Genomic DNA, 1,134,318 nt, shown 5'->3' on the forward strand with positions numbered 1-1,134,318 from the left:
GTGACACATAACTGGAAGAAAAATTAGTCCATATAAATTGAATAAGAAATGACAGCAATGATGGTGGTAGCAGATATAAATATTAAAAGTACTATTGTAAACATACTCAATATGTTCAAGGATTTAAAGATAAGAGAACAAGAGAATGAGGAAATAAATGGAGGTTATTAAGATAAATTTCTAGAGGCAAAAAATGCAACATATGAAATATTTACTAGATTGTATTTACAGTGGATTAGACATTGAGGAAGAAAAGTTTAGAGAACCTGAAGATATCGCAACAGAAACTATCAAAAATTAAGGACAGAGGGAGAAGAAGAAAAAAAAAAGACAGTATTTCAGTGACTTGTACATGTAATTAGAGTCTCAGATGGAGGGGAGGGAAAGAAAAACTAGTTGAAAATTAATCACCAAAATTTTTTCCAATTTTGATGAAAACAATAAACCCACAGATCCAAGAAGCCCAGTGAAATCCAAGCAGACAAACAAGATAACAAAAGAAAACCAAAATACACGTCATTCTTAAATTGCTCAAAACTATCAACATCCTATGAAGAATTTTTTTAGTAATTGAGAGGCTGATTCTAAAACGTATGTAGAAATCCCAAGGACCTAGAATAAGCAACTAATTTGAAAAAGATGAATGAATTTGGAGCACATATGTTACCCAATTTCAAGACTTACCATTAAGAAACTACAGTAACCATAATAGGACAGTATTGACCTAAAATGAATGTAGTGATCAACAGAATGGAATACAAAGGCCAGAAATAAACCCACACATATGAAGTCAATTGGTTTCTGACAAAAGTGCCAAGGTAATTCAATAAGGAAAAGATACTCTTTTCAATCAATGTTGTTGGAATAACTTCATATCCATAAAGATAAACAATATGAACCTTGACCCTTACCTCATATCAGACACAACATTTAACTTGAAATATGGGAATACTAGATCCAAATACAAAAGCTAAGCCTGTAAAACATTAGAGGAAATCATGGGAAGAATATCCTTATATAGTTTTGTGGTCAGCAAAGATGTGTTGGGTCACAAGATGTATAAACTGTAAAGAAATGGATACATTTCATCTCATTAAAATTAAAAGCTGCTGCTTTTCTAAATTGACCATTAATAACATTAAAAGGCAAACCACATAAACTGGAAAATATATTTGAAAAATCCATTTGAGAAAAAATACTTCTATATAAACATAAAGAAATCTTAAAACCTAATAAAAGTGCAATACAAATGGGCAAAATTTAAACAGAAATTTCACAAAGGATAATCTGTGAATGGTTAATAACCACATGAAAAAAGGTGGTCATCCTTATAATCATTGGGGAAATGCAAATAAAAGCCATATTTTATTAGTGAAACAATAGTGAAACACATCTTTTAGAATGGCCACAAATAAATGAGTGGCAGACAATAACAGCTCTTAATAAAGACGTCAAACAACTGAATTCTTATACATTGCTGGTGGGAATGTAAAATGTAACCACTACAGAAAACTTTGCATGTAGTTAAACATACACTTACTATATAAATCAGCAATTTTACTCCCAGGTATTTCCTCTAGAGTATAAAAATATATTTCTACACAAAGATTTGTGCATAATTGCTCATAGCATCTTTAATCCTAACTTTAAACTGGAAATAACATAAATGTCTAGCAGAAGATATTTGAAATACATATAACTGATGAAGGACTTGTATGCAAACATATAATAAATTACTACAAATTAAGAAAAAGTCTATTGGGTTCAATAAAGATGAGCAAAGGACATGAACTGACACTTAATAATTTCCAGATGGCCAATAAAACAGACAAAAAGGTAGTTAATGACGTTAATTTTCAGGAAAATGCAAATTAAAACCACAATGAGAAACACATATCTTTCAGAATGGGCAATGTTAAAAATATCTGACAAGGTTTGGTGAGAATAGAAAGCAGCAGGAGATTTCGTGCATTGTTGACGAGAATGTAAACTGGCACATCTATTTTGGAAAACTGGTCCAAACACACACACACATCTTATGCTCCAGCAGTTCCACTTCTGACAGAAACGCAAACATATATACACCCAAAGACAAATACAAGAGCATTCCTATGAGCCTTATTCATAATGGCCAAAAGTGGGGAAAAAATCCAAGTGTCCATCAGCTGTAGAAAGGATAGTGGTATATACATATAAATACATTACATTCAGTGATAAAAACGAATTAATGATTATTGAATACAATAGAATGGATAATTTTACAAAACTAGGTTTAGATAAAGGACAACATAGGATAAGTATATACTATATAATGTCAGTTACATAAAATAAAAAATATGTAAAAATAATATATAGGTTTCCAATTTAGGATAGTGGTAACCTTTGGGAAGGAGGACTGGATACTAACTTGAAGTTCATTTTCTACAACAGTGTTTTTCAATCTCAAAAAAAAAAAATACAGCCAGATCTTTTAAAATCAAGTTAACTGTCATTGTGAACCCCAAACCAAACTCAAAACATCAAGCACTTGAAAGGTGAGCCCTCTGGTACACCAGAGTGGGAGGATCTGAGCCTGGTCTACGTTGCCTCCCTGTGCGCCTTTCCTGACGTTCAGTTGAGACCCATTTGACCTGGAAAAGTAGAACTCCTTGATGGGCTCCCTGAAAGAAAAAACTGAAAAGGGTTTAATTGAAGTTTCATTTTTCAAGCCCAAATTTGCTAATCTCATTCCCTTTTTAAAAAGTCTTTGATATTTCTCTTTGCCAGTAATTCACATCCGACTTCTTAAACTGCATCCAAGCCCTCTAAGTTCTGGCCTTGGTCTAACTTTATGGCTAAACCCTGTATTTCTACCTTCTTATGGCAACTTCTGAAAGGCTCAAACCACACGACATAACTTTCCCAGGTGAGAAAGTACCATTCACGTTGGTGAGCCTTTACCTGAACCTTTACCCAAGCACATGCTGAGGCTTTACCCATGCACATGCTGATGCCTTTGTCTGGAATCCTTTTTCTCCCTCTTGCATGTATCTAACTCCTGGTAATTGTTTCTTCAAGGCTCTCCACCCTTCTCTGTAAAGCTTTCTCTGACACTAGCTGGAACAATGAGCTCTTTCTTTTTCTAAACATCCCTCCTCCTCAGTGGTCTATAAAATCCTCAAGGACCAGAAGCATCCTTGCATCTTTGTATCTTACCTTCTTTTCTATTAACCAGAATCTCTATAGTGAGTGCATGTTATCCTATTCTTTTTGATGACATTGGACCCTTTTGAATAACTTTCAAATGTTATATTTTTAAATATAATGTTCATTCACCATCAGAAATTTCCTTTTTTTAAGTCGAAGCCATGCACTTTTCTACTTGTAATGTATACCTAAGGTAAGAGAGTAATCCTAGCCCAGCAACAGATCTGCTCACTAAGAGATGTTGCTGCATGTTGATTTCAAAAAGAAATAGTGCCTCTTTAAGAGAACTCCAATTCTGAACCTCTGCCCAGTCCTTAAAACTCAAAGAAAATTCTCCCTTAATCTTGGACTTTAGTCTTATTTTTTGAGCTTTAAATTCCACCATAATCTCTTGTCTGGAGTACTAATCTTTACCACTTGAAGGGACATTTTGCATTATTATTATTTGACTGTAGAGGTTAATCCTTAACTGTAGGTTTGTGGTTGGGGGCCTTCTTAGAAAAGCTGTATTTTGGCAGGAACCTTAACCACAAATATTTAGGGGGTTTTCTTTGTAGTTCAATGACCTTATAGGACCCAAGCAGAGTAGATGGTATCAAGTACCTGTTTATTCTTTAGAAGACAAACCCTTTTTGAGGAAGTCAATTTTTTAAAATTAAATGCTCATTCACTGTTCGTGATGATGATCCTTAAGAAAGGCAATTTCTCTCCAGAATCCAGAAGTAATGAGAGTTTGTTCACATGGAATGACTCAGAATTTTGACGTTACAGGATAAATACATCTAATTGATTCCACTCAAGTGGCAATATTGTTTTAAGAAATGTAGTTAGAAATCCCAGCATTTTGGGAGGCCGAGACAGGCGGATCACGAGGTCAGGAGATCGAGACCATCCTGGCTAACACGGTGAAACTCTGTCTCTACTAAAAAAAATACAAAAACACTAGCTGGGCGAGGTGGTGGGCGCCTGTAGTCCCAGCTACTTGGGAGGCTGAGGCAGGAGAATGGCGTGAACCTGGGAGGCGGAGCTTGCAGTGAGCCGAGATCTGGCCACTGCACTCCAGTCTGGGCGACAGAGCGAGACTCCGTCCCCCCCACCAAAAAAAAAAAAAAAGAAATGTAGTTAGAGACATAACAATTTACATGCTATAAAAAGTTACTGACAAAATGAGTGTAACATTCTATTTTGAATGCAAAAGAATGCCTTCTATTTTAGAAGGCAAACTCTTAGAGGGCAGGGCCCTAGATTGTTTAAGGCATTCTGAAATATGCCATGATAGTGAGTGGATGGTGATAAGAATAATTTAAAATTTTATGTTTCAAAAATATTTGAATATACTAATATCTTGTAAAAACAAAACCTGATATCACCTGAAATTTTCAGCCTATAAGTTAAAACAAAACATGTCAAACATGACAACAAACTATTAATACTCATTTATTCTACAAATACGAAACTATGTGCCATAGGAGCTTAATCAATACTTAATGATTGAGTAGCTTAACTTACTCAGAAAAATGATGGCATCTACTGATGGTTCTAATAGTTGCAACAATTTTTGTCACTCTGATAGTATAAATAGTTACAGATTTCTTCTCTTTAATTATTTCTTTCTAATTCTTATATTTCCCTTAATTATATTTATTTATTTTGTTTTTCTTAATTTTGGGCACATATATTTTTGTATGTCACAGAAAAACAGAATGACAGAAAGGAAAGGCTATGGCAATGGGTCTTGAGTGATGATTCTGGAAGAGGCTCTATAGAATGAGTCCAACTCAAATTTATAGATAAATAAGGGATATGCCCTAGGTTACAACTAGCTAATCACAGGACATTTCCAGAAAATCTAATCAGGTCATGTGGCTCTCAATTAATTTCTCTTTCTATTGTGTCAGACTTTTGAAAATGCTTCCTTTGGGCTAAGTCATTGCTGATATGCATTTTTATTTGAGTTTTGGCTGCAGAAAAAGTTTTATAGCCTCCAGCTTAGTCCCTAGCTTCTTTAGGGTTACCAAGGTGACTCTTGGGATAAAGTTCGGATGACTTGACACAATTTTCCTCTCAATCGTCATCATACAATTTTAGCTCAGACCATCTCACTGACTAGGAGAGCTCTGGGCAGGGAATTTATCTGGGACTCACTTTAAATTTTTTAAAGAATGGCTTAAGTGAGAAATCATTGAAATAAACAGAAAATATTTAAATTTACATTTTGGTCATTCTTGACCTATGTATACACCTGTGAAACCATCACCACAATCAAAATAAATAGCATATCCATCACAACCACAAGTTTCCTCTTGCCCCTTTGTGATATCTTTCTCCTCTTCATCTCACCTTGTTTTCCACCCCCATTCCAGGCAAACACTATTCTGCCTTCTGTCATATAGATTAGTTTGAATTTTCTAAAATTGTACATAAATAGAATCATATAGTACATACTCATTTTCATCTGGTTTCTTTCACTCAGTATTGCTATTTTGAGATTCATGCATGTTGTATTGTATATCGATGGTTTATTCCTTTTTATTACTGAATACTATTCCTTTGTCAGATATACCACATTTTGTTTCTCCATTCCTTTGCTGATGGAATTTGGGTTGCTTCCAGTTTTTTGCTATTGTAAAGAAAGCTGCCATAAATATTCATGTGTAAGTCTTTGTATATAGTTATAAGCTTTCATTTTCCCTGGGTAAATATTAAGGAGTAGAATAAGTGGATCACACAGTAGGTGTAAATTTATCTTCTTTTGACTCTGAAAAACTGTTTTTCATAGTGACGCTATCATTTTATGTTCTCCCCAGCAGCATGTGGGAGTTTCAGTTGCTCCACATCCTTGTCAACACTTGATATGCTTAGTCTTGTTCATTTTAGCTATTTTAATAGGTTTGTAGTGGTATCTCACTGTGGACTTACTTTGTATTTTTCTAATGACCAATGATGTTGAACATCTTTTCATTTATTTGCCATTTGTTGAACAGATGAAGTTTCTGTTTAAGTCTTTTGTTCTTTTAAAAATTCTATTGTTTATTTTCTTAATATTGAGTTTTGAAGGTTGTTTTTATATGTTCTGGATACATTCTTTATTACACACATGACCTAAAAATATTTTTTCTTACTGTGGCTTGTCTTTTCACTCTCTTAATATTGTCTTTCAAAAAACAAAAATTTGAATTTGGTGAATGTCAGCTTACAGTTTTTTGAAATCAGTTTGTGGTATCTAAGAAACTGCTGACTAACTAGAGTCACAAAGATTTTCTTTTATGTGCACTTTTAACGTTTTATAGTTTTTGGTTTTACATTTATGTCTATGATCCATTTTGAGTAGATTTTTGTATAAATGCATTTATTTTTATATGGATATCCATTTGTTTCAGCATTATAATAGAGACAGTTTTTCCCCACTAGCTTGCTTTTGCAGCTTCATTGAAGGTCAGTGTCGATACATGTGTGAGTCTATTTTTAGATTTTCCATTCTGTTCCATTGATCTGTTTATCTTTCTTTATGCCATTATCACAGTCTCATCATTCCTATAGCTTTATAATAAGGCTTGAAATCAGGTAGTGTTAGCATGAATTTTGTTCTTTTTGAAAATTTGTGTGTGTGTGTGTGTGTGACTACACTAGGTCCCGTGCATTTCCATATGAAGTTTAGAATCAATTTGATAATTTTTACAAAAGAAAGGCCTGCTGAGATTTTATGGGGATTATGTTGAGTCTTGAGTTCAGTTTGAGAATTGACCTTTTTTTTTTTTCAAAGTTTTACTACTTTAAAAACTGTTATTATTTTTAATTGACACACACTAATTATACATAATTATGGGGTAATACTGAATCTTTTAATCATTAATTAGGTAAATCTCTCCACTTCATTAAAAATATGTCTCAGAAATGTTTTATAATATTCAGGATGCAGGTGTTGTGCAACTTCTGTTACGTTTTCCCATTTGTCATGTTTTTGATGCTAGTGCAATTTTAAAAAATTGAGTTTCTGATTGTTGCTGGTACATAGAAGTAGCTTTGATTTTTGTATGTTGACCTTGTATGCCGTGACTTTAGGCTAAATTCATTTATCATTTCTAACAGAGTTTTTGCAGTTTCTGTTGAATTTACATAGATTTCATTAGATTTTCTACATAAACAGTTACATCTGGGAGTAAAACCAGTTTTGCTTCTTCTTTTTTAAACTGGGTATATTTTATTTTATGTTTCTCATCTTATTGTACAGTGGTCAGAATCTGTAGTACAATGTTGAATACAAATAGTAAGTGGACTTCCTTGTCTTATTTCTGATCTTAGGGGGAAAGAACTTCATCTTTTACTATTAAGTATGATTTCTCAATTGATTTTTCTACAGCTATTGCAATGATCATATCATTTTTGTTTGTTTGTTTGTTTAACATGATGAATTACATTGAGAGATTTTCGAATGTTAAACTTTGTATTCCTTGGATAAACCCCACTTGGTCATACTGTACCATCCCTCCTCTACCCCCTTTGTTTTAAGAGACAGAGTTTCATTCTGTCACCCAGGCTGCAATTCAGTGGCCGTAGGACAGCTCACTGCTGCATAGAAGTCCTGGGCTCAAGCAATCCTCCCACCCCAATCTTCTGAGTAGCTAGGACTACAGGCACATGCTGCCACATCTGGATAATGTTTTTGTACAGACAGGGTCTCACTCTGTTTTCCAGTCTGATTTTAAACTCCTGGCCTCAAGTAATTTTTCTACTTTGGCCTCTCAAAGCACTTGGACTACAGGCATATATAATTTTTATATATTGTTGGATTTGATGTGGTCTAATTTTATTAAGAAGTTTTGCTTCTAAGCTCATGAGGAGGATTCATCTATAGTTTTCTTATAATGTCTTGTCTGATTTGTGTATCAGGATAGTGCTGTCCTCATAGGATAAGTTGAGAAGTGTTTCTCCTCTTCAATTTTCTGGAAGATCTTATGTGGTATGTATATGTGTATAGTATTAATTAGGCAGTTCTTCCTTAAATGTTTGGTGGGATTTACCAGTGAAAATTTAGAGTGTAAGATTTTTTTTCCTTCTGCAATACTTAATTTTGTACCCTTGGAGATGATATTACCATGGTTGAGAATGTATGATCTCTTGAATTAAAGCTTTTTCACCCATAAACGTATATTTTTATGTTGTTGATATATAACTGCATTTATTAATTTTAAAGCCCCCAATGCAGAGCTATGCAGAAATATAAAAGATATGATATAGAATATGATATGATGAAGAGCCTGATAGTGGATAATAATAAGCTATTGGATAGTTTTTAAAGTAATAAATTAGTAAGTTTAACAAACACCAATGATTCACTATGAGTTTTTATTTTTTTTATTTTTATTTTTATTTTTATTTATTTTTTTTTTTTTGAGACGGAGTCTTGCTCTGTAGCCCGGGCTGGAGTGCAGTGGCCGGATCTCAGCTCACTGCAAGCTCCGCCTCCCGGGTTTACGCCATTCTCCTGCCTCAGCCTCCGGAGTAGCTGGGACTACAGGCGCCCGCCACCTCGCCCGGCTAGTTTTTTGTATTTTTAGTAGAGACGGGGTTTCACGGTGTTAGCCAGGATGGTCTCGATCTCCTGACCTCGTGATCCGCCCGTCTCGGCCTCCCAAAGTGCTGGGATTACAGGCTTGAGCCACCGCGCCCGGCCCACTATGAGTTTTTAAAAAATATTTGTGACAAAATGCACATAAAATTTTACCATCTTAAATGTCTCGAAGTGTGTAGTTTAGTAGTGTTAAGTCAATTCACATTGTCGTGCAATGAATTTCCAGAACTTCTTCAACATGTAAAACTGAAACTGTATTCCCATTAAATAACGATTTTCCATTCCCCACTTCTTTCAGTCCCTGGATACCACCATTGTACTTTGATTTTCATGAGTTTGATTAATGAAGATATCTCTGGTGTTTGTGTGACTGGCTTATTTCACTTAGCACATTGTCCTCAAGGTTCATTCCTATTGTAACATGTATCAGAATTTTTTTCCTTTTTAAGGTTGAATACTATCCCATTAAATGTATATGCCACATTTTGTTTATTCATCCGTCAAAGAATGTTTGGGTTGTTATACCTTTTGGCTATTGTGAATCATGCTACTTTGGATATAGGCTTATAAATATTTCTTCAAGACCCTGCTTTCTGGCTTTTAGATGTATGTTTAAGAATATGAATTTTAAAGCTGTAGTAATCAAACATATTTCCCAGGACAGAAGTGACAGCAGAAAAATAATGCCAGCCGAGACAAATCCTGGAAGTCAAACTTTATCTTCCTGCTGTGGAATTCTCGTGACAAAACATAATATGCTTATATCCTCAAGTTTGAGGCTCATACTGATTAAGAACAAACTTAATAGTCTTCATGCCATTTCTTTCAATTCTGAAGTTATGTTTTGGAATATACTTAATAGGAATACGTGATCAAATAGCTTTAAAGACAGGAAGAGACCAGTGTATTTCCTGTGTTTCTATGTAATGAACATGGCTTTTTATTTCTTGTATATGTATAGATTACGTCATAGAATATAAAATTCTTGGCTAACAGTCTTTCTCCTGACGTGACTGTAGACATTGCTCCATTGTTTTCAGAATAAACGTTTGAGGCTGACATGATTTATAGTCTTTTCTATATAGGTGAATACTTGTGGGTTTTAAAGTTTATTCTTGTAATTCAAATATTTTGTCAGGAAATGTCAATGTGTGGCTTACATTTCTCAAAGGCAGTAAGCCTTGACTAACTGGAAACACTAGACTTTTTGTTTTTTAAATATGGGAAATTTCTTCAGTTGTGGGTCTAGCTATTGTCTAGTTTTCCCATTTGTGTCCTTGAGCTGAGTTTCTGTTCTTCGTTGTTTTCACTGATTATTATTTTTCTCATTATTTTCAGTTCATTGTGCTTTTTCTTTGCATTCTAGAGAGTTTTTGAAGACTGTCTTTGGCCCGATTGATTTGCCTTTTCATGCTACCAAGTTCTGCCCTTTGCTGCCTTCTCTGTAAATGTGAATTCTGCTACTGTATTTTACATTTTCTAAAATTTCTCCCTTACCTCCCCTTTTTCATTTAAAATTTCATCATGACTTCTTTTTAAAAAAATTTGTAAAGAAAAGAGGTTTAATTGAATCACGGTATCACACAGCTGGGGAGACCTTAGGAAACTTAACAATCATGGTGGAAAGCACCTCTTCACAGGGTGGCAGGAGAGAGAATGAGTGCAAGCAGGGGAAATGCCAGACCCTTATAAAAGCATCAGATCTCATGAGATTCACTTATTATCATGAGAACAGCATTGGGGAACCACGCCATGATCCAGTGACCTTCATCTGGTCCCACCTTGACATGTGGGGATTATGAGGATTACAATTCAAGGTGAGAGTTGGGTGGGGACACAGAGCCAAACCATATCACATATACAGTGAGATCAACTAACATGTTTATGGGTTTTAAGTTTACTAATAATGAACTGGACTCTGGGTCACTGTCACTGATGAGAATTCCTGTTGCTGGTGAAGAACTGTGTTCCTTTGGAGTAGAAGAGGCGCTCTGATTTTTAGAGTTTTCAGCTTTTCTGTTCTGGTTTCTCCCTGTCTTTGTGGTTTTACCTACCTTTGGTCTTTGATGATGGTAATGTACAGATAGGGTTTTGGTGTGGATGTCCTTTCTGTTTGTTAGTTTTCCTTCTAACAGTCAGGACCCTCAGCTGCAGGTCTGTTGGGAGTTTGCTGGAGGTCCACTCCAGGCCCTGTTTGCCTGGGTATCACCAGCAGAGGCTGCAGAACACCAAATATTGCAGAACACCAAATGTTGCTGCCTGATCCTTCCTCTGGAAGCTTTGTCCCAGAGGGGCACCCGGCTGTATGAGGTGTCAGTTGGCCCCTACTAAGAAGTGTCTCCCAGTTAGGCTACTTGGGGGTCAGAGACCCACTTGAGGAGGCAGTCTGTCTGCTGGTAGAACCACTACTCTCTTCAAAGTTGTCAGACAGGGACATTTAAGTCTGCAGAAGTTTCTGCTGCCTTTTGTTCAGATATGCCCTGCCCCCAGAGGAGGAGTCTACAGAGGCAGGCAGGCCTCCTTGAGTTGCGGTGGGCTCCACCTAGTTCAACTTCCCGGCCACTTTGTTTACCCACTCAAGCCTCAGCAATGGCAGACTGTCATCCCCAGCCTCGCTGCTGCCTTGCAGTTCAATCTCAGACTGCTGTGCTAGCAGTTAGCGAGGCTCCGTGGGTGTGGGACCCTCTGAGCCAGGCACGGGATATAATCTCCTGGTGTGCCATTTGCTAAGACCGTTGGAAAAGCTCAGTATTGGGTGGTGGGTCTCCCAATTTTCCAGGTACTGTCTGTCACAGCTTCCCTTGGCTAGGAAAGGGAATTCCCTGACCCCTTGTGCTTCCCAGGTGAGTCGATGCCCCACCCTGCTTCGGCTCACACTTTGTGGGCTGCACCCACTGTCCAACAATCCCCAGTGAGATGAACCCGGTACCTCAGTTGGAAATGCAGAAATCACCGTCTTCTGCATTGCTCACGCTGAGAGCTGTAGACTGGAGCTGTTCCTATTCGGCCATCTTGGAACCTGGAGGCCATGATTTCTTTTTATCTCATTAATTTTCTCTTGTTGCTTTCTTGTTCTGCTTCTTAAAAATTATGTTTACTAGAAACCTACTGAGGAAAACCAAGGTTTTTTTTTTTTTTTTGGTTTTTGCTGTAAACTGCTTTTACAGACTGATGATTTCTCTGAATCTCCAATACGATGCTTACTTTTCCTTATCTGTGGGAATATTTTTCCCTATGGGCCCAACAATAACCTGCCTTCATCAATTTATTTTTTTCTGCCAAAAGATCTGGTGAGTGAATTTCTCTGCATGTCTTTGTTATTTCCAAGGGTGCTATTAAATGCCCTCTTGAGACCTACAGCACCATGATACTCTCCAATGAATTGTTCGCAGCCCAATCCCTAGTGTTAACAGGTTTTGATTTGTTCGACTTTGTTGGACTGACAAGGGATCTTCTCTTCCTGACACTTTCAATATGGTATATGAAAAACTGCTCTTGTAAATATGTATCATGACCAGTCCTTTTCCTTCACCTGGAGATTGAGTCTAATCTATAAACACAGTCTAGGAACCATGGAAATAAAAAGCCTAGATGAAGGGAAAAGTCCTCTAAAATGCTTCCCATGTTGGTTTAAAGACTAATGTATCATAAACTATGTAGAAGGCCAATGGCGAATAAAATCACAAATTGACCAAAGCTGGTTGAACTTGAAGCATGAATACTTCAAATAGAAATTAAAATGTGTATAGAACAAAAAGAGTGAGTGAATTCTGCACCAGCAACTAAGGTATCCAGGTTCTCTCGTTGGGGCTGACTAGGTGGTTGGAGTGACCCATGGAGAGCAAGGAAAAGCAGGGTGGTGCAATGTCCCACCTGGGAGCCACACAGGGCAAGGGGCACTCCAACCCCCGGCCAAGGGAGGTGTTGAGTGATCGTACTACCTTGCCCAGGAAACCAGTTTTTCCATGGATCTGTGCAACCTGCAGATCTGGAGATCCCCATCATGAGCCCCTGTTACCAGGGCATTGGCTACCAAGCACAGAGATGTGCAGCTTCTCAGTGACCACTTGGCAGGAGACTGCCTAAGACTACTGAGTTCCGGGAGGAGGGGTGGCCATCATCACTGCAATTCCAATCTGCCATTTTCCCCCTGCTGGTGCCAGGCACACTGGATGGTTTGGACCCAGGAGGAATTCCCCACAGCACAGCATAGTGGCTGTGGCAGATCATGGCCAGATTGCCTCTTTAGGCCAGACCCTAACCCATCCCTCCCCACTGGGCAGGACCTCCCTGCAGTAATTTCAGGAACTCCAACCAGGGATTTAGGGACGGAACTCTGATCTCCCTGGGACTGAGACACTGGGGGAAGGGGCAGCCTTAGTCTCCACAGAACAGCATACTTTCCTTGTGCTTTCTCTGAGGACTCTGGGCAGTCCAGATGAGTAGGATTCCCCCAGCACAGCGTAACCCCTCCACCAAGGGGCAGGCAGAGTGCTTCATTAAGTAGGTCCCAAATTGGGAGCCTCCTGACTGGGTGAGACCTCACAACACTGGTCGCCAGACATCATATACAGGAGTGTTCCCACTGGCAACAGGTTGGTGCCCCACTGGGATGGAGCTCCCAGAGGAAGAAGCAGGCAGTCATCTTTGCTGTTCTGCAGCCTTCACTGGTGACACCTCCAGGGGTGGAAGGAATCCAGGTGAATGGGGTCTGGAGTAGACCCCCAGCAAACCACAGCAGCCCTATGGACAAGGGGCCTGACTTTTAAAAGAAAAACAAACAAACAAACAGAAGGCAGCAGCAATAACAGCATCAACAGAAAAGTCCCTACAACAACCCCATCCAACATCAACAGCCCCAAAGACTAAAGCTACAGAAAGTCACAAAGATGAGAAAGAGACAACACAACAATGCTAAAAACTCAAAAAGCCAGAGTGCCTCTTCTCTAAACATTCACAATACCTCTCCAGCAAGGGCACAGAACTGTGAGGAGGTTAGGATGGATGAATTGACAGCAGTAGGCTTCAGAAGATGGGTAATAATGAACTTTGCTGAGCTAAAGGAGCATGTTCTAACCCAATGCAAAGAAGGTAAGAGCCATGAAAAAACATTACAGGAGCTGTTAACCAGAATAACCAGTTAGAAAGGAACATAAAAGACCTGATGGAGCTGAAAAACACAACATGAGAACTTCGCAATGCAATCACAAGTATGAATAACGGAATAGACCAAGCAGAGGAAAGAATTTTAGAGCTTGAAGACTATCTTGCTGAAATAGGACAGACAGACAGACAAGATTAAAGAAAAAGGAATGAAAAGGAATGAACAAAACCTCTGAAAACTATGGGATTATGTAAAAAGACTTAACCTATGACTAATTGGGGTACCTGAAAGAGACAGGTAGAACAGAACGAAGTTGTAAAACATACTTCAGTATATCATTCAGGAGAACTTCCCCAACCTAACAAGACAGGCCAACATTCAAATTCAGGAAATTCAGAGAACCCCTGTAAGATACTCCATGAGAAGATCAACCCCAAGACACATAATCATCAGATTCTCCAAGGTCAAAATGAAGGGAAAAATGTTAAGGGCAGCCAGAGAGAAAGGCCAGGTTACCTACAAAGGGAAGCCCATGAAGCTAACAGTGGGCTTCCCTATAAGCAGAAACCCTATAAGCCAGAAGAGATTGGGGACCAATTTTCAACATTCTTAAATAATAGAATTTCCAACCCAGAATTTCATATCCAGCCAAACTAAGCTTCGTAAGTGAAGGTGAAATAAAATCCTTTCCAGACAAGCAAATGCTGAGGGAATTCGTCACCACCAGGTCTGCCTCGCAAGAAGAGCTCCTGAAGTAAGCACTAAATATGGAAATGAAAAACCATTATCAGCCACCCCAAAAACACACTGAAGTACACAGACCAATTACACCATGAAGCAACTTCATCAAGTCTGCAAAATAACCAGCTATTATCATGATGACAGGATCAAATTGACATATATAATAATACTAACCTTAAATGTAAAAGAGCTAAATGCCCCAATTAAAAGACACAGAATGGCATGCTGGATAAAGAGTCAAGATCCTTTAGTGTGTTGTATTAAAGAGACCCATCTCATGTGCAAAGACACTCATAGGCTCAAAATAAAGGGGGATGGAGGAAATGCTACCAAGCAAATGGAAAGCAGAAAAAAGCAGGGGCTGCAATCCTTGTTTCTGACAAAACAGACTTTAAACCAACAAAGATAAAAAATGACAAAGAATGGCATTACATAATGGTAAAGGGATCAATTCAATAAGAAGAGCTAATTGTCCTAAATGTATATGCACCCAATACAGGAGCACCCGGATTCAAAACACAAATTCTTAGAGACCTACAAAGAGACTTAGACTCCTATACAATAATAGTGGGAGACTTTAACACCCCACTGTCAATATTAGATCATTGAGACAGAAAAATTAACATAGATATTCAGGACTTAAACTCAGCTCTGTATCCAGTGGACCTGATAGATATCTATAGAACTCTCCACCCCAAAATAACAGAATATACATCTTTATTGGCACCACATGGCACTACCACATGGCACTTCTCTAAATTGATCACTTAGAGGTAAAACATTCCCCAGCAAATGCATAAGAAATGAAATCATAACAGTGTCAGACCACAGCATAATCAAGTTAGAACTCAAGATAAAGAAACTCACTCAAAACCATACAACTACATGGAAATTGAACAACCTGCTCCTGAATGACTCCTAGGTAAATAATGAAATAAAGCAGAAATCAAGAAGTTCTTTGAAATCAGTGAGAACAAAGCGACAATGTACCAGAATCTCTGGGATGCAGGTAAAACAGTGTTAAGAGGAAAATTTATAGCACTGAATGCCCACATCAAAAAGTTAGAAAGATCTCAAATCAACACCCTAACATAACAACTGAAAGAACTAGACAAACAGGAGCAAACAAACCCCAAAGCTTGCATAAGACAAGAAATAACCAAGATCAGAGCAGCACTGAAGGAAATAGGTAGGTATACAAAAAACTTCAAAAAATCAATCCAGTAACTGTTTTTTTGAAAAAATTAATAAAATAGACCTCTAGTTAGACTAATAAAGAAGAAAAGAGAGAAGAGAGAAGAATCAAATAGAATAAAAAATGATAAAGGTGATATTACCATTGACCACACAGAAACACGAATGACCGTCAGAGAATACCATAAACACCTCTATGGAAATAAACCAGAAAATTTAGAAGAAATGGATAAATTCCTGGACACGTAGACCCTCCCAAGACTGAACCAGGAAAAAGTTGAATCCTTGAATAGACGAATAACAAGTTCTAAAATTGAGGCAGGAATAAATGCCCTACCAACCAAAAAAAAGCCTAGGACCAGATGGATTTACAGCTGAAATCTATCAGAGGTACAAAGAGAAGCTAGTACCATTTCTTCTGAAAGTATTCCAACAAACTGAAAATGAGGGACTTCTCTCTAACTCATTTTATGAGCTCAGCATCATCCTGAAAGCAAAACCTGGCAGAGATACAATAAAATAAGAAAACTTCAGGCCAATATCCTTGATGAATATCAATGCAAAAATCCTCAATAAAATACTGGTAACCTAATCCAACAGCACATCAAAAAGCTTATTCACCAGCTTCATCCCTGGGATACAAGGCTGGTTCAACATACTCAAATCAGTAAATGGAATTCATCACATAAACAGAACTAAAGACAAAAACCACATGATTATCTCAATACACAGAAAAGGCCTTCAATAAAATTTAACACCCCTGCATGTTAAAAACTCTCAATAAGCTAAGTTTTGATGGAACATACTTGAAAATAACAAGAGCTATTTATGACAAACTCAAAGCCAATATCATACTGAATGGGCAAAAGCGGGAAGCATTCCCCTTGAAAGCTGGCACAAGACGAGGATGCCCTCTCGCACTACTTCTCCTATTCAACATAGTATTGGAAGTTTTGGCCAGGGCAATCAGGCAAGAGAAAGAAATACAGGGTATTCAAATAGGAAGAGAGGAAGTCAAATTTACTCTGTTTGCAGAGGACACGATCCTATATCTAGAAAGCCCCCACTCTCTCAGCTCAAAAGCTTCTCAAGCTCATAAGCCATGTCAGCAAAGTCTCAGGATACAAAATCAGTATGCAAAAATCACAAGCATCCCTACACACCTAAAACAGACAAGCAGAGAGCCAAATCATGAGTGAATTCCCATTCATAATTGCTACAAAGAGAATAAAATACCTAAAAATACAACTAACAAGAGAAGTACAGGACCTTTTCAAGGAGAACTATAAACCACTGCTCAAGGAAATAAGAGCGGACACAAACAAATGGAAAAACATTCCATGCTCATGGATAGGAAGAATCAATATTGTGAAAATGGCCATGCTGCCCCAAATAACTTACAGATTCAATGTTATTCCCATTAAACTACCATTGACATTCTTCACAGTATTAGAAAAAAAAGACTTTACAATTCATATGCAACCAAAAGAGAGCCCATATAGCCAAGACAATCCTAAGCAAAAAGAACAAAGCTGGAGGGACCATGCTACCTGACTTCAAACTATACTACAAGGCTATAGTAAACAAAACAGCATAGTATGGGTACAAAAACAGATACATAGTCCAATGGAATGGAATAGAGATCTCAGAAATAAGACCACACATTTACACCATCTGATTTTCAACAAACCTGATAAAAGCAAGCAATGGGGAAAGGATTCCCTGTTTAATAAATGATGCTGGGAGAACTGGCTAGGCATACCCAGAAAACTGAAACTGAACCCCTTCTTTGCACCTTATACAAAAATTAATTCAAGATGGCTTAAAGCCTAAAATGTAAAACCCAAAACTATAAACACCCTAGAAGAAAATCTAGGCAATACCATTCAAGACATAGGCACAGGCAAAGATTTCATGACAAAAACATCAAAAGTAATTGTAGCAAAAGCAAAAAGTGACAAATGGGATCTAATTAAACTAAAGAGGTTCTTCATAGCAAAAGAAACTATCATCAGAGTGAACAGACAACCTATAGAATGGGAGAAAATTTTTGCAACCTACCCATCTGACAAAGGTCTAATATCCTGAATCTACAAGGAACTTAAACAAATTTACATGAAAAAAACAACCCCATTAAAAAGTGGGAAGGACGTGAAGAGACACTTCTCAAAAGAAGACATTTATGCAGCCAACAAATATATGAAAGAAAGCTCAACATCCCTGATCATTAGAGAAATGCAAATCAAAACCACAATGAGATACCATCTCAATCCAGTCAGAATGGCAATTATTAAAAAGTCAAGAAACAACAGGTCCTGGCAAGGCTTTGGAGAAATAGGAATGCTTTTACACTGTTGGTGGGAATGTAAATCAACTCCACCATTGTGGAAGAAAGTGTGGCAATTCCTCAAAGACCTGGAACCAGAAAGAGCATTTGGTCCAGCAATCCCATTACTGTGTATATGCCCCAAGGAATATAAATCATTCTATTATAAAGATACATGCACACATATGTTCATTGCAGTTCTATTCACAATAGCAAAGATGAGGAATCAACCCAAATGCTCTTCAATGATAGATTGGATAAAGAAAATGTGGTACATATATACCATGGAATACTATGCAGCTGTAAAAAGGAATGAGATCATGTCCTTTGCAGGGACATGGATAGATCTGGAAGTCATTATCCTCAGCAAACAAACATAAGAACAGAAAACCAAACACTGCATATTTTTACTTATAAGTGGGAGTTGAACAATGAGAACACACGGTCACAGGGAGGGGAATAACACACACTGGAGTCATTCGCGAGGGGCGGGGGGCAGGAGGAGGGAGAACATCAGGATAAATAGCTAATGCATGTGGGGCTTAATACCTAGGTCATGGGTTAGTAGGTGCAGCAAACCACCATGGCACACGTTTACCTATGTAACAAACCTGCATGTCCTGCACATGTATTTCAGAACTTAAGTTAAAAAAAAAAGAAATTAAAATGTGTGAGTTCAAAGGCATTTGTTTAAATTTGCGAGTTGGAAACAGATTATATTATGAAATGTGAAAACTCAAGTAGCACCTTGTGCCTAATGTATAAGAGTAATCTTTAAGTATTATTTTCTCTCTCCTTGTTTCTTCTTCTCACCTTCCTCTCTCCCTAGCCTCATCCTTTCTATGTGAATTCAGGCTTAGATTGAAGATGCAGATATAGAACCTGACAGCATATGTAGAGGCTATTTTTGTTGGTGTGAGATAGCCACCTGTAAACTCCATTTAAAAGTTGAGTTGCAGATGCATAGCACCTAACTTACGTGTTATATACACACACATAAATACACAAATACACACATATAAATATGTGTGTGTATATCCATGTCTCTGTGTGTGTGTGTGTGTGTATGTGTGTGTGTGTGTGTATATATATATACACACTTATTTCCAAGAAATATGTTTTTGATTACTAATTTTTAAAAAATTAATAACAGGAGTGATTCATTTCCAAAGAGTCTTATACTTCTTTATCATGGCAATTCAATAGAAAGCAAATGTGGAAACAATGTCACTGATTTAAAAGGAGGAGAAGAATATAAGCAATATATCATGCTTCTTTATTAATAGTTTTGCTACTCTTTTTCCATCTTTATCATTTTTCTCTGGACTTGAACTTTAAAAATATAATTATTGGCCAGGCACGGTGGCTCACGCCTGTAATTCCAGCACTTTGGGAGGCCAAGGCGGGTGGATCACGAGGTCAGGAGATCGAGACCATCCTGGCTAACACGGTGAAAACCTGTCTCTGCTGAAAAATGCAAAAAATTAGCCGGGTCTGGTGGCGGATGCCTGTAGTCCCAGCTACTTGGGAGGCTGAGGCAGGAGAATGGTGTGGCGGAGCTTGCAGTGAGCTGAGATCGCGCCACTGCACTCCAGCCTAGGTGAAAGAGCAAGACTCTGTCTCAAAAAAAAAAAAGTAAAATAAAATAAAATAAAAATAAAATATAATTATTAAGCTCAATTTGTATATTTTATTTTTAAGTTTTATGTTTTGTGGGAACATAGTAGGTGTATATATTTATGGGATACTGAGATATTTTGATACAGGCATGCAGTTTTAATAATCACATCATGAAGAATGGGGTATCCAGCTCTTCAAGCATTTCTTTGTATTTTAATCCGATTATACTCTTAGTTATTTCAAAATGTACAATTAAATTTTTACTGACTATCATCACCTTGTTGTGCTATCAAATAGTAGGTCTTATTAGTTTTGGTATTAAAAAAATACTTTGAAAACAGGTTATGTAAAGCTTTACAGCTTGACTATTGCTCTTTTATACACCCTGGGTGGCTAAAGCTTTAAACACCTCAGGTGTCTTGAGGAACTATCAATGGACCATTAAACAACTATATTATGCCGTAGAGCTATATTCCTGGCAGCATTTGACCCGTGTCATCATGTCCTTCCTTGCTCATCTTCTAAAATAACAGTCCGACAGCTTTATGTACCCATGTGTAGCGTGGTAATGTGATCTCAGGCAGGTTGTAGGGATCATGTTCAGCTCAGATATGTTGACCTGTGGTCAAACAATGGGTAATATGTCAATCACAGAACTCATATCCAATATAAGAACTTTGTTTTAAGCCGTGACATACTTTGGTATATGTCACTTTTGTGTAAATCTGTAGCCAAAATTATACTGTTGAGGAAAAGATATGGGTAAATGTATTTCTGAGTCCTTTCTGTTTTTCTTCTCTTATTGTGTGCACCCCAATCAACTGCCAGTCAAATTCATGGAATTCACTTCATGCGTATCTTTGGGAATGCTTTATGGCCGTGAGAGTCAGATGAAAAAGGTAACAGAGGAAAGGAAAATGACTCCTAAGGAAAGGATGAGAGATAAATTGAATGATGCACAATTTATTGCCTTGAAAGATGGATAGGATACAGATTGGTAAAATAGATTTGCTATGTTGGGCACAAGAGCTTAGGTTTTATATGGAAGACAAGATTTTGGAGAAGAGTAGAAACCTGACACGAATCAGTATTTTAGAAACATTAATAAAGCAGTGGGCCACAGGAGAGCCAGGAGTAGGAGATGATTAGAAAGGGGAGAATATAACTATATTACCCTACAAGTCTTGAGGTAAGACATAGAGTTTAGAAGGAAGGTGGCACCCAATAAGACAGCAAGAAGCAAGTTCAAGAGGAACGTTACATGATGAAGTTTTAGAATTTGGAATAGGCACGTGATTGGCTAAATGAAGTGGTAGTAGGAGGAATCTACAAATTAGGTGAACTGAAATGCATATTTCTAAATATTTCTCCTTAAATTGTACTTTGATAAAACAGTAAATGATATTAGCTCGTATGTTTCCAAATACAGGGCACTCCATCTAGAAAGTTACAAAAGTATGTTAATAATTGAGGAAAAAGAGAGATAATTGGGATTGAAGATAGTGAAAGGAGATCACAGCTGGAGAGCAGGAATAGGTTTCCCCCACAAAATAGCCTTGGGCTGTATAAAGACAGTATGTGCTTTGAAATTCTATTTCTCTGTCCAAGGGTATGAGGAACCCACAAGAGCCAGGTCAGAAGTTGCTGATAAGTACTTACCTGGCTTAGAGTTAACATGGTCGGACCTAAAAATCTTTAACTTGGCATTAGGGGAAAGGTGGTTGAAGAAATGCCATGGCAAAATCTTATGATAGCACACATTTATTTCCTCTGTGGCAGGCACTTTTCTAAGACCTTTACATATTTTCATTTGGCCATTGCAGTAATTTTATGAGATAGGTATTCTTACTATCTCCCCAATCTCACGTATTCACATGTTATAGATGAGAAATCTGAGACCTAGAGAGGTTAAATAACTTGATTTGTGTAATATAGCTGATGAATGTTAGATAGGAATTAAAGCTCTGGTGGGCTGACTTCAAGATCTTTGGACTCTTGGACACTATGTTAAATTGTCTCATGCTGCATACATGGAGATACTCTTAATTATCTTGAGTTAAATAAGTCAATGTGAGTTACCCAAAGCTTTCTCTGCAACATGTATCAAACATTTAGATGGGGCCCCTTTAAAATCAGAATGTGGAAGTCAATGAAATACAATTGTTTGATTTCACGCTTATATTGGATAATATTGGCATCTGCCTTTATGCTTGTTCCTACAGAATCTGTTCTGCTTACCCTGGCATGGCTCACCTGCTTCCATCTATGGGTTGCAGGCTCTCCATTCTCTGGGGTTTTTAACCTGTGTTGGGAAGAAGCAGGCACACAAGCGGAGGCATAAGGCCTGTAGGCTGCCTCTCTGGCTTTCTGATATCCCCATTTCCATGTAGACTAAATTCCTGATACTCCAGCTGTAGTAAGTGAACTGTCATCAGGAGCATCACTTCAGCTCTTACCTTGGAACTGTTAAATCAGAAGCTGCACTTTAATCAGATTCTCAGGTAACATGTGTGCACATTCAAATTTGAGAAGCACTGATCTGAATGTGTTTATTGCTTAGCTGCTGACCTATCTCTGTGGTACCTGATTTCAAAAGTAGTTTCTGATGTACCGTGAAAGCTTTGTTGCTGGTACCTGGGTTTGTAGGTATCTAAGTGGTTTCTCAAGCACATCTCTGTCCAGACTTCTAATGTTTGCACATTTCTCTATTTTTTCCATTCCTAGTTTCTTGTTCTGTTTCCTCCATGATCCATCCCTACTTGTGGTCTTAGAACTAAAGAAATAATAATAATTATATTACTTATTTCCTTATAAAAAATCACAAAATGAAGATATATAGCCAAAGGAGCTATTAACCTAGGTGGAAGTTTATATCAATCATTTGGACTAATATTTTGTCTGTTTTTGACTATGGCAATGCAATAAATAAACAGAGCCTTCTTTCCCTCCATTTATTCTATATCTGCAGTATGTGGCATTATATGTGAAATGAGAACTTGGTAATAGTTCTTATTTTCTCATTATGTTAAACAAAAAGACAATTAATTACTTATCATTTTTCGGTGTGTGATGATTAATGAATGTCTTTGGTTGCCTTTCTCAGAAGTGTAGCAGAGGTCAACTGGCTGATTCCTCTGTTGCTACTTCTAGGATTCCTATGGTGTGTGAGATATTTATTCAATTTAAGTATTAGTCATCCATGGGGATTTCCTGTGTAATAACTCTTACAGGTATCATTTCAAAGAAGAGCATAAAGGTGTGTTTATAGACATCCACCCACACCCCTTTCCCTGAAGAGTGTACTTTTTAAGTGTTACTGTGATGAATCTTCTTTGAAGATTCAACATCAGGTAGAATCTAAAAAAAAAAAGAAAGAAAGAAAACGTTTTTCTCGGTAGATTTACAAAAGAAAGTTTTATCTAGTGAGTTTAGAAAATGGCACAGGGTTAGGTACAGAAGAAAAAATCAAAATGCATAGGACTTCTAAAATTGTGAATTAAGAATTTGAAAACTAAATGATAGAGTCATGAGAAACAAGGAATTATTCCTTTATGCTCTAGTTATGACATTTGTGCAATTATTACTATTCTATTCCCTTACTTATTTTTCATAGGCTTGCATTAAAGACCTTACACAAAGCCTCCGTCAAATAACATTTCTACATATCCCACTGACACTGCAAAGGTTAGACATTTGGAAAGATTCTACTCTCCCAACAGGAGTCTGCAGCTAAGGAGCAGTAGCATACAGAATTAAATTTCCAGGAAAATCCCTGGGTCACTTTGTAACCTTTTGAAAACAGCTTTATCGATTGATCTCCAAAGGCAAAGGCAAGTAATAACAACAAGAAATGCAAAGGCAAGTAATAACAAGAAATACACGCTTATTTTTCTAGGTGGCTGAATTGAAGTTTTTTTAAAAAAATTTTTATTTTTAAGTGATGCCCTAGGACTCCAAGGCTGGGCCATCACATAGTGAGCAAAGAGCTCTGGTTCTTTGATTTCATTTCTGGTTCATGGTTTTATTATAAAATCTTCACCATCTCCAGTGATTTGTAAAATCTTCACCATCTCCAGTGATTTGTAGAGTGAAGCTGATGGTGTGGGAAGCCATAGTGAATTTTGCAGAACTGATAGGATATTCACTGATGTGTAGAGACATAGCTTTTGATTGGGCTATATGGATTTGCCACTGAGGCAAAAACTGGTTTGAAGTCCTGTTTAGGGACAACACGAGGGTTGGAGTAATTTTCTAAAAATGTTATAGAAGAGGTTTCAGACTTCATAATCTCAGAGTGCAGAGGTAGTCAGGGGAAAGGGCAATCTTTAAGATGGAATAATTTTTAAGTCTCATAAAATAGGAACCTACCTGGGGTGTTCCTTTGGCAGTAGCATGTCTCAAGGAGCTACATACAATATGATACAGTGCTTTCCTTGACATAATTACTCTATCTATTGGTACTGATGTTTGATTTCTGCTCTGATCTTCTATTCACATAATTTTATTTTTATACACCAATCTATCTAAATTCAATCCATTTTTCAAGGCCAAGCACTGTGCATTATATTGTGTTATATTTTTAGTCAGTGATGTTCTTCTTTCATGGGGTCAACCTTGTCTGAGTCAGCACAGGATTTTACATTTTTTTTTTCTAGAAGTCATCACATGGCTAACCTAGTTTAAATCACTCAAGTTTTAGTTGAAAGAAGAGAAGCCCCAAAAGATAACATAATCCATGGCTCAGGCAGGACAAAGATCTTTGTTTGTGTTGTTGTTAATACTCTTTATACCTTTTAATGCTATATCACTTGGCACTTAGAGAAATACTACTTTGCAATATTTGTCAATTCTAAATGTGCTTTTATATTTTTTCCAAACTAGAAGCTCCTTGAAGGTAGGAATACGGTTTTCCTCAGCATCCGTACAAAGATTAGCACAGTGGCTACCACATAGTACAATGAATCCTATATGCAATAAAGAGAAATCCTGTATATTAGCTAGCAATTGCTGTCATAAAGCGGTATAATAATGTCCTCCAATATTTGGTGGTTTAAAACAGCAATCATTTATTGTTATATGTGAGTTGGATACAAATTGGCTGATTTAATTGGCCATGACTGGCTCTGCTGCAAGCCGTGGGTCTGCTTGGGCTTTGTGTCTACCTGTAGGCTGGGCTCAGGCTTACTCGAGGTGTATTAATTCTACAGTCCAGGCTGAAGGAATAAGACCTATCCAAGGGAAGCTCATTGTCTGATGGTTGAGGTGTGAGAGGGCAGGTTCAACAGCTAATGCACGTTTTCCAACCTCATTTCGCATCACTTCTGCTATGATTTCATTGGCCAAAGCAAGCTAGAGGCTAAAGTTAAGGAGTCAGAATTCTTTTGGTCCACTCTTAAGCTAAAGCAAGTCCCATGGGTGAAGGGGAGAATGAAACATATACTGAATAAGAATCTACCACAACCATAATCCTATTCCCTGAAGGCATTCCTGTTCCTGCCAAGACTCTTCCTACTCTTGGTAGATTTTTGTTTACCTGAAGTAATCATTAATAGCGCCCCCTTTCAATGGCTGTAATGTACTAGTTTTAGTGAGAAATTTTATGATCCCTCTTATTAGGAGAATACAACGGCACCTCTTTAAATTTCCAATCAGTTATTCCAATCCATTGGCAATGGCTCAGCATTTAAAGTGATGTATGAGCATCTATGGGTGTCAATAGAATGAACTTTCCAAAAATAGTAGGAGGCACAAAAAAATAAAACAAGAAAATGATTCTTGAAATGGTAATGTCATCAGATAAAACAGAGGAGAGTCAGTATGAGCTCTAAAAGGAGGAATTAAATGCGGAGGTTTCAGGGGGATATTTCGGCCAGAACCTGGAAACAATCTGGTAACATGGCATTTATTCTTTGCTCTGTGTCATACTATTTCTTAATTTATGTGAATGCTTTTATGAACTAGACTGCATGTGTTTGTAAAAGTCTATAACTCCTACCAACATACTTAGTGGATACTTTATGTTTTACAAGTTTAAAAACAGGCTGGGCGTGGTGGCTCACGCCTGTAATCCCAGCACTTTGGGAGGTCATGGTGGGTGGATTGCTTGAGGTCAGGAGTTTGAGACCAGCCTGGCTAACATGGTGAAACTCACTATCTACCAAAAATACAAAAAAATTAGCTGGGTGTGGTGGCAGGCACCTGTAATCCCAGCTACTCAGGAGGCTGAGGCAGGAGAATCGCTTGAATCCGGGGGAACGGAGGTTGCGGCAAGCTGAGATCGTGCCAGTGTACTCCAGCCTGGGCAACAGAGCGAGACACCATCTCAAAAAACCAAACCAAAGGAAACAAACAAACAAAAAGCATTTTAAATTTTTAAGAAAGAGTTTTTGTGTATACATTATTATTGTGTGTACATTACATACAAAATGTACATTATATATTACATATACACTTATAATACATGTAGTATATACATTATATATTATATCTAAGTACCATACATACATAAATACACATACACATACATACCACACATACATAGACACAGTTATGCCTGCTTAATGACAGGGATATGTTCTGAGAAATATGTCAAATGATTTCATTGTCTTGTAAACACCATAAAGTGTACTTGGGCAGACCTAGGTGTAGCCTACTATACAGCTAGGTTCCATGGCGTAGCCCATCACCCCTAGGCTACAAACCTATATAGCATGTTACTCTACTGAATACTGTAGGCAACTGTAATGCAAGGATAAATATTTGTGTATCTAAACATATATGAATATAGAAAAGGTACAGTAAACTTATAGTATAAAAGATAAAAGATGGTATACCTGTATAGGGCACTTACCATGAGTGGAGCTTGCAGGACTGGGTGTTGCTCTGGGAGAGTGAGTGGTGAGTGAATTTGAAGGCCAAGGACATTACTGTACACTACTACATACTTTAAAAACACTGTACACTTAGGGTACATTGAATTTATTAAAAAAGAAAAATTTGTGCCTGTAATCCCAGCACTTTGAGAGGCCAAGGCAGGTGGATCACGAGGTCAGGAGTTCAAGACCAGCCTAACCAACATGGTGAAACCCTGTCTCTACTAAAAATACAAAAGTTACCCGGGCTTGGGGGCACATGCTTGTAATCCCAGCTACTTGGGAGGCTGAGGCAGGAGAATCACTTGAACCCAGGAGACAGAGCTTGCAGTGAGCCCAGATCACACCACTGCACTCCAGCCTGGATGACAGAGCGAGACTCCATCTAAAAAAAAAAAAAAAATTGTTTCTTCTATATTTTTTTGCTGTTGTTGTTTTGATTCGGAGACGGAGTCTTACTTTGTCACCAGGCTGGAGTGCTGTGGTACGACCTGGGCTCACCACAACCTCCACCTCCTGGGTTCAAGCGATTCTCCTGCCTCAGTCTCTAGAGTAGCTGGGATTGCAGGTGCATGCCACCACGCCCAGCTAATTTTTGATTTTTGTATTTTTAGTAGAGATGGTCTTTCACCATGTTGGCCAGGATGGTCCTGATCTCTTGACCTCGTGATCTGCCCGCCTCAGCCTCCCAAAGTTCTGGGATTACAGGCATGAGCCACGGCACTCAGCCTGTTTCTTCAATAATTAATTAACCTTAGCTTAATGTAACTTTTTTACTTTATAGACTTTTAAATTAATTATAACTTATCTTAAAGTATACATTGTATAGCTGTATATACATATTTTCTTTCTTTTTATCCTAATTCTATAAGCCTGCTTCTATTTTTAATTTTGTTTAATTTAATTTTAATTTTAATTTTTTTTTTTTTTTTTTTTTTTTTTTTTTTTTTTTGAGACGGAGTCTCGCTCTGTCGCCGGGCTGGGGTGCAGTGGCCGGATCTCAGCTCACTGCAAGCTCCGCCTCCCGGGTTTACGCCATTCTCCTGCCTCAGCCTCCTGTGTAGCTGGGACTACAGGCGCCCGCCACCTCGCCCGGCTAGTTTTTTTTTTTGTATTTTTTTAGTAGAGACGGGGTTTCACCATGTTCGCCAGGATGGTCTCGATCTCCTGACCTCGTGATCCACCCGTCTCGGCCTCCCAAAGTGCTGGGATTACAGGCTTGAGCCACCGCGCCCGGCCTAATTTTCACTTTTTAAATTTTATTATTAAAAATGAAAATACAAACGTGCACATTACTTTAGACCTACACAAGGTCAGGATAGTCAGTATCATTGTCTTCCACCTCTACATCTTGTCTGGCTGGAAGATCTTCAGGGACAATAAGCATGGAATAGTCATCTCCTAGGATAACAATGCCTTCTTCTCCTTTTTTTTTTTTTTTTTTTTTTTTTTTTGAGACAGGGTCTCATTCTGTTGCCCAGGCTGGATATGCAGTAGTGTGATCTCTGCTCACTGCAACCTCTGTCTTCTGGGCTCAATTGATTCGCCTGTCTTAGCCCCCCAGGTAGCTGGGAGTACAGGCTCAAGCCACCATGACTGGCTAATTTTTGTAATTTTTGTAGACATGGGGTTTCACCATGTGGCCCAGGCTGGTATCGAACTCCTAAGCTCAGGCAATCCACCCTCGTCAGCATCCCAAAGTGCTGGGATTACAGGCATGAATCACCTCGCCCAGCCAATAAAGCCTTCTTCTGGAATGTTCTTGAAGGACCTGCCTGAGACTGTTTTATAGTTAGCTTAAAAAAAAAAAAAAAAAAAAAAGTAGAAGGAGTACACTCTAAAGTAATGATAAAAGATATAATATAGTAAATACATAAACCAGTAACACAGTGGTTTATTATCATGATCGAGTATTATGCACTGTACATAATACATGTGCTATACTGTTTTACAACTGGCAGCACAGTTGGCTGGTTTGCACCGTATCACCACAAATGTGAGTAATGTGTTGCAGTGCGACATTTGATGCCTTTGTTACTAGCTGACAGGTATTTTTTGGCTCAATTATAATCTAATGGGACTGCTGTTGTATATGTGGTTCATCCTTGACCCAAATGTCATTACCATATACCTGTAAATTTCTACAGAATTTTCCTTTAAGGATTTAATCTTTTGCTTCCATCAATTCCCATAACATTTCTGTAAGCAGGTATGGAAGTGAAATTCATAAGCACTATTGTAGACTTTTATAGATTAAAAACCTAAGGAAATCAATATGCAAGAGAACATAAAGATGCTCTGTATGTGATTGAAGCAAATAACAAAATACCCTCTTTGACCAAATGCTCTTAGTTAAACAGATTTCTTGGCACAGCTAAGTCAGCTCTTTGAGCAAACCAAAGTCCTCTTAGTCCTTACTGTTTTCAAAGGACATTATAGGAGTTTCAACAGAGAAATGAAAAGCAGATAAAGGGATTTTGGTTAATTTAAAAAACAAATGAAGAAGAGATAAGAGGCTTTTAGGAAAGATAATCTGCCGCTGTCAGGTGAGGGGACCAACTCAACCATAAGAGGGAGGAAGGTGGGGCTCTGTGGTCTTAATGCACAGAGTAAACGCTTCCCTGAAACAAGCTCTGAAGATGTGAAAATAAAGATAATTTCAGGAAGCAGACTCTAAGAGAGGCCTTAAAGTTAGGTTCTTTCTTGGCTTCTGTTCTTTGAGATCAGAAATACTGAGCTTGCATCAGCAGATGAGTGATGGAATTGGCGATGAAACCAGGACTCCTGACTCCTGTTACGGTACACAGCATTATTGCAGCACTCTCAAGGCAAGCAAATAATTACCAATAGAAATAAGACACATTTTTAAGCATTTCAACAGAATTACTTCTTTTCCACCAAATATGTAAGAAAGTGCTTTTTAAAAAGTAGCATATACATTTAAATGTGTGATTTTAAAATATCAGGTTAAATCCAATTGTAATGAAGACAGTTTTAACAAAGATACTGCTATAAAAGAATTCTCCAAGACTTACTTGTACCCCATTCCTCCTTTCTCCCACTCTCCTAGTGTCTACTGACAGCCTTTTATTTATTTATTTTTTTAATAATTTGTTTTATTTTACTTTAAGTTTTGGGATACATGTGCAGAATGTGCAGGTTTGTTACGTAGGTATACATGTGCCATGGTGGTTTGCTGCACCCATCAACCCATCATCTAGGTTTTAAGCCCTGCATGCATTAGGTATTGATCCTAATGCTCTCCCTCCCCTTGTCCCCCATCCCCCAACAGGCCTGTGATGTTTCCCTCCCTGTGTCCATGTGTTCTCATTGTTCAACTCCCACTTATGAGTGAGAACATGCGGGATGAAACTGACACGTCTTTAAATGAGAAATATATACAGAGACAGATATATAGATACTTTCCAAATCTACCTAACACTGACTCCTATTTAAGCCCCATGCTTCCATTTCTACCCGCTTATGGAACAGTGTGTATATACTGTTCCCACTTCAGATGCAGTTTTGCTAAAAAATTATAGTCATCATTCTTTTCCACAAACCAGATTTCTTTTGAAAGTTTCAAATTCTCTCAATATCACTACCATTTTTCAGCATCTTAGCATCATCCTTCCTTCCTTCTTATCTTTTAATCACTCTACCCATAGTTGCTGATCAAATCTGTTACTTTGTTTTCTGGGTGATACTGTTGAAGATTCTATCTCCCTTGTCATTCACACTATTTCTACTTCCTGTTCACACATCAGTCACTCCTCACCTTACTGTGGTGACAACCTCTTAACTGGATCCCCTGCCTACACACAATTTTCTTTTTCTAATCTGTTCTAGATCACATTGTTCTTGAAAATAAAAATCTTAAAAATTTTTTTAACATGTCTTTCGTTTAAACACCTTCAATATCTATGACTAGGAGAATAAAGTCCAAGTTCTTAAGCTAACAACCAGAAATTTCTACAATCTTAGCTTCCCCTCTACTTTATATTCTTACAATTCATTTTCCTTTCAGATAAAAACAAACAGTTATATTCCTTCAGCTCTACTTAGAAATGTGATGTTTTATGATGGTTTTATCTTGTTAAAATTGATTTTTAATTTTAAAATAATGACTAAATTTTAAAGATTAAAATTTCAATACTGTTTTTAACTTACAAAATGTCATAAAATTTACTTTCCAGGTTAATTTGGGTGAAGAACCACACTTCATTGGTTTAACCATCCTATTATTTTGAAGTAGAAGTGATGTTATACATTCTTCACTGGCTTTTCAAACACTGACCTTCGAGATAACCCAGAGCGTATCTGAGAATGTGATAACCTAAGTTCCCTCTAATGATTCTTAATTGGCATGATGTCTTTCTAGAATAGATGTGTCTTGAGCTGAAACTTGAAGGATTTATATCTTTGATGAAGTCAGGAAAAAAAAGAGAGGAATCTGGGTTACAATAGGAGCATGACAAAATAAGAAAGGTAGAAATAATTATTTAAGTGGGGCCAGCAAGGCTTTCCTGGAGAAGAGAAAATGTGGTAGAATAATACAGATAAAAATTGCACAAATTGTGGAGTGTATTGAACTATAAATGAAGGCTTTGAGCGTGATTGGGCTGTTCTTGGACAAGCAAGTCATGAAGATAATTAATGTTTTCTCAGGATCAGTCTTGTGCTATGTGCCGATTTGAATGGGAAGTGAAACCAGACAGAGCTGGAGACATGAAATAGGAGGCCGTGTAGTTGTCCGGAAGTAAGGAAATGAAGGCCTCACTGTGGTGATGGGTGTGGAAATGGACAAAGCAAGTCAGACATGAGAACTATTTTGGGGGAAAAATCGACAAAATTTATGACAGATTAAATGTAGAGGATGTAATGCAGGTGTCTTATAAAAAATCTAGTATCACTGACCTGAAAATAGGGAATTGGGTGTTAGAGACTGATTTAGGAAGAAAGATGATGAAGTTAGATTCAAACATATTAAGTTGAAATGTGTGATAATGGAGATAGAGAACTTAGTTTAAGTAGGTAGGTAGAACTGTAACTATAAATAGATTAGAGATACGGATTGAAACTGTGGAAATAGATGAGCTCATTAAAGAAGAGATTATAAGATAAGGAGAACAGAGGGCTTTGAACTTGTCAGAAAATTCCTTTGCTCCTCAATCTACATTCATGACCTATTCAAATATCTTTACTTTTATAACGTCATTTCTATCTCTTTGTTATTTTGATTACCTGTTTTGCCTTCCTTTTTCAACTCTTGCTTAACTCTCAAGTTGAGCATCACGGCTCTTAATCTGACCTCCATAATCTACAGCTCCTTGATTTCCATTAGCTTATGGACTAATGACTTGATCTATTACCTTTCATATTTTTCTTCCATCTTAGTTTCTTAGTTGCTGACCATATGAGACATTGTGATACAGTCTTGAGCTGTCCACGAGAAAAGAAAAAGAAACTAGTCAAAGATGTGCAGGAGTGGTTATAAAAATATGAGAACCAGAATTATGCATTATAAAAGCCAAGAGTGAAGGAAGAAGAAAATTCAGAAACTCTTGAGGATTTATATTATGAAATGCAATATTGGTGTCATAAGGATGCCAGCAAATTATTGGGGCATCACAGGGACTTTTATTCCTTCACAAATAGACATCAAAAATCATACTAAAATGTTGAAAAAGTCGCTATTCAATAAAAACTGGCCATTATAGAAAGTGAAGCTCTCATGGCATTGCAGTTTGGCAAGCTTACATTCTTAATACTGCTGAACACATTTTCATTTGGCCAAGCATAAGATTGTATTTTTGGGGGATTGCAATTCTGATGGCATCTGTCAGATTGAGGTAGGAGTTGGGACTTGACTCTGGAGGCAGGGCTCAGACAGTGGACCAAATTGAGGACTAACTAAGAAAAATGAGACAGAAGCAGCTTTCTATAAGATACTGCCACCAGTGTGCCATGTCAGTTTACCATTGCCATGGCAACACTCAGGCATTACAACCCATTTCCATGGCAATGACCTGACAACTCAAATTTCTGCATAAACTTCCACTTAATCTACATGTAATTAAAAGCAGGTATAAATATGACTGCAAAACTGCCCTGAGCTGCTACTGTCAGTACACTGCCTATGGGGTAGCCTCGCTCAGCAAGAGTAGTCAGAGCTGTAACACCGCTGGACTTTACCACTTCAATAAAGCTGTTTCCTTCTACCCTACCACTGGCTCACCCTTGAATTCTTCACTGGGCGAAGTCAAGAACCCTTGCAGGCCAGGCCCCACTTTGAAGCTCACCTGCCCTGCACCAAGGTTTCTTCTGGCTTATAGGGTGAGGACTGGAAAAACTCTAATAACTAGAAGATTCTTCATCCTTTTTTTTTTTTTTTTTTTGTAAATGCTTCTCATAAGTTGCAATGTAACATCCATGATTGGATGGTAAGCAAAAAATACCAATTACATATGACTTTTGAAAAATTGTGTAAAACCTTTTGGAACATACCTACTTTAATGTTAAGGTGGTTGAATGGCAAATGCAAAAACGTATTATGCCTCTATGGTCAATATCCCACTAATTAAGGGTTTAGTTATTCTTGGATAGCTTCAGGCGCTGTAAATGTAGATTTTGTGTCTGTTTCTAAATAGTGGTAGACTGCTGGTCAGGTGTGTTTCAATCACATTATTTTAAGCTCATCCTTAGATGCCTTATCCTTTTTCTAGTCAATTCTCTGCCCTTCAAAACCTACTAAACTGTTTTCTCTTTTCAGCTGTCCTAGTAATAACTATCATTTCAACTGCACAGAGATGATTTAATACCTGTCTAATCTAACAATCTTATAATCCATAGACTTAATGCCCCACCTGCGAATGATCTAGAACTATTACCTGCGGATAATGGTACTGACAGTTACTTTGTGTCTGATTTTGCAGATAATGTAAATTGCTAACAAAATTCTCGGTACTTCTGAGTTGTGGGGGGTTAATTCCTGATAAGAAAATGTTATTTAATGAGGATTTTCCTTGAGCTTCATGCTCTCTTTTTTGCACTTGGTTTTGATGATGGTACTATTGTCAAAGAAATCTTCACCAAAGGCAGGAACTCTATCACAGGTTAGGGAGGAGATGAATTATATTATTACCTCATTCCCTCCATTCTGTCCTGCTCATTCCCCACTGCACTGTCATGATTGTCACCAAGTTGAGACCTATGGATCACAGGACATGGGGGAATTTTTGCCAAGGAGATCAACGTTTGCTTTGAGTTTATTTTCATTACATATGACATCAAGATAAAAGTGTCTTCCAACCCAAGGCTCATGGTCTCCTTTCAATCCCAGGTGGTTTGTTCCATTTGGAAAAAGAGCTTCTGAAATTTATTTTAAAAGTGTGCAAATAACTGTAGTGATTTATGCTTTTGTGTATGAGTGAAAACTTTTACAGATACACATTAGATGAAATAAATGCTTCTCCCTCAATAACAACCAAAAGCAGAAAAAGCACAATCTGGATCATTGCAAAAATGACTCAGAAAAATAAATCAATATTAATACCAAACCTTGTTTTGACATGCTGTAAAATGAGACAACTATAATCTTTCAAAGTACAAAGGCAGGGCAACCTAGTAATTTCTAGAGGACTTTGCCACAACCATTAGAAAGGAAAGTTCTGAATGGGAGAGCTAAGTTAATTTGCAAAGGGTATCTCAGCAATTAGACATTGCCATTAGTGACTAAACCTACTGACTTTTCTCCATGATCTCTTACCTATCTTCTCTTCTCTCTCTTTCTTCCTTGTCTTCCCCCTTCTTCTCCCGTCTCCGTCCTGATCCCTCCCTTTCCATTCTTCTCTCCCTCCTTTCCTTCCTTCTTGTTCTTCTTAATTTTTTCTCTTTATACATCTCTTGGTCTCTGAATGTTTCTGCTTCTTCTATCCCTGTTGAAATCTATACTTTATCATTGCTAGGTTTAGAATTTTATACTCTTTTTTTTTTTAGTTTGAAAAATGAACCAAACCTTTAATATTTCTCTTTCTGGAAAAAACCCAACTCACATTGAATTTAATTTTTTTTTTTTTTCTGATAGAAGAAACAAACAGAGGGAGCAACAATGAGTGAAATATGGAGACAAAGAGAGATGAGAAAAGAAACAATACAGAAGAAAATGGAAGAGGATGGGTGAGAGAACAGAAGTAAAAAAGTGTATAAAATGGGCCGGGGCGGAAGGGTAAAAAAAAGTTTAGGGTGTGATGGAATGGATTAATAATGGCTTAATAATACTGGAGGAGGTTTAGGTTCATATTTGGCATCTTCAGTTTAACCATGTAGACCCAACTTTTAATTTCTTCTTATTACCACTTTTTACATTATCTAAATTTACTTAAAATGCAGTGTTGGATAAAAAGAGGCACCTTTAAATGAGGTCTCTTAATTATTTATACCTTTGGCTACTTAAACCATTAATACTGAAAAGTATTAGAACATAAAGTAAATTCTTTTATCATTATAATTAATTCATTCTTATTTTAGTTACTATGTAGAAAACAGAATCCTTGAAGTTTGATGACCAAGTGAAGTTTCCATACAAGCATCATTTTTATTATCTTCTTTACATTTTAAAATATCTACTTTTAATAAGAAGTAGCATCCTTTTAATAGTATGCTCGCCTTTTTGCAAAATCTCTATTTATTTTTATTTATTTTTATTTTTATTTTTTATTGAGACAGTGTCTCACTCTTGTTGCCTAGGATACAGTGCATTGGTGGAATCACAACTTACAGCAGGGTCAATGTCCCAGGCTCAAGCTATCCTCCTGCCTCAGCCTCCTGAATAGCTGGGACTACAGGCGTGCACCTCCATGCCTGGCTAATTATTGCGTTTTCTTTTGTTGTAGAAACGTGGTTTTGTCATGTTGCCCAGGCTGATCTTGAACTCCTGGGCTCGAGCAGTCTGTGCCCCCCAGGCTCTCAAAGTGCTGGGAGTACAGGGATGAGCCACCGTGCCTGGCCCCAAATCTCTATTTTTAAACAGTTTTACTGAAATGTAAAGTGTATAAACACACATATTTAAAGTGTACAATATGGTATGTTTTTGACATGTAAATATTAATGCAACCTCACTTATATTGAAGTTAATGCATGTATTGGCAGAAGTTTCCTAGAGCTCCTTTGTAATTAATTCCTCCCTCTCACTTCACTCCTTCTCTTCCATGCCTTCACTATCCCTGAGGCAGTCATGATCATTGAACATTAGTTTGAGTTAAGTTTTGTGTGAGGTATGAATTGAGTTCACTTTTTTTCATATGGATATCCAGTTGTTCTAGCACAACTAGTGGAAAAGACTATGCTTTCTGCACAGAATTGCCTTTGCATCATTGATGAAATCTGTTGTTCTTATATGTGTATGTGTATTTCTGAACTTTATTATGTTCTATTAATTAGTTTGTTATCTTTATACCAATACTAAACTGTCTTGAATACTATAGCTTATAGTAAATCTTTAAATCAGATCGTATGAATTTCATTTGGAAATGTACAGATGGGATACACAATGGTAAACATCCATTTCTCCCATCCGGAACTTTACCCTATTATTGTTATACATCTTATTTTTGTATGTTAGAAACCCCAGGCTACATTTCATTGTTTTTGTTAATGTTGGATCTCAAGGAAAATCCTGCATTAAATAACATTTTCCTATCAGGAATTAACCCCCCACAACTTAGAAGTACGAGAATTTTGTTAGCAATTTACATTATCTGCAAAATCAGACACAAAGTAACTGTCAGAAAATCCTGCATTAAATAACATTTTCTTATCAGGAATTAACCCCCCACAACTCAGAAGTACCGAGAATTTTGTTAGCAATTTACATTATCTGCAAAATCAGACACAAAGTAACTGTCAGTACCATTATCCGCAGGTAGTAGTTCTAGATCATTTGCAGGTGGGGCATTAAGTCTATGGATTATAAGATTGTAAGATAATTTCTGGGAAATGAACTCAGAACAGTCAAAACAACTTTGAAGAATAAAATTAAAATTGGAGTACTAACATAATCTGATAGACTTATGATATTTCTTCAGAAGTGGAAATTAGACTTACTTGTTTCTTTAAAAACACAGTCTAGGATCTTGATTGCAATTAACTTTAATCTTGAGATTAGTTTGAAAAAACTGGCTGGGCGTGGTGGCTCACGCCTGTAATCCTAGCACTTTGGGAGGCCGAGGTGGGCGGATCACAAGGTCAGGAGTTTGAGACCAGCCTGGCCAATATGGTGAAATGCCGTCTCTACTGAAAATAGAAAAAAATTAGCCAGGTGTGGTGGCGCATGCCTGTAATCCCAGCTACTTGGGAGGCTGAGGCAGGTGAATTGCTTGAACCCTGGAGGCAGAGATTGCAGTGAGCCAAGATTGTGCCATTGCACTCCTGCTTGGATGACAGAGTGAGACTCCGTCTTAAAAAAAAAAAAGGAAAAAACTGGCATCTTACCAATACCGAGTCTTGTGACCCATGAACACAATATGTCTCAATTTATTTAGAATTTCTGTCACTGATGTTTTACAGTTTTTAGTGTATCGATCTTTCAAATGGTTATCAGATTTATCTCTATTTTATATTTTTGTTGCTATTGTAAATAATGTTTTTAAATGTCAATTTCTGCTTGTTTTATGTTATTAAATAGAAATAGATTTTAAAATTGATCTTGTATCCTGCAAATTTGTTAGTGTTCTCAAATCTTTTTTGAATCTTCCATTAGATTTTCTACATAGTTGATGTGCCATCTGTAAATAAAATGTTTTACTTTTTTGTTTTAATGCAAATACCTTTTATAACCCTCCCAATGTAGCTAGAAATTCTCATACAATGTTTAACTGAAATGATAAGGCCGGGCCTCCTTTTTTTCTTCCTGACCTCATGGGGAAATCATTCAGTCTTTCACTGTTAAGGATGTCAGTTGTAGTTACTTTCATATGTGTCCTTTGTCAGAATGAGGCAGTTTCTTTCTATTTGTGTCTTCATTTTTGAAGTATGTTTTTTGCAGGCACTGTAGAGTTGGATCTTGCATTTTTATCTGATCTGACAATCTTCACCTTTTACTTAGACTATTTAGACCATTTATACCTAATATTATTATCAGTATGGTTAGGGCTAAGTCTATATTCTTGCTATTTGTTTCTATTGGTCCATCTGTTCTTTGTCCTTTTTTCCTCTTTTTCTTCCTTATTTTGAATTAAGTGAATATTTTTTATCATTCCATCTCCTTTGTTGATTTATCATGTGTAATTCACTGTTCTGTTATTCTGGTGCTTCCTCTGGGGTTTATGTTATACATCTTTAACTTATTACAGTCTACCTTCAAGTAATATTATACCATTTCATATGGGGTACACAATGGTAAACACCCATTTCTCCCATCCTGAACTTTACCCTATTATTATTATACATCTTGTTTTTATATGTTAGAAATTCCACACTACATTTTATCATTTTTGTTAATGCCAGTTATCTTTTAAAGAGACCTTACATAACAAGAGATATAAATAGTAATGTTTTTACTTATCCACATGATTTCCATTTCTAATGCTCTTCATTACTTTGTGTAGGTCAATAATTTTTTTCTTGTATAATTTTTTTTCTACTTTCCCTTAACATTTTTTGTGGGTCAGATTGCTTGCTGGTCCTGAATAATTTTAGTTTTTGTATGTCTAAAAACTTTTTCATTTTGCCATGATTTTTGAAAGGTATTTTCACTGAATATAGAATTATGAATTGAAATTTTAATTTTCTTTAGTACTTCAAAGATATTTCTCAATTGTCTTCTCTTGTACATTGTTTCTCACTGGAAATCTAATGTTCTTTTCTTTGTTCCTTCATATATAACATACTGTTTGTTCTGTTTGATTTTAAGATTTTTCTCTGTGTTGCTTGATTTGAGCAATCTGGTCTTGATGCACATGTGTGCAGTTTCCGTCATGTTTCTTCTAGTTGGGATTCATTGAGATTCTTGGATTTGTGGGTTTACAAATTTGAAAAAATTTTGGCTGTAATTTCTTTAAATATTTTTTTCTGAGTCTCCAACCCCTTCGAGGATGGCAGTTAAACGTATATTTGGCTATAGTTGAACAATATCTTAATGTTTATTCCCTTTAAAAAATTCTCTCTGTGCTTCATTTTACATAGTGTCTATTACTGTGTCTCAAAGTTCACTATTAATTTCTTCTGTGTAATCTTCTGTTAATTCTGTTCATGTATTTTCTTTCTCATACATTGCAGTTTTCATCTCTAGAAATTCAATTTGGGTTTATTTTTATATCTTCTGTGTCTGTACTTTGCCTTTTGGATATATAAAATACAAGTATACCATTTTAATGCCCATATGTGCTAATTCTAAATTCTGTGTCAGTTCTGGGTCACTGTAGATGAATTGTTATCCTCATTTTGGTGGTTTTTTTTTTTTTTTTTTTTTTTTTTTTTTTTTTTACTGCTTCTTTATGTGCCTGATAGTTTTTTTTTATTAGATGCCAAATATTGTGAATTTTACCTAACTGGATGAAGGATAAATTTGTTATGGAAATAGATCCTCTTAGATATCACTTTTGCAGTTTCTTCAATAGAACTGGATCAGTGCATGGAGAACCACGCAGCAATTAAGTCTAAATATTCCCCCACACTGAGAAAGGCCTTTCTGTGTGTATTCTACTCAATGTCACATGATTATTGAGGCCTGACTGATGGAAATAAGCACTATTCTTAGGCCTATTCTAACACATATTCTTAGGTGTATTTCTTTTCCTAGCCTCATGTGCTTCCTTTTGTGCATTTAGCTGCTCAGTACTCAGCTGAATACTCAAGGGAGATCTTACCAGATTGCTGGAATTCTCTCTTCATGCCGCTTTCTTTTCTTTGGCACTCTGTCCCAAGACCTCTTGCTATTTTGGTTTTCCTGGACTGTCATCTCCAAATCCTCAACTCAGAGAGTCTACTGGGCTCCAGTTGGGTTTCTGCTCTCTGCGCATAGCTTGGAAACTATTTCATGGCAGTACACTGGGACAGTCATAGGGTTCACCTCTTTCAAGGATCATTGTCCTTCATTGCCTGATATACAGTGTCTTGCCAACCTTGTTCCACATATTTTTGTATTTTTTTCAAGGAGAATAATTCCCTTGTGTTTTCCTCCATCTTCTCCAAAACTGAAAGTCTTACATTTTATTGTATTTAAAATTGCCTTTCCAATTTTAGGAAGTAAATTATACACTTACATAATTTTAAGGAAACATTTTTTTAAAAGTAAAAACGTAAAGTTATATGCTAGATTACCTAAATAATTGAATATATTGTTCTGATTATGGCATTCATATTCCCACAGAACCCAGTTAGTATATAGCGTTTGAAATAAGTAGTTCACCTCACTAGACCTCATAAATGACAAATTATAAAATTTCCAAACATATGTGATCACTAGCTTTAAATAAGGCTAAGTTACTGACTTCAAAATTTATTGTAAGAAAATAAGAGAGAAACAAAGTCTATCTATGTATATCTCTTATGCATTTATTCATTTTTTTGTCAAGTTGTACAATCTGTTTCAATGGATTTGATATAGGCAAACCACTGGATCATCCCTGAGGAACTTCCCTAAGAAAAAAATGAAAGCTGAGATCAATAACCAAATCATATGACCATTTGGAGATACAGTACTTCCACATGCCTTGCTGGGTGTGTCAAAACTGCAAATCTCTGAACATCCTTGTACCTGAGCCACTTCTCAGAGTTATTTACGCACTTGGATAAATTTGAGAGATGAGGTAGTTTCTTCTTCTAGACAAAGAATGTGATTGCTTACTGCTTGCTTTAATAGTAGTGGGCATCCTAAACTCAGTGTTCCTCAACTGCAGTGCAAATTCACTGTGTGTGTAGCGTCCATGTGGGTCATACCATCCATATCACTTCTATGGGACATGTGGGTAAGGAGAACTGTCACAAATGTTATAATGCTCATTTTGCTTGTTCTCATTGGGGTTATTTGCCATGAACAAATAAGGCCTTGGTCTCTGATCCTGGGGTCTTGTGTCTTCTGTTTGCATCCATGAAACAGTTACATTCTATTTTGTAGATTTATTAGTTTTTAAGTAGGATAAAGTCAAATCCCAGACTGAGTAATAGTTTTTCGAAGTTACTACACTCCGGTATTTATCTTCTTTAGTTATATGAAAATGATAACCTTAGCAAAACTTCACTTTGTAGTGAAAGATTCAAAGACATTTTCTTTCCTTCCTTCCTTCCTTCCTTCCTTCCTTCCTTCCTTCCTTCCTTCCTTCCTTCCTTCCTTCCTTCCTTCCTCTCTCTCTCTTTTCCTCTTTCTTTCTTTCTTTCTTTCTTTCTTTCTTTCTTTCTTTCTTTCTTTCTTTCTTTCTTTCTTTCTTTCTTTCCTTCCTTCCTTCCTTCCTTCCTTCCTTCCTTCCTTCCTTCCTTCCTTCCTTCCTTCCTTCCTTCCTTCCTTCCTTCCTTCCTTCCTTCTCTCTCTCTCTTTCTTTCTTCCTTTCTTCCTTTCCTTCTTAATTTTTTTTTTTTTTTTGACAGAGTCTAGCTCTGTCGCCCAGGCTGGAGTGCAGTGGCATGATCTTGGCTCACTGCACCCTCCGCCTTACCATTTTAAGCCATTCTTGTGCCTCAGTCTCCCGAGTAGCTGGGATTACAGGCATGTGCAACCACGCCTGGCTAATTTTTGTGCTTTTAGTAGGGACAAGGTTTTGCCATATTGGCCAGGCTGGTCTTGAACTCCCAGCCTCAAGTAATCTGCCCACGTCTGCCTCCCAAAGTGTTGAGATTATAGGCATGAGCCACTGCACCAGGCCTCAAAGACATTTTCAAAGATTTTTTCCCATGTGATTGTGCCAGAATTAAAATAAAAGTGTGGGTTAAAAATATAAATTGATTTTTCACTTAATAATCATTCCAACAGTCTAGTTCTTTACTTCACATTATTTGGCAGTCTTTCAAAATAAATTAACTAAATACAGCGTACTGTAACTTATCTGGCCAAATGTCTTGTATCTGAATTTGCATGTTTATATGTGGATATATGATATAAGCTTCTATGTGCCCAGAAGGAGAAAGATCAACTAAAAAAAGCAAAAAATTCAGCTAATAGAGGTAGGATGCAGAATTGTAAAATTCATTTTTCTTTTCCTATCTTTATTCTCTCTCAACTTTAGAAGTATTTCATGTTTTCCATAAGGACACTTTACCATTCCAGTACTAATGACTTCTCTAATTGCATATGTATTTACTTTCTGTTAAATGCTAGGTGTTTTTATTTTATCTTTCCCGGTACTTAAATATGAAGACTTGAAAGGTGTCATTATCTATTCTTTTTTTTTTTTTAAATTTATTTATTATTATTATACTTTAAGTTGTAGGGTACATGTGCATAACGTGCAGGTTTGTTACATATGTATACTTGTGCCATTTTGCTGTGCTGCACCCATCAACTCGTCATTTACATCAGGTATAACTCCCAATGCAATCCCTCCCCGCTCCCCCCTCCCCATGATAGGCCCCGGTGTGTGATGTTCCCCTTCCTGAGTCCGAGTGATCTCATTGTTCAGTTCCCACCTATGAGTGAGAACATGCGGTGTTTGGTTTTCTGTTCTTGTGATAGTTTGCTAAGAATGATGGATTCCAGCTGCATCCAAGTCCCTACAAAGGACACAAACTCATCCTTTTTTATGGCTGCATAGTATTCCATGGTGTATATGTGCCACATTTTCTTAATCCAATCTGTCACTGATGGACATTTGGGTTGATTCCAAGTCTTTGCTATTGTGAATAGTGCTGCAATAAACATACGTGTGCATGTGTCTTTATAGCAGCATAATTTATAATCCTTTGGGTATATACCCAGTAATGGGATGGCTGGGTCATATGGTACATCTAGTTCTAGATCCTTGAGGAATCGCCATACTGTTTTCCATAATGGTTGAACTAGTTTACAATCCCACCAACAGTGTAAAAGTGTTCCTATTTCTCCACATCCTCTCCAGCACCTGTTGTTTCCTGACTTTTTCATGATGGCCATTCTAACTGGTGTGAGATGGTATCTCATTGTGGTTTTGATTTGCATTTCTCTGATGGCCAGTGATGATGAGCATTTTTTCATGTGTCTGTTGGCTGTATGAATGTCTTCTTTTGAGAAATGTCTGTTCATATCCTTTGCCCACTTTTTGATGGGGTTGTTTGTTTTTTTCTTGTAAATTTGTTTGAGTTCTTTGTAGGTTCTGGATATTAGCCCTTTGTCAGATGAGTAGATTGCAAAAGTTTTCTCCCATTCTGTAGGTTGCCTGTTCACTCTGATGGTAGTTTCTTTTGCTGTGCAGAAGCTCTTTAGTTTAATGAGATCCCATTTGTCAATTTTGGCTTTTGCTGCCGTTGCTTTTGGTGTTTTAGACATGAAGTCTTCGCCCATGCCTATGTCCTGAATGGTACTACCTAGGTTTTCCTCTAGGATTTTTATGGTATTAGGTCTAACATTTAAGTCTCTAATCCATCTTGAATTAATTTTCGTATAAGGAGTAAGGAAAGGATCCAGTTTCAGCTTTCTACTTATGGCTAGCCAATTTTCCCAGCACCATTTATTAAATAGGGAATCCTTTCCCCAGTTCTTGTTTCTCTCAGGTTTGTCAAAGATCAGATGGCTGTAGATGTGTGGTATTATTTCTGAGGACTCTGTTCTGTTCCATTGGTCTATATCTCTGTTTTGGTACCAGTACCATGCTGTTTTGGTTACTGTAGCCTTGTAGTAGAGTTTGAAGTCAGGTAGTGTGATGCCTCCAGCTTTGTTCTTTTGACTTAGGATTGTCTTGGAGATGCGGGCTCTTTTTTGGTTCCATATGAACTTTAAAGCAGTTTTTTCCAATTCTGTGAAGAAACTCATTGGTAGCTTGATGGGGATGGCATTGAATCTATAAATTACCTTGGGCAGTATGGCCATTTTCACGATATTGATTCTTCCTATCCATGAGCATGATATGTTCTTCCATTTGTTTGTGTCCTCTTTTATTTCACTGAGCAGTGGTTTGTAGTTCTCCTTGAAGAGGTCCTTTACATCCCTTGTAAGTTGGATTCCTAGGTATTTGATTCTCTTTGAAGCAATTGTGAATGGAAGTTCATTCCTGATTTGGCTCTCTGTTTGTCTGTTACTGGTGTATAAGAATGCTTGTGATTTTTGCACATTAATTTTGTATCCTGAGACTTTGCTGAAGTTGCTTATCAGCTTAAGGAGATTTTGGGCTGAGACAATGGGGTTTTCTAAATATACAATCATGTCATCTGCAAACAGGGACAATTTGACTTCTTCTTTTCCTAACTGAATACCCTTGATTTCTTTCTCTTGCCTGATTGCCCTAGCCAGAACTTCCAACACTATGTTGAATAGGAGTGGTGAGAGAGGGCATCCCTGTCTTGTGCCAGTTTTCAAAGGGAATTTTTCCAGTTTTTGCCCATTCAGTATGATATTCGCTGTGGGTTTGTCATAAATAGCTCTTATCATTTTGAGGTACGTTCCATCAATACCGAATTTATTGAGCGTTTTTAGCATGAAGGGCTGTTGAATTTTGTCAAAAGCCTTTTCTGCATCAATTGAGATAATCATGTGGTTCTTGTCTTTGGTTCTGTTTATATGCTGGATTATGTTTATTGATTTGCGAATGTTGAACCAGCCTTGCATCCCAGGGATGAAGCCCACTTGATCATGGTGGATAAGCTTTTTGATATGTTGCTGAATCCGGTTTGCCAGTATTTTATTGAGGATTTTTGCATCGATGTTCATCAGGGATATTGGTCTAAAATTCTCTTTTTTTGTTGTGTCTCTGCCAGGCTTTGGTATCAGGATGATGTTGGCCTCATAAAATGAGTTAGGGAGGATTCCCTCTTTTTCTATTGATTGCAATAGTTTCAGAAGGAATGGTACCAACTCCTCCTTGTACCTCTGGTAGAATTCAGCTGTGAATCCATCTGGTCCTGGACTTTTTTTGGTTGGTAGGCTATTAATTGTTGCCTCAATTTCAGAGCCTGCTATTGGTCTATTCAGGGATTCAACTTCTTCCTGGTTTAGTCTTGGAAGAGTGTAAGTGTCCAGGAAATTATCCATTTCTTCTAGATTTTCCGGTTTATTTGCGTAGAGGTGTTTATAGTATTCTCTGATGGTAGTTTGTATTTCTGTGGGGTCGGTGGTGATATCCCCTTTATCATTTTTAATTGCGTCGATTTGATTCTTCTCTCTTTTCTTCTTTATTAGTCTGGCTAGTGGTCTGTCAATTTTGTTGATCTTTTCAAAAAACCAACTCCTGGATTCATTGATTTTTTGGAGAGTTTTTTGTGTCTCTATCTCCTTCAGTTCTGCTCTGATCTTAGTTATTTCTTGCCTTCTGCTAGCTTTCGAATGTGTTTGCTCTGCTTCTCTAGTTCTTTTAATTGCGATGTTAGAGTGTCAATTTTAGATCTTTCCTGCTTTCTCTTGTGGGCATTTAGTGCTATAAATTTCCCTCTACACACTGCTTTAAATGTGTCCCAGAGATTCTGGTATGTTGTATCTTTGTTCTCATTGGTTTCAAAGAACATCTTTATTTCTGCCTTCATTTCGTTATGTACCCAGTAGTCATTCAGGAGCAGGTTGTTCAGTTTCCATGTAGTTGAGCGGTTTTGATTGAGTTTCTTAGTCCTGAGTTCTAGTTTGATTGCACTGTGGTCTGAGAGACAGTTTGTTATAATTTCTGTTCTTGTACATTTGCTGAGGAGTGCTTTACTTCCAATTACGTGGTCAATTTTGGAGTAAGTACGATGTGGTGCTGAGAAGAATGTATATTCTGTTGATTTGGGGTGGAGAGTTCTATAGATGTCTATTAGGTCTGCTTGCTGCAGAGATGAGTTCAATTCCTGGATATCCTTGTTAACTTTCTGTCTCGTTGATCTGTCTAATGTTGACAGTGGAGTGTTGAAGTCTCCCATTATTATTGTATGGGAGTCTAAGTCTCTTTGTAAGTCTCTAAGGACTTGCTTTATGAATCTGGGTGCTCCTGTATTGGGTCCATATATATTTAGGATAGTTAGCTCTTCCTGTTGAATTGATCCCTTTACCATTATGTAATGGCCTTCTTTGTCTCTTTTGATCTTTGATGGTTTAAAGTCTGTTTTATCAGAGACTAGTATTGCAACCCCTGCTTTTTTTTGTTCTCCATTTGCTTGGTAAATCTTCCTCCATCCCTTTATTTTGAGCCTATGTATGTCTCTGCGTGTGAGATGGGTCTCCTGAATACAGCAGACTGATGGGTCTTGACTCTTTATCCAGTTTGCCAGTCTGTGTCTTTTAATTGGAGCATTTAGCCCATTTACATTTAAGGTTAAGATTGTTATGTGTGAACTTGATCCTGCCATTATGATATTAACTGGTTATTTTGCTCGTTAGTTGATGCAGTTTCTTCCTAGCCTCGATGGTCTTTACATTTTGGCATGTTTTTGCAATGGCTGGTACCGGTTGTTCCTTTCCATGTTTAGTGCTTCCTTCAGGGTCTCTTGTAAGGCAGGCCTAGTGGTGACAAAATCTCTAAGCATTTGCTTATCTGTAAAGGATTTTATTTCTCCTTCACTTATGAAACTTAGTTTGGCTGGATATGAAATTCTGGGTTTAAAATTCTTTTCTTTAAGAATGTTGAATATTGGCCCCCACTCTCTTCTGGCTTGGAGCGTTTCTGCCGAGAGATCTGCTGTTAGTCTGATGGGCTTCCCTTTGTGGGTAACCCGACCTTTCTCTCTGGCTGCCCTTAAGATTTTTTCCTTCATTTCAACTTTGGTGAATCTGGCAATTATGTGTCTTGGAGTTGCTCTTCTCGAGGAGTATCTTTGTGGCGTTCTCTGTATTTCCTGGATTTGAATGTTGGCCTGCCCTACTAGGTTGGGGAAGTTCTCCTGGATGATATCCTGAAGAGTGTTTTCCAACTTGGTTCCATTTTCCCCCTCACTTTCAGGCACCCCAATCAGACGTAGATTTGGTCTTTTTACATAATCCCATACTTCTTGCAGGCTTTGTTCATTTCTTTTTCTTCTTTTTTCTTTTGGTTTCTCTTCTATCTTCATTTCATTCATTTGATCCTCAATCGCTGATACTCTTTCTTCCAGTTGATCGAGTCAGTTAGTGAAGCTTGTGCATTTGTCACGTATTTCTCGTGTCATGGTTTTCATCTCTTTCATTTCGTTTAGGACCTTCTCTGCATTAATTACTCTAGCCATCAATTCTTCCACTTTTTTTTCAAGATTTTTAGTTTCTTTGCGCTGGGTACGTAATTCCTCCTTTAGCTCTGAGAAATTTGATGGACTGAAGCCTTCTTCTCTCATCTCGTCAAAGTCATTCTCTGTCCAGCTTTGATCCGTTGCTGGTGATGAGCTGCGCTCCTTTGCCGGGGGAGATGCGCTCTTATTTTTTGAATTTCCAGCTTTTCTGCCCTGCTTTTTCCCCATCTTTGTGGTTTTATCTGCCTCTGGTCTTTGATGATGGTGATGTACTGATGGGGTTTTGGTGTAGGTGTCCTTCCTGTTTGATAGTTTTCCTTCTAACAGTCAGGACCCTCAGCTGTAGGTCTGTTGGAGATTGCTTGAGGTCCACTCCAGACCCTGTTTGCCTGGGTATCAGCAGCAGAGGCTGCAGAAGATAGAATATTTCTGAACAGCGAGTGTACCTGTCTGATTCTTGCTTTGGAAGCTTCCTCTCAGGGGTGTACTCCTCCCTGTGAGGTGTGGGGTGACAGACTGCCCCTAGTGGGGGATGTCTCCCAGTTAGGCTACTCAGGGGTCAGGGACCCACTTGACCAGGGAGTCTGTCCCTTCTCAGATCTCAACCTCCGTGTTGGGAGATCCACTGCTCTCTTCAAAGCTGTCAGACAGAGTCGTTTGCGTCTGCAGAGGTGTCTGCTGCGTTTGTTTAGTTTACTGTGCCCTGTCCCCAGAGGTGGAGTCTACAGAGACAGGCAGGTTTCCTTGAGCTGCTGTGAGCTCCACCCAGTTCGAGCTTCCCAGCAGCTTTGTTTACCTACTTAAGCCTCAGCAATGGCGGGCACCCCTCCCCCAGCCTCGCTGCTGCCTTGCCGGTAGATCAGACTGCTGCGCTAGCAATGAGGGAGGCTCCGTGGGTGTGGGACCCTCCCGGCCAGGTGTGGGATATGATCTCCTGGTGTGCCTGTTTGCTTAAAGCGCAGTATTGGGGTGGGAGTTACCTGATTTTCCAGGTGTTGTGTGTCTCAGTTCCCCTGGCTAGGAAAAGGGACTCCCTTCCCCCTTGCGCTTCCCAGGTGAGGCAATGCCTCGCCCTGCTTCAGCTCTCGCTGGTCGGGCTGCAGCAGCTGACCAGCACCGATCGTCCGGCACTCCCCAGTGAGATGAACCCAGTACCTCAGTTGAAAATGCAGAAATCACGGGTCTTCTGTGTCGCTCGCGCTGGGAGTTGGAGACTGGAGCTGCTCCTATTCGGCCATCTTGCTCCGCCCCCTATCTATTCTTAAGAAGCATTTGATAACTGTTTGGTGAAGTCTTTCATTTACTTTGATATTTTGATCTCTTACTTCAAGTCATAACTAGTTCTAGGGCCTTTTGGTCCAGTAAGGTTTGAAACCACTTGGCAGTATTCAATCAGTTTTGTTGAAATAACTATCTCTCATTTTCTATAATTTAAGAACCCTAGAAAAATTTATACCAAATTAGAATGCCATTATAATTTTAGAAAGTAAGTTATACACTTTGAAAATTTTAGGGAAGCATTTTTTTTTTTTAAAGACAGAAACAAGAGAGACCAGAGATATATACTTATCAATGTCTGATGAATAGGAAAAGATGATGACTGTTTAGGTTTGGCACACATATTTATCAGCTCCTTACTAGGAAGCCAACAGCTTTGCTGCTTTAGAGACGAGGACTGGAGTCCTTGTCATTTACATTTTGCATCATTTGGTCTAACTGTATTGTTTTGTTTGGTCAGATAACAATAAGTAGGAAGGAGTATTTCCAAAAGAATGTTTCCTCTGCTCTGCTTCTTGTAAAATTACCCAAATTGAAAATATCATCTTTCTCTAGTTCAGCCATGAGCTGCAAATCAGTCCTGCGGGCTTCTATGATAACCTGAAATATATTTGAGAGAATTTATTTATGGTTCTAAATTAGACAGAGTTAGATTCGAACTGGATGTAAAAAGAATATACCCAATATTCTTAGCATTAGGATCAACATTGTTTTACTTAATCACAAAAACCCATTCATAATTGAGGGTCAACACCTCAGAATTTAAACATTTTGGATTTCCTCTCTTTTACACTCTCCCGTTTAATGATTAATACTAAGGCAGGGATTGCATTAATTCCATCCCACATTTATATCAATATTGTTTTACTCAGGATTTGTGGATATCTCTTGAGTTTGTTTCCTCCTTAATAGTTGGGTTTTTAGGTAGAAAGCCTTTGCTAAGAAAACAATGCCTCCAGCACCTTTGGATGTGAGGGTGTTTGTAAAGTGATTGATGTGTTAAAAGAGAGTATTTGTTTTAAGATTAATAATGGGTGGTCTTATTTAGGATATTGGCCATTATGTAGATAGAACTCATCTTGAAAAAGAAATTTTCTTATTTCCATCTTGGTAGTCTCTTATAGAGTATAGATGTATCTAGACTAAATAGTGTGGTGCTTATGAAAACTTGGCATTTACTAAATTAAGAAATAAAATGGTCTCAGTTTAATTAAATAAAATAAATAAATCAGAATAAATTAAATATTCTTTTGGAATCCCGGGAACGTCAAAGGAAGTAGACTCAAAGGCAAGCTTTGGGATATTTAAATGATGCTTGTAGTTCACTTTCCCTTAGTTATTTAAGACATCGGCATCTGTATGACAGGCCTTCTTTCCATCTTGATCGCTGCCATCATCCCGACTGGCTCTGGTATTCAAATGGATGGAACAGCTAATGGCATGGCCTATTCATTTGGGACCCTCTTCATCTCCTGTCACCATCTCCTCCTCTGTACCTGAGCTAGTGGCTTCCATACACAGGCCACTCATCTTAAGTAGGGGAATAAACATTTTCACCTACCAGCTCATTAATTCAAATATCCTACTCTGTCGTCACAACCTCTTCTCTCTCCAGTGAACTTATTCAGCTTTCCTTACTCCAATAATTATTTGACCTCATCTGAACCTTCAATCCACATATTGTCTATTTTCTTCCAATCTTCTCTCTCTGCCACATTTAATACATTTAATCCCCACCCACATCTAACATTCTGGTTCACCTGTCTGGCAAAACCCAGCTGAAGATGAACCCTGTATGCATGTTTTCCTGCATTTGCATCTGAATAGGAGAACACTTTTGGAGAATGTCATACAACAAGATTTGTTGTTTTCATAATCCATTTTTGATAATGACTTCAAATGGGCTTTCAATACTGCAGACTGTCTATCTCGGGTCAACAGTCTTTTTCACTATACTCAGATGGACTGATCTTAAATAGAAGGAGAAACAGCTTTTTTATTGTAACGGGAGTCATCTTGCCAGGATGGGTGAAGCTTTAAATATGTTTGTGAGTTGGCATAGGAAATACGAAATGAAAATGACCTCTTATTAGTTTAGGAGGATAACCACCCCATAAATAAGGGTAATATTAGCCAGGCCTGTCATGGTGGCATGAGTCTCCCAGCCTCCCAGCACTTTGGGAGGCCAAGGTGGAAGGATCACTTGAGGACAGGAATTCAAGATCCATCTGGGCAACACAGTGAGACATCATCTCTACATAAAACAAAAACTAGGTGAGTGCGGTGGCATGTGCCTGTAGTCCCAGTTACTTAGGAGGCTGAGATGGGAGGATTCATTGAGCCTGGGAGGTTGAGGCTGTAATGAGCCATGTTCACGCCACTACACTCCAGCCTGGGTGAAAAAAAATCAAACCGTGGATAGTTTTATATATCAGCTTAGTCCTTCCTATGAAGAAAGAGTGTTAACGTTATTTTCTACCTGTCTATTGTAAATTATTATCCACAGTGGGTGAATTAGGAAACTTTGGTTCAGGTTTCTGGTATAAAGATTTGCTGATGTGTGCTTCAAGTCATGAAGCGGTATTTTGACAAGTGACAAACACAATAGGTAAAATCACCTGGAAAGTTGACGTCTCTGGGCACTTCCCTTCCAATTGAACTTTGAACTGATAGCCCTAAAACAACATTTGATCACATCACTTCTCTTCTGCAAACCTACCATAGGTTCCATTGCCTGCTATATTATGTCTCAACAATAAAAATGGTTCTTCAAAGTCATCCATAATTTGATCCCATTCAATCTATTAAACATTATCTTTTACCATATATTAGACTTATTTCAAACCCTTCTGATCCTGTCCACTATCTGTCTCCTAATTCTCTTTCCCCATATCTCTCCCTTTATGAATCTATGTTAGCTAGCTTGACTCGGGAACTGAGCAGGCACAAACTAGGAGCTGTAGGTAGAATTTCCTATTCATTTTTCCTGTTTGGAACCAGCTAATCCACAATCATGAGGCAGAATCAGCCCATGACCTGAGAAATAAAATTTGGAGAGAAGCATGTGGATCAGGAAAAGGAGAGAACATGGATATACTAAGTAGGAGTTTCGAGAGCTAACTTTCAGGGAGGCCATTCAAATTGGGCACGATAATAATTCAAGCTATTGGTCACCATCTGTTTTCTTCTATGATCATTTTCTTTGGGCTTGGAGAGGGGGCAATTCTCAGATCAAGATGGAGGAGAAAAATACCGAATTCTTAACCCGTATTCTCAAATTGTCGTGGGCCATTTCTTAGTTGTAACATGCACACACACACACACACACACACGCAATTGAAGGTGAGCTGCTAGCACATCCACACTTCCTTAACCCATCTCCCAACCTTTTACTCTCACCCATAGGCTAAACAGCTTTCCAGCTAAAGCGGAGGAGTGCTGGTAATAAAAAAAAGAAGGGTTAGGAGCGAACATGGGACTCAGCACCTTTTCTTCCACTCCCCAGAACACAGGGCAGGTCTTTGTAAGGAATAACATGAAGGAATTATTTTTGCAGATTCAAGTCCTGTCGGGAACCCATTAGCAGCCTTACAGAGACGATGGACAGGGTATTATTGGCAGAGTGAGAGTTTGCTGACAATCCCAACTCTCTCAAGGACACCAGGAAGATGCGGCAGAGTTGTTCAATTTAGGTGTTATCTGCAAGGGTGTAGAAGAGGGGAGGGAGGGCGGGTGAACCCCAAAGTGAGAGGAGAGGAGAGGAGAGATGGTGTCTCACTATGTTGCTCAGGCTAGTCTCAAACCTCTGAGCTCGAGCAGTCTTTCCACCTGAGCCTCCCAAGCAGCTGGGATTACAGGTGTGCACCACTGTGTGTACCTCCCTGGCTCTGGCTTCATGACGTGGGTCATATATGCAGTGCCTTTCACCTCAAGATACCCTAAAGGCAACAGTGAGCCATCATAAGAAGCTCCCTCTTCTTTATATTCTTAAATCTTACCCTCAGTATATCTTACCCCCACCAAAACTCCCCTTGTCTTTTTGTCAAAATTTCCTCAATGAATCCACTCTTTCTCTACACCTACTTCATTTTTAGTTTTATGTATGTATTCCATACATATTACTGAATTCCAGTATGAACCAGGAGCTTGGAAACACAAAGACTTTGCAACAGCTGCCTTCAGTCTTCATCTTGTTTAGAATCCCTTGGGGAAGACAGACAGCACAGTTACACAAAAGGACAGGAAGGGATGTCTTTCCCTTGAAAGTCTGGGCAGATGTTAAAGATTCATGGAACACCAGAGTGGTCCATTAGACCTCAAATGGGGAGAGGGGTCTTCTGTTGAATTCTAGCTTTCCTTTTATTGATAGGCCAAATGGGTCTGTGGCATGTAAGATGAATACAATGGGCCAGAAAGAAATCCTGGCTAGAGGTGGAAGGAAATCAGAGGGGTCGTGGGTCAACTTTAGGTTCAGGATTTAGGTACAAGTTCCAGCTCGATCAATAAGTCATAACTAGAAGGAAGCCCCTGTTTCAGTTTACTCACCTGTAAAACAATAGTTGATCATGATCTTCCTTGGTTTTAGATGATCAGAAATGATATGTAGGAGGCAATTTGTGTGGGATTAGATATAAAAGCATAAGCTTTACTTTTCAATAAATAAAAATCATGAATGAAACTTCTCGTAGTTTCCATTCTGCCTCTGGGGCTCTAAGTGAATATTAAAAATAGAAAAAGGCTGATATCTAACATGACTATCTCCTTGACCTCTGGTCCTATGACACCTAAAATTTGGAATAATTGGAGAAACCCTTCAAGTTGGAAATAATCCTGAATTTATTTCAAAGCCTACGCTGTGTGTTTTCTCTGAGATGGAAAAACAGTTCTAGCACAGTGATGTTTCTTGTTTTCCAGTTTGAGATAATCCGAAGGACAGGAATTTAGCCCATAGTGTTCATTAAATGTGTAATTTCCTTTCTTATGCCAAAAAAACTTTCCCCTTATTAGCAGCCCCACTATCCTCTGCACCTTCCTAACTTCCTCTCTGAAGTGATGTGCTAATAGGCTTAGTTCCCCATGGAATTTTTCTGACAATGTAGATGGTAAACTCTACAGAGAGTAAACTCAAGACCTGTTGACTTCGATAACAAAGTCCAAAACAAGGAGACTCTTCTTGGTGCTTTGCAGGCACCTGTCTGTATAAACACGCCGCACTCCAGGTGAATACTATGCCCAAACAGAGGCCACAGAGGTGAACAAACTCACCTCCTGAATGGGGAAAAGATGAGCGGATGGACTCATAGGACAATGTAAAACTGACAGCATTCAGGATGATAAGGTTATTGTAGTCTGACTGTGGGGAAAATTTTACTTCTGTTGGTATGATTTTTCTACCAACGTCTTTTGATTACCAGTGTATAAGGGGTTAGAACTTTTGAAATCCATCCTGCCATTGTCATTTACAAAATCATTCTCTATTGTGATAAATTATAAAAAAGAAAAAGTGTACAGGGCCAAATGTTGCCAGTAAATCTACTCTAAGAATATTAAATGTGCTTTCTTTACCTCTCAACCCTCCAGACCAGACGATCAGAAGTGTTTGTAATAAGCAAATGCCACTGCTTAAAAATCCTGCCGAAAAACTCCAATGAGTTTTAAACTGGATTATTTTAAAGGTCAGCAGATACAAATGTTCAAAACATAATAATTCCTTGAAATGTGAAATTTTATGCTATTTTCTCCTGAGAATTATTAACAGTTTGAAATCAAATGGAAATAAGCAAAAATCATAAGCTCTTGGCAAAGGTCAAAAGATGAGGATCTCAAATTCAGTTCCTATCCACCAATTAAGAGTGCGTTGGAACTTGACATCCTGAGACAGTGTCAGTTGGTTTGGACAAAATTCATATATGCAAACCTTTCAGCTTCTCTTCAGATGTGATTTGCACTTCGGTGTTTGTTTAGGGGGAATTTCACATTGGAATTCTTGCCGAGTGGTTAGAAAGCTCTTTTCTTTAATGGCATTATCTATCCTGGGAGAAGCGAAGTATCCAGTTAGCTCCTGTTTAGCGTTGCTGGGATCCAGATAGAACCTCTGTTGCTTGTCACATTGCAGCACAGTGAACATTCAGCATGAAGTGATAGCCACTGGCATCTGTTAATGACGGCTTATGGTGATCTTGTTCGTTCAGAAAAGCTGTCGGAATCGGTGTGGCTTTGCTTCGTGTGCTCTTGTTGAACAGGTCTTGCTCACCTGAGGTTAAAAGCATGATGAAATATTGTGTTCGTGTTACTGCTGTTTCTTATCTCCATTTCCTACACGCTGGTTCAATAAAAAAGAAAATCGGCTTTTGCCATCTGTTACTAGAATGGAGAGAGGTAAGAATTGTGGCGCTAATTTTCAAGGCATATTCTGCCCCCACCGTCAAAAAAAGCGAAAATTTCCCATTGCAATTTCAGTAGAGGGTGTGCTAGACTTCTTTTTATACGGAACGAACTTTATAGTGGCTCATATTTTTGCTCCAGCTGTTGCTGCAGCGACGAACAGTGTTGATGCAGACGCAGCCTCACAGCACCCGGCTTCAGCTGCCTTGCTTATCTTTTGTTTTTTTCCTGTTGGCTTCTCCCCTCCACCCCTGTGAACTTGGACCAAGGGGAGTGGGAGCCAGGGGATAAATACCCTTCGCTTTCGCATCTTTGGGTGAATAATCAGAGGCACATTATATATAGTACCTCGGAGAGTTCCCAGTTAGGTTACCAGGTAAAATACAAGATGCCTAGGAAAATTTGAATGTCATGTAAACAACAATAAAGTATCAATATGTCCCAAATATTGCTTGAGATATACTATTAAATTGTATTCCTTATTTAGTTGACATGCAAATTTAGCTGTGTGTTGGGTAATTTTGTTTATTTTTTGTTTGATTTGAGACGGAGTCTAGCTCTGTTGCCCAGGCTGGAGTGCACTGCAGCCTCGACTTCCTGGGCTCATGTGGTTCTCCCATCTCAGCCTTCCGAGTAGCTGGAACGACAGGCATGTGCCACCAGGCCAAGATAATTTTTGTATTTTTAGTAGAGATGGGGATTTCACCATGCTGGCCAGACTGATCTCGAACTCCTGAGCTCAAGTGATCCACCCACCTTGGCCTCTCAAAATGATGGGGTTACAGGCATGAGCCATCTCACCTGGGAGTTGGGTATTTTTATTTGCTAAATGTGGCAACCCTCTTGCCAAGGGTATTGAGACGTGGACATCCATAGCAGTAACCAGTGCAACACTTCATTCTTTCCAATCTTCTCCAATTCTAGTTCTCTCACCTTACATCCTCCAATACACTATCCAGGAGCAAAGGCTTGTCTCAGGTTATGCTTGTTTGGAAACCCAAACTAAAATATAAGTCTGACTCTAAAGTACTGTTGATTATAATCCACTGGAGTTATATTTGAGTCTTAGTATTTTCTAAATAATCCACATGTCTGCCAAGTTCTCTTTTATTGATATATAGTAGTTGTATATATTTTTAGGGTACCTGTGATATTTTGATACCTGTATACAGTATGTTCCAGTCAAATAAGGACAGTTGGGATATCTGTCACCTCGAATATTTATATTTTCTTTGTGTTGGGAATATTTTAATTATTCTCTTCTAGCTATTTTGAAATATACAATAAATTATTGTTTACTGTAATTTTTCCACTGTGCTGTTGAATATTAGAACTTATTCCTTCTATCTAACTGTATTTTTGTACCCCTTAGCCAACTTCTCTTCATCACTTCTATCCTTTTCACTTTCCAGCCTCTGATATGCACTGTTTTACCCTATCTCTGTGAGATCCACTTTTTTATCTCCCACCTATGAGTGAGAACATGCAATATTTGTATTTCTGTGTCTGACTTATGTCACTTAACACAGTGACCTCCAGTTCCATACATGTTGCGGCAAATGACAGAGTTTCATTCTTTTTATGGCTGAGTAATATTTCAGTGTGTGTTTGTGTGTATATATATATATACACACACACATTATTATGTATATGTATTATGTATATATATGTATTACATATATGTATTATATGTATGTATTATATATATAATGTATATATTTATTGTTTGAAATTAAGAGAAAATTGATTAGAACTGCCAAATGAACGTTTTGTGAGGGTCCAGAGCTGCCCCCCTCACCCATGGAAATCTGTAATTTCTGAGATGCTACTGTTCTTATAGTTATATATGTTGTAAACTGTTGATTCTGTGAATCAGATAAGTTTATGGATTATTTTACCCTCCTGCATGCCCTGTGTTAGTTCTGCCCGCTGGTAATCCAGATGTGAAAATCAGCTACTTACTCAATCCCCAACCAAGACCTGAAAGCCAACTCCAACCAAGAACTAATCAGCTAAACAAACAAAATCATAAGAAGAATTGATACAAGCAGTAAACTTCTCAATTTTTAGTTTGTTTTGATTTTAATTTTTAATTTTATGGGTACATAATAGGCGTATATATTTTTTGGTTATATGAGATATTTTGATACAGGCATGCAATGTGGAATAATCACATCAGGGTAAATGGGATATCCATCCCCTCAAGCATTTATTCTTTGTGTTATCAACAGTCCAATTATACTCCTGTAGTTATTTTAATTTTTTTAACTTTTAAGTTTAGGGGTACAGGTGCAGGTTTGTTATACAGGTAAACTTATGCCATGGAGGGTTGTTATATAGATCACCCAAGTATTAAGTCTAGTACCCATTTGTTATTTTTCCTGATCCTCTCCTTACTACCACCCTCAACCCTCCGAATAGCCCCAGTATGTGGTGTTCCCCTCTACGTGTCCACGTGTTATCACCATTTAGCTCCCACTTATAAGTGAGAACATGCAATATTTGGTTTTCTGCTTCTGCATTAGTTTGCTAAGAATAATGGTCTCCAGCTCCATCTGCGTCCCCACAAAGGACATGATCTCATTCTTTTTTATGGCTGAATGGTATTCCATGGTATGTACATACTGCAGTTTCTGTATCCATTCTATCATTGATGGGCATTTAACATGATTCCATGTCTTTGCCATTGTGAATAGTGCTGTAATGAACATATGCATGCATGTGTCTTTATAACAGAATAATTTATATTCCTTTGGGTATATACCCAGTAGTGAGATTGGTGTGTCAAGTGCTATTTCTTTCTTTAGGTCTTTAGGAATCACCACATGTTTTTTAGTTTCTTATAGATGCTGGATATTAGACCTTTGTCAGATGCATAGTTTGCAAAAATTTTCTTTCAAGAAATTGTTCCATGGCCCTACAAGTAGTAAATGAAAAATCCAGGATCCAAATTCTAGGTATATTTGAATTCAGAGTCCAAATGCCTGGGAAATATTTGGGAAATAGAGATATTGCTGAGCCTAGTGGGTAGGGACGTGAAACTGATCAGAATTAGGCCTCCTGGTGATAGAAGAAGGAATTTTCAGAGTTAGTTAATGTAAAATTTACTATAATTTCTCTTTTTTCCCTCTAACTATATGTTGATAAAGTTCTTGTTGGTAAGATTTGAACACTGTAGACCTAAATCTTAATTTGTCATCAATCATGTCCTGTCACTGATAAATCCTTATAAAGGAAAACTTGAATCTTTAAACACAATTGATGTCCTGACTCCAGTTGCAAACTTCATTTCCCATCTCAGTTCAACCATTTGGAATTTCTGTGGTTAGTATGGTGACTAAGCTGAGAAACTACAATTGCTGCTTTGATAATGATTCAATCTCATTTTGCTTACATAAAACAAAAATTCTCACCCCATAGCAAACTTAAGGGAAGAAAGGCAAGTTAGGAGAAACATTAGACATTAGAAAAAGGCTTTGCATGTTATTGCTGAGATAAAGATAAAATAACTCTTTGGCTTGGTTACAATACAGGAGTCATTTCCTTATGGTCTCTGAACTCTAACTTCTTAAATATCTTTAATGTTGATTAGCAAAAGATATTATTAGTAGGTAAGATGCACAGAGCCACATTGTATTTTTGACTTCTGTTGTTGTATTTTTCTAAGCCCAAGAGAGAAAACTGAAACTTTATTTTAGATTTTAGAATGAATCTTTGATACCTGTTCATCCATTATGGAGACAGTCAACTTTGTATTCAACATCAAACTAAATAATTTTTATTTCGCTATCGCCTCTTGGAGTGATTGTTTTCTTTTGCAAATTGCATCTCCAATCAGCTTATTTCATTAATGTTAAAATTTTGTTTGGGTGAATTTAGTTTTTCATATATTTTGGGGAGAAACATTACTAAGAGGGGTATATACATTTGTTTTCAAACCTGTAGTTTTATATATTTAGCAAAATTGCTTCCAATTACATGTGTATTGCAGGTAGAGCTGCTTGCACTATTCTGTTAATTCTGTTGTAGGTATGTTTAACGTGTTCTTTGTTCCTCATATTTTGCAAAAGATTGAGTCTAAAGGTGGCAATCAAGAATGATTATACCACCAGGAATTGAAAAACTCTTCTCCACCTTTGTGAATGAAGTCTGGAGTGACACCAGTCTTGTTTGAAGAGCTTACGGTGTGGTGCCGGAGAATTAGTTTTTGATTATAAACCTCCTTCCCTTTCTTAATCAGATAAACTGTCTGGCCTGAAACACAAGTCTTTTATTTTCACAGACAGCTCTGTTTTCTTCTCCCAAGAGGTTTTATACAGCATAAGGACATATTTCAATCAAAGAGGAGAGCATATTCAATTTGTATAATTTCATTCACCTTATAACAGTTGTGGGAGAGGAAACTATATATAACTATATAAATAGTTATATAAATTTATTTTGGGAATATCTGAGGTGAGAAAATTATTTGCATCTTACTAATTTGTTCAAGTATAACTAGACTATTTTATTTTTAAAAAGGTGTTTGTTTTGCCAGTTTTTCAGTGGAGAGTCTAAGTATAACTGGTTAACAAAGTCTCAAAATATTCCTTTGCCGTATCATTATTCATTAAGCTTATAATTATAAGCTTAATTATAATGGTACAGACAGAACTCTTATTTTGCAATAATAATTACATAGGTTATATTTAATTTTTTTACTTGACGTTTGTAATTTTTTGACTTTTTTATGTTTCTCTATGGCTGAATAGCTAAAAGATACTCTAATGCCATGACATAATTATTATTTTTTTAAACCAACTGTTCACCAAGCGTTTGGCAACAAAATTGCTGTTTTTCTCCCCTTTCTCTCCCTCTCTTCCTTTCTTCTTTAATTTGTAAAGCTTCTATAGATAGCTAGCCTATAAATAAGAGTATTTTCTTTGATATTATCGTAATACATAGTTTCATGATTGTATTAGTCTGTTTTCGTGCTGCTGATAAAGACATACCTGAGACTGAGCATGTTACAAAAGAAGTTTAATGGACTCACAGTTCCACATGGCTGGGGAGGCCTCACAATCATGGTAGAAGGTGAAAGGCACGTCTCACATGGCAGCAGACAAGAGAAGAATGAGAACCAAGTGAAAGGGGTATCCCCTTATAAAACCATCAGATCTCATGAAATTATTCACTACCATGAGAACAGTGTGGGGGAAACCACCCCCATGATGCAATTATCTCCCACCAGGTCCCTCCCACAACATGAGGGAGTTATGGGAGCCGCAATTCATTGAGATTTGGGTGGGGACACAGCCAAACCATATAAATGACTCTTCTTACATGTTTTGTAAATGCCTTATTAACAGATTAGCCAATTTATTACATTTACTTACAAACAATTATTTTCTTGTGTATGAAATATGTTTATGATATATGTAAAAATGGAGACTTGAAGAAGACAATGAGGCAACCTCTAGTGTGATGGGCACTTCTGTGGGGCTTCAGTGGTCTCCACCTGGCATTCACAGTTTTATAGACTCCCCTCCCGTTGAGTAACTTGCTTCTAACCAATAGAATATGGTAATATTGAAGGGATGCTACTTTTGCAATTAAGGAATGAAAGACTGTGACTTCTGTCTTGCTAGTGACACTCTCTCTTGTTGGCTTTGATAAAGCAAGTTGTACGTTAAGGAGGCCCATATAGGAAGGAACTGAGAGTAGCTTCTGACAACAGCCAGCAAAGAACCCTCAGTCCAGAATCCTCAAGGAAATGAGTCCTGACAACACTCATGTAAGTGAGCTTGAAAGTGGATTTATCCTCAGTTGAGCCTTTGGAGGAGACTTCAGCCCTGGTCAATAACTTGATCCTTGTGAGGAAACTCTGAAATAGAGGTACCAGCTAAGCTGTGCCTGGATTCTTGGCTCACGAAAACAGTAAGAAAATACATGTGTATTGTTTTAAGATGCTAAGTTTTAAGGGCAATTTGTCACACAGCAATAGAAACTGATAAAATTGTTGATATTTCATTGTTTCTTTTCAAGTCTTTTTCCTAAGGAATAAACATACGCATTTTAAAAGGGGGGTAGTGAAAACACAATTTTGCTTTCTGATCTTTTCCATCCATTTCTATGATGCTAAATAACCCTTCAAAATCAGATTTTTTTTTTTTTTTTTTTTAGAGACAGGGTCTTGCTCTGTCACCTAGGCTGCTGGAGTGCAGTGGCATGATCATAACTCACTGTAAGGCTCATATTGCTGATCTATGATTTTTATTTAGCATTTTAATCTAAAACCTAATTACTTAGATTAAAAACATTTTAGAGGATGATAAATCATATTCCCAAATTCCATTCTGGGAAGATTGCACTAATTTCTTCTTCCTACTGGAGATGTGCAAGACCCATTCCCTTATCCCATAATGGTCAATGGTGCTATTATAATTATTTTTCTTATTTTACAACTTAATAGGTAAAGAATTTTATTTATTTTAACTTGCATTTTTGATTTCTAACAAATTTGATCAAATTTTTATAATCTGGTTGGCTGTTTACTTGGATATTCTATTGTTAGTGAAATTCTGAGCTGATATTTTCATCTTTTTTATTGTATTTATCTTTTTAAATTGTTAAATTGTTTCTAAGAGCGATTCTCTTTTAAAATCATTTTATTAGATTTTTATTAGAGAGTATACAGTTTTTAAAAATAATGTATTGTGCTTTGAAAATCATTGTGTTTTAAAATTACATTTACTTTGACCTTGATTTTTGAACAAAGGGAACCAACATATTTGATTTTTTTTTTTTGTTTATTTTTTTGAGACAAGAGTCCCGCTCTGTCACCAGGCTGGACTGCAGTGGCGCAAGCTCGGCTCACCGCAACTTCTGCCTCCTGTGTTCAAGCAATTCTCCTGCATCAGCCTCCCTAGTTGCTAGGACTATAGGCATGTGCCACCATGCCCGGCTAATTTTTGTATTTTTAGTAAAGATGAGGTTTTACCACGTTGGCCAGGATGGTCTCAATCTCTAGACCTTGTGATCCACCCGCCTTGGCCTCCCAAAGTGCTGGGATTACAGGTATGAGCCACCATGCCTGGCTATATTTGCTTTTTTTTGAGTGAAGTCTCACTCTGTCACCCAGGCTGGAGTGCAGTGGTGTGATCTTGGCTGGCTGCAACTTCCATCTCCTGGGTTCAAGTGATTCTCCTGCCTCAGCCTCCGGAGTGGCTGGGACTACAGGTGCATGCCACTACACCCAACTAATTTTTGTATTGTTAGTAGAGATGGAGTTTCACCATATTGACCAGGCTGGTCTCAAACTCCTGACCTTGAGATCCGCTGGCCTTGGCCTCCCAAAGTGCCAGGATTAGAGGCGTGAGCCACCACGCCGGGCCAATATATTTACTTTTTTAAATCAGCTTCTTTCTCTCTCACACACACACATGTGAACAAACACACAGACATACACACATACATACATTCATTGTTGACATTCCATCTACTAAAAATATAATGTCAAACAGTGTTTATTAAATATGGATCATAGGTATGGTGCTTTTTATTTATGTTAGCATCATAATGTATATCCCACTTGATATTTACAACAACCCTGTCTAGGTAGGCATAGGAGGTTTTATTATTCTACTTTATCAAATTAAATGCAGCTCAGAAAATGTACATAGTTGACCCGAAGTTATCAAGCTTAGTAATTGGTGGAGGTGAAGACCAATTTGGGTTTTCTGACTTTATATCCAACACTTTTTTCTTCATGATTTTTCTTCATATCCTATGTCTGGTATTATTCCAGGTATTGAAGGTTGTAGACAAACAAGGGCGGGATGCCTATATTTATAATGTGCTATGTGCATTAACTCATTTAATTCTTACAATTCTGTAAGGTAATTATTTCCTAATTTTTATAAAAAATGAATACAAGTCTCAAAGATTTATTTGCTCAAGGTTATAAAAGCAATAGAGTGTTTTGTCTGGTTCTTAGGCAGATGGTATTAAGCCTGTGGTCTTCTCTTCTACCATTTAGAAATGGGTTAGCATATGGAACTGGTGGAATTTAATTATAGAGCCATTTTCTCTTAATACTTCTATTTTCCCACAGTCTCTGCACTTTCTTTTCAGGACTCTTCCACCAGTACAGGAGTTTTTACTGGGGCTGAATTTTTCCCTTGGTCGACATCTACTCTCTGGCTGGGGTTTATGTCAGGCATTGCCTCTTCCAGGAAGCCTGGGCTATCTTGAACTTTCTTTGTCCCTGTTCAGACACTATGCATAACTCCATCATGGCACTCATCTCATTGTATTTTCTTTATCCGTTTAAGTATCTGCTTAGGCACCTTAGACAGGATTTCTAGAGGTCTTGGAGGACTGCTTATGATTCATTTCCAATTCTTTGCCTAGGATAGTGCCTAGCTCATTGCTGGTATTCAATAAATGTTAAATGAGTGAGTCAAGGGATGGATGGATGGATTGATGGGATGCTTTAGCTGGGGGATTGCAGCTGGCTCATCAGCTGTTCTGTAAAGCATAGGAATCTGGGCTGCTTCCGATGTACCTATTTTTGATATTCACTTGTAAGAGAATTCCATAAGAAAGAGTCAGAAGAAAAGTTCATTTCAGTCTCTCCCTCCTTTACTGTAGGGTGTCTATTTGAAGCATTTAAAATAAAGTCCAAAAGAGCAAGATAAAACAACTTAAATGTGACATTTTAGACTAAACATCTATTCCAATTGTTTACAATATTTGTAGAACAGAGAGCTAGAGGGTGTGTGTGTGTGTCTTCACATTTTTGTATTTCATGCAGATAGTAAAGGTCTTAGCAGTAAGAATGAGGGAAATTGTATCAGCCTAGTTACTCTCTACAAGGCATTTCTGGGGATCCCAGAGGGTTCTAAAGAACAAAGTTGGAAAGTCTATGCCACAGAGGATACACATTTTACTTTTACTTTTTTATTGGACAAATCTGAAGTAGTCATAGATTCTGTCCATGAGCATGGACATGTGTATATCTACATATGGTATTTATTCTATAGATTAATTAGTTATAGGGTAGAGTTGTTTAAATACTGAACAGAAATTGCAATTCTGCCATTCTTGTTAGTTTCTGCAGGAAGAAATTGAAGGCGTTGATAATTATCTTCATCATGTTCTATAGAAGAGAATTTAAAAATTTTTTCTGAAAAATTAAAAATATTAAATATGAACTGCTAATTACACACTAAATATACCCACATGCACACCCACACAACTAAAATCCATTCATTTCTTTTGGTTAGTAGTTTACCTGTGACTCACTTTTAATTTCTTTTTTAGAGCTCTTCCTATGTTGCTCAGTGTAGTCTTGAACTCCTGGGCTCAAGAGATCCTCCCACCTTGGCCTCCCAAAGTGTTGGGATTATAGGCATGAGCCACTGGGCCCCGCTCCTGTGACTCACTTTTAAATTAAAATGCATGAGATGAGATGTGAGTAGCCTGGAGTAATTTCCCCTTTGGTGGGCTTCCCGATGAAAGTGACCGATCTTTAAACTTCAAAGCACCAGAAAAGTTGTAAACAATCAAACTAAATCAATAATTAAAACTGAGTAATGACATGTTACAAAATGTTAGCCATATCGTAGCTGAATGTGTGGTGAAATTGTGTGGTGCAGAGTAGAGCCACGTGTGCACATTGGCCCTATTTAAAATTGTGTAATTTGGAGACATTTCTTGAGAAATCAGTTGGGTGAATGCCAGTTTTGATCAAAGGTGAAGCTTCTGGCAGAAGGCTATAAATCCCTAAGATCCTTGGGATATTTACAGCGGTTATCTCAGCTGAAGAATTTGACAAATATACAGAACATGTTGATATGATTAATGAGTGAGAAAGATTTAAAAAAAAAAGAATTTCAAAAGGATGAAACTTCTGAATGTGAATATTGATGGTTCTATTTCAGGGTCAAAACATGTATATAATAAATATTCATGGGTATCTCCTTTCTTTCAAAGATGCAAAATGTCATTCTTAGAAGAATTAGATTTTTGAGAAAATTCTAATTGCGGTAGGTATTCTCTTTAATTCCTAATGGAATCCTATACCCTAAAAAAATATGAACTATCTGCGTGCCTGTTAATTTTCATTCAGCAACTGGACTGTACAACTAGCCACACACAGGCAGCAGCACCATCTAGCTAAATTCCGAGGTAATTCATGACAATTTTGCTTCTGGTCTGTAATTATTTCAACTTTTCATCTCTAATGATACTGTATTATATAGATGTTTTTGTTTTCTCTTCTAAAACTCAGCCTTTGGGGATTTTAAAAATCCCTATTTAAATAGTATAATATGGCAAACGAAGTCCTACTCCTATGAAGGAGAATTTATTAGTTATTTAAAGTGCATTTAGTTATATAATAAACATGAGGCTCTGATTTGGTTTGCATTTTTGGGAGGCTGTTCTATGGAGTTGCTAAAATTCCAAGGTTAGTTGCCTCTACGTACACTTGAAATACATTTTTTGATGGTCAACACTAGGTTAGGGTAAGTCAGCATCTTTAAATAGTACACAAATCCCCAACAGATTAACTCTGGCAGGCCTTGAATGCCAGGGTGAAGAGAGAAGGCAGTAATAGAATGTAAGATGGGTTGGCAGATGCTGGGGACAATGGCAGTATCTGAGAGTCAGAAGATGGCTTTACAAAGGAGAATTAGCCAGGCGTGGTGGCTCACGCCTATAATACCAGCACTGTGGGAGGCCAAGGCAGGTGGATCATCTGAGGTCAGGAGTTTGAGATCAGCCTGGCCAACATGGCGAAATCCTGTCTCTACTAAAAGTACAAAATTAGCTGGGTGTGGTGGCGCATGCCTGTAATCCCAGTTACTTGGGAGGCTGAGGCAAGAGAATCACCTGAACCCTGGAGTGCCACTGCACTCCAGCCTGGGCGACAGAGCAAGATTCCATCTCAAAAACAAAACAAAAGCCAAGAGACTTAAAAAGGAGAGTGTGGAAAGAGGAGATGGAGACACTGAACAGAGAAATCAGGCCAAGGGACAGACAAGGGCTGACCCAGGGGACAGAAAGAATAAGAGTAAGGGAGGTCCAACGAAGAATAAAACAATAAAGAGGGAATAATAGAAGAAAGCCGAGAATAGAGATTTGTTTTCACCTTCAGAATTAACATTAGTATGTGATACTACTTATTTGAAAACTGGGATCCATAAACTGGAACCAAATCAACACTGCTGATAGCTAACTAGGCCTGCTAACATTCATTTTTTTGGTCTTAACTTGAGAGGTAGAAATTTACACCAGTTGACAAGACATTTTGAAATACGAAGTTAGTGCTTTTTTTTTTTTTTTTTTTTTCATTGTCGAGGTCAGTTTACATCCCTGCAAAGAAAAATTACTTACAGAAAAGTGAGATTTAGTATGAAAAATATGTCCTGTATTACTAATCTTTCCTTTTCCATAGTCGGAGATGCTGAGATGTTCATGGGTGGCCAAAAGATGTTGAGAGATATTCATAGCTTCCCCTGTGGGAATAGAATGTTTTGATGTATGAAATCACATTTCAAATGGCTGTTCTTACAGACCTCTAAGTGCCTTACACAAGGAGGCAATTCATAGCACACACATGCAAGGATTTTTGGCAGTTCCTTAAAGTAAAAATATTTAAACGGCAGGGGGCGGGGGTGGAGGGCACTTTTACAAGTATATTTGAAAAAGAAACGTTATTTTATTTTATTTTTATTTTTGAGACAGAGTCTTACTCTATCACTCAGACCAGAGTGCAATGAATGGCATGGCATGATCATGGCTCACTGCAGCCTTAACCTCTCAGGCTCAAGTTGATCCTCCCACCTCATCCTCCAGAGTAACTGTGACTACAGGTGCATGCCACCACACCTGGCTAATTAAAAGAATCTTTTTTTTTTTTTTTTTTCGGTAGAGATGGGGTCTCTCTGTGTTGCCCAGCTAGTCTCAAACTCTCGGGCTAAAATGATCCTTCTGCCTCAGCCTCTCAAAGTGCTAGGATAACAGGCAGGAGCCACCACACCGGGCCAGAAATGTTATTTTAGAGATACTATTTAACCAAAATTTTTTAATGCTTTTAGATTTATGTAATAATAGCTTTATAAAAAATGTTTACCATTTTTCATTTAGTAATGTGTGTCACCGACCGGGCACGGTGGCTCACGCCTCTAATCCCAGCACTTTGGGAGGCCAAGGTGGCGGGTCACCTGAGGTCAGGAGTTCAAAACCAGCCTGGCCAACATGGTGAAACCCTGTCTCTACTAAAAATACAAAAAAATTAGCTGGGTGCAGTGGTGGGTGACTGTAATCCCAACTACTCGGGAGGCTAAGGCAGGAGAATCACATGAACCTGGGATATGGAGTGAGCTCCGTCTCAGTAAGCTGAGATCGTGCCATTGCACTCCAGCCTGGGAGACAGAGCCAGACTCTGTGTCTAAATAAATAAATAAATAAATAAATAAATAAATAAATAAAGTGTGTCACCTACTTTTCTCTTTAATTCTTAGCAACATCTCTTTGGCAAGTACAGATCAACAGCTCCCTCCCTATTCTAACCACTTTTGTTTTATACCATATGCAGCATGTGCAGAAGGTTGTTCTTCAATGGCTGTCTTTACTACTTACCAATATTCTTTTGATTCTCTTTGATTCTCAGTTTACTGTATAACTCATCACATTCTCCATATTTTGCTCAGGAAATACTCTATCCTGATTGCCATTTGTACTTCCAGATGGCTTTTTACTAATGTCTGTTCAGCTATGAACTGATAATTAAGATATGGGCAGACAGTGAGTTAAGACTTAACTTTTTCCAGACAATTTTTTGGAAACATACTTTGATAGAAATTATTCAAGGAAAGAAATCTCCAAGATCCCAAGGAATAAAAAAGATACAATAGGCAGTAGAATATACATTTTTAGATGAAACCCCCTCCGTCACTACAGATGTCTACTAGTAAGGCAGCCCTATTCAGGCCTTTTGCAGAATCTCTGTGCAATTTTTAGCATCACCACATTCAAAGCCCTGCAGGGATTTCTCAGTAGGGCCTGTGCCTTGTGGCCCAGAGAACTGTAGAAACTTGTAGTTCTGGCCCCTTCTGCCATGTCCCGGTTTCTCTTCTAGGTCCTTCACATGGATCATCTCATTTAATTCTCACAGCGATCATATCCGGTAGGTTTCATCATTATTTCCATTTTGCAGATGAGACAGCGGCAGATTGAGGTCAAGTACTTTTTTCAAGGTATCTCTGTTAGTAGGCAGCAAAACTGAAATTGGAACTCAGGGCATTAGATTATAAAAAATCATGGATTTACTACCAGATTATACATGTAATGTGGTCATTTAAATATAAAACAATAATGTTTCTTTAAAGGCATCTATGTTCTCTTTCAGTGAATTGGATTGACGAATAGGCTTTCTTGTGGTAGTAAGATTCTGTGCTCAACATTATATAACTATATATGTTAGCTTTATATAATATATAAACTTTATATAAAGTTAAAGAGGCAAATTGCCTAAATTAGATTCTAAATTGAATGCATTGTTTTCAAGGTTCTGTCTCTTTAGACAGGTTGACATGAAGCAATTTTGTAGACGCTGCTTTTTAACATGTAACTAATCTATTTTCAATTTTAATGAAGTTTTGAAATGACAATAAACTTCCTAGAGCAGACCACAAGACCAGAGTCTTTCTTCAGAATCAATGGACAAAGTCAAGGACAATACACTTTGTTACTATGTGAGATTGCAGTTCTTGAATTCTTAAATTTGTTTGAGTGTTTCATTCAGTGAGTTTTAGACTTTAAGGACTGTGATGGTTAATACTGTGTGTCAACTTGATTGGTTCGAGGGCTACAAAGTATTCATCCTGGCTGTGTCTGTGAGGGTGTTGCCAAAAGAGATTAACATTTGAGTCCCTGGGCTGGGGCAGGCAGATCCACCCTTAATCTGGTGGGCACAATCTAATCAACTTCCAGCGAATATAAAGCAGGCAGAAAAATGTGAAAAGGGGAGACAGGCCTAGCCTCCCAGTCTACATCTTTCTCCTGTGCCGGATGCTTCCTGCCCTCATCATTGGACTCCATATTCTTCAGTCTGGGGACTCAGACTGGCTCTCCTTGCTCCTTCAGCTTGCAGACAGCCTACTATGGAACCTTGTGGTCATGTAAGTTAATACTTAATAAACTCATATGTATATATATCCTATTAGGTCTGTCCCTTTAAGAGAAGCCTGACTAATATAAGGACATACTAATTTGGAATGTTTCTAGAGTTTAGAAATGAGTGTTCCACATTTTTGGCATTTGCATAATTCACTATCACAGATGAAAATGTGTGAGGTTGCAGGGGATTGCTGTGTCTACCAGCATCCCAGGCATTTGCGGGATGGACCTAAATGCTCCCAATGAAGACAGGCAGCTGCTCAGGTTGTTGATTTGTGGGAAGTGATCATTCACCTTAATTCAACACCAAACCTTTGTGTTCTTGGGCAGAGATGATATTTAGATCCGGCTCTCCAGTGACTTAATCTTGTGGCAAGGTGGAAATGTGCAAAACTCACTCTGATATCTTGTGGGTAAATGATGGCTGAGCAAACCAATCGATGTGCTGTGGGTATATACGGCAGGGGAAGTTCACTTACGATTGAGAACACTTCTGCGGGCTGTCTTAAGACAGAGAATTTGAACTGAATTTTAAAGGGTATGCAGGACTTGAGAAAGATGTATGGGAGGAAATATCATTGTGTAGGAGGAGTACTAGCTTTGGGATCAGATGGGCCAGGCGAAGAAGAGTGTCCAAGTTCTTCACTGTCTGTGTAATATTGGGTAAGTTTCTTCACCTTTTTCCACCTCACTTTTCTCATCTGAATAGAGGGTAATAATATTTGCATCGTAGAGTTTTTATGAAATGAGATCCTGAAAGAAGAGTCTGACATAGTACCTGGGATGTCACAGGCAATTTGGTAACCCATGTGAATATAAGCGGACACATTTTCAGTATTTTGCTGGAAAACTGATACCTGATAATCAGGATTGAAGAATTTTTGCTCAGTCATTAGCTATTTCTCATTGCTCCTTAAGTGATTCTTATGTGGTTTGCCAATCTTCCTTTTCAAAAAAAGAGATCCTAGATTATTCTGGAAATTAAGGTTTTCAAGGAAAAGCAGGAGTTGAATAGGGGCAGAAAGGTTAAGAGCAGACACAGCCCATTTATAAGTTTTTTTCACCTATTTCCTATGTAATAAAAAGCAAAATCTGCTTTGTTGAATGACTACTCTTTTATGTGGGAGGTAAATATTTTTATTCCTGAAGGAAGAGAGCAACTATTGACCTGTGAACGAGGGTAGTTACCTGAAAGTACAGAGAGCGGGCTGTGAGTCCCCTGCTGGGTAGTCCAAGGTGGCGTAAAATGATGAAATGGAGTGAGAATGCTTTCTTCCTTAGTCCTCACAAGCAGGTCGAAGAAATGTTGCTTTTGAATGAAATGAAAACATCATTGAGAATGTCTGCCAGGAGATGAAGAGGTTTTGGTCTCTGAGTGGATCTAGCCAGAGTGAGGCCCAGGGAGCACTGACTCATCTATTTGAATGACTAGACATGGAGCACGTTGCCCAGAAATTAGGTCAGAGCCCTTGGATGTGAAGGAGAGGGTTTTCAATGTGTGTGTGTGTGTGTGTGTGTGCATCTGCAGATATACATTTATCTATATATGTGTATTTCTGGGATCATTGCCTAACTATGGAAAGCAAATAGATTTTGTAGGAATTTTCTCCTGGACTTAGATTTTTCAGTTGAGGAATCAATTCAGATAAAAATAATACATACTATTTTGTCTTAATAAACAATTTACTCTGAGTAATACTGGGTGACATCTAAGTTACTAGGATTCTGTCCAGTTTTCACTGCTTGAAAGCAGTATTTCTTTATTATTTGGTACACATTTAAAAAATATATATACCTAACTTGAGTACCTCTTCCAATGAATTATTTTTGACAAGATGGGAATTGGGAATAATTATATTAAACAAAATTTATCCTGGAAGTGTTCTATTAAGAATCTTATTTAATCATTATTATTTTAAAGATCCCTCTTATCAGAGAGTGATAGAATATTTTAAGTGGCTTATGTTTAAAATTACTTCCCTTGTAAAAGATATTCAGATACCAACTGTAATGTTTAATGGAGATATTTTCAAATATGTGACTTGTAAGTTAGGAAGTATCTGTCTTGGTTGAAAAGTAGTTCCTCTGAAGGTGTGGTTCTCTCTAATCATTGACATCATAGGATCCTAGGCTTATTCTTGAGTCCTTTACCTAAAGGACTTGGAGAATAACAAGATTTTTTAAAGTTAATATCAAGAAAAGAGAAACTAGGAGAGTCTTGGTGGAAATTCTTCCCAACAGTTTGCTTTTAGATACGAATCTTGACTTTATGGCATTATTGTGTCCCATTTTATCTGAAAAAAGAATACTATGAAATCCACAAAAAGTTCTTTAAATAGATTTTATCATTTATTTAAAATAAAAATACAAGGAATCTGTTATAAAATACTTTGGTTCTGGAGTCAGTGAAGACAGCATTTTTCATTCGCTATATGGTAATTGTTTTTTAAATGAATCCACGAATATATATATGTGTGTGTGTGTGTGTGTGTGTGTGTGTGTATGTATATATAGTGATCTTGGATAAATTTGTTGTTAAAATTTTTGCCAATTTCTCCAAAAAATAAAAGCCAATTTTTAATTTCTCCTGTTCAAATGTAGAAACTTAAGTGAACTCTGAAACATAAGTAATTCCATATTCCCTATGAGACATGGAGGCTCTTTTTAAACATTGTTTCAGTTTTAAAATGATATGCAGAATTGAGTGATTCCTGAAACATGACTTATTACATCAGATGTACATTTCTTTTTAGAAGCAAAAATAATTGCTGACACTGGATATAATACTCAGGAAAAAAACTGAGCTGTTCATCTTTTATTAATGCTGTAGACAAGGTGTGCTGAATGGTTCTTTTTGGCAGGCAGATATTTTTAAATTCATTATGAATATTTTTTCTTTTGGTTTTCATGAACTGTAAAGCATATATTCTCTTATTCTATTCTGGAGTATGTTCTATAGAATATAATAATAACCTTGTTTACTTGACAATGACATTAAGAAATGATCTGTTTTTATTTCAGAGGCAAGAAAAAGGGAAAGCTACATTTAAAAATCATATTTCACCCAATTTGTAGATCTCATACAATGTTTTGATGGCTATATTTAGAATGTATGTATTATATATGTATATATGTATATATTATATATGTAATATGTGTATATATATGTGTGTGTGAATATACACACGCACACACACACACACACACCCCTGGAAATTTGTCTTAAAGTTTTTGTCAATGTAAAGTATACTTATAGAAGTCCTTGGGATATGCATTGTGAAGAAAAGAGATTTTTAAAAATTCCTGCTTTTGTGGAATTAACATTTAAGTTGGAGAATACAAATCATAACAGATGTGTAAATTATGTAGTGTGGGGGAGGGTGCGAAGTGCTGTGAAAGAAAGAACAAAGGAAAAATTGGGCAGGGGAAAGGGAGTGAAATTAATATATTTTTTTAGGAGAACATATTTTTTCTTTATTTTGTTAGACTGGTAGCTCCTTTGACAAATAAAGACAGTAGCTCAAAATCTAGTGGTAGAAATGGTGCAAGTGTATAAGGCAAAAAGCAATAATGCAAAAGAGAAACAAATAATCTAAACTTGTTTCTATGGTTCTATGATCTTAATGTGTTTATAAACATGAAATCATTCCTTTAATGGAATCTTTCTCTTCTAAACCCTGTACGTGAACACTGTGAGTACTGACAGATTCTTTCAAAGTGAGGGTGTCAGATTATTCCTTATTCCTGTTGTTTACACTTAGAAGCAAATGTCTGCTAATTTCCAAACGTAGATGAAGACTTAGATGTAGAGATATTCATTGCATCAGTGTTCTCAATAGAGAAAAACTGGAAACAGACCAGATGCCCATCAATGGAGGAAAGGATGTGTAAACTATTTGGAAATTATAGCCATATTTGGAAATTATACAGCAGGTAAAATATATAGCTAGAATTATATGTATTGTCATGGAAAACTTTTGAGGACATAACATTAAGTTTTGAGAAAAACAAATTTCAAAATAATATACTTAGTAAATTGATATTAAAATAATCCAAACAAATCAAAACTATATATTGGTATATACATATGTATATATGATTAATCAGTTTGTTTTTACTAAGTTTTTAGTCAATCTCTGTATTCTAATTGAAGATCCATATCCTTTTTGATGTGAAAGGCTATCATATAATACATTCTTTGATATGATTTCGATCTGTATCCTCACCCAAATCTCTTGTTCAATTGTCATCCCCAATATTGGAGGTGGGACTTGGTGGGAGGTGATATGGTTTGGCTGTGTCCTCACCCCAGTCTAATCTTGAAATGTAGCTCCCATAATTCCCATGTGTTGTGGGAGGGACCCAGTGGGAGATAGTTGAATCATGGGAAGTGATTTTCCCCATACTGTTCTCCTGGTAATGATTAAATCTCATGAGATCTGACGGTTTTATAAGGGAAAACCCCTTTCACTTGGTTCTCATTGTCTCTCTTGTCTGCCGCAATGTAAGATGTGCTTTTTGCCTTCCACCATGATTGTGAGGCCTCCCTAGCCACATGGAACTGTGAGTCCATTAAATCTCTTTTTCTTTCTAAATTACCCAGTCTTGAGTATGTCTTTATCAGCAGCATGAAAATGGACTAATATGGGAGGTGACTGCATCATGGGGCCAGAATTCTCATGAATGGTCTAGGCCATCCCCTTGGTACTGTCCTCATGATAGCGAGTGAGTTCCTGCGAAATCTGGTCAGTCAAAAGTGTGTAGTACCTTCCCCTTCTCTCCTCCCTCTACTATCTCTTGCTCCTGCTTTCACCATGTGAAGAGCCTGCTCTTGCTTTGCTTTCTGCTACGAGTAAAAGCTCCCTGAGGCATCTCTAGAAGCAGATGCCTCCATGCTTCCTGTAAAGCCGGCATAACAGTGAACCAATTAAAGCTCTTTTCTTTATAAATTTTGCAGTCTCAGGTATTTCTTTACAGGAATGGGAGAATGGGTTAATACATTCCTATAGCTATTTGTGTCTATAGCTCCCTGCCTTGTCTTTCCTGGCTTTATAACCTGTCTTCCTTAATGGAATGTTAGAGGGCATAGTGTAAGCAGAAGCTTTAAATGTCCTCATGTGTTTTGCCTGAGCTCTTTCACTTTACTATTTTGCATTAGAAAATTCAAGTCCTGGTAGCTGATGGTCCCAGAGGTAAAAGTTAGAATGAACCGATACTGATCTATAGCCTGAAGTGGAGCTACCTTAGCTGCCCCATAATATCTTGACCAATAAAAATAAATGTTCCAAGCCTCTGATTTTTTTTTTTTAGACGGAGTCTCTCTCTGTCACCCAGGCTGGAGTGCAATGGCACAATCTCGGCTTACTGCAACCTCTGTCTCCCAGGTTCAAGCTATTCTCCTGCTTCAGCCTCCCAAGTAGCTGGGACTACAGGCACCCACCACCGCGCCTGGCTAACTTTTGCATTTTTATTAGAAATGGGGTTTCACCATGTTGGGGAGGCTGGTCACAAACTCCTGACCTCAGGTGATCCATCCACCTTGGCCTCCCAAAGTACTGAGAATACAGGCATGAGCCACTGAGCCTGGCCTAAGTCTTTGAGTTTTGAGGTTGGTTGTTATGAAGCATTATTGCAGCAATAGCTAGGTGATACAATGTGTTCAGATGTGAGTGCTTAGAAAAAGATCACGAACCATAGTTACCAGACTATAATCTTTATATCTGAGAATTGGGATTGGCTGTGAACAGGTGTATTAGTTCGTTTTCACACTGCTGATAAAGACATACCCAAGACTGGAAAGAAAAATAGGTTTAATGGACTCACAGTTCCATGTGGCTGGAGAAGCCTCACAATCATGTGGGAAGGTGAAAGGCACTTCTTGCATGTCGCAAGACAGAATGAGAGGGAAGTGAAAGCCAAAACCCTTTCTAAACCACCAGATCTTGTGAGACTTGTTCACTACCAGGAGAATAGTATGGGGGAAATCACCCCCATGATTCGGTTATCTCCCGCCGGGCCCCTCCCACAACACGTGGGAATTATGGGAGCTATAATTCAAGATGAGATTTGGGTGAGGACACAGAGCCAAACCATATCAGCAGGATTATAATTATTTTCCCATACTGCTGAATTCATTTTAATTAAAATATATATATATATATATTTTTGAGATTGAGTCTTACTTTGTTGTCCAGGCTGTAGTGCAGTGGCTGATCCCAGCTCACTATAACCTTCACCTCCCAGGTTCACATGATTCTCCTGCCTCAGCCTCAGAGTAGCTGGGATTTCAGGCACCCACCACCATGCCCCACTAATTTTTGTATTTTTAGTACAGATGGAGTTTCACCATATTGGCCAGGCTGGTATCAAACTCCTGACCTCAAGTGATCTGCTGGCCTCGGCCTCCCAAAGGGCTGGGATTACAGGCGTGAGCCACCGTCCCCAGTCTTCATTTTTAAAATTTAATTTAATCTTTGAATAGATAATACATTTTGTATGATTCAAACATCAAAACAATATTAAACATATTCACTAAGAAGTTCATCTCCCACTCTTTGCCATCCACCCCATTGCTGCACCCTGTAAATAATAAATTAGTATCTTGTTTACCTCATCAGAGTTTTAAATTCATGCTCTTATTTTCCCTCTTTATTACCTGTGTTTTTTTCTTGACTTTGCTTTTTTCTGTCATTAGCATATCATAGAGATCTAGTTATTTTAGCCCATGTACACCTTCTGCATTCGATTTCTACAAGTGTCTAATATTCCATGGTGTAGAAGTACTTTACTCAGTCAGTCCAGTATTTTTGGGAACTTGGATTATGTCTAGACTTTTTCTACTACAAACAATGCCCACAATGAAAAATCTTGCACATATTCTACAAGTGTGCCATCATCTGCAAATAAAGTTTTATCTTTTCCAGTTTTAAAAAAGTTGTGCCGGGCGCGGTGGCTCATGCCTGTAATCCCAGCACTTTGGGAGGCCGAGATCAGGAGATCGAGACCATCCTGGCTAACACAATGAAACCCCGTCCCTACTAAAAATACAAAAATATTAGCCGGGCATGGTGGTGGGTGCCTGTGGTCCCAGCTACTCAGGAGGCTGAGGCAGGAGAATGGCGTGAACCCGGGAGGCGGAGCTTGCAGTGAGCCCAGATCACACCACTGCACTCCAGCCTGGGCAACAGAGCGAGACTCCATCTCAAAAAAATAATAAATAAATAAATAAATAAATAAAAAGTGGTATTTTGTTTTAAATTTACACATAATTGTATATGTTTAAGGGGTAGAGCGTGATGTTTCTATACATGAATACATTATGTAGTGATCAAGTCAGGGTAGTTAGCATACATGACCTCACAAATTTATCATTTCTTTGTGGTAAGAGCATTCAAAATTCTCTCTTCTAGCTATTTTGAAATATACAATACATTATTGTTAACTATAGTTATCCTACTGTGCAGTAGAACAACAGAATTTCCTTTGCTACTTTTATGCACTAGCTTTTTTTCTCTTACCCAATTGTTTAGCTGAATACTTTTAATACAAAGTTAGATAGTAGAGTTGATAGTGGCCATCCTTAGTCTAGTTCTTCTTGTGTTTCTCCGATAGGAAAGATGCTAGTGTTTGGGCTTGCTAATCTACAATCATGTACCAGGTAAGATCTTTGCCACAAACAGTACAATGAAATTAAGTAACTAACAGGAGTTTAATGAAGAGAAAACATTTATAAATATGTAGGCAGGATTAAGGAACCAAAAAGTTTCTCCAGCACACATATTAAGGAAGTGCCTACTGGATCAGTTTTTATTACGTATTTTAAAAATGAAGAACGCAGTCGAATTGATTAAACAACTTTTCATTATCCATGGAGGTGATCCTAGGTTTTTGTTTTTAGATCATGAATAGAGTAAGTTCTATTAAAATAACTTACTGAATCTCTTAATATTGAGCCGTCTTTCACACCTAAATTTAATGATTATGTCCAAAGTTTTTAAACTTCATACAAATGGAATAATAAAATAGGCACACAAACACACGTGACTTCTTTTGCTCAATGTGAGATTTCATCCATTTGTGTGTAACCATCTATATGTATACCGTGTAATATACTCTTTCATATTTTACTTTGCAAATATTCTATTTTATTCTACTGTTGGTGAATATTTGGGTTATTCTAGTTTTAGCTACTTAAAAATTCTGCTGCTGTGAATATTCTTAGACATGTCTTTTGATGTACATAATGTACACATATCTATTTACCTAGGAATAGAATTGTGGGGATTTTAGATGTACTTATTTAATTTATTTTTTGGGAATTCCTAATGTATTCTGGATATGACTCCTTTGTCAGAAATATGTTTTAATTTTACTTTTTCAAATTATCATTTATCTCTTCAAATACTTAATGATGTCTATTGACAAACAAAAATGTTTAGTTTTTATGTGGGATAGTTAATCATTGTTTTCCAATATAATCAGTGCTCCTTACCCTATTTATACATTTTTTTAATTCAAAGTTCCTGAAGAATTTTCTTGTGTTGTTTTCTAGAACTGCACTGTTCAATACTGTACCCAGTAGCCTAGGGTAGCTATTTAAGTTTAAACTTAAATTACAATAAATTGAAAATTCATTTCCTCATTTGTGCTAGTCATGTTTTAAGTACTCAGTAGTTACAAGTGGTTTGGTGGCAACCCTACTACTGGACATTGCAAACAGGGAACATTTCTATGATTACAGACATTTCCATTGGACAGCACTGTTCTAGAAGCTTTTGTCATTTACTGTTCACTTTTCGATCTACAATCCATCTGGAATTTTTATGGTAGAACTGCAGCAATTGGCTTTTACTGTGGAACAAACCACCCCAAAACATAGCTTAAAACAGCGATTTCATTTAGCTCACAATTCTGTGAGATGGCTGGGACGGCTGGGTTGGCTGGGATCTCTTCCACATGTCTCTCATGCTATGTCAATAGGCTGGTCCAGGATCATCAGATGATGGTCTCAGGGTTTCCAGCAACAAGAGGGCAAGTCCTAATGCACGAGTGCTTTTCACAACTCTGCATATGTCACACTTCTTATTGTCCCTTTGGCTAAACAAGTCATGTATCCCTGCCTAGATTTAAGAGGATAAATAATTAGACTTCACTTCTGATATGAGAAAAGACAAAATCACATCACAGAAATGCATAGAGGAATGGGCAAGATTTGTGGCCATTTTTGCAACTAATATTAGTGACCTATGGGTCAAGATTGTTTTTTCTATATGCCTATACAATTGATCTGCTACATTTATTGAAAAGACCATTTATTCCCCACTCAATTGCAAAGTTCACTTTAAAAAAAATAGCTTGTCTGGGACTGCTTCTGAACACTTGATTCTGTTCCACTGCATTATTTATCTATCTTTGTGTAAATAATAAATATTTTAATAATTAATGCTTCATAATTTATTTTGATACCTGACAGTGTAAGTCTTTTAGCCTTGTTGATTTTTAAAGAGGGTCTTAGCTGTTCTTGGCCATTTGTATTTCTATGTAAATTTTAGGGTCCACCTGTCAATTTCCACAAAAAAAAAATCTGTTGAAATTTTTATTGGGATTTTATTGGATCTGTAGATCCATTTGGGATAATTTGTCTCTCTGAGTTTTCCCATCTATGAATAAGGTACATACCTCTGTTTATTTAGGATTCGTTTTATTTCTGTTAATGTTTTTTATTTTGCTCAATAGAAGTCTTATGTCTCTTCCATTATCTTTATTCTTAAGCAATTGAAGTTTCTTTCTTTCATTCTTTTCTGTTTATGTTTGGAATGTTGTTACATTGTTTTCATTAACTTTTTGAAAATGTTTTCTCCAGCGAGTTTTTATTGTCTGCAGGAAGGTTACACCATTCTTTTTCATCACTTTCTTACTGAGTTTGACACAACTCTCTTAATAAATAAAATATCAGATAAAAAATCAGTAAGGATACAGGATATCTGAGTAATACAGAACAAAATTGAACAAATGGACACTTGCCCGAAATCTTTGTATGGAGGCAGAATATGTTCCTCTTATTCTATCTATATTTGAAGAACATGAATTTTCCCACCTGGCAGCAGGTGGTTCCAGCAGTGTGGATATGTTGGGAGTGAAATGAAAATGTGTCATAGTAGATATCCTGGTGCTCCCTTCTCTGTTTCAGCAGAGGCCTTAATAAATGGCCCCTCTCTGTTTTCACTTCTTCTCTGGCTTTCAGACCTTACATGAATACAGAAGAATCTCTATCCCCAGCTCTGAGCTTCTCAGATCTCTTCACATTCTTTATTTCCAAAATATTGGACTCACCTTTAGAAGTTGCATTTTGCTGAAGCTTTCAAGTCCAGATACATCTGCTATCTTTTGTATTTTCTGAACTTACTTTTTGCTCACTTCTGGGTAGCTTCTGGACATACTGTCTCTACACTTCCACAATAATCATACTCTGTTCAGTCTCAAAACAGTCTTCTCACAGGTAGGGACTTCTCCTTTGGGTAGGAATATTTGATTAAGGTTTCTGGGGGCTTCCTGTCCCTAGGCACTTTTACACTTTTGTTCTTTCTCAAAGTATGTTTTGGTATTGCCTCTCCAGCACATACATACTATTTGGAATAATACTAGAACTTCCTATATTTTATTACATGAGTACTGATAATTAATCATATATTGTTTCTACAATTGAAGGAAGCAAAGAAGAAAAAATGCTTTATTTCTTAAGCTTTTGAAGAGGAAAGAAGACATGGTTATAAGTATCTGGGGGCTGGGCATGGTGGCACATGCCTGTAATCCCAATACTTTGGGAGGCTGAGGCCGGTGGATTGCTTGAGCCCAAGAGTTTGAGACCAGCCTGAGAAACATGGTGAAACCCTGTTTCTCCAAAAAAAAAAAAAAAATAAATAAATAAAATAAATTACAAAAAATTAGCCAGGGATGGTGGCATGCGCCTGTGGTCCCAGCTACTAGGGAGGCTGAGATAGGAGGATTGCCTTAGCCAGGGAGGTCAAGGCTGCGGTGAGCCATGATGGTGCCACTACACTCCAGGCTGGGCGACAGAATGAGACCCTGTCTCAAAAAATAAATGAATAAATAAAAATCTATGATGTGGTACTTAGCCAAGTCTATAAAAGAACGTTTGTATTATAAATTGATGGAAACATAAATTTGGTGTTTAATCATGATACACACTATCCCAATACAGGCTCTTGCTGCCAAGTAGTGGTGTTAACCAAATTTCTCCCAACCATTCCATTTACTTTGGAGACAACTCTTAGTTGTTCTACTTTTAAAATCTCTTTAATTTAAAACCCATAGTTCTCTATTTCATTAACTGATTTTATTTTGATTTTCTCTTTAGTGCAGATCAAAATAAATTTTGTTGTTTATCAAAAATGAAACCAATACATTTTCTTTTATAGGGAAGTTTATGATTTTCTAGAGCATTATGATATGATTTTGAGGCAAAAGTTTACAAATATTTTCTTTGGTTCAATTTCAAATTAATGAAATTTATAAATTGAGTTTTAAGCCATTTATGTTATTTTTCAGTGTGGAACCTAGATAGAAATTCAATGATTAACCCCTGCTCTGACATAACTCCTTCAGAGATCAAAGAATAACTTGTTAAGCACTTAGAAAATATAATAGATTTGCTAAAACCCATACAATCCTGAACTGTTTAGAATTTCCAGTTACCTGTCAGACTTTGAACTAGAGAAAAGGGACAAGTTTAAAGGACTGAACAAAACACCTATTTAGCTTCTCTACTGACAATGAGGAAACATTAATTCATAGATATCGTGCACATGATTGTTTTACTCAAAATATTATAATACAGCTTTCGTGATAATTTTGGAGAATATTTACATTATTGTAATGTTACTTTTCTGAAAACAAACGATCTACATTGTCTCAAATAAATGTTGGTAAACATTGGGATCTGATCTTTTCTCCATATTGTGTATTCTTAGAGCACTTGTATACTATTCCAGTACTTTGCAATTTAAATGATTTAATTATTTTGAAACAGTTTGTTTAATGTCTATTTTGTCCAGCTATGTCATTAGTTGCACAGAAAAAAATTACATCTGTTTTTGTCAAAAGCTATCTCCACTTCCTAGGTCAGTGTCTAGCACTCAGTGTCTATTTATTGGCTAACAAACATTGAGCTGCATAAAAGTCTGTTGAAGCCTTTGTAGCATCTGTGAGTTAGGCATGTGATGGGGAGCTTAAAATCAAAAATCACAAATAAACATTCTAATGTTCATAGGTTTACTCAAACTGTTTTTCAAGGGCTGCTCTTTCAATAGCTTCTGCAGTTAGGATTTCCAAGTAACTGCTAACAAATAGCACTTACTATAAATGTACCTCCCTCTAAAATATGCTGCTCTGTTTCATCTTTTTCTTTTCTAGTATTTTGCTACCATTATATTATCTTTCCTGTTAGACAATGGGCATCTTTAGGGTAAGGACTTGGTATTTCCAGTAAGGACTCAGAAATATTTCTTGATTAATTGATAGATTGAATGGATAAAAAAATCACCAGCCCATTATTAATATGAATGCCCTTATTAAGTGGATTCCTACATAGAAAAGAATTAAAAAGCAAAAGTTACACTTTGATTTAAATATCTTGCTTCTGGTCTTCTCTATGTGGAGAAAAAAATTATACAATACTTAATATATTAAAGAATGATTTGTTTATAAATAAAACTAGCTCAAACTCAATGTTCAAGTAAATTATATCATTTAAGCTCTCTCTTTAAAAATAAACTATCTTAAATTTAAATTTACGTATACATATTAGAAATGTCTCAAATTTTGAGAACTAACGTTGGTGATTGATATAGTTTGGCTGTGTCATCCCCCAAACCTCATCAAAATTGTAATCCTCATATGTTTTTGGGAGGGACCTGTTGGGAGGTGGCTGGCTCATCGGGATGGTTTCTCCCATGCTCTTCTCATGCTAGTGAGTAATTTCCCACAAGATCTGGTTGTTAAAGTGTCTGGTACTTTCTGCTTTGTGCTGTGTCTCCCCCCTCCCCGAACTCTGTTTTGCCTGCCCACCATGTAAGACGTGCCTTGTTTCCCCTTCCACTTCTGCCATGACTGTAAGTTTCCTGAGGCTTCCCAAGTCATATGGAACTGTGAGTCAACTGAAGCTCCTTTCTTTATAAATTACCCAGTCACAGGTAATATCTTTATAGCAGCACGAGAACAGACAAATATGGTGATTCATCTGGGTAAAATCATCTTATTGTTACAATTTAACAAGACTACTACTCTCATGAGAATTATTATCAGACTCTGAAGGGATTTTAAAGGAATACTTTCAAAAAGCGTTTTTAGTGATGATTGTTTATTGAAATAAGTGTATAATGTTTCTGGTTGAATACTTGAAGGAAGGTTGGCTGACAAATTTCACAGTTGTCTACTAATAAGTCTCTTTAGAGTATCAGTATAAAATATTTGTGCAATACCTCTGAATTTATAAAGTATATTTTCATGTTGCATATCAGAGAATTTTCAAAACCATGTGAGTTATTTAGTATGTTGTTTATTTTACAAAATAGAAAACTGAAGTAACAGAGGCATTAAGGGGTTACTCATGACCTCCTATTTTTACACTACAGATTTTACACCCTAGTTTTTTTGATGAAAGGTGGGACACTGTTCTTTGGGTTTGAATAGGTGTCTTTCCTAGATAAACAACACAGGTTAGAATGGATGGTTTCTTACGTACAGGGATATAGAAGCTAAGTACTACAAAGCAGTGTCTCTACCATCCCCAGATAGACTCAAAGGTCAATAGAAAAGGGAACAGAATCTGCCTCACATTGTGGTTAAGTTCTCAAAGGTGTTTAAAAATGCTTTCTTCAATTTAACTTCTTTTTTTAGTAGCATGAGCCTCTTAGCCACTGAATTGTGGAGTTTTATTGGTGTATACAATCACAGGAGAAAAATCTGTAAAATTTGAAAAATCCATTGTTTTCTTCTTTTCCTCAATCAAATTCTCTCTCTCTTTCTGTCTCTCTCTTCCATTATACACACATATCATGTAAAATATATAAGATACTATACAATTAATCATTTGTTTGCTTATCTACCCATTGCTAAGATATTAATTTTGAGGCCCTTGTTCGTTGAGAAGTTGCTGGGACATTTAGAAAGGAGTGCTTTTACCACAAAAGAGAAACTTCAAATAATGTCATCTATATAGATTTTGGATTTTTACTTTAGTTATAGTAGGATTTTATCATGCAATATGCTTTCTTTTACCAGGCGTATGGCTTGAGAAAAGGATTTGAAAGGAGTGGTGCATCCAGGGTCACTTAAGAGCTTCAAAATGACCCTTGAGGGCAACTGTGGCATTTAGATTACCAAAAGAAATAAACATGTCTAAGAAAATTTCAACTTGTTATTATCTAAATTTAAGACATTGACAAGCATTTGACCTTGATGGTCCCAGTAAAAAGTGATGGTAAGCATATGAAGAAGTATTGCTTTTCTTTGTTTCTCTTCTTTCTCTATTGCCCAAACTTAAAGCAGCATTGAGTAAGATTAGTTTTTTTTTTCTAATTTATATATAATAGTTGTACATAGTTTTTAGAACTTTTTGATTGTAACATTCTCAATGCTATCAGAAATGAAAAGGGCAGTATTCATTTCATGTGTTGAACCGCTAACATATTCATCATTTAAATTTGTGTTCATAAGATATAATAAAAGTGTTAGACATTTTATAATTCTAATTTCTTTCATGCAGAGGGTCTCTAGAAGGAATATTCTAGAAAATGATACCATCACCTCTCTGTGATATCCCAGTTTATTGTAGAACTTGGAATCCCATGTAAAAGAAATAAAAAATATTTAGTTTATTTTGGGTAGAATTAAGAATAAAATAATAAAATTTGTGTTAATATTCAGTATTTGACTAGGCAGAAATTATAGAATCTTCTACATAATTTTAAGATCTGTATTTACCATCTCATTGCCAATTAATTATCAATTACTTAAGCAAATATTGCACAACTGTTTGCCAGGCTCTGTTATAGGCTCCTGTGATTTATAGGTTAATAAAACATATAAATTCTGCTCACCAAGCATTTATATATAACGTGTATGAACATTTGATACATACTTATACTGTGTTAAAATGTATGTAAACAGGCCAGACTCAGTGGCTCACGCCTGTAATCCCAGCACTTTGGGAGGCTGAGGTGGGAGGATCACTTGAGGACAGGAGTTCAAGACCAGCTTGGCCAACATGGTGAAACCCTGTCTCTACTAAAAATACAAAAAAATTAGCTGGGCGTGGTGGCGGGTGCCTGTAATCCCAGCTACTAGAGAGGCTGAGGCAGGAGAATCGCTTGAACTCAGGAGGCGGAGGTTGCAGTAAGCCAAGATCATGCCATCATACTCCAGCCTGGGCAACGAGAGTGAAACTCTGTCTCAAAAAAAAAAAAGTATGTAAACATTTAATAGATTTTATAACACAGCAAATAATGCCAGTGGTGCATCTAAAAGGCTAAAGAACCATTGGAAACACAGCATATAAAGTTACAATGTTGGAGAGCCTTTTATTCATTATCCAACAAATATTTTGTGAACTCACCAAAGATGGAAATGCTATATTGAAAACTTTCTGTACTGATTTTAGTGATTCTAAGAATCACAGAGTTGTAAATCATATAAATGTAATAACCTGGTATGGAAGATGGATGAGAAAAACTCAGTAACAGCACTAATCAATGCAATTGCTGTGATAATCATCAATAATGTAGTGCATTTTTTTTTTCTTGATGAAGTGGACTTGTCAAGCTGTAGAACAGTGTGGTTTGTAGTAGCTAGAATCTGCACACACCATTTGGGTCAAGCTACAATGTGCCTGAGGGGCATCATGCTCTACTGGTCAAAGAAGAGTTCAAAAAGAAATGTTACTGTACCCCCTGCCCCCAGGAATGTTGTTTTACATTGTGGTTTCAGAATGTCTCTAGAAAAATACAAATGTTTTATTGAATGCTTTTTTACATTGGGGTTTCAGAATATCTCTAGAAAAAAGCAAATATTTTATTTAAATATAAAACATGACTTCACCAAATAAATTGTATATCCTACCTTAATTTTAAAAACATTCTTGGTGAGGCACGGTGGCTCTCGCCTGTAATCCCAGCACTATGGGAGGCTGAGGTGGGCGGATCATGAGCTCAGGAGTTTGAGACCAGCCTGGCCAACATGGTGAAACCCCTTCTCTACTAAAAATACAAAAAATAGCTGGATGTGGTGGCGGGCACCTGCAGTTCCAGCTACTTGGGAGGTTGAGGCAGGAGAATCATCTGAACCTGGGAGGTGGAGGTTACAGTGAGCAGAGATCACACCATTGCACTCCAGCCTGGGCGACTCTGCCTCAAAAAAAAAAAAAAAAAAAAAAAAAAAAAAAAAAAAAAAAAAAAGTAGGCTTTCAAAATATTATAAAATGATATATTTATATTTGCATTTAGAAATATGTTGAAAAAAGAAAAAAATTAGGTGAATTTAAGAACATGTAAGAAAGATTTAAATATCTTCCTTCTACATTGATAACTAATAGAATTGATGGTTATTTAAATGACTGTATCTGATTGTTTAGACACATTAAGTGAGGCAACTTAGCTCAGATAAAGTCACTCCAACAATCCCCTTCAAAAAGCCAGCAATTCACCCAACTTAACCATTTTAACAAAAAAGAACCTCTGTTCCTGTTGCTTTTATCACAGAATCGGGATGTCGGGGGTGAGAGACAAACTATAGAACAAGCTTTTATAAACATACAAAATGATATTTTCCTTTAGAATGGGCAAGGAAAGTTTCATTGAAAAGAACACATCTCAGGTAAAGCTAGTTTTACTTTTATTCTTCATCTTCTTAAAGCTGGCTGTAGAGAAGCTCATTGTGTTGCCTTATACTTTTTGTTCAAGGCACCTGAGCAATACACAATGTATCACTTATCAGTAGAACAAAAGACTCCTTCATCAGTCAAACTCCGGGGAAGAGGACAGCTGCAGACTCAGAACCACACTAGGCAGGTACTTTGCTTGAGACAGAACGGGAAATAGACCATTCATGTGGACCTTCATGTCTAACCCTATTTAATTTGACTCAAGCAAGATTAGTCTCTTTCAAAACACACCTATGTTTAATGGTAATCTTAGATGTTTGTTTCTTATTAGAGACTTGGTTCAGAAAATGCAGAAAGCACTTTTTATTATGTGGGTTTTGCAATAGAAACAATGGCTATTTTTATTTAGCTGAAGAGTGCTGCTATAGATAAAGATTTCTACATTGTAGAAAAATATCTTTATTGCAAAAATTGCAATATAAACATTTTATTTATCTGAATGTAAGACCAAAGAAAATCAGGAAGGTTTTTTGCTATTGATAGTGTAAATGAACATTAAAAGAAAAATCTTTCATTGTCCTGCAAAGATACAATTAAAATTAATAGTTTAATCCAAATACGAATCTTATCATTGAATATATTCTTTTTCCTTTAATGTGTGTATAGATATATAAATAAATAAATATATATATATATATATATCCTTTTACGATTCTAAGTTATACTCAGATTTTCATTAAATTAAAAGAATCAGTTTGGAAGGTTATTAAAATGTAGAAACCCAAATTCTTGAGAAATTATGAAAGAAATAGCTGTTTCCTGAATAATTCAAGGGTTTCTTAGCTGCTATGTAGGCTACCCCCTATGGGAATAATTTTATACAGAATGTTTCATGCAAGTCAGCATCAATCACATTTTTCTTTCATTCTGTTTTGTGTGTCTCTGACATAAATGTTTGAGTAATCACACATTAGAATAATAAAATATATTGATGCTTATGCCATCATTTACTCCATGACAATAGTATAAACAGAATGTTATCATATATTTGCAGTATGAATAATTGCAGGACCTCATTAATTTGGGGTGCCCTTGGGGAAGAAAAGAGAATCTATATTAAAAAATTTAGGAAAACAAAAAAAATTGACAAACTACTTACAAGTATAGACTGACTCTTAAGTGACTTAGAGACTTGAAGACAGGGCATACAGAAGTTCTTGGTTGAAGAAATAGTTCAAAATTGTTTATAATTAGCATATTCACTTTTGCCAATAGATGCCTCTATCTGGTTGAAAATTCTTCTTTCTACAGTGATCTCTTGATCTCCTACAATAATTCGGGCACTGATTTGGATAATGCGGATGGCTGTGAATAAAACAAAATGATTGATTTTCAGTAGCTTGATCACAAGGGCTGTGAGATATTTCGTATTAGTCATTTAAATCACTAAATGGTTGAAATTAACTTTATCACAGTATAATTACAAACTTAGGTTTTGTGCAGATCTAACTTTTCATTTAGTGTTTTCTCATTTGTGTAGGTTAGAAAATTGCTTCCCAGTTAAATAAGTAGTAGCTAACATTTCAAATTGGTATTGCTATAATCTGGCAGGTCATTATGTATGCATGATTATCTTATATGTATCAATTTGATACACAGATTGCCTATATCTATATATTTAAATATAGGTGTGTATATCTCTTTACATATAAATTATCTATTTATAGACATGCAGATGCTTCTCTTCTTACAATGGGGTTATGTCCTGATAAATCTATTGTCAAGTTGAAAATATTGTGAGTTGAAAATGTATTCAATACATGTAACCAGTGAACATTATAGTGTAAACGGGCTGATCTTACATACGCTCAGGACGTTAACATTAGCCTACAGTTGGGCAAAATCATCTAACAGAGAGTCTATTTTATAATAAAATGTGGAATAGCTCATGTGATTTATTGAATAGTGTACTGAACATGAAAAACAGAATGGTTGCATGAGTAGTCGAAGTGCAGTTTATACTGAATGTGTATTGCTTTCGCACCATCATAAAGTTGAAAAATTGTTAAGTTAAATCAGGGGTGTCAAATCTTTTGGCTTCCCTGGGCCACATTGAAAGAAGAATTGTCTTGGGCCACACATAAAATACTCTAACACCAACAATAGCTGATGAACAAAAAAAAAAAAAAAAAAAAAAGAAAAAAAAAAGCTTGAAAAAATCTCATAATGTTTTAAGAAACTTTACAAATTTATGTTGGGCCACATTCAAAGCCATCCTGGGCTGCAGGTTGGACGAACCTGAGTTAAACCATCATAAGCTGGGGACAGTCTGTGTAAATATAGACATATACACTCTGGTCCATATACCAAAGGCCCAATTAAACTGATATTACAGAATTCCAAAAAGCATAATATACCTTGCTTCTTTAAAAATATTCCCTTTTTGTTTACTTTACATAAGATTCTTGTTAAATGGAAATTTAAAAATCAAAGCAGTCAAAAAGAGTTTGAATTGAAAATTGGATTCTGCCTGGCGCGGTGGCTCAAGCCTGTAATCCCAGCACTTTGGGAGGCCGAGGCGGGTGGATCACAAGGTCAGGAGATCGAGACCATCCCTGGCTAACATGGTGAAACCCCGTCTCTACTAAAAATACAAAAAACTAGCCGGGCAAGGTGGCGGGCGCCTGTAGTCCCAGCTACTCGGAGGCTGAGGCAGGAGAATGGCGTGAACCCAGGAGGCAGAGCTTGCAGTGAGCCAAGATCGCGCCACTGCACCCCAGCCTGGGCGACACAGCGAGACTCCGTCTCAAAAAAAAAAAGAAAATTGGATTCTGAAGGTTTTGGTTCTTGTTGAGGACTTATTTCTTTAGGCATTTCTGCTTTTGGTAACATTACTTGGATATTATATTACATTCTCCCCCATGGTCTATCTCCCCTGTGGTCCTCTTCACCTTCTATTTCAAAAGCAGCCAACTCACCTGTCTCCTAGAACCATTGTCTTCCTTTATCTACAGCTAGATGTAGAATTTAAGCAGGAATGATTTTTTCAGAATACTCCCAATTTTTTTGTTTTGACCCATTTTCAGACTGTGTAATCCCTGTCTCCTGATCATAATATATTTAGAAGCCATGAACACCTTTTTTCAGTTTATTCTTTGAAAACTGTTGATCAAAACTTGAGACATTTTTACTAATACTTCCCATTCTCTTCACAAACTTCATTCTTACTCTCATGGCTACTTTTGTGGCTATTAGTAAGGTAGTTCACTTTTTATGATGAAATAGAAATGACTCCTGATAAGGGTGAGAGTATATGTAATGGTAGCATGAATGTTCAAATCATTCCATATGTCCTTATAAACTTTCGTTGCAATATCTCCCAAAGGACAATCCTGATTATTAGACAAAATGTTAACTTTTTTTTTTCCAGTTACCAGAGGCTTATTTTATTTTATTTTTGTTATTTTGGATATGGGGTCTTGTTATGTTTCCCAGGCTGGCCTTGAACTCTTGGACTCCAGTGATCCTCCAGCCTCAACCTCCAGAGTAGTTGGGATTTTAGGCATGGGTTACTGTGCCTGATTTCATTTGTTTTAATATTATTCTTCTTCCAGGGAAATAATTTTTGTAAATTGCATTGTATGTTGAAAAAAATGGAAATTATCAGTATGTTAATGAGAAAAGTAGAAAGATAGAAAATGTAAGAGGAGTCTTTCTTAGAGTTAACTTAGAATGACTGCTTCATTCATGAATGGGTATCACGGCTCTGTGGGAAACTTCTAGTAATTATCACTCTTAAAATAATAATGGTACCTTAAAATGACTAATCATGATGGCATTTGAATTTCAACTTTGAAATAATATGTCATGTCATATTTCTTTATACTTATTTCTTCAATCACCTATTATGGTAAAGATACTCTGGGAAAGGGATCTACTCAGAAGGTGCAGTGGAGAGCATCACAGAGACAGACACTCACCAGGAGAGGGAGAGACAACACCAAACATATCCTTCCATGAGAAGGAAGAGCCCCAGGCGACAGGCAGGGAGGAGGGAATCTGAGATGACTTCTACAATGTGTTTATAAAACAATGTGTCATAAATCTCATGAGACAAGCACACAAAAAATTATGGGAAGTCAGAGAGGAGATGCTAATAGAAACCGTGTTCACTCAGAGCAACTGTATAATGGTATTTCTTAGAGTGTTTTTCAGAACAATCAAATTGGTATTATATAGGCTCTTATTAAAAATGCCAGCTGAGCCCCACCTAAAACTTGCTCATTTCTAATTTCAGGGAATCTCTGTCCTGGAATTTTGGAGCTCAAGGAGTGGTGTCTTTGAGTCCGCTTTCCTCCTTGTGCAGGGAGGGGAAGTGAGAATGGGAGACACTGGATGGCTCTAAGATGAATCCCTCCCCCATACTCTTGAGACCATTTCTACTCTGGGCACCTGGGGCTTGCTGTTATCCATCTGCAGTTGGTGCTTTGCAGTTCTCATCAGGACATGGGACTTCCTTAGCACTCCCTCCATTTCACGTGCTCTCCTGTCTTGGTTTTCTTACCATTGCTCCATTCTGCATCTCCTCCCTTTCTTTTGCAGCTTCTGTTAAGCCTTCTTTATTGATTCCTCTTCCCCTGCCTTTCCTGGAATGGTTGGACGTCTATAGAATTCTGCCTCAATCCTCCCTATTTTCTCGCTTTTACTTCGGGAATGTATGAGTCTCCTTTCATGTGTGCCTTGTCCAATGCAGCAGCCCTCAATATCTGCCTACCTCTCCAGCTAGGATCATGTCACATTTTACTTTTTTAGTTTGCATTAGTTGTATTGACTGTGTTTTAACAACCATACAACTGATGAAAATCATGGCCTCTTCTCCTACTACTACTACTTAGGCTAGAAAAATCATGATTTACGTACTCCAAACTATCAATTTTGTCTGCTCTGATGTCTTTAGCTATGACCTCTATACTAAAAAGTCCCATATCTATTGCTCATTCTGAGATGTCTTTCATTTCCAACTTTTCTCTATTCATGTCCGAATTATTTTCTGCTATAAATTTGGCCTTTGTCTTTCATCAAATGTGCATGTACCGGCGTGTGCATTTGTGTGTGTATACATACATGTCTCCACTCATGCCTTGTATCCATTTGATCTCTTATTCCCATCAATTCTATTTGTGAAATCCTCTTTCTCTCCTCCACTCTTTTTCACTTCTTTCTGGTCTGGACTATTTTATTTTTTTTCCCTGCTGCTCTTCTCATGAGCTGTTCTATCACTTCCTAGATATCCTATTTCTTCATGTTGCTCTTAGAGTTATTTTTTTGATAATTGAAGTTTTTCTTTTACAAATTTAAGCCGTCAGTGTTTAAACAAACAAACCTCAATGTATCAAAAAAAGTTACAACAACAACAACAAAAAACAACAAAAAAACACAACAAACAAAACCTGTCACAAACTGGCCCCAACCTACCTAGGCAGCCTCACCTCTTTGCTGGTCACCTTCTTATTAGTTCAGAAGAATTAATAACCACATAGATCATGCACATAGTGGATACTTGGTAAATGATTTTTGGTGAGTGGAAAATACTGTTTAGGTACATTAACCAACTAGCAATATAAAAATAAACTTTTCCCCTAGACAAATAGAAATGTGTGAATTTTTTAGTGATGCAAGGGTCGAATTCATCGGCTCTTAAACCTTACTGAGCATTGGAATTCCCCAGTGGGCTTGTCAAAACCTGTATTGCTGGGCCCCACCCCTAGATTTTTGTTTCAATAGGTCTCAAAGAAGTCTGAGACAGCGTCCCATGATGGTGATGTTTCTGGTCTGGGGACCACATTTTATAATCTACTAATCTAGTTAATACTACTAAAATGGTTAAGTAAAAGTCATTAGCTTTTTTGTTGTTGTTCCTCTACACATCTAATTAAAGAGTCTACTCTTGTTTATGGCACCTGATAAGGTTTGGCTCTGTGTCCCCACCCAAATCTCACCTTGAATTGTAGTAATCCCCATGTGTCAAGGGTTGGGCCAGGTGGAGATAATTGAATCATGGGGGCAGTTTCCCCCTTACTGTTCTCGTGATAGTGAGTTCTCACAAGATATGATGGTTTTATAAGCATCTGGCATTTCCCCTGCTCATACATTCTCTCTTTGCCTGCTGCCATCCATGTAAGATGTGACTTGCTCCTCTTTGCCTTCCACCATGATTGTGAGGCTTCCCCAGTCATGTGGAACTGTAAGTAGATTAAACTTCTTTCTTTTGTAAATTGCCCCATCTCAGGTATGTCCTTATCAGCAGCATGAAAATGGATTAATACAGTAAATTGGTACCAGTAGAATGGGGCATTGCCAAAAAGATACCTGAAAATGTGGAAGCAACTTTGGAACTGGGTAACAGGCAGAGATTGGAACAGTTTGGAGGGCTCAGAAGAAGACAGAAAAATGTGGGAAAGTTTGAAACTTCCTAGAGACTTGCTGAATGGCTTTGACAAAAATGCTGAAAGTGATATGAACAATAAGGTCTAGGGTGAGGTGGTCTCAGATGGAGATAAGGAGCTTGTTGGGAAGTGGAATAAAGGTGACTCTTGTTATGTTCTAGCAAAGAGACTGGTGGCATTTTGCCCCTGCCCTAGAGGTTTATAGAACTTTCAACTTGAGAGAGATGATTTAGGGTATCTGACAGAAGAAATTTCCAAGCAGCAGAGCATTCAAGATGTGACTTGGGTGCTGTTAAAGGCATTCAGTTTTATAAGGGAGGCAGGGCATAAAATTTCAGAAAATTTGCAGCCTGACAATGTGATAGAAAAGAAAATCCCATTTTCTGAGAAGCAATTCAAGCCGGCTGCAGAAATTTGCATCAGCACCAAGGAGCGAAATGTTAATCCCCAAGACAATGGGGAAAATGTCTCTGGGATGTGTCAGAAGTCTTCACAGCAGCCCCTCCCATCACAGGCCTAGAGGCCTAGGAGGAAAAATGGTTTTGTGGACCAGGCCCAAGGTTCCTGTGTTGTGTGCAGTCTAGTGACTTGGTGCCTTGCATCTCAGCTGCTCCAGCCATGACTAAAAGGGGCCAAAGTAAAGCTTGGGCCATGGCTTCAGAGGGTGCAAGTTCCAAGCCTTGGCAGCTTCTACATGGTGTTGAGCCTGCGATGCAAAGAAGTCAAGAATTCAGGCTTAGAAACCTCTGCCTACTGGGAGTGCCACCCAGTGGAGCTGTGAGAAGAGGACCAGCCTCCTCCAGATCCCAGAATGGTAGACCCACCTACAGCTTGCACCGTGCATCTGAAAAAGCCACAGACACTCAATGTCAGCCTATGAAAGCAACCAGGAGGGAGGCTGTAGGTTGCACAGCCACAGGGATGGAGCTGCCTAAGACCATGGGAACCCACCTCTTGCATCAGCATGACCTGGATATGAGACCTGGAGTCAAAGGACATCATTTTGGAGCTTTACAATTTGACTGCCTGCTGGATTTCAGACTTGCATGGGCCCTGTAGCTTCTTTTTTTGGCAAATTTCTCCAATTTGGAATGGCTATATTTACCAAATACCTGTACCCCCATTGTATCCAGGAAGTAACTAGCTTTCTTTTGATTGTACAGGTCTTGTCTCAGATGAGACTTTGGACTTTGGACTTTTGGGTTAATGCTGGAATGAGTTAAGACTTTGGGGGATTGTTGGGAAGGCATGATTGGTTTTGAAATGTGAAGACATGAGATTTGGGAGGGGCCAGGAGCAGAACAATATGATTTGGCTCTGTGTCCCCACCCAAATCTCACCTTGGATAGTAATAATCCCCATGTGTCAAGGGTGGGACCAGGTGGAGATAATTGAATCATGGGGGCTGTTTTCCTATACCGTTTTCATGATAGTGAGTTCTCACAAGATCTGATGGTTTTATAAGCATCTGGCATTTCCCCTGCTCACACATTCTCTTTTTGCCTGCTGCCATCCATGCAAGATGTGACTTGCTCCTCCTTGATTTTAGCCATGATTGTGAAGTTTCCCCAGCCATGTGGAACTATAAGTCGATTGAACCTTTTTCTTTTGTAAATGGCTCAATCTCAGGTATGTCTTTATCAGCAGCATGAAAATGGACTAATTCAGCACCTGTATGCCATGTACATAAGTTCTGCTGGTATTGTGAAGTCTTCTACGGCCTCCTGTGATGGTTAATTTTGTGTTATCTTGGCTATGCCATGGTATGTATATATTTGGTCAAACACCAGTCTACATGTCTCTGTGAAAATCTTTTAAAAATTTAAATCAGAAGATTTTGAGCAAAGCAGATGTCCCTCCATAATGGGAGTGGGCTTCATCCAATCAGTTGAAGTTCTTAGGAGAAAAGACTGAGGCTCCTGAGGAAGAGAAATTGTGCTTTCAGATTGCAACATCAATTCTTCCCTGGGTCTCCAGACTGCTGGCTTGCCCTGCAGACTTTGGACTCACTAGCCCCTACAATTGTGTGAACCAATTCCTTAAAATCTTTCTCTACTTTCATATCTCATTAATTTTATTTTTTTGGTTCTTTGGAGAACTCTGACTAATATACCGCCTATGTCCTTAACCAAGGATGCTGCAGAATTGGAAATTAACTGGAATCTACTCTCTGTCTTTGCCATGCCTGTGTAAAGTGTATTGACATCTTAAAGACTAGAAATCTGTTAGTATTTCAGCTGGGACATGATATAAGCAATATTCAAATGTAAATTGCATCATGTATATCGGTGCTAAAATTTTTAATCTTTGTTTAGATGAACCAGTCCTACTGAATTTTTCTTGATTTGGCGTTTTAGAAAAATATCAAGCATACAAGTGAAATATAAGTGAATACAAAAGAAGAAATGTGCTTTTTTTCTTTTCAAATGCTAAAGTTTTTTATTAGCTGGCCAAGGTCAGTTAGCAAGAGGGAGAAAATTAATGGTCACTACAGCCATTAACAAAACAGGGACAGTGAAACTAGTTTCACTCTTTTCCCCAATATCTATAAATGAACATCTTAGCAGTAGTTGTGTCTTTGTGTTGGTTTTATAAGTAGATACTATTTCAAGGAGAAATTGAATCCTGGTGAAGTGAAATGGAAAAGTAATGAAAGTGTGTTTCCATCTCAAGCTTCCTGTTCATTTCAATAAAATTATTTTCTCATTATACCTCAGTTGCAGCTACCACAGTGGCATAATTATTTCTTAGTGGAAAGAAGGGATCAGCAATGCGACAGCATTTTGTTCAATTTCACACTAAGGAACGTGATCATCGATTTTTTTTTCTTTTCTCTAGCTTATACTAACAGGAATGCAAGGATTACACAAAATAATTGCATATATGATCACTTCCTGCCAATATAAAATGTCACTGAACACAATGGCAGGGCCTATTTCCAAATGACTGCCGACATTTTGGTTTGGCCTATGAAGGTAAGTCACATAAGCTACTTAAAGCTGGAATCATAATCTTTCAAGATTAAAATCATGAAAGCTTTAAAACTGGCCTGATGCCAAATTTCAATTTCCTGTTGTGTCTTCGGGGGATAACGTGGTGAATATTGGAAAACAGTTCTTTTCGATGACTTTTCAGATACTTTTGTGCAATTCATTCCAACTTAGCCACTCTCATATTTTAAAAGCTGGCCAGTTTTTGGTAAGTTATGTACTAAGAAACCTGACACTTTAGTATTGTTTTCTCATTTATTAGTAATGATGCCGTGTAGAGCCTAAAAGCACAGATTTTGGACAGAGAGAAGAATAGATTTTCTTTTATTAGTTCAGTGATAACTTGGGGCAAGTTAATTAGCATCTAGCTAAAAATTATAAATAAAGGTGCTATAAGAATCATCTCGAGTGAGATGGTGCCTGTACTTTCTGTGGTACTGGTTACACTCCAGCCTGGGCGACAGAGCGAGACTCTGTCTCAGAAAAAAAAAAAAAGAAGAACATAAACGCATTTTCACTTTAATGTGTGCTAGACATCCCCAAATTGACATGCCCGGTGCTGGACCCCTGATCTCAACTCCCAGTGTGCTTCACCTGCAACTTTCCCCATCTCAGGTGATGGCAACTTCATCTTTCTACTTTCCCAGGCCTCACCTTTTTCGTATCCCACATCAATCCTTGAGGAAAGCCTTTGAATCTATTTCCAAAATATTTCAAGAATGTAACCACTCTTCCTGCTTCCATTACAGTCACTTTGATCCAATACATCATCCTCTTTCAGCTGGGGGACTGCAACGGCTCCTAACCTTTTTCTTTGCTTCCACTCTTGACCCGCTGTAGTTTATTTTCAATTATCACACTTTTTCTTTTTGGTTTAACAGTTCTGAACCTTGATGATTTTCACAGTTCAGTAAGAGGCTTCCTTCAAACCTGTAGCCTACTTAAAAAATAATAGCATCTATAGAGTAGTTTTTTGTCAAAGTGTGCTCCACCAGTCACCTGCATCAGATATCGTTGGTTGTTTATTTGGGTGTTTGTTAAAAAATTCTTGGACCCTGATCCGGACCTGCATCACTCAGTCTCCTGGGCTAGTCTTGGTTGTCTATATTTTAAATAAAATCTTTAGGTAATTCTCATGCAAACTAAAAGCTGAGAACCACACTGATGAGAGGAGCTAGATATGCATTGTTTAGAGAATACTAAAAGGTTTCCTGAGTGCGTTTAATACCTGGCAGCCACATTCATACATTTGATTCTCTCTCCATTCCTTGTCAGAGATGAATTCTGCATACCCATCAGCCTCAAAATCTTCCCCTGAATATACTATACTTCTTTTTTTGTTGTTTAATACATGCAGCACCTTACATACTCTGCTTTTCAATGCCCTAATGAGGCACAGGGTAAAATGTCCTATAAAACAAATGGGTACATACAAAGAGTCTTATCTAACAATAGGCCATAACCATGTCATTTTTTTCTTATTGGTAGGTTTAACCAGAATTATGCTCTTCTATGCATAAGTGAACCTGAATTAATAAGTTTATTTATTTACTTACTTTGAGACAAGAGTCTCACTTTGTCTCCCAAGCTAGGGTGCAGTGGTACAATCACGGATCACTACAGCCTTGACCTCCTGGGTGTAAGTGATCCTCCTGCCCCAGTCCCCCAAGTAGCTGGGACCACAGGTGCACATCCCATGCCCAGTGAATTAAAAATTATTTTCCTGTAGGGATGAAGTCTCCCTATGTTGCCCAGGCTGGTTTTGAACTTCTAAGCTCAACCAATCCTCTCCTCTGGGCCTCCCAAAATGCTGGGATTACAGGTGTGAGCCACCACACCCAGCCGTAAATTAATAGTTTTAGAGCCACTTGAATTTGGCCTGCTTGCTTCAAAGGGCAGCTCAACACCTGAAGTGCTTTTATCTTCTCACACCTGTTGCTTGTGACTTCTTTTGCAATCAGTTTATAAAGTAACTCTCTATGAATTTTAACTCTTTCCTCCTATCTATCAAGGATATTGAACTAAAGAGTAAGGGACAATTACTTGGAATCTGAGTGTGAAAGATTCATAGCTAATTTCTGTTTGAAAAAGAAATGTTCTTTTTTCCTTAAAGAAAAAAAAACTATTTTGGCAGGTAATTTTCTGGGTAGCCACTAATATATGTATGTATTTTATTTACTTATCAATTTATTATAATTATTTTCATTTATTTGTTGGTTTCATATCATTTTCTTTACTATTACACATACTTCTTCTATTTAGTATAATTATTTTCTTCTTCAGAGAAGATTAGCCCAACAAGACAATTTGCATTTCATACAAGCTGATCTAGCAAAAGAGATCTTCAGAATTAATTATCCATGGACACTATGTCAAGTATTTATCAATTAGAATGATTCAGTTGTGTATAACACAAAACCTAAATCAAGTGAGTTAACACCATAATGCAATTAATTTGCTCACAAAATAGGAAGTTCCGGAGTTAGGAAAGTCTTTGCAGTTAGCTGATCCAGCAGAGGAATCATTCAAGAACTCAGGCTTTTCCTAGTTCCCTGAATTCCCCTTCTCCAGTTTCCATTTTATCCTAAGCTGCTTCCCCTTTAAATTGTAGGATTGCTGTCAGTAGCATTGGTCTGAATGCCTCCTTGTTCTTATTCAATGGAAGAGTGTGTGGAGCTTTTTATGACTCTGTTAAGAGGTAGAAGAGTGTTCATAATTCCCAGCAAAATTCTCCTTCTAAATCATGAGCCTTAAGAGGGTCATTTACCCATTCCTGAACCAATCTGTATTTCCAGAAAAATCCCTTGTGCTGATGATTTAAGGTCGGTGCTTCTGAACCAACCAACCAACCAACCAACCAACAACAACAACAACAACAAAAATAAAGGAATCTCATGAACGGTTTTACTGGATACAAGCCTAAGTCTGTTAAACTGTACTGTTGCTATGTAATTGTGCTGGGGAAAGGTGAAATGAATGTTTAGGGAGATTGGATTATGATGTGCAATACAACATTTTTAACATAATATTTTAGTGTTAAATATGTATGTATTTATAATATAAATAATTTAATATATTATATAATATATAAGCATATATATGAATATGTAAGCATATACTTTATATATATGAATATATATGTTCAGACTCTGACAGGAAATGAGTATCTGGATGAGAGAAAAGACCATTTGTTACTTAAAGAACATGTCAGTTCTCACATAGCTCCAATCTCTACGGGGTAACACAGGAAAGGCCTTATATTGCCCTGCATATGCAGAAGGTATTACACCCCAAGAGAGGAACCCTGAAATCATGAGACTTGGAGCTCAAGTAGAGGTGTGGCTGGTATAAGAGCCCATCTTCCCTCCTGCAGAGAGAGAGAGAGAGAGAGAGAGAGAGAGAGAGAGAGAGAGAGAGAGACCTTTACGCTGGAATATAAACAGATCTTCTCCAGTGAGGAAAGGGAAAGTCTCTAGACTCCCTAGCCTGGGATATAAGCAAATGGTTCTAAGGAGATAACACTAAATTTCTCTGGAACGATAAATCTATTATCTCTAGCTTCCAAGGCATATTTGTTCTTAGGCATCCTTTAACCAATGCCCTTTGCTCAGAAAGCCTAGATTGTCCAGAAATGTAAAAATATTCATGGAAAATGATCTCCTGATAGCTAAACAAAATTATTCCAATAGAGATTTATAGAGTGGCATGAAAATTTCAATCTGGTAGGCAGTGAAGTACTGGAACACCTTATGCTTTGATGAGATCAAGTTGAATTGAATTGCCACATGTTTCTCAATACTTACCTCTTTTAAAACTTAAGTGACAAAAACATTTTATGTCTTCATTTCATTAACTCAAAAACAATTCACTCAGTATAAACTAAGGGCAAGTCAATACTGAGAAGTGATCAGAATGTTGCCTTTTCCTAAGGGAGCATGCAAGTTAATAAACAGTTCAGTGGACCCTTGAACGATGCCAGAGTTAGGGACACCAACTCCCTATGCAGTCAAAAATTTCAGTATAGCTTCTGACTCCCCAAAAGCTTAACTACCAATAGCCTACCCTTGGCCAGAAGTATTATTTTTTTTTTTTTCACATTCAAAGGTTTAATATAGCTGAAAGATATAACAATTACAAACATTTATGTACCTAATATCACACCATCAAATATACAAAGTAAAAACTGCCAGAATTGATGGGAGAAATAGACAATTCCACAACAATAGCCAGAGACTTCAGTATATCACTCTCAATATGAATAGAGCTAGCAGACAGAAGATAAGTAAGGAAATAGAGGACTTGAATAACACAGTAAACCAACTAGATCTAACAGATATACACAGAACACTCTATCCCACAACAGAATGTACATTCTTCTCAGGTGTATGTGGGACATTTCCTAGGATAAAATATATGTTAGAACAAAAATTAAGTCTCAGTAGATTTAAAAAGATATATGTCACACAAGGTATCTTTTTCTTTTTTTTTTTTTTTTTTTTTAATTATACTTTATATTCCAGGATACATGTGCACAACGTGCAGGTTTGTTGCATATGTATACATGTGCCATGTTGGTGTGCTGCACCCATTAACTCATTATCTACATTGGGTAATGAGAGGATGTGGAGAAATAGGAACACTTTTACACTGTTGGTGGGATTGTAAACTAGTTCAACCATTATGGAAAACAGTATGGCGATTCCTCAAGGATCTAGAACTAGATGTACCATATGACCCAGCCATCCCATTACTGGGTATATACCCAAAGGATTATAAATTATGCTGCTATAAAGACACATGCACACGTATGTTTATTGCGGCACTATTCACAATAGCAAAGACTTGGAATCAACCCAAATGTCCATCAATGACAGATTGGATTAAGAAAATGTGGCACATATACACCATGGAATACTATGCAGCCATAAAAAAGGATGAGTTTGTGTCCTTTGTAGGGACATGGATGCAGCTGGAAACCATCATTCTTAGCAAACTATCACAAGAACAGAAAACCAAACACCGCATGTTCTCACTCATAGGTGGGAACTGAACAATGAGATCACTCGGACTCAGGAAGGGGAACATCACACACCGGGGCCTATCATGGGGAGGGGGGAGGGGGGAGGGGGGAGGGGGGAGGGATTGCATTGGGAGTTATACCTGATGTAAATGACGAGTTGATGGGTGCAGCACACCAACAAGGCACAAGTATACATATGTAACAAACCTGCACGTTATGCACATGTACCCTACAACTTAAAGTATAATAATAATAATTAAAAAAAAATTAAAAAAAAAATAAATAAAAAAAAAGAAAATTAAAAAAAAAATAGGTGCTGGAGAGGATGTGGAGAAATAGGAACACTTTTACACTGTTGGTGGGACTGTAAACTAGTTCAACCACTGTGGAAGACAGTATGGCGATTCCTCAAGGATCTAGAACTAGAAATACCATTCGACCCAGCCATCCCATTACTAGGTACACGGCCAGAAGTATTATTGATAACATAAAGTCAATTAATACATATTTTTTATGTTATATGTATTATATACTGCAGTCTTACAATAAAGTTAGAGAAAAGAAAATGTTTTTAAGAAAATGCAAAGAAGAGAAAATACCTTCCCAATAATTCTGTACTTGTGAATACCAGAAGTTTATTCATCTGTTTCAAGATGAATTGTCTTTCTGAAATGGGAGCAACCACTGTAGCAGACCTTAATCTATAGTACATATCAAGTGATTCAACTTTTTCTTGTAATGTCACAAGTTTGCTCCTTGGAAGCACTTCCAGCGTCACGGTTGGCACTTCGTATGGGTCCCATGGTGTTATTCAAGGCTTATGGTATTGCACTAAACACAATGAAAAATATGGGAGAACCACGAGACATCACTTTTTACTGTGCAATTTACTGGAGGAAGGAACAGCTCCTGTTAGATGATTAGTGACACATGACGTTTTAAGTGGATACTCACAACACTGGAGCTCACTGCAACAGCAACAGGAGGTGGCTGCAACATTATTACAGTAGTAAAGTCTGTACCAGTTAATTTTATGCAGTTATGATTTAATATTGCATTAATGTGTCTTTTGACTATGAATGGAGTCATGTCCATTCTGTAAGTATTTGCATATTTATTGAAAGAAATCCATATATAAGTGGACCCATGCAGTTCAAACCTGTGTTGTTGAAGGGTCAACTGTACAGTAGTCTTCCACGATCCGTGCTTTTGCTTTCTATGCTTCTGTTACTCAAGATCAGCAGAGATCTAAAAATATAGGTGGAACATTCCAGAAATAAACAATTCATAAATTTTGAATCACTCTCTGTTCTGAGTAGCCTGAGGAAATCTTTTACCAGCCTGCTCCATCCAGCCCAGGATGTGGCTCATCCCTTTGTCCTGCATTTCCATGTTGTCTGCATTATCTGCCCGTTAGTGACTTAGTAGCCTTCTTGGTAGTCAGATGAACTGTCATGGTATTGTGGTACTTATGTTCAAATCACTCTTGTTTTACTTAATAATGGCCCCAAAATCCAAGAATAGTGATGCTGCCAATGTAGATACGCCAAATGAAAGCCTCGAAGTGCTGCCTTTCAGGAAAAAAAAGTGTGTGTGTTGGGGGAACCAAAGCAAAAATGGACAAATGGGATATCAAGTTAAAAAGGTTCTGCACAGCAAAGAATACAGTCAATAAAGTAAAGAGGCAACCCAGAGAATGGGAGAAAGTATTTGCAAACTACCCATCTAACAAGGGATTCATAAGCAGAATATATAAGAAGCTGAAACAATTCTATAGGAAAAAAATCTCGTAATCTAGTAAAAAAATGGGCAAAAGATTTGAACAGACATTTCTCAAAAGAAGACATACAAATGGCAAGCAGGCATACGAAAAGATGCTCAACATCTTGGATCATCAGAGAAATGCAAATCCAAACTACAATGAGATATCATTTCGCCCCAGTTAAAATGGCGTTTGTCCAAAAGTCAGGCAATAACAAATGTTGGCAAGGATATGGAGAAAAGGGAACCCTTGTACACTGTCAGTGGGAATGTAAATTAGCACAACCACTAGGAAGAACAGTTTGGAGGTTCCTCAAAAAACTGAAAATAGAGCTACCATATATGATCCAGCAATGCTCCTGCTGGGCATATACCCAAAAGAAAGGAACTCGGTACTTTGAAGAGATATCTGCGCTCTCATGTTTTTTTGCAGTACTGTTCCCAATAGCCAAGTTGTGAAAGTAACCTAAGTGTCCATCAACAGATGAATGGATGAAGAAAATGCGGTATATATGCACAATGGAGTACTATTCAGCCATGAAAAAGAATGAGAGCCTGTCATTTGCAGCAACGTGGATGGAATTGGTGGTTGTTGAGTGAAATAAGCCAGATACAGAAAGACAAACTGCATGTTTTCACTTATTAGTGGGATCTAAAAGCCAAAACAATTGAACTCATGTATATAGAGATTAGAAGAATGTTTCCCAGAGGTTAATGGGTACAAAAAAATAGAATAAACAAGACCTGGTGTTTGATAGCACAGGGTGACTATAGTCAGCAAAAACTTAATTGTACATTTGAAAATAAAAGAGTATAATTGGATTGTTTGTAACACAGGGATAAATGCTTGAGGGAATAGATACCCCATTTCACATGAAGCGATTATTACACATTGCATGCCTATATCAAAAAATGTTATGTAGGCTGGGCACAGTGGCTCATGCCTGTAATCCCAGAACTTCACAGCCACTGCCAGTAACTTTGCCAAGCTAGTCCCGGCTGTTCTAAACCCACTCGTTAATGTAGATCATTTACCAGAAGTAAATCTATCTTACAATGGTCATCCTTCAAATGACTTGGAGAAAGACTCAAGGCAGCAATTATTCAACTTTATTGCTTCAGTGACTAAAGCATTTTTTGCTTTAATGGGCTGCCAAGCTATATAGAGAGAAAGTGCTTGTGGCAGGACTGGAAAGAGGAGAACACATTGAGAGTTAGAAAGCAAACTCCACTCCCTGGGGCTTCAGCTAAGTGGCTGGCTTTGAGATTTGCGTGTTTCATGAAACTCTCCTATTGGCAGCTGTGATTGGCTATTTGACCCTCTTTATCACCTGTTCATGTTAACACAGAGGTTCACAGTGTTGTTTCTTGTCAAAAGAACTATGCTAAGATAGAGGAGCCTAATTGCGTATTTTGTTAGGCTGATATTAACAACCCGGGGGAGGCAGAGCACCAAAACAAATTGTGCAGGGTGAATATTTTACAAAGGTGGCAACCCATGGTACAGAGTGCCCTGAAATGATGTGATTTGGGCAAAACAACCCAGATCTCAGATTTATTTGTTTCCTCCTGTTTACTTTCTGTGGGCAACAGGTGCCTAAGGTATCATTTCAACAGGAACAGATCACTATTTTTTTTCTAATTCAGGGTTGCTGTTATCAACAGATAGAAGTGTATTAAGTGTATCTCAAAAGAACACTCCAAATGGATAAGGTAATAGTTATTTGATCCCTAATGAAGACTTTTATCTCACTCTCTGTTACTCTGACTGTGTATTATATTGCCTTAGGTCAATTTGACTTGCAATATTGTTGAATACAGTACCATTTAAACTAGCTCCAGGAAATTTGGTCTGTCTTACATGATTTTGTACTTAGCTATGGAGGATATAGTGTAAGATTTAAGGCAGTTGAAAACAAAGAACCCAGCAGGTGATTTCAGGGCTATGGGTTCTATTTAGGTTGAGAAAGAAATGAAAAAAAAAAGTTCCTATGACTATCTCTATGAGATTCAGCAACAATTATAGCCTCAACATAAAGGGCCATGAACTAGAGTTAAGTAGAGAAATAACACTTAAGCTCTGATTTTTTTTTCCACAAATAATAGTGGAGGTACAAAATAGCTTGTTAAAGGTAGTGATGTCCAAATGGAGTCTGACATACTTTAGTTAACAAGAAAAAAATGAATAAAATTGTACTGTATAAAGAAGCTTGAAGCAGTGAGATCTAATGTCAAGATTTTTAAAGGGTCTATCCTTTATTTTTCTTGGGTAATTCTAACACTAGTTCATTATGTAGACTTTTCTTTTCTTTCTTATTTTTAGAAAGAGCAATGATGGGTTCTCACTATATTCCCAGTCTGGTCTCAAACTCCTGGGATCAAAAGATCCTTGCCTCTGCTGGGACTACAGATGTGTACCAATGTGCCCAGCTTAAATATACAATATTTTATGAGACTGTCCATGACTCGTATAATAATAAAAATTGCCCTAAGAATTATTGCAGAGAGCTAATATATGGATTTTATAATTTATTTTCTTATAAAAACTTTCTTGGGATTTTGAATCTTACATTTGACAAAGATATAAACTAAAATTTGACTAAGATACACTAATAATTTAGTACAGTATACATATATTTTAATAGAACAAAGTTTATGGCCAGGTCTGTTTTTTTCTTCTTCTTCTTCATGTCTCGTTCTGTTACCCAGGCTGGAGTGCAGTGGTGTGATCTTGGATCACTGCAGCCTTTGCCTTCTGGGTTCAAGCAATTCTCCCGATGCAGCCTCCCGAGTAGCTGGCACTACAGGCACCTATCACCGTGCCCAGCTGATTTGTGTATTTTTATTAGAGACGGGGTTTCACCATGTTGGCCAGGCTGCTCTCAAACTCCTGACCTCAAGTGATCCTCCCACCTTGGCCTCCCAAATTGTTGGGATACCAGGCGTGAGCCACCACGCCCGACCCAGGTCTGTTATCTGGTAGCTTCTGTGGTTCAGTTTCAGGTTATATGCAAGACATTTTTTCCTTCCTAAAACTTTTAAAGCTCACAGATAAGATTAATATTTAGCCTGGGTAAGATCAGGAATGGTAATATTGTCATAAAAGAAGGGGATTGCAGGTGGGATGTCTAAAAAGTAGTGAAAGTATCAGGAGGTGACAAATAGAAATGTTTGCATATTATTCTCCGTTGAGAAAAGTTGTGACACTCTTTGTGTGCTGGGTGGGAGAAGAGTTCAGTGATCAATTACTGCTGCTTTTCCTGGGTCATGGAACAGGGAAACGTGGGCTATTTGTCTTTTATTTGCTGAAGTTGTAAGTAAAAGAGTGTCTTGATTCTATTCTAAAGAGTAGAGAACAGCAATTCATTAGGGTGGCATAGGTTGATAGAAACATTCTATAAGTGACTGTACCATTTAATATTCTCACCAATATGAAGGTTCTTTCCAGTTTCTCCAAGTCCTTGCCAACAATTAGCATTGTCTGCATTTGATATTCTAGGGGTGCGAAGTGGGATTTCATTGTGGTTTTAATTTGAATATCCCTAATGAGTAATGAAGATGAACTTCTTTTCATGTTTGTATTGGCCATTTCTACATCTTCTCTGGTGAAATGTCTATTAAAATCTTTTGCCCATTTTTTATAGTGTTTTTGTTTTAAAAGATGGGGTCTTACTCTGTTGCCCAGGCTGGAGTGCAGTGGCATGATCATGGCCCATTGCAGCCTTAACCTCACAGGGTCAAGTGATCTACCTCATTATCCCAGGTAGCTGGGACTACAGGTATGCACCAGCATATCTGGCTAATTTTTTTAAAAATATTTTTTTTGTAGAGACAAGGTCTTGCTGCGTTGCCCAGGCTAGCCTTGAACTCCTGGACTTAAGCAATCCTTCCACCTCCACCTTCCAAAGTGCTAGGACTACAGGTGTGAACCACTGTGCCAAACCTTTGGCCACTTTTTAATTCGTTGTTTACCATCTTACCATCTTAATTATGGAGTTGTAAGAGTTTTTCTTTTTATACTTTAGATACAAGTTTATTATTGGAGATATGATTTTCAAACATTTCTTCTAGTCCATGGCTTGTCTTTTTACTTTCTTAATTGTATATTTTGAAGTGAAAAGGTTTTGAATTTCAGTGATGCCTATTAATGTTTTTCTTTATTTCCTGTGTGTTTACTTTTGTAAAATTATTACATAATCTAAGATCACTACTCCTATGTTTTCTGCTAAGAGTTTTATAGTTTAATTTAATTCTTACTTGTAAGTATACAACATAGTTCAAGTTACTCTTTGTGTATGGTGTGAGGTAAGAGTTCAAGGTCATTACTCTGCATGTAGGTATCTAATTGTCCCAGCACCATTTGGTGAAAAAATAATTCTTTCCTCTGTTTAAAGGTATTAGTACCTTTGTCCAGAGAGACTTTCTTGTTATGAATAATTCTCATAGCAAATCAATACACATAAATCTGGCTACTATATACTATAGTCAGTATCCTCATCGTGTTCACAAAGACACTGAAAGGCAATGCTAAATCTATAAATTTCTGATGTATAAGATACTGTACTATTGTGCTAAGTCTTTGATAGTATACAGGGCATATCTAAATACAGGGCAGTGGCTATAGACGTTAACCAAATAATAACATATTTGTGGTTATGAACTGTAAGTGCTGAAATTATTTTTGTTTCTAAAAACAGTAATTCAATAGTAAAGCTATTATCAATTATACTTTTTTTATAGTACTGGAATATAAATTTCTAATTGATTTTATAAATTTAGACTTGGAAAATGTTGTCATAGTCATATTAATAGTTTTAGTTGTGTTGGTTGTAAAAAGAAGCTGCATAATAAAAGTCTAAAAATTCAGTGGAGATAGAATTTATTCCTTAGATTCCATTGAGCACTGAGCTGAGCATTGAGCATTTATCATATTCTTTTGCAAATGTTTGCATTTTAATTTTCCTTTGAGGGTTAAAGCTGAGACAGATTTTGTTCTTGTGTCTCTGAGTAAGTCACTTAACTCTTTGTGCCTCAGTGTTCTTTTCACTTAAATGGTGCTATGAATCTCATACGATTCTTGTGAGGATTAAATACATTAATCCATATAAAATATTGAAAACGGTGCTTGATGCATAGTAAGCGTTGACTACTATCCATCACTTGAATGTAAGCCGTTTGAGGGCAGAGATTGTTACTTTAATTCACTAATATATTCTAGTCCCTTAAACACATACCTGACACATATCTGGTGTTTAAAAACTGTAGAATGAATTATGTAAGACATAAAATGCTGGTTTCTAATAGGGAAAATTGTGGGAATTTCATTAGACTTATGCTAATGGGCTCATCATGCCATTGAAAATCTCTTCCCAATTCTCTCTCTCTCTCTCTCTTTTTTTTTTAGCAATGGAGTTTCACTGTGTTGCCCAGGCTGGAATGCAGTGGTGGGATCTTGGCTCACTGAAAGCTCTGCCTCCCGGGTTGAAGGGATTCTCCTGCCTCAGCCTCCCAAGTAGCTGGGATTACAGGTGCTTGCCACCATGCCAGGCAATTTTTGTATTTTTAGTAGAGACAGGGTTTCACCACGTTGGCCAGATTGGTCTCAAACTCCTGATCTCTGGTGATCCACCCGCCTCAGCCTCCCAAAGTGCTGGGTTTACACACGTCAGCCACCATGTCGGGCCCCCATTCTTTACCTGTTACCTGTTTAGCTTTACACAAGAGTGTATGATGTGCAAATAGGGTGCACCAGATTGGAGTTACTTTTGTAAACCCTTGATTTGGAACAATGTTATATAAGGGAATGGGCAGTTTTACAGAGACTTATGGACTAAATTAAGATACATGTAGAGTAAGTCATAAATAAAATTGGAAAACAATCCTGTTCTCACAACATACCCACTTAAAGAATTGAAACAATTTGGAGAAAAACCCTGGCAGAACTACCAGATGGTAGTGAGGACTGTGAAGTGAAAGTGTGGCAGAAAAGATGAGTTGGAATGAAAACACCTCTTGGTGTTTGCAAAGTTCCCTACACATGTATTGAATTTCCAATAACATTTAGGATGTTTTGAGAGATGAAGAATCCGTTTCTAGAAATAAATTTAAATTTGAATCCCATAGTCAGAGATGCCTTGGAAACTCTCATTGTTTACTACCTGGAGCTGCATATTGTCAAGTCTAGATTCTATCAAGTGAAGATTCTTTAAAAGCAAAGAGAAATTTGATCACTATGGGGAGTAGGTAAAGTCAGTTGCTGAAATGAATAGGAAATGGACACAGTTTCAAAGAGAAAGTGAGAGTATCCGAGTTGGCTCTTTCAATATTCTTCCTGACAGATGTACCATCTTCCAGCTTCTTTTCTCGAGTGAGTTAAGGAAGCCAGTCTTAACAAAGAAGGACTCTCATGTGTCTCCCTGTATGGAAGACAGTGCCTCTAATTGCATTTGGTTACTCTTAAAAGCCCTTGTTCTTGTGGTTTGAGCTCTTGTGGTTTTCAGGAAAAAGTTTGAGGAAAGCAAATATATTTATTTTTGGAAACCAAAGAGGCTGATGCCATTAAAATGTGTCCAGTACATCTTTTTAAATTGAAATATAATGTTAAATGTCTCTGGAGCAAGTGACTTAATAATGCAAGGTGTTTCTTTGCAATCTGGGTTAGTTCTCTTAATTTATCTTAATGTTTTCCTGTTATTTCAATGGGTTTGTTTTGATCTAAATCTGTATATACTGATTTAAGCTTTGATTTGTTTTGAGAGAAGAACAATTCTTGTTCAGATCAATTCTGTGGATTTATCCTGCATAGGAAGGAAGTGGATGACAGGTATGGCTGAGGTTTTCCTAGGAAATTCAGTACTTGCCATATTGGGCACTGACTGGGAGGAGATGAGGATCATGGATCTAGTTTTTATAAAATCAAACCAAGCCAAACCAAGTGAAACAAAGGAATAAGGGAAAGCCGAGAAGTTGCCAAGCAACCAGAATTTGGAATTCTTGTTTCAGTCGGAGAAGAGTTCATGAATTCAGTATCATGATAATAAGATAATGCTACATCGTACCCGTGTGAGTACTTTAAGCTGTGGAAGATTTCTCACCTACGTTATCACAGGTGATCCTCAGAACACTGTTAGGGTAATGGCAGGGCAAGGTGTGCCTTTATTAAAACCATTTTGTCAATAGTGAAACTGGGTGTATTAATTTCCTAGGGATGCCATAACAAATGTCCACAAACTTCATGGCTTCAAACAACAGAACGTTATTCTCTTATAGTTCTGGAAGCTAGAAGTCAGAAATCCAGTCAGCCGGGCTGTGTTCCTTCTGGAGGCTCTAGGGTGTCAGTCCCCAACCTTTTTGGCACAAGGGACCTGTTTCATGGAAGACAGTTTTTCCATGGATAGGGGATGGGAATGGTTTTGGAAGGATTCAAGCACTTTAAATTTATTGTGCACTTTATTTCTATTATTATTACATTATAATATATAATGAAATAACTATACAACTAATCAGAATGAAGAATAGTGGGAGCCCTAAGCTTGTTCCTACAACTAGACGACCCCATCTGCAGGTGACGGGAGGCAGTGACAGATCATCAGGCATTAGATTCTCATAAAGAGTGTGGATCCTAGATCCCCTGCATGCGCAGTTCACAGTAGAAATTGTGCTCCTATGAGAATCTATGAAGAATTCTGCTGCTGATCTGACAGGAGGCGAAGTTCAGGGGGTAATTTAAGCAATGGGAGTGGCCATAAATATAGATGAAGCTTTGCTTGCTTACCCACCTCTCATTTCCTGTTGTGCAACCCAGTTCCTAACAGGTGGCGAACCACTGCAGTCCATGGCATGGGGACTGGGGACCCCTGCTCTAGGGGAGTATTCATTTCTTGTCTCTTCTGGCTTCTGGTGGCTGCTGGCATTCCTTGCCTTGTGGCCACATCCCTCCCATTTCTGCCTCTGTGACCACATTGCCTCTCCTATATGGTGTCTTCTCCACATCTGTGTCTCAAATCTCCCTCTACCTTTCTCTTATAAGGACAGTTGTCACTGGCGTTAGGACCTGCTCAGATAGTCGAGAATGATCTCTTCATCTCAAGATACCTGTGTGCTTTCAATGGTTTGCTGTCCCATGTATGTTAAAGAAAAATGAAATGGTCTCAGCTGGGCATGGTAGCTCATGCCCGTAATCCTAGCACTTTGGGAAGCCGAGGCAGGTGGATCACAAGGTCAGGAGTTCAAGACCAACTTGGCCAATATGGTGAAACCCCGTGTCTACTAAAAATACAAAAATTAGACAGGCGTGGTGGCAGGTGCCTGTAGTCCCAGCTACTGGGGAGGCTGAGGCAGGAGAATTGCTTGAACCTGGGAAGCAGAGGTGGCAGTGAGCCAGAATCATGCCATGGCACTCCAGCCTTGATGACAGAGTGAGGTTTTGTCTCAAAAGAAAAAGAAAGAAAGAAAAATGAAATGGTCTCATTTCAAGAAAATTAAGACCTTAAAATGAAGAGTATACAGCTGAATTAATAAAAATGAGTGAGTGACTGTTAAATTCAAGGGTCAAGAGGTCTTATATATTTGGCATTCATCATGTTAAACAAAATGAAACAGACTTTTAAATTACAAATGTGTCAAAGTCCTTAGTATATTTCTGTGCATTTTGAATTTCCAAGGCGAGTGTAATGTTTCCCAAAATTAGATGAAAAAGAGAATTCCTTTTTGTCAGACTTCGGGGACTAGTGGGCTTCAAGAAACACTTTAGGAAAACAGTACATTTCCTGCTTGACAAAGAGAAATTTAGCTCAATTACAGTGAATGGCCCAGGAGAAGAGTTATACAGGTAGCTATCATTTATTGAGTATTTACTATGAGTTAGGTACATATTAAGTGCTTTAGATGCATTAACATTTAATCTTTACAACATACTTTTTGAGGTAGGTTCTATTATAATTATTTTACAACTGGGGAAACTGAGGCAAAAAGATTTACACAACTTGTCCAGATTTACACGGCTAGTAAGTGGTTGAGTTTGGATTCTAATCAAGGTAACCTTCTTAATCAAACTTGCTATCATAACCACTGTATTATTCTAATATTAAAATATTCTAACAAAGCAGCTCTAGTGTAACCAAGAAGTTAATAAATAAATATGAATACATATGCATATCATGTATATATTTTTTCAGTCTCAAGACTTTGGAAAGGGGTACTTGGGCTACTTTGGTCTGTATTCAGTGCCAGGGAAGTGAGGCTCGCTGTCCAATCCGTCTGTCATTGTTTCTTTCATTTAGGGTTCTGAGAAGCGGTGAAGCTAATGTTCTGAAGGAGACAAAGAAGTATGTTGCTGTGTTCTCAAGACAAATATCAAAGACGTTTCAGTACTCAGGTAATTTACTAGATTTGCTTCTAGAGCTATTTACTTCAAAGCTTCAGTAAAAATGAGAGAGATGCCAAATGGTGTTTAGTTCAGCAGAGAGACATCTGGACCCTTCTCCTGGATCTGGCCTTGCTGACAGGAAATTTCTCCTGACAATTGCAGGGCTTTGGTGAGGTGGAAGAAATTTCTTTTCTCTTAAGATAAAATTCCAAATTATTATTTTTTGAACATTCTCCATGAAATTTTCTGCAGTGCACTGAAAGCTTGTCCTTGCAGTTAACAACTACGGCCATCGCTCCACATTTACTTTAGGAATGAAGGTTGAATTATTTAAGAATGAAGAAGGGACTACCAGATAGAACAAGACTGCAGAGCCCTATTTCATGGGGTGGCATTAACCTCAGGGGATCAAATCAGTGATTGTTAGCAAAGTGCTTCAAACAGTGACTGCCACACAGAAGGGCTTGCTTACTAACTCAATAAATTAAAACAAAACTGAGGGAGAATGTGCCTTCTCTGGGGATAGTCCTGGGACTTCTGAGAAAATCCTAAAGGACTCAGCTATTGCCCTCAAAGCAGGAATTTGTTTGCAAGTGAGCTGAGCTCAACATGCAATATGTAGTGATTTCTAACTTTTTAAGCCTTGGTGGTTTGGAACAGTAACAAACGCTTCCAAACGATGTGTAGCTTCCATCCAGATGGAAGAAGGAAGGGCCATCAAATCTGCCAGGATCCTCAGGAAATATAGTGAGATATTATTATCATTGTTTTCCAGACATGGAAATTGAGTCTCAAAGAGGTTAGATTTCTTGCTCAGGTTAACTCAGAGTGAGGATTTAAGCCCACACTTCTCTCAAGCCCACATCAAGACGCTTCCACGGCACTACTCAAGGCAACCAGGCATGACCAGCAGATAGTCTCATTAGAACAAGTATGTATGTATATATGCATTTCTACTTCTCTTTTTGATCTTATGGAACTCTGTTCCTCGTGAGACAATAATTCTTGTTGCATGCTTTAAATTGACAAAGTTCCCTTCACTGAACTAATGCTTTCCACGGTGGACTCAGAGAGATTATGGAGTGCTTATTAGGTGATATGAGACCTAGGAGAAGCTGTTATATGCTCTGGGAAAATGGGAATTTGTATCTTCTTTATAAAAAATAACTGGTTGAGTCAGGAAATAATTTAAAAGTTTGGTTGTATCTGATCAAGGTTCACTCATTTGGTAAACCTTTCTTGAAAGCAGACTTTCATGTGAGAGCTCTACTGGGCTTGGGGAATATAAAAATCAGAAACACATGCATCTTGTAATGAGCTCACAACGTAGTGTATACACAATCTAATTGTATAACTTTGTTATTCAAGGCATTAAATATTGCAAAAGAAACAAAAATGATTAACCACTGAGCTAATGTGTTTCACCAAAAATTAATCTGTTTCAGCAAAAAGTTTTGTGTATGCATACAAATATAGACACATAAAGGTAGGTATAGGTATTTGCAATGACTTTCTCTCTTATGTATGCCAAAGTCTAGCCATAATGAGTAGCAAAAGGGTAGGATAATTTATATTAGAAATAAAAAAAAAAAGAAATGAGATCAAAATACTAATAAAAAGGTGACAAAATAAATTCAGTCAAACCAAATTGTACTTACACTATAATGACTACTAGCTACTATTTGTGGAATAGCTAGCTATCTGGGTCAGACGCCATGTATTTTTAATACTATGTCTCATTTATTTACTTACTATGGGGTATTTTCCACATTACAACCCAATGATATGTTTCGCTTGCTGTCTGTGACTGGCAGTACAGTAATCCAAGTACCATGGTCTGTTATGTTTTCATCCTCCTTAGACAATGTTCATGAAACACGTAGCCGGCATAAGCATCTTATCCTTCTCTCTTCACTCACTGAAAATACATATTGGATATCTGCTATTAACTGTAGTATACATCTCCTAATATTTTCTTAAGACTTAAATTTCAGGGAACCAGAGGTAAAATACGGTAAAAAGCCTACATTCTGCTTCTCATTTAAAAAACTCCAAAGCATGGTTTATATGTTCTAATTTTGTAGATGGTATGAAAACTGCTTTGTGATTAATTTTGAAATTGCACATATCACGAGAAGATGATTATTTCTAGAGACCTTAAGCCTAAATGTGCTTTAGAATAACATACTAAATAACAGGAATTACAATGATGAGGTGAAATCATTTCCTCATTTTAATCTTTCTACGCCTCTCCTTTAGTTCCTAAAACGGATTTTTTTTCCTATTTAGTTCTTTGAATCTATTTTTGCTTTAGCATAATGAATAACTTTTATTTTCTGCAACTGCTGGAGCCTATACCTTATTCTTCAAGATAAGTGGCTAAGAAATGAGTGCTGTGGGCTCTGTTTTTTTCAGAAAAAAACGTTCAGGATGAATCTGTAGAATCAACTGTGTCTTTTGTGTCTGTTATTTTTCACTGAGGGCAAATGGATCTACCTCACCCTCAGACCCCCATCAGGCAAGTTTGCCTTTCCTTTTCCCATCCGCAAGACAAATTAAGAATGCTGAAACCTTTCACTCATAACAAAACAGTGATAAAGCAGGTAACAAGACCTCACATTAATCAGGTCTTTCAAAGAAGAGGCCGCAACCTGCACCCTTTGTCTAGCCTGCTGGTAGGTGGGTTTTTTTCAGACTCTTTTTAGGGGCCTAGCATTCTTTAGTTCGGCAGCACATTCTCCTTGGAAATGTTTCACTTTTCAGACAGCCTCTGTGTTGATCAAAAAACCCAGAGAGCCACTACAGAAACCTGAACTTCTAATGATCTTCTTTTATATTTTCTTACAATGGACAATGGCTCTCTCAATGCTAATGGCAACAGTACACAGGCAACAATGCAAAGAGATGGAGGGTGGAGAGAGTAGCCACTATCACAAGATGTGCTGTATCATCTTGGTGGAAAAAAAAATCCCGTTTTCTGTAGCCAAATTGTTGCTATCTCTTGTTGAAAATATTCAAGGTTCCTGCAAACCAATGCTAAGATGAGAAAAGATAAGAGTAGATGAGTAATTTTCTTCTCAGGAGGAAAACATTACCTTCAGTTAAATGGTAATAGACCAGTTTTCTTGTATTGTAATCTTTTTCACTAACATCACAAAAATAGCATAATTTCTCCCTTAACTTCCTTCATGGCAGCCTTCGACCTGTTGTTTCCAGGCTAAATTGTGCGTACGCTGTACATACAATTACGTTGAGTCAAGCACGCCCTCTACTGATCAATAAAAATATTACCGAACAGGATTCACCGGAATACTGAACTCACAAAGGAAAGATATTTTGGGCAGTTTTACTTGCGAGTGTGTTTTTCAAATATTGCAAACATTAGAAAATTGTAAAAATTTATATATTAGATTCATAGAAACATAATCACATTTAAATTAATTTTTAAAAATAATTTTAACTTGTACTACTAATATAAATTTACAAATTGCTAAGGGTTGATCAGAAAAGTTGAAATCACTTCTCTTAAAGTTTTTTTTTTGGGGGGAGGGGAGGAACTAACATTTTAACAATATATGCAAATAAGTTATTGTTTTAAAGCAAGGGTTGGCAAACTTTTTCTGCAGTGAACCAGATAGTAAATATCCTAGGCTTCGCTGGACTGTAAGGTCTCTGTTGCAACTACTTAACTCTATTATTATTGTGCAAAAATAGCCGTAGACAATATGTGAATGAGTGGGTGTGGCTGTGTTCCAATAAAACTTTATTTACACAGACAAACCAGGCTGGATTGATTTGGTCTATAAAACAGTGAACTTAAAGGTTTATTGAACCATAAAAGAATGTAAACACTCGCAAAGTGTTGCATTCTTTAAAATAAAAGTTACTCTGGAATAGGAGGCTGTAATTTTAGCTTGAAGGCTGACATGACTTCGAAACATTCTGAAACGTTTTCTTTTTGGTTAGTTCCCTAACTCAACTTACAAACATTGTTAAAAATAATGAAAGGTTAGAACCCACGGGCCCTCAAAGATCATATATTGCAATTATCTAGTTTACAGATGAGGAAACTAAAGTCTTGAATTTCCTGAATGCTACTCCAGCCATCCATATTCTTTTCTGGATCAGCTGTCAATGACTTTTGGTTACTTTGATAAGTTAATGCATGGAATAATTTCACAAACTAGAAGGACTTAAACAAATATGACTGTTATTAACAAGTTAGGAAAAGACAATTACAGACATTTGTATTTTCTCACCCTTTGAAGATCATGTCTACATGAATGATAAAACTACAGCAAGTCAATAACATCTCCCTCTCTTGTAACCACCACAAGTGTTAGCAATATTAACTCATAAAGATATTTTGTATATCATAATTTCTAGATTTGCAAAACTTTATTGGCAGTTGGATACAGAGACGACTGTAATTTCTCTTGGCATTTGAGCAAAATTATGAATTATTTGTGTTGATGCATGATAACCAAGGATAGAATCTTCACTGTTAAATGATGATTATTGTTATTATTATTATTTTTTTGAGATGAAGTCTCACTCTGTTGCCCAGGCTGGAGTGCAGCAGTGTGATCTTGGCCCACTGCAACCTCTGCCTTCCAGGTTTAAATGATTCTCATGCCTTAGTCTCCTGACTAGCTAGGATTACAGACTTGTGCCACCATGCCTGGTTAATTTGTGTAGTTTTGATAGAGATGAGGTTTTGCCATTTGCCCAGTCTGGTCTGGAACTCCTGGCCTCAAATGATCCTCCTGCCTCAGCCTGCCAAAGTGCTGAGATTACAGGCATGAGCCACCGTGACTGGCCTTACATTATTTTTTAATGCCAGATAACCAAACAAGGGTGTGTTTTTTTCTGTTGGATTACTTTTGGCAAAGGATGTCACTATGTGAAGACATATCCCTATGGCCACTACATATAAATAACATTTCCTCAAACTTCATTCATTGCTGCATATTCCGACCAAACAGTGAATTTTAAATGTCTTTCAAATTAAAACTAACAATGAAGACTTAAATCAATTCAGTAATTACTCCTTTATTTAACATTCATTTCAAAATAGTTAGCTAAGGGCACTATGTCAAGTGGTGGTGATACAGTTCTGATCAATAAGGCCTACTTGGTTCTTGCTGTCACTGAGCTTTCAGACTATGCAGAAATTATTATTGATAGAGCCTGTCTTAGTCTGTTTTAATTGCTGTAACAAAATACCATAAACTGGATAGCTTATAAACAACAGAAATTTAATTTTCCCCTTTCTGGAAAAATACATTTTTTCCAGAATTTCTCCAACTGGGAAGTCTGAGATCAAGGTGCTGGCAGGTTGAGTGTCTGGTGAAGGCCCTTTCTCACAGATGGCGTCTTCTTGCTGTGTCTCACATGGTGGAAGGGGAGCGGCAGCTCTCTGTGGACCATTTTCATCGGGGTACTAATTCCATTCATGAAGGCTCTGCCGTCATGCCCTACCTCCCACCATCATCACATTGGTGAACAGGTTTCATCGTATGAATCTTGGCGGGGACACAAATATTCAAACCATAGCAGGTCATGAGCTCTGAGTTTGAAAACGAAAATGAGCATGACATTTTTATTTTATGGTCAACTCATTAGTCTCATTTGTACTCTCACTCTATAAATCCCTTCACAGCAAACTTGCTCTCAAGGAATTTATAGAAAGTATAAATGAGAGTACTCAAATGACAATAATAAGTATAAAATGAGAATAGTAATAGTAGTAATTATATCATAATAAAATAATATAGTTATTAACCATAAACTGAGAATAATAATAAATAATAACTAAAAAGTTATCTAGAGAGGAGATTAATTATTTATAGAATCCCAAAGAAGGCTTTGTACCAGCATATTTGATCCAAGCCTTGAAGGCTAAATAGGATTTAACATGTAGAAATGAAGCAGGAGAGGAAAGAATAGACAAGTTCTTTTTGTTTATTTGTATATAGTTAAGGGTTAACAGTGCAATTTTGTTACATGGATATTTAATTTAGGGGTGCAGCCTGGGCTTTTACTGTAACTGTCACTCCAACAGTGTGTATTGTTCCTGTTAAGTAATTTCTCATTCTTCACCTCCTTCCCACCCTGCCACCCTTTTGAATCTCCAATGTCTATTATTCCACACTCCATGTCCATGTGTAGACATTGTTCAGCTCCCACTTCTAAGTGAGAACATACAGTATTTGTCTTTATGTTTCTGAGTTATTCTACTTAAGGTAATGGCCTCCAGTTCCATCCATGTTGCGGCAAAAGACAGGATTTCATTCTTTTTATACCACTGAAGTGTGTGTATGTGCGCGCACACACACACACCACATTTTGTTTATCTCATCCATTGACGAACACATTTTTCTTTTTTTTTGAGATGGAGTCTTGCTCTGTCGCCCAGGCTGGAGTGCAGTGGCCCCATCTCTGCTCACTGCAAGCTCCGCCTCCCGGGTTCACAACATTCTCCTGCCTCAGCCTCCCGAGTAGCTGGGACTACAGGCGCCCGCCACCACACCCGGCTAATTTTTTTTATTTTAGTAGAGACGGGGTTTCACTGTGTTAGCCAGGATGGTCTCGATCTCCTGACCTCATGATCTGCCCGCCTTGGCCTCCCAAAGTGCTGGGATTACAGGCGTGAACCACTGTGCCTGGGCTGTTTCTGGTTTTTAAAAGAGATTCAAATTTAAAGGTTACTTAGAAGCCACTGGTTACTAAAGCAATGGAAATGATGCTTTTACCTTATTGCTTTAATGTTTTCATTTTAATAGGACTAAACTTTTCATCTGAGTCAAATTAGAGGTTTCTATGGAAGCCTTTGATATCGTAAATCCATATATGCTTTGATAAGAACTTTTTTAGTACTTAAGTTAGAAAGAAGTCCTTTAGGATGTTAGGACTTTGAACTCAGCAACTTTTTACCCCCTAAATGGGTTAGGAAGAAGGGCTAGATATGAGTTTGAAAGGAGTGCTTAAGATCATGGTATAGTGGAGATGTTTCCTGTTTGTCAATAGGATGAAATAAAAAGAAAGAAAGGAAAAAAGAATCCCTAAAGCTTCTCTGCAGTCTTTGTTAGTAAGAAATGACAATATTAATATCAATTTCAGAAAGTTGAGCTTATGAACATGTTGGAGTTTAGAAGGGTTGTACAGCATTCTCCAACTTTCCAGCTTGTATTTTCATTCTGAGATAAAATCTAACTAGATTTACTAATTTAATCTCTCATAATATTTTTTATCTTCCCATTTACAGAGCAGGAAAAGATTAATGGCTAGCCTAAAAGACTCCCATTTGAACTTAGAAGCTTAATATTCAGTTGAAAGAGGAATAAAGCCTAATAAGAATGAGTGATATTTTGTAGAGGTAAGATTCAGCAGCTCACTCCAAATTAAGGAAATAAGTCAACGTTTCACTGGAAAAAACAAAATACACAACAGGATTTTAAAAAATCAACAAGAAAATAGAGAAGAGAGCAACTTCATCCTTCCTAACTGCCCGTAGTTTCCTCTCTCTACCTTCTCAGTCTCAGATAAAAGAAGAGCAGAGTGAGTGTGACCTTTCAGTACCCAGTCTTCAGGCTGACCCTCTGAAGGTAAGACAACACTCTTAGATTGCAGATAAGATAAGAAGAGATTCAAAAAGAGCTCACACATGGGCAAAGAGAAGAGCTGCCATGTCTAATATGAGCAAAATGAGAAGAAATAGGATAACAACTATGAGAAGTTCCTATCATTATTTAAAAAATGAAATAAATGACCTTCTCATGTGTAGTACTCCAAATGAGAACATGCCCTAGAAAGCAAAAGAAAAACATTCACAACTAATGCTTTGCATTTTTAAAAAAATTATAAAATGTATAGAATATATAAAACCATAACTCAAAGATGAAAAGATAACGGACAAGAGAATAGTATGGGAGAACTAGGGAAATGAATTGACTATAAAAAGACATAATATTGGAACTAATAAAAAATAGTGAGGTAGGCATTGTTCAAAATTAAACCATGACAAAGAGGCTGGAAATAACTCAGATAACGCAAAGAAAAAAGATAAAGCATGAAAGAATTTACAGAAAATATGGTCAATATAATAAAAAACCTCTTCTGGATTTAAAAAAAAAAACACACAGAAAAATATTCCAAGATATAGTGATAAAACAACCACCCCCACAACCCAGCTTTTCCACTATAAAGAAATCAGTAAGTTGTAACATCTGAAAATGGAAAGGTGCACCATGTTCCATGGCAATCAATATCAATCTATATAAGGCGAACTTACTGATTCTTAGGGATACTTAAATGTTCAGGATTCAAGAGAAAAAGTGAACTAAACACCAGACTGGTTTCAGAAATTTTCCATGCAAGCTTTCAGTGCCAGAGGACAGTGGAGGAATATTTAGACTGTTGAGAGAGAAAAAAAATTTGAATAAAAATATTGATACCCGGCTCATTTCAGTTAAGGTATGAAGATTACAGATGGATGGTCTTGGAAATGCAAGGACCTACGGAATACAGCATCCATGAATTCTTCCTGGAAAAAGTACTTAATGTAGAAATCCAATCAATTAAGAGATGAATAAACATGTAGAACTTGGAGCTGTACTTGGAATTGAATTTAATCAGGGTTGATATCTTGTTAGATGAGTGTAAAGAAGAAAAAGCGGATGAAGGGGCTGAGGGTATGTGCGTTAGTCATTTTGATGGTAGGTCATGAGATCTAAGCAGGGTAAGGAGGGAAGGGAGGGCGTGAGATGCATGTTGGAGCATAAAAAGGTGGCCAGCTCAGTGGATTGACAGATACAGTGAGTTTGACATTGCATTGAGTAATAGGAGTGAAGCTTACTGGAATTATTATAATTCCATATCCCTTCCATAATTCCAATGATCATAATTCCAACTTAATTGGAAGTCATCATAGGAAGTAATTATCAGAGAAGGGGGTGATCGAAACCCAGATATTGAAGATGGTGTCGTTGTTAGTGGAAGAGGCAGGATGTAGGAGAAAATTATGGAAAGCAAAGAGATTAAGAAACTGGAGGGGCAAGATGTTGACTCTACAGGCATAGTGAGTTACCGAAATTGATGATAGCAGTTGAAAGAAAGTCATAGCTGAGTGCTACAATTCTCAGCACATTAAGGGCATCATGTTCTGATGGCATGTGCTCTGACTTATCAAGGGAGTTTTAAGAAATAGGGGGTAAGATGTTTGGATGTAGCAAGAAGGAAAAAGTCTGACATCTAATCTACCTTTAGGTTTGGTGGCACATATAGTATGGAGAAAAATCACCTCTACTTGAGAGAGTTACATAATATCAGTGTTCCTAGAAGACAGACTGCGTTCATGAAGAAGGACGAATAATGCTCAAAGAAGAGGCTGAAGATATTATAGATTACACTGATGAATATGAGTTTCAGAGAAGGAATATAGGGGACTTGGGAGAGGTTGGGTATTGGATTTAGATTGTGGATGTACCAAGTGTTAGGAGGTTAAAAATCTGGTAGAGCAGTGTGTTTGATAAGATTGGATTGTTGAGGTGAGTGGAATGAAGGCATAATGTTGGGTTCTTGGGAGCAACGAGGGAACAGTGAATTATATGTTCCATATAATAGACTACTTTTTGTCACTGGCCTGTAAGTTACTTTACGGTGGTCAATGAGAATGCTGTAGGGGTTTGTAGGTGAGAGTGAGTAGGAAAGGTGGTTTTACCAAGAACACAGGCTGTTCTCTGGGCCTCTTTAAGTCTCATCTAAGGTGGTAAGACCAGAAGAAAACAGTATTACTTGTGCCACAACAGAACATTTCTTGTACAAAGCCAACATAAAAGCATTATCAAAACCTAAGACACACACACACACACACACACACACACACACACCCCCTATGACCAATCATACTTATAGATAATGATTCACAATTTTTAAATGAAGCATACCTAATAGATGTACTTTTTTTTTTTTTCTTTGAGAATGATGGATGTTCAAACAGGATTTTTTTTTTTTTTTTTTTTTTTTTTTGTGGGGTGAGTTCTTGGCTGCCCTCTGCTGCAATCCTCTCATGGGAGATTCACTCTCCAGCTAACTTCTTGTAATTCATCCTCAGAGCCTCTGTGGGGCAGGATAGATAGTCATGGAAATAGCCATGTCCTTGGGATGCATCCACTATGGTGTCCTTGAGATGCATCTACCATGGTGACCATACAGTCAAAACAATAAGCCCCCTCATTTGCACTGTAGTGCAGCTCATTCAAGCAAAGCTATCTCCAGTAGGGAATTTCCCCAGTAGGGAGCATGTGCACTTTGATTTTATCTGTCCTCAGACTGACCCTGTGCTCACTATAATACTAAAAAACACACACCCTGGGTGGAGATTTAAAATGGTAATGAGATACGTGACATATGAACAAACTTGTACAGCTACTGTGCCTATGTGCCCAGAGGACCACCCAGACACCTCTTCCTGCTTGCTCATGGATAATTATGTAAGATTCCCATAAAGGGAGTCTTCCTAGTGCCAGTCTTTGCTGTCTCATCCTCACGGGCAGGTCATCCTGACTCCCCTCTCAGTGTGTATTGCCTATTCTGCACTTAACTTTCAAAATATTTGTTTTTCCTTTGCAATGAATTACTCTATGCTGCATCTCTTTTCCTGTGTGTCGCTTGTTTAAATTATTTTAAACTAAGAAGAAAAGAATCGAGGTCTCACAACAGGCATCAACACCCAAAGGTACCACCCATAGCTTCTTATTGCTGAGGTCCCCTTACCCTAGCTGTTTGTTTTGTTTCTTATTTTTATTTTTTGGGAATGAGCTCTTCAGGGGACTTTGACCTGTTGAACTTCTTCTAGAACATCCACTTTTCTCTCAGGCAACTCATGCATCATTGCCAATCTAAATTATGAAAGAATAGCTGCCTTCTTTACTGCGCTTTTCTTGTCCTGACATTGTAAGCAGCTCACAGGATAGATTTCTGCATTTGCTCTACTCAGCCTTAAGTCAGACACCAGCTTCTTTGCTTCTCACACAATAGGTAGCGCTACAGGTGGTCTTCTCAAATCTCCTCTTTCTAGACTTCTGGCAAAGAGGAGTAGGTGGGAGAATGCCTCAACTATCCAGCTTTCACATATTTCAGCCTCTTCTACTACCACCCCTTGACTGATTGGGAACTAAGGCTCATAAAAAGCTTTTAAACATCATTTTTGCAAATTTGAACGTTTAATTTTGTTTCTGAGCCTTTGGGGACCTCACCAAAAGTTAGGGCAAGAAAAGTTTCCTATTTTAACATGCTGTTAGATACTGTTATTTCCAAAGAACTAGATATATCCTTAGCAAAGGTCCTCCACTCTTTCTGCCAAGATCTCAGTCTATGAACAATACAAGCTTAAATGGGATTATCAAATATATACTACTTATATATTAAAGGTATTGATTTCATTTTGACTGTACTTGAAATTAGTATGGTGAAGTAGTTGGTCTTTATTAGACTGACAAAGTTTTGATTCTGGCCCCATGATTTATAAGTTATGACCCTAGTGCAAGGGAATTTATCACTCTGTAAAATGATGATAATGGTCCGCTTCATATTGTTTTCATGGAGATTAAGAGTTAAAATATGTTAATATGTGTTAATCATGTCAAATAAATAGTACCAATTTGATACAACCTTTTCCAGAAAATCTTTCCAAAGAAATTTCAAGGGAACTACAAACCAATGGCTAAATAAACATGGATGCACACATTTTGCAAAAAGTTTAGTAAATTGAACCCAACAATTTTTTTTTTTTTTTTTTTGAGACAAAGTCTTGCTCTGTTGCCCAGGCTGGAGTGCAGTGGCGATCTTGGCTCGTTGCAACCTCCACCTCCCGGATTCAAGCAATTCTTCTGCCTCAGTCTCCCAGGTAGTTGGCATTACAGGTGGGCACTAGCTAATTTTTGTATTTTCAGTGGAGAGGGGGTTTCACCATGTTAGCCAGACTGGTCTCAGACTCCTGGCCTCAAGTGATCCACCCACCTTGGCCTCCCAAAGTGCTGGGATTACAGGCATGAGCCACAACGCCCAGCCAAACCTAACAGTATTTTAAAAAGATATCACATAATGATCCAGTAGAATTCATCCAAGACTGCAAGGTTGGTTTAACACTGAGAATCAACCTATGTAATTTACCACATTAACAGATTACAGAAGAACCATATGATCACTTCAGTAGATGTGGAAGAAGCTTTGGCAAAGTCCAACATTCATTTCTGAAAAGAAAACAATTAGCAGAGAAGGAAGCTTTGTTAACCTAGTAAAGGGTATCTGTGAGAAACCTACAGTTAACATCAAACTTAATGGTGAAAGACTGAATGCTTTCCTTCTAAGGACAGAAAGAAAATAAGGATGTCTGCTTTAATTACTTTTGCTCAGTTATTGTACTAGAGGTTCTTATCCAATACAATAGGCAAGAAAAACAAACAAAAGTCATGCCGATAAAACAGGGAGAAGTAAAACCAATTATATCTACAGATGACAAGATACAAATATAAAATTAAATTGTATTTGTATATATGGGTGGCAAACAATTAGGAATATAAATTTAAAAAGTACATTAAAAATACCATTGGAATAATGAGGAATACACTTAACGAAAGAGTCTCAAGACTCATTCTTGGAAAACTACTGATCATTGCTAAGATAACTTAAAGAAGGCCTAAATAATTGGAGAATATACTGTGTTTTGATCATAAGTTTCAATGTTATTAATTATCCTCAAAATGATCTACATATGTAACACAATGATAACCAAAACCTTAGAAAGCCTTTTGTTCAGGCAATTAACATTATTCTAAAATTTTTATGGAAATGCGAAGGACGTAGAAATTCTGACACAATGTTGAAAAAGAAGAAAGTTGGAGGTCTTCATTAACTGATTTTAAAACGTAGTATATAAATGTGCAGTGAGCAAGAGAGTGTGATTTTGGTGTAAGGATAGAAAAAGAGGTTAATAGAATGTGTTCAATGGGGAAAAGTATAATCTTTGCAACAAATGGTTTGGGAACAATCATGTAACCGCATGCAGAAACCCAATAATCGACTCTTACCTCCCAACATCAACAAAAATTACATTGAAATGGTGCATAGACTTAAATATAAAAGCTAAAATTGCTGGGCGTGGTGGCTCATACCTGTAATCCTAGCACTTTGGGAGGCTGAGACAGGCAGATCACCTGAGGTCAGGAATCTGAGACCAGCCTGGCCAACATGGTAAAACCCCATCTCTACTAAAAATACAAAAATTAGCCTAGCATGGTGTCGGATGCCTGTAATCCCAGCTACTAGGGAGGCTGAGGCAGGAGAATTGCTTGAACCCGGGAGACGGAGGTTGTAGTGAGCCAAGATCTTGCCATTGCACTCCAGCCTGGGTGACAGAGCGAGACTCTGTCTCAAAAAAAAAAAAAAGAAAAAAAAAAGGCAAAAAGTATAGGACTTCTAGAGGATAACATAGGAGAAAACTTTAGTGGTCTTGGCCTTGGAAAAGATTTCTTAAATACAACACCAAAAACACAATTCATAAGAGAAAAATAATCAATATTGTGCATTACCAACTAAAACATTTTATTCTGTTAAGCAAGTAAACCAGGAAAAAATAATGCAAACATGAATCTGATAAATAACTTGTAATTAGAACATAAAAATGTCTTCTAATAAAAAGAAATAGCATAGTAGAAAATGGGCAAGATATCCAAACAGATGTTTTATCAAAGGAGTTATACAGATGATAAATAAACACATCAAAAGAGGCTTAAGATCATTAGTCACTAGGGAAATGAAAATTACACCACAATGAGTTATCACTACTCACCCACTGAAATGACTGAAATTTTAAAAGTCTGAGCATATTACATATTGGGGGGCTGTAAACTTTTTTTTTATTTTTAATTTTACTTTAAGTTCTGGGATACACGTGCAGAACCTGTAGGTTTGTTACACAGGTATACATGTGCCATGGTGGTTTGCTGCACCTGTAAACCCATCATCTAAGTTTTAAGCCCCGTATGCATTAAGTATTTGTCCTAATGCTCTCCCTCTCCTTGACCCCAAGCCCCCGACAGGCCCCGGTGTGTGATATACCGCTCCCTGTGTCCATGTGTTCTCATTGTTCACCTCCCATCTATGAGTGAGAACATGTGGTGTTTGGTTTTGTGTTCCTTGTTAGTTTGCTGGAGGGACTGTAACTCTTAATACATTACTGGTGGGAATGTAAAATAATAAAAGCACTTTGGAAAACAGTTTGGCATTTTCTTAAAAAGATGTATGTACACCTACCTATGACCCCTCCATTCCACTCCTAGGAAGAGTAGAAGGAAAGTGGAAACGTACGTCCACCAAAAAGCTTGTACCTTAATATTCGCAGAGACTCTATTGTGATGGTTACAAACTGGAAACAACCAAAAATTTCCATTACCCGTTGAATGGATTGAGGTATATTCATACAATAAAAAGGAATGAGTTATTGATACAAGCAACAATGTGAATGAATCTCAAAACAATTATGTTGAGTGAATGAAGCCAAACAAAAAGAGTACATATGGTATTCAATTTATATAAAATTATATATAAAAATGCAGACTAATCTATCACGATAGAAAGAAGATCAGTTGTCTGGGGATGAGAAAGCAGGGAGTGGTGGGAGGGAGGGGTTGCACCTTAAGTAGTTAATAATAGCTTAATATTTTAGCTATTGTTATAATTATTACTATTATTAGCCTCTCACCTCCACAAATGGAAAAGGAATGAAAGAGAATATTGAGATTACATAAGAAATCACCGAGAAAACCTTGGAGTTTGTTTTGAATGATTAGACCAAATTTTTGTTATTATGTGAAATAGTGTATTGAAATTGAGGTTGAGTTATAGAAAAAGAAGAAAAGAATTTTAGTTTTTGGTTAACACAGGGCGTCTGAAATATTCTACCCTTTACACACACAATACATATACACATTGTGGCCATCAATCCTGTGTTGTATTTTTCTGTGTCGAATCAACGATTATTTTCATGTTGAGGACCATACATCCTAGTTCTATATTTTGAATGCCAGTCTCTAACTCTGCATGATCGCAACAGGAACCACTACCACATATTTCATGTACTTTTCTTGGCTTTGCTTTCTGTCTTCCTCGCTGGATACAGGGAACCCCACCAGCAATCGGTATATGCTGTTGACTGGTGGACTCAAAGCGCCTATGCGTTTTTTGTCTTCCATGTTTCTCTATTTCTGACTAAGATGTTTATTCTCTGGGCTAAGTGCGAGATAAAGATTCTAGAAATTTTGGCAACGTTTTTGACAAAGGGTTTTACTGTTTTTTCCTAGGGATGTGTTTGAAACTGTGCAGTGCTCTAGTAGCATTTTGAAGGTGGGGCCCAAGATGTTAACTATCTTCCATTCATGGGATAATCCTCAACAACCATGAATTGCGTCAAAGGCTAAAAGCACCGCTGTGGGGAAACACTGAGTCCTAGTCAACGATATTATACGGTAAAGGAAATAGAGCCACAGGGATGTTGAACCAAATGATCTTCATGCTCTCTCAAGTGCGTTTCTTTTATACATGGAGGTTTGGGCTCATGTTTTATACTCTGTTATGGTTGCCTTGCAGTGGGCAGGAGGAACATACCCACTTAGGGATGACCTATTGTATCCCCACTGACTTCAATAGGACACCATAAGGCTTCAATGCCAAGAGCACTAGACAAGGTCCGTTTTCACACTGCTGGTAAAGACATACCCCAGGCTGGGCACTTTACAAAAGAAAGAGGTTTAATGGACTTAGAGTTCCACGTGGCTGGAGAGGCCTCACAATCAAGCCAGAAGGCGAGAAGCACGTCTTACAGGGTGTCAGACAAGACAAGAGCGCTTGCGCAGAGAAATTCCCGTTTTTAAAGCCATCAGATCTCGTGAGACTTATTCCCTATCACGAGAACAGCATGGCAAAGACCCACCCACATGATTCAGTTATCTCCCACAGGGTTCCTCCCACAACACATGGGAATTATGGGAGATGCAAGATGCGATTTGGGTGGGGATACAGAGCCAAACCGTATCACAAGGATACAGGTCATTTTATTAGAAAGGTTAAAAACTGGTCTGATGTCAAAGGGGCGGTAGAGACAGAAAAAGAGCTCAGAGCTTCTGATTCCCATTTCCGTTCTAACACTGAATTGGGAAGTTTGAAATTTCTTGAAAAATAGCAAATAAATAATATAAATTAGAACAGCATGCGCTTTCTCCTGAAAAACAGCACAATGTAAAATGTAAAAATTTCTCACTGTGCGTTCACTTTATATTGTGTTTTTTCTCTTTTCATTCAGAGCTTAAGAACATGGCCTGTGGGGTCTGACTTCCTGGGACAAATTCCAGCTCTGCTATTTCTGTGGTGAAGGCGCAATTTCTTCTTTTTTACCAAGGGAGAAGAATAGGATTGTTTTGGAGATTATAGAAGATAATTTGTATCAAGCCTTTACCAGTGCCTAGAACACAGTGAGTCCTCAAATGTTAGCATAAATTTTGTTTTGTTAACATAAATTGTTTTGTTAGCATAAATTTTGTTTTGTTAGCATAAATTTTGACTTTTAATCAACTTATAGTGGCCATACAATTTGGAAATTATTATCTATGGTTATAAGTCCTATAATTGCTTTTGAAAGTGACGTGATTTAAAAGCACACTTGGCTGGCTGCAGTGGTTCACATCTGTAATACCAGCACTCTGATGGGCTGAGGCAGGAGGATTACTTGAGCCCGGGAACTCGAGGCTGCAGTGAACTAGAGTCACACCACTGTGCTCACTCTAGACTGGGCAACAGAGCAAGAGTCTGTCAAAAAAAAAAAAAAAAAAAAAGAAAAGAAGGAAAAATCTGTGCTATCTACAGAGCTGATGGTGGAAAATAACTCCTCTGATTGCCTGAAACTGAGGAACATCGATATGGTAATTCATGTGGTCTTGAGGATTTTTTATACACACAAATTTTTAATCATCTAGCTAAATGTTCTTCATATCTTTAAAGTTTGCCTCCTCTCACTTTTATTGCCTACATTTATTTCTAAATGTATTTTTGGTGACTGTACCTTTCCCTGTGTCCCTGAAAGATTGTGGAATTACTTTCAAGTTTTAACGGGCTTCGTTAGTAAGTGAGAGCTAATTCTCAACATTGCTGTTTTGTCCTTCACTCTCTATATCCATGATGACATTTTACCATATGAATGCCAAGTGAGACTGTAAAAAAAAACAAAATTTTTTAACTATCCACTAGGGGGAGGCCTTGCTCTTCCATTCAATGTAGATTTTCTTTTAAAAAATACAAGTGAAATTTAGATTTCTCTCTTTGTGAAAGGCTGAACGTTTCAGTCCTGGTATTAAGAACTCTGTTTAACGTCATGGTTATATCTTGGCTCTGCTGAGTTTGACAATGCAGAATTCACTTGAGGAGGGAAGACATCTGCTGATCTGTGAACAGTGTTTAGTTTCCTTGTTTCTTTATCCTTCATGGACTACTCAAGCAACAGTCTCACATAAAATACTGTTTTTCACAGAAATGTCACTGTTCTAAAGACTAAATGGAAGGACTCCCTTCTGCCTGTTTACAGAGATGGCTTACTGAAGGATCTCTGTGTCATATAATTGTACTTATTAGTCTCGATCTCTTCACCATGTTGATGGAATTTTTCAGAAGAAACGAAGGAGTGATATGAAGGCTTCTGGGTTTTTTAAAGAAGATTTACAAAAAAAAAGAAAAGTAACTTTTAACGGCCCATTTGAATTTGAATCTCCAAATAGTTCCAAGTAACTACCATTTAATTTTGGTGTCTCTATAGATCAATTTTGCTTATCAAATTATATCACTTTAGCAATAGATGGGATAATATGAAATAATAGAATGATGGAAGTATATTAACTGGTAAGAGCTAAGAGCTAGCAGAGGTTTATGTTCTAATTTGATTAGCAAATGTAGTCTTTTTCAAAGCACCGTGATTGTCCTTTACCTGGTACTCAGGAAATTTAAAGTTTAAGGTAGAATGGTGGTGTAGCTGCTTGGGAAAAGTTTGGCTGTTTCTTAAAATGTTAAATGTAAATATACCATAGGACCCAGCAATTTCAATTCTAGTTACCTGCCTAAGAAAAATAAAATTATATATTCACACAAAAACTTATATGTAAATGTTCATTCACAGTTTTATTTATATTAGCCAGAAAATGGAAAGAACTCAAAAGTCCATCAGTTGGTGTGTAGATAAATAAAAAATGGTATAACCACATAACACAATACTATTGGCCAATGGGAAGGCATGGAGTACGGGCACACGCTACAACATCTATGAATCTCAAAAACGTGGTGCTAAGTAGAATCAGCCAGACACAAGAGACCACATATTGTAGAATTCCATTTAAAGGAAAAGTCCAGAAAAGGGAAATTGATAGTAACAGAAAGTAGATTAATGGTAACCTGGGAGTTGCAGTGGTCCTAAGGAGTACCTGGAAGCTGTTTTAAAATTGGATTATAGTGACGATTGCACAACTCTGTACACTTCCTAGCAGCCAATGAATTGTACACCTAGAACTTATTGTATGTTTAAAGTTATTAAAAATGAATAGAATGAATCTGAAGATCAAATGTTTCATGAACATTTTGTAGGGAAGAAATCAAACTCATCAGATATTTCAGCTTCCCAGGCCAGGCCACCTTTTGTCTTCAAGAATCAGTAGGAGTGCATGACTTTCGTTTCTGTCACCTTGAGAAAAACAGAAAAATGCGTCTAAGTCAAAGCATCAGAATCCAAGCTATAGCACCTGTGTTTGCCTGTGACCTGTAAAAATTCCTTTAACTCACGCAATCTACCACTCTCTGAACTTGACGAGACTCTATTAGTTACAGTCCTTTCTCTCAAGGCACATGAACACCATGTTGTTTGCTTATCTTGAGGAATTAAATATTATTTTTGGGAGGTGAGATGCACACAAAAAAGAATTATTATTTCTTTTAGAGGCAGGATCTCACTCTGTCACACAGGTTGCAGTGCAGTGGCATGATGATGACTCACTGCAGCCTTGAACTCCTGGGCTCAAGTGGTCCTCCTCCTACCTCAGTCTCCCAAGTAGCTGGGACTACAGGTGCATGGTACCATGCCCAGATAATTTTAAAAGTTTTTTTTTTTTTTTTTTTTTTGGAGAGACAGGGTCTTGCTATGTTGCCCAGGCTGGTCTTGAACTCCTAACCTCAAACGATTCTCTTGCCTTGGCCTCCCAAAGTGCTGAGAGTATAGTCATGAGCCACTGTGGCTGGCAAGAATTTATTTTTTTCTTTTTCCAGCTAACTTCTGACGAACTGTAAAACCTTGGCCACCATTTTCAGTATGTCTTTGAAATTGTCCTTTGCCCTTATCTGGCCAGAACAATGGATTATATTTTCTGACATCACAGGTGCAGAATTTTGGCAAGCTTAGTTCTAAAAACCACTTGAGATAGAAATCTTCAAGGAAAATATTTGAAGTAAAATAGTATTCACAAATATAGTGATAATTTTGCTTATGGAAATGAATCTATTGTAATCTCTCTCCCTCAAGCCTTATTAATAGTCACAACTATTTTGAGAGTCATTGAAAATGTTTGAAATTAGTTTTACAAAACCCATCAAAAAGCTGCTTACATTTAAAAGGAAATGATGGAATGTTTGTCTACGTATGGTTATTTGTCTTTTCCATCTTGGCGAGCAAGCACTTTTTCTTATATGTTTTTGAGAAATTTTCCTTGAAGGAATTATCTTGTGAGTGTTCATGCATCCCATTGGTGGTTAGACCGCATTCCATAAGCTACTCTACTTTTTAGCCCAAACTTTCTATCTTTCAATCTCTTGATAACTACTGGGTGCTTACCATGTCCTGGGCTCTGTCCTAGACCCAGCCCTGATGTTGTTATAGCAGCTAACCAACCTAGTACAGTTCCTGTCCTCAAAACCCATTTTTAATGAATAAGACCTAGTATTTGATAGCACACCAGGGTGACTATAGTCAGTAATAATGTAATTGTACTTTAAAAATAACTAAAAGAGTACAGTTGGATTGTAACACAAAGGACAAATGCTTGAGGGGATGGGTACCCCATTTACCCTGATGCGATTATTATGCATTGTATGTTTGTACAGGATATCTCATGTACCCCATAAATATATACACCTACCGTGTACCCACAAAAATGAAAAGCATTTGTATAGATGATCTTTAAACAGAAATCAATAGAGATCAACCAAGGTATTGAAAAATTTAGAATCTCCATTTATCTTAAAATTTTTAAAAAATTTCTGTTTCTGAGAATGTTTAGAAGGTATATGATATATAAGTACATGTATATAATCTATAAATTATAAAATCCACACATTAAAGGTACATACTCATATTATTTACTGATAGAAGCTTAAATAAAAAATGTTTGCAAACCACTGGCTTAGTTCATTAGTGATAGTAACAGGTGGCTTGTGAGAAATTTTAGACCCTCATAGACCCAATTTACTCTCATAGTAATAATGAACCCCTCCAAATGCATACCAAATAAACAATAAATAGAAGCATAAACACTGTGCCTACTATTTAAATGCAGCTTCAATATTAGTCCCCTGTCCACCATATCTTCTAATCACTTCTGTGTCTTAAGTACTTTAAATATCGAAAATTTATGGCACTAGCATGATCTCATTCACTCGTCTCATTCATGTAGCACTAACCAATTACAGTACTACATGGAGAGGAAGAAGTATTAGGAATGTTGGCAGCACACAGCGGGGGCAGGCTAGCCAGTTCCTGGAGTTAGAAGAAACTTTTCTATGGGTGTAGCATCTAAGTTGAAACTTGAAGGCTACGTAGAATTTGTTATTCTATTTCTAAGAAGTAGAAAAAGAGCCTTCTGTGAAGACACCAAGTACAAACCATTCTATTAATAGCATTAAAGAGCAGCATGCCAATTTGAGGTTATTAATAGTATAGTGAGGCCAGGTGAGGAGGCTTATGCCTATAATCCCAGTGCTGTGGGAGGCCGAGGTGGGAGGATTGCTTGTGGTCAGGAGTTTGAGACCAGCCTGGGCAGCATGGCAGATCCTGTCCATGGGACCAAGAAGCATGAAGACCTTCTGCAGTTGGTTGTATTGTCCAGAGGAGAGAAGGCATCTGGCATTAAATGAGTGATAGTGAGGACAGAGGGTAGTGATCTGCTTAAGACATAGAATACACAGGAGTTGGTGGTTGATAAGACATGGGGGATGAGGACTATGACACCAGGTTACTGACTACAGAAAATAAACAGGTTTTTCAGTTAGAGAAAGACAACTCGATTTTGAGAATTATGGAATTTAAGGTGTCTGCAGGGTGTCTAAGAGAGCTGGTATACATTTTGATATATAGACCTGAACTTCTGTACAGAATTCTGAGCTAAAGATAGAGATTTCAGGGTTGTCTGCATAAATATGGAAACAAACTACGTGAGTGGGTAAGGTGCCCAGACTGAATATGTAGGTGTGAAGAGAAGACGCTTGGAACAGAGCCCCAAGGAACTCCAAAACTTGATGGATCAGTAAAAGAAAAGTCGCTCACAGAGGGAGCTGTGAAAGAGAACGAGGAAAGGAGGAGAGTGTAATGCACTCATATCCAAAGAAAGGGACTATTTCAAATGGAGAAAGATGTCGAATGAGGAATACTGTAGAGAATAAGATAAGAACTAAAACTAACCACAAGGTCACCTTGGCAAGATAGCTTTACTGAAGTGATAGCAACAGATCTAGGACTTGAATAAGTGAAGTGTAAAACGTCTCTTCCCAGAAATCTTTATATATGTGTCTCTATTAATTGAAAAGAGATGGATGGGCACGGTGACTCATGCCTGTAATCCCAGCACTTTGGGAGGCCGAGGCAGGGGGTCACTTGAGGTCAGGAGTTCCAGACCAGCCTAGCCACTGTGGTGAAACCCCGTGTCTACTAAAAATACAAATATTAGCTGGGCTTGATGCACATGCCTGTAATCCCAGCTTCTCGGGAGGCTGAGGCAGGAGAATTGCCTGAACCTCGGAGGCAGAGGTTGCTGTGAGTCGATAATGTGCCATTATACTCCAGCCTGGACAACAGAGTGAGACTCCATGTCAAGAAAAAAAAAAAAAAAAAAGAAAAGAGATAGTAATGATCTGGAGTAGGTGAATTAATTCCTTCACTTTATTAATGTGTTCCACTTCCTAGAAAACGTAACAGACCAGTTAACGTACATGTGTCCTTAAAAAAGCCTCTTCAGGATATCATCCAGGAGAACTTCCCCAACCTAGTAGGGCAGGCCAACATTCAAATCCAGGAAATACAGAGAACGCCACAAAGATACTTCTCGAGAAGAACAACTCCAAGACACATAATTGCCAGATTCACCAAAGTTGAAATGAAGGAAAAAATCTTAAGGGCAGCCAGAGAGAAAGGTCGGGTTACCCACAAAGGGAAGCCCATCAGACTAACAGCAGATCTCTCGGCAGAAACTCTCCAAGCCAGAAGAGAGTGGGGGCCAATATTCAACATTCTTAAGGAAAAGAATTTTCAACCCAGAATTTCATATCCAGCCAAACTAAGTTTCATAAGTGAAGGAGAAATAAAATCCTTTACAGATAAGCAAATGCTTAGAGATTTTGTCACCACTAGGCCTGCCTTACAAGTGACCCTGAAGGAAGCACTAAACATGGAAAGGAACAACCGGTACCAGCCATTGCAAAAACATGCCAAAATGTAAAGACCATCAAGGCTAGGAAGAAACTGCATCAACTAACGAGCAAAATAACCAGTTAATATCATAATGGCAGGATCAAGTTCACACATAACAATCTTAACCTTAAATGTAAATGGACTAAATGCTCCAATTAAAAGACACAGACTGGCAAACTGGATAAAGAGTCAAGACCCATCAGTCTGCTGTATTCAGGAGACCCATCTCACACGCAGAGACATACATAGGCTCAAAATAAAGGGATGGAGGAAGATTTACCAAGCAAATGGAGAACAAAAAAAAGCAGGGGTTGCAATACTAGTCTCTGATAAAACAGACTTTAAACCATCAAAGATCAAAAGAGACAAAGAAGGTCATTACATAATGGTTAAGGGATCAATTCAACAGGAAGAGCTAACTATCCTAAATATATATGGACCCAATACAGGAGCACCCAGATTCATAAAGCAAGTCCTTAGAGACTTACAAAGAGACTTAGACTCCCATACAGTAATAATGGGAGACTTCAACACTCCACTGTCAACATTAGACAGATCAACGAGACAGAAAGTTAACAAGGATATCCAGGAATTGAACTCATCTCTGCAGCAAGCAGACCTAATAGACATCTATAGAACTCTCCACCCCAAATCAACAGAATATACATTCTTCTCAGCACCACATCGTACTTACTCCAAAATTGACCACGTAATTGGAAGTAAATCACTCCTCAGCAAATGTACAAGAACAGAAATTATAACAAACTGTCTCTCAGACCACAGTGCAATCAAACTAGAACTCAGGACTAAGAAACTCAATCAAAACCGCTCAACTACATGGAAACTGAACAACCTGCTCCTGAATGACTACTGGGTACATAACGAAATGAAGGCAGAAATAAAGATGTTCTTTGAAACCAATGAGAACAAAGATACAACATACCAGAATCTCTGGGACACATTTAAAGCAGTGTGTAGAGGGAAATTTATAGCACTAAATGCCCACAAGAGAAAGCAGGAAAGATCTAAAATTGACACTCTAACATCGCAATTAAAAGAACTAGAGAAGCAAGAGCAAACACATTCGAAAGCTAGCAGAAGGCTAGAAATAACTAAGATCAGAGCAGAACTGAAGGAGATAGAGACACAAAAAACTCTCCAAAAAATCAATGAATCCAGGAGTTGGTTTTTTGAAAAGATCAACAAAATTGACAGACCACTAGCCAGACTAATAAAGAAGAAAAGAGAGAAGAATCAAATCGACGCAATTAAAAATGATAAAGGGGATATCACCACCGACCCCACAGAAATACAAACTACCATCAGAGAATACTATAAACACCTCTACGCAAATAAACTGGAAAATCTAGAAGAAATGGATAATTTCCTGGACACTTACACTCTTCCAAGACTAAACCAGGAAGAAGTTGAATCCCTGAATAGACCAATAGCAGGCTCTGAAATTGAGGCAATAATTAATAGCCTACCAACCAAAAAAAGTCCAGGACCAGATGGATTCACAGCTGAATTCTACCAGAGGTACAAGGAGGAGTTGGTACCATTCCTTCTGAAACTATTCCAATCAATAGAAAAAGAGGGAATCCTCCCTAACTCATTTTATGAGGCCAATATCATCCTGATACCAAAGCCTGGCAGAGACACAACAAAAAAAGAGAATTTTAGACCAATATCCCTGATGAACATCGATGCAAAAATCCTCAATAAAATACTGGCAAACCGGATTCAGCAACACATCAAAAAGCTTATCCACCATGATCAAGTGGGCTTCATCCCTGGGATGCAAGGCTGGTTCAACATTCGCAAATCAATAAACATAATCCAGCATATAAACAGAACCAAAGACAAGAACCACATGATTATCTCAATAGATGCAGAAAAGGCTTTTGACAAAATTCAACAGCCCTTCATGCTAAAAACGCTCAATAAATTCGGTATTGATGGAACGTACCTCAAAATAATAAGAGCTATTTATGACAAACCCACAGCCAATATCATACTGAATGGGCAAAAACTGGAAAAATTCCCTTTGAAAACTGGCACAAGACAGGGATGCCCTCTCTCACCACTCCTATTCAACATAGTGTTGGAAGTTCTGGCTAGGGCAATTAGGCAAGAGAAAGAAATCAAGGGTATTCAGTTAGGAAAAGAAGAAGTCAAACTGTCCCTGTTTGCAGATGACATGATTGTATATTTAGAAAACCCCATTGTCTCAGCCCAAAATCTCCTTAAGCTGATAAGCAACTTCAGCAAAGTCTCAGGATACAAAATTAATGTGCAAAAATCACAAGCATTCTTATACACCAGTAACAGACAAACAGAGAGCCAAATCAGGAATGAACTTCCATTCACAATTGCTTCAAAGAGAATAAAATACCTAGGAATCCAACTGACAAGGGATGTAAAGGACCTCTTCAAGGAGAACTACAAACCACTGCTCAGTGAAATCAAAGAGGACACAAACAAATGGAAGAACATATCATGCTCATGGATAGGAAGAATCAATATCGTGAAAATGGCCATACTGCCCAAGGTAATTTATAGATTCAATGCCATCCCCATCAAGCTACCAATGAGTTTCTTCACAGAATTGGAAAAAACTGCTTTAAAGTTCATATGGAACCAAAAAAGAGCCCGCATCTCCAAGACAATCCTAAGTCAAAAGAACAAAGCTGGAGGCATCACGCTACCTGACTTCAAACTCTACTACAAGGCTACAGTAACCAAAACAGCATGGTACTGGTACCAAAACAGAGATATAGACCAATGGAACAGAACAGAGTCCTCAGAAATAATACCACACATCTACAGCCATCTGATCTTTGACAAACCTGAGAGAAACAAGAACTGGGGAAAGGATTCCCTATTTAATAAATGGTGCTGGGAGAATTGGCTAGCCATAAGTAGAAAGCTGAAACTGGATCCTTTCCTTACTCCTTATACGAAAATTAATTCAAGATGGATTAGAGACTTAAATGTTAGACCTAATACCATAAGAATCCTAGAGGAAAACCTAGGTAGTACCATTCAGGACATAGGCATGGGCAAAGACTTCATGTCTAAAACACCAAAAGCAATGGCAGCAAAAGCCAAAATTGACAAATGGGATCTCATTAAACTAAAGAGCTTCTGTACAGCAAAAGAAACTACCATCAGAGTGAACAGGCAACCTACAGAATGGGAGACAATTTTTGCAATCTACTCATCTGACAAAGGGCTAATATCCAGAACCTACAAAGAACTCAAACAAATTTACAAGAAAAAAACAAACAACCCCATCAAAAAGTGGGCAAAGGATATGAACAGACATTTCTCAAAAGAAGACATTCATACAGCCAACAGACACATGAAAAAATGCTCATCATCACTGGCCATCAGAGAAATGCAAATCAAAACCACAATGAGATACCATCTCACACCAGTTAGAATGGCGATCATTAAAAAGTCAGGAAACAACAGGTGCTGGAGAGGATGTGGAGAAATAGGAAGACTTTTACACTGTTGGTGGGATTGTAAACTAGTTCAACCATTATGGAAAACAGTATGGCGATTCCTCAAGGATCTAGAACTAGATGTACCATATGACCCAGCCATCCCATTACTGGGTATATACCCAAAGGATTATAAATTATGCTGCTATAAAGACACATGCACACGTATGTTTATTGCAGCACTATTCACAATAGCAAAGACTTGGAATCAACCCAAATGTCCATCAGTGACAGATTGGATTAAGAAAATGTGGCACATATACACCATGGAATACTATGCAGCCATCAAAAAGGATGAGTTTGTGTCCTTTGTAGGGACATGGATGCAGCTGGAAACCATCATTCTTAGCAAACTATCACAAGAACAGAAAACCAAACACCGCATGTTCTCACTCATAGGTGGGAACTGAACAATGAGATCACTTGGACTCAGGAAGGGGAACATCACACACCGGGGCCTATCATGGGGAGGGGGGAGGGGGGAAGGATTGCATTGGGAGTTATACCTGATGTAAATGACGAGTTGATGGGTGCAGCACACCAACAAGGCACAAGTATACATATGTAACAAACCTGCACGTTATGCACATGTACCCTACAACTTAAAGTATAATAATAATCAATAAATTAAAAAAAAAAAAGCCCCTAGAGTAGTTAAGGATAAGAATGCCTGACTCTAAAGAAGACTGGAGACAAAGACCTTTCATTTCTGGCTAAAGGAAGTTTCCAGGTGGTAAAGATCACTACATAGTCAGTGGCCTGCTTTTCAGAAGGCTAGAACTTGCGGCGAATTGTGCTTCTTTTTTCTTATACCCTGAATCCGGTCAATTACCCACTGTCATTTGCTCTTCACTATTTTTAGTACATGCTTTTTATAATTATCAGTCCTTGTTTTTTAAATAATTATCAGTAATTGTCCAGATTGTTAACTAATAGGAAGCTAGAATACTGAAACACAAACTACTGGGGTGCAGTCTAGGAATGGGATATAATTGCTCAGGCCCTGATATTGGGTTGATTCTGCACCAAGCCTCAGTTTCCCGATCTGTAAATTGTGGGAGTTCATAGTGAGCTTATCATGTTGTTGTAAGGATTAAATCAGACAAGATGTATGTAAAGCACTTAGTTGGCTGGCCTGCTGTAAACATCCAAATAAAAGTTCATCGCTAGATAAATTATTGTTTCACCTTAAAAAAAAAGTCATTTCAAACGGGCTTTGTGTGTACAGAGAAGCCATTCCAAGGTCAGGATTAAAGTCAATATCGGGGTTGTAAGAATAAAGTTGATAGTGTGTTTATCTGCAATATTCATTTGCCTGCTGTATTGAAAATCCAGAGATAATCTTCTTAGTGTCAGTCAACCCTCTACTGCTTCTGCCTTGCATTCGCAAAAACTCAGCTGTCCTTTTCCGCTTTATGTTGCCAATTTACGATTGTTGGCATTCCCACTTCCTGTAGCCGAATTATGGTCTTTTTGGGTGTCACTTAAATATTATAAGGTTCAGCTGAATCTGCTTAAGAACTCCCAAGACACTGAGCACAAGTGTTCTCAGTTGTGTGATGATGTTTGGAACGTCCTTAGGCAGAGCTGTCAGAGCCTGAGGGTGTATCCTACACACTTAGCCGTGTTGGAAGTTCAGTTCATAACACTTTGAAGACCGAAAGATACTTAGATATGTCTAAGATCATTAGCATTATGAATTTATTAGCTACCAACATCAAGTGCACAAGGCTATTAGAGCAAACAAGATAAAAATTAATCTTTAACTGCCAACAAAGAAAAAATTGAAAAAAAAGAGGTGAAAATGCAAATATATATTCTCAGTGTACAGAAGAATTGCAACATTCTGGACTGGCTAAAGTATATTCTGCACAAGGGTTATGGAAAGATTGAATAAACATGAAATATTCATGCTTTAAGTAATCACTAGCTTGTTGTAGTATCTCTTATTAATTTAACAATTAATAGAAACTTAGGAGAGAAGGAAGAACACTGGCTCAAAAAAGTTGGAAATATTGACAAAGTGTGAACAAAGTGATGCGTGATGGATGATAGAATCTAAGTAATTAGTATAGAACATGAAGGCAGGATGGGTTTGAAAAGGATCCGAGAAAGTAGAGGAGACAGTAGACCTAGAAATTAAAAGATGTGGTAGAATGAGAATTAAATATGTCAAAGTCAGACCAATTCTAGATAACAGGTGACAAAACTGGCCCCTGGTCTTGTTCAATTGTCCTATTCTTGCTTATCTGCAGTATTGCTACCATGACTGTTACTTTTGGAGACAATATGGACTAGAGATAAGTTAGCTTTATAGCATTTGAAAAATGTAGCAGGATGCAAGCTTACCTTTAAGGGAATGAGTCACTCTCTCTATTACAGTGTGGAGATACCAGTCTGTCTTCCTACAGAAATTTTTACACTAATTTGACTGTTTTGTGATGTGGTTTGGGATCATTTGGATTCAGAGAATCCTGTACATGAGCCACTATTTTGTGATAATATTTTCTAACTTTGGTTTTAAATTTTTTGGGGGGTATAGTTTCCAGAATTACCTGAAAAGAGTGGTTCAGATACACGTTCTACAAAAAACTGGGTATTAAAAAAAGTTCATTGCCTGCTCAATTGCATAGTAGTTCTTAGAATTTTTAATGACAGGAGTTTGTGAGCTATAGACCGAAAAATGATCAAAGAGCCATTAGCGCTAACCTTACTTCTATTTATAGTTATCATAATGGCCCCCAGCCCTGACTGCGACTCTTGTTCAACTTCAGTCGTCCAGAACCCGTCACCGAGGTTTCAATGCATTGGCTTATTCTGTTACTTAAAGTTTCACTGATGAATGTTTTTTTCCTATTTGGCGCCTGCCTTTGGAAAGATAGCTGCAAGCAAGGAACACTCATTAACCCAGTTATACATGGGGGGAGCGTTGAAGAAAGGCAAACTTTTCTTACTGATGTAAAGTCATTTTTGGAACTATTAAACCTCTAGAGGAGAAAATGATTTTGCAGTACACATTCCGTACCTTTTAGAGCCTGTCACAAACACAGCCACTGACGTTTAAAGATACTATTTAAGAAAACACAGCTGGTAGGCGTAATATTTAAATAGTGCCCCGACGTGATGCCCGGCAGCTGCTGCTGCATCACATTTGAAGTGCATAATAGTCAAAGTGAGAGCAGTCTCCAGGGAAGTGTTCGGAGAGAGCGAACGGAAACTTGTTCTCTAGTCTTTTCTCCCGGAAGGGAAGCAATGGCGTGGGGAGAGAGCGCGGAGGAAGGGAGAGATGCAGAAAGGTAGATTCTTGTGTGTAGGTGAGTGGATGAGATAATAAAGCAAGTTAATTTGGGCTCTGCTGACTTATTTATCTGTCCCTGGCACTTTTCTCTGTACAAGCCCAGGAAGCCATCTCCTTCCTGAGGTTTTTAATGAAACAATTTACTTGAAATAATAATAAAAAAGAAGAGCTTCACATGCTCTTGCATTTAAATTGGAGTCTTTTCTCTCCAGTGTAGGCCTTGTCGTTGATCAGTAACACTGGGATGAAAATATCCCAACTATCTCTGAGAAAGGTGGATTAATTCGCTTGTGGTACACTAAATGATTTGGATTGTTTTTCTCCGTCTCTTAAAACATGGCCATGACAGACATTGAGAAAGTTAATTAGTGTATGGTGTTTTTTTCTTCTTAAAAAGAAGACAACTATTTAAAAAACAAAAATGAGAAAAAAAAGAATGTGAGTTTTATGAGATAGTGACCAACATTTCTCCCCAGAAGTTGTATAGTTCTGACTTGAAAACCGTGGTGACCCATGTGTCTCCCCCAAAGTTGTATAATTCTGACTTTACACCTGATTTATAATTCAAACTTTAAAGTGGATTCAGACTGACTCTTTGTAATATTCAGGTTGTACCATCCTGTGCAGAATGTGAATCCAGAGAGGGCAAGCACTTTATTTTGGGAATGTTTTACTTAGTGCCAGGTATTCTGTGAGTACAAAGTGTGAATTGATGTTGTTGACTCCAGAGATACTTATGTTTGGGATTACATTTTTGTATACTGAATTTACTTTAAAAACCGTATCAGATTGAAGTCCGCATCTTTTTGTGTTCAAACCTTTAGAATGATATTCTTTACTTTTCCAATTATTTGTTCCACTCTTTGAAAATCACTGATGTTAGCAGACTCTTCATTATATTTAAATACATTTATGGAATCACAGGTCTCCTCTTTAAGATGCTATTTCTTTGCTCCTAAGTAGCCCTCAGAGAATTCACTACAACTTTTAAAAATCTAAAATCCTATGGAAGCAACTTGTGATTTTCTTTTATATTATATTCCTGTGTCAAATAACTTTTACGGTTGAGAACTTTTTCCTGCCAAAACTAAATTCCTCCCCTTAAATTTTAAGCCTATACATCAGAACCCAGAACAAGAGCCTGTCTACCCACCCTGTACAAAGCTATCATTCTCTTTTTCGCCTGGAATGGTGAGATAGAAAAAAGAAAGCTGTTTGGTTTCACATAAGGAGCCAATTTTTCATCTTGACAAACTCATGTGATTACTGTATTTACTGATAGGGTTCCATGACCAGTCTTTGAGTCATCTCTTTAGAGATTTTACCACTTTTGACTGTAAGGGAAGAGAAGGTTATGTGGTGCTATTTCTCCAAGAGTGTCTAGGACTTGCAGAACAAATGCTGTGGGAAAATAATTTCACCCAGCAGGCTCTAGGATACTAACGGCAACTTTCTAGGTGATTAAAATTTCAAAAGACCTAGATACCCATTTAAATGTAATGGGATTGAAGATGAAAGTGCTCAGGGTGTTTGGTTAATTCCTTAGGATCTAGCTTAGACTTGTTACAGCTAATGTCCAATTAGAGGACAATGTCCGTTATTAGCCTAAAGGTTTCTCTAAATTTCCATTTTCAATGCAAATCTAATTATCACAAACATATTAAGTTATTGGGGATGAGTAGAGCAAAGAGGAAAGGATAATCGTTGCATATTCACCATTGCTTCCATTTACAAAGACAATGCACTGTTGGAGATCGAAAGGTAGCTAAGACAGTGTTCTTGCTTTTAAAGACTGAATGTTCTTGAAAGTGCAAAAGGTAAGTACAAAAGTATGGCTTTCATAACGTGAGAAGACAAGAAACCCAGAAATGGAAGAAAAATAGTAGTTGTTGGGGAAAGACCAGTATTGCAGTCACATATACTGAATAAAGTGCTGAGCCACAGGGGTGAGGAACTATGCGGAATTGAAGAAGAAAGGGTATTACTTGAATTAGAGCTGTAGCTACTTTGAATAGCAGCAGGAGCTGTACAAATATCTCTTTAAGTGACATGAATGAGAGTACATAGTCAGGTTTTTATAAAAAAAAATTCCAAGTCTTTCCTTGAATTTATAATGGTTATTTTTATTGCTTTACGATTTAGGATTACTGCCATATTGAAGAAAATGAGGACAAAAACTTTTCAGTCTTTCCAGAAAATTGTCTGGAAGGAGAAAAAGAAGCAATACGTGAACATGACAAATCAATGAGTTGAGGTGGTCATAGGATGTTCCAATTATTTAAATGTTAAGGCTGGTGTATGTCTTTTGCAGTGCCTGGTTGTCTTAAAATCAATTTACCTTAAAAGTTTGCCTCTCAACCAAACAATAAATAATAATCAAAATGTATAATTTCATATAGCATGCTTCTTTAAACATTCATTTTATTTTTCACATTCTCAGTGAGTGAAAAGTAATTGAAACAGGATGTAGGGGGAAGAACAGTCCTGTCTCATGACTACTCTGAAGCTGTTTCCTCATCTGTAATGTCTATGCTGTTAGTTTTGATAGGGGACTGTGTAATGCAAAGATTTGAATAACTTGCCAGCTGCTTTTTGTCACCTGGGTTGCCAAGAAATAACTGTGATGCAAAGGACAATTAAGGCAAAGGTGTGTGCTATTATTGCCTGCTAAGGATTTGACCACATTACCCTGTGTTGGCTGGGCCTGGTGGCTCACATTTGTAATCTTGGTACTTTGGGAGGCCAAGGCAGGCAGATCACTTGAGACCAGGAGTTCAAGACCAGCCTGGCCAATATGGTGAAATCCTGTCTCTACTAAAAATACACAAAATAGTTGGGCATGGTGGCACGTGCCCGTAATCCCAGCTATTTAGGCGGCTGAGGCAGGAGAGTTGTTTGAACCTGGGAGGTGGAGATTGCAGTGAGCTGAGATTGTGCTACTGCACTGCAGCCTGGGCAACAGAGTGAGACTCTGACTCAAAAAAAAAAAACAAAAAAACAAAAAAACAAAACCTTGTGTTGTATATTCTTCTGGTGAACAGAAGGAACAGAATGAATGTGAGCCTCCAAAGGTCATTTTCTTGCCTAACTGAAGGTTTAGATGAGAAGCAGAGCCGGTGGCCTCCTTATTTCCTTACTTTTTTTTTTTTTTAAATTACTTTACTAGGGTACATGTTCAGAATGTCCAGTTTTTTTTACATAGGTGTACATGTGCTGTGGTGGTTTGCTGCACCCATCAACCCATCCCCTACATTAGGTATTTCTCCTAATGCTCTCCCTCCCCTTGTCCCCCATCCCCTACAGGCCCTGGTTTGTGATGTTCCCCTTCCTGTGTCCGTGGGTTCTCATTGTTCAACTCCCACTTATGAGTGAGAATATGGCGGTGTTTGGTTTTCTGTTCTTGTGTTAGTTTGCTGAGAATGATAGTTTCCAGGTTCATCCATGTCCCTGCAAAGGACATGAACTCATCCTTTTTTTTTTGGCTGCATAGTATTCCAAGGTGTGTGTGGAGAAATAGGAACGCTTTTACACTGTTGGTAGGAGTATAAATTAGTTCAACCATTGTGGAAGACAGTGTGGCGATTCCTCAAGGATCTAGAACTAGAAATACCATTTGACCCAGTCATCCCATTACTGGCTATATTTCCAAAGGGTTATATATAATTCTGTAAAGACACGTGCACATATGTGTTTATTGGGGCACTATTCACAATAGCAAAGACTTGGACTGGATAAAGAAAATGTGGCACATACTTCCTTATTCTTGACTCCTGTGGTGTTAACTCTCCGATGAGATTAGAGGAAACATGAAGATGAATACAAGGTAGAAAGAACATTCCTTTTTTGAGATATTAGAGAAGAGCTAGCTTAAGCCATTCAAATCATGGTTGTTTTTTCTTAGATTCTACCATGATCCTACTACGTCTTTGAGTGTGTCTCACCCGTGCACCAAGGAGGAAATCCACATCACAGGGGAGGAAAGAGAGAAAAAGAAAAGTCACAACTACACAAACAAAAACAGACAGTTGTGCCTCTCAAGTAAAGTATGAAAAGAGAGAGAATAATTGAACAAAACATAATCCAGACAAATTCCAAGTAGATGGCTGACCCACTGATGTGTTTATTCATGGAAATCTTGCAGAGTGTCTACTGGGTATCAGGTATTTCCTTAGGGTCTGAAACAGACAAGGACCCTTCGTTCGTGGAAGTCACCTTTTAGTGGGATGGGAGGAACAATAAACAAGTAAATGTGTAGCTGAATCATATAATTTCTTCCAGTTGTTAAAATTATTGAGGAAAAAATATGAGCTGAGAGTGGTGGCTCACACCCGTAATCCCAACACTCTGGGAGGCCTGAGGCTTGAGCCTAGGAGTTTGAGGTGGCAGTGAGCTATGATGGTGCCACTGCACTCCAACCTGGGTGACAGAGTAAGATCCTGTCTCTAAAAAAATAGAAATAAAAATAAATAAGTAAAAATCAAATAAAATATGGTGTTGTGGTAGTGAATGGAGGGGGCTGAATTGAGTCTGACCAAATCTTTGGAGAAGGCATCACCATCCAATAAATATTGACAGATTTGGTGTCTATCACGTCGTAGGCATTGATCCCATTGATCACTGCCTTTTTCACCGAAAACCCTTTCCCTGATTTTCTAAGTTCTATCTTGTCTCTGTGACACTATCTGGGTACTGTACTCTTTAGTCTCTGCCTACAGGCTGACACATATGACTAGTGTCTATACATTAAGACTGCTGGATCAGGTGAAATCGTATGAGATCATATACAGGAAACTCTTTTATAAAATATATTCAACAGCTATTTATTGTACACCTTCTATATGGCAGACATACATTAGTGAATAACACACACAGACACATACACACACATACCCTGCTTGTGGTGTTTATGATTAAAGATAGAATATAATTATTCTTTTTTTTCTTAAAAAAGGCAAACTTACGGCTAGAATTTCTGTAATGAAGCCATTTTAGTTTGTGTTCTATTATATTGAGATGTCAAATATTTGCTAAACAAATACTGCATTATATTTATTTAGAGGCATTTTCACCTGATGTTCCTATACCTTGCATAATTGCTTTATTCTGAATCAGGTTTGGTCACTAAGCAAAGTGAGGTTCCTATTTTGACTTGATCATTCAGTATTTTGTATTTCTAGCCTTCTGGCTTATCCTACGATTTTGTTTTGCAAAAAATTTGTCTATTTTTGAAGTTATTCATTATAGTATAAGCAGACATAAAACTATAACTTCTATATGCCTTATGGTTCAATCTGCTACCTCAAAACAGCTAGGTGAGTCTATTTATCTTTCCTGCTTTCTAATGTATTTTAGCAGACTAAGGAATATTGGTTGAAGATGCAGAAACATACATCTTATGAGAAAATGGGTCAGCTTAACATCTTCAACTCTGAAATGGGAGTGAGGCCCAAAACATTCACAGCGATAAAATTATTCCTTAACTTACAATGATTAATGAGAAGAAGGTGCCTCTTTACCTGAGCTAAATTCTACAGACGACAGAGCAAATAGGAGAGAAGAAATACAACTTGATCTGAGTTTTTTTCATGACCCTACTGAAGGTTATAACAACAGGAAACTGATGTCATACAATGTCTATTTTCCCTTAGGTGAAAAGACCTCACTTCACTACTGTATTAGTCCATTTTCACACTGCTGATGAAGACATACCTGAGACTGGGTAACTTATAAAGAGAAAGGGGTTTAGTGGACTCACGGTTCCACATTGCTGGGGAGGCCTCACAATCATGGTGAAAGACAAAAGGCACCTGGCTCAGACAAGAAAGAATGAGAGCCAAAAGAAAGCGGAAATCCCTTATAAAATCATCAGATCTCGTGAGACTTACTATCACAAGGACAGTATGGGGGAAACTGCCCCCATGATTCACTCGTCTCCCACTGGGTCCCTCCCACAACACATGAGAATTAAGGAAGCTACAATTCAAGATGAGATTTGGGTGGGGCACAGCCAAACCATGTCAACTACCAACCTGCAGACTCCCACAGGCAAGTGAACTGCGTTCAGGGTGTCCAGGCAAATGATATTCAGGGAGAAAATGGAATTGTTTTTAAAAATGTACCCTATAATATGTGCTCACGATTGTTTTTTGCGGTGAAAGTAAAGTAGTAAAATTAACTCTGCATTCTAGGATTTCCTTCGAAAGTGGCCAGCTCCCCTAATTCTATGAGAACAAATTTTAAATTAGAAAAAGGAAGCAGAGAAAAATAACTAAAAAATGTCAGATACAAGAGTTAACACAGGAAAATAAAAAAGAAAATATTAAAAGAAAGTATGACTCAAATCCCCCATGGTTCCCCCACCAGTTCAACTAAAGTAAGTGATGAACTATTGTGAAATTCTTCCTCATCTGTTTTTTTTTAAATGGCTGACACATTCATGATAATATCTTGGATAGAACCTTTGGAGATTGGGAGAAATTATTTTGTTTGGAAATCACGTTGTGACCTGGCATTTTCAGATTCTGGCTGTGATGCTGCCTGGCCTCTCGAAAAGGGCAAATGAGTGACTGTCAAAAAAAGAGAATCCATGAAAAATGACTGGGTGGTAGTGACATAAGACAGAAAAATAGGAAAAAGATGAGCAGAAAAATAAATCTGACGAGGCTTTTTATTTCAGACAATAGTACTTTTTTGTAGTTTTTTTATTTTTTATTTTATTTATTATTATTTTTTAAGAAATGTCATTTTCTAATCCTACATGTCAAGATAGATGGCTATGTGTTGTTTTACTAGCCAGGCATGGTGGCATGTGCTTGTAGTCCCAGCTACTCAGGAGGCTGAGGCAGGAGAATTGCTTGAACCTGGGAGGCGGAGGTTGCAGTGAGGCAGAGGCTGCAGTGAGCCGAGATCGTGCCACTGCACCCCAGCCTGGATGACGGAGTGAGACTCGCTCTCAAAAAAAAAAGAAAAAAAAAGATAGACGGCTATATGTTGTTTTCTGCTTAGCTTATCCAGAACAATCAGGCAGGTGCATGCAAGAATATTTTCCTCTTTTTTTGTGTGCCATCAAATCTATTTTCTATCATCAAGAGACTGTTCAACCCAAGGCACCTCTGACAGGCAGATATATAATTACAAAACATTATGTTTTAGCCTCCATAACATTAGTTTTGCTGATACTTCTACTACAGCGATAACCACTATATTGAAAAAGCACGGATTATGCCTGAGGACAGAGTTGTTGCTTCAGCAACTTGAGTTGGAAATTAATCAATCTGAGATTCTGTGAAATTTAATTCAGAAACTGCTGGCTTTAAATTTGAATTTTGCTTTTTTTTTTTTTTCAGGGGGCACCAAATGAATTTATTGTACTCAAGGACAATAATTAGCCCTTGCCTGTCAAAGAAGGAAAATTCTGCTTCATTAATAGACCCAAGAGAGGAGGCTCTTTGAACTTGCTTTAACATCCAGCTGGTAGAGTCAGGATTTACCAGAGAAATATCTGGGCTGCAAAGGGATTGGGGGCTTTCCTCCTAGGGACTAAAACACTGCTTATTGTAAAGATTTCTATTATATTAGGGTCAAGGAGAATTGAAAAATAGGAGGAAGGAATCAATTTCGGGCAGCCAGATTTTATTTCTCCTGTGGGCACATATGATGCTTGGGAATTATTATGTTAAGCATAAACTTAATAAATGTTTTTTTTTCCAGTTCTCCCCATCATAGTTATATAGGCAAGTGAAAGGTTGCATGTTCACTCAAGGGTATTGGGTTTCAGATTAAGGTGCTCTATCATCCAACAATTCAAAAGACACTGCTGGACCAAACTCATTTCTATGAGAACATAGCAATGGGTTAAGGCAAATGGCAGTTTCAATGTTTTTCTCTTCCCTTCATTTTCTGGTTTGCTAGTGTAATGATGTCAGAGTACCTTAGTTAATGCTGTCCAATAGAACTTTCTGCGATGATAGAAATGTTCTGTACCTCCATAGTCCCCTATGGTAGCCACTCATCACATGTGGCTACTGAGTGTTTGAAATGTGTCTAGTGAGACTAAGAAATACATTTTAAATTTTATTTAATTTTAGCTGATTTAAATTTGAATAACTAAATGTGGCTAAATGCTATAGCATTGACAGAAAGATCTGAAGGGTGGAATAAAACCATTAATGACGCATTGGTCTACACTGATTAGGCTTCTTCGATGCTAGCATTAGAATTATTAAAATGTCACGTAATGTTGTCACTTCACAAAAATAAATTTGCTTTGCCTTTTACTTTTTAAACCAAGAGAGGAACATGCATTTTCAGATCAGATGAGCGGTTCAGTGAATATGCTTTCATGAACAATTTTACTTCTCCTATTTGGCGTAGGAAATTGATCTCTGAGTCAAGTAAAGGGAACTCTTTGCTCCTGGAGAAGACACATCATGACACTCAGTGGTAATTGAACATGAATTGTCTGCAAGTTGCAATATCTCAGTTGTGTTCAGGATTAGACTTGCTTTCTTCAACAGGAGAGAACTGTCACTATTAGGTGAAGGTTATCAGGTAAAGTGTTCAGGCGCTCTGAACGTTTTGTGTTACAATTGTGTTTGTATAACAAGGGATGGACTTTTTGTATTGCAGTTGTAGTCAATAATGGATGTTTAATGCTTTTTTCACTAATTATTATTACAGTGAATTCTGTTATGTGATCTTTTGCATTCATGTGTTAACTACGTTATGAGAGACAAAACATAAGCTCACATCAAGAACCAGAAATTTCTCTCTTTTAGGATGACAGGTAGAACATACCCTATCTTAATCTCGTATAGATGCCAACACTTTTTCATAATAGATAATTTATAGCATGCCAACAAGAGATGCAAATATAAACGTGAGCTACTGAAATGAATTTCTATCCCTGTGAACTTTCATTATGCACCATGGAGGCGTTATCTAGGTGTTAAAGTTTTCATTCCGTAATGCATGAAAGTTGCATTTATATAACAGTAGTGGCGAAATGATAACAGCAAGCCTTGCGGTGGCTAACAATTTGGCCTTCTTATCTTCATATTCACTGTCATCCTTATTCCTCCTGTTTCCGAAGAAGACACTGTCAGTGGTGTGCTGGAGTGTTCATGATGGTTGACCAGAGCTGACTGCATACCTTTTATCAACTCCATGTTCAGTGATACCACGATGGGAGCTTGAAATTGGCCATGTTGCGAGTATGTAGACCAAGAAATTGTTAGATGCTACAGATCAAAGCTGGTTTATTTTGGGAGAGATGATTGTTAAACACTTACCAGCATACTACTGGATACAGAGGTGACCAGCTCTGTCCTAATTATAATGGTGGGGACAGAAGTAGCAGGGACAGGAGATCAGGGAGCTTTTTCTTTTCTAATCCTGTCCTCCCAGTTCCACTGAAAATGTTCTGTTTGCCAATCAGGTAGAAATAAAGTCTGAGTCAAAATGTTCCACAGTTGTCTGTACAGGCTTGATGGTAAGCTTTAAATAATTATTTAGGCCATGTATGGTGGCTCAAGCCTGTAATCCCAGCATTTTAGGAGAACACCTTGAGCCCAGGAGTTCAAGAACAGCATGGGCAGCATAGCAAGACCTTGTCTCTACAAAAATACAAAAAGTTAGCTCAACCTGGTGGTGTGTGCCTGTAGTTCAAGCTACTTGGGAGGTTAGGGCAGGAAGATCACTTGAGCCCAGGAGTTTGAGTCTGTAATGAGCCATGATCCTGCCACTGCACTCCTGGGCAGCAGAGTGAGACCCTGTCTCAAAAAAGTTAACTAAAAAACAATCATTTGTAAGTCTCTTATATAAATAGAACCCCCACTGCAAAGAGTTTAAAGGAATTTGTAACGAAAGTTGGAGCATCCCAAAGCTGCAGCCAAGCCTTGTCAGTGACCCATCTTATTTGGGACCCTGTAGTAATTACAACCATTGCCAAATCTTTTCCTGTTAATGGAGAACATTGAGATGCAGAACTTAAACATGACTTTGTACTATAGCCATGCAAAGTAAACCCTGCGTGAGTTTATGGTGGGGTTTGACAACACATAGAAAAAATATGCACCCTTTTCAATCCTAAAAGTAAGTTCAAGTTCGTTATACCGTTTGTGGGGCTAAGGGCTTCTTTCTATTAGGTATAGCTCACTACTGTCTTTAATTTTAGTCTTAATTCTGGATCCATGATTTTCTATTGTTATACTTTCCTTCATTTCCACAGACTTCAATCTCATCTTGACTTAGGTAATGAAAAGTGGATGAAGCTGGGAAAATTGAGGGACTCTAGGAAATTTAATGGCTAGATTATGAATATTTATGAATTATTTCACATCCTCTCTTCTATTTCTTCCTTGTCAACTTTCTTCTACAAATGTTTTGCTAAGGTAGAAAGACCAATCAATTTCAATATATGAAATATGTAAAATGCTGTCAGCCTAAAGAATTGCCCTCTGATAACATTACTTTTAGAGATGTTTCTAGACAAGGTGAGTAAAATTGCACTCAAGATGTCTACTAAGAATGAGTTGTTACAGTAATACTTTTTACTAAAGGAACTTACTCATTTTTTTTCTCCTCTTTCCTCATTTTGAACTTTGTCCCACTTACTAAGCTCTCTTGTGTTGTATTAGCATTCTTCTTCTCCTAATTAAATAAAAAAATCCCTCAAAACCCATGTTCTTCAGAATATTTGGAGAGAGGTATCAGGAAAACTTACTTAACTTACCTAAATAAATTCCAGAAAGATCTCACTCCCAGTGCTGTCCATTAAGAACATTCCTAACATACTTCAGTAGTTCCCATTCTGAGCTCTACAACTGTGGACAGTCATACAGTTTATGAGAATTTGGGGGTGACAGTGCATTCAGGGAGATGCAGTGCCAAATTCTGAAAGCTGATTGGTTCGTTAGGGAGACTGGGAATGTTGGCAGCACAGAAATAACTTTTCTTTTGGAAGGTTTGCTCCTTGCAACAATAATCTCAAATCAGCACATGGCAAAATAATAATCCTGGAATTCTGATTCTTTTGAAGCATTGGAGATAAGTAAGAGTTCACCTCCTGTTTCTCTAGTGGGAGTTCACACATTTGAGAAAGCCATCTACCTTTTGGAGAATATAGCAATAAAAACAAACAGCCCTTTTTTCAAGTAAAAATCCAAACAGTAACAAGTTTTCCTGCAGTGCTTCCTTTCAGAGCATGTGAAAGAGACTAAAGGAAAGGCAGAAAGGAAAAGAATGAAAACAAAAATCTTTGACAACTTACAAGACTTAAATAAAAGAAACCTGAAGATGCTCCGTATAGCAAATACTCAACAGATGCATACTTACAAAACATTTCATGGTGTTCAGTTTGACTCTAGACAGGTCGACTTAGGAAGCATTAAAGGAAATGCTAATTTTTCACACAACCACACTTCTTATCCTAACATCTAAATGGTATTCAGAAATTCCTGGTGCTTGAACTCCGGTTGCTTTTTGGCTGAGTTTTTAAATTCCATAAGCCTTCTTCATGTATATATATTGAAGATAACCATGACACTTATTTCACAGGTTTATTTTGTCATTATTATTTACTTTTATTATTACTTCCAAGTCATACTATGATTCTATTTACTTGTTTTCATATCTCTTGCCATTATCTTAGCCCAGTTGTCAATCATCTCTTACCTGGAACGCTGCAATAATTTCCTACTAGTCTTTCTCTTTCTTGATTTTCTCTGGTTCTTACCCTATGGCACATAAATTTATTTCTGGAAAAGAGAAGTAAAATTGTACTCAAGATGTCTACTAAGAATGAGTTATTATAGTAATACTTTTTACTAAGAAAACTTACTCATTTTTTTCTCCTCTTTCCTCATTTTGAACTTTGTTCCACTTACTAAACTCTCTTGTGTTGTATCAGAATTTTCTTTCTCCTAATTAAATTAAAAAAATCTCAGAACTGATGTTCTTCAGAATATTTAGGGAGAAGGTATCAGGAACACTCACCTTACCTAAATATATTCCAGCAATATCTCACGCCCAGTGCTGTCCGTTGAGAATCTTCCTAATATACGTCGGTACGTCCCATGCTAAGCTCTACATCTGTGCAAGTAAATTTCTGTGCAACTGGGTAAGAAATGGAGAAAATCAAGAAAAAAAAAAACAACCCAGATCAGATTATTTACTTTCTCAATTAAAATAATTCAGCATTTCCCTTTTGCTGTTAGAATAAAATCTGAACTCCTTTCACGGCCTGGAAGGATTTAAGAGATCCTGGCTCTTTTATTTTGTTTTATTTTCTCTAGGTTGCCCCTTCTGCCTGCCTGGAATTTCTTTCTTTCTTTCTTCTTTTTTTAAAAAATCTGTCTCCAGTTCTTATTATGGGTGGCTCTTTGTCCTCTGCTGGGCCCATTCAAATGATGGTCTTCCTTACTCCTTCACTTCGCTTGTCCACACCTAGCTACACCATGTTTATTTTCTTTAGCGCAATATAAACTTACCTTTAAACATTGATTGCTTTCTTGTTTGTGTTTTATTTCCCCATAGGAATATAGGCTTTTCTGAGGTAAGGAAACTTGGATATCTTGATCACCATCGTATTTCCAGGGCCCAGTAACCATGTGGAATAACATGTGCAATAACAACTAGGACATATTGAGAACTTACTCTGTGATAGGCCTTCTTCTAAGGGATTTAGGTGCTCAGACTCATTTGCCTCTCAGAACTTGTGGGGTGGGTATTATTTTTGCCCCATTTTACAGATAGGAATTTAAATATGGCCAAGATCATTTAGTTAAAAATATTTATAATCTATCCAGGCTGCGTGTAGTGGCTCACACCTGTAATCCCAGCACTTTGGGAGGCTGAGGCGGGCGGGTCACGAGGCCAGGAGATTGAGACCATCCTGGCTAATACGGTGAAACCCTGTTTCTATTACAAATACAAAAAAATTAGCCGGACGTGGTGGTGGGCGCCTGTGGTCCCAGCTACTCAGGAGGCTGAGGCGGGAGAATGGCGTGAACCCGGGAGGTGGAGCTTGCAGTGAGCTGAAATCATGCCACTCCACTCCAGCCTGGGCAACAGAGCGAGACTCCATCTAAAAAAAAAAAAAAATGGTAGCCCAAAGGAGACTAGCCGCAGAGTTCAACTCTATACTTGTTTTTTGAATCCTAATTAATATTTGTTGAATAAGTCACTGTTTAGCGAATTGTACATGCCTCACATTCTAACAAGTGTTAAAAAATTGAAGCTATTATTCATATTATTTTATCAATATTGGAACCTTTTATTCTTATTGGTATGCTGTCTGAAAGCTGTAGTGATCAGGGGATGAGTTAAAGCTGTTAGAAAGTTGCACATGTTGCTGACCAGATCGTGAAAGTTCTCCCAAGTTAGCTATCTATTTATAATAATTTGTGGCAGGCCTACCTAGAGTCAAATCAGCTGATTTTGCTTAAGGCTATCTCAAACAGCCTTGTGAAATGTGAATCTTCATTTTAAATTTGAGAATCTAATGCTACTTGATGTTTCACAAATCTTATTTATAATCAATGTTACACTTCTATGGAAGCTATAAAACATATTTCAGTGACTGGAAGCCATTCAAAAGATTATCTAGAGATTTAGTACTTTTAAATTGGAAGCAGAATAAGTTCAGGGGTTGAGCAACAGAGGGGAAACTCCAGGGCTGAGTCTTCATCTGATCCCCACCACACTATCTTCTGTTGGTCTTTGCTCACGTCGATCAAATTTGACCTTTAACAGGAGACTTAAAACAACAAAAGGAGGTGAATACTCAGTCATAGTTTTAAGTTGTTGCATCAATTTGGACTAACAACACATCCACAAAAGACTGGTTAATATGCTGGAGATATGAAGCATATTTGGACAGAATTCTGTTTGCAGAGTAGCGGGGTTTCTCACCTTTACTCTAAGGGTTAGAGAGGAAGTCCTGATCGTCTTGTCTCACGGAACCATTATGAAGATTTGAAAGTAATAGTACATGTAAGAAATTTGTGCAGTGCCAGACATATAGTAAATGATATATTTTTTCCAAATCGCCCCCCCCCCACCACTTTTTTTTGAGAGACGTTCTCGCTCTGTTGCCCAGCCTGGAGTGGAGTGGCACAGTCACAGCTCACTGCAGCCTCAACTTCCCGGACTCAAATGATCCTCCCACCTCAGCCTCCCAAGTAGCTGGGACTGCAGATGCCTGTCACCATGCCCAGCTAATTTTTGTATATATATATATTTTTTGTAGAGACAGGGTTTTGCCTTGTTGCCTAGGTTGGTCTCGAACTCCTAGGCTCAAACAATCCACTTGCCTCAGCCTCCCAAAATGCTGTGATTACAGGCATGAGCCACCCCACCTGGCCAAAAATATCATGAGGCCTTTTTTTCTTTTTTTTTTTAATTTGAGACTTCCTGGAAAACTAAACAAATGTGTGAATATGTAGAGAATGACTCACTCTTATCAGTTTCTGTGGTAATACACAGGGTTGATTTATATATGTCAAGGCAGATAATATAAGTCTTACAAAACACGGCACAGTAATAACTCAAAAGACAGAAGCCTGAAGTAGGTACAGACTGGGCCTTCCTCTCTGAAGGGGCCTGGATCCATCAGAGACAAATTCCTACCTATTCCTTTTCCCACTGGGATGCACTGTGGTTTCTGAGAGGCACTAACAACGTGTGCAAAACGTAAGAGCTCAGAGGCAGTTGTTTAGGACTTGTTAGTTATCACGAGCTGCCATAACAAATGGCCATAAATTTAGTGGCCTAAAACAACAATGTTTATGATCTCACAGTTCTTTAGGCTGGACATTTCGTAGGCTCAGCTGGTTTATCTGCTGTGGATGGCACAAAACTGCAAACTGAAAGCTATGAGGGAGAATCTGCTTTTAGGCTTATTCAGGTTTTAGCAGAATTCAGTCCTAGGTGGTTGTAGGACTGAAGTTTCTGTTTTCTTGCTGGCTTTCAGCCAGGAGTCATTCTCAGCTTTTCACAGCTGCCCATGTTTCTTGACTTATGTACCTCTGTGTCTTCAAAGCCATTTACAACAGGTTGATCTCATGCTTCCTCTCTCCTGCCTGCTCTTCTGCTGCATCTCTCTGTCTTCCTGCAGCCAGCAGAAGTTATCCATTTTTAAGATTTCATGTGATTAGATTGGTCCACTAGGACAATTCAGGATTATCTCCCTGTCTTATCCTGATTGCATTGGCAAAGTCCTTTCTGCCAGGTGTATTAGTCCGTTTTCACACTGCTATAAAGATACTACCTGAGACTGGGTAATTTAAAAAGAAAAGAGGTTTAATTGCCTCACAGTTGCATATGGCTGGGGAGGCCTCAAGAAACTTATAATCATGGTGGAAAGCGAAGGTAAGCAAGGCACGTCTTACATGGGCAGGAGAGAGAAAGAGCACAGGGGAAATCGCCAGTTTTAAAACCATCAGATCTCAGCCTAGTGTGGTGGCTCACACCTGTAATCCCAGCACTGTGGGAGGCCAGCGCAGGTGGATCGCTTGAACCAGGAGCTCAAGACCAGCCTAGCCAACATGGTGAAACCCCATCTCTATTAAAACTTCAAAAAGTAGCTGGGCATGGTGACCTGTGCCTGTGATCCCAACTACTCGGGAGGCTGAGACAGGAGAATTGCTTGAACCCAGGAGGTGGAGGTTTCAGTGAGCTGAGATTGTGCCACTGCACTCCAGCCTGGGTGACAGAGTGCAACTGTTTCAAAACAAAAACAAACAAACAAACAAGTAAGCAAATGAATCAACCCATCAAATCTCCTGAGATCTCTCTCACTTTCCTGAGAACAGCATGGGAGAAACCACCTTCAAGATCCAGTCACCTCCCACCAAGTCCCTCCCTCCACATGTGGGGATTACAATTCAAGGTGAGATTTGGTTGGGGACATAGAACCAAACCATATCACCAGCTGAGGTAACATATTTACAGGTTCTGATGATTCTTGCTGTGTTCTTACACAGCCTTTCATCGGGGCTACACAGAGAACAAGCAAGCTCTCTGATGTCTCTTCTTCTTTTTTTTTTTTTTTTGAGACGGTGTCTCATTCTGTCACCCAGGCTGGAGTGCAGTGGCGTGATCTCGGCTTATTGCAACCTACGCCTCCCTGGATCAAGTGATTCTCCTGCCTCAGCCTCCCGAGGAGCTGGGACTACAGGCATGTGCCACCACACCCAGCTAATTGTTGTATTTTTAGTAGAGATGGAGTTTTACCATGTTGGCCAGGATGGTGTCGATCTCTTGACCTCGTGATCTGCTCACCTTGGCCTCCCAAAGTGCTGGGATTATGATGTATCTTCTAATAAGGACTCTATTCCTATGTATCAGGGTATCACTTATGTGACCTTATTAACCTTAATTACTGCCTTAGAGACCCCATCTCCAAATACAGACTCACTGGGGGTTAGGGCTTCACCATATGGATTTTGGAAGGGACACGAATATTCAGTTCATAACATGGATGTTGAATGGGCAATGGAAAAATAAGCCTGGAATTTGGGAGAGATGTCCAGACTGGAGATATAAATTATACATTTGGGAGTTATCTGCAGGTACTTGAGAATTATAAACATGAGACAGATGAGATTGTCAAGGAAAGAAATGCAGATAGAGATGGGAATAAACACTGAGGCCAGAGGTTTTACAGTAGGTTTAAGAGAGAAATTGGAGACCAGGGATAAAGATGTCTCCTGAGGAGCTTTGGCGCAAAGGAAAGCAAGGCAATGTGGTGCTATCTAGTGAAAGAAATGATATCAACATTTATTTTTAAAGATTGAGCATTAATGGAACATAAACTGATAGAAATAATCCAGTAGTGAGGAAAAATTGATGGTGTAGCAAAGAGAGGAAAGAATCATCTAAGTGCTATCCTCATATAAGTTAAAGGGGATGGGTTATAGTGTACAAGTCCAATAAGCCTCTTTGGAAAGGAAAGGGAATCTTTAATCTCAGGGAAAAGTTGGGAAGGCAGAATGGGTGAAGATGCTGGTTGGAGGATCCATAGATTGTGAGAGTTCTTTTCTGATTGAATAAAGTAGGAAGCCAGATTGTCTGCTGAGAATGAAATGAGGAGAAAGTGTTGAAGGTTTGATGATGGAGAGAAGATGGGAGATAGTCATCTTGAGAGAGTGGAGTATGAATGGACAAGAGAAAGTATAATATGATTTCCAGAAAGCATGAAAGGCTTGGTTCATGGTCATGAATATAAAGCAACTTAAATGTGGGTTTTTCTTTATCTAGATTCATCCACCCAAGTGCAGGTGAGAAAGTAGGCAGAGAGTTGGATTTTACTGGTATGTGATTTTGCCAGGGAAAGACAAGGAAAAAGAGGAGTAAAGTCATTGAAGGTGTATGCAACAGTTTGATGATAATAATTGCTGGTGGCATTTTGCCTGAGTAAAGAGGGTGCAGTGGCTCATGCCTGTAATCCCAGCAATTTGGGAGGCCAAGGCGGAAGGATTGCTTGTGCCCAGGAGTTTGAGACCATCCTGGGAAACATCACGTGACCTTGTCTCAATAAACAATAATAATAATAACAGGGACGTAGAATGTAGGGGGTGTTCAAAATATCATGGTGGTGATGATAATGGATTGGAAGTGCTGGTGAAGTCTAAGGATTGTGTGAATTGGGGTGCTATAGGAAGTGAACTAGAAAGATGCAAGGTGATAATAAAAGAGTAGGAATCCTGACATTGAGATTATAAAGAAAATGCCATTATTGCTAGTGACAAAGTCTGAAATGGCCATGGGAATGACTGTAAACTTATAGGTTATGTGTATGTGTGTGTGTGTGTATGCGTGTTTTAATATGCTCTGTGGAAAGAAAGAGTAGTACTGTGTCCCTGTAGCAGGGGGTATTGAACCTATGTAGAATTTCTAGAAGATAGGTAGTAAGAAATAGTACACGATCCCACCTCATCTCTATTAAAATATGGCTTTGATGACTGGTAATGATTTTTTAAAAGTTTAATATGAGAAAGTGATTCATGGTTGATGACAGCAGTTCCGAATCTGTAAAAATGTAGAACTTTGAGAAGTGTCTTCATCTCAAGTAACTTTGATATATATATATATGCATATATATGTTTTTTCTTTTTTTCAAAGTTTTGAAATGTGTGGTCACTGTGCAGCTCACTGGCCATCTGGAACCTACTCAATTCATAGACATTTTCAATCTGGTTTCTAGGCAGTTCTCTTTGCAATGAAGCAGTACCTCCATGAATACAAAATGATTTATGGATAAACTAGAACCATAGCTTTTCTGCTCTTCTTCTGACCTTTTAGAGTCAAATGCAAAATCCAATATCACAGACGACAAATTTTTATAGGATCACAGCATGACCTGGAATTACTTTCATTGCACGTAAGTAGTTGCAATCTGATCTAGAAAATCATAGCTTATTCAGATCAATGGCTTTTCATTATTCCTTGCTTGATTTTATAGGTTTAAGTTCAACTTTAAATATATCTCATTTGTTAGAAAGGTGTGGGTCTCTAATATGTGCTGATGACTTTTAATATTACTTCAATACTCGTTTCATTTCACTGAAATATGTTTGTAGTAATCATATTGTTCAGACAAGAGAACAATGTCTGAGGCACAATTTGATTCAATTATCTGCAACCTCTTGCTGATGGCATTAAAAATGTATTTAGTTGTTTATTTGCATTTTTATATATTTATATTCATTCCAGATTACATAAAAGAAGTAAGGCAGCTTATGACACTCTGTGTTTGTTATGGAAACTTTTTTGCCTTCTTTTTCCATTGAATCCCCATCCGTGCTTATTTGCCAGCTAGGTTTAGACAGAATTCTCCACTCCTTAATTGTACTTGCAAATAGAATTCCTTGCTTCTTGAGGCTTCTAACACAAGCTCTGGACTCATGATTTTAACTTTCTTTTTGGTCCTTAGCATTGGGTGCCAGCCAGGCTAAACTTGGCAAGAATATCCCACAGGTAAAAGTGGTACCACATTTATATTTATTTATGCCATCATGTAATATGTGAGACTGAATATGAATAAGTACTGGAATGAGCAAACCAGGTAAGCCAAGTGATACAGGCATTTAATAGAGAATTAGGATTTGGCAGGGATGTTTCTTTGTTTCTATTTGTTTTGAGAGGATATTTAATTTTCAGGGTCTTCTCAAATCCTAAATATCAGAAGCAGAAAGTCTTTCTTTGGACTTGGATACTTTGTATACTCTTCTTGATGACAGTTGCAAGTGCTTTTACAACTTTTTGACCAGATTCCTGGTTTTGGTCTCAAAAAGCAGAAGGGTGGGAAAGAAAAGAATACAGTATATCAAAGAAAAATTTTAACTTTTTTTTCTTTTGAGAAGGTTAGTATTAGCTTCTATGTGAAGGTTTCAGACTCCTTAAACTTCTCAAATACTTTCTCCATTAAGCACTCATTGTCTGATATTTGCCCCAGTAACTTTCTCTTCAATGGTTTAAAGCTTTATTCACAGTTCAAATACAAATGCCTATAATTCACCTGCCCAATTATTTCAGGCAAGTGTTACATGCTTGGCAACTCCCAGTCCTCAGGGCACGTTTTATAAGAGATCTAGTAGGAAGGGTGATGATGGTGGAAAGCACTCACTCTCACTTTCTTACAATCAAATTTCTCCTCAGTTGTACTCACCATATTCATGCCTGATTCTCTCTCTTACTCCCTACCTCTTTTCTTTCTTCCTTTTTCTTCTCACTCTTTCCTTCTCCTTTCTTTCTCCTTTCTGCTTTTCCGGACTAAAAATTCCTGTTGAACTAATTCCATTGTGAATTTCAGAAAAAATTACAGGATATGTCTCAGTTTTTTGTTTTTGGGTTTTTTTTTTTTTTTTTTGAGACGGAGTCTTGCTTTTTATAAGTAAAAAACTAATGATATATTTCTAAGATTCTTGATTTAATTTGAAAACAATTTTTTAAAAGAAAGTTATCTACAATATCAAGCAGTGATTTGATGATGATGATGATGATGATGATTACTATTACTATTATTGAGATGGAGTCTCTCTATGTTGCCCAGGCTGGAGTGCATTGGTGCGATCTCAGCTCACTGCAACCTCTGCCTCCTGGGTTCAAGCAATTCTCCTGCCTCAGCCTCCTGAGTAGCTGGGACTACAGGCATGCGCCATCATGCCCAACTAATTTTTGTTTTTTTAGTAGAGACGGGGTTTCGTCATGTTGGCCAGGCTGGCCTTAAACTCCTGGCCTCCCACAGTGCTGGGATTACGGGCATGAGCCACGGTGGCTGGCCCTTGTCTCAGTTTTGATAATTCTTTTTCATAATCATGTTAATTTTCTCAAACAGTGTAAGCTCATTTAATTGTTGGACCCACTTTTCCCCTTGCTTTTCATGGAAATTTTCATGTGATATATAAAAATGAACTATGTTCCCTATTCAATTTATAGAATAGAACACAAGATTTACCCAGAAGGAACAACAATTGATTTTCTTTTGCTGGATCATTATTATTTGTCTGATCTATCTACTAACTCTCTTCTAAGTGATTAATAATCTCTGTCTTTACTCTCTGCATTCGTTTGTCCTCTAATTCGATATTTGGCCCCATATGTTGTTTTCTGCTATTTTTATTTATTTATTATTTTTGTTAGAGTGTTTTTATCCCCAGTTTCTCTTTTTTTTTTTAAAAAAAAAAACTTCACAATCTTGTTTTTTCCCCCTTTATTCTGTTGTCTTATCCTTTCAGTGAGTATCTTATTTTATTGATTTCACGTTGCCCATCAGTTCTAAAATACAAATGACTCATTGTGGAGACTTTTTCCCACTATCTTTTAAGTAGTATTTAATTCCGTTTAATTGAGTCTTCCTTTTTGTTCCTTGTCTTTAAAAAACATTTTGCTTATTTTTTCTTTTTATTTAATTTGATTAAAATTTAAAAATAAAATAATTATTATTCTCTTGTAATTGGAAAAAACTACAGAGGTGTATAAAGAATTTTTTTTTGTCCCCCCAACCTCAAGGTTACTATTGCTGATAGTTTCATATACATATTTCCACATTTTTCTCTGTGCTATTAAACATACATATTAATACATATTAATATATATGCACACATAAATACACACATAGCATAGAGATGTATGTAAACATACACATATGTTTTTCTTTTTCTTTCAAAATTAGGATCCTACTCCATATGCTTCTTTGGATTTCAAAAAATTATTTTTAATTTTTACAGATTAAATTCTGTCATTTGTTTCTTTGCAATTTGCTTCTTTGAATTTACCTTTTAAAAATTGGCTTTCTTCAATTTAATAATCTATAATAAATAACCTTTCAAACCACTGATCTAACTCATTTTTTAAAAATAGCTGCTTAATAGTCTATTTTATAGATAGGATATGCTATATTCAATTATACTTTTTTTTGAGGCAGAGTATGGATTTTTGGGTAATGGTCTTTTGTTTTTATTACTGTACACTATATACTTTTTTTTTTTTTGCTTTAGTAGATACCAATGTACAGATATTCTTATATACTAATGCTTTTATATCTGTTGAATTTAAAAGGGGAATTACTGGGGCAGAGGGTATGTGCATTTACTTATTGGTAGATACTATTGGATTGAAAGCTCATAATACTTTGTACTTACATCAACATTGCATGCGAGTGCCCATTTCCACATCTATTAGCCAGTTCTAGATGTTATAAAATTTTGTTTTTGCTAATATTATGGATAAAAAATGATCTCTCCTAGCTAGTTTGATTTGCATTTCTTGGGCTGGAAGTGAGAATGAGCAACTTTTCAAGTGTTTACTGGCATTTCCTCTTCATAAATTATCCCATTATGCCCTTCCTATTTTTCTATAGAGTTGTTTATCATTTACATCTAGATCTCTATTTGTTCCTTGGACATAAATTCTTTTTTCTGCATGTTGCATGTATTATTCTCCTAGTCTCTGCATTCTGCATGCCTTTGAACTTTATTTATAAAATATTTTATCTTAATTTTATTTTTATTTGCAATGTTATGAACTCATGAAAATTGTTCTCCATAGAATTAAATATTATGCCTTAATCACATGTTCTCTCATGCAGTTTGTATTTATTTTATTTTTTTATGTTTGAGACAGAGTTTTGCTCTTGTTGCCCAGGGTGAAGTGCAATGGTGTGGTCTCAGGTCACTGCAGCCTCCGCCTGCCAGGTTCAAGCAATTCTCGTGCCTCAGCCTACCAAGTAGCTGGGATTACAGGTGCCTGCCACCATGCCCTGCTAATTTTTGTATTTTTAGTAGAGACAGGTTTTCACCATGTTGGCCAGTCTGGTCTCAAACTCTTGACCTCAAGTGATTCACCTGCCTTAGTCTCCCAAAGTGCTGGGATTACAGACATGAGCCACCACTCCCAGCCAGTTTTAAACTTTGTTAATTTTTCCCTGGAGTTTCTAATTCTTGTGCCTTTAAAAGTTCACTCTATCTCTTTTCTAATTTTTAATCTCTTCTAACCTATCTCATCTATGGCACTCCCCTTTAACCCTAGGACTTCTCTTCTGAAGTCTTCTTTTCTTATGTTCTTCCCGTATGGATTGATTTCTATCTGCCTGCTGCACCATTGTTGATGTTCTCCCCTTTATTGTCTTTTGCTTTGACTTCACTACACCTGATCTTTCTGTTCCTGATACTGTTTGGTTTACTCCTCACTTGGCTGGATGGTATCCTCAACCAACTTCCTAAGGAAAGTGTGTAAAATGTAAAATTTAGGCGTTCTGAAAGTGAAATATTACCTTACCTATGTAATTTACAATTTTAACTGGGTAGACAATTTTAGATTGAAAATGAATTTTCTTGCCATTATGATACTCAGTGATGTTCATTAAACGTTAAATTTAAGTATAATTCTTGTTCCTTTGTAGGTGACTTGTTTTAACTTCCTACTTGATGTCTTATGGAAGATGAGAAAATATTCTTCTTATCCTGTTCTTAAATTTTACTGTGAGATGTAGAACTTAAAAATATCTACCTGGCATTCACTAAGTTCTTTTAATTTTAAAATTTATGTCTCTTTTTAACTTTTGTTAAATTTCTTGCATGCTTAAAATGCATTCACTTCCTGTTATGGACTGAAGTGTTGTCTCTTTCAAAGTCATATGGTGAAGCCATAACCACTTCTCTGAACTATATTTAGATATAAGGCCTTGATTGAGATAAATAAGATTAAATGAGGTCATAAGAGTGGGGCCCTAATCTAATAGGATTGGTGTCCTGATATAAGGGGAGACATCAGAGCCTGTTTTCCCTCTCTGTGGACATATAGAGAAAGGCCACGTGAAGACAGAGTATGAAGGCAGCCATCTGCAAGTCAGGATAAGAGGCCTCATGAGAAACCAAACCTACTGGCATCCAGATGTTGGGTTTCAAGCCTCCAGAGATGCAAAAAAATAAATTTCTGTTGTTTAAATAAATCCCATAACTGGGATTTTGTTAATGGCAGCCTGAACTCACTAATATGCTTCCTTTCTCTCCATTTTTTCTGTTTTTCTTTTGGGAATTTCCATTCATTGACTCTCGTACCTCCTGGAGAAATTGTCTGTGTCCTTTATCTTTTCTTTCTTATTTTCTATCTCTTATTTTTTTGATAGCACATTTACATGGTGCCTTGTAATGCAATTATATTAATAGTTTTGAAATTATATTTCTAATTTCTGTGAACTTTGCTTTCTGATGGTTCCATTTTATTCTCAAAATCCCCTGAGTAAATAATGACAATAAACTAAAAGTTCTTATTTTGCTAGCAAATAAGTTTGGTAGTTCTTTTTTTTCTTTTCTCCCTAGGGTTGTTTTTGCTTTTGTTTATATTGGACTTTTTTTTTTCACTTTATGACATATTCAAACAATTATTCAGCAAAGACTTTTTAGCTCTCATTTTGTATCACTACAGACACTCTGTTAAACGAAAGAGATAACTGTGCTCCTGGAACTTGTATCTTTGAGCAACAGAATGATAATATATGAGTGTTAGTATGCAAATAAAAATAAGCGTACTAAGTATACACAGCTATAACATAAAGGCAATTGCAACTATGGGAGCTTTTCCATGGGATAGAGAGAGTCTGGGTGGTCAGGAAAGACTCACTCTATCACCTAGGCTGGGGTAAAGTGATGCTAACATAGCTCACTGCAGCCTTGAACTCCTGGGCTCAAGTGATGCCCACATCCCAGCCTCCTGAGTAGCTGGGATTACAGGCATGGCCATCACACCTTGCTACTTTATTTTCATTGTTAACTTTTGTACAGACTGGGTCTTACTCTGTTGCCCAGGCTGGTCTCAAATTCTTGGCCTCAAATGATCCTTCTGCCTCAGCCTCCTAAAGTTCTGGGATTATAGACTTGAACTACTGTGCCTGGCCTAAAGAGTTTCAATTTACTTTTTAATGAGAAAGCTCTGGCTTCTCAACAGACACTCCAGTGTAGAAAATCAGAATGAAAGCCAGGGATAGTGGTAGGGAAGTTAGTTGTGGGAATCTAGGTTAAAAATTACATTGGTTTGAATTTCAGTGGTTTCGGTGGAACAAGGAAAGTTGGCTTGGTGTGGGATAGATTTTGGAGTGCTTTTGGAAGGAAAAACTCATTGGTTTCGGCTTGAGTAATTGAGTGGCTGGTTTTGCCTTTTTATTTACTAAAATAGAACAGAGTGAGGAAGAGATTTGGTGGGTGGTACAAGTTCTTTGCTTTTTGAGGTTTGAGAAGCTTGTAAAACAGGCATTGTGACAAGATTTTGGTGATAACAGCATAATTGTAGTACTTGCAACAGTGGAATTTATTTTGTCCATACAAATGGAGACTCAGTAGAGAGCCTGACAGAGATTTCTGGGTATGTGGGTGGGGCTAGTGGGTGACCAGGCTTTGTTCTAGTGAGAGCAGACTGGGAGCTGGTCTGAATTCCACAGCACTAATGCCGAAATGCAGAGGACCTCCCTGAGTGTCAATACTAGTTTTAGCTGTCCTAGTTGTCTGCAGATAATTCATTCTACTGTTATATTATTATTACCAAAGGCTGTTTATTTCTCCCTCGATATAAATGTTTGTCTCTTGGCACTCTACTTGCAGTAAATTTAAGTCAGCATGGGTTAATAATCTTTTATAAAGACTTTTAACCCAGGCTCTCATGCTCAGTTTCTTACTGTCATGCTCTGTTAGATCATGTAGCTGATTCCCAGATCTTTCTGAGGTTTCCAACGAGCAGGCTGGTGCTCTCCATTGCTATAGGATACTGCTTTTTTCTGACTCCTACTTGGAATGCTTTCACTCTTCTGGAACTTGGTTGGATCATGCCGTTCCTTTCTCTTTATTGTTCTTAAATTATAGCTTTGTTAGGCTCTTATTGTGATTTTGTCAAGACTGCAGAAAGAAGAGAGAGAAACACAGGTGTAAAGTCCGCCATCTTGAAATGGATTATTTTTATTTTTAGATAGAGGAAAATGTTTGTCCTATACAGAGTTGGTTCTTCAGGTTTTTAAAAACATTTATTTATCTTTATTATTTTATGAAATATTTTCATAGTTTACATTCCATTTCATTCAATTGCCTCGACATTAATGTGAGCAGCTCTTCATAAAATTTCTGTGGAATGATTCAGTTCTATTAGATTCTTTCCTCATCTTGTGGAGACATGGTAGGTCTTACTCTTGGGGCTCCAGAAAGGCTTCTGAAGAGCTGGTGCAGAGGCTCACCTAGAGCTGTGGGCAGTCTTCAATGGTGTACTTGTCTTTTCTTCCCTTTGTCCTTGTAAACTCAATATTGTTTGGTCCTGCAAATTTTCACTTTGTTTAGCGACTATGGCCACTAAATTTGACATTGTAAAGGTAGGATTCTTTTTTGATTAATCTGTGTATCCCCAAAGAGTCTGACTCTGAACTGTAAACATAGGAATTCAAAAAAGTCTTGATGAAATGAATGGCTGAAGGGAACATTTTTCTTTCCTCCTTCTACTAACTACACTTTTTACTCATTCATTCAAAAAATATTTACTGAATAACTAAAGCATTCCAAGCTCTGAACACTGTTACATGCTTGGGATGCAGAGCTGAACAAAGCCTCGGTGCTTTCTAGAAATTAAGGGATGTTGTGCACATCATCTTTTGTTTCATACTCTGTTAAATTTTTGGAAGTATCTTCTCCTCAGTAGAAAGGTGGTTCAGGGTGAAAGTTAATTTCCTGTATTTCTTTGGTACTCATTCCCTTTACAGGTCAAAAAATACATGGACATTACTTATAGATATATGGTCCTTTCTGGACTGTGTTCTGCTGCCATGAGAGATTTTAAGAGGCTTACTCTGAGAATGTATGTTCTTTCTATAGCTCCTACTTAAAGTCATGCTCATGAGTCTCTTATTTATATGTTTATTCAACACTTTTTAAATATTAAGTGTTCAAAAATGTTGTTGAATGAAATATCATGGTAGAGATGGTGTAAGTTATATGAGGTGGTGCCTGGAACACGGTTGTAATTTGTTTTCACTTGAACAGTGTTCAGGTGGGACAAGGCGGGTTCGGGGTTTAAGGAAATGATATTCAGGTATGGAAGAAATGAAGGCTGGGTTTGGGAGTGATCTCTCAGCATGTTTGAGTAGCTCTTTCCATTTTCTTGAGTGAAGCACAGAAGACCAAGACAATAAAACACAGTGTAAGTGTCTTTGTCTGCTTGGTGTTGCTATAAAGGAATACCAGAGGCTGGGAAATTTATAAAGAAAAGAGATTTATTTGGCTCACAGTTCTGCTGGCTGGACTGTTGGGCATCTGGTGAAAGCCTTAAGGTAGGCTGCTTCCACTCAAGGCAGAGTGCAAAAGGAAGCAGGCTGTGCAGGGATTATATGGCAAGAGAGGAAGCCAGAGATGGGTAGGGGAAGTGCCAGGCTATTTTTAACAACCAGCTCTGCAGGGAACTAAGAGAGCAAGAAATGACTCATCCCTGTCTAGTTTGGGGGAGGTGGGGGGAATCAATCTATTCAGAAGGGATCCTCCCCCATCACTCAAGCACCTCCCGTTAGGCTCCATCTCCAACATTAGGGATCAAATATCAACATGAGGTTTGCGGGGACAAACATCCAAACTATAGCAGTGAGTAACAGATGGTATCCAGGTTCTATTGCTAGTTTAGTTGTCCTCTCCTTCTTGACAATCTGCTCTGTCCTAGATTTTTGTCTTTCTTTTCTAGTGAAATGTACAGAGGACCTACTTATTATCTAATTGCTTTTGTTTTCACACTGCTGAGAAATTGGGTGTGTCATTATGTCTTAAATTTTTTTATTTTTCCCGAATTTAAAAAATAGTGGTAAAAATGGGGGAAGGTCTTGAGATGATTATTGTATAGATTATGTCACTATGGCATGTGTGTTTATATATAATACAATATATACATACATAATATAATATGATGTAACATAGTGTAATATAGCACAAAATAATGCACAGAATCCTTCCTGCCTATTAAATGAAGAAGAGCTCAAATTTAATTCTGCCCAAAGTCTTCCTTGAACGAATATCTGGAGGTCATCTCTCTCACCATCTGTAATATGTATTTGGCACTTAGCTAATTATACTAGACAGTCTATGATATCCGTTTAAATATTAAAGTAATAATAATAATAGATACTATGTATTGAGTGTTCAGTATATGCTGGGCACAGTGACAGACAAACCCAGATGTAAATTTCCTGTAGAGAAGAACAATGTATTTGAGGTCGTTGTATCCCCATGTCATGGAATCTGTATACAAAAATGACCATTGAACAAGATGGCTCATGCCTGTAAATCCCAGCACTTTGGGAATCTGAGGTGAGTTGATTGCAAGGTCAGGAGTTTGAGACCAGCCTGGCCAACATGGCGAAACCGCATCTCCCCTAAAAATATGAACATTAGCCAGGCATGGTGGTGGGCGCCTGTAGTCTCAGCTACTTGAGAGGCTGAGGCAGGAGAATCATGGAAGTTGCAGTGAGCTGAGATCACGCCACTGCACTCCAGCCTGGGTGACAGAAGGAGACTCCTTCTTAAAAAAAGAAAATAATATTAATAATAATCAAAATATTGTAGATAACTTTCTTTTAACATTTTGTTTTCAAATTAAATCAAGAATTTTAGAAATATATCATTAGTTTTCTAAAATAGTTGAAAATACAAATAACATTCAGTTTTACTTATTAGAGACTCAGAACTTAAGTGTGACTAGTCTGCTGTGTATTCTTGAAATAGAATAATAGTAATTGATAACATTTATTGATTACTTATCTGGTAGACACTGTGGTAATAAATAACTTTGAAAGATTAGCTCTTTTAATGTTTGTTACAATTCTATGTGATAACTCTTCTTATTATCCTCAATTTCAAATACAGAAATAAAACCTCTCTATGCTAAGCTGTCAATGAAAATATAATAGTCTGATTTTGTGTTTGTGTACTTTATTTTTTTTTGTCAGCTATGGTATTTGCTGTAATGTAATGTATAGCTGAACTATGTTTCTATAAGAAACTAAAGAAAAAATACATAGGGGTATATATATTCTTAATAGTATATGACTTCTTTAGAAGGACAGTTTTGTTTTGTTTTTGTTTTTAGTTTTCTTCATTTTGAGACAGAGTCTCACTCTGTTGCCCAGGCTGGAGTGCAGTGGCACAATCACTGCTCACTGCAGCCTCAATCTCCTGGGCTCAAGGGACCTCCCATCTCAGTCTCCTGAGTAGGTAGGACTGCAGGCACGCGCCAGCATACTGGCTAATTTCTGTATGCTTAGTAGAGAACATGGAATTTCACCATGTTGCCCAGGCTGGTCTTGAACTCCTGGATTCAATTGATTTGCCTGCCTTGGCCTCCCAAAGTGCTGGGATTACAGGCATGAGCCACTGTGCTCAGCCAAGAACAATTGTTGTTTGAAGAGTTACATCAATATAACCACTGATAAGGGGGCTACTTTAGAATAAAAGGATACTGTGGTAAGGCTATCGAACTATATTAATTAATTCATTGTCGCATTCAAGATTAAGCTACTGCAACAACAAAGTTGATACCAAAAAAATCACAAACTAATGCAAACGTTAGTGTGTTACATTTTTATAAAATTAAAATCAATTTTATATCTGATCAAATGAAAGCAAGCTTACCTATGGATAAAGTGAAATAACTTTTTTACAATAAGGTTTAGTAGGAATTTGTTGATCTAGAATATTAACGTGGTTCTGCTTATTAAGGACTCTCTTCCTTTTTGATTTATTTCCTCCTCATTTTTACCGTGGGTAATTGAGTATGAGAAAGTCATGATACCTAGGATTTTAAAAAGTTTATTTGAATATACTGAGAACTTCAAGCATAGCTATGCTTCTTCTTGGCTTTACAGTAAAGTATTAGTTAACCATCACAGCATCCTAGAGATTTGGGATCAAATATTATTCTCACTTTGCAGGCTGCTTTAGGCACAGACCAGATAACTGTCTTATCAGAGATCATTGGCAAGCCAGGGGCAGAACAGGAATTAGAATGTCAAACTCTGGATGCTTCATCTTGCCTTTAGTCGAAAGATTCTCACCAACTCTTGGGCAAACCCCATGGCAAATGGGGTAGCAAAGGTGGAACCAACAATGAGTGATACCTGAGTCTGCTTGAGGCTCTCACTGTGAATTTCTGAGTGTCTTGGGATTGTTAAGGACTCAGGAGCCCATAAACTAACCTCCAGATAATAACATAAACAATATGTTTTTTCAAGTTCCTATAATTCTTTGAGCTGACAGCCTCATCTCCCTAGTTAACTGCCAAAGGCTAGTACTGTGCTGAGCTTCACCATGAAAATTTTTATCACTGCAGAAAACATCTAAACAAAAATAAAATGATATTTTTCTCTTCCGTTAAACCTATAGTTCTGTGTATTCTACAAAAGTGCAATGTTTACTGAAAAACATCTAGCTTTTATACTATATATTTGTTAAAAATGAGTCTACATTAGGTATAAAAAAGATGTAAATCAGTTAAGTAAAATTCAGCAAAACTGGAAATCTAAAGGGAGATGATAAAGAGTGGAGGCAAATTTACAGTTCCAAAATATTTATGGCTTTACATTAAAAGCTAAAAGCACTACTGAATAGTCTGCATATTGAAAACAGATGCTCACATTCTGAAGTTTCAGTTTTTAAGGAATGTTATGAAAATACAAATTGCTGAATATTTTCTTCTTATAGGCAAAATGGCAAATTTGATTTATGAAATTAATTGTGACATTACTAATATCATGTGGAGAGCAGCTTTGAGAGCCACAAGGAAGGCACTAGGGCTGATATACTATAAATCCATCCAAAAGGAAGAGAGGTGATTAAAAGTATTATTTTTATTTAGATAGAGAAAAGACAGAAAATTTGGGATAAAATACGTCAGCATATCTTAAGCCAGAGTAAACCATTTTGTTGTATTTTATTTAATATTTTTGTATCCAAATACATGTGTTATTATAACAAAATCTCTCTGCTATTTCATTTATTAATGTATTGTGATGATTCTCTGTATTTTTCACTATTTTGTGAATGTGGTTTTAAACAGCTATATCTTAGTCCCTCATTTATGGTAGTATAATCCATTTAGTTAATTTTCCATATCTGATCATTTGGATGTTTCCAGTTTTTACTTGTTATAAATAACGTAACAATGAGCAAGTATGTGTTGGAATTTCTGTGTGTATGTTTGATAATTAGGAAGTTTTGTTGCATCTGCCTTTATTATTTAATTCTTTTGATTTATCCTTTAAGTGGTTAAAATTTGATGTTTAAATTTTTCATATTCAAAATAGAATTAATGTATATTTGACTGATTGCATATCGGATATTTTCCTTTAACTTTTATGTATAAGAAATATGTTATGTATGGATTTCTTGGTTTATAATTTTTATCACCTCAAACTCTGTGGATGTTGCCAATTGCTTCTTGGTATTTACTGCTATGGAGGAGTCTGACATTAGTTAGATTTTTTTCTTTATCAGCAAACTTTTCTGCCTAGTTGGAAACGAATCATTGACTTTTTTCTTTACCCTTGAATTGATGAATTTCAACAGGATCATTTCAGGCTACCGTTGTCGTTAATGTTTCCTGTTAATCACATCTATACACTCAAGCCTTTCTTTTGCGTAGGAGTACATTCTCCTGTTATAACTTAGATTGATTAAATTTCTGTTAAAACTGTTTCTTTCCATGAATACATATTATGTTACATATCAATTCTCTGTCAACCATATCTACTTTTTCTTCTGTCATCATTTTAATCTCTGTACATTTCTTATGTACGGGAGGCAGCTGCTCAAATGTACATATTACTATTCAGTTTTTAGCTGCATTGCCTTTGTTCTTCAGTGAATCTAATTTTGAGTAATTCTAATTTCGTGAGGATACTAATTTTACCATTTTACTTTTAATTTATTTCCTTTTTACTTCAATTCACCTCCTGTATTTGTCCATTCTCACACTGCTAAAAAGACATGCCTGAGACTGGGTAATTTTTAAAGGAAAGAGGTTTGTTTAATTAACTCACACAGTTCAGCATGTCTGGGGAGGCCTCAGGAAACTTATAGTCGTGGCAGAAGAAGAAGCAAACATGTTCTTCACATGGTGGTAGCAAGGAGGAGTGCAGAGCGAAAAAGGGGTAATGCCCCTTGTGAAACCATCAGATCTCATGAGAACTCACTCACTGTCACAACAACAGCATGGAAGTAACTGCTCCATGATTCAATTACCTCCCACCAGGTCCCTCCCATGACACATAGGGATTACGGGAACTACAAGATGAGATTTGGGAGGGGACACAGCCAAACCCTATCACCTCCTAACCACATCTCTCTTCATGTCAGTACGTTATCTCATTCCTTAGCTCTTATTTCACAGGTCTACGCTGTGAATTTTATTGTAAATGGAAGACTATTTCTAAAATTTCATTTTCTGTGGTATTCTTTAAGAAGTCCATTCCTGAAGCTAGGTTCTTTTTCTTTTTCTTTTTTTTTTTTTGAGATGGAGTCTCGCTCTGCCCGCCCAGGCTGGAGTGCAGTGGCGGGATCTCAGCTCACTGCAAGCTCCGCCTCCCGGGTTCACACCATTCTCCTGCCTCAGCCTCCAGAGTAGCTGGGACTATAGGTGCCCGCCACCTCACCCAGCTAATTTTTTTTTGTATTTTTAGTAGAGACGGGGTTTCACCGTGTTAGCCAGGATGGTCTCGATCTCCTGACCTCGTGATCCGCCCATCTAGGCCTCCCAAAGTGCTGGGATTACAGGCTTGAGCCACCGCACCTGGCTTAAAGCTAGGTTCTTTAATGTTAAAGAAAAAATTTCCAATCTCCAACCCTTGTTTGCATTTTTTATTCATTTTCTGAACGGGAAGTAAGTCCAGCCTGGTTGTGACTAATGAACAGAGATGTTGTGTTGGTTGGAATTGCTTTTGGCTGAGAAAGGAAAAAGCACCACAGTGGCTTAACTATACAAAGCCGTTCATTCTTACATGACCAAAGTCAAGAGCTAGGCAGTCCAAAATGAAGTGAATACGACTGATCAAGAAAGTGGCTGAAGTCCAGGGCTTCTTCTAGTTTCCTAACCTCCAGCCCGAGTGTGACTTTAATGGTTGCAAAATGGTGCACCATGTCTACATCACATGCATATTGAAGAGGGGAAGGGCAGGAAGCCAAGGTGAGAGTCCTTGTTTTGTTTTGTTTTGTTTTTGAGATGCTGTCACCCAGGCAGAAGTGCAGTGGCCCGATCTTGGCTCACTGCAACCTAAAAAATTGCTCCACTCAGGACATTTCTGTTTTCATTTCATTTCTAAGAACTGTGTCATGTGGCCACTCATAGCTGCCACAGACATATGTATTTTTCGTTGGTGCTAATCCTTGTGTGCTCATAAAATTGGGATTAATTGATAATGATGATAGAGAAAATAGACATTGTGAAGGACACAGGTGCTGATACAGTCTCTTGTACCATGAGTGTTTTCTTCTCAATGTTAAATTTTAGAGCTGGTAGATCAACCCCTAGATAAGTTTTGCATTTTCATTTGCCATTTATCACTTCTTGGTGCTAGACTGAAGAGACATGTCTTGTTCTTATAGTCAGAGGTTACTTATTTCTGGATAATTTGTAGTGTTCTATAGTTATAGTCTTCCCAGTAGTAATTGAAAATCTCTGACTTTTGGAAGTATGGTCACAGTATAATTTGTTGCATTTTTTAAAATATTAGGGATAAATTTCAATATTTGCAGGTGCAAAATGCCTTCACCGTTTTGACTCATTGGCAATATATGTAAAAATATCAAATGCAGGAAGGTCTCTGGCCATGTAATGGTCTGCATGTTTGTGTTCCTCCAGAATGTGTAAGTTGAAACCTCATCACCAATGTAAAGATGTTGAGAGGCAGGGCCTTCGGGAAGTGATTAGGCTTTTAGGGTAAAGCTGTTGTGAATGGGATTAGTGCCCTTATATAAAGGCCCCAGAAAGTTCTTTCCTCTCAGACTATGTAAAGACATAGCAAGAAAGCACCATCAATGAATCAGGAAATAGGCCCTCACCACACATCAAATGTACCAACACCTTGACCTTGGATTTCACAGCCTCTTTAGAAGTATGAGAAATGAATTTCTGTCATTTACGAGCTCCCCAGTTTATGGCATTTTGTCATGGTAGCCCAAAAGGACTAAGGTGGCCGGGTGTGGTGGCTCATACCTGTAATCTCAGCACTTTGGGAGGCTGAGGTGGGTGAATCACCTGAGGTCAGGAGTTCAAGACCAGCCTGGCCAACATGGTGAGACCTTGTCTCTACTAAAAATACAAAAATTAACTGGGCGTGGTGGCGGGCACCTGTAATCCCAGCTACTTGGGAGGCTGAGGTGGGAGAATCACTTGAATTCAGTAGGCTGAGGTTGCAGTAAGCTGAGATCAAGCCACTGCACTCTAGCAGCCTGTATGATAGAGCGAGACTCAGTCAAAAAAAAAAAAAAAAAAAAAAAAAAAAAAAAGAACAAAAAGGACTAAGTCATGGCACCTGGGGAAGCGGACCCAGTTTTCTCTTCTCTGAGGTAGAGGACAAGAATTGCCTAGGATGGTGATTCTTACCTCAACTTCTTAACTCTTATTGCTAGCAGAAAACTTTTTCAGACTTTGCAAGTAGCTTGTTCTTAGTTGCGTGAGTTTTTTTCTTCACAGATGTTTCTTTGAGAAGATAGAAGAGACTCAGCAGTTGCAATATTTATTCAGACATGATCATAGGAAAGATATAAAATGTAGTATAATTTGGGAGATTTTTATTAGGTTAGTGAGCTCTGAAGTTAAAATAAGATCGGTAAATCTGAAAGTAATATTTGTTAATTACCTTCTGTGTGGTAAGCACTAGGAAACATACAAATGTGAAATGTATTGATACTGCCTCTTTGTTATCAAATAGGACAAGTGAGATAGAAATAGAAATAATTCTAAACTATAAATTCTTTGAGGGCATTGCACCCTTTTTTCCCTCAGACTCACTTATTGCCTCATTCATAGAAGTCAGTAGAGTTTTGCTAAATTAGAAAGATGAAATAGAATGCTGTAGATAAGTTCATTTATAAAAATACATATTCTACACTTTGGGAGGCCGAGACGGGCGGATCATGAGGTCATGAGATCGAGACCATCCCGGCTAACACAGTGAAACTCCGTCTCTACTAAAAAATACAAAAAAAAACCTAGCCGGGCGCGGTGGCGGGCACCTGTAGTCCCAGCTACTCGGGAGGCTGAGGCAGGAGAATGGCGTAAACCTGGGAGGCGGAGCTTGCAGTGCGCTAAGATGTGGCCACTGCACCCCAGCCTGAGCGACAGAGCGAGACTCCGTCTTAAAAAAAAAAAAAAAAAAAAAAAAAAAAAAAGAAAACAAACATATTCTATGCTCTGGGGTATAGAGTGAAACCAGATTGTAGACTAGGTAATTTGTGAATGTGGTGGCCCATGTGCTAGTGCTTAGAAGGTAAGTAGGGCTTGGTCAGGAAGGAGGAGATGCAAACCCCAGGGAAGCAGTCCATGACCGGGTCTAGTATGGGCTGGAATGCCTGGTTCTGTTAGCAGTGGAACATATGTGGGTCCTGGGTCTTGTGGCACCAAAAGTAGATTTCCCGCAGTGAATCTACATGGGTCTGCAGCAACCTTAGTTTTTGCTTTCTCAAAAGGAAGAATTTGATTGAGCAGCACAAGGCAGAAGGAGAGACTGAGACAAGTTTTAGAGCAGGAGTGAAAGTTTATTACAAAACTTTAGAGCAGGAGTAAAACAACATAAAGTACACTTGGAAGAGGGCCAGGTGGGCGACCTGAGAGATCAAGTGTGCCGTTTGACCTTTTGACTTGGGGTTTTATAAGTTGGCATACTTCCATGGTCTTGCATTCCTTCTCCCCCGATTTTATCCTTGGGGTGGGTTGTTCACATACCCAGTGGCCTACTAGCACTTGGGAGGTGCTGCATGCACAGCGTTTACTGGAGTTGTATGCATGCTTACTTGAGGCGTTTTTCCCATACCAGTCAAATGTCCCTAGAAGGTCATATACCAGTTAAACTGCACCATTTTCCCTCTTAATGTTTGTATTAGTCCGTTCTCACACTGCTATAAGGATATACCTGAGATTGGGTAATTCATAAAGAAAAGAGGTTTAATTGATGCACAGTTTTACAGGGCTGGAAAGGCCTCACAATCATGACAGAAGGCGAAGGACGAGCAAAGGCACCTCTTACATGGTGGTAGGCAAGAGAGTGTGTGCAGAGGAACTGCCGTTTATAAAACCATCAAATCTCATAAGACTTATTCACGATCATGAACAGCATGTGAACCCCCCCCGCCCCAAGATTCAATTACCTCTCACTGGGTCCCTCCCACGACATGTGGGAATTATGGGAGCTACAGTGCAAAATGAAATTTGGGTGGGGACAGAGCCAAGCCACATCAATGTGTATGCTTGAGTCCACTTACCCAGCTTTTAAGATCTTTTTGGGAAGCTGCTGATTATCAGTTTCAGGTATTTCTGTTTATTGGGAAACTGCCTTTCTCTGGCACTGACTGTGACCAATTATTATTTTAAAGAGACAGTTAACTTCCTGACCATTACCTGGAGGTTGCCTGACATTCCTTGTGTGTGTGAGTTGCAGGGGGAGCCCTCTCCTGCTCTGCTTATGTCTGACTAGCTGCCTACTGTAACAGTTCAATGAGAGGATAGAGAAGGAAAATCCCATTTGCATCACTGGGCCTCTTGACCAGGTCTTTTTTACATGAAGAAATTTTGAGAGGATGTATTAGAAATATGTAAGTGAAATGGAGAAGTCAACATTGGAGGCAGGAAGACTAACCCAGGTCTTTCTAGATGCCCTCCAGGATTTAAATAGAGTGGTAAGTTCATATATGATTTTAAGAACCTCAAATGCACAGAATTGAAAAAACTGTAATAATTATTACAAGAGACAATGCATGGCTCATTTTCTATGCATGGCTCACTGCTCGTATTCATTCATACATTTATTTATTTTTATTTAAAATAATGTTATAAGCACTATGAACAAAGGCCCCAAACTAAGCATGTGGTCCCCCACAACCACCTGGTATCTCTACTTCTTCTGTGATCACCACTTCTTTTTTCCCCTTTTATATAGTTTTATTGCATTTGTATGTGTTCCTTAAGAAATATGTGCTTTTTAGTTGTTTTTACGTTTTGGAAAAGGCATTTTGCTGTGTATAATATTTGGACTTTTTGTCTCTCATTTAACTTTGTAATGCTAGGATTCATCTCATATTTTTAAAAATGCAATTTTTTGTTGCATTTTTAATTATTTTATTTTAGCTGTGGTGAACTTGACAGTGACCCAATAGTGATTTAATTATATTAAGTAATTTATTTGCCTAGTTTAGTTAACTGCCACTGCAGCAAATTTGTGAGAGGGCTGGGTCCAAACTTAGTTTTGTTTGACATGATCATGAAATAGTAGATTCTGTTAAATTCAACCTTAATTTGATTGAAAGGTCTTTACTAATATTTAGTAAATATCAGTAATAGCATATAAACATAGTCTTTTTAGTTAACATGGTAGGACATTTTCTCAGATGCACCATAGTGAGACGATTTTAGCAAAATATCATAAACTTCATGAATTTGTAGTCATCATCCCCCTAACTAGAATAAAACCTAAGTATGTTTAAAGTAGTAAATAAATGTGCCAGTTACAGTTGCATGTAAAGATGAAACTTTCGGCCAAGCCTGGTGGCTCAAGCCTGTAATCTAAGCACTTTGGGTGGCTGAGGCAGGAGGATCTCTTGAGCCTAGGAGTTCAATACCAGCTTAGGCAACATAGTCAAACCTCATCGCTACAAAAAATAAAAAAAAATTAGCTGGGTGTGGTGGCACATGCTTGTGATCCCAGCTACTTGAGGGACTGAGGTGGCAGGATCTCTTGAGCCCAGGAGGTTGAGGCTGCAGTGAGCCACTATTATGCCACTGCACTCCAGCCTGGGTGACTAAATGAGACCCTGACTCAAAAAAAAAAAAAAGATGAAATCTTGTATGATACCTTAATCTGCCAGAGATTAACAGCCTTACTAGAGAAAATTTGTAATATTTGACCATTCAAATATTTAAAAAAATTTTACCCTAAAAGTCTTGGACTTTTGGGCCTAAGCTGAAACAATTATAATTGTTCAATTTCTTAAGAAAATATGTAACGCCACATGCATTCTTTCCCAGTATGAAATCACATCATAAGAACATTTTCTTGAGTATTTCTGTCTTTCCTGAGTCAGTTCAGAAAAATGATGAGATAAGTCTCAATCATTTTAGGAAGTATATTTGCCCAAGTTAGGGATGTGCTCCCAGGAACCAGGTCTATGCTTTCCTCTGAAGACGATTTTGAGGGCTCCAAATTTAAAGGGGAAAGGGTAGGATTTTGAGATGTGCACACTTTTCATTTGAAAGGGAAGTAGGGAAAATAGTCATTCATGCCTTTATCTGGCTCAGTGAATCTGCATTTTTTTACATAAGATGACATAGACAATTGGGACCAAGGAAAAATGCAGGTAATCTGTATTTTTACATAAGACAACATAGACAAAATGGGACAGGGGCACCATCAGACATGCATTTGTGTCAGGTGGCCAGGGGGTGTGGCTGCATCTGTAAAGATAAGCTATCTATTTATATTTCCGTGGTAAAAATTTAACAGAAGTACTTTAGGGTAAAGATCTTTGAGCTCACTAGAAATTTCTTTGTGGGCAAAATATGGGGAAGGTGGGTAGCTTTTCGTCTTGTAGACATCTTATTTAGGAACCGAAAGGGGAAGGTGTAAGTGTTAAAGAAGGAGGAAAGAAAGACAAAAAGTGGCTCAACAGTCAAAGACAGGTTTATTTTGGTGAATAAACCTGAGAGGGGCTTCTGGCTGATTTTTTTGATCAGGAGTGCTCTCTCTTACAGACTAAGAGTATTTAAAGGTTCAGGGCGAGAGAACTTATCACAGGCTTGGAATGTTTCTGTGTGGGGGAGAAGTTTATTGCAGCGTTGGAATATCTCTTGTCGGAGGGGAGGTTATCTTGGGGCTGACATCTCTCTGGCAGGAGGGAATGTTATCTTGGGGTTGACATGTCTCTGATAAGGGAGGGGTTTATCTCAGGGTTGGAATGTTTCTGGTAGGAGATGTCATTTGTGGTTTATGGTCATGGTGACATTGGGGCTGATGTCCTTTGGTTTAGGCAGTTTTTGATCAAGGGGAGTCTTAAAATGGTGGTGTTTGTTCATGATGGCGATGCTTCTGCTCTGTCAGGAGGCAGGTTTGTGTGACCCAGTTTCCAGCTTAACTTTTCCCTTTGGCTTAATGAGTTTGGAGTCCCAAGATTTAATTTCCTTTCACACCTGAACAGTGACTTTTTTGGTACTCAGTACTCTTCCATGCTCGTAATGCTTAGTTAGCCACCTAAGATCATGCACCTAACTGTTTAGGTTACCAATAATACACACCCTTTTGGTGATAAATTTCAGATATATTAGATTCTCACTTACATTTTAATATAACATTTGTATTATTTCCAATTCATATTTTGTAGTATGGCATGAAAAGCCTAAAATATGAGTATTTAAAATCTCTCCTTTTAACTAATCTGAATTATAGAATATTTATAAAGTCATTTTATTTATTTTAAGTACATATAGTAATTTGGACTACACAGACATCCTCATTTTGCTTTAATGAAGAAATGAGAATGATTTGTGATGAGTACTTCAATTGTTTGTATGCACTGCCTGAAAAGAATTTGTTCTAGCAACTGTTAGATTGGAAGTTTCGTCTTTTAATTTTATTTTCTCTAAAAGGGTTTAGAAAAACTATTCTCTCTTAGAGAGGAAATAGTGGGTAGTAGTTTCAAGCATGTCTTCCAGTATCAAAACTTACGGGTACAAAGTCAAGTTCTTGCTCTTCCATGTATTTACCTGTCTGATATTGAGAAAGTTGTTTAACTTCATGAAGGCACAGTTTAAATTTTTAAAAAATTTTCAGTTGGCATGTAATAATTGTACATATTTATGGGAAATAAAGTGATATTTTGATATATGTATATGATGTGTAATGATCAAATCAGGGTAATTAGCATATTCATCTCCACATGTATAATTTCTTTTTGTTGTAAACATTCAAAATCCTCTCTTCGAGGGGAACAGCACATACCAGGGCCTGTTGGGAGACAGGGAGTGAGGGAAGGGAACTGAGAGGATGGGTCAATAGGTGCAGCAAACCACCGTGGCACACGTATACCTGTGTAACTAACCACATGGCACACATATACCTAAGTAACTAACCTGCATGTTTTGCATAATAAACGTATTTTTTAAGAAGAAATAAGGAGAAAAACAAAACAAAACAAAAAAGCAAGAACAAAATCCACTCTTCTAACTTTTTGAAAATATACGGTAAATTGTTAACCATATTTATCCAACAATGTTACAGAACACTAGAACTTATCCCTCCTATCTAGCTGTACTTTTGGATCCATTAACCAGCCTCTCCCTGTTTGCCCCTCCCCTCTTCCCAACCTCTGATAATAACAATTGTCTTCTCTGAGTTCAGTTACTTTTTAGCTCCCACATATGAGTGAGAACACTGAGGCAGAATAAGTAACGTTAGGAGGCCATACTGACTTGTCCTCTTTTGTGAAGCCCTGTGGACCAGTGAGTTGCAGATGGTTATGAGTTCCTAATACCCAGCATGGCCTGGGAAAGGGAACCGAAGTCCCTTATTCTTTTTGTTGTTGTTTTGTTTGTTGTTTGGTTTGTTTGTTTGTTTTTGAGACAGGATCTCACTATGTGGCCCAGGCTGGAGTGCAGTGGTGTGATCATAGCTCACTGGAGCCTCTATCTCCCAAGGTCAAGCTATCCTCTGGCCTCAGCCTCCTGAGTAGCTGGGACTACAGGCATGCACCACCATTCCTGGCTAATTTTTGTATTTTTTGCCATGTTGCCCAGACTAGTCTCAAACTCCTGGGCTTAAACTATTCTCCTGCCTTGGTCTCCCAAGCTGCTAGGATTACAGCATGAACCACCATGCCCATCCAAGTCTTTATTCTTGATATAGCTTCCTCAGTCTCCAGCCAATCAGCACCAAAAGCCCACGAAGCTATTAGCTACAAATTCTTGCCTTGGTGAGGGAGGTTTGGAACTTCTCCAGGGTCCCTCATGTGCAGCTAGGCTCCAGGTTTAGCTTATATGACCTTTTCCTCATTTTAATAGTAAAAAGGCACACCCCTAAGTAGAGATTTTATATGCTAATGATACATGCAGTGCATGTGAGAGCATATAGATGCTGAGTACTGCACCAAATACACGTCTTCTTTTGCATACTTGACCTCACTGGTATTTTATGAATATGAATGAACAGCTCCTATAAAGGGAATTCCCTTGAAGGCACTAGCTGCTGTCTCTTCCTCTGAGCAGCTTGCTGTGCCTCTCAAGAGTGTACTTTTGCTTTGCAGTAAACTTCTTTGCCTACCCTTGCTTTAAACTCATTCTCAAATTCTTTTGTGTGCCGAAGTCAAGAACCTGAACAAACCCACAAACAACAGTATTTATTTTTCCGAAGACACAGTTTTTTGATCTGTAAAATGGTATAATAGTACCTATCTAATAAGTTGTTATGAAGAATAAATGATGTATATCAGGACCTCAAATAAGGTCATGTATTTTCTTTTCTTTTTTTTTTGAGATGGAGTCTCTATTCCCAGGCTAGAGTGCAGTGGTACGATCTCGGCTCATTGCAACCTCTGCCTCCTGGGTTCAAGTGATTCTCCTGCCTCAGCCTCCCAAGTAGCTGGGACTACAGGTGTGTGCCACCATGCCCAGCTAGTTTTTGTATTTTTAGTAGAGACAGGGTTTCATCATGTTGGCCAAGATGGTTTCAATCTCTTGACCTCGTGATCCACCAGCTTTGGCCTCTCAAAGTGCTGGGATTACAGGCGTAAGCCACCACACCCAGCCATGTCATGTCTTTTCTTTACAAGGTTGATGAGAAAAAAAATTGCTTCCCAGTGGGGCCACCATCTGTGTGGAGTTGGTACTTTCTCCCCACGGCTGCCTGGGTTTCCTCCTGTATCCCAAAGCTGTGCCATTAGGTGAATCAGCTGTCTAAGTTGTCCTCATCTGCCAGAGTACAAGTGTGTGAGTGGCCCTGCCATGGGATGAAGTCCTGGATGGGGCTGGTTCTTGACTTGTATCCTGAACTACAGACCAGGCTGCAGCCACCTGGGACCCTGAACTGGAATAAGCAGGTTGGAAAACGAATGAATGTACGCACCGAAAAACATTGTCAAATAACTATTTTTCAAGTAGAGGATAGTCACACAAGTGCATAAGAATAAATGATGCTGTGCAAAGTGCTCAGCAAGCTGCCCCATTTGTCATTGCTTGTTTTTGAGCTGCACAATGGAAGGAGGTGCTCCTGATAATTTTCATTTCACAAACATTTTATTCCTTGATTTTGCCCACCACCACTATGACTGCTAACACTCGTCGAGTCACCAAAAATTGGATTAATAATCATCTTACTTTTTTCGATTGATCTTTCTTAAATGCATGTACAGCTCGCATTTATTTCAGTGTTTAATATTACAAGTGTTTTGGATCTTCGTTTAGAAGTTTGGTGATTTTTTGTGACCAGAAATATGCCTTAGGAACTGCACTCTTGTTTATATCAGTATATGGCAAAATTGGCTTCATTGTATGTTATTTCCTTTAAAGTTATAGTTTCCAAGAACTTATTGATGACGTTGAGTGAGGTCTGACAGTAATGTAAGGTAGTTGTGTGTTTTATTGTTTGCTAGGTGGAAAGTTTTCAATATTTTGGCTATAAGATAAGTGGAACTTAGACTTGGGCCAGAGTAATATCTACAATGACTTATCATTTTATTTTTTTTTTCTGTAATGGGATCAAATTTTCTAAATTAGTGGGTTTTCTTTGTATGTGTATGTCTGTTGAGGACTTTATCATTGGAGAATTCCAGTACATGTATGAGAAAGGACTTCCAACATTTCTGGCCAACTGCACTTTTAATTGAGAGCTCACGTGGCTAGAAATAGCTACACGGAGGTACCTAATTTCTTCTATTAACCCATGTCCTATGTCAAATTATCCTCAGGGGACTGGAAAGTTAATTGCCTAGATTTGCTTGTGTTCCCTCTCTCATTGCAGATATGACTTACTAAAGCAAATGCTGAGTTTTTAATTGGCTTCTGAACGATTTAATCAGACAGTGTTTATGCTCTGGTCATAAAGAACGCCCTGCGATGGGCTTGCCATCTGTTCAAAATAAAAATGAAATCCCCTTTGAAGACGTAGGCAATTGATAGAAAGACTTTAATGAGTGTTTAATGTTTCTGGATCTATGCGAGGGGCTCACCGTGACAGTAACGTAAATGTTGTCTAAGCCTGAGGGCTCAATCTTAGTATTTCAGTTCTTATTAAGTCTCTGTTGGAGTACTGTATTTTAAATTTCTGAAGTTGTATACCAAAATGATAGAGTGGGGACTGAGTCCAGTGAAGTGTTTGCCCCAGTCAAATTCTCTTTTGAATCTCTGCTCACCGCTGCCTGGTTACTGCTGTCCAATAGGAGTGTTTCGACTGCAAAGTGGTTTTCTCTTTCAGCAACAAATCTTTCTTCAGATGTTGTTTATTTTATAAACTATGCTTTATGGATTTTAGCCAACATTTTCATCTCTTTGGAATCCAGACTATGATATCCTGATATTCTATTATGCATCATTTCCTTTCTTATATACATTCTAACTATATTTATTTCATGTTTGAATGACCTCGTATTCTCCTTCCTGACATTTTGTTTCTGAAACGTGGGCTCATTACAGCATCCGGCACGTCTTCTTTGACCATTGTTGTCTCTTCAAATTGAAGTGCACAGTCCTAGCAAACCCAGTAAGAGGTCTAGCCAGGGAACAATTTTCTAATTTAAGACTGTCACTGCATATGGTTTAGTTTTCCTGTGGATTTCTGATTGAGGTTGTTACAAGGGTATTATAAAAGAGAGAAGAAGAAAGCTTTTCCCCAAAAGTGATATCATGAAGTATATAAACTTGACCTACAATGTGAAAATTTAGTGTATTTTCTTCAATATAAAATGCTATTTGGCACAGTGGATGTTTCCCAGTGTCATTTTGCTATAGAATAGTTGCCTATTTGTCAGAAGCTATTTGTCAGTTTTCTCAGTATCTGCAGGTGGTAAGTATGCTTCAGAATTCAGAGAAGGAAAATTGTGTGCTCACAGGGATTCGTGCAAGTGCTTGACAAAAAATATGATCTTAATTCTGAATTCTTCCATGGCTTGAATGTGCATAATCAGGACATTTGCTAGATTTCTTATTATCAGGAACAGTTTAATCAATCTTAATTGATCATAGTGGTCATCATCGCAATTTCAACATCAAAAATTTTCCAATGTTTATTTTATCTTCTAATTACATTTCACACAAATAAATACAGTTTGCATGTAAAAGAAAGCAAGGAGAATCAGGTATCTGTGAGGAGAAATTCTGCTAATGTAGATGTTAGGATATAGTAGCATGAACATACTTATGACAATGGCCTTGGGAATTGGAGAAGAAGCCGAAAAGATACAAATTAGGGTCCTTTTGGCTACATGTAATATAATAGCATACTAAATACAGCTTTGGTAATATAGGCTTACAATTTCATATGAGAAGTTTGGAGACAGGCAGTTTCAGAACTGATTTAATGCTCAGTGGTATCAGGTTTCTGTATTTTTCTTTTCTTCCAGGGAAGAAATTCTGTCCTAGAAGGTCCTGGCAGATTTCTTCTCACATGTCACTGCCCAGAATTAGATACCAAGCCTCCTACCAAAGCATGCTTCAACAAGGGTCCAAGGAAGGGGAGGGCAGGCTTGTGACAGGTTGAGAACAATCGCGAATAATTCTTTGGAACTGGGCCCCTCCCCTAGGCATGTTGGCATCTCAACAAAATTGGAGCTCTGTTAACAAGGAAGATTGGGATGGGGTAGAGGTGACTGCTGGGTATAACAAATGGTATTTTCTAGCCAAAGAGCATAGATCAAGAGTGTGAATGGAGGAAACAGCTCATCAAAAAAATACGTGGGTACACGGGCTATTTTTTAAAATATTATTTTAGAGCATGGTATGTAACAAAAATGTATTTTGACTTGTATTTCAGAAATGAAAAAATAAATTGTTGAAAGAAAAAAAGAGTGGATGGAAAAAGTAAATGGCTTCTGACTATTTTGCATACTGTGTGCAAATGTGAAGATATGATTAACTAACTAACATAATGAGTTTGCTAGTTTGATAGGGATGGCTTTCAATAATTATTTTCTGCTCTATTTGGGATTAAATGTATTGCTCCTCATCTGGTTTTAAAGCATTAACCTCTCTTAGAATATCTCAATTTGGTATCATCAGGTGAAATGTGTCTTCTTGGGTAAAATTATTTTGCAGAAGCTCAGTGTACAAACTGGAAGTATAAGAGGAAAAAAACAAGGCTCAGAGGAATTTTTGGTAGCATTTGCCTAATCATGCAAGCTGAAATTGGTTTACATTTATTGCATTAATTCTCTCATGTTGAGGGAAATTAAGAGAATTCTTGCACTTTAAGAGGGCCGGGCTGTTAAATAAATCCTCAAAACCACTTTTCACTTGTAGAAAACTCAGTAAAATTTTCTATGCGAGTCTCAAATCTTAAAAATAACCCATAGCATAGTCAGAAACATGCATTCATTACATTTTGTGAAGAGGCTGTATTAAACATTGGGTTACACTGCATTTTTTATTTTTGTTTATTTATTTATTTAGAGACGGGGTCTTGCTATGTCACCCAGACTGGAGGGTACAGTCATAGCTCACTGTAACCTTGAACTCCTGGCACAGTCATAGCTCACTATAATCTTGTACTCCTGGGCTCAAGCAATCCTCCCACTTCTGCCTCCCAAGTAGCTGGGACTATAGGTGAGTGCCACTACACCCTACTAATTTGTAGTTTTGTAGACAGGGGTCCCACTATGTTGCCCAGGCTGGTCTCAAACTCCAGGTCTCAAGTGATCCGCCTGCCTCAGCCTCCCATATTTTATTTTAAAAATAAAATCTCAGATAGACTGACAACATTGCATAGTCACTGAAAGCATAGCCTTTGGAGCCAGACTGTCTGAGTTTCAATCCTTGCTCAGCTACTAACTTGTTTTGAGACTTTGAGGGGATTATAACTCAGCTTTCTCAATCACAAAATGGGAATATTTACCTATGTCATGGGATTATTCTGAGGATTAAGTTGTTTTTAATTTCTTCAAGTATCACTTGGCACACAGTAATATTCAGGTGTTAAAAAATACAAATATGCCTTGGATTATCATTGCATGTTTTCTTATTAAATATATTAGGAGAATCAAAATATTTTTTTCAGAAAATATTCTCTAAATATAGCATTACTGTGGCATGTAGCATTTTCTGTTATTTTTTCATGGATACACACATATATGGAATAAATTATTCAATATATTTCTAATGAGTATATTGCATTATTCTTTCTAGATGTAAGCTTATTGAGAGTAGCAAGAACTTCTTAATAGTTAGGCATACAACATATTGTATCTCTTTATGATGCTGATGATATTAGGGGATTAATATGTTCGGTGCACATAATGTGCACCGAGAAGTTCAAATTGTCAAATTCATTGCCAATGTCAACATGTCTAGACAAATGAAAATTATAGCTGGCAAAATTAGTGACCCTAGGAACAAACTTTAACATTTATACACTTCTATTGGACTATAACGTATATACCCTAATACCTTCACTAACTGTCCATTAGTACTTTAATATAATGGACAAGCTTTTAAGGATTAATGATGGTAGACCATATATCTATTTGGGCATATTTATAAGTTATATGGTCTTTCAGGGCCATGTATCTTATAAAAGTAAAAATAAAAAAGATCATAAACTAAATATAACTAAAGTAAATAAAACTAAAAACCATTAATAGACCTATGTGAATGACTGAAGGATGTCAATCTGCAGAATGGAATAATTTTCCATGGAGATGAATTAAGTCCTGAAGGTCAGATTTGAATGGTGAGGAGAGTACCGAGGACATTCCAGGGCAGTAGGGGGACCCTAGCCAAGGTCTCATATGGGGCTTGTCATTGTTCTTATGGGATTGATGCGGATACTGGTATTAAGGAACTGCCCTGATTGAAGTACATACGACATTTTTTCCCCTCTGAATTTTTTTTTTCTAATTTTAGAGTCTGAGCATGTATTTCAGAGTGTGTTTTTTTATCTGCTATACATAATCACATTCTAATATAAGAAGAGTATTCAGAAAGTCCTTAAATGGACCTATTTCATCTTGTTCTTGTTTGATGTAGGAGTATATTGAATATATATAATTAATTGAAGGATGAGGATATTTGCTTGGCTTAGATGGCCATGAAGTTCTCAAGCTTGTGGTTTACAGCCCAGCCTAAAGCACTGAATAAATTCCTTTACAGACTAGATTCCCTCATCCATCTTTGCTACCATCCACACTGAGGTGATGTTGATGGCTAAGTTAGTATGTTTCTAGCAAAGTTATAATGTTGAAAACTTGTGTCTTAAAAATATATAAGAAAAGCCTTTAGGAAAATGCCTTAATATTTTTGTTTCCATCAAAGAAAGGTAAATAATTCTACAAAAGGGGAAGCAAATAATCCAATGTATAAATCATAAACACATAATTAAAATCAGACTATACATATATGCATATATGTGTGTGTGTATATCTATCTACATATCTATATATCTATATGTCTATATCAAAGTCACGTAGCTCCAGAACTCCACAGGGGGACAAGTATGAGGATGTTCACTGCAGTGTTTAACTACAGATAGTTGGAGACAAAATGGGTGTCTATTACAGAGGGATGAAGAGTAAAGCATGTGTCCATCTTGGAGTATTATGCAGCAGTTAGCCGGAGTGGACTAGATATACACATGGAAATATTGGTAGATATTTGGTCTTCGTCCTTTTGGGCTTCTATAACAAAACACCATAAACAGGATGGCTAATAAAGAACAGAAATTTATTTCTTACAGTTCTGGAGGCTAGGAGATCCAAGAAAAGGTGCCAGCAAATGCAGTGTCTGGTGAGAGCCTGCTTATCATAAACGGTGCCTTTTCACTGCATCCTCCCATGGTGGAAATGGCTAATTAGTTTCTGGGGTCTCTTTTATCATGACACTAATCTCATCTAATCACTTCTCCAAAGCCCCATCCCTCAATACTATCACATGGGGATTAGTTACAATGTATTAATTTTGGGAGGATGCAAACATTCAGATGGTAGCATATTTGAAAATAAAATTCTGAGAAAAAAGAAACAAATTGAAATACATAACACAACCTTATTTGTACAAAGTAAAATACATGAAAACCAACCAAGCCCATTAATTTTATAAGAACATAGCAAGCAAAATGATATATGTTGAATATATGAAAATGGTTGACTGGGAGTGGGGGAGGGAAATAGGAATTGAGGAGGAATGGTGTAAAAAAAAATGGGTTAAAGATGACAATGTTCTCTGTGAACTGAAGAGTATAATTTCCTGACCTCTGCTCCTTCCATCTAATAAAATCTGTCCCAGCCTCTGTCGAATATATAAAATAGATCAAATAAACAAAAAGGCAAAGCTTGAGTGTGTAGAGTATGCGTTCTTTGTAAATTTAGCTTCCTGCAAAGTGATTTTGATCTATTCATTCTGGTTTAAATATGCTTATGTTTGTGTAAACATCCATGTTAATAGTTCTTCAGTAACAAAGTTTACTTCTCTTTTTGAGGTTGAAAAGTTTTAAAAAAGACTAGTCTGAAGCACCTCTTTTCCTGACAGAAAAAATCTTGAAGTAAGATTCAAGAAAACACTACCTTCTGTGTTCTCTCTCTCTCTTTTTTTTTTTTTTTTTTTGAGACGGAGTTTTGCTCTGTCGCCCAGGCTGGAGTGCAGTGGCTGGATCTCAGCTCACTGCAAGCTCCGCCTCCTGGGTTTATGCCATTCTCCTGCCTCAGCCTCCTGAGTAGCTGGGACTACAGGTGCCCGCCACCTCACCCGGCTAATTTTTTTGTATTTTTTAGTAGAGACTTCTGTGTTCTCTTGTGCCAAGGCTTTCCCCTATGTCTCAACCTTGCTCAAGTCTGTCTCAGCTGAATATTTCTTTATAACACCACTCTTAACTGAAATTTCTTCATCATGATGCACTAGTGCCTGTTACAATGTTGCTTTGCTTTAGTTGATACCAATGAAATGCTTCAAACTACAAATGGTAAAGGACATTGCCAGTCAGAAACTTAAAGCGCTCATGCTTTCGTTGAAAAACAGCTGATGATTCTATGTTGAAAAGCATGGTCTCAGAGTATTAGAAGTAAACTTCTCTTCATCCATGTCCCTGCAAAGGACATGAACTCATCCTTTTTTATAGCTGCATAGTATTTTATGGTGTGTATGTGTCACATTTTCTTTATCCATTCTATCATTGATGGGCATTTGAGTTGGTTCCAAGTCTTTGCTATTGTGAAAAGTGCTGCAATAAACATACATGTGCATGTATCTTTATAGTAGAATGATTTATAATTCTTTGGATATATACCCAGTAGTGGGATTGCTGAGTCAAATGGTATTTCTGGTTCTAGATCCTTGAGGAATTGCCACACTGTCTTGCACAATGGTTGAACTAATTTACACTCCCACTAACAGTGTGAAAGCGTTCCTATTTCTCCATCATTCTCAGCAAACTAACACAGGAACAAAAAAACAAACACTGCATGTTCCCACTCATAAGTGGGAGTTGAACAATGAGAACACATGGACACAGGAAGGGGAACATCACATAGTGGGGCCTGTCAGCGGGTAGGAGGCTAGGGGTGGGATATTATTAGGACTAGTAGATGATGGGTTGATGGGTACAGCAAACCACCATGGCATATGTATACCTGTGCAACAAATCTGTACATTCTGCACATGTATCCCAGAGCTTAAAGGAAATATATATATATATTTATTTATGTGTGTATATATATACATAAGTGTGTATATATACACATAAATATATATGAAAGTCACTTAAAAATAACAAAAACAAAACAAAACAAGTAAACTTCTCAGAAAATTTGTGCTTAATGTATTTTTATTAAACAAGTTCTGTAGAACTGATGTTTCTTATTTTTGTTAGTGATATCCAGGAAACTCACTTGATAAAGGGCAGGAACCAGAATTTCTCAGTTTTATTAGTATATTTTGTTAGTTTGGTTCTCTTAGGAATATCTTCCCTGAATTTGCATTATGAGCCTCTATGAATTCATTCAAGAAATAATCAGCACCTACCATTCTACTATGTTCCTGGCTCTGTTCTACGTGTGCAGAGCATATCAGAGTGCCACACAAAGATTCTTGACCTTCTGGGTATCTCGTGCTAGCAAGGGGAGAAAGACAAAAAGCAATAAACCTAATACATGAGTGAATTATGTTTTATGTTAGAAGGTGATAAGTGATATACAAAAAATTTTTAAAAGGGTAAGGCGGATTAGGAAACTTGTGGGGAAGGAGCTTAGAAGGATGTAACATTGAGTTGGTAGTCATTGAACAGATAAAATATATTAACAAATTTCAAAACAGGTGAGGATTTTGCCAAAGGATATTTGGGAGAAGAGCTTTCCAGTCAGAGAGAACAACTTAGAACTCAGGACTTAAGGCAAGGAGAGTGCCCTGGTGTGTTCTCACAAGAAGGAGGCCAGTGTGGCTGGGCAGCGTTGGGGAGGAGAAAGTGGAGATGAAGTCGGGGTAGTAATGGAGGGGCCAATAGTTGTAGAGTCTCATGGGACCTTGTAAGGACTTTGGATTTTCTGCAAGTGAACGGAGAATCACTGTATGGTTTTGGGTTGAGAAGTCGCATGATTTAACTGACGATTTAAAAGGCTCACCCCGGCTTCCATGTGAAAAATAGAGTGTGGCGATACCATGGTAGAAACGAGAAGACTTAGTGCTGTAAACCTTAAGTAAGAGCGGTTGGTGACTTTGTAGCAGTGAAAAGTGGTAAGAATTTATTGGATACTGGAAATACTTTAAAGCTAGGTCCAAGAGAATATCGAATGGATTTGATACAGGGTGGGAAAGAAAAAGTCAAAGATAATTCCAGAGCTTTGGCCTGAACGACTGGAAGGATAGTGTTGCCATCAGCTAAGACAGGGAAGACTGTAAGTGGAACATGTGTGGGAGGAAACTCATGAGATCATGAGTCTGATTTTAGAAATTTGACTTTGGAATGTTTATTAGACATTCAGGGGACAATGTTGAGTTGTCAGATGTATGAGTCTTGAAATCGGTAGAGTAGTCTAGGCTGGCAATGCAAATTTGGGACTGGCCAGCATATAGATGGTACCTAAAGCTGTGAGACTGGATGTGATCCAAGGAAAAGACAGTACATAGAGAAGAGAATGGACCAAGGATTGAGCACACCAATATTACCAGTTAAGGAACAAGAGGGAAGACTGGGAATTTGTGATTAGTGTGGTAGAAGAAAATTCAATTAAGGAGAATATTCTGAAATCAAAGAATTCAACTGTCAATCAAGGATTGAAACAAGAAATAATCATGTAAAACTAGCTCCTCATTGTCTGTAAAACTGTCTTGGAAGATATTTTCTTTTGTATTGCTTGATGAATTTTGCACATAAAGCCAAAGGACATTCCACTGAAAGTAGAATTGGGAAAAGCTTGTATCTTTTAAAGGGTTATACAGATTACCTTTTAACAAAACAATAAGAATCCCAATGTACTATTTACTTGTGTATACATACTGTTATGGTTTGGATGTTTATTCCCTCCAAACTGCATGTTTTGTGATGGGGCAGAGTCCACATTTCTTGTGATGTGATATCTGCACATGCCGCCTCCCTTTATTCTTCTGCCATGAGTGGAAGACACCTGAGGCACTCACCAGATGCAAATGCCCACTCTTGAACTTTCTAAACATCAGAATCATGAGCCAAACAAATAACGCTTTTTTTTTTCATAACTCACCCAGTCTCAGATATTCCTTTATAGCAACACAAAATGGAGTAAGTCATAAACTTTGATCCATACATTTAAAAAGAGAATTAGAGAACTGGAGTTGACTTTTAGACATACCTGAGATATAGGGAAAGAAATAATAAGAATCTAATGCCAAATGAAAGATTCAGGGACAGAAGCATCACAGAAAGTCATTTTCATTTGTATAAAGGGGATCAAAACTTTGGCTTGTACTTTTCAGTAGCTGGAACAAACAGAGAAACAAGCGGTTGAAATAATGACGGTGTCAATAAGTTTCAAATGAGAACTGTTTCTGGTTCTAAAATCATAGTGAAGTTTTTCTCATGGATACTCATAAAAAGGCTCCGTATGTTTTAGTGGAAGGTGTAATCAATAACATTCTTGTGATATCCAGTGGTAAGTTTCACTGACCTATTTCTCATTATTTCTTTCCTTTAGAGATTATGATATCAAAGAGAAAATTCTTCAGATCATTCAGTGAAGAATCAAATTAGTTTTATGATTGTCTGGATTGATCCAATAATTATATTAAATGTCTGGAAGTTAGTCTCAATCTCTCTTGCCTGTTGCCTTTTGACTCACTTTATATATATCTAAAAGTTGTGTATGTGTCGAGCTGTGTACTCATGGCAATAGGAATGATATGAATGTTTAAGCAAGATGGCTCTTTGTATTTTTGTTTATTTTATTTTTCCATTTGGGAGAAAAGGAAAGTTGGAGAAGTCAGGATAAAACATTTCTAAGAAGGGAAATAGTGACTTTATTTGTGTAATATCTTTAAGTGTAATACATTTAAGTCATACCGATCCTCTGTATTTGATGAAGCCTGTTATACTGATCAGACTGGACTTTCCACCATCTGCTGGACCTTTATGTTGAGAGTAGCAGCAGTTCTTCTGCCATGTTGAGGAAGGAGATTAAATTCTTCAAGCCACTCAGCCATTAAATTACATACTAATGTTCAGTGATGTTTTAAAAGGGATCTTTATTATTATGATATTAGTGTACTTGAATTTGATATTGTACCATGGTTTTGAACGAGTCCTGCTAGTGGTGCAGAGAAATTAAGAATATAGGAAAGAATTATCTGTAGCTTGCTTTTATAAGGGAAACAATGTTATTTAGTGTAAAAGAAAACCTACTTGCCCAAACACCTGCTATTTCTTTCTCCTCTTTTTACTTAGAGAGTGACTTGGGCTGAGATGACTTGGAGAAGTAGGAGAAATGTAAAGGGAAGGCATTCAGTTTAATTATTATAATGGTGTGATGTTTATTGTGTTTACAGAAAACTAAGAATTCATTTTTTTAGTTGTTGGGTAGATGTTAGTGTAGTTATAATATAATTACTGCAAAATAAACATTCAGGCAATAATAATAATAATAGTATTTCAAATCGGTAAATAGATGTGATGCAGAAATAGTGCATTTTTTTCCCTCCTATCTCTCAAGTACATATAACATACATAGAATATACCTGACATATTCTTCAGTGAATGGGAGAACCATTTTCTGAAAAGTGGTTATGATTCTTGAAGTGGAGAATTATATGATGTTTAAAAATATCATTAATAACAGATTCACTGAAATGCAGACTATATAAGTCAAACTTCCTAAAAAAAAAAAAAGTGAATGTAATACCATTTCACCAACAGCCATGATATAATGTTGAAATGTGTTAGGATCTTCTTGGGTGCTAACTACCTAACATTTCATGTATCAGGAGCAGTTACACAAACCATAACAATTCACATACTTGGAATGACAAATGGAATAGAAGGCAGAGGAAGATAAGATAAATTCAGATATCCATTTAGTTCTTTGTGAATTACGAATGTGTGCACTTACTTAAGTCATGGCATGGTATTGGTGTCATTCAGCTGCTGGCATATGGATAATGGAGAGCATTTCATCAGGATTTGAGTGAATGCTATTTTATTGCCTTTTGTTCGAGTCTTCCTTTTCACCCCAGTGATTTCACATTTTCTACTTGCTTTCTTATTCTTGACTTCTCAGTCTTTGGATTTTCTCAGTGGGGCACTTTATCTCACTCCTAAGTAGCTCCAATAGTTTCAGTACACAGTTCAGTGAGTCAAGTTGATGAAGCATTAAGGTTGCAAAACACCGCTGGTGATCTTTTCTTAAAAGTTGTATTTAGATGGAAAATATTCCTGAGAAAACCTTGAGAAGCACTAGAATGCAGTAGAATTTTACTTTCATGCAACTTCTATCAGTGCAGCTAGACTGGATTTAGTTTTCAAGCTGTCCCATCCTAAAATTGATCCCATGAGTTCACAGTAAAATCTTTTATTTTTTTCCAAGTGAATTTTAGCTATGTCACCTATCTTCTCATTCTGTACTTATGTAATTTTTTTTGAACATAAATAAAGGATTTTAAATTCACCTTTTGAGTTTGAGATCCAATCTCTCATAGTGATATTTAATTTTGGTTTTACTATTAGGTTCTTACAAAGGTAATTGCGGTTTTTGCCATTAAAAGCCACAATTTCCTTTGCACCAACCTAATATATTATTCTACTTTCCAGCTCTCTGAAATCTGTACATTTGATGAGAATAAATTTTATGTTTATTATATTTTTTATATTTTTTGTATAATTTCCACATGTTCTAATTGTTATTTTAATATTATGATAAAGAATAAATTTTATGTTTAATCTTAAATAATTAGTTTATATTTTAAGTATGAGTATTTTAAATATATAAAGTTGGTTACAAGTTTTCATAGTATAACTGACAGGCAAAGTCAATGAAGCTATTGCAAGAAAAAAAGACACCTGTGAAACTTAAATGTAGGTTCATGAAAAGACAATATAAATATCTAGAAGGTATAGAAGGTCAGAATACAACTGGCTAGACTGAAGGAGAATTTAAGCAATATCTTGCACAGTGCTCAAAAGTGAACTATAGGAGATCCTCAAATAGTCAGAAAGGAAACAAGCTATAGAATCAATGCTACCACTTAATTAGAGCAAATTTGCGATTCAGCAATGAAAAGGAGATAGATAGATAGATAGATAGATAGATAGATAGAATAATACGTTTTTTGCCTGACTCCTTATTGAAAGATGTGAGAAAAATCTTTTTACTAAAATATTCTTGAAAATATTTATGTTAGACCCATTCCTTTATTAAATACATTTTAGACCTTACATATTTTACACAGTACATATTTTTACAGCTACAACAAGTGCGACCTATTAATCTCAAACTCTGCTCAATAATCATTAACATATATATTAAAGTTACAAAATGACTTATGTCTTCCAGTTTAACCTAGTTTTCTTTACCACTGGGGAAATAATTTTCTATGATTCCATCAAGTATTCCCTCTGAGTTAATTGGGAACACGAAGTAGCATAAAATTCAAGCTTTCACAGTATAAGTGTATGTTGTTTTTGCTTATTCATTCATTCCATAGGCATTTATCTAGTATCTTCTATGCTGGGGATATGTCATACCTTCCTCAAGCATTGTACCATCTCATAAAGTTTACAGTCTCTTTTGCAGCTAGAGCTGTGTGATTCCTTCTTCAGATCTGGTTGTTAATCTCAAAGTTACCATTACTCCTGTGGTCCAATTGGAAGCACAGTCGCAATGTGGATTGTGAAACAAAGGCTGTGATGGATGCTGCAGTGTTCACAAAACACTATTTGTATGCCGATAATTGGGCAATGCAACTGTTGGGTAAACCTACCATCTACATTGAAATAATAGTTAATTTAAATGACTACTATTGAGGGATGACTTCATAGTCTGTACCTTTTAGCTACTTACAGCCATTTTAATTTTTGCTAGTGAAATTTTTATTAGTGAAATTGTTGCAGAACAATAGCTAATTGTCAAAAAATACTGATAATATTTTTATATTTTAAGTATGCATTTTATAGATAAATCTTTTATCAAGTTTTGCTATTTCAAATAATGCCACTGTTTAATTATGAAATTATTCAACTTATTTTACCAGAGAAACCAGTACTTTCTTTAGATGAATGTACTCTTCCCTTCTCTGAGTTGTAATGGAAATAAGGTCATATTAAAATATTTGGTCAATCTATATTTTACTAAAACATTTCAAGGACTACTAAGCTCCTTGGCCTAGAATGCAATTCATGGAGGAAAAAATAGTTTGTTTAAAATGTTATATTAAAGTTTAGAGACAAAGTTATTTTTGGATGTTCTTCTTTACTAGAATGTATAATTTATTTACTTTGTTTTTTTTTTTCAAGTAGGTTTTATTTTGTAGAGTTGTTTTAGGTTTACAGCTAAACGGAGCAGAAGGTACAGAGATTTCCCATATATCCTCTGCCCTCACACATGTGTAGCCTTTTCCATTATCAACATCTCCCACCAGACTGGTGCATTGTTGCAACTGATGAACCTATACTAACACATTGTCATCCAGAGTCCATAATTTGCATTAGGGCTCACTTGTGGAATTGTATATTCTGTGGGTTTGGACAAATGTATGACATGTACCTACATTGTAGGGTCATCCAGAGTAGTTTCATTGTCCTAAAAATCCTCTGTGCTTTGCCTATTTCTTCCTTCTTCCTCCGAAATTCTGGCAACCCTTGATCTTTTTTACTGTCTCCATGGTTGTAGCTTTTCCAGAATGGTACATTGTTGGAATCATAGAGTATGCAGCCTTTTCTGATTGGTTTCTTTCACTTATAACATGCATTTAAGCTTCCTCTATTCATGACTAGATAGCTTATTTCCTTTTAGTACTGAACTATATTCCACTGTATGGATATAACACAGCTTGCTTTGTTTCAGGGTGTGTGTGTGTGTGTGTGTGTGTGTGTGTGTGTGTGTTCCACAGTTAGAATGTAAGCATCATTAAAAGAAAGAAAGGATTTTGTCTGTTTTTTCATTACTCTAATCTCCAGGCCCTGGTACAGACCAGATGCTTTCAAAAAAATTTTCCCCAATGATTGAAATGGAAATTAAAACTCTCATTAGGAGAAATTAAAGCAAATCAAAACAAATTCTCTCACTTTTTTTTTTTTTTTTTTTTTTTTTTTGAGACAAGTCTCTCTCTGTTGCCCAGGCTTGAGTGCAGTGGTGTGAAAACTGCTAACTGCAGCCTCAACATCCTTGGTTTAAGGGCTTCTCCTGCCTCAGCTTCCCATGTAGCTGGGACCACAGGCACGCTCAACCATGGCTGACTAATCTTTTGATTTTTTTGTATAGACAGAGTTTCACTAGGTTGCCTAGGCTGGTCTCAAATTCCTGGGCTCAAGCAATCCTGCCTTGATCTCCCATTGTTGGGATTACAGGCATGAGCCGCCATGCCTGTAATGTGGGTCCGAAATGCAGCCTGCGTTCGAACCAGGGACTCCAGTGTTCTCGGGGCCTGGCGCCGGGGCTGATGGGAAGGCACTTTCATCCGTGAGGGACCCAGGATTGCTTCTCGGCCTCGCGACTATTTTTTTTTTGCCACAGGTACACCACCTCACCTCCCTCACTATTTACCTTCCCCTCAAGGGACTTCTGCTCACTTTTGGGTACCCTTAGCGTTCCCGAAATGCACCCTACATTCGAACCAGGGACCACAGGGTCCCCGTGGCGCAGCGCAGAGGCTGATGGGAAGGCATTTTGTTCCGTGGCAATCCATGCCCCGCTTCTCTGCGGCGCCTTTTTTTTTTCTCTCGAACAGGTGCCTCACTATCCCTCCCTAAAACCTTATCTTCCAATCAGGGACCTTCTCTCCGATTGGTGGTACCCCTACCTGGCCCGAGAGGCACCGTGGGTTCGAACCAGGGACGCCAGGGTCTCTAGGTACCAGCGCAGGGGCTCATGGCAAGGCACTTTCATCCGTGGAGACCCAGGAATGCTTCTTGGCGGAGCCTTTTTTTTTTTTTTTCTGCCACATGTGCCTCCCCTCCCCTCACTCCAACCTTACTATCCTCTCAGGAGCCTCCTGCCCTCTTTGCGTTACCACTAACAGGCCCGAAAGGCACCCTGGGTTCGAACCAGGGACCCCAGGGTACCCGCGGCCCAGCGCTAGGGCTGATGGGAAGGCACTTTCGTCATGGTGGACCCAGGAACACTTCTCAGTGGTACCATTCTCTCTTTTTTTTGTCTGCCACAGATGCCCCAACTCCCCACACTCACAGTTTACCTTCCCCTCAGGGGCCTTCTGCCCACTTTGGGGTACCCGTAGGGAGCCCAAGATGCCCCTGTATTTCAACCAGGGACGCCATGGTCCCCCGGTCTCTGGGCAGGGGCTAATTTGAATTCACTATCGTACGTGGGGGACACAGGCCCCGTTTCTCAGCGGTGCGTTTTTGTTTTTTCTACCCTTCCCTTAAGCCTTACTTTCCCCTCAGGGGTCTTCTGTAAGCTTTGGAGTACCAAAGTGGCGCGTTTATTTTTTCTCCCACAGTTGCCTCACCTCCATTCCCTCAAACCTTACTTCCCATTCAGGGGCCTTCTGCCCGCTTTGTGGTACCCCTGGCGGGCCCGAGACACACCCTCGTTTCGATCCAGTGACCTCAGGGTCTCTGGGTAGCAGCGCAGGGGCTGATGGGAAGGCACATTCGTCCGGGGGGTACCCAGAAACGCTCCTGGGTTGTGTGTTTTTTTTCTTCCTGCCACTGGTGTCCCACGTCCCCTCCCTCAAACCTTACTTGTCCCTCTGAGGCCTTCTGCCCTCTTTGTGGTACCACTAGCTGGCCCAATACACATCCTGGGTTGGAAACAGGGACGCCTGGGTCCCCGGGGCCCAGCACAGAGGCCGACTGGAATGTACTTTCTTTGGAGGGCGTCCCAGGTCCCGCTTCTCGGCATCGTGTTTTTCTATTTTTTCTGCCACAGGTGCCTCATTTCCCTTCCCGCAAACCTGATCTTTCAATCAGGGGTCTTCTGCCCGCTTTGAGTGCACATAGCGGGCCCAGGACACACCCTGGGTTCGATCTAGGGACGCCAGCGTCCCCGGGACTTAGCGCAGTGGCTGATGGGAAGGCACTGTTGTCCATGTAGGACCCAGGAACGCTTCTCAGCGGTGTGTTGTTTTTAATTTTTTTCTGCCACAAGTGCCCCAGCTTCCCTTCCTCGTACATTACCTTCTGGTCAGGTGCCTTCTGCCTGCTTTCAGGTACCCACAGTGAGCCCAAGAATCACCCTAGTTTTCAACTGGGTAGGCCACCGTCCCCAGGGCCCAGCGAAGGGGCTGTAGGGAAGGCACTTTCTTCCGTGGGGGACAAGGAACGCTTCTCGCCAGTGCGTTTGTGTGTGTGTGTGTTGTTGTTGTTTTTTGTGATACCACCGGTAACCCACCTCCCCGCCCTCAAACCTTACCTTCCCCTAAGGGGCCTTCTTCCCAGTTTTGGATACCATTTGTGGGCCCGAAACGCACTCTGGTTTCGAACCATGGAACCCAGGGTTCCCGAGGCCCAGAGCAGGGGCTGATGGGGAGTCACTTTCTTCCATGGGGGACCCAGGAAAGCTTCTCGGCGGTGCAATGTTTTTTTCCTGCCACAGGTGCACCTCCTCCCCTCCCTCACTATTTGCAATCACCTCAGGTGCCTTCTGTCCTCATTGGGGTACCCTTAGCGGTCCCGAGATGCACCCTTGATTCGAACCAGGAACACCTGGGTACACGTGGCACCGTGCAGGGGCGGATGGGAAGGCACTTTTGTCCGTGGGCAACCCAGGCCCCGCTTCTCGGTGGCGTGTTTTTTTTTTCCTGCAACAGGTGCCTCACCATCCCATGCCTAAAGTGGTTTAGGAGCCGCAGAAAGGTGAGGAAGGGCAGTGTAGGGCAGCTAACACTTGAGCATCAAGGCTTTCTGCATTTCTGCTTTGTAAAGGATAAAAATATTTGGGGGGCAGAGAGTATATCTTTCTTCCACTACTTTCAGAGTTGTTGGATACAAAAACGCAGTCCGAGTATGTTAGGACTGGAATCTTCTTTTTTCTTTTTTTCTTTAGAGCTAGAAGTTGAATCTTATTGTCGTTATGTTATTCCAAACATTAAGGCTATACTTAGCAATAGACTTAAGCATTGTATACCTGGGAAGTCAACATACAGTTGTTGAGCCCATGTCATGTCTTTCAGGTAGTGGGGAATAAGATACACTGGAGAGGTTCTGATTGGAAGAGGGCTAAAGAAGGCCAAGTGCACACTGATGGAATATCAGGAGATTTGTGCAGCCTAAGTCTTAAAATTTAATTTGATTTTAAAGTATGTTTATTTTCATTTTTGTTCTGTTTTAGGTGGGTTCTCTAGAAGCAGTGCCTGAAATAGGAATTCAGGTGATAGTGATTTATTTACTGAGGAAGTGATCTTCAGGAAAGAACCTTTAGTGGAGAGAGTGAAGCAAGAAAGAGAAGAGAGAGAAGAAAGCAAGGAGAAAGAGCAAGGCAAGGAGGTGGTATCATATGAAGGCTGGATATGTGTGTGGGGCATGGGGAGCTGAGAACTTTATTCACTGCACGAATGGCAAGGTTGTTGACCTTTTGTACTCCAGAATCAGTCAGTCATTAACTGGTACCCATGACTAAGGACGCAGTGGCAAGGCAGATTTTGCCAGCTGAGGGCAATTCCTGGAGAAGGGAGCAGCTGTGAGCTCTTACCTGCCAACACAATGGGATTCTACTCTTGCACCCAGGGTTAAGGGGAGATACTTTTCACATAACAGAACCAAAAGAGTTTGCTGAAGCACTGTTAAGAAAATGGAAATTATAGGAATTATAGCAGTAGATTCTGACTTTGCCTTTCTTTTGACACAGGTTGTATTTCCTGTAAGACAATAAAGGTAGAAATGATTTAACCGGATACAGATGGAATTTCTCTATTGATTTATATTGAAACTTATGGCACCTTGTACTTTATCACTACTTGCTTTACCTCTGATTATAGCTTCTGCCAGCCACAGCTCATCATGTGCCTGAGGTTGGAATGCCTGGAAGTGACAGTTCTATGATAAGAACTTGTTTTAAATCAAAAGCCAGATCCAGTTCAATTTCTCTGACAATGGGCTCTTCAAATGCTCTGAAGAACAATAGTTTCAGAAGTTAAGCTTCTCTGGCCTTGTGAATTTCTCTCCTAGCAAGGATTACTGAAATTTCATTCGAGTCTTTCTGTGGTCTTTGCTGTATCCAAAATAACTTGTATTTGTTTGATTGCTTTAGTAGCAATATATCCAGTCTTTGGAGACTTTGTAATCCATGATTAGATGTGAAATTTGTCGCTTGTAAAGTTCCACTGATGCCAATAATTAATCAATGGTTACTACTACAGTTTCTAAAAAGAGTGGGTTCCAAAAAAAAAGTTCCTTTGGAAATCACCTCTGTTTTAAATCTCCAGGTTTGTTTTATTATTTGTGATGCTTCAAATCAAAAAAGACCTTCTAATATATATTAAGATTCATTGAGCCTCCCGTAATCTGTTTAAAGGCTGGAAGGTATAATACTATTCTGGTACGTATGTCTTAATATATCTGTATTGCAGAATGATTGGGTACCACTTATGTTTAAAATATCTAAAATGATTAAAATGTATAACCATCTTATGGAATGTTTAGACATGAGAGGAAAAACCTTAATCATTCATAATCTTACTGTTCATATCATTTCGTTTTTAAATTTTCCCTTCCAAACTTACTTTGTTCCTCAGAGTTGTAAATAAAATCTGTACAATTTTAAAACCAGCCTTCACACTTATGTCATGAATATGGCCCATTACATATTATCTGCAACCACCATTTGAAAAATATTGTTCTGTTTTTTGAATAGAAACATTATGCATGTTCATTGGAGAAAATGAAAAGAATAAAAAAGTCAATCTTAGTACCACTGATCCCTTATTCCCCTGTGTCCACTTATGATCCCAGAGCTCACACTGTGGACCTTGTCTTTGAGTGTGGCTGGCAAAGGATATGGCCCTGACAACCTCTCTTGGGCCCTCCTGAGACTGAGATTCGGTCGCAGGTACTTCTTAGGGAGAAATCTTGGTTGGTTCTCCTAGCAAATCTGTACTTTAGCAGATCTACCTACCTATAGCCCTTTGAGGTTGTTGACTTTTCCTTAGCCACTGTCAGAAGAGGCTGATTCTTTTTAAAATTTTTTAAAACTGTTGTTATTTTGTTCCTTTTATTTTTAGTTGACATGTCATAATTGTACATATTTGTGACATACAGAGTGATATTTCCGTATGTGTATATAATGCATAATGTGCAAATCAGGGAAATTAAGCATCTCTGTCACAAAGAATTCATTCTTTTCTTTGTGTTTAGAATATTCAGAATCCTCTTTTGGAGCTTTTTGAAAATATACAACAAATTGCAGTTAATTGTCTTCACCCTGCAGTGCTGCAGAACACCAGAGCTCATTCCTCCTAAGCAGCTGCAATTTTGTAGCCCTTAACCAACCTCTCCCTATCCTCTCTTCCTCCCCTTCCCAGCTTCGAATACCTACAGTTCTACTCTCTACTTCCATGAGTTCAATTGTTTTTTAGCTGCCACATATGAGTAAAAACCATGTGGTATTTACCTTTCTATGCTTGACTTATTTCACTTAATATAGACTCATCCATGTTGCTGTGAATGACAGTATTTCAATATTTTTTTTTATGGCAGAACAGCATTCCATTGTGTATTATACCACAATTTTCCTTATCCACCATCTGTTGATGGACATTTATGTTGATTCCATATCTTGGCTATTATGAACAGTGCTGCAGTAAACATGGGGTGTAGCTATCCCTTTGATGTACTGAGTTCCTTTCCTTTGGATAATCAGTAGTAGGATTGCTGGATTATATAGTAGTTCTATCTGTAGTTTTTTTTGAAAACCCTTCATACTGTTTTTTATAATGGGTATACTAATTTACATTCCCATCAACAGTGTTTTTGACTGTTCTATTTCTACCATGTTGTTACATTAGACATTGGCTCTTCTAATTGATTTGTTTCCTCGGAATTGCCAGGTAGAAGCTGGAAATTCTAATTGGCTCAACTGTTTTCATTTTAGTCAAATATTCTTCTGGCCAAGTCTTATAGATAAGTACACAATGATGGTAATTTATTATATATTTAAAAATAGGATATACTGAATATGTAACCTAAACATAATAATTTTGTCTGTTACCTCTCTTTAAGAAGAGAAAGTAATACACATTTTCTGTGGAAAATTCCTGATACACAGGCTAATAACTGGTTCTCTTTTTGTTACACTCGAAGATGAGATGATTAAAATTATAACTTTAGAAATCTCTTAAACAAATGATTATGTGGCTTTTTTTTTCTTTTGGGATTTAGCCTGTTTATGTGTGTATGTGGTTTTCTTTGTTTTTAACAGTAGTGCTTATGCTTAAAATTCATAAGAGATATTTACAAATAAAATATTATCTTCATTATGCACTTTGCAAAATATTCCCAGTTTATTACATAATATTTTATAGTATATATTTACTATTCAATAATTATTTATACAATTTCCATTCTTTAAAAAATGGCATTTACAACAATTTAGACTTCGTTGTGTATGGAAGTGATGAGACGTCACTATCAGGCAACTTTTCTCCACCTTGATTTCTCTATTCCTGAGTTCCTGATTTCAATCTGTCTCATGGTTACCTAGAATATGTCTCTAAATCGTTTTTCAAAAATAAGTAACATATGTTTACTTTATGAGAGTATTTGAGAATGCTTTGTTGCATAATATGTGAAACATTCATTTTTATTTGTTCTGGAATTTCTAATTTATAACGTTTCACTTCTCACAAATCTGTAGTCTTGTTTCATAGTGTTCTTACAAATAATAAGGCAGAAGAGTCTGTGGCCAGTTTTTATATTTTTCTTTTGTTTTTCTGCATGGATGCTTGTATGCCTTTTTTTTTTTTTTGGATTTGATGCTAAAGTTTTATTTACCAGGGTATGTTAGGTTTTTTCCCTATATTTTTAAATTTTGTTTTTGGAAAGTTATAAGTTTCTTGAGATATGAAGATTGTAGCCTTCACCTCAGGGGTTATATAATATTTATGAAATATGACATATTAAAAATATAGATATCATATCTTTAAAAATATATTTCACTTTTTTGCAGTCTCTTTTTCAGTGATGTCAAATAGCCTATCATAGTTTCTCTTGCAGTTTTCATCTCTGTGTTATTTCAGTGCATTCTGGTAGTTGTAGTAAATTGGTTAATTTCATATCTTAGATGAAACCTTCTGATGTATTTTGGCTTCTGTAAGGCTGCTTTTATCCATGGCATTTCTAATTTTTTACGTTTTTTTCTGTCTTATTCAGCTCTGTTTTACTGTCTATTTTATCATCCTTTCTTCTTCTCCTATTTTAAGTACCTCCTCTTTCATAGAATTTTACTGTGAACTTATTAATACATCATAATTTACCTCTGTTTCCTTAGGAAAGATCAATACCAAGCAATATTATTTTGCTTCTTCAACTTTGCCCAATAAAATCCAGGTGTGATGTTGGATTTTGTTGGTATACTAGTCCAGCCTGGTATTCATCAGAAGCATAGTCAGAAGCTTTGTTTGTATCCTCTCACTGTCCATAGGATGTTATTAAAATTCTTTTCTAGTATGTTTTGCAGAAGAAATTGTCGATAAAAGGTGACTTTATCAGTTCTATGATCCAGTGCCTGGGATAAGGGGAAATAAACAGACTTTATTTTTAGTACAGTTTGTTCTCTGTAGACAGCTATGCTTCTTTCGCAAAGGCCCGCTTTCATATGTAATTTTTTACTGAGCCTTCATTCTCAGTAGAATGAAAGGGGACAGGCATGATGTCCACCATCAACCTGGAGGACAGTCTACCATGTCAGGGAAAAGATCCACCATTGGGCTTCTTATTTCATATAGTTGTGTCACAGGGCGAACCTCAAAGTTGGGGTTCAGCTTGAGAAGTCACATAGGTTCTTGGCTTTGCACAGGAAGGAATTCAAGAGTGAGCAGACAGAATTAAGTGAGAGCAAATTATTAGCACATAAAAGAATGAAAGGGTGGCTACTCCATAGGCTGGTTGGCTATTTTTATGATTATTTCTTGATCACATGCTAGACAAGGAGTGGATTATTCATGAGTTTTCCAGGAATGGGGTGTGGAATTCCTGGAAATGAGGGTTCCTCTTCCTTTCAGACCATGTACGGTAACTTCTGGATGTTGCCATGGCATTTGTAAACTGTCATGGTGCTGGTAGGACTGTCTTTTAGCATGCTAATGCATTATGATTAGTGTATAATGAGCAGTGAGGCCCACCAGAGGTGGCTTTTGTTGCCATCTTGGTTTTGGCAGGTTTGGCCAGCTTCTTTACTGCATCCTGTTTTATCTGCACAGTCTGCTGAACTCCTATCTCAGGGCATGTGCCTCTCTCTGAGTACAGCAGATGTCAACAAGGTTTGGAACTGTTTGCTATCAGTTCCACATTCTTTCTGTCCCCCCTGGATTCATTATGGAAATGTATGATTTTCAAAGAATTTGCTAGATCTTTAGGACTTTATGTGGAACTACCTCAGAGATTGTGCCATGTGAATGTCACCTTGATTTTGTGTTCAGGGTTTTACAATTACTCCTCTAGTTTATTTTTCTTTCATCAGTTTGATTGTGATTTGAAGGAAACAGTAACATCCCTGTACCAATGTTATAGTCTAGAAGTACTCTATTATTTTTAATAGCAACATATTATATTACCAATTGGATGTCCTTAATATTTTAAAGTTTTTGTACCTTAGATTGGGTTTATTATTTGTACAAATATATATTTTTTTAATATGTAAAATTTTGATCCAACAAATTTATTTTTCTTGAGCCTCTTTTTTTTTTTTTTTTGGCTGTTGTTTTGTTTGTTTGTTTTTGTTTAGGTACCTAGTAATTTTTATTTCCTATAATTTTATTTGATGGTAAACTTTTTGAGGAGTGAAATTCATGGTTTCTTAGTATAGCCTCCTATGCCCCAAAAGACAAATAATATACATTAAAAGAATGGATTGCTTGTCTCGAGTTGCTGTTAGGATGCAAATTAGCCCACTAGAGCTCTGAAAAGTGTTACTTGCTGTCTGTCACATGCTCTGATTTTCAAGTGCCCGACAGGCTCATTTGCCCCTCAATTGGCCTCCCCAACTGGGAGTCCCTTCTCATCTTCTTGTCATTAGTTTTGGAGAAGGAAAGCACATGCCATTATTTGCAAAAGCTCGAGCTTGTAGGCCACTCATCAGAACATTGACCATTGACCCTTTATTTGCAATGCTTGTTATCAAACATGTAACGGGAACTTGTTTTCCCTCTGGCATTCAAATCTATGTAACTTCAAGAGTTCTACAGAAATGAAATATAAAGAAAATACCCTGACCTCCTGTGTTAACCAATCTTATAGAAGAAGCATATAAATGTACATTCCCTAAATCTCTTAGGACTGTAAGCTGTAGAAAGTAATAAATTGCCTTACTTGATTCTCTTAATTCTCCAAAGGTTTGCAGACTCAGAATGCCCCTATTTTTAAAGTTTTCAGGGCCTTGTGCTATCATTTCACACATCTCCAAAGGCTCATGGTGTCATGTGATATATCTTTCATTTGATGTATTACCTTCCATAATTACAGCATATGTTTTCTGTGCCTATTAAATCAAAACGAAAATAACAGAGAAAATGAAGATTTCCCCTAATGATTTGCTTATGTTCACATATTGTTTGTTGCTCATATCCAACACCAACCATGCCTGTTTTTTTCCTGGAGTTATTTTACTGTTTTCCACGTGCTTAATTGCTGAATGGTTTGTATCAAAGTATGTTAGAAACATCCAAAATGGAATTCAGAACCAGAAAATATCTGGAAGAAAACCATTTAATTGGAATGTTTAGCACATTCACAAAAGTGATTGGGAATGGAATACTCTTTGTAAGCCCCTTTTTAAACTGACATTTAGATCCTCCATCTTTGTGGGGGCAACTTGGGTTTGACAGAAAATGGGAAATAAATAACATTCTGTCTTGAAGATTTTAAGGATGTAGTTTTATCCTCACACTACAGAAAGCACTTCTTGAGTAGCGCATGTTAAACCTAGCTCACAGAACTATGTTTTTTTGTAAATGTTATTATTATAATTTTTTAGAGACAGGGTCTCACTGTGTTGTTGCCCAAGTTGGAGTGCAGTGCTACGATCATAGCTCACTGTATCCTCAAACACCTGGGCTCAAGCAATCCTTCTGCCTCAGACTCTTGAGTAGAGAACCACACTTTTATAAGAGTTTGTATGGCCCAAATACCTCTCTTCATGATGGTAGGATTTGTTCCTTCCCCTTGGTTTTGCTTCCTTGTGCCACTATAAGAACTATTTATCACAATACATAATACATGTGGAGGCTATTATCCTGGGGAATTTTTGATATTTGTTGTCGTCTTTTGCAGGGATCATTCTTGTCTTTAATCATGTTTCTCCCTGAATTACTTCTTCCTCTCAGAACTCCATGACATGGATATGGTCAAATGAGCCTGGGGCCGTGTCTCTTTTGGAAAAGTTTTCTGCAACTTTAGAAGCCAAATATGGTTAAGGTTAGGACACAAAAGAAATGACAGAATGAGATGCTCTAGTGAGAAAACTGTTTTTATTGGTTTATGTTTTTATGCCCCTTATCACCATCAGAATATTAAAAGCTATAGGGTCAGGATCAGGTAGCAAGCCTAGGGAATGATACAAATGAAAGCTCACGTTTATTGCTTGCTCATTACCAGCTAGTAATTTTCTAAGCCTTTCCCATTTGGTAAAATATTTAATTACTGTTGGGGTCCGTGTGTTTCCTAAACAAAGGAATGAACACACAAGACAACACAGGACAAGACAAACATGGCGGCCACCCCGAGCAGCACGCTCTGCTTTATTTTATACACGCTTGTGGAATTTTACCAGGTCACAAGACACGAGTTGTTTTTATGTCATGAGTTGTTTTTCTGACCTTTCCCTAACTTTCTGAGTTCTCAAGATGCTTAAACATTAACCAGTTCCCAGCGTCTGCTGTTTGCGGCTGACTCTTTTGTTCTTCCTGTTTGCAGAGAAGAAACGTCATGCTTTGTTTGCAAGAGCATAACTATCGGGAACATCTCGTTAGCGAGCATGTGGTCCTCTACAAATTACCACAAAAAACTTGGTCTCATCTTCCTTATGTGTGCTCTAGGAGCAAATGGCATTCTTGGCCCATCTGATCCAGTCCTCTCTCAAGAGTGAGAGAGAAGACAAGAATTTGGAGCCCAATTGTGATTAGTGTTGAGAAATATCTCTCTGCCCACTCACCTCCTCTGCATTTATTCTTTGGCACCTTTTAGGGAGGTAATGTGTAGGCTAAAGGTTTGAGGACTCAAAATTTTGGCCAATGTTATCTCTGTCTCAGAGATGTTCCTCCTATGGAGGTTTAGAAAAATCTGCAACTCTGAGGCTATACCAAATTCTCTATACAAAAGCGTCTTTTTTTTTTTACACCTTATTGTAAAATAAAGCTCTTACCTTGATTGCAATCTTTTGCCTCGGGTATAAACAGATGAAAGACCTTGTGATCAATTTTACTTCAACTCAGAAAAAGTTGGTACCTTGATTACTTTCTTTTCCTTTAGAGGGAATTATGGAGAATAACTTTTTTCTTTTCTAAGGGTTTTCTTAATTTATTTGTCAGCAGAGGTTATTTAATGGCCACGCCATAGCCTCAGAATCTGTAATTCATCTCTCTTGTAAAATTTCTCTTAAAATACTATTATGATTAATAGGTGTTGAAAATAAATATATAGACATTCCTTGACTTACCATGGGGTTATGTCCCAGTAAATCCATGGTAAATTGAAAATATCATTAAGTCAAAAGTGTTTTTAATACACCTAACCAAACATCATAGCTAAGCTTAGCTTACCTTAAATATGCTCAGAACACTTACCTTAGCCCACCATTTGGCAAAAGCATCTGACATGAAGCCTATTTTATCATAAAGTGTTAAATATCTCCTATAATTTATTAAATATTATACCGAAAGTGAAAACCAGAATGGTTGTATGGGTGTTTGAAATATGGTTTCTACTGAACGCATATTGCTTTTGCACCATCGTAAAGTTGAAAAATTGTAAATTGAACCGTCTTAAGTTGGAACTGTCTGTATATGCTTAAATTATTCCTTTCAGACTCTCGCCTGGGCTTCAGTAAACAAATTTGGCAAGGAGAGTTTCAGATGATGTTCAGTGCCAAATTTGCATCTCAGACAATTTGGGGTTCAGAAGAATATTTTGCTGCGACATTGGATTAACTCAATTATGTAGTAATTAACAAGATCTACTTCAATATGAGGATTTCAACACATGCACATATACACTTACCACCTAGAGGTTTTAGTGGCTGGAAAGCAGCAGAAATCCTGTCTTTCCTCCTGAAGGGGAACTTTGTCATCAGACCAAAGAAACAGGCCTAGTAATTAGTCCAAAGTTATTGTGTGGCAATAGCTAGGTAAAATGTCCCACAACAGGAATTTATTTTTGTTCAGGCCTCTGTTGGTTTCTTGTATTATTCCACAACATTAAATGCCCACTTGCTACACTGCATTGACATCAACTAATGCTAAGCTTCTCTGCTGCCTGTACTGTAGCCTCTTCTGTTGTCAATACCACCATTCTTCTTCTTTGCTTGCCTACATTTAGAGGAACAGTTTCATCACTTACTAGGTAGACTGAGAAAAATGTGGCCTTGGCCCTTTTTGAATGGTGTCATTACAGGTATGCAAAATTTTAAAAATGGTTTTGCACAAACACATGAGCTTTTTATTTCAGGAAATATTTAGTTGACTTCTTCCCTGGAGATGCCAGGCCATGAAGGTGCAGCCAAGTTAACAAGAGGATAACAGACAATTATAGACACATTCATAGCAGTACTATTTGCAACAGTGCTAAATTGGAAACAACCCAATCCAGTAGAATGGGTAAATTGTTATATATTCATACAATGGCATAATTCAATCACAGAAAAATTTTGAAAATGCAGTGGCATGGATAAAGCTGACAAACGTAATAATGGGTAAAAGGAACCACAGGCAAAAAATATGCACTGTAGGATTCCATTTATATATATTTCAAAAAACAAGCAAAACAAACCAGTTCTTTTAGATCTTGAGATAGTGGTTACCATTGGAGGCTTCTGTCTGGAAGGGGACACACTGTGGCTTCAGGGGTTCGGTAATGCTCTGTTTCTAGGTGCTTATCTCGTGGATATATTCACTTTGAAAATCCAGTGGGGTGAACTTTCTTATTTGTTTGTTATGCTTCAACAAAGAATTTTACATTAAAAACAAGAAAGAGCAAGCAAGCAAGCAAGCAATCAAGCAGGGTGGTAATGAGAATCTGAGAGCAATGTGCCAACTCGCAATGCCATCTTCGCTGACACGTAAAAATATTTGTGTTTTAACAAGTGTCCTTTGCTTAAATGAAATAGGTATCTACTCCCATTTAGGTGACATGTGATGGACAGTTACTTTTGTTTTTGGCAAATTTTTAAGAGGGAAATTGAGTTGAGCCCAGTGGCATAAAGCAAGAAAGAGGACCAATTCATTGAGGAGCCCATCTGATGACATATGTAGGTTAATAGCAAGAAACTACTAATTAAAACTACTAATGATACTAGCCCCATTGGCCTATATTTTCTGCATAATTCTTGATTTATATCTTCTTCTAACTAAATTGCCTTTCTGATTATCATTGCACATGTAATCATTGTTTGTTTGACAGAAAGAGAAGGCCAGGCGCGGTGGCTCATGCCTGTAATCCCGGCACAGTGAGGGGCCAAGGTGGGTGGATCACGAGGTCAGGAGATGGAGATCATCCTGGCTAATATGGTGAAACACTTTCTCTACTAAAAATGAAAAAAGTTAGCCAGGCATGGTGGTCCATGCCTGTAGTCCCAGCTACTCCAGAGGCTGAGGTAAGAGACTCACTTGAACCCGGGAGGTGGAGGTTGCAGTGAGCCAAGATTGTACCATTGCACTCCAGCCTGGGTGACAGAGCAGGACTCTGTCTCAAAAAAAAAAAAAAAAAAAAAAAAAAAAAAAAAAAAAGAAAAGAAAGAAAGGAAGAGAAAAATCTCTGCATGAATAAAGAGTATCTGTATATTCTCTTTGCAAATGATTAAGGAGATCTTATTTTTATTTTTGAGCTGGAGTCTTGCTCTGTCGCCCAGGCTGGAGTGCAGTGGTGCAATCTCCACTCACTGCAAGGTCCACCCACCGGGTTCACGCCATTCTCCTACCTCAACCTCCCTAGCTGGGACTACAGGCGCCCGCCACCGCGCCCAGCTAATTTTTTGTGTTTTTAGTAGAGGCGGGGTTTCACAGTGTTAGCCAGGATGATCTCGATCTTCTAACCTCGTGATCCACCCATCTCGGCCTCCCAAAGTGCTGGGATTACAGGCATGAGCCACCGCACCCAGCCCACAGTAGATTTTTTGTTGAAAATGTGTGAATGCGTTTTATGCCCTCACTTGCCTTCTTTCCTTCTTTCTTTCTTTTTTTTTTTTTTCCCCAGGTGGACTTTTTGGGATTTTTCTAATGGACTTCCTTTTCTTAGAACATTTCTAGATTTACAGAAAAATTAAGCCAGTAAAGAGGGTTCTCACATAGCCTACATGCACTTTCCCCTATTATTAACGTCTTACATTAGTATGGGGCATTTGTTACAATTAGTAAACCAATATTTGTATATTGTCATTAACATATACATCCACAGTTTATTCAGATTTCTTTTGTTTTTTACCTAGTGTTTCTTTTTCTGCACCAGGATCCCATTCAGGATACCATGTTATGTTTTGTTGCCATGTCTCTTTAGGCTTGTCTTAGCTGTCACAGTTTCTTAGACATCTCTTGTTTTTGATGACCTTGACAGTTTTGAGGAATCCTGGTTAGATGTTCTATAGGATGCCCAATATTGGAATTTGTCTGATTATTTTCTTATGATAAAACTAGTGCTATAGTCATTGGAAGGAAGAACAAGTATAGCATCATCTTCATCACTTTATATCAAGGATACATACCGTCAACATGACTTATGATTGTTGACATTGACCTTGACCAGCTGGCAGAAGTAGTGTCTGTTGGGTTTCTTTACTGTAAAGTTCCTCTTTTGTCCTCTCTCCTTGCTTTGAATTGGAAGTAAACCACATATTGTTACCCTCCCCTGTATAAGAGTGAACTCATGCTATTTGAAGCACAAAATTTTTTTGCTTTTAAAAAGATAGAAATTATAGGGGCATAAATGGCAAGATCAACCAAGTTTCGAACATCAAATTGATGTTTCTTGTGCCATTTCCCTGTGGGGTTATTGCTTTTTGAATCACTGAGGTGGGTGATTTGAAGAATAGATACTAGCTATCATATTGCCTGGCATTTTGAGAATATTTGGGTAATTGAATCTTAATTCATTTAATCTTTTTGAATATGATTTTGAATTACCCACAAAACCTGCCTGATGCATAGATCTTTAAAAATAATTGGTGGTACTAATACCTGTATGTCAGATTATTGCATGTTATACAAAAATATCAAAATTATTATAATAATGCTTGTAAGTTTTATAAATATCAGGTGAGTTACATTTTGAGACGATTTACCTGAAAAAGACAGGACAATCCTGCTAACATTGAGAAAGCTTATCCTGTATGCCGTAGAAGGGGAACTTCTCTGTGTTACATATTTTTGATGAAATTAGAATACTTGGGAAGGAATTCGGAGTGTCACAAACTGCTGACATGAAAAATGAAAGTGATTATAGGTTTAAACGGAAAAACTGATTATAAGGTTTCTAAAGTTGAGCCAGAGGATTTTGAGTAAAGCTCTATGAATCATAGCATTAGACAACAAAGTTTATCACTTTTTCATAGTAAGTTCATAGTGATTTTCCATTTTATGTTTTAGTTTATGACATAGCAGAATTCTTGACAATAAATCTCTTAATTCCTTTAGAGTAAATGGTTCCCATTACATCTAGAAATGCAGAAATATAGTTACACAATAAAACAGTTCTTTTAAAAGCAATTATGTTTATTCAGAAAAAGTCTAGATGAAATTAAATCAGGCTATTTTAATTGATTCATAATGCAATTTTAAAGATTAAAATCAAATATTAAAAGACTAAAATAGCCAAGAAATGCTGAATTGATTAGTAAATAATATGATTAGCTCGAAATGGTCTTATATTAATAACATAAAATCATTTTTTCTGCTGACATTGATTATAGCTAAGTTGACATTGTGAGAGTTAAATGCAGTTTATTGAAAACTGAAATAGTCGAGTTGCCTGGTCTAGTAACGGAGTTACGGTCACTTTATTTGAAGGTAGTAGGCTTACTGCATAAGTAAAGCTGGCAAAGTTATATTTGCTGTACTTGCAGTTACCAAATTTAAATGCGTTCCAGGTGAAAGAGTGTTAGTTAAATAAGCCCTGTCAAATTTTTTATTCTGGCTGCCTCCATTGAAGTTGAGGATGCCTATGGCTGGTGATGCCCCAGGCTTCCTTGTAGCTGAAGAAAACTGAAGAAATGTGGATACTACATTGTAAGTAGAAGATAATACAGTTGCAAAGAGACAGAAACCAAGTATACACACATGCACAAATACACACACACACACACTACACACATGATGTTGTTAGGTGTCATTTCAGAGGCATTGTATCTGTGTATGTGTGAATACTTGATTTCTCTCTCTTTGCAACTTTATTGAAATAAGATCACACATAGCATATCTGCTTGCTTCTTGCATTGCAAAGCAAAATTTAAAGTTAAGTCATTCTTCTGACCAAGGCTTACTAACATAGATAACATTGACAAATAAAAGGGAAAATGATTCAGTTTTTTTTTTTTTTTTTTTGAGACGGAGTCTCGCTGTGTTGCCCAGGCTGGAGTGCGGTGGCGCCATCTCGGCTCACTACAAGCTCCGCCTGCCGGGTTCCCGCCATTCTCCTGCCTCAGCCTCCTGTGTAGCTGGGACTACAGGCGCCCGCCACCGCGCCCAGCTAATTTTTTGTATTTTTAGTAGAGACGGGGTTTCACAGTGTTAGACAGGATGGTCTTGATCTCCTGACCTCGTGATCCGCCCGTCTCGGCCTCCCAAAGTGCTGGGATTGTATTTTTATAATTTCAAAAGCACCAAATGATGTAGTGGGAAGTATTCTAGATTTAGGAAATCTGGTGTTTATCTGAGGTGTTTCACTCCTAGCTCTGGTGCCATTAGGAAGTCATTCAAATCTTTAGTGCGTCAATTTGTTCATTTAAAGAATACTTTTGGATTAGATAAGTCCTCAATAAGTAGTAGTATTATGTGCATTATATACATTGTCATATTTAGTCCTCATCTGAGTTCTGTGAGACGGTCTTCTGCAAATGAGTAAACTGAGGCTGAGCAGGCCTAAGTAGCTTACTCAAGATCACCTCATTTAAATGGGGCTGGATTGGGGAATGTAAATGAAATATTGTTTTACTCAAACTCGAAGTTGGCAAATTATTTTTTAAAACTGTGTAATTAATGAAAGCATGTGTTGTGAATTGAATTATGTTCTCCCAAAATATTCGTTGAAGTCCTATCCTCCAGGACCTTATGTGAATGTGACATTATTTGGAAATACGATTTTGGCAGATATGATCCATTTAATATGCAGTCACACTGAATCAGGCTGGGTCCTAAATCCAGTGACCAGTGTCCTTATAAGAAGGTAACTGGAAGAGTCAGAGATGCAAACGTGAAGACAGAGGCAGAGTTTGAAATTATGCATCCGCAGGCCAAGGAACACCAAAGTTTGTCAGCAGCAAACAAGTGAGGAGGAAACAGACTTTCCCCCTCAGAGTCTCCGGAAGGAACTAACCTTGTGGGCACCTAGATTTTGGACTTCTGGCCTCCAGAACAACCAGAGATTACATTTCTGTTTTGTTTTTGTTTTAATGTTTTAAGTCATGCTGTTTGTGGTACTTTGTTTCAGGAGCCCTAGGACCCTAACACAAAAGGTTTATTTTTAAAATTTATTTATTTCTTTATTTTTTTGAGATGGAGTCTCGCTTTTTTACCCAGTCTGGAGTGCAGTGGCGCTGTCTCGGCTCACTGCAACCTCTGCCTCCCAGGTTCAAGCGATTCTCCTGCGTCAGCCTCCCAAGTAGCTAGGATTACAGGTGTCCTCCACCACGCCGGCTAATTTTTGTATTTTTAGTAGAGACGGGGTTTCACCATGTTGGCCAGGCTGGTCTTGAACTCCTGACCTCAAGTGATTCTTGACTTGTTATTTTGAACGGACTTTGAAAGGGTGGGGTCATCAGTGGAAAGACTGAATGTTGTCAGGTTGCTGTTTTCCCTTTCTTCAAATGCGTCCTTACTTTGCTGTCGGAATTTGGGAAGAGTTTCTTGTTATGTGTTGGTAAGCATTCTCACAGAGTGTGAAGATGAAGAGAAAGTAAATCGTTCTTAAGGTTGTAGAATATAAGAGAATAAACTGTCATTCTGTTCAAAGTGCAGTGTGTACATTTTAACAGGTAATATTTTTATTCTATTATCTCAAAAGGCTCTCATTACAAGTGTCATTGTTTCACACATTTGGTGAGTTAATTTGGTTTTTGTTTGTTTGGTTTTGATACTACAGTAAGGAGACAATGCATTTGTCTTTCCTTTCCTGAACTATCAGGAAAGATAAATGATCTCCCTTTAGATGCCTTGTCAGCATTAAAGAAGTAAAATAGTGGCTTTTCACTCTCTTAGGGGGTGGTATAATCTCTGCAGAAAATTGATATTTCTCATGTACTCTCAGAAAATATTGTTTGCAGCTGAAGTTACAAAAAGACCTCAGTCTATTTAAAACAAGGCAGCAATGTAACCAGAAATGGCACTTGAAAACATGACCAAATTTGACACATTGCACCATTAATGACACAGTCAGCCACGTTGAAGTTCATTTTGATGATAAGACATCAGTGAAATCTGACCATTTTAACTTGTTAGGCCATTCGTTCCCACAGCAGCAGTACATCTAAATCACCAGTAATTTAAAAAATATATATATAATATAAATAAACTCCTGGGACTTCCTCTGAGATTCTGATGCAGAGGTGTTGGGTGAGGCCTGGGTGTATGTAATTTTGAAAACTCTATGTGGGATTCTGGTGTGCAGCCACGGTTATGAACCAGGGCTTTAACAGAAGTGATGCTTGTTAATAAAAAGGAGGCATCTCCTTTGGCTATGAATATAGCATAAAGTTCAGCATGCCAAAAGAGTCTTCTGGTTTTGTAGCAGAATTTTCATAACTGCTTAATTCTAATTGCCCTTGTGTAACTGGTGGTAGGGTGCAGACTTAGAAGTTGATTTTTTGTTGTTGTTTGTTTGTTTGTTTGTTTTGAGATGGAATCTCGCTCTGTCCCCTAGGCTGGAGTGCAGTGGCGGAATCTCCGCTTACTACAAGCTCCGCCTACCGGGTTCATGCCATTCTCCTGCCTCAGCCTCCCATGTAGCTGGGACTACAGGCAACCGCCACCGCGCCCGGCTAATTTTTTGTATTTTTAGTAGAGACAGGGTTTCACAGTGTTAAGGATGGTCTTGATCTCCTGACCACGTGATCTGCCCACCTCGGCCTCCCAAAGTGCTAGGATTACAGGCTTGAGCCACTGTGCCCAGCCTAGAAGTTGATTTTTAACCCAAACTAGCCAACTCTTCAACAGACCATAATGATATACATCATTTATGTTAAATGACTAACTCATACATTTGAACATCTGGAGAACCACAGTAAAGAATTGTGACAAGCCTACTATTAATTAAAATAGGGCTTAGGCAACTAGGTTCTTTTAATTAATGATGACAATTGTATGTTATTTCTCATTCTTTAAAATATATCAAAATTTAAAAACAAAATTCATATGTAACTAATAATTGAGTTGTAGTTCGCAGGATGACACAATGATGTGTTGGTAGAAATTACATACTTTTTAAAAATTTTATTTATTTTAATATTTTTGAGTCATTATTTTTCCCCCAGATCTCAGATATGTGTATATTTTATGGCCACTCTGAAAGGAGTGGTTTCTCAATCCTAGGTCTATAGGGTTTAATGTTAAAATGATCCTGGGAGCATTAAAACTACCTCTGGAATTTGGTCCAAGATACTTGCTGGTATCTTTCAAAATGACTTGATTGCTCCTCTCTCAGTATGATGTGAAATATAATAGATTTCAATGAAACCCTAAATAGAGTATAAAGGTAATGTAAAGAGTTCTGAGAGGTGGATGCTGTGGCACTTGAAGACACAAAAATACTTGAGAAATAGCTTTATTTTCAGCTCCTTGCAATTAAAGTCATGAGGCATATGCACAGGATGACTTGTCAGAGTTACCTGAAATGGCAGAATGCAATAATTAGATCAGAGCATCATGCAGCACAATAGGTGGGCTCCAATTATTAGACCAAACGGTAGCTGATGTGCACGTACAACATGCACACAGGCATACACTGCTCTACACTGACCTGCTACTTTGGATATGCCAGCTCTGGAAATCTGAAGGAACATTTATCTCACCTCATCAAATGTCAGTTATGTAATGCAGTTGTTTTATTGTTCCAAGGATTCTGACTTTCCTTTTGAGAATCATAAAAGCTGCCTCTGGTGCGGCTGGATGGATTTGATGAACATTTCACTGAATATTGTATCATTTTTTGTATATGCTCTTAATTCTAAAATATTGGACTATGCCCATAAAATGTGCTCTCATTACAATAACAAACAGATCAGTTGAAAGGACACCCTTTGCCTAGAGCATTTTTGCAGGTCTGAATTTGAAGCTGGATGATGAATTGAAGAAGATACTTCAAAGGACAGATATATGGCATATCAAGACACGACACACACACACAGATACACACACATTCATGAATGCATATCTTGATGTTATGTAATGCTTACTACTCAGGGTGATAAAATGTTTTATTATTGTTCTGACCAGCTATGTCTGTTCTGAATCTGATATTCCCTCTGTCATTCCCTTTATTGGATTCTGCCGAGTTATCAAATGTACCACAGCAGATCTGCTAAAAGTAAAAATGAGAAACTCTCTCTGATGGTATCAACATAGAAGCAATTTATTTTCTTTAGCTGTAATAAGGGAAGACATAACTTTCTCTTGTTACCACAGGCTGTGCTGTTGAAAACTTATGGTTGATTCTATCATTGTTCTTGATATGATGAGACAGTGTTATGATCTGGCCAAATGTGCAGACGCTGTAGCCACATTGCCTTAGATTGGGTCGCAACTCCACCCCTCACTGCTGAGCAATCCTGGACAAGTATATAACTCTTTGTGCTTCAGACTCCTCGCCTTTAAAATGGAGCTAATCATAGTACCTGCCTCAGAGAATTGATGTAAGCACACAATAGGCCAAGAACTGCTAAGCACTTAGTGTGGTGTCTGGCACAATCAGAGAAGGTTAACCATTGCCATTCTGTAATTACTTAAAGTATATTTTTCATGTCTATTTAAACAATATGTCTGCCCTTAATTTTCTTCTCCATAATTTTAGTCAATGAGAATAAAATTTGAGGCCATTAACTCATTCCATATATCATGACAAATCAGCATAAAGGTAAAAATACTAATTTCTGACTGGTTGAGCTCAAAGAGAAGATATGTATGTCACTACGCATGTGGGCAGGGCTCTGTACTGAATAGTGAAATACATTAACCAAAGAAAGCTTAGGATGAATAAGGGAATTTTCTTTCATATGAAACTCGTTTTTCAAATATTCATGAATTTAATGAGTTAACAACTTCAGCAAAAGAGAGAAAGAAAATACAAATGAACAAGTAGCTATTAGAGTCAGTTATGAACTGAGCAAATGAAGACTATTTCCTGATGATATGCTGAGGTTTAAAGTTTTGAATTTTAAGAACATAGTCGTCTTCATCTAAATAACTTTGAATACAACATCATTGACTTTCTGATCTTTTAAATTAAAACACATACACTGTAGATAACATGGAAATGCAAAAAAATTATAAAAAATACAATTTGCTTTATAATTTTGAGGTATTTTGATATAAAATTTAATACCTAATCACAGTTTAGACTCCACTGTATAAAATAATGTCATATCCTATGTTTATTTTTACTCAAGTGTTGCATTAGAGAAGTTTGTCAAATATGCTATTTAAGCATGATTTTCAACAGCTGATTGCTATTCTAGTCTGTGTCTCAATCATGATTATTTTTGTCATTCTCTTTTGTTGGACATTTAGATTTTTAAATTTTTGCAATTGTAAATACAGTGTCAGTGAGCATTCTTTTATGACAACCTCTTATCTCATCTATCATTGTTACCTTAAGGTAGATTTCTAGAAATGAAATTGCTGCACCAAAAGACTGCATAATGTAAACACTCTTGAGACAGATGACCAATTTGTTTCCTGCAGTTTGTTCAAGTTTACACACTTCTAACAGTATGGAAATGTACATCTCACTTAGATCATGATGACAACAGGTGTTATAACTTTTTAGACTATTTTAAATTTCATAGCAATATGTATATGTTCACTGTTTCCAGTTGCATTATTGGATCACTAGGTAGGTTTACTTTTAAAAGATTTAATGACTTTTCTTTCTTCTTTTTAGAATTTTTTTGCTTCTGTCTGCCAGTTTTTCCTTTGGGGAACTCATCATTTTGATTAGTTAAATATGCACCTTATGTAAGTGATACAAACGGCTGGTTTTTTGTCAGTATTCATTCACCCCTTTTCATACATCATAGACTTTTGGACTCAGCACAGCTAAGGATTATATTTCCAGCTTCCTATGTAGCTAGGTATGGACATGTGACTAAACTATGGTCAATGAAATCTGAATGACAGTGAGCTATGACATTTTGGGTTGTGCTTTAACAGCATGTGATAAAGACAGAAGTTGTCTGTGTCCCTGAGGGCTTAGTAGAGGAGAGTTGACCTACTTTCTTGAACTTGTTGTGACATCTATTTTGTTTAAGGTAAAAGGATTCCCTAAGGAGTCCAAATCAATATTTGAACTATCACTAGCCTTAGTACAATGTCTGGAAATGGGATCCCTTAACAGAACCTAAAACTTGATGCATAGTATCAGTGGTTGGGTGGCAATAGCAAGGGTATAGATATTGCAGGCTTGCCAGCAGGTGACACTTACTATGTCATACCAGTTTGTGTGGCAAATCCATTATCTGTGACACGTTGGAAGTCAATTTGTATGCCTACAGAGCACATGTTAAGAAAAATGCAGAAATTTGATGTATGTTGGATATTTTTACCTTTTATAGTAAAGTACTATTAGTGAAATGAATTTGGGCGGTAATACATCATTTTGCTCGTGAGATGAAAAGGTTGTCAACAGAATGAAATCTAATAATGGAGCATCTGGGTTTTAAAACCAGTGTTGGAAAAGCCAACTGCTTCTTATTCCAAAATGAAGCCTTTATATGAGATGGCTCTGAACGGACAGTGTCGCTGGAGACAACATTCTAAGCCCATATACTCCTCACAAGCAGCTTCCCTGAATTTTTCTTTGACAGACCACAGACACCATCCAGAAACTAACAAATAGTTATCTAAGGGATATTCTTTTTTCATAATTGTAAAGGACATGTCAAAATGACCACCACTAAATTGAAAGGGATAAGAGTAGTAAGAATACAGAGACCAGTAAATAAATGATCAGAGTTTTCAGGTATAAAAGTTATCCCCAGTTGAAAATTTCAGCTATGGTAATGTGAATATGTAACCAACTAGAGGCAAATAGAACAGAAGTTTCTGAGGAGTTGGTGCCAAAGAAATGAAAAGCCTGGCTTGTAGTAGCCTGCCATTATTTGGCTTCTGAAGCCATGGCTAAGTTACAAAACCAGATTAGTAGAAAGCAGTCACCAAGATGTGACTTGAAAGTCTACTGCGTGTGTGACCATTGAGGAAAATGGACAAGAAAGAATATCATGGACAGTAAAGTCTAGAACAACAGAAAAGAACAGGTAAGGAGGCTCCTTTCATAGAATAAACCAAGAACTGAGTATATTCCAACTCCAAGCCTGGATACTTTGTCACAGTTATCTCTTTTCTACTTCATAATTGTATTTTGGGTGTATACATGAGTGTACATGTATGCATATGTGTGTGTGTGTGTGTGTGTGTGTGCGTGCGCGTAAATGACTTATCTTTTTGATTATAGCTCTTTGAACCATATGCAAGTTCCCCCTGAGGTCTGGATATGGTTCATTATGGTCCAGACTTCTATATGCAATAAGGCAAGTTTTCTAGGACGAAGCTATGACTCTCAATTTGTTAGCTTTCTGCAAATGTTCTCTATACATTTCTGCAAAATACTTTCTAATCATTTCTTTACTCTTTACCTAATACATATTAATTGCACGCAATTAAAATAACAATTTATAAATTGGAAAGGTGGTTTCAAAATTAGCTTATTTCCTCTTTTCATTAGATAATTAGATAATTAATAATGTATATTTACATATGTATGTTCATTGTTCATTACATAATATGTAGAAAAGCAAAAAGATAAAAAAGTCTTAAATCTCATTTTTCATGGAAATTCATAGATACTGCTTAGGAAATGTCTATCATACAATTCAGATTGGGTAGGATAATATACTTTTAATTAAACTTTCCATTTAATATATTTTGAAGAAAGTTTTATTAACTATTCTTTAATAACTTCAATTTAATAGATGTCTAGAATTTGATTATCAAGTTTTCTGTGACCATAATTCACCTATTTCTACCTTAGTAGATAATTTTATTTGTTTATAACATTTTGCCATTTAAAACAATGTTTTTTTAAAAAAGTTTATTTGTATTTCAATAGCTTTCCAGGCACAAGTGGTTTTTGGTTACAGGGATACATTGGATAGTTGTGAAGACTGAGTTTTTAGTGTGCCTACATCATGGGAACACTGGGCATTATATCCAATAGAGGAGAAAACAGTGGTGCACTGTATATCTTTGCCGCCAACCCCTTGTTTACATCCTTCATCATTTCTTACATTAAAACTGTAGTCACTGGATCAAAAGTTATGTTTATTTTATGGCTGTTTTCTTGGGAATTAACTGTTTATGTTCATTGCTACACTTTTTACAGAAAACAGTTAATATTCTTGCTATACAAATAATGCTTGGTATCAATAATTAAATTAAAAATGATGCCAGAAGAAATCAGTCCGTAAATTTTCCGTTACCTTTTGATTGAGCTTATGATTTTAATAATTTTTTCGATCAAATCTATGAAGTATTTCTGATATGTCTCTGTTTACTGAAGGACTAAGATTACATAAATATTCCTCGGTTCTCTCATCTAGGTCATTTGTGGTTTCTTAAAAAATTCTTAATGATTATGGAAGTTATTTTGTATATTGTTTGGGGTTCTAACAGTTTTAATATTTAATTAAAATATTGTGAACTAATTTGTTAACCACTCATCTCAAGCAAATATTTTTGATTAATTAATCAATTTCTTTACCTTTCCTTAATTTGAGTGGGTACGTCATGTGTCAAATGTGTGGAACTCATATATCATCAAAGGTCCTCTTGCCCTTTGGGAACTCGGGTGTATTTTGTTCCTGTCTTCACTGATTTGGTGTGTGCCCCTTTGACCTCCAAAGCAAGGTATCTTCCCATTGCTAGCACTTCACTGCTTCATGGCCTCTCCTGTTGAGCTCCTGTTTCTGAACACAGCCCATTCATCGAATCAATTTAATCAAAAAGCAAAACTCATTAGTTTTCTGAATTTCCCTAAAATAGTCCTTTTACCCCAATAATGCATGTGTTTCTTGGTGGTCTCCTGAAAGGAGATCATAGCTCATTGTAACCTCGAACTCCTGGGGTCAAGCGATCCTCCCACCTCAGCCTGCAGAGCAGCTGGGACTACAGGTGCATGCCACCACTCCTGCTAATTTTCTGATTTTGTAGAGATGGTGTCTCATCGTGTGGCCCAGGCTGGTCTCAAACTCCTGGACTCCAGCAATCCTCCCACCTCTGTCTCCCAAAGTGCTAGAATTACAGGTGTGAGCCACTTAGCTTAGAGTTTTATAAAATATTCCCTTACATTTTCTAACATATCCTTTATATCTAAGTTATCAGCTTTCTTATTCATTTATCTTACTTTACATAATAAAAGACATTTTGTCTGACCTGCTTTCCTGTAGCCACCCAGGGAAGGAGAAAGCCCTAAAAAACAGTATGGTTGTTTTAATGTTGCTCCTCACTTTCTGAATTAGAAGGTCTTGACATCTTCTGTTAAGGTTTTCTGACCGTGGATTGAGCAGTGAGCATTTACTAGTGATCCATCTTGAACTTATTCCTTCTTTTATTTTGATCCCACATGTGCTTTGTATAGCAACAATTCTTCAAAATTGGTAAAAGTGCATGACAAGTTTGCTAGTTTTCAGTGCTGATAAAAGATTTTACTTATTTTTATATTCACTTGTTTTCCTCTAGCATCAGTGGTGGTCAGCGGGAGTTGGTGTTGTAGTAGGGGTTTGGTCAAGAGTGTTAGATGCTTTTCCTACATTGCCATTTTATCAGAATTTCCACATTTAACTTTTCACAACTATTCAAATCAATTTTTGATAACAGTGCCAAACTCAATTTTTTTTCCCTAGTACTCAATTTTTCCCAGCCCGATTTCCTTAATAATCAACAATTTTTGGATTGATTGATGATGCTTTTTCCATCATGTAGTAATTTAGTATGTAGTAGGTTCCATTCAGAACTTTTCCTATTTGTGTTATGTTTGTACTGGGCATGTGATATCTTTATAATATGCATTACAGATCCAGTCTGATTTCCAAACAGACTCCTGTCTTTATAACAAATTTTATTATGTCATGTTCCAAACATGATTCTCTCTATCAGCTTCTAAGCCCCAGGAGGCCTTACTTGATCTAGACTTCTTTACGCTAGCACAGTACCTTTTTAGTCATGGATGTTATGGTCAGATTTATGCATCATCATGGCTAAGGTATAGTACCCAGTTTTTCAATTAAACACTAACTCAAGTGTTACTATGATGATATTTTGTAAATGTGGTTAACATCTATAATCAGTTGACTTTTAGTAAAGGAGATTGTCCTTGATAATCTGGGTTGGCATCATCCAATCAGTTGAAAGGCCTTAAGAGCAAAACCAAGGCTTCTCTGAGGAAGAAGAAACTCTGAGTGTAGATTACAGTGTCACCTCCTGCAGGAGACTGTCCAATTTGTCAACCTGCCCTAAAGATTTAGCACTTGCCACCCTTATAATTGTGGAAGCCAATTTCTTGAAATCTCTCTCTTTCTCTTTCTCTTGCTCCCTTTCCCTTTCTCTCTTCCTCCTTCTTTCCATCTATCTCTCTTTATCTCTATCATCTCTATCTGTTGTTATCTCTATCTCTGTCTCATCTCTATATCTGGTAGAACTCTAATACAAGTGCCTTTAAATCTATAAATGTTCCTTCAGTGTCAGAGAATATTTTTTTCTCTATACCTTTTACATGTCACTGTCATAATTTACTGTATAAAAAGTCAAATACTATTCTTATATCATCTTATATCTTTTGAAAACTTGTAACTAGTCTTAGGATTCAAGCAGAGAAAAAGAGTAATTTTTTTCTACTCACAACAATGGCAAATTAACTCATACCAATACTTTCTGTACTAGCCAACAGCAACATAAAGAGTATATTTTGTTCTCCCAAGGTGAGGTAACAATCATTCAAAAAATGAATAAAAGACAAGAGTTTATTTTATGTAAGTTCCATTGTAATGTGTTTATTGCGCAATTAGCATAGACTTCCTCTTACAATAGTAGATCGGTGACTAAGATAATGAGGATATTCACTTTAGCATAAATACCTCTTCACTGGTGTCTTCTTTCAGTAACCAGGAAACTCATATAAGAGTGTTTACGTCTTTTATGATGAGAAGATAAAGCATATGCGTTACTGAATCACAGGAATAGATGCACCAAAACGACTTCCACTATTTTCAAGCGAATGCAATTTGATGTGAGAAACAGTTCTCAGAATTGAGATACCATTTGCTCCTCTTTTTAGATTAAACACCAGACTCCTGTGGATACACAGCACTTGCTCTTTTAGGGTAGATTCAGATGAACGCATATCCATTCTAAAACTCATTGGTATGGCCTTTTTATAACTGAAACACGATTCCAGCAAGGCTGAAAACTCAAATGGCTGCTCCATAAATGTAGGCACATTATCAGAAATTGGTACCACTAGTGCTACATAAATGGGCAAACAGAGCACTAAACTTGTTCTTGCTCTCTTTTCCTGGGGTTGTAATGGCATTCAGATATACAGTTTAAGGAATGATTATTAGAGAATAAAATCAATATCTCTACACTTTACCAATCTTCAAGAGAAATCAGCTAAGAAATAGGATCAGAGATATTAGCTGTACACTGCATTGTTTTTCCATAAACATAAGCAATAGTTATTTAACAATAAATGATTCTTATTTTAGGAAAAAATGCATTTGCTTCAGCAGGGTTAGTAACTACAGAATGACGCATTCATTTAACTACACTGTTGTAGTTGATTGTATGTCTTGCAATAAATCTGTTTTACCTTATGTTTGTGTTGGGGTGTGTGTGTGTCTGCGTTTGAAAATTGCTTATGCTAAATGTTCTGTTAATTGAATATAGCATATAGAATTAATACATTACTCCTTAATATGAAGATAGTTTTCTGCACTTCATCTTCAGGTTGCTTTTTTGTGCTATCTGTACAGAATAATTAGAGTTGTAAAAGTAGGAGAATTTACAGTTATGTGTGTGTGTGTTGGGGAGAATTTATAAAACACATGAAGTGTGAACTATATTGAAAACATTATTTTTGAGGAAATTTTGTTGTTCAGATGTCTCTCAATTTTCATCTTGTTTTGGAAATGCTACAAGGCCAAGAATTTCCTTTTAATTATTCGTCATGTAGATGTGCTGAAAGATGAGGTTATTCTTTTGAAGACAAGAAGGCAACTCAAAGTACCAAATTTACATTTGGTCAGAAATGCCACACTCCAGAAGAATGAACATGCTTGCATGTACATATGAATCATGCCGTACATCATGCCATTCAGTCTATTCTGGAACATTTTAATTTTATTCATTTACTAACTTAGGTAACCCTCCACATTTTTGTCTCCTTTGAGCTTCACCTCTATACTTGTGCAAATCTCCTCTTGAATTATACTATAATCTACAATTTTTCTCTTTAGTAAATCCAATAATCAATATGCAGGTCTCATTGTTCTGCATTTGTCAGTAGCATTTGACAACAATCAATTATTCTTCCCTTTTTAATCATTTGGCTTCCAGAACAGCACTTGTAATTTTCTATGATTACTCTCTGTGTTGTTTTCCCATTGCTGTGTCGTAAGTTGCCACAAATTTTGTGGCTTAAAATAATACTCATTTGTTATCTTTCTGCTGGCCAAAAATCTGGCTCAGGGTCTCACAAGGGTAAAATCAAAGTGTTGGCTCGCATATTTTCTCATCCAGAGGTTTGTCTGGAAAAGAATTCACGTTGAGGTTCATTCATGTTATTGTCAGAACTCGTTTCTTGCAGTTTTAAGACTGAGGCCTCTGTTGTTTTGCTGGCTATTAGATCGGGGTCACTCCCACTACTAAGGTTGTTTTCAGGTCCTTGCTACATGGCCCTCTCAAAACCCTCTCAAAACATGGTTATTGGATTCTTCAAGCCCAGGAGGAGAATATTTTACATTTTAGTGGGATGCAGTGGCTCACCTGTAATCCCAGCACTTTGGGAAGCTGAGGCAGGCAGATCACTTGAGTCCAGGAGTTTGAGAGCAGCCTAGGTAACATGACAAAACCCTGTCTCCAAGAAAAAATTATAAAAAATTAGCCAGGCATGTTAATGTGCATCCACAGTTCCAGCTACTCAAGAGGCTGAGGTGGGAGGATCACCTGAGCCCAGGAGGTCAAGGCTGCAGTGAGCAGTGACCATACTACTGTACTCCAGCCTGAGGGACAGAGTAAGACCCTTTCTCAAAAGATCAAAGTAAAATAATAAAATGCCTTGCTGGATTAGGTCATGCCCATAAAGAATAAGCTCCTTTTTCAGTAATTTAAATCTACTGATTAGGGACCTTAATTACATCTGGTGAATCCCTTTACCTTTGCCATAAGATACAACCTAATCATGGGAGTAAGATCTAGTTACATTATTAAGTCACACCTACAGTCAAGTGGAGGGGATTGTTTGGGGTTTGTACACCAGGAGACAGGAATCTAAGAATTCTGTCTACCGTACTCCTTCTAAACCATCGTCTCTCATCTCTACAACATCTTGGTGCTCCAGGGCCAACGGGCTCAGTCTTTGGTTCTCCTTTCTCCTCTATCTTTGCTTACTCCCTAGATGATCGTATCATTCCCACCTATTGAAGTACTATTTAATGCTGATGAACACCAAACTTATAAACCCCACTCCATATTTCTTCCTTTATGTCAGACTCAAGTATCCAACTATGTATTTGACTTGGATGTATATTAGACATCTCCATATTCACAAATCTCAGACCAACCTTTATCCCTCTTCATAATCCACTTGTTTTGTGGCATCCCCTTTAATTTGTTGTTTTTCACAAATCCTATCAAATTACCTGCTAGGCCTCTTTCCATCTTTATAAAGGCAGTATCCTTTAATCCTCCTCCCTCAAATTATTCTTCTCCATCTGCCTTACAGACTTCTAACCCAAGATCAATCCTTTTACCTCTTTGTACTGTCTTTTACCAAGTGAGTGAACAGTAATAGAGAACATAATATAGGCATGCATTTTTTTGGTGCCAGTTTGTGCCACTACAAGTAAATGATCTCCAACTCCAAGGGGGTTCTGTGCTTTTGAGGAATAAGTTTATTGTCTACTCTGTCTTTGTATCTTTCTGATATAAATGCCTTTAAACATGTATCATTCTTTTAACTTCTGTGCACCAATGAGAGTTCCCCACAAGCAGGAGGTGCTGGTGCCTCCTACCTAATATCTAATGTCTATACGCATGAATACTCATTCTGCTGTCTTTCTGTGATCTCAGATAAGTCATTCTTCAAATGTCCCCATTTTCTTTATATTTTTAATGCTTTGCTTTCCAGTGGCTCTTTCCCGTAGGTGATAAATATGTACAAATCTATTGCATCTAAAAACTAAGAAAAAAAAAACACCTTCTTTGTCTTTGGGGTACCTCTCTGCTTGCTATCTTGATTTTCTTATACACTATTCAATCAATCATCTTGACAGAGTGCTCTTATTTACCCTTTTATTTTCTGACCTGTGTACTGCATGACTCTCAGACTTCTGCTCCTAAAATACCATTAAACTGCTCTCTCTCAAAAGTTTCTAATAACTGCTAAATTGTAAAAACCCATGGCCATTTTTCAGGTCTCTTCTATTGCTATCTGACTATATCTGTCACTTCCGTCTTGAAACAATGGAATTATTTGGTTGTAGTTCCACTTCTCGGATTGCTTTTAATTTCCTTAGACATTAATTTCTCGTTCTGTGTCCCTTAGTTTCTTTTTTCTTTATTGCAACATCTGATTATTTCCTCATCTATTCCCATAACTTTAACTGTGTCGAATAGATTGATGACCCTGTTATATAAATTTATTTTTTAGGTCTGGCTTCTAGATCCAGATCCTTATTCCCAATCTAGATATTAGACCCCAAAAAACTTAGACTCCTGCATGATTCTCTTTTTCCTTCCACAACGGACTTGTCCTTCTGTAATGTTAGTCTTGGCTTATTTATCCAGTCGCAAAACCAAAAACTTGTTGGTAACCATTTCATTTTTTAATTTATTAACTCACCAAGTATTTTTGAGTGTTAATTATACACTGTGCATCTGCTGCGCCAAAGGCTGGCAGGATATTAATGGAACAAAGAGATGCTGTTTTTAATTTTTTTCTTTGTTTACCAAACTTTTACTTTATATTCTAGTGGGAGAGACAAAGACAGGATAACATGCAAATTAATAATTGCATCTTTGGTAATTTTTCTGAAGAAAATAAACATTAGACTGGGTCAGAGAATAATGGTGAAAAGGTTGCCCTAGAAAAAGTGGTAAGGAACAGCCTTTCTGGGATGGTGAGTATGAAGATATGGTAAGATCTTTCTTTCTTGTTTTTTTTTTTTTTTTTTTTTTTTTGAGACAGAGTCTCACTCTGTCGCCCAGGCTGGAGTGCAATGGTGTGATCCTGGCTTACTATAACCTCTACCTTCCTCCCGGCTTCAAGCAATTCTGCCTCAGCCTCCCAAGTAGCTGGGATTACAGGTGTCCACCACCATGCCTGGCTAATTTTTGTATTTTTAGTAGAGACAGGGTTTCACCAGGACAGGCTGTGCAAAGGCCATAAGGCATAAAACTACTTAGTCAGTTTTAGGGCATGATGAGTCCCAAGAAGGAGGTTATAATTAGAAGTAATCAATCATATGTCTACCCAAGAAATTATCCAAACTAACTCCTGCCTGCCCTTCATGCCTTTTACCTTTATTTTATTTTTGTGAGAGTGGGATGTGGCTTCTGTATTCTGCACTGGGAAGACCTCACCTAGGATATTGTGTTCTCTTTTGGAAAGCTCACCTCTGGAGGTCTTTTAATCAGACTGAAGAATGGTGAAGGGCAAGGAATGAGAATATTTCTGGGTCATTGTAAATTACATGAGAAGGTACCTGAAAGAGCTGAGAATGTTTCATCTGGAGAAGGAAAGAATTAGGAACTTGATAGCTCTTTTTGGTTATTTTAAGGACTCATGTGTAGTAAGGTTTGGATTGATTTTGAGAGGTTCTGGAGGAGAGAACTAGGATAAAAGGTGGAAATAATGGGAGGGAAAATTTAACTTCATATAAAATAATTTCCAACCATTAAAGAACATCTCAAAATGAATCAGGCTACTTCAGAAGATAAATTCCTCAATCCTGTATGTGCTTAATAATAGGCTAGAGAGACACTTTCATAAAAAATTAATCTAGATTACCTGTTAAATGATAAAGTTCCTTTTACATTCATGTTTTATTTTATTTTTATCATATTATTCTTAAAAATAAATTTTAAGTTTTATTTTAGAATCAGTGGTTGCTTAGAAGTATTTATTACATAAGTATATTGTGTGATGCTGAGGTTTGGAGCATGATGATTGACTCCGTCATCCAGGTACTGAGCATAGTACTGAAGAATTAGGTGGTTATTTATTTATTTATTTTAATTTATTTATATATTTATTTATTTATTTGAGACAGAGGCACACTCTGTTGCTCAGGCTGGAGTGCAGTGGAGTGATCTCGGCTCACTGCAATCTCCGTCTCCTGGGGTCAAGCAATTATCCTGCCTTAGCCTCCCGAGTAGCGGGGATTACGGGTGCTTGCTACCACACCTGGCTAATTTTTGTAATTTTAGTAGAGATGGGGTTTCACCATGTTGGCCAGGCTGGTCTTGAACTCCTGACCTTAGGTGATCAGCCCGCTTCAGCCTCCTAAAGTACTGGGATTACAGGCATGAGCCACTGTGCCCGGCCAAGAATTTTTTTTTTAACCTTTGTCCCCACACTTTGTCTCCCTCTAATAGTCCCCGGTATCTATTGTTGCCATCTTTATGCCCATGAGTACTCAATTTTTAGCTTCTACTTACAATAAGTGAGAACGTGCGATATTTGCTTTTCTGTTTCTGCCTTAATTTGCTTGGGATAATGCCTCCATGCCTTAAATTTGTTCCCAAAGAAATAATAAATATTTTAGATGATGGATTTGCTAATTACCATAATCTGAGTTTTACAAGTTTAAGATTTTTTTTCCTCTTACTTCACAGTTTAACTCCATTTTTGTTCAGGAATATTATTGTATATGATTTCAGTCCTTCTGAATTTGAGATCTTTTATGCCTCAGCATGTGGACTACCTTAGTAAATATTCCATGTATCTTTAGAATACATAGAATTCCATCTGTAGATGTTCATTCCATTAGTAGATGTCCATATGTTCATTATGTTTACTTATTTGATAGTGTTTGTGTCAGATGAAAAAGAATATCTTAGATCTTTTGTAAAGAAATGACTGCACCCATAGCAAGGAGTGTGGTTGGCTGTCAGCCTCTAGCTGCCAGCTCCGTTAGGGTCTATCTCAGGTTTTGAGTTGAGGTTACTTTCTTCTTGCCGATGCCTGAACCCAACATGAGGCTCTTATAAAAGCAAATCTTTGTTCCAGAGCTTCCCATGGGGTTGGCCAATACTTTGTGAGATCTTATATCACCATCTGATGGGTTCTTCTCTGTAAGCCTTTCTCCTTTCCTTTCTAAGATGTTGCTTGTCAATGCAACTTCTGTAAATCTAACGTTATCTCAGTGTCTGATTGCTGGAGAACCTGACTAGCATAGTTGGCATGAGGAGTGGTTTGATAATGAAAGCCGTGCTCAGTTAGCAAGGCATTGAAAACTAAGCATGAGAGCCAGAACACTTTCGCAGCTTACAAAGAAGCCCTTATCTCATGCAGTAGATTAGCAGAAAAAGCTGAAGATCAAACCCTTGTCTAAGAGTCAGAGCAGGTGAACTTTCAACACAGTTGAATGCACAGATGCAGTTGTGAGATGTCCAAGTCGGGGCCGTAGCTAGAGGACCTGGAACCGCACCCCAAGGATAGTGTTATCTGGGTGAATTTATCCCTCTTCCAATTTGATTCCCCAGACTTCTTTGAATCTTTTGAGCTTTCAGAAGGACCTTTTTCCCATCCCGGAAGGTACTACCAGTATCCCTGTGCAGAAAGTAATATAGAGGGACAGAGAGGGAGGGAGAACATGAGTACCAATTATTTTGACTATGGGGGAATAGCTGGTCTGATCCAGTTATACCATTGTGTCTGCAAGTGAAGCTTTTTCCTTAACTTTTTAAATAGACTTTAGTTTTTTACATCAGTTTGAGGTTCACAGCAAAATTGACTGGAAGATTTTTTACATCAGTTTGAGGTTCACAGCAAAATTGAGTGAGCAAAATTGAGTGCACCACAGTGGTGCAGTTGTTACAATCAATGAATCTATATTGACATCATTATCAAAGTCCATGGTTTATATCACTCTTGGTGTTACACATTCTATGGGTTTTGTTAAGTTTATAGTGACATATATATAGGATGAGTACCATACAGAGTAGTTTCACTGCCCTGAAAATCGTCTGTCCTCCACCTATTCTTCTTACTTCCCCCTAACCACTGGCAAACACTGATCATTTCACTCTCTTTGTAAGTTTTAACTTTTCCAGACTGTCATTTAGTTGGAATCATACAGTATGCAGTCTTTTCATATTGGCTTCTTTCCCTTAGTAATGTGCACTTATGGTTCCTCCCTAAGGAGTCTTTTCTTCACTTAATACCTTATTAATTTTTAGTGCTGAATAAGATTCCATTGCCTGGATCCTGATTTCTTATGGTATGTTAGCATGATATATCTTTCTCAATCAATTACTTTCAATATATATGTATCTTTATATTTAAAGTGTGCTTCTTGTAAACAACATATGGTTAGGTCTTGTTTTTTTATTAATTCAGACAATCTCTGTCTTTTAATTGGTATATTTAGACCATTGATGTTTAAAGTGATTATTGACATACTTGGAATAACATCTACTGTATTCACTAGTGTTTTCTATTTGTTACCCTTGTCCTTTATTCATAGTTTTGAATTTTCCTTTTTCTTCCCTTTATGCTTTTAATTGGGCATCTTATTTAATACCATTTTATCTCCTTTCTTGGCATATCAGTTATACTTTTTTTTTCCTATTTTTAAGTGGTTGCCCTAGAGTTAGCAATATAGATTTACAGTTCTTTAAAATTCACTGTCAAATGACACTATGCTGCTTTATGGTACTATGAGTACTTTATAGTAATAAAATAACCCCCATTACCGGAATTATTGCTGTCATTTATTTTATTTATACAAATAAATTGGTTACAAGTTTCCTCAAATTTTGTTTGTCTGAAGAAGTGTTTATTTTTCTTTCATTTTTGAAGGATAATTTCTTAGGACACAGAATTCTAGGTTGCTGGGATTTTTTTCTCTTAAAACATTAAATATTTTACTTTATTCTTTTTTTGCTTGCATGGTTTCTGAGAAGTAATTGGATATGATTCTTATTTTTGCTCCTATTTGAGTAAGGTGTTTTGTTTTCTCTGGTTTCTTTCAAGGTCTTTTGTCTTTGATATTCTGAGTTTAAGTATAATATGGCTAGGTTGTTTTTCCACTTATCCTGTTTGTTGTTCTCTGAGCTTCTTTGATCTGTGGTTTTGTGTCTGACTTTAATTTTGGGGGAATTTTCATCCATTATTGCTCCAAGTATTTCCTCTTTTCTCTCCCTTGTTGTCTTCTCTTCCTTCTCAGTTTGCATATGTTATAGTTTTTATAGTTCTTCCACATTTCTTAAATACTATTTGGGTTCTTTTTTCAGCCTTTTTTCTCTTTACTCTTTAGTGTTTGAAATTTTCATTGAGTATTCTCAAGTTCAGAAATTCTTTCCTCAGCTGTGTTCAGTCTAATAATAAACCTATCAAAGGCATTCTTCATTTCTATTAGTGTGTTTTTGATCTCTAGCATTTCTTTTTTATTCCCCTTGTTAGGACTTCTGCTGACGTTGCTCATCTGTTGTGATATGTTATCTCCTTTATCCATTAGAGCCCTTAGCATAATAATCATAGTTGTTTGAAATTTCTGGTCTGATAATTCCATCATCTCTGCCACATGAGTTTGGTTCTTATGCTTGCTCTATCTCTTCAAACTATGTTTGTGATTTTTGGTATGCCTTGTAATTTTTTCCTGATAGCTGGACATGATGTACTGGGTAACAGGAACTGTGCTAAATAGGCCTTTAGTAACAAGGTGGTAAGGTGTGAGAGGAGGGAAAGTGTCCTATAGTTGCCTAATTAGGTCTCAGTGTTTTAATGAGCTTATGCCTCTGAACTGTTAACCTCACACATGCTTCTCACTTCTCCCATGGATTCCCCCCCACCCCTGGTCCCAGGTGGGACAGAATAACTAGATTGGACTGGAGTTGGCTATTTTTCTTCTTTTATGTGGAAAGCTAGAGAAGGCTAGAGTTGGGTATTTCCCACCCCCAGTTAGGCCCCCAAACAAAACAGTGGTCTAGGCTCTGGGAAAACAGCTTCTTCTGGGGGCAGGTCTTATCACTAGCAGAATACTTTGGTAAATTTCAAAATGATTACTTTTTTCTTCCCTTGCAGGAAGCATGAAGGGATTTTTAAATTATCTTCTTTCTTTTTCATTTCTCTTCTCCTCTTTCACTGTCAAAACCTGGTGTAGCTCCAGGAGCTAAAGCTCACAAAAGTGTAGGGGTACTCCTTTAACTGGGTTTCCCTGGACGTTTTGACTCTCAAAATAATCTATAGTGAGCCTCTAGTAATTTACTAATTACAGCTCAGGTTTTCTTACCCAGTGCTAGTCCCCATGGAGGCTTCAGCTTTTGGGTCCTTGCTCTGGTAAGTTGTGATTCTCTGTATTCACCTATCTGTCTCTCCAATTTGGGGGCCAGTGATTCTCCCTGTGACCTTACTTCTCTGACAGATCTAAGAAGAGTTGCTGATTTTTCAGTTGGTTCAGCTTTTTACTTGTTGGTAGGAATGAGTGACAACTTCTAAGCTCTCTACCTACCAGACTGTAAATTGGAAGTTTGTCCTTAAAATCTCAATTCTAGTTTTTAAAACATTATTACTACCACATATCTTTTGAGAATAAACTATCTACCTGTTCATTAGCTAAGTTATTTTGTATTGTTCAATCTATGTTTTAAATGTTAACTTTGAAGTCTTCTTTATTTATCAAAATGCAGTGCTCTCTTCCAAATCTTACTTGTTTTCTATAGGCTTTTGTTCCCAGTTTTTTTTTCTTTCTTTTCTTTAGGTGTTTAAAATAGTCTGATAATTCTGATATTTACATTCTTTGAGGTTTATCTGTAACTATTTATGTGGTTTCTTTTATTATTTTTGACTCTAAACTGCTCATTTCCCTTGGAGCTTTATATATGGAAAGTTTTTGTTTTCCTGAATTGATGTTGCACATCCCTGGAGATGATTTTACTTTCTTCTACCAGTCATCAGGGAGCATTGCAAACCTTACCATATTTTAAATTAAAATTTCTGCTCCAAGTTTTACTCCTGAACATGTGGGTAACATAAATTCAAGCAAAAATCCATGTGACACTGAGTTCATGGTTACAAATTCTCATGGGAGATTTTCTTTTCTTTCATCCAGTTCCAAGTTTAAAATGGATAAATATTTTTGCTGCCCCTTCTTTATAATGGGTTCATTTTTCATTCATTCTTTCGCTTAACGTAGGGCACTTTGGGGTACCAGATTTATCAGGCATATTTTATTGAACTACCCATGTCACATTAAAAACTTCTGTTCTTTCTAGCCCATGCAGTCCTAGGGGAACAGGAAACTTTAGTCTAACAAAATTTGGCAGAAGTTTTCAGAATAAAAGCTAAATTTCACACACTTCATTTGCTTCTCAGCTTCTGTTTACGTTTTATTTTAGCCCTCTGTGGTTTCTTCACTATCTCTACAGCTTAATGATGTATTCATATGTATTTAATTTTTCCCAGCTTTTTTTAATATATATATATAAAAGAATTATTTTTTCTTTGTTTCAGCTAACAACATTTGTGTTATATATTTATTTTTCATACTTACCTCTACTTAGAGATAGTAAATTGCATTTTATTTTTATCCTGTTAAATCTATGTGTTCAATCATGTAAGTCAGAATGTTATATGTACTTAGTAAAATTGTTCTTCAAATAAGTTTAATCAATGGTTTAATTCATCATCCATTAATTAATTTCATTACATTGTTTATGACCTGCTTATTTGGTATAGTGAATATTAATTGAAAACATTTACATCCATATTAAAACAGAATTACAATGTTCCTGGAAAGCCACTTTCCTGAGAAGAACTGCAACAGATTTTCATGATATCAAGAAGGCTTTATGTTCTTGTGAGAAAGTTTGGCTGTAAGTTCCTATCAAGATTCTACAAAGTAATTTTTATATGTCGCTGTAAAGATGTCATCTAATGTGCTGTATTGTGATGATGTTTATTTAGTTTGCCCTGTCATTCTCTTCTTTCTTATCCCTAAATAGAGTTTATTGCTGAAGTTATTTCTTTATGGAAATTTATGGTACACTTGCCAGTGCTTTGTTCTGTCAGGACGCTGGAGTGTAATTCAGTAAGTAATGTACCTGTGAGTACTCTCAAGGCCTCTTTGGAGCAATGCTATATCTGAGGGGATCTGATTTACAATCAAAGAGGCAGCCAGGCAGAATGTTGCCAGATGAAAAGTTCAAAACTCTAAATAATATGTAAAATAAAAATAAAATAGAATGTATCTCATTGCATCTATTTATTAGAACTTTTTTTTTGAGTTAAATCTACAAGAGTAAGCCTACTTTAATTTCTTAGAGAAAAGTTACTAAATAAATCTAGGTGGTTATGAAAACTTTAAAATAGGTCATATTTTCTTCTTAGAAAAAATAAAACAAATATACTTTGGAAGATACATAAAATAACTTTTCATAGGAATTTGAAATAGAGATTTGGAGAAGTATTTTGAAGATCCCTGGTTTTAAGAGTGTTTTCTGCCATTAAATAGATGTTCTAATCTGAAATAATCCTACAATTAAGAGATGGCTTTAAGGTAAAGAAAATATTATTGAGGCTTTTATGGGAATAAAAGAAACTTTCAAATTTCATCATATCTATAAAATGCAAGTTCTTTATACTTTTATTTAGTGTATATTGTAGAAAATAAACTTTTCTAATAGCGCATTAAAAGGGCATTGTCTCTCAACATGGCAGTCACAATTCTCAAAAGTCTGAACATATCCTAGACTATAATGAATATTTTTTTTTAGAAATAAAGGCACCTTTAGGTGTTGAACTTCGGTTAAACAGAAAATTAGAAAAAGAATGAAAAAGAATTAGGATCAAAACAATATTTCACATGTGTAGCTGGGGTTGATCAGTGTTTTACAAGCAATAAGGATTTTATACAATGATAATGTAGACTAGTAGGTGTGAATATATTTTTGTCATTTAAACCAGCTTGCCAGACTTTTGATAAATGATATGATGATGAATTAGTGTGTGTTAACAGCTCCCTTTCCATGTATTCAACTTTGTAAGTGTCCCACAGTGAGAGAGGAAGGTGACAGGCTCTCATTTTTTAAAGATAGGTCTTACCTTGTAGCCTAGGTTGAAGTTAAGTGGCACAATCATAGCTCACTGTAGCCTCAAACTCCTGGGCTTAAGCGATCCTCCTACCTTAGCCTCTAAAGTAGCTGGGACTACAGGTGCATGACACCATACCCGCTAATTATTACTTTTTATTTTTGTAGATGCCAGGTCTCTCTATATTGCCCAGGCTGGTCTCAAACTGCTGGTCTCAAGCAATCTTCTTGCCGTAGCCTTCCACAGGGCTGGGATTATAAGTGTGAGTCACCACACCCAGCTGGCTCTCATAACCTGGGATGAAAACAGCAAAAGGCAAAAAAACCGCACAAACAAAATGCCTAGGTCTACAAAAAGTATAAGAGTCACTGAGGAAGAAATAGCAGTCAAAAAAGGAAGAGAACTACAGATCATGAATAGGTAGACTAGGGGGTTATGGTTTTTGTTTCAGTTATAAAATGATGGTTCATTGCTACTCTCTGGTCACTATGAAAAAGTCCAAACCCTAGCAAAAAAAGGGAGCTGCCCACAGAAAGAATCCCAGATATCCGTGGAGAGTTAACTTCAAGGATTCATCTGAATATTATCAGTGCATGCATTAGAGAAAAGAGCCCCAGCCTAATCAAAAAGCAAACAAACAAACAAAAAACAAACCTGAAACAACTAAAAGGGTCAGCACCCGGTACTCACACAGGCATGGGAATAATGCCTATTCACAACAGTTAGACCAAATAGTTCATAATCCACAGGGCATTGGATAGTCTATGCAGAATATCTTGTCTCAGTGGTAAGTAATAATTAACCCTACAGTGAGGACCACTCCAGACCCACTAAAAATCATAAAACCAACACCTAAGAATATCAGACAGTTTCTCAGTGATTTAAAATGAATTTCAGAAAAAAACCCTCAAGAATATTTATAAGAATATTTGAAATCCAGTAACATCAAGGTAAAATTCATAATATCTTGTATCCATTCAATGATGACCAGGCACAAAAAATGAAACCAGAAAACAAGACCGATATGAGGAGATTAATCAGTTGACTCAGAATTTGTGTAGTTGTTAGAATTAGCAGACACCTACATTAAAACTTAATGTAAAACTTTTCATAGTTTCTAAAGTTACATTGAAACAATGAGCTATCATTTCACACTGTTTTGAATATCTAAAATTAAAAGGACTGATAATGCCATGTGTTGGGAAAAATGTGGAGGAAGAGTAATTCTCATCCTTTCTTATTAGAGATACAAAATATCACAAAACCCAAAGATTTTATGATTGTTGATAAAACTAAATATACACCTATCCTGTGACCCAGGAATTCCCACTTCTAGGTACTTATCTGAAAGAAATGAAATCACATTGCTGCAAAAAGTCTTGTGTAACAATTTACATGGTAGATGTGTTAATCATATTCAAAACCTGGAAAGAGCTCAGGTGCATCAGCAAGAAAAGGAATATGCAAACTGGATAAAATAGAAATGATGATACAGTAAAGTGCAATGTTAAAGTGGAATAGAACTCACAGATTAAAATGAGGAACTACTAATACAAACACAATGCAGATGATTATCACAGATATTATAGTGACTGGAAGGAACAAGCAAAAAAAATGCATGATTTGATTCTATAAAGTTCTATAACAGGCAAATAATGGAAAGCAGAACAGTAGTTGACTTGGGAGTGGGAGTAGGGGTGGGATTGACGTCACATGGGCATGATTTAACTTTCTAGGGTGATAGAAATGTTCTATAACTTCATACGGGTATGAGTTCCATGTCCACAAACAACCATACATATTTTTGAAGACTACATACAAACAAAAGTATTTATTAAACACTTTACATTGGTGTTGTAAATGCCCCAATTAAAAGACACAGACTGGCAAATTGGATAAAGAGTCAAGACCCATTGGTGTGCTGTATTCAAGAGACCATCTTATGTGCAAAGACACACATAGGATCAAAATAAAGAGAGGGAAAAAATTATCAAGCAAATGGAAAGCAGAAAAAAGCAAGGGTTGCAATCCTAGTCTCTGACAAAACAGACTTTAAACGAACAAAGATCAAAAGAGACAAACAAGGGATTACATAATGGTAATGGGATCAATTCAACAAGAAGAGCTAACTATTCTAAATATATATGCACCCAATACAGGAGCACCTAGATTCATAAAACAAGTTATTAGAAACCTACAAAGAGACTTAGACTCCCACACAATAATAGTGGGAGACTTTAACACACCACTCTCAAGATTAGACAGAGCAATGAGATAGAAAATTAACAAGGATATTTAGGACTTGAATTCAGCTCTGGAACAAGTGGACCTAATAGATATCTACAGAACTCTCTACCTCCAAACAACAGAATATACATTCTTCTCAGTTCTACATGGCACTTACTCTAAAATCAACCACATAGTTGGGAGTAAAACATTCCTCAGCAAATGCAGAAGAAATGAAATCATAACAAACAGTCTCTCAGACCACAGTGCAATCAAATTAGAACTCAAGATTAAGAAACTCACTCAAAACCACACAACTACATGGAAATTGAACAACCTGCTCCTGAATGACTCCTGGCTAAATAATGAAATTAAGGCAGAAATCAAGAAGTTCTTTGAAACCAGCGAGAACAAAAAGACAGTGTACCAGAATCTCTGGAATGCAGCTAAAGCAGTGTTAAGAGGGAAATTTATAGCACTAAAAGCCCATATCAGAAAGCTAGAAAGATCTCAAACTGACACCCTAATGTCACAATGAAAAGAACTAGAGAAGCAGGAGCAAACCAATCCAAAAGCTAGCAGAAGACAAGAAATAGCTAAGATCAGACTGGAGCTGAAGGAGATAGAGACAGAAGAAAACCCTTCAAAAATCAGTCCAGCAGTTCGTTTTTTGAAAAATATTAATAAAATAGATAGACTAGGTAGACTAACAAGAAAAGAGAAGAATTAAATAGACACAACGAAAAAAATGACAGAAGGGATATCACCACTGACCACACAGAATTACAAACTACTGTCAGAGAATACTATAAACACCTCTATGCAAATAAACTAGAAAATTTAGAAGAAATGGATAAATTCCTGGACATATACACCCTCCCAAAACTAAGGAAGAAGACAAATCCCTGAATAGACCAACATGTTCTGCAATTGAGGCAGAAATAAATAGCCTACCAACATAAAAATCTCAGAACCAGGTGGATTCACAGCTGAATTCTACTGGATGTACAAAGAGGAGCTGGTACCATTCCTTCATAAACTATTCCAAACAACTGAAAGGGAGAGACTCCTCCCTAACTCATTTCATGAGGCCAGCATCATCCTGATACCAAAACCTGGCAGAGACACAACAAAAAACAGGAAACTTCAGGCCAATATCCCTGATGAGCATTGATGTGAAAATCCTCAATACAATACTGGCAAATCAAATCCAGCAGCACATCCAAAAGTTTATCCACCATGATCAAGTCAGCCTCATTTCTGGGATGCAAGTCTGGTTCAACATATGCAAATCAATAAACAAAATCCATCACAGAAACATAACCAATGACAAAAACCTCATGATTATCTTGATAGATGCAGAAAAGACCTTTGATAAAATTCAACATTCCTTCATGTTAAAAACTTTCAATAAACTAGGTATTGATGGAAGATATCTCAAAATAATAAGCACTATTTATGACAAACCTGCAGCTAATATACTGAATGGCCAAAAGCTGGAAGCATTCCTTTTGAAAACTGGCACAAGACAAGGATGTCCTCTCTCACCACTCCTATTCAACACAGTATTGAAATTTCTAGTCAGGGCAATCAAGCAAGAGAAATAAATAAAGGGTATTAAAAAAAAAAGAGAGGAAGTCAAAATATCTCTGTTTGCAGATGACATGATACTATATTTAGAAAACCCCATCATCTCAGCCCCCAAACTCCTTAAAGTACAGTCTTACTTTACTTTAAGTAAACTCCTTAGTAAAGTCTCAGGACACAAAATCAATGTGAAAAAATCACAAGCATTTCTATACACCAACAACAGACAAGCAAAGAGCCAAATCATGAATTAACTTCCATTTACAATTGCTACCAAGAGAATAAAATACCTAGGAATACAGTTAACAAGGCACATGAATGATCACTTTAAGAAGAACTACAAACCAGTTCTCCAGGAAGTCAAAGAGGACACAAATAAATAGAAAAATATTCCATGCTCATGGATAGGAAGAATCAATACCATGAAAATGGCCAGACTGTACAAAGTAATTTACAGATTCATGGCTATTCCCATCAAACTAACATAGACATTCTTCACAGAATTAGAGAAAAAAAAAAACTACTTTAAACTTCGTATGGGGCCGGGCGCGGTGGCTCAAGCCTGTAATCCCAGCACTTTGGGAGGCCAAGACAGGTGGATCACAAGGTCAGGAGATCGAGACCATCCTGGCTAACACAGTGAAACCCCGTCTCTACTAAAAAATACAAAAAACTAGCCGGGCGAGGTGGCGGGCACCTGTAGTCCCAGCTGCTCGGGAGGCTGAGGCAGGAGAATGGCCTGAACCTGGGAGGCGGAGCTTGCAGTGAGCTGAGATCTGGCCACTGCACTCCAGCCTGGACAACAGAGCAAGACTCCATCTCAAAAAAAAAAAAAAAAAAAAAAAAAAAACTTCATATGGAAACAAAAAAGAGTCTGCATAACCAAGACAATCCTAAGCAAAAAGAACAAAGCTGGAGGCATCACACTGTCTGCCTTCAAACTATACTACAGGCTACTACAGTAACCAAAACAGCATGGTACTGGTACCAAAAGAGACATAAAGATCAATGGAACAGAATAGAGATCTCAGAAGTAAGACCACACGTCTACAACCATCTGTTCTTTGACAAATCTGACAAAAATAAGCAATGGGGAAAGGATTTCCTATTTAATAAATGGTGCTGGGAAAACTGGCTAGCCATATGCAGAAAATGGAAACTGGACCCCTTTCTTACACATTATACAAACATTAACTCAAGATGAATTAAAGACTTAAATGTAAAACCCAAAATTATAACAACCCTAGAAGAAAACCTAGGCAATACTATTCAGGAGTAGCCATGGGCAAAGATTTGTTGATGAATTCACCAGAAGCAATTACGACAGAAGCTAAAATTGACAGATGGGATCTAATTAGAGAGCTTCTGCGCAGCAAAAGAAACTATCATCAGCGTGAAGAGGTAACCTACTGAATGGGAGAAAATTTTTGCAATCTAGCCATCTGACAAAGGTCTAATATCCAGAATTTACAAGGAATTTAAATTTACAAGAAAAAACAATATACAAGAAAAAACAAACAACCCCATCAAAAAGTGGGCAAAGGATATGAACAGACACTTCTCAAAAGAAGGCATTTATGTGGCCAACAGACATGAAAAGATGCTCATCATCACGGTCATCAGAGAAATGCAAATCAAAACCACAATGAGATACCATCTCATGCCAGTGAATGGCGATTATTAAAAAGTCAAGAAACAACAGATGCTGGAGAGGCTGTGGAGAAGCAGGAATGCTTTTACACTGTGGTGGGAATGCAAATTAGTTCAACCATTGTGGAAGACAGTGTGGAGATTCCTTAAGGATCTAGAACCAGAAATGGCATTTGATCCAGCAATCCTATTATGGGTATATACCCAAGGAGTATAAATCATTCTATTATAAAGACACATGCACACATATGTTTACTGCAGCACTATTCACAATAGCAAAGACATGGAACCAACCCAAATGACCATCGTGGATAGACTGGATAAAGAAAATGTGGTACATATACACCATGGAATACTATGCAGCCATAAAAAGGAATGAGATGATGTCCTTTGCAGGGTCGTAGATGAAACTGGAAGCCATCATCCTCAGCAAACTAACACAGGAACAGAACACCAAACACTGCATGTTCTCACTCGTAAGTGGGAATACTTGAACAATGAGAACATATAGACACAGGGAGGGGAACAACACACACAAGGGTCTGTTGGAGGTGGGGGGCGCAAGAGGAGGGAGAGCATCAGGACAAATAGCTAATGCATGTGGGGTTAAAAATCTACGTGATGAGTAGATAGGTGCAGCAAGCCACCATGGCGCACATATACCTGTGTAACAAACCTGCTGTTCTGCACATGTATCCTGGAACTTAAAGTAAAAAACACTAAACAAAAAACAAACAAAAAAACACTGTACATTGGATAATATATGGGTATGGGAATAAAAAGTAATAAATAATTATGTAAAAATTATAGTGGCCTTGCTCAGATAATGATCACTATATGCCCTGAAATTATGGCTATTGAGCAACTCAACACTTTGTCTAAATCAATAAAGAAACAATACAAGTGTTTTGGAGTTAGAGGGTTGTAAAAGTTCACCAAAGCACTTTCCTTTCATGCTGTGTAAATTGCTGCAAGTTCGTTAGGTATCTGAGAAACATGTCATGTGAACAATGCCCATCTTACCTTGGGCAGACAGAGCACTTTTTGTTTACACACACATATACAGGAGGTTCATTTGTTCATATTGGTGATAAGTTAGAGAAAAATTAGCGAATAATTTTATTTAATATAGTGAATTGACATTTCTAATTCTTAAAAATGTTAGCAACCATTTTTATAATTATATTTTAAATATATTCTCATCTGTCAGTAATGTTTTGTAGAACTTCGCATTCAGTATTTTACATGTCTAAAATAGTAGTTCAAACCATTTTTCAGTCTACCTATGTGTGGCCCTCTTTCCCATCATTTACTCCAGAGATCCTCTTACCTTTTCCCAGGAGTATATCTGCCTCCTCTCTAACCGGTATTAATAGAAACAAACAGTGAGAAAAATATTAAAGGAAATAAGAATTCTGTAGTTCAGTGAGTCACTCTGTTGGTAGCACAACTATTTAGCTTTTCCAAATATTGGCTTGCTTATCTTTGCCAGCCTATTAACTTTTCCTGGTGATTTTCATAGCTTTGATTCTATCAGTTTGCCCACTTCCTGACACTTGTTCTGAGCATTAAGCACTCTACCTGCCTCTTAACTGATCTTCATTTAAAGCATTTATCTTACTGATAGAATTTCTAAGCCTGTACTTACTCTCATTTCTCCCCTAATTGTGTCAAGTAGATCTGAATTATCTTTTAAAAGGGATAAATGTAATATCATTACGCTTCCTGATAGCTATTCCCACTGCACTCATTCTGCATCACTACTTCTGGATGAATGAGCTCTATTTTATGACTTAAATATTAAAGAGGCCCTCTTCCTTTTGCTTCTGAAATGAACCAGGCAGCAAGATCTAGATCCACAAAATTAAAGATTTAAGAATTAATAGAACAAACAAAATTTTTATCTTCCTCTTGCAAAATCCCTGCCACACTGAATGTATATTGCAATGTAAAGGACCCACCTCCTACAGATTGTGATTTTTGTCCTGTAAAATATTGCCTCTAAGTCTGATATTATATTGGGAACACAGACTCCACTTATATGGAATAACTTTGAAATATTTTTGACAGTTATTTTTTCTCTTCATTTTTCCCCCTAAGATTGTATAACTGCAAAATTACCCTTGGAAGTAGTTGGTCCAGCAACACTGAAGGTTTGTATAAACCTTCCACCCTGTCTCTTCTATCACATAGCAATGACTGATAAACTGGAAAATTTAAAGAAGACATAAAGGCTAAAATCCATGACAAACATCTCAGTGGACTAGTCTAAATGGAAGTGCAAAACAGCACATGTGCACTGAAGTACAAAACCAACTGAGTTCTACATGACTGAATATAAGCATAGATGGCCAGGAATTCAGCTCCTACAAAGAAAATTAGAACCAATGTGTATTGGCTCTTGCCAAAAAGTAGAGACCATCTTGGCTATGAAAATAGTCCTGGTCACAGCTCCCACTAAAAAATGAAAACTTAAAAATAATGATAATTTTAAAAGCTGGAATCTACTTTTTAGGGCCGAGGAAAGTTGAAAGTTTTGCACTGAGTTACTTGAGATATAATGGGAGAAAACTCAGATAACTGTGAAGCCCCCACAGGTAACTCAGGAACTGGATAGTATGCCCGGTTAGGATTAGAGACTTGAGATGTCTTATGTAGCAATAAACTGAAGCTATCAGTGGCATACAAAGAAAACCCAAAGAAAGCAGAAAGGAAATAATAAGTACTAAAGGTAAAATCAGTAATTTTAAAAAGAATATATAACCCAATATAATCAAAGGTTAGTTCTCCAAAAAGACAAATAAAATGGATGAACTTTGGCTTAAATAAGTAAAAATAATTAATACTAAATTATTAATGTATTATAGCATATATGTTTGTATTGAAATATTAAATACAAAATTTAAAATGAGTAAAGAACAAAAGAGAAGAAACAAATTACTGATAGTAGAAATAAAAATGAGAACATAATCATAGATCCTACAGACATTAAAAAGGCAATACATGATGCCTAAAATTTACATGGAAAGGCAAGTGACATACCTAAGACAACATTAAAAAGGAAGAATAGAGTGGGAGCAAACATCCTGCTGGAATTGAGAAAATACCACAGAGCTGAAATAATCAAAACAGCATCAAGTGATACTGGCAGAGGGATCAACACATAGATCAATGGAATAGCATAAAAAACACATAATAAGTGTCCCACAGAAATCTTGTCAAACTGATGGGTTTTTTGGTTTGTTTTGCTCCTTTTTTTTTTTTTTTTTTTTTTTTTTTAAATAGATGGGTCTTGGTTTATTGCCTAGGCTGGAGTGCAGTGGTGCGATCATAGCTTACTGCCATCTTAAATTCCTTGGCCAGGCGTGGTGGCTCACGCCTGTAATCCCAGCACTTTGGGAGGCCAAGGCGAGTGGATCACGAGGTCAGGAGTTCAAGACCAGCCTGGCCAAGATGCTGAAACCCCGCCTCTACTAAAAATACAAAAAAATTAGCTGGGCGTAGTGGCGGGCACCTGTAATCCCAGCCACTCAGGAGGCTGAGGCAGAAAATTGCTTGAGCTCGGGAGGTGGAGGTTGCAGTGAGCCAAGATCGCGCCACTGCACTCCAGCCTGGGTAAGAGAACAAGACTCATCTAACAAACAAACAAATTCCTGGGCTCAAGTGATCCTCCTGCCTCAGCCTCCTGTGCTGCTATGGCCAGCTAATATTTTTTTATGTTTTAAAATTTTTTGTAGAGACAGAGTTTCACCATCTTGCCCAGGCTGGATTCGAACTCCTGGGCTCAAGCAGCCTTCCTGTCTTGGCCTCCCAGAGTGCTAGGATTACAGGCATGAGCCACCATACCCAGACCCAAAAAATTTTTAATGAAAGTGCAAAAACAGTTGAATGAAAGGATAGCCATTTAAACAATTGGTGCTGGTCCAATTGGTCAACATGGCAAAATAAAATAATAAATAAATAAATAAATAATAAATAAAGTAACAATAAAAATATCTTAAGAAATATACTTTATAACATTAACTTACAATGAATCATGGACTTATATGTAAAATGTAAAACAAACACTTTTAGAAGAGAGGAAAAAAGAGACTTTGAGGCTTGGGGCTAGGCAGTTTTTAGAGTTGACACCAAAAGCATGATTTAAAAAAGAAAAAACTGATAAATTGGATATTATAAAAATTCAAGCTGTTTCTCTATAAAAGACCCTGGTAAGAGTATGAAAACCCAAGCTACATACTTGGAGAAAATATATACAAACAGTATATCTGACAAGGGACCTATATCTATAACATATAAAGAACTCTGAAAATGTAAGAGTAATAAACAAAACAATCCAACTAGAAAATATACAAAAGACATCAACAGGCAGTTCCCCAAAAAAAGATATAAAGATGCCAAATAAGCACATGAAGATATTCCACATTACTAGCCACTAGGGAAATGGAAACCAAAATAATGAGATATCACTACAAACCTATTAGAATAGCTAAAATAACAAAAATTTAAAATAGTGATAACACCAAATGCTGGTGAGGATGTGGAGAAACTAGATTGCTCATAAATTGCTGGTAATCATATAAAATGGTACAGAATTCTAGAAAATAGTTTGGTAGTTTATTATAAGAATAAACGTAAACTTATCCTAAAGACCTGCCAATTACACTCTTAGGCATATATATCAGAGACACCGAAAGTGACATTCACATAGAAACCTGCATGTAAATGTTCATAGCAGCTTTATTGATAATAACTCAAAAACTGAAAACAATTCAGATGCCCTGTCATAGGTGAATAGTTATGCAAATTGCAATACTTCCATACAATAGAGTATTACTTAGCAATAAAAGACACAAAATATTGATAACGCTCAATAGCTTATATGTATCTTTGAATGAAAATAGCCAATCTAAAAAGGTTACACACTGTATAATTCCATTTATCTAACTTTTGACATAAAATTATAAAGATAGAGAACAGATTAGTGGTTACCATGATTAGAATTGGAAAGAGGGATAGGCATGGCTATAAAGAGGCAGCACAAGGAAGCTTCGTATCATGAAACAGTTTGCACACCCGGTTGTGGTGATGGTGACACCAATCTATTTATGTTACAAAATTGCATAGAGCTACACACACACACACACACACACACACACACACACACACACACTCTCACACTCTGTCTCTCTCTCTCTCTTTCTCTCTCCCTCTCTCTCACTCTTGAATAAATGAGTGCATGTAAAACTGGTAATATTCAAGTAATCTCTGTGGATTGTATCTGTGTTAATTTTTGGTTTTAATATTGTGCTATAGATATGCAAGATTTTACCATTGGGAGAAACTGGGTGAGAGTCAATGAGACTTCTATGTACATTTTTTCTTTACAACTTCTTATGAGTCTATAATTATTTAAAGGAAAAATTTAACCGCCTCCCTTCCCCAAAAAGACCGTCAACTGATTTTGAAAAACATCAATCAATACATTTGACAATCGAGATAAGATGGACAAAGTTCTGAAAAAACTGAAGTTTAAAATCATGCAAAAAAGCCAGTATAAGCCTGTTTTTTTCTAAAAATAAATTTAAGCTTTTACTTATAAACTTTCTCAAATGAAAACCATATGACATCGCAAGAGAATTCTATCAAACATATAAGCAACAACACATCTTCTAGAGAATAGAAAAGGAAAAAAAAGTTTCCAAATTAATTTTTGAGGCTACTACAACCTGATACTGAAACTTCTGTCGTTACAAGAAAGGAAAGCTGCAGATCAAAATCTCTTATGATTATGGATACAAAAATCTAAAGGAATCTTGGAAAAATTAATTCAGCAATATATATATAAAGTTTAATGCATCAGGACCAAGTGGGTTTTATTTTAGGAATTCAAAGTTGATTAAAAGGTGAAACTCAATCAATGTAACTCCAAATTTCAACAGAAAATGGAAAAAGTATATAAGCATATCAACAGATGGAGAAAAATATATTTGGAAAATTTGACAGTCATTCATAATAAAACTTCTTAGAAAGATAAATGAAGTAATCCTTCTAAAGAGTGGTTAAAAACAAACCTACAGCCAACTCCATACTTAGTGGTAAAATACTAATAGATTTCTCCCTAAGGCCAAGAATAGAATTAGAACATCTGTTATCACTTCTTCTATCCAATAATACATGGGATTTTCCAGCCAGTGATGGATAAGAAAACTTGTTAACGAATCAGGTATAAATATTAGAAAGCAAGAAATACAATCAGTTTACAAAACAGATAACACAATAGTGTATGTAGAAGAATCAAACTGCTATACTATTAAAGAATTTCCAAACTTAAAAGTACTGAGTGATTTTAGAAAGTAGGCTGAATGCATACTATATTTTATATACCATCAATAAGCAAATAGAAAATAAAATATACAAATAACATCATGTGAGGAACATAAAATGCCGAATGTTTATAAACAAAATGTTTGAGAGGTTGATATTGGAGACTACAAATAAATTGCTGTTGAGAGGCTGAAGAAGACCTCTTTAAATGGAATAATAGACACTGTTCATGTTAAACCTTTGCTAGTATAAAGTTGTCAATTTCCTCCACAATGATTTATACATTCAATGCAACTGTATAAAAATAGTTGTAGTCATATCTTGTGGAAACTGACGAACAGATTCAAAAATAATGAGGAAATACAAGAAATCAAGTGTATCTAAGGTGGCTTTCCGGAAGAACAAAGCTAGAAGACTGACCATGTCAGACATGAACACATTAAAAACTGTAGGTATTAACATGCATGATACTGGAAAAAAATAAATAGAATAAAGAGGCCAGAAGCCAATATAAATAAATGTAGTTTCCTGTTTTATTGGTGGCAGTGATGAAAGACTGTCTTTTTGATAAACAAAGCTGAGTCAATTAGGTATCTATCTACATGCAGACAAAAAAATAAACTTTCCCTGTATCTTTTTCAAAAATCGATTTCAGATATGAATGTGAAAGATCAAACAATAAAACTTTTATAATAAAACATAGGTCTATGCATATGCATTATGCACATATTTCTTAAATTAGAATATATTACTCATAAAAGAAAAATAAATTTTTGTATTTAAATTATGTTCACCAAAAGATAGCATTAAGAGAGGAAAGGCAAACTAAAAATTTGGAGGATGCATATGCAGTACATATATCTCACAAAGAACCTACAAACAATATAACAATGATTTCTGCAAAGAAAACTACAGTCAATCTAAAAGAAAAGAGTAACATTTGAACAGGCACTTTACAAAAGATGATCTCCAAGTAGGCAACAGACATATGAGAAAGTATGCAATATCATTAGTCAGCATGGAAATGCAAATTAAAGTCAATATGAGGTATCAATATGTAACCACAAGAATGACTAAAATGAAATACCTAGGCAAGACCAAGTATTGTCAAGAATGCAGAACAGGCCGGATGCGGTGGCTCACGCCTGTAATCCCGTTACTTTGGGAGGCCGAGGCAGGTGGATCATGAGGTCGGGAGATCGAGACCAACCTGGCTAACATGATGAAACTCCTTCTCTACTAAAAATACAAAAAATTAGCCAGATGTGGTGGCAGGCGCCTGTAGTCCCAGCTACTCGGGAGGCTGAAGCAGGAGAATGGTGTGAACACGGGAGGTGGAGCTTGCAGTGAGCCGAGACTGCGCCACTGCACTCCAGCCTGGGCAACAGAGCGAGATTCCATCTCAAAAAAAAAAAAAAAAAAAATGCAGAGCAAAAGGAATTTTCATATACTGCTGGTGAGATACATAGTAATAGAAGAGTATAACCTGCTAAAAATCAAAGTCAAAATAAAATATTGAAAGGAGAGGAGAAGGGTAGAGGAGAAAGAGAATGGGGGATATAGCTAAAACACATACAGAAAAACATACTTGAATTACAAGAGTCTTCTTGTTAGAAGACAGTAGAACAATTTTGTAAACAACAAAAACCTGTTAGCCCACCATTCTATAGCCAGAAAAATTATTTTTCAAAAGTAAAGGCAATGATATTTTGAGACGAACAAAAAGCTGAAATAATTTATTGAAAGCTATATATCACCTCCGCAGTTTACTCAAACTGAAGACTTGCAGCCAAGAGAGCAGCGATTTGCATAATAACATTTCCAATGTATGGAACTGCATAAAGAACATACTATTATTTTAAAACAATTTAGCACTGACCCTGCTGGCTTTGTGAGCCTACTCCTTCCAAAATGGTGGACGCTAAGACTGTGGTAGGCTGGGTGCTGTGGCTCAGGCCTGTAATCCCAGCAGTTTGGGAGGCCGAGGCAAGAGGATCGCTTAAGCCCAGGCATTTAAGACCAGCCTGGGCAACATAGCAAGACCTCATCTCTACAAATAATTGAAAAATTAGCCAGGCATGATGGCAATCACTTGTGGTCCCAGCTACTCAGGAGGCTGAGGTGGTAGAATCACTTGAGTCCAGTGGGTCCAGGTTTTGGTGATCCACGATAGTGCCACTGCACTCCAGCCTGGGTGCAAGAGTGAGACCCTGTCAAAAAAGAAAGAAAGAAACAAAGAAGAAAGAAAGAAGACTATGGATGGTATACAAAATTTTATGGATCTAGATTTATTGTCAGTAAAAGAGGGCAAATATTGCTCGTGTTTTATCAAGTCTTATTTGAAAAGAAGTCAGTAAGATACTCCAGCCTGAGAGCTAGGATATATTTGTTATGCGCTGGTAATCTTTAAGGAAATGCATACATTTGTGTAGTAATATTAGAAAAAATAGTTTGATTATATGTGGTAGTACAGCTTATATAAATTATAGAACATTGCATAAGTAGCAACATTAAGAAAAGCATTATCAAGAAGTATCTCAAAAAGTGCAATAAATTTGATATATCCTATGTATTTAGAAATAAGATGGAAGCAGCAGCCTCAGAGACAGAAAAGAGATAATTTTATGCAGATCTAGTTTAAGATATGGTGATGATGAAAAGAGGCTAAAGTAAATCTAAGATTATAGAACTGTAGAGGTAAAAAATTATAACATCATAAACCTACATTTTCTTAATGTAGAAAGCATAATCACCACACACACACACACACACACACACACACACACACACACACACACACACACAGTCTCTCTCTCTCACTCTCTGTCTCTCTCTCCTTTTCCAAAGATGGTTAATAAAATAATGACTAGAATCAGAGTCTGTGAACTTATAATTAGCACATGTAGCAAGGTGGATTTCTAAGATATTGTGGTTAATCAGATATTGTGATATTGTGAAAAGCAGGATTCTGAGTCATAAAGTAATTTGGGAACTGTAATGAGAAACGAGAGTCTGAAAATATTCTTTGTCTTTGAACAGAGAAAGAATGTATGTGCTGATCCATGATGTAAAATAAAAATTAAGTATCAGATTTACATCTGCACAATAAGATTTGAAGGGTTATTTGTAGATAAAAGTTACTTGTAGATATCCAGACTTCCTAAGTTTCATGTGATCAGCTTTGAAATGCAACCATCTATCACTTTACTTATTGATATTCAGCAGAAAACAGTATCTAGTCTAGGGTTTGTATGTGCTTGTTGGTTGTTTCTGTGTTTTACTGGTTAGACAAGGGAGTTTCAAATCAATGTATCTATTTCTTCTCCTTTTGGTTCCAGGGTAATTAACGTATTGACTTAAGCAAATTATTTTTCTTTTCAAATGCAAAATACTGCATTTCATTCCTGATGATTTGGTTAACGTAAATAACCTGAAATAAGGTGACAAAACAAATTAAAAATAGAAATATGAAAATAAGAGCACCAAACAAAAAGCAGAATGTTACCAGGAATTATAGGCCAATATTAATAAACTAGCTCAAAAACAATTTTTCATAACAAAAGTCAATTTTTAATCAAAATATTACTCATGAAAAAATCATAGTATTGAGGAAATAAACTATTGCAAACCTAATAAATTATTAAGTGTGCTTTATTTTCTCATAATAAATTATTAGAATATAAGAAAAAAGGAACAGGAATGTAACTGGATATTAAACTTCAATGCAATACCTTTGATTTTTGTAGGATCAAAAAAGAAAATAAAAAATTGGAATTATAATATTAAACTAAGTGTTCGACTTAATGGTATATGCCAATTTCAGTTTCTTACAAGAATTCACCTCTTTTAAAAGTCCATGAAATATATTTCAAAAAGTAATGACACATTGAACAAGCCAATAAATCTAAAGAAGTGAATTTTTTAAATATGATACGTTGTCTGATTACAATAAAAGACCTGGAAATTAGCCACAGACTAAAAATTACTTCTTTAATACACTGTGGAAGTATGAAACATATTGAAAAATAATTTCATGGTCAAAAAAGAAATTAATTTGCAATTTACACAGTATTTCTATTACAACATTTTGTATTAAAACATATAAACTATGACAAAACCAACAACCAGAGGCAAATTATAAGTCATTGAATAACTTTCATTATTAAACAAAATTAAACAAAAATGAATAAAAATAAATGAGCTAACACATTTAACTCTGGAAATTAGAACATGAACAAATACCTTGAAACCGCCAAACAAAAACTTAATGGGATGAAGAAAAAGCGGTTTTGTAAAGATTCAAGAAGCAATTAAAGCACTATAAAAGAGAGAAAATCAAGAATTGGTAAATATTATTGTCTGTCTTTCTTTTTCCCACAACATTAGGCATTTAAGATTTATTAAAATTTTAGGTTTTATATTATACCCATTCCATCTAACTTGAGTAAACAGCTACTGTATCTTCATAATTCTCTCTGTGATAGACATCTATCAACTGTCTTCTTAGCAAACAAGAATTTTATGAGGATCTTTGAGCATGCCTCATTATGGTCCTGTTGAAATTTCTTGGGCATATTCTGGGAACCATGATTTCTACTTTGTTCTTTATCTTCCTAAGTTCAGTCAGCTCATCTCTGGTGTAGGTATTTCTGCCTACATGCCCAGAAGCAGTACCTGAGGTTTGTACCTCTCATACCTCTCTGTCAATACTTGTTATTATTCAGCTTTCTTATGTTTACCAATCTTATGTGTACCCATTGTATTAAAAGATACATTTAGGTACATTGAAATTTTAAGGGGTTTATTTGAGCACTCAACTATTCACAGGCCTGGTAGTACCAAACCTCAAATGGTTTAGCACTCCATTGAGGAGGCTAGAATGGAAAATTTTGTAAAACACGAAAGAAAATATACTTGATTGATAAAAGTGCAAAGTTCCTAGTAAGAGATTAGTTTGTCAGCTTCTGATTGGTTGAGCGTAAATTCCATCTTACTGTTTGCATTGAGTTGGGCTTAGGTTTGCTTATATAGGAACCCAACCCATTCCAGCTTCATAGCCTGACAGCTGTATTTTTTGTAACAGGTGGCATATATTTGCTTAAGTTGCAGTGCTTCACTCTTCAATGGAGCTTGAACATACCTTTGTTTACTTGACACAATTTTATGTTTCCTGAAGGACCCATTCATATTTTCTTGTAGTGTCTTGTTTGTCTTTGGAATTCCGATTATTTGATTACCTGTGACCTCAGGTCCTCGATGGGTTCAAGAAAATTTTTTTTTGCCGTTTTCCCAGCATAAAAGGAGGTAGTTTTGAAAGGATGGTGATGGTGAAAAATGCTGAGGCAGAGATTTGGGTTGATAAGATTTGAGAGATCCATAGAAGTAAGGAGTAGAACAGAGAATACTAGAGGATGGGAAGGGCAGAGGGAAGGGAGAGATTTGTTAAAGGATATGAAATTACAGCTAGACAGGAGAAATAAGTTTCAATATTGTATACCACTGTAGGATGAATATAGTTAACAATAATATATTACATAGTTTCAAATAGCTGGAAGGAGAATATCGAATGTTCCCAACACAAGAAAATAATCATTGTTTGAAATGATGGATATGCTAATTACCCTGATTTGATCGCTACACATTATATGTACTGAAACATCACTGTGTATCCCATGACTGTGTACAATTATAATTTGTCAAGTAAAAAATTAAAACAATAACTAATTGAGAGATCATTGCTAGGAGAGTAGAAAGAATGAAAGTCAGGGGAGAAAATTATAAGCCTGAAATTGAAAAGACTGTGGTCCAAAGGACAGGACAAGAGTCACAATTAAAATACATATACCTGGCTTCTTGTTATTTCTCTTGCTAAGACACTTCTCCAATTTGTAGGTCATAGTATGTAGTGGTAAAGAGCCTGGGCTTTGAAACCGGATGGCTGGGATTTGAATCATGACTCTCTTTCCTACCAGCTCTACTACCTTGGGCAAGTTTCTTCTCTATGCATTAGTTTGTCAACCTAAAACAGGGAAGTTAATATTACCTACTTCCCAGGATTATTATAAAAATTAAATGAGCTCACACATAAAATGTCATTACATTGAAATACTTACAGGGTGTCTGCCGCTCATTTTATCTTCATAATCACTTTATCTTACCTACATTTTTCTTTCACTAGTGTAAAAAGTTAGAAAAGTAGCTTCCTCAGGGTAGCTCAATGTTAAATGACGGAGTCTAGACTGGAAACTTCATGCCCTTCATCTCTGGAAAACTAGTTCCTCTCTGTGCAATTTTGCCCTGATCATTTTGTGGTCTTTTATATTTTTAAAATTGAGGGATTAGTTGAGTATATTCTATATTCATTTCCAGCAATCTAAATACGAAATGAATTTGCAAAATTCATGGACTCTGTATTAATCAGTTTGGTCTGTAATAATAAAGTACCATAGAGTGTGTGGCTTACAAACCACAAAAATTTATTTCTTGCAGTTCTGGAGTCTGGATGTCTGAGATTAGGGTGCCAGCATGGTTGGGTTCTGGTGAGAGCTCCCTTCCCTTTGCAGACTTCTACATTCTTGTATTCTGACGTGGTAGAAAGACAGCAACAGAGCTCTCTGGGGCTGCTTTTATCAAGGCACTAATTCTATTCATGAGGACTTTACCCTTATGACCTCATAACCTCCAACGTCTCCCTCTCTCACTGCCATCACATTGGAAGTTAAGATATCAATATATGAATTTGAAGGGAGGAGAACAAATATTTAGTTCATAACAGGCTCACATTAGATTTAATTTTCTGTACTAATTCACTTTTATACTTCATATGCTTAACCGTATCATTACACAAAGTAAATAATTTTCTTTGGTTCAAAACCAGAGGAAAAACAGATAGTTTAATGCTGTAATCATGACTCCAAAAGCTCCTATTTGAACCTAAAATCATCTTTCTATACCTTGGTCATATCCTACCTTCTTTAAGAAAAGGATTCAGTTAATATAAACGATCACATTAAGAAAATGAACCCTATAGATTTTTAGCAGCATCCAATAATGAATATCCCTAACATAAATAACATGTAAGCCTTTTCATGTTGATGCTGAAAGCAACTTTATTGGCTGCCTTTCTGTGAGACATATTTTTTTTTACTCTGTACTTAAAAGTTTCAAAATAACAGTTTACTTGCAAAATTCCACTGTCAACAGACAGATTTTATATTCTTCATCTTGCAAACATAAAATGAGTATATTTTGATTAAATAAAAAAGCTTACAACTCAGCATAAAGCTAAGTTAATTACAACTATGGCAGTGAATGTACATGGTTTATAATAGATATTCAAATGAACAGTTTAAAATTGATTAGGTTCAAAGTTTTGATTTCATCTGAATAATATTCAGCCCTAGAACTCTCCTGTGGTAATACAGGAGAGCATTAGCGAATAAATCTTAAAGTAAAAAATCGTTAGTCATGTAAATAGTATGTCATCACCAACCATTAAATCTTTTCTTGATATAACAACCTCAATTACTCCTCATTTAAAGTACTCAAATTTAGCGTTTGACCTTTTATACCTATAGACTGAAAAGCTACAGTTAAATAATCAAATGTGGTAAAATGAGTTCAACCCCATTAAATCAATTTTTAAAAAGCAGCAGTAAATGCAAGTCTGATTACAGCTGTTAACTCACTGGGTACCACTATTTGAACAGTCATTCACCAGGAAAAGAAAAAAGAAATAATGAATAAAATGAATCAAAACACAGATCACAGTTTTCTAGGGTATTTTAAAAACCTGTTACATAGTTTATACTTTTTTTTTTTAATGTGATGAATGGCCAGCTAAATTACACTCAAGAATGAGGCTAAGAGTATTTATTGTCATAGGCTCTTAAGAGACAAAGCTGCATACTTATGATAGAATGGGAATGAAAACAAAAAGGCTGGGAAAAGGAAAATCTAAAATGGAGGAACAAATCTCCCTCCCTACCAAATGGACAGAGGTGAAGGAAAGAAATCAACAAATTAGATACAAATAATTTTAAAAAGTGAATAACGAATCCTAAGTGCCGGTTTATTAAAAGATTAATAAAATGAACACATTCATGGATTGACTAGTTGGGGAAAATAACAAGGGAGAAGACACAAGTAAGCAAAATGGAGAATTCATTCCTTGATTTAGGCAATTATTTATAAAGCACTTACACTGTGCTGGGCCCTCTTCAATATGATGGGTATGTCACAGTATAAAAAATAATAGCCCAAACACCCTGCTCCCAGGGAACTTTAATTAGAGGAGGCAGAGATGAATAAAGTTCAAAATAAACAGGAAACCAGGAAGTATGTCAGATGATGATGACTGCTATGGTGCAAAATAAAGGGGAAAGTGACAGTTACAATTTTAAATAGGATGGTTCAAGAAGGCCCATTGAGGGAGGGATATCTGAGTCAACACTTGACTCATGTGGGGAATGAGTAATGTGGACGTCTGAGGAAAGACTCAGGAAGAGGAAAAAGCAATGTAGAATGAATTAGGGGAAATTATCAGAGACAGAATTATAGATACAAATAATAAAAGCATATTATGAACACTAGAAAAACAACACAATTCAGTGATGTTTTAATGCAGAGTGATGATTAACTTAAAAAGACCTAACATGGTAGAATTTGAGGAACCAGGGTAGTCCAGTTAGAGAGAGAGTTGGGAAAGAGTAGGTTCTAGGAACTCCCAAATAGTTGTTTAGTTAGCTTTCATTTAGCGTGGGCTCTATATCCACGACTCTTAAGTGAAACCAAAATGTAAAAATAAAATATTCCTGGTGTGAGGCTATTAGGAGATTGGCATTAGGACAGTTCATATGCTTCAAAAACATAGGCTTAAATATGCTTTATTTTCACCGCCAGTGACAGGAGCATTATAAGATGATAGATTCAAAACTGTGAATTCAAGCAACCACAGTGCAAATTATATTTGAAGAGCTGGAGACAGGTTTTCTCAAATAGATGTGCCAGCTAAAAGTAGGGATTTAGACACTTTACATAGAACTTTGCAATTTATCTGTAAAGTTTACCAGTATTTAAATCTATTTTGTTTCTTTTGCAACATATTTTATTATTTTTATTTTACATATAACTTACATGATATGTAAGTATAATTGACATTTTCAGTTATAAATGTTGATGCTTGCATCTTATAGGAAATTCTGTGTGGGCCTAAGTTCAGGGCTTAGGCTGTCAATTTTTACTGTTGGGCATACAGAAAACATGAATACCTAAAAATAGAAGCAACAGAAAACAAAATTAGAAAATGAAGCCACTAAATATACCAAAATTTAAAAAAGAATAAAAAATGTTTAGTATTTCAAGATTGTGCCTTCTGAGGAGGAATAGTACTATTGAAAGAAGCCATTATTAATTGAAGGTTCTGTAAATATACGCTTTATTCTTTTATTTATTTTGTTTTAAATCTATCTTAGAATTTGTAACATCAACAGGTATAAAGGCTGCTATCCCAAATACTTCATGAAAGATTTAGCTAATGTTCTGTCAAAGTTGGTATAGCCACAGTAAAGTCAGGTCATTTAAGAGCCTAATAAATATGTTTTTAATAACGACTTGTCTCTTACAATAATGTATGCACCTGGCTGTTAAGTTTAATTTTAAATTCAAAGAAAAGCTTTAAAAAATTGCCCCCTACTGCAGGCAGGGCCCGGTGGCTCACGCCTGTAATCCCAGCACTTTGGGAGGCCCAGTCGCCATCCTGGCTAACATGGTGAAACCCTGTCTCTACTGAAAACACAAAAAAATCAGCGGGGCCTGGTGGCGGGTGCCTGTAGTCCCAGCTACTCGGGGAGGCTGAGGCAGGAGAATGGCGTGAACCCGGGGGGCGGAGCTTGCAGTGAGCTGAGATCACCCCACTGCACTCTTGCCTGGGGGACAGAGCCAGACTCCGTCATCAAAAATGAAAATAGGCCAGGCGCGGTGGCTCAAGCCTGTAATCTCAGCACTTGGGGAGGCCGAGGCAGGCGGATCACGAGGTCAGGAGATCGAGACCGTCCTGCTAACACGGTGAAACCCCAAGCCCCATCTCTACTAAAAATACAAAAAAATTAGCCCGGCGTCGCGGTGTGTGCCTGTAGTTCCAGCTACTTGGGAGGCTGAGGCAGGAGAATGGCTTGAACCCAGGAGGTGGAGCTTGCAGTGAGCCAAGATCATGCCACTGCACTCCAGCCTGGGCGACAGAACAAGACAACATCTAAAAAAAAAAAAAAGAAAAAAATTAATAATAAATAAATAAATAAATAAAAATAAAATAAATAAAAAATAAAAATTTGCCCCCTACTAAAGTTAATGAGATTTAAAGGTAAAGTCCAGTCTCACATTTTAACCATTCTTTACGGCTAAATATCGGGCATGAGGTGAAATGATGTGCACACTTAAAATGTGATTTCCTTTACAAAGAAAAAGGTCCTGTTAGAAGTCAGGAGGCCAGAGCTGTTTCCCTATCAGTGAATAACTTTCAGTTTTGCTCTTGGCAAGTGCTTGAATCTCTAGGACACAATCTGAGCGCTATGAGTAAAAATGTATGCCACTTCCCCCTAATTAATGTTGGGATTTTGCAGTGCTGCCAGGAAAGAGCTTTAGGATTTTTTTTTTTTTTCCTCAGCTGCATAACAGAGCATAGTAGCCAACTTTATTTCTCAAAATATTTGAGAAATAGTTTTAATTTTAATTTTTATTTTTACTGTGCAGATTTTAAAATGGATACTGTATTGATGCTGTATTATTAATTCAACTAAGAAGCTGGTTGAATAGTGTTTGAGTTATTGAAAAGTGGAATTTGTGTACATGCAGAGATTCCTTTGTTTTTCTATAGTTGTGAAAGTGATGTCTTATTTTGTTGAAAAATTTGAAAGCATACAGAAAACACAAAACCTATGTAGTTTGTGGTAGTAATAATATCTTGTAATTCCTAATTATGTGATCTGAGAAGCTTGTTGCTTCCTTCCATTTTTTTCTCTAAATTAATTGAAATAATTAAAATAGGAATATTTATGTTATATATTCATACTTTTAAACTATTTTCCATTTAACATTATATCATAAGTATTTATTATTTTCTCAAAACTTCTTTGAAAAATCACAAGTTTTAATTATTTCAACGTATTTACTTCGTTGGAAATAACAGTGTAATCGATGTTAATTTTTCTCTTTATTGTTAACTTTTATAAATAATATTTTAGTAAACAACATTACTTAAATCTTTGCTTAAATCTTGTTTTTCTTGAGGTGAATTTATGGGTAGTCTTAAAGAATAGTGCTATGATTATTTTGCACCAATAAAGAGAGAAATGAGCAGAATGTAAACATTTAAAATGTTTAAGTTTCTATCACTCCTTGAGGCGTGGCATATATTTTTATAAAATCACTAAATACTTTTTGCTTTCTTGTTTCAAAGTTTCTAACTTTTATTAATGAAGACAAACTAATACAAAATAAAATAAGTTTAGGAGTGGAAAAAGTAAAGCCGGTTAGGGGAGAGGTGCTTCCGGTGGTGTGATCTTTAGAGGGAGGAGGAGGCTCTTACTTCCGTGAATGGAAGCAGGAAGCAGTTTAAGGAACAGAAATGCAAATGTAGGGGAAGGGAATGGGGTGGACTGACTCAAGGATGAGCTTTCTGGCCCAAACGCCTATGGGGCATACCCTGCTAGTTGAGAGGGTGCTCTGAAGATGATTCTCCCTCAAAATAAGCTAATGAAGTTTTCGATCCAGCAAATAACTAATTTCACAGAAGTACTTACTAGCGTTACACCTATCACCAGCCACCAGCCATCTTGATGCAGACTGTGAGAATATCTCTTGGTGCCATGAAGAATTGGGCAGTAAGGGCTTCAGGGTTTCTACACACTTCTTTCTTTGTCCACTGTATTGCCAGTAGATAAGTCTATTCGTCCAGAGTTAGAAGGTAAAAAGTATGTAATTCTATCTGCCCATTTAGGGAGATTAGGATGCATTATTTATCACAGTAAATTTTTAACTGCCTGCAATGGATAGAATTAGAACAGCATATGAATATATTCAAAGCATTTGATTTTATAGTATTTATAAAGGATTTTTTTAATTTTGAATTTTAGTGGGTACATTGTTTTATATATTCATGGGGTACATGAGACACTTTGATACAAGCATGCGATGCATAATAATCACATTAGGGTAAATGAAGTATCCCTCCCCTCAAGCATTTTTCTTTTGTGACAAACAATCCAATTATATTCTTTTATTTAAAAATGTACAATTAAATTATTATTGACTATAGTCACCCTGTTGTGCTATCAGATACTAGTTCTTAATCATTCTTTCTAATGATTTTCGTACCTATTAACCATCCCCACTTTCTCCCCCAACCCCACTACACTTCCCAGTCTCTGGTAACCATCCTTCTACTTACTCTCTATTTTCTTGGGTTCCATTGTTTTAATTTTTAGGTCCTACAAATAATTGAGAACATATAAAGCATTATTTTGATTCCAGTATTTAAATACATATTTTTCCTTAAGTGCAGAAAAATAAAAAGTGAAAATATTACCTTGATCCCATATTCTCCAGCATATCAGTTACTGTTTACATTTTGATATAAATATGTTTGATAAAATTGATAAAATATATTTCTTCCAGTCTTCTAAATACACATTTTATTAGTGATCTAAGGCTTAATTATGCTGCAGTAACAGAAAACTTAAAAAAGATCAACAATAGTTTCTTGCTCAGACTATATGTCTGAGACTTGCTGGTGCTCATCTGGATAAGATCTTCAGTCCAGAACCCAGGCAATGAGCAACTTCACGTGTGGCAGTGCCGGAGAGGAAAGAGGTAGAAGAAAATGAGACAAGATTTGCACCTGGTGCGTGGAAGCGGCTCCTGTAACTTCTGTTTACATTTCACTGGTTAATTCAAGTCAAAGGGTGGAACCTGGCATCAAAGAGGCAACCTAGTATGTGGTCAAGCTAGAGTGAAGGGGTATGGATTCACAAATTAACAAATGTTTCCGTGACTGTGGAGCAGCTCTTTCACGATTGAGAATTCAGCGCCAGTAGCAGCACCGATCTTCCTGTGTAATGACGGGTCATCAAAGCCAGGTAGACCTTTGTAAGATTTTTTTACACTAACATTCATACTGCATCTTCATATTCTTTAGGAAAATAGCAGAATAACAGAATTTTAAGGTCAACGAGAATGAGTACAATCAATTTGTTTGTACAATATATTAATATCTAAAAATAACTTTGCCATATAAAACAATGCCAGTGTATTTTTTTCTTTTCATTACTGCATTTTAAATCAAAACATAAGCTAACATGGTAAAACCCTAGCTCTACTAAAAATACAAAAAGTTAGCTGGGCGTGGTGGCAGGTACCTGTAGTCCCAGCTACTTGGGAGGCTGAGGCAGGAGAATGGCATGAACCCGGGAGGCAGAGGATACAGTGAGCCGAGACAGGCCACTGAACTCCAGCCTGGGCGACAGAGCGAGACTCTGTCTCAAAAAAGAAAAACAAAAAACATGAATTTGGCAGGTTAAGCAGTATAGGAAACAACTTGAATTTAGCAAAGAAACTTGTAGCCAATTCAAGTAAGCAAAACACTGTATCACAGCAATCTAGCCTAATTTATTCTTAGTGGTTCCTCTTATTGTCAAATATTATTCCATTCATTTCATGATAAATTATACCTCACTGGGTCAGAAAAAAAGCATTCAAATAGAAGTAATTTCAGCAGTTTTCTGATGTCACACTCTGTTTTTTCTTCCACATTTTGAATTATTTTATTGGGATGCATACCCTTATGAGCTCAAGTCTTATCACCAAAGCAGGTTGCTAACTAATTGGAGTTTCATATTATGCTGTTGTCATCATCTTCTTGGATGTTATATCTTTAAGACAGTTTCTATTTGGCTAATGGCATTCTTTATCTCCTGTAGTTTAGGCTTACCTTAAGTGAACCAATATTGAATGTATTATCTTATTTTCACTATTTCCAATAAAGACATGGCCTGAATCATAAATATATTAGGCTTCTTTTAGTGGAGATAGTACAAGGAAAAATGTAGAAAGAGAAAAACTATTTGACGAACAGCTTAGTGAATTTTTGCATTTACAGGAAAATGAATCTTGTTTTTGGTAGCCATTTCTCAGACAACTGTAGTATAACGTATTTTTATATCCTAATTATTCAATTCACATTTCCTTAGTTATAAAATCAGCAAAGAGATCTGTTTGTATTTATTTTTACATAGTAGGCCTTATAAAATTATGAATTTAGAAATTGCTAGATTGGAATTAATTTCACCTTATAAACCCCAACATATTCATTTAATAATATAATCAAGATAGTTCTAGGATAGATGAAAAAATAGAAATTGAACTAGAACATTGAAACAGACTGCTAACTACAAGTTCTAATATTTTTGTTTTTGTTTTACATGTTCAAATTTTCATGCACGCATGAAATATTTTGTGGAATTTAAATAATTTCTTTAAAATGGAAATATATTATGTTTAATGGCCACTAACTTGTTTTAAAACTATGAATGAGTCCAGGAAAAAAGGGCATAATTTAGTAGTTGCCTAAATTGTACCTTCTACAGATGTTCTGAGTTTATTAAAATTATTATTATTAATTACTTGCATAAAATATTAGCATATCAAACTAAAACCAAAGGATCAAAACTCAAAATGTTAGGTAGATAAAAACTATCATGGTTTTTTGTTCCTTCAGGGATTTATAAGAACTTTCAGTCGTTTGCAGAACTATTGTGAAACCAACAACTGGTTGTTTTGAATCTCAAAAAGGAATTCGAATTTGGGGTTCTAATGCGAAATGACATTGACCCAAAGGAATTCAAATAAGGAAATATTTGAAAAAGTAAAAAGACATTGACCCAAAGATGTATTCATTCAATGGAATATCTTTTTCTCTTTTGAAATATGTAATGCAGCTAACAATAGGTATAGTTGCATTTCCTGACATTAGTTTTGTGTTACAGATGACAAGGCAGTTAAGAATGGTCTAGTCTGGATGTTAATTATGCCCAGAAATCCACTGACTTTGTTTTGAAGATAGCTGAGAATTTGGGATAGGATTAGAGGGGTTATAATTGCAAAGGAAAGCCCTTGCTTGGGAATTCCTTTGGCTTTTCTGACTTAGGTATCTAAATATTGCAAAACAATTAAAATAAGTGTAACTTGAACATTGGCTTTAGGCATAGTAGGATTTTAGAGATGAGGAAAAGTTGTCCATATATGAATATCTGCCAACATTTCCTCCATCATCTCAGTATTAACTTTCTTTTCTGAGAAATGAATTCATTCATTCATTCCACAACCAGAAAGAAGGATGATTCATCCGTTTTAGGTGGAGTAGAGAGGAAGGTTCAGGTGAATTTCCTTTGGACAGGTGAGAAATTTCTAAACAGGGCCTCAAATTGGAACCTGTGTATATTGCTGTGCAGGGAGGTGTAAGCAAGCTGGGTGGTCGTTCTGGGAAAGTCAGATATTTTGTTGCATCACAATTTATAGCCCTGACTTTGAGATATGTGTAATAATTTCGCAAGTATTTTCAGTCTCTTGGGCACAGTGGCTCTAAATGAAAGTGTGAAGAAGGTGGTTACATCAGCATACTCCCACCTGCTTTAAAATATTTTCTCCTTTCCCCACTTTGGCAAATGGCCTAAAGGTGCTGCTAGCTTCCATGTCCCACCTGGTGTCCTAAAACTTTTCACCAGCTCTCTTTGATCTATGTTCCTCAGTGTCTTCTGAAGCCTGCTTTAAATCCGGGTATTCAGTACTAATTCATTGACTATAGTACAGTCAATACCATACCAAGAATCTGATAAAATAATACACAATTATATACCAGTAGGTAAAAATATCTTTCTTTCTAGGGTTTCTTGCATTTTAATGAAGAGCAATCGTGATTAACTTTAAAAGACTTACTGTGGTGGAATTTGAGGAACAAAGGTAGTCCAGTTAGAGAGATGGTTGGAAAAGAGTAGGTTCTAGGAACTCCCAAATAGTTGTTTAGTTAGCTTTCATTTAATGTGGGCTCTATATCTGGGAATATAAGAGAAACCAAAATGTAAAAATAAAATATTCCTGTCATGAGGACATTAAGAGATTGGTATTAGGACAGTTAACATGCTTCAGAAATATAGGCTTAAATATGCTTTGATTTATTTTCACGACCAATGCCAGCAGCATTATGTGATGATTGCCTCAAAATTGTGAATTCTGCAACCACAATGCAAATTATATTTGAAGAGCTGGATACAGGTTTCCTCAAATAGATGTCCCAGCTAAAAGTAGGGATTTAGACACTTTACCTAGAACTTTGCAATTTATCTGTAGTTTAAGGTTTAACAGTATTTAAATCTATTTTTTCTTTTGTAACATATTTTATTGCTATTTTTATGAAATTCAACTTTTATTTTAGATATGGGGGTACATGTTTAGCTTTCTTACATAGGTATATTGTACCCAGGTAGTGAGCATAATACCCAAATAGTTTTATCAACCCGTGTCCCCCTCTCTCCCTCCCCTCTCTAGTAATCTGCTGTGTCTATGGTTCCTATATTTCTGTTCGTGTATGCTCAATGTTTAGCTCCCATTTATAAGTGAAAACATGCCATATTTGGGTTTCTGTTCCTGTGATAATTCACTTATGATTATGACCTCCAGCTCCATTCATGTTGCTGCAGAGGACAGGATTTCCTTCTTTTCTATGGCTATGTTGTAGTCCATAGTGTATATGTACTACATTTTAAAAATTCAGTCCACCATTGATGGGCATCTAGGTTGATTCCATGTCTTCGCTATTGTGATTAGCGCAGAGATGAACATATGAGTGCCTGTGTCTTTTGGTATAATAATTTCTTTTCATTTGGGGTTATACAAAACAATGGGATTACTGGGTCAAATGGTAGCTCACTTTGTACAGATATTAACTCAAGATGGATTTAAGATTTAAATGTAAGATCTCAAACTCTTAAACTTCTAGAAGAAAGCCTCGGAAATACCCTTCTCAACATTGTCCTTGGCAAAGAATTTTTGGCAAAGTCCCCAGAAGCAATTGCAACAAAACCAAAAATTGACAAGTAAGACTCAAAGAGCTTCTACACGGCAAAAGAAACAAAGTATTGATAAACAGACAACCTACACCATAGGGAAAAATATTTACAAACTCTGCATATAGCAAAGGCCTAATATCCAGAATCTATAAGGAACTCAATTCAACAAGCAAGAAACAAATAATTCCATTAAAAAAATAGGCAAAGAACATGGACACACACTTCTCAAAAGAAGACACACAAGTGGCCAACAGACATGAAAACATACTCATCATCACTAATCATCAGAGAAATACAAATCAAAACCACAGTGAGATACTGTCTCACACCAGTCAGAATGTCTGTTATTAAAAAGTTAAAAAAAAAAAAAGATGCTGGTAAGGGTGTTGAGAAAAGGGAATGCTTTTCCACTGCAGGTGGCTATGTAAATTAGTTCAGCCACTGTGGAAAGCAGTTTGAAGATTTCTCAAATTTGTTTTTCATTCTTTACTAAAACAAAGATAATTTTAAGTCAAGTTTTAAGTCAAAATTTAAAGTAATTTAAACTTTAAACTATAAAACTTTTCTTTAATTTATTCTGCACTTTAAAATTGTCTATCTAGTCCATTCACTTGAGACCATATTGTTAAAGGAATTAACAGTTAAGTATTCCAGCAGGGTAGTCACATGTAGAATTAGATGTTTGAGGTTTCTTCCAGAATTTGGATCTTATATATCTCAGAAGACTATTCAATAGTCTACTTTGATTCTGTTACAGCAATGTTGTCTTCTGTTTCCTCTTCATAAACCCGCTTGGAGGAGAGTTTCCAATTTATGCCAAGACTGCAAATTAGCACAAGCTGCTGCTGCTCTCCAGCAAATCAACCCGAGGGAAACTGTGGGGGAGAAGGAAAACTCGATGCAGACTCATAAAAAGGTGAGAAATCCTTAGAAAAGAAAGACGGCTACATTGAACTGGTATGTGACAAGGCAGGTAGGTGCCTGTAGCTGACAGCAAAGGGCTTTTGGCTCAGCTGTTAAAGCATAAATTAGAAAAGAGCAGTAGAAATAGTGTCTTGGCTTACCCCTTGCCTTCTTGTTTGTTGTGGGATTTGGCAATGGTTGCCCAAACCTTTGAATGCCAATACTTCCAATGGCCCATCCTTCTGCTGGAGGTGCCAATAGGGATAAAATCAAGGCAATGCAAAATCCCTGACAGGGTGGAGAATTGAGGAAAACTAATGGATGAGGACTTACCAGCCTTGGCTTTCTCTCTTTCATTCAGTTTCCTCCAAACTTCCAGGGCTGATGGATGACAATTTAAGCAGTCTTCCTTTTCCTTGCTGTTTGAAGGTAGCAAGTTTGACTTCAAAAGTTACTTGGTGCGGTGAAACCAAACAGGAGTGGTTAATTCTGCTTTGTGGTAACTTGAGTTCTTCACCTGAAAGCCCATCCCTTCATAAACATTGGACCTCTAAGGATTGACCTAGGTTCCTTCTTCTGCCTTTCCCCAGTTCATATTAACAGGCAACATATCTATCTCGTCAGGGACAAGCCAAATTAATACTATTATTAAATGTCAAAATACTAAGATATAATTTATTTAAATTAAAAATTTCAGGAATATATCTTCTTTAAATTAAAAACTGTAAATTAGACAACATATCAGCAGATGTATTAAAATTGAAGAGTCAGAATTTGAAATAGACAAAATATGCAACAAGATACAGGGGAAGGTATTATCAATAGGAAACAAAAATAAGATATAATGAAAAATAATCAAATAGAAACACTAGAGGCAAAGAAGTTAACAGTTGAATAAAAAACATAATAGATAGATTGCATATGAGAATAAATATAGCTGAAGAAAGAATTCATCAGTTGTAAGGTGGGATACCAGTACATTCTTAGAAGGAAACAAATATGATTGAACAGCTGAGAAATATCCACAGAAGTGCAAATATCCAGATATAGAAGTTCTAGACAGAAAATAATAATAAAGGTAATGTCTAAGAATTAAAATTCAAAAGTCCATAAAATTAAAATATCCCTTACAGTGTAAAACAAAAACAAAGCCTTGGGCTTTTTGCAATGGCTTGGTGAAGTGATCTACAGGTGGTATGCAAACTTCTTAGGGTCACCAGATACGGAACTAGATGTCCAGTAATCCCTGTGTGGCATACAGAAGATGCTCTGAAAGCAGGGTAGGGGTACGTTTGCTAATGGGAAAATGTTACTGGAGACAACTTTGGTGGTATACAATAAATACAAACTCTCTTGAGGTAATGAGAGATTGTTGTTCTGATTAAGGAAATGGTTGAAGTAGACGTTTTGGTTCCCCTAACTCTCTTTTCCAAAGTCTTGTCTAGTCAGTACATAAGACAGATGGATCCTCGAGGTGAACAGTATCAAGGATTAAACAAATTGGTATTTCTGATTACCTTCATTGTAACTGGTATTGTACTAACTATAAAGGAAGTGCCTCAGATCATGGGGGATGGTATGCTATCGTTAAGAAAAACTTTATAGACAAAGTAAATTTCATAGACTTTAATTGAGCAGAGAGTGATTCACAAATTGGACAGCACTCAGAACCAGGGGAGGTTCAGGGAACTTCGTCCAGCCATGTGGCAAGTAGTTTTTATAGAGAGGGAAAGGAAGTAACATACAGAAACAGATTTATTGGTTACAGTTGAGTGTTTGCCTAATTTGCATGCTGTGATGAGGCATTGGCCCTATATGGACATGGTCTGATATGTTGGCAGCCTGTGCTTGTCTGGAGCTCAGTGGCTGTGATTGGCTGAGACTCAGCTATCTGTTATAAAAATAAACTCTTACTCAGGTTGCAGTTCATTCCTTAGGGACTCAATGTATGAAGGTTCTTCAGGCCAAATTTAATTTAATTTAGCACTATTATAGCCATTCCAGTTTGGGAATCCAGCTAGTCACAATTTGCATTCTTATAGAAAGTGAATCAGTATTTATTTCATGCATTGGTATGGGGATTTTACAATTTAGTAGCCTTTTGTCATATTCTCATGAAGGATTTGGAGTTAAAAATCACTAATAGAAAGTGAGTTTGCTACACTGACAGCATGAGAATTGCCTCTTCAGAGAAAGATCAGGTTGAGCTAAAGATGAGAGGCACCTAAATGAAAATCAGAGGCTGGCTGATAAATCCTGCTAAAATTTAAGGTCCAGTCCAACCATGAAATTCTGAGGAATTTATATAGACTGGAGAAACCAGAGATAGTTCTTCTACTTTGAGAAATAAATTACTGGTTCTCCCATATACTGAAAATAGGCAAGAAACTTAGAGACTAGCAGGTATTTTGGGGTTTTGGTTGAATGAACCATAATGTCACTAAAACTAAATCTGAATTCGAGTGGGGCTTTTGCAGAAACAAGTGTTAAAGATATACCAACGGTGTTGGCACAGACATTTTCACTGGACACTTATGATCCATCTACTCAGATAATATTTGAAGTTGTTGTAACCAGTACATATGCAGATTGCAGGAATTTGTAGAAATTGAATAGTTCAGCGAGTTCTCTTGAAGTTTGGCTAAAACAGCTGAGTTGTTTAGCATATACCACTTAAGAGAGGAAAGTGAGATTGTTACTGAGGGTTGGTTCAAACCACTCCCATTACTGAAGGGTATCAGAAAAATCTGAGGACAGAAATACTGATTGTGCCATGGGTGATATCGGAGAGACATTCAAATAGGAAGAGTGCAGCATAGCAAAGCTTGTTCACAAAGTAGAGACAGTGTATTAGAAAGATGCTAAGAGGATAACTTCAGGGGAGCCTACTGTTTATATTAGCAGTTGCTTCACTGACTATAGAACCAAAAATAGAGCCCACTAAGGATACTGTGTAGTCTGGGTCTTACGATTCTCTCCCAGTCATGGGAAAAGTGGCATTTTACTCCACTGAAAGGATCCTATAGAGTGAGAATACAGAATAAGGGCCACAGGGCTATTATGTAAAGCCTTGAAGAAGAAAGCAAGTTCGGGTTTGCACAAGGGCAATAGCAGTGGAATTAGCAGGGGAAGAATTATTAGACATTCACAGGGGAGTGTTTGGATACTTACAGACCATCGTACTTTAACCGAAGGTCCTGCTGTATGATCTGGCAAATGGGTCCTAAATGAATGAACAGTGAAGCACACATCTGCATGGTTTCTTGTGTGGACATATCTGGAAGCTTACAGGAAAAATTAAAGTGATTGTCTTTAATGCCTGCCCACAATAACAACACAAATCCCGGGTCTTTTGACTTCTGCCTAAGAATGTAGACATCTAGAAGGAGTACCCTTCTGCCTTATAGCAAGAAAAAGATAGATGGTGCTCAAAATCCTAATTTGTCTGGAACCTATTGGAGAGCTAATGTTGTAGGACAACAAGTAGCCTGGAATCTGAGGAAAGACAGGTGCCTCTGTGGACAGATAGAGAACAAGCATGGATTCATCTGTTTGTTGAATCCAAGAGCACAAGAGGAAGAGAAGAGCACAAGAGGAAGAGAAGACCACCATACAAGTGAATGAAAAGAATTCACAGTGACTTTTAATTAATTTTCAAAGACTGCTTGTCTGATACTATAAGAATATGGAACCTGTGAAGTCAGCCAGTTGCAGGCTTTTCTCCACTGACCTCAGTGTGTGCTGATGAAAAAAGTTTGTTGGCAGGGCAGGTACTGATATAGACTACTTTGGAGATGCAGCCTGAAGAAGAGGTACATCCATCACTGTGGGAAACACAGGAACCCCTCTTTGGTTTTTTTCTCATGTAAGGAAAAAAAGACTTATAAGATGCTAGGGAATAGCAGAAAGCTCTTGGCCCAGTGCAAGGAGAAGACGTCTTTATTGTAGGTAGGGGAAGGAGAAAAAAAAAAAGAAATGCTTTATCCATAGGTAGGAGCAAGAAATGTGCTCAGAAGAACCCAGACCATTAAAGTTCTCCTTCCATTGAGCTTGGAACGAGATCACTGAGAAAAATCCATATTCTGAGTCTCAGGGAGACAATGACTGCTTAAACTGAGGCTGAATCAGGATGGCAGAGAACCTCGTCCACAATCATAACACTTTAACCTCCAAGACAGAAGCAACAGATTAACACTGGAGAGGACTAGAGAGTTTCCCTTTGAGGGGCTGTTGCACAGGGAAGCCCTAATGAGTGGAGCAGAAACATTGTGAAAACCCACCAGCAAACTATCTCCAACCTAAGAACAAACAGGAATTTAAAGACAGTGGTGAACAAAACTAAATATTGCAACAACAAAATCCAAACCGGGCTCAACTCTTGAGTTAAATTTGCTCAGTTTCCCACAATAATAACCTAGTAGAAAAAAAATGACATTTACCTATAGCATAAATACTCCTTTTATCAGCCTCTACCACTCTGAATGCTATGTCCGGATATCAGTTAAAAAAATTAACAGACACAAAAATCCAGTGAAAAACAAAAGAAAACCACCCTTACTGACAAGAAACAAAGCAATCAACTGAACAAAACTTAGGGATGATCCAGATGTTGTAACAATCAGACAGGTAATTGAAAATAACTATGGTTAATAGGTTAAAGAGGCTGGGCGCTGGTGGTTCAAGCTTGTAATCCCAGCACTTTGGGAGGCCGAGGCGGACGGATCATGAGGTCAGGAGATCAAGACCATCCTGGCTAACACGGTGGAACCTCGTCTCTACTAAACAAAGTACAAAACATTAGCCAGGCGTAATGGCGGGCACCTTTAATCCCAGCTACTCTGGAGGCTGAGGCAGGAGAATGGCGTGAACCCGGGAGGCGGAGCTTGCAGTGAGCTGAGATCCGGCCACTGCACTCCAGCCTGGGCGACAGAGCTAGACTCCGTCTCAAAAAACAAAAACAAACAACAACAACAACAAAAAGAAAGTGCCAGAAATGAGAACTTTGATAAGAAATATGGAGAATGCCTTTGGTGGGCTCACCAGCAGACTTGACACAGCTAAGGAAAGTGATAGAGGAAGTGAAAGTGAGTTAATAGTAATTACCTAAACTGTCAAAGGGGAAACGAAACACACATGTGCCATAAGAAAATATCATAGTGTGATATATGTGTCCTTGAAATCCTAGAGAAAACAGAACGTGAGGCAGGACAAATATTTGAAGAGGTAGTGGTTACGAAAATTTTTAAAAATAATTTATCAAACTACAGATCCAATAACTTCAGATAACCCAAAGTAATTGATTGGATAGCAATTGATTGACTAGAAATCAATAAGGAATTGGCAGATGTAAATAATATTATCAAAGCCTTCACCAACCAAATCGACTTTTATTGAACACTAAATATAAGCAGAATATACATAATTTTCAAGTGCATGTGGAACATATTGTATAGTCTATATATCATGGTTCTGGCCATAATTCAGATCTCAATACATTTAAAAAAATGTACATAGTATATTCTTTGATCATAATGGAATTAAAATAGAAATCACAAACAGATATCTGAAATAATTACCAGATATTTTTCACTGATGAAAAAACATCTAAATATCACTTTAAATGGCAAAAAACACAATTATTTTTGCACCAACCTAATAACTTACAGGTCAAAGAGAAAATCAGAGGGGACATCTGAAAATACTTCGAATTTAATAAAAGAAAATAATTTCTCTATCTTGCAAAATTTGTGGGATGCAAATAAAGCAAAATTTAAAGAGAAAGTAGCTTTTCATGTTTATATGAAAAAATTTTTAAATCAGTGATTTAAAATTTCTCCTTAAGAAACTTGAAAAAAAGTAAATTAAAACCAAAGTAAGCAGGTGCAAAGTAATAATAAAGAACATAAATAAAATTGGAAACGGAAGAGCAGAGAAAAGTCAATGAAACCCAAAGCCTGTGATCAGACTCACCAACAAGGAAGAAGACATAAATTATTACATCATGAACTAAAAAGAGGACATTGTTGCAGACCCTACATACATTAAAAAGAGAAAAAATGATATTCTCTGTAGATATAGAAAAATAATTTTATAAAATTCAATATCCATTCATGATAAACTCTGTAAATTTTAGATAGAATGGAATTTACCCAACATAAGAAATGGCTACAGAAAACTTACAGCTAACATCATACTTACTGATAAAAGACTGAACACTCACTCTAAGGTAAAAAATAAATGTTCTTGTCACTCATATTCAACATCGTACTGGAGGTTCTAGGCAGTGTAATAAGAAAAGAAAAAGAACTACCTATACAAATGGAAAAAAAAATGTGAAATGGTTATTATTCACTTTCAACATGATTGTATTTGAAGAAGATTTCAAAGAATCTACGAAACAAAGTTACTGAAGATACAAGATCACAATTTTAAAAATTAATGGTATTTTTAGGTACTGGCAATGAACAATAAGAAATGGGATACCACCACTGATGGTAGCAGTGGAAAAACATGAGCTACTTAGGCATAAATCTAACAAAATATTTTAAAAATATGTATGGTAAAGGCTACAAAACAGTGAAGAAAGAAATCAAAAAGGCTGAAGTAAATGGAGAGGCATATTATATTCTTTCATGTATTGAAAGACTCAGTAGTGTTAAGATGCCAAATATGTCCAAATTCCAAATTGATCTAAAGAAATACAATCCAAATCAATGTCATAGCAATATTTGTCGTAGAGATGCACAGGAGATTATACAATTTATATGGAATGGCAAATGAACAAGAATGACCAAAATTATTTTGCCTAGGAAAACAAACTTGACATTCACGTGCTTCCTTATTTCAAGACTTTTTACAAAGCTAGAGATAATAACTCAGTATGGAATTGGCCCGTGATTAGGCATATAGAGTGTAACTGAAATAGGAGTCCAGAAACAGACTCACACATATACAGTTAATTGACATTTGCCAAAGTGCAGAGGCAAATGAATGGAAAAAGTGATAGTCTTTTAAAAAATTGTGCTGGAATAATTTAATATCCATATGCAATAAATTTTTTAACTTAATAAACAAACCCTAAATCTCTTTCTCATCTGTTTTAAGTAACAAGTATTTTAATTCTTTCATTTTATATTCACGGAGTTAGAAAATATATGTGATATTTTCCAGGGAGCCATTTCTTATAAATCCACAGACTCGAGGTTTCTTTACCATAAACAATACTAACTAGGAACATTTTACTCGAAAGATTCCTGAGATTAGGACTTTTCTGCTAGTAAGTACCATTAGTTTATTTACCATAAAATCTCTTATTTACACATTTACAATACAGTGTGACCAGATCATGTGCCTTCTTTTATTCTCAAAATTGTCCTCCAGATATGGTAATGAAATGATTGAAGAGTAGCCTCATAGCCTCTTCCTTTGTATATCCCTTCCAAAGCCTGTTAGAATATGTTCTGAGGTAATTGCTTCAAAAGGAGTTCGTAGCAGGTCAACTCTGAATTCTTGCTTGTTTGGAAAATCCTTTATTATGCCCATGATTCATTTATAAGGTATCTTGGTATATAGAATTCAGAATGCTTTTTGTTTTGTTACGTTGCTTTCTTGCTTGTTTGTTTTCTCTCATTTGTTTGAATCCATTGCTGCTTGGTGTTCTGGGAGAAAGTGTTACAGTTGAGAAATATGACAATGGTCTTATTTTCATTCAATTGTAGTCAATCTGATTTTTTTCTTGGAATTTTGGCCATTTTTGTGTATCTTTAGTGTTCTGATAATTTTTAAAAAGCATACGAAAGTATGAGCCCCACCTTTTTTGTTGTTAAGAACTTTTATTAAAGGGCTATCACTACTTAGTAATCAGTGTCTCTCTTTTCTGGTTCATTTTATGCTTTATTTTCTCATACATTTTTTCACTTTCACTTTATGTAACTCTCATTAGATGAATACTGAAAGTATTCAATACATGCTTTCTGTTTCTTGTTTCTTTCATGTATTTTATATTTTCATGTCACTCTATGTTCTAGATCTCAGATTTATTTTCTATTCCTTCACTGTCCAAAACAATAGCCCTTAGTCATAGGTAACTATTTAAATTTACATTAACTTAATTAAAATTAGTTATAAAATCAGTTTTAAAATGCTTTATAGCCACTGTGGCTAAGGGTTACCATATTGGACAGCACAGATCTAGGGCTGTTCTATCATTACAGAAAGGTCTATTGGATAGTGCTATTCCAGTCTATATCTATGGAATATTTCATGCTTGATATTTAAATATCCTAGACTCTGAATGTTCAGGTATTTCATTGAAAACTATTTTTGCATTATTAAAAGAATATTTTTTCAATGCTTTTTAAAATACCAATTGAATTGTTATTAGTGTTTTCTTATATTCCTGACTTGTCTTTGTTATTCTCACTTTATGTCTTCAGTTTTTTCTGAAGTATTTTTCTCATTTGCTGACATATTTTTCTTATTTATCTGGGAATCTTTAGTAGAACAAGTATGACTCTCTGGTCACAAATTTAGGCACATGAGAAATATAACTTCTTTATTTTGTTCTAATCAGATTCAATGTCTATTTCTATTTCTTCGTCATTGCAGGATATCCTCTCTTTCCCAGTGGTTGTAAATGATAACTTATGGAGTTGCATAGCACTGTGGCATTTGGACGGGGTTGGCATACATGTTGTTGTTTTCATTTATCTATGCTGGCATGTAGTTAAATATCGTAATTCCCAACTGATATTCAGTCGTTAGTTTATGCATGTGTCTGCTATTTCCACCTTGTCTTAACTTGGAGTAGTCTTTAGGTCCATTGGCTCTCTCTCCGGTGACTTTTGTTACCCTGATGGGAACAGAGGACACTAACTCTACCTTCAGTCCATCCCCCTACTTTTTTGCTGTGCACTTTGCCACACTGGTACTTTGTTGTCCCTTACACTTATGCTGGCTCTGAGACTTACATCGGTTCTCCTAGGTGAAACAATTTTTCCATATACTTTGGGACTTTCTCTGTGGAGTAGGGGGGCGTGGCATGCTTTCTCAGGAATCCCAATGACATTTCAGTTCTCTTTGCTTTCCTTTCTACTCTCTCCTTCTCTTTCATATATTCTGGGCAAGCGACCATTACTTGTGATGTCAAGTATTCTTCGAGACCTTTTGTTATTTCTGAATCGTCACTTTTGAAAATCAAAATATAAAAAATTGGATCTTTTATTGTCTATATTCCTCCATGGTTTTTTTTTTTTTTCTGAGAACAGAGCCCCACCTCTGTCAGGGAGGAAAATACAGGAAGAAGGACTGAAGTGTGACTGATATTTCCATTAGAAAAACGACACTTACAACTAACTTACAGTTAGAACTCTGTCTTGAATAGCTTCCATTTCAGATATAGCATACATTTATTTTGTGCATATTCTGGATGGCAACTTCCTCTGCTCTAATTTGTTCATCAACTCAATAGTATCCTCTTTATGTCTTGCAGAAACCTCTTCAAATATAAAGTAGTTTGATTTAGGCTAACACACTCTTCCATCACAGCTTTATTGTATTGTATAAAACTTTACTTTTCTTAACCCCTTAATTGAAGCTTAACACATATACATATAGTAAAGGGCAGAAAGTATACTGGTTGTAAATACACAAGCCATTAATTTAAACCTCAGGGCATTTTTACATATACATAAGCTTATATAACTCCATCACTCTGTAATGTTCTCTTCTGCTACTTCCATGTCATTAACTACTTTTCTTCACTCCCACCAATAAGGTAACCTATATTCTGACTTTTATTACTATAGATTAGTTTTGTCTGTTCATGAATTTTGTATATGTAAAATCATAGTTTGTGTCATTTTTTGGTGACTAGCTTCTTCCACTCAAATAATGCTTGTGAGCTTTATCCTTTCTCGTGCATTTATCAGCAGTTTTTATCTTTCTTTTTAAAACTGCAATGTAGTAGTCCATTGTATGAATATATCAGTGAATTATTTAAATTGAAAATGGAGGACAGGACCTTGTATGTGCGCAGTCAGCTATCTTGCGTGAAAGTTGTATGGTTCTCATAATATAGTACATCAAAGCTGTCTTATGTTGCCTGTGGTGATACTGTCACCCTCAAAAGACTGAGTGACTTGAGTAGAGAAATATGGATTGTTATGTTTTCTGTTTTAAAAGTGCCTTACATATATCATGTAGTTAGAATTCAATTAATATATGCTCAAAAGCAGAAACTTTAAGTACATTTTTGCTTCAAAAAACAGGTTAAATGAAAAATAATACTTTTTTTCCCCCACGGGCTAAGTAGGATGTCTTTAATATGAAATGGTATAGCAAATTAAGCATATTATTTATGTGTGCTGATTTATATCTGCACCCAAATTACACCCCATTTTGAGGATTTACTTAAAGTCTAATAGCACTGAAAAGGAAATTTTAAAACATAACATTTTTTCAATCTGTATTGTAGAAACTTCCAGAGATTGTATAATTTACATGAGCATTGATGTAGTGAACTGGTTTGGTAGAGAAAAAGTCTAAAAACATTTACAGCATAAATTGTTGTTGCTGACCATCCGTGATTACTGTTACTGAAATTTTAGAATACAAGATGATTTAAATTAACTTTTCCTTGAATGGCCTATTTTCCTAAATAGATGTAATAAGGGCTATTACAGCATTTTGCCAATGCATTAGCATTTAAGAGGAGATAAATTGAGTAATACTGTATATCATTTTGAACAGACTATGTGTGGTGATAGAATCTGATCTGCAAAGACAAACTAACGGGGGAAGATAGATGTTGGGAAATATCCATGAGATATTATTTGCCCTCAAGGAGCAAGAGCCACTGCTTTGCAGATTATACTGTGATTGTATCCTTTGTTCATTGTTTTAGTATTTTCTCCTCATATATAAATATATTCAGTAACTAGTATTTTTGTGGTAGATTTTCTAGTTACAAGAAGAGATTTTAGCTAAGACAACATAGGCCTGTTTCCAGTGCATTAAATTCAGACACGTTAAAATCTGGGGATGTGCTGAGGAAAACAAAATACTATTAAAGTTTCTGTGTCTCTGTGATATCCCCAGGGAGATTTCTCTCAGCTGAAAAGTTATCTTTCACAAAGCTACTTCTAAAGCCATTCAACAGCTTGCCTCCTGTTAATAGAACCTTAGTGGAAATAAAACCTAATGCATAAGGCAAAACAACAACAAAATTTCTATTGAAGACTTTACAAAAGCTAAAGTCTAAACTAAGTGGCAAAATAAATGTGAAGAATGCAGCATTAATTAATATTTGAGGTAGGATTTGACATGAAAAAGAGAATACTTCCTTCAGGTGTGGCTATAATGTCATTTCTGTGGCCAGTGAAGGAGGTATTTCATGTTTATATGTGAACACAGCACTCTTCAGTGGCAAACAATAGAATGTGGATTAGAAAAAATTCCTCATATTAATCAGTTATTGAGATAGCAGTTGTGAGGATTACTTCAAAACCATCCTGTCCTGAAAAGGAAAATGAAATTGTTTATAATTAATTTCATTAAGGCCAAAACTACATAAGGTTTTTATGATCAGAAATCTGCTTTGGTTAGATTCATTCTAATCTTCTGCATTCCAGAGAGACAGCTAAACAGGACCCAATGTGGACATTTTAATCAAGTATTAAAGGAAGTAACAAATACATAAATAGGTACAAAGAACAGTGTGTTTTGTCATTTATCTGTATGAATTTTAAGCAAGTTAACTTGCTTTAGTGTTGTCTGTAACAATAGATATACTCCTAGTTTTCAAAAGAGTTTTACTAAATAAAAAGGATAAATATTAGGAAACTATTCAGACAAATGCCTGAAACAGAGTAAGCCACATATTTTCAATTTGGGCTTTGTTTTGAAATAGACAATTTTTATTGACAGGCAGACATATAATAAATGCACATTTCTTAACTGTATTTTGACAAAAATGTAGATCCTTTACTGAAAAAATAAACAATGTAGGATTCGACATAAACGTTGTAGGATAGTATCTTTCAATAAGGAAGCTAAAGCTTCTGGTTTTCAAACATGGCTTTTCTTGGAAACATCAGAATATGTTCTTGGGTTCCTCTAGAATTGGTTATCTCATGATAAATATTTGCAATTTTTCATAGCTTTCCATTTAAGAGAATGAATTACCTACTTTTCTACAAATTGGGTATTTGTTGGAATTTTCCAATAATCACAGTCTCAAAATAAAAGTAAGTTTTTAAGAGAATAATAAATAAATCCCCCCATTTCCCTCTCCAAATAAACAAACAAACAAACTTGAGCAAATTCTTGGGAGGGATTTGGATGGAAAATACCTTTAGAAATATACTCACTGTAGCCTTGGTCTCCTGATAAATGGACCCTAAATCACAGGAAATTTGGCCACCAATTATTCATACAGTTATTTATTATGCTGAAGAGTCGGCAACTCTTCTTAGAAAAGTCACAAAAGAGTATTTCTTGTACCAAAAACAATGAGCGATTGTCTCAACATTGTTTAGATTGAATTCAATAACTTATTCAATTTTTACAGGATGGGAAATTGATGTTGCAACCATGAACCTCCCCTCCACTTTTGAAGAAATGTCAGAATAGTTTGATTTTAAAGAATATTCCATTTATAAATATATTCTTCTATACATATGTTTTTCTTGAGACTGTGATTTAGAGTAGGGCAAAATGATGTGAAAATAAGCTAAAAAGCTAGAAATATAATTGAAATATAAAACAATATTTTAAGAAAATTAAGCAAATCCAATTCATGATCATGAAATAAGAGAAAGTCTTATCTGTCACATTCCAGAAATTCAATAATATTTACATCGTATTTATGTATAACATGGTGATCCTCTATATAAAATAAGGATAATAGTAATACTTTACTATTGCTATTGGGAGGATCATACAAATAAATAAATCAATCAAAGCATATAGAACAATGCTTGACACTTAGTAAACCCTGAAAAAAAGGTTACTGGTTCCTTAATTGTATGGAGTTTCAGTTTTAAACTAACTCTATTGTGAATTTTAATTTTGCTTTGGACATTTTAGTTTCTTGGAAATCTTTCATGAACCTCAACTCCATAATTATCTCTATTTGTGTTTGCATTTCCCTGATGGAAAAAGTGCTGTAGTGTTAAGTATGAGGCTTTCGGAGCCAGAATCTCTTGATTCAAATCCCAGTTCTACGAATTCACTTTTGTACAATTATGGCCAAGTTACCTAAATCTTTTGTTTCTCAGTTTCCATGTCTGCAAAACTGGGAGAGGAGTAATAACAATTTCATAGAGCTGTATAGAGAGAATTGAATTTATAAATCGCCATAAAAATACCTTAATCTAGCATGCAACTTTAACTGTTATTTTCACTTAAAAAAAAATAAACAAGCTTTATTCCTAGACATGCTTTTCTGTTCTTGTCTATTAGCATTTCTTTTGCATCTTATCACAGGAGAGCAAGCTCACATGTTAAGTTTCTTTTTATTTTATGTTAAAGCATTTTTATGTCTGCTTTTAAATATGACTCCTTTATATGCTTTAAAAAATAGATACAAGTGCTCACTTCTTTTAGGGACAGGAGAGATTTTATTGGGCCCCCAATTTGCTGTTGAGGTATTAGAAAATTTGTAGATTACACTTGGCTTGGTCACTTTGTTCATGAACTGGCTGAATCCTTTTTCCTATTTATAGCTGAAGGGAGTTTGAATGTGAGCACCTTTTTTTCTTTTTCTCTCTCTTTTTTTTTTTTTTTTTTTTTTTGAGACAGAGTTTTGCTCTTGTTGCCCAGGCTGAAGTGTAATGGCACGATCTCAGCTCACCACTACCTCTGCCTCCTGGGTTCAAGCGATTTTCCTGCCTCAGCCTCCCGAGTGGCTGGGATTACAGGCATGCACCACCATACCCGGCTAATTTTGTATTTTTAGTAGAGACGGGATTTCTCCATATTGTCAGGCTGGTCTCAAACTCCCAACCTCAGGTGATCCACCCACCTAGGCCTCCCAAAGTGCTGGGATTACAGGCATGAGCCACCGCATCCTGCCACAATATGAGCGCTTCTTAACCCAAATACTGCAGCGTTGCAAGCCTTTAGTGGATTCTGTCTTAATTCCAGTGATTACTTATTTGATGGAATCTGCAGAGGAATTGTCAAACTCTAATGCTTGAAATCATATACTCTTTCTTTCATGTGATCAGTAGTAACCACTCTTTTGTTTTTCATGAGTTTCATGAGTTTCTGGTTCAATGCAGTCTCAACCTCCTCGGTTCAGGTCCAGCCTTAGCCTTCCGAGTGGCTGGGACTAGAGGCACACACCACCATGCCCAGCTAATATTTTTTAAATTTTTTGTAGCGATGGGGTCTCACTATGATGCCCAGGCTGGTCTCAAACTCCTGGGCTCAAGTGGTTCGCCCACCTCGGCCTCCCAAAGTGCTGGGAATATAGGTGTGAGCCAGTGCACCAGGCCCTGCAACTCTTAAATAGAAATGTCTACTGTTGGTATCTTTGGAGAGAAGGGTCCATACTTCTTTTTACCCAGTGATCTGAAACTAGGAAATTGATTGGTTTATACACACGTGATGCAAATTCTTTCTTCCTTATTGTGGAGCACCCTGTTTGGAGCACACGGTGTTCCTGCCTCCTTCCTACAACACTTACTGAGACAACTCTTTCTCTCCAAGCTGACAGTATACCATTGTCCATGTATTCTGATGGTGACCACAGGGGTAAATTTACTTGTGGGGATAAATTATTTATGTTCTGTAGCCTAATTTTATCAGTGATAAAGTTAATATTTTTAATATTCCTCTGACTTAATTCTCTGCTTGCTTTCCCCCTTTTCTCTTTCTTCTCTCCCTTCTTCTTTTTTTCTTCTTATCTTTCTTCCTATTTTTTTCCCCTCCTCTTCCTTCTGTTCCTCTTCTTTTGTAAATGTTTTGTGTCCCATTAAAGAATATGGGGTAGTGCTCTATAATTATGAATGAGAAAGGGTTAGCAAAAAATGTTTAAATATTTCATAGCTTCACTGATGTTTTATTTTGTTGTTCTCTTAGTTACTGACAGAGGTGTGTTCAAACTCTAAACTCAGATTAAGAATTTTTAAATTACTCCTCTTAGGTCTATCAATTTTTATTTTGAAGCCCATGTTATTAAATACTTACAGATTCAGGATTATTATTTCTTCATGATGAATTGGACCTTAATCATTATGAAATTCACTTTCTCTAGTAGCACTTTTTCTCTTTAAACCTATTTTGTCTGATATTAATGTAGCTACACCATGTTTAGTTAATGTTTTCACAGTATTCCTTTTCCCATATCTTTTCTTCCAATATAAGGACTTTCAACATATTCTTTAAATATAAGGTCCTTATATTTAAAGTGTAAACAGCATAGATTGGGCCTTTTTTCAGAACTCTTCTGAAAATATTTCTCTTTTAATTGAGGTGCATAATTCATTTACATTTATTACATTTACAGAGGTGTTTGAGCTTAGTTCTGCCACCTTTCTATTTGTTTCCAATTTTACAATCTTTCTTTGGTCCTTTTCTTATGTTTCCATTCCTTCTTTTGGGTTCATTAGGATAAAAAAAAAAAAAAGACTTACCTCCTTTATCAGTATTTTATCACTATGTTTTTAAAATTTATTTATTGATCACCTAGAGATTACAATATGCATTTTGTCTTTTTATAATTTGCCTTAATGATTTTACAACTTTCCATACAAGAAACTTCAAACAGTAATTTCTTTTACCTATACCCCTACCTTTGAGCTATTGTCATATACGGTACTTCAGTATATCTTATCAACCCCAAGACATTTATATTACTGGTCTAAGCAGTTAAGATTATTTTATATTTGCTCTCATATTTGACCTTTCTGGTTCTCTTTAGTCCTTTCTAAAGTTTTGTCCTTTTTCTCTGGTGTGAGACTACTTATGACAAATGTTCTTGTCTTGACCTCACCTTAATTTTTGGAACTCTTTGTTTTTTGACTTACAGAAAAGTTCCACAGATAGTACTGATTATTCCTATATGCCCTTCACTCAGTTTTCTCTAATGTTAGCGTCGTATATAATCATGGTATAATTTTGAAAACTGAGAGTTAACAATAATATGATATTATTAGCTAAACTATAGACTTTGTGTGGATTTCATAAATTTTTACATCAATGTCTCTTTTTTGTTTAAGGATCCAATCTGGGACACGACTCTGCGTTTAGTTGTCACGTCTATTTTGTCTCTCCCAATCTGTGACACTTTCTCAGTCTTTATGTGTTTTTTTGTAATCTTGATCCTTTTGAAGAGTACTGGTTAGAAATTTTGTAGAATGTCCTTCATTTGGGGCTTGTCTGATGTTTTCTCATAATTAATTAAGCTTATGTATTTTGGGAGAATACTACAAAGGTGATGTGCCCTTATAATTTCAAGAGTAGCATGATATCAACATGACTTATTATTGGTGATGCCAACCTTAAACTCACTTTATTACCGTGATATCTGCCAGTTTCTCTGCTGTGAAGTTACTGTTGTTCCCTTTCTATTCTCTCTTTGTTGAAAGTGAGTCATTAAGAGAAGTAATTCTGCACTCAAGGAGAGACAAATTAAGTTCCACCCCTTAAAGAGAGAATTACCAAAAATTTCATGAGTGTATGTTAAAATCACAACAAGAATTAAAAAAAAATAGGGTGATACTTGAAGCTAGGCCACTATCCTATTTTTATTTTTTCCAGTGAAATTATACATAAAAATAATTCATTATAATCTGGGTGTAACTAGCTCATTAAATCTGAATTTCATATGCAGATTTGTTATATTTATATTCTGTTCCATTTTTCAGTTTTGTATTCACCAAAAATTCATTCATGTGTAATTTTTACATGTAACATCATGTTTTCTATCACTGCTACTTTAGAATATGTACTGCTCGCAACTCTACTTTTTAGTAGGATGACAACATGATGTGATAGCCTAATTATTTGATTGAATTGAATTGGTCTTCAAAGAGTCTTGTTTGAAACGGGCAGATACATTTTCTCGGAGATGGGCTCTTTGGCATTTGGCCAAAAGAATGGGTGAATCAGTGAACCATGAAGATGTCTCTTTGCTTGAAGTCATATAAAATAACAATTAAATATTAATGAAGTTGTGGATATTGTTTTGACACAGATCAATATTCAACTTAGCAAGAATGAGATGAAAGGAACTGATTTGTGTTCAAGCTCAGAAGCAGTTTCATTCAGCGACTTTTTCTGGTGAGACAGCAGTTCCTCTAGTACGGAACATGAAGGACTGACAAGTTACACTCAAGCATGGCAAAGAGAGGAAAAAAAGACGTTGCAGAGGGAAAAATAACTCTCTAGTCTTAGAGACCATGGAAGAAATAGAGATAATAACTGTTCCAACAGATTTCTGACAAAAAGAAGAGCATAGAAAAATTTGAAAAGAAATAGGAAAGAACAAAAGTCTAGGATTATAAGAATAGTTGTCTGCTTACCAGCATGTGCCTTCATTAAAAACTGACCATTTAGAATATTTAACTTCAACACTAATTCTTTCAGCACAAGATGTATGTCAACTAAGGAGCCAAGCCAAAGGAGATATAATGAGCATTACTGGTAGTACCTGCCAGTAAGCCCACCTTCCAGTCTCAAACATAGGTGGGAATATGGTCTCAGTGGAACCTATCAGACTTTCTCCTGAAATTATGAGTGATAGACAGAGGTTACGAAGCGTATGAATCTATTGGGTGCTATGCTATCTTGACAATAGTCAAGGTTCATGAGTTCCTGCTATAGAGAGAAGAGTTGGCCTTGGTTCTAGATTTTATTTTTTATTTTTAAATTTTATTTTTGTAGAGACAGGGTCTTGCTATGTTGTCCAGGCTGGTCTCGAACTCCTGGGCTCAAGCAATCCTCCTGCATTGGCCTCCCAAAGAGCTGGGATTAAAGGTGTGAGCTACAATGCCTGGCTGATACCAGATTTTTTTAAGGGCCTGATGATTCCAATTTTTATTTGATTTTGTAAGATTCTCAGTATCTTTCAAAATAAATTTCCTTAATGCATCATTGAGGTATTCAGAATAACCCAGTCCACTGAGAACCTGAACAGAAGAAAAAGGCAAAGGAAGGGAGAATTTGCTTTTTCTGCTTGAGTTGTAGTGTCCATATTCTCCTGCCCTTGGACATGGGATAGGAGCTCCTGGTTCTCCACTCTCTGGACCCAGGCTGTATTCCACCACTGGATTTCCTGATTTTCCAGTTTGCAGATGGTAGATCATGGAACTTCTTGGCTCCATAACCACTTGAGCCAATTCCTATAATTAATGTCCTATTATATATGCACATATCCTAGTGGTTCTCTTTCTCTGGTGAACCCTAATACAGCCACACTGTTCATAATGTAGTGGCTCCTTGAGCTTTTGCAGTTCTGCTTTTGTATCATTTTTGGGGTCCTGCATTCCTGGTAAACTAAGAAATACCTGTCTGAGGTCTGAATACCTCATCAGACACTACCTTGGACTAGTTAGTGCCCCAGTCTCTGGTCCAAAAATTGAAGACTCTCTCTTTTCCCTGTTTAGTGGGAACTTGCATCTGCTGCAAAGATATTCTCTCTGCTCCCTTCTGCCCAGGTCTCCTATCAGTCTCTTCATTTTGCTTAGGCTTTTGTGAAAGACAGGCTTCTTTGGCCTTTTCTTAATCTTTTTGCTTCCAAAATCTCTGATTCCTAAAATTTAAAAAGTCTGGCTAATTGAAATGAAAAGAGTAGACAGGTTTGAGATAAATTCAGGTTTGAGATAAATTTACAAAGCAAGATAAAATGTAATATCTCAAAAGATCAATGTATCAGAATTAAGTACTAGGCAATGAGTGTGCAAGAATTTGAAAATATATTATGTGGTCACTCAGTAGAGGTGGTTAATAGTTGAAAGATGAGGATGTTTATTGACTCTGGCTGCTGACTTCCATATTTTTCTAACTGCCAAATTGACCTTCACCTGTAAATATAGGCCAACCCCTTCATCTAGATCAATTTTGATCCCAGATAAATTGCTCTCTGAAACAGCCTGGAATCAGAATTGTATTGAAGCCCTTCTAACTCTGATGCTCTGGTTTCTTGATTCCTGGTATGCCCTCTGGTTATCCACCTCCCTGTGTTGAAATCCCAGATTCCTGATGCTAATAACTTGTCTCTTTGCAGCTCTATTACTGTCAATTGTTGGACACTTTTGCTTTATAACCATCTGGATTGACATCCCAGATAATCATTCTATGTGCACATTTTAACCTCTGGTTAATCTTTCATTTTCTGATCAGTTCTTGGACTCATGTTCATGAAATCCATCCTTAGATTGGCATCACCTTAGCCATATCCTTACAAAGCCTTTCATAATTAGACATATTTGGATTGGACTTAGAAGACAATTTCAGTCAATTTTGGTGACTTTAAGTCCTGGAAATGGCAGAATGGTGAAAAATAATTAGTAGATGTTCCAGATCTTCTGGTGCTTACGCAACCATTCATGGACGTCTTTACTTCTGTCTTTGTTCTGGTTATTTAGGTAAGGTATTAATCAAAATGTAAAAAGGACCTTGATGGAGACAAACAGTTTCTTTCACAGTGGAAATTTACCCATTTCAAGGACACTGCTGCTAAATGAATCTGATTTGTGATTTTACCCTTGTGAGCTAGTTGCAGTACTTAGTTTTGTTATTAGAAGATGGTTTTAAAAGGGCAGCACAAATTTGTCTGGTAATAAGATAAGCAGACAAAAGGTCAAAGACCACTGCCAAAGAGACTGTTTGCTGAGAATTGAAGACAGGCTTCCCGTTTCAAATGGTATCTAGGGAAATTTCCACTAACTCCAATGCCAGTAGAATGAAACCAAAAGTGAAATTGGTAGGTCAGCAGTACTGTGCCAACATCAAAGTAGGTCGAAATTTACTTAGTTTCTCTTTTGCTGAATGCACCTCACCAAAACTGCAGGACCTCTAGCAAACAAAAAAAGCAGAGTAGCCATCCTTCTACAGAAAAAAAAAATGCTTATGAATATAGCTAATTTATTGGGCACCCAACCCCACATATCACATTAAAACTATGCAGCATACTTTCTCCACATAATTAGTCTCATAAAACTGAGTGGATACAGGAAGAATCCTGGTGGCAGACAAGAGTGGATTTTAATTTTTCTCAAAGTTCAGAATGTTTAGTAAGTGCTAGGAAGAAATCTTATTTACAACATATGGGTGGCTGTTGAAGGGCTGAAAGTTGTTACAGAAATCCTACTGTCCAACCGTATCTGCAAGGAAGGGATTTGAAACACGTCCAAGTGGTTCTTGAGTGGGAGAATAGTAATCGTATGCTCCCCATTTTGACAAAACTTGTGTTTGGAAAGATTTTATAGTTGTTTAAGGATAAATATAAAGGAAATAGCGTATTGGAACAGGAAGATTAGGTTTAAAGGGTGTATTAGTTTTCTATTGCTGCTGTAAAGAATTACCACAATTTAAAACAACACACATTTATAATCTTAAAGTTCATTAAGTCCTAAATCTGAAATGGATCTTTCTGGGCTATAATTAAGGAGTCAGCAGTGCCGCATTCCTTCTGGAGACCCTAGGGAGGATCCATTCCTTTTCCTTCTTGTATAGATCACCCACATTCCTTGGCTCATGTCCCCCTTTCTCCATCATAAAACCCAGCATATGACAGAGTCTGTCCTACTGCCATCTCTCTAGTGTTTTTACATTTCTGTCCCCTTTCACTTATAAGGACCCTTGTGGTTACACTGGCCCTGCCCTGTTAATCCCACATAATGTCCCCACCTCAAAAGTCAATTAACTTTAACTATGTCTGCCACCTAAATTCCTCTTTGACCTGCAATTCTAACTTATTTGTGAGTTCTAGAGATTTAGACTTAGACACCTCTGCATCTCTGTTATTCTGCCAAACATAGAGGGCAATATAATTAAGGCTGTACATTCAAAGCTCTATAAATTACTTATTATATGAATGGGAGGGAAATTTTAGAAATTAAAATCTCAAGAAATGTTTTTAATAGGTAAATAACAATATACTCTCTGTGATAATTGCTAATTTCTTCCTTCTTAACTTTTATAATTATTATTATATCATCTACATTTCTGGAACAATAGAAAATAATAGTGATGATGAAAGAAAAGACGAAAAAGAAAAAAACCCAACAGTATCAACAGTATAAAAATTAAATAAGTGGCTGGGTAAAAAAGAAATATATGGAAATTATTGAAACAGGAAAAGTTTTCCCTTATCCCCTTCACAGGGCATGTGACAGGGGGAGTGACTCACTTCTTCAGTGCCCCACAGCAAAGAACCCCTAGGGGAAGTGTGCACAAGGGCTGGTCGTGGAGAGCGTGGGCTTCAACCCTACCGCAGCCTCTAGCGTTGAGTATTTACAGCTCCCAAAGCCGCAGTGGGCATGTGTTACAGTGCTCTCTTTCAGCTTAGCAGTCCACAGGTGGCTTGTGTTAATGAGCTCAATGAGACCCTCTGCCTTCTTCCAAGGACAGAGGGCTTTCTGTATCCTGGGGTTCTTGCCCTAGCGTGCCAGAAAAATCGGATCAAACGTGGGCTTGGAGAATGAGTGCGAGGTGTTATTGAGTGGTGGAAGTGGCTCTCAGCAGATGAATCTCAGCAGGTGGAAGTGACTCTCAGCTAGGAGGGGGATGGAGTGGGAAGGTGGCCTTCTCCTGGGTCTGCCGCTCATTCAGCGGCCGGTTCTCCTCCCACTGCCCTTGGCTGAATCTTCCTCGGCATCCATGTGGTTCCAGCCGGCCGTGTCTGTTGGTGTGTTCTCGGCTGGTGTGATCCTCTCAATGTCCAACTGTTTGTGTGTGTGCCCGCTAGATTCTTAGGGTGGTTTTTATAGGCATAGGAATGGGCATGGGGGGTGGTTGGCCAGGGTGGTCTTGAAAAATGCAACAGTTGGGTGTGAAAACAGGAGTGCCTCTCCTCACATAAGTCCTCGGGCACAGGCCCGAGGGTGGAGCCTTCGCCAGGGACCCTGCTTTTCTTTACCCAGCACTTCCCTGCCTACCTCCTGTGTCATTACAATACATAGATACAAATATAATGCAATTTATTTATATGTGTATAATATCATATACACAATAATGTGCATATATAATTTAAGTGTAGATATTATAATATAATCATATACATGTATATATATGCACCTATATATAATATCATTTTTATACATGTACAAATAATATTTTAGAGCAAAAGACCTCATATCAATAGGAAGAGAAATTTCATTCCCATGTTTACAAAATGACATATGTGAAACAGTACTCCTTGAAGCAATATTATAATAGAAAAAGATTGGAAACAATGTAAAATTTTTAAGTATCTCACAATCAAATAATCTCATGACAAATAATGTTTATTGTCCCACACTAAAATGGAAACATTTCCAGTTTTCAGCAGTAAGTATCCTACTGGCTTTTTATTCTAGGACTAAATTTATTTTAGGAATAGGAAAATGAAGAAAGCCATTCTTCTACAAACCCAAGGCTATAAATATAAATTTTAAATTCATCTCTATATGCACACTAAGAGACATTCATGTCATATAGGCATAGTAAACATTACATTAAGGAAAATGTTAACAGGGTGTACTTCTGGTGAATGCAAATTAGATTTCCGAGAAAAGATTTCACTTTGTCATACTCTACACTTCTAGATTTTACCATGAATATTATTAAAGTTTAAAAATCTTACGATACTCTTAAAAATAACAAGATTGAAGTGGGCATTTTCTGTCATAAGAAGAATTGATACTTCTTTAAGCTACACAGTGGCAAAAATGAGGAGCTCTTTAAGAAGGTGTAGAAAAACCATAAATAGTGTAAAAACTGTGAAGGAGAAAAAGGATGTGGAAGACAAAACAAAGAACTGACAAAACCAAGTAATGATATTTCTACAGTAGGCCAAAAGTTACAAATAGAAGCAATTTTCAGATACTAAACAGAACATTTCATTTCTTCTGATTTAAAGCAAGATCTGGATATGTAAATTGATGAAGTCTTAGCATTCCAGGAAAAATCAATGAATGAGCCATATCTACACACTTGTCCTTTGCATTAATAGAAAGGATTCTAGTCATATGGGAACTTTACTTTTGAGGGAATGCATAAATTGGATTTCTTTGGGTTACCTATGACAAATTCCAAATAAATTGATTTGTAAAACTAAGGGGCACAAATCATTAACTTTTATAGTTTTGAGAAAAACAAATGATGGCCTTAATTTTGGTTTTATTATTATTATTGTTTTACCTACATATTTTACCTAATATGGTAGGCAATGTAAAAACATGGACATATCTAAGGCTACTGTTAATATTCCACTGTGGTACCTATAACAAAGGAAATGCAAAAATCATAGTTATCATGCTACTTGATTATTTAGCATCACAGTCTAAGTACTTGGCATGAGTACTAACTTTTTTTTACTTCCAGCAGGAAAAAATTGAGCAGAGTCAAGAGCTCCGTATTATATTTAATATGTGCAGAACTTTTTCCTTACAATGTCTCACCTGCAGTGTGTTCTAGTTTTTTCCCACTCTGCAAAGCCTAATCCCTGCAGCAACAATAGAATCATGATCTATGACACTGTTTCTGCTGTGTAGAGGTGAAAAATCAATGTGATATAAAATTTATCATTATTAATATTGGCTAGGAGTAACATATATGTCATATGTATATATAATGCTGTTATTCATCCTGAAATTAGTGTTGTGTTGCCCTGCAGACCTATTTGATTGATTACTTTTAAATTAAAAGTAAATAAAAAAAATTGACCTTTGGGTACTCAAAAGGTACTTTAAAGGAAAAATGAATAAGAAGAACTAAAGTTTTAGAAATAAAATCTTATATTTAATAATTTGGGTTTTAGAATTTGTGAGAGAAGATTTTTCTTGAAGATTTTTTTCCTCTAGGGGAAATATATTACTAAATTTCATCCAAGTCTATCTGGATGTGTACATCTTCATAGGAACACATTGGACGCCATGGGTGCTACAGAAATGAAATGTGCTTTGCTCTATCTGTGATGAGAGTTCAAGATGGAGTTTTTGATATTATTATCAGTCTAGAGAATGGTGAGCCCTGAGGTAAACTTTGGGCTAGTCTTCACTTCCTCACATGATCTCCAGGAATTATACCACTGACTTCAAATTCTTTGATGTAAAACAAATAGATTTTCAGTCTTCTGTAAAGGGTCACCAAGATGTAGATTAAGAAAAGTCCCCATATGCCGCCCAACACAAAAACCAGGCAATCACTGGAAGCCCCTCTTACTTACTAAATCTGTATCTGCCACTGACTACTGAAATACTTCAGACATACTTTGCAATTAGATAATTACTACACTCCAAGAGACACCTTCAGCTCTTAATAGTACATTTTGTCTTTTCTGGGAGCAGCAAAGGAGTTGTGAATGGGTGTGAAAATAGTGTTTGTTCAGTAAATATGGTTTTGCTAGAGCACAGTTTTGGTGGCTGCAATCAGTGGAGTGACCCCTTCTAAATCTTGATGTGATATTACTGGAACTTCATGAAATAGAAGAGATCACTCCTTTGTTCTGATTTTTACAGGAATATGCGTGGCTGGAAGCTTTGTAACCTCTGTTTTCTCTCTGGAGGCTTGATAGTTCAGCCCTTTCAGATGTGGATCAGACATACACTCTATGGGGTGTGAAGTGGGCAGAAGGAAAGACAATAGGAAAAATCATCTTAAATGACGTTAGCAATCCGCACAATTTACAAGAGTTAAAGTTCCCATAGGAACACAGAGAATGGGAAAGTTTACTGCCAGAATTAAGTAGGTACACCACACACACACACACACACAGAGAGAGAGAGAGAGAGAAGCACACAGGCTTCCAGAGGTCACAGATTTTTTATTTTTGTTTTTCTGCTTTTTAACTGTATCCCCAGTGCCCACAACTTTGCTATGAAGACAAAGGCACTGTGGAATTGAGTGTTTGCTTTTGAAAAGTCAGCTTGTGCCTAAATGGAGTTTGAAGATATCAGACATTCTAGGATTGAGACTGGGAATTCCTTTTGTTACAACAGGCAAGAGTAAGAGCCAATAAATAAAAGAATGCTACATTTTAATTTTCAAAGATACTATTTTATTTTTACATATAATATCTCATATCAGGATGTATCTTGGAATCAATAGTATGTTCCATGTGAATTGCCAGTGTTTAAAAAAAAATGTTTATGGTAAATCAGATAACAGTGCATCTTATAACTGATGGCATCTTTAGAGAAGATGAAATACAGTATTTTCATAGTATGTAATATGTTTTTGATTTGCAATTTATTAGTTTATTTTACTTTTCTGTGGCTGCTGATGTAGTTGCCTGGTGATTTATTTCAATTTGAGCGTTCAGAGTTTGAAGGTGAACTCATTAGCCAAGTAAGTGCATATCCATCTCAGTCAGTGTACGGTACTCACAGCATCAAACAGCTACAGCTTTCTTCCTAGGCTATCCAGTGTATTTGTAATAGTCATTTTTTGGAAAATTGTATTTAACATGTTTAGGCTGTACTGCCGCATTTAAAAATCATCAGCTACTTTGTCAATATGGTAAAATTAAAGGTCACCTTTATATCTTTATGTGTCCTTTATATTTTATTCTGTTATTTTTACAGTAATTTAAATTCCAAATATACCCTGATTCTAAATGGAGTAAAGAAGGATGACTAAGTTGAAGAATCAGATGACAAAGGGGTCCTGAAAATCTGAAAAGTAAAGAGAGTTAATGTGATGCTAATCATGTAGACACTTTAGGAAGTTGTGCATTTGATATAAAATTTCTGAGAGATGACATTACTGTAGACACAGATTTTAATAGTTCCTTTTTTGGTTGTAAATATTGTGTTTTATAGAAAATGTATACATTTATAATATAATTTAATTTAATAACATACAATTGACAGCCAGCTGGTCATTTCTATGGTTCTGTTTTTAGAAGGAGAGTTGCTCTTTCTGCTATTTTGCAAATCACATTTTATTTTTCTGCAGGGTGACAGAAAATTATCAGAACTAAGAGGGCAATTTTATTCCTTCTAAAGTAGTTAAAATTCATCCAGACAGTCAATTTGTGTCTCCCTTGTATATCATTTGCAGCCTACTTTTAGTTTTTCCTCTTCTGTTAAAATGCAGTCCATACGTTTCTCCCCTGATAGAGGCCTCAGACATTTTTTTCTTGATCTGAACTTGAATTCTTGCTCTGTGTTATTGTAAACACTACTTTTTTGTTGGAGAATAGCTTATATTTACTTACTCCCATTTAACCATGTGGAATATGGATTCCCATGAAGAAGAATCAAGCACATTTCAGGTATTATCATATTTTCTGTGGTTCGATTATTCATCTGTAATCTAGAGAAGTGGTCATGGGCAGAGGCTCTCTGAATAGCTTCTTTGAGGTAGGAAAGAGAGTGTTTGACCCTCTAACTACTATGGAATATGGGAGAAACCATACTTATTTCTATTTTTCCTCTGGATTCTCTCCAAGTTAAAAGATAAAATAATATGTGGAAAGGAATGGAAGGAAGAAAAATTATGGAATGTTTGCACTGTCAGAGGTAGTTCAGAGAAAAGATAACTTCTAATGTCTATTGAACTCTTACAGTGCTATAAAAAGAAGATAATTATCTTCTTAATACTCTCCATAGTTAGTACTTTACTTCTTATTTAATCTTCAAAACACTTTTTTATGTTAGGTGTTAATTCCATGCTTGCTTTAGAGATTAGACAATTGAAGCTTAGAACTTTAGAAGCTTGCCCAAACTCGTGCAGCTATTGTTAGAGTGAGGGGATTCGAAATGAGGCTTATTTTGCTATAAAGTTCATATTTACTTTATTTTTTCTACATAATGTTATCTGTATACAGTGAAGTTATTAAATAATTTAAAACATCTAAGTAACATTATTGCATTTTTGTATTAGAATATCACCCTGGTAGCAGTGTAGAGAAAGGTTTGATGCAAGGGGGTAATAATAGAGCCAAGAAGCCTTGAAAGCCAGAAAGAGACTTAGTTCAGTCGATGATTAATGCATGAATGACAGTGGTAGTAATAATAACATAAATAATATTTATAAGTAACAAACATTCTTTGTAATATTAGTATTATTGTAATTGTAATATTTGTCTTATTTATCATATTTGTAAGTAACAAAACACTGGATAAAAGACAATCCTCTGCTGAGGACAACTTGAAAAACTGGATTAAACAATACAAACAAAAGCCTTCTATTTAGAAAGGCATCAGAGTGTTAATGAAGAAATACCAGCCCAGGATTCAAGAACAGAAGAAAACCAAGATTGGCAAATTCTAGCACTTGGGCTATTTTCCTTCTGGATGATTGATAATCCTGGGGCAGTTGACAGGCAGTTGAATTTTGCTATTGACAGCCTCACAGAGCTAGGGTAATAGGGTTTAGAGTCCAGATCCCATCAAAAGCAGTGGTTCTGCTAAGCACCCTTTACCTTTAATGAGGGGCTGAAAATTACACCTTTGGGGAAAAAAAAAAAAGAACTAGGAATAGATAGACCTTTGCAGGGACTACAGCTCAGCTATGAATTATTTTAATCTTCAGAATGAAATTGAGTGATCCCAGATTGTTAGTGCAGCCAAGAACCTGACAAAAGCAGTCTAATTCTTTTCTAGAGGAAGTGATGTGGTAGCTCTCAAATAATTTTCTACAACAATTTTACAAATTTAATGTCAGGTACAAAGAAAGGAATCAGGTACAAAGAATACAAGACACCGTGGATGACAGTGAAAAGCAGACAAAACAAACAGATTCAGAAGTGCCTTAGGTAATAAAGACAGATTTAAAATAACAGCTTATCTCCTAAAAGAGAAAATAAGCGATTGAGAATTTTTTGAGAAAAACTTAAAAACAATGTAACTGAAAACTACAATGTTGTTATTGAAAATATCAAAGGATTTTTTCCTTTTCTTTTCTTTTTCTCTTGAGATGGGGCCTCGCTCTGTCACCCAGGCTGGAGTGCAGTGGTAGATCATAGCTCACTGCAGCCCTGACCTTCTGGACTCAAGCAATCCTCCCACCTCAGCCTTCCCAGTAGCTGGGACCACAGGTGCATACCACCATGCCTGGCTACTTTTTAAAATTTTTTGTAGGACAGGATCTTTCCATGTTGCCCACCCAGCCTGATCTCAAACTCCCAGGCTCAAGTGATCCTCCCACCTTGGCCTCTCAAAGTGTTAGGATTAGAGGCATGAGCCACTGCACCGAGCTCAAGGATAGTTTTTAGGAGAAGAAGAAATGCAAATGAAGAAAAAAATATATAAAAGATATCAAATGTGAATGAAAAGGTAAGAAACCCTAAGCTTTGTAGTTAGAGTTGGGAAAAACCAGATGGATGCTAGATTTGAAGAAATGTTTTGCTTTGCTGATACTTATTAAAATTAATAGAAGATATCATACAACAGAGGCAAGAGGTCTTATGTATGAGAAAAACTCAAATCCGAGTATACATCTTTCAGCTCTACATTTTATGAATAGCTTAGAGGGTGAATTAGAAAGTAATCTCAAAGATCACATTCTATAGTTGTCTTACTGACATTTCACTTTGACCATGTTGGGTGTTTACTTCATAAACATCTCATTCTTTCAACCTACAGCCAAATGTAGAAGAAACTTTGGGACCTTGATGTTCATTCATTTGTATATTCTAGCAGATCTAAGACCATTTTCTGAGAAAAATCCCATCACTGTCATCAGGTTTTACCTTGGTTTGACTTGGAAGGGCTTTTCATGGCCCCTTGCAGTCTCCCTCTCTTAGAGATTCACAGTGCAAACTGCTTGGGTGACTTGAAGACATTCTAAAGTGAAAAACAAAATTGTTTTAATTGTTTAATTTAGCTACACCTTAAACTGTCCAAGCTAGACATCAGAACCCTTTTTGTGTATTAACAGTTGTGACCCAGGGACATCCCTTGGGGAACATTATTCAACTCAATTTTGTTCTTACTAAGTTAAGAACAGCTGACTCAGAGTTAAAAGTGAATCTCTTAAGGACTCACAGTGAAGAACAGAGCAAGGATGAAAGTTTGCTTATTATTTGGTTTGATTTTTGTTTTTCTTTTAATTTGGCGTAGTTTTTTCTTTTTCTTAAAAAATACAGCTCTGTTAAAGTAAAAATCCTAAAGTGCTCAGTCCCACTTGACAACTGAAATCACTTTGTAACCTTACTAGCTATATCTTCTGGTGGCAATCGCTATATTTCTAAATTATATGCATGTGTATATAATGTATATATATGTTATATATGTATATATAGTTTCATATGCATATAGTGTTATATGTATTATACAAATTATAATTATCTATAATGTATTATGATTTATTGATTTTAGACTATATCTAATAAGTTGTATTTGTGTTATATTAAGACTTAACTTACTTGGAGGACCTCACTTCATCCCCTGTCTTCTCAAGTAAATCATAACACATTAGTTATATTATGAACTGTTTAGATAGTTCATATTGAACTGTCGTATTGTTCAACTTATAAATATGTAAGAATTATCCCGATATCTTTCTATAATAAAGACTGATTCCTATTTTGATGTTTGATCACTGATAGCTTTAAAGCTCCACACCTCTCTCTTTACCTTTTGCCCCACATCTGGGAAAACATATTTACAAAAAAGCTGCCTCCCTTGGCATTGGCAGAGAAGTTCAAACCATGTAGATCCCTGTCTGGTTTCACCTCTTAATCCAAAATAAGCTAGGGTCATCTATTCCCCTTATGGTTGTTTTACTACAGAAGGAACCTGAGCCCTTTTCTCAGAGAATACTTTTACCATTTACTATGTGAGTAATAAACTTTATTTCGTATTTATTAGTGTCTGTGTGTCCTTCTTCCTGGTATACCCAAATTTCTAGGCAGAACATAATGGAATATACTAGTTTCCCAAATAAAACACATTCAGCTATTGATCAGATTCCATTGTGGTAAGAGAGGATATGATTTCAATCCTTTTATTATGGAATGAAATTTGTTTTATGGCCTAGCATATTTTTCATTTGGGTTGAATGTTTCGTGAATACTTGAAAGTAAAGTATTTCCTGTTGTTCTTGGGTAGAGGATTTTGTATATCTCAACTAGGTCAAAATGGCTGATAGTGTTATTGAAAGTTTCTATGCTCTTATTGATCTTATATCCACGTATTCTGTCAATTACTGAGAGACGGTAGTCTAAGTCTCCAAGTAGAATTGTAGATTTGTCTATTTCTCCTTTCATTTCAGTTCCATCAGTTTTTGTTTTACATACATTGGAGTTTGTAATGTACACGTATTTACCATTAATTTTTTTGATAAATTGTTTCTTTATCATTAGGTAATGTTCTTCTTTATCCCTGATAACATTTTCTTTTCAAAAGATATCCCCAGTATATCTTTTCTCTTCAAAAGATTACTTAGTATGATGTTCATGGCACCACTCCAGTCTTCATTTGATTAGTGCTTGGTGTGTGTGTATATGTATATTTGTGTGTATATATACATATATATGTGGGTATGTGTGTATATATATATTTGTGTGTTTGCATATATTCTGTGTACATATTTGTGTGTATATATACATATATATGAATATGCATCTATATTTATGGATATATGTGTATGTGTGTGTGTAGATATATGTGTGCACACACAAATATACATATACACACATGTATATATACACATATATATGCATATACACATTTTTTTCCTCTCCAATACTTTTATTTATGTCTTCATAAAATTTTTACCCCTACAACATGTAGTTGGATCTGCTGTTTTATGCAATCTGGCGATCTCTGCTTTTCATTCAGGCTCTTTAGACCATTTATTATTAATGTAATAATTGGCATAGCTGGATTTCAGTCTGCCATTTTAATAATTGTGTCTTTTCACCTTATCTAGGGCTTTGGTCTTTTTTTCCCTTTCAGACCTTTTAAAAAATAGTGAGTGGTGTGTATAATCCCTTTTTATTTCTACCATTGGCTTAGTAATTACATAGCTTTATTACTATTCTATATATATGAATTTTGATAATATAAATGTTGCTAAAGGTTGCTAATATACAGGCATACCTTGGAGCTATTGCAGTATTGGTTCTAGTTCATCACAAACATAAAAATTTTACATGAAGAGTGTCACACAAATGTTTTTGTTTCCCAGTGCATATAAAAGTTATGTTTATACTATAATGTGCAATGGCATTATGTCCAAAAGATGTATACACCTAAATTCAAAAATAATTAAAAATGCTTTCATTAAAAAATACTAAGAAAGAGACAATACATGCTGTTGGAAAAATGGCTTCACTGATGGACTTTCTTGATGCAGTTTTGCCACAAACCTTCGATTTGTAAAGAACACAGTGTCTGCAAAGCATGATAAAACAAAGCTATAAAACAAGGTATGCCTGTACGTCTTTAATTTGCCACAGTTTACTTTCAAATAATATTGTGCCACTTCACATATAGTATATGAACGTTGTAACTGTATACCTCAATTTCCTTATTTTATCCTCTGGGCTATTGTTGCCATATAGTTAATTAATACATATACTAAAAACCTCACAATATATAGTTACTCTTCAGAAAGTCAAATTGTTTTAAACAACTAATTTTTTTTTTTTTTGGGAAAAAAGGACATTTACATCTACCCTTATTTTAACAATTACTGGCAGACTTGATTCTACCCTTATTTTAATGATTACTGGCAGACTTAATTCCTTTGTGTAGATCCACATTCCTTCTGCCTGAAAAAGGTAATATTTAATCTAACATTTCTGGTAGTGCAGTTCAAATAGCAATGAGGTCTTTGAATGATTGTCTGAAAAGTCCTTTATCTCACTACCATTTTTGAATGATATTTTTGCCAGGTATAGAATTATGAGTTGACAGGTTTTATTTTAGTGCTTTAAAGACTTCTTTTATGTTTGGGCTTGCATAGTTTTGAAAAAGGAGTCTCATATCATTTCTGTCTTTTTTATTTCCATATAACTTTTTTTTTTTCCTAGCTGCCTTTAAAAGCTTCCTTTTTTCTTTCTTTCTTGATTTTTTTTTTAGCAAAGTAATCATGATTCATCTAGGTTTTTAAAAAGTTCATCTGATTTTTCAAAGTCAGTAATCTTCTTGGATCTACGATTTAACATTGTTCACTAATTTTCTGAAGAAAATTCTTGGCTATTATCCCTTCAAGTATTTATTTGCCCCATTCTCTCTCTTTTTCCCTTTTGAGACTCCTGTTGGACATGTGATAGACTGGTATTGTTTCATATATCTTGGATTCTCCATTTGTTTTCTTTCTTTGTTTTCCCTCTTTGTGTTTCAGCTCAGACAATTTCTATTGCCTGTTCTCTAGGTCTATGATTGTTTCTTTAGGTGTGTGTAATGCCCTGATAATTCCATCTAAGGAATTACTAATTTTTGACATTGTGATTTTAGGTATATTTCAATTTGGCTGTTCTTAAAATAATTTCTTACTTTTGGTTGAAATACCCCATCTATTCATCCTTTTTTTTTTTTTTAACATTTTCCCCTAGATCTTTAACATATTAAATACAATTACTTTAACGTCCCTCTCTGATAGTTTCAACTGTGTAATGTAGTTTACTCCAGGAATTCTTGGTTAAAGGATTGTGAAGGTTCCTACTTAGAGAATCGGTGTATGGTTCCTGGTTTAGGTTGTTCCTTCTTTCCCCACTCAAAAAATTGGGTTTCTCCTCCCAATTCTTATGTTTTGAGTAACTGGTTTAGTTAAATAAGCTCCTAAAAAAAGAGAAGGCAATAATAGGAGAAAAGGCAAGAAAATATTTCCTGGGATACCTTGACTCTGGAATTAATCAAATCAGATATTAAATTTTCACCAAGATGAATACTGCAAAGCACTCAAGGATGAAGATTTTGATTTTGATTTTTAACTTTTAAGTTCAGGGGTACATGTGTAGGCTTGTTATATATGTAAACATGTGTCATGGGCGTTTGCTCTACAGAATATTTCATCATCCAAGTATTAAGCCTAGTACCCCTTGGTTATTATTATTGATCCTCTCCCTCCTCCCACCCTCCATCCTCCAATAGGGCCCAGTGTCTGTGGTTTCCCTCTCTGTATCCAAGAGTTCTCATCATTAAGCTCCTACTTATAAGTGAGGACATGTGGTATTTAGTTTTTGTTCCTGTGTTAGTTTGTTAAGGATAATGGCCTCCAGCTCCATCCATGTTCCTGCAAAGGACATGAATTCATTCTTTTTCATGGCTGCATATTATTCCATGGTGTATATGTACCACATTTACTTTATCCAGTTTATCATCAATGGGCATTTAGATTGATTCCATGTCTTTGCTATTGTGAATAGTGCTACAATGAATATTCACATGCCTGGGTCTTTATGGTAGAAAAATTTACATTCCTTTGGGTATATACCCACTAATGGAATTGCTAGGTGAAATGGTAGTTCTGTTTTTAGGTCTTTGAGGAATTGTTACACTGTTCTGTAGCATGATTGAACTAATTTACACTCCCACCAGTAGTACAAGTGTTCCCTTTTCTCTGTAACCTCACCAGCACCTGTTATTTTTTGACATTTTGATATATAGCCATTCTGACTGCGGTGGTGAGATAGTATCTCATTGTCGTTTTGCTTTGCATTTAGCTAATGATCAGTAATGTTGAGCTTTTTTTCATATGCTTGTTGGCTTCATGTATGTTTTCTTTTACAAGTGTCTGTTCATAAACTTTGCCTACTTTTTAATGAGATTGTATTTTTTTCTTGTAAATTTGTTTAAGTTCCTTATAGATGCTGGATATTAGACCTTTGTCAGATTCATAGTTTGTAGAAATTTTCTACCATTCAGTAGGTTATCTGTTTGCTGATAGTTTCTTCTGCTGTGCAGAAGCTCTTTAATTTAAAAGAAAGAAAGATGGATATTTTTATTATGATAGGGATAAGAAGCAAATGTTTTATGGTACCACAGGACTTTGCATATGGTACTCAGTGGTAGAGGGATAAGAATAAGTCTTCAGAGGGCCGGGCGCGGTGGCTCAAGCCTGTAATCCCAGCACTTTGGGAGGCCGAGACGGGCGGATCACGAGGTCAGGAGATCGAGACCATCCTGGCTAACACGGTGAAACCCCGTCTCTACTAAAAAATACAAAAAACTAGCCGGGCGTGGTGGCGGGCGCCTGTAGTCCCAGCTACTCGGGAGGCTGAGGCAGGAGAATGGCGGGAACCCGGGAGGCGGAGCTTGCAGTGAGCCGAGATCGCGCCACTGCACTCCAGCCTGGGTGACAGAGCGAGACTCCGTCTCAAAAAAAAAAAGTCTTCAGAGGATAAAAAAATGCGCTAAACATTCATGTTGTTTATTTCTCAGTAAATATATTGGAATTAGTGTTAAATGCTAAAATATTTACCTTTTCCAACTCCAGCCTAATTTTTTCATTGAAAAGAATTCCCCCATCCATCTCACCATTATTTTATATAATCCTTTTATTGAAAGAAAAATTAAAGGTAAAAAGTAGTTTGAGGGAGAGAAAGAGTACAATATAAGTAAAATATCTCCTCCATTTCTGTAATGGTGTACTTTACTATACATAAAATCTATTTTTACCACATTCAGAACATAACCACAGTTAGCATTTGTATAGTATGGTAGAGATTGCAAAGTGTTTTTAGATGCCCTGCGTCATTGAACCTCAGGCAAAAACTTGAGATAAGCAGCAGATGAAATAGATCATAAAAGATAAAATGACTAACCCAGAGTAATATCACTAGAAAATGGCAGAGTTAGGCCTCAAAAATAGCTTTTCTCTCAACATCCCTTCATGATAAAAACGCTCAACAAACTGGATACAGAAGAAACATACCTCAACATGATAAACACCTTATACAGCAGATGCACAACTAGTGTCATACTGAATGAGGGAAAGCTGAAAGCCTTTCCTCTAAGATTTGGAACAAGTCAAGGATGCCCACTTTCACCACTGTTATTCAATATAGTACTATAAGTTCTAGCCAGAGCAATTAAACAAAATAAAGAATTAAAGTATATCCAAGTTGGAAAGGAAGAAGTCAAATTATCCTTGTTTACAGACAATATGATCTTATATTTAGCAAAACCAAAGACTCCACCAAAAAACTCAGAGAGCTGATAGTCAATTTCAGTAAAGTCCTAGGATACAAGATCAACAAACAAAAATCAGTAGCATTTATATATGCTAACAATGAACAGTCTTGAAAAACACAATAAAAAAGCAATCACATTTAAAATATCTATGAAAATAATTAAAATAAAATAGAATACCTAGGGATAAGCTTAGCCAAAGTAGTGAAAGATCTCTACAATGAAAAGTATAAAACAATAATGGAAAAAATTAAAGAAGACACAAAGAATGGAAAAATGTCCCATGTTCATGGGTTGGAAGAATCAATACTATAAAAATGTCCATATTACCGAAAGTGATCTATAGATTCAGTGCAATCTCTATCAAAATACCAATGACATTCTTCAAAGAAGTAGAAAAAAGAATTCTAAAATTAATATAGAATCACAAAAGACCCTAAGTAGCCAAAGCAATCCTGAGCAAAAAGAATGAATCTGGAGGCCATATTACCTGACTTAAAATTATACTATGAAACTATAATAACCAAAACAGCATGGAACTGGCATGAAAACAGACACATAGACCAATGGAATAGAATAGAGAATCCAGAAATAAACCCATGCATTTATAGTAAGCTGATTTTTGCCAACGACATCAAGAACATTGGTGAAAAGGACAGTCTCTTCAATAAATGGTGCTGGAAACACTAGATGTATGTATACCAAAGAATAAAACTAGACCTCTGTTTCTTACCATTTATAAAAATGAAATCAAAATGGATTAAAGACTTGTATATAAGATCTTAAAGTATAAAACTACTAGAAGAAAACATTGGGGAAATGCTTTAGGATATTGGTCTGAGCAACAATTTCTTCAGTAAGATCTCAAAAGCATGGATGACTAAAGCAAAAATGGGCAAATGGGATTATGTAAAGCTAAAAAGCTTCTGAACAGCAAAGAAAACAATAAAACAATAAAGTGAGAAGACAACCTCCATAATGGGAGAAAATTGCAAACTATTCAACTTAAAAGGGATCAATAATTATTAGAATGTACAAGGAACTCAAACAACACAATAGCAAAAAAAAAAAATCCAATTGAAAAATACGCAAAAGATCTGAATAGACATTTTGCAAAAGAAGACATTCAAATGAACAACAGGTATACAAAAAATGCTCAACATTATTAATCATCAGACAAATGCAGATCAAAGCCACAATGAGGTATCATCTCATCCCAGTTAAAATGACTTTCATCAAAAAGACAGAAAATAAGAGAGGCTGGTGAATATGTTAATAAAGGGGAATGCTCATACACTTTTGGTGGGTATGTGAATTAGTTCAGTCACTGTGGAAAACAGTATGGAGTTTCCTCAAGAAACTGAAAATAGAACTACCATATGATTTGGCAATTTCACTGCTGAGTATATATCCAAAAGAAAGGAATCAGTATATCAAAGAGATATCTGCACTCCCATGTTTACTGCAACTCCATTCACAATAGGTAAGATGTGGAATCAACCTAAATGTCCATCAATGAATGGATAAAGTAAATGTGGTACATATATATAATGGAATATTTTGCAGCCACAAAAAATGAAATCCTGTTACTTGCAGCCACATGGATGCTGTTGAACATTATGATAAATGAAATAAGCCAAGCACACGAGAGAAAAATGTTGTACTTTTTCACTCATATGTGGGAGCTAAAATTTTAATTTTATGGAGGTAGAGAATAGAATGATGGTTACCAAGGAAGGCTGAGAAGGGTAGTGTGGTGGGGATAAAGAGGGTTGGTTAATATGTACAAAAATAGAGTTAGATGAAAGAAATAAGATCTAATGTTTGGTAGCACATTAGAGCAATAACAGATAATAATTTATTATATATTTCAAAATAACTAGAGGAGTAGATTTGCAATGTTCCTAAGGCAAAGAAATACATGTTTGAGGTGATGGATATTCCAATAGTCCAGACTTTATAATGACACATTGTATGCTTGCATTGAAATATCACATGTATTTCATAAATATGTAAAACCTTTATGTATGCATAAAAGTAAAAAGAAGATGTCTTCCAATTTAACATCTCATGGACATCACCATCCCAATGTCTTCCCAGGTCTTTGGAATATGCTGAATTTATTTAAGAATATATGTGATATTATTAAACTACATGAATACCCTGAGGACTCCATAGTAATTATGTTTTATCTTACATGTTAATAGTGTTAAGGTAGAAGGAACCTTAGTGGTTTGGGGTTTTAATTCTGGATCACATAAACATGCTATTAAAACTTCTAATATCAAAATAGTTTCTATTAGTCCATCTAAATTTTTGAGCAATAGAATGATAACTCCTCAGTGCACTTCTGGAAATAGTCTAAAAACACCTAATTTTGAATTTCTAAAACAATAAGCATTTGTTTCTGGTCTTAGGTTAGTTCATAGTAAAATTAGAAGTTTACTAAAGCATCAGAAAAGTTTTCGTGCCAGCAAGAGTACACTTGGTATTTGTACTGTCACTGACAAAGGGGAATGTATTTGTAAAACTCCTGAGAAGAAGTAGTTTATAGATAGGCATGTCACTATTCGTTGATACCATGAATACGGGAGTTTTTGAAAAGACTCTACTGGAAATATTACAGATTACAGGAAAAAGCCACATCATTCTGTAGCAGATTTTAGTGCCACAACAACCATGCCAAAATGTATTTCGAAGCACCAAGAATTGGAGATGAAACAGTTTATGCCTGGCCTATGAGCACATGAAGATGTTAAAAAGCTGTCTGGCCGGGCGCGGTGGCTCACGCCTGTAATCCCAGCACTTTGGGAGGCTGAGGCGTGCGGATCACAAGGTCAGGAGATCGAGACCACGGTGAAACCCCGTCTCTACTAAAAAAAATACAAAAAATTAGCCGGGCGCGGTGGCGGGCGCCTGTAGTCCCAGCTACTCAGGAGGCTGAGGCAGGAGAATGGCGTAAACCCAGGAGGTGGAGCTTGCAGTGAGCCGAGATCGCGCCACTGCACTCCAGCCTGGGCGACAGAGCGAGACTCCGTCTCAAAAAAAAAAAACCAAAAAAAACAAAAAAAAAAACAAAATAAAAAGCTGTCTGACAGTGGAATGCTAGCACCATTGTATCTGTCAGGGACACTGATTGTGGGAAATCAATATAAATCAAACTTTCAGATTTTACATGGAAATGAAATGTATTTAAAGTATATTTGGTACTCATATAATATACAGAAAGATTAGCTCATCATGCTTAAGAACAAAGGGAAGCTTTAGGATGCCGCCAGTAGAACTCCTACCACTGGCTGTTCCTCTGAGAGGGCTCAATATTGATGGAGGGTTTTAGATTCTGTCATGACTAGTGTAAATAGTTCCAATTGGCTTTGTGACTGCATCATTCCTGAAAAATTCAAACTGTTGGACATGCAGGTGGCTGAGCCCAGATCATTTGTCTATGATTCTATGATATGAGAGGGGTATCTGCTGCTAGGGTTGGATAGCTTTTAAATGAACAACTTCCCTACATATGTCAGCCAAGGTTTGCAAGTTTTGTCTACCCCAAGATCCCTGACTGACAACAGTGATGTTTGTTTTATAGCTGTTAAAGTATTTTCACTTATTTACTTGGGAAAGAAGCTTACACTTTGCATATAATTTTGGCAATATTCAAGAATGATATGGTTTTTCCATGGAATCTATAGTAATTACAGTTGACAACTTTGAAAAAAAAATACTTGCTGGATAACAATAGCAGTAAGTTCTACAATTACATTTTAATTTTCCATTTCCTAGCCTTTTGATTAAGATTGTCCAATATTTCCTTAACTTTTTTTTTTTTTTTTTTTTTTTTTTTTTTTTTTTTTTTTTTTTGGTGGGGACAATAGAGTTTGCTAGAATTTTTAGAATTTTATTTTATTTTTTTTCTATTTTTAACTCTATTTTAGGTTTATAGGTATATATGCAGGTTTGTTATACAGGTAATCTCATGACTTAGGGGGTTGGTGTACAGATTATTATGTCACCTGGGTACTAAACTTAGTATCCAACAGTTATTTTTACTGATCCTCTTCCTTATCCTGCCATTCACCCTCTAATAGACCTCAGTGTCTGTTGTTCCCGTTTTTGTGTCCATGTGTTCCAATCTCTTATCTCCCATTTATAAGGGAGAAAATGTGGTATTTGGTTTTCTGTTCCTATATTACCTCGCCAAGAATAATGGCTTCCAGCTCCATCCTTACTGCTGTAAAGACATGATCTCATTCTTTTTCATGGCTGCATAGTATTCCAGTGTATATATGTACTACATTTTCTTTATCCAGTCTAATATTCTTGAGCATTTAGGTTGATTCCATATGTTTGCTGTTGTGAGTAGTGCTGCAATGAACATATGCATGCATTTGTCTTTAAGTGGAACGATTTATATTGCTTTGGGTATATACCCAGGAATGAGATTGCTGGGTTGAATAGTAGTTCTGTTTTTAGCCACATTACTTTCCACCATGGTTGAACTAATTAACACTCCCACCAACAGTGTATAAGTGATCCTTTTTCTCTGCAACCTTGCCAGCATCTGTTATGTTTTGACTTTGCCCTCTTTTTAATGGGTTTGCCACAAAACAAATAAAATACTTAGGAATACAGCTAACCAGGGACGTAAAAGATCTCTACAATGAGAATTACAAAATACTGCTCATAGAAATCAGAGATGACACAAACAAATGGAAAAACATTTCATGTTCATCGATGGGAAGAATCAGTATCATTAAATTGGCCATACTGCCCAAAGCAATTTTTACATTCAATGCTATTCCTATGAAATCACAAGTGACGTTCTTCTCAGAACTAGCAAAAACTTCTCACAGTTCTGGATACTGAGGAAAAAGAACTAGAAAAAATTATTTTAAAATTCATATGGAACCAAAAAAGAGACCAAACAGCCAAGGCTATCCTAAGCCAAAAGAACAAAGCTGGATGCATGACATTACCCAACTTCAAACCATACTGCAGGGCTACCAAAACAGAATGGTACTGGTACAAAAACACACGTAGACTGGTGGAACAGAATAGAAAGCCGAGAAATAATGCTGCACACCTGCATCTGATCTTTGACAGTGCTGACAAAAACCATGGGGAAAGGACTCCCTATTCAATAAGAGGTGCTGGGATAATTGGCTAGTCATATGCAGAAGATGGAAAATGGACCTTTTCCTTGCACCCTATACAAAATTCAACTCAAGATGGATTAAAGACATAAACATAAACCCCAAAACTATGAAAACTCTGGAAGATAACCTAGTAAATACCATTCTGGACATAGGAACTGGCAAAGACTTCATGCCAAAGATGTCAAAAGCAATTGCAACAAAAACAAAAATTGAAATTTGGGATCTAATTAAACTAAAGGTCTTCTGCACAGCAAAAGAAACTATTAATAGGGTAAACAGCCTATAAAATGGGAGTAAATGTTTGCATACCATGCATCTGACAAAGGTCTAATATCCAGCATGTATAAGGAACTTAAACACATTGGTAGAATTTTGTAAGACTTGGTTGCATGTTGGGAAAGAGAAACTAGTAACTGAAAAACTAACAAGTAGAGCAAAATTCTCAAAGAACAATGCCCTACGTTGTCATGGGACCTTCCACCAAGCAGGAGATGACTGGGACGGGGATGAAAATGACATATGAAGCAATGAAGCCTTATGGCTTTAAGACTCAAGATTCTCTAATAAACTGATTATGCTTTTAATATGGAGAACTTGGGATAAATTTAAGGGATTTCTACAAATACACATTATTAATATTTAGTATTTCTCCTTATTTTCTTTTTTTTGTTTTAAGATGGAGTTTCACTCCTGTTGCCCAGGCTGGAGTACAATGGCACAATCTCGGCTCACAGCAACCTCTGCTTTCCAGGTTCAAGCGATTCTCCTGCCTCAGCCTCCCAAGTAGCTGGGATTACAGGTGCCCACCACCACACTTGGCTAATTTTTGTATTTTTAGTAGAGACAGGGTTTCACCACATTGGCCAGGCTGGTCTTGAACTCCTGACCTCAGGTGATCCGCCCACCTCGACCTTCCAAAGTGCGGGGATTACAGTCGTGAGCCAGCACACCTGGCCATTTCTCCTTATTTTCTTAAGCATAAAGCATCCACAAACATACATACATATTGAATTTCCTGAAAATGATACTCGATTTCTCCATCTCACATTTACTGTGACTGGAAGAACAGCATTTTTCAAAACGGAAAAATTCAAGAGGCATACTTAATGAAAGGAACAATAGCTCAATTAAGTGCAATACAGAGAAATGACTACTTAACATAAATAAGTGAAACCAGATTTCATTTGCACTTCAGACATCAGCATGAAGCATTACTTTCTGAATTGGTTTTGTTGAAAACTGCCAGGAGCAATTTTTCAATGAAGTATATTATTCTGACAGCCTCTGTTTCCTGTGGCACCTTCCCCACATCTTAATAGTATAAGGCAGATATCCCCTGACCTATGATTACGCTTCATTTCAGATATTTGAATATCAATATCTCTTTAAGTAAACTGTATTTAACAATCTGTAGTTACCTAAAAGTAAAATGAGATTAAAGTATGGTTAAACTTTATAAATAATGTATACTCACTTGTCTGGGAAAAAATGAAAAGCTATTGCTTTCATAGGTTTTAAGAACATTGAGTGAAATTACAAAAGTTAATAAATAATGTACTCAGTAGACTAAGTCTTATCCTTGAAAATAAATTGAGTATCCTTTGAATATTGAAAAGGCAGTTTTTATGAATAATATTCTAAAATAGATGCACCCTTTTTTATTACTGAAGGTGGCCACCTTAGAATTTCTCCTGGTAGACATGGTGTTTGTAGCATTTTGCACAGAAGACACCAGAACATCTTGGAAAATAAAGTAAAAAGTACGATTAAATTGAGAGACAAAGACTCATTAAAGAACTCATTTGAAGAAATGGCATCTCCACTCTATTACACAAAAATTGCTTCCAGGCACTAAATAAGCTCTCTCTTTGTGAAAAAAAGCAAATCAGTCATGTTGATTTTGTGAAAATTTATCTTTAGTTCTTAGTGCAATTAAAGAAACTAGAAAGACTGTCCTATTTAAGATGAAAGACGTGAAAAATCTTTACTTTCTTCATTTTTCATAAATTAGAATGCATTTAAGTAAAATAGGACTAACAGAATCTCTCACCATTTTCAGTATTAGTTATCTTCAGCTTTCTTTCTCAAAGAAAAAGTTTGATATAAAATTTTAATGCTACTTGTGCATTTTGGGTAAGTTAAACCTGTCAGTCTGTCAATACCACTTTAAAACTTATCTTTAGGATCTTATCTACTTATCAAATCAATTCTATCTTAGAGACTTGAAATAAAAATAATTACTTAGAAACTTACTTTGAGCTGAGCTTGTAAATGAAAGAACTTTTATATTGGCAAGTGACTGTTTTAATTATGGAGCTAAGTTTTTAAAGATGAGCTTTTAGCAGTAATCATAGTCCTTATAAATTTGTTCATGTAGTATAATCCTTTATTATATGTTGTGAGAAATGTTTTGCTAGTATGTGTCAAGGATTTTTGCTTTTGTATTAATGAGATATATTGGTCTGTAGTTGTCTAGGTTGTTTTTTTTTTTTTTTTTTTGCTATCAGGGTAATGCAGGCCTTAGGATGTGGGAGGACTAATACTATTTTTTGAAAGAATTAGTGAAGTGTTTAATTCCTCTTTAAACATTTAGTAGTATTCACCATTTGGTCCTGGGATGCTCTTTCCGGGATTTTTTTTTTTTTTAGTAAAGAATTTTTTTTTTTTCTTGTTATGTCTGTTCACAGCTTTCATTTATTCTTGGGTCATTTTCAGTAGTTTGTTTCTTTTTAGGAATATATTAATTTCATTTACTAATTATGTGGCAAATAATTGTTTAATAGTATTCACTTATAATTCCTTTTATTTATATAAGGTCAGAAGTAATACCCCTTTTTCATTCCTGATTTCAATATTTTGACTCCTCTCTTTTTCATTCATATGTTTAGCTAAATTTTCTGATTTTGTTGATCAATACAAATAAATTAATTTTGGTTTTATTGATTTTTGTCTATTTTTAAAATATTCTGTTTAATTTATGTACACTTTAATCTTTATTATCTCCTTTTGTATGCCTACTTTGGGCTTAAGCTATTCTTCATGCTTCTAGTTTCTGAAGGTGAAAGTTTCAATTATTGACTTGAGATCTTTCACCTTTTTTTTAGTACAGGTGTTTACATCTACAAATTTTCTTCTATGCACAACATTGGATTCATTCTATAAGTTTGGTATCTTTTGCATTTGTTTATTTCAAAATATTTTCTAAATTCTATTTTAGTTTATTCTTTGGCTTATTGATTATTTAGCAGTGTTGCTTAATTTCCATATATTTGTGAATGTCCCAAATTTCCATGTTTTATTAATTTAAAATTTCATTCAGTTATGGTTAGGGTATGTACATTGTATAATTTTATTCCTTTTTAATTTATTGACAATAACATGTTTTATGGCCTAACATATAGTCTATTCTATGTGCAATTACAAATAATGTATATTCTGATATTGGAGGAAGTATTATGTAGATCCTATTAGGTCTAATGGATCTAGTTATGTGTTGTTCAAGTTTTCTATTTCCTTGTTGTTTTCCTGTCTAGTTGTTCTATCCATTATTCAAGGTAGGTTATTGAAGTTTCCAACTATTGTTTTTGAGTTGTCTATTTCTTCCTTCAATTTTTTAGTATTTGATTCATGTATTTTGAGGCTCTGTTTTTAGTGGATGTACATGTTAAAAATTGTTGTATTTTCTTGAATAATTGACTCTTTTATCAATGTATACTGTGCTTTGTTTTTGTAACACTTTTTGATTTAAAGTGCATTGTTTTGATATTAGTACATCAACTTCAGACCTTTTATGCTTACTTTTTGCATATTTTATTTTTTTTCCTCATTCTTTTACTTTCAAGTTATTTGTGACTTTGAATCCAGTGTGTTTCTATATACAGTATATGGGACCATTGTGTTTATTTTATCCATTTTGCTAATCTCAGTCTTTTGATTTGAGTGTTTAACCCATTTACATTTAATGTAATTACTGATAGGACTTATGTCACTCATTTTGCTACTTCTTCTTCGTATTTCTTATGTTGTTTTGGTTTCTGTATTCTTTCATAATTCTTTCTTTTGTGTTAAATTCATATTTTCTAGTTTGCCATTTTAATTCTCTTGTTATATTTTATAATATTTTTGAGTTATTTTCTTAGTGGTGCCCTGGGAATTAAAATACACATTTTTACTTATAATAATCTAGTTTGGATTAATAACAACTTAATTTTAGTAACATATACAAATTTTGTTACTGTATACTTGTATATCCTCCTCTTCCTTTGTGCTTTATTGTTATATAAATTGTGTGTTTATACATTGTATTAAATCAATACAAATTTATGACAATTGTTTTGTTCAACTATCTTTTAAATCAGATAGGAGAAAAAATTGTTGCAAACAAAATATACACCTATAATAGCTCTTATATTTACCTATATTCTTTATTTACCTTTACCAATGCTCTTTATTTCTTTATGTAAATTTGAGTTATTGTCTAGTGTACTTCCATTACATTTTGAAGGACTCTGTTTAAGATTTTTTGTAGGGAAATCTGCTCTTAACACATTTTCTCAGTATATGTAAATCTTGAAATGTACATACTTTTGCTAAATATAGAATAATTTTTTGACCTTTGAGTATAGCATATCATTTCCTTCTGTCCCAATGGTTTCTGATATGAAATTAACTGTTAATGTTCCTGAGGATCTTGGAATATAATGAGTCACTTTTATTTTGCTGTTTTCAGAATTCTCTCATTGTCTTTGGCTTTCAGCAGTTTGATTATAATGTATCTCAGTGTGGATTTCTTGAATTTATTCTCCCACTTTAATGTTGTTTGAGCTTCCTGGTTGTAGAGATTAATGTATTTCAGAAATTTGAGAATTTTTCTACAATTATTTATTCAGATATTCTTCCTGCCTATTTCTATCTCTCTCTTCTGCTTCTGGGACTCTCATTATGCTTATTGGGTGAGCTTGATGGTGTCTCACAGGTCTGTAAGGCTCTGTTCACTTTTTTCCAATCTTTTTCCTTTTTTCCTTAGACTGACTCCTTTGTAAGTTTTTGAGTCTTTTACCTCTTAAAATATGTTGTTAAGCCCATCTGGTAACTTTTTCACTCCAAAATTATTCATTTTAATAATTTATATCTTCTTGTTGATGTTCTTTATTTGTTGAGACCTTATTTCTATGAGTTGTCTTAGAGTTTTATACATGGTTTATTTTAGTTCTTTGAATACGTTTTACATAGCAGATTTAAAGTATTTGTTTAGTATGTTTAATGATGGGATTTCTTCAAGGACAGTTTCTATCAATTGATTTTTTTACTACCTGCATATGGGCCATACTCTATTATTTCTTTGAATGTCTAATAATTTATTTTTTGAAAACTGCACATCTTTGTAATACAATTTGAAAACTCTAGAAATCAGATTTTCCTCCCTTCCTTAGGGTTTGTCTTAGGCGATTGTTGTTACTGTTCCCACTTTTTTGTTAATTACTATCTTGAACTAATTCTGTAATGTCTATATTCCTTGTCATGTATCACCTCTGAAGTCTCTGCTCTATTAGCTTATTTGTGAGCTAGTGACAAGGCAGATTTCCTTAAATTTCTAGAAACGTTGTCTCCTAATCTTGGTGAAGGGCTTTCTGTGAGTGTTACAGAATGCTGTTAAAATTCATCCGGGCAGTTTATAATTTTGTCTTACCCATCACTTCCTCCTTGTGCAGAACCCAAGGTCAGAGACAAGAACTGAGGGTCTTCTCAGGTCTTTTCTAAGTGTTTACACAGCCCTACATATGTGTGTGGCCTTCTGGATTCTCAAGAATATTTAAGAACTTTTTATATCCTCCAATGAACATCTTATGTTCCAGATCTTCCTTTTTATAATTTTTTTTGTTGTTAATTTGTTTTTTGCCCAACTGTTTTCACTGTGTAAGGCAATGTTAAACAATTGCCACTGACCATTTTCAGCAAATGCTCTTGGAGAACAGACTGTTTCCAGTTGGTGAGCTCTGAGTGAGGTTACATAAATACAAGACTTGTGAGTAGGTTTTTATGTACCTGCCAGACAGATAAAATAATTAAAATTGTTTGAGATTAGGGATTTGAAAGAGCATCAGCCCTGTTCTGACCCCTAGTGGCTACTAGGCTACTGGTTTTCACAAAAATTGATGACTGGATTTTCCAGGCTACCACAGACTGGGAAGAGGGAATGGGAATAGCATAATTTAAAATATCACAAAATTGATCTCATTGTTCAGTTCCCACCTATGAGTGAGAACATGCGGTGTTTGGTTTTCTGTTCTTGTGATAGTTTGCTGAGAATGATGGTTTCCAGCTGCATCCATGTCCCTACAAAGGACACAAACTCATCCATTTTTATGGCTGCATAGTATTCCATGGTGTATATGTGCCACATTTTCTTAATCCAGTCTGTCACTGATGAACATTTGGGTTGATTCCAAGTCTCTGCTATTGTGAATAGTGCTGCAATAAACATACGTGTGCATGTGTCTTTATAGCAGCATGATTTATAATCCTTTGGGTATATACCCAGTAATGGGATGGCTGGGTCATATGGTACATCTAGTTCAAGGGGAACATCACACACCGGGGCCTATCATGGGGAGCGTGGAGGGGGGAGGGATTGCATTGGGAGTTATACCTGATGTAAATGACGTGTTGATGGGTGCTGACGAGTTGATGGGTGCAGCACAGCAACATGGCACAAGTATACATATGTAACAAACCTGCACGTTATGCACATGTACCCTACAACTTAAAGTATAATAATAATAAAAAAATAAAAATAAAAAATAAAATAAAATATTACAAAATTACCTGTTCTTTCCAAGGTTTAGTCTCTTTTCTTGAAGAAATGCTCCAAGTATGGGTACAAGCTTTTGGTTAATTTCTAGAGTTTCAAAAAAGTTGATTTGGAGAATTTTTACAAGTCTTCTCATTGTATTCTTGGAGGAATGAATATTTGAGGGTCATTACTTCATTATTTCTGATTATATCTTGACAATTTTAAGTAAACTAATATTTCAGTTCTAACATACTGTTATTAGTGTATACTGCAGAATATTTTATAGTTTCCATGTTCTTATGGCTTTTATTGGTTACTTATCCTTGAAAGAGGGTGATTTTATTCTTGCCTGCTAACACTAATATGGATATATTTAAAAGTAGGTCATATTATTTTTTTTTCTTGGTGCCATTAGCATTTTAAAGTAAGATCTTAGCTGGCTGAATGGAAGAATTAGTTTTAAATAATTATTTCAATCACTTTCCGTACTCAGTGGTTGTGACTCATAAATTGTGGGACTGAGCAGTATTGAGCAATAGATAGGAGGTAGGGAATTTTACAAACTCAGGAAGTGCTGTTTTGATGTTTTTCTTTATGCCTATGGAAACTGCTGTGGAAGAAAGAAGGTGCATATGTGTCTGGCATTATTCACAGATTTTCCATCCACCAACTTGAAGTTGTGTCTTTCCGTCTTAAGGAGAAACAATTCTCTAGTGATAGAAATTACTCCTACACATGAAGAACAAACATGCCAGTTAGTGAGAAATTAATCAGAGGGAAGCTCTATCCCTTATATTTTTTGACTTACATAGTCCTATGTATTTCCATTCTGAACTCATTTAAAACTGTTTAAATTTTAACACAAAGACAGAGATACCCATCCCCCTAGAAATATAAACTGGGAAGGTAAAATCAACTTTAAACAGAAAAAAAAAATGCTTTGAAATTCCAATAGCACTTAATTTATACCAGGCTGTGGTTAAAATGAATGAGAGAAAACAAAAACCTACAATCCAATATTATATACTTATCTACCACTGACATAAAGTGTTCAAAGACATATTAGAGAATAAAACTCATTCATATATTAAGAAAATAATGAAAATAGTCAATAGGAAGTTTTTCAGAAATGCAAAATTGGACCAATAAAAGAAAGTGATTTTATTCATTTGTATCACTGTGACTAAAGTAAAAGTATATATCTGAGCTAAGTAGGAGTACTTTACTTTCATAACTATAAATCTCCAATGGATATTTGAAACTGCATATCAATTGAAGCATATTTCCCTGTAAGGTTAAGCACTCCTCTCAAGGTTACAAAGAAGTGAGTCTGAGCTAGAATGCATAACTTCTTCTACCTAACTTGAAGTTTTAAGGTTTTTTTTTTTTTTTTTGTACTATATACCATGCTGTAGTAGAGAAATGTATTATTTTCAAGCTGTTATTATTGGCACCAGTAAGCATGAGTACCTACTGTTTTTGCAGTGGGCAAGTCAAGACTTGACTTGAAAACTTTTCTGCAACCTAGGAAGGTTCATTGTGCCCCAAGTTTTGCTGTTTCTTGTGACAGACACAAGCCCCTTTGGGGTTGGGGAGGGAGCATTCTATAGTTGCCATTCTCATATTTAAATATAGACTTCCAGACTTTCTCGGTTAAAAGAAACCTATTGAGCACCATCGTCCTTCAAATTAAATAAATACAGACACCATATTTATGCATTGTTTAAATTAGTATTGCTAGACCACAAATTATGTTCCAGATAGGAAGCAGTGAAAAAGTAAAACACTCTGCTCTGATGGTGCTTACATTCTAGTGGGAAAGACAGACAACAGATAAATAACAATATAATAAAATTTCTGGAAGGGATTAGTACATGACCTCAATTACTACTAGGTAAGAAGTAGAGAGTCATGGGGTGGGAGGGTCTATTTTAAAAGTGGTGGTTAGTAAAAGCCTTTTGGATGAGGAGGTATTTAAGCAGAGCTTTGCATGAGAGGAGACATGAGCCCAGCAGATAAAGGACTATCTGCAAGTAGGAGACTCTACAAAGACAGAACAGTAAAAGCAAAGGTCCTACAGTGGAAATGTACTTGGAATACTTGGATCACCAAGTCTGGACAAGTAGGGAAGAGAGGCATTAGGAGGTGAGGCTGTAAGAGATAGGAATAGTGAGGACTGAGGTTCCAAAACATTATTATTTTTTTAAATCTCAGGACTCTTTACATTCTTAAAAAAAAATGAATGAGGATCCCAAAGAACTCTCAGTCAAGTGTGTTATATCTATCAGTAAACACTCAGAAACATAACCTAAGCACTTTAAAAAATAAATAATCAGAAATTTAAACTGAGCACTTTATTTAATTCAATTAAAATTAATGAAAAATCTATTGTTACTGTAAATAACATACTTTCAATGAAAATAACTGTATTTCCAAAACAAAAAATAGTGAGAACAATGACATAGCTTTGCATGTGTGAAAAATCTCTTCAATATAAGGCTCGATAGAAGTTAGCAAAATTCTCATATCTGTTTCTGTATTCAATCTGTTGAAATATGTTGCTTTGGTTGAAATATATGAAGAAAATTTGCCTTCACAGAGATATGAAACTAAAGGAAAATATTTCTATAGACTTTTAAATTGACTCTGGATATTCTTATTTGATACTACTTCACAATTCTGCACATGGTAGTTTCTTGAAGATTTGTTGCAATGTGAAATAGGAAAGCACATCAATGATATTGTTGTATTTTGTTGCATTAAAATCCATCTGTTCATCTTGCACTTTGAATGGCTCTTTTTACCCCTGGATGATTTTGTAACATCATGCATTAAACATTTGGAAAGTATTGGTCCACTGAGCTATGCATCTTCTAAATGTTGACACATCTTATTATATAATATATCGTTTTTAAGCCACATCTTTTAAATCACTATCCATCTCATCAGAAGAGTCTTTTAAGTATTGGAAAGCTATCAAACTCAGGTGACTGATGTGAGTGACAGGCTTACTCTGTTTTCAAGAAAATGTCTGCCAGATATGCAATTTGAATAACCATAGTTTGTATTGGTCAGTGTTTTTTTTGCAAGTGAAAATATTTTTCTGTGAAAAAGTGGCAGTTTCAGTTTGCAACTTAGTGTCATCCAAGTGTCTTTCTGGAGACAAATCATTGTACTTGAACGTCAAATGTAGCAGAAATGCTTTATACCTGCTTCCCATTTTATCACACTGAATATTAAAAAGATGTGTGCTTAAGTGTTGAGACTTAATAAAATACTAATATTTTACTAATGAATATCACCATCGATATTCTTGAGCGAAATTGACTTTTTTTCTTTTTTTCTGTGTGTGGACATGAAGAATAAATGATTACTACAACAGCTTAACGCACTGCCTCAACCTTGATGTTGCTGAAGCTTCAACAGTTTTTTACCTGCTGTTATTTTGCATCGTCAGTGCAAATGAAAACATATTTAACAATTCTTTTTTGATATCATTATAAAAACAGTCTTGATATCAGAGATCCTGTGAAAGGGTCCAAGAGAAGGGAAGATATGTGGGGATTACCTAAATGAAAAAAACAGTAGGGGAGTTTACTTTCTTCAAAATTTTTGACAGAGAATTTATGGAGATAAGTCTGTTCAGATTATACTAGTCTTTTTTGTTCAACTCATTTTATTCCAACTGTTATAATTACAATGCAATCAGATTAAACAAGCATGATGGAAAGACAGTCATTGAAATGGCTGTAAACGAAAATATAAATAGTTCTATTAGAATGAAATCAAATAAATCCACCGAAACAAGCAGTAGTATTTCTAAACCTGGAACACCAGAGAGAAGATATTGAAATTAGGTTATTGATCCAGTAGCAACAAAGCTGTGTCTGTATGTAAAGCTAAATGATTCCTTCAGGCCAAATAATGGTGTGGGAGTCGGGATCGCTTCTGGTCAGAGTCGTTTCACAAGGGATCGAAAGGGGTAAAGTTCAAATCCAAAGGTAAAGGGACAAGTCAGAACAAGAAACTCTCAGTGAAAACCACAAAGCACAAACTAGAAACAAAGCAGCATTGAACAGATGGTGTTACATTCATGAGGTTGCTTTTCTTGGTAAATTAATAACTTGGAATTTTGAGTGGACTCAGGTCTTATTGAACTCTGGTAAGGCCACAGCTCTGTCTTTATTCTGCCAATAATTCCCTAATGGCTTCAGTGTCTTGACCAGAAACACCTATTTTTAAAGATTTGTCATTTTGCAAAGCTGTGATAAACTCATGTTTGGTTATAAGCGCATTAAAGATCATCTTGTTCAACCCCACTATTTTATAAATGAAGAAAATGAGTTCCTTATAGGTATAGGTTACATAGTTTAAAATATTACAAATCAATACCAGAACTCAGATATTCTTGTTGTTTCACATAGTGTTAGTCGAATATCATCTGAGATTCATCAGAGTATTTCTAATCTATTTAAACATGTTTTTTAAAGGTTAAAAAATCTACAATGTGTAATTTTTTCCTACATCTGAGTGACTTTAATAATGGACTGAACTATGTTCAAAGCTGCTGGACTGTGAGAATGTAGGTTACTCAGGCAAGGCAACAAGTTCCTTTTTACATATTATATGGTAGGAACATAAATAAGCTTTTGTTCTATATTGTCATTTATTGAGCTGAAATAATAGGTATTTATTTTTGCTTTTTTATACTGTTACTTTTTAAAATTTAACACATCAAAAACAAATATGCTTCCATTTCTAGAGCTTGAATTCTAGAGCCATTCTAACAGACTTTGAAGACTGATTTACCACAGGTCATACATGTGGCCTTGGGTAAGACAGTTAATCAGTTTGTACCTCAGTTACAGTACCTGTAAAATGGAAGTAATAATGGAATGTAAAGGTCAAATGAATTAATACATGTAAAGAGCTTAGTACAGTGTCTGGTAAAGCGTCATCACTACAAAAGTGATAGTCATTATTGCAATTACAACCATTACTTTTATTATTACAATTTATAATTTTTTTTGAGAGAAAAATAGTATTCTTTTGAGATGCTGCTTAAGTTCCATAATATTTAATGCATCCTAGGACGACACAAATTCTTACAAGTTAGTATCCCGTGTTTCTTTATGCTAGAGTGTGCTGTAATAATTTTGTTGTGAATCTCTTTCAAAAATGAAAACATGATATGTAACTCCCCCGTCCAGGAAAAATATAAGAATACAGGCCACACATAACTTGGAGTGAAGATTTATTTTATTCCCATTGCTGTAGAATGTTGATATCCATGGAGTAAGTTTGCTCAATATTCTGCTTAAGGGTTAATCTTTCTGAAACTAAGTAGGTATGAGCTCTGTAAGCTGATATTCCTGTTAATGTACAAGTGTTGACAAAACTAGAAGCTTTTCAGTTATTTATATTTAAGCTATATTTTGAACCATATCTATACAGATACCAACCATTAATCTACAGCAAAAATTCAGAATTACTAACTTGTTACTTTCTTTTATGTATACTTATGCACTATATAAATTTTGGTTTTTAGTAACATAGTTATTTAAGTACAGACATTTAATTCTCCCCAGTCAAAATGCCTCCGTGAATTATCCAGGAAATTATAAAACTGGAAAAAATATCTCTTAGTTAAATAAACCAAGAAAGTATGAAGGGTATATTAGAAACTTTGAGAGTCTGTGCTTTCTCTTTGATGCAGTTTAGATATATGATCCTGAAGAAAGACATCAGGGATTTTACTTGGGTACAACTAATATCCCAATATCCACTAATCTGAACAAAACAATTATACATTATATTTCAAAAATTTATTTAATAACATAAATAGCCCTGTAATGCAAATAAGAATTGGAAATACTTCTAGATATTGTTACAAACAATGAAGATATTTGAATTCAATGGAAGAAAAAACAAGATTTACAAATGTTTCAGATTTTACTCATGTTTCTGATGGTACCTTAACTTCAACAATAACCCAATCAACTTATCTTCAAGTATTCCTACTTTGAAGATTGAGTGTAAATTACTAACTAGTTTGGAACATTTTATGTTTGCCAACATTAGAATCAGGATTGAAAATTTGGAGTCATTTATCTAATGTTTAGCTTTGATAAAAGGTGGCATAATGCAGAACAAATTCAAGTTGAACACAAAGAGGCTACTGCATAGCTAATGAAACTATTACCATGGTGACTGTACAATCAAGGTGACATGAGTGTCATAGCACACTCTTGAAGTTGGATGCAGCCTTCCTATTGAATTCTCTAGAAACCAATCAGCTGTTCCATCTGATGAACCCCAAATCTTTCCAGTTCTAATACACAGCAGTGACAATAAAACATTTTTATTCTACTCTTCTTCTTAGATGAATAAGAATAAAGATACTTTTCTAATTGTAAGTATTCATTTTGTTGTATTTTTATGTATCAGAGGAAATTCATATTAGGCAAAAAGCTGTACAAAGAACAATTTTAAATTATTTCTCCTTAAAAATAAAAGATTATGAAGAAAATCATCAGAAGGGATCTTCTTTAAAATCTCGCCCATTCGGGAACATCCTAAAATAATAAATGAATTAAAAACTTCACTGTAGTCGTTTTTCTGTTGGTAGCCCAACAGTCAAAGTTTAGCATAAAATTAAGCTGATGACTATAGAAAAAGAGGGCTGATTAGCTAGACTGCTAGACACTTTATTTTTTTGAAACTTTCCATTAATAAAGGGACCTCACCTGCATTTTCCTCTTTTTACTCAAGAAATTTCCCTAATGCCTCAAGTAGAAGTTGCTGCTCTAAAATGATTTTCTTCTTCACAATGTTATGTAAAGACATTAATGGTCACATCTTGGTCATTGAATAGGGTCTGAGTAGTAGTCAACAAGGTGACAGAAGACTTGGATTATGTATCACTTATTTATTTAACCTTTTTGGTGACACTGGAGATATTGTTTCAAATCCCTGGGCCTTAATTTTTGTCATTTATAAAATGAGCAAGAAACAAGTAAGAAAATTCCCTTCCAGCTCTAAAATTCAAAACCTTCATTATTTATTTATTTATTTATTTAAATTAACGTTGTCCTCATCTGAATGTGTAGAAAGAACTTTCACTGAAGGAGCTACCCACTAGATCTTTACATTTTGTCTCTGGTTTTCTGTTGTTGTTTTAACCAGTTTAAAAATTTCCAACATGCAAAGTTGAGGTCTCAGGCAAAGTTCTGATTTCTATGTAATGATATCTGAGATTTGAGCTCATGGAGATTAGAAGGGTTAATGGAAAGAGGTTTATAACAAACTCATATCACGTTCACAGTTTCAGAAACTGACAGAAAAGGGTTAAAAGAGGCCATGTGTGGTGGCTCATGCCTGTACTCCCAGCATTTTGGGAGGCTGAGGCGGGTGGATCCCCTGAGATCATCACGAGTTCGAAACCAGCCTGGCCAATATGGTGAAACCCCGTCTCTAGTAAAAATACAAAAATTAGCTGGGCTTGGTGGCAGGCACCTGTAATCCCAGCTACTTGGGAGGCTGAGGCAGGAGAATCATTTGAACCCAGGAAGTGGAGGTTGCAGTGAGCTGAGATCGCACCATGGCACTCCAGCCTGAGAGGGAAAAAGAAAAAGAGAAAGAAAGAAAGAGAGAAAGAAAAAGGGTTAAAGGGCGAGGCTGTTTGTTCTTGTCTCGGTTTAAGAGACTTTTCTTAAGCAGCGTCCTGAGTACAAACCAGCTTATTTTGGTGGTTGTAGAATGTCAATAAAAAGATTGCGGATGGAAGGCATATTTTGAGTCCCAATTCATTGGTCCAGTTAGAAATACATGACATTGTGGAGATAGACTGTAAAACTAATACTCCACACTGTTTTCTGTAAGACCATTCTTTGAAGAGGAAAACTTGAAAGCTATATCGAAGAGCTGTGGAAAACAAAGGAAGAATATTTGAAATCCACTCTCTGTATATGTCAAGCCACAATACTTCAGAGCCAAATATCTATGGAAATGGGAGATGGGCCTGTAGTTTCTAAATATGTCATTTCCGCCTGCACAATTGACATAGTGTGTTTTTTGAGGACATATTCAGTTAGAATGGTCCTTTCAGTTAGAATGTAAGTTTATCTGAATATAAAATTTGGATAATAAGAATGCAACTTTTTGAAACTAATTTGAATTACATCTTCCCTTGTTGAGTGACTAGCTGAAGTTTCATAATCCAAGGATTTGGGGAAAAGAAGCCAAGTTGAATTCTTTAAGAATATGAGTCTATGCAGTTGTTCCTGAAAGAATTTTGATGTTTCTTTTGGTATTTTTCTGTCACCCTACAAAGATTGTACAGAACTATTGCAGCATGTTCAGTCACTGAATACCTTACCTCATTACTCATGAGTTAAACTGGAGCTAGGAAGGATTTCAGATGATTTATATGCTAATTAGAATTCTCTTGAAAAACAAATAGAAAACATGGGTTATGGTGGTGTAATGAAATCTTCAAAACAAAGATCCAGAGCTTTCTTGTGGTATGCACTAAATAAGACAGCCAGTAAACTGGGGGATGGAATGTTTTTGTCAATAAAATTGATGTCATTTTGTACTACTTGTATAAGGCCCATCTCTTTTTACAAATAAGAATCTGCAGTTAATTTGAGCTTGTCAATGCAACAGTATCTGTTGTAGTTCATTGATTCCTCTGATGATAGTAAAGGATGTTTATGGTTTTCATGGGCATACATTTTATATTTTGAAGTTACAGAAAAACTTCCAAAAAACCTGTACTTGTTTAGTTTTAGTTTAGAAAGGAGAAAGTATGTACAGCTTTTAAAATAGTCTTACTTCTATAAACTCAAAAATTCAAATGTGAAACCATTATTTGAAGTTATTTGCAAGAGTACAATTGGTTGAAAACATTTCTCCAGCTCTTAACAAAGTTTCTGTAACCTTGAAATCATTACAAAATACAATACAACTTTGGGAATCTAATGGTTTTCTGAGTGTATTGCTGTGAGGGTTAGAAAATGCATTCATTCTAAATACTGTCTTGTCTGCCTCACTGAGAAGTTGCAATATTGTTTGTTTGTCAAACAGCTTGAAAAGCTAGACAATGCTGTTAGGAATGATATAGAAATGATAGGTAGAGAGATTATTTTTACCTGCTGCTTTGTTTTTTGGTAAAGTAATGATGGTAATTGTTTTCTTATCCTTTCATTCATAATGAATTGGCATAATAAGAACTGCAGCCTACTTAAAAAAATCACCGTGTAATCACAGCAGTGATAGCAAATTCATTTCAGAAACAACATCCAGTCACTTCTGTGAAAGACATTTGTAAACTTATTTGAGAAACAATGAACTCTTCTTATATTAGACAAATGAGTTTTATATACTCTTCATTTAAAAATTCTTTCACTGCCCTCTGCTACCTGTACAGATGTGGTATTCTATGAATGATTTTGACATACTATTCAATTGAGTATTTTATTTCTCACTATTTATACTTCTTTGTACATTTTTTCTCATATAAAGTAAGAATATTAAGATTAGAATTTTAATGGTTTCATATAGAACAATTAATATGACAACCTCTTAGTTATTTGGTTTATGGTTTAGCAGGACAAAGTATAAAATATCGTGAATGTGATTACGAGAGGACATAATTCTGCTTTCCTTTCCAATTATTTATTGACACCATCTCAATGCCTTATAACTATATTTGTTAGCCAATTAAGAAGTTATCATAGGGTTGGATTCGTGCAGAACAGAAATATTTAGGAATTCTTTTGGCCAAGGTCAAGGAGAGGGAGGGAGAAAGTAAAGGTGACTTTTTACTTTCAGTATTGCAGTTGTAGTATATCAGAAAAATCCCACCAGAGCATAAGAAAGAGGTTTGGGTGCTAGATGGAATAACAGGTTGGCTGCTCTGTGGTTGAGAGCAGTAACACAGATATGAGGCTCAATAATGCAGGACAAAGAGAATTTGAAGACATATTTGTTATGCTAATATTCAATTTCTTATCTTACATTAATCTTTCTCTAGGCCTGAGGTATATCTTTTTCCACGGTGAAATCATCCCAAAATGATGTTAACATGATTAATAGCTTCTCCAGACCTGGCTAACTCCCTAGGCTTGCAGCAAGGTAGGCGTGGAGGTGGGACTGGGGTATGAAAATATCTCCCCCTCTGCCTCTACATCACAGAGCAATACTTTCTTATTTCTAAGAGGAAAAAAATCAGTAATATATTAGCAACAGAAAAAATATGAAACATGAGAGTTTAGGGAAATACATTAAAAAACAAGTAAAATCAAGTGAAACTTCATTTTGTTTGAGGACAGTGTGAATAATGCCTTTAGTTTCTCTAATGAGAGAATTTGTTTTCCAAAACCATAGAAATATAAATACCTTCTGATTCATCTCCTGGCAAGAACTAACTGTATTACTGTAGATTATTATTATCTTTTCTCACTGCTTCTGTTGACACTGATTACTATAGATTATACCTCTCCAATTGTTTTACTTCTTTTAGTGGCTCTGGTTGTAATTTGTAGGACAGGAGAAAGGATATTTAGCAACTAAAAATTAAGGTCCACGTACTCTTACAGCAGTATTCTAAAGAATACCCACTCACGTCACCCAGGCAGGAATATCCTGCTCACACTTCCTAAGCAGAAAGCTTGCATTTTATTTTAAATTATAGTAGTTCCCCTTTATCCACAGTTTTGCTTTCCCTCAGTTTCAGTTATCCATGGTCCATCATGGACCAAAAATATTAAGTGAAAAATTTTAGAAATAAACGATTCATAAGTTTTAAATTGTGTGCTGATCAGAGTAGCTCGATGAAATCTCATCTGGGTGCTTCAACATGCTTTGTCCACTGCATCCACACTGTCCAAGCTACCCATCCATTAGCCACTAACAGTCATCTCATTTATCACATGGACTGTTATAGTGTTCAAGCAGCCCTTATTTTACTTAATGATAGCCCCAAAGTGCAAGAGTACTATGTCTAATTTATAAATTAAACTTTATTATAGGTGTATATGTATAGAAAAAATGTTGTACACAGGATTCAGTACTATCTGCAGTTTCAGGCATCCACTGGGGATCTTAGAATATATCTCCTGCAGATAAGCTGGGCTCCTGTACTCCTTCACTTTCTTCCTGTTAATTTATAGTAAATAGATAGCAATACTGAACTTCATCAAAGGCCAGTGAGCCCTATCTGACATGTCCGGAAGGTACTGCCAGATCAGGTTGAAGACTGACCAAAGGAAGTCACCCAAAGAGAAAGGCAGTATCCGAGAGCCTTCCCCATCTTCCCAAATCACTTTTTCCTTAAAGTGGGGGAACAGTTTATTTGACTCAAGAAATTCCTAAGAGTCTGGTGTCACTGGGCTTGTGGGGAATGTGCTCCTTCCTTTTTCTGTGTTTCTCAAGGATTGACTATGCTCAGCTGCGCTGGGCTCACCTTTCAGATGAAGTCCCCATGAGGTAAGCAAATGAGGTCAGGCCAAGTCACTTCACTGTGCTCTTTGTTTAGCTTCCTTTCCTCTCATGACATATGTTAATTCAGGTTCCACAGTCATGGTGGTCTCAGGATTGGTGCAGGAAGCATTTTTATTAGGGTGCATGCTGTATTTTCCATCTGCTTCATCAAGGATCCCTGTCATGATGCTAATGGTTCTCTCTGAAATTCTCTCTCTGCTTTTTCTACTTCACTGCACAAAACCCTTGAGGTAAGTAGGAATGCACCTTGCAAATGACCATAACTACGTATATTAGCATGGAAGTGGTATTGTAATTGGAGATAATTCCTTTACCAGAGATCAGTTTGCATTGTTTTACATACTTGGCTACGGGTGACTTTTCTGCTGATATAAGTGAATTTATACTAAGATGAATGAAATATAGGTTTTTGAAAATCAGTTTCTTAATCACACAGAAACAATCAGCCTTAGAGCTATTTAGTGAATAATGAAATTAAGTAGGTAATAGTGTAATTAATTCTAATATAGTTATTTGTTTACTTCCAAGTGCCAATATACAACTGACTATGATAAATTGTGGTACCTCTGGGATGTCAATAAATAGTAAAGCAGACAATTCCAAGAATGTGAAATATGTGTTTGAATATACATATCTACTTATAAGTTGTATTAAATTGATATAAAGGTAAATGTTATAATTATATAATTCTTGATTTTTGAGTGGTTTTAATATTGTAGATGTGTAGTGAAACAGGCTAGGAATCTCAAGCTGTAAATATATCCCAAGTGCATTCAATTTGTGCAAGCATATAATGATTTTAAGAAATAATATGAAAAATAAATCATCATTCCTAATAGTTAAATGTTCAAAAGATTGACTATATTTTGACCAAACATTCTCTATCTGTTAGCAATCTAACAAGCTTGAGTTGTTTTATAATTATTTGCTTGTATGTCTGGTAGTGTTTATTTTTTTCTTTTCCATAGTTATTAAATACTTGGTTTAAATTAAATTTATTAAGTTCGGACTGAATAAATATTACAAACTAATTAATGGTCTTATGTGAAAGAACTTTGTCTTAATTCCCTACCTTGTTTGAGTGATTTTCTAATTTCTAATTCTTCTTTAATTTTATACACACTTTGCATTAATTTTATTAGTACAGTATTCTAAGTATGTTAATCTTCTCTGTCCTAATTAGATTGTTAAAAAAGCATTAGTATTAGTTCATTTATAACATCCATTTAACATTTACATATCACAAAAACAAAATAAAAAAATTATGGGTACATGACAAAGGCTAAGGAATAGGAGAAGTTAGTTATACAACACAACTAAGCAAAAAAAAAAAAAAAAGTTAATAGAATTGAAAACAAAACGTGTCCTGGAGCCTTTTGACTTCCAGTGCAAAAAGGGATACATGACTTGCATTTGACTTGCTCTTATTAGGTAATAAAATGGAATATACTAGTTCAAAAGGTAAGAAAGTGTTACTTTGATACAGATTTCTGAAAGGGTTTTATTGCCTGAGTTTGTTTTTTCATCTGTAAGTGTATCCCTCATATATATTGACTGTTTGCAGCAGCAGAGTGAAATGTTGAAGCACATTTATAAAAAGGGAGTTCTGAGATTAGTTAAGGAAACTTGGGAATTATCCCTGATTCCTTCCTGTGCTTCCATGCTCCACGTCACTTAGCCAGATAGTCTTCCAAAAATGTGCCAAATCACCATTTTACATCATCATCTTTCACATTTCACAGAGTTGCATCATCTTTCAAATTGTCATTATCTATGTCACATGCAACAGGCTCCTAAGTGTTGTCTCTCTTCCTACGTTTGTGCCTCACCAACTTATTCCTCACATTGCAATCAGGGTGAGTTATCTTAAAATCCAAATCTGAAAATTGCTTCTCGTATACCTCATTCATTACTCATTGCACTTAGCACAAATTTAAACTTATTAAGCTAACATACAAAAGACTTTCTGCATTTCAAAAAATAAATTGTCAAATAACGATCATATACATTTACAGGGTACAATGTGAAGTTCTGATACATGTGTGACATGTGGAATTATCATATCAAGGTAATTAATATATCCATCACCTCACACTTTTTTTTGTAGTGAGAACACTTAAAATCACTGTTTTAGCAATTGTGAAATATATGATACATTATTACCAACTATGGTCACTATATGGTGTAATAGATTTCAAAAAATTATTCCTCTTGTCCACCTGAAATTTTATACCTTTTAACCAGCATCTCCTCATTTCCCATCCTCACCACCCTCCCACCCCTAGACTCTAGTAACCACGATTATACTCTTTACTTCTGTAACTCAGACTTTCTCATATTTCACATGTAAATGAGATCACGTAGTTTGTCTTTCTGTGCTGGGCTAATTTCGCTTAGCATAATGCCCTCCAGGTTCATCCATGTTGCCGCAAATGACAAAAGTTTCCTTTTTAAGGCTGAGTAGTATTCCGTTGTATGTATGTACCACATTTTCTTTATCCATTCTATGGAAAAGTATTCTATGGACACTTGGGTTGATTCTATATTTTGCAACTGTGAATAATGTTGCAATGAACATAAGAGTACAGATATCTCTTTCACAGTGATTTAAATTTCTTTACACGTATTCTAAGAATTGAGATTGCTGGATCATATAGTAATTCAATTTCTGGCTTTTTGAAGAACTTCTGTTTCTTAAAAGTGTTTTCCATAATGTCTGTGCTAACTTATATTCCCACCAACCACTTCTCTGCATATCCTTGCTAATGCTTATCTTTCATCTTTTGGATAACAGTCATTCTAACAGGTATGAGGTGACATTTCATTGTGGATTTAATTTGGACTTCCCTGATGATTAGTGATGTTCAGCATTTTTTCATAAACCTGTTGGCAAAGTACCCTCAGTTTTTTGTCTCTGAATCTGATGGCTTCATTTCTCCAAATTTTGAGTATAGAATGCAATCTAATTTACTAAACTTCTTAGAAGCACTTCGTGACTCCTCATGGCTCTAATCTTCTCCCTTGCATCCGGATACTTGCCATTGTATTTCCTCTGCCTGTAATACCTCCACAGCCTCTTAAAGTATCCTTTATCAAGATAAAGGATACAGAAACACTTTCAGCCTTAGAGCTATTTAGTGAATAATGAAATTAAGTAGGTAAATAGTGTAATTAATTCTAATATAGTTATTTACTCACAAGTGCCAAGGATACTTTATCATTTAATATTAATATTAAATGAATATTCATGAAGTATAATAGTCTAGATATCAATTTGTGGAGAAACCTACCTTCATGTTTGAAGGCAAGTTAGGAGGTCCCACCCATGTGCTCTTCTAGTGCAAAGTACTTATCTCCACAACTGTATTAGCTGGACTTAATTGCAAGTAACACACTGACGCCAGTCTTCTCCTAGTGTCTAGTGGAATAAGGAAGGTCTTGGACTCTGAGCCAGGCTGCCCAGATTAATATCCTGACTCAACTCTTAAGAGCTGTATGATTGTGAGCAAGTTATATACTCTCTATGACTCATTATTACCATCTGTGGATTGGAGATAATAGTAGTATTTACTTCTTAGGGAGCTTGGAAAGTTTAAATATGTTAATATGTATATTGTTTATTACAGTGTTTAGCACATAGAAAGTGCTTTATAGATACTGGATGTTTTATTACAATCCCAGTACCTAGTTCAAAGTACATAGTATATATGTAATAAATGATTGTGGAATGAGCAATTATTCCCACTGTGAAGTAACCCAATTCAGAATTGATATAGTTTTTAAGTCTTGGGGAGGCTAAATAAATGAATTAATATGTCACTTAGACTATCCCTCTAAAATAGGCACTGCCATTCCATGTTTTTAAAGGGCTGTAAGGCAGAAAATTAAAAATTTATATGTGTGAAAAACTATCAAATAAAAATATATTTAAAGTAAGTTTTTTCAATAAAATTAATAACATACACATAAAAATACTCGATAGATTTTTGTTAATAAATTGACAATTATACATTAAGATATATTCAACTGAAAAATATGAATTAAGATTAAGTAGGATTGATTTAACAATGAACGAAAATGTTTTACTGCTATATATTCCTTTTTTTTCCATTGCACTAAAAATGGCAAGTAGGCATATTAAAGTTGAGGAATGTGTACTTTGTGTTTTAGAAGATTTTAGAAATGTAGTAGGACAAATATCCGTGAAGTGAATACTTGCAATTATCATTTTAACTTAAAAGCATTTTAATCAAATTTGGGAAGTTTTCAGTCATTATTTCTTAAAATATTATTTCTGCCTCTTTCTCTTTCCCTTCTTTTCTGGGGCTCCTATTATGCATATGTTGATATACCTGATGTTATTTCACAAATCTCTGAAATTGTGTTCATTTTCCTTAATTCTTTTCTCTTTCTCTTCTTAAGACTGGGCAATTTCAGTGAAGTACCTTCAACTTCACAAATTATTTCTTCTGCCAATGCGAATCTGATGTGACTCCTTCCAATGAATTTTTCATTTCAGTTATTTTAATTTTCAACTCCAGAATTTCTATGTAGCTATTTTTAAAATGTAATTTCTGTCTCTTTAATTATACTCTATTCGCTAAGACACAATTCATACTTTCCTTTATTTAAACAAGGATTCTTTTAGATCTTTCAATGTATTTACAATAACTTAAAGTGTTTGTTTAGTAAATACAGTATCTAGGCTTCCTTAGAGACGGTTTTTATTGACTACATTTTTTCTCTTTGTGTCTTATAAACTTACTGAAAATTGGACATTCTAAAATATAATAATTGTGGAAATCAGATTATCTACCTTCCCCAGGGATGTTGTTGTTGTCATCTGATGTTTTTATTCCTTTGTGTAGCAGCTTTGCTGTATGAATTCTGCAGTCTCTATTTCCTGTCATGAACAGCACTGAAGTCATGGCTTGATTAGTTTACTGGTCACCTAATGATAGAACAGAGATTTTCTTCAACTGACTTTTTCTTGAAACAATGTATCCTACTCTTTGCAGAGGAGCTCTGTATGTATTAGGGCATGCCTTTAGCATTCAAGCAGTTTAAAACTGTGCCTTAGCCTTTACTTTCTGCTTAGAGATTAGGACCTTTTTGGGGTTCCTGGGCACATGCACAGTTTTGCACATGCATGGGGCCTCCTAGATCCCCAGTAATACATTGGAGCTTTTCCAAGCCCACTAGGAACAACTCATTCTCCTCTTCCTTTTTGCCCAACCTCTTGTTTGCCTCAATTGTTATCTCAGCCTCAGGCAGTTGCCATGTTAACCTGTTAGCTTAGACAAATGTTTTGGAGACAAGGCTTTCCCTGTTGAACACTGGATTCGATGAAATAAAGAAAAGCCTTGTTAATGGAGGTTTCCCAAGGAGCTGCCAGACAGATTACATATCTGGGGACAAGCATTCTGAGGAGATCCAAAAATCCAGTTAACTCTTTCTAACAGCTGCTGGTCTGCTTGGTTTCACTACCATGGCTGTGAAGCTGCAGGTATTCAAGGTTATTGTGGAACTGGCAAAAATGAGATGCAAATAGGGCAGATTAAAATGGTACAAGCCTTTCTGTTTTTTACTGAGATTCAGCTATTTTCCTTGAAGAAATTCTCTGCAGAGTGGTGAGAGTTTTGGGTTAACTTCTGAAATTTCAAAAAAGTTAATTTAGACAGTTTTTGCAAGTGCTCTCATTGCATTTACAGAGAAGCAGATTTTTGAGGTCCTAACTGCCATTCTGAAAGTCACTGCACTTTAAGAGCGTTTCACAACTTTATATTTTTCACGTTTCCATGGGGACATGGCACAAGTGCTGAACCTGTAAACTCTTGGAGGTGGGAATTTGCTCACTTACTGGAGGTCATCTTCCTCATGACTGGATGGTTCTTTCCTAGATGTCTATCCTCAAATACCTCAACCACTATCGGTATTCTGAAGGCTTAGGGCTTGTGCAGAGGTTGAGTTCCTGCTTTTTTCTTACTAAGACGTAAAAATGAAGCCTTTGGATCATATTTGCTCTTAGATAGCCTTCTTTCACTTCATCTGAAGTTATTTGGTGCTGAGATAGTAAAGCTTTTGAAAATTTGAGTCAATGTGCTGTGGTCTCTAACAAAATCTTTTTTTTCCCCCTAAATCTTTGTATGGGTTTAAGGACTTAAAGGATATTATATATTGCATAGCAATAATTACATTATTTGTGTAAGTCTGGGCTGATGGGTTCCCTAGAATTTCCTTTCCACTGTTTTCCATTGTAACCTTGCAAGTGTAAGCTCCGGTAACTAGGATGTTATCACAGGAGCTCAATGATAATGAATGTACAGCAAATCTTTTAATTGGAACTGCTCCTTCAGAGCAAAAATTATCATTGGGATGCAGACAGGTGAGAGTAACTTGTATTTAAAAATGAAAAGTCCAACTTAATAGTTCAGTGACTGTTCACAACAGAGAAAGAGAGCATCATGATGAAACAGATGAATAAGACCAAGTGAATAAAGCATCAGTTCTCAGTTGACTTCATAATCTGACTTGGCTTAATGTTTTTTATGTGTAGTGAACTAATGGGGAGACATATGCATATGTTTTACTATGCCATTATTTTTCACATTCAATTAAGACAAAAAGAAATTAGATCAAACTATAGAGCAGTGGCTAATCCTCAGATTTTTCTTAAGAAAAGAAGCTTTTCTGACAAAGGTTTCTGCATTAAGGTTGAGTCACTCGACTCTATTTCTCAATTACTTTCTTGGCAAGACAAATATGTTTTTGCAAGAGAAAACTACTGTTGTATTTAATTATCTCTGTAGATACAGTACATCAATACAATTTTAATTAAGAAATTCTTTGAGTATCTTGGAAGCATGCTATTTGGAAGACTCTTGAAAATTTTAAGTAACAAAGACACCTACAGGCAATGTTTCAAATGCGTTTTTCCTTCTTTTTCTCTTTACTCAAAGGGAACACTATAGTTGCTTTGATGATGTACCTTGGTTCTATTTAGTTGTAAAATTGCTATGTGTATATCCCGATGTGTTCATAACAATACTCTCTATATGTAAGAAAGCCTCCTGTGTTTTTATAATAACAAATTTTATTATTGAAAACTTACAGCATTAGAATTATTCCAATTCGTCCCATCCTTTATCATATTTGTTTCTGTAATGTATGTGCAAATCTAGTATTTTAGGCATTATTTGCAGTTGTGAAAATATTAAAAATAGACAATAAAAACTCGGTCATGATTCTGCCACTGTAGAAAGATATTATAACAATCTGAGCTAACCCTTGATATATTTATAATATCAAGAGAGATAATATGTTGAAATACTTTAGAAATTAAGCATAATTCAAATGTAATGTGAAATGACTAGCTTTACTACTAAGTTCAGTATGCTTACTGGAAACTGTGGTTTTTATGCAGAAAAATGATATAATCTTGAGCAGATAACTGTCACAAGAAGAATACAGATTTTAGAAAATAAGATAAAAAGTTTTTATTTTATTTCTGAGGTAGACTGAAAGAACTGTGCTAAGAATAGGTAATCTCAAATATATGACATCTTGGAAAGTGAATTGCTCAATACAGTCATTAAGGTAATGAGATTTTTGTTTTTTAAAAAATACATTTGTCAATATCTTTGTTAAAATCCATATTAATTGCCTATCTTTTTGACTGTTCATTTTAGAAGAGACTAATTGTTGCCAATATCACTGCATTTAGCTAGACAATGAGAATCTGTTTTGGTCTCTTAAAGTAAAAGCTTTTATAAGTTTAAATGGAGCATGAAAGTTAAACTAATGTCAAAGAAATTATCTCTCCAGCGGTAAACTAGATGGAAATTTAAGCTCATTTGTTTCACAAGATGATCAATATCTTTTTTATAAAGTATCATATCTTTACTACTAACAATATATCATTCTGATGAGGTCTCAGCTGAATACATATTTATAACTTTTTAGACTTCTTTCTTCCTTCCGTAAAACTACCACTGACCTAATCTCTTTGCCTAGTCTAACCTCATATTTCAAAATACAAACACAGCTCACCTCATCACCCTGGGGAAAAACAAAAACTTTCCATAAAGTGTAGAGAATGGGAAGCTCTAACACAGGGGAACTGTTTAGAAAAGATAAGTATGTATTGTCTGACTGCTATTTCCTACTTGACCTACCAGTGTAATTTTGATAAAATTTACCAAACATGTTTGAAAAGTGAGATCAAATAGAAAAAAGATGTTTGTCCTATGTGTCAGAAATCTATATTCTGCTCCTAGCCTGATTCACTAAACCAAACAAAATATATAACCAATACAGTTGTACCTTAACCCAATCATCAAACATGCCTGTAGCCTCGATATTATAGTGTAATTGTATTGTATTTTTGTCGAGTGGTGGTAGAGATAGAGATTGGCATAGAAAGTGACATTCATCTTCATTGAATTTTAATATATCTTAGTTTTAGAAAGTGTCCACAAATATATGATCATCACTTCACTGTAAATCTTCCTTTGTAAATGAAATAATTAAAAACTTGTAGTTGCTTCATATTGAAAGCCACTAATTTCCCCATAACAACATGGTAAAGGTCAGAATTTATCATATTACCTCTGTAGCAAGAGTTCAAGATCATTTGAGATTGTTTGTACTTAACTGCTCGTTATATTATTAGCATTAGTGCATCAGTTCTAATATTATTAATGTAAAACTTATGTAAAATGATATATTAGCATTATTAATAGTATCATTAATACCCGTATACTGATATTAGTATTACTTGTGTCATTCAAGCATTCCTTGTGAAGAATAGTTCTGAAAGTAAACCATGTCAACATGCTGCAAGAGTTTTCACCTGTAAAACAGTCTTACTAGGTGTTTTTTTAATGAATATTAAATATTCTGGTTATTGGAATTCAGAAAGGCATTCTTTAAATCTTCATTCTCAATATTATATGGGCTACATGTCTTTTTTTCAGATCCGAACAATTATGTGACAATGTGTTTAAATGGATAAGTTAACATGCATACTTCAGGCTGAATTTTCTTATAATGAAAGTGAAATAGTTGTATAGAAAGAATATAGCATACTAAAAAAGTGACAGCCTTTGGAATCATGGGAACATTATTTCAAATTCTACTTTGAATTTAAATTTTTCATATACTAAGTACTTAGCCTTGTGATTTTTGGTGAAATGAAGAAACTAATGCTACCTTGTAGCTTTATTGAGAGGGTTAACAACCACAGACAGAATAGACTCTCCTTAAATGTAACTTTACTTTTCTTCCTTTGTATTGGCATAAAAAACTTTACACATTATTTTTCTTATCCAGGAGCAATTTAAGTATATGGCACATGAAGATTTTAATTGATTCAAACTTTAATGATTTCTTATTCTTTCATTAAATTAAAATAATAATAATACAAAACATGACACTACTTTAAAGTGAAGCAAAAACAATTGGAGATATAAAAAAGGAGACATTCTCTTGGTGTACTGTGAATTAAGTTGTTACCCAGGTAGTATCAGGTTTAGATTCAGAAAACATCATTTTGAAAAACTCAAAGATAATCCTTTGGGAGACAAAATGTCAATGATCTATTGTAGACATAGCTACTTCAGTTATCATTCATATTAGATAGGAAACCATGTGGAAGAAGTAGGGTAAACACTGCTTCAATAGCTCAATCTTAGAGACACAATGTAGTGATAGAAATGACACCTATGAGAGTTAATGAGAACATATTTATTGTGGAAGCACTCCAGAAAAGAAATGGGATTGCCTGCAGAGTTGTACCATCAAAATGCAATTTTCCAAGTAGTCAGGAAATCACATACCTGAGTTGTGTTCTCGAATATTGGGTAGAAGAGCACTAATCAAACACGCGATTCTCAGAAACAATTCCACACAGTCCTTACAGCATGTAAAGATCATTGTTCTGAAAACAGGGATATCTAAATAAGCTCAATTGAATATGTAGGCATATTCGTTAACCTCAATGATTAATACTGCTTGGAAATTGGTGGTACAGTAGACCTCTGACAGTTTCTTAACACACATCTTTAAGAATTCATGTGATGGGCAGATCACTTTAGGTTAGAAGTTCGAGACCAGTCTGGCCAACATGGTGAAATCCTGTCTCTACTAAAAATACAAAAAAAAAAAAAAAAAAAAAAAAAAAAAAAAAAATTCGCTGGGTGTGGTGGCGGGCACCTGTAATCCCAGCTACTCAGGAGGCTGAGGCAGGAGAATCGCTGGAATCTGGGAGGCAGAGGTTGCAGTGAGCCGAGATCGTGCTACTGTACTCTAGCTTGGGCAACAGAGCGAGACTCCATCTCCAAACAAACAAACAAACAGGAATTCATGTAGCATACGGTTTTCCCCAAAAGTACTGATGTTTTACAAACTTTCTTGTTTGTCTCTGTAAAGGTCAGAAAGAATGAGTTCATTTAGATTATTAATTGAAGCCACTGTAGAATGTATTTCAATGTTTCATTTTAACCATAAGATGTTTTCTACCTAAACATCATCACTTTCTCAGATTTAACTATTTCTTTACTTCAGTCATCAGCACTAGGAGTTGAATTTTTAAAACAGAAATAAATGCCTTACACAAGGACAAATGTTTTTAATTAAAAATTATTTTTTATAAGTGTTAGTGTATCTAGAATGGAAAGTAAGAGTAGTATGGCCATATTAAGATACAAACGGTAGGTGATTTGGGGGTTAACTTCATAGCCAAAGGCCTGAATAATGCATGAGATTTAAATATGACTCTTATCCCTATTTATATCTGTGGACTGTGTGGAGTTGTTTCTGAGACTCTTGTGTTTGATAGTGCTGCTCAGTCCAAAATTTGAGAACAAAATTCAGGTATGTGATTTGCTGCCTACTTTGAAAATTGCGTTTTGACGACACCACTGTGTGGCCAATTCCATTTCTTTTCCATGACTTATCCTAAGTCCACATGACTAAGCCCTCTTCCAAAAAGGTGGAGTCATAAATAATATACTTAGGTTTGCTTTTGGTTTAATTATAGCACATTAGTAAAATTGAATAAAATAATAATCAGTACATATTTCAAATTAAGAATCAAAGCATTTATCTATACTTGTCTATAGTTCCCTGAGAAACCAACAAAGTATATGCAATTGCTATAACATTTCATTTTTTTATATGCATAACAGCATTACTTTATTATTTTAGTCCTGAGTTGTTTAAAAAACATGCCCAGATTCAAGTATACATCATGACTAAATATAAGGGAATATGAATTATCCTATTGTATCCTTCCAGCATGCTTGTTCCTCCACTTCAGTAATCCAGACATATGATTCTAAGATGGCCACATCTTCAAAGGTAAGCTTTTTTGTGTGTGTTTGTGTAAGGCAACTTTTGCTTCGTTTTCAATGTGTTCCTGATTATTAGATATATTGGAAGTATTCCGTCTGTCACTCTACTTGTCTTAAATTTATTCACGACTTCAGTTGTTCTGATTTTGCCATAACTTTCTTCTAAATAACTCATTTGTTTTCCATCCTTTGGTTCTTTTTCTCATCTTTTACATGTTTGTTTTTTCTCATTAGTCTCTATCTATTCTCACTTGTGTTTCCTTGGGTTTCCTGGTCTTTTTCTCATCTTTCTGATTAATAATTTCATCAAAATAGTTTACCAAGTTATAATTGATTAGAAAATAATTTCTCTATTTTTATACTCTTATTTAAGATGGTATGACACCAATTAAATGATGTTGATATAGTTTGCGGCTGGCCTTGTCAAAATACTAAAATCATAAAACACTCAGAATTCAACATACAACTATAAACATTTCTGTAAATATTTCTATGGCATACATTTTTATAAAATAGGAATTATGGGATATCTCCAAAGGCTATACTTATTTATGGGGCACCTACTCTCTTCCAAGCTTTATTGTATAGTTTAAAGTTACAAAACAAAAAAATGCCAAAGGTCATCTCTGCCTTCAAGGATTCAAAACATTTGCTTAGGGTGTAGTTAAGTAATTTGTCAAATATAGCTCCTCTCCTCTCCTCTCCTCTCCTCTCCTCTCTTCTCCTCTCTTGTCCTCTGTTCTCCTCTCATCTCCTCCCTTCCCCTCCCCTCCCCTCCCTTCTCCAGACCTCAGTGATGATCTTGAGCAGTAGGATATAAATAACTCCCACATCCTCAGCATTCCAATAATAGAACACTAGATAGGCATAAATGGGTTTTAATACACTCCATTTTGGCTTTTGCACCCATCGCTCCATCAAAAATCCTCTTAGCATTGACAGAAGTAACATTCATATTGTGAAGTCTAATGCCATTCCCAGTTTTCCTCTTACTTGTCAGAAAGATTTGGTGGAGTTATTTATTCTCTACTCCCTAATACTCTTTCATCGTTTGCCTCCCTGGATGCAACACTCATTTTGTTTTCCTGCTTCTCTCTGGCACACCTTTTTAATTTTTAATTTTTTGTTTCCATAGGTTTTTGAAGAACAGGTGGTATTTGGTTACATGAGTATGTTCTTTAGTGGTGATTTGTGAGATTTTGGTGTAACCCTCACCTGAGCAGTATACGCTGAACCCAATTTATAGCCTTTATCCCTCACCCCCTTCCCACCCTTTCACCCTAAGTCCCCAAAGTCCATTGTATCATTCTTATGCCTTTGTATCCTCATAACTTAGTTTCCACTTATGAGTGAGTACATACGATGTTTGGTTTTCCATTCCTGTGTTATTTCACTTAGAATCATGGTTTCCAATTCCATTCAGGCTGCTGCGAATGCTATTCATTCATTCCTTTTTATGGCTGAGTAGTGTCATATATACACCATAGTTTCTTTATCCACTTGTTGATTGACAGGCATTTGGGCTGGTTCCATATTTTTGCAATTTCAAGTTGTGCTGCTCTAAACATGCATGTGCAATTATCTTTTTTGTATAATGACTTATTTTCCTCTGGGTAGATAACCAGTGGTGAGATTGTTGGATCAAATGGTATTTCTACTTTTAGTTCTTTAAGGAATTTCTGCTCTGTTTTCCATAGTGACTGTACTAGTTTACATTCCCACCAGCAGAGTGGAAGTGTTCCCTTTTCACCACATCCATGTCAACATCTTTTTAGTCTTAATTACTATTTTTTCCCTTTATTCTTTCTCTCAGAGCCCATTTCAATTTTAGCCTTCTGTATCTCAGTTCATAGCAAGTCTAATGTTCCCAAAACACTGGAATTATCCTTGATTCCTATCTTTTTCTCACACCCATTACAATGTGCTGGGAAATCTGGTGACTTTCCAGAATATGACCACTTCTCATCACCTCCACTTCTGTCATATTGATCTGAACAACTTTTATCTCCCACTTGAATTACTGCGCTCTTTCTGTCTTGTTATCCTGCAGCCTATTCTCAACATAAATGCACGAATGATTTTCATAACTGAAGTTATGCTAATTCTGCTCAGTGTCTTACATTGGCGTGCGTTTTACTCAAGGTAAAGGCAAAGATTTGAATATGGCGCAAAACGCTTCGCACAATCTTATTTTTGCTACCTCTAGAACAGCAGTTTTCAATCGCTGGCTGATTTTGCTCCTCCAGGGAAAATTTGATAATTGTTGGTGATCATTACTGGGTGAAAATGGGGGTAGGGAGTTGTGGGGAGGGGGTTGTGGATGCCGCTGACATCCAGTGAATGGAGCCCAGGGATGATGCTAAATATCCTAAAATGTCCAGGTTACCCCCTTACATCATAGAAATATTGGATTTAAAATAGCATTTGAGAATCCCAGATGGAAAGCCTCATTTTCAAATGTTCTCCCTTTTCTCTCAACTCTGACATTGGCATTCTTGTGGACCTTTGAAAACAAAGGGATATGGAAACCTCACAGTCTTTTCACTTAGTTTTCTCTCAGCCTGGAATATATTCCTTCTAGAAATTCACGTGATTTGTTCCTTTGCTTTTTCCAACCATTGTTCCAATGTCCTGTCTCACTGGGTTTCTCTTTGATCACCTGATATAAACGAGAATTCCCTGAAATCCTTTTCCTCTAACCAATCTTTATTGGACTTTTTAACATCTGATATCGATAAATTGTATTATCTATTGTCTGCTTCTCATGAGAAGGTAAAGTGCTACTGAGTGGCTGTTTTATGTGCTTTGCTTACTTCTTTTCCCTCTCGAGCAATGACTGGCATGTAGAAGGACCTCAGAAATTATCAAAATATAAAGCAGTGAAGTGGAGAAAACCAACAGAGTCTTTCAAAGGAGTGTAAGACAAACATCAAACTCATATTGGCTGAAGCAATGTCTCATTTGGTCATGGAAGGATGTCTGATTTGTTTGGTGAAAAGGGTGGTGCTTGCCTCTGTGTACTTTTTGTACAGGGCACAGCATGCTTGTGAGTTTTGCAATTAAAGAAAGTGTGTTTCTTTGGAGAAATGGCTGGAATAAAGCCTCAGAGGGTCCAGAATGAGTCAAAACAAATGAAGTGGGAGAGTTGAGCAGGGGTAGGAACATGCAAGCCCTTCTAAACTACTGCAAATCTGGATTCCTTGAACACAGCAGGAATAAGAAGTTGAGTCATGTAAATATTTTAAGTCAAGGAACACCCTCATCATATCTGCATTTTAGAATGGTCGGCATCGCTGTGCAGTGGATCCTAAGCTAGAGGAGAAGGCAACAATGAAAAGTAAGAAAGTCAGTTAGGAGACAGCCCTAGTAATTAGATGAGATAGGGATGCTTTTTAAATATTTTATTTCCTATACATCTTCATATTTTAAAAAAATTTCTAAAGTAGACCTGTTACTTTTAATAAAAATGTTTAGATTTGAATGATTTGTACATTTAAGTAAAAAAATGAAAATATGCCTTAGAAATTAGGAAACAGGAAAAATGGTACGATATCTTAGATGTCTTGCCTAGAATCTGGTGAAGGAATAAGACCAATTATTAGAAAATTAGATATTCTCATTAGTCACTGATATAATGAAGCTCAGTTTCTTGTAGCATTTCTTGAGGGATGAGGTTCTTCACTTTACATTTGCTACAATGATCCAATTGTGCTTCTGCCACCCTCCAAATACATGTGTTGAAATCCTAACGCTCAAGGTGATGGTATTATGAGGTGAATCTTTGAGAGGGATTTAGGAATTGAGCCTTTCTAAGAAAGACCCCAGAGTGCTAACTACCCCCACAACCTTAGCCATGTGAGGACACAGAAAGAAGGAGCCCTCACTGAATCAGAAAGTGAACCTCGCCAGAAACTGACTTTGTGGCTCTTTGATCTTGGACTTCCCAGCCTCAGAACAGTAAGAAATAATTTTCTGTGGTTTACAAGCCACCCCGTTTGTGGTATTTTATTATAGCAGCCACAGTGATCTAAAATATTTGGTTTTCTCTGCTTGTTTGTGAGTTGTATGTATGTTTGTGTGTATGTGTATGTGAGAGAGAGAGAAAGAGAGAGAGACAGAGAATGTTTTGCTTCAAATTAAAGTGTTTTATTCACTCTTATTTCATTGATTCCCACGCTGTTGAAAACACTTTGGTACTTTAAGAAATAAACCAAAGCAATATAGCTCCTCTAGCAATTTTTGGTAGTCTGTATGAATTGGCACAGAAATCTCTGTTCCTAAAACTCCCTGTTTACAAGCCACTTGTTAGGAGTAAACTTTTTTTTTTTTTTTTTTTAGTTATTGAATCATTCTGATTAAGACATTGTGTCACTCAATATTGAGTTTTGAATTTTGGTCATTGCATTTATTAAGACTTGAAATAATCATATATTTATTTATCTGCTTGCCTGCTTGGTAGCTAGATCTCAGCTTGTCTGTCTGATTTTCTGGAATGAAACTGCTTCAGTTCTTTGTCTTGTCCTGTACATAGAAGAGCACCTGGTAGAGTGCCTGATTTGGTGAGTGTTTTGGCTGATTGAATTATTATTTTGAGATTAGAAGATTGCTTTTGAAAATGCACTTTGTTTTGAAACAAAGCTATTTGGGCCACAAAGTACAGAAAAGTCATAACTACTGCCAGAAAAAAAGAGTCTCAAAGAATATAGATTAAGGCAGTGCTTTCTGCTTACATATCAAAACAGAAGGAAGCATTTTTTGGGTTTTCAGCACTTGATTTCACAAACTCTATGAATAATTTCACTCCATTAAGCAAATCTGTAATCATTGTAGCCCCGTTTGCTTGTCTATAAAATAAAGGGATTGAATTACTCTATCTTTCTGCTCTAAATTCCTATGCTCATATGTCCAACTGGATGATAATATTAGCTACAAATCACATATCTATGTTCTAGTTTAAATCTTCTCTTTAGGTCTGTGACTTTGGGCTCAGTATTTATGTTTTGAAGATCTTTAATTTCCTCATATAAAAAGTGATAGGGTTTAAACAGATGATTCATTTCTAATATCTATGAAATTCCATAACATTTATAGTTCTTAAATTATAGTAATATTTAAAGCTATGAAGATGGGTTTATTGCACTGTCTCATGGTGTTTCAGAGTGATAAAGTTAGGATTGTTAAAGAAACACTTTTGCCATGCACAGTTAGGCTCATAATCCACGAAAGATTGCAGTTCAGAAGGTAAGAGGGTAATATGAGATCAGTTACTCTTTGGAAGTCTAAGATGTTGGAATCCAAAGATGAGTACACTTGACCCTGGAGTTCTTTTGTCTCCTGTTCCAGATATTATGGCTTTTTCTTATAAGAGCATTAACAAGAACACTTGTATTGATTTTTATTTGTCATATAAATTGTAGGAGTTAAGGCTTGAGCTGTTTTCTTCTATAGGGAAGGAATTTAATCTAGTGTAAAAGCCAGTTGATGAACTGTTTGGAAAAATAGGCGTAGACACTGGAACTACTTTATTATAACCCATAAATCCTTAATTTGATCTTGATTAATGGTATAGTAGAGCCAGAACCCAGAATTTTTTATTTAGAGAACCTTTGGGATTATGTGAATCTATTGGACATAAATGCCTTTGAAAATGCAAACATCTAGGTTACCACTGTTTAGACAGAAAAATAAGATTAGTAGACATTTACTTCCCAGTTACCTGAAATACTTTCCCCATGATATTTTTAAAAATTTACATTTATTTTATATTTCATTATCTGCAAATGGAGTTTCTGGCTAAGTGCATTCACCAAAATGAGCAATGTCGTTTCTTTCTAATATTCAAAAGTTTTTTTAGTAGTGACTATGAAACTATAAATCAGAGAATATAAAATTTTATCATTAGAAATGATGTGTTTTAGAATGCTTATTATTGAAACTGTTTACATACTTTTGTATATAATACTTATTGAGGTTGCTTGTAATGACAAAAATTTGGTAAAATTAGAAACATAAAGAAGGATATCCCATTTCATAAAAAGTTGTCACAGAATTAAAACAAGTAGCTCTACATTAAATTTAAAACACAATGCAAAATTTTGATGATTATTACATCCAATTTTAAGAAAATATTTTTGTACCACAACAGAAAGCACAATGAATATGGAGACACAAATTTGAATAGCTGAAAAATTAAAAAGAAAAATAAATTTATATTTGTATTCAGAGTCAAGACATTTTTGTATTGATTATATGTCTCATGACATTTTTGCTAAAGAGTTGGAGTCATCATATTTATTTTTGTTTCTTTAGAAATATTTTAAAATCCATTGAAATCATACATTCAAATTACTACTACTCATTTTATCAGAGCTAAACAGTATATTCATGCATTACAAGTTAATCATTTATTGCTAAATGTCAATCTATAGCAAGAGTATTAGGACATTCAAGATATTGATCAAAATACTGAAGTCCATATATATCAGGTTTACATGTCATTATGACTAGTTTAATTGATCTATATTTTAGCACTGGTAGTATATTTGACAGTTAGTATATTTATAGTTCTTTCCTCGGGTCAACATGTTCTTGAAGTTTTCCCCAAATTTCTGGAGTGTCTTCAGAGATGCTTTATGAAAAAATGTAATGGTAACAGTAAAATGACGGCTGTGATTTGCTTTTTAGTCACCAGGGACCATTATAAAAACAAGCAGCTAGAGCTGGCTTCCTTTCTTCCTTTGCCTCAATGAATTTGTTTAGGCTGTACCTCTCACCTTCAAACGTACACTCACTTTTTTGTTCCTTATTCCTCCAATTTAAATCCCTTTATCTCACCGGTATTCTTTTCCTCTCTTTAACTCCTTTAGATTATATTTGGGTATGGGATTCTCTCCCTGGCTTTGATTTCATCCCAGGAAGTGGTTTCTCAGATGAGTCTTTTAGTCTCTGCACAAATGCTCTATGGCTGTCAGGTGACATCTAAATCTGCCCCAGGGATATTTCACCATTTTTGGTGGCCTCTATTTTTTTCTGGGAGGAAGCACCTGGTATTACTAAGAATTATGCTTCCTGTCAATGATACTGACCTGACTTCAGTAGAAAGAAAGCACACAGACATTATATAACCATAAGTTTTAAAAGAGAGGGGAATTTTATGTATTGTTTTGTCTTTAAATAAATGAAAAGTTGGTATTTTTTCATGGTTAATAAAATGTCAAGCCATTACTTGCTGCAGTTTGTCTTATTATGTCTATGTCATAATCAGTTGAAACAGTTGAAATTAAATCAAAGAAACAGAATCCTACTGATACATGCGATAAGAAACTTATAGTCAGAATTTGACCTTACACAGTTGTAGGAGCTGGCTAAAGTCTATATAAAGCTGTTTTGTGCTTGGTGTTGGAGTCTAACATCAGTAGGGCAGGTAGTCAGGAAGGCAAGATGATACTAAATAGAATGGAGGATGGATAAGCTGGAATCCATGATGGCAAATTGAAACCTTCGTATTTCTCCCTCTGCCTCCGAGACTTCAACTTTGATGATAAGAACACGTAGCAGAACATGATATCCTTCATCACAGAGTTAAATTCCCCTCTCTTTTAAAACTTATGGTTATATAATATCCGTGTGATTTCTTTCTACTGAAGTCAGGTCAGTATCATTGACAGGAAGCATAATTCCTAGTAGTACCAGGTGCTTCCTCCCAGAAAAAAATAGATGCCACCAGAAAGAGTGAAATATCCCTGGGGCAGATACCCTGTCCCAACTAGGATCCTGTAGGAGTCACAGGATGCATAAGCGCTGTGGGCCAAATGGTGCCCCACACAGTCCCAGTGAGCCAGCAGCAACTGACAATATGTGTAAGCTGAATTCGTACCTGGTGTTCTCAATTCATGTTTCAAGCAAAAGTACATAGCTGCTGTTTCACTTTCACTTGCCAGCTCTTGCACAAAGTGTCTCTTGTAGCTTTGCATTAACTCAGAACTATGCAAGAGAGCGGTGCTGGGACACATAACTTGGTCTAGTTAAATTGAGAATACAAATTCACCCAACTGCATACAGCAAATGCCATATAAATTTACTTGACCACAAACTGTATATAAGAATTCCTATTGGACTCCCCATTCTCACCAATATTTGGTTTTGTCCAACTTTGTTTTTACGTTTTTACTATGATGGTCATTGTAAAATTATATCTCATTTTGGTTAGTTTTCACTTGTACTTTTCTAATTGGTGATGGATTGAATGTATTACCATGTGCTTACTGACCCCTTGGGTTTCTTCTGTGAAATTGCCTGTTCATATCTCCTGCCCCATCTTTCTATTGGGTGGTCTTCTATTTGTCGATGTGAAGGAGAACTTTATAAATTCATATTATTAATTTTCTGTTGATACATCATTTTCAAGTATCTTTTCCCAATTTGTGGTTTGTTATGTTTTTAAAAGGTTTCCCTTAATGAAGAAATTTCTTATTAAATTTAGTGATAATGAAATTTTAAGAGTTTTTAAGAAATCTTTTATAGTTTATATTTAAGGTATACAAGATAATGTTTAAATATACATAATGAAATAGTTCCTATAGTCAGGCAAATTAACATATCTATCATCTTACAGTTATCCCTTGGGGGGTGTGTGTGTGTATGTTTGTGTGTGTGTGTGGTCACCTAAAATCTACTCTCTCAGCACATTTCCAGTATACAAAACAATATTATTAGCTATTATCCTCGTGTTGTACATTAAATTTCTAAACTTATTCACTCTACTAATTGCAACTTAGCAGCTTTGGAACTACATATCCCCATTTCCTCCCTACCCCCAAGAGTTCTTAATATAATTACTTTTTGATATTTTGTTGAGGACATCATTCTGTGTATTAGGCCATAAACAATTGTTAAGTTTTACACATTTCTTTTTTTCTGTCCTGTTCTAAAGCATACTGTGAGATAAGAGTTCTACTACTGTTGTTTGCCCCATATGGATAACACATTGTCTCAGCACTAATTATTAAGTCCTTCCTTTCTCTCTGTAACAAGTTTCTGTATAGGGTGGTTCTGTTTTGTGGTTCTATACAAATTACTCTGGATTTGTAATAAACCTTGATAATACTTCTTAGTGAGTGCTTTGGCTATCACTGGCCATGAGATTTTCAAATAATTTTTTCAAATCATAAAATCAGTTAATTAAAGAAATGTATTGTAGTTTCCATTGGAATTGTATTAAATGCATAAGCCAGTTTGGGTTGAACTAATTGTCTTGTCTTTACACATAGAGTATCTCTCTTTTTATTATAGTCTGCTTTAATATACAAAATTTTATCATTTGTTGGTATAAAGTTCTTGTCCAACTTTATGTGGGATTATTTCTAGGTGGCGAATACATGTTATTTGCTAAAAATGACTATATCTGATAATAAAAGTATCAATTGATTAAATATTCTTACCATAGTTTCTCTACATTTGCTGTATTTATATTATACAATCATGCATCTTCAAATAATGATAGTCTTTTTGTCTTTCCAATTATTAAATCTTTTCTTTTTCTGGCCTTATTACACTCTCTAGAGGCTTTAGTACAATCTTTTTTTCTTAATTTTTTTATTGTGATAAAAAACACATAGAATTTACCACCTTAACTATTTCTAAGAGTATAGCAGTGTTGATACAGGAGCTAAAAAGAAATTATTTAGGCAGTTAGTGAGGGTAAGAAAGTCCTCAGTAAGGCTTCCCTTTTAACAAAAAGGCAGCCCCAAATCATTCCTTCTCTAACAAAGAGCAGCCTGTAAAATCGAACTGCAGACATAGACAAGGCAAGCTAGATGCTTGCATGGGTGAATGCTGACAGCTTTGCCAATAAGATAAGGCCACCTGGGGGCCAGGCATGTTCAACATGGAGGCTCCATTTTCCCTTTTCTTTGTCAACCATGTGTATAGTAAAGGAACAGGCAACATGGAGCTGGCCAGACACAGAACCTGTCTGTATAATGAAAGATTAGGATGGGGCCACCAGCCTCTTCACATGCTATGTAAATGGCACACTTGGTCCAACTGTGTCCAGAATTGGTGGGTTCTTGGTCTTGCTGACTTCAAGAATTAAGCTGCGGACCCTCGCGGTGAGTGTTACAGTTCTTAAAGATGGTGTGTCTGGAGTTTGTTCCTTCAGATGTTCAGATCTGTCTGGAGCTTCTTCCTTCTGGTGGGTTCGTGATCTCGCTGACAGGAGTGAAGCTGCAGACCTTCACGGTGAGTGTTGCGCTCATAAAGGCGGCAGGGACCCAAAGAGTGAGTGGCAGCAAGATTTATTGCAAAGAGCGAAAGAACAAAGTTTCCACAGTGTGTAAGGGGACCTGAGCGGGTTGCCACTGCTGGCTTGGGCAGCCTGCTTTTATTCCCTTATCTGACCCCACCCACATCCTGCTGATTGGTCCATTTTACAGAGAGCTGATCAGTCCATTTTACAATTCCTGAGCTAGATGCGGAGTGCTGATTGGTGAATTTATAATCCTCTAGCTAGACATAAAAGTTCTCCAAGTCCCCACTAGGTTAGCTAGATACAGAATAGTAACTGGTGTATTTACAAACCCTGAGCTAGACATAGAGTGCTGATTGGTGCGTTTACAATACTTTTAGCTAGACATAGAGTGCTAGACAGAAAGTTCTCCAAGTCCCCACTAGGTTAGCTAGATACAGAGTACTGACTGGTGTATTTACAAACTTTGAGTTAGACACAGAGTGCTGATTGGTGTATATACAATCCCTTAGCTAGACATAAAAGTTCTCCAAGTCCCCACTAGACTCAGGAGCCCAGCTGGCTTCACCTAGTGGATCCTGCAGCTGGGCCGCGTGCGGAGCTGACTGCCAGTCCTGTGCCATGCACCTGTACTCCTCAGCCCCTGGGCATTTGATGGGACTGAGGGCTGTGGAGCATGGGGCAGCGCTCCTCAGGGAGGTTCGGGCTTCGTGGGACCCAATCGCCAGGTGGGGGGAGGGTTCCGGCATGGCGGGATGCAGGTCCCATGCCCTGACCCACAGGGAGGCAACTGAGGCCCAGCGAGAACTCCTTGAGCACTTCGCCAGCGGGCTGGCACTGCTGGGGGACCCAGCACACCCACCACAGCTGCTAGCCCAGGTGCTAAGCCCCTCACTGCCCTTGGCCAGTGGTGCCTGCTGGCTGCTCTCAGTGCCAGCCTGCAAAGACCCTGCCCACCTGAACTCGCACTGGACTGTGAAAGCCATGGGTAGCCCCAGTTCCTGCCCGGCCTTTCCCTCCACACCTCCTCGCAAGCAGAGGGAGTCGGCTCCGGCCTTGGCCAGCCCAGAGACCGGCTCCCACAGTGCGGTGGCGGGCTGAAGGGCTCCTCAAGCACTGCCAGAGCGGACCTGAGGCTGAGGAGGCACTGCGAGTGAGGGCTGCTAGCACATTGTCACCTCTCACAACCAATCTTTGGGCCCTATGTAAATCGGACACCACCTCCTCAGGCTCATCTACAAAACTCCCTGCATTTCACCAAGAAACCAGAAGACCCACTTGGGAGCACCTCTCTCAAGACCTTTTTTCCTTCTCTCACCTGTTAAACCTTGGCAATTGAACTCACTCCTTGTGTGTCCATGTTCTTGATTTCCTTGGCATGAGGCAGCAAACCTCAGGTATTACCCCAGATGAACAATGCTGCTTCAGTGTTAACCATATGCACACTGTTGTGCAACAGCTCTCTAGAAAGTTTTCATTTTTTTGTAGTTGAAGTTTTATACTTACTGACAATTTCTCTTGTGCCCTCTCCTAGTCACTGGCAATCACTATTCTATTTTCTGTTTCTATGAATTTGACTATCTTAGAGACCTCCTATAAGTAGAATCCTGTAGTACTTGTGTTTCTGAAACTGGTTTATTTCACTTAGCATAATGTCCTTAAGGTTGAAGTATGTCTTTGCATACAGCAAGATTTCCTTCTTCTTTAAGATTGAATATTATTCCATTGTATTTACATATGTCACATTTTCTTTATCCATTCACCTGTTGAAGGACAGTTAGGTTCCTTCTACCTCTTGCATATTGTGAATAAAGCTGCTGTGAACATGGGTGTGCAAATAGCTCTTTGTGATTCTGTTTTCATTTCCTTTGGATATGTATTCAGATGTGGAAGTGCTCAATCATATAGTAGTTCTATTTTTATTCTTTGAGCAACATCCATTCTATTTTCTATAGTGGCCGAACCATTTTACATGCCCACTAACAGGGCCCAAGGGTTAGTATTTTTCCACATCTTCAATAACACTTGTTATTATATTTAATTATCACCATCTTAATGGGTGTGATATTACATTGTGGTTTTGATTTGCATTTCCCTAGTTACTAGTGATGTTGAACATCTTTTCATAGGCTTGCTGGTCATTTGTATGTCTTTTTAGAGAAATGTCTATTCAAATTATTTGCCCATTTTTTAATTGTTTTTTGATATTGTTCAGTTGTATGTGTTTTTTCTTTTATATTGCGATATGAACCCCTTATCAAATATGTGGTTTGCAAATATTTTCTCCCACTCTGTGTGTTGCCTTTTCACTCTGTCGGTGGTTTCCTTTGCTGCACAGACATTTTTTAAAATTGATGTAGTCCCATTTATCTCTTTTTGCTTTTGTTGCCTGTGCTTTTAGTGTCATCCAAAAAATAATTGCTAAATACAATGTCATGAAGAGTTTCTACTTTTTTTTTTTTCCTTGGAGTTTTGTAGTTTCAGGTGTTACATATAGGTCTTTAAACCATTTTGAATTAGTTTTTGTGTATGGTATAAGGTCAAAGTCCAACTTCATTTTCTCAATTTAGTACAATCTTACATAGAAAATATAAAATAGGCATCTTTGTCTTCTCTCCATATTAGAGAGAAAACATTCATATTTCATCATGTGCTTGATATTTACTGTAGATTTACTATACATATCTTGTATCACACCACGTTGCCTTCTATTCCTAGTTTGCTAAAAGAATTCAATCATGAATCTGTGTTGAGTAATATTGTTTCTGTATCAGTTGAAATTATATAATTTTTCTCCTTTATTTTCTTCATGTGTGGAAAGACACTGGATTTGGGGTGTTTTCTACAATAAAAATCTGGAATAAATACAAAATGGCCCATATATATATTCACTTATAAGTGTTTTATTTCAGAGTTTGCATCAGTGTTAATGAGAGGGATTAGCCTATAATTTTACTTTCTCACAATTCCTTTGTTGATGTAATAAGTTAGGTCAATCTTATAAGATGAATTAGGAATTATTCCCACTCTTTCTGTATGCTGAAGAGTTCGTTAAGGTTAACATTATTTCTTCCTTAAATATTTGGAAGAATACACTAGTGAACCATTTGGGCCTAGATTCTTTCTGTGGAGAATTTTGCTTATGGGTTTAGATGTTTTAACAAATGCAAATTTTATTAAAATAATTATTGCTTCTTGCATTTGTGTTTTTTAATAAGTATGGCATATTATTTAATTTTTTCAAATGATATTTCTCCTATTAGAATCTTTTAAATATCAGAATAATTTTTTCCTAACACTGGTAAATTTTACTTTCTCTGTCCTTTTTTTTAATCCATTTTGTCAGAGTGTTTTTAAAATCACTTTTATTGGTCTCAATCATTTTTTGACTGTGTACCTTTTATTTAAATTTTTCCTTTTCTTCCATAATTTTCCTCTTATATCTATCATATCCTTCTTTCTTTTTAAAGTACGTTGCTTTTTTCTTAACTTCTTGTGATTTATTTTTCAATAATCAATGTTAGTTATATCACACAGATTTGGATATGGTATGTTGTCATCATTCAGTACAAAATATTTTCTGTTTTTCTTTGACTCATGGATTCCTAAGAAGTGCATAATTTAATTCCTACACATTGGAGAATATTCTAAGGTATCTATTTGTTACTAATTTTCAAGGTACTTCCATTGAGGTCATAGAACATACTCTATCTGAATTCAATCTATTAAAATGTATTGAGGCTTGCTTTATGACCCATACAGTAGTTAATTTTAGTAAATGTCTCATGTGCCGTTAAGAATAATACATATTCTGGAGTTTTGTGGTTTAGTGTTCTGTACATAGCACGTCAAGTTTGTTATCAAAGCATCTATATCTATGCTACTTTGTTTTGTTGGTTCTTCTAAATGTTGCTGAGTAACACACATTAAAATCTCCCAGTATGTTTTTAGATTTACTTATTTCTCCTTTTAATCTTATCAATACATGCTTTATGTATTTGAAACTATGGTATTGGTTGCATATACATTTTGGATTGATATATTGCCTAGTAGATTAATCCATTTACCCTCTTACAGTTCACATCTTCTTTTCATTATATCTAAGTTACTATTGAACCGCATTTCAATTTTATTTTTAATGATTTTAGTTTTAATTTTATAATTCTAGAATTATCTTTCAAAAATGTTTGGTGATGGTTTACAGGATTTTCCTCTTGTTAATATTTCTGATACCATCTTTTATTTCCTTAAACATTTCATTAGTTTTTACCTTTTAATATATAATCATTTCTATATCTAATGTGCTTACTCTGCTCATTATTCTTTCTGACTTCTTAATGCTTATGTTGGCTTGTGAAAATTTCATTGTTAATGTCTGGTAATATTTTCACATTGACTTCGTTTTTTACTAAGTTTTCAAGATGGAAACTCTGAAATATCTATCTCATTTTGGAACGTTTCTCCCAGAGAGGATTGTGTTTACTGTTTTTGCTGTTGGCAGAGCATCCTGTGCTTACACGTTAGCGTTTGGCTTTCTCTCCTCCCTCCCTCCTTTCCTGCCTCTCCTCTTCCCTTCCTCCCTTTCTGCCTTCTTCCCTTCCTCCCTCCCTCCCTTCCTGCCTCTCCTCCTCCCTTCCTGCCTTCCTCCCTTCCTCCCTTCCTCCATTCCTAGCTTTATGAGTTTAGCAGTGTAATTAAAATTGCTTGGAGTGATGTACACAACTTTTCACAAAAACTTGTTTGCAGTACTATCAGAAGTGGCTGCTTTTGTTTATAAATTTTCACTGTCAGAAATTTTAAATTCTTCTGGAATTAAATCTACAAATACTTTCGTTTGATAGCAATCTCTTTGTTTAATGCTTAAAACATTCTTATCCACACTTTTTTTTTAACTTTTTTCAATTTATTTGCGTATTTGAATTAAGATATTTATTTAATTCTAGCTCTCCTTTTAGTTCTGTGACTTTGGGTAAATTATTTAAGCAAGCTTTGCAAAATTTTCAGTTTCTTACTCTGACAAATGACTTAATAATTGTATCATAGTAAGTAAAATATTATTAATACTAACATTATTAATAAAAATAATTTAGCTGACGTAGTCTATAAGGTAAGAATCTTATTTGAAGCTGTTATAAATTGTTAGCTAATTTTCCTGACAGAATTACTTCCTTATTGCTTTAGGATGTGTTTTACATATGTTACTGTGTCTTTCATTTAAATGCCTCTTTTTTCTTTAGAAAATAGCAACTTTGAGAAATATTATTTTTAATAAAACATTTAATGTGTCTTAGGTTAAGACTTCCCCAACTCTCTTCATTTTTAACATTATCTCCATTCTTGCTAGTTAATTCTAGAAAAAAAATTATAAGTTTTTTCGAAGTATTTTAATTATGTTATAAATATATTTGCCTTCTACATTTTTTATCTCATTAGATAGAAGTAGTAATACATTTCTTAAACGAAAATTCATACACAGTTCTTCAAAATGATATATATTATTTATTGTGAATTTAGTGTTAAGAGAATTATACACATGCTTTCACCTAGGCCTCATAATAACACTTCAAAGCGAATTTTTAAAAATGTTACAAATTGGAAAACTAAGAATCAAAGAGTTAAATTATCTACCCAAAATAAGAAGTTATTAAGGGGTGAATGCTACTTGTTATCATCTTATATGGATGTTTTTGTTCCTTCTCCTTCTTTTATGATTTCCACTTTTTAATCTTTTTGGCATGTCAAAAAACCCAAGTCATTGTTGTGAGATTCTCTACTGAAAAAAGAAAAAAAAAATACAAAAATTAGCCATTTGTGGTGGCGCATGCCTGTAATCCCACCTATTTGAGAGGCTGAGGCGGGAGAATCGCTTGAACCTGTGAGGTGGAGTTTGCAGTGACTTGAGATTGTGCCACTGCACTCCAGCCTGGGCAACAAAAGCTAGACTCCGTCTCAAAAAAAAAAAAAAAAAAAAAAAAAGTTGGTGCATAATGGAGTAGAAAAAACATGGACATTGGACAGCTTTGTAGAGTATCTGGCACAATAATTGACCCTCAGCAAGTGACTATTATTTTTCTTATAACAAATTTTGAATGGTAACGGCTACATACAATCAAAGGATGATTCCTGCTGTACTTATACAGGTTTTTGTTTTTTGTTTAATATCTATGTACACTATTATTATAATCAAAACCATTTTTGTTCAACTTCTGGAGTATCTATTTTGAAATTAAATTTTATCACCCTTTGAATGACTTAATTTTTTCATTGCAGTAAAAAACAATTTCTCTTTATAATTTAGTATTTCATAAAATATTATTTACTATTACAGATTCATTGTGAAAATAAACAGATATAATAACTGATATCTCTTTATTTTCTCATGATAGTGATTCAAATTATGATACCTATTAAAATTCATATGCAATGCTATAATTAGAAATAGGGTAAAGCAGACGGCATATTACTTAATATTCTGTTTTACAAAGGAAAGTACATGTACTAAAGGAACCTAATTGCAGCATTTTAACATGTTTAGATATTGAAAATCTATTGCACTTTATAATCTTGTTAACAGTTTCTGCCTAGAAGAATATGATTAAATGGAGAAGGTGTAAAAATAATTTGGATGACTCCCCATGTATTATTCGCCAAAACAACCTATGAAAAAAGACAACAAGGAGTTGGGAAGTTATTTAAAATTTTTAAATTTTCCTCCATCCTTTAAGAAACAACAGATGCTGGCAAGGATGAGGAGAAAAAGGAACGATTTTACACTGTTGGTGGGAGTGTAAATTAGTTAACCATTGTGGAAGACGGTGTGGCAATTCCTCAAAGATCTAGAAGCAGAAATACCATTTGACCAGCAATCTCATTACTGGGTACATACCCAAAGGGATATAAATCATTCTATTACAAAGGTACATGCACGTGTATGTTGTTTGCTGCACTAATTACAATAGCAAAGACATGGAGTCAACCCAAATGCCCATCAGTGATTGACTGGATAAAAAAAAAATGTGGCACATATACACCATGGAATACTATGCAGCCATAAAAATGAATGAGATTATGTCCTTTGCAGGGACACGGATGAAGCTGGAAGCCATTATCCTCAGCAAAGTAACGCAGGAACAGAAAACCAAATACCACATGTTCTCACTTATAAGCAGAAAGCAAACGAGAGAACACATGGACACATGGGGGCGGACAACACATACTGGTGTATATTGGGGGTGGGGAGGGACAGCATCTGGAAGAATAGCTAATGGACCCAGGGCTTGATACCTAGGGGATGGGTTGATAAGTGCAGCAAACCACCAAGGCACACATTTACCTTTGTAACAAACTTGCACATCCTGCACAGGCAACCCAAAACTTAAAAGTTGAAAAAAATTTTTCAGATAAAAATGTGAATAAAGCAGACAGTTCCTTTAAAATTTAAAAGATACAGTCATAGAAAAAAAATCAATGGGTTATGAAAGTGTACGATGTGGTTGAACCCAATTTGGTTTATCATATGTTTAGGTGAACTGTGGGTTAGTTATATTAACATTTACCTAATTAATATAGTAACCTTAAAAATTAGATACTACATCCTCATTTTACAAATGAAAGAAATAACCACATAATGTTAAGTAGTTTTCCCAAGGCTATACAATAGCAAGTGAGAGGCTTAAAAAATAGGTACTTGAAGTTAATGAAAAACCCTCATTTTATTTACAATCTGTACTCTGCCTGAGGGGAAGAAGCTCTAATATCATGTGAACATCATACTGCTGGTTATTGATAAGGAAAGAACATTGTGTTGACATAGATTGAATATGTGGAATTATTTAACAAATAATCTTGAAGAGCTCCTTTGAAACAGATAGTGTGCTAAATGTTGAAAATATAGCAGTAAACAAGACAGGAAAACAAAAAACAAGAAACATGCTCTCATACTTGGAGATCTAAGCCAATCAGTACCAGATTTGGGTGTTGTCAAACAAGGATTTGCTCTCAAGTCAGAAATAAATCAACACGTTTTCACATTACATTTCTTTTTCAAAAACATCTTGGCAAGTTTTTGTCATTATGTAGAACACAATGTTCTATAAGTTTATTCTGCTTATAAAAACAATATGTGCTTACTGAAGACATGCTAGAGAATGAAAAATAAAAACATGACCAATTATATAATTATCTAGTGTTAACATTTCTAGGGTCACATTTTGTCCCTCAAATTAAGATAATACTGCGAATGCATTTTGCTGTTTCTTTCATTTTACATTACATTTTGAATAAGTATTAAGTTATTTAATACCAACTATGAAATGATTAAAAATACGTAGAAGCACAAAGAAGAGCCACTAGTTACAATGTGACCATCCCAAGTTTATTCCTGTAATATTTTGATGTATTTTAATACATTTATATTATAGTAATTTAATTATTATAGTGATTTGACATATAGAAAAGTTAGTCTTTATTTTTTAAATCATAAGTATTTGGTAGTTCGTTTCCCTGAGGTTAGTAAGAGTGAGATAGAGCTGTTTGTTTATATATCTTGGTCCATAGTTCTGAATTTCCAAATGATAGATTTGTTGAACTGCAGTATGTTCATGCTAATGAATCTAAGCATTTTCAGTGGGTTGAGTATACACTGTCTAATGGCATCTTTTTTTTTTTTTTTTTTTTTTTTTTGACCGAGTCTCGCTCTGTCATTCAGGCTGGAGTGCCTGAGTGCAGTGGCACGATCTTAGCTCACTGCAACTTCCGCCTCTTGGGTTCAAGCGATTCTCCTGCCTCAGCCTGCTGAGTAGCTGGAACTATAGAAGTGTGCCACCACACCCAGCTAATTTTTATATTTTTAGCAGAGACAGGGTTTCACCATGTTGGCCAGGCTGGTCTGGAACTCCTGACCTCAAGTGATCCATTCACCTTGGCTTCCCAAAGTACGGGGATTACACGCATGAGCCACTGTGCCTGGCCATCTAACGACTTTTTAGAATGTTGTTAATTTAAATTCCTAAAAGTAATGTCTGATAGATTAGAAGCCCTGAATTACTATTACTAACATTGAGCTGTGAAACATCAGGTTATTTTACACAAAATGATATCATTTTTGTCTACTAACTTTCACTTATTTACTTGTAATCTGCTTAAACCTTTTCCCATATCTTAAGTAGGTATCAGAATTATTTGCTAGGACAATTATTTTTTTTTCTTTTTCAGCTTTTATTTTAAAATCAGGGGGTACATGTGAGAAGGCTTGTTACATGGGTGTATTGCGTGATGCTGAGGTTTGGGATATGATTGAACCCATCACCCGGGCAGTGAACACGGTACCCAATAGGTGGTTTTTCAGCCCTTGCCTCCTTCCCTCTCTCCCTCCTCTAGTGCTCCCCAGTGCCATATTTATATCCATGTATAACCTATGTTGAGCTCCCACTTATACGTGAGAACATATGATATTTGGTTTTCTGTTTCTGTATTGCTTCACTTAAGATAATGGCCACCAGCTGCATCCATGCCCAGAGGTTTACCAGGTTAATTATTTGACAATGTGAACTTCTAGCCTTGGGGCTGGCCAGTAGAGGTCATGGGAGTAGAGGCCATGGTAGCAGAGGGAACCTGACAGCCAGCAGGCAGTCAGCTTGAGAGGATGCGTAGACCACAGTCCCAGTGTGGGTTCGAATCCTGACTCTATCTCCTACCAGATGTGTGACTTTGGCTCTTTGTGCATCAGTTTTCTTGTAGGATATTCCAATTATTGTATTCTTTAGCTCCAACATTTATACTTGGTTCTGTTTTGTAATTTCTATCTTTTTATCCATATTGTCTGTGTGATCACTATCATGTAATTATCTTGCTTTCCTTTAGTTCCTTGCCCATCATGTCCTTTCATTTTTTGAGCATCCTTGCGGGTCAGTAGGGGATACTTTAAAGATTGATAATGCATATGGAACACTTAGAATAATACTAGGGCTACCCATAGTAACCCCTCAATAAATATCAGTTCATTGTTAGTAAAGAAAAATCCTGACGCAGCCATAGATTTGATCCTGTCAATCTCTTACCATAATCTCTGATGAAGGCTCTTTCTTATCACATAAAAATTCTAACTGACAAATGGACCACTATTGCTATGAATGTAGGTAAATCTCAAAAAGGATCATTGGTTTTTTGTAAGCCTTTGCTGATACCTATAAGATGAATAAACAGCATATAAAGCCTCTTACAGAAACAACTAACACTGTTCTCATGTTGGTAAGGCCAGATTAGCCTTTTTAAAATAAAAGAAGTTGCTACTGGCAAAAAATGAAAGACATGGATCAACAGAAAGCCCAGAGCATTAAAAAAAAAGTCATACGTTACTGGAGAAGAGAATTCCTGTTTAGTAAATTCTGTGAGACACATGTTTACCAAGTTTGATGAAAACAGAGCAATTTAAACTCTCATCTTGACATTATAAATTTATTTACATTTGATAATATTAAAGAGCTATAGTTTTAAAGTATCTTTGGATAGATTAGAAAAAAATTAAATTTCAAATGAAGGGTATTTCCTACTGTTTAAAATTATGAAAAATCAAATATATTTTAAATAGTCTATATTTAGAATAATAAAAGTTTAACTTTGAAAAACAGTTGCCACAGATGTGATATATGATGAATGTTATCATACGCAAAAATCTCATGGAAATAAACAAAACATTTTCCTTATGTTAGTCTATTTTCACGAGGAACCAATTCTTTATGGGGAAGAACAAAGGAAACAAAGATGAATCAGCTTCTAGATTCTTGTTGGGTTCTGGATATGAGTTGACTAAATGTCACAAAAAAGGCTTGAAGTACAAATATATTTCTATCTATTTGGTAAAGAGGCTGAAACTAACGGAGATTCAGTAACTTGCCCGTATTTATAGTTTGATAATAATAGAGAAGGCACAGTCCTTCCCTACACATATATAGGGGCAAATTCAGTCTCACTTAGGATGTTATTAAGGCAAAATAAAAAATCATGTAATATTTTATTTATTTATTTTAATTAATTATTAAATAGTATAAATTTATTTTTAATACCAAATCTTGTGTATTATAACACCATTTATAAATAAAAGAAAGAAAAATTAAATAAAGTATGGGATATGCTTTTGATGAGTTGTTTTGCGTGATTAAATTAATGGTTATAAAGATGGCTACATGAAATATTCTTTGACATAAATATTAGGATAAAATGAAATATATAATTCATTCTGTGACCTCATCTAGGTTTCAAAAAGTAATACATGTAAAAAAGATGATAAAATACATTTTGTGGTGATAGTGGTTTTTTATTCTTCTGTTTTCTCTGTTATGTATTTGTTTCTTCTATATGAAACACTAAATATCAATTTAAAGAAGAAAATTAAAGAATGGCATGAATATGTCAGTTTAAAAAGTCTATTATCATTTTCTTTCATCCCTTCCTTACTAAGGCAACATGTTCTCTTTTCTAACTTGAAATGCTTCAAAGACCACCTGGGTTATTCATATTCATATTCTCCACACAATGGGAATATAGATTCACACTTACACAGATGAATGGGGGGAAAGGGGTGACAGGCACTGCTTTATACCAGTCGAGTTTGCTGTTACAAATTCTCATAATTTTTAAAATTACTTCACCTGTGTAAAGTTTGATGATTCAGAACTCTTTGATATATAAGTGATTTAAATATTTTAGGACTTGCCAGCTATTGAGTATAAATGATATAATATTAATAAGAGCCTTAATTTTACTGACTTTTACTGACATCTACACTAAGTGATAACTTGATCGTTTAACCCTTAGTCTCCACATAATTCTGAGCATCTCCAAAGTGTGTCCTTATGACATGTGTCTGACTCAAAGTACTGTTGGAAAAATATTAATAGATGAGAATAAAATGGCCATCTAGAGATTACTATAGAATAATATATTAGTCTTTGTTGGGTCCTATATATGCTTGCCTCATCCTTTCCATCCCTAGATGGCTAGACCAGTGAGCAAAAACAGGAAAATGTAGATAATTCTATAATGTATAATTGTCTTTTCTACTTTTGCCAGTTAATTCTTCTAGAAGAATTTTGCAATTGATTTTTCAACAATGTTTTCATATATAGTGTTGTTATATTGCCAGCTATCACCTTTTGTGGATGCTGTTCTATATAATAACATATTTGTCTTCAACAATGAACATGATTTTTGAGAATCTCACTTGGCCATTGAATATTGATTGTCTAATGTTTATTGCACAAAGGTGAAATTAGTGACCAAGAAGACCAAAATGTGATATAAAACAAAACTTGAAATTCATCTTTATAACAAAAGAATAAGCTTATAATTAAACAATTGCATATCTGAAAATAAGTACTATGTCAAAGAAAAATGCTATTATTTTAAGGAACAGACAAAAATAATGCCTTAGTACATTAAAAAATTGACACTGAAATGATAGTTTATCCCCCCAAAAGTTACTGCTTATAGGTAGTTTGTGATAGTGCTATCATTTTTCTTGAAGTACAGATAGATATTCAACCACATAAGGAGACTAACACTTGTAATGTTTTTTTTGTTTTGTTTTGTTTTGTTTTGAAATGGAGTCTTTCTCTGTCACCCAGACTGGAGTGCAATGGTACAATCTCGGCTCACTGCAACCTCCACCTCCTGGGTGTATGTAGTTCTCCTGCCTCAGCCTCCTGAGTAGCTGGGATTACAGGTGCCTGCCACCACATATGCCTAATTTTTGTATTTTTAATGGAGACGGTGTTTAACTATGTTGCCAGGCTGGTCTTGAACTCCTGACCTCAAGTGATCAGCTCACCTTGACCTTCCAAAGTACTGGCATTACAGACATGAGCACCACGCTCAGCTTGTAATTTATTTTAAAAAGGCTCTAAAATTTAAATGATTGGATATAAACTGCAATTTTAAAGAAATTATTTTAAATGTCTTCTATAACATGTGATATGTCAGTGAGTACTTCTTCAGTACTGGAAAGCACTTGTTTTGGCATAGACGAAGAACTTGAGGCATTTGCATACCCAACAGCAGTTCTACTTTAACTTCAAATACTATAATGCATTTCTTTTGATTATCTATTGCTGTGTAACAAATGACAAACTTAGTGGCTTAAAACAACAAACACTTATTATATCACAGTTTCTTGGGTCAGGAATCAGAGCATAGATTAGCAGGGTCCTGGATTGAAACCTGTCAACATTTCATAAGCTGCAATCAAGGTGACAGCAAAGTTGTGGTCTCATCTGAGGCTCAACTGGGGAAGGATCTGCCTGCAGGTTCAAGTGGTTGACAGCATTCAGTTCTTTGTGAACTGTTGAATGGAGGACCTCAGATCTTTTCTGGCCATGAGCCAGAGGCTATAGTCAGTCCCTTGCCACCACATGAGACTCTCCACATTTCAGCTTATTTCATCAAACCCAGCAAGGGAATGACACAAGACACGGAGTCTGCTGGCCATACAGAAGTTACAGTCTTATGTAATGCAATCATGGAATTAACATCCCGTAACATTTGGTTTCTTTTACTGGTTTTAAGAAGGTCACAGGTCCTGCCCACACTCAAGGGAAGATTACATAAGACATGCATATCAGGAGGCGGGATAACTGGTGATCATTTTAGAGTTTGTCCACTATGGTTTTAAATATAAAGAAAGATCCTAAGAATAATAAGCAATATACATATGTGATTGTATAAGTGAAAAAAGTACATGAATAGTTATTGATTTTTTTCATTGTTTTGGTATCACCTATTTACTCAATGAGAAATGTGAGCATTTTAATAAATAATACTTATAATGATGCATCAAAGGTATATTATAGAACAGGCTTTTTTAGGATATAGAACTTCTAATTTTTACATAAATATTAATACTTTAAATAGTAGTACTTTAAATACTTTAGTAATACTTTCAATGGCAAAGAACACAATTACTTCTGCACCAACCTAATACTATGAATAAAAAAACAAAAGCTTAAACAGCATTAGAAAAGATTTGAGCAAAGTAGAAACAATGCTGCATTTTATCCAAGCTAAAGTGCATTAATTGTAAGACACACTATTATGTACCACTAAAAACAATACTGTTAATTTTGTACCATGATGCAATACTTTTTTCTATCTTAGAATTGTATACTTACTGAAGGATCTCTTTTAGGCTTAATTTATTACACAAATGTTCATTTATTTATGTTTCATGTATAGAAAAGAAAAAGTGAAACAAATTAGGTAAAATATTCCTAAAATTTCGTCATATTTGGAGCCTGACTGTTCTGAATCGACCTTTTGATGCATAGTAATCCAGGTGCGTGTGTTTTCACACACATTATGGTCCTCCCTGGCTCTGCAATACTCTGTAACACCCAGAGATTTAGGGGAACAGCATTTCTTAAGGAATCCATCAAATAATTTGAAACATTTTATGCTGAACTCTAAAACTGGCTTTGTGAGTATGTAGCTGGTCTAGTTTTTCTCCTTCTCTAGGACTGTTGCTAAACATATCAAGCCACCATAGATCCCACCTCTTCCTCACAATCAGTTTTTCCTAGGGATACAACGTATTTATTCCGCTATTGAATCCAAGTTTTCTATCCAAGCAATGCCTTCCATCCTACTGATTTTGACCCTGAAACTTTTGTTGCTTGCTCATGTATAGGCAATGACAATTCCATCATGCGAGGCCAACAGCCATTGTTGGGTGTTTATTGAGTTCAAGGATTATAAAATGTGAAAGAAATGTAAATCATAATACTCTGTGAAATACAATAAGTGTTAGACCCACAATTTAAACTTAGATTTATATTATACCAAAGCTTATTATCTTTCTATCCATCATATTAACTTTAAAAATAGAAGTCTACAAAATTAAAGCCTTCTTTAGTGTGAAGCTCTTTTGGATATTTTTAGTTATTTTCTCCCAGTGACAGTAAGAAGTACAATAAATTTGATGTTTCTCAAATCTTGCAAATAATCTAAGGAAAATGTTATTTTCCAAGGCAAATTTGAAGTTATTCCTATAGCTTATATTTTGGAGACTGTAAAGGTGTTCTGAACTCAGTAGCACATTATCTCCAAAAGTGCTGTGATTGCAGATTTCTGTCAAGGTATGGGATATAATAACAAAAATAGAAAAAAATATACAAAACTGATCTTTGTAAGAAAATCAGGTCAGAATATTAAAGCTATATGTTGAACCTTTTCTAAAATTGAGTTTCAAATTAATAAAAAGCCTCACTATTTTTACTTTGTACTTTATTCATATATTATAAATGATGTATTTCTGTTATAAAAATGTTCTACTCTGCAGAGTTCAAAGAAAAAAGTTCTGGGCAATATAATGAAACTAATACAGTGCAATGATTTAATTAATGCTTATAGTAACTTAATATTTACATGGGCATTTGCTATAAAAATAAGCTGGAGTACCTGTGTTGTCTTAGAACAGAGTTTAGATAATAGAACAAAATGTGGAATTAAAAAATAAATAAAAACACCATACATGATTGAAAATTTTGCAGAAGAGTCATAAAGGGAGAAATATCAATGTAACTATACCAATGATGCAAGTCTCAAAAGCTTTATAATGAAATAAATGGGTATATTCATCCACCATTTTTAATAATATTTAAGAGTGAAATTAGCAACACTGGAAAAGAATGTATATATTCCAGAAGAATGCATTAAAAAATAAGAAAAAGGGGCCCAGGTAGCTGTAATTGTTATTGAATTTGGTCTATAGTGCTATTTTCATTAAAAGAATAAAATGGTGACTATTTTCATCAGTGAAGGATTTTTGGTTATGGCAATTGAAATTGACTCCGATTCACTTAAACAGAAATTTAAGTTTTCTGAAAGTTTATAGTTCAGTTCAGATAATTGATGGGAATTCTCAGGAAAGAACTGATCGTAGAAAAGGGTGGGAGGTGTATTTACTATGAAGTAATGAAACTGAAGTTTCAAGTTCTTCCAAGGCTTTATAAGTAATTTTTGTCATTTTGCATTCTTTTGTTTTCAAGTGGATCCTCCAAACTGTATAAGCTATGGTCCCACATAACTTGGAACCTCTCGACTCCGGGAAGCACAGTGATTTCCATTCATGAGAACACCATCAAAATACAAAAATGCAATGAATTGGCTCTGTCTTTCAGTCTTTACATTATTTTGCTTAAGATTAAAGTTCCTAGAAGAGGGAGAACCCAGTAGGCCTAGCTTTCTTAGGTCATGAGAACACACTGTAACCAGAAGTTAAACAGTCCTAGGAAGGGCACACATAGTGGAGAAGAAATTTGTGAAGGTTTGTTTACCCTTACATCTATCTTCATCTTTAGTCCTAAATGTATGCTTTCAATAAACTTCACACCTGACATAATGCAAACATTGTTTATAAAAATAAAATTGTCATCGTACCCCTAAGAAGAATATTTTCCAGCTTCAATTCCAAGATTGCTAAGTGGTATTCATTGTTCTTAATTTCTACCATGATCTTGTTCTGGTATATTGGTTAAATATATCACTGGCAAATGTCAAAGTTAACCATCAACAGCATATTCCATATGCAATAGTGAGGAAAAGAAAGTCAAAGAGAAATTTGAAATATATATACACCACTAGAACTTATTCCGTCTATTTAGCTGTAATTTTGTATCCTTTAAAAAATCTCTCCTATAGCACTGGAGGATGTCTATAGTTAACAACGATGATATAGAAGTTAAAAAGGAATTATTTAGGCAAGATAGGACAAGGAAGCCCTCAGTAAGGCTTTCCTTTTAATGAAAAGCAGCCCCAAATCATTTTCTTTTCCAACGAAGAGCAGCCTGTAAAATCGAGCTGCAGACCTAGAAAGGAATGCTAGAAGCTTGCACGGGGGAATAACAGCAGTTGTGCCAATAGGAAAGAGGCTACCTGGGAACTAGGCACGTTCAAAATGGCAGCTTCATCTTCCCTTCTCTTTACCAGCCCCGTGTATAGTAAGGAGCAGGCAAGATGGCCATGGCCAAGCAAAGACTCCATTTGCATAGTAAGAAGACTAGGGTGGAGTGGCCAGCTTCCTCTCCTGCTATGTAACCATCACGCCTGGTCTAACCAATCTGTGGGCCTTATGTGAATCACACACCGCTTCCTCAAGCCTGTCTATAAAATGTGGTGCACTCCTCTGTGGGCTGGAATTCCCATTCAGTTGCTCCTCTCTCTCATGGTAGAGAGAGCTATTCTTTTTTCTTTTTCTTTTGCCTATTAAACCTCTGCTCTTAACCTCACTCCACATGTGTCTGAGTCCTTGATTTCCTTGGCACGAGGCAATGAACCTCCTGTATTTACCCCAAGCAGTGATGCTGCTTCAATAATATGTTGTATAGTTTCAAATAGCTAGAAGGAGGATACTGAATGTTCCCAACACAAAGATATGACACATGTTTGGAATTCTGAATATGCTAATTACCCTAATCTGATCACCATATGATTGAAACATCACTATGTACCCTATGAATATGTACAATTATTACGTGTCAATTAAAAAATTAAATTCAGAATAGAATAAAATTAAGTTCTTTTCATAATTAAAATATATTTATATATATATGAGGGAGGAAGAGTAGTAGTCACAAGTAGCTCAAATTACAAGTTAAATACCCAGAACAAATAGATTGCAAAACACCTACAGTCTTTCTCCTGTGCTCTGACATTCTGATTAGCAGGAAAGTGATTAGCTGAATGTCAAACAGGATTAAGTTTAGTCTGAACTGGTAATCAAGAGTTTTTTTAGATTGTGCTTCATCTTTCATGTGGATGAAAATGCTCGGTTTCTCAGATCCCTCTCCTTCCCCTGCTTCTCTCCTTCTGTTCAAGTGGATAAGGATTGAAGGAGAATGCAGGCTTCTGGCGTGGGGAATGAGGTAAGGAGCAGCACCCTGGCCTCATGCTGGTGTGGAAGGTACACAATGGCTTTTATGTTTCTCCCGAGTAAATTTCTGTCCTTCTGGGTGTTCCTGGTCCTGAAGTGTGTAACTAGCGATCATGTTTCTCTTGATCCATTGCTAACCTTTCAGTATATATTAGCTAAATGGGCCTCAGCTCGGCTCCCACTGATGGCAGACCCTGAGGCTCTGTGTGTGTCTTCCATTCTGTGAGAGCCTGATTCCAGCATCAGCTAAGAAGCCACGTCACGTTACTCTGACAGAGTCTGTGGCAGGCTCATTGGCTCTTCAAATAGCTCCCTGATTCACAGTGTACTGAACACAGCCCAGGAGAGCTAAACTCCAGTGCCTGCCTCACCGCACGTGAGCACACTGGATGTAGGCTTGCTAAATCGTTGCACAGTAAATTCTTTGCTTCTTGTTGCCCTCCATTTGTCTAATGAACTCCCCTGCTCTGTGAGCCTGCCAAAGAAGATAAATCAAGAGATGTATGTATAATATATATATTCCTTTTGCTTGATTTTGTGACCCTACAATTGCCTTTATCTGAAAAGAGCAGGCTTTCCCTTCATCATCATATTAATAACATATCCTCCTTCCTAGATCCAATAGATGGATATCTAAGCCTTAATGGAAAATAGAGATATTCTAATTAATTACTCTAATTAAATTATGGAATAACCTATGAACTGAGTCCTCCAAACTCCATTATGATAGAATTTGGAACATCTTTTTTCTATACAATTGCTTGGCTTATCGAACTATGTAAGCCCATTTTTGTGAATGATTGAATCTGAATATTGTAGTTTTCTTCATCTTGGCATGCCAAATTCTACTTTTCTGGGCTTATGGTTGTCTGGAACATTATAATGATGCCACTGGCCACAAATAAACTACATTACACAAATCTGAATCTCCCATTATGAAGAGATGATCAAATGCTATAATATATACATTACCAATTAACTCTGGCAGAACAGTGTAGTGTAATTAACTCTGGCAGAACAGTGTAGTGTAATTATTTTCCCAATAAGGTGCTCTAAGCACTTGACAATTGTGCTTTTAGAGAGTTCTTTTCATAATTTAAAAAAGAGTTCTATATATATATATGGAGGAAGAGTAGTAGTTACAAAGCAGGCAGAATATCTACAATTACAATTGTACATATTCTAAGAGTAGTAATAAATCTTCACTTCTGGGCATAGTGGAGTTACCAGGTACTAGGGTTCAATAGTATAAATCTTTGATCGAATTATAGAATAGCAATCCACTTTTTCCTATTAGCATGGGTGCATCACTTATTTGGGTGACTCCAAATCACCCTTTTCTGTATATTTATCTAAGTGGTATCATAGTTTCCAATCCAGTGGAAACAATATTTTGTCTGTTGGTGGAAGTAGTGCTCTTAAGTACGAAAATATCAAAACCATGCTGAAAACCAGAATAAAATGTTTTGCTACTGAGCCATTAACCTCTGCTTCACTGGGTTCTAGGCTATGGGAAAAACAGCAACACATATGGGATGCTTGTACTGCAGCCAGGTCCTGCTAGGAGCGTTTATTGCTTTACATCCCGCTAAAACCCTTTTCTGGCCACTTTGGTATATGGGTCCCAACTGGTATAAGTTCCTTTCAAAATTTAAAAACGTCAGTAAATATGATGAAGCAAATCATCTTAGGACTACAACATGCAGCAAATTTTTCTCCACACTGAAGCAAACATCCTATGATTATTGATTATCAGTTTAAACTTAATTGATAAGGCAGATTCTTCTATTTTCAGAGAATCTATTTTCCTTCTTCAGTATGCATACAACTTATCAAGGCCATTTAGGATGGTTTCTATTCCCTTCTCCAGATTCTTTTAGCATGATGTTAACAGTAGGTTGCGTCAACATCATGCCTTGTGTGGTGATGTATTTCTAAAGTCCCACAGATTATGATATAGCACAGAACGTTAGTGTTGCTACCCTCAGGATCAGATGTTAATGGTATATGGCTGTTCCTACCAGTTAAAGGAAACTGATTTTTATGATTTCTGTTTATTAAAATGCACAAAAATGCATGGGTCAGGTTAATAGCTGCATATCACTTATGAGGGATTGTATTAGTATCCTCCAAGAAAAATGCAACATCTAAAGCAATAGCTGTAAGTAGCATCCCCAGCTGACTCAAATTATAAGAATCCACTAACAACTTCCCAAACCTATACTCTGCAGCATGGGCTAAAATGTTGGAAGTAAATTGAGATATACTGGAATCATAGCCCCTGAATATTCCAAGCCTTTCGTGGTGCCACTAATCAGCATTGTTCTCTAGAAATGCTGATTTCTGAGATTGTTTCCTGTCTGTATCCTTCACTAAACTATTTGTTCCATGAGGGCTAAAACTGTGTGTGGTTTATTCATAGTTATATCTAAGTAGCCTCTTTCACTTTCAAAATTTATCCTGTGTCAGAAGCACTTAAAAATGTCCTTTGTCAAAGATCTGAATTCAAAATTTAGTAAACAGCTTCCTTTGAGATGGTATGATGAATCCTCTTTTAATTGGCGTATACACATGAACAATTGGACGACATCCTAAGAGTGTTCTACTGAGCATCAATACAACCAAATGTACCTTAGGCTAAGTGTACCTAACCCTAACCCTAACCCTAACCCTAACCCTAACCCTAACCCTAACCCTTTGGCGGAAATAGTCCTCTGTAATACCAAAATATCAAAAACATAACATGGTGCATGCTCCTCTTCAATAATTTCATAGTACTCATTCCTCTAGACTTTCTGAATATCTCAATGGGAAAGAATATTTAACTTTATACAAGTGGTTACAAATTTAATTGCAAAACACTATCTGCAAAACTCTCATTTGAATATTACAGAATTCAAATTTTCTGACGCATACTTTAGAAAATGTGTTATGAAGAATTAAATTAGAATCTCTATGGAGAAAGGTGAATACCAACTGACCAGTGAGATATGACTCAGGTCAGAGGATCTGGATTTATGTCTTAGCAAGATTACCTACTTTCCATGTGAAATCAGGCAAATTGTCACCTCTATGAACAATTTCAGTCCCACTATTACATGACTCTCAAAGATATCTTTTTAGATTCAGTAGCCATGAAAACTGAAACAGATTGAGATTTTCCTTTCAATATAGAAAAATATCTCGCACATTACATTTAGATAAATGGGGCAGAAATTTGTTGAAAAGGCATTGTCTTGTTGTGGAAAAATGATAGAGAGAATAGGCATATGGAAATTTAATTTTTTTCCCTTAGCTCAGATTCAATTTTAAAAACTATGTTTTTGGCCTTCTTATATAAATCTATGTCCCTTAACCATAGCATACCTACATAAATTAGTTACGAAATCAAAACAATTACTATATATGTATGGCTGTTTTTTTATCCTTTCCATCAATTTATATAAATTAACAGTCAATAATACATCATGATCTTTGTAAAACAATGATTTCACCCTTCTATATTTTCTCCTCTCCTTTCCTTTCACTGTAGTGTTTTAAAAAAAATCTTATTCTGAGAATAAATGAGCTCATTTTTATATCCTTGTAGAACTTTTCCCTTGATCTAAAATACTCTTCCAATTTCTAATCTCTCTTAGCATTTCAGTATGAGACTTTAAAGTTTCCATTTTCACATTTGCATATAATAAGAGAAAAAGGAGGCAGGGCAAATACATTTTACATGACATGTATCAATAGAAATATATCATTTCAAAAGAAATATAGCTATAGAAATAACTGTAGGAATTTAAGCGTCAGATATTTCTGTGTCATATATATATCAGATTAAATGGTATCCAGAGGAGGGCTTTGAAAAAGAATTCCTGTTAGATACGATGTACTTCGAGGTTGAATTTAGTGCCAATGGCTGAAGTGCTAGATTCAGGGAGAACAATATTAAAGGGTATGTCAGGAAGTCTTTAATTCTTTAAAATCTGGAGCTAGAGATGTGAACTAGAGATTAGGGCAGATTGTGGCAAAATTGAGGACCCACAGTTGGCATCTTTTTGTCATCTTAGAGTGGAATTTAAGAGTAACAGCACCGAGTCCCCAGGACAGGAGCTGCAGTTGTACCTGTGGATCTGGCAATGACTCTTTGACACACCAGACAGCAGACTTCAGAGAGGAGCAGAGTCACACTTGGAATGGAGGTTGAGCTCCTGAGGGAATCCAAACTTAAACAAGACATATCCCTCTCTTAGCCTGCATATGTAATTACTACAAGCAAGCATATTGATAATTATTGTAAATCAGATACCAAAATCCAAAATTATAACTAAAATGATTTGTGTGTTGCTACACAAAGCTAGATATTTAACTATCACAAAAATAGTTACAGAAAATAAACAAATGGCAAGTCTGTAAATATTTTCAACACATATGAAGCTATAATAATATCCTTCAAATATAAAGTCATTAAATATTTAAAAAGTAATAAATAACAAAAGGAAATGAGTAATGTGTATGGCAAAACTATTCACAAAATAAGTACAAATAACAAAAAGATGCTCAGCTGCTTCAGTAACTGAAGAACTAGCTAAATCTGATAACATTTCCCCTGCTATGATATTTCCATACAGCAAATCCCGCAATGCCATGAATATTACAAACTACACTGATATTAGAAAAGAAAAATTAAAACAGGAGTTTTTACTCCTGTTTGTTTCCTCCTTTAAAGGAGTAAATATTATTTTAAAAACTATATTTTTTCTATTACTTAGATTTTCAACAAAAAAACACGTATGCATAGAGAAAGGCAGGGAAGGATATGAAGCCACATATTTCTTAATGAATTTGGAGGATGAAACTCCAGATGGGATGATTATAGTTGTTTTCTTTCTTGTGCTTGACAATATTTTTTAATTTCCTTTTTAAATTTTTTTTTATTTTGAGATGGAGTCTTGCTCTGTTGCCCAGGCTGGAGTGCAGTGGTGCCATCTTGGCTCAAGCGATTCTCCTGCCTCAGCCTCCCAAGTAGCTGGGACAACAGGTGTGTGTCATCATGCTGAGACGGGGTTTCACCATGTTGGCCAGGTTGGTCTCGAACTCCTGACCTCAAGCAATCCACCCATCTCAGCCTCCCAAAGTGCTGGGATTACAGGCGTGAGCCACTGCACCCAGCCTATTTTTTAATTTTCAAAAAGTAATGTATGTGAACCAATGTTCTGTAAGACTATTGTGCAAATTTGGATGAAACTAATGTATATTTTGATTGACTTAATAATAAATATGAGTCAGAGTAGGTGCATGAGCATAAATCACCTTAAAAATTACCTGAGACATATTATCAAAACTAATGTGGAGGCAGATGGCTTTCCAAGTTTGTTTTCTTTAAATATAAAAAGTAAATCACTCCAATGCAATTGGTAAGCAACTGAGTAAATACAATCTAGTATGCTCACACAATTGAATGCTATTTGGCAGTCAGAATGAATGAATACAACTACATTAAAGAATACAAGGGACTGTTTTCATTTTACTGATTGAAGAAAGTAAATAACAGAGTTATTTAAAATGCGAAACTTTTTTTTTTTTGTAAGCAGAAAAAAAAACTAAAACTGAGCAGTAAATTTTTTAGAAGCAAAGTGACATGCCTTTAAAAATTGCAATATAAAACCGAATCACAAACACAGACTGCAGAAGAATGACTAGTTTGGGAGGATGGCTAGTTTAAGTGATGGGCAAAGAAGTGGATATAAATTCTTGTTAAGTTTTTCATGCTGAGTGATGGGTGATAAACGAGGTTTATTTATTGTTGATCAATGAATGAAAATGAGAGACCTACTTATATAAATGGTGAGACTGTCATGAACCAGTTGTATGACACATTTAAATTTGTGCACAAAAGGACTACTAAAATCTGAATTAAAAAATTCTCAGAATGAATATTCATGTTATAAAATATTGTATAAATATTTACTGAATATTAGAAACATGTGAAAGCATTTTTACTTCATTTTGCAAACATACTGTCACTTTCTTAACACAACATGTTGAAAATAGAGCAAAATTAATGTGTTAAAGGGAAAATCATAAAAAATCATAAATTATGTATATTTTTGAACTGAATGAAAACACAAGATATCAAAATGTGTAGCATGCATCTGAAAAACAGAGCTTAGAGGGAAACTTACAGTTTTCAGTGCATAAATATATTAATTTTTGCTTAATCACTAAATGCCCATTAAAGCCATATTGATAATTTAAACTCTATTGGATTATTAAAAGCTAAAATTTCTCACAGCATTAATATTAAGAAAGCAGAACAACAGAGACTCTTATAGAAGTCATATAAATTATAACAACTACCAGGGCTGATTTTCCCTTTAACAAATTAATTATTTAGTACTGTGTGGCTACTATCAAAATACAAATCCTTTGTTAAAGATCTAGTTATCTTTCCACTAGCAAATCTGAGAATTTCCTTTCAATATGGAAAACGATTTCTTGTTTAATTCCGCTGTGGTCACATAACATGCTCTACATGATTTCAGTCCTTTGAAATTTGTTGAAACTTAGTTTATGGTAGAGTATATGATCTTTGTATATTTGGGGGCATCACAGAGTATTGGCGAATAGTCAATTTGATGAATGATCTACATTGGCAAATGTCACATGTGTACTTATAAAGAATGTGTATTGGGTAAATGTTGAATATAAGGTTCTACATATGGAAATTTGTCCAACTTTGTGTTTAAGTATTTTGTACCCTTACTGATCTTTTACTTACTTGTTAATATCACATTCTGAGTGTAACGTATGAAAATATCCAACTGTGACATTGAACTTATCTATTTCTATTTTTAGTTCTGTCAACTTTTGCTTTATGTAATTTGAGGCTGTGGCATCACATGTATACAATGTTAGTATTATTATGTCTTGCTGTGGCATTGAAACTTTTGTTATTAAAAATGACTCTCTTAACCTCCAGTGATACGTGTTGCCTTAAATTCTAGTTTGTGTGATATCAAAATAGGTATACACACTTGTTTGTGTTTTTCAAGATATAGCATAACATCATTTTCCATCCTTTTTCTTTCAACTTTTTCAATGGCTGTATTTAAAAAGAATTCTCTCTTGGTATATAGCATACATTGGAATTATTTTTTAAAATCTTGTCTGATAATCTTTTACTTGGGACATTTGTTTTATTTACATTTAATAAAGTTACTGATAGAAATACGGTTAAGCCTGAACATTAGCTAGTTGTCTTCTATTTGTAGTGTCCATTCCTTGTTACTTTATTTCTCCTTTCTTGCCTTCTTTTGGATTAATCAAATATGTTTCTATTATTCAATTTTTTCCATAATCTTGTAAGTTAGGCACATTTATATCATTTTGAGTGGTCATCCTAGAGATTTCAGTGTGGATCCTTGTCTTAGTACGGTCTAATTAAATTGGTACATTTACTGCTCACTGAAACATGTAAATATTTTACAACAGTTTAAGTCAATTGTTTATTCCTTTTCACCCTTTGCACTATCATTGTCCTTGTCATTTCTTTTTCATTTGCATGTTGTAAAGCCCATGAGACGTTATTATTGTGTTTGTTTTATCTTGTTAAAAATTATTTATATTTATTCATTTAAAAAAATCTTTTTAGTGCTCTTTCTTCCTTCCTGCATGTTTACACTTTTATCTGGGATCATTTATCTTCAGTCTGAAGCAAATCCTTTATTATTATTGTTATTTTTATTATTGTAGTGGATCTGTTAGCAATACATGAACACAACTTTTCTTGTTTTGAAATACATTTTCTCAGGGTAGTTGATTCAAATATAGAAGATTATTTTTCTCTTATCACTTTAAAATATCATTTTCTGTTTTTTTGACTCAGATGAAAAATGAGCTGTAAGTTTTACTGTTGTTCCTTTGAAGAAAACATTTCTATTTTTCCTGGCTACTTTTAAGATTGTTTTTGTGTCTTTAATTCAACTGATTGATGATTATATGTATAGGTGTAGTTTATATTTTCTTTTTTTTTAAAATTTTCTTTCTAGACATATGCTAACCTTCTAGAGTCTATAAATTGATGTATTTTTAAAATCAGATATGGAAAATTCTGAGCCATTATTTTTAAAAATATTGCTCTTGCCTATTTTTTTCTTTCTGAGATCCAATTACATTTTTGATAGAACTTTTGACAGCATTCCATGCTTTCCTCTCATTCTGTTATTTTTTGCTTGTTTTATTATTCTTTATCTCTGTACCTCAACTGGATTTTTGCTACTGAACTTTCTTAGTTCACTACTCTTATCTTCTACAGTTTCCAGACTGTTTTTAACCCATCCATTGAGTATTTATTGCAGATATTTTATTTTCTGCTTATATAATACTTATTTGATTGCCTTTAGGTAGATTCCAATTTTACATTGACATTCTTGATCTCTTCATTATGTTGTCCCCTAAGTCTGTTCAGGCTACTCTAAAAAAATTACCATAAACTGGGCAACTTCTAAAGAACAAAATTTATTTCTCACACTTCTAGGAGCTGGGAAGCCAAGATTAATGCAGATTTCTGTGTCCTCACATGATGGAAGAAGCCCATACACTCTCTGGAGTCTCTTGTATTAGGGTACTAATCCCATTCATGTGGGGTTCACCCTCATGACCTTAATTACCTCCCAAAGGCTCTGTCTCCTACTATCATCACCTTGGTGGTTTGGATTTCAACCTATACATTTTGAGAGTGACAGAAACATTCAGTCCATTACATACCCTTTCTTCTCTATCTTGAATATATTAAACATATTTATTTTAAACTTTTCTATCTATTAATTCCAATATATGAAAACCTGTGGGTCTTTCAAAAATATGTGATTTTTTCCTCTTGGTTTTTACTTATTTTGGATTCTAGCATGCCTCATACATTTTTATTGGATTTCAGACATTGAGAATAAGAAACTGTAGCATCTCTGCATGGCATTAGATTTTTACTTGAGAATGTGAAAATTTTTTTATAACAAGCAGATGAAGTAGCAGTGTTGTCACCTTGCCTCTGTCAAAGTTTGATTTTAGACTTTGTTAGAGTTATTCCTATAAATTTCCTCTTACTTTTAAGTCATGGGTCATAATCATAGGTGACGACCTTATCTTCAGGGTCATGGTCCTTCTTGAGACTCACATAAAAGCTCATTGTATTCATAAAGATATCTTCATCTTTACAAGGCTTGGACTAATCTCTTTCTTTTCAGATCATGTGGTTGCTGCAATCCATGCACAGTCTCCCAGATGCTATTTTCCACTGGGTTTCTTGGAGTTTCACCCTGTGTATATGGAGCTTACAAGTTAATGCATTTCAGTTAGGCATGTACCTAGGAGGAAAACTGATGGTTCACTGGCTATGTGTATTTTTGGGGCAAGATAAGTAAGATTACAGAGCCATGCTGACTTGCCCCCTTGTGTAATGCCCCACGGACCCCTTTTGCAGGAAGCTTTGCATCTCTTGCACCTTCCTGCATCAGCACATAACTCTTTTGCAAGATAAGCAGTTCTACAGTATATGAGCAGATTACCAAATGGTTACAAGTTCCTGATACCTGGTATGTCCTAGGAAAGAGAACAAAAGTCCCTTTTTCCTGATGTAGCTCCCACAATCTCCAGCCAATCAGCACTAAAAGCCCAGGAAACTATTAGCTACAAATTCCTGCCTTGGGGGTAGGGGTTTCTCCGGGGTCCCAAATGTGCAGTTAGGCTCAAGGTTTAGCTTATAGTGACCTTTCTCTCATTTTAATGGTAAAAAACACACTCTTATGTGGAGATTTTTGTCTGCTGATGATACGTGCAATGCATGCAAGAGCATGTAGGTGTTGAGTGCATGCACCAACCGCAGGTCTGCCTTTGCATACTTGAGTTCACCAGTATTTTATGAATGCTTGTGTACAACTCCCATGAAAGGAATTCCTCTTAGGATACTAGCTGTTATCTCTCCCTTTGAGTAGCCCTCTCTGCCTCTCAGAGTGTACTTTTGCTTTACAATAAACTTCTTTGCCTACTCTTGCTTTGGACTGCTTTCAAATTCTTTGTGTGGTGAATGAAATCAAGAACCTGAACTGGCCCACCAGCAACATTTTCAGATTAGTAAATAATGGCAAGTAGTTTTCCAAAGTGGATCAACTAATCCATATTTCCACTAGCAAGGAGAAAATTTTCCTTTGTTTCACATCTTTGTTAATTCTGTACATTACAGTACAATTTTATTCCTGGATTTTCCCACCATGTGACAGAATAATTGTATCCTAATCATTAAGACAACCAAAAGCTGGTCCTCACATTTCTAAATGCACCTTGGGAACAGTGATATCTCCGTTGATAACCCCTAAACTGTGCTTATGTTGGATAGTCAAATAAAGCTATTTGAGTGGCAAGGGAATGCTCCAAAGTTGAGGGCAGCAGTATAGAGCTTTTAACATGTGATGCACTTTACTGCTATTTTATTGCACTAATCACTTTTTTAGTGATTTTTGTTTAAACCTGTCTCCACATTTGACTGTAAGCTTCATGAGTTGGCTTTCTTTGCCACTGTTGCTGGCAAGTGACAGTCAATTAATACTTGTGGATTGAAATAATTTCTGAATGCTTAATGCTTTAATTGATCAAAAAGCTGCCATGGCAGAGAAAGAGAGAGATTAACAGTAAGATCCCTGATGGGAAAATGAGAAAGTTACAGTGTTTGCCATCAGGCAGGCATGTAAAACTTTTCAAGAAAACAGAGGTCATCCTCAGAGTTAGGATTTGAGTTTAGAGTCCCTATATAACCAAATACTCTGCTGTGAATAGAATATTTTGTCTTGAATGGAAAGGTCTCAGGTTAACTTTGCATAAAGCCAACCTTGTGAACTTGATACCGAGATTAACATGCTTTCAAAAAGGTCCATATTATTGTTATTATTATCATATTTATTTATTTATTTATTTTTGAGACGGAGTCTCTGTCGTCTCGGCTCACTGCAAACTCCGCCTCCCAGGTTCACGCCATTCTCCTGCCTCAGCCTCCCAAGTAGCTGGGACTACAGGCGCCTGCCACCACGCCCGGCTAATTTATTGTATTTTTAGCAGAGACGGGGTTTCACCGTGTTGGCCAGGATGGTCTCCATCTCCTGACCTCGTGATCTGCCCGCCTCAGCCTCCCAAAATGCTGGGATTACAGGTGTGAGCCACCATGCCCGGCCACAAAGGTCCATATTATTTCCCAATTACCTATATACAACAACAACAAACATGAAGTATTCTTACAGATTCTGATGGCTCATTATTCCTCTCCGCACATCTATATGATAAGCTTTCCAATTCCCATTTGGTAGGTGAGGAAAGTCACTGAAACATTTTCTTGGAGGTGGATAGATGGTTTGAAACCGTCTCTGCACTATATTTAAAAAGAGTATCACCCACTCAGCTATGTGACAACTTTATTGACACTGTAGCCACATGAGATTTATGTTTTATGGTTCCCCTTTTACGTGTAAATTAACCAATCATGGAGGTTACTTGACCCAGACAGAGCCCTAAATCAATTTCACTAAATTATTTGACCTTTACCCTAGTGGTGAAATAAATAGCAGTATATCTACCACTGCCGTGAAAACATCTTGGTACATCAGTGTTTTGTGATAACAACTATGGAAAAATAAAACACCACGCCAATTGGAGATAACTGTATGCTGAAACACAGAAACTTTAATTTTTTACTATATAAGCAGCCAAAGGTTTTTATTATTATTATTACTAAGTGATTTTGATCCACTATGCTGTACTTCTTTTCTAAATAAAGAAATCTATACTATTGATTAATGCTTACAGCTTCCAACTTTAGTTAATTTTGATATCTGTATATGATGTTAATCTCATTTGTTGTACTTGGTTGACCTTTTATAAAATTTTTACTCATTTTACTTGTGTTCAACAGCCCAAATGTAGTTTTTCTAGTCTCTTCTTTGTTTTTCTTTCAAATATTTCTAATATATAACTATATGCCTGTATGCCCACAAGAGACATACAAGATTTTTGAGATTTGTATTTTGTTTTTATCTTGGTGTATTAGTTGATAGAAGGGGCTTGTTTTACTGCAAGAGATCTGATTTTGAATTTGAGATTATTATATTTGAAACACAATTGTGTAATAACAAAATGTTCATACAAAGCCTTAGTCACATATCACAAAAGCAAGATAATTTGTATTTAGAGAATCTACCCTAACAGGAAAAGTCAGTTAGGATCTCATTGATAGGGGATATGTCACAATTGTTTTCCATTTATCATATGGTGACTGGGTTTTGCAAGGATTTGGCTGGGTTAGAGAGGTTTTTGCAATCAGGAAAAAAAAAAATGTCCTGGCACTGTAACCTGTGAGATCCCAGAAATGTCTGGGAAAAATATTGTAGTTTTTATAATTTTTGCAAGTGAATCTTGGATTTCCAAATTGTTAAGTCCAGAGATAATGCTCTATGGAGACTGGCTTCCCTGGATCCTTTGAACCTGCTGCACACTGATTTAATGAACTGTAAATACACTGTAAAATATACGTGCATTTTAAGTGAAGAAAAAGTCAACAGCTAATATTGTGCCTCATGTCTTCAATTTTATATTACAAACATTTAAAATGCATATGTGTATTTTATAGATTTAATCATAGCATATATAGAGTTTGGTATGCTGGTCAATTCAATTAACCTGTAATTAACATCATAATACTGTTTTTATTTTAAATGAACATTGCACTGATATTGTCTGCTCTTTATTGTATCTTTGTCACCAAGAAAAAGGTAAACTTCATGTTACTTAAAATCATTTGCACAATTTGTGTTTTCCACATCAATGCTGATGGAAAAGTAAAATAGCAATAAGAATGCAGCAGATCTGTATTGCATGAACTCTGTGGAACACAGTGTAGTAAATGTGGAAGGACAGGGAAATGAGTTCAGCCTGACATTCTGGACTTTGCAATCCAAGAATAAAAGGATATAGAAATCGTATTACAAAGAAGAAAGGAAAATGCTAAATGAAAGTCCAATTACATGATATATGCATGTAGAAGAAGGGCTCCCTAAAATCAAGAAAAATGATGAAAGAAAACAGGGAATTCAGGGAAGATGAGCTGAATGTGAGCTGAATTTTTGGGAAAAATAGAGAAGAATAAAATTTCCAGAGGGGGATAAGAAAGAATGAGCTGTCCAGATTGGAGGAGGAAAACATTCCTCTTCATTTTTTTCCATGTTACTTTTGTTGTTATTTCTGGAACAAAATAAAAAACTATTAATCAGTAAGAATCTGTGAGTTCATAGCACTGTCATATGTATACATGGTATCTCTAGGTAAGAGTATAGTTAAATTCTACAAGAAAAAAGGAATTACGATTTTGAAATACACTGTGCATAAAAAGACCGTAAAAATATGTTATTACTCTGCAATTAATACTATTTATTTCCCATAATTTAAAAAATCCAGTGAATTAGAATGCCTGAAAAGTAATTAAGTATGAAAAATTTGTTTTTTGTTGACACAGTAAAACTAAATGGAAAATTTTTCTTAATATTCTGTCTTGCTATACTTTTTATTACTTTCAAAATACATTAACTCTGCATTTAATTTGCATTTTACTTTGTCCTTTAGAGAGTTTCATAAATTTTAAGTTTTTCTTCTAATATGCTCTCCATGTTTATTGTTTAGGAATAATTTATACATGAGTTGCATAATGTATAATTCTGGTGCATATATATACATATTTTTATAAATATTGTTAGACTCATATGTGTATATGAAAAATTAAAAGTTTTATGTCTGCTTTATGGCATTATAATGAAACACATTAATAATAAATATTCTAGGAACAAATTGTTGGAATAAGAAAGTATTTATTGAACAAAGAAATTTAGTAGGAAAGGAAGTAGAAAATACTATTTATTTGTTCACACTAATAAGGAAATGCCATAAGGTAAAATATATAACAAATTATAAAAGTACATATTTGAATAATTTATGCACAAAATATCTCAAAATTTGAATAAAGGACTCAGCGGAAAATTCTTAGATCATTTACAATATTGTTCCTGAAACTTTAAAAATATTTATGTATGTCTATAAATTTGAGACTCTTTGTGCCTATAATTTATCTTTATTTAGTCATCTATTGGTACTTTTTTTGACCTGAACAATTTCTTCAAATTGATCAGGTTCATACTATATCTAACTTTAGCAGTCGATGAATTGTAAATCTTTCTAATTCTGCATTTTGTGGGATTTGATGGTATAGAATGTGCTGTCATTTTCCATTAAACAAATGTACAAAAAATTTGTGTAAATACTTTCATATTTACAAGATCTCAAAATGGAAATGTTTATTAGCCATATGATCTCTTTCCCTCATTTATTTATATTGACATTAATTATACTGGCTCTAAACTACTCATCTAAAAACAACTTTTTGAGAGAAGACACACTACAAATATAAAAATCTTATCAATTGTAGAAACATCAGTATGGGCAAGGTCTGCAAACATATGAGTATATATTTATCTATAGGGAGAGGTATGCCTACATTCCATAGCTAGCCTTTATTCATTCATTTAACAGAAACACTGAGTCTCTACTATATGTATGGAAGAGACTAGGTTTCAACAATAGGAAAATAAATTAGAAATAGTCTATAAGAGACTGAGAATTTGCAGTCCTTATCAGAGATATACAAATATTTTCAATAAAGTGTTGTGTTATAATAGAGACGTGGCTAAAATACTAAAAAGGAGCACTCATAATGTTCACTATTAATACTACTACAGGATTGGTTTGTGGGGTCGAAATCCCATTGTCCTACTGGCATGGCTTGAGCCATTCAAATATTGAAGGGGATTCTGGGGTTTCTTTGATTTCAGCAAAGGGATACAATGAATTGTTTTCATCATTGCATGGCCATTGCCAAATAGTTTTACAGAGCGTTACTGTTGAGAATCCCCAGGCCAGACCTCACTCTTCTTCAGAAACTAAGCTTATGTCATCTTATAATAGAAATGTAATGGACGAGAAGGTCCCAAACAAGGCAAACAGAGCCTTCAGTAGATGCTTCTGGCTGTCAGGAACTGGAGCTTGGAGTCTGAGTTTTCTCTCACCACACCCCATCTGCCCTCTCTCCCCTCCATCCATGCCATTTCATGCAGTTGCTGCCTGCCCTAGAGGGGTGAATATGTTAAATGGAGAAGTTTCATCTGCAGGAACATTGTTCAAGAACAAATCATCAGGCACATTTCCTTGACTTCAGATTTATTAAACTTAATCCATTCATTTTCAGTCCTCTCCGGAGGTCAGGGACAGATGTGTCTCTCTCCTACTTCAATATCTATTTATTATTTTTTATCTGTCTGCCTATCTATTTATTATCTATATATCTATACACATATACATATATGTACATACACGTACATGCATATACATGATTTCATAATCTTTGTTCCCAATGACTTTAGAGTATAAAATCCCTCACTTCATATTTCTTTTTGTAAATGACATTTCAATTTTGTGTTAGAGAATAGCAAAATGTAATGTGCTTGTTAACAAATTGTTCCTTTGTGCTTCCCATGTCCCGTGTTACTCTTTCCTATTTTGCCTTAATGTCAATTGCAATATTCCCTACTGAGAATGAAACTGATATAAAATATAACATTCATGATTTAATTTTCATAACCCAATTGCTGAATTGGAAGGCACTTGACATTTATAATGTGCCAATTTTAAAAATAGCTAAGAAATGTTTTTGTGTCACATCGATTATTATTAATAAAAATGTGTATATTTACTTAACCCCTTATTTTTGCAGAACATATTGATGCTCTGAAAGACAACCCCAGAAGAGTATGAGGAGACATACACAGTCTACGCAGGCCTGTAAGGTAACTTTTAGAAATTGTACTGGTTCAGTGCCTATGGGAAGCCAGAAATCGTAATCAGTGCATAGCAGAAAGAACAATCAGCTGGTAATAGGGAGTCACTAAGCAGATAAAGACAGCATTGCTAAGGACAGCCTTGTGACAATAATAACGGGATCAGGCCCAGTAATTAGGCAGTTGATCGGAAAAGACAAAGAATTATCTGTGGTTAACCTACATATGCGGGCACTTAGGTTGCTGAAGAATCACAGATGGCACAAAAAAAGTGTGGATGAGATGGGTCCCAAATTATGTGCACTGAAAATACAAGCTGATATATTTTTCTAAAAGAATGCTATTTTATATACAATTCTTACACAAAATCACAAAGTTGTTTAGAAAAAAATCAGAAAGAGCAAAAGTAAATGGAAGGACATGCAATGTCATAGTAAAGGGAGAAACAGAACAGAAAAGAGTGATCAGAAGGAACTCTCCACAATCGACCTACACAAATACAAGCAAAATGATTCAGAAATTGTTCCTGCCCTCAAAGGGTTTATGGGTTAATACAGGACATGTGTGCACACACACGTACACACACACACTCTTACATACACATACAGATGTGTAAATATCTATAAAATAAGACAAGATGTTATAAATGCTACAATAAAGTTTAAAAACATGTCTGGGTACTGAGAATTTAGTAATTCTTTTTATGTATGAGGGTGGGACATTTTTAAAAGACCAAATAAAATGTGATGTTTAAGCTACATCTTGATAATTGAGAAGAGTTTAGAGAAGTAAAGTGGACACAAAGTAGGAAGTGAAGAATTAGCAATTAGTGCCCAAGGTCAGAGGGGACAAGCTAGGAGAATGATTCAATGTAGAGATTGTAGGCAATGCACAAGATCATATGTTCGTGTGTGTGTGTGTGTGTGTGTGTGTGTATGTGTGTGTGTCCTGCCACCAGCTTTCCTAGGGTTGGGTATGATGATAGAGCCTCAAATGGGAATGGGTGTGAACACTGATTGTTAGAAAGCCTAGCTGCTAAAAATCAAAAAAGTGTGGGGGTAAGAACTGGGCAGGTCATTTAAGTTTTGCTAATTATCAAATCAACACAAACACTTTGCAAGAGATACACACTAGTTAGGTGAGCAGAGGGTACCTGTGGATGGTCAGAAGCTCCCAATGTACTTCCAGTACTTGTCTAAATCATTCTATATGAACTAGAATGTCTGATCACCAAAATATTACAATGAATATTATTACTTATCCTTATCTGTTCGGAAAAGAAAGCTAGAAGGCAGAAATTCTCAAGTTATTTTCCAGGTGACTATCTAATTCTGAGACACTGCACAAATCTCCAAAAATAGCTTCTTTCTTCAGATTTACAATAAATGAACCAAAGCATTATTGACAGAATACTGTAATAATTAAGGTTGCTCTAAAATGGTTGAGATTAGCCAAACTCTCAGTTAAAGCAAATGAGCTAAGACTTACAGAAAAAGTAATCTGCCTTAAATGCCATTTTCTCTTTATTTGGCCCCAAACAGCTGAATAAAACTGCTGAAGCTTCAGTCTCTTTACTACAGAAATAGGCTTTGGTATCTGAGGCTGTCATCAGGAACTATGGATCTTGTGTGAGTGATTTTTTTTTTTTTTTTGCTGTAAGAACCAAGGAGTATTCGTTGCCTATTGCTGTGTAACAAATTGTCCCTGAATTTAGCAACTTAAAATAATAAACAGCTATTGTTTCATGATTTCTTTGGATCAGGGATCTGTGTGTGGCTTAGTTATGTGTTTGTGATTCAGTGTCTCTCACAAGGCCGAAATCAAGGTGATGGCCAGGGCCACAGTCCTTTCAAGGCTCACCTGAAAGAAGAAGGAGCCGCTTTGAAGGTGATTCACCTGGTCATTGCCAGGCCACAGAAGACCCATTTCCGAGCTCACTCAAATGCTTACTGTCAAACACCAGGATTTTGCTGGTTATTAGCTGGAGATCTCTCTGAGTTCATTTCCTGCCATATGACCTCTGCATAGGGCAGGTGAAAATATGGTAACTGGCTTCCCTCCAAGCAAACAATTAAGAGTAGAAGAGATCATCTGAGATAGAAGCAAAAGTCTAACCTCAGAAGTGCCATCCAGTCATTTACGCTGCATCCTGCTCATTAGATGCAAGTGACTAGGTCTAACCTACACTCAAGGGGAGGAGATGTCACAAAGGATGGAATACCTGAAAGTGGGAGGGATCACTGAGGGTTGTAATGGAAGTTACCTACTACAGTCTAGCTTCATGTTTTAGTTTCTCTGAAAAATCATTCACACACTCCAAAATCCCAGTTAATGGCTTTGTAGCTTACTGAATAATCCTCTGTTTGATTTCCTGTCTAGTTTTTAGTTGTTGGTATTTATTATGATAAGCTGCAGCATTTTTTTATTTATGAAAATAAGGACATTGAAAACACAAAAGTGTTGCAGAATATGGGAAATCTATAGTTATCAAATCCATGGAAGATGACACAAAATCCCATCCACATTCTATTTCTCTTGTGCGATTTGTCACAGTGGAGGGAAAATAATGCTATGCTTAAAAGCCTATAGGTAACAGCAAATGGTCAAAGTCAAAACAGTTCTGATCTGTTCTTCAGAGGGTGTTTCAACTGGAAATACAGTTAACATTTTGTATTAAATGCAATTGAGTTGGTTCGTGGTTTTCCTTTTTACATGAATTTGCTAATACTATTGTATTACAAATGCTATATATTTTTTTTTTGTTTTTTTGAGACGGAGTCTCGCTCTGTCGCCCAGGCTGGAGTGCAGTGGCACGATCTCAGCTCACTGCAAGCTCTGCCTCCCGGGTTCCCGCCATTCTCCCGCCTCAGCCTCCCGAGTAGCTGGGACTACAGGCACCGCCACCTCGCCCGGCTAGTTTTTTTGTATTTTTTAGTAGAGACGGGGTTTCACCGGGTTAGCCAGGATGGTCTCGATCTCCTGACCTCGTGATCCGCCTGTCTCGGCCTCCCAAAGTGCTGGGATTACAGGCTTGAGCCACCGCGCCCGGCCAACAAATGCTATATTTTATAAGATCCATAGTTCACTGTTTTTATCTATCTTTGGAGAGCAATCAAGAGACATAACATCAGATAATCAAAAATTTGGGGAAGGGCCTTTAGGGATTATATATACCTTTGTTTCCATAAGTGGACAGATCTTACTGGTAGGCAATAATTACTAATGGAGAGAGCTCAGTAACTGGTTTTTGATATTTCAAAATCGCTAATGGAAAATGAACATTTAGCCATGATAAAACTGTGTAGACTAAATGATTAGTTTATTTGCTTTTGTCTGTAGTTATATCACTGAGATATGAAAATTGTCATGTATCTGAAGTTCTCGTTAGCATATATTTGCAGATGTGTGTATATATGTGAATATATGTATGTATGTATGCATATATATGTGTGTATATATATACATTTACATACATATATATACATATATACACACAAGCATACACACCCCCCCAGTAGTGGTGGTCAAATAAATTATGGTTGAGTAAATTCGGTTGGATGAGCAACACACCAGTATTATTAGTTTTTTAAAAAATGTTGAAAACAACTACTCAACTTCTGTATTTACAAATAAGAAAAAATTGACACAGAAATGAAACTGACTTCTTCCAATACATATAGCTAGTTAGTGGCAAATTTGATATTACAACCAAAACTTCTGATTCTTTTTTTTCTTTATTTCTTCTTAAACAAACAAAAAAAACGGGATACATGTGCGGAACATTCAGGTTAGTTACACAGGTATACGTGTGCCTTGGTGGTTTGCTGCACCTATTGACTCATCCTCTGCGTTGCCTCCCCTCGTCCTTCAACAGACCCTGGTGTATGTTGTTCCCCTCTCTGTGTCCATGTGTTCTCATTGTTCAGCTCCCACTTATGAGTGAGAACATGAGGTGTTCGGGTTTCTGTTCTTGTGTTAGTTTGTGAGGATGATGGCTTCCAATTTCATCCATGTCCCTGTAAAGGACATAATCTCATTCGCTTTTTTGGTTGCACAGTATGGATGGTGTATATGTGCCACATTTTCTTTAACCAGTCTATCATTGATGGGCATTTGGGTTGGTTCCATGTCTTTGCTATTGTAAATAGTGCTGAAATAAACATACGTGTGCATGTGTCTTTATAGTAGAATGATTTATATTACTTTGGGTATATGCCCAGTAATGGGATTGCTGGATAAAATGGTATTTCTGGTTCTAAACCCTTGAGGAATCACCATACGGTCATCCACAATGGTTGAGCTAATTTACATTCGACCAACAAGGTAAAAGCATTTCTATTTCTTCACAGCCTCATCAGCATCTATTGTTTCCTGACTTTAATAATAGCCATTGTGACTGGCGTGAGATGGTATCTCATTGTGGCAAAACTCCTGATTTTTAACCCTCTTTTATTTTGGCTGTAAACCAAGACTTTGACTTCATCTAGATAAGGGCCAACTTTTTAAATAGGAAGAAAGAAAGCAATATTTTTTAATCAGGACAAGAATCCAGTCTCTGTGGATAGCAGATGTCTTTCTTCTTTCTGCTCCAGGGCCGTGTCTCAAGAACCTACATAGCTATGATGGACAAGGTTAAGTAACAAACACGCTGGGGCTGAAAGCTGCTGAACAAGTGCTCTGGTCACCTGTCCTTAGGCAGGAATTCTGGAAGGTATTGTGTATGTTTTCATTAGTTCTAGCTAAACTGAACCCCTCTAGAGGTTCATTAGGACAATGTTGATAATGTGCTTTTGTTTTAAATCACCATTCATGTGGTCTGACATACATAGAAATATTCACCAATTTTATGTATATGTTTAGATGATTTGTGACACATATATCATTAGTTAAATATCATCAGAATCAAAGATGTGGGAAATTGCCGTCACCCCTCAGTTTCTCCATGTCCCATTAGTCAATTTCCTGCTCCCATCTCTTGCAATAATTGATGATCTTTTATTGAAATATGAAATATGATATTTTGCATATCAATATTTCCTTCCTTTTCATTGCTAAGCAGTATTACATTGTATGGATGTGTCATTTTTTTGCTTATTCATGTGTGATAGACCAGGTGTGGTATGGCCACGTCACTTTCTAGTTCTGTGAACATTCACATGCATTAGGGAGCATATGTGTTCGTTTTTCTTGGGTAAATGTCTAAAAGTGATATTGGTAAATCATTTGACAAGTATATGTTTAACTATCCAAGGAATTAGCAAAATAGTTTCCAAAGTGACTGTGCCATTTTGCATTCCCACCAGAAGTCATCCTTATCAACATTTGCTTTGATGAGTCTTTTTAATTTTAATCATTCTATAGCATGTGTAGTGTTATCTCACTGAGGTTTCAATTTGCATTTCAACTAATGAAGTTGATCAGGGCTTTGTGTGCTTTTTTTTTTTTTTTGGCCATTTATAAATCTATAATGGTTATCTCTTCTTCTTTTTCTTTCTAGTTCTTTCTTAAATTATTTGTCATGTTAATGAGTTAGAAAGAAGTCTTTATTCTGGATAAAAGCTTTTTAACAGATAAGTACATATATTTTCTCTGGTATGTCTTTTGCTTTTTCATGTTTAGAGTATTTCAGAAGCAGGAGTTTTAAATTTTGATGGAGTGTAATTTATGAATTTTTTCTTTTATGATTAATGCTCTTCAATTTTTTAACCTAATGCTTTTTTTGCCTAATAAATCTTTGCCTAAGCGGAGGACAATTCTTTTCTCCTGTGTTTTGTTATGGAAGATTTATAGTTTTAGGTTTTCTATACAGGCCTATAATCCATTTCAAGTTAATTTTTTACATATCACTGCTTCCATCCTGTTCTGTTGTTCTATATGTCTAGCCTATGTCAGTACTGCACTGGCTGACTTATGGTACTTTATAGTAAATTTTAAAATTGGATGTAAGAGTCCTTCACATTTGTTCTTAATTTTCAAAATTCTTTAGGCTATTTTAGTTGCTTATAATTCCTTGTAAATTTTGGACTTAGTTTGTCAATTTATTAAAAAAAAGTAAATGTAAAATAAGGTCCTTCCTAGATTTGAACATGGATTGAGTTGAATCTATAGATTAATTTAGAGAAACCTAATTTCTTACTATTGTCTTTCAATCCATGAATAGCTTAAACATCTACATTGTTTTGTTTTATTTAGTGTCTCTAAGCAATGTTTTATCATTTCAATCTTATCATTTCAAGATAATTGCACAACAAATATGTGCAAATATCCATTGCACATATTTTGTTGGATATTTTAAGTATTTCATGTTTTTTCATGCAATTATGTTGTGATTTTAATTTAAATTTACATTTGTTTTTTATCAGTATATAGAATTACAATTGATTTTTGTATATTGCTGTTATGCCCTGTTGCTCTGCTAAACCAACTTAATAGTTTCAATTGGTTTCTTTAAGCAGATTATTTAATGTGTTCTACTAAGAAGATAGCATATTCATTCTATGCAGACACTTTTACATCTTTCTTTTTAATTTTTACACCTATTATTGCTTTCTCTTCTTTACTGCACGGCCTAAGACCTCAAGTCATCCATGATCATGAAATGCAATGGTTGTAATACATAATGTATTATCCTGAAGCAGCTGGCCCCATAGGGCCCTGACACAGCCTTCTAAAAGCAGAGTTAAAATGCCAGTTTAGAGGCAACGCTCTGAAAGTATGGATGTTATCCTTGTGGTTGCATTACATGCATTAAATTAAAGATTTATATGGTTCATTGCTCTCAATAAAAAAGAATGCCAAGGAATGAAAAGTGATATACAATCAGTCCATAAGACTGAGATGGTTTGTGTTATGCATTCCCACAACTCCGACTTCCATTGAACTCAAGGTCATGGTTCCCAGTGGGGCACACTCTTGCCAGAGTCAAATAAAGAATTCCACTGGGCCACAAGTTATGGCAACTTCCAGGGTTCTTTGGACTTTTTGTGACCAGGAACCAGCAGGTGAGAAGAGAAGCCACCATAAATCAGAGGCAATTGACTCTGGTAGACAAGAAGAGGTAACACTGCTTCCAATCAATGAGCACAGGTGGCTGTAAATGTGCTGAACCCAGGTGATGTACTAGGTGCCTCTGGGTACTAAATACATATAGCAATACTGGCCTGATAAGAGTGTGATTTCCAGGGCTCAGATACTGCAGAGATAATAGTTTGGGCCACACCAGATAAGCCAGTAAGACCTGCCAAGGTGAGAGCAAGGATGAGAAGACTTTAAAATGGATAATGGAGGAGAAATAGAAGGAGTAGCAGTGTGGCCCTGAGCATAAATTTTCAAACAGGTCGGCAGTTAGTTCCACCAACTTTCCTCTTCTCCAATTCCCCTCAGAAAGAGAGGGAGAGGCACTTGCACCACAGAGGAGTATTGCTAGAACCTGCAGAAAGAAGGTTTGTGGGGTAGAGTGGGAAGTGGGGGCTGTAATCTCTTGCTGAGAAGGTGTAACTGACTGCAGGCCCCTGCTGCTGTCTCACATTTGCCCTGAGGCAACGTTGGCCACTGCTGGGTCTACCCATGGTGGAGCACACCAGCCGTGCTAATGCAGGCCCATTCCCGTAAGATGGAGGACTCCTTAGTGGATTACTTTGGTTTCAGGACTCCCCATCAACTCTTCTAAGTCTTTTCCATATAGTGCTGCAGTGGTCTGAGACTCTTCCTATCCAATTCTCTTTCCTTCCCATTTCCTTTCCTTCACAGGTGTCAGACCAGCATTGGGATCTAAAGATCGCCCTGCTTTCTGTGGCTCTATTTTTTTTTCCCACAGCTGTTTCCCCAAAAAATCTTTTGCATGTATAATCTCATTTTAGCATTTGCTTTTTGGAAGGCCCACACTATCACATAAGTCAATATAAAATGAGCAATTATTTTAGACTTTGAGTTAGCATTCTCACAAAGCAAGATACACAAGTGGCCAAAAATAAAAAGCATGTGAGTTATCAGAAAATGTAAATTAAAATCATAGTTACATGTCATCTAACACCCACTAGGACTAAAATTAGAAATATTGACAACAGTAAATGTGTGAAAAGTTACAAATAGAATTCTCAGTGATTGCTGGTGATTGTATAAAAGATTACTAAAACTTTGGAAGTGCTTTAGAAATTTCTTACACAGTCAGTTATACACATACTTTTTGAGGCCAAAACTGCACTTTTATTAATACAAATGCATAAATGAAAGTTTATGTCTAAAGATGGATTTCTACAAGAATATTTATGGAAGCTTTATTCATAATAGCCAAAATTTGGTAGCAGCCCAAATGTCTGTCAAAAGAATGGATAAAAATATTTTGTAGATTTAAACAATGATAATACTAATCAATAAAATGAAATGTAATACTGAATCAGAAAACAACATATGTTTGTCTCAAAATCACTGAACCAGATACAAAACTTACGATATGATTTTCTTTATACACAATTCTAAAAAAAATGCAGCCGGGCGCGGTGGCTCAAGCCTGTAATCCCAGCACTTTGGGAGGCCGAGACGGGCGGATCACGAGGTCAGGAGATCGAGACCATCCTGGCTAACACGGTGAAACCCCATCTCTACTAAAAAATACAAAAAACTAGCCGGGCGAAGTGGCAGGCGCCTGTGGTCCCAGGTACTCGGGAGGCTGAGGCAGGAGAATGGCGTAAACCCGGGAGGCAGAGCTTGCAGTGAGCTGAGATCCGGCCACTGCACTCCAGCCTGGGCGACAGAGCCAGACTCAGTCTCAAAAAAAAAAAAAAAAAAAAAAATGCAATTAGTCTGTAGCAACAGAGAACAGACCAGTAGTCATCTAGGATGGATCAGGGTAGTGGAGGCACAGGGGCCCTGCAAAGAGGTGGGAGGAGGCTTTGTAGGCAAAGAAAATGTTCTGTAATTTGATTATAGCAGTGGCTTCCCCAGTGCATCAACTGTTAAAATTAATTAAACTGCCAATTAAAAGAACTCAATTTACTGGACATAAATTATACCTCAATCAAATTGATCAAAATATTTCCACATATGTAGATTCATTAAACATATTGAAAATAAACTAAATGTTCTAATTTGATGGAATGCAACGCCCATCGTTTGGAAGCTATGTGTCCACAAATAAAAATTCAGAGATAAAGATATGTAAAAAAATATTTAAAAGTATGCAATACAGGGGAAAATACTTTCTAATATTACCGACATTTTTATGGTCCCATAGCTCATAAAACTATGATCTGTGTTTTTGCAAAGTGCAGAGGGTTTGTGATGTTTTGTATTAGATTAGAATCACAATTTGAAGCATTTGTCATGTTCTTCTTTTCTTGTATCATGTGATTTTTTTATATAAATGCATTTCTTGCATATATGCTTGAATTTATTATGAGTAAACAAACTTGACAAATTACATCACTAGTAAATTATCAAAAGTGCTGAGGACAAAGTTATTCTATATTCAGTAAATTTTTAAAAATGCATCATTAGAACTTGTCTAAAAGACATTTCTGGAGATAATTCTGATTATTATGCTCATAAGTAATGATTCCATAATTTAAAATGAAATAGTATTAACATTTAAATGGTATATTAAAACAGTATTTCATCTACTGAGTTTCCATAATTCTTAGTAAGTGCTACAGTATTAAAATGCAGTTACATTTTGGTTTGTATCTAGAAGAGCATTATATCTAACATTTCAATAGTACAATATTTGCTCTGTAATATTATGGCTATATTTATAATACTTTCTGTAATAATATGATTACAGTTATGGAATATAATTATTGTAATTTATTTATACAGCTGCTTTTTACAGTAAGATATTATTACTGTTATTCTGAGCAGTTTTTAAAAAAATGGGAGTGAAGAGGTCATTGAAGCAATAATGTGCAAGAACCATGGATTCACAGCCTGTCTTTCTACTTACCCACAAAGTCCGTTTTCTGTTTCTATCATTTCTTTAAATACATATATGTACATTTCTGTATTCCTGAAGGGTGCTGATTTGTGATAAGGGGTATTATCCCATGGCATAAAGGCAGGAGAGATGAGTTGAAAATTCTGAGGCCTGTTCAGATAGCCTCGTTTTGCATTCTGTGATTGAAGATGTAAGAAACAACAAGGCAGTCTTCCAGCATTCTGTGTGTGTCCACATCCTGAGATCTTCATGCTTGGACCTGTACTGCCATTGTGCCTGGGTTCGTTCATCACTTTGTAGTTTGACATCCAGAAATGAGTGGGGTAAAACAAAGGAGTGAGTCAGGACAATGTTTTCGGTAAGTTTGAGTGTCATGGGGAGGCAGGTTGGAAAAAAGTATATTTTTAAATATGTTTTAACGTGAATGAATATGTATGAATAGTAGTGAGAAACAGCCATTCATGGACAAATACATTAATGATGAAGGATAAGAGGAGAAGTCAGGGGCAGGTGGGATTCAGAGGAGAATGGGGCAGAGGATGTGTACAATTCAGATAAATCATGGGAAATTAAGGGAATTACCTTCTGGTGAAACTTCTCATTTTAATATATCATTCAAGTAAAAACAAAGTCATCAATTGACTTGGTAGGTTTGTAGGAGAATCAGAGGTTTGAGTTTGGATCAGACTTTTCACCTTCCAGAGAGTAGCAGAGTGAGTTTATTAAAGACATTTAGAAGAGATGCCTGCTGAGTTTAGAGGTATTCTACAAGGCTTCAATGACAAAATGCATGATGTATTGCTTGGTAAACTAAAACATATTGAAATGGTACTCCATTTACCATGTTTCTATAATTCCTAAAATAAAGCAAAATAAATGAAACTGTTAAAATGCAGTTATAAAATGACATGTAATCTTTATGAAGTTTTCAGTGAATTACAGCTCTATGTTTTAGCTGGTAGATTTGGTCAGTTACTGAAACATTAATCACTACAGAAAGCTAGACATTTTAAAATTTACTTTTTGTATGTATAAAAGGAGTTAGACAAAGTTTCTTGTTCAAATTCCTTGCTGGCACATAGTAAAAATGGAACTCAGAAATTTTATTTTCCAGCCCACTGATTCAGTCACACTGATGAGGCAAAAACAATTCTCTCTGGTAAAACTAGTTTAAACGTGGCAATAAATCAATCTAAAAGCAACTTATAGATTCCTTCATTTCTTTTTCTGACAGATTCAGCTAGTGACATGAAATTTTTGTGTAACAAGAAACTATTTTGTGTCTTCTATCAGGTCAAGCTTACTCACATCTTAAATGGTGTCAACATCCATATTCCTAAGCAAGGCTTTAAATGAAGAAAGAAAATACCAACGTATGCTAGATCGTGCAAAGTGACCTTGTTTTAATTAACCGTTTAATTTTTTTAAACCATATATCACAAATACAACTCCTTCCTCCCCAAATTCCACCACTGGTCATTTAACAAACCCATTTCATGTGGCAAACATAAATCTTCTCCACAGTGCACCTTTTCCAAAAAAACTGCCTCTAAAAGTTCTAACCACTTTAGGTCCAATTCTAGTACTGCCTTTGCCAAGAAAGTGTCTGTAGTCATGTCTACAAACTATTAAAAAATAGGCAAAACCTGAAAAGACATTTTATCTTTATTCTTTATTCTTTTTTTTTAGATGGGATCTCACTCTGTTGCCCAAGCTGAAGTGCAGTGGTGTGATCTTGGCTCCCTGCAACCTCTACCTCCTGGGCTCAAGTGATCCATCCTCTCACCTCAACCTCCTGAGTAGCTGGGGCTACAGGCCATGTCACCATTCTTGCCTGGTTAAATTTTTGTGGGTTTTTTTTTGGTAGAGATGGAGTTTTGCCATGTTGCCCAGGTTAGTCTTGAACCTCTGAGCTCAAGTAATCTGCCTGCGTTGGCCTCCCAAGGTGCTGGGATTACAGGTGTGAGCCACTGTGCTTGGCCCATACATATTGAAGAGAAGAGATATAAATGGCCAACAGGAATATGAAAAATGCTCAACATCTGTAGTCGTCAGAGAAATGCAAACTGAAACCATGGAAGTATCATCTCACTCCTGTTAGAGTGGCTGTAATAAAAAAAAAAAAAAGAATAACATGTTGACGAGGGAGAAGAGGAATCCCTCATACATTGTCAGTGGGAATGTAAATGAGTACAGCCATTTTGGAAAACAGTTTGGAGTTTCCTCAAAAAACTAAAAATAGAATTACTGTATGATTCAGCAATCCCACTACAGGGTATATATCCAAAAGAATTGAAATTGGCATGTGGAAGAGATACCTGTACTCGCGTGTTTATTTCAGAATTATTAACAATAGTCAAGGTATGGAAGCAACATAAGTGTCCATCAACAGATAAATAGATTTTTTAAATGTGGTATTCCATTTTGAACAATGAAATATTATACAGCCTTAAAAAAGGAAATTCTCTCCTTTGTGATAACAGAGATGAAACTGGAGAACAGTATGCTAAGTGGAGTAAGACAAAAGGACAGATACTATATAATCTCACTTATATGTGAAATCTAAATATGTCAGTCTCATTGAAACAGAGAGTAGGAAGGTGATTACCAGAGGTTGGAAAGTACGGGGGAGGAGAAGGGATAGGGACAAGAGAGATATCGATCAGAGGGTGTGAATGTTCATTTAGATTGGAGGAATAATTTTTAGTGCAATAATCTATTGCACTGCATGGTGACCACAGTTAATACTGAATTGCATATTTCAAAATTGCTGGAAAAATAAATTTTTAACATTCTCACCACAAAAAAATGGAAAGAGGATGAGGTAATAGATATGTTAATTTGCTTGATTGAATGTTGGAGTGATCAGACCCAACCCCAGGTCATGGGGGCAAGGAAGTCCGGCGGAATCCAAGGACTGAGAAAAGACAGTTTGAGAGAGAAAGGTGGGACCGGGGGCATTGCAGTCATGGAGGCTGTGAAGGCTGCGAGCGCTGGGAGCCCATGCTATTTATTGGTAATCCACCAGGTGGTGAGAATGTAGAGGTCAAAAGGGCACGTTGCATTAAGCACATGACTTACAGCTGTGATGGTTTAGCATTTGCTCTGCTACTAGAGATAATGGAGAGCAGGTTCTTTTAACTCAATTTACAATCGATCCTGGGAGAGCAAAGAGCCAGCAAGTCTAGACACATTCCAGAGCCATGAGCCCTGGATTCTATCCAAGCCACAAGGGATTTTATGCCCTGGGCTTAGACTATGGTGCATCAGGGTAGTCTTCCAACCCTTTAGCACAGAGCTTGATGTTCCAAAGGCCACAAGGGGTTTTAGACCCTGGACCCCGGACATGTTCCAAGACTCTTTTACATTATGTCAGACATGCAAACCCTCCCTGCCTCAGCTTCTTCCAACACTCAGCTTTTCCCAACAGTTCAAACTTTCTAAAATGTATACATAAATCAAAATATCATGTTTTACCTTATAAATACACACAGTTATTATCTGCCAATTACAGATAGATTAATAAAATAAAAAGCTTTTTTGGAAGTTCTTAATACATGAAGAGTTAGCAAATGGTCAAACATTAATGGATTAGAGGTAGATAGGGAGATGGGAGGATGCACAAAGGATAAGTCATTAAGTTAAGATAGCACTCTCTGGGGAAGAGCCTGGGTGGACATGGCACGTGGTCCATCATCATAATTACTGTTTGCCATGACGACAAGACAGTGAGAGGATCAGGAATTACTGAAAATGAGGTATAATAGATGCAAGGTGCATCTCATTTATTTTTAAACTTTTAAGACTATTCTCTCCTTGAATTTTATGTGGTTATTTAGGGCCATTCTCTGCTCTATTTATGTTAATACTATTAGTATTGCTGTATGCAAATTATTACTTACAACTTTGTTGGTTTCCTTTGATCATGCCCCAGATGCACTGTTTTTTTAAAAAGGTTTCTGGTACTTGCTGTCAAACTGGAAACATTGGACCAAATTACATTAGTTTACAACATGTTAGTTTCAGTTTTATCAATCCTATTCAATGAATTTTCTGTCAATTCTGACATCAATATCACTCAATTATTAGAACAATATAATATTTTTAGATTTGAACGTCACGTTTTTACTCTTGGTTAAAAAATTTGTGTTGTCATTTTTCTGACCTTCATATTCTAATCAAGATTCCTCAACCTTGGCAACTTAACATTTTGGACCAGGTAATTCTTTCTTGTAGGCACTATTTAGTAGAGAATGTTAAGTAGGATCTCTGGCCTCTACCAGCTAGATACAAGTAGGAATAAGCATGGCTGTGACAACTAAAAATGTCTCCAGAAGTTGTCCAGTGTCTTCTGGGGGTAAATAATTCCTGTTCAAGAACCACTCTTGTAAATAAACTGCGACATCATTTTTTTTAATTGAAAAGTAAATCCCACTAGAAATTTCAATTGGCATTCAATTAATCTTATAAATATAAGGGTAAAAAAGTAAAAAATAAACTTCTTGACAACATCTGTTATTCTTAATCAATGTATTGTGGTGCCAAACCTTAGTTTCTAACACTGCCTTTTTTTTTTTTTTTTTTTTTTTGAGACGGAGTCTCGCTCTGTGGCCCAGGCTGGAGAGCAGCAGCGATCTCGGCTCACTGCAAGCTCCGCTTCCCGGGTTCACGCCATTCTCCTGCCTCAGCCTCCGGAGTAGCTGGGACTACAGGCGCCTGCCACCACGTCTGACTAATTTTGTTTTTGTATTTTTAGTAGAGACGGGTTTCACCATGTTAGCCAAGATGGTCTCGATCTCCTGACCTCGTGATACGTCCGCCTCGGCCTCCCAGAGTGCTGGGATTACAGGTGTGAGCCACCGCGCCCAGCCCTAACATTGCTTTCTTAATGATTCACAGATTTTCTATCCTCTCCTGAAAAATATGCGTTATCCATTAATATTGTTGCTGTTGTATGCAATATGAGAGATTTCTTCTGGACATTGCCCATAGGAAGGCTATGAGTGCTGGTAATCTTAATTTGTGAAGTATTTCATGAAAGTGTATGAGTGTGAACATACATGTCTCTGTGTGTAGGTTTGGGTAAACATAAGGCTATCATATTTTTTGTGGAAAGTTAGGAAGGGTAAATTAACTTAAACTCCATTTGAAACACAAACAGAGGCTCTGCAGTTTGAAAAGCTCTCCGTCAATAATGAGACAGAATCAGGGCAATGTAAAATGGATTGCCAAGGTTGGAAAGGGTGAACCCATAAGTGATGCCAATTGTTTCGTGGCATCTAGATACAATCAATATTGAAAAACATTATCTTTGTGGGTAGCTATTTGGCTCATTTCTCCCATTATGCTGGATCCTACATGAAGAAATTATTTTATCAATGATAAAGGCAGACACTAGTTAAAATGGTAAGGACTCATTTCAATCAGTAATAATTATTGCAATAGAAAAAAGAGTCCATTGTGGACTGAACTCAACTTTGATTTGTACAGAGGTGACAGGAAATTCTAAAGAGAGAACAAGGGAGTAAATAGGAAAGGAGGTGAGCATGAGTTTGGTAGAGTCAAGGATGTGAAAAAATAGAAACGGTTAGTTAGTGTGACTGTGGTTAGGCCAGCTGTGCTTGCTAGCTGGAGATTATAGATATTTATCATTCCAGAGAGACTGGGAGACAGAGGCTCTGTCCTCAGGTGTTGGCTGAAACAAATAGTGAAATATTTGCAGCCTTGAATTTTCTCAAGCAGGCACTATAAAGGGGGCCTAGGGTCATCTTAAGGATGTGGCCTGGAGGTGTTAGAAATAATGTTAGTGTTTGTTGAAATCTTTATGGACCTAGTTGAAGTCAAAGCCTAGCGGAACAGGAGGCCCAGAGGAGCCCGGCTGGAGTTTGGTCAAGGAGAGAATCTTTGTTAGTTCCACGGAGATCAATGTAGTCAATTTTCCCAGCTATTTTCATGTTTTCTATCAGTGCTTGTTTGTTAAAAAGTTAAATTAGCCATCAGAGAGAAAGTAAATTTGAGAAATGTAAAACTGAGCTAAAATGGAACTTCCATCTGTATTCTTATTCAAAAATACATCATGCTTTGCATATCAGAAATCCATAATGAATCTTCAAGCTTATACAAATTTTTGTGTAATATTGTTGGGAATATCTCCTTAACTGCCACTAGTACATGTATAAGTTTGGTATGAATTTAGAATGCCATTTATGCTTAATTTAGGGAAGATTATGTCTTACTTTACTCCAGAACCAAACAAGATGCATTCAACTACAAAATATAGAATGTAAATATATAGTCTATTTCAAAATCTTCAGAATTTATTCTGATGTGTTATCTAATATAAATACCAGGATGTTTTAAAAGTTTGACTTAATATACTTGACTTATAGGGACAATAACTTTTAGATACTGAATATAATGTCTACATCATCGAAAGTCTTAACCTTATAAATCTCTAAAAGTGCCTTTAACTATAAGTGATTTAACTGAGATCTGGATAAATCCCAACCAGCAGAATGAAAAATGTCTTTAAAGGGAAAGTCTAGAATATTAGATAAGGAGCAAAAGCACAAGACCTGTATTGATATGAAAACATTTTCTCTTAGAAACTGATAGAAGAATATTCTTCCTGAAGCAGGACTCAGTGCTGGGGTATAGAAAATTGTTCATGATGCTATACATTTTTACCACCAAGAGTTTTAAGTTATATAGTCAGATTCTGTACACTAACGTCATCTTCCAAAGTGTGAGGTTTCTAGTTGCATCTTTACTGTATTTACTCAGGTTGCCACCATATATAAAGGAGTGCAGGAGTTCATAAAACTTACTCCCTCTGCTCTTGAAGGTGAAGAGCACACTTTAGTAGCAAAAGAAAATGGGTTTTGAAAGCAAAACAAGGAAAGAAATCTCTCTGGGCCCTGCTTCTATTTCTTAAAAAATAAGTCAATTTAGTTCTAATGGTAATAAATAGATACATGATTTAAATAAAGACCAGTTCAATTCTGAAAAAGAATAAAGTGACTTCAAAAAAATGATTAATGTTTACCATACTCTCTTTGGAAAAACATATAGACTTAAAGAATCTAGATTGGTTTTTCTTGGAAATGATCATAATTTCTAGAACTATTTTAACAGGTGTGGAAATGTGCTTTTTTTTTTTTTTTTTTTTTTTTTTTGAGACAGAGTCTCGCTCTGTTGCCCAGGCTGGAGTGCAGTGGCCGGATCTCAGCTCACTGCAAGCTCTGCCTCCCGGGTTCACGCCGTTCTCCTTCCTCAGCCTCCTGAGTAGCTGGGACTACAGGCGCCCGCCACGTCGCCTGGCTAGTTTTTTGTATTTTTTAGTAGAGATGGGGTTTCACTGTGTTAGCCAGGATGGTCTCTATCTCCTGACCTCGTGATCCGCCCATCTTGGCCTCCCAAAGTGCTAGGATTATAGGCTTGGAGCCACCGTGTCCAACCGGAAATGTGTTTTAGGTTTTTTGTGTGATCAACAATGGGAAAGACTAGTTCAGCACCTGTCTTGGTCAGTTTGGCTGCTGTAACAGAAATACCATAAGTTGGCTGGCTTAAACAATAAGCGTTTATTTCACATAGTTCTGGAGGCTGGGAAGTCCAAGAGCAAGGTGCCGGCAGAATCAGTGTCTGGTGGGCGTCCACTTTCTGTTTCATAGAGGCTGTCTTCTTGCTATGTCCTCACCAGGTTAAGCAAAGAGGCAAGAGACCTCTTTGGGGTTTCTTAATTCACAAATGGAATTAAGGGCGTTAATTCCATTTATGAGTCTCCACCTTCATGACCTAATCATCTTCCAAAGGCCCCATCTCCTAATATCATTACAGTGGGAGTTAAGATTTCAACATATGAATTTAGGGGGACACAGACATTCAGTCCTTAACAGCATCCACACAGTCAAGTTGCAGCAAAGTTCTAAATAGGACATACATTTGAATGATCTGTCATGAAGAATATTTGTGAAGTGTATGATCTTTACTCCACAAATGTATCATTCCCTGAAAAGCACATTCTAAGTCCTTAACAGCATCCACACAGTCAAGTTGCAGCAAAGTTCTAAGTAGGACATACATTTGAATGATCTGTCCCGAAGAATATTTGCGAAGTGTATCATCTTTACTCCACAAATGTATCATTCCCTGAAAAGCACATTCTACGTGCCTTAAATGTGAGCCAATGGGAAAACAAGCTCATATATTGAATATTAAGCCAGCTTGTCAGGTTTCTTTCATTAGATGCAATTGATTTCTAAACTTAGGACCATGGATATTGTTAAAATTCTTTTCAAGGCTTTTCTTCATTAACTATTTTAAGAAACATACAAAAGGCCTTCAGGATGACTAGAAAGTGAGTACAGATAGCCTCTTAAGGTCATCTATCACTGGTGATGTTTTCAAGTGTAAGAAAGGAGCATTGTCTGAGAAGTTGTCCTTTTCCTACCATGAAAAGTATTTTTATTTTTTCTATGTATTAGGTGACAGATTATTATATTTAATGTGTATCTCTACTTCCCTTTTTATAATCATATGCCAGTTTTAAATCTAGGTTTGATTCCAGTTGCTGCTATTACACATTTACTTGATATCAGTTAAAGTTAGTGGAGGACATTTTTGCAGTAGTATTTTGTTAACACATACAGACTAAAAATGAAAACAAAACAAAATTACCGTTCTCCCTCTATGTTCTAGAACTTTAGGCAGTCAACATTTTAAGGAGATAACTACTATTTTTAGTAATAGATAAACCTAATGTGTAAAGACAGAATTTCTCTTTAAATTATTTATGTCCTCCAAACAAATATTACTTTAACTACCTGTATATTTATTGTTCTTGATATTTCTATATGATGACTCTTCTTTCATTTTCATTGATTTATTCATTGATTTATCTGCATCCCCAATTCCGTGTCTTTGTACTAATAATCCCTGATTAGACGTCAAAAATAGAAAGCAGATTTTATTCATTTTTCATTGATTCAATGAACAATTATAATTGAGTTCCCGCAGTGTCCCAGGCATTGTCCTAAGCATAAAGGTAATCGATAGATTAACAAAACTAACCTGCTCCCTCAACCACTCAGCCTACTGTTTACCAGATATTGGGCCTAACATTTCACAAATTATTCCACTTAATTTTAACAAAAATCCTGTGAAACATATAGTATTACAATCTAGTTCTACACATTAACAAATTCAAGAATATTTACTTGACTTGGCTTTGTCATCTGATTGGAAAAGCACCAGTGCTGCTTAACTCATAGCATATACATGTCCTTCTCAGGATATTTTTTTCTTTTGGTTGAAGAATAAACAAACAAACAAACTGCCAGGTCAATCCATTGAATACAGAAGATAAAGTCATGATGAAAAGATTGTTTTTCACTCTCCTTTAAAAAGTACATTTTATTTATGTGCTCAGGTTGTTTAGTATTCTTTAGTAAATGAATAAATTAAATCCAGATTAATAATAATACAAATAGTTGTTTTGCATTGTAGTTGTAAAATAATAACAATTTGAGGAAATCTCTGGGTCTGAGATAAACTGTACCATATGATATTGAATAGTCAATTGGTAAGGAAGGCAGAACGTTAAAAAAAAAGTTATTACAGGGGATTATTATTCAAAATGAAAGGAATCTTCTAACCAGAGATATTTTCTGACTCTGTTCATTTCATCCTCACATCATGTAAAAACCAGAAACAGGCATAACAATGACTACAAAACACTGTGCTGTCTGACAAAAAAATATTTTGGGTTATTTTCATTTGCCAGTTTGGGTCATGGATGAAGTTGACCATTCTACTTTAGGTGTCTTCACCTATAGATTTAAATACAACTTTGGATGAAGGTAAGTGGTTTCTAAGGATGTTTTTTTAAAACCCCTATGGTGACTTTATTATTACTTAGATTGCAAAACAAAACAGAAAGCATTTGGTCTATGGCTTATAAGGTGATTTTTGAAATTCAAGCCAACGTCACAGAACTAACACAGGCCAAACTCATAAACTTTCAAATGAAATTGGCCTCTGCCAAACAATATTGACCAATTATCATCACAGCTGTATTTGCAAAACCATGGTAAAGGAAGTAGTGTGCTATTTTGTTGGGACTCTATTTGATAACTAATTAAAATGGTCTAAAAAATTAGAGCAAACTTTATCTTAAAATCTTAGATATCTGTTTTTATTTAAATCACTTATTTTCCAATTCTTTGGATAGTCATTCAAATTATGGGAAATAAAAATTTCAATTTGCTTTAATTAACATATTTTTCATTTCTACATGAAATGGCACTATTACTTGTATGAGACAAATATAGCTGGAAGATTGACAGATGTTATTATGAACATAAATGGCCATAATAGTCGGCATGAGTTTTGAATGCTGTAATTACCCAATGGGATGGACTAATGCTAAGTTTGACTACACAAAATTTTCCCTGAAGGGTTGCATGGAAAATTTCATACATGAAGTCAACTCGTTGATTTTACAATAATGTAATTCTGGAGTAAATACTAATTGTGTGTGTGTGTGTGTGTTTTGTATAGTGTGCTCTTGATTGTTCAATATATCATGACACTCTACAAGGCAGGATTCAGGAGGGGGTGCTAACTTGCTCCAAAGCTCTCACTTTTTAATTTACTTTAGTGACTCATTTTGAGATTCAATGTCACATGAGTCAGACCACAGCTTGTGTCATTCTTATTCTGATAAGAAACCATTTGGCATTTTGAAAAATGACCTCCATGTAATCACAATCAGAATACATAAGGATGTTTTAATGGGGAAAAATCCTTTTCTATTCAATCAGTGTGTGTGTTTCTTCTCATAAGCCACTACATAAACTGCAAATTTCAGCAGATAAAGTTTAACTCAGTTTGTTCAGTGCATTTGTCTTTAGATATTGCTTGGAATAGTATGAACAGGGCAATCAGCCACTTCAAACTATTGCCTACTATCTAACGTAATATGAATAAAGTAGATACCACATTATACATATGAAAAATGATTTCAAGGGTAAATTCAATTTTATTTTCCTGAGAAACTAGCACTTTAATAAGTATAATATTGAAGATAAAATACAGTATTGAAATATAAATTAAGGTAAGAAAAATGATTGAAAGCAAAATAAAATCTAGGTAGGAAAGTGGGTGAACCTTTTTACGTTTTTTAGGGTAAAAGCATATAATGGCATCTGTATATGTATGACCTTGTCTCTCCAACATATATAGTCATTACTTTACAAAATTAATATTATAAACTTATGTTTTTCATTTATTGCTAATTATAAGATTAATATGTTTTATTGTTATTCATCAAAAACAAATTAAGATTAAATATATCATAAAAGATTTTGCAATGTAATCCATTATGTGCATAGTGCTGACCACCCAGCAATGTTTAACAAGTGCATATCAACAATCACTAAATGCCTTAGTTCCTGATATACTTTCTAAGTGAGCAGGTGTTTTCGAAAGTGATCTAAAAAGGGCAATTTTTGCTTCAAATGATGTATGGAATTATAGGGAGAAGGATCAAGTAAACTAGGGTTGAGAAAGTGAGAACTCAGGCTGCAAGATGATTTACTGGAAGGCAGAAGGAGTAATTATTGAATAACTCAGTAAGTAAATAAGAAAGGTCCTTAATAAGCACGAGATAAACAATGGAGAGAATCTAAATTAAATATAACCAATCAGCACACAAACACACACACACACACACACACTCAATGTATTCATTCAACAATTTTAATAAAATATTTATCATGCTCTAGGCACACTTGTGGGCGATGGGGATACAGCAATCAGTGAAAAAGGCAAAAAATATCTGTTCTTAACGGCCATCATGGAACTTGTATTCCAGTGAGACACAGGATTAACAGGAAAAATGAACAAATTATAATGTACATTAGTAAGAAATTAATGCTATGGCAGAAATAAAACAGGAGTGAGGGTAAAGGAATGTTGAGAAGTGGGTTAAACTTTAGATAGCTGTTAGTTTGTTATTGCTGCTGTAACAAATTGCCACACATTTAAGAGCTTAAAACAACACAAAGTTACCACCTTTTGGTTGTGTAAAGTCATATAGACCCAGGGTGTAATGGGTCTCAGTGGGCTAAAATCAGGATGTTGGCAGGGCTGCATTCCCATCAGGTTGCTCTAGGGGAAAGTTCATTTTCTGGCCTTTTCTTGCTTCTGTGGAGCATCCACATTCATTGTTGGTGCATGACTTTCTTCCTGCATCTTCAACACTGGCAAAGCTGCCTGTCTCTGTGTGTTTCTTCCTCAGTCACGTTTCCCTCCTGGCTGTCCTCTTCTGCGTTGCTCTTCTACTTTGAAGTACTCTTGGAATTCTGTGGAGCCCACGTGGATAATCCAGGATGATGTCCTCATTGTAAAGTTGACTAGCAAATTTCATGCTATTTACAACTTTAATTCCCCTTTGCCATGTTAACTAACATATTCACAGGTTTGGGGTATTAGGACGTGGCCATCTTTTATTCTGCCTATAATGAATATACAAGAAAAGGAGACAAGGATAGCCAATAAAAGCCTCACTCATATTTGAGTAAAGATGGAATGAACATGTAACTCCTGCTGCAAGGGCTCTGAAGCAGCGGTTTGCGTAGGCCTTCTAGAAATAGTGTGGCTGAAATAAAGAGCTCAGGATAAGAACATGAGCAATAGGAGAGGAGTTCAAAGAATTAATGGCAAAATTTGGAGGTAAAATAGTGTTTCGTAGCAAAAAAAACCAAACCAAAACAAAACAAAAAACTGACTTCTATACTGAGTGAGATAAAAATCCCTATAGGATTTTAACCAAAAAGGTAACATTATGCCAAAGATTTAGAAAAGATAATCCTGGCAGCTTGTTGATGGTCAAAGGCAGCATCTAGAGAAGACCAACAAAAACAACAAGAATCTGTATAGAAGGTGAGGGGGACAGGGCCCAGCAGTAGTAGCAGTAAGAAGTGAGAAGCAGTTGGATTCTGGGTATATGTCAAAAGTAGAGCTGGCAAGATTTGCTGGAGGTTTACAGGTGTATTGTAAATAAAAGTGGTTAAGGGAATCTCCAAGGTAGTTGAGTTTCACATTTGGAAAAACTCATCTGCCTTTTATTGAGATGGGTAAGATTATGAGAAGAACATTATGATTTTATTTGATTTGTTTTTTAGAAACAGAGTCACTCTGTTTGTAAAGTCTCACTGCAGCCTCAAACTCCTGGGCTCAAGCAATCCTCCTGCCTCTTCTTCCCGAGTAGCTGAGACTACAGGCATGTGTCACCATGCCCGGCAACAGTGGGTTTTTTATGGAAGATAATATTAGGAGTTAATCTTGAACACATAATGCTTAAGATGGCTGTTAGACATCCAAATTAAGATAGCAAATAGAGGGTTGAATAGATGAGCCTAGAGTTCAGAGAATATATAAATTGTAATAAGTGAAAGATTATGTATGTTTTTCAAAGCCATGAAATTGATTGAGGTAGTCAACCAAGAGTTTACATAAGAAATAAAAGAGACTAAAGACTAAACACTGGGACACACCCAATGGAAGTGAGGGGAAGGAAGAGGAACCATGAAGGAAAATTGAGAGACAAGAAAGAGAAGTTGGGACAAGACCACGATGTATAGAGTCCTGAGAGCCTAGAAGAGAAAATGGTTCCAAGAATCATAACTACTCTGTCATGCTGTTGTGTCAAGTGAGCAGATGGCGAAGAATTGCCACTGGATTTGGTGATGTTAAGGGGTTTGGTTGATGGGCACAGCTGCAGTGGGAGGCAAAACTGAGATTGGGGTGAATAGAAGACTTGGGAAAGAGAATCAGAGACAACAAATAAAACTTTGTATACATTTTTCTTTGTGCACATGAAATGCTTTGTACACATTTTGCTGTAAAACTTTACATAGTAACTGAAGGAGGAATGGGGTAAATGTAGCATTCTAAGATAAGAGAAGTAATATTTATTGTGGAGAGTGGGTTACTAGAGATGAAAACTTCAGACATGAAAAAAGGGAGAATTGCTAGAAGAATATTCCTGAGTGTAGGCGGGAGAGAAATGAATTCTAGTGCAGACATCTTGACCTTGGCTAGTAGAACATGAAATTTATTCATAGGTACAAAAAAGAAGGCAAAATATGTGTGTACAGATGCTGAAACTATAAGTGATGGTGATCTTATGGAGGATTTTTGGGATGGCCTCTGTATTTTCAGTGAAACAAAACACAACAGCAGCTCATATAGAGAATGAGTTTTTGGTGGTGTACATTTGAAGATAAAAGGCAGTGAGAGAATAGATGACTTAAGAAATATAGAAAAACTTTGTGTCACCATTATGGGTTTAACTGAAGTTAGTGTCAGGGAATTTAGGAGAAACTAGTTATCAAGGTTCTGTGGTTTTTTTCCAATCCCCATTCAGCTCTCTCAGTACAGAGATACAATATTGGGGGGGACCAAATTTAACTAGGGTTGTGGTTTAAGCAACTAACTTTGACAAAGTGACAGGGACAAGGGATTAGGAGTACAGGCAGATCTGGTTTCATTGTGCTTCACTTTATAGTGCTTCACAGATCTTGCAGTTTTTTGTTTACTTGTTTGTTTCTGTTTGTTTTTTGAGACAAACCCTTGCTCTGTCACCCAGGCTGTTGTGCAGTGACACAATCTTGGCTCACTGCATCCTCCGCCTCCTGGGTTCAAGTGATTCTCATGCCTCAGCCTCCCAAGTAGCTGGAATTACAGGCATGCAACACCATGCCCAGCTAATTTTTGTATTTTTAGTAGACGTGTGGTTTTGCCATGCTGGCCAGGCTGATCTCAAATTCCTGACCTCAAGTGATCTGCCTGCCTCAGCCTGCCAAAGAGCTGGGATTACAGGTGTGAGCCACCGCGCCCGGCCTGCGTTTTTTACACATCGAAGGTTTATGGCAACCCTGTGTTGAGCCATTCTATCAGCACCATTTTCTTTTTAACCAGCATGTAGTCACTTTGTGTCTCTGTGTCACATTTTGGTAATTCTCATAATATTTCAAACTTTTTCATTATTATTATATCTGTATGTTGGCCTGTGATCAGCAGTTTTAATGCTACTGTTGTAATTGTTTTGGAGAACCATGAACTTTACCAATATAAGACAGCAGACTTAATAAATGTGTGAGTTCTGACTGCTCCACCAACTGGCCATTTCCTCAGCTGTCTCCCTCACCTTAGGCCTCCCTATTCCCTGACACACACCTAACATAAAATTAGGCCAATTAATAACCATACAATATAGCCTCTCAGGGTTCAAGTGAAAGAAAATGTCACACATACCTCACTTTAAATCAAAAGCTAGAAATGATTAAGCTTAGTGAGAAAGGCATGTTGGAGGCTAAGCTAGGCCAAAAGCTACACCTCTTGTATGAGTTGGTTAGCCAAGCTGTGAATGTAAAGAAAAAGTTCTTGAAGAAAATTAGAAGTGCTACGCCAGTGAACAAAGGAGTGATAAGAAAGCAAAATAGCCTTACTGCTGATATTGAGAAAGTTTGAGTGGTCTGAATGGATCGAAACAGTCACTATATTTTCTTAAGCCCAAGCCTAATCCAGAGCAAAGCCCTAACTCTTAAATTCTATGACGGTTGAGAGAGGTGAGGAAGCTGCAGAAACATAGTTGGAAGCTAGCAGAGGTTAGTTCATAAGGTTTAAGGAAAGACATCTCTATAACATAAAGGTGCACAGTGAAGAGCAAGTGCTAATGAAGAAGCTACAGCAAGTTATCCAGAAGATCTAGCTAAGATCATTGATGAGAATGGCTACAGTCACCAACAGAATTTCCATGTAGACAAAAGAGCCTTCCATTGGAAGAAGATACAATATACGACTTTCATTGCTACAGAGGAGAAGGCTATGCTTCTCCAAACTTCTCAAACTTTGGAAGCCTCTGTCTTCCCAACTTCAAAGGACAGGCTGACTCTCTTGTTAGGGGCTAATGCAGCTGGTGATTTTAAGATGAAGCCAATGCTCATTGACCATTCTGAAAATCCTATCACCCTTAGGAATTAAACTAAATCTATTCTGCCTGTGCTCTATAAATGGAGCAACAAAGCCTACATGTCAGCACATCTGTTTACAGCACGGTTTACGGACTATTTTAAGATCACTATGGAAAAAATAGTTCCTTTCAAAATATGACTTCCCATGAACAATGCACCTGAGCTCAGATGGAGCTGTACAAGGAAACAGGCACTGTTTCACAAGTTATAACACAGTGTCCATTACGTAGCTCATGGATGAAAGAGGAATTTCGACTTCCAAGTCTTTTTATTTTTGAAATATACTTTGCAAGGATATAGCTGCCGTATATATAGTGATTCTGATGGATTTCAGAAGAGTAAACTGAAAGCCTTATGAAAAGAATTTACCATTCTAGAAACCATTAAGAACATTTGTGATTCAAGGGAAGAGATTAAAATATCAACATTAACAGGAGTTTGGAAGAAGTTGGTCCCAACCCTCAGTGGATGACTTTGTGAGGTTCAAGACTTCAGTGGAGGAAGTAACTGCAGATATGATGGAAATAGCAAGAGAACTAGAATTAGAAGTGCAGCCTGAAGATGTGACTGAATGGCTGTAACCTCATGACAAAGCTTGAACGAATGAGGAGTTGCTTTCTATAGATGAGTGGTTTCTTGAGAGGGAATCTACTCAAGTTGAAGATGCTATGGACATTGTTGAGATGACAACAAACAAATATTCCATAAATGTAGTTGATAAAGCAGTGGCAGGGGTTGAGAGGATTGACTTCAATTTTGACAGAAGTACTGTGGTTAAATGCGGTCGAACAGTATTAATTGCTACAGAGAATTTTTTTTTTTTTTTTTTTTTTTTTAGACAGAGTCTTGCTCTGTTGCCCAGGCTGTAATGCAGTGGCCCGATCTTGCTGATCTTGGCTTATGGAAACCTCCACCTCCCGGGCTCAAGTGATTCTTCAGCCTCAGCCTCCCGAGTAGCTGGAACTACAGGTGCATACCATCACACCTGGCTGATTTTTACATTTTTAGTAGAGATGGGGTTTCAGCATATTGGCCAGGGTGGTCTCAAACTCCTGACCTCGTGATCCACCTGCCTCGGCTTCCACTGCACCTGGTCTGAGAAATTTTTCTTCAAAGAAAGAGTCAATCGATGTGGCAAACTTCATTGTTGTCTTATTTTTAAAGATTTACACAACCAGCCCAATCTTCAGCAAACACCATCCTGATCAGTCAGTAACCATGAACACTGAGGCAAGACCATCCACCAGCAAAAAATTATTACTCAATGAAGTCTTATGTGATTCTTAGTATTTTTTAGTAACAAAGTATTTTAAAATTAAGGTACCTTATTTTTTTGGAAATAATGCTATTGCACACTTAGATTACAGTATATTGTACACATAGTGGTTTTAAGCACTGGAAAACCAAAAAATGTGTGTGACTCACTTTATTGTGATCTTTGCTGAATGGTGGTGGTCTGGAACTATACACACAATATTTCCAAGATATACCTGTATATCCTTTTCTATTATATTCAACCTGTGTAAGAAGAGAAATCAGGGTATTATGAAGATGAGGGACTGTAAAATAATGTGAGCATCAATGGAATAGTGTTCTGAAAAGTTGGTAAGTAACCACTAATGGGAAGGAGCTAAAACGATGCCACTGACATCAAAGAGGAATATTTGAAATATTGCTCACAGAAAGTGTGCAGCTACTGGCAATGTCAGGTCCTGGGTGTGATCATGGAAGTGGTGGATGAGGCGGGGTCCCAGGCAATTTGTTGGATGAGAGATGACTTATTACTTAGACATGCTAGGCTGTGGCTGTAAACACAACCAAAAAAATACATCATGTCTCTGTTTTCAAACTGCATTTCTAGATGGTGGGCAATTTTCTTCCAATAAATGATTCAGGAACCCAGACTCCACCTACCTTTTAGATTTTTTTCAAAGCCTTATTTTTCTTACATCCTATAGACAGGAGAGTGAAGAGGGCATAGAGGAGGCCAACTGACTTTTAAAAGCCTTGATCCTGAAGTGGCACAGATCAGCTTTAATCATATTTTATTAGTGAGAACTAGTAACATGACTATACCTTAATAAAAAATTGGAGAAACATTCTGTGACATGGAATCTTCACTTTCAGCTTCAAATTTTATTCATGGAAGGACAGAATGGGTTTTAGTTGTCATTTCTTTGTCTTTGCCATGGGAGGACCTGGGAAGAAGGGATTAGGGGATTAAAAGGATCGTGTACAGGAGTATAGAAATCAGTAAAACATGTGACAGAGGTAGTGTTGAGGAAAGAGACTTTTGTCAGGAGCCAAAGGGAATGAAATGAGTGTTCTAAGCATTGATGGATGAGTGTTGTAAGGAGGAATAGTGTGTAGTAGGGTCTGATGACACGACAAACAAAAGTGGGTGTTGTTGGGATTTGAGAGCAAGAATCATCTGGAAGTGAATATGAGAAACAATGAGGATGTGAACCGTATCTTTTAACCTTGGTGTTGTGAGGGACTTGGGAGAGAAAACAGCTATTATCTGTGCCTGCAGCAGGAGCAATGTTTTAGGGAAGATTTGGACTTTTTTGGACAAGAAAGCAAAGGAAGCTTTCACAAAAGAACTTGAGGCCACAACAGGTTTTGCTATTGATGGAATTGAAATTCCAGAGTGCAGAGTGGAAGAGTTTAGGAGATGACGAGTGCCAGAAGGTGGAAGGAAAGTCAGCCTGCCCAGTTATATGAGGATTAGAGCCCTAGGAGATGAGGGACAAATGTTGACTCCCAAGGTTCTTGTGGTGACTGACATGAACAGAAATGAATCTTAATGATACCAAGACACAGTGGGAAAGGGACTGTGGGCATCAGGAGAGGAGGGGCTTCCCCTGGATTCCTGCTGTCAGGGCACGGAGTCCTTCAGAGGGGCGGCCATATTGCCCTGTGTAGGCACTCTCTTGACCACTACCACAGGGTCCTGTAGGGTGTGGCCTTTCTCATAGTGTATGGGATTTTCCTTGAATTCTGCAGAAAAAATCCTCTTGGCTTCCATGGGGTGTACTCACTCTGACCTCATAAACTCCCTTTTTCACTTCAAAGCTTCTCCTTTCATTCTGACTTAACTTTATTCTAATTAAGGTTTCATGCTCATTGCATTACAAAACAGCTCAAGGAAAGCATGTAGTGACCTCCATGTTGTTAAACCCAACAACCAGGCTCAGTCCTCATCTTAATTGACCAGTCTGCAACATTTCACAAGTTAATTCTTCCTTTTCTTCTTGAAGCACTTTCTTCTCTTGGCTTAAAAAACCTCAGATATAAATCCAGCCCCTCATCCCCACCTTTGTCTCTGACTTTTCTAGGTCTCCTTTCCTGCATGCTATTCATGTCTCTGAGCTTCAAATCTTGGAGGGTCCCAGAACTGAGCCCTTGGACCTCTTTACCTCTCTATTGAAATTCATCATCTAAGTCATTTCATGCAGGATTTGTGATTTACATGTTAGTTAAAATAACTAGTCAAAACATTTTCCCCAAAATCGAGAAGCCCTTTAGCTAATGACCTCGTGAATATCTCAAAAATTTGACTGTATCGTAGGCAACTCAAAAAGGACCTGCTTGCTTTTCAGCGATTCTTACCTGTTACCTTGACCAAAAGCTTTGGAGTCACCTTCAGATTATTTCACTCAAACCTCACACTAACAAAGCATATTCAGGATTTAACCTATTTTATGATCTCACTTTTACCAGTCCCAGCCAGGCCACTATAATCTGGTGCTTGAATTATTGCTTTGGTTTCCTATCTGGTCATCACTACTGTTTTAAAAACATATCAGATTATTTTGCTCCTCTGGAAAAAAACGTAAGAAAATCCTTACAATGGACACAAAGTCCTCTAAATTCACAACTTTGCACTCTTCTTTTTCTGCCTACCCTTTCTTCTTCTCCTTCTTCTTTTTCTCCTTTTCCTCTTCCTCCTTCTCTTCCTCATTTTCTTCTTCTTCTTCTTCTTCTTCTTCTTCTTCTTCTTCTTCTTCTTCTTCTTCTTCTTCTTCTTCTTCCTCTTCTTCTTCCTCTTCTTCTTCCTCTACTTCCCCTTCTCCTCCTTCTCTCCTCCTCCTCCTCCTTCTTCTTCCTCCTTCCTCCTCTTCCTCATCTTCTCCTTCTTCTTATTCCTCTCCCTCTTCCTCATCTTCTTCCCCACCCTCCTCCTCCTCTTCCTCTTTCTCTTCCTCTCTTTCTCCTTATTCTCCTTCTTCTTTGTTGAGACATGGTCTCACTCTGTCGCCCAGGCTGGAGTGCAGTAGTGTGATCACAGTTCACTGCAACCTCAAACTCCCTGGGCTCAGGTGATCCTCCCACCTCAGCCTTTGGAGTAGCTGAAACTTTAGAGATGTGCCACCATGCCTGGCTATTTTTTTTTTTTTATTTTTTTTGTTGAGAGATGGGCTGGTTTAGAACTCCTGGGCTCAAGCCATGTGGCTGCCTTGGCCTCTCAAAGTGCTAGGATTACAGGCATGAACCACTGCACCCAGCCTCAACACTCTTCTTTTTGATCACTCTGTACCTAGTCATACCAGCTTTTTGTTTCTCTTATGCACCAATTCAGGGCCATTGTGCCTGCTGTCCCCTCCTCATGTGTTTTTCTCACATGCATATGATATATACCCCAGCTTTTGAGACTCTGCTCAAATATTATTTTATTTAAAAAGTCTTCCCTACCAATCTTATAAAATGAAATCTTAATTGAATGGACCTTGTTATTTCCCATATTGCTTTATTCCTCTTCATAACACTCATCATTCTATTACCCATTTGTATGTGTGTTTGTTTTTTCTAACTCTTCCCACCAGAATATTGTCTTCATGAGTATGGGAACTTTGTATTTTTCACTACTATTACACCAGCTTCTATAATGGTGCCTTGCACATAGATGACACTCCATAAACTTTCTTTTAATACATAGATGAAATAATCCAGTTGAAGTACTTGAAGCATAATATGGGTAGAAGATAGAACACAGAGTTGGTAGACTACACCAGCTGGAAGATTAGGGCCATGATTCCAAGACTTGCAATGAAAACATAAGCTAACTTAAATTCCTGTACCCTACTGATATATGTAGTCAGATTTACCCAAAAGGTCTGCAGATATTAGCAGGCCTGCAATTTTTAAGTAAATGTAGTTGGATAAGCTAACATTTTTTTAAGTTGAGTTATTATTCTTACACCATGTCCCTCTGAAGACCATTTGTAAGGTTTTCATGTGCTGTCTCCTTACAAACTGATGATGTGAAGACAATGTATTTAGCATCTGATGATTTTTCTCAGTTTGAAGAGAGAGATGTTGCAAAATAATATTAGTGAATGGCATCTCAAGTTTGCTAGATAAAAATAGTAAAGTTGCTGCAAATCTTGAGCGTATCTTTGAGGTTTTCTGATCGTTAATTCAGAGTTGAAACCAGGGAGACTGGTTGGTTGATTTCCCTCTAGCATGTTTCATGGATTAAGGCATGGAGGAGGGAGCTATTTGGCTTTATCTAGAGCTAGAGTCTTACCAGGTAAGTACCAAGGACAGAGGGATAGGCAAGGAAGCTAAGGTCCTTTGCAAGCAAGTGGTTGTAGAAATGGACCAGGGCAATTAAGATGAAATGGATAAAAGCGAAAAATGAGGAAGCTAATATATGGTGAGAACTCAAATTTGTATTTACCTCCCAGACCCATCTTTTTTCTGCCATTAACCATGGCCTCAAAGAAAGTGTCTCCTGACAATCATTGTGTTTTAACCCTTCACAAATTATTAAAAATGTATTTTTATAAATGTGAAACATTCAAAGCGTAACTTATTAATTTCATAATATATTTTATGTTCATTTCTAACCTCTCAATACCCAAAATAAGTAAGATATGCCCCAACCATCGACGATTCCATAGCCTAATGGGGAAGACAGACATGTAAAGGAATTACCAAAACATATTAAGCACCTTTGATAGAATGCAGAGAAAGAAGAATGATCATAATACCCGCTCTGGTCAATAGCCAGCATTATAAATGCATAGTACTGTTAAATGAATGCATGATTTCAATAAGGGTATGCATGGAAAAAGTTTGCAAATATTTATTATTCATTTATTTGATTCCAGAAAGATTAGGACTGGCTTAAAAGCACTGACATTTAAAACCAAAAAGCGCTGTTATCAACCTAAATGTCACTTGGCCTGGCCCCCATGATTTTTTGTAGATGTAAAAATTTCTGACTTGCAGAACACATGAAAACTTTTAAGGAGAGTGCAAATATTTACCAGTTTTTCTTCCTTTGTGCCTCTACTCAAATCTAAAGAAAATAATGCAGAGAATAATACAGAGGTGATCGTTCAAAGTTTCCTGCTGATTTCAGTCATCATATCTCATTAAATACTAGAATATGTTCTGTGTCCACATGGCATTATTACAGACATCCCTGCTACAGGGGTTAAATGAAATAACATATTAAATAGTCTTAGCCCAGTTCTGGAAAAAGAAAAGCAGTCAATACTTGTTAGCTCTACAGTGACATATTGCTGACATCTTATAATTACTGTTTTCCAGGTTTTGTTTTAGTTTCTTTTTTTCTCTACCTATTTACTCCAGACTCTCCTTAGGTAATTTTATCCACTGATATCAATTTTATTATCATCAATATGCTAACAATTCCCGAGCCTGTATCGAGACTAAGAACAAAGTGAAATCTCAAGAAAAGTCTAGGCTTGATATATTTATTTGAGAATTATTGGCATATTGATAATGTATAGAAAGTGATTAAAGAATGGTGAAGTTGAAATGTCATTGAAACATGTAAATGGAAATAACTGGTAAGCATATCGTTAATCAAACTAAAAAAAATTCTCTGCGACCTTCTGAAGTTCCAGTTCTTTCTGTCTGAGCAAATGACTTCACTATCTACTTAGCCACTGATTCTGGAAACTAGAGGTTGTATTCTAGTTTTTATATTTCTGTTACCTAGTATAGGACCTGAGCCGATTCATCATGAAGATATATATGTAAAATAGAATTCATCTAATTCTTTTTTTCCTCACTATTACTACTTTGATCTAATTCATATTGCCTCTTCGTTCTCTTATAGTAATAGCCCTCGAATCAGCCTCACAGTAGCCACTCTCAAATAAACTGTATCCTTGGAAAGATTAGGCACCACATGTATGCTATGTTTGCCAAATTATCAACATGTCTTTTGGGGATAAACCTGAGAACTGAAGATGTCAAGAAAATGTCAGTAGAAATGTAGGAAGATTGCTTATTGGATATATGTGTCAGAAATCATGCTCATTGTTAAGGTTTAAATTTGATTTGTAGTTTTTAGAATTCAAACCTTCATTGAATTTTCAAAGTATCAGGGGCTTAGCTTTGCTGCATTGAGCTCTCTGTCTGGCTGGTCCTTGGACTCCATTCAATATCTTCCATCTGTTACATATAATTTGTTCAAATAATTGTTGCAGGAATATCAGAAATCTAAATCATGGGAGTAATTTTATAGGGTCCTATATGATAATAAAAATAGTAACTATCATTACAGAAAAACTCTAGAATATGCAAGAAATTTTACATGCAGAAATTCTAAGTATCACTACAACCCTGCAAGTTAGGTGTTTTGGGTGGTATATTTTGAGGCATTAACATGTTTTAAAATCTGTGTATTCTCCCTCACCACTCCCACTTCCCTATCCTCCCATTTCATATGAGCAAATGGTCAGACCTGTGCTTGTTTTGAGTGAGTTTTGAAACAAGGTAGAATGCAGAAGGCTCTTGCAAGTCTTTCTAAACTCTAGAGACATGAGAATATTGAGATATAGATAAAATATCTTAACCATAAACACAAAGGCAGAAGAATTTCACCAAAACTAGAAAGTTTTCCCAGCTTGGCATGAATGGAGATGGTGACAATGGAGATGGGGGTTTCAAAGCACAAGTGACATATCCTCAGCTTGCAGCAGAGAAGCCAAAGGCCAGCAATATTCCAGAGGGGAAATGGTTACAAGTCATTTAAGGCTGGGTGTGGTGGCTTATGCCTGTAATCCCAGCACTTTGGGAGGCACAGGCAGGCAGATCACCTGAGGTAAGGAGTTCGAGACCACCCTGGCTAACATGGTAAAACCCCATCTCTACTAAAAACACAAAAATTAGCCAGGACTGGTGGTGAGTGCCTGTAATTCCAGCGACTTGGGAGGCTGAGGCAGGAGAATCACTTGAACCCAGGAGGCAGAGTTTGCAGTGAGCCAAGGTCACGCCACTGTACTCCAGTCTGGGTGACAAGAGTGAACCTCCATCTAAAAAAATAAATAAAATTAGCTGGGTGTGGTGGTGCGTACCTGTGATTCCAACCACTTGGACCACTTGAGAGGCTGAGGCAGGAGAATCCCTTGAACCTGGAAGGCAGAGGTTGTATTGAGCCGAGATCACACCAATGCACTCCAGCCTGGGCAACAGCGAGACTCCATCTCAAGAAAAAAAAAAAAAAAAAAAAAAAAAAAAGTGATTTAAGCAAGCTGAACAACTGGTGACCTCAAGGAAGATCTCAGAACCCCATGCAGAACTTGGACTCATTCAAGCTCAACCCGGTTCTTAGGGTCATGCTGATGAGGAGAAGGACAGTGCCTGTCAGGAAAAATGACTCTTGTACCATAGGGTATCTGCCTCTGAACTGTACAGGATTCTAAAATAGAAGACCTCTCCCCAACCCCACCTAAAGTCTCTAAAAAAATAAGACTGGGCCTGCCCAGAATGATAACTCTTTTTTGACTTTCTGTTTCTTGTAATGACTAAGGAAATTTGCTGAAAATACCAGAGATATTTAGAGGATATATTTAATTGAATTGAATTAAACAATGAGGTAATTTAGAGATCTAATTACTTCATTCTCATATAACAATGCCCTGTGGCTATAAATGTATCTGTTTTTCAGGCATTATGTATTTTCCGGATCCTCACCTGAATCAAACTCTTATCTAATTGAAAGTACACTGGAATTGGATATAGTAAAGAAATGTAATTTTTCATAATTGCTTTCTGTCATGAATTTAGCAAGTAAAGTTTGTTTTGCATTTTAAGGACTAAAATTGCAGCAGCTGACACTCATTACAGTACATTCTAAAGCCTAATTTATGGTGTGCCTATAAATTTCCATGCTAATGTATTTCTATTGTTATATTTTTGCTTACGAAGATTTTAGTGTCACTTTATTTAATTGAAGTCAGATGATGTTATTTACCTTTTAGTGATGCAGAAAAAATTGCATTTGTAAGCTACTATTATTCAAATTGAATTTTCTTGTAGAATGCTGGATGTCTTGAGTACAGAAAATTTCAGATATAAATTTAAAACAAGTGCTAAACTGTGACATCTACTCTATCAAACCAATAATAGATATGATATGGTAGCTGAGATTGTAATTGATTATGTGCAAGGCATTTGTTGAATCATCAAATCGCACAAGATTTCAACAAATTATTCTACATGTAAAAAGTGCATTATCTGATTTCTGTAGACATTATCATCACTTTGTATAACGTATTTAGTTAAACTACTGAGTGAATACGAAGACGATAACATTCCATAATGTTCTGTAGCTTCAGCAGTATCATATGATTACTTTGGGGTTTTAAAATTACTAGAGTGTATATTTTAGAAAATAATTCAGAAACTCACCTATACATTTAGCATTCTGGAGGAGGTGCTTGTTTATGACTGACTCTTTCAGTTACTTATATATGAAAAACCGATGTAGAGTTATTTCCAATCGAACTGATGTCTGATGGCATTCTGAAACTTATGAGTGACTGAGGAATTTGGTAAACATTCATGTACACTTCTTTCTTTCTCAACTGGATGAACATCATTTTCTTTGTCTTTAGGCTCAAGTGGCTACCTTGGTTCTCTATTAGAAGGTTCATGCCAAACCCAATAAAAGTGAGGACATAAATGGAATACATTTTTTATGTCAAGTTCCATATTTCTTTATCTTGCTATAAAAAAATTAGACTTAAGTGAATACTGATTTAGGACCACACGTGGACCAAAAGAGCTTTATGAGAACTTGAGAATCCAGAGAAGAGGTTACAACACTCCGGGATGGCACAAAACCAAGAATAACCACATTAAAGTGATAAGAAGAGCAATTTCTTATCACCCACTTCCTCGAGCCAGCACACCTTAATATGGAGGGAGATTCCCTCAACCTGTGATTTCTCCCATCAGGGAAAGGGAATCGGTGGGTATCTAACATCTCCAGCCTTTCAGGGGCACTGCTCAAAATACCTGCTTTTATCTTATCACACTCAGAATGCTAAGGGAATCCAGCATAGTTTGAATGCTTGGTGGAAGCTAAGAACAAAGAAAAGGGGTAAGTGGTTCTCAGCAGCTGGTGCAGATGTTAACAGCCAGTGTGGCTCTCAGCAGCTGACATGCATCTCAATTGAGAGTGGATCTTATCTTATGGGGCAAATACACATAGCATATGCAGCTCTCAAGCTGATGGCACAGATCTTAGCAGATGGTATGGATCTCAGCAGCTGATGCACGTCTCAACAGATGGGGTAGATCAGGCAGCCAGTACAGCTCTCAGCAATGATGTGGCTTTCAGCAGATGGCTTGGATCTTAGCAGCCAGCACATTCAGCTCTCAGCTGAATATGTAGACCTCAGAAGCTGGCTTAGTTCAGTGGGATTGGGAGAAGGTACATAATTCTGAAACTTCTCGTTTAGGCAGGAGGGAAAGAAGTGTAACTTATACTCAATGTCCCAACATTTTATTGAGCTGCCCAAGGGAAAAGGAGCCTGTGGCTTTCGGCACCTGGCATGGATCTGAGGGATTAGGAGAAGATGCACAACCTTGAGATTTCTCCCCAGCAGGTAGGGAGAAGGGCAAAGTGTGCAAATACGTACAAAAGATTTTGGAAACTTCCAGAATCACTAGCAGGGTTAATTGAGGAGGTCTTTCCCTACCAAAGCAAGGCCTGTAAAGGCTGGACAAAGTGGTTATACTTCAAATGCACAAATAGTACTCAAATCTGAAGTAAAACGAAGAATCAGGGAAACATGACCCTCCCCCCCAAAACAAACAAACAAACAAACAAACAAACAAAAAAACCAGTAAATCTCTGGTAACTGACCTTAAGGAAATGGAGACCTATGAACTGACTGACAAAAAATTCTAAATAGTTTTCTTAAAAGAAACAGAAACTCTGGAGCTGAAGAGTACATATAATAACTGAGCTAAAAAATATATATAGATATTCAGCAGGAGACCTGATCAAGGAGAATAAATAATCTCCAAACTTGAAGACAAGTAATTTGGAATTATCAAGTTAAAGGAACAAAAAGAAAAAATGTGAAAGAGTGGAGAAAGGCCATGGGCCCTCTGGGACATCATTAGGAGAATAAATAAGCACATTATGAAAGTTGCAGAATAAGAAGAGGGAAAAGAGCAGAAAGCTCATTTAAAGAAATAATGGCTGAAAACATCTCAAATCTGGGGAGAGAAATGGACACCTAGATTAATTACGCTCAAAAGATCCCAAATCAGATAAATCTAAAGAAACTGACACCCAAAGAACACATATATCATAATCAAATAGCCAAAAGTCAAGGACACAGAGAATTTTGAAAGCAGCTAGAGAAAAGCCACTTGTCATTTATCAACAGGGTACCAAGAATATGCAATGGGGAAATGACAGTCTCTTGAACAAATGGTTTCGAGAAAACTAGGTATCTGCATAGAAAAGAATGAAATTGGGCTACTACCTTACACCATTTAGAAAAATCAAAGTGGGTTAAAGACTTAAACAGAAGATCTAAAATCATAAAACTGTTAGGAGGAAACATAAGGGAAAAGCTCCGGATACTGGTTTTGACAATGATTCCCTGGATATGATACAAAAAGCACAGGCAACAAAACAAAAACAGAGAAATGGGACTACCTGAAGTTGAAAAGCTTCTGCATAGCAAAACAAACAAATAGCAGAGTAAAAAGGAGCCTATGGAATGGGAGAAATATTTGCAAATCATTTATCTGATGATGGGTTAAGAGTCAAACTACGTAAGAAACTCCTACAATTTAATAGCAAAAAAAAAAAAAAAGGAAAGAATAACATGACTACAAATGGGCAAAAGAGTTAAATAGACATTTCTCCAAAGAGGGCATGCACGTGGGCATTAGGTATATGAAAAGGTGCTCAGTATCACTGATCATCAGGGAAATACAAGTCAAAACCACAATGTGATATCACCTCACATCTGTATGGGATAGCTGGTTTCAAACAAAAGATGACACGTGTTGATGAGGATGTGGCGAAATTTGAACACTTGTATGCTGTTGGTGGGGATTTAAAATTATGCAGCTACTATGGGAAACACTATGAAAGTCCTCCAAAAATTAAAGATAAAAATACTATATAGTCCAGTGGGAACAACTGGAGAGGGGAGGTGGGGGCAAAGGGTTGAAAAACCGTCTATTGGGTGCTATGCTCACTATCTGGGTGGTGGGAACATTCCTACCCCAAAACTCAGCATCACACAATATAACCACGCAACAAACCTGCACATTTTACCCCTTGAATCTAAAACAAATGTTGAAATTATCAAATAAAAAGAAATACCATATAATCTGGAAATCCCACTTCTGAGTATATATATTAAGAAAATTGAAATCAATGTTTTGAAGAGCTATCTGCACTCCTATATTCATTCATTGCTGCATTGCTCATAGTATCCAATGTATGAAAGCAGCCCATGTGTCTATCAAAAGATGACTAGATTAAAAGGCAGCATATAATACATACAATAGAATATAGTTTAGCCTTAAAAAGGAGATCTCTGCCATTTGTGACAATGTGGATGAACCCAAAGGACAGTCCATTATGTAAAATAAGCCAGTCTCAGAAAGACAAATATTGTATGATTCTATTCATATGAGTTATCTAAACTGGTCATTCTCATGAAAGAAGATTATAGAATGCTGATAGTCAAGGGCCTGGATGAGGAGCAAATGGGGAGTTGTTGATGTGTGTAAAGCTTCAGTTATGTAAGATAAATAACAGAATCTAGAGATCTGTTGTACAATGTGGCATCTATAGTGAACAACATGATATTGTGCAGTTAGAAATTCATTAAAAGAGTAGATGTCATGATAGGCATTCTTACTACACCAAAAAACAAACAAAAAAGGGGGGACACAAGAAAACTTTAGACGTGATGATATATTTATTACCTCGAATATCGTGAGTATATGCATATGTCCAAAGTCATCAAATTATATCCATTAAACATGTTCAATGTTTTGGTATATCAGTAAAACCCCAGTAAAGTTGTTAAAAACAAAAGTAAAAATAACATTCCTAGCAGAAATTTTTGTAATAGAAAATAAAACAAACTACATAATTGTAAGGTATAGAGGAGTAAACTGTGGCATTATCCAGCTGTAGAATATTGAGCAACAGTGGAAATGAATGAGCTAGAGTTACCATAATCAGCATGTTTGGGGGGAAAAAGTTGTAGACAAATACATACTATATAGTGTACATGTATATTGCATAAAATTTAAAGCATGGAAAACAAATCTCATTATTTGAGAACCAAACAGAGGTCTGTAGTTGCATTGGAAGAGGAAGCAACAGATTCAAAATAGTGGATCCCTTTGCAGGAAGAAGGTGATGATTTTTTTTTTAAGGTGATAGATAAAAGAAGTGATATATGCCATATTATATTTAAGCTTCTTGTCTGTCTTAAATATTTCATAATAAAAAATTAACACCTTGAAAATAATTAAAAATCACTGTGATGGAGTGATTATTATAAGCACAGATCTGGAGTCTCAGAGACCGGGGTTCAAATATAAGTTTCAGTATTTACTAATTATCTGTGTGACTTTGGCAGTTAAGATGCTTTGAGCTTTATTTATTTATTTATTTTTTAGTTTGTCAATTGAAGCTTTAAAAAAAGTTGTTTTGAGGCTCACTGAGATGTGCTAAGACACCTGGCATAGCTCTTCAGAGCTAGCAGAGCCTCAACAGTGAATACCTGTCTCCGTGTTTCACATTAATGTATGGGCTGTGAGGAAAAGGCTTTGGAGACTTTTTGAATAGGAGGGGAAAAAGTAAATCAAAGATGTGGTTGAAAAAGATTCAAGATAAGTTTTACTTCCTTGTGATTTTATCTGTAACGAACCCTTGTCTTAATGTGAAGAAGAGAAATGCTTTTGGAAAATAAATAAAGACCAATGCCAAAATTAAAGTGTGTAAACTTTCAGCTTGTAAAAAGAAAAAAAACCCAAAAAACAAAGTTTTTTACAAAGAATTAAGTCTCTGAATTATTTACTGAGGGCGGTTGTAAGGATTGTATAATGTATGTATACATACGTGTATGTATGCATAATGTACGCACATGTCTATGAGTATTTAATGAACAAACACTGTTCATTTGATTACTGATATGTTTAGAAATACGTTGATATTCCAAGTTATCACTTGGCATTTTTCTGTTTTGTAGAAATATACCCAGGTACATAAGGGATGTCAAAATATATAAATACGCCCAGGTAGATTAGGGAAGTCAAAATTATCTACCATGAGGCAATGCGTATAAAAGATCAATTCTTCCCCCTTGGACGTTTAGCAAAAGGCTGATTGAATATATTCAGACAAGCATTAGAGCAAACCATACTGACTCAATAGAGAAAACACTATACAGACAGATTTAAATATTGTATTTCCCATGCAAATATTTACCTTTACATGTGTTATATCTATACGTTTGCATTTGTTACTTTAAGTATCTCAGTTTTCATGCAGTAATTTTTACTGCATTATTCTCTTTGTCCTTTGGAATACAGAAATGGAGATGTTGCTATTAAAAACTTAGAATTATTTTTTAGTCAAAGTTTTGAATATCAAATAGCAATCAAATTTTAATTTGTTTCTTAAGGTTTTATTTTTCCAAATAAATATTTATTGCTTTAATAATTAAGAGATTAAATATGAACAAAGCTGCACATTCTGCACATGTATCACAGAACTTAATGTATAATAAATAAGAAAAAAATGAAATTGAAAATGATATTTAAAAATTTTAAGAACTAAAGTTATAAATGACTATCTAAAATCAAACGATAAATCAAAGTGAGAATTTTGGGGATTTCAATTACACTTTAAAAATGCGTGCTCATCAACAGACACATGAAAAAATGCTCATCATTACTCGCCATCAGAGAAATGCTAATCAAAACCACAATGAGATACCATCTCACACCACCAGTTAGAAAGGCAATCATTAAAAGTTAGGAAACAACAGGTTCTGGAGAGGATGTGGAGAAATAGGAACACTTTTACACTGTTGGTGGGACTGTAAACTTCTTCAACCATTGTGGAAAACAGTGTGGCGATTCCTCAAGGATCTAGAACTAGAAATACCATTTGACCCAGCAATCCCATTACTGGGTATATACCCAAAGGATTATAAATCATGCTGCTATAAAGACTCATGCACATGTATGTTTATTGCGGCACTATTCACAATAGCAAAGACTTGGAATCAACCCAAATGTCCATCAGTGACAGACTGGATTAAGAAAATGTGGCACATATATATATCATGGAATACTATGCAGCCATAAAAAAGGACGAGTTCGTGTCTTTTGTAGGGACATGGATGCAGCTGGAAACCATCATTCTCAGCAAACTATCACAAGAACAGAAAACCAAACACCGCATGTTCTCACTCATAGGTGGGAATGAACAATGAGATCACTTGGACACAGGAAGGGGAACATGACACACCGGAGCCTATAATGAGGAGGTGGAAGGAGGGAGGGATAGCATTGGAAGAGATACTTAATGTAAATGATGAGTTAATGGGTGCAGCACACCAACATGGCACATGTATACATATGTAACAAACCTGCACATTGTGCACATGTACCTTAGAACTTAAAGTATAATAAAAAAAAAAAATGCATGCTCATTTTGAAATCAATGTTCCTGACATTATTGTGAAAAATTCTTGATTTAATTATATTTTAACAATTCAGTAAAAAAAAGTTACTGGTATTTATCGCTCTGTGCTAAGACTACAAGGGGTAGTGCTTTTCATTCATTATATTTTCTGACTTTTAAATAACAAACATAATTATTTGTTAAAATTTATATTAAAAATAAACCATGCAAAAATATGCATGGTTTATGTCAGAAGACTATAATAAACTATAAAAGGTTTACTAAAAAGTGCTTTATATGATATAATTTAATTTAAAGAAAGAGCATTTGGATTCCTATGTCACACTAATCAAGATTTTATAAAACTGTATCTCATAAGGAAAAGGCAGTAATGATCAACAAAAATGTGGAAAGTTTACATATGTAAGAATATTTGTAATCTTCAATTGCATATGAAATTATTCTATTCATAGTTTACTACTACTAGTTTCTTAATTGTATAATTACTAATTAATTAGAAAACATTTTAAATAGCAGTACTTTTTATTTGTCAATCAGGCTATTATTCGTTTTATATAGATATATGAATAAGGTGGATATAAAATATTATTGTTGCGGCAGGAAAAATATGACAGTTTATTTATTGACTGTATGTTAATTGCATTCTTTTTTTCTCATTGTAAACTGTTTGAAAATTTAAGATCCCACTGATCTCATGACTATGGGATAATAATTTCAACAAAGTAAAATTTATATTATAAGATAATAGAATTCTTGTTCTTAGTAGCTTATCATTTATGTGGCAAACTTAAACACAGCCAATTTGGTTTATTACCCATGATTATAGTGTGCATCAAAGTTGGAGTGCTTTCTGAATGGGATATTATCTGAAGTTGAGGTGAATAATGAGCAATTCTTTAACTGTTCTTTGTTTACATTTATATACAAGTTAATTTCTTGAATAAGACCTTTTACCTTAATATATAATAATTTCAATGAAAACTATTTTGGGTAATATGTTCTCTAAATTATAGACATTATAATTGTGAACACCATATATACTGGTTATATACATCTACATATTATAAGCATTCTGGTCAATACAGCAAAGCTTGTAGTGTTAAATGGAAATGGTCTTCCCTAGTAAGACTTCATTGAAGACAGAAAGCTTCTGTTCCCCTTCCAGAGCCCTACAATACCTCCGCCTGTGCCAAGGGACTTTAATTTTTATACCTTCAGGAGAGCCACTGTCTGCAGTTAATGGTGTGTGAAATGAAAATCAAGACTTTTTTGGTTTTGGAATTAGGTGCTTGATTCTTCTTCTTTACTCCTGCTGATATTTATAGCCTTTACTAGGACTAGGACCCTGTCCACTGAGACCCTGATAGCTCAGTGATCTGAATGTTCTGATACTCTGTTCCACTTTACTTCTCTACATTCTAACACATTTTCAACAGCCTCAGCACCAAAAAGAATCTCCCCAAGGATAGAAATAATGACATTTCTATGCTATCTACCACAAATAATTAGAGATATAAATTGAGTTCAATCTGAATGTCCTTTAATTAAATGCATTAAATACTTACAAAATATATTCATTTTATAACGCAGGCGTATTCAAGACCTTTCTTGGGTGTGTAGTTGCAGTGTTCGTTATACAATATATTCAACTATTTATTCATTTCATAAGTCTCACCCATAAACTATTATGATAAATTATCATGGCAGGGACTTAGAATGCAGAGGAGTACACAGGACTAAATGTATCATTAGACAGCAGGCAGGACAGCCACTAGTTATAAAACATCGTGCCAAATACTCACAGACCTAGGTAGCAAGTGATGTGGAAGCATGAAAAATGAATGATCAAGTATGTTTGAGAAGTCAGAGAGAATTTCACAGTGTGTCTCATTGAGTGTTCAGTGGAGGTGGAGAGGGGGGCGATGTTTGAACTTAGTCCATGTGCATGACATATTTTTAAGGTGAACAAATGAAATTGTAGAGGGGAAGAAATATATCTTTTTAAGAAGCGTTGGATCTCACTGTGGTGCTCAGGCTGGCCTTGAGCTACTGGGCTCGAGCGATCCTCAAATCTCAACCTCTGGAGGAGCTGGGATTACAGGCAGGTCCACCATGCCTGGCAAGATGTATGACTTATAGCATTAGGATATAGTGGTTAAGAACTTGTAGTGAGGAGTCTGATGAATTAAATTGGAACCTCAGTTTCATTGTTTAACATTTTGACAAGTTACTTTCTCTGATGATAAATAGAAACAAAAGTGATATATATTTAATAAATTTCTAGGGAAAATCAAGTGACCTACTCACAAAATAGTTAGCAGCATGTCTGGTCCATGATAAACAATCAACAAGTAATAGCTAATAACTATTTTACATAAGGTTGAGGGCCAATAAGAATCATTCAGATATTAAAATGAATGATTGGAGAAATAAAGAGATATGTTTTCTTTATCAATGATAGACTGGGTAAAGAAAAATGTGGCACATATACATCATGGAATACCATGCAGCCATAAAAAAGGATGAGTTCACATCCTTTGCAAGGACATGGATGAAGCTAGAAACCATCATTCTCAGCAAACTAACACAGGAACAGAAAACTGAACACCGCATGTTCTCATTCATAAGTGGAAGTTGAAAAATGAGAACACCTGGACGCAGAGAAGAAAATATCATACACCGGGGCCTGTTGCGGGGTGGAGGACTAGAGGAGGGATAGCATTAGGAGAAATACCTAATGTAGATGACGTGTTGATGGGTGCAGCAAACCACCATGGCACGTGTATACCGATGTAACAAAACTGCACGTTCTGCACATGTATCCCAGAACTTAAGTATAATAATAAAAAAGTTGAATATAACTTATAGTAGAATAAAAACAGAGAATGAAATGTCTATAACCCATTACAGAAATTCAACAATAACAGAATAATATAATTCATATAGAAAAGTTAAAAAAATTTGTTGAAAATCAAATTCTAAAACATTATACAAGTATATAAGAGAATGAAGCTCAAATATAACAATCAGCTGGGAGTGTAATCCCAGCACTTTGGGAGGCTGAGCAGGCTGATCTTTCAAGGCCAGGAGCTTGAGACCAGCCTGGCCAACATGGCGAAACTCTGTTTCTACCAAAAATACAAAAATTCGTTGAGCATGGAGGCACACTCCTGTAATCTCAGTTACACAGAAGGCTGAAGCAGGAGAATCACTAGAACCCAGGAGGCGGAGGTTGCAATGAGGTGAGATCATGCCACTGCACTCCAGCCTGGGTGACAGAGAGACTCTGTCTAAAATATATATATCTATCATACATATATACATGCATACATAGAATATTTATTCTAGAATATACACATTGTATATATTCTAGAATAATTCATAGAAAATACTTTGGGAGAGGAAAAGACTTGAGTGATATATCATAATGTTTTGTCGTTTATGTCTAGTGGTGATATGGGTGACTTAAATTTCTTCTTTGTGATCGTCTATACTTTTGCATCTTTCTACAGTTGTCATAAATTCTATTTATTATCTGTAAAACCATATATAATCATATATTTAAATGACCTTTCATTTCCCTCTTGGTCTATTTATTCTTGTCAAATCCATCCACCTGAATTTGTTTTCCTGTTAAGTTGAATTATTTTTCAGTACTATGCATATCCCCAGTTAGGAACAGATGTGTGTATGTGTGTGTGTGTGTCTATGTGTGTACATATGAACATGAATTTCTAGTGTTAAAGAAAAGTCATCTAACCAAAAAGGAGTATGTGCTAGGTGCTGTTTTATTTTGCTGTCAGAAAGATGAGTTGTGGTGATGTATTTAATGTACAGCATAATCAAACTGCTGTCTTTTGATGAGTTGTTACTATCATGTGTCATCAAAGCCCCATGGCTTTGATATAGTACACTAACATGTTTTTTGAACAAAATAATTTTGACGATTTATTACTATAATGCCATTCTACTGTCTAAGAGCTGCTTAAAAAGGTAAATAAAATACTCTTAAAGACTAAGACAAAACTCTCTAAACTTTAAACTCACTAAAAATATAAGAAGAGATACTTATTTTTTATTATTAAACAATGTCAAAGCCAAGTTCTTGAAACCTTTAGTGAATCAGGATAACCGCTTACCTTCTTGTAAGGAGTTTGTGTTTTGTTCTGGTTTTCTTAAAAAAACAGGAAAGCACATTGTAATCATATAATATTTGACAGTGTATAAAATGTATATGCTGATTTTGCCTTCATTCAGAAATGTAGACATTTTATTCTCCTAAAAATATGTAGAAATTTTACATTGTGATCTTGGTTGTTGGGTGAGCATGGAAAGAAATGTAATCATGTCATAGTCAATGAATGATTTTGTGGCTATGTTTCATTTATCATCTCCACTGAAACATCATATGAATATGCATAATCTTGCTTTCTTTACTGAGCCTTTACAGTGTAGTTTCACAAGTAAATGATAAATGCTGTATTTAGATGATTGGCTGGATTCCCAGCTTTATTTTGCTTTATTCTTTTGTTTTCTGAAATGCAAGGGCAATACAGATTCATTTTTTCTTTTTACATATGCTTTGCCTTTTATATAATTAATTTAGAATGTGTCATTTCTAATGTCTTTAGTGAATGAAATAATAATCTCAATTATTTTGCTTTTGATTTTACTGACAATCTAGAACACATTTCATATATTAACTTATCGATAGAATTTGTGTGTGTGTGTGGTTGATAGTAAAACATTTGTTGAGGTGTTTTGTGCCATGCGCAATGACATCTATTTTACTTGAGTTCACGGTAATCCTATACCATGGTGACATTTCTTTTCCTCCTATTTGGATTTTAGAAAACTGAAGGGTACCCAGAGGGTAGATATTGAGTCAGGATCTAAACACAGTTGGACTTTACGGCTCTCAGGATTGTAACACCTAACTTCTTCTGAATAATGAAATGACTTTACTTCTCATTTCCATACCATTTGAAAATAGTGTCTGAATGTATACTATTTTTCAAGCACTGTTCCTAGGAATCCAGGTACACAGTAAACATTATAGACAAGGTTCCTGGTCTTAGTCCACTGTTCCAGTAGGAAAAGACATTAACATGGGGTCAAATAAATGATAAAGAAAAAAAATTTAAGAAAGTCTTAAGTGCATCAAGAAACATAAAGCAATGTCCTGGGGTGGAGATTGACTGGTGTGTGTTATGTGTGATATAATAATCAGGGAAACCAAAGTTAGTATTTGTTAATGGTTCTCAAGTTTGAGAAGCCAGACATAATACAGGGATCTAGTGAATGAATATTCTAGGCAGGGCACAGATAATTAAATTTAGTTTAAATCTTTTCAGTAAGGAGAGATGAAAAACCTCTACTGAGTACCCATTTAAAATCCTACACGATTTGTAGGATTGGATCTTAGGAAACACCAAGACTTAGCAGTTTTATGGGGAGGGATGGGGGAGTAAGAGAGAGAGAGAGATTTGGTAGGTCTTGTGAGTTCCCATTGGGTTAACTTTCATCTTCTCTTGTACTTGAGAGATGAGAAGAAATGTTAATACTGTAAATGGGAAAACACTTAGGTAAGTTTTATAAGCATTTCTCTTACTTATAGCTAAGAAAGGTAATTTGCGTACTTCGTGACTTGGATGGTTTCTTTAAGACTCTCACCAATAAACAGATTGGTGTAACTGAAGCCCCTTTAAGGTAACCGCACATCCGAGCACAGAAACACAAGGAAGGAGACCCAGGCCTGGCTTCACCAACCATTTCTGTCCTGTCCTAGTGTTATCAAAAAGTGATATTTTATCCATTCCTTCATCTTTCCCAAGACTCTGGTAACATTTTCCCCTTTTCTTTTATTTCTGAATTATCTCTTTCTATCATTAACAAATAAAATAGCCCTACATTTCTCTTTTTTATCTTTAATTTTTACTACATTAATAAAAATATTTCAAAAAATAAGATAGGAAGAGAATCATAGACACCACATAATATTTTTAAAAGTAATTTAGAAAAAGTTTTCTCTATGATTTCTATAGGAAGATGTTCATTTGCCAAATTCCTGATTCTCTTTTCATCTGAGTCTTTGAAGACTTCAAACTTACATGATTAATTTATATAAATAAATGTATCCTTTAATATAGATGAATAGAAAGATCATAGTGAAATTTTAATGTTTTTAATTTGTTCAGTGTCACTGTCACATTCTTTGTTCTTGGGAAGTAAATTAGCCTTGTCATCTCTTTATTCTCTTATATATGTATTTTTATTTTCTTCAGCTTAGCCTTGTCATGTCTTTATTCTCTTATATATGTATTTTTATTTTCTTCAGCTACCCGAGTATTGCAGTTTTTTTTTTCAAGGAGTAGCTTAGCCCCTAGATGTGTTGTAAGCATAAAAACAGAAAATAATAGAGATGTTGATTATCTGAGTTTTATGAAACAGAGAAAGGACTTTTCTAATGAGGTCTTAAATATAACATAAATCTTGTATGAAATCACTTTTAAAATGGCAAACTTTTAAAGTTAAAAATTATAAATAATTAAAGATGACTGATGTATAATTACAATTCTACTACATACTCTGAAACATTTTCATGGAGAAGACAGATGGTATAAATGACCAACTAATTATTTTCCTTTAGAGAAGTAACTCCTAATTGAAAGGCTACTAGAAAATGAAAATGAAGAAATGTACTGTTTTTGATTAGGTAGTGTTTGGTGGATGCATGGATACACTGCATCTTACAGAAGTTGTGAAAGGGCAATTTAAAAAAAAACATGCTTATAAACTTTAAAAAAATTAAAATTGAGCTGGCTGAAAAATAAAATTTTTCTGAAACAGTTTAATGTTCAAGTTTTGCCACACAAATATTCAATTTCAGATATATCAAACAAACCATTATTTTCTATATTCATGACATGTCAATCATGTGCCAAGAAGTGTATTGAATGTAAAATCAGATACTTTTCTTGATATTAACTATATGACAGGGTTGTTATAATGGTATGTCATCCCATTTTTACTGTTTTGCCTTGCTACTCTATCTCTGCACATATAAATTCTATTAAGTCATCAGAGAGTCTAATAGACATCAAGAGAAGGGAAGTCAACCAAAAATTTAGAGTTTTAAACTATCATTCAGTTTTTACAAATGCATCCAACAAGTTAATTTTATTTGTGTTATATAAAGCCCATCTACCTCTCTTTGTTTCTGGTATTCAGTTCTTTGTACTTCTAATCACTTTTTAATCTGAAAATATTTGAGTGTCTTAATGACAGCCATGTTGTGACTCTTTTAAGTGAGATAAATACAGCTGGAGAGAAATACCTAGTCTTCATTCAGTCCAGTTGGAAAAGACTTAACAGTTACATGATCATTACAAACAAATAATACAGGAGCCATTGAAAATCTTAGAATGTGTTACACATTATATGTATAATTACATATAATAAATATTCTATCTACTTTGGACCAAGGATGTGATTTTAGTTGGAAAATTGCATCTAGTTTTGTTCTCTATACGTCCTTGAAGGACTTTGATAAGTTAGCATACAGTAGGATCAGGAAAACTAGAAAAGAGAGGAGACATTGTGATTGCAGGCTTTTATTTTGTTTCAGACTTTATTCTAGAAGTTCTCACATATGTTACCTCATTCAAATGCTAAGCCTTATTAAAATGTTGTGATCGTAATATTTAAATGCATTTTTGCTTCAGGAAACTTGGAATGACATAAGTTAATTAATTTGACTAAAATCGCACTCTCTATCTTAGCAATTTCTCCTAAACACCTCAGCTCCTAATTCAAATATACTTTGGCAGCTTCTACAGCTGACATTGGAAATATTTAGCCACCAGAATGAGTCAGCAAACACTTGACCAAACTGACTGCCCCTTCTTTCACTTCACCAAACCTAGCTGACACATTTGAAGTGAGGACCATTTGGAGTTTTGACCCTCATGCTTTTTGGACCACTCTTCATGAAGCAGCATTGTTCGTCTGGGGTAATACCTGACATTTGTTGCATGACACCAAAAAATCAAGGATGTGTACACACACAAGGAGTGAGGTTAAGAATGGAGGTTTAATAGGTGAAAGAAAGAGAAAAGCTCCCGAGTGGGTCTTCTGGTCCCTGGTGAAATACACAGGGTTTTATAGACAAGCTTGAGTAGGCGGTGTCTGATTAACATATGATCAAAAGATTGGTTGGACCAGTTGTGTCATTTACATAATGCAGGAAGAAGCTGGCCACCCTAACCTTACCTTTTATTATGCTGATGGGTTCTTTCCCTGGCCGGTGGCCATGTTACACCTGCTTCTTTTTTTGTTTATTTGTTTGTTTTTGAGATGGAGTTGTGCTCTTGTTGCCCAGGCTGGAGTGCAATGGCCCAATTTCTGATCACTGCAACCTCGGCCTCCTGGGTTCAAGTGAATCTCCTGCCTCAGCCTCCTGAGGAGCTGGGACTACAGGCATGCGCTGCTATGCCCAACTAATTTTGTATTTTCAGTAGAGACGGGTTTTCTCCATGTTGTTCAGGCTGGTCTTGAACTCCTGACCTCAGGTGATCCGCCTGCCTTGGCCTCCCAGAGTGTTAGGATTACAGGCATGAGCTATCACACTGGCCTGTTGCCTGCTTCTTTACTGCACATGTGGCGGCAAAGAAAAAGGAAGAAGGAGCCTCCATGTTGAACATACCTGGCTTCCAGGTATCCCTTTTCTATTGGCACAGCTGTTGGCAAAAAATTCACCCCTGGCAGCTTCTAGCTTGCTTTTCTATGCAGCTTGATTTTTCAGGCTGCCCTTTGTTAGAAAAGAAATGATTTGGGGGCTGCATTTTATTAAAAGGGAGACCTTACTGATGGCTCTCTTACCCTAACTGCTTAATTTTTAGCTCCTGTGTCAATCATTCAGTTTCCAAACTTGTGAGGGTGTAGTTATCTCTAAGTTGTCATCCAAAGCTAATAATTTTGAATTCTGGGAACTGAGGAAATCATAGCTGACACACTAGAATATTAAAACTGGTACAGAAATAAACTCTAGAGTATCTACAGCCTGAAGAAGAGGGAAAGTAGGTGTGAACCACCACAGGGTTCCTTACCCACCCTTTGTCTAATTTTCACTTGATTTTCGGATCCAGAATTTGTCTCCCTTCTGTTAACTAAATATGGTTATATGAATTCAACTTCATGAGAATTTTTGTTTTATTGCCCCCAACTTACATTATTTGTGTGCTTATTGGTATTTTATTTTAAATATCTGAATGCTGCTTTTGGTCCTCTAATTATTCTTTGTTACAAACTACAAACTATGGCTTTCTATACCTTGCTTGACTTCATGGCTGCATAAGCTTAGAGAGGAAATGTTTTTCAATGAATATATTAAATTCGATAATATTTACATGTTCTCTTTCTTCTTCTGTTGATTTCATTTCTTCCAGTTTGTTTTCACTATCTGTTCATTTCATGCCTTTGTTTTGTAATAAAGTATTCTTGAGATATCAGGTGATCATAGACTATCCCTTCATATATAAGAAAGAAGCATGAAGAATATTTGTGAGCATAAACAGAACTTATAAAATGGTGGTTTTTATCGTAGTGTGAGTGGTAGGGAGCCAGTGGTTTTCAATGCAAATAGTTTTTAGACATATTTACATTAGTTATGTATGTATTTGGGAAAGGTAGTGATTTATCATATAGGTAACATCTCAAGTTTAGCTGGGAGTCTTTCTCATAATTTGGGATCTTTCATTTTCTTAGGATCTCATTGTGACTTCATCATTCTAATTTTTCAAGTTCTACACAAAATTAAAGAAACAATTATTGGACTTATGTTTTACTTTCGCCAAGTCATTACTTTTAGTCTCCTCTTGTACATATTAGAGCATATGTCAAATTCTTAAAATCTGTTTGTATCCCTTTGGGGACCCACAGTAGTAATTCTCGTGCTCAGAAGTGGTCCATTCAAATCCTATAAAGTTCTATAAATTACAGAATTAATAAATCAAATAACTAGAAAATATATTGAAATGATTCAAACCACTGAAGAATGAATCAGCGACATGATTACTATTGAGAAATAGAAGTCACATATATGCGCACACACACACTCTCCCTCATACATATGTGTATGCATATAATTATATATTATACATATATAATATATTTTTATATAATTTTACATTATAATCTATAATATTTTGCACTTATGGGCATTTATGTACAATCAGTAAGTTTAATTGCTCGATAGTCAAGTGGGTCTATTTTAAACTTCTAATTCATTTACCAAGTAACTGCAGAAAACCATTAAGATAATGATCTTTTATTTATTTAATCTGAAAACTTTTAATTGAGTGGCTTTTATGTGTCAGATGCTGTTCTAGGAAAATTATAAACTCCAGTCCTGCACTTTGGACCTTGTATTTCATTGAGGAAGTGTATACACACAAATAGTTGTATAATTACATTTCAGGTGCTGGTATTTTTATGATGAAAATCTGTCTTTGTTCTGGCTTTATCTACATTTATCTTTTCATATTTGTCAGTTTTTCCTGATATTCATTGATTGCACAACGTAATTCTCAACTCTCATTTTCTTCACCAGGATTGATTACTTTTTGTATTACTGTTTGTTGATTTTTCATTTTTGCCGGCAATTCACTGTGGTGTCAACTCTTGGTCATGTTAAGGATGTTTTGTATTTCTTATATAATTGGTAAAATAATAAATAGCTCTGAGCTCAATACTTATGGACTTACTCTTTGCTATATCTTCTCTGTCATTTTTGCTTTAATATTACAAGCCTATATTTACTTTTCATGTATGGTTTCCAAGAGCCAATATTTTGGATTCTTTGGCTATGAGAAAGGCTTGACAATAATATTGATCAATAAAATTCAGTAATGGCTGCAGTGTCACATGAAAGTTCCTGTCCTTGGATACAAACCTGGAAACCGTGATGCATCCTGTGAAACCTCAAACTTCTCCCCAGTTTGATATCAATAGCGTAGTCCTTATAGTAATTTCACATTCAGCACTTCGGTGAACCACACGCAGACACAGATACATTGCTCTTTTAGAATTCATACTAATTTTTTTATCCAGTAAACAATTAACAGATTGTCTTCTGCTTTTTCTGTTTGGGGAAGAAACTGTGTGTGTGTGTGTGTGTGTGTGTGTGTAGTACATATATATACACACACACACACACCAGAAACATATATAATACACATATATATGACATGGTTAAAAATAGTTGAAACAGAGAGAATTCATATACAGACCCTTGTGTCCTCTGTTTCCTAGCTTTCTATTTCCCTTTCTATTCACACTGTTCTCAGGTCATAAATATATAAAAGACTTATTCCTCAGTTATGCAAATGATTGCACTGCATATACTGTTCTGTACTATAGTAAGATACTCTAGACTAAGTTGCACTAAGAAATTAATCCTGGAATGTCAATGTCAAACAGTTATTTCTTGATTGCAGTTTATAACCAGCCTGGGTTGACAGCCAGGAGGAAGAGTACCTCAGTGCTCTGCTCTATTCTGTCACTCAGGGAGCTGGGTTGCCAGTCTCCAACCTTCTTTTTGGCTCCCTCCTCCCCTGCAGAGCAAAAGAGTGGGAGAGGGTGTCATTCAGGAGCAATTAAGTGCTTCAATTGAGTCAATCAGAAGCAATTAAGGGGCATAAGTCTCTTATGCTCACAACCCTTTGGCCATAACTGGTTACATGCTGCTGCTGCAGCCAAAAGGCTGGGTAATATGGTCTTCCTGAAAATCATAGCCTTCTATGTGCCCAGAAAATAAACTATATTGAGCAGGAGTTTATCATCCACATCTTGCATTTTTATTAAAAAGCTAGCTAGCCAACTGGCTATTATCTATCATCTATATCATCTAGCTATTATATATCATCTATTATTTATCATCTATGTCCACAATCTATCTCCTAACATCTATCTATCTATCTATCTATCTATCTATCTATCTATCTATCTATCTATCATGTATCTTTTCTCTGTCATCTATCTTTATGTATCATCTATCTTTATCTCTCTATCATCTATCTTTTTTCTATCTATCTATCTATCATCTATCTATCTATCTATCTATCATGTATCTTTTCTCTGTCATCTATATGTATCATCTATCTTTATCTCTCTATCATCTATCTTTTTTCTATCTATCTATCTATCTATCTATCTATCTATCTATCTATCTGTCTGTCTGTCTGTCTGTCCGTCCGTCTGTCTGCCTCCCTCCCTCCCTCTCTCCCTCCCTTCTGGAGCTTGTTATTTGTTAGTATATGCAACTCTGATTTTAAAGCTTAATAATGTCACGTTATATGAAAATTCCAGATTTTACGTATCTAGTCCTGCACTAGAGTGTCTCTAATTGTTTGCCACTGTAACAATGCTGCAATGAATATCCTTTGTGAACAAATACAAGCATGTTACTATGATGCATTTCTGGAAATGAAATTTCCGTTTCACGAGTCTGTTGAGAAGCAATATTCTTCGTTTTAACAGTCAAATTTATCAAACGTATCAGTTTTAAAAATACTGTCTGACCACAGAAAGCTAATCAAATAAACTATGGTACATCTATACAATGGAATATTTAATAATAACCATTAAAATTTATTTTGTTGGAAAAAAAAAAGAAATTGTATGGGGATTTAAAATTTTGAAAAATTTATATTTAAAAGCTACTTACATTTCTTTTTTGTGTGTTGTGTGCATCTTCAGAAGATTTGTCTCTCTTTTTTTATTTGTAGGAACTGATTTACATGTTGTTTTGATTTATGGCAATTTATGCTGAGTTATTGGAGCATAGATAATAATAACTATTGTATCATCATAACAAAGTGCCAATTCTGTCACACTTCACAAGCGGGTGCTCAATTTGTTTTGTCTTCAGAATGTGACCCCTGCTTTAATTTTGTCTGTATTATTATTTTATTTGCTTGTATTATTGTTTTGTGGTATTATTGTTTATATTATACCCTCCTTTCTATTCCTGCCTTTGCAACTACTTTATTTTGTTGACACCAAAGTATTGGGTTTTGCTTTGACATTCAATTTAATTATATTTATCCTTTAGTGGGCAAATTTAACCAATTCACAATAATTATCCAATTTAGTCTTTCTTTTGCCATCTGTTTGTGTTGTTTTCACTCTTTAATAGTTATATGATTTGTATTATTACCTTTGTGTCTTTTTATTTCTTTTGATAATTAGGAAGAATTGTAATGTTTTTAGAACTTCTCTTTTAAGCTAAACTTTACCTAATTTTATTAATTATATTTCTTAATATTTTCTTAGTTATACTACTTGAGTTATTCATTGTAAATGATGCATTTTTGATACTTTAGATATAAAATAGAGGAAATTCAGAATTCCTACACTATTCGACACTTTTTTCTGTCTCACTTTCAATTTTTATTAGTTTTATCAACTTACTCCTTGCCACGGCATAGAAAAAACACTTTCAAAGCTATTGTTTTGGCATTTCTTTTTGTCATAATAATTTGTGGAACTCTTTATACTGTTTTCTATGTATAATTTCTCTGTAACTAAAACAATAGATTATAGTTTGATAAAAGAACAACTTTTTTCATCAGTTTTCAGTTCACTTTAAAGTAAAAAACTTTTATTCCTCGTTACAAAGGAACTCCATGGCATTTGAGGTTAATCGGAATGACCTAATAAAAAATATATTAGTTAGAACTATAAGATTTGTAGTTGAAAATGTCATGCTGAGTTCTCAGAATATGGCAAGAATATTGATTCAAATATATTCCCAAAATGAATTATCAATTCCTATTTGTTTTATTGGTAAGATGTTTACAAAAGGAATTGATATACCTGGTTAATTTGCTTAGTAACATATAATGCTAATATAATTTAATACTCTTGCTTAAGAAATGAATCCTGTATTTGTATAGCTCCAGTGAAGTCAGAAGTTTTGAATTGCAAATCATAAGTCTATACAAAGTTTATTTTAAATAGAATGTAAGAGATCAAATAGTCGATCCTTTGAATTTAACTACAGGGAAACTGAGGACTACTGTTTATAATGGAATAATACAATTAATAGCTTAAATAAAGGCTGAAGAATGAACTCTTTCTCATTTATTTGCTTCATTAACAGGGCATTTCAGTGCTATTTACATTTTAAAAGTTCTTGATTAAGAGTGTTACATCTTTAAAAATGAAAAGTCACACTTCTAACATTGGTAGTGGGTACTTCTTTCTGTCAAAGACACTGCATCTGTATATCGTTTTATATTTAAAATTCATGTAGTGTATCAAGCATGTAAAAGAGAATAGAGAATTTTATATTCAACACCCATGTGCTGAAGTTAAAATTCATCTCCTTTTATTTCAAATTATGCATATTTTTGTAATAAAACATCACAGTTTTGCTCCCTGGGGCGTTTGTGTGTGATTTTTCAGACTGTGTGTGCAGTGCTCACATACTCTGAACTCTAAGGGAAATCATGCTCACGGGCCATGCAGAACATATCCTTCAGAGCCTGAGGCAGTCCTTATTCCCTCCCTTAAAATAATTAGTCATTATTCTGTATTTGGATTTATAATATCCAGCTATGCTTGACTGTATGCACCTGCAGACCCTAATTTATTAAACAGGAATTTATTAAGGGTGTGAAACAGAAGTACCTTATTTTTCTCCAAATACAGTCTTTAACCATCCTGCAAGAAGATTATCTTCTTCCACTCTCACCCTCTCAAAACTAAATGTATTTGATATATATGGATTTATTCAGGTTTTTTTTTTTATTTTTTGAGTCTGTTTTACTAACTTGTATCTTTCTAGAAAAGAGTGAAATAAATATTTTTCTAAATTAATGGTTTAACACAATACATACTGTCTTTAATGATTAACTACTAAATGAAGTAATACATGTGCCATGCTTAGAAAAATGCTTGGCACATCATAAGGGCCATATAAAACTTAGTTATTAATGTTATTGCAATGTAATTTTTAAAAACGAATGTATCAACAATTAGTAATTATGCCCATTTTATTCCAAATTATTTGATGATGTTTTCTCTATTTTTATTAAATAACACTTTCAAAATATTTTGCTGTTTTGTCTTATATTCCCCTTTATTTTTAAATTCTTAAATTCATAATATCCCCATTTAATTACTCAGTATCTCTAACCCCCTTCCTAAGATCTTAGGTGGCTTTAAATCTGTTCATTTTTCCTCTTATTCTTATTTTTCTGGTTCCATTATTAAAGTTCTAACTTTTGTAAAACGACTAAATACAGTCGCTTTTTAAATTGTTTCATACAATCAGTGTTTGTTTAGTTTTAACCATGGTTTATATTTTTCATCCTCCTTTCCTTCATGGTTCAATGTCCTTATTCTTGAAGAAAGTATTTTCAAGGAAATATTAGTGCTAATAACTTTCGGTCTTCTCATCAAAACACCTGTATTTCTTCCTAACTCTTGAATAGTGTCTTAGCTGGTGTTAGAATGCCAGAGGAAACCAGGTGTTTCCTCTCAACACCAGAAGGCATTTCTCAAATGTCTTTTGGCTTCTTTTTAAAGCCATTGACCAGACTACTTGTTAGCATCACTGTCATTTCTACGTTGCTAATGTCTTTTCTCTTAGCTTGTTTCAAATAGATTCTCTCGTTTTTGAAGTTCTGTAGTTTAATGCATGCATCCAGGTGAGATTTTTTTTTTTTTAATCCTGTTAAGGAAATACTGTGCTTCTTGAATATGAAGATTTATGTCTTGGAAAATTTATGTCATGGAAAATTAACCTCTTCAAATATTATCTGATATGGTTTGACTCTGCATCCCCACCCAAATTTCACGTTGAATTGTAATAATTCCCACATGGCAAGAGTAAGATCAGGTGGAGATAATTGAATCATGGGGGCGGTTTCCCCTATGCTGTTCTTGTAATCGTGAGTGAGTTCTCACGAGATCTGATGGTTTTATAAGGGGCTTCCCCGTTCCATGCACACTCTTTCACCTGCCATCCTCTTAGGAGGTGCTTTCCAGCGTGATTTTAAGTTCCTGAGGCCTCCCCAGCAGCCATGCAGAACTGTGAGTCAGTTAAACCTCTTTTGTTTTTTTTTTTTTTAAATAAATGACCGAGTCTTGGGTATTTCTTTATAGTAGTGTGAGAATGGACTAATAATACATTGCCTCTCTGCTATTCTCTTCCTTTCCTTTCAGAATTCCAATTAGATATGGGTATGATGTTATTCCACTTTCTCTCATGCTGTTCTGACAGACGTTCGCATTTCCCTTCTTTCCTTCCTCCCTTCCCTCCCTTCCTCCTTTCCCTTCCTCTCTCCTTCCGTCTCGCTGTCGCCCAGGCTGGAGTACAATGGCGCGATCTCGGCTCCCTGCAACTTCCGCCTCCCGGGCTGAAGTGATTCTCCTGCCTCAGCCTCCCGAGTAGCTGGGACTACAGGCGCACGCCGCCATGCGCCGGCTGATTTTATATGTTTTTAGTAGAGACGGGGTTTCACCATATTGGCCGGGCTGGCCTTAAACTCCTGACCTTGTGATCTGCCCGTCTCGGCCTCCAAAGTGCTGGGATTACAGGCGTGAGTCTCCGTACCCAGGCCCCATTTCCCATATCTCTATTTCCTTTTTCTGCTTTCTTTGTGGTGTCTTCAGATTCACCTTTGAGTACATGAATTCCTCCTTCAACTGTTTTTAGTATCCTTTCATAATAACTTACTGGATATTATATTTCCAAAATTGCATTTTTTTCTTTCAAACTTACCTGATTTTTTTCATATTACTCTTTTTATATTTTTATTTAAAAATGTCTATTAGGATTCCATTAACTGAAGTCCTCCGATAGCGAATTTTGTTGTTACTTCTGCAGACTGCTTTACCTGCCTTGTTTCTTCGTGTATTTATTACCTTGGAGTTTAAGGGTTTGTTGTTGTTTCCGTAGCTTTATACCTGGGGAAGTTATGTATGGGAATGCACCAAAATCTGTTCGAGAATGTTCTCACTGTAGCAGATAAATTTTTACTTCAGTTAAAAGGAGTCAGTTTTGGTATTCCTCTCTCACCTGGGGCTCTCAGAAAGCACAAGTGGACTTCATTTTCAGGAGATTCTTCTCTTTATTTACCTCCTCCGACCCGCCCCCCGGCCCCCAAGCTAGGGTTAAACGACCTGACTTTATGCCAAAAATCTCAACTACGACTCTAAGTTCGCAGAGAATCCAGCTACATGCTTCTCACTCTATTTTGTTACTCTCCTCTTGATTTGAGGGTCAGGTGGCTTCCCTTATTTTCCAGAGTTCATTTGTGCATTGAGAAAAGGTTGTTTGTTATATTATAACTTTGATTTTAAGGTATTGACTATGGGAACATTTTCAGGTTATTTATTTTGCTATGTTGACTTTAGAATATGATGTTTTGTTCATTTGCGAGAATAATCCCTGTTGTTTGGCTGGGTTGGGGAATATTAAAGGATGTAGGGGATAATATTTTCTCCTAGTCAGTTAAAACTTACATATAAATTATTATTGCACATATTAATACATATAACTCCTAACAAAAAGGATGAACAAGGAAGTAGGATTATAAAGAAGTATATCTAAGTGATGTAATTGTGCATATATATATATATATATATAGCATTATCCATGAAATTTCTACTGGATATGTGGTGTTATAAAGTCATTTTTAGGATTTACCTCCCAAATAAAAATTAAAAATCATATGTATTTGAATAATTATACACATGTAATGTCATGTAATGATTATAATAAGTTTTTGTCATTTGGAGGATTAATATCAAGATAATGACTAATTCATAAAACATAAATTAATAAAATATATAGACACAGAACAGAGTAATGGAAATGACCTGAGGTTTATTTAATGTATATTTTTACATTACAAACACTGAGAAATTTAAATTTACAACTTATGAAGATAAAATATTAAGGTAAATCGACTAATTGAGGAAATGCTCATGAGAAAATGTTGTGTATAAACAAGTTTAAAATATACATGGTCTATTTTGCAATGTTTTATTTCACCAAAATACTAAAAAGTGTATCTGTAGGTCAGAGGATTATAGATGTTTAATAATTTTATTTTAACATTTTGCTGCATTTTCTAGATTTTCTGCAATATGCTTTATTGTTTTCAATAGTAAAGAAATCCAGTAACTGGTATAAAAAGTGCTTCTATTTAGGTATTTTCCAACTTTGTGACAGTTTAAAAATACAAGTTTAGTTTGTTTATTGCTAAAAATAATTTTGTGGCTGTCACAGACTTAACTATCCCAAATATAATAAAATTGTGAATTGATAGTCTTTCTGAGGGTCACTTACTGAGGTAACTTACAATGTTATATTTACAATAACATAAGGTTTGTATACTATGTCTCAGCAAAGAAATCACAGCAATTCTTTTCAAGAATGGAAAAGTTCTTGAAACAGAAGTTCATTACTTTCTGTGAGTCTACTTTAGTTTTCTGTCTTTTATTGTGTACTTTTATTTTTTCAATTTTTTATATAATGTGAATGTCATATAAATATTTATGTACCAAGACATTTAAATGAAAATGCGTGTTATTTAGTTGAAGAAAATTATAAACAATTCTAAAGGACAATAATCATTTTATTTAAAAATACCTAATGAGATTCAGGTTATAATACTGTGATGGCATTAAGGTTTTAGATATTCAAATTTAAATAGTTACAACTTAAAATATCATATATTAGCTTAAATCCTGTAATTTAGCTTGAAATTTTATACTCTTGAAACCACATCTTATCCAAATAATCCTCACATAGTCACAGTCTCTTTAAGATTATTCCTTTTGTAATTATATTACTTTGATCTTGAAAAAAACTAAAGACAATTTTATAATGAGAAAATACATGATTGTCTTCATCTCTGTCTCTGTCCCCCAACACAATGCCTGGTTCTCAAAAATAATGTCATTTTTAATCCTCTTGTGCATCTAAACCAAAACATAATAAACTCCATCCCACCCCACCCCTGGTACTATACTGATATTTAAATAAAATTAACTAAGTAAGCAAATTATCAACTTTGTTTCCAGGCTGCAAATGTGTAACTTCTTGGGAATACAACTGCTAGCTAAAATACATATTTCACTGTCAGAAAAAGCTCTCAGCTTTGCCACTTCTTAGCTCTGTGGAAAATCACAGAACCTTTTCCTAGAGTTGTTACATGTTTAAATTATGTGAATCTTGTATTACAAAGATGGGCACCTAGTAATATATCGATTACTATTATTATTGTTTATTCTATGTTTATAGAATTATACAGAAATACTTTAGAACAATGTTGTTTTGGGGTTATTTCTTTTCCTTGAAAAATTGCTGCACAATTTGAGGTAGTATGTAAAAACTTTCACCCTATTCATTTAAGTATTTAAAGGCTTCGAAGTATATTTAGACATGTATATTTTTCTTTGGCTCACCATAAATGTCAGTGGAGACTGTGGCAGGGTATCACTTGAGGAAATGGGGACAGATACTGTTCAGTGCACTTTTCCATCTTTTCATGCCTGCAGAACTCAGAGTAAATTTGGCAGATCAAGTATCTGATGATCAAATCTGTTAATATTTAGGGAAATCATGTGTTAATCTAATTGTTGTGCCAGTTACAATTTTAAAGGACGTATGACCTTGGAATGAGTAAGCTCTTTAAGACTTTCACAAAAGCACAGGCATTTGGTAATTCATCAAGTTGTGAATAAACTCATTTCCTGTTACTTAAGAAGAACGTATAACTGATCTTGGGTATATAACAATGACTTATAAAAATGAAACAAAGTACCTCGTATCTGGGAATAAATAAAATTATGTATAATTGATATAAAACTGCGTAAATGCATTCCCACTGGGAAATGTTTCTCAGTATGTATTTGAAATTGAAAATACTTAGCATACAGTAAGTGTGGTAGTGTAAAAGTAGCAGTCATTTAAATATAATGAATGTGAAGCAACATTGACATCAATGTTTCTTTTTTGTTATAAATCTCAAAAACTATACATTGAATAAGGTTTCTATTTGGAAATATTTATATTCAAGAAATTAAATAAGTAGCATATACACTGTTAAGAGTTTGACTACTTCTTGGTGAGATTATTTATGGCCCACATGACAGTCAGATGCCATTAATAATTCATGTACATGTATGAGTTATATGTGTGTGTGTGTATGTATGTTTCTTAGCATGGTAGGAATTTAAACATTTTCCAAAATTATAAAGACAGTCTTGTTACAGTTAAACAGTTCACGCTGAAAATGCGTAGGCTTGTTGGGACTGTGTGCTCAGAGGAAATTTCTGCCAATGGGAAGAGTGTAGTTAGAGGCATTAACCCTCCTTAGAAATGAATGTTAGACATCAGTGAGAATGCGGTGGAGGCCTGTTTTTTCTGGAGTCTGTTCAAGGTCTTGCGTATGAATGTCCCTTATTATACTGCGGAGGTAGAGAAATCAGGCCTCCTCCTTTTCCCATTTTAAGTATCTATTAGTATATCATAAGATTCTGTATGAGTGTTTTTAGAAAATGAAGAACAGAAAACGATATTTACCTCTACTCCCTCTTTCTGGCAATCACAATAATAAATGTTTTTGAGGACTGGCTACTTTGCTACCATTTTTCCATGTTACCTTCAACTCTTAGCATTCCCAGAAGATAAATTATATTATTTACTTTTATAAATGTGGAAACTGAAACACAGAGAAGCTAAATAAGTTACTCAGGATCAGAGAGCCAAGAGTTATACATGGTCCCAAATGGTTTCTTTAGGACAAAAAAAAAAAAAAAAGAAAAAAGAAAAAAAAATGCGTCCAGTTTCCAGCAAGCAAGACAGAAAGGTAGAAGTTATATGCACTCTCTTAAAAAACCCATTCCAAAAGTTGCAGAGCTCATTTTAGACTCCATCCCATTAGCCATAAGTTAGTGACAGGGCCCCCACTGAATCACAGGGAAGTCTGGAAAACAGATACAGTCTTTATTCTGGAAGGCTGTGCTCATCTAAATTTTCTAACTATAAAAGGATATAAAGGCATATTTTGGTACATAACTCAAAAACTAAGTTTCCATCAAGTTGTCCTAATCAGTTATCTTCATTCTTTTGAGTGTCTTTCATGACTTTATCGATCCAATCTGTCACCAAAAACCCTTGCAAATTAAAGATTGAGTAGTCTATATTTCCAATTGCTGAGTTTTTCCACAGATTTATCCTAGGAATAATCTTCTGACTTGGATTAATGAGGATTTACCTAGACACAAGAAGAAGCATGTGCGTTCATCTGTTGAATTATTGCTAAGTAAACTTTTTATTTACAAAAAAACCCAACATGTTGGATTTATTCTGTTGCGTGCGGGGGAATTGAAAAATTTCATGATCAATTTCAAATTCCGGTGTTTGATGCAATAGAGTACAGGGAGTTTTGGAATGATAGACATAGGATTTTAATTCTTAATTTTCTACATACCCCCTGTACAAACTTGGGACTTAGATTTCTTAACTGGAAAGTATACTTAATACATGCTTTGAGTGATTTTGAGAGTATCAGACACAGAGTGGTATATATGGGTGTATGTGCACATTTGTGAGTGTCTGTATATATTTACCTATGAATTTTAAAATAAAAACTGTCATCCTTTGTTAATACATGGTAATTTGATTTTCCTCTATATTGCATGTTGTAAGATCTTTTATATACAAAAACATGTATCTGCACTAGTATTCTTTGTTGTTTCATTTCCTTTTTTAAATTTTTTATTATACTTTAAGTTCTGGGGTACATGTACAGAACTTGCAGGTTTGTTAAATTGGTATACACGTGCCATGGTGGTTTGCTGCACCCATCAACCCGTCACCTACATTAGGTATTTCTCCTGATGTTATCCCTCCCCTAGCCCTCCACCCGCCCCCCGCCGACATTCACTGGTGTGTGATGTTCCCCTCCCTGTGTCCATGTGTTCTCATTGTTTACCTCCCACTTATGAGTGAGAACATGCAGTCTTTGGTTTTCTGTTCCTATGATAGTTTGCTGAGTATGGTGGTTTCCAGCTTCATCCATGTACCTGCAAAGGAATGAACTCATCCTTTTTTATGGCTGCATAGTATTCTGTGGTGTATGTGTGCCACATTTTCTTTATCCAGTCTATTATTGATGGACATTTGGGTTGGTTCCAAGTCTTTGCTATTGTGAATAGTGCTGCAATAAATATACGTGTGCATGTGTCTTTATAGTAGAATGATTTATAATCCTTTGGGTATATACCCAGTAATGGGATTGCTCGGTCAAATGGTATTTCTAGTTCTAGATCCTTCAGGAATCGCCACACTGTCTTCCACAATGGTATTCTTAATCAATTTGTGGTATCGCATTCTGTTGATTTCCTAGTGTATGAAAATAGAGACTATTGGTAAAGTATGTAAGTATTAGAAAAACAAATCTGGTATTTGCAGATGGCATGCCTTGTACATTAAACATTGAAGAAAATTTGGAATAAACTATTTGAATTAATAAGACTTGTTGGTAGGTGGACTGGTTGTTTTCATTAGCTAGTAAATGTTTATTGAGCATACATGTGTGCCTGGGTTGCTTCTGTGAGTATAAATAGTCTTGACTTGGTTCAGCCTACATTCATTCTTGCAAAAACTGTAGGTAGAAAGGAAATAGTAAATATGAAAATAAATAAATCATATAATTGTTAGAGTAGAAAAGAATAAGGCAAAGTTAGAGTCAGACATACCAGGATGGAGTAGAGATTCCTATTTTATTATTATTATTATTCTTTAAGTTCTGGGATACATGTGTAGAACGTGCAGGTTTGTTACAGAGGTATACATGTGCCATGGTGGTTTGCTGCACCCATCAACACATCATGTACATTAGGTAGTTCTCCTAATGCTATCCCTCCCCTAGCCCCCCACCCCCTGACAGGCCCCTGTGTGTGATGTTCCCCTCCCTGTGTCAATGTGTTCTCACTGTTTACCTCCCACTTATGAATGAGAATATGTGGCATTTGGTTTTCTGTTCCTGTGTTAGTTTGCTGAGAATGATGGTTTCCATCTTCATCCATGTCCCTGCAAAGGACATGAACTCATCCATTTTTTGGCCGCATCGTATTCCATGGTGAACATGTGCCATGTTTTCTTTATCCAGTCTATCATTGATGGGCATTTGGGTTTGTTCCAAGTCTTGGCTATTGTGAATAGTGCCGCAGTAAACATATGTGTGCATGTGTCTTTATAGTAGAATGATTTCTAATCCTTTTGGTACATATCCAGTAATGGGATTGCTGGGTCAAATTGTATTTCTGGTTCTAGATCCTTGAGGAATCGCCACACTGTCTTCTCCAATGGTAGAACTAATTTACAATCCCACCAAAAGTGTAAAAGCATTCCTATTTCTATTTTAAATGCAGTGCTCTGAGTAATCTTTTATGCGAAAGTGACATTCGGGCAAAGTTGTGTGAAAGAGATAGCCAAGTAGATTTCTTGGATAAGGGAATTATAGGGTGAAGGAGCAGTCAGTGCAAAGGTCCTGAAGTGACTGAGTGCCTGTCTTGCTTGTGGAGCAGCGAGAATGCCCTGTGCTGGAGGAGAAGGCAGGGAAGAAGAGTCAAGGGATGTACTTAAACACTAACGGGAAGCTGAGTGCCCTAGTGTACATGTTTAGGACTTTGGCTTTTCCTATGAAGCAAATGAGGAATCACTGCAGGATTTTGAGCAGAGGAGAGCCATGGTCTGATTTACGTTTTCAAAGGACATCTTAGCAGCTGTGCTTCAAATAGACCATAGAGGATGCTGTGCTCTTAATCTGTCCCCCAGAATTCATGTGTTGGAAACTTAATCCCCAGTGCAACAGTGTTGGGAGGTGAGGACTTTTGGGAGGTGTTTAGATCATGAGGATTCTGCCCTCATGAATAGATTAATGCTGTTACAGAAGCGCTTGACGGAGGGAGTCTGGCCCCTTTTGCCCTTTTACTTTCTTCCATGTGAGGCCACATCAAGCAGGCATTCACCAGAAACCAGATGCCAGCACCTTGATCTTAGACTTGTCAGCCTCCTGAATTACTTGAAACAAATTTCTGTTCTATATAAATAACCCATTCTATGGTATTTTATGATAGCAGCACAGATGAACTAAGACAAAGGGCAGTCACGTATGCCGAGAGCATGCAGGAGACTACAGCAGTAATTCACAGGAAGTGTCATGTGGCATTATGATTCCGATGAGGGTGGTAGTGGAGGAGGTTGAGAAAGTTGACCGTTCTGGATATATTTTGTAACTAGATGCAGTTGGATCATCTGAAGGATTACATAGGGTTTGTGAAAGAAAGAGAAGGGTTGAAGATTTCACCAAGGTTTCTGGACTAAACAACAGGCAGGACAGAGTGTCATCAGCTGAGGGGAAAGACTGGGAGGACAATCATGAGAGAAGATCACAGGTTACATTTTGAATATGTTAGGGTTGAGATGTCTGTTAATATCCAAATGTAGAATTTTAAGGAGAGCTTAGGTCTAAAAGTCTAAATTTCAGGGAAGAGTTTTAGGATGGGAGTGTAAATTTGAAAGGCATCAGCAGATAGATGGTATTTACAATGACATCATAGGTGAGTACATTTAAGTAATGAAGAGGGCCAGAAATTCAGCCCTGAAAGCCCTCCTTAGTTAAGAGGTGGAGAAATAGAACCAAGTAAAGGAGACTGAGAGGGATCTCTCAGAGTGGCAGAAGCAAAATTTGGCAAGTGTTGTACCTGAGAAGTCAAATGAAGGCAGTCAAATGATGACCAATCAAGCACAAATCTGGACTGATAATTTACCTAGGCTTTAGCAATGTGAAGATCATAGGAACATAGGTAAGACCAGTTGCACTTAAGTGGTAGAGTAAATGCTTGATTGGGGTATTGGTTTGATAAGACTGCTTTAGCCAAGAAACACAAACTAAGTGGTATAAACAACAGAAGTTGATGGCCTCACAACTCTGGAGGTGAGAAATGGGAAGTCAAGGTGTTGGCAGGGTTGGTTCCTTTCAAGGGCTCTGAGGAAGAATCTGTTCCTGCAATTCAGGTAACAGAGAAGCTAAGGATGTTGTTGGTAATGACTAGGTCTAGAGGGTGGTTATGCACATGAGTTGCTGCAGAAGTTAAAGGCAAAAGTTAAATGAAGGCAAAGTTAAAATATCTTTGGAATAGTGAAGTTCAAGAAACTGAGAACCCAAGTTGATTGATGGATCATGAGGATGTATATTAAAGTGAAAGGATTTCATTTTAGAAATGAAGAAATATAAAGCAGGGAATTGGAAGCCAAATCATAGAAAAGTGATGGATTGACCTAAGAATGAGTGGGTAACAGCAGAAATGAGTAGTCATGACAGTACATGTCATGTAATGGAGTTTATTGACATAGAGTCTGAATGGAAGTCCTAATGGTTTTTCGGCAATCTTTGGTATTCTGTGACTTGTAGAAGCAGCAACCTGATCTATATACATTTATCTTGACAAGGTGCTTGAGGTGTGTGTGTATGTGTGTGTGTCTCTCTCCAAATTTCCAGTTTTTATAAGAACAAGAGTCATATTGGATTAGGGACCCACTCTACTCCAGTATAACCTGATCTTTACTACATCTTCAACAGCCATATTTCGAAATAAGGTTGCATTCTGAGATACTGAGGGTTAAGACTTCAACATATGGATTTGTAGAAGGACACAACTCAATTCATAATGATTGCAGAGAAATTAAAAGAGAATGGAAGGAGAGGAAAGACAATGGAAAGAGGAGACAGTATGGAACACTCTTTTGGGGATTTTTCTGTAAAGGGGCATAGAGAAATTGCACAGTGACTGGCAAGAAGTGGAGTTAAGAGCCTTTTAACATTTTGTTTTATTGTGTTTTTATAATAGAAAATATCATCAAGTTGATGTACACGTAAGACTGATTTGGAAGAGAGGAAAAATGTGTGGTTATACCTGAGAGAGGGGAGAAATTCTGGAGTATTAAGCAAGCAATGAGAAATAGGATCAATTACCCCTGAAGGGGCTGACTTTAGGCAGAAGACACATAGTTGATTCCCAGAAACAGATGGCAGGGATGTATACACAGATACTTGGAGTGAGAGCACATGTGTTGGTGGCATTCTTTGAAATTTTACTTGTGGTCACTTCATTTTTGAAAAAAATCAAGGTTATCAGCTTACAAAGAAGGTGGGGAAAGAGATAATCAAGGTTTGAAGAAATAAGAGAAGTGTCAAACTGTAATACAGAATACAGGAAGAGTGATTGGACTAATAAGTGTATCATGCTTGCAGAAAAGCATTATGGGCCCCCTTGAAATTAATTGTCATGAATTCAAAGTAAAACCACAGACATTTTTTCTAGTTTTTCTCCAGCCACATTTAACTGCAAAGGTGCAGGCTCTGTAGGCAAAGAATAGGAATTTATCAGGATCATGTTTTTTTTTCTCCAAGTGAATACGGCAGTGAGAAAGAAGCAGGAGAATTGAGGTTGCATGCTAGGTAGTGATTATAAGTTTGCCCTCATGGAAATTTGTCTTGAATATAAGGAGAGGGGCAACATGTGAGTGAGAAACAGTGTAAAGATGGAGGATTCATCGGTTGATGAGCCTGGTGTAGGAGTTGGTGTACTGCAGAAAACAAACTGAAAAAAACAAACAGATAAAATACCTTTGTAATAGAGAAGTTTGAGAAACTAAGAGCCCATGTTGATTGAAGGATCATGAGAATGTGTATTCTTCATTTTAGAAATGAAGAAATAGAAATCAGGGAGTCAGGAGCCAAATCAGAAAAGTGATGGATTGACTGAAGAATGAGTGGGTAACAGCAGAAATGAGTAGTCATGACAGTACGTGTCACATAACAATCTATTGACATAGAGTCCTCATGGAAGTTTTAGGTAGGCAAGAGGGAAAACGATCTGGGACTGACAATGAGGAGTTTGGTGGTTTTACCATTCAACTACACACTCAAAGGTACATACAAGGGGTGTGGGAGGGAAATGGGATGGATTGTAAGGAAAGCAGTGTCCTCAGAAGAGTTTGGTTTCTGTTAGATCATGAAAATCAACTCAATGTAAGGAAAAGAGATTCAGGGTAAAGAGATTTTGCTGACAGTGGACCAGTAAGTCCACAGTGCACAGTGGAATCTTCCAGCACTTGGGAGGGATAAATAGAGGGGCAGAATAATGGATGTGAAGAGTCTCATGAGGATTAGAGGGTAGTGGCTTAGGTGAGACTGAGATGTCTGGAACATCTCATGGATATGGATGTCTTAGTTTGTTAGGGCTGCCTTAAAGTACCAACAGTGAGGTGGGTTAAAACAACAGAAATTTACTGAACCACGGTTCTGGAGGCTAGAAGCCCTAAATCAAGACATCAGCAGGGTCGTGCTCCCTCTGGCAACTCTAGGGGGAAATCATTACTTGACTTTTCTAGCTCCTGTCTTGCTGGCAACACTTGGTGATCCTTGGCTTGTAGATGCATTGCTGCAGTCTTCTCCCTGTGTGTCTTCACGTTGTTTTTCCTCTGTGTGTATCTGTCCCTGTGTCCACATTTCTCCCTTTTATAAGGACAGCAGTCATATTACAGTCCAACCTAATAATCTCACCTTAATGAACATCTATGTCAAGACTGTTTCCAAATGAGATCACATTATGAGGTACGGGAAGTTAGGACTTTAACTTACTTGGGGGAAGGGATCAATTCAATCTATGGCAGTGGTATAAAGAGGAGGGAGGGCATACAATTACATGTAGTGGACTTGGGGTGACTAGAGTTGGCCAGGATGTAAGATGAGGGACAGAAAGGGGTGGGCGACTGGAGTTTCTTTTTCACCCATTTTGTAGAACAAAAGTGGCTTGGAAAACAAGTGCTTATTCTCAGCTAAAGTGTTTACCATTGCCTACAAATGAGGGAGCCCTGAGTTACTCTTAGACTATATCTAAATTTCCAACAAATTTTAAAGAACGTTCTTAAATAGCATGTTCTCCTTTCAGTTATGCTAAACAACTTCAGACTGACTTTGATCAGCTCTTCAAATTCACTTTCACTGAGCTTTAAAATTGAGTTTGGCATATCAAGTAATTCACTAGCAGATTTAAAAGAATCTTCTTTCATTAATTTTATTAGTTTTGTTTATCTACTCTAAGTAATGACTTCTTTAATTTCATGTGCATAGCTGTTCCTCATTATTGAGCAGCCAATTTCTGCAATAAGGAAAATGAAGGATATTAGGCAGGTATAACTGATTGAACTGAAATCCAGGTAAGCCAAATATATTTCAGAAACTGAAAAGCCACTAGTTATCTAGGATGCCAATTTCTTGGTGAAAAGAATGTCCTAAATCTTGTAACTTCTAATGCTTTTCACATAGAGTTTATTTTCTATTACTTTGTACCTATACTTAGGCATGTTCAGGGCTGAAAGTTCACATTAAATAAGGAAATGGACTGTGGAGCTCTCAAGCACAGCCCTGTGCACGCTCAATGCACAGAGAATAATTTTCATGGGCAAAAAATGAGGGAGAATCATGCTCATAATGAAACAATTTCTTCTAAGTTATTTTTATATTAATTCTTTTAACAAGTTAAAAATCTCTAAAGCTGATAAAGAGGTTAAGTATGTGAATTGAAATATTAAGAATACGTCATGGTAGAAATAAAACTTTAAAACACTAGTCTGCTTTATCGCTTTCTCTTAAAGTTATTTCATGTCATTAATAAAACAATTTTTAAAAATAAATAAGGATACAGAGAAAAAGGTGAAAATTACTTTTCAACTCCTTCCTCTCCACCCATTTACCCTCCAACATGGAAAAATTTTATGAGCAATCTATTATTATTTGAATCCTTTGTTAGTGCACTTAAGTGTAAGAAGGATAGACACAAAAACATCCTCATGTAAAATAGAGTTCTAATGAAATACATTTTATTGTGCTGCTTGCTTGCTTCTCCTACGTCTTAGACACTTTTCATATTAGTGCTTGTATTAGTTCGTGTTGTGCTGTTATAACAGAATACCTGAGACTGCGTAATTTATAAACAATAGAAGTTTATTTGGCTTACAGTTCTACAGGCTGGGCAGTCAAAGAGTATGGTGCTGGCATCTGGTGGAGGCCCTTTGTGTTGCATCATCCCATGGCAGAAGGGCAAGAGAGAACAGGAGTAAGAGGGGCCTATACTCTTCTAAGTCCACTATCATGATAATAAATCTACTCTGTGATAACAACACTAATGTGTTCATGAGGGTAGAGGTTTCATGATCTAATCACCTCTTGCTAGGCTCCACATCCCAATGCTGTTGCACTGGGGATTAAGTTTCTGACATGAATTTATGACATATTCAAACAATAGCAATGTTTATCATTCTATGCCATTCCTTTTAACTGTTAAAAGATCATTTGTTTATGTGTAAGTTTATTTAACCAGTTCCTATTGATGGATAGTTCAATCATTTTCAGTTTTTCACTATAATAATGCAATGACCTCCCTTGTACATTTCTCTTTTATTTCCTTAGGCTTGGCAAAATAAAATGAACTGTTAATTCCTGTGGGATACACATTATAACACTTTAATGAATATTGTTAAATTTCTTCCAAAAAGACTTTGTAAATTTAGACCCTCAATAGCCATGATTTAATGTAGCAGATTTTTTCATGTGCTTGAAAGTTTCATGTGCTTGAATGTGCTTGTAACTTGTTAGGGTACAAAGCAGAACATAAACTTAATTCTCCATGCTTTCTCTCTTTCCAATAATTTAAGTTAGTTGTCAAATTTCATAGATAATTCTTGAATTTTTGCTGAATTTATAAGTTTATGAGGAAAATATGACACTTCAAAAATGTACAGTTGACCTTTAAACAATGTGGGAATTAGGGACACCAACGCCCTATTAGGTCAAAAATCTGCATAGAACTTTTGACTCCTGAAAAACTTAACTGCTAATAGTGTACTGTTGACCAGAAGCTCATAACAGAAACAATTGATTAACACCTATTTTGGTCTTTGGGGAATGATATTATGGATGGTAAACACCTATCTTTTATATGTATTATATATTGTATTCTTACATCAAAGAAAGCTAGAGAAAATAAACTTCAAGAAAGTCATAAGAGAAAATGTTTTCTATTGATGAACTAAAAGTGAATTATCATAAAGGTCTTCATCCTTGTTGTCTTCATGAGGAGTAGGCTGAGGAGAAGGAGGAAAAGGAGTAGTTGGTCTTGTTGCCTCAGGGATGGCAGAGGTTGAAGAAAACTTACATATAAGTGGGCCTGCACAGATCAAACTTGTGCTGTTCAAGGGTTGATATTATTTTTCCAGTCAGTATCTTGGTAGATGTTTCCATTAATTGAGATTAAATATTAAGATTTTTCAATTATATTTAGATTACTAGCTAAGTCATATAATTATAATTTTGATTATTTGTGTTTTATAAATGTTACTTTCTGAATGAGATATTTTGGATTCATTACATTTTAATTGGTTATGGATAGTGTTTAGCAATGTATTAATTTTGTCATTGTCATGATATATTGAGTAATCTTGCTAAAGTTTCTTTTTAATACTTAGTTTACAATGATGTGTGTTCATTTTTATGTAGGATATCATAATCTCTGCAAGTAAAAACAGCTTTGTCATTTCCTTATTTTATTCTTTTCTCATTGTTTTGGATTGGTTGAATTCTTGACTTAATGGAAACATTCCTGTTAATAGTTGTTGAACACAAAGTGTTAATTTTTGTATGTTTCTTGTAGGTACACTTTATAGTGTTTTGGAAATTATACAAATTAGAATTTTTGAAAACCTGAAATGGACCCCAAATGTTATATGTAGACCTCATTATACTAATTGCCAAGCTACATGTTATTTTCCTTCTTTATTAAAAAAATCTTTACTTAGCAATTGATATTCATTATTTCATTTTCTATTATTCTTCATTCTTTTCTCTGTTTTTAAATTAGATTTCTAATAGTGTTCTCATCTGTATTAGCCTTTTGACAACCGATTTTTGATGTTTATTATCAGTATGCTCTTTGTTGATTTGCATTTGTATTCATCTTAAAGTTAATGACCTTCATTTTTTCCTCATCATTTATTTCTATATCCTTTGGATTTTTTTTTCTAATTTCTCTAGTTGAGGGCTGTATTTGTTTCCTAGGGCAACCATAAGAAAGTACACAAACTGTGTGCCTTGAAACATCAGAAATGTATTATCTCATAGTTTGGAGGAGAATACTTGTGTCTTCTTAGCTCCTGTTGCTTTACGGCCAATCTTTGGCATTCCCTGGCCTAGAAGTGCATAACTCCAATCCCTGACTTCATTGTCATATGGTGTTCACCACGTGTGTCTTTGTCTTCACATGGGCATCTTCTTATAAGACACCAATCATATTTGGTTAGAGACCTACCACATTTCAATGTGATCTCATCTTATCTAATTACATCTCCAGTGACTTATTTCCAAATAAGGTCATATTGTAAGGTACTGGGGTTTAGAACTTTAACATATCTTTTTTGAGGAGATGCAATTCAACTTACAACAAATGCTTCTTTATCAGTGTTTTTCTCCATTTCTGTTAATTAATACTATCAGTTCTTATCTATGTTTTGCTGTGACCACATCTCATAAGATCTGATATGTGATATCAGATAAGAAAATTATGCACAAAGTTAGAGCTGTATTTTTATTAACTAGTACTAAAGAAATAAACACATTTCTTGTTAGAACTAGTGGAATAAATTTTCTTGATAAAGATTATCGAGAAAGGATAGAGAGATAAAAGGATCACCTGCAGAGAGTGTTGCCAGAAGGTAGGGTGAGAGATAGAATGTGAAGACTAATGTCAATAAAAATTAGAATATTTGATATTGAAATGCCGTAATGGAGATGAAACATGAGATAATTAAAAGTCAATAGGAGATGATCAGAGGTAATATTGTAGAGACAATCACACAGATAAGTGAAATTTAGAAATTCTGGCAAACAGCAATGCCTCTACCATGACACAGACCATTGGGCACGATGGGAACTTCAGGATGGGACTAATGGCAGTAAAGCAGTGCTTAGTGTTATGAAGAAACTGAATTGTAGGAAAGTTTCCAAAGTGAAATCTCAGGGAAAACTAAATTACTTAGTATTTAAACTGTACAGAAGGTATAGACTAGATCTCAAAAATAACTTAATTTTAGAAGTAGAATGGGGAGATAGCAAGATCACAAGTGAGTCCCATCATAAAGTTTCTGATGCTTATCTATACTGACTTGAGCAAGAACAGTTTAAATCTTTGTAAATTTTCTCTAGAAAGATACCTATGTGAGTCAAGTTGCAATTAAGTGTTCTCAGCTAGCACTGTATCTGCTATTCATGATAGGCAGTTAGAAAAGATTTCTTAAAAGAAAAAAATAGAGCTAATTGTTCCAGTTTTTAGAGATAAGAACTGCAGTGAATTGAAAGGAAGTAGTAGTATATAAATTTCTAATATAGCAGCATGCCATAATGGTTTATTTGCATATGTACTTTTGCGTTAGGTGAAACGAGAAAAAGTTGTTCAAAAAAGAGCAGAGACTTTGGAAACGTTGAACATTTTACTCACCTCAGTTAAAATTTTTAATGGCTATTTTATTGTAACCAAACAGAGCTATAAAGATGATCAGTTAAGATAATCATGAATAAATTCTACAGTTTTATGTGTGTAATCCTGCATCTAGCTATACAAACAGCTTTTCAGTCTCAACAAGTTTGATGGTTACATAGCATCCAGAGACTTAAAGCAAATGAAAAATCAAAGTTGAAATAACATTGGTATTTATTATGTAAAGTTTAAACATGGCATTGCTAGGTTTACACTTAAATTTATACGTATTATACCTTCCCAACTGCAGGCAAACTCAAGAAAGCATTTATGATAATATACTTTATGCTTCAAAATTAAAAACTTGAAACTTCTCACCACAATTCTTTATTACACAATTTGAGTAAAAATATATAGTAGAAAGAAAGGTATATGAACTCTTTTCAGAGGGTTTAGAAAGTCTATGCTTGTAGATTTAATGTTTGTGAGGTAGAAAGATGGAATTAAAGTACTCATTTTGCATTTTACTATGAATTTTCTAAGCAATTCTGTTTATAGAATTATTTGAATAGCCAGTGTTGTTGCCATGCTTTTATTTTTGCAGGATACACTACTACAAACTACTAGGAATCTGATCCATCGAAAGATAGCAAAGGGGTCACAAGTAAGAAGTGGATGCATTACCTTTGTTTATAATGCAATGTACTGAGTGAATACTGAAATAGAAAGGATGCTGCTGCTGAGATCTGAACCAAAATTAAGCCCTTTTTTCTGTTATGGGAACTGTTTTTTCATTTCATATGATATGTTGTTTATTCAGGCAAAATTATTCTGTACTTTCTTCCATAGCGCACACACAGTTTTCAAATGAAAGAAACAGTTGTTTTGAGAATGATGTTTTCATTATTATGGTCATTTAAATGACACCTCAGTTTCATCTACTTTCTCCTTAACAACCTAATTCCAGTTTTGTTTGTTCTTTTCTCTCAGTATAGACAATAGGCCTCTGATAAAACATTGTGTGTGTGCTTGCAAAACTAGAAATTTTTTTAAAAAAAGAATCAAATACTCTCTTCACAACTCTTACTCGTGGCTTGGCTAAACCTTATTCATCCTAATTTTTAATTCTCAAATGAAATGACATTTTCTCAGAGAAAGCTTTCTTGACTATCTCTTCAGTTGGGCTTCCTTTTATTAGTCTGTATTCTAATCAATTTTTACTTTTATATTTGTAATTTTATATTATTTGTGCATTGACTATGTTGTCAAATGTATCTACAAGGACTACATAGATCATTATGAGTTTACATATTGTTTGGTGCGTAGTAGGCTTGTAATAAACATTTGTTAAATAAAAATAAAATGAATAAATGAGTGGACTTTTTGTATCCCATTTAGGTCTACAATTTCAATGCTTTTCTATAAAAATATTTTTGAATAAATAAAATTTATTAAATTTTCAGACTTAACTGGTGCATGCTAACAGACAAATATATGGAGGAATAATGTGTTTCACAATTGTTTTGGTTATTGGGATTTTCCTCCCAGATTCTCATTTCAAAGGTGATATTTGGAAGTGCTTGGAAAAATAAGCAGACATAATCTGTATCATATTTTTCTTTATGCCTCAAACCATATTTCTTAGGATTAGGGATATTTTCATTGTTTGTACAAAGAAATACAATTGACTCTTTGGACCTTCCATCTGGGTTAAGACATAAGTTAAATTATTTAATGCTCTATATTTTATAGAACAACGATGGAATAAATTGCTACCCTCTTTAGGGTCTAGTCTCAGTGCTGTACGCTGACCACTTCTTTATGAGATTCTGGATCCCATGGGATTTAAATTCCTAGCTCAGGGAGCTAGAAGATATTTCATATTGTTTGCTCTGTTGGTTAACTGAAACTTAGTCTCAGGGGTACCCTGTGATAAAGGATTTGGAGGATCCAGAAATTCCTTAGTATTGTGAAAGGAGGCATGTAAAGACTTAGAGAAGTCTCTAAGTTAAATGTTGGAAGAGATTTATTATGTGTGACAGTCATTTATTGCCATCCCTCCCTTCTGCTACAGACCTTATCCCTAGAGGTTGTTCTCATCTACCAGATACTGAGAGATACACTGGTGTCAGGAACATTAGCATCCTTCAGTGCACTTCAGTGGCTGTCCAGTGACTGTCCTTTGTAAACCAGCGATGCAGGAAGGAGATGATCCATTGGGACAAGCTGTCTGACTTTAGGAAGGTAGTAGCAGCGCAACAGGCAAAGTGGGAGTATTTGTAAGAGTTAACAGCTATGGTGCCAAACAAAATGATTAGACCTTTGTAAATCATTGTTTTAGGCCAATTGATTGTAATGACTGTAGAACTCAAAAGATGGGAAGCTCATTGAATTCTGATTCTTTTTAACTGTAAAAACTCTAGGTATAATGGGAAAAAAAGAAAAAATTAACACTGACTGAGTTGTCACCTTAGGAAGTCATGAACCCTCACCCAATTCTCACATCAGAGTCATTGCATAGCCTCCACCCATCCCATTGAGTGAATGGGAATGTGGATACCTCTGAAAAAGACTCTTGTGAAAACATCATTAGTTTTTACTATAGATTTTCCTGCTGTCTTTTCCTAAAGACAGCAAGAACCTTTTATGAGAGTCAGCGTGGCTGCTGATATTTGGAGGGTGGTGACCACTGGCTCTGAGATGACGCTGGTGGTGCTCGGGGCACGTAACACCATTCTTGTCTTCCAGGCAGTGTTGTGTCTTGTAGGCATCAGTTGACAAGTGGAACTTTGTCCCAGTTCTATCTCACAGCCAGCCCAGGGGCTTGCGACACAGTTCTGGGTTTTTGTTTCTCAAGTACTTCAGAATGTCACTGGCACTGTAGCCAATGGCAAGATGATGGCCAGGGTGCTAGATTCTGATGATCAAGGTGAAATATAATACTTTCCACACAGTGAGGAAAGGACATTGAAGCTCTGGAATCCTGAGCATCTTCTGACAAGGAACACAAGTTAGGAGAAAACAAAGAAACCTCTGCAGACACATCCACAGAGAGATCAGACGTCAGGAATATAGACTGGATCACCTCATAAGGGAGGAAGCCTGGCCCAGAGGTGAAGGCAGAATGAAAAAGGAATATTGATTGGATCAGGGAGAACAACATTATAAATACTGATGAAGCCCTGGTGAACAGTTGCAGAAATGAGAACAGTAATAGCTCCTCATATTCTTCTTGCATGATCATATTTAGTAGTAACTAATTATTAATCATATTCTTTTTCATTTCTGTAGTATTTCATAATGAATTTTTTTGTTGTTACCTTTTATAATTGGTCTATAATTTACAAAAAATAAAGATAGCATTGAAACTGGAAGAGAAGAGAATTAACATTACCTAGAGTTAAGTGTAATAATTGATATGACTTTGGGTCTTCCCTTTCATGGAAATGATGAGCATACTTTCATTTGTCTGAGCTCTCACTGTGCTGTTTATGTGGGAGCATGCTGTTGTTGCAGTTCCTTGGGAATTTAAATATGAGGAGAAACCTGTGTGTAAGTGTGGAGTATCCAAGGGTCAGTAGTGGAGATTGTCTTGGTCAGTATTTATTTTAGCACCCAAAGCTAGGATCCAAAGGTGATTTAGTTTCCATTGGAACAAAGCTTTGGTTCAGAGCTGAGTTACACTGAGAGAAAGGCAAGTATCCACTATACTGACCTTGGTCTTGAGAGGTAGTGTGGCTCTGGCCCCAACAGCCATGTTGACAATTGCAGATTTTGTTGCTTTTTAAGTGAGCTGGAATCAGCAGTTAACTTGGTGCCCCAATGCGGCCTAGATTCTCTTTCTGTACCTTTCAAACAATTCTTTGAATAAGTCATGTTCCCTATTAAGCCTATTTTTTATTCAAAAATAAATGTGAAATGCCTTCTCTTGTCTGAAACTAAGAACACTGGCTCATACAGAGAATAATGTTATAGTCACGTATCATGTTGGAGTTCAACTAAAAGCACAAATTTGAAGAATTTATCTCACATCTCTAACCTTCTCACTCACTTCTTTTTTTTTTTTTTTTTTTTTGAGACGGAGTCTCGCTCTGTCGCTCAGGCTGGAGTGCAGTGGCGCTATCTCGGCTCACTGCAAGCTCCGCCTCCCGGGTTTACGCCATTCTCCTGCCTCAGCCTCCCGAGTAGCTGGGACTACAGGCGCCCGCCACCTCGCCCGGCTAATTTTTTTGTATTTTTAGTAGAGACGGGGTTTCATTGTGTTAGCCAGGACACTCACTTCTTAAATATGGATACTCAGTTCTGCTCATCTTAAATAACTGATATGAAAATCAACTGAGAATGGATGTGAAAATTATTAAGAACTTTAAAGTCACATAAACACAATGTGAAGGTTAATGTCAATGTACAAACAGTTGTGAGAGAATAGGGTTGTGGTTGAAAATGGGTCCACCATAAGTTGAGAAGGGGAACTTGTCCATATTTAAATGCTTCTAGAAAAGTCTCAAAAGCATGTAGATATGAAAAATATCTGGAATGTCAGTAATCACTGATTTCTTAAAGGGAAAAACACAAATAATCCACATACAACATGGGGAGAAAATAAGATGAAACAATAGAAAGTCATCTTTAAAACTTATTTCATTCTATAATTAATAAATATAATTGCAGTTAAGACATAAAGTATTCTTAAAACATAAAAGCTAGAAGAGAGGCAAAACATAAAAAGATAATTACCAAAGATTTTGTATATATTCTATGTTTGTAAAAAGTATTTTCATTTCAGAAAGTGAATTTGACAGTTTAATGCAACAATTTAAAAATTTGAAGTATATTTTAATATGAAAAGAACAAAGAAGTCAGAATGCATAGCGCACAAGCTCTGAAACAGCTTCTCCAATGTGCATTCTTCACAGTAACTTCAGTGCTCAGCATTATGTGTTGATGGTTATTTGTCAATGGTATAATTGTGGACAGCATCATACAGAAACTTATCATAAAGACCATTTCACTTTGCAGTGAGAAAAATATGAATTAAGATTATATTCTTAACAGATGACAAAGGAAAACTAATTCATAGTTTAAACCAGTAATACATAAGAAAAGCAAAGTTGTAGCTCTATAAAATGGAAAGATAATTTAAAATGGTGAAATTATACAGCAAGTCTTATAAAGCATGAATTTGCTGCATTTTTTATATGTAATACATATGCTTTTAATGTGTTGTAAAGTATATATATAACACTAATATACACAATATATAAATTGATTTAAATTTCATCCCAGTGTATGTAGGTAAAGGGGCACAGTTAGATTAGACTTGTATTCTTATTTTTTTGAATTTTTTTATTTTTTAAATTTTATTTTATTTGAGGTTTCAGGATACATATGTAGAACATGCAAGATTGTTATGCAGGTAACTTGTGTCATGGTGGCTTGCTGCACTTATCAACCCATCACCTAGGTATTAAGCCCCACATGCATTAGCTATTTATCCTGGTGCCCTCCAACCCCCCAACCCCTGATAGGCCCTGGTATGTTTTGTTCCCCCACGCTGTGTCTATGTGTTCCCATTGTGCAGCTCCCAGTTACGAGTGAGAACATGTGGTATTTGTTTTTCTGTTCCTGTGTTAGTTTGCTGAGGATGATGGCTTCCAGCTTCATCCATGTCCCTGCAAAGAACATGATCTCGTTTATTTTTATGGCTGCATAGTATTCCATGATGTATATATCCCACAATTTCTTAATCTAGTCTATCATTGATGGGCATTTGGGTTGATTCCATTAGACTTGCATTTAAATCTGCTTCACCAACTAGAGTTTTTAGCTGTATGACCTTAGAAAACATCCTTAATATCTTAGACCTATGTATGTCTTATTATTCAAATCATTTTTTATATTTGTTACTTTTATAACTTATTTTAAAATTTTGAATTATTCCATCCTGGTTTTGGAGTACTGTTTGTTCATTGTATCTTATTTCTATTTAATGTATGCCATATTAACTTGACTCTGAAATTTCAGATTTTCTTTTTTTTCTTCAAGTTCTCTTTCATTTTCTAAGTTACCAGTTTTCTATTAAGTCAGTCCTCATCTCTTTTTATCTTGATTTCTCTCATCATTGTATTGTATTTTCCCCAAATATCTGATAACTATGTTTAGAAACGGAGTTTCAGGTTGATTATTACATTCTCTGGAATAGGTTTCCACTTTGAGTGTGTAGATGTGATCTCACAGTCATTCATTCTCCTCAAAGAGAGGTCTGAGTGTGAGATCCAGGTTAATGAGCTGAATATTTTGACTTGAATGCTCCTTTTGCTTCTGGACAGAACAAGCTTCCTTTCATTTTTTTGGCAGATTTTGCTGTGTGGCTGGAGTAGAGGGAGACTTAAACGGACAGCTAATCGTTACATAGTTCTTTAATAAATTACCTGTAGCAGACTTTATTTTATAAATACAGCCATAACAATATCTCCCATTCTTCATATAATGTGATGTTAAATAGTCTCACTAAAAATGGATTCTGTGATTCCTCCTCTTGAATCTGGTTGGCAGATATGACTTCTTAGGGTAGGTCATAAGAAGTTGTACAACTTCTGTCTGTTTCTTCTTGGGACTTTAATTCTTGGAACTTCACCACCATGCTGTGAGGAAGCCCAAGTAACCACAAGGAGAGGCTATGTATAGATGTTCCAGCCTGCATTAACAATTGAGCTCCCAGTCGATAGCTGGCATCAGCCATCAGTCATGTAAGTGAGGCTTTGCATCATGCCAGCCCCTGACTGTGGAATCCGTTTTATTTTTTGAGTGATCCCAGTCATTGAGTTAGCTTCAAATTTAGAATCCTTTCAGCTAAGGCCCCAGATAATGTGGATCAGAGACAAGGTAACACTCTCCAAATATTTAACTCACTGTCAGAATCTGTAAAAATAGTAAAATGATTACTGTGTTGGGGTCTGTTTTGCCACTATGTCTGTGGTGGTTTTCACTAATTAATGAAGATTTCAGTACTACTCTCCTTTACTGTCATGAGCTATTCTGTTGTGTGTGTTTACTGACTCGGCTCTGATGTAGAAACTTGGCTGTGCTTTACAGAGAAAAAAGACTTCTGGCTCTGAGGCACCTTCTTTTGTGCATGTGCTCAGCCTGATGACTTGCGCTGGGCCTTAGTCACCCACTGCCTGTCTTTGAAAAGCTCATCAATACCGATGTTTACTCAGTGTAACTTGTGCTTTCTTAGGTATTTAAATATTTGTGCCAATTCAATGGAGATTGAATAAGAAGGAGAGTATATGTGATCTCTCTGCCATCTTGTAATGTTAACCAAAAAAGTCTAGTTAACAGATGCTTCAAAAGCTTTCTTCCAAAAAAAAAAAAAAAAAGAACTTCATAAAAACATCTAATTGTATACTTTCATGTATCGTTTACTTTTTTATACTTCATAGGGGCCATTAGCTATAAAATAAAACAAAATTTGCTAATCAGTAATGTCTGAATCACAATTAAGCAATGTGAAATGATGAACAATAAGACTGAACTTTCGGATTGCTTGGAAAAATATTCTCAGCCAGATCCTGCCAGCAAACCAGTTACAATTAAGGGCTCAATTCTTCGGGAGGCATTGATTCTGGAAGTCCGCTAACATTTCATGAAAGAATTTACTGATTGATTTCATCTAATTATTTGCAAGACTATTTAATGAAGTAAAATATGGTAAAAGCCTAGTTTAGTGTCTGGAAATGGACAAAGTCAAAAAGAAGTTGTTATGTTATGTTCTCCTTCATCAATATTTGGAAATCAAATGGGTTGTTTGGACTTGGCCAAAATTAACTCTTTAGTAGTATATTCACGTATTTGCATAGATTTTAAAAAATCAATGTAGAGCGAATCATCAGATGTTTTGATGCTATATTAGTTTGTACTTTCAAATAATTACAATTATTAAAAAAGAACATATACATTTTCATAACATTTGACCTTTGCTGGAGGTATTCAGTCAGAGGTTAGAGACCATCTATTGCAGGCATTGTATAAGGAAAATATTAGACCTGGTGACTTCTAAGATACACTTAACCTCCAGATTTTTTTTTCTTTTTCTTTTGGTGGTTGAGGGGACAGGGTCTCTATTGTCAAGACTGGAGTGCAGTGGTGCAATCACATTTCACTGCAACCTACTTCCCAGGCTCAAGCAATCCTCCCAACTCAGCCTCTTCAGTAGCTGGGACAACAGGTGCTCACCACCATGCCTGGATAATTTATTTATTTATTTTTTGTAGAGAAAAATCTCATTGTCTTGCCCAGTCTGGTCTTGAACTCCTGGGCTCAAGTTGTCCTCCCACCTTGGCCTCCCAAAATACTGGTGTTACAGGTGTAAGCCACAGTGCCCAGCCAAAATATTTTGATGACAAGAAAATACTATGGAAATATTTATACTTTTTTTGTTATGCTTAATTTTTAAGTTAAATTTTAAACATTTTCTTAAAAAACAAACACAATTTGTTATTAGAATTAGTTTATTCTTTGAGTCTTTGAAATTTTACTTATGAAGCACTAAATTCTTCAATGATAATGACTCTTGCTTTAAATGTCTAAAATGAAGCCAAATGTTTCACATGAATTTCATATTACTTCGTATATTCATATATATATATATACACACACACACATATGCACTTAAATTTGGAAATTAACTGGATCAGGAGAAAATTCAGTCATTTATTAAACTCAATGTGGTTTTAAGAAATGATATATTTCAAAACTTTATATTCTCTATAATATTTAGTGCCTTCCATAACTGTTAAACTGTAAACCTTTAAAGACATATGTACATTAAATCTAAAAAAAGTTTGACCATTTTAAAAGAATGACAATCATAAGTTCATAGAATAAATTATGAAGATGATATCACTTTTTGCATTATTGCTGGTAAACATGTTAGCATTTTTGTATACCAAATGTTGAAATGTGTCCAGTACAATTTTTATTTTGGTTATGAGCATATTAACACTACCAAGGTTTGTCCTGCAGTAAATACAACCTGAAGTTCTGGATCAGTACTTTTAATATGGTATTGAAGTACAGCAGTGTTTAGGTATCTGTGTAATTTTTTCCAGTCATAGACGTATTAATTTTCTATTTCTTCCATAACAAATTACCACAAACTTAGCAGTTTAAGCAACACAGTTCACTGTCATGTGCTTCTGTTAATCAGAGGTCAGACACAGGTCTCAGTGAACAAAAATGAAGGGGCTGGCAAGATTGCATTTCCTTCAGGAGGCTCCAGAAGAGAATCTGTTAATGTAATCTTTTTGTTGTTGGCAGAATTCAGTTTCTTGCACAGATGAAGTCTTGTTTTGTGGCTGGCTGTTGGCCAAGGACTTTTCCTGGTTTCTAGAGGTCACTCCTGCTTTGGCCTGCTTCCTCCATCTTCCAAACCTCCATTTTCCAAGTGTTGGATTGAGTCCGCATGTACATCTCTCTGGTTGATACTTTGGCTCCCATATTTTGCTTTTAAGGACTTATGTTATTAAATTGGGCCCACTGAAATAATCCAGGATACTTTTTCCATCTCAAGTCCACAGTCTTAATTACATCTGCAACGTCCTTTTTTCTTGTAAGGATTAGGACATAGATATCTATAGGGGGCCACTATTCTGCCTTGATACAATAGATATATAGATCAAAGTAACTGATGATTATAGAACTACTAGTCATATCTGTGTCAGCTTTGAAAGAGCATATGCATTAGACATTATGTTTATATTCTCAAAATAACATATATTATAATTCAAACTGTTGGCTCTCAAATTAGAGAGTTAAAGTTTTACTGCTTCATGTGCAGTTCTTTTACAACACTCTTCTCCAGGAAAGGATTTTCTACTGTTTAATCTCTTCTCCTCATTACCCCTCCTTTTCCTAATTTCTGGGACCCTAACTAATCTACTAATAATCATCATAACAATAACTAAATTCCCTTTTCCTGACAGTCTAATATGGGCCTTTATTGTGCTATAAGCACTGGTGCATCATCTTGAAGATCTGTAGTAGCCCCCAAAAGCTTCACAAGTTACCAAAATCTTCCAGGTAGAAAGTCATAAATTAAAGTCACAAATAACTGCACAGTCTACAGATTTTTACTACCTTAACTTGTTTATCATTTTAAAGTATAATTTTAGAAAATGTAAATTTGAGTTAGAAGTAAGGAAAATGAAAAATGTTATATAAATTATGAATGTTGGTATAATTCCCTTTTTATAAAATTTGTGCCTTGATTATTTAAAGACTAGTACTTCATTAAGATTTTATCTGGAAAAAGACACAGATTATTGTTATTCTTTTGAAGATTATATACTAAAATATTATTTTACTAAAATGTTACATTGTTATCTTTTGAATTTTCAATTGTAATTCTAATTATATGCACATTTAACCATCAAGTCTTTATTAGCCTGTTTTCGTGGTTTTCATAAAGACATACCTGAGACTGGACAATTTACAAAAGAAAGAGGTTTAATGGACTTATAATTCCACATGGCTGGGGAGGCCTCACAATCATGGCAGAAGGTGAAAGGCACTTCTCAGATGGTGGCAAACAAGAGAAGACAGCTTGTGCAGGGAAACCCCCGTTTATAAAACCATCAGATTTTGTGACGCTTGTTTACTGTCATGAGAACAGCTTGGGAAAGACCTTCCCCGTGGTCCAGTTACCTCCTACCATGTCCCTCTTACAACACATGGGAATTCAAGATAAGATTTTGATAGGGACACAGACAAACCATGTCATTCTGCCTTGGCCCCTCCCAAATCTCATGTCCTCACATTGCAAAACCAATCATGACTTCCCAACAGTACCCCCATTGAGTCAGCATTAACTCAAAAGTCCACAGTCCAAAGTCTCATCTGAGACGAGGCAATCCCCTTCCGCCTATGAGCCTGTAAAATCCAAAGCAAGTTAGTTACTTCCTAGATATAACAGGGGTACAGCATATAGCTGTTCTAAATGGGAGAAATTTGCCAAAACAAAGGGGCTATATGCCCCATGCAAGTCTGAAATCCAGTAGAAAAGTAAAATCTTAAGGCTCCAAAATGATCTGCTTTGACTCCAAACCTCAAATCTAAGTCACACTGATGCAAGAGGTGGGTTCCCATGATCTTGGGCAGCTCTGCCCCTATGACTTTGCAGGGTACAGCCTCTTTCCTGGCTGCTTTCATGGGCTGGCACTGAGTGTCTGCAGCTTTTCCAGGTGCATGGTGCAAGCTGTCAGTGGATCCACCATTCTGGGGTCTGGAGGACAGTGGCCCTCTTCTCACAGCTCCACTAAGTGGTGCCCCTGCAGGGACTCTGTGTGGGGGCTTGTACCCCACAGTTCACTTCCATATTGCCCTAGCAGAGGTTTTTCATGAGGGCCTTGTCCCTGCAGCAAACTTCTGCCTGGATATCCAGATATTTTCATACTTCTCTGAAATCTACTTGTAGGTTCCCAAACCCCAATTCTTGACTTCTGTGTGCACTCAGGCTCAACACCACATGAAAGCTGCCAAGGCTTGAGCATTGTACCCTCTGAAGCCACGGCCCAAGGTCTATGTTGGCCCCTTTCAGCCACATCTGGAACAGCCACGATGCAGGGCACAAAGTCTGTAGGCTGGGCTGCACACAGCATAGGGACCCTGAGACCAGTCTAAGAAACCATGTTTTACTCCTAAACCTCCAGGCCTGTGATGGGAGGGGTTACTATGAAAACCTCTTACATGCCCTGGAGACATTTTCCCCATTGTCTTAGGGATTAACATTTGGCTTCTCATTACTTACGCTAATTTCTGCAACCAGCTTGAATTTCTCCTCATAAAATGGGAGTTTCTTTTCTATCATATCAACGGGCTGCAAAGTTTCCAAACTTTTATGCTCTGTTTGCCTTTTAAAACTGAATGCCTTAAACAGCACCCAAGTCACCTCTTGAATGCTTTGCTGCTTAGAAATTTCTTCTACCAGTTACCCTAAATCATCTCTTTCAAGTTCAAAGTTCCACAAATCTATAGGGCAGGGTTAAAATGCTGCCAGTCTGTTAGCTAAAACATAACAAGAGTCACCTTTGCTCCATTTTCCAACAAATTCCTCATTTCTATCTGAGACCACATCAGCCTGGACTTTATTGTCCATATAACTATCAGCATTTTGGGCAAAGCCATTGAACAAGTCTCTAGGAAGTTCCAAACTTTCCCACATTTCTTGTCTTCTTCTGAGCCCTCCAAACTGTTCCAACTTCTTCCTGTTACCCAGTTCCAAAGCCGCTTCCATGTTTTCAGGTGTCCTTACTGCAGTGCCCCACTCTTCTGGTATCAATTTACTGTATTAGTCTGTTGTCACACTGCTGATAAAGACATACCTTACACTGGGCAATTTACAAAAGAAAGAGGTTTAATGGACTTATAGTTCCACGTGGCTGGCGAGGCCTCACAATCACGGTGGAAGGTGAAAGGTATGTCTCATATGGTGGCAGAGAAGAGAACTTGTGCAGCGAAACTCTCCTTTATAAAACCATCAGATTTCGTGAGACTTACTCACTACAGGAGGACAGCATAGGAAAAACCTGCCCCATGATTCGGTTACCTTCCACGAGGACTCTCCCATGACTTGCAGGAATTTAAGATGAGATTTAGGTGGGGACATAGCCATACCATATCGAAGTCTAACTTCATAACAATGTTTGGCATTAAAAATGAGGAGAGAGGATGGGGCAAGATTGTTGAATAGAAGCCTCTTCCAATCATCACTGCAACCATAACACCAACTTTGTCAACTATCTACACAAAAAACACCTTCATAAGAACCAAAAAGCAGGTGAGCAATCACAGCATCTGGTTTTTAATTTGTATCAGTGAAAGAGGCACTGAAGAGGGTAGGAAAGACAGTCTTGAATCACTGATGCCACCCCTTTATCATACCCCACTCTTCTGGTACCAATTTACTTTGTTAGTCTGTTTTCACACTGCTGATAAAGATATACCTTAGACTGGGCAGTTTACAAAAGAAAGAGTTTTAATGGACTTACAGTTCCACGTGGCTGGGAAGGCAGCAGCCTTGTGGTTCGGAAGAATCTGTACGGTTGGCAGAGGGAGATCACTGTGATTGTGGGACCGTGCATTGAACCTGGTGCTGCCCTGTCATAGCGGGAAGCAATTACCTTGTGGAGCTAAGCTGATGTCCACACATGGAGGGCACAGCTGAACTAGCACTAGCAAGAGGGGAGTCAACCATCCCAGTGGTTGGAACTTGAGTTCCAACAAGACTTGCCACATAAGCTAAAGTGCTCTTGGGTCTTAGGTAAACTTGAAAGGCAGTTTAGGCTATAAGGACTGCCACTCCTAGGCAACTCCTAGGCCTATGCTGGGCTCATTGCTAATGGATATAGTGGGCACATGACCTAATGAGAAACCAGCTGAAGTGGATAAGGGAGTGCTTGCAGTATTTTGTTAAAATATACAATTGTGTGCTTGGATGTCATATTCTGCAAGAGTATCAGTTTTCGTAGAAGTGTAAGTTGTACATACCAAATCAGAGCCCTCTATGGGTATATATGAAGACCTTTTACAGAAAGTACAGTGTCAGATTCTCATGCTGTCCTTCCATGCCAAACTATTAAGCTATGACTTTCTTAAAAAATGGTTAATGTATTTATTGAAGAAAGAGAAGAAGAAGAGGAGGAGGAGGAAGAGGGGAAGAGGAGGAAGATGAGGGAAAGGTTGAAAGGGAGGAGGAAGTAAAGAAGGAAGGAAAGAAATATAAAATCTGCTAAAATCGTTTTAACAAATACTGAGATATCTGTGGCTGGGATGGGAAAAGATAGCATGATTCCTATGTCTGCCAGTAGACTTAGGACACAAAATTAGGAGAGACTCTTACTTTTTATTTCCAGTCAAGGACCTTTTCCACTTTAATGCTACTTAGCAAAAAATCCTTCTAATTCTAGGATTAAGTCCAAAAATATGTAAGAGAATAGTGCCAGTGAGACCACAGGGAGAGGCAGTCATAATATATAAACAGAAAGTCCTGCAAAACTGACAAACTCTAAACAGAATCTGTTTCTAGGGATAAAGATGTATTGAAAAGCGAGACTTTTACATTGCACTCTAAATTTTGTACTGTTTTGTTTGCTAAAATTTTACTATGTGTATACGTTGTATTTTTTTTAAGATGGTGTTTCGCTCTTGTCACCCATCCTGGAGTGCAATGGCAGGATCTCGGCTCACTGCAACCTCTGCCTCCTGGGTTCAAGCGATTTTCCTGCTTCAGCCTCCAGAGTAGCTGGGATTACAGGTGTGTGCCACCATTCCCGGCTAATTTTTATATTTTTAGTAGAGACAGGGTTTCACTATATTGGCCAGGCTGGTCTACAACTCCTGACCTCGGGTAATCCACCTGCCTTGGCCTCCCAAAGTGCTGGGATTACAGGCATGAGCCACAGCACCCGACCTACATTGTATGTTTGATGAAGAAATGAAAACAACTAATATAATTTTCAAGGCACAATAAATAAATAATAATACTTTAAATACATTTGATTAGTGTAGGCAGACAAAATAGTGTCCTGATTTGTTTTATGTTTTGTTCCCAAAAGTTTCTGTAAGCACTCTCATTTAGTTGATTCTTCTCAATATTAAATCAATAAAACAGTATTACGACCTTATTCGGGCTGGGATGGAGATAATCCTGCAGTCACCAAATCTTAGCTGGGATTCTCCTACCACCAAGTTTACAGCTTATTACAGGAAGAGACAAAACTAAAGGCTAAACAGAATAGAATAAAATATTAATAGCTGTGGTTAAATGTAAGGAATGGAAGGAGCAGATTTTTGTGAGACAAAAAAAATAGTATGTGGGAGTCTTGGTCAGATTGGGAGGCCAGGGCATGCCTACTGGAAAACAGAAATGTCTTAAAGTGTGACCTAAGTTATGAATATAAGTTAGCTGCAGAATCGTGAAAGAATTGTTAAGGACTATGTAGAAAATGGTTTTACTTCCACTTTCTCCTGAAACCTCTCTCTCTGTATCTGTCTCTGTCACACACACACACTCAAAACATTGAATGGGATTGCAACAGACTTTTGAGAGTTGGAAAGTAGATGAACAAGAGGTTTTAATAAAGCAAGTAAGACAGCCAAGAAACAACCTGATTTGCACCAGCAGATAAAGGGGCACTAGAATTAGAGTTCACCAGGTACCTCTGTAAGTAGGGACAAATGTGAAGCTGAAAACAGGAAGCTGGGTTGAGAATTGATTCAATATACGGGTATATTAAATGCATTTTCTACTTAATGATATTTCGAATTTATGATGAGTTTATCTGAACATAAGCCCATCATAAATCAAGATACATCTGGAAAAGAAAACCTTTGAGGTAATGATTCCAGAAAGTTATTTTTAAAGGGACTAACTCAGCTGATAGGCAGGCAACATTTTGTCCTTCCCATCTTCCTCCTTAAGAATGGAGGAATGGAGGCCATATTCTAAGGATAATAAAGAAGAAAGACACAGCGAGACCTGATCCGTGATGACTGAGGAATCTCCCTTCCAGCCCTGGATGACTGACCTTTTCAGATTTCTTGAAGGAGAGAGAGATTGGTAGGGGGGATGGGGGAAAGCTGTTTTTTGTTTGAGTTAAAGTTATTTAGATTTTCAGGTTTTTATAATTACACTTAATACTGATAGAACTCTCAATGTTATATCATTTGTTTTGATACAAAGTCCTCAGTCAACATGTATCTCCCTCATATTTTTGCATACTTGGGATGTCTTTAGATTTGCGTTTTAAGACCCACTCTATCTTTTAAGGTAGAGTTCCTCTGCAGGAAAGAGTAAATTTATTTGTATTTTCCATTTTATTGCACTCATTTTTGTTAAAATATACAATTGTGTGCTTGAATGTCATGGCAATGATATTAAAGTTCTGAATGCATATTCTCAATTTATACTTGGTTTCTCTATTTGTCTTGTCCCAGACCAGCAGTGGTGTGTGCATTGCATTTCCAGTAGCACCATCTTAAGGGAGATACCTATGTCTCTGTCATCTCTCTCTCTCTCTCTCTCTCTCTATGTGAGTGTGTGTATGTGTATGTATGAATGAATATTTTATCAGAACTCACTTGAACAACTTTTAGGCAGGTGTAAAACTGCAGTCTTATCTGCACTTGGAAAAGAGAAACCAAACCAGGCGCAAGTGCTTTTACTTCTGAACAATGTTTTTTTCGACTTTTTTTTTTAATAAAAAAAGAATTTTGAAGTCATTCTGATTTTTAAATTAGTATGCAGTATTTTTATTTCAAACTATTTTGATTTTTCAAATTGGATATTCCTAGGATTTATTTTGTTCCTGAAACCACAACTGTCACCAAGATATATCTAGATATTAGTCCATTTCAAATATAATTTTGTTGATAATGAGTAGTCACATAGATTTATTCAGCTCAGAATAGTTCTCTTCTATAAGAGATTCTTTTATTTCCTTTTGTTATCTTGCTTTCCCAGTTATATAGTCTGGATCGCCAGTCTGTCTTATGTCTCACTCGTATTTTCTTTTTTTTTTTTTTTTTTCTGATTAGGAGTGACCTTCAGTAGCAGTGATTTGATTTCTCCAATAGAAGTAAAGCTCTGCTTTAAAAATTCCATGACCATGACATATGTTTAATCTACTGAAAAAGGCTCCTGGGAACTTTATCCCGGTTGCTTTTATATACCTGCTTCGAAGTTAGTCTTAATAATTTCATTTGTTTTGTGTAAAAGACTTCTGCTGAATTGAGCCATTTTACAGCAGTTTTCTATAATAAGTGAGTTTAAACTTACTAGAGATTCCTTTCTCTTAAAATTTTCTAACAAATTTACTGTGTAGTTTTAGGATACACATAAAATTTTATCAAAAACAGTTTCCTACTTTGCACATTCAGGGGCTGTATTTGCTTTCCTTTCTGTAATCTTCCACCTTTTGTATCATTTTCTTATCTTTCTGGCATAATGTTGGTTTAAGTTTATAAAGCTTTCTTCAACAAGGAAGTACTATGGAGACTGAATCAATAAATAGATGTGCATTCAGCAACATTTTCTTTCAGGCTTTATGGGCATTTATTATTATTTATAATTTAACATTTATTGAGCACTAAGAATCATTTTCTGCTTGTAACAGAGAAGTAGATGTTATCTCTTCCCAGCAGGCTTATATTTTCATGGATAATTCCATTTTTAAATAGCCTCAAAAGTTAACCCTCACTGTTAGATAAACCAAGGGGGAAAAAAAAAGATAAAGTTTTAATAAACTTTGTATTAAAATTTATTTTTGCCCATAAAATCCTGACCTAATGTTTGCATAGAGATTAGAATCTTGCTAAAAGTGTGATTGACATGCCAGAGTATTAACTAAAAGATATGATTTTGATTTATGCAGTAAAACATTATAGGATTGAACTCTAAGTGAATTCCATTAAAACTGGGTTGAACAGAACAAGCTATCTGACCCAGATACAAAGTCATTTGTATTTCAAAGCATTCCAGATAATCTCGGTCTGTTTCATTGTTGCTGTAAACACTCAGTTACAGTCTCAAGTGGGCTATAGCATCCATTTTAGTTTAGAAATTCAGTAACTTATCTAGTTTATTCTGAGAAAGTCAGATTCTGGAGGTAATTCTATGATCTATACACCTGGCTTGACACTTATGAATTAGGTATAATATTAATGTGGATTAAAGCTGATCAAAATAATAAAGAATGTTTATTGACTAAAAGCAAGCTCTACCTCTGTATGCGCCATTTTTATCCTACTGCAACCTGAAACTACATTCTTGATTCTGACCAAATACAAAAATTGAATTACGAGAATGAAATATCAAGCAGATAGCTATTGATGCTTAACAATTTTATATGATAGTCTGTCGTCCAATGAAGCTAATCAATTGATCTGGTATTTGCAGTATTGAAAGTAGAAAATACTTAAAGACAAAACAATACATCATAAATTCTGGAACTTCAAAAAAAGTAATTGAATTAATTTCGTTGATCTTCTCTAAGTTACATATTTACAGGTAAAGAAAGATATGCTCTCAGGTCTCTTGAAATTGAAACAATCTCATTATAGTCTAAGATTGGTATGTCCATTTCAATTCTGCAAGCATGCCTTTTGCCGAGGAATACCTGATTACTAGTAAACTAGCAAGTAAACAAATCACAATACTTCATGTCCTTGAAGGGAACATGGCAAATCATCAGTCAGAAACAAAGATATCGTATTGGGTACCTTCGTCTTCAAGGGATAGGGATGCCTGATTCAAATATGCTTAATGACAAGAAAATTAATTACGTCCTTTTACAAGAAGTCTAAAGATAGGGGAGACTCCAGGTACAGGACATCAGCTCTCTGGCTCTTTGGGTTGTCATAATTCTCTTAGTTTTACTTTCATTGGTCAGCTTCAATGCCAGGTTGGTGGAAATTAAGATGTAGCAGTTCCAGACATTGTATACAGCAATGCCAATGTCCTGGAAACAATAAAGGTCAGTTATTCTGTGTCTCATAGGCAAGGAATGTTTCTGAGGAATTCTTTTATAGCAAACCCTCCTCACTTCCTGTTAAGTAGAACTAAGTCATTTGACCTTCCCTAAACCATTCACTGTAAGGAGATTTCAGCTGCCATGGGTGGATATTGAAAATGAAATCACAGCAACCATTGCAGAACGACATTTGTATAGCATAAGAGTACATGTAGAAAAAGGTATCTTAATTTGAACTTTTCAGAAGTGATACACTGATAATCTCTTTACCCTTTTTTGAGACAGGGTCTCACTCCGTCACCCAGGCTGTAGCACAGTGGTACAGTCATTGGCTCACTGCAACCTCAATCTCCCAAGCTCAAATGATCCTCCCACCTCAACCTCTCCAGTTGCTGGTGGATGCCATGATGCATGCCATGATGGCCAGATGATTTTTTATTTTGTGTAGAGATGGGGTCTCATTATGTTGTCTAGGATCATGTTGAACTCCTGGGCTCAAGCCATCTTCCCACCTTGGCCTTTCAAAGTGCTTGGATTGTAGATGTAAGCCACCATGCCCAGCTGTATCGTTGCCTTTTTAGAAATAACATGCTGCTATTCTCTAGTGGTTATCTTTTACTTTGTGGTTTGGGGCCTTATAAATACATTTATTTCAATTACTGATTTCCTTATATTTTTGTCTGATATAGTCTCTATGAATCTCATACTTCTCTGCTTTTATGTTTTTACTTACAATTTCATGAATAAACAGATATGTTGTTAGTTTCTTTTTTTTTTTTTTTTTTTTCTTTTTTTGAAACGGAGTTTCACTCTTGTTGCCCAGGTTGGAGTGCAATGGTGTGATCTTGGCTCACTGCAACCTCTGCCTCCTGGATTCAAGTGATTCTTGTGGCTCAGCCTCCTAAGTAGCTGGGATTACAGGTACCCACCACCATGCCAAGCTAATTTTTCATATTTTTTGTGGAAATGGGGTTTCACCATGTTGGCCAGGCTGGTCTTGAACTCCTGACCTCAGGTGATCCACCCACCTAAGCCTCCCAAATTGCTGGGATTATAGGTGTGAGCCACTGCGCCCGGCCATTGATAGTTTATCTTTCTCTTTAACCTTGAAATGTAAAAGTTTAAACTTTTTGAACTTCCAATACTTAAAAATTTCTTTTTGAACTTCCAGTTCTTAAAAAAATTGCATCTTATAGTATTTAAAAAATAAAACTGGGCTGTTTTTAATCAAATTCCTTGGGTTATTTTGTGCATTTTTAGTTATTTAGGATAATTTATTGCTTTGATTTAACATAGTGTTTTAGGATATACTACCAAAAATTCACATAATTTGATAAATTTTTCCTGTATTTTCCTCAGTACTCTTCCTTTTGGAGAGGAGTTACTGGCACTGTAGAGGTGAATTTGCCAAATTTAGTAAGTGTAAAATTTAAGTAACTTGGAGTCCTGGTTTCAGACTTAGATCTAAAAAATCAAGGCCTGATCATAAAATTTGGCCCTGCTAAAAGCTATCAAGACAAACAAACAAACAAAAAACCAAGAGCTATTCAGTAGCGCTACATAAAATGAATATACAGACAGTGATGTGTATTATGTAAAGTTTGTCACTGGTTCCTGATGACATAAGTGCAGAAACTGAGGAAAACTATTTACTTCATTGGATTTGCTGGACCAATTTGTATATTGTAGACCCCACAAGGCCAGTTGATGTTGGAGTGAGTAGCAGACTGTCATGGCACATAATCTCTTAAAGCTGGTTTGTCAGCTGTTACCCAAAAGTATTAAAATTCCAGAACCAATTTATTTCAGAGAAGACAATTGAAATGTAGCTATAGCTTTATAGGATAAACTATGGTAACTAGCTACCGATGAGATAGTAAAAATTACACCTTGTACAGATTTTGTCATTTTCTTTTTCCTGTATTGTTTTAAAAATTTTGCGACTATTACTTTGTATATCTGTTTTTATTTTATTCTTTCAATTTATTTTTTGATTTAATAAAATATTGATGTAAAATAGGTTAGGGGAAAAACTGATTCTCTGTTACAAATACTTTGAGAAACTCTACCCTAAGGAACACAGTTAGATCCATTCTAATCTTATATGAGATAAGTGAGCAATGAAAATACAAATACCTATAAAATGTGTATTAATCCATTCTCACACTGCTACGAAGAAATACCCCACACTGCTATGAAGAAACACCCAAGACTGGGTGATTTATAAAGAAAAGAGTGACTGTGACTCATGGTTAATTGACTCACAGTTTCACAGGGCTGGGGAGGTCTCAGGAAACTTACAATCATGGCAGAAGGCACCTCTTCACAGGGTGGCAGGAGAGAGAATGAGTGCCAAGCGAAGGTAGAAGTCTTCTATAAAGCCACTAGATCTTGTGAGAACTCACTATCATGAAAACAGTATGGGGGAAATTGTCCCCATGATCCAATCACTTTGCACCAGGTCCCTCCCATGACACATGGAGATTGTGGGAGCTACAATTCAAGATGAAATTTGGGTGGGAACAAATCTAAACCAAAATGAAATTCAGCTTTAATATGAAAAGCTACAAGAAATAGTTGCATAGATTGTGTCTGCAAAGATCTCTAGAAGAAATTACTACTCCCCTCCCAGCAGACACTAATCATAACTCTGGCTACCCCATATACTTTACTTCATAAACCCAGTGGTTGTGGGGAAAGAGAGGAGAATCAAATGACCACACTATAACATAGAGTTGTAATAGATGTAGATGAATGTAGGAGCATGACATTAGAGAAGAGACATATAAGTACGGGAAACAAGACTATAGTCAAGGGAGGGGGACAAAAGCCAAAAATGGTGGTTACCAGGAAAAAATAATTAACTTATCCTTCACTCTACTGAGAAGGTCTTGACATCTTGTGTGCCTTGGGTAGGAAGTAGGCTAGACAAGAAGTGTTTCTTAGACTATGACTTCCCCATGGCAGTCAAGTTTTTGAAAATATGTCAAATTTGTTGGAAAGACACTTTCAGAAAGAGCAGACTGGAGAGAGGCCAGGCAGGAGGAGAATGCTGGAAGATTTTATGGGGCAGGAGATGTGATGAGTCCTGAGGAACTTGTAGCCTGAACTTGGAAGGCCAGTCATACCACGTTCTAGCAGGAGTCATCTAGAAAAAAAAAAAAAAAAAGAATGCTAGTGAGACAGTGGTATATATGGGTTAGGTGACTTGATTTGTATTCTCAGATGGTGCCAATATGCTAAACTAATTTACTTTTTGTTTTAAAAATATAATATTTAAGAATTCACTTTGTACTAGGTATGTGCAAATTACTTAGTAAAGATTATTTTACTTAACATATGTAACAATCCTATCACCTGTGATACTATCTCCATTTCATGGATAAAGAAACTGAAGCTTGGAACTTTGTGGCTATTAAATGCTCTTAAATAATGATAACCACTATATTATTCTGCTTCGTAATCATTAAAATGTATCTTTATATGTCTTTAGGTTAAGAGTTCTTGTTGTACATTTCAGATACCATAAAAGTTTGGTAAGTAGGAAGGAATATTGCATTGTGGCCACATTTTGAAATTAATTGTCCTAGGAGAATACATGAACAATTTAATAAATATGAGTCCTACACATGTTGAAGGCAAATAATGGAGTAAATATATGGGACAAATGTAGGAATTCAGAAAATTAGAGACATGTTAGAGTGACTATTTCAAAACAGTACTTTGGACGTGTTTACTCTCTCAATGCCGCCTAGGAGAGGAGTTGTCTTTTAAATTAATTCTTTTCCCAGTGGAAGAAATTGGAAGAAAAACATAAACTTTCTTGAGCATTGGCTATTTATACAGGGGACAGTACGCTTAAGTGCATGGCTGCCTTGGAGTTCCAACATTAGAACTAGAAGTTTGCTTCTATATTCTGCCCTTGGCAGGCATGATCAGTAGATTAGGACCCTCTTTCCTCCTGAGTTCAGATTTAACTTCAAAACTCTCAGGAATTGGCACACCAAAATGCCATTACCTATCAATAGAGTAGAGCCAATCCGAGAGATGACGCCTGTTACCGTCTTTGTGTTAGGTGCATCCCAAACAAGGCTTCATTCTCACTGTGTAATTTAAGTTTTAATGTAGAATTGACAAAGAACTATGTAAATTTTGAGCAGAATATTGCTGTAATAAGTATAATGTCAGTTGCCTTCAACGTTTTTCAAAGCCATTCCAACCACAGGAAGTCTGCAACCAAATTTTTTTAATGACTTCCTCAGTACTTGAGCACATTTCATTCAATTTTGACAGTCAACTTCGTTTTGCTTTTGAACTCTGAAAAGATCAAAGCCTCAAGTGGAACCAAGAGGAAGAGATAGCTTTTGTTTAACACAGTTCGTTGCTGTTGTTAAACACATCTTTGTTAAACACATTTTTGACAAACAGTGATGAGCCCTAAGAAAGAAAAAACCTGATACTGTGAAAAATAGATATGTTTTTATGTGGCTGCTTCATTTGCATGTTGTAACCCCCTCAAATAATTGATAAAGAAATGTCTGCATTTTGATTATTGGCCTGGCTGCTTTTTCTGCTTCAGTCCCTTAACCGCAAATAAATGTTCATTTCTTATATAAAATAGAGAATATGGATTTTATAACAGAGTGTCACCTCCTCATGCATAACACATTACATGGCCAATTCCATAAGGCACTACTAAATTGCTGAGAAAATTACATTTGGATGAGTGTAAACTAATGTTGAATGAAAAATTATATCTCCAACTTTTAATACATTGACTAGAGAACATGTACAACACGTGTTTTAAACAGCTAAACCCTTTAGCTTTAGTTTCATTGAAACCTCAAATCTATTTGTCATGGTGCTCTGAAGGCTAATAACTAGCTTTATTGGAAACACTATGGCACATTGATAGTCCTGTCACTGAAATGTGGTCACTGAAAGGCAGCTGAGGGAATCCCAGACAAGCACTGTCAACAGAGCACACCTCCCGCCTTTTCTTTCGATTACTTAATCTGTAGATGGTCTGAGTTCTTTGTTTCTCTTTTCCTAAGCTTTTATAGGAGTACCACGGCCCTCAGAGGGAAAGTATAACATCAGATTTTTTAAAATACAGGCTAGTCCAATATAGGATTTGATGACGTAGTAGTTTACAAATATGATAGAAATGAGATTTGATTATTTGTGGACCTCAGTCAGTCTACCTGTCCTGCAGTATTATGAGATGCCTGTGCACTGCTTATGGCATTACAAATAGTAGTAGTCTTTGCATATTTTAAATAAAATTTTGTAATAGTCAAAGACATAGCCATATTTCATGCTTATATAATTAGGATTTCTATGACTGGTCGTTTATAAAATGTGTGCAATAATTTAGAAAGCTGAAAATGTGGATTGTTCGTTATCTGGGATAAAACGAGATTCAAAACCCTTTCTTCCAACTCAAAAGATCCGGAACACATACTGTTTATCTTGAGACCATTTAAACTCTTAATTAAAATCAGTTTTCCTATATAAACTTCCACCATAGTCTGCTTTGGAGTTGCATTAAATCAACCCTGAATTTAGAAAATATTACAACAGTGGTTTTTTGATCTAATGCTTATCTTAATGCACATACTTTGAGTCCATACAATTTATATTTTAGCACGGTCCTGTGGACACTTTTTGATCAAGTTTGACCATGTTATTGTTCTTAGCTTGTTCATATTTGCATTATAATTAAGTTCAATAAAAGCAATTTAATCAGAAATTGGAAATGAGCTTCAACAAAATCTACAGCAATCAGTTCTTTTCTGCTGACACTGCTATGAAAACAGGATTGTGAGGCACAGAATGAATTAGCTGTATATATAAGAGACTTTAGAATATCTTTTAATATGATTTACAGCAGAATTTACAAAACCAGCATTTAAAACTTAAAAGTAATTTTTTGTTAAATTTAATAATCAGTAAGTCTGATCTCCTTAATTTTGCTCAGTATTGCAATATATTTTAAAGGCCTCATATATTTATCAATTTTTGAATAACACCTGGACGTCTATCAATGTGGTAGGTACTGTTTACATCAGAGATAAAAAGAGGTAAAAATCTGTGGTTTTTAAAAATGCATGGAGCATTATTTTAGAGAAAGGGGTAAAAGCAATAAGATAAATACATAAAAATGTGTAACACATTATTGATAAATGTTGAGAGATAAAGTCAAATAGGGAAATGGTTGTGTGGGCAGGAGAACAGGGGCTGTGATTATTCCTGGAGTAGCCTTACTGAAAAGATTATTTCAGAAGGAAGCTATGGATTAAAAATGAATATATCTGAGCAGAGCAAGAATTCTAGGTAGTGGAAACAGCAACTGCAAAGACCCTAAGATGATTTCTTGTCTCATTTCACGGAGTCAAAAGGTGGTCAACCTTTCTGGCTGGAGGAGAGGAAATAAAACAAGATATCAGAGGTCAGGGGCAAAGTTAAGAGGTGAGATCAGTGAAGCAACGGAGTGGCTGATCTTCCTGGGTCTTGATAGTCACATAAAGATGTTGATATTCATTCGTTCAAGAGAGTATCTTGAACCAGGGTCCTGGGTTTGTAGCCATCTTTGCAAAGATTACAATGGTAAGAGAAATCTAGCATGGCTGACTCCACGTTGCATCTAGCCTCATAGGCTGGCTGTTCTTGCATATTCCTGGATGTAGACCAAGATAACCATGGAAAGAATTTAGAGTTTAAATTTCAAGCAAGAATAATATTCCCTTCCTTAAACTAATGCCCTTTTTGCTTGGACAAAAACCACCTTTGTATGACAAATGAAAGGCCATGAGAGTAGGATTATGGAAGGGGCTTGAGTTCTGCTAAGATGTAGATGTGCTGTTTCAGACTTTTATATTCTGGCAGTTGATCACCCCACCTGGACATATGACTCATGACTCAACCAGTCCTGTTGCCTCCACCCATAGGCAGACAATGCACAGTAACTGTTTTCGATGTTCCTATGATTTCATCCCAACCGATCACCAGCACCCATTTCCTAGCTCTCTGCCCACAAAATTATAATAAAACCCTAGCTTCTGAGTTCACAAGGAGACTGATTTTAGTAATAACTCTAATCCTTCTACTTGGCTAGCTCTGCAGTCATTAAACTCTTTCTCTACTGCAATATCACAGTCTTAGCAAATTGGTTTTATTTGTGTGGCGAGAAAGAAGAACCCATTGGGTGATTACAGTTGGAGGTAGTAAGAAGTGATTTATTTCTGGACACACATTTTTTGCTTTTGTTTATTGAGGTAAAATCCACATAACAAAAAATCATTCTAAAATGTGACAGTTAGTGACATTTAGTACATTCATCTCTGTCTAATTCCAAGACACTCTACATGTTCCAAAAGAAAACCCCGTACCTTTTAAGCAGTGATTTCCCATACCCTCCTCCTCTTCTTCCCCTGGCACCAGTAATCTGCTGTCTGGCTCTCTGAATTTCCCTATTCTGGACATTTCATATAAATGGAATTATACAGCTAAAAGAAAAACTTTAGACAAATTATATTCAAAAGTGTTTATTTGAACAGTGAACAATTCATGAAGCAGACAGCACTCAGAACTAGGAGAGGTTCAGAGAGCTCCACCCAGCAGCATGAGCAGCAAGCTTTTATAGGCCAAACACAAAGGCAAACTAATGAAATCATCCGACTGGCTACAGCTAGGCATTTGCCTTATTTGGGCATGGTCTATGACCAGTTATTTGTCTTCGGCTGACTTTTGGCTGTTTTTTACAAAAATGTATATATTCCTAAGATAGATTTTGGAGTGTTCCTTGGAAATTCGAAGTATGGACAGTCTCAGGTCAATGGCTTTCTACTAATTTAATCCAACTATAAAATATGTGGCCTTTGTGACTGGCTTCCTTTACTTAGAATAATGTTTCTAGGTTCATCCATGTTGTAGCATATATCAGTAATTAATTCCTTTTAATGACAAAATGATATTCTGTTATATGGATACAAGACATGTTATTTATCTTTTCATCAGTTGATGGACAATATATCGTTTCTACCTTTTGACTGTTTTGAACAGTGCTGTGGATACATTTTAAAGTTGGAGTAAATAGGATTTTCTAATACACTGGAAACAGAGTATGAAAGAAAGAGAGAAATCAAACAGCATGGATTTTAGCCTGAGCAGTGTAGACCAGCAGTAACCACCACTAGAAAGGATAAATCTGTGGCAGGATAAATCATCAGCTGGGACGGGGAGATTTAATAGCAGTGATTCAGTTGGGACCTAAAAATTTCAAGATGTGAATTCCAAGTGGATGTATCATAGAAGCAGATGGACATATGATTCTGGAGTCCAGAAAATTGTCATTAGGTGGTACGTGAAGATATGAAAATGTATTAGATCCTGCAGGGACTTAGTGTGGGGAAAAGAAAAAGATTTTTGAAGGTTAATTTCTGAGGCCTCCCAATATTTAAAAATTAGGGAAATGAGACAGCAACAATAAAGGAAACTGACTATAAAGTGGTGAGAATAGGTAGAAAAGAACATTATGGAGTAAGAATTCAATATAGATGATGAAAATAACATGAAATGCAAATTGTTAAATTCGTTGAACAAATAATTTATTTTATATTTATGCTTATTTTGGCGTTAGTATTTCCGATACATTTAAAAATTGCTGATGATTTACTGATATAATATAGGAAGATGCAACTGATGTATTTAAGTGAGTACACTATTTTAAAATAGATTTTATTGTAAAAATAATAATATTGAAGTATAAAGCAAGAAATAGATTTTATTAGTTTTAATATTTAATTAAAGTTAATTCTGACAATCACATTTCTGTTGTTGAACCATCAGTGAGGGCAAAAACCAATATGTCATATGAAGGAATGAGTCTTCAGATCTAGGCAAACTGGATCATTCTGTAAAAACAGAGAAATGATCCTTGGGTGAACCAGTTGGATCCTGTGTTAATCCAGTGTGATAAAATTAGAATCAATACACGTTTCTTCCAGAATTTTAGAAACAAGGCACTGTAGAGAAACTCCTGAGTTATTGGTAAGGAGAATTATCATGGACCAGCTTTGCTCTGTACAGTTCCAGTTTAGATTTTTAAATCCACATTGACAACTAATAGCTCTTCTTTTACTCTCAGAAGCATCCCATTTTGGAAGATAAATGATTACACTTTTTCTAAGGAAATAAAATGGGTGGATAAGGAACACAGAGGATAGTCTTGATGCTGTCTCATTTGTCCAGGGAAATAGAACCCATTCCGAACTATCAAATTATGGACTGTAACCCACATTTTAGTGAGCAAATAATTACTTTTGAGATTTATTCTTTTCAAAGGTTTTCATATAATTGAAATTTCTTTTTCCAAGAAAGACTATCACCAGAACTATGACATATTAGTTTACACCAGAAATTTGCCAATATTCAATCATGATTGTTAGAAATCAGAAATTTTATATAACGCAAACTAATAAGTCAAAGATAGATACATATATTTTAGTAATATCTTACTGTATCTTAAATTTATCTCTTGATAAACATAATATCAGCTATCCCCTTAAATAGATTTAATCCCCTTTCTTTTTATAGACGGAATTGATTTTACCAAATACTTTATATATTCCTAACATTTACTCTAATATATAGGCAGATACGTTTTCTTTAATTGAATAACTTTGCCTCTGATGACATTTTCTAATTCCTAAAGATATAATGCCATCAATCCACACTACACATTAATAAACTCCATCCTGCTAGAGCATGTGCAGTGTAAAGTGAAGGTGCTCCCTCGGGCACATGGAAGAGTTCCATCTCCATCCAGAGTGCCAACACAACCACCCATCTAGAAATGTGTCCATCTGCATGAGAAATCAAAAAACCACAAATGACAACTACAGAGTCAGTAGGAGACAGAAATGAATGGACAAGAACTAAAAATGTACGTTACCTCTAGTGTCTATGATTTTTTTTTTTTTTTTTTTCTTTCTTTTTTTTGAGACAGCCTCTTGCTCTGTCACCCAGGCTGGAGTGCAATGGCATGATCTCAGCTCACTGTAACCTCCGCCTCCTGGGTTCAAGCGATTCTCCTGCCTCAGCCTCCCGAGTAGCTAGGACTACAGGCGTGTGCTACCAAGCCCAGCTAAGTTTTATATTTTTAATAGAGATGGGGTTTCACCATGTTGGCCAGGAATGGTCTCGATCTCTTGACCTCGTGATCCCTCTGCCTCTGCCTCCCAAAGTGCTGGGATTACAGGTGTGAGCCACCACTCCTGGCTAAAGAGTTTTTAAAAGAAAAAAAAAAAAAAAAGGAAAGGTTTATTTAGTGACTGTCTACTGTCTACTGAGAGTCAGACACTGAGAAATATTTTCCAGATGAAGGAGCAAGCTGGAAGACATAAAATACCTGCTCACAGGTGGAGGTGGTGAAGCCTTAATTCCAAACTCTGCCCAACATGACTTCCAATCTTACATTTTTGTCCTGAACCATATAGTAATTTGTGGTAAATTGTATTTACAGCTAATGAATATTTGTTAAATAATAAATGGCAATTTCTAAAACATTTCCTAGTCATGTACAACTGTACTTGAAAAGTTTGCAAGTCAGAGTGTTCAGGATATGGAAGAATGCTACACAGCAATAATATTTTTTGGTTGTCATCCCTTCCCCCAGTATTGAAGGAAATAAAAATTGGTGCTATATTCCAAGATTACTTGTTATTCAGCAGAACACAAACTTGGATATTAAGAGGATAATGTACCTAAACAAGTGTCGATCAGGAAATCTGGTCTCACAAAGAGATGCCTTCTTACAACTCATTAGAAAAGTAGGCCTATAATATAGATTTGGAAAGTATATGCCTATTAGGCTCTATGGAAGCAATTTATATATTTTTATTTAAACTTTTTAATTGATACATAATATTTGTACATAAATATGGGGTATATGTGTTATTTTGCTACAAACATACAATGTGTAATGATCAAAGCAGGGTATTCAGTATATCTTTCTCTTTGAGTGTTTATCATTTCCATCTGTTGGAAACATTCCAAATCTTCTTTTCTAGCTACTTTGAAATATATAATACATTTTTGTTAACCAGTCACCCTACTTTGATATTGAACATTAAAACTTACTCCTTTTATCTAATTCTATGTTTTTACCTATTAACCAACCTCTCTTCCCTCCCCTCCCACTCACCCACACAGGCTTCCTAGCGTCTGATGTCTGTCATTCTACTCTGCCTCCATGAGATGATCTCTTCTAGCTCCCACGTAAAGAGTGAGAACATCCAATATTTGTCTTTCTTTATGGGTCTGGCTTATTTCACTTTAACATAATGATCTCCAGTTCCATCCATGTTGCTGCAAATGACATAATTTCATTTCTTATGGCTGAATAGTATTCCATTGTGTATATATTTATTATCTTTACTCATTTGTTTATTCATTTAATTTTAAAATGTTTACCTAGACAAGCCAAATGATTGTTGCAGGAATCATACAATCCAACTCTACTTTGCCCGTCAAGATTATCCCTACCATCTGGGGATTGTCACAATACATGACAATCATAGAGAAATATTCACAGAGAAATGTTTTTGTTTGAATTTTTAATTCCAAATACAACCAATGCTGGATTGCAACTGTGAGTTACACCTGCATGCACCCAGTCAGGCTAACATGTTACCTAGTTCCATTACTGGGACTAATCCAGTGGTTGTTTCTTTGTCCTACCACTGTTACTGAGCAGTTGGAAGACAACTAACTCACAGAAAATGAATAAAAGATTCACAAGGATTGCTCAAAACAATAAACAGATTAAAGAAAATGCTAATCTTTTAAAAGCAAGCAAAGGATCAAGGTAAAATAGTGGAGTTCTCATTTCACCTCCATAGAGTGTGAGCTCTGAATAAATCAAACTAAGAGGTAAAAAAAAAAAATGACCCGTTAAGTACTCAAAATAAAAAACTTGAAAATAACGACTACTTGAAATATTTATTTACATCTACCTGATTAATATAAACTCAGCTTTACATGATGCTTTGAGGTATTAGCAAGTGAAATATGAAGTAAGTATTCAGATGACTTTTAAGTAATATTTAAAGTCATTTAATGCTCAATTAGTACTTTACAAAATTTAACTAAACGTAATGATAAATACTAAAATACCCTTTTGAGATTTCTTGCTAGATAACCAAGAAACAGAACGCCATTTTGGGAAACATATTCTTTCTGTTAAAATAATAATGTAAGAAGCTATATGCTGACATACTAGCATTTTATCAACAAATACATTGTTGAAGATGTGAAGAAGCTAGTACTGAAATAAATTACAGTCCACATCATTTGCTATACAGCTGAAACTGCAGCTTAAATAATGGGATCTGGTAGGTTCAGTTTCAATAATGAAATACTCTAAGAACTCCTTTTTGTCTCTGCCCCTAAAGCCAAGGTGTTTTGAAGAAAATTTGATCTCAAAAGTAGAAACTTGTTAAGAAAATAAAAACAATGTTTTAGGCAGAAAACTTGTGTAGGCAAAACAGACATTGAAATAGTGGCGTTGAGTAGAATTCACGGTGGAGAAGTAGAATCATAAGTGAATTTCATTCGTTACATCAATTATAAGCCAAAAATTGAAGCAAAGAAGTAGAAATCAGAATGTCTACTGAACGTCACAACTATAGTATGGTGTTTTATAATTTAATCAGCTGGGAATGATCCATACAAAGGTTTTCTTGTGATTTCCCTGTTAAGTACTTGCATAGATTTTATTGCTACTGAATAAATTGCAAATTATTTTTATATACTAATTTCATATATAGAGACCTGATGTTATAAAAATGTATTGGGAGATTTCATTTTGTATTTTTTCCATAATCATAATATGAAAATAATAAAAACCAGTTGTTCCTTCTTTTCCAGTTATTGCAAACCTGTACTTATTTTTCTCACCTTACTGCGCTAGATAGAATGTTTAGTACAGTGTAAAATAAAATTGGTTATAGGAGACAACCTTGTATTGTCCCTGATAGTGACATGCTAGCTTCTTTTTTCCTAAGTATTCTGTTTGCTGGAGACTTATGAGTTTACAGAAGTTTAATTCTATTTATAGTTAAAATTTTCTTTTTTCATAAAGGAGTGCTTTCCTTAATCTTCAAGATGATCAAAGGCTCTTTCCAAACTTTTAAATGAGATTAACTTTATTTTTTCTAACGTTAAAATCAGTTCTTCATTTTGAAGATAGATTTACTCATGATTTATGCATACCTGAATCTGTTTGCTAATACTTGGTTTAGGATGTTTGCATCTGTTTGTGAGGGTGACTGACCTGACATTTCCATTTTTTGTACAGTCTTCGTTAAATATGGATATCAAACTAAATTTACTAGTCTTGTAAAATGACTCAGGAGAATGTTCTTTCATTGTATACCCGGTACTGTTTGTTTAAAATTAAATTTCCTTTAATGTTTGATAAAGCTCACCTGTAAAATTGTGTTGGTTTTCTTCCATATTCAGAATGAAATTTCAAATGTCTGCTGATTTTATGAAGTGACCACGTTCTAGAGTTTTATTTTAAATTACTCTTTTTCTATCTTTTATCTGGCATTTTTAGATTTTTTTTTTCTATAGAAGAGTCTGTCAGAGTATTTTTCTGCTCTACTTCTAGGAATAGAAGTTCTCTCTCATCCATTGTGATATCTATTCTTATTCATATTTTATATGGAGAACTTTGCTATGGGGAGAGGGTAAGGAAAGTTTGCTATATGGGAAAAATTTTTCTTCTTTCTTGTCTTCCTCTTGCATGAAGACAGAAAAAGAATATATTCAAAGTAAAACCACAACACATTCAAGGGCCCAGAAGTGAGAGACACATAGCTTACATAGCAAACGGAAAGCAACTCACGATGAATGGGACTGCCAGAGGATATTATCAGATTCATATTTGAGATATAGGAATGTACAAATCTTGGGAGTCCTTCAAAGAAAGCTAAGTCATTTGGATTTTATCCTGATGTAATGGGGACAATTAAATTATGACAACAGTAATGATGGTTATATAAAATATAGCATATTTTGAAATATTACCATTTATTATGCTAAGTGCTAACCCTCAAAATACAGCTTTGAATTATGTTTTGAGAATTTTAACACATTTCCCATTTAGAAAAAAAAATGCAGCTTGCTGCCAGTGCTGATTTAATTTTACATAAACATGTTCCTTGAGACTGAAGCAAATCTGACTGATTTTCAATGTGAAAACAAAGTATAAAAAGTTCTTGGAGTTATTTCTAAACAGAACTTTTCTCTAACCTTAATATAACAGAAATGTATATGATGTTACATTAGGATTAGAGACAAGAGTATTCTTGGAGCAAATGGGAAATAGGTTAAGAAATAAAAAACATTAATTCACGATGTAGATGGTATGTTCTAGGAACTTGAATTGTGGCAGACTTCAATAACAATGATTAGATGTGGTTAAAGTATATAAATGGGAAATATTGATAGTAATATTACGAAGCAAAAGAAGAAAATACATCTTTTTATATTGTAACATTTTCACTGAATACTAGCAATATTTAGCCCACATCACATATTTAGTTGCTTGGATATTATCTTCCTTTTGTCAGCAAAACTGAATGTTAAAAAATGATATTATTATCTCACACAAAATGAAGCTAGAATTTTATTTTGCCCAAGGGAATTTACATTTTATTTTAAACAAGGAAGACTTAAGATTGAATTACTCCATGTAACCATTATGATAATAATTAAACATATATATGAGGGATATAGTTTCTTCTCACCACTCTGTAAAACTGCAAGAGAATATTCATTTAATCCAACTATATAGAGAGAGATTTCAAGTTTCTGATTGATTTACTGTCACTCGTGCATGAAGGTTGTTAGCTGAACTTCAGTTTCAGCTTTTCTACTTTTCTAGAGGCTACATACTATGTTTATGTATTCATTCATTTTATACATCAACCATGTATTGATAGTCTATTACATACCATTTAAATACCAGGGGTTATGGCCTACAATTGTGAATTACAAATTGTTCAAGTCTTGATAAATTTGTAGCAAAATGGAAAAATATCCACATTAAAAATTATAGAAGTGAGAATTCCAGGCAGTGAGGGCATTATAAAGCTATCATACAGAAATTCCCATTCCAATACCTAAACCCTGACAAACAATAAAAATAGCATGCCAACAATTAAAACAGTAACATAAAATAGTGATATTAATAAACATATACACACATACACATACACACACTAGCTAGCTGAGAACCATGAAAGTATTCTGTAGTAGAGTGACAACAGTCCTAACCCTGTCCCTATATCTCAAAAGTAGGAAGTCTGAAAAGTCCCAATAATTGTCAGTAATACCCCAAAATAGAAAACATAAAACATAATGACAGTAAAGAGAAAGAACATGGAATAGAAAAGACAATGAAAAACTGAGCAGGGAAGAATGCAGGGAACTAAAGCAAATGCCTGATAAATATTCTGACCTATATAACAAGTTTAAGAAACTTGAATAGAATGAAAAAAGAGCTCAAATACAAATTATAAAATTTTAAAATGAAATGTGAGGCTATCACCAACATCAGGGAATATTTAAAATAGCTTTTCAAAACTAATAGATTAGAAACAGCAAGAAATGAGTTAGAATGAAAAAGTGAGCTTTAGGTACAGAAAAATGCTTGAAATACTAAAATGGTAAAAATTAAAGTATTAGATAATTCCAACCAATATAAGGGTATCAGGGAACCAGCCCCCAATATTTCAATGTAGGTTCTTTTCTATATTCCGTAAGGGTTGGCTGGTCTGAGAAAGAGAAAGGGTACAAGAGAAATTTTACAGGTGGGCCTCTGGGGGTGACATCACATGTCGGCAGGTTCTGTGATGCCCCCGAACCACAAAACCAGCAAGTTTTTATTAGGGATTTCAAAAGGGGAGGAGGTTTCGAATAGGGAGTGGGTCACAGAGATCATATGCTTCAGAGAGCAATAAAAGATCACAAGGGCAGGGAGGCAGAGCAAGATCACAAGGCCAGGGCAAAACTAGAATTACTGATGAAGGTCCACATCCCACTGGGCACACATTGTCATTGATAAACATCTTAACAGGAAACAGGGTTCGAGAGCAGACAACTGGTCTGACTAGAATTCGCCAGGCTGGAATTTCCTAATCCTAGCAAGCCTGAGGGCACTGCAGGAGACCAGGGCGTATTTCAACCCGTATCTTCAACTGCATAAGACAGACACTCCCAGAGTGGCCATTTTAGAGACCTCCCCCTGTGATTGCATTCTATTCCCAGGGCTGTTCCTTGCTGAGAAAAAGAAGTCAGCGATATTTCTCCTATTCACTTTCTGTAAGAAGAGGAATATGACTCTGTTCTGCCCGGCTCTGCAGATAGTTAGACCTTATGGTTATCTCCCTTGTTCCCTGAAAATCGCTGTTATCCTGTTCTTTTCAAGGTGCCCAGATTTCATATTGTTCAAACACACATGCTTACCAACAATTAGTGTAGATAGTGCAATGATCACAGGGTCCTGAGACAACATACATCCTCAGCTTACAAAGATGATGGGATTAAGAGATTAAAGACAGGCATAGGAAATTATGAGTATTGACTGGGGAAGTGATAAATGTCCATGAAATCTTCACAATTTATGTTCAGAGATTGCAGTAAAGACAGGTGTAATAAATTATGAAAGTAGTAATTTGGGGAACTAATACATCTCCATGAAATCTTCACAATTTATGTTCTTCTGTTGTGGCTTCAGCTGATCCCTCTGTTCAGGGTCCCTGACTTCCTGCAACATAAGAGTTTTTCAAGAAAATTCGGCATAGAATAAATAATGTCTGTGATTTAAATAATTCAGTCAATGAAATACAGATAAAACAAAAGACAATTTGTCTGGACTAAGGAGAGCAGAACTGCAGAACAAAAGAGCACAACAGGTGTGTGTGTGTGTCTGTGTGGGTGCATGTGTGTGCCATATATATGCAAATACATGTGTAGAGTTCCATTCAGAGAGAACTTAAACTGCAAAAGAAAAGCATTAGCCTGATAATAGTTTTTTCATAGCAACATCCAATGTCAGAAGACAATAGATGAAATTCTGTAACATTTTGTAGAAATGTTACTAGAGAGTATCATAAGACGAGTGTGCTGGACAGTTCTTACATTGCTATAAAGAAACACCTGAAGTTAGGTAATTATAAAGAAAATGAATTCAATTGACTCATGGTTCTATGGGCTGTACAAGCATTGTTCTGGCATCTGCTCAGCTTCTAGTGAGGCCTCAGGTAGCTTTTACTCATGGCAGAAGGTGAAGGAGGAGCAGATGATGTCTCATCTGGTGAGAGGAGGAGCAATACCAGGGAGGTGCCACACACTTTTAAACAATCACATTTTACAAGAACTCACTCACTATCACAAGGACAGCACCAAGTCTTGAGAGATCTGTCCTCAAACACTTGCCACCAGGTCCTACCTCCAATGTTGTTGTGGGTTACCTTTGAACATGAGATTTGTCGGGAAAAAATACCCGAACTATAGGACCAAGTATTTCATGGACAGAACAATAGTCATGCCTTCTCAAATATGAAAGAACTTATGCAATATGTCACCTGTTAACCACTGGTAAGAAAAACAGAAGCAAACTGCATATTCCAATTTAACTGATAGCAATCCTCATCATAACAATTCAACATATAATGCAATGCAACCTTATAAAGAGCTCAGGAATGGTGCCTTGGTATGGGAGTAGTATTATCTGTGACTCCAGTTAACTATAGAATTGCTATAAGAAACCCTGTTAAACTGATGGCAATTATCAGTGACTCCACTTAAATCTAGAATTACTATAAGAAAGGATGTTAAACTGGTGGCAGGAGAGAATAAAAAAGTTACGATTTTTGCCGTGTTAAATTACTGACAAATTTACAAAAGAAAAAGGAGGTTATTGAAATGGAAGGTGACTGGAATAGAAGTGAGCCTATAAGAGAGCCAAGGTTTTTGTCTATGGATCAGGTAATATCTACAATTAAAACACATAGTAAGGCTGGGCACGGTGGCTCATTCCTATAATCTTAGCGCTTTGACAGGCCAATGTGGGAGCATGGCTTGAGCCTAGGGGTTTGTAATTAGCCTGAGCAATACAGATCACATCTCTATAAAAAGTTTAAAGAATTAGCCAGGTATTGTGGTGCATGCCTGTATTCCCAGTTACTCAGGAGGCTGAGATGGGAAGATTGCCTGACCCAGGAGTTTGAGGTTATAGTGAGCTATGATCATGCCGCTGTACTCCAGCCTTGATGACAGAGTGAGACCCAAAAATAAATCAAGAAATAAAACATATGGTTAAAAAACCCCTGAAGTTTCTTGTCTTAATTGCAATTCATTCCTATCTTCACAAGGGTATTCTAAGAGAATAATATCTCTTATGATAAAGATACAAATATTTGATTTTCAGCAGAGTTTTACTGAGATTTTCATTTCTACTTGATTTTGTTTTATTAAATTTAAACAAATTCAATTTAATATTATTTAAATAGCATAAAGTATATGATCACAGTTTAAAAATTGCCTTTTTATGTACCAATTGATAATGTGTCTGAGTCAGGGTCTGGTCCAAAAAAACAGAGCTCATTCCACATAGTCCAAAAGAAGGACTTGAATTCTGGGGACTAGTTGCATAGGTACTTGCTGAAGGCAAGCAGGGACTATTAAGGTAATTCCTAGATTAACAACATCATTTAGCTGATGCTAGCTCTATGACTGGAGGGTGAGAAGATAGAAGTGGTGGTACCCCAACCCAGAGCTGGGGTTGTCAGATGGGGGTGAGGTTACTGAATCTCCAAGATAGGTGCATGGCAGTGACCAGAACCGCAGATAAACGGGCTGCCCAGGGTGAGTTGGGGTCATGGGGAGATAAAGCTGCTTCCAGAAAAGCAGCTCTAAGTATAAATGGAAGAGGTGGATTAACTCTGTGTCTGCGTCCCAGTCTTTAGGGTCCTGCCAGTTTCTCAGTAGCTAACTTTAGCCAGAACTCAGTGATCAAGTTTCCCTAAAATATGCAGGGAAAAACAGAGAACAGATCTGAGAACTAATGTGCAAGGGGCTGGTACATCTTCAAAGAATGACATTTGGGTGGATGGTTATCTTTTGCTTAAAAAGGGTTATTGCTAAATGGACTTTTCAACAGTTTTAAGTTTTTCTTATTTTTATTGCAAGTGAGTTAGAGGAAATTTGCAGATGTTAAAACTTAATATTTGAGCACAGGTTGGTAGATGAGAAAAATATTTAAAAAGGAATTCTCCGGTGAAAAAAATAATTAGAATACTTGGAGAAGAGTAAAATTTTGATATTGCTATTATAGGTACAATAGACTAGTCAGAGAACATGACAAAGATAGACAAGATGAAAAGAATCTTTTCTGCCAAGAAATTTGAGTTCTTCAGTTTGCATTGGACTATTCTAAAAGTTAGTAAATGAGAAAGAAACATAATCAGAAATGTGATTTACATCTACATTCTTGACAGGAGCAAAAGAATATAGTGGAGGAAACAATTATTTCAGAAAACATCACCCTAGTCCACATTAAAGAAGAAAATATTATGGTGTATTTATATCACACATATAAATTGGTAATAATACTGTAAACTTGCTATGATGTTTGATAGTGGGTCAACTTAATTCTAGAAAAGACATTTATATTGCTTCTAGGTAAACACTTTGTCTACTTGATTTAATAGATATGTTATTGGAATATAGATGAGTGAAATATTTTGGAAATTTGGTAGCTTATCATAGATGACAAAAATCTCAGGTATAAATTGTTAAACGAATTAACCCTAGGTCTCCTGAAACTTATTAGCCAATGATTCTCTGTTAACTCTGTTAAACTCACAAGGTTTAACAATTCAATTTTCAAGTTTTGTTTAATGCCTAGTGTGCATTTCATAATAGGCACTGAGGAGATAATATAAATGAAGTATAATGTGTTTACCTAAATGAGTTTTGAAGTTGAATGGAAAGCATAATATGCATTCAATATTAGACTCAATGATAATATCAGATTGCATATAATGAAGGGTGAATTGAACAATTGGACGGAAGGTGTTGTGAAAGCTCAGCAGACCAGTATGGAATGGAATCATTGCAGAAAACATGAAGTAAAGAAATCTTAGGATCTTCCCAGATTTCTATTTTTTTGTGTGTGATTATTACTGTTTCATTGTTCCTAAGTGATTGCATTAAATATTCCTGCAGTCTACTGATATGGAAATAAAATGCTTATTATTAACAAGCAGTTTTAACAAATTAACAAATAACTTATTAACAAATAAAATGCTTATTAACAAATAAAATGCTTGGGTTAGGTTTCCTTTAGCTCACAGAGAGCAGAAATAATTACGATCAAAATGTAATTCGAATGCCTACATTTGTTTTTTGAATTACTTCCCTTCATCTTTTTACAATGGAAATATATTCATCAATACCATTGAAGCACCAATATCCAAATTTAGTTGTATTAAATTCATTAGCTAGGCATAGGCTTGAAATATTTCAAAGCCAGTAAAAGTATTAATTGATGAAATACCGTATTAGTGTGCATCAGAGAATGATTTGTTTTTCAGAGAAACCTTTAACATTACAGATGGCATATTCATCTATCAGTGGATGTGGAGAAATATTTTTAAAAAGAGTAAAGTATGAGTCAATTATGCAATAAAAGACCTGACCATTCTGATTTGAAGTATTAAAAAAATAGGATTCGGTAGGTTGGTTTTCCATAAGATGTAATGGTATGTTGAGTTATAATGTAAGAACTTTAAATCTCGATACGTAAAAAACAAACAACAACAAAAAAACGTTTCTCTGTTCCTAGTTTTACCAGAGTGGTTGATGAATACTATGCATGTTTTTCTTTTCTATGGTCCATCATGTTTCGGAGGACATCCGAGTTTTCATCTACTAGCTAAAATTTCCTTGGTGGAGTGGCGGTGGTCGTTCCACCTCCACATCTATCCGTGAGGTTAAGTTGGAGTTTGCCATTGACAAACTCTGCCACTCTACCCAAAGTTGGGCGTATACTGGAAGCCTGGTCCTATTCCATGACCAAACTTAGAAAGAAAGACCTCTGTTGTTTCCGATCTAAGTATCAGAACTTGGAGCTGCTGAACGCCTTGTTTTCTTCGTGCGGTGGAATCTGAGAGAAGGTAGCCAACAATTTTCCCTGACTGCCAAACCTTCCTGATGGATATTAAGCAAGAATCACCAGAATTGTGCATTTATATTTCTACATGCAATTGTAGTATCCTTCCATGAATCCCCTCTTTTACTTAAGCTAGGGTGGGCTGTTTCTTTAGAAGTTGAAACCTACAAGTATTACCTATTATATATCTGCCATGACAGTCAGGATGTGAAAAAAATGACACATCCACAATGTTATTCTAAATCCTTGGGGCCGGATATGGTTCAGAATTTGAGTATTTCATGTAAAAGTCCGGAAAAGTCAGGGTAGCACTCTGGATTGAAACCTATTAAGATATAGCAGAATGAGCCACAGACAAAACCCCTCAGATACTGAGATAGTGAAGGGAGTGGCTTTAATCAGCTGGGAGCATCGGCAGGCTAGAGTCTTAAAATCCTAGCTGGTCAGGTGCTCAACTTCTGTCCCTTTTAAGGGCTCACAACTCTAAGGGGGTCCACGTGAGAGGGTCGTGATCCATTGAGCAAGCCAGAGGGTAAATGACAGGGGCTGCCAGCATCGGTGGTCAGAGTGAAACAGAAAGATGGGAGGTTTCACAGTGTCTTTCCATAAAATGTCTGGAATCTAGGTCAGGGGTCAAATTTTAACTACCAGGCTTAGATCAGGCAGGCCCAGGCCTGGTTTCGCATCTGGTTCCTAGGTGCCGGGCTACCTGTCTTTAGTTTTGCTTCTCTTTCCTTTTCTGAGTATAAAACAATATAAAACAATATGAGAGGGTCCCTGTCTTCCCTCAAAGATTTTTGTAGTAACATGAATCAATAGTCACAGACTAAATGGGATTAAAAGGAGTTATAAATGTCCTATTGTCAGTTCAGGTCAGTTTTGTATTCAATTGAGCTTTGACACCAAACCTAGGAGAATACTTGTTGTTTTTCAGGGTTCCTTGGGTTTTGCAATTATAGAAAATGAGTGGGAGCTGTGCTTTAAACTATTATTGAGAAATACATCGTCTCCTAATCTTAAAGATACAATTTACAGAACCCTGTTGTGTGAAAATTTGTAGTAAATATCTCATACATTGCTTCCAGCCACTCCTTCCCCCTACCCAGAAGCTGCTCCCTACAGAAGCAATACGGCATACAGGGGAGAAAGATTGGCTGGCAGAATCAGGCACATCTGTGTCTAGATTCTGGAGCAGCTAAACGTGTCCTTTTAATTTCAGGATGAAATGTAAGCAGCAATAAGATCTATCCAAGATAAAATATCCTTCTGAAAGCTAACAAGAAACCCTGTACTATTTTAGACAGTAGAGGTTATCTGTTCGTTTTCTATCACAAAAAAGAAAAAAAAATCATGAGCCCATAATAATTTTCTTTGGGAAGATGTTTGGTTTGATGGTAATGAGATTTAAGAATTGACATACCTATTTTGTGCTTTTCCTTTTTTTTGAAGACAGTTTCAAGTAGATCAGAAATTTGCTTTCAGTTATGCACAAGGAACTTGAGTGTTTTTGTGAATAGTGGATAAGAATGCATAAAAGAATATTTCTTAGTAATCGTCATAATAAACATAAAGATCATCATCAGAGCTAATATTTACTGAGATTTAATTAATTTATTTACTCTGAGCTATGGCACTCTGCTAACACTTCATTTTCTCCTTTAATGTTTACGACAACCCTGTAGAGTAGGTGATATAATCCTATTTATTTTACAAATGGAAAAATTGTGGTTTGGAGAAAATAACTATCTGAAGCAGCATGTGATATGAGTTCCTAACCCCTATTTAGAGGTTAGGAGAAGCTTTTCATATGAGGTAAATGTCTAAGCTGAGATCTAAAACAAGGTTTAGTTGAATGAGAAAACAAAAAGAAAACAAAACTATGTGACAAAAGCCCTCAAATACAAGAGTAACTGCATATGTGAAGAATGGAAACACTATCAACATTCTGTGGTTACAAAGGAGACGAGAGGAGATACTGAAGCAGTAAAAACAAGTCACATCAAGCTGGATGTTCTAAGACACATAAAGGAGCTTACACATTATCCTGAAGGCCACAGGAGCCACTAAAGAGCATAAGAATTTATGCCACTGAATTTACTCCACTGAAATTCTTATGCTAAAGATTGTAACTTACATTTAATTTTTGTTTCAAGTTGCATCATAAAGGTTTAGAAAGGAGAAAAAAGAAGACAAGAAGCTCAAACTCATTTAAAAGGCAGTAGCCGAGCTACCAGGTGAAACTGGTAGGATTCTAGAGATTTTGGGATTGTAGAATCTATAGGAACTGATGGTGTATTTGTTTTATGGTATAGGGTAGGAGAGGTTAAGTCCTGTGCTGAGGATCCAGTCATGAGCCTCAGTGAAGACATCAGTGCCATTTGCTGAGGTAGAGAACATGGGAGCCAGAGTAGAGATTAAGATTAGCATAGAAAGCCATTTCTCTAGAAGATGAGTTTGAATTTCCGTTGAAATATCCTGAAGGAGAAATATAATAGTTGGGTGTATAAATCTGCTGTTTAAGAGAGACATACAGGCTGCAGTTTAAGACACAGAGAGATGCTGAAGTGTTCATTTTGGGAGCCATCAGTAAATAAAAGGACTTGAAGTTGGAGTAGCGGGAATCAGATCACATGGGCTGAGATTATTCCATGAGAGGAGAAACGCCTAAGAACAAAATGGAAAACACCAGCAGCTCCAAAGATGGAACACTGAAGCATCAGAGAAGCCAATGAAAGAAAATGTTTCAAGGAAAATAATAATAAGAAATTAAGTATGATACTGACATAAGTATCTATTAAAGATATTAGTAAGAGCCATTTCAGCAGAACTGGGGGGACACAACCCAGAGTACAGTGGGTTCTAGAAAGAATGAGGCATAGAAAGTCTGGTTGAGGAATTTTGGTGGCCCTAGGACCATAAAGAATAATAGTGCCACCACCAAAATACTTTGCAACTCTGGCTTGCTGGAGACTGTTATTGTCTTCTTGTGTATTAGGTTGCTTATTTGTTTGAAATTTCAATAGGTTTTGGGGGAACATGTGGTATCTGGTTACATGAATAAGTTCTTCAGTGATGAAATCTGAGATTCTGTTGCACCCATCACGGGACTACACATTACCCAATGTGTAGTCTTTTACCCTCTCCTCCCTCCCACCCTTTGAGTCCCCAAAGTTCATTGTATCATTTTATCCCTTCGTGTCCTCATAGCTTAGATTCCATTTGTGAGTGAGAACATACGATGTTTGGTTTTCCATTCTTGAGTTACTTCAGTTGGAATAATGCTCTCCACCTCCATCCAGGTTGCTATGAATGCCATTAATTCATTCCTTTTTATGGCTGAGTAGTATTCTATGGTACATATATACCACATTTTCTTTATCTGCTTGTTGATTAATGGGCATTTACTTTTCAAGGCCAGCTAGGTGCCTGTAATTTCCCTCGAAGGGACTCAAGATTTTCAAAAAATTGCCATGTTTCAGCAGCCAAGAAGAAGCTAAGAGGGAGCCCTACTCCGTCTCAAGTTTTTATCTTTTATTTTTGTAATTTTTTTAAATTCCTGCCTTGGTACCTTAAACATTTAGTTTGGCATTCAGATAAAGAGGGCCAGAGTAGTACAATTGCAAATAATGACCTAAAAAACATGGCTATCAGCAGGGGAGAAATAGTGAGCAGAGCAGAAGGTGCTGCTAAAGAAGAGGGCTTTTTGTGTTTTTTGTTTATTTTAGTGATAGGAGAGAAGTGAACATACTTAGATTTCGTAAAAGGTTGTGATATATAAAAAGAAATTACAAAAAAAGAGGAGAAAGAAAAAAATGATAAACCCAGCAAGTATCTAAACATGGAAGAAGGAACTGGACACAGAGCACAACTGGTTGGATTATCCTTGGGCAAGAGACAAGTTACTTTCTTTATTTGAACAGAAAGAAATGAGGAAATCATAGAGGAGTGTGGAGGTTTGGGGATTTTAAAGTTTAGTGGTTTCTTATCACATAGCATTTGTGTTACCTACATGATAGGAGGCTGCTGAAAGTAAAGAGATGGAGTAGAACGCTTAAGAATTGTTAAGGAGAAATACAATAGTTGTGAAGAATGGCTGAAGTTACTGACTAGGAGGACATAGAGTATTACAGGTAGCTGTGAGGGCTCAACTGCATGGAAGAATATGGTTACATGGTGTGTATTTGTCAGGGCTCTCCAGAAAAATAGAATCAATAGGAGAGAGACGGATTTTACGGAGTTGACTGAAGCAATTACTGAGACTCGCAAGTCCAAAATCTGCAGAGCCAATACCAAGTTTGAATCCTAGGACTGGAAGCTGCTGTAGAACCAAGAAGAGCTGATGCCCCAGTTTCGACCATTTTAGGGCAAGAGGATCTCCCTCTTGTTTGGAGGAGAGTCAGCCTTTTGCTCTACTGTGGTCTTCAGCTCCTTGAATGAGGCCCACTCACATTATGAAGGGTACTCTGCTTTACTCAGTCTGTTGATTTAAATGTTAAACTCGGCAGGGCACGGTGGCTCATACTTGTAATCCCAGCACTTAGGCTGAGGCAGGAGGATCGCTTGAGCCTAGGAGTTTCAGATCAGCGTGGGCAACATATTGAGACCCCATCTGTAGTGAAAATAAAAATTAAAAACAATTAGCCAGGCGTGGGTGGCTTATCCCTATAGTCCCAGCTACTTGGGAGGCTGAGGTGGGAGGATCACTTAAGTCCTAGAGGTTGATACTTCAGTGAGCTGAGATCACACCACTACACTCTAGACTGGGTGACAGAACAAGACCCTGTCTCAAATTAATAAATAAATAAATGTTAATCTCATCCAAAAACTCCCTCATGGAAACACCTAGAATAATGTCTTATCAAATATACAACCCATGACCCAGTCAAGTTGACACATAAAATTAACCATCATAAGGTGGTACAAATTTTTCCTATCTGGAAATGCTTTGGAATGTGATATGTAAATGTATGTATAAATCATAATTTTCTATCTCGTTATGTGTTCACTTATTGTTATTCTGCTAAATGAAAACAGATGATTGAGTTTCATTTAGGGTATCTCATTTATTTGAAAATCTTGCTCTTCTGCTTTTAATAATTCCAGAATTTAATATGGTTCATCATCCTTTCATTATCACAAACACTCTTCTGTGGTTCCTCTTGTAGATCTAAGCATTATTCTCAAGAGAGAAGCTGAAGGAAAGAGTAACTGAGTTTATGTATATTAACTTATTTTTGTGACAACCAAAAGCTGGCAGATTGTCATACAAAACATTGCCTATATTTTGATTATTAAAGAATTCTGTTGAAGAAATCAGGACATGAGGTTTTGTCTTTTATCTTACAAATTTAAACATAAGTTTGATTTTACAGTTGACTTCTGTTTTCCAGGATTGATTTGATCGTATTTATGTCATGTCCGTATTACTTTTATGAGGGTACCTTATAAGGGTCCTACTTCACTTTTCTATATGGTTCAATGTAGATTTGACTTTGCAATTTTTTTTTAGCAATTGAAGATAATGCATCAACAAATGATGTGTGTCCCCCAGTTTCAGTTATTTGGGCTTAAAAAAATTTATTTTATTACAAGTCATAAAGAAATTTATTTTATTTCCTCCCCCCCCAAAAAAAAGCAATGAGAGGTATCGAAATGATCTGTGTTGGATAATTGTAGATTATTCAATAATGACATTGTAATCTGCAACAGAAAATTTCTAGTTCTAGAAAATGATATTCTGTCATGTATAGTAAATTGCATCAACCAACCATACAGAAGCATTTCAAATAGTCATTCAGCAACATCCCCAAAATCAGTAACTACTATTGCCAATGGTATTATTTCTTATTCATGAAGACCATGAATGTACTAAATAAGTAAATGAAGTTACTGTAGAGTTGTCTACTAGTTAATTCCACATAAATATAAATATAAGCACTTACTCTGTGCCAGGCACTCAGGATGCAAAGGTAAATGTGCCTGAAATGGTCCCTGCCCACACATAAAATATAAATTACAGGGCATGTTTTGGCTTATTTGCTGAGAGCCATCTGTTTGGTTTTCTAGCATGGTCTGGGCACTGGTTCTTCCTTCATTCATTGCTGCTGTTGCTCTGATTGCTGTTTCCTCAATTCCAAGGGAAATGTTTCTTGAGAGCTATGTTCAAACATTAAAAATTCAGTATATTTTTAATAGGAAAAATCAGCTTACATTTATTGAAGTGGATCTATGCTATCCCATATAGAGAAACTGATAGTATACCCACTATGAGAAAATGTCAGAGAAGCATTTTTGTTGTTTTTTAATAGTACTTTTTGACCTTGACATATGAGATAGTTTGATTTTTTTTAAATCACCATTGCTGTATGTTAAATAATGCCTTTAAGGTTAAATGATAGAAGAGTTACAAGAAACTTAAGGCAAAACAATTTAAGTTGCAAACAGCAAGACAGAAACAGAAGTAAATCCTCCCCTACAGGGAAGTAAGCTGATTAAAGATGATTACTAGATGCAAACAGGGAGCAAAAATGCATAGATTATATAAGCTCCTAGCAGAAACTGTAAGCAGCAAGTCAGCAGTCCAGCCAACATGTAGTCCTTAGAGGTGCAGACCCATGTTTAAAGATCCAGATTTGAATTCTTGGGTCCACCCCTCTAGTTATTTAAGTTATAATATCCTCGTGCCATGCATACATATTACTTGGCAAATTCAAACAGTAAAAACACATTCAAAATACACTGTGTGGATTTTGTCACAGACTATTAGACATTTCAACACTGAGACACAGTTTAGATTTTTACATCTGGCAATCTAGTCACTTCTCAAACTCTTCCATAAGGTCCATAATATCTATACTATAAAAATCTTAAAAGTTAAGCAGATCTTCAATTTTTAAAAATACAGTCTAAGCATAAATTTGTCACACTGAATAGAACAAAGTAAAAACTACAGGGAAGGAAACAGAGGAAATTAATATGAAATGAAGTCTAAATTGAAAGTCTCTTCTGTGAGTTTAAAAAAAGGCATTTCCCTGCCAATGAAAGAGAACACATGTGAATATTCATTTAGGCCTATACAATCTAGTTTGCTTCCTCAAGTAAGTGAGCTAACAGTTATAATTTGCACAATTATCAACTTAAAATTTTCACTTTCATCTTCCATTTGAAAAGTTAAAGAATTTCAGTTACCCATACTGATCAAGCTGTGGAGTAATGTATACAAAACTCATAGTCTAAAAAGGAAGTTTCAGTGGTATGTTTAGTTTGAAAAATCTGAGGTATTTTTCCCAAGAAACTTTACTTCTATTTTCCAATAAATAATTATTATGAAGCATTTATGGTGAGCTCACAACAGGGCTAGGATGTAGCGGAGACATGTATATATCATGATTCTCCCCAAAGCATGCTTATCATCTGATTGGAGAAATGATTTGCACAAATATGTAACAAATTCCCACTGATCTTCCTGCATACTCAGCATGCCACCTCCTCCAGTAAGCCTCCCTGGACCTCCCAAACGGAGTCAACATCTCCCTCTTTGGGTGGCCCATCACAGGATTTACACTCACGTGCTATAATTACAGACTCATTTGCTATCCCTTTCCTGATTGGACCCAGAGCTATGTCCAACCATTTAACATGAGGAAGTGTAATGTATGAAGTTAGTAAAATGGGTGAAGTAAAAAGTACATCTATTCTCCTTCCAACCTCAAGCAGAGGACTAAGAATTACAATGCTCTCTGAAGCTAAGATCTGGTGGTCAGATACTCAGTAGTCCGCATAGTGTCTACTTCATTAGAAGCAATCAAACCTGAGATATCTGCTCTAACTATTACTGTCAGCAGCACCCATCATATGACCTCCTTCTTTCACTCCTTCATCCATAATCTATTCCTGAGTACAATTTATTTCATTCTAACTCTCTCTCCAGTATTCAACTTATCCTTTCAGCTATACCATTCTAGTTCAAACTATTATCTTTCATTTGGACAAAATAAATCTTTCCCCAATTTTTCTTTTACCCCTTTCGTGCTTCTCTCTTCGTTGAAGCCGACGTGATATTTTGAAGATTCAGATCAGATCAGAGTAATTCCCCTTCAGTGGCTTCTCACTGCTCAAAGAAGACCATGATCTTTAATATCACTTGTAACGCGATACATGAATCTGCCCCAGTAGTATCCCCAGTTGCAAATCCTACCAATTTCCTCTTTGCTCCATGCACTGAGTTATACCTGTACTCTCTCAGTTGTTGACCATGCTAAGCTTTATATCTAACTTAGAGCCTTTATATCTGCATTTCTCTCTTCTTTCAGTCCTCTGCTTCTCTGCATCACTACAATTGCCTAGCTCACTCCATTAATCCTTCAGACAGTAGCCCAATATTGTTCTTCCAGGAGAGCTTTCCCTGTCGTCCTGATTAAGTCTGAGGTCTCCCTCATTCAACACTTGTATGTTTCCATTGATACCACTCACTGCAACCTGTAACCATATACTCAAACATATGATTATCTCATTAATCTTTCCCACCCCTACTATATTAAAAGTACCATAGAGATTAGGACTGTTTTACTAGATATATTCCTAATGATGATTGTAGGGCCTGCCATATAGTAGGTCCTCCAGCAATCCTTGTTGAAAAAGTTAATAAATTTAACATGCCAACAAAAACCAAATTGCAGAATCATGAGTAAAGCAAACGAGAGGAATATGAGCTGTTAGTAAGAACAAAGACAAGGGGAAAGAAGTTACTAGATCATCATGCTGAAAGCTGAAAGTGGGGAGTAAGAGCTGGATTTAGAGTTTAATATAGATTAGACTATCTAGAATTTAATTCAGAAATAAAGAGACCTTAGTAGATTCATTAAGAATACCCCATGTGATTTCCTTTCCCCAAAGCTTCCTTGATTTATGAAAGATAAACAAAATTGACAAATGTTTAGCTGCACAAATATAGGAAAAAAGACAAATTCAAATAAATAAAATGAAATTCACGCCTGTAATCCTCACACTTTGAAAGGCTGAGGCAGGAGGATTGCTTGAAGCCAGAAGTTCAAGACCAGCCTGGTCAACATAGCAAGGACCCATTTCTCAAATAAATAAAATTGTAAATGAAAGAGGAGAAATGACAGCTATGCCACAGAAATAAGAAAAATCATAAGAAACTACAATGAACAATTATACACAAACAAACTGAACCTGGAAGAAATTGATAAATTCCTAGAAACATAAAACATACCAAGACTGAATTATGAAGAACTACAGAGTCTGAACAGAGCTATGTAGAGATATCAGTAATCAGAATCTCCCCAAAAGAAAAAGCGCAGGACTTGGTGGCTTCATGGGTGACTTCTGATCTAACATCAATCATTCTTAAACTCTTCCAAAACTATTGAAGAGGAAGAAACACTTTTAAATTAATTTTATGAAGGGAGCATAACCCAGATAAGACAGCCAGACAAAGATGCCACAAGAGAACTACAGGCCAATATTATTGATGAATATAGATGCAAAAAATCCTCAACAAAATACAAGCAAAGCAACACATTACAAGGACCATACACTATGACCAAGTCAGATTTATTCCTGGAATAAAAGGCTGGTTAATCTAAAAATCAATTCATGTGATATATTAATTGATGAAAAAAATTACTTCAGCAGGCACAGTAAAAGCATGTGATAAAAGTAAACACCTTTTTATAAATAAAAACTCTGAAAAATACAAATAGAAGCAAAGTAGCTCAACATAATAAAAAACATATATGAAAAGCCTAGTTGTTAAATCGATGGTAAAAACTGAAAACTTTTCTCTAAGATTAGGAACAAGGCATGGATGCCCTCTCTCCTCAATTCTATTTAACATAGTACTGGAAGTGTTCACAACATTAGTTAGGCAAGAAAAAAAAAAGGCATCCAAACTGGGAAAGAAGTAAAATTGTTTCTGTTTACAGAGTACATGATCTTATATATAGAAAACCCTAACGACTCTATTAAAAAACTGTTCAAACTAATAATGAATTCAGTGAAGTTACAAAAATCGATTGCATTTCCAAACATTAAAAACAAACTATCTGAAAAAAATTAGGAAGACCTCACATACAATAGAATGAAATAATAAAATAATTAGGAATAAAAGAAGGGAAAAGTTTATACACTGAAAACTGGGAAACCTTTGTGAAATAAATTGAGATGCAAACAAATGAAAATACATTTATATTTATGGATTGGAAGATGTACTCTTTTTAAGATATCCATATTCCCCAAAAGATTTGCGGATGTAATGCAATCCCTATCAAAATTCCAATGTCATTTTTCATAGAATTAGAAAAGAATACTATCTAAAGTACATATGGAGTCATAAAAGACCTTGAATAGATAAATCAATCTTGAGAAAGAACAAAGCTGAAAGCATTATACTTCCTGATTTCAAAAAGTATAACCAAGTTACAGTAATTTAAACAGTATGGTACTGGCATAAAAACATATATAGACAAATGGAACAAAATTGAGAGCCCAGAAATAAATTCACACACATAAACAGTCAACTAATCTTAGGGTTGCAAAGTATACACAATGGTTACAGGATAGTCTTTCAAAAAAGATATTGAGAAACTAGATATCCACATGCAGATAAAGTTATAGTAATTTGAACAGTATGGAACTAGCATAAAAACATATATAGACCAATGGAACAAAATTGAGAGCCCAGAAATAAATTCACACACATAAATGGTCAACTAATCTTAGACAAGGTTGCAAAGAATACACAAGGGGGAAAGGATAGTCTCTCAGAAAAAGATGTTGAGAAACTAGATATCCACATGCAGATGAGCACAGTTGGACCCTTATCTTATACCATACAAGAAAATAAACTCAAAATGAATTAAAGTCTTAAGTGTAAGACCAGAAACTATAAAATCTCTGGAAGAAAGCATCAGGGAAAAGCTTTAGGACTTTGGTTTTGTCAGTGACTTCATGGCTATGACACCAAAAGCATAGGCAATGGAAGGAAAAAAAAATGAGTGGGACTACATCAAATTAAAAAGCTTCTGTACAATAAAGAAAACAATCCACAGAGTGAAACAATCCACAAAATGGGAAAACATCTTTACAAATCATATATGTGATAAAGAGTTAATTTCCAAAATATATAAGGAAATCAAACAACTCAATAGCAAAAAACCTAATAACCTGATTTTAAAATGACATCTCTCCAGAGAAGACATACAAATGGCCACCAGGCATATGAAAAAGTACTCAATATCACTAATCATCACAGAAATGTAAATCAAAACTATAATGAGATATTATCTTATACCTGTCTGAATGACGTATCAAAAAAAAAAGTCAAGCTTATTAGTGAGCATGTGGAGAAATTGGAAAACCTTGCACACTGTGGGTAGGATGCAAAATGGTGCAGCCACTTTGGAAAACAGTATGGAGGTTCCTCCAAAAAATAAAATAGAACCACCATATGATCCAGCAATCCCACTCTCAATATTTATCCAAAAGAATTAAAATCAGGGTCTCAAAGAGATATTAGCACTCCTATGTTCATTGCAGCACTATTCACAGTAGCTAAGATGTAAAAACAACTGTAATCTTCATCAACAAATGAACAAAATTTAACATGTACATACAATGAAATATTACTCAGCCTTAAAATAGGAAACTCTCATTTGCAACAACATTGATGAACCAAGAGGAGGACATTATGCTAAGCGAAATAAGCTAGTGACAGAATTACAAATGCTTCATGATGCTGCATACATGAGGTATCTAAAATAGTTAAACCTATAGAACCAAATTGCAGAATTGAGGTTGCCAGGGATTTGGAAGAGGAAGCAATGAGAGTTGTGAATCAACAAGTGTGAAGTTTTGGTTATGCAAGATGAGTAAGTTCTAGAGAGCTGCTATAATCCTAGTGTCTATATTTATTTATTTTGAGATGGAGTTTTCTCGTTACCAAGGCTGACATGCAATGGCACAATCTTGGCTCACTGCATCCTCTGCCTACTGGGTTCAAGTGATTCTCCTGCCTCAGCCTCCTGAGTAGCTGGAATTCCAGGCACCTCCCACCATGCCCAGCTAATTTTTTGTATTTTTTTTTTTTCAGTAGAGACAGGGTTTCACCATGTTGGCCAGGCTGGTCTTGAACTTCTAACCACAGATAATCCACCTGCCTCAGCCTCCCAAAGTGCTGGGGTTACAGGCGTGAGCTACCATGCCCGTCTGTGCCTATGTTTCATAATATGGTATTGTACACTTAAAAATTTGTTAAGAGGGTAGTTCTTAAGTGTTCTTTCTATAAAAAAAAAATTTTTTTTTACAAGTGAAGATGTCTTCTGTTACCCCCAAATAACCGATTGGGCACACCTAGGACTAAGTCTTCGTGATAAACTTTGTGTAAAGAATGAAGAGTACAGAAGATGAACACTATATGTGTGATAACGATGAACACTATATGTGTGATAACGTTGTATGCTCCTGTGAAGAAGGTACTAAAATGGAACAGCTAAGTGTGAGATTCAACCTGATAACTAATATCTGTTCCCCTTTTGCTAATAGATATTTGTGTAAACAAGATAAAGTGAAAACGAATGGCAGGAATGTATTAAATTACCTAAACACGTGTTTTGGCACAAGGAGTGTTGTCAGGAGGAGAAAAGGCTGAGTAAATAAGAGAAGTTTTCATAACAGATATGAGTCCTAATTAGAGAGTTGGGATCTTCCATGTGTCAGAAATAGCTGGGAGATAGACTTTCATTAAAAACATGAGATAAATAGCTTTCTTATTCTTAGAAGATTAGAGAGTTAGAAAATTAGAAGCATCTTGGTTACCTCCGTTGACAGTTGCCACATAGACCCGGCCAGACACAGATTTTCAGGGTTAACAACTGGATATTCCCAAAACAAGTGGACCTTTTGAACTTTAATAATTTCCCTACAATGTAAATGGAAGAAATGCTGGCAGTGAAGCAGTAAATAAAGGAGGAAGGGAACGTTTGGAAAGAGTATTTTCTATGTGGTTTTCAAAATTCATTGACTAGGGTTTATCTTGCATTTCAGAGCTTAAATTTTAATTTTTATATTTTTGTATTTTTTCTATGAATGATAAATTATAATAGTGATTTGTTTCTCCATTACATTTCTCCACTTACAATCAATATTTGTTTTAACTTGGTTTTCTTTGTTGTTTTCACAGATTGCCTATTTTACTTCTCACCATTGATTTATGTTGCCAAAACAAAGAGGTCAGTAATTTGTGGCCAAATTCCTCTTTTACTATTCCAAATATGAAAATTCCAAAAATGAAGCAAAAGCAGCATTTTGTCAGCTTTCTGGCAGAGATTCCTATGCTAGGCAATCATTTGTGTTTTTCTGAAAAAGGAGAGCTAAGAATCTTACTAATTTGGACTATGTGACAGTCTTTAATGCCAACTCCAATGTGTTAGAATTTCAGCAGTTGATTTTTTTTTTTTCCTGAAACGTCAGTATTCTGTGTGCATGTGACTTTACAAAAAAGCATCAATCTCCTCATTCAACACTGTAAGCATTCATCAGGTTATCTGCTTTCTTCTTAAGCCAAATATATTGGTTCTGAAATTCAGGTAGGATCAATGTGGCTTGAATAGCCAAATTATGGATGTTGGTAACTGTGTGCTGAATAAATCTCTTCCTCTTTTTTCTTGTCCCCTCACTTCCAAAATGCCTTCCATTTCATCTTTTTCTCACCTAAGCATAATTCCCTATGGGTGTTGGTTAGAATTTGGAAAATAGGAGCTCAAAGTATCCTTTGCCAGCCCTGCTACAATTTTGGGAAGTAACTTGGCATGCTTGACTTGGTATCTTAACATCCTTTACAACTTAACCTATGAAGTAAAAACATTAGGCTACCTACTAGATTAATCCTCTCTAATAATCCTGCAGCAGTAATTTCTGGCACTTTATAATAATACACTTCTCCATTCTCTGTATAACTTATTTCACTCCTTTGGTGCTGGTAGGATCAGACCTCAATATGGTGAATAGGATGGGTTCATAGGCAAACCCAGGTCAGAGACAAGGATGTTAAATCTGTTTCCTTTTGTGCTGCCCTGACCAAGCTGCTTTCTGCAGTGGTTTCTTCTGCTGTCCTCTCTATTTGCATATTTCCAACATTCCAAATAATGAAATGATATCATTGCATTGCATTGTCTATATGGAAGAAACGCAAGAGTGTACTTAGAAGGCACAGTATAAATTCATGTTTGTGGAGTACAGCCAAATTTCAAAACTATTTTTAAAGAGTCATCACGTTTTATTTTATGTAACTTCAAAGTGTTGTTTCTGTATGCTGACTGAATATTGACTTCTAAAACTTCAGCTATAGTCTTCAATAGGATAGAAAAGATTAATTGCTTCTTGGGATTTGTTGTTCTTTTTGCCAAGCTTATTGTAAATTTGGGGATGATGGTATTACATTAAGCTTTCTAAGATACAAAGGCACACCTGGAGATTTCCAGACATGACAGTGTCCTTTTATTTGCTCTGAGAAAGACTGATTTATATTTCCAACTGGGAGTTTATATCAAACATCATAAGTAGAAAATTTCTAACAAAACAACAGATATTTTATTAAATAAGGTAATCATGTATGCCTAATATCCACCACCTAATAGAAACCTTTTAGGAAATTCAATCAAACATTTTTGTTTTCTAATCTAAGGTAGGAATTATAGAATAAAATTTCAGAAAAAAATTGAGAACATGCCTTTTCCATTTTAGAAAGATGGAAAAAGTACCGCATTTCCAGTTGCCTGCTATGAGACTTTGTATTTGTAATGGGCTTTTGGAAATATTTTGTTTCCTGTTTGAATATTAATTAGTTATGAAATATTAATTACATAATGAAATTTAATAAAAGCTTAATAAATTGATAATCATTAGTTATAATCTAGAATATTATGAAACTTACTGTATACTCAGAAAATTTAAGTGGCAGAAGTTGTCACAATCTACTTTTCTGCTCAAACAGCTGTACTTTGAATAATTTTATTTTAGAGTTGAAAGAAGGCATTACATGGTCGTTTCCCTTGGTTGTTTCACTTCTGTCAAGTTAATATTTTGGTTGCTAAATGTATTTCAAGCACGTTTTTCAAATTTATAAAATTTGCTTCCATGTCGAAGCAATTTCACGTCCCAGAAAGTTGGCTGAAGTAGAAAATGTTATCTTTGTTAGCAATAAATCAACAAATTCAATTAGGGAAATGTGTAACTCCAAAAATGTGACAGGACACTATAGTTGGCTTACAGTTTTTTATAGGATCAGCAACTTAGGGTAGTACAAATAAAATGTGCTCAAATACATTGTTTTTTAAATGGGCCATTAAATACCATTATTTAATCAGCAGAAAACAGTTGTCAAGGGAATAAATTGTTATGTGGACTCTGCAGGTTTAATCTAAACCTGAACCTTGGTTCACAGTGCACCTGACAGCTTACATTGAAGCCTAGAAGGATGAGCTCTCCAAGGTCCACAGGTGGAGAAGAACAACTCTCACCCAAAGTTAATTGCACTGACCTGCCCTTTGCGTTAGAATAATACAGAGCAAATGATGAGTTCTTCAAAATGGACATTGGTTTTACTGTTAGTAAAATATTTTTATCTGAATTTTCTCCAGTTAATATATAATTTTATAAAATATGGTGACATATGCTACAACTATTAGAAAAGCTTTGTCTTTCGGAATTTTCATAATTCTATTTTTTATAATATTTACTTGAAGTCACATACAGTTTTAGCAATGGACAATGTTGGTATACAGCATATATATATACACACATACACACATACACACACATAATGGTTCTTCACTGCCTTGTATTATATGTGTGTATGTATATAAAACATATACATGAAACACGTTGCTATATATGTGCTGTATATATGAGAAACACATACATACACATATGAAACATACATGAAAAATACATGGCTAATATAAAATACAACGGCTGAGGAAAAAAATTCATTTTCATTTTTAACACAGTTTCATTAATAGGTTAGCATTCTTAGAGGAACCATTTATCTGTAAAAATCATTAAAAATATTTGACCCTGTTAAGATGTTATGCTGAATTAACACATATTATATAATTTTTAATCCATGGTTACTATGCCACACTTCTGTGAATATTGATCATTTGAAAGCAGCATAAGTTTTTCAGTTTTGCAGCTTAAATTTGCTAAACACAAATGTGAAGGGGGAGCCCTGATAGTGTATCTTTGTCCCTCTCTTCTGGGATTATCTCCATTCAGTTTATTAGTCCAAGTAAGGGAGATTATTTTGAGCACTGTGTCTAAAGAAGTAACAGTTTGCAGGTAACAGGGACAGTTTCATACACAAGTGATCAATGGGGGAGTAGAAGGCCTCCGGTCTACTTATGTCTGTCCCACTGGCCATTTGAGAGTTCCCCAGTGGGCATATCTTTGGACATGAGATTGCAGATGTTACTAGGATGTTTGAGAATATTGGCAAATGGAAACAGATCCAAAGGCAAATAATCAAGTTCATGTAGGCCTAAGAAATATACAATATGAAGTATATTTAATTATAAGAACTGTGCTTTTAATATGAGCAAAATAGGAAAATTTGGAAGAGGGCAGTTATTTCTCTCTCAATCTAGGAGAGCCTGCCCTATGCAAGAGAGAATGTGGTGCATGAATTCTAGGTAGCCTCAAAGGTAGAAATAGAAACAATGGCTGGAAATTATAACAAATTCAATATGAATAAACGTATAGAGAAGACTTCATGATTTCAGTGGTCCAAAATGAAAAGAGTTGCCACAGGGGATAATAATGCCTTTGTCAAAATGGAGAACTTATGCACAAGTTAGAAACCACATGCTGGGGATAACAGAGAAAATAAAGCTAACACTTACATGGTGTTGTATGTGTCAGGCCCTAAGGCCAGCGCTTAACGTTATCGATGCATTAATCCTGACAACAATGGTAGATGGTAAATTCTTCCATCACCCTGTTTTAAAGATGAAGCAAAGAAAATTTTAAGTAAATCCAAGGTCATACAAGTAGTACTTGTGGAGTTGGGTTTTGAATTTATGTAGTTTGACTCCAGAATTCATTCTTTTAACTGTTAGACTACATTCATTCTCAGAGTGGTTTGTTCCTATTGCTGATATTAATGTCATATAAATATTTATATAGTATGATAGAATTTGGGGGACAAATCATTATGGAAAGGAAAAGGAAGTCAGAAAAAGTGGAATGCTGCTGCAAATACCAGTCAAAATAACACCTCAAGTCAGATTTAGAAGACTCCCCGCACAAACTTCCATATATTTTAGGCTAATCACTGTTTATAGATTATAATTGAGAATGAAATATCAGTCTTTCTCAGATAGAAGACTGTGAAATAAAATCTAACAAAGTGAATGAACCCCAAAGGAATCTATTTTCATCATTTCCTCAATACTCTGTAGTTTTCCACACCTTAAGTATAACTTTATATCCCCCATATTGGACCCTATTTTAATGTTCAAATCCTTGAGTGAGACTGATTTTTCTTACCTTATTGCTCCTCCTACCATATTCTCCACATATGTGTTACTTCCATTTAGCCTCATTTCCCTTGCTTATGTTTTCTATCAATGTAAAATAACCTCCTTTCATTCAAATCCTACCTCCCCTACCAGGGCACGTTACCTTTGATCTGCTCTTGAAGGCATTCTAAAGTTGCCCACACCAATTTTTCCTCACTCTGCGTAATGAGTATAAATATAGTACGTATGTTTGGCATTTCTCAGTTCTATAATTGGTTCTCTCCATGTACAGTGTAAGCTATTATATATTCTTTGACAGTTGTAATTCAGTACTAATATTTTTGCAACTGTGGGTAGCTGTTATTTATTTATTCTAAATGTCTTTAAATGTCTGATGCTGTAATTTCTGGAGGGGTTAATAGTGAATGGTGTTCCTCCTCTAACAGATTTCTGTTGGATCTTGAAAAATGTGAAAGGATACATTATCTGGTATTTTGGTTGCTTGCCTGCTGGCTCTCAGCTTCATTCAAACCCTTCTTTGCTTTTCTATGGCAGGGAGCTGGAAGAATTCCAAGCAGTTTTTCCAGGCTCCCTTGCTAGCAAGTTTCCAGTAAGATTTGGCCAATGTGAAGTCCTTGCAGGAGATTTTTTTTTAAGGAGAAAGACAGAAGAATTCTTTATTTTCTGTTTCTGTTGCGTCTCTGGTTTCAATGATAACATGGGCAGGTGACTGTGGGCTCTGAGAGCAACTTCAGGTGACAAGGTCACCAGCATATCAGTAGGAGTTTCAGTAGCATCCATGGAATCCATGTTCCTGTGTTTCTGCAACATCTTTAGCAGATCACCTGGAAGGATGGCTGGTGTGTTTCAGTCTTGAATTGAAAAGACAGCCCTGATAGCTAGGTAACATTCCCTTCTCCCTTTCACTCTTCCAACATTTCCTCCTTTTGTTGTTGTTGTTGTTGTTTGTTTTTTTGCTCTCCAAAAATTTTGTAGTTTATTCCTTGCTTTCGGCTCCTCTTCTCTTGCAATATCTGGAGTGGTACACGTTTTTATTTCTTGACACTGACCAGTTCTCTCTCTGGTGCTGGGATCATCTCTTTGACATCGTCTCTAGCAAGTATCTATTCTCTGCTAATATTCACCTATTGAGGTGAATGTTACACTCATATACATCCTGTTTTTCAAAAGCTTCCATTTAAAAAAGTTTTCTCTTATATTAACTTGAAATTTTCCTCACCTTATTTTCCTTTCAATTCTATTAAGTGGTTTCAGAACAAACAACAAATAATATACCCCTTATCCATGACTGAATTCTGAGACTATTAGAGTTGGATCAAAGACACATAGATGCACTTAAAATTATTTACTCAAATACTGACAAACCATGTGAAGAATGCAGATTCAGATCTTTGACCAAATGGACATGCTGATATTTGACACAGTATATGAAATGTATCCATTCAGTCACTGACTCAACAGATTCATTATTATTCATTTGTTAAATGTTTGTAAGTGTTTGTTAAACACTTCTGAAGCCCATCCTATAATCCAGGCAAATTTCGAAATATGTGGGATGATATCAGTGAGCTAAATAGACTAGCCCCATAAAAAGCAGAAGAGAAGAGGCTGGGGTGAGCACATCTGAATTTTTTTATGCCAAATCCACCAATTAGAGGAACCAATCCTCCTTCTCCAACAAGAGTGACCAGGAATCATGGAGAGAAACCAGAGGCTAGCTGAAGTCGAGGTGCGGGGGATCTCTTTTTGGAAACATGAAGCAGGGAGAATGAGGCTCCCTTTGGCTTAAACTAGGCATGGCCAATATTAAAATGCAAACGTTGTAGGAGATGTCACAGAGCAAACCTTATCTTTCATGTAGATATCAGGCTGATATTTCTATGAACAGCTTTTGTAAATGGGCATCAGTTAAAGACTCTAGAAACACTGGAGTTAGTGATTTTCAAAATATTTAACAGTTTTTCATGAACACTGGCCAGTGTGAGTGGACCCTGGCGGTAATTTTCCGTATGGCCACACCAGTCGAACAGGTGAACTTGTCATTGGACACGAAATAACTGAGGAGAGAAGCTCAAGTCAGTCAGTTATAAGGAGGAATTTGGAATTACTAGAGATAAAGTCACTCGTTTTTGTTTACTGACGCCTGGCCCAAACACAACTCTGATTCTAACAAGGTCTTGGTGAGGTGCCGCCATTTCATCCGTCCTCGGTCTCTGCGCCTTTCGCAGAGCTTCCAGCAGCGCTATGTTGGGCCACAACATCCGGAGGTTCACAACCTCTGTGGTCGGTAGGAGCCACTATGAGGAGGGCCCTGGGAAGAATTTGCCATTTTCAGTGGAAAACAAGTGGGCGTTACTAGTTAAGATGTGTTTGTACTTTAGATTTGCGTTTGCTGCACCCTTCCTTATAGTAAGACACCAACTGCTTAAATCATAAGGATGTTTCAGTTCATCCATTTAACAGATATGAAGAGCATTTTAAGAGATATAGCCTCTGGAAATGGATCAAACTCTAACTCATGGCATACTGGATATGTTTGTCAATAAACTTATGACATGAATGCTTAAGGCCTCTTTTTTGAAATAGGGAATGTAATACTTGGCCATTTGCCTACTTTATTTATTTGGGTAACATTCCAGTATTACTCTGAGATTTAGCTTATTTAATGGTGTTAAACTGCGGTTATATTATTAAATTTTTGATTCCCAGGTCAGGATTTTGTTGGTAATTTATGCAATAAAAGGGAAATACAAATCAAAAAAAAAAAAAAAGAAAAAAGAAATTATACAATCAAGAGTCACTTTCACTCTGAAATGTAAAAGATTGCATTCAACTTTTAAATTATTTGGGAACATAGTCACTTTTCCATACATTCCAGAAATAACTTTTTATTTGAAACTCTGTTAAATGTGTATTTTGCTCCTTAACTGACTAGAGTTTTGAGCAAGCTTCTAGCTGTGCAAGTAATCATTGATGCATATACTTATTCTTATTTTAAAACATTTTATCATTTCATATTTTCATTCTTATTTCTATAGTATGTCTTATTTTGTATTTGTGTTATGGAAATATTTGATGCAATATGAATAATCTTTACTTGTCACTATTGTGGTTACTAGTTCCTTGTAAGGCATTTTTTTTTTTTATCAGAAGGCTAATTTGTAAATATTGTAAAAATTTTAATAGCTTAAATCGTATATACAGCTAACTAAAACATTGCATTAATGATCAGTGGGGCTTGTGTCATTAGATCAATGTATTGAGCTCCTTTTCTTTGCAGAGGCTTTAGACTTGAGAGGGGCCTGGACTCGCCAGGAGTGAGGGTTTAACATGTAAGCCAGCAGTGTCCTTACAAAGATGTGCCCATTTTACATATAAAGAAACTGAGTCCCAAAGAAATTCAGTACCCTACCTTAGGTCAGAGACCACGGAGGAGAGCCAGTATCTGAAGCAGGTCTTAGCCAGTTTGATGCTGGGATGGGATGGGGGTGAGAACTCTGGCCCTTGGCCCCTGTAATTCCAAGTATGGGGTGGGTATGATGGCTAGCTGACTGGGGGTGGGATGGGACGGGATGGCCCGGTTTAAAGGCCAGCGTCTTCCTGCCTGCAAACACCGCCTCCAACCTTGATTCCAGGTCAGCAGGCTGAGGAGGATAGCCCTGTAGTGGACTGCTTGGAGCTCTCAGGCAACCCTTGTGGCCAGCTCTGCCAAAGCAAATCACTTAATTTCCTGGAGCCGGAAACTCAGTTAGGCCCACGTCTGGTATGGAATGGAAGAGGCACCCAGTCTGGGCCTCTTACCCCTCTATCAGGTAGAAAGAATTCAGTGGCTAACAGAGGAACTCTGTGTCTCATGCTCAGCACTGCACTTGGAACAGAAGACTCCCAAGACCCATGCCTGAAGCATCTGGGTTCTCAGTAGTCTCTGCCAAGCCAGGTCTGAACTAGGGCAAGGGCTCAGGTAAATTTGCCTCAGTGAGCTCTGGAAGGCCAGAGGACCAAGGACAGAATGTACCCAATGGATCTGCCCTCTGCTACCCTCTCCTAATCAGAGTTAGGCTTTTGCTTTCACCAGGTGACAACCCCTAGAATTTTAATAGCTGCACCCAAGGAGCACCAATGAAGGGAAAGCAGGGATGGGCCAAGGTGATGGGGAGGGACAAGAACTAATAGCCCCCACTAGTTTGGCTCTTCCTGGCAGGTTGCCAATGTCCGGTAGCCCTCACCTAGTGCTGACACCTGTACATAGGGTCTCGGTTCCCACTTTATGAAAACAAGGCCTAACACAGAATCCTTTTAGCCTTCACTCTGTCCTGCCAAATCTCTTAGCCCTAGTCTCTGGATTGACTGTCTCAAGGCTCCAAAACCCACCTTATTCCTCCTGAGGTTTCTTGGAGTGCAGCTTGCGGGGGATGCTGTCATGCAAACTGCTCTGCTGGGTCTCAGTAGCCTTTCTTCGGGAGCCAGGCTTTGAGCTGCTGGTCAAAGTAGCACTTGACCTGCAGGGTACCTGTCAACTCTTTGACCTGGGTAATGCATGTGTTTGCCAGCAGTGGACTCAGAAAATCTTCCACATTTTCCACATTCTTCTGCAGGGCCCAAATATGCTCCTCCGCCTTCCCGACCAGTTGTAGACAGGGATGCTGTATATCTGAGAGCACTGCGCTAATTAGGGCAAGTTGGATGGCTGTCTTTGCGAGGCTGCCAGCTAGTAAAACTGAGATAATGTTCGTGCTTTGGGGGCATGAAGATGCTGGTAGGGGGTAATAGGCACTCCACAAATTGGTATTCGTCCATACACTCTACAGACTGGGGTAATCTGGAGACCCCTGAACCTGGCTCAGCTACATGGTGAACAGCCAGACTGGACGCTGGCTCTCCAGTCCAGCAGCGCAGCCCAGAACATAGATGTTGCCCTGTTCTGTCCTTGGGCTCTAAGGCATTTTTCACTGAGGCCAAAGCTATTAAATTTTTGCAAAGTTGTTTCCATTTTATAATGCAAAATATTGTGACTAGATAAAACTTTTTCTAGACGACTATCTTATTTATAATGTAATATTTTCCAACCCTGTCGAAACATGGTATGCTTTTATAATTAGAAAAATATTTGCATTATTTAAATACTTCATACATATAATCTTGACACATTGGATTAGTTTTTTATAAGTTTGGCACATATTTATTAAAATAGAATTGGAAAATTTTATAGTAAGCATACTTCTATTTGGTTGCATTGTTTTAAGAAACAACACAACTATATTCTCAGCTCTTGTTAAATATGTGTTTGCTTCAGTTAAGAACTTAGGAGATTTATTCTGAAGTCAATAGAAAAAACACAATTCCTTTCTAGGTGTGTTGCTTACAGGGTCTTGCTGAGGTGTATTGATCTAGGTTAGTATTAACGTAGCTTCATAGCCAGGAATCTCAATACAGATAAATAAAGGGCAACTGCTAGATTTTTAATTAGAAAAAAATACAACAAAGGCACTATTGTCTTGACATATATATATGTCACATATATATTGACACATATATGTCACATATATATTGACATATATACATATATATGTACACACACATACATATATACATACATATTTTAGTTATATAAACAAAGACCTTTGGATTTCACAACTTATTTTGTATTTAATTTGAATTTCAGTATTTGATGATTTAGTCCTTTAAAATGTTATACCATCATAATATATAAGGAGATTAATTATTTAACTTGCATTTTAACACTACAAATTGTGATCTTTAGTATAAAAAACCTAACCTGCCAAGTTATAGGAACTACAGCTGTAATACAACATAGAACAAACCTTGTTTTTCACAGGTTTTCTCCAAATTCTCCAAATTATTACCTGATACTGATTCGATTTAATTAAGAAGAGTGAAGTGATAGTTCAGCTCTACTCAAACAGAAGACATGTACTTCCAAGAAGACGGAGTTTGCAAAGATCACATTGGCACATATTCTGTCCATAGATTTTCTACTGTGATTTAGCTGGATAAGCTTATGCTACACATTAGTGTAATAAGGCTAAAATTATTGATTTGTATGAAATGTTAATTAAGTTTTCAATATTTACCATTGGAAATGGGTGGTTTATATTTTTGTTTTTTCTTAGTTCAGGACCACTTGAATCCCCCCAGGAATCCACTGCAGTTATTATATTCCAGTGTCAGTGAGTGAGAAAGAAAAGAAGGAGGATGTGTAAGAAAAGGCTTGGAGAGTCTGGGGGCCTATGTGAGTCTTTGTGCAAAGCATATTAACTCTGACTCTGCCCAAAACTTACAGAGAAGATATTCAGATGTATAATAATTCTCTATGTAGCTATGGGATATATGGGAGCCAGTATGTTATAGTGGTTAAGAATACAAACTCTAACATCACATATAGGTTCATATCTTCCCTTCAGCTCTTAAAATCTATGTGGATTGGACAGGTTAACTAATTTTCCTCTATGTCAGTTTACTTAGTTTAAAATAAGCATTTTAATGGTCTCTAATGTAGAGGCAATAATGCCTATAAAAGCCCGTTATAGTAAGCACATGATAGTAATTTATCTTCCGTCTCAAATGTCAGATACCAGAATATGGGTATTCAGAAATGATCATCGTTGAGTTGATTCATTATTGTAAATGAGTTCAGCTTCTCTCTGACCACCTGATTTTGTTACCAATCCAAATTGATTATAATCACCTTTGCAGTTGTGGTTTACTCATTATCTCTGAAAATATAATTTGAGTCTGTGCATTTAAAAGAAAGAATGACACATTTTTTATTGAATGAAGTTAAATGAAATTCATCTCATTTTTTTCTTTTCCTAATTTCAAAAACTAAATTGAGATACAAAAATGTGAGATTAAAAGTGTTTCTATATTTAATGTTTCTATATTCTATATTTAAATGTTTACATCATGTCCTGGAATCGAATGAGAGTTAGAAATAAATATATATGCCTTTACGGTGCATGAATAAATGCATATGCCTTATCGTATGCATTAAATGTTTCTTTATTTAGATGTCCAGTTACACTGATATACGATAGCTCTTTGAAAATGAGTAATTGGTCCTTATAAAAGAGGAAATTGGGATGCAGAGACAGACAGAGGGAAAAAACTATGAAGACACAAATTCTTCACAAAAAACTGTGAAGAATAGCCTTGTGACTGGAGTGATTCATTTACAAACCAAAGAATACCTGGGGCTACCAAAAACTGGGAGATGGGCCTGAAAAAGACCCTTACTGGGAGCTTTCACAGGGAATGTGACCTGCAGATGCCTTGATTGTGGACATCTAACCTTCAGAACTGTGAGACAATAAATTTTTGTGTTCAAAATCACCCAGTTTAGGGGACTTTTTTTTACAGCTGTCCTATCAAACTAATACCGGACTTAGGATCACATTTAAACAAGGATTGAGGATTTTAGATTCCTTCCATACCACAAACAGAAATAACAAGAATCTTTAGGGTTTTACCCTGTTACTCATCGACAACCAGCCAGCACTAAATATGAAGTTGCCATAAAGCAAATTTGCTATATGTAGATTTCATGAGGGTTGTTTCCTCACACAGTTTGTTTTCAGCTCCCCGAGTATCCAGGACTTTAAGAAGAAAAATACATCTGTCCAGAAATTCTTGGGAATGTTGTATGCAATCAACAGAATTTGTCAATTATATCAGTTTTCCTATAATTGTTCCAACAAATTACCATAAACTTAGTGGATGACAATAGCACACATTTATTATTTTACATTTCTGAAAGTCAGAGATCTAAAATCAGTCACTGGGCTAAAGTCAAGGTGTAAGCAGAACTGATTCTTCTGGAGGCTCTAGGGGAGACTCAACTTCCTTGCCTTTGCCACCTTCCCATCCACATTTTTCAGTAGATGGCCTCTTATTCCACATTTAAACATAGCAGCATATCAACTTCTAATCTCTCTCTCCTCTCTCCTCTCTCTTTGCTTCTATTGTCAGATTACATTTACTGTCTTTGAACTGTAAGCCAAAAATAGGATTCTAAGTCCCCCAGTCAACTGAATGAACCTCTCCTCTTGGCCAAGGGCATTCCACAGAAAACCTGAAAAGCTAGTTCTGGCGGTGATGGGAAGGAGAGGTCAGACATGTCTATACTCTCCTCTCTTTGGAGTTCAGGGACAACTGATCATTATTAACAGTAAAACAGAGATCTTAAGACTGACTAAACAGACTGTAGTGATAAGATACCAAATTCCAACCTGACTCTAGTATAGCATCACATGACAGATAGCAGGCCCTGAAAGAAATCAAAGTATTTTACCCCCAAATATATTTCTTTTATATATTTTGAAATGGTCCTGCTAAGCTGTCTTTTCTGGGAAAAATCGACATTCAGTAGAGAATGTAGATTCTCTACATGTAGATCCTTTATAGGACTTTTCCTGATCCAGGAGAGATCAGGTGTATGGCACCTGTTTAGGTCTGATTAGAAATATTTCCCATGTCTTCTCTCTGAAGTCTAATACTTGGAGATTTCATTTGCATAATAAGCACCTTGGTCTCCACAACTCTTTATCTTAACACAGACATTCCTTTCTATTGTTTCCAGGTCTTTAGATGATAACTTAACTCTCTCAACCAATTGCCAGTCAGAAAATCTTTGAATCCACCTCTGACTGGAACCCACCCTCCCCCACGATCCCCTCTCACCACCTTCGAGTTGCCCCACCTTTCTGGACCAAACCAGTGTCTACCTTGCATGTATCGATTGATATGTTATGTGTCCCTAAAATGTATAAAACCAAACTGTAATGCAACTATGTTGGACACATGTTCTCAGGACCTCCTGAGGCTGTGTCATGGGACTTAGTCAATCATATTTGGCTCAGAATAAGCCTCTTTAAATATTTTACGGAGTTTAACTTGCTTTGTTGGCAGAACCTCCTACCTTTCTCTTGTAAGGACCCTTGAAACTACCTGGGGCCTGCCCAGATAATAAAGAATAATTTCCACATCTCAAGATCCTTAACATAATCATACTGCAAAGCCTCTTTTGCCATGTAAAATAACATATTCATAGATTCTGAGGATTACAATGTAGACATTTTTGGAGGACCCTTATGCAGTCTACCACACCAGTAAATATTATCTGCAAAGTACATTGCTCTAAATATCAATTAAATCTTAAAAGAGCCTTATAAAAAGTTGGTCTTTCAAAACTATGCCTCCAGAAAAGCTGACAGAAGAAACCCAGTGCAACTACTTAGTTGACTTAATGCAACTACTATGTTCTTTTGATGATAATCCATTTATTTCTTCTGGAAACGTTTATGAAACATCTGCTAATTTATAAACACCTTTTACATTTCTCCTTCATGCACACTAGTTGAGGAAGGAGACTATAACAAGTAAACAAATAAATAAATGCTATACTTTCAGGTCTTGAGAAGTGCTATAAGACAGAAGATAAAGTTAAGTAAGGAAACTGATAATGAATGATGGATTACTATTTTAGATGGGGACATATCTCTGCAGATAGTGACATTTGTAGAGGTTTGAATTAAATGAGGAAGGAAGAAAAGTAAATACTTGGCTATGGATTTTTCCAGGGAAGAAAATTGATATTATGAAGTTGTTTGTATCAAAGACACATTGTTCTTAAGTGAGTGATAATTCATTATACCTTAATCAAAACAAGAAATTGTTGTTTAATCAGTTGTCATGTCAAATATAGCCTAAGGATTCTGACACAGAGTAACAAATGATGCTTCCTCAGATATGCTTATGTAGAAATAGACTCACTTAAGGTATGTGTCCTTAGATGAAATCATCTCCACAATCTTCTAAAGGAGTAGAGCTGAAGGTCATTACATAGCTCTTGCTCTTAAAAGTCCTGGGCACATTTTGCACAAAATATTCTTTATTCATTGGGGTGACCTGTTATAGCACCTGTAATATAACATTCATCATCAAAATGGCTTTATTTGTATAAGCATTGGTGTATGCAATCCTTAGAGAGAGCTCTTTTGCTAAATAAGGGCCAAGGTACTTCCTCATGCAGCAAAGAAGCAGGTCAAGAGCTGTACTGGACAGCCAAGACTTCATGCTTCCTCTCTGCTTCATAGTTACGTATATGAAATTGAACTGATAATGAAGCACAATACTCTGTAAAATATCTGCTTCTTGTGAGTCTGAGTTGGCAAAACATTTCTTTATATTTCTCATTGTCTAATAATTTTTCCTAATAAAAGCCACCGAGAGTATGTTATTCAATTTAATTCAGTAAGTCCTCATTTAAGGGCACCAATTTGTAGCACAAAATTAGATAGTATGCAAATGCATAATAAATGAGTGAAATAATTACTTTTTCAAGCAACTTATAATCTACTTGAATCATTTCAATTACAACTGCATAAATATCAGAACATCACTTGAAGAAGCTTCTGTGAGCTCGTGAGAATTTTACACACAGTAGGTTTTCGAGGATTGTTGGCTGAGAGTAATTGAGTCATCGCTGAGGCTAAGTTAGAAAATTATTAAGTCTGGTTCATTGTCCTCTGCTTCTATGCCCTCTATTAATGCCATAAGAATAAAGTCAATTCGATAAGAGAAAGTCCGACCTGACAGATCAAGAATAAATAAATATGAGAACTGTATCATTATTGTGCTGGGAGAAAATTGGAAAAACTGATTTAGACTTTCTATTATCCTTTAATATGTAACACTTCAATTTTGAAAACTAGATTTTATTGTGTAAGGCTACAAACACTATCACTCTAAAAGTCTAGGTTGATATAGCAAGGAGAACAAACTAAGAATAAAAATGGGGATAATTAAATTTTCTACAAGTACTGGCAATAATCAGGGCTTAATATCTCATTGAATTCCTATAGATTAGAACTGAAAGTGACTTAAATAACTAACTGAAGTTATTGATTGGTATATATAGTGTAGTGATTCCTTAATGTATGTAATAATTACTTTAAAAAGTATTTTAGAAATATTCCAAATTTTATATCAATTCATAGCTCTATTATTTTAATGTCTATATTCTTTTTGTTCTAATTTCTCTTGGAAAAAAAAAACACGGTGAATTGAATGCCCACAGTTTGATGTGGGGGTACTAATGATGGCTAACACCTATCGAACGCTTCCTACATTTCAGGTACACAGGATTTATGATCACATGCATTATGTCATTATGTCTTTCAGCTACCTGAGGAGGTCCATATTTCATAGTCTTTGTTTAATACATGAGAAAATGGGAGTTAAGGAAAATTAGGGTCCTTGCCTTGTTAATACATCCAGGACATAGGAAACTTGGAATTTGAACACCTGCCTGTGACGCCAGTGCATGCTTTTAACAACAACCTGATAACTTCTCACTTTTACTCCCATCCTTGTTTACCCAGTCTGTCCACCTGGAAATGCTAGTTCACTTAAGACTCAGATCAAAGTTCATTTCCCATCAGAATGTTTCTCTGACTATTCCAGACACAGTCTAATGCATCATCCTTTTCTGATCTGTAGAGAACATTAAAAGGTTGTTTAGTTTTAAGCTTTTCTATAGCTGAGAGAGTTATTTGATGGAAGAAAGTTCCACATGAACTGATGAGTACAGGATTACCTATGATATATAATTTACAACTAGAATGAGAATAGCTAAACACTCCTAAACAAAGAACTTTGAACACCTTTAATAATTTCAAGGGATTTGCAGGCATCAAAATAGATGTAGTAACACAATGAATGTCCAGATAGGTAGATTTGATTTCTGAAATTGCTCCTTGTTCTGACTCTGTTGAGAATTCCCCAGTTTACACATCACTTTACTCAATTTGCTTCTCGTTCAATGTGCTGACTCTAATAGTGCCACTTCTCCCTCTCTTCCCCATCCAAACCTCTCTCTCTCTCTCAGAAATAGCTGCTTTCCCAAGAAAATTGTTTTCAGCATATTCTTTTCTGCATATTCTACCCCAATAACCCACAAAAAGCAACATATTGCAGTTGTAGTAACTCTACCAGTAAAATTTCAAGATTGGAAGTATAAACCAATTAATATAATGAACTTATTAGGCAACCTAACGATGTTAGGAAATCACTTTGCTCACCACTGAAATGGTGTCATTGGGATGGTTTCCTGTGATGGGCAGCACTGAGCACCTTAGTGAGTACCTGGCTGTAAGATCAATTTAACACAGAAAGTTTGGAACATGTTAAGTTGTACTAATACATAAAATAAAACAATGCTAATTAAAATAAAATGAAAGTATGTGGTTTGTCCCTCTTATCCTGGGGGTAATAGTCTTGTGATTGAGTCAGAAGGCAATACATTGTCTTTGAAGTGTTGTATTTTCCTGACTCATGGTTACCTGGGTGTATACTCTGATATCTTTGGGACATCAGCTATGTGTGGGTGCTGTTGTTGAATCCAAACCGTGAATGATTAGACCACAGCAATCTGCAAAAGCCAAAATCTGATAAAATAGGTCTATTTCTCAGATTTTTCTGGGACCATTTTCTGCAAAGGGCAGTATTTCTGATTGTTTAAAATGATTGTGGTTACTCTTACTAACAGGCGATAGCTTTTTTCCAATAATTAAAAAGTATTCAATAGCTGTAGGTGTAAAAGTGATTTTGGTTACATGGATGAATTGCAGGGTGGTAAGGTCTGAGATTTTAGTGCACCATCACCCGAGGAGTGTACCTTGTACCTAATATGTAGTTTTTATCCCTCACCCTCTTCCCACTCTCCCTTCTTCCAAGTCTCAAATGTCCATTATACTACTCTGTATGCTTTTGTGTATACATAAATAGCTTACCTGCCACTTACGTGTAAGGACATATGGTGTTTCGTTTTCCATTTCTGAGTTATTTCACTTAGAACAGTGGCATCCAGCTTCATCCAAGTTGCTGCAAAAGATGTTATTTCATTCCTTTTTATAGCGGAGTAGTATTCCATGAGTAGTATTTCAATGTGGTGTGTGCTTACCACATTTTATTCACTCATTGGTTGATGGGCACTTAGGTTGGTTCTATATCTTTGCAATTGTGAACTGAGCTGCAGTAAACATACATGTGTTTTTGATACAGGTGTCTTTTTGATACAGTGACTTCTTTTCCTTTGAGTAGAAACCGAAAGTGGAATTGCTGGATCAAATGGTAGATCTACTTTTAGTTTTTCTGAGAAATCTCAATAGAGATTTTTCTAATTTAAGTTCCCACTAGCCATGTATAAACATTCCCTTTCCACCACATCTAAGCCAACATCTCTTGCTTTTTGACTTTTTAATAATGACTGTTCTGGCATGAATAAGGTGATATGTCATTGTGGTTTTAATTTGCAGTTCCCTAATGATTAGTGATGTTGAGCATTTTTTCATATTTGTTGGCAATTTGTATGTCTTCTTTTGAGAAATGTCTGTTCATGTCATTTGCTCCCTTTTTGGTGGGATTACTTGTTTTTTTTCTCGCTGATTTGTTTGAGTGCCTTATAAGTTGTGGATGTTAGTCCTTTGTTGGATGCATAGTTAGCAAATGTTTTCTTCCATTCTGTGGGCTGTCTATTTACTCTGATTATTATTTCTTTTGCTGTGCAGAAGACTTTAATTAGGTTCCATTTATTTATTTTTGGTTGTGTTTTTCTTTTGAGGTCTCAGTCATAAATTCTTTGTGTAAGCCAATGTCCAGAAGAGTTTTTTCTAGGTTTTCTTCTAGGATTTTTATGGTTTCAGGTCTTATATTTAAAATAAGTTTAATTAATCTTGGGTTGATTTCTATATGGTGACAGGTAGGGATCCAGCTTCGTTCTTCTATATGTGGCTACCCAATTTTCTACATGTGGCTACACCATTTATTGAACAGTGTGTCCTTTCTGCAATTTATCTTTTTGTATGTTTTGTTGAAGATCAGTTAGTGGTATTTGGTTTTATTTCTGGGTTCTCTATTCTGTTTCATTGGTCTGTGTATCTACTTTTATACTAGTGCCATGCTTTTTTTGTTGCTATAGCCTTATAGTATATTATGAAGTTGGATAATGTGATGCCTCCAGATTTTTCCTGTTTGCTTAGGATTATTTTGGCTATTGAGGCTTTTTATTTGGTTCTATGTGAAATTTAGGATTGTTTTTTCTAATTCTGTGAAAAATGTTGTTGGTATTTTGATAGGAATTTTGTTGAATCTGTAGATTGCTTTTAGGTAGTATGGTCATTTTCATAATACTGATTCTTCCAATCCATAAGCTTGGGATATATTTCCATGTGACTTTGTCATCTGTGATTTCTTTCAGCAGTGCTTTGTAGTTCTTCTCATAGAGATTGTTCACCTGTTGGTTAAGTATATTCCTTGGTATTTTATTTTATTTTTTGCAGCTATTGTAAAAGGGACTGAGTTCTTAATTTGATTCTCAGCATGGTCATTGTTGCTGTATAGCAGTGCTACTGATTTGTGTACATTGATTTTGTAATCTGAGACTTCATTGAATTAATGTATTAAATCTAGAAGTCTTTTGGAGAAGTCTGTAGGGGTTTCTAGTTATATAATCATATATATATCTCAAAGAGAGATAGTTTTATTTCTTCACTTCCAATTTGGATGCTCTTTATTTATTTTCTCTTGTCTTACTGCTTTGACTAGGACTTCCAATGATAGCATTTTGTACGAGGTATAACTGTTCCTAAAGGACTTTCAGCCTTCCCAGCCAGAGACGATTATTACTAGAGATATGTTTACATATATCTCAGTATCGCTTCACTGATAACTTCCTATTCTTCTTATTTCCTAGGTTGATATTATGACCGTTGAGGGAATCATCATTTTCCTTTAGATTATGATGTGATAACAAAGGCAAAATGTGATGTCCGCAGGAGGATATGAGATCATCTTGAAATAACGAACACTGTGTGACATCCAGTATCTTACTGAGGACCTAAACTATGCTTGAGGAATGTGTTTTAAACGTAGTCATTACTATTAGAAACTGAGAATGCCTTTAAAAATTTCTTCATTATTTTTAAAAATAAAAGCATCACTCTGATTTCTTCTGCCAAAATTGTTTAACCTAATAATTGGGGCCATTAACTTGCCCAGTTAGAAACTTGTTATATCAGTGTAGCTAAAAAGAACACAGAGTTTGGGTGAAATAAATGCATTTTATTAATATTATGCTTCCTGAGTTACCCAATTGTATTAACTGACAAGACATTGTTTAGAACTGGTTCAAATGATAGTTTCTTTATTCAAATTTAACTTCCTAAACCCAGGCTGAAATTTGCAGTTACTCAAAGTGATGTCATACCAAACTTGCTTCAAGGGCATGTTCTTATATAAAGTCCAATGCTTCTGCTTAACATAATGTGTGCTTTTTTTGGTAAGAATAAAAGTGTAGAATATTATAAAATGGTAATTGTCAGACCTCTGAGCCCAAACCAAGCCATCGCATCCCCTGTGACTTGCATGTCTGCATCCCCTGTGACTTGCATGTATATGTATATGCCCAGATGGCCTGAAGTAAGTGAAGAATCACAAAAGAAGTGAAAATACCTTGCCCCGCCTTCCTGATGACATTCCGCCACAAAAGAAGTCAAAATGGCCAGTCGTTGCCTTAAGCGATGACATTACCTTTGTGAAATTCCTTTTCCTGGCTCATCCTGGTTCAAAAAGCTGCCCCACTGAGCACCTTGTGACCCCAACTCCTGTCCGCCAGAAAACAACCCCCCTTTGACTGTAATTTTCCTTTACCTACCCAAATCCTATAAAACGGCCCCACCCTTATCTCCCTTCACTGACTCTTTTCGGACTCAGCCCGCCTGCACCCAGGTGATTAAAAAGCTTTATTGCTCACACAAAGCCTGTTTGGTGGTCTCTTCACACGGACGTGCATGACAGTAATAATGTGGCAAGTATGGCTTTTTGAAACCAATTCCATACAAATGGATTCTCACAAATAGACATAAGCGTGTGTGTGTGTTTGTGTGTGTGTAATATGGTGTCAAATCACATAACTGACGATATGGTCAAGAGAATCTTAAGAAAATATCAAAATCAATTTTTAAAAGTTTTTGGTTATGTATTAGTTTCCCGGGGGTGCCATAACAAACACAGCGTGGCTTAGAACAACTGTTCTGGATGCTAGAAATCTGAAATGAAGGTGCTGGCAGGCTCTCCTCTCTCTGGAACCTGTAGGGCGTGGATCTTTTCTTGCATTTTTCAGGAGCTGCCAACCCGAGGCTTGGCTTGTGGCAGCATCACTCCAGCTAGCAATGATCTTCCTCCTATGTCATTCACACTGTGTTCCCCCCATGCATGTCTGTCCCTGTGCCCCTCTTTGTAAGGACACCAGTCATATTGGATTATAACCCACCATAATGACTTCATTTTAACTTGTCTCTGTGAAGACCCTATCTCCCTATAAGTTCACATTCTGAGGGACTGTGGGCTAGAATATAGGCAATATAGGGGAGAACACAATTTATCTCATAATGGGATAGAAGCATTATTACTTTAATTTGGAAAAAATTCAGGATTTCCCCTTAAAAGCCTGTGCATTTTATCTTTTTATGACACGAAGTATCAAATTTCATTGAAATGGGGTTTCTGCTTTTTGTGAAATATTGGAATTTTGTCTGATAATAGCAAAAAGATTTATTAGACCCGACTTTCCTTCATAGGCATGGTTTGAGGCAAAGTGTGTCAGAATCATATAATAATGATTTATTAGAATCAAATTCTAATAGTTGCTTTATGTAAGTCCCTGTTTAAAGGAAGGTAAATAAATTACTTTCGCCTAAGAATTTTGCTGAACATAAATTGCTGTTGTTCACATTATGTGGTTTTAAAATACTTTTATAAACCAATGTTTTTCTTACATTTTGGATGTCTACTGTCTTATCCCACCTATGTTCCTGGATGATTGGAGATTCCAAGAAAGCAAAAAAGCACATTGGATCTATCAAATGCTGTTTGTGGAAAAATTACCTGTGTCCTTTCCTTGTCACAGAAGCATAGCCCTGGATTAGCAGCTGTTCCATTTGTCAGTACTAGCAAATAATTGCATTTTCTAAGTTTTAGCACTTCCTTATTGGGTATTTCAAAATAGAAACTTAACTTATATTGCAGTGAACCTTGCACGCAACTTTTATTAAGAAATAAATGAGGAAGATCTGTTTTAATTAACATCTTCTGATCCTTTTTTTTTTTTTTTTTTTTTTGGAGACTCTGCTGCCCAGGCTGGAGTATAGTGGTGCCATCTCAGTTCACTGTAACCTCTGCCACCTGGGTTCAAGCAATTCTCCTACCCCCACCTCCCGAGTCCTCTACTGAAAGATAATGCCACAATTTGGGATCCTGGGAAGCTCACTCTTTGACGGCATTTACTATGCATTATGTTTATTGGGGAGTTCCCTTTGGATCAGCATTCCAGTAAAGATGGGAGAGACAGCAGGACTGGGCAGAGAAAGCTACTTAACAGTGATGTGGACCCAAGACAGTCTTGGTTAAACCCATGGAAAGTTCTGGAGGTAGAATGACCCATCAGAGTTGTCTTTAGCTGGGACAAAATCTCTAGGCCATTACAATCTCTCAAAGCTCAGTCACTGGACTTGAGGGACCTTGAGAAGAGGCACAGTCTTGGGGAGATAACCTTCCTTAGCTAAGGCAATCCTTGAAGGAGCTAATGGCTGACAGACATCTGCTCACAGTCTTCTCAATAACTGCAGCAGTGAGTTCTTATTTGCCGGGGCATCTGAGTAACACATCACGCTGTGCACATAAGGAAAGATTTATAGGATAATTTTGAGAAGTGCTTTCAACCATACTTTTGCTGGCTATGCACTATTAATATGAATTCATACAAGGAATGAAAAAAATTTACAGTTGTATTTATTGCATAACAGCAAAAGAATCTGGTTTCTATTTTTGTTTTTACTTCCCTTATTAATCATCTTGGAACTCCATATAACTGAACATTGCTTCACCTCCGTGGTGACTTGTGTTCACTGAATGAGAGAATGTGAATATGGGGTTACTTCTACTAAAAACGGCTAAATCCTAAAAATGATGCCATAGTCGTCATCTAATATGATTTTTAGAATGTGAAGAAATGTCTGTGTGTCTGTGTGTGTGTGTGTGTACGCGTGCGAGAGAGAATGGGAACATGCATGTAGTCCTGTGGAAATGCTAATTAGGACAGAATGTGGAAGCCTGAGGATATCATCATGACGTTAAAAAGCATTTTACAGCCAGGCGCGGTGGCTCATGCCTGTAATCCCAGCACTTTGGGAGGCCAAGGCGGGTGGATCACTAGGTCAGGAGATCGAGACCATCCTGGCTAGCCTGATGAAATCCCGTCTCTACTAAAAATACAAAAAATTAGCCGGGCGTGGTGGCGGGCGCCTGTAGTCCCAGCTATTCGGGAGGCTGAGGCAGGAAAATGGTGTGAACCTGGGAGGCAGAGCTTGCAGTGAGCAGAGATCACGCCACTGCATTCCAGCCTGGGCGACAGAACGAGACTCCGTCTCAAAACAAAACAAAAGAAAACAAAAAACAAAGAAAAGCATTTTGCATTTGTCTTTGCTACAAGTCTTCTTCCCACATTCTTAACAGTGTTTTCGAACCCTCCTTAAAGCAAACCATATCTTGAGTCAGAAAGTCTAAATCTATTTTATAAGATTTCCACCTTGAGTGTGCATAATGCCCTTGAAAAATTAAATAAATAGCAAACATTCAGTTTTGTTGGCCGATCATTCTGAGTTGTGCTAAAATAAGAGGCTGGGAGAATACACTTGCTTTCCAATAATAAGGGAAATGATTTTTAGGAAAAATAAATATCTTTGAACTTAAGAATAAACAGCCTAGATGTAAAAGTTTCAGAAAGAGTGTATAAATTTAACCCCGCTACCACCTACTATTTTCCCTGCCACATTTATCTTAAAGCACACAAGAGAAAATCTGGTCACTCTTAACTATGTACTGCTAACTAATACATAGTGTCTGCTTGGTATTGATCCTCTTCTATTCTGAGGTTCAGCTAAATTAACTTTACAACATCTCCTGAAATATTACAAGATTTTCCATTCCAATCTAGTTAACGAAAATGCCTGTTTGGATTATTGAAATGGATTTCTATCTGGTTTCCCTACCTCTCCTCCTCAAAATCAGAAACGGTCATTTTAATTTTGTAAATATGCAGCTGTATTTGAATCACATCCCTCCTCCAAAAACTCTGTGCACCTCAGTGCATACGAAATTGAGTACAACCTTTTTCATCTTGAATTCAAAGTCATTCATAAGATTGTTTCAGTCCATATATATGCTCTTACTTTGCTCTTAATGATGGTTCCTATTGTATCACAGTTATTTAATTTTCAGCCTTCATGAGCCCAGTCAATGTAAGCATAACTGAACTCCAGGAGCTTAAATTAGAAGCTCGTGTGATGATGTAGACCCTCCTTCCCTCTCTCATGAGTAAGTGAATTGACTCAACTTTTAATACTTTTCATAAATTTAGTGTTCTGAAATTTTTACAAAAATAATTAATTTTATTTAGTCATCTGAAGTATGTATTTCCTTTCTTCCTTTCCTTTTATTTTTGTTATACACCCTGTATTTCTCCCGTGAACTTCTTTTTTAAACATTTTTAGGGTTAGGTTCAAGGGTACATGTGAAGGTTTGTTACATTAGTAAGCTTGTGTCATGATGTTTATTGTACAAGTTATTTCATCACCCAGGTATTAAGCCAAGTACCCAATAGTTACCTTTTCTGCTCCTCTCCCTCCTCCCACTCTTCACCCTCAAGTAGACCTCACTGTTGTTTCCCTCTTTGTGTTCCTAAGTTCTCATCATTTAGCTCCCACTTATAAGTGAGAACATGTGGTATTTGGTTTTCTGTTCTTGCCCTCGTTTTCTAGGAGTAGTGCCTCCAGCTCCATCCATGTTCCCACAAAAGACATAATCTTGGATTCTTTTTTATGGCCACATAGTATTCCATAATGTATATGTATCATATTTTATTTATCCGATGTATCCTTGATGGACATTTAGGTTGATTCCATGTCATTGATTTTGTATCCTGAGACTGCTGAAGTTGTTTATCAGCTAAAGGAGCCTTTGGGCTGAGATGATGGAGTCTTCTAGATACAGAATCATGTTGTCTGAAGAGACAGTGTGACTTTCTTTCTCCCTATTTGGATGACTTTCATTTCTTTCTCTTGCCCAATTGCTCTGGCTAGGACTTCTAGTACTATGTTGAATAGGACACAGATGAGGAAGCTGAAGTTCCAAGAGACCAGGGGGTTTCCTCCCTGAGGAGTGGTGAGAGAGGGCATCCTTGTCTTGTGCAGGTTTTCAAAAGGAATGCCTCCAGCTTTTGCCCATTCAGTATAATGCTGGAACTTGTTTCAAGTTTGCAATTTCAACCATGGAATGAGCAGGACAATATTGAACAATGTATGCTAAGATGGAATGGACTTGTAAATACCATACTTACAGCATTACTGTATGGGTTCAATATACTCTTCAGTCTTCTATAAATGATTTTATCTTGCTTACTTTTAAAAATGACACAGCATCTTTCTAAATTGATATTCAAATAAACAGACACATTTATTCCACAATTTACTTTTCAGTGTTTTTTATAAATCTTACTCAGTATGGAAGTCTGTCAATAATCATTATATTTAACCATTGTTTTATTTGAGCAGATCATTTGAACTTTGTGTATAAGTATAATCTTCTAGTATATTTGTGTTAAAAATTCTAATTCTTTTTTTATTCGGCTTTATATCCAAAAATCAGCTTAATTAGTGTCCTAGACAACTAAGTTGATAATTTGAGTAATGTTTTTTGACAAATTTTCCAAGAATGCAACATTGTAAACAAATAAATGAAAATAATATGATGAAATTATTTTAAGTAATAGTGACAGAAATATGAGAGTCAATGGAATTGTGAAGAATACATAGAAAATGTGACAGAAATAATAGCCAAACATTAAAAACTGTAAAACTTTCCTCAGGCCAAAAAAACCCAGGAAGAAGGGTTGGGACACAATCTGTAAGTTTCCAGGTAGGAAAGAAAAAATAATTAATCTACAAAGAGACAAAAATTAAGCTGGCTGCAAACAGTTAAAACTGTCAGAAGACAATGGAGAACTATATGAAATGTTTTAAAAGAAAAAATGCCCTTTCTTGGATAAAGACAGTAGGAAAACATTTTTGTTTACATAGGAACTTAAAATTATGCATTTTCTTTTTTTAAAGTACTTAAATTTGATGACCAGCAAACTGAAATGTTGAACAAAATTAAGAATCTAAGAAAACAAAACTTATACCATAGAATATCTGGCTGTAAGCAACTGAACCAAATAAGCAACAATATAGATAGCTATGTTGTTATTGTTAGTCTAGTTATAATCATTGAACACAAACGTTAAAAACTGATATTTAAACCAAATATTCTCTTTTAAAAAATAGTCACCCAGTCTCTAGAATCTATGAACATGTACAGGGAAATTGTTAGACAAGAAATATAAGAAAATGAATAAATAGATATCCTCCCATCCTTTGTGTATGTCTGTGTGCACATGCCAAAAGCACTTAATATGATAAATGCAAATTATTCAAGACGCTGAAGTCTACATCAAAAATATGACCCCAAATGGAAGCAAAAAAAGAGAAAGAAAGCAAAATGTCAACATTAAAGATGAGTAAAAATATAACCTGTGACAATAAAACTGAATTCAAAGTATGGTTTGTCTTTGAAAGGAAAGCAGGTGATAAGGAAATGCTCTAACCAGAGATTGCTGCAACAGGGCTCACCTCAAGCATGGAGGGCCTGTGATAGGGAACCAGCCAAGTGGCCATCATAACCCATAAGACATGTCGGAGAACTTCCCCCTGGATGTACAAGCAGGATTCACAAAACGTCTGACAAAGGCCATTATCATGAGAGCCAGCAGACTCTGCAGATGGGAGAAGCCCTCATGGAAGAAATAGAGATAATAGGGGGCAGTAAAGCAAATATATTTAATATCCCAGTACAGATAGGGGGCGAATCATATCTATTATCTAACAAGAACACATTTTAGTGCAGCAAAATGCAGAAATTAGTGATAAAATATAGAAAATTTAGAAATACAAAACCTAAGCTTTTGAAATTAAATTACATATTAATATGGGCTAAATAAATGAACTAGTACTAAATCAAGACAAAACAAACTAGGTGGGAGATGTTCCTGAAGACAGAACAATGGGAGATAAAGAGGGAGCGAGGGTGAAAAAAAAAAGTTCAAAGATATTGTATACACACACACACCACGGTATGTTTTAAAGAAGTTCCAGAAAGAAATAGTAGACAAAATAAACAACCTGTTAGAGCTGCTACCATGAATGTGATGATAATGAATAGTAGCAAAACATAGTACTAAAAAATGGTGGAGAGGACAGTGCACAAAACATGTCATACATCTGTCCAGAAGAACAAAACTCTTGTAACAAAGGCATCTCATTCCCTGCAAGGATATATCCTTAGAGAAGGCATTAATAAAAAATACAACCTTTCCCCAGTTAAAATGGCTTTTATCCAAAAGATAAGCAATAACAAATGCTGGCAAGCATGTTGAAAAAAGGGAACCCTTGTACACTGTTGGTTGGAATGCAAATTAGTGCAACCACTATGGAGAACAGTTTGGAGGTGCCTCAGTAAATTAAAAGTAGAGCTATCATATGATCCAGCAATCCCACTGCTAGTCATATACTGAAAAGAAAGGAAATCAGTTTATCACAAGGATATCAAAAACTCCCATGTTCATTGCAGCACTATTAATGATAGCTAAGATTTGGAAGCAGCTTACATGTTCATCAGCAGATGAATGAATAAAGAAAATGTGGTACACATACACAATGGAGTACTATTCAACCATAAAAAAGGATGAGATCCTGTCATTTGCAACAATGTGGATGGAACTAGAGATCATTATGTTAAGTGAGTTAAGCCAGCTATAGAAAGGCAAACATTGCTTGTTCTCATTTATCTGTGGGATCTAAAAATCAAAACAATTGAACTTATGGAGAGAGTAGAAGGATGGTTACTAGAGGCTGGGAAGAGTAGTGGCGTAGTGGAATGAAGTTAGAAATGGCTAGTGGGTGCAACAAAAATAGAAAAATAGAAAAATGAGTAAGACCTACTGTTTGACAGCACAACAGGATGGCTATAGTCAATAGATATTTAATAGTACATTTAAAAATAACTAAAAGAGTATAATAGGATTGCTTGTAACACAAGAATAAATGTTTGAGGGGATGGATACCTCACTCCTCATGATGTGATTATTACATATTGCATGCCTGTGTCAAAACATTTCATGTACCCCATAAATATGTATATCTAGTAGGTACCCACAAAAATTAAAAATTAAAAAAATACAAATTCACATCTAAGAGGTGAGGAAGTAAACTGATAAAGCCAGAGTTTAATATGGAAAAAGAAATTTCTGAGATAAGAAACCCTGAGACCACAATTCACATCACTGAGTATCAAGTAAGTAACTTAGAACCAGTCAGAATGGAAGGGTTTTGAGCACAGCTGAAAAGTGAATATAAGCATGATAAAAATGCTTGGGATAGAGAGAGGCAACAGACCCATAATTAACATAATTACAGAGAAGCTGTTAGATAAGAACAGCAGAAAGAATATATCTGCCATAAAAGGCAAATACTTATTCCTAAACTAGGGAGTCTAACAAATGGAACAAAAATTATTGTCATATATATTAGAGACAAAAACACTATTTAACTTTCTCTGCAGAATGAAAAATAAATTGGAGGAACAATATATATATAGGACACTATAATAAATTTGTTTATTAAGATACATCTGGATCATTAGTGATATGCAGGGATAAAGAATCTTTGAAGTAACCAGGCAGAAATAAAAAAAGTAATACACAAAAGGAAAAAACTCAAGTTGACATGATTTTTTCATAGTGTTTTTCAGAGTTATAAATAATCAAGTAGTATCTAGACATTCTGAGGGAAATAAATTATTACCTTAATCAATTAAACAGAACAGTTGACCCTTGAACAGCATGGGGACTGGGGGTGTCAATCCCCCACTCAGTTAAAAATCCACATGCAACTTTTGACTCTCCAGACACTAAACTACTAAAAGTTGACCAGAAGACTTACTGATAACATCAACACACATATTTTGCATGTTCTATGTATTGTATGCTGTATTCTTAAGCTAGAGAAAAAAGAATGACATTAATAAAATCATAAGGAAAATGAAATATGTATAAGTGAAAATAGATCTTCCTGAAGGTCTTCCTCCTCATCATCTTCACACTGAGCATACTGAGGAAGAGGGGGAAGAAGTTGAAGAAAATCCATATATAAGTGGACCTGTGCAATATAAATAAAGTACAATTCTGTGTTCTAGTTCAAAGGCAATAAGCATACATTCTCAAAATTCCTTCATCTGCTGCTGCTTTCTTACTTCGTTCTTTTCTTCCCCTTTCCTTTCACAATGTTTCTGCTTACCTCCTATGTCCTGTGAACTATTGTAGTAACTAAAGATTAAGTGGTGAACAAGATAAAGGTCTGCTCTCCTGAAAAAATTCATTTGTATATGAGACACACAATAAACAAGTGATGAATAATACAATTTTATACAATTTTAAGAGTTGAATTTCACAGAGCATTAGGGTTACAAACAGCATGGACCCAAGTGTAGAACCAAGAATGATGACTGGTGACTATTTTCATTGAGTGTTTTGGAGGGGACATCCTTGGAAAGATGGCGCGTGAATAATCCAAGAGTCTAGTAGTCTTATGCAGATCTGGTGAGCGTGAATTCCAGGCAGAACGAACAACAAATATAATGTCTCATTGAAGGATAGAAGCTTGGCCATTCGGAACAGTTTGGAAGTGTGGAAGGAGATGATTGGTATAAGATAAAAGTTGCAGAGGAAGACAGGAGCTAGATCTTGTGTGTGTAACTATGGGGCAGGTGACGCACCGGTTTCCACCTCTGTTGGAGGTAGTTGTGGAGTCCATTTCATGGAGAATAGCAAATAGCATAATGCTGCCATCAGGACCAGCAGTCCCAGGACATCCAACTCACTCCATGGTTCAGAGTACCCAAGGAAGACACAACCTGCAGGCATGGTGTGGAGCAATGCTTTGCTCACATACAGAGGCAGAGCCAGGTCAACTTCCACTGTGGCTGTGGGTTCCCCATGGCCAGAAGAAGCTCCTTCTACAGCCAACCTATCCTCTTGTGTTGCAGGAGAAGGGTTTCGTAGTACATAGGTACTAGTGGGGTTGGCGAGGTGCTATATGACACCTACACTTAAGTAGAACAAAAGAACACATATTGAGATCAGTAGAAAGTAAGACGTTTCCACACATGGCCATAAGGCCAACACAGATGGTGAGTGCTCTGTCTTGGTAAGAAAATGTCTCCATCTCCAGGACCATTCTCGTGCAGCCCAGCATTATCAAAAGCCTGCATGCACGTGACTGCCTCTCCCAACATGAGAGATTTTCTAGGACATGGTAAAACACTTTTTTCTTATTTTGCATGTAACAAGCAGATATTGGATGAGTTTGAGCTGAAGAATGTGGTGTTTTGCTTAACATTTAAAAAATTCCTCCAGATTATTTAAATATGAGAACAATATTTTAGTAAGGTGGTGACAAGGTTAACTGGCTAGATTTCTCATGTCCAGAACAGGGCTTAGGCTCCTAGTAAATAGTTACTGAATGAATTAATGAATGTGAAAGATCTTTATGGAGGAAATCATGACATTTCAATGAGAGACATTAAAAAATATTTGCCTAACATCACCATGTCCTAAGTTAATGTCGTCAGATTGTACAATCCACTAACCGTCTTGTCAGAATCATCTCCCATTTCTATCAGTCCTTACGATTTCAGCACCAGGGCTACTCTCTCTCGTGACATTTTTGTTTGTTGATGACTCTTCTAATAATTTGGCTTCTCAATAATTTGGTCTCCTCATATCCACTCATTGACTTCAATTACCCAGCCCTGTCATACTTTAAAACTTGTCATTACAAAGAAATTCACTGTCTCTATAATCAAAATTTCAAGGATTTCAATCTCCAACTATTACATCTTACTTCTCATTTCAATTCCCCTCATTCACTGACTCCAGGAATTCTTTTACACTGCTAGATGTAATTTCCATTTATACTATCTTCTTATCACTGTCTCTCATTGCTTCATATTCCTAATTTGATCTCTGTTACTTTAAATTGCACAAATGATTATTTAATAACTCCCATTCCATATTCACTCTTTTGCTCATTTCTGCTTCCATCGTATTCTCCTGATGAAATACTAATTCTAATTAAATGTATTTCTCCATTTACTCTGTTCCTGCTCAAAGTCACTGAACTTGGTTAGAAATAACACATACGCATGGCGATTGAATTTACTTTAAATGCATGATTAGTTACACCAAGTGAGCTAAGAGTCTTACAAATGCGCTCCTCTGTCACTCATTTAGAGGGTTATTCCACATCTTCGTCCCTCCACTCCTTTCAATTCATCATTCTCAATGTACAACCTCACTTCCTATTTACTGATAGAAACAAAAAATCAGAAGAAAAATTCCGTAAGTTCCCATTACCACATATATCACCACCATCTGACCTGCACTGGTCAAAGAATTGCTCCAATTCTTCTGTTATTATAAATAAGCTCTCACTACTGCTATTTAGGGCTAATTGCTCCCCTTGGACATTAGATGAATTCCCTATCTCACTTATTCAAGAAGAATACAGATATAGCTATTTTCTGCTCTACCAACCATGACATCCATTCTCCTCTACAGGATTGTTCTTCTTAATAAGCAAATATGCTTGACTCTCACTTAAAAAATAATACCCTGTCTTATTTGGGTAGGTGAACCAGATTATAACAAGCAAAAGACTACCATTGAGAATAGGTAGAAAATCTAGGAAAACCTACAAAAATATCACATGCTATCTTCAGAGAATCACAGAAGACAATGGGAGAGCAAGATTGTAAACATGGGTGAATTTTTAAGAAAGGAGACAAGAATCTGCTGCTGCTTTTCTTCTGGGGCTTCTGTCAATTCTGGGCATTTGTTATAGGCTCAGCATTTGGATTTAGCCAAGACAAAACATTGCTACCTGGAGCTTCTAGTGAGCACAAAGACATGAAGGGGCAAAATTCCAAAACTGTGGGCCTCAAGCAAAGGGACAGTGTGCCCCTGAAGATTTCTGCTAAGTTCTAAAGCTGTGTAGGGTAAGCAGTTAATGAGTTAAGATAAAATCGTTCTGAAAAGCAGAGCAAAATTTCTCAGGCTAGCAGTGATTAGGAGACAAAGAACCTCCGAGGGAGAAACCCTGGGAATACAGCAAATAAAAGACAAAAGTGTTGGAGGTGGTCATGATGTGATGCTGCCTAAATACCCTATCATTATTTTACCCAAGTAAAAATGTAGGCTGGGGGAAGAAAAAGATGTTTATACTATTTGTGAGACACATTTTGCATATAAGGGTTCAAAACACTAGAAAATAAATGTAGAAGGAGAAGATACATCACAAAACACTAATGATTAGAAAAGTTGTCACTATACTAACCAACAGACAAACTTTAAGGCAGGCAGTGTTTATAGAGAAAAAGGGATATTTCTTAATAATAATAGTCACTTCACAAGGAAGATAGCATAATTTAAAATCTTCATGTCCCCAAAAATATAATTTCAAATGATATAAATAAAAATTATAGAGGACTATAAAGGGTAGTCATGGGGGAAGTTTTGATCAATGATAAAGATAGAAAAGCTATAGAAAGTCTACCCATGCATATAAGAACGATGACCTAATTGACAAATCTGGAATACTGTAACCACCAAGGCAGTAACTACAAATCCCTTCCAATACTCATGGAACATAGGTGGTGAAAGTGATGATCCACCCTAAAGAAATCTCATAAGTCTCCAAAGAATTGAAATAATAAAGAGTGTATTCTCTGAAAATAGTGGAATGAATTCAGAAATCAATCCAAAGACTATAAAAAAGAAAATTAGAAAATTCTCACTGCCTAAAATTAACTAATGTACTTCTAAATAATTCCTGAGTCAAAAAAGTCACCGGAAAATTAGGAAATAGTTTGAACTTAATAATTACAAAAAATGTTACATAACAAAATTTGTGAGATGCAGCAAAAGCAGTATTTAGATAGAATTTTATAACCAGAAATGAACATGTCAGAATGGAAGGTTGAAATCAAATGAACTAACTTCAATCTCAAAAACTTACAAGAATAAATGGTATACCCAATCAATTAAAAAAAGGGGTTAATAAAGATAAGAGCAGGAATTAATTTTAAAAAACTAATACAATTTATAACATCAAGAAAGCAAAAATGATGATGTTATAAAAATTAACATCACTTTATAAAATCTCATTCAGACATATCGAGGAAAACAATACTCAAATTATTAACATAATAAATGAAAGAGAAATATAAGTGGATCCTACAGAGAGTGAAAAGTAATGACAGATTCTGCTTTCACTTGGTGGCTACAGTTCACTATTGGAACATCCATCCTGATTCAACGTAGAGAATATTCGATATACAATTCCTGCAATTTCACACAAAGTGTTAACGATAATACATAATTTAAACGTGTTAATTATTGCATATATCTGAAGTAGGAAGAATAAAAAATTTTACATAAATATGTATGTGATGACTGATTTAGAACACTGATACTAATTTCTTGTAATTGATTTGATGGCACAAATAATTAGTTATATTTATATAAACTGAAATATGCATATAATGTTACCAAGCCAAAGCCAAGGATTTATGCGCCTTGATAATAGTCGGATCATGTAATTTTAAAACAAAAGAGCAGAGTAATAGCTTCTTTTCTCTCAAAAATATTCTGTACTTTAAGTATAAAACAGGAATAAAGATGATACGGTTCCGATCATACTGGAAACATTCTATTGATACATAGTTGATAGTCTAACAAAATGTGTTTGTCAAATATACAGTAAAATGACAGGCATATAAGATCCTCAAAACTCCTTGTGAATGATCAACTGCGTTTTGGTAAAGTCGTGTTCAGTCTCACTACTGAACGTTTATTAAGTTGTTCATTTCTATTGAAATTTAATCTGTTGCCATCTTAATTTTATAAATTAAGGTGCTAATGTGTCATAGTAATAATGCAGTCCCTCTCTTTGCTTTGATATATGTCTTTCTCTCACTTTGAAAGTTGTTCGGAAATACTTGTAATATCAGTTTATACTGTTAACTGTGCTTTACAATGTACTAGGTCCTGGAGACAAATTAGTGCGGAAGGGAACCATCCCTGTCCCCACAGGACTTTCAGAAAGCTCTCAGTCTAGAACATGATGTATTTAGGGTTTGTCAGAAGGTGTTTCCTAATACAATAAGGGAGCCGTTATTTTAAAAACCAGAACATGGAAGTAAGAAGACCTGAGTTCCAATCCTACTCCTTCTCCTTAAAGATTATATGGTTATGAAAGATTCCTGGTTCTCACTGTTCTTTTCTATTAAAAGGACAAAATCAGGAGTTCTCACACTGACTTCTGCAGAGCTCTGTATGTTCTGTGGCTGCACCTCCATGGCCAGAGTAAGGCCCTATTGAGCTTTGCTCCAGCCCAGTCTTGTCTCCAAAGAGCTTACAGCCTAACAGCAGGCACAGGCCTCCGCAAGTACATACAAGAGTTAAGATCCAGAAACAGAGATGGAAGAGAAAATGACATATAGGTGGCAGTTGAAACTTTGATTAAAAATAATTATAAGTTAAAAGATTTGCTGAATTCTTGCCAAGATATTAAAAGGATCTCAGATTACATGTTTGAAAATTATACTCAATTTTTTCCAAAATTTATTTTAGATTTTAAATACTGATTTCTTACTGTAATGATTAATGTTATGTATCAACTTGAGTGGTCTAAGGGATGCCCAGATAGCTGGTAAAACATTACTCCTAGGTGTATCTGTGAGGGCATTTCTGGGAAAGATTACCATCTGAATCAGTAGGCTGAGTAAAGAAGATTCACTCTCACCTAGTTGGGTGGGCATGATCCAATCTGTTGGGTAGTACGAAACTTGGATAGGACAAAAAGACAGAGAAAGGGTAAATTCTGTTTTTGAGCTGGTATATACATCTTCTTCTGCCCTTGGAGTTCCTGGGTCTTGGGCCTTTAAACTCTGAAACTGACACCAGCATCCCCCACCCCACTCAGTTCTCAGGATTTTTGATTTAGATGAAATTACACCACTGCTGTCCTTGTTCTCCAGCTTATAGACTTGTAGATAGTGGGTCTTCTCAGCCTCCATAATTGTGTGAGCCAGTTCCCATAATAAATTATGTTTATATAATGTATTACAGACATATCCAACTTACTGTGGTTTGACTTGTAATTTTTCAACCTTATGATGGTGTGAAGGTGATATGCATTCAGTCAAAACCGTACTTATAATTTTGAATTTTGATCTTTTCAATGGTAATGATAGGTGTATTAAATGTATTTTTGACTTACAATATTTTCAACTTACAATGCTCCTCATAAATTGGGGAGCCTCTCTCTCTCTCTCTGTATGTGTGTGTGTGTATGTGTGTGTATATATATATAATTTTATATGCATACATGTGTATATATATATGTGTGTGTATACATACACACACACGTACGTACACACAATGTTGGTTCTGTTTCTTTGTTGAAGTCACACTAATAAAATAATCAGTTTCTATTGCTTCCTAAAATGTGAGGCTAGTTAACAAGAAGGTATGAATCGTTCACTCCAGACAAATGCCACAGCATCACACATGATGTGGGATAATGAACAGACTTTGCAGGATAATGGGAAAATTTACAAGCCAAAGTTGGCAAAAGAAGGTTGTTTTTCCTTCTTATCACTCAATAAAGCACACTGCTTGCTTGGGAAATCTGATGGATTTACAATTTTTTTCTGTGTTCCAGAAAAGAAATCCACTCCTGTGTCATTATTCCTTCTTAGCAGGCAAGCATGAGAGTGACTTTGTAATGAAGGGATAATATAGCACCAGGCAGTCCTGATTTGGGTGTGGGCTATTTACAGGACTTTTCTGAGCACTCTAAATGATCCACATCTGAGGACCATGGTGCTTGTGGGAAGTTACTGACTCTCCTGTTAGACAACAGCAGCCACCTGGCACAATGACCACCTTAAATGAAATGAATTAAGAGAAAAATAGTCTCATGACAAAGATTGTTGTATATTTGTTAATGAAATTTTAGAGCCATGGAAATGTAAAATTAGATAGGAGTTTGGAGATTGAATTTCCTTCTAAATAAAATAATAATTTTACATATGAGGTGTGAGATTCAGAAGTAGTAACTCCTCAAGATCACACAGCTAGTTAGGATAAAAGACCAGCTAAGACCCTGTGGTAAACTCTTCTGACATGATACATGCCATAATGCCTCTTGAACATTTTGTGCTTTCTTTTCAATACCTTCTTCCTATATAATTTTTTTTCCTGAATTATAATGAAGGAATAGTAAATATTCAATGGGGAGCATATGTACAAGCATTTACATAACTGTAGAAAAATGAATAGAATCATAAAAACTCTTTTCCTCAATCTGTCTTAGAACTTTACCAGAAACACTATAGATGTATTTAGACCAAGATAATACTGAAAGTGTGTGTTCTGGGAATTGTTTTAGGGAGTATAGTGAGATGTTGAAAGATCAGTCGTGTAACTAAAGTGTAATTCCTTTGATAATTCAGACATGATCACGTCCTTGTCTTGCTTAATTCCTGCAGTGGCTCTCTCCCTGGCTCTCCCCAAACCAAAGAGCAGGTGCTCCTCAAGGTCCAAGGATGTGGAAAACCCATGCCCACAGCAAACACTAAATTTCTTCCCATATTGTTTTAATTACAAAAGAAAAATCTGAGTCTCGCTTTTCATCACATATATAATATATGCTTGTTTTTAGATAAAAAAAATTTTATCTAAATTTTCAAGAAAGCTGGCTTTTACAAATTTAGTTTGATACATTTTGCCTATCTTCAAGTCTTGATTTCAGAAGGTTTATCACAAGATTACATTACCCTTCGTAATTTTTTTCCTGCATGTTTCTACCATGGCTCAATCCTCCTCTATTATTCCTATTCCAAATTCACAGCACGGTTTATGCATTTCTATGTGAAATTCCTTGAATGTGACATTGTATTTCCAACCCTATGTGCATGATTTTTTTTCCGAGAATGCTTTGGAAACAACCTCTGTCTCTTGAATGTCAGGAGTATTATTTACTATACAAATTCTTATTTATCCTTCAATACTCACTTTCAGGATATACAGCCTCTTCCATCTAGGCAGAGTTAATTATGTCTTCCTCTCTGCTCCATAGCAGTCTGTGCATACTTCTGTTAAAACTCCATTATAACTTCTTCCACACTACTTGCTTAAGCACACAAGAAAAATAAATATATTTCAAGAATCTCTGACTTACCAACAGGTGGCATAGTGACCAGGAGTTACTTAGCACTCAATATATAATTTCTATTAATATAATTTGATTTTAAAAACAGGTTTACAAACAACCAGGAAGCAACTTAGAAGTATAATTAGTATTGGAGAGTCTAAGGTAAGAAGGAATGAACTCAGAAACATTTTCAGCAGATTACAGGCCATATATTTTTTAAAAATTACAGAGCTAACATCATAATCAATGGTGAAAGACTAAAAGTTTTCCCCTTAGATCAAGAATAAGACAATGATGTTCCTTTCACTTCTATTCAACAAAGCATTGGAAACTCTTGCTAGAGTAATTAGGCAAGAAAAAAATGAAAGGCACTAAATCGTAAAGTAAGAAGTAAAACTACCTGTCTTCGCAGATAACATTATCTTATGTATAGAAAATCCTAAAGTTCCACAAAAAAGCTGGCTGGAACTAATAAATTAATTCATCACAGTTGCAGGACACAGAATCAACATGGAAAAATTCGTTGCTTTTGTGCAAAGTGACAATGAACACTTTAAAAAGGAAATTAGGAAAACAATTGCATTTACAATAGCATCAAAAATATTTACTAATAAACTTAACCCAGGAGGCAGAAGACTCCTACACTAAAATCTATACAATGTTTCTAAAAGAAATTAAAGAAGACACCAATAAATAGCAGTGTATCTTTTGTTAATGAATCAAAAGATTTAATACTGAAGTGTCAATACTTTGCACAGAGATCTGCAGATTTAATGCAATCCCTATTAAAACATCAACAATATTTTTTGAAGGAATAGAAAAATCCAAAAGCTTACGTGGAATCTCAAGGGATTTTGAATAGCAAAAATAGTCTTAAAATAGAACAAAACTGGAGGACTCACACTTCCCAATTTCAAAAGTTACTGCAAAGCTACAGTAATAAAAACAGTGTGCTACTGGCATAAAAAAAGACATTGAGACGAATGCAGAGTCCAGACATAAACCCTCACATTATGGTCAAATGATTTTCAATAAGAATGCCAAGATCATTCGATGGTAAAAGGTATTCTTTTCAATGAATGGTGCTCAGAGAATTGGATATCCAAATAGAAAAAAAAAATGTAGTTGGACTCTTCCTTTACATCATATATAAAAATTAATTCACAATGAATCAGATGCCTAAATGTAAGAACTAAAAAGCTCTTACAAGGAAATATGGTCGGGGGAGATTCATGACATTGGTGTTGGCAATGATTTCTTGGATATGACATTAAAAACACAGCAAGAAAAGAAAAAACAGGTAAATGGAACTTCATCAAAATTGAAAACTTTTGTGCCTCAAAAGACACCAAAAAGAGAGTTAGAAGATAATTGCCAAATTGAAGAAAAAAATCGCAAATTATACATCTGATAGATTAATACCCAGAATATAAAGAATTCCCACAGCTCGACAACAAGCAACCAACAAACCCAATTAGAAAATAGGCAAAGGATGAGCAGACATTTTTTCAAAGAAGATATAAAAATAATCATTTAGCTCATGAAATGCTGTTCATCACTAATCATTAGGGAATTGCAAATCAAAACCACAAGATACCACCTGGCACACATGAGAATAGCTAGTATTTTAAAGATAGAAAAGAAAAGGACAAGTGTTGACAAGGATTTGCAGAAACTGCGTTTACGCTGTTGGTGGAATGTGAAATGGTGCAGCTGCTGTGGAAGACAGTACAGAGGTACCTTGAAACTTACACATAGAATTACCAGATGGTGCAGCAATTCCACTTCTAGGTATACGCTCAAAAGGATTGAAAGCAAAGAACTGAACAGGTATTTGCACACAAATGCTCTTAGCTGCTTTATCACAATAGCCATAAGTTGGAAACAACACAAATGCCCTTTAATGGATGAATGGATAAATAAAATCTAATACATACATTATAATATTTTTCAGTCTTAAAAAAGGAATCAAATTGTGATATATGTTACAGTGTGACTGAACCTTGAAAACATTATACTAAGTGAAATTAACTAGACACAAACGGATGAACGTTGTATAATTTCATTTATATGAGGTACTCAGAACCATCAAATACTAAGAGATGAAAAGCAGAATAGTGGTTACTAGGGGCAGTAGCCACTAGAGGTGAGAAGAATGGAGAATTGTTGTTTAATGGGTACAGAGTTTGGGTTTAAGATGATGAAAAATTCCTAGAGATGGATAGTGTTGATGGTCACACAGCAATGTGAGTATGTTTATTACCACTAAATTGTAAACTTTCAACATGTTTAAGATGAATTTTATTTTATGTGTATTTTACCAAAATAAAAAAGAATGAATTGATTCAGATCTAAAAATCACAGAATTTTACAAGTGTGAACTCCACAGCTGTAAAATAGAAATATTTCGATGAGTTATTCCATACAAGTGCAGTGACAAACTAGTTGGACTAATACATGTAAAGAATATGGCACAATATCTGGGATAGGTTAAGAAATGAGAAACTGCCCAAGTGTGAATTGAGTGTTATTTGGCGTTAGTTCAAATATGTGTCATTCCATCTTTTGTCTTAGATTTCTAAAATACTATTATTCTAATAAAATATAAAAATCTCCCATTTTTATCATAATTATAAATGTTTGTTTGCCATTTGTTGCTTAACCTCCAAGTGAAATAGAAAATCCTCATGCTTAAAAACTACCAGCATTTTAAAGCTCCTAGAAAAATAATTGAATTCATTTATTTCTTTGCAAGTAATTTGCTTTCATGACTTTGGGTTAAAAGTTTCGTTAAATGATATTTAATAAAACTTCAAATGTCAAAGATAGGTTTGTAGAAATGTATTCTTTAATCTATTTTAATGACTTAAAATGAATTATGTGATTTTGTTTTTATAGTACCTGTTTGGAAAGGAGACAAAGTAAGGAATTAGGTTAAAATGCAGAGACAGTAAAGCTATGGTGTAATTAGGTTTAAACATCTAGACCATTAACGAACATACATTAGTTTAACGAAGAAAGCAATTATATTAATAAAAAATAGTTCTTTGATACTGTACATTTATATTCCATTGATGATCTGCAAATATGGATCAAGAAGAATTTGTAATGGTGCCCTCTAAGTTCAGAATTCCCACCTCACATCAGGTCAATGTGCGTTAGCCAATGAAAGATTTACTAAATTCTACTCCTTCATTTCTACTATGTGCCAGGCATTATAGTAAGAATTTTGCATATAAAGCCTCTAATCTTTATTGAACTCTAATAGCCCAAGAGAAGTGATAAGGCTCAATCTGAGTAATATGTGTTACAAGTAGTAAGGGGAATGTAAAGATTTTAAATCCTAGTCTATTTCCTTCTCATGTTAATACTTGCTCTAGGGCTTCACGACGATGTTCTCATCAGTTCCACCATGTATATTTATTTTCACATCATTTTAACCCAGAAACTTGTCAGAGCAGGTAAAGCTATCTAAATTTGTTGCCCTACACTGCTATGCAAAATAAAATCTTAGATGACTCCATAATATACTTTTGAATAAATCATCAGAATATTCTGAACCAGAAAATCTCTATACATTTGCTAAGACTTTAATCATCCACTTTGAGACTAAGCCTGAAAAAGCTAAGTGACCACTTTTTCCATGACTCTTGCCAGAAGCACCAGACCTTGGCTTCTCAAATTTTTTCATGGAGTCTATGTACCAGATCCTTTAGAGCAGCCGTCCCTAAACGTTTTGGTACCAGGGACCGGTTTCATAGAAGATAAATTTTCTATGCACCAGGAGTGGGGGAGATGATTTCAGAATGATTAGAGTGCATTACATTTATTATGCACTTTATTTCTATTATTATTCCATTGCAATATATGATGAAATAATTATACAACTCATCATAATTAGAATTGGGAGCCCTGAGCTTGTTTTCCTGCAACTAGACAGTCCCATCTGGGGGTGATATGAGACAGTGACAGATCATCAGGCATTAGATTATTATAAGGAGGTTACAACCTAGATCCCTTGTATGTGCAGTTCATAATAGGGTTTGTGCTCCTCTAAGAAGCTAATGCTACTGCTGATCTGACAGGAGGTGGAGCTCAGGTGGTAATGTGAGCCATGGGGAATGGCTGTGAATACAGATGAAGCTTCTCTTGCTAGCCTGCCACTCACTTCTGTGTACCCCAGTTACTAACAGGCCATGGACCGGTATGGGGTTTTTAGCCTGGGAGTTGGGGATCCCTGCTTTAGAAGGTCCCCCTACCCATAGTCCCTGTCTTCTTGTCTATCATTGGCATGCTATTACAGATAGAAGACCTTTTATAAAAATCTCAGCAATTGTTATTTAAAGACATGCTATTTGTCCTGTTAACACCAATATATGTGGTTAAGATGTCTATACAAATTTTACCAGACATTTAGATGAGGTACACATAAGTAAATATAAAACAAGGTTTTATTGCCTACAGATTAATAGGTGCTCCTGATCACATGCAGAGTATTTTTAAGCAAACATTTTGTCTGCAATCTCATTTTTGAGTTGCAAACTGAAAAAATTGATTCAAATAAGCCAAAAATTACTTGTGTAATTGAATAGACTTGAATTAAACTTATTTTTATTTTGCATGGTAATCAGATTTGTTTTCTGAATTGTGGGAAGAGTTAAAACTGTTTTTTAGCCTTTGCAATGCCCGAGAAAGGACAATTGCAGCAAAATTCTTCTAATTAAATAAGATTCTTAGAAACACAAATCTGCCATCGGAAGACTGCTTCTCTCAGCTCTGCTTATTCTTTGGAAAAATTACACATTTAAAGCATAAAATAAAATAATAGAATTATTTCACCATGAAAAAAAAAGCTATGTAGTTACATATAAATTTACAGTGATATGTATAAAAATAAGGAATTCAGTATTTATGTTAAATATTTAGCTCCTAATAGAACTAAGTTTAAGTATTGCTAAAAACTATGGCACATTGTCAGATTGAGGCAATACAATTCTTTAAATGTATTTGCTATTTTTTTCTGAATGTTTCCTCAGTGTAAAATAAGCAACAAAACCCATTTGTGCATCTAACTTCAGTAGGCAATGACTTGCTATTTAATGACTGAAGGAAGCAGTCTCATGAGGTCAGAGATGTGTTGTACCTTTTGATAACATTGTCCCAGATAGGGATGGCATGAAGCCTGTTGTGTATTTTAGTTCTTTGTGCCCCGTGTTAAATTACCTTACCAAGAATACTGAATTCTTCATATACAATGCTTAAAATGATTTGTAGAATAATATATTTTTAAGATTATCAGAAATAAAGATGAAATATACCAAAATAATGTGTCTGGGATTTTTTTATTAAGTGGACGCTAGGTCATCAGCAAAATGCATATAACACAGATATAAATAACATATCACATGACTGTTTATTCCTAATGATTTCCCAATCCATTGTACTGAGTTTTTTTTTAAAAAAATCTGTAAATAAGAATTAATATCTAATTGCATATTTTGTTTCTGGCAATAATGTAAATATCTCAAAAGAACATCACTGATACCTGACATCCAAAAATAAGCCCAATGATGTACAACATCATTGTTGCTTTTGTTTGTTTTTTACCATAAAAACCTGAGGTTTTGGTGAAAGTTAATGAACTGAGTTGTAAATAGTGGTAAGCAGTTTACGAGAGAGAAAAGAATCATAACGGATATCATCAACTCATCCATGGTGGAGTGGTGCGAGGACTAGAAATTCACCACAGAAGGAGTAAAAAGAACTGCCCTTAATTTAAATGAGATGTTAATGATTGTATTTGAGCTGGAACACTGAACAGTGGCTACCATAGTGTAAGTCAGCACCTAGCTACCAGTTCTTCTCCACAGGTGTGTGCCTGGGGAGGGGCGTCACAAAAGACCAGGGTCAGGGCAAGGTAAACCCCACCAAGGCACTTCAGACTTCTCGAAACTGATGGTGGGAACTGGTACAAGTGAATTGAGGGAAATTCACCAAGGCATGGTTGGAGGGCTAAAAGCAGAAAACCTGAGATAAGTTTCTCTTAGATATCCTCCTCACCCATCACAAAGTGTAAGGCCTCTGTGCTTGGAAGACTGGAGACAGGGCAAGAGGCTAGAGAAACACCCAGAGGCCAGGACAGGAAGTCAGTGTGAGAGCAAGCCAAGAGCGGGACTGGAGAACAGAATCTCCCTTTATTCAAAACCTGAAAGCCTCTCTGGGAAGCAAAGATTTCATCATTCCTAAAGCTGGGTCCAGGCTGTAAAGAATAAATGGTTTATCAGAATAACATCAGTGTTCATGTCCTACTGAAGGAATACTTTTAATCTTGCACTCAAAATAATAAAAGTCAATGGGAAATTGAATCAAAATTTGCAATAAATCTCAGACCTACTTCTATATATCTTATTGATTCAAGTTATTAACTCTAGCAACCTAGCAGAATAAGGAAATATCTCTGGGCAGGTTTTTTTTTTTTAACATCAGTATTAATTTTATACAAAATAACTGGTACCCCCCAAATTATAAGAAAAATGAAAATGGGTCCCTCACAAGAGCCCATAGAGTGGAAGAGAACCATAACCAAGAAGATAAGCAGTCAATAATATATATGGAAATGACTCAAAAATTACAACTGACAGAAAGGGTCTTTAAAACAATGATACGAAGAATTCTAACATATCTAGTTGGAAAACAGACAATATGTAGAAAGAGGTAGAAAACTTCAAAAAAGAAACTATTAAAAATAGAAGCAATGGATATGCTAGATATGAAATATAATACATAAAATAAAAATGTGTTTGATGGCCTTAACAGCAAGGTAGGTGCAACAAAGGTAAGAGTTAATCAGCTTGAAGACAGATCAAAAGAAAGATCTAAACTGAAACACAAAGGGAAAAAAGAAAGGAGAGAACCAAACAAACACAAGGAAAATAGAGCAGCCAATGTCTGTGGAAAAATATCAAACAGTGTAATACACGTGAGAATGGGGCAGAAGAAATATTTAAAGAGATAGTGTCTAAGGACAACCAAAATTATCACATAGAACCAAATTACGATCTAAGAAACTGAACAAATCTAAGGAGGATTAACAAAAAGACATGGAATGGGACATTATTGCATTACAGAAAAACCACACAATATTTCAAGGTTTTATATTGGGAAAAGTAAAGCCATCTTAGTTTAAAATAGTATTACATTATTCAAAATGCATAATGGTCTCTGGGGCCACAACATTTCTACAAACAGGAAGTAGTCTTAGAATATTGCTCCAAGGGTATAACTTACAATAAAGTCTCAAAAGTGGCTAAGGAAATTGAAAAGGGAAGGGCATCCCAGAATGTGGAACCAAGAATCATAGAGAACCTTGGGCTGGAAAGACACTTCCAACAAGCATAAATAAGGCTTGAACAGGAAACATTCCCTGCACCCAGATCAGAAGAATCTTGCAACACTGGCTCAGCAGCAGAATTTGAGAATTATTATGAACCAATGACTATTCTGTTTCTTTTTTAAATCCCTCTTTTCGAATAATGGCATTTATTGTAGTCTTCCTACCCTTGTCTCATAGTTTGGTATGTGAGAATTGGATAGGTTAGCTTTTTAATTTATCTTCACATCTAGAGGAACCACATCTGAAGAGCTCCGTGTGGACCTGATGCATATGATAATATCATGGATTCCAAGCCTAATGCACGATTGGAGGAAGTTTTAGAGATCCTGGGTGAAGTGGGGCATATTTTGCATATAAGAGAGGTGTGGCCAGAGGATGAAGTGTGATAGAGTAATTACATTGATGGCCCAATATTCATTTTTCCCATTGTAATAATCTGAACCATCTCTTGATTCTAGGCTCAGTCATATGAACGGTTTGGCCAACTGAGGTCAGCAAATATGATGCAAACAGAGCTTGCAAACTGCTTGCAAACTTTGCCTTGCTCTCTTGAACCCAGGCTTTCACCATAAGAAAATTCCCAGGGTAGTCTACTAGAGGGATATGAGGAACATGTTTAGAATAGTTGCAACATGCCATTTATGTCTACTTATGCCAGCTGGCCTAACTGTTCCTGTTGATACTAGCTGAAAATAGTGGTATTCAGCTGACCCCTGGACATGTGTAGGAGTTCACAGGTGCCAACAAAACCCATCTAGGCAAGCTCACTCTAAGTTATTGATCCAAAATGAGCTAAATGTATGATTATTTTTTAAAGCAATGGGATATTGAATGAATTGTTATGCAGAAATAGCTAATTAACTCACAAAAATACAGCATTCATCTATTTCTCTAGTTGAATGATACATTCCCAAAAAGAAAATAAAATAGTGCTGGCAGATTCCTAGTATTCACAGATTCCCTTGCCAACTATTCACTACTCATTTTTTCAGACTTTTATAGTTCTGAAATCCACTGTCTTCCCTTTCTGTGAAAAGAACTGCATTTTCCAACTTCCAGGGATCAACTAATCTTCCCAGTTGCAATTACTTTAAGGAAGATTTTAAAAAGGAAAATAAAGTCTCACAGTTCTCTAAATTTGTATCTCCCCTTATAACTTCAGCTTTCTTAGAATTAATTATTTGTGGAATTTTGAGATTCTTCCACTGAACCCTGCACATAGTGTGAAATATAAATTATTAAAAAGTTCAGTGTTTCGAGGACTTTAAGATGCTGACTATTCAGGGGCGTTGAAAGTAGATACTGTTCATCTATATGTTTCATTGGTCCATCATAACATTTGTTTTTGGTGTTTCGTAATAGCCTGTTTTACATTGAAATTTAATGTTAACATTGTGATTATTAAAAGTTATCTCATTTTAACTATGACATACTTCTTTTTGAGAGTTTCCTAAAATTGTCATTTGTAGTAAACCGTTTATCCTTTCTATTCTAGTTTATAACTTGTGAGCTTCTGATTCTCTGAAGCTTTAAATATTGTAATTAAAATCGATTTGTTTTAGGTTTTTAAAAGATAATGTCCTAAATCTTAGCATATTCTGTTGTTTTATTAAATTTAGATGTAGTGTTTTCTACTAATTATACAACTTTCCTAGAGGGTTTATTTAATTTTTAATATTCTATCACAAAGTGAAGAAAGTATATTTTCTTTGAAAGCAGAGGAACTCGAGAATATACTGGCATTGAATGTAGTCTTCTGTTTGCTGAGACATTGAAATTATTCCATGCAACAAATTATCTCTGAAAATATATATATTTCAGAATATTTACTCCAAATGTATAAATGTGTATGTGTGTGTGCGCGCATGTGTGTGTGTATCATGTAGTACTTCATACTGGGTGTAAGTAGGGATGAGTAGTATATACATATACATATACATATATGCATATATGTTTATGTGTGTGTGTGATTTTGTATGAGTGTATTCTGTTTTCTGAAGATTGAATATTTCTCTTGGATATGAAATCTGAAGGAACTAATGTGCTCAATTATCACCACCTAATTCTTAAATTTTCAAAACCATAAAGGTTTTTCCCTTTTTTCCTATTTTAACATTTTGGGTCCACTCTTTCATTAAAGAAAATGGTTCCCAACTGGACACAGTGGCTGATGCCTGTAATCCCAGCTCTTTGGGGAGGCTAAGGTGGAAGGATTGCTTGAGGCTAGGAGTTCAAGACTAGCCTGGGCGATGTAGCAGGACGCTGTCTCTACAAAAAGTTTTAAAAATTAGCCAAGCATGGTGGCACATGCCTGCAGTGCTACCTAGTTGGTAGGCTGAGGCAGGAGGATCGCTTGAGTTCAAGGCTGTAGTGAGCTATCATGGCGCCATTGCATTCCAGCCTTGGGCAACAGAGTGAGACTCTGTCTCTTAAAAAAAATAAAGTTTTTTTTTTTTTTTTAAATGTTTCTTCTTGGATAGTCAAGGGACTTGTGCAGAGACGTGTTCTTTTGATCAAATTGTTATTTACATGCAGCTCTTTGCCTGAGCTAATGCTAATGGAGAGAAGATTGTGTCTTTTTGTTTAAGAGTTTGAAAATGTCATTTGAATTTTCTCGAAGGTAAGATAAAGCAATTAAATAAGAATTAAGGCAGAAGTCTCAGGATTTTCTATGATCACATTGCTCCTGTAAAATCCCAATTTGTGCCTCTGTCATCATCTTGTCTCTGTATTGATACCTTGACAATTTAAGAACCGTGCTAAGAAACAGATCTGCTTGTTTGGTTGGGTATTTTCCCCCACTATTTTCTGGTGATCTGACTGGAAATGTCTGCCCAGAAAAGGACCTCGTTGAAATGTGACAATTTTTCTCTGCCCTTTTATGAGAAATAGGGCTGTATGCTCAAGTTAATCGTGTATAACATTTATTCTCTTAAAGCAGTCTATTTTTTGGCAAAAATAGAAAATTTGACCGTGAATTTTTATATTTGTTTTCTCATTTCTAAAGCATACTAGCGTTCAATCTGAAGTTTGACGCCTTGTTTTATAAATTTTTAAAAAAATATCTCAGCATTTTCCAATCTGTTTACATCATCTCATTTTTTATTCTATGATGTTTACAATTTATTAAAGATAAAAAGAATATTGTTCTTCAACATTTGTAAACCTTCTAGTGGCTCTCAGCTCTATCTGGTAAAGAACTATTTTAAAAATTAACAATGTATATTCTTAACCACATATTACAAATGTGTGTTTTTAAGAGAAGACGTAATTTATCTTTGTAATGGATCACTTGAAATTGACAAAATGATGTAAAAACTGATATTAATTTTATTGTTTTCTGTCACATTCAGAATTATTAAAAGGCAGCTTAAGACAGTATATTGTTTGGAAAAGCTTCTTCCTTGAGAAAGTATACTTTTCTACAGAAATATTTTTTAATTTCAAGAAACTATAGGTAAATGTTATATTATGATTTTGAATAACACTTTGCTTAGAAGATGGTATATTGATATATAATTTAAACATCAAATATATATTTTTGTTTTTATGATTTGTACAAATATAAATTTGAAATTAATTTCATGGCACTTTCCAAGAAAGAACAACTAATAGTAACTGAACCCTTAAATTCCTCTAGAAATGGTATAAATTTGGCATTCTTTTTGATCTTGACATATTTATAATTTGAGAATGAGAAATGCAGGAGAGAGTTAAAAGACACCAATTGGCAAGTGATAATAGTGAGATCGAAGGAGAAAATCAATTTTACAAAGAAGGATGTTTACAAAGGCTTTTTAGTATTCAGAGAACTCTTGTTCACATTGCTGACCTTCGAAAATTCTTACTGTGATAAAATAAAATAAATAAATGATAAACAAGAAGTAGCTACCATGTTGTTTTTATCTCTATCTTCTATTGTGGTTATAAAGTCTTTCAACAAAACCATTATCTACCAGCTTAATAATGGTTAACCTAATCTTACTTAACTTTCTGAACTTCAGTTTCTCCTCACATACAATGAGAATGATACAAACTACTTTAGATAGATCATTCTGAATATCAAATAATATATAATAACATCTATCCCAAAGTAGTCAGGTAATGCATTTTTATCTTTCTTTTGTCTCTTCTCTTTTTGGAAATGTAATTGCCTATCACGTCGTTGGTAATAAATATTTCATTACCATTTTCTGTTTTATCCGTTGGTTAAAGTAATTTTTTCGGTAATTATAAAGGCAAAGCTTGTATACTTATAATATTTAGGGCAGCATGAATTTTTTAGATTTTATCTTAGTATTTGTTCTTTTGATCATGGCATGTAGGTGACTTTGGGGCATATTTACCTGTAGATTAAGAGATACTGCCAGGAGGTATAATGTTATTCTCAAAACCTTACTTTAAGTAGTACTTTTTTCTTTCTAATTTATTCCGAGTAGTATTACTGGAAAAGGAAAGAAAAGTAGATACAGGTAAATACATATTTTGAAATTTTAATGTAGTCATCTTAATGTTTTGAAGGTGTCCTAATTGATCATATAATTTCAGGTTGCAAATATAAAAATATGTGTCATGCTCTTCTCATATTTAATTCAATTTCAAAAGAATAAGATATATCCCCCTTCAGAATGGATGATGACATACACAGACTGAAAAATCACTCAACACCTCTGAAAAATTATCAAAGAACTTTTGAATCAGGTTTATCCTCAGTTGTGAAGGATTAGAAACAAGGGAAGAGTTGCAACTATTCAGTTTCTGAGGGCAGAGTAAAGGGGACTGCACTGAGTTAATTTGGTGAAAATTAGTAAACTAAGCTTAGCTGTAAAATTGAAAGAATTATTTAAACCCAGATAAAATATAATCTCCCTTAGATGTTAATTAATACTAAACATTGGAAAAGATAAGATTATGCAGAACAGAAGGAGCAAAAAATACCTTGTCAGCCTAAGACAGCCTGAAAGAAAATAAAATAATATTACAGATGGAGGTAAGCTAATTGAGAAATGTGGCACCACAGCTGGGAATTTGTCAACTCTGTATAATTTATGTACAAAATTCCTTCACTAACTGTAAAAATCGATTCCCCCTCCCCCACCTAAAGTAGTCCCTTTTACATTGCACAATAAGGTAACTAACCCTGGAGATCCATACTCATGCATGTTCTCCCAGTCTTCACTTGTATATATTAACTAAGATTTGGTGATCTTTTGGTGCCGGTTTTTCTGGAATAGAAGTGCTTCCCAATCAGGCCATACCAAGTCTTAATCTTACTCCTCAGAAACAATGAAGAGAGGTGGGAGCACATCTTGAGGAAGACAAGCATTGATCACCTGCCTTAGATAATGAATTTGCACAGTCTCCAGGCATTCTTTTGGAGGGGAATGGGACTGCTTTTACTAGCCAAGGCAAACTGGTTTCCTGACTTTATCGGAGGAGTCTTGTTAGAGCTGCCAATTTGGCTTTCTTTGGAACTCTGTTCTTGTCACAATTAGATCCTGGACTCAATTTTCAGCACAGTTCGTTTCCAACTGCTGGAAATGAAAGACCCTTTGGATACTGACATGGAAGTTTCCTGGCTTTCACACATGCCCTGAGTTGATAGTTGACTACCATGATTCTGCCATTTTCTTCAGTAAACGTTTCATTAGCAGTTAACAGCTGATTTCATAAATCTTACATACTTAACAATTAACCCATGTCTTTCATGCAATAGCTTGCATTGGCCAGGCCATTCCTTTTTATAGGACCTTCATTCCAATTCCCTTCAGGTTATTGGGCAGTCAAGCATTATTACCAGTCTTAATCATTCTTAGTAACAGGGTCTGTGTTGCTATCTGGCAGGTGAGTAAACAGATTCCAAAATTCCATCCTGAGGGCTCTGTTTTTCAGGACCACTTCTTGTACCAGCTCTTTTGATTGTAGTGAGATAAAAGAGGAAAGGCATGGAAGCCTATAAAATGATCATGTTATCAAGTAAGTGATCGCTGTGGTCAACTTTAGGTCAAACCTATTAGGAAAATTTGGGAAGCTGTAGAACATGCCTCAGAATTGTGCTATCAGAGGGGAGAAAGAGCTGAGAAATTCTCCGTTTCCCATTAGTCAATGTTTGACTCATGCTCCTGGAGTGTATTATTAGTTCCTGTTCGCTTCCAGATTGCCTGTAAGAACCCAGAGAAAATCCTGAGGGAGAGTTAAAGGCTCTGGCAATTAAAACTTAAGGTGGCAATGTAAAGTGTTAGGTTGACATGGACAGAACAATGACAGAATGTACTAGAAGAAAAAAAGTTAAAATATCCAATGCCTCTTCCAGTGACAGAAAGGGTAAAAATTTTGATTAACGTATGTCTGATATATTAAGTATGCATGTCTTCATTTCTAGAGTAATCAATTTAAAAGACAGTTATTTGTAATATATACCATGTTCTACTCATAATTTCCTTTTGCCTTCAAGCTTGATAGGTCAAATGTAAAACTTGGTCTGTTTGGCATTGGGATGAATTTTCCAAAAGTCATTAGTCTCTATGGTTTCTTTGTGTCAATTTACCAGATATGCTTAGAAATACCAAAATCTCACTTAGAATTAACCTGAAATTATTGTGTCATATTAATACATTAGAATAATATTCTCAAATATATAGAAATCCAGAAAATATTCAACTGAATACACTTTTGAAAAAGAAAATTAGAAATTTTACTTTGATTAAATATTTTCATACCCAGGCTCATGCCACATATAAACAAAATAAAATGAGATTGTCATCAGATTATTAGACATTAAATATTCAAAATTAGTAAACAGTTGAACAACATCTAACGAAACTCAAGAAAAGAAGTTTTGAGCTAACAATTATGTAATTCACTGGCCTTTCCTTCAAATCAAACAAAATATTTTTGAACACACAGTATCATAGGAAATACTGGCTTTGTGATGACTCCAGGTGCTAACTGAGGATATATTTCACTTAAAACACTGGGAAAACTACATTAAGAAAATTGGTGGTGAGCAGTGAGTACTACTGTAAATTAAGAACAAAAAAGGCTGGTATAGGCAAGACAAAATGATAAATGCTCAGAGAAAAATTTCAAATATGTAAAAAGAATATATAGATGATAGATATTTTAGAAGTGTATATATATATGCACGTATATAGTATATATACACATATATGTTATACATTTATATATAGGCATATGCTCACCTATGGTCAATATATATGATAGAGTAGATATGTGTATATGTAAACACACACACACAGTAATTACTATGGTCAACTCCAGGTCAAACCTGTTAGAAAAATCTGGGATGCAGTAGAACATGTCTCAGAATTAAAGTATCGGAGAGGTGAAAGAGCTGAGAAATTTTCCAGTTCCCAATAATCAAATGTTTGGTGACATTTCAGAAAATTCAGTGCTTGACTAGTCATGTATATATACATACACACACACACATATACATACACACATACATATACTACATAACATATAAATGTCATGTGTTAAGACCCTTCAACTAACAAAAAATAGAAACAATAGAGTATAAAATAAGCCTACTTATTGGCTCATACATGGTCACTTAAAGGCATTTTATTAAAGTTGATAAAAAGTGAAAGCAGAAGTATATTTTTGAACACAAAGGTACACATCAAAAAAGATAACGTTATTAACTAAATTAGGATGAAAGAGAATAGGAAGGCATAAAAGGATGATAAATTTTATGTTTTCACAAAAGAAATGGAGACTGAATATATGCATATAGAAATCACAGCAAAGTATGCAAATACTCAAAGTAATAGCATGATAATGGCAAAAATAACACAGAGAAACACACCAGATACTGAAAAAGTGTGTGTGCATATGTGTGTGTGTATATATATAAAGTATATTTATACATGAATATCACATACAACAAATATATGAAATGGTAGATGTATATGTGTACATATATACATACATGTACATATATACATATGTATATAAGATTCTTAGCTAGTTTTGTCTTTGCATTTTTAAAGTACTTTATCTCAAATTATTTGGCTTGGCAAGTGTAAAGCTACAGATGGAGACACTGTGTATACAATATGAAGTATCAAGGTAGTTCTGTTACCTAAAAAAAAAAAAAAGTCTACACATTTTTCTTCACCCTGTTAAAATGGCAATTTTTTTTTTTCTGGGAAAGTATCCATGTTTACTTGAATTTTATTTCTTTGAACAAGAATTTTCTCTTTTTATATGCAGAATCCAAATATAGATTTTAGTGGCATTTCAGAAAATTCTATGCAGTTTAGTTTTTGAAAATTTGTAATAGTGTCTTACTAACCACCTCTACCCAGAAAAAGATGTTAGGTAGAAACTTACTATTTTATCCTCAGAACTTCGTAATGCTAAACTGAGGTTTTAAGGTCTGTTAGCAAACCTAAAATTGAAGTCATCCCTCCCTTCATGATTCCCATCTAATTGTGCTTTGATAGCTTTTCTCTGTGATGGCATCATGCGTTTCCAAGTCCATCGAACTCAAAACTGTCGAACTTTCATGTTTCTCTTGCTTCTCTTCCGTTGTTCATCAGTTGTCATGTCTTAGTCATTTTTTCACAGTGCCGCCTCTCATTTCGTACACCGGCTTTCCATTTCCTCATCACTGCCCACTCATTTTCACAATAATGAGAACTTCCTAACTTGAAAGATCTCTCTAACACACAGTGCACACTACTGCCAGATGGATCTTTTGAAACTCTGCTCTTACCGTATAGTGCCTCAGCTTGGAAAATTTCAATAATTCTCGTGTTTTATCAAATTAAATCCAAACCCCTTGTCCTAGCACCTAGTGACAAACTCTAATTCTGATTCCCATCTCATATTTTCTATAATTATGCCAAGCTGATCTATTTATTGCTTCCCAAACCAAATTACATTTACTGAAAGGCTACAGGGTGGTATAGAACATAGACTCTGGTACTCAAATTCCTGGCTATGAATCCTGACTTTGCCACTTGGAAGGTGGGTGCGCTTAAGCATTTCTTAACTTCTTCATGCCTTTGTGATATCTGTGTAATTGACATAATGACAGTGGCTACATCTTTGAGTTATGAGGATTTAAGAAAGCAATAAATATAAAGTGCCTATAATGGGGTCTAACACAGAGTAAGTGGTTATCTAATGTTAGTTGAAATAAAGCATGTCTGGATGTTTCTGATATTTCTATTTCTGTTTGTTTTTATTTTGTCATTGCTTGGTTCATTTTGCTTTACAAAGTTACCCTCTGAATAAACAGAGTTTTAATTGATTAATTTTGAGTTAGTGTAAATAATGACAAAAAGCGATTACTAATTTAAATATGCTAAAAGAGCATCTTAAAGGATCTTATTAAACTAAATGTTTCTGAGCAGAATGAAAAAACGAGGGGGAAGACTATTATTTGTTTAGTTGTCAAATTTAAGAATTTGCTTCATATATGGATTTATTATTACTAATATTTAAATAATCATGTGATTTTATAAAAACTGGCTAGCACTTTGTCAGCTTAGTAATTGCATAATTTGAACATTTTTAAATGTTTTAAAACATTAACAGAGTATGACATTAGTTTTTACAATGTATTTGATACCTTTCTCTTTATAATCTATCAAGTAAGCATTGTGTTTTAATTTGTGACTTAAGAAAAAAATGAAGTTTATATCTAATTCAGAGATTTTTAGTTGGAACTGGAGGACAGTTTTGTCGTTTTTTAAGTGACAATACTTGACATGCCCAGGATCACAGAGTTCACTTGTCAAATTCAAGATGAAAACTCAGATTTGCCAACTCCATGTCTTTTGCAGATTTCCACATGCATAAGCATTGTTCGTTTGTAAGATACAAATTCAAAGATTCAGGATTCGTATCTGTTATTCAGTTTCATAAGTATCGTATTGTGTATATTTTGAATATTAGTTCAGTACATTTTGTGTTTCACTTAAGCATTAGTATAGTAGTATATGTCAAAATGTTAGGCCTCTTCTAAACATTCTCTTATGTTAAAGATTGAGTCAGAATTTCATGGAGGTGCAGGGGGCATGACTCACTACATTACAAAGTTACCTGTGGGGCCTGGCTTATAGAATTGTCCGGATATGTCTAGACTTATTCATAAAGTGAGGCTATATGTGATGCCTATGATTTGAATGTATCCTCCTGAAAAAGCATGCCTTGAAAACTTAATGCGCAATTGCAACGGTGTTGGGAGATGGAGCCAAATGAGAGGTGATTAGTTCATGAAGGAGGAGTGGATGGATTCATGCTGTTACCTCAGGAATGGGTTCATTAGTGTGGGAATGAGTTCGTTATAAAAGGGGAAGTGTGGCTTCTTTTACTTCTGTCTTGAATTTTCTTGCTCTTCTACCTTCTACCATGGAATGACATAGCAAGAAAATCTTTACTGGATGCCAACCCATCAGTCCTGGACCTCCCAGCCTCCGGAAGCATGAGCCAGTAAATTTCTATTCATTATAATTCCATAGTCTCAGGTATTCTATTATAGCAGCACAAAACAGAATAACAATGATTTATTGTACATTCCAGACCTTCCAACTGTACTTAAGCTGTATAACACTTGCTTACCCTAATATAATTTTTCATTGTATTTTTTTTCAACATGTTTAAAAATTATAATGGCAGTTACATTACACTAAATTATAATTACAATTTATGTGTTTATTGTGTTTTCAAAAAGTATGCATCTTTAAAGCAGGATGTTTAATCACTGAATTTCAACATAAGGCCTAATTTCATGTGATATGCAACAGAGTTTTGCACCATCTATTAGGATTTCCAGCAAAGCAAGGTGTTTTTTATCCTTTGAGTGCAATTATCATCTACTCAGGTATGCTTGGTTAATTTGGTTATCTTCATTTCTCTATGGAAGAGCAGATGCTTACCTTTTATCATGAATCATTTTTCCTTTTATCCTGAGTCATTGTGGTAACAGCAGGCTGGTGAGTAGTAGTGTGTCCATGGAGAGCAGAACACCGTACAGTGCTATAGTTCCATAATCAGTGCCTTCCTTCACTCAAAGGGGAGAGTCTTTGAATTTTTGTAGCTCCTTTTGGAATCCATTAAATCAAAAATATCACTTCTGAGAATCTTTATAAAGCAGTTTAACTACTAAGTAACTTTCATTTACTTATTTTAAAATATATTTTCTAGAGCAGCCATAAGCAGATTAAAGACTCCCTTAATTAATTCTCTTATCATCCCTGTTAAGCAGATACCAGTGGTGTGACAGATAACTTATTACACATATGAGCAATTTGAGGCAGTGGGAAGTTTGGTGTTAATGCCAAACAGCGTGTCAGCAATAAGGCCAGGAGTATAAGCAGTTTTCTAATTCCCAATAGTGTTCTTGCCCCTAAAACACATTATTTCCTCTATAAGAATGCAAAACCATTTTGCAAGTTTAAGTGTGATATCATCTTTCCTCTGATGGAGTAAGGCATTTATTTGCTGATCAAAACCGCATTTGCAATAACAACCATTTTTGTACAATGCAAGGGAATTTGATATTATGTGATGCAGTTGGAACCCAGATCAAGGTCTGTGAGCAGCCATAGTTTCAAACTTCTAGACAGTTTATTCATTTTCTGATAAGGGCAGCTTTAGAGCCACATTGAGAAAGAATTTGATAGATAACGTGTGGGCTAATGACTTGCATATAATTGTGATCGTGTCCCTGTGTATTAAGATTGCAAAAATATAGATTTTTCACCTGGATAATCCTACCTGGTTTTGAACTAATCATTTATGAATGCTGTGTTTAAAACTTTTTTTTCTTGTTTAATCACTGGCACAGAAATTCACGTGATACTGTAGAGAATTAAAGAAAACAATGTATTCCAACTTATTTAAGGAACATGCTTTAAATCTCAAGTGACTTTTTCAGGTTTATTTTATAAGTCACAGGTCAACAACTAGCTGTGTATTATCACAAAGGAGTCAATTTTTTTTCGTATGTGTTTTTTATGCTTGTATAAAATTGACCAATTTTGGGGATAGGAGAAAGGAAGGCAATATCTTGCCATAAATAAGTAATCCCAGGCTTTGTGTCACAGTAGCATTGAGAATCAATTTCACGTGATTTCTCCAAAGTGATACAAGTGGCTTGTGAGAAACTTGTAAATAGAAAGCAGATACATGTATTCCCATGCCAGCATTTGACTTGAAATTCTACACGTAGAATCATTGCAAACGGTACGAAACACTTTAAGTAAATCAACTGCCTAAATTAGATGATTACAAGATATAAGATATATGGCTTCTAACAGTGTTTGGCGTAGTTATCATTCAATACAGATTTGTTTATGAAGAATATCTTTTCACTTAGGACATTTTGAATGGGAAACATAGAGTTTAAAGCAGGCATATAAAAGCAAACAAAAACAATCTTTGAAATTCCCTCATTACTTCTGGTCAAATACATAATATACTGCAAATACACGTGTTACAAAACAATGCCTTTGAACGTCTCCACTTGTTTTTCCTTGTAGTTAGCCTACTTCCATGCAATTAATCAAATGCCACTCATAAAAATCACTGCTGGTTGCTCTACGACTGTGTTCTCTAATATCATAGGCACTGACACCAAGCAGCTATTGAGTCCATGAAATATATAGCAAATATGATCAAAACACTGAATTTTACGTTTTAATTAATTTTAACTTAAACCTCAAAGCAGTATAAAACATTTTTATTAGAAACGTCTTACTGTGTCATAGGAATTTTTTTACTTTAACCATTGCATCAAGTTAGCTGTTGTTACATTGCAGTTGTTAGGTGTGTGTATCGTTTCTGTTATTACACATAAACTCATTAGCAACATACTCAATGTCAACAGACTGATTCATATAATATATATTTTTTCTACACATCGAGGAAAACATTTCAATATGCTTATTTGGATATTGCATACATACCATGGAGTTAGTCATAATTAGGTAAGTTATAATGGCAGTTAAATTGAAATATGTGTTATGTTAATTTCAATATGAAGTATTTTCTATTTTAAATGCTAAGTATAGACATACTTAAAGGCATAATACTGATGTTCAACCAAGTGGAGATGCAGAAACCAGTGCTCTGTTGCAAATTTCATAATAAATGGCAATTGAAAATAACATTTTTTAAAAAATAAACATACAGTTATGAGCAAAGTCAGATGTATCACAGCCAATAATTTTAAGAAATGTTTTCAGCAAATACATACTAGTTTGATTTTTTAAAAAATTCTATAGTTATAAAAGAATTAATAAGATTGATCATGTGAAATTAGAACTAAGCGTATAATGAACATTTTCTTTACTGACTTAATAGGTTCTTAGTTGGTGGCGTTTATCCACTGTAATTGGATAAATGGGATTTTTAAAAAAATATATATGTATATTTTTTATTATACTTTAAGTTCTAGGGCACATGTGCACAACGTGCAGATTTGTTACATAGGTGTACGTGTGCCATGTTGGTTTGCTGCAACCATCACCTCATCATTTACATTAGGTATTTCTCCTAATGCTATCCCTCTCAGCCCCCCACCCCTTGACAGGCCTGGGTGTGTGATGTTCCCCACCCTGTATCCAAGTGATCTCATGGTTCAGTTCCTACCTATGAGTGGGAACATGCGGTGTTTGGTTTTCTGTCCTTGTGATAGTTTGCTAAGGATGATGGTTCCCAGCTTCATCTATGTCCCTACAAAGGACATGAACTCATCCTTTTTTATGGCTACATAGTATCTATGGTGTGTATGTGCCACATTTTCTTAATCCAGTCTATCACATTTTCTTAATCCTGTCTATCACTGATGAACATTTGGGTTGGTTCCAAGTCTTTGCTATTGTGAATACTTCCACAATAAACATACGTGTGTATGTGTCTTTATAGCAGCATGATTTATAATCCTTTGGGTATATACCCAGTAATGAGATGTTTGGGTCAAATGGTATTTCTAGTTCTAGATCCTTGAGGAATCGCCACACTGTCTTCCACAATGGTTGAACTAGTTTACAGTCCCACCAACAGTGTAAAAGTGTTCCTATTTCTCCACATCCTCTCCAGCACCTGTTGTTTCCTGACTTTTTAACGATCTCCATTCTAACTGGAGTGAGATGGTATCTCATCGTGGTTTTGATTTGCATTTCTCTGATGACCAGTGATGATGTGCCCATCTGACAAAAGGCTAATATCCAGAATCTACAAAGAACTTAAAAAATTTACAAGAAAAAAATCAAACAACCCCATCAAAAAGTGGGTGAAGGATATGAACAGACACTTCTCAAAAGAAGACATTTATGCAGCCAACAGACACATGAAAAAATGCTCACCATCACTGGTTTTCCTGAATCCTATGTTGGTATGGACAAGGACTATGATCTCTAATGGATTTAAACACTGTGGAGGAAGAGGATGGAGGAAGGCAGGCATAGTGCTCAAATCCTCTCTTTTCTCAGGTAGAAGGAAAACTAACAAACAGAAAGAACACGCACGCCAAAACCCCATCAGGACGTCACCATCATCAAAGACCAAAGGTAGATAAAACCACAAAGATGGGGAAAAAGCAGGGCAGAAAAGCTGAAAATTCAAAAAATCAGAGTGCATCTCCCCCTCCAAAGGAACGCAGCTTATTGCCAGCAACGGAACAAAGCTGGATGGAGAATGACTTTGACGAGTTGAGAGAAGAAGTCTTCAGTCAATCAAACTTCTCAGAGCTAAAAGAGGAACTACATACCCAGTGCAAAGAAACTAAAAACCTTGAAAAAAGAATGGAAGAATGGGTAACTAGAATAACCAATGAAGAGAAGTCCATAAACGAAATGATAGAGATGAAAACCATGACATGAGAACTATGTGACAAATGCAGAAGCTTCAGTAACTGACTCAATCAACTGGAAGAAAGATTATTAGTGATTAAAGATCAAATGAGTGAAATGAAGTGAGAAGAGAAGTTTAGAGGAAAAAAGTGTAGAAAGAAATGAACAAACCCTCCAAGAAATATGGGATTATGTGAAAAGACCAAATCTACATCTGATTGGTATGCCTGAAAGTGATGTGGAGAATGGAACCAAGTTGGAAAACACTCTGCAGGATATTATCCAGGAGAACTTCCCCAACCTAGCAAGGCAGGCCAACATTCAAATTCAGGAAATACAGAGAACACCATGAAGATACTCCTCAAGAAGAGCAACTCCAAGACACATAATTGTCAGATTAACCAAAGTTGAAATGAAGGAAAAAATGTTAAGGGCAGCCAGAGAGAAAGGTCGGGTTACCCACAAAGGGAAGCCCATCAGACTAACAGCAGATCTCTCGGCAGAAACTCTCCAAGCCAGAAGAGACTGGGGGCAAATATTCAACATTCTTAAAGAAAAGAATTTTCAACCCAGAATTTCATATCCAGCCAAACTAAGTTTCATAAGTGAAGGAGAAATAAAATCCTTTACAGACAAGCAAATGCTGAGAGATTTCATCACCACCAGGCCTGCCCTACAAGAGCACTCCTGAAGGAAGTACTAAACATGGAAAGCAACAAACGGTACCAGCCGTTGCAAAAACATGCCAAAATGTAAAGACCATCGATGCTAGGAAGAAACTGCATCAACTAACGATCAAAATAACCAGCTAATATCATGATGACAGGATCAAGTTCAAACATAATAATATTACCCTTAAATGTAAATGAACTAAATGGTCCAATTAAAAGACACAGACTGGCAAATTGGATAAAGAGTCAAGACCCATCAGTTTGCTGTAATCCGAAGACCCCTCTCACTTGCAGAGACACACCTAGGCTCAAAATAAAGGGATGGAAGAAGATCTACCAAGAAAATGGAAAACAAAAAAAGGCAAGGGTTGCAATCCTAGTCTCTGATAAAACAGACTTTAAACCAACAAAGATCAAAAGAGACAAAGAAGACCATCACATAATGGTAAAGGGATCAATTCATCAGGAAGAGTTAACTATCCTAAAGATATATCTGCACCCAATACAGGAGCACCCAGATTCATAAAGCAAGTCCTTAGAGACTTACAAAGAGACTTAGACTCCCATACAATAATAGTGGGAGACTTTAACACCCCACTGTCAACATTAGGCAGATCAATGAGACAGAAAGTTAACAAGGATATGCAGGAATTGAACTCAACTCTGCACCAAGCAGACCTAATAGACATCTACACCCCAAATCAACAGAATATGCATTCTTCTTAGCACCTCATCACACTTATTCCAAAATTGACCACATAGTTGGAAGTAAAGCACTCCTCAGCAAATGTAAAAGAACAGAAATTATAACAGAGTGTCTCTCAGACCAACCACAGTGCAATCAAACTAGAACTCAAGACTAAGAAAGTCAATCAAAACCACTCAACTACATGGAAACTGAACAACCTGCTCCTGAATGACTACTGGGTACATAACGAAATGAAGGCGAAAATAAAGATGTTCTTTGAAACCAATGAGAACAAAGATACAACATACCAGAATATCTGGGACACATTTAAAGCAGTGTGTAGAGGTAAATTTATAGCACTAAATGCCCACAAGAGAAAGCAGGAAAGATCTAAACTTGACACCCTAAAATCATAATTAAAAGAACTAGTGAAGCAAGAGCAAACACATTCAAAAGCTAGCAGAAGGCAAGAAATAACTAAGATCAGAGCAGAACTGAAGGAGATAGAGACACAAAAAACCCTCCAAAAAATCAATGAATCCTGGAGCTGGTTTTTTGAAAAGATCAACAAAATTGATAGACCACTAGCAAGACTAATAAAGAAGAAAAGAGAGAAGAATCAAATAGACGCAATAAAAAATGATAAAGGGATATAACCACTGACCCCACAGAAATACAAACTACCATCAGAGAATACTATAAACACCTCTGCTCAAATAAACTAGAAAACCTAGAAGAAATGGATAATTTCCTGGACACTTACACTCTCCCAAGACTAAACCAGGAAGAAGTTGAATCCCTGAATAGACCAATAGCAGACTCTGAAATTAAGACAATAATTAATAGCCTACCAACCAAAAAATGTCCAGGACCAGACAGATTCACAGCCGAATACTACCAGAGGTATAAGGAGGAGCTGGTACCATTCCTTCTGAAACTATTCCAATCAATAGGAAAAGAGGGAATCCTCCCTAACTCATTTTATGAGGTCAACATCATCCTGATACCAAAGCCTGGCAGAGACACAACAACAAAAAAAGAGAATTTTAGACCAATATCCCTGATGAACATCGATGCAAAAATCCTCAATAAAATACTGGCAAACCGAATCCAGCAGCACATCAAAAAGCTTATCCACCATGATCAAGTGGGCTTCATCCCTGGGATGCAAGGCTGGTTCAACATACATAAATCAATAAACATTATCCAGCATATAAAAAGAACCAAAGACAAAAACCACATGATTATCTCAATAGATGCAGAAAAGGCCTTTGACAAAATTCAACAGTGCTTCATGCTAAAAGCTCTCAATAAATTCAGTATGGATGGAATGTATCTCAAAATAATAAGAGCTATTTATGACACACCCACAGCCAATATCATACTCAATGGGCAAAACCTGGAAGCATTCCCTTTGAAAACTGGCACAAGTCTGGGATGCCCTCTCTCACCACTCCTATTCAACATAGTGTTGGAAGTTCTGGCCACGGCAATCAGGCAAGACTAAGAAATCAAGGGTATTCAGTTAGGAAAAGAAGAAGTCCAATTGTCCCTGTTTGCAGATGACATGATTGTCTATTTAGAAAACCCCATCATCTCAGCCCAAAATCTCCTCAAGCTGATAAGCAACTTCAGCAAAATCTCAGGATACAAAATCAATGTGCAAAAATCACAAGCACTCTTATACACCAATAACAGACAAACAGAGAGCCAAATCACGAATGAACTCCCGTTCACAATAGCTTCAAAGAGAATAAAATACCTAGGAATCCAACTTACAGGGGATGTGAAGGACCTCTTCAAGGAGAACTACAAACCACTGCTCAGTGAAATAAAACAGGACACAAATAAATGTAAGAACATACCATGCTCATGGATAGGAAGGATCAAAATATCATGAAAATGGCCATACTGCCCAAGGTAATTTATAAATTCAATGCCATCCCCATTAAGCTACCAATGACTTTCTTCACAGAATTGGAAAAAACTGCTTTAAAGTTCATATGGAACCAAAAAAGAACCTGCATTGCCAAGACAATCCTAAGTCAAAAGAACAAAGCTAGAGGCATCACGCTACCTGACTTCAAACTGTATTACAAGGCTACAGTAACCAAAACAGCATGGTACTGGTATCAAAACAGAGATATAGACCAATGGGACAGAACAGAACCCTCAGAAATAATACCACACATCTACAGCCATCTGATCTTCGACAAACCTGACAAAAACAAGAAATGGGGAAAGGATTCCCTGTTTAATAAATAGTGCTGAGAAAATCAGCCAGCCATAAGTAAAAAGCTGAAACTGGATCCTTTCCTTACTCCTTATACGAAAATTAATTCAAGATGGATTAGAGACTTAAATGTTAGACCTAAAACCATAAAAACCCTAGAAGAAAACCTAGGTAATACCATTCAGGACATAGGCATGGGAAAGGACTTCATGTCTAAAACACTAAAAGCAATGGCAACAAAAGCCAAAATAGACAAATGGGATCTAATTAAGCTAAAGAGCTTCTGCACAGCAAAACAAACTACCATCAGAGTGAATAGGCAACCTACAGAATGGGAGAAAATTTTTGCAATCTACTCATCTGACAAAGGGCTAATATCCAGAACCTACAAAGAACTCAATCAAATTTACAAGAAAAAAACAACCCCATCAAAAAGTGGGCAAAGGATATGAACAGACACTTCTCAAAGGAAAACATTTATACAGCCAACAGACACATGAAAAAATGCTCATCATCACTGGCCATCAGAGAAATGCAAATCAAAACCACAGTGAGATACCATCTCACACCAGTTAGAATGGCAATCATTAAAAAGTCAGGAAACAGCAGGTGCTGGAGAGGATGTGAAGAAATAGGAACACTTTTACACTGTTGGTGGGACTGTAAACTAGTTCAACCATTGTGGAAGACAGTGTGTCAATTCCTCAAGGATCTAGAACTAGAACTACCATTTGACCCAGCCATCCCACTACTGGGTATATACCCAAAGAATTATAAATCATGCTGCTATAAAGACACATACACACTTATGTTTATTGCAACACTATTCACAATAGCAACGACTTGGAATCAACCCAAATGTCCATCAGTGATAGACTGGATTAAGAAAATGTGGCACATATACACCATGGAATACTATGCAGTCACAAAAAAGGATGAGTTCGTGTCCTTTGTAGGGACATGGATGCAGCTGGAAACCATCATCCTCAGCAAACTATCACAAGAACAGGAAACCAAACACCGCATGTTCTCACTCATAGGTAGGAATTGAACAGTGAGATCCCTTGGACACAGTAAGGGGAACATTACACACTGGGGCCTGATGTGGGGTGGGGGCTGGGGGGAGGGATAGCATTAGGAGATATACCTAATGTAAATGACGAGTTAATGGGTGCAGCACACCAACGTGGCACATGTATACATATGTAACAAACTTGTATGTTGTGCACATGTACCCTAGAATTTAAAGTATAATTAAAAAAAAAATACAACTACTTTCAATTGTCTGTCAATACACCCTTTTGTCATATTAAAAGGTGTCCTCATACAGTAAGTCTTCAAACTCTCTGTCCCAAGGCAGTTTTGTCCCATGAGGAGCTAAAATATATGATGCAATTTACCCATGTACCCATGTTTATTTTTCCTGAATGTATGTTATCTATTTGTGAATTCATGTTTCTTTCTACTTGTATCTTGAGAATTATTGAAGTCTTATGTGAGCAAAGAACCTTATTATCTATGAATCTGATTGATAAATTCTGCCTTCCAGAATAAAAAATGAAAGTAAGAGTGGCCATAATGAAAACCAAGTAACATTTATAAAAGAGTTAAGAATGTAGAATGAAACTACTATGTAGATTATGACAGATGTCTTACCCACAGAAATTCTGAACATTCTGCATATGTAGCATATTAGTTTATTCTCTGGTTGCTATAAGGACATACCTGAGACTGTGCAATTTATAAAGGAAAGAAGTTTAATTGACTCACAATTCCACAGGACTGGGTAGACTTCAGGAAACTTACCTTCATGGTGGAACAGGAAGCAAACATGTCCTTCTTCACATGGTGGTAGGAAGGAGAAGAAGGAGTGCCAACCAAAGGGGTAAGCCCCTTATAAAACCATCAGATCAGATCTTGAAAGAACTAACTGACTATCATGAGAACAGAATGGGGTAAACTGCCCCCGTGATTCAACTGTGTTCACGTGGTCCTTCCCACAACATGAAGGGATTATGGGAACTAAAATTCAAGATGAGATTTGGGTGGGTATACAGCCAAAGCATATTATACCACACCTGGCCCCTCCAAATCTCATCTCCTCACTTTTCAAAACACAATCATGCCCTCCAACAGTCTCCCAAAGTCTTAACTCATTCCAGCTTTAACTCAAATGTCCAAGTCCAAAGTCTCATGTGAGACGAGGCAAGTCCCTTCCATCTATGAGCCTGTAAAATGAAAAGCAAGATAGTTACTTCCCAGATACAATGGGGGTACAGGAATCAGGTAAATACACCTATTCTGAATGGGAGAAATTGGCTAAAACAAAAGAACTATAGACCTCATGGAAGTCCAAAATCCAGTGGGGCAGTCATTAAACCTTAAAGTTCCAAAATGATCTCCTTTGACTTCATGTGTCACATCCAGGCCATGCTGAGGCAAGAGATGGGTCCTTAAGCCCTTGGGCAGCTCTGCCTCTGTAGGTTTGCAGGGCACAGCCCCCTCCTGGTTGCTCTCCCAAGCTGGTGTTGAGTGTCTTGACTTTTCCAGGCCCATGGTGCAAGCTGTTGATGGATCTAAAATTCTGGGGTCTAGAGGATGGTGACCCTCTTCTCACAGCTCCAGTTGGCAGTGCCCCAGTGGAGATTCTGTACTGGGGCTCCAACTCCATATTTCCCTTCAGCACTGCCATAGTAGAGTTTCTCCATGGGGCCCCCACCCCTGCAGCAAACTTCTCCCTGGACATCCAGGAATTTCCATCCATCTGAAATCTAGATGAATGTTCCCAAACCTCAATTCTTCTGTGCACCCACAGGCTCCACACCATGTGTAAGCCACCAAGGCTTGGGGCTTTCACCTTCTGAAGCAATGGCCCAAGCTATACCTTGGCCCCTTGTAGCCATGGCTGGAGCAGAAGCAGCTGGGACATGGAGCACCGTGTCCATAGGTTGCATAGAGGAGGGCATCCCAAGACCAGTCCCAAGAAACCATTTTCTCCTCCTAGGCCTCCAGGCCTGTGATGGGAGGTGATGCCATGAACGTCTCTGGCATGCCCTGGAGATATTTTTTTCCATTGTCTTGGTGATTAACATTTGGTTCCTCATACAATGTCTGCACCTGACTTGAATGTGTCTCCAGAAAACAGGGTTTTCTTTGGTTGTTGTTATTGTTGTTTTTGAAACAGTCTCACTTTGTTGCCCAGGCTGGAGTGCAGTAGTGCGATCTCAGCTCACAGCAACCTCCACCTCCCGGGTTCAAACAATTCACCTGCCTTAGCCTTCCAAGTAGCTAAAATTGTAGATACGTGGCACTATGCTCAGCTAACTTTTGTCTCTCTCTCTCTCTCTTTTTTTTTTTTTAAGTGGAGACAGGTTTTAATCATGTTTACCAGGTTGGTCTAAAACTCCTGACCTCAGGTAATCCACCTGTCTTGACCTCCTAAAGTGCCGGGGTTTTCTTTTCTGTCACATCATCAGGCTCCAAAATTTCCAAACTTTTGTCTCTGCTTCCTCTTGAATGCTTTGCTGCTTAGAAATTTCTTCCACCAGATACCCTAAATCATCTCTCTCAAGCACAAAGTACACTGATCTCTAGGGCAGAGACTAAATGCCGCCAGTCTCTTTGCACAGCAAGAGTGACCTTTACTTCAGTTCCCAATAATTTCCTCATCTTCGTCTGAGACCATCTCAGTCTGAACTTCATTTTCCATATCACCATGAAGCATTTGGGTCACAGCCGTTCAACCAGTCTCTAGGAAGTTCCAAACTTTCTCACATTCTTCTATCTTCTTCTGAACCCCCCAAACCATTCCCACCTCTGCCTGCTACCCAGTTCCACAGTTGTTTCCACATTTTCAGATATCTTTACAGTAGCATCCCCACTATTCCCAGTACCAATCTGCCGTGTTAGTATGTTCTCCCACTGCTATAAGGATATACCTGAGACTGAGTAATTTATAAAGGCAAAAGGTTTAATTGACTCATAGTTCTGTAGGGTTAGGTAGTCCACAGGAAACTTAGTGAGGGCAAGCAAACACATTCTTCTTCATATGGTGGCAGGAAGGAGAAGAATGTGTGCCCAGCAAAGTGGGAAACCCCTTATAAAACCATCAGATCTTGAGAGAACTAACTAGCACAAGAACAGGATGAGAGAAACCACACCCATGGTTCGTGTATCTCCGCCTGGTCCCTGCTGTGACACATGGGGATTATGGGAACTACAAGATGAGATTTAGATGGGTGTCCAGTCAAACCATATCATCTACTTTGTTATATGTGGAAAACCCTTTCTTTGTTATCCAGAGGAAGTAATAGTTAATGATTGAAGTGCAACTGACACTGTCAGCTTGAATTCACTAGAGAGCGTATCCTCAAGGAAATGGGTGATAATGATAGCTTTTAGAAAGTGAAATAAAACCAGACAGCTGCAGAACAGATTGAAAAATAGTTGCTCTTAGGAATTTAGTCTAGTTTCAATGTTGGATTTTGAAGCTTAAATATCAGGCAAATGATCTTTTCTTATGTTTCCATATTTTTAATTTATTTTTTCTTAAAATGTTTTTAGATATGACCTTGTGAGGCCAGAAAGGAATAAGATAGACAGGGAGAGAAATGTTACAGCAAATAGAGTAAGAATGTGGTCAGCTGGCAATGAGAAGAATACACTTGTGCAATGTTCCTCTCCCATCACTTCTTCCCTGCTATATCACCCTGATATGCAGTAGAGCAAAACCATAATAAAAACTAACCTGAAATCCTTTATAGTTTCAATGGAAATTAAAATGAGACTCTAAAAAAGAACATACTGAAATATGTGTAGTTTATGATGTTTGGAAAGATTAATCTAAAAAGTCTCTAGCAAAATCCTGAGGTCCCTGTATAATTCTGGACAAAAGAATATGAGGGTACTATCTATCCGGTTTAGGATTGTTCAAAATTCCTGTCATTATGCATTTTGAAACATTTGTAAAACCTCAGTGATACAATGTTTCTATTAATCAATAATTTATTGGGACTCTGTTATGTACCAACCTTCTAATCTCAAGTGTTTTTCATTATCTGCTGTGGTCAAAGAACTTGTTAGTATCCATTCAACATAGAGCAGTTACACTTTAAAAAGATAGCTGGTTATGTATGTACAACTCATTAGGACTCATTTTTCTTTTCCTAGACAATCCCCTAGTAAGAAAAAGCAATGAGGAGAGATTACTAAGATTCATATACACACTAGTGTTTTATCACTTAAGAAAAATATATGTTAGTTATGAAAGAACCAGCTTTGCTGAAGTGAAACACATCTCCAAATACCTCTGCGGCTTAAGGCAATAAAAAGGTCTGTTTCACAGTATCTCACAGGCAGGTTAGAAAGGGGCTCTGCTCTATGCAGACATTTATGGACTCAGGCTGTCAGAGGTTACGTCATCTTTTAACGATACCCACAAGAATGTGTTACTTCTGTTGCTCTATCATGAGAAGAAATGACAGAGAGAAGTTGTTCTGGAAACTAAAGGCTTAGGTCAGGAAATGCCCCTTGCCACATATGCTTGCCACCTTTTGGGCAGGACCAGTCACATAGCCCCAGCTAAGTGAAATTTCAGAAGAGTTTTCTGCTTACCTAGAAGACAAAACAGAGACAAAAAGATTGATACTGGTGAGAAATGTTAATATCTTATATGTTTAACTTGTTTAAAATAAAAAGATTAGTGAAGATCTTCTATGAAGAAAACATTGTGTCAGATACTGTGTCGTATACAGAAATGAGCAAGATGCAGTCACTGACTAGAACACATTCAGTCTAACTGGGCTAGCATATTTACACCGCTATAATAATGAAAGGTAGAATGTAAAATCATATTAAATTTGACATTGATTCCAAAATTTTATAAGGGTCAAAAAGTACAATTATAAGGTAAAGTTTAGGATGGGCTAAAGAACTACGCACTTGTCTTAATTCTTTTATGGCTCCACATTTATGAAGACCTCTATGTTTCACAATAAGAGGCTGATTCAATAATTTGATGAAGATTTTATTTTAGTGAATAATTGTGCTTATAAAATAACAAGACAAATATAGAAAGAATAGCATATAAAAATCACCTACATATTGTTTCATTATACTAAATAATTTTATGAATTGCTTTATTTGTTCATGATCTTTCTGTCTTGTGTTATTTAATGTGTCTATCTCAGGGATATGAATCCTGTGTTGTAAATGTTTGTAAGTTATAAGATGTTTCCTTATTCAATTTTTCATTCCCAGATCTTCTGAAGAAGATTTGAAAGAATGGCTTTAGAGACGGCCAAATGAGTATTTATGTCCGGTAGTTCCATGGATAGAAATCAAATCATCCAGAAGACACAATTTGATAAAACTAATAAAATAATTCCATAAAAATAATTCAATTTTCTCAGAATAATTTTTACTGTCATGGTGTGGGTTACTTTTAATAAAGTGATTATTTGGAAATTAGATTGTTTAAAGTGGTATGCACCTAACAATTCTACTTCTTTCTATGTTTTTATGTTGTCAAAACTGATGTCATATTCTTACTTTATGTTTTATGTAACACATTTAAAATATCATCTAAGTTACCTAATGTACTATCTGCCAATTCTTCAAACAGATAAGACCTAAATTCAGTCAGCAAATATTATTATAAACGTGCTTAGACAATGCCCCACTTAACTTTCCAACTTTATATTTAAAATCCTTCTCACATTCTTCTCCTTCATGCTCCTTACATACACCATTCTTTGTGCATACTATCCTTCCACCTAAAATATTCATTCACATGGGCATTTTCAGGTCTGCTTTGACTTATGCTTCAAATTCTCAGTACAGATTTTTTCTCTCCAATAAATCTTTTGTTGGCCTGATAATCTAATTTATTTTGTTGATGCCAAGGTTTTATGAAGAAATCAACCTGATCTGTTTGATATCTCATAACATGCTCAACATAGTACTTGGCATATCATAATCACTTTTTTTTTTTTTTTTCCTGAAATGGAGTCTCGCTGTTGTTGCCCAGGTTGGAGTGCAATGGCATGATCTCGGCTCACTGCAACCTCTGCCTCCCAGGTTCAAGCAATTCTCCTGCCTCAGCCTCCTGAGTATCTGAAATTACTTGTATTTTTAGTAGAGATGGGGTTTCACCATGTTGGCCAGGCTAGTCTAGAACTCCTGACCTCAGGTGATCTGCCTACCTAAGCCTCCCAAAGTGCTGGGATTACAGACGTGAGCCACCATGCCCAGCCACTAAATATTTTTAAATAAATAACTAAATGAGGAAATCAGTCACTAAAGATTACGTGACATGCTTAGTGGGAATCCTGGGCATGAGAGGGGCCTTTGGATCTTTAAAAAGGAGATAAAATTTGAGTATAGTTTTGAAGGATGCATAAGAATATGAAATATGGATAAGGAAGGGAGATGAAAGTTTACTGAAGAGAATGACATAATTCTATGAAGTCACATGGTAGAAAGACATCATTCTGTCTGTGGGCAATCACACTAAATGTCACCATAAGACTTAGGGTTTGAGGTCAGTGAGAATACAAGATTAAGTGTTTAGTAGTGTTCTCTCATTTGACAAATTCAATAACATGGATAAATTCCTTAAAATATATCAATTACTAAAACTGACAAAAGATGAAATAAAAGACCTGAATCATTCTCTAACTATTAAAGAATTTGAATTTGTAATTAAAAACTGTTCCACAAAGAAACTTCAGGCTTAGGTGGCTTTTCTCCTAATGAGAACCAGCCTTCATGGCAGGAATAATACTGATCCTATGCAAACTCTTTCAGAAAATAAAAATGCATTGTGTCTATTTTTTTCTGATACCCAAATGAGAAAATAACATTATAAGAAAAATAAACTACATACTAATAGTCTTCATAAAAATGGAAACAAAAATCATTAATAAAACATTAGCAAAAGAAATCTAACAGTACATAAAAAGATGCCACACATGGTTTATCCCAAAAATGCAAGGTTTAACATTCACACACAAAAATCAGTCCATGCAATTTAGCATTTCAACAAAATAAAAAAAGAAAAGTTATATGCTCATCTCAATAGATGAAAAGCATTTGAAAATATTCAACTACCAATCATGATTTTTCAAAAATGTCCTATATAACTTAGGAATCAAGAGCGGGGCAGAGAAGGAACTCCCACAACCTGACAGAGGGCATCTATTTAAAAGAAAAAAACCTGCAGCTAACATCATACCTGACACTAAAACATGGAAATGTTTTCCCTAAGATTGGGAACAGATGTCTACTCTTACCATTTATATTTAGCATTTTATTGAAGGTGTTATTCTATGAAATAAGGCAAGGAGGGAAAAAAGGATAAAGATTATAAAGAAAGAAGCAGAATTCCCATCAGAATCAAGACAATGATGCCCAGTTTTACTATATTATTTGACAATGTGGCTCTTCCTCTGCAAAACAGTCTTTCTATGTTTGGTAAAACCCTGTATAGAAGGTTACTATTTAGTCTGACTTCCACCAGACTAAATAGACCTTTTCAGACATCGTCCCAAGTACATAATGCTGGGTATTTTCTTCCCTGGAAAAAGAAAGGTCACGTGATTAGAACTTAGATAGTAAGCAATGTTTAGCTTAAATTGCAATATAAACTAGATAGTAGTGACACATTTGAGGGGAATGATGTTGGTTATTAAGGCATGCACCCTGATTGCAGCTGTTTGAATGCTACCTTGAGACCTCAGACTTTCTCTTTTCATTGTTCAAATAAGATATTTGTAGGACTCAGGAGCACATCTTTGCCATTAGTTCAGAAGGATCCACTCATACTAAGTCTGCAATCATTAGATACATTATTGTATATTTGCCTATGATATTAGCAATAGTTAATGCTAATTTTGCACTTATTATGCATAGCATGTCTTCTATGAGATGCACACATGATGATTAAATGAATTCCCTCAAAAAGTAATGAGGTCAGTTTTATTTTCCCACTGTTTTACAAAGAGAAAAGTGGAACAGAGAGTTTAAGTAATTGGCAAAGTTTGATTTATGCACATAAACCACTTGGAAACCAAAAATGCAGTGATTCAAAAATAACGGAAACATGTTCTATTTTGTTCACAATATTGAAATTAGTAAGTCCCTTTTCATTATTTACTTGTTTATATCCAGAATGTTCAATTAAGGTAAAACATATCAGTGAGCCATAGTTAATTAAAATAGGCTTCCATAATATGATCAAGTTAATCTGGAAGTCATTCTGAAACTCAGTGAACTCTAGATATAATTCTACAAACCGTTTTTTCATTTATCTTTAATATGATTTACTTCAAAAGTTCTTCATTATTATTTTTTGGAGGCATCCCTACTATCTTGGAAAAATGCCACATGATAAATTTATTACATACTGGATAGTCTATACAATTTTATTATTTAATAATTTTGAATTTGATAATTAAGATTGCTTACACTACAGTTTCAAGATTGTTTAATCAATCAACACATACTTATTTGTCACCAGCCCTCTTCACTTCAATGGATATTCAAGGTAAAATTGATTTCATGAAAGACTCGTCAAGAAAATAAGGAGAAATAAAAATATCAACAAGAATTATAAAAAAAAACCTATAGAGGAGAAAGTGTAAATAAAAGAGAGAAAACTTTGAGCAGTGCTTTGTCAATGTATTTCAAATTTAGAAATAATGATCAGTTCCAAGAAAAACATAGCAACACAATTAATTCAAGAAGTTGGGTGAATAGATTCATAACCAATTAAAGAATTTGAATACATTTAAAAATATTTAACAAATAATTTTAAATAACTTTAAAGTTTAGTTTTACTGAACTGTCAATAAACAAATACTTCTTATAAATACATAATTCTTATTATGTACATACATTTCCAGAGAAAATAAGAAGAGGCCACTATACCATTCTTTTTATGAGGCTTATGTAAGTGTGTTATCAATATGAGACAAAGTAATTAGTCTTACTCATTAACAATGATGCCAAAAATCCCCATTCAAGATCATTCAATAGCGGCTTTAATGTGGTAAAATTTATTTACCTACTTTTAAAATTCCTAAATTAATTTACCTAATTTTTGAGAAATTCATTTACTTAATTTCCTAAGTTAGTAAACTGAAAAAAGAACAGGAAGAACACCATAATATCACCTCAATAGATTTTTTTAAAACATTTGAAAAATTCAGTGCAATTTTATATTAAAAATAATTTGCAAACTAGAAACAGAATGAATCCTACACATCTTAATTATTGATCATAGATATACAACTAATATCAAATGAATGATAAAACATTTAAAGCATTTTTAAAATAATGAGAAAAATGGCCACTATCATGGCTTCTATTCAACGTTTGTTGAGCAGAAAAAATAAAAATACAAAGAAATATGTAAATGTTTAAAAAGACACCAAATCTGTATTAGTCACAGATAATATAACTGACTATACAAAACATCGGAAAAACTTAGAGAAAAAAATTTATACTCCATTTTACCAAGTGGCTGATTAAAATTTAACAAGTGGCTGATTAAAAATCAATTGCCCTTCTCTTTGAAAACAATCTAAAAATCTTGATAGACATTTACCACTAAGCTATGCTTATAGAATGTAAATCAAACCAAAACAAATGGAGAAAATCTTATACATCAATGGGAAGAATCACTATCAAAGATATCTTTTCTGAAATTGATTAAAATATTCAATAGATTTCAATTAAAATTCCAACAAGAATATTTCTGGAGGTTGCGAAGATTCTCATTTTCGTGAAGACGTGGACTAAGAGGAATGCTTATATACTGCAAGTGGTTATGTGACATTGTGTATGAACTTTGAAAATTCAATCTGACATTTTCTTGTAGAGTTAAAAATATATATACCCTGTACCTCCACAAAAGTCTAGAGAAACTGTTGCCATGTATGCCAAGAGACTTCATCAAGAGTGTTCATTGCAGCTTTGTATTAAACTAGAAATCCAAACAATGATCACTATGAAAATGATTAATTTTCCTGTATTGTAGTCATCTAAAAGAATAATATACAAAGATAAAATTGAGATATCAGCCCTTCACTCGTCAGCATGGCTAAATTACAAAAACACTGATATGACAAAAGAATATAACATGGTATCATTTATACAAAGCCTGTAAACATACAACACTTAACTCTGATATTTTGGTGACAGGTGTATATGTGGTTAATCCATAGTAAAACGTAGGAATAATCGTATTAATACTTTGATGGAAAAAAAAATAAGATTAAGGAGGGTACAAAGATTCTTCAAGGTTAATTTTAGTACTTAATTGCTGAATCTGGCAGTGGATGTATATATGTTTTAAATTATTCTTCATGCCTTAAGTATACATTACATATTATTTTTTGTGCTCAAAATATTAAATAATAAAAACAAAGCAGAATGATTATGTGAGCATCCAGGTTGGCATAGGGGTAGGCTGAAGGTGGGGAAGTATTCTAAGCAGAGGCACCATGCTGTTCAGGGAGCAGAGGCAGCAGATTACAAGAATTGGCAGATAAAAATGGATATTGTATTTTAGGGCATTTCTTCCTCTATGACTAAAATTATCCTTCAGAAATGAGTACGTTTTATTTGAATCTTCACTAAGTCTCTCATATAGTAGGGTACTTTCTTCCTTCTTTATTTTCAACAAACAGATACTTTTTGAGGGCAAGACAGAATAGTCTAAAATTACCACAGCCCATAATTGTTTTAAATAGTTATAGAGTCTGCCTGAGCAAATCGGAAAGACGAGGACTGTGGAACAATCATAATCCTACTGGAGGTACCTACTGACAGTTGTATTTCTTCACCTTCCTTTTTCACTTAACCCCTCCACAATTTATCTGAATAGATCCTTAGAAAACATTAAAATTCCACAAGTCGTGAACTCTTTTTTTTGAGAGGTAAAGGATTTCAAAACCGTATTTAAAATTTAGCTTTATGAATCGGTTTTGATGAAAGAATGTAAAAATGCAAATTTCAGTAAACATTGCAAATTGTTGCTTTATGTATTGCCACACATACACTGGAAGATTTAACTAACATGATACATTTAAATGTAAACACATTTAAATTCACTGATGATTCCTTGTTGAGTATCTCTGCTGCTTGTAGCTTTATTTCATTTTTCAATAAAGAATGAAGAGAAATGTCTCAGAGTTTGGTAAAGCTATTTGGGTTTTATGCTTGCATTGCTGTGAAAGACTGCATAAAACATTACTTGAAAAAAATTTCGTTTTTCTCTGCTGTAACTGGATACCACTACATGGAGCTTATAAGTAGGCCATAAACACTTTCAAATATACATCTTTTAAAAGAATATAACAACTTTAAGTTATGTTTCCTAATTTTCTCCTACATTATAGCATTTAATCATGCTTGTGTAAGTGTTGGATAACATATGACTTTATTATTGCTGGAGCTCTGGTCCAGGGCAGACCTCATGAATTACAGAGAATAAATGTTTCTCACTCCAAACCCTCAAATGGGGCAAAGGTTTTTGAACAGTCAGAAAATATTTGGTTTTGCATCTTTTTTTTACTTGAATGTTTCTTTTAAACTTTCCCCAGATATTCATGCTTGCCAAATCTATTAAGTAAAGTACTTAGTGTTGGTGGACTCATGGTGAACAAGTAGAGCCTCGTTCCCTGTAATCTTATAAAATAGGAGACGCTTTCATTTGCTGAACAGCATGATGTAGGATTCTATCAACCATTGTGCTTCTCAAAGACAAGGTAAATGTGGTTGCTGCTAAATTAACCTTTCCTGAAAACAAAGCTAAATTGTGTTTTCTGGTGGCTAATCACAAAATGGGTAAATTCTATGGCTCAGGATAAATACCACCTGCTGATAATAGTTATTTCCTTATTCTCAATTTTAATTAAATATGTTGTCACAATGTTTCAGCAAACTCTTGGAAAACTATACCATAAATAATACCTGTAAGTTAAATAAACGAAAGAGCTTACATTTCAGCATTAAAACCCCAAAGCCATAATCACCCCACTATATTTATTGTCTGATACAATGTCCAAGGGCAACAAATGGGTAGAATTTGCCAAGATGTAACTTTTTGTTGAAATATACTTTTCTCAGATATCAAAATGCTAAGTTGATGAAAAAGTAACAAAAATGAGATTTTAATTAAACTGTACAATATACTATTTTTCTAAGTGGGAAGAAGTAACATCTCCAGCTAGAAATAATAATAGCATTCTGCTTAATAGCCCACTGCTTATGCATGCAAAGGAGATAAGTAAAACACATTCATATGGAAAAAATCATGTTTGGCAAAGGTCTATGACCATTTTGTTGAGAATTACAGAGGAAAACACATATATTTTGTAATATATATTATTAAGATAATATTTACTTCATTTCTTCAAACTTCCGTCTTCTCATAAAGTTCAGTAATTTTGGAGGTTAAATATTTTATGGTCTCTCATTAATATTTATGAGAAATTTGTCATCTTTATCATGATATGCCCTTGCTAAAATTGTTAAGAATTATTTGGTCAATATAATATGACTATGAAGGGATTTTTTGGAAAGGATAAAAATTAAAATGGTTGAAATGAAATCTCATTTTGAAGACATGAATGTTTAAGAGTACTCTTGTATACATCAAAAAAATTAAGAATGAAAGCTTCAAGAAGCCTATTTTGAAAGTCAGTGTTTGAAATAAAACCTACAAAAGCCAATGCTTTAGAAAAATGGTGAAAAACCAAGAATGATGTCCTCTTATGTCAAGACATAAGAGCATCTCCAACGCTAGACTCCAAGATCCCCTACAGTGCATTGGTTGGGTGCCATATTCTCATCTTTCTACAGAGGAATAAATATTTTATATTTTAAGTGGCTATGACAAAAAATTCTACAAAATAGATCAAAATACACATAAGCTTTTAAATCAAGCTAGTTTCAGTACTTCATCTTCATTATTGTTGCCCGGTAGTAGAGTACCTACCAACCCAGAACTTCCATTGGCATACTTTATGACAGAACAAGAAACTGAACTGCTGTAACATAGCCACTTGATAAATATGTATTGAATTAAATAACTTTATTGTCAGTGTCCTACCATATCTGAACTGTCATCTGATATGCACACTGTTTCAATGAAATTTTAAAATGTCGCCTTTTCTTGTGATTTTTTTTAGAGATTGCTTTTTTGAAGTTGTCATAGTTGTTTTTCTTGATATCTGTTCTGTCTATGAATTGCAAGAAACACACAGTCACTTTGAGGAAGATAGGACATAGGAACATTACAAACAAAAAAAGCAAAAAAAAAAATAGATAAAAGAGATTATTATTATTTTTATTCCTGGATTTTTCCCTGTGTGTTTTTGATAATTCTCTGTGCCTTAGAGAACAATATTAGAGCACGAAAGGAAGCCTTTTGTTAGTATTTTAATTTTTTCTTACCTCTTATTCTTTATTATCACAGTTTGCATTATTGATGAGACAATTTTAGTTAATAGGTAGTTCCCTTAGAATGAGAAATTCCATTCAAGAAACAATTATGGGCACCTCACAATTTTGTAAGTAACATTTTTACTAAGTAAGTGGTATTTAACTTACAATGAGGTGATAAAGAACATGGATTTGAAGATACAGAGTGTTAGTTTTGGGTCTCAGAATTAAAAATTTGGCAATCAGCTCAGTTCTTCTAGGTGTCTGATCCTTACAAGTGGAAACGGAGGGCTCTTACAGTTGCAAAGTTACGATAAGTTATAAGAATGTAGCACAGTACCTGATGTATAATAAATACACAGTAAATATTAGCTATTGTTAGTATTATACCTACCAAATTTAACAATGACAAAATGTTCATGATTAAAAGGTATGAAGTAAGATTCGGTAACAAATTATATATAAAGGAGCATGTGTCATCCTATTGATTACCAGGGTGACTTCAATAATTTTGGTTCTTACATACCTTTTCATGTGGATCACTACTCAAAACATATCTCATTAAAAAGCAGAACTCTTTCCCAAAAACAGAAAGGGTCATTCTTGTTTCAGTAATTGACTAGTAGCTGCACTGCCTTGCTGAAACTATTAGCCAAGATCTAAAGATCAATTTATGGAAAAAAAAAAATCTCTCCTTTGCTTCAGTAGAAGGTAAAGGAAGCTGTTCACAAATGTAGGTGATTCTGAGGCTATGATGAAGAAAAGTACATTCCTGGTGGGCTCTTACTAGCATGTAGGCCAAATGGGGCTTCAGGAATAGAGCCAAGATCAGGCCTAGGAAAGCAGTCTTGGCAGGAGAAGCTTCAGATATAAAGAGTCAAATAACAAGGAATGACCGGAGAGTGCACAAAGTCCAGGTATTTTTTCTTGTCTTTTTATTCATAGTTTAAACGACTTCAGAAAGATCTAGTGAAGTCTTTTCCTTTTCCTTCAGCTTTTAAATTCTGGGGTACACATGTGGGTTGTGCGGGTTTCTTATGTAGGTAAACGTGTGCCATGGTGGTTTGCAGCACAGATCAACCCATCACCTTGGTATTAAGCCCAGCATCCATTAGCTATTCTTCCTGGTGCCTACCCTACCCCCACCGCCTTCGACAGGCATCAGTGTGCCTTGTTCCCCACCATGTGCCTATGAGTTCTCATCAGTTCAGCTCCCACTTACAAGTGCGAGCATGCAGTGTTTGGTTTTCTGTTCTTGTGTTAGTTTGCTAAGGATAATGGCTTCAGCTCCGTCAAGATCTAGGCACAAATGCCATTTGACCCAGCTATCCCATTACTGGGTATATACCTAAAGGAATATAAATCATTCTCTTATAAAGATACATGCACGTGTATGTTCATTGCAGCACTATTCACAATAGCAGACATGGGATCTAGTGAAGCCTTAAAGGGCAGAATAAAAAAAGTCATTGAAATATATTGTAATTTTGAATGAAAAATGAAAAACAAATTTTCAGAGCTCCAGGTTCAAATGAGGTCACGTCATACGACTGTAGTTTGCTGGCTTGAATCAGCAGGGGACAATGGGATAATGGTTCCTATCATGTGGATTAAACTCTTTCAAAGTAGTCTTGCTTTTCCCCGAATAATTTAGAAATAACTTTTTAAAGATTTTTCTAATAGTCCCTTACATGCGTACAGGGGCAAGACCAAAGCCAAGTTAAAGCAACAGGAACTGTAAACTACAAAGATTCTTCCCCTTTTGATTAGTAAGAATCTATTGCTGAATTAATGTTATTTTGCTGGGCAACTTCTTCCAAAATGTTTTAGACAAAAATTTCTCATAGGAAACATGCAGTCACATACATAAATAGACTTCATTAAGCTCATTCATTCTATCAGTTTTCTGACACATGGTTTCAGATGTCTAGAACCCAGTATATATCCAAGAGAATCTTTGCCATGATACGAATAGAATTATATCAGTCTGGTACCATCAGGCTTCCAAATTATGTCCAGATATACTGAACATCCTATTGATGTACAGATAAAGCTAAGTTCAAAGCAAGATTCCTGTTACATTCAGAACTGTGAGTATGATGCTGTTTAAATTAACCCATTTATCAGAGTCATCCTATTAATTTTTCCTTTTATTCTATTTTGGGCCATGATGAAACAGTAATGCTTAAGTTCACTTTATCTCCAAAAGAATCATCAGAGTCTGAATGGTTTGTATACATTGTCAACTAGCTACATTTGAAATACAGTTGTGAAGTACTAAAATAGTGACTTTCAGAGTAGTAAAAAGGTCATATATACCATCAGTCAGTTAACAAATAATATGTTCAAAATATGAGACTGTTTCATCTGTGTTGATTTTTTCCTACGAGTCAAATAGTAGCTTTAGTTAAATCTATTTTATACTAAACTATTTTTGCAGGGTTTATGTGAACTAACTGAGGTAAGAAAAGAAAGCAAAGGTGCTTTTGATAATGGGGAGAATGAGGAATAATGAACTCTTCGAGGAATGGAGTTTAGACATGAGCGGTAAACAGCGCAAGGGTCTTAACTACTTCAGATGTTATGAATGCAGAAGGTCGTGAGGATTGCAGTGCCGCACAGAGGCATTCTTAGTTACTGTTTGTAATAACCATATGCTGGGTATCAATTAGTAACAATGTGTTACAGCAGGAATCATTTATTACGTGTGTTAAGCTATAGCTAATACTTCTACAAATAGCATTCTAGAAAGCAACCTCTAGAAGAGGGTCATGATAAAAGCACAGTTCAAAAATCTTCAATCCCTTTTTTGGCCTACTGTAGATAGTAATAAAATACAAAAAATTTTGTTAGGGTTAATTCAAGCTTCTGTGTGTTGACATTATGAACTCAACTTATCTTTAAAACCTCATTCTTCTTACTTTTAGCCATATCGACTGTTCTCTTTATTTTTCTTAGAAAAATGCTCTGCTTGCTTCTGTGAACATGTCCACAGCATGGTTTTTTTTTTTTTTTTTTTTTTTTTGGAAACAGAGTTTCATGCTTGTTGCCCAGGCTGGAGTGCAGTGGTGTGATCTTGGCTCACAGCATCGTCCACCTCCCAGGTTCAGGTTCCAGCAATTCTCCTGCCTCAGTCTCCCGCATAGCTGAAATTACAGGAATGCGCCACTATGCCCAGCTAATTTTGTATTTTTAGTAGAGATAGGGTTTCTCCATGTTGGTCAGGCTGGTCTCAAACTACTGACCTCCAGTAATTGGCCCACCTTGGCCTACCAAAGTGCTGGGATTACAGGCGTGAGCCACCGCACCTGGCCACCACAGCATTTTTTAATTTCTGAAATGCTTCCTCATGTCTATCCAGCTCCAGTAAAATTCCAACACAATTCTTAACAGTTCCTTGAAAACTGTTCATAAAGATATCTATAATGACTTTTTTTCTTTAAAAATGTACCACTCATCCACTCAGTATACCACTGCTCTAGCAATGAATTATATTTTTCCTGGTAAAATATGTGTATTGCTATTTAATATTTCATGACTTTAAAAAACTTTCTCTTTATATCACTGCCATCAGTAAATTATAAAACCCAGATAGACAGAGACGTCAGTATGTTTTCTAATGTTATATAACACCTTTTGTTACAAAAATCTTAAGTAGTCATTTATTTTTAAGTGAATATGATCACGCTTGACCGAAATGTATACCATCTCCAAAGCCAACCAGATAATCATAAAATGTTGGACTAAATAAAAGATTTTTATCCAAACTAATTATGAGATTAGTGCGTCTTATTTAAATACTGGAGTAATCTAATAAATATTTTGCATTAATAAGTGTTTATTGTTTTTAAGCGATAACATCCAACTCCAGATGATGCCAAGTTCTAAAAAAGGAGTTTAATAATAGTGTATTTGCCCAGTGACTTCATGGCTAGGTACTGTCTCAAAAGATATGAAAGCATATGTCCACAAAAAGATGTGTATGAATCTTCAAGGTAGATTAATTCTTAATAGCCCCAAATTGGAAAGAAATAAAATGTGTATCACAGGATAATGAATGAACAAATTGTAACATATTCATATGAAGGAGCACTTCTTAGCAATAACATGAATGAAATATCCCAGAAATATTAGGTTGAGCAAAAAAGGCCAGACGCTAAAGATATATAACATATTGTTCCATTCATACAAAGCTTAAGTTGCCAAAATTAATCTGTAGGGATAAAAATATCAGAACAGTGCGTCCCCCAGGGGAAGCGGTACGGTGGAGAAAAGGGCATGAGAAGCATTCTGCAGTTATGCAAATATTGTATATATTAATGAGGGATAGTTATATTGCTGGGTAAATTTTTTCAAATCTCAAACAGTACATGTAAGTTTTGTACATTTTAATTTATGCAAGATGAATATCCATAATCAAAACAATATGGTATAGCTTTAAAAATATCACTGGGAGGCCTCCATAACAAGGGACAAAACCATTCCTTAAATATTTTATAATGAGAATACTGAAAATTTTTAATGTCACCACTGAGCTTCAGATACCAAAGTTTGCACTTCTGGCATACACGGATGTGTATGTATATATGTGTGTGGTGTGCACACATGCATGCATTTTTGTGAGTGTGCCTTACTGCATTTGTGACCTCGCTTTAACTTGATTACTTCTGTAATGGCCCAATCTTCAAATAAGACCACATTCTGAGGTACTGGGGTTAGGATTCAGCATGTGAATTTGGGGGAGTGGGGACACAATTCAATCCATGACTTGTAGGCAGCAGCAAACATGAACTATAGTACATCTTACAGAATCTCTCAGCAGCAAATTAAAATATTTGGCTCTGAAATCATTGGCAGAACTTGTCACGTGGCTCTATATTACTTCAGTGTATATGGGAAATTGAAATCCTACTGTATATCAGGAAGACAGGGAGCCGAAAGTATTTGGTGAATAGCATTAATGATCACTTGTCCTAGTATTTGAGTCTTTTAGTAAATATATCAGTATTTTTAGAGTAAGCAAAAGAGGGATTAACAACCCATATGGCTTGACTGTGTCCCTACCCAAATCTCCTCTTGAATTGTAGTTCCCATAATCCCCACATGTGGGAGGGACCCAGTGGGAAGTAACTGAATCATGGAGGTGATTTCTTCATGCCATTCTCATGATTGTGAAGGAATTCTCACAAGATCTGATGGCTTTATAAGGGAGTTTTCCTCTTTTGCTTGGCACATCTCCTTCCTGATGTCATGTGAAGAATGACGTGTTTGCTTCCCATTCTACCATGATTCCTGAGACCTCCCCAGCCATGTGGAAGTGTAAGTCAATTAAACCTCTTTCTTTTATAAATTACCTAGTCTCAGGCAGATCTTTCTAGCAGCCTAAGAATGGACTAATACAACAACCAAGACAAGATACCAGTGATCGTGCTCTTTTTCTACACAATAGTTATTTTCATATACATTAAATATTCTATTATTTCGTTTCAGTTTCCTATGTTTGTAGAAAAAGTAAGGGCATAATAACAATGGTGTTCTGATTATTCTATTCATGGAGTTAACATTGCTGGAAAACTAAAAAAAAATCTAGATAGAGGCAAATATCTTAAATATTATACCAAATTACCTTCCACTTAAGAAAAGTTTTCAGGAAATCATAGTGAAACTAAATATGATTAAGATTTAGAAGGACATTAAATAAAAGATTGGCTTCCTGGACATTGGGACATTCTGCATTATATCATTTGCTATTTAAGTTCTAAATAAATTAAAAACTCTTTTCTCCATGATACCATGAGTAATGTAATATGCATGCTAAAAAACACCTTTTAAAACCAGCACATACTATATGATTAATGCTCTGTGGAAACTTCTTTTTCTTACTATTAAATTTTATTATCTTGCACATTTAATATTTAATTCCAGGACAAAGTCTTATTTATTTGGTTTTTCTTATTTTTTCTACTACCATAACAGCACATAATTCAATGACCCAAAGCTATCTTCTTATTTGCATTTTCTTTAATATTGTAATCTACAAATGTGTCCCTGTTTAGGTATTGATATCATCTATCACAAAGGCTATTTTCTTCAGGTGTACATTTTCCTTTGTTTGATGACCTTAGTTTATTGTTACCAAAATTTATTAAATGTGATTCCTTGTCTACTTAAACATTTTTTTTTCATTTAATAGTGAGTATTACAATGCAAGGAGACTTTCACATATTCCTGGGGGTGTTCATGAACAAATACAAAGGAATGCTATGTGAAATGAATAAATATTGGGAGTGGAGTAAAGGAAATAGAACAGATTTCTGAAAGTACAACACATTTAAAAGGAATTTAATTTCTATAAATTTATACCTTATTGCAGGCCTGGAAAATCTGTTATTAAAAGCCTACTTCATTTTATAAAATATTGTCCTTACTATACTTTAAAACTGAAACCATATAGTAATTTACAGAAGGGAGTAATGGGGGGCACTGTATTTAATACTCAGTTTAGGAAGGGAATATATCTTTTTTTCTTTTTCTTTCTTTTTTTTCTTTCTTTTCTTGAGACAGGGTCTCACAATGACATGATTTCGGCTCACTGCAACTTCCCACAGGATCCCAGATTCAAGCGATTCTCCCATCTCAGCCTCCCAAGTAGCTGGGAATACAATCACGTGCCATCATGCCCCGCATTTTTTCTTTCTTTCTTTTTTTTTTTTTTTTTTTGTATTTTTTGGTAGAGACAGGTTTTCGCCATGTTGGTCAAGATGGTCTTGAACTCCTGACTTCAAGTGATCTGCCCTCCTCAGCCTCCCAAAGTGCTGGGATTACAGGCGTGAGCTACTGTACTTGGCCTAGGAAGAGGAGATAGCTATGTTGTTTCCTAAAAACCAAAAAAAAAAAATAGAAAAAATTATATGTATACATATTCCTATATAGAAAAAATTATATAGGAATATGTATTAAAATACAAATATTCAAAAATATATAGAAATATGTAGAGGATTGCTGTCATCATAACATATACAATATCTGAGACACATTTAGGTTGATACCCAATAATTGTATTAAAGGTCAGGTGATAAAACTGTAAAGGAAATGATTTTTACTCAGTTAAAATACGTCTGAATATTTGTGCTATCATTTGATTAGTTACCTGGTTCTTGGAACATGGTTCTTTGCCTCATGTCTTCATTTAGTTGACTTTCTGAATTCTTAATTGCTTTATTTCTTCTTAGTATATAGAACTAAATGAAAGAAGAAGAAATTAAAACAAAAATCAAGAATAAAATTAATGATATTAAAAGGCAATTTGAAAGGGTTTGGAGTAATAATTAGGATAATGAGGAAAATCACTTTTCAGTTTTACAATGTATTTTATTGGTATGTAATTTGTCTTAAATCATCTTCATCTGCATTGAACCACATATATATATATATATATATATATATTTTTTTTTTTTTTTTTTTTTTTTTTTTTTTTTTTTTGAGACAGAGTCTTGTTCTGTCACCCAGGTTAGAGTGCAGTGGCGTGATCTCGGCTCACTGCAACCTCTGCCTTCCTGATTCAAGTGATTCTTCTGCCTTAGCCTCCCGAGTAGCTGGGATTACAGGCACTTGCCACCGCACATGGCTAATTTTTGTATTTTTAGTAGAGACAGGGTTTAACTATCTTGGCCAGGCTGGGCTCGAACTCCTGACCTTGTGATCCACCTTCCTCGGCCTCCCAAAGTGCTAGAATTACAGGCATGACCCACTGCGCCCAACCTGGACCACAAAAATTTAAACAAACAAATAAACAAAAGACTACTATGATGAGGAAAATATCTGAGAGAAGTGCTAAAGAAAATCTGGCATATAAAAATGCAAAGAATAAAGGAATTTATTTGTAGTAAGTTTGGATACTGTAATCAAAACATGCTCTTATTCCCTGATCAAGTAATTGTAAAATAACTTAAATCAGTAAACCCTGCTGAAAATGTTCAGTGAGCTTTAATCTGTTTTTTCAAATTGACTAGCAAAATATGTATTAGCATGGTTAATGAACCATAAAACACATTATTCATTGTTTTATTCAAAGATGCTTGTGCTAAAAATCTTGTTATCTATACTTGCAGCTATAACTAAAAGAACAAACATAAAACTAACTTTGCTTTCCAAGTCATACAAATCATATAAAAACAATTCCACAAATTAAAGAAAATCAAACCTCTTTGACACCACGCTTTTGTTTTATATAAGTATTACATCATCTCAGGTATTACATCCAGATTTAGCATTGAGATGTTCTTAAAATAAAGTTATTCAAATTTAATGTACTTCAAGGCAATTTGTCCGTACTCACTATTTCACTGTACAGTGAGTTGCCAGTTAATAGCTTATCATTTACCCCTGAATTTCAGTCTTGATCAGGATTTCTGGGTCTACTTTACTTAGCATTCCTCGACATGACATTCTCACATATTCACTACTATCCAATGTATTTTCTCTTCTAGAAATAGATTTGCATTCCTCAGGAAGCTTTCATCTTTGTCTCAGGGCCTTTGTTTATGTTTTAGTAACAGATATTATTCTATGGTAACTGTATAATGGGCCTAACAGAGTAAATAGAGTATTAGGATGACCAACACACATAGGGTGACACATACATAGGATGACCAACACACATAGGGTGACACACACATAGGGTGACCAATAGTCCTGTTTTGCCTGGAACTGGACTGTTTTGTAGGACACAGGACTTTCAGCACTGGAACCACAAAAGAAAAGTAAGAAAAAACAGTCAAATTATGAAGATCTGGTCTCTTCGCATATACTATGTTTTCAGTAAAGCAGAATTCCTTTACTCGTATCTCTTTCAATATTTCTTAATTCAAATGAAAAAAGATATCCCCCTATCCTTGAAGCATTTGGAAGATTTGTGTTCATGAAATTCTCTTCATCTAAATGCCACAGTGTCCTCTCCTATAAATCACTGTATTGGCCCTGAGCCTTTGTACATAGCTGTAAGTGGTTGTTTGTCTGAGTGCTGTTGCTGAAGGCCTTGTCAACCATGGCAGTGAGCAGACACAAAAATACCTCCATGTTTATATTTGAGAATTTTAATGTAGTAGGACCTGTAAAATCATACCTACTCATTTTTTGGCTGTGGGGATCAAGTGAGGTAAATGCCTAAAAATCAAAAAGCATTCTACTCAATTTTTATAGTTGTATATTCAGTTTAAGCCTTTTGTTTTGTTTTGATTTTTGCTGTTTTCTCCATCCCATGACTCAAGGATGTTGCCTAGATGTGTTTGTTCTCCCTTGGCTCATGGAAAGATTACAAAGTTCAAAGACAACTTCAGTTGCTACAGATACGTTTCTGAAGCCATGCTAGAAAGATGGGGCGAGAAAAAGTAGCAAGAGAAAGAAGCCAAGCCATAGTTGGGGGCAAGGTCAGCCTCATAACTTGTGGACTCCAGTGCACAATAAAAGTGTAGGGCCCCTTGTTCAAAAAGGAGGAAAAATGCTTCATTCTTCCTTTTGTGATTTCTCTATAAACAGTCATGATGTTTTAAAAATTTATCTTAATTTTGCACTCTCTCAGCACAGGAAGCACAGGAGTACTTGCGGGGAAAACACAGACCCTGACAAGTGCCAGGGGCCCCACTCTGTAACTAGGCTCATGGGGCATGTGCCCAACGCTGAACCTCTTCACATCCACACCCAGAACCCCTTGAGGATAGAGGGTGTGAGCGGTCACTGGCTGGAGACTGAGAAGCAGTCCGGGGAAGGCCAGAAAGCCCCAAGGCAAGACCATGTGTGTGTGTCAGTGCTCCAAGGTCCTAGGGCATGCTTTATTCCCCCGTCATACATCACTTTACAATTCAGATTCAAAGCAAAAGTTATTAAAATTATTAGGAGAGCAACCAGAGAGCATCAAACCCCAAGTCTCTGAGTGTGAAGCTCTGTCCGATTGCACTGCTCACATAGCCATGGAGCTGCCCCTGGATGGTGGAGATTTCCTATGACTAGAATCCTGGACAAGAATCTATGAGTCTTGCAGCTGGCAGGACAGAAAAGGGTATCCAAGTCCCACTCCTGGCAATAATCCTCTAAAGGGAAAGAAACTCCAAGGAGATGGACATGGGATACGTCTAGAGAGACAGCTAAAAGCCTTTCTGAATCCCAAAACTGTTGAAAAGTTATCTTGCTTAAATTTTACTTTAAAGGGCCATGTGATTTTGGACAGAAGAGGTATCAGTGACAATGACAACCTCAATATGAAAACCTCCTTCTCAAGTTTTGGGCAAATACATGATAATCTCAGATCTTTGTTCAATGATGTGAGGAGGCACCATTGCAAATGTTAGCAATTTTTATTTCCAGGCATTCCAACAGGATGGTGGATGCAGATTTAATGTGATTTAGTGGAACTAATACAGAGTGATTTTTCTTACACATGAAGTTTGGAAATAATAAGAAGAAATGACTGCTTTATTACAAACTTTGATATTTATTGTTTATATAAATAATTAGTAATATTGATAGTTAACATTTAGTATTTCATCACTATGCTTCAGATGCTGTTCGATTCATTTTATATGCATTATTTTGCATAATCCTTATAGTACCATGTAAATGATATAATACTATTAACCTCTTTTTACACATGACGAAATGAATGCAGACAGCATTTAATGAATTGTGTAAAGTGATACATCTCGCAATTGTAGGTTCAGAATTTGACCACAAATAAATAGGCTCCAGAATCTGTCATATGAAGTATTAATTGGCTTATATTTAAAATAAAATGAAAGTCATTACTTCATTTTACCTTCATTTCAAGGTTGTTTATGTTTGTACCCAACCAAGAATTGATGGTAGAAATAGAATACAAATGTGTACTTTTAAAACTTTGAATCTAGTTTTTGAAATTGCTTTTGGTGTTTGGACAATCTAGGAGACACCATAGGAAAACATATTAAATTTATTCATATAAGGGTATAATTGCTACTTCAAATGTGAAGTCTGGCTTTCAAGTCCAAACTGACTTGTTTGAAGTAGAAAATAACTATATTTTACAATGGATAGAACAATAATACACAATTTGGTTGATCAGAATATGTGTATGCCTGAGTATTCTTTATATGGCGTAAGATCTATTTAGCCCTATGAGATTGGAAAAGAAGAAAATGAAAAAATATTTACACTTAATAAATAACTTCAATTTCAGTGAGATTATTTGTACATTAATATGCTAAGTGAGATAGAAATAAATAACAATTGTCTATAGGTTGCCTTAATAACACAAACACAAACAAAATAATTTGACATTTTTTTCTGTGTTCTTTTGAACATTAGATCACAGATTTTAAGAATATAGTAAAACGAGACTTAAGGATATTCTCTGTAATCTACTCCAATATTTAAAAGTTAAAAAATCTGAGGCCTAATTTAGTGAATATTCACTGTTTGGCTGCCCGGTATCTCTGCTAACAGCACACCAAATGTATTTTTTTAAACCAGTTTTCTTCAATCTGAGTTCATCTGGCTTAAGGCATTAACATAAAAATCTTAGACAAATTAAATGTAACAGAGTTTAATTGAGCAAAGAACAATTTGAGCATTGGGCAGTGCCTCAAAACCAGTATAGTTTTGGAAACACTCGGGCTGTCATGTGACTGGAGAGGACTTATGGACAGAAAAAGGAACGTGACATACTGAAAATGGAAGTGAGGTACAGAAACAGCTGACGGATTACAGCTCAGCATTTGCCTTATTTGAACACAGTTTAAAGAGTTGGCTGCCTGTGAGTGGTTGAAGACTGGCTTCCGTGATTGGTTGAATCTTGCCTAGTTGTTACATACAAAGGTTTCAGTGTGTTTATAAATCCAGTTAGGTCACTATGTATGGAGACCCTTCAGGCCAAACTTACGAGGAGGCAGTTTTATGCTAAACTTAATTTAACAGAGTGTATCTCCATCTTTGACTCTAGAAGTAGATCAAATGATCTGGCAGCCTAAGCAGCACTGAAAGGCCTGAGTCGTGTGGGCAGTTCAGGGATATGTATGTGGTACAAGTTAGTCCAATCAAGGTAAGTCTGAAGTACTGCAACACTGTGTGGAAATTCTCTCTTCCTTTCAGGAACTGAAATGTGGAGGATAATTGTATTAATTTTTATTACTTCATAAAAAGTTACCACAGGTCAGGCGTGATGGCTCATGCCTGTAATCCTAGCGTTTTGAGAGGCCAAAGTGGGTGGATAACCTGAGGTCAGGAGTTCAAGACCAGCCTGGCAAACATGGTGAAACCCCATCTCTACTAAAAATACAGAAAATAAATAGCCAGGCATGGTGATGCATGCCTGTAAACTCAGCTACTCAGGAGGCTGATGCAGGAGAATCGCTTGAACCTGGGAAGCTGAGGTTGCAGTGAACTAAGATCGCACCACTGCACTCCAGGCTGGGTGACAGCAAGACCCTGTACCTTGTCTCAGAGGAGACTTTGGACTGTGGACTTTTGAGTTAAAGCTGAAATGAGTTAAGACTTTGAGGGACTGTTGGGAAAGCATGATTGATTCTGAAATATGAAGACATGAGATTTGGGAGGGGCCAGGGGCAGAATGGCATGATTTGGCTCTGTGTCCTCACCAAAATCTCATCTTGTAGCTCCCATCATTTCTGTGTTGTGAGAGGGACCCATTGAGGGATGATTAAAGTTTGGGGGTGGCTCTTTCCCATGATATTCTGTGATAGTGAATAAGTCTCGTGAGATCTGATCATTTTAAAAACTGGAGTTTCCCTGCACAAGCTCTCTCTTTTGGCCTGCTGCCATCCATGTAAGATGTGACTTGCTCCTCCTTGCCTTCTGCCACGATTGCGAGTCTTCTCCAGCCATATACAACTGTATATCGATTAAACCTCTTTCTTTTGTAAATTGCCCAGTGTCAGGTATGTCTTTATCAGCAGCAGAGATTGGAAGTGAGGGCCATAGCACACTTTTGTGCATGTAATTCTGTAATTTTTTTTATTTCCTGAAGACAAATATATTTTCCATTGTCAATGGAAAGATGGTGTGACTTCATTCCTGAGGCTGAGATTCCTTTCTTTTTTGTGGGGGAGGACATAAGATGACTAGAATCGTGTTCTTCAGTGAACTACTATATGCTCATTTCAATGCCAATGTTTGGAGATTCCCCATGGATTCTTGCAAAAAACTTAGAGGTAATCTTGACTGCATTTAGATCTGAGGTATTTTGCCACCAGATGGCTTCCCAAAGGCCAATCAGTAAAATAGGAGGTGGCAATGGCATAATAATGTGTTCTAAATTATCTGGCAAATTTCACTTTGTGTAGAAGACTGTCCAGTCAATTCAGACAAAGACAGATTTAATTATTGCACCAGGAGGCCTCTTGACAAAATTACATTTTCTGAATTTCATTTTAAGCTACTCCAAATCCATAGGTTTATATGTGCCAAGCCTTCGCTTTTGTTTTGGGTGGTTTTTGCAACAATATGTTTGCTGTGGTCAAAGGATAATTCTCAGTCGAGTGTACAAACATGTTTCATGAATTTCAATGAAATGCAAATGAAGCATGAAGCAGAGTTTAGCAAACTGCACAATTAATTCAGTGTAATACCATATATTTAATTCATCAATATTGACAGTTCTGAATAAAGCAATAAGTGAATTTAATTCTCCCTTTGATGCAACTATTTGGTCAGTTAGATTATCCTTAAACTGAACAAAGTATTTTTTGTCATCCACCTTCAGTTGTCTGTGATTGTGATTAAAATGAATTATATTTGAAAAGATTTTAGGAGATTCATCATATATGCCTTTGTCTTTTTAGGTGAGTTTGAATCATACAATGATGCATAATAGCTTAATAAGGAAATTACTTAAATAAATTATAAAATCTATTTATTGTTTAGCAACAAACAAATGCAGCATGCCTTTGAATTGAGAGCAATGGGATTCTTTTCCTATGTTTTTTGTATTAAATCACCTTTCTCCAAAACTATTTTTAGAAAAACAAAAATGCAACTCATATTGGCCTGTAAGTATAAAAAGTGCTTTTTATCCCATAGAATCATGTGAACTTATTCAATTTATAATACTTGTCCTTGAATCTTTATTAGTAGTGGAGAGTTAAAATATAAAGTCATATGCACATAACATGTAAATGTATAAACAAACAAATATTGATACATACAGATGTGTATAAATTTTTATGTTAGAGATTCTGCACCTACAAATAAGTTTATGAATAACATTAAAAAATTCCAGAGATGATTGGCAAATCCATTGTTAATTATTTAAAATATATTTTCACATAGAAAAAAATGCTCTGAAGCCAGATCTTAAAAAGAGAGTTCAAATGCTTACTTAATCCTTACTTAATTCGTAGTTCAAATGTTACCATATGAATGCACTATATAATCCATCAGGTCTTATTATTACCGTTGGGCTACCACTTAGTTTTCAACCTGCACAGTGAGGAACAGATTGCCATTCAACACTGGAGGAGATGGTAACAAATATGTTGACTTCAGAACTTTGGCAGCAGCAACAAACACACTGTTGCAGTAAGCACTCATGCAATAAGAAATTGAAGAAAAGCAACTCTGGGAGCAACATGACCAGCTTGCTGAGAAGAACAATACATTAAATATGCAAGTATTTTGAACTGGAAAACTTATGGGTAGATCATTCTACAGTCAGATGGTAGAAATTGTAAATGCCTACCTCTGCAGGTATCCATGTATGCAGGCAACTATATTATAGAGAGTAAGGCACCAAAAAACACCAACTTAAGTTTCATTTAAGCATAGAGAAGTAATGGCTATGATTTTATCACTTGTTGTCAGAATGATGGTTAACATTATGGCTGCACAGCTTGCTAGTTCTATAAACTTAGGCAAGTTAAGTAAACTCTGTACTTCATGAACATCATCTGTAAACTGAGAGTAGGTATAATTCCTACCTAGAGACTGGAGTGAGACATCCTATGTTACATGTCCAAACTAATACCTCATGTCATAGATGCTCAATGTGTGTTAATTACTATATTTTTTATTGCTGCAAATGAAGTGCCCCAAAACTTAGTGGCTTAAAACAAGCAATGTTTATTTAGCTTATAATTCTATGAGTTGACAGTTTGGGCTGGCTTTATTTGAATGGTTTGTCTGCATGTCAACCAGACCCAGGTATCCAGCTGAAGATTGCGTTCAGGGTTGGATAGCTATCTCGTAAAATCCAATAGACTAACCTGGGCTTCTTGCCAGAGCAGTTCTGAGTTTCAAGAGAGCAAGAGAGAAAGCTCCAAGACTTCTAGAGGCCCTAGTCTCACAACTGGCACAATATGACTGCTGTAACAACAGCTCAAAACATGTCATAAAGCCAGTCCAGCTTATAGCAGTGGGGAAAGAGGCTCTATCACTTGATGTAGAGTTGGTTGCCAAGCATTGTGGCCCCTTTTGCAATGTTTTACACCTAGAATTATTTTCATTCTCTGTATTTTCATGTAATCTGTAATGCAGACATTAGTGTTGAAAGGATACATTTGTTTTGAATTTATGTATGTTTATGTATAAAATTGAGATGTGAAAACAATAAAAAAAATTGTCCTTTAAAAGTAATAAACTTGAAGCATTTTGGAACACTTGAACTGAAAGTGGCTTTTGAAATGGATACTTTAATTACGTTGTTTTTGGTAAACCAATAATGAGAGGTCCATTGAAACTGAGTGTCATCTTCATGTTTAGTAATAGAGTAACTTAGTTGTCCCAGGACTGGAACACCAGGTTTCATACTCATTTGTTCAGTGTTCTTTACACTTGAAGGAAGTCATTACAACTCGGATGTTCAGAACTTCATATTATGTAAAAACAACATATTAATGGAAGATACTACCCATCACTTAGCAATGGAGTGTTTGCATATTGTATGAAAACATTGATTTAAGTATAATAGTTATTCTCTGATGCTTCATCCTACTCATGCCTGTGTCACCTAATTTACATGGAAACTAAACAAGCATTCATAATTTTTCAAAGGCATGTTATGGATCTTTTAGTGAAATTTGTAATAAAAATGTAGAGAGTGATTTAATAGGGAAATAACTGTCTCTTTAGAAAAACTGAAAATGAAATCAAAATTACTATACAAGCAACATCAAAATACCTCAGGATGATGGATAAAGATGACATTTACAAGGTTTGGTAATGCAGAATAGTAAAGTTTACAGGAAATTAATCTAATATTGGAGACATATCATTTTTCACAGGAGCTGAATCATAATTCAGCTGTCACCCACTGACAAGGTCAAAATTTACCACTAGGCACACTCATATGCTGAAGCCGGAGAACTTTCATCACATCCTAAATCAGTTTCTGTATAATTTCATATATAAAATCAAATTCTGTAGAAAGTATCTGTCCTTAACACATTGAAAAAGCAAACAAGAAAAACCTTGGAAACTTTATATTCAACTATTACGGAAAAAAAGAAAACTGTAGTTTGATACATAATTAATCAGAATTATCAGCAGCTGGGGTTCGTCCATATTGCTGCTAATTCTAAGGCAAAACAAAGCCAGCTGTTTCTTTCAGCATATCGACTCCATTACTGTCTCAAGAGCTATTCTGGTTAAGGCTAACATGATGTGATCACTTTCATCACTTCACAGCTGCTCTTCCAGTGTTTAGATTTCAAAATCAGCATATGCTGTATATTCAGAAACCTAAGTAAACGAAATTCACATCTGTGTTATTTAAATAGTTCCAAAACTAATTGGCATGGCTTCACCTACATGGTAGGTATTTTTCTTTCCCCCAAGTTGGTATATACTCTTTAATGAAGTACATGTATTTTTAGTAGGGATTAGCCTCATTTCTTAGAGGTTTGTGAAATAATGTAGAGCACCTTATAAAGTGCATGGCACTTACAAAGTATGAAAACGAGCTCAAGACCTGTTATGTACTAGGCAAGAGAAGATAAATATAATGAAAAAACAATATTAGTGTTCACATTGTTTTAAATTTGGAAATGGCATTAAATGATGCTGACGCATTCCGAATTTGTTCAGTGGGTTTCTTACAACATTCCGTTTCTTAAAGCAATCTTATGATTAATTCAAATGAGTAATTACTGTGCCATTTACTTTGAATATATATTTTTTGTTTTCATCAAGAAAACGACTTCTGGTTAATACCAGTAGGTACAGCTATCTTCCCACCATCATCCCAAATATACTTGAAGCAGCTCCTCGCTTAGCTACTTGTGCTTCTTTTAATAATCCATTGTAATCGTATCTTCTGTCTCACAAGTTTACTATAGCAAATTGAAGAAAAGAAAAGTTAAGCAGGCATCTTACTCCTAAAGAATAATTCCACCACTTATATTTAAGGTGCCTTCCATTTGTGCCTTTCTGGGAAAGTCTTTCAATCGCTGTTTCTCCACTGGGTGCTCACTCTATTGGCAAGCTCACTTCTATAAAACCTACTTTTAAATTCATGATAGAAACTCACATCTTCTTCCTTTGACTAGCCGTTATCAAATATGAACATACACAAAATGCACATTAGCAAACTCTCAGAAATTCATTTTCTGTATGGAGTATGGAAGGAAAATGCATTTAAATAAGTACTGCAGAGGACACATCCATACTTGAAAAATGTTGTTCTAAATTTTTCATTCTTTATTTGTACTTCTGAAATGTCTATCATAGTCTCCTCTGCTACTCCTCCATACACATGATTGTACATTCTTACCACGAAGTTGCTGGTGGGAATGTAAAATGATACAACCACTGTGGAAAACAGTTCCTCACGAAATTAAAAACAGAAGGACTATATGATCCAGCAATTCCAATGCCAGGTATAGACCCCAAAGAGTTAAAAGCAGAGACTCAAAAAGATAACTATATATCCACATACATAAAATTATTTACAATAGCCAAAAAGTGGAAGCAAATCAAGTTTCATCCAAAGATGAATGATAAACAGAGTGTTGTATATGAATACAATGGAGTATTATTCAGCATTAAAAATAAATTATGATACATTCTAAAAGCAATGTTAAACATTGTAGACATTACACTAACTGAGATAAGATAGTCACAAAAGGACAGATGCTGTAAGATTCCACTTTACATGAGATACTTAGAGTAGTCAAATCATAGAGACAGAAAGTAGAATGGTGGTTGCCAGGTGCTAGGTTCGAGTTATTGCATATAGGGTTTCAGTTTGGGAAGATGAAAAAGTTCTGAAATGGATCGTGGTTATTGTTAGGTGAATGTACACTAAAAATAGTTAAAAATAGTAAACTTTTATATATATGTATATATATTTACCACATACATTTAATTTATACATATATTTACCACAAAAATAATATAAAAAATATTGGCAATATTGTCTTTGCATGTCAGGATGGTATAATTAAACCAAGGTGAGGTAAGATATGCGTGGCAAAATTAGATGAAATATGCCGGGTAATGTTTTAAGGAAAGTGATTACAGGACAGGTATAAAAGCTTCAACTTTCAAATCAATACAAAAAATAAATATAGAAAAAGCAAGACAAAGGAAATACAAAAAGTAAGATAGTAAAAGCAGGTCAAATATATCATAGTTACAGAAATGTAAATGATTTAAAATTATTGGTTAAAAGCATAGGAACTATCATGTTCAAGCAAAAGTGTTTACAAAATCTAGTCTTACGGTGTTCTAAAAAGACATCTAAAGCATAAAATAAATACATGAAACTTTAAAATATTAAAAGACGTACAAGGAAAAAGCCCAACCCAAGAAAACCTGGAAATGATTAATTAATATCATCAGACAAAACAGAGTTAAAGCAAAAAACATTGTTGTGAATAAAGAGGCTAATTTTATATATATATTTATATATATATAAAAAATATGGGTGTGGGTATATATATATATAAATACATATTATATATACCCACACATTGTGAATAAAGACACACATATATACACAAATAGTAATATATATTAGCCTCTTTATTCACAACAGTGTGTATATATAATATATATTAGCGTATTTATTCACAATGTGTGTGTGTATATATACACACACGTATATTAAATCTTTAATTCAACTGAAAGGTAAGATTTGAAGTGTCTATCCTTGTTATAAATTAATCTCACTCTATATAGTGCAAATCTGGAAGAATTTATTATCCTATTATTAGATTTACTTGGCCAACCAAAGGGCAAAGAAGAGCCAAGATACTCCTGAAACACGATAAAGTGAGAGTAACTTCCCTTTAAAATATAAATATTTAGTGCATATAAATTAATTAAAATACTATGGTAGTGAGACAGGGATAGACAATGACCACTAAAGTGCATTGGAAAATGTAGGAAGACTCATTTTCATATGCAATCTAGATATGTAAAACAGATGGCATTACTGATCAATAAAGAGAGGGCTATTCAATATGTGATAAGACCCTTGTATATCCATATTTTTAGAAAAAAATAAATATAGACCTTATACAATAATTCCCTACTTTGTGAAATTCCAAAAATTAAATGCTAGATGGAATAAGGAATTAAAGGTGAATGCAGGACAGGTAGTTCTTGCTTGCATGGTAGTGCAGAACCCTAAAAGACTGAGAAAGTTGAAACTGTGCAAAATGATCATAATCAATGATAAAAGTTATAATTGTTTCGTGACCTTTCCCAAAACATTCAAACACTCTTACTCTTGTTTATAAATGTATAGGAAAAATGTATAATAAAACTAAAATTTATTTAGTACAATGTTAATGTAAAACATGGGAACACTGAGAGTTACACTGTTTTGTTTCTTTGGAAAAAAATACTTATCAAAAGTGGCTTGAACAATGTCTGCCTTGTTATTGTGTAATTGGTGGTATGCAGCTCATGTTTTCTATGCCTTGGTGAATTGCCAGAAGTTTGGATTAGCTTTCATCATTTTATCCTTTATGCTTTGACAGTTGTAAAAGATCTATAATGGTTACATTAATGTAAAGTTTTGTTTTTTTAACCAATGCCATTTCCTCTTGGATATCTTTTTGTCATCACAATCACTTTCTTCATTTACATTGGTAAGTTTGCTGTCACAAGTTCCTCAGGCTGCACACCTAGAGTCTTTCAAATGGAAGCAGTGTCAACATTCTAATGAGAGCTATTGAATAACTCCATTTCTGTCCATGTGAACTTCACTTGAAGAGCAATGACTTTTCTTTCTTTTACTACATTTTTACAATGTTGTTCAGTATCCCCCTGTGATTATCGGCTTCTTAAATGTCATATAAGTTTATCACTGGAAAACAAGGCAACACACCCACATACCTTCTGTAAGAACCTAATAAGATATGCACAATGACAAATTATCAATAGACCTTGAAGGAAGTGATATAAGTTGTCACTAATCATGGTGTGCATCTGTTATTTATAGCAATTTTTGTACTAAAAAATTACCAGTGAAGTTTGTATTTTGTACAGTTGTTCATAGTTAGTAAACCATGGTGACTGCAATTTAAACTATGTTGTTGGGGCACTAGTGTTACTTAACTGTGGTAGCTAAAATGTGTTCATATTAGAATCCTGAAAAGCAAGCAATGCCCATATTTTCAAATGTCTAGAAAGAAATAAAGAACATTTTTATGCTCTTTGTAGAGAAAATTATTTTACAAGCAAGATGCCAACATTTCATTAAAAATCAGCTCATTTTCTATATAAAATTAAAAACTATTATGGACTAAGAGACCTCTTAAAACAGAACTTGTCACATACATAACCTTCAAAACTAGTTTTATAAGATAGAAATAATTAAAGTCAAACAAAGCAATAGAAAAATGTGCAAAGAACACAAATGGACAATAGAAGAAGGAACATATAGTCAATAAAAAGATGTTTGTACAGGGTTAAATGTGTGTAAAGATCATAATCAGACCTACTAAATAGGTAAAAATACAATATCTAATACCAAGTTTTATATAGGATGATTCTTCTAAACTATTTATGTGGTTTGGAGGTTTGTCTTCTCTAAGTCTCATGTTGAAATGTGATTCCCAGTGTTGGAAGTGGGGCCTGGTTGGAGGTGACTGGATTGTGGGGGTGGATGCCTCATGAAGGGCTTAGAACCATTCCCTTGGTGATAAGTAAGTTTTTGCTTAGTTAGTTCACATGAGATCTGGTTGTTTAAAAGTCTGGGACCTCCCCTTCTCTCTCTTACCCCTTGCTCACCATGTGATATGCTGTTTTCCCCTTTGCCTTAGCCATGATTGGAAGCTTTCTGAGGCCCTCACCAGGAGTCAAGCAGATACAAACACAATACTTGTACAGCCAGCAGTACCAAGAATCCATTAAACCTCTGCTCTTTATAAATTACCCAACCTCAAGTATTTCTTTATAGTGATGCAAAAATGACCTAACACAACTATTGAGCATTATCTCATGAAAACTGAAGTTTTGCATATTCAACTTTTCTGCCTGGAAAAACCTTTATGTCATTGTTCTTTTAAAGACATTTTTGCTGGGTAAAAAATTCTAAGTTGACATTGATTTTTTTTTTTTCAGTACTATAAGATGTTGTTCTATTGTCTTCTAGCATTCATTGTTTCTGATGAGAAAACTGCAGTCAACCTGATCCTTTTTTCTCTATAAAAAACATACCTTTTTTTACATTGTTGCTTTTAAGATTGTCTCTATATCAATAGCTTGAAGCATTTGATTATACCGTGCTTTGGTGTAGTTTCCTTCATGTTTCTTCTGTTTGGGGTTTGTTGAGTTTTTGAAACTATGGGTTCATATGTTTCATCAACTTTGGACATTCTTCAGCTCTTATTTTTCAATGTATTTTTTTCATCCTTCCTCTCCTTTCCTTTGAGGATTCCAATTGCACCTATATTTAGCCACCTTAAATTGTTTCACATCTCACTGATGCCCTGGGCTGCTGTTGTTGTTGCTACTGTTTGTATGTTCAGTTTTACGTACTTTTCTCACAGCATTTTATTTTAGATACTTTCTATTGTTATGGATTCAAGTTCACTAATCTTCCTTATGCATTGTCTAATCTATCATCAAACATATCCAATGTATTTTTAGAAATCTAGGACATTGTACTTTTTAACTCTAGTTAGATTTGGGTAATTTTTACATCTGTCATGCCTTGACATTACATGCCCAATTTTTCCTTTAGCTTCTTAAACTAACAGGTTGCAGCCAAAATAACTATTTTAATGTCATTAACTATAAATTGTATTACATGTGTCACTGCTGAGTCATTTTTAATGATTTTTTTCCATATCGTAGGTTGTAATTTCTGTTTCTTTTCATCCTGATATATGTTTATTAGATGCCAGATGGTGCTGATTGTTTTTGTTCTCCTAAAAATATTTTTGAGCTTTTCTGTGAGATGTAATTAAATTACTTGAATATAGTTTGCTACTTTCTTGTCTTGCTTGTAAGCTTTGTTAGGGAAGACCTGCACGGTATTTGCTATAGGGCTAAATTTTAGTTTTTATTAAACGTCAGACCTTTCCTAATATTCTATCTGATTCTCCATTAATTAAAAGGCTTTCTACTCTACCTTGAAATGAGCATTATCCCTGACCCTGTGTGATCTTTGAGCACCATTCTCTTCAATCTTTTTGAAACCACCTTTGCAAAAGTCGTAATTGAGAAAATTATTACAGTGAAAGAGTTCTGACCCAACTGACTCCATACAGCTTGCTTGTAACCTCCAAGCTGTTCTTGTTCATTCCTGGGCGTAGACCAAACTAACTTTGGGAGGAACTTTGTTTATAGTTTAACTTTGAAACAAAGATGATAATATCCCTTTTCCAAAACAAACCCTCTTCCTAGCTGGGGACTATACTGTCTTTGCAGGACTAATAAATTAGCTACAAAATTAGAATTTATGGTTTAGGAGTCAGCATACAGCTAGAGGCTTTAAGATTCTGAGCCTCCTCAAATTGCTTCCGGGGATAACTTCTCTATTATAAAACTGACTACGAGTGCTTGAGATATTTTGCAGAACCTGTACTTGATGTATCAGTTTGCACCACCCAGATAGATAACTGGCTCATCTGGTTTTCTGGCCCCCACCAAGGAAACAACTCAGTGCAAAAGAACAGTTTTGACTCTATGATTTCATCTCTGACCCAACCAATCAGCACTCCTGACTCACTGACCCCTATCCACCAAATTATCTCAAGAAAAAATTCCCTGAATTCTAGGGGATACTGATTGGAGTAATAATAAAACTCTATCTCCCATACAGTTGGCTCTGCATGAATTACTCTTTCTCTACTGCAATTTCTCTGTCTTGATAAATTGGCTCTGTCTAGGCAGTGGGCAAGGAGAACCCACTGGTTACATTTTGAGTAGGTTTGTTCCTCAGCCTCAAATTGCTTCCTTGAATGTGTCTTTTGATACAACACAATGTACATCAAGGAAAATGACTGAGGTAAGTCTCAGGAATTTTAGAGTTTAATTTTCCCAAAGTCGAGGACCTGCCTGGTGTTCAAGAGAACCAAATATGGCCAGAGAAGGACTCTGTAATTTTATATTTGAGTCCTTTTGGACAAACCGTAACCTTAACATAATAGGTAGACAAGAGTGAAAACCTAACAAGAGTACGTGCACATAACAATAGCTGAGTCCTAGCCAATCCCAGCAGCCTTGCTTCAATCACCTATACACTGCTGAGTGTTCATACTGTGTTCAAATAAGGCAAATGCCAAGCTGTAACCAATCCAGCTGTTTCTGTACCTCACTTCCAATTTCTGTACACCACTTTCCTTTAATTGTTTATATATTTTTTTCTGACCATGAGGCATCCCTGAAGTCCCTCTGAATCTGCTGTGATTCTGGGGACTGCCTGATTCATGATTTTTTTTTCCTTGTGTAATTAAACTCCGTTAAATTTAATTTGTCTGAAGTTTTCCTTTAAAACTGGGAAAAAGGAACACAAAACCACAGGAACATATGTGATCTGAGCTTTTTCCAAAGACAGGCCTGGCGACTTCTCTATTTAAAGGGGAAAGGGTGGGCAGTGGTGGAAAGAGGAAAGGAAAAGAAGAAAAGGAGAGGAAGGATAGATAAAAGAGGCAAGAGGTTGCATAGCTGCATTCTTTTGAGTCTTTGATCAGCTTTCACTGAATCTACATTTTACATTTGAAAGGAGGGGGTCAGTCAATCATGCATGCCTCTCATGCTCAGTGAATCTGCATTTTTCCATAAGCTAAACATAGATGAGAGGAAGCAGACAAAAATGCAGTTGTCTCAGGTGAGCAGACGGGTGATTTTGAGTTCTGTCCTTTGTCCATTACCTGTGAGGATAAGCTGTTAATTTACATTGTCAGGGTGAAATTCAACACAACTGTTTTAGGGTAAAGATCTTGGGGACCACAGGGAATTTCCTAGTGAGCAAATTGTGAGGGAGGTATGTAAACTTGTATCTTTTTAGCTATCTAGGAAAAAAATGGGAAGTGGTTTCGTGTGACTCAGTTTCCAAGCTTGACTTTTCTCTTCCGCATAGTGATTTGGGGTCCTGAGATTTTTATTTTTCTTTCACAAGTGCTTAATTGAATCCTTGAGAGGGAGTCTGCGCGTCTAAGGAGTTCTCTTTCTGTGTGGCCTTTTTCCCTCTAGTGTTCTACCCAATGTATGATAGAGAATTTGGCTTCTTCAGATTCCTGATTTTACCTCCTCCAAGCTCTGCCTCGGTTTCCTCTCCATAAGCCATGATCTGGACACTCTCTCCAGCAAGTAAGATGGGCGTGCATAGGTGTTATGTCATTGTTTTCTGTACCTCAGGAATCCCTGTTTTTTTGTTGTTGAATGGCCAATGTCTTCAATGCCAGTGTTTCATGTATTTTGTCTTTTTGTTATTGTGTCACATGGGAGTATAAATGGAGTCCCTGCTATTCCAACTTGAATCAACCTGTGTGTTATTTATAAGTTTAATCTGTTATAACCAATATAACAATTGCTGTAGAAAATGGCTTGCTATATAACTCAAAATATCCTGAAATGTCTTAACAGTTAGGCAGCTTACAGCAAGTACATAGATATTGCGGTATTGCAGGTTGTACTGTTATATGCCTTTCTTGTGTCAGAGAAAATACTTGCCAGACTGTCACCTTTGAAAACATGAAAATCAAGCCATGTGCCTACTAAGCTTGCAGTTCTAGGGGAAGCGTTTGTATAGATCCAGAATGTCAATATGTATCAGTGGTGTTTCTTAAGGCTTACAGCAAAGTACTACAAACATAGAAATGAGCTTTGAAAAAACCGGAGGTTTTACAGGTAATAGAAAGAATTTATAAATTCAACACATTAAAAGTTGGGAAGCAGACTGCAAGTGCATCTCCTACCAGGGCAAGTGTTTCAGATAGCCTCAAGAGATACACTATCGTGTCTGGGTGTATGTGTGTGTGTGAGAGAGAGAGAGAGCAGTGAAAAAAGTAAAGAAACACAGCAGGAATAAGTGCAATATCCAGAAAATATTTTGATGTGATTATTAACCCACAGATATGACTATAATGAAATTTTCCAGAAATCTGTGTTTTTGAGAGAATTACTGATCAAACCTCAAGTTTGGCCTGAAAAGTCTGTGACTAATCAACAATTATTATGACTCTTCAGATCCCAAATATGTGAAGCCACCTTTGCAAAAATTATAACAGTGAGAAAATTATAGCAATGGGGGGGATCTGATCTGACCAACCGCCATTCTGCCTTTGGTCTTCAAGCTGCCCTTAGTTGTTCTTGGGCTTAGGCCAAGGTGACTTTCAGAGACATTTATTTTATAGTTTAAATGATAACAGCCCTTCCCCCAGACTCAGCTGCCTTTGTAAAGCTAATGAAAGCTCACCAGGCTATGGGGATAGAGGAGCCTGAATTCTGCTAAGGTGTTGACTTAATTCCAGAGATTAGTCATAATTCCAGCCATTATTCCAGAGGTCACAAGATATGCAGCTTCCCCTGTTGCTCTTGCAGACAACATAGCTATTGTAGAACCTAAGATTGGCATTTTGAGATAACTTTTCAGCGATTTTCCATTTCTGATGACTGATGGCTCCACCTGGACCCATCTTGGGGCCCACAGGGAATTTCCTGGTGTGCAAATTGTGAGGGGGGTATGTAAACTCTTATCTTTGTAGCTATCTTTTCAGGAACAAAATGGGAAGCGGATTTGTGTGACTCAATTCTCAAGCTTGACTTTTCCTTTCGGCAAACTGAGTGACATCACACAGGAAGGGAATATATTTTAAAAGTGAAAAAATTCAGATAGTCATTTGATGGCCAGGGGCAGAGGGTGGCAAAGGTTGGTGGCACAGGACCCATCTACGGCTCCTGTGGCCTCACCCAGAAGTGGCTGAGTATGAAGGAGGACCATTTCCCACACCCCTATGATTTCACCCCCAACAAGTCAACACTGAGCACCTATTGCCCAGCAACCCCTATCCCTTCACCCAAACTAGTTGTGAAAAATCCTAGCCCCCAAATGCTCAGAGAGATTGGTTTCAGTAATAATTCCAACTCTTTTATGGTGTAACCAGACTTGCATGAATTAAACTCTTTTTTTATTGCAATGCCATGGTCTCTTATGATTTGATGTTGTTTATATTGTGGGTATGAAGAACCTGTCAGGTGGTCACACACACATTAGGCTGCAAAAGATTCTTACTCCCCAAGAAGGGCATACTTTCCTATGTTTACAGTGGTGATAGAGGATTATGACCAAGGAAGAACATTTCAGAAGGCAAAGTCAAAGCCAAAAAAGCAAGGGATTATATATTTCCACTGTTCAAGGTATTTTCTCCATCAAAAGGCAAGAATGTCTTCCCATTTCTGTCCAACAGTATTCCGTTATTGGTATGCTTCAATTTCTACTGAGTAATTCCTGTTTTCCTTTTACTAATTGAAAGACTTTGCTGCTGTCATTGCTATCTTGTTCTTTGTCATCATTTATATTGGTAGAATCTGATCTTTAATTCATTCAGTTTCTGAACCATAGAGATCCACTTGCAGACCTGATGTGAAAGACTGAACCCCACTCAGAGATTGTAAATTTGAGCTGAATACAAAGTCTGTATTGGACGTCAGCTTCTTCACAGAGTAAGGGAGTATACCCTAAAGGTGGGAAAAATGCAGACAGTCATTTGATGACCAGGGGCAGAGGGTGGCACACGTTGATGACTGACCACAAAATCCATCCTCTTTTTCATGAGCACACAGATTGACTGCCTTTCCAAGCCTCCCTTGAGCTTAATGGTTAATTTTGACAACGTATTTACACCTAGGCAAGGTAATGTGACTACAAGTGATGTGTCCTAATCTGGTTGTGGCTTTTGAAGCAAAAGCATATCTCTACACAGACTTTCTCCTTGTGAAAATGTACATAGATCATAGTAAGACATTAGTAGTTGGAAGAGCCATGCAACAGAAGGAGGCTGGATTCTTGAATCACCATGTGAATGAGATCCATTTGCCTACTAAATTTGTGCTCTCAATAATCCTTAAGAAAAAAAACACTTCTTTAATCTTTGAACTTTTGTTTTCTCTTATCTCTTATACTGATTTAGCCTGTTACAGTTGATGTACTCTAACATCTAATAATTCCTCCCTTATAATACATCCTTGAGAATCTGTTGCTTATATGCACCAGGGAATGTATATAAGAATGTTCAAATTAGTACAGGGCATTAAGATAGATACCCAATAATAACTGAGTACCTTTATATTGGAGAATTAACAGTTGTGTATTTATGAAATAGAATATGGAACATAAGCAAATTTGAGCTATATGCAGTATCATGAATAAATCTTAGATACATGGCATTATGTGATAAAAGCCAGACGCAGAAGACAAATTACAGTATAATACATTTTAAAGCTCAAAAATAAGCATAGCTTAAAAATTTGATGTTTAGAGTTACATATATAAATGAATCAGTTTAAAAATAGATACAAGGAATTTATAAACAGTATTGGAAGTGGAAAAAAGCATACCAATCTAGAGTATTGTTAAACTTTTACTCCTTGGGCTACATATTGGTTTTATGGGTAGATATTATATTATTATGTTTACTAATTAACATATATGTTATACATAGTGTTTTATGCTTATCCAATCTTATAAATAAAATGTAGTTAAGAAAAAAATCCAAAACAATTGTTATTGATGCAACAAACTACAAGATTTTGCTACTTTCTGAAATCCCCTTTGCTCTCTCATTATTTCAAATGTAAACTTTATTTTCATCCCAAACAAACACACCAAGGCTCATAGGGTGTGGAGCCTGGGGATGAGCATTGATGAGGAATGAGGCAGCCATTTGGGGACAATGTGGAAAGATGTAGAAGAAACTATACTGCAGTGGATCAAAATTGAGTGAGAAAGTTAATCCATATCCCAGTTCTGTCCCAGAGGACAGAAATTGGAACTGCCTCCTTTCCACTCATAAAGTCTTTAAAATAACAGCAAATATATTTTCATGGAATATTTCTAAATTTACAATGCTAAAGAGCAAAAGAATCCTATGAATGGATCATAAATTTTGAATTCCAGGTAAAAGGAAAGAAGACTATAATTGGTGGGGTGAAACATCATGCAAAATATATAACCTATCTAGGGTGGAAGTGGAACAATTCTGGAGGTGTGCCAAGTATGGAGTCAGTAGGGACAAAGCAGGAGAGGGTCTTTCAGTGATCTCTTAAGGGGTCCGAGAGTACCTGGGCATGTCCTTATTTCCTGGCTTTGGCTTGGATGAGGCAGTTGGCACTGATGATGTCTGTCCTTAGGGTTTTCACTGTCTTTAGACCCTAAAGCCAGAGAGGTTCACAGCGTTTTATATCTGGTACTCTAGGTGGAGACTGCCTGAAGGAAAAGGATAAAGAAATTCTACATGGAGAAAAGCTAAAGGACTATTATACTTGGTTCAGTAGCACATTCTACATCCCTTCTGAGAATAAAATTTCATTCTCGATCAAGAACATGAAGTTTCTCATGTATGACTAGCAGCTCACTAAATATTTAATCAAAAGAAATGCTAAATAGGAGTGGTGAGAGAGGGCACCCTTTTCTTATACCGGTTTTCAAAGGGAATGCTTCCAACTTTTGCCCATTCAATGTGATATTGGCTGTGGGTTTGTCATAAACAGCCCTTATTATTTTGAGATATGATCCAACAATATGTAGTTTATTGAGAGTTTTAACATGTAGAAATCTTGAATTTTATCAAAGACCTTTTCTGCATCTATTGAGAAAATCATGTGGTTTTTGTCTTTGGTTCTGTTTATGTGATGGATTAAGTTTATTGATTTGCGTATGTTGAACCAGCCTTGCATTCCAGGGATGACACTGACTTGATCATGGTGGATACATTTTTGGATGTGCTGCTGGATTTGTTTTGCCAGTATTTTATTGAAGATTTTCACATCGATGTTCATCAGGGATATTGACCTGAAGTTGTCCTTTTTTGTTGTGTCTCTGCCAGGTTTTGGTATCAGGATGATGCTGCTTCATAAAATGAGTGAGGGAGGATACCCTCCTTTTCAATTGTTTGGGATAGTTTCGGAAGGAATGGTACCAGCTCCTGTTTGTACCTGTGGTAGAATTCAGCTGTGAATCCTTCTTTTCCTGGGCTTTTCTTCTTTTTTGTTTGGTAGGCTGTTAATTACTGCACCAATTTCCGAACATGTTGTTTGTTATTGATCTATTCAGGGATTCAACTTCTTCCTGGTTTAGTCTTGGGAATGTGCATGTGTCCAGGAATTTATCCATATCTTCTATATTTTCTAGCTTATTTGTGTAGAAATGTTCTTAGTATTTTCTGATGGTAGTTTGTATTTCTGTGGGATCTGTGGTGATATCCCCTTTATCATTTTTTATTGTGTCTATTTGATTCTTCTCTCTTTTCCTCTTTGTTAGTCTAGCTAGCAGTCTATTTTGTTAATCTTTAAAAAAAAAAAAAACAGCTCCTGGATTCATTGATGTTTTGGAGGTTTTCTTTGTGTCTCTATCTCCTTCAATTCTGCTCTGATCTTAGTTATTTTCCGTCTTCGGCCAGCTTTTGGATGGGGTTGCTCTTGCTTCTTGAGCTCTTTTAATTGTGATGTTAGGGTGTCAGTTTGAGATCCTTCTAGCTTTCTGACAAGAGCACCAAACTCAACAATAATTAGCACCAGAAGAAAATGAGTTAGTAGTACATGTAGATAAGTTCAAACCATCAGATCTACTCACCTTCATTAATTTAAAAAATTAAAGAGAATACTTTGGTCAAATTACTAAAGGGGGACTTCTGAACTGAAATATTTAGCTAAGAGACTTATATAAAATACAGAACCAAAGTTTTTGTTGTTGTTGTTGTTGTTGATGATGATGTTTTTTAAATAAGAACATAAGAAAGAAAGTGTGGATAGAAACCTGAGAGGAAGAAATGGTTTCCAGGTTGAGAGGGCATACTGAGAGCTGAGACAGATGGATAGAAAAGGGCTAACACAGACAAATTACAGTGAAATTCAAGAATTTCTAGAAATTTCAAGAAAAGAAGAGCCTAAAAACTTTCAGATAGTAAAATAACAGAAACAAACAGGCTCTCTACTGAAAAGAGAAGAATAAGAATAAGAATAAAAAAAGTTACACTCCTCAATGGTAAAAATGAAAATCACCAAGTTGAATCAGTGCCTTCATGTCTTCACACCTGAGGAGGAAAATATTCAAAAAGTATATAATCTCATCTTCTGTGAAACCAGCATTATAGCATGAGGGAAAATAGAGATATTATCAAAACAGAGGGCAAAAAATCAGAAAAAAAAATCAATCAAAGAAAAATGATCAGGACAGGACTACAAAAAGGAAAAATTAAGTCAAATTGTAGCATCAATATCATGTATTATTATATCCAATCATATCAAATATCACAAAATCATCTAAAACTATATACTAAGATTAAATTATTACATTTTAAACTTTCAGATTTGGTTTAAAACATTTAATTTTATGATATATAGAAACCACATGAAATAAGAATAACACATGCATCAGAAATACCTAGTAAAATAAAAAGATTTTCTCTTCTGCAAAATTTAAATCCAAAGAAATAGAGCTGGTTGATGATATGGTCAAATATACTTCTATTACACTGTTATACTTTCTACCATTTATTCTTCTTATTGCTGTCTGCTACTTCAGCAGAAGCCTGAATCTGTTCCCCTAAAATTCATGTTGAAACTTAATCAGCAATATGATAATATTCAGAGGTTAAGCCTTTAAGAGATAATTAAGTCATAAGATCAGAGCCCATGTGAATGACATTAGTGACCTTATAAAAGACATCAAAGCAGCTTTTCATCACTCTTCTGCCCTTCTGCCATCTGAAACACAGAGTTCAAGACACTTTCTTGGAAGCAGAGACTGCACCCTCACCAGACGCCAAAGCCACTGCCATCTTGATCTTGAACTTTCCAGCCTCCAGAAATATGAGCAATACATTTTTGCTGTTTTTAAATTACCCAGTCTCAGATACTTTGTTATAGCAGCATGAATGGGCTAGAACACTATCCTTACAGGCAGTAAGGTTGTTTGATGTCTCTATTGTTTGTTAGAAGTGCAGAAGGTGTTCCTTAAAGACCTCCTCTGACCTCTTCATTTTAAAAAGGAGAAAAATGGGTGTTTAGAGAGATTTCATGGCTGGCAGAGGACCACACTGTCTGATTCTTTCCAAGGTCTCCTGCAATGACAGCATATGTTCTATTTATTGCCCTTAAAAATTATATACTCTAACTATTCCAAGAAGTTTGTTTCTAATAGAGATGTAATCCCAGTTCAATCTATAGTCAATAAAGAAGAGAGGCCTCTGGTATTTTTAAACTCATTCTAGAAAAAACAAATTCACCTTTTAAAAAATTCCCGGTGATTCAGATAGTCCCATCTGGGGAGCACAGGGAAATGAGGTAATAATGAATAGACCTTACTGTCGCATAGATCAGGGCATGTTAAATGTGATTATTCCATATTACATAATTTTGTAGTAAGCGTGGCAATCAAGCACCTATAGTTCCTTTTTTTCCCCCCAAATGAGTTAGATTTAATCATCAAAAGTAAATTAAATGGAAATTTTATAATAGAGAAGTATTACATGTCAGTGTTGAAAACTGAGCTGCGACAGGAAGGGACTGAGTGCTGCCTCTCAGTCTAATCCCTTGCAAAGACGTGTACAGTGTCCCTGGTACTCTGGCTCAGGAAACGGGGAGGCTCTGCTGGTTCTGTGTGTAGAAGTCAACTTGCCCACCACTCACTCTTTGCTACCACCAGGAGCCTCACCTTCCTGGCCCTGGTCATTGCCCTTCTTTTTATGGCCTGCAGTGATGTCATCAATCCATAAGAGCAGAACTACAGTCTCCATTGCTGCCCTAGATGTCAGCAGCTTCACAGCCAATGGCTCCTATATGCCCAGTTCCTTCATCTCCACCAAAATACTTGTCTCGCCACTTACACCCCGGGTCTTACGGTTCTCCTAGGTATGCTTGGCCTGAAGGGAGGTATTATAATAATAAGCAGATGGATGTTAATAGCCCCACAGTTCTGGATTACGGTATGAGGGATGACCTCTACCACCCGGGTAACAGCCCTGTATGGCCATTGTTCATACCAGTCATGACCTTAGATTTTTCTGTCAAGACGTGGACCATAGCCATCTCAGAGGCTCCATCCCCTGGCACCAAATGTGGGTTGAAAAGAAAATTGCAATAAACTTGCACAGCAAATAGAAGTTGTGTTCTATTTCAGAGAGAGTCTGTTTGCCATTCCCCTGGAGGAGAATGGTGCAGACCTTGGGGTTTGCATTTACTGATGAATGTAAAGTCCTTATCTCCAATTTTCTTGATTTTCAGCATGCCTACTCCTGTTCCTGTATTAAATAAGATATCAACATGGATTTCAGGAACTCTCCTATGATATACACAATCACTGTCATTTGGTGTGATTGTTACTGTATTTGAAGTCCTCCAATGGGCTAAGTTGAGGGAAATGAGTGAATACAACAGTAATTTCAACTGAATATACTCAGTTTCCCAAGAGACTTCTTTATTTTGTCCTAGAATGTCATGACAAAACAGTCGAAACAGTCAGTGATGGCAATTGTTAGGATCATGCCCCTTACCTTTACATTGCATCGTATCTTATTCATAAGATTATCCAACGTGAAAGATCAGCAGGACAACCATAAAATTATATCAGTGTTTTCAAATATATTAGTTTTTTTTTAAAAAAACGCAGTAATAAAAAATAAGAATTTAGTTGCAATGAACAAGGGAAATAATAGCTATTTAAACTTTTACCTTATGGGTTTTAAAAAATGGGTTATACAAAGTAACAGAGCGGAAATCTTTTCTGTTATATTTAGTCTTTTAAAATTCTATCTGTCTGTTTTTGAAATAATTTTTTAAAAAATCAATGCAAAAATCCTTTTGGTGAATGGTGTTTTGATAACCTCTCTACAAAAGCTGTTCTGGGCATCCTTCACCACTTGCCTGTGTGCATTATCTGTAATCGTCTTTTAATAGACTGAGACTAAGTTATTAGAAAAAAATTGCATCACCAAGGAGTAAGGGTTGTCAGATACTACTGAGATGTAATACATCAAATGCTCAGGTGTTCAGCTTTATCTTATACGCTGTTCATTTTCAGGACACACATTTCAAGAAAAAGTTTTCAACCTTTCTAACCTGTTCTGATTTCAAATGAGCAGAGAAATGAGCATGAACAACAAAGGGAACAATAGAATTAATGAGTCCTGGACAACAGCAACGTATTAGATAAAGGGTTTGTGACTAAAAGGAAGATAATTCAAACCTTCTTTTCCAAGGAGCACGTATTTGGACTCAAAACTAATTAAAAGTTCCCAAAAGAAGAGTTTTCTTTTATAGGCAGGACTTACAATGGCTTCAAATTTTCAAGAAAAATACAAAATTTTGCAAATGGAAAACTTCGTGGTCATCAATGATTCATTTTTATCTTAGTCCATAACTGCAGTAAGATTATGAAAACGCAACCTGTATCTAAAGCAGTCCTACACGGCCAAAACCTAGCAATAATTAAAAGTTTGATATAATAATAAATAATTATAGATCTAGAATTTTAAAAATTAATTTTTAATTGCAGGTTAATTTTTCCGTTGAACTGTATTCACTTTGATCATTTTTCATCTTTCTGAACATTTTCTGTCATTCATTCAGTCACAAATAACTTTGCATAACTGTGTTCTCCTTCATCACATATAATAGTTTCTTTCTTGTTTTTCCATTAAATTTGTTCTGTTGTGATCTGGCTCTACAATTTACTTCCATGACTAGAATTGCTTCTTTGCTTGTATTCATCAAATGATCACCTTGTTCTTTACAACACAGATCATTATTCAGCTTCTCAGTCTTGTAATTTTCTGAGTAGACACAAGGTGAGAGGATCTTGTTTTTGATCTAAATATAAACAATCTATTCCAGTCCACAATGATATGTTCTCATTTCTGCTTTTTTTAAAATGCTAAAAGTTGCTAGTATGAAAACCCTCAGTATTATGTTCTCCTTTAGCCAATAATTCCACTTTTTGGAATTTTTTCTGTGAAACTGTGTGCAAAGATTTTTATTATAATGGTGATGTTAAATAGGAATCAGTGGGAGGCAAAAGTCCAACAGATGAGAGTGGATTAAATAAATTATGATGGGCTGTTTCATTCATAAAATGAAAATAACATAAAATAATTTATTGAATTGAAAGCATTTTAAGTGAACAAAACTAAATGAAAATCTATTCGGCATCTATTCTTGTTTAAAACATACATTTTCAAATATGTGTATGTTTTCAAAGACAACTGGAAAATATTTCATCATATTCTATACATGATCCTTAGCAGGATGAAATAACAATTTTCTCTTTTGGTTTTGAAAAGAAAAATTTGATTAAAAAATACTTCTAGGTTGGTTGACTTTTTCTCCTTACGAAAAGAGCTTTTATTTTTAACCAAGTCTCACTCTTCATAAAAAAAAAACTATTGATGGCTTTTTTTTTTCTTGCAGAGAGCATGAGCAATGTCATATGAACGTTTCTGTGCATATTAATAACCTTACACCTACATTCGGACTCAAAACCTGAGAGAAACTGTAATGCTCCTTAATTTTTATAGTCATGCATTGTATAATGACTTTTTGGTCACTGATGAACTGCATATATGATGGTGGTCCCATAAAATTGTCATATCATATTTTTCTGTACCTTTTCTATGTTTAAATGTGTTTAAATACACAAACACCATTGCCTACAATTTCCCACAGTATCAGGACAGTAACATGCTATCAGACTTGTAGCCTAGCAGCACTAGGCTATGCCATATGGCCTACATGTGTAGTAGGCTATCTCATCTAGGTTTGTGTGAATACACTCTAGGATCGTCACACAATGACAGAATTTCCGAACAACGCATTTCTCAGAATGTGTCCCCATTGTCAAATAATGCATAATTATGTTTTAATCACATGTTCGTTAATATGAATAAAACTTTAGCAAAAAGGACTTTCAGATTGTTTTCTAGACCTGTACACTTAGGGAAATGCTTAAAGATCAGCCCTGTTTGCTCCTCTGTTTATCAAATTCTTGAAGGCAAGAAATATGTAACAAATTGCTTCTCTGTTCAGCTTCATATCCAGGTTTATGAGTACCATTTATGTATTTAATTAAATACATTAATAATTAGATTTATGTCAATGTAACTTTATTTTAAAATTATTTTTTAAAATAGAGAAAGCTTATTTGTAATGCCTCCACTCTGAGTAATCACTTTTAATAATTTGGGTCATAAATTTCCAGACACTTTTCTACATTCATTTGTAGAATGTTGTGTACAATATATCAAGTGCCTTTGTAGTGTTTAAAAAGTTTGAAACTGTATAGTGTTTTAAATTTTTATATTGTGGAATTTATTTTTCCATCATTATTTCTACATTGGGAGGTCATTATATGTGGGTGTGTGTGTATACAATGCATATATTTTATCCATATATATACACATACACCCTTAGATGTAGTATTACATTTTTACGATTTTACTTTTTATAGTATAATATTTAAAACTTTATAAATATGTTAATATATCAGAATTAGATATAAGTTTACTATTTGAAATTTTAAGCGGATTATGTTAATAATATTCATTGAAATATCAATGTTATGCACAGTCTCATCAAGTTCCATTGCCTTCTTCATTTTCAAAAAATGTGCTTGTCTACTCCTTAATCCACACACTAATATTATGAAGTAATATCTTACTCACACTCCCTCCACCACTATATATGGTATGAGTACATATAGGATATGTATTCATATCCGTTTATAACTTCCTTCCTCAAGTTTCAGAAGATAAGTTATTTAATCACTTGAAAGCCATTTATCATGACTTCTTTGGCAGCAAGATAATATTTTCTTCCCCCTTAAAACATCTTTCTAATTTCCTTGGTTTTAATAAACAGGAAAAAATGGAAACATAGTTTTGAAAACCTACACTCATTTTTATTTTCAAAGAAAAGATTTGCCAAGAGATTTCTTGCATGAAGTCACATCCTTCTGAGAAGTATAAGAATAACATAGTGCCTGATCAGATATTATGTCAGGAAAATGTGAAGTTCAGGTGGCTCAAAAGCTTCAGTCTAATTTAGCAGTGAAAACAAACAAACAAAAAACAGTGTAATCTAGGGAAATTAAGGTGATTTCTTATCTCATTCATCAAAAGCAATTTCAGTTTAATATTGTTTGGAAAACTGATAGGGCAAATTATTTGTGACAACAACTGTGAAAGAAAAGGTGAAACTTGGAGCTTCTTTCATAGACTAAAGAATCTGTATATTTACTCCTCCAACAATTCCTTTGATTCCTTCTAAACAATGATGGTTCAAAAAATACGTAATTATTGAAGTTTTATATCTTGTAAATATTGGGGAGACGATGTCAATGATAATTTTATGTAAATTATGTTTTAATAGACTATTCAAGCAGATCAAGTAGTTACATCACACACACACACACACACACACACAAACACACACACACCACACATACATGGAAAGTGAGAGAGAGATGAAAGATCTATTTCTCCACTAATAATGTTTTGTTCTTAGCTTTTTATTTTACTTCTTATCACATTCAATTCTGTCTTAATAAATGTTTAATAACATATTGTTATACTAATGAATTCATTTAAATTGCTGGGTGTTTTTGTTTTTGGTTAATACCCTGACCCTTCTTCCAATCAAAGTAGACCTTTAAGTTGAGACACTTTGAGGATGAATCATATACTTGTCTTTGAGTGTCAAAATAGATTGGTAAAACTTATAGCACAGAAAATCATCTTGAAATCAGACGATTTTGACTTCTAAGAGTACATTAAATGATAGCAGGCTAACCAAGCCTTAAAGAAGGAAGGGAATAATGTTTGTCCGTAATCAGCAGATTGTGAAGAGGATATGAATATGTAAAAACAGTAGTCATTAAATTCTAATCACCAGTGTGGTTGTATATTTACTTGTATAAGGCCTCTACAGTAAATAATGGGATGGTGAAGATGTCTGAAACGTGGGAAACGTAGAGAAGGAGACCAAAAGAGAAAAGATGCATTGGATTCCATGTTTTCTGGGTGAATCCAACACACACAAAAAATATTTTTATTTTATTTACAAAAGCCAGTTTCATCTGTTTGCAATGTGAATATCAAATATTAATAGTTGCATTTATAATATCTCATTTACAAGTATAATTGAACTATGTCAAAACCCAGTCTGACACATTATAGCTTTGGGTTAAACCAACAAATGCCATTATATTTTGCAATTGGAGTCTTTTCCAATCACTTGTCAAAAGCACAAGTGTTTCATTTTGTTTTTAAAAACTTCACTTGGAACTATGAAATGATTTAACTATACATGATTTAATTATATAATAAATAAGAGGTGGGAGAACAACTAAGCATATCAAGTTATACAAAATAATTTTGAGTGATTTCTGCTTTGTAAATCTCTAGAAGCTAGAAATTCTTTGTGAAAGTAGGACCTGGACACATATTCATAAGATTGCATATTCTGTCAAATTCCTTGCTTTCTCTGTGAATAATTGTGAAGTGGAGGCAACATATTATTGCCTAGATGCTTAAATTATTCCACAGGATAGGATCTCTGGTCACCATGAACAATTTGAAGTGTTCTTGATGTTATAAAATTATAAATACCCTTCATCATTTGAACATTCAATTAATCAAGTGCTATTCTCATTTTCCTTAGAACCATTAGGTTACAAAATAGATTTAACTCTGCCAAGAGTCTTCCATGTGTATAAAAATAAATCAAACTCAATATAAAGTACACTTCAGGTATTGTAATCTATTCTACCTCCAAAATAACTGCATCCAAATGAAGTGCTAGAATCAATTTCATGTTACATGTTGTTTAATAACTTAGTTTAGCTATAGATATGTTAGCCTATAATAGAAAATATATGAGAATTTGAAAGATGCTGAAATACTTTTCACTAAATTGTAGATATATACTTCAAAACGTTTTCCAAATTAATAATTGAGCTTGATTTTTCAAGCATGTAATTGTCATTTAATAAATTCTGCAACTGTGCACTCATAATCTCTAGCCTTCTAAAAGAGTTAAAAGACCATCCAAAACTGACAAATTCACTCCCAAGTTATAGCTTATGCCCTGGGAAAAGCATGGATCATTCTGCAACCCAGTGACTAAGTTACATGTTTCCAGAGCTAATAACAGGCAGTTAAGTTCACTGCCTTTCCCTAGCAAGGCTATGTTGAAAGGGAATTGAGAATAACTAGCAATAAATTGGTAATTTTTTAATAAGTAAGCAAAAAATGTTTATTGACCTATTTTACGTTTCCAGTATAATAAAATCAAATTTTATTGCTCTTCCAATGTTTTACTGGTCCTTGGAATTTAAGCGTATTCAAATATGTATTTTGTTGAGATTTCATATGATGTTGATAGAACAGTGAAAACAATGTGTCAAAAAATTTAATACTGGTTATACATTTCATTGTGAAGAGCATCATAGTAAGTGATAGCTAAGGTAATTCCAGGCATATAGTTGGCAACTGCTATTGCATTTGATGGTGTTAATTATAATCATGGGAGAAACATTTGATTATTGTCTTCACTTAAAAGATGTAAGTTAATAAAGTGTTCTTTAATTTAAATGCATGTAATCATCATAATATTTAATATAATATTCAGAAGTAAATATCCCTTGAATAAACTTTTGGCACCTAATTAGGAGAGTTCAAATTCAAAACATGTTTTACAGGAGAAATTCTTAGAAGATGGCAAAGGGTATTAGAGAGTGATATTTTAAATTTCTCATTAAAAACATCATGGATATGCCAGAAACCAAGAGCTGTTATAATATATGTCTATACATATTTATTTTTACAGTAAATACATTTGTCTTATATATTTATATATTTTTTCAGAAAGCACTACTTACAAGAGTAATCAGAAAATCTAAATATCTAGAAATAAATCTAACCAAATATATGTAATTATACAATAACAGTATGAAGACGTGAGGAAGAGAATTGTCTATTTTACTTTTCATGGGATACAATAAAACTTTTATACATTAAATGTTTTCTGAAGTACCTGGAGCAACATTGTATTATTCTGAGATGTTTTTACCCTTACTTAATCACTGTTTGTTATTCCAGGCAAAACAAAAACAAAACACACACACACACACACACACATTCCTATCCAGTAACTAGTATTTCAAGCAGCAGCTTGTTGAGACTATGATGCAGAGAGATTTGGATCTCATCCAGGTTCCACAAAAGCATAGCTGCATGACATTGAACAAATTACCTACCTTCTCTGATCATTAAGCTTCATGTCTGCAATGGAGATACCCCTATGCCCCTAGTGGCAAGACAGAACTGAGCTGGCAGACACAGTGTGCCTATTAACAGTGTTTGGAACTTGATAAATATTAAGTTATAGTTTACAGCAATCCTATTCCTTTTTGCCTTCATATCACTAATATGAGTTTTCTATGTTATTTGAGAAAATGCAATTCTACTACAGAAAACAGGAAAACAAACCAGGATGGAATAAAATATTACATATAGATGGTAAGTAAATAAACTACCATGTGTCTATGGAAAGGATTCATGGGACGTATTATATAGAGAGTAATTTAGTAGCTTGTAAGATAGGCTGAAGACAAAATAAGTGGAATATATAGTAGTACCTGCCAAACTTCTTATTCCTAGATAAAAGGAATAAAAAGACCAAAAGGCCAAATCACACAGCTGCCACCTCTGGGTCTCTAAATCAACCACCTTTGGTAACAAACAGTAGGTTCCTTCCTGGCTCCCTAAGCCTGTCTCCAGGTGAGTTGGAAACTCCAGCTGGGATTCAGTATAATTGCCACTCCAGCTCTCCAACAGAGCAAGGGTGTGTTGGCCACAAGCGTGTTCCTTCTGTCCAGCCCTCATTCTCAGTTCTGGTTCCCTGGATCATGTCCCTCGTGTATTAGAGGAGGAGGAGTGTGAGAACGTGGCCAGCTTCCTGCTCTAAGCCCCTAGAGCCACAAATCCAGCCTGCACTGGGGAAATGGTAAGGTTTATGATATGAGATTTCTAGAATTCAAGCTAAGGAACATAAAACTATGGAATAATTACAAAATTGAAACTACATGCTGTTAAGAGACTTACTACCCAACAACAAAGCGAATTTCAACATTGTACATTTAAATCCAGTGCCTGAGAAATAATAGAACCTTTTCTTTTATATCTATAAGGAGCTGAGACCCCTCTAATCACCAGTTATACTGGTAATAAAAGTATAATTAACCAAATCATTAACAATGACTACAAATGTTCTTAGATGTTTTCAAAGTAAAGCAAAAAATAAAATCTGTACATTCTAAATAAATTTAGATCAAATTATCTCTTGTTGAAAATATAGTAACAATTTAACGTCACGGACTGCTGTCAGTTAGGAGGAAAGAGTAAGGGTTAAAACATTATCAATTGGTGGATTTTTCATTTTGATTTCTCTTACTGTACATATAACACCAGTTTTTATATCCTTTTTAAAAAGTCACTTACAATGTGTTTATAAAAGTAGTAACTAATACTACTACCTGCAAGCAAGAGATCATTCTTCTTAGATGCCTATGTACAGGTCTGACCCTCAGAACTGATTATTTTGGGGAAACTTACTCTCTGAGTATGCCAATAGCCCGGCAGTTCAGTTCTTTCTGTATACCAATACCATCATCTCTATAGAAGATATGGGTCCTTATTGGTAGGGAAGATCTTCAGAAGATATAATGGGCACAACTGTTTTTGATCCCTTGTTTTTAATAAACACAAAATATCTCGACATTTTATTGAAAAGTCTAAGATTTTCAGAAAAGTAGTGATGTGTGAAACATTGCATGATGTCCTAAAGGAACTATCTTGAAAGTGTATCCTGTGCTCACTTGTTATTTGGCAAAAGTAATTATAAGGCAACCATGGTATGGATAAGACTTTTTGGTGAATTGAGAAGTTTAATTCCATGCCTTATAGAGGAAGGCTGTAAAAAAAAAATGTTCTTTACCTTCTATTAGTGGATAATGTAGGTTTATTTAGGTAAAAAGGCAGTTTCCTAAATCTGTCCCAAATCTGTAAAGAACAAAAGTGTACATATAATCTGTCCCAAATCTGTAAAGAACAAAAATGTGTCCATGGTTCAATTGGGAATAAATGATAGCTTTATTAACACAGTAGATAGTATCAACAAAAAATCATCAGCAGATATCACATTTGAAATGAAATATGGAAAACCACCTGCTAAGAGTGGGAATAATACAGGAATGCATATTCTCATTTCTTCTATTCATTGTCTCTGAGAGCTTCACAAACGCAGTAAAACAAGAAAAAAATGTAATACTGGAAAAGAAGTAAACTAACATTATTGGAGAGAGTTATGTCTGTGTTATGTGGAATAAAACATATACATTCAGTCTTGTTTCTCTTGTTATGGTAATTGCAAAGCTTTGAAATATTTTTATTCAATATTGATAGACATGATGGATCAGACCTGAATATTGCAGACAAGAATCCAACGCTTAGAGTGATTGAGCAATACACATTTATAGAAGTCGTCACTAACAAAGCTTATTTCTGTCTTGGAGTATAAAATTTTGAAAACCTTGTGACAGCAAATGGTTTCATTTAACCTTTACCACATTTGTAGGAAGAAGATACCATTAATAGTTACCTTTTTAAAGGAGTAGAAAATAAGGCATAGAGTAGTGCGATGATTTACAATAGTTAATTTGTTGAACAACCTAAAGTCATTTCACTAATTCATAATGACAAATGCAATCGTCACAAAGATCGAAATCATTCAGTCAGCATGAGCAGTACATTTTCTCTGTACCAGAAGGTTATAGAAATCCCTTGGTGAAACAGATTTAGAACGAGGGACGTTAAATGGATCAAGTGATAAATGGCATCTCATTAAACAGATTCCCTAGTTAACAATGGGAATGACATGACCAACAGGACAGGCCATAGTCAAAGTGGATTATACCCTATGTGTGTCTCTATACAAGAGATAGTCTTGCTATTGGGACTGTAAGTACCCCAAATCTTACTGCCAGGGTTTCTTTGCCCTTAGAAAAGGCTTAGCTCTTTCCAGTGTTTGTCTCTGTTGCTCACATAGATGTACTTCTGAAGATTCAGATACACTATCTTTATCCAGTATTAATCTTTAATCATGATCATTGCATCTTACCAGCAGAATTTGAAGTAAAATGGCTTTGGATTTTAAAAGTGCTAATTATAATTGAAGTAATAGATATTTACTTGCATTTGCACTTTTGTTGTCATGTTTAAGACTTTCCAGTGATGGTCACTGTAAATATAAGAGCAGGCCATTCTGGGAATCACCACACCCTAAATCTGGATTATCCACTAGAGACTGGCAGAGCCTGAGCAGAATTGGAGGTATTGTTATTCGCGAAGGAAAAACTATTACAACACTTAGAACTTGATACTTGGGACCTGGCTACAGCACATATTCGATGGATTAATGACTCAACCCATTGGAGTTGGTTACAACTGATGAAATAAATTCCTGATTAAGACTTACTCTGAAATCCTCATTCTCCTTTTCTGACCAAAATGATGAAAGTCACCTGTTCTCCAAAGGTACATGCCACCAAATCAAGGAAAAGCAATAGAAGGCAGCCCCAAAATGAAGAACCAGGTATCCTTATAGGAATGTAGTGAACCACCAAGAGCTATGTGAAAATGCATTTGCTGCAAGCAGGAACATCAGGGTGATACTTTTTCTTTTATTTTAAGTGTAACATGTAGCAAAACTCCAGCTTCTGGGTTAAGATAAAAGGAAAGGATTAGAGTCCATGGAATGTCAGATTTGCAGACATGCCAAAATCTCAGTTGCAAATATTTGAGGGAAATCTTCCAAGACTGAAAGTGAAAAACCTTTCAGGTCATTGGTTATCAAAACTAGGACTCCAAATCCAGCTGGAACCTAGTAAGTGAATTGATGATGTATCCTGGAAAACTTATCCAGATAGAACTGCAAACTGAGCAGGACTTAGTTTGCATGCTTGGGGGATTGGATTTTACCCATTTTTAAGAAGCTTTTCTAGAAATGTCATCATTTATTTGTATAACCAAGGAGGTCGCTTTTATGACAAAACTCAAATATCAGCCATGGCTACTTGAATCCAGTAAACAAGTAATATTGCGAAAAGAAAATAAAAACTCAGGATCCTAATTCACTTTACTGAAAGAAAAAAATGAAGCTGAAAGCTGAGTCATGAAAGAATCTGCCTTTGCTTTTGTTCCTGAAGCAGATAGTTACAGATAAAAGATTAAATATCTCCATTCTGTGTTCACTGTTATCTTATGTAAAGTGTAGATTTACTGAGCAGGAGAGGAATGCATAAATGACTATTCCTTCACCTGTTCATTTTCTCTTGCAACTTGTGTGTTACCATACTCGCCCCCAACTTTCCTCTCTAGCCTGCTTTTTTGCATTAAATATTGAACCTTTCAAAATCATCTGTGGAGAAAGGCACAAATGACAGACTGTTTCTGTGAATCTGTGTTTTTTAATTCCAGGAACGTCCTTAACCTTGGCAAATGAAACTTCTAAATTGACTGAGGCCTGCCTCAGATAGTTTTTAGTTTACAGACTTAATTCAAACCAAACATCTTGTGCAAAAAAAAGAAAAATAATCTAAAATATATCATTGAACAAAACAACATGGTAATTAAAGTATCTGAAAAATATTTATGTCATCTCAGTGAATATATTTTTTGTGAAAATATGAAAATATTGAGGAATTAACTCATGATTTTTTAAAGACATATTCTTAACTATAGAATAATAAAATGTTCTAAGAAAAATCAAAACAGTATTAAATAAACAAATTAAAAAGATAGAACTCTATATGGCTAGTGTGTTTAAACAGAGAATAAATCATACATTTAAATTTAAATTATAAACATATTTTTCTTTTTTATATGTAGCAGTCATTGGTATAGGTTTTTCTGAAATTGAAGCTTTAGCTATAAAAAAAATAAATACCTAGAGAAAGATCTATGGTTAAAGGCTAGAGCATTCAAGATTCAATGAACTATTAAAAGTGATTGCTTAGATTTATAAAAATATTGCAAAGTAAAATTGACAGAATTATCTAATAGTTAAGAAAATATATTTTATTTGGAGTTACTTAATTAAGGTATTGGTTAGCCAACTATTACAATGCCATCTATAAAGCATTCGTTCTTTTCCCCAGTGATTTTATATGTTTCATATCATATACCAAATTCTTCCTCAGTTTCTAGATTTCTGTTCTAAACCATTGTATTTCTTGTCTATTTCTGAGCAAATAATATCAAGTAAGTAAAGTCTTTTCTCATTTTTTATTTTAAGAGTATTTTTGAATAGTTTAGAGTTATTCTAGATAAGTTTATGATAATGTCATAAAGGTTTAATGAAAACAAAACACACAAAACGTCTCATTTCTAATCTGATTAGAAAAACATTACATGTATTGGCATCTTGGTAATATTTAATCTCATTTAAGCACATGGGATATATCTCTATTAATGCAATCTCTGCTTGAACAGTTTTATCTTTCCATATTTTTTCCAAAATATTTCTTGCAAGTTTAGCATTAATTTTTAAATTGTTCAAGTATCTTACTATGATGAATAGAATCATTAGGCTTATCGTTTTTAACTCATCACTTTGGGTTAAGTATTTGGCTTTTATTAAAAAAAGGAAAAGAACAATAGTACAGAGCTGGTTTTTGTAGAACTAGAGAGAGACATTGTGGTGATTTAAATATATTCATCTTACAAATGAATAATTAAAATATGGAAATGTATTTGCCCATGGTTACACACATACCTAAAATCAGAAGATCATCATTTGCCCCTACAATTTTTATAAAATAAACAAAATACAACTTCAGAATTATGTCTGAATGCATGAATGAATTGTTAATACATAACTACTTCCTAATTTAAGAAATGCTTTAATGCGTATTTCCATTCAAGTGTATTCAATATATTTTAAGCAATCCTTAGTAATCAAGACAATCTTAGGATATTTATTTCTAGCTTTGTTAGTCTGAGGCTTTTATAAAATATGAAGATTTGTTACTATATCAATTTTGGTAAAAGAGAGATGCATGACCAGAGGGTAGAGAACTGAAAAGCCAGAAAGGCAACAAATTCCTTTGGCTTGCTGGGAGGCCACCACTTCCTCAGCAGAAACGATGAACTGCCGGCAAGTGTCATCATGAAACATGCCGGTGCCTCCCAGGGCCTGAAACCACAGACATCTTCTTTATCTGGCTTTCAGTGGAATTTTGAATAGACCATTGCAAGACAAATTGTTACAGTCCTTGTGTTTCCTTTTTATTGTTAATACGGCTGTTACATTTACAGAGAAAAAGAGCTTTTATATAACATAAAGCATTTTTTTGTGTGTTGCTTTCAACTAATGTTCTATTTGTTTTGAAGACAGTTCATCTTAAATTGATATAGAGAGCCTAGAGTACAATTGAAAGTATAATTTTGTCCAATTGCCAATTAATCAGAAGTTAAAAGCACTTGAGCAGAGAATTGGCCAGACCCTCTAGTCAGAGGAAAACAGGGATCTTCTCTGTCATATAAATGAAGACATTTCCCACTGAAGGAAAAATCTCATAAAAAATGAATAGGCATTATTGTCACATTATCCACATCATTTAATTTTGTCTTCTCTCTTATAAAATTTGTCACAGAACAAATAGATAACATCGGATGTATGTGTATTACCACTGGTGACTTAACTATCAGCATGATTTAGGGATTCTTCTATAGCTGGGCATATCTTTTCCTTTGATGCTCTGAGAATTAAAGCAGATTCGATCACCTCTCCTCAGTCATAATCATTTGCATTTTAGTCTCTTTTCCTTGTGGGGCCTTAAATTTAGCAAGGATGTTATTTCCCAGTTCAAGGAGAAGCAGTCCCTGTCAGAATGCAATTGTACATTTGCATAGAAATAAGTTGATTTCAACAACTGTTCACAAGCACAACAAAACCTTTGGGCAAAGTGAGATGTCATCTTTTATTATGGTATGAATGTGACCACCATCTTATTAGAGTTGCAAATATAATTTATATTCTTCCTTAAACAGTTAAGTCTCTTGTCTCTCATTACACTCTGTTATATAATCAAGAATAGTCTTATCTTTCCAGTGTTGTATAGGCTACAGTGAGTTCCCTTCTCTTTTGGGCACTTGAAGAATATTGGTGAGTTTAATAATTTTTTTTAAAAAGTCCTAAATGATGGCATAAACATAGAAGGACTGATATACATACCATTGTCCTTCATTTTCAGATAGCATCCGATAGATAATGTTGCTATCAGTATGTGCAGGGAGAATTTAAAAGGCCCACAAAGATGACAGACAGTTGTGTCCAGTTGCATACAAAGGACAACTGATTTTACTTTGTCTATAAACTCATACTGACAGTCACCCTTCTCTTCCTCTCCAAGATTCACCTACAGTGAACCATGGAGTTCTGTAGTGGTTATGGGCCGTGTTGTTCTTCGTGCTACTGTTTGGCCCCAGCTTCTTCGCATCCATTAAATTTGGGTTCTTATGAAAGCTGACAATGTGTGTTGCCTTGTAGCCTTCTGGGGCTTCTTTTGGCTACCGTGTCTAAAGTAATTTTATTTTACCTGCAGTACAGCAGCTGTTTATGTATCCTTTACTCATCCATCCTGCACACATTAGCACATATTCTGTACTCAAGGGAATAAAAAGGTGACTTACTGCTAATAGAATTCCAGGAATTCATTTGTAGAGAGTCTACCTGAAGCTTAAAAATTCATTAGAACTATGGCCAGGCATGGTGGCTCACGCCTGTAATCGCAGTGCTTTGGGAAGCCAAGGTGTGAGGATTGCTTGAAACCAGGAGTTTGAAACCAACCTGGGCAACAGCAAGATCCTATTTCTCCAAAAACTAAAAAATTAGCTGGCCATGGTGATGCATGCTTGTAGTCCCAGCTACTTGGGAGGCTGAGTCAGGAGAATTGCTTTAGCCCAGGAGGTCAAAGTTGCAAGGATCACACCACTGCACTCTGGCCTGAGTGACAGAGTGAGACCAGGCCTCGAAAAAAAAAAGTGTGTGTGTGTGTGTGTGTGTGTGTGTGTGTGTGTGTGTGTGTGTGTGTGTGTATAACCTTACTTAGGGCTTAAAAAATGCTATGTTATCCAAATTTTTGCCATCACCATCCTCATTATCATCAACATCACAGACACTAATGGAGCAGTTACTTTTTAGGAGGAAGGCACTGAATGAAGTCTGTATCAGAATCAGCTCATGCAATAATCTCCTTTATGAAAAAATATAAAAAGTGAGAGAGGTATGATGAGGAAATTCATAATCAGAACACATAAGTATCTTTCTTGGAGTTATAAAAATGGGTAAGCATGTGAGTCAAAACTATGGAACAGTGGTAAGTGGCCTTTTAGATTTGTTAGAAACACAAATAAAATTACTGATGGAACCAAATGTTTCACTTCACTACATCACAATTTTCTTTTTTTAAAGTGCATATAATGGTAATATTTTCTTCATGGGTTTGTAAAAGACAAAAGAATTCATATATTTAATATGTTTATAAAATTTCCTGGTACATAGTAAATAATATGCATTTAGTTATTGTTGGTTGTTTTGTTCATTTAGATGGCAGGTCAGAGCTACCATGATTCAGTTATCTTTGAGATATCTAAAAAAACGCTAATCATAATTTGCTCTAAGTAATATATTTTAAGTGGTATTAATTACTAATTTTCAATGATTTAATAGTTTGGTAGATACTTTTGAGTGCCTATAATAAAGAATTAAAGCTTAAGTACATATTTTTTTCTTAAAAAAATATATTTGCTCTATGTTTCTTCTTATAATCTGGCTTATTTTCACTGTAATTAACCCAGTTGTATCTACAGAATTGTGTGTAATTTTGATAATGCCTCATTTTAGTAAATGTTACATTGGTCATATCAGCAACAATTGTCACCTTACAAAAAAGGTTAAAAGACTGTTGAAAACTTTGCATAATTATCAAAGTCATCAGCAGGACTTAAATTATTTAGGATCTAAAATATCTTTATTTTAGAAAAGTGCATGACTGAAATAATCTGAGTTTATACCATTCTGATTTACTTTGTTGGAAACAAAGAATGAACCAAATGTGAGTTACTTTGAATGGAGAGTATCTTTAAGGTGTCTTACAATGTAGGGGAGTTTCATGTTTGCTTATAAATCCCATTTCTGCTGACAAGCATCAAACACTTTGGTAAATAATATTGAACCAAATGTCTGTTTATGTGGAATAAAAAAGTATAATACCACAAACAGAGATCATAAAAATAGAGAACATTTTTAATGAGTAAGAATAGTGCTCTCTAATGAACAAAAAAAAATCATTTCAACAATTTTACTGTGATAGATGCCTTTTCTTTAGAGTACCAGAAATGAAAGGCTAGATAGTAATTCCTCCAGAATTATTGCTATTAAAAATAATATAGAAATATTACTTAAAACATTCACAGTGATCTTCCTTGCTAACCGCCATTTATTTTTAAAAACTACATATTAATCTTTATACTGTGGGCAAGTGATTTTTTGAGAAAAATACAGCCATCCTTAAATTGATGAATAATTTTTCCATTGTCTTTTTGTGTTTAACTCGGTGGGTTCATATTTTCGATTCCAAAATGAAATTAATTTAAACAATATAAAGAGAAATTTCAGTGGTTTTGAACCATCATTTTCTGTTTAAATATTGCCTCTTTCTTCTGAAACTCCAGTAAGATGGATATTAGACATTTTAAGTAATTATGACATGATTTCCACTTTTTTCTCACTCTGCCCCCATACTGCATTCTGCTTAATTTCTTCAGATACAACTTTACGTTCAATAATTCCCTCTTCAGTTTCATCTTCTGTTTAATCTTCCCACTGAGGCTTTTTAAAAATTCTTAAACAATTATACTTTTCATTTTTGGAAGTTCTATTTTTTTTGTTGTTGTTGTTCATTTTTAAGATGGAGACCTGCTCTGTCACCCAGGCTAGAGTGCAGTGGCACGATCTCAGTTCACTGCAACCTCCGCCTCCCAGGTTCAAGCAATTCTCCTCCCTCAGCCTTCCAAGTAGCTGGGATTGCAGGCACACGCCACCACACTCAGCTAATTTTTTGTATTTTCAATAGAGACAGAGTTTCACCTTGTTGCCCAGGCTGATCTCCAACTCCTGAGCTCAGGCATCCACCTGCCTTGGCCTCCCAAAGTGCTATCACACCCGGCCTGGAAGTTCTATTTCATATATATGTGTGTGTGTGTGTCTATATATATACACATATATTTATGTGTATATGTGTGTGTGTGTGTGTCTATCTATGGATATATATACACACACACACATATCAAAATATACAAAATATATTTGTACATATATATACATATATCTATGTGTATATATATCTATGTATAGATAGATAGATAGATAGATAGATAGATAGATAGATAGATAGATAGATAGATATCTGCCTGGTCTGTTCTTACTTGGTAATCTCTAAATGCTACCTCATATTTATTATTTTTATTTCATCGTGTTATGCATAGTTATTCTACATTGCAATTCTCCAGTGTCTAACACTTTGATCCCCAAAATTTCTTTGTGGGCCTACTCAGCTGTTCACTGTTTGTGCTGAAGTTCAGTCTTGTGACTTGCCATGTTTTTGGTGATACTTGTGAACTCATATCTGCTTATTCTCCATCTGTGTGCTCTTGAGTTGCTATATGGGGCATGTTGTTTCCAGAAAAGTTTCATGTCCACTCTTGCTCGAGGTTGGGGGATTTCAAGTCAGCATGTTTGAAGGAAGAAAATGGCAGCTCTTTATCCTTCAAGCTGTAGCATGATGTAAACTCTCAGGTTTAGTTCCCAAACCTTGCTCCACTGGCCCAAGGTTCAGTTTTGAATTGGAACATTGTAAGGAGCATTTGCTGTCAGGCAAACTTTATTCTCCAGCTTTCTGGTTTCTCACCACCACCAAATCCAGGTTTGGCTTATGGTTTGTTTCCTATTTTATGTATCTTTTGGAGGAGGCAGGCCAAGATCACTGGAGATATTTCTAATACCTGTCTGTCTTGAGGACAGATGAAGCATGAGGACAAATGAAGAGTATTCTGTTTCCATTTGTTAGGCAGCAAAATCTGTTTATAGTACCACACCTATTGGCTTAAATGCAGAAGACCAAGACCCCTGTGGACCATTGAGCCCTAGATGAATGACTGCACTGAAAAAGGCTAATTTCTTTATGTGTTTCCTTGCCTGGTCCTCTTTTCCTATGCCCCATCCATCCATGTTCCTGTGGCTGATATTGTGGAAAACCTAACAATACACTGTGGACTAACAGAGCCTAGGCTCTGCCATGATCGTGATAAAGCAACATTTCTATATTGGCCACTTTCCACTGGCCCACCTTCCATTAGAGTTAGGTTTCCAAAAGTGACTAAGCTAACTATGCTGACAACTGACATAATACCACAGTATCAGTTTATAGTTCACATAAACCCCATTATCTACTCAGGAAATTACAAGTTTCCTATTTCTTCTTGAAGCAGATAAATACTTGAACTTTTGTTTAGATTATGCTCTGCTTCAATCAAGATAGATGAAATAGCATATATAAGGCAAGAATGAAGGAAAGTGTCTAGATTTCTAATGTACCTATTTGGGAAAACTAAACTTTAGTAAGAATGTCATATTGATTTCATGCACAATAATATACATACTAATTTTATTTTTTTCTATTTTTCTGGCTTTTTCTGTGGTTCCATGTCAGGAAAAAAAAAAAATGAAAAGGAAGCCCCGTTGATAATTGTCTAAGAGAAAGGCAATTATTTACAAGCTTCTTTAGAGATTTCTGGAATCCTCTTTCCTCTTTTTAATTTTCCAAACTTCTGAAGACATTAGTTTTGCAACATACATTATGTCATGGTAAAATAAACAGCTTAATAAAAATACATGATATATTTCTCTATGGGATGGAAGTAAATAGAATATAAGTTGAATCTATCTGGTGGTAAAATAAATAATGTAATACCTCTTAGAATATTAAGGAAATGGAAAAATATATTGTTTGTAGTCATCCATCACTTAGTATTGAGTTAGTGAAAAAATGGAAGAACACCTCTGAATAAGTGTATGCTCTTGTAAAACAACATCCATGATACAGAATGGGCACATACAATATCCTGTCTCAAATAGTCTATCAGTGTCAAAACTCAGAGACTGCTTTTCAGATGTACATTCCTATTCCCGTTGGCATTTGTCATAATAACTTTGACTCAACATACAGAATTTCTTGTTCCTCTCTATAAGACTAAAAGGTACAACCGAGAAAATAATATAGCTTAATGTTTTTCCCTGGGAAATTTGGTGCCTCCAACCAAGTTAACACATCTTTCAATCACCTGTGATATTGCAGAATAATGGCAACTACCATGGAAAGATGAAATAAATGTGGTACGGTAAAAACCAGGAGAGCCTAAGGGCATTTTACCCTTGCCATTCCTGAGGAGTTGATTGCCTACAGATGTAAGTGTACCTTTTATCATATAGATGGAATTTCACACAATCGAAATGTGTGATATATAACATGTAGAGGGTTTATACAAAGAAAATCATGAAAGAGGCTTGAGAAACCTGAAAATTGATACATCAGCTAAATAAAATGGCAAAAGAAACTAAGAAAAGTAGGCTAGAATTGTTGATTGGAAGCATGGAGAATGTAGTGTCACGGAAGCCAAGGAAAGTGTTAGAAGTGTAAACTGTGTGAAATATTCTAAAACCATCAATACAATAAGATCTGAAACTCTAGAATGGGGATTGTCTGTATGTAGCTCGTTGGTGACCTTAACCAGAAACCTTTACGTGAGTGGTGTGAACAGAAGCCAAACTGACTGTAGAGTGAAATGGACGTGGGCGAATAGACAGCGTGCCTATGGATGTAACAGTTTCCACTGGCATTTTCAATCCTTCCTCTTTAATTCTGTTTTATTTTTCCTGATAGCATTTATCACCAGAATCAAAGAGGAGCAATGAAAAATGCCAATGGAGATTGGGGCAATGATTCACTGAGAAAGTGCTTTTTGTTTTTTGTTTTTGTTTTTGTTTTTGTTTTGAGACGGAGTCTCGCTCTGTCGCCCAGGCTGGAGCGCGGTGGCGCGATCTCCGCTCACTACAAGCTCCGCCTCCCGGGTTCCCGCCATTCTCCTGCCTCAGCCTCCCGAGTAGCTGGGACTACAGGCGCCCGCCACCGCGCCCGGCTAATTTGTTTTGTATTTTTAGTAGAGACGGGGTTTCACCGTGTTAACCAGGATGGTCTCAATTTCCTGACCTCGTGATCCCCCCTCCTCGGCCTCCCAAAGTGCTGGGATTACAGGCGTGAGCCACGAGAAAGTGATTTTTGAGTAAAGACCCGAGGGAAACAAGAGAGCTGTCTTGTGGGTATTGATGAAGAGCATCTTAGATGGAGGAAAGTTCATGTACAAAGACCCTGAAGAGAGAATGTGTCTGATTTTTCTATCAACAAAAAGGAAGCTACTATGGCTGAATAGAAGGAAAAGTAAAATCAGATCGGATAGACAGTGAGGTGCAGAACGCGCATATTCTAGTGGGCTGTGGTGGATAATTTACCTTTTACTCTGAGACAGGAAGACACTAGAAGATTTTTAGCAGAGGAGTGACATGCAAAGACTTAACTTTTAACACAATTACTGTGACTTAGGTGTTGTGAACACTCTTGAGAGGCAAGAGCAGAAGTCAGGAGCTTATTTTAAAAAATGAAGAGAGGAACATGGAGCTGGGATCAGAGTGGTGCCTGTTGGGTTGGTGAGGGGTGTTAGAATTCTGAATCTATTTTTAAGATAGAGCTGACAGGAGTTGCTGATTTAGTAAGTAAGGCTTTTGAAGGGAAAGAGGGCATCAAAGGTGGCTACAAAGTTCTTAGCATCAGAAATAGAAAGAATTGAATTGCCATTATTAAGACATGGACAGTAGATAGTAGAACAGTTTCTGGAAAGGAATGAGAATATCAGGAGCTCAAATCTGTTAAGTTGAAGATGCTGTTAGATATCCATGTAGACATATCAACTATTGTAGATGATTATTGGATATATGGTCCTGAAGTTCAGGAGGACATGTGGACTTGAGATATAAATGTAGGAATGCTCAGGTTGTAGATGATATTTAAAGAACTGAGATTAAATGGAATACCTAGGGAGTAAGTGTGGAAAGAAAAGGAAAGAGGTCAGTAGTTGAGATCAGAGTTACACGGAATTTAAAGGCTGACACATGAGAAGTAAAATAGCAAAGACGTGTCAACATGAATAACCAGAAAGGTAGGAGGGAAAGCCAGGTGATATGGTGTCTTGCAAAGGAAGTGTCTCCAAAAGGGTAAAAATCAGCTATGTCAAATGCTGCTACATTAAATAAGATAGCAACTGCAAAATGACAGAGGCTGTAGTGACACGGACTTGAGAAGAGCAGTTCTCAAGAAAATACAGATTAAAGCCAAATGGTGTTTCTAACAAAGAACTTCTTTTGATTCTTGATTTTTAAAATCTGTCACCATGAAGCATTCCAAACACGTAAAAAAAACAACGTATAAAACTGTGCACTATTGATAGGAATAAAAATAACAAACTTCTAAGAAAACTATTTTGGATTTTTGGAATTTTTCCAAATATGAAGATGGGCATATACTGTCACTCTGTAAGCCCTATCTTGTTATATACTGTAAGGAAATGTTTGCACGTCACCTACAGGAACGTTTGTAGTTGCTACTATGAATAATGGTTCCAAACTGGAAATAACCCAAATGCTCATTAAGAGTAGAATGGATAAATTAATGGGTGGCAAATTTCTACAATGAAATAACAATCAGCACATAATGAATGAAGTACAGTTATAAGAAGCAATATAGATGATTCTTAGGAACATAATATTAAGGAAGAAAAGCAAATCTCATAGAAGTCTTAGAATAGTTTCTATTTAGATGTGATTAATAAACTTAATGAACTAAACAACGGAAACATTCAGGTTACAAATATATGTTGCAAAATTATAAATTAAGGCAATAAAATTGTAAACATCAAATTCATGATAGGGGTCCCTTCAAGGGAAAAGAAAATTTATTGGTTTTAGGGAAGCACAATAGAACACTTCCTAAATAGTGAGCATATACATATTTATCACTATCATACCTCACATACTCTATATGTTACAAATATCAGTGTGTATCTGTTCAATAGTTAATAAAAACAAAAATAAGTCTTTAGTAATCTACTAATATAATTTAATAGATTAATATATTAATTTATATTATGGTACAGATCAATTCCCCATGTTATATAATCTCATAGTTTCATGTAGCTCTTTTTGTCACATAAAGTCTTGATTTTACATTTATCTATGCAAATATTTTATTATCTGCTACCGTTTTAGGGAATACACTTCACAGAATATGAAATACACTCCACAGAGTATGAAAGAATTCAAAGCTATGCTTCTTGTCCCACCATCATATAACATTTTAGTATACTTTTAATGAATATCGTTGTAAGTAGGTGTAAGTAAACGAGTGAATGAAAGAAAATACTAGCTCGTAGAATACACTCATCTTAAAATTCCTCGTTTTTGACTCTAGTATTTTAGAGCTTACAAATTAAATTGCAACATTTGAATATGATCTTCATTTTCCCATAACCTCATTGTAGTTCAAGTTTGTATAGAGGTTTTCATAGACCCTGCGGAGCAGACCAGTATAATGTCCAGCCATCCACTCATTTATGCAGCCATTCTTTGGCAAGTAAACATGACGTGGTGGGTCAGTTTAGGGGTGCCTGTGATTCAGCAGCAGACCGTGTAGACAACGGTGCTAATTTAGTGGATATTTTAATCCAAACAGGTAAATGAATGTGAAAAGTTCATTTAGTGTTAAGTGTGGCCGAGGAAAGTAAACAAAGCAATGGGATAAAAGTAGCCTGAGAACTGAGGGGCAGGAAGGCTTCTGGGTGGTCAGAGAGGCGTCATATTTGAGAGGGGCGTGAATAAGAAAAAGAAAGGGGCCCTGTAAAGTCATGGAAGAACTGCAATTCACACAGAAACAATGAAAGAACTGTGGCGAATATCAGCTTGGCTAATTCAAGGAAGAGAAAAAGGCCACGATAGCTAGAACAGTGTTAGTGACAACAGTCAAGGTAAGGAAAGTACAAACAAAATGGATCACATAGGTTTTATAGACATGGTTGAACATTAGATATAAATTCCAATTACAATAAGATGCCACTGAAAAATTTTGAGTAGGAAAATGATATGTGCAGAAGGAACTATAAGGACACAAGGGGGGAAAGGAGTCCTATAGTAACATTTTTGGAAATGCATATCAGTTAGAATGCCAAGTATTGTTTTGTTAGGATTTGCCGTGACTTACCATGTTGTCCCAGAAAAATTATTGCCTATGTTGGATAGTACATTTTCTGGTCTTTCTAATATCTGTTCACATATTGGCAAAACTTTCTAAAATATTTTCCTTTCATTTTAGTTTGCAAAAGATAGACAATGATTTTCTTTAGAATGATTCAGGCATCACTCCACCTGGATCTAACAGGGTACTTTTGGGCTAGACTTCTATCTCAATTCGACTCCAGGGTTAAGATTTTGTGAATTATATTATTTCACATTAGCTTGAGAATTATGAGACAATTCTAAACCTGCTTCAAGAAATTATCCAAATGCATGATAAATCATCTTTTTTATTATCCTCACAGTTGCTGCTGAACTGTTCAGATAGGAAAGAAGTATCATACCCTTTTATTAGCTCGGACAAAAGTGGAAAAGCAATAAAATGCCCAGAAAAGTGCCACACAGGGGCAATAAAGTTGTGATAAAAATGACTTGGAGTTTGTTATTCATATCTGCTGTTTGGCAACCAGTGCTTAGCAAACAGGCAAGGGCCTTATATTATAGACAATAAATTATTCAAAACCAGTGAGTTGTAAAACTTTAGCACCGAAGTCTTAAGTATTCTTTCTTCCCTCTCCTTCTCTTTCCTTCTTTCTTTCTCTACTCGGAACCTAGGGCTTAAACTATGTAAAATGGAATCTGAAAAGAAAAAGCAAATAAATTATGAAGCAACTTACTTCCACCAGAGGCACAAAAGCAACAAAATTGCTGCCATTAAAATTTAGAGTATTCACAAATCTCAGAAATCCAATCCAACTGAAATTCTCTAGGAACCAAACCACACACATGCTCTTGGCAATTTTAGATATTTTGCTGTTTACATATCTACTGCAGTCACAGTAAAATTACTTTCTCTTGAGTTTCTAATATTTAATTCTACTGTTGTAAAGAATCTAAAATATAAAACTTACTGATAACAGGTCTAAAACACAAATTATATGGAAATTAACTATGACCAAAATTGTAAACCAAAGGAACAAAATGTAAATATCGCATTCAGCTGCACATCCTACAAATAACTCTTGGGTTTTACCTGGACATAATTGTTCCCCCCTGACTTCGACCCCTTGGCATTTTTCTCTTGGGAGGCACCTGTTTTTTTTTTTTGGAGATGGAGTCTCACTCTGTCGCCCAGGCTGGAGTGCAGTGGCCGGATCTCGGCTCACTGCAAGCTCCGCCTCCCGGGTTCACACCATACTCCTGCCTCAGTCTCCCAAGTAGCTGGGACTACAGGCGCCTGCCACCATGCCCGGCTAATTTTTTGTCTTTTTAGTAGAGACGGGGTTTCAGTGTGTTAGCCAGGATGGTCTTGATCTCCTGACCTCGTGATCCGCCCATCTCGGCCTCCCAGAGTGCTGGGATTACAGGTGTGAGCCACTGTGCCCAGCCTGGAAGGCTCCTTTTAGGGACTCTGATGTAGGTGCACTGATGGTTTTACCATTCGGGAAATGATTGATTCTAGACAATTATTTTTGGAGAAGTCCACCTGCGGTGGAAATTATCTTTCTGAAATAATTTCTCAAATTATTACTATTATTTTACAAGTTTTAATATCTAGTTGCTCATGGGGTATTATCTTAATATGTTACGTGTTATAAACATGTCATTTCACACACCAATGATTCTTTTAACTTTCACCACTAGCCCCGCAATCAACCCTAAGTTTAATCACATGAGTTTTGCATGCTCCACAGTTTTGCTCATTTTATTTCTCCTCTAAAGCTTTTTAAGATAACATTAAGTGACCTCTTTTCTTTGAAGACTTCCATGACTTCAGACCCCAGGGAAAAATGAATCTCTTCCCCCATAGTTTCCCATAGCACCAACATTAGGGAAGGTGGCACTAGTGGCCATAGCCATATTATATGCACCAAGCACAGTATCTGGGCTAGTGGTACCATATGGTTTGGTTCTGTGTCGCCACCCAAATCTCATCTTGTAGCTCCCATAATTCCCACATGTTGTAGGAGGGACTCAGTGGGAGATGACCGAATCATGGGAGCGGATCTTTCCCCTGTTGTTCTTGTGACAGTGAAGGGGTCTCCTGAGATCTGATGGTTTTAAAAACGGGAATTTCTCTGCACAAGCCCTCTCTTTGCCTGCTGCCATCCACGTAAGATGTGAATTTCTCCTCTTTGCCTTCTGCCGTGATTGTGAGGCCTCCCCAGCCATGTGGAACAGTAAGTCCAGTAAACCTCTTTCTTTTGTAAATTGCCCAGTCTCGGGTATGTCTTTATCAGCAGCATGAAAACAGACTAATACACGGTATCAGCCTTGTGATAGCATTAATCCTCAGGCCCACACTGTGTGAAGCAGATATTGTTTCTGCCACCATACAGTGAAAGAAATGGACACCCAGAAAGGCAATCTGCATTCTAAAAGTTAAAAGCTATTTTAAGAGGGGCAGCTATGATTCACCATCACTTTTGACATATTTTGCACCCTGTGCAGTTTTTTAATGCAGTGTCATCTGATTATATTTTTTTAAGATCATTTTTTCCAGTTGCCTTAGTAGGCCCATTGAATGTTTGTGAGTGCAAAGAGATTCATATATTTATATTTGAAATATTTAAAGTTCTAAATTATCTCTCATGCACAGAGGAGGTTCAGCCCGAGGCCCTGCAGCCAGCTCCACCAGCATCACCCTCATCCTGCTCAGGCTAAAGCTAAAAGTGCAACTTCTACTACCTCTCATCTCCCTCCAGCCCTGCGACCTGTGAGCCTCAGGGGTAGCCTTTATTGGCTGGGACACAGTAGAATAAAGGTGGCCTGGGCCTAGGGTGAGAACTGCCTGAACTAGGACATGGAGCTGGGAGCCAGGTCTTTTTCCATCTTTCCAACTTCCCTTTTTAAACAGGTTTTCCAGGCAATTCTAAATGCCTCCCAAACAACTGCCACCTGGGCTGAGAGGAGGGCAGAAACATGATGATCTTGGGAGATGGCCAGCTTAGATACCTGCATTGGGGAATTTGGGGTGGTTGGATGTAAATGACATGGTCATCCTCTCTCTGGCCACTCTTAACACCTCCCCACTCGTCTTCATTTTCCTCACCCAGTCCTCCCCATCCTACTGCCTGGGAGGTACACTTCTGCGCTCTGGTATTTTCTTTTGGTTCAACAGGTTGCTAAATGGTTCCATAACTGTCTCACAAAAACATCTTTTTAAGTCCTTATGTTTCCAAGCTTGTGAACTTTCTAAGACTTGGGACACAGGAAAGGAACCCCTGGTGACCAGGTCTGGAAGTGTCACCAAACTTAGCTAGATGCCGATTATAGGTGCTGGGTTTTAGTCATCTTTTTACAGTCCTTGAAAAGTATTAGGGGCTGAATGATTGTTAAATAAATTTTAATGAGATAAATTATGCTTTCCATTTTAATCATCATTAATCGAGAAGTTGTTTTATCCCCAGGGACACATACATAGCAAATTCATAATTTCAGAGATGTTTAATAGTCACTTAAAAATTCACATGCTGGGGGGGCGGAGCAAGATGGCCGAATAGGAACAGCTCCAGTCTCCAACTCCCAGCGCGAGCGACACAGAAGACTGGTGATTTCTGCATTTTCCACTGAGGTACTGGGTTCATCTCACTGGGGAGTGCCGGACGATCGGTGCTGGTCAGCTGCTGCAGCCCGACCAGCGAGAGCTGAAGCAGGGCGAGGCATTGCCTCACCTGGGAAGCGCAAGGGGGAAGGCAATCCCTTTTCCTAGCCAGGGGAACTGAGACACACAACACCTGGAAAAGCGGGCAACTCCCACCCCAATACTGCGCTTTAAGCAAACAGGCACACCAGGAGATCATATCCCACACCTGGCCGGGAGGGTCCCACACCCACGGAGCCTCCCTCATTGCTAGCACAGCAGTCTGTGATCTACCGGCAAGGCAGCAGCGAGGCTGGGGGAGGGGCGCCCGCCATTGCTGAGGCTTAAGTAGGTAAACAAAGCCGCTGGGAAGCTCGAACTGGGTGGAGCTGACAGCAGCTCAGGGAAACCTGCCTATCTCTGTAGACTCCACCTCTGGGGACAAGGCATAGTAAACAATAACAAACACAGCCGAAACCTCTGCAGACGCAAACGACTCTGTCTGACAGCTTTGAAGAGAGCAGTGGATCTCCCAACACGGAGGTTGAGATCTGAGAAGGGACAGACTCCCTGCTCAAGTGGGTCCCTGACCCCTGAGTAGCCTAACTGGGAGACATCCCCCACTAGGGGCAGTCTGACACCCCACACCTCACAGGGTGGAGTACACCCCTGAGAGGAAGCTTCCAAAGCAAGAATCAGACAGGTACACTCGCTGTTCAGAAATATTCTATCTTCTACTGCCTCTGCTGCTGATACCCAGGCAAACAGGGTCTGGAGTGGACCTCAAGCAATCTCCAACAGACCTACAGCTGAGGGTCCTGACTGTTAGAAGGAAAACTATCAAACAGGAAGGACACCTACACCAAAACCCCATCAGTACATCACCATCATCAAAGACCAGAGGCAGATAAAACCACAAAGATGGGGAAAAAACAGGGCAGAAAAGCTGGAAATTCAAAAAATAAGAGCGCATCTCCCCCGGCAAAGGAGCGCAGCTCATCGCCAGCAACGGATCAAAGCTGGACGGAGAATGACTTTGACGAGATGAGAGAAGAAGGCTTCAGTCCATCAAATTTCTCAGAGCTAAAGGAGGAATTACGTACCCAGCGTAAAGAAACTAAAAATCTTGAAAAAAAAGTGGAAGAATTGATGGCTAGAGTAATTAATGCAGAGAAGGTCCTAAACGAAATGAAAGAGATGAAAACCATGACACGAGAAATACGTGACAAATGCACAAGCTTCAGTAACCGACTCGATCAACTGGAAGAAAGAGTATCTGCGATTGAGGATCAAATGAATGAAATGAAGCGAGAAGAGAAACCAAAAGAAAAAAGAAGAAAAAGAAATGAACAAAGCCTGCAAGAAGTATGGGATTATGTAAAAAGACCAAATCTACGTCTGATTGGGGTGCCTGAAAGTGAGGGGGAAAATGGAACCAAGTTGGAAAACACTCTTCAGGATATCATCCAGGAGAACTTCCCCAACCTAGTAGGGCAGGCCAACATTCAAATCCAGGAAATACAGAGAACGCCACAAAGATACTCCTCGAGAAGAGCAACTCCAAGACACATAATTGCCAGATTCACCAAAGTTGAAATGAAGTAAAAAATCTTAAGGGCAGCCAGAGAGAAAGGTCGGGTTACCCACAAAGGGAAACCCATCAGACTAACAGCAGATCTCTCGGCAGAAACTCTCCAAGCCAGAAGAGAGTGGGGGCCAATATTCCACATTCTTAAAGAAAAGAATTTTAAACCCAGAATTTCATATCCAGCCAAACTAAGTTTCATAAGTGAAGGAGAAATAAAATCCTTTACAGATAAGCAAATGCTTAGACATTTTGTCACCACTAGGCCTGCCTTACAAGAGACCCTGAAGGAAGCACTAAACATGGAAAGGAACAACTGGTACCAGCCATTGCAAAAACATGCCAAAATGTAAAGACCATCGAGGCTAGGAAGAAACTGCATCAACTAACGAGCAAAATAACCAGTTAATATCATAATGGCAGGATCAAGTTCACACATAACAATCTTAACCTTAAATGTAAATGGACTAAATGCTCCAATTAAAAGACACAGACTGGCAAACTGGATAAAGAGTCAAGACCCATCAGTCTGCTGTATTCAGGAGACCCATCTCACACGCAGAGACATACATAGGCTCAAAATAAAGGGATGGAGGAAGATTTACCAAGCAAATGGAGAACAAAAAAAAGCGGGGGTTGCAATACTAGTCTCTGATAAAACAGACTTTAAACCATCAAAGATCAAAAGAGACAAAGAAGGCCATTACATAATGGTAAAGGGATCAATTCAACAGGAAGAGCTAACTATCCTAAATATATATGCACCCAATACAGGAGCACCCAGATTCATAAAGCAAGTCCTTAGAGACTTACAAAGAGACTTAGACTCCCATACAATAATAATGGGAGACTTCAACACTGCACTGTCAACATTAGACAGATCAACGAGACAGAAAGTTAACAAGGATATCCAGGAATTGAACTCATCTCTGCAGCAAGCAGACCTAATAGACATCTATAGAACTCTCCACCCCAAATCAACAGAATATACATTCTTCTCAGCACCACATCATATATACTCCAAAATCGACCACGTAATTGGAAGTAAAGCACTCCTCAGCAAATGTACAAGAACAGAAATTATAACAAACTGTCTCTCAGACCACAGTGCAATCAAACTAGAACTCAGAACTAAGAAACTCAATCAAAACCACTCAACTACATGGAAACTGAACAACCTGCTCCTGAATGACTACTGGGTACATAACGAAATGAAGGCAGAAATAAAGATGTTCTTTGAAACCAGTGAGAACAAAGATACAACATACCAGAATCTCTGGGACACATTTAAAGCAGTGTGTAGAGGGAAATTTATAGCACTAAATGCCCACAAGAGAAAGCAGGAAAGATCTAAAATTGACACTCTAACATCGCAATTAAAAGAACTAGAGAAGCAAGAGCAAACACATTCGAAAGCTAGCAGAAGGCAAGAAATAACTAAGATCAGAGCAGAACTGAAGGAGATAGAGACACAAAAAACTCTCCAAAAAATCAATGAATCCAGGAGTTGGTTTTTTGAAAAGATCAACAAAATTGACAGACCACTAGCAAGACTAATAAAGAAGAAAAGAGAGAAGAATCAAATCGACGCAATTAAAAATGATAAAGGGGATATCACCACCAACCCCACAGAAATACAAACTACCATCAGAGAATACTATAAACACCTCTATGCAAATAAACTGGAAAATCTAGAAGAAATGGATAATTTCCTGGACACTTACACTCTCCCAAGACTAAACCAGGAAGAAGTTGAATCCCTGAATAGACCAATAGCAGGCTCTGAAATTGAGGCAATAATTAATAGCCTACCAACCAAAAAAAGTCCAGGACCAGATGGATTCACAGCTGAATTCTACCAGAGGTACAAGGAGGAGTTGGTACCATTCCTTCTGAAACTATTCCAATCAATAGAAAAAGAGGGAATCCTCCCTAACTCATTTGATGAGGCCAACATCATCCTGATACCAAAGCCTGGCAGAGACACAACAAAAAAGGAGACTTTTAGACCAATATCCCTGATGAACATCGATGCAAAAATCCCCAACAAAATACTGGCAAACCGGATTCAGCAACACATCAAAAAGCTTATCCACCATGATCAAGTGGGCTTCATCCCTGGGATGCAAGGCTGGTTCAACATTCGCAAATCAATAAACATAATCCAGCATATAAACAGAACCAAAGACAAGAACCACATGATTATCTCAATAGATGCAGAAAAGGCTTTTGACAAAATTCAACAGCCCTTCATGCTAAAAACGCTCAATAAATTCGGTATTGATGGAACGTACCTCAAAATAATAAGAGCTATTTATGACAAACCCACAGCCAATATCATACTGAATGGCCAAAAACTGGAAAAATTCCCTTTGAAAACTGGCACAAGACAGGGATGCCCTCTCTCACCACTCCTATTCAACATAGTGTTGGAAGTTCTGGCTAGGGCAATTAGGCAAGAGAAAGAAATCAAGGGTATTCAGTTAGGAAAAGAAGAAGTCAAATTGTCCCTGTTTGCAGATGACATGATTGTATATTTAGAAAACCCCATTGTCTCAGCCCAAAATCTCCTTAAGCTGATAAGCAACTTCAGCAAAGTCTCAGGATACAAAATTAATGTGCAAAAATCACAAGCATTCTTATACACCAGTAACAGACAAACAGAGAGCCAAATCAGGAATGAACTTCCATTCACAATTGCTTCAAAGAGAATCAAATACCTAGGAATCCAACTTACAAGGGATGTAAAGGACCTCTTCAAGGAGAACTACAAACCACTGCTCAGTGAAATAAAAGAGGACACAAACAAATGGAAGAACATATCATGCTCATGGATAGGAAGAATCAATATCGTGAAAATGGCCATACTGCCCAAGGTAATTTATAGATTCAATGCCATCCCCATCAAGCTACCAATGAGTTTCTTCACAGAATTGGAAAAAACTGCTTTAAAGTTCATATGGAACCAAAAAAGAGCCCGCATCTCCAAGACAATCCTAAGTCAAAAGAACAAAGCTGGAGGCATCACGCTACCTGACTTCAAACTCTACTACAAGGCTACAGTAACCAAAACAGCATGGTACTGGTACCAAAACAGAGATATAGACCAATGGAACAGAACAGAGTCCTCAGAAATAATACCACACATCTACAGCCATCTGATCTTTGACAAACCTGAGAGAAACAAGAACTGGGGAAAGGATTCCCTATTTAATAAATGGTGCTGGGAAAATTGGCTAGCCATAAGTAGAAAGCTGAAACTGGATCCTTTCCTTACTCCTTATACGAAAATTAATTCAAGATGGATTAGAGACTTAAATATTAGACCTAATACCATAAAAATCCTAGAGGAAAACCTAGGTAGTACCATTCAGGACATAGGCATGGGCAAAGACTTCATGTCTAAAACACCAAAAGCAACGGCAGCAAAAGCCAAAATTGACAAATGGGATCTCATTAAACTAAAGAGCTTCTGCACAGCAAAAGAAACTACCATCAGAGTGAACAGGCAACCTATAGAATGGGAGAAAATTTTTGCAATCTACTCATCTGACAAAGGGCTAATATCCAGAACCTACAAAGAACTCAAACAAATTTACAAGAAAAAAACAAACAGCCCCATCAAAAAGTGGACAAAGGATATGAACAGACATTTCTCAAAAGAAGACATTCATACAGCCAACAGACACATGGAAAAATGCTCATCATCACTGGCCATCAGAGAAATGCAAATCAAAACCACAATGAGATACCATCTCACACCAGTTAGAATGGCGATCATTAAAAAGTCAGGAAACAACAGGTGCTGGAGAGGATGTGGAGAAATAGGAACGCTTTTACACTGTTGGTGGGATTGTAAACTAGTTCAACCATTATGGAAAACAGTATGGCGATTCCTCAAGGATCTAGAACTAGATGTACCATATGACCCAGCCATCCCATTACTGGTATGTACCCAAAGGATTATAAATTATGCTGCTATAAAGACACATGCACACGTATGTTTATTGCAGCACTATTCACAATAGCAAAGACTTGGAATCAACCCAAATGTCCATCAGTGACAGATTGGATTAAGAAAATGTGGCACATATACACCATGGAATACTATGCAGCCATCAAAAACGATGAGTTTGTGTCCTTTGTAGGGACATGGATGCAGCTGGAAACCATCATTCTCAGCAAACTATCACAAGAACAGAAAACCAAACACCGCATGTTCTCACTCATAGGTGGGAACTGAACAATGAGATCACTTGGACTCAGGAAGGGGAACATCACACACCGGGGCCTATCATGGGGAGTGGGGAGGGGGGAGGGATTGCATTGGGAGTTATACCTGATGTAAATGACGAGTTGATGGGTGCAGCACACCAACATGGCACAAGTATACATATGTAACAAACCTGCACGTTATGCACATGTACCCTACAACTTAAAGTATAATAAATAAATAAATTAATTAATTAATTAATTAAAAAAAAAAAAAGGAAACCTAAGACATCATGCCAAACTGAGATCATACTGAAAACTACTGTGTAAAGATCGCCTACTATTGAGATTTTGAAATATTTATTAAATTCATCTAGAACTAAAAAAAAAAAAAAATTCACATGCTGCTCCTTCTGACTCATAGGTCTTGTACATTGCTGTTATATTTTGGTCATGTTCTTCCTGTTTTTCCTTTTTATTTTCTTTTGTATATTTTTGCCAACAGGAGAGTTAATTGGCATTGCTCAAATGACTTCTCCACATTACCAAAGATGTCCTGGTACTTATGCAATATATATACAGATATATAGGTTTGTTCCACTTAAAAATACTACTCATTCTTAAACATACAATTCCACAGATTCTTCACAAAACCATTTGCTATTGAGGAATTCATTCATTCATTTAGTCATTTTACAAATACTGAGCACCTGTTCTATGCTAACCACTGAATGTACAGCAGTAAACAAAACACTGTTCTTATTGATCTTTATTCCCCAGACCCCCTTACAATCCATTCTCCTCAGAACATCAAAGATGATATCTTAAAAACATATATTGGAAAATGGAGAATGTTATTCCCATGTTTCAACTCTCCAATGCCTTTCTAATACATTAATCTAGGCTCTTGGCCCCTATCTTCTAGGCTCTTGCTGATCTCTGTTTTTTTTTTTTTTTTTTTTTTTTTAAAGACAGGATCTCACTCTGTCACCAAGGCTGGAGTGCAGTGGAACCATCATGGCTCACTGCAGCCTCCACTTCCTGAGCTCAAGTGATCCTCCCACCTCAACCTCCCAAGTAGCTGGGACTAAAGGGAGTAACCACTATGCGTGGCTAATATTTGTATTTTTTATAGAGATGGGGTCTGGCCATGTTTCCCAGGCTGGTCTCGAACTCAAATGATCCTCCCACCTCAGGCTCCTAAAGTTCTGGGTTTACAGGCATGAGCCATCGCACCTGGCCATTGGGTCATTTTTAATCTCTGCTGCCATTTTCTCACCACTTTCCAGACACTGTGGTCTTTTTGCCCTTTAATACACCAAGCTTGTTCCTGTCTCAGTCCCTTTGTATGTGAAGTTCCTCGGTCTGGAGATGTTTCTCCCAACCTGTCACAGTGCCCCAAGTCTCAACTATAAAGTTACCTCCTCAGAGATGCAATACCTAATCTACCTTTCACAAATTGTCCTTCACCCATACCTTAGTCCCCTCAGTCACTTGGTAACATATATTTTTGTTGAAATGGCATCTCATTCTGTTGCCCAGGCTGGAGTGCAGTAGCACAATCTTGGCTCACTGCAGCCATGACCACCTGGGCTCATGTGATCTTCCCACCTAAACCTCCTGAGTAGCTTGGACAACAGGTACAGGCCACCATGCCTGGCTAATTGTTTTAATTATCTGTAGAGATACAGTCTTGCTATGTTGCCCAGGCTGGTCTCAAACTCCTGGGCTCAACTGAGCCTCCTGCCTTGGTGGTAACACATCTTATGTTCTGCATAGCAATCACATGTACATGAAAGTCTCTTAAAAATGATGAATACCTTATAGTCTCTTCTACAGAGAACTTATTTCTAAGTTCAAACAAGGAAATCTGTGGCAGTGGTGTGGAGTTAAGCAAAAAATTGCATTTTCTGAATCAATAAATGCTGAGTTGATATCATCACATTGAGATGAGAATAAGGATACCTTTTACCAAAAATATGCTATAACTCCACAGCTGTAATTTCAGGAAATGGCTGTATTAGTTCATTTTCACACTGCTATAAAGAACTGCCCAAGATTGGGAAATTTATAAAGGAAAGAAGTTTAATTGATTCACAATTGAGCATGGCTGGGGAGGCCTCGGGAAATTTACAATCATGGCGGAAAGCAAAGGGGAAACCAAGCACCTTTTTCACAGGCGACAGGAAGGAGAATGAACCCAGGAGGAACTACCACACACTTATAAAACCACCAGGTCTTGTCAGAACTCACTCAATATCACAGTAACAGCATGGGGGAAACCACCCGCATGATTCAGTTAACCTCTACCTGGTCTCTGCCTTGACATGTGGGAATTAAGGAAATTACAATTCAAGGTGAGATTTTGGGTGAGGACACAGCCAAGCCCTATCAATGACACTTTATATAGTTCAATGATTTCAGCTTTGTTTTTCCCATTTCGGTTACTCTGAATATGGGTTTCCTTTTATCCTTTTTGTTGAGGTGTTTTGCTGTCTTTGACTTGAGCTAGTAAATGCTTGTTTCATAATTACTTGCGGATATATATGTGTGTGTGTGTCAGTGGACATTTAAAAAATTTCTAATGTGCAACTCAACGTGTATTTGAAAAGACATTATTTAACTTCAAAAATGCAGAGAATCCTGCTGAAGATCTCTGGTAACCACTTAATGCTATCTGTTATGGTTTATTAAGGAGATATATCCTGAGGGGAGGCAGTAGAAATACTCAAAGGCACGTAATGTGCTAAGACTAAAAGCGACAACAGTTTTACTGGTTTCCTCAGGAGGATATTACATTTTGGAGTTAGTTGCCCTTGGTTATGTACTTTTTTTCTTTATGTTTGTAATCTTCAACTTATGGAATACTATGTTTTTTTCTCAAAATGCTTTGCCTACTTGTAAGGAATTAGTTACAGATAATTCATATCTTTCAATCTAATTGTGTTTCTAACCTTTTTTTCTTGGATAGTGGCCTTTATATTTTAGAGAATTGCCTAAAAAGTAAAATAATATATCTAAAAAATATCAAAATGTTTGGTAGGTTATTTCTGAAAACTGATTATGCTTGAGAACTGGTGGAAAGTTTGGGGGGGTTCATTTGCCTTTTAAAATATCTCTATATCCTTTAAAATTTCCAGGTAAATTTTTATATTGGCTATACTAATATGCTAGGGCTGTCAAAATGAGGCACCACAATCTGAGTTACTTATTTAACGAAAATTTATTGTCTCACAATACTACAGGCTATAAGTCAAAAATCAAGATCTTGGGGCCGGGTTGTTTCCTTCTAAGGGCTGTGAGGGAAGGAAGGATCTTTTCCAGACCCTTCTCCTTAGTCTGTAGATAGGTGTCTTCTCATCTCCCCGCTATGTGTGTCTGTCTTCAAATTGTCCCTTTTGATAAAGATGCCAGTTATATCAGATTAGAGATCACCCTACTCACCTCATTTGAACTTGCGAACCTCTGTAAAGACCCTATGTCCAAATGAGGTCACATTCTGAGTTACTAGGAGTTAGGACAATTCAACCCATCACATTGGCTTATTACAAAATTCTAATTTTTCACATCAACTGACTTTTTAAAAATGATGAATGTGTTCATGCTATTTTGAATATGTTTCAAATTAATTCATGTTTTATCTCCTACATAGTCTCAGTATGGAAGTAGAAACAAAATTCCTGCTGACACACTGATGTTTCTCAATGGTCTTGTATAGGAAGAAGGTTCTCTGAAATCGAAGCTATGTGACGTGAGAAGTTGAGTTGGGGAGACATTAAGTTGTCCTTTCCTTTGCTCAAGTAGTTTCACCTCATCACCCTTTATCTCTTTCTGTAGTTATCATGTTTGTTTTCATATAATGTCTTTCCTAGCTACATGAGTTATAAAAATTTATTAACTAAATCTCATAAAAATTTTCTTATCAGTGACAAAGTCAATGTGTGAAGATTTGACATCACATTCCTTTAAAAATCAATTGACAGGGTTACGCTTTGTCTTCTTAATCACAAACCAAGAAAAGTTCTTCAATTTGTTAGAAGGCAGAGCCAGCAGTTTTAGATCTGGCAATTGGGATTTACCTCAAGTCATCTTACACTCCTTTTCAGGTTTTAACTATTTTCCAGAAGAACCTAATGGAAACAACTCATTTTATTGTTAATATTTTATGTATTATTTATATATCATATTTATATATTTGATATGTTATCTAAAATAACATGTTGCATATAATATATGTTATATTAATATGTTATTTTATACATAAACTATTTTAACATATATATGTTATCCTAATAGGTAACTTTTTTTCTGGAAGGTTCATCCTCCATCAACATTTAACATTCAATTTGTGATTTAAAGGCATTATTTCAGTCTCTATATTTTGTCCATTTAGGAATCTTTTCTGCTTTCTTTTCTTAGTTTATTCTCTTATGTTTCAATATTTTTAACAAAAATAATAAATTTTATTTACAAATGTAAAGGATAATTACTGGTGAAAATTAATCCTACAAATAAAATAAGAAAGAAGAAAGTTAAGATTTATTTTAAACCTACAATGCAAGGCAAATATTGTAAACATTTGGGTCAACATAATTTCAGATATTAGCTACATATCCATCTACCTGTATCTCTACCTATGTATCTACAAAAATTGTAATGGTTATGAACCCTCTTTTATAATAATAAGTAGGCTTTTTTCACTATATGCCAAGACAATGTTACATGCCAATAAGTGTACACACATACACAACACATGTACATATAGTTATATATTTTTAAGAATCCATAATATGTATACACACATATATGTAAAGATATATATGAACACAGAGACATATATTGCCTTTTTAATGACTGGATATTTTATTTTTATTATGTTAACTTTGAAATATGTAATAATTATGTTATAATGAATATAATAGAGTTTAATAATAAATCATCTATATGCCCAAAACACTCCTAAAAAATAAATTATTATTCATAATGCCCCAAATTGGGAAGCATCCAAAATTTTCTTCAACAGGTGAATGGATAAACAAACTGTGGTCACTCATATAATGGAATATTATTTCGTGATAAAAGCCAATGAGCTATCAAGTCACAAAAAGACGTGGGGGAACTGTAAATGCATATTGCTTAGTAAGAAAAGCCGATCTGTTTACACACTGTATTATTTTAATTTTATGACATTCTAGAAAAGACAAAACTATGGAGAATATTTTAAAAATCAGGACTTAATAAGGGGTTGGAAGGAAAGGGGAGGGATAAATAAATGGACTACAAATAATTTTTAGGGCAGTGAAATGCTTCTGCATAATATAATGATGGTGCATGTCATGGGACAGTGTGAAAACTCACACAAGGTAGAGAGTGAAACCTACTCTAAATTGTAAACTTTAGTTTATAATAATATATCAATATTGGCTAATCAGTTGTACCACACGTACCACGTAAAGCAAGATACTAACAATAGGGAAAAACGGGAATGGGAGGGTGCCGATAAGAGGCTTTAGTACTTTCTGCTCAATATTCTGTAAATCTAAAACTGTTCTGAAAAATAATCTGTTTTGAGACAAGTTCTCATTCTGTTGCCCTGAATACCTTTAGTTATCCCATCCTGTGCAATCAATACACGCCAGTACAGTTTTATGTCTAGAAAATCTGATTTTGTGCTATACACAATTATATCCATTTTTAACAATTTCTAGTTTTAATATTAGTAATATCTAACATTTATTAAATACTTATGTATGAGATATTGTTCTAGATAACTTTTAGTTATTAATACATTTGATCCTCAAAACAACATTTCATGCAGGTAAAAAAAAGTTGTTTTATTATTACCAATTTTCACATAAGGAAACACAAGTCCAGATGTCATAAGAAGTTTATTCGTCCAGTTTACAGCTGTTAGTTGAGATATGAACCACAGCACTTGGACTCTAAGGTCTATGTACTACCCCTCCATTCTCTGGTGCCTAATATGATGTGGTAGCAGAATTTTAAAAATTTGTCTCCACCTAAAATTACAAAAGGATCTGTACATAATTTTTCTCCTGTCCTCACATCTTCCATATTAAATTATTGTTTGTAGTTTCTTAAATTTGTATATATTCTATTACCAACTTATTTTATCTTTATCTTTTGCTCTACAGAGAAAACTTTCCTCTATCCCGTAATCGTTTTTTTATTGAATTAATTCTGCTTTTTACTCAAGACTCTCCCTTTTCCGTAGCAGACATTCCATAATGTCCCATTATATGTTTCAGTGGCGAAAACTGCACGCCTGTGTCATAGCACACATAATGGTGGGGTTTAATTTTCTTTTTTCCTAACGAGCATATATTCTCCTAATGCATATTTTACCTCTAAAATGTAAACTCCTGAGGTCAGGATTATGCCTTACTTTTTGCGTCTAAAGGGTCCAGCAAAATTTCTGGGACATAGTACTTGTTCAATAAATATGTGTTAACCATGAGTATGCCAGGGTTTACATTTCTATTTAAATAATTCTGCCTCTTTTTGACAAGTATTATGGGTTTTCTTGTTATTTGGTCATTTACTATCCCTGCCTCAATCAGATAATACTACCTGTTTATGTTAATTTGTCTTTGTACAATAGCAACCACCAAACCATCAATAGTCATTTGTTTTTTATTTTAAATAAATGTGGCATGAAATACTATATAAAAATAATTAACCTAAGAGGATTAAACAAACAAACAAAAATCAGACATAAACTTGTATTTAGTGGATGGTAAAAACTTACTGTTTTTAAAGAGGAAAAAAATAAATTCCAAAGGCCTTACTTTAATGAGAATGCTGGGTTTCCTTTTCTTCTCTGGACTTTAAGATATGTCTCTTTTATCTCATTCCAAAAGTATGCACTCTGAATTTCCTAAAGAATATTGCAAATGATCTCTTCTTTAAGAAGGAAGATGAGAATCTTAATGAACACAACTAGGCTGGTCTATTAATTATGCTTGCCTTAGAATGCTAGGCCTTGAATTAATGAGTTGAGGGATCAGGTTGAACTGGTTTTAGTCAAACATGAAATCCTTAGGAAGCCAAATAAATTCTGAGCTGGTTTAAGAGTCAATAACCCAGAGATTTTAGACCCTGTTGTCTTATGTAACATCCTTGCAATAGATGGATTGTTTACCACGTAGTAGCCCCAGTTATGGGTAGAACTGGTCTTACTACATTCATTTAGCCTGGATAGAACCCAATCCTAGTACTTACTGACTTTGACTGTAATGGAAGCCACATATTGGCAGAGAGAGCACAGCCAAGTCATGTACAAGAGGGACCATGAGCATCATTTGGGCCAATAAGAAAAAATTACTTAATTGTAAGTGTTTCTCATGCCCTAGCTCCAAGTGAGAGAACAGTGCGACCTCCTATGCTTTATTAGTAGACCACATTGCCTCATTGTAATACTATGTAACCATATAGTAGGATCCATTCTTATCAATTCAGTAAATTTATATTAAATATTTATTACTTTAAAAAGTTTTTCTTACTCTCTTTTCCCAAGTCCCAGCACTGACCCCTAAATCAATGCAGAATATATTCCAGCAGTGCTTGTTCTCTGGACACTCAATCCAGATTTCACTAGGTCATGTCAGTATGCTGGCCTTATGGGAGGGAGAAAACCAAGGCATTAAATATCCCTGCCCATTAGATCTAGCAGTATTGAAGCTGCTTCCCTCAGGAAGTACAAGATGAGGGATTCCATGACACAGCTCAACTCTCACCTGCAAAAATTCTATGATCCAAAGGACTTTTTTTTCTCCTGAAGTAGTCCTAAAGTCTGGGACTCCACTGGCTTTCTCCACAAGCTTCAGTTCTACGTCTCTGTTGGATCTCTTTCTTTTGTCTTTTTTTTTTTTTTTTTTTTTTTTTGAGATGAAGTCTCACTCTGTTGCCCAGGCTGGACTGCAGTGGCCTGATCTCAGCTCGCTGCAACCTCCGCCTCCCAGGTTCAAGCGATTATCCTGTCTCACCCTCCCGAGAAGCTGGGATTGCAGGCATGTACCACCATCCCTGGCTAATTTTTTGTATTTTTAGTAGAGACAGGGTTTCATTATGTTGGCCAGGCTGTTCTCAAACTCCTGACCTCAAGTGACCCACCTGCCTCGGCCTCCCAAAATGTTGGGATTACAGGCGTGAGCCATAGCGCCCGCCCCAGATCTCTTCCAAGAGCACTTCCTTCCCTTAAACTAGTGGGTCCAGATCTTTGACTCTTGGTTTCCCTCTGCAACTCATCCATCCAGACAGTTCCTTGGCACCACTGTCAAAATACTGTGGTCGTGCACATTTCTGGATCTTCAGGGCAGAATAATCCTGAAGTTTTTGTAACCCTTCCAAGGAAGGAGTTCTGGAAAACATGACTATAATTTTGAGACTGGGATGAAATTAAGTGAGCTTTCCTGATAGGAATCCATACAAGTCTTTAATGGCAGCTTTCTTTCCTGAGCCTTTTTCCCCTCAACATCAGACTTTTGTAAGGACTTATTATACCCAAGAGCTGTACTAAGCACTCTATAGGAAAGGATCTGATGAACTCCTTCGGAAACACTATGTGACCAATTTGTTAATATCTCTGTTTTAAAGATGAGGAAACTGATGCTTATAAATAGAGTGTCTCTATTTTGTTTCAAATTCTTATTCAGCCTTTAAACTTAACCCTCAAGAGGTTAAGACTTTAAAATAGAAACTTTTTTTCCAACAGGATGCTTCAAAATACCAAATTAGATGTGAAAAATTTGAAAAATATCATCATCATAAGAGAATGATGGATCATAGGGTATATTTTATGATGCATTTGTTTTATTTCAGCTTCTGCCTCAGCAAATATATCTCGATTACAATGAATAAACTTGAAGGTGAATTAATAAAAGTTTACTTGATTACTATGTAGAAGGGATGGGTATAATTATTTGCCTCGATGATACAAATTTAGACAAAAAGAGAGGTAAGAGGTCTGAACTTATTGACTACTCTTCATGTTTACATTCAACCAGTATTAATTCCAGTAACTACCATCTGTTCTTCTTCCAGTCAATGCCTGTCGATTAGGAGAAGCCGCAGATTCAGCCCAGGAGTATTTTGATCTTAGATATAGGTTGCGTGATGACTGGCAGAAAATGCTATAGAGTGAGGTAAAAAGATTATGATTCTCCTCTACTTACCAAGGTGTCCCATAGTGACAAACCTAGTGATCAGGAAACCCAGACTCCCTTACCATCACCTCACTCCTTTGTTCAATTTTGTTTGACCATTTCATAGGCTGACAAGCATCAAAACATGGACTCCCATACATTGGAAAAGTAGCTGGATCTTCCTCCAGTGTTGTAAAGGCCACTGTGGTCAAAGTTTTCAATCAGAATTACTAAGATTGACCGAGACAGGAGGCTCACTTAAGACCAGGAGTTCGAGGCCAGCCTGGACAACGCAGCAAGACCCTGTCTCTAGAGAAAAAATAAAAATTAATTACTAAGATCATACTTACTGGAAAACTGGTTCTCAATTGTCATTGAAAAGAAGTCCTTGTTATTTTAAATGCTTCTGTATCTTCCATTGAATTTAGTGAGACTTACCTTCTCATTTCTTCTACATTAATATAACCTAAAATAGTCCCTGATCTTGATTTCAAGTCAGTTGAAATTCAGCATTCTATAGGCAGGAAATGTGGATTGATTGCCTGGCCTCATTTAATGTGGGAAACATATCGATTTCCTTAGATTTACTCATTTATTCTTAACATACGCTATATTTTCTTAAAGCTAAAAAAATTACTGAATACCAATTTTGACTCAATTGAGAAAATAACAGAGTAAATCATGCTGCAAATTTCCATTTTAATAAAAGTCTGAAGGAGAAAATCAGCATTCTTTTCCCCCCTCAGATGACTTCATTCTTTCAGATCAGTTCTTTCAATCACCAACTATTTGTTATTAATGATAATGGGAAGGGAATGCATATAAAGTATACAATTCTATACAAGATTGTTGTTTTCTGTGAACATAAATTAATATTACATCATTTATTTTTATTTAATTCTTCATATTTAGACCATCACACTAATAGTTTTCATGCAGAATCAATCAAACAGGCAATAGGCACTCTAGTCTAATAACTACATTTAGGTGTACTTTGGTCTGAATAACATGTTTATGAAATTCTTAAGAGATTTCTCTAGATTTTTTTTTTAAAGAAATCTTTACAAAACTATAGAAGCACACACGAAATAGGGAAAGATACTATTGTAAAAAGGTTGAGGGCAGGATTGTGCAATTCTAGAATAAGGATTTTTTTGTTGTTGTTGTTGTTGTTGTTGTTGTTGAGACAGAGTCTTGTTCTGTTGCCCAGGCTGAAGTGCAGTGGTGTTATCCAAGCTCACTGCAACATCCACCTCCTGGGTTCAAGTGATTCTCCTGCCTCAGCCTCCCAAGTAGTTGGGATTACAGGCACATGCCATCGTGCTCTGCTAATTTTTATATTTTTAGTAGAGATGGGATTTCACCATGTTGGCCAGACTGGTCTCGAACTCCTGACCTCGAGTGATCTGCCCGCCTCGGCCTCCCAAATTGTTAGGATTATAGGTGTCAGCCACCACAACCAGCCAGGACATTTTAAAAGAGGGGATTATTAGTGGGTAAAAGACCTGGTGTTAAAGAGCAGTTCTCAGCCACAACATTTGAAAACAGAACAAAGAATATACAGAATTAACAACTGCCTTTCCTCCCCACCATATCCCAGTTTCTCCCGCTGTCTGCTGAGTTACTTGCGGGTTCCATGATAGTCTCTGCTTTAACCACTCATGCTTCTCCCTGCACTTCAGGCTGAAAATTCTCTTAAGACAATAAGTAGAGGCAAACCTGGGGCTCATCTTCTAGGTTCCCCTCTCTGAGGAATCACTGTCTTGTGCTGCCTTGTGTCAGATGTTTGAAAATCATTGTCATATATTTTACCAAGTTACATGGTTGTTTCAGGCAAGAGGGTAAATTCAGTCTCTATTACCCCATCATGACTATAAATCAAAGTTGTATTTGTTTTATTAAAACTCTAATTTTAAAAACAGACGAAATTTAAATTTCTATTGATAGTTTATATGCAGATCAAAATTGGCCATCTCCATTGCTCCTTACATCCTACGCTGTGTCAGGAGTTATCTTGAGATAAAAGCCTAAGTTTCTTAATGCAAGAGATTTGGCAATGACATCATTTCCCTTTCAGTATATAAAGTTAACATAACTGGCCAGGCACAGTGGATCATGCTTGTAATCCCAGCACTGTGGGAATCCGAGGTGGGGGAATCACCTGAGGTCAGGAGTTCGAGACCAGCCCATCCAACATGGTGAAACTCTGTCTCTATTAAAAATACAAAATTAGCTGTGTGTGGTGGCAGTTGCCTGTAATCCCAGCTACTCAGGAGGCTGAGGCAGGAGAATCGCTTGAACCCAGGAGGCAGAGGTTGCAGTGAGTTGAGATCATGCCATTGTACTCCAGTCTGGGCAACAAGAGTGAAACTCTATCTCAAAAAAAAAAAAAAAAAAAAAGAAAAAGAAAGAAAAGTAACAGGTAATGTAACATTTCTAAATAAGGAGATCTACAGTTTCTATTATCTAGAGTTAAGCACATTGAATGGTCAAATATTCAAAAAACATTTACCAAGACAAGTCACATGTTAAAGATAACTAAGAACAAGAGAATAATGAGTAAATTATTTATCTGTCATGTGATAAAGATTGTGAATTCTTCATCAGCCACATTATCAGGCAATAATGATGATCTAATTGAATATGAGATGTTGCAAAAAAGTTTAATGATTGAGTATCCTGAAATATGCATTTACATTTATTATTTTGAAAAATGAATTGCATTATAAATGGGTTCCTTGAGATATTAGAAATAGTACTTTGAAAAATCATGATTAGCATGACATTTGAACAAATACAACAGAAAGGCTGATAAAACAGAACAAGAGCCCAGAGAAAGACCCATGTGTAGAGGGTCATTTGATTTTTTGACACAGATTACACTGCAATGCTGTTGAGATGGGAATGTCTTTTTAGTAAGTTGTGCAAGGTTAATTAGATATCTACATAGGAAAGACCAAATCAAACCTCTGTGGTACAATGCACAAAAGTCAGTTCTAGCAATGTTGTAGATCTAACATTAAAGTGAAAAATAAAGCTTTTGGAGGAAAGCATAAAAGAATACCCTCAAGACCTTGGTAGAAGCAAAGATTTCAAAAGGGATAAACTTAAAGAGAGTTGAGAGATAAGAGCCAACTACCATCTTAAAAGAAGATATTTACTATCTATTTTTGAGAAAGGATTCATACAGAATATAGAACAATCTCCTAAATGCAAAAGATAAAGTATCAACCCAGTAGAAAAATGGACAAGAAACCCAAGCAGCATTTTATAAATTATGATATCCAAAAGCCAAAAAACATATAAAATGATTCTAAAATGTATTAGTCATCAGGGAACTGTGAATTAAAGCCTCATACGTAACATATTGACTACAATGAAACAGACAGGAAACACCAAGTTAATAAGAACGAGGAGTACCTAAAAAAAAAAAAAATTTCCCTGCTAGTTTGAGTATAACTTGGTATCAACATTTTGGAAGGGAGATTATTATCTAAAACCTGAAAATGTACGTGCCTTATTATCTATGAATTCACTCTTTCATAATCACCTTAAAAATGTGAATATTAATATGCATCTGTACATAGTGGGAACACACTAAAACACATATGCAAGAATGTTCATAGAAATATCTTTTAAATTAACCCAATGTGAAAAGCAACCTAGAAGTTAATTTACAGTAAAATGGACAAATTAACTTGTATTCATACAATGAAATACTACATAGCAATTGCTATTGTTGAATGAACTACAACAGAATGTCTCAGTAATTCAACTAATTCACCATAGGTTCTTCAAGAAAATTCAAAAAGTGAATGAATGAATGAAAAACTCATTCATAACTCATTCATAATTACTCAAATAGAATGAGTAGTCAGAATTGTGTTTTGTGGTACTTATTTTTATAGAGTATTTTTTTATTCTTGAACTTTGATATTAATGTGCTGCAAACAATGTTTTCTCATGCTTGCTCACTTTTCAAAAAATTACACCCTTTATAAAACATAGAATCTGTTGTGCACGTATGTGAACCTTGAAAACGTCATCTTTATTAAGGAATTTTTCAAGCAGTTTGAATGCATTCTTTTATGCAACAAGTTGATTGTTCCCTAAGGCCACATGATGTGCCACATAAGTAGCATATAAGAATAATTCTTGGCTGGGCATGGTGGCTCACATCTATAATCCTAGCACTTTGGGAGGCCGAGGTAGGTGGATCACTTGAGGCCAGGAATTCAATATCAGCCTGGCCAACATGGTGAAACCCCGTCTTTACTACAAATGCAAAAATTAGCCAGGCATGGTAGTGCATGCCTGTAATCCCAGTTACTTGGGAGGCTGAGGCAGGAGAATCGCTTGAACCCAGGAGGCAGAGGTTTCAGTGAGCCATGATCACACCACTGCACTCTAGCCTGAGTGAGACTCCATCTCAAAAAATCATAATTCTTAGAAACTTTTATTTTTGTGATATGCATTCGGAAAGAAAACACAATAACCCACTAGGGCTTTAGTCAAACATGTTCTAGAATGAAGAATTTTTTTTTTTTCCTATAGCCTTAACCAAAAATCCAACTAGAATTTCTCAAAAACTTACTTCTACTTGTGTATGTAGACACAATTCAGGATGGTCCTAAAATCATCTAATTAAGCACCTGCAAAGTGTATTTTCTATTAATATTTCCTGGTACTAAGAGATGATGTTGTATGACACATAGAGCCAAAGGTAAATATCTGGAGCCTTACATTCACTTCAGAAACACATGTAAATATATAGAATCTACACTGTATTCACCACCATTGGGGGTATGAAAAGGGGAAGAAATGGAGACACTGTAGAGCTCATAGGTTTAAGGGGTTGTTTTAAGATCCTATTTTAAAGTGCTACATAAAAGGGAGATTAAAGTTCAGGATAGATTCATTTCCTATTAATATGGACAGGCCCACATAAAACTTTCACAAATAGGTTAGGGCCTAGGAAAAATTTTATAATAAAATTTGCCTTCGCTATCTATGTATGACCTTGTAAAATTACTTCTCCCTTCTTCTTCCATCAGATACCTGACATCCTCTTGCTATCTAACTCATCTATCCCGTCTTCACAGAAGCCATATAGGGGAGAGTTAAGGTCTCTCTTGCCCAAGGTCCTGAATTTCTTGCTGCTGCCTCACATGGATGGCTGCTGCCTTATCCAATCATCCTATAGCTTGCCCCAAACACCCTCCTGTGCCCCATACTGTTGGTGACGGAGAATCATTTACGATGCATCTACCGTTTAGCAATACTCTGCAGAATGTCTTCTGGGCTCTGATGTCAGTCTGGAATGGAGCTCCATCTGTTTCCCAGTATTCAAGGTATCCTCTCGGTTTTTCATGTTCCAAGTTCTTAGCTCTCTTACAGCGGTCATGGATTTTTCCCCCGCTTCTGTTTGCACTTCTTTGTATCTGGTGTCAGAGGGGGAGGCTTCAGCAGTGATCCGTCTGCTATCTTGAATTCAAAGTGTTGTCTGTGCTCCTTGAAAAAGACACAGCTAAAAAAGTGGCAAGGCGTAGCGGTTGTGAAATCACCCCTCTCAGATCTGTGACTACAAGAAGTGGAATGACTGAGGCCCAAATTCTCTGTTAGTCACATTCACCCGCGTTCACGCAGCGTATGGACTCCCAGCCAATGACAGTGACATGGAGGCTTGCTGCTCCAGAAAGATGCAGGGCACCTCTGACATGCAACTATTGCCTGATGTTTTCCACAATGACTTTGCTGAACTTTATTTACAATATCACTAATATCTAAGATGCTCCCATACAGCCTTCCCTTTCTGTCTCCTCTGGGATCCCTCCTCCAGCCTCTTCTGGCTCCCTTCCCATTTTTTCTCACTGGCGTTTTCCTACTACATTTCTTGTGTAATTTATCCTGTTTCTGTATCTGCTTATCAAGAACTTGGAGAAACTCACAAAGACATGAATACATATATACACATGTGTTATGTATGAAAGCTGAGAGGAACTAGCATGGAAGTTTGCTGTATTTTGAGCACAGGAACAGGCTGAGGAGTTGGGTAGGGAGTAGTGGGGACCAAAGGTTCACCTACCTAGTGGACAGATAAGCCAGGCTTCTCTACGGCATAAAACTGAAGGCTGAGGAAGAACTCCACTTACGTGAAACCTAAAACACATGGGAACTACTGCCCAGACTGTAGCTCCGTAGAAATGCTTAGCTACAGTGGATGGGAGAGCAACGGCAACACCTCAAACAGAACCAAAGTGAAATCCCACCCTGGATCGGTGGCGAATGAATCCACTGTCATTGCAATTGGGATTCTGTGACTACCAGGATAGGATGTGAGTTTAGACTGTACTTCTTGATGACTTGGAGGGAACCACAAGATTTCTAGACAAAAGAGATCAGTAGAGAAAGACAGAGGACTAACATTTCTATTAAAATATGCTTTTAAGCTAAAGTTACAAATCATATTAGGAAAACTGACAGCAAGGAAGACACGATATCAAAAATAAGAAGGTAAGTTTATTCAAAGTGAATTTTTTTCTGAAAGCACAATGCCAAATAAGTTTAAAATAAATATGCTTTGCATTTTTAGAAAGATAAAAGTAAAACATCTGTAAAAATTTTAAAAATGAAACAATTATACTAAATACAGGTATTATATATTTATTTACTTTATAAATTTTAAGGAGATAGGTAAATATAAAAAAGAAAGCATTAAGATTGTACAGAAGATAGACATAGCAGTTCTAATATACATCTAAGAATAGTTTCAGGAATGGAGAACAGTATTTGAAGAGCTAATGTTAAAGATTTCCAGAATGATAGGAGTCTTGTAGGAACTCACCGAGGAATGAGAAGGATTAAAAAAAAATCACACTGAGACATATCATAGTCTATGAAACATCAAGAATAAAGAGAGACTGTTAAAAGCTCTCAAGGACAAGTGAGATTACCAAAAAAACAAAAACCAAAAAGCTCAATTATTAAAAGATATGTTATTACTATGACACAATCTTCTAGAATACAAGAGATTAGCTTATTCTATGAAATAACAGAATATAAGTTAGAATGTTTCCATAAAAATTATCATTCAAGAGTCATTGTGAGTAAAGCATTTATGAATATTTAAGTAAAACTAAAGTATTTGAACACTTAGAGAATGTGCTTTCAGCAATAAGAAAAGTAAGTCCGGAGGGAAGGAGTAAAATGCAAGAAGCAAGTGTGAGGGATAATACCATATAAAATATAAATCAGATGGTACAAAATATAGAGTATGTAAAATTTCATATAAACTATATTTATATTCTGCTTGTTTATTTTTTATATTAAAAATGATATGACTTCAAATTTTATACAGACATTACAAGAAGGGAATGATAAATAGATAACTAAAGAAAATCCATGTATTTTCTTGTGTAGCAATATAGTAGTGATACCAAAAATAGAAACTTTTCTTTAAAAATACAGTATTAAGCATTATGAGTTACTGCTAGATGAAGAAAAATGCAAAACTTCCAAATCAAGAAAGGGCAAAAAGGGACAATTTAGAAAAAACTGCTTACCTTCTTTCTTTTATGATTTTTTCCTTTCCTTGAGTCAAACTCTTCACTTCCCATCACTTTAAAGGCTCCCAGAACTGGGGATGAGTGGAGAAGTGTTACGGTCTCAATGTTGGCATATCCCCTCGAAATTCATATGTTAAAACCCACTCTAAGGTTGTGGTATGAAGAGGTGGGGCTTTGGGAGGTGGTCAGGTTATGAGGCTAGAGCCCTCATGAGTGGGATTAGCACCTTTAGATCTGAAAGAGATTGGCTGTCCCTTCCACCATGTTGAGGACGCAGCTAGAAGGCTCTGTCTCTGAAGCAGAGAGCTCTCACCAAACACTGAATCTTCAGGCACTTTAATCTTCCTAGCCTCCAGACCCATGAACAATAAATTTCCACTGTTTACAAATTACCCAATCAAAGGTATTTTGTTATAACAACCTGAATGAACTAAGACCTAAGATGGGGAGGGAGGCAGAATCCATTCCTATCATTGCAATTTTACTAATATTTGGGTTTTAAAACCAGAAATAAAAATAAAATAAATTTAAAAGATTTGATGTGAAATTCTAGAGTCCACTTTAAATGTTTACCTAGCAAGGGAATTGATTTTACAAAGGAGTAGACACAATGTAAGACATCCTTAGAAAGGAAGGAAAAGTCTGTAATAAACAGGTATCTGAGCAGAAATCGGAGCTTGACAATTGTATGACATCAAGGTAGACTGGGGACAATGCAACTTCAGAAGCTAGGGAATTGAAACCTGACTTTTGTCTTTTAACCTATGTGCACACATCTGCAAAATGTTGAGCAAATGCTATAGTGGTACCATGGGAAACTGTCAATATTGATATAGCCTATGGATAAAGGGAACTCACAATTTAAAAACAGACTAAGCAAACCAACTTCACTATGTCAAAGAATTCCAATTACAGTCATTTTTAAGAACTGCCGCATGTGAATATCTATTTGTCATGCCTCTCACTAAGATTATCATCAAATCTACATCTTTTAATTTAATTATAATTTGTTTGATTTTTTAAAACCATGTGGTCTTTTTTAGTTTCTTGGTCATGCTATCTCAGATCATAACTTATAAAATGATACCATCTTACTGGAGAGTTCAATCAATCAGAGCAATGTGTTTAATTAAAGTTTTCTTTTTATTTTTCTGTCTTGCTTTAGAAGAAAATTGTCTATAGATTTCTTCATGTAGATTTTCATTATTATACCTTAATTACTGCTATATTTTCAGAGCATGTACAGCCTGTTACCTGGATAAAAAAGCAATTCACTGTCTTCTAGACTCACCTACTTTAAATATAGACAGTCCTTGCTTTGCATGGTAGTATGGGACAATAAAATAATTGAAGTTGAACATGTGATAAATAAACTTGGTCATTAAAAAAATGGAGATTGTCCCATTAACTTTAAAATGTTTTTTATAAACATTAAAAATCCTTTTACTCTCTACTATAAATGTATACAAAAGTTAAAAAATAGTAGTTTAATACACTGTAATTTAAAACATTAGAAACTGAGGACTTAAATGTTTTACTTGCTCGTAAAAAAAGTTAGGAGTAATTTGAAAGTGTTTTCATTGTATAATATATAGTATAGAGAAAGACTTTTATCATGTTTTAGCAATTTGTCATACTCTTTTCTAAGTCTACTTTAAACAGTGTATCCTTTTGCCTTCCAGTTGTGAAATATCCCTCAGTTTCTTTAATGTGAAGTTTTTGTCAGCATCAGTTCCTCTCGAATGTCTTAATTCTTTTTGTTACAACCACTTTACTAATTTTTGTTATATTTGACTTCACTATGGTCCTCTAGCCACATATCTATAGTCTCTTGAAATATGACAGTTTTTATATTCCCATCGTCAGTTACTTCTCCTAGAACTTCGTTTGCATTTTGTTTGAACTTTGCTTCTAGCATTATCACTTTTTGTTTCCTGGCTACATTTTTATCTTTCTTGGGCAGGTTCCTCTCTCGGTATTCATTTTAGTAAAATGTCATGTGGGTTTATCACTGGACAGCAAGGAGGAAATATAACTACATGCTTTGCTGTCTGTACATGAAATTAACAACATATGTTCTGTGACCAGTCAACAAAATACTTTGAAAGAAGTGAACATATATTATTTAATATAGTGACTGTGGACTAAAGAGTTTCTATCGAAGTTGTGCCTTATGAAATTACTCACAGTTGAATACACTATGGTAACTGAAATTTGAACCATGCTGTTGAGGAAGTAATATTTAACTAAATGGTGATACATGAGAGCCGTTCATATGAGAATCGTTCAAAGTGAAGATTACTGGTACAAGAACACTATTAGGTTACAAGTTTAAGGATAGAAAACAATTTTCCATATCAGGACACACACAAATGCACACTGGCTAATATCAATATTAACAAGAATAAGAGAGCTCTTTCACAATAATATGATAAATTCAGGATGTAACGTAATAAATACATAAAAAACTAAAATGAGAGATACAAAGTACATGAAGCAAACCTGTTATAGCTGGAAGAAGAAATACTGAAATCCAATATTGATGGAGATTTCAATATCCTCTCTCAATGATTACAGAATGAAATAGATAGAAAATTGTTAGGAACACTCAAACTATGAAAAAGCTAGACCTAGTTGATTTCTATAGAGCACTTTCACCCAATGACAGCTGAATATACATTTTTTTAAAATTTGCCCAGAACGTATATCAAATGTGGGGCCATAAAAGAAGTCTCAATACCTTTAAATTTGCAAGTACTGAAATCATAAAAATATGTTTTCTAATAACAATAAGATTGAATTTAAAAACAAAAATGAAAGATATCACTAAAATTCCCAAATATTTACAAATTAAACAGCATAACTTTGCATAATCCATAGATTAAAGAGAATATTATGTCTAAAATTTGAAAATATATTGAATTTAATAAAAATAATAAAAAAAACAAACATCAAAAAAATGGAAGAATGCAGCTAAATTGCCCTTAGAAACAAATGTGTAGCATTAAACATTAGAAAGCAAGAAGAAACTTATTCCAAAAAATGTAGAAAAAAGTAATACAGATAAGACTAGAAATCAATGAAACTGAAACAGAAAAAATAGAGGTGCCTTTGTTTTGTGCAGCTATAATGGGATTCCTGACACTGGGTAATTTGTAATGAACACAAATTTACTGGGTCACAGTTTTGAAGTCTAGGAAGTTCAAGATCAAGGGGCCAGAAGCTGGCACAGTCTTCTTGCTGTATTATCCCATGATATCCCATCATATGTCTGTTTTGTGCTGCTACAACAGAGTACCTGAGACTGAGTAATTTAAAAAGAACAGAATTTCGTTCTTACAGTTCTGGAGGCTGGCAAGTCCAAGATCAAAAAGCCGCACCTGGTGGGGGCCTTCTTGCTGTGTCATCTTATGGTGGAAAGCAAAAGGGAAAAATACCATGTGCAAGAGGGAACAAGAGAGGGCTGAACTCGCTTTTATAACAAGCCCACTCTTGCAATGAACCCACTTGCACAGTAACAACATTAATCCATCCATGAGGGTGGAATCCTCATGACATGATAACCTCTTAAAGGTCCTACCTCTCAACACTATAGCATTAAGGATTAAGTTTTCAATACTGAAACCTTCCAGAACACATTCAAGCCATAGCAAGAGGAAATCAATAAAACCAAAAGCTTGTTTGACTACTCTAGCCAAACTAATCTGTATAAAAAGTGGAAACATAAAATATCAATGAGAGAGAAGACATCACTCAATATTCTAAAGGCTTTAAAAAATAATTAGAGAATATCATGCCAATATATTTGAATGCTTAGAAAACAGTAAATTTCATGGAAGACACAAACTAACAAGATTCATACCACTAAAACCATATAACCTGAAAGGCTCTATTTCTATCATAAATATTTAGTTTCCAGTTAAAGCTTTTCCGCAAAGTAAATTCATTACAGGTATCTACACCGTTGAATTCTATCAAACATTTTAGGAGGAAATATACCAATAGAGGTCAAACTATGTCCGAAAATACAAATGGAGAAGACAATTGCCATCTGATTCAATGAAGTCAACATTATTCTGATACCAGAACCAGACAAATACATTACAAAAAAGGTAAACTACAGGTTAATAGTTGTCATAAAACTTACTACAAAAATTCTCAACAAAACATTAGCAAATTTAATCTAGACATAAAAATAACATCGTGACTCAATGGAACTTACCTATGAGTGCATGCTTGATTTACATTTCAAAATTAGACAATATGATTAACAGATTAAAGGTGAAAACCATATTTTCATTTCAATAAATGCGAAAAAAGGCTAAACAGATTTATGATAAGAATTCTAGGCAAAATTGGAATGCACAGGAAAAATTTCCTTGTTTATAAAAGGTAATTACAAAAAAGAAAGAAACCTATAGCTAAGGCCAGATTTAATAGTGGAACACTTAATTCTTTACCCCTAAGTTTGTTGGCAAAGCTAGGTTTTTCATTCTCACAACTTCTATTAAATACCACACTACAGATCATGTGTAGCAAGTAGAAAAAGTGATAAAATGGATATTACAAAGAAGAAGTATGATTATATATAGAATACATAATTTCTTATAGAAAAACTTAGTAAATCTGTGCAAAAATCACTGAACTTTTATGTCAGCAAGGTTATAAGAGTCAAGGTCAATATGCAAATATCAGATGTATTTCTATGTGAAACTAATGTGAAAAAACACTTTTTACAGTACATCAAAAACAAAAAATTGAAGGAAAATGTTAAAAATTTTTAAAAGGAAAAATTAAACAAAGTCTGCACCAAACCTTTCAACTGAAAATTGTAAAACATTGCTGAGAGAAACTTCAAAAGACCTATATAATTTGTGAGCTATACTATGCTCATCGAGCAGGACACTTAATATTGTTAAGATGCTATTTCCCCCAAATAAGTCTATAGATCTTACAAAATCTAAATCAAAGTTCCAGTAAGCATTTTATAAAACTGGCAAGTTTATTCTAAAATGTATATGAAAAAGCAAAGCATTAATAACTAAAATATGCAACTCATGCTTAAAAACCAACAACAAATTTTGCAGAAAACATAACTGTTATAATAAGATTAAAAAAATGAGTGCTGTAGTCTGCTCAGGCCGAGATAACAAATTACCATAGGTTCAATATCTTAACCAAGAGAAAGTTATACCTCACGTTTTTGGAGGCTAGAAATCCAAGACCAGGATACCAGGATGGTTAGGTTCTAATGACAACTTTCTTCCTGGCTTGCAGACAACTATATTCTCGCTGTATTCTCACATGGCAGAGAAAGAGAGATGAAGAGAGATCTCTGATCTCTCTTCTTATAAGGGTATCAGTCCCAACATGAGGGCCCCATCCCCTGACCCCATCTAAACCTATTACCTCGCAAAGTCTCCATCTCCAGATACTGTCATATTGGGGATTAGAGTTAGGGCTATAACACATAAACTTTGGGGGAGACATAATTCAGTCCATAGCAGTAAGCTAAAGTTAATCATAATGTGTATATTAGACATGTGTACATTAGAAACTTCATTAGCAAAAGTGAATGGTGTCTATTGCATCATTGTTTTAAACAATATTTTCATGATCTATTTTGCAGCCTAGTTATTTTGAGAAGCATATGTCTTAATATTCATTTGTTCATTTATTTATCTATTTAAACCTGTATTCAACATCACTAAGAGATACTATGGTGCTGATTTAAGGGCCCAGTCTCTGGAGGTGAGCACACAAGGCCTGAATCCCGTATCTGCCACCTAATAGCTGAGTGACCTCGAATAAGCTTTATTAATCTCTCTCTGCCTCAGTTTACTAATTTATACAATGAAAGTGATAATAGCACCTATCTCAAAACTGTTATGAGTATTAAATCAATTGCCACAGAGTGTCAGATATGTATTAGATTAACTAAAAAAATTAATTCATATTATTAAGTAGTTATGAGCATATACTATAGGCCAGTAATACTATGTGACTGCACATAAACAAAAACACAACTTGAAGCAAAAAAAATTTTGATGACAATTCCTTATCCAAGTTTTTCTCATCATTTTTCACCACTTGAGTTGCTCATTTATATCTAGATGTTTTTAATATCTTGTGACTGTCAAATATGGACCACATTTTTAAAAGTTTTATAACACGTGGCAGGATGTATTGCAAGTAGTTTCCAGAATTGATAAGAGAAAACAAACATATCAAATTTCCTTATATTTTAAACATGCATTTGAAAAACATGTAGCAGATATTTACTGACTTCATATATTTTGGTCCTAAAATTTTTATCGTAATGTCATTGAGTATTTTTCTTTTTCTTTTGAAGTTTCTTGATTGTATTTTTTTGTTGTGGAAAAAAAGGCACTGTGGTTCATGTCTGTAATCCCAGCACTTTGGGAGTCCGAGGCAGGCGGATCACTTGAGGCTAGGAGTTTGAGACCAGCCTGGTCAACATGGGAAAACTTCGTGTCTATTAAAAATACAAAAATTAGCTGGGCATGGTAGCAGGCACCTGTAATCCAACCTACTTGGGAGGCTGAGGCAGGAGAATTAGGAGAATTGCTTGAACCTGGGAGGCGGAGGTTGCAGTGAGCCAGATTGTGACATTACACTTTAGCATGGGTGACAAGAGCAAAACTCCGTCTCACACACACACACACAAAAGCGTTCCGTGATGCATACATGTTGACATTTCCTTCCACCACATTTTGTTGACGTTTTTTACTTTACATTTTAATTCATCTAAAATTTGTTTTGATTTAAGTGGTGAGGTATGGTTTTGACTTTGCTATTTTCAATATATGGCTAGCTATTCGTTATCACGTTACTAAAACATCAATATTTCTTCTTTCTTTCTAAAATGGAAAGATGTTTCGAATGTTTAACTATAACAAATGGAGAAGAATGACAACGCTTACCGAGACGGGAAAATGCAAAAGAATAAGAATATTTTGAAAGAAGGAGTAGAAATGATATATTTTGAAAATGTTTTATTAAAGATACTATTAATCATACAAGTAAAGTTGTCCAGTTAAATGTTCTGGAGGTTACATTAAAATTTTAAAACTTTGTCAATGGGAAAAGATGAATTGGATTAAAAGGTGATTAATTAGACTGGGCGTGGTGGCTCACGCCTGTAATCCCAGCACTGTGGGAGGCTGAGGCAGGCAGATCATGAGGTAAGGAGATCGAGACTATTCTGGCTAACACGATGAAACTTTGTGAAACCCCGTCTCCACTAAAAATACAAAAAAAAAAAAAAAAAAATTAGCTGGGCATAGTGGCAGGCACCTGTAGTCCCAGCTACTTGGGAGGCTGAGGCAGGAGAATGGCGTGAACCCGGAACCCAGGAGGCACAGCTTGCAGTGAGCCAAGATCGCGCCACCGTACTCCAGCCTGGGCAACAGAGCGCGGCTGTGTCTCAAAAAAAAAAAAAAAAAAAAGTGATAATTAGTCACTGGACTTTGTTATAAGGGTAAGAGTAATTTCAGTGAAGTTTTAAGAACAAAAGTCTGTTTAGGAAACAACCCAATGCCCATAACTGGTAAATGAATAAGCAAGATTTAGTGCATTTGATGCAGGAGAGGCAAACCTGCACATTGGGCCTTAGCTTGAGAGGGTTCCTGGCTTCACCCAGGAAAGAATTAAAGGGCAGGTCAGTGTTAAACGGCAACTGTTATTGAAGTAGCAGTATACAGCATCAGCAGAGGCATTGCTCCTTGCAGAGTAGGGCTGCCCCATAGGCAATGTGCCCAGAGCAGAATCTCAGAGGCAATTCTGCAGTCATATTTATACCCACTTTTAATTATAAGCAAATTAAGGTGTAGATTATGCAGAGACTTCTAGAAAAAGTATGGTAACTTCCTAGTCATTGGGTTGTTGATATGGAAAGGGACAGTAACTTTCAGGTGTTGCCATGGCAATTGCAAACTGACATGACACACTGGTAGGCATGTCTTATGGAAAGCTGTTCCTTCTCTGGCCCTGTTTCAGCTAGTACTCAATCTGGTCCAGTGTCCAAACCTCATCTCTGGAGTCAGGTCCCACCTCCTGAGTAGAGTTCTGCTTTCTATCTCATTTTCATACACTGGAACACTATGTACAATAAAAAGGAGTGTATTACGTATATTTGTTTCAACATGAATAATTTCTTTTTAGTTTTGCTAAGTGAAAAAGAAAGATGAAAAAATACTACATAGTTTATAATTTGTTTATATAAAACACCCATAGAGGGACTTCCTGATCGGAGCTTCCAGCCACTCCAGTCGATGCTCTGTGGCCAATAGAGATTTTAAAACTTCCTGGGACAGAGCTCCTAGAGGGAGGAGTGGGCCACCATCTTTGCTGTTTTGGCAATTTAGCCATACCAGCTTCTTGGCTTTGGAGAGCCCAATCTGACCAAGGGCAGAGCAGTACACAGTACAACAGAGTTGCTCTATGAAATTATGGCTAGATTGCTTCTTTCAGCTGAACCCTGATCCCATTTCTTCTAACTAGGTGAGACCTCCCAACTGGGCTCTCCATCCACCTCCTACAGGTGTGTTTGGGCTGGCAACAGGTCCATTCCTTGGTGGGATGGAGTTCCCAAAGAAGGAGGCAGGCTGCCATCTTTACTATTTCACAGGCTTCATTGGTGATACCTGTAGGTACTGGAAAATCCAAGGCAAATTGTGTCTGGAGCTCACCACTAGCAAACCACAGTAGCCCTATGGTAAAGTGGCCTGACTGTTAAAAGAAATAAAAATGCTATCCAAAGGAAAGCAGCCTCAAAGATTGAAGGTAGATAAGTTCACAAAGATGAGAAAGAATGAGCACAAAAATGCCAAAAACTCAAAAAGGCTGAGTGCCCTCTTTCCTCCAAATGACTGCAACACTTCCCCAGCAAGGGTTTGAAACTGGACTGAGGCTGAGATGGCTGTAATGATAGAAATAGACTTCAGAATGTGGATAAAAATGAACTTTGCTGAGCTAAAGGAGCACAATGATTTAAACCCAATGAAAGGAAGCTAAAAATTATGATAAAACAATGCAGGAGCTGACAGCCAAAATAGCCAATATAGAGAAGAACATAACTGACCTTATGGGACTTAAAAACGCACTATAAGAACTTCATAATGCAATCACAAGTATCAACAACAGAATAGACCAAGCAGAGGAAAGAATCTCAGAACTTGAAGACTTTCTAAAATAAGACAGGCAGACAAGAATAGAGACAAGAATAGAGAAAAAAGAATGAAAAGAAATGAACAAAACCTCCAAGAAATATGAAATTGTGTAAAGAGACTGACTCTACAACATACTGGGATACCTGGAAGAAATGAGGAGAATGGAATCAATTTGGAAAACATATTTCAAGATATCATCAAGAACTTCCGTAACCTAGCTGTATAGGTCAACATTCAAATTCAGGAAATGTGGAGAACCCCAGTAAAATACTCCATGAGAAGATCATCCTCAAGACACATAATCATCAAATTCTTCAGGATCAAAATGAAAGAAAAAATGTTAAGGGCAGTCAGAGAGAAAGGCCAGGTCACCTATGAAAGGAAGCCCATAAGCAAAGGAAAAAATAAGATCTTTTTCAGACAAGCAAATGCTGAGGGAATTTGTCATCACCAGACCTGCCTTACAAAAGCTCCTGAAGGAAGCACTAAATATGGAAGGGAAAAAGTATTACCAGCCACTACAAAAACACTCTGAAGTACACAGACCAGTGATACTATAGAGAAACCACATGAACAAGTCTACCAAATAGCCAACTAGCATCATGATGACAGGATCAAATCCACACATATCAATACTAACCTTAAATGTAAATGAGCTAAAAGCCCCAATTAAAATATAGTGTTGCAAGCTGGATAAAGAATCAAGACCCAGGCCAGGCATGGTGGCTCACGCCTGTAATCCCAGCACTTTGGGAGGCTGAGGTGGGCAGATCACGAGGTCAGGAGATTGAGACCATCCTGGCTAACACAGTGAAAACCCATCTCTATTAAAAATACAAAAAACTTAGCCGGGCCTGGTGGCAGGTGCCAGTAGTCCCAGCTACTCGGGAGGCTGAAGCAGGAGAATAGCGTGAACCCATAACCTGGGAGGCAGAGCTTACAGTGAGTTGAGATGGTGCCACTGCACTCCAGCCTGGGCAACAGAGCGAGACTCTATCTCAAAAAAAAAAAAAAGCATCAAAATCCATTGGTATTCTGTCTTCAGGAGACCCATCTCACATGCAAAGATACATATAGACTCAAAATAAAGGGATGGAGGAAAATTTACCAAGCAAATGGCAAACAGAAAAAAAAGGATTGCAATCCTAATTTCTGACAAAACAGACATTAGCCAACAAAGATTAAGAAAGACAAAGAAGGGCATTACAAAATGGTAAAGGGGTCAATTCAACAAGAAGACCTAACTATACAAAATATATATGCACTCAACAGAGGAGCACCCAGACGTATAAAGCAAATCCTTAGAGATCTTCAAAGAGACGTAGACTGCCACATAATAACGGTGGAGGACTTTAATATCCCACTGACAATATTAGACCGATCATCAAGATAGAAGATTTCCAATGATATTCAGGACCTGAATTCAGCTCTGGAGCATATGGACCTAATAAATATTTACATAATTCTCCACCCAAAACAACAAAATATACATTCTTCTCATTGCCACATGGACATACTCTAAAATTGATCACATAATTGGAGGTAGAATACTCCTCAGTAAATGCAAAAGAACTGAAATTATAACAGTCTCTCAGACCACAGCACAATCAAAATAGAACTCAAGAATAAGAAATTCACTCAAAACCATAAAACTACATGGAAATTGAACAACCCACTCCTAAATGACTTTTGGGTAAATAATGGAATTAAGGCAGAAATCAAGAAGTTATTTGAAACTAATGAGAGCAAAGAAACCTAGTTGCCGTGGATTTTTCAGTACCTAGAAGTATTACCAATGAAGCCTGTGAAACAGCAAACATGGCAGCCTGCCCTTTCCTCTGGGAACTCCATCTTAGCAGGGTATGGACCTGTTGCCAGCCTGAACATACCTGTAGGAGGTGGCTGGAGACCCAAGTTGGAAGGTCTCACACAGTCAGGAGGAACGGAATTGGGGGCCTGCTGAAACAAGCAATCTAGCCACAATTTCATAGAGCAACCGTGCTGTGCTGGGTACCATTCTGCTCCTGGTCAGCTTGGGTGCTCTGATGCCTGGATGCTGGCATGTACCAGAATCTCTGGGACACAGCTAGGGCAGGATGAAGATAAAAATTTACAGTACTAAATGCCGACATCAAAAAGCTAGAAAGATGTCAAGTTAACTTCACAACTAAAAGAACTAGAGAACCAAGAGCAAACAAAACCTAAAGCTTTAGGAAGACAACAAATAACCAAAATCAGAGCTGAAGTGAAGGAGATGGAGATATAAAACATGATTCCAAAGATCAATGAATTCAGGAGCTGATTTTTTTAAGAAAATAATAACAAAATATATTGCTAGCTAGCCTAAGAAAAAGAGAGAAGATTCAAATAAACACAATCAGAAATGATAAAGAGGATATTACCACTCACCCCACAGAAATACAAACAACAATCAGAAAATAGTTGAAACACTTCCTATGCACATAAACTAGAAAACCTAGAAGAAATGGATAAATTCCTGGACACATATATCCTTCCAAGGCAGAACCAGGAAGAAATGGAAACCCTGAACAGACCAATAATGAGTTCTGAAATTGAGGCAGTAATAAATAGGCTATCAGCCAATAAAAGTCCATGGCCAGATGGATTCCCAGCTGAATTCTACCATATATACAAAGAAGAACTGGTACTATTCCTACTGAAACTCTTCCAAAAAGTTGAAAAGGAGGGATTCCTCCCTAACTCATTCTATGAGGCCGGCATCATCTTAAATGCCAAAATCTGGTAGAGATACAACAAAAAAGACAATTTCAGAGATACAGCAAGAAGAGTCAACTTCAGAGATCCAGCAAAAAAAGGCAACCTCAGGCTAATATCCTTACTGAATACGAATGCAAAAATCCTCAACAAAGTACTGGCAACCCAATCCAAAAGCACACTAAAAAGCTTATCCATCATGAACAAGTAGGCTTCATCTCTGGGATGCAAGTTTGGTTCGACATACAGAAATCAATAAAAGTGATCCATCACATAACAGAAGTAATGACAAAGAGCACTTGTCATCTCAATGGATGCAAAAAAAGGGCTTTTGATAAAATTCAACATCCCTTCATGTTAAAAACTTTCAATAAACTAGGTATCAAAGGAACATACCTCAAAATAATAAGAGCCATATATGAAAAACCAACAGCCAATATCATACTGAATAGGCAGAAGTTGGAAGCATTCCCCTTGAAAACAGGCATGAGACAAAGATGCCGTTTCTCACCACTCCTTTCAATACAGTATCAGAAGTTCTGACCAGGGCAATCAAGCAAGAGAAAGAAATAAAGGTATTCAAATAGGAAGAGAGGAAGTCAAACTATCCTTGTTTGCAGATGACATGATCCTATATCTAGAAAACCCCATCATCTCATCTCAGCCCCAAAGCTGCTTAAGCTGATAAGCAACTTCAGCAAAGTCTCAGAATACAAAATCAATGTAAGAAATTCGCTAGCATTCCTATACACCAACAACAGTCAAACTCAGAACCAAATCATGAATTAACTCACATTCACAATTGCCACAAAAAGAATAAAATACCTAGGAACACAGCTAACAAGGGAAGTGAAGGACTTCTACAAGGAGAACTACAAACCACTACTCAAATAAATCATAGATGATACAAACAAATAGAAAAACATTCCATGCTCATGTATAGGAAAAATCAATATTGTGAAAATGGCCATATTGCCCAAAGCAATTTATAGATTCAAGTTATTCCCTTTAAACTACCATTGACATTCTTCACAGAAGTAGAAAAAAATCATTTTAAAATTTATTTAAAATTTATTCTAGGTAATTCTAAGCAAAAAGAACAAAGCTAGAGACATCACAATACCTGACCTAAAGTATTCAACAGGGCTACAGTAACCAAAACAGCATGGTACTGGTATAAGAACAAACACATAAACCAATGGAACAGAATAGAGAACACAGAAATACAACTACCCACCTACAACTATCTGGTCTTCAAGAAAACTGACAAAAATAAGCAATGGGAAAATAAATGGTGCTATGATAACTGGCAAGTCATGTGCAGAAAATTGAAACTGGACCCCTTTCTTACATTATGTACAAAAATTACATGAAGACGGATTAAAGACTTAAATGTAAAACTCAAAACTATAAAAAAACCTAGAAACAAACCTAGGCAATACCATTTAGGACATAGATATGGTCAAAGATTTCATGAGGAAGATTCCAAAACCAATTGCGAAAAAAGCAAAAATTGACAAATGGGATCTAATTAAACTAAGGAGCTTCTGCACAGCAAAATAAACTATCATCAGAGTGAACAGACAACCTACAGAATGGGAAAAAAATTTTTGCAAATTATGCATCTGACAAAGGTCTAATATCCAACATCTATGAGGAACTTAAACAAGAAAAAAAAAAAAAAAAGCAAGGAAAAAAAACAAACAACCCCATTAAGGAGTGCATAAAGGACATGAACAGACACTTCTCAAAAGAAGACATGTGTGTAGCCAACATCATACAAAAAAACAGATCAACATCACTGATTATTTGAAATACAAATAAAAACCACAATGAGATACCATCTCACACCAGTCAGAATGACTACTACTAAAAAGTAAAAAAATAACAGATGCTGGCAAGGTTTTGGAGAAAAAGGAACACTTTTACACTGTTGGTGGGAGTATAAATTAGTTAAACTATTGTAGAAGACACTGTGGCAATTCCTCAAAGACCTAGAGACAGAAATAGCATTCAACCCAAAGATTCCATTACTGAGTATATACTGAAAGGAATATAAATTGTTCAGTTATAAAGACATATGCACACGTATGTTCATTGCAACACTATTCCCAGAGGACATTATCCTTAGCAAACTAATGCAGGAACAGAAAACCAAATACTGCATGTTCTCGCTTGTAAGTGGGAGCTAAATGATGAGAACACATGGACACATAGAGGGAAACAACACACACTGGGGCCCACTGGAGAGTGGAGGGTAAGAGGAGAGAGAGGATCAGGAAAGATAAATAGGAGGTATTAGGCTTAATACATGAATGATGAAATGATCTGTACAACAGACCCCCAGGACACAAGTTTACCTATGTAACAAACTTGCACATGTATCCCTGAACTTAAAATAAAACTTAAAAAAAAATCCCAGAAAGGACAAATCTATAGAGACAGAAAATTGATTATTGGTTGCTGGGAATGAGTGGGAATGAGAATTAACTGTAAACCAGCAGTTAGAGTTACAGAGAGGTAACAGAAGTGTTCTAAAATTAGATTGTGGTGATGGTTACACAATACAGTAAATTTATTAAAAATCAGATAAATATTTAAAATGGGAATTTTCTAGTATGTAATTTATATCTAATAAGTATGGGTTTTTAAAAAGTATATGATTACAGAAACTGGAGTATGACTATAAAGACTGCTTTTAAAGAATTATTATGGTTGTAGGTTGGGTGTGGTGGCTCACACCTGTAATCCCAGCACTTTGGGAGGTGGAGGTGGGCGGATCACGAGGTCAGGAGACCGAGACCTTCTGGCTAACACAGTGAAACCCTGTCTCTACTGGAAATACAGAAAATTAGCCGGGCGTGGTGGCAGGTGCCTGTAGTCCCAGCTACTCGGGAAGCTGAGGCAGGAGAATGGCGTGAACCTGGGAGGCGGAGCTGGCAGTGAGCTGAGATCGCGCCGCTGCACTCCAGCCTGGGCGACAGAGCAAGACTCCATTTCAAAATAAATAAATAAATAAAAGAATTATTATGGTTGTAAAGGCAAATAGAGAAATAAGAGATTTGTAGAATTTATGTTCTCGGTGGTATAGATTTTTGTTTTGTTTTAGTTAGTTATGAGAAGTTTTACAACTTTTACCTTATGTCCCCTTCAGTTAGGGCATTTTGTAGGGGCACAGGTATTTTTCTAATTATACATATCTCAGGGTTCTTGAATTTCTGCCTTTGTGAAAATATCTGTCTCCTTTACAACTAGTAACAACTAGGATAAAAAAATCATTGAGTCACAGTAATTTCACTGGGGACTCTGAAGACATTACTGTTATTTTAGCGTTAAAGGGGAAGTGGAAAATTTGCTTTTTACCTCTTTAATACGTGACTTGATTTTTCAACTGGGTATCCTATAGGATTGCTACTTTTATAGTTAATTACCATTACCAGTAATTAACTATGTTGATCTTCATTGACATTCATTTTTTATTCAATACTTCCTCTGGAAATGAACATTACAAACTATAGATTTCTATTTTTAATTCCAAAAGACTGAATGTTTTGGCCATTTGATTTGTTCTATTGTTTTACTTGTTAGGATACTAATTATGTCTATGTTGTGTATAGTTTTAACTCCTTGCTCTTCACTCACTTATTTTGACCAAATTCTTCTTCCTGTGATTAACTGTGCTATCTGTGGAATGTGTTCATATTTCTCCTCTTTTCTAGAATAGCCTTGGTTTTTAAATCATTTTCTCACTGATTTGTGGCAGATTACTATTTGTTGTTTAAAATAACTCTCCTCTTTGAGGTTTTGTGTCTCTTGTTTGAGCTTTTGTTTCAGCTAATAGGTTTTCTTTAATTTATTTGATTTGTTGGAGTAATGCTTATTCATCATATTCACCCATTTTCTCATGAATTTTTTACATATTCATTTGCCATTTGTTTCCATGGTTCTATCAGTGCTTTTTCTTGTAGTCCTCACATGCATCCATGTCGAACGCCTTCCAGATATAACTTATCATTGAATGGGAGATTTTTATATTAAATATTTATTAAAAGATGGAATGAAGCAGGGGTCAGGAGAGTGATGTGCCCTTTATATCTCATATGCTTCATTCTGTGTTCTCTAAATTTAACAACAATCAGTTTAGGTATCACTTTGCAATAGTTTAGTTTTACTAAACTTCCCTGGCTTTAACTAAAGCTCTGTCTTTCCATGTTTCTTAGTACAATTTTTTTTTTTTTTTTTTGGCTGTAAGAGAATATCACAAATTGGGTAATTTATAAACAATAGAAGTTCATTTGGCTCACAGTTCTGGAGCTGGGAAGTCCAAGACTATGGTACTGACATCTGGCAAGGGTCATTCCACAGCAGAAGTATCACATGGCAAGAAAACATGTGAGAGACAAAGAGAAAAGTGGGGCTAAACTTCCATGGTAACAGCATTAATTCATTCATGGGGATAGAGCCTTCATGACTTAATCACTTCTGAAAGGCTCCACCTGTTAACAATGGTACACTGGCAATTAAATTCTAACGTGAGATCTGGAGGAGACATTCAAATCACAGCAGTATATTTATTCTTTTTATTTTGCAGGGTATCTTCCACAGACCCTGGTCGACGAATGACATGAGTACTCAGACATAGGTATGCAGTGTAAGAGCAACTAGGTGACTACCGAGCTCCAGTGGCCAGAGAGCAGCAGCCCCAATAGCAGCAGCCACGAGAGCTTGCTTTTTATTTAGTGCAGGCACAATGCGGAAAACCTGGAGCCCACACAACCTGTAGTTCATTAACATTCATTGTTCCCCTTTCAGGGAATGTCATGCCCTCGGGATGATCAAAGGTCAGTTCATGGTCAACATAAGTTAACAAACCTGTTTAAGATAAATCCCCACAATACTCCCTTGTACCTGCTCCTTGCCCTCTGCCTCAGGGTTATAGAACAACTGCCTTCAATTACTCTTCCCCGGGGCTTTGCAGAACCTTCCCACCTTTAGCAGGTTTGCATCCTCTCTCTGTAGTTTTTCCCACCACTCTAACTGATCCCTCATATTATTTTTTATTTATTTTATTCTTTTAATTGAGAAAGTCTCTCTCTGTCACCTAGGCTGGAGTGCAGTGGCATGATCATGACTCACTGCAGCCTTCCACTCCTGGGCTCAAGCAATCCTCTTGCCTCGGGCTCCCAAGTAGGTGGAACTGTAGGTGTACATCACCACACCTGGCAATTTTTTTTTTCCAGTAGAAATCAGGACTTGCTATGTTACTCAGGTTATTGTTTATTATTTTTATTCCTTGCAAGATCGAGGAGACTGTGTTGTTTATATTATAGTTTTGGTCCCATAGTCTCCATTATCCTATTCCAGCAGCCTGCTTTACATAAAAATTATTCCTCTGTTTCTCACGTTTCAAGTTAGTAATACAAAATAAAGATCTAACATGTGGCAAGCAGCACAACTACTCAGTCAGATTCTTTTTTCCAAGTGAGGGAATTCTGATGGAGCTTATGATGTCTATTTTGGGGTAACTTTCTGAGTTAGTAATTGTGTGTGCCTTCTCTCCATCAAGGAAAAATTTTACTAAAATTCACAATTCTATCTTTAGAGATTGTAATTAGGAGCTATGATTGTTTTCTTATTTTGTCAAAGGTGCAGTCATCATTTTATGAAGTTGTTTTCCCTTGATTTTCAGAAGGAGAGAGATTACTTTTTCCACCATTTTGTATTTGAACGACTTAAAGTTTTGTAAATGTTAAATTTAAAATACTTTCAGGAAATTGAAAGGTGAAAATATCCAGAAAAAAATGTGTATGTGAATTTCAACTTATACGGTCAAAGTAATGTGTGAACTCTGGACCCAGAGACATGAATGAAGGCCTCTTTTATGCAAGTGCTTTTAAGAATCACAAAATCCCTGAACTTGCATAGATAGAGAGCATTTTGTGAAAAGTAAAGCAAAAAATAAACCAAAAAATAGTTAATGAAATTGGCTGAGAAAGAAGATTCAATGGTATGGGAGAGAAACAAGTTAAAGGAGGAGAAATTTTTAATAAGTGATTTTAGGCTCAGTGGTGACTTTAGAACGTTTTCTCTGATGATGAGGATGAAGGCACATTGCAATTGATTGAGAAATCATGTGGTGGTAAGAATGAAAAGGAAAAGGAATGAAATAGATTGAGGAGAATGTCAACTAAAGAAATTTTAATTTTAAAATATTTATTTGCTTTTATGAAGACATTTTCATAAACCAAGGAGAAGGTGCTGGAAGAAGTAGAAAACGGAAAAAAAAAAAATCAAAAAAGAAAGCACAGTTGATTGGAAAGACTTATGAGGCTACAGAAAGGTAGAATTCAGGTCAGAAGGGAATATGTTTTTATCTCTGAACAGCAGGGGTTGTAGGGATAAAGTCACCCTCTGGCATTAGTGGCAAGCCTGACGAAAGCATATCTAGGGAAGTGTGCATGTTTGAGTCCATATCTGGAGGAAAGTCAAGTTTCTTCATCTCGTTTTTCTCAGGAAGGCATGAAATTTGATATTTTGCTGAGTGTAAAGGAAAAGGGAAGTTCAATTGGAGCTTGAAGAGATTACTAAATAGCTTAGATTAGATACTGAAGGGATAAATAACAAGTAAAGATATTGGCCTGTTAAGGGGCCTTAATCACATTGGAAATAATAAATTTGTAGTGCAGACCCTGTAGCATCTCACATGTCCTTCACTGGCAGCTCTGGAGTAGAAACCAAAAGGTTACATCACAGGTTTGATGAAAATTGGAGATTTGAAGGACAGCACACTCAAAAGATAATGGAAAGTTTGGTGAACCTGTGATCAAGTAGTTCTAATTGTTAAACTTTGTTTCCTGGATTGTCAGGAAGAAGAGGAACCAACACTTGGAGAAAATTTAAAGACCAAGTGGTGGATTGCCTACAAGGTATAATAATTTATAATTGGTCTTAGGTAAACTTCTGACAAATTCTTTCATTCTCAATTCCAACTACTGAATCTTAATCTGTGTCCCATGTTGTCTGTCAAACATTTTTAAATGAAGATACACCCTCTGAAATATTATAGGACCACATTTTAAAACTTTATGCATTTATGTCTAGAATGTGTACACCTGAGTGGTTGTTTTTTAAAATGACAGCATGACAATTATTTATGAATAGCATTCCCAAATCAGAGGAATTCATATGCAAATATAGTTAAGTTGCACATAGGTGTCCCAGATTTTTGAAAGGCATCAGTGAAATGTGAAAAAAGCAATTTAGAAGTTTCCAACCCTTTAAGACTTAAATGACTACTTGAAATGTGATATTGAAACAAGAGGACAGCTGGATTACTTATGTTTAAGAGTATTTGAGCCAGGTACAGTGGCTCAAACTTCTAATCCCAGGACTTTGGGAGGCCAATGTGGGTAGAAAGCTTGAGCCCCAGGGTTTGAGACCATGCTGGGCAACATACGGAGACCATATCTCTACAAATTACAAAAATTAGCTGGACTGAGTGGAACACGCCTGTGGTCCCAGCTGTTTAGGAGACTGAGGCAGGAGAATCACTTGAGTCCAGGGGGATGAGGCTGCAGCAAGCAGAAATAGCACTACTGCACTCCAGACTGAAACACAGTAAGATCATGTTTAAAAAATACATATATAAAAGAATAGTTGAGGGTAAAGATAACTAATCATGAGAAGGACCATTTATTTTATGTCAAATAATGAAAAGTTTTCACTCTTTTCATTCTAAAGTTGAAAATTCTATATCATAATGCTGATAATCATGCTACTGTATTTAAAATCATTGTTAAACAGTTCTTATTCCATCTGAAAGACCATAAAATGTGTATGTTATAATGTCAGTATTATATCTATTTTTTGTTTATGGATGCTACAGTTGTGTTCTTCCCCTGTCTATGACTCTGCTTAGATTGGTGTGCATGCCAAATCTGGTTACTTCTTACGCTCTGATTTAAGAAACTTTATATTTATTTCTGAGAGTGATGCACATCATTATGTCAAATTTAGAATACACGGCTATTAACTTTATTGCTCCCCAGCTCAAAGTCAGCAGTTTTTCAGTTTATTGGATTTACAACCCACCCTTGTAAGACTTGAGATGACTACATTCATCAGACAACAGAAGGAATCAATATTATTAAGAAATGGATGGCAGGAAAAGAAAATGCACCTCTAGAACAGAGGTTGGGTTAACGATTAAAATCCTTTCCTTAAACATCTTATTTCTCTCTTTTAAAATCTAACAAGAATACAAAGTATATTATCATGCTTCTAAGCTGCATTCATGGCTTATGATAGGAGTTAAAATTGGATACAGTTTGATTCTATTTGTGCTCAACTCAGAAAAGTTTTCAAAAATTATGTGTCTGATAGCTCAACAGAAACTTAAAATGCTAAGAATATTCTATTTTTAGAAAGACTAAGAGTTTACTAGCTTCAACCCTGATACAGATGTTACCTCATAGTAATTATAACCATTTTTGCTTACCTCCTGATTTATTAACATTGACATTTTCCCAATTTGAAGACTCTGTAGTTCTAGCTGAGCTTATTCTCAGCATCATCTAAAATTTTAGTGTCAAAAGATTACCAAATGATTATTTAGTCAGAATCTATTTCAAAATTGTGTAATTTTAAACAAGATAATTCACTTTTTTTGTTTAGAATGTATTTTTTCACATGTACTATAGATCCTATGGTGACAAACTATTAAATAATTTAGTGACTTTTTTATATATCCAGAAAGTATTGGGGTTTTTTTTTGTTTTTTGTTTTTTTGAAGAAAATGTTTTGAGTGAATATCAGAGACCCACATTTACCTGGCTTACTCCAGAACCACAATATGTGACTTTTTCACAGCAAACGCCACATGTCTGAAAACTTTTATTTTCCTCCTAATATTTTAATGATACCTTTCCTGAATCCTCATAGTAGCCTTCTCAGAATTAATTATTGCATTCTTTTCACAGCCTTATTTCTAAATCAAATGTTCTCCAACTCGCTGTCTTTATATGCTTACTTCCTGGCTTTCATTCTGTCCTTCTCAGCTACAGCAATTCTGCCTGTGATGTAAGCGTCCATAACTAGCCATGTTTGCTCTGACCAAATTATCAATCACCTCTTCATAGCATTTCCTATGTCAACTAACCTGGCATTAACCATATAGGTATTAATTATGTAGAAATAGATATAATAATAGCATACATATTTGTGTACTATTTTAGTTTGCTAAGGGCCTTTATATGTTTTCTAATTTGATTGTCACAAATGAATGAACACAGTCAGGGCTGCATGCATGAACAAATTAACTAATGGATGTCATTAATATCTGGAAAGCAATAAATATATGCTAATCATTTAGGAAACTTTTTTTCACATAAGCTCCAATCATGTATAGTTCAACCTAATACATTCTGAATCTATTACTGTTCAAAAGGAAAACGGTGTTAGGAAAATTACAAGGTCCAGTCTCTACCCTCAATTTCTAAATGAGAGGAAATGTCATGATGTTAGACTTGGATTTAAACCTACCAAGTCACCTAGGAACTCTCATAATTAGGGAAATAGATTGTTTTTCTTCTCTGAAATGAAATTTCCCTTTCTAGCAGTAATGCCCACATGGATTTTTACCAAAAATCATAAGGTTTAAAAATCTATACCAAAAACAGTGTGTACTATCTTTTTCCTTTTTTTAAGATGGAGTTTCAATCTTGTCGCCCAGGCTAGAGTGCAGTGGCTCAATCTCAGCTCACTGCAACCTCCACAATTCTCCTGCCTCACCCTCCCATGTAACTGGGATTACAGGTACTCATCACCACGCCTGGCTAATTTTTGTATTTTAAGTACAGATGGGGTTTCACCATGTTGGCCAGGCTGGTCTCGAACTCCTGACCTCAGGTGATCTACCCACCTTGGCTTCCCAAAGTGTGTACTACCTTTTATCTTTAATTAACATTTGTAATTTAACATTTGTTAAAATAATTTTTGTGCTATTATCTAAGGTTTTAATTGTATGTGTCCTGAGTCCCTTTTCCTTATCAGCTCCTGAGGATTACATTCTTTTCAGAGTTCCTGTTCAATAAAATGGAGAAAATATTTAGAAGTTTCTCTGTGTATGGCTGAATAATAGAGTCTCATTGATGATGGTGCAATGATGATGGTGTGTGATCCGTTAGGTTCTCTCTAGCTAAGTGATGTTCCTATACACCAGCTTCACAGCATGTGTCATCTAAATTTCTTTCTCAGCTAAATTGCAAATTAGTACATATTCTGAACCTTCAGGTCATTTTTTCAAGTAGTCAAGCCTCAAATACCAACAGTGTATAGTACCTTTTCTTGAACTGATGTGCCTTCTCATGATCTTTGGATTCTGTCACTAGAGAAGGGTTTAAAAGTAAGCTTCTTTCTCAGGCATGCAAATTACAGGGCAGATGGTTAAGGGCACCTCATTATGCTATCTTTGGAAAAGACAAGGAGAATGGTGACCCATAGAATTCATAATAGGTGAAACAAATTAAGCAATAACTTGCCAGGCCAAAAAAAAAAAAAAAAATCAAATAAAGTGAATGTCATAAGTAGAAGCAATTTAATCCACGCACAGTGAGGGTTGCACATGGATATAGAAAAGAGAAGAGTTATAAAAAACATAAACATTGTCTTCTCATGTGGCTTTTCAAATCTCTAGGGAAAAAATAGAACATTTAATAAGGGATAGGGGAGAATTTGACTATCATTTGTGGAAGAAAAACTAGACCCTTCCTCTGCATTAACCAAGATAAGAAAAGAAATACAAATGCACTAGAATACATGCTAATTCAATTTTGTTACCTAATTTTGACATGTGATATCAATACAGAAAGGTAAATGAAGTGGTGTGTACAGTTTAAGAAATTATTGTGAAATAAACAACTGTGGAACCACTCAGATCCAGAAATAGATCAGCAGAAATAGTTGTTCTCCCAGAAACTCATCATCTGCTCTTCCCCAGTTATAGAACCATCCCTTTGCAGGCGGTAACTACTGGCATGACTTTTGTGATAAGCATGTACTTCAGTGTTTCTTTGGCTTTATCACATCTATGCATCCCTAAACAGTTCTACTTTCAACAGTATGTATTTTGTAAGCATTGCTTCTTTTTTTTCAAAATTATAGCTGGGAGATTGAGTTACACTGTTTTCTACATCTTTATTTTGCACATTTTCATTGCTGAGTAATATCCCATTAAAACAATACACTGAAACAGTAATCCTCAAAGTGTGGTCTGCTGATCTCTTGTGTTCTCAAATCTTTTTCAGGGGGTCCACAAGGTCAGAACTGTTTTTATTATAATACTATAATGCTGTTTGACTTTTTTGTTTCATTTGCATGGATGTTGCAAAGTAAAAAGCAGGTAACACTGCTTGTGACTTAATATGAATCAATGCAGTGGCAATAAACTGTCACAGTAGCCACTGTGCAATAGTTTAAATTGTGAACTAAACTCATGACTTTTTCATGAAATGCTGTTTTTACTAAAATAATTGCTCACGGTTGCCTGTAATCCCAGCACTTTAGGAGGTCAAGGCAGTTGGATAACTTAAGCCTAGGAGTTCAAGACCAGTTTAGGTAACATGGCAAAACCCTGTCTCTACAAACAAAGAAAACAAAAATTAACCAGGCACAGTGGTGCATACCCGTAGTTTCAGCTACTTGAGAGGCCGTGGCAGAAGGATCCCCTGAGTCCGGGGAGGTTGAGGCTACAGTGAGCCATGGTCATGCCACTGCACTCCAGTCTGGGCGATAGAGTAAGACCGCAAACAAAAATGATAGATAGATAGATAGATAAATAGATAGCTAGATACACACACGCACACACACACATATATGTTCTCAAGTCTAAACAAGCATATGTAGCATATAGATATAATATACATATAATTCCTAATGAGATCAATCATTGTATGAATCAGTGTACTACAATGTATTTTAATTTTATTCTTAAGTGGTACTTGGGTTGTTTCCAATAGGGTTGTAATGAACATTTATTTGAAGATTGTGGTACATATTTCTTGGTACATATGTGCAAAAATTTCTTTGAGGTACTTACCTAGACGCAAAATTACTGAATTACTATATCTTCTATTACTAGGTAATTATTTTTAGAAATATTTTATATAGTCTGGTTACTAGGCCTTTTCACATTAGGCATATTACAAGTATTTTCTGTCACTCTGTTTTTTTCTTTTAATTTTTCTTACTAAAACATTGTTTATATGATACTGAGTTAGAAAAGATCCTTTCAAAAAAAAAAAAAAAAAAAAAAAAAAACACGAAATAAAACCATAGAAGATTGATAGATCTGAGTTCAAGGATTTTTTAAAAAATTGTATTATTAAAATACCACAATAGACATAACCAAATGCAAAAAAAAAAAAAAAAAAGGAAATAAGAGTCAAAATCTTTGGCGTACAAATTCTCATAAAAGTAACGAGGAAAAAGAAAAACTAGCCTGATTGATGAGATTATACATGGGAAAGCTATTCACAAAATAAACATAGATGACAAATGCACTAAGAAAATAAGATTAACTGTACTTATAATCAGATGAATGTGTAAAACATATCAAAAAGAAAAGAAAATTAACCGCCCTGGTGACTCACACCTGTAATCCCAGCACTTTGGGAGGCCAAGGCAGGAGGGTTTCTTGAGGCTAGGAGTTTGAGACTAGCCTAGGCAAAATAGCAAGACCCTATCTCTACAAAAAATTTTTTTAAAAAATTAGTTAGGTGTGGTGGCGCTTGCCTGTAGTACCAGCCACCCAAGTGGCTGAAGCAGGAGGATTGCTTGAGGCCAGGAGCTTGAGGCTGCAGTGAGCCAAGATGTTGCCACTGCACTCCATCCAGGACAACAAAATGTGACCCTGTCTCAAAAAAACATAATTTAAAACTTTTAAAGAAAGAAAAGAAAAATGGTGAAAGCAATCTCATTAATTTGACAATGTTAAAAATAACAGACCAAACTTGAGAACAACAAAGCTTTAAGGAACCAGCTATTTACTTCTATGAATTGCTAATGAAAGGGTAAATGGGCATAATTCTTCTAGAATGGTTCTTATCACCATTTGATTCAGGTGTTTTGAGAAGCTTAAATGTATTTTTAGAATAAAATTATTTTATTCAGTCCTATGATAGATGCACCAATAACATTTCCACAACTTTGTTTTACTAAGTAACAAAAAAAAATGACTTGAGTTCCTGTGATTTATGAACAAAAGGGTATTCTTTTTCACAGAATCTATGAATCTCATAAAGTTGATTTCATTTTAAAGACATTTCAAAACATTTCTGAGAGTTCCTTAAAACTCATTTATTTTTTAACACTACTGAAGAGAAGTAAATGTTGGTGTTATAATTTCAAACTTCAATACCTTAATTTACTGTTTACAATTTTACAATACATTTATAGAGGGAATACTAAAGGTCAAGCATGATTTTTATATATATATATATAAATGAACTCAATTCTAAGAGGTTGTTTTCTAATCCTGATTTTACTTTTCAGATGTCACACAGTTAGTAAGTTCCAGGGGCAAAATTCTTCATTGTTATTCATATAAAAACTTTGTGTATAAAAATGAATGAATTATAAAATATAAAAATGTTTGGTTCCTGGAAAATACTGAAATGCTGCAATGCGTTTCTTATGTAAATAACACTGTTTCTTTATTGAAATACTTCTTTACTAGCTGATTGTAGAGGCCCTACCTTGCTCATGTTTCATGTTATATGAATATAACCAGGGATTTGGATGCAAGGAGTTTATTTACAGATGTAAATATAATCATGTCAGTAACCAGTTTTCTAACAATTCTCCTTAATCTGCCTTAGCTAGTAGTTATTTTAGAAATTTAAGAAATGCAGTGTTTTTGTTAGAGATTTTAAAGTCAGCCTTTGATATTTGATACACTAGTCTCCACTACTGTAAAACAAAATCAAATGAACAAATAAACAAAAGTCTCTTCGATATGCTGTAAAAACAGCCAGAGAAGACTCTTAGATCGTTTCATGTGAAGTGCTGTGTAAATTCCTGTAAGCGTTATGACAGACGGGAGAGAACTAATTTACATTTTGAGAAAGCTTCTGCCTTGCAGAGGAATTTTCTTAAGATAATTTGTATTCATATCTAAATCATAAAAGGCTCAAGATTAAGCACTTTAATTGCCATTTATAGTGCAAAGAAAAATGCAATCGAGCCATTTATGTTCCATTTTCTTTTATTTTTTCTGAATCATCATCTTCTTTGAACAATTATTCCAAAGGTAGTGTTTTCTTTCTGTCCTTTGTGGGGTATCCTGCACTTTGGCTGATGATTAAAAACTTGCCATTTCCCTTCATCCTCATTACCATACTCATTGTTCTCTTTAGTTGGGTGCTTTTTGGATGTCATCCTTGTCCTGCAGAGAGCTGCAGGATTCCATCAGATCTGTTCGGGCACCTGAGCCTAATTAAGGAAGTTCTAACTTCTCTTTTTATCATAGCTTTGGTAAATGAGGATGTTTACAGCTAAGTGTGTTAGGATTGAGTGAATACTTTAAAATGGATCAGTGCTAAAGATCATAAAGCATATCACGTATCCACATTACATATCTGATAAAGAGAAATAGAGCATGACACATTTTCATGTAAGAATCTGTTTATTTGTAGCGCCCATGATGTGGTAGAGATTGCATGCCATGTATAGAGTTACCGTTGGAATAGTGTAAACTGCTATATTGTGAACTATAACAACTGAATTGAAAAAGGAAACAAACAAAGACAGACAGAAACAGTCCTGGACAATGGAAATTAATGAAGAGTGATTGGTATTCTTTTGATCCTCTGGTTTCTCTGTGTCGGATTCTCTTTGGTGACATTAAGTATGATTAGTATTATAGTTGTAAGAACTCTGGCTAATGTAAGCAACAGAGAAATGTGCTGGAAGAATATCTGATCCCTTAGAGAATCATTGGGGAGGCTGAAGAGCCCAGCTAGAGAAAAGGGCATGCAGGAAGCAAAGGATGCTAAGCACACAAGCCCAGAGCCTCCTCCAGTTAAGGAGGCTGCTAATAGCACGAGTAACACAGGATGTGTGATAATCAGTCTTCTGCTGGACTCTCATTGTGGTCTTTGCTATGAGTTGTTATTATTATTATTTTAACATCTTCGTATTATTTTTTTCAAGACTCAAAATCCAAGCAGGATTAAGTAATTGACTTGACCTAGGTCACAGCCTACACTGCAGTTATGGAGGAACAGAGAGAGAGTCCCTGGTGCTGTCAGCCTTGTGATGGAGAAATGGACCCTGTTCTCCAAAAGGCATTTGCAAGGAGGGATTTAAAACTGGAAGGATCTCAAATGGATTTTGTTTGTTGATTTGTCTGTTTTTTTTTTGTTTTGTTTTGTTTTGTTTTGTTTTGGTTTTAAATTTATTTATTATTATTATACTTTAAGTTGTAGGGTACATGTGCATAACGTGCAGGTTTGTTACATATGTATACTTGTGCCATGTTGGTGTGCTGCACCCATCAACTCGTCATTTATTGTTTTGTTTTTTTTTTTTTTGAGACGGAGTCTCACTCTGTTGCCCAGGCTGGAGTGCAGTGGTGCAATCTCAGCTCACTGCAAGCTCCACTTCCCGGGTTCCCGCCATTCTCCTGCCTCAGCCTCCTGAGTAGCTGAGACTACAGGTGCCCGCCACTGTGCCTGGCTAATTTTTTTTGTTGTTGTTGTTTTAGTAGAGACAGGGGATCTCACCATGTTAGCCAGGATGGTCTCGATCTCCTGACCTCGTGATCTGCATGCCTCAGCTTCCCAAAGTGCTGGGATTACAGGCGTGAGCCACCGCGCCCAGCCAAATGTTGTTTAGTCGAAAGACTATGGCCCACATCAGTCATCACTGTCATATCCACAGATAATAGAATGCTGAAAAGAAGCTAACTGAAAAACAACCTGGGTTCTATTCAAATTCAGTTCTTAGCGTTGTGTGACTTTCTCTAAGCCTGGGTGTCCTCAGTTTTAAACTGGGGTGATATTGTTTTGCCCAGAATATCTCATTGCATTGTAAAGAGTGAAATGAGATAATTTATGCAAAGTTTCTTTCCATTTCTTTTCATTCAAAAAATGTGGTAATAGTCTACCTGTGTGAGCAAAATACAAAAAAAAAAAAAAAAGGAAGAAAGAAGTTAATAGTAACTATTTATTTGCTAAGAAATATATAAATGTGAGGTATGAGGTATTAGCAACATTTTTGTTTACAAATATATTGAAAATATACGTATTTATTTTTCATTGTTTGAAAATTAAGACAAATGGATGAAAAAGAAAAAACAGTGCTATAATAAATATGAAACAATTAGGAGAGCAGAAAATTAATGTTGAGGTACTCCCCTGCATTGGGGATCTTTCTCCCAATCCAGCCATCCATTTTTGTGTGTGAGGGAGTTGACATTCTTATAAAACCCCAACTGTAGAAAGAAGTGACTGGTCTAATGATGGATCTTTCATCGAACGTGACCCATCAGAACTAATTCCTAAAACTTTTAAACTTGGAACCATCTATAAAGTGTGCTCCTGGTCAGAAGCAATACTGCGTGGTATGCATCGTTGTTGAATATATATTCAGTGTGTCCGCTCGTTGTGGTGCTGGGGGCATCACTGAAGCAGGAAGGGAAAGTCCACCTCTTTAGCCAGTGCTTTTTCCATAGAGGATTAAACATGCCTCCCTGGAAAAGATCAGGTGTAATCAATGTGCTGCCAGATGACTGGCTGGGCTATCTCAGGAGTTTTCAGTATTTGTCTCTGCTATTTGCATATTAGAAACTCAGGAGTACCAGTATCCAGACCAGCTTACTGAGTTTTCAGCCTCTGCTATTTGCATATTGGAAACTCAGGAGCACCAGTATCCAGATCGGCTTGTTGAGAAAAGCCTACGTCGTTCAGCCCATGAACCACTTCAGTCTTCTCTGCGTGGCCATTTCCCATATGTGATGGCTACGGCAAAAGCTGACTGACTTTACCAGATAGGTCACCTTGTCAACCACATTATTGACTCTACATAGTGGATGCTCTCTTGTGGACACTGGCACAGAAAATGGATGTTTTCACATTGTTGCCCATTTTAAGAGTTTCAGCCACATATCATTCCCCCAGAAACACAATTTTGCAACATTAACATTTGATGGTGACCCTGATGTCACCAGTTCTCCCGGAGATGCAATATTGTTTTTGGATTACCATCCTGGTGGGAAGGGGTCATTTCAGTGGCTTCCATTTGGCCCTTCTACCATAAGAGTTTTCACTCCATAAATCAGGAAACGAATATGGATGCTGCCAATAATTCAATATATATCTTCTTAGTTCGCAGTTTATATCTGTAGAAATAACCGCCGGTTGGGTCTACAGTTCTGTTGGACTTACTAGGCAGTTGGGTCAAGACTTTCCACAGTGCTCAGGATGGTCAGAGTTCTGAGCCTCTATTAATAAGCCCCAGTATGTAGCTTTGTTTTATCCCCGAGGGGCCCTCTAGACATGGCTTCAAGGAAGGCTTTATAATATAGCCCTTGTTATGAACTGAAACATGGCCCCCAAATCCTAGCCCTGAACACCTCAGGATGTGACTGAGTGTATTTGAAGATGATACCTTTAATTAAGTAATTAAGCTAAAATGAAGCTATTGTGTGGGTGGTGGTGGGGGGTGTTCATCATCCAATCTGACTAGTGTCCTTATAAGAAGAGGAAATTTGAACACATTAAAAAAACACACCAGGGGCACTCATGCAGCACAGAGTGACAACCACATGAAGAAACAGAAAGAATGCAGGAATTTGCAAACCGAGGAGAAGGGGTCTCAGGGGAAGCCAGAGCTGCTGACACCTTGCTCTTGGTCTTTGAGACTCCAGAATTGTGAGATATAAATTTCTGATTTTTAAGCCATTCAGCCTGAGGTATTTTGTTGTGGCACTCAAGCAAATTAATACAATTCTGCTGCTATAATAAAGCAGCACTAACTTAGTGGCTTAAAATAACACAAATGAGTTATCTTACATTTCTGCAGGTTACATGTCCAAATGTGTCACCCTGGGCTAAAATCAAGTTGTCAACATGACTGCATTCCTTTCTGGATACTCTAGGAGAAAATCTATTTCTCTGCCTTTTCCAGCTTCTAGAGGCCACCCACATTCTTTGGTCTGTGGTCTTCTTTCTTCCATCATCAAAGTCCACAACCTTGCATCTTTCTGGTCATTCTTCCGTCATCACATTATTTTCTCTGAATCTCCTCTGCCTCCCTCTGCTGCTCTTAAAGATCCTTGTGGCTGAATTGGACTCACTTGTATAATCCAGAATAACATCCTTATTTTGATGTCATCTGAACGAGCCCATTGTAACCATAATTCCACGTGTAATCTTAATTTTCCTTTGCCCTATAATATAATATTATTGTGGGAGTTCAGATATGGACACCTTTGTGAGGAGGGCATTAGTCTCTGTACCCCAGTCCTAATAGCCAAATTGCTGGGCTGCTTCTCTAGGGGCCGATCATTGAAGAAGTAGTGGATTTTTGAACTGATATAGTTTTCAAAATAGGATGTTATGAGTCTCCACAATAATGACAATTGGGTTTCTCCTCAGCAGACTTGAAAATTTTTGGATTATATAAGCCAAGTAACTCATTAAGAGGTCACCCAACATTCCTAGACCATAAATATTTATTTCATGTTTAGATAATTAATATGGAGGATTCACTCTTCTCCGCCTCACAAATATCCTGCTAGCCTGCCAGTCTGCCAACCCTAATCAGGAACCAGAGGTCAGGAGAGTCATGTGATTGTGTCCAAAAAGATCATCCTTTTGGAGGAAACAGCAGGGTGAAGAGTGGATCTGGAGTGATAAATGAGAAAGGTTCTATCCCTCAACAGAGACCAGGAGACAGAAATCTTACCCTTCCTAATGACTACTTTTCAAAGGAATGGCTCTCAGGTCCTTACAAAAAAATACTCCCAAGTCATTGAAGAAGACACTCCTAGGTGATAGGAAACATATATACATATGAAAAGGACAGAGAAAGAATTCGACATTGTAAGCCCTTTTTTAGAAAATGTTCTATTAAAGGAGACCAGGGACTTATTGTCAGGTATTGGGTAGAACAAACAGTAAATTCAGTGACAGTCCTGAGCTATCCTAGGCAGGAACTCAAAAGGGGGTTGGGTGGTCCCAGACATATGGCCTTGAGCTGCTGGAAGCCATGTTCAAGTTTGATGATTGCTTTTTGAAGAGTAGATAATAGAAAACAAAACAGGTTTGGTGACACCTCTCAGTGCAGGCATTTGAGTGGAGTGTCCCTATCAATCATTTTTACGGTTCTCATCACCAGGTTAGAATTTGCCAATGAGTGGTTCTCCCAAGTGATCTGGGGAGCAAAAGAGAAAAACACATGTATTCTCGGATCGCAGGAAGACAAACAGCAAATGACAGGTTTGAGCTTTGGAGGTGCAAACCAAAAAGTATCAGAAACTGGTCTCAATTAATTTAGATGTTTATTTTGCCAAGGTTAAGGACATTCCTGGAAAAAAAGAACACAGAGTCACAGAAACCATCTAGTCTGTGACTTTCTCCATAGTTGATTTTGAGAACTTCCATATTTAAAGGGGAAAAGCTGGCTGGAGGAGAAAGAGGGAGGGTATGGCAATCCACATCTTGCAAGAGAAATGGAGCAGGTAGGGGAATAATCAATCATATATATTTCTGTCTTGCTCAGTAAATCTATAGTTTGCATAAGATAAGGTGAACATAAAATAGCTACCTGTGGAGGTATTTTACCTTTTATCTCTAGCTATCTGCTTAGGAACAAAATGAACGGCAGTTTCTTGCATGATTCAGCTTTCAACTTAATTGCTTTTTTCTTTTGCCAAAATTAATTGGGTTCCTGAGTTCCTATTTCCCTTTCACAAAGGCCATCCTGGAGCTTAAAGCAGTAGTTTATGGAGATATTTTGAGGGGAACTGAAGATGTGTAGAATAAGCAATTATGTATGTTTATGAAGGCAACGTGAGCCATGTGGCTTAGAACATCACAGAACATACATTCTAGTTCATTCTCTGTCGCTAGCCCCGTAACCCTAGATAATTTATTGAAGAGTCTTTAAATTTTCTCATTGCAAAATGAAGTGGATTTGCTATGAGAATAAAAGACAATGGAGCATGTGAAATTGCTATAAAGTCAATGGTATCCACCTTGCAATAATCCTTTTGGCTACAGCATAAATTCTGTTCTCTCATTTGGGCACCTAGGCTGACACTCCATCATGATTTCACAGACTTCTGGGTAAGAATTTGCTTAATGCATTTTGCTCTGGCTTAAATTAATTGACACTTTTACAACTTTGAAACTCATTTAAACGACATGGATCTTTCCTAAAATTCTGAAGCCATACTTCCCTAAACACAGCGCAGTGTGCATTACTGTTCTTAAAATAGCACATAAAAGTGATCTCATATTCACTTTTGTTTCCTTGCATTTTTGTGTCTTCTTAGTTAAGACATCATCACGAGGAAAGGGTGAATTGTCAAATGTTGCTTGCAGGAGACAGCTGATCTTGCAAGGAAATTAGTCATTCGTATTTTGGGCATATGTTATCCATTCTACTTCCCTAACTCTCTAAGGACAGTGTGACTTTTAGGGTCTTAGATATGCTTACTTGCCTTTTAGTGTGAGGTTGTATATTAATCTAGCTAGGAACTAGGTTGCGTCTAACATTGCCTGTAGATGCAGCTGTCAGAAGCTGAAATTACCTGTAGGGTCTCTTTGTTGCCTCTACTGTATTTAGGTTCCCCTACAAACTTCCCTTTCAAAAAAATCCTTGCATCTCTTTCAGCTGTCATCCACTGTTATCACACTGGAGCTCTGTTGACGGAGGGGTGAGATGTGGGGGTAGGGGGAAGCGTTCTACAGTCTTATGATTAAATCTCAGTCTTTTAGTGGGCCCTTGTCCCTGGACTATGACCTACATGAGCATTTCTAAACCTTTTTTTTTTTCCCTTTTTCTCCGTCAAGTCGAACTGGAACTGGAAGACTAGAGGGAGTGAGAGCTGAATGGTTGCCCTTCAGCTGCCTAGCTAAGATAACGCTCTGATAAACTCTTTTCCCTGGGGAGTAGGCCTTTGTTACAGGAAATGCTCTATGTATATTTTAAAATCATTAGATTTCCCCTCTCTCTGCCAGGGACATCAGGTGATGTTTTTTGGTATATACTGTGAGAAGCAGGTGGTATTCCGGGAAGTAAAGCCTGTAAGTGTTCAGGGGCTCCTGTAAGACTGCAGCCTGCAGGAGGCTCCAGTGCTCACACTGGTCCATACTCGGCCTCTTGCCAAATGTCTGCTTAGGTGTTCCTGCCAGTTTGTGGTTCCACCGGCATCTGCTGCAGGTGATCTGATCTCTGCTGTGATGCTCTGTAATCTCCTCTCTCTCCCGGTTTCAGGCCAGTGGTTTCCTTGAGACCTCAGTCTCTGATGGGTCCAAGACGTCATTGATTTTTAGTTTCTCCACCCGTTTTCGTGGTGTCGAGATATGAGTGATGACTTCCAAGCTCTTTAGATGTTGAAGCTGGAACTAGAGGTCTTCCACGCACTTTCTTTAAAAAATAGACAGTACGGCATTGTGCAATGTTTCTCAAAAGGAAATAAATATATTGATCTCTGCACCTTATTAAGTGTTGATATATTATTTTATTATAATTTTATGTTAAAATAGAGAAATACAAATTTAGACCTAAACACCATGAGCCTACAGTTCTTAACCAAGTTTTTGAAATATAATGCATATGTTAAATTTTAAAATCTCACCAAAATATTAAAATTTTAACTAACACCACCAATTTAAGACTGTGTGGGTGAGCCAAAATATTATTATATGTTTAATAGAAGGAAGATACTATTTAATTCTGATATTATCCTTGGTCTGTTTCTGTTTTTTGACTTCAATAATTCTCATATAGGAAAGTTCTGTTTAATAAGGCTATAAAAAATGTTACTGGTAACTTCACAGTTTTCTACTTGTGATTATCAAACAAAAAGCTCTGCCAATATGCAATTTTTCAATGTCAATTTTAATAAAGTATGTTTTGATAATTCTGTAAATGCTTTATAATCCCAAAGCAATATGTGTCCATTGCAGCATTATTAAAATCTTTATTATTGCTTTGAATTAAGAACATGAAAAATTTTATCTCTGAAACTTTATCATATGTATATCATACAATAAATAAGTAACAATATATTAACTATATATTATGATTAACAACCTGTTGTAACTTTAGACATACAAAAATACCTCTTAGCCAGGTGCGTTGGCTCATGCCTATAATCCCAGCACTTTGGGAGGCCAAGGCAGGTGGATCACAAGGTCAAGAGATCGAGATCATCCTAGCAAACATGGTGAAACTCCATCTCTAGTAAAAATGCAAGAATTAGCTGGGTTTGGTGGCATGCACCTGTAGTCCCAGCTACTTGGGAGGCTGAGGCAGGAGAATCACTTGAACCCTGGAGGCGGAGGTTGTAGTGAGCCGAGATCCGCCACTGCACTACAGTTTGGTGACAAAGCAAGACTCCATCTCAAAAAAAAAAACCAAAAAACAAAAAAAACCTCTTAATGAGTATAAAATGTTAAATCTTCTTTTGAGTTCAGTATACCTCTACCACAATGAGCCCTAGGACATCTGAATCAATTCTTTCGAGCCATTTGTCTATTTGATTATGAACCTCTATTTGGTCACTGGACATAATCTTACATATACCTCATTCTAGACACATATATCCATAAGCAACAAAAATGCAGTAATTGGGATCCATCACAATAATTATTAATAAAGTAACTATCCGCATGATCTGGAATTTGCCCATATTTGGGTTTGTTTTCTGTATACCAGTTTTTATGGAGATTTTATAGTCCCCTAATAATACATATACTACTTCAGATTAAGAAAAAACTATATTTTGCCAAATTTTATAATCAGACTGGGTTTAAATACCAGCTCTGATGACTCATAACTCTATGATCTCGAGAAACTTAACATCTCTAAACGTTAACTTCTCAATTAGGGAAGTGATATGACAAAGTTGCTGTGAAGTCAAATGAAAGAACGAATGCAAAGTCCCAACCCCTTATACATTACCTCTGTTCTCAATCAATCATTGGCTTGAACTGAATATTTCTTACATGGTTCCCTGCTAAAGGTGTTTTTACACAGAGTAAGACCTAATAGATAATATTGTGTTATATAATCTATAATTGTTATATATAAAACTATATAAAAATATATAGTACCTATTTAGACATATGGAAAGGGAAAATTTTTAATGAAAAATTAGATTGTCTGAAGAGTGTGGAAATCATCACGTAGGGAAGTGATTAGCATTGTGGATATATACCAAACAATATTACAGAGACATATTAGAAATAAAGCACACTGACAGAAAGAAACCTCATTAGGATAGAATTCTGGAAAGTTGGTGTCTTCGCTTGCTATTCCCAGAGTCTGACTTTTCTAATCATGTAGTATTGTCAGGGATGTCTACATTTTAAACTTCAGATTTTGTCAAAAAAATAAAAACCCAAAAGGACTGTATTTTAAGATAAGAAGCATATACAAATAATGATAAAGGAAAGAGTGTGAGTTTTGTAGTCTCCAGTTTCGTGTCAGTAACAATTTGATGAGGAATAGCCAATAGCATTTACGCTGCTCCAGGCTGGATCAAATTGTGATCCCACTTCTTGTCTTAAAGCTGCCTGGTTAGAAATTATGCAGCTTGCTTTGATGCCTGTCTTACTACTACTATTAGCCTTTTAGTGGTTACCTTAAGAATGACTGAAGAATACTGTTACTTTGCATCTCTCAAAGGCCATGCCCTGTTCCTGCATGCTTGCTTTCAGACATATTGTCTTCTGAAGGATGGTGCCCATGGGCACGGCAATTTGGGACATCTTTTGGTAGGAAGCATGATTTCTCCTGTTTGGAAACAAAGAAGTGGCTATGGAATATAAACTAAACACCTTCTCCCAGAAGTTATCAGTTGTAAAAGTTAACTCATTAATATAGTGTTGGACGTTTTTACCTGAGTCATACTTGAAGTTCTTGAATGTGAGTCAATAACTGAGTTGAATTGTATAAAACCCTGATGGGTGGCAGAAGGGAAAGAACATCCCTTTCATCTGATCCCATGCCTGAGATTCCTTCCCTCTGCTATACTACTGGAAATTAACAACTTGTCTGGTGCTTTAAAAATTAATCCTGTTATCATTATAGAGAGAACAGAAGTGAGTGTTTTTAGGTTATTACTTGTACTTAGAAAGACATCATATTCTTTCTTCATGTGTTTTGTGTTTGAGACTAGGGATAAAGGTACAGGAAAAAGGATTTAAGAATAAAACCCAAATCACTAAACATGGACTCTTCTTTTTGTTTTTGTTTTTGTTTTTTTGTTTTTTTTGAGATGGAGTCTCACTCACTCTGTTGCCCAGGCTGGCGTGCAGTGGTGTGATCTCTGTTCACTGCAACCTCCACCTCCTGGGTTCAAGCAATTCTTCGCCCTCAGCCTCCTGAGTAGCTGGGATTACAGGAGCATGCCACCATGCCTGGCTAATTTTTGTATTTTTAGTAGAGATGGGTTTCAGTATGTTGGCCAGGCTGGTCTAGAACTCCTAACCTCCAGTGATCCAGCCATGTCGGCCACCCAAAGTGCTGGGATTACAGGCGTGAGCCACCACACCCGGCCAAAGATGGAGTCTTTACTCAACATTATAGTAACATGAAAGGGGAGATCATGAGAATTAATGAATGTTTTAGAAGGCATGGATTACTTATAAAAAAGGAAAGATCAGGCCGGGCGCAGTGACTCACGCCTGTAATCCTAGCACTTTGGGAGGCTGAGGCGGGTAGATCACGAGATAAGAGGATCAAGACCATCCTGACCAACATGGCTAAACCCCATCTCTACTAAAATACAAAAAATTAGCTGTGCGTGGTGGCACACGCCTGTAGAACCCGGGAGGTGGAGGTTGCATTGAGCCGAGATCGAGCCACTGCACTCCAGCCTGGCGACAGAGCAAGATTCCGTCTCCAAAAAAAAAAAAAAAAAAAAAGAAAGAAAGCTCAATCTGCCATACATTATGTGCTTGTTTCAACAACCCTTGTTTCCTTTTCTTTTCACTTCTCTTTTTTTTTTTTTTTTTTAAGCGGCCTAAATGGGGTGAAGAGTGAGTTATCTGACAAATTTAGATTTTGCAAACCTGTGCATTGATGAGAGTGCTATTGAAACACATTAACAAAGATTTTCAACACACGAATGTGTCATTTCCTTTCTTCATGTACCAGATGCTGAAATACTACGAGATAAAGATTTTAGGTTTCAGTTGTAAAGAGAGAAAAGTGGATAAATCAGTGCTGCTTTCTTTAGGACCAAAGGTAAAAAAAAGGCTTATTTTAATGTTTTATTCCAGAATTGTTTCTATTGATTGTTATGTGTCTGCTCTATGTGTGTATGTGTGTGTGTGATATATGATATGTTTCTGTGTGCGTGTGTGTATATATATATGATGAATGATTTCTAGTAGAATGCTCTATTCTATCAGCAGTAATTTGTGTTTTTTTTGAGATAATCAAAAAATAGAGATTTCTGCTAAATTTTCCGTGAGTGAAAAACATATGTGTTCACAAATACACATGAAATATACTAAATGCTTTGTAGTTTGAACTGGCAAGGTGGTTTTTTTTTTTTCATATAATTAAGCATATTTTGTTTAAAATATTGACTTTATTCAAAGTATAATTTGATATATTTCAGGTATTCTCCTTTCATAACTTTTCATGGAACATGTTTGGCTTTAATTTAATGCCTTTTATTATCTTTCCTTGATTATATAGCAAATATTGGCTGGGTATCTACTATATGCACTTCATTGAACTAGATGTGGGGAAAGGATACAAAAAATAAAATATAGTTCTTTTTGTGTTTGGGAATCTTAATGATTTAAAACATCCCCAACTAGGCATAATGTAATTTGAGCACCTTAAGTAATATGAAAGAGCTATAGATAATTACTATGAAAATATAGGCGAGGCCAAAATTACTTCTATGGGAAAAAAGTCTATCAGAAATAAATCTTCATGGAGATGCTAGAAATCCTATTAATCTTGAAGAATAAGTAAGATTCACACAGCATACAATGGGAGGTTGGCGTTTGCATTGACCAGGTAAATATAGTTATAGAAAAACCATAGAACTGAGATTATGAATGTTTCATGCAGTGATTAGCAGTTTTTTGCAGTGGATAAGAGCTGATCTTCTGGGAGTAGACTGCCTGTGTTTAAATGCCAGCTCCCCCGCTCCCTAGCCGCATAACATTGACTAGTTACTTACACATTTCAGGTCTTAGTTCCCTACCCTGTAAAATGGAGAAAATACTGCTGTGTACCTCATGAACACACTGTGAGAACAAAATAAGAAAAGCTCATATTTTTTTAAAAACAGCATTTTAAAATAACAGTGATTCATATATTGATGGTTTTTTGTGTATCAGGCAATTTACAAAAATTATTTTTAATGCTCACAATAATTCTTTAAACTTATATTGTGATCATATTTTACATATCTAAAGAAACTTCAGTTCAAATAAGTTAAAATATTTGCCTAAGGTCACACAGCTAAATGATGTCACAGTCAATACTCAAATCTAGATTTCAGATTCAAAAGTTGGCGCTCTTTCTTCTTTGCTACCAAGGATGAATATCAGTGACCTCAGGCGCAATATAAATATTTCCATTTCTTACTAAAATCCTTCTTACAGACAGGTTCCTTAAGCTGTTCCTTAAGCATAAAACTGTTAGTTTCACAAATAATCTTAACTTAATTTCCATGTTATATACACATTCAACTGCTGTTACAAAACTCAAAGTTTTTATTTTATATTATAAAGAGGATCACAAGGTTATTATTTACTCCAAATCTTGAAGATAAAGTTGACCTTAAGAATATGATGAAAAAACTAAATAGGGAAAAATCTTGGAAAAATGAATACATGTCAAGTATGAAAAGACAGATGGTAAATATGTATTAAATATAAAGAACTTATTCACATACACAGCTAAAAGCAACCTGTGGGGATGTGTAAGCAGTGAATATGAATAGATAATAACCCAAGAAGAAAAATATATGACAAACAATTACAGTGAAGTCTCTCTCTTAACATTAATAATAAAAAATAAAAATGAAAACCACTTTTAGTATTATTTAACTCTTATCAAAATCTAAATGATTCTAAAATAAGCTTTATTATTCAATGGTAGTGAATTTTGCTTGAAACTGCCATATTCGTATATAAGTCTGGAATATTTATAAATTTATGCAATCTTTTTAAAGATCACTGAGACAGTAGAGCCCAAGAAGTTCAAAATAGTTTTCCTTTCACCTTTGAATTTCACATATGGTGAATTATCCTAAAGAAATGTTTTAAAAGAAGAAAGCTAAATTATGAAAATAATGACCAGGTGTGGTGGCTCACGCCTGTAATCCCAGCACTTTTGGAGGCCGAGGCGGGTGGATCACCTGATGAACATGGTGAAAAATACAAAAATCAGCTGGGCATGGTGGCAAATGCCTATAATCCCAGCTACTTGGGAGGCTGAGGCAGGACAACCGCTTGAACCCAGGAGACAGGGGTTTCATTGGGCTGAGATCGCACCATTAAACTCTAGTCTGGGTGACAAAGCAAGAATCCATCTGAAAAAAAAAAAAGGAAATATTTATAACATCATTATTTGTATCAGTGAAGCATTGCCACCTGACAAAAGGAAAAAAAAGTTTAAAAGAAAAAAATTATATTTTAGAAAAATGACTATATAAATAAGATTATATATATACACACACACATATATATACACACACACACACACATATATATATGTTGAATTACTATGTAGCAAAGACTTGGAACCAGCCCAAATGTCCCTCAGTGATAGACTGAATAAAGAAAATGTGGCACATATACATCATGGAATACTATGCAGCCATAAAAAAGGATGAGCTCATGTTCTTTGCAGGGACATGGATGAAGCCGGAAACCATCATTCTCAGCAAACTAACACAGGAACAGAAAAACAAACACTGCATGTTCTCACTCATAAGTGAGAGTTGAACAATGAGAACACATGGACACAGGGAGGGGAACATCACACACCGGGGCCTGTTAGTGGGTGGGAGGCAAGGGGAGAGATAGCATTAAGACAAATACCGAATGCATGCGGGGCTTAAAACCTGGATGATGGGCTGATGGGTGCAGCAAACCACCATGGCACATGTATACCAGTGTAGCAAACCTGCACAATCTGCATGTGTATCCCAGAACTTAAAGAATAATAAAAAAAATTTCAAGTTTGAAAAATTCATTTGAAATATTAAAATAATGTGATGATTTTAAGGAAAATGCATAATACCAAATGATATTTGCATGACAACATGAACTATGTTACATGTGTACATATATCCAAGGACTTCAGTTTCATTTAAAAAATTAAGGGTTTTTTTTGCTTTATTAGGGTGATGAGGTGACAGAAATTTTATCCTGACATATCTATAATATTATGATAATGTTTTATAAGAAAAACAAGAAAAAGTAAGTGTATGGTTCCAAACAAATTAACCTTGAAATTCTTTCATTATGAATTTCCTGTAAACTTTTCATCCACTTGATAAAAAGCTGATATTACAGAAACGTGTTTCACTTCTCGTGAGCACGTGCTTTTAATAGATTACACAAACGCAAAGGATTTCACAATCCTTTATCAGTACATTGACATTTAATAGGAAAAGTCACTTTATGTGAAGCTACTGTTTTTCCTAACTTTGGAACTGATATTAAAAGGCACACTTGGACAGTGTGAGTCGTTCACTGCCTGCTAATGAAGGCTCATGCATGTATGTATGTTCACGTTACTAAAAAATTACAATGATTATAGCCAGAGTAAGGAGCTGAAATAATCTGGTAATTTTAATAATAAATGCTTTTGAAGCAAAGTGGCTTCACTGAGGGTAATAGTTTTTGTTTCAGTTTGCTAGTTACATGCAGTGCAGAGGGAAATATTTTATTTTCCAATGTGTAACAGAAGAATTTTTAAAATTCCCACTTTAGTGAACCACAAAGTTTTCTTGAGGCATAACCCAAGATAGAAAATCCAGTCATCTTGAAAAAGATCCTGCCTTTCATTTCATTTATTAATGTAATTTTAAATACTGCATTATGTATGTAATGAGCACCTTCAGGAACTCTCTGATTCCTGAACCAAAGAGATCAAAACTCCATATCATGGATTTGGCTTGGATGAGAGAAGACACATGATAGATAAGACAAATAAGGAAAATATGTTTTAGGGGAAAGAAAATGAAGCCAGGATGGGGAAGACAAGGCCCCAAGGGGTTGTAGGTTGAAACTGGATGTTCAGGAACAGTCTGCTTCCTTACTTGCTTTTTCTTTCTTCTTTCTTCTTTCTTTTTTTTTTTTTTTTTTTTTTTTTGAGACAGAGTTTTATTCTTGTTGCCCAGGCTGGAATGCAGTGGCCTGATGTTGGCTCACTGCTACCTCTGCCTCCAAGGTTCAAGCGATTCTTCTGTCTCAGCCTCTTGAGTGGCTGGTATTACAGGTGCCCACCACCACACTCAGCTAATTTTTTGTATTTTTAGTAGAGACGGGGTTTCATCATGTTGGCCAGGATGGTCTCAAACTCCTGACTTCAGGTGATCCACCCACCTTGGCCTCCCAAAGTGCAGGGATTACAGGTGGTCTGTTTTATTGAGTCAGACTTTAGTGAAGGCCTGAGTGAGACAAGAAGGCATTCAGGGGCTTTTAGCATGGGAGTGACTCAACCTGCCTTACTTTTTAAGAGGATTCTTTTGGAAACTGTGTGGAGAATTAATTCAAGAGTATAAGAATGAAAGTCAGGGTGCTATTAACATCAACGCTCAATAGCTCATGCCTATAATCCCAGAAATTTGGGAGGCTGAGGTGGGAAGATTGCTTGAGGCTAAAGAGTTTGAGATCAGCCTAGGCAACATAGCAAGACTGCATCTCTAGAAAAAAAATAAACAGGTAACTGAGCATGGTGCCATGCACCTGTAGACCCAGCTACTCAGGAGGCTGAGGCGGAAGAATCGCTTGAACCCAGAAGGTCAAGGTTGCAGTGATGTGATCACGTGGCTGCACTGCAGCCTGGGCACGAGAGCAAGACCTTGTCTCAAAAAAAAAAAAAAAAACAAATTGTCAAGGCGAAAAGGATGATGGGGCTTGGACAGGATGCTAGCAAGGAAGTGACAAGAAGCCCTCGGTTTCTGCATAGTATTTGAAAACAAAGCAACAGGATCGGATGAGAGATGGGAAGTAGTGGATGAGAAAAGGCGAGGAACAAGGAAGACCTCTAGGTTTGGACCATATTAGAATTCTAAGCAGAGATGTTCTGAGGCAGCGGCATATATGGGTCTGGAATTGAGAGGCGAGGTATGGGCAAGAGATAAAGATCTAAGAGTCATCAGTCTTCCAGATTATATTTAAAGCAGTGAGGCCAGTGAGATCACCAAGGGAGTGAAAATAGAAGGAGAGAAAACAGAACAGAAACTGGGCCCTCGCTCACTCTGCTATTGAGATACTGGGGAGAAGAGGAGGAATATCCAGAAATAAATAAAACTCCCCTGGATGTGCTATCTCAGTGCAATCATCAGTATCTCTCTTCTCAACAGAAAACCATGAGCATGAACAACTTTAATTTATGCATTCAGGGACTTTCATTTTTATACATTTACCGCTGCCAATCTTGCAAGGTTTTATTTCTGCTTCTACCACACAAGAAAAAACAACTTAAATTCTATGTGGCAGGTTATGGATTTCTTGCAGGACACCAACTTCTTTGTTCTTTTCCATGACCCTGACTGCTTCTTGTTTTTCTCCTGCAGTGTCAAAAAGTTCTTCCTTGTCTTTTGTACTGAGTCTTCTTCCTCTACTCACCCATTGAATATCATGTTTTTCAAATTTATGTCTCTGGTGTTTTTTTCCTGAAAAAAAGGTATCTTCTACTTTTTGATTTTTTCCTCCTATTCTTTGTTAAAGTGCTATGGTTTAGATGCTATTAATTTGTCCTCTCTTTTAATGCCCTGGGATTTTCCTCCTAATTGTCTGCACCATTGCTGCTACCCAAGATGCCTGGCTGGGGTAGATAAAAATAAGCTGAAGTCCAAAAATTGGAATAGAATGGAAGGAATGGATCCAAGGAAATCAGGAGTTTTTGTGCAATCAGATATGGGTCTTATACATGAGAGTGGTCTAGAAAAGAAGCTCTGGCTTCAGATTTGAGTGACTGTGCTTTGCTGGCATATGCCTAACTGTATCATGTATTCTCCACTACATAGTAAGTAAATAATAATAATACGTGGGTATGATAATAAATAGATGATGTAAATGGATGATATACCCACAATGAAAATCCTGGAAAAATAAAAGGTAGGCTGCTATAGAAAATCCACCTTGTAGCTGGTTGTATTATGTAAAACAAAAGCTGATTCTGAGACTGAGATCTATGTTGGCTCTATTCGCTCGATCAGCACACAGGCAGTAGTTCAAGCCATGGAAGCAGATGAGATTCTTGGAGAGACTGTGCAGACTAAGAAAAAAGGCAGTAACATCAGAAAATGCCACAAATCCTATGACTGCATTATCTCTGACGAACATGATCTTTTTTTTTTCTGGAAAACATATATACCAACATTTCATGCAGTTCATGATAAACCAATCGCTTTTGAACGCTGGCCCCAGAAAGCAAACAGACTTCCCATGGTGCACAAATGTAGCGATAGGGAATATTGTTCATTCCTCATTCCGCCGAGTATGCTTTAGTGCGCACCTCCCTTCTGGTCCACCACACTTGTCAGGGACATTTTATAGACCAAATATTGTCAGTTAGTCTAAACCACTCATAGACATGTACTAGAGAGTTTTCCTTTTTCAGAGTTTAAATAAATCTTCCCAGGTTAACCACAGTTTAAAATACAGTAGTCCACAAAATGTTTATTATCACCTCTATATGCTAAAAAAAAAAGATAAACCAAAGGTTAGAGACTTAAAGAAAAACAAAATCAAGCTTCATCTCTAGTTCAAAGTGAAAGGGAGAAAAGCAAAATGTTTAATAAACAATATATATTGTGTCACTAATAATATTAATCCAGGTCACTACTGCCAAAGCAAAGAATACTTTTTTTAAAAAACTTCATTTGTATAGATAGTGATTCAGTGTTATATTTTGGGTAGGTCGTGAAAGCCAGATCAATTTATGTGATCAGAAAAATAAAGGAAGAGATTGATGAGTCAGATGCTACCAGGTACTTGCCTCTCCAGCCTCTTCTTTTTGAACCTCCTTTGTACCTGTTTGGAGAAAAAGAATAAAGAGTGTACTACCAACCTAACCAAGGTTATTATAGTCTGGTTGTTTAAAATACCATTTTTTTCTCCTTTTGTCTTTTTCCCACTTTCCAAGGTACTCAAGAAAATTGAACAGATGTAATAGATCAAATTAAAACACTTTATTTCCTGAAAGCCTTTTTTGTCTATTGTGATGTGCACTACCCCTCTCCTTTCATGGGAGAGACAGGAAGTTACCTGAATCTAGGCTGAAAAGGTTATGTGAAAAGAAAGTATAATAAAAGGGACACTTGGCTTTTTAAATCTTTGTTTTCTCTTAACCTAGGTAAGGCATATTAGAAATAAATATGTAAAGGAGAAAACTAAATGATGTCTTTATGAAAAATTAAAACTGCTTGCAGTTCCATGTTGTTCATACCTTAATGCTTTTTAACATGATATTTTCCATCCTGGAATGACCGTACCCCAGATTCTGCTCATTTTCAAAACCCTGATTCATTGTCATCTTTTCTGTATTCCTACCTTGATTACCCACTTCCCCAAAAGAGGTAATCACTCCCTTTTGTACTATGCCTGTGCCTTATATATATATATAAAAAATATATAATAATTATGTTATTATATTAAATATATATTATATAATAATATAAATATATTATATGATATGTTGCCAATTATATGATATATAAAATATATATAATATATTTGCCCATTATATAATATATACTATATTAACATAATATAAATTACATATAATTATACATATTATATATTTATATTATATAATATATAATTGGCAAATATATAGTATTGTATATAATATAATGGCAAATATATAATATATGTTATATTAATATAATAATATATTTACTATAGCATATATTTTATGACATTTATGTATTATATATTTGTCAATTATATAATATATTGTATATTAACATATAATATAAATTATATATTGTATAATTTATATATAAATATGTATATGTTATAAATGTATATGTAATGAATATTTATACAGTTATTCATATATTTATATATTGTATTTATTCAGTATGTTGTATTTATTCAGTATATTCAATATTCAGTATATTCTATGTTCCGGGTTGCTTTAGGCTCTAGTGGCATAATGTGTACAAAATCAGACATGGTCCCTACTCATTCAGAGTTCACAGTGTAAAGATATTTATCAGATCCTAAGGCTTCAGCTTTTTTCACAAACGTTATTACCTGGTAGATAGAATAATCTGAGATGTTTCTTTTGCATTTCAGTAAAAACGGAGCCAGAATATCTCAAATGCGAGGATCAAAGCCATAATCAAACATGTGGAGAAGGGGCCAGTAGGTAGCCTAAAAGGAAACCATTTCTGGTTATAGACACGCACTAAGTAATAATGTTTCAGTCAACACAGGACCATATATATGATGGTGGCCTCATAAGATTATAATGGAGTTGAAAAATTCTATCACCTATTGACCTCACAGCTGTTCTAAGGGAATAGCACATTGCATTACTCACGTATTTGTGGTGATGCTGATGTAAACAAGCCTACTGCTCTGCCAGTCATTTAAAAGTATAGCACCTACAGATACGTAAGTATGTAATACTTGATAATAAATGTTGATGGTTTATGTATTTACCACATTACACTTTTTAATCATTATTTTATGTGTGTACTCTTCCTACTTATAAAAAAAAGATTCAACAGTAAAACAGCCTCAGGCAGGTCGTTTAGGAGGTCTTCTGGAAGAACACATTGATATCATAGGAAATGACAGCTCCATGCCTGTTATTGTTTCTGAAGATCTTTCAGTGGGAGAAGATATGGAGGGAAAGACAGTGCCATTGACGAGCCTGACCCTGTGCAGGCCTAGGCTAATGTGTGTGTTTGTGTCTTAGTTATCAACAAAAAAAGTTAAAGAAGTAGAAACATTAAAAAAATAAAGGTTAAAATAGCTTATAGGATAAAGCAGTTTAGAAAGAAACTATTTGTGTACAGCTATACAATTTATGGTTTAAGCTAAGTGTTATTACAAAAGAGTCAAAAAGTTGTTTTAAAAAAGTGTGTAAAGTATAAACGGTACTGTAAACTAGGGCTAATTTATTATTGAGGAAATAAAATTGTTTATACATTTAGTGTAGCTGAAGTGTGCAATGTTTATAAAGTCTACAGTGTTTCACATTCACTCACCACTCACTCACCCAAAGCACCTTCCAGTCCTGCAAGTTTCATTTATCCTAATTGCCCTGTACAGGTGCACAACTTTGTATCTTTTATACCATATTTTGAGTGCATTTCTCTACGTGTAGATATGTTAGAAACACACATACTTCCCATCGTGTTCCAACCTGCCTACAGGATTCAGCACAGTATAACATGCTGTATAGGTGTGTAACCTAGGAGCAATAGGCCAGACCATCTAGGTTTGTGCACTCTATGATGTTCATACAGCAATGAAATTGACTAGCAATGCATTTCTCAGAATGTATCTTTGTCCTTAAGTGACACATGTCTGTACATACCAGGTATACATGAACACAATTTTTGCGAATCCATCTCTTACAAACTGAGTTCAAAGTTAAAAAGCATTAGTACATAGTTCCAATTGCCTTAAACTATAGGGTTTTCTTTCTTCAACTTTTTTAAAATTATATTTTAAGTTCTGGGATACATGTGCAGAATGTGCAGGTTTGTTACATAGGTATACACATGCCATGGTGGTTTGCTGCACCCATCAACCCATCATTTACATTAGGTGTTTCTCTTAATGCTATCCATCCCTTTGCCTCCCAACTGCTGACAGGCCCTAGTGTGTGATGTTCCCCTCCCTGGGTCTATGTGTTCTCATTGTTCAGCTCCCACTTATGAGTGAGAACATGTGATGTTTTGTTTTCTGTTCCTGTGTTAGTTTGCTGAGAATTATGGTTTCCAGCTTCATGCATGTCCCTGCAAAGGACATGAACTCAGTCATTTTTATGGTTGCATAGTATTCCATGGTGTATATGTGCCACATTTTCTTTATCCAGTCTATCATTGATGGGCATTTGGATTGGTTCCAAGAATGGCGATCATGAAAAAGTCAGGAAACAACAGATGCTGGAGAGGATATGGAAAAATAGGAACGCTTTTACACTGTCGGTGGGAGTGTAAATTAGTTCAATCATTGTGAAAGATAGTGTGGCGGTTCCTCAAGGATTTAGAACCAGAAATATCATTTGACCCAGCAATCGCATTTATAATCCCAAAGGATTATAAATCATTCAACTATAGTTTTAAAGTGAATTTTGCTAAGTTTTATTGTCATCTCAGTTTTTTAAAATTATTTGGATTTTTTGTTCATTTGTTTTGCTTGGTGAGTAAAACTGCTATTTAAATCTAATAGGGTAAATTTAAAGGGAGGAAATAGGAGTGTGAATCTAAATAATCCAGTTTGGCTTCTTACAGTAGTTCATTTTCCCAGATAATTGTTTATTTATTTTGCTTTGCCTCTCCCTGAGAAAGGAGATTTGGGTTCTGTGCCTACCTCCCTTCATTCCCTTTTGCCACAGTGGTCATATCCATTAAAGAACACAGTCCTTGGTCAGATCAACATAGGATTCATGAAAACCAACTCTTAGAAAGGAGGAATATGCAAAGATTGTCATTGCAAACTGCCAAATAAAGAATATCCTTAGTGATGTTTTCAAAATATGTTGACAGGAGTTGAGTCATATCCTTACATGTCACTGCCTCTCCCCACAGTGGGATGAACACTTGCATCTGAATGATCGCCTTTCATTTCCTGGGCTGGATTTGAGTTTGCTGTCCTGACGCTGCCGGTGCACTCAGTTAGAACTGTGCTGTGGTAAGTCCATTACTCAGTATTCAAGAAAATAAGAAATGATCAGAAGATATTGGCTTTAGGCTAAATCTATCAATCACATGAACTAAACTGTGTCCAACAAAAGAAGTCATATAATGTCTTTTTATGGAAAAGATTCTTAAAATGTGGTCCTCAGACCAATTGCATCACCTCTTGAGAATTTGTTGGAATTGTAAATTCTTGAGCCGTCACCCCAAATATCAGAAACTCTGGGGATGAGGCCCATCAGTCTCTTGTTATCAAACCTTTCCAATGTTTCTGATACATGTTAAAGAGACACAGGAACATTTTTGTTGTTGTTGTTAAGCTACTTAGTATGCACATAAAATTTAGATTATGCTGAAAAAGGTACAAGGACATATTTGTATGGCTGCCAATGCAAAATGAGAAAAGGCCTGGAAAGTGAAAGAGAGAGAGAGAAGAGAGAGAGAGAAAGGAAAGAGAGGGGAGAGGGAGAGGGAGAAAGGGAGAGAGACAGAGAGGAAGAGAGAGACCGGGTGCTATGGCTCACACCTGTAATCTCAGCACTTTGGGAGGTTGACTTGAGGTCAGGAGTTCAAGATCACCCTGGCCAACATGGTAGCAGAGAGCTGAAATTGTACCACTGCACTCCAGCCTGGGCAACAGAGTGAGACTCCATCTCAAAACAAACAAGCCAACAAACAAACAAATAAATAAATACTTTTTTTTGAGACAGAGTTTCTCTCTTCTTGCCCAGGCTGGAGTACAATGGCACAATCTCGGCTCACTGGAAGCTCTGCCTCCCGAGTACAAGCGATTTTCCTGCCTCAGCCTCCCGAATAGCTGGGATTACAGGTGCCTGCCACCACACCTGGCTAGTTTTTTTGTATTTTTAGTGGAGATGGGGTTTCACCACACTGGCCAGGCTGGTCTCGAACTCCTGACCTCAGGAGATTCACCCGCTTCAGCCTCCCAAAGTGCTGGGATTACAGGTATGAGCTGCTGTGCCCGGCCAATAAATAATTTTTTTAAACAGCCAGGAAATATGTATTTTTTCCAAATATGCAAAAACTATTTGTTCTAAGGGAAATTGTTTTTTCAGTGAATAGAGTAATTAAAATAATACTAAGGAAATTCCTTATTTGGCAGTTTGCAATGACAATTTGTGTGTACATCATTTCTGAGAATTAGTTTTCCTGAATCCTTTTTTTTTTTTAGGTTATATGTGCATAACGTACAAGTCTGTTACATATGTATACATGTGCCATGTTGGTGTGCTGTACCCATTAACTCGTCATTTACATTAGGTATATCTCCTAATGCTATTCTTCTCCACTCCTCCCACCCTATGACAGGCCACAGTGTGTGATGTTCCCTATCCTGTGTCTAAGTGTTCTCATTGTTCAGTTCCCACCTGTGAGTGAGAACATGCAGTGTTTGGTTTTCTGTCCTTGCGATAGTTTGCTCAGAATGATGGTTTCCAGCTTCATCCATGTCCCTACAAAGGACATGAACTCATCCTTTTTTATGGCTGCATAGTATCCATGGGGTATATGTGCCACATTTTCTTAATCCAGTCTATCACTGATGGACATTTGGATTGGTTCCAAGTCTTTGCTATTGTGAGTAGTTCCACAATAAACATACGTGTGCAAGTGTCTTTATAGCAGCATGATTTATAATCCTTTGGGTATATACCCAGTAATGAGATGTTTGGGTCAAATGGTATTTCTAGTTCTAGATCCTTGAGGAGTCGCCACACTGTCTTCCACAATGGTTGAACTAGTTTATAATCCCACCAACAGTGTAAAAGCATTCCTATTTCTCCACATCCTCTCCAGCACCTGTTGCTTCCTGAATTTTTAATGATCTCCATTCTAACTGGAGTGAGATGGTATCTCATTGTGGTTTTGATTTGCATTTCTCTGATGACCAGTGATGATGTGCCCATCTGACAAAGGGCTAATATCCAGAATCTACAAAGAACTTAAACAAATTTACAAGAAAAAAAAATTAAACAACCCCATCAAAAAGTGGGTGAAGGATATGAACAGACACTTCTCAAAAGAAGACATTTATGCAGCCAACAGACACATGAAAAAATGCTCACCATCACTGGTTTTCCTGAATCCTATGTTGATATGGACAAGGACTATGATCTCTAATGGATTTAAACACTGTGGAGGAAGAGGATGGAGGAAGGCAGGCATAGTGCTCAAATCCTCTCTTTTCTCAGGTAGAGGCAAATTAAAATAATTATCTGGGAAAATTGACTTTTGTGAGAAGTGAAATCAGGTTATTCAGATCCAGACGTTTCTTTTGTTTCCTTCCTTTTACCCTATTAAATTACTGATTAAATCATTTTACAAGTTATTTTCTGTCACTTGTAAAAAATTTTTCAGCTAAGAAAGAAGAGCTACCTCTTTTCCCACACTCAATAAACGTACCTCTAAAAATAGAGATACACATTTGCACACAGAAAGATACATGAGAGGGTTCCACATACATCTGTCTTTTTACATGCAAGTTAAAACTTATGGGTAACTTTAATATATTGCTGTATATGACAGATATACAAATTTAACAAAATATGGTTTTTTGCTAAAATTAAATGTTATTTATTATAGATTGTGTCACAGAATGTAGATTCCATTTCAAACTGAAATTTCAGTTTAAAACACTATGCAAAAGAGCCCTAGCCATTTCATGTGGAATTAATATATTTTTCCATTTGTTTCACAGAAGTATGGAGCAGTGGGATTGCTTTCGTGATCAGCAGGAGGACGTTGATAGCTGCTCCGAATCTGTGAAATTTGATGCTCGCTCAATGACAGCTCTGCTTCCTCCGAGTAAGTGGGGGATGGGCTGCCCATGGAGGTCATTCTTAGAGTTTTTGACAATATATAAAATTATAGTGTTGAGACTTACCTTAAATGTATATGGATGTTAAAATAACACTTATTTGACAAATAGGGGTGTTCTTGAGACAGAATAAAAATAAGCTTAAATAAAAGTAAGGCAGTATTATATGAAATTAAATTAATCTACAACACTGATTGAGCCCTCTGACTTCCCAGCTATAATTAGGTCCTGGAGATAAATATGATCCTAGCACCGTGAACTAATATTTGAAAATCATGGGTAGTAGGTGCCTGTATTTGTTTTCTAGAGTTATTGTAACAAATGGCTGCAAATTGGGAGGCTTAAAACAACAGAAATTTATTCACTCACAGTTCTGAGACCCAGAAGTCTAAAATGCAGGTGTCAGACCATGTGCCTTTTTGAAGACTCTAGGGAAGAACCTTCCTGTGTCTCCTCCCAGCTTCTAGGGGCTCCTGGCAGTCCTTAGTGTTCCTTGCCTTTGTAGCTGCACCACTCTCATCTCTCCCTCCTTCTTCATGTGGTCTTCTCTGTGTAGCCATTTGTTCTTTTCTTACAAAGACATCAGACTTTAGATTAGGGTTCACCCTAATCCAGTATCACTTCATTTTAACTTGATTACATCTCCAAAGACCCTATTTCCAAATAAACTCACTTTCACAGGTACCTGTGGTTAAAACTTCAACATATCTTTTGCGGGCACACAGTTCAACCCCGTATAGCAGTGGTGAAACACGTTTGCACAGGTTATGACAACAGCTCAAAAGTAGCAATACTCAGCTGTATCTCAACAGGATCGTTTAAGGTGTCAGGAGGAGTTACTTATAATTCTGCTCAACCTAAAAGTATAAATACATATCGCTAAGGGGATGGGTGGAGGCGGAAAAGACAGAGAAGACATTTCAGTGTGAAGAAGCAGCATATACAAAGTTAAAGGCTCATTTATGAGTTCTTGCATAGCAAACCTGAAATACAGGCCTCAACTCCAGGGTGACAGTGGATCTTGTGTTCTGTATAAAGGGTGGATGGGAGGATGTGGCACAAGCGAGACACATACAAGTAAAGATAATAGTGAGGGCTGTTACACACAGAAATAATGAGTGTTTGAAGAAGGAGGAGAGAGTCATTGGGAGCAGAGAAAAAGCAATCGAAATGTTTGAGAGCTATTTAAAAGGTAGAATTTACATTTGTGATGATAATTTAGAGATGAAGAAAATGACTCCTACTTTTCAGGCTTAATCAACCTGGCGGGTGGACCACACCTCAACTTGCTTCTATTATGGGTTCTTTTTCTTTTTTCCTTCAATCTTTTCTTTCCTTTCCTTTTCTGTCTTGTCTTTTTTTTTTTTTTTTTTTTTTTGAGACAGGATCTCACTTTTTCGCCTAGGCTGGAGTACAGTGGTGTGATAACAGCCTGTTGCAGCCTCAACCTCTCGGGCTCAAGCAGTTCTCCCACCTCAGCCTCCTAAGTAGCTTGGATTACAGGGACATGCTACCACGACTGGCTACTTTTTATATTTCTTGTAGAGACAGGGTTTCTCCACATGGCCCAGGCTGGTCTCAAAACTCCTAGGCTCAAGCCATCCTCCCGCCTCGGCCTCCCAAAGTGTTGGGATTACAGGCTTGAGCCACTGCATCCAGCTCTTTTCTTTTCTTTACTTTTTAAAAACTTTCTTGGCCGGGCACAGTGGCTCAGGCCTGTAATCCCAACACTTTGGGAGGCCTAGGTGGGCAGATCACCAGATCTGGAGATCCAGACCATCCTGGTTAACACGGTGAAACCCCAACTCCACTAAAACTACAAAAACTTAGCCGGGCGAGGTGGCGGGTGCCTGTAGTCCCAGCTACTCCGGAGGCTGAGGCAGGAGAATGGCGTGAACCCGGGAGGCAGAGCTTGCAGTGAGCCGAGATCATGCCACTGCACTCCAGCCTGGGCGACAGAGCGAGACTACGTCTCAAAAAAAAAAAAAAAAAAAAGTTCTCTTCTTTTCTTTTCAATACCTTAACCTTGTTTGTTGCAACCTGAAAGTAAAATTTACTTTTTTTCTTAATTGATCAATGAAAGCAATGACCATAGAAAATAAATTTTTAATGACCATTGTATTCACCTAATCAGAGAAAGGACTTCCTCATCTACTATTTCCCCTCTATATTGATTTGTCTCTACTACAATTAATATCTCATTATATAAATCACAGTGCCATATAAGTGCATATGAATAAAAGGTTGTTGTTATTAATATGTTCTGAAATATAGAGAAGGTGGGCTTCATTGATCCATTCTAAAGATTAGTCAAAATGTGAATCACTTGGTTTATTTCATTTTTCTTAAATATTGTTTACATTGTATTCAAATCATAAGAGGTATCCAAATACAAAACTACTGAGAAGGAATTGGACAATAAAATTATTTTAACATTGTAGTCATTGAAAATAAATATTTCCCTTATCTGATTTTAAAATATTAAAAATTACATAGTTACTTTAGAAAATTTTATTGTCATCCAGAATATCTTCCCATGTGAACACTGAATAAAATTTATGTTTGTATATGTAAGTGTCAATATTCAAATTTACCAACTGATTCCAAAAAATCAGACAAGCACAACTTGTAGAGCATGGTAACTTTCTTGTGGATATTTAGTGAGTGGATAAGTCAATCAAGGGTCTATAATAATACCTGGATTGGCTTTTCCTATGACTGTCCCTTTGCTTTCTACTGCATAAATGTGGACCATTTTTTTCTTGTTTTTTATTCCAATAGGCTTGGTAGTAACAATGTAATTGGAGATTAAAACAATTTTAATTATGGAAGAAGATAACAGTTTCTAACAGTAGGCTGGGCTTTTTTGTTTTATTAGATCCTAAAAACAGCCCTCCCCTTCAAGAGAAACTGAAGTCCTTCAAAGCTGCACTGATTGCCCTTTACCTCCTTGTGTTTGCAGTTCTCATCCCTCTCATTGGAATAGTGGCAGGTAACGTAATCCAGAGTTCTGAAATTTAGTAACTCATCCCGTGAATTATTCATTGCCACAGCGAAAAAGAAGCATTCAGTCTTTTATATATGGTACATTCATAAAGAAAACACTATATTACAAAGAGTCCTTCAAATTTATTAAATTAAAAAACAGATTCTGCAAAGTAGAAAGAATAGTTTTTAAATTAGAAAAAACAAAATAGAATGAAAATAAGAAGTGCAAGATAAAAATACAGATTTGTAAAAGTAAAATGAAAAGGACTAAACGCTTTCAAAAATATATTATCCTTTAGAGTCCTCTCTTTCTAATGTGGGTGACAAATTTCCAAAGTATTTGTTTTACCATTGTGAAGAAATAACGTGATCATTTACATTAACAATGGCTGTAATATAACAAACAAACCTGTTGTCCAGGAGAAGCTCTTCTATTCTTAGTACTGAGAGAGGAAAAAATATTTCTGTCAGTTTTTAAAGAGAGGAGACCTTGTAGAATAATGGCATACAACTTAGTGAAATCCAGTTTATATGACCATACTTTTCACAGGGATATTATTTAAAATATCTCTAAAAATAACCTGATAGCATCCTCTCAAAGAAAAAATATAGAACTTGTTACTTGGGCTCAAAATGATGTTCTTGAGGTACATATTTCTTTGGAGAGGCTGACTTGAACTGGAGTTAGATTTGACTGTTTCTACAAGGGTAGATAGCTTGTATACACCTTAAGCACATATGTAAATATTATTCCCCTTGTAGCATTTTGGATGGATTTGGTGTATTTTGATCGGCATTTGAATTTATATGCCTTATAGCTCTCCTCTTCTCTATATGACTGATAAAATGTCTGCCCATATGCTCTAATAAGAGATATGCGGGGAATAAGATACATTTTTATGTGCATACTAAGCAGCTTAACAACAACAACAAAAAGTTTCTAAAGACCAGGCCAAACTTCCTCTGCTACAGGGCAGTCTAAGGAAGTATTCCAAGACAGAGCAAAAATTTCACTAAGAAAGAAATGATAAAAACAATAATATACCCTTACAATTAACCTCTGTATAGATACTGTAATTATTCTCATTATCTACATAAGAAAATTCAGACAGCTCAGTATTGGAGCTGGAGTTCCCATCCAAGACTTCTGAACCCTAACCTCTGGTCTATTGTCTCCCAGTTTAATTAAGTTTTTATAAAACAATATGGTTGGCCAACAAAAAACAAAAAAGTCACCTCAAGAAAATATTTCCCACAGGTAACAATTAACTTCTTTTTGACCGTTAAAAATGAACTAAAACAAAAATCCAACCATAACAACCAAACCAACCAACCAAACTATTGTTGTCTGAGTAAAAGGGCATGTTAATGTTTGGCATTAAACAGTCAATTTCCTCATAATCAAGGTTATCTGTATGTTTGTTTATGTCTATGCTTATCTGTAATTTGAAATGCTTAACTAAAGGATGCTTCATTGTTGGGATTATTGCCTATAAGCCAATTAGAATTTGAGTACATTTCATCACTTTTATGCAAATCACTGCCTGCAGAGCCAAGACCAGGGACTGCAGCTTCTGATAGGCTCATGCAGAATGCAGACAGGAGTCAGAAAATAATTCAAGGTTCTAACCAAGTTCAAAGTCCCTGAGCTATTAGAAAATACTACCAAGTCAACAGATTTGTTCTGGAGTTTACAACGATTGAACTAGTCTGTTTACTAAAACTACAATAGGTACCTACTAAAATTGACTAGATGCTAAGAATGTTCAAATTTTATAAGTTCACATCAGTACCGGATTCACCAGAATTTGGAAAAGGCTTCACTATGTTTATTATGTATTAATAAGAAATAATTGACAATCCACTTACAACTTTAATTAAGTTGTAGATCAGTACATTTTTCTAAAAGAAACGGAAAAGCAATATATATCTCTACTGGCATAAAAAATTACAAATGTAGACAAAATAGATCCCTAAAATGATAGAAGTTTGGCAACTATGAATTGATGGGTGAAATAGAATATTATATATAAAACTCTAAATATGAAGTGAATTATATATTGAGGGTTATTTTCTTAATTATAAGGTTTATTCCATTTACAACCTTTCCTTAAAGAAGCTGCTGAAACACTATCAGTGTGACAACATAATACTGTGTCAGAACAATAAGGAAAAATCAAGAATTTAGGTTTATATATGTATAAATTGTTACTGAAATACTAAAAATTCTTTAGCTGAAAACAATATCCATTGGGGGTAGGAAAAGATAATTCTAATATGAAAGAGTAGTTATGATCTATAGAATCAAATATAACCCTGTCCTTAGGTTTTTTCACAGACCATAAAATTCTGTCTCCTTTCATATGTGAAACAGAAAAGTCACAAAATGCCATCTCTCCAATAAAAATAAGTGAACTTTTGAAATATAAACCCTGGCATTCTTTACCTAGATATACGACAAAAAGTTAACATTTTAATGAAAAATTAGTTTTCACTCAGGGTTTGATGAAACAGGCAATTTGTGTTTTTAGATCTGTTAATAAAATGTAGCATTTACTGTCAACTCATGTTTAACTTGTTGTCAAATTAAAAATAGTTGGTCATGTGACCTTAGTCAAATTGGGGCTTCTCTTTCCATATTGTGAAAAATATTAGCTTTACTGATAAATCTTATTTCCAATGAAAGTAAAACTATATGGCTGAGTAATAAGGGCAATGTGCATAGTAAAATAAAGCATAGAGATAACTGTGTTCATGGTAACATCCAACTCCAGAAAAATATTTTTATCACAACAATGCTAATTCCCCATAGTCAATCAATATTGGGCATATAGGTACTTGAATCACACATCTTGAATCGAAATATTAATAATAGCAAAAATCTGAAACTTATCAAATGCTTATTACATGCCAGGAAGTTGTCTAAGTATTTTACATATAGTTCATTTAATTATTTGGACACTGACTGTTAGTACCCCATTTACACAGATGGTGAAATAGAGGCAATGACAGATTAAGTAACTTGTCCAATGCCATAGTTTATAAAGTGCAGAGCCAGAATTGCTAATCTAGGCAGTTCTATTCTAGAATCTAAATTCTTAACTGCTACTTCAAAAGAAATAATAATCAAAAAAGGACAATGCTAGAGGAAAATTTTGAAGTAATTTTGAAAAAAATGTTTATTTGGGCTTCTGATTGTTACAGTCAAATTCCATTCCTGATTGTTCTTTTATTCCCAGAGTTACTCAAGCAGTGCTTTCCGCATAGTATATAATAATTAAATCATAGAATTAACGAATGCATGGACGACGCTGTCAACCCAAAACTTGCTCCCCACACTGAATTTAGTAAATGTGATGAAATACAGTTAAGAAATACACTTTTATTTCCAAGCTATTGATACATTAAGAAATACAGAATAACATACTCAATACAAATTCTATTGTAGATCACATCAAAATATTGTCACACACATTTTGTTATTTCAGATAAGCTAATATTAAATTAATAAAACCAGGAAAAATATGGTATCATATATTTTTTGAAATTAGAATTTAACTACATATTTAGGATGACACTCTTAATCTAATAATAGCTACAGTAGTAATGCTCATCAAACAACTTCTTCTTTTTTTTTTTTTTGAGACAGAGTCTAGCTCTGTCAGCCAGGCTGGAGTGCAGTGGCAGGATCTCGGCTCACTGCAACCTCCACCTCCCAGGCTCAAGCAATTCTCCTGCCTCAGCATCTAGAGTAGATGGGATTATAGGTGTGTGCCACCACGCCCAGCTAATTTTTACATTCTTAGTAGAGACGGGATTTCACCATGTTCGCCAGGCTAGTCTCGAACTCCTGACCTCAGGTGATCCAACCACAGCCTCTTTAAGCAAAGGTAGTAAATACGGTGGATATAACTGATAGATAGTATCTCTCATTTATGAGGCACTGTAGAGGAATAGATATGCCTGTTTCATTTGTGCTCAGCACCATTGTTGAGGTAATTGTTACTTTTACAAATTGAGAAAACCAAAGCAAGGAGAGGGATAAGTAACTTGTTCGGAGTAGCCTAGTTGGTAATGGAGTAGTGTAGGAAGATTCTAGAATCAGGGAACTAGATTCTGTGTAAACACCAAGCTCTCATTTATGGAACAAAACCCTTGAGTTAGGGGTAGAACTAAATGTTTTTCTTGTGTTGTTTAATTCTCAAAAATCTATAAAAATTGTACTGTCATCATATCACTTTTATTAAGAAAATTGATAGACTCAGGTGGAGCTGCATATATTTTTTAGCAATATGAAATTATTCTTTTTATTGTTCCATAATTGTCAAATGTGGAAAATCTTATACATCCAATCTAATATGAATATGAGTAACATACATGTCAGTAAAAGGTATAAACAGATACATATATAGAAATACAGGAAAACAGAAAAGCTCAGCCATCACTGAATAGTGATAAGATTGTGCTTAACATTTTCCTCATTGTCTATAATTAAGAATTTGTTTTGTTTTGAGATGGAATCTCGCTCTGTTGCCCAGGCTGGAGTACAGTGGCATGATCTCAGCTCACTGCAACCTCTGCCTTCCAGGTTCAAACGATTCTCCTGCCTCAGCCTCCTGAGTACATGGGACTGTAGGTGCCCGCCACCATGCCAGCTAATTTTTGTATTTTTAATAGAGACAGGGTTTCATCATGTTGGCCAGGATGGTCTTGATCTCCTGACCTCGTGATCCACCTGCTTCAGTCTCCCAAAGTGCTGGGATTATAGGCATAAGCCAATGCACCCCGCCTATTTTTGTATAAAAAGTTAATGTTTATGCCTTTTATTTTTTGAAACTATAAAACATATTGCTTTAGATTATTTCAGAATGATAATTAGCTTGTTTAGAGAACACATGCCCATTTGGGGATATCTATCAGCAACTTGCTATGTTCCTAAAATACTGTTTTGGAATGCAATTTTTTAAATTTGGTAAATAATTAATCACAAGATTGTTCATCAAAACATTGACTATATTACTGAAAACAGAGGCAAACTACATACAGCTGTTTTCTAAAATAAATCTGGCAGATCCATGCATATAATACAATGGAGTTTCTTAAATTATTTTTGTAGAACAATATTAAATATTAATAATATGAAAAAGTTATGATAGAGCATTACATTAAAAAGTGGTGTCCAGATTATTTAAAAACGTCACATTTTAAGATTAATAATATGATAAGGTTTGAGACATATACACCAAAATCCTAGAGTTTAAGCTAGGATGAGAGATTCATGGTAAATTGTTTTTTCATATTATCTATATTTTCTAAATTTTCTGCTGTGAATATATATTTTATAATAGTTAAAAAGGAGTGTTATGAGAATAGTACCTTTATAAAGAGAAAAAAAAGTATTTGCCCAACTTCCTGCTCTACCAACTGTGAATTAGGTCTGTGTTAACTGAAAATGACACCTTCTGGCAGCTCAAGTGAAAGAATGAAGATAAACCAACAATTTATCCATACTGTTCATGATACCAGTTTTTAACCACATATTGCTTTTGTCATCCTCATGATCATCATTATCATTGTTAACTTATTCAACAGGCTTGCTTCAGAAACTGGATTAAGCATTAGTTCACTTTATTCTAACAACAGTTCTGTAGATACATTGCCTTTCATAATCTATAGAAATTGTTTTGAATTGGCAAAACCAAAATCAGTGGCCAAGAAGATTCCTATAAGCAGCAATTCAGAAAGCATGATATAATCCTGGAATCATCTTAACATAAAATGGGAAAGGGAGAATGTGTGCTTCTCAGCAATATACTTAGCGTAGTTCACACATTGTAGATGAAAAGTGAATACTTGATTTAGCCTAGCATTAAAAATGTTGGAATGGAATGGAATAAAATGAACGGAAGGGAATGATATGGGATGGGATAGTGTGTGCATTTAAGGATCAGACCATGACTGGTTTATTTTTACTTAAATATACAGCTCAGCTTCTGAAGTGGGAAACGAAGAATTGCTCCATTGGTTCTACTAATGCAGACGATATAACTCAAAGTCTCACAGGAAAAGGAAATGACAGTGAAGCGGAAACGAGATTTCAAGAAGTCTTTATGGAACACATGAGCAACATGGAGAAGAGAATCCAGCACATTTCAGACATGGAAGCCAATCTCATAGATGCAGAGCATTTCCAAAACTTCAGCATGACAACTGATCAAAGATTTAATGACATTCTTCTCCAGCTAAGTACCTTGTTTTCCTCAGTCCGGGGACATGGGAATACAATAGATGAAATCTCCAAGTCCTTAATAAGTTTGAATACCACACTGCTTGATTTGCAGCTCAACATAGAAAAGCTGAATGGCAAAATCCAAGAGAAAACCTTCAAACAACAAGAGGTAAGAGTTTGTGACGGCAAGGTCACGTGCTGGAACTGAATCTATCCAAGTCTCTTCGCCTTAGGCGGTACAGGAAAGCAAAAATTGCAAACCCTGTTTCATTATCCTGTTTACCCTGATTTCTGTGGTGAACTTATCAAAAGACTTTAAATGAATGTTAAGGGATTTAAAATGGATTAGCTGTCTCCAAACTCTTAGAAAAAGGGGGAAATTTTCCCATTGAATATAGACTCCCTTTACATATTTTATAAATACTGTTAAAATGTCTTTTTAGACTGCCTAAACCGATCATAATTTTTAGAGTATCTTAGCAGATCTTGGGACGTGAACACTCTGTATGTGTGAATTTTGCAACAGACCCATTTGATGTGCTTAGATTTTTTTGACTTGTAAGTTTCACTCAGAACTTTTGAACTTGTACATGGTCCTCAACTTAAGGTGTCAGAAGACAATGGTATTACAGTTTGTGTATGGGGAGTCTGTTGGTGAACCTCATCCCAATGCCTTGATATTCCGTTTCTATTCCATGTCACTTCTAAAATCTATCAGTGTTTCCTACATTGTTAATAAGTAAGTATATCAAAGGGTATTGGGATATTAAAGTATTGGGCTATCAAAAGATTAGAGAAAGTGTACAAAGAAGAAACTGTCCATAGTTTTGATGATACAAAAAAGAGAGGAAGCTAAAATGTTAGTTATCGGGATAGACATTGATTAAGTTGGGGGGAAAGAAGAGTGGAGAAGAAATACTATTGATGTAAAAATAGGGTCAGAAGAGCACTGAGATGAGGTAAGGAGAGAGAGAAGTTGGATGAGATGGAAGAAGAAGGATACATTCGATTCTGGCAGTGCATTAAATCCTGGAGGACCATGGAGTGCTTTTGTTTGTTTCTTTGTTTTTGAGATGGAATCTCACTCTGTTGCCCAGGCTGGAGTGCAAGGGCATGATCTTGGCTCACTGCAACCTCTGCCTCCCAGGTTCAAGTGATTCTCGTGCCTCAGCATCCCATGTAGCTGGGATCAAAGGCACGTGCCACCACATCTGGCTAATTTTTGTATTTTTAGTAGAGATGGGGTTTGTACCATGTTGGTCAGGCTGGTCTCAAACTCCTAGCCTCAGGTGATCTACCCATCTTGGCTTCCCAAAGTGCTGGGATTACAGGCATGAGCCACAGTGTCTCGCTGACTGTGGTATGCTTTTGCACCCAAATATGTGAGAAATTGAAAGCAAATTGGAAACCATTTGGAAGTTGGTAGAAATTTTGAACCTGTTTGAAGTGATAGTTAATGGAAACAATCAAAATCTGGTATCAGTGAGCTGTTCAAGTTTGCGTAGACACGTTTTGGAGGGAATTCCAGCATTAGAAAAGGAAATACAAGGGAATGGTGAAACTTTGAAACTTATATACATCTTTAGAAACAGTAGTCACTCACAGAGACTTAGGAACTAGGTCAGTGCCAGTGTGTGTGTGTGTGTGTGTGTGTGTGTGTGTGTGTGTACTCCTGTGTACACTGAAAAACAATGTTGGGACTCTCATCCCCATTGCTTGAATAATTTTATTGATCTTTGAATGTTTAGCTCAATGTAGGAATAAATTAAATGAATGCCTGAATTTGTAAATGTCATTTGAGGAAATGGCTTATAAGTGACACCAGCATAACACTTATTAAGGACACACCAAACATTAATTTGAAAGAAAAAGGAAGAACATTGGCAGCAAATGAAAAACAGGGGTGGCATCTATCATCTCCATCGATAGAGGTCAAAAGGACTGTATGACTACAAAATTAAATGCCTGTTTCTAGGAGGGTGACTGGTGGTAGCGTGTGGAGGGAGTGCATGGATGCTGTATAGGATATTTTGAAATTAAACACACTTTTCCTCCTCCCAGGGAAAATAATTTCCAGTGAAATTTGACAAATGTAAGCACCATATGCAGTTTTCAAAGAAGGGAATAAGAAGGTAGCCTCATCGGCTGGCCGCAGTGCTTCACGCCTGTAATCTCAGCAGTTTGGGAGGCTAAGGTGGGCAGACCACGAGGTCAGGAGTTTGAGGCCAGTCTGGCCAACATAGTGAAACTCCATCTCTACAAAAAAATAAAATAAAATAAAAAAAATTAACCCAGTGTGGTGGTGTGCACCTGTAATCCCAGCTACTTGGGAGAACCACTTGAACCCAGGAGTCGGAGGTTGCAGTGAGCCGAGATCATGCCATTGCACTACAGCCTCGGTGACAGTGCGAGACTCCATCTCAAAAAGATAAAAATAAAAAGTAGCCTCAGCTTTTCGGTATGATGAAAAAGCTGAGTGATTCCTGGTTTCTAGGAAGCAAAATCACTTTCTAGTCCCTTAACACTTTATGCTGAACGTCTAGAACTACCTGACATACTTGCAGCAATTTTTAGCCACCTAAATTAAGTCAAGCGTATTTATCATGGTGGTGTGCTCTACAAACATCCATGCTCACCATTTCACCTTTATTGTGATGATGGTATGTACAGAAAATGTCAAATGGTCAGGGAAGGAGGAGGTGCAGGACAGAGAAATTCTAATCTAGAATAAGGTTTCGTTTGGAAGAAGGCACAGTTAGAGCAGTGAAAGCTGATAAGCCTCTCTGCTTACGTATAGTGTCATTGAAGAGGCAAATCTAGATGCACATTCATTTATTTTCAAAGGTCTTACTTCCTGACCATCTTGATCCTCTCACCTCAGCTTGTGTAGTCCAGTCCAGCTCAGGAGAGTGTAATTTTCTCTTTACATCTGGATTAAAGAAAAATATACCACGGGCTTATTTCCATGTGCAAATGGGAAATGAGTATTTATCAACTTTAGAACATAGGAGTAATTAATACAATGATAAAGCATACAATGAAGACAGAAAATGGGATACAAGTAGAACAGAGAGACAAAAATTATTACCAGAATAGATGAGAAGATTTGGTTCGTCAAAAAGAGAAAGCCCAACACCAAAAGAGAAAACCAAGCAAAGGGTCTAAAAGAAAAATTAATTAATATTAATTGTCAGAAATTGAATGACTGGATGCTTTAACCTCACTATAATTTGAAAAACAAGTTAAATAATAATGATTTGCTATGTACCTACTCTTATTATGCAAATTTAAATATATTAAGGGTACTCAGTATTTAGCTGCAAAAAGTGGGCACTGACACGCAGTAAGAGGAAGAAAAATGGTCGCATATATTTAGAGAGAAGTACAGCAATGGTTGAACAAAAATACTGTTTAATGTTTAGTCCCTTTGGTCAAATCCGCTTCCAGGAAGATGTTCTATAGAAGTACTTACATCAATATATAAATACATTTAAAATGACGTTCATGGCAGCATTGTTTAAAGTTGTAGAAAAGTGCACAGCTCAAAACACTATGAATAGGAATCCTAAATAAATTTTGAGAAATAGATTCAATTCCACTAAATTACTGAAAATGTCAGTCTCTAAAGTATTTTAATAGATAAATATCCTTAATATATTATTGAGTAAAATATAAAAGCATATTCCAGGATATAGGAAGATCCTCTCTCTTTTTCACACTCTAAGTCTATGAATGCATATGTATAAATAAACACAAAATATATATATATCTGAAGACACAAAATACTAATGCCTCAAATACAGAGGCAATGCAAATTGAAGGGAAAGCACTGTTAATATGCGAGTTTGGGGTTTTATTGGGTATGAAAATCTATTGTCAATGTTCATCACCACTGAGGCTTATGACATTAAACTTTGCTTATTACTATAAAACAATTTCCCGTATAAATCTATCAAATTTATGGAATTTGAATATGTTGCCACTCTAAGTACAGTATGAAGATGTTTTACTTCAGATAAATTAAAACCTTATGATGTTTATTTAATTTTGTTAGCATTTTGACATCTCTATATATGGGAATAGAAACATATCATAGATATATTAAACTGATTTTTTGAAAGAGGTTGTGATTATAAACATTCAGCCATTCAGTCAAAAGAGGAAATGTTTCACAATTAAAGAATTACTACTTTCAAAACAGTTTTCTAATCTCCATATTTTTATTCCATAAAATTCCTGTCATATGTTTTTAAAAACCTGAACTCCGAGGGTTTCTTGAACTTTCATATTTGATAATTATGTATGTAAAAGGTTGTGAATGCCTACTGTGTCTTACAGGAAATCAGTAAATTAGAGGAGCGTGTTTACAATGTATCAGCAGAAATTATGGCTATGAAAGAAGAACAAGTGCATTTGGAACAGGAAATAAAAGGAGAAGTGAAAGTACTGAATAACATCACCAATGATCTCAGACTGAAAGACTGGGAACATTCTCAGACCTTGAGAAATATCACTTTAATTCAAGGTAAAACATCTTGTCATTCCTCCAGAAAATGACATATATTAAAATATACTGATACATGCAGAGATTTGATATTTGAAATCCTGCGGTTTGAAATAAATAGTTTTTGAGCATATATTTACTGCAGATACCCAGAGGAAAGAATATTAAAATCAGATCAAGACAGGGTACAATAACCAGTAGCCGAGTGTCATTTAAATAGAAAGGGATAAGCCAAATATATCTTAAGGTCTAATGATTTGCTCATTGTTAAAAACTACCTCATAAGTACTGAATACAAGTTTTCTGTAATTACAAGTTTCTTCACATGTTTACAAACCAAGCTTGTTAATAATGTTTTTTCAAAACTTTCAGTCTTTTTTACTTCTTACCTGACTGTATTATTAATTAAAAGGATCCTTTGAACTCTCCAAAATAATGATGGATTTGTCCATTTCTTCTGCAACACCTTTTAGTGAAAAACAGTGAACTAAATCTTGCCTATATATGCATATAGAATATATAAGAATTTTTCTCTCTACCAATATTACCAAAGATATATATATATATATATGTACTTTCAGTTTTGGCTTTACATTTTAGATATTTTAGTTTTAGCTTTACATTGTAGATTTTTTCTATATTTTGATTTCAATAATTTGCAGGTATTTTTCTATATTTTCACTGCAACCTTTTGCCTTTTGTTATCCTTTATTTTAGGTTTGTCTCTTGTAATGAACACTTACCTTTTCTTTTTAAAAAATATATAATCTGACCATCTCTTTTGACTGTATTTATTTCCACTCTCTTATTTTGTGCTCTGGTTTTCTCCAGTTTATTTTATGTTTCTTTTGCTTTCCTTTATTGCCACTTTTGGCCATGAAGATTTTTCTCTTGGTGAATTTTTCTCTCTACCAAAGTTACCAAAAAGGTTTTAGAAACTTTGTAGTATATTTGTAATTTTTATTGATTGTTGACCTTAACATTTATCTTGAAGTCTATAGTTGATCAGTATCTTAACGTTCATCCTAAAATACACAAGGAACTGAAAATGCTTTGATTATCCTCTTCCCTAGTTTCCTGCTAATATTTTTGTATAGCTCATTCTACATTAGTTTTTTAATCGAGAACTTAGTCAATATTATTTTTCTTTTTTTATACAGACAATATTGTGGAGCCCTAATTAGGGAAAAGTAGTCAGGCTGGTAGGACCAGGGAAAGCAAAAAGAGAAAGAAGAGAAGCTATAAATCTGCCTTTCTTCATGGTCCAGAACATGTAGGTCCTTCCTGCATGAAACTTATCACCAGATACCTGCAAGTTAACCCACTGTAACCTCGGCTTATCAGTACTGCACAAGCTCTCTTCAGCATATGGTATAAACACTATTCTATAAAATCTTCAGCAAACCTTTGTTTCCTGGCAATCAGTTTCTCTTCTGCTGGCCTGCTCATTGCCTCGTTGCAACGTATTTTCCTGCTTTTGCTAATAAATCTGTCTTTCTTTATCTAGAGCCATCTTGGTTAATTATTTAACTCTGCACCACTGGCTCAGATAGTCATCACTCACCCACAACAAATATTTATTTAAATTTGCCCATGAATTTACCAATTGTTCTCCCTTATACATGCACCTCAGTCATTTCTTCTGGGATTATTTTCCTTCTGCCTGAAGTATATCTTTTGGAAGTTCATTTAGTGAAAGTAAATTGGTAATGAAACCTTCTGATTTCATTTTCTCTATTTTGTTTTGATCTTTGAAATTGTTGTACTACATACACACTTCTTAGGTTGACAGTTATTTTGATTACTTCCATCAGTGTGCTGAAAATATTGGTCCCCTGGCTTCAAGCTTTTCTTATGGTTCTTAAAATGACTGCCACCAATCGGTTTGTCATTCTTTATGTCTTTCATATCTGCAGTTTTACTTATCTGTGTTTTTGTATTGATAATTTATCCATTTAACATTTGTTGTACTTCTTATATTAGTAGATTTATGTCTATCAGTTTGTGAATATAACCAGCTTCATTCACTTTGACTGTTGCTTCTTCACAATTCTTTCTCTCTTTTCCTCTGTAACTGACGTAAAATTCATATTGGATGTTCTCATTCCAGCTTCCATGTCTGTTAAGCTCTATTTCATGATTTTAATATTTTGTCTCATTTTATATCATTAGCAACTAGAAAAACAGAACTAAGAACTTCATGTGATTTCATTTCAAATACATTAGTTTGAGAAAATTAAGAAGCCTTATAATCAAGTGATGACAATGAAAAAAAAAATAAAAACAAGTCCCAGAAAACGATACATAGATAATTTTTACTTCTAATGCTTATAGTTAGTAAAATTAAATAATGTAAATTTACAGACACATAAATATGTAATAGAATGGTTGTTTTAAAATTTAAGAAAATGATAAACACAAAATTCAGGGTAATGTTTATCTGTGAAAAGGAAATAGATGAATGAGAAGGGGGAACATCTAGGTAGATACCGATTTCTTGGATTGTGATGTTGCAAGGATATTCTCATTATTGTTGTATTTTATAGCTTACTTATACAGAATACATATCACATATAGTATTTATCATAGTGAAACAGATGATAAAGAAAAATTTGAATTAATCAGATTTTTCTCTAACAATTAGATACCTCCACTTTGGATTTCAAATAAATGTCCAAAGCTTTACAAATTCAAAACGAAATCCTCGCTTCTTAACTAGCCACCCCCATCTGCCTCCCCAAATCTGTTGCATTTTCGGTCTTTTTGATGGTTTTGTCATTTTCCAACTACCTGCTCACTCCATGATCTTGGAAGCTGTCTTTGACTTCCCTGCTCTCATTCTCTATGTAATCCATTTGTAAATCCTACTAATTCTTGTTTCATACAATATCTCAAATCAAACTTCTTCTTATTCTCTATTACTACTCTCATTCAAGCAACCATATCCCAGTCTGGAATCCATTTCTCAGTTGCTTTCCCCTGCCTCTGCTCTTAGTCCATTCTAAATAGAGCAAACAAACAAACAACAATGCTATTTAAGAAAACCCACACAAATTACTAGTTGTGTGTGGTTGTGTGGTTTCTCTCTTTACACTAGATGTGTCTTTTCTCTCTTGTGCTTAAATCCTCCAATATCTTCTCATTAGTCTTGGGATGAAATTTAAACTTCTACTTGGTCTTTCACCTGTCTACTTCTGTGCTCTAATTTTCTAAATCTTCCCTCTGTCATCCTTCAGCCTTGCTTGGAAATGTGGAAGAATTAAGTGCCATGAACAAGTAAAAGTTAATAAAGAGAAAGTGCTTGTTTCATTTCATGCTGTCCATAATGAACATTAGACATTTTCTCTTTCTCTTGAAATGTTCTTCTCTACATCCCTACTCCTTCTTGGCTCCACTTGAAGTTACCTCCTCTACCTTCCACCATTCTCACTCTAACCTCCCCCATCTCTCTCTACCATGATTTCCTTTAATCTCCCCATAGTGTTTACCACTATATGAAATTATGTCATCTGTACATTTGCTTACTTGTTTAGCTTGTATCTTCTCCAGTAGAATGTGAGCTCTGTGAGGTTAAGTCTTCTCCTTCTTGTCTACCTCTGCATTCCCAATGCCTGTCAGAGTGCCTGGAAAATAGCGGGAGAGCAATTATATATGTGATGAGTGAATAAGTGAAACTCACACTTTCTTCTTAGCAAGTTACACTCTGTTATAGCAGTGTCATTCTTCCTGGTTTGCAAGCTATCAATTTTAATTATTTTATATCTCCCAAGACCACTATTAGTTCTCACCGTTCTGTATTCTCTATTCCCTTGTCGTTTCTTTATATCCTCATATAAATTATTCTTATCACTTCTTTGCCAGAGTTGCAGTTGTTTCCTGCCCAGACTGTAATACTTTTTGCACCCTTGTAGAATACAGCCTTCCTAATGCAAGTCTTAGATTGCATAAAGACTCTCTGTTGCCCCCTCATTAGACATACTATTTTGCCTGTAGTACTCAAGATCTTCTTCAGTGTGTCTCTTAACTAATCTTGAATGTTTCATTCCCTCCCTTGTCTTTTTTGTATATCAAATATTTCAACTAATTTGACTGTGATTCTAATGCACCCAGTACTTTGTGCATGCTGCCTCATGTATTTTCCTTTATTTGAAATATTTTCTCTTCGATTTGTATTCGAAAATATCTTATTTATCATTCAAAGTCCATTTAAGATGCTACCTCTCACATGAAACCTTTGCTGGTTCTACCAATAGTAAGGCCCAGCTGACATTTATTTCTGTCTTAATACAGAACATTAAGTATTCTCTTGTGAGAGAATACTTAATGTGATAGTTAAGTTTAAAAGTATCTCATATTCTCTTCCAGAACAGTGTTAACTCTTCCTGGACACAAGTTACTTCAATTAGAAACTATTCTTTATATCTCTTATAGCACCTAGCCGTAAAATATATATTAATTAAATTATAACTTAAGAAGCATATTTTAGAAATTAATGAGTGCTTTATCCTTTATCATGTGTTGATTGTAGGATGAGTGTAATTACTTTGTGTTCTTTCTTCCCTTGTATTAATAATCACTAAATAATTATACAGTTAAAAGAGACAAAGATTTTTAATACATTTCTCAAGTAGTTATAATAATTAGACTCTTAAAGTACTACATACAATTTCATTGTGGAAATGGTGAAGTAGAGTTTGGTGGAGAGTTGGGGATAACATGATTTAAAGAAGCAAAGATGAACTCTAGAGAAAGTTATTTAAGAGAAATGAAATATAATATGGCTCTGTGGTGAGAATAGCTAACATTTTGTTTACTTGGAAAGATTTTAGATATATTGGCTTCCTAGGATATAAGAGCACCAAAAAAGAAATATTGATTTTTATAGTAGAGAAAATGAAAAAGCAACTGAGGACATTTGAATTTGGAGTTTTGTACAATTAATTACTGAGATTTTAACAGCTGGACTGTAGGCTCATGCCTGTAATCCCAGCACTTAGGGAGGCTGAGACAATGTAATCCTAGCACTTTGGGAGGCTGAGACCGTGTAATCCCAGCACTTTGGGAGGCTGAGACAAGAGGGCCATTTGAGCCCAGGAGTTCAAGACCAGCCTAGGCAAAGTAGCAAGACCCCATCTCTGAAAACAACAACAACAACAACAACAACAACAACAAAAACCGACCACTTAACAAAAGGAAAAAACCTGAATTGTGAGTTTATCTAACCACTGTGTAAAGAAAAAACTCAGCTCAGGAATAATGGAAGAAAAGATACGGAAAACGAAGTCAATTAAATTTAGAACATGGTAGCATAGGATGTCAGGAAAGAAATGAAATGTTCTAGTTCTGATTTTACCCGACTAGCTTTAAGACCCTGAGCAAGTCACTCTCTGACCCTCTATAAATATGTTTAGTTAAACAATAATTAAAGTGTCTTCCAGATTAAACATATCTAAATCAATGAGAATGAAAACTAGAAAAAAAAGATGCTGGTTTAGGCAGCAATAGACTAGAAGATGTGGCAGATTTTTATGATGATCTGAACATGAGACAAGATTGAAAACAAAGTAGAAAATTAATGCTTGTAATGAATAAAAACTAGAGAAGCATAGCTCTGGAAACTTAGTCAGATATTATTAGTGCTATGTTATCTGAGAATTTTAAATGATATGATATGCCTGGGTTTGCTTTTCTAGTAAATTGGGTAATTTTGATCTATGATATTGATGATTATCACATATTATATATCAGTACTTTTTTGTGGTTATATAGGAATCTTAATTTTCCTTTTTAAGAAATGATCATGGAGGAAGCTAAATAGTAGATTTTGTGCATGTGTTTTGTAAAGGTAATTCTTTATGGCAGATTATTGTGATAGTATTTATGAATTATTCCTATAACTATAATTGAAAATATTAAAGATGAAAAATAATGTAAATTCTGTGGCTTATTGAACTAGAGTAAATCATATATTTTGGCCAATATTAACCCAGTTTTTTTTGACATATATCAGCAAGGGAGCTGACAGGTAGCATTTTGTCCATTTATTGATACCACGAGGCAGTTATTATGTCGATATGGAACAAAATTTTGAAAAGATTGAATGGAAACTACGAACAAAGAAGGTGACTACAAGAGACTCTGAGTCTTTATTCTTTTTTCCATAATATGGCAGAATAGATTACTGCATTTCCTTAATTTGATGGAGACATTGCAAAACAGATTCTTATCAAAAAGAAGAAGAAAGCCAACACTGAGGGAAATAGAGATGAAATAGACAAAACGCATTCAGACCAGATAAAAAAGCTCTAGCAATAGTCCAGCCATGTGACGGTGAAGACGTGAGCTACAATGGGAATGGAGAGGAGGTTAGTTTTGGAAGGTGGCAAGGTAGTGGATATTGTTCTGAAAAGTTCTGCATCAGAAACTAAGAGTAAAGTGGTATATAATTTGTTATTTTATTCCCCCAATGTATCTAAAAGACACCTAAAACATTTATTGAGATCCTTCCAACATTTTGTTAGAAACAGTAAAAGAGCTATAACAATGTACAAAAATGAAACATAATAAGTAAGATTAATGTTACGTGAAGAATAGAATAACAATAAAAATGTACATTCAACACGCCTAGTTAGAACTCTAACAAAAAGCTTTACCTGTTTTTCTTATTCTAGAATTCGAATACTGGGTATCAGTATTTTTATATAAAATTACAGAGAGGGATCTTTAACTCCAAATTTTGTAAAATAACAGATGTATTTGCTGTGATTGAACTAATACTCCAAAATTAAAGCTGTATGCAGTTCTCATAATTACATGTAGCATAATTGAAAGGATAATTAGTAATTACGAGAGTTCCTTCTATCTCTTACCTACCAAAGAAATGGTGAGAAGTCCATCTCAGAGGCTGAGAGGCTAGATCTATTCTCTGTGTCCGTTGTTTCTTTTTGTTTCATGTTCTAGTTTTTCCTGGAATGTCTGAGTCTTGCTTTGGATCCTTAGTTACTAAACTGAAATCTTTGCTTGTGCACTTTTTTCCAAACACCATCGTTGAATACTATCACTGTGCTTCCCTTCACTTAGTTCAACAAAATTCAGGTTGCAAATTGAATGTCTGTCCTGCTTGCCCCCCTCCCCTCTGATTCATCACTATGTAGTGATGAATGGATACAGCTGTGTTCATGGTTATGCAGGTTAAACCCCTTTTCTTGGGAAGTACTACATTCTTCTGCAGAGGATAGGGAGCACATACAAATTCCCTTAGATATAGAAACCTGGCATTTCTTGTGCAGCACTAAATATATGTCTCACAACAATGAAGCTATACCTTAGATTATAATACCCTGGTTAATTTCTAAAAGCCCGGTAATATGTTGTTTGCATGACGATTATGTGGAGAAAAATACACATACACACTTAGGAAAGAAGTGTTAAAGATCTTTAGTTAAAATAATACAACTACGAATTATATTTTTCCTCATGGCTTTTCTAGGCTTTTATATTTCCTATAAGTAGAGTTGCTTTTATTATAAAAATACAATTAAATGTGTGTCCAATGCTGCATATGAAGAGAAAGGGGCATTCTATTGAGAAGAGTAATGATGTCTTGAGCCTCTAAAACCCAAATTGTACCTTGAAAATGGGACATACCAGAGGAATAGACAGAAGTAGAGTCAATGATGTCAAAATAAGCAACAAAAAAATGGACAAAATATACTTATTCATGAGATAATCTTTATTTATTTATGTGGCCCCCTCTTAGTTTTCTTCAGGTATTATACCTCCCAGCTGATTAAAATTTGTAAACAAGTGAATTCTAACCAGGGATGCTGTATACAATTGTATGTTTTCCTTGGACCATGTATGTGACCAGACAGTAACAAATGAAAATGTTTCCTTTAAAATATCACTATTTCCCTATTCTGTGGTGAATCTGTGGAATAATGTTTCTGTTTCTTTCTTTTGGTGTTGAAAAAGAAACTAAGTGTTCTTCTTTAAATAAAGAAGAGAATATTTGTCCTCTGTACTCCATATGGAACATGGTATGTAGGTAGGATTACCTCTGAGTTCTAAAGACAAGCTAGGTAAAATCATTTTAAAGACGTGATGACCAGGTATCTATTTTGCTGGACACAGAAAATACAAATGACTAAATTGGTGTTGTTTAATCACAGCTCTCAGGAGAGCCATCTGACAAAAATGATGAGAGCGAAGTTTTCCTAGCAGTGTCTCCATATTGTTTATAGCATCTATACCAATCTAGGAGTTTGAGTTAGGATTTTACTTGAAAAAAGAATTCCTCTACTCATTTTAGTCTTCCTGCCTTTCTTCATACCTTTCCTACTCCCTAAGAATTATCTTCCTTCCCCTTCTCTTCATTCTTGAAAGTACCCCTCATTATCCTACTTTCTCAATGAAGACTTCAACCATCACCATGCACGCCGATCTCCAGCTCACTGACAAATATCTGAGTTTATGGTCAGTTCCAACAAAGTGCTTCTGGTTGTCTCCTGTGTGTGAATTTTCCTTTCCCTTGAGGGTATCAGAAATGTCTTTTAAGTTCTTACTTACAGATTTTCCATATAGTAGTTAACTGCATATTATATCTAACTCAAAGTTTAACTGCCTAGGAAGTGTATAACGCTAATGCGACTTTGTGACAGCCTGCTGTCTTTTCTCTGCCCCCAGGTTCTCAGAACATAGAAAAGCGTGAGGCACACTCACATTTAATATATTGTTAGGTTGTTTGTTTTGAGGCAATGTCATCCTTATTAGCATAAGGCATTATATTACTGAATAGCAGAATACTCCTCCGTTCATGAAGTTTGGTCTTATACATTTTCTGTATTATTGCACAACAAATAAAAGACCTTGGATTTCCTTATATAAGTATATTGACAGACGACTAACCTATTTTTCCTATGCTTTATAACAGTGATCAATAACTGTCATTTTTTTAAAGGTCCTCCTGGACCTCCAGGTGAAAAAGGAGATCAAGGTCCAACTGGAGAAAGTGGTCCACGAGGATTTCCAGGTCCAGTAGGTATGGCAATTATAGCTAATTGTATACTGTGAAGATAGATGATATACATCCAGGTACATGTGTAGGGGAGGATCACTATTTTATTTATATCCTGCAGAGGGTGTGTGTGTGTGTGTGTGTGTGTGTGTGTGTGTGTGTGTGAGAGAGAGAGACAGAGAGAATGTTGGTGGGGGGTAGTAACTGTTGTAGTAGCCTAATCATATCATATATTGAATGATAAGCATTACTCATGATTTTTGAAGAAAATAAATGCTTTAACCAGAGTAACCAAATGGAATTGTTCATAAGTCTCGAGAGTGACATGTATATAATAGACAGCAAACAGTATAAAGCAGACCCAACCTTAGATCATATGTGAAGGGGAGTACAAAAATTATCTTTGCATTGAATATATCATCTTCACATTTGCAAGCTATCTCATTTTTAAGACATAAAAACTCATACTAGTAGTGAGTTATGAATCACAAGCAAATTGGACTGTATTTCTTATGTAGTATTTGGAATATATCTGTTTAAACTAATGAAATCTGAATGTAAATATTGGCTAAAATATGGATGACATTTACCTTTGCTGACAGTCATTCTCTGTGCTTTACTAAGAGCAAAACTGTTTCAAATTGTTTTCCTCTAAGTTATAATATTGAAAGAAATATTTTGGAAAAAGACAATAGAAAACACAGAAGAGAGAACATGAACTTTCTTTGCTTGAAAAAATAAAAAAGATAATAACATGATTGTTATGTTAGCCTTGGCTAGAAATCAAATATCCTGCATGCTGTTTGATGATAGGAAGTATATTGTAAGGTCTAATTATAACTAGAATGGTTTGTGTTACCAAAAAATGTCTAAATACCACGTACTTCATCTTATTTTTCTGTCTTTTGATTATATAAAAGGTTCTTCTTTCTGATCAATGTATTGACTAGCCCTGGTCACATCAGAAAAATAATTTTTGACAATGAAAAGCATGAACTTGATACCTACCTAAGCAGATATATGTTTACGTATGTACATATATAGTGTGTGTTGTGTATGTGGCATATTATATGGAAAGACAGATGATACATCCAGGTACATGTGTTTTATATTATGTATATAAAATAGCAATCCTCCCCATATATATAATATGCCAGGTCAGATGGTATTGGCATTGGTGTGCTTTTGAATGCCTTGCCAGGAAAGAACTTTTATTCAGGAAAGCGTTTCTACTTGACTAATGCTAAGCAGATACTAACAATGTTGCATTAATGTCATAAGCAGGGGAAACAATCAGTATTAAATCTGCTGCCAGACTACTGTTGTCAAGGGTCTGTTAGCTCCTCCATACAAACTGCAATTGTCAGAGCTCTATAACTCAACCATAAAAGTTCAGTCTGGGCTACAGCTTGCCATACAATGCTTCATCTTGGGAAAATCTTCTGCAGCTGTTTCTGAACTATGAATATATGAAATAGAAGAATTTGTAAATTTCAACTTGTGTCTTTGATTTTGTTTTTTTTAATTGTAAATTTACAATTTGTCATGGTTTAAATTTACAGGGTAAAAAGTGACATCATAATTTGTTGCTTTTGGTACTGCTCATTTACACAAATAGGCATTACCCAGTTCCTCATAAAAGACAGGTCGAGTTCCTGGGGTAATCAAATGACTCTTTTAGGGTATCAGGTTACCATTTAGTTTGGTGCACTGCAAGAAAAGTATTCAAAATATCAGGCATCTTTCCTAATGAATTATTCCCTGATTACTTGCTACATTCTGTTCATTTCTCCACCAGATTGTCTAACTGCCTCATATTTGATACTGAAATCAGGAAGCAAAGAGTATATGATGGACAACCATAGTAATTCTACTTTCTAAATTGAACAGGCTTATCACGTCCCCATCTGTACATCCATTTGAGCCTACTAAACTCAGCTTGACCAAATCAAACTCATCTAAGACTCACAATCATGATGCAAATATCTGCAAAACCTAAATGGCTGTCCTAGTAGCCTCAAATAACTAATACATTAAATGTCGTAGAATTGTGACTGATATACTGCGGTGGATATTATGTTTACATATGCTTTATTCCCCAAATAAGAACAAATGTATTTTAGAGGACTATTTCCCTGAAAGCATGTTAGGGAGAACGCCCTATCACTTTTCACTCAAAAAATATATGCTGACCACTTTCTGCAGGCCTGGTTTTCTACAATACCCTGTAGAGTATGTGTAAACAGATACAGAATCTCTGAATCCACAGAGCTTCCAGGACGATAAGTAATAATATAAGTGAGGCAAATGTCATGATCAAGGATTTTTGATCTCACGTGCATTCCTTTTAAGGGGCTCATTTTAGAGTTGTTTTCCCATGACAACAGTGTTTTGAAGGAGAAACAACTTTCTTTTCTAAAGGAATCTCTGGGTGGGCCATCTCAGGAGCTGTTTATGTCCATGTGATCAATAACAAGGTAGTTTGACCTGTAGGCATGGAAGGGGCTACCTACGTGAGATGCCCTGGGAGAGAACTGAAGGCTCCTCTGGCTGCAAACTTTTCATCATCAACCAATACTATTTACTTTCCTTACATAGTCTGAATTTTCTACCATAGGAATCGTGCCTCCAGAAGAGAATATAAAGCTCATCTTAACCATGGATATTGGAAGAGAGGAACCATATTTTATTAATGTTTATATCCACAGATATCTTTACCCTGGCCCACCCCTTCCCATAGGCTGTGGCCCAAGAAGGCCTCTCCCTCAGGCTTCAACAAGGACAGGATTCCTACATATACACCTGAGTAAGGAACGTTGCCTGGTTCCAGGCTGTCGCTCTACGCCTGAGTGTTGAAAGTGGGTTTCTTCTGGAGGTAACAAATGGTGCCAATGAATCAAACAGTGTCACTGCTAACTGTGTACATATCGTTAAATAAAACTAAATTTAGAAGCCTTTACAACAGTGTCACTGCTAACTGTGTACATATCGTTAAATAAAACTAAATTTAGAAGCCTTTACAACAGGCTGGTGAAAATAATGAGGATGAGGAGGAGGGAGAGGAGAACAAGAAAAGCTAACATTTACAAAGTATTCATGACATGCCAGGCACTTTTCTAAGTGGTTTACAGGTATGAGCTCTTTTAATTATCACATCAGCCTGATGATGCGGAGACAAATAATACACCCATTTTACAGGTGCAATGCACAGGGAGGTTAAATGACTTGCTCGAGGTCAGTCAGCAACTAGTAAGTGGCAAAGATGGTATTTGAACCCCAATGGGCATGAGTGCAGAGTCCATGCCCTTAGCCAGTCTGCTACATTGCAGAAAGGAGCCAGAACAGAGCAGGACACCTAGGATGTGTGAATAATTATCAGACCAGCTTTATGTAAGTGATTTGATCACTGGGATCTTACGGAACTGTCTGTAAAATGATGGATTCTGATTGGATGATGTCTAATGTCTCTTGGAACATCCCATGGCTGAGATTCCGTGTAATTGTACTTACATTCTCCATGAGTTAGAATTAGGTGCTAGACCCTTTCCCATTGTCACAGATTATTGTAGAAAATTAGTTAATTGCCTCCTGACAGCCTCAGGGAATCTGATCGTATGCAGTAAAGCTCAACAGCGGTGCTTATATTTTGGGGACAACATTTTCAAACATCATTAAGCAAACAAGTCACATAACTCCATAGGCCATATAGAGTCTGATTAACCATCTCCCAGAACAGAACTCTATGACTGCCTGATTTCTATGAAAGTATCTGATATGCTTCATTTACAGATTTATTTGCTCACCCATTGAAAATGTACTTGATTTGTAGTTGAACAACCTTGATTTGTAGTTGAACAGCTGTGTTCTGAGCATCACTGTAAGGCACTTGAGAAGTCAGCATTGGAGGGGCTTCTCTGATGCTCCTGTCTAAAGCAGGCACCATGGCATTCTCTATTCCATTACCCAGTTTTTCTAAAATTATAACCCCCAAATTACCGTCTTTCTTTGCTACCTTTCTCACTATCTGTCTCTCATTGTTTCTCCACTCTGGAAGATCTGTTTGGATAAGGTTATTTTTAACTCCAGGAATGTACTGAGACTGATACAACATATATTTCTTGAATTAATGGAGGAAATAGTAAAAGTGGAGGTTACTTGTGACTGGCACTCTAAAAAGAGTAGGGGAATGTTTTCAGATTGTTTAAATTGGCAGAATTTACTGTCAGTGTTTCTATTTGTAAATTTGAATGACAAGTCTCAGTAACCACAAGTACAGAAGTCTCACTACCTTGCTTACATAGTGAAGGAAGGTATAAATATTAATCAGCGTGTACTGAGAACAGATGTTAGGTCTTTGTTAGGCTGTATACTATGAAATCCAGCCAATATATACTACTTCGTAATTAAATTGAGTTGAAATGTCCTGACTTTACTAATATTTCTATACATAGTTTATCACTTTATTGCTTTGGGAGGAATCATTCTAAACATAGTTTATCACTTTATTGCTTTGGAAGTTTGCTTAATTTCTGTTGGAGTCAAAGTTTTATACTGGATTAATTAATATTTCTTACTATTAAGAGTAATATACTTTTTAAACTGAGAGCTTCTTAGAGGGAAGTTAGCCCAGTTTTAGGTGTCTCTATTAATAAACCTCAAGAAAAGGTTTTTAAAATATATTTCATATATATAAGCCCTGTCTTCTGGAACTTATGAACTAAAAGTAATATTCCAAAATGCTGATATTGGGAAAAGATGTGTAATCAGTTTCTTACAATGTGCCTCCCCAAGGGATCAAGTGAAACTGGGTGAATGAGATCTCTGTGAATTGATAATGACACAACATAAGATGCCGAAACTATCACAATAGTTTATCAAGAACCACTGAACTCTAGGATAAAATATTTTATTTCATAGGAATATAACATTTTCTTTTGTATGCAGTTGTTATGATCACCATAGTAATATTGGGTTAAAAAATAGCCATTTTCAGTTTTAATTTAAGCATATAAAACCCTAGATTTGTTTCAGTATATAGTACATACTTGTAAGTAAATCTGTGTATCGTGTGTGTGTGTGTGTGTGTGTGTGTTTATGTTTATTTACACTGGGATGACAATGAAATATGTAAGAAGAGGTCCATGATAGATAAAGTAATATATTTCAGAGCCAAGACACCAATTTATTTTATAAACACTCATTGATACTTTACATTGCTTGAGTTGTATTTTTTCTAAGGCGAATCTTAAGAATTCAATTTTCAGCTTATACATTTTAAAGTTGTCATTTCAGCTACAGCAAAATCCTGCCATTTGATGATTACTGGTTGACTACATAAGTCTTCTGGTTAAAACTCTAAGATCTATTTTTTCTAATGTGCTTTTATTTCTACTAACAATATGTTATTTTTTGAATAGCTACAATGTGCTGAATGTACTAAGGTTTATATTTATGGCTTGTATTATCTTTCAATGTCAAACAATACATTTTAGGAAAGATACTATTCCTTCATTTGGAGATTCTCTAATTTCATATTCACTTATAAAACTAGATGTTTTCATTATACTCTCAAGTCTGTATGAAAATGAATTATTACCTCCTTTTTTTCTTCATTAATAATGTAGGTCCTCCAGGTCTTAAAGGTGATCGGGGAGCAATTGGCTTTCCTGGAAGTCGAGGACTCCCAGGATATGCTGGAAGGCCAGGTATTATGATAATGTGTATTTTCTTTATAGAATATGTAGAAGAAACACCAAATAATTTATATATATACATAATGTTATATATGTAGTATATATTTTTTTTAATTCTTGGATGATAAAAAGTGGTCATTGTGTCAATACTAGTATTCACATTTTGTGGTCTAAAAATGATTTCTGAAATCACCTTTTTGAAACTGACTTCTGTTCACCTGAGGAAAGTTTCTATATCTCAAAGGAAAATCATTTTAAAAAACACACAGGATTTATAAACTTTTCACAATAATAAATCATCACGAACAATGATATCCATCTTTGAACAAAGATAGTTGAAAGACTGGCAAAGAAAAAAAAAAGAAGCAAAGTATAAACACCCATTTAACCACAACCAGCCAGACCTTGTGAAGTTACACTTAGCAAAATACAGAGAAGTCTGAAATCCTATCCTCTGCAAAATAAATTGTCTGCTATTATCTACTAGTGCTTAATCATCAGGGTTGTTCAGCATTTTGAAATGTACACGCATGATGATATTATTTCCATCAGCTCTGCCAATAGCCTAAGCTTGAATTGCAAACTTTGAACAGCAATTTTAGAAAGAGCTAGGCTTACTGTCTCCTAATTTCAAAGTGAATAATCATCAAGAGAATAGAGTTGGACCAAGGGCAGAGGTGAGCACCTGTAGTCCCAGCTATTTGAGACGCTGAGGTGGGAGGATTGCTTAGCTCAGGAGTTTGAGACAAGCCTGAGCCACACAGTGAGGCCCTGTCTCTAAAAAATAAGAAAAAGAAATAAAAGGAATAGGGTCCCTATCATTGAGATATTTTAAAAATACATTTTATTTTTAGAACAGTTTTACATTTATAGAAAAACTGCACAGAAAGCATAGCGAGTTCCCATAAACCACCCATGCACACACGGTTTCCTCTACTATGAACATCTTGCATTAGTGTGGTACATATGTCACCATTAATAAACCAACATTGATGTATCAGTATTAACCAAAATCTATAATGTACATTAGTGGCCACTCTTTGTGTTATACATTTAATGTGTTTCAGCAGAGGTATAATGTCATGTATCCATCATTACAGTATTAGAAGAGTTTTGCTGCCTGGAAGGTCCCCTGTGCTCCACCAACTCTATTCCTCCCCGCCACAATCTCTTGGCAGCCACTCATCTTTTGACTGACTCCGTAGTTTTGCCTTTTCCAGAATGTCATATAGTTGGAATCATACAGTATGTAGCTTTGTCAGACGGGCTTCTTTCACTTAGCAATATGAATGTAAGGTTTCTCTATATCTTTTCCTGGTCTGATTGCCCATTTCTTTTTTTTTTTTTTTTTTTTTTTTGAGATGGAGTCTCGCTCTATCTCCCAGGCTGGAGTGCACTGGTTCGATCTTGGCTCACTGCAAGCTCCGCCTTCCGGGTTCACGCCATTCTCCTGCCTCAGCCTCCCGAGTAGCTGGGACTACAGGCTCCCGCCACCACGCTCGGCTAATTTTTTGTATTTTTAGTAGAGACAGGGTTTCACCCTATTAGCCAGGATGGTCTCGATCTCCTGACCTCGTGATCCGCCCGCCTCGGCCTCCCAAAGTGCTAGGATTACAGGCGTGAGCCACCGAGCCCGGCCACTCATTTCTTTTTATTACTCAATAGTATTCCATTTTATGGATTTACCACAATTTGTTTATCCATTCATCTATTAAAGGACATTTTGGTTGCTTCGAAGTTTTAGGCTGGGCATGGTGGCTCACACCTGTAATCCTAGAACTTTTGGAGGCCAAGGCAGGCAGATTACTGAGGTGGGCAGATCGCTTGAGATCAGCAGTTTGAGACCAGCCTGGCCAACATGGTGAAACCCTGTCTCTACCAAAAAATACAAAAATTAGCCAGGCATGGTGGTACATGCCTGTAATCCTAGCTATTCAGGAGGCTGAGGTGTGAGGATCAGTTGAACCCAGGAGGCAGAGGTTGCAGTGAGCCGAGATCATGCCACTGCACTCCAGTCTGGGTGACAGAGTGAGACCCTGACTCAAAAAAAAAAAAAAAAAAAAGTTTTAGAAATTATGCATAAAGCAGCTATAAACATTAATGTGCTGGCTTTTGTGTGGACACGAGTTTACCTAGGAGTGTGATTGCTGGATCAAATGGTAAACATATGTTTAGCTTTGGAGAGGATTATTTCATTCATTCACCCAGCCCACACAACTTGATGAGGGGTCACTGTGTGCTGGAGATAAATACAGCACAGCTGCTGTTCTTAAGGAGCTGGAGACAAAAAAAAAAATGCATAAGCAATTAGCTATAATGCCATGTGGTAAGTAAACAACCTTGGTGCGGTTGGACGAAATGCTGTATGGAAGTAGAGAGTATGGAGTGAATAATTCCATACCGTAAGAAAATGTGTTACATACAAAGTAGTAGTGTTTGTTAGTGCCAGACTAAAAGAGGCCTAGAATTTCTTTAGGTTTGTATTTCTCAAACTATAGGAGGCATTGGAATCACCACGAGGATGTGTTAAAACAGCTTACAGGACTCCACCCCAGAGTTTCTGATGTGGTAGGTCTGGGATTGGGCTTGCATCCTCACCAATTTCCAGGTGAAGGTGATGCTATTGGTCCAGGGACTATATTTTGAAAACCATTATGTTTAGGTGGGAAAAAACAGCAGAGAAAAAGTAATCAAGCACAAAGAAAAACAAGGGCAGAGGTAATAAGTCCCTTGACAAAACATATCCTTAGGACATCACTTCTTATTAAAAGACACCAATCTGGTAGAGATGTGAGCAGCAGTGCCGGGTGCTGCTCTGGTTGTACTGCAGACTAGAAGAAGGAACAATACAGTCTCTCCTCTATAAGAGTCTGAAGAAGGTGGTAAAATTAGAAATAAGTCCAATAATTGTCAAAAATGAAATATGTAAACACAGGTCCATGATATATAAAGTAATGTATTTCAGAGATAAGACACTGATTTATGTTATAAACACTCTTTGATACTTCACATTGCTTGAGTTGTAGTTTTTTAACAGCCTGGACTATGTGAATAACATCAAAAACGTTATCAGATTCTGAAGCAAAAAGTTCAAAAAGAACTTCCTCCATCTATTTTCTTCTATTCTCCCTCCCACACTCCTTTTCTTCCCACCTTGCTCTTTCTTTCTATATGGATTAAGTACACACTGCTCATAAGGATACAGTGCTAGAAACAGGGAAATGGAAAGTAAATAAGACAGTCTACAACTGAAAAGATACACAAACACAAGAAGAGAAAGAGAAGACTTCATACTTTCTCCATGCATAGCAGATCTATAGAGTAGTGCATTTATAAGACCTGACATATTTACTTCAGAAAGTTTGGAGGATTTAATTGAAGTGAAACCTTGCATATCTTCAAAATCCATAGAAGGCTCTGTTCTACCTTGTTCAACAAAGTAGAACTTTCAGCATGCAAATAACGTGCTTCTGTCCATTTTGCCTCTTGAGGTTCATTCAAAGCCTGATTGTCTCCCTCAGGGTAAGTTATGGTCATTTTCTGGATTATCTAAAATATTAGACATACATATCATTTATTAATTCAACACATTTACTGAACATTTTCTCTGTGTGATTCATGGAGCTATCTACAGATGGTTGAACACATGAGTCTGAAGTTTTGAAGAGAGGCCAGAGATTAAAAGACAAAGTTTAGCTATGATCATATAAATATTCTTCAGAACCCTGATTTTAATAATATTTTATGGGTAGAGAGTGGGAAGGTACAAAGAGAAGAGGCTTAGCATAAAGCTTTAAGTAGTTCCAGAAATACAGGCTGAGATGAACAAAGTAGCAAATGGAAGAGAAGTAGCCCAACAGAAGAAGAAAACCCAGAGAATAGAGCATGAAAAAAGACAAAGACAGAGTTTCAAAGGTGGTCAAGTAAGGTGAAGTCTACAAAAAGCTCTTTGCAACTGCTGCTTCGGGGATGTCGCCATTGTTCAGAGCAGATTCTGTGGGGTGGGGTGATAACCAGATTAGGGTATATGGAGGAGGGAATGGTTGATAAGGGTTGGAGATGGGGTACAGCCAACTTTTGAGCTGCCTTGCTATGCAGAGGAGGAGGAAGAGATGCACTTTTAGTTAGTTTTGTTTGTTTCATTGTTTTTTCTTTGTAGGAGGGATCTGAGTACCATTTACATGCTTATGGAAAGATAAAATAGAGGAGGAGTGGCTGAAGACAGAGGAAAGCAAAGCAAAAACATAGTGTAGGGTTAATGAGAGGGTATAAGGTGAGGAATTCAGGGACCAGGAAGAAGCACTAGACTTAGGAGAGAGGATGATCACATTTCAAAATAGCTTAAAAAACACAGGGGGTGGAGAGGCGGGCTACAGCTGCGAAAATTTGGTTACTATAATTAAGGCATGTATGCAAAAACGTCTAACCTAGTATCTGGCTCATAGAAGAGGCACTTAAAAATGCTTGACATCATGATGATGTTATTGAAGACACCTCCTCTTACATTCTTTCAAGTTAGACTATCCTCTTACATATGACCTGGTTCTTATTTTTAAATGGCTTTTAGAAATGTAAGTTACCTTTTTTAAAAGAGTAATACATAGAACAGGAGATAGTTAACTCTAGGTTTGGACCAAGCTCTTGCATTCATTTTTTACCAAAGGTATCATTCTGAGGAGCCAATACATTCCTCTCCTTTAGAAAGGATATTTTTTATGTTTTCAAGTGTGAAAAAAAATTTCCAAGTATCATCGGTAAGCAAATCTCTGAATCATGTTAAAATGATACAAAACATTTGTTTATTTATAAGGAGATAAGGCATTTCATTTTACCATCTTTAAGAGGAAAAGTCACAGTGGTGTAAGAACAAAAGCAAAATAAAAACATGAAAGTAATTTTTTATTTATCATGGAATCTGAGAGCTACAAGGGCCTTTCGTGGGTCAGTGCTCTGGCTTAAGTATGTCTGTTCTGAAATATCTAAGACAAGTTGCTGTGTGAAAAGACTTCTAAGAACAATACATAGTTTCTTTCTCTTTTCTCATTGTGAAGATAATGTTGTAATAATGAAATTAAGCTTGCTTATTATGTTCTCTTTTATGAAAAGAATTAGAACTGATCAGTTACACTTTGTTTTAACTCCTCCCTTCCCAAGTTTTTAACAGTTTCTTAGACCTTTTTCCTCTTGGACAATCTGAAAATTTGGTACTATATTTTATTAAAGCATGCTCTCAAAAAATAGGAAAGGTTTTGGGTGCTTTGTGGTAACAATGATTTTTGCCAATTTAACAGTACCTGAAACAACTCAGTTACAATTAAGAAATGAATGTAATGATATGAAGTATAATCACATTATGCAAAGCAATTAGAGAATTAGAAATTTGGTATTATGACTCTGATATAAAATGGTTGGCATTTCATTAAATCTTCAAAATACAGTTTCAATTGGGAATAATTTTTACTCTTTAAGTGCCTCAAGTCTCATGCTACTAATTATATACATTATATTATATATATGTATTTTTTTAAGTTGGTAAATTAGGATCCAAAAATCTTCTCTAAGAAATACATAATGACACGTGTTCAAAATAAAGCACAGATGAAGATAATGTAAACTAGAGAAATCAAAAATACATATAAACACTAAAATTATATATAATTGTACCATAAAAAATGAACTGAGATGAAAAAGGTTTTCTCTCATTCCCTGAGAATAAAATCACAGAGAGAAGATTCCAGCTAAGCTTTAGGAGGTGAAGAATAGAAATAAGAAGAACTAGATCTTTTATGTGTATCTTTTATGGGCGAAGTGCGTAATGAACAGGCAACTCTACAATGGAAAGCATTATTTTTTTATTTCCTAGAAGAATAAACTTTAGCTCAGAAAGATTTAAAGACTTGTCCCAAGTCACATACCCAGTAAGTGGCAGAGCAAAATAACTCAACACAAGGGTTTCTAAATTATTACTATTATTCTTTCGAAGTCTATGATTGTTAAACTACATCCCCTGAGCTCTAGGATGAAAAGGTTGAAGGTTCTCAATTTTGCTGGAGGGAATCAAAAACATTAACAAAGATTTTGACTTAGAGACAGAGAGCACTCGGATCAGTTCTACATTTGTGTCAAGACAATAATTAACAAGATCTGATTGTATCTGATGGCTGTTGGAAGAAAAATCACTAAGCAGGAACAGCACCAAACTTATGAGATGAAATATCTTTTTGATACTAAAGAAAGATCTGCAGACCCCTTTAAAAATCAACAGTGGGTGAAGTAGCAACCCCTTGGCAAAGACCAAGATCTAGCAATGTTTCCGCATCCATTTGAAGCCCTGACCCTCGTATAAAATATTTGTACCACACCCCTGTATAAATGGATGAGATTTCTCCAAACTAAAGGTGATCATCCTAGAGATGAGAATGCTCCAAGGATCTTCCCACCTTCTCCATGACTAAGAATCTCAACACTCCCAGAAATTCCTTGGCAGCCCAGTTTTGGGGGATGGTACACTCTAAAGAAATGAAAACCATAAATTGTAATGTGAATAGAAGAATGGGATGTGGGAGCTGATGGAAGGCACTGGACTTCCTGGGGGTGTGAGTAAGACCAGTCAAAGGAAGAGGAGAAAAGGACGATGAATAAGTACAAAACAAGCTCCTTATTCTTCAGATTTGCTTGATTTACGAAAATGGGGCATTTAGGGCCTTGTAAAAATTTGAAATATCACAATACTGGGTTCAGAATGGAGCTTCCTAAGTAATAACTATTATTATTATTAATGTCAATGCTATTATACATTTCAATATCTGTCAGTTCTTATAAATTTATGTTTTAATTAGCTTGTGATGATCTGTCTGCAGTTAAAGCAAACATTGTGAATTGCCCTGATTAAAAACAAATATTTTTTTTTTCTTTTCTCAAGGAAATTCTGGACCAAAAGGCCAGAAAGGGGAAAAGGGGAGTGGAAACACACTAAGTAAGTATATAGTATTTTGTTTTCTGTGTGAATTCTTGTAATAAGTAAGTCTATGATACTAGAGATCTGGGTTTGAGGCAAATGTTGGGAACTCAGCACAGATCCAGAGAGACTGTATGGAAGCCAAACATAATTTTCTACAAATAAGCATGCTAATTGGGGTAAAACAAATACATTCTATTATACAACTCTTTCAATCTCATCCGTTTGTCTTTTGTTTTTCTGATGAACACTATTTTCTAAATATTCCACATAGAAAATTGTTCAATTTTCAAGTCAATTTCTATCCACTGAGGGAAAATCAAGCTTATGAGTAGAAACAATTACAACCTCCTTCCTTACTAAATGAACCCTTAAATATAAGAATTTGAACAGTTTAAGAACCCTGAAAATTTAACACTCTGATGGCTGGGGCTTTTTGTTTTGTTTCTTTTACTAAAAACTTGAAATGTGGTATTCCATGTTCTAAACCTTTAAACCTGCAACAGAATAGATTTCACAAGAATATTTGTCAATCTAATGCTGACCTCATGTTACAATATAAACAATCTGCTAATTGGACCTTAAAAACTGAGTATTAGATGAGATGTCTTCTATTTGCCATGCTGTAAGTCAATTGTTGTGTCTAGGCTCAATGTATACTGATATGATGAAAGGATTATGAAGAGGAATGTGGAACACCCACTTAACTTCTCAGAATCAAAAAACTCCCTGTTATGTATTCCCAGTAGGAACTACCTGTGATGGGTGTGTGTCTATGTGTCCATGGGATAGCTGATACAAACAGGGTGATCATAGTTAATCATCAGGGGTCTGTTTTAGACAGATAATGGCAAATCCTTTTATGTACCAAAATCTAGCAGGTTTTAGTCGTAATCATTATCTAGAAATATACAGTACCAATCTCTCTGTCTTACAAAACCTAATTATTTTAACCTAGTACTGTGTAGGTATGCCATATTTAGACAAAGTAGGGTGTGGTGGTGAATACCAGCCATTAGAATAGTCATTAGTGTAATCATGATGCTTTCAAAGTACAACAGAGTATTGTGTTTTTTCTGAGTACTTTAGTGTTACTTAATGAGTATTATTGTTATTATTATATTAAAACAAAGAAACATTAGTCTGTCTTTTCTCCATTGTATCCATTTGTTCTTTAAAGTGGTCACTTTTGCCTGCTGTATACTTTTTTCGTTTGGTGTTTTTTGTTTGTTTGTTTGTTTGTTTTGAGATGGAGTCTCACTCTGTCACCAGGCTGGAGTGCAGTGACACCATCTTGGCTCACTGCAACCTCCACCTCCTGGGTTCAAATGATTCTTCTCCTGCCTCAGCCCCCTGAGTAGCTGGGACTATAGGTGCACACCACCAGGCCCAGCTAATTTTTGTTGTTTAGTAGAGACAGAGTTTCACCATGTTGGCCAGGCTAGTCTCAATCTCCTGACCTTGTGATCTGCCCACCTCGGCCTCCCACAGTGCTGGGATTACAGGCATGAGCCACTGTGCCCGGCCCACCTGCTGTATATGTTTTACTCGACTTACTTCTTTCTTTCTCCTTTTCACTCCATTTACTTTCAGCTAAGCTCCTCCTGAAAAGTTCTCCTTCTTATCCTTATGTTTATCTTTATCTCTGCCTTTATTTTATCTTTTGTTTTTCTTTATCTCCTTTTCCTGAGGCTTTCTCTGAGCTTCTTAACATTGACTCTAGTCAAGCTTTGCAAATAAGAAGCAATTTTTAAATTTTTAGTCTGCAAATAGCACCCCACTGTCTTCCATCACCTAAGGTTATCAAATGCTTTGAACATTTTCTTCAGATATGTTCAGAAATGTTTTCAGTTACAGATATTTTAATGGCTATTTTGGAGTTTATGTACATACTTTCTTTGAGGAAGCAGTAAGAGTGCTGCTTGTATACAGCCTCTGAATTCTCCACCAGGTCCTCCCTCCTCATATAGAGTATGTAACAACTGCATAATGCTTAAAAAAGAATGATACACATAAACATCTAATGTGGTATATTCTGCTTTTTGCTGATGTTAATATGTCAGTCATCTGTCTATATTAAATATGGCTCTATCTCTTTTCTCTCAATGGCTACACGTTATTCTATTACTCAGCTATACCGTAATTACCATAATATAGCCATTCACCCCTCTCGTCCTGAACACTAAATGATTTTTGTTTGCTTTGGTCAGACTTTAATAAGCAATGCTATATTCAACACTCCAACATATAATCTTGTGGGAATGCTTTTTAATAGGGAATTTACTAGAAGTAGAATCAATGGTTCAAAGGTTATATTCATTTTACCATTTGATGAATTCTTGTAAATGGCTGCTAAAAGCTTGTACCAACTTATTCTGTATGAAAGTGCCTGATTCCCCACATCTTTAGTTACTTCTGGTAGGTGAAAATATATATTGAGTTTTTTAATATGCATTTTTAAAATTTTTTCAGGCTTTCTTTAAATATGATTAAAAATACTAATTAATTTCCTCTTTCATACATGTGTCAGGACCAGTACAACTCACTGATCACATGAGGGCGGGGCCCTTTTAAGATCAGGTGGGTTGGGCGGGACATCCTCTGCTACCATCTCATTAAAAGGCCCTTCGCCTCTGGACAAGTCATCTGCACAACTGACTTCCAAGATCCTTTTGTGACTCCTCCAAATGACCTTGGTTCCTGTGTTGTACCTGACTTCCACGTGGCCTCCTCTCCTGCTCCCTGGTGCTGTTTGGGTCTCTGCTCCCACGCTCATACCTCTACTTACTCCAGTTATGCCACCATCACTCCTCTCCCCTATCACTCCCAACCTAGACACCTCTAATGCATGGACTGGAGGGCTGCTCTAACCAGTCCTCAGTTCTCTGTCACCCGTTCACCTTGAGTCTTGAACCCAATTTAGTTTATTGAGTTCTAGGAGAACTGCTGTGTTCTCACCCTAACGTGGAAGAGTGATGTTTCAGTCAAGCAAAATGATTCCTACCATATCATGTAACACTTATGTGAGGCTCTGTCCTAAATATCTCAATTACCAATATGTGGTTTGGTAGTATTTCTCATCATTCTTTGCTCATGTGCAATGAGACTACAACTAGGATGTGAATTTTAAGTATCCTATCTAAAACTCATACAATGATAGGAAAAATCCATTGGTTTTTCATTTGATTTTTACTGCGGACTCAGCTCAATCTTAAATGAATGCTGGTCTTTTTCCAACGCATTTTTGATCCAAGTAAAGCCTGTGAGTCAAGGGCTTTTTTTTTTTTTTTTTTTTCCTTTTTCTTTTTTTAAGAGACAGAGTCTCGCTCTGTTTCACAGTCTGGACTACACCCATTCACCTAGAGTCTAGAACCCAATTTAATTTATTGGGTTCTAGGAGAACTGTCACAGGTACTGATAATATGCAAGTTCTTTCTATTCAAACATTATTCTCAACCAGAGATAGGGATGTCAGAAGAAAATCCATTCATTCACTCATTAATTCATTAATTCACATGTCCATTGTGTACCTCCATGAGCTGGACATAACCTAATAAGGGAGATGCTGTCTCTGGTTTTACAGAGCTAATTGTCCCTGAGAGATGTAGACAAATGAACAAGCAATTACAATACATGTAAGCTATACTGGGGGAAGAATAGGGATGGATAGGTATGCAGAGGAGATAAAGAGTTTTTAATTCCTTAGAATATTTTTTTAAAAATTGATTCTGGGCCAGGCGTGGTGGCTCAAGCCTGTAATCCCAGCACTTTGGGAGGCCGAGATGGGCGGATCACGAGGTCAGGAGATGGAGACCATCCTGGCTAACACGGCGAAACCCCGTCTCTACTGAAAAATACAAAAAATTAGCCGGGCGCGGTGGCGGGCGCCTGTAGTCCCAGCTACTGGGGAGGCTGAGGCAGGAGAATGGCGTGAACCCGGGAGGCGAAGCTTGCAGTGAGCTGAGATCCGGCCACTGCACTCCAGCCTGGGCGACAGAGCAAGACTCCGTCTCAAAAAAAAAAAAAAAAATTGATTCTGAGTTTACCTTCTCATCTTCCTATTTTCCAAATTACAGTGTGTGTATGTGTATATATACATATATATGTATATTTTATATATATGTATATTTTATATATATAAAAGTTTTGAAGTGAAGTCGAACTTGGGCGATTTATCCAACCCATTTAAACCAAAAATAAAACTTATATTACCTGGTCATTTCAAACAAAAACATTTTGATCATGAAAAAGAATACCAATATTCTTTTGTTGTAAAAAGCTCTTATGGGATTCCATGTTATATTTTTGGTTTCTCTCTAGTGATCAACAGACCACATTTTCACAACTCTTCTTTCCTTTAAGACCCAAGATTCATACAATTCAGATTCTAGTAGAACTCTAGATAGTATGCCTATGGGTATCTCAGCATTTTGATTTCCACATTTGTGTAATGAACATGTTAACACCTACCTCACAGGGTTGTTGTGAGGATCAAGTAAGATACTGTGTGTGTGAAGATGCTCTATGAAATCATAAAGTGCTTTAAAGATGTAAGGTATGCTTCGCAGTGATCTCTCTGAACTGGAATAGCTTTTCCTCGCTGGTATAATGCAGACATTTTTAATTTGTAATCAGAGTAGGAGAGAAAGCAAAATGAAAATGCAAGAAGCTGAATAAATGTCATGGCAAAAAGAGAGATGCTAGAGAAAAAGAGAAGATTTTATATTAGACAGAGCAACGCAAGTGTGACCAGATCGCAAATCAATGAGTTTGTCTGAGTCGAGCAGAAGAACATTAGTTATAAATAAGCGACTAAACAGGGTACACGCCAGAGGCCAGAAGCTGTCACCAGAGGTCAGAACAAAATGTCAGGCTAATAAAACAAGAGTCCAGGCTCTGAAGGACAAAGCATGGGCCCAAGACACTGCTGGTGAGAAAATTCCGAGAAAGGTTGAAACAAGTTAGAGCTGTCAATGGTACTCTGGTTTCATGCCTACATGACATTAAAATCTCCAGAAGTAAAAGGGAGAGAAGAATTAGCCGCTTGTTCAGATACTCCCAAATATTAGCAGGCTAGCAACATTGAATAGCCAGTTTACACAAACATCTAGAGATAAGTTGTATCTCTTTTTCCTTGGTTTAATTTGATGAGACCTCCTGTCCCATTCTGCACTGGAAGTCAGGTAGAGTATGAGCAGGTTTCTTCAGCAGGCCTTGGTCCACATCAGGCACAGGATGGCCTCAGTCCCAGAGATGCTGGGAGACCATTCCAAGGATTCAGTTAAAAAGTCATCTGATATCCTAGACTAAATACAGATTTTTCAGTGTGAAAATTTTTCCCAAACTTTTCAAATTAGGTAAGAAAGGCTTCTCTTCTCTCTGTAGACAAAAAATGGATGCTGGATGCCCTGTTCAAATTATTGGCACAAATGGCACAAATTTTATCAACTTTAAAAATGTATAATGAAGAGAAAAGAAGCCTGCAATAAGCTCTAATGCTAGTCATAGTGAATTGTCTGCTGTGTTCTCACCTTAACTTGGAAGAGTGATGTTTTAGTCAAGCAAAATGATTCCTACCATAAAACACAACACTTGTGTGAGGCTCTGTCCTAAGTATCTCAATTACCAGTATGTGGTTTGGTAGTATTTCTCATCATTCTTTGCTCATGTGCAATGAGACTACAACTAGGATGTGAATTTTGAGTATCCTATCTAAAACTCAAACAATGATAGGACAAAATCCATTGGTTTTTCATTTGATTTTTACTGAGGACTCAGCTCAATCTTAAATGAACACTAGTCTTTTTACAAAGCATTTTTGATCAAAGTAAAGCCTGTGAGGCAAGGGCTTTTTTTTTTCCTTTTCTTTATCTTTTTTTAAAGAGACAGAGTCTTGCTCTGTTGCACAGGCTGGACTACAGTGGCACCTCCATAGCTCACTGCAGCTTTGAGCTCCTGGGCTTAAATGATCCTCCCACCTCTGCCTCCTGAGTAGCTAGGACTTCAGGCACACACCACTATGCTTGGCTATTTAAAAAAGAGAAAAAAAAGAGATGGGATCTCACTATATTGCCAAGACTGATCTCAAACTATTGGCCTCAAGTAATCCCAAAATCTTGAAATTACAGGTGTGAGCCACCATACCTAACTCAAGAGGGTTTTTGGTGCATTATACATTAATCCTCAGAAGAGCATTTGGGTGAAGAACTATTATCCCAATTTCTAGAATTATAAGCTGAGGCTTACTGCTAATTAGTGGAAGAACAGAAACTCAAAGCCAGGTCTTTAAATCTCCAAAGTCCTTATGACTCCATTCACTATTCCCACGCTAGTGTTATGTATTTTTATATATAAATATCACAGATATGTCATGTGGAGAGTGTGCAGAGAGAAAGATACAAAGAGATAGGTAGAGAGAGAGAAAGGCAGAAAAGGAAGAAATTTGTAATGAGCGGTTTGGTTTTCTAGAATGGGCCTAGTAATTTGAAGTGCTAAAGAGATAAAAATTCTTACAGCAGATCAAATTCCAAATAAGCATTCTCAATTATTCTTTGTTTATGTTTCCACCTTCATAACTACTCCAGCTATTGCCTGTAGTCTTCCTCCTAAGGATATTACTCAGAAACATAGTCTTCCCGGAACGCTCACAAAGCTTCCATTATCACTAATGAGAGCTACTTATGTGCGCCTGGGGAAGCGCTACCTGTTAATATTCTATCTTTATTTTGGTAACGGGCTCAGCCTTAACATTTTTCACTATTTGGCCGCTGCAATGTCTCTCTTTTCTATTGTGTCTCTTTTTTAACTCCATAATGTACTTTGTTAGTAGCATTAGTTATGAGTTAGCAGAACTGAGTGTACCTGAGTAGGGATGGTTCCAGGTTTCTTAGGTAAATGCTGCTCATCCTTGACAGTTACATGGTGTTTCCGTGGATTCACAAATTAGCGTTGGCTCACACCTGTAATCCCAGTACTTTGGGAGGCCAAGGCGGGCAGATCACAAGGTCAAGAGATTGAGACCATCCTGGCCAACATGGTGAAGCCCTGTCTCTGCTAAAAATACAAAAATTAGCTGGGTGTGGTGGTGCAAGCTTGTAGTCCCAAATACTTGGGAGGCTGAGGCAGGAGAATCGCTTGAACCTGGGAAGCAGAGGTTGTGGGGACCCGAGATCATACCACTGTACTCCAGCCTTCTCAAAAGAGCAAGACTCCTTCTCAAAAGAAAAAAAAATGCAGCATTCCATTAACAATAGATGTGTTCCTTAATAGAGTGTATAGCTAATACAGGCATACTGTGGACATATTGTGGGTTTAGTTCCAGACCATGGGAAAAAAAAAAAAAAAGCAATTATCACAATGAAACATGCCAGACAATTTTTTTGGTTTCCCAGTGCATACAATAGTTATATTTACACTACACTAGAGTCTATTAAGTGTGGCATAGCATTATGTCTTTAAAATAATGTACATTCTTTAATTTTAAAATACTTTGTTGCTAAAAAATGCTGACAATCATTTGAACCTTCCGGAAGTCATAATCTTTTTCTGGTAGAGGCTCTTGCCTCAGTGTTGATGGATGCTGACTGATCAGCGTGATGGTTGCTGAAGATTGGGGTGACTGTGGCAATTTCTTAAGATAACAGTGAAATATGCCACATTGATTGAGTCTTCTGTTCATGAGAAATTTCTCTGCTGCATGCAATGGATGCTATTTGATAGCACTTACCCACTTTAGAACTTCTTTCAAAATTAAAATCAGTCCTCTCATACTCTACTGCTGCTTTAGCAACTAAATTTATATAATATTCTAAATCCTTTGTTGTCATCTCAACAATGTTCACCGCATCTTCCCCTCAGGAGTAGGTTTTATCTCAAGAAACCACTTTCTGTGCTCATCCATAAGAAGCAACCCCTAATCGGTTCAAGTTTTATCGATTGCAGCAATTCAGCCATATCCTCAGTCTCCACTTCTAATTCTAGTTCTCTGCTTCTCTTATTATTTATACCACATTTCTAGTGACTTTCTCCATTAAAGTCTTGAACCCCTCACAGTCATTCATGAGGGTTGGAATCAACTTCTTCCAAATTCCAGTTAACCTCAATACTTTGACCTTCTCCCATGAATTATAAATTCTTTTAATGCCATATAGGATTGTGAAACCTTTCCGAAAAGTTTTCAATTTACTTTGCTCAGATACATCAGAGGAATCACTCTGTATGGCAGTTATAGCCTTACAAATGTATTTCTTAAATAATAAGACTTGAAAGTAAAAATTAATCCTTGATCTATGGGCTACACAGTGGATACTGTGTTAGCAGGCATGAAAACACCACCAGTCTTTTAGTCCATCTCCATCAGAGCTCTTGGGTGAGCAGGTGCACTGTCAATGAGCAGTAATATTTTAAAAGGATTTTTTTTTTCTGAGCAATAAGTCTCAACAGTGAGATTAAAATATTCACGCTGTCAACAGACGTGCTGTCACCCAGGCCTCATTGTCCTATTTCTAGAGCAAAGGGAGAGGACATTTAGCTTACCTCTTAAGGGCCCTAAACTTTTCAAAGTAGTAAATGAGCATTTCCTTCAACTTAAAGTCACCAGCTGCATTAGCTCCTAACAAGAGAATTAGCCTATACTTTAAAGCTTTGAAGTCAAGCATGAACTTCTCCTCTGTAAGTATGAAAGTTATAGATGGCATCTTTTTCAACACAAGCTGTTTCATCTACATTGAAAATCTGTTGTTTAGTGTAGTCACCTTCACCAGTTTTCCTAACTAGATCTTCTGGACAATTTTCTGAAGCTTCTATATCCACATTTGCTAATTCACTTTGTACTTTTATGTTACAGAGATGACTTCTTTACTTAAACCTTATGAACCAACCTTTGCTAGCTTCCAACATTTCTCCTGAAGTTTCCTTACCTTTCTCAGCCTCCACAGAGTTGAAGAGAGGTAGAGCCTTGCTCTGGACTTGGATTTGTCTTAAGTGAATGTCATGGTTGTTTTGATCATATATGAAGGCCACTAACTAACTAAAACTTTATATCGGCAATAAGGTGGTTTGTTTTCTTATTATTTTTGTGTTCACTGGCGTAGCACTTTTAATTGCTTTCAAGAACTTTTTCTCACATTTACAACTTAGATATCTTTCATCCTTTCAGCCTATCTTGACTTTCAACATGCCTTTCTCGCTAAGCTTAATCGTATATAGCTTTTGGTTTAAATGAGAGATATGCAACTCTTCCTTTCACTGGAACATTTAGAGGCCATTGTTAGGTTACTATTTGTCTACTTTCAATATTGTTGTGTCTCAGGGAATAGGGATGCCTGAGGAGAGGAAGAGAGACAGAAGGGGGAACAGCCAGTTGGTGCAGCCGTCAGAATACCCACAACATATATCGACTAAGTTTGCCGTCTTTTATGGGCATGGTTTGTGGTTCCCCAAACTAATCACAATAGTAATCTCCAAAATCACTGATTGCCATAACAAATTCAAGGGGTCTTCAAAAGAATCATGGAAAATATGTACAATGAAAACACTACACTTGGGTTTCAAAAATGTTGCACTAAAACAAGCTAGCTTATTATAACATGTCTGAATAGAATCTAATTTGATGCACAAAGAACAATAAGGTATCTGTTTTAAAAAAGCCCCTATCAGAGCCACATAAATATTGCTAAAATGGAACCAAGAACACACATAAAATTTGTGATGAAACTTGTTTGGAAGAATGATGAAATCACTGATACTTTATGAAAAGTTTATAGGCACAGTGTCCCAAAGGAATTAGCAGTTTAGAAAAAAACAGAACTCAATTTTACAAAGGGATAAGAAAATGTTGAAGATGAAGCCTGCAGTAGCTGACTAGCCACATCAATTTGTAAGGAAAAAAAAAATTCATCTTGTTTGTGCCTTAATTGAAAAGAACTGAGACAGCAGAACAAGAGCCAACACCTCAGACATCGTAACTGGTTTGACTTGCACAACTGTGACTTAGAAATGAAGGTTGAGTAAAGTTTTTTCTAGATGGGTGCCAAAACTGTTGTGTCCAGATCAGCTGTAGACAAGAGCAGAGCTTTCAATAGAAATTTTAAATAAGTGGGGTCACGATCCTGAGGCATTTATTTGAAGAATTACAGGAGAAGGTAAAACATGGATTTACCAGTATAATCCTGAAGACAATGCATAATCAAAGCAATGGCTACCAAGAGGTGGAAGTGTTACAGTCAAAGCAAAAGTGGACCAGTCATGAACAAAGGTTCTCACAACAGGTTTTGAGGATGCTCAAGTGATTTTTCTTGTTGACTTCCTGGAGGGCCAAACAATGATAACCTAGGCTTACTATGAGAGTATTTTGAGAAAGTTGTCCGAAGTTTTAACAGCAAACTCACAGGAAAGCTTCTCCAGAGAGTCTCCATCATGACAGTGTTCTTGCTCATTGCTCTCATCAAACTAGGACAATTTTGGGGAGAGTTTCAATGAAAAATCATCTTACAATCTTCATTTGGCTGCTTCTGACATCTTTTTGCTTCCCACTCTCAAAATATTTTTAAAGGACACCAATTTTTCTTCTTTTAATAATGAGAAGATGACAGCATTGATATAGTTAAATTCCTAAGATCCTCAGGTCTTTAGGGATGGACTAAATGGCTAGTATCATCACCTATAAAAGTGTCTTGAACTTGATGGAGCTTATGTTGAGAAATAAAGTTTATATTTTGTGTTTTTTACTTTTTAATTGCATTTTTCAACAAACTTTGTTTTAATCTCCCCATATTTTACTAATAATGAAAAAGTTTGCAAATCAATAAATGTGATTCACCACATAGAACTAAAAACAAAAACTACATGATGATCTCAATAGATACAGCAAACACTTCTGATAAAATTCAACACCTCTTCATGTTAGAAACTCTCAATACACTAGGTATTGAAGGAACATATCTCAAAATAATAAGAGCCATCTATGAAAAACCCACGGGCGACATCATATTAAATGGGCAAAAGCTGGAAACATTCCCCTTGAAAACCAACACAAGATAATGATGCCGTCTCCACTACTCCTGTTCAGCATGGTATTGGAAGTCCTGGCCAGAGCAATCAGGCAAGATAAAGAAATATAGTGCATCTACTTGGGGAGGCTGCAGTGGGAAGATCACCTAGGGTGAGGAGTTCCAGACCAGCCTGGCCAAATGGCAAAACCCTGTCTTTACTAAAAATACGAAAATTAGCCGGTGTAGTGGTGGGTGCCTGTAGTCCCAGCTACCTGAGGGGCTGAGGCAGGAGAATCACTTGAACCTGGGAGGCAGGGGTTGCAGTGAGTCAAGATCATGCCACTGCACTCCAGCCTGGGTGACGGAGTGAGACTCTGTAACAAAAAAACAAACAAAAGGCTGGGCACGGTGGCTCACGCCTGTAATCCCAGCACTTTGGGAGGCCGAGACGGGCAGATCACGAGGTCAGGAGATTCAGACCATCCTGGCTAACACAGTGAAACCCTGTCTCTACTAAAAATTACAAAAAACTAGCCGGGCGAGGTGGTGGGCGCCTGTAGTCCCAGCTACTCGGGAGGCTGAGGCAGGAGAATGGTGTGAACCCAGGAGGGCAGAGCTTGCAGTGAGCTGAGATCTGGCCACTGCACTCCAGCCTGGGTGACAGAGCGAGACTCCGTCTCAAAAAAGAAAAAGAAAAACAAACAAACAAAAAAACACAAAATAACAACAACAAAAAACAATGAAAATAAAAGAAATATACGGCATCCAAATAGGAAGAGAAAAAGTCCGACTCTGTTTGCAGACAACGTGATTCTATATCCCCATAGTCTTGACCCAAAAGCTCTTTCAGCTGATAAACAACTTCAACAAAGTTTCAGGATACAAAATCAGCGTACGAAAATCACTAGCATTTCTGTATACCAATAACAGTCAAGCTGAGAGCCAAATCAGGAATGTAATCCCATTCACAATTGCCACAAAAAGAATAAAATTCCTAGGAATACAGCTAAAAAGGGAAGTGAAGGACTTCTACAAGGAGAACTACAAACCACTGCTCAAAGAAATCCTAGATGACACAAACAAATAGAAAAACATTCCATACTCATGGATAGGAAGAATCAGTATCATTAAAATGGCCACACTGCCCAAAGCAATGTATACATTCAATGCTATTCCTCTTAAACTACCAATGACATTCTTCACATAATTAGAAAAAAAAAAAAAACTATTTTAAACTGTATATGGAACCAAACAAGAGCCAAATAGCCAAGCCAATTTTAGGAAAAAGAACAAAGCTGGAGATATCATGGTACCTGACTTTGAACTATACTACAAGGGTACAGAACAAAAACAGCATGATACTAGTACAAAAACAGACACATACACCAACAGAACAGAATAGAGAACCCAGAAACGTTGCCAACCACCTACAAACATCTGATCTTTCACAAAGCCAATAAAAACAAGCAATAGGAAAAGGACTCCCTTTTTAATAAATGGTGCTGGGATCCCTGATTAGCCATATGCAGAAGATTGAAACTGAACTCGTTCCTTACACAATATACAAAAATCAACTCAAGATAGATTAAAGACTTTAAAGCCTAAAACTATAAAAACTCTGGAAGATAACCTACAAAATACCGTTCTGAGCATAGGACCTGGTAAAGATTTCATGATGAAGATGCCAAAAGCAATTGCATCAAAAATAAATTTGACAAATGGGTCCTAATTAGACAGCTTCTGCGCCCATTTGACAAATGGGTCCTAATTAGACAGCTTCTGCGCCCCCCCCCCAAAAAAAAAAAAACTATCAACAGAGTAAACAGATACATAGAATGGGAGGAAATATTTGCAAACTATGTATGAAAAAATGTCAAATATCCAAAATCTATACGGAACTTAAATTAACAAGCAAAAAAAAAAAAAAAACCAAACATGATAAAAAATGGACAAAGGACAAGAACAGACAATTTTCAAAGGAAGACATACACATGGCCAACAAGCATATGCAAAAATGTTCAACATTACTAATCATTAGAGAAATGCACACCAAAAGCACAATGAGATACCATCTCATACCGGTCAGAATGGCTGTTTATTAAAAAGTCCAAAAATTACAGATGCTGTGCTGACAAGTCTGTGGAGAAAAGAGAATACTTATCGTCTGCTCATGGAAATATAAATTAGTTCAGTCATTATGGAAAAGCACTTTGGTGATGTTTCAAAGAACTTAAAACAGAATTACCATTTGACCCAGCAATCCCATTACTGAGTATATACCTGAAGAATATAAATCGTTCTACCATAAAAACACATACTCGCATATGTTCATCACAGCACTATTCACAAGAGCGAAGACATGGAATCAACCTAACTGCCCATCATTCGTAGACTGGATAAAGAAAATGTGGTACATATACACCGTGGAATACCATGTAGCCATACAAAAAATGAGTTACGTTCTTTGAAGGAATATGGATGGAGCTGGAGGCCATTATCCTTTGCAAACACACAGAGAAGCAGAAAACCAAATACCTCATGTTCTCACCTACAAGTGGGGACTAAACTTTGAGTAGATACTGACACAAAGAAGGGAACAACAGACAGTGGGGTCTACTTGAGGGTGGAGGGTGGGAGGAGGGTGAGGACTGAGAAGCTATCAGCTGCTGTGCTTATTACCTCGATGACAAAATAATCTGTGTACACCAAATTGCCATGACCCGCAAATGACCTGTATAACCAACCTGCACAGGTATGCCTGAACCTAATAGAAAAGTTTAAAAAAAGAAATAAATCAATTTGTCACCATGTTAATATACTTAAGGATAAAAAACAGTGATCATCTAGGTGCAGAAAAAAAAGCATTTGAAACAAAGGGAAAAGTTGGAAATACTGTGAGAATTTGCAAAATGTGACATAGAGACACAAAGTGAGCACAGGCTGTTGGAAAAATGAGACTGACAGATTTGCAGGACACAGAATTGCCACAAACTTTCAATGTGTAAAACATGCAGTATCTGCGAAGTGCAATAAAGTGAAGACCGATAAAACCGGATATGCCTGTATGTTTTGTCGTTTGAAATAGGATTTAAATCAATGATGGATCCAGCAGTTAGCACTTGTCCTGCTTAGTCCCTATCCCAACTAACTCTCACAGCCTCACTCTCACCAGAACCAATTCGAAGGAAAAACATCAGCCCTGTTTTTCACAGCAACAGAAGTGGAAATTCATGCAATTATGTGCAGGAATGCAGATGAAGCAGAGACCCTACACACCACTTCCCTTTCCTCTATAACCTGGGTACCAAGTGGCTTTCCTGCCCTTTGAAGACATGACTCCGGGTTTCCTATTGTGTAGTAGAAATTTAGCCTGATACTCGCACAAGATTATTTATGTTGCTCAAATTAAAGCACTTTCCTTGTACAGGCTCACAGCCTATTATTTGCCCCTCTCAGCCTAGTGTCTCTGGAAATGTGCTGCCCTTAAAATGTAAATCTATTTTAGGGGGTGTTGGGGGATAGTCTCTTTCTGTTTCCCAGACTGGAGTGCAGTGGCATGATCTTGGCTCACTGCAATCTCCGCCTCCTGGGCTCAAGTGATCCTCCCGCCTCAGTCTTCCAAGTAGCTGGAACTACAGGCACACATCACCACACTCAGCTATTTTCTTTAAATTTTTGTAGGGAACAGGGTTTTGCTGTCTTGCCCAGTCTGGTCTCTAACTGCTAAACTCAAATGATCTACCTGTCTTGACCTCCCAAAGTGCTGGGGTTACAGACGTGAACCACGGCACCCAACCTGAGGTGAATCTTAAGACCAAATTTCTCAGAACGACTCGGTTGGCTTGCTTCACATGGAGTCTCCAAGAAATCCCGCCATTATGGCTTAGCCTACAGACTCATAATCCTTTCCTGGATGCTGTAGTTATTTTCGTGTTCTACTTCTTACTCACATCCTGCTTAATCCATGCCAAAGTAAAATATTTGACCCTCAGGTATTGTAAGGACCTATATAAAGGAATTCTAATGTGAATTATTTAGCAAAATGACCCATTTCCTAATGATGTTTTGTATAATTCTGCATTTTTATTTCCTAGAAAGCCCAAAAGACAAGTAAACCTCTTTGCATACAAATATTCAGTTTCTGTGTACAATATTTTCCCAAAAACTTCAGGATTTACAACAAAATTTATTTGTCCCCTATAAAATGATTATCTGTCCTATTATAAAACATCTTCCACCTCAAACTCTTTCCTGTTACATTCTCACTTAATCCTGTTATCCAGTACATTACCTGCACCTAGAAATACTATTTCTGCATCAAAAGGATATGTACTTTATCAATCACAGAGCGTAAGCTAATGAACTATTTTTATTATTATTAATATATTAAAACATCTAATAGGCCCTTTGTAAATACTTGTGTCATTTTTAAATAAAAATCTAAGCCTTTAAAGTAGGTGTTTTAGGGACAAAGTCATTTTCAGAAAAGGGATTTTCAATGTGTTCAAATCACAACATAGCAAGTATGGCAGCTTAACTCCACCTATAAATTAAAGAAGAAGCTTGTATTTTTAAGTTTATATGCCCTGAAGTATGCTATTTCTCCTTTGCAAATAAAAACACACAACGTAAGTGAAAAAAGAAAACGTATTAGTCTGCTTGGGCTGTCAGAACAGAATACCGCAGATAACATAGCTTAAATTATAGACATTTATTTCCTCACAGTTCTGGACATTAAAAGCCCATGATCAAGCCTGCGGCAGGATTGGTTTCCCTGAGGCTTCTCGTTGGCTTGCAGATGGCCACCTCCTCATTGTGACTTCGTGAGGCAGTTTCTGTGTGAGCACTGAGCTCCTAGTGTCTTTATCTCTTCCTATAGGGCACCAGTCCTACCAAGTTAGGATTCTGCCCTTGTGACCTAATTTAACCTGAATTACCTCCATACAGCCTCTCTCTTTAAATACAGTCACGTTGGGGTTTAGGACTTCAACATGCAAATATTGGAGTGACACAATTCAGTACATAATAGGAAGGCATCAAGAACTGATCCTGTGTCTGTGGGCAGGATCTCTGCAGCACACGGCTGGAACTGTTTCAGAATGAATTCAGTTTTCTTTGTCTATCTTTCTGTAACTTTGTTCTCAAAGAGGGCCTAGATCGCACCATAAATAAATTTGATGCATTCTGATGTTTTTATAGTTATGAGAACAATTTTACTTTTCTTTATAGCTAGTATTGTGTATTTACATTCTAGTGATGTTCTTTTACATTGTGTCTCATGAAATAATAAAAATTACTAGAATAATGCAGTTTAAATAGACAATAACCAATGGTGATGGGATCAATGACAAACAGGGTGACCTGGGCAATCACTTCTAATATTCTTTGACAAATAATCACCATCGAAGTATTTGTATGAACTGTTAAGTACAAAGTAAGAGAAACATCCTGAATCACAAAATAGAGTCTGTTGGTTTACATAATTAAGAATTACAATTCCAACAGATGGCTTCAGGCATAGCAGGATCCAGGTGTTCAAAGTAAATCATTTGGACTCAGTCTTGCTCTTGCTCTTTCTCTCTTTCTCGTTAGATATGTTATATTTGTTGTAAAGTCAGCTCTTGCTGTGTGGCATTATCTTAACATCTAGCCATGACTGAGAAAGAATGCCGCATTTTTTCCTTCAAAATAACTTTTTCCATCTCTACTTTTGATCCTGAGCTTTCCCCTTGACAAGCTATTGTGTGTAGAGATAAGATATACTCATTGCCTAACCCGAAGAGATAAATACCAAATGGTGGATAAGGCAAGATTTCCTTTAAGAATCTCAGAATGCAGGGTCCACTAAAAAGTGGATCAAACTCACTAACTTGTTCAATCATATTTAGAAATAGTCTTGCTGATTGCTTATTCGGCAGTGATGTGTTAGTTTAATTATTCCATAATGCGAATGATTTGTAGCTCTCTAAGTGATCCTATGTATTCTAGTATTGTTCTACAAGTTGGACTCAGGATATGGTGAACATCAGAATGACCGTGAGGCTTTTATCATATAAAGTTGCCTGGATATGACATACAGATACTCTGATTTCAGGGAGTTTGTGCTGTGGCCTTGATACATGTCATTCCCAAAAGTTCTCCTTGGGATTCTGAAGCACAAACTAGTTGAGAAACTGTTATTTAATATATGATATGTTTGTCCTCGCATCACCTATTTCCCATCTTTAGGCCAGAAATCTGAATTTCTAAGAAATAATAGTATCACTAATACCTATAATACGTAGAATGAACCAGACACTCTGAAAAGCACTTTCTATACCTCCTTTACTTAATCCCCACAAGGAATCTGTCACTCTGATGTCTTCCCCTTGAGGATTTAGAACCATTAAGTAAACTGCAAAATTACACCTATGGCCAGGTGCAGTGGTTTAGGTCTATAATCGCAGTACTTTGGGAGGCCAAAGTAAGCAAATCACTTGAGCTCAGGAGTTGGAGAACAGCCTAGGCTACATGGTGAAATCCCGTGTCTTCAAAAAATACAAAAATATCTCCTCTTAACTCTGTCCCAGGACCTCCAAAATACTTCTCTCTCTGACTTTAGGAGTAACACAATCTGTTATGTTATTTTTCTAGAGAAATTTTCTAAAGAAATTTAACTCAGTTTCTGCAGGTATCTGATACTTGGATTGTACATTTCATTGCTAAGTATCTCAGTAAGGTAATTATCTTAAATAAAGGATCAGTTATTTTCTTAAAAGAATTTTGCCATGTTGTGAGAACTTCCAGGTCAAACTGCAACCAGATATTTTTAAATTTCTGTGTTACATTTGCATCTCAAATATCATAACTTCCATTGTTATGGAATTTAACCTAATCCATAATAGACTCTATTTTGTGATTCATAACCTAATCCATAGGTTAGGATTTAACCTAAATCCTAATTCCAATAAACGATACAAAAAAGAAATCATGACTATGAGTAAAAAATAGGATAATAACTGTTATGCTCCTCAAAAGTCATTTCTAACTTCAGTTATTTCTTTCCAATGAGTAGTGGTAATTGACACATGCAAAGAAGACCTTACATATTCCCCGACTTTTCAAGTTTAAATGTTGTCTTTCCAACAGTGATTAATAGATTCGTGGTATCTTTTCTCTAACTTTTAAGGGTTGACTTGTATATGGAACACTTTAAATAATTTGTTCAGGGTTCTGCTATGGCTCTGTCAACATTGCTGTGAAAGTGTTGTTTTCTTCTTTAAATAAAATATATTTCAAAAATAAAGAAAAGAAATAGCACTTATCATAAATAGCTAATACATAGTCATGTGTACACCACTTGGACCTTTGAAATGTTCACATTTACCGTCTTGACTACAAATATTTGTTTTTTAAGAAATATAATTTCGGCTGGGTGCAGGGGCTCCTACCTGTAATGGCATCACCTTGGGGGTGAGCTTAGGAGTTTGAGACTAGTCTGTGCAACATAGTAAGACCCCTTCTCTACAAAAAATGTTTAAATTAGTTGGATGTGGTGGCATACGCCTGTAATCCCAGCTACTTGGGAGGCTGAGGCAGGTGGATCACTTGAGCCCAGGAGTTTGAGGCCGCAGTGAGCTATCATTGCACCATAACACTTCAATCTGGGAGGCACAGGGACACCTTGTCTCTAAAGAAAAATTTTTAAAAATGTTTAAGAGAAATATAATGTTATGAACAGAGTTGAAGTCCTAGTATGTCTACCTGTCTTCCTTTCCAGGGTAAACCTTCATCCTGGAGTTTGTTTCCTTCCATTCATGCTTTTGTGCATTTGCTATATATGTATGTACTATTCTTATGTCCCGGTTCTTTCCTAAAGAAAGGATTGGAACTTCTCTGAAACTAGATAACTCACTGTCATAGAAATGTAAATAACTGGGACATAAGAATGGTGAGATTGCCTTTAAAAAGTTAAACTATAGAATGAACATTCAATGAATCAGCAGAGATATGTCACATCATTTAACCTGACTGAATGTATTAACATATATAAAGAAAAATGTGTTAACCAAAGATCACTGGCCAGTCCCAGAAGCAAAATCTCACTGCTAGGTCTCATTGTAAATTAATAAATTAATTAAACTAAGAGTTCACTGCCTGTGATTTGGCTTCCCATGCAGATTGCCCAAGGGGAGAAAATGGCCTTGTCAAGCAGATTCAAATATTCCAGTTTTTGAGGCAATTACATTTCTCATTGTAAATTGAATTGACATTTAGTCCCAAGATTCTGTTTAACATTAGTCTGCCTCTAAGAGATAGATCTGCTCACTGAGCTGACAAAATCAGATTTTCCAATGTCTCAGGCTTCTCTGATCAGAGCCTCCCACCAAACCCTCGTATTTGCAGAGGCTCTCGGTAGCCAGCCATATGCATTTTTTCCATAAAAACACTTATGTTTATGCCAGTTAAATCAGTCCTTCATGATTTTTCTGTTTCTACACGTAGAAACTATATTCTATTCCCTCTAAAGACTTATGAAATATTAAATTCTGTTTCTTCTATGATTTGATATTTTAAGCATTTGCCAATTTAATCTCACTGGGTAATGCAGTTCATGTATCAAGAGAAGCTCACCATTCATTCGTTTACTCATTCATGCCATAACTCTTCATCAAGTGACTACTAAGTGACAACTTGCATTTTGTCAGATGCTGAAAAGATGACCATAAGGGGTTTCTTTCAGTCTAACGGGGAAAACAAACAAGTTTCCTGTGGTTTGGTACAGCATCTGTAATAGTGCTATAAAGTAACCAATCCAAATTTGGAGATTGAGAGTGTAGAAATGAGAGGGGAAGTGGGAAGGGAAGAAGGAACATTCCAGACAGGAACCAAAGCCCCAGGAATAAAGGAGAATGAGACTTACTTGAAAAATGTGAGTAGTTATATAACTAAAGTAAAAAGACAAAGCAATGCAGGTAAGGAGAATTTCTCAAGGGTTAGATTGGAAAGGTGAACAGAGATTAATCATGACCTTATTTATTCCACAAGTCACTTGGCAAGAGTATTCTCATGAAGTCCTCTATCATTCTAGTCTACTATGTTTGTAATTCTATCAGGGATTCCCAAACTTGTTCTATAAAGAAACAGCAAATATTTGCATAAAAGCAGCAAGATTATTAAAATATCTTTTATGGAATGGACTTAATATATTTTGTCTGCTCAAAACTGTTTCAACATGGAAATGCCTCCCCATTCTCACTCTGGGAATGCCATGTTCATGCAAGTGACACTGCCTGTTTGTCCAGTCCACAGATGGGCATTTGGCCCAAACTAGGCCATTGCAGAACTTCCCTGGATATTTTAGAATCTATCACTAAGAAATAGGCTGTAAAATATCAAGTTAGGTGAGTGTTAGAACTGTCAGTCTGCCACTGAGAAAGAGACAGTAACTGTCATCGAGAAAGAAACTGTAAAACATAAACTTAGGAGCTGTTAACAGACATGTTCTATCAAGTGAACAGGAGAGCAAAGATATCTAGCTTGCCACAACAAAAAGAAGAAGTAAGCAACCTACAGAAAGAAGCCTGGCTACAAGTTGGAGCCTCCTAAGCGGATTCGGGTCTTGGGTCGGCTACTCCAGATTCCTAACTACAATCTTATCCTTGGGTTCTATGAAACAGCCAATGATCCTTAAAATACAGTATTATTTTGGTTTTGATGTAAGTTACTTTAGTTTCTGTTTCTGTTTTTTCACCAATTAAGAAGTAATAATACAGGGATTTGTTGTTTAGGCACATAGTCAATGCTTATCTGTGTTTATTTGATTTGGATCTAGAAAATGTCTACACAAATAAAGTTAAGAGGAAACAGCTATCCAGAAACACACACACACACACACACACACACACACACACACACACACACACACACACGTGTGTCTTCTGAAATCTTTATATACAAAAAAAAAAATACCCAAATGGAAAAAAAAAGCTGTGTCTGACTAAATATATTAGCTTGATGCCAAAGAAACCATAGACATGTTTTACATATCTATGACAATGAGTTAGCTAGTTTCAGAGAAGTTTCGATCCTTCAGTCTTACAGAGAAAATGCTATGATCAAGGTTCATGACAAAACAAACTTTTCTACATCACCAAAACAGAGCAGTTGAATGGCAGGTGAAGCCAACTCTCAAATGAGTCTACTGACATATTCAGACACTCTTCCTCTGTATTACTTCAGAGATGGTCAAGGATCAGCAATGTGTGGTCACCTATTAATAGTTGATTTATAATTGAACAATATTTCAGGTGACAGATATGGATCAGCATACCCAAACATATTTGGCCCTGAAGAATTTGAATGCACGTACCTACCCCGCCTCAGGATCCTTTGAGTATAGGGAATTTGGTAGAAATTTACAGTCAGCCATTCTCTTTGCAATAAATGAGATCAAAGGATTGTATCAGCAGCACCATCTGTTTCTGATATAATATGTCTCCTCTTCTAAATATATACTGCAATCATCTAGGTTAGTGGTTCTCAAAGTGTGGTCCCTGGACCAACAGCGTTAGCTATTGGGAGCTTGTTCTGCTACATATTATTGTTTGAGAACCACTGCTCCGGGACAAGCATGGCTCATTCATGACATTTTGGAAGGAATAAGAGGTAAACAATGGACAGTGAGAATGCTTACATACACTTGTTTGGGCAACAGGACAATGATGCTTATATAATCAAATGTTCGAATATGCCTGAAATTTCATAGCATGCATGCATGATAAATATATTATGTTTAGATGTATTTGACTTGTATAAAAATAAACATTTGGATATCACACTAGTTAATAAAACATGACTCTAATATGTAAAGACTTCTCACAATCCATTCTTGGATTTTTCTTTCTCATTTTCTTTAGGCAATTACAGGAAATGATCGGGCCACTCAGGAATTTTACTAGTAAATGAAAGCTGAGATACCATAAAAACAAATTATTTTCATTTTTAAAAACGTTTTTAACTTATGCTTGTTAAGTGAAGAAGGGCTTATCCACTCAGGCATGCTTACACTAATTCAGTATTTAGCACTGAATTATATTTTGGAAGAATCAAGAGAATAAATATAAGTATATATATAGAGTAACATGCCACGTTTTATGTTTCTGCATGGCTCAGGTCACTCAGTTTCATTACAGGAAATTGTCAGTAATCTAATAATTTTAAATGTTATTAAATTACTGTTAACACAGTAATAAGCATAAGTTAAAAACATTTGTTGGAATGATAATCCAATAACTTTTAATGTTATTAGATTACCATTCTAACAAAATGAATTCAAATTGGAGAAAAAAAAGTTACTGAATATTTCTTCAATTTATTAAGCTCCAAAAAGCCATACCCTAAAACTCTGTTTTCATATTAGAGAGATATTTTTGTTGTAAACATTACATCTTGCTTTTTTATAATATAACATTCCTCAAACTTATATTTGAAAAGATATGTTTTGTTTAAATAGACTTACATTAATTTGTTTTATGATTATTAGAAAATATTGTTATTTTTATCTGGTATTAACTAAATTTTAAAAAACATTTTTTGTCTCTGCCTTTCATTCTGTTCTTTAACCAAATAATTTTCTAAACAAATACTTAGCAGAATAATACAGGCTGTTTAAAAGAATTTTCATACACCAAGTGAATTGCTCTTGTAATATTTGTTGTACTATTTTATTTAATCTGTCCCTAGGTCAAAGTGCATATATACTGGTTTTTAAAAATAGAAAAGAGCCATTTCATATTTATATAAATCTTTCTGTAGGAGGATCAAGAGTTTACAAAAGTTTATTGTTCACATGGTCATTTTGATTAAACGCTATAGAACAAAATTACTTTCATAATTGTAAACAAAGTTTATTTCTTTGTTTTTACTGTTTGAATCATTTCTCAAAATACACAAAATTGTCTGATTTTTCATCTCGTTAATATTTTTTTCTGTAAAAGAAAAACACAAAAACTTTGGTACAGAATCCAGGCACCTCACTACAAGGAAAGTCTTTGCTATTTCTAAATGAATGTTGTCACTATAGTTCCCTTGTTTCCCTTGGTAAAAGATATGAAGTTTGGTCACCTATTTTTGTGTTTGTGATATTCTAAAATATCTGCTCCCCGACCTCCTATACCATTGAAAATCTCTGCATTATATGTTCATAAGTTTGTATGTTTTCATGTCAAGAAAATAATGAACCATTTAGTTATAATTTTTCAATGGTATGAAAGATCTATATGACAGTAAACTTGTATCTGTTAAAATTGAAAGTCGTTGGAATAAAATCTTTGAAGTGTCCTCATATGTATAAAACTTACATGTAAGACAGATTGGATGTTGCTCTTCAACTGTTAAAACTGCAATATTTGCAGTTAAACTCTTTACCAATAGGTGGTGCTAGAAAGTTTAATATTTATTGCAATAGTTTAACTTACTGGAAAAATGTGCTAAAATGTTTTTCTGTGTGTTGTAAAAAGGTGCTATAAAGCAGTGTATACATAATTAGTCCTTGCTTGTCTGAATTTTTTTTTTAACAGCCTCATTTAAGAAAGTTCGACTGGTCGGTGGGAGCGGCCCTCACGAGGGGAGAGTGGAGATACTCCACAGCGGCCAGTGGGGTACAATTTGTGACGATCGCTGGGAAGTGCGTGTTGGACAGGTCATCTGTAGGAGTTTGGGATACCCAGGTGTTCAAGCCGTGCACAAGGCAGCTCATTTTGGACAAGGTAATTGAAAGAAAATCTTGTGGGGTTTGTTGTCGTTGTTGTTGCTGCTGTTTGAGATGCAGTCTCATTCTGTCGCCCAGGCTGCAGTGCAGTGGCACGATCTCGGCTCACTGCAACCTCTGCCTCCCGGGTTCAAGCGATTCTCTTCCCTCAGCGTCCCTAGTAGCTGGGACTACGGTGCCCGCCACCACGCCCGGCTCATTTTTGGTACTTTTAGTAGAGACGGGGTTTCACCACTTTCGCCAGGATGGTCTCGATCTCCTGACCTCGTAATCTGCTTGCCTCGGCCACCTACAGTGCGGGATTACAGGCGTGAGCCACCGATGCTTGGTCAGAAAGTTTTGTTTTTAAAAAAATGAAATGCAGGCATTTTCTAATGACACAGAACAAAGTAGTGACAGGAACATAGTCTAGGCTGGGTACAGTGGCTCACACTTATAGTCCCAGCACTTTGGGAGGCTGAAGCGGGAAGATCACTAGAATAAATGAGTTCAAGACCAGCGTGGACAGCATAGTAAGATGCTATCGCTACCAATTAAAAAAAAAAAAAAAGAAAGAAAGAAAAGAAAAAGGCCAGGCATGATAGCATGCACCTGCAGTCCTAACTACTACAGAGGCTGAGGTGGGAGGGTCGCTTGGGCTCAAGAGTTCCAGGTTACATGAGCTATGGTCATGCTGCTGCACTGCAGCCTGGGTGACAGAGCAAGGCCTGTCTCTGAAAAACAAATTTTTACAGAAAACTAGAAAAAGGTAAGATGAACTTCTCAAATGCCTAGAAGATATTGCCAAGTGCTAATATACTATGATTTATTGAGTAATGAGTATGTGCCAGGCATTGTGTTAAATACCTGCATAGTAATAATAATAGGTCACAATTACATCCTTTACTATTTTACCTAAAATGATTTTCGTATTAGGCCGGGCATGGTGGCTCATACCTGTTATCTCAGCACTTTGGGGTGCTGAAGTGGGTGGATCACTTGAGGTCAGGAATTTGAGACCAGCCTGGCCAACATGGTGAAACCCCATCTCTACTAAAAATACAAAAATTAGCCAGGCATGGTGGTGCATGCCTGTAATCCCAGCTACTCGGGAGGCTGAGGCAGGAGAATCGCTTGAACCCAGGAGGTGGAGGTTGCAGTGAGCCAAGCTGTACTCCACCATGGGTGACAGAGTGATATTCTGTCTCAAAAATATATATATTATTATTATCATATTAGGTTTAAGAGATGGATTTAAGCAGAAGGCTCAGGTTCTAGAGTCTTCAGATCCCAGAAGGATAATTTAATTTTATGAAGAGAGGAGATGTCAGAAAACAGAGTGGTAATGTGCAGAACTTCTGTAGCCAGGTTCAGCCCCTGGCCCCAGTTTGTAACTTGCACCCTAAAGGTTTACATAGAAGAAACAAAGGAAATAAACAGCTTCAAATAGATCTCTGGAGTTTCCAAATTTTCCATCCCTGTCCCATATTTAGAACATTTTTCCCAGGTTGAAAAGTGTGGGTTTGAAATCATTCTTGCACCTATAAAATTTATCTCCAAAAGTAAAACAGTAAGATATTTTCAAGGTCAACAGCTAGATATTTGCTTTTGTTTTGTTTTTCTTTTTTGTTGTTTTAGAGAAGAGGAAAAAGAAAAAAAAATCCTCAACTCTTCATCCCTAGAGAATTGAATGATGCCCTCAGTTATTTAACAAGACTGAGCTCCTAATTTGAGTTTCCACATTGGTCTTTTGTTTTGTTTTTGTTTTTGTTTTTTTGGTTTTGGAGACAGGTCTCCCTCTATCACCTAGGCTGGAGTGCAGGGCGCAGTCTCGGCTCACTGCAACCTCTGCCTCCTGGGTTCAAGTGATTCTCCCTCCTCAGGCCCCTGAGAAGCTGTGACTGCCGGCATGCACCACCATGCCTGGCTAGTTTTTATATTTTTGGTGGCTATGGGGTTTCATCATGTTGCCCAGGCTGGTCTCAAACTCCTTGGCTCAAACTATCTACCCACCTTGGCTTCCCAAAGTGCTGGGATTACAGTTGTGAGCCACCACACCCAGCCCACGTTTCCAAATTGTTTTGTGGGAACAGAATCCATTTCTATGATAACTAACATTCACAGAATGAAAGACCATTTATTTTAAATACATAATCACATAAAACATTTCAAGTGACTATTACCATCTATGAAGGGGACACCCAGAGTTCTAACAGAGGACATAACGATTATTATCCATGTTCTTAGTCACCTGGTAAATGACTGAAGATTCTTCAGCTTTAGAAATAAAAGCATGTGGATGTTTTGGATTCTCAAGATGTGCTTTTGTTGACAAATGAAGTATAAAAATTGCCAGTTATTTAGATAATATAATAAATGCAGACAAGCTCAGTATAAAAAAAGAAAAGTACCCTAAAATACCACTAGTCTGGATGAATTATTTTGATGCTTACATTATGCAGGATTTGACAACTCTACCTTTAGCATTGTTTCTTTAAGACAGTGGTTCCCAACCTTTTTGGCACCATGAACCAGATTTATGGAAGACAATTTTTCTCTGGACCAGGGATGGGAGAAAGTTTGGGGATGATTCAAGCACATGACATTTATTGTGCACATTATTTTTGTGATTATTATACTGTAATATATAATGAAATGATTATACAAGTCATTCTGATGTAGATTATACCACTCACTATGTGGAATCAGTGGGAGCTCTGAGCTTGCTTTCCTGCAACTAGACGGTCCCATCTGGGGCTTATGGGAGACAGTGACACCAAAAGTGTGTTGCTTATGTCCGGTCTACTCCATAATCTCATTTTGGTTGCTGTCACTGCAGAAAACCCTGCTTCACTAAGATAAGATGTTGGAAATGGAAGCAACCTTTTCAGTGCTTTTGTGGCAGTTTCAGGATATTCTGCTTTAAAACTTTAATCCAGAAGGTATGGAGATTTGAAGTTGTCTCAGACATACTTTTAAAGGCACCAAATGCAGCTGTACAACTGAAGTACATCAACTCACTTTCCACTCTAAAGCCTGCCCTCAGATGCAGCTTGTCACTTGCCACTCACTGACAGGGTTTTGATATGAGTCTGCAAGCAATTGATTTATTATTGCCTCTGTGCCGTCACACTTCTCTGCTAATGTTAATCTTCATTTGCAGCCACTCCCCAGCTCTAGCATCACGGCTGCAGCCCCACCTCAGATCATCAGACATTAGATTCTCATAAGGAGCATGCAACCTACTCCCTCACATGTGTAATTGACAATACGGTTTGTGTTCCTATGAGAAGCTAATGCTGCCACTCATCTAACAGGAGGCGGCACTCAGGCAGTAATGTGAGTGATAGGAGGCGGCTGTAAATACAGATGAAGCTTTGTTCGCTCGCCTGCTGCTCACTTCCTGCTGTGCAGCCCTGTTTCTAACAGGCCATGGACCACTACTGGTCCATGGTCTGTGGGCTGGGGACCCTTGCTTTAAGAAACTAGCCCAGTAGTACTGCGGTTGAGGTGAGGCTTTTTCGTGGAGAGCACGAAATCAAATGGAGAGCAACAGTAGTAGTATACGTACTTTAATTCAAGGAAAACTAGTAAGTGCTGGCAAAATACAACCTGTGGTATGAAAGTGAACAAGACATCATCTGTAGCTTTATTTTTTCTCTCAGCATGAAGCTTTGCCGTGGACTTCAAAGATATTTTTCCACCGTAGTTACAAACATAGGTGAGAAACACATAGTTGGAAGACTATTGCCCTAAAATTGCATTAACTTTAAGGCTTAGTCTCACGAGTAAAATAGTATTTTCCTCAGAGCTTTTATTCATTCCTACTTATATCTCCATAAGATAGGGATTTCTGATCTAAAGAACTGGTAAGAAAGGAAGACAATAGGTATATTGAGATACTAAGAAGAGAATTTTTTTTTAAGTTTAAATAAGAATACAATGACAGAGTTTAGTCTCATGTGAAATTATTTACTTGGCTATGTGAAGATAAGTCTCTCAAGTTTTCTTGACATAATTTTGTCTAAATTTTCAGGAGGCTGTTTGTTTATGGTAGTTGGTGATTCTGTACATTGTCCCAGAGTTTTATTATCATCAAACAATCCTTTTACATTTTTCAGCATCTAGTGAAGCAAACTGGAAAGATTAGGAGTTTTCTAACTTAAAACATTGCAAGTTTAAACTTTAGCTGTGGTTATTGTGTTTCAGAATTTCAATTTCCTTTCCAATACAGTGAGAATAACACCGATCTGGTGGATTTGTCTTGAAGTCTAAGTTAACTAGCATATGGAAAGCACCACTACAAAATCTGACTCACAATGTTGTGTTGCGCGATACTGAAGGAGATCACTCCTAGCAGCAATACAAACTGTATAATCACACATTTATTTGCTATTATCTTTGAAAGAGTCAGATCACTATTACATTGTATATTGACATCAGTGATATTCCAAGGATAACTCAAAGTAGATAACCCACTAATATGACTTAGATTTTGCTTGTTTGTTTTATAGACAGGGTCTTACTCTGTCACCTAGGCTGGAGTACAATGGTACAATCACAGCTTAATGCAGCCTCAAACTCCTGCACACTCACATGATCCTCCCACCTTCACCTCCAGAGTTTCTTGGGACCACAGGCATGCACCACATACCTGGCTAATTTTTTTTTTTTAATCTTAATTTCTTATCGAGACAGGGCCTTGCTATGTTGCTCAGGTTCATTTAAAACTCCTAGCCTCAAGCAATCCTTCTGCCTCAGCCTCCCAAAGTACTGGAATGACAGGTGTGAGCCACTGCACCTGGTTTGACTTAGCTCTTGTTTCCACTCCCTGCCTAAAGTTCAGTACCAAACAACTAAAGAATAATTATGCGAATTTTAAAATAATAAAGCAAAATGAGCTGAGAGAAAAAAATAGAACCAATATTATTTGCTCTGAAGAAAATGATTTGAAAAGTAAGTTTTATGATCTACTTCGCTGGACATTGTATTTCAAGAGACAGGCTTACATTATTAACTGATTGGGGATTTGACATGGCTAACGAGGTTTTTATGGAAAGCTGTTTAAAACATTCCTCATTTTTTCACTCCTCCACCTTACATTTACAGTTTCACTGTAAGAGAAAAAGAAAAAAGCAATTTTGAATGCAGAGCAGAGACAAGAGACTTAGAAAAATGAGTGGATGAGTAAAGAAGTGAAAGAGAAACATGCATTAATGTTTTAATTATTTATCATTCTCTTAGGAAAGTGAGAAGAATCAGGTTCATATCATATTGTACGTAATTACCAAAATTGAAACAAAAAGGAAAACAAGTTTTATTTATTTATTTATTTATTTATTTATTTATTTATTTATTTATTGAGATGGAGTTTTGCTCTTTTTGCCCAGGCCGGAGTGCAGTGGCGCAATCTCTGCTCACTGCAACCTCTGCCTCCCAGGTTCAAGCGATTCTCCTACCTCAGCCTCCCAAGGAGCTGGGATTACAGGCATGCTCCACCACACCCAGCTAATTTTTTGTGTATTTAGTAGAGACGGGGTTTCTCCATGGTGATCAGGCTGGTCTCGAACTCCTGACCTCACGAGATCTGCCCATCTCGGCCTCCCAGAGTGCTGGGATTACAGGCATGAGCCACCGTGCCCAGCCAGAAAACAACTTAAATGAATCCTCTTTATATAATCCCTCATTGCAGAAACAATATAATTTTTGGACAGTCTCCACATATTTTTTTTCTAGTTTTAAATAGCAAACCTGGCTTCGCAGATAGAATCCTTGTTAGTGTTAAGAACAATTAGTTTTGCAGTTGCCAGTAAAATGACTTACAGTAATAAAGTTTCAAGCATGCTCCTTTAAATAGGTTCTTTCATTTGGATGCACCTTTTTTCTGACCAGCCAAAACAAGTTTAATTAAGTAAGCACTGAGGGGCATCTACTGTTCATCAATGCACAGGGCAGCGAAAGGAGAGTGAGTACTTTTGGCCCTGTATCCAGGCTTTCCAAGCTCTTGTGCCTGTGGTCTCCCTGCAGCAAACTTGGATGAGCTTTATCAGGCAACAGTGGTACCTCCAAGAATTTGCTCCAGGTATATCTGAGCCTGTGTGGATGCTGGTGAAGGAAGTAAGATCTGGAGTAACTATTGCATCCTCTCCTGAGTTTAGAGTGCTGAAATTCCAAACCTGAAAACAGAAACAAAAGTAACATCTAAACATAAATGCCATTTAGAAGTTATTCTTAGCTAACTTTTCTTTGCTTTTTTATTACCACTTTCATATACTATAATCAATTTTCTATGTGAAATTTTCAAAAAAAAAAATAAGCGCAAACAGAAGGCAATCAAAAAATACAACTCTATACCTCTGAACTATCCTTTAATGAATGGGAGTAAAACTAATCTCAAAGATAAATAAATATATCAAAGGGTCACAAGTCAAATTTTTACATAGTGCTCTTTGTGCGTTGAATGTTTTAAAATGTAAATGTTTGAATGTCAAATATTATGGAAAGTAATATAGGGCCAGTCCATAGAGCTGGGTAATCATAGAAAAATAGCTTTTTTTTTTCCATAGAGAAAATAAGTAGGGCTAGCAGAGGTCACCAAACTTGTACACATTTACATAGTCATTATGTTGATTGTGGGTGCATGGGGGTGGGAAGAAGGGTCAAGATTCATGCCTTAACCTGGCTCTCATACCATGCTTTCTCCGCCAGATGAAACATCCTTCCAAGTCCTTTATACTTAAGAACTTCATTTCTAAAGAGCTTGCTTCTTCAGAATCTTAGAATCATGAAATATTAAAGGTAGACAAAGTCTTAAAGCTATGTTACCCTTACCCCTGTATTCTGCATATCATAAAATTGAGGAAAAATAAGTGATTTCTCTATAAGCACAAAACTAGAATCCAAACTATATGCACTATTTACCCATTCATCTCTACTTTGATTCCCACAGTGTTTTCAACTTTAATTCACAATGTTTTTCTCAAAGCAGACACTGTTCACAAAACACTTCCCAACCAGGCTTAAAAGTGATAGAAATTTATGTCACTCAGCCATGACTAGATATAATGAAAATACACATTCAGACACTTTTAACTATTAACGATATTTGCCCCCCCCCATTTATCTATTCAGCAGCTGATCTCAAATCTCATCATTTTATAATATATCTGGGTGATGTATGAAACTGATTATCTTTTATTTTTCATAGAAATGCTGGTAAGATTAAAGATACCCAAATACCCCAAAGAAATATCAGTATCTTTCATTTTTTATAAAGAGGTTAAGAGGATGCCAGGCGCAGTGGCTCACCCCTGTAATCCCAGCGCATTGGGAGGCTGAGGTGGGTGGATCACAAGGTCAAGGGATCAAGACCATCCTGGCCAACATGGTGAAACCCCGTCTCTACTAAAAATACAAGAATTAGCTGGGCGTGGTGGTGCACACCTGTAATCCCAGCTACTCAGGAGGTTGAGGCAGGAGAATCATTTGAACCCAGGAGGCGGAGGTTGCAGTGAGCCGAGATCACACCATTGCTCTACAGCCTGAGTGACAGAGGGAGGCTCTGTCTCAAAAAAAAAAAAAAAGGTGTATATATATAAAATATATTTTATATATATATAATCAATATCATATATCGTATATATAAAATCAATATCAATCCCTACAACCCTCAAATTATAAAAGAAATCATAGATGTATATATGGCTAGGTATACAGGTGGAAAGATGAGAGAGAGAGAAAGAGAGAGGAAGAGGATTAGAGACTAAAAACACATCTAAGAAACACACATACTTTTTGTACAGCTTTCTACTGACTAGAAATAATAGTTCAGAGGCACAAAGAAAATAATAACAATGACAGCCCCAACAACGAAAATCCTTGAGTAACAGTTATTATCTAAAGAAATAAAAACAAATTTGTTTTTTATCTCATTGGCTTACACAAGGATAAAATTTTATGAATTTTATACTATCTCTGCATTAATTTTTTAATGCAGAAAACAATTTGGAATGAGATGGAAAATATGTATTAAATAAATTTTTCCCCTGAGCTCAATAGTCTTGAATATATTAATGTAAAAATAAAACAACAAATCTTTGGAAATTACTTCTATAATTCTCTCTAGACATCTGTGTAACCAATACATATCACTAAGCTTTAAGTGTCATGATGTTCTGTTGCCTGGATCTATTCTTTGTAATTTTGAGAAAGTCATACACCCTTTCTGAGTCTCAGTTTATGTATCTATGAAATGGAGATAATTACCATTATTTAACAAGGTAATTATAAAAAGTAAATTTAGAAATGTATGTGAAAAGACCTAGCATATTACCTTATACACAAGCGCTTAAAAAAATTTCACTGTGTCTGAAACTTTTCCACACAGGAAAAGACAGAGATACCAAATTCCACAATACATTTGTCACATCCATGTGTCCTCAGAGGAAAAATAACCGGAATAAGAATCAGAGGCTCTAGATACGGTATTTGCTCTGGCATGATTGCATATGTGATCTCAGTTGCTTCATCTACCTAGAAGATAAGCCCTCCCAGGAAGTCAGTCCACAAGAGTGTGGACTTTGGTCTTGTTCACTCATGTAGGCACTCAAAGCAGATTTGCTAAATAAGTAAGTCTAACAATGAAGGAGGTTGCAGTAAGTCATTGATTAAAGGCAGTGGCTCAGGGTAGACACGGGGTGGGAATGCTATGTGACTTTGAGCACACATAGTTCCTTATCCTCGCTGATTTTCAGTTTCCTAAACAGTAAAATGACACAATAATGGCATTCAGTTTTTGAAATTTATTTGAGGATTCCATGGAATAATACATCAAATGTGTAAGTGTTTCCTGCCACATAAAATTCTTAAAAGAGTGGACTTAAATTTTCATTATTACGACCACAACCTTGGTATTCTAACATTCATGAATTCCCTTACCGCAGTTTCTAAAAACATGTGTTTACATGTCAGCATATTAATCAACTAAATAATGTTTTTCCTTTGCTGTTCATGTTGGGACGACCTTGCTGGTGCTGTAGACATTTGGAGAATTCCCACTCTCAATTTCCTTTTCCTGGATTGTACAAATTCTGCACTGCTGAAATCTAAATTCACTGACTAGACCTACAAAATATAATGCCAAAGCATCACAGTAGTGCAGGTTCAGAATTCATGGAGCCACTCTCACACTCTCCAAATTATGATAGAGCCATGGCTTTCATCAAAAGTTTAATTTCTGTTTGTTTATACAATTTATAAATGACAATAAATATAATAGATACAATTTACAAATGTCTCAGTACTTTGGCTTCCTCCTGTATTAACATGGGAATAGTCTTACTATTTGCGCAATTGTTTGTATTTGCATGTATTTTTAAGTAGCCCTTTGAGGCTTTCAAAAAGTTTTTATAGACTTTATATACTTAAAAGGAAACACAGATATACAAACACATATACACATAAAAATATGCTCACACATACAATCACAAACACAAAAGGGAACATGCCATGCCTAGTAAGATTAATTTGGGAACTAAAAAGTGTCCCTGGCAAGGTTTCTGATTTTGAGATCATATTCCTTTACTCTTTTCCTTCCTCTGCCTTAAAAGTTCAAGTCAAAAAGGCTCAATACTGTTATAAACACCTCACAAAATACTTGGGCTCTCCAACTTACTATTACCACTCTCTTAATTGATCAGCTCATGAAAACCTTTGCTCTGTCATTTTCTTGCTGTTTGTTTGTGCTTGCAATTAGTAACATTCTTAATCCATGGTTTCCTTACAGGATGGTTTGTAGGCCCTTGGCTGATTAGATTAGTTCTACTTTAATTAAAAATAGATAATGTATTTGATAAACCAGGCACACATAAGTTGAAATACATGGGAAGATAAGAAAAGGAGGAAGATGCTTCGATTAAGTTTTCCTTTTTCCAGTTTATCTTACATACAAATATACCCCCAAGATCTTTTGACATACATATACACTTGGATCATCAGGTTATTACATACACCCATGATTATTAAGGCTGAAACTTTCTTATTTTTAGATTAATAATAAAACTAATTTGTCAAATCCTTTAAAAAATTCTTAATCTCTACTTTCGTAGAACTGTGTAGGTACTTTGTATTTTAGTAGTTTACAGGTTAAGAGTATAAAGTGTTCTGAAGCAGGAGATTAATGTTTGATTCCTACTAGAGAGCACAGAACTTGCATACAGAAAATAATAAACACTTTTGTTGTTTAATTAGTGAAGGAATTAATGGCTTTGCCCCACACGAACAGAAACACTAAACTCTAAATTTACTAATGCAGTTGCGCCTCATTATTGCAGGTACTGGTCCAATATGGCTGAATGAAGTGTATTGTTTTGGGAGAGAATCATCTATTGAAGAATGTAAAATTCGACAATGGGGGACAAGAACCTGTTCACATTCTGAAGATGCTGGAGTCACTTGCACTTTATAATGCACCATATTTTCATTCACAACTATGAAATCGCTGCTCAAAAATGATTTTATTACCTTCTTCCTGTAAAATCCATTTAATGAATATTTAAGAGATTAAGAATATTGCCCAAATAATATTTTTAAATTACAGGATTAACATATTGAAAACTTTCATACTTACCATTTATATCTATATTTAAACCATTTTAACTTCTATAGGTCTTTAAATGGAATTTTCTAATATAATGACTTATATGTTGAATTGAACGTATTGAAGTTTATAGCTTCCAGATTACAAAGGCCAAGTGTAATAGAAATGCATAACAATAATTGACTCCAATTCATAATATGTTCATCAGGAGATTACAATTTCTTGCTCTTTTTGTCTCTGTAATCTATTTAGTTGATTTTAATTACTTTCTGAATAATAGAAGGATTCAGAAGATATCTTTTGTGCCTAGACTGCAAAACCTCCAATCCACACATATTATTTTAAAAGAAGGATGTTATCCAACTATTAAGATATCTCAGTGTGCAATAACTTGTGTAGTAGATATCAATGTTAATGATATGTCTTGGCCACGATGGACTAGGGAGCTTATTTTTCTTGTCATGTATTGACAACTGTTTAATTGAATCATGAAGTAAATTGAAAGCAGAACATATGAGAAAACTTACCATCATAATATTTGTCCAGATAATTGGTGGATCAAAAATGCCACTTGTTAACAGGAAGCTTAGTTTGTTATGTGTTTTAAATTGAATAATTAGCTTGTTACAATTCTAGGACATGGTGGTTAAAATGTAAAGCTCATTACTCCATTTTAACAAACAGAATGCAAACATCTTGAGTGCAGAAGAAAGAGAAATTTCAGTTTTTTGGAGTCTTTTATGAAGTCAGTCAACATTTACAACCAGGGGTGGGGGAGGCCTCTTTAGTCCTAAAGGGACAATAACTCGGAGCATGCCCCAAAAAGTAGCTTAGCAACTTTTTGTTGGTAATCAACCCATCCCCAGGGCCACAGTGTAGCGTGTGAAAAGCTACCCTGAAACGCAGTAATTCTACCCTGAAAGTGACTGTCTGCAGAAAGACCAATAGTTGATATTAAAGCCCAAATGAATTCAACCTCAGCCCTGAAAATAACAGAATTCTTCAAGTTTCCTATGACCAATTCACAAAAAAAATGTAATTGTAAACTAGTACTATTATGGAATTACTCTACTGTTCTTTCTTTAATAGTGGCAAATGAAAGCATAAGCTTAAACACTCTTTCATATTCTGAAGTCTCACCACACACAGTAACCAAGTGGTAGATTCACAACCCTCCAACTTAAAAAGGCAAAAACTTACCTTGGAATTGGAATTATTGTAAACAGCCTACTGAAAATGCACTTTTATCATGTAACATTCTTCTACTTAACATTGCTGATTTTCTCTGGCAGCATAATTTTGTGGTTAAGAGAATGAATTCTGAATGTACACTTTCTGTCTCAAACCCTGGCTGTACTTTCAGCTGGTTATTAATTCTTTGTGTTCAATTCCACTATCTAGGTATTTTCTTCAAAAGGTAAATACAATGGTTTTTGAAAGAATGATTTGCATCATCAGCCTGCCTGGGATGTCTGAGATCAGTGCCTATGGGTTGTTAATACTTTATTGCTGTCTGGTATATGTATGCTGATTTACCACTTACGCATACATAGTTATATCTTTAATAAGTAAACTAAAAATCCTTTTTGTATTTGAGAGAATCTACAAAGTTCAGTCCAGTCTAGAAAAGAACCTAATAGCACCAATACAAATTGAGGACTTAATTTACTTTGGAATGTTGAATTGCATTCACTCCATTAAAAAAACAGAAATTTGCGATTTGTTTTTTTTGAAAAAATAGCTCAGCTGACCAGAATGAATGTATTCTACTTGTTGAGCCGTCTAGCATCACATTAAATGCAAAATGTATATTTAAATAAAACAAGAAGAAAAAAGAAAGAGCAAAGGGATGTAGAAAATGAAGAATAACCATTGATATCTAAGGGCTAAACATATTCCACCTAAATTATCTAAATATTTTCAAATCAAAACTTTGCATTTTTTCAAAATATATAGACCATCGTAGTTTGTACTCAAGTAAAGTATTACATTAAAGCATGTGCCTATTACAAACCATATACAGTTGACCCTTGAACCACGTGGGGGTTGGGAGCACTGACCCCCTGCACAGTGAAAAATCCACATATAACTTTTGACTCCCCCCAAAAGTTAGCCACTAAGAGCCCACTGGTGACTAGAATACTTACCAATAACATAAATAGTCAATTAACACATTTTGTATTACTAATGATGTAGTCAATTAACACATTTTATATGCATGATGTACTGTATTATTACAATAAAATAGAGAAAAGAAAATATTAAGAAAATCATGAGGAAGAGAAATGTATTTGCTATTAATCAAGTGGAAGTGAACCATCACAAATGTCTTCATTCTTCATTGTTGTTTTCATATTGAATAGGCTGAGAAGGAGAAAGACGGGATTTGGATTTGCTTTCTCAGGGGTTGTAGAGGTGGAGGACCCATATGTAAGTGGAACAGTGCACATATTTTCTATTAGGGGTAAAATGAAACATTTGTACCCTCAGTAATTTGTTTGATCAGGATGGCAGTGATGTGTATGCCCAAAGCAATCACAGTCAAGACATATAAATTTACCATCACTGGGTTACAGTGATAAGTATTATTTACTCTCCAGAGTTGGAGAAGCTCAAGGCTGGTAAAGCTCAAGATCCCGTGTTAACTAAATGAAATCAAGATTCTGGCAGAGAGGAGGAAAAAGTCAATGTTTATCAGGTAGACAATTAACAATGTTCCCTCAGAAAAGCAAAATTAGGAGACAATTATGTGAGATTTTTTTAATTCATTGAGACAGTATATAGGAATTTTAGGAACATCTGTTTGGCACTAGATGTGACTTTGGCTTTTAATCATACATATAACCATAATATAGCCTGATTTTTTTTCAACTATGCATTTTCTTTGTACTTTTTCTTTATTGAATGTTAGGTAATAGATTTTTAAATGTTTTTTCTTTAACCACACCAATCTTCTGATCACATAACATAGTGAAATATGTATTCCTTTCTGATATTTATCAGCTATTTTCCTTTGCAGAGTAATTTATATTTAAAGCTCTTAGAATTTATATTTTTAAAATGTTAATATCTTAACAAGAACTGATTTTATGTAGATGTTATTATTGAGTACATTTACTTAAACAGAAACAAATAGCAATATTAACAAAATGGTGGAGTTGGCAGGTTCATGAACTCATTCCTTTAGAGAAATATCAAAAAATAAATAGAAACTGTTAGAATCAACTTTGTCAGGACTCTGAAAAAAAGTCGAAATTTTACAGCAACTAAGCAAATGTTGAGTCAAGAAAAAGGCAACTTTGAAACAACAATGAAGTTTGTGATGGTTTTACCTGCCTTCCCCCTACCTCCTCCTGAATGCAGCAATGTTTTTTTGTTTTGAGGCAGTGGTAGGCAGTCTACATTTGTAGCTTGGGCCCTTGGTCCCTAGTTCCAGAGGAAGCAGAGACGACCTTCTTCACAAATGGTTACATATGTCTGTTTTAATCTGTCTAAGACATTCCTTGAAGGACTGATGCAAAGCATTCATCTCTGTTTCACTTAATTTTGAATTCAGGTTGGTAAAGCAGTGACCGTTGTTCAAAAACACTGTAAGCTGAAGTCACAACCCTCAAATGCATGGGTCACAACATTGTAGTTGAAACATGAAACAGACAGCATAAGGCCTGGTAGCAAAAACTGAAGAGAGTTCCTTTGGGAAACTAGGGTGTTTAAAAAAAAATGAATGCAGGGAAATTTAGAAAGCCCCCTGCATGCCCAGGGCAAAACACATACCTTGAAAAGAGCCTGAGGTTTCACCTTAGGCTGATCTCTAGGCTTAGTGCAAATCTGGCTAAATGTTGAAGGCGTGCCCAGGTTCAGAAACAATCTGCAATACTGAGGGAGATGGATTGTTGTTGGTTGTGTTTGTTTGTTGCAGATTTTGCATTTTGTCTTTTATTTTTGTTTTTAGTGCTTGGCATTCAAAAACACTAGCTTAACACAAAGTAAGGAACACAGAGTCCAGTGATCCTCAACAATAAAGAACACAGTCTTGGTAAAAATCATTTAGGATAGTCATAAAACAAAAATAAGCAAAAGAAATTAACAGAATGGTCACTGAGGAAGTACAGATGTTGTACTTGACAAAGACATTAAAACAATCGTCTTAAATATGCTTTAAAAAGTAATGGACAATTAAATGAAATAAGAAAAACAATGTATTAGCCATATTAGAATATCAATAAAGAGGCACAAATTACAAAAAATAGAGCCAAACAGCAACGGCACATGAAAGTACAATTACTAAAATGAAAACGTTATTAGAGGGCTTTAACAGCAGATTTCAACAAGCAAGAGAATCAGTTCATCTGAAAACAGGACAATTTAAATTGAATCTGAGAAGCAGATAGAAAAAAATAATGAAGAAAAGTAAAAAGAGCTTAAAGGACATATGGGACACCATCAAGTGGGCCAAAATATGCACTATGAGAGTCCCAGAGAGAAAGTAGAAGAAAGAATATGTAAATAAATACTAAACAAAACTTCCCAAATTTGATGGTGGGCATAAATCTACAAGTCCAAGAATCTCAAAAAACTCCAACACCAAGAGACCCACATAAAGACAAACTGGTCAAACTGCCGAAAGAAAAAGACAAAGAGAATCTTGAGGGTAGCAAGGGAGAAGCAATTTGTCATATACAATGGACCTTCAAAAAGATTAATGGCTGATTTCTCATCAACAGAAACCATAAGGCCAGAAGACATTTGGATGACATATTTAAAGTACCGAAAGAAAAAGAAGAAGAAACAAACCCCCCAAATCTGTTAGCCAAGAATACCATGTCTGGTGAAACTGTCCTTCAAAAATGAGAGAGAAATTAAGACTTTCCCAGATAAACAAAAGCTGAAGAAGTTTATTGACACTATGTCCTGCCCTCTGAGATATGCTAAAGGGACTCCTTCAGGTTGAAATGGAAGAACACTAGACATTAAATTAAAGTCATATGAAGAAATAAAGATCCTCAGTAATGGTAAGTACCTGAGAAAATATAAAAGCTAGTATTGTTGTATTTTATGTTTATAATGTCATTTTATAATTTCCTGCATGATTTAAAAGATGGAAGTGTTAAAAATAACTATATGTTTATGGTATTATACACATATAAACATGTAATTTGGGACAACAACATGAAGTGTGAGAAATATGGAGTACTTAGAAGCAGAGATTTTAACTGTTATTGAAGTCATGTTGGTATCAATTTAAGATAGATGTTATAAATTTAGGATGTTAATCACCATGGTAGTCACTAACAAAACATCTAAAAATATATTCACAAAAGGGAATAAGAGGAAAATCAAAATGGTTCACTATAAAAAAGTCAACCAAATACAAAAGAAAGTATTAATAGAAGAAATGAGAACCATAAAGGTATGAAGCATATAGAAAAATGTCAAAATTAGTTCTCAGAATTACATTAAAGTCAAATGGATTAGGTTCTCTAAGGCAGCAATTGGCAGAATGAATTTTTTTAAAAAATGATAAATATATGTTGTCTGTGTGAGACTCATTTTAGATTCAAAGACACAAACACATTCAAAGTGAAGTGATGAAAAAAGGTATTTCATGCCAATAGTAACCAGAAGAGAAATGACGTTGTTCTTTTAATATCAGACAAAATATAATTTAAGTCAAAAACTGTTAAAAGATGAAAAGACCATTATATATCAATTAAAGGACATTATATATTGATAAAGGAGAGAAGACACAGTTCATCAAAAAGATATAACAATTATAAACATATATGCACCAAAACTCTGAGCCCCAAAATATATGAAGCAAACATTGAGAGAACAAAGGGAGAAATAAACAGTTCAATAGTAGTTGAAGACTTCAATTCAATACTTTCAATAATGTTTAACACTTCTAGAAAGAAGATCAATAAGGAGATAGAGGACTTGAACCACCCTATACAACAAGTAGACCTAACAAGCATACACACACACACACAGGTAACATTTTACCCAACAGCAGTAAAATGCACATTCTTCTCAAATGCACATGAAATGTTATCTGGCTTGCAACCTATTTGTGATTGAATGGCCACCATAAAAGCTCAATAAATCTTAAAAGACTGAAATTGTACAAGTATCTTTTCTAGGCAAAGTAGAATAAAGCTAGAAATTATAATAATTATTGCATTATTATACAAGGAAAACTGGAAAATGTATAAATTTGTGGAAATTAACACACTCTTTTTTTTTAATTTATCTTTTTTTAATTTATTTATTATTATTATACTTTAAGTTGTAGGGTACATGTGCATAACGTGCAGGTTTGTTACATATGTATACTTGTGCCATGTTGGTGTGCTGCACCCATCAACTCGTCATTTACATCAGGTATAACTCCCAATGCAATCCCTCTCCCCCCCCCCATGATAGGCCCCGGTGTGTGATGTTCCCCTTCCTGAGTCCAAGTGATCTCATTGTTCAGTTCCCACCTGTGAGTGAGAACATGCGGTGTTTGGTTTTCTGTTCTTGTGATAGTTTGCTAAGAATGATGGTTTCCAGCTGCATCCATGTCCCTACAAAGGACACAAACTCATCCTTTTTGATGGCTGCATAGTATTCCATGGTGTATATGTGCCACATTTTCTTAATCCAATCTGTCACTGATGGACATTTGGGTTGATTCCAAGTCTTTGCTATTGTGAATAGTGCTGCAATAAACATACGTGTGCATGTGTCTTTATAGCAGCATAATTTATAATCCTTTGGGTATATACCCAGTAATGGGATGGCTGGGTCATATGGTACATCTAGTTCTAGATCCTTGAGGAATCGCCATACTGTTTTCCATAATGGTTGAACTAGTTTACAATCCCACCAACAGTGTAAAAGTGTTCCTATTTCTCCACATCCTCTCCAGCACCTGTTGTTTCCTGACTTTTTAATGATCGCCATTCTAACTGGTGTGAGATGGTATCTCATTGTGGTTTTGATTTGCATTTCTCTGATGGCCAGTGATGATGAGCATTTTTTCATGTGTCTGTTGGCTGTATGAATGTCTTCTTTTGAGAAATGTCTGTTCATATCCTTTGCCCACTTTTTGATGGGGTTGTTTGTTTTTTTCTTGTAAATTTGTTTGAGTTCTTTGTAGGTTCTGGATATTAGCCCTTTGTCAGATAAGTAGATTGCAAACATTTTCTCCCATTCTGTAGGTTGCCTGTTCACTCTGATGGTAGTTTCTTTTGCTGTGCAGAAGCTCTTTAGTTTAATGAGATCCCATTTGTCAATTTTGGCTTTTGCTGCCGTTGCTTTTGGTGTTTTAGACATGAAGTCTTTGCCCATGCCTATGTCCTGAATGGTACTACCTAGGTTTTCCTCTAGGATTCTTATGGTATTAGGTCTAACATTTAAGTCTCTAATCCATCTTGAATTAATTTTCGTATAAGGAGTAAGGAAAGGATCCAGTTTCAGCTTTCTACTTATGGCTAGCCAATTTTCCCAGCACCATTTATTAAATAGGGAATCCTTTCCCCAGTTCTTGTTTCTCTCAGGTTTGTCAAAGATCAGATGGCTGTAGATGTGTGGTATTATTTCTGAGGACTCTGTTCTGTTCCATTGGTCTATATCTCTGTTTTGGTACCAGTACCATGCTGTTTTGGTTACTGTAGCCTTGTAGTATAGTTTGAAGTCAGGTAGCGTGATGCCTCCAGCTTTGTTCTTTTGACCTAGGATTGTCTTGGAGATGCGGGCTCTTTTTTGGTTCCATATGAACTTTAAAGCAGTTTTTTCCAATTCTGTGAAGAAACTCATTGGTAGCTTGATGGGGATGGCATTGAATCTATAAATTACCTTGGGCAGTATGGCCATTTTCACGATATTGATTCTTCCTATCCATGAGCATGGTATGTTCTTCCATTTGTTTGTGTCCTCTTTTATTTCACTGAGCAGTGGTTTGTAGTTCTCCTTGAAGAGGTCCTTTCCATCCCTTGTAAGTTGGATTCCTAGGTATTTGATTCTCTTTGAAGCAATTGTGAATGGAAGTTCATTCCTGATTTGGCTCTCTGTTTGTCTGTTACTGGTGTATAAGAATGCTTGTGATTTTTGCACATTAATTTTGTATCCTGAGACTTTGCTGAAGTTGCTTATCAGCTTAAGGAGATTTTGGGCTGAGACAGTGGGGTTTTCTAAATATACAATCATGTCATCTGCAAACAGGGACAATTTGACTTCTTCTTTTCCTAACTGAATACCCTTGATTTCTTTCTCTTGCCTAATTGCCCTAGCCAGAACTTCCAACACTATGTTGAATAGGAGTGGTGAGAGAGGGCATCCCTGTCTTGTGCCAGTTTTCAAAGGGAATTTTTCCAGTTTTTGCCCATTCAGTATGATATTGGCTGTGAGTTTGTCATAAATAGCTCTTATTATTTTGAGGTACGTTCCATCAATACCGAATTTATTGAGCGTTTTTAGCATGAAGGGCTGTTGAATTTTGTCAAAAGCCTTTTCTGCATCTATTGAGATAATCATGTGGTTCTTGTCTTTGGTTCTGTTTATATGCTGGATTATGTTTATTGATTTGCGAATGTTGAACCAGCCTTGCATCCCAGGGATGAAGCCCACTTGATCATGGTGGATAAGCTTTTTGATGTGTTGCTGAATCCGGTTTGCCAGTATTTTATTGAGGATTTTTGCATCGATGTTCATCAGGGATATTGGTCTAAAATTCTCTTTTTTTGTTGTGTCTCTGCCAGGCTTTGGTATCAGGATGATGTTGGCCTCATCAAATGAGTTAGGGAGGATTCCCTCTTTTTCTATTGATTGGAATAGTTTCAGAAGGAATGGTACCAACTCCTCCTTGTACCTCTGGTAGAATTCAGCTGTGAATCCATCTGGTCCTGGACTTTTTTTGGTTGGTAGGCTATTAATTATTGCCTCAATTTCAGAACCTGCTATTGGTCTATTCAGGGATTCAACTTCTTCCTGGTTTAGTCTTGGAAGAGTGTAAGTGTCCAGGAAATTATCCATTTCTTCTAGATTTTCCAGTTTATTTGCGTAGAGGTGTTTATAGTATTCTCTGATGGTAGTTTGTATTTCTGTGGGGTCGGTGGTGATATCCCCTTTATCATTTTTAATTGCGTCGATTTGATTCTTCTCTCTTTTCTTCTTTATTAGTCTTGCTAGTGGTCTGTCAATTTTGTTGATCTTTTCAAAAAACCAGCTCCTGGATTCAATGATTTTTTGGAGAGTTTTTTGTGTCTCTATCTCCTTCAGTTCTGCTCTGATCTTAGTTATTTCTTGCCTTCTGCTAGCTTTCGAATGTGTTTGCTCTTGCTTCTCTAGTTCTTTTAATTGTGATGTTAGAGTGTCAATTTTAGATCTTTCCTGCTTTCTCTTGTGGGCATTTAGTGCTATAAATTTCCCTCTACACACTGCTTTAAATGTGTCCCAGAGATTCTGGTATATTGTATCTTTGTTCTCATTGGTTTCAAAGAACATCTTTATTTCTGCCTTCATTTCGTTATGTACCCAGTAGTCATTCAGGAGCAGGTTGTTCAGTTTCCATGTAGTTGAGCGGTTTTGATTGAGTTTCTTAGTCCTGAGTTCTAGTTTGATTGCACTGTGGTTTGAGAGACAGTTTGTTATAATTTCTGTTCTTGTACATTTGCTGAGGAGTGCTTTACTTCCAATTACGTGGTCAATTTTGGAGTAAGTACGATGTGGTGCTGAGAAGAATGTATATTCTGTTGATTTGGGGTGGAGAGTTCTATAGATGTCTATTAGGTCTGCTTGCTGCAGAGATGAGTTCAATTCCTGGATATCCTTGTTAACTTTCTGTCTCGTTGATCTGTCTAATGTTGACAGTGGAGTGTTGAAGTCTCCCATTATTATTGTATGGGAGTCTAAGTCTCTTTGTAAGTCTCTAAGGACTTGCTTGATGAATCTGGGTGCTCCTGTATTGGGTGCATATATATTTAGGATAGTTAGCTCTTCCTGTTGAATTGATCCCTTTACCATTATGTAATGGCCTTCTTTGTCTCTTTTGATCTTTGATGGTTTAAAGTCTGTTTTATCAGAGACTAGTATTGCAACCCCCGCTTTTTTTTGTTCTCCATTTGCTTGGTAAATCTTCCTCCATCCCTTTATTTTGAGCCTATGTATGTCTCTGCGTGTGAGATGGGTCTCCTGAATACAGCAGACTGATGGGTCTTGACTCTTTATCCAGTTTGCCAGTCTGTGTCTTTTAATTGGAGCATTTAGTCCATTTACATTTAAGGTTAAGATTGTTATGTGTGAACTTGATCCTGCCATTATGATATTAACTGGTTATTTTGCTCGTTAGTTGATGCAGTTTCTTCCTAGCCTCGATCGTCTTTACATTTTGGCATGTTTTTGCAATGGCTGGTACCGGTTGTTCCTTTCCATGTTGAGTGCTTCCTTCAGGGTCTCTTGTAAGGCAGGCCTGGTGGTGACAAAATCTCTAAGCATTTGCTTATCTGTAAAGGATTTTATTTCTCCTTCACTTATGAAACTTAGTTTGGCTGGATATGAAATTCTGGGTTTAAAATTCTTTTCTTTAAGAATGTTGAATATTGGCCCCCACTCTCTTCTGGCTTGGAGAGTTTCTGCCGAGAGATCTGCTGTTAGTCTGATGGGCTTCCCTTTGTGGGTAACCCGACCTTTCTCTCTGGCTGCCCTTAAGATTTTTTCCTTCATTTCAACTTTGGTGAATCTGGCAATTATGTGTCTTGGAGTTGCTCTTCTCGAGGAGTATCTTTGTGGCGTTCTCTGTATTTCCTGGATTTGAATGTTGGCCTGCCCTACTAGGTTGGGGAAGTTCTCCTGGATGATATCCTGAAGAGTGTTTTCCAACTTGGTTCCATTTTCCCCCTCACTTTCAGGCACCCCAATCAGACGTAGATTTGGTCTTTTTACATAATCCCATACTTCTTGCAGGCTTTGTTCATTTCTTTTTCTTCTTTTTTCTTTTGGTTTCTCTTCTCGCTTCATTTCATTCATTTGATCCTCAATCGCTGATACTCTTTCTTCCAGTTTATCGAGTCGGTTACTGAAGCTTGTGCATTTGTCACGTATTTCTCGTGTCATGGTTTTCATCTCTTTCATTTCGTTTAGGACCTTCTCTGCATTAATTACTCTAGCCATCAATTCTTCCACTTTTTTTTCAAGATTTTTAGTTTCTTTACGCTGGGTACGTAATTCCTCCTTTAGCTCTGAGAAATTTGATGGACTGAAGCCTTCTTCTCTCATCTCGTCAAAGTCATTCTCCGTCCAGCTTTGATCCGTTGCTGACGATGAGCTGCGCTCCTTTGCCGGGGGAGATGCACTCTTATTTTTTGAATTTCCAGCTTTTCTGCCCTGCTTTTTCCCCATCTTTGTGGTTTTATCTGCCTCTGGTCTTTGATGATGGTGATGTACTGATGGGGTTTTGGTGTAGGTGTCCTTCCTGTTTGATAGTTTTCCTTCTAACAGTCAGGACCCTCAGCTGTAGGTCTGTTGGAGATTGCTTGAGGTCCACTCCAGACCCTGTTTGCCTGGGTATCAGCAGCAGAGGCCGCAGAAGATAGAATATTTCTGAACAGCGAGTGTACCTGTCTGATTCTTGCTTTGGAAGCTTCCTCTCAGGGGTGTACTCCACCCTGTGAGGTGTGGGGTGTCAGACTGCCCCTAGTGGCGGATGTCTCCCAGTTAGGCTACTCAGGGGTCAGGGATCCACTTGAGCAGGGAGTCTGTCCCTTCTCAGATCTCAACCTCCGTGTTGGGAGATCCACTGCTCTCTTCAAAGCTGTCAGACAGAGTCGTTTGCGTCTGCAGAGGCTTCTGCTGTGTTTGTTATTGTTTACTGTGCCCTGTCCCCAGAGGTGGAGTCTACAGAGACAGGCAGGTTTCCTTGAGCTGCTGTGAGCTCCACCCAGTTCGAGCTTCCCAGCGGCTTTGTTTACCTACTTAAGCCTCAGCAATGGCAGGCGCCCGTCCCCCAGCCTCGTTGCTGCCTTGCCGGTAGATCACAGACTGCTGTGCTAGCAATGAGGGAGGCTCCGTGGGTGTGGGACCCTCCCGGCCAGGAGTGGGATATGATCTCTTGGTGTGCCTGTTTGTTTAAGGCGCAGTATTGGGGTGGGAGTTACCCGATTTTCCAGGTGTTGTGTGTCTCATTTCCCCTGGCTAGGAAAAGGGATTCCCTTCCCCCTTGCGCTTCCCAGGTGAGGCAATGCCTCGCCCTGCTTCAGCTCTCGCTGGTCGGGCTGCAGCAGCTGACCAGCACCGATCGTCCGGCACTCCCCAGTGAGATGAACCCAGTACCTCAGTTGAAAATGCAGAAATCACCAGTCTTCTGTGTTGCTCGCGCTGGGAGTTGGAGACTGGAGCTGTTCCTATTCGGCCACTTCAAATTAACACACTGTTAACCAATGGATCAAAAAATAACTCACATGGGAAATTAAAAATACTTGGAGGAGGTGAATGAAAATTAAAACATAATACACCAACACTTAGGGAATGCAGTATAAGCTGTACTCAAAGGAAAATTTATAGCTGTAAATATGTACATTAAAAAGAAGATGATCTTTTGGTGTTATGATATACATGTTGATTTTCACCCAAGTCTTCTGGCTTATAACTTCCCTAGGCCTTGTTACAGTCTTTTGTTATAATGTTGGGTGTGTTAGGCCACAGGGGGAGGCTCCTGACCTTTTCCTACGTTCTTTTCAGCTGCCCCAAGGCAGGACTCTAGTCTTCCCTCACCTATCTGATTGTGAGTCTTAAGGTCTTCCAACAGAAAGAGTCCTGATCTATAATTTGGGGGAAGGAATGCTGACATCATGAAGCTTTAATAAAAACCCAAAAGGGCTGAATTTGAAGAGCTTCCACATAGCTGAACATGCAGAGGTTCCTGAAGGGTGGCATGCCCAGGGAGAGCATGGATGCTCTGCACCCCTTCCCCCATACTTAATCCTATGCATCTTTTTATCTGTATCCTTCGCAGTATTATTTATACTAAACTGGTAAATATAAGTGTTTCCCTGAGTTCTGTGAGCTACTCCAGAAAATTAAATGAACCCAATTTTAAGAAGGAGATGTGGGAACCCCAACGTGAAGCCATTTGTTCAGAAACTTGCAACTAGTGTTTGAGGGTATGAGCGACAGTCTTAGTGACTAAGCCTCCAACCTGGTAGATAGTGTCAGAACTGAATTAGAAGGCACTCAGCTGGTGTCTGCTGCTTAATGCATAGGGAAAACCCCCCACATATTTGGTCACATAATTCTTCTTCTGTATCAGTGATCATTGTTTTGGAGTGGCAGTAGAGGTGAAATGCAGTTAAAGAGAGTCTTCCCTACAGATATCTCAAATTGAAAACCTAACTTTACACACAAAGAACTAGTAAAAGAAGAGCAAGGTAAACCTAAAGCTAGTGGAAGGAAGGAAATAATAGCAATTAGAGCACATATGATAAAAATAGAGAATAAAAATGCAATAAAGAGAATCAACAAAACCAAAAGCTGGCTATTTGAAAAGATGAATAAAATTAACAGAATTTTAGTAGATTGACAAATAAAACAGGAGAGAAGACAAAATAATCAGAAATGACAGTGGAGGCATTACTACTACCCTGCAAAAATAACACGGACTTTAAAAAATTTTGACGAACAAAATTAGATAACATTAATTAAATGGACAAATTCCTAGAAAGACTCAATTACCTAAATTAACTCAACATTAAATAGAAAATCTCAACAGACCTATAACAACTAAAGAGGTTGAATTAGTGATCAATAGCTTTCCAGCAAGACCCAGAGCCAGATAGCTTCACTGGTGAATTACATGAAACATTTAAAGAATTTGCACCAGTCTCAAAGTCTTTCAAAACACACAAAACACAATTGAGAGGAGAAACATTTCTAAGTGAAAATATGGGGCCAAAATTACCCTGATGTCAAAACCAGATAAAGACATTGCAAGAAAAGAAAATTACAGAACAGTAACAATATCCCTTATGAATATAAATGTAAACAAATTATTAACAAAATACTAGAAAACTGAATCCAACAGAATATTAAAAAGATTATACACCATTACCAAGAATGCAAAGGTGGTGCAACATAAGAAAATCAATATAATATACCACATTAATAAAACCGATGCAAAAAAAGACACATGATCATTTCAATTAATACAGGAAAAGCATTTGAGAGAATCCAACAAAATAGAAAACCAGAAATCAAAGGGAGCTTTCTTAACGTGATAATAGGCATTTATGGAAACAATATAACCAATATCATATTCCATTATGAAAGACTAAATGACTCCCACAAAGATCAGGAACAGGACAAGGCTTTCACCATGATAATTCAGCATTGTGTGGAAAGTTCTAGCTAGAACCATTATACAAGAAAAGGAAATAATAGGCATCCAAATAAGGAAGGAAGAAATAAAACTGTTTCTATTTACAGATGACATTACACTATATGTAGAAAATCCCGAAGAATTCACAAGAATGCGTATTAGAGATAATAACTTCAGCAAAACTGCAGGGTACAAAATTATGCAAAAGTTAGTTCTGTTTCTATACACCTATATTAAATCATCAGAAAAAGAAATCAGTAAATTAATGTATGTAACTATCACTATCAGATGATTAGTATACAGCATACGTAAAGAATTTCTATAAACTAATTTCTAAAAATAGTTTTCTCAGAAGGAGAAACCTAAGTATCCAAAGACAAATAATAAATTGCTTAGTCTTACGAATAATTAGGAAAATACTAATTAAAATGAGATACTGTCCTACATTTTTATACTAACTAGATGAACAAAAATTAATAAATCTATTGATACTGCATGTTTATGCAAGGAAATGAAACAAACAAAAACTATGTGTTTGTATGGAGCTCTTGCATATTGCTTGTGGAAATATAGACTGGCATCATGTCTTTTGAGAACAATTTTGGTATCTAGTGACATTACACAATATGCTTAACCCATAACCCAGCAAATCTATTTTCTGAAATCTACTATGTTTTTGAGACAGGGTCTCACTCTGTGGTCCAGACTGGAGTGCAGTGGTGCAATCATGGCTCACTGCAAACTCTTACCTCTCAAGCTCAAGCAATCCTCCCACTTCAGCCTCCTGAATAGCTGAGACCACAGATGCACACCACCACACCAGCTAATTTTTGTATTTTTTGTAGAGACAGGGTTTCACAATGTTGCCCAAGTAGGTCTCAAACTCTTGGGCTCAAGCAATCCACCCAACATGGCCACTCAAAATGCTCATATTACAGGCAGGAGCGACTGTGCTTGGCTGAAATCTACTTTTTTTAAAAAATCCCCCTTATGTACACAAGGCATCCTGTCAAGCATGATTGATTGCATTGGCACTGTCATTTTTTTAATATAATGATATCCTAATTATCCTACAGTGACAAATGGATAAATACAACTTGTTTAATTTTTACTATGGAATACTATATAAAAATGCAATGAATAAATCAGATCTTCATATAAAAATTTCACAAAATATGCACTGCCGACAGCAAATTCCAAAATGGTACATACAGTATAATTCCTTATATCTATGTTAATATTCAAATATTTAAAACAATGTTGTTTATGGACTCAAATATGTGTTAATATCCATAATCATGTACTAAAACTTAACCCCAGCATAGTGGGAACCTTTCAAAAGACTACAAAAAATTACCTATTTCCTGAATGCTGCTTTTTGAGGCAGTTTGAATGGTGCACTTCACCCAATAAAGAAGACTGGTGCTTCCAGAAAACAAGTAGGCAAATGGTGGGTAAGGAGAGAGCTGGCAGTGGTGCAATGCATCCTGGGAAGCATACCGCCCATGAGTCTAATCCTGCCAAAAGAAAAGGTGATGTCTGATACCCAAAGAATGTGCCCTGAAAACTTTAGTTTCTCATATGCTCCATCTGTTAAGAACATCAGCATGCCTGGTAGTAGGGCCTGAAAAGTGGCTTTTATTTTTTTACCAGAAGAAGGTCTACTAAGCAGCGGGAAATGTTGGAAATAAGAACTTGGAGTCGCAAAGAAAACAAACACTCAAATAAAAGATTTCTCAGCAAGGCAAATTTACTTCTATAGAAGGGTGGACCTCATGGAGGGAGCAATGGCAAGAGCACACAGAACAAAGGGAAGGATTTTTATCTCTAACATAGTCAGTCCCTGCTAACTGTGTCCAGTCTCCATAGGCTGGGGTCAGACGATGCAACCTAAGGTGTTCCTGATTGAGTACTTCAAATGGAACAGGGGTGGGGGCTACAGAGCAGGTTCAGAACTAAGGGTGCCAAATAAGGAACAGATGGGAGTTGTTACAGATTGTGAATGGATGTGGGTTACAGATTGGGAATGGGTGTGGGTTACAGATTGGGAACAGATGTGGTTTAATGGATGTGGGTTACAGCTTCGGAAGGGGTGTGGGTTACAGCTTGGGAATGGGTGTGGGTTACAGATTGGGAACAGATGTGGTTTAATGGATGTGGGTTACAGATTGGGAACAGATGTGGTTTAATGGATGTGGGTTACAGATTGGGAATGGGTGTGGGTTAAAGACTGGGAACAGACGTCGTTTAATGAATGTGGGTTACAGATTGGGAATGGGTGTGGGTTAAAGACTGGGAACAGACGTCGTTTAATGAATGTGGGTTACAGATTGGGAATGGCTGGAAGGTTGTTTATTCTAACTAGGGACGAGGAGACAAGGAAGTTAGGCCTTAAAAACAGGACAAGTGTAACCTTTGAAGAGGAACTCATTGTTTCCAACAACTTCTCCCTCTTGATTTTCATAATTTTTCCTCTTCAAACATTTTAGAATCTACCTACAAGAATAAGTACATCTATAACAACTGCAAGAGGTAAGGCCTTGTGAATACCTTTGTAATTGTTCCATTGGGGGCTGTGTTATTAGGGATGGAATAAAGACAGGCTGGTTGGTAAGCTCTTGGAAGGGCTTAAGCTCACTGCATCCCATTAGGTCTTCAAGGAATGCTAAATGTTCCCCGTCATGAGAGGCACGAGGTAAACCTGGCCTCAGGAGACGGAGGCTGGATGGCCCTCAGGGGCTGACCACAGGGTGTCAGACTTCAGGGAACAGCAGAGAGAGAGGGAGAGCTTGGCAGAATTCATTACCCCAGGCTGTGGGGTCTTAGAAGAGAGTTACCATAAAGCTCATGTCCTCTCAGCTGGAAGAGATAAAGGAGGTATCTTAGTTTTAGTCTGGTAGGACTTTCCCCAGCAACAATAGCCCATGACTCTGGAGGTGGTGATGCCTTCTTGATTCGAGTATGATGACTTCATCCTCTTTCTGCTGTTCGGACTGCGGTCTCGGTGGTTAGAAAGACTAGGTAAGGTCCTTCCCAAGCCGGTTCAAGTTTTCTTTCTTTCCAACTTTTGATGAGGAGGTAATCCCCAGGCTGATGCTGGTGTGCTAGGAACTCTAGGGGTGGCGCCTGTGCTAAAAGACCTTTAGTTCTGAGGGAAGAGAAAGTGGAAGATCTGATCTTTTGTTTCAGACATAGGAATGTGAGCAGTGGAGTGTCAACAGGGAACCCATTTGCATCTCACAAGAAGATAAACCAACATCTTTCTGAGGGGCAGTATGGATTCTTAACAAGGCAATGGGAAGGCATTTAGTCCATGGCAACCGAGTCTCTAAGACTAATTTGGTTAAGTGACTCTTCAAAATTTGGTTCATTTTCTCCAGTCTTCCTGATGAAGGTGGGTGCCAGGGAGTATGGTATTCCCATGTCATGTGTAGTGCTTGGGTTAATTTCTTAAAGACATGTGCTGTGAAATGAGTCTCATTATCTGCCATACCTGGGTATAATATTTTCAATCAATGCTTTAACTACATCATTAGCAGTTGCACTTGAAAAGGGAATCGCTTCCACCTAGTGAGTGAGGCGATCTACTATCACTAATAAGTAATCAGTATAAGTAGTCCCTTCCTGGTTTTGCAAGTGATTCAAAGCCTGATTTAATGTAAACAACTCACAAGTTTGGGCGGACCAATTATTAGGCAATCTTCCTGACTATTCCTGCCAGGGCTTCCCCATCAACTACTGAACACCCATTGTGTCTTTTTCTTTCAATTATCCATCTATAAATAAGTGCTACCCTATTTTGAAAGGGATCTCTCTTAAATCGGGCCTGACTTTTGTGTGATAATCAATGAAATATAAACACTAATGCTGAAGTCCTTTTAGATAATGGATTGCCTGTTAGGAAACCTGCTGGGTTAAGTGAATTATCAGTGGTTAGTGTTAAATAATCTCTTCCTAATATGATAGCTTCATACTTTAAAATCCTTGAGTCAGTGAGCCATCTTCCTGCTTTCTGGTTTAAAATAGTTCTAACTCGATGGAGTGTGCTGCCTTACATATTTTAGGTTTGGGCTAAAGGTTTCTCTGTACATAGTGAACTGTAACTTAATCAGATGTGTACACAGACTGTAACTTACTCTTGTACCAGTCATGAGTTGTGGCCAGCTGTTCAAACTGTGTTCCAATAAGGCAAATACTGTAACCAATTTGACTGTTTCAGTACCTCAGTTCCATTTTCTGTATGTCACTTTCCTTTTTCTGTCCATAAATCCTCTGCAGCCATGAGGTAGCATAGAGTCTCTCTGAACCTATTCCAGTTCATTGGGCTGCCTATTCGTGAATTATTCTTTGCTCAATTAAACACTGTTAAATCTAATTTTTCGAAAGTTTTTCTTTTAACAAGACGTAGAGGAAGTTTTAGCTGCATTTATAACATTTTAACTCTCAAGATAGATGGTGGCCTCATAGGTGTTCATTCTATTATTATTCAAACTTTTGTGTAATTTTAATTATTTCATTACAATGTTTAAAGGAAAAGGTATTGTAGTGGTGTTACTGGAAAGGGGTCCCGATCTGGACTCTAGGAGCGGGTTTTTGGATCTCGTGCAAGAAAGAATTTGGGGCAAGTCCATAGAGCCAAGTGAAAGCAAGTTTATTAAGAAAGTAAAGAAATTTTTAAAAAGGCTACTTAATAGGCAGAGCAGCTGCATGGGCTGCTCAGCTACTTATACTTATTGTTACTTTTTAATTATATGTTAAATAAGGGGTGGATTATTCATGAGTTTTCCGTAATGGTGGACCATTCCCAAAACTGAAAGTTTCTCCCCTTTTAGATCATATAGGGTAACTTCATGACATTGTTATGGAATCTGTAAACTGTCATGGCACTGGTGGGAGTGTCTTCTAGCATGCTAATGCCTTATAATTAGCATATAATCAGCCGTGAGGATGGCCAGAGGTCACTCTTTTCGCCATGTTGGTTGTCATAGGATTTTGTCTGGCTTCTTTACTGCAACGTGTTTTATCAGTGAGGTCTTTGTGACCTGTATCTTGCACCAACCTTCTATCTCATCCTGTGACTAAGAATGTCTTAACCTCCTGGGAATGTAGCCTAGTAGGTCCCAGCCTTGTTTTGCCCAGCCCCTATTCAAGATGGAGCCACTCGGGTTCAAACGCTTCTGACAGGGGTATATTTGAAGGTGATTGTTTGCAGAGAGAGGGAATGGTGGCAGTATATCAAATGCTGTAGAGAGTTCAAATGCGAGAAGTAACAAGTGTCCTTTGGATCGAAGGACCTAGTATATTCTTGTTGACTTGGAAGTTGTTTGAGTGGTGTAGTATGAATGGAGGTTGAGAAGCGATAGGAAATTGTGAGATAAAGACATGGAATAGCAACAACATATGGGAAAGGTATATTTATTCCAATAGAATTCTGTTGTAAGATGGCCTGGATGCAGTTCAGAAATAGACATAGCTTGAAGAGGTTTATCACATGTTTTTCTCTGTGTGGATTCTCATTGCACTTTAAACCAATACACATTGTAAGCAGTTTCTCTGCTGAGAAGCAGTAAAGATACAGCAAGTGCTTGTAGTCATGCAATATGCATTTTTAGAGACCTTGACTGCTTTGACTTCAGGCCACTATACATAAATGACAAGCAGCCAATAAAAGTTCAACAGGATGGGTACATTAGGGGCAGATTTACCTTAAGTAGGAATGAACTAGAGGTGGAAGGGGAGTTCCCAATCGTTGACTCAGTTGAAGGGGTTAGGAGGAAAGTGAAAGATGGAGAGGAATAGATCCAAGAATCAGGAAGAGACAAATGAGACTAGGAGAAATAAAATAGTATGAGAAATGAGGATTAGGAAAAGCCTTCCTCAGTTTGCAATTCCTGACCCATGAGAGTACATTTAATACTTCCTTTGCCTTCAGTAAATTAATTCACAGTTAAAAATGGATTATCTGTGTATAACACATTGTAAAACTACGTTCTCTCTTCTTGAAGCAGCCAAGCTGAGGTAGTTAACTAAATGCTTGCAAAAATGTTAATCCTGTGGCAACAACTACCAGAGGATTTTGTATACCAAGTAAAGTCAGAAATAAATGATCACAAATGAAGGTTAAGTCAGAACACCATCCTAAAATGTAAAAGTGGAAGATAAGAATTTAATAGTGATAATCAAAATAAAAGATAGTCAATGATCTGTTCTTAATAGGGTTGCCAGATTTAGCGACAATGACAGGATGATCAGTTAAATTTGAATTTAAAATAAAAGACAAATAATTTTTACGGTATAATTATGTTCCATGCAATATGTAAAACAGACTTTATTGAAAACCTTAATTTGCTGTTTATATTAACTTGAGTTTTAACTGAGGGCTCTATATTTTACCTGACAGTTCCATTTCGCAAGTGCTCTCACTCATCTTCAGAGTTAAACAGTTACCTTCTTTCTGTTTCTTGCTCAATTTCATTTTCAATTTTTCTGTCATATTCTCTTTTTTTAATATTGTATATCTTTCAGAGTAGTAACAAATATAATGAAGTTTCAGTTATCTGAGATCTTATGTTTTAGACTAATTTCTTTATTTAGAACCTTTTCTCAATTATCTAGTCACACTTTGACATATTTCTAGTAAGAGGTCATTAGTATTCTACTTGGCCTTAAAATTAATTTTGTTCGGAAGACCTAGTTCTAAATTTTATGTCTCTGAATTTTGGCTTTTCAGTAAACTTAGTTGAAAAACGCTTTGGTTATACTACCATACATTTTGTTACAGATGCAAGAAATGTTAGCTTCATGTTGACAAATGACAAAGATTCTCTCCTTGACTAAACTCTAGTCAGGCTCCTCCTAAATCTCTTCTCAATTAGGCCCTGACGTTTGAACTTTCATGTTTGTCTGTACATTGTCCAATTTTAGAAGGAAATCTAAGTCAATTTAGCAATAATCCCCCATCCTCAGTATCTGATCACTGTTGATATCTAATCAGGTTTCTCCTCCTCCACCATCCCAGAGGTTAGGTCTAATCATCCTGGCTAGCCTTCAGCAAGAATTCTGGTAGGTCAGCTTAGCCAGAAGCTACCCATACTCCTGCATTTTCCCCCACTGGCTCCCCACCTTTACCCTGATCCTGCTACTTGGCTATAAATTTTCACATTTCCTTGTAATGGAGCCCCATCTCTCTCCTCTATTACAAAACCTTCTTACAGTAGCCTCCCTCAAATGAAGTCTTCCCTACTGTTTTTAATGAGTGTCATGAATAGTTTTCATTCCAACACAGAAACAAGCAATTTTTTAAAACATTGAAAGAAATACTCTGAAAGCAACTCTGGGAAATAGACATGGCTATGTTAATACGGATTACTTTTGCAAATGTGGCTCATGTGGAACTCTCTACCAATCTCCATCAACTCCCTTCTTTGTGCAGTAAAAGACAGTCAAGATATTCATTTAGGAAAATCAATCCTCCAAACCTAAGGTAGATTTCATTGCTTGATACTCTCTCCAAATACAAATATAAAAATGGATTAAAATGATTTATTCCAAGAGCAACGCATTTCTCTCAGTAAATTTTAAATGCATTAAGTTTTACTTTGTTATATGAAAAGGCTGTTAAAGTACAAGGGATTTTACAAAAACTTTACATGCTTTGCAGTTGTATTCAAATCTGTGTCTTCATTTCCCTTGAAATTATCCATGTGAAATAAACATTTATAATTTGATTCTCACTAAATGTAACCTATTAACATTTTAAAGTATTCTTCTTAAGGTAAATAGCTTTCTCAAGATAAATAACATTTTATTCTTTTCCAAATAAAGTCTACATCCATATTATTGATTATATTGCTGTATATTCCCAATATCACCAAAGAAGTACAATGCTTTGTAGTAAAACTAACGTGGGACTTAGCCCTAGCTCCACTCATTTTATAAGCCACTTAAACTCTGTAGCTCAATTTTTATTTTTGTAAAACTGATCTAATTAGAGAACTGCTTTCTAAGGCTACTGTGAAAGTTAAAAATACTAATGCAAGCAAAACATTTTTAATGCCCGAATGATTCTGAGTGTTCCTGGTACCATTTATCAGTGGGGAATCTTACATCTGAGTCTTTTTTCCATTTAGAAGCATTAACATTTATTATATGGACATTCACAATCGTTTAGGATTCCTCACACCTTCCCTATAGAAAGGTGAAAACATAGCAAAGTAGAAAGAATGTTGTCAGGAAACCTTCCAATGACTTTTTCCAGTCATATTTTTCATCTTTTCATCCTCTTCCCCTGTCCCAGCTACTTGATATCTGTATGTTGGCTCTCATAAGATGTATAAGAGGAGGATGGAGAAATAAATTTTCTTAGTGACATGTCACCTCCCTGGATCTATAAAACTTAGATCTTCAGAACTACTCTCTTGCAAACTCCTACCTCTGTTACCATTTGATGCATTATTTAGAACTCAACTGTGAAACTCAGATCGGATCTCTCATCTTTCCTTTTGTGGCAAGGAAAAAAAAAAAAAAAAAAAGCTACCACCAAATCTGCTTGCCTTCCTCTTAGTAATGCAGGTACAGATAGGTATGACCACACTGCTGAGTTCTAACTAAAGAAATGTGGGAAGAAATAATATAAACTACTCACAGGCATCATCCATAACATTTCCCTCTGAATCTTTCTCTCCCTCTCTCATTCTTCCTCCATTTTCAGCCTGAAAGGTATCAACGAAGAAGCCAAATCATAGCTGAAATCCTAATTCCCAGTGTAATGGCATTAGGAGGTGGGAGGGGAGCCTTTGAGAGACAATTAGACTGTGGAGCCCTCATGAATGGGGTTAGTGCCCTTCTAAGAAAAAACACAAGATAGACGATTTGTCTCTTTACCATGTGAGGATACAACAAAAACATGACATAAGTAAACCAAGAAGAGGGACTTCACCAAGAATTGGCCATTGTGGCAACCTAATCTGGAACCGAGTTCCAGCCTGCAGAATTGTGAGAAGTAAATATTGTTCCAGCCACCCAGTCTATGGTACTCAGTTATAGCAGCCCCCAGTGACTAAAACAGAAATTGGTACTGAGAAGTGGAGTGCTCATGCAACAAATACCTAACAATGTGGAAGCAGCTTTGTTACTAGGTAATAAGTAGAGAGGCTGGAAGGGTTTTGAGCTACATGCTAGAAAAGGCTGCTATTATCATTAAGTGACTTATAAAGGTGATTCTGGTGAGGGCTCAGAAAGAAAAGGGGAGACCTGAAAATTCTTAGAGAATACACAAAGAATCAGCTATAGAATGTGGGCAGAAATATGAATATGAATAGTGACTGTGATGCAGTCTTAGACAGCAATAAGGAACATGTTATTGGGCAGTGGAGAAAAGGAGATCCTGATCTCAAAGTGGCAAAGAGCCTGGGTGAATTGTGCTTGTGTTCTCATGTTTTATGACAAATCAACCTTGAGAGGATGGAAGTTGGATGGTCAGCTGAAGAAAATGCTAAACAAAGTGTTGGAGGAGCAGTTTGGTTCTTCCTGACTGCTTATGGTAAAATACGAGAAGAGAAGAAAAAAAATGAGTTGAAAATGGAATTGTTAAGCAAAATGAATGAGAACTAAAGATCTGGCAAATTCTCAGCCTGTCCACATTAGAAGAAATGTGAAAAGTGCATTGGAAAGAGAACACAAAGGGTGTGACACACCTGCCATTTGATAAAGAGATTAGGGTGGATGAGAACCACAGATTCAACCACCCATCTCAACAGAAACCAGGACTAGAGATGGGCTCATACCAGCAGACACCCTGACAACTGGGACAAATGGAAACACAAAGTTAGACAGAATGAAGAAAGACTGTGAAGGTGTGCTGTCCTTCAAGAAAGGGGAAGGAGAACCCCAAAGGCGATTTGGAGACTATCTGGGCCACTGTCTAGGTTTCAACATGGCAGATGGCCTCCAACAGAAGTCGTGGGAATAGGCCATCTGGAGTTGCGGACTGGGGGATGCACAGCAGAGCCTTTGGGGCAGTATCTCAACCCCAAGGAGCAGTGATTTGGGCAGGGCCTTGCTGAGTCATGGGGTCGTTGTCACCCTAGTGGGACAGAAGTCAGCTCATCAAGCCAAAGAAGATTATTAACAAGACTTAAGATCTCATAGAGTTTGCCCTGCCAGGTTTGGGGCTTGCCTGGGGCCCAGCATCCCTTCTTTTCTTCTTCTTTCTCCCTTTTTGGATGGGAATATTTATCCCACATCAATCTCACTGTTGTATTTTGGAAGAACATGACTGTGGTCACCCTGCATTTGGTGCTAACAAGTAGTGAGTACGTATGATAAACTACTAAGGAGTAACAACTGAGAATTTCACTATTCCCGAAGAAGCTTAAAAATTAACAGGCAAGTCAGGGTCCAGAGAAATAGGTGTACCTGAACTCAGACATCAAGAATACTAAACTAATATATCTGTATTTATAGTTACACAATAGCTAAATGTCATGGAAAACTAGAAAGAGAGAAATACTTATTTGAGGTAGTGAAGTTATTGAAGTGAACATAGGCAAATGGTGGAAGCATACTAGAACAGCTTTCAAGGAGTTTAACAGTTAAGAATTTTGGAAGGAAGTAGTTTACAGGTAAAAGAAAAGTACAGAGGGGTGGCTTAAATTCAGTACAATATGTGCAAGGGTTAAGGGCACTGAAGATTGTCATAGGAGGACGCAAGATGAATACCCACCCATCAAAACAAGGGAGCAGGAGAGACCTCCTGAAGGAAGTGTTCACACCTGCTCCGGTGATTAAGAACCTAAAGATAATTTAGAGGAATTCTGGAATGTTTATACAGGAGTAAAGATGGTCAAAGATACTCACTTCCTTCTTCCCTGAATTCATAAATATGTTACGTTATATGACAAAGAAAATTAAGTTTACAGGTAGAATTATAGAAGTAAAGATGGTCAAAGATGCCCACGTCCTTATTCCCCGAAGCCATGAGTATTATATTTTGCTGTATGGCAAAGGAAGATTAAAGTTACAGATAAAATTAAGATGCTTATCAGCTGACTTTAAAATAGGAAAACCATCCTTGTGAGCTCAGTGTAATACTTTAAAACTAGACGAGGGAGGATGACCTTCTCCACCATTGCTGGCTCCAAAGATGGATGAAGAAAACCTTGGACCAAGGAATGCAGGAGCATCTAGAAGCTGGAAAAGGTAAGAAAACGGATTTTCCTCTAGAGCCTCCCAAAAAAAAAAAAAAAAAAAAGAAAAAGAAAAGAAAGGCAAACAGCTGAGATCTTGATTTTTGCCTGTTAATATCCACCTCAGACTTCTCACTGTATTTGTGTTGTGTTAAACCACTAAATTTGTGCAAATTTCTTCCTCTTCCAGCTTCAGGCAGCCTCTAAACTAGTAGCTACATCACTGCAATCTCTTCCTCCAAGGTCGCATTGCCTCCTCCCTCTTCATTCTGTGTCAAACCTCTCTGCCACACAAATGTCATTAGATTTAGGGACCAAACAGGAAAGTCCAGGATAATCTTCTCACGTGTAAAACTACCAGAAAGAAAGAAAAAAAGCAATCCTGTTCTGTCTGATTTCTAAATTCTGAAAATATGTTGCATGCTACTGAGAAGCCAAAGTCAAAATTCTAGGTAATAGCAAGCCAATAAATTTGAAACATAAGTGCCAAAAATAACAAATGAAAATTTTTTTTAAAGAATCACCTCTTTAGACAGCACATATATTATAAATTTGAGAAACATACTAGTTTATACTTTGTAAAAAGATATATTGGTAGACAGAGGGGAAGACAGATAACTATACAGTATAAACTTTGGGGGAAATCTTTCCCCTTTCTAATCTAACGGGTTCTTCTGTTTGTTTCAGGAATGTTGTTTTTTCTCATATTTGGGAGAAATCATAATTATTTATATTTTATTAATTTAAATGACAAATATAAATTAATAGACACTTTGAAACATTACAACTGAGACATTCGAACCCACAATTGGGTAACAGCCCATGCTATAATCCCTATTTTATAAATAGAAAGATTAAAGCTAAGGGTATAAGACATATAGAATACAGAAGAACTAAAACACAGTTCAAGAACTGCTGTGTAATACCACACTGCTTTGTACAAATGTTATACCATTTATCACTGCTATTATGAAAAATGAAGTTTTCTTACATCCCACTGCTATTTTTGTTATTGTTGTTCTTGCTTTGTTTTGAATGGAGTTTCACTCTTGTTGCTGAGGCTAGAGTGCAGTGGCATGATCTCGACTCACTGCAACCTCCACCTCCCGGGTTCAAGTGATTCTCCTGCCTCAGCCTCCTGAGTAGCTGAGATTACAGGTGCCCGCCGCCATGCCTGGCTAATTTTTGTATTGTTAGTAGAGACAGGGTGCGGTGTTGGCCAGGCTGGGTTCTCGAACTTCTGACCTCAGGTGATCCACCCTCCTGGGCCTCCCAAAGTGCTGGGGTTACAAGCATGAGCCACTGTGCCCAGCCCCCACTGCTATTAAAGAAGGTAGTTTTCTTATATCCACAAACTTAAAGATAAGTACAATATTATGTAGAGCTTATGTTGAACTTACCTCTAATAGATCTCATAATTCCTTTCTCTCTGAATCCAGGTACTACAAGCTGCCTTACTTGTAGAGAATTTTCCTTGATGCTACAGTTTCAGGGAAAGCGTTGGCATCAGAAAAGCATAATTGCTTCACTGACCCAGTTCATGGCATGAGTTATAACCATGTCTACGAATTGAGAGGATTGATTGTTACAGTCACCTCACTGAGTTCAGGATTTCATTACCCACACCCTGTTGAGGACTGGTCATGGTAGGAAGCTGACCTAGTCTCATTTGTTGTGGTTGCCTAGTGTATTTTATATTAACTTCTTGTCTAGGTCTTTGATCCACCTTTATCTTCCTATTGATTAGCTTACTACTTGACTGGTTTTGACACATTGTCTCATTCCCATTTATGGTGAAACAAGTTTCTAATGACTGGTGCCCCCTCAGAACTAGATTAGGATGAAGATATTACAAAGTTTTAGAAATTAGCTTATTAATGTTTCTGTTGATTTTTATGATGGTGTTCCCACATTAGTAATCAGTTAAAATCAACTTTCAGTTATCTAGATCCAAAATAAAGAAGAAGAAATCCCATTAACTATGTTTCTCAATTGTTCCTCTTCTATTCCTGTTGACATGATTCTGATGCCTAGAGAGGCCCCCACTCCCAGGCTGTCTTCTTCCCTGAGTAGAATCACAGTCCTTCTCTGTCACTATTCTGCTGTCTTAAACTATGATTGAAATGCCATTTTCTTACCTTGGCTTGCATATATTCTGTTTTTTCCATCTATCTCTTTCCAAGGACCTTTCTGTTATTACATTTGTCCAAATGAGACGAGACGCTCATGCTCTCTAAGAATTTTACTCCCAAATCTTCCTCCACCTCCTTTTTCTATGCATTCCATTCATAATGCATTCCCCTCTAGTTAAGAAGTTCTATAAAATTCTTGAGTACAGGCAATAATGACTTAGGATGGTTTGACTTAATTTGTTGACTTTACAATGGTACTAAATTGTCACAATTTTGACATAATATACAGCATTCAATAAATTACATGAGATATTTGATACTTTATTATGAAATACCCTTTGTGTGAGATGATTCTGCCCAAGTGTAGGCTAATATAAGTGTTCTTAGCACATTTAAGGTAGGCTAGGCTAAGCTATGATGTTTGATAGTTTAGGTGTATTAAATGCATTTTCAATTTGTGATGTTTTCAGTGTGTGATGGGTTTATTGGGACATAACCTCATTCTAAGTCTTGAAGTATCTGTGTAGAGTTTTGCAAATGAAAATTATAAAGTAAAAAGTTAAACATATAAATCCATATACATATATAGAATAATTTCCTCTCTGTAAAATGTCTATGGTGATGATAAAGAAAGGAATAAAATAAAACAGTAACAGATAAGATCAGGGCAAAAGCAGTGACAGGAGACAAATTAATATTTAACACTATGTTAGAAACATTTGTCATGGTGCGGGGCTCATAGTACTGAGATGATAAGTAGGAATATTCCTCTAAGAGATTTGGAAGCAAGGATGTTTTGATAACTGGGACTGATAGGCCAGGTGTCTACCAGTCATTTCCTTTGCTATAGCTACTTTTAATAAATGGACAGAACTTTAATCAGGCCACCTAAGATAAAGCAGCCTCTCAGATCACTTCCATCTCAATATTTCCTGAGTAGACCTCATGATAACATTCATCTACCCCCAAATCAGAAAACGGTTGGCTCCAGCCTGCATTCCAAAAAGGGGCTCATCTTTTGTTAACCAAGAGCAATTGAAAAGCCTTCTTTTCCCTCTTCTTCCACCCTCTTCTGTTACTTGTTTCTTCTCTAGGTCAAAATTTGTGGGAGGATAAAGGAGAAAGAATATCTTTGTAGATGGTCTCTACCTTTGCTTTAGAGTCACTTTTAGGAAAATGTTAGCACAAAATTATCTATTTGACAGAAAATTTAATAGATGATTCAAGAAGGATTTTTTTTTTGAGTTCCAGAATTAGATTTTTTTTAAAAAAATACAGTACAAAGTCTAGACTATGCTTTGTAAAAATGTGGAAGTATAAAGCATGGCAAAGAAGGGGTCTTCTCTACAGACTCTGTCTCATGGGTGGACACGTGATAAATCCTTTAAATTGCTTCCTAGGTGCTCACAAACCTCAGTAAGAAAGCTGAGTGGAGTGGTTTCTGCCGGAATGACTACTGGAGAACTGCCCAAGTGTAGGCTAATGTAAATATTGCTGACTCTGGTTGGTAGAATGGGAAAGGAAGTACTTGCCAAATGGCTGAGAGAGCTGTGCTCCAGGGTGGAGAGAAGGAACCACTCCTGCTTAATAGACACTATAGAAAGAATAGCTATTTGAAGCTGCCATGCTTGCAGTTTTCTTCCAAGATGCAATTTATGGTTAAAAACTTTAAAATTATTAGTGCTTTCAATTGACTCTATTCTATAGATTATATTTTAATTGAGAAATTATTCTCTCTGCAGGTACAAAATCTGCTAGATAGAATATATTTTCAATTCTATTTTCTGTATTAAAATGCATAAATACTTCAGCTAAGATGTTTACAAAAATACTGTTTTTGCCTCCTTTTAGAGTACCTTTATTCTATAAACATTTTTGCAAGACCAGGATAATTTGTTCCTTTTTATGGCACTTTTAAATGTTTTGTAAAATTTAGATGCTGCAAAATCATAGTCCTTTTCATTTCATTGCAGTGCAGAACTGAATACAAATTTATCCAATTATAAAAAGGAGTACCATCAAAAGATTCTTCCCATACGTTGAAATATTCGAAAGCATAAGTATAATTTCAAAATTATACCTTTTGGCCTGAGCTCTCATTAATTAATTTGCTCATTTCCACCCTTGCTCTTGCTGAGATAACGTTAATCATCTTTTTGTTTGCAACCATTGTTTTTAAAGATATTTCAGCTCTTGTTGATATTTTTATCTGATTTTTGTAATAGCATTCACAATGATGTCAGCTAGTTCATCTTTGATAAGAAAAGCCCTGGGTTACTGACAACAATGGATATGAAGGTACATCTTGTGAGTGTGTAAACATTCAAAATTATGAGAAAACAGCCTAAAAGAATCTTGATTATCTTTCCAGAGTTCGTAGTAAGGAAGACCTTTTCCTTTCCATCTGTTTTCCATATTGATTTAAAAGGAGTACTGGACAGAATTCTTGACTGATTCATTTATACTCAAATCATTTTCCACATAGCACCAAAGTGTTTGACTCCAGATCCCTACCTTAGATGAAGATGCTCCTAACAGTTCTGGTTATCAGGAGACTTAGCCTCACATCTCAAGCTTCGGCCAAAAGCAAAAAGTGGGGTCAGGCATGGCTTTTTAATGAGAAAAATGTGTAGGCATATCCCTCACTAATACTGCATGGGGAACTTTGGGTTCCTATGAACCTATGCAAATTGACTATTAAAAGAAATATTAGTTTGGACTCATAATGGTACAAAAAAAACTGTATTAATAAAAGAGGATATAAGTAGATATAAACTAGGAAAGGGGGGAGGAAATTGGGTGTCCTATACTACATTGATTGGACCCATTAGTACTCTCTGTAAATTTGATGAAAGAAAAAAAAGTCAAGTATAACATAGGCATCCCCCACACACGTACCATCCTATAATGATAATCAGAGATTTGTTTTGGCCAAATAATTCCTTGAGATCAATAATGTATCAAAGATTCTATCTTGTCCTCACTCCTGATAGGTCAGGGCTAACCAGGTTCTATGTGAATATATCTAAGTACAAGGAAACAATACTTCTCCATTACTTGGGAAGAACATTAAATGTCAGTCACAGCTTCAATGAAATCTTTTTAAAGCATCACATTGCCCCAGTCTCTTGATATCTAAGTCAATTAGTGACAATAGTGGCTGGTTCTCCAGTTGCCAAAAAAAAAAAAAAAAAAAAAGGTGGCATCCAATATTTGATTTCTAGGCAGCCTCACCAACTTATAAAGCTCTTTGTCTACTTAGCACATTGGTTTTTGCATAGGATGGACTCGATATATGTTTCACAATTAAATTGGAAAACATGCATGTGAATTATTTCTGGAAATCAATTTTTCACACGTCAATTTATGTGAGTATATACTGGTGCCTAGGAATTCGGTGTCTATTTTGCTGACAGTTTCTTAAACTTGCAAAGCCTATTACTTCTCTAAAGTCTATTTTAATCTTGAAATACTTCATTTTTCTTTCATGTACGTGTGCTATTATTTTAGCTGGGAATAAATTCCAGAGCATTGAACCACATTCTGCAAATTCTATGAAGTTTGAGAATATGACCTTCTTCTCCAAAGTGGCTGTTGAAAGAGTTGTTCATCTGATGGGTTTCAATGGTATTGAATCACTTTTCTCCTTCTCATATTGGAAAATGTGTTTTCTTTCAACATACAATTGAAAAATCTTGCCATTATTTTGAATTATCTTGTCTTTTAAACAAATTTTATCTCAGGAGTTACTTCAGCTCCTTTTCAATATATATACTTTTTAACCTGTCTATTTTCTAGAGTGTAAGTATGCTTTTCTTATTTCTCTAGTATCTTCGACTGATTTATAAGGTTTTATTTTTAACTTACAAGTTGTAGTTTTTCAGTTCTAGGGCTAAGAAGGTGATTTTTCTTACTACGATGAGTTCCTTTACAAAGAACATTTTTAGTGTTCTCTACCTTTTCTATGATCACACTTCTATATATTTTTTTTATATTTCCTGTAATTTTTTTTTCTAACCTTACTCATTTCCTATAAAAGTTAATTTTTGAACTCTTTCACATTTCTTGCCGGAATTGTTTTCTTTTCTGACTCCTTCTGTTTCATTCTAGGTTCTTCTGCTCCATTTTCAATGCTAGCATTCCTATCTTCTGTCATTTATCGATGTCTCTGCCTGCCTTCTCACATTGCATTACAGTGACTATTTAAAATACATGTTGTAGACATCTCTCTGGGCCAGGTCGTCACATTTTATATATTTAAAAATATAGTTTATCTCCAAACCTACTTCTCCATTGTTGGAGAAAGTACTTTGGCTCCTTCTGTACCACACAAAGTTTACAAGGTGACAACAGTCTGAATTTAAGAATTCTGGGGATCCACACATGTGAGTAAAGATAAGTGACAATTTGTAATAATGAGGGAAGAAAAGCTAGCAGCAAGTGATAAAGAGAACTTTAAGATAAAGAAAAAAAATAAAATGAACAAATAAGATTATAACAAATGTTAGGCAAATCAACTTTCCTGATTTGTATCTTAAACATATTAAAGAAGTGGAAGCAAGTTTCTCATCAAAATATTTAATTCCAAGGGAATATTTTTTAATCCAGAATATCCCAGGCAGCAGGTATGGTTCTGGAGGTGGGGTTTTAGATACTAGAAAAGAATGGTGTACACTTCATGCCTTCTGGGAGTTTAGTTTACTTACAGTGAGAAAACCTGCAACACAAATAATTGCACAAGAAAATAAGGGGTAATACAAGGTCACTTTTGATTAAGTGGTGAATAAATGGAACAAACCATCACAACTCCAAAATCAGAGGAGAAAGGCGTTTTATGACTTAGATCAGTGCCTTGATACTATTGTATTACTATTTTAAAATGTATTTCTATTAATAATGCACATTTTTCTGTACTTTTTGTATATGATTTTGAAACCAATAACTTGTTGATTATTAAAAGCCCAAACATCCTTGTTTAATTAAAAAGGCAGTTTCAGTGTGGCTAGAGGTTATCCATTTTACTATCATTTAAAAGCATTAGGTTTGAGCTTGAAAAGGAAGACGTGATCTCACTTTTATGTAGAATTTTTTAAAAGTTGAACTCACAGAAGTATAGAGTAGAATGGTGTTTACCAGGAGTGGGTGTGGGAGGGTGGGGTGCACTGATGTTGGTCAAAGGATATGAAAGCAGAAGGAAAAAGTTCAAGAGATTTATTGTATATCATAGTTAATAACAATACGCTGTATTCTTGTGAATTGCTAGGAGAATAGATTTTAAGTGTTTTCACCACAAAAATATGATGAGTATATGAGGTAACGTATCATTACTTCATATACTCTTGATTTAGCCATTTCATAATGTATACATATTTAGTTTGATGCAGCCATTTTATAATGTATACATATTTATAAACATGTTTAATGTAATGAATATATAAATTTTTATCAATTAAAAATAAATAACTTTTTAAAAAGAAAAGGAGTTTCAAATGTCTGCAACAGAAAGTTTGAAATGTTTGCGATTTAATTAAAGACAGGAATGATCACAAAATATGTGCATAAAATGGTAGTCTTTAATAAGCATTCATCACCACTTAGAGCTGTAGACCTAAATATACAACTGCCCAGGTGTTTGGTAATCAGGAATGAATAAATGCTTGCTCCTGGGATGCCAGATGGAGAAGGCCAGACAGTCTTAATGTAAGAAAGAAAACTGACAGTGAAATTTAAGACTGTAGCTAAATCATAGATTGCATCAAATAAATGATAAAATAGCAGGGTTTGAGAGAGACAGGTTGTCAGTAACTGGAAACCATTTTAACTGCTTTCTTTTTAAAAAAGTGTTTTTCAATTTTCCACTTTTTCTGCTGAAGCTATCAAGGAAGATCACTGCAATTTTGTATGACATGTTCCACAATTTTTCCATGGCACTGATTAAAACTCAATAGCAAATATTTCGTGCTGCCCCCACATCTACCTGAAAATGGATCCTAATCACAACAAATGAGTGAAATCTTTCTCAAGAAATAATATGCTGCCATTAGGCATTTGGGGTGAAAGGAACAATGCACTGAATAAATGCCTTTATTCTGATATTATTTGGGGTCCTTTTTCCCCCAGCATTTCAGATTGCTATAGTACAGCTTGGATGCACTCAAAATATACACTGAAGGGAATGAACTTGAGCTTCCTGAAACTCACTGACAGAGGCTCATGAACAGCTGTGAGTGACTCTGCATACATCTTGCATCTCCTCTTTAAGCAGTGCTGGCCACACAAAGCCTCACTGGTAGGGTTTGAAGCAAATAATGGGTTCAGCACTTCCCCAGCAGGAGATGCTCCTGAGAAGACAGTGTCAGGCAATTTGGTTATAAAAATTATTTGGGAAGGGATCATAAATAAAGTTTTTGCTTATTTGTTTATATATTTCCTTAGAAAATCTCTAATCAACTTACATTAGAAAAACTTTTAAAGCAAAACAGTTCACTCTATTTACTATTTTGAAAACACTTGAAGGGGAGCATTGCCTACAAGATAAAATACATGATGATTACCACGGAATGGAAGGCCCTTTAAAATCTTTCCTGATACCTAATGCTTCCGCTGCCTCAAACTGTGCTGCTTTTGCTCCTGCATGAGTGTATTAGTCATTCTCATGCTGCTAATAAAGACATATCCGAGACTAGGTAATTTTTCAAAGAAAGAGTTTAATGGACTCACAGCTCCACATGACTGGAGAAGCCTCACAATCACAGCAGAAGACAAAGGAAGAGCAAATGCGGGCTCTTACACGGCTGCTGGCAAGAGCTTGTTTAGGGGACCGCCCATTTATAAAACCATCAGATCTCGTGAGACTTACTACTGCGAGAACAGCATGGGGGAAATCGCCCCCGTGATTCAATTCTCTCCGCCTGGGCCGGCTCTGGTCACGTGGGGATTATTACAATTCAAGGTGACATTTGAGTATGGACACAGCCAAATCATATCAATGAGCTAGAGCTGGCTACTCACCTCCACCAACGCCCTTTGCATTTTCCTATCTCTGTTCAAACTTGCTTTATTTTTCCCTTTCCTTAAAATGTCCTCCTTATTTCTCTGGTAGATTCCTAAAAGGTTAACAATCAGAATGTTTCCAATGCTTCCATTCTACCCTTGACCCTCCAAGTAACTGCCCCTTTCTTCCTCTAGCTTTACCCACAGTACCTTGTAAATATCTAATTGTTGCCTTCTATTAATGCTATCTTAGTTTGATCTCCTCAATAGCAGAAATCGTTCCCATATCACTGGAACTAAGCGTAGCGATGGGCATATGGTAGAAACTCATCAAATATTTGTATAAAGAAACAACCAAAAAGATAGAAGGATGCAGAGGTTGGCAAGGAGAGAAAGAAGAGAAGGGATAGAAAATGAGGGTATGAAGGAGAAGGAGGAAGGGAATGGAGGGTTGGAGTGAAGGGAAGGGAGAATTGCATAAACAGAAAATAAGTCTCCAACCATGTGAGTAAAATTAAAATGTCACTATTCATCAAAAATAAAAAATCTAAATTTAAAATCTGCTAACTTGGGAATTACAGAGATCGAAAAGTAGTTAGTAAATACCTATAATAAATGTCTTGGTAGGTAGCACAAAGCCAATAAACATGAGAGTGACTATGAAACAATATTCCAGAGTCCTAAAGTCAAAAGGACTAATAGTTAATATTTTGTCAATTTGAATCTACTTTTATTACAATCAAAAGAAAAATAAGGCAGTGGTCATCACTTAGGGGTGAAGACACCAACATCAGTTTCTGAGCCTGAAATGAACATTTTTGAGAAACATTCTAATAACATGTATCCCTAACTACATGTTAAAGACTAATGACATTTATTCTAAGATTGTATTTTAGAATTTACTGCCAAAAGTAGAGTGATGATGATGGAAATAATGGAATAGGAAAAAGAGAGGGGAAAAAGAAAAAGCACAGATATTTTATCCTAACATATTCACATGTTTAAGTCTATATAAAATATTTTACATATCAAACCTGTATTGGCCCAGATCAGAAATGAAAAATATGTAAGTCAAGTAGAACTCATTTGGTGACATGCAAACCATTTGGGTTACTATCATAAATTTTTAATTTCTCTCATATTCCAGTACATTTCATTTCAATTTTCTTGAATCAGGACTTTATTATATCAGATTAATGGAATAAATCTATTTCTATCATATATATGGTTACTTTTGAATTAATTTGTTAAATAGGCTTTAGTTTTATAGTTTCTTCAAATCTCTCTCTAACCTGAAGCTTCCCTTCTAGGTATTTGCCTAATATATCAGGGTGACATACTTCATGGAACTTGATTATTCACTATGTGCACATCTGTGTTTAACTTTCTATGGTTAATGGATTATCTTAGTTCATCCCACTGTAATGGGTTTGGTCATGTTTGCCCACTACATGAAAATGTGATGACGTTTTGCTCAACCAAGATTGTACTTGAGAGGGGAAAAAAGGGAAAGATGAGAGATGCTTCGGTTTTCTTTCTATTGTTCCTTTATTCCTTTAGTCTTTGAGTACATTGAGTTGAGAACAGGACAAACTGAGCAGACTGGAAAAAAGATAGAAGCTTGACAAATAATCAAAATTATAGGAGCAAATTACTTCTAAAACACCTTGCTGCAGTTTTCTCCCTGGCTAGCACAAACTTCTGTTTAGAAGAATGTTAGAGAACCACATTTTCTTTTCAATGTTATCAAAGATTTGCCTTCTTTTAAAGAAACCAATAAGTAACCAATGGTTCTGAAAACGGTAATCACTTATGACTGTCATTGAAATCACTCTTAGTGGAATATTGATGGCAGCTTCCAGAAAATTGCCAGAGACAAAAATATTTTTTCACATAGCTTCTGTGGATGTCTCTAAATTCGATTTTCTTTCTTTTTTTTTTTTTTGAGACGGAGTCTCGCTCTGTCACCCAGGCTGGAGTGCAGTGGTGCGATCTCGGCTCACTGCAAGCTCCGCCTCCCGGGTTCACGCCATTCTCCTGCCTCAGCCTCCTGAGTAGCTGGGACTACAGGTGCCTGCCACCACGCCCGGCTAATTTTTTTGTATTTTTAGTAGAGATGGGGTTTGACCATATTAGCCAAGATGGTCTTGCTCTCCTGACCTCATGATCCGCCCACCTCGGCCTCCCAAAGTGCTGGGATTACAGTTTCCACATTTTTAAAGCAAAAATATGTCAGTAGACCTCAGTCCTCAAATTGGCTTCAGCTCTATCATTTTTAGGATCTCTACTTTGTATTATTCACTGCCTACATCAACTTAAAGCGAAGCAAGCAAATGAGTAAGCAAACAATGATTCCTGAAGTGAAAATAATTCAATATATTTGGGAAGGCCTTTAATAGTTTTTAACATAAAAGAATAAAAATATAACATACAAGGCAAATTGCAGTATGCCTGTGGGAAAGCTTTAATTTTCCTATCCATGGTGCAGTTGGGGTAGAGTTTGGGATGAATAATTTATATCTTGAAATAATCCAAGCACCTCACTTTGTGAGTGTCCCAGCTGCCTCTTCATCATCTCATTCAAAGGCTAGTAACAGGGTGTTCACTGTTTGGGTAATGAGTTCACTAAAAACCCAGACTTTGTCACCATGTAATATATCCATGTAACAAAACTGCACTTGTACCCCCAAATCTATAAAAATAATAATAAAATGCATTAAAAAATGATGCATTTGTATTCCACCTTTTAAAATTTCCCTATGCTCTCCTTGATATGCTGCTAATATCCTAAGAAATGCATTGGTGTGGTGGGTGGGGAATCCTATCAAACCATAAAACTAAATAATTAGAGCCTGAATAAATAGGCCTTCTGACCTCCCATGGAGACCTTGAAAACCCTTGGAGATGAATTTCTTACCTTTATTGCATGTTTCTTCTTGACAGTGTCATAGAAGGCATGGAGAAGAGAATTCCTTTTGGATACAGCGTTAGCAGAGAGAGGCTTCATAGTATGGTGAGCTGTTCCAGCCAGGGGAGAAATTGCTTCTTACAATACTTAGATGCCTAGTGCCTGACTTATTAGGCACTCAATAATGAGTGATAAATGAATAAATGAATGACCCAGTCAGTGAGCAGGAAGGAGAATTCTATTTGATCCTTGCACAACCTACTTCTAGTTAAGTGAACATGCACGTGCCGTTTTACCCACTTAAGTATCCGTTTTCTCATCTAAGAAATTATAACAAATAAGAGTTCCAGCCATTTAACAGGGCTAGTCTGAGCTTCACATGAGATAATGGATGTGAACGCACTTGAAAACCTACCCATACCATATGTTTTGATAAGACATGGAGAAGAGAATTCCCAGCACTTTGGGAAGCTGAGGTAGGAGGATCTCTTGAGCCCAGGAATGTTACCAGCCTGGGCAACATAGCAAGATCCCACCTATAAAAAATAAAATAAAATAAGCATACAAGCATTAGCTGGTGAGGTGGTACACATGTTTATAGTCTGGAGGTTGAGCAGGAGGACCACTTGAGCCCAGAGGTTTCAGGCTGCAGTGGGCTATGATTATCCCACTGTATTCCAGCTTGGGTGATAGAGCAGAACCCCATCTCAAAAATAAATAAAGAGCATGCTATTGCTCTCTTGCTCCCTCTAGTGCTTTGTGATATATCTGCTTCCCCTTCACCATCAGCCATGAGTAGAAGTTTCCTGGGGCCCTTACCAGAAGCAGATGCCAGCCCTATGCTTCTTGTACACCCTGTAGAACTGTAAGCCAAATATCTTTCTTCATAAATTACCCAGTTTCAGGTATTCCTTTATAGTAATGAAAGTTGGACTAATACACCATATTAGAATGAAAACGATGTATGTACCCTTTCCCACAGGACCTGCTGACATGATTTACATATACACTCTTATCTTCATGGTACTGCTTAACTTAAGGAAACAGGCCAGCCAGGCTGGATTGGCTTCGTCCTCAATGAAACCATATTAATGCACTGAAAATGCTGGCTTTAGTACTTCCTCAACTGCTCCTAATTTGCACATAGGTCTGTTAGAAATTGCCTGACACAATTTCTATTCAATTTCTCAGAATTCTGATATGAATGTCTTATTTCCCTCTCCTCTAATCTTTGAACACACTACATTAAATAGGCTTCAAACCCTTATCATTGTCTCAATAAGTAGCTGTTGGCCCTACCCTGGAGCTGACCTAGCTCCGTACATCTTTCCTCTATCTTTGTCCTCGACCCTAATTCAAGTCTCAGCATATTTTTATATCTACAATATCAGAATGGCCACATTGATGCTTAAAAATAGACACTGCAGACATTGGGACTCAGAGCCTTCCTGTGTTAATCCTGCTGCTGTGGACAGCATCACATCACAGAATCCATTCACACTGGATCCAAGGTGGCTCTCTTGGAACCCCCTGGACTTTCCGTTCTTTTTAAGAAATATTTATTAGCATCTACAAAGTACAAACTGTATTTTAAATTATGCACGAAACATCTGATTTCTATAACTTAATGTTGTCTTCCTCTGTTCCTTCACAGATATTTTTGTTTGTTTACTCTTCCAGTGTCTATTCAAATACAAGCCAATAAGAAGATACACACATTATTATTTCCCCCACATTCTTCCATGAAAACTTAAATTGTAAACTTTTCTTCCCTATAAATCTTCACTCAACAACGCATACCTATAAGTATATAGATAGTCTCCAAAACATTTTCAACTGCATAATATTCCACGGAGAGATACGTACTATTATTTTTCCACCAGTCTCTTACGAGTGGAGTCTTGGCTGCTTCCAGTCTTCTATTACAAATGATGCTACAAAAATTAAGCTGGACATGCTGTTTTCATACATATGGTCATAGGAACGTGGAATTGCCTTGTCAAAGCATTAATGCATCTGTCATGTTTCTAGTTTATAGATATTACTAGTCTTCACTCATAGAATTTGTTTCATTTTGTACTCCCAAAGGGTGAATATTTTCACACTTTGCTGTTTCTCTTTTGTCTTTGCTTATGTTTGTGTTTTTGGTGTGCAGAAATTTCTAAAATTTAGCAAATATTTTCTTTTATGGTTTCTGGATTTTGAGTCATCAGGCCTTTTAGATATCTTTTTTGTTTTGATTCTTTGACATTTATTAAGGGTGACTTTGTGGACCAGAACATGACCAATTTTTATGTATGTTCCACATGTGTTTGAAAGTTATGTGTAATACATTTCCATACAAAATTCTAGATGTGTATGTCCTTTTGAGGCTATTAATCAACTTTTTCAAGTGTTCTATAACTTTACTTTTTCTTTCTATGTGATCTAACAATTTCTGAAAACTGTAAGTGAAAATCTCCAAATGTATTTTGATTTATTTATTTCCCTATGGAATTCTGTCAGGTGTTGCTTTTTATAAGACTGTATTGTTCTGGCACAGGTGTCTATGATCAATTTTTTTTTTTTGGATGAAATGTCACTTTTATCTGTATGTAACTTCCCTTTTTTGTTCCTTATAACTTTTTCCCTTAATTCTCCCTTGGAGGAATCTGATAATACGCTTTTGGGTCATTAGGGATGAGCTAACCCAAGTGTTAGCTTCTCCCTTGTGTGCCTCTTTAGAGGCTTTGATAAAATTGGCTTTAGAGTGGAGCATTTTTTATATTTAATACAGTTCTAAAACCTTCCAGTCACACCTTCTCTTCTGCTATAGTTTGGATGTTTGTCCCTTTCAAATCTCATGTTGAAATTTGATCCCCAGTGTTGGAGGTGGGGCCCAGTGGAAGGTGTTTAGGTCATGGAATGGATCTCATGAATATATTGATTAGATTAATGGCCCCCCCCCCCCAGGAGTGAGTACGCTCTGTCTCTCTAGTGGTTCCCGAAAGAGCTAGTTGTTAAAAAGAGCCTGGCATCTCCTTTCTTGCTCCGTCTTGCTCCCTCTTTCTTGCTCTGTCTTGCTCCCTCTCTTGCTGTGTCTTGCTCCCTCTTTCTCTTGCTATGTTTTGCTCCCTCTTTCTTGCTCTGTCTGGCTCCCTCTCTTGCCATGTGTCTCTGCACAGCTGGCACCTACTCACCTTCTTCGTTGAGTGGAAATAGCTTGAGGCTCTCACCAGAAGCAGATACTGGCACCGTGCTTCCTGTGCAGCCATTAGCCAAATAAACTTCACCTCTTTGTAAATTACCCAGTCTCAGGTATTCTTTTATAGCAACACAAAACAGACTAAGATGCTTCCTGTATAGCAAATTTTGTATTTCAGGGAATCTGTTAATATCTCAACTCTAGGTGCTCTTTTCAAAGAACTACCCTGGGTATATTCATCCCGATGTGGTAAATGATAATGGAATTCATAGTGGCCAACCTATCAACATTAAGTAGAACTGTTACAGTTTGCTCATTAGTAGCATCTCCTTGATGTTACCCCAGTGAGTCCGTTCAGCACTGAACTGCTTTTACTGCTTTTTGGCCCCTAAATGGATCTGGCACAATCAATGATGCAACCAGGGCACAATCTGAAGAGCTGGCAACGGCTGTCGTTGGTACTCATTCTTTCTACCAGGATTTTCATTTCCTGAACTTGTGTCCCAGTCATCATCTAGCAAATCAGCAGCTTCTTGTAATTAAAGTATTAGCTTCTGGGATAAATAAACATTCTGTTGTTTCTGGGATATCTGCAGGGTCATATTTAGGGGTAGGAATCAGCAGCTATTAGTTCACCATGTTGTCTAAAGTAGTCATTTTGTCTCTCCCACCATTCCTAATAAATGTATATTTCACAGTTTACAGTGAACCTCACAACATCTATCCTGGAATGGTGGCAGAACATATTTTGAAAAAAACAACAACAACAACAACAAAAAATAAGGCTTAATGGACATTTTCAACAGAACTGAACTTCGTAAGAATGCCTTTTACACATGGACAGAGGATATGGAAATTTATGCCATCTCAAATATGCCATGTAGATTATTTTGTATATGAGAAGGATATTTTCTCTCTGTCATGTAGTTTCGGAATGAAATGTTTTCATGAATATTATAGCTTAAATTATCTCCATTTCATTAGTTTAAAAGCCCAAAGAAGAAATCTAGTGTAAAAATCTTTCACTGAAGTACTCAAGAGCTATATACTGTTTTTTTGTTTGTTTGTTTTAAAAAAATAATCCAAAACATAACCATGACACAGGTTGAGCTCAGAAAATACAAGTCATAAACTCAGTTTTTGAAGAAGAGGTAGTACTGTCTAGTGGTAAAATACTGGGCTTTAAAATATAATTAGTTATTGAGCAATCATAGTTTTTTCTCCAAGATGAACAAATAGGGAGAAATTCAAGATGATGAAGTAAAAGTGGAAAATGAGAAAAACAGCAGAGTCTAGGATACATTTAAGGTTTGGGCCATTTGAAATATCGGGAAAAAAATAATCACCAATCACCATGCATCTGGTGAAAACCCTACCTGGAGAAAGTGAACAGTAAAACACAGCTACTCATGAAGCTATAACACTACTAGGAAATCAAATCTTTATTTACAAACATGAGTACTTTCTTGCTAAAACATTAAAGCTGCTTGACAGCCCTTTGTTTCCACCATCAATTGTACCCTTTTTTGTTACTAGTACCTGGATAGCTAAATACAACTGGAGAAAATGACACAAAATGAATGGATATAACCGTAAATGCACACTTACTAGATCTTAAAACTGCTTACTGGCTGGGCATGGTGGCTTACACCTGTAATCCCAGCACTTTGGGAGGCTGAGGTGGGTGGATCGCTTGAGCTCAGGAGTTTGAGACCAGCCTGGGCAACACAGTGAAACCCTGTCTCTACAAAAAGTTAAAAAATTCGCTGGGCATGGTGGCGCACGCTTGTAATCCCAGCTAATGGGGAGGCTGATGTGGGAAGATCACTTCCGCCTGGGAGGTCAAGGCTGCAGCGAGTCATGATCGCACCACTGCGCTCCAGCCTTGGCGACAGAGACTCTGTTTCAGAAAACAAACAAACAAACAAAAATCACAACGCTTTTACTATATTTTTTCAGTTAACTAATTTTCATGCTCCCTGCTATGACAATTAGAAAATTTTGTATAATTTCTTCCAACTTCCTAGCCTATGCTACAGCCTCCTAAATCTCCCCAATTGTCTTGCTCCTCTCAAATAAACTCTTCATAAACAGCTAATGAACTTTATGTTTTCTTTCACTTTTTATTACAATGTAAAATATATGCACAAAAGTAAAATATCATAAGTGTACCACTTCATAAGTTTCCCCAAACTGAAAATAGCCATATAACCATTAGCAGTCAAGAAACAAAACATTGCTGGCTTGTAGCATGTTTAGTTTTGTTTATTTCTGTCCTTTATTTAATGGATTTATGGAGAATGTATTCTTTATTGACTGGCTTTTTTGGTGGGAATTATGATTATAAAATGTAATCCATGTTGTAGTGTCTATTGTATAATAGTATTTTATTATGTGAATATATGTTTGGTATGTACTATTATATACTTTTATTGTGTAGATATACTAATAGATACTTAGCCACCTTTAAATGCCCATTTATGTAGTAGGTACTTGGTTAGTTTACAATTTAAGCATATCGTATAGTAGTATTTCCATCAACATTTCTGTTGATATCTTTTGGTGAGCATGTATATGCTGTGCTGTTGCATATATATCAAAAAGTGCACTACATTCAGTTTTACCAAAAAGTGTATTTATTCAGTTTTCCTCTGTATTTTCAGTTTACTAAAATTTAACACCAATTTACAGTAAGAACAGCATGAAATTACAGTTTCATCTACAATTGTAAATGAAAGTGGCAGGTGTTTCAAATATATGGCAGCACTTGGTATTGTCAGTATTGTCAGTCTTTTTTTTTTTTTTTTTAAGATAATGTGTCACTCTGTCACCCAGGCTGGAGTGCAATGGCGTGATCTCGGTGCACAGCAACCTCCGCCTCCCGGGTTCAATCAATTTTCCTGCCTCAGCCTCCTGAGTAGCTGGAATTACAGGCAGGTGCCACCAAGCCCTGCTAGTTTTTGTACTTTTAGTAGAGACAGGGTTTCACCATGTTGGTCAGGCTGTTCTCGAACTCCTGACCTTTTGATCCACCCACCTCAGCCTCCCAAAGTGCTAGGATTACAGGTGTGAGCCACCCTGCCCGATCCTTTTTTTCCTTTTAACCATTCTTGAGCATGTGTATTTGCATCTCATTGTGGTTTCAATTTCATTTCCCTGGTAACTAATGAAGTTGAAAACATTTTTATGTTTACTGAATATTTTGATATGTTCTTTTGGGAAATTCCCATTTTTCTGTTGGGTCCACTGTCTTTCCTTGCTGATTTGGAGTTCTTTATCAATCATATGTTTGCAAATATCTGCTCCCATGCCACCTGTTATACTCTCTTTATGGTGACTTTTTAGGAAGAGAATTTCTTAATTTTACTGTATTCCAGTGTACCATTCTTTTCCCTTTCGTGGTAAATATTTTGTGTGTCCTTTAAAAGAATGCTGGCCTACTGCAGAATCACTATAATATTTCCTCTGAGCATTTTGTCATTTTGTCTCCTACGTCTAGATGTATAAATTATCTACAACTGGTTTTTATGTGTGAGGTAGGGGCCGAGATAAATTTGTTTTCTATATGGATATGAAATTGTTCAACAACATTTACTGAAAAGACAGCTTTTCCCTCTCTTCATTGAAATGTTAGCTTAATGATAAATTAGATGACCATGAATGTGTAGGTATGTTTATTTTCTATTAGCTTAACTGTCTCTAACTCAATATTATATTGTCTTAATTATTATGCTTCATAATAGGTCTTATTCTTGATAACCGGTACTGTAAGTTTTTGACTATTAATCCTTCTTCATTATTGCTGGGACCATTTTTGGCTCTTGCATTTCTATATAACTTTTAAAATCAGTTCATCAGTTTCCTTAGGAGAAAAGGGCTGGAATTTTGATTGGGATTGCATTGAATCTATCAAGTATTATTTAGAGAAGTAATACTGAATGTTATACTACATGAACATGATATATTCCCTCATTTAAGTCTACTTTAATTTTTCTCAATAATGTTTCCAATGTTAAGCAAAAATATCTTGTATATTATTTGTTAGATTTATTTGTAAGTTCTTAATTTTTTAATGTTATCATGAATGGTTTCATTTTACAGTTTCTTTTCTCTTTGCTTATTACTAACATATAGAAATTCCATTGATTTTTGGTATATTGACTTATACGCTATTATCTTGTTAAATTTATCTTTTCTAATATTGGGTCTGCAATTCTATTGGATGTTTCATGTACTCTCATTTCATCCATGCATATATACTATCTTATGTCTTCTTTTTCAATTCTAATGCCCATGATTTAATTTTTTTGCCTTATTGTCCTGACTGATATTTCTAGTATAACACAAAATACAAGTGGTGATAGTGAGCATTTTTGTCATTTCTTATTTCAATTGAAATTTTTCAGTGCTTTATAACTGATTATCTTGTTCACTGAAGATTTTTCATGGATAGTTTTGTTAAATTAAGAAAGCTCATTTATATTTCAAGTTTGTTGAAATTTTATCATACATGGGTGGTGAATGTTGTCAAGTAAGTTGTCTATATTAGTCTAGCTATTTAGGTTTTCCCCTCATTGTATAAACTTGAATAATTACATTATTTGATTTTCTAATCTGTAATGGCCCTTGCATACTTAGAATCAACCCCACTTGTTCCTGATGTATTATCCTTTTGATATTACTAGATTTAGTTGGCTAATTTGTTAAGGATTTAATAAGATAAACTGATCTGTAATTTGCCTTTTTTTTTTTTTTAAACCTTTATTGTTTGTTTGTTTTGAGATGAAGTCTTGCTCTTGTCCCCCAGGCTCGTGTGCGATGGTGCGATCTCGGCTCACTGCAACCTCCGCCTCTTTGATTCAAGTGATTCTCTTGCTTTGGCCTCCCAAGTAGCTGGGATTACAGGCGCCTGCCATCACGCCTGGCTAATTTTTGTAGTTTTAGTAGTGATGGGGTTTCACCATGTTGGCCAGCCTGTTCTCAAACTCCTGACCTCAGGTGATCTGACCACCTCTGAATCAGAAAATGTGAAGATATTGCCTAGAAATCGTTTTTAATCGTTTTTCTCAGGTATTTCTTTTACATATTTGAAGTCTGAAGATTTCTGTCTTAGTACTTGGTTAGAGTAAAACATATCCTAATTAAAATGTGATGGTCACTAATATTGGGGAGTAGAGAAAAGTAAGATACCTTCTTTGGAGGGCAAAGAATCGTGTTTTAAGTGCTTTCTTGTTTCTCTTTTTGTAACCCTTCGAGTGGCTCAATTTGTTTTTTTACTAATGAACACTGGGCCATAAGGAACCTGACATGGGAGAGAGCAGTGTATCTAATCCATTTAGGATGTTTGAGAAATAGATACTATCCTGGAAAGAGCAGTATCTTTGCATTAATGAAGATAACTAATAAGCCCTACTCTGCCAGTCTTGCAAGATCATTGTTGGAAGCTAATAAAATAAAAACGTGCAAAAAAGCTCCATAAACTACAAGTTGAAAGATTAGCTACAGATTGATCACCTGTAAAAACATATCTTTTGCTGGAATCATAAGAGCTGAGATTGCAGAACAAATCTAAGGAAAGATAGATACCTGAAGAGACCAAGGGAGGACCAGCCTCAGCAACAAGGAAAAAATTACATTCATTTGCAGGCTCTTCTCCATGTACCTAAAAAGATGCTTACAAGAAAGATTGAGGGCAAAGTGAGAGTTGAGAAGCCTTCCTCATGATGTACGCCTTGTGGGGGCCGGGGGCTGAAGTAGCCTCTACAGTAAAGGCATGAAGGCCTGATTGGATTCTTCTTGCCCATCTATCTCCCCAGAAGCAGAGCTGTCCAACTGAGCCCATCTCAGATCAGCTCACCTCCAACTGGCTTGGACTGGGCTATGACCTGGGTGGAGTTTAATTGTATCTCCATCTGCAATATGAGAAAAAGTACATATTTGGTCTTTGTTCCTGGTCCCTGACACAGAGCTTCAAATAAATTTGAAATTTCCTGAGTGATAGAAGTGTCTTTTGTAAACCATAATTAGCCCTTTTTAACCATACCTGAGTTTATGCTAATGAGGTGATACATGGTAGATCCCTACATATCTTCCAAATGAAGGTAGTCACACACACACACACACACACACACACACATGAAAAAGTAATTAGAGTTGGAAGTTTCAGCCCCACCTTCTAACCTTCAGGGAATGGAAAGGGGCTGGAGACTGACTTCAATCACTAATGACAAATGATTTTACCAGTCATGCCTACATAATAAAACCCCATATAAAAACTATGAACATCAAGGCTCAGTGGAGTTTCCAGCTTGGTGAAACATTGATGTGCAGGGAGAGTGACACATGTGGATTTCATGAAGAGAGGGCATATAAACACTGCATATACACTCCACCCCAGAGCTTGTCCAGTGCATTTCTTTTGTTTAGCTATTCCTGAGTTAAATCTTTGTGATAAAATTGTAATTCTAACTATAGCTCTTTCACTGAGTTTTATGAGTCTATCTAGCCAATTATGAAACCAAAAGCTGGTTCATGGGAGCTCCTGAAATTTTACCAAAGTCAAGCAGGTTGGCGGGTAACTTGTTGCTTTGGACTAAATTGTGTTCCCCTAAAATTCATGTGTAAGCTCTGACCCCAAGTTGATAGTGTTTGGAGACAGGACCTTTGAGGTAATTAGGTCCAGATGAAGTAATGATTATGGGCCATTATGATGGGATTAGTGTCCTTGTAAGAAGAAACACCAGAGAGCTTCTCTCTCTTACACGTGAGCATGTGAGCATTTGCAAGCTAGGAAGAGAGCCCTCGCCAGAAACTGAATAGTCCAGCTCTTTGATCTCAGACTTCCCAGTCTCTAGAACTGTGGAGAAAAAATACATTTCTGTTTCCACCATTCAGTCTAAGTCATGTTTTATTGCAGTCCCAACAGATTAAGACTCCTAGGAACCCTACTGTGACTGGCATCTACAGTAAAGACAGTCTTGTGAAAGATTGATCTTAACTTGGTCTAGAGTGTCTGCTCTAACACTAGGTAGTTGGTGTCAGAATGGAATTGAATTGGAGGACACTTAGCTTATGTTAAAAAAAAATATGGTGTTGGGATTCAGTATCAAATGTGCAGCAATCTTAAATTTTCTCTCTCCCATATTCCTGAGGTACAGAACAGGGCAACCAATAACATGTGGTATCTGAACTTCCCCTCTGGCAAAATATAAGCATGTATAACTTTCAAACTGGTTTCAATTTTACTGTCTGCATCCTTAGATCAATCCCCAGCACCTAAAGCCATGCTGGCACTTAATAGATGCTCAATAAATATATGTTGAATAAATAAATGAACCAATAGATTTTTTTTCTAGAAAATAAGCTTCTTATTGTAAGTGCGATAAGATTTTAAAAAATATTTTTCCATAAGTTTTTCTAAAATATATACTTGCTGCTTAGGTTTAGTCTAAATGTAATATGGAATTTTCTTAGTGTATTAAATTTGGAATTGCCTCAAATCTCCAATTTCACAATATGGTAATGCCTTAAGCCCTGTACTCACACACAAAAAATAACTGCTAGTTTATAAAAGTTTATATTTCTGTGGTTTCCCTCAATTTCTGTCTTGCTTTTGATAGAGTGTATATGCTTTCTGCTTTATCTTATGCTGTGTCATGCAAAGCTTTTCCTATTGATCAGTACACATATGTATGCCCACACATACCACACACCTCTAAACCAAACATTTTGTAAACAACGTATTAGGGTTATCTAAAGGAACAGAACTATTAGGATACGTGTATATATAAAAGGGCATTTATTAAGGAGAATTGACTCCCATGATCACAAGTTAAAGTCCTGCAATAGGCAGTCTGAAAGCTGAGGAGCAAGGAAGGCAGTGGTGGATCAGTCCAAGTCCCAAAACCTCAAAAGTAGGGAAGCCAACAGTGCAGCCTTCAGTCTGTGGCCAAAGGCCCGAGCGGCCTGGCAAACCACTGGTGTAAGTAAGTCCAAGAGTCCAAAAGCTGAAGAACTTGGAGTCTGATGCTCAAGGGCAGGAAGCCTCCAGCACGGGAGAAAGATGGAGGCTGGAAGACTCAGCAAGCCTGGTCTTTCCACATTCCTTTGCCTGCTTTTATCCTAGCCACGCTAGCAGCTGATTAGATGGTGGCCACCCAGATCGAGGGTGGGTCTGCCTCTCCCAGTCCACTGACTCAAATGTTAATCTCCTTTGGCAACACTCTTGCAGACACACCCAGGAACAATGCTTTGCATCCTTCCATCTAATCAAGTTGATCCTCAATATTAGCCATCACACTTAATAACTTTACATCATATTTGGGGTAGAGGCTGGGAAGTCACATGACAGTAGGGTATTCTTTTCTTTGTGCTGCTCCCCTGGGTTCTCTGATCTCTGACATCCTAATATCCAGGTCATGTCCGTGCCCCCCAGACACTCATTTTCCCAAATGGTCTAATCAAGTCATTTTCCAAACAAAGGCAGCTTGATCCCTAAGAAGCTTTTCCTGTCAGCTTTGAGAACTCAATTTTCTCCCTCATTACATTCTCCCATGAGCAAAACAGTTATAGCTCCTTGCAAATTTATTTTATTAATTCTCTCCTTGAACCTACATGAGTAAAAGAAAGGAAGCAGAGTGACAAACAGGCCCACACAGTCAGTCCGGACTCTCTCTTCTCTTTCTAGTGTGGAGTTGGGTAAACTCTTCTCTGGTCTCCCAGAAGGTGACTGGTTCCAGAAGTTTCCCTGTTGTCTACTCCCTTCCTTTGCGGGGATATTAATTACCCGATGCAGTCCTCTTCTGCATTCAAGACCAGCAAGCAGCTTCCCCAGAACCTAATGCAACAGCACAAGAGTCTTCTGGGCCAAAAAGCGCGGCTGAGAAATGTACAGACATATTTATGTATTTGATTCAAACAAAAGAGCTCTGAGATTTATGATTTAAGAACATAAATGGTAAAATTATTTCCCATTCAGTCTTTCGACACACCATCACCGTTCACAAAACAAGGCCCAAAGCTTTTGTGTCCAATCCACCTCTGTGAGGAAAATAGCCTCCTGATCAAGGGGCCAACCAAGTTACCTCTCTCTGATCCCACCTCCCAGTTTCCAACCTTGTTATCCAGAGAGCACTTACCACGGGAATCCCATTCTCTCTATCACCAGAGCCCCTGAAAATATTGTGCTTTCCCCTGCAACTGTCCCATACAGACTGTAGCCAGTTAGATACCAGGATGTGTATGCCCATCGTTCCTTAAGATCCTCTTTTTCACAATACTCTCCATGGAACAGGCAAGTTGATAGGCATAATCTCAGCCCAGGTCATGGGGCTAACTCTAGGGGTTTGTTCTGCTGGAAGTAGAGGCCTCCTGACCTCCTCCACCACCTGGGGCCTTGCTTGTTGTGTATTTAATTTCAAGATGTTGGATATACCCATCACATCCAGCTTCCAAGTTTGAAGTCTACAGTCTCAATTCTACTCTGAGTCTTTCCCTGGATAGAAGTTAATGTTGCTTCCCTTCTAAGGTAGCTTCACTAATATTGAGTCCATATGTAGCTCACTATAGAAGTTTAATTTAGCAATCAATATGCAGGGATCTTTTCTCCTACCTGTAAAAAGACTGTAGTTAGAATGTGAATATCCAAATCCCTAAGGTTATCTGTATTATTTTTAACAGTGGGAGCATGGCCAGACATTCTGCTTAGAAATAGCTAGATTTGTGACCACACGTAACTCTTAAGGATAGTCTTTAAAAAAGATTCTACCAGCCATGTTTTCCTTGTCCACCTTGGAGGCCTGACAATCCTGTAACACTTTAGTGCTATATTCTTCCCAACTCACAATCTTTCTCTGCAACCTTCAGACAAGTACCTCTTGGGAATGTCTCTGGTTTCTTACAGATACGTGTTGTAAAGGATGCTGATTAAACAGAACTATGATAGCTATCCACTTTCCAGGGGATTGCATCTTGTTTTTAAAGTGGGGCAGGAAACATTTGGGAATCTTATACATCAACCATAGACCTCTTTTAGTTCACCCGTAAAAAATGCATTTTCAAAAGACATAATTATGTATTTCTTGATGCATGGTACTTCTGTTTTGCCTGTTTGTTCATTGAGAAACTTCATGAATTTTGTCACTCTTGGAAACTTGTATAATATTGGTCTTTATGTATAATAAGCTGTCCCAAAAGCTGTGTCCATTACCAGATAGCTTTTATTTTTAAGTCGTATTCCCAGAACCATAATGACCCACGGAGGGCTATTTTCTATTTCCTTAAGTGCATATAGCCAACAGTTTTCAAGTCAGATTGACATTGCACTTCTACTGGGCTAGTGTGCAGATTTCATGTAATACAAGGCAGGGAAGTGTACTTTCAGTTCGTGCCTCCTGAGAGAGGACACTGGCTTCATCCAATAACTCTTTAATGTCAAAGAGTCTAATATCCCCTAGGATTCTGCCTAATCCTTGCATTCTTGTGGTTTTCTTTGGCTCTTGTCTCCTGAACCCTCACAGGTTCCTTCAGTTTCACCCCCCAGCAGTCCAGATACAAGACATTAACCTCTTCACCAGTTTCGACGTAAGTATAAACTCACTGATATGGTTTGGATGTTTGTCCCTTCCAAACCTCATGTTGAAATGTGAGAGGTGGGGCCTGGTAGAGGTGGGGCCTAGTGGTGTTAGGGTCATGGAGATGGATCCTCCATGAATATCTTGGTGTCATCCTTTTGGTAATGATGATCTCTTGTTCTATTGGTTACCATGAAATCTAGTTTGTTAAAAGGAGTCAGATGCCTCCCTTCCCTCTCTTTCTCTTTCTTACTTGCTCCCTCTCTTGCCATGTGCTACACTTGTTCCCTCTTTCCCTTCCACTGTGAATACTCACCAGAAGCCAACAGATGCCGGGGCCATGCTTTTACCGCCTGCAGAACTGTGAGCCAAGCTAGCCTCTTTATATACCCAACCTCGGGTGTGCTTTACAGCAGTGCCAAATGGACTCATTTACTCATCAAGGATTTTACCGACTTGATAATTTGCTTAAAGTTGGGAGGGGTCACAGGCAGTTTCATGCTGCAGTGCATACTGTCTTGTCAGATTACCGGGACTCACTCCCTCTCTTCCTCTCACCCCAACTCCATTCCTTTCACACCCTTCCTCCTCACTCCTGCAAGCAAACAAATGTCTCTCATTTTCTTAAACCAAGTAGTTTTTCTCTTTTACATAGCACCCATGCGTAGCTATTCTAACATTTTCCAAAGTCAATGTGCTTCTTAAATTTAAAAAACACCTCTTATTATAGGTAGAAAATATATTTATTAATTATCTGCAGAGATGCATAATGCATAAAGTAACTATTAATCAAAATGTAACCAACCACACACATAAACATTTTGATAAATCTAATTTTGGTCTTTTAAAAAAATACATTCTTTGACATACACACACATGCACAAATGGCATCACATCAGGTATTACAAAATGTTTTCCCCTTTTTATGATTAAACATCATGCTGTTAGATATTCTTATGTAAATGACTGTTAATAAACCCATAGCACTCCATTATATGTATGTTCCTTAATTTATTTTACCAATACTCCATAATTGTTGAGCATTTGGGTTTTTTCTAAATTGTATAGCTATAAGAAATGCTATGAAAAATAACTATTTCATAATTACAAATGTTCACATAGAAAATTATAATGATGATGCTCTTTCACATTTAAGGAAAAAAATCAATGCATTTGGTCTACTAAAAAAAGAACAATTAAAGAGCTAAGAAAAAGTAAGCAAAAGGTAAAACATATTTACAAAGTGACATTGACTGTTTTCAATATAAACTGAGAGAATGCTTATATATTTTTTGAAAACTGTTTCTTTTTTCTAAAGCAGAGCACACTATCAGATAACATGATGAATTCACTGGCAGACATTATTTGAAGCATGGCAGCTAAACCATCATAGATGTTCTCTGCAAACCAGTGGCAGAACTTCATGATGCTTGTTTTAATAAAATAGGAGATCAGATTCCTAGAAGCAGTCTTTTCTGGTCCGAAAAAAGATTCAAGGGAAAGTGAGCTTTCCAAAGCTACAGTCACCAGGAAATTCTTTTTAGTAAGCATTGGAATCTTGGAGAACTTGAGCATAGGCCACCCATGACCTGTGTTTCTGAATCCACTCAAGAAAAAAAAAAAAAGGAAAAAGAAAGAAAGCCCTAAACACCTATACAAAATCACTGAAGAATAGCTCACAAGTTACTTCAGGAAACTCCTACTACCTTTTATAGAGGCTAACACACCTAAATGTTAGTGTGGGAAAAATTATACATATATATGTATAAACTCATTGATTATATATATATATATATGACTATTTTACTATCATTGGTAGATATAAAACTATTTCATGTGGAAAGACTTGATATAATGTAATGTGTGTGTGTGTGTGTGTGTGTGTATGTGCTGAAATATTTTACTTTCCTGTGTTAAAGGAAGATAATGAAGACCAATCATAAAGTTTTAAAATACTTTCTTTTCACCAGGTAGAAGATAACTTTTAAAAATAATTTTATTCTGGTGAATAAAATCTGGTGAAGTTTTGTATTTCCTTAAGGATTTGGTTTGCTTTTCCTCTTGCAAAATTAAGACTTCTATAACATATCAGGTTTCCCTTTTTGTCATAATTTTGAGGAAACTCAGAGACAAATTTAAAATAATATTGAATATTATTATGATATCTATGTCTCCCTCTTTTTTGCTTCTGACTTTCTGTGTCTACTGCATTATTACAGCAGTTTGCTGGACATACTGGTAGCAAAAAGATGACAGTAACAATAGTAATACAATAGTAACATAATTAAACCCTTTCTTATAAACCATCTAAGAAAACTTTGTAAAAAGGATCTGGAAAAAGGAGCAATTCATATTTAACAACACTAATGGTAGAATATTTGTTTGTTTCTTTTGTGTCACAGTTTTCTCCTGAGTAGAAAATAATATTAAATATTCCAGAAAAAATTAGAAGCAAAGTTTATATGCTTACACTTGACAAACTCTGAATGGTAATATAATCTAAAGAAATATTATTTCAGTTATTTGCAATGCAGTTTCAGTGGTTTGTCACTAGGTTTTTATCTAAAATGAAAAGAAAATCAAATTGCACATCATTAAATATTGCTAAATTTCAAAGTTTTATGTTTGCTTTCAGTTATCTCCTCAAACTATAAACAATATATTTTAAAGAACAAGTTTAGTAAGCTTAAATTAACGGTACTCCTCCTAACAAATTCTCTTTTTTCTCCCGATGCACTTATCTAAGACAAAAATCCATAGTTGCAAAGGTATAGAAAAATAAATAGGAGAATTGAAACTGTGAACTCAACAATTCAATCCAAAACACTATCTGGCCATTTTATGAGAATGTCTTTTTTGACCTGATTCTTTAATATAATTAATTAGTCACTTAATAATGATTATCTTCTTTCTACTGTATTCAGAGAAAATTATAATAATAGCCAATAACAAATAAAAACCATATGTATTGATGAATGAGAACAGGGCCATCAAGTCAAGAAATTACTATAGTTGAATGTGTTTAAATAGGAAAAGCTTCCATCAAGTCAAGAAATTACTATAGTTGAATGTGTTTAAATAGGAAAAGCTTCCTAAAGTACTTCTGTATTGAGCTGTGTTTTGGAAGGAAAACCTTCTTAAAGTACTTCTGTATTGAGCTGTGTTTTGGAAGGAAGGGAAAAAATGGATTGCCTAAAAGTCTAGGAAAGGTCTTTCAGACAAGGTATAGTGGATAATGGATGCATGGTAGGACAAACCTTAATTCTCCATTCAACTTTGCTATCATAGGCCTAGCCTAAATAAAGAAGTATTAGATGAATACCTCAGAGTCATTTAGCTCTTGAAAGTGAGACTAATTTGTTCTCAGACACAGATTTCCAATAGTTCACCTAAAAGTAGTTTCTGCTGCTTCTCACACAGACTATAACGCACTATTGATTTTTGTAAGCTTTGCAATTTCTATTTTTTCTGTCTACCATCTCTTTCATGGTCTGGTTTAGAACTTATCTCACCTGCTGGGCATACTGCTGGTAGAAACATTTAATCTGAACTTCAGCCATTTTCCATCTGGGACTCAAAGAACAGGGTTTTTTGATCTCTGTTCATTTATTTACTGGGGAAAAAAATGTTAACACATTCCAGAAAGAATGAACTGAACCGAAATTATATTGAGATAGCAAAACAGATTTTGATGTGGTACCTACCATGTTGCTGGCCTAGTATGCTTTATGGTGTGTGTGAACAAATTGGTTCCTTTGCAAATTAGCCTGTAGTACTTACAAACTGCGGGAAAGAGAATTGAGACATACTTTTCTTGAGATCAAAACAACATTTAATTTCAAAGGGAAACTTGCAAAACAGTCAAAGAAAATCAGAAAATGAACTTCAGTATTGATCTAATCTTTGAATGTTGGACTGAAAAACAGCTCTGAAAAAAAAATCCCTTAAAACTTTTGCATATAAAAGAGAACAGCATGGAAAATACCTCTGTAGACAATACAAGGGTGAATACATTTATCATATTCTGCAGAAAGGTCTCCGTGGAGAGCTGGAAACATAGAAAGTAAAAAATATATAAAAGAAAGTAAGTAAAAAAATAGATAAAAGGAAAAAGTGATCAGAAAATGGACAGAAGATGAATAGAATGTAACAGTAAATATAAGGTCATATTTTAACACTTATAAACTAAGAACAAAAATTGCCAAGTGGGTTCATTTTGGACAAATTCATTCATTCATTCATTTTTGGGGTATTCCCTAATGTTGGCAAAGGTGCAGAGAAAAAAAATGTTAACACATGTCATCCCTCTTCAGGCCACTCATGCTGAAAAAATAATATAATTTGAATATGTGACCCCACCCAATACTCATGTTGATTTGTAATCCCCAGTATTGGAGGTGGAGCCTGGTGGGAGGTGATTTGATCATGGGGGCAGATTTCTCATCAGTGACTTAGCACTGCCTCTTGGTGCTGTCCTCGTGATAGTAAGTGAATTCTCACAAGATCTGGTTGTTTGAAAGTGTGCAGCACCTTTGCTCTCTCTCTTGCTCTGTTCTTGCCATGTGATATGCCTACTCCTGCTTTGCCTTCTGCTGTGAGTAAAAGCTCCCTGAGGCCTCTCCAGAAGCAGATGCCGCTATGCTTCTGGTACAGCCTACAGAATCATGAGTCAATTAAACCTGTTTTCTTACCCACTCTCGGGTATTTCTTTACAGCAATGCAAGAATAGACTAATGCAGGAAATAATTGAAATGAGATAACATGTTATATATCCAAAGATTTCTTTTTTCTTTTCTTTTTTTGTTTTTTAAGCAACAGAGTCTTGCTCCAGGCTAGAGTACAGTAGCATGGTATAGCTTACTGTAGCCTCAAACTCCTGGGCTCAAACTATCCTCCCTCATCCTTCTGAGTAGCTAGGGCCACAGGCGTGCACTATTGTGCCTGGCCAATTTATTATTTTTTGTATAGAAAGGGTCTTGCTATGTTTTTCAGCCTGGGCGTAAACTCCTGGCTTCAAGGAATCCTCCTACCTTGGCCTCCCAAAGTGCTCGGATTTCAGGCATGAGCCACTGCAGCCAGCCCACCCAAAGATTTCTATAGCATTTTTACAATAATAAAAAGCTAAAAACAACCTAAATGTAAGTAGTGATGATGGCACATGAAGACATTTAAAAGAGCAGTTGTGAATACCGTATAACACAAGAAAAATGTTGCTGATAATATGAAATAAAAATCTGGATACAAAAATAAATGTGCATGATTATATGTGTGTAGAGGCAATGGGAACAAGGGTGATTTAAAAATTTTTTATTCTATTCAGTGATTGAAAAGCATAATTAAAATTTTAAACCTGAATTAAGATTAATGTCATAAGTAAACCAATTTTCAATATAATTAATAAAAAGCATTTATAAAATAGTAAGATTAATCAATAAGTTTTTCTTGAACTCATACTTTTAAAAGTTAGAAAAAGGAGGATTTTTCTTTTCTTTTCTTTTTTTGAGATGGAGTTTCACTCTTGTTGCCCAGGCTGGGGTGCAATGGTGTAGTCTCGGCTCATGGCAACCTCCACCTCCTGGGTTCAGGCAATTCTCCTGCCTCAGCCTCCTAAGTAGCTGGAATTACAGGCATGTGCCACCACACCCGGCTAATTCTTTGTATTTTTAGTAGAGATGGGGTTCCTCCATGTTGGTCAGGCTGGTCTTGAACTCGTGACCTCAGGTCATCCACCCACCTCAGCCTCCCAAAGTGCTGGGACTGCAGGCATGAGGCACTGCATCCAGCCAGGAGAATTTTTGTTAATGGCATAATTGCTTTCAGTTCTCAAAGTCGTCTTTGCAATTGGCGTATCTGCCAAATTGCAAGTAAACCCAGGTTCTGCTTTGGGTGATGACAACAACGTGAGAATATTATTTTAGTGAACTGTTAAAATTCCACATATTTCTTAGTCCTATAATGACGTTGATTCCTTTCTGAAGAAGGCTAGGTGGTACAGATATGGAGTACTTAAGAACATTTAACATTGGCCTATTTGTTTAAACTGGAGCCAGGGTTTCTAATTTATAAAATGGGAATCAGACTAGGCATGGTGGCTCATGCCTGTAATCCCAGCACTTTGAGAGGTCGAGGCGGGTGGATCACCTGAGGTCAGTAGTTTGAGAACAGCCTGGCCAACATGGTGAAACCCAGTCTTTATTAAAAATACACAAATCAGCAGGGTGTGGTGGCGGGGGCCTGTGATCCCAGCTACTCGGGAGGCTAAGGCAGGAGAATCACTTGAACCTGTGAGGCAGAGTGCTAAGACACTTCCTAAAACTTCAGTACCTGACCCTCGTGCCTCTGGATATTCTTCAGTAGCCATCGCTGAAGTGTAACCAAAAACAACTCTCATTCCCCCTAAATGGATCAAAAAGACGGGGGGCAGGGGCGGGGGTTGATTATTTTAAGAATTAAATGAGATACAACTAGCTCCATTAATATAAATGTATTTGTTTTCCTATTTTAAGTAGTTAGGGAAAAAATCAGAAAAGTGTATGATAAAATTTCCTGCTCAGAGAGGCAAGAGATGCGGTTCTTATTTCATGCCTGTGAATTTTCTAAATGTGTGCCTCCTGGATATTTATCCTCTTTCAATGTCAATTGTCTAATCTACAAAATGGAGTTGGTCTGGATGACTTATTGATGTCTAACTTTATTACTCCCCACGAGTTAGAATTTGTACAATCACATGCATAATTACAAATTTTTTCCACATTTCACCTTAATAGATCCTTTACACAAAACTTTTACTATTTACTAGACATATTTGTCTCCAATCAAGATTTTCCCAATGCTCACGTTTATAACTGGAGCAAAGTCTTTAAAACACTGGACGTCTAGTTAAAAATTGAGAAACCACCGCTGCCTAGATATACTTTAGCTTTTATTTGATTATTGGACATGAGATTGCATCAACTATAAGAAGTCTCCATGGACGATGTTGAGCTTGTGTGAACTCAGTGATCCATGTGAGGGATCCCCGGTCCCCATTCCCAATCTCCCAACTAATCAAAATTGCCTTCTGTATTTAAAACTATTAATTTACTATATGTTACAAGTAATATATTTCATAATATTCTAATTGCATAAGATAAACCCTCTACGTGATCATGTTAGTGCCTTAGAAGTCTTAGAAATCATGGGATTTGAAGACAGGCTGTTTTATCTAGCTGTAGACACAGGATTGGTTTGAACTAAGCAAAACCCATTTTTGCAGGAGAGTCATCAAACTGGAGTAGTAAATGCCAAGCTCCACTTGCAAGTCAGGTTTTCTCTTCTTACTGGGAAAAACAACAATTTGCAGAGGGGATGAAATGTAAAGGGAATACAGAAAGGAGATGAAGTCTCTCTAAAGAGAAAAGCAGAGTTTATTCATAACCAAAGAGGGTGGACTCAATCAGATGCCAGCAATGTGGAAGTGAAGAAGGGCAGGGAGCACCGTCAAGGCTGTGCTGGTGACATGAGAGGCTGGTAAATGCATCTTCAAGTCAGAGTTCCACAAAGGAAGTTGTGTGTTATAAATCAGGGCATAGATTTAAAACCCACAGATGCTTTAAGAACACGCTCCATGGTGTGAATGTTGGTGAGAATGTGATTATAAAATAGCACTGAAGAAAATGTGCAGACTGGAATGAAAGAAAGGAAGATTCTGTGCATTTTTTTTTAACACGTCCAAGCCTGTTTGATTATCCAGATCACTGATATCAGCAGTCTTGCAGTAGACACGTCACTGGCAAGGTCTTCCAGAGTGCACCATATTACGCTTTTATGGTTGTCTTTTTTATAGCAGATATCACCTAATTAGGAAAATGTATTTTATTGCTTATTTTATTTTACTGTAAAAGTCAAAGTTTTTTGGGGGGAAATGAGCATAGCGTCTTTCCAAGGCGCTTAGCTAAATGACAATTTCAAAGAGTGGCAACTGACAAAATCCTCCCTTTTCCTGTGAATATTTGGAGAAAAGAAAAATAATGAAATAATCTGCTTGAAAAAAATCCTGTTTATGTAGATTAAATCTTTCCTATTCGAAGTTGTAAAACTCTTCAATGCATTTTATGCAAGTATCAACCTACGTAGGAGTGGCTTGTATGTTTGAACTTGTATGTTCATTTCATTTCATTATCTGCTCTGTACCAGCATTGTGCTGGGTATTAACAGATTCAAGATGGCTCTACTAATACAGTACTATTCATCTCTTCATTTCAGCTTTGAACCCATTAAGAAATAAGACAAAAACAGAAAGGCAGGTGGAGACCAAAGTATCTGCTTACCTGCTAATAAAGCTGATTTTGGAGAAGGTAGTCTAATATTTGCAGGCAAGAGGTTTTCCCAATAACAAACCCTAGAATTAAGCAGATACCCACCCTACTGCAGGCAATGCCAAAATGCTATCAGCTTCCATGCCAGGGTTTTGAATAGAAAGTCCGTTTTGTAGATCTGGTGTGAACAACTGGATCCCGAGGGGAAGAAAAGGGGCTGCATAACACATGTCCTCTGTCTCTACTTAAAACCACCTGTCAGCTGGTGTCATTCTTCCTGATCAAAGGAAGAGTGGTTGAAAGAGTTCAGAGAGGCCTTGAGGACTACACCAGTGGGGCTCCCTTCTATGGAAGTAAACAGGAAAAAGCCTTTCCTATGAAATGGAGCACATTTTCTTCACCTACAGATACTCCAGCCTCTGAAGGAAATAGACAGCTCCTCCCCTGCTTCTCCAGCAATTGTTGGGGTTTGCTTTCTTTCAATTATTTTGCCTGTATAGTGGCCACCAGTCCCTAATAGACCTATCCCAGGAGACTTCTTAAGGGATTTCCCTTAAGAAATCCCACCAAGGCACCCTGCTCAGGTCATAGACCACCCATCCCCGTAAAGTCAATGAGTAGTTCTCCTAAGACACACCAAATGTAGACCACAAGTTTTTCACAAAGATACTAATAAGGCAACATTAATAACATAGGGAGGCTGAGGAGGGAGGAGTGCTTGAGGCCAGGGGTTTGAGACCAGCCTGGGCAATATAGCAAGACCCTGTCTCCACAAAAAAAAAAAACTTTTTAATTAGCTGAGCATGGTGGCACATGTCTGGAGTCCCAGCTACTCAGGAGGCTGAGGGGGGAAGATCACTTGAGCCCAGAAGTTCAGGCTTGCCATCAGCTATAATCATGCCGCTGCACCCCAGCCTGGGTGACAGAGCAAGACTCTGTCTCTAACAAAATAATAAAAATGAAACAAAATAAGGATTGCAGAGAGGGGGAAGGAAGAAGGATTTGGTAGGTAGAGTCTGAGGCTTCTCTGCAGCTGTGCAAAAGTTTCCTCCAGACTGATGGGCTGTGCCGGTACACCTGCCATACTTGGTCATATTCTAAGATCAACCCCAGGGTAGCAAGACCTTAAAACAAACGTAATGTCACCTAGAGGGCAGCAGTGGGGGCTGATAATCAACTATGACCTCTCCCCTAACCCCTACATCGACAGACCAAGGTGTTGCATTTCTGTGGCTGCCATAATAATATAGTAATTATGAATTTTTTCCCTTCTTAAAAAAGTTCATTCAGTATGGATTTTGTTGTTATTTTTTCAGGTTATATATTGGTAGAAAACTAACTCAGCCTTTTTATCTACAAATGTCTTTGTTTCGTCTTCATGCTTTAAATATATTCACTGTGTAACAATACTGTGTTGACAGATATTGCTTCTCAGTACTTTGAAAATGTTATGGCATGGCTATCTAGCTTTCATTTTAGAGCATAAAGTCAGTTTTCAGTCTAATTCTCTGTTTTAATGTAAATTATTTTCTCATTGCTGTTAGGATTGTTGTTTTTGATGTTCTGCAGTTTCACTGCAATGTGCCTAGGTATAAGTTTGATTTATTTATACTCACTGAGATTTGCTGGTATTACTGAATCTGGACATTCATTTCTCCTACCAATTGAGGATACTGTTTTGTTTTGTTTTTCTTTTACCCACCTTTGTTAGCTCTTTCTGGAACTCAAACTTCACTTATATTCAACTTTATTCCTCCAGTTGTTGGGAGGTACCCAGGGACAGTTTTTGCTCATCCACAGGAAGAGCTGATTAAAAATTTGGTATTTCTGAAGATATCCTACATTGCCTAAGGAATTATTGAAGATTTCATTTTTCATGCCAGAAATGTTTGAGAAGAGTGGGGGCATACTTAAAGAATATTTTCTTCCTAATATTCAAACATGATAAAGGAGGATTTATAAGATAATGTTTAAGCTCCTTTGGATCTCAAAATTCTGTTATTATGTTAATAAAATAATGTTCAGATAATTTTACGTCTAAAGCCTCAAGTGTTGTTAAATATAGGAGTTTAACCTAAATCCCATAGCAATATGTATAAAAAGGGCCTATCTTGCCATTCTTTCAAGAATGCTAAAATTCATTTAAAATATTCTGGACAGGTGACCTTGATGTTCGCTTAGCATGGATTAATGTTGACATGAATAGTACAGTTACCTGTCAAAATTATTTTAGATTATTTCGGAGTTCTTGTGAAGCTTTAATCAATTTAGAAGACTGCGTTAAAGAAGTAAAACTTCCTTTTTTGGCTATAGATCCTATTTATTGTTCTGCAATTGTTTTTTAATTATTGCCTATAAGGACTTGTGTTGTTTTTGAAAAAAAGGCACCAAAGACCAAGGGGAAAAAAGAGACAATGGGAGGATTGAGAGGACCTATGTAATAGCAGTTAGGAAGAACAATGCTTTTCTTGTTCATTCTAATGCTTGTCTTCTGCAAGTGTTTCTGTGGCCACTGCCCCATGCTTCCTGTACTTTTTAGGTTCATAATATAATTTACGTCAACCTATATTTCCCCATACTATTAAGCTGTCTTTATTGTCACTTTCTTCTAAATCCCAGCAAAAAGTGAGTAAACTGTTGTCAGAGTCTGTGTGCGTGGCATCTCCAGGGTTATGTAGTCTACAGAGCCATGAGGCCACACATCATGTTCCTGCTCTTTAGTGTATCTGGCAGAAAGTTATCACATTTTCTTAACAAGATGAGAAAAATGTTCTCCTTGTATGGGTGGCAAAGAAACCCAAAAACTATTACGACCACTCTGAACCAATTCCCAGTAACATTAATTATTAATATGCATTCATTCTAATCAAATATGATATTTGCTAACAGGTGTGTATATGTGGTAATTTATGCTTTTTGAAAAGTTAAAGCAATGAATCTCATGCAAATATAAAATAAACATATCAGCCATTTTATTCAACTCAGGAATTAAAGAGTGAACCAATATAAGATTGTAAAGAGTGATTTGGAACAGAATCTGAAGAACACATATGCACATAGGTATCTACATACACACATATATATGCTAAAACAAGCATATTATTAATACTAAACTGGTTCATATTTCTTAGGGCAATAAAGTGTGGTGTTTATGATTATCTTTTATACTTGGCAGAAACTACTTGTATGTACAGTGATCAAAATTCATGTACATCACTATGGACAAATATTCACATACTAACAGTTCTCTACAATTAATTTCTAACCAACAATATTATAAAATAGCCTACAAATAGAAAACCAATTAAATATGCACCCCCATATAGAGGGAGATCATTTCTGCAGGGATTCCTAGACAACCCTCAGTAAAAGCTTTTGCTCATTTCCAAGTGTCAACTCAGGGAGAACTACAGTGTATATCAGGAATATGAAAAATGTGAATATGGTGAAAGACCCATGAATCCTATTGTCCTGGAGCTGTTTTCTCTGAATTTACAAATGAACGCTGGGTCTGTTTTGTTGCTTATTTATATAATGATATTTATCTTAGAGTTAAGTATAGTATTTAGTCTTGAGAGACAAAATTTTTCTTATATAGTCTTTCAGCTTAATAGTTCCTGGGTCTGTGTGTGCGTGTGTCTGTGTGAGAATATGTGTATCTTTAACATATTGCATAGAAAAAAATTGAGATATAAGCTCAAAAACAGTAAGTAAAATGTCTTTGTCACCAAGTCCAATGTAACTCCAAATAAACATATTATCTGCTATTCCCATCTGCTGCGATAGTTCATTTGATGATTTCAGTGAATATGGTCTCATAATTGAGGAATTTTTCTTTCTGGAAGCTAAGGAGTAAATACATTTGCAAAATTTCCCCATAATTTTAAACATGATCCATGCTAGGATATTTGCCAGTTGAGCTTGAATTTGTTTTAAACTGTCTTAAAATGCTGATTTTTTTTTTTTAAGGATGAGATATGCTCTGTGTTTTCTTCCGATCATGTTCTCCATCTTTGATCATTTTCCAAATCATTGATTGACTCGTGTATTAATAGGCAGAGAGTCACCGTAGCCTGAAATGTATGTGTTTACTTCTCTCATACTTCCTGTTACTTGCAGGAGACATCAGTAAGCCAACTCTCTTAGTCTATTTGGGCCACTATAACAAAAGACCTTAGACTGGGTAATTTAAAAACAATAGAAATGTATTGCTCACTATTCTGGAGGCTGGGAAGTCCAAAATCAAGTTGCTGGCAGATTCAGTGTCTCATGAGGGCCTTCGTCCTTACAGATGGTGCCTGTGTATCCTCACGTGGTGGAGGGGAAGGAATTGACAAGCTCCCTTAAGCCTCTTCTATAAAGGCACTAATCCTTCATGGCCTAATCACCTCCCAAAGGGCCCCACTTCTAACACCATCACCTTAGTGATTAAATTTCAATATATGGATTTGGAGGGGGACTCGCACATTCAGACCATAGCACCAACTAACTTTCCTGCCATGTACTCTCTTCCTTGTATACACACCTAAAGTAGACTAGTCACCACTCTGGGTTGTGCTGCCAGATAGAAGGAAGTAAATTCACAAGACTAGGGTTTGGGCTGATGGAAATATTCTCTGTTAGGTTCCAGCAAGCTGTATGTTCCAACAGTGTTTTACCAGGGCTCTGATCTTGAGGAATTAGATACTGACCTAGCTGTTAATACAGTGATTGCTTTCTGTCCTATCAGTGTTATTATACTTGTTTTGGTACTGAGTTCTTTTGGGATGTCTGTGTAGAGAAGAAATGATTGGTAACTTAATGGATACACCCAATAGTTGTCACTATTGATTCTTTCTGCACGATATATCTATTGGCTAATATTTGCTGGAAATGACTGGACTTTCACATCAAAGCTGTTTGTGTGACATAAAAAGAAGATGAGTTTGCTTTTAATTAAAAAGAATAAGAATGGAATAGAGGTTTAGAGGTTTTCACAGAACCTCTTTCTCAACTTTCTCCCCATATATGCCAAAATACCATCAAAATGAATACTTGGAAGACAAAAGTAAAGAAAAGAAAGCAAAAGAAAAGATTTATATTGTCCATCAGGGGCTCTGGCCCTCTGTGAGAGGCAGAATGTTGCTGTGATGCAAGTTTAGATTAAAAAGTCGTATTACCTGGATTCATAACCTTCCACCACTTGCTGGCTAGGCAACCTTGGACAAATTATATATAACCTCTCTGCTCCTAAGTTTTCTCATCTGAGAAATGGAAATAATAATGACTTCTGACAAACTAGGTAATCTACTATATCTAAAATATATGGAGATACGATTTTATATTCTCATCTTTAATTTTTACGGTGATCCTGTGAGAATCACTCAGCATTTCAATGACAAAAAGGGATCAGTAAGAAAGATCACATTTAAATTACTAACACTTTGCTTCTGACTGTCCTACAGGATGTAAATCTGTGTCTGTATTTCAGATTTATTATAAACAAAATAAAATACGTGGCCTAATTTGGAAGTGATCAACGGTTAGCAAATATTGGTCTCTAAACATTGAATTTATTGTTTTTTTTTTCTCATCAAGATAGAGCTAACAGTATGGCAAAGAGAAGTAACATATTAAATAACGTTCTCTATGTTTAAGGAAGACAGACAAGAAGAGACATTCCATTTGGAGCAAAGTTAAATTCCATTTATAAAATCTTCCTTAGTATAGTGGCCACTACTTACCTTTTCCAAATGACTGTCATTATTTCTGACCTATCTCCATTTTCTTTTCTTTTCTTCTTTTTTTTTTTTTTTTTTTGAGATGAAGTCTCTCTGCAGCCAGGCTGGAGGGCAGTGGTGCGATCTCAGCTCACTGCAAGCTCTGCCTCCCGGGTTCACGCCATTCTCCTGCCTCAGCCTCCCAAGTAGCTGGGACTACACGCGCCTGCCACCAGACCTGGCTAATTTTTTGTGTTTTTAGTAAAGACAGGGTTTCACTGTGTTGAAACCAGGATGGTCTCGATCTCCTGACCTTGTGATCCACCTGCCTCGGCCTCCCAAAGTGCTGGGATTATAGGCGTGAGCCTCCACGCCCAGCCGACATATCTCTATTTTCTTGGCAAATAGCACTGTTTGCTTTTTTCCACATGTGCCCTATTATTTCTTGACTCTGTGATGGGTATTGTGATGCTGCCTCAACCCTAGCAGATGTTTCTATTATCCCTGATTTATTATAATTCTTCTTTCAGGTCAGCCAGAATGCAAACAACATTTCCAAGAATCCTTGACTGAATCTTCCAAACAGGTACTGTCTCTCCTTCCTCTAAACAGACCTCAGCCTTGATCTGCTTGCCTGTTTTGGTACTTTTCATTTTCATGGTCAAGAGAAGAAATTGTCAGTTAGAGATTAAGATGTGTCTGAGTACGTTATTTAGTGGATACATCTGGGAAATTGCTGAGTCCGTTAAGTCCACAACTACTTAAATCTCACAGTACATAGCTTCCAAGGAGAAGATCTCTTCTAAGACAAAAGGGTGCTGAACATGATAAAGCTTTATCTTACAGGAGCACGGTGCATATTGCTTGATGTCTTTCATTTGAATTTGGTGTTGGATATGTCTGTGCCTAGGATGTTGAAGACAAAAGGGTGGAGGAAATGTAGTAGGTTAAAATGGGAAGATGTTTTGCTAAAACACTATAAGAACTTGGAATATAAACAATATGCTTTGGTATCATAATCACAGTGCATTGCAGAAGGAGAAAAGTGGCATTTTCCATCATTGCACTTGATAAATTTGATATGTTGCGAGCTATAGTGCATCCGTGGTGGTACCTGGCAGGAATCTAAGAATCAGCAGCAGTGCCCCTTCGACATTGACAGTGGTGACTGGAGAATGTGGGTATGCCCACTGGAAAAAGCCGTGGAGCCTCATGATGACTTTGAGCCTAGAGAATGCGTTGAAATTCAGTGAAATGGGCAGGGATCCTCCAAAACCCTATTACCTGGAGGAAGTAATAGTGACAACAGAGGGAATGGTAGAGCAGATGGCAGTGCCCAGCATCTGTTGCATGTGGGAAAATTCCTGGTCAATCTTGAAAATATTTGATGGTGAATAATTCTACAGTAGGCCAAGATACTAACCTAGAAAATAAAGGTTAATGCTAGTAAAACATGGCTTATACCATGTAACATTAGTACGTTCTTTACAATTCCTGTCTTTGCTACTCTAATAGGACTGTTAACAAAGCTACACAGAGAATTGGTCCCCATAGTTACTAACCTAGTATCATGTATGCAGGAAGCTAAATAAAAACTTAAGATGTGAAATAATGAAAATGAAACAGTATGTAAGTACCAGGATTTGTGATTTTTGGATCCCTACTGTATGTCTGGCAATAAAGGTGTATTGGTTATTTCTTTATTTATTGTGGACAAGTTACATATGGGAAACTGTGTTTCCCATATGAGACACTATAAATGAAGATAGTTGATGATAAGGTTTGGCTGTGTCCTCACCCAAATCTCATTTTCAGTTGTAGCTCCCACAATTCCCATGTGTTGTGGGAGGGGCCTGGTGGGAGGTATTTGAATCATGAGGGTGGGTCTTTCCCATGCCATTCTCATGATAGTGAATAAGTCTCATGAGATCTGATGGTTTTATAAAAGGGAGTTTTTCTGCACAAGCTCTCTCTTTGCCTGCTGCCATCCATGTAAGACGTGACTTGCTCCTCCTTGCCGTCTGCCATGATTGTGAGGCCTCCCCAGCCATGTTGAACTGTGAGTCTTTTAAACCTCTTTCCTGTATAAATTACCCGGTCTTTAGTATGTCTTTATTAGTAGCATGAAAATGAACGAATACAGTTGACCGTGTGAAAACAATGCAATCTACCTAACAAGAGGATAGGCCTAATAGGTCATCAAGAATCAGGCAAAGTAGATATGTAACCCTGTTTTACATCAACAGCATTGTTGTTGGCCCTAAGTTTTACCCAATTTTTCAGTATATCAGAAATGTAGGGAATAATAATTCGTATTTTGGCAAGAGATAAGGCACAAATAGTTTAAAAACTGGTTCACATTTTCCTTTCCCTTCCTTCCTTCCTCCCTTCCTTCCTTCCTTCCTTTCTCCCTCCCTCCCTCCCTCCCTCCTTCCCTCCTTCCCTCCTTCCCTCCTTCCCTCCTTTCCTCCTTTCCTCCTTTCCTCCTTTCCTCCTTTCCTCCTTTCCTCCTTTCCTCCTTTCCTCCTTTCCTCCTTCCTTCCTTCCTTCCTTCCTTCCTTCCTTCCTTCCTTCCTTCCTTCCTTCCAACACAATCTCCCTCTGTCATCCAGGCTGGTGTGTGCCACAATCTCAGCTCACTGCAACCTCCACCTCACATATTCAGGTGATTCTCCTGCCTCAGCCTCCCAAGTAGCTGGGACTACAGGCATGTGCCACCATGCCTGGCTAATTTTTGTATTTTTAGTAAAGACAAGGTTTTGCCATGTTGGCTAGGCTGATCTTGAACTCCTGGCCTCAAGTGATTCACCCACCTCGGCCTCCCAAAGGGCTGAGATTACAACCATGAGCCACCGCTCCCAGCCTGTTTTATGTTATTATTAACAGTGTATGAAACATTCATGATATATGTCTTCTTTTGAGAAAGAATCCTGTAGCCAAATGCAAAAAGTATTGCTTTATATTCCATTTTCTTGGAGGTTCACAAAACATAAGCATTTTAAAGACCCCAATATCAGTTACAGTGAATAATCCTAATGAAATTAATCAACAATGTCAAAGTTACTTGAGTAAAGACTTACTTTTTAAAAAAAAATATATCATTTCACTGATATTCTGCTGAAATGAATTCGGGAAATGCTGGTTTAAAAAATATTAATTTGATGAAAATGAATTAAAATAAAATTCAGGGATTACTTTTATTAATTTTTTCTATTTCTTTTTTGACTATTAACCAAAATTTATAACAATACCCAATAATGTTTTACTTCTTAGAAAGTTTAAGTGTGTACGGTTAATTATCCCAAGTAATATCAAACTTGGCCTTCATGACCCTGAAAAAAACTCAGCTAGTGTTTATACCTTGATAAAGACATGTTAAGTCAAGACTTACAAATTCATGTGAACAGACTGAATTGTTCAGTAAATCAATCAAAAAATTAAATAATTTGAAAAACAAATTATTCACGTTCTTACGTTAATACACAGAAAAATTTAGGATTATGTATTTTAGTTAAAATATCAGTATAAAATGAAGCCATCAAACTTTGAAGAAAATAGTGGAAAATATTTAATGTATAATTATAAACCATATATGAAAAATGAATATACATATGTGTGTATGTATAAATATATGTATAAATTTTTTTAGATAGGGTCTCACTCTGTCACCTAGGCTAGAGAGTAGAGTGCAGTACAGTGATCATAGCTCACGGCAGCCTCAACCACCAAGTTTCAAATGATCCTCCTGCCTCAGCTCCCTGAGAAGCTGGGACCACAGGTGCATGCCACCATGCCTGGCTATTTTTTTTTTAATTTTTTTGTAAAGATGGCATTTTACTATGTTGCCCCTGCTGGCCTCAAACTCCTGGCCTCAAGCAATTCTCCCACCTTGACCTCCCAAAGTGCTGGGATTACCGGTGTGAGCCACCATACCCAGCCATGAATATTATTTTTTAAAGTCAGTGTATCTGACCATACTGGTATAAAAATATCTGTACCTTGGAAAGATCATAAAAAAAGATTAAAAAGCAAATACCAAGTTGAGAAAGATGCTACATGTGTGAACGACTCAACCTGTCATTGCTGACTTTGAAGGTCTAGGAAGGGGGCGAGCCAAGGAATGAGGAAGGTCTCTGAAAGCTGGAAAAGAGAAGGAAAACAGTTTTATTTTGGATTCTCCAAAAACAGTACAGCTCTTCAACATCTTTAGCCCAATGAGATCTGTTGGGAACTTCTGTTGTATAAACTTGTAACATAATCACCTGTGTTGCTTTTAATCACTAAATTTCTGATAGTTTATCATAGTACCAGAAAAAAAAAAACTGAAATATCAAGCATAATTCAATGTATTCTGAGACTTAGATCTTATCCTAATACTTCCAAAGGTGGAAATTTATTCTGAAGAAAAAGGAGTAAAGAAAAGTAAGAGTCCTCTCATGTCTCTGATATTAAGTTTGAGGTTCTCTGAGTTCTGGTTGCAGCTAAGAGACCATGTCATTCTATCTGAAGGGTGTCTCTCAATCATGATAATTTAGTTCAAAAAAGGGATCATTCACTGGGCAGATGACTATGAGGGCGAACTGAGAAACAGATCTACTCTCTGGATACTCAGAATCATTGTAATTCTATTTAAATACTAAATTAAGGCATTATTTTCTGTATAGTTATCTTTTAATTGCACCTTTTGGGATACCTCAGCAGGAGAGACATAATTATAAGGTGTAATCTGAGCTATTTTGTTTTCCTTTCTATTTATTCAGTGACTAAAAATGGTTGAAAATTGTCCTCTTCTTTTTCTGGTATGGTATTCAGATAGTCTTGTTTGAATAAGAATGCAAAAGGGTTCCTAAGCAATTACTTTGCTCACACATTGAAACCACAGCCCTCCTTAAAATATAATCATCAAATTCTATTTTATACAATAATGGAAACACGATGCATTTAATGCTGTAAGAAAGAGAGAGATATTTATGGAAGAAAACCTGCATCTTTAGGAGCAAATTAAGAATTCCTTCTAATTCTAAGAATGGCAATGCTCTAACAACTTTCCAAGTCTTTAAAAAGTTTAAATTGACAAGATTGAGAATGACTCATACTTAATTTCAAAACAATATACCTATTTTCTATAAAAATACATAGGAATATGAACTCATAGGAAAAAAAGCATGTTTTTTGAACATCATTGATGAAGGTAATATATAATAAATGTGACCCATTTTATTTGCTGATGTTCACTAATGTAGCTCATTGCTTGCCTACTTCACTTGAAAAGCTCCATGATCTTACAGAACTTGTAGCACTATGATGAAAGATGCCAAACAGATACCTAAGCATTCCCACATTCTTGTTGTCAAAATAATAGAATCCTTTAGTTGCTTAAGACAATAGATGACTTCATAAACATGTAACTAACTGTATTTAGTCAAATTTAATGTTTTGAACTGAAGACTTCACTTTAGTAAACACCAACTAATATGCACATTTGTTTGTGTATAAATATGTGTTTGTATATATGTATATGTATGGAGAAGCTGACCAACACATCACGTCACTCACACACGTAAATTCTACAGTTAAGGTTATTTGTAATCAGGATGTTTTTAAGTCGAAATTCGTTCTAGTCATTAAAACTATATAATTAGATCATAAGATTATATAGTTCAACATCCTCATCTTCTAAATCACCCAAAAATATTAAGAAACCAAACTGTAGACAAACCAGAGCTAAAACTCAGGTCTCCATGGGCTTTCACCTATTTTTTTTCCTTTGATTTAATATGCATGAATTTTACAAGATTGTACAAAGTTTTGATTTTTAAATATGAGTAAATCTGGCTCAAAATCTTTCATTTATGAAAGGATGCCTGTATAGCTGTTTATTATATATATCTTATATATCTAATGATATATACAAGTATTTATCTCATATATAAGCTATTTACCAAATATATGTCATATATATGATGTGTATCTTATATATATTAAGATATATAAATATTTATAATATATATAAAGATATATACATATTTCAGATACATAAAGACTGAAGATCTACAAATTCATGTTTAACATACCTGGTGTAGATGATCAATACGTTCCTTCACATATTTCCTAGTTATATATAACACACTATGTTCACATACTAAATTAGTTTGCTCTCCTATGTTAACTTTCTTCTACGTTTTTTCTCCAGCCCCATGAAATAAATGAATTGACAGTGAAATAAATGAGAGATTTTGTGCAAATGATTTAGAAAACTAAATGTTTTCTACTACTTGATCTGTGTTGAGACTTTATCTGTGTCAAGAATTTCAAACTAATTTCATCTAAGGCAGATAAAAATTGAATATATTATAGTACGCTTTAATAATATTTAATGATTTTATTAAATGTTTTTGATTTTGTTTCCTGTTATGCTGCATGACGGTAGGGTAAGTTAAGCACTGTGGGTGGACAGACACAATGTGCTTTTCTTTGCCTCTCCCAAAATTTTTCTTCTGAAGCTTCTGTTCCCTTCTTTCTTTTGTTTCTGCACCTAGTCTCTTGATGCATGTTCCTCTCCATCAAACACCACTCTAGGTGTATGTAAGTACATATAGATATCTTGTTAAATTGATCGTTCACTGAGGTTATCACTGTCTACCCTAAATGGCTGTAAGTTAAAAGTCAAATCTTTGATTTAATAATTTCATTGTTTAGTTCCCCCTTAGCATTAATTGATTATACATATACATAAATGAATTCTTTTGAATTTTATACTTTAAAAATATATAGCAAATCATACAAAGATCATCTTTTTATTCATATTCTTCGCCCTATTGAAACCATGATCCACAGAAGAATGTTGTAGAAAGAAAAAGACAAATGGCATCAGGAGATCTCAACATTGTTCATAGATTTTTTGGCAATTTTTCAACACAAATACTCTACAACAGTATTTCTTGATCATTCTACTTCTATCCATTCCCCTCACTCTCCCACCACTGTTCTTGTCTTGGCAAACTCTGCCCATTTCTTACATCATTAAACTTCCAGAAAATATATGAAACCTACACTATATATGTGTCAAGCACTGAAGAAAGAATTCTGAACCAGAGACTTGGGCCCCATGGAGCTTTTATTCTGGTGAGAGAGTACGGTGATACACATGTAAGTAAATAACCTAATAAAAATAAAGGAAGATAAAGGATTAGAGAGCAACTAGTGAGTCAAGTGACTTCTGGGACCCAAAGGGACGGGGGACACCAAGAAAAATCTGGCACTTTTGGAGTCCAAACAAAGAGAAATAGTGAGAAACCCTCCCTCCTTTGCAGGGAAGTGACTTCCCTGGCTTTAAAAATGCCAAGAAAAAGCTGGAGAGATGAAGTGCCAAGCAACTTCTCCCTAAAGCTGGAAGTGTAAGGAAATCCACACTCCTCGTGAGTTACCCTGGGGACCTTTGTAGGGCATGGCAAAACATTTCTTCCTATACTGTCAGTCTATGGGGTACAGACAGCCTTGACTTCTACCACTTTTGAGACTTTTCCATTTGGCCTGAACCTCAACATTCCCAGAAGGAAAATGACAACCTATCTAAAAGCTACCTACGTTCAAAGAGTGACCAGAAAAATCAGAATGCATTTCCAGAGAAATAAAGCTGCCGAGGGATATAGACAATTCATTCTCAGCAAACTATCACAAGAACAGAAAACCAAACACCACATGTTCTCACTCATAGGTAGGAACTGAACAATGAGATCACTTGGACTCGGGAAGGGGAACATCACACACCGGGTCCTATCATGGGGAGCGGGGAGGGGGGAGGGATTGCATTGGGAGTTATACCTGATGTAAACGACGAGTTGATGGGTGCTGACGAGTTGATGGGTGCAGCACAGCAACATGGCACAAGTATACATATGTAACAAACCTGCACGTTATGCACATGTACCCTAGAACTTAAAGTATAATAATAATAAAAAAATAAGAAAAATAAAATAAAAAAAATAAACACTTTAGAGGAGAATCAAGTATGGCACATACCCAGATAAAGAATATTTGGTGATTAATGACATGATTTCTCAGCCAAATAATTCTGTAAATGATTTGAAGGGGAGGATGTTTACTACTCATGTGTGTGTCCTAGAAGATCAAATACAAAACAAAACAAAACAAAACAAAAAACCACAAAGCACAGGAAAACAATTACAGAAAAATAAAAACCATGAGAGGGAAATGAATCTTGAAGGATATAACAGGAGATAGTAAAAGATGTACCAGTAAGAGAAAAAGACAGATGGAAGATTGTCGATAAAAATAAAATAATAGAATTCATTTTTTTCCTCAACAAAAATCCTAATATCCCAGATTAAATGGTTTCTGTAAGGTCCAGGTCAGACTAATCAGAAATAACATAGACACCTAGGACATTCTGTAAAACTCCTGAATTCTAAGGAAGGGGAAAAATATGACAAGATTCAAGGTAGAAAAAGCAAAGGAAAAAAAAAGTCAGAATCCTTATCAGAAGCAGTGGAAACGTGAAGACGGTGAGAGCAGCTACCAACCACTGTGAGGAAAATGGTGCAGTTTATGAATTGTAGACCCAGCTAATACTTTATTACATCTCAAGGTTACAGAAAAATACAAGAGAACTCCATCCAAGTATTCTCTCTAAAAGAAAAATTAGTAAAGTGTCTTAACCAAGCAAACTAGAATAGAAACGTAAAGGTGACAGAAAAGAAAGAAAAGATCAAGTGGAGATTAATTAACAAATTTTTACATGTAGATAGAGATATAGATACATCTGGGGAAGTGGTGTGTGTATGTGTGTGTGTGTTAGTGTCTGTGTGAATACTAAGCCAAGTGTAATATAGTTATTTTTTTAAATTATTCTCTTTAATGTTGTCTTGACCCAGTTTTGAGGCCCTAACTAGTGACTGTCAGTTCCCCTTCTTGGGCAGCTGATTAAATCCACACTCCAACCACCCCCCTTATCCAGTTCTCACATTCTGGGCCACCAAGCACCTGCCCTGATTTCTCTGGTCCCAGTTACTAGACAACTAGAGAGAGTGCCTATGCCCTGGAGCTCAGAGCCCTGGACATTATTCAAAATAGCCAGTCCCCAGAGATGCAGAGAAACCTAGGGAACCCCATCCTAGCTGCCATACATCAGCAGCCCTCACAGTAGCTCCAGTTTGCTGTTCCCTGTCTCCTGGTGCAGTTCCCTGTGTGGCTCTCTCATTTGAGGATGAAAGTAACAGAGTTGCTTTCTTCTAAGTATCTCTGTGTTGTATCTACCATTAAAACAATTCTTAAAGCTCATCAAAAGTGTGAAAGTACAATATATTTCTAAAGAAATCGTAAAAGGAAAAAAGATGCACTCTTAAGGAAAACTTGATAATATCCTTTAGTTAAAAATCCTAAGTTACTTCCAAAAAGTCTTAGATTCAAGCCTGGTGGAGTAGAGTTGGAGACTTTTGAAAGCAATTGTTTGCAAGGGTGAGGGGAAATCATGAGTTATATTTTAGGTATATAAATTGCAACTACTTGTTGGATATTATATTAGATCTATTTATTAAGCAGGTGGATTTTTTTAGTCTGGAGCTAAGACATCATCAAGTCATCAGTGTTATCAGTGTGAATTACATGTTAAGGAGCTATAAAACCTGAGGAGATTACCTAAAGATGCCATGTGGAAGAATAAACCCTGGGCAGGCCAACATTTAAAGGTCAGGAAAGGAGGCAGCTCCAATGAAACTGACAAAGAGAATCTTTCATTCTATTAGAAGATTCCAGAGAGGTAGGAGCAAAACATGGAGAGTGTGGTATCCCTTGAGCCACATTAAGAAAGCATTTCAAGAATGAGAGAAAGAAATTAACTGTGCCAAATGCTGCAGAAAGTTAAGTATGATCAATACTAGGAACTGGGCATTGCCTTTGGAAAGTTGGAGGGCTTGAGTGACATCGGCTGAAGTAGTTTCAGCATGCTTGGAAAAGTTTCTAGAAAGAATGGAAGGGGGAAGTGTAGAGACAGCAAATATAAAACCTTATCAAAGGTTTTTCTGTAAGAGGGAGACATGAAATCAGGCAGCAGAGTTGAAAATGTAGGGTCTAGCAGATGTTTTGTTTTAAAATGAAAGATAATTCATGTTATTCCAATTTAAGTGATCGTAAAGGGAAATGTTGAGGTGGGGAGGGGTAAAGAAGAGGAAGAAGAGAGAGGGAGAGAACTTTTGTAGGAATAAAATCCTTAGGTAGGAAATAACAAATGTTATTCCATACATAAATGAAGGGATTAATGTAGACAGGATCAGAAGAGTTCATTCTTATAACCCAAAGAAGGGTAAATTATTTGGGTCCATACACAAATAGGAAGGTTTGGTAGAGGAAGGATGAGTATGATTTTTTCTGTTTGTTTCAAGTATTAAATAAAATAAGCATATTCATCAGCTGAGAGTGAGGATGTGAAGGGAATGTTGATGACTAGAAAACAGGGAGAGGGTCTGAAAGTGGAAGAGTTTACTAAGTAGGGAAATCAGTGATTGAAGGGCAATGTTAAGGCGCAAGTGGAGATTAGTCATAAACACTTAAAATAAGGTAGATAAACGTGACTATATTTTTCTTTGTTCACAGTTGCCTTTTAGGGAGTACATGCACAGATTGAATTAGTTACAGTTGAGTTTGGTCAGACCAATACCATGGAGATTTTAAGGAACGAAGGGTGATGGATCATGGAATCTAAACCAGGAAAGGTGGAATTTGAGGGCATTTCTCAGTCCTGCCCTCAGGAATTTTTGTCCTTGTATTGCTCCTCCATTCCCCCCAGCTTCTTCAAATTCTAGCTCACAAGAGTTTAAAAAACTGACAACTTTTTCTGTGAAAGGTAGGAAACAATAGGAAATAGGACCAGACAAAGCTGGAATTCTTTGCGCAGGCAGAATGAGGAGGGAGCCTGGAACTGTGTGATTATCTTAAAAATTTCTGTACCTGATTTGTTTTATTCTTCTTATTTAAGCTGTTTTGGGGCTCAGAAAATAATATGCCAAAATATGACGCTTTGGCATGCTTCTTGCTTTGAATTAAAGGAAGTTGAAAGGCCTCAGAACTAAGCCTCAGAACTAAGGTCTCTCTCTAACCTTCTCCTATACTCCTGCCCCTCTGATCCTTTTTCTTTCCTGAGCACTAGGAGGAAATTTCCTTATCTGGTGAAGGAAAATTCCAACATTAGAAATGCAATTGTCTTAATAGTCCCTCCTTAGGAACTTCATCTAATAACCAGAAAAGATTAATCACTAAAAATCATCACTATGCCCAGACAGACTTTCATTTATTATCCTAAGTGTAGCTCCTAGAGATTACTTGGGAGATTATCGGCATTATAAGACAACCTTTGCTCACAGCGAAGTTCCGCCCCTCACCTTCTTGCAATTTGCCACCACCTCCCCCAGAGCTCAGAGGAAATTTGTCCCAAGCCAACTGTCTGTTCTTTGGGCTATTTAAGTTCCCCTAAAATTATTTACAGTCCTTCAAATTGGCTATATTTACCCAATTTTCCTCTCCCTCATGAAGAGGGCATATAAGCCTCAACCATCTAGCTTTTCTCTGAGTCTCATATTTTATATAGTTTCTAGGCTTATGAATGTTAATAAATTTTTATGCCCCTTCTCCTCTTAATCTGTCAGTTGTCATTCATTTCAATGAAACTTCAGAGAGGGTAGATGGGAGGCTTTCCCTCCATCTCTATAGTTCTATGATTTCTTGTACATTTTACCAATGTGCAGATGAAAGTAAAATTCTATAGTATTTTACATAGCAAGCTAAGTGTTATTGGTAAATGTTACTAATCACGGGATATAAAATTTAAATCGATCCTAGATTTATTGCCTAGGCACTGTACACAATCCCCTGCTCCATCCCTTGTTAATATAATCTATCAAGTTGAATGAAATAAATCATGCTAATCAAGGAGAAGGAGATTTACATAAAACCAATGATTTCATCATAAAAACACATATGCATAAGAAGAAATTTCTTATTATTTGCGAGTGGGAGTTTATTATCAAATATAGTCTGGAGGGCCTATGTAAGCTCAGTATGCTCAATGTATTTAACTCTCTAAAATATACATTGACCTCCTATTTGTTTTAAAATGCTATTTATCATTTAGGGGTCTGCCAGAGAGTCTTAATTATCACTTTCTTAACCTCTCCAATGGAGAGGATTTTAATAATTTTTACTATAGGTTACTGAGAGCTTTTTTAACATAATAACTCAAAAGATGATATGTGAAGAGAATTTTAGTGGCAATGTGCTTCATTATGGCTTTTTGAAACCCTGCAGCATAAAGTACTACAAAGAAATCATACGCAGATTGTTTTTATTTAGATACAAGATAAAGTAAGAAATGAAAGAACCAAAGAACTCCCCAAAACCATTCGCAACAGCCAGGTCAGGAATTTAAGAAACAATAGCTTTGTATACAAATAACTACTTCAACTCACTTCAATTAGCCCACTTTCTCTAGGATAGACAACCTCGTCTAAAAATCTTTATCAATATGGGAAACTGGATTATTGGGCTGGATCATGTTTCCATTCACTGATTGCTTTGTGTGATTTCACCAACTTCACTGCCTGGCAAAGAACTTTGTACCTTTATCCCTCTGTTGGATGCTTTGCCTAAGAAAATGAGTTTTCCAGAAAGATGAGGACAGCTTTTCTTTTCAGCCACATAACATAGATAATTGTGTTTTTCAGTCATAATCTTCACACTCCAAAGTGATCAACAAACAGTGCCTTGCTGTGCAGTAAGATTTAAACATTGAAAGAGCAATTGCCAGAGCATGCAACTCAGAATTAAATAATATGAAAATAGGATGCTTTGTGTAACAAGAGGGAAAGATATATTGAAATAGCCTGATTTAGGTTGATTTAAATTGTTCTTCAGAAGAGAAAGTAAAAGAAGAACCTGTTCAAATCCACAGCCAGGTGCCACATTTGTGAACACGAACACAGTATGACAGAGGTTCTGCCGTCAAGAAGATGCTTTGTGCTGAGCTTTACACAGAAACTGAAATGAGCCTGCCTATCTGTGTTCATACTCATCCGCAGCATTGTGTATCCACAGACAATATCACACTGTGTTTTGATGGATGCTTCCATTAAGATGGCTTGGCGATCATTTTGTGTTACCATTCTTACCTAGATAAACATTTTTTTTTGGATACAGAAAAAGAGAGTCTAGTATGTAAATGAAACAAAAATCACATATCTTCTATTCTTTTGCAGATGTGCTGGATACTTTTGCAAAGATCTCCCTGTTCCAGTATGCATAGGGTTGATAGAGAAGGGTACCAGACAAAGCCTAACAGCATTTGAGAATTGTATAGTGGGCACTGTGCCTTACAGACACATGAAAGAGTCTGTTGTTTGTTTCTCTGGAGAATTTGCCTCACTTATGCTCTGCCTTGAAAACACTTTTCCTAGGAATATGCATGATCTTTTCCTTCTCCTTCTTGAAGGCTTAGCTAAAACTTCAGTCCTCCACACAGGTGGTCTGTGATCATCCTATTTGAATACTATGCCACTTCATACTATTCCCCATTCCTTCCATTGTTATTCTTCATAGCCCTTTTCATCACTGGGCTATTGTACATTTATTTGTTTTGCTTTTTATCTGTCCTTTCGAACTACCTCCTCTAACACACACACACACACACACACACACACACGCACACACACTACAACACAGGTTTGATGAGCTTAGAGATTTTCTTATGGCCTGCTATATCTCCAGTACCTAGAACAGAGCCTGGCACACATGCATTGAACAAATGAATAAATTCTTCATCCTCCCTTAAGTCCTACTAAATCAAATTTCCTTACTTGGAGTATTTGCTAAACTTTCAGATTTACTGATTAAATGCTTCGTTATCCAAAACTTAAATCCCACAGTTTACTGAGCATTTACTTGGATGTCACCACCACATCTATTTAGAAGTCAGAGGAGAAGGGAGGAAACAAATTTGTGATAAGCTGTGCAACACAAACTGTAATATCCCATGTGGACTGTGACTTGGGATTCTTCATACAGTACAGGTGTTTGTTCATTTCTTCTTCAATAAATCCATCATTATTTAAGACGCTTAATGGGCATCCAAGTGAAGATATTGAGAAGCCAGTAGGACTTAAAACCTTGAGTGCAAGAGAGAGGCCCAGAGCAGAGACAGAATTTGGAATCATCAGCATTTTCGTGGTATTTAAAACCATAATACTGTGTGAGATCACCAAGGAAGCATGTGTAGGTAGAAACAAGGAAAGGACCCAGAACTGAGACCTGGGATCTCCAACATTTAGAGCCTAGGTGTTGAGAAAGTAGCAGCAGAGACTGAACAGGAGTTTCAGAGAAGCAAGAGAAAAACCAGGTAAGGGTGGGGTCTGAAATTCATCTGAAGATAGTGTGTCAAGTAGAGGAGAGGAGGAGGAGTGGGGGCTGTCTGAGTTAAATGCTACTGATGGTTAAGAAAGATAGGGATAGTGAACTGGTTATTTGCTTTAGCAAAAAGGAAATCTATGACGTTGATAGAAGGAATTTAGTTATAGTGATGTGGGCATGAGTGTTAGAAAAGACAAGAATGACAGACAGCTTTCTTGAGTTGCTTTTGTTTAAAGCAAAGGAGAAAAACAGCAGAAGCCAGAGCAGGAAGAGAAAATTGTTGTTGTGGTTGTTTTTAAAATAAGAGAAATAATAGCATGTTATTATCTGCTGTAGTCTGCTTCCCACAAGCCAGCTGCAGAACAGATTTGCCTTCTTTGGCTTCAAGCAATTATCCTATACGTTTTAGTTACTTCAAATGCCAGAATTCACATGATAAGAATTTCTTAGCAGCAAATCATACTAACACTTCATAAGTCAACGCATTGCATTCCTACGAGGCAATATTGGTTTTCCAACGTATGAATGGGGAAGGAGCTTAACATCGACGAGAGAGCAATTTATTTGGCTGGCTTTATTTTATTAAAATAGAATGAAAATGAATATATGGAGCCAAATACCTCTACAGCACTAAGAATTTTTTGGTTACATTAATCCCCTTTAAAGCTATTATGTAACAGAAATATATTGCTCCATGGCACTTGGATTACAGATAATAACTTTTTTTAAAATATTGGCCAAAGTCTCCAAACATCTAAGTTGGTGGAATTTTCAATACTAGACAGTTCCTAAAGCTCCGTTCCCACTTCTTTCATTATGTAAGAATGCTAGGATTTGCCTCATATTTTAAAACATCCTGAGAAATAGGACAGGTTCTGGTTGCCAGTGTTAGGATCCCTGTTTGAATCCTTGTAGTCCAGCCAGTGCCAGCAACAATACTGGAAGCTTTCTCCAGTGGGCCAAGTTTGAATACAGGATGTGCCAGGCCAAGGCTACAGAGCTCAATGTTCAGTATTCACAAGCCACCAAGCACACATCCCCATCCAGAGCCCAGCCCTTCAGAGGAACTGTGTGGGCAGGTTCAACTCACTGTGATATTGGAAAATCTGTTATCCTCCTTCCCAGTTAGGGAGGTTCCAATGCCATCCTTTCAGAATCCCTCCTCACCACTAAACGTCTGCATTTAGATAAGCTTAGTTTAATCACTTACGTAAGTCTAAGGCCTTCAAAAACAAAAGCCTCTTTAGAGATTTCTTTCTGGGCACTCTGTCTACCCTGAAATTTTCCTTTTCTGTCAACAAATACACAAAAAGACTTTACTCTTGGAACATGGAGATTTTAAGGATGAAGGGCCACCCAGGGAAGAGCAAGGCATCAGGACAGAGCTCTCTCAAATGAATCACCCTGCTGAACTAGCATTCTAAATTGTAATCACAGACTAAACCATTAGTCAGAAGTTGGAAACTATTATATCCCTTTCAATTATTCTTTATCGTTTTTCTGTAGCTCTAAGATGCGGAGGTTCTGTAGATTATAAGATTTTTGTTCTTGTTACTCACTACCAGTTGAGTGTGAGTCCAACTACACAGGGCCATGGTCAGGTACTGACTGCCACCTGTGCTTTCTGACAGACTGAAGCATCTGGGTGTTAAGGTAATGCTGTGTCCCACACAGTGCTGCAAAATACATCTTCCAATCCAACTAGAAGAAAATTTTCTGCCAATCTTGCTTACTACTGTATTTCAAACACCCAATAAGGTCTTAATAAATATTTGATGAATGATTAAACCAAAAGAGGAGTTAAGCCTATAAAATTGGTGAAGAAGTAGTCTTGAAAGAAAAACAGTAGATGAAGTGAAGAAATTGTATATTGGTAAAGAGTGACATGATTAAATGTAGGCTTTTGAAAGATTAATCCAATAGCTCGTTGGAAAGTTGAAATGGAGATAGAATTAAAATTGTATGGCATTGGGGGAAGCTTGGGGAGAAGTACATAGAACAACACTGTTTTGCAACTTCCTTTGCATCTACAATTATTTCAAAATAAAAGGTTAAAAATGAAATGTTATTGCAGTGTTCCTAAGTTGAAATAATCATGATTAAAATTACAAAAGTAATGAAATAAAAATGCTATGGTCTGAATGTCCCCCAGAATTCATGTGTTCAATCTCAGTCTCTATCATGGTGGTAATAAGAGGTGGCACTTTGGGGAAAGGATTATGTCACGAAGGTCGTGCCCTCATGAATGGATTAGTGCCTTATAAAAGTGCTGCAGGGAACTGGTTTAGTTTTCCTCTCTTGCCTTTCTCTTCCTGCAAGTGCCTTGGTCTTGGAGCTTGCAGTCTTCAAAACCATGTACAATAAATGTCTATTGCTTATAAATTACCTAGTCTGTCTTATTTTGTTATAGCAACACAAATTGACTAAGACAGGAAATTTATATGGGAAAAATATTTTGAGAAAAAAGTGAATGATGTTCCTTAGTTTAGTATGTTTTGATTTACACATTTGCATTAATGAGAGCTTTACCTTTAGATATTTTATTAGCAAACTCAAAGTAAATACTTTGAGCTTCAATAGCCAACAATCCACAAAAACACATAACGAGCCATTGCTGTATTATATGTCTAGTAATCTGTAGCAGTCACCTATAGATATAAGCTATAGCTGATCCCCAGGTACCTGGTATGGTTTGACTGTGTCCTCACCCAAATCTCATCTTGAATTATAGCTCCCATAATTCCCACATGTCGTGGTAGGGACCCAGTGGAAGGTAGTTGAATCGTGGGGGTGGGTCTTTCCCATGCTGCTCTCGTGATAGTGAGTAAGTCTCATGAGATCTGATGGTTTTATCAAGGGGGGTTCCCCTGCACATGCTCTCTCTCTCTTGCTGCCATGTAAGACGTGACTTTGCTCCTCATTCACCTTCCACTCTGATTGTGAGACCTCCCCAGCCATGTGGAACTGAGTCAATTAAACCTCTTTCCTTTATAAATTACCTAGTCTTGGATATGTCTTTATTAGCAGCATGATAAAAGACTAATAAAGTACCATGTCATACTCCCTCTGCTTTTTTCAAATTTTATCTACAGTTGTCACTTTGCATTGACAATATTTGGTCTCAAGGGTGCTATGCATCTCTGTACCTTCTCTGAAGTTTCAGGAACCCTCTTGGCCCACATACAAGTATAGGATTACAGGGGCCTCACATCCGCAGGAAAAGTCCTTAAGAATGTTAGACAAGTGCTGGTTTACCGTTGCCCCAACCTGCTGTACTTTGGGTGAAAAATTCAGGGAGACATTCTATAATCTGTTTAGGAGGTCTCAACATAATCCAGTCGCTATTCCCCTCAGCAGCAACCTACATAATGCCCCTTATATTGGCTCTTTTGTCCCCTCATACCTGCTTCCTAGAATTATGTCCAAAATAAATAACCCTTACCCAATAAACTGTCTCAGACTCTGCTGTGGGGAAATTCATAAAAATTTGGTGCCAGAAGTTACCATAGAAAGTAGAACTCTGGGATTGAATTCTGAATTTGGATCACTGAGGTCAGATGGCAAAGATGGCAGTGCTGAAGAGTGGGGTAGCAAGGCTTCTGGCGTGATATATGTAGCCTCACAGTTACTAATTACCTGACATCAAATGGATTGGGATAAAGTACAGAGAGAAGGAAAAGCAATGGGTTATTCAGTAACCCTAAGTACATGGACAGGACGAAGGCAATAGAAATTGTACAGATTGTGTATTGGAATTTTCCTACCTGTCTTGGAATCCTCTAAGAAAAAAAAGTGGTAGGCTGGGATAAGTCAACCATCAACTCAGAACATGTTGTGAATGCCAAAGGCCTCCTTTATAGCTTTTAAAGAATCTCATCTGTCACAGCATTAGTTGTTTCATGCAAAATATCTGCCCTAGGGTTTAATTGAAAGGGTGGCAGAGCTGCAAAGGATACTACATACAAAACTCACAGGCCTCCTATTGTAAAGTTGGAGTATTGATAGAGAAAGAATAGGATCCTGAGAATTGGTAGGCTTAGGTGATTGTGCCTGAATACTGTGAAATTACATATCTCCTTGATGACCTGACTAGCAGATGCACTCCCTTCTCTCTTGCTACAGAAAACCAGCTTAGCCATGTCAGGACACCTTGCAAGGACCTCATTCAAGGTCCTTACAAGACAATGTATGTCCTTCTGCAGATCTGGCTCCACCTTCCCTTGTTGTATATGGACCAATAAATAGTGTCAGATCTCAGCTTATGCCCAAAGCAAAAACAGTCTCTGATAGGAGATGAAGTCACCTTTTTGCTGAAAGAATTGAGGACCCAGCAAATATGTACTGGCAGGAACCAGGGCAACATGTGTGGGAGTGGATCTCCAGGGTGTTGGATCAGAGAAGAAATGGAATATAAAGTTAGCTAGGAGTTTATTGATGCAGGACACTTTCCCAAGTCTTGAGATTTTCAGCAACATTAAGAAAAATGGTCTTAAAGGTGGGCCAGTAAATTTGCTTAGTCCATACACTCTCTACCTCTGGCCTGACTAGAAATTTATAACCCCAAATTTTCTCTATTCTTTTTTTTCCTTTCAGTTGTGTTCAAGTTTATGATGTGCTTCTGGAAAGCTTTAGAAGAAACCTAGGCACTTCAAATAATGTCTCATCAAGAATCTTATGGGATCATCAACCACTTCAACCACTTGCATTTCCTTTTCTTTCTTTTTTTTTTTTTTCTTTTTCTTTTGAGACAGAGTCTCACTCTTCACCCAGGCTGGAGTGACATGGTGCAGTCTGGGCTCACTACAACCTCTGCCTCTCGGGCTCAAGCAATCCTCCTACCTCGGCCTCTTAAGTGGTTGAGATCAAAGGCATACACCACCATACCCTGCTAATTTTTTGTATGCTTGTAGAGACAGGGTTTTGCCATGTTGCCCAGGCTGGTCTCCAACTCCTGGGCTCAAGGGATCTGCCCAACTTGACTTCCCAAAGTGCTCGGATTACATGCGTGAGCCACCTTGCCTGGCCTGCATTTCTTTATGGTAATATTGCTGATAAAGTAGTTCTATGCCATGGGAAAATAAAATCATCAACCTGTACCCATTTTATGTTAATATTTTATTCTTCCTTAGTCAGATTGACAGATCTGTTTCAACCTTATTGTGGTTAATTTTATATCTTGACTAGCTGTGGAGTGTCCAGATTAAGCATTATTTCCAGGTGTCTCTGTGAGGGAGTTTCTGGACGAGATTGGCGTTTGAATTGGTGGACTCAGTAAAGTAGATTGCCCTCCCACTGTGGCTGGGCATCATCAAATCTATTGAGAGCCTGAATAGAACAAAAGACAGAGGAAGGAGAAATTCTCCCCTTTTGCTTCTAGTCTGCCTGCTTGAGCTAGGACATTTTCTCTCGTCTTTTTAGGTCCTCTCACTAGAATTTACACTATCAGCTCCACTGGTTCTCAGGCCTTTGGACTCTGATTGATTTACATTACTGGCTTTCCTGTGTCTCCAGCTTGCAGATGGCAGATCATGGGATTTCTTAGCCTCCGTAATCATATGAGCCAACTCTTTATCATAAATCTTATCTCTCCCCATGCTGCCCACTGACTCTGTTTCTCTGGAGAATCCTGACTAATACAAACCCTAAAATTCTGCTATCTAATTATAACATTATAAATATAACATTATACATTACATTTCATGTATCACAATTTATTATAATTTACAAGTTGGATTTATATATGCCTTTGGCCATCTCAAATTGGCTCCAAAAATAAGGAAATGCATGTCTGTCATAACAAATGTCTATAGCTGAGGTGGCTGCAGGTGAGTTACAATCATCAAGAACAAAGTCGTAAAAGAACCAGGTTATTTCCTTTCTTTGCTTTATCCTCCTCAGTGTTTTCTCTTTGCCCTCAGATTGTTTGTCTTCCTTCATTGTTTCAAGAGGTCTGAAGAAGTTCCCGAATTTAGATCTAGACTCAGTATATCTGGGGTAAGTGAGTTAGATCTAGGCTCAGTATACCTGGGGAAAGTGAGAGAGAGAGGGGGAAAAGCACAACTCCTTAATGTCTCCTTATCAAGAGCTAGAAAAATCATTGTTGGAATCCCCTCCAAAAGACTGCTGCTCTCATATGGGTTACTCACCCAAACCAAAACAATAAACAGCCTAGAAACTAGGACAATCACTACCAACACTCATTATAATTTATCCCAAGCTGTGGGTAAGATTATCTTTCCTGTGGTCTTGTGGTAACTGAACAAAGGCAGGATTTTGTTAGTGAGGAAGACTGGGAAATTAATGATATATATCAGTTGTATCAGCCATCTGATCTTCAACAAAGCTAACACAAATAAGCAATGGGCAAAGGTCTCCCCATTCAATAAATGGTGTTGGGATAGATGGCAAGCCATATGCAGAAGAATGAAACTGGACCCCTACCTTCCACCATGTACAAAAATTAACTCAAGATGGAGTAAAGATTTAAATGTGAGACCTCAAACTATACGAATCCTAGAAGAAAACCTAGGAAACACTATTCTGGACATTGGCCTTTGGAAAGAATTTGTGACTAAGTCCTCAAAAACAATTTCAACAAAAACAAAAATTGACAAATGACACTTCATTAAATGAAAGAGTTTCTGTATGGTAAAAGAAACTATCAACAGAGTAAAGAGACAACCTACAGATTGGGTAAAAATATTCACAAACTATGTATCCAACAAAGCCCTAATATCCAGAAACTATATTGCTTAAGAGAATTTAAACAACTGAACAATCAAAAAAACAAAAACAACAACAACAACAAAAAACCAAATAACTCCATTAAAAAGTTGGCAAAATACATGAACAGACACTTCTCAAAAAAGGCATATAAACAGCCACCAAACATATGAAAAATAGTCCACATTACTAATCATCAGAGAAATGAAAATCAAAACCACAAGGAGATACCATCTCACACCATTCAGAATGGCTATTTTTTTAAAGTCAAAAAAACAGATGCTGGAGAGGCTGCAAAGAAAAGGGAACGCTTATACACTGTCGATGGGAATGTAAATGAGTTCAAGCCACTGTGGAAAGCAGTTTGGAGATTTCTCAAAGCACTTAAAACAGAACTACCCAGTAATCCCATTGCTGGGTATATACCCAAAGAAAAATAGATCATGCTTCCAAAAAGATGCCTGCACTCACACATTCATTGTAGGGCTGTTCACAATAGTGAAGACGTGGAACCAACCTAGGTGCCCATCAACAGGATGTTGGATAAAGAAAATGTGACACTTATACACCATGAAGTACTATGCAAACAGAAAATGAAATGATTTCCTTTGCAGCAATGAGAATGCAGCTGATGGCGATTATCCTAAGTGAATTAACACAGGAACAGAAAAATACTGCATGTTCTCACTTACAAGTGGCAGTTACATATGGAGAACTCATGGACATAAAAATGGGAACAACAGACACTGGGGACTCCTGTAGGGGGTGGAAGAGAGGGAGGCAAGGGTTGAAAAACTAACTCTTGGGTAGTATGCTCAGTATCTGAGTGACGGGGTAATCATATCCCAAACCTCAGCATCACGCACTATACTCAGGTAACAAATCTACGCATGTACCTCCTGAATCCAAAATAAAAGTTGAAATAATTTTTTAAAAATCAGCTGTATCTGCTCTTCACAACTTTTAGTGCAGAGACTGAGAGCAGGTAATGAAGGTATTATCCAGGCAACATTCAGCGCAACCAGCCATGTTCATGCTAGGTGCTCCATAGCAATGTGATCTGGAAGCTGCTGTCCATCATTCTGACTGTGGCTGCAGAAACAGAGAGCAGTTGGTACTTCACTTCTGCTATTGCAACAAAAGAGACCAGAGTCTTGTGATCTAAACTCAACATTTGAAGGCAACCTGAGAATACTCCTAAAAAGAGGATGATAAACAACAGCAGATCAAGCAGCTTTGTTTTGTGCTCTTGGCCACAGCAAATGTGTTTGGTATATCACTGGCAGCTGCAACGCTCACCATCAGTCCTACATAGTATTAAAGAAAGATGTTTCTAAATATCTCTGCACAGCCAGTTTCCATAGCCTTGCATCCATGCCAAATACTTAATATGAGCCAAGGTCTTTTAGAGTTGACAATTCATATGTAGACTTTGGTATACTTTGCTTTATGTTTGCCAGATATGTCTGAAACATATGTTGTATCAATCGAAATATATTTTAAATTGATAATTGGGCTACTTCTTGAAGCAAAATTATAGGGAAAACTGGTAAATGAAGAAAATCCTAGCTGAAGTAAATAATCCCTTCCTCCTTTGTGTAAATTTAGATTTATGCATGCTGAGTTTTATATTCAGTTAGACTGAATTTAACTGTTCTCTGTAGTTTCATATATCTATCTTAATGATTATCACATCATATATGGGAATGATAAAATAATTTTACATGTAGAAACACTTTTTATCTGAAAAAGGATTAAATCCTATAAGATGAAAATACACAAAAGTGTTTGAAAGTTAAATTTTAAAATGTAAAGTACAAAAATCATCAAACCCATTTAGTGGATCTACATTTCCACAATCGACCTTCATAAAAAATTATACTTTCATCACTTATCCTATTCATGAAACAAAACTATCAAAAATTGAATATGTAAAAACCTTTGCACATGCGTTTTGTATTCCTTCTGCTTACTGTTTTTAAGTTACTTAGTTCAGCCAGATTCAAAGACGTGTTTGTTCAGTGTAAAGAATCACACTCCCATAGATTGCAACAACCTTAAACCAACCTTTGCTATAAGGAGAATTAGCTTTGTCATTGCTCTAGTTTTACTGTGCTCCTATAGACTGTGGGTGTTCACATTAGCTATGTGTGCATTAGATTGGATGGATTAACAAACTTAATTGACCTCCACAATTCTGATTTTGTTTTGTTGTTTATATGTATGCTTGGTGGTAGGTTTTTGGGTTGGTGGGTTGGTGGGTTGGTTGGTTGGTTGGTTGGTTGCTTTGAAGATGGAAACACCCAACAAAACCATAGTACAATATTCCATGAAATAACACAAAAGCCATTTGTATCTTTTGGAATTTGGTGCACTCCATATTATAGAAAAAGAAAAATAAATAGATAAACAAGGCTTAAACAAAATAGAGTTTTATTTTTCTCATAGGCAAAGTGAATCTGGAGGATGCAGTCAAGACCATGGAAGTTCCAGGATCCTCAGGTTCATGCTCTTTCTTTATCTCTGTTCTACCTCTGAGCCTGTGGCTTCTGTCATCAAGTAAACTCGTAGTCCAAGTCAGCTGCCAAAAGTTCTGTCGCTTTGTTCACCATCCAGGAAGCAGTTGAGTCAGCTTCCCCTAGCATTATTCCCAGAAAGTCAACACAATGCATTTATTAAAACGTTATTAACCAGAACTACTAGAAAATGAAATATTTTAGATGGGTACATTACATCCCCAAATAAAATTTAGATTCTCCAACTAAGGATGAAATCAAAGATGTATAGGCATTTGCTGACTGGCCTTTTTCACATACTTCCGGAGCAAAGAGGACAAATGAAGAGGAAGAGGAGGAAGAAGAAGAGAAAGGAGAAAACAAGTTTTAAATGCATTTTTTAAAAGTATCTGGAGGTAAAGAAGTGGCTTATTTGCTGCAGAGACAGTAAATAGGTTATCATTCCTGTCAAAATTCAGCTGTCTGCTTAAACAGATCTCAGATTTTGACTGACATCTCCCAAATGCTCAAATCCGAGGCATATCACAACTGCCTTTCTAACAAGCCAAAACCTTATTTTCCACATTTTTGCTTAGGTTTACCAACTGCATCCATTATCATAATAAATAAAACACAGAGGTGATAGTTCAATTATCAGATGTAATAAGGCCAAAGAGGGTAGCTTGTAATCACATTAGGAAGTTCATTTTTGACAGTTTATAACATCCCAAACTGAAGTACTTCCCGATCGCAACTAGTTTTCTAACTTAAACCAGATTTTTCTCAATAAATAGTAGAGAAAATAAAAATATTAATATCATGAGAGAATTAAACTTTGGTTATAGCAAAGGTTTCCTGTCAGTTCTCATAAACATCCAAAAAGAAAAGCAAAACTAAGCCAATCTCTAGTTTTCTAAACACTGTTCAGAAGTGCTTTAAATGGATCTCTTGGGAATAAGTGCTCATGTATAATTGTTTTAATGTATGTACATTTTATTTTTAAAAATCAGAGCAATTAACCTAGTTGGGGCAGATGTCATAGCAATAATTACCAGAATATATTTAGAAAAAGGTGACACAAGTGTAGTTCCATAGTCTTTTATCAGACATGAAGGCTTACTTCTGTCAGCAGTGTTAAAATTACTTGTACATTTTCTATTTTGAGCTCAATTCAGGTGGCTTGAGGGAGGTGGAGAGGAGAGACAAGAAAATAAAAAAATTAAACATTGACCAAGTACCACTATGTACCAGATACCATATTAATTGTTCTGTGTGTATTTTCATATTTATCTGCCATAATTAATTTATGAACATGTTTTTAGTCCCATTTTATTGGCAGGAAAAGAAGTACAGACAGAATAAGGTCTTTCTTAACACGTTTACTGGGTGGACAAGCAGCCTGTGTTGCCCCAGTCTAAAGGGACAGCACACCTAACATGTTTGTTCAGGTTGTTACATCCTCAGAAGTTATGCATATATTTAAAAGCTTCTTAAAGACAAACAGGGTAGGGACTGCATGAGGGAAGAGGAAATACACTTCCAAGCAAGGATTTAGGGACCAAATTTACTCCCTTCTGGAAAGTGAGGTATAAAACCGAACTTGGTAGCTTTGGAGCCAAGATAGTAAAAATGGACTCCCTTGCAGCTAAAAGGCAGGCTATATGAATTTTGGAGGCTTCCTGGAGTATGTTCTAAAAAATCACATTTCTTCATTCTGAAAAATAAATAAGCAGTTGACTGGAGCAGAACAAGAGATAACTCCTGCTAGATAAACTTTTTTAGGATAGTGGTGGTAGTACAGGGACTTTGGAAATTTGGACAGTGGTAGAAAGCGTGAAGTATAGTAAGAGTAGCACAAATGGCAACAGACAATTGGGTCCTGTGGAGAAAAGCAAGGAAAAAGCATTTTGTCACAGGGGTGAACTTGTGAGAAGCCATGGTGAATAGGCAGGACAACAGGGCATATCTTTTCTGGGTGTCACTGAAGCCTTTGATTCATTGTGTTTAAGAAAATAGAATCTCGGGATCCCAAACTCACCATGCCAAAGGGAAAGTTAAGCTTGGGAACTGAGTCATGCAAAAATTTGCCTGCCTTTTGTTCCCAAGCAGATAGCTGCAATTTCACCACGCTATGTCATAGCCTCATACTTAAGTTAGTTTACAGCAATGATAAAAGGTCATATATCTGCCCAGATAGCCTTGCTCACAAACTGCTCTCAAGTAAATTCCATGTGGGCCCCCAATTCTTTCAGAATATACATCTTCTCTGTAAGTAGCCCTAAAACAGAGTTCTGTTGAATCTCACCCTGACAATGTAAGTTACCAGTTTATCTTCATCAGTATGGAACAAGGACAAGATGAGGAATCAGCCTCTGCTCACCCTGAGACAAGTGCATAATGTACTTCTTCCTCTACTCAGTCTTTATTTACATTTATCTTATGTAAAATGTAGAAATGCACTTCCTCCTCTACTCACTGTTTTCATGTTTACTTTATCTTATGTAAAATGTAGATTTATGAGCTCAAGACAAATGCCTAATTGACTTTTCTTCTACCCCTCTTTTCACACATAAAATGTAGATTCACTCAGCACTAATCAAAGAATATAAACACTTGCCTCATTGCCTACTCTCCCCACCCCATTTTTCTTCCTTTTTCTAAATCAGTGGAGACCTGCCTCAGACACTTCTTGGTTTACAAGTGTTAAGTAGACACACTTTAGAAGGAGTCTGAGGACTATGTCAATATTTATGACCCAGGAGGCACACAGGATGTGGAAGAGAAAGAAACTCATGAACCACTGCCAGAATGTCCCCACCCAGTGAAAGTATTTATGTGTGTTTTGTAACAAATTCCAGCCAAGCTGAAGTAAGGGGGCCTAGTTTAAGAAACACTGCTTCATTAATGAGCACACATGCACACACACACACACACACACACACACACACACACACACACACACATATGCACATCACTTTCTATCATCTAAAACAATTTTACTCTCTAACTCTCATTATCCTACAAGTGAAAAGGAAGAATGAGGAAGTGAACAAATCACTGCTAAAGATAAAGCATCCCTCATCTCTAGTTTGTTCTTGATGCCTGATGGGGCTGTTTATGAGGAGGTAGAAATAAGGAGAATGTGGACTAAAAATGATAAGGTCACTTTATTTGGAATATACAGCTTATTCTCATCACACCTTTTCAATTCTAAATCGTCAAGAAGACACTGTATTACTGAATGCACTTAGTTGGTTATTTTGCTATTTCCTTTTCCAAGCAATTTGAAATGATCACATCATTCTTCATTATCTCTCTGAAGAGTTCACATGTTTCCTGTCTATCCAGTTTTTATTTGATACAGGAAGCTCATAAATAATAGCTGAAATTTTACAGAAATATTTAATGGTAATTGTTTCTGTGACTATATATTCAATTAGTTTCTCTGTCTAAAATAGAAGATTAGGGCAGCAACACTGGTTTCTGCAGTTGGCTTACAATTTCACATAGGTGAATAACTAAATAAAAGGAAGCAGAGAAAAGTAAAATTGGTAGTAACATTTACTGAATGCTTTTTCTTCCCATTGTATTGGACCCAGCACATGCCATTCATAGAAGTGTAATACATGTTGCAGCCAAGTGCAGCAGAACTTTAAAGTTGAATGTTTTTTAATCCTTAAGAATAAGTCCTTTCAATTTCCAGGGTAAGAAAACTAAACTTGATGTCTAATCAGTTTTCTTCATGGTACAGTAATCACTCTTATTGTCAATAGGAAGAATATTTACTCTCAGTAAATCATAAAACCTCAAACATGAACTGGGCGCGGTGATACATGCTTATAGTATAAGCTACTTGAGAGGCTGAGGCAGGATGATTACTTAAGCCCTGGAGTTAAAGGATGCAGTGAGCTATGATCACACTAGTGTACTTCAGCCTGGCCAATGGAGTGAGATCCCATCTCTAAGCAAATCAATTTTTTAAATTTTTAAAATAATAGATTAATAACAAAAAGACTCTCAAACATGATCTGGGAAAATGAACTGCATAACCATACTGTATAACAGCCAGCTCTGTCTTGGTACTGAGGTTCTTCAATCACAGCCACTTGTAGATCTATTGTTTGAAGCCACACAAACCCTGTTTTCATTTCCTTGTGACAAAGATGAATTGAGTGGCTGGTTTGGAAAATAGAAACCTTACGGTAGACTGAGAGGTTTTCTAGCCACATATGAATGACTAGAAAGTACCATGTATAATATTTCCACCAGCTAAATAGCTTCTTTCAAAGTGTTGTGGATAAAGTGGTCACAGAGTTCAGTTACCACAGAATTAGTGACATTGAACTTCAAATAAATCATGGTAAACAGACAAACAAAAAAGCTTGCTGAAGAACACAGGAAGAGGCAGGAGGTCCTGTATCACTCAAAGTCTGGAGTTATACACACACAGGTCCTAAGGCTAGCGTCTGTAGCTGAAAAAAAGGGAATTTGCTAGATATCCACTAGTTTGTCCTTTCTTACTGCCCTTAACACCAAACCCTATCCTTTGAGGTTAAGATTAGTTGTGGACTCTTGGAGAAACCCTGGAGATCTTGTTTATTTGTACACAATAACTGATGGCTCTCAGATTTTTCTGCCCCCAAGGAGGATTTATGCTTCACAGTCCTGACCCTTGTAAGTGGGACATAACCAACTGATAGACTTTAAGTAATTTGAGAAGAAAACATGCTTCAAGGATTTGAAGCAATTCAAGAAGGAGACATCATTTGGTTACTAACAAATCAGCAGTTACTGCAGTATGTCTGGATCTATGCTGACCATCAGCCTTGCCTTGGCAGGCTTTACATGCTCATATCTTCACAAGATTTTGGGCAGATGATGATCCATTGAATGTAGCATAATGCACCAGGTGCAACAAGACATAATTGGACTTCTAGGAAATCACAGAAGAGGAAACAACTATCTCTATATATAAGAGGGAGCAGGTACCTCTGCCTGAGTTTCAAGAAGCACTACATAGAAAAGGTCGCTTTTGAAATCTGAGTAGGAATTTGCCAAGTAGGGATTGGAGTGCACAGATAGAAAGGCATTCCAGAAGGACAAGTCAACATTTGCAAATAATTTGAAGTATGTTTGGGAAAGGGCGAGTAATTCAATATGGCTACAACATAGCATTTATAAACAGGAATGGCAGGAAGTGAGGCTGGAGACACATGTAAGAGCCACAATATGAAGGACTCAGCAACTACTGCATACAGCATGATGGCTGCCTTCAATAGAGACAAAGTCATGTTCTTTCTCTTACTTCCCCTACTTTGTTTCTTCCACCATTTCCTCTATGTCCACTCAGACACTTCATTTTCCTTATTCAATAGAGCCAGGTTTAGAATGGAATGAGCAGGATGCCCAGCAACTCTAGAGATAGGAATCTCCATCCTTGACTTGCTAAGAGCATGAGCAGAAATAGAAGTATTCCTGGAAACCATCTGTATTATGGATCATTGTTTATAAGCAGAAGAGGAAATGCTGGAAACAGAGTCTAACAGATGAAAATAGACAAATGCTCAGCTTTACACACAAAGAACTGGAGTTTTTACTTCCAATCACTATATAAAAACCTGCAGAGAAAATTACTCCAATCAATGAGAAAATACAGGATAAAATACAAAATTGTAAGTGTTTATGAGCTCATTAGAGAGCTGAGATCGCAGGGCAACCTAACAGTCTGAATCTCAGAGGGGACAAGACTTGAAAGAAAAATGAAGCATATGAAGTGCCTCCACTGTGGCATATCATGAGGAAAAGAACTAATCCCTGCAAACATGGGTAAGAAAAGAAATCAGTAAAATTTTAACCAATCACTAAAGGTTCAGTGTGTACTAGTGTGTCCATCTGGAATAGCGGAAAGACCCAAACACAAGGCAATTTTATATTCCTAAGCTCATTTTCACAGGTTTCCATGGGATGTTCATGAGAAAGATTGCAGGATGGACAGGAAACTACAAACAAAGCCTCTCTCACTGGGCAGGTAAGGTGATCATTGTTATGGAATAAATTGTGCCCCACCAAAACTTTATATGTCCTGATGGAAAACTTGCATTTCCCTGGTGATTAGTGATATTGAGCAAAGCTTGAGGCATCACACTACTTGATTTTAAAATATACTATAAAACTATAGTAATCAAAACAGCACAGTCCTGGCATAAACACAGACATGTAGACCAGTGGAATACAGAATAGAGAACCAAGAAATAAATTCATGCATTTATGGTCAATTCCTCTCTGACAAGGAAACCAAGAACACACAATGAGAAAAGGACAGTCTCTTCAATAAATGGTGTTGGCAAAACTAGATATTCACATTCAGAGGAATAAAATTGGACCATTATCTCATACCACATACAAAAGTTTATTTGAATTGATTATAGACCTAAACATAAGACCCCAAACTGTAATACTACTAAAAGAAAACATGGGGAAAAACTTTTCAACTTCAGTCTGGGCAATGCATATAACCCTAAAGGCAACAAAAGCAAAAATAGACAAATGGGATTGCATCAAACTAAGAGCTTCTGCACAGCAAAGGAAACAATCAGCCAAGTGAAGAGAAAATCTATAAAATGGGAGAAAATGTGTGTAAACCATATAACTGATAAGAGATTAATATCCAAAATATATAAGGAATGCAAACATTCAATAGCACGAAAACAAGTAACTCAATTTAAGAAATGGGCAAAAGACCCAAATAGACATTTCTTGGAATAAGGCATGTAATTGTCACTTAATTGTCCTTCTGCCTAATTTTTCCCAGCTTCTCTTTGTTGACCACAATTTCATTCAAATCAGATTAGAACAACCCCTCTTTTAGAATTCATATATATATATACACACACATATATAAATTATTGTTTTGAGATGGAGTCTCACTCTGTTGCAGGACTGGAGTGCAGTGGCATGATCTCGGCTCACTGCAGTCTCCACCTCCCGGTTTCAAGCGATTCTCCTGCCTCAGCCTCCCGAATATCCGGGAGTACAGGCATGTACCACCACGCCCAGTTAATTTTTGTATTTTTAGTAGAGACGATGTTTCACCATGTTGGCCAGGATGGTATTGATCTGTTGAGCTTGTGATCTTCCCACCTCAGCCTCCCAAGTGCTGGGATTACAGATGTGAGCAACCGCGCCCAGCCGTGGAATTCTTAAATGGATTCCTACCACTCTAAGAGTAAAAGCCAAACCTTGTTCGTGGTCTACAAAGCCCTATATCATTTGGCTCTGCTTAACTTTCCAGCTGTCCCTCTTTTGAGTCAAGCTATCTCTCAAATAGGGTCCTATATATTTGCTATTCCCTCTGTTTGGAATTTTCTTCCACCAGATCATCATGTAACAAGTTTGATGAAAAGTCATTATTCACATATGTGAGAAAATAAGACACTTTAGCTTCAAAAGTCAATGGAAAACTCTTGCCTCTGATCACCTGCCACCGTTTCAATTTGTTCAAAACATATATATATCCCATTCTAATTTTTAAAAAGCTCATTTTTGTCATTAATTTGTTATAGTTCAATCAGGTTGTTAAAACCTCCGTCATCATGTCTCAGGTCTTCGCTGACCCTCCTACCTAGCATGGTTGCCCACTGCCACCACCGTCCCCACAAGCAGCATTTTATCACACAATTCTGCGCTGTCTTCACAGCATATAAGATTTCCAAAATGATCTAGTTTATTTAGGGTTTTTTAATTGCCTAAATTTATCACATCCTCATTCCCTAGAATAAGAACAGACAGGGTTTCTATTATGAAAAAGCCAATCTCCTGTGTCTGTTTCCATGTCCCTACAGTAAAAATGTTTATTTTGGCTTTAAATATAGGTTCTAAATATCAAAATATGAGTGTGGTCTAGAAGTGGTTTTCTGCCGAATGCATTAATTTGCAATTGAAGGAACCTCAACTCTGTAAGGATCCCAAAAATATGTGGATAGTGCCAAGCATTAAGTCTTTCAATATGGAAAGATAGAGCCATTGCCAGCTTGATTTACTGTTGTAAATTCTGAAATGGCAGCCAACTTTGAGTTTTACCAGAAAAGGTTAAAAGATCTAAGAAAATATCATGATTAAATATCTCGCTAATGATTCAGAAATCCATGAAATTGTTCTCCAATGAAAAAACGAATTTGCATCATTATTCCAGCAATGATCACCAGAGCACGCTTAAAACAAAGTGATGTGACATGTTTTAAAGATTTTTAAATGCTACCTAAAACAGGAGGAAAGTAAAATATATATATATATATATATGTTTTATATATGTATATATTATTACCTAACAAATTTTTCAACTAAGACTTAGGTAAAGAAAAAAAAATACTATATTCTTTGTTATACGTTGTTTTATCCTTTAGGTATTTCCATTATAAAAGTAAATTTTACAGAGTGATTTAATAAACTACTTCAATTTAAATAGCTATGCTTTCTTTTCCCTGAAGACATCCCTCTTTTGTGATTAATGCTTAAAGAAAAGTAAAACGATTTCTGTACTAATCTATGGAGTGCTAGGAACCAGCAGCCAAGAAAACATGATGCAAATTTTTAAGGTAGTCCAAAGTTCAGTCCTCTCAGGAACTTTTAGGCAATCAACAGGAGATTGTTATGAAAAAAGGAAACAAAACAAAACTCATAAAAACCTTATTTTTAAAGATCTATGAACGCACTGTGGTGTTAACACAACTTTACAACACTGCATGTCACGTCACTGGGCGAACAAGAGCAATTCCATAGAGCCATGAAATACTGAGTTTTCGTTAAATTATTATTAGCTCATTAAAACCATCACACCTGATTCTTGAGTAATTAACATGACCGAGTTATGGCTCTGAAATAAAATGATGGGTAGGTGCCCAGCAGCAATAATAAAGCCACCAGGTAAGGTAGGAAAGAGGAGCAGAATGCTAAGCAGCACTGGCATCAATAAGAAGGGATATTTTTGTTTGCAAAAGGTACTAACACTTTCATCTGAAGCCATGACCTAAGTAACCTGGCATATTTAGCTTGCCTACTGGGTTTTCTTCTGAACTAGCATGATTACAATAAAGAAATGGCATATTGAGCATATGTCCTCAGTATCTTTGAATGAACTAGCAAGTTGAACTACCTTTTCAAACTGTTTTCTTTTCTTTCTCTTTTTTTCTTTTTAACTGAATAAATGTGAGTGTTTGTGAAAGTTCATGGACTCACAGCTCCAGAGACAGTTGCTCCTTATATTCATAAGCACTGATTCGTAGTTGGTGGTATGGATGCTGCCCAGGAGATGGGTTCAGTCTACATGCTTGATGAACTCTGGGTTTGCCAATGAAGTTGTTGACAAAGGTGGCAATTAGCATCAGGAAGAGAACAGTCAATACAACAAAATCTAAGAGAACAGCTGAATTTCCGTTGTGTGTGTGTGTGTGTGTGTGTGTGTGTATGTGTGTGTGTGTATCTCTACCGGACTATAAATCAAAATTGAGGTACCCAGGGGAGATAATGGTATTGTTCAGATCATAGTGTAATGGCAGATACTATGTGCCACCTTGCCTTTTGAATCTTTAAAATTCATTTCTGTACTGGTAGAGAAAAGGTAACTTTAGAAAAAGTAGTACAACAAGAAGTGTTTTGTCCTCCTAATTAAATCGACAGTTGGACTTCTAACATCTCCTTTTCCCAGATTCCTAAATACCACAGGCATATATCTCTTTTTAAATATTCAAAATTTTAGGAAAAAATTAACAGGCACCAGGCAATTAGAACTGAAGGACACCATATTGAACTGAAAAGATTCTGACTGTAAACAGTAAATATAATATCATACAAAGACTTCACATTCGCCTCTGATTTTTTCGTAGATTTTTGGTTCCCTCTTTCATTTTTGCCAACTCCTCCTCTACGCATAACTATTCAGTATCCAGTATTTCTCAAAATGTCAACTTACTCACATTTTTAGTGGAGAGCTAGGAGTCAGTTGCCTGTTTAGTGAACTGAAAAGACCACAAACTGAAATCAGTAAGAATTGAGTTTACCAAACCAGACCTACTAATTCTAAATGAATGACCTCGAACAAAGTATACCACCACCCTGAACATCTCTTTTTCTAAATGTAAAATGAGTAAAATAAGATACGCATTGGAAAAAAAGGATAATAGCTGTAGAAAGTATTGCCATTCAATAGAGTAGTTTATCAATGTTAAGAGCATGATCTATAATCTAATCAAACTCTTCTGTAGATAATATATACGAATAGTAATAAGTTAAAATTTTATGCCCCATCAAATAGTGATTTTAAATTTGAGCACATCAAAACAAGTAAAAGTGGAGTAATAAGACTAGTTTTAAAAAAAATAGAAAACAATTGTGGCCCTTCTAACTACTATATATTATACTCATTCAAAAAACCTGTGTTGATTATGACACTTTGGAGAATGCTCTTTAGGAAATTTTGGGCTATCATCAGATAATGTATGACATTAGTCCATAGGCTAACTGTAGGGGAGGATATAATGAGTAATGTGAAATAGAAAATGATTTCAATAGCTTTAGCTTTAGTATTATGATCCATGTAATCAAATGATAAATAATCCCTTGCTAGCCTCACCTCATACCAGGGGCTCTAATTTTTCTCTGCCTAAAGAAGGACAGATTATATTATTCTTCCCCCTTACTCTACCTTGTTGTTAGAGATGGCTGATTGGCTTGAACTGGGACAGGTACATGCCACAGGAACTAATGCTATAAAAACACTATTTGAGAATGCTGCAATAGTGAAAAATTATATTACTTTGATGTATAATTTGTATTGGGTGCTTTATCTCTACTACAAATACTTTTCTGCACTTTCATTAGAGTTTCATAAATTGAATGAAATTGAATAATGTGAAACAAGAAAGAACTCCTTTATGGTGACTCCAAAATAATATTATAGAACCCAGAGTCTATCAAATTATCTTGGTGAATTACATCCACTTAATAACATTGAGCCTTCATTGCACTGAAATTAACCACGTTTTCTTTTGACTCTTAGAGCAGTGTGAAAGCTATTTGGCAGCATTATGAGTAAAAATGCTGATAATTATTGATTCTATTTTTATACTTCTAATCATATATACAGAAGAAATAATTTAAAAGAAACAAAGAATCCTTATGCCAATATATTTATTGCAGAGCTATTTATGTTTCTAAAAATATTGGAAACAACATATAGGCCAGAATAGATAAGCATTAATATAAATTCAGGTTGGTTCATAACACGGGAAATTATGCAACCATTATAATGTTTACAGAACTATACCAGAATATATGCTCCTGTTGCCATATTTAGTGAAAAAGTAATAATATATACTGTTAAATTATTATATATAATTATATAAAATTATATATACTGTGATTTCAACTGTGTAAAAAATATTCAAATACAAGAGATTAAAAGAAATAGATCAAAATATTAATGCTTATTCTTGTATAACGAGAATTTTTTTCTATTTATTTGAACTCATGTACTTATTACGATAGTATATGTTCCTTCATAATTAGAAGCAATTTATAAACAATAAAATAATACAGGCATTATTGAGCTCCAGAAGAAAAGGAAGTTCAGGGAAATTTAATAATTGCCTATGTGTTCACAGAGTAAATCTCAGAGGAAAGTAAACTTTTAAAATAATACTGAAACTAGAATGTTGGCAAAAAATGTTTTTGATTTATTGCTGAGTTATTCCTCCAGTATACCAGAAGATCTGATAAGACGCTAAAAGTCTTTGAAACTTCTATATCAAAAGCATCTTTTCACCTCCTAAATCAACCTGAAATTTGAAAAAAAAAATGTTCATGATTTTTTAAAATGTGCCAGTCTATGTACCATCTTTAGAATGCTTGCCATGGTATCTGATATTCCAGTAATATATCACTGTGCTGTGTCACCTCGTGAAGACAGACTGATCAGAGATGACTTGCAAGACATTGAGTGGTTTCCCTAATACTGTGTGGCTTAAATATATCCTTGACGCTACCAATCACTGGAGAATAAATTTTCTGAAAAAAAAAAAAAAGACTTTCATAAGAAAAAAAGGCATGGTTTAATTTAAATGCTGTATTATCTAAAGAGAAAGAAACATTAGCATGAGTATGTATAACACATAGAGGATACCTGATGATATAAAGCATGAAGCATGATTCTAAAAAGGAACTTAAGTTAGACTATCAACTGAGTAGAAACCATTCCAAGCAGGTGAGAAACAATCATGAATAGGAAGGAATTCCATAGTCTTTCTAGCTAACCCATTTAATTCTGAATATGCACCAGAGAAAGCAGGCTATTCTTTAAATAAAGTCAGTGAGTTTTACTTACTGATTCACATCATCTCTCTCTCTCTCTCTCTCTCATGTGGGACAACAAAGGGACCTTAGTGATGAGGAAATATTGTCTTCCCATAAATGGATAGGATTTGGGAATCTATATTAACTTCCAAAGTTAATATAGATAATATTTATAAGGACACATATAATAAATGAGAAGCCAATTTTACTATATAAATTACGTTGAGACAGCAAACTAGTGCCATTTGTAATATGAGACCTGAAATACAGGTAGATGGTAGATTAGATAGATAGATAGATAGATAGATAGATAGATAGATAGATAGATAGATAATCCTCACCCCCCAAATAAAAAGAGTCTCATGTCCTGAGAAGTGACAACCTAGAACAATTCATGGAACCACTAATAGCTCCACTAATAGCTTTACATCCACAAGGATAGCATGGGGAGTAGAGATAAGATTTTCCCCCAGAAGTCGCTGGGAAAGGATCTCCATCATTGCCAAGATCCTTGCTCTGACTTTTTTCTCTACTTCTTTCTGCTTTTCAGTTTCTTTTTCTCTTAAAAACTGGCTTCCTCCCAGAGAGAGCAGCAGGGACTCCGGCAGTTTCCAGGCACCCTTCTGACTGTCCCACTGCCATGCCAACTCCTTCTTGGTTCTTTTTTTTTTTTTTTTTTTTTAATTTTTTTATTTTAAGTTTCGTGATAGCTGCAGGTTTGTTACATAGGTAAACATGTGTCATGATGGTTTACTGCACCTATTAATCCATCACCTAGGTATTAAGCCCCAAATAGCTATTTGTCCTGATGCTCTCCCTCCCCTCGCAACCACCCACTGGCCCCGGTGTGTGTTTTTCCCCTTCCTGTGACTATGTGTTCTCATTGTTCACCTCTCACTTATGACTGAGAAAATGCAGTGTTTGGTTTTCTGTTCCTGTGTTAGTTTGCTGAGGATGATGGCTTCCAACTTCATTCATGTCCCTGCAAAAGACATGATCTCATTTCTTTTTATGGCTGCATAGTATTCCATGGTACATATGTACCACATTTCCTTTATCAGGTCTATCATGGCTGGGCATTTGGGTTGGTTCTATGTCTTTGCTATTGTGAATAGTGCTGCAATAAACATACGTGTGCATGCATCTTTATAACAGAATGATTTACATTCTTTTGGATATACACCCACGAATGGGATTGCTGGGTCAAATGGTACCTCAATAGATGCAGAAAAGGCCTTGATATAATTCAAAATCCATTCCTGTTAAAAACTCTCAATAAACTAGGTATTAATAGAATATATCTCAAAATAGTAAGGGCTAATTTATGGCAAACCACAGCCAATATCATACTGAATGGGCAAAAGCTGGAAGCATTCCCTTTGAAAACTGGCACAAGACAATGATGCCCACTCTCACCACTCCTATTCAACGTAGTATTGGAAGTTCTGGCCAGGGCAATCAGGCAAGAGAAAGAAATAAAGAGTATTCAAATAGGAAGAGAGGAAGTCAAATTGTCTCTGTTTGCAGATTACATGATCCTGTATTTAGAAAACCCCATTCTCTCTGCCCAAAAGCTCCTTAAGCTGATAAGTAACTTCAGCAAAGTCTCAGGATACAATATCAGTGTGCAAAAATCACAAGCGTCATTATATTATCAAGAATAGACAAGCAGAGAGCCAAATTGTGAATGAACTCCCATTCACAATGGCTACAAAGAGAATGAAATACCTAGGAATCCAGCTAACAAGGGACATGAAGGACTTCTTTAAGAACTACAAACCAATGCTCAAGGAAATAAGAGAGGACACAAACAAATGGAAAAACATTCCATCCTCATGGATAGGAAGAATCAATATCATGAAAATGGCCATACTGCCCAAAGTAATTCATAGATTCAATGATATTCCCATCAAACTACCCCTTAGTTCCAATGTGCAAATTTCTGGGTAGGATGCTAATGAGCCCAATTTTGCCCATTATTTCTCTCTGATTTCATCATCTATGGCCAGGCTGGCAGGGTCACTTCCAGAGCCAGGTTCTCTGTGGATTGAAACACTGCAAGGAAAGGTTTTCTATTTGATTGTTTTTGGTCTCATCTCGACTCACTGCAATTTCCACCTCCCGGGTTCAAGCAATTCTCCTGCCTCAGCCTCCCGAGTAGCTGGGACTACAGGCGCCCGCCACCACGCCTGACTAATTTTTGTATTTTAGTAGAGACAGTTTTCACAGTGTTGGTGAGGCTAGTCTCGAACTCATGACCTCAAGTGATCCACCCACCTCGGCATCCCGAAGTGGGATTACAGGCGTGAGCCACCGCACCCGGCCTCTTCTTTAGTCTTCTTGTTATCAGGACTAAATTTTTGGAACAAGATGCATTTGCCTTATACACAAAATTCCTCCACTCTGTGTTATATGGCAAACGTATTAACCCTATGATAAAAGCATGAAGATGCCTGTCCAAAGTTTTACCTTTATTTTTCAATAATACAAGTCCTGTTTTGTTCCCTAACACTTATCCAGAAATCCATGGAATCAGCACTCATCAACCTTTCCACATGATGGCACAAATAAAAAGTGACAATATTTGTAAGGCACACGGGGGTGATCAGCCTAGCATGTGAGCAACCTGACATATGAGGCCCAAGTGTTGCAGCAGCCAAAGATGAGGAGATCACTGTCTAGCAACTCTGTAGCATCGCCATTGGCTGCAACCCATCTTGCATTACTTGGGATGTTGTCAGAAATGCAAATTCTTGGGCCCTACTCTAGACCTAAGGAATCAGAAACTGGAAGCATGGCCCAGCAATCTGCATTTAAACAAGTTCTCCAGGTGATTCTGACATACACTAATGTTAGAGAACCAATAAACCAATATACTATGGAATACTAACTGGGAAGCTCTGACCTAAATTGCCCTCAAGAGTCTTTCTATAACACAGGATGATTGAAAGATGGCAAAAGAGTCAGGAGGAAAATATTTGGAATGACAGAGTTTTAGAATCGGGGTGGTGTTAAAAATTCCTCACACCCAATAAGACGTGCTCATCAATCAATAGTAACCATGCCAACAGTCAGAGTGGACACATGCAGGTGTGTACTGCTTGAAAAGACTCCCTTAAGACTGCAGGGCAATTGTGCTCTATTTTCCATGATTTTTGTATGTATGTACTAGAATTGGCCCTGGCTTGTCCAGGTCCCATTGTTTAACTACTCTAACCAATCATGAGAATTTGACAGCTAAGATATCACAGATACCCTTACAAAATCAAATCTTCCTTCGTGGGGTCCAGGGAGGTAACTAATGGTCCAAAACACTAGGTTCTCCATAAAGTATTTTTATATATGTAACTCAAAACATTAATAATCCACAAAAAGAGATATATTAATATTGGAAAGTCACAAAACCTCATCCTAACTTCTCTGTAACAGTGTGATTTTGTTAAGGATGAAAGCTCACACCACATAAGCCCAAAGCAATTCATGGCCAATGGCTTTTGCAAATGAGTAAACAGTTGAGAGATAATACATTGGTGACACTGCATGTACATACTGATTAATGTCTTGCCTAATTCCAAGTTTATTCACAGAACATAAGTATATACAATACGCTTTTTCTAAATTTACTCTGCTTTGCACCCTGCTTTCCTTCTTTCTACAACTACATGCAAACTTTTGTCGTGTGAGCTATATGGGCCACTTTGCAAGGAGTATCTGATTGATAAATAAAACCATATAAAATATTTAAAACACCGAAAGAAATATAGCAAGCATTTTCATCAAGAGTTCTTGCCCTTCCATCTTAGTCCATTTCTGTTCCTATAACAGAATACTTGCGACTCAGTAATTTACACTTAAAAAAATATTTCTTATAGTTCTGAAGGTTGGAAAGTCCCACGGTAAGGGACCTATGTCTGGTGAGGGCCTTCTTGCTACTGAGACTCTCTGCAGAGTCTCAAGGTGGTATGAAGAGTGATGAGAAGGGGTATACTGGCACCCAGTTGGCTTTTGCTAGAGACCCACTCTCATGATAAATAACGTACTTCCATGATAACCAATTAGTCCCTTAACCCAATGAGGCATTAATTCATAAATCCGTTAATGAATTAATCATTCATGACAGCAGAGCCCTCATAACCCAATCATTTCTTAAGGGCCCCACCTATTAATACATTGGGGATTAACTTTCAACATGAGTTTCCGACAGAAAAAACATTTAAACTTTAGTGCCATCCCATTCAAGTTATAATATTTATAAGCCTGGGTACCCTTCATACTAGCCTCCTCACCTCTAAGAGCCAAATCCCAAAAGTAAGTAAGCCAGCTGTGTTTGGAATGTAGTTTGTTCCCTTCAAAACTCATGTTGAAGTTTAGTTCCCAGTGCAGCATTGTTGGGAGGAGGGCCCAAGTGGGAGGCATTTGTGTCCTGAGGGCAGATCTCTCATGAATAGATTAATGCTGTCTTGGTGAGTAAATGAGTTCTCACTTTCACAGGAACAAATTTGTTCCCATGAGAGTGGGTTATTATAAAGTGATGTTCCTCTCCCTGTTTGGTCACCTCACGTGTCCGCTTCCTGTTTTATCCTCTGCCGTGTTATGATGCACCACAAAAGCCCTCACAAGAATTTGAACAGGTGCCAGCACCATGCTTTTGGACTTAACAGCCACCAGAATCATAAGCCAAATGAACTTTTCCTTATTAATTACTCAGCCTTAGGTATTCTATTATAGCAACACCAAAAAGACAAAGATAGAGCCCAAACTGATGCATATTTCTCTAAAAATTAAAGACTTTCAGCTGTGTTGTCATTGGGCTTTCCCCTGTATTCATCTTACATTTTTTTTTTATAATTGAGCTTTAATTTTGAGATTATTATAGATTTATATGCATTTGTAAGAAATAACACAGAAAGATCACATGTATCCTTTTCCCTGTTTCTCCGATGAAAATATTTTGCAACACTATAGTACAGTATCACAGCCAGGATATAGACATGGATACAGTCCAAATACAGAACACTTCCATCACCGCAGGGATTCCCCTTGCTACTCTTTTGTAGCCACATTCTCTTCCCCAACAATGCCAGGCAGCAACTTACCTATTTTTCATTCCCACAGCTTTACCATTTTGAGGAATTATATATTATGTAACTTTGGGGGACTGACTTTTTACACTCAGCGTAAATTACTTGAGATTCATTCAAATTATTGCATATATCAATAATTTGTTCCTTTTTACTACTGAGTAATGTTCCATGGTATGGATGTACCAAAGTTTAGCAATATACTCAATGGAGGATATCTGAGTTGTTTCCACTCTGTGTATACTGCCCAAAGCTGCTACAGACATTTGTGCAGGATTTCTATGTTTGTTTTAGACAGAGTTTCCCTCTTGTTGCCCAGGCTGGAGTGCAATGGCGCAATCTCTGCTCACTGCAACCTTGACCTCCCGGGTCCAAGTGGTTTTCCTGCCTCAGCCTCCCGAGTAGCTGAGATTACAGGCACGTAATTACCTAGCTAATTTTGTATTTTGAGTACAGACGGGGTCTCACCATGCTGGCCAGGCTGGTTTCTAACTCCTGACCTCAGGTGATACATCTGCCTCAGTTTCCCAGAGTGCTGGGATTATAGGCGTGAGCCACTGCACCCTGCCCAGAGGTTTTTTGTTTGTTTGTTTTTTGTTTTGTTTTGTTTGTGTGTATAGAGAGTTTTTATTTCTCTGGGATAAATTCCTATGTGTGCAATAACTAGGTCATATGGTACTTACATGTTTACTTGTATAAGAAACTATCAAACTGTTTTCCAAAGCATCTGTACTATCTTACATGCCTACCAGCAATGTAAAATTAATCCAGTTTCTCTGCATGCCTATCAGCATTTGGTGTTAACGGTATTTTTTTAATATTAGTCATTCTACTAGGTAGTCAGTTAAAACAATGAGGGGTACCTCATTGTCATCTCAATTTGCATTTCCCTAATGGCTAATGATGTTGATTTTTTTTTTAATTTGCTTATTTGCCATCTGTATATTCCTTTCAGTGAAATGTCTCTTGTGTCTTTTACCTAATTAGGTCTTTGTTTTTCTTTCTGTTTTTAACTGTTGAGTTTTGAGAGTTCTTTATATAATTTAAATACTAGTCCTTTGTCAGATATGTGGTTTGCAATATTTTCTTCCAGTCTATAACTTGCTTTTTCAACCTCTTAACAGTGTCTTTAGTGGAGTAAAGATTTTTAATTTTGATGGGGTCCAGTTATAAATTTTCCCCCCAAAATAGTTATGCTTTTGGTGTCTGTTTAAGAACTCTTTGACTAGATCTGAAATCTTTCTCCTCTTCTTTTTCTAAGTTGTATAGCCTTACACTTAACGTTCAAAACCATAATCTATCTTGAGTTATTTTCTTATATGGTGTGAAGCTTAATTTTTTCCCTTGCATGTCCAATTGTTCTAGCAGCGTTTGTTATAAAGGTTATCCTTTTTTTTATTTAATTGCTTTTGCACATTTGTAAAAATAATCAACTGAGCATATTTGTGTGGATTTATCTGTTCTTTTCCATTGATCTATATCTAACTCTCTGCCACTACCACACTGTCTTGATTACTGTAGTTATATTGTAGGCCCCAGTATCAGATAGAGTGTTCCCTCTCATTTTTTTCTTCATTTTCAATATATAGTTTTCCTTTTCCAGTAATAGTTTTAGTTACCTTGTGCCTCTGTCTATATAAATTTTAGAATAAGTTGTCTATGTCTACAAAAAGCATTGCTGAGATTTTGAACATGTAAAAATTTTCAACAACACTTAGAAAATAAAACACAGAATCCTTCCAAACGAAACAAAAATAGAACATAATTTCTGAAAAAAAAAGAGCAAACTTTTTAACATTCTCTTCAATCTGGGTGTCTAGTATTTTAATTGATTGTGTGGATATAGCATTTCTTGCCTTAAGTCTCCAAATTCATGTTCTATAGCACAGTTTTAATATTTTTTACAGGTTGTAAAAACAGAAAGAATGTGTGACACAGGCCATATGTAAGGCCACAAAGCCTGAAACATATGTGTCTCTTTACAGAAAAATCTCACTACCCTCTGTCCTACAGTGTCACACATTTGCATTATCAAGAATAAAAGGAAATAAATTGTTACACACTTAAAAATATAAGTCCTTACATATGTATACATGTGCCATGTTGGTGTGCTGTACCCATTAACTCATCATTTACATTAGGTATATCTCCTAATGATATCCCTCCCCCCGCCCCACAATAGGACCCAGTGTGTGATGTTCCCCTTCCTGTGTCCAAGTGATCTCATTGTTCAATTCCCACCTATGAGTGAGAACATGCGGTATTTGGTTTTCTGTTCCTGCACGTTGTGCACATGTACCCTAGAACTTAAAGTATAATTTTTTAAAAATCCATTTATATCAGACATACAGTATTTAGTTTCACTAGGGACAATAAAAAGTTATCTTAATGGAGAAAAAAATATGTAAGTCCTTTAATAATAACTAAATTTATCAATGTATACACTTCTCTTTTGTCAAGTGAAAATCACCAAGTAAATAAATCTCTAAGCTGCTGAATGTAATACATTAAAATTATGTTAACCGACAATTTAAATGTCCAATTTAATGTAGTTTGTAAACTGAAAAGCACTACCCTATCTACATACAAGGTGTTATTAGCATTCACATTATTAAAGCAAGAGAGTGTTATGAAAGCAGAATAGAGCACTTCTAACCACATGGATTCCTGAGCCAAGTGCTTTGAGTTTGAATCCCAGCTTTGCCCCTAACTGTGTTCTAAAGCAAGTATCTTAACTTCTCTGAGCTTCAATTTCCTCAGCTGTAAAATGAAGATAAAGACAGTATCTATATTATAGTGTCATAGCAAAGATTAAACATATAAAGGGTATTACAGTGGTTAAAACAGTTTCCTATGAAATAGGTCTTTCCTAGCAATACCATTGTTATTTATATGCCACACTACTTACTCATTGTTAACACGGTCCAGAAATCAACAACTTATTCATGTCACCAATATCTTAGGAGCTCATTTTTTTCATGTTACTTTTTATTTATAATATTTAAATTAAAGGCTGTGACATCATTATTCTTTCAACAGATATTGGTTAATAAACTAGTACAGCAAGCTGAGTATGGTGGCTCATGTCTGTAATCCCAGCACTTTGGGAGGCCAAGACTGATGGATCACCTAAGGCCAGTAGTTCTAGAGCAGCCAGACCAATGTGGTGAAACCCCGTCTCTACTGAAAATACAAAAGAATTAGCCAGACGTATGGCACCTGTAATCCCAGGTATGTGGGAGGCTGAGGCAGGAGAATCGCTTGAGTCCAGGAGGCGGAGGTTGCAGTGAGCCGAGATCGTACCACTGCACTCTAGCCTGGGTGACCAAAGCAAGACTCCGCCTCAAAAATTAATAAATAATAATAATAAATAAAAATAAACTAGCACAGCAGTAGGCGCTGTGAGGGGAAGCAATGGTAAAACATATAGGTCTTGCCTTCATTAGAACTTCACAAAGGGCATCCTTGAAATTAGTACAAGGATAAACCTGAATATGTTACTCAATATAAAGGGATGTAAATTCTGTAACCTCTAATTGCCAACATATATGTTACAATACAGTTAAGTATATTCATATCAACAAAATGGATTTGTATTATCCACAAACCAGAAATCATAAAAATATAAGCAGAAAACTAAAAGGAAATTGCTCTGTGAATATGGAAATACCAAAAGGTTAGACTTTTTCTTTGCAATGTGAAACATTACCACAAGCTCCATGCTACAGACATGAATCATAAACCTTCTAATTGTGGCACAAAGTTATTGTGTAGAATTTTTATATGAAAATCATGAAGTAGACACAAAAAAGAATGGCTGATTTGTCATCAAGTTTATAAATTGCACCCATAAAGGAAAACAAATTTATGACTATCAAAATGTATACTGAGATGATAAATCAGAGTAGGGAGGCAAACTAAATATTTTCAGTGCAGGTTGAATCCCCCAGGGCTACCCACCTGCAGGCTAAAATGCAGTTAAACACAAGAATAAGGATTTTTTTCTATAGTCATTTTTAGTATATTTCGTTACCTCTCAAACTCAGATCTAATAACTCTTTTAAGTGCTGGTTCATTATTTTTAAAGCTCAAATGTTGTGTGTATTTCATGGAAGAGAAAAGGAAACATTTCTCTGTCTTCCTCCTTAACCCGTGCCCATTATCCAGTCATCCATTCTGATGAATGTCTTTATACCAAAGAGCTAAAAAAAACTTTTCCAGGAAAACATCTTTGAATGATGAAAATGTAGGACATATAAACATACATTTGTCAAAAGGCTATTTCAAGTGGATATCTCTAACATTTCCTACAAGATATTAACTTTTTTGTAAACCAGTGAATGAAAAGATGCACAACATTATGTTTCTATAAAATTCCTTTCATTCCGGATAAGCTATTCCACGTAAGAAGTACTAGAAGGATTTAAATAAAGTTTCTAAAGTGTTATTTCCTATTAATTACATATCCTTTGTCACTAAAATCTTTAACTTTTCTGGCCAGAAGGCATGAGACTGCTGACACTAGCATACAGTCAGAACTAAACCAGATGGAGAGGGCTTTTAGATTTCTGCATATATTAAGCAGTAATATTCCACTTGAGATATCCTTTGCCTTTGTGCTTCATAAATACTTCATTAGGGTATAACAGGAATCCTAACTTCTCTATAATAGAAAATACCTCCCAACCCACTACATCTCTAGACAAAAGTCCCTCAATCTGGCTTTTGCTTAAATATAATATATTTAATCCTATACCAGAGACACACCATGTTCACTTTGAAGACCTCAAGGAGAATTAATACATGGAGGAGTAGTAATAAAAAGTTTAATGATTTAATAAGTACCAAATTTCACTTTGCTTTAAAAATACAATTTTAAGTTTTTAAATATGTGAAATGGTTTTTTATAATAAAGTAATTAAATGTCTTCATTAGGCATAGAATTGTTATTGAATTGAATTTCCGTAGTTTGTCAGACGTTTAATGGTCAAAGTTCATTTGACCTAAATTACTTAATGATAGGCATACACTAGCTAAGCACATTAGAAGATTTCTTTTTATTTGTAGAAGCATCCTCTTAAGCCTCGAATCTTTAAAAGATATTTTTCTGTCACCAAATTGGAGGTAGAGTAACTATGCAGTAATTTGTTGAAATATCTGTGTACACTTAACACCATAAATGCAGAGAAGCATAACAGAAAGTAATTACAAGCCTGTATTTACATCTGATCGTATTAAGACAAAGCATATTGTAGAAGCAAGGGGTAACTACATAGTTTGCATTTAACAAGTCATCAGTCAGGCAGCTGTCATTCTGGTTAAGATAAGGGAGAGACCCATCAAATGTAAATTACTTTTCACCTCATTGATCAGAGTCAAAAAATATGCTTAAAAGTAAACAAAACCACCATGATGCTTCACTGTCCATATGATGAAACTCAAAAGTTGGCATGACCGCAGAAGAGAATAAAGAATTAAAAACATAGGCAACTCACTCTTCATTCCTAGACAGATAATTTTCAGAAAGTCAATTCAATTAACCAAGTATTTACTAAGTGCCTACTATGGGGAAGGCAGAGCAAGCCCCTCTTCATTTAAAAGTTTATACTGTAATAAATAGGAAAGTGAATGAGCTAAAGAGTAGAGAAAAAGGAAGCAGGGAGAGAGCTGATATGAGATTACAGATAACTGCATAACACATGCACAGGGCCATGAAAATTCAAGGGAGTAACTGATCTTTAATACTGAAAAACAGTGGGCAAGTGTAAATAGCTAAATCAGATCCTCAGTCTAAGTTTTAAGAAAATAAAGGCAGTGTAATATAGAAGACTTGCCCTTTTATGAGAAGGTCTGATTAAGCTATAGGTAAATGTGGAATCAAATGTCAACCAGGAGTCCATAGTAGGTCTGTTGACTACTGAGTAAACAACCCTAAATTAACAAATCTGATTTTTTCATCTCATGAAGTCCCTGCCAAATAACACACTAACATCACTTTAAGCTTCATGATTCTATGAAAATTATGGACTAAAATAAAAACTATCTACCCAACAATTCCTGTATCTATGGGTCTGATCATCCACATTTTCAAACAAAGATATAACTAGAGCAAGTTTTTATGAAGATGGAAGTAAATCCCTCAACCATGTATCTTTAATGATTATTAACTTCAGAATCACCTGGCACAATCTCCCTTTTACGATACTGGTTCTGGGTTTTTTAACTCAGTTTAGTGTGTAGGTTGAAGTGGTTCTTTTCAACATGCCGTCCATCTGACCAAAAATGATTGTCTAAAGATTTCAATAAAATAAAAGTTGTCTACATCGGAGAGTTAGGTTTAACTACATGTGACAGAGAGTCGAAATATCAAATGACAGAGGTAGAGATAACAGAGTTGTGGCTTTTGCTCTCATGTAAAAGCCTAGAGGTAGCCAATCCAGACCTGGAAATACAGTACTGAGACACAGAGTTCATAAGTACCCAGAATCCTTCCAGTTCGTCACTCTAGGACACCATCCATGACTAGGATGAAAGTGCCTTTATATAAGAAAAAAGGGAAGCTTTTCTTACCATCACATTCAAATTCCAGAAAGCTACAAGGGGAAAGAAATAAAGAGGATGAGGCAGGGAGCATCCATAAGTTATCATCCAGAAAGTTTCTCGGAGACTGTCACACGCACATGTGCATCCCATTTCATCTTATTAAGCCAATCTGAGTCACTTGGCCACCCAGAGCTAAAAGGGAAGCTAAGGTGTGTCATCTTTCTTCCAGCTGGCCCTGTGTCAGCAAAACGTCAAGGCTTGCACTAGAATGAAGGGGAGAATGGATATTGGCCTCTTCCATGTTGGCTGAAAAAGTTATCATAAAGTGACAAGTATCTTTGTCCATTGGCCTTTTCATAATCAGTAAAGTGCACTTTGCTAAGCTAACAAATTATTTAGAAACTTCATCCAGCAATTTCACTTCTGGGAATATATTCAGAGCAAAACCAAAGTATGAAAAATGCTACATGCATAAAGATGCCTAGACACAGTGTTATAATAGGGAAAAATGAGAAGTTAAATGACCAAATTAGACACATAGTTATGCAATGTTTATGCAAGGAAAATCAAGCAGCTTTTCTGTATACCCAGGGTCAATACAGAACACTTCTCTGATCAAGTGTGTGTGTGTGTGTGTGTGTGTGTGTGTGTGTGTGTGTGTGTAGGGGGTTCTCTTACCAACCAACTCCCCAGCTCTCCAGACACCAACCTTAAATTCAGATCAATCTGACATCATCTGCTTGGGGTTAGTGCAGATTCCATGGGTTAGTAGTGAAGTCCCATAAGTCTGCCCCTCTTGAGATGCCAAGCTAAAGCTTAGGTTGTGACCTGTGCCTCTGGCCAACCAGCTAAAAATTGGAGGCTCCCACAATCCTCTTTGGTGTTTGATTATTTGCTAGAACAGTTCACGGAACTCAGGAAACCAGGTACATATTAGATCACTGCTTTATTATAAAAGGTGACAACTCAGGAATTGCCAGGTGGAATAGGTGCCTAGAACAAGGTGTGGGGGAGGGACACAGAGCTTTTATGCCCTCACCAGGTATGCCATCCTCTGGGTGCTGTACTGTGTTCTATAACCCATAAGTTCTCCAAAGCCGGTCCTTCTAAATTTTTTTTTTTTTTTTTTTTGTTTGAGACTGAGTCTGGCTCTGTCGCCCAGGCTGGAGTGCAGTGGCCGGATCTCAGCTCACTGCAAGCTCTGCCTCCCGGGTTCACGCCATTCTCCTGCCTCAGCCTCCCGAGTAGCTGGGACTACAGGCGCCGCCACCTCGCCCGGCTAGTTTTTTGTATTTTTTAGTAGAGACGGGGTTTCACCATGTTCACCAGGATGGTCTCGATCTCCTGACCTCGTGATCCACCCGTCTCGGCCTCCCAAAGTGCTGGGATTACAGGCTTGAGCCACCGCGCCCGGCCCCTTCTGATTTTTTATAGAGATTCCATTACATTGGCATAATTAACTAAATCACTGGCTATTAGTGATTAACTCAACCTTCAATCTCTCTCCTTCCTGGAGGTCATGAGGTAGGGCAAAAAAATCTCAATCCTCTACGCACATAGTTGGTTTCCAAGGCAACGAGTTCCTTATCCTTAGAGACTTACCAAAAGCCACCTTATTAACATAAACTCACGTGTAGTTGAAAGGGACTTCTTAGGAATAACAACAGGTGCTCTTTTCACTTTTATCAATGTTTTAAGAGCTTTGGCCAGGAGCTGGGAATGAAGACCAAAATTCAGTCATGTGCTGCACAATGTTTAGTCAATGATGGATCAATTTTATGTATGCCTGTGGAGTCATAAAATTACAATGGAGCTGAAAAGTTCCTGCCGCTTAGTGATGTCAAAGCTGTCATAACATGATAGCCCAATTACTTTACTTTTAATAAATTTATTGTAGTATAGCATAAGTCTACACTAGTGTGCTAGGCCTTCATATTCACTCACTCACTCACTCATTGAGTCAACCAGAGCAACTTCCAGTCCTGCAAGCTCCGTTCATGACAAGTACCCTATACAGGTGGACCATTTTTTCTTTTTTATGATGTATTTTTCCTGTGCCTTTTCTACAGTTAGATATATTTAGATACACAAGTATTTACCATTGTATCCCAGTTGCCTTCAATATTCAGTACGGTAATATGCTGTACAGATTTGCAGCCTAGGAGCGGTAGGCCATACCATATAACCAATGTGTATAGTAGGCTCTACCGTGTAGGTTTGTGTAAGCACACTCTGTAATGTTCGCACAATTATAAATTATACCTAATGACAGATTCCTCAGAATGTAACCCTGTCATTAAGCAATGTAAAACTCTATATATTCCTTATTATATCACAATATCACAATGGAAAATTCTGCTTAATAAAATAGCATGCTGTGGTAAAATAAAATTATGAATTTTATGTAGATTCAAGGACTATATTAAGTGAAGGATTGTATAAAAAGCCTGTCTTAACTAGGGCTGCCATGATAAAATGCCATACACAAGGAGGCTTGAACAACAAATATTTATTTCTCACGGTTCTAGTAGGTGGAAGTCTGAGATGAGGGTGCCAGCATGGTTGGGTTCCTGGTGAAGGCCCTCTTCCTGGTTTTCAGATGGCCATCTTCGCATTGTATCCTCACATAGTGGGGAACAAAGAGAGTGAGAAGCAGCAAACTGGCCCATTTCTAGGGCTCCATCCCTATGACCTAACTACTTCCAAAGGACCTCATCTCCAAATATCATCACCTTGGGGATTAGGGTTTCAACACATAAATTTTGGGGGGTCACAACCATTTCATCCATCACAATACTTGTACACTACTGTAGTAATTTGATAAGAATACATATGCATGGGAAAAATTTGGAAGGATATTCACCAAAATAATACCAATGTCTATTTTGGAGAGGCAGGAATGAGAGTAAGCTTTTTTCTTTTCTCTTGTGTTTCATTTATAATGCAATTTAATATTAAAATATAGTACTAATCAAATGATTATTTGGATTTTTCCATTTTTCAGTCAATGATATGCTAATTTTATTCAATTTTCACAATTCTGTGTAGTCATAGCTTTTAAGTGTAATACCCCATTATATGTGAAACTTTCAGTTATATCAAATATGAATAACATCATTAGTTAGATAAATTGAATTTATGAAGAAGTAAAACTTTGACTTCTGCATATTGTATTTACCATACTATTTAATTATTTTTTAAAGAATGCTGTTATTTGGAAACTAATTGCTCCTTTTAAAACTTTTGAATCACTATGATAAAAGCTTTTCAGTTTTTAGTGAGACTTACATTTTTTTCTGTTTTATTAATATAAGAGCTTGACTAAATATGAACTGCTCCTTCCAGTGCCATGCACATCGTTAGGAGCCTGGGGATTAACCAGCCCTGCTCAACACAGCCTGCACACATGTGCACCACTGGGGATCTGAAAACAGGCCTGCCCCACCCACTGCCACCATCACAGTAACTCAAGTGCACCATCCAGGGACCTGGGGATTGATCTCTGTTTGTTGTGAACGCACCATCAAGAGGCTTCACAAAAGGCCTAGGTCATCCACCACAGTGCCCAAGTATGTCACCCAGGGACCGACCTGCTCCACCCATCACAGCCTACATTCATGTGCATATGGATGTAGGGGTCCAAGGACGGGTCCTTCGCACCATGCACTGTCCCATGCAGTGACCACCATGCAGTGACCATGCATATCATCTGGGGGCTTAGGAATCAACCAGTCTCTTCTGTCATAGCCTGTACCCATGCATGCAATCAGAGGCCTGAGGATAGGCCGGCTCTGCTTCACACCACCCTGAGCTAGTGCCCATGTGTCATCAAGGACTGGAGGATTGGCATGCCATGCATACCACCCAAAGGGCACATCCACTCACCTGGCCCACTGCCTGCCTCTGACACCTGAGTAAGTCCCTGAAGTCCCCAAAATTGGCCATCTTGGACCCACTACCACTGGCATGCATCTATGTGTGCTGCCAGGTGGCTAAAGTACTGGCACCCTCTACCCGCCACCACCACCACCACTGGAGCCCAAGGACTAGACCGCCTGACATCCTTGTTCCCAGAAAAGCCTCATTATAGCCTCCACTAACAACCACTACCCAAGCCACTAAAGAACTCACAGACACCACTGATGCTGATTATAGCAAAAGAAATCAAATGGAGACTACACTACTGCATGCACTGAGAATCAAAGCCAAGGCACCTTGCCCAACAAACACCATAGATAGAAAAATTCTATCCCTACAAAAGCAAATTCATAAAATTGGAAGAAGCTACAGTGATACCACGTATGCAGATATCAATGTAACAATACAAGAAATGTAAAAAAGCAAGGAAACGTGATACCTCCAAGAAAGAAAGCAATAATTCTCCAGCAACAGATTCCAACAAAAAAGAAATCCGTGAAATGTTTGAAAAGGGACACATAAACAATACATAAATCAGGAAAACAATCTGAATAAGAATCAGGAAAATAATCTGAATAAGAAATTTGCAAGCGATAAATATCATTGAAAATAAACCAGAAATCCTGGAACTGAAGTATTCAATAAATGACATAAGATATATAATTGAGACTTTCAACAATAGATAAAAACAAACATAAGAAAAAATTTCTGAACATGAAGATAAGCCTTTGAAATAATCCAGTCAGACAAAAATGAAAGAGAAAAGTATTTTTAAAGGAAGAAGAAAGCCTACGTCAAATATAGGACATCCTAATGTGAACAGTGTTTCAATCTTAAGTTTTCCAGAAAGTGAAGACATGAGCAAAGGCATAGAACACCTGTTTAACAAAATTATAGCAGAAAACTTCCCTCAAGTCATACAAGAGATGCAGACATCCAGATTCAGGAAACTCAAAAATCCACAAATAGAATTAACCCAACAGGGTAAACAAGAAATGTTTAAGGAAGCCCTACATCTGGAAGCAAAAGGTCACTATCTACCATCAATACATAAAAGGAAAAAACTCACTGGTAGAGCAGACACACAAATGAGAAAGAGAAAGCACTCAAATGTTACCACTACAGAAAATCACCAAGCCACAACGATAAACAATGAGAGAAAAAAAAAGGAACAATGGATATACAAAACATACAAAAAAATTTTTTAATGGCAAGAGTAAGTCCTCATCTAACAATAAAAACATTGAATATAAACAGATTAAGTTACCCACTTATTAGATACAAACTGGATGAATGAATTTTTTAAAAGACCAACAATGGGCTTCCTATCAGAAACTCACTTCATCTGCAAAGACACATATAGACTGAAAGTGAAGGAAAAAGGTATTCCACACAGACAGAAACAGAAAATGAGCAGGAAGAACATAGTTATATAAGATAAAATAGACCTTAAGTCAAAAACAGTAGAAATGGAAAAAGCAATTCATTATATAATGATAAGATGAACAATTCCACAAGAGGATAAAATAATTTAAATATTCATGTTCCCAGCACTGGAGCACCCAGATAGATAAATCAAATATTATTAAATCTAAAGGAAGAGATAGACTCCAATACAGTAATAGTTGGTGACTTCAACACCCCACTCAGCATTGAACAAATCATCTAGACAGAAAATCAGAGAAGAAACATTGGATTCAAATTGCGCTTTAGACCAGATAGACCTAATAGATGTTACAAAGCATTACATCTAACTGCTGCAGAACACACAATCTTCTGATCAGCACATGAAACATTCTGCAGAATAGACTAAATGTTAGAACACAAAACAAGTCTCAACAAATTTTAAATGATCAAAATCACATCAGGCATCACAATGGAATAAAACTAGAAATGAATAACAAGAAGAACTTTAAAAGCTGTTCAAATACATAGAAATTAAACAACATGTTCTTGAGTGAGTATTGGGTCAATAAAGAAATTAAGAAAGAAATCAAAAATTTCTTAAAACAAATAAAAATGGAAACATACTGATATTGATTGGCTCTGTGTCCCTGCCCAAATCTCATCTTGAATTATAATACCCATAATCCCCACATGTCAGGGGAGGGACCCGGGTGGAAGTGATTAGATCGTAGGGGCATCTTTCCCCATGCTGTTCTCATTAGCCCTGATGATTTTTTAAGTGTTTGGCAGTTCCTCTTCCTCTCTCTCTTGCCACCTTGGAAGAAGGTGCTTGCTTCACCTTCACCTTCTACCATGATTGTAAGGTTCCTGAGGCCCCCCCAGCCATATGGAACTGTGAGTCAATTAAATCTCTTTCCTTTGTAAATTACCCAATCTTATGGAAGTTCTTTATAGCAGTTTGAAAATAGACTAATAAAACAACATAACAAAACCTATGGGATACAGCAAAAACAATGTTAAGATGAAATTTTACAGCAATAAATACATATACTAAAGAATAGAAAGATTTCAAATAAACAACCTAATAATGCACCCCAAGGAACAAGAAAAACAAGAACAAACCAACACCAAAATTAGTTGAAGAAAAGAAACAATAAAGATCAAAGCAGATCTAAATAAAATAGAGACTTTAAAAAAAGGAAAAAAAACGGACAAATCAAACCAAAATTTTATTTTTTGAAAAGATAAAATTGATAAACTGCTAGCTAGAGTAACCAAGAAAAAAAAACAACAAAAAAAAACTGAAAAGACCCAAATAAACAGAATCAGAAACAAAATAGAAGACATTACAATTGATACCACAGAAATACAAAGGATCGTCAGAGACTCGGAGACTGTTAGAAACAAACAGTTTGGAAAATTTAGGAGAAATGAATAGATTCCTGAACATATGCAAGCTACCAAGATCAAACCAAGAAGAAAAAAGAAACATAAACAAATAACAGATAATAAGTTAGAATCCGAAAAAAAAAAAAAAAAAAAAAAAGAAGAAAACATTCTCCCAACAAAGAAATGCTCATGACCAGATTACTTTACTGCTTAATTCCACCAAACTTGTAAGGAAAACCTAATACAATTCTTCTCAAACTATTCCAAAAATTTTAAAATACAGAATTCTATAGGACTAGCATTACCACGATATCAAAACCAGACAAGGAAACACACACACACACACACACACTCACACACAAACTATAGACCAGTATCTCTGATGAACATAGACAGAAAAATACTTAACAAAACACTGGTAAACTGAATCTAATAGCACATCAAAACATAATTCACCTCCATCAAGTGGGACTTATCCCAGGGAGGCAACAATGTTCAACATACAAAATTCAATAAAAGTAATACATCATATAGAATAAATGATGAAAAATGTATGACCATCTCTACAGATGCAGAAGCAGCATTTGGTAAAATTCAACATCCTTTCTCAGCAAATTAGGCAACATCATTTCTCAACATAATAGAGGCCGTATATGACAAACCCACAGCTAACATCATACTGAATGGAAAAAGGATGAAAGCCTTTCCTCTAAGAACTGGAACAAGACAAGGATTCCCACCTTCACCAGTTTTATTCAATGTAGTGTTGTATGTTTTAACCAGAGCAATCAGGAAAGAGAGAGAAATAAAAGGCATTGAAATTTGAAAAGAGAAAATTAAATTGTGCCTCTTTGCAAACATGACCTTACGTATAGAAAAAGCTATAAAGGCTCTACCAAGGCCGGGCGCGGTGGCTCAAGCCTGTAATCCCAGCACTTTGGGAGGCCGAGACGGGCGGATCACGAGGTCAGGAGATCGAGACCATCCTGGCTAACACGGTGAAACCCCGTCTCTACTAAAAATACAAAAAAACTAGCCGGGCGAGGTGGCGGGCGCCTGTAGTCCCAGCTACTTGGGAGGCTGAGGCAGGAGAATGGCGTGAACCCGGGAGGTGGAGCTTGCAGTGAGCTGAGGTCCGGCCACTGCACTCCAGCCTGGGTGACAGAGCAAGACTCCGTCTCAAAAAAAAAAAAAAAGGCTCTACCAAAAAACTGTTTGAACTGATAAAATAATTTGGTAAGGTTGCAGGATACAAAATCAACATAGAAAAATCAGTAGTGTTTCCATACACCAATAACAAACTACCTGAAAAAGAAATCAAGGAAGCAACTCTGTTTACTATAGCTACAAAAATGTAAAATACCTAGGAATGAATTTAACCAAGGAGGCTAAAGACCTCTACAAGAAAAACCACAAAACACTGATGAAATAAATGAAAAAGAATGCAAACAAATGGAAAAATATCCCATGCTCATGGAACAGAAAAATTAAAATTGTTAAAATGACCGTACTGCCCCCAAAAATCTACAGATTCGATGCAATCTTTATCAAAGTCCCAGTGACATTCTTCACATAAATAGAAAAAGCAATCTGCAAATTTGTATGGAACCACTAAAGATCACAAATAGCCAAGGTAATACCAAGCAAAAAGAACAAAGCTGAAACTATCACACTACCAGACTGCAAAATATAAAACAAAGCTATAGTAACCAAAACAGCATGGGTAGTGGTATAAAAACAGACACACAGACCATGGAGCAGGATAGAAAACTCAGAAATAAATCCATATATTTACAGTCAACTGATTTTCGACAAAGGTATCAAGAACAAACATTGGCAACAGGATACCTTCTTCAATAAATGTTTCTGCTAAAACTTCATGTCCATATGCAGAAGAATAAAACTAGATACCTATATATCACCAAATAGAAAAATCAACTCAATGTGGATTAAAAACTTAAATATAAGACCCAAAACTATGCAACTAGTAGAAGAAAACAGGGTAAATGTTTCAGGACATTGATCTAGGCAAAGATTTTACGGTACACTGGAATACTATTCAGTCACAGAAAAGAATAAAATCTTGTCATCTGCAGCAACATGGATGGAACTGGAGGTCATTGTGTTACGTGAAGTAAGCCAAAGACAGAAAGACAAATATCGCCTTTTCTCACTCATATGTTGGAGGTAAAATTTTGATCTTATGGAGGTAGAGAGTAGAATGATAGTTACCAGAGGTTGGGAAGGTTATGAGGGTAGGATGAAGAGAGGTTAGTTTATGAGTACAAACATTTGGTTACATAGAAAGAACAGGTTCTATTGTTCAATAACACTCCACTGTGACTATGGTTGAAAACAATATATTGTATATTTTCATATAAGTAGAGAAGATTTAGATTGGTCCCAACACAAAGAACTGATACATATTCGAGGTGATAGATATCCTAAATACCATGATTTGATCATTACACATTGTACTGCATGTTTCAAAAATCACATGTACCCCATAAATATTTACAAATATTATATATCGTTAGAATTTTTTAATAAAAAATAAAAAAGATAGAATGTGATAAATGTGCTTTGTAAACATGCTAAATAATCAATTATTCTAAGTGATGTCTACCAGCTATTTAACATTCATGAAAACCACTCATGGATATATTATTGCTTTTTAGTCACTTACCATGTATTATTCAGTATCAGTGGCCATAATTTATTGGGTTTATGTGGAGAAGATGTCTGTAGCCAAAGTAATTCCAGGAAATGATGGGAACTATTTAAATAATTTAGGCCAAATGATTACTTTCACAATTTCCTAGACTCTGGACAGCCCTCCTGTGAGCTGTATGGATATCTAAATGTGTCCTCCAAAAACAAGGGAAACAAAACGAATTGTCTTTTCCAAATGACCACTCAACAAAAGATACTGAAAGTTACATGATACAAGCTGTCAACTGATATTTAACTTTACTAATAATGTTTTTGTACTTTTGCACATGGGAATAATAGCACACAAAGTGCAAACATTGTATAAATTAGAAGAATGGTAAAAGAAAAACAAAAATGACTCAGCTCCAGGTTGAATTTCCTCTTTGTAAAACAGGCTGGGCAAATTTTCATAATTCAGAAGAATTCACATATGGGAGCTTTGCTTCTGTGAAAGAATTCAGACACCTTGTAGACACCGTATAATGTTCATAACTACCTATAGAATTTGAGCACAAATCCTTACATTGAGAGAGACAGGTTTGACACAGAATCAGAGGGTAAAGAGGAAAAGAGAGCCTGTATTGAAAGGACATAGGCCGGGCGTGGTGCCTCACGCCTGTAATCTCAGCACTTTGGGGGGCTGAGACAGGCAGATCACGAGGTCACGAGTTCTGGACCAGCCTGTCCAAAATTGTGAAACCCCGTCTCTACTAAAAATACAAAAATTACCCGGGTGTGGTGGCAGGTGCCTATAGGCCCAGCTACTAGGGAGGCTGAGGCAGGAGAATTGCTTGAACCCAGAAGGTGGAGACTGTGGTGAGCCGAGATGGCTCCACTACACTCTAGCCTGGGCAACAGAGTGAGACTCTGTCTCAAAATAAATAAATAAATAAATAAATAAATAAATAAATAAATAAATAAAATAAAACAAAGAAAAAGAAAGAAGGACATGGGCTCATACACAATACTATATGCTCCAGTCACAGACTCAAATATCATGTATTTCTATTTAATGTAACTTTGAAAACACCACAAATTTAAGAAAAACATTCTAAATAGGAAGAGTCGCTTAACTGATGTGCAGTCCACTCTCAACTGTGCATATAAGTGATCTCTGCAAGAGAATTTTTATATCCTATTGTTAAGACCCGAGAGAGAACATTTTCAAGCACTGGCACAGGCATCATTATAGTCACTCGTGTAAACAGAATGCCCCCTGCCAACTCACAGGGGGTTTCCTGTCCAACTAGTTAGCCTCCTCACACCACGAAGAGTATCCTATGTGGACACATTCCGACATTATTAATACACCTCGTCACTGTGCCAATTTACAATGTTGTGTCTTTTATATTCACTCACATTTTCAACCACATGCATTATTACCGGGCTGCTTAAAAGATTCAACCAGGTCCATAAATGAAAAGTTAGATTATTCTGGATTGACAGTTTTGCCAAAGGAAGAAAATGTGTAACTGCCAGGGAAATATGTTCAAAAGTGATACAGTAGGTAAATTAAAAAGACAAGTTGCTATAAGCGGAGGGGTGATTATTAGGATTATAGTTAATGGACAGGGCGGAAATGTAGGGAACATAATGATATCGGGGAAGTAAGAGAACTGGCTTGTAAGTACTTAATGAGGAAAATGGTTATATTCCCCCAAAGTCCTATCAGGTTTCTTTCAGTGACTCTAATTGATTGGCTGGGTTAGTTAATGAGGTACTGTGCTCTAGTAATTCTAAGCAAAGACCTGTATTCTTATTTTATGATAGCACAGACTGATTGCAGAGTATTCACTGGAGACTGGCAGACGTTTCTGAATGTTTCATGTATTTTATTTTATAGCCGTGGTGCTGGGATTCTGTTCCGTGCTGGGAAAATTGACATGAATACTAACTTTAACAGAAAATGTAGCAATTTCTTAAAAATTTTAACTTCATGATAGTAACACAACTTTACATTCAGTCTGAGGAAAAACTTTTAGTAAACACACATTTAATAGAAATCAAAAACATGCATTCAGTATGAATTAAAAATATTGCATATAGTAACTAAGAAAACTTAGCATAAGTGATTTCCCCCTCAAAAATTATGTATTACATCAAAGTATGTTTACACATAGACACACTGTGTTTATGGTTACATGTTGTAAATATATGTATATTTCCATTAAAAATAGAAACATCTCTAAAAACCCCAGAAATGATATATTTCTTAGGCAAACAAAAATAAAACAGAAATATAATTCTAAGCCTTGTCAAGAATTAACAACTTGTTCAAAAGTAAAAGCTAGTTATTACTTATTATTGACTAGAATAACCCCACAAAAAATTTCCTAATGGCAAGGAACCTACTCAACTCTTGCTGAATATTTTTTACTTTTTATTTATTTGAGGTTCCAATAAAATCTATATATTTTCATAAAGGTAATGTTGCAAGAATTTAAGAGTCAGAATATATACTTGACTGAATTCTAGCCCCAAGTTTTGTGCTTGGTACAGTGCCTGGCATATATAAGGTATTCAAAATATATTTGCTATTTTAAAACTATTATTAATATGAACTATAAATTTCATGAAAGAGGAGACTGTAAAATCATATGTGCTGGACATAGGATGATAAAGACCATACCTACTGAGGAGATTTGGTATAAACTTTATTCAGCCTCAATAAAAAAGCTTCAGTACAGACAAGAAATATGAAGGATGACCGCTTATATATTCAGATATATTTTAAATACTCAAATTGAATGGCTAACTTTCTAACCATTCATCATGCCTAAGTATAATACATTTGTATATAGCATCAAACATTGCAAATAGAAGTAATAATAAATTTTTTGCCCTTCAGAATCACTTCAAAATTATGTGAATGGAAACATACATTTAGTAGAAATTCACTTTTAATACAATTCATAATTAATGCATTTAAGAATTCACTTCTTTCTTGATTTTTTGAAGTCACATGCTGGATCTGTTCTTAGTTTTGTAAATCTGTTTAGAGTGAGACATGACATTGCAGTGCTGAAATATATTACCGATCATTGCAGAACTACGTGGGGAGATACTTCTAGAAGTATCTTCAAAATGAATCTTAAAATGTTGCATTATCTAAGCACCTCATGAAGCAGAGCCCTCACAGATAGGTAAGCAAGTGTGGAAGTCATAGGACAGCGTCATTGCTCCCAAGCTTAGGCCCTACTGTTATTAGGTGAACCTTATTTCAGGACTTGCATAAAAGTGCTGCTTGCCTTGATGGGAGCAAGGCAAGTGTGTGAGTTTACTCAGATCAGTGCTTTTGGGTGGTAATGCTACTCAGTGGTTTGTCATCCATCAAACAAGACTCTAATATTCTCCTCTTCCCTAAAACACTGTTATAGGTTGAATTTTCTGCCAAATGATAAAATTCTATTCCCTCCAAGTCCAGCATATTAGTGACTGTCTCAAATTTTTTTCTCTTGGAAAGAGACTCTGAGAGATTTCAACTTTCCATTTATTGGCTAGTGATCTTAGAACGATTTGTGAAGTGTTGGGGCATCATGATTCAGCAGATAGAGAAGTTGACTGTGGTGCAGTTGCAATAAAGGCCACAGCCAGTCCTCTGGGGATGCTCTCATAATGTTCTAAATTGAAGCAAGGGGATTCCTGAAGAGCAGTTGGTGGATATAACCTTTTCCTGTGGAAAAGCATAGCCTCAAAAGCAAGTGCTCCCTTCAGCTTAAGGCAATGCCTGGGGAGGAACAGAGGAACACCTTTGGAAGGTGTCAGCGGGTTATATTCCCAAGTGCTGGGAGAACGTGGGTGTGTTGAGTAGATGGAGAAATACAATTCTTGTGTTTCAATATTAAGCAAGTGGGTTGGATGCCACTAACCAGGATAGGAATTACAGGAAGTGAACTAGGGTTAGAGGTGAGGGGTAGGGATGATTTCAAGGTAGTTGTAAGACATCAAAGTGGAAATTGCCAGAAGGCACTTATAAATATGGGTCTAGAGTTCCAGGGAAAATTAAGACCTGAAAATCCTAATTTGAGAGAAGGTGAAGGGATTATTTAGGAAGAAATTAAGGAAGAAGAGTCAAGTGATGGCTTGGGAGGGTTAATGGCCAACTGAAAAGAATGAATACGAGCCATCAGAAATGTACAAACAGACTCAGGAGGGAATGAAGCTAGAAGCATCTAGGGAGGTTCCATAACAGGAGTGGTAAATGGAGCAAAGCATTGCAGTCTGGAAAACAGAATTGGGATTGAAACATATTCGTTTGAACTGGAAATTAAAAAGAAATTGTGATCTCATTGCAGACATTTTGATATAGTCTTGGTGAGTAGAAACAAATTGTTTGAGATAGAAAATGAAACCATGGATTGGAAAATGCTTAATTTTGTGTGACACAGAAAAATATCTACACCTAGCAGAGAGACAATGAATATTTGTTGAAAAACAATAGTATATAGACATAAAAACAAAATATAAAGTAAAATAAGAAAGAGCTTTCTGAAGCTGGAAAAAAAAAGAATATTCTCTCTACTTTTATGGGATCAATATTTTCTTTTTTTCTCATACTCAGGAGACTTCCAAACTAGATGGTATTTGGCCATTCCATTTTTGGCTACCTGGGTTACTCAGTTACCATTCGAGAGACAAAGGTAGAAAACACCCTGGCTGAAACCAACTGGCATCATTTTTTTATAACATGATGTACCGAGAAGGACACATAACCTTCTGCAGTATTCTTGCACAAAATGTATCATCTGAATCTCATCATGAGGAAACATCAGACAAACCAAATTGAGGGACATTCTACAAAATAACTGGCCTGTACTCTCCAAAAATGTCAAAGTAAAGAAAAATAAAGGCTGAGGATGAAAGAAAATTAAAGCAATTTTGGCAGATATACACATACATGATGACAAATTGGTTCTTCATGGGAAAAACAGCTACAAAAGACATTTATGAAGCAACTGGTGATTATCTGTATATGGACTGTGAATTAGACAATATTGTTGTACCAATGCTCAAATTTCTGATTTTGGGAACTGTTGTGTGGTTATGTTAAAGAAAGTTCTTGTTCTTAAGAAAAGTAATTATTTCATGGTAAATAGGCACATCTCCAATTTACTCTCAGTTAAGAAAAAGATTACAGATGAGTGAAAGAATGATGAAGTAAATTGGACAATATATAAATCAGTGAATCTGGGTAAAGGATATATGGAGCTTCTTATACTATTGCTGCCACTCTTCTTTAAGTTAAAAATTATATCAAAATTAAAAGTTACAGAAAATAATCCTGTAAAATATAACACAGCATTTTATTTTGAAAGGTAAATCCCTATGCTGGGAATTTTCATTAAATCCAAAAGATGCCAATGTACTACAATAAGGGTACTGCATAACAAATGCAAAAATTATTCTGAGGAGAATAGAAAAGAGCTATTTAAAGTTGTAATAAGCAAAGGGAGTAGAGGAATGAGCACATTTCAGGTGAACAATGTTTGTGCAGCCTATTGAAACTGTCAGAAAGTAAGTTCATGAAACATGTCAGAAAATTCATCACATAAAAACTACTCAAACTAAAAAGAGATGAAATGGAATAAGCTTACTGAGCTTTATGAGCTCTAAAATTTATATTGATGCCATTTTCAAAGAAGGGACAGTCAAGCATGGTTTTGTTTTCCTTGACTTTGTGAGGTTTGGAAATTGATGTATTCAACAGTACATTGATGTGTCCTAATGGTTTGAAAAGAGCTAACATAAGAAAAGACATTCAGGGAGTTACTTAAAAATGGTTGTTGAATAGGACAAGAATCACTGTCTGAAAATGAGAAATTGACAACTTTTCCAAAGAACACTCTGAAAGGTGACATTGAGGGGTGCTTTTAATAGGCATTGCTACACTTCACTAGTGTTCAGGGAAGTCCCTTTCATATCTATAATGTATTTTTATCCTCAAAGAATATATTACAAAGAGGCTGAGTTCACTTGTGAACTAGCAGCCACAAATAGTAAGTTTATTATATTTTAAATATCCAGGTTCCTTTTTAAGCATCCAAGGACTGCATGGCTATTTCACAAAAACACGAAGCTTTTGGGAATACATGACTAAGTCAAATTCAACATAGACCTTAGCACATTGCTGCTCAATTTACCACCTTACCTTTTGTGAAACATGCACATAAACACACACACACACACACACACACAACTTTGTAGTTACAATCTAATATCCTGTAGTGTAGACATCACTCCCATGAAATCAAGTGCTATTTAAATATCTCTGTCAAGATCCTAAAAGGAACCAAGGAAAAACAGGAATTTTGTTGAACAGAATGCATGCAAAGGTATACCCAAAGATGTCCTCATATTTTTCTTATGATTCTTCAGATTTACAACCAATAGACATATTTATTAAAATAGCCTAACAGATCAAATATTATCTGGCTTACAGTATAATATTAACCATATTAAGTCAAAACGAGTGTGAGTGACAATATTTTTTCTGGAAATTAGTGTGAGTGTCATGAAAAGCAGACTCAGTGACAAGTAAAATGTAAAAATATGTCAGCTTTGATTTCATTTTTTGAGAAGATAGAATCAACACTATTAACAACAGTAGGTGGAATATCAAAAGACCACTCAATTAGAAAAGAAACCTTCATAGACTGTTGGTGGGAATGTGAATTAGTTCAGCCACTATGGAAAACAGTATGGACATTCTTCAAACAACTAAAAACAGAACTATCATATGATCCAGCAATTCCACTAATGAGTACATATTCAAAGGAGAGTAAGTCAGTATATCAAAGAGATATATCTATGCTCTCCTGTATGTTGCAGCACCATTCACAATAGCTAAAATATGGAATCAACCCAAATACCCATCAATGGATGCTGGAGAAAAAACTGTGGTATATGTGTACACACACACACACAATGGAACATTATTCAGTCATTAAAAAATGAAATCCTGTCATTTGCAGCCACGTGGTTGGAACTGGAGGTCATTATATTAAGTAAAATTAGCCAATTACAGAAGGACAAAAGTCGCATGTTCTCCCACATATGTGGGACGTAAAAAGGTGAATCTCATGAAGATTGAGAGCAGATTGGCAGTTGCCAGAGGCCAGCAAGTATAGAGGGGAGGAGAGGATAAAGAGATTAATGGGTACACATATATAGTTAAATAAGAAAAAATAAGACCTAGTGTTCAATAGATTCGTAGGATGGCTATAGTTAACAATAATGTATTATATATTTTAAAATAGCTAGAAGAAAATGATTCAAATGTGCATAGCATAAAAGAAAGATAAATATTTAAGATGATAGATAGCCCAATTACCCTGATTTGATCTTTATACATTATATGAATATATCAAGTGATCACATGTTCCCTGAAAATATGTACATCTATTACTCATCAATAAAAAAAAAAGGACTCAATTCAGTAAATGAAAAAAATGTTGAAGATATTGGTCCTCTTTGCTTGATTTCATGCTTTAATAAGATAGAAAGTCAATGTTAAAATGATTTGATAGGTTAATATTAGGATCTTCGATTTTTTATTTAAAACATATGTATAGTCATTTAGCTGAAGCAAATTGAATGATTGCATTTAAACACTTCTAAATCTTCTCCCTCCTCAAAATCCTATGATTATCTGATTCATTTAATATTCTTGCTGTTTAAACAAATGGGAATTTTTTTACATTCCCAATTGTGGGAAGTTTGCTTTATGTATCATAAGATTATGTTCATTCTCTCACTCTAAATTCTCCAGCCATGTCCTCAAAAAAGATGTTATGGATATAAGTAATAATTATCATCAGATTGAGAATATTTCAAGTCTTCTTGTACTTATATAAAATACAAAGATTGTAATGAGAATATTAATTTTACATGTTATTTACTTGAACTCAACTTGGCAATTTTTTTTTTAACCTGGAAATGTTGGCTCCTAGGTCATTCAGGCTGCAGTGTGATTTTGTGACAAAGGAAGAGAAATGGATTTAAAGGTGCCTTAGGCTTGTTCCTTACTTGTACTTTCTATTACTTTCTCTAGGGAAGGCTGGCAGAATAAAATAAATTTTTTTTCTGCTAAATTTATGCTGGTGAATCACCCTTGCTTTTCAAAAGTTCTCTCTACTTTCAATTTTTGGAGAAAGAAGTATCTGTGAACTATCATGTTACAAAAAAAGAATTTCAGTTTTCTTAACATTTAAAAATGAGACCACTCAATCATTTTTCATGTCCCAACTTACATTTCGCATTTTACATTGTCTATATATTTTGCATCCAAATTTCAATATATTATTATTGATTTTACTAGTGATTTATAGGGAAAAAAAGCCAAAAGAAAGTATCAGCTCTTAGTGAAGAAATAAATATAATTTGGGGGGAGCACGACCAAAAGCTTTTTATTTTTAAATAGCTGGCCTAGCAGAATAATATTGGAGTAAAAAACGATGTTACTTGTTAATACTATCGCAACATAGATTTACTATTTCCAGGTATTTACTAGCCCTGGAAATTAGTAGCAAGCAATGCATACCTATTATTATATTAAGTTTTTTAATGCAATTGCAGGATTTTTGACTGTGTGCTCGTGCTCTTTTACTCATAGAGCATGTAGACAATAAAATATGTTCTATGGTGGAAAAAATATCAATCATTTTGGAAGATGTCTTGAAGAAATAAGAACATGAATAACTTGCTGTGAACTGTGGGAACTTGGATTTGCTTTGTTTGTTTATTTCTGAGGCTGCCACCAGCTAAGTTGCCATGAACTCGAGTCCAAGGTATTGGATGGTATTCTAAAGTGTGTTTTTCAGAGGCGATTGAAAAGGAATTATTAACACTACCTTTACCATCTTGGGTTCTTTGATTTTATGCCAGTTTGCTTGCAATGACATTTCATTCCTGACCAGCATTGATAGGCTACATCATAGCCTTCTATGGGGAAAACAGGGTATTTTATGAATATATTGGATGAGGATTGAAAATTCAGAAATAATGATAAGGGCCCAGGGCAAAATTCTAATATAGCTGGAGTTCAGTTTTAGAATCCACCCCCTTCTCTTTTTAGCCCACTTTTCATACTTTTTTATTTTTCCTGCCCCAGGTTTGATTATGTCATACTTTTCTTCTGTAGCTGAGTCACATCTAATCCGCACACACCTCTGAAGTACCCTATTCTCAGATACTCCCTTTTACTCACATCTTAACTTTTCTGCGGTATATACCCCTACTTCTTAGCTAGCTGCCATTTAGAAAGCAATCTGATAAAAATCGTCTTACCAAAAATATTATTGGCTAATAATACCTTAGTTTTCCAGTGGCGTTTGCATTTAACAGACTTCTCTTGGGAAAAGCAAATTGAAATCTACAGAAATGAATCACTAATGATAAAATCTCATGCGGAACTAACAGCAACTGCGTCTGGATGATTCTTCTCATGTCTCAAGTTATATAACTCTTAGATTTGACTAAATGTGCCTGAGCAGTGTTTAAATGACTTTTTCCGATAACTTTCTTATTTGTTTAAGTTACAGTTAGTCTGAGCTTTGTCTGACTTTGGAAGAGCTGAAATATTATGTATACATGTATACATAACCCTGCAGTATATTAAATTAATCATAAATACTTTACTGAGCACATTTCTATGCCAAAACACAATGCTATAATCTTTTTTTATATAAAGATTTTCTTTAAAGAAAGCAAATACCAAACTAAAAATCGTTTTTGTCTTAGGAGATTTGCAGTCTGGAAAGGAGTCAGGTACAAAATTCAGCAAGTGTAGCATATTGTGATAAGGGGTGTAAAAGAGGGCAATGAACATAGATGCTGCTTGGAGAGAACTGGTATTTGAAGTCTAGGAAGAGAACTCTAGACAGCGTAGTATTCCATTATTTGGATTATGTAGACACTAGTAGAAAATGTAAATGTGAGCAATTTGAAGGAGTTAGTGTCTGCCTATAATGGATGCTGTCATGTGATGCCCAAATCCCTTTCAGAAATAAAAGGCTTACTTCCTGGGTACTCGGAGTGTTACCAACAGACAACCTTCAGCCACATGGTACCACCCTTCTTGGGGCAGCCTCCAATTCATAACCAGTTGATGCAGAGTTCACCCCAGTTTCAGAGCTTCACACGGGGTATTCTGCATTGAAACCAACTTCCTAATATGACTTCCTCTCCTTCCCTTCCATGAGTGTGGACAGAGGGGAGGACTCCCTAGTAAACATCAGGAAACCTAATCTTCAAGTCATAATTTGCTTTCCAATCACCCCAACCTGTGAGACCTGGTATCAGCATTGGTCTGAAGAAGAAGATAGTAGATAGAATTTGAGAGCTAGATCAGCCCACCCAGACGGCATTGCCAGACTAAACCCCCTCACTGATGTTAGATGGAACACAGATATCCCCTGCCATGAGTACAGTGTAATTATCAAACCTGTCACAGGGAATGAGCTGGGATTGAATTCCAGTGGAAGAAAATGCACCAGCAGACAAGATGTATCAAGCATTTGAGATAATGAGGAATATAGTAACTGTAAGTACAATGAAATAGGGTGGCTGCTGCAAACTGGTCAAGGAATTTTGTCTACTTGCCTAGTTGTTGTTTAGTGACTCTTCCATAATGAATGCTTTGAGGTGGATGTCAACATGAGATATGAAGATTTTGCACCTCCATAGGTCCATTCTCATGTCTTTATTCTAAACTTTTTTTGTACTCAGTTTTCTTTCTTTGCAGCAACCATTGATTACCACCATTTGCTAGAATGCAATACGTGCTTTAAATCAACAGCCTTAGATGGTACTGTCCCCATTAGGTAGAATACATGGGTCCATGAACCAAGAGGAGGAAGCAGGTTGGCTTTGCTTACTATCACTCTTGGCAGTGCACTTGAGAAATCTGTGCTTCTCCTCCCCACAAATCTGAATTTGTAGTATTAGGGCTCTTATTCCCAAAGGAAGAATATGTCCACAGGAGACACAGCAAGGGACCCAATGAACAATAAGCTGTGATTGCTTATAGTTCATGACACTTTATTATTATTATTGTTATTAATTATTATTATTATTATTGCTTGAGACAGTATCTTACTCAGTCCCCCAGGCTGGAGTACAGTGGTGTGATCATAGCTCACTGCAGCCTCGAACTCCTAGGCTCAAGTGATTCTCCAGACTCAGCCACCTAAGTACTTAGAAGTACCTGCAGTCATGCCACATGCCATCATGCCTGGCTAATTATTTTATTTTATTTTTTTAATTTTGTGTAGAGACAGGGTCTTTCTATGTTGCCTAAGCTGGTCTTAAATGCCTGGCCTCAAGTGATCCTCCCACCTTGGCCTCCCAAAGTGTTTGGATTACAGGCATGAGTCACCACTTCAGCCTTCTCATTCCAGGAGACTAGCTGGCAAGACAAGGAGTCACCATTCTGGTAGGACTATTTAAACAGATCATCGAAAGGCTTAGGGATGCTGTATCAGTTCGTTCGCATGCTGCTAACAAAGACATACCCAAGACTGTGTAATTTATAAAGGAAGGAGATTTAATTGACAATTCAGCATGGCTGGGGAGGCCTCAGAAAACTTACAATCATGACAAAAGGGGAAGCAAACATGCCCTTCTCCACATGGTGGCAGCAAGGAGAAGTGCCAAGCAAAGTTGGGGAAGCCCCTTATAAAACTAACAGCTCTTGTGAGAACTTACTCATTACCATGAGAACAGCGTAAGGGTAACCACACCCATGATTCAATTACCTTGCACTGGGTCCCTCCCATGACACAAGGGGATTATGGGAACTGCAATTCAAAATGAAACTTGAGTGGGAACACAACCAAACCATATCAGATGCTGTTAGAAATAGGGATGGGGAGGAACATATTTCACATCCAGATGTTTCCCTTGGCTGCCTATTCATATGCTCTTGCATGGTTTTAACAAAAAATGGACAAGTGCAGAAACTATTGCCTAAGAAGGGCTTAGTACCAGGGGCTCAGACTTCTCAGGGATGAGGACATAGATCATGCTACCAGGTAAGCCACTGAAATACGGAGAGATGGTGGGCAAGGGTGAAGGGAATTGAGAATGGTGGGTAGAGGAATGTGATGGTATCAGCTGCTTCTCTAAGACCATCTGAAGCATCATAGCAGTATTTTGTCCTACTAGCCTTCTCTTCTAACTTTCTCATGAGAAGAGGATCTCCAAATTCTTAGAGGAGCTGCTCTGAGAACTTATATGAAGAAGTGGATCTGAGTGATAAAAGCAGCAGCCAACTCCGGTAGACACTGATGTAACACAGATTCCACTTCATGACTGAAGGACTTATTCCCTCAGTCACTGACAATATTGTTGGTAGAAGGCCTGACCTACTATCCCCTTCAGAAAATGTCTCAGCTAAAGACAGTCACACCCCTTCCTGGGAAGTCTATATTAAATAACTTGTTGATGTAGGGGCCACCCAACTTGAGCGCTCCCCATGGGTTTGGCTGAAACCTGTACTGAAACTGCATTTTTTATCATTTATTAATGAAGTTGCTTCCTCAGTGTCCACTTTTAGGCATCATGTAAGTTGTTTAAAACCCAGTTGTATCCCATCACCTTTGGCCTAGTTAAAGCTTTTCCTCCTTGTGTGGTTGTTTGCATTATATGATGCTTGTTCCTCATGTTATTGATCCACAGCCCAACACACTGCACAGCTCCTGACCACAGTAAAATCTAATGGTCAAGTCAGAGCCATATAAATGAGTTCTCGCTCCCTGCGTGAGTCTTCTTGACACTAACCAATACACAACCTTCAGGAAAACCCTAAGGAACAATGTTCATGAACCTTAATAAAGGCATAGTCTCACAGGCTTGTTCTCTCTCTCTCTCTCTCTATCCCCCTCCCTCTCTCCTCCCTCCCTCCCTCCCTGCTACCCTTCCCTTCCTCCTCCCTCTCCTCCCCTCACTCATTGGTTGTACTCTCCACCAACTCTGGGCTTTCCATTGGCCTCCCTTTGGCATCCCTTAGTTCCTGACCTCTCTGAGACCATTGAGTAACAAATTTCTTCTGCTTCATGCATTTTGGTTCCCCTTCTTCCTTGTGTCTCACCTGACACACACACACATACACACATCTGCTCCTCACATTATTTCTATTCAGAGCTCTCTTAGAGAGTGGTTATGTTGACAGGAATAAAGTGGACATAGATCAGATAAGAGCCGCAAGGGCATCTGCTGGTATAAACAAGATTCCTCTGAGAGGAACACAAGGTCACGGGTCAACATTTAGGCATCAGGCTATCTGCTAGGATAAAGGAGCATTCTGTGAATGCACATTGTAAACATTCATGGCCAAACTCCTTGAATTTCCAGTCAGGCAAGGGGAAAGCTTATGGATAGTCTCAAGAGAAAGACGTCAAGATCAAATTAGAAAGAAAGCATAACAATGAAAATCAAAACAGCATCACAGCCCAACTATTCCCTCTATCCAATCCTGCTTCTTTCCCTTCCAAGGGCAGCTCCTAAGACAATTTCCACACATAATCCCTTATAGTCTGTTTCTCAGGGAATATAACATGTGACTCTACATTTTATCACCAGTATCTTATTCTCCCAGCTCTATAAACTCTTCCTCCTTGAGTCTTCTCCAGACAACCTGATCAAGAATACTCAGAAATCCAGACTTCAGATTGACAGAAATTTATACACAGGTCACATTCTCATTCCTTCCCATCACCATTACTACCCACTTTCTTCCAAAACTTTGGCTGTCTGCTTGGGTTTGTATGCTAAATATTCTAAGTTGCTTTTATCTTTATTCCTGTATTTAGGCTTTGATTACTGTTAGTATTAAGAGACCAAAAGGAAGTCATAGAGACACCATTATTAATTCTTTTCTTGCATATTAGCAAGAGAGTCAAATGTTTCCCCAACTTCTCCAGAGATGGTCTTTGACAAATCTTCAGGACAGAACCTCAAGGTAAACATACGGTCTCGCCATGTCTTCTCCATACAACTCTGCCATTTTTCAGTGGGTGAATATTGATCAGATCTATTAATTTTTCCAGGTCTGCTTATGGAGAGCTCTGCAAATGGTTGGAAACGCTTTACCAAGTCTATTAAAGATGATGCTGGCAGAGTGTTTGATAGCATGCTTGCCTTTTGTTCTCTTTTTATTACTATTCTCTTTGTGCTTATAAAATAAATGTAAATTACCTACTAAAATTATAGAAATCTAAGGCTTTTTAAAAAAGCAATATCGAGGGCAAAAAGAAATATTTGGAGACAGTATTAGAAAAAAGAGAACAATAAGGTACAATTAAAAGTTTAGTAAAAAATATTGCTGCATTAAATTTTCACTTATTGAAAGATAGTGTTTTTAGGTGACAGTGTTGCAAGGAAACAAACTTAGGATGAATGTGGATGCCTCAGGTATAAATAAAACAGGAAAATAAAAGAGGGTGTTTAATAAATATAACAGCATAGTGTTTGCTTGTAAATAATGTAAATAATGTAACATAGGTAAAAATAAATAGTAGAGCGTTGACACCCTGGCTTTTATGAATGTCTCTTTTAAACCATTTCTACTAGTGCTGGCAAGCACGAGGGGAAATGTATGCTTAAAAGCAAAAGAGTCGTGGAGTATCTGACCCATCTCATTATCTCCGTTACATCAAAATAACCCAATAGAGGCAGGGCGCAGTGGTCCACGCCTGTAATCCCAGCACCATGGGAGGCCGAGGAGGGCGGATCACGAGGTCAGGAGATCGAGACCATCTTGGCTAACACAGTAAAACCCCGTCTCTACTAAAAGTATAAAACATTAGCCGGGCGCGGTGGCTGGCGCCTGTAGTCCCAGCTACTTGGGAGGCTGAGGCAGGAGAATGGCGTGAACCCGGGAGGCGGAGCTTGCAGTGAGCCGAGATCGCGCCACTGCTCTCCAGCCTGGGCGACAGAGGGAGACTCCATCTCAAAAAAAGAAAAAAAAAGAAAAAAAAATGTGTTTATTGAAACTTTTAAAACCTAAAAAAAGAAACACGTGAATATTGATTTGTGCGCATAACAGAAAATGGTAACATAACTCAACACTTATTTTCTAACCCCTGTAAAGTAAAACTTGTTTTGACATAGTGTTCCTCTTTTCATTATAGACCTATTTATTCTTAAAACATATTATTCCTGGATGTCGATCACACCATTTTCAGTGTTGATCTATACAGTTATTTTTAATACCTTTATTTTTACATTCTTAAAGGAACAACTTTTCTTTGTTATCCACTATATTTTTCTTCTAATAAAATTGGTTTATTTCATACTTCTGTTTGGAGTTTAATATTATTCACTTTCATGTAAATCATATCAGTCACAATTAAGGAAATGAAAATCTAAATCTCTAACAGAAATAATGTGGTATTTAAAATAGTTATCCAAAATGAAGTCAGCATTGTTTTAATTTATTAAATTATAAATATCTTACACTTAAAGCACTTTATATAATGTTCAGTTTTCTGCTCAATGATGAGTATGAAAGTACATTACACTTATTCAACTATTTTACATATACCACAACAATGAAAATTTCTAAATACATTTAGCTAGAAACATCAAAATTTAGTATAAATATTGTAAGAGCTTATAAAAAATATTATTTCAAATTATGTATAAAATACCATATGATGACAAGAATATTAAGTAGCAATATGTAACTCAGAATCACAGCAATTCTTGTATAAATTAGACTACGATAAATTAGTAACATTAAGCTTACCAAGCCAAAAAGTCTCATCTTACAGTATAATGATTCAAATATAAATAAACATAAAACATTAACTCTTATAAAATATGCAAGCATTTCTAACTAGGACCAATGAACGTCTCAAAGTAATTGCTTCATTTTAAATCATTATACAATCATGTATGAATACATACATAATTCGAGACTTAATTTTTGCTTTTATTGGGAATAGTAACTATAACATCTCCATATCTTATTTCTTTTTAAATCTGTATGTGCCTAAGGATAGCAGAATGCATTTGAAGAAATTTCACCTGCGGGAATAGAGCGTCAACTTTACAACACAGGAAAAGGTTAATGTGGTACTCTGTGGTTAATTAAAGAGTCCCCAGTAGACTTCTTTTTAATTAAGGGGATGTTCTAAATAGGATGCTCATTTTATCTTGTTTTCAGTAATGCCCAGTGGTCCTGGCTTGCCAGCCTAATGGTTAGATAAGAGATTCTCGTCATCCTGGACTCCATGTGACTTCACGGTCAAGGAAAATCTATTCTTCCTCTGCAATCAATGCCCATCCCCTAAAATCAAACACTTATCTATCTCCATTGCCTCATATGAAAGCTGAGCACATTTAGAAGTCAAGGTGGACATTCATTAACACATTGTTGAGAATTAGCTAGAAGCTTCTTGAAGGCACATTTGTGTTCTTACTCATCTCTTTAGCACCTCATTCCCCACTGCCTGACGCATTGAATTACTATTAAACTATTTAACAGCACTTATTAGATAAAACCCTAGTAACATAGCACAACTCATTTATTTCAGCGTACAATCCCTTCCTCCTATACCTCCTCACAGCCTTTATGTTAGATGTTTCTCCTCCTCATTTTCTCCCACAGTTGTCAGTTTCCTGAGGGCTCCCCAGCCATGTGGAATTATGAGTTCATGTGGAACTGTTTATGACAAAAAAAAAAGAGTGTCACTAAGAATTATGACACTCTTGGTGTCATAATCAGGTGACTGTGTGTTCTGGTTCATTTCTGTTGTCATGACATGCTTATTAGTGGTGCTTCCTTTTCTCAAAAGTGACCTTGCTTGCAGATTGTGATAAGCAAAGTCCCCCAAGGATGCCTGTGCTCTAATGCCCGGAACCTGTGAATATATTACTGTACCTGGCAAAAGGACTTTGCAGATGTGATTAAGAGTAAGGACCTCGGCATGTGAAATTTTCCTGGATTAACTGGGTAGACCCAATCTAGTCACATGAGTTCTTAAAACCAGAGACTCTTTCCTGGGTAGGTCAGAAAGACGGTACAGAAAGGGAAGGAGGAAAGATTTCATACATGACAGGGATTCGACCTATCATAGCCAGCCCTGAAGATGGAGAGCAAGAACAAAAGTCATAGAATGTGGGTGGCCCCAAGAGGCTGGGAACAGTCCTCTAATCAACAAGAAAATGGGGCCCTCAGTCTTACAGCCTCATGGAACTGAAGTCTGCCAATGACTCAAATGAAGAACATGGATCTTCCCTCACAGCCTCCGATATGGGTTGGATGTTGGCCCCTGCCAAATATCCTGTTGAAATGTGATTCCCAATTGTATTAGTCAGGGTTCTCTAGAGGGACAGAACTGATAGAATAGATGTATCTATAAAGGGGAATTTATTAAGGAGTATTGATTCACATGATCACAAGGTAAGGTCTCACAGTAGGTCATCCACAAGCTGAAGAACAAGGAAGCCAATCTAAGTCCCAAAATCTCAAAAGTAGAGTAGCTGACAGTGCAGCCTTCCAGTCTGTGGTCAAAAGTCCAAGGGTCCCAAAGCTGAAGAACTTAGAGTCCAATGTTCCAGGGCAGGAAGCATCCAGTATGGGAGAAAGATGGAGGACAGAAGACTCAGTCAGTCTATTCTTTCCACTTTCTTCTGTCTGCTTTTGTTCTAGCCACACTGGCAGCTGATTAGGTGGTGCCCACCCAGATTGAGGGTGGGTCTGCCTTTCCCAGTCCAGTAATTCAAATGTTAATCTCCCTTGGCAACACCCTCACAGACACACCCAGAAACAATACTTAGTATCCTCTAATCGAGTTGACCCTCAATATTCACCATCACACCAATGTTGGAAGTTGAAGGTGATTGGTCATTGGGGGTGGATCCCTCATGAATGGTTTAGTGCCATCTCCTTGGTGATAGGTGACTTCTTGCTCAGTTAGTTCACGTGAGAGCTGGTTGTTTAAGAGAATATGGGAATCTTCCCCTTCTCTCTCTCTTGCTTCCTCTCTCACTGTGTGACATATTAGATCTCCGTTGCCTTCCATGATGACTGCAAACTTCCTGAGGTCTTCACAACAAACAGATGCTAGCAATACACTTCCTGTACAGTCTGCAGAACCATATGCCAAATAAATCTCTTTTCTTCATAACTTACCCAGCCTCAGATATTTCTTTATAGCATTGCAAGAATGGACTAACAAAACCTCCAAGTAGGAACTCACCCTAACAATCTGTTTATTTTAGCCGAAGGAGATTTGTACTGTATTTGGTACTCCTACACAACTTTAAGGTAATAATTTGTTTCAGCCACTAAATGGGTGTTAATTTGTTATGGCAGCAGCAGAAATTAATAGAGACATTAATTATATAAACACCTGAGTCAGCAAGCTGTGTCAGGGCCCATAAACCCAGAACCTGCACAGTAAGAGCATACATCATAAACCCACTTCAAGAGTCAGAGTGAGTGGGAAGAGTAGAGATAGGTGATGATATGGTTTGGCTGTGTCCCCACCCAGAATCTCATCTTGAATTGTAATCCCCATAATCTCCATAATCCCCACCTGTCAAGGGAGGGACCAGGTGGAGGTAATTGAATCATGGGGGCCACCATGCTGTTCTCGTGATAATGAGTTCTCACGAGATCTAATGGTTTTATAAGTGTGTGGTAGTTCTTCCTGCGTTCATTCTCCTTCCTGCCTCCCTATGTGGGAGGTGTGTTGGTTCCTCTTCACCTTCTGCCACAGTAGTAAGTTTCCTGAGGGCTCCCCAGACATTTGGAACTGTGAGTCAATTAAACCTCTTTCCTATATAAGTTACCCAGTCTTGGGCAGTTCTTTATAGCAGTGGGAAAACAGATAAATACAGGCAACCTCTCCATCCTCTTTAGAATCTGTCTCCATGCCCTTCAGGTCGGGAAGAAGAGAACGAGAGTGTGTTTCTATACAGCAAGATATCAGGTGGTGCTGGTTTATGCCATTAGTGTTTGAAAATTTAATTTTGTCTCTTCAGAAGAACTAGTTTACAGAGGGATACGGAAATGACAATGTTGGCATTTTTGAGAGGATCATAATGCAGTTGAGTGAATATGAGTTACACGAAAGAAGAAAGCACTTAAATGTTAGAAAAAAGCTGTGTCAGCTGCTTTGACTTTCCATTGATTGAGTGCTGACTTCTGCAACTGCCTGTGCAGCTGTTTCAGGCTCAAGTGCTACTTTGTCTTTTAATTTCACATTCTAGAAAGTAGTTACTTTAGTTTTAACCAGCTCACTTATTATTAAGCAATAAAGTCCATCTTTTTCAGAACATCATTTTTCTCCTTAGGAAAAGGAAGTGCATAAGTAACATACATTATACAACTTCGCAAATCCAGTGGCAAGTTCTCTTCTATTGCAAAGGCTACAGGGTCCCGAAGAAAGGTATGTTCTTGTCCTGAAAGTTGGATCACACAGGAGTAAGATAGGTACCTAGTGGCCTGGTTGGAGATGAGGACAATTATGAGGATGGGGTAAAATTTATCAGAAGAATGTGGAAGCTTGAGAACTTCCCATCCTGCAGTGCCATGATTTTCACAGTACAGTCACTAAACCACTGCACCATTGAAGACCTATACAGTCTTGGGTCCTATCCCAGATGCAGTGAATCAGAAACTCTGGGGTGAAGCTCAACAATCTACACAAAAATCTGCTACAAAAACCTTGCAGGTTGTACCGATGTGGGCTAATGTTTAAGAATGCCCTAACAAAACTAACTCCAACCACTCACTTTCTACATTGTTCTGTTAGCTTTCTCCAAAGTTGTCTCATGAGGTACCTTTAGGAGCACAAATGGAGGCTCCTCATATGAGCTCGCTGCCCTTGAAAGGTTTTTCTTTTGGGGAAATATGCACCAATGGTAGAGTTCTTACTATATGTCCAATGAGATTTGTGCCTAATAAATAGAAAACAATAATTCCAATTGATAATAAGGGAAGCATATTTTTAATGGTTAGGAATCTAGAAGAAAAGAAAAATAATTGTGTGTATTTGGTCTCAAGCTTGTTCAACTGCCTTTCTACATTTTGTATTGTAGATTATAATTTATTTGCTTATATAATAAGGAAACGTTGTCGTGAAATATAGTTTGTAAATGTGCAGGCTGAAGATTCAAAAGCCTGTTTCCATTCCCACATATTCACATAATTTTGTTTTTGAGCCTTTAATGATTTTGATACTTCAGCTTTTTTATGTGTATATTATAAATATTTCTTTATTTTCCTGATAAGGATTTGGCCTTCATCACTTTTACTTAGAACTGTAATAGTCTCCTGAGGTGCTAGAAGAGTATCTAGAAAATAACTGTCTAAATAATAGAAGGTTAATAATGCTAGAGCTAAAAAATCTAGCAGTTGAAAATACTTTTTCTAAACATAAACATAACATTATGATGGCATGCTATGTTTTAGAGAGCAAAGTTTATCAGACAAATGTTAATGGGTAGAAAATTAATAATTCAGATAGCATGGGACTTCTAAAGCTGGTATGTAAGTAAAAGAGAATTTGTGGAAAGAATGGCAGCAAGCAAATAGGACCAAAACAATTGTAGATTGTAAATATACCTTACGCCTATAGCAATGTGTTGGTTTGGATGGACTTTAGACTGAGCTATGGTGTATGTAATGCCCTGTTAAAGCATTAATTCTTGTTGCACTGCATACCTTAAATGATTACCACCAATTCTCTTCACTGTGGGGTTAATTTGCCAATTTCTTTTTTTTTTTTTTAGAGGAGTCTCACTCTGTTGCCCAGGCTGCAGTGCAATGGCGCCATCTCAACTCACTGCAAGCTCTGCCTCTCGGGTTCAGCCTCCTGAGTAGCTGAGACTACAGGCACCCGCCACCATGCCCAGCCAATTTTGTTTTCATAATTTTAGTAGAGACGGTTTCACCGTGTTAGCCAGGATGGTCTCAATCTCCTGACCTTGTGATCTGCCCTCCTTGGCCTCCCAAAGTGCTGGGATTACAGGTGTGAGCCACCACACCCGGCCAATTTGACTATTTTAATTCTTATGGCTAACCAATTTCCTATTGTGTAAATCCTAGAAATATCATATGTAACTAAAAACAATGTCAATTGTAAGAAAAACAAATATGGAAAGATCTGAGTTCTGAAATCCACTGCACAGTGCCTACAACTTGGAAAAGACAAGGAAAAGGGGTTCTTAGTGTATAAATGAGAAACTGACTCATTTGGACTTCCCACATACATCATAGTATTATAATACTTGGATTCATATGGGTCAATAATCATCATCTTCAAAATCATTAAAGGTCAAGTGTCAATTTTCAGGGAGCTCTTCTCGAAATCAAGTCCTATTTCGATGGTACTTGCATATTCTCAGAGTGCTTTCTGTTATAGGTTAAAACAGTATATAATATTCATGCTTTATTACCAATTCCATGTGAATGCTCTGCTTTTAAGACTAGAGCAGGTTGTTCCATGACTAATCTTCTATTTCCAATGTCTAAAAATGTAATATATTCTGTGTTCTCAATAAAGTAGATAAATAAACAAATGCTTGTACCTAACATAAGCAAATGCAATTAATACCTAAAAATCAAATATAGATGATAAACCAATGGTTGTCTCAACTTTATACTAGTTATTTTTGCAATTTCTGTTGAGGCTTTGTCAAAACTTAAAACTAGGCTAGACATGGTGGATCATACCCATAATCCCAGTACTTTGAGAGGCCAAAATGGGAGAATTGCTGGAGACCAGCCTGGGCAATATAGCAAAATTCCCATCTCTACAAAAAAATAAAACAGAAAAAAAAATAGCTTGGCACGGTGACAGGTACCTGTAGTCCTCAAATAGAGAGGCTAAGGTAGGAGGATCACTTGATCCCAAGAGTTCAAGGTTACAGGAAGCTACAATAGTGCCACTGCATTCCAGCCTGGGTGACAGAGTGAGGCTGTGTCTCAAGTAAAAGTTTAAAAAATAAGTAAAAATCAATCTAATAATCTATGAATAATTATTCATAGAATAGTGGATTGATTTTTAATTAGGTTGAATTATACTTTCTTTTTAGTAAAAGAAGGAAGAACTGTGGTCCTATTTCACTTCTTCAGGTCCTCTGCTCCAGGAGGCACCAGGTGGTTCTGCTGCAGCCTCTGCTAACCCATGACCTGTAGGTACTGGGAGAGCCATAGCTAAGGAAGTCCTAGGAGCTGGATTCTGTGGCATTTGAGGATGTGGCTATGAACTTTAACCAGCAGTGGTGGGCTCTGCTGGATCCTTCCCAGAAGAATCTCTATACAGGTGTGAAGCAGGAAAAGTTTAGGAATCTGGCTTCTGTAGTGGAAAAAGCCAAAATGCCTGACTATATGTAGCTAGGAAGAACTTTCTCCAATGAGAGACCAGACCATCAAGAAGGCTGGCACACTCTGAGCAGATTTTCAGAAGGAAGGCATTGAGAGTGGATAGAGGGAGGATGGAGACTATTGGCTGAAGGGGAAGGAAGCTGGGAACCCAGCAGGGGTTGCTGAGCACCAGGACACCTGTCTGGCCCTGAGGAAAGGAGTGACTAAACAGGCATGGAGGGGATCACTCTCATCACGGACCTCCGGAATCCTACCTGCAGGAAACCCATAACTCCGATGGACATCTGAGCTAGCAGGGAGTGCTGCTTGGAGAGTTGGCAGAAACAGGACTCCAGCCTGTGTGGAGCCTGGAGGCTTTGGCATGGGAATGGTTGCAGGGGTTCATGGCCAGTGATACCCATCCCCTAAGACTTGCCATGCTTCTCTTGGTGGCTTTGGCCTTTGATGACTGGTGGATCTGGACAGAACAGGGCTGTCTTGACCGTGAGACAGGGCCAGACTAATCTGAGTGCCGTGCTGTCTGAGTGCTGGCCTCTCCCAGGTGCCTGCCTGGCAGCATACACTTGCAGTGCAGCCTCAGATGCCCAATCAGGGTACTTCTGAGCAGCCACTGCCATGGCTTTTTCACTGGCGGATCCTGCCTGACCATCGGAGAGCTTTGGCAGACAGGGCCCTACCAGTGCACACCTGCCCACAGCTTTTCCCGCGATTTTGCTGGCAATCTCCTACCAAAAGCCTCCCCCAACCACTTTGCCAGCACATCTGCACAATGGCCCCCACCACCCTGCCATTGCCCCAACAAAGCACTTTAGCCAGCACCCCCCATAGGAGTTTTTTGCCAGTAGACCAGCAACACATGGGCCACTCCAGCACAGCAGTTGTTTAACCTGAGGGGCCAGAGGACAAAGCTGTGGGCCTGGTCCTAGCTCCCAGGGTTACAGCATGAGACCTATTTAAACTAAAGAGCATCTACACAGCCATAGAAACTATCCACAGAATAAACAATCACCCTACAGAATGTGAGACAGTATTTGCAAACTACACATCTGACAAAGGTCTAATATCTAAAATCCATAAGCAACTTAAGCGAGAAACAATCACCTAGAAAAATGGGCAAAGGACCTGAGTAGACACTTCTCAGAAGAAGACATACACATGGCCAACAGCATATGAAAAAGTGCTTAAAGTCACTAATCATTAGAGAAATGCAAATCAAAACCATAATGAGATACCATCTCACACCAGTCAGAATAGCTGTTTAGAAGTCAAAAAACAAAAATAGATGCTGGTGAGTCTGGGGAGAAAAGGGAACACTTCTACACTATTGGTGAGACTGTAAATTAGTTCAGCCAACTGTAGAAAGCAGCTTGGAGATTTCTCAAAGAAACTTAGAGCTACCGTTTGAACCAGCAATCCCGTTACTATGTATGTACCCAGAGGAATATAAATTGTTCTACCATAAAGACACATGTATGTGTATGTTCATTTAAACACTATTAATAGCAAAAGCATGAGCTCAACGGTGGACTGGATAAAGAAAATGTACACATACACCGTGGAATACTACACAGTTATAAAAAGGAACAAGATCATGTCCTTTGCAGCAACATGGATGTAGCTGGAGGCCATTATCCTAAGCAAATTAACCCAGGAAAAGAAAACCAAATACTCCATGTTCTCACTTATAAGTGAAAGCTAAACATTGAATATACATGAATACAAAGAGGGAAACAAGAGACCCCAGGGCCTACTTGAGGGTGGAGGATGAGGGAAGATGAGGATTGAAAAACTACCTCTGAGTGCTATAATCACTACCCAGATAACAAAATAATTTTTATGCCAAACGCTGGAGAAGTCAAATTTAGCTACCTAACCCTGTACATGTAGTCCCTGAACCTAAAATAAACTTTGGAAGAAAAAGCAAGCTGTTGGCTGGGCGCAGTGGCTCAAGCCTGTAATCCCAGCACTTTGGGAGGCCGAGACGGGCGGATCACGAGGTCAGGAGATCGAGACCATCCTGGCTAATGTGGTGAAACCCCGTCTCTACTAAAAAATACAAAAAACTAGCCGGGCGAGGTGGCGGGCGCCTGTAGTCCCAGCTACTCGGGAGGCTGAGGCAGGAGAATGGCGTGAACCCGGGAGGCGGAGCTTGCAGTGAGCTGAGATCCGGCCACTGCACTCCAGCCTGGGCGACAGAGCGAGACTCTGTCTCAAAAAAAAAAAAAAAAAAAAAAAAAAAGTAAAGCTGTTGACAAATTAACACCAATTGTATAAATAAATAAGTGAAAAGAAAACTAACAGAAACTCTACACTTAGAAAGAAAGAAGGGTTCCAAATGGGTATTTTCAACAATGGGTAAAAATGAAAACATGTCTCCTATGTACTACCCATCTTTGTTTTCTCTTCTCTGCCTTTTTCCTCAATCTTGTTTTACCAGAAGATGATGTAGAAGATGATGTATGTAAAGTGCTCTTTATATAACTCACTGACTTCGTTTTTAATATAATTTGTAAAGGACCAACTCTGAAGAATTGAGATGTTCTATTTCTAATACTGAAATCCTATTTAAATCAATGATGGGAAACACAACTATGACTTTTGTTTTGCTCATGTATAAAACTTTCCTATATAATTTCAGTCATTTTATAGTAGCATTAGTCATTGAAACACGTTATTAGTCATTTCTTTCCTTCTTAGTTCCTACTTTTGTCTAAAAGAAAATTTAAATATGGATATGAACATGATTTAATTCAACGATGGAAATTATTCTTCTACCATGACATGTTGCTGTTTCTCAGCTAGTGACGGGAAACTACCCTTGCTCTTTGATTCTGTAAGGTGCTGGATAGAAAAGGAGTGAAGTGACCTGGGGCCACTAACTCTGTGGCTCAAGGGCAAATAAACTCAATCTCTGAGTTTCTATGTCCACTTCTAAAAATATAACAGATTTTCTCTCGGAATATGTTGAAGAGCCTTTCTGACTTCATGTTTCTATGCATCTGTATTTCTGACCACATTATATATGTGCCTACTCATTGTTCCCTTATAACTTAGTTTCCAGAGCTGATTTTACCCCAGGACACAGTCTCTCTCAGTGGGTGTAATGGTGTCTACCAGTCTGTCTCTGTGCTACTTAGGGGGTTCTTGAATGGCCTAAAGTCATAAATTGCTAGACTGCTGACTCCCAGCTGTAACATCAAAACAATCATTTTTGTTTTCATCTTTGAAAGCTTCCTAGGAAAGCATTTTCAGAAAAATGTCAACACTGTTTCCTTGAGAGTGAGGTTTGCAAATGTATATATGAAATATGAGGAAATTTTCAAAATATGAAAATTGCAGAAGACATTTTGCACAGAAGCTGAATGATGGGGAAATTGTTGTGGGAATAGTTTTGAGGCATCTCAACCTGATGTCTTTATGCACTTTATATGAAACTTTTTACTTTTGTTTCTTACAGAACCAAGTAAGTTTCTCCAAAAGTGAAAGATATATTGATATATTTCCTTTTAAAATATGTATGTTAGCAAAACCTGGAAATATTTGCTTCTCTTTTCATATGTCCTCAAAGCTATATACAAAGAAACTTGAATTTAAGTGAATTGTGCCATACTTTCTAAGATAAAATCACTCTTAAAATCTCTTTTAAATATTTTAGGTTACATATATATGAACAGCTCTGCTAATTCCCTTAGAGATCTGGTCTTTGCCAAAGACCTTAGAAAGGCTACATTTCTGCTCTGCTCTACTCATCTCTGCTTTTCATCAGAGAATCCCTAACATTTATTCTTTTTTGGAAGAAACAGTCTCAGACCTTCTTTAAGTCTCCGTCAATGTGCTTGTTTTGGTTGCTAAACTCAGAAAGAGAAAGAAAAAGAGATTAGGAATATGTGTGTTCCAGCCTCCATTTTCCACAGGAGCTCCTTTCTTCCAGTAAAAACCAAACAAAATAAAACAGATCATTTTAATACAGGGAAACAATATAAAGAACATGGATTTGTAGTCAGAGGTGGATTCAAATAACAATGCTACCACCAACAAACTGTATGATCTTAGGTAAAATATAATTTCTCTAAACCTTCCAAAGTGATATTATAATGCTTCTCTCTCTGGGTTGATATGAAGTTTGAATGAAATAATGAAATTATATATGATCTCCCTATAGGGAAATATTTCTATAATTGGAGATAGTTACTATCCCTCCCAACACTATTGAGTACATGGCTTTAAGGGGACTCCCAAATGGATAAAGCCATACAGAAACATCTCGAGGATGACAGGATATCTAACAAACAGATGGACATGCATTACGCTTCACACCCAATTCTTCCACCTGTGGAGAAGGCAACGACTATAGTCCTGGGAGGTCGCAGCACATGAACAAGGAACCAAATGGAAGTTACTGGCTGTATAAGAACTGACTATAAAGTATATGTGATGATAATATTCTAGAGTGCAAAATAAGACAATGGATGTATAGAACAATGTTTGTTACTGTATTGACACTAGCCATTCATATCCCCTCAATTTCCCTCTTCCTTCTTCTGAACCCAGGCCCCTCTGCTGATGCTCTCTCCTTGTACTGTGTGCCTTCCTTGCACTGGTAGTGATGTTTCCCCAGTGGAGTTGGTTAACTCTTATTGAAAATAATATATAGCATTTCTATGAACTAATTCACCTGTTTATCTCCCTATATTGATTTTTTTTGCCAAAAATAGCCTTGTCATACCACAAAGAAGCTTCTTATTAGCAGGAGTCATAATGATTTCTACTCAAATCTTTGACTGTCACCTTGGTTTTTAAATGCTTACACTTTGAGCATATTTTTCACATCCTTAAAAACAGTATTTTAGTTAATATATGTCTCAATGTTAAGACTTCACTTGTGGCAAGATGAGCATTTCTGTCTACTCTTCCTTTGCTTCAAAGCAGATTTCTAGTTTATATTTCCTGTGTACATGAAAGGATCAGGAGAAAAGAACTTAGGTTGTTTCTAATGCCCTTGGGAGACTCTTCTTAACTCTGTATTATCAGACATTAACAGTTCCAGTTATGGAAATCATTAGAATTTATTTTTTTCTGACAGGTAATTAACCCATAGCTCTCAAGGGTGGAGTGAGTGGAAGAGAAAAATGAGATCCCAAACCAAAATAAACTTTCAATAATTAGCCCCAGCAGAACAAGTTCTGCTGCTGGCATTTCATTGTCTCCTACTGATTGTGAGAACCCAGTGTTCTGATGTGTCCTCAAGCTCAGACACTGCATATGATTACACCCTTCCACCCACTAAAGGAGTCAGATGAGGGTAGACCTAACCATTATCTTGGCATTTCACTGGTTACAAACAATGTGTTCCTTAGAGCTTCAATTTAATAAGATGCTAACAGGTATTAAGCAAAAAGTTTCTGTAGTCAAATTCTTTTGAGAAAAACCTAGTTAAACAAAATTAAATAGAAATCTTTCTTATAAGGCTTATCAGAGTATTTAATACACAAATGTGTACCGTGACTCCCCCAAAGAAAGATGTAGTAACCTAGTTAACAGCTTGTATATTTCCAAGGAGCTCTTTATTGTTTTTACAGAATATACTATAGAGTATATTGGCAGGACATCTAAATCAGTATCACAAATATATCAATTTTAAAGTGCTTCTAAACAAAAATCTGCACTGAAAATAATTTCACCGGTAAGTCCACCGTTACTTGTTCAATGAGTACCAATTTACTCTTTGCCAAAATATTCATTTAGCATGGATCTAGAGTCAACAAATAATGACTGTATAGCTAGCTCTGTGAAGAATAAGATTTAATGGTTTTTTTGTTTAATTGTGTTGTTCATGTTCAACAGTTAATTCAGATAAATTAGTTTCCAAATCAGATTTGTAATAACTGTCTTACTGATACAATTTAAGTTATATAGTGCAATTGACTTGTTCAAAGAATATAATAATTTTATTAACCAGCTCCTGGTTATACTGAAAACCACAGGATTACTCCATAAAAGCAGAATTAGCATGTCTATAGGAACCATCTCTATGAAAATGTTCATAAACATGCAAAAAATATTATTCAATAAACATCAAATAGGCATAAGATCTTCACTCAGAAAAATGTTTATTATAAGTTATTTGAGTTGTAATATTTTTATAAATAGAGAAAATTTTTAATACTGAAGCTTTAGATACTGTATTTAAAGATTTTATAGAGAACTATGCAAATAATAATCAAATATTTGGATAGTTAATCCCAAATATGATAAACTCAGACATGACAATGCATTATGTTTTCTTAGAAAAAAACCCAAAATGTCATTCTTATAGATTTTATAGATATTTTAGTTTATAATGAAGTTGATTTTTATCAGTTGTTTCCACTGTTTTCTCACCAGTACTTTTTTTCCTCTCGAAATGCTAAATATTTCATAATATTTTTGTAAAGGAAAAAATATAATGTTGTATAAGTTATACCACATTTGAGATTTAGATTCTTCTTTTATTAAAAATAATACCAAGACTATTGCAAGAATTAAAGAAGGTCTGTAAGGTATATATTTTTAAACATTCATACACTGGACAAACGAAAGGTATAAATATAGACATTACCAAAAATTTAATAATATTATGTTTAAAAGGTGATTTAGCAGACATCAACAGGGGAGTTGAATCAATAATTTATGTCTAGTCTGATTTTAGAATCTAAAAGCCATGTAATATAAAACTATCTCCCTTATCCTTGAAACAACAAAATTTATTTCATAAACTACTTTTAAGGCTACAGAAACTCTTTTTAGTTCTCCTTGTATTTGAGGTCCTAGCCAGTACAATGATACATAAAAAAGAAATAAAGGGCATACAGATTGAAAAGAAAAGACATACAGAGTGGAAATAGATTATCATCTATTCACAGACAAGATGAATGTGTAGGAAATCCTAACGAAACTACAAAAGTAAAATTGCTAGAAGTAATGGAATTTAGCAAATTCACAGGATGCAAACTCAGGATATATAATTCACTATATTTTTATATACCAGCAACAAACAATTGAAAAATAAATTTAAAATAAAAATAATACCATCTACAGTCACATTTAAAAGCACGAAATGTTTGAAAATAAATTTAGCAAGGTATGGGCAAGACCTTACCCAGAAAACTGTCAAACATTACTGAGAAAAATAAAAGAAGATAAATAAATGGAGAGATACAAATTTCATGGACTGGAAGACTAAACGTTATTGGGATCTCAGTTCTCCACAGATACATCAAGAGATTCAATGCAGTCCCAGTTAAAATCCCAGCAAGCAGTAATGTAGAACTTAATACTTTAACAAATTCTAAAACTTGCCTGAAAATGCAAATGCTTAGGAAAAAGAAAAAATGTTTTAAGGCTTAATATAAATATTTTTAAAATTAAGAGGGTGTGCTATTTGAATCATAATAAAATATAAATCAGCAAAATAGAGTCCAGAAATAATCCGCACATAGATGATTAGTTGATTTTCAAAACAGATTCAAGGCTAGGCGTGGTGGCTCATGTCTGCAATCCCACTGGTTTGGAAGCCAAGGGGTGAGGATCCCTTGAGCCCAGGTATTTGAAAACAGCCTGACCAACATAGCAAGACCTGTCTCTACAGAAAAAAAAAAAAAAAAAAAATGAGTCAGGCATGGTGGCATGCACCTGTAGTGTTAGCACTTGGGAGGCTGAGGTGGGAGGATTGCTGGAGCCTGGGAGGTTGAGGCTGCAGTGAGCCAAGATTGTGCCACTGCACTCCAGGGCGGTGACAGAGTGAGACCCTGCCTCAAAACCAGACAGTGAAAGATTCAAGATAATTCAGTGGGGATATAATAATCTTTTCAATAAGTGATGCTGAAGTAATTAGATATCCATATGAAAAAACATGAACCTTGCCGTTCACATTCACATTGTACCTCAAAATTAATTTCAAATAAGATATATTGTAAAAACTAAAATTGCAGAAATATTAGAATAAAACAGAAGATCTTTCCAACTTTGGGGTAGGCAATCATTTCTTAGGACATAAATCGTAAAGAAAAATAATAAATTTGACCTTGTTAAAATTAAAACCTTTTTCTCTTTGGACAATACTATTTTTTTTTCTTTTTTTTTAATTTATTTATTAATAAAATGAAAATGCAAGCTATGGATGGGGATAAAATGTTTAAAATACACAGATCTGACAAAGAATTTGTATCTATAACAAATAGATAACTTTTACAAGACAATAATACATTGATAAAATTGGCAAAATATTTGCACAGACACTTCACAAAGGAAAATATATAAATGGCTACTAAGCATACGGGGAGATGTTTACTATCATTTATTATCAGGGAAATGCAAATTAATGCTAAAATGAGAAACCATTACAGAACTATTAGAATGGCTAAAATGAAAAAGCCTGGCAAGGATGTGGAGGAAGTGGCTTTACAATACATTATTGAAGGAAATGTAAAATGATACAACTACCTTGAAAAACAGTTTGACATTTCCCTATAATGTTAATCAAGCTCTTATTCAATAAAACAACACAAATGTCCATCCGGTGAACAGATAAACAAATTTTAGTATGTTCATACAATGGAATACTATTAGCAATACAAAGGAATTAATACTGCTCCCACAAACAACATGTAGGAATTTGAAAATCATGAGAATGAAAGAAGTCAAAAATGAAAGAGTACATATCACAGGATTTCATTTATATACAATTGTAGGATAGGCTAAATTCACCTATAGTAACAAAAAGCAGAACTGTGGTTGCCTGGTTCTGGAATCAAAGATGTAATTGATTGCAGAGGGCATGAGGAAAAGCGATGAGTATTGCCTCCTGATTGTGGTGAAGACTATATGGGTACGAACATTGGACAAAACGTATTGAATACTTGGAACAGTGCATTTTATTGTGCACAAATTTTATCACAATAAAGTTGATTTAAAGGAGAAGAAGAAGGCTGGGATGTGTGGCTCATGCCTGTAATCCCACCACTTTGGGAGGCCGAGGCGGTGGATCACGTGAGGTCAGGAGTTCAAGACCAGCTTGCAACATGGTGGAATCCCATCTCTACTAAAAATACAAAAAATTAGCCAGTGTGATGGCTACTCAGGAGGCTGAGGCAGGAGAATCTCTTGAACCCGGGAGGCGGAGGTTGCAGTGAGCCGAGATTGCGTCTCTGCACACCAGCCTGGGCAACAGAGTGAGATTCTGCCTGAAAAAAAAAACGAAGAGAACCAGAAGAAAAGTAAGAGGAGAGCCAGCCCAGGCCAGACCAAGCGCCGCAGTAGAGGGAAGCTATTTTTCTGGCATCCTGGGCTTGGCTTTGGTAGAGCACCATAGAGGCAAGATCCCCAAGGCAAAGTCTATTGGGTATTTTGACTCAGAAGGCCTTGACGGAGTCACAGAAGTCCACATGCCCAGCATGGCTTGGTTTGTAAGCAGCAGAATTGTCCCCTGCCTTGAGAATGATGAGAGGTTAGGAGACACTTGAAAACTACTGCACAGACAATTATGTCACTCGGCATGGTGCAGAAGTGGTAGATAAATCTCTTGCTGAGAAGAAGACAACAGGATCTTTCTGATAGGAATGAGAAATGACACAGCCACAACCTGTGTGTGCTGACAGCTGGACCCCAGGTGTGATGCCAACATGTTCAAAGGTTAACTGGGATCAAGTCCTCTCGGTGTCACAGGACTGGACAACACAAGTCTGAGACTTTAGACACAACTCTAGAGAAAGGGAGTGGGAACCCCAAATTGGCACCTCACCCAACAATTGGAGTGCATATTAGTTATTGAGATGTGTTATAGAAAAATAAGTTGGAGCTAGCTCTCTCACATCTGAGGTTTAAACTGAGATCTGTACTTTGTATATCTATGATCTTTAAGTAAATTTTTGCTTGTAGATGTTGTTCCCTTTTCCTTTTGATAAGGAACACAACAGAGATCACCAATGTCTTCAAAGTAATATCCTTACCTTAATACTCTCATTTTTTAAAAAAATGAAAAACAGAAATTGTGCTAGGACCCTTAAAATTTATTTTTGGTGAAAATGAGAAATCAACCCATTGTGGATACATATACACCTCTCACAAAAAGATTATACAGCCCAGGCACCTTGCGCTGCCAAATTCGGAGTCCCCAAACTGACCTGGAAGACTTCCTGACACTCTTGCACAGCCGGGATGGAACCAGGTCAGTCTGTGGCTTTGGAAGCTGCTTGACTAAAGAAAGGAGAGCATGAGGAAAAAGAGGATAGAAACAGCAGAAGTTTTGCAGGAAGTTTTAGAAGAATCAAACCTTTCTTTTCTTGACTATCAGCCTCCAAAGGGAAAGCAAAAAATCGATGTTAATGTATTTTCTGCTTTACAAATCATCCGTCTGATAGGGAAAATGCAGAGTGGATTACATAGCCTCCTCAAGATGTTTCAAAAGAAAAATACCAAAGGTAGAAGAACCATAAGTGGAAGGTGCTACCCACAGACCATGGAAGCATTCGACAGGTGGCAGAATTAACCCTGGTAGATTTGATTTATTATCCATTAGAGATCATTCACTTCCACACCACCCCACTGTTAAGCTATTTCCATATATAAACTATACTAGCGCTATAGTATCTGCATATAAAGCCTCTATTTATTTGCCCTTACCAATTTCTGCTTTCTTGTTCCTTATTCAAATAATTCTCTAGTTAATAATGGATAAGCAGTCTTTTCTTCCCTTCTCCTATATTTCTATGTGAGTTATTTTACACCTGAACTGTAACTATGCTGTTTCATAGGAAAGTATTCTTTGAACTGACTGCAAGTATTTTATTTTATTGTTCTGATAATCATAGCAATGTTAAACATAAAGATCATTCTAACATGTGTGTCATAAAATGGAAGTCTTGTTTAACAGAGACCATTAGAATAGAATTGTTGTGACGTTAAGATTTACTTTTAAATTTGATATGCATAAGTAATTGACAGAATGACAGATCTCCTAAGGTAGATGATGGATTATACCAGAAGCAACATGTCAAGTTCTCTCATTTAAGATTCTGAGATTCATTTTGTTAGAGCTGTGGTTTTCAAACAGGGATTTTGTTGGCGTGAAGGGCAGGAGTATGGGTATCACTGGAAAGATGATATTAGAACTATCTGGAGAGGTTTTTCAGGTTTCAGTTTTCAAATTCTGATTTACCTACAGGGAAAAGTTGTAGACACTAAAACAATTCCCCTAGGCAAGCTTAATATGCATCCTCTACTCCCATCCTTTATCCCCCCATCACCAGACTGAGAGGCACTGTGTTAGATCATTTTGCTTATCCATTAGACAGACTTCGTTGAGTAATGGACAGGGTGAGGGACGGAAGTCAGTCTGTACTGAGCACTATGTAAATGTAGTTGCCGTACTGGCCACTTTTCATGCAGTGGGGCTCAAGAAGGTCTCTAGCAATGATATCTCTGAAATCTTTAATTCCCTCAAGTAGGATTTAGGGAATTAGCAGTCAGTGATTCTAACAGTGAATGATCTAAGTTGTCCCCAGGGACACTGGATAAAGGAATTATTGGTCTCCAAATGGCCTCCTTTTGCAAGGTGTTGTATAATCGCAATAAGTACTCTGAATATATCATGCTCTTTGATTGTCAGGCCCTGGGGATGGTTTGCTCAGAAATACGGTTTGGAGCAGAAGTGACCCGTTAGCCATTTACTAATTTAAATCTGTTGTTACTCAGAAACATTGTACTGCAAGATTGAAAATCTGAGGAAATAGTCAAACAGTCTAACCATGAGAAATATGTTTATAGAGTTTAAATATTGAAACACTGAGCAAGAAGGTGGTGACATCACCTTGTTCTTTAAGGTTTGATTTCTACTTCTCTTACTCTCCAAGTGAAAATTGTGGCCTGTATATCTTTATTTCGCTAAAGTATAATTAACATATTCTAATTTTTTATGAGAATGAGAAGCAAGAATTGAAAATTAGTTGCATATATAGGGGACCATTAAACAATATGGGGATTGGGGTCCTGATCACTACGCAGTTGCAAATCTGTGCAATTGCAGTTGGTTAATGTATCTCTTAAACCTCTTTTGACCTATAAGTTTCTCTTCTACCTCTCTTTTCTTTCCTTTCAATTATTTGTTGAAGAAGCTGTTGTTGGTCCTGCTGTCCGCTACAGTCTGGTCTGTGCTGATTGCATCCCTGTGGTGTAGTTTAACGAGTTCCTGTGTTCTCTGGATTGCTGTAAATTGGGAGTTGGATTCAGAAGTTACATTGTGTTCATATTCCGATTTTATTACAAGACCGCTTTATGGGCAGTGATATGTTAATCATCCCACTTTTTGTTGTGTTAGCAATCACTGATGCTCAATGTCTGGATGTGGCAGCATGTTTTTCAAATGAAGGTTTAACAGGAATATCTGGATGCATGACCTTTTTAGAAAAAAATTAATCCACTAAAAATGAGCAAGAGTAGCAGCTACCCACTTTAGATAGGATATGTGTTCTCTGGACCCAAAAGTCCCCATAAACCCACTCCCCAGTTGTCTGCGCTTGATCTAGGACTTCATGTGTATTTTCTGCTCATCTCCAATAGGGCTTTACTGTCTCAAGCAGAATCTGTCTAAATGGAAACAACATAAAGAGTTGAAGTTTTTCATTTGTTTTTGTTTGTTTTAATTAAAGCTAGTAAACAGAAGGATTAGAGTAGAGCAAGAAAGAAATACAATATTGAGGAACATATTTATACAGAAGAATGAAAATACTTTTGGTAGTAGAAAATAAAAAGTAATAAATATGAGTAACTAGTAAACCAAACATATCATACATAGTTCAAAGATTTGTAGTTTGAATATATACTATGTCAGAATGACAACTCAAGGAGAATTTAACAATCTCTCAAACATTTCTCTTGCAAGAACTAAAATATTTTATCCATGTCCAATCTAAAGTCATGATAGGTTTAATTTAGTCTAGCAGTATCAAGGTATCATTTTCTAAATACAGTTCTACTTTGCCAAGTTTGAAATTATTTTAGTTTGACTAAATTGTGTCTTCATCCATCCTACCTCCATCCTTCAGTTATGAATCTGTTATAGTAAGATGCCTCTGGCTTTACAGTAAGTTCTCTGATCGTCTGAATCTGGCTAAATTGTTTATAAATACAAGGAGTTTTTTAAGCCATAAACAATGTCCCAGAGGAGAAGGTAACCAACAAACATTGAAGTAAATCCTAGTCAGAAAGCTCATTGAAACCCATAAAAAAAGAGAAGACAAATATTCTCCAGTCTAGTTAACCACAATAATAAAACAGTAAGATCATTTTGAAATGGTAAAATTACTTTGCTCCTAGACAATCTTATTGAACATTATCTTGGTTTTATTCCTTAAGTCTCCTATGAATAATGAAAATTATTCTTCTAGCCTAACAGATGTTAAAATAGTATTTCTTCAGTTGAAGCAAAGCTTATATTTCCACTGTCAACACTTTAGGGAAACAATAGCATTTTGCGGAAAGGAAAGAAAGAATACTAAAATGTTACTTAACAATAACATTCTACATACTATTCTAGAAACAGAAAGCTCATTAAGAACATACTAAAGAGCTCCACATGTGATTTCTGAGGAGGTTTTTGGAGGAATTATTTGTACCCAAAGGAGCTCTGCATTCATTTGTCAGAAAGAGTGACTAGTCAAAGACAACATACACAGAAAAAGAGAGCCACAAGAAAAAAATTAATAGTTTTTGTATTTGGACATGGCAGCCAAACCATTAGCCATAGATTCAATCATGAAATAAATATTTACTAAACACCAATTTTGTGATAAAATCTATAGAAAGAATGAGACCTGTTTTTGAAGAACAATCTCATGAGAGTGACAGACTCAAAATATGCGTTACAAAAACATGTGGTCAGTGTCAATACAAACACGAACAAATTGTTCCTAAAACACAGATGAATGGGTCAATTGTTTTGCCTAAGGGAGTCAAGGAGATATTCACAGAAGGAGTAAATTGTGATGTGAGACTTCAAGAGTAAAAGACAAGAAGAATGGGAGGTAGGGAGTAGCAGAGAGACAAGAGCCAGCACAAAGGTGCAAAGACAGAAATGTACATGGTGCATCCTATATAAAACTGTGCAGAATATAAGATTTGTAAATGTAAAATCAGCTGGGTGTGGCGGCTCATGCCTGTAATCCCAGCACTTTTGGAGGCCGAGGCGGGTGATCACCTGAGGTCAGGAGTTCAAGACCAGCCCGACCAATATGGTGAAACCACATCTCTACGAGAAGTACAAAAATAGCCAGGCGTGGTGGTGTACACCTGTAGTCCCAGCTACTGGTGAGGTTGAGGCAAGAGAATCACTTGAACCCAGGAGGCAGAGGTTGTAGTGAGCTGAGATCATACCACTGCACCACTGCAACCTGGGCGATAGAGGGAGACTCTGTCTCAAAAAAATAATAATAATAATAAATAAAATAAATCAGATGAGTGGTTTCTGGCATTAAGTGGCTCAATAATATCAGAGTTTCATCTCTAAAATTATATTGGTTCCTCATGCTTGTAATTTCAAAGTCACAAGATGACTGCTATAACCACAGAAGTCTCATAACCTCCACAGTGGAAAGAATTAGTGAAGGAGTTTCCCAACAGTATCTGTCTTCTTTTGTCATGAAAGTAAAACCTCTCCCAGCAATGACCAGTGGAGTTTCGCTTACATTTTACCAGCAAGAATTACATTAATGACCACTCCTAGCAGCAATGAAGTCTAAAAACAGAGATGTTTTGCAGGCTCTTGGCTTTAGGATTCTCTCAGCAAGAGAAAATGGAAAAGTGGATACTAGATTAGGTACAAATTCCAATGCCTACTATCTCTTCAACAGATGGAGAGAAATTAATGGCAATCTAAAATTCTGTAGCCAATGACAGTATCCATTAACAGGGTGGGAGAACCAGGCCAAAGTAACCTCTCAAATGAGAATATAGGAGAGTAATTATATATAGGAAAGAGGGAAGGGCTAATGATGGAGAAGGACACAAGAAAAACCTCTGAACTGCAATAACATGCAAATGGTAAAACTAAATGAAACCACTGGGAAACATGAATACACCTCAACAGGTAAACCTTGACTGTACATAAATGATAATGATAACAATAACAACAATGAATTTGCTTAAAAGAGTAAGAATAAGTGAAAATCCTAAACAACAGTAACATGTGTGATTAGATAGGATAATGAGAGCTAAAGCATTCTAAGATTCTTATATCCTTCAGGTGGAAGATATCTGTACTGCTTAATATTGCATTAACAATGTAGGCTTGTCAACATTTTAAAGATGGCATTTAAACAAGAGCTTTTCTGCTCCTTTTCGGTCTTTCTCCCTCCTGGTTTTGAAATGGGAGAGTTCTGTTATCCCCTTCACTGGGCGTGCAACAGGGGTGTGGCTCACTTCTTCGGTGCCCAGCTGCTCCATCCCTAGGGGAAGCATGTAGATGAGCAGGTGCAGAGGTCATGGGGAGCACTTCTAGGTGCTGACCCCCTGGTAGTGTCTAAGGGTGAGTGTTTATGACTCGCAGAGTCCAAGTGGGCATGTGTTACCGAGGGTTCTTTCAGTTTTGCCATCTATAGGCAACTTGTGTTAATAGCTAAATTAGACCCTCTGCCTTATTGCAAGGGCAAAGGACTTTCTGTATCTTGAGCTCTTGTCCAGTGTACCAGAAAAATTAGATCACATGTGGGCTTGGAGGATAAATGCAAGGTTTTTATTGAGTGGTGGAAGTAGCTCTCAGTGAGATGGATGGGGAGCTGGAAGGGGGATGGAGTGAGAAGGGGTCTTCCCCAGGAATCGGGCTGCCCAGTGGCCAGACTCTCCTCCAACTCCCCACTGCCAAACTCCCCTTTTGGCTTCCACATTGTTCCACCATTGCTGGTCAGCTGGTGTCTGCTTGTGTGTTCCTCTGCTCCTCTCAATGTCTAACCCCACTTGCGTGTGTGCCCACTAAAGTCTTGGGCTTATATGGGCACAGGAGAGAAAGTGTAGCAGACCATAGTGGTCTTGGAAAATGCAACATTTGGGCACATAAAGAGGAGTGCCTGTTCTCTGTTAGGTCCATGGCACAGGCCCAAGGGTGGAGGTCTCACCAGGGACTCCACCCTTCTCTACCTGGCACTTCCCTGCCCTCCTCCTCCCATTTTACTTCGATCTTGGTTGGGTCAGAGACTTGTTAACAAGGAGTAGGAGGGATGCTCCCGAAGGGAGGGCAAGTACCACACTCCTTTTCCAGCAGAGGGCAGCTCATCTCAGAAAATACTGGAGGAACTTTCCCTTTAAATGATGATGAAAATGGAAATTAACATATTGAATTGAACATTCTAATTTCTAAATCAAGACTATGGTTTATGTAGTTCCCAAACTCTGGGTGAGTTAGAGTCATCTGGGGAACTTGGTAAAGGTACACATGCCAGGCCCTGTCCTATTTTTGTTCTGTTTTACCTTAAAGTAGTTATAAGACATCATATTACCTAACAGTTATCAGACATGTTATGAATTGCCTGCACTCTTATCTAGCACTAAGGGTGAACTTTGCTTATTTCATTTTTTGTTGGGGGTGGGCAGTTGTAGTAGGCTGTTCTCACATTGATACAAAGAAAATACCTGGGACTGGGTAATTTATAAGAAAAGAGGTAATTGGCTCACAATACCGCAGGTTGTACAGGAAGTATAGTGGCATCTGCTTCTGGAGAGGCCTGAGGAAGCTTCCAATCATAGCCAAAGGCAAAAGGGGAGCAGGCACATCACATGGCAAAAGCAGGAGCAAGACAGCAAGGTGAGAGATGCCACACACTTTTACATGACCAGCTCTCACAAGAACTCACTCACTACTGATGTAGCCTCATTGTCTGGGGTGACACCCAAGGTTAGTGGTCTCATGGCCACACAGATCAAGGACACAGACACAAGAAGAGCGAGGCTAAGTGGAAGTTTAATAGGTGAAGGAAAGAGAACAGCTCTCTGCCTACAGAGAGGGGTCCCAGAAAAATGGGTTGCCAATGTACAGTGAAATGCAGCAGGGGTATATAGATGAGCTAGTTGTAGGGGTGTTGTCTGATCTACATAGTGCATGAGAAACTGGTTAGGACCTTGTGTGCCATCTGTATAGGGTACAAATCTCGGTCAGTCCCTGCCCCAATCTTTTATTATGCAGGTAGATTCTCTGAGCTTCTCCATGTTGCCGAGTTGTTTCTTACTCTGCACATGCTAACAAAGAAAGAGAACTTCCATGGTGGACATGCCTGGCCCCCAGGTAGCCCCTTTCTATTGGCACAGCTGCCATCATTCCCCTGTGCAAGCTTCCAGCTTCCTTATCTACGTTTGCAGCTTGATCTTTCAGGCTGCTCTTTGTTAGAAACAAAAAATGATTTCTAGGGCTGCTTTTTGTTAAAAGGGAAGTTTTGCCACGGACTGTTTTGCCCTCACTATCTGCCTAAATAATTTCTTTCTATGTTCTATATCACTATCACTAGGATGGTACCAAGGAGTATGGTGCTAAACCATTCATGAGAAAACTGCCCCCCATGATCCAATCACCTGCCTCCAGACCATGCCTCCAAAATTGAGGATTACAAAATTGAGGATTACAATATGAGATATGGGCAGGAACACACACCCAAACTCTATCAGCAGTTTTTATGGTTTGATTTAAAAGCATAAAAAGACATGCACATGAGCTGTCTATTCATTTTCTTTGCTGCACAGTCTGACATTGGGATTGTTTACCCTGATGGCTAGATGGGCTGCTCCTTCCAGGATAGCTTTGCAGTTCTTGGAAGAGACATCGTGAACAATCTCAGTGCAGCAAGATTCACTGCACATCAGCAGCCCTTGCGGCTCCTTGACAGTGTGGACCAGGAACTTCCAGAAGCCGCTGGGCAGCATGTGTTTTGTTTTCTTGTTGTCCCCATAACCACAGTTGGGCATCAACATCTGACCCTTAAATCTTCTCTGCACCTTGTCATCAATACCTCTGGGTTTCCACCAGTTACACTTGACTTGGACCTGTCTGTCTGACTAGTGCCAGATGAACTTCTTGGTCCTCTTTTTGACCATCTTGGGCTTTAGGAGGGATCTGCCTTTGGTCTGATGCCAAGTAGGAGATGGCTTGCACCTCGGTTGGCAGCACCATAGAAGAGAGCTCGTCAATGTTGAACAGGCAGAAAAGACAAATATAAACTTGATTTCTGATGACAGTTTATAAATCCTGCTTATTCAATGACCCATCACATTTGTATGTTAAAAAGTTAAACACAAGCACTAAGAAAAAGAGAAGTGGAATGTCAGACTTTCAAAACAGTAAAGAATAAAAAAATTGAAAACATTAAAATGTATCCCTTTGGAGGAAAAGAGGAAATAATAACTAAGGGAAAGTAGATTGTATTATTAAGGCAAGTGATTCTAGCTGTTCAATTTATCCACCCCAAAATGTCAGTGGCTTAAACAATTAAAAGTTAATTATCGGTCAGGCGCAGTGACTCACACCTGTAATCCCAGCATTTTGGGAGTCCGAGGCAGGCGGATCACCTGAGGTTGGAAGTTCAAGACCAGCCTGACCAACATGGAGAAAACCCACCTCTACTAAAAATACAAAATTAGTCAGGCGTGGTGGTGCGTGCCTGTAATCCCAGCTACTTGGGAGGCTGAGGTGGGAGAATTGCTTGAACCTGGGAGGCGGAGGTTGCAGTGAGCCGAGATTGGGCCATTCCACTCCAGCCTGGGCAACAAGAGTGAAACTATGTCTCAAAAAAAAAAAGTTAATTCTCAGTCACCTATAAGTCCAAAATAGGTGTTCCTGGCCTGATGTCTTTTCTCTAAATAGTGACGCAGACATCTAGGTCTTCTCTATCTTTTGGTGACCATCCATCTTGCAGGGCCAGAAGCTGAGATAGGAAGTATTTTAGTTAACTTTTACTGTGTAATAAATTACCCCTAGATTTAGAAGCTTAAAAAGACATGCACATGAGCTGTCTATTCATTTTCTTTGCTGCACAGTCTGACATTGGGATTGTTTACCCTGATGGCCAGATGGGCTGCTTTTTCCAAAGTAGCTTTGCAGTTCTTGGAAGAGACATGATGAACAATCTTAATGCAGCAAGATTTGCTGCACATCACATCTGGGGCTGCATTCATCTCAAAGCTCAACTGGAAAAGGATTTACTTGCAAGCTCACTTCCACCACAGGTACCAGGTGTAGAATGATTGCACCTATTGCCTTAATCAAATCACAGCCAAAGCAGGCAATGACCAGCCACATCATCAGGCTTCTACAATGATTCTTGGCCCAAAAGCATTTCCCTCTAGCTTAACAGATAGTTCACATCTTTTCTCTTACTCCATATAACTCGATTCATGAGATTGACATGACTAAATTACCTCCAGGACCTTACAAATAAGGATATCTCAGAATTAGATTTTTTTTCTTCGGCTTTCTAATTCCTGAAATACAAGAAAGTATGTCAGAAGCCATTTGAAATGGGTGTCTGGTACCTGATGAGACAAGCCTTATACCTATCACTCTTCCTAACCACTCAGTCACTTCTTTCAAAGTGCTCCTACTCCACTGTTTCCTACTTTCTTTTGGAAACTCCCCATCCTTTACCGGGGGAAGAATTTTTCTCACCTCAATCCCTTTTTGTATCTTCCAATGTCAAGTACTTCAAAAGTGGGTGAAATCTAGGCTCAAGATGAAGGATGAAAGTGTTGATGCAACATTTTCTAAACTCCCGAGTGAGCCAGTTCCAAATATTTCCTCCCTACTGTGCTAGAGGGAGAGTATAAATAATGGATCCTGTTGTTTTTTAAATTAGCATATGGTTTTTAAGATAACAGAGATAGCAATAGTATTTATGAGCATTTTTTAAACAATACATTTTGTTTTCTAGTGTTCAATTTTTTTTCTGTAATTAAGAAAATATAAAAGCAACTGATCCACTAAAAGTTCAGGCCCTATCCTTTCTGATATAGCACTCTCGGGACAAATTATCAGGGAAAAGAAAATGATAGTTCCCAATGATAGAAAGAATGGAGAAGTTATAGAAGATTAGACTTCAGTCATAGGCAATGCATATCCTGCTTTTATGCATGAACTTCTGAAACCTATCTGGACTTCTTGTCTCCCCCTCTTTAAAAAGCACCCAAAGAGCACATCAGTATGGATTCAAAAGGGGTTACCACCAATGTTATCATCAACAGTCATAACCAACCTATGGGAAGAAACCTTGAATCCCAACACAGGGACAAGACTCAGAGACCGAGGAGACAGGATGTTGGTGCTACTAATTCTTTCTTTGTGCACCTCACTGCCGGTAAAAGCCCTGTCACATAAGAATGTGGTATTGTCATTGATTTAGTTAGCTTACATAATTGTGTTAGGATGGTTTGAATGAAGCCATATTTTTGCTGTTGGGCTTGAAGAAGTAGCAAGCAAAATCTTTCCCAGGGTTTTTCTCAAGAAGACTTCTACTGCTTCATCGGATTTTAAATTTCAGGTCTTCCTAACCAAAGACAGACAGCCGCCTCAGATCTCTCATATCCATGTCTCGCCTGTTCTGCCTGTCCCTCTGTGAGAATTTAGATGGACTATCTATATCTCCTTTTCAATTGCAGCCAGCCTCTTCCATTCTGTACTTAGTTGTGCCTCTGATTTGTGAAACTCTGTTTGTCCAACTCTTATTTTCTTTTATTCAAGAGTTTGCTCTGAATTATACCTTTATTCCACACACAAATTTCAGTGGATTTAAATTTTTTTTTTTTTAATTATTATACTTTAAGTTCTGGGATACATGTGCAGAACATGCAGATTTGTTACATAGTTACACTCGTGCCATGGTGGTTTGCTGCACCCATCAATCCATCATCTATGTTAGATATTTCTCCAAATGCTATCCATCCCCTAGCCCCTCATCCTGCAACCAGCCCTATTGTGTGAGATTCCCCTCCCTGTGCCCGTGTGTTCTCATTGTTCAGTTCCCACTTATGAATGAGAACATGTGGTGTTTGGTTTTCTGTTCTTGTGATAGTTTGCTAAGAATGATGATTTCCAGCTTCATCCATGTCCCTGCAAAGGACATGAACTCATCCTTTTTTATGACTGCATAGTATTCCATGGTGTATATGTGCCACATTTTCTGTATCCAGTCTATCATTGATGGATATTTGGGTTGTTTCCAAGTCATTGCTATTGTGAATAGTGCTGCAATAAACATATATGTACATGTGTCTTTATAATAGAATGATTTAGAATCCTTTGGGTATATATCCAGTAATGAGATTGCTGGGTCAAATGGTATTTCTACTTCTGGTTCCTTGAGGAGTCGCCACACTGTCTTCCACAATGGTTGAACTAATTTACACTCTCACCAACAGTGTTAAAACCTTCAGTTTTCTCCAGAACCTTGCCAGCCTCTGTTATTTTTTGACTTTTTAATAATACCCATTCTTATTGGTGTGAGATGGTATCTCATTGTGGTTTTTATTTGCTTTTCTCTAATGACCAGCAATGATGAGATTTTTTTTATGTTTGTTGTATGCATAAATGTCTTCTTTTGAGAAGTGTCTGTTTATATCTTTTGTCCACATTTTGATGGAGTTTTCTTTTTTTCTCTTGTAAATTTCTTCCTTGTAGATTTTGGATATTAGCCCTTTGTCAGATGGATAGATTGCAAAAATTTTCTCCCATTCTGTAGGTTGCCTGTTCACTCTGATAATAGTTTGTTTTGCTGTGCAGAAGCTCTTTAGTTTAATTAGATCCCATGTGTCGATTTTGGCTTTTGTTGCCATTGCTTTTGGTGTTTCATTCAGCTCATGTGGATTTTTATTCATGGTTTGAATTTTGTTTGTTATGGATTGAAGTCCTTTCTGGGTTTCTCCACAGTGTCACAATACATGGGTGAGAAGTGAGTTTCATTAGAGGAAGAGATCATTCAGAAGGCCAGTCAAGGCAGAAATACATTTGATCTTTTGATCTATAATCAGTTGGAGAGGCTTGCCAGAGCCATAATTTCTGAAAGACAAAGAAAGGATTCTAATGCATTACGAGAATCCTTCTACCATGGATCTCCCTTCTAAGGAAAGGAGTCATGTCAATGAAGAAATCAACAGGTACGTTGTGCTAGGCAAGCTTTTTACAAGAGTTTTCTGGAGTCACCAAGTGTCCTGTTCTTGGAGAGCTTGCATTCCTTGGTCCTCTCTGCTCGGGGCAAAATATAGAGGGAGGAAGGTCCTGCTCCTGGAGTTGAAGGTTTGTGGGGACTGAGTTGATTGGATTTGGTCCTGTTGTTCTAGGCAGAGAGACAGCTTGGTTCCTAACCACCTCATTGTCCAGAAAAACCCTTCATGAACTTACAAGTTCACTTTTGGATAACTCTACTTAATGTGCCATACCTTCCTTCCTCTATTCTCCATCACATGGCCAAAATATCAAAGATCCACATGAAGAAAGACCTTTTATGATAGTCTAAGGACATCTAACTTATCCTAACACCAAGCAGGAGAGAGACTGATGGTGTTTTGTTGTTGTTTGTTTTGAATTAGGATAGGAAAGCCGTGATATATGATTAAGCAAAATATCATTTATGCATTCAATAAAGATGTATTGAGCACCATTCCCACAGAGAGACACTCCTTTTAAGCTGTGATTTTCCACAGTGGCAGTGTATCAAATGCCCTTAGGAGGACCCCAAACTTCCAGCAGACAAATGAGAATCAGCAGTCAGGCTTTCTCCACCTCCATAGGCTTCCCCTCAGTATTTGGATAAGCTTCAATAAAGAGTACTCAGCTTTGTGTCTGAAATCCCTACACTAATCAATGACTTTTAATGCTGGGAGTCTGCCATATGCCTCCACAGAGATGAGGCAGAAAAAGACTGAAAAAACACACTGTTAAAAGACTATTCCTGAATATGATGAAAACGTGAGTACCACTCCTTTTAAGAAAACTGAAAAAAATGAGATATTTGAAGTCTATATTTTGGTATAGTGGAAGGTGAAATAAAAAGTTCCATTGTATGAATTTTTTCACATAAATATACTTTCCTCCCATGTTTATATCTTTGCCATACCCCTAGATACAGAAGAAAACATAAGCCATCCATCTGTCCAACTACAGGTAAACAAATAGGTTTCTAATGTCCTTCCCACATGTGAATTGGAAGAAGTCAATTGAATCCTAAGGTTTAAATAGCATTAAGATGGGTCCAATGTACAGAATAAAAATAACGGGATTTTCAAAAAGTAATTCAGAAATCTTATATGATCATATTTTTATGTGTGTTTTAAAAAGCTGTAATACTATTTACCCTCAAAGATTATTTTTAAAAGAATTCTGTACTAAATTGATTGCTAGCCTGTACAGCTTGATAATTTGTCCTTTGTGAATCATTTAAAGTTTTATAGATTTAAGTAAAGCCAGAAAAAACTGTATATTCACCAACATTACCCCAGTGTGTAACTTACATTCAGGGAGTGAATTAACTATGTTGAGCGAAGCATTGACTCCTTCTAGCCACAGGGGTAACATTGAGGAAATTACTGCTCCAGCATAGTTTGTAGCACCATGCGGGTCAAGAAAAGTTAGAATATCTCCAAATTTATGAAATTAACTCCACAATAGTGATTTATACAGACAATTTGCTTTTTTCTTTCTTTTTTTTTTTTTTTTGGAGATGGAGTCTTGCTCTTTTGCCCAGGCTGGAGTGTAGTGGTGTGATCTCGGCTCACTGCAACCTCTGCCTACCGGGTTCAAGCGATTCTCCTGCCTCAGTCTCCCAAGTAGTTGGGATTAAAGGCACGCACTACCATGCCTGGTTAACTTTTTGTATTTTTGGTAAAGATGGGGTTTCACTGTGTTAGTCAGGATGGTCTCGATCTCCTGACCTCATGATCTGCCTGCCTGGGCCTCCCAAAGTGCTGGGATTACAGGCATAAGCCACCGCACCTGGCTGACGATTTGCATTTTTAAACTTTTTTTTTTTAGACATAGTCTCTCTCTGTCACCCAGGCTGGAGTGCAGTAACAAGATCTCAGCTCACAGAAACCTCCATCTCTCAAGCGTAAGCAATTCTCCTGCCTCAGCCTTTTGAGTAGCTGAGATTACAGGCGTGGGACACCACGCTGGGTTAATTTTTGTATTTTTTTAGTAGAGATAAGGTTTCACCATTTTGGCCAGGCTGGCCTTGAACTCCTGACCTCTGGTGATCTGCCCGCCTCAGCCTCCCACAGTGCTGGGATTACAGGTGTGAATCACTGCGCTCCGTCATTTTTAAACATTCTGTTAGACAGTAGGGGATTGCTAGTTTTTTATTTTGATTTACATGAAAGTTTAAGTTTTTAGTGTCCAGTTCCAAATTGCTCACAGTAAGTTATATATTAATTCCTCCAAGGATTAATGGATTCTATATTTAAAAAAAAAAAAAAAAAAGATGAGAGACATCTCTTTGTTAAATAAAGTTGGTAAACACAATATTACAGAAAGTTAGGTCTTTTTATTGAACAAATTTACACTTTTTTTTTTTTTTTAAATGATGTCTCACTCTATTGTGCAGGCTGGAGTGCAGTGGTGTGATCTCGGCTCACTGCAAGCTCCGCCTCCCGGGTTCACACCATTCTCCTGCCTCAGCCTCTCAAGTAGCTGGGACTACAGGCGCCCGCCACCACGTCCGGCTAATTTTTTTTTTTATATTTTTCAGTAGAGATAGTATTTCAGCGTGTTAGCCAGGATGGTCTTGATCTCCTGACCTTGTGATCCGCCTGCCTCGGCCTCCCAAAGTGCTGGGATTACAGGCATGAGTATACTCTTTAATAAAGTATAATGAATTGTGATTTTCCAGAAATGAAACTTGGCATTTATCAAATATAGATGACCAAGTTATTCGTCTTTTATTTAAATAAAGTACCATTAACATATTGCAGAATACTAAGTCTTAGAGAACAGCTAGTCTTATCTATCATAAAGTGTTTGTATCTTCAAATCACTCTCCATTTACAAAGCAGAGTCGCGAAGTGTTACAGTAGCTCTATAGCAAAGACAGTGCTCAAATTTTTATGCCGTTCACAGATGGAGAAAACAACTCACACCTGTTTAATGTCTGGACAAAATCCAAACAAGCAAGTATGTGATATAGAATGATAGGCGCCTGTTTCCTAATACCCTTAGGAATATTGGTAATATGTGTTTTAAATAATTCCTTTATGTAACTTTTATTATTTTATAATTATACAAGATAAAATATTAAAAAATATATTTCTAAAAACGTATATACCTTCAGATTTTATTTAAATTCCTATTTAAAAGTTCTAATATGTCCAAATCACATCTATTAAGATTAAAAAACTCTAAGACTAAAAGACATGACATTGAACATAGGACTTTTTTATACAGGAAATAGAATACCAAGAAAAATAAATGAGCTTTGTAATATTTTGTTGTACAGAATTATAACATAAATAAAAATGATATAAGGCAACCATAAATAGAAGTAAGTGGAGAAATACACATGTACTTGAGGGAATATAAACTGGAAAGAATTCAAATTAAAAAGTATAGCTGTAGACTGACACAGTGGTGCATGCCTATAATCTCAGCTACTCTGGAGGTCCAGGCAGGAGAATCACTTAAACCCAGGAGTTCAAGTCCAGTCTGGGTAACAAAGCGAGACTCTGTGTATAAAAAATTACAGTATATCTGTAAAAAATGTGAGAAGTAAGCTGTTACCTTTCATCAGTAAATGTCCATTAAATTATATTATTTACTAAATAAATGTTTATGTAATGCTTTCCTTACCTACTCTAGCAGCTATGGAAGGGATATAAAGATAAATTGGATATAGCCTCTACTGGCTTCCAGCACCTTTTGTTTTGTAGGGGAGATGATTCATGTAGGTAAATGATTTTACAATACATAAAAGAAAAAGTGCTACAACAAATCATTTAAAAAAAAAAAAAGTGCTGTGTAATTTGGGAAGTGGTAGAGCCTGAGTTTAGACACTGAAATTAAATGGAAGTTCAAATTAGGCAAGGCATTTTCCTTGGTCAGACATACCAAGTGAAGAAATATGGTTGACTGGGCATGGTAGCTCACGTCTGTAGCCCAGCACTTTGAGAGACTGAGGCAGGAGTGTCACTTAAGCCTAGTAGTTCAGGATCAGCCTAGGCAACATAGGGAGACTGTATCTCTACAAAAAAAAAAAAAAAAAAATAGCCAGGTGTGGTGTCACACACCTGTATTCCCAGTTACTTGGGAGGCTGAGGCAGGAGGATCACTTCAACCCAGGAGGTCAAGAGTGTAGTGAGCCGTGATCACACCCCTGTATGCCAGCTGGGTCACAGAGTAAGAACCTGTCTCAAAAGAAACAAAAAAAAGCAATATGGATAGTGGTTGGATTCTCCAGGTGCTTGTCCACTACCCAGAAGACAAATCTAATTCATATGACACTGACATATCAACTGAAAGTTGGATTAAAAATCTCAAAATTAAAGTGACATGTATAATACAATTACAGTCGAAAGAAATGAGATTATTTCCACACGGAGTGATCAGAGAAGGTTTTACAGATCAGTGTAGCATTAGAATTGAGCTTCAAGGACCTCAGATTGCAGTGATTGAAGAGCAGATGGGAAGAGATTATAGACTGGTGAATAGCATTTATTCATGGAAGATATACTTTCGAGTACCTGCTATGGCCCTGCACTGGTTAGTCATAAAACTACTGAAATGTAGGCCCGGTCCAGTGGCTCATGCCTGTAATCCCAGCACTTTGGGTGGCTGAGGTGGGCGGATCACCTGAGGTCAGGAGTTCTAGAGCAGCCTGGCCAATCAATGTGGCAAAACCCCATCTCTACTGAAAATACAAAAATTAGTCGGACGTGGTGGTGCACGCTGGTAATCCCAGCTACTTGGGTGGCTGAGGCAGGAGAATCACTTGAACCCTGGAGGCGGAGGTTGCAGTGAGTGGAGGTCGCGCCACTGCGCTCCAGACTGGGTGACAAAGCGAGACTCCCTCTCAGGGAAAAAAAAAAAAAAAAAGAAAAAATGCTGAAATATGTAAGACACAATCCTAGGCCTCAAAGAATTTCTAGAATACCAAAAGAGACCAAATCACAGAGGAAAGTTGAGAAATATACATGCCTTTGAAGGAATATAAGTAATTAAACTGGAAAGAATTCAAATAAGAGGGTACAGCTGTAAAAGTCTTAAATAGTAAGTTGTGTCAACTTCAAATTCCATGCTAGAAAGTTTATATAGGCTCTGAGAAGTGTAAAAATTTCTGTGCAGAAAGTTCTGGTAAACCTAGCAGAAACCTCCCTTTTCCTCCATTAATGTGTTGGTTTCAGTAGATATTTCTCAAGCAACTATCATTTGCTAAACACTTCAGAGATGAGTAAAATGTATTTTCTGTTATCAAAGGGCAGTAGGGAATTTGCTATGTGTACACAGAAAAGCATCAAAATAGTCCTAAAGGGGTTGAATATAGGGGAGATTACATCTGATCTGAGATCAGGATAGATTACAAGGAGAAAGTCGAGCTGGAGAAAACCATCTGATTTCAAGTTAGAAAAGAAAACCCCAAGCAGAATTTACCATGGAAGGACGGACATGAAGACAGGAAACCTCCTAGTCAGTTCATGGAAGAGAAGAGTTGGAGACGAGACCACGAAGGGAAAATGGGTCATTGTAAAGTGCTTTGAATTTCAGCTTAACTTTACATTTCATTGTGGAGGAATGGAGAGCCACATCAGTCATTGAAGTTTTGTGATTAGAGAAGAAATACTGTAAATGTCTTTAAAAGGATTAGTGCAATGAACTGAATGTTTTTGCCCCCATGTTCCCCCCAAAAATCTTATTTCTCACAAAAATCTTATGTTGAAATGCTAATCCCAATATGATGGTATGATGGTGTTAGGAGGTGGGGCCTTTGGGAGATTAGGTCATGAGGGTGGAGCCCTCATGAATGGGATTCCTGCCTTTGTGTTTTGTTTTGCTTTTTTTTAAGATGGAGTGTCACTCTTGTTGCCCTGGCTGGAGTGCAATGGCGTGTGATCTCAGCTCATCCCAACCTCCGCCTCCTGGGTTCAAGCGATTCTCCTGCCTCAGCCTCCCGAGTAGCTGGGATTACAGGTGCCTGGCACCACGCCCAGCTAATTTTTTGTATTTTTAGTAGAAATGGGATTTTTTCCGTGTTGGTCAGGCTGGTCTTAAACTCCCAACCTCAGGTGATCTGCTTGCCTCGGCCTCCCAAAGTGCTGGGATTAAAGGCGTGAGCCATCACACCAGTCCTAGTGCCTTTCTCTGTAAGAAGAAGCAAGAGAGCTAGCCAGCCCTTTTTCCTTCAAGTGAGGACACAGGGAGAAATTGACAGTGTGCAACCCAGAAGACAGCCCTACCGTCAAGCTGGTACCCCAATCTCAGACTTCTAGCCCCCCAGAACAGTGAGAAATAAATTTCTGTTATTTGTAAGCCACCCAACCTATAATATTCTGTTATAACAGCCCAAACTGAGAGAACTAATAATTTCCTAAAAGTGTTGTTGTAAGAATAAATGATGTGATACAGGTCGAGAGCTTAGAAAACTGCTTGGCATGTCAGGTGTGCTATGTAGTATTTTTAATTTTAAATATTTTAATTTTTAATTTTACATGTTAAGAATTTTTAAACAAATATTGGTCTAAATTTGTTTTTCTGTTTTTATTTTATTCTTCGTACAAACTTAATTTTTATTCATACAAACTTTCATTTCATTGTATGTAGGAAAATTTCATTTGTTTATAGAAACACGGCACCTTTTTCAATACAGAAGTTATATTTCAGTTGTTGATAGTTATTCATCTTTTAGAACTTCCGGATTTCCAACTTAATTAAGAAGGACCCTCTCCCCTAGATTGTAGAAACAGAGTTCTAAGATTTTCGACTAAAGGTATTTTTGTTATTGTTGTTTTATATTTTATATTTGTATCTTTTTTAACTTTTATTTTAATTTCAGGGCCACAAGTGTAGGTTTGTTACATAGGTAAACTCCTGTCATGGGGATTTACTGCACGGATTATTTAACCATCCATATATTAAGCCCAGTAACCATTAGTTATTTTTTCTCATCCTCTTCCTACATTCATAGATTTAAATGTGATAGGAAACTACCTTTATTTTCTTCTAAATGGAGATCTAGTAGTGCCAGTATCATCATTGTATATCAAATGTTTTCTCTTTGAATAGTTGTAATGCTATTGTTATGTATTACATACATATATAGGGAGAGAGATTGCATTGTCTCTTCTATTGATCTAGTATCTATTTTCATGCTAACAATGTATTGATTTTATTAAAGTGGATTGTAGTTTTTTTCATATCTCTAGTAATGAAACTCTTTTCTACTTTCTTTTCGTTTACTATGGTTGAGCATTTACCCTTTTAGTATATGAACTATAAAATAATTTGTCTCATGCCCAAAAGAATCATTTTGAGGAATTCTAATTGGAATTGCATTATAAATTAATTCTGGGAGAAATAACACACTGTAACGCTTCTGCTATGAGAACATATATATCTTTCTAGGTCTTTCAAACCTTGCTTATGTACTTCAGTGTTATTTTATAGTTTTTAAATGTAAATCCCTATAACTGTTGTGAATGAAATGGGTTTTTTTTTCCATCTCCATTTCCAAGCACTAGTACTTAGTTTGAACAAAATGTATTGATATTTGCATATTGTACATTTTAATATTGTATATTAATTAGACTGGGCTTAACTGAGTGGTTCTTCTGCTGGGCTCAGCTGTGCTCATACATTACTTCAGTCACCCAGGAGGCTCTGCTTCAGGGAGGTGGCTTATCAAAATCTCTTTTATTTTAGGTTTTGTCCTTTTGTCTGTTTTTAAATTGGATGTGGTCTCTAGATATGCAAACATATCATCAAAACAAAACATCTCTCTCTCTTCTTTTACAATACTTATTCCAAGTCTTAATTTTTTTCTCATGCTAAATCCACTGGTACCTTCAAGATCATTTTAAATAAATGTTAACAGTGTTGGAGGTCACTGCTTTCTGCACTGTGGTTTTAGTGACATACTTTTAGTGTTACATTATTTAGAATATCATCTGTGGTTAATATAATGAAAATATTTTTAGCATCCTTCAGCATGCTCCCATTGTTTTTCTGAGAGATTTTATAAGAAATATTCTTATTTTTAATAATTACTTGTGAACTAAAAGTAAATTTCTAAGCCCCCTCGCACTCATCCCCCCCAGCCATATGAATAGACCTCGCCTCCAGGCCAAGAGCATTTGAAAGTTAACCTAAAAAACTAGTTCAGGCCATGATGGGAATGAGTGGTTGGACATGCCTCATTTTACCCTCCTCCCTTTGGAATTCAGGCACAACTGATCAGCATTCACATTAAAACAGAGATCTTAAGACTTTATGTAGCAATAACATCAAATTCCAGTGTGACTCTAGTATAGCATCACTTGACAGCAGGCCCTTAAATAAATTGAAATATTTTGCCCAAAAAGATATTTCTTTGACATGCTTTGAAATGGCCCTGCAAAGCTGTCTCTTGTGGGAAAAAAAATTATATTCCATAGAGAATCCCTTTCCCTTTCCAGGTCTTTACCCTGACCCAGGAGAGAATTGGCTAAGAATCTGGCACCTTTTTAAGTATGATAAAAAACATTTACAGTCTATTCTCCCTGAAGCCTGCTGCCTGGAGGCCTCATCTGCATAATAAGAACCTTGGTCTCCACAACCCTTTATCCTAACCCAGACTCTCCCTTTTATGGATTCCAGGTCTTTAAGTAAACTCTTTCACCCAGTTGCCAATTGGAAAATCTTTGAATCCACCTATGATGTGGAAGCCCTACCCCTGCTTTGAGTTGTCCCATCTTTCCAGACCAAACCAATGTTCATCTCATATGTATTGATTCATGTCTGACGTCTCCTTGTACAGGCACAGTGGCTCATGCCTATAATCCCAACACTTTGGGAGGCTGAGGCGGGCAGATCACTTGAGGTCAAAAGTTTGAGACCAGTCGGGCCAACATGGTGAAACCCCATCTCTACTAAAAACACAAAAATTAGCTGGGTATGGGGGTGCGCACCTGTAATCCCAGCTGCTTTGGTTGCTGAGGCACGAGAATCGCTTGAACCTGGGAGGCGGAGGTTGCCATGAGCCGAGATCATACCGCTACACTCCAGCTAGGGCAACAAAGTGAGACTCTGTCTGGGGAAAAAAAAAAAAGTATAAAACCAAGCTGTAGCCCAAGCACCTTGGGTATATATCATCAGAACTTCCTGAGGCTCACAGACATGTCCTTAACATTGGCAAAATAAACTTCTAAATTGATTGAGACTTGTCTCAGATACATTTTGGTTTACATACTCTTTCAGCATTTATGTATATAACCACATAATCTTAATTTTATTATAAGAAGTTTCTAATATATTTTCTAATATTGAACTACCTTTCCATCACTGAATTAAACTTTTTAGCTCTAATACCATTTTCATGGGTTGAACTCTGTCCCTCTAAAAGACATATTAAAGTTCAAACCCAATTACCTGTTAACTTGCCATTATTTAGAAATAGGGTTGCAGATATAACCAAGTTAAGATGAGATCATCCTTGTGGGCCCTCATCCCATCTGACTGATGTCTTTATGAAATAGATAGGAGAGATAGACACAGACACACAAAACACCATGTGAAACAGGCAGAGATTGGAGTGATGCATCTATATGCCAAGGAATGACAAGGACTGCCAGCAATACCAGATGCTGAGAGAAAGACATGCAACAGATTCTCCCCTACAGGCTTCACAAAGCTGACACTTCGATTTCAGACTTCTGGCTTCCAATTCAGAAAGAATACATTTCTGTTACTTAAAGTTATGTAGTTTGTAGTACTTTGTTACGGTACTCCTTGGAAACTGATGCAACCATCATTTTATATATTGTAGGATTCTACTTGCTAATATTTGATCAATAATTGCAATGTAAAGTATAATTAAAGTGTTTATATTTTATTGATTATGATTTCGCTGTTAAAGTTACTCTAATGTTTTACAGTTAACTGGAGAGTTACTCATCTTTTTTTATGATAAGACAATTCAACCAACATTAGAATCGTCTCTTTTTTTTTAAAGTTAAATGGACCAGTGGTCTGGAATCACTTTGCTCCTTTAAGTTTTCCTATTTGTTTGCAGTTTCCATATGACTACTCCCATTTCCGTAGTTATGGTTCGTTTTGCAGTCCTAACTTGTCTATTCATAGTCTTTATTTTGTAGTTTCTCTTCTTAGTGAGGAGGAGGGGTAAGTAGAGGGTTGGACAGTACCTCCACAGGAGAAAAATAAGCTTGTGGTTCCCCACCTGGTCACAGCCACTGAAGAGACTTAAAGCGGCCAAAGGGAGGCATCACAAATTGCTGGGTCCCCTGAGTCATGTGACTCTAGTGCTCCATCTGCCAACATCCAGTGACAGCATTTTCTATCAGTTACATAAATGCAAAAACCACATCAGAACTTAGAAACTTAAGATGACCACCATTTATTTTATGATTCTGGGTATTGGCAATTTAGGCTGCTCAGCTGGGCTCACACATGTGACTGTAGTCACCTCAGCCTCTCTGCTTCTGGGATGCGCCTGGGCTGTGAGTTGGGGTGACTGGCATGACTGGGCCGTGTACCTCTCATCATCCAGAAGAGCAGCATGGGGCTTGGGGTCTTCCCGGTGGCACAGGACACTGAGAGAAAGCCCCACTGTACAAAGCTTTTGGGCTTCCCTTCATGTCACGTTTCCTAATGTACCATTTGCTAAAGCAAGTCATTGAAGATAGCTCAAACAGCATGAGTGTCAGTACCAATGGGCACAAATAAAAAGGAAGGGGGGAAAATTGTGATTATTTTTTGTGGTCAGCCACCCAGTATGCCTATGGAAGGGCAGAGGGTGGGTTGAAATCCCTGCAAGCTTTCCTCCTGGGTCAGGAATGCTTAGGACGTATAGCAGGATCTTTCAGGGTGTGGGTATATTGCGATTTGTGTCGTAGGAGAGGGAAAAATTACTGTCTCCTAGTATAACTGGGAAGAAGTAATGGGTGATAAAATAACTTCCTTTGTTACTCTCCCATAGAATAAAAAGGAGTTCTCTAACCTCTATGAAAATTAGAAGAGTAGAAGCCACCTTCTCCTTTTAATTAACATAGTTTTTGCGTGAGTTGTCTAAAAGGGAAGGAAAATTGGATGAGGGGAAAATCATCTTATTTTTAATTAACTCACCTTTAGTCTGAGGTAGTTAAAAAGAACAAGTGCTTTTTGGGGCAGTCTCAGCTTATTTGGGAAGGGCTGCGAATAGTGGCTATGTTGAAAATTTGACAAGCAAGGCCAGAGGTAAGGCCACTGCAAGGTTGGCATGGCCTATGAGATGGTATATGAACAGAGGATCAGTTATTTTAGGAACACAGAAAATGACCTTGAGATCTGACCAGACTTCGGACTCATATCTTACAATTTTCCTCAACTCTATTTCTCCAAATGTGTTTCTCACTTCTTTTACATGAAGAATAACCTTAAGAACCAGCACAATGTGTACAGCCTGAAAATTAGTCCTCGTGGTTTGCTTGAAAAGCAGACCATGAAGTTTTTTGAATACTTCATTTCTTTAAGGAAACATTGCTTTTGGCTGGGCTCAGTGGCTCACGTCTGTAATCCCAACACTTTGGGAGGCCGAGGTGGGCGGATTGCCTGAGCTCAGGAGTTCGAGACCAGCCTAGGAAACATGATGAAACCCCGTGTCTACTAAAATACAAAAAATTAGCCTAGCTTGGCTATGTGCATCTGTAATCCCAGCTACTCGGAGGCTGAGGCAGGAGAATCGCTTGAACCCAGGAGGTGGAGGTTGCAATGAGCCAAGATTACACCACTGCGCTCCGGCCTGGGTGACAGAGAGAGACTCCATCTCCACAAAAAAAAATAAATAAATAAAACAAACAAAAAAAAAACACAAGAAAACATTGCTTTGAACAAACATGGCTCCATTGCTAAAAGCACAAATTGTATAAACTTTAAGGAATGTTAATAAATGTGCATAAATAGTTTCATAGATATTGAATGTCAATTTCTTTTAGGTAATGCCTGCATTTTGTTTTTGTTTTTGTTTTTTTCTTCTCGAGACAGAGTCTCATTCTGTCACCCAGGCTGGAGTGCAGTGGCATGATCTTGGCTCACTGCAACCTCCACCTCCTGGGTTCAAGCGATTCTCCTGCCTCAGCCTCCCGAGTAGCTAGGACTACAGGCACGTGCTACCATGTCTGGCTAAATTTTTGTATTTTTAAGAGAAGGGGTTTCAACATGTTAGCCAGGAAGGTCTTGATCTCCTGACCTCATGATCCACCCATCTCAGCCTCCCAAAGTGCTGGGATTACAGGTGTAAGCCACTGCGCCCGGCCAATTCCTGCATTCTTACTCTGACCATGCTCTGACAGAGGTTGCCAATGGTGGTATTTTACTGTAGTGGTCACAAGAATCAGATCCAAGTGGCTCCCATCCTATTACTCCATCTGTTTGACTATGGGAAATGGTTCAAAGAGAGATGTATCCTGGGGAGAGAGAGTCCCCATCCTTGCCTTTTATTTATTTATTTATTTATTTACTTACTTACTTATTTATTTTTTTTTGAGACAGAGTTTCACTCTTGTCGCCCAGACTGCAGTACGATGGTATGATATAGGCTCACTGCAACCTCCATCTCTGGGGTTCAAGCCTGCCTTAGCCTCCCAAGTAGCTGGGACTACAGGCACACACCACCACACCCAGCTAATTTTTGTATTTTTAGTAGAGATGGGGTTTCACCATGTTGGCCAGGCTGGTCTCAAACTTCTGACCTCAGGTGATCCGCCTGCCTCTGCCTCCCAAAGTGATGAGATTATAGGTGTGAGCCACTGCGCCCAGCCTGTCCTTGCCTTCTTATGTGCTAAGAATGAGCTCATTGATTTCAAGACGGTGTACTTCCGAAGACATAAAGAAGCCAAACTATTATAATGAACCTACAGAACCAGCAGGTGTAGGAAACATGGAGAAAGCCCTTCAGTTTTTTGAGTCCTTGGATACAGGGCTTCGTATCTCCAGCTATCTCCCCACTTTTTCTGTGGCTTGGTTTCTCGTTACCAGTTATAACCCACTAAATTCTCAGTTTACTTAACTAGCTCAAGTTGCATTGCCTCTCACAGACAACCAAATTACCGTGAATAACACAAGGTACTTGTCAGCTTGCTTTACACATTAAAAAAAATACATATACATTTTTTTCTTTCTGAGGGATTAATTTACTGTGTTTAAATCTATTTTTGTTCAGTTGATGATTTTTTTTCTCTCTCTCTAAATTGGGAAAAACCCTCCTGCACTTTATATATCAGGGTCTGCATAAGAGCTGCATTGATGCAGGTCCCTGCTGCCTGCTCAATATCAACAGCAGATAAGACCTTTCTATAGAATACTTCGTTTCAAAGATGCTTATTTATTGTTAATTTATCTGTCCTTGCATAAGACTAAAAAAACAAGGTTTACCCATTTATGGGAATTGGTTTGATTTTGTGGCAATTTGTCTCTGGGAGATTTTTTTCCCCCTCCAGATATATTTAAAAATTAAGGCAGGTTATAAGTCCACCAAAAGTCCAGATTACAACAACTAAAGTTTTAAAGAGGCAAGTAAGGATGTTCCTCAAATATTGTGAACTAGTTCATTTCATTTGGCTTATTGTTTGTCAAAAAAAATACAATTTTTTTTAAACAAATGGCATGTTTGTATTGGGGAATTTAATTTTTCCCAAATTTGAAATTTTCTTACCTGGTATTGTTAATTGTATCATTGGCACATTACATTATTTTGTGGCCTTAAAGCTAGATGGTTGCGTGTTTAATTTCTTGAATGATTATGCAAATAATACAATTATCTTCCTTTAGCACATATATATATAGCATATTTTATGCCATTCAAAAATGAGTGCATTTTCATTAAAACTGAAATGGCTGCAATGTTTTGTGTTGTCTGTTAGTGTTTTGTTTGAACAACTCTGGGACCATAACAAAAATAGCTAGGAAATAATATTAGGTACACAATATGGTGGTTCCATTAGGTACTATAATCAGAAATAACAATCAATAATCCACCTGCCCTTGGGCTGCTATGATTGATTAAAAACCCATGTTTTATGTGAAGATTTCATGAACCTCTTGTCATGGTCGAATTTTATAGATATGATCTATGTATTTGTAAATTTGATAGCTTTTTTCTAAAAATTTATTGTTTCATTACATTCTTGACTGGCTTTGGGGAAGTAGAGAAAATATTAAATTGAGGTAATAGCTATCTCTCCCTGCCCAAAGTTCTCTGAGAAATTGGAAATAGGTGAAAATATTAATCAGGAAATACTCAGGTGCTAAAATAGTCCATGTACCACAGGTTTGTTGTATTTCCAAAAGTAAGACTTTTCCTTAAATGTTGTTTTACCTCCCTAAGGAACACGCACTTTCTTTTGAACCTCTTTTCCTAGGGGAAAGAAAGACCTTTCAACTATTTCTTATGAAATGGGATGAAAATTACCAAAAGATAGATTGGCACAGATTTGGAGTTAGTGTAAAAGAATGTTGCCTGCATCGTTCTCACGCTACAATGTTCAATTTGTCAACAATAGCATATTGGTTGGTGTTAATAAAACATTGCTACATATTAATTAAGCAAAGAAGAAAGAATTAGCACTGGCACAAGGAGAAAAAGAAATAGATTCAAAACGTAACACTTAAAATGAATAAAAAAATAAAAGAATCAAGGAGTAGGGCTTAGACAAAGGTACCTAAAGCCTCAGAAGGCTTAAGGAGAAAGAAGGCATGAGAAAAGATTGTAGACATTACCTCTAAGGCTAGTCTATGTCTAGCTTTCCACGTTCATTATTAGTCTGTATGGCAATAAATGTACTTGCATGATGCCAGGAGATTGATGCCTTTGAATTAATACTTAGTTGTTTCAGGAAGAGAGTGGATGAACCTTGTTGTTTTCAGGAAGTTTGTGCAGTCTCAGATAATACAGAACCTAATACGTATTGGAGTTAATCCTAGTACTCTTTTTCTGAGGGTATTTCTTGCACAGCAATTCAAAGACATGATGGTTGATGTCTCTGTTATTTGCTTCACTTTGGCTCATGGCCATGGCATGGCGGCTACAGCTTCAGCTATCACTTCTGCATTCAAAGCTGGAGGAACCAGGGATAGACCTTCTAAGTGAGTACACTTAGAAAAGTGGAGTAATTGGGAAACTTTAGAAAACTGAAGTAACTGGGAAACTTTTAAATCTATTTATCAGGAAAACAACAGCTTTCCAGGACTTACAACTTATATTCCCCAACATAGTTCCACCGATGTTTCATTGGCCAAAATTAGGTCATATTGCCAGCCTTACCTAGCTACAAGGAAGCCTGGAAAAGTGGAAAACCTGAATGTCATAATTTGCATAGCCTGATCAGGAAAAAAAAAGTTATATATATATATCAGTGTCTACTGTGGAAATCCATTAAGGAGTATGGAATTTGTCTATCATATAATATCATGTACTTACTGTTCTGCATGCATCTAATTAAAGAGACCACCTAAACAGGCTAAGTGTGAGCAACAAGGCTGTTTATTCACTTGGGTGCGAGTGGGCTGAGTCTGAAAAGAGAGTCAGTGGAGGGTGGTGGGATTAGAGTTAGTTTTGTAAGTAAGGGTAAGAAGTGGAAAGTTATACTTCCAGGCCGTTTATTGTGGGCAGGGGAAGAATGTCACAAGGTGCATAGTCATGAGGTTGCAAGAGGTCACAAGGCACAATATCAACGATATCACAAGGTCGATTGATTAGTTACGGTAGGGCAGGAACATATCACAATGGTGGAATGTTGCAAGGCTGGTAATCAGTTAAGGCAGGAACTAGCTGTTTCTTCTTCCTTAGTGGTTCTCCTGTTGCTCCAGGCTTTGTGACTCTAACAGGCTTCCATGTGTGGATCACAGGAGTCACAATGGCTCAACCATGGTGTAGCCCATTCAGAGGACCTTACACACATGATATAAATATATTCAAAGAAAGCTAGAGCACTTTCATCTTAAGGTAGGATGACTTTAAATAAAGTGACATCTGTACAGTGACTAGCTTCTGTCCATTTTCTTTCCAGTATTCAAGTCTGACTATCCCTGTGAAACAAATGTGTCCCTAGACTAAGCCTAGGCAAACTTTCTCCTTAAGAGCAATATACTAAATATTTCAGGCTTTGCAGACTGTGTATGTGACACTGTCTCTGTCACAACTACTCAATTCTGTTGTTGTGTGAAAACATCCATAGATCATATGTAAATGAATGAATCAGGCTGCAATAAAGAAAAAATTTATGAACTGAAATTCAAATTTCATGTAATTTTCACATGTCACTAAATATTATTCTTTGCATTTTTTCTTTCAACCATTAAAAAATATAAAAACTATTCTTTAGTTCTAAAGCCTTACAAAGAAACACTGTAGGTCATAATGCTGGCACTTGCCCTAAGTTATCTACTTTCTGTGAAGCAAGAATTTAAATGGAAAAGGGGGAAAATATCTATTTTCAATTACCTGTAAACTAAAAATAAAATCCTTAACCCCCATCAACTAACTGAACAAACCCTCTCTGTGTCAAGGGGACCCAAACAAACCTGAAAAACTGAATTCCCAGCCATGATGGGTAAAAAAAGGAAAGGAGGTCAAACAGGATAACTCCTTATACCCCATTCTTTTTGGAGCTGAGGCTCAACTGCCCAGCATCAGCGTTAAAATAGAAATCATAAGACTGACAAAATAGACTCTTTGTGGCAATAAAATCTCAAATTCCGAACTGTGGTATAGCATCACATGACAGATAGCAGATGCTGAAGGAAATTATAATATTTTTACCCAAGCATATAGTTCTTTGACGTAATTTGAAATGGCTCTGCAAAACCATATATTTCGTGCGGGCATTTTGCATCTGTAGAGAATCTCCGTTAAAGCAGCCACATCTTTCCCAGACCTAGAAGAGATAAACTAAGAGTCTGACATATTTTAAGGTCCAAAAAGAGACATTTACCATCTATTTTCTCTAAGACTGCTACCTGGAGGTTTCATCTACATAACAAGAACCTTGGTCTCCACAGCCCCCTTATCTTAACTCAAGTATTGCTTTGTACTGACATCAACCTTTAGACAAAGCTTAACTCTTTGAACCAATTGCCAACCAGAAAATCTTAGACTCCACTTATGCCTTGTAAGCCCTCTACCCCAGCCCCACTTCAAGATATCCTGCCTCTTTAGGCTGAACTAATGTATGCCTTCTATGAATTGATTTATGATTCGACATACAATTTCTGTCCCTAAACTGCTTAAAACAAACCTGTAATCCTACTGCCTTGGGAACACCTTTTCAGGACCTCTTGAGACGATTCCCAGGACCATCATCACTTATGGTTCAGAATAAACAACTTTAAATGCTTTACACAGTTTGTTTTAGTTTGCTTTTTTTTCCCCAACATATCTATTATATTAATACAATATGTAATATTTAATGTTTGGCATAAGTCAGCAAGGAGTGTGGCTATGGCCCTAAAGAGATCCAGAAGGCACTATTGTCAGAGGTGTGTGAACCAGACCAACTCCATCTTGAATAGGAGCTGGGTAAAATAAGGCTGAGATCTGGGCTGCAGTCACAGATGGTTAAGGCATTCTAAGTCACAGGATGAGATAGGAGGACCACACAAAATACAGGTCATAGAGACCTTACTGATAAAACAGTTTGCAGTAAAGAGGCCAGCCAAAACCCACCATGCCAAGATGTCCATGAGAGTTATCTCTGGCCATCCTCACTGCTATACTCCCACCAGCGCCATGATTTTTTACAAATGCAATTTACAAATGCAATGGCTACTTCAGGAGGTTATCCTATATGGTCTAAAAAAGGGAGGCATGAATAATCCGCCCCTTGTTTAGCGTATCATCAAGAAATAAACATAAAAATGGGCAACCAGCAGCCCCTGGGGCTGCTCTGTCTGTAGAGTAGCCATTCTTTTATTCCTTTACTTTCCTAATAAACTTGTTTTCACTTCCTGGACTCGCCCTGAATTCTTTCTTGTGTGAGGTCCAAGAACCCTCTCTTGGGGTCTGGATCGGGACCCCTTTCCTGTAACACTATTGTGGCATAAAGATTATTTTGAGCTGAAGATATTTGAGAATCAGCAGATGCAAGAGGTATTGTAGGTTTGTTTGTTTTTTTGTTTTTAACTCTTCTTATCTTTCTCAAAGCAGAGCCCCCCCCCAAAATAACTCAGCTGTCATAAATCCCCTCCATAGGAGTTAAACAAACAGAAAAGATTGACTCCTCTCACCACAGATAAGAAGTCAGCACCTGGATAAGAAATCACTGAAATAGACATTGTCACAAAACTATCTTGTCCCCATCTATTTTCCTAAAGGCCCATTTATCTTTCCTGAACATTCTTTGTTTTCTCCTAAGTACCCTTCTCCCTGCCCACTTCCCTATTACGATGGTATGTAAGTCTCAAATGCTAAATGCCTTTTCGAGGTACATTTTCTGTGAGCTCTTCTGTATGTGCTGAGTACATACTGAGTAAACTGTCTTTTCTCTTCCTAATCTGTCTTTTGTTAGATTAGCAAGGTAATTTCCAAAATATGGAAACTCAGTATTGCCCCAGAGGGTAGAGGAAAAGCTTTTTCTCCTCAACAGCCCACAGCAACAGCAACTGGCTCCTCTGATCAGAGAGGACCACCTTGGGCAGGTTATACTGAGAAGACATCTAAAAAGCTGTAGGTGTCCAGGAACTCAAACAAATTTTGTGCAAATCCCTCTCTGTGTCAGTTCTGGCATTTGACATTCCTTACCTCCTATGTGTATTTTATTACATGACAAATAAAATTCCCAAGGCCACAGCACCCAAAGACCCTCTGCTTTCTGGCAATGTGGCATTCCATATTAAGAATTATCCTAATAGCCTTTTAACAGGTCCTTGCAGTCTTGCTCCTTCAACTCTATTCTCTACACCACAGCGGTGATTACTTTTAAAAAGCAAATCGCTCTCATGTTAATGACTTAAATGGCTTCCCAGGCTGGGTATGGTAACTGGCTCATGCCTATAATCCCAGCACTTTGGGAGGCGAAGGTGAGAGGATTGCTTGAAGCTGGGAGTTTGAGATCAGCCTGACAATGTTGTTTTTATCTTCATTAAGGCATGCCTTGAGGGTAGAATTCTAGAAATGGGATTGCTGGGTCAAAGTGTTACTTGAGAGGATTCCATTGGGGGCAAGTCCATAAAGTGAAAGCAAGTTTATCAGTGAAGTAAGGAAGCAAAAGAATGCCTATTTTTTTTTTTTTTTTTTTTTTTTTTTTGAGACGGAGTCTTGCCCTGTCGCCTAGGCTGAGGTGCAGTGGCATGATCTCAGCTCACTGCAACCTCCACCTCCCAGGTTCAAGCGATTCTCCTGTCCCAGCCTCCTGATTAGCTGGGATTACAGGCACGCACCTCCATGCCCACCTAATTTTTGCATTTTTAGTACAGATGGGGTTTCACCATGTTGGTCGGGCTGGTCTCGAACTTCTGACCTTGTGATCCGCCTGGGCCTCCCAAAGTGCTGGGATAACAGGCATGAGCCACCGTGCCCGGTGAGAATGCCTATCTCTTAGGCAGAGCAGCCTCTAGGGCTGCTGGTTGGCTATGTTTACAGTTATTTCTTTATTGTATGCTAAACAAAGGGTGGATTTTTCATGAGTTTTCCAGAAAAGGGGTGAGGATTTCCAGGGCTTCAGGATTCCGCCCCCTTTCAGACTATATAGGATCATATCCAGAAGTTGTCATGGCATTTGTCAACTGTTGTGGTACTGGTAGGAGTGTCTTTTAGCATGTGTATGCATTGTAATTAGCCATAATGAGCTGTGAGACCACCAGAGGTCATTTCCATGGCCATCTTGGATTTAGCAGGTTTTGGTGGCTTCTTTATTGCATTCTGTTCTGTCAGGAGGTTCTTTATGACCTGCGTCTTGTGGTACCAGTCCTACCAGTCCTGCCGACCTCCTGTTCTACCCTGTGACTAAGAATGCCTAACCTCCTGGGAATGCAGCCTAGCAGGTCTGATCCTCATTTTATCCAGCCCCTATTCAAGATGGAGTTGCTCTGGTTCAAATGCCTCTGACAAAAACATAGATGTGTCTGTAATTGTGTGATATTCCACCAAATCCCCTTCTACCTATTTCTCATGTCAGATTTGAATCAGCCTAGTTGTGCCAACTCTGACCTGGGGGCCAGGAAGTTTCATGACTCAGTGGCCAATTAAATGCTTACAAATTCCCAGTTCATTGCATAGCTTTCACACACCAACAGCCATGCAAATTTATCCAACACACACAGGCAGTGGTAAGAGAGAGGGGGAAGGGGCCACGGCGAGTGGTTCTGGAAGTGAGCTTACTGACTGACACACTAGCAGGTCTGGTTATCCTCAGAACACAGACCATAGTGAGGTGTCACTGCTCTTCTCCCCCAGCCTCTGGAAAAGAGGCCTCTGAGTTCTCACGGGCAGAGCTTCTGCAGTCTTCTTGGCCATGGTCAGTGTCTTTGCAGTTTTTATGGCCCTCTGCAGGAACGTCTGTCCATAGCCATTATCTCAGTCTCCTCTTGTCTGATCTTTGGGGTGCCTGGCCATAGCAGGTGTCCTCTTATCACCTCAGTCCACCATATATATGCTCATTACTCTGTGACATCCGCAATTTTCCTATAAGTTGACTCGCTTGTCTTAAGCAATTCCATTCTGAGAAATTTAGGATCCCGAAACATTAGGTCAGTGTTTAGATCAAACATTAGCTCAAACATTAGAAGGTGAGAGCAATGTTGCTCTCCCACCTGCAATGTGTGAGTGCCTATTTTTCCACAACTTTACCATCAGAACACTTACCAATTTGTAAAATTATATTTGGCAATTGGACAGATAAGAAACCTTTTTTTGTAGTTTCAATTTACATTTCTATTATTAGGAATGAAGTTGAGAATTTTTTGCCTTTTTTGATGAACAATATGTTTTGCCAATTTTCTGCAAGCCTTTCAGTCCTTTTTTTTTTTTTAAGTTTTTAAGAACTCCATGTACTTCAGGTTTTTCAGGTATTAGACCTTTGTCTTATGAATTTCAAATAATTTGCTTTACTTCGTCATTCATCTTCTGACTTTATGTCGTTGTTGCCATGCAGGAGTTTTTATTCACTGTGTTAAATGTAAATCAGTCTTTTTTTTTTGTATTTTTTCTACATTTTATTCATAAATATAAATAACTAACGTCCCCACTCTCAGATTATAAACAAATTCACTTTTATTTTCTTCTAGTATTTGTATGGTTTTCTTTAATACAGACATCTAATTCATTGGATCATATTCTGTTTACTTGCTGTCAACTGAAGAATGACGAGGCTCATAAATCTGGAAAGGAGAGCTTTATTTCTTATATAGGGTTGCAGCCTGCAGGTGGCCATTCTGACAGGCTGGCAAGCACAGCCTTTGGCCAGAAGTAGGAAGCAGGTCTGAAGAAAAAGGCAGGGATTTATACTGAAGGAGGCAGTCAAATAAATGTATTCAATAAGCTATGGGAGGAGTCATGAATCGTTACGAGAGGAGAAACCTGTGCATGCGCAGTTGGGATTCCTGCCTTTTCATGGGACCCATGTTCAAAAAATGAAGGCGTTGGTACGATCTGTGGGTAGAGTTTTCAGCCCTGTGATGTCAAAAAATGAAGCAGAGGACAAGGTAACCCTTTCTACACGTCCTCTATAAACTGACCAAAATCACTCTGTGGTCAGCTGTCTCTTATCAGGAAGAAATGCTGGTTGGTTTTTTGGTGGAAACTGCAATGCCAGTGAGGCAGCATCAGGCACTTGGTTGATGTCAATGGTGGAGTGTGTGTTTCAAAAAGGCTGGTCTCTGTTTAACCCTTAGGAAAAAAACTTAATGGCAGTCAGCGAGGGAGGGAGTTCAATGAGTCGTGTCTGACCTCCTGTCCCATCATGGTCATGAATTCAGTTTTCTAGGTTCCTCCGGGGTCCCCTTGACCAAGAAGAGAGGTTCATTTAGTTGGTTGAGGGACTTAGGATTTCACTTTTATTTCTTATTGATGAAGTAAATAACCTATTTTATCTTTCTCCAAATGTTTATTGAGTTTTCACAAAAGTTTCTGAAAAGCACAGCTCTTCTCAAGTGATATAGATGCCGCCTTTATGATAAAATAATTTTTTATACGCACTCGGCTTATTTCAGCACTTTCTTTGCCGTTTCCTTGGTACGTTTATTCTTACACCAACGCCAGAGTGTTTTCATTATCAAGATTCTGTAGTATGCTTTAATATCTGGTCAGGCTGACGTTCATCACTCTTGTTTTTTCAGAATTTCCCTAGATATTTTTGCTTGTTTATTTATTTTTTCATGTGAACTCTAAAATCAGCTTGTCTAACTCCAAAAGTAAATTACCAATGTTTTCCTTTGGACCATGCTGAAAAGATAAATCAACTGGGAAATGCATTCTATAAAAAAACTGAGAATGTATTTCAGTTTCTTCAAGTGTATTTTTGTGTTTCTCTCTGTTTTTACATTTTCCTCATATAGAGTTTTACATCTTTCTTATTTATTCCTAGATTTTGTATCGTTTTTCTATTATCGATTGAGTCTTCACTTTCATTGTATCATTTAGTTGATTTTTATATATTGAGAGACTTTTGATTTGTGTCTTAGTATCCTGCTACCTTCTCAATTATCTTAATGTTTGTATTAATAGCAGTTGATTCTTAATAGTTCTCTTGGGATTTCTAGATATATGTTACATTATCTGCATATAGAGGTAATTTTACTTTTTAATTTAAATTCTTACCTTTCATTATTATTCTTTATTTTTATGTATTATACATATATTGTTTAATGCCTCCAATTTGATAGTAAGTAGTGATGGCGATACTTCTAATAGCTTTGGGTTTTCCCATTAAAGAAAACACTGGCTTCAGACTGAGATAGATGATTGACTGATTGATTGGTTGATTGAATATACATAAATTTATATTGAGGTATTATTACTATTTTATTAAGTTTTTTCATGAATGGTGATTGGATTATATGAAATTTTCTTTCAGTATCTATGGAGAATATCGTATTATTTGTTCTCAGAGCTATCAACATGATGAATTTATAATGAATTGCCTACATTTGGAACATCTTTAGATTTGTATAATATAGGCTGCATATTCATATGATATATAAATGTGTATGTATATATTTGTGTGTGTATGTGTGTGTGTGTGTGTGTGTGTGTGTGTGTATCTCTCTTTTTTTGTTGTTTTCTTTAAAGACAAAGTCTCTCTCTGTTGCCAAGGTTGGAGTTCAGTGGCACCATCATAGCTCATGACAGCCTCCAATTCCTGGGCTGAAGTAATCCTCCCACGTCAGCCTCCCAAGTACCCAGGACTACAGGTGTGTGTTATCGTACATAGCTAATGTTTTATTTTTTTGGTAGAGATAGGGTCTCACTGTTTGGCCTAGGCTGGTCTCAAACTCCTGGTCTCAAAAAATCCTCCTGCCTCAGCTTCCCATGCATGACCCACTGTTTGTGCATGGTGGTTTATATTTTTATATGCTCAACTTCCAGTAATGAGGGTGTGGTGTTGACCTTGCTCTTCAGATATGCTGCAGTCATTGGATTACATTCTGTGATGGCTAATTTTAAGAGTCACCATGACTGACTAAGGGATACCCAAATAGCTAATAATGCATTATTTTGGGGTATGTCTGTGAAGGTACTTCTGGAAGAGATGGGTATTGAATCAGTATTGAGTAAGGAAGCCGCACCCTCACTTTATGTAAACAGCACCATCGAATCAGCTGGAGGCCTAAATAGAATAAAAAGGCAGAGAGAGGGAAGGAAGGAAGGAAGGAAGACAGATTCATTTATTCTTATTTTCTCCCTCTCCTTCTTCCTCTCCCTCTTCTTCTCCTGGAGCTTGCACACACTTTTCCTCCTACCCTTGGACATCAGAACTTCAGATTCTACAGCTTTGGACTCTGTGACTTTGACCAGCAAACACCTAGATTTTCAAGTCTTAGGCATTGGACTGAGTCACACCATCAGCTTCCCTGGTTCTCCAGCTTGCAGATGCCATATTGTGAGACTTCTCAGCCTCCATAATCAAGTGAGCCAATTCCCCTGATAAATCCTCTTTGATGCAGCTCTACTTCTTTTGATAGCTCTCTCTCTTTCTTTGTATATATCCATTTGGTTCTCCTTCTCTGGAGAACCCTAACTAATACACATTTCATTCATTGTAAATGGAAATACTTCTAGGTGTTAATATGACAGAGAATAAAATCAAGATACTGGAGTTTGAGGAATTAGAACTATTTAGCAAATCCATGCAATGTATCTCCTCTTTCTTGAATTATCATGTCAACTGAGTTGCCACTGTATACTCACAGACACATTATTTTTGATGTTTTGCATCTGTGGATTCATTTAGGATAATCACTTATGATATATGTAGAATTTTAAAACTTCAGTATATTCTCATTCCTCATGTTTTCATCTTATTTAAATAGCTTAAAAATGTAAGTTCCATATAGTTTACAAATGGTTTGTCTTCCTCTTTCCTGTTGAGCTGCTTTCCGTGAGAATTCTTAGTTTAAAAGCCAAGTTTACAGTAATTGACTCATTATATTTTTGTACCACAGAGACAAAATGCAACATTATTGTTTATAGATAGCTCTTTCTCAGCTGTGCCTGAAGACAACACTGTAATTACTGTCTGTAGGCTCATCTTATAGTAATCAACAATATTTAATAAGTGTTCCATTTCAAATTATGATGTAATAAAAACAATGAGGTGATTTTTAAGCAACGTGTTGCTATGACTGCTGTTTTCAAAGTTAGATGATATTAACCACAAATTGATTTTTTTTTCTTATTTTTCTCCTCTTGGCCATATGGTCAGTGAAAACAGAATGATTGAACAAATACAAGAGCATATATAGATGGAGATCAATTTAGACCGATGCTTGCCACCTTTCAGGCCTGAGTTGGGTTGCTGGCTAAAGTGTATGTAGCAGAGATATCCCAGGGGCTATGCATTTTCATCAAAAGAAACCTCTCATAGGAGAAGCGAGATTGCTCAGACAAAATAATACATTAAACGGTCCAAAACCTCTGGGTCTCCTCAGAAGTTTAATGCAGGGAGAGAAGACAGAACTAGGGCATTTGTTATTATTCCAGACTATCAATTTGATATGGTTTAGCCTCTCCTCACCCAAATCTCATCTTGAATTGTAATCCCCACCTGTCAAGGGAGGGACCTGGTGGGAGGTGATTGGATCATGGGGGCAGTTTCCCCCATGCTGTTCTCATAACAGCGAGGAAGTTCTCACAAGAGATGATGGTTTTAAAAGTGTTTGGAATTTTCCCCTTCACGGCTCTTCTCTCTCACCTGCCGCCATGTAAGACGTACCTTGCTTCTCCTTTGTCTTCCGCCATGTTTGTAAGTTTCCTGAGGCCTCCCCAACCATGCAGAACTGTGAGTCAGAAACCTTTTTTCTTTATAAATTACCCAGTCTCAGGTGGTATTCTTTATAGCAGTGTGAAAATGGACTAATACACAATATTAATTCTTATACTAGAAGACAAAGGAAGAAAAATCTGATTAAGCTCATGAAAAATACATTTCAGTTACTTAAAAAGGGTAAGTTTTAGGTAGCCTTTCTAGGGAGTGTTTACTTCTAATATTAATAAAAGTTTTAAACAAACAGTGTTTATATAAAAGCACATTTAAAATAATATAGTAATATTTTGTTCTCTAATTAAGACAAGATATTTTTGGCATAATGAAAATCACGCTGCTTCATGTTTCTATTGGTTACTAGTTCCTTGCCTCCCTTAATAATAAGAGCTTGATTCCATTCCAGAAACTCAAATTAACAGCCACATCTTAAGTCTTGTCATCCCCAAAAAAAGACTCTCCAAACTCCAATATCACACTCTCCATTTTTTTCCAGCTGATTGCAGCTATTTCTCCACTTTAATTACACTTGTAATTTCTTGACACTCCCATTTTCATTTCCCTTTTATGTATTATTTTCCTTGTATCTTCATTTCCTTTCTAAACCCTTTCATTCATAACCTTAACTACACCCTTCCCAGTGTCTTGATTTCCTTTGTGTTCTGCTGCCTTCATGCAAACCTGCTTAGAAAAACACTCTCACCACAAATCAGTCTCAGTCACCTTCCATGCATTTGTACCTGGTCTCTTCAGCACCGTTGAAAAAAATTGTACAGTCACATATTTGGTGCCATTGAAGCCAACATCTCAAATTTTCAACAAGCCTTACACACTGGCAATCCTTCTATATTTCACTGCCCAACTCTCTCTCCAAAAGCAGCTATTTCAAAACATCTCTTTTTCTTAGGCACCCCACTCCTGCCAGTACTACTTTATTCTTGCCATGGAGTCTCGCCTTTTACTTCCTTCCTTTCTCATCCAGTTACTCACACCCATTGGTTTCTTGTCTCTTTCCCTGTGGTCAGAATGGAAGAATTGGGACGTTAGTTCCTGTTCCTGTGTTCTGTATTGCATCCTCTCACTACCTCCTCAGATAAGTCATTCATTCAATTTTACTTCCTCCTACATCCTTTTTTTTTTTTTTTTTTTTTTTTTTTTGAGACGGAGTCTCGCTCTGTTGCTTAGGCTGGAGTGCGATGGCGCCATCTCGGCTCATAGTAAGCTCCGCCTCCCAGGTTCACGCCATTCTCCTGCCTCAGCCTCCGGAATAGCTGGGACTATAGGCGCCTGCCACCATGCCCTGCTAATTTTTTTTTTTTTTTTTTTTTTGTAGTTTTAGTAGAGATGGGGTTTCTCCGTGTTAGCCAAGATGGTCTCGATCTCCTGACCTCGTGATCCGCCCGCCTTGGCCTCCCAAAGTGCTGGAATTACAGGCATGAGCCACCGCGCCCGGCCACTTCCTCCTACATCTTTAAAATACCGCTGATTATTGCCTCTTTCCCAGATGTCCTCACACCTTTCTTGTCTTAAAACACACATCTGTGACCTGATGCGCACCTCAGGTGTGTTGACTTCTTTCCCTTCCCTCTTCAGTGAAACTGTTTCATTCTGTATATGTCCTTCCCTCCCCTGCACTCACTCTTTTGCATCTACCTTTATGACAAAATTTCCCTTGACAGAGAAACTCCGTTGATAACCCTGTTACAAAACCCACGAAATCCAATGAAAACCTTTCAGCACTTTCCTTTCTGATTTCTTGTTATCATTTCACTTCGTTGTTGAACTTATTAAAATTCTTTCTTTTGCTTCTATAAATCCACACTTTTCTCATTTTCCTTTTGTATCCTCGGTCAGTCTTCAGTCTGTCTGATTTTCCAAAGTTTCTTCTTCCACATACGCTTTGAATGTGTGTGTGTAGGCGTGTGCATCAGAGATATTCCTCCTGTCCTCTATTGTTCCCACTTTGGCATTCTAGGTGAGTTTTGCATTCCACTATTATGCATTTAGTTAACATTGATGTGACATTAACATCCCCTTTTCTGTGCCTTCGAGTCAGACATTTCTCTGACTTTCAGACCAATCTAGTCAAAGGTTTACTGAATATTTTTATTATACAGAGAGCTTAGGCGCCAAAATTAAAGTCTCGATTTTCTACCAACCCCTAAAATAGCTGTAACTTCTACGGTTTTCTTTTATGGAAAGATGCCAGCATCCACCCAGAAAACTTAGAGTTTGCCCAAGCCAGGAAACCTGAAGTTATCTCTGATGTCTTCCTTCCCCTACTGTCATATTCAAGTTATCACCTTAGCCTACTGATATCTTTTAGAAATGACCTGGTTTGGTCTGTTTCTCATTATACCCAGCACCCTTGCTTGGCATAGACCATGTTCCTTTTTCATCTGTAGTACAAAGAAGTTCTAACTGATCCTACTGCTTCTTTTCCATCTTACTAGTTCTAAAATCGAACTGGAAACAGATATAAAAATCTTCAGTGATTCCCCACTGTTACTGGGATAAAAATCCAAGTTTCCAAAAATGTAAGAAATTCTCCAAGCTACCTGCAGTTCCCAGATGTACCATCTCTTCTTTTCTTTTCTTTCTTTTTTAAAATTTGCCTTCAAGCCATTGAGCATGCCACTTCCTCTGCCTGTAAGAAATGGAAACAAATTGGCTTAATCAAATGTCCATTATTTAGGAATTCATTCAAATCCCACCTCTTTCAGGAAGCCTTTTCTTACCTCCCAAAAGCTGAATTGGATGTCTGCTTTATTGCACCATGTGCTACCATATTTTTTTTCTAAGTACGTATTTCTTTTAATATACAATATGAAATTCTCCAAGTTTTCCTATGCCAAACTATCCATCTTTATTTAATATTTCCCTCCCCAAGTAACTTTCAGGAATCCACGCGGGCGGCTCACCTGTTCTATTTGCAGTCTTGGTGACTGCCTCTCACTTCTGCCAGGATTTCTGTTTCCAAACTAAAGCAACTCGTGTTTTCTTCTACCCAGCTTCTCCGAGATGCCGTTAGTATAGACCAAACCCACTTACTCGACTCCTTGAAAATGCAGTCGAAAACAACTTCTTATGTTTTACAAACTTTGCGAATTTTTTGGAAATGAAATAAATGTCCAGTCAGAATGTTACATTGCTTCTAGTTACCCTGAGGGCACATAAGCCCAGTTTCAAATCCAGAGATTCTCTTGAGCTTGCTGCAGCTCCTACACAGAAGGTTACTGCTCAAATATCACTGCCTGGGATCGCTCTGATTTTCCCACCTCTGGGTCCAGGTCTTGAATTCCCCGGCTCCAAAGAGAAAAGAATATTCCTCTCTTTCTAAGCCAGAGTCAACCCATTTCTACCTTAATATGATTAACATTTCTGTATATTCTCCATCATCCAGATAAGGCAATAAGGGTAGTTGATAGTACACTTACAAAACTTCCAAGAGTGTTTTGGTTATCCATTCAGAAATAAGTTAATGTCTGAGTAATCAGTTGCTTTGAATCAAGCTCAGCCCAACTCATTTTTATAATTCTTCCTCCAGCAAGGGTCGTATCTACATCTTTTAAGACGTGGTTGCCATCTTGTCCTCTACTGTGAGTCGATATTTGAATGGAAGACACACTCACCCTGCTAACAACAAACAATTTTCAGTAACAGTCACATCTAAATCCATACCAAAGGAGAGAAACATTTCCGACTCTACAAGGCTCTAATCTTTTACAAGAGGCTCCTAGTTACAATCCCATTCAATCTATATTCAACTTCTCAGTCAGAAGTATCTGCTTTGTTTCATTGGTGGTTTCCTAGTTTTGTAAGAATAATGAGTAGAATGTTGTGTTACACATATATCTAAAGGACACTTTCTTGTCATTTTATCAAAATGAATTTGCTCCAATGATTTTTCCACTTTTAGAGATAAAAGAATTGCTAAGCAACTTTAAAATAGTAATTCTCCAACTTCAGAAACTTTGAAGTCCCATTAAACACTTCATTGATTATATATAGTACAGTATTATAACTCATTTGCTACTTTTCTATCTCCTCCACTGGCCTGAGAAGATGGACTGCTATTTCATTTCTTGTTGTATACCTTGCTGTAAGCAAGGAGCTTGACACATACTAAGTATTATTAAATAAATGAATGAAAGGGCAAATGAATGAATCATTCAATTGCCTGATCTGATGACTTATCTCCCACCTACACATAGCTCTGCCTCAGTTATCACCTCCTCTAACCAGAGCATAAGACAGCTCTCCTCCTTGTGGTTTTCTTTTATTCTTTTTAATGTGATATTAAAGACATTACATACCTAATAGCACACATACCACTTATTTCATCCTAAAATCCTAGCTTCACAACTCTAACAAGATTATTTTCTTTTTGCAAGGAAAAAAAGAAAACTTGTTGCTAGGGCAATTCGACAACTTTTCAGAAGAAACCACTTTCACGGGGGCAAGTGAAACTGTTCTGAAATGTTTTGCTCACTTTACCAATTTTGTCTCTAACGAAAATAGAAAGTGAGTGATTAAAATCAGTAGAATTTCAGCAAGCATATGTATTTCAGACACATCATTTCTTCTGAAGGAATAACTTCAGTTAAAATATCAATTAGAAATATGTGGGAGATTACAAAAAACAAAGAAAACACTTAGTAAAGATACTTTTCACTGTGAGATCAAATTATCAAGTCATTCAACAACCTGTGACTGAATCTTCTAGCCTGCTTTGATAGCACAACATTTGATACAAACCAGACTGAAAACAGTAGAGAGCATCTCAACAGATGAGAGCTATAATTTTAATATATTTACAGTAATAATGCCTTTATGGATTGAATCATTTTATTTGTAAGACAAAAGTATGGGAAATCAATTTTAATTTTTAAAAAGATCACTTTGTATGTTGGAATACATCCCAACACCACAGTTATCTGTTTAGAGAATGAGCTAGGAATGAGATGTGGATTTGCTGCCTTAGACACAAAGATCTTGGTTCCCGTTAATGTTTCTAAGGTGAAAATAAGATTGTCTGGACTTGCCCTTGTATATTTTCCCTAGGGAAATTACCCTTTAAGTTCTTGAAGACTGAAGTTTCTTTGTATACTTTTAAACTTTAAAAAATAATTTTATTATCTTACTGAAAGGCTTGGCCTGTTAACTTACAAAATCTTTAGAGAGCTCTGATATCTAGGTTATCTCATACCTAGTAACTGAAGTGTACCTCAGAGGTCATTCAAACATTTAATATAACAAAGTATTATTTATGTTACCTTGAAATATTTCTTAAAAGCTGACTTTTTTATGTACTTCCAGAGAAAACAAAATAAGTAATTACATCAATATTGCCATTCTTTTTGCAAGCTATTTTAACCACATATCATATAACCTTTTAATTAATGTGGGAGAAAAGGTAAACATTTAACTATTTTATTATTTTTCCCAGTGTATATATAGTGCCCTCACCAAAGTCCTATCAAGAATCATTTTTCCTATCTCAAGTCTTCAGTGATGTTGTGTTACATCAACAATGCTTTAGTGACATGAATGGTATCATGAAATACTGCTAGCTAGTTCATTCCAAGATTCACTCTGGCTTCACTACTCTTTGAGTCCCTTTAAAGTTTCTCTTCTTAAGCCACCACATCATAATCTCATCTGACAGTCCTTGTTAGTCTCCTTCACTAATTTCTGTTCTCTATTTCTAAATGTTTTCTTTTGCTTAGATCTACTTCTAAACAAAATTTTGACAACCTTCCCTCCACCGCAACCCAGAAGATAGACGGTCCCCAAGGATCTGGGTTCTAACCTCTTTGCTTTCCATCCCCTTTAGTAAAATCCATACACTCATTCCCTTAGCTGTTATCAACCTTCCTTTTGGGTTCTTCAGCTGCAGACCTAATATCCATTTCTCTGCAGATTTGCCCATTTATACTTCTCAAGAATGCATCAGCGTGAATGTGTCAAAATAAGCAAATTCAAAAACTTCCTCCTTAATTGGCTGCTCCTTGTTTTATATTCTGTTCTGCAAATGGTACCAGCATCCTCAACAAACTCAGCTTGAGGTCGTATCCTACTCCTCTCCATGTACAAGTCCTGTTTAACTTTACAATGTCTTTGAAATCTATTTCCCCCTTTTCGTTTCTTCTACAACCCTTTCAGTTCAAGACTTTGTTATGTCTTCAAGTCATTGTTGTTTAAATGAACTCTTTCTTTTCATGTCTTCTCTCATTTAGTTCCTTCTAAACTGCTGCCCAGTCTCCCTAAAATGTAGCTCTTTCAGTGATTCCTTTTTGTCTACAGAATAGAGTCTAAATCCCTATTATGATTTATACCTAACACCTTCTTAATGCAGTTCTCATCTTATTTGCCACTATTACCCATTTCTAATTTAGGCTTGAGCTTTTGAGATATTCCTGGGATACAGCTTGCGCTCACATATACCTCCCCCGCCAAAAAAAAAAAAAAGAAAAAAAAAAAGAAAATTCTTTTACTCATAGTAAACCTGGTAGCCTTTCCACATCTTTGATGCCACGTGGTCCTTGATGCATTTTAAAAAAATTATCCTTTCTAAGTGGCCCCACCACAGCCACTCTGTCATTCTATAGAGCAGGATCTTTCTTCTTCCACAGCAGTTTACATTTTGAAATTTTTAAGAGTGATTGTTCCCTAAGCCTGTAACATCCAGACACAGGAACCAGTGGTGTTTTTTGTTGATGCTGTTTTACTCACCTTTACACCCCAAGTATTCTCCCTGAAGCTGGTGTCCCTTAGAGTCTCTCCATTTCAGTGTCTCCGGAGAATTCACCCCACAACTCCTATTGGTGAGGGGGAGTATCATTATTTGGCTATTTGGGGCAGGGGACTTGGATGTCCCCTTGGCTGTACCTTGAAAACGTACGTAGAGACCAGTGATGTTCCAGCATTTCCACTGCTCCCACTCCAGTCCCAGCCACCTGGGTTGGTTAGTGTTATGTGTCAGTGTGGCAAGGTTACAGTGCCAGCTGTTCAAGCACCAGTCTGGATCATCACTGTGAAGGTGTATCTTCAATGTGATTAACATTTCAATCAACTGACTCTGAGTGAAGCCAGTTACCTTCTGTGATGTGGGCAGGCCTCATCCAGTCATATGAAGCTTGAGAGCAAAGACTGAGGTTTCCCAGAGAAGAAGCAATTCTGTGTCAAAACTGTAACATAGATATCCTGCCTGAGTTTCCGGTCAGCCTGGCCTGCCATGTGAAATTTGGATCCAAAACTACATCATCAATTCCTACCTGAATTTTTGGCCTCCTGGCTTGTCCTTAGAATTTAGGATGTGCTAGCCACCACATTCATGCATGGCCAAATTTCTTCAAATCTACCCCCTCCCTTCCCAGCCCTGGGTCTCTTGTTGTATGAATATCAGAGTGCACCTACACAAACCTAGATGGCATAGCCTGCTACACACGCAGGCTGTGTGTTCAATCCTATTGATCCCAGGCTACAGACCTGCACAACATGTTATTGTGCTGAATACTGTAGGTAATTGTAACACAATGGTAAGTATTTGTGTATCAAACATGTAGACATAGGAAAGGTATAGTAAAAATACGATATAAAAGATTTTGTTTAAATGGCCCACCTGTATAAGGCAGATCCCATGAACTGCTGGACTGGAGGGTGTGCTGAGTGAGAGTGAGCGAGCGGTGAGTGGATGTGAAGGCCTGGACATTCCTGTACCCTACTGCAGATTTTATAAATATTAGGTAGGTGCAAATCTAATTACTGTTTTTACCATTAAAAGTAATGGCAATCCTGGCTAACAGGGTGAAACCTCATCTGTACTAAAAACACAAAAAAATTAGCCGGGCGCGGTGGTGGGCGCCTGTAGTCCCAGCTACTCGGGAGGCTGACGCAGGAGAATGGTGGGAACCCGGGAGGCGGAGCTTGCACTGAGCCGAGATCGCGCCACTGCACACCAGCCTGGGCGACAGAGCGAGACTCCGTCTGAAAAAAATTAAAAAAAAAAGTAATGGCAAAAGCCACAGATACTTTTTCACTAGCTTAATATTATATACTTAGGCTGCACAAAATTTATAAACAAATATTTTTCTTCAATAATAAATTAACCGTAGCTTACTGTAACTTTTTAATTTATAAACTTAATTTTAACTTTTTGAGCTTTTATAACAGTATAAATGTTATAGAGCTAAACAAAAATATTTTCTTTCTTTGTACTTTTATTCTGTTAATATTTTTCTATTTAAAAATTTTGTTTAGCATTTTCAACTCTTTTTGTTAAAATCGAAGAAACAATACATACACCAGCCTAGGACTACACAGGGTTGAAATAATCTGGGCATCACTAGGTGATAGAATTTTTCAGCTCCATTATAATCTTATGACACCATCATTGTATTAATATATACAGTCCATCACTAACTGAAACATCGTAATGTAGCACATGACTGAGTGTGTGTGTGCATGTGTGTATGTGTGCATGTGCATGTGTGTGTGCATGTGTGCGTATGTGTGTGCGTGTGTGTGTGTGTGGTCACGACTGCCCTCCTTTCACTCCAGCTCCATCTCTTACAGCCTGTTCATCACATAGCAGCTAGGATCATCCTTTTCAAACACCAGTCCGCATCTGTCTAGATCAGATAAAATCTATAAACTGACCAAGGACAGCAGGACTCTTAATTGTCCTGGCCAGGTGTCCAAATACCCCTCTTGTCAATCTAGTTTCTCCTTAACCCACCCCAGCTATCCTGGCATCCAACCTTATCTCCGCCATGGAGATTTGCACTCGTCTCCATTGCTTTGTTCCTCTCCAGCTCTTTACTCCCCATGCCCAGGTCTCTGCTCCAGTCTTTTCTCCTCAAAGAGGCTGCTCCTCATTTACCCATTTACGAATCACCATTCTTCTCCTTCTACATTAGCCATCACTCTTGATTCATTTATTTGACTTTGTTTTTCTTCATAATGCTTAATACAACCTGAACTTATAACACTTAATTATTTCTCTACTTTTAATTTTCTGTCTCCCTAAGTAAAGTAGAAGCTTAATGAAGGAAGAAAAAGTGTCTGTCTTATTCCCCAAGTATCCTCAAAATACTTGGTATGTTGTGACAGCTCACTAAATCTTCATTTAGATGAGTGAATGAGTAGTCTTCATCTGAAATTTTATAGCGTACTGCTCTGATAACATAATTAAAGAACTACTTCATCATTTGGCTGAATATATAACAAATAAAAGACTCAGTTCCCAGTTAAAGTGGATGTACTGTATACAGAATGAGAAAAGATTAACATAAAGCTGCATGAGAAGATTACCAAAGGAAACATATTGACTATTCATTCTTATCTCCCATTCTAGAAATCTGTGGGTTTCCATGGTGTGACAAGTTCTTCGACATAACAGTCACAAGCACTTTTGCAAGCCCACCAGATCATTTTCTCTCATTACATTTTCATCTCTAATAAAGGAATATATTCTACTGTTTAAGTAATATTGAACCCAATTCTCTTTAAGACATAAATTAAACCTCTTATTTAAGTGAAGAATTAGGTCAGTCTTATCTAGATTGGCTGGCTGTATGATCTAAATTGTTGATCAGTCAGGTGATTCCGAAGGCAGATGTTACAGTGGAAAGAGCACTGGAGTAGGAATCACAGTACTGACTCTGGCTCACGTATTCCCCATGCGTGGTAAGCCATGCACAACTAGGCCTCACAGAGCAGAGAATGGTAGTCACAGCTTATAGGATCCATTGACAAATGCATGGCTGACCATGTGTGAGCAGGTGTCAGCATATGTGTGTGTGCAAAAGATGCAGAAAGAGAAAAGATACAACACATGGATATACTTTGACCCTTGGTATTTACAATATCAAATAAAATGATTACTGAATAATAACCACTAATATTTTTTGAGCACATATGAAATTCTAGACACTGTTCTAGGTGTTTATACTCATTATCCCAGGTAATGCCATGGAAGCGTCATGTGATCAATCTGCTTATCATCCTCATATACCTGAGCCACCTGAGGCATCCAGAGATTGTATAACTTGCCCAGGGTCACTCAGTTAGAAAGCAGGTGTCAAACTTCAGGGTGAGGCGATCTGCCTCAGGAGTCTTGAATTCATCCACCATATTATATAGCTGCCTAGATGCAGCCATAGGAGATATTTTGGGTCAGGCATGGTGGCTCATGCCTATAATCCCAGCACTTTGGGAAGCCAAGGCGGGCGGATTGCTTGAGCTCAGGAGTTCAAGACCAGCCTGGGCAACATGGTGAAACCTCGTCTCTACTAAAAATACATTTTAAAAAAATTAGCTGGGCATGGTGGCACGTGCCTGTAATCCCAGCTACTTGGGAGACTAAGGCATGAGAATCACATGAGCCCGGGAGGCAGAGGTTGCAGTGAGCTGAGATTGCACCACTGCACGCCGGCTTGGGTGACAGAGTGAGACCCTGTGTCACGACAAAACAGAACAAAAGACATTTTGGAGAATTTTTGCTTTTCAGTTCCCCATTACATGATAGAAGTATGTGAGATCCAGCATAGACTAGACTGACTTATGGTAGAGGCCTTTAAATATTAATGCCTTTTCGTCTTTCCAGTATACGACTGCCTCTTTCGAACTTCTCAATAGATATACTCTTTCTTCCCATGGGCACTTTTGGTCCTAGTGGCTCATCATACTGAGTTTAAGTTTGTAACAAGATGAAATTGGTGTATATACGGTTCTTCTGGAATAGGAGGTATTACTAAGAATAAATGCTATTTATTTCTACACTATTTTTGTAACCATTTCTACTAGCCAGGAACTGTGCTAAGTAATTGCTATAGATAACACTCATTAGAAAAGCTCAAAATTACTTTGTTAAACATGTTTTTCTTATGCCTTTGAGAACTATTTTTTATAAATATTCTAAGACTTTGTCACTGCACGGGCTTGCTACTTGTCATGAGACAAGGACCTGGTGAGGACAAAAGGAAATTCCTGTGATCACCTCACCAGCACTTTCTTTTTTTCACCAAACGACCTTTATAGTAGCAAAAGGTAGATGAAGCCTCAATTCTTATTAGAAAACACAAAAGTTTTAACTAGTTTGTGAACAAAAATAAGCGTTTATTTCTCACTACCTACATCTGAGGAAATGACTCACCTGACGTTACATCATATTTAGCCAAAAATCCCTTTGATCTTTTTCGACATAGCTACTCCCAGGGACAGAAAAAAAAAAAAAAAAAAAAAAAAAAAAAAAAAAAAAAAAGAACAGTCTTTCCTTGCCTGGGGGATTAAGAGAGCCAGGTTTGATCTTTTGGAACATAGGTGACCTTCTACAGATTAGTTCTTCTCTTTAAAAAAATTAAAGGCAATATCCATTCGAGGTTTCCTTTTTTTTTTTTTTTTTTTTTTGAGACGGAGTCTTGCTGTGTCACCCAGGCTGGAGTGCAATGGCCAGATCTCGGCTCACTGCAAGCTCCGCCTCCCGGGTTCACGCCATTCTCCTGCCTCAGCCTCCCGAGTAGCTGGGACTACAGGCACCCGCCACCTTGCCCGGCTAGTTTTTTTTTTTTTTGTATTTTTTATTAGAGACGGGGTTTCACCGTGTTAGCCGGATGGTCTCGATCTCCTGACCTCGTGATCCGCCCGTCTCGGCCTCCCAAAATGCTGGGATTACAGGCTTGAGCCACCGCGCCCGGCCGGTTTCCTTTTTTTTTATGCTGAAGAAAGTAAAAAACTGAGGGTGAATGAAGCGTTATCTCCCAGAAAGCGTATTTTTTCCTAAACATGCCTGAAGTATGTCTGCCTCTGGTTGTACAATTTGATATTAATCTCTTTGAGCCATGAATCAGATTCCTACCAAAATTGCAATTGCTGGCCACAGCCAGCATAGTGGATCTTTTCCCAGGCGTGTTCCATCAGCAGTTACTGAATGACAGCTTGCCAAATGATCACAAGTAGCACTTTCTTTAACTTCTGTGTTCAAAAAGGACATCGAGAACCCTAACAGTATGTTCATTGCTTATCTGAAGTGTAAAGAAGTTGAACAAGTTTTGAACCAAATTCCTACCTACGGAAGCCCTTGAGGGGTAGCTCTTAGAAATCCACCCAAAGTTTCCAGTTTATCAAAAACACAAAACAGTCTTCATCTTTGACATAGTGACCAAATGAAAGTCACATAAAGTAACAGCTTGACCTGAAACGATGCTCTGGGGGATGGTGATGCCGCTGTAATATACACAGTTACATAAAAGATAGGAAATAGGAGGTTCTTACTGTTTTTCTCCAAGTTGAATACTTTTCTTCTTTAATCAAAATAATAAGCTGTATTTCTCCTTTGAAATTCTGTTATTTAAATTAGAGAACTGAGAAAAATTCTCTCTTGCTAAATCTTCTCATCCCTGTTGAAATGTAATGATGAGTTTCAAGTCGTCAGCACAGAAATAATATTTGCAGCTGTCCCATCATGTCGATGGTCTTTTCTTCCATGTGAAAGCCAGATCCTGTTTTCCTTTTGCTCATAAGTGAGCAAATTAGGAGGAAGGTAAAATGAATAAATCTTCATTACCTTCTAGGAAAGAATATTGTAAACTGCTTACTTAAGCTGTACCCAGTAAATTAAATGGTGAGGAGCTCCTTATTACGACAGAAGGTAGGATGACTTTTTAACAATTGGGAAGTGTCCCTGAGAGTGTAAATACTCTAATTTCACGCCTGGCCCAAATACATCAGGAGTGATCTAATTTTTACATTTCAAGCATCGCTCTGTCTCCCTGGAGAATGGAGTGGGTTGTAGTTGAAGTCAGGATCTTAAATAAAACTTTTTACACTGCTCAGAGTTCTACCCTCTCATAATGCATAAGAGCTTGTTCCTTTTTCTGTAAACTTCACACCCATGCTTTCTGCTCAGTATTTATTAAAGAAAATAGGCTCATTTTCCTAAGGGCATTTTTTCCCCCAAGTTTTAAATGTACATATATTAGGTCTGGCCTTTTTCTGTCACATCTGGTGGTCTGAAATCATTTGCAGAAACAGTATACAATGTTCATGAGATAGCAAAGAAGGGACGTTGTATCATTTTGCCGTGAATTAGTTCGACACCCCTCTAATCATTCATAGCTACAGAATATTGGAATAAAAGTTGTGCATGTACAGGGGCTGTCACTGCACAAAATATTTTTCAAGCCCTGCCTACACTGGTGCAAATGTCTTCAGCTAAACTTAGGGTTGCCAACCCTTTTCCCCCCAACACCTGAATCTGTACAATCAATAAGTGAAAAAACATTCACCTATAAATTCTCCGTATGTAATTCATATACACCTAGATAAGAAGAGAATTCTGTGGAATTCAGAATGTAATATAGTGTATTGCATTCCATGGAAATTTTTCGTGTACCATTTTATAGAAATTAAAAAGAAACGTATTAATTATATGATCTTTAAAATACAAGTTTACTTGTGTTTTGTATGAGTTTTGTCTCCTTTCCCCCCCCCCCAAGTTTTCTCTTGTGGGCATCATTATAGGCCAATTTAACTCATGTATTATACTTGTGACCACATATATTCATAGGATAACGCTAGCTAAACTTTCAGTAGCATATTACAGTTTATTGCAAAGAAAGTTTAGTGATAACCCTCATTATCAAAAAAAACTTCATAATTGCTATTACTCTGAGTATAAATTACTAAAGATAGAATCTGACTCTTCAAGTTATTAAATGCTGGTATGGTATGATGGGATAAATAAAACCATTTCATGCCACTTCATTTAAAATTACTGTTTCTTAAGATTCAGAAATATTTATATGTCCCAATACTCTGCCCTAAGATATACAATATGTATTGTCTCTCAAAGACTAGATAAACAAGTGAGTAATGTTTATCACTATCTGTGAATTTCTGTTATTGTAATATCTAGAAAAACCTTCAAACTTAAGAATATTTTAAATATTCAGTTCTCACAGAACCAATACAAACATCTTATGTTTCCTGTTTCCAGTGAACAGGGCACCTCTTTCTCTCTGTCTTTATTCTGAGCTCCAAGATGGCAATGAAAGGAGCCAATGATTTTTGAATAGAGCAGAGAGATAAGACACCCCTGCTGTCTGCCGGAGTGTTCAGGCCTGACTGCTTTCTCCGACCCTACTTTGATTCCCACTTCACAACCCTTCACCTTCCTGCAGATACCTATCCTGGAAGTCTAGGTTTTGAGGCCCTGGGTCCAAGGAGCACTTGTCAGTTAGGTGTTAGTTAAAACTAGGACTGAATTTTTGGTTGGTTTGTTTGTTTTTCATTTTGCTTTGTGTTGGTGGTAGAATGAAACATCCTTTAGTCATTTTCTGCCTTGTTCAACTCACAAACACATCTGTGACAAGCATACATTTTAGCTGGAAAGATAAATAATAAATAATTTGGATATTTGTCCCTGCCCAAAACGCGTGTTGAATTGTAATCCCCAGGGCTGGGGGTGGGCCTGGTGGGAGGTGTTTGGATCATGGGGAAGGACCTCTCATGGCTTGGTGCTGTCTTTGTGATAGTAAGCTCTAGTGAGATCTGGTCGTTTAAAAAGTATGTGACACCTTCCCGCTCCTCACTGTCTCTCTCTTGCTCCTATTTTCACCATGTGAAGTGCTTGTTCTCCCTTTACCTTCCACCATGATTGTAATCTTCCCGAGGCCTCCTAGAAGCCAGGCAGTTGCCAGCGTCATGCCTCCTGTAAAACCTGCGGAACTGTGAGCCAATTAAACCTGTTTCCTTTATAAACTACAGAGTCTCAGATATTTTTTATAGCCTTGCAAGAGTGGCTTAATACAGTAAACAATAAATATAAATCAATCATTTAACATTTTAGAAGGTCACTAGTGCTACAGAAAAAAAGCAAAAGGGGGGCCATTAAGTGGCATCAACTGCAGGGTGGAGAAAATACATGAGTATGTGTGAATATATATCAGTATATATATAGAGAGAAGGTTCCACTGTGTCACCCAAGCTGGAGTGCAGTGGCACAGTCGTGGTTCACTATAGCCTCAAACTCCTGGCCTCAAATGATCCTCCTGCCTTGGCCTCCCAAAGCTCTGAGGTTACAGGCATGAGCCACAGTACCCGGCCCAAGATTACAATTTTTAATAGAGTGATGAAGAAAGCCCTCAATGAAAAGATGACATTTGAGCAAAGACTTCAATAATAATTCATCAAATTAAGGCTTATTCAAAGGTATAACTCATACCTGTAAGAAAACTGAATTTCCCAGCCAATAATGATCAAATTTTTAGTATTCTGTGAGACATAACTGATTTTTAAAATATATAATCACAAGACAACCATAAGACTATGGCCACTATATGCTCGTTAATATATTTTAGAAGGCAATCCTAGTTGACCAGAGCTAGTGACACTTATTTTTAGGAAAGATTTTTCATTGAGAGAAAAGTTAACATGTTGATTCTAACTCAGAACTTTGGGAATTAACTCCTTATTTTTGTAAGTGCACCATTTTGAGGGGAAGGATAAACCGAAGCAGATTCGTATGGGGTGGGTGTCCATCTATACTTATCACTGAAACCTCCTTAACCTGTATATTTGAAGATACGGAATTTGCACCTTCACCTTCCTCTCAAACCTACCAGATAGAATGATGGAAACTATTACCTTTGCCAAGGTAATATTTTCCAAGGTAATAGTTTCCTGTGACATTTTTCAGTTCCTCAAATTTTCTCTCAGTTAAAGATTCACGTATCTGCTTACAGATGTCATTGTTAAGCAATATATTCAGTTCACCGGAAAATAAAATAAACATTATCATTACTAGAAATGGGTCAAGTGAACCTATTAGCAAATGTATTTCTAAATATGCATGCTGTTTTAGATGAGTTATTGATTTCAGCTGTAAATAGTCTATGGGGTTTCACTTGTTTCATTTTTAATTTTAGCAGACTCATTTGATAAAACCAGCACACAACTTTTTTTTAAAATACATTTGGAATACTTTTGAACGCATACCTCCCATGTCTGTAAAAAACGGTTTGGAACGTTAACTGCAGAGTTCATCAGTAACTCTTGATGGATCTTCCCTCTTATAAAAGGAAAGTTCTATGGTTAACAACAAAATAATTATAGTTATTGTTATTCTGAGATATGCATAAACATAGGTATGAAAGGAAAAAAAAAGGCTATGTACTCATCAGACAAGCCTAAGCTGTGCTACTCTTTCTTTGGTTGCTTCAGTCCTTTACATTTCTTTAGACTCACCGATGTGCTCTGCCATGAAATCTACTGAAAGGAATTTGTACTCAATGTATTACCATGATTTAGAAAAGACTGCAAATCAGTAATGTGATCCAATATTAGAGCAATTTTTTTTCTACCTTTTGAAGTTTTCACTAGCTGAAGTTGTGGGGAAGCGTGTCCCTGCTATATAATTCTGATGATTTACCCCATCTACTGTATGAATAAAAGGAGGTGCTTCTGGCTATGGAATAGCCTGCTGTGACTTTACAGCTTGTGTGAGAGGGAAAATATATTTCATGAGGACTTTATTTCCAATACACTAGGATGTGAAAGTATCAGCCTTCCATCGTGTGTGTGTATTTAAGTATGTGCATATATATGCTTAAAGGTGTACTGTTTTTTGAGGATGGGATCAGTTAATCTTTCCATTTAAAGTAGTCTATTTGTTTTGTCTTTAAAAGGACTGGTGTTCTCGCTATCCATGTTTGCCTTTTTTGTAGTATCCAGGAAATCCACAGAAGTTTCCTGGTAACAGTCCAGAAATAGGAATTGATGCCATTTCAGCAAGTTGGTAAATTTAAGTAGGGCTTAGAATATGTGTTAAAGTAAACTAAGTACACTATACATTAAGCGTACTTTATGCCTACGATACATACACCAAGAAAAATACTTCTGGGCAGTATTTTTCTCTTTCTATAAATGTTTTTGCTTCTTTTGCTCTTTTTTTAGAATACAGTCCACAATTGGCTATAGAAAAGTAATTTAAATTCCCAATCTCAGTGAGCAGTATTGTTCTAAAATTGAAAGGAATAGTCTCCGAGGAAGCAAACTAAATATTGTGTGAAGAATTTATCTCTTGGGCAAATATTTCCCATTTTCAGTTTCTTACAACTCAGCCCTCTCCAAGGAAGCTTCCTAATACTTTCATTTATAATCCAAATGATATTTCTGACAGCATATCTGCCTCCTCTGACCTGCCATTCATTCCTGCCTCCCCATACAATGGGCCATAGATGGCAACATGACCAGATAAAAAGCTTTTCCTGAATTTTGGACGTAGTGTTATCTTTGCAGCGTTGAGCAACTAGAAAATAATTATTTTCCACTTAGGTATTTACTGGTCTCATATCTCATTAACTTTTTAAAGCCTCACTCTGCGTGCTTGGTATTGCTGCATCATGAGTTTTAATGCTGTAGTTGTGTGTGTAATTGCATTCTCAGAACAATGTATATTTACAGAAGTTAACTTCTAATAAAAGCCTACAGTTGCTTTAGTGTTTATGAAAGCACTATCACATGTGTTTTGACATGTATGGCAGCCCTGGGAAGCAGGAAAGAAAGCTCTTATTACCTCCATTTCACAGTTGATGGTGGTCAGTAGAAAAGAAATTTCCATTCTAGGGATGGAGTCAGAATTCAAAGTTAATCCTTTTCACTCCATGTCTAGAATGCATTCTACTGCTCAATACTGTCGTTCTGATAACAGATGGCTTACTTAATACATCCTAAAAACATTAAATTATAGAACACAGTATAATTAATTTTCATGGTGAAATGTATTGATCTGTAAATTTCATTCTTTTTGAGATTACTCTTCTGAAATTCTCTGGGAAAAAGCCATGACTATGTCTATGACAATGTCTGATTGTTTATTTCCAGTACCTGTTGAAAAGTGTCTTGCCCATCACTGTATCCAGTTACAGTCTTTAAAAGCCAAATCCAACAAAATCTGCCCAAGGTTAAATGATAAAGAATAACTTTATGCTTAAATATTAAATATCTGCATTTAGATACCAACCAATATTAAATATATATGCAGAAATCTGAATATTTGCTCATTCATTCAACCTGTCATTAATGTACTCAACAAACCGTATGTGGTACCCTCCATATTTCTGTGTGGGCGATCCTGGGATACCATGGAAATAAAAATATTCTGCCAGGGAATACAGAGGAAAACACTTGTAGTTCCTGATGTCATCGTAGAGATACAGCATTATGTCTGATTGCAAGTATCCAGGAACTCCAGCATGGCCAGAATAGAAATAATGCATTTGTTGTCAATGGTGATTATTTTAAAAGGTTTTATGTAGTAATATAGATCACAGTTTGTTATTTTAAATTATACCTGGATGTTTATTTCAAAGCTCATGCACTTTCCTGAACAGAGGAACTATCCTTTGCCTTTCCTGTGGAATTGAAACCAAATGTAGTCAAACCTACTTCCAAGGCTTCTGAAGAGTCGCCATAGTATAATGTGTCTTGTACCATCTCAGTGATTGATTTGGCAAATGAAAGAAGAAATCATGTGAAAACACTTCTTCTGCTTTAGGTTGCCAGAACCAAAGCAAAACATAGAGCTAACAGTATTATTGGTGGTCCATACAAAAAATAAAAATAAAATAATAAATTCACTTTTCATCATGTGCTACCTCACAAACCCAAGAAAGTAACAATTATTTTTAAAACCAGGAGGAATATGTTGACTAAGAATCATCAGGCAAGAAGCAATATATGAGAGATGAGGCCACTAAGCCATTCTGAAGGAAATAAAGCTGATGAAAATTACAAAGGAATTACAGGACCTGGGACTTGTCTTTAACCACTAGAAGATGCTAGCAAGAATCCTTTTGCTAGCAGACTCTCCCTGATCCCTGTGTCTCTTTTTTTTCTTTTTTTTTTTTTTTTTTTTTTTTTTTTGACTTTGAAGAAGCAAGCAACCACAAATCCTACAGCTGTATAGAACTAGATGCTGCCAACCTGGAAACAGGGAAGTGGATGCCTCCTCAGACAAGACTTCAGATGAGAACCAGCCCCAGATGATACCTTGATTGCAGCTCTGAATAGATCCTACTCATAGAACCCAAGGAAGCTCTGCCTGGACTCCTGAGCTACACAGATAGATAAATGTGTGTTGTTTTAATCCACTACATTCAGTGGTGGTAAATTGTGTTATACAGCAATGAATAATATGTAATATAATGTAATGTAAATTTGGTAGCTGTAGACATTAGAAATCTGTGAGAAAGCAAGTGTCTACTTAAAATGTGACATTCCAAATAATATCCAAATGCCTCCAGGCTCCACAGTCTGAGAGAGAGAGATGGAGAGAGAGAGAGGGAGAAGCAATGTGAGTAGTAGTTGAATGGGTTGTTTTCATTTGGAATTTAGTGAGATTTGGGCCATAAGAAATTTTATCCCAGTGCCCAGGAGACAGAAGATGACAGACTTGGGCTGGGAAATAGAAACATCTTATGTTTGATGTCGTCTCCCTCCCTCACCATCTTAGCCTATTTTCTCTGGGTGATGGAGCACAAAGCAGCGAATGTCCCCTTCCCCAGCCACCTGGGTTGTAAATCCTGTGTTAGGTCCAGCTCTCCCCCTAAACTTTCTTGCTCATTAGTAGACTTTGGACAGAACACATACGTGTGTGGGAAGAGTGTTTTAGAAGAGCAACCAAAGTATCCCAAAGTACTGCTAACTTGCTGACTTTACAGAATTTAATTTTATTTTTTTCAGTCTACAACCTCCACATCCTGAATCACATTATACAACCACAGCAGTAGCTGGAATATCTATTGAACTGGGTGAAGGTTGTAGGAAAGGTTGACAATGACATCATTTCCCTTTTATTGCTTTACTTGTTTTCAATCAAATTGAGTGTTTATTGTGATTGGGATGTGGCAGTATGAGTTTTAGAAGAAGCAGAATGAATGGAGGACCAAAAACACAATAGTCCAGAGAACGAGGAGGAACTGAGGTGAGATGATGAAGAAGTAGGGTTGATCAGTGTATCCATGAACTAAGCTTACTTCACACCCAGTTGCTCAACCAATCACACCCACTGTTGCCCGTCTGACTCTCTCAGAGCCCCTATAAATCTACAGTGGGCCCCATGGCCCGAAGTTTGAAAACTTGCCTAACAATAATAGCCACCATTCACTGAAAGATTACCAGATGCCAATTACTACAGCACACGTTAAAAATACATTATCTGGCTGGGTGTGGTGGCTCACCCCTGCAATCCCAGCACTTTGGGAGGCTGATGCAGGTGGATCATTTGAGGCCAGGAGTACAATACCAGCTTGGCCAACATGGCGAAACCTATCTCTACTAAAAATACAAAAATTAGCCAGGTGTGGTGACACACACCTGTAATCCCAGCTACTCAGGAGGCTTAGGTGGGAGAATCACTTGAATCCAGGAGGTGGAGTTGGCAGTGAGCTGAGATTGTGCCACTGCACTCCAGCCTGGCGACACAGCGAGAGTCAGTCTCAAAAAAATAAATAAATAAATAAAATAAAATATATTATTCACATTTCATCCTTTCCAGAGAAGTGAGCTCAATTTTAACATAAAGATATTTGAAACAGAAAGTGGATTTAAAACACACTGAGTTCTGACAGCTCCTAAAATGAGAAGCAGAGAAACAAATCCAGGCATCTTGACTGTAAGGCTTGAGCTCCTAGTCCCTACGTTCCTATACTTAGTCCATGTTACGTGAAAATCTTAAGGTTTCTCTGAAGTTGGAGTTCCATTACCCTCAAGTCTGTATTTTTATTGGATGTTCTATTTTATGAGATGTCCCTGAGACTATTTGGGTTATAATTTTCTTCAGGTACAAGCCTTGAAACTATTTCTACCCGCAAAATTATTTCATCCATTTTGTACTGAAAAGAATGTATATTTCCATGTGTTTTCATGAATGGAAATAATTTAAGATAAACTAAATGCTAATATCTTTATACCAAAATGAAGTTACATCAAAATAATCCAACTACAGGAGTTGTTTTCATTTCATATTCAAAATATCAAAATTTGTCATTATTCTAAATGACATGTCATTTGGATTTGACATAAAAGTCAAGGAAATGTAAAGCATGTTATAGTGCTGGTCAGTGCCCTTTACTCATACTTCCAGCACCATTACTCACCAGATACTCTGTGATCAAGTAAAAGATCTTGAACACTAGTGACGTGCTTTGCTCGTTTACTTCTGAACTGTCTTCTAGTGCCAGAAAGAAGATTGGACTCACAGTGGAGAGAAAAGGAGGCTAAGAAGATGCTGAAATGAGCTGAGTATATTTTTAATAGCTTCTAACTGTAATTTCTCTCTTGACTTCTGGACACAGATTTGTCAAAGAAGCCACAGTTAGAATAGGACAAACTGTGAGTTTCAGTAACTTCATTCAGATTAGGGGTAGAGAAATGGTCTCAGGGATTTAACTCTGGGAAGGCATTCCTGATCTTCAGACATAACTAAGCCATGCCATGGATTTAATTCAGTCAAAACGTTTTACGTTGAACCGTTTAACTGGAAGTGGATACATTATTTTGTGGATTCAATTGTTCCCAAAAGCCTGGTACTGTGAGACATTCCGTCCATAAGTCGCTATCACGGTTATCACTGACAAACTTCTGATAAATTCTTCTATTAAAATTTGTATATAGCATCACAACATACAAGCATTTCCAATGATAGTGCTGTGTACTATCTTATGATATGTAACATATATGATTGTGATATGTATCACATAAAATCCTTACCAAAGTTGAAATATAACTATGCAAAGTAATTTTCAATACTCAGCAATTATAATATAATTATAGAGCTCTTTATTAAGAAAAGTTCCTAATTTTGTAAATGTCCCTTTAATTTGCAACATTATATAGAAATTGTAATTTTACTAAGTATTTTCCTTAGTTTTTGTCACAGTGCATACTATACACTTATCCCTAAAAATCCATATTCTATATTCTTCATTTCAAAGACAAATATATTTAATACAAAACTAGATTTTAAACAATCATTTATGCTAGACCGCTGGCATATCAATATACCAGAAAGAATATTGATTGGAAGTAATGAACACAATTCCCATGGCAATAAAAATGAAAAGCAACTTGTACTGTTGATAAATGCTAATGAAAAAGAGATCTCAGTTTTTTCTGAAACCAGTGAAAAGGTACAGTTTCTTCAGCGAGAAATACAGTTTTCACCAAGGACCCAGACATTGTATTATTTTGTTTCTTATTTATCAAGCAGTAACTGAGAATTTTAGAGCAGGCTAAAAACAAATGAAAATTTGAAATGGAGGAAAAAAAAAATCACAGGAAAAGGAGTTGTGATGGCAGAAATTCATCAAGAAACCAGGGAACCTAGCAGCAACTCTGGGCCTAATTGTGCCCCACAAGAAGAAACTGGTTTTTGAACTTCCACAGGAACCATGAAGAAAAGCAATCATGCCACTTTGCAGTTTGTAAAAACAAAGAATGGGATCTGGCTGTCTGTGAGACTATCATTTGGGAAGGTTGATCTCAAAAATTTGACTTTTTTTAATTTAAATATTTTCTTCCACCTCAGGCATGCGAAGATCTCGAGAATTTGAAAGGAAAAAGGCTATAAATCCTCTGAAATGAAAACCAAGGAAGATTTGGAAACTTTCAAAAATTTAATTTGAACTAAAAATGCAAATCATCTGATTGATGAAGGAAGTAAAACAAAATTAGATATCTAAAATGTGATTAAATAAAAACTCCGTGGTCATCTCAGATTTTTTAAATATTAAAAAATGATTTGCCAGGCGTGGTGGCTCTCGCTTGTAATCCCAGCAGTTTGAGAGGCCGAGGTAGGTAGATCACGAGGTCCGGAGATCGAGACCATCCTGGCTAACACGGTGAAACCCCGTCTCTACTAAAAAGATAAAAAGTTAGCCGGGTGTGGTGGCGTGTGCCTGTAGTCCCAGCTACTGGGGAGGCTGAGGCAGGAGAATCACTTGAATCCAGGAGGTGGAGGTTGCAGTGAGCTGAGATCGTGCCACTGCACTCCAGGCTTGCGACAGAGCGAGACTCCATCTAAACAAACAAACAAAAAAGTTTAAAGGCAAAAGCAACAATGACGATGACTAGGAAAACATAAAACATATTGGTGCTTACTTCTGCATGGTGGAATTATGATATATGTGGGAGTGGGCAATTCTTTCTCTGTCTAAAAAATTTTCTATAGGGATCTACATTATTCTTAAACTTGGAACCATAAATAATTTTTAAAAATGAAAATATGAGATTATAACCAAAGTTAAATACAAGAGGGTGACACAAAACATAAGAATTGCCTGAGAGCCAACCAAGGTGGCTCTGCCTGTAGTCCGAGCATTTTGGGAGACTAGGAGGATTCCTTGAGCCCAGGAATTCCACCGCAAGCCTGAGCGACATAGTGAGACCTCATCGTTACTGAAAAAAAATGAAATTGGTTGGGCATGGTAGCACATGTCTATGGTCCCAGCTACTCAGGAGACTGAGGTGGGAGGATCACTTGAACCTGACAGGTTGAGGCTGCAGTCCAACCTGGGCAACAGAGCAGCAAGACACTGTCTAAAAAAATAGAAAAAGAAAAAAAAAGAATTGCCTAAGAAAGGCTAATGTCAGACACAAGCTATTTTTGTGAACTAAAAAAAAAAAGAGAGAAAGATGTTAGCCATAGGCAAGAAAGGAAGGGAAGGGATAAAGGAGGGAAGGGGAAAGAGTGGGGACGGAAAAGTCCAAGTATCCATGAATCTGAGAGATGGATATTTGTGGGGAATCAGGAAAAATAATAAATGGCTCAAATCTTGTCTCTGTTTTTTGGTGAAGGAGACTGATCTTTGCACCAGAACAGGTAGACTAAACAATGAAAAGGTGCAAACATACCCTGGACTGAGAGAGAGAGGACTCTTCAGATGAGGTCAAGTATTCCATCCCAGGACTCGGAATAATATTGATCGGAAGGCCTTCTATTGTCTTTGAGTAGGAAAATGAATCCTATTTAGTTAATAGAAATGGAATATTTTAAGTCCATAAATTAGGGATGATCCTGAGGAAAACAGACAAGTTGAATAGACTGGATTATGCTTATAAGAATGAGACTCAGTTGGCTGGAGTTCATCTGATTATGCCTGTGCCTGTTAGAAACTTCCTCAAAGTTGCCTTGGCAATGGGACTCTGTCTCATGGAGAGAGGAGAAAGGCAGTGAATACTAAATAATGTGGGCTTGAGTAATGCATGTTGCAGTTAATTGCACTATGTCAGAAATTTAAGGGAAAGGTTTGGGAGAGATTTATGTAGTGGACAAAATATGACCTGAGGAATAAATTACAATGGATTTTAAATAAAAAGGAGTTTACTGAGCCTATGCCTTCAGAAACATCTCAAGTGTTATAAATCTGCAGGCATGGTCAGAGTTAGTACCAGTAAGCAAGGTCTTTATTGGTCCCTGTAGCCTCTCCCTGACCTTCTTGATGTGTACTGTATGAAAAGTGGTAGAGCTAATTTTCCTAAAGGCTTTAGATAGCCAACTTGAGTTACTCACCAATATGACAGCTTGCTACTTTCATTTTTTCCTTTCTTGTTGCCACTAAGGAAGGTAAAAACCACCTGGAGGGATTTGGAAAAGTAGCTGTTGTCACAGAGAACTTGGAGCCACTATGAGATCATGGAACAACTGTCAGTAATTTTTGAGAAATCTTGGCATATAAGAGAATCACTAGGAGGCTGTACATTAGCAAATTTTGGTCCAATTTTATAAACTCGGAAGAAAAAGTGGTTTTTACCAACCTGAGACCTCATCAATGACAACTGTTCAAAATCTGGAATGCAAGATGAAAAGTGGATTGGAACAATCTGGAAAAGAAAGCACAGTAATGAAAGAACAGTTGATGTCATACCCAATCCATTTCTTTTACTAGTCTGGCAGATTAAGGAAGTATCTGGACTTCACCAAGGTTTTGATAAGGTTTCTCTTTATTTTCCTGGAAACAAGGTAGATTAATATAGGTTTGTCCAGAAGCATTTAGAAGCATGTTACATAACTACATTCATGGGGTTCTGATCCTTGGAGTAATGTCAAAGAGCATAGACATTTTTAGGTGAAAATCTCTGGTGAGAATCTTTGTTCTCAGCCTCATATCTTTACAGCTGAGTAAAGACATTAGAGTAGGTTCATCAATTCGAGAATTGCAAGATGCCAGGGAGAATAGCAAATACATTTGAAAATCAAGTTCTGAGACTACCATTTGTCTTGGTTCATTTTGTGTTGCTGTAACAGAATACCTGAAACTGGGTAATTAATAAAGAAAATAGGTTTATTTAGCTGTGGTTCTGCACACTGGGAAGTCCAAGTTCACGCAGTCAATCTGGTGAGGACCTCGTCTGTTTCAACTCATGACAGAAAGCAGAAGGAAGGAGAAGCAGGCATGTGCAGAGAGACAAAAGATGAGAGGCAACCTCATTTTGTAACACCCTACTCATATGGGAATGAATTCATTCCCAGAGAACTAACACAGACTTGTGAGAAATCCATCTTTAGGACCTAAGCATCTCTTAAAGGTACCACCTCCTAACACTGCTACATTGACAATTAAATGCAAATAAATTCCAACATAAGTTTTGGCAGGGACAAACCACACCCAAACTATAATACCATTTACATTTGCCCTGATAGATTAAATCCAACAAGATGTACTTTATACAAGAGTACAAAAACTTAGCACTTTTGAATTTTTTAAATAAATCATCACATTAATTAAATGTAGAAGACATGAGTTAGCAATAGCACATTCAGGAAAACATAATACTTTTAGTTGAAAATAAGAACCATATGAATTAAAAAGACTATTTTAAACCTATGTAACTTTGGAAGCTTCAAAGAACTATGGTATTTAAAACACACCTCTCTTTATACTACCTGGAGAAATAAGCTTGAAAACAGAGAGACAGATGGGAAGGTGTCCTGAGGAGAACTACCAATGAGATCAAAATTTTAAAATCACGAGAGACAAAACATGCTTGGATTTGGATTGTTTATCCCAGAAGAGACTCCGGAAAACATCCAAGTCATCTTCAAACATTCAGAGAAGTCATGTGGAACAAGAATAGACTTGTTTTTGTCACAAATGATAACCGAGATCAGTAGGTAGAAGTAACAGAGAAGTAGATTTCATTGAATACAATAAAAACTATTGCAACAGAGATGTTCAAAAAGGAAAGTCATTGCTTGGAGAAAGTTCTTTAGGACCCAAGGTAATCAGTCACAGCCAAATAGCAATTTGGCAAAGATGTTACAGAGAAGATTCAATTCTACAACAGAGAGTTGTCAAATCTGGCTCATCTACTGGAATCACCTCAGGGCATTTTTTTTAAATGACAGATTCTTGGTTTTTATCCTCACCTACAGTACCAGGATCTCCAGGAATGGGAAAGTAAGTGGTTTTTTGTTTGTTTGTTTATTTTTAAGCATCGTAGGTGATTCAGATGATCATTTTGGTTTGACAAACACTAGATGATGTCTAAGTCCTTTCCTAGTCTAAAATGTTATAATTAAGGCAGCCTAGTAAATTGGCTGCAGTTAAAGTTGGTGGTAAAAACATAAAAAGGAACAATGGAACCTTTAATGAGAATGAGGATGGAGGACATACACATCTGGCATCCCAGCTTTCCTACACAAGGATTATGTAGTGCACCAGAATATTCTGAGAAACTCTTTTCAAATCCATTTCATGATAAAGTTTATCATATTTTATTTGTTCCCCAGATAGACTTGTATATGTATGTATGCATCAATGTTTGTGACAATTTTTTTTAACTATAGATACTTGAATAAAAAAGACTTTTTTTTCTTTTTTCTTTTTTTTTTTTTTTTAGAGACAGGATCTTGCTCTGTCATTCAGGCTGGAGTGCAGTGGAATGACTCTAGCTTCCTGTAGCCTCAAACTCCTGGGCTCAAGCGATCCTCTTGCGTCATCCTCCTTAAGTAGCTGGGACTACAGGCATATTACACCATGCCCAGCTAATAAAAAAAATTTTTTTTCATATAGACACAAGGTCTCCCTGTGTTGCCCAGGCTGATCTTGAACTCCTGGGCTCAAGCAATCTTCTACTTTGGCCACCCAAAATGCTGGGATTACAGGCACGAGCCACTGGGCCTGGCCATAAGCCTATTTGACATCTTGAAATAGACTAGTTTTCAAACAGAGGTTATGGTCCATGTATATTACTGCATTGAAGTCAATGGTCATAAAATACAATGCTCTTTCAATGGAGTACAACAAGTCTGCAGTTGACATTTGTACTAAAGGTTCTAAGCAAATTACTCTTTGGCATTTTGAAATGATAATTTCATATGAAACTTTATTAATTTGTTTCAGAGAATCACATCCTTAAAGAAAGAATAAATACATAAACTACAGGTTTTAGAGACATTTTAAACTTATTTTAGGGTGTAATAGTTATTTTGAACCATTTAAAAACAAATAATACACATTTAGTTTCCTTTAAAAATGTAAATATTCAAAAATGGTTGAAGTGCTTCTCTTAAATTTGGATCTCCACAGCAAGACAAATGGCTGAGGAGAAAGGACATCTTTATGGAAAGGACTGTTATGATCATAGGAAAAATTCACTTGAAAGGAGAAAAAAATTCAAGATTCCAGTAGCAGAAAAGACATGGTTTTAGTCAGGCAGCATTGTGGATGAGGAAAGACACAATGTGCTTCATAGAAGGAGAAGACACTTCTTACTATCAAAGCAATATAATCTCCAGTTTCCGTTGTAAAAATTAAAGACACATAGAAAACTGAAGGCAAGATTAGAATTTCAGGGTGCATAGTCAAAGTTGCTAGCTTCAGTTTTTAAAGTTTTGTGATAGCTGCTATGTTACAGTGAACATTTTTTGACAAAAATGTTTTTCCATATGTTCTCAGTCATGTGGGATCTAAGCTATGAGGAGGCAAAGGTGTAAGAATAACATTGGACTTTGGGGACTTGGGGGAAAGGCTGGTGGGTGGCAAAGGATAAAAGACTACACGTTGGGTACAGTGTACACTGCTCAGGTGATGGATGCACCAAAATCTCAGAATCACCACTGTAAGAACTTATTCACATAAACAAACACCACCTGTTCCCCCAAAAAACTATTGAAATAAAAAAAAAACATTTTGAAATGTTTTTGTATTGCCAATTCATTAACAGTTAGAAAAGGAGATGAGGAAGAAGTACTAATTAAGTACCTCCTGTATCACAGGAACTTTATAAACTATTACAGTTAATATTCACAACTTTCTATAAAAGGAAACGTTATCCCCATTTTACAAATGGGGGAACCAAGACCCTGTCAGACTACAGGATGTAGGGTTTTTTGTTTGTTTGTTGTTGTTGCTTTTGTCATTGTTGTTGTTTTGAGACAGAGTCTCACTCTGTTGCTCAGGCTGGAGTGCAGTGTTGTGATCTTGGCTCACTGCAACCACTGCCTCCCAGGTTCAAGTAATTCTCCTGCCTCAGCCCCCTGAGTAGCTGGGATTACAGGCGCACGCCACCAAAACCGGCTAATTTTTGTATTTTTAGTAGAGATGGGGTTTCACCATGTTGGTCAGGCTGGTCTTGAACTCCTGACCTCGTGATCTGCCATCCTCAGCCTTCCAAAGTGTGGGGACTACAGGCATGAGCCACCACGCCTGGCCATAGTTTTTATAATAATTCAAACATGCAACCCTTTTGGAATTCCAATGAATTATATTGTATCCATCACAATAGGATTCTACACAGCTGGTTGCATGTTCTAGTTCATTCTAGATAATTCATAATTTTGCAGCTAATTTTGAATTATATAAATTACAAATTTGGGCTGCTATTAAACCCTTGTGGGTGCTCCCTTATCCTAAAATTAGGACAACAGTCAATATATTCATTTATAGCAATTTGATTTTCTCAACCTTAGAAAGTAGGTGTATTTCATATCATCTTTATTTTTGGAGGAGGACATCTGCACATGATTTAATGGCTGCCCAAATTCATACCGCTAATGTGGTAGAGCCAGATGCTGATTCTGAATGCCTAACTTTAGAACCTGCACTGAGAGCCACTCTCACGCACTGCCTTCCTGAGTCTGAATGTATACACAGGTGGTATAAACAAAATAAGCTGTTGGTGAAATAGAGCACTTTTTTAAAAAGGCATATCTGAAGAAATCATTAAGTTTAGTTCAATATATTATATTCCATTATATATTACAAATACATCTGCATGTTATACCTACAGCATACATAGAATTTTTAGTGAGACATAGATAATGCAATCATCAAAAACTCAACTTGCTTAATGTTCATGCTACTTTATTTTCCCCAGTTCCTACCTTTGTGTACATCCTTTTCATTGATGTTCCCCTGCTCTGACACTTTTATTACAAGCAAGTAGAAATGACAGCCAAAAAACCTTGATGTATATGAGGCTTCAGAAGGAATTTTAAAAGGTTATTGGCCTGTAGAACAGGAGGATTTGCACCTAAATCCTATCAGGACTGAGGATCTGGAAGGGCTGCAGAGCCCAAATGCACTGGATGGCCAGGAAGTGCAACTTAGTGAAGATTTAGTATGAATACCATTGGTTCAGATAAATTGTTCTGGGGCTTTATCAATAGCAGGAATCACGGTAAATAGGTTGCTGTTTTATCTCCCTTCTCTTTACTAATCCTACTAGATTAGAAATTTGCAGTCTCATCTAAATCCAAGTCTGCTCGAAAAGAGTTGCCATCTATGCTATATATTACTATCTATATAGTTTCTAGCGCTCAGATGCACATAAAGATTAATCAAAGTATCTTTCATTGCCAAAATTCAGGATCACAAATTTAACTGAAGTATGTATTCAATGCAGCAGGGATACTTATGAACTGATTTTTTTTTTTTTTTTTCACAGCTGAAATAATTTTTCCGGGTTTTTTTTTTTCCCTCTGAGACTAAAGAAAAGGAATGTCATTTGCTAGTTCCGCTGCCATCTTAGAGTCTTTTCTTGTCTTTGAGAGGTCTCCAAGGCACACCCTGTTTCCACCTTGAGCAAGGGAAAGAGGGCTCTGGCCTCCAGGCTCATAGTGAAACCAGAGCTGCCTAGATGGAAGCAGGACTGCAGAGGGGCACGTCCTGAAGCTCCCATCCACCCTCGACAGAGTCACTGAACTTCAAGACAGCAGAGTCCAAAGTGACTTCACTCCAAAGGAAGTCTAGCTTGTGAAAGTGATTGATTGATCATTTCTCTGTCAAATGCAATGGTAAATTTAAAGGAGAATGGAGCTAAAATCCCAAAAGAAAAGTTAAACAAAAATTAACACAGTGAAAAAGCCACAAATTAGTGAGTCAAACTCACTAATTCAGAGAAAAAAGAAAAAAAAAATCAAAACATTATCTAGCATGACAACTTTAAAAGCAAATTTAAACACCCACAAATTGAAATTGATTGACTAAAATAGGTAACTTTTCAATTCATTTTGCTAGGGACATATACACATGAGGTAATAAAGAAATACAAAATATTCTCCCAGAAAAAATAAATTCAAAGAATCATAAAGGAAGTACACATCACTGCCTTTAAAGCACTATCTTCAAAAAATTGAAATTGAATCTGACCAAGTATCTAGATCTGACTGCCAGGTTATAGGAAATACGAAGCACAGAGACACGTGTTAAATGACAGCACAGACATGAATGCACAAAACCCGAACTGCAGGGGACACTGGCCCCCATTCTTCAGCTTGGAAATTTCAAAAGGGGGAAAAAAAATTGAAGGAAAACTATAAAAGAGCCTTAAAAAACAAACCAAGCAATTTCACTATACTTTGTAAAACTTATTTTAACAACCTGTAAACAAAATGTGATAGGATATTTGAATGTTTGACTGGATATTTGATGCTATGAAGGAATGATTGTCAATGTTTTCAGCATGATAGCGGTTTCCGTGGCTATGTTCTCTCTCTCCTCTCTGTCCGCCTCCCTCCCTCCATTTTCTCTGACATTACATTTTTTACTTGTAGCATTTCCTTTTGGCCTTTAAAAAAATAATTTTGAGCTTTGCCAGAATTGCCCATCTGTTCATGCACACCCTCCACCTCTTTATTTATTTTTCATTTTTAAAGTCCCTGTCTGATAGTTCCATTTGAGTCATCATAGGTCTGATTTTATAGACCCTCTCGATGATGGGCCTAATTTTATTGCTTTTCCATGAAGTTTCAAAATGTTTTCTTGTATGTCAGACATTGTGTATAAAATAGTAAAAAGTGAAGTCGAAACACTCAGAAAAAGACATTCATCTCCTGCGAAGCTGCTGAGGGAGGGGAGGAAGAACGGTGCGGTCTTAGCTGAGCCAGCGTCTTCTGTCATTGAACTGGGAGTGGTCCTTGTCTTTGCTTTAGTAAGGTTCCGTGTCAGGTTGGCTGCTGATGGTAGATGGGCAGGATCAGAAACTTCCCTTCAGCAGGGCTTGAAATCTGATTGGCCGGGGATCTCTACTCTGTTCTTTTGCCCCTCCCTCAGCCTTCTGCAAGTCCAGGATATAGGGGGCTGTCTCTCGTCTCTCACTTCCGGAGTCTCTAGACTCAGGGAGGCCCGAAGGGATTCTCGCTGGCTCTTCTCCACTCTCAGCCTTCTGAGGGCCCAAAGTGGTTCGGAGGGGACGCTCTCAGCGTTCCTGCTCTTCCTCCAGCTGTGACAACCTGTGACTCATGCCTGGGACCATTTCTCTCAGTTCTCCTGGTGTACCTCCAATCCTCTGTGTGAGCATTTATGAAGAACCCTGGGAAAGAGTGGACAGGTGAGCATCATTCTTTTTGGTGAGGGCTTCTCGGGATTCTAAACTCTCAAGCCAGATCACACTCAGCCTTTAACAAATGTTGTCATCAGCTGATTGCTTTTTGCCCATCTACAGTGGTACTTTTTTCCTCCTCCTCCTGCTCTGCCAAGCATGAAAGCAATTTAGATCACTTCTCAAAGGAGCGCCCCATTGTCAATTACAGAATCCAAAATGGCAATTTAAAAAAGGGAGAAAAAATTGGCAAAGGTTGCTTCTTGTTTTAAAATAAGACAGCAGTCTTTCTTAGGGGTTCTCATAATGGGAACATTGGAGAATGTAATAACAAAATAAGGATGTCCGCAACCACCTCAGAAACAATAATGAATTTCTGACCGGGTGTAGTGGCTTACATCTGTAATCCCAGCACTCTGGGAGGCTGAGGGGCGCGGGTCACCTGAGGTCAGGAGTTTGAGACCAGCCTGGCCAACATGGTGGAAACCCTTCTCTACTAAAAATACAAAAACTAGCAGGGCATGGTGGTGCACACCTGTAATCCCAGCTACTCATGAGGCTGAGGCCGGAGAATTGTTTGAACCTGGGATGCAGAAGTTGCAGTTAGCTGAGACCGTGGCACTGCACTCAAGCCTGGGCAACAGAGCAACATTCCATCTCAGGAAAAAAAAAAGAAAGATTTATTCTTAGAACTTTTATTAGAGGGCCGGGCATGGTGGCTCACGCCTGTAATCCCAGCACTTTGGGAATCCAAGCCAGGTGGATCAGGAGTTCGAGACCACCCTGGCTAACACGGTGAAACCCGTTTCTACTAAAAATACAAAAAAATTAGACGGGCATGGTGGCAGGCGCCTGTAGTCCCAGCTACTCAGGAGGCTGAGGCAGGAGAATGGCGTGAACCCGGGAGGTAGAGCTTGCAGTGAGCCAAGATCGTGCCACTGCACTGCTGCCTGGGCGACAGAGCCAGACTCTGTCTCAAAAAAAAAAAAAAAAAGCAACAAAAAAACTTTTTTTGGAGCATCTTTCAACAGGGTGGATGACATCATACAAAAGTATAGGTCAGCAAAGATAATTTAACACAGGCTTTGTCAGCTCCATTTGTTCAGACTATTTGAGAAAACACATTAGTTTTTTGTCCTAAGTCGCTCTGCCTAATATTTTTTTCGAAGCTAAGTTCCCAACCAGAAGTGCTTATGTATTCTTCCAGCCCAGTGTTCCACCTCTCTCCAGGGCAGCATTTGGGTACACAGTGGAAGCTGATGTAACACACGAGAGGGAAACAGGACAAGTGGTTCTCCTGCTTTCCTCTGGCAATCATGGTGATGCCTGCTTCCTTCTTGTTTTCCACTCCTAATGTGGGTCATCATTGTCTCTTGGGAATTACAGTGATTGCTTTCAAGCAGCTCAGCCCCTTTGATCTCTTAGTGCTTGTATGACCCTATCACTCAGCGACACTGTACATCTAGCTCTGGCTTTCAGTGGTCTCCTTTGACTCATTTTAGGGCCTGTATCTCCATGCTGCTGTCATTATCTGGGAGAAACACTGACTCTTAATTCTTTTTTTTTTTTTTTTTTTTTTTTTTGGGAAACAGAGTCTGGCTCTGTTGCCCAGGCTGGAGTGCAGTGGATCGATCTCAGCTTCACTGCAAGGTCCGCTTCCCGGGTTCACGCCACTCTCGTGCCTCAGCCTCCCGAGTTGCTGGGACTACAGGCGCCCGCTACCACGCCCAGCTAATTTTTTTGTGTATTTTTAATAGAGACGGGGTTTTACCGTTAGCCAAGATGGTCTCGATTTCCTGACTTCGTGATGTGCCCGCCTTGGCCTCCCAAAGTACTGGGATTACAGGCGTGAGCCACCGCGTCCGGCCGACTCTTAATTCTTAGCCAGTGTCTCCATCGCATTCAAGGAGTCCAGCACCTTTATTGCCGCTTTTCCTGCACTGAATCTGGATAGCCCAGTTGGGAAAAAGAGGTTATCCCATGGCTTCTTTCTATGGGAGCTCCACTGGAAACGTTTTTGCTCACTTGAAGTGATGCCATGGATTGAGGGCGCCATGGAAATTGCCAGGAAAGTAAGGCAAAAGTGCCTTTTTTTTTTTTTTTGAGATGGAGTTTTGCTCTGTCGCCCAGGCTGGAGTGCAGTGGCAGGATCTCAGCTTACTGCAAGCTCCGCCTCCCGGGTTCACGCCATTCTCCTGCCTCAGCCTCCTGAGTAGCTGGGACTACAGGCGCCCGCCACCTCGCCCGGCTGAGTTTTTGTATTTTGAGTAGAGACGGGGTTTCATGGTGTTAGCCAGGATGGTCTCGATCTCCTGACCTCGTGATCCACCTGCCTCAGCCTCCCAAAGTGCTGGGATTACAGGCTTGAGCCACCACGCCCGTCCAATAGTGTCTTTTATTCTCTGATCTGCAAGCACACAACTTCTATTGTTTTTCCCTCCTCCACCCCTCAATTCAACTATGCTAGAAGACAAGAAGAAAAACCCTTTTAGAGTCACTCTTACATGCAATGTCTTTCCTGTAAAGCCTCTGCCACTACCTTATAAGGGTTTTTCTTTGCGATCTTGGCCTTAATTCATGTTCTGAATCTTCTGCATTCTATGATTAACTTTTAAAAATCCTGTACTCTAATTCTGCAGGCTAGAGCCTAGTCGTTAAGTACCGAGTTTAAATTTTCTTATTGTGATGCAGTTGACAGGCCCTGCATTTTAATGGTGAAATTCTAAAATACTTCCTTTTATGTTGGAAGGGAAACAAAGGTGGTCATTACAATCAATTTTGTTCAACATGGTGCTGGCAGTTCTAGTCAGTAAAGTAAGAAAATCAGAGGCGATAAAAAGCATAAAGATTAGAAGGGAATGAAGCTGTCTTTATTTGTATATTATATTGTGTATATAGAAAATCTACAAATGAACTAAGAGTTTCATGAAGATGTTGGATATAAGGTTGATATGCAAAAATTAACTGGATTTTTAAGTAACTAGAAACTAACTTCAAAGACCATTTAAAATAGTATCTGATATATCAAATAACTATCAATAAACATAAAGAAAGATGTGCCATACTTTTTTGCAAAAATTATAAAACATTGAGAGAATTTGAAGAAAACTCAGAGTCATACTTAGAAGTCCAGTATTTAATGGTATCCGTTCTCCTCAAAATACATTTGTTGTACTTCTAAACAAATTTCTAATAGAATCTTTATGAAAAGTAAAATAATTCTAAAAAATATATGGAAAGGCAAATGGCAATAAAACTAAGACACACTTTGAGAAGAATAGAAAATGTAAAGATTTGTTCTACTAATGTAAAAACACAAGTTACAAGAATAAATGTCAGATTGTAGGAAGGATAGACAATTAGACCAATTTAACAGTGATCAGAAACAGACCCATGCATGTATTAGCAATTTATTTATCATAAAGGTCGCAATGCTCAGTAGTCTTAGGGTATGTGTGAACTTTTAAATAAATTATCCTAGGGATAAATGGATATTCATAAGCAGAAAATTTTGAGAATCAATGTGTATGTATCACCATATGTGAAAATCAATTTCAGGTGGATTGTTGATCTAAATGAAAAATAAATCATAAAAAGAGTATCTTTGTGAAGTCAGCATGTTCCTTCTCAAAAGGAACATAAAAATTGCTAAACAGAATTGAGAGGATTGTTAGATTTGACACATTAAAATTAAGACTTTCTGTTCATCAGAAGACTACAGGACAAGCTTTGTATAACTGAAAAATGATGTATGTCCACAATAAACAACAACAAAAAAAATTGCAAATCAAGGAAAAGACAGGCAAACCAGTAGAATACTGGGCAAAAGATCCAGACAGTAAATAAAAGTGTGTATGCCAACAGCACATATGTGAATAAATATTCAATTTTGTGTGTCACCAAATAAATGTATATTAAAAGTTGAATGAGGTACCATCACAGACAGATATCTACACCCAGACTTGCTAAATATGAAAAGAATGACAACTCCAAAGGTTTACAAGGATCTGGGACAAATGGAATTCCCTGCAGGGTTGGTGAAATTATATAAACTGGTACTAATATTTTGCAAAATTGTTTGACAGTATGTGCAAATGCTGAGCCAATGTGTAATAATTTATAATCTAGCAATTCTATTCCTGGGTAAATAACCGACAAATTTTATGTGTCTGAAGAAGCATGGTAAAAAAATTTATAACAATAGTATTTGTAAACTAAAACTAAGAAAAAACCAAGACGTTCCTTAGCAGTGGAATGGATTAATATATAGCATTATGTTTATCAACAGAAAACTATAGAAGAAGATTGCATGTGAATGAATTACTGCTGCACTCAGCAATGTGAATAGATCCCACAATCCTACTGTTGAGGAAAAGAAGGCTGCTACAAAATACCACATAGCATATGATTTCATTTAAACTATAGCATTTAGGGATACCTGCCTGGGAGATAAAACTACAAAGGAAAGCAAGAAAATTAGCATTATGGTTACCTTTGTAGGGGAAAGTGAATAGTGATTGAGAGGGCACAGGCAGGAAGTTTCTTTGATGCTGACACTATCGTTTTCTAACCTCCGGTTGTAGTAAACTACTGAGCTGTGCATTTTTGTTTTTAAACTTTTCTGTATGGGAGTTAACTTTCTGTAACTTTCTGTAACCACTTTCTGTAGTAAACATACACAACCACCCACATGAATGATTAACAAAAAAGCTACATAGTTGAATGGGTCTGTACATTTTGATGGAGAATTTAGGAGTGGGAGATTGAGTGGGAATAATGAAGTGAAAATAATGCAACCATTTGTAGGAAAGTATATAGTCGATTAGCTAAAATTCCAGTGAAAACAAACAAATCTTCTTTACCGTAGATGAGTAATAGGGAGACTTGTTCAAGTATGGGTAAAGCAAATGCTAGGTTTTATGCTGATGAAGTGCTATATATTAAAGGAATTAATGTTCTAATGAAAACATGCATGAAAAGAAATAAATGGTTAGCATTTTCACTTGTAAAGTAGGCTCATTGCAGGCTTCTCACATTGAAGGCAGATCTTTTAAGTGCCAACTGAGTCAGAAAAAATGACTACTGAATGCAAATGAAAATAATCATAAAAAATGTGAAGTGTAAGCTGGTTTCATTTTGGGGAAAAGAAAGGGAATAAAAGAGTCATTGAAGAACAGAAATACAAATGTTGAAGTGAATGGAGCTTGCCTGAAGACAGTCTCAGTCACAGCCAGGTTGGGATCATAAACTGTGGGTAACAATGAAAGAAAGATGAAAGGACACGGCAATGCAATATTTATTTTAAAAATACATTTATCAGACAAATCCAGAAAAACTTGTTGACAAAAACATATGCCAATCAAGAAATTAAATATTTATTAAGTACTTGTACCTGTTCCCTATAAAGCACTACCCTAAATGCCAATGAATAGGAAACACTACACATGTGTGAGGGTGTATTTGTGTATGTGTGTGCACACATAATCAGCAAACAGAAGCCCAAATTTAATCATTCTATTTTACTATGAGAGAAATATGCTTTACTAGCGCTTCTCAGAGGTAAATGGAGAGAATTAGTGCAGGAAGTAAGATTTTTACTGGGCCTTTGAGAGAGACAGTTTAAGAGGGACAAAAGCACAAAGGCAGAAAAGAACAAAATGTACTTGGGGTTCAATAAAAGATTGGTTTTACTAAGGTATATAATTAGGAAACTAGGACAAGAGATTGGGATGGTAAGTTAGGAACATACATGAAAGAAATTTAATGTCAGCTAAATAGTTGTAATTTCTTCCTATGGGAGGCCATTGAAGTATTTTAGTAGTACATTATAAATTCTTTTTGTTTTCTTAATACTATGATACACTTTTTTCTTTTATGATTATTAAAAGTCATAACTTTAAATATAGTTATTTGTGTATAAATAGCAGTCATCTTTATCTCTATTGTAAGCGCTCTATAAACAGAAATGGTCTTCTTAATCTTACATGCTGTAGAACATAGCACAATGTCTGTTTCGTTTATAGTAGAATAACAAGGCTGATAATTTTAAAATAGTAGGCAAAGAATCTGAAAATAGTTGACAAATGACCTGAAAACAAGTAAACAAGTAAAAGGTAGTTACTACTTAATTTTTTCTGAATTTGAACTAGACTTGTAGTCACAGCAAAAGAAATTGTGCTGGATGAAAGAGTTGTGAACACATAATCAGTCAAACATCGTACATACGCATTAAGAGATGACCCCAAAATAGCTTAGAGTGAATTGTGGTACCATTACACTATGATTTTCTTTTTCTTCTCTGAAAGATCATTTGAATTAGTGGCGGCATATCTTAGAAATATCATTAATTGAAAGAATGATATTTCCAGTGTTTTAAGCAGTTCTAGGCACCTAGAGGTTATAATAAACAGGTAATGATTAAATGCATGATCAAATGGTAATTTTATTTATTCAATATTATCTTCCTTTTATTAGCTGATAAAAAATTTAAACTAGGCCGGGCGCGGTGGCTCAAGCCTGTAATCCCAGCACTTTGGGAGGCCAAGACGGGTGGATCACAAGGTCAGGAGATCGAGACCATCCTGGCTAACACGGTGAAACCCCGTCTCTACTCAAAATACAAAAAACTAGCCGGGCGAGGTGGCGGGCGCCTGTAGTCCCAGCTACTCGGGAGGCTGAGGCAGGAGAATGGCGTAAACCCGGGAGGTGGAGCTTGCAGTGAGCTGAGATCTGGCCACTGCACTCCAGCCTGGATGACAGAGTGAGACTCTGTCTCAAAAGAAAAAAAAAAAATTTAAACTAGACATTTCATGAGCTATATTATTATAAACCAATGTTTAATTAATAGATATAAATACTTCTTTCCTCTCACATAAATAAAGCATAAATATTTCCTTCTTCTTAAGGAATTAAATTCACTAATGCTAGCATGTATGAAATGGCATTGTATGTTAAATACATTTATGTTAAATACATTCATAAACATAAAGCTTAAGGGTTTATGTTTAATGATTTCACATACATACCATATGTGTTATAATACAGCATATGGTATGTATGTGAAATCATTAAACATAAAGCCCTTAAAATGTTGGATCCAAGAAAAACAAAACTGGTATATAACATGTGTTTCCTATGTTAGTATATCTGCCCAGTGATGAATCAATTTTCAGTTTGAATTCATATTGCCAGAAACAGTCAAAATATTGGGGGAAAATAATGACATTATTAGACTTGCAAGGATTTAAAAACGTTCTATACATTTATTCTTCTTGAAAAGAAAATATAAAATGTAATATATGTCAGTCTCAATGATATGGAAAATAGGAAATATATGATTTAAACAAAAGAACTAAGTCACACTAAAAACTACAATTTCAGTCATAACATTGTCGATAATAGCTTATAGAACTTAATGCAAGTATCAAGAATAATCTTAAAAGAAAAAATAAATAATGGGAACATTAATAATAAACTAGATCTTAAAGCAGATTATTTAAATAATAACTGAGAAATTGAGGAGGAATGAAAATGCCAAAGATGCTAAATTTCCCATTTATCACAGGGAGAATCGATTTTGTTTTTTTAGCTTTAATTTGAAATCAAGATGAAGGCATTTTTTAAACACAAAAAGCAAAGTCAACTGAGCACAGTGGCTCACACCTGTAATCTCAGCACTTTGGGGGACCAAGGTGAGAGGATCACTTGAGGTCAGGGGTTCAAGACCAGACTGGGCAATATAATGAGACCCACATCTCTACAAAAATAAAAAATTTAATTAGACGGGGTGGTGGTGCATGCCTGTAGTTCCAGCTACTCAGGGAGACTGAGGTGGAAGGTTCGTTTGAGCCTGGGAAGTTGAGGCTATAATGAGCCATGGTCACACCACTGCCCTCCAGGCTGGGTGACAGAACAAGACTCTGTCTCAGGAAAAAAAAAAAATGCAAAACAGCAAAGTCTAGAAAAATAATAACATGATATTTCTCTAATTATATCTAGCTTCTCTTTTTACTTCCAGCACCTTGCTGTCTTTAGAAATATTTTTTGTTCTTTTTCAAGATTGTTGAGTCAAAGGCTTAATTTAATGTCATTTATTCTTTTTTTTTTGTTATTATGCTTTAAGTTCTACGGTACATGTGCACAACGTGCAGGTTTGTTACATAAGTATACATGTGTGATGTTGGTTTGCTGCACCCATCAACTCGTCATTCACATTAGGTATTTCTCTTAATGCTGTTCCTCCCCCAGCCCCCCAACGCCTGACAGGCCCCGCAGCATGGTGTTCCCCACCCTATGTCCTTGTGTTCTCGTTGTTCAACTCCCACCTGTGAGTGAGAACATGCAGTGTTTGGTTTTCTGTCCTTGTGATAGTTTGCTTAGAATGATGGCTTTCCAGCTTCATCCATATCCATGCAAAGGACGTTAACTCATCCGTTTTTTGGCTGCATAGTATTCCATGGTGTGTATGTGCCACATTTTCTTAATCCAGTCTATGGACATTTGAGTTGGTTCCAAGTCTGCGATTGTGAATAAACATACGTGTGTGTGTGTCTTTATAGTAGCATACTGAGTATAGTCTATACCGAGTAGTGGGATCGCTGGGTCAAATGGTATTTCTAGTTCTAGATCCTTGATCACTGTCTTCAACCACTGTCTTCCACAATGGTTGAACTAATTTACACTCCCGCCAACAGTGTAAAAGCATTCCTATTTTTCCACACATTTATTCTTATATAATAATTCAAAACGTTTAGAGCCAGGAAATAATCTTTGGCTGTATATAGTTTGATGGACATTCTCACACTCCTCAGTCCTTCTCTTTGAAATTATTTTTCATTCAACAATTAGAAACACAAAAACGATACGTAATAAAACAATCCAACCAATATAGAAGTTCCCATAGCAAAATTTATGAGTTTTCCTCCCTCCTCAATATATCTATTGCTAGTGATTTGGTGGGTATTGATCCATGATACCCTTTGTTTAAAAGAATATGTACACATACAGATTTTTCCAAAAATTAGGTCAAACATACGTTTATTCATCTGTATTAATTTTTTGATTAGTATATAATGTCAGTTGCTTTCCAATCCATCATAGATATTGCCTTATTTTAACAAATAACTGCAAAGTAATTAATAACATGAAACATACACAATTTACATTTATTCTTTGTACCATAACTTCCTGATATATTCTATAGCTGATGACCATTGAAGTTATTTCTAGGTTTCTACTGTTACATTGACCTCAATTTCTAAATAATCTTTAATTACAGTTTTACATTCTTATTTGTATCATTATCAGGAGAGTATTTGAAAATGTTTAAATGGTTGAGTATTTATTTTTGCTAGGAAATATTCCTCCAACATTTGGAAAAAATGCACATTCCCCAAGCTGTATTTTTTTTTTTTCCTAATTTGCTCTTGAGGTCTCTCTCTCTGCGGAGAGTGGCTATAAGCTCGAGCCCTGTCTTTACAGAGTTCCAGGGATTTGGTACTGGATGTTTATAACCTGCCTTCCACAGGATGCTACTTTATCCTGGTGGACAGCCTAATGCCTAACTGTCCGACCTGTGACCTGGTATGCTTCTCACAGGAAACTAATTGATTCTGGTGGACGTCCTTGTGGCTCTTGTCTGACCTGTACTCCGTTTATTCCCACTAATATAGCCACTCTCTAGGAGAGCCCCAGTTGGGTAAGAATTTAGGTCCAGGTGTGTCAGTTGGGTGAGACACATAGGCAGTGACTCAAAACATTTGAAATAGCAGAGATGGTTTATTACTTACAGATCTCAGAGAGGAGGGAAGCATGCCTTGCAGGGCCAGCTGGAAATTGGGAGCCATTCAGGATATGTGTGCTCAAACTGCTGATGGGAAGGTAGAGAGAGAGACAGTGGTGGTGTGGGAAGTCAGGGACTCCGAACAGAGGGACCAGCTGCAGCCGTGGCAGAGGAACATAAATTGTGAAGATTTCATGGACATTTATCCCTTCCCTAATAATACTCTTATAGTTTCTTATGCCTGCCTTTAATGTCTTAATCCTGTTATCTTCGTAAGCTGAGGATGTACGTCACCTCAGGACCCTGTGATGATTCAGATAACTGTACAAATTGATTGTAAAATGTGTGTTTGAACAGTATGAAATCAGTGCACCTTGAAAATGAACAGAATAACAGCAATTTTAGGGAACAAGGGAAGACAGCCATAAGGTCTGACTGCCCGTGGGGTCAGGCAAAAAGAGCCATATTTTTCTTCTTGCAGAGCGTCTATAAACAGACATGCAAGTAGGAGAGATAACGCTAAATTCTTTTCCTAGCAAGGAATATAATATTGAGACCCTAGGAAAAGAATTGCATTCCTGGGGGGAGGTCTATAAACGGCTGCTCTGGGAGTGTCTGTCCTAAGTGGTTGAGATAAGGACTGAGAGACGCCCTGGTCTCCTGCAGTACCCTCAGACTTTCTAGGATTGGGAAACCCCAGGCCTTGGTAAATTTGAGGTCAGATCAGTTCTCTGCTCTCAAACCCTCTTTTCTCTTAAGATGTTTATCAAGACAATATGTGCACCACTGAACATAGAACCTTATCAGGAGTTTCTGATTTCACCCTGGTCCTGTTTCCTCAGAAGCATGTGATGTTTGCTGTGCGTTTTGCCTCTTTGAAGCATGTAACCTACTCCCTGTTCGTACGCCTCCTCCCCTTTTGAAATCCCTAATAAAAACTTGCTGGTTTTGCGACTTGGGGGTATCACTGTCCTACCAATAGGCGATCTGACCCCCGGAGGCCCAGCTGTTAAATTCTTCTCTTTGTACTCTTTCTCTTTATTTCTCAGACCGGCTGACACTTACGGAAAATAGAAAGAACCTACATTGAAATATTGGGGGTGGGTTCCCCTGATACACTTGTGAGCCAGATCCTTCATTGGGATCCAGGGTGTTACCCAAGCAGGTTCTAATGGTCCAGTTTGGAGCAAACAGACACGAGTTCCCCAGAGTCATGCTGTGACTGACAGGTGGTCACTACATCATATCTGCTGCACAGTCCATGTGGGGTCGTGGTGGGTGAAGATTAGTTGGATGAGTCAAGTAGGTTGTATTTAGCTGTTCCATAGAGAAGTGGTCACCAGGAGGTAACTGTAGAAGGCAGATAACTGACTTGACCACACTGAAGAACTGCAAACTGCTTAGTCAAGAGTGACTAAGCCCTGCTTCTAGCATAAGCCAGTTAAAACTATATTCAACATGGATGCTGAAGCAACATAAAATTATAAGAATTCTCTATACCCTGTTTATAGTATAGAACATTCAATATATTTTTATAATATCAGTTTATGAATAATTTTATCTGTTTTTAATACAGCTATATTTATTTTCAAAGACTAAGAAGTTATTGAGCAAATACTTGCTTTATATGTTTTGATGCTTTCTCTTTTAATACATACATATTTGTGACTGCTTTATCTTTATTGTCTATATCATAATTTATCAATACTAACATATCTCTTTTATAATGCTTTTGGTCCCCAAATCTATTTTATCTCTTATTATTATTCAAACGATGCTTAGTTTACTATATGATTTTCTGTTCTATATTTGCAGATACCTTTATTTTTAGTCTTATTTCATGGGTATTTCTTCAAATAATACATAGGCAAACTTTTTCAAACACATCTAAGAGTCTTTGTTGTTTAATATTTAATAAGCATGCCTTTTCATGTGGATTGTTATTACTGAAATGTTAAGTCCAATTTCTGTAACTATATTTTAAACGTTTGTGTTTTTTAATGACTCTTTGCTGCTTTCTCTTTTTTTCTTCGTTTGTAGTATAATGGTTGGGTTTTTTTCCCTATAGAGATATGCAGTTTTAACATTTACTAAATGGAGAGATGTCCTCCATTTGAATGGATGGATAAAAATATGTAATATCAATATTTTAACATTCTTCATATGAATTTGAAAATAAAATGTAATGTGAGCACAAATCTCAATGAGATAATTTTTGGTGGGATGAATCTTGATATGCTTTTAAAAATTTTCCCCTGGAAAAAAGTAAGTGTACAAGTACAAAAAAGAAAATGTTAAAACAGAAAAGAGATTCTTTATTGACTATACACTAACATGTATTATACCTAGACATTTGCAACAAAAGAGCCAAATCCCCTATCTTAAAATACATTCCTCAGGCAATAGGTATTTATTTTCTGTCTTTATATATTTTATTTAATTGACATTTTGTATAAATGGGATCATACAACATACAGTCTTTTGTGTCTGGCTTCATCACTTAACATGTTTTCAAAGTTCCCCCTTATTACAGCAAGTATCAGCACTTTATGCCATTTTGTTGCTCAATAACATTGTATTAGTATATCACTTTTTTTTATCCAATATAGGTTGATGGATGTTTGAATCATTCCAGATATTGGCTTTTATGAGTAATGTTATGAGCATTAATGTACAAGCTTTTGTTTGAAGAGATGTTCTCAATTCCCAAGGAAATTGGGTATAAATATACCTTGAAGTGGAATTCCTGGGTTATATAGCAACCTTATATTTAACATTTTGAGAAATGGCAAAACTGTTTCCAAAGGAGTGACACATTTTAGAATCCCAACAGCAATGTCTGAGTGTTCCAGTTTCTCCAAATCCTTACTAGCTTGTTATTGCCTATCTTTCTTATTCTAGTTACCAAGTGAGTGTGAAGTGGTATCTCATTGTGGCTTTGGTGTGCAATTTCCCTAATGACTAATGTGGCCATCTTTTCATGTACTTATTCTCTATTTCCATATCTTTCTTGGAGGAATGTCTATTCAGATCTTTTGCCCATTTCTAAACTGGGTTATTTATGTTGTTATTGTTGTAAGATATATTCTGGATACAAATCTCTTATCAAATATGTGATTTGCAATTCTTTTCTCCCATTTTATGGATTTTTTTTTCAATTAATGTCCACTGAAGCACACATTAAAAAAAAAACCTTTTGTTGAAGTGATAAAATTCATTCGTCTATATTTTATTTTGTTGTTTTTGTCTTTGGTGTAATATCTAAGAAGCCATTGTCTAATCCAAGGTTACAGAGAATTTTTCTTTTCTTTTCTTTCTTTCTTTCTTTTTTTTTTTTTTAAGACAGACTGTCACTCTGTCGCCCAGACTGGAGTACAGTGGTGCATTCTCAGCTCACTACAACCTCAACTTCCACCTCTCGGGTTTAAGCAATTTTCATGCCTCAGCCTCCCTAGTAGCTCGGATTACAGGTGCACACCCCCACGCCTGGCTAATTTTTGTATTTTTTGTGGAGACAGGGTTTTACTATGTTGGCCAGGCTGGTCTCAAACCCTTGCCTCAGGTGATCTGCCTGCCTCAGCCTCCAAAAGTGCTGAGATTATAGACATGAGTCACCATACCTGACCCACAGAGAAACTGACTCTTAAGTTTTCTTCTAAGAGTTTTGTACTTCAAGGTCTTACATTTAGCTTCATAATTCATTTGAGTTAATTTTTATATATGGTATGAGATAGGAGTCCAATTTTTCATTTTTCAGCATGTGGATATTCAGTTTTCCCAAGACCACTTGTTGAAAAGACTATTATTTTGCCTATTGAATTGTTTTGGCGCCTTTGTCAAAATAAAAATTGAAAATGTAAGAGTTGGTGGAGCATGGTGACTCACATCTATAATCCCAACACTTTGGGAGGCTGAGGCAAGAGGATCACTTGAACCCAGAAGTCTGAGGCTGAAATCATGAGACGGCACTCCAGCCTAGGTGACAGAGCAAGATCCTGTCTCAGAAAGGGAGGGAGGGAGGGAGGGAGGGAAGGAAGGAAGGAAGGAAGGAAGGAAGGAAGGAAGGAAGGAAGGAAAGGAAGGAAGGAAGGAAGGAAGGAAGGAAGGGAGGGAGGGAGGGAGGGAGGGAGGGAGGGAGGGGGGGGGGGGAAGGGAAGGGAAAGGAAGGGAAAGGGAAGGGAAGGGAAGGGGAAGTGGAAGAGAGGGGGAAGAGAAGGAAGGAAGGGAGGGAGGGAGTGAGGGAGAAAGGAAAGGAAGGGAAAGGAAGGGAGGAAGGAAGGAAGGAAGGAAGGGAGGAAGGAAGGAAGGAGGGGAGAGAGGGAGGGGGAAGGAAGGAAGGAGAAGGAGGGAGGAAGAGAAGGAAGGAAGGAAGGAAAGGAAGGAAGGAAGGAATGGAGGGAGGGAGAGGGGAAGGAAGGAGTTTGTTTCTGAACTCTTAATTCTATTCCATTAATCCATATATTTACCTTTGTGTGAGTACAACCACACTTTAGTTGATTTTTTTTTTATTACTGTAGCTTTATAGAAAATTTTGAAACTGGGAAGTATAGCCCATCAGCTTTGTTCTTTTTAAAGATTGTATGGGCTCCTTTGAATTTGTATATGAAATTTAGGATAAGCTTATCAGTCTCTGCAAAAACTGAAATATTGGCAGACATTGCATTGAATCTGCACATGAGTTTAGAAAGTATTCACTTCTTAACAATATTAACTCTTCCATTCCATAAATATAAAATGTCTTTCATTTATTTAGATATTCCTTAATTTCTTTCAATGAAGCTTTGGAGTTTTAGTCTATGAATTTTTCAATCCTTTTATTAACTTATTTCTAATAACTTTTTGATGATTTTATATAAGGATTTTTTCTTTATTTTTGGAATGATCATTTCATGTGTATAGAAATATAATTAACTTTTACATATTGATCTTTCATCCAGGGACCTGGCTGACTTCATTTATTCTGGTTTGGATTTTTTTTTCCTGTTTCTTTAAAATTTTCTATGTACAAAGTTATTTCATCTTTGAATAGAGATAGTTTTCTTTCTTTCTTTTTCATTAGAATGGCTTTTATTATTTGTTTTTTTTTTTTTTGCCTAATTGTCCTGGCTACAGCTTTCAATACAATGTTGAATATACGTGGTGACAGAGGACATCTTTATTTATTCCTCACCCAAAGTAGAAAACATTTAGTCTCCTACCATTAAGAATAAGTATGATGTTAGCTGTGAATTTTTCACAGATGCCCTTATCAAATTTCAGAATCTGATATGGTTATCAGATTTCCGAATTTCAGAATTCTCAATCAAATTCAAGAATCTGGTTTAGGTAACTCTTATCAGATTTAATACTTTCATGAATTGAGTGTTTTTGAAGGGTTTGTTGAGTGTTTTGGGTATATTTCATCAAACAATTTTTCCTTGTCTATTGAGGTGATAGTGTGAGGTTTTTTTCCTTTATTCTGCTATAAACTGTATTCCAATTATTGATTTTCATATATTCAACTAATCTTTCATTCTTGGAATGAATCTCCCTTGGTCATAGCATATAATACTTTTTATTGATTGCTGGGTTTGTTTGCTAGTATTTTATTGAGGATTTTTGCCTCTGTATTCACATGATACCTTTTGGCCTGCTTTTGGTATGAGAAAAATACTAGCCTCATGAAATAAGTAGGATAGAGCTGGAAAAGTTGGTGACAAACTGTTAGTACTTCTTCAAACATTTGTTGCAATTCTACACTGAAGTCATCGGGGTGTGAACTTTTCTTTGGCAGAAGTTTTTTGGACTACTAATTCACTTTGTTTTAGGTTTATTCCATATTTTTGTTTCTTTTTCATTCAGTTTCAGCAGTTTGAGTCTTTCCAGATATTAGTCCATATTATTTAGATTATCTAATATTTGTCATGTAATTATTAATAGTATTTTCCTATAACCTTTCTATTTCTTAAGGTCAGTAGGGATCCCCTCTCATTTCTGATATTAGTGTTTAAGGTATTTAAGTTCTCTGTGCGTGTGTGTGTGTGTGCGCGCGCGCATGTGTGTGTGTGCTTACGTGTGTGTGTGTGGTCAATCTAGATAAAGTTTTTTATTTTTGTTAAACTTTTTAAAGAACCAACTTTTGATTTTGTTGATTTTTTTCCATTGTCTTTTATTCTCCATTTCTTTTTTTCTATTTGTTTTCCTTCTTTCTTTTTGCTTTGGTTTAGTTTGCTTTTATTGTTGTGGTGTCTGAAGGGAAAAGTTAGGTAACTGAATTGAGCTTTCTAAAAAATATATAGGCATTTACACCTATAGATTTCTCTGTAAGCATTGTTTTGCTCGATCCCATTACTTTTGGTATGTTCTATTTTTGTTTTTGTTAGTTCAAATGATTTTTTTTAATTTATCTGTGTTTTTTTCTTTGATACACTAGTTATGTAGACTTGTGGTTTTAAATTTTCATATATTTGTGAATTTCCTGAATTTTCTTTTGTTACTAATTTCTAATTCCCTTGTATTCAGACAACATTCTTTTTATAATTTCAATTACTTTAAATTCACTGAGACTTGCTTTATGGTCTAAGATTCTGTCCTGCAAAATATTTCATGTACTTTTGAAAAGAATATGTATTCTGTTGTTGTTGGTTGGGGTTTTATAGATGTCATTATCTCTAGTTGATTTATAGTGTTAAATCTTCTTTTTCATTGTTGGTCTTCTGCCTGGTTGTTCTTTCCATTATCAAAAGGGGGTTATTAAAAGGTTACCAATAATTATTGTTTAATTGTCTATTTTGACCACCAGTGCTGTTAGTTTTTACTTGTATTTTAGAGTTCTGTTTTGGGGGACATATGTATTTATCATTTTTAATACCATTCTGGTGAATTTACAATTTTATCATAATAAAATATCCTTCATTGCCTCAAGGAACACATTTTGTCCAACAGTCTATTTTCTTCTTCTATTAATGTAGCTGCTCAAGCTCTTTTTTTTAAATAAAATGTTGCATCATTTTATTTTCAACCTATTTGAATCTAAAGTGTATCTCTTACAGACAGTAGACGGTGAGTTCATGTTTTTTAATCCACTCTGCTAATCTCTGTCTTTTGATTGGAGTAATTGGTCTATTTATACTTAATGTAATTTCTAATAAAGTAGAATTTCCATCTGCTATGTTGCTCTTTTCTATGACATATTTCTTATTTTACCATCTATTCTTCAAGTACTTAATGTTTTGTGTTAAATAAATACTTTTAGTAAACCATTATAATTCTCTTATTTCTTTTACAAGAGGTTTGGAGTGTTTTTTAAATCCTTGTTCTGGGAATTACAATTAATGTCTTAATTTAAAACAATCTAGTTCAGATTACAACTTAATTTTAATAACATATGAAAATTGCTTCTGTATAGCTCAATTCTCTCCCCCTTTTGGTTATTATTGTCAAATTACTTCTTTATACACTATAAGTTCATCAACACAATTTTATAATTACTGTTTCATGCAATTGTCAGTTACATTATATAGGAGGAAAAAAACAATTGAAAACCAAAATATATTTGTACTGACTTTTATGTTTACATATGTAATCATCTTTAACAGTGCTCTTTCTTTATGTGAATTTTATTTACTGTCCGATGTCCTTTCCTTTTAGCCTAAATGACTCCCTTTATATTTCTTGTGGCACAGTTCTAATGGGAACAAACTCTCTAAGCTTTCATTTATTTGGGAATCTTAATTTTTCCATTTCTTAAGGATAGTTTTGCTGCATATAGAACTGTCAGTTGACATTTGTTTTCTTTCAGTATATTTCCCAATTATTTCCCAATGTTCCTTTGAGTATATTTTCCTAGTTCCTTTTAGCCTCTGTAGTTTCTGATGAATGGTCAGTTATAAATCTTACTGAGGATCTCTTTTATATGACAAGTCACTTTTCTCTTGCTGATTTTATGATTATGTCTTTGTCTTTGGACAGCATGACTTTCTTTTTGTAAATATCTTCGAGTTTATCTTCCTTAAATTTCACTGAGCTTCATGAATGTATAAAGATTGCTTATTAAATTTAGGGAGATTGAGGCCATTAATTCTTGAAATACTGTTTTTTATCTCTTTCTTTCCGTTCTTCCCTTTTTAAACTCCATTATGTATATTTTGGTATGCTTGATGGTGACCCACAGGTCTGTAAAGTCTTATTTATTTTTTCTTTATTCTTTATTTCTTATGGTTTCTTAGACTAGGTAATTTCAACTGAAGTTCAAGTTAGCTGAATATTTCTTCTGCCTGCTCAAATCTGCTGTTGAGCCCTGTACAAGCTTGCTGGGACTGCCATTACAAAGTACCATAAAAGGGGTGGCTTAGACAACGAATATTTATTGTCTCTTAATTCTGGAGACCAAGAGTCTGAAATCAAGGTGTTGGCAGAGTGGTTAGTTCTTTCTGAGGGCTGTTGGAAAGAGTCTGTTCTATGCCTCTCTTTTCTGGTTGTTCATCAGCAATCTTCAGTGTTTCTTAGCTTATGTACACATCACCCTGATATCTGCTTTTATGTTCCCGTGTGGTTGTCTATGTGTGTGTCTGTCTCTACATTTCTACTTTTATAAAAACATTAGTCCTATTGGATTAAGGCTTACCCTAATAACATTGTTTAACTTGTTACCTTTGTAAAGACCCTGTCTCCAAAGAAAGTCATATTCTGAGATACCAGGGTTAAAGACTGTAGCATATGAATTTGGTGGAGGGTATAGTTTAATCCAAAATAAGACCTTCTAGTGATTTTAAAAAATTTCTATTATTATCCTTTCCAATTCCAGAATTTCTATTTGGTTTTTATTAATATATATAATTTCTATCTCTTTATTGCTATGCTGTACTTGGTGGGACATGATTCTCATATTTTTAGGCATGGTTAACATATTAGGGTTCTCTACAGGGACAGAACTAATGGAATAGGTATATATAAAGGGAAGTTTATTAAATATTAACTCACACGATCACAATAGGCCCACAATAGGCCATCTGCAGGCTGAGGTGCAAGGCGAGCCAGTCCGAGTTCTAAAACTGAAGAACTTGGAGTCTGATGTTGGAGGGCAGGAAGCATCCAGCATTGGAGAAAGATGTAGGCTGGGAGGCTAGACCAGTCTCTACTTTCACACTTTTCTGCCTGCTTACATTCTAGCCACACTAGCAGCTGATTAGATTGTACCCACCCAGATTAAGGGTGGGTCTGTCTTTCCCAGACCACAGACTCAAATGGTAATCTCCTTTGGCAACACTCTCACAGACACAACTGGGATCAATAGTTTGTATCCTTCAATCCAATCAAGTTGACGCTCAGTATTAACCATCACAGTGAAGTTTAGTTCTCTGAACTTAACACAGTTAAGTTTAGCTCTGAAAAATAGCTGTTAAAGTCTTTATCTAGTAAATGCAATGTCTTTGGTTGCTCAGAAAAAAAGTGTTTATTGACTGCTATTTTCTTTCTATGTATGAGCCATAGTTTTCTGTTTCCTTGTGTGCCTCATAATTTTTTGTAGAGAGCTGGACATTTAAAATAAGATAACCAGAAATCAGAATCCTACCTCTCCCCACCATGTTTTGTTGTTGTCGTCATTGGAATAAATCTGTAAAGTCTACATTTTTTGTATACAGTGACTGAAATCTCTGGTCAGTTAGCTTGGGATTTAGCTGATGATCAGAGAGAGATTTACTTAAGTGCTCTGAACTGGTAAACCTTCCTCCAGGCTTTGCTATGGCCCTCAGCATTTGTGTGTGTGTTGGGGGGGGGGGCATGCCTTCTTTGCTTCTCTGGGCAGCTTACAACTCTCCTTAGCCTTCACTTTCTGTATAGAGCTTCATGGGCAAGCAGAGCCTCAAAATCAACCTTACTAGGTTTTTCCTAAACACAAAGGTAGCCCCGGATATGTGTGTGGCTTCCTATATTCTTAAAAATATGTCAGAGCTTCTCAAAGTCCTTATGAAAATGTATCATTCCTGAGTTTTCTCTTTTTGGTCAGTCTCTTGTTAACTGCAATTGATATCATTGCCTCAGGCAGCTATAATATTAAATAAACGATTGCTACTATTTCTAACAAATGCTCTCAATATAGAACTGTTCACACAGAGTGAGCTCTGAGATTGATCAAATAAGGGTTTCAGCCTTTTCAGAGAGCTGCCACAGGGAAAATTATAACAAATTTTTGCACAAGGGCATTTTGGGGAGCTCCAAACCTATTCTATCCGATCAGTCAGTGGCTAGTAGGCTCCTGGTTTCACAACTACCATCGTTTCAAGGCTGTTGGTTTCCCCGGCGTCCAAGCTGAGAAGAGAGGAGTGGGAGCAGGCCAGGTTAAAATACTGTGTTCTTGGCAATTCATCTTCATTTCTTGTATAAATGCTCTATGATTAGCTACAAAGTTTTCATTAATTTTTCATTAAGTTCTGAGAAGGTTGATTTTCATAATGTCGGTGGCTGTTCTTACTGCTTTTATTTATTTTTTATTTTAATTGATACGTAATAATTGTACATATTTAGGTGGTACGATGTCATGTTTTCATACATGTATATATTGAGTAATATTCAAATCTGGGTAGTTAGCATATCCGTCACCTAAAACACTCGTCATTTCTTTGTGGTGGGAAAATTCAAAATCCTCTCTTCTAGCTATTTTGAAATATATAACTACCTTATCATTCACTTTTAGTCATCCTACCATGCAATAGGATGCCAGAACTTATACTTCTTTTATAATTGTGTCTTTGTGACCAACCTCCCTCAACCCCTCCTCCTCCTTATCTTCCCCAGTCTTTGGTAGCCAATTTTCTATTCACTGCTTATATGAGATGGATTTTTTTTAAAGATTCTACATATGAGTGAGAACATGCACTATTTGGTTTTCTGTATCTGGCTTATTTCACTTAACAAAATGTCCTTCAGGTACATCCATGGACAGATAACATAATTTTATTTTTTATGGCTGAATAGTATTCCACTGTACATGTATATCACATTCTCTTTACCTGTTTATTCATTGATGGACATTTAGCTTGAGTCCCTATCTTGGTAATTGTGAATACTGCTGCCATAAATATGCAAGTGCAGATATCTCTATAACATGCAGATTTCCTTTCCTTTGGATATGTACCTGGTAATGGAATTGCTGGATAATATGATAGTTCTATGTTTAGTTTTTTGAGGAAGCTCCATACTATTTTCCATAGTGGCTGTCCTAATTTACATTCCTGCCAACACTAGTTATCTTTTGTCTTTTGGAAATAATCATTCTAGTTAAAGTGAAGTGATATCTCATTGTGTTTTTGATTTTCACTTCCTTGATAATTAGTGATGTTGAATATTTTTTCATATACCTGTTTGCCATTTTTATGTATTCTCTTAAGATATATCTATTAAGATCTTCTGCCTATTTTTTAATCAGATATTTTTATGGAGTTGAGTTCCTTATATATTCTGACTGTGAACCCCTAATCAGTTAAATAGTTGGCAATATTTTTCCCATTCTGTAAATTGTCTCTTCACTGTTAATGATTTCCTTTGGTGTGCAGGAGCTTTTTCATTTGATGTAATCCCACTTGTCAATCTTTGCTTTTGTTGTCTTTGCCTTTGAGATCTTGTCCAAAAATACGTTGCTCAGTCCAGTGTCATGAAGCATTTCCCCTATTTTTCCTTCTAGAAGTTTCACAGTCTTGGTTCTTAAACATTAGGCTGTTTGAGATCATTCCACCTTTGTGATATAGTAATTTATTTCTATATACTCCTCTCTTAGAAATTATTTTGCTCTATTCCGTAGGTTTTAGTATGTTGAGCTTCTGTTTTCATTTCTTTTTTGTTCTTACTTTATTTTACATTTTTTATTTCCATAAGTTATTGGGGAACAGGGGGAGTTTGGTTACATGAGTGAGTTCTCTAGTGGTGATTTGTGAGATTTTGCTGCACTCATCACCCAAGCAGTTTACACTGCACCCTATTTGTAGTCTTTTATCCCTCAGCCCTTTCCCACCCTTTCCACTGAGTCCCCTAAGTCCATTGTGTCATTCTTATGCCTTTGTATCATCATAGCTTAGCTCCCACTTATGAGTGAGAACATGCAATGTTTAGTTTTCCATTCCTGAGTTACTGTCACTTAGAATAATAGTCTCCAATCTCATCCAGGTTGCTGTGAATGCCATTAATTCATTCCTTTTTATGGCTGAGTAGTATTCCATTGTGTGTGTGTGTGTGTGTATAGATATACCTATCTATCTATCTATCTATCTATCTATCATCTATCTATCTATCTATCTATATATATATGTATATACACCACAGTGTCTTTATTCACTTGTTGATTGATGGGCATTTGAGTTGGTTCCACGTTTTTGCAGTTGCAAATTGTACTGCTATAAACATGCGTGTGTGAGTATCTTTTTCATATAACTTCTCTCCCTCTGGGTAGATACCCAGTAGTGAGATTGCTGGATCAAATCTGAAATTTTAAAATTTTCCTTTTAATTTCTGCATTAACCCATTGGTTATTTAGGAGTATTGTTGTACTGGACTCTATCTCTCCCTTTAGATCTACTACTATTTGTTTTATATATTTGAGTGCTTCAGTGTTGAGTGCACATATATTTACAATTGTTGCATTCTCATGCTGAATAAATACTTTCATCATTAATGACCCTTTTTATCTCTTTTTACAGTTTTTGTCTTAAAATCAATTTTTGTGGATATAAGCATAGCTACTCCTGCTCATTTTTTGTTTCCATTAGCATGGACTATCTTTTGCCGTTTCTTCATTTTCAGTTTATATGTGTTCTTATAGGTGAAATGAATCTCTTGTAGATAGCATTTAGTTAGGTCTTGTTTTTTTTTTAATCCATTCAGCCATTCTATAGTTTTTAATTTGATAATTTAATCCATTTACATTCAAGGTTATTATTCCTGCCATTTTATTAGTCATTTTCTGACTGTTTGGTGGACTCTTTGTTCCTTTGTTCCCCTCTTGTTGTTTACCTTTGTGGGTTGATGATTTTTTGCGGTACTAAGTTTTGACTCCTTTCTCTTTCTTTTTGTGTGTCTGCTGCAGTTTATTTCTTGTGGTTACCGTGGGGCTAACTAAAGAATCGTGTAGTTATAATAGCCAGGTGTAATGGATCATGCCTGTAATCCCAGCACTTTGGAAAGCCAAGGTGGGCAGATCACCTGAGGTCACGAGCTCAAGACCAGCCTGGCCAATATGGTGTAACCCCATCTCTACTTAAAATACAGAATGTAGGTGGGCATAGTGGCATGCACCAGTAGTCCCAGCTACTTGGGAGGCTGAGGCAGGGGAATCATTTCAATCCAGAAGGTGGAGCTTGCAGTGACCTGAGATTGCGCCACTGCACTTCAGCCTGGATGACAGAGCAAGACTCCATCTCAAAATAATAATAAAAAAACTTGTAGTTATAATAGACTATTTTAATATTTTAGGCCAATGACAACTTAGCTGTGCTCATGTAAAGATACTCTGGACTCTTTTCCCTTCCTTTGCCCCACAATTTATGTTTTTCTGCCTTAATTTACATCTTTGTATATTATGTATTCCTTATCTAATTATAGCTGTTGTTATTCTTGACATTTTGACTTTTAACTTTCATATTAAAGATTTGAAAGATATAAGTTGCACCATTATAGTACTGGAGCATTCTGAGTTTCATTATGAAGTTTTTTCTACTAGCAAGTTTTATACTTTCATGTTAGCATGATAGTGATTATCTTTTCACTTCCAATTGTGGTGCCCTCTTAAACATTTCTTGGAAGACCAGTCTAGTGGTGATGAATTCCCTCAGATTTCGCTTGTGTGAGAAGGACTTTATTATTCCTTCCTTTCTGATGAATAGCTTTGCTAGGCATAGTATTCTTTGCTAGAATATTTTTTCTTTCAGCACCTTGAAAATATCATCCTATTCTCTCTGGGCCTGCAGGGTTTCTACTGGGAAATCTGCTGGTAGTCTAATGGGTGTTTCCTTATATATGACCCGATGTTTTTTCTTGCTGCTTTTACAATTCTTTGCCTCTGAGTTTTGACAGTCTGATTATAATGTGCCTCAGAGAGGACCTTTTTGGCTTGAATGTATTTGAGGACCTTTGAGCTTCATGGATATAATACATAATAAGTGTCTAACCAATGTTCATTTCTTTTCCAGGTAGCATTAAATCATTTAATGTCTCTATTACTTTTAGGCCCTATCATAAAGCAAATGTGCTTTATTTTTTCTTTCACCATATAAAGATACAAACTTGAAAATGTATTATGGATACTATAACAAGCTTCATGTCAGATATCTGCCCTTCAGATAGTTTTGTAACTTTGTGCAATTGCATAAAACTCTTCAAGTCTCAGTTCACTAGTCTAAAAAATGGAAGAGATCACCAAGAGGATTTCAAACTAATTTTAAGCTGGGGATCTTTGGCTTGGTTCTCTTGGTTGTATAACACAGAAAACCACATCAATCTGGCTTAAACAAACAAGAATATATTTTATTGAAAATATACTGAGTGGAATCTCAGGGGCAGAAACCTATGTTCACTTTATTGTTCTGCTGTTAACATGATTCATTGTTCTGAATTTCTATGCCTCTCAATTCAAACTTCCTTTTGAAAGAATCTGATTAACTCATCTTGTGTCTACTTCAGTCACAAAAAGTATTATCTGAGAAATTATCAGTAAGATAGCACAAGCATAGCTATTGGTACCTGCTCCTCAGGTTGGGGGAGGGGATATAATTTTCGGACAATTGTGAGCTGAATGGGCAATCCTAAATATTACCTTGTATGGTTTACTTCTTAGACGTTCAAAACAGGTTCTTCTTTTCACACCCGTGATTCCAAACTCATTTATCATGATTCAGCTCTCCTATTTACAAATACAAACACACAGCTCATCCCCAGTGAAAGGCAATGAAAGGTCATTCATTTTCTATATCCAGAAAAGATGTCATTGAAGAATTTTTCTCGGAGTCTGTAATTTCTAGGTGATGTTCATTTTCCTTAATCCACTTCCAGCTGCTTTATTATTTTATAGTCTGTGGACTGGTTAATTTGATAACACACATATGCATTTCTGGTGTATTTGTGAAGTGAGTTTTTTCTGTCACTATAATCAATTTAATGTCTTCTACTAAGTAACAAAAAGCAAATATAGTGTTATCCACAAGAACTTTTATAAAGTTTGACTTTGAGGCTTTTAAAAACTCTGAAAAATGTATCTATTCATTTATATTTTAATTTACTTATCAAGTCTTCAAAAATCATTTGTATAGCCTAATCTTGGGAAATATTTATATTAGCACATTAAAAAATAAAACACTGTTTTAAATAGATTCCCTGCCTTTCCTCACCTCCACTCTATCCCATGGAATATTTAAAGGATAAAATAAATTAAAACAAATGAAACAGGTAGAAAAAAAATAGAAACTGGTTGCTGAGAAGCTAAGATTGTATTAATTGAGATTCTATTACCTGAAGAAATGCAATATTAATTTTTCAAAAAATCAAACCATTCCACTATCAATTTGAAAGAGTTCTAAAGGAAACAATTCTACAATATCCCATAGTTACTAGCTGCTAAAAAAATCTTTTATCTTCCCAGTGTTTAGCCGACTTAATAATGCAGTGGAAATAGTTTTGCCTACATGGGTCTTGAAAAGGAACACAAAATGTTTTTCTTGGCTGTATATTAAACTGCCTGAAGCCTGTCTATCTCTTGAGATAATGTGAAAAATTTGAGGGTTTTACATGATTTAAGGACAGGCCTCATGCACACATTTAGGCCCCTTCATCTCTGAAAAATTCAGAAGGGCTCTACCTGCTCGAACTTTCTGAAAAAGTACAGACTCAGTTTTAAGAAAGAATATGTGCTATTCCAGATATTTTTGAAAATTCTTAGGCAGGGTTGAAAAATAGACCTTTAACAGACTTATCTTGAAAACAATTTAGAGTAAGGTTATAGAGACTTAATGTCTATAACACCTTATTAAGTGTGTTCCATTTCTGGTAAGAATGTAGAAAACAATGAAACATGGTTGTTCTTTCCATAACAAGAAAACACTGGGTTAACTTAATCATTATTTTTTTCTGCTGAAGCTATCTAAAAGCTGTAGATAAAAAGAAGTTCAAAATGAACTTAATTTCAGAGAGGAATGAGGTCTTGTTAAATAAGAGAACCGCAGTTGCTCACATTTTGGGGGCGGGCCACAGCCTTGTTTGTTTATGGGAGGGCAGAAAAGCAATCTTGTCAAGGGCAGGAAGCCTTTGTTAGCACAAAGATAACACAATTGAATTTTTAATGAACATGTGGTTTATCATGAGGAATTAAAATATGAAATATGCCTAAATGCAAAATTAATCATCCCAACTTTCCAAATCTCTCACAGAGCATATTTTGTTAAATAAACCATGACTGACTAGGGAGGGAGCCAAGAAGCAGAGGGAGATACAGTGGTGCTTACGTCCCAAAGTCCCAAACCAGGGCTTTAAAAATAATATCAAAATACATTAATAAGTTTAGAAGAAAAGATACATAAAATGATCAATAGTTGTGGAATTGTTCAGGAAAAATGACATTTATAAAGAACTAAATGATAATAGAACTGAACATTTCAATTTATGAAATATAAAGTTTATTGAAATTATATAAAGTTAATCAACCTTCTGTAGGAGGAGATTAAACATAGTAAAAGAAAGGATCAGTGAATTGAAACTATCTAAACTGAGTCAAGAGAGGAAAAATAATAATAGAACACAGCATTAGAGACCCGTGGGATAATATATGTAGATCAACATTGGAATCCTAGGAGAAGAGATAAAGAATGGAACAAAAGGAACAGGCAAAAGGCAATTATTGAGGTTTTCTTTTCTTTTCTTTTTTTTTTTTTTTTTTTTACAAAGTTAATACTGGTATCAATCTGCAGATTCCAAAAGTCCAATGAACTTGAAACAGGACAAATACAATGAAAATCGTATCTAGGTATATCAGAGTCAACCTGTTGGAACACAAAATTTTAAAAGTTAAGAGAAAATGTTAAAAGCAGCCAGAGAGTAAAGTCACATTGCTAAATTCAAGCAAAAATATTAAAAATAAAAGCTGACTTCTTAATTCTCTTAAAAAAAATAGAAACCAAAAAACACAAAGGGGTGCCATTTTTAATGTGCTAAAATAACTATTAACTTAGATTTCTACGTCCAGCAAAATTATTCTTTGAAACTACAAATAGAAGTTGAGAGAATTTCTGACAGAAGAATTTCTCACATAGTACTAAAGAAAACTCTCCAGGCTAACGATAAATGATGATGGAAGTCCATATCTTCAGAAAGAAATGAAGAGCACCAGAAGTAGCAAATATGTTGATGAATGTAAAATGTGTGTGTGTTTGTGTCTGTATGTGTGTCTGTGTGTGTGTGCTTCTTTAAAAGACTATTATTAACTGTTTGAAGCAAAAATAATAAATAACAAGGTTTATACTATATATTGAAATTAAATATTAAATAGGACAAACAAAAAAGGAGTAAATAAAATTATACTGTGGTAAAGTGATCTTTTGTTTTGTTTTTTGAGACAGAGTCTCGCTCTGTTGCCCAGGCTGGAGTGCAATGGCACCATCTAGGTTCACTACAACCTCTGCCTCCCGGGTTCAAGCAATTCTCCTTCAGCCTCCCAAGTAGCTGGGACTACAGGTGCCCACCACCATGCCTGGCTAATTTTTGTATTTTTAATAGAGACAGGGTTTCACCATGTTGGCCAGGCTGGTCTCGAACTGCTGACTTTAAGTGATCTGCCCACTTCGGTCTCCCAAAGTGCTGGGATTACAGGCGAGAGCCACTGTACCCGGCCTGTGGTAAAGTTTTTACAGTGGATTATAATAAATTGAGGAGGCATAATTTAAGTACTAAAGAAACCATCAAAAATATAAAAAAGAAACAGGAATAGCTAAAAAAAATCTTAAGAATACTATAAAATACTTGTTTAATCTACAAGTCAGGAGAGGAAGAATAAATGAGAAAAATAGCAGATGAGGCAAACAGAAAACAAATAGCATGGTAAACTTAAACCCAATCATGGAATGTTTAAAACTAGAAAATTGAAGCCCAATCCAAATTTATATGTCAATACAGTGGTTTCTGCTTTGAGTATAAAGATCAGTAATAGGCAGTCACTGTTTTTCCATCCACATTTTTACAACTGTATTTTACTCTCTGAGCACATTTGTAACAGTATATTTCTTCTGCCAAGGTCCCATCCCCTTACTGTTACCATTTGAGTGGAAAAATTGTCAACCGAGACATTGCCAAGAAAAAGTCATTGACTATACTAAATAACCTTCCAGATAAGACACATTCTCATCCTTAAATTTGGGAGAATAGAAATGTGAGATTTTGATCTACTCTAACCCAAAATACAAAAAAACTATGTATTCACTTAATTAGAGACAAGGTGTTGCTCTGCCACCCTCTCTGGAGAACAGCAGTGTGATCATGGCTCAGTGCAGAATCGACCTCCTGGGCTCAAGCAATCCTCCCATCTCAGCCTCCTTAGTAGCTGGGAATGCAGGCACATGCCACCAACCCAAGTTATTTTTTACATTTTTTTTTTGTAGAGATAGGATCTCACTATGTTGCCCAGGCTGGTCTCAAACTCCTGGGCTTAAGTGATCTTCCTGCCTCAGCTTCTTAAAGTGGAAAATTTCATTTTGACTATTGAAATATTTCTACAAATAAGGTTTACACAGACCAAATGTTCAATTTCAAATTATAAGTTATGTCCCCAAGAAAGAAGCCTGAAAAACAGACTTTATATTTGTCTGTAAGAGGAACACCAGCTACCAATTAATTCTCTTCTGATAATAAAGTAGAAGGTGAATTAAATTTCAGTAAGGATATGTGTAATTTTCATCTTGATCTAATATTTCTAAAACATTAGTAAGTTTTTATTATTCAGGTTGAGCCTGATTATTTACTATAGCAAAAAAAAAAGGTATGTAAATAACTATTAAACAAATTTCAAATAATTGACAAGTTTTCTTTCCTGATCAAATATACTGTAGCCTAAAAGATCTTTACGTTTCCTCCCTTTTAGATTTTGCTTGCTCATATTCAGTTGTATGTGAACTAGAAATCAACCTTGTGCCTAACACACCGAAGTTTTGGGAGCTGTTTGAACAGCTAGTTCACTCTAATCTGAGAGTAGACAATTACGTATTTTTAAAATACCAATATAACATACCAACTTGATAAAATATGAATTAATCATTTTCATAAAAATCAAACAGCTCTTGAAGTAGAGTGTCATCTGTGCCCTTATAAAAGTAATGAGTAAGAGTAACAAAGAAGTTATGTCCAGCTTTTGATGAGTGGTTTCTATTTCTGTACAAAATAGTGATTGAAGTAATTGAAATATGAGTGCTCAAGAGCAGGGCAGGAGCAAAGGCGATCTAAATTCATAAGAGAACAATTTTCCATGATTAACAAAAGTAAAAGCAGCACACTTTAGGCATATTATTTGGATTTACTATGATAGTTGTTAAATAAATGGGCAATGGTAATTTGTAAAAGGCTCAAATCCCACTGCTTGAAAAAGCCTATTATTATTGTGGGAAGGGGAATTCTTGAAATGTCCGCCACCTCTACGCCTTCTAATGTGCTCAGCCCTCTACGCCTACTCCATCTTCCCTTTCTAACAAGGTGAATCAAAATAATTAAACCAGAATTTAACTCCTATGAATACCCAGTGTGATCAATGGCAAGACTTTTGATGAAACAGGATGAAAATCAAACGCTTTGCCATGTGATAATGAAAAGGGGAGGCATGGGGTCAGGGCAGATGCAGGACAGTTGTTTTTGGTTTTGTTTTGTTTTGTTTTTCTTCTTAAGAACTGGGTACAAACTAAACTAACAAAGAAAATATTCTTTACTAAATCTCACTTTAGACTGTCACAAACAAGCAAAAAAATAAAAAATAAAAACACTTGTTTTGTGAGATATGTTCACTTTGCCAGTAACTAATAACCCTGAGTTCTTACACAAAAGAACCCTTGGGGACAAAAATCCATTCTTGCGAAAAGGTCTGAGTTTTACCCACAGAAAGGAGTAAAATGATTGACAAAGAGTCTCAGTGAGGATGTCAGTTACGGGCAAGTGCTCATGTTGGCTGTGAGCATGGAGAGGAACGCAGGAGACAGCAGGTAAGGGCCAGTGACAGAGAAAGTAAAACTAATTCCTGATTACTCTTCAGTTAATAAAAACCACCGGCTGGGTGCGGTGTCTCACATCTGTAATCCCAGCACTTTGGGAGGCCGAGGCGGGCAGATCACGAGGTCAGGAGATCGAGACCATCGTGGCTAACACGGTGAAACCCCGTCTCTACTAAAAATACAAAAAACTAGCCGTGCGCGGTAGCGGGCGCCTGTGGTCCCAGCTACTTGGAAGGCTGAGGCAGGAGAATGGCGTAAACCCGGGAGGCGGAGCTTGCAGTGAGCTGAGATCCGGCCACTGCACTCCAGCCTGGGCGACAGAGCAAGACTCCGTCTCAAAAAAAAAAATAAATAAAATAAAATAAAAAATAAAAACCACCCAGGGAGAAACGAGGTGAAACCCAGCAATACTAAGGTCATATAATTTTAGTTTCTTAAATAGTCTGAAAGAGAAGACTTTGTTGTCCTGAGAAGTACTATTTGAAATAGTATACTTTCTCTCTTAATACACTGTTATCGGTGTCCGAAATGGTAACAAAAATGGCCTAAATAATGCCTTTCAAATTTGCAGCCTTTATGGTTATCCATCCAGTCATTTTGTTGTAAAAACGTATTTATTTAGTTTAAAAATGTTTTTTGTAGAGATGGGGGTCTCATTAGATTGCCAGGGCTGGTCTTGAACTCCTGGACTCAGCGATCCTCCCTCCTCAATCTCCCAAAATGTTGGAAGGACAGGTGTGAGCCACCATACCTGGTCTGTAAAATTTTTTTATATACTAGGCTGTGGGAATACAGAAGTGAATATGGCACTGACCTCAAGCACCTTGCAAGTAGCAGGCATGCAAACAAAACCAGTGCACAATACGAGTAGCACACACTGAGCAGGGCACTGTCGATATGAAGAATACACAGGATAGAGGGGCTCCTTCCTCCCGTGTTAGGGGAGAGGACATTGGAGAAAATTCTACCTTTGTAAAATCCTGTTTTGTTATTTTGTCTTTGGCATCTAATTCTAGCTGCCTTCTAATGTGAGAGCGCTTCCTTAAAGTCAAATTACTACAAAGATACGCTAGATATAATTAATTGAAAGTTACCATATTCTATGAACAGTGTTTAGATCTCTGGGGGTTTTTGAGATAATTGCTGCAGTTTTCCCCAAAATTCTTATACCAACAAATACTATGACTGGCTAGTTCCTCAAGCTTTCTGGATTTTATTAGGTGTTCTAATCATCAGTGAGCAGGGCAGCTCTACACAAAGCTGCTCAGTTGGGAGGGCTCAGAAGATCTGCTAAAAGCACTGCCCAGAGCTTGCTGAAATGTGCCAGTTGTAGCCAGAAGGGAGATTTTTCAATGCGGTGACTTTCATCACAGATACAGCTTTCTCCTGACCATCAGAAAACTGGAAAGGAGAAATGTGACAGAAACAGACACTGCATACACGTCGTCAGTTTTAAACCCCATGGCGTCCATGTAAATGCGCTATTATCTTTCACAGTGCTACAGAGAGGAAAGCATCATCTAAACACAAAAATAGTTTGAAAGTGACAGAGATTAAATAAATGGCAAGGGCATAACTAGAATTGAAAGCACGGTAGTCTGATTGAAATCCTCTTCCCAGGACCTTGGTACCGTATTGTCTCCAAAGCAGCAGTGAAATCCATGTGTGAAGAGACCAAGAGTGCAGTGAATCTGTGAAATCTGATGATAAATAAATTGTCCTTTGTCAGTCCCATCACCAGCCTTCTAAGTTTCTATGTACTCTTCTTAAAAAAAAAAAAAAAAAAAAAAAAAAATCTCTGCTGAATAGACTTTATTCCAGTGGCACACATTTGTCACAATAAAACCAAAGGACCATGCATGAATATATAAAAATCAGTACCACCTTGAGTGTCTGAAGCCAATATACTTTTGTCATCTAATGAGGAGCAATGTGTTGCTATATGCTTTCAGGTGATTTAGATAAGGATTGGAAAGATTAAGCACCTTGTTCAAGATTATATAGCTACTGGTAGCTACTAAACAACAGAACCCAGAAAATGTTAGATTTCAAAGTATTTTCTTTCCACTATATTACACTCCTCACTACAGCAAAAACTCTACAAATCCACACTTAAGGCAGCTATCAAAAATAATAGAACTGCTAATAGCAAATACATTTGCAAGTTGTTTTGAACAATCCTTTAATTTCTTTCTTTCTTAATAATGATTTTCAGTTTATCACGAAGGGAATGTTGGTTTTGTTTTGTTTTAATCACCAACTTAGGCAGAAACCACAGATTCAAAGCTCACAAAGCACCTTCAAAGGTTAAAAGTCTGGGATTCAGAGAGAGAGACGAAACGGACATTTTGATCCATGAAGTAGCTTATTCAAATTCAAGGACATTTGGTAGGAGCAATTGTTTCCTATGTTTACTGATGAAGTAGTCTGTCAAGTGAAAGAATGTGAGCTTCCCTTGCACCTGGTTGTTCTCTGGCTTGCAGCCTGCTTGGAAGTCCTCTTCAAGTCGAAGCAGGAAAATAAATCTTGCACATAAATCAATTTGTGGACCCTGCTGAACAATTTTTGCCTTTGGGTTCTCATATAACATTAGGGAAACTGAAGCAGTTAAATAGCATCAATCCTTTTCAAATAATGTATAGTTAAGCGAATTCAGAAGGATTTCCTTGAGCCAGTTCTATTCAGGGGGACCTAAGAAGCAAGGATGAGAGTGTTGGGTACATCTTTTCGCATGGACCAAGGCTGGGGGGCAGGCAGGACTTTTACATCACAAATTCACCCCACCACCCCGTGAATGCTGACTATGTAGAGAGTCAGTGTAAGGTCAGTGTAAATACCAGATTACTTTTTCTTCTGATCTATTGAAAAATGCCACAAAACTTTGTGTTAGACCATGTAAAACCAAGAAGAAGAATGCACAAGCTGTTCCATGTTGACATTTAAAACTATCTCATTTATTCTATGGTGATATTTGTGCAATCCTTACATAATTATAATGGTGTGATTACTTTAAATGAAGATCATGTGTGGCAATAAATGGAAAAATATGACTGCGTATACTATTATTTGCCTTTTTTATTCATTGGGAAAATTTGTGCTAAATTTGTCCATGTCCATTTCTCTTTATAAAGATAGCATTAATGTGATCTATTACTCTATTAGTGGGGGACATTTTGTTCAGGAGTAGAACTGCATTATACATCTTTTCTTTTGCTTATGCAAATTCCAAGAAAAGTAATTTGATGTTTTCTCATTCTCACTGTTACATTTATGAAAAAGTAATCATTCCAGCAGCTATGAATGTGTATGAATAAAAGTGTTTTTCCTTTCTAAAAAATAGGAATGGCTACATTATCGTTTGTTTCAAGGTCCTTCATTGCATCTTTTTATTTTCTTACTAAAACATTTGTTTTTAGATTACTATTTAATCGTTTGTTAACTACTTGAGCAAAAGGTCATGAAAATAGTTTAAATAAATTTATACTTTTATATCCTAAAATAAAGCGGTGCTCAATTAGAGCTGTGCAAAGAGAAGGCTGGTTTTCACTTGTTCTCTTGTTCTTCTTCCACTTCTCCTGCCCAACAGGGCAGTCTCATTTAGTCTCGAACACTAAATGAAAGTCTTAGGCACTAAATGAAAGGAGACTAGAATAGATCAGCTTGAATGAAACCTCACCAATAAGGAGTGTTTTCTGTGCAGCAGCTTGAGGAAGAATTCACAATCTCAAATACACATATTTATGGTTCATCTTTCTTGGGATGATGACAGCAGCCTCCCTCTTGACTCCTTAGTAAGTGGTGGCATCTGTTTGTGAAATGGCTGTCAAGGTAAGGGCGCAGAGGAAAGTGAACTTAAATCACGAGGTAACTCTCAGTTGAATCCAGCAGGCAGCCAGCAAGGTTCTCCCAACATCTGCTATGTTTAGAGTTATGTAATGGGATGGAAGAAGCATCGGCATTGCTGACTTTATCTTTTAAACGTTTGTTAAAGCGTGTAGACAAAGAGTCCTGGAAATACAATCTATCATGGGTAACACATGGGGGCATTTCAAGAAATTTTTTTGATTTTTTAATTTTTTTAGAGTCAGGGTCTTGCTCCATCTCCCTGGCTGAATTGCAGTGCCATGATCATAGCTCACTGCGTCCTCAAGCTCCTGGGCTTAAGCAATTCTCCCACTTCAGCCTCCTGAGTAGCTGGGAGTACAGGTATTTGCCACCATGCCCAGCTAATTTTTTAAACTTTTTTTTTTTTTTTCTGTAGTGACGTGGTCTCTCTTTGTTACTCAGGCTGGTCTCGAACTCCTGGCCTCAGATGATCCTCCTGCCTCATTCTCCCAAAGTGTAGGAATTACAAGCATGAGCCACCATGCCTGGCTAGAGAGCACTTTTTTCAAGAAAGAAGGGCTAACTATCTCCTGCCTAGCTCTGATGATAACTCTTCTGGCCTGAGGCAAGGACTCTAGCAGTGTGAGCAGCAAAGATGAACTCCTCAGAGAGTCAAAGGGCAAAATGTTATATAAACACCTGAGGTCATTGCTTGTCGTAGACAGACTCCTAGATACATCATTTCTTTACTCATAAAGTTCTAGGGAAATTTTGCTTCCTTCCTTTCTGTTGGAAGTTGTAGCACGTAAAACCATAACACAGAGCATAGGAGAACTGACTTTGGAGCCAGATCATCTGATATTTTATCCTGTTGCTTAATATTTATATACTTTGGGACAAGTTTCTTAATTTTATGCCTCAGGTTCTACATCTATAAAATAGAAATAATTACAACACTCATTTCATCAGATTATAGTGAATATTGAGCCAATACCTATACAATGCCTAAAATATTGCTTGGCATGTCGTTAGCATTTAGTGCACGTTATCACTTTTCCATCTCACCATTTCAATTAATACCAAAACAAATGTTGATCTCTCCATTGACACAGTAGATAAAAACAAGGTTACACATGGATTCTTAAAGACAAATTTTCACTGTTATCTTAAATGACAAAAAAAAAAAAAGAGTAAAATTTGGGCTTGAGTACTGTCAAGTTTGGTATGGTAAACCACAGTGCATTATTGAGCCTTGGGTCAGGAGAAAGAGGGAAAGCAGATAGGGCAAGGCTGGGATCGTTCCTGGAAATAGAGAATCAATGACAGAGGTGTAGCATAAGGAAGAGCTAGATAAAGGCTTGGATTTTCCCCTCCCTTATCCCTTATCACCACCTGCACTGCCAGAGCACAGCTTCCTTGGACCAGTGCTGGAGCGAGATGAGAAATGAGAACATTAGGTAGTCAGATCCAAGGGAAAGTAAGGCAGAGAGGAAGTGGAAGCATAAATTATCACATATGTAAAGGAAAATGGAGGTGGAGAGGTAAGAAGAGAGCACTGTCAAGAAATCTGAAGAGTGGTTGTGCTGATGAGCAAAGAGGGCAACCCTATGGCTATCTGCTATTCAGCTGGCCTCGCATACATGTACGTTGTGCCTAAAATTTTACAAAGTTTTGGAAATTATTATTCCTGACATAAAATTTTGGAAATTAGTATTCTTAAAATGATATCTTGCAAAACATGTCACAATATAAAATGAGTTACATGATAAACTTCAGGACAATAGAGACTGCAAAGTCAACGTGAACCAGAATGGTCAAAAATATTCTTATGGAGTGATGGTAAACTAGGTCTTAAATAAAGGAATTCTATCTATGCGAAACAGACCCAAGAGGTAGGATTTTCATGCTCTATTTGAGAGGATTGAAAATGGTAAATTTTGAACGAAAATTCTGAATTCGTGATTTTTAAAGATGAGATTGGAAAAGTAGATTGAGGTGACATTGAAGAGACCTTTGAATGCCAAGATGAAGGTTTCAAAAGACAACGTGTGTACAGTGGAAAGTTAACGAAATCTTCATAAATTATAAATTTCTCTCATTGTATTCTGAAAGGGAGTATCACTTCTCATTGTAATAAAGTGACTACATCAGATGCAGGAAATGCTAGAAACGCATGTGTATTCGTCCATTTTCATGTTGTTGATAAAGACATACCCGAGACTGGGTGATTTATAATGAAAAAGAGGTTGAACGGACTCACAGTTCCACGTGACTGGGGAGGCCTCATAATCATGGTGGAAGGCAAAAGGCACACCTCACATGGCAGCAGAGAAGAGAGAAAATGAGATCCAAGCAAAAGGGGTTTCCCCTTGTAAAACCATGAGGTCTCGGGAGACTTACTTGCTACCACGTGAACAGTATAGGGGAAACTACCCCAATGATTCAGTTATCTCCCACTGGGTCCATCCTACAACATGTGGGAATTATGGGAGTTACAATTCAAAATGAGATTTGGGTGAGGACACAGTCAAACCACATCAGCATGCAGTGAGGAAGCAACCAGAAAGCTTATACTGGAATGCTAACAGCAAAATGAAGAAGAGTCAATACAGCATGTCAGAGAAATGTAGAAACGAAGAAGTCATTAACCTTGATCTGAGGAGTGGTGGAGTACCATCGTTACAATCTCAGGATTTGAAGTCAGAGCAATCAAGGTTCAGTCCCTTGCCATGCTGCTCACATGCTGTCCCATGTCTTGGTCAAGTTATTTAAACCTCTCTAATCAGAGTTTCTTCGTCTGTAAAAAGAGAATAACAATTCACACCTTGCAGTTTTCTCTACAGGTGTGAGGATTAAACAATGTGATGCATATAAATAATTCACCATAGTTTTAGCATAGTAAATTGCTCAATAAATATTTGTTATCATTGCATCATTATAATTTGCATAAAATAATTACCTATCATACATTGTCCCTTCTTCTCTGGAATGTAAGATCCCTAAGACCAGGGACTTTTGTGTGCTTTTTTTATTGATGTATCCCTGGCACCTATAAAAGATGCTCAATAAATGATGCATTGAATAAATTATTCTTATTATTTTAACAGTGGGAACTGGAAAAATAACAAGGCTGTGGTGAAAACAGAGAAGGCAAAAGTGAAATTATTTTGAAGGCCAGATGATGAAACACCTTTTTAGATGATTAATGTTGCGCTCCCATTAAGGTGTTACCTTCCGGCAAGCATCATCCATTGACTTAGACACGTTACACCTGTTCACCAGAACCAGTCAGCAAACCTACCATCCCCACTAAAATGAAGACCTAGAGTGTAGTGAAGAATATGCTTCCCAGCTCTCAGTGCTCAGAAAGGAAAGAGCTTCCTTGGTGTAGGGGAGCAGTATTTGATAACAATAGAAACACAGAGAACAGGAATTCCAAGGAGGTTTCAATTCATAGAAGCTAGAAATGAAACTGATCTGCTTCCAAAGATTATGTGGCCTTATATATATAATGTATATATAGATGACATATATAATATATATGTTTATGTAATATATAATATATTATATATAATATGTAATTATAATTTATATATAATTATATATTATATATAAATTATAATTATATATTTTTCTATAATTATATAATTTATATATAATTATATATATAATTTATATATAATTCATATATTTCTATAATTATATAATTTATATATAATTATATAATTTATATAATTATAGATATGTAATTATATATAAATTATATATAAAAATTATATATAAAAATTATATATAAATTATATAATTATAGATATATAATTATATATTATATATTATATATGTCATATAAATATATAACAAACTCATTTTTTTGGTTTCAATATCATATTAAGAGTTTTGTTTAAAATTCTTTTTATGGTATCTTGGTGTTAAAATTAGTTGGTCATCATCACCTCACCCATTCCTTTCTAAATTGTTTCATTTTATTCTTTGAATTAATGTTGGTTGGCAATTGAGGGTGGACAAATAGAACATTTAAAAAGCCAACAGTAACTTCTAGTTACTGAATAGAAACAGGGGACGAGTTGAGATGAGAAAACATTTCCCAAAGTGATAGGGCTGAATATATGAGAAGCAAATCAGAACAATATTTCAGCAATAAATATGTTAGTAGGAAAATAGTAGTTGTGAGTTAAATAACCAGAAAATAATTATATAAATGTCAGCAAGTAAAATTTATTGTATGGTGAATAATACAACTAAATTGGAATAGCCATTTATGCAATCAACTGTGGGAGAACAACCCTAAAATGGAAAGATTGACTGAGAGCAAATACTCATTTTGAGGTTAAAGATGCTGCCACCACATTTCTGAATGAAATAACACCTTTTACATGGATAATAATGTTACATAATACTAAGTGATTTAGTATCTATGTTCATAGTCTTAGAGCACCATAAACCTTATCAGGAAAGGCAGGTTAAATTGGACATTTCAGAGATTTAATGTTTGAAAAACAAGCTATGGAAAATAAAAAAAGGATAAACAAGATCTAAGAGTTTGATAAATCACTGTCAGAGCTACAATTGGACTAAGATAGCAGGTGTAGAAATAGAGGCTCCGAGGAGACAGAGGAAGCTGAAGATGAATGGTATCAAATGTTACCTTTAATGGAAAACAACTTGGACAGAATGCTCTAAGCACTCAGGTTTCTTTATTGCAACTTCACTTGTCTTATTTTCCTTCACCACTTTGAGAGTGATGCTCTGGATCTCGGGAGCTTGGCACTGGAGTGAGGCACACAAAGTCTCATTTCAAGATGCTTTGCTATTTTTTTGTAGGCTTCAACCTAAGAGAAGGCCATAAAATTGGAACAGTTTATTGCGCTGGGGCAGAAAGCATTGTCACTGAGCTGATAGGCACTACCCTGGTCTCTGAAAAGCCCAGCTTCATCACAGACAGCTTTATTTTTACCCTGCAGGCACTCTTGAAGGATTTGCTAGTATGAAAGGGAGGCTGAAACATGTCGACTTTGCCCAAGGATGTCCAGTTGAAATCACACTTGGTTGCAGGGGAGATTGTAACTCCTGGTGGCTTTCTTTGAGTTGGGCTTTATATTTCTTTTATTTTGTTTCAGTTTATCTTCTACAGATTTTACACAATACTTTTCCCCAGAGCTTAACTTTCAGTTTCACCGTGTGGAAACTTTGTTGCTTGAAAACTGATACATCTTTGTAAGAAAGGCATATGTCTTTCAGAAAATGAATTCCGGGGTGATCAACTTTGTGCCTGTGCAGATCCCCACTGGGAAGTAAATGGGATTCTTAATGTTTGATTTTAGGTATAAAATGACATATATATACTATAATTACCTCTAAATATTTTGACAGAAGTGGAATACGTTACATTATCATGTTTTAAATGCCCCAAATGGAATGTTTGAATCTTGATCAAATGCAGTATCTTTGATTTTGTAAGCCCTACAGGGTATTACATAACTCTGAAAAATTCTTATTCATTTTGCTAATGAATGAATAAGGATTGGAGCTCTTACTTTATTAAAAGTATTCTAGGCGTGTGAGGGATATAGAAATATCTGTCCGAATTTCTGCCTATAAAAAGTTTTCCATTGAGGTAAAGAAATAATACTTGCAATAAAAGCAAATACTACAAAGGTAGTCTATGAGGTGAAGCGCTAGATTCGTTCCACAATTTAAAAGAGGAAGCACCTGAGAAATCAACTAATCCAACCTCCTTGTTTTAAGGAATGTAAAAGTTTGTCCTGAAGAAGTTATCATCATAGAATCACAGAAACCAACTCAAACCAATGTGCCCTGACTCCACGTTGAAGTCTGGACTCCAGTCTCACTGTTGCATTGCTGTAACAGCAGCAGGTGTGAAGCTGGTTGACTGTTACTGGACAGTGGTTACCGCTTTGTCTGAGTCCATGAGATAGATTGGCCCCACACGAGTTATATGAAGTGGGTTTATTCCTGACAGGCAGCCGGGAACAGTTTCCCAGCTCAAGAAAGCTGCCTGGGATGGATGGGGTCTCTTCTGCACATGCTCCACTTGCACCACAGCTGAGGCATCTCACAAAGCAGCCTGCCCTGGGTTTTGTACCCCAGAGCCACAGGACACCCTGGGCTAAAGCATGGGAAGACATCCTGTTCCCTGGCCGTTCCAACCACCTCCTTTCTTATCACAGGATGCTGCATTCTCAGCACATTCTGCCGTTATTCTTGAGAGCTACAAGTGAGAAGAGGGGAGAATTGGATCATTCCAAGGCCACCTGGGGAACTGTCCTGCACAGGGGAGGATGAAAGCAGGTCCTTGATCCATGACAGCTGAGGTGCCAGGTAAGTTCAGTTCTTGCAGTTGACCACAGACAAACGTTATGTGCTTACTTCACATCGGGGGAAGGAGGGGGGCAGTCTGATAGGCCAGTATTGGCATGAGGAAGGAAGAGGATGCATCCAGTACCCTCCTATAGTGTGTCTTGGAAAGGAGAAAGAAAGGAAAAAGAGAATAAATATGTATTGCATGTCCACTGTATCCTAGACCTACTGATTTATATGCAGCAATTAATATTTGCTGAAGGAAAGAATGAATTCATTTATTTCTCATAACAACCTCACAGGTGTGATTATTCCTAGCTTCAAAAAAAAAAAAAAAATAAGGCTTATTCGCTCAGTCAGCAAATGTTCACTCATAGCCTATTGGGTTCTAGGTCTTGTGTTAGATACAGGGGTATAAAGATGCCCCTCATTCCTATCCTATTAGAAAAGTAGACATATTGAAAATTGAGCTCCAGAATTGATATATATACTCTGCCTTGGAGTTCTATTACCATGAACTCAGAGTAGTTATAAAATAGTTTGAAGATCACACAGCTTAAAAATGGAAGAATTAGCTTTCCAAACCAGAGCTTTTAAAATGTATTTTAGAATCCCTAGCCTTTCCATTATAACTCACAGCCTGCCATTTGAGAGGGCGGCAGAGAAAATGATGTCATCTAGGTAGAAGGTATTTGAGTGAGGAAATGAGAGTAAGACGAACAGGAGCCCACTCGCAAGCACAGGGGAAGAAGCTACAGGAGACAGCTGTTTAAATGGATTCAAACCCAAACATCTTGAGTCAAGGAGAGATTTTGCACCCAGAGAGAGGTTTGCAAAATCAGAAGATGCTGGGAGAGAAATGTACTGTGTCTGGCAGACCAAAAGGAGTTAAAGAGAAATCAACCAAGTGCAGCAAAGATAATTTTTCTTGAATGCAGAATTCATACACAAATACATTCTCTTCGCTGTTCTTTCCTGTGTCTCATATACACCCTCACATATGTGCTACAACCCAGTGGTTCCAAATCCTCCCCCCGCCTCTCCCTGCCTCCAATCCCTGCAATACATGCAAACCTGCCCAGAAGTCTCTTTGAAATCCATGGGACAGAGTGGAGGACTGAGGACGTATCTAATTTCAAAAGTTATGGCCCTATTCTGTGCTGGTATAGACTAGGGGCTTATACTGAAGTAGCCCAGAGACTGCTTTTGAAATCAGGATACTTGTGAGTCTGAGAGTTGGGCATGCATGTGGAGTGTGGAAAACAAGAAACACCTATTATGGAATCATTTTTCCCCCTTTGGCTTAAGTTGTGTTTTTTTTTCAAATTAGCATTATACTTTAAGTTCTGGGATACAAGTGCAGGACGTGCAGGTTTGTTATATAGGTATACACGTGCTATGGTGGTTTGCTGCACTCATCAACCCGTCATCTACATTAGGTAGTTCTCCTAATGCTGTCCCTCCCCTAGCCCTTCACCCCACAACGGGCCCCAGTGTGTGATGTTCCCCTCCCCGTGTCTATGTGTTCTCATTGTTCAACACCCGCTTATGAGTAAGAACATGTTGTGTTTGGTTTTCTGTTCCTGTGTTAGTTTGCTGAGAATGATGGTTTCCAGCTTCATCCATGTCCCTGCAAAGGACATGAACTCATCCTTTTTATGGTTGCATAGTATTCCATGGTATGTATGTGCCACATTTTCTTTATGCAGTCTATCATGATGGGTATTTGGGTTGGTTCCGAGTCTTTGCTACTGTGAATAGTGCTTCAGTAAACATATGTGTGCGTGTGTCTTTATAGTAGAATGATTTATAATCCTTTGGTATATAGCCAGTAATGGGTTCTATTATAATCCCATTACTGGTATTTACCATTCTTAAAAGCGAGGCAGCCTTTTGAAAAACTGAGGCATGTGAACTTGTGTTCGATATGTAGATGTAAGAATCTCAGTGTTTATATCTAAAACAACTGTAATGAAAAAGTAGAATTGTCCTCAGAGCGGTTGAAATGGTTTGACCCTGTCCCCGTTCAAATCTCAATTTGAATTTTATCTCCCAGAATTTCCACATGTTATGCGAGGGACCCAGAGGGAGGTAACTGAATCATGGGGGCCGGTCTTTCCCATGCTATTCTTGTGATAGTGAATAAGTCTCTTGAGATCTGATGGGTTTTTCTGGGATTTCTGCTTTTGCTTCTTCCTCATTTTCTCTTGCTGCCACGATGTAAGAAGTGCCTTTCACATCCTGCCATGATTCCAAGGCCTCCCCAGTCATGTGGAACTGTAAGTCCAATTAAACCTCTTTTTCTTTCCAGTCTCAGGTATGTCTTTATGAGCAGCATAAAATGGACTGGTGCAGCAGTTTTGTAATTCTCTTACAGATGAGTACTGACAACACTGGCCTATAATGTTTGAACATACACGTAACTATTGTGAAATAAGCACAGTGGAAATGAGTAAAGGGCTTGTGGCTATTGTGTTCATTTTTCCAAACCCCTAGAGTAGAACAAAATACTGAATACTGCTCCCACCCCCGCAAATAAATGACAACTCAGGGCTGCAAAAGGGTCAGTGGTTTCAGTGGACCCAACTCACTCCATATATTTTCTATACCCTGAGAAAATGTGACCAAAATATTAAACTGTAAAAATCACAGAACCTTAAAATGTTTTAGACTCAAGGCAATGTTAGAGATCGTCTGGTTCAGTGATTGTTAATCTTTTGGCGAATGGAAATAATCTAATGTAATTTGGTGACTCCCTGAAAAACATGCACATGTGTATGTTAATACAAATTTTCATACAATTTTTGGGAGTTCAGGATTTTCTTAAACTCCCTATTGCCAGATTAAAAATTCCAGAGCTAGTGAAACCCTCAATTAAATCAAAGCTCCTCACTTTGCAGAGTTCAAGTGCCCTGCCCAGGGTCACATGGCTACCTGGTTGGAGCAGAATAGGGATCGCATAAGCCAATCTGATTGACTACCCACATCTGGTTAGACTTACCACCCAAACTACAGCAGCCCTTTGTCCAAGGGACTTAAAATCACCTCCTAAAGTTAACCATCAGGTTTCTTCTTGTTCTAACTTACGATTATGCCTTATCTAGCTCCATTAGTAACTTTTTAGATAGGCTTGAACTAAAAGATACTTTTTAATTGGGTGGTATTATTTCCATTTGATTAACTGCATTTTCTGTTCTGCTGTTCCTATTGTGTGTGTGTGTGTGTGTGTGTGTGTGTGTGTGTGTGTGTGTGTGTGTTTAAAGTTTTCTTGTTATTTTGAAATGCCAAGGTAATATATCTCTTTAAGAGGTGGTAGAAAACATTTTAAGACCACTCATGATCATCCCAGGGATAGTCCTCAGTGTATCAGATATTCATGCTGCCACATTAAATTGCTTGAATGTAAATTGAGATTCTAGAGTAAATAGGCTTTAAAATATCGGAGGCGTTATCACTTCTATTGAAAGTCATAGGACGATAATCTAAAGTAGATGTTGTCAGGTTTTCTGATGAGGTAGGCATGCTGATCTTAATACACAGATTTAAAGAATGACATTCCTAGGACCAGCAGGTGACTGGAGGTTACAATGCTATATACCATTGCAATAATGGAGATGATTTATATACTAATATGGACCCATTGTCTTTTCATTTTAGCAACACCAACGGGCAGGAAAAGTCTGAGTTATGGACATGTGATTTTTTTCTAACCTCATTTTTCTCTTCTCAGCCAGAAGAAGGGTTCATCATGACTCCTTTGTTCTCTGTTTGTGTCTTGAAAATAGTCCTATCATTGATTTATTAGGCCACATATTATTTGTTTATTTTTCTGTCTCCTCAAATAGACTCTTAGCTTATTAAGCCCTGAGACTCTGTCCTTTTATACTATGAAAGCACAGTAATTAGCACAGTGCCCAACACATACTAAATGCTCAATAAATAACTGTTGAATTAATAACTAAGGGAAGCAAATTATATTAATTTTATGCATACTCCATTAACTGAGGACATAATCAATCACAGAAAAACTTTAATAAAAACTACAACAAAGAGAAATTTTTTGCCATCCCTTCATTAAAATTGTTTGTCATGATGCATTCTGCTACACCAGGAAAAAAAAAAAAAATGGAACAAGGGGACAGGACCATTGCTCCTTCAGACGTAGAAGAGATTGAGAAGGTCATAAACTTACAGATTTGCTGAAATTTATTAGGATATTTAAGAAGGGATTTCTAAAGTATTTGGTAGAAATTAGATTTTCCTTCTATCCCCCAATAAACCAAAGAGACTGAGTTTCCAAACACAAACGCTATAAATACAGCTTAAGGTAGAATTGTCCTGAGACTTCATCGTTATCTATAGAGGTTGGATTAACATTTCAGGACAGGTCTTATTGACACATCAGATATTCAAGGGCAAAGCTATGTTTCATAAGACATCTTTGTATCCCCAATACTAACTATATATTCTGGAGCACAGGTGTTTTATATACATCATACACACACACACACACACACATTTTAGATATAGATACACACCATATAGATATAGTTATATACCTCATGTAGATATAGATGTATATATAAGTATATATATTGTTGTGTGAAGTCAGGGACCCCGAATGGAGCGACTGGATGGGGCGACAGCAGAGGAACATAAATTGTGAAGATTTCGTGTACATTTATCATTTCCCAAATAATACTTTTATAATTTCTTATGCCTGTCTTACGTTAATCTATTAATCCATTAATCCTGTTATCTTTGTAAGCTGAGGATATACATCACCTCAGGACCACTGTGATAATTGCGTTAGCTGTACCAATTGATGGTAAAACATGTGTGTTTGAGCAGTATGATATCAGTGCACCTTGAAAAAGAACAGAATAACAGCGATTTTTAGGGAACAAGGGAAGACAACCATAAGGTCTGACTGACTGTGGGGTTAGGCAAAAAGAGCCATATTTTTCTTCTTGCAGACAGCCTGTAAATGGATGTGTAAGTAGGGAAGATATCGCTAAATTCTTTTCCTAGCAAGGAATATTAATATTAATATCCTGGGAAAGGAATGCATTCCTGGGGGGAGGTCTATAAACAGCCACTCTGGGAGTGTCTATCTTATGTGGTTGAGATAAGGACTGAGATACATCCTGGTCTCCTGCAGAACCCTCAGGCTTATTAGGGTGGGGAAAAACTCCGCCCTGGCAAATTTGTGGTCAGACTGGTTCTCTGCTCTCGAACCCTGTTTTCTGTTGTTTAAGATATTTATCAAGACAATATGTGCACCGCTGAACCTAGACTCTTAATCAGTCATTCTGCTTTTGCCCTTTGCCTTGTGATCTTTCTTGGACCCTTGTCAGTAGTTCTCCTTTTTGCTCTTTTAAGCACGTGATCTACTTTCTGTTCTTATACCCTCTCCCCTTTTGAAACCCTTAATAAAATACTAGCTAGTTTGAGGCTCAAGTGGGCATCACGGTGCTATCAAAATGTGATGTCACCCCTGGCGCCCAGCTGTAAAATTCCTCTTTTTGTACTCTTTATTTCTTAGCCAGCCAACACTTATGGAACATAGAAATAACCTACATTGAAATATTGGGGAGTAGTCCCCCAATAATATATAATATATATATACATCAAGTTTTGTTATATTGGTGTTCATCTATGTCAAGTCATTTTTGACAGATGCTTAGAAAACCCTACCATCAACTTTATTTCTTCTATCCAACTGCCTAAGAATCTATAAATTAATCTCTTTAAGTTGTTCTTCTAATACTTGGAGTTTTTAAAAAGAGTTAAATAACATTCTGCAGAATTTCTTAAAGCATGTAGCATGGTATTGTGTCTTGTGACTATCCAAGAGGGGAGATATATTCCACCAGCTTTTCCAAACGTATCTGACCCAAAAACTTTTTTCAAAAAACATATTTTTTGACTACTGTTACACAGAACACCCATTAGCAATGAATACAGTGAACTAATTCAAACAAATGTATTATAGTTTCCTTGCCATAAATAAAGTTTAGGGGGCCTTACTGTGTAGAAAAACTCTTGAGAAAGTACTTAAAGTAAAAGGAAAGAAAAGGAAGAGATCCTAAGAGTAAATGCCATTATTTTGCAATGAATGTGTTATTTCCCCAAAGCGCTCACTGCTCTTCCTTTCCTTGGGAGAGTGGGGCATGAAATATACTCATGTTCTCAGGCTGTGGTTGCTACAAATAACGATAACAACAGTAATCATTCATGGTTATTGAGTAGGGTCAGAAAACAATGTGAACGTTTTTATGTTTCTGCATGGTCATGACTTTCTGAGCAAAAATTATTGGCAAACTGGCTGAAAGGATAAGTGAATGGTGAAAGCCCTGAAAGCTAAAACCAGTGAAATATCCGGGGTCAATGTACAGGTTTTTCTCTTTTGGAGCCATGTGTTCATGTTTCAAAGAATTGTAAACACCTAAGGACCTTCTCGCATTTGTCTCAGAGAAGACTTGTTTACATCACAGACCAAAAATTTTTCTGTTTTTCTTAGGAAGCAGGAGGGGTAGATGTTTAGCTCCTATGTAAGCTCTGAGGTTCATAATTGCAAGGCTTCTTTATCTCCTGTGTACAAATCCTGCTTTTCATGCACAGGAAATATCTGCCCTCATCATTTTGCTCTATGGAGGACTGGGGATGGGAAACTGATGATAAGATCACCAGTAAGTAATCAGTCTGCTTCCAATCCAGAAACCTTTGTTGACTGTCAGGATAAAATAAATCAATACAGACATGAAGAACGTGTCAAGCCCTTATTATGTTCCAGGTACTGTGCTAAGAGCTCTGTGTACAATATCATGTTTAATCTTCACATACCTTTACAGTGTGAGCATATGAGGTAAGTATTAGGATTGATTTATAGATGATGAGGCTGAGGGTCAGAACTGCTAAGTGACCAGTCAGCCCAGGTTCACACTGCCCATAATCAGTCGGGGTGCACTTCTAACCCAAGTCAGAAGGATTCATACTCATTCCCTTAGATGTAGCTTCTTACGAGGAGGGATTCTATCTGTTTTGTTCATTGATGTATCCCTAATGCCAAGAAGAATGTTTTGTATTCAATAAGTGCTCAAAAAACATATGTTGACTGATTATTATACTATTCTATTAGAATAGTACAATAATTTCTAATTCTAATAGGAATTAGAAATGTGGGTAACATTCTTGGGAACTAAATTCCAGTTAGCAAGTCACTAAAAGTGCCATTATATAGGTTACATTTAATTCAACTATGGATTCTTCTAAAATTTTTAAAGAACACATCACAGAAATATTTAGAACCTTAAAATAAGTCATAGATAGAAAGCACTTAGATTTGGTATATAAGGCTTGTATTTAAACTGAATTCATTCTAAATAGAGTGAAAGAAACACATTTGTAGTTACACACTAAACAAATAACATTTTTAGGCCCAGCATGGTGGCTCACACCTGTAATCCCAGCACTTTGGGAGTCCAAGGCAGGCAGATCACCTGAGGTCAGGAGTTCAAGACCAGCCTTGCCGACATGGCGAAATGCCATCTCTGCTAAAAATACAAACATTAGCTGGGTGTGGGTGCACATGCCTGTAATCCTAGCTACTCAGGATGCTGGGGTAGGAGAATCGCTTGAACCCGGGAGGCAGGGGTTGCAGTGAGCCGAGATCATGCCACTGCATGCTAGCCTGGGAGACAAAGTGAGACTCCATCTAAAAAAAAAAGGGAAAAATTTGTCTCATAACAGAGTAAAGATTAATTATTTGCATTATGATTAGTATAACAGATTTCTAAGGAAGTAATAAAATGTAGTTCAGTTTGGCTAATTATATTAGAATAAAATGTACACGAATAAAATCTGCATATAAATAGAAAGGAGGGAGGACTTGACCTTAGGTAGTAAATTTATTCATATTTCCATGAAATGTATTAATTACCACAATGAATTGTGTTAAAATATATAATCCAATTCGCAGTCTACTCAACCTATAGAATATAGTTAGAACTATATATCTGGATATACAGAAACTGAAGCAAATTGATGTGTGTGTGTGTATATATATAAAAAACATATTTCTGTATGCAATTTTAAGATTTATAGCAACTAAAGAATATATGAACAATAAATTTAGATACTGGCTACATGGCTGTGATAATTAATGCCAAACTAGGGAACAACTTCAGCTAATGGAAAATGTAAACACAGGTTTTAATTGGACTAAAGGGACTCCTAGTGCCATTAATAACAGATTTTGAAACACACAAAATAAATGTCCTCTAGCAACCACTTTCAATACAACAGTGGACCAAAAAGAGTTTTTTACTTCAACCTTAATTCCTATATGAGAACTGCATTTGCCATTAAATCACTGACTTTACTTCTTGTTTATATCATTAACTTGCACTTAGGGACTACGTACATTTTAAATTCTCACTTTGGCGCTGGCATCCAAGTGGATATATGATAAATTTAGAAAGAGCCATTATTGTTTCTTTCAAACCATAAAAATTATGAGCACAGTGGAACTTTCTCTAGAAAAACAGGTTAAAATTATTTTTGTATTTATTCCGAGTCTTTCTGAGCAAGACCTATTTTTTCATACCAGATTATAAAACTATTGATTTTTAACTAGGAATTAAGAAACTTCAGAAATTGGAAACCTACCAATCTTTTTTCTCCTCCATGCCCTAATAGCATCTTATTCTTTCGCTAAATTGACATTTTAAAGTAATTTCATCTATGGACTTTCTAGGCTCTTTATTCCTAGACTTGGAGTTTCTATCTTGCTACATCTGTCTAAGACTTTTCCTTCTTTGCTTCTGCTCGTGAGTTTTTTAAAGTAAAGGTTTCCATTGAAAGACAGGTCAACTTCCTGGAGCTGAAACTGGGCCAACGTTTGGATTTGAAGGTAGAGACTTTATCACTCAAAACTCTGAAAAGAGGGGTGATGGTCAAATGTGGTTCACAGTTATTATATATCGCTGAGTCTGGAACCTGAGCTATCCTTGCATTATAGTTATGACTTTATTAAAATAGAAACCATCTAAAACTCTGAATGTCAAAGGATTTGGAATGGTTTCCAAGCATTGGTATTCTAAATGGGGTGCAAATTGAATCAGAGAAAGTTCACATTGGGTGATTATCCCTGTAAATACAAAGTATAAGTCTCAAAGGCAAATGATACATCTGGAGCTGCTAAACCAAAATTTCTTGTTTATAGTAATAAAATCTGTGCACAAGCTAGGAAGATAGTTTCAGGGCACAGACAAAGGCTCTTTTAAACAAGTGATATTCGCAGGAGGTGGTCTATTGATGAAACAAGAGGCAGAGAGAGACTTTATATTATGAACAAGTACAGAATTGGCTATCTTCATCCACTAGCGAAGAAGTAAAGCATACGAGAATAAATAGTAGGTAATGATTACAGTTCCTGCCAGTCCGGAATACAACCTTAGACTCTTCTTTCATGCAAACTCCTGGTGAAGATTTGTTTAAAGAAAAGCTGATTTTAAAACTGATGTATAATTTTAAAAGAAGCCAAAATGAGATCTAAACCAAGATACTACAGGAAGAGAAGGGGTTTGGAAAAGCAAAAATAAAAGGCAGGCAAAGAATACTCACCAGAAAATGGTTGTTACAGACCAGACAAAAGTTATTATAAAATGCCATCCATGATTTAAAAAAATTTAGTCAATTTGACTCTGAATTTAGAACACTAAACAAAGACAGAGAAAGTCAGGTGAGTGGTAACAAGACAACGGAAAAAGATTAAATGTGAGCTGGGCCGGCAGATATCAGAAAATGGAAGGGGAAAAATCACAGAACTTAGGGAGAAATTAGAAGCAACACAAATGATAATTGATACCGCTAAACAGGAAGGAACATGGGGGAAAGATGAAAATCAGGAAAGTGAAATGGAATTTGATAAAGAATTTAAACGAATAAAAGAAAATGATAGATACAGAAAAAAGGCAGATGAGATCCAATGTACATATAATCAGTCTGACAAAAAGAAACAATGACAATAAAAAAATAACATATAATATAATACATTTAAATGTAGAATACAATAAAGCTCTTCAGAAATAAACCCTTCAATTTACAGTTTGGAAAAGTGCACATGCCATGAGAAAAAAATGAATGATTTCAGTTATCTGAATAAGTTACTTGATTTTTTTTAAAAAAAAGACATAATCCCTTTTCAAATCTGAGAAAAAAATCAAATTATCATTTGATTTAAAATAATTACTTTCAGCCTCAGATTTATCCACTACAGCATACACTGCCTGTGGACAATAGAATAATAGCTTTTAAACATTTCTCAAGAAAATAAGCAATGACTTAAAAATCTTACACTCAAACAGTGATAAAAGAATGAAAAATCAGATCTACATTATTGAACATAGAAAAAAAAACTAGTTGTTATTATTAAATTCAGTGTTAAGATTTAAATAAATGTGGGAATTGCAGTTATGTGACAGTATTCATATCTTATAAACCTTTATAATCAAGAAATCATATAGCACCAAAAAGTGAGACAGGGAAGGGAGAGGAAAAGTAGAAGTATAAAACTACAAGTTTATCCATTTTTAACAGCTAAAATTAAAAACATATCATTTAAAGTTAGAAATCAAGTGACAGAGGTGAAAGTATATGTGACAATAAAAATGTATATAATTGGCAATATAAATGAACTAAAATTTGATTATTTAAATGGTATAAGTGGAAGGACAATAGATAGATTAATATACAATAGGAAGTCAAGTAAAAGAATTGTAAAGGTTTACAGTCCTAAGAAGTCAACCAAAAAAGTATTTAAATTTTTAAAGAACGTATTTGGACTAGAGGGAGTGGAAAAGAGCAAGACAGAGAAACATGCATTTTATTTATGTCTAGTACTGATCTTATATTACTTTTTTCTTTTTTCTTTCTGAGATGGAGTCTCGCTCTGTTGCCCAGGCTGGAGTGCAGTGGCATGATCTCAGCTCACTGGAACCTCTGCCACCCAGGTTCAAAGGATTCTGCTGCCTCAGCCTCCGAGTAGCTGGGATTACAGGTGCCCGCCAGCATGCCCGACTAATTTTTTTTTTTTTTTTTCGGATTTTTAGTAGAGACAGGGTTTCACCATATTGGTCAAGCTTGTCTTGAACTCCTGACCTCAAGCAATCCACCTGTTTTAGCCTCCCAAAGTGCTGGGATTACAGGCGTGAGCCACCGTGCCCAGCTGTATTACTTTTAAACTTTGTGACTATACCATTTTGAAAACAAAACAAAACAAAAATTTTATAATGAAATTAAGCAACAGTATGAGAAGAAATCAAGCAAATGCAAACAAAAAGAAAACAAGGCTTTTGATCGTAATATAGGACTAAGTTAAGTTCAAGTCAGAAAAAAACTGAAAGTTACTTTATATACCTAAAGAGTGGAATTTGCAATGACTATATAACAGTTTGGAACTTATATGCACTAAATAAATACACTATCAACCATCAAAAAGCAAAATCTTTGAATGTAAGAAGAAATATGCAAAAATACATCAATATCAGAAAATTATGATTTATTTCTTTCAGTCCATGAGAGATTAAGTAAACAAAAAATAAGTGATTTATAAAACCTAAACATATAATTAATAAAGTAGAACACATTGACACTCTTCTCCAAACCCCACAATGCACACATATATATCCCACACACGCTCAAAGTAGAGACTGTATCTTCTCTCCTAGGTGCACAGAGCATTCCGAAAATATTTTACCATATTAGGTACAAAAATACTTCCATAAATTATAACTATTTAAAACAACATTGTCTGGTTACAATAAAATAAAACTTGAAATTATCAACAAGGTACAAGGGGAAGGTATAAAACAATGCTCAGAAAAACTTATAATCTTCGAAGAAATTAAAATAACTAGAAAACCCACTCAATAAATTAGTAACAGGATTAAAAAACCAAACTACCAAATAAACATAAAGGCAGGAATCAACGAAATAGGAAAGAGAAAAAGTGTGAACTAATGATATATTCCAGTTCTTCCACTTAAAAAAAAAAGTCAGTATAACAGTTGAATCCTCATATAAATTAATCAAAGGAGAAAAAGCATACACTCTAAAATAATAAATGCTACAGGAAAAATAATGGAGACATAGAAGATATTCTAAGAATCATAGAAAATGACGTTTTCAATTCTCTGCAAATAAGTTTGAAAACCTGAAAGTAAAGGATAATTTTCTTTAAAAATATCATTTATAAAAGTGATTTCAAAAAGGATAAGTCTAAAAAGATGGGTTACCACAAAAGAAAAAAGTTACAAAAGAGTAGCATGAAAAATGAAAATTATCCCCCCAAAAATTGTTTATGAAATGAAAGTAACAATGTTGTAAATGACACATAAAGTCCTGATTACAGTCATGCTTCCCTGTACTTGGGTGATTAGTTACACGACCCTTGCCTATACCTAAACCTGCACATACTTAAGTCCCACAACTAGTCCTGGGGAACCTGTGTGGATGAAAACTCAGTTCTCTGTATATGCAAGTTTAGCATCCCATGAATACTGTATAAAAATCTGCTTATAAATAAACCTTACTGTAAAAACCCTTGTTGTTCAGGGGTAAACTGTACTATGTAATGGTAGCACACAAAGAAAAGGAAACTACCTTAATCATTAAAGCAGGCTGTATAAATAAATTACCAGAAAAACAGGCCAACAGAATATTGAATGAATTAACTCAGTAAGACTGTGAATGAAAAGTTGTTTCAATGATAGGAAATATATGAAATATGTCATATCCATAGAAAAAAGAAAATTCAATGATTACTCAGCTGCTAAAAAGGCATATAATAAAATGTGTTGTTATTCTTGATTAAAACTCCTTTAAAAAGAATAAATGGGCACTTACCTTGCAATAGATAATGTTGAAACATACCTGTTTCAATCTAAAAAACAACATTATTCTTAACTGAGAAATGAAAGACACCTTCCCATCGAGGCAAAAACAAAACAAAGGTATTTACTATGGTCACTATAGATTTATTCTGGCAGTACTATTCAGCACAACAAGACAAGAGAAAGAAATTGATGACATACTAACTCAAAAGAAACTGATCATTATTTTTGTTTGTAAAACCTGGGAATAAATTTAATATGAAAGTGCAGGGTCAGTAAGAAGAAAGCAAAAATTCTATTAATAAATAAAAGTGAACAACTGACAAAATGAAAAGCTATATAAAGTGCTCTGATAAGAAGTTTTAATATAAAGATTTCAACTTTTACTTGGAATTAGACAACCTGAAAAAGAAAGTAATGAGGAGAGTTGGGAAGAGTACTATAAGAAAAATATAAAACCATAAACATTAATTCAGTGTGATACTCATAAATAGTATGATAGACAAATTAACTGAAAAGCACTCAAATTGCTAGGTCAAATGGTATCTCTGCCTTTAGGTCTTTGAGGAATTGCCACACTGTTTTCCACAATGGTCGAACTAATTTACACTCCCATCAACAGTGTATAAGCATTCCTTTTTCTCCACAACCTTGCTAGCACCTGTTTTTTTTGTTTTTTTTTTTTACTTTTTCTAAGAGCCATTCTGACTGGTGTGAGATGGTATCTCATTGTAGTTTTGATTTGCTTTCTCTAATGATCAGTGATGTTGAGTTGTCATATGCTTGTTGGTCACATGTATATCTTCTTTGGACAAGTGTCTATTCATGTCCATTGCCCACTTTTTTACTTCCAATTATGTGATCAATTTTAGAGTAAGTGCCTTGTGGTGATGAGAAGAATATATAGTCAACTGTTTTTGAATGGAGAGTTTTGTAAATATCTGTCAGGTCCATTTAATCCAGTGATGAGTTCAGATCTGGGATATCTTTGTGAATTTTCAGTTTGATGATCTATCTAATACTGTCGTGAGGGTCTTGAAGTCTCCCAGTATTATTGTGTGGGGGTAAATGCCTCTTTAAATGTCCCTAAGAGCTTGCTTTAGGAATCCGGGTGCTCCTGTGTTAGGTGCATATATATTTAGAATAGCTAGGTCTTCTTGTTGAATTAAACCCTTTACCCTTATGTAAGGCCCTTCTTTGTCTTCTTTGATCTTTGTTGCTGTAAAGTCTTTTTTGTCTGAAATTAGGATTGCAACCTTTTCTTTTTTCTGTTTTCCATTTGCTTGGTAGATTTTCCTCCAGCTCTTTATTTTGAGCCTATGGGTGTCATTGCATGTGAGATAGATCTCTTGAAGACAGCATGCCAACGGGTCATAGTTTTTTATCCAGTTTGCCACTCTATGTCTTTTGATTGGGGCATTTACCCCATTTACATTCAAGGTTAGTATTGATATGTGTGGATTTGATCTTGTCATCATGATGTTAGCTGTTTATATGCAGACTTGTTTGTGTGGGTGATGTGTAGTGTCACAGGTCTGTGTACTTCAGTGTGTTTCTGTTGTTTTTGGTAACACTCTTTCCATATTCAGTGTTTCCTTCAGGTGGGTATGGCAGGTCTTGTGGGAATGAATTCCCTCAGTATTTGCTTGCCTAGAAAGGATCTTGTTCCTCCTTTGCTTCTAAAACTTAATTTGGCCAGATAAGAATTCTTGGTTGGAACTTCTTTTATTTAAGAATGTTCAGTGTTGGCCCTCAACCTCTTCTGCTTGTGGGTTTTCTGCTGAGCAGTCTGCTGTTAGTCTGATGGGCTTCCGTTTGTGGTCAAGGTGACTTGACCTTTCTCTCTAGCTGCCTTCAACGTACTGTTTTCTCATTTTGACCTTAGAGAATCTGATGACTATATGTCTTGGGCATACTCTTCTTTGAAGTATCTTACTGGGGTTCTCTCCATTTCCTGAATGTGAATGTTGGCTTATCTATCTAGGTTGGGGAAGTTCTCATGGATGACATCCTGAAATATGTTTTCCAAGTTGCTCACACTTTCTCCATCTTGTTCAGAGACACCAATGAATCATAGATTTGATCTCTTTACATAATTCCACATTTCTTGTAGATTTTGTTTGTCCCTTTTCTTTCTTTTTTCTCTATTCTCTTGTCTGACTATTTCAGAAAGCTGAAATTCTTTCCTGAGCTTGGTCTATTCTGATATTAACAGTTGGGATTATATTATGAAATTCGTGTAGTGTGTTTTTCAGCTCTATCAGGTTGTTAAGTTCTTTTCTATACTGGCTATTTTGTCTGTCTGTTCCCATATCATTTTGTTCTAATTCTTTGCTTTCTAGATTGGGTGTCATGTACTCCTGCATCTCAATTATATTTTTTTCAATCCATATTCTGAATTCTATTTCTGTCATTTCAGCCATCTCAGCCCAGTTCAGAACCTTTTTGGAAATGTAGTATGGTTGTTTGGAGGAAAGAAGGTACTCTGACTTTTTGAGTTGTTAGAGTTCTTGCAGTGATTCTTTCTCATCTTTGTGGGCTTATGTTACTTCAATCCTTGAAGTTCCCAACCTTTGGATGTTTTTTGTTTTCTTTTATTCTATTTGTTGACTTTGAGGGTTTGATTATAGTATAAGGGTGGGTTTAGTTGACTGGTTTCACTTCTGGAAGATTTTAGGGGATCAACCCTCAGCTCCCAGCTTCTGGACTGCATGCCCTAATTTTGGGGGACTTGTTTTGGACTCCAACTTTGTTCTCTAGCTCCTCGTGGTTAGGAATACAATGTGCTGGGTTGGGGCTGAGGTAATCCTGGACTGCTGGTTTCTACACTCTGGTACGTGATGACAGCAAAGCGTTTCATAGTGAGACAGCAACGGAATCCACCCTTGCTTGCACATGCCAGCAGTGGTGGCAGTGACAGCGGGGCAACGTGCACACTTGACTTCTTTTTAAATTTTTAATTGTTTTAATTTTTATAAATTGAGGTGGTACATGTACACGTTTGTTATATGGCTATATTGCCTAATGATGAGGTTTAAGCTTCTAGTGTACCCATCACCTGAATAGTGAATATTATACTCAATAATTTTTCAACACTGATCCCCCTTCCACCTTCTTCCCTTTGGAGTCCCCCTTGTGTATTATTTCCCTCTGTGTGTCTTGTGTACCCATTGTTTAGGTCTCATTTATAAAGAGTATGTGGTATTTAATTTTGTTTTTAAGTTATTTCACTTAGGATAAGGGCCTCCAGCTCCATCTGTGTTACTACATAAGACATAATTTCATTCTTTACTGTGGCTGCATAGTATTCCATGGTATATACACATCATATTTTTTAATGCAGTCATCCGTCGATAGACACCTAGATTGATTACATGACTTTGCTACTGTGAATAGTGCTGCGATAAATATACAAGTGCAGGTGTGTTTTTGGATTAAAGACGTAAATGTAAGATCTGAAACTATAAAAATTCCCAGAAGAAAACCTAGGAAATCCTCTTCTGGACATTGGCTGATGCAAAAGATTTATGACTAAGGCCTCAAAAGTTAATGCAGCAAAAACAAACATAGAAAAATTGGACTTAAAGAGATGATGTGGAGCAAAGAAATGATCAAGAGAGTAAGCAGACAACCTACAGAATGGGGAAAAATATTTACAAACTATGCATTTAACAAAAGACTAATATCCAGAATCTACAAAGAACTCAAATAAGGGGGGGAAAAAAACAAAACAAAACCTAACAACCTCATTACAAAGTGGGCAGAGGACATGAACAGACATTTTTTAAAAGAAGATATACAAGCATCCAACAAACATTAAAAAATGCTCCATATCACCAGTCATCAGAGAAATGCAAATTAAAACCACAATGAGACACTGGCTCACAACAGCCAGAATGGCAATTATGAAAAAGTCAGAAAAAAACAGATATTGGTTAAGGGTGCAGAGAACAAGGAATAGTTACACGCTGCTGGTGGGAATATAAATTAATATAATATCTGGAAAACAATATTGAGATTTCTCAAAGAACTGAAAAGAAAACTACCATTAGACCCAGCAACCCCACTACTGGGTATCTACCCAAAGGGAAAGAAATAATTATATCTAAAACAACTTCTAAATTAATTAAATATTAAATAGTTTTGAGAAAACAGAACTAGAGAAACTCATTGGAAAATGTTTCATAATCACAGGATTAAAGATATTTTAAATATGACACAAAACTCAGGAGTATAAAAGAAAAGATTGATAAACTAATAAAAAATTAAAATTTTGCATAGCAAACTCTATTATAGTCAAAAATAGAGGACACGGAAAACTGAGAAAGATCTTTGCAACTCATATTACAAAGGACTCACTTATATTGAACTGTACCTAATAAGAGTAATGCAATGAAACTACTCTGAGATAAATTAAGCCTTATCAGATTGGCAAAGATTGAAAAGTTTGATAATACATGTTTAGGTAAGGAAGGGTAAAAAAGCAGCCCCTCTCACTTAGCCCCTTTGCAAGACAATTTGACAGTACGTTTCAAAACTGAAAGTATACATAATCGCAGTCTGGCACTTTCACTTCAAAAGTTTATCAAACATATATGCTCAAAAAGGTATATTGACATGAGTGAAGTTGATTCTTTGCAACATTTTTTTCTAATAGCAAATGATTAGAAACAACTCAAATGCAATTTACTGAGGATCTGGTGGAATAAGTTGCAGTACATACACAATGGAATTGTAGTGCACATTACCATAGAACAACAAAGAATAGTAAAATATGAAAAAAGAAAAGGAGAAATGGTAAGTATGAGAAGAATACATAAGTGAAAATTTGGTGAAAATAGATAAAACAGCAGCACGAGTGGGGAGATTGGCAGGAACTCTGCTAGAATTGGATACTTTTTCCAATTCATGTTTTTTGTCAACAGAGGAAAGTGCCATTTAAATATTTAATGGATTCATGTATTTTCTTTCACTCCAACATTTGTTTGCTTGGCTTGCCTTCCTCCTCCAGTGACAAAACAAATGGCACAATAAGATTTAATACACAAAGAAAGAAAAACAGACTGTTTTCAGCCTTAGAGAGTTTGGTAGCTAGCCAGCTTACAGCATGGATTCCACCAAGATATAAATATGTGGCAAAGGATTGTTTCAGCTGTCTGTGGTATCACAGAAAAGTCCAATATTAGATATTATTTACAATGTGTTTTACTGTATTTTTCTAAGGAAAATATCATTTCTTGTTTGCTAACACCTTATTCTTTCTTGATCCAAAAGCAATAGATGCATGCCTTTGTAATTCAGTTTATCTGGTAAAGATATGAACAAAACAAAATTCCCATTTGTTTACTACTTTCTAAAATAAACAATTGGTAGCACACTTTCAGCTACTAGATAAGTTGCAAGAGTGGCTTGTAGAAAATAAAGAAGACCAAGTTGGCATCTCTTAAATAGTATTCTGTTCAATAGTAACAGAAACTAAGACAGTAGATAAAATGTCTAAGAGTTTATGGTCACCTACGGATGTTGATATAAAACTAGGTTAAATGCATAGGTTTATAAACCTAGTTTTACATCAACATTCCAATCTACAATCTACAAACTGTAGATTTAAAAAATAATTGGCTGGGTGTGGTGGCTCACACCTATAATCCTAGCACTTTGGGAGGCCAAGGTGTGCGGATCACATGAGGTCGGGAGTTCGAGACCAGCCTGACCAACATGGAGAAACCCCGTCTCTACTAAAAATACAAAAATTATCCTGGTGTGGTGGTGCATGCCTGTAATCCCAGCTACTTCGGTGGCTGAGGCAGGAGAATCGCTTGAACCCAGGAAGTGGAGGTTGCAGTGAACCAAGATCGTGCCACTGCACTCCAGCCTAGGCAACAAGTGTGAAACTATGTGTCAAAAAAAAAAAAAAAAAGACACCAAGTTCTGTATTAGTTTTCTGAGGTGTTAGGACTTCGGTATATATTTTGAGACATACACAATTGAATCCATAACAGTTCACCCTCTGGTCCCCCAAAATTTTTGTACTGCATATATTCACCCCATCCTCAACTCTCATCTAAATATCATCAACTTGAAGTTCTAAATCTCATCATCTAAATTATCCAAATCAGTGATCAGTGAGACTCAGGGTATGGATTTTCTGGGGCAAATGATTAAGTTTACCAATAAAATTTACAAAGATAATCTGGTTTTTAAAAGATCTATTGTCCAAAGATCAAATGTACACATTAGCAAAATCTGAGGGTAAATATTATTCTTAAAATCGTGAGTCCATAGCAACAATTTCAAGCCTAAAATCTAGAAATGAAAGCCTATCATCTTAGAGTTTTCTGAAGCCATTTTTACTTCTATTAAGCTAACTGTAAGGTTTTATTTGTATAATAATCCATGAGAAATTTTAAATCTGTCCATCACACAGCAAAACCCAATTTAAACTGAACACTACCCATTGAATCCCATTAAAGATTACTTACACAGAAAACACTCCACTTTTTAAAAGAATATCCACAAATATCACATATGATACTAGTGTTTGGTAGAACATAATTTGAGAAATATTTTTTAATGTCTTAAGCCATTATTGCCCCACAACTGGTTTGTTTTCAGTCTTACATGAGTTAGAATCAAAGAATGTTAGTGCTACATAATAGATCACATGCTCCTTGTTACAAATACTTATGCTGAAATCCAGGGTACCCCATCAGTTGTGTCGGATCGTGGAGAGGGATGTACTTATAGTCTCTAAATTGCCTCCATATCGGTAAGAAAAGCTTCAGAGTCAAGAGACTAGAAATAGGATGCTAATGTCAGAAATGTGGCAGGGAATTCAAGGGGAGAGATTGAATATACAGCTAGACAATGAGCAGACCATATATTATAACAGAACTCTGACCTGCAACCTCTGCAGCAGTCAACCCAAAATGGTCAGAATTTAGTCGAGGATTGAGAGCTTCCCTATTTTTATCCCTGTTCCCAACCCAGGCCTAATCAGATAAGACTGGATATGCTCCTCACACCAAACACATAAGATGCTCCCTCCTAGTTGTCATCTCCAGCTTCTCCATATCAACACATTTCAATCAAAGGATATCTAAAGATTTCTTTTTTCCCCTTACAATAAAGCCTCCCCGTTCCTCTTCCTGCCTTTCAATCTCTGTGCTATGCAGGTGATGGTGGCTGACTCCTATGTGACAGCAGGCTTGAAATAAATAGCATTCGCTTCTTCTCATTTGGGTTATCTTCATTTATTTCCAGAAAAGGTAGCTGCATTTTACCTTAAAAGCAGGAGAAAATAGCTCAGATAAAAATCCAAGCCTGGAACCATTTACTCTTGAGTGCAGGAAAACACAGCTCCCCTATGTAGGTGAGTAGTATTTTCTCTAAACAGTTGCAATATATTAATATAATGTGCGATATCACTCAACCAGAGGAATCTTATTTTTCTATGTGTTCCACAAAGAACACACTGAAAAAGCAATTAAAACTATTGAAAGCATAGAGGGTGCTAATTAATCTTTACTTGTTATTATTCGCTGTCTGGAAGATGAAGGATGATTATAGTGGAGGTGTGGCCGGCCAAATCCCATTCATACTTAAATAAACCAAATGACCCAGAGTAGTATCATAAATATCAGATTTCCCACTGCAGCCAAATATGCCATCTCCTAGAATTACATTCTTAAGTAAACCCTAAAATTTTAGAAAGAATGCATGAACTGTATATTTAAACTATTCAGAGTCATGCATCATGTTTATGCACTGGAAACTCTGAGCTCAGTTCAGACACAACATACCTCAACCTAGAAATACAAAGTAACGTGGAAAATGACACACTGATAGCACCTTAGTAGTAGCTAAAAACTGGCTCACATCAGCACATTTTTATTTTAATGTGTTCAACTTTGTGCATGAATTTCCCTAGGCAAATTTCTTTAGGTGTATTGCTTCTTGTTTGAGGAGTTAAAAAAAAAAAAAAATGTTGATTCCATAACTGGTCACTGTCAATCATTTCACCAGAATTACTATACAGTTAAGAGAATGAACTTAAGGTAAAACAGTCAAGGCCTTAACAACAAAATAACTGGGCAAAAAATGGAGAGGAGTTTATCTCTGCTTTGTAATCTCAATGTTCGTATCTTTCACATTATATATAATACTTCAAGGCACTTATTTGTATGTATGTTCTGTTTTCCTCTTATAGACCTTAATTTCCTTAAGAATAAGAGCAGTGTCTTTAATAGAGTCTTAGCCTGAGTGTCTCAGCACCTTGTTGCAGCCTGATATAGTTTGGTTTTTCCCTACCCAAATCTCATCTTGAATTGTAGCTCCCATAATTCCCTCATGTGGGAGGGACCTGGTGGGAGGTAATTGAATCATTGGGACGGGTCTTTCCACAATGCTGTTCTTGTGATTGTGAATAATTCTTACACAAATATGATGGCTTTATAAAGGGGAGTTCGCCTGCACACATCCTCTTGCCTGCCACCATGTAAGACGTGCCTTCCTCCTCCTTTGCCTTCCACCATGATTGTGAGGTCTCCCAAGCCATGTAGAACTGTGAGTCCATTAAACCTGTTTTTCTTTATAAATTACCCAGCCTCAGGTATGTCTTTATTAGGAGCATGAGGACTAACACACAGCCTAAAACATAGTAGGTACTTAATGAATGCAGAAGGGGTGAATAAAATTGTCATTGGCCATTATTTCCCTCCCTTGGCACTGACCATAATTTCTGGCAGTACGTATCAGGACCTCCTGAAAGGACATAATAGCATGGTCATAGGAGATGGTTAAAAGCTGAGTTACTACTCTAATATATATTACCTTTGAAAATTTAAATGAATCAACAATAAAGAGGTTGACTTTTGTCTCAAGAGTCTAGTTTATATAGAGAGTCAGTCTTATGGTCAAGCAAGGGAGGAATAGCATTGTAACTGAATTTCATCAACACATACTAAAACTTTTCAGTCCAATTAAAAAAGGGTAAGAAATGCTATCCCTTGGGAGAACTGACAGGTTGGCTTAAATTTGTGTTGGGAATTCTGTGATAGTTACATAAAAAAGACATAGGACAGTGAACATCCTTATAGACTTTTAAGAGTCCCAGCACCAAGTTTGTATATATGAAGCCCATCTGTTGATATTCATACCTTGCCAATGGAGTTGCCTGTTTTAGGAAAACATTGCTGAGTGTTTGGTTTATTTGCATTATGTGTATAAATAGACATTTGTAAGTACCTTACTGGGAAGACTGTGGAGTGATTGATGCATCAGGTAGTAATTGGATATTAATAATAAATAACAAGATATCTTCCACTTCTGTGACTATTTTGTTCTATGAGACAATGCAGTGATTCTCAGTTTAGCTCTGCCATGAGTGAGAGCCACTCTGCATTTCTTAGGCCTCATCTTCTTCCTCCTTCTAAAATGCTGCTTAGCTGTAGTTGATTCCTAAAACATTTTCTTGCTTAAAAATTTAGAATTCTTTTTTTTTCAAGAACCAAAACCTTTTTAAATGATAGAAAACACTGCTTCTTGCATATGTTTTCTCAGTGCTCTAGTCAATATAGGAAAGGCATCATATTCCATTTCAGATCATACTATCCCTTAGTGGAAACTACAATAATAAATAACGCTTTACAGAAGAGATTTGTAGCGGAAAAATTCTTGTTATTTACTGCTCATACACCAATAACAGAGGTGGTAATCTTTAACTTACTGAACTTCCCAGTCTCAGTTTGATTTAGTTGCAGGATTAAGAACACGATTTCAACACTGACATTTTAGATCCAATTGGTAACTCCTTTCTAAATAACAGAGGTGTTTATATCACGTTTGCAATTATGTACAAACATTTTATATGGAAAAACTTTGTCAAAGACTTATTTTATACTCTAGATATTTTCCTAAAAATTACTTAAACTCAGATTTTTATAAATCAAATACTTAAAATACATTATGGTAACTTTTGTTTGGAAGAATCTACAACAATGAATAAATAAGACATTCCTAAATACTGACTTCAATCTCTTGGAGGAAATTTAGGGAACCTTAGAGAAAGAAATGTTGCTTGACTGCTTTACCATTTTTATCTTAATGTAAAGTTATAGAATCATGGAAGTTTAAAGATGAGTGTGAGTTTTGAAATGAGGAGGTCCACAGTCTTTAATTCACATAAGACAAAACTCAGGTTATGGCTGCTTAATAAAAAGAAATAATGGAAAAGACAAATTTGGACTTCACCAGGAAAGTAGGACTATGATAGAGCCTCCACTATTCAGGCTTTTGGGTGGAGCTCCAGAAAACTCATTCTGTTGACATAGCTAGAATTAAACAGGATCAGAGGAACTGGCACAGGTTAAACTAACTTTTAAAAGACTGATACCATAAGCAAAAAGTCAGTAGTATGTTAATTTGAATTAAATATTTTTAACTTTGAGGCAAACAGGAAAATCACACTGGTTGGTCTGCTTGTCCTCTTCCTTTAGAAAAACAAATCTATGATGGACAGTATTGTTAAGAGGATTTTAGTGGCTGGTATTATTGAGTTATGACGGCCAATGAACCTGTCTGTGAACTTGACTGTGTTATACAGATATGACTTCAATCCACTACAAACAAGCTTTTGCCCCCAAATCTCCAACAAAATTGATACTGTGAAGGTCACTAAGAATCTTCTTACTGGTGTAAGCAATGGTCAGTTCTCAGTTCTTATTTTGTTACTTGACATATCAGCAGCAGATGACAGCTGATAATCCTTCCTCCTTGAAAATCTTTTCCAGGACACCATTTTCCTGCTTTTCATACCTCACAGGATGCTCCTTCTCTGCCCTCTTTGCTGGTTCCTTATCTTTTCTAGGACATCTTAACACGAATTTCCCAAAGCTCAATCCTTGGCAGCCTTCTCTTCTGTATCTTCATTCACACCTGAGGGCAGTAATTCTCAAAGTGTGGTCCCCAGACCAGCAGCATCAGCAAGACCTGGAAACTTGCAAGAAAAGCAAATGTTCACATCCCTCCCAAGACCTAATTAATCAGAAACTCTGGGATTAGGGCCTAACAATCAGTGGTAACAAGCACTGCAGGTAATTCTCTCGAATATTGAAGTTTGAAAACCATCTCCTTAGGGGACTTTATGGAGTCTAAACTATTAATAATACCATCTGTAAAGTGGAAACTCTATTTTTAAAAATCTGTAGCCTAGTCTCTTCCTTATAAGTCTACATTTATATATCTTCTGCTAATTTGATCTCTCCACTTGAATAGTTAATAAGCATTTCACCCATTACATGTCAGAGCTAAAGTTTTGACAGTTCACCCATTTTTTTCTATTTGTAGTATTTTCAATTTCAGTTAATGACTAAACCTTCCTTCCTATTGCTCAAGCCAAAATCTTAGCATTATCATGGATATCTCACTTTCTTTCCTACTCAGTGTCTGATTCACCAGAAAACTCTGCTGGATTTTAAGAGGCATCTAGAAAATGGATACATCTTATTACTTGCAGTGCTACCAGCCTTGTCAAATCACCATCATCTTTCACCCAGAGATGTGCAATGGCATCCCAAGAGGTCACCCTCTCACCTGTTTATAGTCTAATTTCACCAGAGCAACTAGAACGATGCCTTTAAAACAGAATTTGGGAATTTAGTTGCACTCTGATGGTGTTAGTCCACAAAATCCAATCCTTTTGCTAATTACAATAAAAATTTGTGAATGAAATACAAAGATACAAGTAAATAAAAGGAAAATACCAATATCTGTGGTCTCTCAAAGGCAAACAAAAGGGGGTAGATTGTGAAGGAAAGTCAACACTTAGAGAAGGAACCTGGCTTACAGTGTTTGCTTTTGACTCAATGAGAAGTTTTAGTCCCAGAGGAGAACATCAGCATTGGTAGATAAAACTCCTAAAGAAAACACCTCATCTTTTTGGGAGAGTACAGGGGAAATCTTATAGTGAGGGAAAAAAGCAGAAGAAAGGCTAGCTTAATTCTGTGTAGGAATCAGTGTAAGGCTGAGATTGGAAAGAAAAAATCTTGAAGAAATCATAGCAGTAAACTTCCAAATTGTCTCAAACACATAAATTTACAGATCAGCAAACCACAAACAGACTACCCGCCCCCCAAAAAAAGAAAGAAAAAGGAAACACTTGCCTAGATAAATTAAAATCAATCTGCTAAAATCCAGAGATAAAATAATCTCAAATGCTACTAGCAAAAAGAGACATTTTACAAACAGGGGAACAATGATTAAATGACTAAAATTTCTCATCTGCAATCATGAAGGCCAGAAAACAGTGAACACCTTTAAAGTACTATAAGAAAGTAACTGTCAACCCAGAATTATATAGACATTATAAACAATTTTCAGATATGAAGGCAAAATAAAGTTATTTTAAGATGAGGGAAAACTAACAGAGTTCTTCACTAACAGATTTACTCCACAAAAAAATGCTAAAGAACATTTTCAAGTTGAAGAGAAATAATGTTAGGGAGAAATCTGGAAACAGAAATATGCTTTGTAAAGAGTAACAAAAGTGGCAAATAGCTGAACACATCTAAAACTCAATTTTTACCTCTTTATATTATACTTACATTATCTATTACATCTACATACATTGCAACCTCACAAGGTAATGTTATGATTTTGATTTTAAATAACATATTTTAAAGAACATAAGAGGGAAACGTTGAATTTGTTATCTAAAGCCTTTCCAAAATAAAATTCCAAGGTAGGTAGTTTCAATAATCAAGGAAGAAATAACACTAATCTCACAGAAAGGTTTTCAGAAAATAGAAAGGGTGCAATTACTGCTTGACTCCTTTTGAAAGGTCAGCATAACACTAATACCAAAACCAGAAAGTGATGTTAAGGTAAAATCATTACAGAGGCTGGGTGCGGTGGCTCACGCCTGTAATCCCAGCACATTGGGAGGCTGAGGTGGGTGGATCATGAGGTCAAGAGATCGAGACCATCCTGGCCAACATGGTGAAACCCCATCTCTATGAAGAATACAAAAATTAGCTGGACGTGGTGGTGTGTACCTGTAGTCCCAGCTTTTCGGGAGGCTGAAGCAGGAAAATCGCTTGATCACTTGAACCTGGGAAATGGAGGTTGCAGTGAGCAAATATTGTGCCACCACACTCCAGCCTGGTGACAGAACAATAATCCATTTCAAAAAAAGAAAAATTACAGATCAATATCTTTCATTTCACATAATCTTTCATTTAATTATGATTTTCCTTCATTTGCAAAAATTTAAAAAGTGAAATAGTGTCATTTATACCATTATGCTTAAAAATCTTCTTCTGATCCTCCATGTCAGTCACAGAGGATTTGAGAAATAAAAAATTTCTTTACTCTTTAGAACTGCATTTTTGATCACCTGTCTAATGCATTGGCTGAGTGGAATGAGTGAAATGACAAAATTCAAGCTGTACAATCAACAGATCTAAGAACATTCAATTTTGCCAATTCTGTGAAAATTAAAAATAGAGTACATTTGAAGGCGTCTTAAAAGAGGCAAATGAAAGTACAATAATAATTTATACAGAAAAGTCAGCTCTAAGGAAAAAGCTGAAAAGCTGTTTGAAAAGGATTTCTATTAAAGTCCCACAATGATATATGAAATCTTTACATGGTATTTGCTTCTGAATACATGCTCTCTCCATCACTAAAAAAGAACGATGACTATCATGTGTCAATTTTTTCTTAATGTTTCAACTGAGAATGGAAAACTTTTAAAAGTTTGTCTTGACATCATCCCCTGAAAGAATATCTTAATAATCTCAGTATTTCCACTTCAGATTCAACTCGTCTAATCTTACCTCTGCTCTTCTCCAAGGTCCTAGAATTTAAACCTGAAATTTTATTTTCACCTTGACTGCTAGTTGTTCTTCCTTTCTCTCCTTCATCACAGTCTCCCCACCTTCCACCTTTTATCCTTTCCTATAGTCACCAGTATAAGTCAGGGGCTTTTGACCTGACTCTGGGACCACTGAAGTCTGTGGGGTTTCTCTTCCTGTTATCTTTCCCCAATTCACTTTAGCACTATAGGTGGAGTTCCTTAGAAGAATATCGTGACACATAGTTTGGGGACAAGATCTTTAGTAGGATCAACACTTGTGTATTAGTCTGTTCTCAAGCTGCTAATAAAGACATACCCAAGACAGGGTAATTTATAAAAGAAAGAGGTTTAATTGACTCACAGTTCTGCAGGGCTTGGGAGGCCTCAGGAAACCTACAATCATGGTGGAAGGGGAAGCAAACATATCCTTCTTCACATCATGGTAGCATGAAGTGCAGAGCAGAGGTGGAGGGGAAACCCCCTTATAAAACCATCGGATCTCATGAGAATTCAGTATCACAAGAACAACATGGAGGTAACCACCCCCACGATTCAATTACCTCCCACCAGGTCCCTCCTACAACACATGGGGATTACAGGAAGTACAATTCAAGATGAGATTTAGGTGGAGATGGAGCCAAACCACATTTGTTTTATATGTTTGCTTAAGGGTACCACATAGTTACCCTATGGGCACGTGCATTTCAAGTCTTGATTTCTTTCTTCTCTGGTTGTTCAGAAATCAAAGTTCTAAGGTGGTGGAGAGAGTTAAGTGGGACAGTCACCACATACCATGAAGAACCTAAATATGGATTGACAGTTTCACAGCTGTGCTTACTTCACTACCTCATGCTTTCAAATCACAGAGAAAAGCCTACCTGAGTTTTCAAAAAAGAGCAACGTCATTGGTGACTTCATTAATAGGAGTAGTCTGCAGCGACTGAGAGTCCCTTTTAGATAATGACAAGATTGTATGGAAATTATTGCTGGAGTTAACATGATTGTTTTAAAAGCAAGTTCCAAATTACTAATCAGTAATTTCAGTTTCTGGCCTTCACATCTTATATTTTATTCTGCAACAAAATAAAGGAAGGACATTTTGGAGTGGCAAAAATAGAAATAATGAAGTTACTTTTTCTCCTTCATGTGAAACATTGGAGAGCTGGTTCTGCTAGGCGCTATAAACCCCAATGCTGTTATCAACACATACTTGGTCTAAACTGTGATTGTAAGTTACTTACATCATATCATTTGAATGACACTGAATTACGTGGTGGGTGTCAAAACATGCTGCTTCTCTGTGAGGGCTTTTTGATTGTTGGGAAAGCTCTAATTTGAGGGCATGTGAATGTCTTAAGTTCCCAGTACTAAAAACAAAAATGTAGTTAAAAACCTTTCCCTAAAAGCTTGTACTGAATGAACTGGTGGTTTGGGCAAAATCATCATGCGAATTAAGTCTTCGAACAGGTTGACCCAATAAAGTCCAGAAAATCCCAGGGATAGAAGAGTCAGCAATCCTCATTGCTGGTAGTCACCTACGCCACGATGCTTCAGGTATCTTTCTTGTCCCATAATATATTTGTTCTTAATATATTGTCAAGTATTTTACTATCAGAATTATTAACGAATGGCCTACATTTGGAATTTGTTCTCAGAAGAATAGTGAAAATGCATACATTGCCACCCCTTCCATTGTTTCCTCAGTATTCTAATATTCACAGCTTACACTTGTGCAATGCATGGCCCAAATCAAAGAAGGAGCTTTTCCACTATCCCCTCTGAAAACTCATCTCCAATTCTCTTCACTGTCTAAATCTCTTGAGATAATTTAGGAATCAGACTCATTAACAAAGGCACAGCCGAAGACAGAGCCTTAGAGAAGCTCCTAAACCTCCCTCCAGGTTCCATTTATTCAAAGACTGTTGCTAACTGGGGAAAGAGGGTCATCCATCTTAACTGCCATCCATGTTGAATGCTCATACACTACACTGGGTAAACTGCCTCACTGAAATTTGGATTCAGTATATCTAGTACCTCTTCCTCCTTCTGACAACCCTGCCAGAGAAAGCAATTAGGTGTATCCCATGAATTGCTATTTATGGGCCCATGTTGACAATTAAAGAGAACTTCTACTGTATTAATTGCTCTATGTGATAATTTATTCTGGAATTTTTCCTTGGAAACAATGCCAACTTTGAAATTCTATAATTTGTAGTACTCACCTTCAGAAAACATTTAGTGATACTGTCTGCAAGTTCTTTAATAAGGGACTAAAATGTAATTTATCTGAATCAAGAGATTTGAACTCATTGTTCAAAGGACAAGAAAATGAGAGACAGAATGCCATAAGAGATGGTATTTGCAGAACATTAGAAAGTCAGAGCTCTGTCTAACGTTTGCCCTGGGAATAGGTAAAGATTGCCCTGCAGAGATCGCTGAGAGATGCTTCTGTTTCCAGGTCTAGTTACTCTTCCTGTGTCTCTCCTTTCTCTGCATGAATTTCTCCGACATATTGTTTTGGCTTGAGCTTTATCCTATTCCTGACCCATTGAAGAATTTTTAATAACTCCTAATAGTCTACTGTATGCAATGAAAGCACATCTACTTCTTAAAAGTCTGCAAATCTGACTCAGTTTTTAAGACTAAATAGCACTTATTATGTTCCCTAGGGACTCCATCTGACTCAGGATGCTGATTTCCTACTATCTTTCTGTGTGCACCCCCCAAGAACCTTCCATGATTATGTCTATAGATTTGCTCCTGCTCTTACCATTAGAATTCCCTTCCTCTATCTCTATTAATAGTCTGTCTATCTTGCAGATCCACCTCGTGCAATACCTTCCTTGAAATCTTGCAGTCACTTGCCTTCTAACATTGTTATGTACTATTTACTAGCAGTTTATTCTTCAATTAATACATTTTATTACAGTACGTTGTCTCATTATTGGTATTTCATTACTTGTTTACTACATTGTCTTATTACTTATATCTCATTACTTATAACTTTAAAAGCATTTAATTTGTGTCTCTGTGTATCTTGTTTCATGTATTTTCCTATCAAATATTTAATGTTGATAAATCTCTAAGTCCACAGGTCAGCTGAAATTTTTCATTTGCACAAAAGAAAGACTCTGAGTGAGGCAACTCGTTGGATAATAGAAACAAACATAAAAGACTAATATTATGTGGATACTTGTGTGTGAACATGAATGTATATATTTCATTCAACTCCTGAGCAAAGAGATATTTGTGAACTTAAGCAAATTCAATCACCTAAAGTGCAGTAGCACAAAATTCCTAGAAAATCAACTAATTGTTGAAGCAAATGTATACATATTGACAATGCATTGCATTGGAGTAGCTTAAAATGAGGCATCTACATTTACATCTTAGTAGGTTGAAAACTGCATCTCCCTCACTTCTCTATTAGCTACTCATATTCAAATATGATTTTCTTCCTGCAAGGAGTCAGGTAATACAAAAATATACATTTGTTTTGGTGGGCTTATGTCTTCCTCCTTCTAGAAAAAAAGATATTGTTACTGTTTTTATCATGGAACTTAGTAGGAAGACCGCACACACACATACACTCAGTCACAGAAAGACTGAATATAACTACAGGTAAGTCAAACATTAAATTGAGTTCTTACTCTCTTTATTCTGGTAGGTGACACCTGCTGATGCTATGTGAGACTACATCACAACAATGTCTAAACTCTTTAAACGAAGTTCTCAAGATATAGATAAATAATATAGAAGAACTCTACATCCAGGCACTGTTCTAAGTATTTAACGGGTATTAGCTTGTTGAGTCCTCACAATTACCCAGTGAGGTAGATACTGTCATTTTGAAGAAACAGACACACAGAGGTGAAGTGACTTGTTCAATGTCACAAACTTAGTAATGGTGGAGCTCGATTTTAGACTCAGGCAGACTGGCTGTGAAGACTGTGATCTTCACTTTCATCCTACTGCCTCAACATAATACTTTGATGGTTAGCACTAAGACTGAATGAATGAAGAATAACACTGACTGGCTAAAAAAAAAAAACCCTCTTTCACATGAGGGTTAATAAGCTATCTTGATCTATCCCAAGAGTGTAAAGACAGAAGGAGCTCAATGCAAACTTGTTGAGTTAAAATGATTCCATTTTCCCACATTATATTTTATAGATTAAAATATAAAAATGATACATTTCTTAGAATCATATACAGTCTTAACATTTCATATCATTTTTATTCTAAAATAAAATGTGCCTTAAAATTTACAGTATCTTCCCATTGCTGCCAGCAAGTTGTAAGGCGGTTATGATTACCTCATACTTTCTAGTAAACTCAGGAAAGATCCAGTATCAGAACTTACAGGATAGTGTTAGAAGCTTTGAGAAAACCCCAAAGACAGCAGAGACAGGTGTGCCTTTTTTTTTTTTTTTTAGGAAATGCTGCATCACCAATACTCTTAATGGTACAGAGGACTCAGCTGCCTTGAGTTGAAAGTTATTTCAAGGGAGTCAGATTTTCAATTGGAAGAAATTTCAGAAAGATTTTAATCAATCTAGTTCCACTGTATTTTTTCGCTGATTACACAGTGTCTACATCTAAGTGAAATCCTCCAGCAAATATAAAATGTAAATCCCCAGTGATAAAAGAGCATTGTGTCCTGGATCAATGGCAGCATTTTTTTCTTTTTTATTTTTTTTATCTTTTTTGAGACATGGTCTTGCTCTGTTGTCCAGGCTGGAGTGCAGTGGTGCAATCTCAGCTCACTGCAACCTCTGCTTCCCAGGTTCAAGCGATTCTTGTGCCTCAGCCTCCCGAGTAGCTGGGACTACAGTCACGTGCCACCACACCTGGCTGATTTTTACATTTTTAGTAGAGATGAGGTTTCGCCACATTGGCCAGGCTGGTCTTGAACTCTTGACTTGCGATCTGCCCTCCTTGGCCTCCCAAAGTCCCGGAATTACAGGTGTGAACCACCACACCCAGCCCATTTTTTCCTTAGTGTTGTATAAAATCATGCTATATGTTACATTCTGTGAGCTATTGGAATCAATGGAATAAGGCATATCATGTTGAAAAGGTCTACACTCATGTACTATTCACAGTAGGTTTCTGTCCATTTTCCACTATCGGGAGTTATCCAAACACCCACTGTCCTCCACCCTCAATAGGCTGCCTTTTTTGGGACCAGTGGCAGCCATTGAGTGCAGATGGCCAGGAGTACATGTATTTGCTCAGTGAGAAATTAATTAAGGTGGATGAAACCTGTGACCTAATTGGTTGCAACCACGGCCATATTTTTACAGCAGTAACAAGTGTACATCTACCTATTGCTATCTTTGTGACTATTTCTTTCATAGGAAAATAGATATATTCAAATCAAAACTATTTTTTCAAAATTATGCTCCTAGTAGTTGTATCGACGTGTACACTTTCATATTTTGACTCCCATAGAAACAGTTAGAACGTACACAGACAACCTCCTGAATGTCACCTATAACACCTTCTAAATATTTTCTATTTGTGATTTTTTTGAACTTTTCAGTCTACAATCCTCTAGCTGTAGAAACAGATAATTTTACATTGAGTACTTGTTTGTTTCTAGGATTTATATTCATGGCAGCAAATACGTTTCAACTTAAGATGCACTTTAATGCCTGCTGACAATACAATTAAAACTTCTCATCTAAGTTGGATGTCCCCAAAACCTTGACAAGAAAACCAATAAAAGTAGTCTTGCATCGTGTGTCCTATTTCTTTGGAGAATAAAAGGAATGCAAATTAAGTCAATGAGAAACCATGGGCAAAATATTTTAATTGATCATCATCAAAGAGAACATAAAATCCTCTGTTCTTCAAATACCTATTACTGTTTTTTTTTTTTCTTTTCTATTTTTAATCTTGCAAGAATCAGTGACTGGAGAACTGGCTCGGCTATTTTATACAGGCTTTTGCTACTCAGACAAATGTGACAGCCCCCAAGGAAACTTAAAAACATAATTTAGCCCCAGAGGGTTCTTTTAACCTTTACTATATTATCAAGGCACTATAAGCTTTAAAATTTAAAAAGTCAATTTATCCTGCCACCTATTCACTTCCTTCACCCCTCTCCTTATTTGCCTTTTCCAAATTGAATTCATAGGTCAATTTTGATATTCACCTGGTCGCTCATATCCACTAATTCCTTGCCTTTCACTTGCTTCTTTGTGCCTGTTCTGCAGACCCCCAGTTCTGGTTGGATCCAACTCTCTGCAAATAAAGCTTGACTCCTTTTTCCAGTCTCCTTGACAGCTGGCTGAAGCCCTGGGACTGATTTCTGGTCAGTGAAATGTCAGCAGAAATGATGGCAACTACCCCCGGGCTTGACTCCTAAACATCTGTGGAATTGTCTGGTTCTTTCTTTTATGATCGTGAAGGAATTTTGGTGGACTTCGAAGTTAAGAGTAGGGTGTGGAGGGGATGTAGTTAGTTATAGACACTTGATGTAGACACTTGACTATGTGAAGAGCAACTGTTACCCCTAAACCTCTTTGGAATGTGACAACAGAGAGGAAAACAAAAAGCCTCCACTTTATTATGTCTCTGAGATTTGGGAGCTGTTTGTTAGCTTCGTTTGCTTACCATAATCAATAGCATTAACACCAACAATGGGTCCTTAAATGCTACAAGACAACCATGTGACATTTTGCAAGCATGTTCACACTTCTTGTCTCCTAAATGATTTTCTCATACCCATTTTTTTTTCCTTTCCTCACTCTTTGCTGATGATCTTGCTTCTTATTTAGCTGAGAAACTGGAAGTAATCAAAGGAGAATGTCTATAAGCTCCAGGTGATCACATCTGCCTACTCACCCAGCATTGCCTGGATGTGCCCTGCTTCCCTGGTGTCAGTGGTCCTGTCTAAGATGACTCTGTAGGTGTATATCCTGGTACGTGTTTTGGATCTTTATGTCAGATTCTCAGCTCATCTTTCCTATATTTGGACAGTGGAAGACCTGGTGGTCTTAATGGAGATTCTCAACAGATGCAAATTTCCCCCACAAAAGACAGCTTTGCAGGGCAACTTCAGTCTGCTGGCCATGTGGCAGCCATCTCAAAATACGTCAAAGATATATATTTGGGGATAAAATATTTTGATTTCTGCCTCCTCCCAGGCCCCCCACCAAGATAGGATCTTGCTCTGTTACCCAGCCTGGAGTGTAGTAGTGCCATCATATCTCATTGCAGTCTTGACCTCCTGGGCTCAAGTGATCCTCCCACCTCAGCCTCCCAAGTAGCTGGGACCACAGGCATGTGCCACTACACCCAGCTAAGTTTTTTATTATTTGTAGAGACAACATCTACCTATGTTGCCCAGGCTGCTCTCAAACTCCTGGGCTCAAGTGATCCTCCCACCTTAGCTTCCTAAAGTGCAGAGATTATAGACAGAAGCCACCATTCCTAGCCTTGATTTTCTTCACCAGAGTATTCAACATCTTGTGTATAATGAATTGGCATGGAGGAAATACTTTAACATGCAATACTCTAAGCCAGGGGTTCTTTAGCTACAAAGGGCAGCATAATCACCTTAATGACCTATTACAACGTGGATTTCTGAGCCCCACCTCCAAAATTTCTGATTCAATAGGTCTGGGGTAGGACCTGAGAATGTACATGTCCCCCAAGTCTGCAGATGATGCTTCTGCTGCTGGTCCAAGGCACACTATGAGAACCACTGTTTAAGGCTTGCTACCAAAAGTGTGATCCCTGAACCAGCAGCATAGAATTATATAGCATGTAAGAAATTCAGAATCTCTGTCTATTCCGGAACTATTAAATTGGAATTTGCATTTTAACTAGGAGGTTTAACAAGGTGTTTTCTCCAGGTAATTTGTATGCATATTAGAGTTTGAAAAGTATTAGGATTTTAAAAAATAGGAGGGATATAGGATTGAATGTTTTCCTTAAGGCAAGGAGAAGTCTGGCATTGCCAAGTGAGAAGAAAGCCAAATGTTGAGAACTGTTAAGTAATATAGTTACAGTAGTTCTTCTTACCCATGGTTGCATTTGCTATGGTTTGGGTTACCCTTGGTCACTGAAAATAGGTGAATACAGTACAATCAGGTATTTTGAGAGAGAGAAAATACATTCATAAAACTTTTATTACAGCATATTGTTACAATTATTCCGTTTTATTATTGTTCCTGCTAATCTCTTACTGTGCCTAATTTATAAATTAGACTTTCTTGTAAGTATGTATGTATAGGAAAAACAACACATATAGGACTAGATACAATCTACAGTTTCAGGTGTCTACGGGGACTTGGAATGTATCCACCTCAAATAGGTATAACACCAAAGCAGCAAAAACCAATATAACTAACTTCATTTTTGTTTAAGAGACCTTTACCTATTCCCACACATAGGCAAGGATAATTATAGAGCACTGAGATCATATACAAAAACCGCAATCATGTAGTTTTTCAGAAAGAACACTGAGTTTAAAGGAAAAGTACACACAAGCAACTATGTTTTGTTAAAGATTTATGGAAACACTGTGACCTGACCAGGAAAAGAAATTCCCAACATCCTCTCACCCTTGCTGCTGCCCAGATACCTACAGTCATCAGTTACCTCTTGCCCCAAGTCCTCCATCTTCCTCCTGCCCTTGATGTAAAAAGAGCCAAAAATTTGGAATGACTTAAGATGGTACTTTAGCATGATAATCTGCCATCATCTGGGTTGGCTGGCTTTCTAAATAAACCTGCTTTTCCTCCCACCAACCCTTGTCTCTTGAGTTTTGCCTTTCAAGCAGTAAGCAGCCAAACTTGGGTTTAGCTACAGGGGCACTATTGTGTATATTATACAAAATAGCTATAATTATATATATCTTAATTATATGTGTGTATGTGTATAATTTGTTTGTAGTCTCTAAATACATGTTATCTTTTTTTAAAAAAATAGACAACCGGTATAGGTTGAGGAGCTTTAGAATCCCTGAAAGCACAATTAGTAACCCGGGTGACAAAGAGCTCAGAATGAGGCAGAATTTCTTGGGTGGCAGCAGGCCAAAGCTAACACTGACTGACACCTGAGCCTAGCAATTGTCAAAAATGGAGAAGCCATTGGGCAAGTTCCCAGCTACATCTCTGGCACTCTTACTCCTGGGAACTATAAAAGTTACTCTTGGGCTACTTCTGTCTTCCATGTTCTTAGCTTCATGTAAGATGTAATGATGGCAGGTCTGAGAGTAGGGAAAGACGTTCAGTAAGAGAATAATTCTCCACAGTCTCATTAAAAGGCTAGAAGCAGAATTGGCCAACGAGAGGTATATATTGACAGAACTTTTCTAACCCCTGAAGCTTTTTTTGTCCAATTCAAAAACTCTCACTGATAGTAATAAAATACAAAGGAATATTAAGAAACGGTTACAGAAGTAAATGTATCATTTTATCCCCTAGTGTTCTGGAAATAGCATTTTTTAAAACAGTCATATTCTTTTTATGTTTAATATATTAGAATAAAATTTAGTATTAAAATAATAACCAATATTTGAAACAAAAAGTCTTTGAAATGTTCTTAAGTTTCTTAAGGAACATATTACACCAGGTGAAAGAAGTTTGCATAAAGATTGTAGGTAATTGTTACTCAAATCTTTTCTAATACTGGTCAGAAAATAAAGGTTCCCTAATCTCTACAATAAAATGATATGGGTATTTTAATCATATGTTCAAAAGCTAGTATATGTAGGATGCTTTAAAATCATACTAGTATAAAGTTTTTAAAAATAATTTCAACTTTCATTTTAGATTCAATAGATCCATATGCGGGTATGTTACATGGTTATATCACATGATGCTAAGGTTGGGGATGCAAATGCTCTGTCTCCCAGATATAGAACGTAGTATCCAAAAGTTAGGTTTGCAACTCTTGCTTTCCCTCCTCTATCCACATTCTGTTAGTCCCCAATGTCTATTGTTGCCATATTTATGTTCATGAGTTCTCAATGTTTAGCTCCCACTTATACGTGAGAACATGCAGTATTTGTTTTTCTCTTTCTGTGTTAATTTGCTTGGGATAATGGCCTCCAGCTGCATCCAAATTGCTGCAAAGGACATACTTTTGTTCTTTTATATGGTGTTTAGTAGACCAACATGTATATGTACCACATTTTCTTTATCCAATGCACCACGGATGGGCATCTAGGTTGATGATGGTGCTATAGTAAACAGCACTGTTACGAATATAAAAGTATATGTCTTCTTGGTAGAACGATTTGTTTTCTTTTGGATACATACTCAGTAGTGGGATTTCTGGGTCGAATGGTAGTTCTGTTTTATGTTCTTTGAGACATTAAAAGTTTTAATTTCTTTGCCTTCCATAGTGGCTGAATCAATTTACATTCCCACCAACAATGTATAAGCATTCCCTGCCTCCACAGCCTTGTTTTTTTGTTGTCGTTGTTGTTGTTTTACTTTTTAGGGTTTTGTTGTTGTTTTTGACTTTTTAATACAGTCCTAAAGGATTATGACATAATGGGAGCATTTTTAGACAAACAAAGATGGAAGAGCATAATGCCTAGGGGCGGGGTAATGAGTTGCGATATGAGCTAAGCAGCATGTAAGGTTGGCGTATTGAAATGGAGGATGCACATAGGGCTGTGATTGCTTTGCCAACTAGACTTGAAACATGGTCATTCTTTGCTGTGTAGGACGGGCATCATGGTTCTTAGGTTGCCAAATACTGCTGTGAGCATTTGTTAGATCACATCGCCAATAACCAGGGTTTTAAAGGGTCTGCAGGAGCCCCTTCTGTGAAAAATGTAAAGAATGGAATCAGAACAGGTTTCCTGGAGATTGATGAGCACATGAGAGTTATGTTAGAGAAGAAAGATGGTACAGATAGAAGTGGGTCAACAGCTGTAAGTGTCTTACTTTCTCCCCAACATGCTTATTTCACCAACTGTAGAGACTCTAGAAGTTTACTTTGTAGGAACAGAAAGTTCATTTCTTCACAAATTGCAAATCTGCTGGAAAAAGAATGAATTCAGAATGCAGGTGGCTCTGTAATGACTCAGCATGTGAAAGGCTCTCTGGCTGTATCGATAGCCCTTGGGGATTTTGATTACAAATGTATCCATGGGAAAGGTCCTACTGAGCAGCTTGTCTCACCAGAGCCTGAAGTCCATGATATTGAAAGACCTGAAGAAGATGATCAGTTCACTATCCTTGCATGTGATCATATCTGGGATGTTATAAGAAATGAAGAGCTCTGTGGTTTTTTAAGATCCAGACTTGAAGTCACTGATGATCCTGAGAAAGTTTGCAATGAAGTAGTCGACACCTGTTTATACAAGGGAAGTCGAGACAACATGAGTGCGATTTTGATCTGTTTTCCAAGTGCACCCAAAGTATCAGCAGAAACAGCGAAGAAGGAGGCAGAGTTGGACAAGTACCTGGAATGCAGAGTAGCAGAAATCATAAAGAAGCAGGGGGAAGGTGTCCCTGACTTAGTCCATGTGATGTACACATTAGCCAATGAGAAAATCCCCAGCCTGCCACCTGGGAGTGAAATGGCAAATAAGCAGAATGTTATTGAAGCCATTTATAAAAGACTGAATCCTCATAAAAATGATGACACTGACTCCACATCAAATGATGCTATGTGCTAAAACTGCTCATCTAGCCATGGAATTTACCTTCACCTCCAAAGTTGAGGACAGCTCAGCTTTGTTGAAATTCTAACATCTGTCCTCAACTTTAAGGAAGGGGATATGACATGGGTGAGAATGACTACACCAGAGAACTTCAGTAGTACAACTTCTGGCTCAGAACTGATTTTTTTTTTTTTGTAAATTTGACATGTAAACGTGATTTCAAACCATAATTCAAACATACCTTGATCCTCTAGGTAGTACCAGCTGGTACTAATTCTACTGAAACGATTCCAAAAAAATCTAGGAGGACGGAGTCCTCCCTAACTCATTCTATCAAGCCAGCTTCACCCTGAAACAAAAATCTCACAGGACACAACAAAAAAGGAAAACCACAGGCCAATATCCATTATGAAAATAGATGTAAAAATCCTAGCAAACTGAATCCAGTGGCACATCAGAAAGTTAATTCACCGTGATCAAGTAGGCTTCATTCCTGGGGTGCAAAGTTGGTTCAACACATGCAAATCAATAAATTTGTCACATAAACAGAATTGAAAACAAAAATCACATGATCATTTCAATAGGCACAGAAAGGGCTTTTGATAAAATCCAACATCCTTTCATAATAAACCATCAACAAACTAGGAATCAAAGGAACATACGTCAAAATAATAAGATCCGTTTATGACAAACTCAGAGCCAACATCTTACCAAACAGGCAAAAGCTGAATGCATTTTCCTAAGAACTACAGCAAGACAAAGATACCCACTCTCAACCACTTTTATACAACATAGTACTGGAAGCCTTTGCCAAGGTAATCAGGCAAGATAAAGAAATAAAAGGCACCCTAATAGGAAAGAAGAAGTCAAATTATCTCTCTTTGCAGACTTAATGATTATATACCCTAGAAAACCCTGAAGACTCCACCAAAAGGCTCCTGGAACCTGATAAACAACTTCAGTAAAGTTTCAGATACAAAACAGTGTACGAAAATCAGAGCATTTCCATACACCAATAACATTCAAGCTCAGAGCCAAATCAAGAACACACTCTCATTTGCAATTGCCACACACACAAAAACAAATTACCTAGGAATACATCTAACCAAGGAGGTGAAAGATTTCTACAAGGAGAACTAGAAAACACTGTCAAAAGAAACTACAGATAACACAAACAAATAAAAAACATTCCATGCTCATGACTGGAAGAATCAATATTGTTAAAATGGCCATACTGCCCAAAGCAATCTACAAATTCAGTGTCATTCCTATCCAACTACCAATGTCATTCTTCACAGAATTAGAAGAAAAAAATCTATTCTAAAATTCACATAGAACCAAAGAAGAATCAACATAGCCAAAGCAATCCTAAGCAAAAAGAGCAAAGTTGGAGGCATCACACTACCCAACCTCAAAGCATACTATTAGGCTATAGTAATCAAAACCGCATGGTACTGGTACAAAGGCAGACACATAGACAAATGGAACAGAATAGAGAACTCAGTAACAAAGCTGTGTACCTATAGCCATCTGATCTTTGACAGAATCAGCAAAAACAAGCAGTGAGGAAAGTACTCTCTATTCAATAAATGGTGTTGGAATAGATGGCTAGCCATATGCAGAAGAAGAAGAAGAAGAAGAACCCCAACCTCTCACCACATACAAAACATATCTCAAGATGAATGAAAAATTTAAATGTAAGACCTCAAACTATAACAATCATAGAAGAAAACCTAAAAAAACACCAGTCAGGACATCAGCCTTAAGAAATAATTTATGACTCAGTTCTCAAAAGCAATTGTAAATAAAACAAAAATTGACAAGTAGGATATAATGAAACTAAAGAGCTTCTGCACAGCAAAAGAAACTATAAGCAGAGTAAACAGTGCAAACATTTTAAAAAATCTATTTAACCATCTCATACCAGTTAGAATGGCGATCATTAAAAAGTCAGGAAACAACAGATGCTGGAGAGGATGTGGAGAAACAGGAACACTTTTACACTGTTGGTGGGAGTATACATTAGTTCAACCACTGTGGAAGATAGTGTGGTAATTCCTCAAGGATCTAGAATGAGAAATATCATTTGACCCAGCAATCCCATTACTGAATATATATCCAAAGGATTATAAATCATGCTACTATAAAGACACATGCACACTTATGTTTACTGCAGCACTATTTACAATAGCAAAGACTTGGAACCAACTCAAATGCCCATCAATGATAGACTGGATAAAGAAAATGTGGCACATATACACCATGGAATACTATGCAGCCATAAAAAAGAATGAGTTCATGTCCTTTGCAGGGTTATGGATGAAACTGGAAGCCATTATTCTCAGCAAACTAACACAGGAACAGAAAACCAAACAATGCATGTTCTCACTCATAAGCAGGAGCTGAACAACATGGACACAGGGAGGGGAACATCACCAGGGCCTGTCAGTGGGTGGGGGAAAAGGGGGAGGGAGAGCATTAGGACAAATATCTAATGCATGCAGGGCTTAAAACCTAGATGACAGGTTAATAGGTACAGCAAACCACCATGGCACATGTATACCCATTAACAAACCTGCATATTCAGCAATGTATCCCAGAACTTAAGGTAAAATATAACATAAAAATTAAAAATCTATTTAACCTTTTATGCTACTGAAATTTCCTGCTTGTTTGTATTTCACCCTTACATAAGAAAAATGTATTTTATTGTTATATTAAATTCTTTAGGTCTCCTTGCTTACTGTGACCTTTCTCATCTTCAATTTGAAATGTTTTGATTTCAGAAGTTCTAGTGCATGTTGAAAGAAGTGATTGATTTTTGTCACATGTATGCTTGTCTGTCTAATTAGGATGATAGACTACATTTACTCAGATATATTTGTGCATTTCAATGCAATATTAGGCTTTACTTTTTTTTTCCTTGGAAAGTATGATGAAAAATTGCCACAAAATTGCATTGCCCGAAAGATAAATTCTATTTGGTTTAATAAAGCACATTTTAGGAAATTTGGAAATGACTCACCCCTTGCTGTTCAGTTAGTGCATTGGTTATGATGACCAACCTTAAGAAGGTAACCACTAAGAAGGTAAACTTTTAGAAGAGAGGAGTGAACATCAACCCTGACCTTGGTCTTATATTTAATTCTCTGTCTTCTTTCAGCTGGTATTACCATAAGTTGTTTACTGAATCACACATTTACCTAAAATAAGTCCTTTTTATGCAGCAATTATTGCAGGTGACATAGTATACACCTACTAATTGCATATGCTTCTTGATTTTTTTAAGAAAATTTTTCTGCTGGAATGACTACCGAGTATGAATGCAATTAGTGATTTTCTGCTACATTTAGCCACATTCTGGGTACTTGATGACACAAATGGCTTTTCTTTTGAGAAGATAAGCTTCATTTGAGTTACATACGAATTTTGTTGTTTATCTGATTAATGATCCTTAGACTGGCCACAGATGGATTATATGACCAGTAGGGACATATTTCTGGACAAAAAAAAAGTAATTAACCCTGTGTTTGTTTATTCAATAGATGAATTATAGCCATGTCCAGCATGAGGAAAAATGAGGATACAAAAAATTAGCTGGGCCTGGTGATGTGCACCTGTAATACTAGCTAGTCGGGAAGCCGAGGCAGGAGAATCGCTTGAACCCAGGAGGCAGAGGTTGCAGTGAGCCAGGATCACACTGCTGCACTGCAGCCCGGCAACAGTGCAAGACTCTGTCTCAAAAAAGAAAAGAAATTTTGCAATTATTTATATTTCTTCCTATATACAATTTTCATAATTAATCTTTCAGGAGTAGCTTAATCTCAGTGTAATTTACTTAAGCACCATGGACAAGCAAAACTTTTATTAAGATCTCATGTTTAGACAAGAAAGAAGGCGTGTTAATTACCTGATAATTATTTAGGGCTCTTCATATCCATAATGGGGTGGGATTTCACCCAGTGACTCTTACAGCACCACTCTCTATTGCGGATTAAAATATGTTTAATGAATCATCTTCCAAAACCAAAGTCTCAGTCATCCCTCCTTCTACTCTTATGTGGTGTGTCTTCAAAAGCGCACGAACAGAACAAGAGTCACGTTTAACAGCACTGCAGCTTCCCAGCTCCACATGCTCTCCCATGCAAGTATTGTCCGAGATTCTTCTCGAAGAACAGCTGATCAGAAGTGAAGCCTTTGGAACCTGAGAGGAAGAGCTAAGAGACTAAAAGCAAATCTAATTGCAGCTGTTCATGTCTTTTCCCCATGGTTTCTGAGTCCTCTTTCCCATTTCAAAATCCCCACTCTAGCCTTCAGGATCCTTGTTTACTCAATTTCTTGAGGTTCTCTTGTGGCTCTAGAACCCCTCTGAGCACAGTGAGGGTACGTTCTGCATGGACTGCCACACCCAGCCCTGCACGGCTCTCTCATAACCCTCACAGTGCTTTTATCCTTATGCTTCTCTGGGTGTTTGATCACGTTGCCTGCCATATACTGCCCCCGATTTACCCAGCCATCTATAGACACTGAGCCATCATATTTACGAATAAACACAAGATACCAAAATGGACATGTCATTTTGTATTTCTCTCTTTTTTTTTTTTCTCAAGGCGACTAATGAAAAGGTTTTAACAAAAATAGCAATGGAGCCCAGTGACTTCTCCAAGATAATGTGTGAAACTCCTTCATCACACAAATATGACAGTTTCAACAAACATGCTCTCAGCCACCCCACACATTGATGCAGTCTTTAAACTGTTCCTGTTACAGCCCCTCAACTCTATACCACCAATCTCCCAAAAACGCTTTCAGGATTTAAGCTCCAAGCAAAATATTAAAAATGTATCCATGAAATGTTTAGAAATCCAGCGGGTCTCAGAAATACTGAAGGGCTTGGGATAATGAGATTGATTGAATATCTTCACCAAATGCCTGTCTTTGTGGTTAGCTGGGAGTTGAACACCGTCTTGTGAACTGTCAGGAATAACTGTAGTTATGATTTTTATTAGTCTCTGGGGGATAGAGTTACATTTTCTCCCATCTTCATTTTCAGGCAACTTTGCGGTGGACTTTTCTGCATCTTAATTTAGGAGATTGTGTATTAATGAGTATATACAAGTCTGCCAGACGGTATTTACAGGTAATAAATGATCCCTATTCCATATTTTTGAGATCTCATCAGCTAGACTTAATATGACTTTTTAAATCACGCACTTCAATGTGAATATTCATATTTATTTGAGTCTCTTATTCCCCTCACATCAGGAACAAAACTCGAACAGGCAAAAGTACTTAAAATGAACCCTTGCAAAATTGTGCGTTTCAAACTTGTGAATGTGGTGAGCACTTTTGATGTTGCTTACTTCCTTTGTCTGACCTCCTTTCTCACCAGTGAGTTTTCCTTCTCCATTCCTGGGCCCTTCAGGTTAGATTCTGAACATGTGAATAACGTGTTTTAAATATTGCTCAAGCACTGGGTCTTTAAAAGACACCAACACCTCCTGTGGCATTGGAGGTAATTTTCATCAAAGGAAAGGGATTTCCTAGCAGAACAGAAGCAGACTATGTCCTTTTTTGTACCAGGTTAGAATAATTCTAACTTTACTATCAGGAAAACCTGACTGTGACCCATGAAAATGAGAACAGTTGTTCATTTTCAGTCTATTAGGAGAGTGAGAAACCCTAGAGTTAGATGCCCCACCGGAGCTCTGGATCCCACCCCTCTCACCTTTCCAGGACACTGCCCCAGAAATTCTGCCTCCCTCCTTGCATTATTACATGACACCTGTCTTGTATCATTTTTAACAGCAAAAATATGTACATATATATATATATATATATATATATATTTTAAAATCCCTTGACCCCTTGTAATCATCCAGTTACTGTCTCATTCCTTTGCTTTTTTTTTTTTTTTTTTTTTTTTTGAGACAGGGTCTTGCTCTTACCTAGGCTGGAGTGCAGTGGCACTATCTTGACTCACTGCAGCCTCCACTTTCTGGTCCCCAGAAATCCTCGTACCTCAGCCTCCTGAGTAGCTGGGACTACAGTAGCACAGCACCACACCTGGCTAATTTTTATACTTTTTGTAGAGATGGGGTTTTGCCACGTTGCCCTGATCCGCCCACCTCGGCCTCCCAAAGTGCTGGCATTGTACAGGCGTGAGCCACCGTGCCCAGCCCCTTTGCATCTTAACTGAACATTTTTTTTCAATTTTTTCAGGAGTTGTGTAAGTTCCCTACTTCCAAATACTCATGTGTTGTTTGTTGAACTAACTCCAGCCAAGCCACTTTACTGCACTCGCTCTTGATAAGGTGGCCAAGAATCTTCACAGTCCCAGATCCAATGAGCAAGCACTCAGCCCTCACGTCACCGGACTTAGCAGCAGCATCTGATTTAGCCGATGATCTTCTCCTTTTCAAAACATTTATTTCGCTTGGCTTCCAGGACGCCATTGCCTTTTAGTTCTCCGGCTTCGTTGCCGAGCCTCTTAGTCTCTGCAGCTGACGGCTCCTCATCTGCCAAGTGCTCAGAGTTAAATGTCCTCTGAGGTCTGTCTGTCCATATCTGTATCTACACAATTTTCCGAGGTGATCTCGTCTACTTTCCATGGCTTTTAATACATATATAGACTGACAATTCCCAAATTTCTGTCTCCTGCCTGGACCTCTCCTCTGATCTCCAGATTCCCATACACACTGTGGACTGGATAGTCCCACTCGAGTATCAACTAGACATTTCAAAATTAGCATGTCTAAAACGAAATTCCTGGCCGGGTGTGGTGGCTCACTCCTGTAGTCCCAGCACTTTGGGAGGCTGAGGTGGGTGGATCCCCTGAGGTCAGGAGTTCGAGACCATCCTGGTCAACATGGTGAAATTTAATCTCTAGTAAAAGAACAAAAGTTAGCCAGGCATGGTGTTGTGCCTGTAGCCCCAACTACTCAGGAGGCTGAGGCACGAAAATCGCTTGAGCTCTGGAGGCGGAAGTTGCCGTGAACCGAGATCACACCACTGCAGTCCAACCTGGGCGACAAAGGCAAAAATCTGTCTCAAAAAAATAAATAAAACCAAATTCCTGTTTCCTCGTCCCACTCTACTTCATTTCTGGCAATCATCCCGAGGTCAGTTTAAGTTATGTGAAAACTCTTTTCAAGCAGTTGCTCAGAAAGAAAAACAAACAAACCAACCTTGCCATCATCCGTGATTCCTCCTGTTATTCCTCATATCCAAACCCTCTACTTTTCCACCTATTTTGAGTGCCGCTCTGCCTCCTTCCGCATTCAAGCCACCCTCACCTGTCCCCTGGTTTAATAAAATCCCTCCTGATTCCCTGCTTCCATGTTTTATCTCCTGTTCCACTGCCATCCCTATACCATGTTTATCACCTTACAACCGTCACAATAATCCTTTTAAAAGATTAGTCCGAGCAGTCTTTCGTCTGCTCAAAACCCTCAACTGACTTTACTTTTTACTCAGAATAAGATTCAAGAATCTTGACAATGGCTTAGAATCTTAATGACACCACCTGCCACCTCCCTGATTGCATTTATTTTTTTATTTGTCATTTTTTTGAGACCGAGTCTCGCTCTGTCACCCAAACTGGAGGCAGTGGTGCGATCTCAGCTCACTGCAAGCTCCGCCTCCCGGGTTCATGCCATTCTCCTCCCTCAGCCTCCCAAGTAGCTGGGACTACAGGCATCAGCCACCATGCCCGGCTAATTTTTTTAAATTTTTGTACAGGTGGGGTTTCACCATGTTGGCCAGGATAGTCTCAATCTCCTGACCTCATGATCTGCCAGCCTTGGCCTCCCATAGTGCTGGGATTACATGTGTGAGCCACAGGCCTGACCCCTGATTGCATTTCTTAGCACATGACACAGTCCTTATTCTGCTCCAGCCACACAATCTCTATGTGTGACTCAAAAATGCCCAGGAAGTTCAGGCCCTAAGGTCTTTCACTCGCTGTTCTCTCTGCGCGGGCTAACGAGTGACATGAGTCACTCTCAGCTATCTTAGGTCTTGCTCAAACATCACCCTATCTTAGGTGGCATCCCTGACCATCTTGCAAAATAGCAACAGGACCCCAGTTAAGTTCCTCTATTTTCCTTACCTTATTTTTCTCCGTTACATTTAGCTCTTTATTTATTTAGTTAGTTACTTGTTTATCTCAGTCTTCCCCCAGCCCCATAAAATGCATGCTCCATGAAAATAAGACTTTTGCCAGTTTTCACAGGTTTTTTGTTTTGTTTTGTTTTGTTTTTCCTCAGTGGCTATGTTACAGGCGTTTGAATCAGAGTAACTCCATCTTGAATAGCAACTGAGTAAAATAAGGCTGAGACCTACTGGGCTGCATTCCCAGACAGGTAGGGCATTCAAAGTCATAGGATAAGATAAGAGGTTGGCACAAAATACAGGTCACAAAGACCTTCCTGATAAAACAGGTTGCAGTAAAGAAGCCGGTCAAAACCCACCAAAACCAAGATGGCGATGAGAGTGACTTCTAGTTGTCCCTACTGCTACACTCCCATCAGTGCCACAACAGTTTACAAATGCCATGGCAACATCAGGAAGTTAAAGTATATGGTCTAAAAAGGAGAGGCATGCATAATCCACCCCTTGTTTAGCATATAATCAAGAAATAACCCTAAAAATGGGTGACCAGCAGCCCTTGGGAGTGCTCTATTGAGTAGCCATTCTTTTATTCTTTTACTTTCTTAATAAACTTGCTTTCATTTTACAAACTCACCCTGAATTGTTTCTTGTGTGAGTTCCAGAACCCTCTCTGGGGGTCTGGATCGGGACCCCTTTCCTATAACAGCTAAAACAGTGCAGGCATGTAATAAGAGCTCAATAAATGTTTGTTGTATAGATGATTAAGTGACCAGAAAAGTCTCTAGCCGTATTGCTTGGAGTTTTCAGAAGAAGCATGCTGTAGAATCTTAGGGTGTGGAGGGAGACCAATAGAAGACAATGAAAACTGTAGCAGGTTAAGAACAAGTTGTATGTTTCTTGTGTTTGAAAAAGGGTGTTACTATAGCTGTGCCATGAATGTCTCAGTGTGCATAAAATACTAAGAAGGCATCTTTTATATTTCTACATTCTGCAGAGCAGGCTGACAGGTGAGCAGATAGTACAGGCCGGGGATAAGTAGTCATAAAATCAGTATTGCTCTGAAATCTGTTCATCCCTAGGAGAAAATGTCTTTCCCTCCCCTCTCCTCCCCTCCCCTCCCCCTCCCCCCTCCCCTCCTCCTCCCCTCTCCCCTCCTCCCCCCCTCCCCCCTCCCCCCTCCCCTCCTCTCTCCACTCCTCTCCTCTCCTCTCCTCTCCTCTCCTTCCAGACATAGTCTCACTCCTGTCATCCAGGCTGAAGTGTAGTGGCATGATCTCAGCTCACTGCAGCCTCAGCATCCCAGGCTCAAGTGATCCTCCCACCTCAGCCCCCGATGTAGCTGAGACTACAAGCATGAGCCACCACACCTGGCTAATTTTTGTATGTTTTGTGGATACGGTTTTCGCCATGTTGCCCAGGCTGGTCTCAAACTCCTGGGCTCAAGCGATCTGCCCACCTTGGCCTCCCAAAGTGCTGGGATTACAGGCAAGAGCTACTGTGCTCACCCTAAGAGAAAACGTCATCTACGATGTTGTCAAGTGGTGGTTTCAGAAGAAAGCTACAAAGAGCTAATTTGCCATGAATCTTTTATGTTTCTCTAAGTTTTGGGAGCGTGGCACTGATTTCCCTGTGTTCTGGACTATCCATTCAAGGAGCAGCTATGGACATAGAGGTAGTGTCTCCTCTGTAGCAAAGGATGTTTGCTTATAACCTTGGAAGATAGAGGAGTATGTCCCCTTGGACATGCTTGCTGCCCGTTATAAACAATTGGGGTTCCCAAAGCTCTCAGGGTCCTCTCCTGTAGTGCAACCTACTGAATGTGCAGGGGCCATCTGACCCTCTTTGTGTTGACCTGTGGTACAAGGAGCTCAGGAAACCGGCACAAACATGCACATGTTCTGGCCGCTGCTGTTGTTCGATGAACTGTTTTTCATCTATGACCTGGGATCTTATGAGGTCTGTCAACATCCATGAAACTGGGGCAGCCACACTTGTTAGCTTGCAATGAGAGTGAGATTTCAGACCCTTCATAGTTCTCAGCAGTTCTGGCATTAAATGTGGGATGCTGAAAAAGGTTTGCCTTTCTAGAAGGAAAAGAATGAGGACCTTATGGGCTGATGAACAAGGCTTGAGAAAAGTCCATGGGAATTGATAGTAAATATGATGACCAAATTGTATGGTTAGCTGGAGAATCAATAGAACTTCACCACTGCCCACTGATGAGGAACTGGGAAGGTGGTCACAGCTGACAATATGAGGAAGCAGGTTCAAAAAATCTAACAAATACTGTCATTGTTGTCAACTCTCCTCCAGGCAGAGGAACTTCCTTGAGAAACTCATGGTTAATCGGGTGCACTGAATTATAGCAACCTGTACTAAGATTTATCTTAGGTCAGCAAAAATTTCCACCTCTTTCTGACAACAGTTGCATAGCTGAATGTGTACACTGAGTGTGAAAGGAGGAATCTTTGGGACCATGATTAGGGGCTGAACTAGGCTAATGGTTAGAGCGCTGGCTGGTTCCCTTGAGACGTATGCTAAGGAGGAATGGTAGCAGCTGGGCCCTCTTCCAGTTCAGTCCTTCCTGCAGTTCACCGGGCCAATTGTGGATCCACTTAAGACAACTGTACATGGATTTAGAGGTGGTTATTTTTGTTTGGGTTTTGTTGTTTGTTTGTTTGTTTTGCAGTGAATCCTGGCTGCTATAAGGGAGCATTAGCCTTGTCAAGGAGATTTCTTGATATAGTTAAACTCTTGGAGAAACCATAGAAGAGACATTGACTAGTATTCTGACTCTTACTGCTCCTGATTGGATTTACAATGTTGATAAAGGAGACCCACTGGAGAATGAGATATTGACCCAATGAAATCTATATAAATTCTTGTGGGCAGCCTCACCACCTTGGAAAATTTCTATAGTCTTTATATTGAAATAAGGCAAGAGCTTAAGTGATATTAGCATGAAAACAGAGTTGCAGGTGTCCCATATTAAAGGGAACGCCTTTAAAATGTTGCCCCTGTAAGAGCCAGTCAAGTATTAGTTGGCCTGAGGATGCAAACCTAGTGGTCCCAGCTGGAAAACAGTGTGACTGCTGACGAGTTTTGGGGTTCTCATGGTGTAAACAAGAGGACCCCTCCACCCAGGAGAGTATTGGCTGGGATGAACATATTTGCAGTTCCTTCGGTTGAACCAAAGCTGCTGCTATACTGCTCAAAACTAAAGGTAAATGTGAAGCCGCTTGCACAGAGCTTCCCTCTGTCTGTGCTATCCTTCACTCTTTTTCTACCCTGATCTCAGCCACTTTAAGGAGACAGAAGATTAGAGGTGGAGTTGAGGTCTGTTTCCAAGGTGGAATCAAAGGTTATATCCACCTACTGGAATATGTTTGGGAATTTTGAACAGGGGAAGGATTCAAACTTTTATGGCTTTTTGGGTATGGGCACCTAGGGAACTATCCTATGCAGACCCATGAAAGAAAATGGGTCTAGATTCAGCTAATGAGGTTGGGGAAGGGTTCACGGTGCGAAAAGAAGGTTAACGTGACCTTATGGCCCTATTCAATGTTCTGTTGTTGATGCTTGTACATATGAATGTATAGTAGACGTGGGTGTGTCATATGATTGTACTTCTTTGTCCCATACTGCCAGAGACAATTTTTTTGACTGAGAAGAGCCACACGTAGAGAACTCCTAGTGGGACACAGAAATAGCTCCATACCTTATGTTTTTTTCCTCTCCTGGGTGTTCTATCAGAAATCATACAGCATCTTGGGGGAAAGGAAGATCATAGCCTTGTTGAAGGACTTAGAGGTAGAAAGAATAGCAAGAGATGCATTAGTCCAATACAACAGCTTTATACAGTCAGTGGAAAAAACTTAACAGGACTAGAGTTTCACAGGAGTAATCAACTTGAATTCAGTTATTGTTCCAAATGCGTCAGCAGTTGCAGACATTGTAAAGGTGATTGAATTCATTACACAGATTGATAGCACTTGGTGTGTTGTCTTAGATACTGCTGAAACCTATTTTGCCATAGGCCCAGCACCAAGGCATCCGGATCAGTTCTCATTCACGTGGGAAGGTCTCCAATGTATGGCTGCCGTACTCCCTGGGTGTTGCTTAAACTTCCCTGCAATTTGTCACCAAGGAGCAGGTGAGGATTTAGCACAAGTGTTTCTGTTCTTTAATTTCCAAAGTTTTTCTTATGTGTATGTTACCAAGTCAGAATATTCATCCTCAATGGCCCTGACTGTGGTATTATCACACTTTCTCTAGCGGGAGTAACTGATAAATTCTGAAAAACTGCAAAAGAACTGCTTGCCAAGTAAAGTTTTTCATGGAACAATGTGGGTGGATTCACAATGCTGAGTCCCTCTGGCAGTCAAGGAAGACTGCTGTCTCGTCAGACCTTAAAGTCAAAAAAAAAAAAAAAAACAAAAAACCAAAAAGATGCCACATTTTTGGGCTCTTTAAGAACTGGAGATAGAATGTACCTCTCTTGGGCGATCTGCTTATCTTTTACATTGGCTTATCCAAAAAGCATAATTTGAATAGGGCCTAAACCAACAGTCTCCACTGAAAGGTGTTCAGTAAACTGAAATATGCTTTCCATTCTGGGAACCCACAGCCTTAACATCCATCTTGAGTGACCAATGATTTGCTACTTTGTGCCTCTGATAAAGAGAAGCTGCCTCCATTCAGAGGTGCCCACTAGGGTCTGGACTTGTCCACTCCTTGAGACAGACAGTGCAGCCAGGGAGAGGATAAGTCCTGACCCCAATGGGTATGCTGAATGGAGACTGCTTCTCTACCAGAGGCTCAAAGTAGCAAATTATAACGCCTTTTATAAAGCAGCTTCTGGCTCTTGTTGACCTAAAAAACATGACCTACAGAGGTCTTGTGACTTGCTGAACTGATATTGTCATTTGGCGGTGGGTGGGTCAATTCAGAATCAATGACAAGTTGGGAAAGGCCCAACAAGCCTTGGCTGGTGAAAGGAAACAGCATATTTATGAATGCCACCAGCCTGGCCTCAGCACTTTCTTAGCATCCTGGCAGCAACTTTACATAAAACATGGTAACTATCTTTTTGGTAGATTCTTTATCTCCCTTTCTGTCACCTGAGGCTAAGCTGCTATCTCAATGGAGCCTTCAGTCCACAGTGGTCCCCTAAATGCCTATGGCTGGTTCACTGATGGTTTGGCTGAGTTGAATTACAACAATATCAGCAAGGCTGCTGGGGCTGTTGAATCTCAGTGGCAGCTATGCAGAAAATGAACGTGGTTCTCTCTAGTAAGTGGGCACAGCTCAAAGCCATTCTCTTTGATCTGGCAAGTATAGTCCTTAGTGAACTTTGTTAGATTTTCACTGACTCTTAGGCTGTTCCCAGTGGCCCAGCTGTTTGGCATGCCACTTGGAAAACCACAGACCTACAGATTCAATATGTCTTCTTTGGGATCAAGAACTGTGAAAATAATTCACAGCTGTTAATCAAAACATGTGGACCACTCACGTAGATACACCACATGAGTCTGTTTTCTGATAAGACCACCTGGAAGTGAGCAGCTGATTGAGCTTGCACCACCCAGGATGTCACCTTGGCTGCCTGAATCCATCATGGTATCAGGCCTGCTAACATATCCACCGACATAGACTGGATACAGAGGAAAGGACCCTGTATTTCTGATGCAGAGGCCACCATGCAAGCCAGACCTGGGACTCCTGCCGGAAGCTGAACAAACAGCTTACCTGAAGGTGAGGCCACATTGTTTGGGGTACTGCACAAACCCATTCTTGGAAGCCTACACTAAGCAGTCAGGTGGTGGTGCTTCACCACTCTTGATTTAATTGAGGTTCCACTGTGGCTGTTTGAGTTTGATCATCTGACCCTGTGGCATTCTAGGGGGTTAGAAAAATGCCCCCCATGAACATAAAGGGCAGATTGGACTGGCTGGCGTCATGCAGTCCCTCCAGAATAAGGATTGACTGCATTATGCAAACTGATCTGGAAATGCCAGGGCTCACCAGCCGTTTGGGCAGCCACACTGGATGCCCTGGGACCTTTGCCCAAAAACTGATGTGGGTGCTACTTGGGCCACTCCAACATATGTAAACAGTGCCTTCTTTCCAGGGACTCCATGTCCTCACAAGAACTGTGCTTCTTGTGTGAAGCCACACATTTGTTACTCTCTCCTTGAAAACACGGTGACTCATACCTTAGGGTGGTCATAAGAAACCTCTCAGATGACCTCAAGGATCCCTCCAAAATAAGGCTGTCTTTGGTTTATCCAAAGAGCTTCCTGGAGGGGTAACTGACACATTTTTTTATGTGCAACCTGTGGGCAGTTATCTGTGCATTGGAAATCCTTCAATTAGAAATGGTGATACAAAATTTGTCCCTGATTTTAGCTCAAGTGATCAGTGGTGCCAACTTTGCCCTGGAAGACAATCAAATCAGTTTCAGCTCACTGGCCAGGGTTGTTATGGATGATACCATTGCCCTATATTTTCTGCTTGCAAGCCAAGGCAGGGTCTGTGCAAATGCTAATACATCCTGCTATACGTGGATTAATGCCTTGGGTCAAGTGAAAAGGTCGATACAGAAACTGATGGTTTATGGGATTTGTTTAGCTGGTTAGGCCTGGGATCCCAGGAGCCATAATTGAGGTCACTACTGCTGCTTGGAGTCTTGTTGGTAATAGCCTCAATTAAGTACTACATAAGACAAATTGAAAGTATGTGTTCCAACCTCTTTCTGTCAGATTAATTAGAGTGGTTATTAGAGTGGCATACTCAAGGAAAATTCATCAGAATCCAGGATGGTAGAGAAACAAGGGGTAGATGTTGGGAGATAACCCATCACAGGATTCTTAAATTTATCCATATCTTGTGACTTTCTTTGTTTTGGATTGTCTTTTAGAGGATGTTTGTCCAGAAAACAGCCATGGAAGATAGTTTCTCTCTAGAGCAAAGGACAGACATATTTGCTGTCTGGTATAATAAAGGTATTTTCCCCCCTGTGGATCAAAGGGCAAACATGCTTACTGTCAATTATAAAAAATGTGGGTTCCCAAAGCTTAGGTTTCCTCTCCTATAATGCAGCACACTCACATGCAGGTGTCATGGGGCCCTCTTTGTGTTGCTGCCTAAGAATTGGCATTTATGAAACCAGAAAAAAATTACTGTTATTCTGGCTAGGCTATTGCTTTGAGTAATAAACCATCCTTTATCTCTAACAAGGAACCTAATGCCTTCTACCTACCTCATGAAATGGTGGCCAGCTAAGTTGTCGGATTGCAAGAAGGAGAGAATCTCAAACCATTTATAGTTCTTGACAATAAGTTCCAGTGAATTCAAATTATGTTCGATTTATCCCTCTATTTGGGAGGAATAATCAATTTTGTATATAAACATGCAGTCTGATTTTGCAGTTAGAAAGATGGAAGGCCCAACAGTCACCTCTGTAGGGTAAAGTTTACTAAAGAAAATAAGAGTGGCTGTGTTATTGTGGAAGGACTTATCCTCAACAAAAGGTGGATCCTCAAAAAAATGGGATGAGGCAGAGAGTCAAAAACGACCAAGGAGAGAGTGTTTCTCAAGGGCCCAAATGATGCTGAGGTCCTAAGCAGATTCTGTAAGTTTAATTCTATCCTGCATTATGTAGTAGAATGTATTGTGTTTCAGAAGTGCTGTAATTGAAATGTGTAGTTCATTCAGTAATGAATAATGGGAGGTCCCGTCCAGCAGAGGGAGAAAGCATCAGGATATAGCAGGCAACACTCGGGGCAAGGAAAGGTAGTTGTCAACTGACTTTGTTCTTTAGGAGGAAGAATCTTGGACCACTCTTCTCTTTTCCCACTTTGCTCTAGCCACACTGACCTTTGGTTTCTTCAAACACACAAAGCTTTTCCCCTTTATTGGGATATTTTATGAGCTATGACATCTGCCTGAAATGTTCCTTCCCATGATTCTAAAAAGACTAGCTATGTCTTGCATGCATTCAGTTCATTCAGCAGTTAGTGAGACCCTGTATGTGCCAGATTTTGCTCCACATTTTGGGGATAAAACCCCAAAAGAAGCTATGCATTAATACAAAATCCTGCCCTCATGGAACTTATATTCTAGTAGGGTGTAGGAGCACAGACTATACATTATGTAAATAAATAAACCAAGTGCTGTTTCAAATCATGGCAAATGCTGTAGAGAAAAAAACAGCTGGCAAGAGAGATAGTGAATGGCAGAATAACAGTGGGGATTTTACACAGGTGTAGGGAACATCGCACTAGCAACATGGGAACAAAGAAGAGAGGTCAGGGGTGAGTTGTGTAGATACCTTGGGGAAGATAGGTCAGAGCAGAAGAAATAAGTACAAAGGCCCTGAGGTAGAAGTGTGCTATGCTGTGTGCATGGCTGGAGTACAGGGGAAAAGGAATGAAGATGGAGGAGGAGCTAAGGTCATGCAAGTACTGAGGCTGAATCATGTCGAGTCTTGTCGTCACTGTAGGGACTTGGATGCTGCTGTGTGAGAAGAAACAGAGTTTCCATACTCTGGTGGGCTGAAATGATGGATGATTAGATTGACTGAGGAGAGAAGGAACTATCAGAGAGACGGGAGAGCATATCTCAGGGTAAGTCAGAGAGCAAACGATCTAGTGCAAAAGTGGAAAGAGGCACCTTACATAGAAGCATAGGAAGTTCTTCCTCCAGATCAGCAGGAGAAGGCAGCAAAATGGGTAGGATTGGTTGTTGGGAGCTTAGGAAACATCTCTTCTCATTGCTTTTCTTTTTGTTTTCCCCCAGAGAAACAGGAGGCAGGCTCCTTAGAGAGGGTGAGAAAAGGAGATATTGGGGCTATGCAGAAATAGTAGGTGGCCAGGCATGGTGACTCATGCCTGTAATCCCTTCACTTTGGGAGGCTGAGGCAAGTGGATCACTTGAGACAAGGAAATTGAGACCAGCTTGGGCAACATGGCAAAACCCCATTTCTACTAAAACTACCCAAATTTCCTGGATGTGGTGGTGTGCACCTGTAATCCCAGCTACTGGGGAGGCTGAGGCGCAAGAATCACTTCAACCTGGGAGGGAGAGGTTGCAGTGAGTTGAGATCACACCACTGCACTCCAGCCTGGGTGACAGAGCTAGGCTCTGTTTCAAAAAAAAAAAAAAAGGAAAAGAAAAGAAGTAGGTATACAATGGACTAGAAAAATGCAATATGATTTTCAGCAGTGTCAAGTGTCCTCTAGAGGTCCCGGATCATGAATTTCATATGAGACTTCTCATTATGGCTGTGTGTTTCTACTCTAGGCTAAAATTCAACTGTCAGTACAGGTGAGAAGTAAGCTAGTCACTGTTTGTATCTCAAAAATGATCTATTGAGATAAATCTCTTTCCCACTTGAAAGTGGCCACTCAGTAACATCAGCCCGATTTAATTCTTTGCCTTGAATACACCACTATGCATGTTTCTTATTAACTTAGTTGTCTTGATGTTACTTGTTTCTTACACAGAAATATGAGAACCAACCTATTTGTACCTCACTCGCTGTTAAGTTTGAAACATTGCTTGGTACATATTAGGTGTTCATAATATTAAATAAATGATGACTTCCATTAAAGGTGGGTAGAGGGTGTGTGTGTGTGTGTGTGTTACAGGTTGGCTAATCAGAGATTCATTTGTTTTCCAAGTACAAATCCAGCTGGCAAACAGACATCCAACCCATGAACCACGACACTCTCCTACACATCTATGGCTTTTTTTATGTTAGAAAGAAAAAGGAATGTCTTGGATGCTCCTTTAAATGCTAAGAAACAGTTCAGTAATTTCTTTGTCACGGGTTGAGTTTTCACACTGGAAGACAGATGATGCAGGTTGGCCTCATGGATGACCTGAGAGATCATGGCTTGTTTGAAGCCCGGTTGATGAGCTGAAATGGTGAAAGAGCATGTACTTATTTTATGAAGATACAAAAACAATCAATAGAAGACCTATGACCTTACCAATAGTTCAAAGCAGTCAATTATTTACAACGTAAAAGGCAGAGCTTAAATGAACTTTCTCAATTTTTCACTTTCAATTATTTTTTCCTACATGTAAGACAAGAAGAAAGGGAATGGTTTTGTATTTGAGCATTGGCAATGATGTGAAACTTACCGGGAGAAAATCAGGCCTAATATAAAAGAGAAATTCTAACAGAGCTGGCCAATGATGGAGCAGTATCTCTCGAAACAGTGGTCTCCCCAGTCTTGTCATCCAAGCAGAAACTGGATCAGATGATTTCTAATCCAGTTTACAATGCAATGTAAACCACACATTCAGAGGAGCAGGGCTATGCATATAAATTAACATATTGTAAAACAACTCATAGGACCTCTAATAATTTTGTGCATAATGATAGGATTATTGCTTTTTACCACTATGGATAATCATATTCCACTATGGATAATCATATTTCAAGATGCCTACGTGTGTGTGTCTGTGTGTGTGTGTGTGTGTGCGCGCAGGAGTGTGGGTGGGCACTAAAGGGCTGGTTACCCAGTTAGCGTGTTATCTTTGCCTTTGGTTATTTTTCATCATTACATCAGCAACTCTAATAGCAAATAGGTAAACAGTAGGGCAGACAGATTGGCGACGGTAATTCAGCTGGCAACTCCCATCAACTATTTGCGTGGGGGAATGTTGTGAATTTTTTTCTAAGATAAAATCTCTATTCTCTCCATCCCCATTTCCATTACCCTGGGTTTAGTTCGTTCACTTTTTGACCTTGACTATTGCAGTCTCTTCTATACTTGCCCCCATCCAATCCGTTCCCCGTGTGGTAGTGTAAGTGCCACTTTTGAAATGCAAATTGAACCACGCCTCTCCCGTGCTTAAAAACCTCAGTGGCTTGTTGATGGGCTCAGTATCTATTCCTCAAGTTTTCAGGCTCCTTCAGGATATGAACCTCACAGTTGCTTCCGGTCACCTGTGTGGCCCCCTCCTCTCCTCACTTGTGACATCTCAGTCATGTTGAACTAAATTCATATCTTCAAATATACCTTGATTCTCAAGTTTGAGTTTTTACCAGTTCTCCTATAATTTGTGTGCTTTTCCTGGCAAACTCCTACCATCCTTCCAGTATCACTAAACGTTGCACCGGTACCTCTACCCTTCGAGGTAGAGGTTGTGAGGTAGGAGACTGGCAGGCCTTACTTCCTGGGTCAGACAGGATGAAGTGAAGAAACTGGCCAGAAACAATAGGTGCCACTGAAGGCAACCTCTAGTTACCCTCACTGCTCATTAGTATAAGACACTCCCATCAGCACTATGACAGTTTACAAATGCCATGGCAAGGCCAGGCATGGTGGCTCATGCCTGTAATCCCAGCACTTTGGGAGGCCGAGGCAGGAGGATCACAAAGTCAAGACATGGAGACCATCCTTTCCAACATGGTGAAACCCCATCTCTACTGAAAATACAAAAATTAGCTGGGAGTGGTGGTGTGTGCCTGTAGTCCCAGCTACCTGGAAGCTGAGGCAGGAGAATCGCTTGAACCCAGGAGGCGGAAGTTGCAGTGAGCCAAAATCGCACCACTGCACTCCAGCCTGGCGACAGGGCCAGACTCTCTCTTGCGGGGGGAAAAAAGGCCATAACAACGACCCATTAGTTACCACTCCTTATTCATAGCAACAACCCCAAGGTTACTACCCCTTTTCTAGAGATTTCTGAATAACCTGCCCCTTAACTTGCATATAATTAAAAGTGGGTATAAATACGGCTGCCCACAACCCATATGCTTCTGGCTCTGGGTGCACTGCCTAGGAGTTAGCACTGGTCTGCAAGGAACAGCTCTGGTTCAATCAACATTGCTGTCTACCACCACCAGCTCACTTTTATTCTTTCCTGGGTAGAGTCAAGAACCCTGACAGGGTAAGCCCCAATTTGGGGGCGTGTCTGCCCTGTATCAGTTGGGTGTCTTCTTTCCATACCGTTTTTCATTGTCATCTGCTTTTCGTTTTCCTTGTTATTTTTAAGGTCATTGAGAGCAGGGACTCTATATGTCCTGTTTCTTATCGCAGCCCCAGTGCATTTCATAGTTCTCGGCTCCTGGCAAATGTTTGATAGATCTTTTAAATTTTGTTCAGTGCAATAGATTTAGGATTGTAGTTTAATTATATATAATTTCTCTCTGCATATACATCTATGTAATTGGCACAGTCACAGGTTATATGATTTTGTTTATTTTTGTTAGAATGATTTGAACGTTCAGAATGCTATTAATTCATAAAATTTCATGGCTTCATTATGTTAATGGCCTTAATTAGGCATCTGTATGAGATCCTCTGTCAAACTTGTGAGCTGTCTCTGAAGACTGGTTGATAAATGAACGTACAATTAAAAAAACAAAAATAATGTTACCAAAGTCGACTGGTTGAGACGATATGAAACACCATTCTTGAAAATGCTATTTTCTGTGATTTCATTGTGTAGAGACTGGAGGCTTGGCTGCTCTTGACCGTGTGATGACGTAGGATATCAGATCCATATTACGGTACACTGAACATTGCAAACAACTGCTGAGATACACTCACTTAGCTCCCCTGAGTCAGTGACATAAGCCGCCTCGGTGGCAGGTTCTGGGTGACACACAGAAAACAGAAAGGTGTTTGCTTAACACTCTGAGAAAATGTGGATAATGCTATTGGTTCATAGTCATGGGCATGCTTGAATGATGACACGGATTCTGTTTCCTTGAAATGGCAAGAGCTTTTAAACAAGCATATGTGAAGCTAAGCTTGAGGGTAAGAATTCCTGGCAGCTGAGGAAAGGGGAGGTGTAGCTTGCCAGTGCCATCTGCTTAATTTTCCTAATAATCTAACACCTGCCAATGAGACTCATCTTGTATCCCAAAATGGCTGAGAATCGTAGAAACACCAATAATAACTTCTTCCAAGCCCCTCGCCCTCATTACTAAGAGAGTGGCTTTCCAACTTACCTACTTAGTCTAAAACGATGAGGATGTTAGCATCTCTCAGTGCCATCATCAGTGCCATTAAGCCCTGTTTCCTGAGAACCTACAGCATTCTTGGCACACTCTGTTTGAACTAAGAGACTGATTAAATAAAAGGCTGCAGAGAGAAATTAACCTTTCACCTGATAGTATGCTTCCTTGATGCTTCCATCAGCCCTCAGGTAGGCAGTCTGGACTAGGATCCGATTTTCTTTAGTTTTCTTGTAATTTTGAAATTTAACTTTTTTTGTTGTTTATTTTTGTTTGCTTGTTTGTTTGTTTTTGAGATGGGGTTTCACTCTGTCACCCAGACTGGAGTGCAGTGGCGCGATCTCGGCTCACTGCAACCTCTGCCTCCTGGGTTCAGGAGATTCTCCTGCCTCAGCCTCCCAAGTTGCTGGGACCACAGGTGCCTGCCACCATGCCCGGCTAATTTGTTTATTTTTAGTAGAGACGGGGTTTCCCAATGTTGGCCAGGCTGGTCTCAAACTCCTGACCTTAAGCGATCCTCCTGCCTTGTCCTCTTAAAGTGCTGGGATTACAGGTAAAATTTAACTCTTAAATAAGCACTTACCTCCACCACAAGAATGGAAGAATGCTTGTATTCTAATGTAAAACAACCAGAATTTAGTTTAATTAGTGTTCAAGGTCTAAACATGCCTTTCAAGTCAGAATTTTCTCCCAAATATTCTTGTCTGGTTTTCAAAAGTCCTCACAGGCGTAGTCTGTTAAAGCCCTCATCAACCCCATGAAAGAAAGGACTACAGAGGGACAGGGGGCAGGTCAGACCATTCAGGGAGTTTGAAAATGTTCCCCTGAAAGTTATGTACTTCTTCAGAATTATCCTTTGTAAATGAGAGAGAATAGGAATATTTGAGGAATAATAATTTACCTGGTATGACTACATAATCTCATTCGTCTCTCCAAGTAGTAAATAATTATGTTTCTTAATAAATATTGGGCTTGTGACTAAAGTTCAACCTGGCACATGTTAATTCTTTGAAGAATGGGAAGAAATTATGTGAACAGTCTTAATATCACCTCTGGGAAGCAGGTTATATTTTCATGGACACTTTCAATCTAGAAGAAAGAGGAATAAGTTGTGTAACAGTAGATACCCTGTGGTCGATTGATTTCTGTTGCATATTAAGATTCGATCTAGGAAACAGCTCCTATGAGGTGAAAGGATCAAATTCTCATCTTTGGGAACCACATATCGAAATAAGAACTGATCGGTTTTTGTGACAAAATATACAGAAGTCACTGGTAGTGGTCTTATTATTCTAAAGTTTTCATTGACATCATAAAATCCCTCAAATAATGTATTTTCCTGACAAATTTTTTAATAGACTGATGCACAGATACTCTAGGAAATACAACAATCAACAATAAATATATAATCCGTTGACAGGATTTCACGCAGACCGAGTCATCATGTACTTTGTATTTTCATTGCATTTTATATTCCATGCCTAGTTTTATTGTCAAGGATTGATTCTAATCCAACATTAATCAGCACATGAATATTTTCATTATTCTTTAATTAGTGCGTATGATGCTGATTGTAAAAATAGCTTGCTTACATGTAAGAATTATTTTTGAAACTAAGTTAAAAGAACTCTAAGAATTTAACACTCTATATAAAACAACACAATGAAATAATATTTTTCTGAAAATGATGTAATTGGTAGCCTGATTTTACCCAGAGGAAATTTATAAATTAACTCACAGGAGGATGAAGTGAAAATACAGCTACCTGCATATTTGATATCCTGGAGAATGCCGAAGTTCTCAGTCTTGAGTGCAGTGTGGTAGGGTGGGTAAAATTTAAAAGGACATAAAAAGCATTGAGTATAGCAAACCACAGACCCAAAGTTATTAAGTTCATGACTTCCCTACTACCTTCGAATGCCATCTTATTCCACTCTAGTCTTTTTTTTTTTTTTTTTTGACAGAGTCTCGCTCTGTTGCCCAGGCTGGAGTGCAGTGGCGCGATCTCAGCTCACTGCAACCTCCACCTCCTGGGTTCACGCCATTCTCCTATCTCAGTCTCCCAAGGAGCTAGGATTACAGGTACCCACCACCACGCCATAATTTTTTTTTTATGTTTAGTAGAGATAGGGTTTCACCCTCTTGGCCAGGCTGATCTTGAACTCCTGATCTCATGATCCACCGCCTCAGCCCTCCAAAGTGCTGGGATTACAGGTGTGAGACACCACAACTGGCACACCCTAGTCTGTCTTTAATGAGTTTTCTGTATGTTTCAAGTGTGTCTACCTGCGTGCATGTTTGAGTGAAAAATAAGGGAACTAGAAATGCACCAGGCAATCTTTTTTTCTCTATTCTACATCCTTGTTTGGTTCTAGATTAAAAGAGAAGAAATGGTTGCTATTGCAAATCTTTGTGAAAAACAAGAATTTTCAATTTTCCTACTGTCCTTTGAGTACTTTCTCTTTCGTAGCTTTCACATTATTTTGTCTTTCATTTTAAAGACAGTAAAATATTTTCCAATTAAAAGTAGTCTATATAGAGACAGACTGTACCTTTCAGAAGAATGTTTTCAATTCATATAAATTTTCAGGATAATATTTAATAACTTACTACTTCATTGAGATAGTGTCATATGGCCTCAATTTAAAATTTGTTTTCGGCTTTTATCTGGGACAAGCTTGCGTATAATGAAGTTGCAGTGGACTCTTTAGAGGTGTGAAACATTTGTGCTTAGTCTGCCATCTTAAACTGGAGTATAGTATAGATTTAAAAATCTTTTAAATTTAAAAGGTTTAAATTTAGTCATTTCATTGTATACAAAATTTATTAGCTTTGGTCATAGTAACTATACAAATACATAATTTTGAAAACATCTCAAGAACTTATAAAGAATTAATTCCTATTTAAGTTAAATTGCTTGTCATATAATACATTTAAATATTTTAGCTAATAAAATTCTTTTTTTAATTTTTATTTAAAAATTCTTTTTTTTTTTTTTTTTTTTTTTTTAAACAAACAAGCAATTGGATCATGCAGCATAGAACTTCTGAAATGTCTCTATCCAGGAGGATGAATTAGATGATCAGGACTGAATTTAGCTCTTTTCACTTCCTGGCATGTGAGCTCATTATGGCAGCCAGAATGCTTGGTGGTATGTTAGGCACCTGCTCTGTACCACCAGGCGCTCTAGATTGCAGAGCTCCACCTGAGGCCCATTAATAACCTTATTGTCCATCTCTTTAAATAATCAGTGTGTGTGTAGGAGGCAGGGGCAGGGTTGGAGGTAAGGGAGTGGGGAGTTGTTGAAATGCTCAGATTGACCAGTTTTCAGTTTATATGTCTCTAAAAGAAGGAATAACGCCTCCCCCCCCAACCCCATCCTGAGAGTCTCAGAGGGGTGTTTTCCAAAGAAAGTCAGGAGGGTAGTTCAAGAAAGGTTAAATGGCGGCTGAATAGAAAAACAAAAGAATGAAAAAATAGTATCCACAATAATTAATGTACTTTTAATACGCTAATGCTTATATTTTAAAGACATCTAGGCTAAGCCCTAAAAGCAAAGGAAACTTACCATTTCTGTCTTGACTTAGCAACGTATTGGTTGTACCAATATGTAGGTGAGTTACAAAAGTGAAGATTTTTATTAGTCTCTTAATCTGTAGTTTCTTTCTATATGGGTAATAGATCTTCTTTTTAAAATTTCAGTAGTTGTGGAGGTATAGGTTACATGGATAAGTCCTTTAGTGGCGATTTCTGAGATTTTAGCGTACCCATCACCCAAGCAGTGTATACTGCAGCTAATATGTTAGAAATTCATTCCTTAGTGGATTAACACATTATCCTTTTTTCCTTTTTAAAAAATGCATTTTTAATTGAAAAATAATTGTATATATATATATATTAGGTACAATGTCATGTTTCTATACATGTATGTATTGTGGCATGATCCAGTTGGGCTAATACATCCATCACCTCACATATTTCTTTGTATTTCAGAAAATTTAAAATCGAATCTTTTAGCAAATTTTAAAAATATACATTGTTATTAACTGTAGTCACTGTGCAATAGGTAACCAGAACTTATTTTTCCTGACTAAAACTTTCTACCCTTTGACTATCATCTCTCCTTTCCCTCTCCTCAGCCTCTGGTAGCCACCATTCCATTCTCTGCTTCGATGGGTTTGACTCTTCTGTATTTCACAATGAGTGAGATCCTGCAGTATTTGTCTTTCTCTGCCTAGCTAATTTCACTTAGCATAATATCTTCTAGATTCATCTGTGTTGTTGCAAAGGATAGAATTTCCTACTTTTTTAAGGCTAAACGATATTCCGTGGTGTGTGTCTGTGTGTGTGCATATACACACACACACATACACATAAAACACTTTTCAAATCCATTCATGATGGGCACTTCAATTTTTTCGCATCTTGGCTATTGTGAATAATGCTGCAATGAACATGGGAGTGCAGTCATTTTATATACAGTTTCAAATTTGTTGGACGTCCTGTTTTTCCACATTTTATTTTCAATCCCAAAAGAAAGAGTGCTGGAAAATCTATTTTTAGTGTTTTGAGGAACCTCCATATTGTTTTCTAAAATGGCTGTACTGATCTACATTCTCAGCAAAGACTGTACAAGAGTTCCCTTTTCTCCACATCATCACTTATCTTTTCATTGTTTAAAACTCATAGGCATTCTCATGGTTTTGAGGTGGTATCTCATAGTTTTAATTTGTACGTTCATGATTATTAGTGTTGTTGAGCATTTTTTCATATATCTGGCCTTTTACATGTATTCTTTTGAGAAATGTCTATTCAGGTCCGTTGCCCATTTTTAAAATAGGGTTATTTATTTTCTTATTACTGAGTAGTTAGAGTTACTTATATATTTTATCTGTTAGTCCTCTATCTGATGCATAATTTGCTAACATTTTCTCCCCATCTGTGCGTTCTCTTCACTCTACTGCTGTTTTTGCTATACAGATTTTGTTTCACATAATCCCATTTGTAGATTTTTGCTTTTGCTGCCTGTCCTGTTGGAGTTATATCCAAGAAATTACTGCGCAGACCACTACCGTGAAGCTTTTTCTCCTTTGTTTTCTTCTTGTAGTTCTACAGCTTCTGGTCTTATGTTTAATCCATTTTGAGTTGATTTTTGCATAAGGAATGAGATATAACTTCAAATTCATTCCTCTACAGTTTCCCCAACACCATTTATTAAAAACATTGTCCTTTCTCTATTGTGTGTTCTTGGCACTTTTGTCAAAAATCAATTGACCATAGATAAGTTGCGTTTTTTCCAGAGTCTGCATCCTATTCCACTGGTCGATGTGTCTGTTTTTATGGCAGTACCATGCTATTTTGAATACCATAGCTTTGTAATATATTTTGAAATGATGTAGTGTGATGCCTCCAGCTTTGTTCTTTTTGCTCAAGATTGCTTCAGCTATTTAGGATTTTCTGTGCTTCCATATACATTTTAGGATTTCTTTTTCTATGTTTGTGAAAAATGACATTGGAATTTTGATAGGGATTGCATCGAATCTGCTAGTGGATAACACATTAAAAAATGTCATACTTTGGACAGTATGAACATTTTAACAATATTCTTCCAGTCCATGAATATGTGATACATTTCTATTTATTTGTGCCTTCATTTTTTTCACTAATATTTTATAGTTCTCAGTAAACAGATCTTTCACCACAGGTTAAATTTACTCCTAAGTGTTATACTTTTTAATGCTATTTTTTTTTTCCACTGGCAGCAATGTTCAGACAAGAAATTGATTTTTCTTTTCCTACCTAAGAAAGTTCCAAGTTCACTGAGGGTATATAAGTCTCTGCAGAATATAGTTTAAGTGCCACTAACCAATAGGTTTAATGGAAACAGGCTGTGCTGGGGTAACTTCCTCAAGATGATACATACAAATTTCAGTCATTCTTACCTAGTAACCACCGTGGCTTTCTTGTTAACGAGTAAACAGCAAAAGACATTTAGCCTCGGAAAAGTATCTTATCTCATTAATGCTACTGCATATCAAAGAAGTTAAAATTCACAAGCTGAAATAACATATCAGAGTTTTCATATCCACCACTAAGTATTGATTAATCCACAACAGTAAGTCAATTATGTAGTTATTATATATAAACATCAATACCAGACACTAAAGAGGATCTAGAAATGTAACAATCAGCAAAAACCAGGCTCTTGCCCTTAAGAAATTTAGAGGGCTCAAAGCCCTAGATAACAGGAAAAGGTATGTGGATAATCTTTTTAAGTTACAAGAGCAAAATATGTGCTATCTTTTCACTAACTAATGAAGTTAGTGGTGACAATAGGCAAAGTAAGCAAGATAATAAAAAAAGATGTTGTACTGTGTATTGGGCTACAGTTTTCTAGAAAAGCAATTTAGGATGTTGAACCCTAAATTAAGACCAATCCTTCTTTGTAGAAATGATGTGAGCATTGAAATAAAACCATGGCCCATGTATGTGAGAAAAAAATAAATAAATACTATTGTAAGTGGAATTGTTTTCTTAATCTTTTTCAGATACTTCATTGTTAGTGTATAGAAATGGTGATTTTTGTATATTGATATATATCCTACAACCTCACAAAATTTGTTTATTAGTTCTAATGGCTTTTTGCTGGAGTCTTTAGGGTTTTAAATCACATCATGTTATCAGAGACACAATTCATTCTTTCTTTTCAATTGGAATGTCTTTTGATTATTTTGACAAATTGCTCTGGCTAGGACTTCCGGGACTATATTGAATAGAAGTGGTGAGAGTAGACACCTTGATCTTGTTTCTTCTCTTAGAGAAAAAGCTTTCAACTTTTTACTATTCAGATGTTAGCTTTTGGCTTGTCATACATGGCTTTTATTTTGTTGAGGAACATTCTTTCTATACCTAATTTGATGACAGTTTTTATCATGACAGGATGTTGAATTCTGTCAAACGGTTTTACTACATCTATTGAGATTAATCAAATTATTGTTGTCCTTTGTTCTGTTAATATGGTGAATTATATTTATTGACTGGTGCACATTGTTGAGCCATCATTGCATCCCAGAAATAAATCCCAGTTGATGGTGAATAATGTTTAATGTATTAGTATATTCACTTTGCTACTAGTTTCTTTTATTCTTGAGACAGGGTCTCACTGTGTCACCAAGGCTGGAGTGCAGTGGTACATTTATAGCTCACTGCAGCTTCATATTCCTGAGCCCAAGTGATTCTCCTGCCTTACCCTTACAAGTAGCTATGACTACAGGCACATGACACTATGCCTGGCTAATTAAAAAAAAATTTTTTTTTTTTAGAGATGGAGTCTTGCTATGTTATCCAGGCTGGTCTTGAACTCCCAGCTTCAAGCAATTCTCCTGCCTTGGCATCCCAAAGTGCTGGAACTACAGGGCCACTTTGCTTATATTTTGCTGAGGACTTTGCATCTGTGTTTATCAAGGATGTTGTAGTTTTCTTTTTCTTTTCTTGAGACAGAGTCTCGCTCTGTTGCCCAAGCACAATCTCAACTCACTGTCACCTCTGCCTCCGGAGTTCAAGCAGTTGTCCTGCCTCAGCCTCCCAAGTAGCTGGGATTTACAGGTGCCTGCCGCCACACCCAGCCAATTTTTGTATTTTTTAGTAAAGACTGGGTTGTGCCATGTTGGCCAGGGTGGTCTGGAACTCCTGACCTCAGGTAATCTGCCTGCCTCGGCTTCTTAAAGTGCTGGGATTACAGGTGTGAGCCCCATACCCGTCCAGTTTTTTTTTTTTTTTTTTCTTACAGTAGCTTTCTTTGGCTTTGGTATACCAGTCATTCCAGACTCATAAGATGAGTTTGGAAGCATTCCTTCTTCTTCAGTTTTTTGGAAGAGTTTAGAAGGGTTGGTATTAACTCTTTGAATGTTTCATGGAATTTACTAGTGACGCTATCTGGTGTTGGGCTTTTCTCTGATGGAAGACTCTTTATTACCGTTTCAATCTCTTTACTCATTATTGGTCTGTTCTGATTCCATTTTCTTTTCTTTCTGAATTTTTTTTCATCCCCCTCCTTTGTGGCCTGCAAGGTTTCTGTTGAAAAAGCCACCGAAGGTCTTACTGTCTTTTGTATGTAACAAGTTGCTTTTCCCTTGCTGCTTTCAGAATTCCCTATCTTTTGACAGTTTGATTATGATGTATCTCAGTGTGGGTCTCTTCATTGTGGGTCCAAACTGCTGTGTTTGTTTTAGGAGATTAGGATGTGCCCATACTCTCAGTACAATGAGACAGATAAGGTAGGAGCCAGACCTATTGGATGCAACTGGAAAGGCTGGGGTTCTACTTCCTTGTATCCCCATGATGAAGCTGAGAGTGTTTTATTTCCGTTCTGTCTGCACTGAGCTTGGGAGAGGAACTGTGGCAAATGCCTGCACCTGTGCTCAGACTGCACCCTTCCTTCTGGGAAGAATGGGCAGACCTGGATCTACATCGCTGGGGGCAACCTGGGAAAGGACACTCAGGAAGTGCGAAGCTTCTGCTCGGGCTGCTGGAGGGCTTCTGTTTGTCTATCCCTTTGACTACCTGATACAAGTCAGTTAGAAGCTAGGCCATTAAGTAGCCACAGGAAAACTGTGCTTTAACTCTCTACTGGGGTAAAACAGGGAGCTTTGCTCTTCAGCCTCTTCTCTATTCTGTTCCCAAGGATATAGCCTTTGGAAATAGTTGCATATTCTCTACGTATCTCTTCACTTTGTCACTTAGGGAGACTTACATATTCTGTTTCCCTGCTCCCAGAGCTAGATTTAGAATGCGGCGAGTCCCTGAGGTGGTAGCTGTAAAACGCTGGGGTACTCATTGCCCACCCAAACTTACTCTAGGAGGAAACAGTAGACCTGAAGTTATTGCTGGGGTGAGCCAGGGAAGGGGGCTGAGAAAGCGCCCAGGTCCTACTCAGGCTGCTGGAAGTCTAACGTTAGTTGGCCCCATTAGCTCTCTCATGCAGACTAGTTACAAGCTAACGGGTCAGCAGCAACAGGCGGCAGAGTATGCTGGCAAGTGCCTTCCAGAGAAACTGGGAAGTTTTGAGTTTTATCCCTTTCTCTGCCCTCTTCCTAGGAATGAAGCCCCTGCAAGTGTTTGTGTGTCCGTACAAAACTGCCCTTCTTTTTCTGTGGTCTAGAGACACTTGTGTATTTCTAGTCCCCTTTGTTCCAAGTTGGTCAATCAAGAGCCAAACCATGGGGAAACTTAGAATTAGGACACTGCATGTGTGGTTCGAACTCTCCTCCCCTCGGGGAACAGCTGTGTGTTAGGAATTCCTTTCCAATTGTATTGTGCAGTACCTGGGGGTGGGGTCCATGCCCAAGTGTGCCTCAGCTTTGCCTACCCATTTGATGTTATTTTCTTAGTTGCCCAGTTCATCAGAATCTTTGAATTCCTTTCTGATTTTCTCTGAAAGGGAACTGACCCATGAACATATGTTTGTTTGGTGCATGTGTGTGTGAGTCAAGAGTCGGGAGCCTCCTGTTTTGCCATGTTGCTGACATCACCGTATTACTCATTTTCTGAATGGCGTAATACATTGCTAGTTTGGTGTAAGGCCAGAGGATGAAGAAAAGAGAATTCAAATTCTGTTTCTCTTTCCAGAATCTCCAGTACATTGTTGAATATACATGGTGAGAAAGACCACTCGTTTTGTCTCTGATCTTAGCAGGAAAGCACGCATTAAGGCTTTCACCATTAAGTATGACACTGACTATAGCCTTTCTGTAGTTGCCCTTTATTAGTTCCCTTCTGTCTAGTTTGGTGAGAGTTACAATTAGAGGTAGATGTTGAGTTTCCTCTAGGAATTTGGATGTACAGATCATGGTAAAACATAAAATGATGACTTTTATACTTATCCAAAATAGTTGATCTTGTTAAAAACATGCAATTAAAAAGACTAATTTTTGATACTATTTTTATCAAATCCTAGGAATATGTCACATTTTTACTCTTCCTCTTTTCAGCAATTATCCATGTAAGTTGTAAGAACGTATTAATATTGTAATTACTAAAGTTCTTAAAGTACTTACTGAAATGTTAAATTACGTTGTCTTAATTACCAGTGTCACAATAATGTTTAGACAGCTTCCGTATTACAGTGGTGTCAATGCTCATTGAGCTTTTGCATCATTTTGTTTCCTGAGTTCTCATGTTTGCTTAGTCACACGGTTGGTAAAAGGATATTTTTGGATATTTTTTATTTTTTATAAAAATGGATATGTGGGCTGGGCACAGTGGCTCATGCTTTGGACTTTGGGAAGCACTTTGGGAAGCCCGGGTGGGAAGACTGCTTAAAGGAAGGAGTTCAAGACCAGCCTGGGCAACAAAGCGAGACCCCAATCATACAGTTTCTTTTCTAATTAATTTATTTTTTATTATATTGTTAAGTTCTAGGGTACATGTGCATAACGTGCAGGTTTGTTACCTATGTATACATGTGCCATGTTGGTGTGCTGCACCCATTAACTCGTCATTTACATTAGGTATATTTCCTAATGTTGTCCCTCCCCTCTCCCCCACCCCACAACAGGCCCTGGTGTGTGATGTTCCCCTTCCTGTGTCCAAGTGTTCTCATTGTTCAGTTCCCACCTATGAGTGAGAACATGCGATGTTTGGTCTTTTGTTCTTGAGATAATTTGCTGAGAATGATGGTTTCCAGCTGCATCCATGTCCCTACAAAGGACATGAACTCATTCTTTTTCATGGCTGCATAGTATTCCATGGTGTTTATGTGCCACATTTTCTTTTTATTTATTTATTTATTTTTATTATTATTATACTTTAAGTTCGAGGGTACATGTGCACAACGTGTAGCTTTGTAACATATGTATACCTGTGCCATGTTGGTGTGCTGTACCCATTAACTCGCCATTTACATTAGGTATATCTCCTAATGTTATCCCTCCCTTCTCGCCCCTCCCCACAATAGGACCTGATGTGTGATGTTCCCCTTCCTGTGTCCAAGTGATCTCATTGTTCAATTCCCACCTATGAGTGAGAATATGTGGTATTTGGTTTTCTGTTCTTGAGACAGTTTGCTGAGAATGATGGTTTCCAGCTGCATCTATGTCTCTACAAAGGACATGAACTAATCCTTTTTTATGGCTGCATAGTATTCCATGGTGTATATGTGCCACATTTTCTTAATCCAGTCTGTCACTGATGGCCATTTGGGTTGATCCCAAGTCTTTGCTATTGTGAATACTGCCGCAATAAACATAAGTGTGCATGTGTATTTATAGCAGCATAAGTTATAAATCTTTGGGTATATCTCCAGTAATGGGATGGTCGTGTCAAACGGTATTTCTAGTTCTAGATCCTTGAGGAATCGCCACACTGTTTTCCACAATGGTTGAAGTAGTTTACAGTCCCACCAACAGTGTAAAAGTGTTCCTATTTCTCCACATCCTGTCCAGCACATGTTGTTACCTGACTTTTTAATGATTGCCATTCTAACTGGTGTGAGATGGTAACTCATTGTGGTTTTGATTTGCGTTTCTCTGATGCTGAGAGATGATGAGCATTTCTTCATGTGTCTGTTGGCTGTATGAATGTCTTCCTTTGAGAAGTGCCTGTTCATATCCTTTGCCCACTTTTTGATGGGGTTGTTTTTTTCTTGTAAATTTGTTTTGAGTTTTTTGTAGGTTCTGGATATTAGCTCTTTGTCAGATGAGTAGATTGTAAAAATTTTCTCCCATTCTGTAGGTTGCCTGTTCACTCTGATGGTAGTTTGTTTTGCTGTGCAGAAGCTCTTTAGTTTAATTAGATCCCATTGGTCAGTTTTGGCTTTCGTTGCCATTGCTTTTGGTGTTTTAGATAGGAAGTCCTTGCCCATGCCTATGTCCTGAATGGTATTACCTAGGTTTTCTTCTAGGGTTTTTATGGTTTTAGGTCTAACATTTAAGTCTCTAATGCATCTTGAATTAATTTTCGTATAAGGAGTAAGGAAAGGATCCAGTTTCAGCTTTCTACTTATGGCTAGCCAATTTTCCCAGCACCATTTATTAAATAGGGAATCCTTTCCCCAGTTCTTGTTTCTCTCAGGTTTGTCAAAGATCAGATGGCTGTAGATGTGTGGTATTATTTCTGAGGGCTCTGTTCTGTTCCATTGGTCTATATCTCTGTTTTGGTACCAGTACCATAGCCTAACAACCAAAAAAAGTCCAGGACCAGACGGATTCACAGCCGAATTCCACCAGAAGTACAAGAAGGAGATGGTACCATTCCTTCTGAAACTGTTCGAATCAATAGAAAAAGAGGGAATCCTCCCTAACTCATTTTATGAGGCCAACATTATCCTGATACCAAAGCCTGTATCAAAGCCTGGCAGAGACACAAAAGAAAAAGAGAATTTTAGACCAATATCACTGATGAACATCAATGCAAAAATTCTCAGTAAAATACTGGCAAACCGAATCCAGCTGCACATCAAAAAGCTTATCCACCATGATCAAGTGGGCTTCATCCCTGGGAAGCAAGGTTGGTTTTGGTACCAGTACCATGCTGTTTTGGTTACTGTAGCCTTGTAGTATAGTTTGAAGTCAGGTAGCGTGATGCCTCCAGCTTTGTTCTTTTGGCTTAGGATTGTCTTGGCAATGCGTGGTCTTTTTTGGGTCCACATGAGCTTTAAAGCACTTTTTTTCCAATTCTGTGAAGAAAGTCATTGGTAGCTTAATGGAGATGGCATTGAATCTATAAATTACCTAGGGCAGTATGGCCATTTTCACAATATTGATTCTTCCTATCCATGAGCATGGAATGTTCTTCCATTTGTTTGTGTCCTCTTTTATTTCACTGAGCAGTGGTTCATAGTTCTCCTTGAAGAGGTCCTTTACATCCCTTGTAAGTTGGATTCCTAGGTATTTTATTCTCTTTGAAGCTATTGTGAATGGGAGTTCATTCATGATTTGGCTCTCTGTTTTGTTACTGTATGCTTGTGAGTTTTGCACATTGATTTTGTATCCTGAGACTTGGCTGAAGTTGCTTATCAGCTTAAGGAGATTTTGGGCTGAGACAATGGGGTTTTCTAAATATACAATCATGTCATCTGCAAACAGAGACAAAATTTTGACTTCCTCATTTCCTAATTGAATACCCTTTATTTCTTTCTCTGCCTGATTGCCCTGGCCAGCACTTCCAACACTATGTTGAATAGGAGTGGTGAGGGGAGGGCATCCCTGTCTTGTGCCAGTTTTCAAAGGGAATTTTTCCAGTTTTTGCCCATTCAGTATGATATTGGCTGTGGCTTTGTCATAAATAGCGCTTATTATTTTAAGATACGCCCATCAATACCGAATTTATTGAGAGTTTTCAGCATGAAGGGCTGTTGAATTTTGTCAAAGGCCTTTTCTGCATCTATTGAGATAATCATGTGGTTTCTGTCTTTAGTTCTGTTTATATGCTGGATTAGGTTCATTTATTTGCATATGTTGAACCAACCTTGCTTCCCAGGGATGAAGCCCACTTGATCATGGTGGATAAGCTTTTTGATGTGCAGCTGGATTCGGTTTGCCAGTATTTTACTGAGAATTTTTGCATTGATGTTCATCAGGGATATTGGTCTAAAATTCTCTTTTTCTTGTTGTCTCTCTGCCAGGCTTTGGTATCAGGATAATGTTGGCCTCATAAAATGAGTTAGGGAGGATTCCCTCTTTTTGTATTGATTAGAGCAGTTTCAGAAGGAATGGTACCATCTCCTTCTTGTACCTCTGGTAGAATTCGGCTGTGAATCCGTCTGGTCCTGGACTTTTTTTGGTTGGTAGGCTATTAATTATTGCCTCAATTTCAGAGCCTGCTATTGGTCTATTCGGAGATTCAACTTCTTCCTGGTTTAGTCTTGGGAGAGTGTATATGTCCAGGAATTTATCAATTTCTTCTAGGTTTTCTAGTTTATTTGCATGTAGGTGTTTATAGTATTATCTGATGGTAGTTTGTATTTCTGTGGGGTCGGTGTTGACATTCCCCTTATTATTTTTTATTGCATCTATTTGATTCTTCTCTCTTTTCATCTTTATTAGTCTTGCTAGCGGTCTATGAATTTTGTTGATCTTTTCAAAAAACCAGCTCCTGGATTGATTTTTTGGAGGGTTTTTTGTGTCTCTAGCTCCTTCAGTTATTTCTTGCTCTTAGTTATTTCTTGCCTTCTGCTAGCTTTTGAATGTATTTGTTCTTGCTTCTGTAGTCCTTTTAATTGTGATGTTAGGGTGTCAATTTGAGATCTTTCCAGCTTTCTCTTGTGGGCATTTAGTGCTATAACTTTCCCTCTACACACTGCTTTAAATATGTCCCAGAGATTCTGGTATGTTGTATCTTTGTTCTCATTGGTTTCAAAGAACATCTTTATTTCTGCCTTCATTTTGTTATGTATCCAGTAGTCATTCAGGAGCAGGTTGTTCGGTTTCCATGTAGTTGACTGGTTTTAAGTGAGTTTCTTAATCCTGAGTTCTAGTTTGATTGCACTGTGGTCTGAGAGACAGTTTGTTATAATTTCTTTTCTTTTACATTTGCTGAGGAGTGCTTTACTTCCAACTATGTGGTCAATTTTGGAATACGTGGGATGTGGTGCTGAGAAGAATATATATTCTGTTGATTTGGGGTGGAAAGTTCTGTAGATGTCTATTAGGTCTACTTGGTGCAGAGTTGAGTTCAATTCCTGGATATCCTTGTTAACTTTTGTCTCGTTGATGTGTCTAATGTTGACAGTGGGGTGTTAAAGTCTCCCATTATTACTGTGTGGGAGTCTAAGTCTCTTTGTATGTCTCTAATGACTTGCTTTATGAATCTGGGTGTTCCTCTGCTGGGTGTATACATATTTAGGATTGTTAGTTCTTCTTGTTCAATTGATCCCTTTACCATTATGTAGTGGCCTTCTTTGTCTCTCTTGATCTTTGTTGGTTTAAAGTCTGTTTTATCAGAGACTAGGATTGCAACCCCTGCCTTTTTTTGTTTTCCATTTGCTTGGTAGATCTTCCTCCATCTCTTTATCTTGAGCCTATGTGTGCCTCTGCACATGATATGGGTCTCCTGAAAACAGTACACTGATGAGTCTTGACTCTTTATCCAATTTGCCAGTTTGTGTCTTGTAATTGGAGCATTTAGCCTATTTATACTTAAGGTTAATATTGTTATGTTTATTTGATTCTATGAATTTGATCCTGTCATTATGATGTTAGCTGGTTATTTTGCTCATTAGTTTATGCAATTTCTTCCTAGCATCAATGGTCTTTACCATTTAGCATGTTTTTGCAGTGGCTGGTACTGGTTGTTCGTTTCTCTCTTTCGTGCTTCCATCAGGAGCTCTTGTAGGGCAGACCTGGTGGTGACAAAATATCTAAGAATTTGCTTGTGTGTAAAGGATTTTATTTCTCCTTCACTTATGAAACTTAGTTTGGCTGGATATGAAATTTTGGTTTGAAAATTCTTTTAAGAATGTTGAATATTGGCCCCCACTCTCTTCTGGCTTGTGGAGATTCTGCCAAGAGATCCACCGTTAGTCTAATGGGCTTCCCTTTGTGGGTAACCCGGCCTTTCTCTCTGGCCACCCTTAATATTTTTTCCTTCATTTCAACTTTGGTAAATCTGACAATTATGTGTCTTGAAGTTGCTCTTCTCGAGGAGTATCTTTGTGGTGCTCTCTGTATTTCCTGAATTTGAATGTTGGCCTGCCTTGCTAGGTTGGGGAAGTTTTCCTGGATAATATCCTGCAGAGTGTTTTCCAACTTGATTGCATTCTCCCCGTCACTTTCAGGCACAGCAGTCAGACGTAGATGTGGTCTTTTCACATAATCCCATATTTCTTGGAAGCTTTGTTCATTTCTTTTTCGTCTTTTTTCTCTAGACTTCTCTTCTCGCTTCATTTCATTCATTTGATCTTCAGTCACTGATACCCTTTCTTCCAATTGATCAAATTGGTTACTGAGGCTTGTGCGTTTGTCATGTATTTCTGGTGCCATGGTTTTCAGCTCCATCAGGTCATTTAAGGACTTCTCTACATTGATTATTTTAGTTAACCATTGGTCTAATCTTTTTTCAAGGTTTTTAGCTTCTTTGTGATGGGTTTGAACTTCCTCCTCTAGCTCAGAGAAGTTTGATTGTCTGAAGCCTTCTTCTCTGAACTCGTCAGTCATTCTGTGTCCAACTTTGTTCTGTTGCTGGCGAGGAGCTGCCCTCTTTGGAGGGGGAGAGGCGCTCTGATTTTTAGAATTTTCAACTTTTCTGCTGTTTTTTTTTTTTTTTTTTTTTTTTTTGCCATCTTTGTGGTTTTATCTACCTTTGTTCTTTGATGATGGTGACATACAGATGGGGTTTTGGTGCGGAGGTCCTTTCTGTTAGTTTTGTTTCTAACAGTCAGGACCCTCAGCTTCAGATCTGTTGGAGTTTGCTGGAGGTCCACTCCAGACCTTGTTTGCCTGGGTATCAGCAGCAGAGGCTGTAGAAGAGTGAATATTGCTGAACAGCAAATGTTGCTGCCTGATCGTTCCTCTGGAAGCTTCATCTCAGAGGGGGTACCTGACCGTGTGAGGTGTCAGTCTGCCCCTAGTTGGGCGTGCCTCTCAGGCTGCTTGGGGGTCAGGGACCCACTTGAGGAGGCAGTCTCCTGTTCTCAGATCTCAAACTCCATGCTGGGAGAACCACTACTCTCTTCAAAGCTGTCAGACAGGTACATTTACATATGCAGATGTTTCTGCTGCCTTTTGTTTGGCTATGCCCTGTCCCCAGAGGTGGAGTCTACAGAGGCAGGCCGGCCTCCTTGAGCTGCGGTGGGTTCCACCCAGTTCAAGCTTCTAGGCCACTTTACCTACTCAAGTCTCAGCAAGGGCAGGTGCCCCTTCCCCAGCCTTGCTGCCACCTTGCAGTTAGATCTCAGACTGCTGTGCTAGCAATGAGGGAGGCTCTGTGAGCGTGGGACCCTCTGAGCCAGGTGTGGGATATAATCTCCTGATGCTCCGTTTTCTAAGACCCTTGGAAATGCGCAGTATTAGGGTGGGAGTGACCCATTGTTCCAGGTGCTGTGTGTCACGGTTTCCCTTGTCTAGGAAAGGGAATTCCCTTCCCCCTTGCACTTCCCAGGTGACGCGATGCCTTGCCCTGCTTCAGCTCTTGATCGGTGGGCTGCACTCACTGTCTTGCAACCATTGTTCAGCACGCCCCAATGATATGAACCCGGTACCTCAGTTGGTAATGCAGAAATCACCCTCCTCTGCATTGCTTATGCTGGGAGCTGTAGCCTGAAGCTGTTCCTATTCGGCCGTCTTGGAACCGCCCCCCAATCATGTAGTTTCTATCCAAGGTCCTGGTTTCCCTTGTTGTAGATACATGGGGTTTCCCCCTGATACTACTGGCCACAGTATTTCTCTCTGGATAACCTAAACTTGTATACAGTTACTCTGTTACTAGAAGTAATGTGAAAAAAAAAATCAGTGGGTGGCCTGCTTCTGGTACTTAGCCAGGATGAATGTGAATGTAACTGAAATAGAGTATTCCAACTGTAGTCCTAGCACTGAGGAATTTCTAAAGCTTATGTAGAGGTGATATTATTGTGAACTAAATAGCCTTTTGGGTTTCATATTCAAATATAATTAATGTAAACTCAGAAGGACAGAAAAGTATAAGTGTCTCATCTGTATTCATTGTTTTGTATCTAACTCAAGTCTGAATGATTTGCATGAAGAGTTTCTTGATGTTTCATTCCCAGATAGTCACAGTAGCCTAACCGTGTTAATTTTGGAGGAAATTCCTTTTGTGGCCAGTTATAGGGCCCTTTCTCTAAGGAAAAGGTATGTTTTGGGAAAAGCAGATTTGGAAATTTACACTTTCCCTATTTAGCGTAAAATCTAGGTAAATAAGGATTCTAAATGATATATAAAGAATCATGAATTATGGCCCTGTCAACTACTTGGAACAGAAAGGGGTGAGACAAGTTATTCTGTTAGCTAATAATAGTGGCTCCTTTTATATTATGTTCACACGATGGTGATGAAAGTGGGAAGCAGGTAAAAGAGGAAGGATGCTTGTATTTAAAAAAAAAAAATCACTAACTTTTCTTCCGTGGGTCAGGCTTGATTTTAGTCCATCCCCCCACCCCCCCACCCCCAATTAGCAGATGCTGATTAGTCAATAACATCTAATACGAGAGCCCAGACATTTCTGCTTTGTCTCCTCATCTGTTTTTCCAGGACCCTAAAAGTAAACTGTAATTGGGAAAATGTTTTCCAGTACTGGTAACACTCTCACCTCATCAGGTCAGATTACCTTTAGTAATGAATTACAGTTTTCAGAATAAGTGTAGTAAATCAGGTCTTGATGGAAATCGGGTGGGAGAGGCAGCTTTGGTACTTAGGAAGTAATTCCTAATTAGTTGGAAACAGGGGTGGTATTAGCCAGTGGTTTTTTTTTTTTTTTTTTTTTTTTTCCGCCTTAAAGTGTGGGCTCTGAGTCTGATGTCACGCAGAATGAAAGCACAGTCTCGGATTGAAAGCACAGTCCTACTAGGATTGGTAGGGGGCAAGAAGAGGGAAATCAAGATGTTTTTCAATGCTCTTTTTATTTAAAAAAATTAGGAATAGATTTTTTGTTGATCATTTCTAATCTGGTCCAGTTACAATGAAATTATACCAATTCCTCCAAGGGACTGACAAACTTCTCATTGATAGCCTTAATTTTTAAGAATGTTTATGAATATATACTTTATGTGTGTGTCTGTGTATATCTGTATATAATATTTTAAAAGAGAATTCCTGAAAAGGAGATAATTCAAGAAGTCAGCTAATTGCCATTGTAGTCTTCAGTTAACCTTTAAGCATTTACCTTTGTCTGTCTGTGTCTTAGACATTTATAAAGCTTATACTTGTCTTATCAAGTATGTAAAGTTGTCAGGATCAAATAAAATTACTTATGTGCAAAAATTTCAAAAAGTACAGGCACTATATAAAAAGGAAGTACTATCATTTATATACTTCCTATCTGCTTCAATTCAGGGATTCTGACTTTCCAGTTTTACCTACTTAAATATAGCACAGTGAAAACCTGAATTACATTTTCATGTGTATATTTAAGCAGCATACATGGGGATGTATATATTTTACCCAGTAATTTTTGAGCTTTGGCACCAAGATATGATAAATCCCCTTTTATGGGTAATAGAAACTGCATTCAAGGAAATATGGAGCTCAGGAAATCTGCTGAGGCACACTATGCCTTCCTTTCCTTCAACTTTGGGTACAGCTTGGAAACCCCTCCCAGCCCCCGAAAGGGGGGTGAAAGTTACACAATACCTTGAATTTTCATTAGTATGCTTTCTTTGAAATATTATTCTTGATATGATTGGAAGCAGGAAATTTTAAGAAGTAGTTGACTTATCTTTTAGTTACCCAATTCCAGACTCTAAGACGAGGCCAGGAAAAGTCTTCTCTGTTTCCTGTTCTTCAAAGAAGATTCTAGCTGGAAAAGAACTTTGTAAGACTTAAAAAACCAAGAACATGTAAAATATATTTTTGGATTTCACAACCTGTCTACATTAGATATGGTACCACTACTATATTTTAAAGGCAGAGATAGCAACACACAGAAGTTAAATGATTTCTTTTTCAATAAACATGTGACAGTGTTACACTTAAAATTTCAGTCTCAATTTTTTTTTGTCCATCATGTTACCCTGTTTTTTTCACATAACAGTAAAAGGCTCATCTTACAGAGTTTCATAGAATCATTCTGGAAGACACCAATTAAAATGATAGTATCTGAAGAGTGCCTTAAAAGAATATTTTGTGATGGTAGAATACAGCACAATTGGTAATAAAGTTACTTAAGTCATGATATAGCTTACTGCCAATTGAGTATAGGGATGAGGCAAAAATATTACTATAAGTTACAAAAGAATGTAAAAATTGATTTGAGGATCTAGCACAGAAATGCTGGATTTTAAAACTTAAATATCAGTAACACAATGAAGCCTTTAAAAGATGGCTGTGTTGAAACTTGCCAATATGGATACACATGGGCAGATGAGAAACTTGTGCAGGCTGACAACTGAAAACAAAACTGACATGTCAAGTACTGCAAAGGTGCTTAAAAAATAGTATTCCCTAGTTATCAAGCAACAGCCTTCTCTCCCAAGACGAGTGGTAAGACGTGTGTTCCTTTTTTAAGGATATTTGCCCATTCATAAAATAAATAAAAACGTGTTAAAGATAGAATTATTTCTTCCCTGAGAGGCCACAGGAAAAAAAAAAAGCACCTTTACATTATATGTTTGTAGGTAAAACTGAGGCCTCAGGTAACTTTAATTTTAGTTTTAAAATTAGGCTGAATGTTGTTCATAATCAACTGAAAAGTGTTTGATACAAAAGCAATCACCAGTTAAAACGTCATTCAAGGCTACTACCCTCTCTGCAATGATAAAGTACCAGTGCTTTACCACAGAGAAACTATTCTGTATTTGGGGAATAGTGAATTGGATGAACACATCTTTTCTATAGTCAAACTATACAGTAAAATTTAAGAATTGAGAAATCATTAACCTCATCCCATTATTTAAATATTATATATTTCATTTTTCTGCATCTGTTTGACTATCTTGTTCTGTGTCCATTTTCTCTTGCTTTCCACAAATAAACATCTTACTCCTACATAAAGGCACAAATACAACAGGAAAAGGAATCCATTCAGATACAATGACTCCTTGCCTTAAAAGAATTAAATGGTGCTTTTTCATTATTATGGAAGATATATATAGATATAGATATAGATATGTATATATAGTGTAATATATAGTTATATGTGTATATATATGTACGTATATGTAAATCTTTTTGGTTATGACAAGGCTAACTGGGACACTGAAGTTCGGATAAGAGAACCATGTCTTCTTGAACAGCATCAGCAGGATGTTAAAAACCTTTATATAGCTATATGCATAATTTGTGTTGCGGTGGTGGTAAAATGCATGTAACACAAAATTAATCATTTTAAACTTTTTAATACGTATAAATGACTAGCATGAAATACATTTACAATATTATGCAATCATCACCTCTCTCCAGAATATTTTCATCACCCCCTAAAAAAACCCTCAAACTACTAAATAGTCACTCCCCATCCTACCCCTCATCCAACCCCTGGCAACCATGCATCTGCTTTTTGTGTATGAATTTCTCTGTTCTGGACATTTCATATAAAAGGAATGATATACT

The 1,134,318-nt window shown here is 36.6% G+C and overlaps 2 protein-coding genes, 2 long non-coding RNA genes and 2 pseudogenes across 25 annotated transcripts; 4 read left to right on the top strand and 2 right to left on the bottom strand.

Annotated features, from left to right (window-relative positions):
- The first annotated feature begins 108,839 nt into the window (after positions 1–108,839).
- Positions 108,840–873,778, top strand: LOC105463752 (macrophage scavenger receptor 1). Of its 17 annotated transcripts, XM_071068598.1 has the most exons (22): positions 108,851–108,951; positions 111,125–111,219; positions 126,573–126,737; positions 127,571–127,739; positions 200,650–200,804; positions 201,743–201,855; positions 236,371–236,467; positions 267,348–267,506; positions 324,716–324,816; positions 326,252–326,414; positions 337,480–337,542; positions 341,995–342,094; positions 381,546–381,618; positions 719,510–719,616; positions 722,508–722,621; positions 728,603–729,015; positions 733,185–733,371; positions 742,310–742,390; positions 747,991–748,071; positions 754,982–755,035; positions 778,569–778,757; positions 789,070–794,051. In XM_071068598.1, the coding sequence occupies exons 14-22, from the start codon at positions 719,514–719,516 to the stop codon at positions 789,201–789,203; spliced, it is 1,356 nt and encodes a 451-aa protein (XP_070924699.1). In that variant the 5' UTR covers positions 108,851–108,951; positions 111,125–111,219; positions 126,573–126,737; positions 127,571–127,739; positions 200,650–200,804; positions 201,743–201,855; positions 236,371–236,467; positions 267,348–267,506; positions 324,716–324,816; positions 326,252–326,414; positions 337,480–337,542; positions 341,995–342,094; positions 381,546–381,618; positions 719,510–719,513; the 3' UTR covers positions 789,204–794,051. The 17 variants fall into 17 exon arrangements, 13 of the variants coding, with proteins under 13 accessions (XP_070924701.1, XP_070924704.1, XP_070924699.1 ...); XR_011607204.1 differs by lacking the exons at positions 324,716–324,816; positions 326,252–326,414; positions 341,995–342,094; positions 789,070–794,051 and adding exons at positions 794,060–794,347; positions 855,186–855,241; positions 873,661–873,778; XR_011607203.1 differs by lacking the exons at positions 324,716–324,816; positions 326,252–326,414; positions 341,995–342,094; positions 789,070–794,051 and adding exons at positions 794,060–794,347; positions 855,186–856,358.
- LOC105463747 (uncharacterized) lies at positions 246,429–267,352 on the bottom strand. Of its 6 annotated transcripts, XR_011607210.1 has the most exons (7): positions 267,257–267,352; positions 265,461–265,577; positions 262,057–262,659; positions 261,919–261,958; positions 261,272–261,511; positions 253,716–258,742; positions 246,429–251,683 (listed from the first exon to the last, which is right to left on the bottom strand). It is a non-coding gene; the product is annotated as an uncharacterized lncRNA (long non-coding RNA). The 6 variants fall into 6 exon arrangements; XR_011607211.1 differs by lacking the exon at positions 262,057–262,659; XR_011607208.1 differs by having other exon boundaries at positions 261,919–262,659.
- On the top strand, positions 484,843–516,269 carry LOC112423489 (cytochrome c oxidase subunit 7C, mitochondrial-like). The gene has a single exon (XM_071068595.1). The coding sequence runs from the start codon at positions 515,749–515,751 to the stop codon at positions 515,938–515,940; it is 192 nt and encodes a 63-aa protein (XP_070924696.1). The 5' UTR covers positions 484,843–515,748; the 3' UTR covers positions 515,941–516,269.
- On the top strand, positions 573,007–578,217 carry LOC139355910 (uncharacterized). The gene is made up of 2 exons (XR_011607202.1): positions 573,007–573,706; positions 578,080–578,217. It is a non-coding gene; the product is annotated as an uncharacterized lncRNA (long non-coding RNA).
- Positions 873,779–951,752: 77,974 nt separating the features above from the next.
- Positions 951,753–957,591, bottom strand: LOC112423490 (large ribosomal subunit protein eL32-like; annotated as a pseudogene).
- Positions 957,592–1,090,882: 133,291 nt separating this feature from the next.
- Positions 1,090,883–1,092,996, top strand: LOC105491111 (protein phosphatase 1A pseudogene; annotated as a pseudogene).
- The last annotated feature ends 41,322 nt before the right edge of the window (positions 1,092,997–1,134,318 follow it).

This window comes from Macaca nemestrina, chromosome 8, assembly GCF_043159975.1.
Source record: "Macaca nemestrina isolate mMacNem1 chromosome 8, mMacNem.hap1, whole genome shotgun sequence".
In the NCBI taxonomy this organism is placed as follows: Eukaryota; Metazoa; Chordata; class Mammalia; order Primates; family Cercopithecidae; genus Macaca; species Macaca nemestrina.

What these genes read in the sequence shown, in the direction of transcription:
- LOC105463752 (XM_071068600.1), top strand. Translation starts at nt 719,514, where the DNA reads ATGGAGCAGTGGGATTGCTTTCGTGATCAGCAGGAGGACGTTGATAGC. An exon ending in GACAGCTCTGCTTCCTCCGA is followed by an intron (nt 719,617 to 722,507) that starts GTAAGTGGGGGA and finishes TTGTTTTATTAG; the next exon opens with ATCCTAAAAACAGCCCTCCC. An exon ending in AAACCTTCAAACAACAAGAG is followed by an intron (nt 729,016 to 733,184) that starts GTAAGAGTTTGT and finishes TGTGTCTTACAG; the next exon opens with GAAATCAGTAAATTAGAGGA.
- LOC112423489 (XM_071068595.1), top strand. Translation starts at nt 515,749, where the DNA reads ATGTTGGGCCACAACATCCGGAGGTTCACAACCTCTGTGGTCGGTAGG.